Below are 1,153,433 nucleotides of genomic sequence, written 5' to 3'. Positions count from 1 at the left end.
GGTTGGAGGCACCCAGCACTTCTTGGAGGTGACAAGCTGCACATACGAATGATTATATGGGGCTGACCACTGTGACTCATGCAGGGTGCCGAGAGTTTTATTTATGTGAACTCAAACCTTTAAGTCAGTCTCACTAATGAGGTGTGCTCATCCCCATTTTACCAATGAGAAAAATGCCAAGAGTTTGGTGATTTGCTAGAGGCCATTCAGATAGTAACTGGAGGGGTTGCCATTTAACTTTAAGATTTAAAGTCCATTTTCTTTCCAGGAACCATAGTCTGGAAGTGTCCTCTGAAGCTGTGCTTTCCAATATGGTAGCCACTATGGCCAGATGTGACTAGTTAGGTTTGTATTAATTAAAATGAAATAAAATAAAAAATTCTGTTCCTCAGGCTCATCAGCCACATTTCAAGCACTCAGCAGCCACATGTTCCTAGTGGCTACCACATCAGAAGGTACAGGTACCAGACAATTCTGTCATTGCAGAAAGTTCTTTTGGACAGTGCTGCCCTTAAGAGCAGTATGCCTCATCCATGGGAGGCCTGGGCCTTGGCTGGGGGCTGAAATTAATGGCACAGGTGGTTACACATTACTGGATACAGATTAGGGCACTCAGGGACAGGTGACACCCCTGCAGGGCCAGGGAAGGTGGTGGCCTTGGAGGAGCAGGAATGGCTTCTTTCCCATGCGACTCTCCCTCTGGGCCGCAATGCTCTTTGGAGCACTGGAGTAGCATTTGCTAAACCCCTTGCTTCTCTGAGTGTGGCTCACCAACCATGGCATCAACAAACCTGGGAACTTGTTAGGAGCAGTCCCCACCCCAGACCTGCTAAATTAGAATCTGCATTGTAGCGAGATCCCCAGGTGATTGCTGTGCACATTGCATTTGAGAAGCACTGGGTTATAAGCACGCTCTGCAACTTTTACTATTGCATTCAATGCTGGCTCTTCCACAAGAGTCTTCTAAGCCCTATGAAATCCATGTGTGAGCACCATCCAGTTTGTCCTGAGGCTCTGGCATGGAAGCATCTTCTTTAGAGATGTAGCACAGACCAGTTTTTAATTTCTTTTAGGTCGTACACATCTAAGGTCAAAACTAGCAGGACTTGTAGAGATAATCTAGTCCCTACTGCTCATCTTGTAAATGGAGCAGCTGAAGCCCCAGGATAGAAAGCAGCTTATCCAAGATCATACAGTAGTGTCAGAGCTTAAACCAACATGACATTGGAGGGTGTTTCAGCTAAATATGATTCTGGACGATGGAAATAGCTACAGTGGGAGGACCTGGGGCTGATATCCCACCTTTGTCTAATGATTTGAGAATTTACTATCTCAACCCTATCCAAGAAACTGATCCAGTCACCATGGTTACTGTGTATCAGGGACCTTTCTGAGTGTTTGCATGTGTTATTTCACTGGGTCCTCACAGCAATTCTATGATGTAGGTACTGTTACCACCTTCTCTTCAAAGATGGGGACGGTGTGGCACAGAGAAGCTAAGTTCCTTGCCCAGCTTCACCCAGATAGCAAATAGTGGAGCCAGGGTTCAACCCCACTCCACTGCCCATGCTCTTCCCTTCCCCCACATGCTGACTACTGAGAATGTGTGCATGAAGGGGTTCCTTGAGCATCGGAGGCTGCACAGGCAAGAGAAAAGATACTGTGGAAGCAGAGTCACTTGTAGACCAGTTCCTGTGATTGTTAAGTGGGTGTAACGAGGTGGAAGGGACATCTCTGCCATACCGCTTGGAAAGAAGACAGAATTGCAAAGTCACTGATTTCAGAACACACAGTAGTTGGGATGGGCATTTAATAACGTATATCACTGTTGAATCACTATGTTCTATATCTGAAACCAATATAATATTGTATATCAACTATACTTCATAAAATATTTCAAAAAAAACCCTACACAATGACTACATTAACAATATTGTACAGCATATGTGAAAGTTGCTAAGAAAGTAGATCTCAAAAGTTCTCATCATAAGAAAAAAAATTTGTACCTGTGTAAGGTGATGGATGTTAATTAGATTTATTGTGGTGATCATTTTGCAATATATGCAAATATCAAATTATGTTATACTCTCAAAACTAACACAATGTTATGTGCCAATTATATCTCAATAAAAATTAATAAAGAAAGGAACACACAATACCCCCAAAAGACACATGGACTCATTGACTTTAGAACTTTGACTTTACATTAAGAGAAAGTGTGGTCGGGTGAAAAGAACAGTTATCTTAACACTTGAGGCAAGAATTCTTCTTAGGGAGGCAACTATCTTGGTTTAAGAAAAATGTAGTAACTTGCTTGACTGAAGAGGGTGAAACCCCAAGAGTGAGTTGGTAAGAGAGGAAGAAATGAAAAGAAACCACACCACTGCATGGGGAAAAGATTTTCAGGAACTCTGGTGTGGGGAGAAAGATGAGTATGGAAGAGAAGAAAAATAAAGGAGAGAGAAGGCTGGCTGAACAATACATTGCCAGGCCTGACCAAGGGGCTCCTTTGAAGGAGAAATCTAGTACTTGATTTAATTGTTTCTGTATTACTGTGAAATCCTCTCATCTCAAGCCCTTCTTTCCTCTTAATTTCTGTTGTGTCTGCCTTGTACACAAGGTCGTGTGTATGTGTGTGTATACATATATGTGTATCAAAGGAAGGAGCTGACCTCTCTGGGTGGGGTTGTGAGAATGTCCTTACACAATCTAGTCCGAGGAAAGCAAAATCTTCCAGACAGATGTGACCAGCAAAAATGTCCACCACAGAGGAGAACGCTTACTGCCTTTGTCTGCTTCCTCATGGAGGCATTCTTCTAAGAATTATTTAGTGAGCAACTACTATGCAGGAAGTAAAAGGTGAGGGGAGGGCAGCAATGGGAGTTGCAGGCAGATGGTGTAAAGTTTTTGTGCTTTCGTTAAGACTTTGTTCTTAGTGAAATGAGGAACCACTGCAGAGTTTTGAGCAGAGGAGGAGTTCTTAAAGTTCTGGATCTATCTGGACATGAGCATGATAATAGACTGTGAGGGAGGTAAGGGCAGAAGCAGATGGACCAATTAGGAAGCTATTACAACAGTTCTCACAACCTGTGTAGGCTACTTGGAAGTAGGTTGCAGTGAGGCTGGATTGTAGATTAGTATTATGAAATATCAAGAGGAGGTGGGTATGGAGGTCTGGCATTCAGGAGAAAAGTCCAGATGTGAATTTGGGAACCATCAATCTATAGATAGAATTTAAAACCCTGAGAGAGGGCTTCCCTCAGTCCCATCCCTGAGATTTCCAAGGTACTGAGAATAAACTGAAAACAAATGAGAACCAGAGTCGGAACCCTGGGGATTTCATTCAGCCTTTTGAAGCTACTGTCAAGGTCACCAACGTCCTTCCAAAATCCAAAGGTCCTTTCCAGTCCTTGTAGTGTTTGACCTATATTTGTGTTAGGTTTCTTTCACGTGCAAGCCAAAGAGTCATGATTAATTCACCCCTTCCCTGGAATTCCTGGAGATAATCAGGAAGGATGCAGGAACCCTATATTTGGAAAGGAGTTCAGGCCCAATTAATTGGATCTCAAAGGATATCAGGGAACTATCTGATATATGGGATATAAAAGAATCATAGATGTAGAATATACAGTGATGGGATATTTAGAATATAGCAGCATGGAGTATTAAAACTGAAAAATGAAAAGAGATTCTTGAGGCCCCGGGTTTTTTACAGTTTTTGAGAAATCGCTTGACTTTGTATATTGACCTTGTATCTTGTGACTTCATGCTATTGCTTATTTGCTCCAGGGTTTTTTGTAGATCCATTGGGATTTTCTACCTAGACAGTCATGTCATCTGTGAATAGAGACATCTTTATTTCTTCCTTTCCAATATGTATACTTTTATTTCTTATGAGTGCTTAAAAGGCAGATTCTTGCCTTGTTCCAAATCTTAGGAAGAAAGCATCCAGTTTCTTACCATAAAGTATGCTGTTTGCTATAGGTTTTTGTTCTTTATTAAGCTGAGAAATATTGCCAATATTCCTAGTTTGCTGAGAGTTTTTTTTTAAACTCATGAGTGGGTGTTGAATTTTGTAAAATGCTTTTGGCATCAATTGGTTTGATATGATTTTTTTTCTTTAGCCAGTTGATGTGGTGGATTACATTGATTAATTTTCAAATGTTGAACCAGCCTTGCATACCTCAGGTAAATTCCACTTGGTCATGGTGTATAATTCTTTTTATACATTGTCAGATTCAGTTTTATAATATTTTGTTGAGGACTTTCTATCTATATCATGTAGCATATTGATCCATAGTTTTATTTTCTTGTATTTATCTGGTTTTGATATTAAGGTGATGCTGTCCTATAGAATGAGTTAGGAAGTGTTTCACCTGTTTTAATTTTTGGAAATGGTGTGGAGAATTAGTATAATTTCTTCCTTTAGTTGGGTAGCATCCACCAGTAAAACCCTGGAGCTTTCTTTTTTGGAAAGATTCAATTTATTTAATAGATAGATAAAGGACTATTTAGATTATTTATTTATGTTTGTGTAAGTTTTGGTATTTATGTATTTGGTATTTAAGGAATAGGCCCATTTCAACTCAGTTGCCAAATTTGTGGCATAGAATTCTTTGTAGCGTTCCTTTATGACCCTTTTTAATGTCCATGGGATCAGTTGTGATGACCTGCTATCATTTCTGATATTGGTGATTTGTGTCTTCTCTTTTTCTTCAGTGCCTGGATAGAGATTATTAATATTATTGATCTTTATAAATCAGTTTTTGGTTTTATTAATTTTCTCTATTGTCTTCCTGTTTTTTCTTTTATTGATTTCTGCTCTAATTTTTTATTTCCTTTCTTCCACTTGCTTTAGGTTAAATTTTCTTTATCTATTTTCCCAAGGTGACTTAGAGTATTCATTTAGATCTTTATTCTTTTCTAGTATGTGCATTTAATGCTAAAAATTTCCCTTTCAGCCCTGCTTTCACTGATTTTCACAAATTTTGGCAAGTTGTATTTTCATCTTCATGTAGTTCAAAATGTTTTAAGATTTCTCTTTAGAGAAATCTATGTTGACCTATGGTTATTTAGAAGTAGGTTGTTTTATTTCCAGATACCTGAGGATGAGCCTCCTGGTTCTTAAACATACCGTGTAGAGATTCCTAGGAGTGTGTGATGCTGCCCTGGGAGGCGGAGACGCTGAAGGCTGGACACACAGGTCAGGCTGAGGCACTGCCTTTGCTCACAAACTCACAATGTTCTTGTGTTTTATTAATTGGCTGGGTTATACTGTGGTATGCTGGGAAAAAAATCAACTGTTTAATACAAAAAAGTTTATTTCTTACTCTCACTATGGGTCAATAGTGGGTTGTTGGGGGTGGCTCTGTTCCGCGTAGTCTCTGTGGGGCCCAGGCTGACAGAGAGGCTGCTCTACTAAAGCTGCACCACTGGGAGCTAGTGGCCTTTCAGCGGCTGTAGCAGAGGAGGAGAGAGCCGGGGCAGGGGTGGGGGGACACACTGGTTCTTCTACAGAACAGGGGTCACACTGCTACCACAGCCTTTGGCCGGATCTAGTCATGTGGTGCCACCTACCTGCAAGGAGGCTGGCAAAAGAGGATTAGATGGAATGTTTGGTGAAGTCCAGTGTCTCAACCATAATTGGCATTCCACCTAAGGTTTCTTTGAAATAAAGTTTTGCTACTAATATGTCCAGTTTCCCTTTTTAACAGATGAGAACACTGATATTCCATTATTCATTTCCAAAAGAATCGTTGACACCTGAGCACTTCATAACCTTGTCTCAGATCATGTCCTCGTCCCTTGTACCATGTGTATCACTTGGCACATACCAACTGGAATTCTAGATTCCTCAGTGTGAAATTCTAACAGTTGAGACGGATCAACAGTTTTCAAGTACATGTATAATCCAAATCTTATTTTAAAAACTATTCATCTCTGACGTGGACACAATTAGAGAAGGAAAATACACAAATAATGATTTGGTGGTTGCCAAGACTCAAAAGATTTGAGAATATTTCCTTTTCACATGCATTTCTTGCTCAGTTGTTTTGACAGATGTAGAAATGTTTGGAAAAAATGAGTTAGGTAGCAGGAGGGATTGCTGAAGTTCAAGTAGATGCAGGCTTCCTGAATTTAAGTAAATGACAGACAGCAGACAGCGACTGCTAGTCACCATTATATCTTCAGTATAGCTAGAAAAACATTCTCCACCAAGGGTGAAAGCTTACGGGGTGTGCAGGCTTTCACTTTTGACAACTCTGAATCTCTTTTCTCTCTCTCTCTCTTGATGCAGATATAGGTTCAGATACAAATATAGACACATAGATACATGACACATATAGAATAGTAGTCATACATTAACTATACTTACATGTGTATCTTAATATGTTAATGATACATAGTCTAATTTTTTATTGAAAGAGTAATCCAAATAGTCCCAAAGAGTATACGATTGAAAGTGGGTCTCCCTTTTGTACCTGATCCCCAAGCCTTCGTCCTCATGGGCAACAACTCTCATAAAGTTCTTGAATATACTTTCAGATATCATCTATGCATGTGATTACAAAAATAAATAGCACAACTTACTAAAATAAATAATGTTCTCCTATAATCATCAGCAATAACCAATAAGAAAATATGATATGAAAGATTATGATTTCCACAATAAGGACAAAAATTATAAAACATCTAGATTTGCTTAAAAATATTGTACAAGGACTTTATGGAGGAACAATTTAAAACTATTAGAGGGTGTAAGTGAAAACATGCACAATTATATATGTGAGCCATATTCATGGATTGGGCGGCTCTATAACTATGTCATTGATCTCCAAATAAATGTATACTTCAGTGCAATTCCAAATAAAAAAGTACTCATCATAAAGTTTGAGGAACTGATAATCTTATTTAAGAATTCGTGTATAAGAGCATAGCCATACAAAGAGATAAGTCAATTTTAAACACTAAAAACAAAGAAAAGGAATTTTTCCTACCATAAAGTAGGCATGTCACAATGCTATAACAATAATAAGAAAGAAGGTATTTTAGTGTCATAAGACTAGAGCAATGGAACAGAACTGAAAGCTCAGAAACAGACCAATGTATATGGAAATGATATATGACACAGTTACCTACAAATTAGGTAGGTGATTTTTGTTTGTTTTTTAGGTGATTGTGGGACAAGTTATTCTCTTTGTGGAGAAAAATAAAACTGAAGGTATCATGCCATAAACAAAGGAGAATTCAAAGTGGATTAAAGACCTTAATGCAAAAGACAAAATATTAATCATATAGATGAAAATATAGGCAAATACTTTGTACGTTTTGAGGTGGAGGAGGATGTCTTGAATAAGGCCAGAAAAGCACAGTCACAAGGGAAAAAAAAATGCATGGGTCTGACAAGATCAAAATCAAGGATTTCTATTCAATAAAGGTCACCATAGACAAAATTAACACCTGACAAGTAATCAATATCAAAGACATAAAAGGAAATCCTTACATATCATTGAGAAAAAGATAGAAATTCAAGAGGAAAAAGTGGGCAAAGACTATGATATGAGTAGGCAATTCACAAAAGGAGAAACCCTGGGGACAAAAAGTGTCTGTCACTCCTTAATAGCACAACACACATTTGAACAAGGTATGGCTTTATCCACATTAATTGGCCGAAAATATGTTAACCAAAAGCTGGTTAACATCAGGTTTGATCCAAGATATAGGAAACCGGGACCTCGAATCCACTGCTCTGGGAAATGTGAATGGAGAGCAGTCTGGTAATAAGGACATTCAATGTTCAGGTACCTCATGCACTAGAATCCTTTCCAGAGCTTCCACTGGTCTAGAAGCTATTCATTTTTGCACGTTTGTGGGAGTTGGGGGAGGCTATTTAAGGGAATGAATAGACTTACTAGGAAATGCTGTGCATCATCATTAGAAATAATGAACCAAATGTACATAAAGCAACATGGATAGATCCTAAAAAGATAGTGTTGAGTGAATAAAACTTAAAGAGAAATGAAGTGTCTAGGATGGTAACTTTTATGTAAAGTTAAAGTCCACACAATCACAAAATTCACTACCTAATGGAGAGTGATCTGTCAAACCTATTAGAAGCATCCCTACGACGGGAAGGAAAATAGGAGGGAAAACACGGATGGGAAAACACAGCATGACAAGGGCCATGAGCAGGCAGATGGGGAAGTCTGCCCTGAAGGAGGGGCCTGCTGAACTCCAGTCTACGTCACTGGGGAGCAAGACACCAGTCAATGGTTGAATAATTCATTTCGTTCTTTGATAAAGGCATCATTACATTTATTTGTGAATTGAGTTGCGCTTAATTTGTTTATGGTTGCATTTCATAAACAAACCTCCTTCAATTCTGAGCTTTCAGTTTTCCTTTTATAGTTAGAAAACTTTTTTCCCCAGGTCTCAAACATTTTCTTATGCCTTGAAAGACTTCTCAGGCTCAAAGTCTTGGGCCTGTACCATTGGATGGCATGATTGTGTATTGACTTACTGGATTTTAGGATTATATCACACTATATTCAGTAGTCAAATTTGGGTGGATATTTGGATTGTCCTTTTTTCTTTAAACAATAGTGCAATGGACATCCTTATATATTCATCTTTTCACAGTATGTATCACTAGGTTAAATTCCTAAAGTTAGCATTGCTGAACTGATACGTTTTATATATATTTAATTTGAGCAACTTGAAATTGCCAAATTACCCTTGCACAAATTTATACTCTCATCCTTGCCAGTACAGTTTGTGTATTATGAAGCACTTTTATTTTTTCTATGCTGATAGATGAAAAAGTTTATTCGTGATTTAAAATTCTATTTATTTAATTCTAAGTGGCCTTGTATAATTTTTTCTTATGGTCATAAGTCATATTACCATTGGTGGTTGGCCTTTTCCTTATTAATTTACAAATACTCTTTATTTATTAAGAATGTTAGCTCTTTTCAGATGTTCTATAAATCTAAAGCTAACTAGATATATATCTCTATCTTTTTATATATTTATATATATGTCTTGATCACTTATGTTTTATATAATACAACTTTTATATAAAACTTTCTGGTTTTAATTTTCAGTTCAAATTTAATCTATCTGGAATTTGCTTTGAGTTAAGAAGTAAAGTAGGAATCCAGGAACTTTATGTTTTCTTATAGTTAGTCAATTGTCCCAACATTGTATATCGAACTACTCATATTTTCCTGCTGCCTTAGAACATCACATTTACTGTATATTAAGTTACTATTTGGGTGCTTTCTAAAAATTGGAAGCTTTAATTTTTCCAATCACCTTTCTTTTAATGTGTCAATCTCTGATACATAATTTATTCTAGGTTTATGGAATATTTGGATTAGTTCTTTCTTAGCACCCCTATTTTCATAAATTTTGTGCTTCTTGAAAGTTTATTTGTCCATCTGTAATTTCGAACCACAGTTTCTAGTTCAAGGAACGTGAGGCGGACATCCATGCAGGGGCGTGGCCACTGTGGGGAATCAGCCCCAGCTGGGCAGGGTGGAGCTGGGAGCCAAAGTACGAAATTGACTGGGAGATTGGTCAAAGAAGTAAATCTTGTAAGGATAATGAAAGCCAGGTTTCTGATGTTGGAGGGAATCGCAAATACAGAAAGGGAGGAAACTAGAACGGGTCTTGTGGTGTCGGGCTGGAACTGGAGGTATTGCTGTGAACTCATAGTTTCCTAGATCTAGAGCTATGTAAATAAGCATAAATGTAAATATGTGTATAGTGTGTATATTCTAGCTCTGTTCGCTGAAAGGGCCTGGAAGCAGTGACATCCCTATAGCAATGAGTATATCCACTTGTATTAGCTTCCTTGCTGCTGTAACAAATTACCACACAAATAGTGGCTTCAAACACCACATTTTTATCTTCCAATTACGGAGGTTCAGAAATCTAAAATGAGTCTCATGGGGCTAAAAACCAAGACGTTGGCAGGACTAGAGGACACCAGTTCATTCTGGAGGCTCTTGTGAAGAATCCCTTTCCTTGTCCAGCTGCCGAAGGCTGCCTGCATTCCTTGGCTCATGGCTGCTTTCATCCTCGGCGCCAGAAATCACATCACTCCGACCTCTGCTTCCAGCTTCACTTCTCTTTCTCTGACTCGGAATCTCTTGCCTCCCTTTTTCACTCATAAGGACACTTGTGATTATATTTAGGGCCTACCTGGATCTTCCAGAATAAATTCCCCATGTCATTATCTTAAATTAATATGCAAAGTCCCTTTACCATGTAAAGTAAAATATTCACAGGTTCTGGGGATTAGGACACAGACATCTTCGGGCATCATTATTCTGCCTGTCATACCATTTTCCACTAGGAATTAGGGGCCCCTTGGAGAAATGGCTCATTTCAAGACTAGAGCCTTTTTTATCAGAAAATAAGACAGGATTCAAAGAAAAATGAGTGCCTTTCTACAGGACACAAAAGCCAGATTGAAGGGGCTCCCAATGGCCCAAGTAAAAAGATTATAGCCCATTGTATAAGATAGAATCCATGATCTATATGGATATACATAAATTATTCAATAAATATACACTTTGATGAGGAATGGAATATCTATATAGTTTCAAATTGCCCCCACCAAATATGTATTAATTACAAAGAGGAGAAAAGTAGTTTTACCCTGAGGAAGTCTAGAAGCATCACCTGAATCAAGTGATCACAGTTAAAAATGGGACAGTTTTGATTTGTAACTTTTTCCAGAAGTATGGTAATCTTCCCCCCAAAATGTACATTAAATAAAATTCCTGAGTTCCAATTTTGCCAAGATAGGGTAACCCCATTCTTACAAGGCCCTCCCTCTGATAACTAAAGTATTGGTGCAGTGACGCAATAAACAAGCATTGAAAGACTTAGGAAGGAAGAAGGATTCTGGGGACTTGAGGAATAGCATGGTGGGGTGCTCCCTGCTCCCTGGGTTTCCTTGTTGCCTCCAATATATCCCAGTTGGGGTGCTGCAAAAGCCCCCAACCATGAACCACCAATAGGCATAGACAAAAAAGCTCCAAGCAAAGCTGTTATCCCTGGCCGAAGGACTGTGAAAAGGCTGATCTGGCAACAGAACACCTTTTTGACAATAACCATCTTGCTCCATCTAACCACCAGTGGAAAAGCTGCACCCACCCACAGCTTGGTTTTAGCAGGACTGAGCAGGAATTGAGCTTTCCTACCCTTTCTACCCTTTCTACTCCATGTACCTCCTCCACTTCACTGAAGCAGGCAGTCCTGAGGGTGCCAAGTGAAGAGGTAACTCTCCATTTCTCCCTAGCAGAACTAGGTGGTGCTTTGTTCCCAGCTTGGATAGTTTTGGCCAGCAGAGGGGAGGTGGTCTTCCATTCCCTTGCCTAGTGGAAGCAGTCACTGTTTTCCCACCAGGGAGTGTCAGTGGGGTCCAATGAGAGGCTGATCCTCCACCCCAACTCAGCATCATGGAGGGGAATGAGGTAGTGGTAGGCGGGGCTGGCTGGCACTTCCATTCTCTTTTTCCCCTCCATGGTGTCATGGTATCAGCAGGGATCAGTGGGTGGGGGTGCCTGAGCTTCCTCTCCCAGCCTGTGGCAACAACATATGAGTCAACCCTTTGCTTTCCTGCTCCTTGGTGGCAGTGGGGCCCAGCAGGAAACTGCACACTCACGCCCACCCATTGCTCTGCTGCATCTCCACAGAAAAACTTCCTGCTGAAAAAAGAAGATTAATAGGAGAAAGAGACTCATAATGTCCAAAGTGTTCAGAATACCATTAAAAAAAAATCACTCATATACCTAGAACCAGGAAAACCACACTATGAATGAGAATAGACAATCAACACTGAGTTGAACACATGTTGGAATTACCTGACAAGGTTGTTAAAGCAGCCATCATAAAAATGCTTCAACAAGCTATTATCAATTTTCTTAAAGGAAATGAAAACGAAGAAAATCTCGGCAAAGAAATAGAACTTACAAAACATAATTAAATAGAAATTCCCAAAGTGAAAAATACAATAACAAAAACTCACTGGATGGGCTCAGTAGTTGAGTGGAGATGACAGAGGTCTGGATCAGAGAACTTGAGAACAGATCAGTAGAATTTACCCAATATGATCAATAAAGAGAAAATAGACTGAAAAGAAAAAAAGGTTCACATTGTCAGGGACTTGGGAACAATAACAGAGAAACTAATATTTGTATCAGTGAAGCCCCAGAAAAGAGAAACAATGTCTAAAAAATAAATAAATAAAAGAAATAAAGGTTGAAAAGTTCCTACTTTTCAAGAAAAAACAAATATTTGGATTCAAGAAGCAAAGTGAATCCCAAATAGGAGAAGCCTCAATAAAGCCGTAACATGATATATCATAATTTAACTTCTGAAAACTTAAGACAAAGAAAATGTTGAAAATATCCAGAAAGAACCTATAGGGGAACACCAATTTGAACAACAAAGAATTTCTTATCTGAAATCATGGAGGCCAGAAGGGCACAATATTTTTTCAGCACTGAAAGAAACATATTGTCATCAGCAGTTTCTATATCCAGAGAAATATCCTTTAGGAATGAAGGGGGAAATAAAGAGCTTCTCAGATGAAGGAAAACTAAGAGAATTTTTGCTAGCAGACCTACCCTTAAAAATGGCTAACAGAAATTTTTTAACAGAAAGGAAGTGATAGCAGAAGAAATCTTACAACTTCATAAAAGAAAAAAAGAACATTTGGATGTGTAAAACTAGGGTAGATATATTAGACTATCTAATATATCATGAGTTCCTCAAATCATATTTGCTGTTTGAAGCAGAATTAGGACGCCATAGGTTGTGCTCAATGTAGGGGAAACCCAACAGTATATTTAAGAGTAGGAAAAGTAAATGGACTGAGATGTAAGTAAGTTTTGAAACTTCATTTCAACTAGTATAAGGTCAATAAAAGTAGACTGTGACAAGTTATGTTATGTATATTGTAATACCTACAACAACCACTAAAATAACTATGCAAAGTGATATGCTAAAAAAACTATAAATAAATCAAGATTGAATTTTAAAAAGTTTAAATAATTCATAGAAAGATGATAAAAATAAAACAAAAAAATGACAAACAGAGGAAACAAAACAGATTAATAAAATAGCAGACTTGGACTCTAATATGTTAATAACTACTTTAAACATAAATGGTCTAAATGCACTAATTAAAGATAGAAATTGCAGAATGGACTAAAGAAATGATCAATATTATTCTGCCTAGTAGAAACCACCACAAATACTAAAACATACACTGAAAAAAAAGAATTGAAAAATCAGGCCATGAAAACATTAATTTAAAAAAATCAGGACTGTCTTATTAATATAGGATAAAATAGACTTTAGAGAAATGAAAATTATTACAAAGAGGTAATAAAAAACATTGAATAATGATATAAAGATCAATCCACCATGACAATATAATATTCCTAAAGTATACAGAAGGAAAAACTAATAGAGCTGAAGGGAGAAATAGACAAATTTGTAATTATACTTGGGACTTCAACATCCCATTATCAGCAACTAATAGAACTACTAAATGGAAAATAAGCAGTGGATATAAAAGAAATCAACAACATAATCAAGCAATAGGATTTAATTGGCATATAGAGTGCTTCACCCAATGCCAGAAGAATATACAATTTTTCAAGCATGCATGAAACATTCACCAAGATAGACCATATCCTTGGACATAAACCCAACTTCAACACATTTAAAGTAATTGAAACCATAGAATATGATCTCTGACCATAATGGAATCTTATTTGAAATCAATGAAAAAAGATAGTAGGAAAGTCTCCAAACTACTGGAAATTAAACCACACACTTCTAAATAATCCACGAGTCAAAGAAGAAGTCTCAAAGAAATCGAAAGCATATATAGAACTGAATGAAAATGTAAATGCAACACACCAATATATAGGATGTAGCTTAAGCTGTGCTGAGGGGAAAATTGACAGCACTAAATGCATACATTATAAAAGATGAAAGATCTCAAGTCAATAATCAAAGTCCCTACTTCAAAAATTAGAAAAAGGAGAAAAACCTAAGGCAAGCAGAAGAAAGGAAATAATAAAGATGAAAGCAGAAAAAAGTAAAATTAAAAAGATGAAAACAGCAGAGTAAAAACAATGAACAAAAATCTGGTTCTTCTAAATAAATCAGTAAAATTGATAAACCTCTAGCCAGACTAAACAGATAAAAAAGAGAGAAGACACAAATCACTAATATAAAAAATGAAACAGAGAATATCACTACAGATCCTGCAGCCATTAAAAAAAACAATAAGGGGATACTGTGAAAAAAACCTGCACTAATGAATTAGACAGCTTAGAAGGAATGGACCAATTCCTCTAAAACTACAAACTATCAAAACTCAACCAAGAAGAAATAGATAACCTGAGTAATCCTATAGATAGTACAAAAAAGTGGAACATGCATATAAGTAAATTCAAGTATATTGAAACATGTATATAAGTATGTATATAATTAATCAATACAGTGGGATTTGATTGTTGGAGGTATGGGTCCATAGATTAGTGCAGTAGAATTGAGAACTCAGAAATATGCCCAACTTATTGTTAATAAGGATGCAGAAGTAGTTCAATGAAGTATGGACAGACATTTCAACAAATGGTGCTGGAGCATCCATAGGCAAAAAAATGAATCTTGACCTAAATTTCACACCTTATACAAAACCTAACTCAAAATGGGTTGTGGACTTAAATGTAAAATATAAACTATAAAACTTATAGAAAAACATGTAGGAGAAAATCTTCAGTATCTAGGGCTAGGCAGAATTTTTAGACTTGACAGTTAAGGCATGATTCATAAAAGTAAAAAGCGATAAGTCAAATCTCATCAAAATTAAAAATGTTTGCTCTGTGAAAGACCCATTAAGTGGATGAAAAGACAAGGTAGAGACTGGAAAAAAATATCTGTAGGTCACATATCTGACAAAGGCCTCATTTCTAGAATATATGAAAACTCTTAAAATCAACAATGAAAGAACCTGATCCAATCAGAAAATGAGTAAAAGACATGAACAGACATTTGACTAAAGAGGATAGACAGGTTGCAGTGAATACATGGAAAGATGTTCCATGTCATTAGGGAAATGCAAATTAAACCAAAATGAGGTATCATGACACACCTATCAGAAAGCTAAAATGGAAGATGATGATGACACCTAATAGTTGTGAGAATGTGAAGAAACTGGTTCACTCATACATTGCTGGTGGGAATGAAAAATGGTACAGCCATTCTGGAAGCATCTTGATAATCTCTTATGAAACTAAACATCCAGTGGCCATATGCTTAGTGATTGTACTCTTGAACATTTATCCCAGAGAAAAAAAAATATGTTCACACAGAGTCTGCACAAATGTTCATAGCAGATTTATTCATAATTGCTCAAAGCTGGAAATGACCCAGATAGTCTTTAATGGATGAATGCTTAAACAATCTTGGTATATCCATACAATGGAATACTACTTGGGGATATAAAATACAAGGAAACACATTTTTGATACATGCAACAATTTGGATGAATCTCCAGAGAACTATGCTGAGTGAAAAAAAGTCTTGCAAAAGGTTATTTACTGCATGATTCCATTATGTAACATCTTGAAATGACAAAATTATAGAAATGGAGAACAGATCAATGACTGGAGGTGTGAGAGAAGTAAGTCTATCCATAAGTGGGTAACAGGAAGGATCTTCCTAGTAATGGAAATATTCTGTATCTTGATTGTTTCAATATCAATATCCTGGTTGTGATATCATACTACAATTTTGTAAGATGTTAACAGTGGGGGAACTTGGTTAAAGGGATATAAGGGATCTTTCTATATTATTTCTTATAACTGCATATGAATATACAATTATTTCAAAATAAGTTTAATTTAAAAGTGAGTGATAGAACAGAAATGATCATGTTTAATAGTTTTAAAAGTTTTCCTGGAAAACTTCTGGATCTGGTACTTTGGGGAGTGGACATTTACCCTAATTTATTCTCTGACAATTGGTCTCATATTCTCTGACTATAACTAATAAATTATATTTTACATAGAAAATTATTCACTTCACACAGGTTTTCAAGTTTTCAGGGTTGATTTATTAGTCTTTATGGTTTGTTTGCTTTTCATTATATATGTGATTATGTTTCCATTTTCATTTCTACTTCTTTGTATTTGTGATTTCACCCCTTTTCCCTCTTATTAGTCTGTTTAGTCTTTTTTTTTTTTTTCAGGAAAACTAGAGTTTGCTTTCTTCTAAGAACCTGCTTTTGAATGTACTAATTCCTCTATCTTGTATTTTATAATTGATTAATTTGTGCTTTTATCCTTACTCTTTCTATTTTCCTTATGCCTAATATTTTGTTCTTTGTGTAATTTTTAAATTGAGTTATTTTCATTTGTTCTTATTTAGTACAAAAAATAAGGCTGTAAAGTGTCTTCTGGACACTGTTGTAACTGTACCCATGGGTTATCATCAGCAGTGTGTTTATTATTGCTATTTTTTAAATTTTTTGCTGGGACTGCAGGTGTTAGGAAATGGATCAGTCACATCCTTTGTTTATGACACTCACCATTATTGGTCCATGCCTGGCCCTCTTCTATTCTGTATTTATTTGTTGAATATCTGTTAGTTTTCTTTTAACAATACAGATAATACAGATCTGTAAACCTACAACACAATGAAAAACTAGAACTTCTATAATAACTTGTATCCACCTTTGCGAACTTTTCACACCCATCCTCCTTCTTCCCTTCACCTCAATTAAACATCATTATAAATCTTGTACTGATGTTTTCCTGCTCCCCTACCTTTTTAAAAACAGTTTTATTGAGATATAACTCACATACCATGCAATTCACAACTTAAAGTATACAATTCAATGCTTTTATATATTCAGAAACCATCACCAAAATGTTTTTGTCACCCTAGAAAGAATGTCTGTGTCCATTAGCTGTCACTTCCAGTTCTTCCTTCCTTCCATGTTGTGGCGACAACCAATCTACTTTCCATTTCTAAGAATTTGTCTGTTCTAAACATTTCACATAAATGAAATCATACAAAATGTGACCTTTTATAACTTGTTCCTTTGACTTAGCATAATTTTATTAAAGTTCCACCATGTTTTGTAGCATGTTCCAGAATTTCATTTCTTTTTATGGCCAGATAATATTCCACTATATGGATGTATAACATTTGATCATAATGTCATGATAAATGTATGACTTATACATTCATGAGTTGATGGCATTTGAGTTTTTTGCTTCCACTTCTTGCTATTATGAATCAAGCTGTCACAGACATTCATATGCAGGTTTTTGTGGGGACACAGGTTTTCATTTTGTTTGGGTATATATCTAAGAGTGGAATTTCTGGGTCAGAGAGTAACCATATATTTAAGAGTTTGAGGAATTGCCAGACTATGTTCCAAAGTGGTAACACTGTTTTTACATTCCCTCTAGCAATGTATGAAGGTTCCAGTTTTCCCTTTCCCTTGTCAACACTATTTTGTCTTTTTTATTTTAGCCATCTTAGTGGATTTGAAGTATTTCATTGTGCTTTTGATTTACATTTCCTTAATGACTAATGATATTGACCATCTTTTCATGTGCTTATTGGTCATTTGTGTATCTTCTCTGGAGAAATGTCTATTAAGATCCTCTGCTCATTGTTCAGTTGGGTTACCTATTTTTTTTTAATTGAATTACAAGAATTCAACTCTTTCCTGGATACATGTCCCTTGTCAAGTATAGGATTTGAAGATAATTTTTCCTGTTCCCTGGGTTGTCTTTACTTTCTTGATGTTATCATTAGTATCACAAAGCTTTTAATTTTGATGAAGTTCTATTTATCTGCTTTTTCTTTTGTTGCTCATGCTTTTAGTGTCATATCTAAGAAACTATCATCTACCCCAAGGCCATGAAAATATACTCCTATGTTTTATTCTATGAATGTAATAGTTTTAGTTCTTGCAAGTAGATCTATGATCCATTTTGAGTTAATGTTAGTGTGTGGTGTAGGGAAGATGCCTAATTTCATTCCTTTGCATGTGGGTATCCAATTGTCCCTGTGAAGTTTTTTCACCACTTTTTGTCTTGGTACCCTTGTTGAAAGTCAATTGAAGCTGATCCTAAAATTCACATGGCAATGTAAGGGACTAAGAATAGTCAAAGCAATCTTGATCAGTGGGGTAGAACTGAGAGTCTAGAAATAAACAGTTAATCAAGATTGCTTTGATTATTCTTGGTCCCTTGCCAAAAATGAAGTTGGAATTTTGATAAGGATTGTGTTAATTCTGTAGATCAATTTGGGGAATACTGCTGTCCTATCTACATTAATTCTTCCAATCCATGAACATAGGATGTCTCTTCATTTATTTATATCTTCTTAAATTTCTTTCAATGATATTTTAAAGTTTCAGTCTTGTACTTTTGTTTAATTTATCCTTATGTCTTTTGTCCATTTTTATGCTATTGCAAATGGAGTTTTCTTTCTAATTTCATTTTTGTGTTGTTTATTGTTAGTTTATAGAAATATGATTGATTTTTATATTGATTTTGTATCCTGCATTTCTGAGCTCATTAATTATTTTAAATAGGTTTTTAGTGAATTCTTTAAGGTTTCCTATATACAAGATCATATTATTGGTAAATAGAGATCATTTTACTTCTTTCTTTCCAATATAGATGCCATTTCTTTCTTTTTCTTGTTATATTGCTCTGGCTGGAACTCCTAACACAATGTTGAATTGAAGTGTTGAGAGCAGAATCCTTGTCTTGTTCTTAATATTAGGGGAAAGCATTCAGTTTTTCACCATTAAATATATTATTTTAGCTGCACTCCCCTGTTTTCAATGTAGTTCTGTTGCATCTGCAGTTTACTTTTGAAACTTATATTGTTTAGCATTTGCTTTTAGTAACTTTATAAAAAGGTATCAGGCAATATGTCATATTCTGGCAATTTTCTTACTCAACATGATATTTTATAGATATGGCTATATTGTTGCATGTGGCTATGGTTGATTCATTTTGGTGGCAATATAATTCCATTGCATAAATATGTCAGAATTTATCTACCCTTATTCTGTCAATGGATATGTTGATTGTTTCCATGGTTTTGCTGTTATTAAGAATGATGCCATGGAATTACTTACTAATTTTCCTTAGGATACATTTGCAGGAATTTTTCTCAGGAACATCCCTAGGAGTGGACTTGCTATGGGAAGAATCAATGATATAAGATAATGGAAGTTGTTTCCTAATGTGATTCTTCAAATTTACATTTCTGCTAGTAACATATAAAAGATTCTGTTGATCTATATTTTCTCTATCCTTTTACACTGATGAAGTCTGATTTTTGCCTCTAAAAAGAGTATAAGTATCATATCTCAAGCTTAGTTTGCATTTCCCTCATGATTTAATGGCGCTGAGCATTGCTTCATAGATGGGCTTCATTCAACATTGGGTAGGAGTTTCCCTGGGGGTGTTGATTTTCCTTCATTTTCAAGCTCCACCTGTGTGGACACAGAGAGCTCTCACTCACACTGGAGGAGCCCAGGGACAGAGGGTAAGATGCACATACTTGCTGTATTCACATTCTGCCAGCTTGAAGTTAACCTGAGTCCCGTAGAACTGTCTTTCTTGGCATGGTTGAAATTATGGGTGTGGCTGAGAAGATTTGAGTTGGGAAATCAAAGGTATCTTCTATTAGCCTATATTTGTTTCACTCTTTGAACCAAAAGGGACAGTTTTAAAAATAAATAATCGACAAGTTTATTCCATTAGTATTTTTAATGATATAATAGGGCATATTTGGTCTCACTTCTGTCATATTATTTTATATTATGCTTTCTGATTTTAATGCTTCCCTTAAAAGTCTTTTATTTACTTCATGGTCTGTATTTCCATAGTTTGCTTTGTGTATTGGTTTTCCCCTCTAACAATTTGGAAGGTTTATGGAGTATTTTTAGTTCCTTGGTGGTTGCCTTGTAACTATATACAATACTCCTCTGTGTTTTATTTTTTGAATTATAACTAAAGAGATTTTCCTACCATAAAAAGCAAGGAAGTTAGTTTCTTTCCTCTACCTCACTTTCTCCCGTGTCTTGTTTGGATATATTATTATCTGTTCCTTTACACTTTAAATAATATCCTTCTACATCAATCACTTAATTTATCATCTTCTGATGTATTAATCTGCTTCTCCAAATGTATGTGTTTATATTTATCCTGCTTGTAACTTTAGCTACATTTTTGATATAAGAACTCACATTTATCTTCAATTCTGGAGGACCATCAGCTGATCTCTCCCTAAATATTATCTCCTCCGAGGCTTTCTACTTCTTGTAGAACTCCTGTGAGACCTGGTAGGAGATCCTTGTCTTGGGCTCCACTATACTCCTCTGCTTTGTTGTTTTTCACACCAAGCTCATCTACAGAAGGTCTGTTTCCCACCCAGAGGTTTGGGTTTCCTGGCTGCCTCTGCCACAGCCCTAGGGATTTCCCTGAATCTGGGCACACTTTGCTGTATTATTTTCCTTGGGGTCTTGTACCTGGTGAGTGAGTGGTATGGCTTTAGGGCCGGCTGAAGCATGTGGAGCAGATAAGAGTCCTGACTTATCTTAGGTGTCGCCTTTCTCATGCATGGCCTGGGGAGGTTGGCCCACTTTTGTGAGGGGTGGGTAGTGGTTTTCCTGTTTTCATTTACTGAAGAGACAGCTTTCCCAGGCTCCTGGCTCTAAGCAGAAAGATCACTCCTAGCCTCCTTTGTGCACAAGTCATGTTGTCTTGCTCTTCATCCCTCGCGGGTGCTAAAACATAACATTTTATTCGGTGCTCATGTCTCTGCGGACCATTTAGCACTAGCTCCTGTTCACTGCTCTGGCTTTGAATTTTCTTTTGTTTCTGCCATGGGAGGATTTTCTCTTCCTGCTTTCAGGTTCATCGATGCAGTTGTAAGTTTGCTTGTGTTATATTTTAGCAAGCATTTCTCTATGTTTGTAGTGAGTGCGGTGGTTTCATCCTCCATAGAGAGCAGAGGTGATGGTGATTCTGGCTGGAGAGGCTGGCCTTCAGGCCTGGGAAGCTGGCAAGAGTTAAATGTGGAAGCCCTGGAGGAGCCTGAAAAGAGAAACCTGGGAGCAGACTCCCAAGGGACAGAAGTGAGCTGCTTGGCAGCCACAGGAGAAATTCTGCACGAGGAGTCAAGCTGGGGACGGCTAATACACAAACTCAAGTGACCTGTTAGACTGGGTTTTAGTTACCACGAACCTTCAGGACCAACCCTGATCTCTTAAACTGGCTTCTTTGACTGATAATTTGGGGAAATAAAGGAAAGGGGTCTATCTTCCACAATGGAACCACCCAAAATGCAAAGACAAAGTAGTGACATTAATAACTGTTCAGAAACAGGAAATTGGAGCAGAAGGTGACCATGAAGACTGACTTTCAAGAACTTTCAGAAACCTTGGGGAGGATGCTGAACCTTCCACAGGGTATGAGGGAAGATTCGCATCAACTTTGTTTACTACTTAAGGGGCGGTGTGTCTCTGATAACCTCTGAGTTACATAAACTGGCACATCCCGGCCTTGTTTAGTCTACACAATAGCTCTGTGAAATAAAATTATCTCCATCCTCTGGAGCACTGGTTCTCAACCAGAGGTGATTTTGTCCCCCAGGGAACACTTGCTAGTGTATGGAAGCATTTTGATTGTCACAACTAAGGCAGAGGGAGGATGTTACTGGCTCAGACATGGGGCAAAGTGATTTGTTTAATGTAGCAAAAGGTGTTTGCGTTTTTTAGAGGAAGTCACCACGAGTACCTGAGACGGATATTACAGGTGGGCTCACAAACCTCCATCCTAGCCCTCCCAGGCTTGGGCTCTGAGGCACTGTGGTCCTGGAGTTAGTATCTGGTATAGCAGCTTCCTGATTTCTAGGTCATGCAGAGACCACGTGCCTCAGAAGCAGCAGATGGGGCCTCCGCTTTTCTGATTATGGTGGAGGGAGCAGCTTCTCTAGCAAATCAGTTCATCAGAGGTGTTCTGGAACTCATTCCTGGGAGCTGAGCCTGCAGCTGCCTCCTCCAGCCCTTCTAAAGATAATGTAGGCATCTAATTCCCTGTATTAAATCCCTTTCTGCTGATCTAGCCAGAGCAGTGACTATGATCTGCCCCTGCACATTGACGGATACATGCTGGCAAGGACAGAGCGTTGGGTGGGGAGGTTCCTTCCCAGTCCAGGGGCAGGTTAAGGGCAGGGATTTGATGTCCTGGGAAGAGTGTGGAAGTGCCACTCCTGTTTGTCTTGGAAGCCCCAGTGAGATAAGAATAAAGGTAACTGGGTTAGGAGGTAGAAGATCTGTGTTTCTAATCACATGTGTCCTCTTTGCTTGAAATGTGAACCATGGCAAGTGTGTTCCTCTTTCTTGGACTTTGGCATCTCTTACTCTCAACTCTGGCATTCTGTAGAATGGGGCCTGGAATAACCAAGGGAGCTTATAGTGGGTGGGAATGCAGGCTGGGATTTATAGCAGAGCCCTCTTTAAATGTCACCATGCAAGACTTTCCCATTTAAAAGGAGATTGACAGCCACAAGCAACGTAATGAGATTGCTGTTCTGCTCCTTCTCTTAGCAGACAGAGCATCATGCAGGCTGGAAATCAAGAGGTGCCTCAGGGAAAGAAGGCAGGAGCAAATGGCACCATTTACCAACTAGTCACAGGTCTGGGCTCTGACAAGAAGCAATTACTCATGACAAGGCTTCTGAATAAAGGGGCAGTAGGGCTCATGGGGCCTAGTGGTGTGCCCCACACTGGGCTCCCCATGAGAAGCAGAGTGGATTTCTATGGTGTCCCCAGCAGGCTGCCTCCCCTTAGCTCTGGACCACCGCAGCTCTGAGGAAACAATCAGAGGAGAGAATGCCTCTGGAAGTGGAAGAAAGCTCTCAGGACTGGGGCAAGGACCTCATTCTAGACTCTGCCCTGTTGCTAGTTTGCCGTGTGACTTTGGGCAACCTGTTAATCTCTCTGGGTCTCTGTTGCCTTTTTAAAATCAGGAGAATAGGTTTTCATTCTGCAAATGACAGGGAATGTTTCATTCTTTATTCTCAGCATCTGGAACAGTGCCTGGCACATTGCAGGTTTTCAATCAGTGTTGTTTATTGAAAGAATGAGATGGATCGTATATGGATCCCAAGACCTGGGATGGGAATGATTTTAAGCACCAAAGAAGGTCGGTTCTGGTGGTGCTTTAAATAACCACCCTGGTTGCCATGTTAAGGATCAGATGGAGGGAAGACTACAGTCAGAAGGGTATTGCAACAAATGATGAATGTGAAATGAAAGACAAATGAGCTGAGTACTATGAGAAATGGTAACTTAGAGTTTTATACTTTGCCAATACTTTTGTGCACTTTAGTATATGCGTACATTATTTTATGCCATCTTTACAGAGGCCTGGTGATGGACAGAGGGCAGAGGTTGCTATTCAGTTTTTCCAGACACAGAAATTAAATTCCATAGAAGAGAAGCACATTGTGCAAGAGTGGGGCTAGAAAGTGGCAGACTCAGGACTGAAATCAGCACATGAGGACACCTGTTCATCAGGGAACTGCAAATTAAAACCACAGTGAAATATAGTCAGTAGACTGGCTAAAATTAAAAAGATTGATCATAAAAAGTATTGATAAGGATGTGGAGGAAATGGAACTCATGTACTGCTGGTGGGAAAGTAAACGGTACAACCACTTTTGAAAACAGCTTGGCAATTTCTTTTAAAATTCAGTATCCATTTACCATGTGATTCAGAAATTCTACTCCTAATTGTTTACCCAAGAGAAATAAAAATATACTTGCACAAAGCCTTATTCATGAATGTTCATAGCCACTTTATTAAAAAATGAACAAGTGGGACTATATCAAGCTGAAAAGCTTCTGTACAGCAAAGGACACCATCAATAGAACAAAAAGGAACCCTACAGTGTGGGAGAATATATTCATAAATGACAGATCTGTTAAAGGGTTAACATCCAACATACATAAAGAGCTCATGCACCTCAACAAACAAAAAGCAAATAATCCAATAAAAAAATGGTCAGAGGAACCGAACAGACAGTTCTCCAAAGAAGAAATTCAGATGGCCAACAGACACGTGAAAAGATGGTCCACATTGCTAGTCATCAGAGAAATGCAAATTAAAACCACAAGGAAATATCACCTCACACCAGTAAGGATTGCCACCATCCAAAAGACAAACAACAATAAATGTTGGCGAGGTTGTGGAGAAAGGGGAACCCTCCTACACTGCTGGTGGGAATGTAAATTAGTTCAATCATGTGGAAAGCAGTATGGAGGTTCCTCAAAAAGCTCAAAATAGAAATACCATTGGACCCAGGAATTCCACTCCTAGGAATTTACCCTAAGAATGCAGCAGCCCAGTTTGAAAAAGACATTTGCACCCCTATGTTTATCACAGCACTATTTACAATAGCCAAGAATTGGAAGCAACCTAAGTGTCCATCAGTAGAGGAATGAATAAAGAAGATGTGGTACATATACACAATGAAATATTATTCAGCCATAAGAAGAAGACAAATCCTACCATTTGCAACAACATGGATGGAGTTAAACAGTATTATGCTCAGTGAAATAAGCCAGGCAGAGAAAGACAAGTATCAGATGATTTCATTCATCTGTGGAGTAGAACAGAGAAAAAACTGAAGGAGCAAAGCAGCAGCAGACCCACAGAACCCAAGAATGGACTAACAGGTACCAAAGAGAAAGGGACTGGGGAGGATGGGTGGGAAGTGTTGTTTGTTGAAAGAATGAGATGGATCGTATAGAAGTGGCAAGACCTGGGAATGATTTTAAGCACCAAAGAAGGTCAGTTCTGGTGGTGCTTTAAATAACCACTCTGGTTGCCATGTGAAGGATCAGACAGAGGGAAGACTACAGTCAGAAGCCTACTGAAGGGAAAAAAGGGGGCATTATGATTAGCATGTATAATGAGGTGGGGGGCACAGGGAGGGCTGTGCAACACAGAGAAGACAAGTAGTGACTCTATAGCATCTTACTATGATGATGGACAGAGACTGTAATGGGGTATGTGGGGGGGACTTGGTGATGGGGGGAGTCTAGTAACATAATGTTCCTCATGTAATTGTAGATTAATGATAACAAAATTTTTAAAAATGTCAAAAAACCTATAAATAAACCAGGTGTTTATCAACAAGTGAATAGATAACCAAATCACATGATTATATAATGGAATACTACTCAGCAATAAAAAGGAGGGAGTAATAAAAAGGAGTGAAAAGAAGTGCAGATCACAAGGATGGGTCTCAAAAACAGAATCTTCAACACAAGAAGCTAGACACAAAAGGATGTCACATTAGTCCATTCATATGAGACTCTAGAAAAGTCTAATCCATCGTGACAGAAAGCAGGGCACAGTTGGCTGGAGCTGGAGATAGATTGAATGCAAAGGGGGAAGGAAGACTTTTGGGGGTGATGGAAATGCTCTGAATCCTAATTGTGGTGGTTGCATTTATCCAAGCTTGTCAAAGTATGCCTCTGAGTGCGTGTTCTATATTAAATTAAAATTATACCTTGATCAAATTGATGTAAGAGTAACTGATTCCTCTTCTGGACCCTCTTGGCTTATCCTGGCTCCTTCAGCCTTGCAGCCAGGGAGATGTGTGGACCCCCGTGGCCACCCACCTAACTGGGGGCTGGAGAGCCTCCAACTGGAGCACCTGCAGGGCTCTCTCTAGGTGAGGATCAACAAACTGGGGAGACACAGAGGCTGTACTGTGGCTACCTTCCCAACCTGTTTCAGTCTTTCATATCTACATGTCCGCCTTGGTGAGGAAGCCTTGCAGAAAGGATCAGCTTTTAATGTCACTTGCTCAGAGACAGCACTCTGATTTCAGGTTCAGAGATGGTCGCCCATCGCTGAGTAACCTGGGGGTGTTAGGTATGGCTGGCCCTTGCTCTAGGAGGACCCAGTAATGTAGAGGCAGGTACCACCATCTCCACCAACTTTGGTTCCTGGAAGTTTGTGGCCAAAGTCAAGGTCAGCTTGTAGAACTCAGAAAGCACACGTACAAGGCTGGTTTTGTAACCCTGGGGGCAGCAGCCTTTGGGGATTTGGGGCAGCCTTCCCTCTTTCTGCCTCAAGAAAATGCCCCTGCAAGGAGGGTTGCAGCTCCCAACATTTGCACTGAGCAGTATTTGATTTTTGGATAAAATGCTTCTTCCTTGATGGGAAGGCAAATCGCAGAAAGAGAGGAGAGAGGGGTAGGGCACCCATCTGTGGGGAGTGAGATCATTGGGAGGTAGAAAAGCCTTGGCTGACGTGATGGTCCAAGGTGGGGCAAGGCTTACGGTTAGGCTGTCTGGAACTTGCAGTGCTCCTCTTAAAACATCGCTTTGCTTCCTCTGACCCTTGCCTTGAGGGCGAACATGCCCCCTGCTCTGGGATCCAAGGTTAGTCAGGATCTGGCTGCAGCACTTCTAGCCACTTTTGTTTATACTTCCTTTGCTCTTTCCTGCTTCCGTATCTTTACTCGTGCTGTCCCTTCCACCCTTTTTCACTTCTTGATGTGGGATATTCTAATTTGCATTCTAGTCTCAACTCCAGAGACTTCTGAAGACTTCCTCATCTTCCCAGCAGAAGTAATTGTTCTTTCCTATGAGCTCAGAGAATACTTGGCTTGTTCTGCTGTTTATTTCTGGGTTTGTTTTCATGACCAGCTCCCCTCCAAGCTGGGATCTTCCCAAGGGCAGAGCCTGCATCTTCTTAAACTCCCATCCTGGACTGCTCTGCCTGACACAGACAGGGCAGGCGCCCAGCAAATGCTTGTAGAGGCAACGAGTGACCTTGATCTGTACTTGGGCATCTCTGCTGGCACTCTCAGCAGACAGGTCCTGTTGGTGTATGGGCAGCTGGACCCTGGCATTTGGGACAGGATCCTGGGGCTCAGTCTCATAAGCCAGGCTGGACAGCCAAAAAGGGTCAGGCTTGAAAGCTGGAACCAACCTGCTAAGCCCATGATATTTACCAGGCTGACAGTTTCCCGGCCAAAGCAGCCCCAAGACAGGGAATAGCTGGAGAAAGTGGGTCATCTTGACTCTTATTCAAGTCACCAGGGAGAGCCTGGGGGCTTAGCTATGGCAGCAATGGAGACTGAGCCTGTCATTTGCTTGGATCCAAATGAAAAGGATTAGCAACTGCACCAATATTCTAATTTTCCATGCGGCATAGGGCAAGGAGAGCCAGTGGAGATTTAGAAAACCTGTGTGTATGCACAAGTGTGCATGTGTGCTTGTATGTATGTGTGTGTACATGTGTGTTTATATTACAGATACATACACACTATCCATGCCCACATCACGTGGCAATGTTTAAGTGCCAGTACCTACATATGTCTGACAGGATGGAGAAAAGACAAACTTTTGAGCTTGGAGTCTCTGGTTGTGCATTAGCATTCAAGCCGGACCCCTGACCTCCTGGAGCCTGAGTTTCCTCAGGTGGAATGCAGACATGGTGACTATTCTCACAGACCGAAGTGGTACTTAGAGTGACAGTGAAGGTGGCCTGCTAAAGGTACAAGAGATGATCTTCAGAAGCTGTTTTGCTTTTGTGATTGGATTTTCCAGCCCTTCCAGTAAATGGATGGTGGAGCAACACCCCACCAGTTCCCCAAGGAAGCCAGGAGGGGCACTAGCCCTGGGCAGATGCATGTGTGCATCAGGGAGCCAAGGATCCAGTCTCAGCTCTAGCATATTCTGTGACCTTTGGTGGGTACCTTCCTTCTTCTTGTCCTCAGTTTCCCCACTTGTACAATGACAACTTTGGATATCTGTTCATTCTTCAAGTCTCAGAACTTCTGCAGCAGGGAGGGAGAGAACCACTGGTGCCTGCTTTAGCAAGGCAAGGCGTGGCAGGGCAGCTGATGAACCTGAAGTGAGCACAAAGTCACATTGCCAAAGGTATCACTTTCATTTCAGCCTTCACTAAAATTTTGTCTCTTGGCTTCACCACTGCTGCCTCCACCCAATTTCAGAAGAAATCATGTTACAGAAAGGTTCTGCTCTTAACTCAGAAACTAGCCCAGTGTGTGGTCCACCACTTTCCTCATGAATGAGACCAGATCATTGTGATGCCCTTTCCCAGCACTGCAAGCCAAGCAGATGCTGTCCCCTTCTGCTTGGCCAGCAGCAGTGTGGGCATGCCCCTTCCTTCATTTCCCCTCCTCCACAGTGGGTAGGGGAGAGGAAAGGATCACTTTCCCAATTTCATAGACAGCCAAGGGCCTCCCCACCACAGTCCCATGGCCCCCAGCATTTGAGGGCTGCCCATTGCCTCTGGCTTAGGAAACTTCGTGCATGACGAGACTTTGTCCATGACTTTCCCAGGCTTGTCCCTGCCACATCCCCGCATTCCTCCTGCTCTTAGGCTGGAGCAAATGCCTGCTGCTCTCCAGACACACTGTCTAGAATATCTTGCCTCCTTCTTAGCCTCAAGTCATTTGAGGCTCAGCTCCAACTTTGTCTCTCCTGTGAGCACAAGTTGCTGGATCTACTGCCTGGTCTTCCTCTTTGGGGTGCCCCTTGGCTGCAGGGTGCACAGAATTGTGTAGCTGCTTATTTAACCCTTTCCCTGTGTGCACATGGAGCTGCATCAGAGCAGGGTCACTGCCTCATTCCTTCTCGTTCCCAGTCACAGCCCAGGCTCTGGATCTAAGGAAAACTCAAAGAACGTTTGCTGAAGAGAGGATCCTGCTGGGGTCAGGGAGGGCTTCCCTCCCCCTGGGAGCGCAGTGCAGGGCCCCAGTGTCATTCTGTCAGTGTGCCCAGAGAGACACAGGGCCCATATCATTCCCAATACCAAGAGCAGCCTGCGCTTACAACCCCACCTCCCCTTGCCTGCCCGAGTCCCCAGCTGGATGGAATGAGATGCTGCTCCATTTTGTCTGGGATTCCTCTTCGGCCCTGCCTCATTTCCCCTCCACTTTACTCTAGAGAAAAAGAGATGGAGAAAGTCCAGGAAACACGGAGGAAGAGAAAAATAAAAAGGGAGAGACATAGGATTAGACAGAGATGGATAAACATGGAGAAACAGAGACAGAAAAGGAACCTAATGAAAGACAATGAGGTGATGCAGGCAGAGAGGCAGACAGACAGGCGGGGAGGGGAGGGAAAAGCAAGCTGCACACGGCAGGCCCGGGCTGGGCAGCCTTGCGGCTGTAGAGGGGAGCCCGCCGCCAGCCTTGCAGTGAGGGTCTGGCTCCAGCATAGGGCCCAGCATGGGGTGATGACAGCTGGGCGTGGCAATTGGCTGTCTCTGCTGAGGACCTAGCCCCCGTGCCTGACCAGAGCTCAGCTTCTCAAGCCTTCCTGCCCTGCTGCCTACAGTTGCCAGGCCCTCTTCAAGCCCTGAGACCAGTGGCCTGGGGAGAGGATGGCAAAGCCTGTCCTTACTCATCTCTGCCAGGGAGGGAGGCGGCCCCTCGTAGTCCACCAGTGGGGGCCGTCCAGAAGTTCATTTGCATGTGGCTTGGGGATGAGACATGCAGGTTTTGTGACAGTGGATCTTCTTCCTAATTAGAGACTAGAGGCATGTGTTGAAATCAAGGGCATTTCCTGAGCTCAACTAATAAGAATAGCACCTCACACTGGGGCAGTGCTTCTCAGGGTTTGAGGTGCCTCACCAGTGCTGTTTCCTTGATGCATTTTTCATAACATCCCCACCCCTTGGGTGTCAACCAGCAGAAAGCAAGGCCTGGGAGGGTGCGTTATTCATCCAGGCCCAGCAACCTCTAACTGTCAACTCCAAGACCTGAATCAGATTTGCAGGTGTGGACTCCTTACTGACCGCCTGAACTCTGGGGCCCTGTCCTGGCTGGCCACTTCGGGGGGCATACTGTGGCGGGCCACAGGGCAAGGCTAGAGAGGGTCCAAGGTCAGGAGTCGTTTTGCTCCTATTTTGTGAAGCATGTAATTATACATTTAGGGATATGGGTGAGTCAGCCCACATAATTTTTAAAGTAATAAAGGCCTTTTAAATAGTTTCCCTTGTAGCCCTGTTCATTCTTTGTGCTTTACTGCACTTAACTGGGATCAGAGCCCAGATGCTTATTGGGTGACAGGGAAAAGACAGAACCCTGAGACCTAAAACCTGGTCAGAATAATTGACACGGGGCAACATTCCCCCACATTCCTTTTGAGACAAAAGCTAAGCTTCCTATGGGCACCAGGGGAGGTAGAAGGGCCCAGCAGGAGGTGCAGGGAGGGGCTGTGGGAGGGGTGGGGGGGAGAGAGAGAGAGGAAGGAAGGGATCAGATGGGGAAGCCTGGGCTCTGGGTATCGTGTAGACTGTGAGGTCTGTGTTGCGAACCACTGCCTGCTGATGATCTCATCAAAGTCACTACCTTATGACATGTTGGTTGTGTGTGAACTTTTGTGGGCACCAGGTTGGTCTGTAGATGTTTGCATGAAGCTGGTGGGGCTGGGCAGAAGCCAAGGGCAGCTGTCTGTGGGCTCGCAGGCCTCGGAGGTGGGGCTCCAGCCAAGAATGGCTAGATAGGCTGGAGGCCTTAGCTGACTAATCCATATGGGTTATGGATGTGTGAGAAATATGGCCCAGGATGCAGAGGAATGCAGTGGATGGCAAATCAGGACCCAGCGGATCCTGCCTGGCTGAAGTAAGACTAGGTCTGGCAGGTGGGAGTTTATCAGCACAGGAGATTTCTGGGCAAGATGGCTGACTAGGCTGTCGGGAGACTATTGCTCCCCTTCCAGATGCTTGATGAGGGAGGAGGAAGAGAAGATGGAAGCGAAGAAGGAGGGAGTGGAAGCCACAGAGGTGATAGGGGATTGGAACAGATAGATATAAACTTTAGGGGCTGGATGGAACCTAGAATTGAGAAGGTCTTGGGCCTGGAACTGGGCTCTGGAGAGTGAGTGGCCAGGAAGGAATTAGGTCATCTGCACCTGGAAGCCAGCACCTCTGTGCCTGTGGGAGGTGGAGTGATTGGCCCTGATCATGTATCCCTCTCCAATCCACATGCCTGCCATCGCCTCCACAGGGGAAGAGTATTTTTTCATGCCCCTTAATTTTGGGCTAGGCTGTGCAACTTGTTTTGGCCAATGTACCAGATGCCTGCATAAAGATCCAGAAAGATGGTGACAGCCTGGAGTGAGGCTAAATCTAATAGGATGAAGTTTAATTGCGACCTGAGACTTTTGGCCAACATGGCTGACAAAGCCTACATGCAATGGAAAGTGACAGCATGCCAGTCTGCACCTAGGTCTCCCTTGTTTCTGCTTGTTCTCTTGAGTCTCTGCCAATATCTTGAAAGGTACCTGCCCTGGCTATCCTGCTGGCCTAAGGGGGGCAGAGCTACTTATGCTGACCACATATAGTCCCAGTTTTCCCAGGACTGTGAGGTATGCTGGGACATGGCACTTTCAGTGCTAAAAAATTGAAAAAGTCCTGGGAAAACCAGTACGAGCTGCTTACCCTGCCCACACACTGGCAGAGAGACGCATGAGCCACCCAGCTCCACAGTCTGAATATTGGGCAACATGCAACACACAGACAGGCAGAGCTGTCCCAGCCGACCCACAGATGAGTGCTTCTTATTACATTCCTTTGGATTTTGTGGTGTTACACAGAAGTATTGTGGCAATAGCTCAAAGATACATTGCTGTGAGCTCAGGGTCACTGTGAGAAGTAAGCTGCTGACACCAGTGGACCTCAAGCCTGGAGTTGGCTGAAAAAAAAAAATCAACCCAATTCACTCATTGATAGAGTGTTAAACCAGTGACTCTTTAGCCCAATTGCACATTAGACTTGCCTGGGAACATAACAGACAAAATTGGACTCCCACAACACTCCCCAGGAAGTCTATTTAGTTCTTCTGGGATGGGATCTTGACATTAGTTTTTAAAAGAGTTCGACAGGTAATGCTAATGTGCAGGCAGGTTTGAAAACTGGCAGATTAAATAGTAGACCAGATATAGCAGAAAGAATAGTGGTGTTTGATTTGGTTCAGTGTAAGTTCCCATACCTGCAATGGCACAGGCAATTCCTCCCAGGGTGGGAGATGCAGCTTGGAAACAGTTCTTGTGACAGAGACTCAGGGATGAGGGTGGATCAGGATTTTGCGTGTTATCAGGGTCCTGCAGCAGTACGAAGACTTAGGAGGAGAGAGGCGAGAGTCCGGTCCTGCACGCCTCAGTTCTGGGTCCTTTAAGAGATACGTGAGGTGTATGTAGGTCAGAGCTTCCCAAACATAAAGTGCCTAGGAAGCCCCTAGGGATTTTATTAAATGGAGGTTCCAGATCAGTAGGTCTGGAGGGGGACTGATACTCTGCATTTCTGCAAACTTTTGGATGGTGCCATGCTGCTGAAGCACACTTTGACTAGAAGGGGGCTGGAGGTGAAGGTTTATGACACCAAGTTCAATGATAGCCTTGGACTGCTCACACCAGAGGGAAGATTCACGAGGGGCTTCCCATTCTAGAATGGCTACCATGGGACAGAAAATTTCAGCATGTGGCACAGGGCAGATCTGGTGCAAATGGGGACATTTCATCAGGTATTGAGGCAAAGCCCAAGATGAAAGGACTGCCGTAGGAGGTAGTGTGGTGCCTGTCACAGTGGGGCTCTAGCCAGGGGTCAGGGGACCCCTCAGAGGCAGGGTAATGGGGAGATAACCTGGAGGTGGTCACCCATCCACAGCCTTCAAGGTCCCTTCCTGCCTTAGACGCTGTTCCCTGTGTCCTCTCATTTCTTCAATTGGGTCAGAGCCTCGGGGACACTGATGGGAGGTAAGGGCAGCAGAGCCTCTGGGAGGCCTCCCTCTGGGTACATGGAAAGCTCACACCCTGCTGGGTACCCACGCGGGCACACCATGCAGGAACCACTCTGTCTAGGAGACTGTCATCTCTAAGAATGGATATCCCTGATCTGTGGAGGCCACATTCACAACCAGACTGCTTAGCTGTGGCCAGCAGACCTCTTCTGATTCCAGAAGAATCAGATTTGATGACATTTGTGTTCAGTGCCTAAACTGACAGCAGGGCTCTGCCGCACACCGTCGCCGCTTAGCTGTGCCACCGGGCAAGCCCGAGCCTATCTCCGGCCCTCGGTTTCTTCCTGTGCAATGTGAACAGTCCCTCCAGCTATGGCTTCCTACAACCCTGTGGAAAATCCTGCCTGTTTGAGCTTCCAGATCCCATCAGAAGAGTGAAAATCTAGTTGATTCTGGTTAGTGACCGTCCTCTGCATCTCCTTGGTAAAGAGTTTAGGACCATGGAAGTCGGGGGAGAAGGGGGCTGCAGCTGCAGCCAGCCTGTGCAGGGCACCTCTGCTGCCCTGGGCTTTGAGTCACAGCAGAGCACTGTGGCGCCTGAGGGGGCAGATCCATCTGCAGCTCCAGACAGTTCCCTGCCTCCCTGGCTTCCCCCACTGCCCCCCCCCCCCCCCCCCCCCCACCCACCCCCGGTCTGCGCCAAGGTTGCTCGGTCCTCAGCAGCGAGAGCCAGCAGGTGGGGCGGGGCAGCTGAGGGCTGGAGCTCTCTATCAGGAGGAGTGGGAGAAGAAATGTGTAGGGCATCCAAAATCCAAATTTCTTGTCCAAAAATGAGGGGAACAAGGCCCATGGGCCTGATGCTGATCCAGGGGCCAGGAGAGCTGGATGGTATATTTGTCAGGATGTATTGAGTTATACTGAGGTATCCAGTCTCTGTGGTTTAACATAATAAAGGTTTATTTCTGGCTCACTCATCAGGCCCTGCAGGGGACAATGGGGCCTCTGCTCTGCAGACTCTCAGACACCCAGGCTGGGGAAGGCCCCACCATCTGCTGTCCTTATAGCAGGTGGCTTCAGAGTCACCAGTGAATGGGGACTGTTAAAGCATGCCTGATCTTATAGGCCCTATACTAAAGGTGACAAGGGTCATTTCCACTTACTGGCCATTGGCCAGTAGTCACTGACTACATGGGACCGTAATGTCCTCCTTGTGCCTATTAAAGGGGAGGAGAACCAGTTCTAGTACCACGAAGAGGCACCCCCAGTGCTGCCAGGTATGGAGGCTTCTAGGGCCAGGAGTGTGCAGAATGTTCTACATGAACAAGCTCCTTCCCTTCTTGGGTAGAGATTATTATACTCACTCTCCAGGTGGACAAACTAAGGTACAGAGAACATTTCCTGACATCACACAGTCAGGATGTGCCAGAGATGAGACCTGAACTTCATTTTGCCTTACTCCATTATGTTCAAGCCTGAATCCTCAAACATCAGAGCCCCAGTCAGACAAGGAAGGCATCAAGGTCTGACAGTATCTGATAGTCCCTGAAACTGAAACAGTACATGTCAGAGACACAACCACTCAGGTTGGGGTCAAGGTGGGACCTCACTCCCCATCCCAGAGATATAGAATTCAGGGTGCTAAAACTAAGGACAAGTCCCACTGCTTATGGGAGGGCTGACCCAGCATGGAAAGTTTATTTCTGCCAGACTATCAGGTTTGAGGTCAAGGCCCCCTGGGGCAGACCTCCTGGTCTGCTAATGGTTGGTCTGGGATTAGGGGCCTGGTAAGAATGCTGGCTGGAAATTCTGACACCAAGGTAGGAAGCTCCCAGTTCAGTATGGCAGGAAACCTTCACATCGAGGTTGAAGAATCCTGGGTCCAGCAGAAGAGGCTTCCACAGTCCCCTTCCCTGGCCCATCACACTCTGGCACTGCAGCCACCAGGAGCTCTCGGGAGGCTTTGGGGGCCCTGGGCCCAACCTGCTCTGGAGTTTCTTTCTGGAGTTGCACAGCTGAGCCTCATGGAAAAGCAAGGTGAGGCCAGTTTCTGTCTTTTGGAGCATTCCTATCAAAATAAAAGAAGCTGGGGAAAAGTGAAACTATTGAAGCCCAGGCAGAGATGGAGAAAACTGTGTAGTTTATAGCTGAAGCTATTCAAAGTCCACTTAGGAACACAGCGACTGGCCACGACTTGCATTCCTGCCAGGATTTCTCCCAGCCTCCCCTCTGCTCTTGGCCAAGCACAGTCACCTTCCTGACTTCACGTTGGAGCTTATTAGAATTTTCAGAGGCTCCTGACAACTTTATGCTCACAGTTTGGTGAGCCACTCTCTGCACGGATCTGAGTCTATCGGGGTCATTTCCAAGGACCAGGCATATTTCATGGTCTGCATGGATTTTCCCGTGTTGGAGACTACCGGCTGTGGAGGAACCATTAAAAACAAATGTTCAGGGTTTTCAGCTTCTCTCACCTGCCAAGAGGTTTCCTTGATGGCGCAGGCCCAGAAAACCATGGTAGATGAAGATTAGATTAGAATAAATTGATTTAGAAGTGACACGAGGCTCCTCAGGAGAGGCTTAAATATTTCATACATGTGTGTATGACACAGATTTCAGCTGGGCCCTGCAGGAAGAGGGAGGAAAATGAGAATCTTATACTTGCATTCAACATAGCCTTGGAATGTAGCAGATTGAACTAGAGGATTGTGCGCGTCTTACATGCTGCTGCATACCCTCTCTGCCTCAGCTTCCTTAGCTGTAGAATGGGAACACAGTATGTTTATGCCTAGCCTTCTAGGTTTTTTTTGAGATGTCCCAAATCAGCCTGGATTGGAGCCCCTTTCCCAGATTCCCAGGAATTTTGGGAAGTGTCTGGGAGCTGAGGGTATAGTAGGGGGGTCCATGTGGGTTTGGAAGCTACCTGGGATTCATAAATTCAATTCTCTGAGACCCCAATTATCCAATCATTAAGCACCACTAGAACAAGTGGTGGCCCCCTCTGCACCCCACATCCTCTGCACCCTTACCTGGCTACCATCTGGCACATTCTTTCCCTTCCAGCAGCTCTGGCTCTTCTAAGAGTGCCAATATTCCTGGGGATGAAGGTTGGGGGATTTTTACAGGGCCCGCCCCCAGAGGCTTTTCACTGCCTCAACCATCTCCCAGTGAAATTGCTTATCTGGGGAGACCAGAGTGACTTTCATATTGAGCTCGGAAACCACAGGTTCCCCAGGGCTAGTCCTTGGCCTTGCGTTGCCGTGGCGATACAACAACAAGGTAAAGAGGAATTAGGGATCGTCGTCGGTCTCTAAAATAAATTGGGAGAATCTCTTCTGAAAGGAGATTCTCCACTCTGCTCCCCAGTAAATTCTTCCTGGGGTCAGTGAGAACTTCCTGGGGCTGAGGCAGTGACAAGCAGAGGAGGTTCCTGCAGGCCAGAGAGCCAGGAAGCTTCCTGGAGAACAGAGAATGTGAGGGCAAGGGTTCTGGCCTCAGTCGGACCCATGTGTCCAAAACACAGGGAGTATACAGCCAGAAACAAGGAGGACCTGGATTCTTATTGCCTTAGAGAAAAGTCACGTCCATGAAGAAGTCTCAGAATGTCTGAGGTCTTTTGGGGAAGCTTTACTCATTCAGAGCAAATAATTTTAATATGGCATTTGAATGTCTGGCAGATGAAGTAATCTGGAGGGATGGAGAATAACCCTTGGGACAACTTGTGGGGCTGCAAGACTCTCTTAACCTTTTGGCCTTGACACTGACCCTGTGGACAGTTTCTCACCACTGCAGTCCTCTCTCTCCTGGTCTCCCCTGCCCCCCTCCCAGGAGGTCCATGGGATCAAGGCCACTTCCCTCGGCCATGAGCAGGTTAGGCGAGCCCCATGCTGAGGGGGAAAGGGGCTAACAGGATGGCAGTTTGTTCACTGTTAGAAAATGCCAATGCTGGCATGGGGAGCTATGCCTTGCACCTGCACCAGTGGGTAGGTGGAGACTGGAGGTGAGCGAGATGTTTATTTTACCAACAAATTTTGAAAACTTACAATGTGCCAGGCAGTCCTAGGCACTGAAGATGCAGCAGGAACAAGATGAGGCTTTCACTTCGGGATGGGGCAGAGGGACAAAGACAAACACATGAACGAATGAGGGGTATTTCAGGCATCTTAAGTGCTCTTAGGGGGATGCAATGGAGATGGGGGTGGCTTATATTCGGTCTAAGGTCCTCTTGGAGGTGGTAAGTGGAACAAAGGAGGGACAAGAGAAGGTGCAGCAAGGCCAGCAAGGAGGCTGGTGTCACTGTCCAGTGGCTTGGCTAGTAGGGGACAGTGGAGATGGGGGCAAGTGGACAGATGTGGAACATATTTCAATATCATAACTGATAAGAATCACTGATTGGATACAGTGGGTACAGGGAAGGGAGAAGTGAAAGGGTGAATTCAGAAAAAGGTTTCACTGAGTATATCTATTTATTTATTCTGTGCCTTTCCCACCAATGATTTGAGACTTCTTGCAAAAGAACAGAGATAATAAAATCAAATATTTTATTTCAAGAATCAGAACCAAAGGAAAAAGCATACAAATAGCTCCACCCTAGGGACCAACAGAGCTATCAGAGTTGGGTTTCAAATTTGACTCAGAGTTTCTTAGCAGGTAGGGAATAAGGGAAATAAGACATAGTCAAGATAACATTTGTGAATTTTAGAGTTAAAAAAACCTGAAGCATACTATTTTCTCAAAGGAAAGCAAAGATTCTCTTAGCACTGGAGTCTAAACAATTTTTCCCAGGGGTCCTTTTTACAAAGGCCTCTGCTTGCAGTGCTGGGTGGGAACTTAACGTCTGTGGCACCTGCACTGAGACATTGTACCTGACTTTCCTAAGAGATGTTGGCTGAAAACCCAGAGCACACCACTAAAATGCAGTGGAGTGGGGAAAGCACTCTGCGAGCCTTCTAATGGTTCATGGAAGATGGAATGTTAAACTGTGCTTAGAAACTGGAGGGGAGAAACATAACAAAACAAAGAATTGCTGAAGACGTGTCAAGACTGCGGAATGAAAATTGCAATCCTTGGTGCATCAAACAGTCATGTGCAATGTTCTTACATTCCCTTTTAATGTTTTATGCACAAAGTTTATTTTTTTCTGATTATAACATTAGTATATGCACATCAGAGACAAAATTGAAAAACACTGAATAGATAAAAATAAAAATCTCCCCTCAGAGATAACCACTATTAATGTTTGATGTCCTTCTTGTCAGTCTAATTCACACACGCGCGCACACACACACAAGACATTTGTGTGATAAATTTATGTCACATTTCCTTTCTTCTTGGATGTACATTTTTCATCTTTAATGTTTCTGAAATCAGTATGCTTCTTAGAGTTGATTTAATGTTTCCTTTTTTGAAATCTTATTAAGTCAGTGGTGCATCTTAAAAATCACTGCCATTTAGAGGAAATACTGTAGGTAGTTACAGTATTAGGGTTCATTGTGCATATACAAATTGGTCTCCTGCAACTTTCATTTAACATTATGTCATGAATATGGCCACATACCTTGAAATATAATCTGAAGATATAAGTTTTAACTTTTATAATATTATAATATTCCATCCTAAGGATGTCCTCAAGCAGACTCTTTTCCTTAGCAAGGAACACGATTTCTCAACCACACACCAGTGAGAGAAGTTACTCATGTAAGTTGGAGTAAAACTATACAGCAGATGACCTCTGAAATAGTTTGTGTGTGTGTCCTGGTGGCATTTGATGCAGCAATGGCCCAATGGCCCAGAGGTCTAAGTTCTTGTCACTTCCACTGTTCCAGCTGTGACCCATGCATGCCATTTAATCTCAGTGGGCATTAGTTCCCTCCACTTTAAGATAAGAAGGCCTGATGAAGTTCTTTCTGCTCAAAGGATGCTGGTAGCTAAACCTTGGCTTCCCAACCAGGCCATAGAGAGGAGGTGACACTGAGATTTGTGTTGTGCTATGAGGAATTCAGTGGACCTTTGTTGACACTCCCAAGTCCTGGGGGATCCATGTTCCCAGGCTGAGCCCCTGAAGAGCTGTCACCTCCCTGGCCCTTGGATCCCAGGTCCTTGTCTCAGAAACTTCGATAGCTGTGGCACAGCTTTACCCGCATCCCTCTGTGTGGTTTGGCACTTTGGGCCAACTACAGCTTCTTGGTCAAAATATCCTCCCTGGAAAACTGGAGCCCAAGAAAGGACAGACAACCCCTAGCTTCTGGGAGTCCTATGCTGTGCCTGGCTAGAGCTATGGGCAGCTTGCCAGGCCCAGTGGCATTTCCATCTCAGAACTGGAGGTGGGAAGGGATTAGGAGGTCAGACATGTTGTATTAACTTTCTGCTTTGTATAAAATAAGCAGTCCTCAAATCTTTGGTGGATGACGAGTGACTGGAAATGTTGAATATGGCTGCCAGAAAAAGTACCCATGGAAATGCAAGGATTTCAGAGGCTGCCGGGAAAGAATGAGCTGTGTGCAAGTCTGCTTGTCCTGTGTGCCCAGTGGCTTTACTGGGGGCGGGAGGGAGAGGAAGCAGTTTCATCGCAGCCCTGGCCACTGGGTACCCAGTAGTCTTGGGAAAGTCAGTTTATCCCCAGGACACATTCATTTGTTCAACAAACACATGCGCTCAGCAGTTCAATTCATTGAGTGCTGCTGTGAGCCAGGCACAAGTCCAGGCTCTTGAGGTCACTGGATAACACCAGGTGGAGGTCCCTGCCTTGTGGTGTAAGAGAAAGAGGGGAATTAAGGATGACTCCACGCTTCCTCACCTGTGGACAGGACTGTGGACTCCAGGTCTCCAGGCAGGGTCCAGATGGGGCAGCACTGGAAATACAGGCAGAGCACAGACCCCCCTTCTCTAACACTCCTCAGAACGGCAGCCTTCTGTGACAAGTCACTGGAGGGACTATGAAGGAACTACAAGCGGGATCCTCAAGAATGGCTTTATTCCCTTGGATCCTTTATATGTATGTATTTTAAATCAGCACTTAGTAGCTCCCAATTTAATCTCCAGAACTTCCTTTGGGGGCCCTCCAATGAGCATTGTTGAAGGTAGATGACAGTTTAGGGGTGCATGAGAGGGCTAGGGCCCCATCTTCCATTCATCCATCGCATGACTTGCAACACATCCCTGCCCCCTTAGGGTGCAGGTTTTATCATCTCCAGGGACTGGGGGCTAGGCTGGCTCTCAAGAGATCTGCATTCAGGGATTCTACAGTCTTGGCTGAGTCATTTCTTCTGATGTCAAATCCCTTCTGTTTATGGAGTCTACAGGTCACTCTCAGGCTCTGGCATCATTGTTTCGAAAGACTACCCTTTCCCTACACTGACTAGGAAGAATGCAATTTATTTTTAGTAGTGGTATTAATCCTAACAAGTTAGTTTCTACCTGTGCAGTCCTTTGCTTTACAAGGCGTGCTGCCCTCCTTTCTCACTGAGCTTTACAAACACCTTTGGGTTGGGGTAGACAGGGTATATTATGTACATTTTTCAGGATAAGAAAGATTAAGTGATTTGTTCAAGGTTATGCAAGTAGCAAATGGTAAATGGAGGCCTCTAGTCCCTGACTCTGAACACCAGTTCTGTATGCATTTCATCTTACCATGCAGCGAGGGCTAGTGGATGTGTACTTAAAATTACATCTGAGGGAGTTGTGAGCAAGGCCCTGAAAAGAAGTTGGGGAGAGAGGAAGCAGGGGTCCTGGGCAGGTGGGGACCTGGACAGGCCAGAGTTGCCATGCCAGGAGGAGTCTGGGAAATTTCTCTTGAAGTACTCTTCCACTCCCCTTTATAATTTTCCTACTGGACTTCGGTAAGACATTTGACTTCACCTTTCACAATTACTGGATGGACAAGAAAGGGGGAATGTGTCCAAATCTTGGTCAAATAAAGGAGATTTGTAACAGGGTGAACAATGCCAATTGCTCTTTAATGGATTAGCAACAATGTGGAGGGAGGTGTCTAGCGGCCTGCCACTGGGCTCCATCCTCTGTCCTGTCCTGTTACACTGCCTCCTGGGAATGTGGACGTGGTGTAGGAGGTAGGCTGACTGACGTCATTCAAAGATGAGACTACGCTGGGAGAAACTGAGGCTGTTTTGGGTGACAAGTGTAGGATCCAAATGATTGGTTGACTCAACCAAGAATAAATGTTGAGTTCTGTTCAGCGATGCCCAAAACATGTACATGCATAGGAAGGAAGCTATGAGTATATGAGTCTTCAACATCATTTATGGAGGAAAAGAAGAAGGCATTTAAATTTTAGTTTGTAGTTCACAATAAAGGACTTAGAAAGCTTGTCAGAAAAAGCTATTAACAGTATGGATTCTACTAATAGAGGTAGATGTTCTGTCACAGGGAGGTGATGATATTAGTTAATTCTGCATATTCATTAAGTGGGATTACTGAGTTAAAGATTATGAATATGTTTATAATTCTCCGTATGTATTACCAGCTTGATTTCCAGCTGGTGTGTACCCGTTTACGTGCCTACCAGCAATATGCAGAGGGTGCCTCTCTCTGCACTCACACCAGCATTAAGTATTATTTTTCTAAAACCTAAGTAAAAACGTGTCATATTGTAATTTGCATTTGTTTATTAGCAGTAAAGATAAATTTCATTTTTAGAGTAGTGTCCATTGGTGGTTCTTATATGAATTAATGTCATTTTATAAAATCATTGTCATTTTCTGATTTTCTTTTGGGGGTTTTATCTTTTCCTTAAATGATTTAAATGAGCTCCTTATATTACACATATTAACTCTTCTCCACCACATTTGTTGTAAATATTTCAAAGAGGATTATTTTCTGCAGCTTCTCTCTTTCTCTTTCTGGATCCAGGTTCCTGAATGCCTCAGTCTCAACTTGTATGAAATGTCCCGTGAAATTCCTGGAGTGTCTTCCAGGCCATATGCTCGCAGCTCTGGTGCTCACATGTCAGAAACGATGTGGCTCATTCTCCCCTGCCTTTGCCGCCATATGCGTGTGCCCCTAATCTGATGGGCAGATCGGCAGCTGGGGGAGGATGTGCTCGTGGCTGGCAAAGACTGCCTGGCAAATCTTGACATCCTGGAAGGGAAAAGATGGCAACAGAGATTCCCTTTCTAAAAATGCATCCCTTTGTTCTGAAAGAAAGTCATCAGTTTGGATTTTTCTGGCAATTGGGGCATTTAAATGCACCTCTACAACAAGCTGAGATTCTACTTCTTTCCCATATGGGAGTGTGAAGCAAGATGGAAGTGTTCTTGTGCTAAAGCTGTGGTGTCATGCGGTAGAGATTCTGGTTTGAGTGTAAGTAGTCACTTACCTCCATGTCACTGTGGACAGGCCACCTCACCTGCCGTTCTCCCATTTCTTTATCTTGCCACTGTCCTTGGATACCAGTGTGGTGGGCTGTGGTCACTGGGCTTCAGGTCACTGCCCTTCCAGGGGGGGTTTGAGGACGTCGTTAGCTCCTGTACTCCTCAGATGCCTGAAAGAACAGGCTGGATGTGTCCCTGCAGGTCAGCCAGCTTCTTGAGCAGATTTTCCTGACCTACTTGTCAGGGGAATAGTAATGCTGATCAACCCAGCAATTTGAGAGTCCATGGTGACCAGACAGGAATAGCCTTTCCCCAGTTCCCTGTATGCCTCTACCCAGCTCTCTAGATCAGGAGTTGGCAACCAATAGCCTAGTGGCCAAATGTGACCACAACATGCTTTTGGAAAAAAAATTGTATTGGCATGCAGCCATGCTTGTTCATTTATATACTGTCTATGGCTTCTTCATGCTACAGCTGCAGAGATGAGTAGCTGCACCAGAGCCTGTATGGACTGCAAAGCCTAAAGCTTTTACTATGTGGTCCTTTATAGGAAAAGTTTGCCAACCTCTGCTCTGGGTTGATAATTACAAAGTGTAGTACAGGGTGAAATGTCCACTCACGCATTGCAAAGGAGGAAGGTGAGCTTTCAAAAAAGCTCAATTTGAGGGTGGAGCCAGGATGGTGGCATGAGTAGAGCAGCAGAAATCTCCTCCCAAAACCACATATATCTATGAAAATAAAACAAAGACAACTCTTCCTAGAATAAAGACCAGAAGACACAGGACAACATCCAGACCACATCAACACCTGCGAGAACCCAGCGCCTCGCAAAGGGGCAGCCCAAGCCAGGCCACGCCCACAGCGACAGCAGACATTAACTCCATAGCAGCCAGGCAGGAAGCAGAAGCCCTGTCTGCGCACAGCTACCCAGCACAAGCCACTATAGGTCGCTATTCTCCCAGGAGAGGAAGGCCACAAACCAACAAGAAGGGAAGTTCTTCCAGCCGTCACTAGTCCCAGCTCTGCAAACTATTCTTATCACCATGAAAAGACAAAATTACAGGCAAACCAAGATCACAGAGACACCAGAGAAGGAGACAGACCTAACCAGTCTTGCTGACAAAGAATTCAAAATAAAAATCATAAACATGCTGACAGAGATGCAGAGAAATATGCAAGAGAAATGGGATGAAGTCCAGAGGGAGATCACAGATGCCAGAAAGGAGATCACAGAAATGAAACAAACTCTGGAAGGATTTATAAGCAGAATGGATAAGATGCAAGAGGCCATTGATCGAATTGAAACCAGAGAACAGGAATGCATAGAAGCTGACATAGAGAGAGATAAAAGGATCTCCAGGAATGAAACAATATTAAGAGAACTGTGTGACCAATCCAAAAGGAACAATATCCATATTATAGGGGTGCCAGAAGAAGAAGAGAGAGGAAAAGGGATAGAAAGTGTCTTTGAAGAAATAATTGCTGAAAACTTCCCCAAACTGGGGGAGGAAATAATTGAACAGACCACAGAAATACACAGAACCCTCAACAGAAAGGATCCAAGGAGGATAACACCAAGACACATAATAATTAAAATGGCAAAGATCAAGGACAAGGAAAGAGTTTTAAAGGCAGCTAGAGAGAAAAAGGTCACCTATAAAGGAAAACCCATCAGGCTAACATCAGACTTCTCGACAGAAACCCTACAGGCCAGAAGAGAATGGCATGATATACTTAATGCAATGAAACAGAAGGGCCTCGAACCAAGAATACTGTATCCAGCACGATTATCATTTAAATATGAAGGAGGGATTAAACAATTCCCAGACAAGCAAAAGTTGAGGGAATTTGCCTCCCACAAACCACTTCTACAGGGCATCTTACAGGGACTGCTCTAGATGGGAGCACTCTTAGAAAGAGCACAGAACAAAACACCCAACATATGAAGAATGGAGGAGGAGGAATAAGAAGGGAAAGAAGAAAAGAATCTCCAGACAGTGTATATAACAGCTCAATAAGTGAGCTAAGTTAGGTGGTAAGATACTAAAGAGGCTAACCTTGAACCTTTGGTAACCACGAATTTAAAGCTTGCAATAGCAATAAGTACATATCTTTCAATAGTCACCCTAAATGTAAATGGACTGAATGCACCAATAAAAAGACACAGAGTAATGGAATGGATAAAAAAGCAAGACCCATCTATATGCTGCTTACAAGAAACTCACCTCAAACCCAAAGACATGTACAGACTAAAAGTCAAAGGATGGAAAAACATATTTCAGGCAAACAACAGTGAGAAGAAAGCAGGGGTTGCAGTGCTAATATCAGACAAAATAGACTTCAAAACAAAGAAAGTAACAAGAGATAAAGAAGGACACTACATAATGATAAAGGGCTCAGTCCAACAAGAGGACATAACCATTCTAAATATATATGCACCCAACACAGGAGCACCAGCATATGCGAAACAAATACTAACAGAACTAAAGGGGGAAATAGACTGCAATGCATTCATTTTAGGAGACTTCAACACACCACTCACCCCAAAGGATAGATCCACTGGGCAGAAAATAAGTAAGGACACGGAAGCACTGAACAACACAGTAGAGCAGATGGACCTAATAGACATCTATAGAACTCTACATCCAAAAGCAACGGGATATACATTCTTCTCAAGCACACATGGAACATTCTCCAGAATAGACCACGTACTAGCCCACAAAAAGAGCCTCAGCAAAATCCAAAATATTGAAATTCTACCAACCAATTTTTCAGACCACAAAGGTATAAAAGTAGAAATAAATTCTACAAAGAAAACAAAAAGGCTCACAAACACATAGAGGCTTAACAGCATGCTCCTAAATAATCAATGGATCAATGAACAAATTAAAATAGAGATCAAGGAATATATAGAAACAAATGACAACAACAACACAAAGCCCCAACTTCTCTGGGATGCAGCGAAAGCAGTCTTAAGAAGAAAGTATATAGCAATCCAGGCACACTTGAAGAAGGAAGAACAATCCCAAATGAATAGTCTAACATCACAATTATGGAAACTGGAAAAAGAAGAACAAATGAGGCCTAAAGTCAGCAGAAGGAGGGACATAATAAAGATCAAAGAAGAAATAAACAAAATTGAGAAGAATAAAACAGTAGCAAAAATCAATGAAACCAAGAGCTGGTCCTTTGAGAAAATAAACAAAATAGATAAGCCTCTAGCCCAACTTATTAAGAGAAAAAGAGAATCAACACAAATCAACATAATCAGAAATGAGAATGGAAAAATCACAACAGACTCCACAGAAATACAAAGAATTATTAAAGACTACTATGAAAACCTATATGCCAACAAGCTGGAAAACCTAGAAGAAATGGACAACTTCCTAGAAAAATACAACCTCCCAAGACTGACCAAGGAAGAAACACAAAAGTTAAACAAACCAATTACGAGCAAAGAAATTGAAACAGTAATCAAAAAACTACCCAAGAACAAAGCACCCGGGCCGAACGGATTTACCTCGGAATTTTATCAGACACACAGAGAAGACATAATACCCATTCTCCTTAAAGTTTTCCAAAAAATAGAAGAGGAGGGAATACTCCCAAACTCATTCTATGAAGCCAACATCACCCTAATACCAAAACCAGGCAAAGACCAGACCAAAAAAGAAAATTACAGACCAATATCCCTGATGAATGTAGATGCAAAAATACTTAATAAAATATTAGCAAACCAAATTCAAAAGTATATCAAAAGGATCGTAGACCATGACCAAGTGGGATTCATCCCAGGGATGCAAGGATGGTACAACATTCGAAAATCCATCAACATCATCCACCACATCAACAAAAAGAAAAAATCCACATGATCATCTCCATAGATGCTGAAAAAGCATTTGACAAAATTCAACATCCATTCATGATAAAAACTCTCAGCAAAATGGGAATAGGGGGCAAGTACCTCAACATAATAAAGGCCATATATCATAAACCCACAGCCAACATTATACTGAACAGCGAGAAGCTGAAAGCTTTTCCTCTGAGATCGGGAACTAGACAGGGATGTCCACTCTCCCCACTGCTATTTAACATAGTACTGGAGGTCCTAGCCACGGCAATCAGACAAAACAAAGAAATACAAGGAATCCAGATTGGTAAAGAAGAAGTTAAACTGTCACTATTTGCAGATGACATGATATTGTACATAAAAAACCCTAAAGACTCCACCCCAAAACTACTAGAACTGATATCAGAATACAGCAAAGTTGTAGGATACAAAATTAACACACAGAAATCTGTAGCTTTCCTATACACTAACAATGAACCAATAGAAAGAGAAATCAGGAAAACAATTCCATTCACAATTGCATCAAAAAGAATAAAATACCTAGGAATAAACCTAACCAAAGAAGTGAATGACATATACTCTGAAAACTACAAGTCACTCTTAAGAGAAATTAAAGGGGACACTAACAAATGGAAACACATCCCATGCTCGTGGCTAGGAAGAATCAATATCGTCAAAATGGCCATCCTGCCCAAAGCAATATAAAGATTTGATGCAATCCCTATCAAATTACCAGCAACATTCTTCAATGAACTGGAACAAATAATTCAAAAATTCATATGGAAACACCAAAGACCCCGAATAGCCAAAGCAATCCTGAGAAAGAAGAGTAAAATAGGGGGGATCTCACTCCCCAACTTCAAGCTCTACTATAAAGCCATAGTAATCAAGACAATTTGGTACTGGCACAAGAACAGAGCCACAGACCAGTGGAACAGACTAGAGACTCCAGACATTAACCCAAATATATATGGTCAATTAATATTTGATAAAGGAGCCATGGACATACAATGGCAAAATGACAGTCTCTTCAACAGATGGTGCTGGCAAAACTGGACAGCTACATGTAGGAGAATGAAACTGGACCATTATCTAACCCCATATACAAAAGTAAATTCAAAATGGATCAAAGACCTGAATGTAAGTCATGAAACCATTAAACTCGTGGGAAAAAACATAGGCAAAAACTTCTTAGACATAAACATGGGTGACCTCTTCTTGAACATATCTCCCCGGGCCAGGAAAACAACAGCAAAAATGAACAAGTGGGACTATATTAAGCTGAAAAGCTTCTGTACAGCAAAAGACACCATCAATAGAACAAAAAGGAACCCTACAGTATGGGAGAATATATTTGTAAATGACAGATCCGATAAAGGCTTGATGTCCAAAATATATAAAGAGCTCACACACCTCAACAAAAATCAAATAATCCAATTAAAAAATGGGCAGAGGAACTGAACAGACAGTTCTCCAAAAAAGAAATACAGATGGGCAACAGACACATGGAAAGATGCTCCACATCACTAATTATCAGAGAAATGCAAATTAAAACTACAATGAGGTATCACCTCACACCAGTAAGGATGGCTGCCATCCAAAAGACAAACAACAACAAATGTTGGCGAGGCTGTGGAGAAAGGGGAACCCTCCTACACTGCTGGTGGGAATGTAAATTAGTTCAACCATTGTGGAAAGCAGTATGGAGGTTCATCAAACTGCTTAAAACAGATTTACCATTTGACCCAGGAACTCCACTCCTAGGAATTTACCCTAAGAACGCAGCAATCAAGTTTGAGAAAGACAGATGCACCCCTATGTTTATTGCAGCACTTTTTACAATAGCCAAGAATTGGAAGCAACTTATATGCCCATCAGTAGATGAATGGATAAAGAAGATGTGGTACATATACACAATGGAATACTACTCAGCCATAAGAAGAGGGCAAATCCTACCATTTGCAGCAACATGGATGGACCTGGAGGGTATTATGCTGAGTGAAATAAGCCAAGCAGAGAAAGAGAAATACCAAATGATTTCACTCATCTGAGGAGTATAAGAACAAAGGAAAACCTGAAAGAACAAAACAGCAGCAGAATCACAGAACCCAAAAATGGACTAACAGGTACCAAAGGGAAAGGAACTGGGGAGGGTGGGTGGGTAGGGAGGGATGGGGGGAAGAAGAGTGGTATTAAGATTAGCATGCATGGGGGGGTGGGAGAAAGGGGAGGGCTATACAGCACAGAGAAGACAAGTAGTGATTCTACAACATTTTGCTATGCTGATGGACAGTGACTGTAAAGGAGTTTATAGGGGGGACCTGGTATAGGGGAGAGCCTAGTAAACATAATATTCTTCATGTAAGTGTAGATTAAAGATAAAAAAAAAATTAAATAAAGAGAAGGGGGATTACTCCCTGATAGGATAAAACTAACTGTAAATCAATGATTAATGCATGCTTTAAATATCCTTAATTTTGATCATTTAAAGGATGTCAGATGATCGGCTATGGAGGTACATTTTCTGATAATATTCCTTTCTCTTAAAAAAAAAAAACAGTTCCTGTGTGGTGACCTCCAATGAGTTCTACACAATGGTATAAAGGGCATATCAAAGTGTGGGCAAAGGGTCTGTTTGTGTTTATACAGAGGATCAAAGCCTAATTTGGCTACCCAGAAAATGAACTAAGATACAATATGAAGAAGAACTTCCAACATCAGCACTCTCTGGAAGACTCATACCAGAAGATGATCATCAAAAAACCTCAACAAAGATCCAGGTGATGCTGCAGTCGTAGCTGCATCCATCTCACCAGTTCCAGGACTTGCCACTGGAATGAAGAAGGAGATATCTAAGGTGGCCTGTGCATACAGTAAAACAACAAATTTGACTGGATCTATACTGTTGGAACTCAACCAAAACTTAGGAAAAGTGCAAGTTGTAGCACTCCAAAATCTTACAACTACAGACTATCTACTGTTAAAAGAACATATGGGATGTGAACAGTTCCCAGGAATGGGTTGTTTTAATTTGTCTGATTTCTCTCAGACTGTTCAAGTACAGTTGGACAATATCCATTATATCGTAGACAAATTTTCACAAATGCCTAGGGTGCCTAACTGGTTTTCTTGGCTTCACTGGAGATGGCTGGTAATTATAGATCTGCTTTGGTTATGTAAAAAAAAAAAAAAAAAAAAAAAGTTCAATTTATTCAGTACAGAGACTGCCCATTATCCCAAGATTATATCCTTTGCTTCTTTTCCCTGTTAAAATGCCTTGACTTTTACAAAATAATGGCAGTGGTAGACCTGTAGTTATTTTTAAAAATATCTTACTTGACCAAATAAAAAGTTGGTCACTCTTTGAGAGTTCCCAAAATAGTTTGGGAATTTTATATACCCGTGAAATCTTCAAATCTAGAACCACTAACTCTCCCGCCTCGAATGATCCTTTGGAAGCTTTCCACAGCCAACCTTCTCTGTCCTTTTCATCACTCATAACCATATTTTTTGCCAGCAACATCCTCATTTATTCATTCACTTGTACATTCAGTTAGTCATTCATTTACTTATCAAGACATGTGCTGAGAGGTCTTGTACTAGATTAGAAGATCTTGAACTTTCCAATCTCAGGACGCATTGTCATCACTAAACATGACTGAATAGCCCAAAGAGCTTTGTTCATGTAGGTTATATCTATTAATATGAAAAGTTAAAACTGAGAAATGTTAATAATACCTATTTAATAATGGATTTAACAATACAATATAAAAACCTACTGCATTTAATATAAATATTTTTTATTAAACTATTTTCATAAATGGAAAAAATATTAGAAGAATGATACTGACACCTTTGCAGGTCTTTCTGATGTCTGGCTTAATAAAAGACAGCTGCATTCTTCTATCTGCCTCTGCCTCAGTCTGTTTCAGTATGTTGTTTTGGTGAAAGTATGTGGGAAAAATCCTGCCTCACATCTGTAGTTGGAAGAGAAGAACATTGCCTTTTAGGATAATTGTGGAGACTCTTCTTTGATACTACACCAAAACTCAACAAGTAGTGATTTCTAAAGTTAGTTGTGATGTGGAATCTGAAACCATATCAGAGAGATTTTGGTATCACGGCTACATTAAAATCCATTTGTTCATCTTGTGCTTTAAATGGATCTTTTATTCACCCACAGTTCTGGAGTATGATGCATTGAACGCTTGGAAACTATTAGTTCACTAAGTCATATAAACCTTTTGAAATGTTGACTCATTTAAATATATGACATCAAAAAGTTACATTAATTTATATCACCACTGCTCTCATTAGAAAATCCTATAAGTGTTGGGAAACTCTCAAGCTCACAGTGGCAGATAAACATTGTCCAAAATCCCATTTCTTTTGAAAGCTTGTATTTTAGCTTTGGCAACCATAGTGTCAGTTGTTTTCCTTGAAGTGACAGGCTTGCTTCATTCATTTTCAAGAAAATGTCTGCCAAACACCCCCATCTGAATAACCTTTGTTTTTCTGTCATGCTTTCAAGTAAAAATGATATTCCATGAAAAAAAGTGGCTATTTCAACTTGACACTCATTCACACAAGCATTTTTCCTTGAGGCAGCCATTCTACTTCAGCATGCGACTGGAGTGCTTTTTAAAGATGTCCAATTTTGTCACATAAAATATTTAAAAGATGTGTGCTCAAGAGTTGAGCCTTAATTAAACTAGTAATGTGTACTGCTTCATCAAGGACATTCTTAAGTCCTTTTTTTTTTTATTATGAGTGCATCAGAATAAAATGAGTGCTAGTCAGTTTGGTACCACAGCCTCGCTTTATGGTGGCACCAACAATTTTACACACATTGCTTTGGCAGCATCAGTGCAAATAGTTAACACCATCAGAGCAAATGGCAAATTACTGCTTAGTAACATGGAAAGAGTGGACTTTGTGGACATCCTGAAAGCATCTTGGAGACCTCCAGTGGCACACAGCCCTCATTTTGAAAGCCCTGTATTAGATGTGGTAGTGGTGGTGGTGGGGGTTCATGGGCAGATAAAATCCAGTCGTTGACATCAAGTTACTTGTCTGCTAATCGTGGAGCTTGATACCTTGGCAATGAAAATCCAAATGGGACAGATACAGAAAGATGTTCATTTGTTCTTATTGTGGTAGATTGTGCAACTCTGTACCCATTAAATAATAACTTCCCATTCCCCCACATCCCTAGCCTCTGGTAATTGCCATCTTAGTTTCTGTCTCTCTGCATTTGACTTCTCTAAGTACCTGTATAAGCAGAATCATACAATATGTGGCCTTTTGTGACTGGCTTATTTCATTCAACATAGTGTTTCTGAGGGTCATCCATATTGTAGCATGTGACAGAATTTTCTTGCTTTTTAGGGCTGAATTATATGCCATTGTATGGACATGGATATACTACTTCTTGTTTATCCATCATCCATCAGTCAACTGTTGGTCTGTTTTCACCTTTCTGGCTGTTTGAATTGAGATATTAATTTCTGCCCCAGGCCTGGTCTTACTCTCTAATCAGTTCCTCGCTACCTTTCTTTCCTTGGTAATAAGACACTGGGTGTCTCTAGGTAGGGTCTAGGTGGCCCACAGTGGTTAAGAGTACTAGTTTCTAAAACACATTTCTGTTTTCCTCATTCAGTCTGAATACTATCCACCCACACAAGATGTTCAGCTGCTATCCATTCATTTCATTTCGACAAGTCTTTATTGATCAAGCATTATTTGCTCATCAAACAGATTTCAAACTTACAGTCCTGGGCTTGGCTGCACGCTTGCCCATGAAATCTGTATTTGCACATGTTGGCATTGGCAGCTCTACTCAAGAAACACAAAAAAGGTTCACATGTTGGGTGTAGGTATCTGGGGGAGAGTTTCTGAAGCACAGGGATTTTGTTAGACCAGCCATGTGCCACCTTACCTACCAAGGCCTCCCTAAATATATTTATAAACCACTCAGATATTTTATTGCTAGATTTGCCATTTTACCCAGAATTCTGGCTGTTGTGCTGCAGCATCCAGTAAATCAAGTGCTAAATGAGAAATGGGTAAATTGGACCTTCTAGGTGGAGAGACGTATGTTATGTGAAACACTCAAGAAAGTAAATTCCATTACCTTCTGTCTTCCTTGTATTTCTCACCAAGGCTCCAGGAAAGGAGCTTACAGCTAGCACTCATCTTTTGTTTTTGAGGTAGCCCTTGATTCAGTGTCACTCGTTGTCACTTTCTGCTCTATGTGCTTGACCTTCTGGTTGGAAAAGCCCCTCCTGTTTTCACAATGGTCTCTCTTGAGACCCCTGAAAATGGTGCAAATGAAATGTTTGCCTCCTGTTTCACTGTTTATAAAGGCCTTGCAAGTAAGATATTTCATATCACCCTCACTATAGACCTGCCATTCACACTGTATGCAAAGTGTTCGGTACAGTGCCTGGCATCAGGAGGAACTTTACGTAAGTGGTGGTTGTTAGGGAGGCATTTTCATCCCCTGTACAGATGGGGGACCCAGAGAGGTTAGGTCAGTTAACCAAAGCCGCACAGCTTGTACAGCATTGCTTCTGGCAATGTTTATTTATCTCATAGGATGCCACCTCTGGTGTTCTTTTATATGTAAGCAATTGATGCATAGACATATCTTCCCCCAGGCTACCCAGATACCAAAGCAGTCTGATGTACTAACTGCTTTTCTGCTCCTGTCTTAAGAGGAACTTAATACCAATAAGGGGTCAAGGGAGGAAGAAGGAGAGGGCAGGAGAGCAAAACTGAATCAAACATTTCTAGGTGTCATATGACATGTAATTTAATGCTTAGAATTAACTATGGGTGAATATTATCTTTTATAAACAACAAAAAAATAAGGCTTACAGAGTTTAGAGAACTTCCTCAATATAGAACAGATGAGAGAAGGAGATGGGATCCTAAACTACATGTGTTCAGAATTCATGTCCTGTCTGTCACAGCATGAAACTATACTGTAGGCTTGCGCTACCATGAAGTAGGGTCCAGAAAGGGATGACTCCTTAAGGGCCATCTGGTCCTTTGGCCTTGCCCTGGACTTCATGGGTATGGATGGCTCCAAAGACCTTCGTGCATTTTATGAAATCACATGTCTATGTGAGTGTGGCCAAGAGCAGATTCTTGGGAAGTGGGTTCAGATTACCAAAGAGAAACTGACGTAAGTTTAAGACTCACTGTTTTATTTCAACACCAGTTTGTAAATGGGGAAACTGGCACCAAGGAGGGGCAAAGGTGTTCCCAAGCTTTTCTGTTGGTGGTAGAGCTGAGACCATCTCCAGTCTCCTGATGTCTAGTCCACACTGAGTATTATTCCCCACCTTAGTCTGAACTGATCCTTAAGTGTTGATAAAGCATGGAGGTCAAAGGTCAGCATTTTAAGCATTACTTATTTGGAACTGGACCGGCCAGGCTGTCCTTGGCAGCCCTGTGCCTAAATAGTCCCAGAAAGCACTGAGGTGAGCAAAACTCGCCTGAGAAGGGAGGAACAAGACATCAGTTGGGTTTTATCAAAGCTCAAAGGGGTTTCGATCTGAAGTATGAGAAAGGGTAGGAGCTTGGCTTTGAAAGGGCAGCTTGAGAGCCTCCATATCTTTGAGGTTTATAATTTCACCTTGTTCGCCTCCCACCCCGCCATGCTGGTCATTATGGCGGAGAGAGCGCTCGATGGAAGAATGGCAGGTTTGTCTCTGCAAGAACAATTTCTCTGTTGTCTGTAGAGTGCCACCCAATATGATAAGTGAAATGTCAATACTTAGAGAGACTCCACTGGTCTGGATATTTATTCACTTTCTTTAGTAATCATCAAGTTCGCCCAGCTGGCCAAGAAGCAGGGTTCAACTTCTTTGACACTACGAGGTGGTAATGGATCTCCGTGCAGCTCTTCGGGGCTCTGCGAGTCTGTTCCCACCAGTGCTGGGCTGTGGGCCAGGGGAGAGGCACTGGGAAGGGGCTCTGAGAGCTGAGGGCAAAGCAGGGGAAGGGTCAAGGTGAGAAACGTCCTGGATTCTTTGGGTTCTGACTCAGTGCCTCACTGAATGATGCAGACTCAGCCACCAATCTGCCAGGGCCACTGGGTCTCATGCTCAATCAGTGTCTGGCGGCTGTGTTACACCCCAGGGGCAGTTTTGCTGTGCTTGGAGACGTTTGTCACAATGAGGGGTCTGCAAATGGCATCTGGGAGGTAGAGACCAGAGGTGTGATAAACATCCTATAAGGCACAGGATGGCCCCATGCCAAAGGATTACCCAGTCCAAATTACCAGTAGTGCTGAAGCTGAGAAACCCAGGGTAGGGGCTCAGGCTGAGGCATCCACGTGACCATTCGTTGGTTGCCTGGTTATCACTTGTTATCTCCCACACTGGCTACCAATGTGATGCCTACAGCAAAGAGCTGTCCAGTCCAAAATGTCCATGGTGTTGAGGCTGAGAAAGCTTGGTTTAGGATGACTGGGTTCTAAGCAGCAGAAACCAGCCCCAGCCAACCTAGGTGTGCAGGGAAACTGTTGGAAGATGGTGGGCCAGGAGATGGGGTAGAGGGTAGCACCCACGCATGGATTTCCTATAGACAGCCGTGGGGTGCCCCAGCAGGCAGTGCCAGGGACTGCCAGGCAGTCTCCTGCAGTGCCACTGTGGGCTCACCAATTCCTGCCCTTTTGTCATTAGGAAGGGTTACAGATCCCTGGAAGAGGGGGCCTGACTGGCTGCCCTGAGGCTGGGGCCACACTAGCCAGAGATCTGCATGTGTGGGGTGGGGGACAAGTCTCAGGAAGGAAATCCAAGGCCTTCTGAGCAGAAGGGGGCTGTGTATTGGGCAGTTGTCACACACTAATAATGGCAGTTTAAATGCTCTGGGCTCCGAATCGATGGATTCCACTTGGAAAAGCCAGCATGGCCAAGATCATCACGAGACACTTTGGCAATGGAAGCAGAGGCATCCAGGAAGCAATCTTGTAAAGAATATACAGGTATCTGGTAGGGGGGCCTCGAGTTCCCTATTTCTCAGCAGGCACTGGGATTTTCATTTCAGGTACTGTTTTGACAAACATTTCCCAGGGCCCTACTGTGTCCAGGCACTATGCCAGGTTACCAGGCATGATCAGGCATGGGCCTTGCCTGTGAAGAGTTTACAGTCCAATGCCTCACTAGGGAGAGATGTAGGGGCAGGGGGAAGGGAGGATAGGAGGGGGAAATGGGTGGGAGACTAAAGGTTTCAGAGTTGGCAGTGCCAGGGAGAGGCAGTGGGGCTAAGAAAAAGGAGGAGGAGCCACTAGTCACGGAGTCTGGGCACTCCGCTCAAGCCGAGCAGGAGGACTGGCCAGGGGCGCTCAGCAAGGAGGTGTGATCTGCCTCTGGCCGAAGGCGCTTTGGGGCCCCTGGAGCAGCATGCCAGGGTGCTGTCCCACTTTCCCACGTGTGTTTGGTAAGGGTGGGAATGGCGCTTCTCCACTGACCCTTCTCAAGCCTGTGAGAGGCCCCTGTGACATTGGCACAAGAGGCCGTGCATCTGTTCCTTTTATTTGTTCTGTTAAAGAAAAAGGCCCATTGAGTGTGTGGGGGGGACCCAATCCACTGGTCTCAGGGCGATTATTAATTATGAACCTTGGATATGTTCCTGACTGTATAAAGTTTTATTGTGTTTTTACACAGAGAGCAGACTTGGGGAGTCAATTGGCAGCTGAGAGAGAGAGAAAAAGAACTCTCAGGGATAATTCTGAGGGTTAAAAAATTCACCTCCAAATAGAGGTTCGGAGACTTAGTCCAGTTCTAGGGACTCTGCCGGCAGCTTCTTGAAACCCCATTAGGGCTTAACCCTCTGTGGGAAGTCATGGAGAAAGCTATTTCCCCTTTCTTCCAACAACTCGATTTCCCCTCTAAATAGCTCAACCGTTGAAGTCCAGGAGACCCGAGAGAAAAGGGGAATCAGTTTCCAAAATGTGGGGCTATTCCTCCAGCCTCAAGGCTGTGCACAGCCCCCACTGTGACCTGTGGGCCCTTGGGAGAGCTGAAGGGAGAGGGCTGGGGAATGGCCAGGGGCAATGAGGCCTGGGGCACCTATGTCATATTGGCCTTTGGGAAGAGCAATGGTCCGACAGAGCAGCTCTGAGGGCCTCAGTCCTTGTGGCTTGGAAGCACCCTGGTTACTTGGACTTATGGACCAACTGCCATGGCCTTCCTGGAAACATTGTTGAGTGTGACGGAATGTTCCATTCTTGGGTTATGTTTCAGCAACATCAGGGATTCACTCAGAGAAGGACCTCTCTTTCCTGATACCACACACACATGTGTGCACACCAACATGAGTTCCACCCATTTCTTCAGGTGTCAGGTCTGCCCTGGCTCGTGAAGCATATAATCACTACCACTAACTCCTCTCCTTTGTCACCTGCTATTTATTGAGGGCCAACTGTGTGACAGGCAGTAGGCTAAGTACTTTAAAGACATTGTCTCAGTCAGTCCCCACAAAAATCTTATTATTACCTGAACTTTATGGAGAAAAGTTCTAGGGCTCAGAGAGGTTTGATAACTCATCCAAGGTCATACCAGTGGCAAGTAATAGAGGAAAGCCTTGGACTCAGGTAGAGGGATACAATCTCTCAAATGCCATCTCTCAACCTCCAGGCTATACTCCATGACTCCATTCTGTATGACTTCTCAAGGTACATTCCATACTGATACTGCTAGGGACCACAGCGTCCCTCGGGCCTGCTGCTTGGCCCCATTGGAAAGTGCGTGGGAATCCTAGCATCTTCATCTAGCTCTAGGCTTACTTTACTGTGGCCTTGGGCAAAATATACTCTGCTTCAGCTCCCCGGACTGGAAAACAGAAATAAAAATACTTACCTTGCAGGGTTGCTGTGATGCTCAATGACCTATTACATTTGGAAGTCCTTGATAAACAAGAGAAATTATCATCACTTACTATGTCCTATTTCCAATGCCTCGAAGGAGGGGTCACAAGCTCCTTGGGGGCAGGCTCCGTGCATATACCTCATGATGCCCATAGAGTTTCTAGCCAGTGCTAAATACTGACACTCAGAATGAAGAGGTTGACCTAATAAGAGAATCTCCTTGATGAATGTGCTTTCTCTATCAAACTGCCAAACGGCTCTCCACAGGGCCTGCGCCACTCCGCCCCCCAGCAGCAGCGCTGAATGAACGTGACTGTTTCTGCACTCTCACCAGCAGAGTGTGGAAGCCAACATTTGGATGTCTGCCAATCTGATAGCTAAACACTAGTATCTCAACATAAGTTAGATTTGCATTTATCTTATTATGAATTAGATTAAGCAGAGTTTCCTACATTTAAAAGCCATTTGTATATCCTTCCTCATAAATGGTTGTAGCTGTGACTGAGCAGCAGCCGTCTTTTCTCTTCAGTGATCTGCGGGGGTATGTATTTGGAGAGTAGGGCAATGTCCGTTGCAAATATTTTTTCCCAGCCTGTCATTTGTGTTTAACTGTTGTGTAACTCATTGTAAAAACAAAAGCCAAGAGCAGCCAGGTCCAAGGCCTGCCGCTAAGTAGAAGAGTCCACGTGAGTGTGGGAGTGTGCTTCCCCCACGGCGGATGCCCACAACTGCACATTTGTGTGCCAAGGGAAATGCAGAGATGCAGGATCAATGAGGTACAAACTTTGAAAACATAGATGTTAAGTAACTTACACCATTACTTTGGAGTAAAACAAACATGGAAATGATATGGCATAGAATTCAACATTTGTATGAAATTTTGAAGTAAAGCATTGGAGTGTTTAAGAAAAGTCCCACTCGTATCTGACTGTTCTAGGCTCTGCCCTCTGACACCCTAAGAGGGGCATCTCAGTGGAAAGTTCAAGACACTGTTCTCATGGGAGCTAGTAAGCCCATTTCTGTCTCCATTCTGCCCCTGGTTAACCGTGTGACCTGCATGCATCCCAGTAGCTGCCATAAACTTCAGATCCACCAGAGAATAAACTCAGTGAGGGCAAGGCGACTGCTTACTGATGAATCTTTAGTGCCGAGGACAAACACCTGCTGCATAGTAAGGACTCAATAAATGGATGTTGCATATAAATAGAGTAACATGCTCGAAATTCACTGTATGACTCATTCTCCCCAAAGGTAGAGTTTCAGCTCTGTTACCACCTGAGGACTGGCATATGTATATAAGACTCCAGGACACAAAGACAACTAAGGCAGCCTCCTGCCCTCCCCTACCAAGCAGAGGCAGAAACCTCTGCCCTGGTGCCGTGGCACTGGAGGAGCATTCTTTCCTCCTCACGCCATCCGTGCCTGGGCGGGGCAGAGCATCAAGCCCACGAATAAAAACTTTGCCATGGGCCTCCAGATGTCACCTTAGCTACTCTTCTGCCATCTCACAACTACCCCATTCCTTGGGGGACCCGTGGGTGGTCCAGGCCCCATGAGACTATTAGCAAAGGTGGTCCTTCGACGCCATGGTGGTCCCAGGCCCCCTCACACACCCTGCTCCAAAGGAACATGATCTGGGCTGTTTATGGGGTGTGGGCTCTGATGTGTGGGTGGCAGGCTGCTGAGCCATCGACAGGCAGTAAAGTCTTAAATGCAGGCCTGTTTTCTAGCTACAGCTGCCACATCAAAAGGCCAAACTCTCTACAAACTTTGCCTTAATTAAAAAGTTACAGTAATCCTCGGGATGGAGGCAGGTCAGACACCCCTGAAGACAGAAGTTCTCTCTGTGGCCTCAGTCCAGGCCTTCCCTCCCACCCCAGGTGCTATTAAAAGCAGGCAACTCTGCAGGTGTCACAGGCTCCGGTGACATAGGAACGGAAATGCTCCCCCAGCACCCCCACCCATGCTCATAATTTGCTTTGGAGAGATCTAGAGCCAAAGATTTGAAAGAGGCCCTGCTCTGGCTTCTTGAACAGATTTTCTTTTTCACATGTTCCCAGATTCTTTGGGGTCTTTCCCAGCTGTGCTTTTGAATACCTCTAGCCCGTGGGGGCACATGTTGGACAGTCATGGGTTGTGGAACACCCACACCCTATTCCCTATTTATAGTCAGCATGATAATTAATATTTTGTTTTGCTGATGGGCAAACTGAGCCCTGGAAATGGGACGGGGGTTGCCCACAGCCACCCAGCATACTGGGGACAGGGCAGCACCCTAAGATCCCAACCAAATCAGCCCGTAGTTATGAAAGTCACAGAGATGGCAATGCTTCCCACATTTCCTGGATCCCTTGGAGGTCAGCAGGGTCATGTGATTGGCCAGTGAAAGGGCCACCAGGGTGAAATGTGTCCCTTCTTGGTTGCAGCTGGGAAAAGCCCATTTAGGACTCTCCAGTCTCTCTTCTGTGGCCACGACTGAGAACAATGCCCACATAATGAAGCCTTCATGGCTGGGCCTTGCATAGGTACCACCTCCCCACAGCACACAGACATGTAATAGACTCACAGTGTAGGAGACAAATATAGTTTTGCTGTGTTGAGACACAACAATTTTTTTTCTGCAGCATAATACAACCTAACCTGACCTAATCAATAAGGCAAATTAGCCTGATGAGCCCATGATATTTACTGATTTTCTTGTTCTTTAGGGTCACAAAGACCATCAAGGAGAAAAGTTACATAAAGGAAGATGTCAGCTCAAATATAAGACAATACTTCTCTCCCTCCACATGCTCTCAGTCCTGACACTCAGAAGGCGAATCCCTGCTCAAATGCTGTGCCAGGCATCAGTTTATTGCCTCTCAGCACCAAATGGAGCGGGACTCTTTTCTTTTAATCTTTGTACATTTTAAGATCAGAAAAAAAAATATTATTTAAAATTGTGGTCAAATACACAGAGTATAAAATTTACCATCGTAACCATTTTTAAGTGTACAGTTCAGTGGCATTAGTACATTCACATGGTCAGGCAACTATACCACTGTCCCCCTCCAGAACTTCTCTCACCTTGCAGAACTGGAACTCTAAGATAATGAATGCTTCTTAACAGAGACGTTAGAAAGTGATGGCTACTTCAGGGCGTGGTGCCATCTCTGCTTTTGTACTTATCTGTAGCTGGGACTAGATGGTGTTTAGCAGGAGGATGGTAGAGCCGAGGCCAATGGATTGCAGATTCACTTCCTAGGACTCAGGGACCCCTCTCCTAGCACTGTACATTTGTGTAAATTGCAAACAGGCTCCCTCTCTGGGAATGAATCTTCCAAAAATTGTCTGCGTGGGTGAATTTTGTGTTAAAGAATCCGACAGGACTGACCAGCAAGTGAGGAAAGAGCTGAGGCAGGATGTCAGCCTCACATGGCCCTTGGCTAGGCATCTTTGTGCAGCGCTGTTGTCTGTAGCAGCCCCACGTGCTGGGTACCATCTTAGCACTTTACATGCAACATTTCATTCTCTTACTTTCTGCAATAATCCAGTGGGGTGGATGTCATTATTCCTATTGAGCAAAATGAGAAAACTTTGGCTCAGAAAATTTAAATTCCTAAAATCACACAGGCAGTAAACACAAGAGCTGTGGTTTAAATGCAGTGCATTTACTTCCAAGTCCATTGCTCTTCCTACTGCCATCTGCCCCCATTCAACCTGGGAGTCTATCCCCAAGGTTATGAATCACATGCAAAGTCAGGACTCAGGCCAAGCATACAGGTCTACAGGGACAACGCTCCCTGCTTCCACACTCCCAGTAAGGAAAATGAAATTTCTGCAGGTGTGACAAACAGGGACTATTTCCAGTGCTCTGAATCTTGTCTTAATGGAACTACTTAAGGTGGTATCAAAAAACAAAATGTATTATTTAATCCACAAAGACATTCATCTGGGTTGAAGGATGCCATGAAATTTTGCTTCTGTAACCAACCAACATTCTCCCGCCTCAGTCCCCCACTCTGTCTGAAGATCTGGGTCCTGAATATCAAGCACAAGATACTTGATTTTCTTAAATACAGCTAGTTAGGAAAAAAGCAAAAGAAAAGCAGTAATTTCCTTTCTCATCTCCTGCACAGGTGATTGTATTGCAGTACTGTGTGGAAGGAGAAGTGATTTTGTTTCTTGGATAATGGAATTAAGTGGGTGCCTCCCGATTTATTCCTAAAAACACAGGGAAGCAGCGTTTATGTTCCTGAAACATGAAATCAGTAGAAACACAACTGGGTAAAGAAAAGGAAATTAGAAAGAAAATCACCAATCATTTGATTATACGACAACTCGTGAACATTCACACACTTGATTGTCCTCTGCAAGGCTGTAGAAAAGATGATTATTTAAAAAAAAAAAAAGGTGCTGGTTTCAGCATATTCTTTGTGAGAGTGGGCTGTGGCAGCTGGAAGGGAAAGTGTCCTGGAACGAAGGCCAGCCCTCACGTTTGTGCAAGGCCTTGGGAATGTACACAGCGTTCTCTTTGTCCTCCATGCTCGGCTCTTACCGGACCCTCCAGGGCCCTCTCACCCTCCCTGTCCCTGCTCCAGGCTTCAGAGACGTGGAACCCACACTCTGGTGGTGTCATCCCCAGCTCTGCACGCACACCCGCAGACCAATGTCCGTGCATGAATCTGCCCTGCTGTTTCTCAGCCCTGTGCCTGGACTGCCTCCATCACACCTCTTCCTGGTCTTTTAAGACTCCTTAAGTTCTGGCACTGCCACATCCGGAAGCCTTCCCTGAGTGCTTCCCTCCTCCTTATTGTCCTGTGTCCTCTGTGTCTCTCAGTCAATGTGGCTGCCATCTTCTTGAACAGGGTTTGATGCCAGACCTTGCTTTTCTCTTGGCTGAGAAGCCCCTGAGAGCAGAGGAGTGTCTCCCCAGGCAGATACTGGCTATAGCGCGGAGCACAGCTTGGAGTTCTGTGTCCAAGACATGCTGGGCAAATGAATCCCATGAGGGTGGTGTCAGTGTCTCTGCTGTACAGACGAAGAAACTGAGGGTTACAGAGGCCAGGTGATGTGTCCTGTGTCCCCACTGAGTTAGAGATGGTGCCGGGGCTAAGCCCAAGTTGGGTAATTCCTGGCATTCCCACTTATGGTAGAGCATGTGATCCCTCCTGGAACAGGAGCCTGGGGTGTGTTTGACACCACGCCTCTTAGAGATGGGGCTCCCTCTCTCAAAGGCAGAGTCTTGGGGTTAAGAAGCCATGTGACGTGGTACCATCATTGGGCTGTGTTCCCTATATTGGGAGCAAGTATGGGGAACATGGCACAAGGATTTGGGAGCAAGAGACTCCACCTTTGACTGACCTCAGAGTGAATGGATTAGCCGGGGCTAGGTTGGGACCCCAAATTGAAGTAATAAAGTTATGCCAACTCCTTTAATAATGTGGGCTTATATGGTCTCAATTATATTGGTACTTTCTGTCTCCTTTTTAAAAGATAAGGTTGAAAGGGGAGATGAAATGATTAAAAGGGGTAAAATAAAGGCAAAAGGAAGATAAAATTAAAAAGGAACTGGATGAATAGCAAGAGCCGTCTGTAGTGGTAAAAGGAAACACACAAGAGTGAAAAACAGCTCTGATTATAGCTGCCAGAGGCTGCAAGCAAACCCTCATGTCAGCAGTGAGATGGGCCTTCTTCCCTCCTAGGGGTCCTTATGGAAGACCAAGAGAGCCATTGACTTAACACATTTCTCCCGAATGCCTACTATGTGCATGTCCCTGAGGACATGAAGATTCTTGCAGCCCCAGAAAAGTGACAATAAAATACAATAAAGAAACCCCAGGACAATCTTCCATGCCTGGTGGGAGCCCAGAAGGAGTGATCATGTGCCTACAGAACTGGGGATGGAGCAAAAGACACCTGAGTGGTGAAGCCCGATGGTGAGGGCGACAGGTGGAGAGATCTCCAAGAGAGTCTCAGCAGAAGCAGCCAAACAGAGAATCTGCAAATTGGTTTGTTATGCCTGGAGGTGAGGCTGGAAAGGTGGCGATGCGTTTAGTCCTGATCACTGAAAGTTAGTATGTACTAGGACCTGGGCTGATTGCATTATACCTATTTCCTGATATACTCATCACAGCATTTTGAGGCAGGCACTGTTATCACCCCTATTTTAGGGTTGAGAAGATTGGGTCACTGAGGTTAAGTAACTTGACCAAGATCACAAGGTTGGTGTGGACTCACACCCAGGTTCTCAATACTAAAATGTCTTCTGAAGTATATTAATTATCCATTGCCATGTGACAAATGACCCTCCCACCCACCCCTCACTTTCTGAAGGTCAGGAGCTTCCCAGGGTGGTTCTAGGCCAGGTTCTTCAGGAAGTAGCAGTCACACTGTCAGCCAAGGCTGTAGTCATTTAAAAGGTGGGTCTGCTTCTGGGCTCACATGACTGTTGGCAGCAGACATCTGTTTCGACAGGGCTGCTCCTGAAGCTTGTGGAGGCATGCTTCCTCCAAACAGGTGACCTAAGACAGAACATGACAAAGACTGCAGTAACTTCTATAATCTATCTTGGAAGTGATGTGTCATCCCTTCCATTGGATGCAGCTGGTCACAGAGACTGATGCTATTACAATGAGGAGGGGACTCCACCACAGGTGTGAACACCATGGGGTAGGGATCTGAGAGGCCATCTTGGAGGCTCCCTACCATACATGGCATCCTCAATTACTGGGAATTTTGGTGCCAGCAAGAAATTGGCAAGGACAATGGGGACCTAAAGCTTCAGTTCCTCTAGCGGGAACTCTGGGAACAGAATTTATTATAAAGTGCATCGAGGGAAACCCAGTCTGACCTCCCTGTCCTGGGAAGCTGAGCTGGTCTCTATTCCAACTGCACAAGCTGCAGAATGGCCCTTCCTTGGTGCTCCCTGGTTCAGCAGCCACTTGTCACACAGTCTCTGCATGCAGTAGGTGCTCCCTGCCATGCTGGTGGAGTTGAATCTGGCTGCAGTTGGGGACCCTGAGCTATGCAATCATGTTCAGAATTCCCTCAGTCCTGTGTGCCCACTTCCTCAGGCTGGATCATATTCTGTGCCCTCTGAAATTGTCACCCACCTCCCAATCAGGCACTTCCCGCAGACCTGCAGCAATTCAGGCAGGCTTGAGCAGCTGCTCTGAAAGGCTTTGCTTCCCTTTTTGATGATTTTATCAGCACACAAAAATAAACAGAGCTCACGGTGTCCTTGATGTCTCAGGGTTGCATTTTAATTACTGCTTCTTTCCGAGAAGACAGGCTGGCCCTGCTTCCTGGTAGGTGCCCACACTCATATCAGCAGAGCTGAACCTGACATCTTGGGGCCAGAGCAACCCAGAGTGTGACTGACCAGTTTGCAATTAGCACTTCATTAGAAGGACACCCTTTGTCCACAGAACTAAGACTGGTTCCCAGCTCCCAGACAGAAATGCTCTGAAGACAAGGATCAATCTCTCTTGCCTGCTCACAGAGTGATCGTTTTAGAACCTGTCCCTGAGCACACCACTCCTTGCTCAAAATTCTTACCCATCCCTGACTCCAGGGTGAGGCTCAACTCCTCAGTCTGGCCCACGACGACTGTCACAGTCCTGCCTCTGCCTGCCTTCCTGCCACACTCAACCCCCCTCTCCTCCAGCTCTGCTCCCTGCAGTTGCCACCACAGCCAGATTCAACTGTTGGTAGTCTGTGAATGATCGATGCTGTCTTTCACCTCATCTCTGCCTCTAATGCCCTTCCCTTCCTAAATAACATCTATTCCTGCTTCAGAATTAATCTTCGCCCTCCTATCATGTGGGAGGTCTTCCATTAGCCACCCCCAAACTGAATTACATTCTCCTCTTCTTCATTCCACAGCAGCAATATGAGGGTGCTGTGCCTTGATCCTTGGCTGCTGTCTGGATGTCCTAGGCAGTGTCCCCACCTTTAATGAGATTTCCCTGCCCCCCCCCCATATTGCAGAGAGCTGGCTTATGAAGCTAGTCACGTGGAATGACCCCATAGGTGGGAAGGGAGATCTGCCTAGCACAGCCCTCTGCATCTCAGGCTACATAGTATATACCTCCTGTCCTGTGTCACTGAGGTCCCCGGGAGCACATGGTGATAGCTCCTGAAATCCTTGCTAAAAAGCAGAGGTGGTCTGTTGAACAACAGAGCCATGGTGCCTTTGTATCTGGGCAGACCCTGCTCTGTGTCAGGACAGGACTCTTGGTTTAGTCGAACTTGACCTTTGCCTCTTTGGTTAAGGCTATATACTGCTTATACCTCATAGTATTCATTTGTGCCTCTGAATAGTTTGATGAGAACACGCAAGGACAGCAAGGGCTTTGAGTAGATGTGGCCTCAGATCCCACGGTCCTGAGGAGTGTGGTCTTCAGCCTGTTACATAAACTCATGAAGTGCCAGTGTCCTGACTGGCCAGGCAAAGGCAACAATCCCCACAGGCTGGTGTGAGGGTGACTTGAGATAACATAAATGGAGTCAGTCCTTCCTCTCTCTCTTCCTCCATTCAGAATGTGCTAGCTGGGCTCCATGAAGGAGGAGGCAGGAAGGAAGCACAGCCCGCCCTCAAGGGCTCCCACTCTAGTGTAAGAAATAGCCCATGGATATGCAGACTTCCAATACAAAGAGGCAAATGACCGGTCCTGCAGAGAGGTGCTGCCCACGGCTTTGGGAGATTTTTCTGGGGCTACGCTTCCAGAAAGCTTCAAATCTGAAGGGACTTGGTTCTTGAAGGGCTGCTGTGGGCTTGGAGCAGCGCTGACCTTGCAGAGTACCAAGATCCTGCCCCCTCTCCGGGAGCCGGAACCCTGTTCACAGGAGATGAACATTCAGCTGCCAGGGCTGCAGGCGGGGGTGGGGTTTCGGGAACAGCCAGTAACTGGTAGGGACGGCTGCATTCTCTGAGCCCTTTCTGCCAGGATCTGAGGAGGCCTGTTTACACGGGTCCCCCCTGCGGTCTCTGCTGCTTAATATGCCTTTTGAAAATGATGCTCAGTGGGATGTGTGCACATTTGTAATTACAAAGACCAGGCTGGTTTTCCACAATCTGTGCCTGCTAATTTCTCAGTCACAGGAAGAGAAATAGCAAAATGTCCAAAATACTCCTTGTTGAGTGGGTTCCCTGATAACTCTGTGTAGTGCTTCCTATTTACAAAGCACTTTTATTCCTCTCTGTGATGAAGGCAGACCTGCAACTCTTAGCCCAGAGGGGAAACCAAGACTCGCAGAGGAAAAATGACTTATCCAAGGTCATGTGGCAAGTCAGGGGTTGGCAGGGCTGTACTCTGCTTCTCCTGCAGCATATGTGGTGTCCTTTCATATCATCCTCTGGCACAGAGAGAAGGGGGATGAAGCAAGAAGCTCCCAGAACCAAGGCCGCTTCTCCTATGAGGTGGGCATCCTGCCACAAGAAATGGCTCATTGGGAGCCACCGGGTGAAAACCCACATTCAGGGACAGGCTTCCCAGTAACTGAGACCCAGCCCGAGGCTTCCAGGAGCAGAGCCTCACAGGAATGAGGGCGGTCTACGATTTCAGCCAACCCTTTGAAACTGAGCCTGTGGTTGAAGTCAGGTCACCACATTCACAGGCGTTTTGGGCCCTGTCAACGTCTGGGGTGGGAAACCCACCCGAAAGCTGTTGAAATGCAGGGGCCAGCACTGCTTTTGCAGAACAGTGGCTCTTTGAGTGGAAGGTGTTCGAGAATTAAGTTTCCCCAGTGTTCCCAGGGCTCAGACTTAAAGCCAAGGGGGGCCAGGGCCCCCAGTGCCTGATGGAGCCACTGATAGGTCCCTGCTGGCTAGAAGTGATGACATTGGCAAGAAACTGATCTTTCTGGGGAGCAGAAACTCAAGAGCACTCAAGGGCAGAACACAAGGCAAGTTGTGTTACCTGCCACAAAGCCCCAGCTTTCAGACTGGGCGCAGGGAGAGTGGGTAAGTGGGATCACTGGTGTTGGGTATCAGGAGTCCCAGATCAGACCCTGAAGGAGGAACCTGTTGGAGTGAGACCTCTTATCTTGTCTTGTCCCCTCCTTCTTCATTCAGAATCAGGATATGCTCAAGCTGGAGGCAGAGACCGTGCAATTCACTTCCTCCCTCTGGTTCATAGGCAGGAATCAGGAGGCAGTATCAGGAGACTTGCTCTGAGCAATAGTGTCAGACGTGGGACTCAGAACTAGGTCTCCAGATTCTCAGCCTACTATCAGCTTGGATTGGGAGAAGAAATAAAAATAAAAATCCCAGCCCTTTGTCACCATGTCCCAGGCCACAGCCACAGTGCACCTACATCTGGCCTCCTTCACGTTCCTTTTGTGAGCCTGCTGAGCACTGTTTCCTGCTGTAAGCTAATGCTTACACACAAATGTCTGGCCAGAGCAGGCTTTAGCTGCTGGGTGATATTTGTAGAAAAGCTAAGTCAGTTTGTGAGAAGCAGACACTGCCTGGCTTGGCTCCCTTAGGGCAAGTCAGCCACACATTCCCCCTGCTGGTCAGCACTTGGTTGAATGCTGAAGATCAAGGACCTTCAGTGTGAGTATCATGTATGCTATGCACAGCCCAAGATAATCCTGGGGGACAGCTATTGACCTGGGCTCTGGCATCCATATCTAAAAGTCAGGTCAGGTCCTACAGGGCTGGCTTATCAATACAAAAAGTGGCAATCTTGAAGGGTGGTGGCCCACAGGTAGATTCATGAGTTGACTTGTGGTGGGCAGGAAGCTGCTGAAATAGCTGGGAACATTTAATCCATTTATTTGTATGGGCATTTTTCTAGGAAGGATGTCCCTAGCTTTCACCAGATGTTCAGTTCTGAATCCTTGAGTGTTTAAGAAGCCATAATGTAGCTGTCTCAAGGCATCATCCCGGTCCCATCTGCATCCTCCTTGGTGTCTCTCAGTTTCCTGGTTCCACACATCCTGGTCTGAGCTGAAACAGCCTCTTCTGACTTCAAAACCTCGGGTGCTGAAAGTCTTGGTCATGGCCAGGTGACCCTGGCTGCTGAAAACTCTGCATCATTTTTCATAGAATCTGTGCTCCTTCTGTAGGACAGTTACTCTCTCCTTCATGCTGGGCAGTGGGCATGGGGCTGTCATGGGAATATGAGGGCAGGAGTTTCCAGAAAGGAATGCGTGTAAACTCTCTGGGGTACAAAGAAGTCTTTTTTCTTAAATGCAACTTGGAGAAAAATCCCCCAATAGGACATGTTATCACACTTCCTGGGTAGCATCTACAAACACCCCCTGGCTACCATAGCCGGGGGGAGCCCAATATGGTCTGAACCATAGATGTGCATAGAGGTGGTAGCAGTAGGAATATCTTGCCCTCTCTCCAAGCTTTTTTCAGTTTTGAAAGGACACAACATTTAAAATAATAATTAGGTTAGAATCATTGAATGCCACATCAAAGAACTTTGGTTTTCTCAGCTATGTAATGAGATCTTGGATAAAAATGGCCTCAGTGACCTAGAGAGGTCTTACCCACAGAGGTAACAGCAAATCCCAACCTTCTGATCCTTAGTCAAATGTGTACAAAGCCTCTCTGAGAACTGAGCCTTGGGAATTGAGTCTCCACATGTTCTATTGGGATGATCACTACTTGGGAAGGGTTATCATGGAATCAGCCACATCAGTGAAACATGGAAACGTCCCATTTTTTTGGATATGTTTCATCCTTACTTTACCAGTTGGAGACAGCAGCCCCAAATACAATCCCTCTGAGCAAATGTCTTCCCTAGAAACCAGGGTAAAGGTATTTTTCTAAAGTACTTGGTTGCAAAGACACTTAGAGTCACAGGGAATCAGCCCTTGGAAGTGCCTGAAAGACCACCTAGTGAAGTCTTGCACTTCTGGGTTTCTGAGGCCCAGAGAAGAAAAGAGACTCAAACAGATGGACTGTGTCCACTAGATTTCAGAAAAGAAACAAGAAGAAGAGAGAATAGTTCCCAGGTCTGGTAGGCACTGGAGTTTGAAGGTCACACAGCCGTGAGAACCTGGGGGGCAGGTTTTGTTCATGCTCGGTGGGATGGGTAAGTGAGAATATGTCTTCAGAGGGTGGGGAGTGGAGCAGGGGGGCAGAAATGCTTTTCCTCCCAGAGATGGCCTCTCAGCAGTCGTTAACCCTACCACAGGGGAGCAACCTGAGATGGTTGGAAATGTAGAGAACCCTGCCCAGTACGAGGAGCCTCAGCTGTGCAGAGGAGCTGTGCTGTACAACCTCTGAAATGCCTTTAAGGGGAGCAACTCTAATCTGGGGAGTTCTGGGCTTCGGGGCCTGTGGGAGATAGTGAACCACAAGCACAGATACTTGTGCCAGTTCCACTGAAGCTGCAGGTGGTCTCTGGGAAAGGGTCTTTGGGCTCCTTGGTGCTCGTGGGCCTGCAGCACCTGTGTCACCTGGGAGCTTGCTGGAGATGTAGCCCTTCGGCCCCACCCAGACCTGAATCAGAATTTGCATTTTCACAAGCTCCCCAGTGATTCTTCCATGCACTGGGTTTGGGAAGCAGTGGTTTAGGAAGTAGCCTTAAAAAAAAAACAAAAGAAAGGAAGAACCTAAGGCAGAAAAGGCTGTGAGCAGAGCCGCAAGGATCCGGTGGCAATCCTGTCTCTAGTGCAAACTCGCCACGTGGCCTCGGGAAAACCACAACTGTGCTCAGAACGGCTGCTCTCTCATCTGAAAATGAGGGGGTTGGACTGGATGATCTTTATTCTCTAGCCTTGCAGGCATCTCTGATATGAGAGGGAGGGGGAACCCCACTCAGCTGAAGATCAGAGAGCTTCTTGCTGTGTAAAACACTCCCTAATCAGCCTTATGTCAAGTCCCCCGCCCCCCGACTAACCACAGTGACAAGTCCCAGGAGTGCACCTTGTCAGGCTGTGAATAAAGTTCAGGCAGCTTGGTTAATTACCCTGACACCGACTAGAGTTAGCTACCCAACAGCTCAGGAACTCGTCTTAATGATTAGAGGAATGCACATGTGCGGCTTCCTGCACAACCACACCTTTGCAGCCTACATTTTCCTTTCAGAGCCTCAGAATCAAACAGCGGGTCCCCAAGGGGATCAGGAGTCCAGGTGGGTGTCAGGAAGTAGCCCCCTGCCCATTCCGAATGGGTGTAAGGTCATTTTCCAAATGTGCCATCATTGATGCCCTGTAACAACAACTGACAACTCGGTTTCTTACTCTCGGTCCTCTGCTTGGACCCTGTTCAAGTTTCCTGCTGCTGTCAAGACAAAGCTGTGCTTGATATGCTTCTCCTAATTCTCCAGCCACATTTCCATTAATCCCTACCTCAAACCCTCTTCCCTGATTCCACAGGGCTGCACTCAGTTCCCTGAAGCTTTATGTTTGCACAAATACATCGACTCATATTCTTTCTTTCTTGTATTTGTGCATATTGCTTCTGCTTAAAAAACTGTTCTCTGCTCTTGATCATAATCCTTACTCATTCTTCAGATCTTGACATCTAAATCATTTCTCCTAGAAAGATAGAGTATCTCTATCATGGCCTCCATGTCCAGGTTGGGTGCCTACATTCCTATAGTCCTGTGCTACACCAATTATGCTAGATATCACACTGGATTTTAAGCGTTTCCCCACAAAACAGCTCTGGGTAGTCAAAGACTGTGCTTAACTTATATAACATCTAAGGTCCATGAAGGTAGGGATTGTTTTGTGTATCACTGACAGTTTTTTTCAGACTGTCTTGTACATTGTCTGGCATATGGTAGATGCCCAGTAATGTCTTCTGAATCAATGCAGGAAGGAATTAATTCTCCATGCTTAACACAGTGTCTGGTGCATGATGAGCAATCAGTGTTGGTTCAAAATAAATGAAAGGATAAATAGTATAAAGTCTGGATAGTGAAAGCTCATTAGGTTGGATTGCTTGACAGGTTGAAGCACAAAGGTGTCCAGAGCCCAGTCAGATCTGAAGAGGTCTAACACCAGATGAGGAGGTAATACTGGCCTCATGACTGTGGGACCCGGGCGAGAGGTACAGAGAGAGGACTTCCATAAGAGGATTGCCTTGAATCAGTGACCACAGAGAAGTGTGGGGCCTTTTCTCCCTCAGCCCAGAGCACACATCCCTTCCCTCCAGTAAATTCTTATAGCCAGTAAATGACATAACTGAGCTTAGAAGCCACATCTTTATGGGCCTTAGGCCCAGGGCTCTTCCTAAGCATTACGCTTTGAAAAAAATTTGGCACTTTAATTTTTTAAAATAAAGCCTTCTAAAAATTTATGTTTTTTACATGTGGTGGCAGCAGTGGGATAAAAATCCAATGTCCATAAGCAAAAAGAATTGGGGAGAAAGAATTGGAGCATTTCTGGATGACACTCCTATTTTCTAAGCTGTTTTGGTTCAAGTTGCTCAGCTTTTCTTGGGAGGTCTGAGGTTTGAGAGGAAAGTTATATAGTTTATTTACTCTGTAAAAGGAGATTTCTCAACCTCTCTTCTTCCCTTCTTCTTTACTAGCAACCTTCAGCCTAACCAAGCAGCTTACCAAGGAGCTGTGTTGGAAAGTTTCTTCTCATGTAACAGAGCAGGTGAGGATGATAATTATGAGTCCAGGCTTAGAAGTCACACACATGTAGGCTTAAACCCAGTTTTGCCATTTATGAGCTGTTTGACTTCTGCCAAGTGACTTAATGAGTCTCCATTTTCTTGTTTATACGTTGGGGATAATAATATCAGTTGGTAATTTTATGACGTAGTGAGGTCAGTACAAGCAAGGTATTTAGTGTGGGATAACAAACCCTCTCCACAGGTCCAAAATTAAAAAGTTCTGAAAACTAAAAGCATTTTCATAACTCATTTGGCAGTAAAATCTGATCTCACTTGACAACAAAATGTGATGTGAACTTACGTAAAGTTAGAGTTGCTATTGTGATTATTCATGTGTTTTACTATAGAAATATTGATGTGCTTGATTAATGCACTATCAGTATCCACTGGGAGTGTTAGGTAATATGAGCTATATTCTATATGTACCATATCACCTTTTTAAACTATGGAATGATTTGATTTTCAAAATACATATGGCTCCAAAGATTTCATACAAAGGATTGTGGACCCTTGAAAGGCCACTGATCACATTGACTGTTCAGTACTTAAGCTATCATCATTTCTTCTTCATGGATTTTCTCAAGGACACACAGAGACTTGTTTGCATATGGGATTGTCCTCAGGTGTTATTTATGCCACAACCATGACCTTGACAAAAATATCTCTGACTATTCAACTTGGACTTCCTCACATAGAAATCCATGTCCTGAGATATTTCATGCTGTTAAATCATCAAGAGACCACTTGTAAAGATGGAAATTGAAAATGGGTTGAGTGAGTATTGAGAGTGAGACATACTCAATAACCAGAACTAGAGAAGGATAGAGGTAGGACAAGAATCATGAAGGTACAAATGGGACAACAGCCCTAGTTCTGCACCCAGGGACAGATCTGAAACTTACGTAGAACTTTGACACAAGGGAACTTTTAAATATATAGAAAGGGGAGAGGAAGCAATACAATTCCCAACATCCCCCCATTTCTCTATAAAAAGAATGTGGGAGAGTGTTATTTTAAGAGACACAAATCTAATGTAATGAATATAGGATTAAAAGATCAAAAGTTATATACATAAAGCAAGGAGTAGGGATGAGTTCAGGAGGTTGCTATAGCTGAGTTAGAAATCTAGCTCTGGGCTTCCTGGCAGCCAAGAAGAAAAGGAAAATGTGATGGTCACATATTCTCATAAAATATGGTTTGCATATCATTGCATAAAAAACTGCCTCAAAACTTAGTGGCCCAAAATTAATATTTCACTTTGCTCAAGATTTTATGGATTAGGAATTTGGGGAGAGTCTGTCTGGGCACTTCATCCCTGACACTCATGGCACCAGCTGAGGTGGCTGAAACTGCAGAATCGACTTCCAAGAATGGCTTCCTTATTAGTCTTGTGTCTGGTGTATCACTGCTTCTTGGCATTTCTCTCCATACAGAAGCTCATCCTCCAGGGCCTCTCCATGGGGTCTGGGCTTCTCACTGCATGGGGGGGTCTTAGAATATATGTACTTTTTATGTGGCAACTGGTTGCTCAGAGAAAGGAAGCGGACTCTGCAAGACCAGTTAAGGGCCATGCCCGGACTTCCTATCACTTCCGCCAGATTGTCCTGGTCAAAGCAGTCAGAAGACCTGCCTAGACACAAGGAGCTGGAGAAAGATTCCACCTCTGGACTGAGATGGAGGACAAGGTCACATTGCAGAAGAGCAGGTGGAATGGGAGAAATTGTTATGACCATCTTTGGAAAAATAATATGCCACAACATGAGAAAAGGAAGCATATACATTTGTCAGGAGAAACGACATTTTTCTAGCACTGAACCTGTAAGATGAATTATGTGGCATCTCTTCTAGAGAACAGTTCTAGCACATTGACTGAAACAGACAATGTCATCAAAAACCCATTTGAAGAGGATGCAGAAACAGCTCAGGATCTCCTATACTTAATAATTCTGTAAGGTGAAAACTTTGTTTCCAGGAGCTCTGGTCCCTGAACTTAGTGACAGTCCTTGGAACTAAATGTTAGTTTTTAGCTGGCTGATGACCAAATAATATAGGATCCACAAATGCTGCGAGAGCCATGTAGCCATGCACCTGGCCCCTGCCCTCTTGGCTTTCTATCTTGCAGGGAAAGCAACACATATAACAATACACAGTGCAAGTGCAGACATGGCACTTTCAGATGTGGTCAGAAAGCTGCCTACATTAGACTTGTTATACATGAGGTGTCTAGACACTGAGACACAGGTGTTGGTTAAAAATCCAGATGTTTGAGCCCACCGTTCCCCTGCAGAGACCCAGGGAAGTCTGCTTTGAACATACTCCCCAGATGATTCTGGGCATACTGATGCTGGGAGCTCCATGTAGGGCCCATTGTGCGAGTTCATATAGCAAGAGCACTGCTAGGAGTCAACGTTAATTGAGGAACTTCCTCTCACCTAGGGCTACTTGCCATGTTTTACATTACATTAGTTAATCTTCACTACAGCTCAGTGGACTATTTTTCAGGTAAGAAATTGAAGACTTGGAGAGGTTCCCGAACCTAGGCAAAATCACATGGTTTCTAAGTGGGTAATGCCAGGACTCACCCCAGGGCCCTGGTGGTGGGCTGATGGGTTACCTGTGAGTCCAGGTGACCAGGAAGGACTTCAGAGACTCTATCCAGTGCTAGGATGCTACTAACTCCCTGGGGCCTGAGACTGTCCTCTGTTCCTAGATGTCTAAGATGAATGTGGAAAAACTCAATACAGTACATTTTGTTAATGTGTTCTCTTCTGAAGCTAGCAGGTAGAAGAATAGACACTGCCATCATATTCTGGTACTTATAGCTGCTGGGTGTGTGACCCCTGGGCCTGGTTTCATTTCACATAGCCAAGTTTGCTTGTCTGTGAAAGAGGGAAGATGTTGGGCCATCTCTAGATCTTTTCTAGCTCAAAATTTGTCCCAGGTCCTGAAGGATTTGATATGACAGCCCCATGCCTAGGATTCTCCGATTCAGTGACTGTTTCATTCATTCAGTTCATCTGACAAATAGCTTCTCCATGTCTGCTATCGCACTCAATTCTCTGAGAAGTAAATGTTTAAAGTACCCACTTAATAACTTAAAAGCTGATTTTACCAATTTAGTTTCAGTGCACAGCCTCCCCAAGGATTCACGTGTCGGCATGTGCCCCCACTCACACGTGCCCACAGAGCTAGCTCCCACTGTTTGAAGGCAAACCTGGTAGTCTATCCCCTCAGCACTTTTTAATTCAAATCAGCTGACATGCAATGGCTTTTTGCCCTGGGGCAACCCCTCCTCTATGTTCAGTCCTGCTTTGATCCCGTAGCCCTGCCGCTTTCATTTCACAGCTGAGTAACAAAGGTTAAAACAGATGACAATTATTTCTAGAGAGTGGAGTCCTTTGGCCCCATAACGGGCTGTGGTGAGACGCGAGTAGAACTGTCAGAAGAAGGGCATGCTAGGCTTTGGAGCCTGCAGGAGCCTCTGGCCCAGCACTATAGCAGCATATTTTCTTCAAAAAAAATGAAGAAGCCCAATACTTAGCCAGGACTGGGGGCTAAGGTGGGGAAGTGCCCTCACCCCTGTGAGCAGTCCCTCAGGGGGACTCTTATGTTCTAATACAGTCACCCTACAGCTGGGGAAACTAAGGGCCAGGAGAGGAGAGCTCTTCGTCTGAGGTCACAGAAAGTTCATGGGCAAGAGGGAAGGTGGAGGCGCCAGCAAAAGGAAAGCAAAATAAAACCCAATGACGGAGAACACAGCACTGCGTTCCACACGGCTGCCATTCTTTGACCAGCCCCTGCTACCAACAGGCTGCAGCCTCCCACTGCAGCCTCCCCCTCCAGCCTCCCACTCAAGCCCCTGCTCCAGTCTCCCACTCCTGCCTCCTGCTCCAGCCTCCCATTCCAGCCTTCCCCTCCAGCCTCTGCTCCAGCCTCCCACTCCATCCTCTGCTCTAGCCTCCCACTCTACCCCTGCTCTAGCCTCCCACTCCAGCCCCTACTCCAGCCTCCCACTCCAGCCTTCCCCTCCAGCCTCTGCTCCAGCCTCCCACTCCAGCCTCCTGCTCCAGCCTCCCACTCCAGCCTCCCCCTCCAGCCTTGGCTCCAGCCTCCCGTTCCACCCTCCTGCTCCAGCCTCCCACTCCAGCTTCCTCCTCCAACCTCTGCTCCAGCCTCCCACTCCAGCCTCTGCTCCAGCCTCCCACTCCAGCCTGGACTGTTCATTGTTCCTGAGGATCCTTGTCCCAGGCAAGGGTCCACTCGCTGGGGCACCTCCCTCCTCCACCCGACTCCTCACTTCTGCAGCAAGTCTCCTCTTTTCCTGAACTGGTCAACATGGCAGCCTGAGCCTCTCCTGGTCCCCATCAGTCAGCTGTTGTGGGCAGGGAAGCTGGAGACATGGTCCCGGGGTCCCCTAGGTGGATGGCTTTGAGTTGTCACCAGCAGAAGAGGAGGCAGCTAGGGCTGGATGCAAGATCATCCTTTTCCAAGCCCAGTGTGTCCTGTTCCCTGGCAGCTTCCTTCCCAAGGTCAGGCCTTCTGGGCTTAGTGAATGTCTCGGCTTCCAGGCCAAGGCCTGCTGTTCTTGGTTCAGGGGAGATGTTTTCAGAACAGGGTGCTCAGTGCAGACATCTCCACTTGGGTGGGTGAGGAGTAGGTGAGGGCAGAGCTCTCCACTCATCAGAATTCAGACTGGGACTCCCCCACTCTGTTCCCCTCAGTGACTTTTCATGTTCCAGGGCAGCTTTCAGAGCACCTCCATCCTTGGTCTTTGCACTTTGGGGTGGCGAGGAGCAGAGCAGGGACTATATGTGGAATATGTTGAGATCAGGCAGAAGGAAGCAAAGACACCCTCTTCTGACTCATGACATGTGAGAACGCTCTTTTGACAGAAACAGCTCCCAGTAATAGTAACAGCTCCTGGGCCTTCGACAGGCCCCAGCCCAGAACCTTCAGCACCCTGCCAAGCTCAGCAGCATCCTGAGGCAGGAGGGGGCGGAGAGTGGGGAGGCAGAGGCTGCGTGGGGATGGGGCTAAAGACAGACAGGCAGCGAGGCAGAGTTAGAGGGATGCAGAGAGCAGAGACAGGGCCATGAGGCAGTGAGGGTCCAGGATGTGAGGCACAGGGACAGAGGAATTTGGAGAGGCGGCGCAGATGGAGGCAGGTGGAGGTGGCCCACAGAGAGGCTTGGCCCCTGCCTCACTGTCACTCCCACACTCCCTTAGACCCTCCCTGGTTCCTGCAAACAACTTCCCTGCATAGAAGCCCAGCTGGGGAGAAGGGAGAGAGATGTCCCTGCCAGGCCACCCACCACAGAACATTTCTGGGCCTCTGGAGCCGACAGAGGTTTTCAGGACCCAGGACCCCTTGGACTGTAACTCTGGGAAGTTGCCTTCTCCTTAATGTCAAGATTTGAGGGCTCTGGGTGGACTATTTGTTCCAAAAAGAATATCATTTTAAAAATAAAATGTTGCTTTTTCTCTTTTAAAAATAACCTTTTCCCACTCCTGTTACTTCATTACAAAAGGAAACAATGCAAGTTCATCAGGGAGAACTTGGGAAATATAAAAAGATTCAAGAAAAAATAAAACATGAATTGTAATCACATCACCTAATGATAGCCACTGCTGGCAATTGGATGTTTCTCTTCAGTCTTCTGTCAATGTATAGAGCTATATAATTAGCAATAACATACCACAAGCCTTTATTAAGCATCGACATAACCATTTTATTAGTGTATATATTCCAATGTATGGGTAAGGTTTTCTTTATTGAGGCAATCTGTAGTTGAATATTTAGGTTGCATCTAACTTGCTCATATGAATAACATTTTAATAAATATCTTTCTTCCCACAGCTTTGCCTGGGTTTCTGATTTTTTTCTTCAGGATATACTTAAAGAAGGTGACTTACTGTATTTAAGGCCATGAATATTTTAACTCTCTCTTCTCTCTCTGTCTATATATGTATATATACACACATACACATAAGAGACAAACATACATATATATATATATGTCTAGATATAGATATACAGATCTATCTATATATACATGTATCTCCAAATTGCCTCCCAAGATTGTACAGTTATATTTCTTGTGCAGTGTAGACCCAGATGCTGATCACAGCATCATTTGATAGTTAATGACAGAACTTCATGGTTTGTAAGTTCATGTATGTGTAAGAGAGAAGTCTGGTTATACCCATTTTCCAAATGAGGAAACTGAGGCCCAGAGATGTTAAGTGACTTGCCCAAGATCTTAAACCTCTCGAGTGGTTTCCACCTTCTGGTCACCCCATCAGCACCCGGGGTCAGGACTTCATGGACTCAGCTCAGATCCCTGTAGAGCCACCTTGTTTAATGTGGCCGTCTACTTGCTAGCCACACATGGATATTTACATTTAAATTTATTAAAATAAAATTAAAAAATTAGTTTATTTCATGTGATTAAGAACTACAGGTGTCTACCTTGTTGGACAGCAGGGTATAGAGTATTTCCATCATCACAGAAAGTTCTATTAGTGCTGCTTAGGAAGGCTGGTATCCCCATTTCTGGTGTGGATCCCCCTACCCCCTCCTTCCCCAACTCTCATTCATTCTGTATACTGAGGTTGATTCAGATCTCCTGAAAAGACAAATTTGATCACACCAGTCCAAAACCTTTCTGGATTCCCTTTTACCTATTATTTGCCACATAAAAAATAAGCACAGATCTGCAATTACCCTTTGCTTTTCATCCACATCTGCTTTTCTGTGTAATTATTAAACACCACCTGTGTATGGACTGAGGCCCTATATGCAGGGCTGAATGAACCATTGACTCTTTGCTTAATGTACCTATGGTTTGATGGGTTAAAATAATATAAATCCCTGGCTTCCTGCTCTATTTTTCTTTACAGCACTAACCACTACCAGTACTTTATTATCATATCATATCATATCATATCATATCATATCATATCATATCATATCATATTAATTTATTGTCTGTTTCCTTCACTAGACTGTAAACCTCACAAAGGAAGTGACTTGCCCTGTTTGATTTCTGTGTCCACAGAGTCTGGTATCAGCCTAGCTCTGGGCAGTAGCAAAACAAATACCTGTGAATGAGTAACTGTGGTCAGTGATACTGAACTTCTAGTTCTTTTTGATGAACTAGAAACATTGGAAATGAAGCAATGCTCCACCTCAGGAGTTTATATCTCAGCCTATAATGCTTGAAATCTGACCTGTATCCCCTCATGATACTCAAACACCAGCATGTCACATTCCTGCAAACAACCACTGCTCCCTCCACTCTTGGGATATAGAAAAAGGGATAATCCATGATAAATGTTATGGCAACTATCTGGTGTCCAGAGGAGGCTCCTAGTTGAAACTATCTCCTAATTGCAGAGATAAATCAAGCACTCAATTTCAAGGAATTATATAGCAGGAAAGCTCAGAGAGAGTACTCACCAGGCTCTCTAAAGCTGGGGCTGAAAGAAACGCAATAGGCAATTCTCTGCAACTCTTCTGTGTTCTGGGATATTTTTAACAATTGTGAGCATTCAGTTTGAGTAGTTAGAAGTCTTGTCTGGTTGCCTGTTCACTTTTGGCACTAATGGGGCAAGGAACTATTGGAAGACAGTACCAACAAAGTAGTGACAGGATTTTAGGTCCCCAAATGTGCTACAGAGACTCCCCCCCCAACCTGTGCCCTGTTTTCCTTCCTCTTGACCTTTATCCAGCCTTCCTATCATGTAGAAAGTTTCTTCATTGCTTTCTGTTGATGTTTTAAAAAAACAGTCAGTCTGTCTTTCAATGGGAAAATCTAGTCCATTCACTTGTAGTGTAGCAACATTTTTACACAATTTTATTCCTTCTGTTGGCTTTGGATTTACTATTTATTTTATTTTATTTCTTCTTTCTCCTCCTTATTTTTTGCAGTTTTTCTTAGTCTTCATTCTTCTTTCCTGTTTGTGTTTGAAATTTTGACTTGATTTTATATCACACTAATGGTTTCATTCCATTTCCTCATACTCACAATCATATACACCCTCCTCTTTTCTATGAAAACAAAATGCCAAATACTTCCCCTGCTGCTTACTCCCTTACTTCAATATTGTATGGCCTTTAAAATCATTTTGATTTCCCACTCTTTCTATAGATGAGATCTTTAGAATGCTTTTATTTGTACCTTCTCTCTCTTTGCACCCCCAGTCTAGTTTTTCCCAAGATAGTTTTATTATAATTAATTCCAGACTGTTATTAGGTTTTCCTCTAATATTGTGTCATTTCTATTTTAAGATCTTTATTTAGCACTTTCATTACACATTCCAAGAAACTCTATAATTATCCATTTAAATTTAACTATACATAGGTTAATTACTAACTGCTGTTCCTCTCTCTCTCTCTCTCTCTTTTCAGTCTCCCACAGTCTCTGTTCTGATTCATTTTTATGATTCAGATCCTTCCTTTATTATCCATAGATAGTGAAGTGGTTTTAAAATACATCCAAAAAGTATTTGATACTCCTCCCTTCATGAGGTGGAGCTTCATTCCCTCGCCTTGTGTGTGGCTGGATTAGCTTCTAATGAGTAGAATGTAGAAGCCACAGAGTGTATAGCTTCTGAGGCTAAAAGCCATGGAGAGCACCATGGCTTGCTTCTTGCTATCTTTTTAGGACCAGTAGTTATGGAGGAAGCCAGCTGTCATACTCAAGAACACTAAAGCGTCCTATAGAGCCATCGGGTAAGAAATGGAGGCCTCCTGCCATCAGCTATGGGAGGGAGTTATCTTGGAAGCAGGTCTCCACTCAGTTCCAGTCAAATATTCAGATGACAGCAGCTGCAAAATTGTCAGCCCCACAAAAAGTTTCTTCATCTTTCCATGATCTTTCCAACACAATGGCGAGGACCTGGCCTACCTGTTTAGCCTACCTGTTCTGGTGCCAGCAGGTTTTCTCAGGAACACTCAGATTGGCCTATGAGATCCTTCTTCTGGGAGCTCCAGAGGTTGAAGTCTCCACAGGACCCTCTATTATTCTGATCTTGTCCTTGGTGCACTCAGCTGCTGAGACCTCAGCTTTTGCCTGGGCCAAAGAAGAAATGAAATTCTGTGCTCTCTTCCAGACCATGGGGATTTGCTCATGGTTTGTAGATCCTGCTGCTCGCTGACCCCAGCACTCACTACTTCTGGAGAAGGAGTTGGGGATTAGATGGGGAGGGAAGCCATTTCCTCCCCAGAATTCCAACTGTCTTTTGCCAACTCCTTGATCTCTGGGAAAAGTGACTCCCCTGTCCTACAAATGCTCATTGTCTCTGATCACATCCTATCTTGACATAAATTATTTGTGCCTTAGGGGGCCTCCCCCACAATGCTGTGAGCACCTTGAGGACAGTGATCATATGTCACCCTCCTTTCTCCCAGCTTCTGGAACAGCATAAATGCCACTCTCTAATGAATCTCTTGTGAAATAGAGCTCATCTTTTCTCCTTAGGTGTCTCAACTCAAACACTGGTTTCCCTCTTTCATAGAGAATAATACTGGCATACCTACCCAAGGTCCTAAAGGCATTTGCAATTGGAATAGGTGGAAACTGGGGTGGGATTGCACTGAGACAGCCCTACTGTCTTGCCTGGATTCTCCTGCAATTAGAGTACTTGCTTCAGGGACTTGCGGAAGGTGTAAGGTATGATCTGTTTGGTTGCAGAGGATGGGTAGAGTCTCTGTCTTATGTAACCCATATTGGTTCTGCCCCACTTCTAATATTCTATCTACAAGGCCATATTAGTAAACCCAAAGCAGCTCAGACTCTAGCCCGCGCAGAGGGCCTCCAAGGCCTGTGCATACTGGGGTGACCATTGGCCTGGGCCAGTGTTTCTCTAAGGCTGTTCTAGGAAGCATTGCTGCCATAAACTACTTAGTGAGAAAAGGGATACTTAGGTCAAAAATGTTTAGAAAACTTGCCAGTCTATGTCACAGAGTACATTTGGATATTACGGAAACAAACACAGCAAAAAAACCAGCAAAGAAACCTGTTTAATCCACCGAACCCAAATTTCTCAAAGACACCCTCATCCTCCTTGTTACCATGTAATGATGATCAGCAACCTGTGGGAGTATTTTCTGTGGATAATACTTTGGTAAAGACTGGACCCAGGAAGCCAGGTGTCCTGGGGGTTCATGCGGAGCTCAGTTCCCTTTAACCCTGAGGCAGCATGGCCTGATGGGAGGTGGGCCCCAGACTTGCATTGCCTGGGGAAACATTTGGGAACTCAGATTCGCAGGCTCCACCCACCCAGCCCTAGTGAATCAGATACCGTGGGGGTAGAGTCCAGCACCCTGCACTTTACACACCCACTAAGTGAGTTGAGAACCTCCTGTTTTAGAAACAAGCTCGAAGCCACATTCTCTGGGTTAAATTCCACTTTTGTTACTTAGCACCTTGGCAGCCTTGGATGAGTTTCTTAAACTCTCCCTGTAAAATAGTACCCATCTCATGAGGTGGTCATAAGCATTAAATAAAGTTGAATTAAGATATACAAAGCCCTTGGACTGGTAACTGCAATGTGTTAACTGCCAGTAAGTGTTTGCTATTGTTGTCATTATTGAGTAGTTCCTGTAATTTCTACTAAAAGGGCAAAGTAGGGCAACAGTTATTGAGACCTACTTACTATGTGATGGGCTGGACTAAGGTGTGGCAAGAGTGGGCATGGCATCCAAGTGGGTATCACAAGATATGACATCTGATCACTGACTTAACAGAGCATAAGACATTCCTGTGCAAGGACATGTTTTGCACTATGACATTCCAGGAAATGTCTTTTCAGTACTGTTAATTATGAACCACGCTTGTGCAATAAGGAGCTTGGAGGAAGTAAAATCACTTCCAGCTGGATTTTCTGCATTGGCTTCAGGTAGTGAATGAAATCTCAGACTCAGCAAGCATCCTTTGACTCCACAGACAAGGCCCTTGCAGCGATAATCTAATTTCAATTTGTGTCAATGACAAACCTACTGACATAGGAGCCTCAGCAAATTGACAAAGGTTGCCCTCTGGCTGAGCGAGGATTTGAACCCAAGGCCTCAGATGCTCTGCCTGGTGTTCTTGGCACATCACTAGCATATGTTCCAACCTGGAGGACTCTTGAGGAGCATCAAGGCCAACCAGTTCAAGTGCACTGAGAAGACTGAGGTCCAGTGGGGCCTGTGACTAGCTCAAGGTTGAATAGCATTGGTGTGGCTGAGCAATGGCTGGAACTTGAGTTTCCTATTTGTGCCCTTTACTTCAAGATGTTGCTGCTTCCCCAGCCTGGCTCTTTCTGGTGCTGGGTGTAGCATGTGAGCTGGATTTTGAGGGTCTTGGTATTTTTTTCAAGCATTATTTCATGAGCAAGGAGGACCATTTGCCTATGGAGGTGTGGGCATGGTTCTGCTGTCAGTGGCTCCCAAGTACCCTAGGGGTCCTGTGTGAGGTCTGGACCATGTGAGGCTGGCAGTCTGCAGGAAGCTCTGGGAAAGCCAAACAAAAGGTAACTAGAATGTGCCACAGGAGGCCCATTAGCTTCCGGGAGCCTCCCAGAGCACTCTCAGGAGGAATCATTGCTGGGAGTGTGTGATCAGTGGCAGACACTGTCACAGGCAGCTGCTGGCATATTAATATTCCAGACAAATGGCTTTTGGCTCAGGCAAATGATCCTGCTTAAGAGCAGGTTTCTCTGTGAAGCTCCTGAGAGGGGCAGCTTGCAGAAAAAGGTAGTTTTGCAAAATGATTCCATTGCAAACCCTCTGCTCTGCTCCATCTCTGTTTATTTTGTTCCTCTGTCTCTCCTGATTCATGGTAGGCTTAGAAGAAAGGAGGAGAGAGGTAGCTCAGCTGTACACATCCTCAATGAGGAACTGTCAGCTATTAACTGGGATAAAGCAGCAGTGCCAGCTTGAGTCAGGATACACAGCCTATCACTGCCCTACATTCAAATCCTAACTCTGCCCCTTTCCAGCTGTGTGACCTTTTGCAGATCACTTTACCTTGCTGAGCTGCAGTTTTCTCAGCTGTAAAATGGGAGAGTAATACCTTTCCCACAAAGTAGTTGAGGATTAAATGCAGCCAGGTGAATAAAACACTTAACACAAGGCCTGAATGAAGGGGGAGAGGCTTAGAGCAAGTGGAGATACCAAAGGGCCTTGAGCAGGGCTGGTGACAAAAATTTACCCCCAGTGATTCTACTCACTGGCTGCTGGGGGCCCTCCTTTTAGGCTGGGGTCATGAGGAATGGGGCCAGCTATTTCAAGCTTAGGGAAACTCCAGCCTACAGCCTTTCAAACCCTAATATTATATGTGTGGAAACTGAGGCCCAGAACAGGGATGTGACTTGCTAAAGTTCACACAGTAAATTAGATGCCAGAGAGGGACAAAGCCTTGCTTTTCCTCTTCTTCCTGAGCACAAAAGAAGTGCTCCTGGGGGACTGCCCAGCTCAAGGCCTTGCTCTCATTTCCTTGAATGCTGCGTTTGGAAAGAGGTGTGTTTGTCTTTGTGGATCCATCCCCAGCGGACCAGGCCAGGCCTGACTGGCAGAGGGAGCATGTGGTGCAAACGTTAGCAGACCTTGGCTGCGCTGGAACGGCCTGGGGAGCTGTTCAGAATGCGTGGCAGGTCCCACCCTCCAGAGCAACCTGTTGGTGTAGGTCTGCACTGGAGACAGGCACCTGAGTGTCTCTAGTGTCCCCTCGTCTGTCCTATAGAGGAACAGGCTGCAAGACTGCTGGCCTGGTCTCCTTAACCCCCACCACTGGGAGGAGTGTTGGTTACTGACAACTGAACAAGTTTCCTGGGTCTCAGTCTCTGCTTCTGTGAAATGGAGAGCAAAACCCTCCTTTCTCAGGGGTACTGTGGGGCAAGCGGAGGACATGTGGCACGTGCCTACCCCAGTGCCTGACTGTAAGGGCTGGTCGGGCAAGTCTAGAAGTGTGCAGCATGGCCCCCAGGCCTCTGTGCTGAAGTGAAGGTTCACCCCTAGAGGGACACCACCACATGCCTGTGGAGACCAGAGGCCTGCACAAAAGGATCCAGGCCTGCGCTAGGTCCCAGAGTGGCCAAGGCGGCTGCTCTGACCGCTGAGTCCTGAGATGCAGGGCGTGGTAAATATACATGACAGTAACAGCAGCAGGGTGTCTGTGTGTCCTTTGATGTGCTGCATAGTCAGTCATTCTTCTGTATCTGAGAGATCACAGGCAGCACCGTTTGACAGTGGCAGGCCCTGACCTGAGGGCCAAGCCCGTGGTCACACAGCAGTACGGCTCTGGGCCCCTCTGGCCCTGGTAGCTCCCATCTCTAGTGGTGGATGGAAGGGCTGCCTGTGCATTTGGGAGGATGCTCCCCAAGGTGGTAGCTGGGTGGCAGATGTGCTCACGGGCGGGTGCTAGGTTAGGGTTTGGATGGGCAAGTCTTATACCCCTCATACCCTCGAGCCACAGCTGTCTTCCTGGCCAGAATAGGATTGTGTTCTCAACCCTGCCTCACAGGACTACCAGGAGAACCTCAGGAGCTTGTGAACTTGGCAGCCTGTGGAGAATGCCCAAGTCATTTTCAATGGCAAGAAGAAGATCGTGTAGGAGGAGAGGGTTGAGAGAACCACAGTACCCCAAGTCCAAGAAAATGGTCACTATAAAGCCCCCAGTCCTACCTCTTCCATAAGCCCAGCACATCCAAAGCTGGTGACACAATACATTCCCTACAGTATGTGCCCCTCCCACTCCCCTGCCCCACCCCGTGCTGTCACTGTCCTTCCCCCTGAGGACAGACCAGTGCCCTGAGTGCTGGTGCCCCATTGCTTCCCAGGCGTCAGGGGCCTTGTGCCTGAGAATCTCTCTGTGCCTGGGTGGAGCTCAAGGGGCTCCTGGGGGCAGAAGCCTACCAATGTGAGGGCTGATGCCTTGTTTCCATGAGACCTGCAAGAAATGCTAAGGGGCTGGGGCATGAATCATAATCTCAGCCTCCTGGAATTGTCGGGGTGGAATGACTTGACAGGAGGTCGGGCACGAACATGTGCCACACCTATTGCAATGTGGACTTTTATGGTTTCATCCATGAAGTCATATTACAAAACCCCCCTGAGTTTGATAGGTATCTTTCAATTCTGAGATTCTGTGATCCTTGGGCATTCAGTCTCAACATCCTTGAGATGATTACTATTATTTAGAGCATCCTTGGGAAGCAGACATCAAGCTCTACTTACATATCTTTTATCACGGGGAATCATTATCTCCTTCATCCCCTTATTCTATCTCCCTCTGGTTTTGGTCTTGTTAGAAAGTGTTCTTCATGTGAGCTAAACATGCTGCCTCCCTGGAGAGGCACCCGCTCTCCCTGCCCCATAAGCACCCTGTAGAATTTTGAAGGTGAAGTCTTCCCTTCTCTCTGTGTCCTCAGGAGACAGGTGGTGACAGGAAACATATGATGCACCATCTTTATCACACTTCTAGGGAGCATAAGGCAAACTGCCATTTATTCTTTCCCATAGAAATTTCCCATCTCTTAGCAAATGAAGGCAGATCTGGTGCTATAATCCTTGTCTTATTGATGAAAACAATGAAGCACAGAGAGAGTAACCGACTGCCAAAGGCCGTATGGCTGATAAGGTGAAGAAGCTGAGCTGAGATTTAAGTAATTGTCCTCTGGTTTGAGTCTCTCTGGTATATAGGGGGCGGGGCTCAAGGTCTGGGTTGCTGGGGGTTCTGGGATGACCTATGGCCTTTCACAAAACTTGGCCCTGTCACACCTTTTCGAAACAGCACTCAGCCTCCTGCTGTCTGTGACCTTTGGAGGAAGGGACATTTTATTCTGCAGAATAGGGCCAGACAGCCCAGGCGGCTGGCTTTCCTCCAGCAATTCTTGGGGCTGCTTCAAGAAGAAATGTCTGGAAATTTGTGGAGTTCATGAGCAAATAGTTTCATGGAAGAGCCTGTTAAAATTTCCTCTGCTGGAGACTGAAGTAGACAGAACCCAAGCCAGGGGGCCTCCTCCTCCCCCACAGTACTCCTGGGCCTCATTCTCCTTCCATTCCAGCCCAGCCCTGGAAAACCCAAGCCCTTGTCTAAACACCGGCACCAAGCAGACCCATGCAGAGGCCATATGTGTTTGATTATGTTATTGTTTAAAATTTTCTCTGGTCTTTTCCATGGAAGATTATTCCTCTTACCCATTAGACTTAGCCACTTGATTTAATTTAGCCAATGAAATGGGAGCAGAAGCAAAGTGTGCAACTTCTGAACAGAAGCATTAAGAGCTATGGGATTCTACTGTGTTTTCCCTCAGGCAGGGGACTAACAGTGTCCCAGATAGAGGCTGCTCTCGCTCGTAGCCTGGTACTGGAAGGAAGGTGGCATTGAACATAGCTGTGGCTGGTCTTAAGAGACATAAAATATGTGTAAGAAATAAGCTGTAGGCCCCTGGGGGTTGGGAGTTGTTTGTTGTTGCAGCATAACTTAGATAACACTGACCAATGTGCTAAGCATGGCAAGAGGTGACATGTTGTCAAGACAGATGGTCCCTGAGGCCCCTCTAGATCAAATATCCTATGACATATGGGAAAAGGGAAAGACAATACCCGCAGGTAAACTCAGAGATAAGGGAGCTTTATTCTCCCAGCTTCCTTCTGCAGCCTTCACTGACTGAAAATGAGGAAGCATTTGCCTCAATTTCTCCACCTTTCCTCTAGCCTCAACATTTGTTTGGTACCTCTGATAGGGACAGTATGAGGCCCAATTTTTACTCAAATATTGATTTTTATCCTCAGGAGAAAATAGTTTGTGTTCTTTAAATAAGAAAGGAAAACAGCTTTGGAATTGATTCCCAAGTAATTTAATCACCTTTTGTTCAGGCTCTTCAGAACTGGCTCAAGGAATATCTACATATTGACTCATGTACTGAATTTCTAGCAACATCCAAAGACAGAAGGGACGTACAGAGCTTCATTGCCACCCTTTCCCCTCCCCTTTCTCTTCTTGGAGAAGCATTAGGTGGAGTACTGCTTCTGGACCACAACACCTTCCAAATCATCCCAGATAACAGAGTGGGATGGCCTTTGACCAAACCCCATGCCTATGAGTACACAGCAGTACCCCCTTATTCATGAGGGGTACGTTCCAGGATCCCCAGTGGGTGCCTGAAACTGCACAGAGTATCAAACCCTATATATACCATGTTTTTTCCTATACATACATCCTTATGGTAGTTTAATTTATAAATTAGGCACTGTTAAGAGACTAATAAGAATAGCTAGTAAAATAGAACAATAATAACAGTACACTGTAATAGAAATGTTGTAAATGTGCTCTTTTTTCTCATACAAAGTATCTTATTGTACTGTACCCACCCTTCTTGTGAAGTTGGAAATGATAAATGCCTGTGTGATAAAATGAAGTGAGGTGAATGAGGTAGGCGTTGTGATGTATCATCATCTGCTTCTGGACTACAGCAGACAGTGGGTAGCTAAATGCACAGAAAGGAAAATGTGGATAAGGGGGAGCCACTGTGTGAGGAAAACTGATGCTCAGGAAAGACACATACCAAAAATATCTTGAGTGTTGGACTGCCTTATATAAAGCATGTTCATCTCTCTTATTTTAACTGATTCCCTCATCTATGTAAGAGAAAATAGTTGTCTGACTAGAGGTCAGGAGCTGGGGTCTGAGTCCTACTTTTACTACCAAATTGCAGTGATGTCTTGGGAAAGTTTTGCCACGTCTTGGAGTCTTAGTTTTACTATCAAATGGTTAGTTTCTCTCATTCATTCATTATTCACTCAATAACCTCTTCCTAAACACCTACTATATACCAGCCATAGTTATGTAGATAAATAAAACCAATGAAAGGAAAAGGAGGTGTCGGTTGGATAATGTCCACATATTCCTTCCATCTTGGTGTGTATACCCTTTTGCAATGTGACTTCACGTCCAGGGTGGCGTGTAGCTAGGCTTGGTCACGTGACTTCTTTTGTCAATAGGACAATAGTAAATGTGACATCAGAGAGAGACTTATAAAGCCTTTGTACTTGGGGCTTGACTTCTCTTTCTGTGTGTGGATCCCTGGGAACACCATGTGAATAGGCCCAGGCTAGCCTGTGAAGGATGAGATTCATGTGGCACAATTTTCCCTCTGACCCATGCTGACAGCATACCAACCACCAGTATGTGTGCGAGGCATCCCTAGGCCATCCAGTCACTGACCAATCCACTGACTGACCGCAAACACATGAGAGAGCCCAGCAGAAATCAGCTAAACCAGCCCAGGCCAGAAGAAACACACAGAAGGCCCACATGATCATGAGCTACATAAAATGATTGTTACTTTTACCATTAATTTTAGGGGTGATTGGTTACACAGCAAAAGCTAATCAAAACAAAACAAAAAAGGTATTCATGAGCACCCCTTTATGAGAGGTACTATATAAGGTCTTTTATATAGATCTCCTTATTACATCATTACTAAGACCCTATGATGTAGATAATTTTCTCCCCATTTTACATTTGAGGAAACTGAAGCTTAGAGAAGTTACCCATGGGCAGGTGAGAGAAGTGGTGGAGCTAGGAATAGGATCTGAAGCCAAGATGGACTTACCCTGCCAAGGAGGTACCTGCCAAGGGTTTGTGTAGCAGATCTGAGTGGAGCCTGTCCTTCATAGGTGCGGAATTCTTGGTGTGCAGGATGTCCATTCCGTCTTGATGCTTACTCCTGGAGCCCCAGAGAGCTGTGTGCTGCATGGGGAAAGGAGTGTGCTGAGCCCAGAAAGCCTTAAAGAAGATGGGATCATGATGAAAGGTGTGAGAAGAAGGGGTCAAGGCAGTGCTTTACAACTGAAATGCCTCGTAAGACCAGCTTATGGGAGCCTGCCTCTAAATGATCAATTCCAATCTCATTATGACCACAGCTGCCATTAACTCAGGGGCTAATTGCTATTAGCTTATAGAAACTCAAGAGGGTTTAGCTGCAAAAATTCCACGACACAGGGCCATCTCACTGCTTAAATGGCCACATTCCTGTTATTAATTCCATCTGACTATTAGCTTATTACAGTTAAGTTATTATAACTTTGTATAAAGTCTTTGAACTGGATGCATGTCCTCCATGCACATTTCATTATGGGGAGCAGAGTGCACCCAGAGGTTCAATATTTTCATTTTCATTTTTCTTTAAGGTACAGGCTTATTAAGAAGCATCAGGAGGATCTTTGATTTGCAAGACGGCTCGGTAAGCAAAGGCCCCAACAGAAACCAGACCTTGGTCAGCATTTTTATGCAATTAAGGTCTTGGCAAGTCTGAGCAACAACAAAGCTTAGCACTGGAAGGGCCCATGGAGACTCCAGACCATTGTCATGTTACAGTTGGGGAAACTGAGGACTGGAGATGGGATAGGACTCAGGTACAAAATGCCATGTCTACATCAGGAAGAAGGCATTATATGAAATAGCCAGATCTCTGTTTTAGAAAAATTAAAATTCTCCTGAAGATGCTAAATATATAAGATTACCAATGCTGGGCAATTCTAGCAAGGCCCCTAATATTCCCTGTGAAAAATACCTATGTGCTAAGAAATGGGCCAAGTTGCAGTCATTTGCTCCTTTTTCAGGAGAGAGCCAACTGGTTGGAGAGTTACATGACGGTGTGTGAAATTAGACATATTTAATGGGTGACGACAAGGTTCTCTCTGTGTAGGTTCAGAAGCCTCCCTTAATGAGATCCAGTCGGTTTGTTAGGAAAATAGGAGTATGTGCAATTACCAAGTTTCAAAAAAAACAAGTTTGTTTTTGTTTAACTTTGTAGCTTCTTCCCAAGATGCTTTGGGGCATGTCTGGAAAAATATCAGCAGTTGTTGCTAAGCAGCGTCCAGTCCTGGGAGGTGATCCCTTAATGCTCTGGGGAGTCTTTATGTGGCCAGGTACAGGGTGCTGCTGACAGGGAAGAGTCTGGGGACTTGGTGCTCTTACACCAGCTCTGTTGCTAACTGGCTCTGTGACCTTGGGGTGTCACAGTCCCTTTTGGAGTCTCAGAGTCTCAGTTTCTCATCTACACAACTGAAGAAGAGGTGGGATATTTCAGACCTTTTCTCTTCCCCATGTGTATTCTCGATCTCTTTTATTGGAGTTTGACTCTTAAAGGCACAGAAGAGGAAGTGATAAGCAAGCAAAGAAACTCGGCAGCTTGAGTGCAGGGCTTTCTCTGGGGTCAGGGTTTCTGAAAGGATCCTAATTAAAGCCAAGTGAGCTCTTGGGAGTGAAGATCTCTGCAGAGTTGTTCATTGACCTTGAGAGGCAGGGGCTGTGGAATGAGGGAGAAGGTAAAGAAGAGGAGAGGAGAGAAGAAAGCGAGTCAGTAAAGGGAGCAGGAACCACAAAGGAAAAGGGAGAGGAAGGAACAGAGGCAGAGTGGGCAGCGGAGGGAGGAGGAGGCAGGCTGACCCCAGAGAAGAGGAGGGATTTACAGTGGACAAACAAGTTGGAGAAAATCAGGAGGGTGGAGGAAAGAGCAAAAAAGAATAAATGGTAAGGAGGGATACCAGTTAATATGGGGTAATAGAAAAGAATGCATCTATTAGTTAATTTCTAGAGTGTGCAAATAGAAATAATGCACCCTTGCAGCATGGATGGGAAGGTGAAATGGGAGAAGGTATGTGAAAGCAAGAGGCACTTTTTTAGATGTAGACTCTTGGACAAAGTTCTGTTGTTAACTGATGACGTGTGTGCCCACACATGCACACATGCTTGTGCATAATGGAGGATTTTTGTGCAGGCACTGTGAAACATGCCACAGAATCTGCTGCTCATGGTCAACATTCCTCAAATTGAGACGATTCAACCACCATGCCTATTTCTACTCTCAGATTGTAACTAACATCCTAAATCAATAGCTTTATGGGATCCCTGCAAATCCCTTCCTCCTTCCTGCCGCCCTGGAGAAAGACACAGATGTTTTACCTAGACACAAAGCAGCTGCACCCCAGAGCAGACATGTGAGGAGAGCACCACGAGGTCATCTCTCTCCCAGACCGTTTTCCTGGTGACCCACCTCCCAGCTGGCGTGCGGTTTGTAGCTCTCTGTGGTCAGCTGCCTTGTGCTTCCCATCTCAGAGGCACGAGGACAGGAGCTCTGGGAGATGACGGAGCCAATTTGGCTCAGTAGCTCTATCCCTTCCAGTTCTCTTGCCTCTGGGTCAGGTAATTTGGACACAAACACCACACAAAGATGAAACATTTTGTTCCTTCACTGCTCAGTGGCTCATCCCCCAGATGCCCCAGGTTCCAAAGGTCACGAAGCTAGGAAAACAGAACAAAACAAAGCACAACAGAGCCCGTCCCAGGGCTGCTGAGGCCTTCCACCCTCTTAAGTTTGCCTTGATTTTTGTCAGTTCCACCCAGAGGGCAGGACCAGATGGGAACATCCAGTTGGGAGGACAAAATGTGGACTGTTTCCAAAGAAAAGAGACTGAGGCTGAGAGATAAGTCAGAGTTGGCAAAGTCTTAATGGGTTTGAACAGCCCCACTCACTAGTACATTCCTAACTTATGCTGTGCATCTACCTTCCATCATTGGTACCTGGTAACCAGTGGAGTGTAGGTAAACCAGATTCCAAAAAGAACCCTCTGATTTGTAGCATTTGTCAATTTCCATGTCATAAATTCTACCCTATGGTCCCATTCCAAGCTGTCTGTGGTGTCGTCACTGAGGAGGAGTTGGGAAGAGATGTTCTGGTAAGACGTGCCTCCAGCACACTGCTGATTGGGGCCATTTCCTCAGGTTTCCCTTCCCCCATTCTTAACTTTCTGCAGGACATGGCCCATCCTGCTGCTCGAAAGTTCCTCTGAAATACAGGCGTGAATATGATGCTTCTCTGGTCTAAACCATCAATAGCTCCCTATTGTCTGCAAGATAAAATTCAAATTCCTTAGGCCAGCATTTAAGGCCTCTTAAATCTGGCCTTTCTCTATGTTTTCCAGCCAAATACATGACCCATATAATATATATCCTACTCTTGTTCTCCCTCTGTTGGACTGTAAGTTTGCTATGGAGGAGAGTCTGTGTTGATCATCTCTGCATCCCTCATCCCTGGCGCATCATAAGCACTCTACAAATGTTGAAGGTGGGAGAAGGAATTGGTTACTATTGGACCTCTGATCTTTCCCCAGATAGACGATACTCACCGGCTCCTCCGAGGCGTCTTGCCCTTGCCGTTCCTCTCCACCCAGTGTGCCCGCCTAACACTGTCTCCGCCTGTCGGAATCTGGACCCATCTCCCCTAGATTCAGAGTCAGCCGTGTATAGGAACATCTCTGCTGCAGCAACATACCCATTTGACAGAAAACATTAGTTGAGCTCCTACTATGGGCCAGGGACTGTTCCATGTTGCCTGAGGAGACAACTGTGGACAAGACAGACACCCCTCTGTCTTCTGGAGTTCTCATCTGGCGGAAACCCACAATCAAATGAGTAAAAATGCAATGGCATATAGCAGCAGTGAGTGGAGGACGTTAAAGCGAGCAGGAAGTTACGGTGGCTGCAGTTTGATGAGAATGGCCAGGCGGGCATCTCCAAGGAGGTGCTTGGTGAGGGGAGCTTCCATGTTTTTGTCTTCCCTCTGGAGTCTGGCCCTGTCTTGTTGATTGTCACTTGTCTGTCTTACATAGTCAATTCCCTTTACTTTGTGGGCTTCTTCCCCTTTACCCAGTGGACATGCCTAGGTTTTTTTCATTCTGAGGAAAACAGCCCTTCCTTGACCTCTTGCCACTCTTCAGATGGCACTCTCTGTTCTCCCTTCATCTGGGGTGGAAAGGAACTTGCTAATGGGTGTCCGCTCTCTTGCCTCCTGGGTCCACTTTCTCCTGGTTCTGGAATCCACTCCCAGCCTCTATTCTCAGCCATCGTCTGGTGGCCCCAGTGCCAAGTCCAGTGGATACCTCTCAGTTCTTTACCTTGGGTGGTTTCTGCAGAATCTGACATACTGGCCATCCTCCCCTCCTGATGCTCTCTCCCTCCTCTCCCTTGACTCGTCGGGCCCCCTTCCTGGATCCTCTCCCCACGGCCTCCCTCTTCAAAGCTGGCGTTCCCCCAGAGTCCTTCCTTTGGCTCCTCCTGTTGCTCTACAACACTAGCAAGATGTCAACCTCCATCTGTAAGCTGCCGAGCCCCTGTCCACACCTACAACTGAGCCCCTCTGCTGAGGAATGGGACAGAAGACATCTCCAACCTGGGCAGCCCACACGTCTCCAGCACTGATGGGTCTGCAACTCATTACCTCATTGTCCAGATCAGCAACACCCCTTGGTGCCCGGCTCATGAAAAAGCTGCCAGGATCCCCAGCACGGAACCTGGACACCATTCCAGACTCATCCCTCTCCCACACTTCCGTCATCTAAGTGAATAATTCCTGCTTTACCTCCTAACTAATTTCTAAGTTTATTTCTCCATTTCTATTACTGCTCCCAAATTTCTCATTCAGACCCTTACTGCCTCTCAGCTCCCAACGGGTCTCCCTGATCCCTGATCCAGGCTGGTCCCTGATCCATACAAAACTGGCAGAATAATCCTTTGGAAACACAAATTTGATCACATTCTTCCCTGTTTAAAGTATTTCTGTGGTTTCCCCTTGCCCACAACACATGGCCGACCCCCAGACGTGTCCTGCAGCCCCTCCGTGGCCTGGTGCCAGTCGGCCTGTCTCTCCATCCACACCATGCCGCTCTGGGCCTGGGCTCAGTGTTCCAGGCACACCCGGCTCCCTGCCATTCTGTGCCCTCAGCAGGCTGCTTCACAACTCCGTTCCTTTGCTTGCTCAGGATGCTCGCCTGGAACATCCAAACTTTCCCCGCAAACCTGTTCACCCAGCTCACCTTTCCTGATTCTTCCCCTCATGGGTCAGGCATTACTCGTTGCAGGAAACCTTCCCTCACTGCCACCTCACCCACACATACAGACCCTGAGCACCGAGAGAACTCTCCCTCTTCTGTGCATGCTGCTCACTCGCTTGCTCTCACACACCCTGTATTGTAATTACCAGTTACTCTGCCTCAGACTGTGAGGGGAATATGCAGGGATGTCATAGCCATCTTTGTGTCCTCCTGTTGATCCATACTGTGCACTTGATGAACAGTCTGTGCTTAACTAGGACAGCACTAGGCACCTGGTCAGAAGAAAGGGGAGAATACACGCAAGGCAAGGAGGCAGGAGAACATTATGGTTCCTTTCTACTAAAGTGCTGTGTACTTTTTGGGCAGGTCCTAAACCTCTCTGTGCCTCCGTTTCATCCCCTGTAAAATGGGGTACTAACCAAACACCTCACCAGAGAGTTGTTGGAGATCATGCACACTGCGTGCTCCTCCTGTGAATTGGCACAGAGTGGGACCTGCACAGTTACATACTATATTCCACTTACTTTTCATAATGCTCTTGTGAAGTAGGTGCTATTATTCTATTTTTTCCAAAGAGAGTGAAAGAGGTTGAGTGGCCCCCCTAGGGCCACACAGCTGGTCAGAGATAGAATGAGGCAGCTCAGGACACCTTGTGGGTACTTCTCTGCTGACCTGGCTTCAGCGAGCTCAGGGGAAAGGGAAGCCCTCAGTGGGGTCTGAAGGAGACAGATTCCAGGAAGCCACAGAAAACCGTGTGATGGGAGATGGTTTGGAGAGGGACAGGCACTCATTGTCACAGGGGTGACTTTCAGAATGCCCACAGAGCAGAGGGGAGACTTCCTTAGGCTTCAATGGGTCATAAAAGAAAGTCAGAGTATGTTTTGGGGGGCCACCTCTCCTGCTTTTGGGGGCAATGTCTGAGCCCAGAGCCTAACCAGGCACCTCTGAAACAAACCTGCTTCTTCACCATCAGAGCAGCTCCTGGGTGAGGACAGGGAAGTGGAGGGGCAGGGTGGGGTTAGCTGGCAAGGCTGATCAAGTGGGGACCCCTTGGGGAACATCTGCCTCTGGCTTATCCTTGTTTGCATGTCTGCCACACAGGCCTCTCATCTCTGCAATGCAGCAACTGCCAGCCCTGTCCTCAGAGGGCACGTGCAGCGATGCATGCCCCTCCATTTGGGATCTAGAGGTGGTGGTGGAGATTCATCCCCTGTGAGGTCTTCTATCCTTCCAGGAGTTATATTCAGTGGACACTCTGGCCTCACCCAGTGTTGGCCTCCCAGCTTGCCAGCCTTGACACAGCCTGGACCCTAGAAACTGTTCCTGCAGGACTCCAGGGCAGTGGGGTCTCTAACACCTTTAGAAAATCCACCACTTGGGAAGTCACTTTCCTCTGCAAAGAGCCAAGGTCAAAAGAAGCATGTGTTTCTGATTTGGGAAGAATGGGCACATGGAGTAGGGCAGGCGGAAATATCAAAGGCACAGGGAGATGGGAGGAAGCCTGTTGCCAGGATGGGGTATGAGACCGTTTTCATATCCTGAGTGATGGGGAGGAGAGATTTCTCGGGGTGTCGCTCTGGTCTCAGCTGAGACAGGGTGCTTGGTGCCAAGGAGAGGGCTCTGGACCACGATTCTGGTGATGTCTTCCTACCTCTGCCAGAATGCATCCAATGGCCTTGGCCCATCTTGTTCCGCTCATGAGCCTCTGCTCCTCCTCAGTACAGTGGGGAGGCAAATCCAATTCATCCACTTATCCACTTGTTATCTATGCATGTCCAAAAGCCGGGCATGGAGCCAGATGCTGGGGATACAGAAATGAAAGCCTCTCCCTACAGGAAAGCACACGTCTGCCCAGGAAACTAGGCCACAAACTCCCCTCTAAATGAGGTGCAGGCCCAGGAAGAGTCTCACTCAGGGATGCGGAATACCGAGGAGAAAACTGTAACGGGTTGAATAATGGCCCCAAAAAGGAAATCACCAAATCCTACCCCTGTACTGTGAATGGGACCTTGTTTGGAAAGAGGATCTTTGCAGATGTAATTAAGTTAAAGGTCTTGAGATGAGATCATCTTGGATTATCAGGGTGGGTTCTAAATCCAAAGACATGTGTCCTTATGAGAGAGGGGAGAGAAGACAGGAGACAGGGGCCATGATGATGGAAGCAGGGTTGGCGTGACATGTCTGCAAGCCAAGGATGCCATGGGTTGCTGGAAGCCCTCAGAAGCTAGGACAGGGGCATGGAGTGGAGTCTCCCTCAGACCCTCCAGAAGAAGCCAATCCTGTCCATACCTTGATTTTGAACTTCTGGCTTCCAGAATGTAAAAGAGTACATGTCTATTGTTTCAAAGCACCCGGTCTATGGTACTTTGTGATGGCAGCCCTGGGAAGCTGACATGGGCACTTGACCCTGGCAGGAAGGTTGTCTGGGAAGGCTTCTGAAGGGTGTGGCATTGCCAATGAGTCCTGAAGCCTGACTAGAAGGCCGCTGGGTTGGGGGCAGGAGAGAGGGGAGGTATTCAGGAGGAAGGCCCAGCATGGCACAGGACAGAGAAGAGGAGAGGCAAGTCAGGGACCGAGAACCACAAATGGTTCACTAGTCCGGGAGCTTAGGGACTGGCCAAAGACAAGGTGAATATGGGCCTGCACATCAGAAATGCGCTCCGATTTATCCCAAGGTTTGGATGTTGTTCTGGGGCAACGAGGCTTTATTTGAGGATTTCAGCAGGAGAATGACCTAGTCAGTGTGTGTTTTGGAGAGACCCCTCAGGATGCAGAGGGAAGAACAAATCAGGAGCTGAGCACCTGAGGCCAGGAGACCTGCATGCGAGCAGTGCCAGCCTTGCCTCTGGGAGCTGCGGGACCAGGCCCAAGGCGAGGCAGGCTCAGAGCCCAGGGGATGGAAGGACAAGTGGGAAGGAGGCATCTGAGTGAAGGGAGGACTCCTAGGAGGACGCTCAGCTAGGGGTCTGGATAACTGTGCAATTCCACTGAGGGATGGAGAGAGAGTTGCTTCAGAGTCTATGGTTAAGTTTGGTTTGGGGATATGTTGGATCCTCATAGGATTTCTAAAAAGGTCAGCCGACTATAAGACAGGCAAAGCCCAACCTAGTAACTGGCTGGGAGCTGCTCCTTGTCTGTTAGAAGACTGGGGACAGGGACCCATGGGTGGGACACAGAGCCTTATTTTCCTTTCCATTCTGGGAATCCTCCACATTGCAGGGCACAATAAGTCCTCAACGGATGCCCACTAAGTCAAAATATGGGCTGGATCCCAGTCACTATGCACAAGGCTGTAATAAGCTCAACACGCTTTGCAGCAAGTGATTTATCCTGCAGACCTCATCGCCATCCAGTCACGGGGAGATCAATTGGTCCGGCTCCAGCTGTTGAAACTGGAAGCAGAGAGGAACCTGGACAAATAGTCCTCAGCTCAGCACTTTCTCCGTCTGGGAAGAAAACCAGGTGGGGGAGAGTTGGGGGGGGGGGGCGGGGGCGGGGGGTGGGGGGGGGGGGGGGGGGGGGGGGGGGGGGAGGAGGAGGGGGGGGGTGGGGGGGGGGGGGGGGGGGGGGGGGGGGGGGGGGGGGGGGGGTGTGGGGGGGGGGGGGGGGGGGGGGGGGGGGGGGGGGTGGGGGGGGGGGGGGGGGGGGGGGGGGGGGGGGGGTGGGGGGGGGTGGGGGGGGGGGGGTGGGGGGGGGGTTGGCGGGGGGTGGGGGGGGGGGGGGGGGGGGGGGGGGGGGGGGGGGGGTGGGGGGGGGGGGGGGGGGGGGTGGGGGGGGGGGGGGGGGGGGGGGGGGGGGGGGGGGGGGGGGGGGGGGGGGGGGGGGGGGGGGGGGGGGGGGGGGGGGTGGGGGGGGTGGGGGGGGGGGGGGGTGGGGGGGGGGGGGGAGAAGGGGGGGGGGGGGAAGGGGGGGGGGGGGGGGGGGGGGGGGGGGGGGGGGGGGGGGGGGGGGGGGGGGGGGGGGGGGGGGGGGGGGGGGACCAGGCTATCAGAAGGTTATGAGGCCATAAATAAGAGATTTGTGGTAAATAAGCTGGCGAACATATCTGCTCACTGCTCTTTTTTATCACTCACCTAGAGAGCAAAATTCCCTCGTATCTTTTCTGCAGGCCAATAAATATCCTTCAAGGAGCCCGTATTTACATAGAGAGCAAGGGGGTGTGCTCCTACACCCCAGGCCCTGTGTCAGGGAGGAACAATGTATGGCCCTAAAGAGAATGGCTGTGCAGAGAATCGATGCAAATGCAGTTTCTTTTCCCAGGACGACGCTCCTGAGCAGGGTTCAGCCCGAGTTCAAGGATTGTGCTCAGGCGGATGGTGCAGGCCCTTTTCTAAGCAGAGGATGTGTCTCTCTCCCTCCCTGGTTGGGCTCTCAGCCGCAGGGCCCTTCCTCCTCCGGGGCTCTGCACGTGAAACTCTTTCTCCAAGAGTTATATACTCAGTAGAGGATATACTAAGGACTTCTAGGTCCACCACTAGGTGTCATTCCTCAGAAGGATGCATTGAGGACCTACTGTGTGCCAGGCACAATGGGTAAATAGAGGCAAGCAAGATAGACAATGCTCCTGCCTTCCTGGCCTCTAAGTAGCTGCAATCAGGTGCCTCCACCCAGTAGAGGGGAAGGCCTGCTTGACTGGCTGACATATAAGTGGACATACTGAAGCTGTGATTTGAAGATGAGCAGGTGCCAAATGAGGGGAGCGGGTGCTGAGCAGAGGGAATGGTCAGCACAGAGAGCCCAAGGTAAAAGTGCAAAGAAGCATGGTGTCTGGAGGAGGTGGAAGAGCGTTGGACAGGTGGTGCACAGTGGGGGTGAAGAAGCCTAGGTTGCAATAGGACTGGGAAAGAAAGCAGGAACCTGCCCAGGATGTGGCTCCTCCCTGCAACTCCAGTTCTCAGGGACTTTGCCCTGTGGACAACAGAGAGCCAACTCAGACCTTGGGCAGGGGAATGACATTTCGAGCAAGCCCTTATTTCTGGAAAAAACAATGGACAATTTTTCTCATGACTGTAATGGCTTGGGTGTTGTCCTGTTCAGCTTAGAATGATGCCCAAAACAATTAAGTGTTTATAAGTGTTTGTTGAACTACTGGATCAATGTATGGAATCCGTTACTGAGTAGACCTTTCAGATATATTCCCCTTCAAGTGACCTAGAATGCCAGTGCTGTGGCAGTGTTGTGCTTGTACCTTGGAGATGAAGGGGAGTCTGATGGTGGTCAAATGACTTGCCTAAGGTCCTCCAGCTGCTGGATAGCTGAGCTGAGACAGAAACTCAAATAGTCTATTCATTGGAAAGATTCTAACATAATGAAGCTTGCAAAGAATGCCAGAAAAAATATGGGGATGGAGAAGGCAGATGGGGAGGGGAGAAAAAAGTAAGAAGGAAAAATGAGATTTGAGGTGGTAAGTAAAAATCTCGTCTTCCATCCTTTGTCACTTGAGTATTATTATTTACAGTCCTTGTGTAATCGTATAGGATATATGTAATCATATAGTGTAATCATATAGGATGGGACATCTTTTAAACCTGTATGCAACCAACAGCATAAGCTCTTAAACACATACAAATTCACATTTGACCACAACACATTGTTTTTCTTTATAAATAATGAAGAAAACTGCCTTCTGAGCATCTGGCTGTTATTTTTCCAAACCCAGATGTGGTAAACAAGAAAGACAAGTCAATAGGCTGTACCTGCCAGGCGTGATTACCAGCAATTCTTCAACCATGTGCATAGTGCTCCTGTAGACTCGGCTCAGCATACTTATTCCTGCCCTGGGAAGCCTCAGATTCTCTAGAAGCTTAGCTGTGCTCTCAGTGTTTAATAGCACTCTTGGGGTCTCAGCTGTTAGAGAGGGGAACTTCTGCACCCACTTTCTCCTAGCAAAAGAGCTTCTCAGGGTGGTGAGGGAGAGGGAATGGAGGTAGGTAGGAGGGTTGCTTTGATGATGGGCAATAGCTCATGATAGTCACTGGGCACATTTCCCAATGGGCAGGGTCACTGTGCATTAGCAGTTAGGACCTTGTGGGGAATGTCTGTCCTCTTTTCCTTTCTTGTCGCATAGAGTAGCTTCTTTGCTCTCACTGACAGTCTTTGCATGCAGCAGGCCTAATTGCCATCCTCTTTCTCTGTTCCTGCCCCTCAGTCACAGCAATACAGGGAAGTCAGATGAGGTGGTGTGCTGCATGCATATCCATCTCAGCTTCGAGGGGAGGAAAGTAGGGTGCCTCATGTTGCCCTCTGGCCTAAGCAGCATATTCCAGCCAGGTTGCTAGCAAAAAGCAACATGGAAGATTGTTAGGTGGAAAAGATGCATGCCCACCACCAGACCTGTGCTGGCCCTCTGCTATTTTGTATGTCCACAGACTGTCAGAGTCCCTGGGCAGGGGAGTTAGTGGGAGGATTTGGGAAAAGGCACACATAATATCAGCAAAGTAGGAAACCTCATTACCAGCTTCTGTTTTCTCTCCTGGTGATCAGCGGTGGTTAGTTATATTTGGAAGTAAACGCTTGCTGAGTAGAGGGGGCAGTCAGGAGGCAACCAGCCGAAGCAGAACCGGGGCTGCCAGTGGATACAGTCAGACCTGGCCACTTGAGCCCTGACCACCTGGACTGGCTGCGTTTTTGGCCAGGTCATGTGCCCCAGTAAGGAGCAGATTCTGCCCGCTGTCTTCACAGAGCAATTGTGCAGCTCCAGAAAGAGTACACATGACTGTTTGGAAAACCAGGAAGTGCAATGTACATTTGTAAAAGGTAATTGGATCAATATGAGGCCACGGGAAAACTCTGACCTCTGCAAGGGGTCTGCAAACATTGCCTCTCAGAGGCAGACTTCCCAAGAGGGTGGAAACTGGTCAACACCCCCAGCTGCACCCGGACTCCAGGCTGGGCAGGGAGTCTGGGCAAGGAGAGAAGGCCCTGGTCCACTCGCTGGCCAGGTTTGAAGAGGGCTCATCATCTACACACAGCCTGCATGCAGTCCACCCCACACTCCCGGGGCACCGAGGGCTGGGCTGGGGGGAACATGGTCACTCACTCCCCTTCTCTCCACACACCTCACAGCCCCTGTGACTGTCCTGCTCCTGCTTTACTCTCCATGTCATTTACCACTGGACAGACCTTTGGTAGAAGGACAATTTACAAAGAAAGTTCTGGATGTGGAAGTTGTGTTAGTTCTTCTAGGCACTCTGTGGTCTGCTGCAAGTCATTGGCCCTCCCTGCACCTCAGTTTTCTCCTCTTGTCAGTGTGTAAATTCCAAGCTCTGATGAGCACACAGGGTTGCCTTAATAATCCAAAAAGGACAGCATGAAAGTAGTTCATAAGGTTTGAAATTGCCATACATATATGGGATTTAATGTGATGTCTAGTCCTTTCCCTTCACAGTCTTTAGATGGTGAGATGGTGTCCCAGGCCAAAGTGTTAGACGTGCTTTAACTTGGTTCTCAGATCTAACTCGTGGCTCGTTAAGGGTCAACCAAGGTGGTGTGTAGTAAAGAATTTCACCTTGAACCTAATCTAGGTTGACAGATAAACATTGACCCTCCAACCCACAGCCGAGTTCCCATTCTTCCAGACACTGATGCCAAAATCAATCTTCTCAGGCTCGTAAAGAAACCCAGCAGCCTCTCAGCAGAGCTGAGACCTAGAGTGTGGCTGTAGATGTGCTCTGGCTTTTAGAAAGGAGGTAAGGATTCATTCGAGGCACAGAAGTCAAGGGGCCCCCATCCCCTGTGCCTGTCCATTCTGGAAGGCATCCACTGTGTCCACAGCATGTTTTGCAGCTTCCCTGTCTGGGGGGAACATTCCCAGAGTCCTGCAATTGGCTCTATTGCCTTCAGTCTCTCAATTGGATAAGGACATGTCCTCTTAGGGGATTAATTTCATAACATTGTCACTGGCTGGTAGGCCCGTCACAACTTCATGGTAGGGCTGATCATGATGCACTCATTTGAGATTCGCTGCAGCAACACTGTTTGTAATATACTTGTGGTGGGAAAGGGTGTTAAAGAGACTGTCACAAAATCTCCCTCTGGTGAAATGCAGGCAGTTGGAAAATGCAAACACTCCTGCTTGGGAACCTGCCCCCTTTCCACTCAGCCCTCCACGGTCCCCCATGTCCAGGACTAGGTCCTGCAATAACAGATGAGGAGCTGTGCAAACAGCCGAACCGCGAGCCTTGGTCCTTTCACCTCTCTTCCCTGTGACCTTGGACAAGTCAAGCCCCTTAGGTGACTCAGCTTCAAGATCACACAAGTATTGTTCTCAAGAACTGAGATGATGGTTAACTGAGATAAAGGATATGGAAGTGCTTAGAGAATTTTAATAGACTGTGATCATAATTAGCATCACTGGTGGCATCTGTGTAGGGCTTACCCCTGAGTCCTACGTGTGCTGACGTGTATAGTAAGGATAGTCCTCATGGGGGCTGTCATTTGTCCCCATTGTCATAGACAAGGAACCAGTTCTAATGGAGCGAGGTGATCCCCCTTGGTGAGCAGGGTGTGCTGTGGGACTCCTGGGAGGGAATGGCTCCAGCAGGCTTCCCAGAACATGCCACATTTCTTATAGCGTGAAAGGGATGCTATCCATGTGAGAAAGGGGTGGGCACCCTGGCTCAAGCAGAAGCTGCATCACATTCCAGAGCATGAGTCAGCCATGCAGAGGCTGTCTGGAGTTGGAGCACGGGGCGAGCGTGTGTGCGTGTAGCAGGGAGGGAGGGCAGTGATGAGGCCAGAGGTATCTGCACCTTCGTATGGGTACTTCTTTGCTCATTGCCGCTATTCCCCAGTGTTCCAGAAAGGATCAAAAGCAGCCTTCTTATGTGATGTCATTTTCACTAGGAAGAGTAGCAGGAAATTTGTACCATATCCAAACTGGTCTTCATTTTTGGTAATTGCAGGCCCCACCTCTGCAGGAAGAGTTAGCAATTCTCTCCTCAGGAAATTTCACCCAAGGCCTGGAAAGAACTTCAACCCCCTTCTCTGGTTGGATACCAGGGGGCCCTGCTACTGGAAAGGCCTTAGTCCCTGCCGGGCATAGCCAAGGCCCACGATGCTGAGGTCCTCTGCTCTGGAAGAGGCTTTGTTCTGCTGCCTGGTGCTAACAGCTCACAAGAATTACCCTGAACTACCCTGCTGGTGACATAGGGTGGTAATGCCAGTGACCCGACTCCCTGAGAAGGTGGTGGAAAGGGGACTGTCTGAACTACTTCCCATTTAAATCTAAGAATTTGGATTGCCCTTCAGTCAACAATAGAAGCTCTCTACACTGCAGGCTCTTGCCAAAGAGTTCAGTCTGGAGCCAGCTCCTGGCACCAAGCCCAGCTGGAACAATGGCGCACACTGGCGAGCAATGGTCTGCCCTTCTATATCGCTGCACAGTGGAAAGGCTGTTTTCACTCATGTGCCTCTAGGGCCATCTCTCCAATCACATTTCTAAGTGGCTCTTAGTCTACGGTTCATAGATGCCAAAGGGTTAATAGATTAATACCTGAGATTTAAGGGGTCTGAGAACCACCCCGTAGCTGTGGGACACTATTGGATGCAGGTATATTTTGCTGGGAAGAGAGTCTTTAGTTCTTTATTAGATTCTTTAAAGAGGTGTCTGACTATAAAATAAATTAAGAGCCTCCACTAAGAATGGTTAAGTTTGGTTCTTGTTTTAAGAAGATGGCCAGAGAAGCCACCTCTCCTGATCTTTCTTACTTGGGTTTTGCTCTGAGATGGTCTGGTCAGATGAAGGGCATTTCTGCATCCTCTGGGTAACTATTATTGAAGTTATAACCTGTTAGGGCATTTGGCATCCTTCAAACCAAGACCCATGTAATATATTGTTCTTCAAAACTTGTTACTAGGAAAGAGTTTGTGTCCACTAAAGATGAGGTATATGTCTTCCCTTTCTTCAATAGGTGAGAATTGTATGACACAACATGTTTTTCTCCTTACCCTGACTACTGTGAAGGTCCGAGCCACATTTGATGTTTATGTATTGAACAGTTCTTATTTAGCACCTACATTCTAACATTGTGCTAAGCCCCAGGGATAGAGGACTGAACCAGGCAGACGCGGCTCCTGCTGTAACAAAGTGACTTTATGGTCCCATGTTTGTGTGCATGTACTTCGAAAAAATCACTCCACTGACAACTGTAAACAGCGACACACCATGCGTGCTGTGTCCAACACAATCTAACTGGTTTATATACATTACCTAACTCTACAATGGCCCCAATGACCCTGAGAGGTCGGCACTATTATTATCACAGTCTAAATATGAAAAAGCAGAGGGATTAAAAAGTCAATTTGACTGGGTCAAGGTCACAGTGCTAGCAAGGGACACTCAACAGCCAAAGCCCAGCCCTCTGACTTTGGGGGCTGTGCCCAGACCTGGTACCCACACTGCTGCCTTTGGTGCCAGCTGCCTTCTTGGCACAATCATGCATGTTATGAGGCACGCACCAGCCTATGAGGATTTTTACACTGTCACTGGCTGTAATCTCCACCAGGGCCTTGGTTAATAGATAGCTTTATTCCCATTGTTGAGATGACCATGCTAATGCTCAGCAAGGCCAAGCCATTCTGTGCCTTAGTGGTCAAGCAAGCCCAGAAATCAAGCCCTCTTGAGCCCAGGTCTTGAAGGGCTTCTTCCTGCTTTACCTGACTCCTTCCCTCCTAGTGCTCGTTTGCCTCTTGTAAACAGCCTGAAGCCTGGGCACGGAGTACAAAGAATGTGTACTTGGTGCATTTCATTTGAATACTAAACGGCAAAGCGTCTGTCTGGTTGGTCTTTGTTTAATGTGTGACTGGAGATCCTCTAGTGCAATGTAAGATCAGACCTGGTTAATGCTGAGGAACCTTGCAGATCATTGATTCAGGAATTTCTGACAGTTTGTATGTGTGTGTGTTGGGGGCAGGGGGCAGAGTCTCTTCAGAGAATCTGATGCAAATTATGGATGCTCTCTTCGGAACCCAGTTTACTGCTGACCCCCAGCCTCCTTCTGACCTACTCACCAAGGCATTTTAGTGACAATTTCCCCTTGTCTTTAGAATTGACTCTCCAAGAGAGGCTCATTGCTTGTCTTCCGTGGGTCTAAATACCTTTCTCTTTGTTGTTGAGTAGAGGAACATTTTCTTTTTCTTTTCCTGCAAAGGTGAAGTAAAGGAAGTGTTATTTTCAACTCTCAGGATAACGTGTCTTTGATTAATGTATATTGTGATCACCACAGAATATGCAGCTGTCTATTAACGATGGAACCAAATGAGTTGAATGGATTATCAAAGAACAGCAGCCCCGATTCCACTCTGAGGTACATGCTCGTCTTTAGAACATTAATCTTGTTACAGGTCGGAGTCTGATTCCAATTTCTCTGACAGTGGGCGAGAAGGGAAGGAAGGCTGATCAAATACACCAGGGGCGGGCAGTGCTCAGATCTCAGTGGGGCTGAAGAAAGAGAGTACTGTGGTTTTCTTAAAATGGTTTTTCCAAAGGGATGAGAAAGGCGGGGAAGGCATGCCAGGCGCTTTGAGAATGAGAAGCAGGACCCTGAGACAAGCAGGCAGAGGGATGGGAAGGTAGTTTCCATGCTGGGCAGGGGGGCTGCGTGGGGGCATGAGTTCCGTGGTGGGTGCTGCTAACAAGGGGGTGCTAAGTAGGAGGAAGCAGGCCAAGTGTGAGGGGAAACGAAGCAGTCACCAGTTTCGAGGCTCACCGAGCCACAGAGGTGCTGGCATGCAGCAGGGAATGGAGCTCTGCCCTTGAATTACCAGTAGCTCAGTCCCACCCCAGAGGAGGCTGAGGCTCTGTTGCAATGTTGGCCCAGACCTCTGAGGATAGGGGCCCTGGGCGCAGTCTTAGTATAATAACCCTGATTGAGCCTTGGCCTCGCTGGTCCCACTGAACAAGCTTCCACCCAGGAACCCCCAGTGCTCCTATGCACAGCCCACAGCTGTCTTTCCACATAGTACCCCACCCACCTGTCACACCTTCAGACTCCTCGCTGCCCCTAACCAGCTCCCTGCCATGTGCTCAGCCAGCCACTGCCTGATGGTAACTTTTAAAGAAGGAAGGTGTGCAATTCTTCACCTAACTCATCAGCTACTCCATGTCCATCCTTCTGTCCCAAACACTTCATCCTTCAGTTAAACCTACTTACTCACAATTCCTCAGAGTCACCAACAGCTTTCATGTCTTTTGCATATGTTGGCCCCCTACCTGAGACTCTTCTCCTCTTTGTCCATCTGACAGGCTCCCCTGAAAGTTCAACGTCCAGTTCAGCAGCCTCTGCAGCAGGATAATGGCCTTGGTCAAACCCTCTTATAGCAATGTTCCTCCTTTTTCAGCTAGACCCCAGGACTCTCTCCTGGCTTTGTGCACATATTGTGTGGGTGAGGGCTAATGTTCTGTCTGTCTGCCTTGTCTTCTTGTCTGTGGATGCCTCTGGATGATGACTTGGGCTGACTAGTCTTTGCGTTCCCAGTGCCAGTCACAGGGCCTGGCTCAGAGTAAATTATAAGAATGAATTAAGGGTCACATCCAGCTTTAAAACCTTCCCGGGAGCCTCTCTCCCCTGCCTCCCCCGCCAGAACCCATGCCAGGCATGTTCACTCATTTACCCTTGCTGGTAAGGGTTTATGCGCCACTGGGCGGGAGAGGGAGGTGGAGTTGGAGGGATAAAGCATGTGCCTAAAGCCCGGAGCTAACAGGCAGAGCTTCAAGCTTGGTCTTCCTGAGCGCAGGGTCTTCCACCATCCCAACCACCTCTGAGAGAGTCCAAGTTCATGGAGTAGAGGGTATAAGGTTCAAGTGTTGTTTTAGATGACACTCCAGCGACCAGTGAGAGAGGTGTGAACTCTCACAGAGCACTCATTCTCAGGACCAGACCTGTACTCCCTCTTTCCCCACCCCAAAAATGGTCCTCCTTAGATTTTGTACCCCAGTCCTGGCCCTGCCAGGGCCTTGCTCAGCTGTGTAGAGGAGGGGCTTTAGTCTGGTCAAACATTCGGATTTCAGGATTGGCTGTTGATTTGCTAGTTCGTGTGACGGCCCTTCTGAGCACCCGTTCTGTGCCCAGCATTGCGGGCAGAAGGGAGCGAGGGCTGAGGAGGAACAGATGCAGAGCTGTGCTCCTGTTCAGGAGGGCAGGAGGAAAGGGTGCTCTAGGCACAGGATGTAGGAGAGGGAGAGGCTCCCCTAGAGGCAGGACCACACAGGCCTGCTCTTGGAGCCCTGATTTGGTAAGGGAGCTGTGAGAAGGATGGGGAGGCAGGCTGACACGGGGAATGTTAGCATTGCATCTGGGGGCCAGCAAAGTCAGTACTTCTGGAAGCACAGGGCTGAGGTTCCCGGATGGTGGGCTCTGGCTAAGGACAGATAGTGCTGGCAAGTCATGTCTAAAACAGCTGCCATCTTCAGAACCATCACTGTAACATCAGCCAGGCCTAATCCCTCAGAGTCACGAGGGACCTCAGGGGGCACCATGCCCATCCCCCATGCTCAACCAGTCCCAGCATTCACCAGGCACCTGGTCTTGCCGAGAGTTCGCAGAACATGCCAGGTGGCAGTAGAGGATTCTGGCCTGGCACCGCTGCTCATACCCCAGCAGGGCGGGAACTGGCTTTATGAAACCATGGCTGGGAAATTCATCACGATTGGTAGGGGGTGGGATTGGCTGCGATTTCCCTCTTAAAGTTCCTGTGCTCCATCCTCTGCTGTGACCCATAAATTCACCTAGATGAAGTCACTCCCCAGTCGTGGCTGTAAAAAGTCAGCCACATAGCTAGGGAGTTTGCAGCCGAGTTAGATTATAAAATAAAAAAGGGGTTCTGGAGGAGGTGGGTCAAACCCGCCGAGCCCTGGGGGAGGGGAGAATGCTGTTCTGTTCTTTTTAACAAGGACCAGCAGGTCTCCAACTTTGTAAGACTCCTCACTCCCTCTCCCCCATGTGCTCCCAGCTCCTTTTTTAAGGGGTCACTCCTGCAACCACTGTGGTGCTTCCTCAGTGTTAAAGAATAAAACTAAAATAAAAAATTTAAAAACCAGCCTGAAAGTTCTCTTTCCTGCCAAGTTTGAAACATGCCTTATTATTCTGAAGTCTGAAATTTGACCAGAATCCAAGGCTAAGAGAAGCCCTAGACCCAGTGGCCTTCCCCTTGGAACCTGGAGCACGATGTGGCTCTGGAGAGACTGGCTTGGTCTGGGAGCTAACAGACCCACCTGCTGAATAATGGTCACATGTGGCTTTACCATCTATAAAGTGGACAGGTATGAATTGTTGGGACATCATGTGGTCTAATATCTCCTCCAGCTCACACAGTCTTCAGTACTTTCATTCATCCCCAAACAAGTTATGTCTGGAGCATCTGTTGTGTTTCAGACATCAGAGTACACCCAGGAGATGTAGCAGCTAAGTAGATGAAGCCTTGCCTTAAGTCCTTTTTACCTGGCAAAGGCTGTGTCTGGTGTACTCAAAATGGAGGCTGCTTGTGTCCTTATTGCCCATGAGAGTGACATTGAAGATGAGGATGGTGATGTCTCACCTGAGCAATGACCTCATAGCTCAACAGAAGCTCCTGCAGTCTCATTTCCCATGACCTCCCAACATCAGGATAGAGGAAATTAGCTCAGGGAGGACAATGCCAGATGCAGACATTGGCATTTGTGGGCTGGGCATAGGCACCACACCCTGCTCTCTTTCCTGACCCCAAACCCAGTTCTCTCTTGCAGTGGGAAGAGATGGGACCAAGCTGGTAAGTGTGTGTGGAACACCAGCTAAGTGCCTGGCACAGTACTAGGTGCTTGCACATATATTTGGTCATTAACAACCTGGGAGGTGGGTAACAGTCTTGCTTTGCAGATGAGGAAACCTGTAGGAGTTAGATTGCTCAGGGGCGATCAGCTAGGGAGAGTCAGAGTCAGGATTTGAATCCAGATCTACATTCTCCAAAGACAGGGTGCTTGGTTGCACTTGAGTTCTGAAATTTTTGTAGTACTATGGAATATAGAGCTAGATGGGACTTTGAGGGCCCTTGTTGCCTGCAGCCTGTGTCCCAAGCCTTCTATCTTCCCCAAGGAGGAAAGATCTTTTTCTTTCAAGTTTCCGTGGCACTTTAGAATAATGACCTCTAAGGGTTAACTTCAGGGGTATACGGGTAAATGTTTAACATTACTCTCAAAAAACCTGAAAAGCCTTGATATGTAGCATTTACTGATTTCCATGGTGTCATATTCTAACCATAGCCAATTTGAAGCTATCATTGTGAAAGCAGAGTTAGGTAGTATTTCCACCGTACAGACACCACAGATGTTACAGAGTTATATAGTATTTTCATAATATAGATCAGTAGATGTTATGGAATTGAACAATACAGAGGTAATAGTATTTCCACCATATAAAAACAGTAGATATTATAGGGTCATATAGTATTTCTACCGTTCAGATAAAAGGGTGAAGATAAATCCTTGCCTTCCAAGTGACCCACTCAGAGAACCTGACAGTCCTTTGTATGTGGTAGGAGCTCCATAAATGCTTTCTTATCCACAGATCACAGTTCTCACTGGGTGTCCTCTTAGAAATAAGCCGAGTGTTGGAATTGCCTCAGAAAGACTCTATGGGAGCCAGAAGAAGCCTGCCTTAGTTACCCATTGCTGTGTAAAAAATTACGCCAAGTGTTAGTGACCTAAAACTATAAACATTTACTATCTCCCAGTTTCTGTGGGTCAGGAATGCAGCCATGGCTCAGCTGGGTCATCTGGCTGCAGGCTTCTCACAGGCTGCCTCAGGGCAGAGGCCAGGCTGCAGTCATTTCAAGGCTCGACTGAGGAAGTCCCTCTTCCAAGCATGCTCAAGTGGTTGCCAGAAAGTTCTGTTTTCTTCGGGGTTGTCAGACTGGAGGGCTCAGTCCCTCACTGGCTGTTGGCTGGAGGCTGCCCTTGGCTTCTTGCCGCATGGGCCTCGTCAAGGGGAGGCCTCCAGGGTGGCAGCTGACTTCCTTCAGATGTGATCTCCCTTTATTGCTCATGTATTCCATTCACCAAGAGAAATTTGCAAGCTCATACCCACCCTCACGGGGGAAGGTATTTCACAGGTGTATGAATACCAGGAGGGAGGATCCCTGGGGAACTTTTGGAGGCCACCTACTACAGAACCTAAGTGATAACAATAATAACTAATATTGAGCACTTAATATGTTCTGGGAAATGTTTTGAGTGCTTTCCATGTAAAGTCTTATTTAACCCCCATACAACTCAGGTGGTTGGTTCTGTGAACCCCATTTTATTGATAAGGAAATTGAAACCTCCAGAAGTTATTAAGTACCTCCAAACCAACCAGCTAGGAACTGAAAGCTCTGTGGAACCAGCTGCCTACCCCCTCTGGAGCCCACACTCCAGACTATCTCTCTTGACTTTTCGGCAACTCGGTACTCTTCCTTTTTTGTGGATGAAAAGTCTGAGATCCAAAGAGCTTAAGTGACCATCTGAGGTCACACGGCAAGTTAAGGTCAGGGGCAAAACTCAAGTCTCAGTGTCCCTGGGTGCACTAGTTTCTGAAAGAAGACTAGAGAGGTGGGCAGCAAATCCATAAAGTAATATTGAATGCTCCCCTCTCTCTCTTTCAGATCTCTAGAAGCCCAAAGGTGATGGACATTTGGTCCAGCTCTCTGTGTCAGCTGGCATGCAGCTTCCCTCCACCACAGATTTGGATACGAACCTGATGGCCCTCACTTGTACCTATGGTTAATCCATGACCCTTTTCTAGGCTACCCCAACTTGCCCCCCTGGGGAAAAAACCCAGGTCTGTTGCAGATATCAGACTAATGGACTGGTATTAAGTTCTCCTGGGGGCTTAATAAAAGGTGGTGGTTTGGGTAATGTTTCTGTGATAGGCCCTTCTGTTAATATTTATCTAGCTAATGTATCTTCCAAATGGCCTCAACACAGCATTCAGGACATTACGGAGATTTTGTGATGTTCTGCGTATGATATTTCTGCACTGGATTGTTTTTTCCCTTCCACTTGCATGAATTATTTTACGATGGAGGTGGTGATGCCGAGGGAACTGAGGAGGGAGGAAAGGTTAGGATTTCACAGGACCCAGCCTGAGGCAATTTTGGAGCCCAGAGGGAGCCAGGCCTCATATTCTTGAACAAAAGGGGAAATGGGAGGATTGGAAATTTAGTGAGACGATGAGGCCTGTGGCTGACAAACACCAGCTGTGCTGAGTACATACCACATCCTGGCCTGGCAGACATCCTCTCCTTCCAAATGACATAGGCCATTAGCAGACTCACCCCAGAAGGATGCACCGGGAGTGGATGCATGAAATGCCTGCAGATACACAGGAATCCCCGGACTTGAGCAGCCCCTCACGTCCTTATCAGACCAGCAGAGATAACTGTAGTAGGGGTAAAATCTGAACACCAGGAAGAAGTTCTGCCTTACAAATACCAGGCTCCAGATCCAAACCCTGAATTTTATGAATTTACTCATTCCACATAGCTGAATGCTTGCTCTTTGCCAGGAAGAGCACTGGGTGCTATAACACAGGATGAATAAAATAGAGTCAGTGCTGTAAAGGAACTCCCGGCCTCATGGAAGATGCAGATGGCACTGAAAGTAACTGCAAATATTCAGTGTGATAAGTGTGGAGACAGAATGCAGCTCAGTGTTGGAGGCAAGCACGGAGGCAGGGCACAGAATCAATCACGGGAGTGGAGAAGATGTTTAGAGGATCAAGCTTGAGATGCATCTTATAGGATGAATGAGGGTGAGCCAGGAAGAGAAAGGGAAGGCATGCAAAGTCACAGAACAAGTTTCTCTGTGGACGTGCATGAGGTTTCTCTGTGAGACATACCCAGAAACAGAATTGCAGGGCCATCGGGTATAAATACCTTAATTACACCAAGTACGTCCATATGACTCCCCCTGTAGGCTCTGAGATCATTCTTCCTACAGTTGTGCATGACAGTGTGTAGTTCCTTCACGTCTGCATCAAGAATTAGTGCTTTCCAAGGTTGGCCAGTTGGATGGGGTATAAAGTGGTGCCTCACCTTTATCTGTGTTTCTGTGCTTCCTTGACTGTTTGAGTATCTCTTCAAAAATCTATTAGCCATTTGGGTTTCCTCTGTGGATTTCCTATTCATATCCTTTACCCTTTTTCTACTATTTTTCTTTCTTTTTCTTGCTGACTTTTGGAAATTACTTGAACAATTTACTTATTAATCATTTGCTAGTATTAGACTTTGCCAAAGTCTTCTTCCCAAATTGCCATGCCTCTGTTAAACTTCATAACAGTGCACTTCCATGAACATAATTCTGATATAAATGTATTTGTTTTCCTCTTATGGTTTGTGCTTTTGGGGTCTTAAGAAATAATTTGTAACTCTAAGGTGAAAAAAAATTTCTTTTTTTTCTTACTAGAATTTTGTCTTCATTTTCATACATAGGTTTTTAAATCATTGGATTTTTAAATTTTACAATGAGAATGAGGTAAGGACTCAACTTTATTTTTCTCTGCATAGGAACATATTCCTAATATAATTTACTAATTTTTATATATAATTTTTAATATGTAAAATTACATAATTTACCTTTTCTCCAATGATTTGTGATGCTGACTCTACCACATACTGTTGGGAGATAATTCTTCATGTGGTTCTTGCATTTCTTCACATCTTGGGATCAGAGGCTATGATAGATTTTGTTTGTAATGATCTTTTGGAGGATATTTATATGGTAAATACCCTTGGACATAAAGACAGCATCTCCATGCAGAGCAAAGAGTAGTAGATGTTTACAGCCCAGTATAATAAAGATAATATCTCCCTGTGGGGCAAAGGACAAGTAAGCCTATTTATAATTACAAGGATTTGGGTGCCTTAAGCTAGGAGTTCCTCTCCTGTTACTTAATCCACTGTGTGTGCAGGTGTCATCTCGACCTCTTTATGTTGGCCTATAGGAATTAGGGCTTCAGGAACCAGCACAAATGCTACTGGCTACTAATGCTATTCTGGCTACTGCTATTGGTGTGAGCAATAAAGTGTCCTTTGGTGTTTGATCTAGGGATCTCATGTGCTCTGACAGAAAACTGTGACAGGGTAACTTGTTAACTTGCTAGTAGCATAAGATCTCAGACTCTTAATAGTTCTTGCCAATACCAATTTATTGCATACTTGGTACTCTGAATACCTTTTTCTAAGGTGGTATATTTGTTTTTTGTTTTTTTTACACCAACACCAACTATTTGAACTACCATGACTTTGTAATAAGTCTTGATGTCTGGTAGGCCAAGCTCCCAACTTTGATCTCAGTCAGTACTGACTTTATGTGCTGAGATTCATTCTCTTACGCAATTTTTGGAACCAGTTTGTTAAGTTGTCTCTGAAATCTTGTTGCGGTTTTTTATTGAAACTATTCCAAGTGTATGGATTAATTTGGAGGAGAACTGACATCTTTATAATGTTAGATTGCCTCATCCATGAACATAGACAATATTTCATTTCCTCACATTTAAATTTTCTCCATAAAATTTTGTACATTCTTTAATAAGTGAATTTCTACTTTGTGGTTCTTTTGCTATTGTGGTTCTTATTGCTGTTGTAAATGATATTTTCTATTAAAAGTTCTTGTTTTTAAAGGAGGTATGAAAGAACATTATTAGTTTTCACATATTGATCTTATATGTGGTGAAGTTGTTGATCTTTCCCTTTAGGTCTTAGAATTTGCTGACTGTTTTGGGCTTTCTACGTAAATTATCATATCATCCATTAACAATCGGGGAAAGGTCATTCCCTTTTCACTCTGTTTACCACTATTTTCTGTGTAAACAGGAACCTCTGGCACTGTGGGCACAGTAGTGATAGCAGCTCTACCTGTCATAGTCCTGACCTGAAAGGAAATTTCTCTTAAATATGTTTTCTCTACATGTGTATATAGCTTTTGTCAAATTAAGGATGTCTTTCTTACTCATTTTTGTAAAAGTATTTTTTAAAATTATAAATTAGTATTGAACTTCATATCTTAGCACTGATTGAAATGATGGCTTTTCCCTTTCTAACATTAATATGCTGAATCACATGAATAGACACCCTTTGCATTCCTGGGGCAATCCTACTTAATCTTGATGTATTTTTTAAAATACCATTATATTCAGTTGTGTAATCATGTATTTAGGAGTTTGCATCCATGTGAACACTGTGCAGATTTTATTGTTTATCCTGAATGAAATGGAGTCACCAAAGGCTTTCCAGTGGAGGGATAAGATCTCATTAACATTCTTAGAAGGATAATTCTTGTTGCAGTTTTGAAACTAGAGGATAGCACTCAAGGCTGGAAGAAAAGAGAAAATTTAATTAGCCTGTTGTCTTTTTCCAATCCAGACACAAAATGATGGTTTGGAGCAGGGGGGCAACTTTGAAGGCAATGAGAAGGCTGGATGTTTTAAAGGTCAGGCCAGTAGGTTGTCCTAGTAGATACAGTGTTGCATATGAGAGGGAAGAAGAGGAGTCAGGCGTTTGACTTGAGTAAGTCAAAGAACAGAGTGGCCATTAAACGAGACAAAGAACAATGCACATGTAGCTGATTGTGGGGTACACAGGTGGGAGGTGGTTACTGAAATGAGTACTTTGGGTCATAGTGAGCATATCAGGGAGCTAATGAATTTACTGCAAGCCCTTGAGGACCTGTCTTGAAATTAAGCTCCCATAAACACAGCCTAAAAACTTGCTCCAGAAATGGTCTGGTGGGAGACCTACCATGCCGTCGATACTCCTGGCATCACTGCATACTAGATATACAGGATTTCAAATTTGTCGCCATCACAGTTGCTCTCAGCTCCTGTCACTTCTGTACCCAAATGCAATTGTGCAATCACAGCTGATATTAGAACTTACCAAGACTTCTTAGCCTCCACCTTCACTACCAAACACAGATTCTCTGCTGAGTCTCTTTCCTCCAGTTGCCCAGCTCTAAATCCAACCCCCCTGCAGGCATATCTGATTGGTGGGGTCACAGGCTTTTGCTAGCTGCAAAGGAGGCTGGCTAAGTAAGTGTTCTGACTTCTTTGGGAAGATGGAGCTCATAAAGCAGTACTCTTATGAAATAACAAGGTTATTCAAAAGCTTCTGGGCAGCTAGAAAACATAAGTACCTATTGGAGTCCTTGGATCACCTTTCGTTCCCCAGTTGTGTTGCTTTCATCTTACTTTTGATTTGTTTCACTCAAATAAATTTTTTTTAGATTCCTTCATTTTTTGTATGTATTCATGGATTATCCCTTTATATTGCTAAGTATCATTATTCCATTGTGTGAATATCCCACAATTAAAAAAAAATTTGTTTTTGTTTTTTAAGTTGATGATCATTCGGAGGCTATTATGGCTAAGGCTGCTTTGAACAACTTTGTACAAGAATTTGTGTAAATAAGTTTTTATGTCTCTTAGGACTTAAGAGATTGAATGCCTAAGAGTGGAAATGCTGGGTGTATATTCTGTTTTATAAGACACTGCCAGATCTTTTTCCAAGCTGGCTGTGCCATTCAATACACCCAGTAGGAGTTTATGATAGTGCTAGTTGCTCCATACCCTCACAAGTACACGATATTCCCAGGATTCAAACCCAGGTCTGTATCACTCCAGACCACATCTGCCTGGCCCTCTTCCTGACCTTGGCATCAGGATCTGTGTGACCTTTTGTCCTAAACACCTGTTCACTTGATGGGAATTTTATTGTACCACTTATTCTTGGGCTGACCTTCGTCAAGTCCCTTCCCTTCCCTGGACCTCAGTGTCCTTTTTGGTGACAAGAAGCATTGGAGAAGCGGTTGTTCAGCTTCCTTCCAGTGGTAGGCCTTTCCAAACTGTTCTTGGTTTCCTTTTCCATCTGTCACTTGACACCATGCAATAGATTACATCTTTTTAACTGCCTTAGAAAACATCTTAAATTTTTTAAAAAACCCTCTAAATAAACCTTCATTTTGCTAACAAATTTGAGAAAAGTAACGGAAGTGAAGGTGACAGTTACTGAGCACCTACCAAGAGTCATGCCGCTAGGTCCAGCCTCTCATTGCACTCTTGGGAACACCCTGTAATGCAGCTCTTCCAAGTGGCGTGTTTCCCATAGCGCCTTCCCCAGTGCCTGTGGTCCTCTCGCTTGCCTGGTTCACATCCCTCCCTCACTGCCACCTTCCCAGGAAGTCCTGGGCTAGCCTGGGCAGCCCCTGCTACATTGGCACGCGTTTCTCTATGGCTTACTCTTCTGATTCACTTTTTTCCATATCATCACCATCTACCTAGCATTTCCTTCTCTTCCTTTTCCCTTTCTCCCCCACCCCCAACTACAATGTAAGCTCCATGAGGTCAAGATTTTTTTGTCTTTTCTGCTCACTGTTGTAATCTCATACAGTGGACACTTGACTGGATGCATGCATGAAGGAGTAAGTGAATGAATGGAGAAGAAAGAGTTCTGAGAGAGTGATTATCTTACCAAAATGACCCTAGTAGTGAGCCCAGGCCTAGGGACACAAAAGTGACTGAGGCCTGGACACCTCCCTTCTGACTGACAGAACAGTCTGGTGGGCATGGCAGATGGGCAGTGAACAGCCATGATGCGGTCTGAAGACCTTGACTCCAGGCTTCTTGTTTGCTGCTCTGAGTCAACCACGCTAGCACCTGGAAGGTTTCAGTATGCATGGGAATTTGTGACAGTAGAAGCACTGTTTGCAATACAAACCACAGCATACCACCCCTGTTTAAATGGTTTCTTTGATGACTTGTGTGCTTCATATGCCGTTCCAAATGCCCCACACTCCCACAGTGTCCTGCATCCAGGGCTGGCCATGCTTTGGCTCCAGCCTCATCAGTGTCTCCTCCATCTGTCCTCCAGTGAGTGAACAAGCCAAGCCACTGGACGCCCCTTGACTGTCATTGCCCTCTCAATCAACACACAAGTGAAAGACACTGAATGAATGAAAAAAGAGTGAATTCCCTTGGCTAGGTTAGGTCCCTATTACATATTCTTATAGTACTAGGAAGATCTCCTTTTATCCTTAAAACTTATAATTATCTGTTTAAACTGTCTTTCCTGCAGGAATCCAAGTTTCACAAGGGGCAAGAACTATCTCCCATATTCCCTGGGGCTAGCACTGTCTGACATGTACTAGACCCTCAATAAGCCTGTACTGAATCAGTGAATGAAAAGTGAATAATGAGTGCACTGTCCTTGCCTGACCTAGTACATCAGGCTCCTCTGTGCATCACTGCAGATCCTGGGCTCTGCCAGTGCTAAGGCTGGGATGTGGTGGCCGTATGGCTACCATGTCTACTTTTCACTGGTCAAGACTGGGAGGAAAGATGATTATGATTAATGAGGATCTTCAAAACCCAATAGTGCTATAAACAAGGTATACACAAAATACTATAGCAATACCCAGGCAACAGTGCTATCCGAGGGTAGAGTGGAGGGTGGTCAAGGAAATCCACAAAGAGATGATATCTGAGGTGACTTTAAGAGATGAGAATGCTCAGGGGAGAAGTCAGAGCAGGACATTCAAGCAAAGGTTCCACTCAGGGACACATGGATGGCCATGTAGCCCCTTGTGTAACTACTAATACAGCTAGTTAAGGGTGATGCCAAGATGCAGGTCCAAGCTTTCTGCTCCTGCAGAAGGTCCTGAGCTCCTTCCTTTCCCTTCCAATTCACTTGGCTTCTCTGGGTGTGAATTAGTTAAAAATGCTTTAGGCTCCAAGTAATACAAAGTCTTAACTTGTAGTCACTTCAACAAAAAGGATTTCTCTCTTCTTGTAAGACAAGACATCTGGAGAAAAGGGGAGGCCAGCATTTTCAGTGTTTTAACAATGCCAGGCCTGACATCTTTGGGGTCTCTTGGTTGGTCCCTAGCATTTGTTGCTCAGTGATGACAGGATTGCTGCTGCAATTACAGACATCATATCTGTAGTCCAGGCTGAACGAAGAGAATGAGTGTGACCTGCCAGTTTTTACCATGAAAGCAAAAGCTTTCCTGGAGATTTTTAGTTCATTACCAGAACTTAGTCACATGGTCATCCCTAGCTGCCACAGAAGATGATGGGTAATGGGTATTTAGTTGGCCATATTACTGCCCCTGGACAAAATCAAGGTCCTACTAGCAGAGAAGAGGAAGTATCCACCTTGGTGTCTCAAGTCCCAATCATGAATTAAAGGGTGAACCTGATGATGTCAAAGGACCATCTCCCTGGGAGCTACCTCTTCCATCACGTCCAATCTCCAGTTTCCTCTGCACACACAAGAGCAGACTCGTAGCAGGTAGTCTCAGGACTTGAGAATTCCCCCAGTCAGGGTCTAGATTAATTGTCCTTGAGGCAGAACTGGGTCCAGGCCAGAACTTTGCACGCAGCTGGAGGTCTCCTGGCAGAAGCCTCACTGTGTTGTACAGCTGATGCCAAAGCTGGACCCCAAATGACCATCCCTTTTTGCTTTCACTTTCCCAGTGCAGCCCTTGCAGTGTGGCCTCAGTGGGGAAGATGAGCATCAGCCCTCTAGGTTTGATACTCAGTTGAGGTGTGCATGAAGGGTCACCTGACCCTGGCTGCCTAGTCCTCAGCCCCATCCACTGCTCTCGTTGCCTCCATTGAATCCTGGATCCATGATGAACAGGAAAATGCAGTTTGGGCCTGGAAAAACCCTTGGCTCTGACCTCACTCTGTCCCTGCAGCTTCACGCAAGTCTCTTCCATCGCTGGGCCTCAACTACCCCATCTGTAAAATCAGGATTGCGTTATTCCTTTGATTTCCTGAGAAGATCCATGCTGGAGTAGACAGACCCCTGACTTTAGAGTCCTGTGTAATTGTTTTTGTGTTCTCTCTCTTTTCTTCTTTGGATCGTGCGCCAGTCATTTTTGTCTTCTCTGTGTCTCACATTGCCCGTGTGTAAAAGCAGAGGATGATGGCCAAGAAATCCTGCCGTGGTGCCTAAGCAGGCTGGCAGCACAAGGCAAGGTGTGCAAAGGACACAGAGAAGAGAGGTGCAGACCCAAGGAGTTTGTTGGGGGCAAGGCTGAGTCCACAGGAACCCCATCTGCCCAGGGCAGTGGCCCAGAGTGCAGCTGGCTGGCATGTGACCAGGAGATGTGCTGGGCCTGCTACGAATGTAGAGCATCTGCTCCTGCAGAGTCGTAGTCCTGGGCAAAGGCTCCATGCAGCAGATTGCCACTCAGTCAGGGCTCTCTCTGGCCCCCAGGACCCACCCCCCAGGACTCTGCAGCACCGTAGGCTGATAGCATTGCCAAAAGGGCAGAAAGGATGGGGAGAAAATCCCCAGAGCCCTGAGCTCACGTGGTCAATTAAATACCTCCATGCAGTGGGGACCAGCCCTTCCAGAGGGGCGTGCACTGGGTTCGCGGTGTGCAGGAAGTGAGCTGCCCGAGGCCATCTGGGATGTGTTTTCAAGGAAATCTTGAAAACTGCAGCTCCAGCCAGAGGTAAACAGGATTTCCTTAAATCATGCCTTGCCTTGGGAACAGAGACAGGGTCTGATTTCACACAAGCAGCCATGGCCCCTGTGTAATGCTCCCGGTCGCCATCTTGGTAGAAGACACACATCTCAGAGAAGATAAATAAAGGCGCCTATGTCTGGCCTCCTCATTATGCCTTTCCCTGCCTCCCTCGGCATGAGTGGGCATGTTGGAGTGTCCCCTGCTTGCCTCCTAACACGCACCCATTTTCCAGGTAGCATTTTCCAAGCACTTTGAATAGCCACAAGCAGAAGCATTTTCACTTGCTGAACTGGATTTAATCTCAGGATACCTCTCTTGGGTGGATATTATCATTCCTTTTCATTCCTTTGAAAATAAGGAAACTGAAACTTTAGGAGATTCAGTATGTTACCTGGTACTGGGCAGCTAGGAGGAGGCAGCCCTGAGGTTCACATCAGGTCTTGTCACCCAGGTCAGCCCCTCAGGAAGCGAGCGGTTCCACGAAATTCTCTCATTCTACCTGATCGAGATGAACCCATGGCCTGACTCTGCTTGGCCCTTGTGCAGCCCTGGGAGATCTCCAGATCCAGGAATATGCCCATTGTGCAGATGGTTGAAACAAGGGTCAGCACAGCTGGTTACCAGCCCAGGGTCCCTGCCAATCTGGCACCAATCTGGCTGTGGAACTTAGAACTCTTTGTTCTCCTTGAGAGTGTCAAGCAAACACAGCCACACACTTGCCAGGAAAAAGCTCCAACTAGTTTTCTAGACATTAATGCCTGGATAAAGCTTTCATTTCCCAGCTTGTTGACAGACACTTGGAACATATTCTCTCTACCAGTCCTTCTATTTGTGGCTGGCCCTGTATGCATATGGGTAAAACTGCAGTATTTCCAGAATCTCTCATGTGGCTTTAGTGCCTCTCCATATCCACACGTGTTTCCAAGGGGTAGAGAGAACCAGTCCATCTCCGTATCAATGAGTAATTACATGGGCAAGCAAGGGCTTATCTGGACCGGAGAGGCTGAGGGGAGGATTCACTCACTTCTGCCACAGTAGGAGAGAGAGACAAGGGCTGACTGCTTGTAAGCAATAAGTGGGTTTTAAACTTTATTTCTCCCTTTAACTGATTTCAGTGTCAGCTAACTATTTTGCTCTGGGATTTTGCCTCTCTGGAGTTACAATGCTCTCTAGGTGGGGTTAAAAAATGTTTTATGCTTCAGGCAGTGAGGTCCTTCGAGGTTCATGGACTTGTGGACATGTGCCAGAGCTCCTGGGTTTGAGCCATCATGATGCTCACTAGCAGCCTGATCCTCAGTGCTTCTCCACACTGCGTGCCCCTGGGATTTCTTCTCCAGGGTTCTGTGTGCTGGCTGGTTGAAGCAGGAGGATGCACCCCCTGGGGCAGGCACAACCCCCCCCCCCAGAAGCCAGAAGTCTGTGGAATGGGCACCCCCTCCCACCAAAAGGGGAGCACCCTTCAGCCCTCAGGACCTGGTGCATATGTGACATGCGTTACTTTGCTGACCTGCAAATAACCTGATGATGAAGATGCTGTTCTCCCTGTTTCATAGTGATGGAAACTGCAGTGGAGAAAGGTTAAGAGACTTGCTCAAGGTCATGACTTGGAAGGGGCACAGCTGGCCTTTGATCTCAGGCCTAGTGTTCAGGTGCACTGTCCTGCTCCAGTGACCACTGCCCAGCAAGATCTGGCTTTCTGTCCTGAGCAAAGGGGACGACCACCCCGATGAGTTCATCTCTGGAAGATGTTAGGTACCATTGTGGAATCCCACCCTTTTCTCTTGGGGATGAGGAAACTGAAACCCAGAAATGGAGAAAAGTCTGATGTCACAGCCATACTGGCTCTGCCAAAAGTTTCTCTCAGAGGCCACTGCAGCCTAGGTCCTCTCCAAGGAGCAGCTGGGGGACTGCAGACAGCAGGAAGCCAGTGCCCTGTCCCAGGGTTCCAGAAGGAGCACAGTCAGAGAAGAGCAGGGCTGTGTTCTGTGCGTGGGGCCACTCTGTCCCCTTCTACCAGTGCCTCCACCTTGCCTACGAATTCTCTTCTTCCAGCTGCATTTGGAAGCTCCCTGAACCTTTCATCCTTGTCCTTCTAGTGATATATGGTCACTCTCTTTTCTATTTACATGCAGCAAAGAGAAAAGTGGTTTAATAGGTCCCAGGAGAGTAAAGTTTGCAGATAATTGAAAGAGGCAACGACCTTAAATGCTGAGAACTTGGCCCCAGCTCTGCCACTCACATGATGGTGGGCCTTTCCCAGCCAACCCATCCCCACCCCAAACCCTGTCCTCAGCCACCCAGGGAGATCGCGAGTGTTGAGCTTGGGGAACAAAGCTCTGCGTGGGAGCCCTGCTGTTATTTTATTCTCCTGCTAAAGACCACTCAAGGCTCCTCAATCTCTAGGATAAAGCACTTCAAGCCCCACAAAAATTTCTGGCACCATTTCCCATGGATTCCTTCCTACTACACTGGGCAGCTCAATGGGTCATTCTGGCCCCATCATATATTAGTCCCTGATGAGAAGTGGAAAAGATTGATCAAAAGCATTGTGAGCAGTGGCCACTCCTAAAGGGTGTGTGTATGACCATATGTGCAAATGTGAGATTTTGAAAATGGCTGGAGGTGAACAAAGGTAGCTGGTAATCACACAGAAACACAGGCAGAAAACAAGGAAAGCCATCTTCTCTGGTGGGGTCATTAATCATTTAATTACTGTCTTGGAGTTCCCCCCGTGTTCCAAGCACTGCCAGGGGCTGAGCTGACTGCTCAGCAAGGAAGACATATCTTTACAGCCTGGTAGAGAGGTAGGGAACAGCTACACAGTGAATATATAATTATAAGCTGAGAAAACACTAAAAAGGAAAATATAGGCTAATGTGAGACAAATGTGAAGAAGCTAAACAAATGTGAAGAAGAAAATTCTATGAGAAAGTGCCTCTGAACTAAAATCTGGATGCTGAGTTGAAGGAAAATAGGTGAAAGAAGAGAAAAAGAATAACAACTTTATTGGCAGAGGACATAGCTTATGCAAACGCCCTGTGGCAGGGAGGAACATGGCACAGCTGATGGGCTGAGAAAAGGCCAAGGTCACTGAAGCTCAATGATGGGGAGGGTGAGGCAAGTTGAGCATAGAGAGACAGGTAGAACAAACTATGGAGGACACCAGGCCAGGGTAAGGACTTTACCTTTCTGAGCCAGCACCAAGTGTGAAGCAGGGAATGACATCTTTAGATTTGTGTCTAAGGAAGGTCACTCTGACAGCTTTGGTGGGTGAGGGGCGGGGAGTGGGGACAGGCAGATGAGAAATGACCACATCTGTTCAGGAGGACCTTATGTCATTCATGCAGTAAAGAGGTGGTGGTCACTTGGTCAGGAGTGACAAGAGAGTTGGAGAGAAATGGACGCATTCAAGAGATGCTTATGAAGTCAAGTCAACATGACCTAGTGATAGACTTTATTGAGAGGGGTGAGGTAATAGGAAACATCCAGGCTGAATGGACAGCAGTGCCATTTATGGGAATAAGAAAGAGTAGATATGGTCACCCTTGGCCTGTCCTTCTAAATGCCAATGCTACCTCTTGGGAGATTAGAGGACAAAGGGCACGTCTGGCCGAGGGAGAGATGAGACCAGAATAATAACCAACTATGGGCCCGTGTTGGAACTGGGGCAGAGTGGCACTGAAAGATAAGCTAAGCCATAGCCATCCTGGCCCACATCCCTTCTTTCTTCCTGTCCCAGTCCAGGTCCTGCATGGTGATGACCACAGGGAGGGGAAGGAGCTGACCACACATGGCCTCAGGTGGGACATTGTCCCCCTTCCCTCCCCCATCAGTCCCTGCCTGCCTCTCGTTGAACTGCTCAGCCTTTGGGCCACTCCCATCCACACTCCTCAGCCGGGGCAGCTAACCGGTACACTGGCTATCCCACTTAGTCCTTCTAGCAGCTCTTTCAGGAAAGTACTAGTCACTTTTACAGCCATTTTGCAGATGAAGAAAATGGAAACTCAGAGAAGTGACTTAATTTACCCAAGGTCATGCCACTGTCCGGGGTCAGGCAGGAACTGGAGCTCAGTCCCACCTGAGACCAAGGGCTGAGCTTAACCACCAACCCGACTCGCTTTTCCTTGCTGGTTCCTCAGCCCAACAGCCAGGCCAGGCCTCAGCGAGGGGTGTGAAATTGAACCCCATGTCCCACCTTTCTCGAGCTCCTTCCCTGGCACTTATTTTTATTGATTACACTGGCAAAGACCTTATTTCCAAATAAGGTTGCCATCACAGATACTGCTGGTTAGGACTCCAACATACCTTTGTATCTTTCGCAGGGACATGATTCAACCCATAACACTGAAAAAACAACAACGTCCTGGGACGTTCCATTCCTCACTTCTGTTTCAGAAGGGCCGCCACTGGGGTGGGCTCATTCCCACCTCTGGGCAGAGCCAGCGTTGCCTTTTTAGGGGCCCACACAGACTGGGGGTGGTGATGGCGGGGGCAGGGGCATCTTCTCTTTCTAGGACTCTGAGGCTGGAAGGAATGTGGGGCTCATCTGGCCCACCCTGGCATGTTCCAGCAGAGGAAACTGGACCAGGGCGGAAGGGGCTGTTCCTGGTCCCAGAGGAAGTAGGTTAGGCTGCCCCATTTCTCCTTGGTCACCATTTATAGTCTGCCTAGATTTCAGAGAGGACTTACAGGAGGCTGGAAGGAGCTTGTATGTGTGCCTAAATTTGAAGCTGTGAATCATGCTGTATCTGTGGGACTTGTGAAGGAGGAGCAGGGATATATTTGTTCAATTTAAATCATTTTGGGCCTTTGCAAGGGTCCCACTGTGGTAGACTCAGTGAGGCCTTTGTGTGCTGGGACAAGAGGATAGCAGCATAGGAGAAGAGACAGCAGACATGGCCCAGGGGGCTCCAGGTAGACCCCGCGGTGCTGGCTCAGTCCTGAGTGTGTTCGGTGGGCCTGCCATGAGTTTGTTAGCATGATGACTGTGTTAGTGTTCGACTGCTGTCACAAAAATCACCAGAAGCTTGAGGCTCAAAACAACATGAGTCTAGTAGCTTGCAGCTCTGTAGGTCAGAAGTTGGGGTGAGCTGGACTGGTTTCTTTGTTCCAGGTCTCATGAGGCTAAAGGCAAGGTGTCACCTGGCCTGGGCCCTCTCTGGAGGTACAGGGGGAATCTGTTCCCAGGCTCATCCAGGCTGTTGGCAGAATTCCATCCTTGGTGGCTGTGGGCTGTGCTGTTCCCTCCTGTTGGTTGTGGGAGCCTCTCTTAGCCCATTAAGACCACATACAGTCCTCATCATTTTACTGCCTCCCTCCTCACAGCCAGCAATGGCACCGCAAATGCTTCTGCTGGAATCTCTCTATCTTCTTCTGCCTCAGTTCTTCTGTTTCTGCTTGAGAAAGTTCTGTTTTTAAGGGCTCATGTGACTAGATTGGGCTCACCCAAATAATTTGGATACCTTCCCTATTTTAAAGTCCATAACCTGAAATGCACCTGCAGAGTCCCTTTTGCCCTGCAACATAACCTAGTCATAGGTGCTGGGGTTAAGGGCACATCTGTCTTTGGGGCCCTGTGTCTCCTGGGGGCCCATGCACCCTAAGGGAAGAGGAACCTCCACGGCTGGAGGGAGGGCTGGATCTGCGAGCTGCGTGGGTCTCCCATTCAGGTTTGTTTTCCAGCTCAGCCCTGTGTCTTGGGGAAGGGGGTGTGGGAAGTGGGGACAAGGGCCCAGCTGTAGTGAAAATTCAACTGCACAAACTGTTCTACAAAAATGTCTGTAAGTCAGGAGAGCTTTGCAACATCTCTACAAGAGTGTAATGGAGAAGAGAACAGGTATCTTCCCCATTAGCACAAAGTAACTTTTCCCTTGTTGCACAGGGCCTCGCGAGTGGGGCAGCTCAGAGAGGAATCTGGGTACTGGCAGACTTGCCTGGTTGTCAGGTGCTTGGCAGTGCTGGCGGTAGTGCCAATGGCACAAGGTAGTACCAGGTTCTGGGGAAGCACAAAGAGAAAATCCCCTTGGCAGCTTTGATGGGTGTGCATGGGAACAGTGGCTGTGCTGAGAAGTCTTTGTTTGCTTCTGAGACAAGGAGTCTCTTGGAAGGAGACCTTACTGGAAAGGGTGCATGAACATGGAACTAATGTGGGCACCACAGCCCAGTGGAGGAGACTGTTGGCTGCGTGCGTGCGTGTGTGTGTGTGTGTGTGTGTGTGTGTGTGTGTGTACAGTTCTAGGAGTAGAGATTTATGTAACCACCGCCACAATCAGGATATAGAACAGTCCCTTCATCCACCCAAAACCCCTCATGCTGTTCCTTTTCATCAAACCTTCCTTCCATTTGTATCGCATGCCATCATAGGTCTATCCTCTATCCCTAGAGTTTGCCATTCCCAGAATGTCATATAAATGGAATCAGACACTGTGCAATCTCATAAGGTGGTGTTTTCACTCAGTGTAATGCCTTTGAGATGCACTCATGCTGTGATGTGCATCAACAGTTCCTTTTTTACTGCTGATGGTATTCCAGTGTCTGAATGGTGGATGTTGTTTATCTATCTGTCTATCCATTGAAGGACATTTAGGTTGTTTCCAGTTTGGGCAATTATAAATACAGCCCTATTTCCATGAATACAAGTTTTTATTTTTCTTGAGTAAATGCCCAGGAATGGGATTGCTGGATCATATGGTATATGTTTAACTTGGTTAGAAATTGCCAAACTGTTTTCTGGAGTGGCATTCTCTCCAGCAACGTGTAAGAGTTCCAGTTGCTCTGTATACCCACTAGCGTTTGTGGGATCTTCGGTTTTTGGTTGTTTTGTTGGTCATTCTAAAAGTATCTTGTGTTTTTATTTTATTTTGAATTTCTTGATTTATTTGCCTTCTATGTACCTTCTTTGGGGGAAGTGTCTGTCTAAATTGCTTACCCAATTTTTTATTAGGTTGTTTATGTTCTTCTTTCTGTTGAGTTTTGAAGGTTGTTTGTATATTCTGGATACATGTCCTTTGTTGGATATGTGATTTACAAATATTTTTTCCAAGTGTGTAGTTTCTCTTTTCACTCTCTTAACAGTGTCTTTCATAGGAAAGGTTTTAATCTTGATTAAGGCCAGTTTATCAATTTGTTTCTTTTATGAATCATGCTTTTGGTGTCATATCTAAGGACTCTTTGCTTAACTTGAGGTCATGAAGATTTTCTCTTCTGAAAGTTTTGTTATTTTACATTTAGGTCTATGATCCATTTTGTATAAAGAATATATGAGGTTGCTTTGTTTTTTGGGGTTTTTTTGCACTGGATATCCAATTTTTCCAATGCTACTTGTTGATAATCCTGTCTTCACTGAATTTGTCAAAAATCATCTGGTCAGATTTGTGTCTGTTCCTGGGTTATTTATTCTGCTCTGTTCATCTATGTATGTGTCTCTTTATCAATGCCCTGCAGTCTTGATTACTGTAATAAGTCTTAAAATCAGGTAGTGTCAGTCCTCCAAATTTATTCTTTTTTTTTTCAAAATTGTTATGGCTATTCTAGTTCTGTTTCCTTTTCTTAAAATTTTAGAATCAGCTTGTCTATATAAATGAAAAATTCTGCTGGGATTTTGATTTGACATGCATTAAATCTATAGAATAATTTGATGAGAATTGACATCTTAACTATAGTGAGTCCTGCAATCTTGGGACACAGTCTCTGCATTATTTAGGTGTTATTGCTTTCATTGGTATTTTGTAGTTTTTATCATGTGGGTCCTGCAATGTGTTTTCTGAGACGTAGAGCTATTTAAGTAATTAGATTTAATTCTGAGGAACTTTTTGTAAATGGTACTGGTTTTTTAAATTATGGTCTCCATTTATTTATTGCCAGTGTATGAAAATATGACCAATTTTTTTCATATTAACCTTATATTGCACAACATTACTAAACTCATTAATAAGGAACTTTTGTGCAGATTCTTTGGGATTTTCTGTGCTCATGCTGCCTGTGAATAGGGATAGTTTATTTCCTCCTTTATAATTTGTGTACCTTTGATTTTTTTTTTTGCTTGCCTTATTGCACTAGAAGGTCTGGTATGATGTTAAATTGTGGTGAAAGTGGACAACTTTGCTTTGTTTTCTCTCTTATGGGAAAGCATTCAATCCTTCACTATTAAGCTATGGATTTTTTGTAGATACCCTTAATTAATCAAATTAAGGAAGTTGTCTTCTAATCATAGTTTGCTGAAAGGTTTTATCACAAATGTATGTTGAATTCTGTTAAATTGTTTTTCTTCATCAATTGGTATGATTGGGTGACTCTTATTCTTTGATCTATTAATATGGTAGTCTGTGTTAGTTAATTTTCAAATATGGAACCAGTCTTGTATTCCTGAGATAAGCCCCACTTGATTGTGGTATGTTTTTCTTTTTATATATGTCTAGATAGAATTTGCTAATATTTTGTTGAATATATTTGCATATTCATGAGGGATATTGGTCTATAGTTTTTGTATGGTTTTAATTTTAGAGGAAGAATGACTTTATAAAATATGTTGTGGAGTGTTCCCTTTTCTAATTTTTGGAAATGATTATATTGAAGTTGTGTTATGTCCTCTTTAAATGTTTGGCAGAACATGGCAGTAAAACCATCTTGGTTTGGAGTTTTCTTTTATGGGAGACTTTTAAGTTATAAATCTATTTTGTCAATAAATATAGGACTATTCAGGTTATCTATTTCTTCCTAGATGAGTTTTAGTAATTGATTGCATTCAAATACTTGGTCCTTTTCATTTACATTGTCAAATTTATGTGCATAGAATCACTTGTAATATTCCCTTTTTACCCTTTTCATGTCTGTGGTGTCTGTGACTTTTGGATTTCGTTAAAAATAACACTTTTTCTCATTTCCCCCTGCTGAGGAAGGAATCAAGCAGTAGGCTTTTTCCCTGATAAAACCATCTTGAAGGACATTGCCTATATCTAGAGAGACTTGTTAACACACCTGGAATTATACTCATCCATCTAATCATAGTAGTCACGAAAAACACTAGCTCTCTTACACAAGCCAGCCTCTGTAAGACATGTGGCTTGGAGAAGAAGATGTGCTCTCTGCAGGTGGTAGACCTCAAAACAGCAAAAAAAAAAGGAAAGTAAGAAGTGAGCATGTGTTATAGATGGAATGTTTGCATACTCTACAAAATGGGTATGTTGAAACCTCATCTCCATTGTGATGGTATTTGGCGGTGGGGCCTTTGGGAGGTGATTGGGTCATGCGCCCAGGTAAATGGGATTTGTTCCCTTATAAAAGAGACCTGAGAGCTCCCTCCCCTGTCTGCCATGTGAGGACAGAGAGGAGATGGCTGTTGGTGAGCCAGGAAGCAGGCTTTCAACAGACACTGAATCGGCAGGTGCCTCACTTTGGGCTCTTCAACCTCCAGAACCATGAGAAAAACATGTTTCCTCCTTAAGCTACCCAGTCCATGTGTTTTTGCCATAGCAGCCTGAATGGACAAGACACCCTGCATGCCCATGTCCTCTCCCACACTCACCAGATGAGTCGAGTTGAGAGAAGACAAGAGTGTAAGGCTAACAGAGGTCCCTCAGCATGGAGGCAGGAAGCCAGGGGAAAGGACACCCGGCCCACCTATAAGGCCTTTCAGTGAACTCACATGACCTGTACTCCAAGGACTCTGGAAATAACTGGAGAAATGGGGGAGGGAGGTGGCCTTGTGGTCCTACAATAGCAGGTGGGAACAAGAGCCCATTAAGTCTCATTTATTAAACTAATGTCACATACAGGTAAATATCTAACACAGAGTAGTCAAGAGGCATTGCTGAAGGCCCCCTGAGTCACTGGAGGCCCTCTTCTCCCTGACTCACTCCACCACTCTGCTGACACTCCCCGTCCACCGCAATCCAGGGAGGGAAAGTGAATGCCTGGCGCAGCAAGCTCCGGCTTTGGCCTGTAGCTGGTACCCACTCCGATGTTCTGGTTAGTTGGTGCCTTTTCATCCTGCTTCGTAGGTATTTCGTCCACTTCAGCAGTTATAAGGAAGACATTATGGGAAAGCTAGCACTCAGGCTGACTGGGACAAGGAGTTCAGCTGCCTCTCCCCAAGCCCCCTCTTGTGAATGGGGGCAGGCACAGGACTTCAGACCTTGGCCAACCCTCCTGGTTCAGATTTAAAAACAAAACCATAGACTGTCTGTTTTATTGTTCCTTCAATACAATAAAAGTTCCAGGAGGGAGAAGTAGTTCCTTTGGACCCTGTACCCCGCTTTAAGTCAAATAAACATCCGTCAAGGAGGAACAAACCAGATCTCCCTGTGATCCGATGTTCCTGGGTCTACAGCAATTTATCAAAGCTGCTCTCATCAATTAGAGGAATATTTGAAAAACCATCACAGCTCCTACAAGCGCCTCATGTATAATTCAAAGCAATGGCTCTGGATGGAGTGAGGAAGCAACAGAAGCCAGGATTGGCTTTTGAAGGTGAACCTGCCTAGTGTCTCTTTCATCCCACACCCAGAACAAACTCCAGGCCCCCTTGAAAATTGCATTTAGCCTTGGATGTAGAAGTGTAGGAATCTTGAGCCTGATGTGTAGAAACTTCCTCTGCCTCCTGTTGGGCCCCCTGATGGGGAGGCCATTTCTCAGTTCTTAGAAACTGGGTCTCCCTCTGAGATTAAGGGAGTGAGAAGTGACCCTCCTGTCTGTGTAGCATTCACTTTTTATCCTTGTCTCCGATACTGAGTGGTTCAAAGAGGGCTACAAATAAAAAAAAAATGACCAAACAAGTGATGATTCTATGTAAAAACCACCCTTAGTTTTCTTATTTCACCACAATTCAGGTAATACCCCTGATTTCTAGATGGGGAGACTAAAGCAGAAAGGTGGAATAACTTGCTCAGGGTCACATAGCAAAAACACAGTGACTATTAATGTACGTCAACCATCAGACACTATCCCTAGGGGCATAAAATCCAAGTTTTAATTTTGATTGTCTTGCTCTATTTGAATAATGTGGAGACTGAAAAGTGAGAAATTGAAATTTGGTTTGAAATAATATAGCCTTATTTTTAAAAATATCAAGTATCTAATTGCTAAGTGCAGTGGCCATATTATTTTATTTAAGCCATCCCATGCCTGAATTGTATTCAGTTAACAGGTTCAATTGATTTCACTTCTGAATTGCACTAATGACATACAGAGCCCACAGGATTTAAGAACCTAGCTCCACCAAGTCAGGGTACTTTAACAGTGGGGTGACATATGGAGGGGTGTAGGAGGTATACCATTGGAGAGTAGAGGAAATGCTTCCTTTGATTTTGACCCAGGAGTTACTCTTTTTGCTCAAACCCAGTCCCCACCTCCCTGTCTCCCTGTGCAATATGGTGAGACACAGAAGTGACTCTGAGAGGGATGGAGTAGACTCCTGTAGGACTCCTTGTGCATTGGGTCACTGGGGACAGGCCCTCTGCAGGGCATGCATAGTGGATGGTCTTCTGGGCTCTGGGCTCTAGGAGGTAGTGGAACACAAGAAATGCAGTAGGTGAAGACCAATTCTGAGCAATTCCAAGGGGGCAAAAAATGGGCATCCTGTCCCATGAGTAAGAGGCCCTTTGAAGGGGGATGAGACTGTCCATCTCAGACTGGAATGGGCATGACAGGGTAGGGGGGCAGAAAGGAGAGTCCAGCGGCTGCCCAGTGCAAGTGGAAACATCCAACGTGGAGCAGGCTGTCAAGGGACCTGGCCTGCCTCCTCACCACTCCACGCTCAGCACCCAGTAGGCTCTGGAACACGGCAGGTGCTCAGCAAGGTGAAAGGGGCTCCAGCATAACTTACCTGCAGAAGCCCACCAAGGTATTCCAGGGTGAGCTGGGGGCCCCTCTTATAAGCTCCCATAATATCCTAGGCTTGCTCATCACCAGAGCACTGTCACTTTGCATCATAATGAAATTTCCTTCTGAGAACCTCCTTTTGCATTTCCAACATCTTCTCAAGCATATGGTGCATATTAAGCCCTGAAGGAAGGAATGGAGGGAGGGAGGGTTCTGTCAGTTACACTGGGCTAAGCCTATCACCTAAAAGCTGAGGAGAAGAAACTGGAAATTAACAGCAGGTCCTGCTGAACATTGTCTCTAAGTTGCTGGATATAATTACATTGCTGTAAACTCTATAAGGAACCCACATAGTTCTCCAGTAGTGAGGCTCAATCATGCAGTTATTCTGTGTATAGGTCTCAAGACTTCAGGGTTGATTGTTACCATTGTTTCACTAGCCCCTGGTATATAACTTTTTACAGCAATTGGATAAATATTGGTTGAATGAATGAACAAGTCAGTGACTGAACTGGGTCCTTTGCATTCTTTATAAAGCCCTGGTTTGCCAACCCATCTATGCACTGGCTTCCCCAGTGACAACGGGAGTCCACAGTGTGTGGCCCACAGGGGCAGTTCAGGCCGGCAGCCCACTGCAGCGTGCTGACTCCTTCGCAAAAAGCTCCAGCTCCTGCGTGGGGCCTCCTGCTGGAGGAGAAACCTTTGCCGAATCCGCGGCCTGAATTATTTTCCTAATATTCTACCTTTAGAACAGATGTGAACTTGAGAACGGTCCTTCTCTTTTCTGGGCTTCATCTTCCCCTCTATTGAATGAGGTTACCCCAGATGATCCCAAGAATTTCCTAGCATTTCAGGCAAAAAGGATGAGGGTGAGGGAGGAGTATGTGACGATGGCATGCCGGCACCTTCCTGCAGCAGCTCCGCCATGGGCTCCCCGGGTTCTGAGGGAGCGGGGCCGTTGTGTGGGATGCGCTTCAAGGAGATGTGAGCAAGCATGAGTTAGCACCCCTGCTCAGGGCCCAGGAAAACGTGTCAGAGACACGGAGAAGAATCTGCTGTCACCGTGAAGACATCCAGACTGAAAATAGGATCTGCCTCCTGCCTGTCAGGGAGGCCTGCGGGGGCACCCTGCCTCCAGGCTGGGGGATGGAGAACAGCAGAGCACAGCAATGAGTGCCTGCTCTTAGGTTCTTTCTCTTAAAACACTTTGGGGATGAGGATACAAACCATAAAGAAACCCAGTGAAAGCTGCAGATCCTTTCCCTGGAAAAATGCACAGGCACCTGACATTTCTCATCAGATGTAAGGGAAGGAAAGGGCTTCCCTGAAGTCCATTTCTGAGCTTTGGGACCCAAATAATAAACCTGTAGGGAGCAGAGAGATCTGGGAGGAAGGAGTTGTGGGTCCTCACTGTATTCTGGGCTCTGCTCTGTCTGACTGTGCTTTCATGCTCTGGAAGGCCTCAGTCTGGCCAACTGTAAAATGGATGGCCTGGGAGAGCACTGAGTGAGGTTCCTCCCTGGATTCCATTCTAGGATTGGTCATCACATGAGGTGAGAGCCCCTGCTGGGAGCTGGGGGAGGGGGAGAGCACGCTTCTCTCCAGGAAGTGTTCTGGGGACATTCAGAACGGACCCTTTGCCTAGCGTTAAACTTGGCCTCATTCTGCTGGAGGAACCGCTGAACAGACAGTGGCTCTGCTACCAGAAGACGAGAACCACTCAGACTCGCCCCTGCTCTCACCTTGGCTACGTCTAAAATGTCTGCCTGATGGGAGTCAGGGTCCCTTGGCCATGGAAGCCCCACTGCTGGCTTCCAGAGAGCCAGGAATGGGGTCAGCGCCAAGTTTTTACGAGTAGGCACCAAGGCCTAGACAGCTATGACTTGTCTTGAATCCAGCTGGCCAGGCCTGGGGCCAAACTCTCATACCTGGTCTAGAGAGCTCCGGGGTGCCTGCTGCATGTTCTGAGCAAGACTGAAGGCTTCTCCCTCCCTCCCAAGCCCTTGTTTCAGTCCCCTCCCTGCCCTCCCACCCCTCCACATAGCTTCTAGGATGGCGAGAGGGCCTTTTGTGCAGAGGTTCAGATTCCCCTGCTTGGGTGCTCCACCTGGGAGGGCCAGGCTACCCAGTCCTCGCTGCACCCCATGGTCGGCCCACCCTGCGGCTCCTTCTGCTGCCCTCCTAGCCCCCAGCCCACTTAAGGCTCCCTTCCTTGGTTTCTCATGAGCAGGAGCCACGTGGTAGCTTCTGGGAGGGTGTGTCTCCTGACTCAGGCCTATGACTTTCATTCCATGGAAGCCAGTATTCCCACTCACAATTACAATTGAGTCACAGTTGTGAGGGGACTCTGGCTTCCACTGCCAACTTCTCCAAAGCTTTACTCACTCAGTGAGACACGTGCTCTTCCCTGCCTCCTTGGCTGCTTCCAGGGGCCCCACACTCCCTTCCTGCCACCTCTGTGCTTTCTTGCAGACTTCTCCACCCCTCAAAGCTCCTCTCTATCTTCAAGACAGCTCCACAACACCTCCTTTAGGATGCCTTTCTAGACTACCCAAACTGGGGAGAGGTTACTTCCCCTAAAACCACAGGTCAGCTGTGTGCTGAGAGGACAGTAGCATGTGGGGCCAACCCCTGTGCCAGCTGCTTCGACAGAGCAGAAGCTCAAATAATCCCTTGGGATAAATATTAATAGTTCCATTTAATAGATAAGGAATTGCGTTGGTGGGGGTGGTGGGGTTGGGGGCCAGTTAACTGACTTGCCCAAAGTCACGTGGCTAGGAAACAGAAAAAAATTCCTGTGCTCAAAGCCTGGGTTTTGTTCCATGGTTCTACCCAGCCTCCTGTTTCTGCATGGAGTGATTCTTTCTTTCTGACTTATTTGGCCTGCCTTGTCTATGTGGCTTCTCCCTCTGATCTGGGGTCCGCCTGAGAACAGAGGCTGCTCTATTCCCCTTGGTCTCCCTCCTGGTGCCATGCAGAGGGGCTGCTCAGTCGGTGTTTGAAGGATTGAGTTAAATCTCTCCACATAGTGGCTGGCATTTTCCCTACCCCTGGAGTTGCAATAATGAAATTTCTACCTTGTACCGTAAAGGATTGAAATGTCGAAAATGTCACAACCCAGAGGAAACCAGACTTCTTGCAATTTACAAATTATACCTGTGGACTCTGTTTATGGCACATCTGCCATGTGACCAGTTGCAAGTGTTTCTGTCTGACTCTTGATAATCAATTCAGTTGGCTCCAGAACTGCGCTGGTGTTTATGACTGGCATTGGTTCTGACTGGCCAGTGTCCCCGTGTACCCCTTGTTAGGTATTTTAACACCACACCTGCCTGTAGGTCATGTGTTGCTATGGATGTCCCACTTTATGGGTGAGGACACTGAGGCTCAGTTAATTACCCGAAGTCACTTAGTGAGGCATTAATAGAGTTGGGTGTTGAAGCCTGGGTTTGTGGTACACACAACTTAATGAGCATATCATTCAGCCTCAAAGCCCAGCTTTCCTTCCTCCCTTTTCTAGGCTAGCTCAGGCCTTCTCTCACCCTCAGTGGGCCTGGGGTTGGTGTTCACATGGTGGGGAGTGGGAGGCTGCTTCACCTGCAAACTGGGCCTCTGGGCAGTACGGTCTAGCTGTTCATGAGAAAAATGCTCCTGCTGGGCTGCGGTTCTGCTCGTAGAGGGCAAACACCTGCATCAGTGCTGGCATGCAGGTGGCTGGGGCCTCCCTGGATGCCAGAGCTGGATGGGGTCGGTGGTCCCTCTGTCCCCATGGGAGAGGGGTGAAGGAGAGACTGGCTACTTGGGGAAATGGATCTTCAGTCAGTTGCATTTTGGTGACTCCACAAGGGACAATCATGAGTTTGGGGTCTGGAAGCCTGTGTGATACTGGCCAGGGTGCTCACTCTGTGAGCACCTCACTTCACTGCTTGTAAAGCCCCCTGGGCTGGATGTAGCCCAGGGCCCTCCCAGCTCTCCCTCTGTGAGGGCTTAGGGTAGGCAGTGGGCCCCATGGCCTGAGTTTGAACACCAGCGATGGGATGGGAGGAAGGGTCCACTTAACTTCATGCCTTGGTTTCAGTATATATTCAATGGGGATAAATACTAACCCCAGATATTATTTGGGCCAGAGTGGAGGAAAGCCATGGACACAGAGAGCATGAAAAAGGCCATAAGAGTGGGGTGCCCTTACTACCCCAGGTCTGAAGGCACAGGAGAAGGGAGCAGTTATGAGGACAGGGGCACACTGAGAGCTGAGCAGGTGGCAGCTGATTGGCTGGATGGCAGCCTCTGATGACCCCAAAGGGAGGAAGCCAGAGACCCAGTACTCCAACTTCTTTTTCTTCCCTCCCTGGGATCTCTGTAAGCTGCCCACTGGGAAGCCGGGGAACACACTGCACCCAGGCAGGCCGCTGTGGAGAAGGTGGGGAGCAGGTCAGTAGTGACAACAGTACCGACAACAGGGTGACAACGCCCAGGACCACATACAGGGGCCTCTCTGAGGACTGTCCTCCACCCTCCCCAGTTTTTCTTCTGCACCCTGAGAGCTGACTAGACAATAATAGGACACATACCGAAGATAGAGCCGTATTCAACCTGTCAGGGGCTTTATTGTAAAAGGAGATTTAGTCTCTTTTTTGCGAGTAAAACAATGAGGCCTCCATAATTGTTCTAGGAGAAATAAACATGCCAAAATATTTAAGTACTAATAAAACTTAAGAATTATCCCAGCATATTTAAATATAGATGTATTTTTATGGCAGGCAATGTAGGCAATTGCCAGCAGGATGCATTTCATCCCATCCAGGCCATTTAATACTAAACTGCCCACCCCTCCTTTGAGGCTTGGGTGTGGGGCAGGGTGCAGAGGGGGCAGGGGTAGAGCCTTCCCAGAGGTGAGCAGAAGTTCCCGTTTCCCACAAGCAGGCCACATGCAGTTACTGAGCTGCAACTAGGACACCAAGCATGGCTCGGTGCTTCCCTTTGCTTCTCACTCCCTGCGTCCTCACTGCCACCCTGGGTAGTGCTTGGGGGCATCTCTATTTGCAGCAGAGGAATCCGGGGCACATACAGGTGAAATCACTTGCACCAGGCTGCACAGCTGGGAACTACTGGAGCTGGGGTGAGGCAGCCTGACTCGGGATCTCCACTTCTAGACCGTCTCTCAATGCTGCCTGGCCCTGCGCCTGGCATGAGGACTATGATTCACAGCAGGCCGAGTTGGGGGCCTCTTAGCCCTTGCCAAAACTCTTCAGGAGCCTCTGAACAAGTGTCCCTGACTCTGTATCTACATGGCTGCCTACCATGGCCCCTCCCATTCTTGATGCTGCAGCCGGAGGCCGCTCTCTTTCAATCCAAGTGTGTGTGTGGTTGTCTGTGTGCGGGGCCCTGGATTTCCTGGCTTTTAACCTTTCCATGGCTCCCTGTTACCCACAGTGTACAACCTAAGCCCCTGGGGCTTACCCCAGGCTCTGCCCATCTCTCAGCTCTATCTTCTGCTTCATCTTGAGCTCCATAAATTCTGGATGGACTAGAATTCTGGTTCTGCAAACACAGCATGCTGGTCTGGGCCTCTGTGTTGCTCATGCAGGGATCACTGCCTAGAATGCCTTTCTATCCTTCCTCCTCTGGACAACTCATGCACCCTTCACAGTCCAGCTCATGTATACATTTTCCAGAAATGCCTCCTAGAACCTCTAAATTCACAGAGGGTGAATGTGCATTTTTAACTGTGTTTTCTAAATTGCCCAGCTGGGGCTCTTCCTCCCTTTGGTGAGTGTGGGTGCCCCTCACACACATGCATTTTTGCTCACACAGACCTTTCCGTCTGCTCCCGATCTTTGAGACCAAGCTTCTGAGGGGTGCAAGGTACAGAATGAAAGAAGCCAGTGGCCCAGACAGATGGGAGGTTTGGAAGGTATAAATGGAACTAAGACCAGTACCCAAGTCAGTGGGCCTCCAGGCTGCTGCTATTTCCCAGAGCCCCCAGTTCAGACAGGAACAATCTTCTGTAAGGAACTAGTGACCCACCACCCCCTCCACACTCCCCTTGACTTGTGTTTGATGGAGTCTGGGGCTGGCAGCGTCAGCTGCTCTGACCACCAGGCCCCAGTTGGAGGGCCTGGACAACCGTGTGCTCACGGAGACGTGCGCTGCGGGGACATGACTCTCTGTTGCTCTCGTGTTCTGCCCAAGCACACGGCCGTTAGCGTGCACACCTCAACTGTGCTTGCGCTTCTGGCCCTCCCAAGCAAACAGCTGGGTGACCTCTGGGTTCTTGCCTTAGAGTGAGTCCTTTCTGAGACTTAAATTCCTCATCTATAAAAAATGATGTTTCCAAAGTGAGGAAGAAATGAGATTGCCTCTGATAGTTCAAAAAACTAAAATCGCTATGATTAATATCTCCACTAATCATTGTGATCATTATAGCAAATAAAAATAATTCAGGGAATGTCAAAGTCTCCTTGGAAATCAAAACCCTGAGGAACTTACTTCTCTGTTGAAAATGATATCACAATTCACATCCTTTTTTTTTAGACTTTTTAAATTGTGACACAATATAATGTAAGATTTACCTTTTGAACCATTTTAAAATATACAGTTCAGTGGCATTAAATACATTCACTTTGTTGTGCAACCATCACCACCCTCCATTTCCAGAACTTTTTCATCACCCCAAACTGAAATTCTGTACCCATTTAACACTCACTCTCAAATCCCTGCTCCCCAGTCCCCTGACAACCATTGATCTACTTCCTGTCTTTATGAGACATCCCCGGGTATCCCATAGAAGGGGAATCATACGGTATTTATCCTTTTGTTACTGGCTTATATCACTTCGCATATCATCAAAGTTTATCCATGCTATAGCATGTGGCAGAATTTCCTTCCTTTTCGAGACTGAAGGATATTCCAGTATATGTATATACCACATTTTTGTTTGTTCATCTGTCAGTGAACACTTTAATTGTTGCTACTTTTTAGCTATTTTTAATAAAGCTTCTATGAGCATGGGTATACAAATAGCTCTTTGAATCCCTGCTTTCATTTATGTTGAGTATGTACCTAGAAGTGAATTGCTGGATTGTATGGTAATTCTATTTAATTTTTTTGAGGAACCACCACACCATTTTTCACAGTGCCTACACCATTTTACATTCCCAAGAATAGTCTACAAGGGTTCCAGTTGCTACACATGCTCACCAACATGTGTTTTCTGTTTTTTGTTTTTAATTACAGCCAATGTAATAGGTGTGAAGTGCTGTCTCATTGAGGTTTTGATTTGCATTTCCCTAATGATTGGTGGTATTCAGCATCTTTATATGTGCTTACTGGCCATTTGCATGTCTTCCTTGGAGAAATGTCTATTCAAGTCCTTTGCCCATTTTTAATGTTACTGTTGAGTTATGACTCATGTCCTATTTTAACATCAAAGGAACTGCTTAACCGTCTTTCCATTGGTAGAGAAATGGTGCAAGTGGGTGTGTGCATCAGTGGATGAAGTGCTTCTTTTGTTTACTCCTTACCATAACCTTGTGAAGTAAGTGACACGATCCCTACATATGAGGAAACAGGTCTGAGAGATTAGGTGACTTGCCCAAGATCACACGGCTGGTACAGGATAGACCAGAGCAGGGCTTGGCACTTACCTCAGCACTCACCACAGTCTATCTCCAAAGCCATGTAGCTCCAGCTCCCACGCTGCCTCCCCACAGATGCTGAGGCTCCTAAACCAGTGCAGGAGGATGGCCATGGTGAAGACCAATCTACCATTGTTATCAGCACTAAAGACACACCTCCAGGTGAACGATGTAAACCAGAACGTCCAGGGCAAGACCCACCATTAATCTCAGGTGTACAGACTACACGGGAAGATTCTGCTGGCCTCCAGCCTAGTTAAGTGGACATTTGGATTTTTTCCAGAACAAATGTGGATACTGTAAATACAGGTCAGCTGGTTTGTAGGAAATCAGCATCCAAATGAAGCCACATCTAGAGAGATTTTCCAGGGGTTCTACTATAAAGTCCCTGAGGGGAATGGACCATTTGGAGCATGTCTCCTGCTTCTAAGATGTCATTTTTCATTCACTCAAGACTGACTTGCTGAGGGACCTCACATGAAAGGCTAGGGGCCAAGAGGGGCAGTGAATTATGATTCTGACAACCATCTACTCTCTATTCCCCAGAATAGTCTGCCTTCAAACAGAGAGTTTGGGTACTTATCTGTGGTCCCACAGTAAGTATGAAGTGATAGAGCTGGAAAGATATCTCCAGTTTTCATTAAGTTACTTGACACTCCTAATACCAGTATTTTTGGTGTTAATGCTACTACATTTTCCACACTGCTTCCCTTTCTCAGAGAGGGTACAACAATCTTTTGCCAGAATGTATTCCCTGGTTTGGGTTTCAAAACAATAAAGTAAATATAGATAGGTCTCTATTTCTTCCCTCTGGGAACCTGTAGGTGGAGGTTAAGGATTATTCCCAGGAAAAGTTAGAGAACAACATGAGAAAGAAATAAAAGTGAGTGCTCACGGTGCTATTTGATTAAATGGCACAGGAGTAGGATAGAGGGCGAGTCCTTTTAATCTCCTCCTCCCCAGGCTGTCTGAGCAGGGACTGTCCTCGTTCCCTAACACAAAACCCCCAGTAGACTGAGACTTCCCTCAGGCACTTTACAGGGGCTGGATCAAGTGGTCCTTCCCCAAGGTCACCTTCTCCCTGGGGTGTTGGCACCCCAGGCTGGCCCTTCGGATGCTTCTCTCCCAGGAACATTCTGGCCAGTGATGGATTCCACGTCTGCTTGTTGGTTTCCCCCAGCAGGGGTGGGGAGAATCTGTTTGCCTGAATGTCAAGAGAGGACATTGGAGGAGTGAGCATAAAAGGTGCAAGAAGCATGAACTCCACCTAGGAGCTCTGCCCCACCTGCTGGCTCACCCCCATGGCTCTGTCCAACCTCAAGCCAGAACACCAGCTGCCGGCAGCCCCAAGAGCTCCTTGACTGGGCTTTGGGCTTCCTCCCGGTGAGGATGCCAGCTCACCACTCTGTGCAGATGATAAGTTCCTTGTTCCTTGAGCACAGAAACCAAATCTTAATCAAGTCTATTTCAGGTATAAATGCCTCAGAAATTTTTGTGGAAAATCAGAAGAAGGAAAAGAGAGAAGGAAGAAGGAAGGATAAATAGAAATTTTTCCTTTTAACAAAATCCATGAGAAGCATTTAGTCTAATTGCATTTGTTGGGAGTGGCAGATGTTTTTGTCAGTAGAGCCTGGCATACAGATAGATACAATAGGTGGTCACTTGATGTTTGCTGAGTGAATGAATGAGCGAATATCGTGGAAATCTGTGATGTGCTTACTGAAAGGAAGACTTCCTTGTGGAACCATATTAGTCACTATTGCTAAGATCGAGGGGACTATGCAGACTATGGCTTCTGTGTTAAGTCACAAGGAAATGCACAAGCCCGTGATGAAATCTGCACATTAGGAGACCAGTTTGAACTCAATGTAGCTAAGTTATTCTCAGTGCCAAATGTGTTCCGTATGACTTCTAGGTCCCAGCCTGCCCAGGACCATCTCTCCCAGTCAAGCTCTTACATCGCCAGTGCAGGGTCTCTGGTCTGAACACACCCCATGGTTCACCTCTTAACTTTCCCACCATTAGCACGAAGGATCTTAAGTGAGCTAGAGGAGGTGAGGTGTAGGGATAAACAAAGAAGGGGAAAAGGAGTGTTTATGAGGCAAACAGACTGATTAATCCAAACACAAGAGAGAATTTTTAAAGAAAATTTTCTGAATTCAAAATTATTCTTCAAGTTAAATACTGTCATGATTTCTTTCCTATAAGTCATGGATCTACTGCCTCTTGCACAATTTTCCCTCCAGGAAATCAAGACCCTCCTCCCCCTTCCCTCCATCTCTCAGTTCCTGATTCAGGAATAAAAGCTTGATGAAGATGCCTGAAAATAGAAGAGGAGCCTAGTCACTCTGCAGGGTGAGACCCTACATCTCGCCACATTAACCCTGTGAACTCAGGCCAGGAAATGAGGCTGGAGCCATTAATGCCTAATGATGTTGCATTGTCTTCCAATAACAAACCATCTCACCAGTTGGTTTTATAGGGGACCAGCTGTTGTTAATTGGGGAAGATGAGCATGAAATGGCAGCTTTCACACCTGACCAAGAGAGAGCTGCAGCTTCATAGGGCAAAATGAAAACTGCCTGCTGCAGGCAGGGGGCCCCTTAGCCCTGCCTCATAAAGGAGGGGTACAGAGATGGCATGAGGCTCCCATTCCTCTCACATCCTTAGCGGACAGGTAAAATGTGAAAGAGTTTCAGGTTCATTTAACATCCCGTGCCTCCTCCCACAGCCCAGCAACATCCCCTTGCCATGCTGTGTCATCTTCCCTGGCTTGGGCACGTGTCTCTCCAGCAAGGTGAGGGGCAACTCGAAAGCCAGGGGCCCAACATTGCACAGCCAGAGCCCAGACCAGCATCTGGCACATTCCAGGCTCTGCAGAGGAGGCACGGCCAGGTTCTCTACCACTGATCCTGGCCTCTGCACTCCAACCACAGGTGACCGGCCCAGGTATCAGGCTGCCAGCAACCGGTGACTCAAGGGCTGGACTCTCACACATGCTCTGCCTCTATCTCTTTTTCTCCCTTGGTATTTCATAAAAAAATGAGGTTATCATTTAGCAGTTGGTACAAACCAAAGTAAGAAGTGCTGTGATGCAGACGGGCTGGGAGAGCTCCTTGGTCCAGGAGCAAGTCCACATGAGGCAAGAGCTGTCCACAGGGTAGAAAGGGCTGGGAAATTTTACCTATGGGTTCCCTACCATGTGCCCTATAACCTTGCAGTCTCTGATGGCCCTCCCAGGTATCTGGAAGCATATTACACTATCTCTATTTCACGGATTGGGAAACCTAAGCTCCATGATGTCAAGCAATCTGTTGATTTTTGTTGAATGGCAGAGCAGGAACTTGAACCAAATCCCTTCCAGTGAAATTTTAATGGCACCACACTGTTGCTGTGGCATTTAAGGACCACCTCAGGCCCTTTCCAGAGGTAGAAAGCTCTATTTCAGGGAGGTCCATCAGGCTGCCTCAACTCCTGCAGACTGAGAAAAGCACAGGCCTGTCTATCTGCCTATATTTGCCTTTATTTTCAGTATTGCTGTGAAAGACGGGAATGTGGAGCATTAAAACATGTACTGTAAATAAACCAAATTAAAGTAAAATTGACTCATTTAGCAACCAGCCTCCGATCCTGCATTAAAGGCAATTGAAGAAATTTCACAGATTTTAGTAACCAGATAAAATTATTATATAAACAGACTTCTGCATTGAATGATGAGCCATATCTTGAGGAGAATATTTGAAATCAATAGCAATACAGGCTGAGAATTAAGTAATGTGGTTAAGCACCTTTGAATGATGCCATTTTTAAGAACTGATTACAAATAAATATGCCAATTGCAGTGGAGTTGATAGCCGAAATAAAGTGATGATTAATCAATTTGGGTCTGGGAGCCACAGAGGCCATCTTGGTGTTGCCAGCCCCCTACTCTGGTTTGCTAGAGAGAGGTTGGGAAAGCTGTGGGGCCTGACGGCGGCCCAGAGAAGGGACAAGAAAGAAGATATTAGCCTCCTTGTGCAGAACCACAGCCTGCCCACCGAGAGGCCAACCGAGACCTTGCGGCGAGGAGGTGTCCGAGAGAGGCGGAGGGATTAGCTGGTAAACTGCTTAAATTGCTCACACAGGGCAAGCCGGCAGCGAGGGGAGGGAATTATGATAGGGGACACTGACGACCGTGGGATTGCATTTGGAATGCCCAATTACCATTCAGCTGGGAAATGACTGGTCTTTTGACTGCCCTGTAATCATCCCTCACCTGGACAATTTCACCAGCTTCCTGATGGGGCCCCACGTGGGCCTGCACATGCATTCCCACAGTCACCATAGCGATCTTCCCAAAGCATTGCTCTGGTCCTGTCATTCCTCTCAGAGAAACCCCTGCTGTCTCCGTTTGGTCTTAGGGCCAGGCCCAGGTACCTTAGCCTAGGGTTCAAGGCCTTTCGTGGCTCAGCTGTTCCTACCTGTCTCATTTCTTTCTATTCCCATTTTTGCCCTTTAATGGCTCCACAGAATATTTCAGTGGTACCAGAGAACCCTGTTCTTTGTGGTCCTGTCCCTGCTTCTGCCAGGCCCTCCCCACCATCCCTGTCTTCTAAAACCCGCTCTTTCTTACACCTAATTCAAATCCCACCTTGACTGTTCTTCCCCCAACTCAAGCAGGTCTAGCTACTCGCTTTGTGTTACCACCATGCCCCCAAGTAGCCTTCTGTTCACATCAGCATCATTCACTAGCTCTTTTGTATTTCACGGCACCTTTGTATTCCATGGCACTTACTGGCACCTTTGCAGTGCTACTCACTGTGGCTGGCCCTGGAGAGGTAAGGAGAGAATACTGAAGTGGTCCCTGCTCTCCTAGAGCTCAGGGTTTCATGCTAAGCATGTAATATTCTGTGCAGCCCTGCTCTGAGAGACAAGGCACACTTATTTAATTCAGCTGGCATGAGGCTGTTGATTTATAAGTGGTTGAATGAATGAACGAGAGAGCAAACAAATGAATGAGCAGCAAAGGTGGATCAGTGGGAGAGGTTGCAATGAAGCAAATCTTTGTTTGATTAGAAGAAACTGGATTCTGATAGTTGCCCAGCGCTGCGTAAGCTGCCTTCCACAGGGCTGAGTTCCCAGGAACCAGAGGCATCCATGCAGAGGGGACCATCTGTCAAAGAGGTTCTGGAAAAGACTCAGAACTGGCTGTGAGATTGAAGTTGCAGTGCTGTAAGCTCTAGATCCAGCCTGGCCACTGATTTGCTATGGGACGTCAGAGCAATCCTCCCTTTGGGCCTCAGTTTCTCCATCTATAAAGTGAAGGCTTTGGACTGAAAGTGGTCAATCATGAGCCCTTTTCTAACATGAAGTAAGCAGGAGATACTACTTCTTGAATGTTGGTGATTCCCAACCAAGCCCTTCTCTAAAGATGAATAGTGTCAGGCATATGGCTATACCCTATGTTAGATGTGGAGGAAAATAGAACAAGTGTGAGATGATTGGAGAAAAATTAAGTGCGAGATTTTGTAACAAGAGTTATGATGAATGTGAGAGACACTTCTGTGGGCTAGTATAGACTGGGAAGGCTTCCTAGAAGACGCACAACATTGACCTAAAGGATGAGTAGGGTTTAAATATTTGAGGAAAGGAGGAATGAATTCAGGCCAATGTCAGAGCAGCTCTGAATCAGCCAAGCTATGTCCCAAAGGCCCCCTGTGGATGCTTTCACGTGTCATGCCCTCATCCCTAACAGGGAACATAGCTGGGAAGGAGGCCTTATTTAGAATTCTGAGCTTCTTGCCCGAAGGGGTTCTTCTTTGCTGTGTTTCTTTCCTTGTTTCTGGCCTTCAGAAGGCCTGCATTCTCTGGCCTCACAAGGCTCTGGGCTGTCACCCTGCCATAGGCAGGCTGAATGCATAGATGTAGGAGCTAAGATGGGCTCCCTGGGAACGACCCTGGCTCTGGCCCTTGTGGCTCTGCAGCCTATGGAGCTCTGATGCTTAAGCTAGAGGGGCCCTGAATCCCCAACAGCTTCTTAGAAGGGGCTTCTGACCCTGGGTTAGCTAAGAATAGGCAAAGGACCCCACTCCCCATCAATAGCCAGGATTTAGGTTTCTCAGGGGGAGTTTGCGGCTGGGAGGTGGGAATGGCCAGTTTTGTTTCTCTCTGGTTCTCTTTGGGCTGAGCCAAAAAACACCAGAAGCACAGCCACATCCAAGCATTCAAGTTAAACATGTGTGCTTACTTCCCTATTTCTTGGCATGGAGGGTATTGTGGGGGAGGGCCTAGGCATACCCCCAATCTCACCCATCCTGTGGAACCTGAATAGGCAGCAGAGAGGGAGGCCTTCTCTCTGCTAGAATCGCAGGGCAGCCACTTCTGGTCCAGGGAGAGCCCCCCCCCCCCCACTGTCAGGTCCAACAGCAGGATAGCTGGCCGACTTCCACATGCTCAGGATGGGACCCCAGGGCTCCTCTTTTTCTGAGCTAACCAGATTGAGTGTAGCTGCAGTTCTGTCAGTCACTGCCAAGCATACCCAGTTACTCTCGTTATTCTCTCTCACGTCTTCCCAAGGAATCATACTTGCTCAGCTCAAGCCAACAGGTCTGTTAATATAACACAAATTTTTTTAGAATGATTGGTCTAGAAAGTTCTAAGTATACAGATGGTGGGCCCTCAACTTAAGGGATTCCTGTCACATGACACCTTGATCGCAATCTGTGGCCCAATAAGGCAACACCTGGAATCTTCCCTCACTGACCACCACCCAGAGTTTCACGTCTACAACCTGGCTTGGCTGCGGCACACTGCAGCATGCAGGGGGTGACTGAAAATCCCTTGCAGAGCAGTTTGCTGGGAAGGGTACTTGGCATGTTCTTATTGTGGGTGGTGGTTACAGACTTGCCAGGGAAGATGGAACCATTTCTTCCCCTTCTCCGTTCTCACCTAGGAGAAAACAGCATGGTGTTTCCTGAAGCTTGGACACATTTGTCCCCAGGGGATTATTATTATTATTTTTAAAAACTGTGATGTGTCAGAGCATGAGGGTGTAATTTTCCAGCTCCAGAGAGTGCTGTGAGAACATTCAGCCTGGTGATCTGAGGGACAGGGGATGCAGACCCGTTGAAGGTGAGCGCAGTGGCACAGACCACCCGGAGGAGCCCGTGTTGGGAAGGGCATATGGGGGGATGACACCCGATAGTACCAGTGTCTGAGGTTGTCAGCACATGCCATACCCTGTGCCCCACAGACACTCAACCCTACACACAGACCTCACGAGAGGACCTGTTTATCTAGAGGCTGAGGAAAGATTGGTGTTTCGAATCTGTATGAACGCAGACGGAATAGGGACGGTGGCATGGGATGGGACGGACGCTGGGGGACTGAGCTACCTCAGCAGAAGCCAGAGACCAAGCTGAGGGCCCCTGGGAGTCGTGTTCCAGCCCCTGGTTGCCCTGCCTATTCTCACACAGAGCTGGGTGGGCTGCACTGGGGGCTGGGCATTCCACTCAAGCCTTTCAGTTTAGGCTCCTTTTCTTTAAGTTTTTAAAAAATTCAACAAATTATTACTGACAGTCGACTCCATGTCAGGCCATGTGTTTGGCACCCAGGGTAGGGAGAGGAATCAGACACAGGCCTTCACACAGGCCCAGGAAGAGCTGTGGCACTAGTGAGGAGCAGTCCAGAAACAAACAGCAATAGAGCAAACAGGGCCGTGGCAGGATGGAGTGAGTTTGTGGCCTTGTGGGAATCCATTGGCATCCCCACTGGGTAGTGGAGTCAGGAAAGGGTTTCAGAAAGGGGTTCCCCCAGGACCATGATCCTTCCCCAAATGCTTGCCCCAGATCAGTGAGGGAAGCAGCTGAAACACCCCTGGTTTCATGCACTTGGCTTAAAGGATCTTCCTGTCTATTTTCCCAAATGATTCTCATAATAACTGTGGTTTCTGATCTTATTCTCCAACGCTCTCATCCCCCAGCTGTATAAACATTTGGGCAAAGTGCCTGGGTGTAAGCAGTTGTTAAGGGAATGCAGTGGAGGCCCTCGGAGGGGCTTGCATGTGCACGTGAGCACTGTCTGTCACCTGCGGTGGCCATTGGAGATCACTGGTTCTCCTCGTGGGCCCACTGCTCAGAAGCAGCATCAGCCATGCAAACAAAACCCCCTTAAGTGTCCCTCCAGGCCTAGCTCTCAAGGCAATTGTACCATAAATAACTGGGTCCAGGCCCTGACAGGGTGGGACAGGTTTAGCAGGGAAGAAGGCTGCTCAGAAGAGAGGCATTTGCTCCTTTTGAAAAGCTTCTGTCATCTCCTGCTGGCTGTCCCCAAAGGCAAGCCTCCAGTCAGGGGATGTGGGGAGTGGGACAAGGGAGCAGGAGGCCAGGCTGGAGACAGCAGGGTGGGATTCCTGGGTCTCTGTTCAAGACCCCAGGCAGGCAGCTCTTGTTTTGAAAAGTGGGAGTAAAGACTTTAAGTGGAGGGAAACCAGGGTTCTTTGAGCATGTATGTTAGGCCCTAAGGCATGTGTTACTCATTTAGTGTGAGCTGGATTTATTGTTGCCCATTTTTAGAAGAGGAAACTGAGGTTAGAGAGAATTGAGACTCTCAGTGTCCCAGGTGTGAGGAATCAGAGTTGGCAGTTGAACTGGGGTGTGTATGCACCCTCGGCTCTGGCCCCCACTTTCTGATGGTCATTAGTGGATTTGATCAGAGGGAGCGGAGTGAGGCAGGGAGGCCCCGGGTGCAAACTCTAAGGAGGCACTCTCTTTCGGGGTCTCCTTGACTGTGGTGCATCAGTCTGGGAAGCATCTCCAGGCCTCCCTCTGCTCCTGCTTAACCTTCGTGGGTTCCCTGGACTCTTTCCCAGGCACATGAAAAGGAATTGTGAGTGTGACCGTGACTCTGAGAACACAACACAGTGTGTCTGTATTTTTTCTACATCAGATTATTCCAGCTGGAGACCCTAGTCCCCAGCAGTCACGAGGGGTCTTGATGTCTATCCCTTGAGAGCCCCGTCTCCAGTCCTTTGATTCACATAAGATCCTCATGCTTATGCATCTAAAACAAATGGCTGTAGTTCTATCTCCTCACCTTTATTAGTTTACCGTCTCTTATGGCGGACTTTGCATGCCCGTGTAATCTTTTCAGAAAGTCCCGATCTGTCGTGGCGCCATCCCCGCCCCCTGCCCCATCTCCTGACTTCCTGGGCAAAGCAGATATTGAAGGGCCTTCCTTCTAGCTCCATTTCTATATGCCTAGGCCAAATCCCTGAACTGGGCCCCTCATCACTGAGGAGAAATAAGAGTGCTGTGGTTTTTATGAAGCTGGAATGATTCCCTTCTTGAATCACTAAAGATGTCAGATAGTCGATGGTGGCCAGTAATAAAAACTGTGGACACTATTCCACCCTCCAAAGAGTGAAAAGCTCAGGCATGGCAAGGGACTCTGTGGTGGAAGACCTCTTCCTGCTGGGGAACCGGCCGTGTGCGTGATTTGAATGGTGTTGTCTGGTTCTTCCCCATTCCAGAGGACAGGTGTGGCGTCCTGGTGAATGAGAAAAGCAAGTTGAAGAACAGTACACAAAATAGTATGTGAGTTAAACACAGATACAATATTTTTTCTGGGTACATATTTATGTATCCAAATACGTAGGGAAAAGTCTAGAAGAACATATCCTAACCAATAGCTGTTCAATGACCTCTCACCGGAGACCACTGGATGGATGGGTTGGTGACCAAAATCAGCATTTTACTCTTATCTATAATATTTTAATTTTCTATAAGGATCAGTTATCTATATATCATTTATGTAATTAAAATTGATTTTTCAAATGAGAGGAAATAGCAAAAAAATGCAATGAGTGCTGTGACAATAATAGGGACTACAAGCCTGAGAGTAGAGCCTGTCTGCCAGTTGGTGAGCAGCCTTCATTACTTCTGAAGTGCTGGGGAAATTAATGGTAGTTTTGCTAGTAATTTCTCTGGAGAGCTGAGGTGCCCCAGCATGGGGACTAGAGGATTTTTTTCAAGTATATATTTGTTTTCTACTGACAAAGGAACATATATTCACTGTAGACAATTTGCAAACCATGGAAAAGTATAAAAAAGGGAAAATGAAAATCCCTTGTAATCCACCCACTGAGTCATAATCACGGTTAACATTTCAACACAGGGCTAATGTGGATTTAGACACGCCTGGTGTCACACCCTGCCTTTGCCACTCAGTCGCTCCATGTAAAAGTTAGTTGTCGAGCTGTGAAAAGGGGAGGCTAATACCCACATGGCAGGGTGAGGACTTACTAAGCGGGAATGCTCTGCAGCAAGTTCCAGGGGGTGCTCAGAAAATACAAGTAATCACTACATGGTAGTTGGCAGCATGAAGCCTGTATAAAAATATTTTTCACCAAATTGGGATCATACAATATATATAGTGTTGTATTTTTCCTTTTCATTTGACACTTTGATATGGGCACTGTTAGCTTGAGTCCTTGGGGATGTGACAGGTGCCATGCCAGGCCGACTGGTGGAGCTGACAGTGAGAGCAAGCTCAGTGTCCTGACCTACCCTTGCTCTAAAGCTTGCCACGGCTCCCTGCTGGACCAGACTAAATCTAATCCCCACTGGGTGTCTGGGTCCTTCAGAGTCTCTGCCTTCTCCCGTCTGCTTAGCCCACTCCACTTTGCATGCATGGAGCCCCTGAGTCATCAACCCCCTGAGTCACCGACGCCTCCAGCATCCACCCCATACCTGCAATCCGCCTTTCTGCTGGTGCTCGTCCAAACCCATCTGCTCCATCAAGGACCTTGTCCTTACTGTTCCAGTCACAGTGACCCCCTCCCTCTCTCACTTTCCAGAGCACTGGTGTGAATCAGACACTTCAGGCCTCCATCTGTCTACCTCATCTACTGTTTTGTGCTTATCTTTGTCCAGCTACACTGTATGTCCCTTATGACTGGTGTCACATAATATGCCACTTCAAACAAAATTCTAAAAGTCACCTTGCTGAGCATGTGGGGGACACCCCCACCCATGCTGGAGGGCATTTCTGCACAAGCTCATGAATGGTGGTGTTTTTTTGCATGTTGGTTCTCCTAGCCTCAGGAACATCTCCTGGCTGGATCAGCTGTCAGCTAGGAAACCCAAAGACCTTGTTCCACACTGTGTGCTATCAGTTGTTTTTGTCTCTCCAGCATCCATTCCCCCTTCTTTTTGTAACCTTTTCCATTCTCAGGTCATATATTTAGAAGTGGGGTCACCCCTGGCTGAGGCTGGGGCCCCATCCCTGGTCCCAGGGGTTGCTTCTGGATGGACACAGACCCTAAGATGGCCAGTGCAATACAATCCTGGAACTTTTGCTAGGAAAAGAAGGGAGAAACAAAGCTCTTTCTCAGCTGGTCTTTTGTTTTTAAGAGATGGGGGATTCTAGAGATGCTAACAGCTACCTCATGGAGGGATCCTGCCTGAGAGGAGAGCTGTTACAGAGGAAAACAGTGAAGACATGGTGGGAGTGTTGAATATATTATTATGAGGTGGTGGTGGTAGAATCCTAGATCCAGCCAAACCTGCAACCAAATCCCACGCCCATGCTTCTGAGTCACAGGAGTCCAAACGCCTTAGTCTCCTCAAGCCAGTTGGCTTATAGTTTTTCTTCACTGATAGTTCCAAGACTCTAGACTCAAACCCTCAGTCTCCTGTTCTAAAACATCTCCCATCTGAACTCCTTTTCTATAGGAACTGAGCATCTAGAAGCTGTAAGGGGCCCTGGAGCCCAAGTGCACCCTCCAGTTTCTCCCCTCTGCTGCATGATCCCAATTTAGAGACAAGGAGCCTGAGCCTTACAGAAGCCCAGCAATTCTTGCAAGGCTGGGCTGGGAGCTGTGGACAGAGCTGGGACCCTGTGCATCCCAGGACAGAGCCCTAGTCCTCTCCTGAGTGCCTTGAGGGGACAGCGTGTGTACACCCACACTCCATTGTGGCTGCAGGATTTGGGAAAGCACAGTGGTTAATAGTATCATGAGGGCTTCCATGGGAAGCCACAGGGGCCCTGAAGTTAGCAATGCACACAGCCTGCTTCCTATATGACTTGCAAGAAGCCCAAGGGGACTACATTTTTATTGCTTCAAAATATCAGAGTATCTGCTCCTGGGTACCAGGCATGCTGAGGCTGGGCAGAAAGCTCTCAGTGCCAGGAGCACCCAATAGCACCTACTTGGGCTCCACAGGTCTCCCTGCTGAGCAGGTAGTCCATAAGTACCACTGTCACATACCTCTGCTTATACCTGTCCCCTTGGGGAGCAGTTAGGAGTGGTAAGTCACAGCACTTCCTCTTCCGAACTTGCATGGAGTCAACCTTGGAATCCATTTTTGCTGAGCTTGGATTGCAGCCTCGGTCTCTTTCTCAAGGCAGCGCAGCCACTACCAGTGTTTTGAGAGTTTGAATTGAGGCTGAACATTTTTACCTGCTATTGAAAAGGATTAGGAACATGGCATGCCTAGTGAAGTCACTCAGTACATTGGGTTCTGATATTAGAACTGGGGAGTTAAGCCGGGAGGCATTCGATTTAAGGCTATCACGTTTCATAGACTATGAAGGAGGCTGAGAGATAAGAAGTGATCAACTAAAGGTCATTCAGAATTAATGGTAGATGTGGGTCTAGAACTTGGGTTTCTTGACTTCTAGGACAAGCTACTTTCCACTTCTCTGCTGCATCTCAGACTTTACCTCTAGCTCTGGCCCACAGCTGAACAGATTCTTCTGCTTAATCCAGGAGTTCTAATCAGTACATATTTAGCTGTTGAAATCATCAGAACTATGGGAGAAAACACTGCATCAGTGGAAGCAGCCACACTCCCTTAATACAAAGGATGGACTGTATTGGTCAGAAATTGCCACAAAAATGCTGTGTAGCAAACTACCCTGGAATGTGGGGACCTACAACAAAGATGTATTTGCATGCTCATGGGTTTGCAGAGAACTGAGACTTAGGTGATCCAGGCCGAACCATGCTGGAGGGGCCTCCTTTGGAGTATGCATTGACTAAGCTTGGCTCCAGCCTGAGGCCTGGGCTCTGAGAGGCTTCACAAGTATTCCAACTGGGTCTCAGGCTGAGTGGGTAGCAGCTACCTTTGGATAAATGTTCTCATAGCTTATCATGGAAGCCCAAGAGAGTGAGTGGAAATGTGATGCTTTTTGAGGTCTTAGTTCCAAACTAGCATATTATAACTTCCACCTACATTCCACTAGTTAAATAGTCTTCCCACCATCAGTGGGTCAGGGAAATAGACTCCATCTCTAGTAGGAAGAACTGCAAAAAGCCTCTTGGCAAATGCAGGGATGTGCAATTCTAATACAGGGAGGCTATGAAGAATTGAGAATAATAATCCTACCATGTGAGGTTTCAATTTCCCCCCATCTCCCCTGTCCCCATTCTTGAGTCAGTATGCTCCCATCATTCCTGCATCTTTGCTTCTACCCCTTTCATCAGAGATGCACGGAATTGCTTCCTGTTAGACTAATGGTTCAGTTAAACTCCTGCTTGGGGCACTTAGCTCTCCTCAGAACCAGTAAAAAGGCTCCTCTCTGTTTTCAGTTTCTCTTAGCTCTAGCCCATTTTGGCTAAAGAGCCTGATGAATCTTTTTGAGGCCTAGATTTTTATCAGTTCGTATCCAGCGTAGAAGCCTTTGGTGGCTTCTATCGTTTATGGCAGTGAGTTTTAACTCCTTAGTCTGGCATTACAGTCCTAAAACATTACACCATTTACTCTAACCATTACTTACAGACTGTCTTGGTCTAACTAGACTGAGTGCCTTTTATTCCCTGCATTGATCAGTCTCTACCTCTGTGATCTACCTCCAAATGTGCCATGCCCTTCTCCTGAGCCTCTTCTACAGGGTTGACCTCCACATATTTTGCATCAGCCAGGGTTCAAAACCAGAGCAACAAAACCAGTGGGAGATATACACTAAGCAATTTATTGTAAAGAATCTGCTTACGGACTTGTAAGGTTGACTAGACAAGTCTAAAAGCTGTAGGGCAGGCTGTCAGCAAGGGCAGGCTATGATTCTCAGGCACGAGCTGAAACTATAGTCCACAAATAGAATTTCTTCTTTTTCTAGAAAGCCTCACCTCTGTTCTCAAAACCTTTCAACTGATTGTATCAGGCCCACCCAGACTATCTAGGATAATCTCCCTTAATTAATGTCAGTTGATTATGGACTTTAAGCACATCTACAAAATACCTTCACAGCAACACCTAGATTAAAGTTTGATAGAATATTTAGGGTCTATAACCTAACCAAGTTGATACATAAAACTGTCACAGTTCACTCTGTGACAACTTGGTGCCCATGGACACCTCCTAGAACCATACTTAATTTCCAAGCAAAGATAATAACAAAGCCATACTTCTACATAACATGCTGCAGCTGCCTTGCCTACAACTAAACATGCTAACTCTTTCTGCAGAAGATGATGCAATGTATTTCGGTAATACTCACTCTACTCTTTTGGTATCTTGTAACTTAAATACTGTGATAAAAACTTAACTAGTGTTAATACATCTTCTATTAGATAATAACAGGATAAAAGATAAAAGAAAATAAAAATAATTGGCATATATATGTATATATACATATAAACATGTTAATAACAAACTAAGAACGAAATACTCATAACAATTATAGTCCTCATTTCTGCAGCCAGTCTTATGGTCATACCTGGTATTTATAACAGGTTTTTCCCACTACCATTCCCTTTACATTTAGCAGGTATCTCAGCTGGTTGTGGTTCTTGCCTGGTGGGGTATCTCAGCTCTTCATTCCTAAAGGGTCTAGGTCATTAGCAGTCCTGCCTGAATTGGATTGTTGTAGTTTTCTATTGATTTTGACCACAGGGCATGGAAACACTAAGAGACACCCTGAGGAATGCCCTGTATTCCAGACATACTTCTCTTTACCTCTATTGTGTAGTAGCAACTCAATTTCCCTTTGGCAATGAGGATCAGTCAGCCCAGCCAGCAGAGTAACTCCTTCTTTGCCTGTTGATTCAGGAGGATGAGGAGCTAAAAATGGCTGGGATGACAATCTTAACTTCCAGTTCAGTGGAATCATTGTTGTGTCTCCTGGTGGAAGCATTCCTCCCTTTGAAACTAAGACCTCTAAGCCAGCAGAGCGTAAGGTTGTGGGACCGGGAAGCAAAAATTTCTCTAGAAAATCTGTAAGGGTAATAGTGATGCCATTCCCATTTCTACTCCTTGATTCCTGGACCCATGGATCCTGGCAAAGGGGAAAACATCACCACATGTTGGGTGCTGGTTTAGAGCATACACAGCACCACAGAGGACATTGCCGCAGCCCTGCAGGGCATTGCCTCCTGATCATTCTGCCATCCAATTAAGCCATTTCCTTCTGGTAAATGAGGAACATGGCAAGACCAATGAATTACACAAGCACAGGCCTTTTTCTGCACCTCACTTGTGGTGAGGTGAGTTCCTTGATCAGAAACAACTGTGTGGAGTGCCGTGACAATGGATAAGGCATTCTGTAAGTCCATGCACGGGAATTTTGGCAGAGTATTATGTGCAGGGAAGGCAAATCCATATCCAGGGTAACTGACCATCACAAACTCCAGTCCCATCCATCCTTCAGTGCCCCGTTCATGTTTCATCTCCTCTAAGAAGACTTCAATAACCTCTCAGACTAATCTATACTCACTCATTCTACCAATCCTTATTTTGTGCCTTCTATATGCCAGATACTCTCCTAGTTGCTGCGGAAGGACACAGTTCTGGCTTTAACAGAACTTAGCAAACAGTGAAATGCAATCAATGGGCCCATTCCCTGCATCCTTACAGCCCAGTGGCCACTGGTTCAACCTCATTGCTGTCAGTTTTCTCTGCCCTGTCAGACTATGTGAGTCTTAGGAGCATTGTCCACATCACCTCCCTGACAGCTTGAATTATGCTACCAACATGATGTGTTGAGGAACCACTGGGAAGGCCTGGAAAATATGAGGCTAGTGGTCTCACAGAAGCCACGTCTTTGCATGTGGCTCGTGGGGATTCTGCCCTCTCTAGGGAGGTAGCAGCGTGAGTGGGAGTGTGGAAAGGGCCTTCCGTGCTGGCTGCTGGCTCAGCCAATCTCCTTGCCACATTCAAGTCAGTAGTCCTTCTGCTTGGGAAGGCTCTGCCTCCTTTTCTCCAAGACCATGTTGTTTCTGGCCAGCACATCCACCTGAAGCCTGTCTAAGAAAGGGCACAGAAAGCTCTGTGCTCCTGCAGGCCACCTACAAGCCATCTGCCCCATCCCAGCTCTTCGAAATCTAGCCTTGGTTCCCACCTCCTCCACCAAGTCTCCTTTCCTGCTTCTAATCATTGAAGGTACTTAATTGATTAAGATTGGCACTATCCATTGGGTATTGCATACCTACTATGTGCCAGGCATCGCAAATTTGGCATCTGATTGAATTTTCACAACACTCGTGGGTGGTGGTGCTGAGCTGCATTTTACATTTGATTTGCACTCACATTTGGCCCCTGCAGCTTCTCCTCAGAAGTACAGTACTCCAGAAGTTCAGCTGAGCCCTGGTAGTACAGGGGAAGAGAAGGAAGAGCAGACTGAGGGCTGAATCAGAGCTGGATGAGCTTGAACAAACTACTTCCCCTTTTCTAGATCTTGAATTTCTGGTCTTTGAAGTGAGTTATTTGAGTCGGATGCTTGGCCCTCTACCTTTTGTAGGTTATAGATGTTCAGGTATAGCCTAAGAGCCAAAGGCCTGATTCTGTGTCCAACAGGGCTTCATGTGACCAAGAAGTTTTGCATTCTACAGAGACTTCTGATTTCCTTGTGAACCTGCTCTTAGGACAGCTCTGTTCATTAGCAAGCTTCTCATATTCCCTCAGTGTTTGCATACCTATTTTGTGTGTGTCCCACAAAATGGGTGCAATGACCACTAAAGTGAACCACATCGTTGGCCCCAATTCTTTGCCCCTCCCTGTACCTAGGGGCAGCACATACTCCCTCATCTCTTTGACTTCAACCATATGACTTGCCTCAGGCAGTGGAAGAGATGGAGGCAGAAAGTGAAGGAACCTCTTCCAGAGGCTGTGCATCTTTCTACTTGCGTGTTTGACCTTCTGCCATCACAATGAGATGAATAAGCCCAGGGTAGCCTATGGGTCCTGGGAGGAGGATGACAATCAAGTGACAGAGCTGCTCCCAGTCAACCTGTACACACATGAGCTAAATCATGTTTTGTTTAAGTTTGCTAAGGCTTTCTGATTGTTTGTTACTCTGTGTTTTTGTGACAAAAGCTAACTGACACAAACTCTTAGAAAGGTATTTATGATCCAGATCCTCACGTCTAGATGAGCTTTAGGGGGATCTTGGTGATACCTCTCCGCCATCACCAATCCAACATGTAAACTTGCCTTCTATTTGTGCTTTACACACTTCTGGGATGAGGAGCTCTGTTTTCTGCAGCAGCCGACAACATATTAAAGCATGTAACTGCTAAACTTCATCATGAGTCAAATTTTCTCTTTTAACTTCCACTTGGCCCTCAGGGCTACACAGGATAAACACATCCTCTTTTCCTTCCAACAGCCATTCAGAGGTGTGAAAAGTACTCTCATTTCCTCCCTAATCTTTGCTTTTTCAGGTTAAACAACCCCCTTGCCTTCTGCCATCTCTCATCCCCATTAAACAGCCCAGCCGTCTGCCATTCCTGCAGCTTCACCAGACTGGGCAGCCCTGTCTTCCTCCTGCTCCACATGTCCAGAGGGAAACATAATAGTTGATGTGAGCTGATCAGAGCAGGAGCTGGAACAGGATAGGGCTGCCTCTGCCCTCACTCCTGCAACTGCCAATGCCTTCCAAGAAGTGGGAGGTCCTTTGGTAGCCACAGGACATTGACACAGCCCAAGGCAGCCCTGGATAGGCCTGAGCCTTTCTCACACATGGCTTTTCTACACCAAGCCTCTCCCCTCCTGAAACCTCACATTCTCAAGTGTCCCAAGGCATTTGGAAGAAAGGAGTCTGTGCTCTTTCTGACCTCTCTTGCTGCCAGTGTTCCCAGGAAGTGGGGGGACATTAGCAAACCAGCCCTGCAGCAGGCAGCAGTGACTGAGTGATTTCTCAGGGATCCTCAGTTCCTTAGAAGTGCTAGCTGGGGCCAGGCTCTCTCAGGGCACTAGGACACAGTCCATTGCAGAGCCTCTCTGCTTCTGACCTGGTAGAGAAGGATTTGCATAGGACCTGCTGGGGCTAGGGAGTGAGGCTGGGACGAGCCAGAACCAGCTTCAGGGAGAGGTTTCCTCAGTTTAATCCCTGACATTCATGGTCTTGTCATCAATTACTTGGCCACTTGGGCAGAGCATGGCAGCGTTATAAATATATGCAGACTCTGGCTGCCTGGAGGTCCATGCCTTGCGAGGCACAGACCATTTGGGTTGCAAGCTGAGCAGAGCCTTGTTTACAGAAACTGTCATCAGTGCCCTGGGCAAGTCAGAGGCCTGTGTCCCGTGTCCCAGTGGGTTGGCAGAGCTGAAACCTGGGTGACTGCCTGGGCTGAAGTAGTTCCTAAGGCCCACCTGCCTTAGAAACACATTTTAAATGATTTCATGCCTCTTTTGCAGTGCCTGTTTTATTATCCGTTATCCAGCTTGGGTGAGGTGAGTAGGGCGGCTTCTTCTGCACCCAGGCTGTGTGCGGTTAGATGTCACAGAATCTAAGGTGGCAAAAGATCATCCTGTCCAATGGCAGCTGAATTTTTGTTTGTAGCCTGTGTCTCTTACATTCCTTGAGTCAAAGGAAGCTCACTACTTGTCCCAAACTGCCTCCCTGTGGCTTTTGCCCACTGATTCCAGCTCTGTCTCCTGCAACATATAGAAAAAAATCCCTCTTCCATAAGAAGCTTGTCAGTAAAGCCACCAGCCACAGTTCTCCTTTGCTCTCTTCTTCAAGCCAGTCCCTTCGCCAGTCCCTTCAATGGTCTGCATGGTCCTCATGGGGGCACTTTTCTGGCCTGTCACACCCTGGGCTTCCTTCTGTTTCAGAAGGAAATAATCTTTCTCCAATATACCTCCATTTGGAGTGGCAAATAGACCATTAGGCAAGGAGCTAATCAAACTGGTTTGGTACCTACAGTCTCTCTTGTAACATCCCTTTGAGCCTGCCCATTCACCTGGAAAATGGGATGGTCCAGGAGCTGGAAGGGGCATCCATGTGTAACTCCCATGTGACTGCCAGTGTGAGGGGGAGCGCAGGCCCACACCAGGGCTTGGTGGTAATGGCAGTATTTTATTACTAGTGTTGGCAGAGAGGGGCCATCTTTTTGGTACAATTGCCAGGAGAGTGAGGCTGTCAGTCTTGTATACCTGTTCCTTCCAAAAGTCAGCTGTGGCTATTGTCCTGTAGATGCAACTGAGTGAACCAAGACCCAGAGAAGGGGTCTTTATCTAGAGTAGTAGTCAGGGATCTCCAGAGAAACAGAACCAGTAGAATATGTATGTATATAAAGGAATTGGTTCATGTGATTGTGAGAAATGGACAAGTCCAAAATCGAGTGGGGGAAACCAGAAGATTAGCAAAGAGTTAGTTTGAATCCAAAGGCAGTCTGTTGGAGAATCATGGCACAGATGAAGTCTGGAGGCAGTTGGCTGGCAGAATTCCTTCATGCATGGAGGAAGTTGGTCTTTTGTTCTATCCAGGCCTTCATTTGATTGGATGAGGCCCACCCATGTTATGGAAATCAATCTGCTTTTCTCAAAGTGTGTCAATTTAAATGCATATCTCCTCCAAAAACATCCTCACAGAAACATCCAGATTAATGTTTGACCACATAAGCTGGGCACCCTGGCCCAGCTAAGCTGATATAAAATTAACCATCCCATCCAGCTGGCCCATCCCAGGACAGGGCACATAGGAAGCAGGAGGAGCTTGGGATGCAGTCATTCTTGCTGGGATGTTTTTCCAAAGGACAAAACAAAAACCTTTCTCAACCTCCAGGAGTTTCTCACATTTATATTATCTAAAGACAAGGTGCGCTGTTCCCCATAGCATTAACTACAATGAGAATGGTTACAAAATATAGCAACGGCCATCCAGACATCAAAACTGAAGTTGTATACATGAATACTTAGGTGGGAAGGTGTTCGTAATACGTATTTTTTAAAGTCACATTATAGTATGTATAATGTGATCATCATTTATAAGAAAGATATAGATTATATTCACTAAATGTTAACAGCATTCATCTTTAGATACTGAAATTATGGGTGTTTTTCCTTCTCTTCTCTTGCATGTATCCTATAACATTCCCATTAAGATCTTGGGCCATTTGCTTTAAAAAAGCAATAAATAAATCAAAGTTTTTCAAGTAAACAAAATGATTTTTACATTTCTGTCATCTAAAAATGCAGAGATCTCCAAAATATATATGGCAGCACCTCATTAGTTTGAGTTATGTTCCAGCTAAATTTAACTAAACTTTTACATGCCAGAGCCTGTGGGTTTTGCTGTTGATGTTGCTATTTTGGTTAAAAAGCACATTCAATATTTTTTATAAGATTTAAAAAAGTAGTTCATAAAACTGTTAAGTGCTGGGCACATATCAGTTATTTCTAGAAGATATTCATTTCATCCTTAGACACTGGCTACAATTAATTCCTTCTCAGTCATGTTTACAAATAACCATTGCTTTTTCTGCTCTCAGTTGTCACTTCTGCTGAATCCTCAGGGCTCTTATCCTTTGTTTTTTCACAATAATTATGTGTCTCAGGCTCTCTGAAGGGAGAAGCATCCCCTCTCTTATCTGGAGTCAAATGCATGGGCTGCAAGACAGCTGTTACTCACCTTCTGGTTAATAGAGCCTCACTGTGTATCAGAGTTTCTCAACCTTAGCACGTTTGGGGCTGAATACTTCCTTTTGTGGGTACTGTTCTGGGCTCTATTGGAGGTTTAGCATCACCTCTGGCCTCTCCCCACTAGACTCCAGTAGCAATCTCTGAGCTGTGGCACTCAAAGATGTCTCCAGACATTGCCAGACATTCCCTGGGGAGCAAAGTTGCTCCTTGTTGAAAACCACTACTGTGCATCATAAACTATTCTCATATTCCAGAATAATGGGGGAAGAAAGGACAATCTGATAAGCATCTGGAGGGACAGAGAGGGGCCTTGGCCCACATGGTGGCTCCTGTAGCCTTTCTGATTGGATCTAGTTGGCCCTGTTTCTCTGGGTCCAGCTCGGTGCTCTCCTGCTGAGATCCATAGTTGTAAGCTGGGCCACTACCTCCTAGGAGCACTACTCCAAGGCAGCACAGAAGCCAGTGGAGAGAAGTTGCTAGAAAGAGAAAGTCATGAGAGGGTGGGCAAAAGGTGATGATGTCTATGTGTTTGCAGAGCATTCAAAAAGCCAAAGGAAAACAAAAGTGGATGATAAGGTGATGGAGTGTGTGGTGGGTGACACCTCGAATGCTGTGCCCAGGCCTCAATTGGGTCCCATCCCTCACAATCAGCCGGATGTCCACAGCACCTTCCTTCATACCCACTTGCTGAGAGCTGCGCCTTCTGCCAAGGATGTCCTTCTAGCAGGAGATGCACTGGGGGAAAAGGAAAATAAAATGTCCTTCCAGATCTCCTTTACATCTCTCTCTGTAATTTTGTGCTACTTTTAGCTCTGGCATGAAAAGACTACAGTAGAATCCCAATCTGGGGCTGCGGAGCAGATGAAGGGGATCATCCTTGAACTCTAATTGGTACAACTTCCTGGCTCTGAGAGGTTCCTAGAGCCTGGCCTCCAGCTTTTCGTGATTCATTTGGATCCTGAGAGCAGCCATTCTACATATTCTTTCAGGATATTTTTTTCACCAACTTGGAGCTCAAACACTTTTGACGGATCCCCACTTTCTGGAAGATAAATCTCAACTGCATTGCATGATTCTGTACTCATCTCCTAGGGCTGACATAGAAAAGCTCCACATACTTGGTGGCTTAGAACAACAGATAGGTATTCTCTCATGGTTCTGAAGGCTAGAAGGCTGAAATGCAGGTGTCGGCAAGGTTGGTTTTCCTTCTGGAAGCTCCGAGGGGGAATCGTTCCCTGCCTCTCTAGCTTCTGGTGACTGCTGGCAATCCGCGGCACTCCGTGGCTGCATGGCTCTGCTCTCCAGCTGTCATCATATGGCTGCCTTCTCTGTGTCTTCGTCTTCTTCACTTCTCTTCTCTTAAAAGAACATATGTTAATGGACTTAGAGCCCACTCAGATAATCTAGGATGGCCCATCTTGAGATTCTTATCTTAAGTACATCTGCAAAGAAACTTATTACAAATAAGGTCACATTCACAAGTTCTGGGTGGACATATCTTTTGGGAGCCCATCATTCACTTCACTGTAGTCTGCAGGGGTTTCCAAAGTCGGGCTTTTTCGGCTTCATTCATTTGCTCACTCACAGACTCATTCACTCAGTTAGTTAGCTGATGAACAATGAATGGCACTTGGGGAGGTGGGGAGAAAACATGACTTCTCCTATCTGCCTGTCCTCTTCCTGAATGTCCCCATCTGGGCTGCCTCCTGCCTGTTTGCCCTGGGTCCTTTCCTTCCCCTTTTCATCCATGCTCTGGTGCTCAGAGCTCCAAATCCTCACTACTCCTCAGGACCCAACTATACTCCTGCCTCCTCTGAAAAGTCTTCCTTGCCCCTCCAGCCCTTTGGCAGCTTTGTTTCATCTGGGTCCTCATTTGGTGCATCACAGTCTGAAGTCAGTCTAGGAATGTCTTTGTTGCAGAGGCCCCTGTAAGTCACTCACCAAACACATACAGACTTCAGCTTAGCTAGAATCTGCAATGAATCCACTCTGCTACATGTACTGGGCCTGCCTGGTGTGGGAGATGAGGGCTGAGGATGACAGGGAGGAGGGTAACTGCTGCTGGTAACTTTTCAAAGCCCTGTGACGATTAGATTCTGTTCTGCTCCTCACCACCCTATGGCACTGTGTTTTACCATGAGGAAATGGTGTTTCTGCAGTTCCTTGACTTGTTCAAATTCACAAAACAAGTCAGCAGCAGACCTGAGACTAGGAACACGTTCCATGTAATCCCAATGCCAGATCTTGGTGGTGGATGGCTAGGATCAAAGGCTGCAGTTTTTCTTACTTGCCAGTGTGTCCTTTGCAAGCACTCCGCCTTCCAGGTAGATTGCCTTCTGCCTCTGATTTGCTGTCACTCGTGTCACACGCCTCTGGTCTAACACCAGCCAGGGGAGAAGCAGCCCCCAAGTAGCCTTGCGTGGGCCCTGGCAGCATGGCCCAGTGGGAAGGGCTCCCCCCTCTTATCAGCTGAGGGGTCTCGCCCCACCCACAGAGGCTGCTGGAAGACCTCCCAGCTTCTGCAGCCCATGCCTTTTGGAGTTACCCCCACGGTGCTCGCTGGGGTTCATCACTGCACCAGTGGCTGCTGCTGTGCTGTTTGCTCTGCCCAGAATGCACCCTCCCCTCTCCCTGCCAGTATGTCAGCCCTGCTTACCCTCCAGCTCTCACCGCAGGGGCTGCTCCACTGCATCTGAGGGCTAAGCCACTGCTGCCTCTCCTGAGTTCCCTCTGCCCTTGTTCATGCCTGTATTACAGTGCCAGGCCATTGTGTTGGGGCTGGCAGGTGAAGGGTAACCTCCTTGGCCATCCCCGGGACCAAACTGTCTGGATGATACAAATTCATCTTTGTAGCCTAGCACTGAAAAAGGGCTCAAAAGCTGAGGAGGGAACTCTCCTTGCTTTGGGCAGTGTACATCAATTCTGGCTGTGACTTCATAGCCCACTCTATGTAGCAGAGTCGTTCATGCATTTACTACTAATGTCTGGAGTCTCAAATGAGCCCAGACTGTAGGCTCCTCCCTTTTACTGTTCCTAACTGTGGCTGAAGACAAGTTGTTTAAGGAAAACATAAGAAATACTTGTTAGTACAATAATACAACTGTAGCACCAGCTCCATCTTATCGCATAGTCACTATTTCTTTTTTTGTGGTGGGAAACTGCACATAGTTAAAATATCAATTTGATGTTTTGACAAAGCATACACCCATAAAACCACCAATACCATGAGCATATCCGTCACCCCTCCAAAGTTTCCTCTTGCCCCTTTATAGCCCCTTCCCAGCCCTCCAACCCCAGTTTGAAGCAATCACTTCTGTACTTTCTATGACTATAGATTCATTTGTATATCCTAGGATTTTATATAAATGGAATCATAGAACATTTACTTTTTTTGGCTGGCCTCTTTCACTCCACATAAGTATGTTAAGACTCATCCATGTTGTATTGTGTATCAACTATTCATTCTTTTTTATTGTTGAGTAGTATTCCACTGTAAGGGTATACCACAGTTTCTTTATCTGCCCATCTATTGGTGGACTTATGAGTTGCTTCTAGTTTTTGGCTACTGCAATGAAGCCAAATGCAAATCAATCTGCTATGAAGATTCATTTACAAGTCTTTGTGTGAACACATGCTCTCATTTCTTGTAGGTGAATACTGAGAAGAGAGTGGGTTATATGGTAGGTATATGTTTAACTCTTTGAGAAACTTAATCAATTATTTTCCAAAGTGGTTATGCCATTCTTCAAGGCCACCAGCAGTATGTAAGCATCTGGTTCCTTCTCATCCTCACCAACACTTGGTATGGTCTCTTTAGTCTGTTTTGTTTTAGCCACTTTAATAGAGGATAGTATCTTATTATGGTTTTAATTTGCAATTCCCTATTCTAATGAGGAAGAGCACCTTTCATGTGCTTATTTCCTTCTTTCATAAAGTATCTAGTCAAATATTTTGCCCACTTTTTATGGGGTTGTTTCCTTCTTATTGATATTTGAAATTTCTTTAAATATTCAGAGACAGGACCTTTATATTCTTCAGTCTGTGCCTTATTTTTTTCATTCTCAACAGTGCCTTTCAAAAAGCAGATGTTTTTAATTCTGTTGAAGCCCAGTTTATCAGTTAATTTTGATGAAGTTCAGTAATTTCTTAGCTCCTAATCATAAAATTACTAATTTAAAACAAAGAAAGCTGAGTAGTTTACAGTATCCAATCATTTCACATTTACACAGAACCTACTCTGGGCCAGAAATTGTCCCCATGGAAAAAAGTAAAAGATATGATCCTTGGTTTCAAAATGCTCAGAGCATAGTAGGGTAGGTGAAATGAGCACTTTATTGTATTAGAAATGTGTTTTCTGTGCTGCAAGAGGGGAACTAAGAAGATAATGGTCCTCATAGGAGAAAAGAGAGGGGAAAAGATACAAGAGGGTGAAGTGAGCATTTTCACAGACCTAGTGTGTGAACTAGGTCTCACAGAACTACACAAAGAAAACATTTTTTTTTGTTTGTTTCTGAGAAGGCCATCTTGACCATTCAGTTTTCCTTTGCATGGAGGGTGAAATATGGGGCAACAGACTTAACCTAAAACAAGGGAGTTTTGTATCAAATGTAGAGAAGAGCCTGACAAGAGAGGCTCTCAAAAGGAGGGGGAAAAAAGACTAAGAAGAAAAAAATGGTTAGTAGCAAAGAAATATCAAGGGAAGTGTCTGCTCATAAAATAGAAATTAATGGATTACAGAGCAAGGACATTAAGAAAGATCTTTAAGAGGTTGCAGGAAATGGGAGAATTAGGGCAAAGCTGAGCTGTCATGTGGAACATTTGACATAACAAACTACTGGTTAAAGCTAATATAAGCTTTATATTATGCAGGGTAAGAGACAGCATGTGCCCAGGAAAGATGAAATGAGAGAGGATAGAATACGTGGGGTCTCGGCTATGACTCAGAGCCAGCTAGCTTTGCTGAGTATCCTGTGCTAGCCTCTGCCACGCTGTCATCAGGAGCTTGGGTCGCTTACGTGGCCTTGGCACGGAAGCCTCCATCCAGGCCACAATGACAGGGGCTGGGGGTGTGCACTGCTTAACTGCAGTGCCCTGGAGAGCTCTTTTTGTGTTGCCTTTACTTTGTATTTATTGCTTCATTAAAAACATTAATAATCAAGAGCAGCAAAAATCTTTTTTCCACTGTAATGCAGATAGGAAGTGCAACAGACTGAGGATGGACAGAGTGGAGAGGGGCCCAGAGAGAGGAGCTGCTTCTCAGATCCTTGGTGGAAGCTGCAGCAGAAGGGCATTTCCCCTCCGTTCCAGCATCAAGTGGGCAGCATGCTGACTCCTCGGAGTGAGGAGAGCCGGAGTTAGGGATGGTGAGTTGGTGGGGGACTTCCACCTAAGGTGTAAACTGTGTGCAATCACAGCTGAAGACAGTGTCCGCAGTGGGGGTAAAAGCCCAGACATGACCATTCCAGCCCAGGCCAGCAGGGACTGAGGAGTATGGGAATGAGAAGATGACACCAAGCCATGGCAAGAAGCAGATGATGCCCATGGCCACCTGAGGTCTTTTGTTTTTCCATCTCCAAAGTGTGAACACCAAAGCTGAGCAGCATCTCCGTGTCTGTCAGGGTAGTTGAGTTTAAGATCACATGTACTTTATCTCAGCAGCAATGTCTATCATTGCAACTACTTTATTTAGGATAAAAACTGCAACTAAGTAAACAGTAAAATTTAACAGTAGCTTAAACAAGATAGTAGCTTGTTTATTGTTTATATAAAAGCCTGGATAAGTACATTAAGGACCAATATAGTACCCAACTGGGTCAGGGGTCCAGGAAACTTCTAGATCACCACCTTGCCATCTTGGCAGTATAGCCCTTACCCTCAATCCAAGATAACATTTATGTTCCAGGAGAGAGAAAGTGATGGAGAAGAAGAGATGAAGTGTGCACACCAGCTCTCTTCCAGAAGCCCTGGAAGGTGTTGCATGATGCCTCTAACACTGTGTTGGTCAGGACTCATTACCTCGCTGTGCAAGGGATGCTGGGAGATGTGGTCTTGATTCAGGGCAGTCATGCACTCTGGTAAATATCCTGTTCTTAGAACATTGGATGACAACCAGCAATCTGCCACATGGACTAACCCTTTACAAAGTCCTAAATCAGGGAAATGCAAAGCTGTTGTAATGTGTTGAACTGTATGTAGGCTACTGCAGTTGGGTTTCTGGCAGCCAGAGTGGGCATATCATGTAAATAATTCCCCAGTTATAGCAGTCCCATGAAGTCAAGTGAGGAAGCTATGACTTCAAAGAGAGTTACAGGAGAGTGTTAAAAAGCAAAGGTGCCAGTAAGTGAAGAATCGTGTGCTGGGGCACACATGGTCCGATGCAGCAGACCAGCTGCAGACCCTGGGAGAATATGGAAGGAGAGGCCACCATTTGAGTGTGCGCCTGGGGAGGAAAGGCAAGAAGGGTCAAGAGGGAGAAATTACTGGAACAGGGCCCAGCATTTGAGAAGCTGAGTGATCAATTAATGACAAGTTGGGTTTTTTGTCTTTCGGTGGTTGGAAAAAACTTGACATTGAACAAGCTCTTCCTAAACATGTGCTGTATGCAAGGTCTCCTGTTCAGACTGTGAGATGAAGGAAGAGAAATGAGACAGATCCCCTGCCCTCAGGGAGCTTCCAGTCTGAGAATGTAAACTCGAACATGGTATGATGCTTGACAATGCTTTGGAACTCAGCCCTTCAAAAATTGTATCTTAGCTTGTAAACATGGTAGCTGAACTCTTTACCAAGCAGGTATTGAGCAGTGTTCAACAGCTCAGGTTCTGGCATCAGACACTAGTTCAAACTCCATGTGTCTGTCACTTACAGGATAATCAGCTCCTCCTGCTTTGGCCAGGACTTCCCAGTTTTAGCGCTGGAAGTCCCATATCCTGGGCAAATCAGACTAGGTAGTCACCCCTGCTATTTATAAACTTCATGCCCTTGGACAAGTTACTTGATTTCTTTGAGTCTCAGTTTCTTTAATTGTAAAATGGGAATAATAATAATTCTGACCTTTTCTAGTTGTTGTGAACACTAAATGGGAATATGTTAAATATGCTTAGCAGAGTGCTTGGCTCATGGTGCAACTGTTATCATTTACTGTTCTCAGAATTGTTACAGATCTGATGGATTCACACTCATTTTACCTGTGTTCTCTTGCATGGGAACTACATGCTATGCTGGAATAAGTAAAACTGAGCATTTGTGATGGCTTTATAACATATTTCTCATGAATGACAAGGAGCTACTATTACTGAGGAATTTCCTTTCCAAATTTAATGTAGACTCTAATTTCCCTTCTTTCACCTTGTCTGTATACTCATCATTTTCTTCATTGTCACAGATCTGAAATGAGAATATCCTGTGAAGTATCATGTAAAGTTATTGTCTGAGATGTTATAATGAATTTGCTTTTAAAACATAATTTTAAGAAGGCTCTCAGAATGTTAAGATAAATTTTTTCTTAATGTTCCTGTTTTTATTCATTCCTTCTTTCAACAAACATTTAAGTGTGTGATTATTAGTTGTCCAGCTATATGCTGGGTGCTGGGTATGCAAGAACAGGAGCCCCAGCCACTGCCCTAAGGGAGTCACCTGGGGAGACAGACATATAACAAGCATGCATCACAATGAGGTAAAGATAGGGATGGAGATACTCACCAGGCTGGTGAGAAACCCTCCATGTACATGGTGGCAACAGGTAGAGTTTCTAAATCAAGTGGTAGATGTGCTCACTCCTTTATCTCAGGTGGAGGGTGGGGGGGTGGATCTAGGTAGGGAGCCGCATGTGAGCAAAGGAACTGGAGTAAAAAGCCCCAGGGCCATTCAATAACTGTTGGATTCTGATAATAGAGAGTGACAGAGACCTTGTTTGCAAACTCATCCAACATATATTTGCTGAGCACCTATTATGTGGATGCTACTGTTAAATTTTCCATTAAAACTTCAATACACAGGCTTGGTTCTTGGAAAGCTTAGGGCTTGGAAAGATTGTGTATATGATGTATACACAACCAATGCAAGAGATCTGTTACGGACAGAACATCTGTGTCTTCTCAAAAGTCTTAAGTTGAAGCCCTAACTCTAGTGTGGTTGTGTTTCAAAATGGGGCCTTTAAGGAAGAAATTAAGGTTAATGAGATCATAATAGTGGGCTCTGATCTTGCAGGATTAGTGTCCTTATAAAAAGAGACCTCAGAGGTCTCTCTCTCTCTGTCTCTGTCTTCCTCTCCAAATACATGCCAGGAGGAAGGCCATACAAGGACCTAAGGAGAAGGCAGCCATCTGCAAGCCAGAAACAGGCCCTCCCCAGAAACTGATTGGCTAGATCCTTGATCTTGGGCCTTCTCTCCTCCAAATCTGTGAGAAAATACATTTCTCTTATTCAAGCCACACAGTCTACAGTGCTTTATTATGGTAGCCTAAGCAGACCGAGACAGTGCCATGATGTACCACCCTAAAGGCAGAGAACAGAGTGCTGGGTGTGCAAGAACAGAAAGCCCCCATTTGGAATGTTAGAGGAGGGAGAAATGCAAGAGAAGACGGACAAGGCTTGAGAGTAATGGATGCAAACCAGGGTGACATCAGGTCAGGGACAGTATGACAAGGGAATGTTGGGAGAGAAGCATGGTCAATTGTGTCAATGGCTGTAAATTCTAGCAATGAGGACTGGAAAGTATACATTTATTATGAGGTTGAGTAGTTCCATTTCCTGGAGAAGAGACTAAAACACCCTCTGCCCTGGATGGCTTACCTCATCTCCTGCCTGAGGGAAAGGTTTGACAAAGGTGTGCATGGGAGGCACAGAGAGCAAACCTGTCTTCAGGGAAAGTTCTGGAGAATGTCTCAGGAGAAGCTAGACAGCAGATTTCAAAGACCCACTGCTTTGCTGCCCAAAAATGGATGCACATAAGGCTCACCAGTTTATGATGCAAAGATCTGGAATGAGGCCTGAGAGTCTTTATTTCCAATGAGCTCCCAGGCAATGCCGATGTGCCTTGTTGTCTGACCACACTTAGAGCTGCAAAATTGTAAACTGGTGGCCCTGGCACCACACATTATATGTAAATGTATTTTCTTTGATCAGAATAATGTTCTAAAATACCAGAATTCATTGACAACATTTCAAAATCTGAAGATTTCACATTAAAAAAAAATCCCAGTTCTGTCTTCTGTTGAGACCCTCAGGAATGCTGCCAATACTGGGCGTATGTTCCTGAATGACAGCAAATACTGAAGCTGATTGGCAACTGCCAAAACGAGCAGACCTGCTTCATGACCTCGTTCTTCATGCCCTCGTTGATGCTGCCTGCTGGCCTGTGAGACCCCAAAGTTTTTAATTCCTGATCTACAGCAAACCCCACATTCAGCCTTGGGGAAACTGAGGTCAGAGAAGGGCAGGAGATGGTGGGTCACCAGTACCATCTAGTTCCTGCACCTTTGGATTTGTGAGCTCTGAGAAAGACCCGGTAATGTCCGTGGTCCCAATATCCTTCCCCAGCATCATGCAGGGGACCATGCAGAGGCTGGACTCGACCCCCAGGGCCCCTGGTGACTCCCCTGATGGCAGTGCTCTCCCCTTTTTGTCGACCTCCTTGATGAATACAGTCCAGGTGGGAGAACGTGGCCTAAGTCGCACATTTCTTTGTGCCCTTCTCCAGTTCTCTCCTTCTGTTTCTTGGGGAAGAGGCTGGGACAAGTCAACTCACAAAATGTGCTTCAACCGAATGAGATCCTGGAGTTTATCTAATAGGCAGGTTGGGAAAAATGAAAACGCTAATTACTTGAGGGAAAGCATGGAAAATGAGTCAGCTGATTGGGCCACCAGGCAGCCAGTAGAAGCTGGGTTTTTTTTTTTCACAGGATAATGACTTATTCTGGGGGATTTCAGCCATGCACACACAACAAAAATAATTCCAAGTGTCTGCTAGCAAAATCCCATGCTGCTGAGCATCACGTTTGAAAATTAATGTGACAAGCTGGAGGCACACTTGCCTCAAGATCAGAAGATGATGAAAGCTTCCTCCCCAGGAAGCTTCTCAGGGTAGAACCAGAAAACCCAACTGGAGAATCTAGAGGGGCAGCACCCTGCCTGGGGACAGTGAGCAGAAATCAGCTGGGAGGCCAGGCTGCCTGCCCTCCTTTGTCTGGGCAGACGGGCCCAGCCTCCCAAGTTGCTGATGGTCATATGGAAGCTGGTGGGGCTGCACATTAATTGCCTTGTTCCTCCCATCATTAAAATGATAGGTCTTGCCACTGGGATGGGGCTGCCTGGCTGTGGGTGGAGAACACCTCCTGGGTAGGGAGATCTCCAGACTGGGCCCTGCACGTGGTTCTTTCTGAAGAGTCAAGTGGCAGTTTGGGATTCACGGGGGCACATTCAACTACAGGAACTGGGGACCCCAGGGCCCTTGTTCCCAGTCCCTGGTTGGTGATGGAATTAATGAAGCCCAGGTAGCCCTGTATGCAGGGCACTCTCTAGTCCTTTACAGCTCTTTGTCTGCAGCCGGCCTCTTGTCTTTCATTGCTGGCTGCCGCCCCGTCTCTGGGGCTGATGCAGCAGCCAGATAATGAACGGTATATCAGCGCAGGCTGCAGAGGGGTGCGGGGGAGGGGGTGAGCGCCAGAGCCAGCGGCCTGACTTATTATCCCTTCACTGGCAAACAAAACAAAATCATTGGCCTGCCAGGGTCATTAAGGACCCCAGGGTTGTCATAGAAACGACCTTTGGGGCCCGGTGGTGGTTAATGCATGAGTGACTGCCTGCATTGTGTGCACGGGGAGAGGTCAGAGTTTTGTTGGTGGCTTAAGAAAGAAAGAAAGAGAGTGAAGAAGAAAGAGCGCTTGCACAAAGCCGAGGACTGGGCGGCTGACATTCAGAAAGGAGGTTGCACCCCGCCCGTAGCCCTGATTAGATGTCTGGGATTAGGAACTTCCGTGCAGGCACATAGTAGGCGTTTAGTAAATGTCTGCAAAGATGAATGGACATGCTTCTCTTGTTAAAAATGTTCTCCCGTGTCCACTGCCAGTCTCACACCCACTGACCCTGGAGCCACTTGGCCAATGCACTCCTGAGAAGTATTTAGACAGGTAATTGTTCCTGTCATTCTTCCAGTCAAGATCAGTAAACTTATGTGCAAGTTGTAGGGGAACTCATATATCTTCGCCTGGAGGGGGATGATTTTCATGACTCCCAGGATTCAGGAGGATCTGCCTGGGAGCGGGCATGCAGGGGCTTTTGCCAAGAAGGAACAGGAGGGCAGAGCCTCCAAGGGCAAGCCTTGGGCATCACGTGTGCGCATCCAACCCACTTCCTAGCCAGGGCAATGTGCGTATTCTGCACTCAACAACCCCCTTGTGAGGTAGCTCACCTTCCTAGCTGAGAGAACTCAGCCCCAGGGGCTTCCCCAGCTTGCTTGGGTTTCAGAAACAGCCCTGCCACTAGCTCAGTCTGTCTTCCTGGCCACATATCCTTACCTGTAATATTAAAGATGTGCCAGGTGACATCTATGGCCTACCCCAAGCCTGTTCTGCTGTCTTGGCAAGAATCTCCCTAGATTTAGGGTTTTATTTTCCAGGTGGGAAGAAAACCTTCCAAGAGCATTCTTTGGGTGACTCTAGAATCATTTGATCTCTTAGAGAAAACTAAACCTGGTTGATTTCTTCTGCTGTCTTTCCAGTGCAGCTTCCGGCTGTCTTTGCAGTTTGGAAGCCAAGGCCTTTCCAGTGAATGGGCTTAACAGGCTGGGGTCTGGTTAGAACAAGCAGGTCAGGATTAGTCTGATTCCCCATCTCATGAGGCCTTGTTCCCCCTTGCTGGGAGCCGTATTGCCCTTGTCTGTGTTCACAGTGCCCACTACCAGAAACCCCATGTTCCATGTGGAGGTTGGTCCCCCAACTTATCAAGTGGGAGACGTACTCTCTTAGCATTAACTGCCAGAGTGGCTTCCTTTTAAAATTGGCTTCAGGGATATGTCTGCTCTGCTCCCTATTTACCTGGCAGATTCTCAGATTTTGCTCTAGCAGACCAGACTGTCACTTATAGAATCCCTTCATCAGCTAGGAGCACAATGGCTACAAATTCCAGATCTCTGCTGTGGGCCAGGAATAAGCAAATACATCATCCTGGCAAATCCCAAAGGCCTGCCCTGCAGCTCTTTGCTGTTCTGTGAGCACTTGGTAGGGCTTCTTTATGAGAGTGCCTATCACAGAATCTGGGGTGAAAGTGCCCCAGTGGAGGGGGACCCTCAAGGGCAAAGGAGGTTCTTATTGCTCTAATAGCACTGAGTGTGGTGCCTTCCTGGAGTAGCAATAAAGTATTGGGGTGGATGTTTTATTTCAGCCTGCCATTTAATTCTTATAAAAAGGCAAGCAGCTGTTATTCCCACAGTACAGATGAGGGATCAGGCAGGAAGGAGAGGGCCTTGTCCAAGATCACCAGTCAGTAAGTGGAAGGAGTGGCATTAGAACCCAGAGCCACATGCTGCACGTCTGTCACTGTTCCATCTCAGCGCTGCCCAAGCCCTCACCCAGGTGAGTACCAGAGAGTGAGAATCAATACTCTTGTTATTTACACTCATGTTGCACAAAATGTTATGCTCAGAGATACTCAGTTCACCTTTGTTTTTGTTTTTAAAATCTGCATGATTGATTTGCATAACTGTTGGGGCTGCAGCCTGGCACCTGCTGTGCTGTATGTACATCAGAAAGGAGGTTTTCCCTTGAAGTCAAGCATTTTCACTTCCCTCACAAATCAGTTGCAGAAAGAGAGAGATTGGTATCCAGCCGGGGCACTAGCTCAAGCCCTGCTATAATCTGCTGAATCCTCCATTTGGCACAAAACACCAAACTCTGAAAGTTGGAGGTTTTGTGTTTTTTTTTTTCTCTTTCCATCAAACCTTGCTTTCTATCTCAATGAGAAAACAAAAATCCCTTGGCATTTCCTGGGTTTACAGAGGTAAAGAGAATCTAATAGCAAACAGAGCAACATTCTGGGTCTTAAATTTCCAAGAAAACAAATGAGGAGTTGCTGATTTGGAGAAAAGACCCTGACTAGACAAGACTGGCTTAACTGGGGCTGCAATTGCTTCTAGATCATGGAGAGAGCTTGGGTCAGTTCTTTTCTCTTATGGAGCCTATTTCTACTTTTCTAAAATGTAAGGGAACCCAAACTTTGAAATGCTCTAGTTCTGAAGCATAGGCTCCTATAAAGGTCAATAAACTCCAAAGTTATCTGTCTTTAATGATGTTTAACACTAGGTTATAAAGTAGAAGCACTTTCTGGGAGAATGAGGCATCATCTAAGCCAGCAGAACTGAACAGGGTATTTTACTTTGCATGAATATGTTCCCTTAAGGATCAGAATAAAACCCAACATTATAAAAAATGTCTGGACTATTTGCATATTGCCTATAGAATACTTGCATGTAGTATTTACATAAAGCATGATGCTTATTTCTCAGGGTGGGAGTGAAGGAGCCAATAATTTACTGGGGGCCCTCTGTATCAAATGCTTTATGTACAGCACTGACTCTTCAACAGCCCAAGAAGGCATCGTTTCCATTCAACACATTAAACAACTGGGATTTAGAGCAGCGACTTGCCCACAGTTACTTACATGGTACTGTGTAGGGATTTCCTTACCCTTTATGGCACTTTTCCCTCCCACAACTTAATGGAATGGACATCCACAGTACAGCAGACATATGTAATAATGTCAAATAAGTCAAATAATGAAATAATGTCAAAGAAGTGGAAGTAGATCAGTGGTTTTTATACTTATATTCCTCTGCAAAGTGGGAGATTTGGATAAGGGGGGTCTCTAAGATCCACTTCACTTTTATAAACCCTGCTTTTGAGTTATTTACTTAAATAGCATTTACCAAAATGCATTCTGAAGCATAACACACTCAATCAATATCTTGAAAAAGCATGTTTCATGGTCAAATATATTTGGAAGGTATTACTAATTATATCCCCAATTATAGACTAATGATGTACATTATGATAACAAAGACTCTGATAAGCCTTGGAATAAAAAAGCTGCATAACTATGTAATCTATTTCCCAGATGTATTGGATTCTGGATGCTTTTTCTCCCCACATAACATTTATTAACATTTGGTGAAATGACATTGCTATTTAACACACTTGGAAACACTAGAATAGTTGAAAGTTCACAAATCCTCACTTCCTCCATTTCTTGTCTTCCATTCTTTTCTCCGTGGGTAAAAACAAACAGCAGGCCTCTGGAAGGACCATGGGCAGGGAGTGGGAGTGGGAGAGAGAGTCCATTTAAGGCTAAGCAGGACCCATGTGCAGCTTCTACTTGGAAAAACAACTCACGCACAAGTCTTAAAGCACTAGCAGCATTCAGTCATGAAAAGTAAGAACCTGAACTCAAATCTGAGCTCTTCATACAAGAAACAGTAGTACAGCAGTTTCTGAAACTTTAATACAGGAAGTGTTTTGATGCTCTCTCTATATATTTATATATAAGCCCATTTATAGATGAGGAGAAAATGTGATAGCCCTTCTGTTTTGATCAGCCCTTGATGAAATTTCCCCCCACCCCACCTTAAGCAGGAACACCAATGTCCATGTAAAATGGCATTGCCACAGTGCCTGTCATTTATGGAAATTGCTCCCTCAAGTTCAGCTAGTTAGTTCCTATGTATTCTTTGTTCACAGCTTCAATGCCACCTCTTCCAGGATGGCTTCCCTGACTGTAGACTGATCTGGCCTTCTTTTTCTGCTTCCAGAACAACTTGGGCTACTCTATGAGAGCAGTTATCTGGGCTGACAATGACATAATTCAGTGGTTCTTTTCTTAATGTCTGCTTCTCCCACGAGATTGTGAGCCTCAGGATGGGGACCAGGCTGGTCTTGCTTGTATTGCTCATGTAACACCCATCACAACTGGAATACAGTGGGACCTAAAGAAATATTTGTTGGGTGAGTGAAGGAATGGATGAATGTCCATGCTGAGAAGTAGGGCTCATCTGTCCAGACCCTACTTCAATCCCTTGAGCAACTTTGCTCTTGACTTTGATGTCACTTTGCTATTTAAACTCTGTCTCACTCTTCAAGTTTGTTGCATGCTCTGGTGTCTGTCACCTCCTGACCTCGGCTCCCTGCCACCACACTTGGCCACATCACTCACAAACCGCTAGCTAACGCCCACCTATCACAACCACCACCATCCATCCTCCGTCTACCTCTTCAGGCCTGACCCCAATCATTTTCCTGTGGATGGGAAGACCAGCAGAGGGGTTTATGATGTGTTACCTATAAATAAAATCATTGACTTTCAAACATCAAAGCTACCTTAAAGGCCATTTGTTCAACTTCATCTTTTGTCCAATGAAGAAAGTAGCAATCAGACAAGATAGGCGAATTGTCCTTGGGCAGAGAGGAGGATGAAAAGAAGTCTCTGGGTGCCCCTGCTTCAAGCCATTCTGTGTCAGCATTATTTCAAAACGGTGTCTGCCTGTTTTTTTGTAAGTAAAAACTCTGATACATATCTGACATTGGAAAAGTTTAAACGGGTTTTAACATGCTACTTTCTGAGTGTTATAACACTATATGTTTGTAGTGTCACTTACCCCCATTTTACAGAAGAGGAAACTGAGCACTATAATGATCATGAAAATAGGAACTTATGCTCCAGGTCTTTGTCCTTCACGCTTTTGAGCCCCAAGCCCATATAATCATCCCAGACTACAGTAGCCTCTTTGTCCTCCAACAGACCATGAGCTACTTAAGAGCAGAGATCACATCTTATTTATCTTTGGCAGTACCAGTTCCTCACTCAATATGTTGGCACATAATAAGCCCTAAATAATCATTTCAAGAATGAATAGATGATTGAGAAAATGAGTAAATAATTAAAAGCCTGAAGCAGCATTATTTCTGTGAAAGATAGGTAAGATTAAAAAGAGAAGGCCATACATTTATCTAAAAAACACATAGAAATTGAAAATAAACCTCTACCTCCTTATGCTGAATGAACTTACAGAGAATAATTTGTTTTATTGCAAATGCTTTGGAGATAAAAATCTGGATATACCTTATTGAAACAGCCTGGATGCAGGTGCACCTGCAGTGATGTGCTAGTCTGCAAATTAGAATCCAGCAATGGTGGCAGAAGGAAGGTCGGAACTACTGACGAACACATGTCCTCTTCTTAGTGTTAAACTTGATATGAACCACACACTCACATATGTGAGTGTATATGTATATATGTGTAGGGTGTTAGGTAAGTGATATGAGGTAATTGTATGAAAGGATAGACTGTTACGAATCGGCATGCATGAATTTGAATATATGGGAAGAAGTGCAATTTTAATGCTTTTGAATATATATATAAACCTTCCTTAGAGACTCGTAAGAAGTAGTTTCAATAAACATAATTTGACTAGTAATTAACACATAGAGTGTTTCCAAAGTGCCTTCTTGGTCCTTTTTTTTTAAAGCTTTAAGCCATCCATTGTCATGACATTTGTCACTTGCTTAAACAAGCCCTCTTGTTCATTTATACCACAAAGGTGAATCTCACCCGAGCACCAGCATGTGAAACCTAGAAACTCCTGAAGGAGAGGGTAAGCTAAGCCCCTGCCTCAGAGGACTGTAAGGAATAAAAATATTCAAGCATGTTAGCACATTGCTTGGCACATGGTATATGCTCAAATCCAGCCACTGTTTATTAAAGCTGAATGCGGAGGGGGTGAATCCAGGCTGCAGGTGGGAAAGGCAGGGTTGAAGAAGGGCCTGGTGACCAGACAATGTTCATTTTCTCCATGTCTCCTGGGATTGTTTTGGTAATTACTCCAGCTTCTTCAACAGCTTGTGATTTGTCCAGTGCCAGGGAACCTGGATTTGCATCACATGATGCATAATTCATATGGCACGGACAGCAATTATGAGCTAATTGAGGGGTGTAATGTTTAAAGAAAGGATCCATTATGAGGAACATAAGGGATGTTGGAGGGAAGAAGCTCTTGAGTCCATGGAGGCTCATTCTCTCTAATTCAGCTTTCTTTAAGATGACTCTAATTGTCTCTTGAAGGGCATGGAAGTTCTCTCCTATAAGAGGTCCTGGGGGCTGGGTGGCAGGCACTGCTTCTCTTGCAGAAAGAGGTGCTGAGGGTGGCCTGGAGTGGGCTACTCTTTCTCAATTTCTTGTGTGGTTCACCTTCCAGGCACCCCTTACTATGGTGACACAGTCAACCAGGTTAATATGATTAGAGGGGTAAATGTTACCTTCACCATAATTCCTGAATCAAAAGTCAGGACCATTTCCCTCAGGGATTGACAGTCTGGGACATACAGCTTTGGGGCAGAATTATTGGAATTTCCAATATGAAAGCATATTTTGAAGGGATCATAGGGAAGCCCATGTAAATGGGAACTTCACTAAGAAATCCAGGAGACAGGTTTCAAATTATAAGGAGCACTGGACTGTTTGTGGCAAGACTGAAGTCTGTCCGTAACTAGATTAGCCCCTTGCTGGTAAGCCCTTGGGACACAACCTCTCCTTGGAACTCAGTTTTTCCATCTGTACAATGAGAAAAGCTGATTAAGATGGCTTTCTGGGACTCTTCCAACTCTGATGCACTGTTTCTATGCATCACAGCTCGTCCTTCTGACTTGAGGTTTTAAACTCTCTTGGTAAGTCAGTGTTTATTCTCTGGGAACCAACAATATGTGCCTTAAAACTCAGAGGGCGCTCATAATGTGACTGTCACTTTCAATAGAAAACCTTTGTTTTTAATCGACTGTGAGAATATAACTAAATAAATCACTTTTCAATTGGCTTCCATTACAAAGTTAGTCGCGTATTTTAAAATACTGAATCAAAACATTTCGTGAAGAGGGTTTGCGCCAGCAACTGCTGCCCCTGGTTGTGTGGGTTGTAGTCTCTGAGGGACGATGCACTGTTAATGGTTTGCTGTCTTCTCAGAACGCCACAGACCTCAGCATAGCTTTCATCTGAGGACTGTTACATCATTACCACTTGGTCCTGTCCTTTCCCTTCACCCTCAACCAATGATTTTCACATGAACATATGATATCACAGGAAGCCCTTCTGAAACACGCAGGCTCTACTTAGAGTCTACTTGAGCTGGGCTGCAGTATCACTCCTCACCAGCAGTCAGCTTTTGGATGCGTGGTATATACAACACAAGGTGAAGATTCAAAAAATCTTGGCATACAAAAAGTACAAAAGGTCTTAGAGATCATATTGTCCAAATAGGCTTTATACCTGGTTCTCTGCTTCATCATTGGAAGTTAGACCTTCTATAACGCTGATCTGCGTAAACCAAAGAGCGCCTGCCATTGACTTTTGTGTAGCTGGCTTGCAGTGTCTCTTCTTTTAAACAGAGTACCTGGCCAGTTTGCTTGCTTTCTGAATAATGCCGTCATTTAGCATATTAAAGGCGGAGGTTGTTATTCTCTGCCTTTGGTGCTAGTGCAGTTATAATTTATACGAGCAGCCAAAGCAGATCTTTCACCTGCAAGTTGGGCTGCCGTGTCTGTTTAAGCACTCAAGCCAGGCTGCAGCTTATTTGAGACTTTCAAATGGGTTTTGCCCAGAGTAATTGATCACCTGTGGACTAAGGATTTTTTTTTCTTCTTTTTCTTCAAAATAGTTTTTCTAATAATTTAAGAAATCCTTCCTCAAATCTCAAAAGAATGAGAGAACTGACTTTAAGGAGGCATGTGTCTACTTACAAAGTCTTATTTGGGGAAAGTCAGGGTCACTGTCAGAATACGCTAGACAAAGGAATTTCTTACTTGCCTTGAAGAACAGGCAGCCATAGGTCACAGTGGATTTTTCATATCCTTTTTTCAACTATCACCATAGGTGAAGGCTCTGGAGGAAGGATTTGTTCGCTTAGTGCATCTAATTCTACATGTAGGATGTGGTGGAAGCGGAAATGTTCTGCTTGCCCCAGTTGTTCCTTTGGGCCAAAGGATTGATGGCCTCTGCAAGTTACATCCTGGTGAGAACAACCACACACAGACACCCCATATTTAATCTTTATATTAGAGTCTTCCTAAGTGAGAAGTCTCAGTAAAACAAAATTGCCATTTAGCTCCAAGGGTTAATTAGACATGGCCCAGAAAAGGTGATTTCCTTCTCTCTGCCTTAAATTTTGGGCTTTTCATTCTGAGTGACTGCTGGCTTCTGCCAAATGGAATAAGATAAATGCAAGCTCCTAATTTGAACCCCCCTCATTTGTTCCCAGCTGCTCTTTTTCAGTTTTCCAAAAAAGAGAGAGCTCTTTGGACTGCTGCTTTTCACAAACCCGGAACTTGATTCTCTTCCCTTCTGGTCTGGGGTCCAGGTATCTTTGGAAGATGATCCACTCTCGGGCGGACTTCTCTTTCAGACATTTGGATAATGTCCATCTCCTTCCCCCCATCCCCAGTCAGACTGAGTGTCTTCACTATGAGGTCTGCCACTGTGTTCTGACTTCATTGAGTTGTCCAAAGCGACACCAAAATCTTTTCCCGTTTTTTACTTCCTCATAGATTAAAACTAATTCAAAATCCATCAGCTGGTGTGAGCACTTCAAATGAAATTCATCTGCTGTCATGTTATTCAATTACTTGCTTTTCCAGGATCCTTCTTGGTTTCTTGGATCCTCATAAAATACCCTCCCCTTTGTTATCTTACAAATGTTGTAGAATCAGCAAATGTTTCAGCACTGTGTTAGCTGTACTGTGCAGGGACTCTTTAAAATCCTTTATCTGCTTCATTCATTCAAGCACCCATTCATTGCACTGAGCATCAGTTATGTACAGGTCAGGTAATGAAGAGGAGCTTCTTTTAGTGATTTCCATGACAGTAAATGCTGGAGGTTGAATAGGTCCCCTTGTATGGGTCACCCACTAACAACCATCTTAGGGATTCAGATCATTTTTCCAGTTTTGCAACCACAGGAGACTTTTCAACAACTGCTAGTAGGGTCCCGTTTAGGAAAACCCACCCCGAACATGGACAGAAGAGATGGATTAGTGTGGCCTTTGTGAACTGTTTCTCAAGTGTGCCTACAATCTTTGAAATATGTTTTAATTTACAAAATAAGCCATTTAGTGCTTTGCAGTTTAAAAAGTGCTTCCACACACACTTGAGCCTCATAACAAGCCTGTCAGCTATTATTAGCCCTTTTCTCATCTTTATGGTGCTGATAAGCACCTTTACTAAGGTCACACAGCCAGAAAGCCACAGAGCTGAGAAAACCAGAGTCCTTTCCCCCACCTAACAAAGTTCCACGTAGCACCTTGCTGCATTCCCAAAGCCACTCTCTCTCTCTTTTTTAAAAACTCCCTGTTCTCCCCTCCCCTAGCCCTGTAACTCCCATTCTATTTTGTCTCTATGAATTTGGCTACTCCAGGGACCTCATCTAACTAGAATCATACAATGTTTGCCCTTTTGTGTTTTGCTTATTTCGTATAGCATAGTGTCCTAGAGGTGCATACAGTTGTAGCATGTGTCAGAATTTCCTTCCTTTATAAAGGCTGAATAATATTCCATTGTCTGTATACACCACCTTTTGTTTATCCATTTGACCCTCAATGGACATTTGAGTTGCTTCTGCCTTTTGGCTACTGTGAATAATACTACTATGAGCGTAGGTGTGCAAGGATCTCTTTGTGATCCTGCTTTCAGTTCTTTTTTGGTATATACTCAGAAACAAGATTGATAGGTCATATGGTACTTCTGTTTTTAATTACTTGAGAAAATGCCATACTGTTTTCCATAGCAGCTGTGTCATTTTACATTCCTACCAACAGTGTATATGGGTTCTAGAGTCTCCATGTCACTGACAACAGTTGTTATTTTCTTTTTGTTTTGTTCTCTCATAATATCTATCCTAATGTGTGTGAGCAGTATCTCATTGTGGTTTTGATGTGCATTTCCATAATGATTAAAGATATTAAGCATCCAAGCCACTCTCTAAGATGGACATTATTCTTATCTCACCAAGTCACAGACTGGGACTCAGAGAGGCGAGGGATCCACCTGAGTAAGTGGTACGGAGGAGGGTTAGGCTTTGAGTCCTGCTTTTTAGACCCTTAAGCCCAATGCTGGGTCCGGTACATGGATATTTCTCAAATTGGGGTGTTCAGATGCATTCTCCAGGATTCATGAGTTCTTGGTGCTAATGCTTTCATTTCTCTGTTAATCCAGAAGTTCCTATAAGCTTATTTATATATCACGGAAGGTTGTTTCACAAAATGTGGCCCCCTGACCAGCAGCATCTGGGTACAAGTTAGAAATGCTAGTTGCTTGACTCCACCCCAGGCCCCCTGAATTAGAAACTCTGGGTTTGGGCAAGTCCTGATGCTGGCTCTGATGCATGCTCAAGTTTGGGAACCTTACCTAGATCTTCAGTTCTTAAGTTGGCTGCTCATTGTACTTAAAAAGATTCCGACTGAATTGGTCTGAGATTCAGCCTGATCATTAGGAATTTTAAAGCCTCCCCAAGTGACTCCCACCTGTAGCCAAGGTTGGGAACCCCTAATCTAGATAAACACCTTACACCAAAGTGTCCCCTCGCATTTCCAGATGTCCTAAATGTATTGCAATTCTAATTGCTCTTTAGTAATTGCTGCGCCCTAATGAAGACCCATGGCAGGATCAGGGACGCCTTCTCTCCAGGTGAAGGCCAAATGGCACCATGGCTGTGCCGTGTGAGCAGCTGCTTGCAGAGGTTCCAGTAGAGAGACGTAGTGGGGAATTGCCCCAGTACATGCCACACAGTGATAGGGCCAAGACACTCTCACAGCATGTGGCTGTGCTGTAGCAGCTGCCATCATAAGCAGATCTTGGGTACGAATTTATCTGTAGCAAAGGCAAAATGATCTTTCACATTCAATCGATGCTGTTAATTGACTTTTGTTAGTTTTATAATTTATTTTGTAATCTGTAATGACATTGTTGTTTTCCATTGTGTATAAACAATAGGCAGAGGAAGTTTATACCTAGCTTTGATTTGTACAGATTTAAGTAAAGTGCAACTATAATAATGTAAGTCAATATTGTGGGCTTGTGAGAATCTGCTTTCCTAGACTAAGTCTGGAGAATTGCAGCAATCTGCTTTCTGTAGAAGCTGGTTTTTTTGTGCCCAGACTCGGGTCCACAGAGTCCCCCTTGGTACGTGGGGATTTTAGGATCCCCTACTGGGGGGATCCTGGCAGGCCCAAGGCTAGGCAGCCCCTCTCGAGAGTGCCTGCCTGACTTCTAGCCTGTCCTCTGCCCCTTGGACTGAAGCAGAAGTTATCTTTGACGATTTCCAGGGAATAATTCACTGTAATTTCAGGGGAAGGAAATTTGGTCAGTTTCTACGCAGTACAAATCGGCCTCCCCTATCTGTCTTGGAGGGAGCTTTGTGTTCAACTCTGTTATTGGGCTCTTTCCTAGAAGCATTGTTTCCCATTTCAATATAATTGCTTCAAAATAATGTGAAGAGATCAATTGCCACTTGTCAGCTGTAATTTTCTGCCACTGAAAAAAAGTAATGTGGGGAGGAAAAGCAAAATATGGGGTGGCTCATTAGGTACAATGGAGGGAGGGGCAAAGCCACCTCCGTGCCTGTGCTGCTGCGGTTCTGCCTGCCGAATCCTCCCCATCCTTCAGGCAGCAGCTCCAACCCCAGGCCTAGAGGCTCACAGAGACCTCTCCTTCCTCTCAGGCCATTGGTTTACCCAATCCTTAACACGTTTGTTCAGTGAATATTGACTGGGCACCTCTGTATGTGCAGGGAGGCTTTGGGAGGCAAGGAACCCAAATCCTCACTTACAGAGGTCTAGACAAATCGGTGCTTATTTTCCTCAGATAACAGAAAAGTGCCTCTGGACAAGTTTACAGTCAGCCTCTCAGTAACGCTCTTGGCCTTCTCAACCTATGTGTCACTCTTGGTTATCAGATGGCCAGCCTGGCCTTCAGGCATCCAATCAGCATCAAAGCAGGAAGAGGGGAGAACAGAGACTTTGTCCCTAAAGGTCCTTCTCATGAGGAAGCCAGTCTTTCCTAGAACCCTACAGAGTATTTTAAATGGCTTTATTGAGGTACAACTGACATACAAAACTGCACATATATAAAGTATACCACCTGATCAGTTTTGATATGCCCAGGAACCATCACCACAATCTAGATGGTGAATGTATCCTCTACCCCTGCAAAATCTTTTCCAGAAAAGATGCCCATCCTGAAGATGTTTAAGTTTTGACTTCTGTGTGATTGGCCAGAATGTGATCCTGTGGCCACTCCTAACTGCAAGGGTGACTGGGAAGGTCAATATTTTGATTTCAAGCAGACAAGGGAAAGGGGATTGACTGCAAATATTGGGCCAGCTAATGAACAGTATCTGCCTGCCTGCTGCTGCAGAAGTGAAGAAAGGAGAGCAGAGCACCCCTGTCCTGCCGCTGATAGTCAGCACTCTTGGCCACAGGGTGCCTGACCTGGTTATATCCGTGTCCCAGTGATGTCAGTGAACGGGCAGGTGGCTCTGTCTCTGAACTTGAACTTAAAAGAATGGATTCTCTCCCTGCCTCAGCTGTCTAGAAGCTAAGATGACAGAAGGAACTAAATCAACACGTATTATGCACCTCCTGTGCTGGATTTTGCCTGTGTGTACCGTCCTTTCAATGACCCTGTGAGGTTGGTGTGTGAAGTGTGTATTCTTTCACCTTTTTCCAAATGTGGAAACTGAAATCCAGGGAGGTGAAGTGACGTGCAGAAAGTGGCACAGCTCATAAGTCAGCAAGCCAGGATTCATGGCCAGCCTGAGACTATCCCCTGTGCTTTCTATCAAAAAAAAATCTTTGAACCAGGCTTGGAATAATGTGTAAAATGTGGATTCATGCTCTGACTGCTGCAGGCTCAGAGAGGTGAGGTGACCTGCCCAAGATCTTGCAGCTAGAGACAGGCAAATCTTGGACCAGAATTCTGGCCTGCCAGCCTTCCACTATACCCAGGCCAGGTCACTCTTGGGGGTGTGATGAGGGAAGATGGATGGGAAAGGGCAGGAAGTAATAGCAAATCCTGGGGAAAGAAGACTCCAAAATTCAGCACAACTTGGAGCTGTGAACTGGCTGCAGGTCCATGGGGACCCTTCAGCACCCACAGCGCCTCCCTTATTCTCTAATGCAGGAATCCCTCAGCACCTCTGGAGGCCCATTAGTGCTGAGATGATTCCAGGCATGGCTGCTGGAGGAGTGGCAGTGCAGAGGTTAAGACTGGGAGTGAATTTCCTGAATTGGAATCCTGATTAGCTGTGTGACCTTGGGAAAGGCATGTTACTTCTCTGTGCCCACTTTCTGCATCTGTGAAATGGGGATGATCATTCTGCTGCCTCATGGGTCTGCCCTCTCACTGGAGGTAGTTAACGTGTTCCTGGTGTGTTACCCACAGTTGGGGCAGGTGAGCGTGGAGAGCAAGAACTCCCCAGGTGAGCTGAGGAGCAGTTCATTCACTGTAGGATCCCATTGTGGGGTGAGGGGGGCATCAAGACACTGCCTGTCTCTATAGGGGACCAGGTCTATACCTCCAGATCCTCACAGGAGCCTCCGGGGATGCCCCCACATTGTCTTCAGCACGTTCCCAGGGAACGCCACCTCCCCTGGCCCTTCTGGTCATCATCAGCTAGCACCCTGCTGCCTACTTACTTTGGCCTGAGTCTGAGGCCTGCACAGTACAATCAGAAGGTGGGGTATCCCGTGGGATTCTGGGTGGGGGTTTATTGCTAGTGAGTGTGCTTGCCTATCCACTGGGGTCTTTTTCAGACAGTCCAAGATTCTCAATGAAGACAAGGTTCTGTAGGGGAGGCGGTGGGAACCTCACTTAGCTCTGAGCTGCCTTTGGAGGCAAGAAATTGTCCACGGTGGGAGCTGTCTAGATATCTCGAATGAGGGGAAACTTCCAGGCTGGCAAATCTTGCATTTCCCACAGACATACACAGAATGTTGGTTCCTTGGAAGACCAGCTGTTGAGAGAGAGAAAAAGAGAGAAGACCCTGAGTCCAAATCAGTCTGAACAGATGCATGCTTTCTCAGAGCCTTCACTGTACTCACCAGTACTTTTTGTGGGGTGGTGTAAGATGCAGCCACCCCTTTAGGGGATCATCTCTCTGGATCTGAGTCAGGGACACTGATCCCATCAGCCGGTTGGTTACTGGAAGAAACTAATCAAGGTGTGCCTGTTCTCTGCCTTCGTTTTTCCGTCTGGGTAATGGGGGTGGTCTTTGTGGTGGTCAAATTGAGTCCAGAGACCTGGAGCAGAGGCCTTAATGAGGGCTTCTTGGTGATGAAAGGCCCTGTTAAGCCTCAGCCACCATTATTGCGTTATGGAATAAATGTGACCAGCCTAGGAGACGCGCACGAATAAATTTGAATAGCAAGACACAAATGCGGCCCTTAACTCCTACGAGCAAATAGAGTTTAATAAAGAGGTAAACTGAGACCGCTTTTATTTATTGCTGGGTAAATGTACTTAAAAAGGTATTGGCTTTCTGCAGCTGCAGAGGCCAGCTCCTCGGCAGCCCGGCGCTTTAATGCCTGTCGCTGTTATTAGAGCTGTAATGAATGAGCCGCTGTGAGTGCGCTCTTCAGGACTGCAGAGGTACAAGATTAATGAGATGAGAGCATTGAAAGGTACAGACAGCCCCTTTTTCCCAGCCACGTGCAATGTCTGCAGCAGCACCTCTGGCTTTGTTTGCTACACAGCGTAGCGGCTGAGAGGCTGCCTCATGGAAATGTCCCCAGCATCAGGCTGCAAAGGCATGCGCCTCCCGCGGGCTTTCCTTGGGCCCTGCCCCTCTTCCCTCCTCCTGCCCCACCCCACAGGACAGCTGGTCCTTCTTCCTGCCTGGCTCTCTGTCCTTCCCATCCTGGCCTGGATTGGGACCTGGACCCCCCTCCTCTGTTTAGGTTTTACGCTCCACCTTCTGCACACCCTCTCCTTGCGGTTGCTTGTGGAATCCTCCCTTAGCATCCTGACACCCCCAGCCACTTCAAGGGTGGGGAGCTGTGCTATAGGGCACTTCTAGGAAGCAGGGGTGGCACTTCTAGTTGCCTGCTAACACCCATTGTCCACTAGGCAGAGAGGCTGCCCAATAACATAAAAGTGATCTCAGGCCATGATCAAAGCATAAACTGGTGAGGTGGACTTTCCCAAGTTAGGAACCATAAATTATTTATAGAAGGATTATTGGGAGGCTGAAATGAGTCTAAACTTTACTGAGGTCCATCTATACACATCAACTGGGTTTTTCATGAATATCCTAAAGGTAGATGTTCTATTCATTTTATGGATATAGACCCAGAGGCTCAGAGGGCAAAGGAATATGCTCAAGGTTCTTATGGATGCAAATTGTCAGATTAGAGACCCTCCAAGGGAAACCCAATTTTCAGTGGGAAGAAATTCTCTCCCTAGGCCTCAGATATGACAGGGCTCTCTTGGCTGGTGAGGAAGCCTTCTCACTTGAGGTTCATGCTTCAGACATGGTCAAGGTGCATTGTGGAAAGCTGGGTGCTAGCTAAGGAACAGAGATCACTGCCCACCAGGGAGGGGCGTAAATAGCATTGGTAGTGGGTGCGCAAAAAGGGCACAGGCAGGTGGAGGCTGTATGACCTGGGCAAGGTGCTTCAACTTTCTCAGCCTCGGTTTGCTCAACTGTCAAATGGATATAATAGTATACCTCCTTTGTTGCATTTTTATGAATAGCAGATCAGATAATACATGTAAAGTACTTAAAAACATATGACAGATCCTCAGTATATGTTCAAAAAAAAAAGAACCCTGAACATGGTTTGGAGTACAGAGAAAGATGTTAGCTTCTTCACCAGCCTAAGGTGGAACAAGAACAAGCCAGGTTGGAGACGAGCTGGGAAAGCGGGGTGGGCTCTAGGCTGGGCAGGACTTCATCATTTAGTTTTTCAACAGGTAGCTGTGGATCAGCTAAGGACCTGAGCCTGTGTTGGGTGCAGAAGCTATAGCAGTGACCAAAACATTCACTGCATATGCCTTCAGAAAGCTCGCTGTCTAATAACACCCAGTGTGCCAGGTGGCAAGGGCTGCAGAGGAAAAGGGGGGAAGCAGAGAAGAGATGTGGTGGACAGAGGTGGGAGGTTGCCACTTTAGATAGGGTGGCAAGGCACGACCTCGTGGAGGTGACATTCCGGGAATGACCTAGCAAGGTAGAGAGTGAGCCGTGAGCATGTCTGGGTGGAAACTTCCCAGGCAGCAAAATGAGCAGTGGCACTTCGCCTGGAGCACTTGAGGGTGGCCAGTGTGGCCGGGCAGAGTGCACAAAGGGCAACAGAACAGGAGGCAGCTCAGAGCAGCTGCAGGGAGCCGAATCCCCTAGGCTTTGCCGACCCCTCACCTGCCCTGGTTTGGCATGTGACCTCTGTTCCCACTGTGATGGGAGCTAATGGAGGAAATGGAGCCTTCTCCAACTGACTGGTGGGGCTGGCCAAGGCACGGGAGCAGGGCAAGTTCAGGGAATAATGACCAGAGCTGTCTGGCCAGCCAAGAGGGCAGGAGTAGAGAACTAGAAGACAAGGCTGGGCAGGGAGGCCTAGTCACAGAGATGAGACTGTAAGAGGCTGAGAGGTTCCTGCTAAATTCTACAGGCCCTAGTTTGTCTAAGGAGCGTCTGCCCATGGAAACCTTGGGTGTGGCCAGAGGCCAATGGGCAGCTTGGGCTCAACGTAGATGCTCAGGAGAGACAAGAAGGCCTGGACGGGACTGGGAACAGTGTCAGGGAGAGAACATACCGGGGAGACATTATGTAGGTCTGCCCAGGGAATCAAGAGAGGGTGGTGGGAGAGGAGGATCTGAGGTCCAGAGGAAGAGTGTAAGCTGACCCAGCCGATGCCCAGCTCAAGCCCACCCCCAGCCCTGCTGGCCCCATATTAGTACTCATTAGCACTACCAAGAAATTTAATTTCCTACAAAATAACCAGTCAAGTCTCAAGGGAGCCTGGCCCCTATGCATCACAGCCGGACTTTCCGGGGACCACGCTGCTGTCCACCCATGGGTTTCCTTCTGTGAGATGCTGGCCCACCATGGAAAGAGTGGCTAATTGGCACCTTGGTAGGTTGGGGTATTTTTTCCACTGGATCTGCAGTTTCTGAGTAAGTAGACATCAGATCAGCAGTCAGTATGAGCCAAAGGAAAGTTTGCAAACTTGCCATGTGGCTCAAATTAAGGGAGCAGTGCAGTCATTAAAGCATGTGTACTAAAAAATAAACATGTAGAATGTCAGGGTGGTGGATATTCTTTTGTGGCCTCTTAGGGAAGGCAGATGTCAATATCATTTCTTTTTAATACCAAATAAAAATGTCACGGGCAATATTTTGGATTCCACTTCACAGTGGTCAGCCCCACAAAGGCAGTCCCGTGTGTGCTTTATGTGTGTGTGCATATAAAAATAAAGTATGAATTTGTGTGTGTATGCATGTGAAAATGAGTTTGTGGACATTTGAGTGCATGTGTGTGTATGAGTGCATGTGATCATGTGAGTGTATATGTACTGTGTGTGAATGTGTGTGTATGCACATGTGTTTGCTTGTGTAAAGTGCATATGTGTGTATGTGTGTGAATAGGTGTGAGTGTGGGTGTGCATAGACTGTGTGTGTAGATGTGTGGGTTTGTGCACAGGCATATGTGTATCATTTGTGGGCAGGTTCCTGAAGGTGAATGTGTGTGTGTGCTCATGTGTGTGCTGTGCACAGCTAGAGTGCACACACCCTGCCCCATCTCCCAGCAGCCTGCCTGTCATCTCCCTCCCACTTTCTTCCGTGGTTGGCCCCAAGGTTGCACCAGGAAGGCAGTCAGGCTGCCCCATTTGTATCCTGCCTGTCGTGTACGAGGCTGGCAGGCAGGCAGGGGTGAGGGGATGCCAGGCCCTGCCCCTAGATGCTGAGGCTGCCTGTAAAATAGAGGACTTGGCTGTTGTGGGGGCAGCCTCAGGCTTCCGCTGTGCCCCCAATCACCGGCCCTTCCTGAGAGGCTCAGGGAAAAGGCATTGGTCGCCACGAGGAAGATATTCTGCTGGAGCATTCCCACTCCCCACAAAGGAGCCTTCTGCATATTGTACACATTTTTCAATGTAATTATCCCCAGCCCACACACACAGCTTGGAGGATTAAAACATAAAATACAGTCTGCTCCCCACACAAGAGGCCGACACTGTAACTGGCATCATCATAAATAAATGAAGTGGCCTCTCCTCTCCTTCCTTCTCCTCCTCCCTCCTCCTTCTCTCTCCTTTCCCTCCTCCCTTTCTTCTTCCCCCTTCCTGCACCCCTGCTCCTCCTTCTCTTCTCCCCCTTCCCCTCCACCTCTGCCTGGCACTGGGCTTGTTTTGCTTCTGCCTCTGGATCCCATCCATCCCTTTCCCCCCAGCCCCCACCTTCCAGAACAGCCCACATGGCAGCATCCCGGCAAGGGGGTCACCCCCACGCTGCTGCCACCGTGGAACAAGGGCTTTGTTCAACAAGCCACCCAGGGCTCTGTTCAGTGTGTCTGCTGCAGAGGGTTCACTGCACTAAGCACAGGCGTAGGGCGGGGTAGGGCGGGCAGAGGAGGGAGATTTTATAAGCAAACGCTTCGTGGATCATTGAGGGGACATTAGAAAGCGTCCTGGAGCACCTAAAACCAAACGCCTCGTTGCAAATGGATGGAAGGGCTTCTGCTGAGGAACTGCCGGCTGGGAGCAGCTCAGGTTGCTAGGGAACGCCCTGAGAACGTTTTGTCTTGAGGCTGCAGATCCCGGATCCACCTGGGATTTCCCAGTTCTGGAGCCGCTGCCAGCTGGTGGTGCCAGCGCTGGCAGGGAGATGGGAATAGAAAGCTGTGCAGTCCCAGGTGGTCAGGGCATGGGGCCCAGGGTTGGCACTCCATGAGGTCAGGTATGCACTGGGGGTAGGCAGATTTGGTGGGCAGCCCATGCTGGTGATTTCTTTTCCACAAAAATGTTGGTGTCCAGCTGGGCACACAAAGCTGGGGCCACAGGGGTTTCAACATGCTAGTGACAGTGTCCCCATCTGGAACCCAGAGCTGGTTAGTTCTGAGCTCAGCAACTCCATGCCCAGCACCTGCCTTCTGCTGTCTCTTTGTGCCTTCTACCCACCAGTCCAGCCCCATGAGCCTGGCATGTGCATACTTTTTGGGGAGCAGGGACTGTGGGTTTCTCCTCAGAGCCCAGCATGGCACCCTTAATAATATTTATTCTAATTATGAATAAATATGTATTTATAAATTTAATAAATATTCCTTAATAATATTCTTCTCTGGGTTGCTCCTCAGAGCCCAGCATGGCACCTTTAATAATATTTAAGCTGCAGTTAAATAATAAAAGATGTGGGTGTGGTTCTTGTTTGTGTAGATTAACTAGATATTTGGAGCGAGGGACAAAATGGTCGGTTCTGTTCATGTAAGTTTTACGTAGATTTTGGCTCAGGGTACAGTTTTTGCTCAGATCAGTCTTGAGTAGCAGAAAGAGCTAATACACTTGAGTTCTCATTACATCTGTGCCACTTGCGGTGATGTCAGGCACGGCAGACTCCAGCTGATCCTCAGTTTCCTTATCTGTAAAATGGGCTAATTGGGAATCAGGCAAAATAAGGTACAGAAAGGGCTGATCACAGTGAATATTCCCAGTGCTCAAAGTCTGGGTCCCAGTGCAGGTTAGAAACCCTATGAGTTGGGCTGAATGTTCTCTGCCCTGCATCCTTGCCCACCTGTCTTCTGCCCTCCTGGGCCCCACCCTCAAGCCCTGGAACTTGCCTGGACTTTCCATTCTGAACCTGGACTGGTCCTTAACCTGCTGGTAAAGCACTGGCTGAGGGTTTAGACTTTCAAGAAATTGTCAGCTGTTTTCCTTGCCTTTATTGTGACCCAGTGGCTGGCTAGCAGCCCACTTGCCCAGGGCTCTGCCTCTGCAAGGCTGAGAGCAGAGGCCCAGCCACCCAAGGGCGGCCTCCTTCACCTGCAGTTCAGGCCCTGTGAGCTCCCAGAGACAGAGACTTTGCACTGCACTCTTGTTTCTGGGGCAGTGGCACCAAAAGTGTGCCTGACACAGTTTCCCTCCAGCACAGCCCAGAGGAGAAGAATGTAGGGCCATCTAGTCAGTTCCCTCTTGCAGTCTCTGCAGTCCATTTGAATGAAGAGAAAGGACATAAAGAACTACTATCAATTAAACACTTATTATGCTCCTAGCTCAGGTCCTGGCACATGGAGCTGCTAAAAAATATTTGTTAAATGAGAGAGTATATGCCTTTAGACTATAACCTCATTGAAGACTCTTGGTAAACCTAAGAGGTAGATTATCAGCACCAATTTGCAGATGAGGAAACTAAGGCTCAAGGAAATGAAATGTCTTACTGACAGTTGTGCAGTCAGCTTATGGGCTCAACTCTAAGTCATGGTGACCCTTGGGTTCCAACCCCTCCCATGGGTGTTCTCTTATTATAGTGAACCATTTTCCCGGCACCAAGATGACACAAGGGACCCAGGAATGCAGCTTGGGGGCATCAGCCAAATGGCCCAGGCTAAGGGCCTGACTGGCACCAGTTATCAGACCCTTTTCCAGCTTTGTTTGCTATTGTCAACAGCTCAAGGAGGGCAAAAGCATATTGGACAAAGGATGGAGCCAGAAGTGAGAGGCAAGAGGAAAGGTACAGGCTGAGGTCAGCTGACCCAGTCCTAAGGCTTCCGGTCGGAAAGGATATAGCCACTCCAGTTGTTCCAAGTCTGCATAGGGGTGTAAGGGGCATCTAGATGATAGCATAGGGTGCTGATCTGTGAGGATCCCTAAGACATCCCTCGAATTACAGTAAGATGAAGAGATAGTTCTTGTTCACTAGGACTCTACCCTGGGGCTAGTGTCCATGAATTTGGAAGGCCCTGTGAGGATCTAAGAGTAGTGATGGGTTGGGGTGGAGAGATTCCCTGCAGGGCAGGCCTGAGTATGGATGGGGTTCAGGGCAGGCCACCTCCAAATGTGCCACTCTGGCATATTAATGATTTTGAATTAAAGCTACATAGTTGATGCAGGAAGGACACTCTGATCATCCTCTGTCTCCTTGAAAGCAGGAAATAAATTCTTTATATGAAGGGTACCTACCTTACACCTGGAGGGTAGAAGGCATCCTTATCACCAGAGGCAGGGAATTCAGGACTGAGAAGGCTGTGTAAACCAAACCCATCATTTCTTCATTAATATGCCACCCCAAGCCCAAACTTCTTTGTCTTGTTAATCCTTCACAAATTTACTGTTTCTTTGTCTAAAAGGTATAAAAGCTGCCTGCTTTATTCACTTCTTTGGGGTTCATATCTTTGGGGTGAAATAAAATTTGTATGAAATTAAATTTGTTTTCCTCATATTAATCTCTCTTTTATTACAGAGAGTGTCTCAGCCAAGAACCTAGAAAGGTAGAGAGCAATTTACCCTTCCTTCCTTTTCACATCTCCTTACTGCCTGACTTCTAAGAAAGCAAGCACAGCATTGGCCGCAGCCCTTCTGACTGCTAAGTGGGATATGCAAGTTTGGGCCAGAGCTGAATAGCATGGGGACAGTGGAGAAACTAAGGCAGGTGTCAACTTCCCCATTCAGTAGCTTTCTGCCCCTCAGAGCTCTCTGCCTTGCCACTAAATTCCCTTTAAACAGATACTTGAAAAACATTGGTGTGAAATTATAATATGTCTGTCTATGTTCCCAATTGGCTCAGGAGTGTTTGGGAGAGTATGACTCAATAGGACCAGTCACCCCAGACTCAATCCCTCTGCATATTTAATCCCTGTGTATGACAGATTATGGGTACAGTAAACATCCTACAGGCTTGTGCTCAACATATAATATCTGTAGTGGCAACAGACATGGGAGTTGAGTGGCTCTCAAACCTGGGTGCAGCTTCCACTACTGGTAAGGAAGGTAACCAACCAGCTACCAGTCCCAGTGGTATGCTGGTAAGTGTTAAACAACCAGCTCTCCCAGGAAAAAAAAAAAGAAGAAGAAGAAGAAGAAGAAGAATAGAAGAGAAAAGCTGGATTTGAAGCACTTGATGATTTCTGTGGTGTGAACACTCCCACCATGGCCAGTTGCAAGCTCCCTGTTGGTCATCACTGACTATGGAATTGAGAAGAGATGCACTCTTGCAAGCCTGTGTGAGCCAGCTGCTGCACACCACAGTAACACCCACCTGCAGGCCCAGGTCCCATCCCACTGTGTCACCCAGAGCACTGGGCGGAGCTCTTTATATAGAGTCAATAACAATGTATTGCCCACACATGTGTAGTGAGCAAGCCGACCAGGGCCCGGTGAGAATCCGGGCCATAGGAACCTTCACTTTCTCCACAATAGGTTTCTGGAAATTTTGATAATTTGGACTTAATTAAAATGAAAACCTATACTCACAGAACATACCATGAAAAGAGTAAAAAGACAAGCCACAGAGCAGAAAATTTTCATTGTAGATATATCTGACAAAGCACTTCTACCCATAATATATTTAAAAATTTTTTTGAATGAATAAGCAGTGGTAGCCCACAGAGATGGGCAAAGGCTTATACACTTCACAAAAGACAATGCCCAAAGGTTCAATAAATGTTAGGGCTCAACTTCAATAGTTATTAGGGAAATGTAAATTTAACCCACAATGAGTACCACAATGCACCCCTTACAATAACTAAAATTCAAAGAACTGACAATACCAAGTGTTGATGAGATGTAGAGCAACTGGAACTCTCATACACTGCTGGCAGAGGTGTAAAATGGCCCAACCACTGTGGAAAACTGTCAATAGAGTAGCTATGAAAGTGGAACATTCACATATCCTCTGAGTCAGCAACTCCACTTCCATGAATAAGCACAACACAAATGCATACATATGTTCACCAGAAGACATGAAAATGATGTGCACAGCCACATCATTCAGAACATCTAAAAAGAGAGAACAGTCCAAACAGACACCAATGGGAGAATGGATATATGAAAATATATATAGTAATGCAATGGAATTCTATGCAGCAATGAAATTGAACAATCCACTCCTATACATAACAATGTAACAGATCTCAGAGTCATAGCACAGAGCCAAGAAGTGAGACCCAGAAAGCACACACTATGTGGGATCTCATTGATATATGTCCCCAAACAGGCAAAACTGAGGTCAGTGGACATCCTTGGGACTGAGTAATAACTAGGATGGTCTTGATGGATACATGACATCTAATGTCCTTTAGCACTGACTTCCTATTGCTAGGCCCTGTTCTAAGTGCTTTCCATGAGTCCCTGTTTGATAGGAATTATTTATATTTCCATTTCATAGAGGAGAAAACCGAGGCTCAGAGGTAGGTCACTTGCCCATGACCATTCTGCAGGTAATCAGGATTTGTTTCCAGGAAGTCTGACCCCAAGGCCACACTCTGAATTGCTCCTCTATACAGCCTTCCTAAGACAATCTAAAATGGTGGGCAATATGCTCCCCTAAGTTAGTGTTTCTGGCCGGCTTCTTCCTTTGTATCAAGAACACTTCCCTTGGAACCATTCAAGCCTGGCATGCCATGATGAAGTGAAGGGTGTGCACCTGGACCAGAGAAAAATGCAGAGGCCAGGCGACAGGTGGCACTGGCAACCAATGAGGGTGTCCCAGAAGTCAGTGCTAAAGGACATCAGATGTCACTGTTATTATTACTACTACTGCTATTTCTGAAATATTTGAGTGTGGGCAGGTAAGGTGTTCACTTGCTTTTCTCCTCTCAGGACTGTTGTGAGGTTTAAATGAGATGATGCACTGGACTCATTTAACACAGTCCCTGGCACAAAGTTGGTCTTTAATCAATGTTGTCAATCGGTTCCCTCTCTGGGCTAAGCCTGCGGGGATGGGGCTTGTGCTTGCTTTGCAAGGTAGCAGGGAGGGCTCCTGGACAGAGGCAGTGTGGCAGAGCGTGCCCTCCTGTCAAGACTCAAGCCATCCCCCTTCTCCATGGCACATCTTGCCTCATGCTGGCCTCCAGAACCTCGTCACTGACTTGCAGGAAATGGAGCCTTGAGTCTGGAAGGAATTCCTTGCCCATTAATGCCCAGTGAGCATTTGGGTTGCTACTGAATGTCCATCGGTCACGTGCCAATTTCTATGACACTCCCTACTGGCCTGTTCACACCACCAGTGCCTGTAGCCATTGATACTGCCACCCTAATTTCTCCTGGTCACTGGCCTTTTAGCGTCATTAAGTTTAATAGAGGGAAAGCTGTGTTTACGGCTTGGCATGAAGGAAGAACATGCAGATCTCTGTTGCCAGGCTACAAATGACTCTTTTTCCCCCTGCTAGAAGAAAGTAATAATGATTAAGAAATACTCAGTTGCTTGGCAGGCTTCTGGGTGGCTTAGCTGTGAATATTCCAGGGCCTGGAGAGACCTTGCCTTTCACAGACCCTGCTGACAATCTTGGTTCCCTTGGTTTTAGATCTTTAATTCATCCATCTTCTGAAGAAAGAGAAGGCCTGGGATCAATGGAAAAATCAGCATCTTTTTTTCTGGGGAGACACAACCCTTGATTATTTTATTTTTCTTCTTGAATGGACTAGGTAGAGGTCCCCAAAGAACTGGAGATAGCAGTACTCTAAGGGGAAGATCTAAGATCAAGTAGAGGGAAGGAAGGGTAAACTCAAGATGAGATGGCAGAGGGTCGTGAATGGAAGAGTCAGCAGCTGGTTAAGAAATGAGGGGCTTGGAAGCAGTAGGGAAGAGACTTCCAGCTGAAGGTTGGAGCCCAGCCAAGATACCTGCACCTATTCTGTTTGTCACCTCTTCCCTGGAGCCAGGCATGGTCGTCTAGTGTAAAAGCCCAGGGTCTGACTATACACCAGTTTGGCTCTGCTAAGGAGTGAAGACGGACTTGCTTACACTTGCAAACACACATGAGAGCCCATGGCCACAGTGCTGGAAGAGTACCCGTCCATATGGGCAGGGCAGTCCCAGTTCTTGTGTAATTCTATGATTTTTAGGGAAAATAAATGGATATTTAGTAAAATATCCAATGTGAATTAATTTGTATACCTCTATAAGAGTTTTCCTACAAATTTAGTTATAGAAGTTTTAAAAATAGCCTTTGTCAGACTACATATACTTCTTGTTACTGCTGCTTTGGTTTTTATGATGGGGCAAGAATCTAACATTCATTGAAAGCTCACTATGGGATGTAGGCATCTCCATGTAGCATATGCTATTCTACAAAAAAACCAGGAGTTGGGGTAGTTAGTGTTTTCCCTCTTTAATAAGTGAGAAAAACAAAGCTCAAAGCTTTGGTTTACAACTCATCCAGGCCACACAGCTAATAAATGGTAGGAATGGAGTCAAAGCTGGGTCTAGGAGACCCCAGTGGGTATGCATCTGCCCTTACATATAATTCCCTTGACAGCAAAAATACAGTGCCCTTCCCACAGGCTTCCCAGTCCCTGAGAACCTGAAGTGTCATTCCCTTAGCCTCTCTTTGTCTTTCTTATCTTTCTTGCATAGCCATTTTCTTCTCACAGTGTGTGTGTCCTAGCACGAAGAGGCTTGGCTTCCCAGGAGCTGCCTCTGCTTTTTGACACATTTACCTGCTTCGGCATCAGAGTTCAGGACAAATTCCATTCAAGGCAGATTTTTCTCCCTGAGAAATTCTGATTCACAAATTGGAGCAGTCTGATTAATCAGGAGGGGTTTTGTGGCCAGTGCTATCAGACACTTCTCAGCATCCCCTTTCAGCAGGGGAGAAGCCCTGCTCTAGCTGGCATCAGCCTGCAATCAGGACTGCCCATGAGGGCACGGAGGTGAGGTGAGTCATCAGCATTGCTACTTCCTCCCATCCGAGCTCGCTCCCATAAAGTCGTCTGATCTGCCAGCTCAGTTCGGGCCATGGCGCACAAGTTGTGAAGTCTCCTGAGTCAGCACAAACCCAGCACAACCACATGTTGCTCAGTGCACCACGCAAATCTCTCACATCAATCCCTGAGAGTTGATTGAAGTGGTCGTTGATTGAGTAATTCCCTCTCGGCCTTGGAGAGCTCATGTATCAGTGGTCTCAGCCATTATTTAATTATTATTTCATTCTCATGACCCTGGGTCTTACGAAAGGAAGGTTCGGTCACACAGGTAGAAGAACTGTCTGGCACTGTTGATTCTGTGTTGAAATGCATTTTCAAAGAGATAAGTTGGCTCTGATATTAAAGTTGAGTTTCCCTTGAGTCAAGGGTTTATTTCACTCATCCTTTGAACAAATATTTAGTGAGTACCATGCGGTATACTAGAGCATTGCCAGTGTGCAGCAATGAAGATGTAGCTGTTGCTCTCATGCAACTGCCATTCAATCACCATTCTAGGGTAGAAAGAGTGTGTTTACTTCACCCTCAGGATAAAATCCAGTGCTTGAGAGTTGGTTGATCTTCCCCATAGAAGAACAGCCTATGGTTTGAGAAGAACAGCCTGTGGTTTGAGCTCATGACGTTTCAGAATTTAGCCTTGTAACTTGGTGTCTCTCAGTGGAAAAAAATATTAGTTGGAAAGAAATAAATGACCATAAGGGAAGAGACCCAACAGTTACTGGAATAGCCCTTGAGTAGGGAGGCAGCAGGATGGGGCAGGGGCAGGTGACTTGAGGGGAAGGCCAGGCAGCGCAAATGCCTCCTTTCCTGGTAGTGTGACCTTAGATTAGTCATTGTCACCTTCTGAGCCTCATTTTTCTCAGTCATACATTGGGGATGATGTTGTTTTTCTCACAGGGCTGTCATGGGATTTCAGGAAGACACCTTGTCAGAATTTCTTGGTGTTTAGCAAAGGCTCAGTGCATCCTCATCTCCATTTACCTTCTCCTTTTGAAGTCCGTCCTTGGCTCAGTAGTTTCTCTCACATTTCTCATGGTAACAGCTTACATGCCCCCAACCTTCTTCCAAAAGAGCCTGGAAGACTCTGGAGAGAGGCTGCTTCCTTTAGCCCAAGTGACAATGTACATTTGACTCCAATCTGGGTCACCTTTGAGAGTCAAAGAGGTATTGTTAATAATCATACCCATAAAAGAGGCATAAGCCAGGACTGCCTAAGCCAATGGAGACATGTGGTCACCTTTCCACTGTGGTTTTACTGGCTGTTGGGGGTGGTATACAATACAACAAAGTCACTTCTTCATGGAATTCTAGCCTCATGGCACAGCCAGATGAGACGACATGGTAACCCATTAGTGGGCAAAATTATAAGATGGGTACTTCCTGCACCTCCAGTGCACAGACCCTGTACAAATTTCCTTATTTTGAGTGTAAGTAAAACCTGTGAATATAATGGGATATCACTCTCATGATAAGGCATATTTGGCAAAGGTGAAAGTATTTTGCAGATGTACTTAAAGTCCCAAACCAGTTGACTTTGGGTCAAAAAGGAGATTATCCTGAGTGGGCCTGACTTAATCAGGTGAAATCAAATTCAAGAAGGACTTAGCCCTTCCTGAAAAGGCAGTGAGCAAAAGTAAGAAAGGAGTAAACTATGTTGTGAGAGGGATGTGTGACTAGAACCTAATGGCAGCTTCTAGGAGCTGAGAGAGACCCCTGACCAGTGGCTAGCAAGAAAATGGCAACATCATTTCCAGAGTGAAGGGAAAATTCTTCAAACAACCGGATGGAGCAAATCTGTCCCCAGTCGAGCCTCCAGATGAGAACATAGCCTGGTTGATACCTCAATTTCAGCCTGTGAGACCCTGAGCAGAGAACACAGTGGTGTATAGACTTATGAACTATAGAAAGTGTGACATAACACATGGATATTGTCTTAAGCCACTAAGTTTCTGCTAGTTTGTTACACAGCAATAGAAAATATAATGCAAACTCCAAATTCACATTGCCATCTTTATCTTCCACCCATGTGCTCATTCTAGTCTGCTCACCCAGGATAACTTCCCTTCTGCTTTTCTGAAGTCTTCTGTTCTCTGAACTTGCCTCTAAGTCCCCTCTTTTCTAGGACATACTTAAGCTTCTTGCCCAAGGCTCCTGGTAATTCTTTGTACATGCACCAGCTCTCTCAGTGCCCATGCCCCTGTGTATATTCATCTATTTAACCAACTTTTCCTGGATGTTCCTGTGTACCTTGCATTTTGTAAAGGCTTTCCCTTATGCCTATGAGGAAAGTGCTAGTCACTTTTTTCAACAGTTGAGGAGTTGAAAGCTAAGAGTAGAGTGACTCACATGTGGTAAATCAGACACTACGTTGTGTAACTAGAATTTAAACCAGGGCCTTCTGTCTCCAAAGCTGCTCTACTTCTACCATGCCTGCTGCCTGCTATCCCATTCAACTAGGATGCCACAGATCCCAAAGGGCTGCACAGCTGTGCTAACCCTTGACTCTTTAAACCACTCTTTCATATGGTTCATCACAGGTTATCTTCTCAGGAACCATGCAAAGTATTTTTACCTGCAACTCACAGATGAGAGCACTGAGACACCAAGAACATTTGTTCATTCATTTACTCATTGCACATCAGTCATTGAGTACCTAAGAGGTGTCTTAGATTTCTAGGCCTGGGAGACAGAGCAACAACAACTCTGCTCTCAGGATGCTAGCAGTCCAGAGTGGGGAGCAGATGTGTGTAGATAGAGCTTTGTACCACTTGAGGATGGTATCTATAGTACTAACATAAATGAAAGATTAAAAGAGGAATTCAACCAAGGCATGAATGGGAATCAGAATCAGAGGGCTTCTAAGTGGAAGTGGAGGGCACTGCAAGTTAAATAAGAGTTACCCTTATAATCATCAGGGGTGGGGGAACATGAGATTTGCCTGTGATGTCCAGCTTGTGTGAGGCAGACCCAGGACTCAGTTTGGGTGGAACTTCCATTGCACTCCACTGCTTCTCAAGGTAGGTTGAGGTCTCTGGTTGGTGGGACAGCTACATATTTGTCTCTCCATCTCCCAAAGCCTTCACTCCTCAGGATGCCTCTGGGACTTAACATCCCATGGAAGCAGAAAGAAACATACCCCCACACCCACATAAACAACTCAGTACACACATATATACATTTGTACCTCTCCACACATATTCACATATATACTTACCCATATATTCACACACAAATACATACATAGGCTCCACACAGAGAAACATATATACACACATACAAACATATTCAGACACTTACATCAACATACATTCATACCCACATGCATACATAGACACATTCATATACACAGGCACATACATATGCTCCACCCGTACATATATACATGGAGGCCCATACATACCCACATGCCCCTATATACTCATTCACACAGACAGACACATACATGCATGCACATACACACTCTTTCAGGAAACCAAATAGCAGACCCTAGCTCAGCACAGCCAATGAAATGCCCTGAGAATTGGTTTTTATTATGCAGAACAGAGAGGCAGGTGATGGACTGTCAGATGCAGTCTCGTCCCTAGTCACCTATTGAGAACCAAACAGACAGCACTGTGGTTTCCAGGCAAATTCCAGCTGCTTCCCCGATGCCCAGGGTACATAAAGCCAAGAAGCCAAATGATGATTTTCCCCTTCAAAAGAATAACATTGCCTGGCCCTCCCTATCCAGGTTAGAGAGGTTTCTGCAGCCCTCAGTCCCCATACAGGCCAGGCAATCCCATCAGGATGAAGGGGCGGCTGAGGAGCCGAGCAGCTCCATCAATTTCTCCTGGAAAGCCCAGAAGAAATTTCACCATAGAAAATCCCTTCCCTCTTTGCTAATAAAACTTATCAGTGCAGGGCAGGAGGCTGGGAGGAGAGGGACTGCAGACACTCGCCTTGCTAAATTACTTGGAGAAATGGCCCTGATCAGCCATCGGGGAAGAGAAGCAGGAAGCAATATAACATTTATTGAGGCAGAATTTTTTCACCTAGATTTTCCTACTCACTGCTCTCTCAGCAGCTCTGTGATGTTGCATTAGCTCCGTTCTATAGATGAGGAAACTGAGACCCAGGTATGCACCAGAAAGAGCAAATGTTTTGGAGAAAAAACAATGTGGGTCTGAGCCCCCACCCTGTTTCCTTGCTTGCGGCATGGTTCAGGCTGGTAACTTTACCTCTTTGCATCATAGTCTTCCTGTGAGGACTCCCATCCTGATTCAAGACTGAATGGATGATGTAGGCAAAGCAGGGACACAGATCCTGAGTACAGAAAGCACTCAGGACATGTTCATTCCACATCCTTGTCCCCCCTGGCTCCTCTTTGGCCTGAGCCCCCATACATTCCCACCCCCAGTCTCCCTCCAGAGAGATGAGTGAGACCCCTTGGCCCTGGGTCCTGCTGTTTTGTGCATTTACTCATCACCCTGCCTTTGGCTGGGGCATGGAGAGGAGCATTGGGCAACTAGTACTCAGCTCTATACAACAAAAGAGGGAGCCCAGAGGAATAACACATTCTTCCCCAAACTGCAGCAAGAGCTCTCCAAGTCCTTGACCTCCTCTCAAGGAGGACCCAGATTCTTCGATATTCTTGGATTGGCTGCATTTGCTCATGGCTTCATGAGCCTAGGGGACCTAGTGTCAGCCCTCACTAGGCACCTCCTTTGAGAGCCCGCATCTGTAAAACCCAGTGTTTACCCAACAACTGGGAAAGAATACGGCCTCTGAGGCTGTGAAATATGTAGGCAAGGAGGCAAATCAGTCAGGAGTGGCATGGTCTTGAGGAAGCAATGGACAAAAACGTAAAAGGAAATGTGGGCTAAGTAACAGGGGAAATTCCCTGTAGGAAGATCTATTAGACTGTGAAATAGTATTCCACAGGAAATGGAGGAGGGGTGCCTGGAGGTGTTTGAAGCCTTGCTTGCCTAAGTAATAGAAGCCGCATGGTGTGTGGAGTGGCCAAGAACTGGCCTCCGGGGAGCAGCTGCCTTGCCTTAATAGGTCGTCTCCACACAAATGTAATTTCCAGCTTGCCGTAAGGTTCCATAGAGCTGAACTGCTTTTGCCAGGCAAAGATGACACTCAATTACAGCTCAGAATAAGCCATAGAATTTGAAGTGGGCACAGCCATCATTTTGCCAACAGGGTGGTGACCCCCAATAAATAGTTCTATGGATGCAACACAACCTTACCGAAATACCAACTGCCTTTTCTGTAGAAATTGACAAGCCAATTCTAAAGCTCATAATGGAATTCCAAAGGATTCAGGATAGCCAAAATGATGTTTAAGAAAAAGAAAAACTAGAGAACTCTGACTTCCCAAGTTCAAAACTTACCACAAAGCTGGAGTAATCAAGACAGCATGGTACTGGCATGAGGGTAGACATACAGATCAATGGGTTAAAATTAAGAGTCCATAAATAAAAGCTTTATATTTATGGTCCATTGATTTTTGACAAGTCCACCAAGACAATGGGGAAAGATGGTTGTTTCAACAAATGGCTCTAGGACAACTTGGCTCTAGGTTCTAGGATATCCACATGCAAACGAGTGGAGGTGGACTCTTACCTCACACCACATACAGATGGATTATCAATCTAAATGTAACATCTAAAACTGTGAAGCTCTTAGAAGAAAACATACGGGTAAGTATTGTATGACCTTGGGTTAAGCACAAGAACAACAACAAAATAGATAATTTGGACTTCCTCAAAATTCAAAACCTTTGTGTTGTCAACAATATCAAGAAAATGAGAAGACAACCTATAGAATAAGAGAAAATATTTGCAAGTCACATATTTGATAATGGACTAGTATCCAGAATATATAAAGAATTCTTACAACTCAATAACAAAAAGACAAATAATTTGATTAAAAATGGGCAAAGAATTTCAATAGACATTTCTCCAAAGAAGATATAAACACCTTAAAAAATGATTAAACTGGTTAGTCATTAGGAAATATAAATCGAAACCATAATGAGATACTACTTCACACCCACTAGTATGGTTAAAATTAAAAAGACAGATAATAACAAGTGTTCACAATGATGTGGACAAATTAGAACCCTCAGTCATTGCTGGTGGGAATATAGAATAGGGAAGCCACTTTGGAAAATAGTTTGGCAGTTCCTCAAAGTTTAAGTGGAGTCACCAACAATTCTGTTTCTCAGTATATACCCAAGATAATTGAAAACATATTGTACATTGATGTTCACATTAGCAATACTCACAAGGGGCAAAATATGTAAACAACCTAAATGTCTATCAACATATGAATGGATAAACAAAAGGTGATATATCCATACAATGGAATATCATTCAGTTTTAAAAAGGACAAAAGTACTTATGCGGCACCATGAATATACCTTGAAAATATTATGCTAAGTGAAAGAAACCAGACAAAAAAGGCCAAATATGGCATGAATCCATTTATATGAAACATCCAGAATAGGCCAATCTATAGAGATAGAAAATATTAGTGTTTGCCAGGAGCTGGGAGTGTGGGGAAATGGGAGTGACAGTTAAAGGAGATGGCATAGCATTTTTCTAAAATTAGATGACGGTGGTGATTGTACAATGCTGTGAATACAATACCCATAAATATTACACATTGAAAGGGTGAATTATTTGGTATGTGAATTATATCTCAGTTAAACTCTTATTTAATAAAAAATAAAGTCACCCCTTAACCTATCACTCACAATTTGTATCTATTATCTCTCTTTCTGTGAACATTATCTTACATAAATGAGTTCTAACTATATATAATTTTGTATTTTCCCTCACTTGCCATTAGGTTTTAAGGCTTTTCTTAAGGTTATTAAAAACTCTACATTAATATTATTTTTCATGGTTACCTAATATTCTATCATATGATTATAACCATAACTTACTTCTCTATTATTGTGTTACTGGGTGTGTGAATTCTTTCCCCAGGTTTTGCTATTATAAATAATATCTTTGTTGAACATCTCTGCATGTAAACTGCAGTTTTTAGATTGTCTTGTTCTTTAGGATAAGTTTCTAAACTTGACATTACTGGGTGAAAGTAGTCAAGATCCTGATCTCTGTGAGCTCCCCTCATTTGCCTCAAATGACCCTTTTTGAGATATTTGATGCAGGTACATAATGTTTGCTGAAATAAGAAGTTACATCCTTCAGAGTAACTTCTTGGTGTGAGGGAGAGATCTTGTCATCAAAACCAGGCATACCCAAGGTCACATTCCAGCTTTGCTACTTCATACTGAGTGATCTTGACCAAGGGACATGACTCTGTTGACACTCAATTTTCTCTCCCCTAAAAATGTATTCAGTAATACCGAGCTATTGTAAATAAGGTAATAAACCTCAAGTGTCCCAGGTTCATTCCTCAAAACTAGACACTTGTTTTGTGTGCATTTTCTGCCTTTCTTCTCTTCCCAGCCCCCAACTCGGCCATGCAAATGTGCCTTTGGATCCTGAGTTCTGCCCACACCTGAGCCCTGGGATGTGGCACCCTTTCTGCAACAGCATGACTAGACAATGCTTTGGTGTGAATGATAGGGGTGGCCTTAGACCTGAAGTTCAGGACTGGGCCCATGATCTTGGGCAACCCCTCAACATTTTTTGATTCTGGCCTCTTATTAAAAATGGAGGCAAAGAGGCAATTTAACATGAGCCTTGTGGTGAGGGTCGGGGGAGAGGCTGGATGTAACAATGCTTGGTGTGCCCTCCATAGTCCCTAATTAAGTTTATCATCACAACTCTCTTCAAATACAGTGGGGCTTGCTTGGGTATACCAAGCTCAGTTCATTCTCTGCCACTATATTATAGGCTGGTAGACTGGCTGGGAAATGGCACATCACTACATACTATAGTAATTACTAATTACATGTTTCTGCCTTCTGTAGCTTATTAGCAAATTGCATGTAGAGGGATCTAAAAGTAATTGCCCTTCTCCTGTAACTTCCGCAGCCTGCAGAAATCACAAAGAATTACCTTATTTACTTCCCAAGTGATTCCCAGTGGCCGTTTTTCAAATATACATAAGAAAAAAAATCACACAGTACCCAAACACTCTTCTGCTTACAAATGATAGGAGAGGGTCACTAGAAATCTTGAGTGGAAAAAGGCAGCTGCTGACTAACTGTATGTAAATATCCCCCTGTGGGTAATAGCTTAATTTTGATCATTGTTCAAAAGAGCAGGCATTTTGAATTATTAATAGGTCTCAGCTAGGAAAGAATGTTTAACTGGAAACTTACAACAAGAGAGCATGATCTGTACAAATGACACTGTGTCTTTAACCACCCTGGTGTGTGGGAAAGAGAGGAGGGTGGAAAGAAAAGGATAAAAGGCACATAGGCAAAAAGTCAGCCTCATTTCCCCAGGCTGGGTTTTCCTGGCTTGTGGGTGTTGTATTACTTCACCACCATGGAAACTGGTCTGGACTCCATTCATTCCTTATTAAGTTTGGTTATAGGTAGGTTCCTTTTCTTTTTAAGGAAAGTCTATTCCAACCAAGCAGAAAGCTCAAAGCTGCAGGGAGCGCCAGGCTGTAATACAAGCTTTATGCCTTTGCTGTGATGAAACTTTTTCACGTCCAAACGCATAACATGGCCACCTTTCATTGTGAGCAGCACTGACATGGTTCTGCTCAAATAAACTGAAGAAACCGTTTCAAATGATTCATTCCATAGAAACATCAGGATCACTGATGCGTGGATCGGCCTCTGTGATACCTTTTCTAAAAACACACACAGAGGATCATGAGTTTGTTGAATTAACAAGAAAGAAGAAATGACCATTTTTGTTCCCCTTTCTTGGTTTTTATGGCCTTTTCGGTAGCCCATGAGTACTAGAGATTGAAGTAAAGGAAAGATAGGGTATGAAGGTATATGAAGGGCTCAGGTGGGTATATGACTATGATCAGTCGTGTAAGATACTTGTTCCTGCTGTTTCTGCGCTCCATGCCCCTCCCCTCACGCCCGTGCTCCAAGCTCCATCCTACCTCTAGGATAAAGAGGTAAGATGCTCCAGGAACCGCACTCACAATGCCTGGAGTCTGTGTGCTGTGCAACCATTCATGGACACTGCTTTCGGACACCACCACCTTTGGTCCTTTCCAAACTGCTCCCAAATATGATTTGGACAGAAATCACAAGAAAACTGGCAATCAGAGATGGCAAACTCCTGCCATAGGCCACCCAACTAACAGATGGCAGAGGCAAGGTTTGAATCTAGCAAGTCAGTTTCCATGGTGATTTTAACTAGGACTTGGTCCCTGTTTACATCAGGCAGGAGCCAGAGGCGAGGGGTCATGGGATCAGCTGCCTTTGTTACCCTGAAGCTGGGCTAGAATGCGGAGGCCCTCATTGTCCTGTGAGTCTCTTCTCTCCTTCTCTCAGGCTCTTCTCTCTTCCTGGCTGTCTTCCTGTCCCCTCCACATCCATAAATCCATTCATCTATGGCTGGCCAACTCTTCTGGCCACCCAGTCTTCCCCATTGTCCACAGAGCATGATGACAGGATTGATAGGCCCTGGAGCCTGGCTGGATTGTAAGCATGACACTGCTTAAAGCCCACTGTGTTTTGTGGGTCAGGAGAGACTCCCTCAAAGAGACTGAAAACTATGCAGAGAAGGAGGAAGACCACCAAATTTGCCCCCCACTTTGTGCCAGGCACTGGGATGGGTTCAAGCAGCTCCCAGTCTCTTACTGAAGGAGTCTCTTATGTCAACAACTGAGATCCCACAGTGGGCATGAGACTAAAGCTAGTGTAAGAACAGGGCACAGAGGTGAGATCAAAGCGGAGTGACTACTCAGGGACACAAGGATAGCTTCCAGGCAAAGAAGGCCTGGATTACATTTGGAGGATGAAAAAGAATTTGCCACACAGGCAGATAGGCAGAGAGAATGTTTCTGTATGACTGTCTTCATTTCTGATGAATTGTTGCCCTTGCCTCCCCAACACATATGGAGATTGCCCAGAACAAGTCTGGGCACCACACAGCAATTTCTTGGTGAACTTAGGTTCAACTGGATATGTCAGGCAGCTCCAAATAGCCTTAGGCCAAATTAAATGAGGCTGAGTTTCTTGCTAGAAACAAGGCCACTGAACCAAAGTGGACCAAGTTGGTGTGCCTGTTTGGTTGCAGCATTTGAATATTTGTCATAAAATAATAAGAGCTGGCATGTAGGGGGCCTTACTACATGACAGGTCTGATGCCCACAGTCTTAGGTGCCTTGATCCATGTTACCTTAATAACAATACTGTTGGTGCTATCAATACACCCATTATACAGATGAAGGCAGTGAAGTTTAGCAAGCTTAGATAATACCCCCAAGGTCACACAGCTAGCAGCTGGCCAAAACCAGGATCATACACTAGTCTGTGCATTGCACGCATGGGCGCTCTCAGCATCGGGCTTCCCAGCACAGCAGTAGGGGTGCAGTGGTCACTCACAGGCCTTGTTCTTTAGCCATTGTTTACAGACAGCCTTTTATGCCCAGCAAGGTAAAGGCTGCACAGATGACAGACATTCCTGTCTAGAGAACTTCATTCATTCAACTAAAATCCACCTTGGGCCAGCCTAGTGCTGGGCCCCAGATTATCAGGAGAAGAGAGGCATTTGCCCTCCATAAGCTGAGTGCGGAGCAGGTGCAGCTGGGGGTTGCAGTGGGCTGTTTGCCCACCTCAGGACTTCACAGGAGAAGGGAGGGGAATCGGGTGGGCTTCTCGGTGGAGATGGTCGTGGAGGACGAGGGCATGGACAAGGTGGGCCAGAGCCCCAGTAAAGGCATAGTAAGACACTGAATGATCGCGGTTCTGCTTGGCGAGGGAGAAACCTCATGCCTGGGCTGGGTGACAAGCCCTGGCCAAAACAGCCCTGATAGGGAGGGCTGGGTTTTACTTTATAAATGTGCTTTTAAACATATTTATAAATATAAATTTATGCCTTCACTTCATGAACCATCCTTTTCTGAAAACCATCCTGTCCCTATTACTGCTGGCTTATTGCTTAGACACCACATTGGGTGTGGGCATTTAAATGTTGTTTTCATGGTATTTTTTTTGAAAACGCAAGCAGCCTTGCTCATCTTCATTCATCCCTCAGAGCTTTCCAGGGCTCTGCTCTCTGCCAGAGTTCAAAGAACAGAGATTCATGGGCCTACATCACCATCTTCAGCGTCTTCACCTCTCTCTTATTTCACAAGTCCTTCAACATTTCTGGCCAAGGATGAGTGACCCCATGTTCAAATTCTCTTTTTACCCAATGGCCAGAGGTCCTGAATTAATTTAAAACAGTTAGGTGGAGTCTCTTCTTTCTCCAGAATCCGACTTTCCCTTCCAGTCCAAAGTATATTGTCATGAGATGAGAAGACAAAGGTCCATTTCCATCATCACAGCGGCATTATTTTATTGGGCCTGAGTAGCAGGCAAATTTCTTCTTCATCCTTCCCATTCTGAGTATGGATTTGAAAGCTCATTTCCCCCAGATCTCAGTCTATGCTGAACTGTGGCCCTTCTGACCCTAGAATATTGAAACTATTTTATTTGTGGTGATTGAGAATCAAATGTAAACCAGCTAAAGATAAACAGGTAATGTATCAGATTACATAACTGAAAAGTCTGAGGACAGACCACACTTCGGGAACTGTCACGTTCAAGGGTGCAAGCATCGTCAGACCCAGCCAGTCTCCCTGTCTCTCAGTTCCCCTTGGCTTCATCTCCAGAGGGCATCTTTGGCCTCCCAGAGTTCTAGGCTTTATCTCCTCCGCTGCAAAGCACGAAAAGAAAAGTATCCTCCTCTTTCAGGGTTAGCAGCGATTGGAGCCGTGGCTTGGATCCCATGCCCAACCTGACCAATCACCATTGCAAGGCAATATTGTGCTCTGATTGGCCAGGAAAAGTCATATGTCAACTCCTGGAGCTGAGGTTAGAACGGGCTCCACCTCACTCTTGAATTGAGTGTGGGAAGATTACCAGAGGAACATTTGGGTGCTGCTTTTGAAAGGAAAAGGAATAAGTGCTGAGTTGTCAAAAAATACCTGAAAGAGTTCCCCAGTTCTTACAAGGTAACTGGCACAGAGCACCTATTCAACAGCTCTTTGCTGAATGATTTAAAAAACCCTGGCATCAATTAGAATCTCTCATGTCTCTTTCTCTGATGTCCTCACCGATGGTAATTTGACCCTTGCGGTTGTCCACATAAGAACCATTCTCCCTTTGTCTTGTGTATATAAAACCTGACTTGGCTGAGGTCTCCACCCCTCAGGGGAGATGATGTCTGAGACAAAACCTGATTGATCTAGACTAATGCATCTCAAACTTCACCGTGCTCAGAAAGACCTCAAGGGTTTTTCCTTAAAATACAGATTGCTGGCAGTGTGGGGATCATCTTTTAAGAGCCATGTTCTAGAGAGATCACTGCAGTACAAGATGCAGGCTGAAGTGTGAGACCCTCTGCTCCAGAAAAAAATCAAACAAGCAACAAAGAGAAAAGCCCATATTGGATGGTGTTGGCATGTCTTGATTAAAGAAAAAGCTCAGCAAAAGCCCTCCCACATTTATAAAATAAAACCCTCCCTATCAGGGCTTTTTTGGCCACCGCCCCCAACCCATTCCCTGGCATGAACTTTCTCCTTGGCAGTGGGAAATCATGATCTTTCAGGGACTTAGGTTTTTACTTACGTTGATTCCTAACAATCAGCTTGTCTATTTAAGAACGAGTCCTGGGAAAGCAATCTGATTTTCTCTCCTTCCCTCCCTTCCTTTTTTGGGATTGTGTTTGTAATTATTAGATAGTTAGATCAGAAAAATACAACTGGGCACAGTATATTTGGATTTCTACATGGTATATAATAAAGTTTTTATGATATCCTTTTGGGTAACATGAAAATTTCTAGCTAAGGTAATGATACCGTTAGGAAGGTGGACTTGTGACTACTTCAAGAACAGTGCCCAGGGCTTGCTGATTAATTCATTCTTGTTCAGCTTGTCACTTCAGGAGCTCTCCAGGGGCCTGAGATAAGGCTTTGTCCTTGGCTCTCTCCTGCTAAAACAAATTTTGTGAATACTTGAATGAAGGCATAGAAGGCTCCTTATCAAATCAGTGTGTACCACTGCCCTGGGAGGGGATGACAAATGAGGTAGATGGGAGAATCCTAATCCAAAAGCTCTTGGTGGGTTAAGGTGATGCAATAAAACTTACAAGGCAAAAAACAAGACGGGGAAAAACAAGCTTCTGCAATTGTGTCTAAGAATCCCTACCATGTAAGTATAGGTTGAGGTATCTCTATACTGGAAGCAGCCTGAGAAAAGAGAGGAGTTTCAGCCATCCCCACTCAGTAGGCGTCAGCACTGTGCTCTAGCTCTCACCGGAGAGAAACACCGTGGGCTCGCTAAGAGTGGTAGAGTGTATAGAACAAAGAAAGTCAAAGTCTCATATTCAAGGCTTTTCAGTCAGGCCTCACCTGAGTCTTCCGTTCTCAATTGAGTATTCAGTTCTCAGTCTCATGATTAAGGAAGAACACGGGCGATCTTGAACTGTTCAAACATTATCACACGAATACAAGGAAGTATGGATATTCAGCTTGAAAAAAATTCAGAGGGTGTATATTCCCTATTTTCAACTTTTTAAGGAACTGTCAACTGAAAGGGACTTAGCATAAGGTCTGTTGCTCAAGGTTTAGAATTAGCACAAAGTAGAGGCCCTCCACATATTGGATCCTTCCATATTTTGAGAGAAAGAACAACAATCCAGCTGCCTGAAGTTGAAACTACTGTATTGCAAAGAAGTGAGTTCCTCAGCCTGAGAGGCATCCCAGTGGATACTGGACACAAGCACTGGCAGGGGTTTTGTTGAGGTGCCAGCATTAGCTGAGCCGTGGGAAGTGATGTTCTGCCAAGACCGCCTCCACTTCCACACATGTGGATCTCATGATGATATTAGCCTAAGACCCACAGTGGGAGGGGAGAGATACTAATAGGTGGGGGACAGCCGCGGTGTTCCATGCACAGCAAAGTGGAAGAGGAAGCACAGAGACTGGGCCCCTGGCCTGGGTCTTGGCGGTCATTGGTGATCTGCGAGAGAGCGACAGGGTGCTTTCCATTTCAAGAGGTGCTGCTCCAGTTACCTCTGAAGACTCCACAATGATACGGAAAACCACTCCAAAATTAAACCTCCATTGAGAGTGTACATTAATAACACACCAAGGGACGCATAAATTACACCTGTGAGTCATATCCCATTGCAGATGAATACACTGAATGATGTCACATTCCAACAATATCAGGAGCACACCATAATTAAGCTACCATTTGTGGACTGAAAAGCTGTGTTAGATCTCCAGACACACACAGCAATCTAGATAAATAAAGCCTCAAAAATCTCCCAATGTGGGAGATACCATTGTAGTGTAGTATTGAAAGTATTGGTTCTGGAGTCAAACTGTCCTGAATTTTGACCCTGGTCCTACCATACACCAGCTAGGAAACCTTGAGCAAGTTCTCTAACCTTGTTGAGACTGTTTCCTGATCTGTAAAATGAGGTGGGGTTCTTGGCATTATTAATTCGGAGAGTGCATGCAAATGCTTTGCATAGACTGAGCACCCAGCACAGAGCAAGCTGTCTCCTGGCCCTCATGGACATGGGTTCACATGTCTGCTCGTGGGTTAAAGCCAGGACTCATCCACGGGTACCACCCATTGGTCATGCTTGTCACACACTTGGTTCAATGGGCATTTCCAGTGATTTCTAAACTGAAATGTGATTGCTGCTTTGACACCATGATTACAGCTCTGTGGCTGACTGGGTGAGACTCTCCCACCTAAAGTGAGGGGATTGTCATCTGTTTTGATTCATGCGCTTAGTCTGAGAGAATGACTAATAATCAATCTCTCACATTCAACAAGTCAATCACTGGAATACGTCTGGTTCATGATTATTTAGTGAGGCGGTTGTGACATGAAGGAGAAACACTGGCCTGGGTGTCAGCAGATTGGGATCCAAGTCTTGGAGCTCCTCTTAAGATGTGACTTCAGACGGTTCTCTCATTCTGACTTACAATGACATCATAGGAGCTTCAAGAGAGCCTCCTGTGAAAGGTGTTAGTGTTCTATTTGAGAGAGTCATATTTTATTGAATGTTCTTCTATCCACTTCTTTGTGCATATGTGCACACAATACCGTAACAGACATGCTATGTTGCTTATGTATGCCTCCATTCACTTTTCCCCCTTTTACTTACTGTTTCCTTTCCCCACTCCTTTCTTTTTCTTCCCTCCTCCTGACATCACCTTGCAATCCATCTCCCCAGACTCCAGGCACCCAGTGCTAATAATCAAGGTGTGTCCCCCACATATCTTCCTCAATGCTCACATAGTCACATGTACAAATACACCTTCTGTCATTCTTGATTCCACAAAATGAGATCATATTATATACACTTCTCTGCATTAGAAACCCTTCCGGGTCAACTGGTATATACTTTTTGGAAAGCTGCTCAGTATTGTCCCACTGTGGGTAGGGGCACTGCAGGGCTTTCCCACTCCCCGCCCACTGGGATCTCTGTATCAGCTCCTACTCCACTAGGGATAATGGCAGAGTTAGCATCTTGGAACACACATGTGTACACTCTTCCATCTGGGGGCTTTGATTTCGATCGACTGGGTTTCTACATCTCTTTGTTCAGAGTAGAAAACCAAGATACATAGATGTGAGGGATTTTGTCTGGAATCACGCAGCCAATGAGTGTCAGAAATGGTTCAAAGCAGGTCTACTGGATGCCATGCTGCATGCCCTTTTTTCTACTAATATTCGGCCCTGCCTCTAACTTTTTCTGCTAGAAATAAGTTTCTTTCTATTAAATTGAGTCAAGGCTTGCCCTGAATCACCCCATCCCCTGGGACAGAAGGGGTCAAGTGTCTGGCTGTCAAGAGTATCCCAGTGGCACAGGGTGGAAGGGATTCAGGGCACACAAGGAATTCACTGCTGGTGCTGGTGCTGGTGCTGGCACACAGCAGGGACTCGGGAAAGTCATGCTAAAAATACTACACTTGCTCGATAAATAGGTATCAAATACTGACAGTGTTCCAGGCCAACAGGCAGCAGACCCTGTTCGGCCCTCTGTGGAGGTGGCATGAGCAACCTTGGGCCTCATTCATTTCCTGGAGGTCTTGACAGTAGTGTTATGACTGGTTAGACCAGATTGGCCACGAAATTCTATGGTTCTGTTCCCAAGCCAAAGTGTCCACATCTGTGGACTGGGAAGAGGAGAGGGTTATAAGATTGGGCTTGAGTCAGGTGGAGAAAGACAAATATCAAATGATTTAATTCATCTGTGGAGTAGAAAAACAAAGAAAAACAGAAAGAACAAAAAAAGCAGTTGACTCGTAGACATTGGTTGGGGAAGGTGAGCGAGTTGGGAGAAGGGGATTAAGCAGCACTACAATTCGAAACCACAGTATAGGTAAGTCACTGGGATGGCAGTACAGCACAGAGAATACAATTAGTGATTCTATAACATCTTACTACATTGATAGATAGTGACGGCAACGGAGGGGGTGAGGACTTGATAATATGGGCAAATGTTGAACAACAGTGTTGTGTATATGAAACAATCGTAAGATTGTATATCAATGATAACTTAATAAAAAAAATAAATAAAATAAATATATATAAATAGAATTGGACTTGAGGGGCCTTGCATGTCAAACGTGCCGTCTCACCAGTAGGAAGACTAAGGCTGAGAGCAGCAAAGGGTTATTTCCAAAGTGTCCCAGAGGGCAGGTGCTGGTGTTAGGATGGGAGTCCAGGGCTCCTGGCTTTCTTCTGCTTTGTTCCCTGTTGCCTGTGTACATGTGTGCCTGTCTTCTTTTCCTGTTTACAAACCCATATGATATGCACACAGATGGAAATCCTGGACTATGGGGTCCAAACAAGTCTGATTTTCAGTCTCAGCCCTCCTACCGTATTCAGTGACCTCAGGAGGATTATTTAACGCTTGTGGGCTAATAACAGTAGCCAATCCACTCAGGTTCCAAGGATTCCATGAAACAATGATTGAAAAGGCTTAACAGGAAGCCTACTACATTGCAGGCACTCAATAAATGTCACTGTGTCTTTCATTTCCTTTTTGCTTCTTTAATTCTTGCAAAACATTTCTGTAATTCTCCAGAATGACAACTCCAATACAACTTATTTTCCCCAAACAATAGTTCTCTTGACATATGTATAGATGTGGGCGCCTCTGTGAAGTGCTTCCAAACTCTCTTTTGCTGCCTTTCTTCCACTGAACCCCTGAGGAATTGTTGACCTGCCCTTAAACTTCTCCAGAAACAAGGCTCTGCTGATCACTTTCTGGTGAGCAATGAACTTGTCGAGAAACCATCCAGCAGGGAGGTGGTGAAGCGGTGGGAGCAGGGGACAGGCAGGTATGCGGCAGGCTAGAAGAGCTGGGGCCATCCATCTTGATTCTTTTTTCCATGTCCAAGTGTAAAGGGATTTGTGTCTACAAGGCTGTCTTTGCCAACCTCAGGGAAAAAAAGAAGTCATTTAATTTGAAATTTTTACTTCTACCACAGGGGAAGATTCTTGGGCAATTAGGGATATTGTAATTTCTTATTAAGGTCAAAAAGAAATTGTAGATAGAGCCCAGGAGTCACCTTCTGACACAGAAAAAAAGGGAACCTTCTGAGTGGCTTGGTGTGGGGTAGCCTGAGTGCCTGTACCCTTAATGACTTGAGTTGTGGGGAGGGCTCAGGCCACCTCCTTCCTGCCTGCAAAATGCTCACCTTTTTAGAAACCCAATAAAATTAATTCAAAGCTCAGATTATTAATTCATCCCGATATGTGAATAATTCATAGTGGAAGTACCTGCATCACATTTTCACGCTGTGGGACACACACCCTCTCCTGCTCTTGCCTTGGGAAAGATGGCTTTCCCCAGCCCCCTGCCCAGGTGCATGAGAGACCAACCTCTCAGCCACCCTCTCCTCAAGGACACCAAAGCCCTCATCTGAGCCTGATGCCTTCTTCAAGACCAGCAGCCAGAATGTATGTGGCTACAGTCACCGGAAGTGACCTGCTGAAGTCAGGATGCTTCTGAATATCCATAGGGACGTGCTTGCCAGGTTCATGGCTACATCAGGATGTAAAAGGAGCTCCTGTCACAACTAAACACCACTGCGGATTACAACTTGGTCCTCCAGGAGGGCCTCCATTGGACTGCCCATCAATCACTCACGTCCCCAGCACACATTGCAGGCTGGCTTCTTGCATCAGGGACATTTCCTGAACAGCCCCCTCTGAGCAGGTGTTCCCACACTGCTCCTGGTGAAGAAATAAGAGCTGAAATACTGCCTGCTGTTAGCCTCCAGGAAGCCTGGGATGAACTGGTCTGGAAGCTTCTCTCTTGAACATAAAGGGCACGGACCATCCTCTGTTACACCCAAGCAGCTCTGGGGTGCTCGACAGAGCTCTCAATGAACACTTTCACTGGACTGTGAGCCCCACAAAGGACCCAGATGCAGGAAGGCAGGCAGAGCTGCTATCCATGTAACAGATGAGGACTCTGTGACATGAAGAGGCTCAGGCAACGGGTAGGTCTGCCTGGCTGCTTCTGGCTATGCTCAAAATAGTCCTAATCTGGTTTGCAATTAATCTCCGTATTTTCATACCAAGGCAGATGCTCACCCCAACCTCTGCTCCCTCGTTAATCATGGTCTGATTTAGAGCCAGACCCCATGTTCAAGGTTGAGGACCTGGTGATGACTCAGACCCAGTTCTTGTGCTCTCGAGCTGGAGGAGGACCCCTAATAAAGTTTGGTGATAATGGGCTGTGCCAAGGGAGAAGACACCGTGAGGAGCCCGGGGCGAGCAATGTTACAGGCTGGCCTGTGCAGCCCTGTGTTTGTCCCGCCACCCCACCCTCCCTCACTACTCTTCAGCTGCACTGGCCCTTGGTTCCTGCCCCCGGACCTGCTGCCCAGTGTGGCTGCCCTTCCACTGTGCATATGACTGGTTCTTTTCATCCTCCAGTCCCTCCCCAGTGACCTCATCTAACCCAGCTCCCATGTGACTTCTCTCCTTCAGAGCACCAATCACAATGTGTAATAAATTCTTACATATGTTCTTGCTCCACCGCCAGACAACCAGGTCCATGAGGGCAAGCCCAAGTCTGACTGCTGCACCACTGTAACTCATCCCAGAACACAGTTGTGTCTTAATAAATCCTGAATGCAAGGCAGGCCCCGAGGAGGGCCAACAGGGGCAAAACCAAGCAGCCCAGGAGACCTAAGGAGAGAGCACTACTCCACCTTGGGGATCTGATGGCTTCCCGGAGGAGGTGGCACTGGCACTTTGGGGGATTTTTCTGGCTGTGAATTAGAGGATGTCCTCCTGCTTCATTTAGAAATCCAAAGGCTGTTTATTAATTCACAATAGGAGGCAGAATTCTGCAGTGAGCAGACTGTTTGTGTACATTATCCAAGTGTTAAAAACCTCAGGAAACACAGTAGTGATTAGTAGGTTTCCAGTTAAGCCTGGAATGAGTGTGTGTCTGCTGAGAGGGGTTTGGGGAGGGAGATGGGTATAGGCTATGGCATGACTTGGTAGCATACCCCTCTCTCTCCCTTTCAGAGTGCGTCTTTCCAGAGACCTTTATATTTGATCTTGCTAAATATTTGGTCACCTTCTTCTATCTGGACAATGCTGGAGAGGAACAACATGTGCTCAGTCTACTGCCTTCCACTCATATACACCTCTACCCACACTCACATCACACCCACCATCAGATCCTTGATGGGAAGGGGAAAGAGTGGGGTCTGATGCTATTTTGCTATAAATGTAAGCATTTATAGTGAAGACATTTAGCAGTCCTGGCCTTAGAGCATAGGAGAGAAGGCCTGGGATGATGTGGAGACCATGCTCAGGGAAGGGGGTGCTCACGATTGCTTTGCCCCTTAGAAATGAGAGGTCATTGCCCTGAGTATCCTACCACTGGCTGTTTCCTGATGCCATATGTGTATGTTTTTTCCAGAGGTCATTTCACCCCCAACCACCCCCATCACGTCTCAGGAATGAGCCATGATCTGGGGGGAAAAGGGCTAGCGTTGCATCTGATTCCAGCTCTACCACTTTCCTTGTCTTGTGAATTCTCTGAACCTCAGTGTCTTCATCTGTAAAATGACAACTCCTTGAAAGGACTGCTGTGACTTCCAGAAAAAACATCTGTCAACTGCCCTGTCTTAGAAACCAAATGACATGATCAAAACCAGGGGTGGGACAAGGGAAGTGGAAAATATGAAAAAACAACAAAATAGCAAAATAACTAGTTATTCTAGTTAAAAAGAATAGTAGAGATAAAACAGTTCTCAAAATCAGGATTAGGAAAGGGAATGTGACCACTGGTATTGTATGGAGGACATACTAAGACTAATACAAGAATATAAGTACCAATTGTGTAAAAAATGTTAAGATCAAATGCATGATATTATATGAAAATATGTATGACTAAAATTAACTTCAGAAATGAAAATTTCATCAGTGTAAAACTCTAGAAAAAACTGTGGGTAATCAATGAATCATATTTCTAAATAATTTGCATCTTTGTATAAAAGCAGCTGACACAAAGAGTTTCAGTCTGTCTTATTTCTTCAAAATTTGAAAGAATAGATCATTACCACACTATATAAACTCTTTCAGAATGTTAAAAAAAATGGAACAACACCCAACTCATTTTACATGTTAGAATATTCCTAACAACATGTTTGACAAAGATAATATACAAAAAATAAATCTATAAGATAATATCACAGTGAATTAACAAGTGATAAAGAATCTCAATACAGTATATATATGTATCAAATCAGAAGTATATTAAAGGGATAATGCACTATGATTAGGTAGGGTATAATCGAAGAATGGTAGATTTAAGATCTATTTGCATAATTTATCAAGTTAAAAATAAGAAGAGAAAACATGATTACACCTTTACAATCCTATTAAAATATATTTACATGAAAATTTCTGGAAAGAAAAATTGCTAAACCGGATTTCAGTAAAACAAAACACTTTTGCTCTTCAAAAAACAGCACTGAGAAAATGAAAGATAAACCACATTTCTGCAAGTCATACATCTGAATACAGAACATATATATATATAGTTTTAAAAAACTTTTACAACTGAATAACAAGGTGAACAACACAGTTTTTAAAAACAAGCAAAATATTGGAACAGATCTTTCACCAAAGAAGATATATGAATGTCCAATAAGCATATGAAAACAGGCTCACCATCATTAGTGTTAAGGAAATGTGAATTAAAATCAAAGGAGATATCACTACACATCTACTAGAATGATGGGTCTAATCAAAAGGGCTAACAATGCCAAACGTTGTTAAGAATGTGAAAAAACTGGAACTTGCTCATTCTATCAGAATATAAGATGGTACAGACAACTTTGGAAAACAGTTTGACAGCTTCCTAATCATGTTAAGTGTACACCGACCACACAGACTCCTAAATAGCTACCTAAATGAAATGAAAGCACATGTCCACACAAAGGCTTATACAAGAACCTTCTTAGCAGCATTCCTTACAATAGCTCAAAACTGGAAAGAACTCGAATGTCCATCAACTAGCTAATAGATAAACAAATGGGTGCAAAAGAATACTCCTCAACAATAAAAAAGCAATGAACACCTGACACAGGTGAACCTTCAAAGCATTAAGCCAAGTCAGACACCAGATACAGAAGGCTACATGCCATATAATTCCACTTACATGAAAGTTCTAGAAAAGAGACAGAAAGTTCTAGAAAAGTTTTTATGAAAATCATTTTAGAAAAAAGGAATTAGATCACTGTTCGCCCGAGGCTAGTGGTGAAAGCAGAGATTGACTACAGAGAGGTATGCAAGCTTTTAGGGGGGAGAGAAATGTCCTACAACTTGATTGCAGTGATAAGTTCCTACCGTAAAAACTTACTTAAATTCATCCAACTGCACACTCAAAATGGGTGAATTTTATGGTACATAAATTATACTCCAACAGAACTTAATATTCAGAATATTAAGTTTCTGAAAGTACCTGCAACAAACTGCTAAGTGGTAGTCTCTGAGGGATGGAATCAAAGGCAATTTATTTATTTGGGTCTTGGTTATTTACTTTTTCCTCTCAATAAGCATATACTACATTTGTAACATTCAAAAATTTCCTTATGGAGAACACACTCAGAATGACATGAGATACTGCTCTTCACAGTTTTCCACACATAGTGGATGCTTGATAAATAGAATTTCCTTCTTGATTCAAAAATCCCCTCTTCTTAGGGCCATGCACCATCTCTCCAGTGCTCTGATCCTTCCCACATATTCCAAGGCAATGTAGCGCCACAGCTCTGAGCCCCTCTGGCTGACTGATGAACGCCCCAGTCAGGGCACTTCAGAGGGCAGCCCCCTGCCTCCCTGCACCATCTAGTCCACAGGAGGCTTTATCACTGCTCTTAACAGGGTTGCCTGCTGCTACACAGCTTTCCTCCGCAATGACTCCTGGGCCCTGACTGCTTGCTCCCCAGCCACAGTCATAACAATGCTATCATGAAAGAATTGTTTGCCCCAAAAAACTATAATGTCACAACAAATAGAGACTTATGGGTTCTGGCAGGTAGAGTGCAGTCTATGTAGCTGCAACCTAGGAGAAGAAATTGCCAGTGTCTTCTGCCACTCACCCCCAAGGAATGGGGTAAAGGACCAGAAACTGGGACATTTAGTGCTGGTGGTACATGCACAAATGTAGACTCTGGAGCCAGACAACCTTGCTTTCTTGAGCAGGCCCCTAGCATCTCTCAGCCTCTGTGTCTTAATTTTTGTGAAGTTTATGTGAAGCCTTGTGAAAATAATTTTAGAAAAAAGGAAAGTGCTTTGTCTATTGCAACATGCTGCCTGAGCTGTAAGGCACCATTGCTCTGACTATTCCTGACAATGCAGGAAGCTATAGGAATAAGATTCTGGCTCAGACTGGGCATAACCTACCCATTGTGGGAACTGTCCATAAAAAGGGATCTCCTGGAATGCAGTATATATGGATATGGAGTCACTGGGGGAAAGACTGAAGAGCAGAATGGGAGAGTCCAACAAGAAGTTCTAGCCAGAAGGAGAATCATCAAAACCCTGAGATCGGGGTAGGGCAGAATATTATGGACAGGACATATCCTCCTGCTGTGAGCAAGTAAGAGAACAGAGTACATATATGAAACATCACATGGGTGATAGGCAGTACAGTGCTGGCATCCCTGAGAAAAGGGCAGTGGGTTAGGGGAGCCCTACAATTGACTTGGCCTCTGCCTGTGGTCACCCTGGCCCATAGGCCCAGGGAGGAGATGTCAAACAGAACTCGTAGTCTTGCTGAGTGAAGGGATGGAGATGGAAGTTTGAGAAGGCTGGAATGGCTGAAAGTCGCAGAACATATTTCTGGAACAGAGAAAAAGAGGTCCAAAATCTGAAGAGGGTCGCTTTGTGTCTTTGGTGAGTATAGGGCCTTGTGTATATGGCATGAAACTCCACAAAATCGGGCAAAAAGTCAGTGGGGGAGTAGTAAGCTGGACAAGTCCCAATGCTTACATGGGGCGGGGAGATGTTTGAACTCTGACAACAAAAATGGTGAGTACTCAGTGATCACCTGAACATTTGTAGGACCTCACAGTTGAACCATCCTTGGAGTGAAGGATACTCCAGACTTGCCCTCACAAGGTGCAGAAACAGGCTGGAAGCGATCAAATAATCCACAAGCAGCTTAACTGCTTTCCAGAACAAAATCCAACTCCCTTTAAAGGAAGGTAACAAAATCCAGACACTCAACAACATGAAATTCACCATGTCCATCATCTACTAAGAATTACCAGACATATCATGAAGTGAAGACAAGCAGACTATACGAAAGAAAAACCTTCGACAGGAAGAGATGAGAAATAGCAGGGATGGTGGAACTGGAAGATAAGGATGTTGAAATGATTATTATGTTAAAACCTTTAGAGGCAAACAGAGACCCAATGAGGAGAGAAATAGAAGGTACAAAGAAGTAGCAAATGGAATTTCTTGAAATTAACAAAAACGCAGTATCTGAAATGAATATTTCACTGGATGGGATTAACAACAGATTAGATACTGTAGGGGAAAAGATCAGTGAATCTGAAGATTTAGCAAATGAATTTACCCACAGTGAAGCACAGATATTCAAAAATCAGGTGAGCCTCAGTGAACTATGGGACAATATCAAACAGCCAAACATAAAGCATAAAAGCGACAGAGGCCTAAAACTATTTGGCAAAATAATGGCTGAACATTTCCAAATTTGATTGAATTTATAAACCCAAAGACCCCCAAAAAGCTCAGCAAACCTCAGGCAGGATAAACACAATAAAAAGGAAACTAAAACATGACACATCATCACCAAGTAGCTGAAAAACAAAGATAAAGGAAAACTTGCAAAGCAGCTGGAAGGAAAAGAGGGGAACAAAAATTTGCACTCATTTTGGAGGAGTGAGCAGAGAGAGGATGGAGAGATGAGTAAGACCAGATCATAACAGCCTAGAGGGGCTTGGGCCTCATTTGGGGGCAGTGGGGACTTAGGGAAGGGTTTATATGGGAGATGACACCTTCAGATCTGTTCTGAGGGGAGAACGCTGGGCCCAGGGCAAGGGCTATCAGAAAACCCAGGCAATTAATTTGCGGTCTGGGGAGTGGCAGGGAGACAGGCACTATGCACCAGCACAGGAGGCAGTTAGGACGTGGGGCCCCTGGACTTGCATGTGGAAGATGGGCAGCAGGAAGAACCAGTGTTTCCAGCTGGCCCTCCGGAAGGCTGGTGGGGCCTTGGAAATGGGAGAGGGAGGAGCAAGTATGGAGGAGGGTGAGAAGCTCAGTGTTGGGCAGAGGCTCCTGGAGGTGCCATGATGCCTTTCCTGTGGAGGTGGGATGTGGAAGCACAGACGTGTTCTTTGCAGAGATGGCAGAGTTGGCTTCTCCTACTGCAGTGTGTAGGGCAGCTCACCCTAGAGACCTCGTATGAATACAGATTGTGACTTCGCAGGTATCTCACGGGGTCCAGGAATCTGCATTTCTAACAAGCTCCCATGATGTTGAGGGTTGGGAGACCACCCCTGAAGTAGCAAGGGTGTAGAGCACACCCACATATACAAGGTATTTCTGTTAATTTTTCTCTTGTTCTCACCCTAAGTCTATTTTCAAAAGTAGGGATGCTCTCTCTAAAGAAAGAAAAACAAATCTCTCTCCTCTAGATGGGCCACCCCCACTCTCGGAAGACACTCATCAGGGAACTGGCTGCTTTCCAAATTGCCCTGCCTGGCTCGCCTGCTCTTAAAATACCCACGGTCACAGACGTTTCTAGAATGTGAGCTGACCTGGAACACTTGCGTCAAGGGCAGCAAAGCTTTAAAGCGGTTTCCAGGTACAAGAGAAAAAAAACAGAGGAGAGGAAGGTTTCTGAAAATTAGACTTAGTAGATCACACAGCAACATTCCGTATGTAAACTGGCGGGCCTGGTGGGCAAGCATGGTGAGCGCCCAGTAGGGGCAACCCCACCCACGTCGTAGGGCCTGATGCTCTTTAGGACTGCCTGGCCCCGGGTGACATTTCCACCTGAGCTTCAGTCTGGTCCTACCCCTTACTACAGATCACCCACTATGCATCCCCTCTTACAGAGTACCCTTGGATGTGTTCCTTAAGCCCTTTGGAGCATGTACTGAGCAAGGACAGTAGAAATCACCATGAAGGCACAGGATGATGACCTAATACGCCCATGTGTGTGAAGCACCCAGCGTGTGCCCATAACTGGGGCACAGTCTGAGTCAGCTGCTTCTCCCACCATCCCCTCCCGGAGCAGTTGCTGAGAATTTACAATGACTGCTGTATATTCCTCCAGCTACTTTTAACATGGTGTGAGTGGCTTGCCATTCTATCTTCTCCTAGCTCTCCTGGTCCCCCTTTGACAGGCTTCCCACAAGCCCACCTACAGAGGACCTGTGAAATTCAAAGGGAGGATAACACCCTGTGTAGATTAGCAGATGACAATACAAAGCAAAGACATTTTCTCCTCTGGGGGCCCTGATGGCATCCCTGCTGTGATGGGCTGCCTACTGTCCATCTCCCTTCTCTGTGCTGCTGCACATCTCCTGCTCTGATGCCTAAGAAACTATCCAGTTTCCAGACTTCTAACACCAGATTGCCAGGGTCTCAAGGAACCCAGAACAATCCACTGGGTCCAGTGGGTCTGATCCTTGTAAAAATTCTTGTGCAGGCCATGAGGCTTGTATCTGACTCTGGGAACATAGCAGGGAACTCAGGGTCCTGCATCCCATCCTGCTGACCCACCTTTGGTTTCAGTCCCATGCACACTCAGGCCCTCTCTGCACTGCCAGCATCTCCCTCCAGCACAGCCGAACAACATGCCATTTTGTGTCCCTTTCTCCAGCACTGCCAGGGATCACTCAGCCTGCACACAGAAAAGAGCAGGGAATTGCTGGTCCTGGTGGCAGCCCTCAAATTGATGGGCCTGGAACCAGGGGCTAAATGCCCCAGCTTCTCAGCCTTCCCTGGGCATCCAGCAAGTTTCTCAGAAGTCTTGGTGGTACTGGGCACTGCTGCCTATGGTAGTGGCCTCAATAACACACCTGGCAGTGGCTTCTCCTCCTCACTCTCCTTCCCCTTCACACCTGCTTTCAATATCACCTCCCAGATAAGCTACCAGCACTCCAGTCCTTGAATCAGCATCCGCTTTGGGGGGAGTGCAAACTCAAATAGTATGCAAAATCGCTTTAAGAACTTTCAGGTCCTCAGCTCACACTATGAAATGCACACAGCAGACAAGACTGCTGGGCCAGGAGGCAGGGTCCCTGGGCCCAAACCCTGGGTCTGTGAGGTTCAGGCAGAGCCTTAGTTCCCTCAGAGAGGTTGCTCACAAAGGCTTCTGCCACCCATAAAGCTCTGAGTTGAAAGAACTGGTATCTCTTGATACTGCACAGCACACTGACACCTCTTCTTGGTCTCAGCTACCACTCACTCTGCAGTCAGGTATCTCCCCAGCCTGATGACTCTACTGCCAAATGTTTTCCAGGACTTGTGGCCCTGCAGAGAGACAAAGCTAAAGCTGAAAATCCAGTGTGCAGCCTACACTGTGGCCATTTCAAGTCTTCATTGAGGTCACACTTTGCAAAGGCCAGTTGCAGCCCTGGGCAGTGGTTGTGCTTGGAAACATGCCTCCCAGATATTCATGCCCATGGAAGTCATGCTCTCCAGAGAGGCAGGGCAGGCAAATAGGTGACTGCAGTACAACTTGGTGTGTGGAGGGGAGGGGTAAGGAGTAAGGAGGGACGGAGAGGGGAGGAGACTGAAGAGGCACAATGTATCAGATGTTTCATGCTCCATCCAACATCTTCTTGGCCCACCTTTGCTCTGGCCATTGCCACAGCAATCAGTTACTCTTATATATGTCAGGGTGACAGCACTAGACCCAAGCTGCACCTCATTCTCCTGCTGCCTGTGCTGGGGCCTCTCCGCCACCCATGGGTGGATGTCTGTGAGCTGCTCAGAAGCGCTGGCACATGTGAGGGGTCAGCATCCCCCGGGGCAACAACCAGTGGGGATGTGAGCTGCTAGGAAAACATTCCTATCTTCACTGTCTAGGGTGTAAAATTCTCAGGCAAATTCCAGAAGTTTCCTCAGAATGCCCCCAGTTGCTTAGCTCTTTTCTCCTTTCCTCTTTTCAGGCTTCCCACCCTGAGATCATTTCCCCCCCAAAAAATACCTGTGTATGCAAGCCCTTGACCTACGAGCTACCTGGAGGGACTGGCGGGGGATGGGGTGGGGGTGCTAAGCCAAGAGAGGCCTTTACTCTTCTTGGGAGGGCAGGAGAAGCCCTGGTGGAAGTAAGTCCTGAACCCCAGTGGGGTTCAGCTAGATAAAGACGGAGCTGAACAGAGCTCCCCGGCCCTCATGGGGTAGGCACCGAATGCCAAGCCAGCAAGAGAGAACACAGAGCCTCCTGTGAGCTGAGTGGTTCCCTCAAGGGAGGAGATGACGCTGGAGACCGGGCAAGGACTAGACTGTGAGCACCTCGAACACCAGCAGGGATTTTGTTTGGGAGGCACAGAGGATGGTGGAAATAAGAATACAGGGCACAGCCACCCATGCGGGGCGCTTGTCTGAGCACAGCGTGGTACTGTGCTGAGTGACCGGGGCACACAGCCACGGGCTCGCTAGGGGGGGCTACTGTGCCTCCTGTGTCTGGATGAGGAAACTGAGGCACAGAGAGATGGGGTCACCTGCCTGCAAGTGCCCGCTAATAAATGGCGGGGACAAAGGCCCCGCTGTCAGCCACTAGACTGCACTGCCGTCCAGCTCCTCTCCCTCTGAGTTCTTTCCAGGTGTTCTGCCCCCACAGGAAGGGGTGGCAAAGTCTGGAGATTTTTGGTTATAACTAGAGGAGGAGGGTGCTGCTGGCATCACGTGGGGAGAGGCCAGGGGTGCCACCAAACACCCAACAGTGTGTGATGCAGCCCCTACCCCAATAAGCAATAATTACCCAGGCCAAAACGTCCATCTTGCCGAGAAGACAGAGAAACCCTGCTCTAGGCAGTGCCTCCTGCACCCACAGCTCCCCTCCTGCCTCATCTCCTCTGGGTGACAGCTGATGGACCGTGGGAGGTCAGGGCCATGGAGAAGAGAAGGGGAGGTGGGAGGCAGCCTACAGACCAGAGGAGACAAAATCCCACATTGCCTGTTGTGTCACTGATGCTTTCATGGCTGGGGGTGGTCGAGGTTCGGGTGTTGCCTGGTAATAAGTTAACTGCATTTAATGATCTAAAATGAGGGACACGTTGACCAAGATTTCTGTGCTGATCCTTTGTATGCACCGCAGCCAGGAGAGCAGAACCGTGCCCTAGCACACCCACACATCGACAGGGCCAGAACTGCACGGAAATCCCACCACGGGGCCACCCGAGCAATAAAACCCAGATGGCGAGGCTTAGATCCTGGTGCCACCTTACAGCTCAAGAGGTCAAAAAGACCTCCAATTGGCTTTTTATGAAACTGACATTTTTGACATTTACAGCAAGGCAAAGAAAAACAGAGGCTGGATGGAGTTGCAGAGAGCTCGACGGGCAGAGCAGGCAGGAGCCAGTGGGAGGGGGTCATGGCCTCAGCAGAAGGAAGCATCGTGGGCCCCACCACTTCTCCTTCAGTCTCCCCAAGCCCCTCCTCTGGGTGCAGGAGGATACCCCTCCAGCAGGTTAGCCTTCCACATTCAGAGAGTGACAGTATCTGGGCACATGGTCTGACAAATGTGAGTGTGCCAGGCCTCTCTAGAACACCCATCTTCAGGGCCAAGGACCTATGCCTGCCTGGTAGCTGCCCTTGGGGCCATGGCCCAGGCGGCCCCAACAACCCTCCCTGGGTGCTCATAGCCACAGCCCCAGAGTCCCAGCTCTTATGAACATACCCATTTCCTGTAGCCTCTGTTTGATACTGTCAAAGGTGAGCAGAGCCAGACACTAGTTAATATGGTAACAACAGATTTTAATCAGTATTAACCAGCAATTCAGAGAAGAGTCCAGGGTGAGCGGAGCTCCATGTGGATTGTTAGGGAGGCTACTGGCATTGGAAGGAAGGGTGAGGGAATGGGGCAGAGGTGAGCGGGGCCCAGGAGAGTCAGGGAAGTGAAATTTACAAAAAGCAGGAGGCGGTGCAGGTCCCTGTGAAACCCCTCTGGGTTTGCTAACTGGCACTTAGGAAAGCTAAGCTTCTGCGATCCCAGAGGCTGGGGGGCGGGGTCCTTCCTCCAGTAATGACTGAAGCACTCAGTTCTTCAGGCAGCCCTGCAGACATTTGAAGGGGGACCAGAGTCAGTCTGGGGGTGTGGCATTGAGCTATCAGAAACTATGTTAGGGTCTGTTGAGATCTTTAAAGGCCAACATTGAAGCCTAGTGATAAAGAGGGCTCAGAGGAGCCTGGCTGGGGTTTGGCCAGGGAGAGAACCTTTGTCAGTACCTACAAGCCACCAAAATCCCCAAACACCCCAACATCATGACATTATTTCTCAGACCTCCACGCACTCCTGCTTCTGGGAGCCAGGCCTCACCTGCCACTATTACCACATCAACACCTGTCCATCTGGTCACTGGGCCCAGCCACCCTGACATGAGAATCCATCCCAATTTGTGTGGCTGGATGTTTGTCTCCTGAAGCCACACCATGGGTGCTAACTGACAGCCTGCCTGCTCAAGAGCCAGGCTGCACGCTCAGAGGCCAGCCAGAGTTCAGCTGTCCTAATACCATCTCCGCTCTCAAGGAGAGGGGCACACCCTCCTCCATGATGCACCTACCTCTGCACCCCTCCCCAGACTTGCTCAGAGCAAGACTTGCTAATCAGATTGCTGCAGGGCACAAGGCCCAGACCAGATCATGGCTCCTGGTGAGCAGGCTCCCTGTGAGGAAGGATCCCTCTCTCTGCCTGGCCTCTTGGACATATCTTGCTGCAGATGGAGGGAGGCTCTGGCCCTTCCAGACCAGCCACCCCTTTACCCTGGGTGTCTCATATTCTGTTTCCTCAGGCCTGGTCTGAATTGGCCTCTGCATCTCCTCAAGGATAGCTATGTAAGTGTGCTGATTAGGCAGGCAGCAGAGATACAAAATAATAGCCCTTACATAAGAGGTACATTTATTTCTCTCTTCTATCAGAGCTGGGATGTAGGAAGTCTGGAGCACCTGCTGAGGGTTTCTTTCCATCCAGGCTCCTTCTTCTCATTCCACCACGGATGGCCTCCACTCCTAAGACCACCAGCCAACAAGCCAACCACAGAAAGGGAGGAGAGAAGGCCGCGTCTGAAGAGGGAACAAAGGGCCAGAGACCATTGTGTTTTCAGAAGGGCCCTAGAAGCAGCCACACCACACTCCCGTTTACATCTCATTGACAAGCTTAAGCACCAAGGAAAGCTGGGGAATGTGATCTTTCACTTGGGTGGCCAACTGCCCAGATGAAAATTGGGGGGTCCTACTACCAGGGAAAGGAGGGAAAAGGCATTATTAGGAGACAAATAATAGCCTTTTTTATGGTGGGTGGCTTGCCAGGTGGCTCTGCTCCCATCGAGCCTGCCAACTTTCTTCCTGTGTACAGCTGAGCAAATATTGGTACCAACATTTGGCTGCCAGGGTGAGGAAAGTTAGAGGCCCCACTTAGATGTCTATGCCTACATGCACCCAGTCAGTCTCTTCCCAGAGCTCTGTGCTGTTTGGTGGGTGCTTTTCTGCCAGCTATCTCTAAAGCAGCTCTCTCATGCCCAGGGCTGTGGCTCTCCTGGGCTCTTGAGGGCCCAACTCCAATGCCCTTTTACCCCTCTGGGCCCTCTTCCTGGAATTCTTCCCCCAAACCTTTCCACAACCAGCTCCTTATTCTTCTGGTCTCAGCTCAACATTATTACCTCCTGCTTGGAAGTTCCCTGGCCCCAGGCCACATTTAGCCATTCTCATCTCTACACCATTTTGTCTTCTCCATTTCACTGGTCTCCATCTGCATCATCTGGCGCATCTTATTTGTTTTCCATGTCTCCATTCTGTAACATAAACCCCAGGATATGTAGGTCCTGTTTGTTTTGTCCCCCAAGGCTTCTAATACAGTGCTTAGTGTCTGAAAGGTGACCAATAAATATGTTTGAATGAATGAATGGATGATGGATGAATATGTGAATAAATGCAAGCACTCAAACCCTTACCTCTGCATTCACCAACATGTGTGCTGTTTTTTCCTTGCTTCAGCCTGCTGCCCCAGCCGTTCTACTTCCGGGACCCTCTCCTTCTCAGCTAGGCTTCACACTGAGTCTTGAACTCCTGGGATGACCCTGCGGTGCCCCAGGAAGCGTGGCACATCTGTAGGAGGGGTGCCTTTAGCCCACAAATCAAAGGTTCCAGGTCCTGTTTCACTCCCCATCGGCTAGTGACTGCGAGGTGACTTAGCCACCCATAGCCCTGATTTCCACAGAGGAGGAAACTGCTGTCTTCACCTGGTTATTGGGTGGGGCTCAGATGTCATGTGTGACTGACTCCAGACCTGATGGCATTTTCATGCTGGTTCCCTCTTCTTTGTCAATGGCCCCGAGACCAGTGTCCATCCTCTTCATGACAAAGCTTCAGGCTTGTTCATCCAAGGAAAAATTCTGCAGCATGTTCTAGCCCTATGGGGTCATCTCAGGAAGGGACTTTGGGCCCCTTCTTTCTCCCTGCCTTAAGGAAGGAGGCTTTGGGTATGATATCTGTGAAAAATGCAACAAAACACAGGACCCCCCCCACTCACTGTATGACTTTGCATAGGTAACTGCCCACTTTGGAGATCCCCGCCCACCCTGGAGACCCCCACACACCCATCAACATTAAGCACAAGTGTCTTCTCCCTCCCCCTTCCCTTACCTGGATGAGTTAGAAGCCCCCTCCTCTTCCCATGGCACTTTGTACATTCATCTCTTAGAGTGTTTACCTCACTGACTGTGGCCAGCTCTTCAGTCCATTTATCTACTCATCCATCTATCTATCCATCCAGTCAGCCAGCATTTCCTAAGTACCAGTTCTTATCGGAGAGAAAGAGACAAATAAGGACACAATCTTGACTTCCATAGACCTCAGCCTATAAAAAACAATGCCCATGAAGTGGGGTAAGTAGAGGTGAGTAAGAATGGGCTGGCCAAGAAGGGCATAGACCTCAGTCTTCTGGTTAAGGAGATCCTCTGGGATAGCTGGGCTCTGAGAGCCTGGGCATCAGGCGAGGAGAGGAGACGGACCTCTAGGGAGAGAGGTAGAGGAATGGACGGGGGGAGTATACAGTGTGACCCAAAGCAGCTGCTCCATAAACCGTCACCACTAAGTGGCAAGGTGAGCTACATGAAAAGTGTTAACAAAGATGTTACATGTTACTGAGAACTGTACTGCATGCTGAACACATGCTGTTTCCCCAAATTCTCTGAAGTTCTGTGAGGGGGTGACTCTTATCTCTGTTTTATAGGTGAAGAAATAGGTGAGTACTTTTAAGGAACATGTCAGGGCCACACAGCTAGTGAAAGGCAGTGGGAGATCTCAGCTGAGCAGCATCTGACTCCACAGCCATTGCTCTTCCTCCTAGGCTGCACCACCAGCCATCAAGTGGTCCAGCACAAAGAGAAGGATGAATGGGGAGAGAGGAGGCAGAAGGCTCTGCAGTACACCATGTCCAAGGCCAAGAGAGCCACTGAAGGCTGTTGAGTGGAAAAGGATCGTAGCTAACTCTTAACCTGGACTGGGGGCTCTTAGGAAGCAGAGGCTGGGTATCATTTATCTCTAGGCCCTTAACACCCAGCATGCTGCCCTAACAGAGAATGTTTGCTGCATGACTGGAAAAGAAATAAGGCAATTAGTGAATGAAAAGAAAAGCAGCATGGTGTTGTCAGACTTTGGAGTCCAAGTATGTCTGTTAGGTTTTTATTTAGCAATATCTTACCAAAAACCCTCATAATACTGGTTTAAACAAAATGGTAGTTTAATAGTTTTTATTTAAAGAAGTCTATAGGCAGGCAGTTAAGGGTTTGTATAGTGTTTCCAAGGATAAGGAATAAATCTTCAGTATTGCTACCCCACCATCTGGCATGTGGCTCCTATTGTGCAGGTAACCTCAAGGCCCAGAACAGTTGCTGGAGCTCCAGACATCACATCTGCATTCCAGGTAGCAGGAAGCAAACAAGGAAGGAATAAGGTCTGCCCATCCCTTTTAAGAGAATTCCCAAAGTTCCATGTAATTTCTGTTTATATTTCATTGGCCAGAACCTAGGTACATAGTCCCTTCCAGCCCCAAAGAAAGCTGGGAATAATCATTCTTTAGTTGGAGGCATTGCTGCCCTGAATACATGTTGTTAGTAAGGAGGAGACTGCATGTTATAGAAAGCAACCAGGAACCTCTGCCACAAGAAGTAAGTGGCTTTGTGAGAAACTGTGTGCAGATGGCATCTCTTCCTGGGGAAGGAAATGCCCTTTCACCTCCTAGGGAAGCAGTTATCTTAGGGCACTCCAGGAGGAAGAGGACTTGGCAGCTATTTGAGGAGATTATATCTGCCTGATAAATAGAAGCCACTGAACTCCAGTGATTGCCCATGAGGACAGAAGATAGGAGCTCTTGGCTGGTTCCAGGCTGCTGTCCCCAGCAGCAAGCCCTATCACTGCTGGATCTGAAAAGACCCATTAAAGGAACCAGGCTGGAATTCCACTGGCACCCCAGAGCTGGGTGTTCAGAGCCACCTGCTTTCCAACAGAGAAGATAATGAGGTCTGGGCTGGAGGTTCTTCCCTGGGCCATGCCAGACACACTGGAGAGTTTAGAAGCTTACACTGAGGGTGGGTCCCAAATCCCCCAGCCATCTGCAGAACTCCCAAACCCTGGCCCATGCCAGCTGGCCAAGTTCAAAGGCATCTTGCACAGTAGGATGATGACACTATGCAGGAGTCACAGGGAGGCAGTGACTCACTGGTGGGGCCCCAAAGCTGCTGGCGCCTGTGGAGTGGTTCAAGGAAGCCCCAGGAGTCAGCAACGGCATGCCTGAAGCAGGAGGGGCACAGGAGGGGCAGGCGGAGAACTTGCGTCCTTGCAGCAATGCTCTCAGAGGATGGAATGGTGGGACCAGCTTTGGACTGGGCTCCTGGACAGCACCGACTCTGGGTTTCTGTGGGGTAAAGCCAAGATTACCATCTATAGGAGAGGTCTCACTGTTTGATTCTTCTCCCCTGGCCTCTGGGTTCCCTGCTATATTGGCTAGAGGCTATATCTCCTGTCTGCCCTGCAGTTAAAACCTCTGTACACTTAGAGTTTGGAACAGTTCTTTATTTGTTCCCAAAGGGAGGTAAAGTGGGCTTTATTATTGTGCCCATTTTGCAGATGAGCAAATTGAGGTGCAGTAAGGATTAAGACATCTGTCCAAGCTCTCCAGGGTATGAGGGGCAAAGTTGAAACCAAGATCTAACATCCTAGGAGGAGGCTGGCACTAAGACAAGGAGGAGCTCCTCTCGCAGAGGGCCACACGCATTTGCCTCTGCCCTGGGAAGTCCAGACTCAGCTGAGATTAATGAGATATGGTCAGCACCTGCCTGGCTGTCCTGGAAGGCCATGACTTCCTGGTCTCAGGTGCCTACTCTGCTTCCCAGCCTAGGGCCCTGGGCTGGTGATGCTCAGGGATATGGACACTGGTGGATCCAGGTGCTTGGTCACCAGCATGCTTAGCTGGTGTGAGCCAACATCAGCCTCTGGTCCTGGTCTCTATGCTGGTTCCCAGGGAAACAACTGGGCAGACGGGGAGGAGAAGCAGATGGCAGTCATGGCCAATTCTAGCCCCGCATGCCTGCAACAGGATGGAGGCAGGCAGGCCCTGCAGCCCCCTAGCTAGCACAGCACAGTCCAGCACCCAAAGGGCCACCTCAGCTCCCTAGAGTTCTTGAAAGCTTCTTTCTCAAACACAAAAAGTTCTGTAAAGAGGATTACTGGGGTGCCGAAGGCCTGCCCCACCTATAAAATAAGTGAAGAGACGTTGAGAGACTATAGGAGAAATTGCCAGCACAGTGGCTGGGACAGAGTCTATGAGACCCAGATCTTTGGGATCATGAAGGAGTGATGAGCATGGCAGCCTGTGGGGTCCAGCCAGGGAAGGATACTTGAGGTGGGGCAGCTGCCTGTCTCCCTGCAGAGCCCCTGCTCCATGGCCACCTCCAGGGACCACCCAGTCTGTCCACCTGTCTGTGGAGGGTTCTGGAGCAAAGGCCACATCGTTGAGGCTGTCATGGCGGTGAGTGGGAGAGGGACTGGCCTGAGAGCTGTAATTGGACTTGGGAAGGAAGCAGGAAGCTGCCCTGGAATGGAGTCAGAACGTGAGACCCTGGTGGCCTGCCTCAGAAACCACCACCACCCTCCCCAGGCACCAGCCTGTGTCATCGTCACTCATTCATTCTTTGAACGGACATGTTTTATATTTTATAAAGTCACTGCACATTCTTGCTCTAATGGACTCTAAGGCATATGATAACCCTTTTTACAGGTAAGAAGAGTGTGGTTTAGCAGAGACCCTGTAGTTCGTGGGGGATGAACAGAATCAGGGTCCCTCTTTGCCTTGTGTTCTCTACATGCAAATCACAGTATGTGGTCCCAGAAAACCACAGACCACACGTGTCTCCTCATAATGAAAGGGAACTTTCCAAAGGGGCTGGACGCCTGTGCATGAGTGTGCGTGTGTTATGTGGAGAGAGAATAAGAACAAGTGATTGGCTCCTGCTAGAGATTTTGTTAACAAATTCATTTCATGCCTCTGCATGTTTTCCACATTTCTTGCAATGTTACTTTTGTAATTAGTTAGGAAAAAGAAAAACAATAGTGCTATTAAAATAATTTCAAACAATGAGGCAGGGCATTTGGGTTATAGGGAAACCAGCATGGATTTGGAGTCAGGAGGCTTGGCTAGAATCCTTCCCAGCTCAGCAGCATGCCCCCGGCCATGCAGCATCTGTCTCTGGGCTTTAATGCCCTCATACACAACTTGAGCATTGGGTTGGAAGCTCCTGTAGATGCTTTCCCAGTGGCTTCTCTGAGTCATGAATAGTCATTTCAAAGGAGAAGGGAGATCGGGGACTCCCAGTCTGAAGCCCTTGGCTCCAGACCTGCAAACCACCCCTTCTCTCTTTGGGACCTGGGATCAGGGCATTGCCATGGGCACTCCCTGCCAGGGGGAAAGAGTGAGGAGAGGCAGGACCCTGAGAAACTGACAAGTTGTTTCCAGCCACTGCGAACATGCCATGAGCAGGATTTTCCTAAACCTCTTATCCACTTTCCAAAGTCGCACAGACCAGGCACAGTGGCCTTCTTGTTCCCCTGCTTTGGCCCTCCAGGACTCAGTGCCTGCAGAAAGAAGGCACACTCAGGTTTCTGATCGGAGCGCCGCCTCTTCCAGCTGGCTCCTCCCAGGTTACAGTGTAGAAGCCTCACCGAGACGTCTGGACTCACTGATCCTTGCTCTCGCTGTGGGGCTATGTCTCTACTACTTCCAGATGTTTACACAGCTGGCTGGATTACTTAACTGCATTGACATCATACACCTTGATATTTCCTTTACACAGAAACAGTTCAGGTGGGAAAGAAACTGGATATTGAGAATCTGTGCACCACAAAACCAGCCCAAATAACATTCCAATTCGCCAAGGAGGATTTGCTTGCATGCACTGTCCTCACACAACTGTATGGGCCTTGGTGTCCCTATCTGTAAATCGAAGGGGTAAGTTTGGACAGCTTTAGGATTTCTTTGGGTGAATAGACTTAATCTGAATTTCCCTCACTTGGACTGATTTTCATCCTGAGACCTGGAATGGAGAACTGATTTTATTCAATTGATAACTACTTATCAAGTCCCTCTGATGGGCCCAGTACTGGGATCAGACTAGATATATGAAAAGACGGAAATACAATTGTTCAGTGAATGTCCTGAGTAATCCCTGTGTGGCAAGCTCTGTGCCAGGCCCTGTGGCCAGTGTCTTTCTCTTAGCCTTCTAACAGTGGCAGGAGGTCTCTATGTTTCTCTCAGCTTTATAGATAAAGAAACTGAACCTTAGAGATGTTAATGAGCTCACCCATGTTCCTAAAATCTGCTACATCCAGGGATTCCAACCCACATGTGAAGGATCCCAGAACCCACACCGCTGAGCATCACAATACACTGCTGTCCAAACATTTCTTGCCCTCACAGACCTTTCATAGTTGAAAAGAGACACCAGTCAAAAGTGGACATTTACACTACGAGAAGTTGGCAAAAGCCGTGACCACGGCGTGCTTCCTGTGCTAGGAGGGCTGCCTGGAGCAAGGGTCATTGGGGCTGAGCTTTGAAGGCTGAGCTAGAATCTGTCTGGCAGAGGCAACTTGCAGGAAGGCTCATGCTCTCCCTAGCCAACAATGGTGCCCAGCCCTGGTGCCCTTCCGTGCTCTCTGCACACTGCAGCTTCATAGCCTCCACATTTTAGGACAGGCCCAGAGGGTTCTAGGTCTAGATGTCCCCCTGTGTCCAATGGTAGTTTCTTCGCCTAGCCTCTGCCTGCCTGTCTGCTCTTTAAGGTCAGGGTCATGCCTTATCTGGGTTTGTGCTCTGGCACCTGGCCCCAAGCAGGACACAATCTGTATTTGCTGGAAAAGTAAAGATTTTGTTTTGCAGGACCAGATCCTCACATAGCAGCAACAGCCTAAACAAATGCCATGTGTTGAATGTTATGTGCCAGGAACTGGGTTATGCCCTTTGCATGCATTATCTTATTTAATCCACCCAAAGCTACACTCTGAGGAAAGAACTATTATTTTCCCTGCTTGACACATGAGGTTAAATAACTTGTCCAAGGTCACACAATGAGCAAGTGGTGGAGCCAGAATTCATGCCCAGGCCTGGGGGACTTCAAAGCCTGTGGCTTTAACCCCTCTGCCACCAGCTTCTCTTTGCTGTGGCCTCGCCGCCCTCTTTGTTCCCCAGGGAGAAGGGCTTTTGCAAGCAGGCCTGAGGTGCCACAGACCTTCCAGCACATCCGGCCCCTTTTTCCTCCAACATCTGTTTATCATTTCCCTAGCCCGGAGCTAGCCAGGCCCTGCCTCCTGCCTTGCCGTCATTCAGATGTCAGGGAGGATGGAAGCCAGTGCCTGGTGTCTGAGCATCTGAGCTGGCAGAGTAAGGACAGCATGGTGCACACTTGCTTTTGTTTTGTCAGCCTGCAGCATGGCATTTGTCAGAGTCAGAACTCATGGATGCCACCCAAGCCGCCCAGGCTTCTTGCCCTGGCCTGCCAGACAGCCCCGCACCGCTACCCTCAGCTCTGGGGAAGGAGAGAGGAAGAGGCGCCACCCGCCATCCACCTCTCTTTGCTTGCCCCTCTCCCCGATACCACTGCCTGCACAGCCCCATTCTGCTACAAGCCTCCTCCAGGATGGAATCCCTCTTTCCCTTTTGAGCAAGAACAGGAGCAGCTCTAGAAACTTCTGAAAGCAGCATTTTTTCCAAAGCACATTCTTTAAAACACTGGCCCTGAGAGATGTACTGCAAAATAAATTAATTAATTAACTAAATAAACAAAGAAGAGGAAAGAGTTTGGGGATATGCCGCATGCTCTGCCCTGCTCCCACAGGCTCCCAGGGCACATGCTGGAGTTATGCAGGCACTGAGAAGTCCTGCAGCATTTCCCAAAGTATGCTTTATCCTGAGAGCACTTGTTCCAGGTGTGAGAACACATTCCCAGGCCTGAAGGGAAACTGAGGCCCAGGTGGGACACACTTCCCCCCAGAAGGGCACAGACCCACCAGTAGGAGACCCTCTGCAGAGCTGTGTAGCTTGGGGCCCTCCCCTACTGCTGTGCGCGCCAGGCTTCTCACAGCGACTGTACCTCTTTACCCTGCCAGGGGCTCCCTGATTCACCCAGCAACCCCAGGAGGACTTGTCCTGGGAGTCCCAAGGGCAAGGACAAGACCAGTGTGGGACAGCTACAGGGAGGCAGTGATGGACTCTTTATAAGCATATCCACGTATGCAGAGCTGCTCAGACCTTATGCCAAGCAGGAGCTCCCAGTCACTGAAAGGGCAGCAGGCTGGGGGGTTGACTACCTGGGGAGTCTGGCCTCAGCCTTCTCTCTAGCCCCTTCCTGTCTTTCAATTCTAGGATGCTGGGAATGCACTCAGGGAAAAGCAGTACCCCCTGGTTAGGCCTTCCAGGAGCAAACCCCTGTGGCAGCTCCCACCGTGCTTCGGCACACAGGCGTGCTTGCCTGTCTGACTCCCCAGCCAGACGGGAGCACAGGAAGATGTTTCATCTGTGGATCTGTCCCTAGTGCCTGCATGTGTCTGGCCATAACTAAACTAGTGCAGATGTATTGCATAAGTGTTAGGTTGAGGGCACTTACTGTTGCAGGGTGTGTTCCCTGGGAAACAGGCTCTGAGCTAGAGGTTAGCATGGGCTATTAAATAGGGGATGTTCTCAGGGTCCACACCTGTGGGCAAAGGGAAGAAAGTAGGAATGGGCTGAAGGAGAAATTGGGCTGTGATGTAGTCCTTGCAAGGCCTTAGCTGGCCCCATGGGAATGCTGAAGCTGGCCCTTCAGAGCTAGGCCCCTCGACCTTCATGGCGGCCAGTCAGTGGATGTGGGTTGCCCTGGGGAGGGGATGTGACTTGACAGTACAGATTTCTTTAGCCCACAGAGAGCTGAGCACAGAGTATTCTCAGTTGATAACATTCCCAGCAGCTGGGAGAGAAAGTTCACCAGTCCTGAAGGACTGCACACCCAGGACAGATCATGACAGTCCCATGCTGCTGATCCTCACCCTTCCCATGGCACTGCCACCCACTGATCTGGGCCTGCTTCTCCTCTTGGCCTCTCTGCCCAGACATGCTCTCCCCTTCCCTTCTCTAATTTCCCTTAGTGTAGGCCAGGGGCTCCTCAAACAGGCAACTCTTGAATGGGGGGCTGGAGCAGGATGTGGTCAAACTTCTTGTTTGAGCTGGTGCTCCAGGAATATGGAGCAAAGAGAGCCCTGGGCTGCCCCCAGCAGGATACGCTCCTGGGCTTCCTTGATAGTGTGGCTTCTGCTTGCAGGAAGTGGCTTCTGAGATACCCCCACCAGGCCCTGCTTCTCTGAGCTTTGCACTCTGATTCTCAATATTTATTTCCCCTGCACCTCTATCCCTTAAAAATACTCCACAATTTCCTGCCTTTCCTGTGGCCTGTTCTGGACATAGCCCAGCAGTCCTGCTATGAATGATGAGGGCAAACACCCATCCCCACAGCAGCTGTCACTGAGAACAGTCACTTTGTGATGACCATGTGAAGCACTGGGCTTTGTGGAATGGCTAGCTCAAGTTTCAGGACATGAAAAACTGTATCTCACATCTCTGAGAATCAGTTTCTTCATCTGTAAATGAGATCAGTGAGAGGCACAGAGGAGGCATCCATAACAGTTTGGAGGGCAGATGAGAGAGGGCATGGCGTGGGCGAAGCTGCTTGGTGACACCCACCAGTGAGGGTCAGGCGTGGGTTGGGACCAAACGAGTCAACAGCATAGCAGTTAGGAACAAGGGCATGGCCCCTGCAGGTCCTCCATCCATCACACATAAGCTGGATAACTTAGGCCAATCGCAGCACCTTCTGCTCTTCATTTCCTCATTGTGAAGCAAGGATGATAGGACTCACCTCAAGGGGCACGTCACAGGTCGAATTAGAGCATTACAAAGAGTGGTCAACAGTCAGCACTTGTGTGCTTCTGTTCTCACTATTATGACCAATTCTGCTCGACTGGATGTCCACAGATCTTTTCATCACCCCACCCAGCTTGCCTGATCCCCTCTGGGATGATTATTCTCTCACATCATTTTGTAATGAACTAGAGGTCCAGAACTATCAGCCAGTCCACTGCTTTGACTTGGAGTCTGAGCTCATCCCTCCTACATTGAGCCCTCAAAGAAGCCAGTGAGGTTCCCAGGCGGAAGAAATGGTTTGCTCAGCATCCTGCTGCTCTGAGCTGGATGGGGTCCCCATTAGTGAAACAGCCCAGCCTTCCCCCAGCAGGAGGGGCCAGTGGGCATCATAGGGTGACCTGGAGCTGTGCGAGTGCCCAGCTTCTAATGGAAGGGGATGGCAATTCAAAACACCGTCCATTAACAGCAGTCTGCTGTGACCCCAGCTGCTCCCCACAGAGCTCATCTTGCCATCTCCTGGCTCCCAGTCTTTGCAGGTGGTGGACATTTTCCCCTCTCAGGATTCCTGTTAGCACTGGTGGAGACTCTCATGCTTCAGAAGAGCTTGGTTGCCAGGCACAGGGGCTTTCCCAGGAGGCTAGTGAGAGGGGAGGAAAGGACACTGAGTGGGCAGTGGGCTGGTCTTCCAAGAAATACTGTTGGTCGGTACACAGTGACCCATGGGCTTCAGTGGCACCAGCCAAGGGATGGACATGTAGTGGCAGGGGTCTTCAGCGAGTGGTAATATATAGAATTTGGGAGGTGATGGATTCATGGTTTGGAGGCGGCAGCAGATGGATGGAGTCTGGTCAGTTCCAAACTGGCCCCAATCAGCAAGGGATGAAGAACAAAGGCCAGCTTTCAGAGGGGTTATGCATGGAAACTAGGGTATTAGGAATTCTGACACAGGGACTAGTCAAAGGGCAGGGCTGTAGATACTGTGCGTGGAGTGGAGTGGAGGTTGGGGTCTATTGTTTCAACTATCATCCCAGGAAGGCCCAATTGTGCTGGGCAAGCCACAATGGTAGGGGACGGAGGAGGTCACACCCACACAAGGCTTAGGAAAATAGCAGTAAGGTCTTTTTGGATCACTAATCAAATTGCATCATTCCACTGCTTAAAATCTTCCAGTGGCTGCCCAGAACCCTACATGCCCTGGCAGGCTCTTCACCACACCTTGTGTCATCTCTGCTCCTCCTGTTGTCTAGCCACTGCTAGTTCCTCTCAATTCCTCTAAAATGCAACCAAGTCTTCCCCTACTCCAGGGCCTTTGCACATGCTGCTCTATCTGGTAGGAAAGCTCTCTCTGCCTCAAGCTTCAATACCAGCCTCTATCCCATACTTTTCAAAGTCTTCACATAAATGCCAACTCCAGGGAGGGATCATCCCTGCCCACATTATCTAAAATTATCCGCACCTCCTCTTATCCTCTATTTTAGTATTCTGATTTGATTCTTGTAGGCCTTTTATCAGAATTTATACTTAGTTTCTTTATCTGGTAGTTCACTTGTTTATTGTCTGTCCCTCCCTCCAGGAGTAGGGACTAACTTTCTCTCTCACTTGCTATTATCCCCAGCCCCAAACATTCAGGGATCCCTCAGTAAGTGTCAGCTGTTATTTCTACTATTTTATTACTGCCGTGGTGGTTATTACTGTAGACTTGCAATAAATATTGCTTGAACGTCGAATGAATGTCAAGACTCCCTCCAGGTTCCACTAGCTGGGGATGGGGGGATTATGACACCAGATGTTCTGCAGGCCCTGGGCAGGCAGCAAACTCCTTGCTGCTCACTTCTGTCCCCCTGGGTCTTTCGGGAGGCCATCTCAGCCCCAGGCAGTGGGGTGTTTGAGCCGCTGGCCGTCGGTCACTTGGGTTCCAACCTGCCTCTTCCAGGCCTGCCTGCCTGCTGGAATCATCACGGACAATTCCCCCCAGCACACACACTGTCATCTCTTCACCGTGAACTGTATTTAAAATGTAAATAAAAAAAGGCTTTTAGGAGATTTAACTGTTTCCCTTGGTATTTAAATTATTCAATTATAACTAAAGCTATTAAAATACAGTTAATTAAAATTGTTAGATTGTTTTCCTTTGCACTGATCACAGCATTGCCCGACTTCTCCCTCTAGCTGTTTAATTCCTATTAAAAATGATAATGCCTCGCTTTATTCATAAATGCAGCAACCTTCCCTCACATTCTTCAAGTGATCTCCTCAATACCAACCGAGCTGTTTTCTTTTCTTCTAGCACTGAAGCGGAAATTCTGCTGTAGTCTTTAGAGGTTTAATCAGCAGTAAAAGGACTCAAAATTTAAACATTAGCATTTCCGAGTCACAACAAATAATACAACCCCCTGTAAAAAACTGCCTAATTCTGACGCAATGTAATGTCGTTAGAGACCAAAGGAGAACCCTGAGGTTTAATAAAAGGTGGGACCTAAATAAAGGTTTCATTACTCTCAACATAAAATTACAGGATCCACACGTTAAATATTTTATTTGAAAGGTTTCATGGCATTTCTAGTGGGAATAGCTTTGCAGTGGAAGTACAGATGGGTAAATGCTGCTGGAACAAGAAAAAAAAAAAACAAGGGAGAAAGGAGAGAAGGCTTCTAGGACCAGCTCATATCTCATTGAGTTTGGCATACATAAGATGATGCACCCCAAGAAACTAATTGGTTATAGTATTTAAACTCCTGGGCCATGTGTTCCCATACGATAATGGCTGTTCTAGGTAATGGTGGGCAAGGTGGCAAAGGTGTTTAACTTTCTGGAACATAGGAGGTGCCACCTCCCACATTTGGAGTGATCTGTGAGCCACATGTGGTGGGGTGGGGGGGAATCCACCTAGTCCTGAATGCAGAAGGGGAGAGAGTGGTGCAGAAATCAGCTCCCTTCAGCCCATCGTAACTAGTTGCCCAGGAGCCTCTGTGTGCTGAGATGGGTGTGTACAATAGTCGCCTGCTCTTCGGGAGCTCACGGCCCACCACAGCCCTCATGACCTGTGTATGGGGTGCAAGTTCAGACAGTGCTGGCCCCAGTAAATTCTTCCTGTGAGGATGAGGAAGGTTCCCAGGCAGGCTTGGTGCCTCAGCTGGCTGAGGAGGTCTCCATCAGCCGAGAGAGAGAAGCATGAGGGAAGGTTAAGGCAGAGAGGCAGGCAGAAGCTGGCAAGTTTGAGACACTGGAGTGTTTGTTAGAGATGGAGCACAGGGTGGGTGGAAGGATGTGGTAGGAAACCTTAACATTGATGAACATGATCAAGACAGGCCTTGAACAGCATCCATAAGAGTTTTGACTTTACTCTGAAAGTTGCCCATCAGAGATTCATGCTGGTTACAGAACTGGACACTTGGGAGGCTCTGGATAGTTGTTGAGTAAATGAATGGAGTCTGAGAGTTAGGACCTAATACATTCTGCTTACTGATTACCTGTGAAAAGCCCCTGGTTTGGCTGCTGAGCTGAAGGATTCCTCGCTGAATGGTGGAGACACTGGGCTGATACCTGGGTCTGGGTGTGCTGGGCTCTCACACTGAGACTCCAGTCTTCACCCTGGGCCCATCCACTTTTGTACTATCTGTTGGGGACTTGACTTTCACATGGGCTGCAGGGTGGCAGTCACTGAGTTTCCCAGGCTCACTATGTGTACCTCTTCACCCAGAGGGGCACAGTCCTCCCAGAAAAGTAGGAGAGGGCATGGCATGTTGTTAGCATCAATACTACTAGTCATTAGGAAAATGCAAATGCAACCACAATGAGTCCACTAGAATGGCTCTTATCAAAAACGCTGACAGTGCCAAGTCAGGCAATACTGAGGTGAGGATGTAGAGAACCTAGAATCCTCATACACCGCTGTTGGTACAGCCAATTTGGAACACAGTTGGGCAGCTTCTTAGAAACTTAACATACACTACTGTATGATCTAGCTGTTCTGCTGAAATGAAATCCTATGTCCATACAAAGACCTGCACACAAATCTTCATATCACCTTTATTCATAATTATCAAAAACTGAAAACAGCCCAAGTATCCATTGGCAGAGGAGTGACTAAACAGTGGTATGTCCATTCGATGGAATACTACTCAGCCATAAAAGCAATTAGCTACTGATACATACTGTAACATGGAGAAAAATAAAAATAATTATGCAAGTGAAAGAAGCCAGACCGAAAAAAAAGAGTACATACTATATGATACCATTTATATAAAATTCTAGGAAATGCAAATTAATCTATAGCAACAGAAGGCAGTTGCCTGGGGCTGGGGGTGGGGGTGGGAAGGGGGTGATAGGGAATAGTTACAAAGGAGCAGGAGGAGAATTTTGGGTGTGATGGGTATGTTCACTTTCTTGATGGTGTGATGACTTTCTGGGTATATACATATGTCAAAACTTATCAAAGCATACACTTTGAAAATGTGCAGTTTATGTATGGAAATTATACCTCAATAAAGCTGCTTTAAAAAATAAAAAGAGCTAGGGCTGTAGAACTGTAGAATTGTCTTTACAATTTTAATTTTAATATTCTTTCAAACGTAAAGAGTGTGAGGATAGTCAAGGATCCCCTGCTTACTCTCTGATCCCCTCCCTCAGGTTCTCCAGTGGCTTCATTTTGTCCCATTCACTTTGTCATTCTGTTTTTTTTCTTGAACTATTTGAGAGTAAGTTGGTCTCTATTACTCTTAAATACGTCAGTGTGTATTTCTTAAGAATAAGAACTTCTCCTACATTTCCATAGAATAGTTATCAAAATCAGAAAATTTAACACTGATAACAAACTATCTGCTGGATTCCATATTTGAATATCACCAGTTATCCTCACAATATCCCAGGCTCCACATCAGAAGCGTGGCACACTCAGATGTGTCTTTAGCCCCCTTGGACCTGACCTCAAATCCTGACTCCATCACCTACTTGTCTGTGACTTCGGACATTCACACCTGCATTCCCTGATTGGTACAAGCTCTACACTGACACCCACCCCCCAGGGCCAGGGGGAGAGTGAATGACAGGATGTCTGGACAATGTCTTTAGCACAGTGCTGCATGCAGGAAGTATTCAGGGAGTGGGATTATAGTAAAAGCAGCCCAACGCACCAGAGCCATCGTCCCATACCCTCTGCCAATACCCGGGCCAGCCCACCTCTCCTGCCCACCCTTTCTTAATCTACTCCATCCATCACCAATAGCTGTCACACTGACCCAGAGCAATGTGTGCTTCTGAGCAGCTCATTAAAGACAGCTGTCCTCTGGAAAGGATGGCAAGTGGGCTGCAATTTTGACTTTTCAAAAGGTTCAGTTAATGACACTTTCCTTCTTACCTTTAAAAAAGTGCTTCTTCCCTTTTCCCTTTCCCCTTCCTACTGCATATTATTCAATTCTGCAGAAAGTTTCATCTCCATGGTGAAGGTGTCACCAACCTGGGGTTGCCTCTGGCCGTCTGTCCTGCCTGCTCAGAGTCTCCCTCCCCACACTGGAATATGCGACCTGCCTCACTGGCCATAGTGGACAAGCTCATCTTCCAGGGTGAGTGGGACCCAGGGCTACTGCCTGTGAGCTGGCCTGGAGTGAAATCTTCACCCAATGGGGGTAAGGATAGTTAGCCATCCTTAGATCATCTTTGGAAAGTTTAAATGAGCGGAGAGAGTTGGCTGGTCGTCATACGTAATAGAAATGGAAGGACTACCAAGCAGAGGGACATGGTGCAGCTCAGGCTGCAGGGCGTGGAACAAACAGAGGCTGTGTGTGGCCTGGGATGGAGACCCCAGGGAGAGGGGGATGGGTGGGCTGGCAGCAGCCAGAGGGTAGCAAGAGACTGAGAGAAGCTTAGAGGTTCTGGGGTGAGATGCTGAGTGGGGTGCCCACACATGATGGGGAGGTACGAGGTGCCTCCAGCCTCCTGCTCCCTGTGACTCTGCAGGGGCTTCACACTGCCTGGTTGGAGTCATTTCCTAGGGTGCCTAAGTAACACATGACCACAAATTGGGTGGCTTAAAGCAAGAGAAATTTGTTCTCTCAGAATTCTAGAGACCAGAAGTCTGAAATCAGCAGGTCAGGAGGATTGGTTCCTTCTGGAGGCTCTGAGAGAATCTGCCCCAGGCCTGTCTCCTAGCTGCCCATCGCTGGCAGAACTTCCTGGTGTTCCTTGGCTTGAAGACCCATTGCTCCACCCACTGCCTGTCCTTGCGGGGATCCCCCTGCGGCTTTCTCTCCTGTGCCTCTGTGCATCGTCTCCTTTCTCTCTTGTAAGGACACCTGCCCTTGGATTTACAGCCCAGGATGAGTTCATCTTAACATCCTTACACTGATTGTATCTACAAAGATATAATTCCATGTAATGTCCCATTCTGAGCTTCCAGGTGGACATAATTTTGTGGTTGGGGGGGTGGTACCCGCCCTGGTTGTGGGGGTGAAAATTCTGGTCTTCACTATGGCTCCCTTGATTCTTAGTGTAAAACACTGAAGCATGAGCTTGCCTGGATGAGTGGTTATTCATTGCAACTTTGAGAACCTTGTTTATTTAGAAGAATGTCTCATGGGAAGGAAGAAACATGGAGTTATACATGGTTTGGAACCTGGTTCTCCCTGAGCCCCAATCTTCCAGATCAAGGCTGTCCAATGGCCCTACTGGTCCAAGGCTGTTGAGCAGCTGCTGGAGAAAACATGGAGAAGGAAGGAAGGTTTTGGAAGAAAAAAGACATATGGAATGCTGGAAATAGGGAGGCGGTTTGTGGGCTGTGGGTGGTGCTGAGACCCCAGAGCAAGCAGAGATGCAGGGAGGCATGGTGACAGGAGAGAGTTACTGACTGGGCTTCTTACCAGACACCTGGTACTTGGCCCGTCACTGACCTCTCTGAGTCCCTGTGTCCTTCCTTACCTGTAAACTCAATTTCACCAGCACCAACTGAGCACCTAGCAGGTGCCAGAACCATGCAGGGTGGGGGGATATGGTAGTAAGGAAGCATGGTGCTGGGCTTGAAAAGTTCCCAATGCAGTAGAGGAGGTAAGGGCGCCAAGGACTAAGCCAGATCATCAGACGCTAAGGAAGACAACAGCTTTCAGGAAGAGCACAGTGGAAACACTGGCAGCTAGATGGGCAGGGGCCCCCAAAGTGGGTGATGCTGAACTGGGTTTTAAAGGAAGGACAGGAGTTGGCCAGCAAGAGAGGCCAGGGGTCCAGGCTGAGTTCATGGCAGGAGTACAGACATGGATCCTGACAGTGTTTGGGATATTCAGAAAACACATCATCGCCTCCATGGGGCTGGAAGATGGGGGATAGGGTGGAAACTACTGGAAAGAAGCTTGTAAAGAGAGGCATCAATCCTCGAATGCAGAGGTGGGTCCATTGGAGGCTGTGAAGTCAACTGTAGGATGAACAAATTTGTGGTGCAGAAAGATCACTCAGGTAGCAAGAAGGGACAGGAGGGCAAGGGCTAGGAACAGAGTTCCAATCTCCCTGAAAGAGATGAAAAGGGCAGTGGCAGGGAATGGAGAAGAAGGAATGAGCACAAGAGGCATTTGAGGGGTAGCTCGCTCGGGGCTTGGCAACCTCACACGAGTCTGCTGTGCAGGCCTGACTGCAGGTCCTGGGAGATAAGGGATGCGATGCACTTTGAGCACTGCAGAGCATCTCATCCGGCTGTGGTGGCCGGTTTGGACTGGATCCTGTTCAGGCTTTCATGAAGTGAAGCCTCTCTCCTCCTCTCTGGCTCATTTCCGATGCTTTCTTTTGCCTGTAAGCAAGGGAGAGAGGGGAGGTGAAAAACAGAGACATTAAGCGCCAAAGCTTATGTTAATACAGCATTAAGGTTGAAAATGTAATCTCCTAGGAGTCAGGAAATTCCGAACCAGGGGTATCCATGGCAACGCAGCCACACTGCTCCTCTGTCCATTCAGGCCCTATTTTCCTTGTTAAATATGATCCTGTCATATATTATATTTTATCGAGCTAAATGTGTTACCCACAGCATGCAGAGCTCCAGTCAGCAGCAGCATGGTGCTGCAGGAAGTGTGCATGTGTGTGTGCGCGTGCGCGTGTGTACGCTCATGTGTGTGTGGCAGGAGGCGTGCCTTCAGAATTCCCCTGATATAACACAGCCACATCTTAAGCCCTTGTATCTAAGAAATGGAATGTAATTCCATTACAAGCAGCTCCTGTGAAAATAAATGAGCAATCCTGGTACTCCGAATGGGTTGTCCAGAGTGACCACTCCTCCTGGGGGAACACAGCTGGGTCCTACAAAGGCCCTCTCTTGGCACCCCATCAGCCAACGTGACACTGCCACCCCAGGCTCCCTCCTGGATGGCCTTCTGAGGAGGTGGGTCGGGATTACCTGGTCCAGTGGTTCTCCACACACTCCAGCCAATCGAAGCTCATCTGTCACTTTGTGTTAGCCTCCCAGGGTGCACTGGGTGCCAGCAAACAGATGCGGAAAGGAAATTTGATTCTCCTCTGAACCTTCTCTCCCACTAAGGCAGCACAATGGACAAAAGGCTTCCTCGGTGGCAGCAGGATGTTAGGAAGGAAAGGAGGGAAATGGATTGTCAGGGAGGGCAGCTCCTCAGTGGAATGTGTGACAGAGAAACACCTGTAGGTTAATGTGGTGGAAAGAGCACGGAATGTTAGAATCAGGCTGCCCAGACCTAGGCTAACTCCCAACCATGCAATCTTCAGCAAGTCCCTCAATGTCCCTTTGTCTTCATTTTTTCATCTACAAAATTGGGATAAAATTACCATTGACCTCACACAGGTTTGTTGAAGGATTAAATGGGGTAATTGATAGAAAAGCCCCCTCTAAACGTCTGCATCCCTACACAAATGTCACTCTTACAGGGAGTTCTAGAAAACCATACTGGATTCTAGAATAGGAAAACCTATGCTGTGGGTTCTAGGTATTTTGGGATTGGTTTGAGAATTCTGCTATAGGTTCTAGAATTAGTTGATAGATCTAGAACAGGGGTTTGGCGAATGCTTTTTCTGCAAAGGGTCAAGTAGTAAGCATTTGTGACTACACTACTATGACTTCTCAACCCTGCCATTGGAGCTCAAATGCAGGCAGAGATAATACATAGGTACATGGATGTGACTGTGTGCCAATAAAACTTTATTTATAGGAGCAGGAAGTGAGTTGGATTTGGTCTGTGCACTATAGTTTCCCAGCCCCTGGTCTACCATTACCTATGTAGAAAACCATGGTTTTTTTTGTGAATGCTGCTTTTCTGCTCAGAATTTAACTCCCCAACCCTGCCGACCTCCCACCCACTCCCGCACATAACTCTTTCATTGTCTGGCCAACTTCGTAACCTTCTGGAATCTGAGTCACCTTGTCCAAGAGCAAATAGGCAATAGTCTCTTGGCCCATCTCTGCCAAGGGTGGGCAACCCTGTCACCCTAGGCCCTAGTTCTGGGTAGATGTTCAGTGAATGTTTGCAGAATGAGACATGGAAAATGTTTGCAGGATATATGGAAAAGTACAGCATCCCTGGGAACAGGGACAATGTCATTCCCTCAGCAGGTCTATGAACTGGGGTGGTTTAAAAAATCTTAGGTCTGCCATCAATCGTGTAATTATGAGCTGCTCGGTCAGAGCTTCGGTCAGAACAATAAGGCAGGCTCCTCTTTGCAGACACAGGTCAACTTATGCCCACTTCATAAGCCAGGGGCCAAGCTGCTGTCTTTGCAGGTGTGCTGAGCCCTAGGCAGCAGGCCAGATGGGCAGGAGCAGGTCAGTGGAAGTTAACACTCCACAGCCACCCCTCAGAGGGAGGCACTCCCTGTAATCAAGCACTCGGCCATGTTTGTGTCAGTGCTGCAGCTCTTCACACTGCCCTCAGGAAGTCTCAGTGTCCACTGGGCTGGACACAGCATGATAATGTGGAAACTTCCAGAAGTACAGCAGTCCTTTCAGCTTTCACATTTGCAGGCTCCCCTCATCCTCCCTCTCCTGGGCAGAGCAGACAGGCAGAATGGAGTTGTGTAACTCACCTCTGAGTCACATTTCCCTAGCACAGCATTTGCTTTCTGCCTGACAGAGGTGAGCTTCCTCAGGACAGCCAGACAGGCAGCTATTGTTCAAAAGTCAGGGAGGATGATGGTCTCTTCTGCCCAAATACACCAGCTAAGACGGTCACTTTTCATTATAATGGTGGGGAAAAAGATAACAGGTATGGGTACATGTATTGAGTGGGGATTCAGTGGTTCATGCAATGAGCATGTATTTGTTCACCTCGTGGCATGCATGTGTCCTCGGTACAGGCTGTGTGCTGCATTGGTGTGTGATTGGCACAAATGCATGTACTTGTGTGCATTTAAACATATGCTTTTGTGTACATGTGTAGCTATGTTCCTACACATGCCTGGGAGCGTCTGCTGCTTGGACATGTGCTTTTGTCCAGTTCGTGCATGTCTTTAATTTAAGACTCCACTTCTCCTGGGGGACACAATAGCTTCCATCCTCCAACCTCTGCAGATGAATATTTTATTACCTTGCTTTTGCCATGGAGTTGGGCAGTTTTCCCGTTAAAAGCCAGAACATGACACTCTCCAGGGAGGGAGAGATGGAGGCTCTGATGTCAAAGTCTCAGAAAGCAAATCACCCCCGTGATGAGGTCCCGGGGGGTGGGGGCTCATGGATGCTGCTTGTCAGTGCCATTAGGAACTGATGAGTCAGCCCCTTTTTCCTTGTCCCCTGACAGTGTTCCTTCTAAATATAAAGCCGGCGCACCCATTTTACAGGAGTCTCGAGGGAGCTCCCTGCTGCTGTTCCTGAAGCCAGCCCGAAGCTGTTAAATTTTTTCCAACTGCCTGTTCCTCCCTTCAAGGAAGATGCTATGTCCTGGGAGCAGAAGGTCACCATATAACCCAGAATGGCAAGTAGAAGGTACTGACTGACTTGTCCCCATACTGTGGGAATGTGGGCTGGGCAGTCGAGTCAGGGAAGAGCCAGTAATGCTGGAGACAAGAGGAGACAATATATCCCGGCCCCAGGGCCGTCCTGGCACGCAGCCTAGGAGTGACCCAACCCGGTGTTGTACTGTAGCTGGGCTCCCCAGAAGCAGACCCTGACATGAGGATTTAGGTGCCGTAGTTTATCTGGGCAGTGATTCCAGCCCAGGAGTGCTGTGGGGACATGGAAAACAAGACAGTGGATAAAGACAAGCAAATGAAGGACATATTCACAGGCTCTGTCTATGGTTCTGCCTAAGGCTGGGGAGGACACACTTCAGGGCTGTCCCACTAAGAAACTGAGGCATATAACCCACCAACTCTAAACTCATTGGTCCAGCGTTCGCAGCTCCATGGGCAAAACTAGTCCCCGGCAAGGCCAGGGGCACAGGGCTTTGCCACACTCCAGAGGGGTGAGTAGGCTGGCCCGTGTCTCCGGGAGGGCTCTGGACTCCTCTTGTTCCTGTTTCCATCCTCCAAGCTGACTCAGATCGGGGTAGAAGCTCTAGAGTTGCTCTCTCCAGAAGGCAGCTCAGGAGCAGTGACTCCCCACTCGAGGAACTGGGGGCTGGCCTGTGTGGGGCAGGGGCTGCTTGGCCACCATCCGAGTGAAGGACAGAAATTCTCTGGGCCGGAGCTGCTGGGACAAGGAGGGGAGATGAGCACGCCCAAGGCTTCCAAAGCTCTGGAGCCAGACACATCATGCGTTGATTCACTCATTCCACAGACAGGCACTGATGCCGAGGCCTGTCCTGGAGATTCAACATGAATGCGACAGAAAAGGCTTCAAACACCATGATTCCAACAATGAACACAGCAACGAAAACAAAACGGGAAGCCTCCCTGCATCTTCCCCACCTAGCCTTCCTCTTCTACTGTGTGAATTCCAGAAGCACTTCATTTATGCCTGCCTCTCTTCTAGTTCCTAAACTTCCCTGCTCTTAACTGTTAAGCTATCTGGAGGGGTGTTATGATCATAATTGTGATTATAACTGAGCTCCTTCTTACCTTGTTGAGCCCTGTGCTCAGCACACATTACTTTATGTAATTTCCACTACAATGCAAAAAATTCAGTATTACTTTCTGTACTTTGTGGAGAAAGAAATTAAGGTTCTGAGATGTTCTGGTTCTCACCTTGCTCAGAAGGGACAGCGATTTGGGTAGCCCGGTGCCTGTGGACTGGGTCTTACATTTGCCATCTATTTCCTACTGGTGAGCTCCCTGAGGACAGAGACTGACCAGTTCACCTCCTGAGTCCCCACAGGGCATGGAGCCTTGTACATGATGGGTTGAGTGAGGGGCCTTTCATCTGCTTCTCTAACGAGGAATTACTGACTGTTGTGTGCTTTAGCAATCATCATTTGTGGGGCCTGTGACCAGCTCCACCCTCATTTTAAGCCACCCCTGATGGCTTTCCATCCCACCCCTCCCAAAGCCAAGAACATGGGTCTGCCCCAGGGGAAACAGGCAGACATCAGAGCCAGACCAAACTGCTCTTTACGGTTCACTCCATACCACACAGCAGTGTTGTCCTGAGCAGGTTACTTTGCATCTCTGAACCTCTGTTTCCTTCAAAGGGGGTTTCTGCTTCCCTGCCAGCAGTGCTGTAAGGGTGGAACCTAAGACGTGAGTGTCCAAGCAGACTGTACTAGGCCAAGAGCCTGACCTTCAGCAAGTAGATATGGATTCCACCCTACCAGACAGCACCTTCTCAGGACAGGGAAAGGGGACTGTATCTCTCCCACACCCGCCAGGACCTGCACTGCCTGGCTGCTTGGTGAATGGGGTGCTGCGGGGCTGTCCTCAGCCCAGTGGTGCTCAGGAGGACTTGCCTGATTTGCAGGCCTTGGGCAGAGAACAGACAAGTGAGTCTCTCACAGCCAGACCTCACGGCTCTTTGAAAGCATAGCTGTTCCATTCTGCCTTCGTTTTCCTTTGGCCACTCTCCTTGGTCCCACACCTGCCACCAAAGGTTGCCAGAACTTAGTCCCCAGCCAGAGCTGAGTGAGGGCTCAGGGCAGAGGGAAGAGGCCAGAGGGCCTGCAGACCTAAGAAGGTGGCAAGCCATCTCTGTCAAGATGTTAGGCCTGCTTCCCGCTCCCTGGCCGCAGCAGGCCACACCCTGCCACCCTGCCCTGACCATTCTTGCTGGTCTAGCTCTCCTGGGGTAAAGGGGCCACTTGACAGCCACCAGAACCCCAAGCTGGGGCTTCTACTGTAGCCCGTTCCACCTCTTTTCCTAATGGGCCTTGCTTCCTGACCCATCTCCCAGGGAGTGTCCGTCAGTGGTCCCTCTACTGTCCTTTTCCTCACCTGGCCGTGTTCTGAGATGCTCAGCACTGGTCTAAGCCTTTCAGCGCCACATGCCTTTCTCGTCTCCCATTCCCCTTTGATAAAATCCTTCTTTCTAGCTTTATTCTGTAGTACTCAAACTCTGCCCTTGTGAGTCTGGTTTTCAACAGGCTGCCGAGCAGTTTCCACATAGTACATACCATCTGTGCGTCAGGACCCATCTGTGCCCAGCCAGAACTCTGCCTGTCGCCTTGCTCCTTCTCCTGGGGCCTGAAGCCTCTTCTCCTTCCCCCAAGTCTGAGTTGGGGGTGGGGCAGCTGCTGAGCCCCTCTCTTCCCAGCCCACCCACCCGCTCCTACAGCTGGGGGCTCACATGCCAAGCCTGGCATGGGTGGCAGGCGCCATGGAGGGCAGACGACTAGCTGGGGGGATAAAAACCTCCGTTCACGACAGTATCAAATCCCTGGCTCCAGAGAGAGACAGGTTTGCTCCCAGTCTGAGCCATCGCCTGAGAAGGGAAAGTGGATACCAAGAGAAGACTGTCTCATTAATGCGTCTCTGTTTGTTTCACCTGGCAGGCCAAACACAGCGGCTCACTTGTGCCTCTGAAATGCAAACTGGCTCCTGGCTGGGAGCTTCGGGACTGCATGTGAGACATTAGGCCGAGTGTGCCAGGCATGTACCCAGCCAAATCCCTGCCCAGCCAGGCAAGGACTAGAGAGGAAGGCCGGGGATGGCGGACCCACCCACGCCCATGAAGGACTGTCACCATGAGGCTGGAGTCACACTCCAACTTCCCTGGAGTTTCTTCAATTGCCTTTTTCTTTTCTCTGGACTCCTTTCCAAGTGTACATTACAAGGGGGGTACACAGGAATCATACTATGTGGCTATGGAGGGTCCTGAGTAATTTCATTCCGTTTCTCAATGTTTTAGGACCACAGACTCTCCCATAAACCTGTTGAAAGCCACCGGCTTTCTCCAAGAAAAAAAGTATGCCCCAAATTAAGTACATAAGTGTACGGGGTTTGCAGACCCCTGAACTCCACTCAGCTAGCCCCATAGAATCTGTGTTAATAGTTTTCAATACCTCTTTCAGTGGTTGGGAAAACTGAGGTCATAAAGAGGGACCTGATCTGCATGGGAAAATAGCAAGTTGTTGGCAGACATTTAATCATATTTAACATGTATTTGGTTGAAGATAAGAATGACTATTTACAGAATGTATTTTGCAAATAAGAAATATCAATCTCAGAGAAGCCAGTCAGTGGGCCTTCACAGTATCACTAGTTGTCCTTCCCTGGATCCATTCTCTCCTTCTTCCACATGGCAGAATTAATAGCTGAGCACATGGCAGCCTACAGTTTCCAGCATCCCTTATAATTATATATGGTCTTGCCCATAAGTTCAGCCAATGGGATATAAGCAGAATTGGAAGTCATCTTTGAAGAGAATGGGTTCAGATTCCACCCTCTTTTCCCTCATCCTACTAGGTGGAATGCAGATGTGACAACGGGAGTTGGAGCAGCCATTCTGGGCCACATGATCAAGACTGGGTATTAAAGATGGCTGGGCCACAAGATGAAAGGAATCTGGATTTCTGATACTTGTGAAGCCACCCTATCAGCCTAGGACTGCCTAGCCGGTCTTCAATCTTCTCTACACCAGTGTTGTTTTGAATTTCTCTGCCATAGCATTAGAATCGGAATTTCAGCTAATAATCTAAGAGAGCAATAAACTCTGTTTCCCCCTCACTGTGGTGATCTCCCAGTCCCAGCAGCAATGGGAATTACTAGCTGTCCTTCCTCTTCTTCCCAGCACTATTGCCACTGCTTGCTCCAGGCTGTCTCCCGCTTGCCCCTGAACCACTGCAGGGCCTCCTGGGAACTCTCCGTTATAGCCATTCTGCCAGCAGTCCAGGACAGCTTTTCTGAAATGCACACCCAAACTGGGCACTGTACTCTTCAGCCCTTCAGTGGCTCCTGTTCCCTACAGAGTGAAACCCACTTTTCCATAGCCTGCCCCCACCTGCCTTGCTAGCACCATCCATTGCCACTTGCTTTATACACCTTGGGCTCCCAGCACATGGACTTGTCTACCCTTTCCCAAGCATCTTGCAGCCTCAGAGGCCTTTCCATGCGCTCCTTCACAGCCTGTGTGTTCACTCATCCCCTTGGCTAGTGCCACCCCCGGCACTTTCTTCCTCCTGCATGTCCCACAGCACCTTGTCCATGCCTCCATTATAACATGTAACTCCAGTCCCTGACATTGTCCTTCTCCTGTGTGAGGCTATCACAGCCACAGTGCTAGAATGGCTTTTCTAGACTCCCAGGTCCTCAGCACAATGCCAGGAATAGGGGGCTATGCTTAAGAAAACTCTGCTGAATAGAAGTGTAGTGCTGGGATCAGAACTAGAAAGCAGCTTTCTTTACTCCTCTCTCAGGGCCTGTCGTGCCCTGTTGTGCTCTATCACCCTAGTGAGGAGTTATTCCTTCCCTCCTTTATCTCTTCTTCCTGTGAGCATAATCCCAGGGCCAGCAGGAAGCATGAACACAGAGGAGGCTCCGGCCCACCCCCAAGGCCATCTCAGCCTGGGGGATTCAGATGAAGCCCTGGCTGTGATGGAAGATGGAGGCATCAGCTCCCCCGCACCCGGGGTGGGTCCCTGTAACACTTACTTTGGCCTAAGTCACGTAACAGGCCCTGGGGCCCTGGTCTTTCCCATTCCCGTGGGCGGGTTGGAAGAGGTGAGAGGTGGGGTGAGCAGAGCTTTCTGGCACTGAGATGAAGTCATTTGCAGAAAGACAGTGTTGTTCTGACTTGAGTGTTTTTCCACATGACTCCATCCCCACAGCAGGCCCTCCTTGGGTCTTATTTTTTGATGGGTCCCAGCCCCTTCTACCTAGAGGACCCATGGACCCTTCCTGGGCAGCTGTGCCAGGACAAGCAGGGTCTGTTCAATACCCTGGGCTGAGCACCTGGCTGTGCCACCCACTGCTCTGTGAACAGCTGACTGCAGGCAGCGCCCATCACAACAGGGAGACGGCCCACAGGGGCTGTGGTCCAGGCAGGGCACCAGGACAAGAACAGACCCACGGACTGTATGGCCAAGGGCTTCCCTCGATAGACCTCATTCTAAGACATTCCTGCTTCTCTGCCCTCAGTTTCCTGAAAATGGAGGTGAAAATCAATCATTATTCCCAAGGTCACTGGGAGGATTCAATGACATAAGGACATGGTAGCAAGCCCTTGTTGCTCAAACCTTGACCAAGCAGCTCCTTGGGCTGGGACCACCCAGTGGGCCTGCAATCAGATAAGGAGAATGAATAATCACAAATCAATGTGGTGAAGGCTACAAAGGATCATGAGCAAAGCATCCTGGGTACTCAGATGAGGGGCCCCACCTCTGCGGCGAGGGCCAGGTTAGGAGGCTTCAGGAAAGCTCAGACAGGGGAGCTCAAGTTGGGTTTTAAAAAATGAGAAGCAGTTTTAAAAACAAAACCAAAAGAAAGGGCATTCCAAGCAGGCGGTGAAAGAGGCTGGCTAAGGCGACCCATAGAATGCAAGCGCAAGTGGGTGGGACCCAGATAGCAGTGGTGTCCGCAGGAGGGAATGTTTGTCTTTACCAAAGAACTCCAGAGCAGTGTGGTCTCAGGGTTACACAGAGCCCCAGTAATGCCTGCAAAGACCCAGACTCAGCCCACATTTATCAGCCTTTCTGGGTGTACCAAGGTTTTGTCCTCTATCTGTGGCCACGTGATCAAAAGATGGCTGTTGCAGCACCAAACATCTCACCAGCTCACAAGCAAGCACTTATGAAGCAGGAAGAAGATGGAGATGAGACTCAGGGGAATCTCTTCCACCTTCTGTCCTGAAGCTGTCCAGCAAATACCCCTGTCTTAGTCTGTTCGGGCTGCTCTAACAAAGCACCATAGCCTGGGTGGCTTATAGCTACAGAATTTCTCACAGTTCTGAAGTCTGGAGGTCTGAGACTGAGTTGCATGGTTGGGTTCTGGTAAGAGCCCTCTTTTGGTTGTAGACTGCCAACTTCTTTTATCCTCACATGGCAGACAAAGGAAGAGGACTCTCTTGGGTCCCTTTTATAAGGGTACTAGTCCTGTTCATGAGGGCTCTACACTCATGACCTAATCACTTCCCAAGAGCCCCACCTCCAAGGTCCATGGCCTTGGTGGTTAGGATTCAACATACATATTTGAAGGAGACATAGACATTCAGCCCATAACTATCCCCTGTTCTTACTCACTTTGTCATGGATTGGCTGCCCACGCCCCCCAACCCCTGCCCCCAGTTGTGAAGACAACTGGGGCAGTGCAGGGCAAAGGGCATTAGGATGACTGTGACTGGTTTACACTGGGGCTCTGGAGGGCTGATACCAGAGTATCTACCCACCATCCCAAAAGTTAAGGTTCTGTTGGCAGGGAAGATGGGTGGTTGGAAGGGGGAGAAATGGCCTTTGGGTGGGCAATAAGCGGGGTCATCACACATGTCTGGGGTAAGTGGTAGGCATGAGGTTCCATGGACTCAATGTGCTGAAGGGGGTGGGGTTGACTAGCTCAGAGAAGAATTTGAATACAAAGCATAGGTTCTGGGGTTTTAAACTGAGGGCAGCCTTTCTAGGAGCTCTGGACCTGAGGTTGGTTTTTGTTTTAGAAGTAGCACTCTGCCAGCAGTGAACACTACCAAGGGGGATAGAGACACCCCGAGGGTGGTGCCACTGTCCCTCTCCATCTGGGCAAGGCTGTGGGTCCCTGAAGGTGGAGGCAGCATCTTGGCCATTTCAGCACCCCTAGTACCTTCCATAATGCTGCTGTTATGAAAAAAGATTGCTGAATGCATGAGTGAAATTCACAGCCTCTCCTAGCATCAGTCCCCTCCTCTATCAGGGGATCGATAATAGCAGTTCCTGCTTTGCAGGACTGCTGTGAGAATCAGATGAGCTGATGGCTGGCATGGTGCTTAATAAACAGGAAGGCGGTGGGCAGACAGGAGAGGTGAGGGTAGCTGTGAACCCTCCCTGTGCCAAGCGCTGGTCCCTGCCTGCTGGCACTACTCACCACTGATCACACCGAACAGCCTGGAGATACCTGTATGGCCATGCTGGATTTTCAGAACAGGAGGCAAGGAAACACCTGGAGTGGCCCAGTGGGTCTGCCAGAGACAGCGGTGGGAGAGTGATGAGGATAAACGGCTGTCTGTCTCTGGTAACTCAATTAGGAGCTAAAATATTAAACACTTTACGACAGGACATATATCTCCTGCATAACGAGCTGCCTCTTGCAATGCAGGCATTGTCTGGGTGGGAAGCAGGCAGACCCACAGCTCAGGCCCAGCAGCCTCTGCTGCAGGCAATGAACTCACATTCCATCATCTTTTTGGGGTGCTCCTCTTACTTCATTGTTGACGACATTATCATCATCACCACCAGTCACTGCAGTCACCGATTTCTGAGTTACTACGATGTGACAGGAGCACTGTCAGGGACCTGCACATATGCTGAACCACTTTATTGTCAAGGGAAAAACATGGGGCAGCAGGGAAAAGGGAGACTGGAGCTCAAGGATGTCAAATAACCTTGCCCACGGTCACCATTCAGCAGGAGGCAAAGCTACTTGGTGGCTACTGTCCTTTGCAGGAAGCCAGGACAGAAGAAGAGATGGAGTGGCTTGGTAGGCAGGGAGTTAAAAATTTGGCTTGTTCTGGGATTTCCCCCAGAGCTGGTGCCCTGGTGTCCCAGGTGCTAGGACACATGGATGTAAGGCTGATATGGATGCAAAACACCAGGTTTCCAGGATGTCTGTGTCTCAGGGAAAGGCCTGTCTCGCCCCCTCTTTACTTAGATAGCAAATAACTGATTATTCTCATGGGTTTTGAGTTGACACAGATTTGTGATAAGAACAGTGGAATTTCAGGCATCAGCAAAGAGTTAGGATACTCCATAGCACTTCTGAAAGCATATTTCATAGGCAACCAAGCACTTCTAGGCACATGTTTACAGAGCCCTATCTGTGTCTAAATCGGGGTTACTGCCGATACGCGTGGGGGGCTGAAGAAGGAAAAATACAGTCATCACATGGGGTAGGAGGATGATTGCCAAAGCCCTTTTTCTTTCATCATCCCATTTCCATAAGAATCTTGTGAGAGAAATTCAATTTTGTCCCATTAAATAGATATGGAAACTGAGGCTGAAGACTTAGTAAAATGGCATGTATATCCCAGGACATGGGACCCATGTTTGCTGAGCACATGCTATGTGCTAGGTCCTGGCTATAACAGACACCCTGTCTGTCCTCAGGGAGCTTCTGGTCTCGCACAGGGGAGGAAGACACTAAAATAGTAACCACACAAATAAGGAAGCAACTACAAACTGAGATAAGGGATATGAAGAAGAACCAGGTGATTCAAGAAGAAATAAGAAGAGGCCTAAGTAGGCGGGGGGACACCTTCTTAAGGAAGTGACATTTACACTGAGACAGAGGCAGAGTCAAAGAGCTCCAAGCAGAGGGACAAGTATGCAAAGGTCCTAAGGTGAGAAGGACCTGGCATGTTCCTGGAGCTGAGAGATGTGCCCATGGGGAGGTGAGCAAGGCCCATTCCTTTGCAAGGGCCCCTGTGATGAGCCAAGCCTTCTGGTGTGGAGCTGAGCTCTAACTCAGGGTTTCTGGCTTCAGTTTTCTCCCTGGAACCTGGTCAGCCCCAGCTTTGGGCGGTGTCCCCACCCTGCTACAAGGAAGTCCCCCTCTCTGCCTGATCCCCTCATCTGTTGCAACCCCCCACACTGTTCAGAAAGCCCCCCCAGTGTGGCCCTGAGCCCCCTGCCCAGCGTGGTCCCTTCAGCTCCCCACACCACCACCCCTTCCTGAGCCAGCAGGCCGCATTCCTAGTAGCCAGGGAGTGGGGGTTGCCACGGCGAGCTGAGGGAGGGCTGTGCAGGCTTTCAGGAGCATTACATCTGGAGAGGGAGACCGGAATGTTTGTGTCTGAAATTTAGCTAATATCCCAGGAATTTCTCCTGGCGTTTCAGAGGGTTCCTAGGGGGACTGCAAAGCTGGGATGTCTGGGTTCTGGGGGTGGGCTGGCCTCGCTCAAAGCCTCTTTGTCTGAATGGCTCTGCCTGTGTCGATCTGGCTATGCATCTGTGTGTCTTTGTGTATGTGCCTGAGTAACTCCCTGTATGGGTACCCCTTTCTGTTGGAGGGTGTATGTGTGTCTGTCTGTGCATGTGTCTGTGTGTGAGTGTGCATGTCTATGTGCCTGTGAGTGTGTGCCTGTGTGTGTGTGTGTGTGTGTGTGTGTGTGTGTGTGGCAGCACATCCCTGAGTATCTTTGTGCCATGGTGTGACTGGGGTCTCTGTGTCTCTGTTTCGGTGTGTTGGTGGGTCAGTGTCTCTGGGTGTCTCTGCATCACCAAGTGCCTGCCTGGCTATCCATCCATCCCTGCCCTTTGCTTTGCAGAGAGGTAGGCCTCTCCCTGGGACTCCGGGCTTCCGCTCTTGTCTCTCCCTCACTGCCCTTGGGCCAGGGCAGGTTCTTGCCCTCCCTGTTAGTAGGGAGTGAAATGTGGGGGAAGGAGACAGAATAAGAGGCAGGTTGGGGTGGGAAGGAGAGAGTGGGGGAAATGGGCTCCTCTGTATGTGTGTGCATGTGTGTGCCCATGTGTGTTCCTGTGTGTCTCTTTTTTGGTCTATATGCTGATGTGTCTCTTTGTGTGGATGTGAATGTGCACCTATTCATCTGTCTGGCCAGGGGAGGGTCCTTGCAAGCCAAGTGCTGCCTCCAGACCACCGCAAAGAAACACTGCCCTCAAGCTGCATATGGCTTCTCTGGGCTCTGCAGCCTGATTCATGACCTACCCTTCTCTTCTCCCCTCTGTGCGTTTGGTCACAAAGCATTTTGGAGTATATCTTTCAGCTGAGTCTCCCTCCCCACCTCCCCCCACTGTATCTTCACCTCCTCCCCAATGGCTGTGCCTGGTTCCCCCTCCAGACTTACACACACCCATGGCCACAGCATACTTCCAGGGCCATCTCTCAGCCACCCTGCTCAAACATCATCCAGGACTCCCCTAATAGACCTCATGGACCCAAACCTGCCACTTCTGCCAGGAAGTCTCCCTGGACACCCCAGCCCAAGAAGAGGCCTCCTTCCCCTGATCTCCTTGCATTTTGCCTACATGCCTCTGTGGCTGCCACCGGGCCAGCTGGAGTCCACCTCTCTGACTCTTCTCTCCCTGAAGACTGGAAAGGAGAGTCCATAATTCATCTCTAGTTTCCACCACCCTGGTCACTGCCTAAACACAGTCATCTCCACAATTCCTGCCCCAGGGCAAATAGAGGACTCTCAGGGCTTTCTAAGTTCAATACAAAATCTAAGTGACTTGATTTCCCACCCTGCCCTGACAGCCACGGCCTTTTCTGTCCCCTTTAAGGCATCACCGTGCCCCACAAACATGACACTCTAATGCCTCCCTCCAAACTCAGGCTAATTCTGGACCTGCCCAGCAGCCTTCAAGGCCCAATAGGACCACCCGGGCAGCTTTACTGACTCCCCGGCCTGCTGGCCTCTCTGTTCCCTAGAACCTCCATTGCAGAGCAAGGGTCCCCTCTGGGCCCTCCCACTCTGTCAGGGGACCTCGTTGCCCCACTATTCTGAAAACATCTCAAACACATGGATAATCCTTAAATCTGTACTCTTTATATGGTGTTAGTGTTCTAGGACTGTTATAACAAATTACCATGAATTGGGTGGCTTAGAACAGAAACATATTCTCTCACCGTTCTGAAGGCCTAAAGTCTGAAATCAAGGCTGGGTCACACTTTCCCAGGTATCTCAGGAGAATCCTTCTTGCTTCTTCCAGCTTTTGGTGGTCGCCGGCAATCCTGGGCCTTTCTTGGCTTGTAGACACATCACAGCAATTTCTTCTTGTGTCTTCACATGGCATTCCCGTGTCTCTCTGTGTCTCAGATCTCCTTATAAGAACACTAGTCATTGGATTTAGGGCCCACCCTAAGTCCAAGATGATCTCACCCTGAGATCCTAACAATTTCATCTACAAAGGCCTTGTTCCCAAGGGGATATTTTATATTCACAGGTACTAGGTGTTAGGATGTGGGCATATGCTTGGGGGGTGGGGAGACAATTCAACCTACTTCATGCAGTTATAGTGCTAGAAACTCAAAAATAGCTCAATGGCCAAAGCAGTTGATGATTACAAGTAATAGACCCCAGGCTTGTCTGGTTAGAGGTCCCTTAACACAGTACGGCGATGGCCTCCAACCTGGTCTCTGTAGGTGACACACCTGTGGGACAGACAGCCCCCCCTCCCTGTGTGCGCTGGCCTATGAGCAGGTCAGGGGTGAGTGATGAGGCTGCTGAGGAAATGTAGAAGGAAGGATGGGGTGTGCACTCAAAGCTGCCTGCTGCTTTCCCGAACAGTCAAGGCTTCTGCACTTGTGACACTGAAGAGTGGATCCTGGCCAAGCGAAGAAGACTAGCTCAGAAAGCAAAAAGGGAGCCAGCGCTTCCAAGCCTTTGAAGCAAACCTTTGCCCAGGATGTGAATGGTGGGTGGCAGAGTCCAGGTTCCAGACCCTTGTGCTAGTCCTCATGGATGAAGTGGCCTTGAGGGAGGCTTCCCACCTCTCTGGGTATCACCTGTATGGTGGGATTGCTCATTCTGGCCCTGCCCACCTTGTGGTTACTGTGAGGCTTGAATGAGCATGTGGGGCCAAGCCAGGCCAGGCCTGTGAGGGCCAGAGCTGCTTCCGTAGTAAAGAAAGTAGCCACATTCAGCTAGAACAGCAGCAAGCCACTTGATTTATCTGACTTCTTTAACCCACAGATCTGAAAGGCGGCAAAGTGGCCTTGCTGTGCCCCTACTATGTGCCAGGCACTTTAGTAGGCCCTGGCCAGAAGTATCTCGTTTAGCTGTACCAAGGGTCCTGCGTGGTATAGGTGTTAGGAAACCCATGTCTTTTCAGAAGAAGGAAGTGGAGCATAAAACTAACCAAGGTCACATTGCCAGAAAGCTTTCAAGTGTTTAAAAAGAAATCACAAGAAAATGGTCTGAGCTGAGGGCCAGGGCAACAAAGAGGCAGGTTTAGAAGCTCAAGTTCAGTAGGAGACCTGGATCGAAGTCTTATAGTCAAAATACATACATAAGCCACTGATCTCCCTGGACGGGATTCAGGCCACCTTTCATTATTTCATTGACTCAGGAGCCAAAACAGCTACATGTTATCATTCCTCAGAAATCCATAAAAGGGATGGAAAAAGCTGGTGCTTGTGGGGAAAATGGATGAGCATTTAAATTCAACTGTGGGCCCCCATTGCTCTGGGATGGGGCCCTAAGATATCACCTACTGGGGCTCAGGATCCCCTGCAGAGCCGTGGAGAGGCACTTTGCCTCCAGGTCCCCAGTTCACATCCACAATCTCTTTTTCCCAGCCTGCAGCCCCAGGCCCACCTGACCACACCCTCCGCTGGCCTCCTGCAGCTTCTGTGCCCCCTAATCCCACCCACCCCAGCTGGCTGTCCTGAGTTGCTTCTGCGTGTTGGTGTGCCTGGCCTCCTGCCCCAGACTGGGAGGTCCGTAAGGTTGGCTGCATTCTCCTGGCCATCCTGGGCCTGCAGACGACCACACTCGCAGGAGGCTCTCCCTCTGCCCTCGACCAGGGCCTGGCCTGGCATTTCCAGCTTGTTCTTCTTGGCTGGAACAAGGATGTGGGCTGACCTTCGGGTGTGGGCTGTGGCCTGGCCTCAGGTGTTGACTGTGAATCATAGGATGCCTGTCTTTTGAGTGTGCGAGACTCAGGGACTCACAAGCTTGATGGTTCTATAGCCTCCATGAGTGTAAATCTGCCTGGGCTGGGCCCTGGGCCAGTGCAGATTGTGACAGGCTGCCTGGGATTCAACCTTTCCAACAAGCTCCACTTTACAAAGTGCAGACACTCTGCAGACTCATCTTGAGGCACCAGGCTCTCCCTCATAGATAGGTAAACGGGGGCCCAAAGGGGGCAGTGAGTTACCTGAGATTACAAAATGAAAGAGAGTAGCTCAGAAGGACTCCACTGTTCTGTCACCTGTTCTGGGGTTTACAAACTCACGTGCCTCAGGGATTTGAAAAACAAAAGCATCAGTGCCAGCAAACCTCCCCAGGCTGCCTGCCTTACACACTGCATGTGGTAGGGACCCTGCCTTCACACTCCTGAATGCTGGGGCCAGAACAGGTCCCTCCTGATTCCAGCCCCACTCAGGAAAGGGCCCCAAGGTGACAGGCTATGCTTTCTGAGAGGCAGCATGGAGAACGTGGGCCTTAGAAACCAGCAAACTTGGGGGCCAATGTCAGCTTCTGTCCACAGTAACTGCTCCCAGCCTGTTTCCTTACATATGAGGTGAAGATAATGACAGCACAGACCACACAGGAACTTTGTGCTTATGGAATGGGATGCTGAGGCAAGACCCTATCCAGGGCAGTGGCTGCCAAGAGGGGTCCCCCTCCTGGTGCCCGCTGCTCCGACTGCTGCACTATACATCCTGGCCACTGCCAGAGGCTCTTAAGTGCTGCCCACACTGACCACTGTCTATTTGAAACTCAAAGCTCTCTACCTTGGCTGGGCCCCCTCTCCCACCCTTCTCCTGATTTCCTGCTTCCTCTTTTGCTCAAACTTTGGCTCTTCCTGGAGATGCCTGGCTCCAGAGCAGCAGCTTCTCAGCAGACAATGTAGGGATGGGACATAGATTTTATCTCAAATACAAGCACTGCTAGACTGGCAGTGGCTGCCTGGAGCACTGTGGCCTGAGAGGTGCTCTGAGATAGGTCCACATGCAGGGGAAGGAAGTGCTGTGGTCAGTTAGTGATGTCTGCTAAGGGGTGGGGAGTGCACGCACCTGTACATGCTATTTACCATCCCCTGTAGAACGGATATGTCATTCAGGCAGCAATTCTGACAGCTAGTGATAGCCCATTTTCTTAATCAGTGACTCCTCAAAGCCACACAGTGAGGTCAGAGCGAATGCCACCATGTGATAGGTGAGAAAGTCTGAGACACAGGGAGGTGAAGTGACTTGCCCGAAGTCCCCACCAAGCACCAAAGCAGGACTAGAGCCCAGTTTTGCCTGAGCCCCATTCGCTTCATTTGCCTGCTGACTTCATTTCTCTTTATCCTAGAATGCCCAAGGTCTGGGGTCAGGGGATAACCCTTGGCATGCCCGGACTTGGCTCGTGCAGGGCTGCAGTCCTGACTCCCTGAGCTCATCCACCCATATTTCAGAGATAACACCGGCCTCAGTATCTCCAGGCCCAGCATGTTCCTGGGAAGTGCTTCCCCATTTTCAGGCCTCAGTTTCCCATCGATAAAGCATTGGGAATGGTGCCTTCTATCAAATTAATGGCCAGATGGAGTGCTGGCCTCCCAGGAGACCCATCACTGCTCTTACCTCTGTCCTCCTCTTCCCTCCTGTCTCTGACAGATCTGACCCCTGCCAGCTCCCAGAGAAGAGCCTCTGACCCCTCGTCAGCCTTCCTCATGGCCTGTGGCTTATTTACAGGCCTGCAGACAGCCCCATGAGCAGCATCCCGGTGGCCTGCAGAAGGGGAGGAGAAGGGGAACCTGGCACAGGCCGGCACTCACTACACTGGGACTCTGCCTATGCTGCCAGCTACAGGAAAACATTGCTCTGATGTCAGAGCGCCTCAAGCCACCTAGTGAGGCCAGGCTGGACCCAGGCCACTGCTGTGCTCCACGATCTGGGGGCAACACACTCTCCTGCATGCCCAGTGACTCAAACCTCAGCTTCTGCACAGTGAGCCACAGGGCCTGGTGGCACCTGCCCCACATCGTGTCACCTGGTGGGAGAGAGTGGGATGAGATAACGTCTGGACTGGGATCAGGCAGTGGTGAAAGAAAAGCTCTTTGCACGTGTGGCTGAGCATTCACTTATTTATTTATTTTTGTTTGCAGCTCTCAGTCCAGCACTGCAAACCAGGTCATGGGAGGGAGAAGTTCATGTCTTCCCTGCAGCCTGACTTTCCACGAAAAGGCCCCAAGGCTACAGTTCTTGGGTTTCTCAGCAAAAAGCAGCACTCCAGTCATTTGCTTAGAGGTCAAAGAATATCTTTGGACCAGAAAAGGCAATATGCCACCCAAGAACATGAGCTTTGTTGGGGGTGGAAGGTGTGTGTGGGGGGGGTCCTAGGAACAAGGTTGAGACAGCAAGGGGAAAAAGCAGAGCATTAATCTAGCACTTACTATGTCCTAGGTCTGCTAAGGATTTCATCTCAGTTGGCTCATTGGTCCTTAAAATGATGAATCTGGGCCAGATTCTCAATCCCTTCTATACAGAAAGCCTGTAAACATCGTCAGTGGTTCTGCTTTAATGATTCTGGGTGGGTCCCAGGCCTGCTATGTTTTTAAAGCTCTCCAAAGGATTCTAATGTGCAGCCTGGGATAAGAGCTGTGGCCTAAGGCAGTGCTTCTCAAACTTCAGCTCTCATGAATCTTGTTAAAATACAGATGCCAATTCAGCAGCGCTGGGGTTGAGCTGTCTGTATTTCAATCCAACTCCCAGGAGATGCCAAAGCTGCTGGTCCTTGGGGCTACACGTTGAGTAGCAAGTGTGTAGCTGGTCATCTCCATGAAGGCAAAGACTCTTATCGGTTCACTGCTGGATGCAAAGCACCACCAACAGCCCTAGGACAAAGTAACTGCAAGATAAACATTTGTCAAAGGTGGAGGCAGGCGCTGTGTGGCTACCATTTAATGCACTAGAAAGCTGAGGTGTACGCCATGCCACAAGGAAGGTAGGCTTGAGAGTTGCTGACCTGCTTGTGAGGTTGCCAGCTCAGTGGCCACCAGCTTTGAGGCTCTGGGATGCCAGTGGGGAAGTAAGGACTCAGGCCCCGGGATTTGACTGCCTCGGTCCAGATCCTGCCTCCAGCACCCACCAGCCAGCCAACTGGCCTCAGGAGGTGAGGATGGGCTGGGTGACTTTGCACAAGTCACTTAATGTCTCATTCACTCCATTTTTCATCTCAAAGGTAGGAGCAATCACAATTTTAATTCCTATGGGTTATTTTTGAAGATGAAGTGAGATGATGCACAGACTGGATATTAGATGATATTAAGAATTATTACTTACATTTTTAGGTATGATAATAGGTTTTGCTTCCATTTTTTTAGATTTTGTATCTGGTAACAATGCATACTGAGATATTTACAAGTTGAAATGACACAGCATCCAGGATTTGCTTTAGCCTTTCCAGCAAAATGGGAGGGAGGGTAGAAGAGAAGACAGAAAAGGAAGAGGAAGAGAAGAAAGTCTGAGGGATGGATGGGAAAAAAATGGCAAACGCCAATCATTACTGAAGCTAGGTGAGGTCCCAGGGGTTCACTGTCTATTTTTGTATACCTTTGAACATTTCCACAAAGGTTCACAATAGTAAATTAAAAAGTGATGAAGTGGGTCACATGCTTGGCTTGGCCTCTGATTTGTAGTAAGTGCTTACTGAGTGAAAGCCCTTGTTCCTTCAAGATGAGATGGTCTGTGATCCTGAAGGAGAAGTGGCAGGGATGACAGGGCCCACACCTAGTGGCCGCCAGCACTGAGTGACATGCCAGGCGTTGTCAGCAGGAACAAAGCTGAGATTTGAAACTGCGCCTTCACATGCTCAGCCCACAGGACCACACAGCTAGAAAAGCAGGTTTGCCTTTTGGAACAGTTAGCTGTAGGGGGTGATGGTAAAAATAATAACCACTACTGAGGACTGGCTGTGCCAGATCTTTTGTGTACATTACATTACTTAATCCTCACAGAACCTTCTGAGGCAGGGGCTGCTCTTCCCACTTCCCAGGTAAGCAAAGAAAGGTTCAGATTGTTGACATACCTGGCCACTGGCTGTCACTGGGCATCACAGCACTTAGGCAACAGCCACTCTTCCCACCCTTCCCTCATCTGCCTCATTTAATCTGTGGCCTGCTTGGGCTCCAGTGTCTCACCCTGGTCTCAGCTCCTGGGGGCACAATCCTGCCAGCCTGTTTGCAGCTGAGGCCAGTGCCTGCACTCCCAGGGTAGACATGCAGTCACCCGCTCTTGTCTGCCTGCTGGGCCCTGGCAAGGGTGCCCTGGCTCTCAGAGGGGACAAGCCCTGCCACTCTTCCCCTCCCTGTCTGAACCCAGCAAGGTAGGATTTCCGTCCCAGGCCTGGCTGTTACAGACACAGGGCTGCTGGCTCCCCTGGGCTGCACACCAAGTCCTGCTGCAAACTCCACCATGAATGGCAACCATTCTTTGCCTAAACTCAAGCTTGCCACCACTGCACAGCCTGGGAAGGGAGACCTCAGCTTCTCCGGGCCTGTAAACACAAAGCCACACACACAGCAGGGCCCCAGCAGCCAATAAATCTTGGCCCCAGGGTTCTCTTAAAGGGGCAGAGCTGGGGAGGGACATCAGGCCAGGCCCTAGGTAGCTCAGGGGTACTTCACAGTCAGCACTCCACCCGCCTTCCTCATCCCAAACCCAAAATGTGGAAGGAAGGCAAGCATTTAGCAGGCACTTTCCCCATAAGCCTTTTTCTCTTGTTTTATAACATCTACCTTTTCTTATCTCTCTGTTTTTTGTTTTTTTTTTTACCTCTGCTGCTCACCTCAGGCACTGGATAACAAGGAAATCAGCCAGTAGGAACAAACACAGTTCATTTTCTGGAACCTGGAGCCACTGGGCTCTTGGAAAAGCAGAAGTCTCTTGGACTTTGCACCAGGCAAGCCCCAGGGAAGTGAGATGGACAGTCAGGATCAGAGGGGCAAGCAAGCCCAGCGTGGTTGTATGTTTTCCAGAAGCAGTCTGTCTTGAGCAAGCCTAGTAGCCACTGGGGAGGACACGGAGATGCGCGGTGCTGGGAGGGGAGAGCTGGACATGGCTTTGGTGATGACAGCATTGCATTCCACCCCAGGGAAAAGTGAGGCCAGAGAAGTCTAACCAGGTGGGAAGCTCACCAGGCAGTCCATGGCAGAGCAAGGCTAGAAGCTCTTCTCCCTGAGAAGCATTGTGGTTTATTTGTTCTTTAGATATAAATATTCTTGATGTGCAGAGGCTGATACTTACCCGCATTCTTCTAGAAATGGTGCATTCAGTTCTTTCTGGGATCAAGTTCCCATGTGTTCACAAACCCACCAGACAAAATGTCTTTTCAAAACGTCTGCACAGTGCCCCACAGCATGCATCCTGGCAGGCAGTCTCTGTGGTGCTCCCTGGCCCTCGCAGCACTGTTACACACAGGTGCTGGGGAGACATAGCTCCTACCATGAAAAGCGTGAAATCTGGGTGGAGATCAAAGCCCTCAGTGCCCAGGCACTGGGTAGAAAGTCACTGTTACCCATGGGCAGAGGACACAGGGGCCAGGTGAGCAAGTGGGTGGGGAAGGCTCCCTTTCCCGAGGGGAGAGATATGGGCCTGTTGAAAAGAAGGGATCAACCGGATTCCAAGGGTCAGAACTGGAGAGGGGGCCATGCTCGCAGAACACCCAGCTCCTGCCAAGCACGGGGACCGGAAAGCCCACAGTGTGTGCCTCCTGGGGAACGTGAGGGAGAAGACTATGTCAGTGGGAGGAAGAGGGCCATGAGGTAGCCTGGTCCCAGGCCACTTTTCCAGCCTTCGAACCCATCAAGGCACAGCGCCCTCTGTGAGTTCCCCAGAGTCCCAGACTCTCATTCTGGAGATGAGCAAGCTGAGGCCACAGAACAGAAGGTCACTGTCCAGGGTCTCCTGGTAACTGGGGTCAGTCCAGATCAGGAAAGTTGCCTCTGAGCCTTGCCTTGGATGTGTGATTTTATTACCTCTGTATATGCAACTGGTGACTGTGGAAATGGAGGTGTTTGCTTGTGTTTTGAGGAAATGATTAACTCCCAAACTGCTGACCTTTGTTACCTGGTGGCCAGAGTTCTATCCACCTGGCTGGTCACCTGGGCCAAGGAGGGCTTGAGAAAGAGCCAGAGCCTCTGCCCCTAGCCAAACTATCTGCCCTGGCTGACCTCTGCCTCCTGGAACCATGAAATGTCCAAACTGGAAAGGCTGAGAGAGTACCCGCCCCTTGCTCACAGAGAATGTTAAGGCCCAGACAGGCAAAGGGACGGGGCTGAGGTCCCACAGCTGATGGGAGACATGTAAAGATGTCCCCAGACACTGCTACTTCAGGGTTGTCTTCTCGCCCCACAAAATGGCTCCCTTTGTGCCACTTACTCAGACCCCCAAGGCTGGCCACACGTGACTGCAGGCCATGATCAAGGGAGAATAGATGCCCAGAAAAGGGGAATCCAAGCTTCCTCCAAGCCTTGAGCAGGATTTCCCCACTCACCAGTTGCCTACACAGGGATAATAAAGCCCCACATCCGAGGCAAGTCTCAGTGGCAACTTTTTTGATCTGGATTGACCCCAATTATCCAGCATGCAGCACATCTTGAGAAGCAAAGAGATGATCTGTCCACAAAGCAATGATGGCTCAGAGCTGACTCTGCGCAGCCCAGGTATCATTGTGGGATTTTCCTCTCTGACCTTCTTCATGCCTCACAATATCCATGGCAAGGCAGACATTGTCCTGCCCGTTATGTGGATAAGGAAAGTGAGGCTCAAAATTAGGAATAAAGAACACACAATTTTTAAATGGCACAGCTAGGGTTCCAACCCAGCCAGTCTGACCCTGGAGTTTGTGTTTCCTCTCTTTCTCCCTCCCCACATAGTCCCTGCCCCTGTGAGTTCAAGTTCCAGCAAGAATATCCCAAACCCTAAGGACAGGGTGAAGCCCTCTCCTGGCTCGCACAGTACAGTTTGAAAGGACGGTGTTGGGGGCCAGGTGAAGCTTGAGGAGGAGGAGGAGGAGGAAGCTCTGTAGGATCCGGAGAGGCCACCTGAGGGTGATAACATGTGTTGAGCCAGCCCCATCGCCCCTGGCCACGCAGAGGCTCAAGAGGGAAGTTGAGGGTCTGGTTGGGAATTGCTCTTTGTTCCCAGCTCTGGGCTCTCCCCAGGTCCCAGGAAGCCTGGACCCTCCAGTCTGAATCTCTCTCTCCCACTCCTGGACATCCCCCTCCTTTCTCTCTCCTATCCTACCCACCATGAATGCCTCCCTGCCGTCTCCCCTGTCCCATCCTCCCAGGGCTCTACAACTCTTACACTTAGGCACTGGCTGGGAGTTGGGGTGATATGTCATCAGTATCAAACCTGGCTTTGACACACAGTGGCTAGGTCATCTTGGACAAGTCACTAACCCTCTCAAGTCTCAGTGTCCACAGTCATGAAATAAACATGGGTCCCCACTTCACAGGCCTGTGGAGAAATGGGCCCATGCCCACGGAAACGGGCTGCCCCATCCTTGTGCCTGTGTCCTGGGAAATCTCTGAGCTTGAACTAGGTGTCACTTCTGCCTGCCTTGCTAAATTGTTCCCATCACCAGTAGCCTCCACAGCTCACTCCTTCTGTGTCTTATCCCCAGGCCTGGCACATCACAGGACTTTAAGCAAGGCCTGTGGAACCAGCCTGAAGAACGCTGAGGGGCACAGTGTCTCTGTGCCCTCACCCTGGGAGTGCCAGGGCTGGGCCATCAAAGCTCAGTCCTCGGATAAGTTTCCCTAAAACAGAGATAACACAGGAAGTCCTCATCCTGAGCAGCCTTCAGGTGCCACTACTAGGGCCTGCACTGTCACACAGTGAGGGTGACAGCCTGTAAGAGTCCCTGGAAGTCACTGAACAAGCAGTGGGACCTTATGCATTCCTGTTCAGTGGTGAAGGTAACATTTCTGCCTTGCTAGAGCATCACCAACACACGTGATGCTGACAGTGACAGCAGCAATTATAACTCTCATTTATAAAGGTCTGACCATGTGCTCTATACATGTAGGTGTCTTCTAGTCCCCAAACTGCCCTCTGAAGGAAGTGCCAGCACCACCCCTTTATAGATGAGCCACCATAACGGTTAGTAGCTTGTCACTCACGGCAGGCACTCTTGTTCAATATGCAGGCCAGATGCCCGCCATACGGTTGGTCTCCAGGTGTACCAATACCTCATCGTTAATGCCCACCCCATTGATGGTGTACAGGCCCCCACAAGGTCCAGGGACCCCCTGGGACATTCCTAAGGCTTCTGAGTAGCTCACAAGGGAGGCTGTCCCTCTGCTTGCCCAAGAGCTCCATGTAGATGCAGGTCCTGAGGTCCACATGGCTCTGAGGGGCAGAGGTCAGGAGGCAAAGAGGAAAACAGAAGTTAGGGGAGGTGGGGCAGGCTGGCTCCTGCTGTCCTGCTCCTTCCCTATCCAGGACGTGGGGAACTGGTCCACTATTTAACTCTGCTTTCTAAAGGTCTGTGTTTTATAAATTGAATGGACAGGAAGACATCCTGTGGAGATGGGTGGCCAGGGTGGGGCTGGGGGTGAGCAAAGCAAGCATTTGTTGCCAGGGCCCTCTTCCCAGACCTGGGGAGAAAGGAAGCCTTGAGAGCAAGTCAAAAACGGACAGGCTACAAGGTGGCCTTTGGGTTCTTGTGTAAACAGAAAGGGTCCTGCCTTTCTCTCCCTCATCCTGTTCCTTTTGTTCCTATTCTTACAAGAGATGGAAGCATCTGGAAAGGAGAAAAAATGTCCTTTGGCATGTACAACCTACCCCCCCACCCCCCCACCCCACCCTGCCCCATCCAGGGAGTTTTCAGCTGTGACAACAGACCCATCCAGAGCCTTGCCGACCCTGGCAGCTCCTCCTCCCAGGTCCAGTGCGAGTGACTTCCTGCCATTACCACCCAGGTGACACAGGAGCCCAAGGCCAGTTCCCTAAGCCTTCATCCCTCAGGCCCCCAGCTCCCTCTAGCCTCTAGCTTTCACCACCTGGACTTTTAGTGACTGCTTCATTTTCATTAAGTCAACCTAATTTTAAACTTCCATAAATGGATTTTTAAAAAATGCTTCATATCATTGTCATAGAAAGGAAATGAAGATTTTTCTAAAACATTCAATAACTACCTATTGAAGTGTTTGCAGCAGTTTGTGTGTACCAGCCCAACTGCCACTCATCTGGGGAGCGCTGCTTCTGCGCCTCCCCCTGTGCGCACCCCCGCCACACACTCGCACACACACATCTGACACCCGTGGCTCAGACACTTTCCTGATGGGCGCTCACACTTGGTGCCCCCCTTGGTGGCCCTCTGCCCCTTTGTGGACCTGCCAATCTGGAGCCAGAGCCTCCTCATGCCCTCTGCCTCCTGCTGCTCCTCAGGAATGTCTCAGCACAAGCCACCTTCAACTGTGGGGGGCACACCACTGCTTTCCACTCACAGACCCCCACGACCGCAGCCTGTCGGGTGATGGGAGGCAGCGCCAGGCCATCGGCTGTCCACAGCTGCAGGCACAGCCTAATGGGGTCAGCAGGCCTTGACAGGCTCTCGCCCTCTACCACCTTGTTCTCAAGAACCCAGTTTCACCATTCAGTTCCAGCTCAAATGTGTTTTCCCTAAAGCAGCTCTAATACCAGCTCCAGAACTCCCTCCACCAACTGGATTCCTCCAGGTTGATCTGTGGCAAGCTCTTGTTACTTGTTTCACTCTGGAAATGAAATTCTCTATGTGGCTGTTCCCCCTTTACCTCTCTGTCCGCTTTTCCTCTGGTCAAGGAGAGCCCCCATCCTGCTTCCCCAAAGCACTGACATCTGTATAGACCCGCTGGGCCTGGCAAGAGATGCCATCTGGTGAAGCACTTTGAGTGGAGGGGCTGCCCTCGGGGGCACCACCTAGTCCCGGTTCTTCCTCCTGTCTGATCTCAGAGGCCCAGCACAACTGGCCAAAGGATTGGTAACAGAGAACCAAGCACACTGGGCACCTACTGCAGTCCAGGAGCCGAGCTGGGGCTCTTCTCGCCTTGGCCCACATTTTCCCTCAAAAGCCCGGTCAGCGGGCTTTCAGAATGTCCCCAGATCCCTCCGCCCTGCCACCACTCCTCCTTTCCTCAAGTCCAGCCGCCATCTTCACTCCCCAGGAGCAAGACAATAACCTCCTAAGGGGTCTCCCTGCCTCCCACACACTCCTGGTTTTTCTCAATACAGGGGTCAAGCGTCCCTGCTATAATGTAAATGACATCATGTCCCATCTTGGTGTAACCAGCTTCCAGAGCTCCTGATCTTCCTCACACAAAAGACAAAATTCTACCAAAGCCCTACCTGGCCTGTCCCCGCTGCTCTGCCCCGCCATCTCACCTCTGTCTATTCTCATCTGCTCCTCTCTGCTTCACTCACTCTGTCCCAGATGCACAGGCTTCCTTGATGTTGCCCGTACAATGGGCATATTTCTGCCTGAGGACTTTGCCATTGCTGTGCCCTCTGCCAGGAGCCCTAATCTCCCAGGGAGAGTCAATGCACACCACTCACCAACTCCTGGTCTGCCCGACGGGCATCTCCATGGCTCCTTCTCTGGACATCATACCTGAAATGGCACCCCAACCCTGACATTTTGTATTGCCCTGTCCAGATAGAGTTTACTTCAGAGTATTTCACACCACCCGATTTTAGCGTGTTCATTAACTAGTTCCTTGTCCACCCCTCCCCACCACCCCTGCCCAGCCTGCCCCACCCTATTAAGACATCAGCACCCAAGGGCAACTAGTATTGCTTGGTTTGCTCTGTGGGTTGCCCTCGCACACAGTGACCAGCGGAATCAAGAGGTACAAGGACTATGGTACCCCATTTCTTTGAGCAGTTAAGAATTCTGCCCAAGATCACACAGCTGGTAAGTAATGGAGCTGTTACAGATACGCTGGTCTATCTGTCCGCCATACCAGCTTCCCTTTAATACCCGTGATGAGGGTTCTGCCAGCCGTGGTTTTGTGTGTTTCAGTCTCTGTGCAAAGCAGGAGAGGCAGCTGCAACCAGATTCCCCTAGGACTTGCTGGTCTCCCAGCACCATGGGTTTCCAGGATGAGAGGCCCCTTAGTGGCAGCAACTGACAAGGGCCAATAATTCAGTGCCAGTTGCCTGGAAAGTAAGACTTTTTTTTTTTGCTCGTTTTGCAAGAAAGGAAAAATGCCATTTGGCCTCAGAAAGAAGTTTTTGCTGCCAAACACATGATTTTTGCACATGGTGAGGATGTGTGATTTTTACATATGTGTTTTTTTTCTTTTTACTCTTTTAGTAAAAACAGATTCATCCCTGGCAAGAGGGTGAAAGAAAAGGAGTATAAAATGATTGCCATAGAAAACCATTACTTTGCTATTCCAGAGACTAAGAGCCAGGAATTTGGAATCTCCATGGATGAAAGGGAATCACAGAAAGAGGAAGTGAAGCAACAGATCACCAGAGTTTATGAAATAAGAGTTAGATTTGGGAGCTGGCTCCCATGTGTCCATTCTAAAGCATCCCAGGTCTTCAAGAGTGCTTAGATACTCTGTAAGTCTGAGCTGGCAGAGGAAGGGCAGAAGTGGTGCAGTGCCTCATGTCTCTACTCAGGGCAGACATTAGTAATCAACAACAGAGTTCTTCCTTGCTAAGCAGTGATACCGACTCAAGTGACTCTAGGAAACCTCTGCCGAATAATTAAAGTTAGCAGGTAAGATGAAACTAGGTTGCTCTTCTGCCCTAATCAGCCTCTTGGTCTTACTTATGAGGTGATTGAGACACAGAGAGAAAAAGGAACCTGATAAAGGTTATTCTGAATGTTCACAAATATAAATCCTCTTCCAGGTCTGCAGCTGCCTCCCATTTCACTAAACTCCCCCATCTCCTGGGTGTGTCCCAGGTCCCTTCGCAGAGGTGAGAAGTTCTGAGGTGCCTGAATACCTAAGAAAGGATTCCAAGAATTACCTCTGGGAGCTTAGGTTTCCTGCCTCTACAGACTTCCCATTAGTTTTATTCAATAGGCCATCATTTTCTATTGAATTACATCTAGTCAAAAAGGCTGCCCTAAAGGAAGAAAAATCATTCCTGCAACATGGCCTTTTGCATGTTTATGAAAATCACTCTTAAAAGAACAACTAAACTGGGCAGGGTCAGCATTTCACAGGAAATTGTTACCACTCTAGAGATGGTCCTTGTATATTTTTCCTGATTTGAGGGTGAAGTTTTCTAGTAGATTAGCATTTCCAAAGTGGTGTCTGGGAAGCACATTCTCAAGATGATCTACAAGGCTTTCCACAAGATAGCATAAACTAAAATACAATTAACATAGAAAATATTTATGGCCAAATCTTTTGGAGGAGCACAGCATATTATACTTCTTTTGTGGAAACATATATTGCATCTTAGAAGATAAAAGGTCCTGAGAAGTCCTGCAGGAAAATTCTGCCTGTATATTGTGTTTTCCAGTATGTACTTGTCTACAGAAATCTGTTTGTATGTGACATTTATTAAATTCTTCTGGACCTTCTTTCAAAAACACCAGTTTAGATGCAGCACATCGAGAGGAAAGAACACAGGGGTAGATTCAGAAGAAGTCTGCATCCTGGCTATGTGTCTCTGACATTTTATTCTAAGGGGTTTACACATTTCTAGGTAATGGAAAATCATCCAGATTTAGTTTAGGTTTTTAAAATATGTTTACTTGTTAGAGATAATGTAGATTCATTATAGAGAAGTTGGAGAATATAAAAATGTGTAGAAGAAAATTTTAATTGCTCATAATTTCACTATTAGAGATAACCACTGTTAAAATTTTGATATACTCCTTCAAGCCTCTTTAGTCTTTAAAAGAATCTGTAGACACATACTTTAAAAAATATATATTATAATATGCATAGTTTTATATTCTATTGCATTTTGGTTTTAACAGTAAGAAAAAAGTATGATTAACCAAACTATCCAATAATGATCCCTGAGAACATGAATTTAAGTGACCCTTCTTGAAACCCTTGTTTCAGAAACCAGAATTATTTGGATTTGAGAAAGGTAAGCCCAGGTAAAAATGTATATTAGGAAACACTTGCAATAGGACCTCGACAGTAGCCTAGAACCAAATACAAATATTTGAGCAAGAAAACATTTGAATAATCACACTAAGTGTGATAAATGATGGCTGTAAACAAAAAAAGCCTCCTTTCAGTTTCAGGTCAGATTTTTGCTACCCATGAACTTGCAGCAAACTTAGAAGAACCTGTCAGCAATAAGATCTTTGTGGATTTGGGAATTGTACTGAATGGTAGGCCAGTACTGTGACTGGCAGTGAAGCCAAACCTTCGTTGTTGACTATTTGGCTGTTACTGAATTTTCATTTTTATAACTAATAGTGCAAAGAGTGCAAGTTGTTGCAAAGAGGATTCTTGCCCACAAATTTTTTGTACATCTGAGATTGTTTCCTCAGGATATAATCCTAGAAACCGGATTCCTGGGTCACAAAGAATTAACATTTTCAAGGTTCTCAATATATCTGCTAAACTGCTCTCCAGAAAGCTGAGCAATTGGCACAGCCAGCATCATGGTGTAGGAGGGGCCATTCCCGCCACCTAATAGCAACACTGGATGTTACCAGTGTTTGAGGAATGAATTCCAATTTGAAGAGCAAAAAATTTCCATCTCTCTCTGAGTTACATTCCCTTTATTACTAGAGATATTCAATCTTTATTCATATGCTAACAGAATGATGGTAGTTCTTTTTTAAACTTTGTATTTCCCATGTAAATCTTTTTATTGAGATGTCCATATTTTTCCTCTTGACTTGTAAGAGCCCTTTGTAGATTAAGTATATTAAAGCATTATGACAATCACACGTTGTAATATTTCCCCAGTTTTGTCTTTTGACTTTTAAGGTTAATTGTGATGTTTCAATAGTTCCCCAAACTTAAAAAATAAAATATGCAGTACATGTGGAATACAAAACACTTAAAAACATAAAAGAATGTCAAACAAAAGAGCCTACCTATAATTCAGCCACCCAGACACAAATATTTCAGTGTAGAGTTTCCTAATATTTTCTATTTTTTTCAGAGGTGTATCATTTTGTATATGATTTCATAGCCTCCTTTGCCCTCACTTATTTTTGTGAAAGTTTTTTTCCACTTTAACAAATACTCTTCTATAACTTCATTTTTATGATTACATAGCATTCCATTGTATACAACCAGCATTTGCTTAAATATTCCCTTGTTTTGGACATTCATCTTGTTTCCAATTTTCATCATTATGGGTTGAAACCTTTGTACCACCATCCATTCTCACATTTCTAATTATTTCTTTATAATGAATTACTATAATTTCTGGGGAAAAAGGCAAATACCTTTTTGATTTTTTTCATTGTTTTCCTAGAAATTGATATTTATTAAGGAAAAATGTAAAATATAAAGTAATTTTTAAGAAGGTAAGAATCACCCATGATTTTTCCACCCAGAAACAGTTACTATTGAAAATGTTAGATTTTTATGTAGACCTTTTCATATGTACATGTTGGTATGAATATAACAGGGATGACTCTGTACCCACTGCCATCTAAGTATAATTTAGATGCTTCAGTTTGCTGTATTATAAACATCAAGTACAGAGGTAATTCTAAAAACCAAGATACTTTTACTGGTCATAAAATATTCTGTTGTTTGGATGTACCATGATTTATTTAATCAATGCTTAAGAATTTCAGGGTTAAGGGAATTCGGGGATTTTGTTTTCCAATTTTCTGAAGTTACCCATAGCAATTTGATGAACATCATTGGCATCTCCTTGCTTAGTTCCTCAGGATACGTACATCCATCCATTCACTTCTGGTGAAATCAGTGAGTCAATGATATGTATATTTTTGAGGATTTTGATATATACTGGGAAGATTGCACAATGGGAGTGTGACCTGATTTACACTCCCTCCTGTGGTATACAAGACTGTTCCCAGAATCCTGACCAGTGTAGGGAAATTATCTTTCAATTAAAAATATTTGGTGAAATGTAGCACTTATTGCTGTTTCAATGTGTTTTATTTTCTAAAACAGCAACGTTTAACATTCTTTCCTATGTTTACTGACCATTTGTTTTTCCCTTCTCTTAATTACTTATTCCAGTTTGCCTATTGGAGTGCTTATCTTTTCTTCATTGTTTTGTGAGCTTCCTTTTAACCCTTTTAATGTACCATATTTTTTAAAGTATTTTTTTCCAGTCTTACATTTGCTTCTAATTTTGTTAGTGTATCTTTAGCATATAGCAGCCATAATTTTACATAGCCTGACCTATCAGGTTTGTCTCTATAATATCTTCTCTCAACATCTCCCTTAAAAAGGCCCTCTCCAGCCCTGTATTTTATAAAGACTGACCTACATTTTCTTCTAGTGCCTTTGTGACTTTATTTTTATACACAAATCTTTAATTCACCAGGAATTTATTTTAGTTTATGACTGAGCTGAGAATCAGTTAATTTTTTTCCAACATCATTTGTTGAATAATCCATCCTTTCCACAAGGATTTGAAACGTCACCATTATCACATACTAAATATTTATACATACTTCAGTCTGTTTCTGGGCTTGCACTTCTGTCCCATCGATCTGTCTATTCTGGGGCTGAGGGGAGAGAGATTTCTGGGGTAGAACAGGCAGGACTTGATAACTGATTAGACATGGAGGGAGTTGAAGATGACTTCAAGGTTTGAGACTGAATAACTGGATGGATGGAGATGCCATTAATCAAGAAAATGGAGGTGGGGGAGGGCTTGCTCTATCCTGAGTCTCTCCCCTCTTCAATCCATCACTCACATTTCAGGCAGAAGAAATTTTTTAATACATATTTATTTAATATATTGGAAAAATAATGCATGCACATGGTAACAAATGCATGCAGTCAACAAAAGGTTTTCAGTGAAAAATAAGTCTCCCTCACAGTTCCTATTCTTAATTCTCCTCCATAGAAGCAACACTGTTAATAGTTTTTGTGCATCTTTATAGAAATTGCTTTAGATGTATAAAGCATAGATAGATGCCTCCATGCATGCACATTCACACACATTTTTCAAACAAACAGAACCATACTGCAACCACCATACAGCACCTTGATTATTTTAACCTCACGATTTATCTTGGAAATGGTGTCATATGAGCACACGTTGTTTTTAATGGCTATTTGAAGTTCCACTAAGTGATACACCCTCATTTTTCACCTAACCTCTATAGAGAGGGACACTTCAGGAATTCGTTCCAATTAATTTTTCTTTTTAAGCATAAAAAAACCATGTTTCTCTTCTATTTAAAATTCTCCTTGGTTTCTCTCTGCCAACAAGCCACAATTGAGAGCCCTGGGTCTGACTACATAGGAGTGTCCACAGTGTGGCCGCCTTTCCCTCTGAACCTCATCACAAGCCCCTTCTCACCTCAGTCCTCTCAAGTTTCTTAGAGGCCCCTCCATACCCCAGGCTTTCTCATGCCCTGACAATCGGGGGGCTCTTACCCTTCTTGAAAACTGCTCAGTAGTCAGCCCCCTCTGTGAAGCCTTGTCTTAATCCCTCCTCACCTCCCTAAACATACGCATTGTACATGCGTGCCTGTACCTACACACACAGTCAGACCAGCTGAGTCATTTGATCCTCAATGCTCCCAAGGCATTCTGCTCATGCTTCTAGTACCCGACACCTTACAAATAGCGACTACTATTTGCCCTTCCCATCATAAGTATGTAAGTAGCTCAAGAGTTGCCTCCTCTGGGAGGCCTTTCTTGGGCCCTCAGAATGGACCACTCCACCCTACACCTCACTCTTTACACCTATCACAGGACCCGCAGAACTTCATTTCTGTATTTTCACTGCCCTTTCCTTGCCAAGAGAGAACACGATTGTAAGCTCCTTGAGAGAAGGCCCTTGTCTTCTTGGTCACTACAGTTCCCATAGTTTGACACTGTGCCTGACACACCAGGTGCTCAGCTGGGCGGGCTCAGCTTTGACAGCATGGAGTGGCCACACTGTCCTCATCTCGGCACCCATCCTGACTGGTCATCACACTCTCCCCAGTTGCCCATGCCGGTTCCATCATTGGATACCACCTTAGTGCTCGATAAATGTTTTGACTGAACTGTAACCATTATTCACATGTCTTTAATTCTCGTTAGACTGCCTTTGACTCAAAGACAGAATGTGTCATGTTTATTTTTCATTCGTCGAGAACCCATGGCAGTGCCTGACATGTAGCAGATATTCAATAAAAGCTTGCTGAAAGAATTGAGCCTATGAACATATAAAGAAACAGACCTGCCTTGGAGTCTGAGCTAGCAACTGGGCGTGGCTTCCCTCCCCCATCTGTTACTATTTACCACTCTCTTGAGGACAAAGTCCTTAATGTGGCCTGCAAAGCCCTGCATGGTCTGGCTTCTGCCTCTCGTACGAGTTAGCATTATGACTAGATGTGAGTGATGGAAACTCCCAAATAGCTGTAGCTTAAATATGAGAGAAGTGTATTTCTGCTTCTTGAACACAAAAATATAAATGGTCAAGGACAGGAAATGCAGGTCCTTGGTCATCAGACACCCAGATTTCTGCCGATTTTGTCATTCTGCCATTCCTAACACACAATTCTACAGCTAGATCCATGATGGCAGCTCTCACTGTAATCATGATATTTGAGTTTCACCCAGTTGGAAAGAGTGACAAAGAAACCTGTGCCTTTCCCTTTAAGAACATTTCCCAAAAGATGCACATAGTATGTTCCATTAGCCAGAACTTAGCCACATGCTGGAGACTAGCTGCAAAGGGGTCTGGGAAACATAGTCTTCATTCCAGCTGTCTTGGGCCAGTTAAAATAGAAGCCTTGTAGTCAGAAATAAAAAGACTGTATCTTTGGGGACAAAGAACAGTCCTTTCCACTTCCTCTCCATCCCAATCACAATCATGATCCCTTTAGTTTCTCCTCTGATCATCACCTCCTTCCCGCCATGCTCTGTGTCCATGCTGTTACCTCTCTCCCTCCACTCACCTAATTCACTCCTAATCATCCATCAGAATTCAGCTTAGCTTTTACTTCCATTAGAAACATCATCACTAAGTCAAAGAATCAATTATTGGATTTTAAAGAATCACCTATCTCTCATATAAAATGCTTGTCAAAAATCTTTTTACATTTATTTGCAACATTATTTGATTAACATTGGTCTTCCTCATCAGACTATAAGCCCTATCAGGCAGAGAGCATGTCTATATTTCTCCAAAATTTTGTCTCCAGCACCAAGCACAGGTCCCACAGTAGGTTCTCAATAAATTAGTATAGCATAGATCGATTAATTCATTGAATGTATCTTGGGCAGTTTGAGGTAAAGCTCTGGGACTAAGGGAAGAGACTAGGCTAAAAGTCTTCAACTGGTAGTTACTTGTATGGAAGTGAATGAAATCAGGGAAGTGGTTAAGATTCCTCAGAGGAGAAGAGAAAGAGAGAGAACAAATAGTATTTGTATTTGCTGCATAAATGCGTAAGGTAGAAAGATATTAAGAGAAAATATATATAAAATAAAAAGAGAAAAGAACAGAATGCACATTTGTTAGGCCCTATGCTGGGCTTATTGTGTGAATTATCTTATTTCTCCTTGAAACAGCCCTGAGACCTAGTTCTTGGTGTCCCAATGAAGAGAGACAGACGGAGGCTTACTCAACAGATTGTGCAGTTTGCTCAGGATCCAGATCAGGGCTGGCTGAACTCGAAGCCCATGCCTATTGATGGGAATTCCCTACTGAGAATGGTGCTTCTGTGGAGGGAAAGAGGTTGAGGAGAGGGCAGCGTCCAAAAAACTGAGGATATGGAGTCCTAAAGGTCAAAAAGAGTCAGAAGGGCTTGGAACAGAGAAGTGACTACTGGTTCACCCACTGGTGGTCCCGATGGATGAGCAGGCCTAGGTCCGTGCGGCACTCCCCATATCAACGAGAGATAAGCAGTGTCCAAGACTAAGCTTCTGGGGTCTGTGTCTTCCTGAAGAATTCAGTAGTAAAAAGGCCAGGCGAGGGTGAGGTTTTGTCACCAAGGAGAGGGTAACCAGTGCTAAGCAATGCGAGAGAGGAACCCCCAAACCTCAGAGGCTTGACCCAAGGGAGGCTCACCTTGCTCCCATCATGGTCTGATGGCAGCTCTGTCAGCTGTCCTGCATGGCTGTCCTGTAAGTGGTGGCTCAGCGCCCATGCTGCTTCTACCCAACAACACCTCCATCTTGGAGACCTTAGCCTCCAGCTGCACAAAGAGGAGAAAGTGTGTGGAGAAGGCTTACCTGCTTTTAACTGCCTTGGGCCAGTGGTGGCACCTCTCTTCTGGTGACTTTCCATCAGCGAGAATCAGGCCTGTGATTGCTCCTCAAGGTATGGGCTCCGGAAATAAGCTTTAGTCAGGTTCCCTGGAATAAAGTGGTTCCATGAACACAAACATTGTCTCTGCCATTCAGAAGCTTTCCAGACTGTAGGGTATGTTAGCTTGTTTATAAGCAGAGGTAAAAGAACTAGCAGAGAGGGAAGTGTGAAGACATAAGAGAGTGAGTGGGACCTGGTGAAGGGCTCTCAGTGGGAGAGAGGAAGGTCCCTTCTGGGTGGAAGGATGGGAGAAGGGTCAGGCCCATCTCAGGATACACTTGCATGAGGCTGAGCTCAGGCTCTGGAGCCAGACTTCCCAGAGAAAAATGCTCCCTTCACCATTTACCAGCTAAGCAACCTTGGGTGAGTTACTGAACTTCTCCATACCTCTGTTTATCATCTGTAAAATGGGAATGGTACCACAATTTGTATGGTAGTTGTGCAGATTAAATAAGTTAATTTATTGAGGACCATGTAGAGTATTTCTTGAGTTATTATTATATGCCTAGTACTCTATATGGCCCTCAATAAATATATCCTATATCCATATAATCATTTATTTGTAATATGTGTACATATACACTTCTACACAGATGGATGCATATACAAGTCCTCTGCAACTACTGTTTTTCACCTGAGGCCATGCATAGCCAGAATGTGGTGTAGCATTCCATTGCACACATGTGCCATCATTTGTTTATCCAGTCCCTTAGTACTGAGCATGAGATAGTTTCTAGTCCATTAACACTGTTAGGAATATAAACAATGCTGCAGTGAACATGCCAGGACTCATGTCTTTGAGCATATGTTAAAGTCATCTGTTCCAGAGATGGAATCATTGAGTTCAAAACACAGTGGTTTCAATTTAAAGACCTGTTCCCCCAAATTGTCCTCCATGAGGCAGCACCTTCTAACTCCTCCCAGGATCCCTGAATATGGGTGCCAGCTTCCCATGTGATTGATGTCTGTTTAATGAGTAAGCTGGGCACTTTTATACATTTGGCAGCATAAAGTCTATGAAAATCTTAGGGGCATAGAAACACTCACATGCTGCAAATTACAAAAAGAATGCTGCAAACCCAAAATGAACAAATATTTCATTCACTGGTCCCCAAACAGGAAGGCAGATCTGTAAGGAGACAAAGAGCAGAGGCTGTGACAGGCATGGGCTGACTTGCCCTTCTCTGTGTCACAGCACTGCACGACCTGGGGAAGCCACTTGGGCTCTGTGAGCCTAAACCGCTTCCTCTGAAAAACGGAAAAACAGACAGGTCCTACCTCATGGACTCTTTCTAAGGATTAGCAGATAACACACATACCTGGAAAGCACCTAGAACAATGCTTGACACAAGAAGTTCCCAATTACGTCACCTACTAAGGTCCTATGGTGAGAAGGCACCCGCAAGTCAAGACTCACATTGTCATTTAAAGATTTATACACTGTGGGGTGCAGGTGCAACACAATACTGATATGAGGAGGGGCAGGTGCCCTGCAGGAGAGAAAGCCCTGGGCCCTGACATGGCCATGTGAGTGAGGGAGGGGACAAACAAGCCAGTGAAGGTGGAGAGAAGGGGTGACAGGGAGAGAGAGAACTCAGGTTGTGCGGCTCCTGCTGAATGTAGAGAAACCCAGCCATGTTCCCTTTTAAAATAAGGGCATGGACTATAGCAACAAGGGTTTGTGGAGAGGCTCTGCTGTTTAGAGACGTCCATGTGTGGAGCTCAGAGTCATGGCTGGTGTTTCCAGCAACACTGAGCCACATGTGGAGAAAGCCCTTGCGTTTCCAGCTCTCCATCAGTTCTTCTGTGACTTCATGTTACGTGCATGTAACTTTCTTATGTTTGATATCCCTCTAAAACTAGCTTCTTAAGGGGAGAGATTCCTTCCCCTTTTTATTCACTGGCGTGTCCTATGTGTTTAGGGATGTGGGCACATAGAAGGCTCTCAACAAACATTTGCTAACTGGTTCAATGAGGCAGGAAGTTTCATTTAGGAGCTAATATGTCTCTAACATGCCTCTAAGATTCGCCAATCTCCCTCCTGAACAAAGACACAGGATTCTCTGCCCCTCAGAATCTTCTGCAGCAAGAATTTGCTCACCTTGTTTTGGCCTCACTGTTTGCTGCGGTTGCCTGTCATGGCGCTCACGGGGCTGCTCCTGCAGATTTCCGCTCCCCTCTTCCTCCAGGCTTCTGGTATGATTTTACCTTTAGCTAGCTTTGAATGTTGGCAGGCCGAGTGACTTGCTTTGGCCAATGAGACATGAGCAGAGGTGATCGGAGTCACTCCCAGGCAGGTCTTTAAGAGTCAGTGCATAGTTTACAACATCACCTTCCTCTCCTCAGAAGTGGTGGGAGCAGGTACCAGACAGGGTTGGCTTCAGCCTGCTGACCACCTTTGCATATATATCTGGAGAGGAAAATGCCACATTGCAGTCAGCTACAACACTTTGAGGTCACTTGTGGTCACAGCACAATCTAACCTGTCCTATCAATTCTGCTGAAGGATGGGATATGCCTGTGGGGTGGCATATAGAGGACGGAGCAACTAGGAAACAGGCTGACACAAAAACAGGAGTCCTGGACTCCAGCTCCCTCCACAGGCATGGCTCCCACACAGCCCCCCTGTTTCTTCAGTGCCCCAGGAAAGCTCTAGGCAGCACATGAACTAAGAGAAAGAAAAGATCAAAGCCAGAGGCCCCAGGTGCATCCCAACAGAGGAGAAGATGGTCCAGTGGAGGCTGGAAGGATGAATAAGACTCCTAAGGGCAGAGACCCTGGCACAGCCATCTCCGTAACCCCCCTGCATGTCTAGGGCAGAGCCTTGTCCCTATTTCTGCCTAGTAAAGTTTGGTGGATAATTGAATCAATTTTAAACAAGAAGCCTAATGTAATGATTAACGTTTGGGTCTCTGAAAATGGACAAACCTGGGCTAAAAACCCAGCTCCACAACCAACTGCCCATGTGATTTCAAACAAGCCCCATAAGCAATCTGAGACTCAGTTTATTCACCTCAAAAACAGGGATGATAATAGCAACTACTCATAAGACCATGGCAAGAATTAAATGAAGTAGCACATGCACCATGCTTTGCTTCATGCCTGCCCAGAGCAAACACCAGGTACAGGTGAGCAAGGTGGCTCTGGAGGCAGACATGGATTTTAGTCCCAGCCTGGGAGTTACTGGCAGTGTGACCCAGGCTAGTTATTTCTTCCTTGAAGTCCCCTCATAGCTAAGTATAAATGAAGCTACCTAATTCACAGGCTGGCTGTGGATATTATATGAGATGGTGTAAAGGCCCTAGCACAGCACCAGAGCAGTCAGCCCTCAGCTCCCCCTCTTGCACATATTCCAGAGGAATCCCACGGGCCTGCAGGTTCAGAAACCCAACCTGCAACCCCCACTGGGGTCCTGTTTCCATTTCTCACTTCTCCAAAGTAGCAGCTCATTATGACAAATGGAGCCATGCAGGCCATTTATGGAGGATAATGGGTTAATCTGTTATTTCTCCTGGGGTCACATTTAGAGTTGAACCCCACAATCCTTGAGCAGATCTGTAGTGGCTTTGCTCCAGCTCTGTTAAGAGGCTGTCATGGCAGAATGGGGTACTTAATGGTGATCCATCCCTCAGAGCTGCCAGAGAGGCTGACCATAATTTTTTCTTCCTGGCATTGACCCCTGCTGCATCTGTCCTGAGGATGCTGGTGCTCACAGCCAGGCAGCAAGCCCAGGGCTGGGCAATTCCCAATGGGCTTGGGAGGCTGTCAGGCTTAAAAAACTACTCTTTACTTCTATAGCCCTCTGTCCCAAGCCCCAGCAGAACCACTTACCAACAGATCGGTCACAAGCTGGTATCAGTCCCATCATACCACCATATGAAGAAGCTTCTCTGTTCCATTAACATTATTGAACACCTACTGTGTATCCGTGCATGGCACTTTACCTACTGCCATTCCACTCAACCCTTCAGAGACCCGGTGAGTCAGAGCATCAACCTCATTTTCCAAAAAAGCATTCAGTTTTGGAAACAACAATGAAATTGCCCCACATCAGGGGGAAGATGATGTACGTTCTTTTCCAGACTCCATATCCAACTCCTCTTCTATGACATCACCTTGTCTGTGGATTGTGCAGAAAGGAAAGAAATCTGCAAGGATGACAAACCAACGTTCAACAAGCACCTGGGGGTGGGGTGGGGGGCCTGGCAGGTGGGCACAAGTGGCTCTGATGGGTGGGATCTTGGACACAGTCTGGTGCCAGGAAAGGAGGTGCTGCTGAGCGTACCTCTCCAGTGATGCCGCCTGCCCTCCCCACGGGCAGGGGCTGCAAGCTGCTCAGCAAGGCTGCACTGTCCTGGCGTGGGAGCTCCTCTCCAAGAAAGTATTTGTTACTCTTGATAAACATAAGTCATGGCTTAGAAATGTTATTATTGAGCCCTAGAGCCCAACCCTACAATTTCAGGGGGAGTCAGCAGTTACCCTATGGCACTGAGTGGGCTGTTGGGTGAGGTTCTGACCACCTATCCTGGGCTGCCACAGGCTTGTGGGCTGAATGGGACCTGCCCAGCTCTGTCACTCTGCTTTCTCTCTCAGGGGCATGGGAAGGATTCCCGGAGCAGGATGGGGAAGGGTCTGAGGGGATGCAGGCACTGTTCACTCTGGTTGCCCAGCCTCTCCCTCTAGCCCAGGGCTGTGCCTGGTTCTGGCTGTGGCCCCCTCCTGGGAAGTTTCAGCCAGCATCTAGCTGCTCTCCTAGCCGCCCCTTCTCCCACTCTCCCCTGCAAAATTAGAGGATGCAGAGCCACACGATGTGAGGAGTTGGAGCCATTGGGCCTGCCAAAAAGAAGACATGGGAGAATAACGCTGCTTTCACATCTCTGATCAAGGGGTAGATGGACTCTGTGTTATCCTGGAGGCAGCAGCAGGGATGTGGCACAGGATGTTCCAGAATGAGAGAGGGGCTTCCAGTCTCTCCACTACATGGGGACTACTCCATTGCAGCTGGCTTCCTTTCCACATGTGGAAACCCTAGCATGGGAGTGGCAGTAGGTTTTACAGTAAGCCCAGCAGCTTAAAGGGACATTTTAGGGAGGACTAAGGCCAGCATTTGGGGAAAACAGTGCCATGATCCATTCTCAAGGGCTGCAACATGAGAGGACCTGTGCTGTGAACTTGTATTCCTGGCCTGGCACGACTCTTCGCACTGAAGAGTTCTCAAAAGCGGTATATGAAATGGAATTGCCTGGGATGTGCTGAACTGCACCCCACTGTGTCAGAGAGGTATTCTAACACGAACTGCCCAGGCCCTGAGGCTCTTCTCCTGCAGGTGGGTTCCAGGAGCAAACCGGGAGCCTGCAAGGGGTCAAGGTATGTGTTCTGTAGCCCTGTAAAGTCTATAAATCCCACACATGTGCACAGGATTGTGTGACCGTCCATCTGGAGAGACACATTCGTATGATCCCGGGTAGAATGTGAATGCAGCCTACTAATGCCAGTTGATTCCAGGTATGCAGAGTACAGCGCACCATTAGACAAGGCCAGTACAACCAGAAGACAGAGGCAAGAACTTGGACCTTGGCATTAGCCAGACCTAGTCGAAGACCCAGTTTTGCCATTTCCACTGAACCATGCCCTCCGTCACCTATAAGATTTTCATCTGTCATAAGGGCCCAGGAGGAAAATCTACTTTATAGGTTGATATGGGAATTATATGAGGGGACACAGGTAAATAATTTTACTCAGGGCTTCACTGATGTGTTTTACAAATGATCATTATTCTAATTAATACGGTTTTAATAAAATGCAGCCCCCATGGGAGCCTGATTGAAAGGATGGTAATAATTTGTAATCAATCAGGTTGTTGGCATTGTCTGTGTAAGAGGTCACCTTCTGAAAAGTTCAAAATGGCCTGTTTCATGAAGCCATTGAAATATCCTTCCTACAAATGTGCTTGCACCATTCATTCAACCAAACTTCTCTTTGGAAGGGAAGGCAGCATGGCTCTGTTTGGTTACCTGCTATGGAACAGGCACCCTCACTTCCAGCCTCGACGAACTTTGTTGGGGGTTGGGGGGTAGTCATACCATTTCCATTTTACAGGCACAGGGCCCAGCATGGTCTCTGAGGTTCCAGAGCTGGCAGGGGGCAACACCAAAGATTCAAACCCAGCGCACCTGACCTGGGTCCCAGTCACTTCCCATTACCCACAGTGGCTTCTAGAGAGAGCTGGGGTGCCCCTGCGTCCAGGCTCTGCTCCAGAGTCACCACAGAACCTCAGTCTGGGACCCATACCCAGGAGGTTTCCCCACTAGTCTGAGTCCAGAGATGAAGCTGGCAGGGGGTCCCCATCTCTTCTGCTTGGCGGCTTCGCTTGCTGAATCCCAGAGCTGCTGGAGTGGGTGAATGGGAAAGGCACCTTTGAAGTCTTCCCTCATGCTGAGCCGCAGAAAGCAGCTTGTTGTCTTATGCGGAGAGCAGTTGAGGATATCAAAGGGAAGATGGGATGTTCAGTTTTGAGTGATCAATGTTTAATCGTTGGAGTTGTAAGCTGTCATGAGTGATGCTGTCATAGGGATTCTGCATGAGTTGCAGGGTTTGGATGCAACGGCTGGGGAGGCTCAGCCTTCCAGATTCTTCACGAGCCTGAGCAGGGAGAGCAGACTGAGCTCTGGGGTGGCACCCACACCCCACCTCCCACAGACTTGCTCTGGGGGCTGGATCAGAGAGGGGGCGTGACTAGGAAAGAAAGGGGGAGGACAGGCCTCCATGCGCCCCTGGAGCAATCTCTCAGGCACTAGTTCATTCCGTCCATAGATGCTTTACACGGTGGAGCCTGGGGGACACACGACCAAAAGAACCTAAAGATCTAGGGCTTACCAGGAAGTATCTATTTGACCTTTCACCGAAACATCACTGGAAAGTCCTAACCTTGCCATGAGTCAGCAAGGGAAGAGGTAAGACTCAGTGCTGTACTGAGGCAGAAGGCCGTATGGATTCCAGCGACAGGGGTGCTGGTATGAGGTGGCTCCTTGGCCTGCAGGTGAGGCCCGGCAAGGTAGTCTGATTTTCCTCTCCCTTCTGCACACCCTAACATCCAGCACTCTCTGTCATTTACTCAAATACCTCAGAAAGGAGGAGAGAGACTGCATCGCTTTGCCTGGTGACCGTCAGGGAAATGCACTGCCTGCCTTGCCCTCACGGGTGGCCACAGCAGCAGAGAGCACAGAGGCGCGAGTCCCAGGGTCCGTCCTGGTCTCTCTGCAGCTCCTGCTTTCACATCAGGGAGGCCACCAGGCCCAAGCAAGGCCATGAATGGGGAGGAGCTCTCTCTGAAAGCTTTTTTGGCTGGAGAGCAAGAGCTGGGCCAGGGTTTCCCCCACCGACAGCTGCCTTGTTCCCAAGTTCAGGCATCACGAGAGGATCAGCGGAGGCTCAGAGTGGTTCCTAGAGGTCCAGTTGGGCCCAGGTACGTGGAGGGAGCAGCCACAGGAGCGCAAGCCTAGAGCACCAGGCACCTGGGTGAGGCAGGGTCACCCGACCGCCTGCGGGTGCCCCCATCTCCCAGCAAAATGCGATTTCATGACTCTGGGGGATAAAAGATTTTATTTACTTATTTTCAAAAGCTTCAGAATTCTTCCTGAACATCAAATAACTGCCGGCAAACACATCCTGATGAGTAACACGGAGTGAAACAGAAGCAGATGGGCCCGCTCACTCCGGGCTGCGGGCTGCGCGCTGGAGGAGGAGGGGCAAATCGCATTTGGAGGGAGGCCTGGCTCCAGGCCACAGGAAGCCCACGGGAGGGTGGGGGAGGCAGGGGGCAGGAGGCAGACTTCCAGGAGGGAGGGGTCAAGGCCCATTGGAACTTGCCAGAAGATGGGGTCATGCCGCTTGCCATCTGGCCTTACTGGGAGGCAAAATGAGGAGGGGCCCCAGCAGCTGTACCCTAGGGGTGCAGATCATTCAGTGACTGGCAGCAATGACCATGAGGGACCCTGGGGCAGGGGGCAGGTCATGTGGTGCGGCTGGGATGACTCACTGTTATGTTAAATCCTGTAAGATCTGGTGAGTTAGATTCAGCTAGCTGCCTAAACAGTGTCCACTCACTCAATCTACCTGACAAATGGAACCCCTGAATTCATCCAAATCAATCTGAAAAACTGCGATTTCCCAGGCTCCCTTCAACCAATGGAGACGCTGACCGATGTGGCCAATGAGAGTGGCAGATGTCAGAAGGGGATGTCTGGGGTGCTTGCCTTCCTCCTCCAGGCACTGCCCCTTCCCCTTGGCCATTTCCCCGACCTCCAGGACATGATCCCACGTACCAAAGATGGTGGCACAGTAGGAAGAAGCCCGGGCCCCTATGGCTTCATGGAGCCATCACGCCATCCTCAGACTTTCTCCTTCTGGACTAAAGGTGTACTGGGAAAATAAATCACTATCTGGTTAAGCAGGCATTCTTTGGCTTCTCTCTGACACACATTCAAAAGCGAGACTTACACCAGGATTGACAAGCCCCACGATTTACAGGCTCCCCACCTATGCTAGTCTCCTCTCCCCTCCGGGAGCTCAGCTTCTTCCTCTCAGGCTCTGTCCAGCTGCACAGCCCCACTCCAGGTCCATCTCCCACACGTGGTCACACCTCTCCAACCACTGAGGCTTCAGGCCCTCCCCTTCTCACCCCATCGGAGACCTGCAGCCATAGTGCTCCATCCCAGCCCCAATTCCTTTCCATGCCAGGGTCCTGTCTCTCCAGGAGGAACCAAGATGTTAGATGCATGGATCCCTGGATATAAGGTGACAGCCATCTGGTTTAGCCGGGACTGAGAAGTTTTAATAGGGGACTTTCTGAGTGACAATAGGGCAAACCGGGATGAGGTGGTCACCCTAAGATGTCAAAGCTAGACAGGAACTTGGGGAGTTGGTCTAATAGCTTTATGTGTGGACTTTTCCTTTTCATTGTTGGACAAAATCTTAGGTGCAACTCCAATATGCAATACAGACCCAGGATGGGCTGCTCTGGGAAAACCCTGGGGATTCCACTGAGCGTTGTTGGAAATCACTGTGGCTGGGAGGGAAAGTGACATGTCCAGGCACTCAGCAAACTAGGGGCACAGCCAAGAGCGATGGCTGGGGAGACTGCTGCTCCAGGTTCATGCCTCTCTAAAGCAAGGACTAGAGATTGAACTCATGCCTACCCTTCCCCTCTCTTCTTTCACTGTCCCATTCTCTCCTGCTCCCCACAAATTTTTCTCCACTTAATCACCCAAATAATCATTCTTAAAGATGGATCTAACGACATATCCCTCCCATTTAAAACACTTTCACTGACTCACCTTCCCTTGACATTCAAGGCTCTTGCCTTCTGTTCCAACCTGACCCTCAGGCTCCTCTTTCCCCACTTCTGCCCTCCTGTGGATGCTCTGCCTCCCCATATTCCACCCTCAACCCCCTCAAGCTCTTCCCTTTCTCAGAACTCAGGGTTGACACCCCTTCATGACCCTCAGCATGTGCTCATGCTGTTTCCCTGCCCCTTTCTTCTGTCCCCTGGCCTTGTCAGCATGGCAGTTCCTGCCCATCCTGCCTCTCCTTCAAGGCCCAGCTCATTTGCCACCTCCTCTGTGGAGACTTCCCTGACTTTCTCCTTCCTAGGCCATAGTGCCTGGGCCATCTGGTAAATGGCTCTGGCCCATGGCCTGTCCCTGAGATTTACTTATCTGGTACCAGCACCAGATCCACCACCAGGTTCCTTAAGGGCCGTCATCATTATGCCCCCAGTGTCTGACTGTGTCAGCACATAGTTGGCTTATAATCAGTTTGTTGAATGACTGAATGACTGACTGTCTCAGCCCCCTCTGAGCAGGACATGCATTATTCTGATTAAACAATAGTGCACATTTGTCATGCTGCCCCCTTATCCCTTCACTAACAGCAGCCTGATTTCCTTCTGGAATTTGTATCTTCCCCATTGTGTATATAGTCTCAGTGGAGGGAAATCCTAAGCTTCTGCCTTCCATTATAAAAGCCAGCTCCCTAAGTCTCCTGGTTTACCCCAGGGAGCAGGCACTTGTCCTGACCTCTCTTTTGGGACTTCGCATCTGGAATGAGTGATGCAGGGTGTCAGCCAGGCTTATTGTTTCTGGCAACAGACTCCAACTTGGTCAGAATGAAGCAGGAAGGAGAATTTATTTGAAAGGAGGTGAGATGACCCACAGACTCACTGGCAGGGCTGAGAACCAAGCAAAGAGGCAAGCCATAGCTGATGACAGCCAGCTGTTCCCCTGAAGCTGGCCCCATGAGGACACCACCACTGTGCCACTGAGCACAGGGCACCCCAGCTTGTGCCAGGCACTGGACACAGGTAATGCCTTCTGACCAGTGGTGCCCCTGGGACTTTGCTGCGGCAGCTGTTGTTCCCAATCATTTGCCACCAGCACAGATGTACCTCGCCCCTGTTTGATAGCCTTGCTTGCTTCTGGCTTACTTTGTGGGAGAGAGTTGGCCAGTGTGGGCATGTACCTGGGCCCTAGCTGCAGGGGATGCTGGGACTGTGCAGGTCTGCTGATCTGGGTCCACAGGGAGAGGCCGACTCTGCTGCTTTCCATCCACCTTTTGAGATGGGGAACATCTCAAGCCTAGGAAGGAAGGGTCATCAGATGATGAACAACCAAAAAGAATGACAAAAGCCACTGGACCCAGAGACAGAAGGGAAGGTTGGAGGTCACTTGTCTCAGCCGTGGTGGCATGCAAACCAGATGTTTCCCGCTACCAGGTGGTGGCTGTGGCTCTTAAGCCAGGCCCCTGGGAGAGGCCTGGGCCCCCACATTTCCCCAAGTCTGCTTCCCTAGACTCCTGTCACTTCTGTGAGCTCCCGACATCCTGCCAATAAATTCCTTTTTGCTTAAGTTAACCAGTGTTAGTGTCTGCTGGCTGCAGCCAAGCAACGCTAAGTAAAACCACATGTAAATATGAGTCCACACTGCTTGTAAAACACTAAGGCAGTCCTGATAAGGCCACAGGCCTCCTGACACCCCCTCTCCAGCATTCTTCCCAGAGGGAACCACTGGTATGAGCTGGATGTGTGTGTCCCAGAGCTTACTGGACATGCTTCTGTACAAATGTATGGAGCCCTAGTAAATATTTCCTGAAAATAATATTCTAATTCATTGTGCCTGCAATGTCTTCAACTATAAGATGTCCCATTATTTTATATGCTGCAAAGAGGGGAAAAAGTTGCCAGTGAAACCATGACCTGATGTGAAGATTGATCAGTTGTAAACTGCATCACCCCTGATGGTGTAGATGTGCTGAAGGACATGTGCATTAGAGTAGGTGAAATATGACCATAGTCACAACTAACCTAGTTAGCCCTTCCCACGGACCAGGCACTCTCTCAAGTACTTTTGCTCACATTAACTCAGCTAATCACTTACTCCACTCACTCATTTCTTGAGGTCGAAATATAATTACCCATATTTTACAGATGTGCAAACTTAGGTATAGAGAGGTTAGATTATTTGCCCTAGGTTACAAATCTAGTAAATGGCAGCACTAGGATTCAGAGAAATTCTGGATTTAGAGAGTAGTCTCTTTAACCAATAACACTATAGTGTCTGAGTGTGAGTACATGTGTTTACCTGTGTGTACACATATGCATGTGAGCAGTGTGTGCCTATGTGTGCCTGTATACATGCACGTGTATTTTTTCTCCTGAGGAGCATCATTTTGTATGTCCATTCTGCATCTTGCTTTTGTCAATCCCATGCTCTCCTGGTGACCTTTCTGTATTGGTACATGGGCTTCTCCTCTGTTCTTTCTAAGTCCTGAAATGCAGACATGTCCCAAAGCCTTCAGCCATTCTCCTATTGATGGGTATTAAGGTTATTTCCATTTCTGACTCTGCCTGACAAGGCTTCAATAAATGTCCTTGAACAGGCCCCCACGAGCCCATTTATGAGTGTTTCTTTTGGGCACAGAGATGTGGAATTGCTGCATCATCAGGTGTGTGCATTCTGAGCCTTAATAGATAAGCCAAGCCCCCCAAACTACCCCACTCACTTGCACCGCTACCATCAACCAATGTGGATGCATGCATATGATTTGCATTCCACACATCCCACCAAATCCAAGGGCTGTCTCAGACCTCCCCCCTCCTCAGCATCTGAGGCATCGACGCCACTGACCTCTTCCTCACCCTGGAAATTCTCTCCCTCCCTTGACAGTCATGAGAACCCACACGGGCGATCCTGCTGCCACTCTACACTTCAGGTCTCTGTTGCTGACTCCTTGCTCTGCTCACCCAGTTTGGCCTTGCAGCCATGTTGTTTAGAAGTGAACTTCCCAAGAGGAGTTGCATGGGATGCTAAAAGGCATTCTGAGGTGACAAGAAAGGACATCCATTGTCAAGGAAGTTTGGCAGACACTGGAAAAGATAAAGTTGCTGTAGGACTTCTCAAGGCCTTTAAGGAGTAAGCCAGTATGCAACCCCAACCTCCACTGAACACAGGAGGGCCACAGAGGAGCAGCCCCTGCTGGCTCCATGTACCAGATGACAGGCCTGCACCCCAAACCAACTAGGAATACCAGCAGCTCAGGGACCTCCTCCTTCCTGTTCCCCACTACAGCCCAGACTCCCAGGGCCTCCATGGGGCCCCTGTCCTCTGCCCAGGGTTGCCTGTACCACATCCCACCCTTCACACTCTTCCCTGAGTAATGCAGAGGAAAGGTGGCTGGCTGGGGGAAGAGAACCTGGCCACCTGAAGCTCAAGGCCTTGAACCAGTTACTTAACCTCACTGTGCCTCAGTTTTCTCACCTGTAAAATGGGGGAAACATACTACCTACCTTGGGGTACTATTGTGCAGCTTAAATGCCTTAATGTGAAAAGAGCAAGCAGGCAGAAAATGTTTGTGCTTTGCACAGAGTAAGACACAAGCACTGTTACTGGCAGGAAGACAATAGAACTGGGTTCTGGTCCTCTCTGTCACCTGTGGTCTGTTTGTCCCTAACCACATTACACTCTTTCTTGGGATCTCTGTTGCCTCATTTGCTAGTGGAGGCAACTGGACTACTTTGGAAGGTGGGGTGAATCCCTGCCTTCAGAGGATCCCAGTCTGTGTCTTGGTCATCTCTGGGTCTCTCAGAGCCCAGCATGGAATCTACCATGGAGCACCGTTCAGTGAATGTGAGGTGCACTAGGCAAAATACAGGGGTCTCTGGGTAGAGAAGGAGACTTTGACTTAATGGATCTATAGGACAGTCAACAGCAGTGGGGAGCTGGGGTAGATGTGCCAGGCAAGAAGCCTTCTTGCATGTATGAAATGCTCAAGGATGTTACTTCAATCACTAGGAATCAGGAAAGGTTTCATAAAGAAGGAGGAACTCAGATCTGCCTGGAATGATGGGTAAGATTTTGCACAGCTCCAGGGAACCAAATTGGATATTGCTGAAGTGATATTCACAGAACAGTCATAAGTGCAGAGAGCAGAGGAGGGGGTAAAGCCTGAGTGGAGACAATTCAGGCACCTGGGCAGATGTCTGAGCATCTTCACTCTGCTCCTGGCGAGGCTCAGCTTCTCTGCCCCTGCCTGTGCAGAGATAAGCTCTATTCCCTGGCGAACAGAGCCAAGGCCTCCTGCGCCCCCTCCCCAGGCTTGCCAAAGTCCTTGGTGGGCTGAGCGCAGCACCGTGTGCTTAACCATCCCCCAGAGAAAGAGGGAGTCTCGACAGAGACAAATGAGACGCGACATCCTCCTCGCTCAGCGGCCTGGGAGACCCAGACACCCTTCACGCGCATCATGCGCCCCACCCCTCTGCTCCCTCGTTATCTCTGCCAGGGTGTCCTCAGGCCAAAATCACACACCCAACCCCTGCCTGTACCCAGGTATCATTATGGCAACTCCCACTCGAAAGTATTTGTTTTTCTCTATTGATCTTGGTTCGACACTGGAAAAATGTATTCTTTGTAAGGCATTCCCAAGGGCTTAATTTGTCCATGTTGGAAGCCTTTTTTAATAGGATTCTGCCCCATTGTTTATTCTGAACATTGAGTTCCGAGAGCCGGGATTCAGCTCTTTTAATAGAAACTCATTACCAGGGTCCCTCTGCATCAGAAAGCTGATACTGGCGCTGCAAGGAGGAGACAAATTAGGAGCCTGCCAACAGCCTGTCTGATCAGAAGGTCCCTGGGGAGAGAGCGTCTCTGTCCAATGCCCACCACCCTCCTCCTGTTAGGGAGCCCTGGAGGGTGGCAGCCACCAGGCAGGGCAGAGAGCCCACAGGCCTGTAAGCCGGCCCCAGAGCTTGCCGGTAACCCAAGCAACTCCATCCCTGACTAGTTCCAGCTCTCAGAAGCTCTCCCTGCCCTCTGTGGACCCTAGTCTGAGCAGCATCTAAGGCTGACCTAGAGTTCCCTTGCTTAAGAATCTCCTGGGGTGCTGGTGCAGATCCAGCCTCCCCAGGCTCCTCCAGACTGTACTTCCCACCAGGCGGCCCACACTTCAGGGGGCTCCCTGCTTGGGAGGGCCTCCCTTGTGCCCAGGACTGGTTGGGTTCACAAAGCCATCCAGGAGGGGTATCCCATGCCCGGACCTAGGCCTTGGGTAACTCCCAATCCCCATTTGTCTTTCATTCTGGGAGATCGTGTATCTCCTCCATCTCCACCCTACTGCCTCCAGGGGTTCACTCATGACCCAAAGAGTTCCAAGGACTCATACCTATGGAGTCATCCCAGGGCCCTATGGTCAGGCCCCTGTACCAGGCAGGGACACTGGCGAGTTAATTGCTTCCACTGCCCAACAAAGTATTTATTTCATAGTATCTCATGAGCATGGGCCAGTAGAATGGTGCTAACATGATTTTGAGTGACTCAAAAGTGTTTTGCTTCACCTGCACATGAAATGTATTGGCCTGAGGCCCTGTAAGCTAGAGCTGCAACCAGCCTTCAGACCTACTAAAATAGAAGCCTGGAGGATGAAGTCCAGGAATCTGCATTTTTACAAATGTCCCTGAGAATTCTTATGCTCACTGAAGTTTGGAATCTACTGGAAATGTCGTGATAAAAGGAAAAGAAAGTGGTTTTTAGAGTTACTCAGAACTTGGCTCAAGCTGTGATTTGCACCTAGTGAGCTGGGTGACTATGAGCACGTTACTAATCCTCTCTGAGTCTCGCTTTGCACTTATAAATTATTTTCTGCAGGGAGCAGCACTTGAAGAACACTTTTAGGAGGAAGGCAGCCTGCAAATCATGTGCATAATAAGGCTAGGACCATGCATTTGACTTCCCCAGTTTCAGGAATGTCAGCATGATGCCTGGGATCATTTAGTCAGTCAACAAATATGTACTGAAATCCTACTATGTGCCAAGAACTGTGCTCATCACTGGTGAGACAAAATACGCCCAGTCCTTTGCCCTCATAGGGGAACACAAATATTGAACAGACCAAAGACAATTCACAATCATTATTTAATTCACCAATAAGTGGTGATTGGTCATACATGGGGCAGAGCAGCAGGCATGGAGGACAGGGAACAGGGCCACGCTACTGTCTGAAGGGGTCAAGAAGGACTTCTCTGAGAGGTGATCATTCCACTGGGACCTAGAGTAGGAACAGGACTTGCTGTATGAACAGAGACCATGAGTACTTTCTGGTCTGATTTCTGCATGTCAGGAACCCTTTTCTGTCCCTCTGACAGCTCTTTCTGGAAGTAGATATAGATGATTGATTTGACAGCTGCTCTGCAGAGAATCCATATAAGCTCAGGGTTTGCAAAGGACACACAGGTAGACAGGTGGCATCACCACATCCTGACTGTGTGCCAGTCACCATACTAAGTGTTTCTGCTGAACCATCTCATCAGATACCCATAGTAGGTCTATGTGTGAGTTTTATTGTTATCCCCATTTAACAGATGAGGAAGCTGAGGCTCAAAAGGTTAACACTTGTCACCTAAGGAGAGTCACAGAGTTAATAAATGGTGGAACCAGGATCCAAATCTGGGCGGTGCAACCCCCACATCCCACCTGTGACACTGTTTTCAGAACTCACTCAAGGGTCACCTTTTCTGTGTAGAAAGGGATCAAACAGCCCTGGAAGTTACCTAAGAGAGTTGATTTGAATGTTATAAAGGTGCACAAAATGAAGTACTACCAGCAGAGGGTCAGAGGGCAGTAGACCAAGGATTATGTTGTGACAACTCCCAGGATGACCTCAGGCCTCAGCAGCCCCTTTTGCAAGATGAGGGGCTTGGAGCAGGGCAGTGGTTTTCCAAATGTGTTCCTCAGAGCTCTGGACTTCCACAGAGGCGCCTTGGGGCTGCTTTGGGTGGGTACTGAGCCATCTGCTTCTGCCAGTTTTCCCTAGATAAACACTGGGCTTCCCAGCAGTAGTTGCTATGTTAAAAAACACATCTCAGCTGAGTGAATTTGAGGATCTAATTGGCTTTATTTAGTGATTCATGAATCAGCAGCCTCCCATCTAGTAAGTAGAGAGGTGCTCCCAGGAGTTGTACAAAATGGAAGGTTTTTATAAGAAGGAGAGTGGGGCAAGAAGTTCTTAGCGAGAGAAAAGAAATTATTGTTTCAGGCAAGTCACCCTCCCTTAGGGAGAAGAGCAGGAGGTCTTACCATGCAAATTACTTCATTGGTGCTGACCAGAAGATTCCTGATGGACTACATTTCTGGGGAGGGTTGAAACTGCAGTTAGGTTAGCTATTAAGCCCTGGTTTGGTGACTCGGTGTAGCGGAAGTAACTTCATTTTAGGACTATGGTTAATTTTTTCACAGTTGGAAGAAAGTCTTTGCCACTGTGGCAGCCACAGCACAGATGATCGTGGCACACTTCGCTTCTTTAACATCATTAAGTCAGACCACATTTATGGAGCACACAACATGCTGCAAGCCAGGTGTGCAGGATCCAGACATGTCCCTGACCTTAAGAAACACCTAGTCCGAGGGAGGCGTCCAGAGCCACTGCCCAGTGTAATCAGGTGCCATGGGCCCCAGGGAGGGTCCTTCCCAGCTTGGGCAGAAGCTCAGGAAAAAGCAGAGGCCAAGCTGGCTTTTGAACCCAGAATTCTTGGCACCCAGTGCCATGTTTTCTCCCCATCCTACCTGCAACAGGTAAATTGATTTGGCCGTCAATAAAATGGCCATTTAATGGAATAAAAGAACAGGTAGAGTCTCAGGGGGTGACTAGACTGTAAGGACAAAGGCCAAGGAGGAAGGCAGGAGCCAACTCATCAGACTAAGGCAGATGATCTGTGCAGAACACATAGCCAAGCTCGGTTTGAACAAGAGCTCCTGATGGTCATGGTCAGGTGCCTGCTATTGGGGAAGGCAGGATGACCAAGACATTCTACATGTCTATTAAAGTAATAATCCTACCAATAATAATCACTAGTGTTTATTAAGCATCATATCATTCAGGAGAGTCTGATCTATATGGCAGCAATAGGTAGCTTGAAACTCTCAGTGACTTAACACAACAAAGATTTGTTTCTTGCTCATGTAATTACCATTGCAGATACTGGAAGATCTCCAGGGTGGGTGATCTCCATGCACTGATTCAGCCACACAGATAACAGGTCTTCCAACATCCAAAGCTGTACTATTTGCAATATGTGACCTTCTAAGTCACTGTGCTCTGGCAGGGGAAAAGAGACGGAAGAATGATGCACTAGCTTTTCACAGCCCCAATTCAGAAGTGACACCTGTCACTTCTGTTCAAATTTCATTGGCCTGAAACTGGCACTTGGTCCATGCAACTTCAAAGGGCAGTAGGGTGCCAAGTACTGTCTTCAATGTGGCTGGAATGGGGAGAAGCAGAGATGGCTGAGCAATAGCAATATTTACTCCAACCATAGATTCTCTGCCAGGCAATGACTAAATACCTTACATAGGTTATTTTATTGACTTTTTCCAACAACCCCTGTTACATATAAGGAAACTGAGGCATAGAGAGATGCACAGTAGGAATCTACCCAAAGCTATACAGCTAGTAATGGAAAATTAATAATTCTAACCCAGAAAGTCCAAAGGCTTAACCCTCATATGTCCTCCTCCCAGACTCTCAGAGGTCATTGGTGCAATGGAGATGGCAATCTATTGTCAGTCGTTCAGTTAGCCTAATAAAGGCATCTATCTTTTCTTGGCATTAGATAGATGGGGAGACGGACACCATGCTTCCCGGTGGCCTGGGACCATCACCAGCCCATTGGGATGAGAGGTCAACAGACTAAAATGCTTTTCTCAGTGAGGAAGGAAGGCAGGTACCATCTGTCATAAGTGGCTTCTGATGCTAAGCGAGTTGGGGGCAAGGTGGAGGTGCTTCCTGGAAACCATGAAGCTTTTCCACAAACTCTTTAATCACAAGCACCAAGTGCAGGAGGTTATAAACAGATCATCACTGTAGTCCAATCCATGCTCTGAGGTCTGAGATTCCCATTTCAGGCAGGGGAAATAATAAGTAACCATTGACTAGCATATCCAGACTCTTTGACTTGAAAGGTCATATTAATGGAGAAAAACCCAAGGTCAACATTTGATTTTGAGGAACAATAGACCTTGATATCCATGGAAAGAAGCCATCAGTGCAGGTGTTGTTGGGAGGGACAGGCACACCTTCACAACAGGATAATCCTGCCTCTTTGGCAGTTAGTTAAGGGCACTCTTGTATAAAATATTGGGAAGGAGGCCTGCATGTGTCCAGTAGTTTCTAGGTAGTTCTTGGTGGATGCCTGCTTTGAAGAAAGTCCACAAAAAAGAGAAGCCTGCACTGTTTTCTGTGGCCTGTCAGAATGGTGCCATTTCTACTCCTGTTCACGTGGATGAAAGCAAAATGCCTGCCCTGCACAGCCTCCCTGCCCCTGCTGCCCCAACACGTTGGCATTTGAGATTCACCTCCACTGCCCCTGAGTTGGGATGTGAATGGAATTTCCCCTTAGCTGCATTCCAACTATCTACCCACCAATCCTCCGGTGTCCTGTTCTTCATTGCCTCATGCTGATTTGGGTGCATTCCAAAAGCCACTAAAACCAAAACTGTGCAAACCAATCAACAGCTGCTTTAGAGGAGGCTCTGTTCCACTCACCTCCCATTCCAGTCCCCGCTCTTGGCCCTGCTGCCACCTCATCACCCCACTTCCCAGGAGGGCCACCCAGACCACTTGCCATCCCCACAGTATTGGGTATCTCAGGCCCTCAAGAATTTGCTTGCTCTGTGGCCATTGCCAGAAATCTGCCCCCCACCCACCTCTGTACATCTCTATCTGGAACATCTCCCTAATCCTAAAACTCCCGGTTTGATATTGCCTCCTTTGTGGAGCCTTCTCTACCATCCCCAGGCAGAGCAGGCTCCTCCTTCCATCTGCCCACATACCATACTCCCTCCATCCCTATTCTAGCACTTGCTTCACCCCTTAAACTGTTTTTTTTTTTTTTGCTTGCATGTATATTGGTGTTCATTTTCCCTCAACTATATTCTTGAAGGACAGGGGCTGGTCCTTACCTAGATCTGAATCCCCATCACCTGGCCTTAGTAAATACTCAGTATGTTTACAGAATGGATGGCTGGACAGCAGGAAGAACGCGTGCACCAGGTAAGGGCCTCAGAGTGGAGCTTGGGCAGGAGGTGGGAGGGAGTAGATAGGCCCTCCAGGGACTGAGGCGGGAAGAGCCCCCAAGCAGGGGAGAGGCAGTAAGCCCAGGAGCCTGAGACACTGCACAGCATCATCCTTTCTGGCTCCTCATCCTCGCCAACAGCTGCCCTGATGGTATTAATCAAGGCCTAAGCGTGTGGAAATATCATTCCACTGTGTTCTATTCAAGTTCCCTGGAACTAAATTATGTTGTCAGGATTGGACAGAATAGGAGTGGAAAAGACCAGGCTGGATGACATGGGGCTGTTAAGAGGAGATGAATGAGCCCAGTGGTTTCCATTCAATTTTTCAAGGTTTCCCAAGGCAAGTCTGACAAATACCACCTTATAATTCCCAGGCACCCTGCACAGTCCCCTTCATACACTCATTTTTTAATTTCTGCTCATCAGATTAGAAGGACAAGAGATTCTTCTTTCTGTCTCGCAAATGGGGAAATGGAGGAACTGGGGTGAAGGCAGTGTTTTGACCAGGGTCAAAGTCAAGCCAAGGTCAGGGCATTATCAGTGACCAATCAGCAGGAGAATGCAGAACTCTGCATTCAGAGTGCAATGCCCTCTCCATTACCCCACCTGCTCAGCATCCTCTGCAAAATGGAACTGACCAGACCATCTCTCAAGGCTGCTGCAAGGTGTCAGGGAGAAAATGAAAGCACTTTGAACTGTAACCGTGCTATTCATTCATTCATTCATTCAACTAGCATTTACTAAGTATATACCAGGTACCAAGCCACCTTAGCAATTCTTATTTGAAAGCTGTGGAAAGAGCCAAGAGCTAGAAATAGATACAATTGGTTTTTATATCTGCTTTGCCACTTGGTAGCTGTGTGATACTGAATGGGACATGAAACCTCTCTGATCCTCTTCACAGGGTGGTTGTTGGAACTAAATCAGTTAAAGACAGGACAACATGCAGCACAGTCCCTTACAGGGAGCAAGTTGTACACAAAAACTTATTGAATTTGAATGTGTTTTCCCACAAAAGAGCGGGTGATTACTCCCTCTCTGTAGGAGGAGCGTCCCTGCAAAGTGGATGCATGAGCCTGGCTTCCAGCTCTGCAGCGTGCTGCAGTTCAGCACGTCTCACAGCCCAGTGGCGAGTGAGCCTCAGTAGTAAACAAAGGACTAATTAAATTAGCATAAATGATTTTATGTAAATTAAAGATCTACGTTATGGCTGTTTATTGGTAACAGCATCAAATCTTGCCACTGAACATGCTTGTTTAAAATTAATGTGCATAAATGCTCCAAATATCATATTATTAATAATGATAATAATGTTGATGAGGATGATAATAATAAACACATTCTCATAACAATGCCTCCCAGCTGGCTCTAAAATCTCAGCAGGAAATGTGCTGAGTGTCAGAGCTCCTCAGGGAAGCAGCCAGATTGCATGGCTCCTTCTCAGTCTCCCAGCTCTCACTAATGGTGCCTTTCTGGCATCTTCTACTGGGTTCAGCTAACCTCTGGTTCTTCAAATCCTGTCCACCTCTCAAGGCCCTGCTGAAGGCCACTTCTATTAATTGGTCCAACCAACCTAAACTACAGAAATCTCTCTTTGCTTTCAATTTCTGAAATGTTTCCCCAATGCTTTTTCCATCCATTATTTCCTTAAACTCACCTCAGATCTGTCAGGTAGGTGGCACATATAATCACAATTCCCATTTTATAAATATACTTGTAGAGATCAGAGAGTAGAGGCTAGGACTAAACTTTCTCTGGCTATGAACTACCTAGTTAAGAGACTAGTATATAGTAGGTAATGAGCATTTGCTCCGTAGGAGGGAGGGAGGAAGATATGAATGTGAATGAGTGAATGAAAAGTTAGCAGAGTAAGGTCTTTAAAATCCTTCAATATAAAAACAGCCTTCCTTCTTTATTACTACCTATCTGAGAGTCAGTCAATGAACCTGTGTTTGCTTCTGAGGAACTGACAATGCATTGATAAGCAGCCATCAGGTCTAAGTCCAAATATAGGCCCATCCGTGTTGTTCAAATGAAGATGTACCCAGGCTGGTCCCTAGCCCACAGAGCACCTTTGTGAGAACTTCAGAAAGTCATCCTACTCCCTAACATAAGCAGGTTCAATAGCTAGCTAGATTTCACTTCACCCTCTTGACCAGCTGCCAATCCATACAACCACACGTGGTGGCCCTGGATTTACCAAGGGATTCAGAAGTTTAAGGGATTGAGCACAACTGCCTCCCCAAGAGTTTTATGTCACTCTTTCTCCTCATGACAGCACTAGGCAGGGACCACTTGCCCAGGAGTGTGTGAGAGAGTGTGTGTGTGTGTGTATGTGTCTAGTGCATTCCACTAGACTGTGATATTCTCAAGTATCACCAAGGGTTGTAGGATAAACGCTGACTTCTGCAACAGACCAACTTGTGTTGGAATTCTACCCCTACCAACATCATGGACAGAATTCTGGGGGTGGGGCATGAATTTGCATAGGAAAAAATGACACACTTCAATTACAAATGGAAGCAACAAACTATAGTAGTATTTGCAATATCTGAGATTTTTTCACCAGTAGAAATCACTGACATTTTGTTATCCATTAAAGTTGTTGAAATATATTTGAAATATATTGAATATATATTGAATACAATAAAGGTCAGCAAACTTTGTATGTAAAGGTCTAAATAGTAAATATTTTAGGGGTTGTGGCCATGTATTATTCTCTGCTGCAGCTACTCAGCTCTGCTGTTACAGGTCTAAAGCAGCCTTAGATAATAGGGCAATAAATGGGTGTAGCTGAATTCCAATAATACTTTATTTACAAAAATAAGTGGTGATCCAGATCATGATTTGCTGATCCTTGATAAGTGCAAGTCATTACTTTAAACTTACAATAATTACAAAAAATAATAAATTACATTAAATACAATAGTTATTAGAATCTTGTTATTTAATTCCTGAATAAACACATTACTTACTATGGACTTTTTTTAGTATTTTGAAAATAGCATTTCAGTATCATTGGTTGGCCTAAAAGCCTATGTATTTTGTTTTATGCATTAAAAAAAATTATTCTCAGATGGGGCCTATAGATTTCACTAGTCTACCAAGGGGGTCCTTGACCCATTAAAAAGTGAAGAACTCCTATTATTTCATCTCTCTCAGCTTCAGTTTCCACTGCAGAGTGGCAAACCTAAGAATAATAATATCCATGTCAGAGGGTTTCTGCAAGAATTTGATGTAGTTATGAATGTAGAAGTGTTTTGTTAACTAGAAAGAACCACAGAAATTTAAGTCATGCAATATTCGTCTCTCCAGTGATGCCTACTACAGCCCCCCATACATAGTAGGTACTGAATAAATGTTTGTTGCACTCAAGTTAGTTGAGCCAAGGCATCCCTCCCTCCAGAACACGAGAGATATGAGAGAGAGAGAATTGACTAGAGAATTCTTGTGACTGAGTATTATTTCACAATTGTCTATACAGAATTCCTAACCATCACATCTATTTAGAAATTGCACTGGGGAATGAAAAGTGGAAGGGGGAGAGATGGCTGGGTTTTGAGCAGAGACAGAGACTTCCTGCTGATGCGGCAGGTTTTAAGAGCACAACTTGCACAGTTTGTGAAAGCACATGAACCTTGAAATAGAAATATGGACCTCTTAATTCATCTCTCCATTATTTGATAAAGTATAAAGTAAATGAATACAGAACATTTTCCCTTTAATTACACAAGGAGAATTGGGTCGGGACTGTGAGGTGGGGGAGCAGAGGACTGAGAACGAGAGGTCACCATGAAGCATCGTGCTTCCAAAGCAATCAAGCAATCATGCAGGACAGAGGCTATGTGAGGGCTTCTCTGAGGTCACTTGTGGGGAAAGAGGCTAACTATGGATTACCATGAGACCTACCCCGGTGCCCAGTGGCTTCCAGTTGGGATGCATTCTGAGATGGGCAGTGGGGCAGGGAAACTCTGCTCTAAAAGGGCTTACAGTTCATTGAGGAAATAAGTCTGAAATGCATAAAGCAGGCATCATTATTGCCATGTGGTTAAGACATGCATCCCAGCCCCAGAGGGCTCCACCACTGCGTGGGGGACCCAGCCTCTCTGAGCTTTACTGTGCCCTCACTACTGATGTGCACAAATATTTCCAGTTCTGCTCTCACAGAGCTGACATGTTGCACGGAGATGGACAGTGCAAATAACCCCCCCCAAACAAATAATGTCAGATGTGGGGCCTTGGGTCTAAACCCTTCCTCTCCCCTCTATCTGGATTCTTCTGCTATCTGTCCCCTTCAAAGCACTATAGATGGCTGCTACAGTGAGAGTGGTCTCAGGGCACAGCCAGTTTACATGGAGGTAGTTCAGTCATGGTATCACAGTATCCAATTATTTAAAGCCATAATAGCTCCTTCTAGGCTGTTAAGAACCTATATTTTATTCAATTTGATTATGATTTGTTGAATTAAAAATTGTTCTGAATAACAAGAGGGTAACTTATATGTTAGAAGATCAGGGTTTGTTATGGGTTGAATTGTGTCCTTCAAATTTATATGTTGAAGTCCTAACCCCCACCCAAGAATGTGACCTTATTTAGAAATAGGGTCACTGCAGATGCAATTAGTTAAGATGAGGTCATAGTGGAACCGGCAGGCCCCTAACCCAATATGAATGGTGTCCATTTTTAAAGGGGCAGTTTAGATACAGACTTGGGCACATGGAGAATTCCGTGTGAAGGTGAAGAGGGCAGAGTTTGGGGTGATGCACCTATAAACAAAGGAATGGGAAAGAATGCCAAGAAACCACCAGAAGCCAGCAGAGAGGCCTGGAACACATCCTCCCGCATGGCCCTCAGAAGGACCCAACCCTGCCCACACCTTGATCTCAGACTTCCAGCCTCCAGAACTGAGAGAATATATATTCTGTTGTTTACACCATCTATGTGTGGTATTTTGTCATAGCGACCCTAGAAAACTAATCCAGGGTTCTGACTGGCTTTCCAGCTGCTGAATGACTTGGGAAAATTACTTCTCTGGCCCTGTACAGAGAAGCAACAAGAGGCGATGGTTAAGAGCAGAACCTGGGAGCCCACAACCTGGCCTGGAATCCCAGCTCTGCCTCTTCCTAGCTTTGTGACCACGGACATGGCCCTGAAGCCCTTTGTACTTCAGCTGCCTCCTCTGTAAAAGGAGATGAAAGACTAGGTGGTCTCCAGGTAGCCTCCCAGCTCCAGGATGCCACAGGCCAGACACAGGCACCGGTAAAACCTCATTAAGCATTAGCAAGGGAACCACCTGGGAGATACTAGGCCCATTCCAGCGGGACCCCAAGAAAACTGGCTCTGTGGCAGTGGAGGCTAATGAGGGGACATGCCAGGCAGAGCCCGAGGAGGTTTTTGCCAGCATGGCTGATTTCTATCATAGGAAGGATGTTTATGATCCACCAGAGTTTGGCGAGCACAGCTCCCAGGGTGGGGCCTGGCAGGATGTCGTGGGGAGCATGGCTGCCGTTATGCGACACAGCCAAGGACTGATGATCTCTTGACTGACCCCGTGGTTAATGAGCATAACACACACCCCTAAGCAGAGAAAGAAAAATGCAATCTGACCATTCAAAACATCTTCTTATTCAATGAATTTGTATAGTTCAAATGAATAATAGTTCAAAATAAATATTTTGTTATTCTCAGTAATCTCTCTGTCCTGAAATGAAGAAGTGCCTTAGACTGCAGACCCTTCATGGGCCCAGGAGTGCTCCTGTCCTGCACTGCTCTCCAGGGAGCCAGCCCCCTCCTGTCGTTCCCAGCAAGCTGCATGGCCATGCATAATTAAAACCTTGGTGGGTTTCTTGCAGTATTTGCTGCTAACTCTGAAGGAGCTTGTTGAGATGGATTCTTAATGTTGTGTTAGGAGAATTGTGCATTCTTATTTCTCTGTGAAAAAGAAAGAGGTGAAAACAGAGAAAAAGATAAATAAATCTCAACAACAGCACAACTGCCCAGCAAAAATGCCAACTGTTCCTGGCATGAAGGTGCAAGACCTCTTAGCAGTAAGCTGTCTGGTATCCAGCCTCAGACCAGGTACCATGGGGGTGGCAGAATAGACAGGGCAGCCACAAACCCTATTCTGAGAACCATGCAGGTTTTCCTGGTACATTCCTACCTAAGCAGTGCTCACGCAATGATTTCAGCAAAGAACAGCTGGAAGCTGCTGGAACCAGGGAAAGCAAGCAACCTATAAAGCATCAGCCAGTTCATAGGTATTCACTGTGAGGGGGTGAGACGCTGGCCAAAGTGTTTGGTATTGCTGACCCTCTGCACTTAGGTATAAGTTACACATTCTTTCAGAGCTATTGGGTACTTGCCTAGTGCCATACAGATCATAAGCCCATTTTCTGGTGAATAAATAACAGACTGAAGACTCATTCTGTGCCAGGCACTGTTATCGTAGTTGGGGACACAACACTAAATCAGTAAATTTATGTTTAAATCTACACAGCCAATAACTCCTGCCTTCATGGAGCTGTGTTCTCACAGAGCAAGGGTGGAAAGTGACAATGTGATCTGCAGAATTTATAGAATTATTATAGAATTATGGAGGACTGTGTCATCAGCTTACAATGTGACCTACAAGGTCATTGTCTCTCTTCTGGACTTCAGTGTGCTCATCTATAAACTGAGCAATAAAGTCAGCATTCTTTTGAGAAGACACTGGTGGTTTCCCATTCAGACTGCTTTCTTCAACCAGCTTCATGACCTAGGGCAAATCGCTTGGCCTCTCGGTACCACAGATATTCACAGGAGAGTTAGGGAAGCCACGGAGGTAGTTCAGGTAGGTGGCTTTGCACACTGCCTGGCACACAGTGACATTTGGTGAGCATTGTTATTACCCAAAGAACACAGAACCCAGTGAACTTCACTCCTCCCGCCGATGCCTTCTTTGAGAGGCTTCCTTCTCCCCAGGGAGAAGGGGGGCAGTGGATACCTCTCCAGGGCTCAGCCTCTCTCTCACTTCCCCTGCCCTGACCCACGTCTCCTGCCCCTCACACACTTCCCAATCCCTGCAGCAGTGAGCAGCCAGCCATGGGACCTGCTTCCTGGGACAGGCATTGTGACACTGTGGGTAACAGCTTGCTTTGGGGTTAACTTAGCCACATAGGAAACCAGGCTCTGCTGCGTTGTAGCTGTGATCTTGGGCTGGTTACTTAGCTACTCCAAAAAGCTAAGAACAGGAGCTACTTCACAGGGCTGCTGGGAGCATTAAGGGAGAGAAGAAAGTGGAGTGCTTAGGAAGGTGACAAAAAGAAAAGGGCCAATATCGTTGGTGATATTAGGCTCCTAAAAAGACCCATAGCAGAGAAGAAAGTAGAGGTGTCGTCTCCTGACGTGCCTGAGCACTCGGCCTCGCTCCAGGAAGAAGGCAGTGGCCCCTGGGAAGGCTTGCAGCAGCCTGTTGAGCTTTTTCACTAATAGTTTGAATAAGGACATGGAAGGCCAGCTTATCATATTTGAACCTGACGTGAATTTGAAAGGAAAGATAAATGAATCAAATGAAAGTCTGATCCAAACATCTTTCAACAGGTAGGAATGATAAGTGCTAACCAATCAGATGGAACTGAACAGAAGAATCTAAGTCCGGTGCTTGATCCCCAAAAGCTGACTACATGCTTAAGAAGGGACACAGGATTTAACAGCAGCAAAGTTGTTAAGTTTTAACAAAGAGTAAGTTTTAAAAAGTCAATAGTATGGCATGGCTGCAAGAGTTTTTGCTAACTTAGGTCACACTTATAAATATATAGGGTCTGCAGTAAGAGAGGTGAGAGTCTTCTTTTCTACCCTGCAAAATCAGAACTCTCTATTTTAGAAACCATTTGTCAAGAGGTATCTGATATCATAGAATCGATCCAGAAAACAGACACCAAGGATCTCAGAAAACCATGCTGTTGTCGGACAGGCTCCCCAAGAAACAGACTCCTCACTAGTACTTAGCACCTAGCACCTGCTGTTCTCTGTGGCTCGTCTGGTATCATTAACCAGACCCTCATATCTGAAGGGTCTAAATTGATGGTTCCCATACCCTCTCAGGTCTCTCTGTGTCATGAGTTCATACTTCACAAGTTACTGTGCTTCTCAATTTATCCACAAAATGGGCAAGAAAGGACAACAGAGTCCCCAGTGCCCTGGTGCCAAACATATTCTTCCCTTCCCCTTTGTGCGTAGAAACATCTCTGCTTCTACACAATCAAGATCCCTTAACCCTGCTAAGGAAGTGACTTTTCCCCTTGCCTGCTGGTCTCTCAACATAAGAAAGCAGTCCAAAGAGACCAGGTCACACCATAGCCTAAACTTTAATGCAACTCTTCCTGTGACCCCTGGTGAAAGCATTCCCCCACCCCTCCCCAGGAACCAAGATTGAGACCCACAGAGCCTACTGTTGAAAAGACAGAAAGCACAGATTCCCCAAGAGACCATCTCGGAGTAATGATAAACAGACACATTGACTTCTACCTCCCATTCCGTGCACCCATTCATTCTATCTACTGGGGACATGGTACCATAAAACAGTCACTGATTTAGGGTACATACTGTATCCTGGAGGATGATGTCCCATGCTCACAGGTATCATCTCCAAACTGGTGTCTAAAATGTACTTTTAAAGGCAGTTCCATCACCATAACAGGGGGCAGTGTTTGGGGGTGCAGGTGTGAAAGGATGCCATACCTCCTCTGCTGTGAAGTGATTCACTTAAATCCTGTGGTTCAGTGTTCTATGGGATTCTGGGGTGTGTATCAAATACTCCATAATCCACAAGACATGGTACAGGCTGAAGCCCTGCAGGCAGAAAAAGTAAACCTATACCTAGAATTTAGGTCAATTTCAAGAAAAATGGATCATTTCCCCTTCCAGACTGGAAGGAGTTCAAGGTACTCAAAGCACCATCAAGTGGCCAGCTGATCTCGAAGGATGGTGCCATTTTGGTGGCAGCATTCGTTGCTGCTGCTGGCAGGGCTGGCATTGGGCCATGGCAGTACCTAGGTGAGTAGGGGGCCCAGGCTGTTGTGACCATGGATAGCCTCTGTCCTTACCCACATGCTTTCTTGGTTCATGAGTCCTTTTGCACCAGCACGAGGAGGGTCAATGACAGAGGCTGGCGGACGTCATGACATCCATTTGAGTCATTCTCTCTACTTGGTGCCTCTTCCAGGGCAGATGCTCTCTAACGGGTGGTAACATGTGATACATAGATCTTTACACCCCATGACCACTCCCACAGCTTCAGCCACATGCCTCTTCCTTGGACCTTCTTACCACTTCTCCCCATCTTTCTCCTTCCAGGACTGCAACCAAAAGCTCAGTTATTCATTGCTTCCCATGAATCCATATGTTCTGCCCCAGGCTATTTCTCTTTCTATACAAATAGATGGCCAGGTACAGTCTGGGGCTGCCCACTGGAAGGATTTCCCCTCTCTGATGGTTTTCAGGGCCGCTGCTAAGTGCATCTGTGGTGCAACAGCAGTTCATTTCCAGCTTGTACCTATACATCAAGTTAACACATCAACAAAGTGTGGCTTTTTTCTATCCCATCAGCTAGGCTTAAAGGACCCCCACACACACCATGGACGCACAGGTGGGAGCCAAGCAGTGGTGGTGGATGATGTGGGGATTCAGGCAGCTTACTGGTGTCCCCTGGTGCTGCATGCCTGATCCCAGATGCACCACTTCTGAGTTACACCAGTCTTAACACTCAGTGGCTCTGTATGAACTCAGTTCATCCTGAACAGTGTTGGTTTGATGTCTCATGGTCAGGGGCTCCGTCTGTACCAGTTGCAAGCTAAGAGCTATTTTTTGAATTCTCCGCTGCAGGTTGCATGGCCTTGTTCCAGAACCCTAGGGATCTACACAGTAATTTTCCTTCTGGAGCTCACCATAAGCTCCACATAGCCTCTTTTCCCACCGCAAATACCTGGAAAACCAGAGTCTGCCCAGTGACGTGGATCCCAGAGCTGTGCTGCTTGCGCAGCCGTCTGCACCTGCCACAGGGACTCTTAATCACAAAGTTAGGAGTCCTCCATGTCACTCAATAAATGGGTTGGAGCGATTTTCCCAACTGTGCCCAGAACCCAAAGGGACCCACGAAATGTTGTGCTTCCTTCCTAGTGGTGGAAGGTTTGAGATGCAATAATGTGTCCTTTATTTTGGGAGGGATGTCCTGGCATGTCCCAGAACACCCAACCCCTAAAAACTTTACTGAGGAGGTGGTGCCCTAAATCTTTGTAGGGTTATCTCCTACTCACTCCTCAGAGCACACACGTCTAACCAAGGCTTCCAATGTACTTGCCACTTCCTGCTCATCCAGTTTTATTAACATGATTTTATAAATTCCACGACCAGTGCAACATTAAACAAATTGTCTAGACAGTTCCAGACCTTTGGTACTATATCATGATAGAGGACAGAAATAATAACTAACCCTTGTGAAAGACCTCAAATGGGTATACTTTCCCACCCGCATGAGAGTGTGAACTTCTCTGGCTCTCTTTCCTGACAGAGGTCAGTGAGCACACACCATGTAGTACACAGAGCTGTCTTTATCTGCTCTAGCAAATGTCAGAAGCTGTAATGGAGGTCTTACTTGACCAGATTAGAGTAGCACACTCATCCTCCAAGATCCATCTATTTGTGTAGGCTCTTGTTGGTTAATGAAGTGGTAAAATGATAGGCACCACCACCCCTGCACTTTTTAGGGCTGTGAAGGTGGCACCACTCTCTCTCTGCCATTTCCCACCTGGGATGCAATATTGTTTCTCTACCTTAACTGGGGGCAGCAGGGTTTCAGAGGCTTCTACTCAGTCTTTCCCTCTAGAACACCTTGCGGGACACTGAGTGGCTCTTCCCCAGTGTGGCCCGTGGATGCTGTGGCCCCGTGTGAGTCAGATCTCTGACAGGAGATCCAACAGGAGTGTGTAACCTGACCCCATCCACACCCACTCTAACAGTGACCGTGATGACTTCAGGTCACTTCTTCAGTGTCAGCTCCGGGTATCTGCCACTGCTCAGTACATAAGCCTTCAAAGAACTGGGGTAGTCATCACTGAACCCCATTGCCATGATGATGCCCGGTCCTTCCTTATGAGGACCTAGCCTCTCCTTCAGTCAGTGAGTTCAAGGCCTGAAAATTGGCTCAGATTCAGAAACTGGTCAAATTGGCTCAGATTCAGAAACTGGTCAAGAGATCATTGGGGTTTTTTGCTTTTGCTTTTGTTTTGGCTTAAACTGGAACAGCTGCTTTTAGTCTCTTGACCATCCTTCTTTGATTTCTTTTGACTTTGTAGATTGAGCAATACACCTGTTAGCTGCTCCTAGGGTGACCAATTCATCCCAGTTTGAACAGGACTTCCTTGGTTTTAGCACTGAAAATTCCCTGTCCCAGGCCCCCTCTTGGTCCTGAATACCCCACCCTAGGGACACCATGCTCTCTAGCCACACCCATAAATGTACAGAGACTGGTGCCACTCTGCCCTTACTGCTGATTGCAATCATTGTGCTCACCTTGCTTCCCACAGATAAGCCCCACCACCTGGCCTCTGTTCTTTCCTAGGATCCCAGATGTTAGCAGGAAGCCCAGGTCTGTAACAACATCTACATCCATGCCTGGTCTACCAATGACACCCCCACCAGACTCCTCCCTGATGCTGGTACCTCATCATTGGCACATGTCTCACTGCTTTTGTAAATGGCCTGCCATCCAGGCCCTTCTCTGGAACATCATTAGCTGGTATAGTCTTCCCAGCCTTACATAGAATATCCACTCCAGGATGCTCGCCCCTCAGAGTTTTTGATTCCCTCTCCTGCCATCTACCATTGTAATTCTGACATTTCTACTTCACTGACTGTGGGTCATATCTTCCTCCAAGCTTCTGAGAGCCCCTTAAGCAGCATGTTAGCATCATCTCCCAGGGGCTTTGTCAGCGTATTGAATCCTATACCAAGAGAGAGGCTCCCACACTGATAAACCCTCACCCAACTCTATGTTCCATCCCCCTGATTCAGCACCCTCACTTTGCCATGCAAACATCCCTGGGACCTTCCAGGACACAGGGCGGGCCCTACATCTTCTTGGGCACCAACTTCCTTTCCTCTTTTAGAATGCCTTTCACTGCCCCAGCTGGTTGGTGTAGTGACTTGGCCCTGGGTACGGCCCAGTGTCCCAGAAGAGGAGAGGTAGATCTGGAGTGGACAGATGTTATCACGTAAGGTGGAGGCCTCTGCAGCATCTTCACGCAAGGAGAGAGCACTAGACTTCAGTGGCAGGGTACGGGCCACTTCAGCAGGCCAAGGGCTCAGGGGGTCTGAGCTTTCAAAGTTCTCAGGTTCATTGACACAGATATTCTCATCCCAAGTCTTACAGCCCTGCTCCTTCCCAACCAAGGCCTTGGCATAGCCAACTTACCAAGGCTGAGCATTCTGAATGTAGTCTTCCCGGAGCTCCACCATGATAAATGGGCCTGAGTCCTGAACCTCAGCTTCCTCTCATCTTCAGCAGCTGGAGAGTGAACATCCTTACGTGTAACCAAGGAAGCCCACTGACTCTCATACATTGCCTTCAATTCCGTAATTAGTCACTTACAGCCTTTTGTTGTGTTTTTCTGATCCACCAGTTGTACTCAGCACAAGGCATACAATTCCCTTGTCCTTATGATTACTAATTTCCTCATTCCTCTCAACCTTCTGAAATAGGCAACGTGCCCTGCATTCTCTTCCATTGGGACAGACCCTAGTTTCTCCAGCAGGGAAAAGGTGTAATAATTGCATCACTATCACCATAGGCCAGCAGCTCTCAGTCCCACACCTGCCACCAGTGATGGGGTCTTCATGGCTCAGTGGTCAGTAGGCTTCCAGTCTCACAGTCCCATCTGGAGTCCACTTCTTCAGCCCACTCCTACTTCTGATGGTCTCTGGTCAGGTTCCCTGGGACTCTGCCATGAGGGTTTGCTGCTGACAGCTTACTGGGGAGCATCCTCAGATCGGCTCCTATGGGGACTGACAAATGCAGTGTTGAGCAGAGGGACAGGCTGAACTGCAGTGCAGCCCACCCACCGGGGACGGGAGGGCAAAACCTTGGACAAGCTACATCCTTCTGCCCAGGGCAATTCCTGAGGAGAGACTCAGCCATAAGCCACCAGCAGGCCACATTCTTTGCTTCAAGAGAACAAGCTCCTTGGTCCTGAAAGAAACTCTGGATGGTGCACCTTTTTACCCACCACAAAGGCCAGGTGTGGCAAAGCTAGAGACACAGAGGCCTGGGAAGAGAAGGTTCCATAAATGCAATGCCTTGATCAGAGCTCTGAAATGCTGTCCTATGCTTCAGGAAGCAGACATGGGACTTCATAGGTTGGTCCAGCAACAGCGGGTGGTAATTATAAAACAAATTTTGCCTCAATCCAGGGAAGACCTTTGAGCAGTTATCTTAGGAGATACCCTGGGGCAAACTCTGGAGGTAATAAGTCCCTGTCTCTAAAATAAGCAGAGACTAATTCACCAACCATGGAAGCTATTGTTGAAGAGGTTCATGCATCACAATGAAACAAAATGCAACAGCCTTTTGAGTGCTTCATTCCAGTCCTGACCTTGGATACTCAGGACCAGTTGCTTCCTGAACAGTACAGCAGGTAAAGTTTGAGCAGCTCTGCTCTTAAGCATCCATAGCAATGCCCCTACTCCAGGTCCTATTTTATTTTAGGGTTCCTGTGAGATGCTTGATGGGTCTGAAGAGAGAGACTACTGGGTGGGTGGACTTAATGCCTGTGCAGCGAGCGGTGGAGTCCATGGTGACGTGGGCTGTCCTCCAGAAGGAACCCTGTGCATTCGCCGCGCCAAGCCTCCCGGCTGTCACTGCGTTGCCCCTCCAGCTGGAATACACATCCGCCAATTCTGTGCCCAAACGGGTGCGCGTCCCTCTGTGTGTATACAGACACGCACACAAGCTCTTCCCAATACAAATATATATTTAAGATTTACTGTTCTGGAAAACCTAGTGAATAATGTAAATGATGAAAGCCCGTGTCTGGCAGAAAATATTGTTCAGGCTGCCTCATTGAAATTCAGCCTCTCATGCACACTTGGTAATACACACGCCATATGAATTATGGATTCTGGGCTTTATCTCTCACACGACACATGAATGTTTGATAAAGATTGTTTCCAATATTATATTTTGTCAAAATGCTCATCTAAAATTCAGTCAAAAATGCTTTCCGGTAATTATGCACTGACTTCACAGGGAGCAGAGAAGGGGAGGTAGAAAGTGCCCCTTGGTGGGGTCATTGCTGGGGGGCATGTTTATGTGGCTTTTTTTTACCCTGGGTGTTTTTGTTAAAGAGAAGAAGGGAGACTGACTGTGTTTGCCCTGGAATTCTTTATCCCTCCTGCACGCCCTCATTACAGAAGCAGCTACGGGGAGGTCTACCCTTTGCCTTGCGGACAGTAGGTAGTTCATTCTTTCCTCAGATACTTTTAAGCTCACTGTTAGCTCCTTGGCAGCACTGCTTTAGTCTGGCCTCCCAGCAACTTGAGCTCCCTAGACCCTCCAGCTGATCTTCTCCAACACACATTCTTGAGCCCCTCTACCTTCCATGGCTCTTAATCTCTCACAGCAGAGATGGCAAATTCCTAGTGCCCGGAGTGCCAGCTTTTCTCTGGCAGCCACAGCAGGCATGGGTAGTGATGGTGTCCCTCATCTCCCCTGCTCTACCTCAGAATCCTTCTTAACACATGCTCTAGGCAGCCACTATCAATCAGATGACAATGGAGAAAAGGAAATCCATTTCTCATTGCTATACTATAAGGTAAAGTTCACCCACTGGAGCACAGTGCTCTAGGCCCTTTCTGACCTTACCACAGCCACTCCTCCAACTTCATGTGCAGCCATTCCCCTCCCACCCTCTCCTGGTTCTTGAGTACCTGCATCTGCACACAATGCTCTTCATCCCCCTATTCCTTGGAAAAGTCCTACTCATGGATCAGGACCTCTGTAAAGCCTTCTTCCTGTCCCGCAGGTCTGGATACTCTGTCCCCTGTGACTGGAGGCACTTTTTCCATATCTCTCTCCACAGACCAGAAAGGACGATAGCCCCAGGGAAGTTTACTAATGGAGTAATTTAGAATAAGGACACTGCCTAACCCAGTCACCAGGAGTGACCCTGTGCATGGTGAGTCATGGTGCAAAGGGAATTTAGCTTCTATGCTCACAAATGGCCCTGGCCTTCATGGGTCTACAGCACAGAAGATGGGGCATTTATAACACAGATGTGTGGAAAGTTTCCTTTTTACCACTCCCAGTACTGGGGAAAATCCCTATGCGTTTGGTAGCAACGTGTTTCAGTAAAAGCAAGGAAGGCAAGCATTCATGGAGGTGGCCAGAACTGACCCCATCCTCACCAAAGTGTTCTTTTCCTCTGAGGGGACCGGCCCCCTGAGGCCCCTCCAGTGTCAGCCTTGATGCCGCCCTCTCCCTCACACTCATTCACTAGCAGGGACAGGAAGCCGTCAACACAGATACCCCTTAAATCCACCCTCTTCTCCCAATCCCTGTACTCCACCAGGCCAGCACCTACAGATCTGTCCTCAAGAAGACTGGAACCATCTCCCATGATCGCCCTACCTCCTTCCTGCCTCCTCCAACCCGCTCTTCATCCACAACCAGCATGATCTTTCTAAACCCAAATCTGCTCATCTCATTCCCTGCAAGATCCCTTGGATGTTTCTCCATCTCTCTTAGGCCAAAGGGCAAATTTCCTCCTGGGCCTTGAAGGGAAGGAGCACAGGCCATAATTCTGAGTGATCAGTAAGGCCTGGGCATCCGCCACTCTGCAGATGCAGGGAAACAAGCATGCAGGCCAAGCCTGGAGGATTTGCTACACATCAGCCAGAGTAGAAGGCCTGAGACCAGGTCCTGCCCTGACCACCTCCTGTGGCCATATCTCCCTCTCCCACGTGGACACACTCTGCCCTCCAGCCCACTCACTCTCTCACTTTGATGCCTTTGCTTTGCTATCAGGCTTTCTGTTGCTCCTCATCGGCCAACAGAGAGCTGGGTGCAAAATATGTGTTTTAAAAATAATATTGGATTTAATGGAGGGCCAGGAAAAGCAGCAGCCCCCAGGGCCAGGAAAACTTGCTGCAGCAGCAAGCAAGGCTCCCTGAGTATCAGGCGGGCATGTGAGCTGGATCTGTCAAACGCGGCTTCGGAAATGTGGTAGCGTGTGAGGAGGGGTGCTGACAGCCCCTAAGCCAAGTGCTGAACAAACGTTGTTCTATAACCATTGAATATTTCAATATAACTCTGGTGTAAGAATTACAGCCCAGGATTTCAGCTATTCCCAGGAGGGCTGGGAGCAGAGAGGCTGCCAACAGAGAAAAAGCCCTGTGTGAATCCCCGGATATGTTTGTTGGATAGTTTGTGTGTAGCCAGAGCCTTGCTGTCTTTCTCCTACCAACACGGCCTGCCTGCCAACTCTTTGCCAGGCACTGTGCTGGGAACTTGGGGAACAAAGATGAAAACTATTAAGTCCCAGCTCTCAAAGCTCCCACCTTCTAATGCGTAAGTCAGACTAGCAAGAAGGTACGTGCTGAGGGGTCAGGAGAAGTTTTTTGGGACCAGGCTGGAATAAGAACCCACAGGTGGAAGGCCCAACCAAGACAGGGCTTGTCCAGGAAGCATCTAGGAGAAGGAGCACTGGGGCCAAGTCCTTAAGGGTGAGTGGGAGTTGGCTGAGTGGAGGTTGAGGGAAAGGACTGAGAGATACTTAGGGCATCAGGAATAGCACGTCCACAGCGACTGTAATGGGGTATGCGGTGGGGACTTGATAATGGGGGGAATCTAGTAAACACGATGTTGCTCATGTCATTGTATATTAATGATACCAAAAAAAAAAAAAAAACAGAATAGCATGTGCAAAGGCGTGGAAGCCAGAGAGAGCCCTGGGGTATTAGGAATTCTGCAGGGAATTTAACCGAGCCAAGGCCAAGGTCCAGATGAAAGGCTCTGTGTGTCAAGATCAGGAGTCTGGACATTGCCCTGAGGGCAGTGTGTACACAGCTCACAAAGAGTCACATCCAGAACTGGACCTTGAACTATGCATATGCTTTGCAACTATTTCTTGTCTTATCTTCAAGATGGGAGCTCATCTCCTCCCTTCCCTGTATGTACATGAGGTGGAATTCCTCTACTCACTAAATCTAGTTGGCCTGTGGCTTCTCTGACCAATGGAATTAAGTGGAAATGAAGCTATGACAGGTCATAGGTAAATTTTCAAGAGAACTAGAAGTTTCCACTTCTCATTACACATGCTCAGAATGAGCATCTGAGAAGTCTGACAATACTGAAACTGCCATGCTGGAAGGAAGTCCAAGCTAGCCACACAAAGAAGCCTTGTGGAGAGAAAATAATTCCAGACAGAGCAGCAGTTCTCCAAGCTCAGCACCAAATATGTGGTGAAAGCCATCTTGGACATACCAGCAAATCTCACAGAAGCCCCGGCAACTGGCTCTAGTTGTTTTGTTACAGCCATCTCTACTTGAAGCCCCAGACACAGAGACCATGGCATTCTTGCTGTGCCTGGCAGGATTCCTGACCCAAAAGCTCATGGGAATAATAAAATGGATGTGGGTTTATGCTCTAAGTTTCAAAGTGGTTTGTTATTTGCAGTAGATAATTGAATTACCAATCCAGTTACAATAGTAGGAATGTGTTTTGCTGCAAGTAACAGAAAACCCATCTTCAGTGGTTTAAACAAACAAATAGGGGGCTTTTCTTGCACCAAAAAAAAAAAAAAGAGAGAGAGAGAAAGGAAGATGGTACTCAAAACTCTATGAAGTCAAAGCCAGCATCTTTGTAATTTTCTTGCTTGGCCTCTCCCTTAAGGTAACAAGATAGCTGCTAGGGCCAGATGTCATGTTCTAATTCTAAGGAGGAAGAAGGCAGAGGGGGAGAGGATGAAACCAGCCACCTTAGCTCCTTTTTATTGAGAAAGCCAAAGCTTTCCCAGAACCTCACCAGCAGACTTCAGCTTAGCTCTCTGTGGACTTAGGTCATATGGCCTTTCACAGCTGCAAGAGAGGCAAAAAAGAGAGTGGGTAATGGGGTCATCATGAGTGGCTTAGACTATGATCCACTTATACTGCCACCCCAAACAAAACTAGGGTTCCATTAAACTAAAGAAATAACAGGATATTGCAGATATTGGATAGGCAAGAAGCCAAGTTTGTCTTATCAGTGAACTCTTCTTCATGAACCACTTTATTGAACTTTAATTGACACACAATAAACTATAAGCCATGTTTAAAGTGTATGATTTGAAAAGCATTGACATATGTTTAACCCATGAAACCATTACTACACCCAGGTGAGCAAACATCCATCATCCCGAAAGTCTCCTTGTGCCCCCTTTCAGTTCCTCCTTCCTGCCCCTCAGCACTGTCCCCAGGAAACCACTGGTGTGCTGTCTATCATTGTAGATCAGTTTGCATAAACGGATCACACGACATGTACTCTTTTGTCTGGCTTCTTTCACTTAGCAAAGTCATTTGGAGACTCATTCAGGTTTCTGTGTGTGTTATTCATTCTCTTTTATTGATGTATATGACTTTGCCACAGTTTGTTTTCTATTTACTGATTGATGGAAATTTGAGTTTTTGACTATTATAAATATTTTATGCATATTTGTGTACCAGTCTTTGTGGCACATGGGCAAATACCTAGAAGTAGGTTGGTTGGGTTGTATGCTGGGTGTATGTTTAATTTTTTTCTTAAATTACCAGACTGTTTTCTAAAGTGGTTGTACCATTTCACATTCCCAAAATGTTTTCTCCGTAATATATAAAAGCTTCGTTCCTCTGCCTCTTTGCCAACAGTTGATCTGGTTTTCACTTCCCAGATTCTTAAATCCCTGCAGGGACTTTGGTCCAAGCCACCTTTGAAGAAATCCTCCACTGCTCCAGTGGGGTAAAAACACTGAGGAAAAGAAAAGGAAACAATGCGTTTTTAAGAATTAATTACAATAGCCAAGGCACTTTCACATACATTATCTCATTTAATCCTAGCAACAGTTGTGATGCTATTCCTTTTTCCTCCACCTTACAAGTAAGAAATGGGCTCAGAGAGGCTTGGGATCATGCTGTGTGGTCTGAACAGCTCCAAAGAGCTTGCGTTTCCTCCTTTTCTTTCTGTGGCTTGGCCCACTTTATCTCTAGAAGCACAAGGAGGAAAGGTAAGAAAGCAAATCTAAAAGCGGAAACCACACAGCAAATCCCCAGAGACACAGAACATGGTAGGACATCAGGAAACCCTGGTAATTTTGTGACTAGATCAAAGGTGCGTGATTGAAGGCCAAGAGGTGATGCTTAAAGAGACTGGCAAGATCTGGGTCATGGGAAAAAGTCAAAATGGTTGACCTTGATCCTAAAAGCCACAGGAAGCCACTGAAGATGTTAAGCAGAGGAATAAAATAGGAGGGTAAAATGAAATCACTGGAGACGATATATTGGAAAGGCTCTCTTAGAACAGAGAAACCATGGAGGGAATTATTTCAAATTTGAAGGGCTGAAAGGAAAATGATAAAGTCCAGAACTACGGCCTGAGGGACACCCAAGAGGGCAAGACTAGAAGGGAAGAATGAGTTCTGACCTGAGCTGCAGATACAGCATGGGGAGTCCTCGGCATCTAAGTGGTCATTTAAGCCACGTGTGGATGAGGTCACCAAGAACCCTGCCCAGAATTGGCATGTATTAGGCACACAGGCGAAGAGATTGGGACATTGGGAAGAAATCGTCAGGGACATAGGAGGCAGCACAGGGGAGCAAGTGTCAGGGAAACAAAGGGTGAGCAAGTCTCAGGAAAGGAAGAATGGCCAGTAGTGGCCAAGTTCACAGGGGGTCAGGAGAGGCAAGACAGGCTAGTGCCCACTGCCTTGGCTCCAAGGAAAATAATAGACAGCCAAAGGGAGCAGTTCAAATGGCATTGTGAAGGTTGAAGTCCAGTGTGGTCACTGAGGAGACATTCTATGGGAAGGCCACTGGGAAAGCCCGCTCGGGAGGCCTTAGGCAATAAAGATACCAGTCATCTGCTAGAGGGGCATGTGCAGACTTCAAGATGGAATAAAGTGCAAACTTTTTATAAGCGGTGAGGAAAGATGGAAATGAGACAAAGGGACTGGAAAAACAACCGGATGCAGAGGGCATATGACATGGAGCAGGTTTCTGGAGAAGGAGGGAGTTGGCAAGACCCAAAGCAGAGGTGGTGGGATCAGCCTCTGGAAGGAAAGAGAGATGAATGGGGTAAGGGAAAAGGGGAGAGGATTTTGATGGAAATACATCTGTATGGGGTGGGGAAAAATTGAAGAAACAAAACAGATAAACCACTAGTTAAACTAACCAAAAGAAGAAGTGTGAGTACACATAATTAGAAATGAGAATGGGGAAATAACCTCACAGAGAGGAAATCAAAAGAATTATAACATTATTCAGTTCAATGCTTTGAAAATAAATTTGAACACATGGACAAAATGGGTGATTTTCTAGAAACAGATGATGAAAACTAACCTCAGGAAAGAGAGGACATTTAAGCGGTCGAATTACCAGAGAGGAAATTGAGAGTGCTGTCAAAGAGCCACTATCCATTAAAGCACTAGACCTAGACAGCTTCACAGGTGAAATCTACCACCATTTCAAGGAGCACATAACTGCAGGGCTGTTTAAACTGCTCCTGAACATTGTGGAGGAGGGATGGGGGGAAGGAGGATGCTCAAATTAATCTAGGAATCCAGTGTAAGGGTGAAAACAAAATCCAGAAAAGACAGAACAACGCCAAAAACCTACTGTCCCATCTTTGAGACAATATAAATGCAAAATCCTAAATAAAATATTAGCAAGGAGAACATACACGTATTTTGAAAAGGATAATATACCACCACCATGTGGAATTTATTCCAGTAAGGCAAGGATGGTTCTCTATGAAGGAATAAAGTAATATAATTCATAATACCAAAATATCATTAAAAAACATATAATTATCCATATATACTAAGAAAGTAGTAGGTAAAAGTTCAACTTTGACTCTTGATTACAAACTCATAATAAAATAGGACAACGTGGAACTACTTTAATATGAACTGATATATATAAATACAAAACTCAAGCCAAACTCAGAATCATTTCTGATGGCACACCATTAGAATTCTTCCCATTAGAGTCAGGAACAAGAAATGTTACCATAATTTGCAGCATTTGTGCAAGTCTTCACCCCTCCCTGTATCCATGTCATTTGCCATGTGATTTTGCAGTTTCTCCTTCTAAAGAAGATAGGGCACTTGTGCCACCCCAGCAATACTTAGCTTGGCCATGTGACTTATTTTGGCTGGTGGGAAATGGGCAGAAATGATAGTGTCATTTCTGAGCACTGATTTTGGAATCATCGTGTGTTTCTACTACTCATCACTCTCGCATTTCCATCATCACCCTGGAAAAAGATGTCATAGCTTGATAGCTAGTCAGGTAAGCTGAGAACACTTGGAGAAGACCTGGACCCAACCTGCAGCCTGGAGCCAGGCTCAGTCAAGCCCAGTGGGATTAGCCTACCCTCAGTTGACCTGCAGATACATGAGGGGGGATAAATTTTGGTTGTTTTCAACCATTGGACTTTGAGGGGTTTGTCATGAGCATTATTATACCAATGGTTGGCTTATCCACCTACCATCACAACTATTACTAAATACTGTTTTTTACCTATTGGCCAATACAACTCAATCAGAGAAAGAATTAGGAGGTATAGCCCTGAAAGGAGGATGCCAAATTACCACTTACTGGTCATCTGACTATACATATTTAAAACAGAAAAAAACCCAGTTTTTTTAAAAAGCTGTTGAAGACAATACAAGACTTTAGTAAGAATTAATATATACAGGAATCAATACCTTTCCTATATTAAAAAAAAGTACAAAATTAAATGAAGAAAATATCCCATTTACAGAAATAATAAAAAGATAAAATACCTAGAAACACAGTTAACACAAAATGTGCCAAATCTATAAAAAATTCAAACTCTACTGACGGATATAAAATCAAGGCTTTCATAAATGAAAATACATCCTGTTCTTGGATTAGAAGTGTTGTGCTGTAAATCTCTCTAAATTAATCTATATTAGTGTGATCCCAAAATACCAACAGCTAGCACACTGGCAGGTGACCTAGGCTCTGCCAACCTGATGCCCGGCATAAGACTTGGATTGGGAGAGGGCAACAGGAAAGCAGGCACTGAGTTGATGGTGGCAGTGACAACCGGCTGCTAGGGTGGCGTTATGGAGCTCCTGACGATTCCTCTCCAGAGCCATCAGGACAGGTTTCATATTTGTGCCTATCGGTGGAAGCAGCGATAGCTTCCCAAGAGCAGCCATCCAGGGAGGCAAGCACAGGCTTCCTGGTACATGGTCACCAGCTTTGATTTACTGGCTTTCCTGGAGAGCCACCCAATAGTCTTAAATAAATTATTTTTCTACTCCAAGTGGCAGAATAGATTTCCTTGTTTGCAACTTCAAATCCAGATTGATAGAGAGTCTAAATCAATAGACTATAAAGTTTGGAAATAGACCACATACATCTGGAGGAAATATCAGTAATGATGGTTAGCATTTATTGAGTACCTACTCTGTGCCAGGCACTGTTCTACACACTTTTAATTGTCTCATTAGCCCTTCCAACAACCCTAAGTTATTATTCTCATTTTACAAATCTGTTAACCAAGGTACAGAGAATTTTCTGCAACTCATATATAATAAAGTTGATATTTTAGTTCATTAGGAGGAAAAAGCATCACTCAATAAATAATTTGAGGCCAGCTAACCACCTGGAAAAATAATGTGGATCTCTACCTCACTCTTACACTAAAGTTAACTTCACATAGATCAAATTGGAAAGAAAACAATTAAGCAGTTATAGAAATAAAAGAAAAGCATTTAAATGTTGGAATACAGAAGTCTTTTGTAAGACATGCAATTCAGAAGCCATTAAAATACTGATAATGTTGATCACATTAACATCAAACATATCATCTCGGCAAGAGGGGGAAGTGGAGACAAATCCAGATTACAAGAACTGCAACCCAGATAACAATGGCTAATGCATGTAAAGAAATCTTGTAAATCAGAAAGAAAACAACAACAATCCCATGTAAAGAAATTGCAAGGGCATCAACAATTCGCAGAGTGTATATATATGACTTATAATCCCTCATACTTTGAAATATGGAAAGTAATGCAAAGTGTGGTATAATGTTCCACTTATCAAATTGGTAAAGAATGAAAAACTTGATAATATATGTTGCTAAAGACATCATGAGGAAATAGGTGTGCTGCCCTGTTATGGAGTAGTCATCATGTGGGGAAAATTTTCCAGTAAATATTTAAAAGGTCACATACCTTTAGAATTTGCAATTCTACTTGTACAAATTTATCCTGTAGACACCCACGGGCATGGACATAAATACATATACAGATAAAGCTTGTGGTAATATTACTTGTAGCAGCAAAGGCCAAAAAACAGCCTAAAAGTCCATCCCTAGGGAACTTGGTTAAACAACTAACACATAACGCTTGTGGTAGTGATAAGGAGGGAGGTGGAGGCATTGTCTTTAAGATAAAATTGTTTCTTAAAAATCAAGGTGCACAGTAGAGCAAAGAAATCAATTAGAGGCTGCCTAGTAGAACTTCCTGTGATAATGGAAACATTCTAGATCTGCACCATCCAGTGTGGTAACCACCAACCATCCACAGCTAGTGATGCTCAACATGTGGTTAGTATGGATGAAGAACTGAATTTCTAGTTTGAATTCTCATTAGTATCAATCTAAACACTAAAAATCACATGTGACTAGGGTGTGGGATGATGCAAGTTAGGAAATATTCATATTTGTACATATGTACATTTGTACATTTAGCATTTCTTAAAAAAAAGCTATAGAAGCTGGTAGCAGTCATTGCCCCTGCCAAGGAGAACTGGGGTATCAGGTGTCTCTGGGGAGAAGAAGAGTTCTTTGTCCATGTAAATCTTTAATATTTGAATTGCTTACCATGAGAATGGCATATTAATTAATGAGCATGCAAACAAGAAAGCTAAGGACATGTTAAGGGAACCTTGGGTTTCTCCCATGAAATCGAAGTCGGAATTATCAGTGCTAGTGCAAGGAGGGCTCCTGGCGATGGGCTCCTGGACAGACTCGGTTGTTTGGGTGAGAGGCTGAGGGGAGGAGGATGGACAGCCAACCCCAGATGAGGGAGTCCTGAGCTGCAGACGGCTCCGGGGCATCTGGAGGCCAGCACTCAGGAGGGAGGGAAGCCACGCGGTTGAATGATTATTGCCAGCAGCGGGAGTATCAGAACTAAGTAAAACAATTAGATCATTCTCATGAGACATGTAAATAAAAGAATTGAAGGGAAGAGATGGATTGGATTTGGAGATACAAAAAAATGAAGCATGTACACAGAATCTAGTAGCCCATCTGATGCGGGGACTAAGTGACAGGGACAAGCTTAGGATGGCTTCTCAACACTTGGTTGTATGACTGAACTGATATGGGGCCCACCGGAGAAATAAAGATAGTTTCCAGGAGGAGCAGATTTGGGAAGAAAAGATTTTAAGTTCAATGTTGGCATGTTGATCTAGGTGGAAATTTCTAGAAACCTCCAGATATTTGGGTCTGAAGTTCAGCAAGAGGACTAGGCTAGAGATATCCTTCTGGGAGACTGCCAGAGATGGGTGATCACCAAAGGCAAGAGAATTGTCAGGCTCCCTAGAGAAGAACCCTGGCAAGGACAGAGCCCCTGAGCACACTAGCGCTGAAGCAAAGGGTGGCGAGAAAGGAGCCAGCAAAGAACACTGAGAACGAGTGTGAAGGAAGGGAGGCAGGAGAGAGAACTGGGGAGAAGGGTCTGGGAAGAGGCACTTTCAGGAAACAGGAAATGGTCTACCAGGTCAGATGCTGGGAGAGGTCAGGTAAGATGGGGCACCGAGAAGCCCATTGCCCTTCGCAATTAGAAGGTCATTCAGTGACCTCAGAGAGAGCAATTTCAGGGAAGTACTAAGGAGAGGCAGCACGTGATTTCAGCGGGTTGAAGGGTTAATGGGAGATGGGAGAGTGGAGGTCATGAGGGGAGGCTCTTGTTATGTCTAGATACTTGGCTGTGAGAGGAGGGAGACAGAAGGAGCAGTGTCTGGAGGGAAGGCTGCATGGAGGGCTGTTATTTTTTTATGTTTGTTTGTTGCTTTAAGATGAGAGAGGGCAGGATTATAGATAGTGGTGGAGGCTCTCTAAAGAAACCATATGCAATTAATGAAGCAAAGTCCCCGAGGAGGCAGGGAAAGGTGGGCTCCATGATGTGAGGAGAGGTTAGGACCCTACCAGGAGGAGGACAGGAAGGGGGTCCACACAGGAAAGAGAGGGTGAGGAGGGAGGCTGGAAGCTGAGCCAGTGTTTTTGCATGATGGCCTCAATTTTCTCAGTGGCATCAGAGGTGTGATCCCATGGATTAGAGAGAGCAAGGAGTGGGGATGAGTTAAGAAAAGATGCCTGGCTTTACTGAAGGTTCAGCTCAGGCAGGGCCATGAGCATGTAGGGATCCAGGTGTTCAGACCAAAGCCTGGCTTCCCCATCAGTTCCCAGAAGCTAGGACTACAGCAGACACGAGCCACCTGTGGCAGGGGGCCGACCAGCAGAGGAAGGAGCAGGAGAGGGTGCTGGCTAATGGTGTGGGTTTGCAGTCAGACAGATCGAGTCCATTCAGGACTGTACACCTTTCAACAAGTCCCTCTACCTCTCTGAGCCTATCAGGAAAATGGACTTAATGTCTTCCACATTACAGGCAAAGCACTTAGCCTGGAGCTTGACATCTGGAATGTCTCATCAAAGGTCAGCTACATGAGGGTACAGATGCTGAGGGGCCTGAGTTGTGTGGGGGTAGGCAGAGGGCCTAGACAGGATGGCAAAGTGAAGGAAGGAGGAAATGATGGGCAAGGATCAGAAAACTATGGCCTGAGGCCAAATTCAACCCACTGCCTATCATTGTAATGTAAGTTTTATTGGACACAGCCATGAGCATTCTGTAGGCATCATCTGGCTGCTTTCAGATGACAAGGGCAGAGTTGAGTAGTTACAACAGACTGCGTAGCCCACAAAGCCTAAAATATTTACTGTCTGGCACTTTAAGAAAAGGTTTGCCACCTGGGGCTAGAGGAGAAGGAGGGTAGGATGGAGTCAAACAAACAAATAAAAAAGAAAACAGGGGTAGAGGGTGAAAAGATATGGAAAGATGGAAGTTTGAAGTCAGAGAGAATAAGCCTTGAGATGAGGGTTCCTGAGGTGGAGCCCTGCCGGGAGATGAGCAGGAAAGAGTGGGGTGCCTCCAGGTGAGGGTTGTTGGGACTTAGGAGGTGGATCCAGGAACTATTAGGCTATCGTGATGAATGGATGAGCCAATGGGTTGGTGGGTCGGTACACAGAATCACCCACGTGGATGTGGGTAAGGTCAAGAACAGAGAGACTTTCAGTCACAAAACACAGTGCCCACGAAATCACCAAACACCTCTTCGAAAGCCATTCTCCCCTTCGTTGCTGTCAAAACTTCAGTTTTGTTCAGAATGACAATAGGCCGTACTCCAGTGATGAATCATGATTTGTTCAGGCCAATCATATACTTTGGCTAAAATTTACTTTCTCAAACTTCCTTGCAGCTAGAAGTGGTCACATGATGAGTTCTGGCCAATGGGACACATTGGAAAGTCAGCCCAAGCTTTTGGGAGAGAGGAGATTTGCCAGTGCTACCCTCTTCCCTTTCTTGCCTTGAACACACAGCTGATGCTTGGGGCTGTGGCAGCCGTTTTGTGATCATGAAGCAATAACTATGAAGGCATACATGCAGCATGCTCAGAATGTAGGAGCAGAAATAAAGAGCCTGGGCCTTGACACTATCATTAAGGCCCTGCCCACCTCCACACTTTTAGAGTGAGATAATTAAATACTTTTATTGCCAAAAACAAGTTTTTCTTTTATTCAAAAGCACTTTTAATTGAAAGACAGAAGAGAGGGATGTTCAGAGGTAGTAGTTGAGACTGAGACTGGGAGAATGGCATACCATGTGATGGGGGGAGGAGAGGAAGCAGGCAGGGGCTGCTGTGAGCAGAGGGATGTGTGAGTGGAGGTAAGAACAGGAAATGGATGGTTAAGAACAGATGGGGAGGCTTTGGATGCTGGGCTGAGAAGTTTAGGTTTCTTCTGCACTTAATGGGAAAAGGTCACTAAAATTTCTTTAAAATCACATAGATCATAAGCTTGATGTAATTAGTATTTGCTAAACTTTACACAGTTTTCAAACATCCTTGAGACATTTTCTTTAAAAGAAAAAAGTGGCAATGGATTTGCATTATTATAATAGTTTTATCTTATTTCTACCTATAAAGGTGAAAAATATTTAGATAATTTCTAAAGCAGATAAGCAAATAGAAGAAAACTTTTGGAGTGTTTGACCTAAGGGCTGGTATTTCAGAAAATGAAGCAGAGGCAGAAGGGGTTGATGGAGATTGAAGCAGGAATTGGGATCCATTGTAACTCACCTTCTCTGGGCCTCAGTTTCCCCATCTGTAAAATGAACTGGTGGGACTGCAGCTAGGGAATTCTCCATCCAGCCTGGCAGCTCAGGGTGCTTGAGGCAAGCCACTTCCCTGGACTACGAGCACACACCCTACAGGTGCCCTGGGTCATAGTGAGAGTCATGGTCAATAAGCACGATACCCGTCTATCCCCCTTCTCTGGGTTCACACAAGGTGGCCGTTGATCCCTTACTCTGCAGGTGTAAATAGGGACTGAAAGGGATAAGGTGATTACCGCAACTCCAGTGCTATCACATCTCAGAGGTCAGAATCTGCCTCCAGTGCTCACTTCTACCGCCTGGAGCCAGCACCCTCTCTCCCCCACCTGGACTTTATGCCCTCAGTTGCTCAGCAGTCCCTTTCCACTCAGGGAAGGCAGTGGACTGCAATGAGGGCTGGCTGGAGGACCTGCAGCACAATCAATAGGACCAGTGCAGAGAAAGCCAAGGTCCTTTCACTTGTGGCATCAAGGTTATTACCATCTGGTGTGGCTGTACTTGCATCCAATGACTGAAAAGCCAGCTTTCCCCACCAGGGCATTGCTGGGGACCAAAGAATTCAGGGAAAAGCTTAGAGTTTATGTGTCCGGTGTTAAAAAGCAATGGTTTCCCTCCTTGGGAGGCACCCTCAGGGGCAAAATAGAGAGAATCGCTTGTTAGCTTCTGTGTGTACACTGGTAGATGATGAAGCAGCCAAGAAACTAATCACACATCGTAGAAAAGCACCCTTCACCTGCTGTCCCAGAACCAGGAGCGTGCACCCTTTCCTGGCAGCAGCCAGGAGCCTTTAACCCCCATGGGCCTGGGCTGTCACTCACTCCTCATTGCCTAGAGTGGCTTTGGCATGGAGGCTGCCTGGGGCTTTTCCAGGAGGAAAGAATTCAGAAATACAAGCATGAGCCTCCCAGTGTCCTCCAAAGGTGGATAAGTTGATTAGGGGCTCTGTCTGGCAGACGAGACCAGTGGATTAATGCCAACTGAACAAGCTGCTAATTTCCCACCACTGTCCCTCTCCCCTGGGCACAGTGCCCTGGCTAATCTACTCCAGGTATCTTTGTCTGCTTCCCCACAAAACATTCCATCCCTATCCATAGAATCAGAATGTGTCAGGAGGAGAAGAAATCAGCATCAGCAACAAAATTGTGCAAGGGTTTAGCACTCACTGGCAGAACTGCCATTAGTGTTTTACATGTATTGACTCATTGGATTTCACAGCAAACTCACAAGGTCCATCTGTTATCATGCCATTGTAAAGTTAAGAAAACCAAGGCATGGGCACTGGAAAGGGCAGAGGAGGAGGTTAAAACCAATTTGCATACTTAAGTGGCAACACTGGGATTTGAACTCAGGCTGCATCTTGGATCCTGGGCTCTAAATTTTACTGCTCCTTCCACCCCCACGGCCCTGAAACTTTTGCCTCATATTACACATGAGGGAACAACCCCAGGAATCATCAGAGACTGGCCTGAGGTTATTTAGCCAGACAGCCTTGGATGAGGCCCAGGTCACAGGCTCCCATCCAAAGCTCCTTCCATGGCTCCATGATGTCACTTGCTTTCCTCAGGTTCTCTTCTTAGAACAGCAAAATCATTGCAGTTTGGAGTTACAATCCAGGCCTTTTCAGAGCCCCAGAGCCTCCAACCTCCATAAATCTGGTAGGAACCGGCATCCTTGGACCTCCAGTTTCACAAAATGTCAGTAACAACAAATGTGTATGCACTTCACAGTTTACAAGGCACTCTTATAATTATACACCACTTAATTCTCACAACCACACTGTGAGTCTGACTGTTGTATATACTTTACAGCCAAAGGAACTGAGATCTTTGTGGAACAAGAACTGGTATGTCCCCAGGATGGCCCAAAGACACCTCTTAGACTCAAATAAGAGGATGACAGTACATAAGCCATTGTCCTGAGCCAACACAGCTTGCTCTAGGCACCCTCTGCTCACCCTCCCCAAATCCCAGGACTCCGTGGAAAGCTCCCTGAGCTCAGAGATCAGGTCTCAAACGAATTGTATCCCCCAGAACTTTTCCCATAGGAGTTGCTAATTCACATAAAGAGAGACAAAGGGATGTAGGAAAGGAGGGAAAGGCCTTTTACTCAACATTCATGAACTCAGACCAGCCACCCTAAGCAGGTATACATGGATGGAATTTTATTTATAATTATAATGCCACTAAGCAACTGTGTGACCTTCTGCAGGTATATTACCCTCTCTGGGTCCCAAAATCAGCATCCATAAAGGAAAGTAGCAAGGTGGGATCTCAGATGGAGAATGACCAACTCAGGACTCTGAGTGTGAAGCAGGTGACACAAGGGCACAGATATAACTGGAGGTTTCTCAGGGAGGTTGCAACAGAGTTGTCCAATACCCAGAGACAGTGTGGTGACAAGTGGCTAGCAGTGGCCAGGCCAATGGAAGGATTCCGAATCCCCCTCCTGACTGTGTTTGGGGACTGCCAGCTTTATTCCTGTTCATTCTGAAACAATCAAGAGAGGCAGGGTTGCCCAATGGTTAAGGTTATTGCTTTGCCGTCAGATAGATTTAGGTCTCAATGCTGTTTATGCCACTGGTGAGCAACATGACTGTAGGTAAGTTATTTACTCTCGTGGAATGCTGTTCTCTCCTCCCTCAAACAGACACAATAGCAAGTACTTCATAAGGGTCATTGTGGGACTCACACAGATAATATGGGTGGCCTTCCCAGGAAGAGCTGGCACCTAGGAGGAGCTGAATAAGTGGAGTTTAATGATAGGGGAGTAACAGGAGACTTTTTAAGGAGGAGTTTCCAAAACAGGTGTCTGAACCCAGGGCAGATGCACCCAGCTGTAAAGAGCCAGAGCAGCTGTCCTGCTGCATAAGCAGCTGGGGAGGGCCCATAGCCATGGAGCTCCATGCAGGGAACTACCTTCCCAGGGAGAACTGACCCCACTTTTCCTGATGCTCCATTAAGTGTGACTCAGTGAGTGTCCTCATAGGAAGCTCAGAGATGCAATAGGCCGATGCCTGCCTGAGAACAGAGGTTCCAGAGGGATCAGGTAAGGTGTGCAGCCCTCAGTGAGTTGGAGGACCAGCCTCAGCTGACGTTGATCCCCAGATGGAGCATAGGATATGCCAGGCTGGGTGAGCCATCATGCCAAGAGCCTGCTCCTCCGAGGTGTGTGCCAGCGCCAGGAGCCAGATGCTCCCTTCCAGACCTTCCATCAGCAGTGGCATCTGCTCTTCTCCCAGGCAGGTCCAGCTGCTATGCAGGCGGGAGGTTCCTTTTCCAACCCAGTCCCTTCTTTCTGCCACCACCCCTACCCCAGGCATTTCCTTGGGGTCATAGATTGCTGTCCTTCCTTGGGTCTGCATGGCCTTTAGCTGTAGTGTCCACTTCCTGGCTGTCTCTGGTTCTGACTGGGGTGTAATTGGGAGCTTGAAAAACCCTGATTGTTGGATAATTATAATGCAAAGAAATTACCAGGGGATCAAAGGTAGCTCCCAATTGCTATATTAATTGTCCTTTGTTATCTCTCCATATAAAAGACCACTTAATAGAGACAAAAGCCAGCCAGCATTTACTCCACAGCTTCCTGACAAGAGGATGAGGGGCTGTCATTGGCTCTCATCCATTTCCTCCCAGACACACACCTCTGCTGCTCCCTGCCCAGCATGGACCCCCTGGTCATACCCTAGCCCAAGACCAAGAGCCAAGCGCAGCACCCTCCAACCTAACCGGCCCAAGACCCTAAAGACGCCAAAGCCCCACATCCTTAGCTGCATGTTTAGATGTTGGTTTTCCTTGAATACTGGTGCCTAAGTGCACATGGGGACACTGGGATGAAGAGCCAGTGTTTATGGAGAACTTATTTTGTGCCAGGCTCCATGTGGGGGGCTTTATGTGCCTCCCTTTGCTTATGCCTGTGATCTTGCAATCCACTTTGCAGATGGGGCTCAAAGACATGAAGTAACTTGTCCGAGGTCACAAGGCAATGACGTGCTTGAGCCAGGATCAAACCCTACGGCCCTGGAGTGGAGCTCTGAATCTCCCTGCAGCACTGCTCCCTGAGTATGTGCATGTGCAGGGTATGCATGTGAGTGTGGATGGGAGTGTGTGCGTGAGTGTCTATAAGGTGCGGGCGTACAAGTAAAGGACAATATCTAGGCAGAGGATCTAGTAGAAAAGAGGACAAAGGAAAAGGCATGAAGGGGGGAATTGCCAAATCACTTCCATACATTGGATTTGCTTATTTTTGAAGGAACCAGCCATGCCATGATTAAAACCACTGGGGTCTAGAGGTAAATGAACTCGTGTTTGAATGTTCAGCTCCCTTGAGCACCTACCTGTGCCAGGCCCTGGACTCTCTGCTGGAGTGGCCTGGAAGGAGTCAACCACAGTGTCTGCACCGTGGGCTCCCTGCCCAGTTCCCAGCCACAGGCATGGGGAAGAGCTGGGTTGTCTATTCCACCACCATAATCTCCCTGCATTTGAGGCCTCTGCTTCTGCTGGGAGGACCCGGGAAGGCTGTGTAGAGCTGCCTTAAAGCCATTAACTTTTTTAAGCCATTTGCCAGCGTGCCCAAATGTCAACCACTTGGCCAAGATCTAAACTTAATTAACAATTGATTATCCTTGGAACCAACAAGGCTATATATCACTAATTCATCATTTGGCTGTTGGTCTACAACTGTGGCTACATTCATTAATAAAAAGAGAGACTTTGTGTGGAGCCCTTCTGTGGCTAGGCCCAGTGGGGAATTCTCTTTGGTTTCACAGTGGCCCTCCAGGAAAAGGTCCTGATCCCAGGTTACAGCAAGGGACCCGTGGCCCAAGCAGTGAAGGGGGGTTTGCCCCAGTCACACAGCTCATGGAGGGTCAGCCATGGCAGGCGGCAGGCCGCCGCTCATTGGCAACTCTGTGACATCACCAGATGCTCTGCCTTGACCAACAACACACATGAATTAACAACACACGTGGATTTCGTGAATTTCAGAAAAGAAAGTCCGAAAGATGCAGACAGCAGGGTTTGGAGCCAAGTTCAGTCCAGCCAACTCTGGACTGTCACCAGGTCCTCTTCCCAGGGCCTAACCAGGTCATGGACTTCGGGAGATAAGGCTGAGGGTGGTGGCCCACTGGCAGATGTTTCAAATCTACAGGTAAAACTACCATTTACAGCAAAATTGGGAATAACTGATCTTCCCCAAGCCTAGGTCCTATTTCCATCTCCCCAGGTCTGTTCCAAATAAGCCTTTGAGGCTTCACCTTCCTTGGCCAGTGGCCAAGGGCAATTAGGGTGTCTCAGGAGCTTCAGAATGAGGAGGAAAATAAAGGACAAGGCATCCAGATCTTCAGTGGTAAATGTCTGTCTCAGTTTAGGGCAAGGAAAATTGTCTTCCTTGTTGAGCCGTGTGATCCCTACTACCAGGGAGCCTCTGGTGTTTTTACCCTGGTTTCCTGGAAACTAAAATAGAAACGCTACCTTCAAGCTGGTATTATTTATCTTACCAGGTATTTCACAATATAGTTTTATACTTCTGCTTTCTTATGTACATATGAAATATAATATAAATAAGGCCCTCGTTCTGATCCTTGAATCCTCCGATCTTATCCCCAGCCCCAGGCTCTGCGCTGCTGCCCCTCCCCTGGGAAGGCCCTCCCTCTGGAGCTGTGCATTGCTGGCTCCTGTTCATCATCCATGTCTCAGCTTAATGTCCCTTCCTCAGAGAAGTTCTTGACCACCCCCCTAGCCAGGTCTGTGGTCCCCTGCCATATTTTCATCCTAGCTGTGGTCTCTCTTGTCCAGAAATAAACATGTTTTGTTTATTTGTGTCATGTGGAATGCCTTTCACTAGAGTGCAAGCTCTGTGCAAGCAGTCGGGGTGAGGCTTGTTCAGCACCGAATGCCCAGCTCCTAGTAGGAGCCCCACAAAGTTTTGGTGACTGAATGAATCAATGAATGAATAACTCACTGGGACCCAAAAAACCCTGTCATGAAACTCTCCACCCTTAAGCCAACATGACTCAAAGGCAGAGCATATGCTCCCTCTAATTTCACAAGGAATATGCAGGGCTCTACATTTCAGGGTCCAAACCACTGTGTCTGAACCACTCAGCTCTGACCCCAGCAGCAGATGCTGAGCATGACTGGGATGCCTTCTGGGGGCTCAGGGCAGCTCAGAGCATTGGGGTCAGGCATGTCCAGCTCTGAGGAAGCTGTGCTCTGCAGTAGAACTGGCTCAGCGCAGTAGAGCAGGCACTTGTATGACCCAGGAGGCCCCCATGTTGGTTAGAAGCCCTGGTGAGCAATTATGATGGTTGCATCAAAGAATGCAGGAAGGAACCACACCCTTAGCAATTCCCAAAGCACCAAGGAAGTGAAGTTTGCAAGACTCTGAAAACCTCATAGCAGCAGATAGACTCAGAGCAGGAGAGATGCCAGTGTTCATGCTAAGGTGAGACCCAGTACCTGAAGACAAGGCCTCTTGCGTCAGGCTTGATCTTGAGACCCCAGCTGGCCCTGAAAATACTCTTGGACACATAATGGATGGGGTTACCATGAGCTGTCAGGCTGAGATGGGAGTTCTGAAGCCAAAAGTGACCCAGGCCAGGGCACACAGGGCACAAAAGCTTGGGAGGCGAGCCCAGGCCAGGGCTGGTGCCAGGCCCAAGACAAAGGAAACAGCAAATCAAGGTGAGGGCCAGCTCGGGAATCAGGGTCAGGAGCAAATCCAAATGCAATCACGAAAGGAGACCAAGGGCCCAAGGGCGGGCCAAGACTGTCAGGTGGTTGAGGCTTTACCTGATGGAGGTGGTCAGAGCTTCCTCAGAAGGCCCGTGCTGTGGCCTCCACCGGGGCTCTAAGGTGGGCATCTGACTAGGACAGCAGGCATGGGCGGAAGCCCGTTTGAACTTCCTCAGTCCTGCATCTGAGGAGGGAATTAAACCGTTCTGTTCTACTAGGGCATTTCATTGACTTCTGGCAAAACATGATGCCCTGCTTCAAAGGGAAGGAAGCACACAGGCTTAGGAGGCTCAGTGGACATCAAAGGGCTATTAGAGAACAGCTTCCTGACAAGCTAATTGCAAACGCAGCCTGGGCAGACGGAGCACGTTTGCCCAGGAACATATGGGCTCACACACCCAGGGAGAGGGTGCTGGGGACAAGATGTATTCAGAGCTTTGGTGAACCCAACGTGTTTGCACAATAATTCGAGACATTGCCTCAGCTAGGGCTGCTCTCCCCTCCCACATTCCAAGCCAGTGGGGGGTTAGGGGGGCGGGGAGGAGGAAGGCAGGATTCTTGGTGCCTCTGAAAATGAAGGTCCCCAGGAAGCAAATAAGACTGGGCCCAAGTAAACCACAACATCCTCCCAGAGTCCGAGGGACATATGGGTAGAGAAAGCCTTCTCTTACCTCCCAGAGACCGCCCCAGACTGTGTGACCTTGAACGAGAGCAGAGTGCCACTGGGTATCAGGGCAGGCCATTCCCCTCCCAGGACTCCCAGGTATGAGGCCCTATTATTTTCAGCCTTGAAAGGGTTACAGGGGTCTCTTCTGATATGAGTTCTGATTACAGGGGCAGTTCTGATTACAACATGCCCAGGGTCTTGGAGACCACAGCCCAGGTCATCTTCCTCAGGACTCCCTGGGGGGGTCAGACCAGCTGAGTAGGGGCACCCCCACCCTCACTTATCACAAAAAGCTGAGTAACTACTTCTATCTGGTTTATGTATCAGGATCAGACAAAACATTTTCCTTGTAAAAAAGAGAGCTCCAGATTATTAATTAAACTACTTCTCTAGAACAACTAGTTCACTTTACCAGTTGAGGAAACTGAGACCAAGAGGGGTGTGACTTCCCAGGGCACTCAGAGAGGTAAGGATGGGGCCAAGGCTAGAGACCAGGACTCTAGCTGTAGTCTGTGCTCTGGCCATGCCACCCGGCTGCCTGCACCGCATCAGGTTCAGCCAGTGTGTCCCTCAGAGCCAGGCCCTGGAACACATAGGTTCCCCTCAGTTCCCCACGGGGTGGGCATTCCTCAGCAGGATGCTCTGCCTCCCAATCAGGAGAACACCTCAGTACTACTCTCCTCCCCTCCAGGCTGGGTTGACAAAGGGCAGAGGCAGCCAGGAGGCCAGAGTTTCCGAAGAGGAAGGGAGGAGACAAGTGGAAGAAACCACCATATGGAATTGGTGTTGATTTTGGTAAGACTTCCAAAACAACAAGCTAGTGGCACAGAGGAGGGATAAGATCACAGGTGCAGAAAATTGGAGGAGTTGCGAGGGCCCTTGGAGGCAGTGTTGCTGTGCCTGCTCATTGCATGGATGGGAAATCCAAAACCGAGAGGGTGGGAGGCAAGGCTGTGGTTGAGTCCTGTCCTGGGTAAAGCAGCCAAAGGGACTGGGTGCCTGAGGTGAAACCCAAACTCATGCACATGGCCCAGTCTGTCCAGCCTCGGTCTCCAGTCTCTTCTGGGTCCCTTCCCTCCTCCTTCTCTGCCGTTAGTTGCAGCAACTGGCCTCCTCCTTCAGGGCTCTTATCATAGTCTTCAGTGACTCTTCACACAGTGACATGTATGAGCCTGTCATTAATTCTTTTCTCTCCCTGCACCTGACCATAAGCCCCATGAGGGCAGGAGGTGGGATGCTTTGCTCACTATTGAGTCCTCAGTGCTCAATATACATTAAATGAATGGATGTGTGGATGGTTGAATGAATGAATGAATATATCATGACTCTTTTTTATTTCAAGGCCTGCCATGGCTCCTCTCCATCCCTATGATTTCATTGGAAAGCCACTTACCCAGCACTGAAAGCATTAATGATCTGACCCAAGTCCTTTTGTGATCTCATCTCACACTGTTATACCCTCCATCCCTGTTACCACCCACACACTGCTCTAGAAGACCCTGCCTTCACATGCGTTGACAGCCTGAGGCCCAAAATACCTCCTTCCCACCCCTCTTTATCTAGATGACAACATCCTATTGCTACTTCTATACCCAGATCAAATGTCTCAGCCCAGGCCCTAGCAACATAGATGGCTCTCCCTCCTTCGCAGGCAGCCCTTGAATACAGTGTGACAACCAGGATACTACAGAGGCATATAAGATAGGGATTTGTTTCCATGTTTGATTCTACTATGAGGGACTGGGCCTGCCATAGGACAGGAAGTATGGCTTATCTACTTCTGTGTCCCAAAACCTGGAGTTTAACCAATGGGAGGGCTCAGGTCTGTTGACCCTAGCCTAGCCAGTGCTCTTTCTACCACATGTGGATCAACTTTACATCATTTCATTCCATTTCAACATTTCCTTTCTCTCTCTCTCTCCCCACCCTTCAAGATCCACCATATGTGGTACCTTTCCATGGCCTTCTTCTTGCCTGCCACCCTTCATGACTTCCCCACTTCTCAGCAAGGGGGGTCCAGGAAAGAAGCTCAGGTGATGCCCAGATTGACCAGCTGGTACCTTTGGGTTCGAGCCAGTTGTTCCCACTGCACACTATGCCCAGTGGTCTGGTGGTTCTTACCCATAAAAGAGGTCTCAAACTGGTGACCCACAGTCTAGACTTGCATATGAAAATTTTGAAAACACTGCACAACTCTATTTGGTCTGTGCAATGCTTTTAAAAATCAATACATTTTATATACAAATACAGAATCCTTCTTCTGAAAAATGAAAAGATCAAACCTTTCTAGAAGCACCTTTTCACAAGGCATCAAGAAGGAACTAGTGGCAGCTTCATCTTTAAATGGAGCCTGTCGTCTCTAGTTTGCCACAGACACCACTATTCCCTGTTGTATGTCACATTCTTCCTACTTCACTAATGACTAGCCAAAAACCCTGTCTGGCCCCCTTAGTCATTTGGGTTTGTGGCCTAGATAGTCTTTGGAGACTTTCTTTGCTCCTAAAACAGATCGCTCATCCCTTCTCATTTGCACCCAGATACCATACATACACACACAAACTGACTCTGAACCAGGGTGCAGTGGAACCCATCAGCCCAACAGCTGAGTCTGTGGATGCCGGTATCTCACTGAGGATTGTAGGAAAGGGAAGGCTCCATGGAAGGAGAAGGAAAAGAACATAAACATGGGTGTGGGGACAAGAAAGAGTGTGTAGGGCAGAAACACATCCGTGCAAAGGAAGCCAAGAATGTAGTGGGAGATGAGGTCCATGTTCCAGCTGACCTTGAATGGCAGGCCAGTCATCTTGGACTCACCTTCCTCCCCGTCCTTGAAGACAAGGACTGAGTCTCTTTGGTCCTGTAAACCCAGAATACAGTCCTAGCCAAAGCTACTGGGCATTGTACCATCATGTAAACTGCTAACGATAGCTGCTGTTACAATCGTCATCACTGCCATTCATGGAGGGCTTTCTCCCCACCAGGTGCTGTGTGAAATTTGGTTTGCAAAAATTTAATCCTAAGGGTGAGCCTCATAGCAGCAAGAAAGTCAAGAGTCGGAAGAGTGAAGCAGCCTGTCCAAGGTCCCATGACAGTAAATAGCCAGCTCCAGACTGTCTGGGTCCAGGTCTGTGTCACTCCCCAAGAGTGGGCATGCCAATGATGTATTCCATTAAAGGGGGCTTGATGTCACCACCAACAAAACCCTCTGACTCTCCTTCATTCAACAACCTGCCCCAGATAGATGGATTTGAAAATAAACCCTTCCCTGGTCATTGGCCTCTGAATGCAGAGACGGCTGGAAGTGATTTCAAGTTTTCATACAAATCCTAAGTCTGTACAGCAGTTAACAGGGTGGACTCTGGATCCAGGCTCTGTCATTTCCTAGTGGAGTGACCTTGGGCAAGTCATGTGACTGCTCTGCTCCTCTATTTCCTACCCTACAAAGTGAGGATAATAATAACAAGGACAACAGCAATCATAATAGTATTTCCATGTGAGGTTAGAACAGTGGAGAAAACTGTTTAGAACAGTGCCTGGCACATAGGAGAACATTACTTAGAGCATAGCTGTATTTTCTTCTTTCTCATTCACCCACAACTTGACTTTCCTTTCTCCTTTGAAACAAGGGTAGGGCGGGGGACTTCCTTCCCTTACCCCTTTCCCTGAATGGTGAGGAGTCTTCTCCCTAGTGCCTCTCTGCTCTGCTCCAAAAAGCCCTGGGCCAGCCTGGCCCTGTGGCCAGGCAGAAACTGGTTAGCTTACAGCAGTGCTCTGAATGTGCCCCTGACCAACTGGGGTAGGGCCCTCAGAATGTTCTGCAGTGGCTAGGCTGGCCTCTCAAGCACAATGGCCCCCATTTCAGGCCCCTCCCCTCCCCAGTTCTCTCCAAAGCCATGGAGGCTGTCAGTTTAGATGAGAAGGCAGAGAAGAGGGAGTAAGGGCCAGAGCTCTCAGGCTCAAAGATCTACAGAAGGCCAGGACGACAGGGACTCTCAGGATGGCAAAGTCCAGACTCTTCCCTGCACCTATGGGGAAATTGAGGCTTGGAGAATGGAGGGGTACAAGGTCATACAGCTGGTCAGCAGCAGTAAGAAAGAGTGCTTCTAGGAGGAAAGAAAATGACATACCAAGGATCTTTGGGAAAGAGGACCAAGAAGTGTCCTCTAAAAACTTGTAACCTTGGGTTTACACACTCAAATGCAAACAGGGGCCAGGCAGGTAATTTAAGTGGGGAAAAACCAAGCTAGGGACTTTGATGATCAAGGAGCACTTGCTCCATCTAAAGGGCAATACCCCCCACAGGTCCAGACAATATTTTTTAGTGAGGTAGAACTCCATAGAACACCACAGAATTTATAGAATTACATAGAACCCACCATTTAAAGTGACCAAGTCAGTGTCTTATAGTATATTCACAGAGTTGTGCAACAATCACCACAATCTAAAGTTAGAATATTTTTGTCACCCCAGAAGGAAACCCAGTGTCCATTATCAGTCATTCCCCATTTCTCCTACCCACTGCCACCAGCCCTAGGCAAGCACTAGTCTATAGCTTCACCTATTCTGCCTATTTCATATAAATGAAATCATACATGACGGGCTTTTTTGACTTTCTATAATGTATTTTAGGTTCATCTTTATAGTAGCATGTACCAGAACTTCATTCTTTTTTTTTTTGGCCAGGTAATATTCCATTATATGGATATACAATATTTTATTTACCCATTCATCAGCTGATGGGCATTTGCACTGTTTTTACTTTTCTGGCTAATGTGAATAATGCTGCTTTGCTCATTTGTGCATAGGTTTTGTGTGAATATGTGTTTTCATGTCTCTTGCATAAGTAACTAGGAGTGGAATTGCTGGGCCATATAGTAACTCTATGTTTAATATTATGATAAACTGCCAAACTATTTTCCAAAACAGCTGCCCCATTTTACATTCTCACCAGCAATGTAAGAGGGTTCCAATTTCTCCACATTCTCAACACTTGTTATTTTCTTTTGTCAAAAATACCCCTCCTAGTGGGTGTGTGGTAGTATCTCATTATGATTTTGATTTGCATTTCCCTAATGACTACAGATGTTGAACATCTTTTCATGTGTTTATTGGCCATTTGTATATCTCTTTGGAGAAATGTCCATTTACATCCTTTTTTTAAATTGAGTTATCTTCGTATTAGTGAGTTGTAAGACTTTTTTGTATATACTGAATACAAGTCCCTTATTAGATATTTGATTTGCAAATATTTTTCCCATTCTGTGAGTTGTCTTTTCACTTTCTTGATGGTACCATTTGCAGCACAAAAGTTTTTAATTTATGAAATCCAACCTAAGATTAGGGGAGGCATTTTTTTGCTTTTGGCGTCATATCTAAGTGCCGAGTGAGTCCAAGGTCATCAAGGTTTACACCTATATTTTCTTCTAAGAGTTTAATGGTTTTACCTGTTACATTTGGTCTTTGATCCACTCTAAACTGATTTTTGTATGTGGTGTGAGGTAGGGGTCCAAATTCATTCTTTTCATGTAGATACCCGGTTTTCTCATCACCATTTGTTGAAATGACTCATCTTTCCCCACTTTTTTGTCTTGGCACCCTGGCCAAAAATGGCACTAATTGACTATAATGTGAGAGTTTAGTTCTAGACCCTCAGTTCTATTCCATTGATCTATATGTCTGTCTTTGTACCAATATCATACTTCTGTTTTGATTAATGTGGTTTCATTGTAACTTTCGAAATCTGGAAGTGTACATCCTGTGACTTTGTTCTCCTTCAAGATTGCTTTGGCTACATTGGGTCTCTTAACCACAATGAATTTTAAGATCAGTTTGTCAATTTCTAGATCCAGCCACTTTTTGCTACATGAGAACATGAACAGTTTTTTCTGTCATCTGATTTTTCAAAAGAAATTTAAAAATTCAGATTTTTTAAAATGTAAAATGTCCTGGTTTAAAGCACCAGTCAGACCAAATAAAACAACTTCTGCAGGCTAAATCCCAAGGCCACTAGTCTTCAACCCCAGCTTAAATCCAACTGAGACCCAGAGAGGGAAGGTAGATTTCTTCATGTCACAGAGCTAGTAAGTTGTTGAGATGGGGTTAGAACCTAGAAGTGTGGTTTCAAGACCAGACCTTCTGGACATCTCCACTATGCAGTTCCTCTCCAAGCAGTGTCTCGGGGAGCATACACCACTAGTACATGTGCCCAGGGCCCCTATCCTTTCTAATCCAAAGACAGTGGTCTCCCAAGATACTAGAAGCTTCTTTGGTCTCAAGGCAGAGTTGCAAATCCTGGCAATTGCCTGTGATTCCCACTAGACCATCACATGTAAGCCCAGCAAGACAGGGTTCCCTCTGCAACCCTCTCCTGCCACCTTGGGAGGCCACTCTGGGAAGAATGAGTTGCCCTCATGCCACCTCTTTGGGCTTCTACAGCCCAGTTTTAGGAAGAAAGAAAAAGAAAAAACAATCATTAGTAGCCAGGAAGCCTGCAGCCTCCATAAAGTAATTTTGAGCAGGTAGAGTGAAAGAAAAGAATTTGTCAGATGAAGAGCCAGGCATGTCATGTGGGCCAGAACACGGGGGCTCAGGGGAGCCCACTGGCTGCAGCCCTGCTCCTGCAATTAAGATGATAGCATCGAGACTACCATAATCCTCGGGGTCATAAACTGTGTCACGAGGCGCCTCCTCGACAGGGTGAATCCAGCAGGCAGCTGGTCATAATTTTTCTGAGGCAGCCTTTTTACCTCTGTTTTTTTAGGACGGCAATGCCAGCTCTAATTTTACTGCAAGGTGGCAGATTTTCATTTCATACTCTCTGCAAAGATTGATTCACTGGAGTGTAAAAAAAGAAAAAAGAACACACACACCCCCACCCCCTTGAGGCGTCCCACATTCTCCCTTCCTGATCATTTCTGAGAAATCAAATCTTACAGCATAGTGATTTTCTGGGATTTTTCTTTAAATAGTTTTTTTAAGTCACTGGTATTAGGATTCATAGAATCTGAAAAAGGAACAGTGAGAAGAGTCCTTGAAGCTTCTTGCACCCCATCCCCTACCCACTCACCTACAATTTTAGCATTCAGGACTAAATGCCGGAGAGAAGTCACTATCCTGACATCCCACCATTTGTGACTAAGCTGGATTAAGAATGCAAGTTTTACCGTATGCAGAGCATGTTAAACCTTTGCAACCCAGTTAGATGCCATCTACTGCAAAGCATTTCATTTTATAATATGGGCCTGAGGCCTAGAGAGGAAAAAGGACATGCCAGGTCCACAGGAGAGCAAGGCAGCAACTCCCACTGTAACAAGGGTCAGTGGGTGCCTGATTCACAGCTTGCCCTGCTTGACGTGATGGGGAGCCCACAGCCTCAGGAGAGAAGCAGGTGGATGGGAAGAGAAGGCAGCCAGTTTAGGGTGTCAGGAGGAGCAGCTTGAGAAGTGAAAAAGTCAGAAGAGCCGAGGGACCCTCCTTTGTTTGCCCTCCCTTTGTCCCTTCCCTCAGACATGTCCCCTGGCAATGGGTCAGGATATGGTCCCCAGGTCAGCATGTGCCGAGTCTCCACAGAGGTAGATGGCACACGTGATCAGCTCCAGGGGAGGCCCACACTGGGACACAGGGAAGGTAGCAGGTGGCTCTATGAGAGAAGAGAAAATCAGTAAGGCCCAAGGATTTCCTGAAAGGTGTTGTCCTACTTCCTCCACACTTAATTTTAGAAAAAGTAGAAAGATGTGGGCTCTATGGCCAATGGTTGGGCACAATTTATTATCTAATAATCTGTGAAACTACTGAACTCTGCTGAACATGGATTAATAGTGGCAGAGAAGAAAGTATCTAGGGGAGTGCCACAGGGCTCTGTTCTCTACCCTTGGCTACTGACAGCTTGTATTATGTTCATAAATGGACTCATAGGTCTATAATGATCCAATCAGATGGGTAGAAAGCAAGTGCAAAAGGTACAACTTCAGGAGTTTAAACAGGGTTTCAGCTAACATTCACTAAGTGCCTACTATGGACAAAACTCTTCTGTTCACTGGTCCTTGAAGACTCTTTTCCCTGAGGAGAGCATGCAGTGGGGACAAGCTGCTGGGGGCAAGGCCAGCTCCCAGGTGCTGCAGCTGTAGTCCAAGGGATTGCAGAGACAGAGCAGCCTGAGAGGATGCCAAGGGCCCCACACTGCTGCCTGGGCTCCTCGCTGGGGGCCCGGTGCAGGGGAACAGCAGCAAAGCTGGGAGCCCCAGGGGGCAGATCGTTGGCACAAGACAGCAACTCCATCCCTGGCCTGTGAGCACCTCCTACCCCAGTGTGACAGTGGAGCCAGGCCAGGCACCAGTCGCTAAAGGATAACCCTGGAGCTGGAGCCAGTGTTACCACCAGCCTGGAGGGTGAGAAGGAGGAGGTGGGGACAAGCTGCCCCTCACTTTGCAGACAGAGCCAGAATGTACATGGGCCCCATGACTCCAGGGGACACGGGCACCTAGTTGATATTCCTGGTCGCCTCCTAGCATGCGGAGGCCAGTCCTGGTCACAGTGAGGGGCTCTCAGCTACCTTACCCAGTAGCTCCATTTTAACCCTGTCAGTGCCAGGCAACTCTCTCCAACTTACCTGTTAGTCCCAAACACCACTGCCCACCTGCAGCATTCAACCCAGTCTCCCTCCTCCAGGAAGCCTGCAGGAACCCAGCACTCTGCCTTCCCTGGATTTGGTTAGCCAGTTGATTTGGCATAGGTCTTTCCTGTGCCTGGTGACCAAGCTCAGAGGTCCCATACAAGCTCAGAGGGCCCTGCCCCCTCTCCAGGCAGCGTTTGTCACTCCCTTCCCTTAAGCCTCTGCATCACATCTCAGTCCACAGCCACACATCAACCACAATTTCTCTGCCCAGACTGGGGGCTCTGTGATTTGTTTATTCCATGATCAAATTGTATGCCAGGCCCTGAGCTGAGGGTGCCCCAGTGAACAAGACACCAACCCTGACCTTAGAAAGTGACTGTCTAGTAAGGGATAGAGACCAGCATATGATCCTTAACACTGCTGGACCACGCAGTGAGAAGGCAAACCCCAGGGCCTTTGAGAGAACCACATAGTGAGGGCACTTAACTCACATCAGGGGCCTCTGAGGAGGCTTCCTAGAGGAAGTGACATGTGCACTGAGACCTAAAGGATTAGCAGGAATTAGCCAGGTGAAGAGAGGGAGAGAGTGTGTTCTGTCAATATGTAACACCTTTCTTTTTTTAAATATCTTCTCTGTACTGGACATCAGCAGTGAACAAGTAAACACAGTCCTTGCCTTAATGGAGCTTAGAACCTGGTGTGGAGGCTGATGTGATATGAATAATTACAACTGTGTAAGAAGAAAAGGTTCAGGACATTCAGATCATAGATTAGGAAGGCAGGCTGGGCTGTGAATGGAGACAGAAGTCCCTGGGAAAGTGAATTTAAACTGAAGCTTCAGGAAAAAGGAGAGGTCTGCTAGGAAAAGGGGGATACAGGAGGAAGGAATAGAATTCAGGCAGAATAACCTGTGCAAATGTCCTGAGGCAGCAAGAAATTTACCACTTAATAAACCTGAAAATAATTATTAGACAGAGAGCCCTGTGCATTGCAACAATGCTTTTGTTACCCTTTATCATGATGATTAACAGTATATGAGGATGTTTAAGATTCTCAGGTTATCACATTTCCTTCCCACCATATTCAACACAGATTATGGTGGAAGATTCTCCCCACTTCATAGATGAGGAAATTTAGGCTCAGAGAGGTGAAGCCAGGTGCCCAAGGTCATGGAGCCAGCTAGTGGGTATCTGGATTCAAATCCAGACCCAGCGACATCAAAGAAGGCTCTTCGCTCCCTTCTGCATGGGCCCAGTATGCACCCAGCACCACTTCCTCTCTTGCTGCAGATATGGGGCTGTAAGGCTCCAACTCAAGGCCTAGGCCCACAGCCTCTCGGTCCCAGGAGGTGTCCTGGCCCCCTGCCTCTCCAGATGCACCAGGAGCATACACACTGGGCCTCAGACTTAAACACTAATTGCCTAAAAAGTTTTTTATCTCAGCAGATCCCAGCTGTGACTTAAAGGGAAGGGTTGCTTAGGAGAGGAGGTTGTTAAAATGTGAAATTTGGAAATGGCCATGTCTGTCAAAAAGAAAAGCATGTTTTCTCTACAGGCATCTCAAGGGCCTCTTGTGTTCTCTGTCACCCACCAGAGTATATGTTACATGTCAAGTGATTCCATCATAATCGACAATTCAATTGGCCCAAATTACATTATGTATGTAAATTTCCATCTGCAAATTAGCACAGCCTGGACACCACACTCATGGGTGCCTGCTCTAGTCTCTGCTTTTGGGCCCACCCTCTGCCCTCATCCTTTGCCCACGGAGGGATGGGCCCTGTGGTGGCGAGGAGGTAGAATAGAGGGCTGAGCATCGCATACCACACAGCCTCTGAGTCCAGAAAGCATCTGGTGGCCCCTAACAGTGTCACTGTCTACCAGGGAGGCAGATAAAAGCATGGACTCTGGAGCCAGACTGCCTGGGTTCAAACCCTGCTCTGCCACTTATCTGCTGTGTGATCTTTGATAGGTTGCCTAACCTCTCTCAGCTTCACTTTTCTGTAAAATGAAGATAAAACAGCATCGTCCATGTAGGTTAGTTATGAGGCACTCTGTAAGTACCCGCTATCATCATCATAACTAATTCTACCACTACTTTGCTGCACAACATGCTAGAGACTGTATACTTGTTAAGTCTTAGAGTGAATCTGCTAAACTCGGGGTTATGCATGCTGGAAATGACCTTAATTTCCTCTTCACCAGGACTGGGACCAGGATGAGGCAAGAGAGGCACTGGCCTTAGAAGCAAAATTTAAGATGGCACCAAAAATCCAAGTGATCAATATAAATCATATTTTAATGCAATATTTTTAAAAATCAAAATTAATGCAAAAAATCCATGATGTATAAAATATCAAACTTTAGACCTACTTGGTGGGCAAGGTTATTTCCCTGAGCTGAAGAAATCTCAACATGTTGGTGCCATACCTTTTTCCTATCACTCTTGGGTAATACAAAAGCCATCCGGTCACTTGAGTAACCAAAAAGAGTCTTACTTCACTAATCAGAATGTCCAGTCATGACCACACTCTCCTCCTATTTCTCCCTGTCCCCTCCAGCAGTTGACGCTGACCCTGAGGGAGAGAGGCCCTCATTCCTCTCTGCCCTTCTTCTTCAAGGCATGACCTTAGATTCTAACCCCCTCGTGTGAGGTCCAGAGGGAGAGGGGTTCAAGAACCAGATGTCTAGTGTCCTGCAGGAGGGCAGCTGGCACCTGGCGTTGTCCTCTCTGGGGTCGGTGGATAAGCTCTGACTTTCTCATGTGGGATCATCAGGGGTTCTCGGGTGAGTCCCCTGCAGGGAACTCCATCATCCCAGCTCTGGCTGATCACCTCCAGACACACCCTCAGCCACCGGGCATCTGAGAGTCCTCCTGAGGCCACCCTGCCCCTCTGGGCCTGCTTCTTTGAGGAGTTCCACAGCTCACCCCTAGAACACAGGTGCTCACCTGCACTGTTGCTGGCAGAGAAGGCAGCTCCTCATTGTCCCTTCTGCTGCCTCCGACCCTTCTAGCCACAGCTGCTCCCTTCAGCTTTCGTGGGCATGGAGCAGACACATAACACTGCTTCCCAAACTTTGGGGCTCCCTTGTCAAGCCCTCTGTGATTGTCAATTTTACCCATCAACTTAACTGGGTGACCTGATAGCTGGTAAAACTACATTTCTGAGTGTGTATGTGAGGGTGTTTCCAGAGAACCGCGTTTGAATTAGTAGACTGAGTGAGGAAGACTGTTCTCACGATGCGGGCAGCACCGCCCCATCCCTGCAGGGCTGGAATAGAACAAAAAAGCAGAGGCAGGGCAAATTCCCTCTCTCTTGAGCTGGGACATCCATCTTCTCCTGCCCTTGCTCACCAGAGTTCCTCATTCTTGGGCTCTGGGAATCCAGGATTTACACCAGCATACACACCCCCAATTCTCAGGCTTTTGACCTCATAGGTTCCTCCGGTTCTCAGGCCTTTGGACTCTAACTAAATTACACCACCAGCTTTCCTGGTTCCCCAGCTTGCAGACAGCATATCATGGCATATCTCAGCATCCACAATCACATGAGCCACTTCCCATAAAAAATTTCCTTTTATATCCCTTACATAGCTGATTAGATAACATAGATAGATAGTCAGACAGAGATACAGTGTCTCTCTATATATCCCATTGGTTTTGTTTCTCTGGAGAACCCCATGGGGAGGAGGAGGTAGAACAGAGGGCTGGGCATCGCATACCACAGAGCAGAACTGTACCCAGGCAGAGGCTGAGGGCATAAACCAGGCTCTAGGTGCAAGTTAGGTTTCCACCGTCAGTTTCCAAAGAGAGCCACTAGGAGGGCACATGCAGTGAAGTCACCAGCCTCTGACGCTGGCCTTCCTGAGAACCTCTCACTAGGCCAGCAGTGAGGGGAGGGCCAACACCCCAGCACCCTTGTGCTTTCCTCCAAAGGAACCCTCATGAGGCCCTCTTCCCCATTGCTTCTGGAGGTGAGTGTTGAGCTAAGTGAAGCCCAGCTGGCCGTTCTAGTGCCTTCTTTGGAATTGGAGGAAACTGGACACCAATTGCTTGGTTCTCAGCCTTGGGTGGCTTAGCAAACACGGAGCCGCAGAGTCACCCCTGCAATTCCTGGTGCCCTCCCCAAACCCTGACAGGCATTTGATTATTTCCATTCATAGATGTAGCATCTGAGGGCCCAAGAGGCAAAGCCCCACAGCTGGTCAATGGCAGTGCAGAGACACAAGTCCTCAGCCTCCTGCCTTCCCCACTGGCCAGGCCAGCACTTTGGAGGCCATCTCGGAAGGCCGCTGGTTAGAAGGCACAGTGGGTAAACATCAGCTCTTAAGGGGGAAATGCAGGTGGCTGTGTGTAGGGACTGATAATTTCAAAAAGGACTTGGCCAAGATACACGTCTTTCGTAAGCACCTGCTGTGTGCCCAGGCCAAGTCCCTGACCTCAGCAGGTGTAGAGGCTAGATGGCCAAGACTGACCTGCACATGGGGCATGAGAGGAGAACATCACTAATCAGAGGCCCCAGTGACTTGGTCCTCAAGGACCAGAGAAGCTACAGGGGCATTACAGCCCAGGAAGCTCCCTGTGGGAGCTACTCCAGGGCCTGGGCAAGTCCACAGGCCCTCAGATGGGGCCTCTTTTAGTATTTGGAATGTGATGTTGGGGAGTACTCTGTGTCCTCCTCAGTGAGACACAGGCCCCACTTTAACAAACACAAGGACTAAGCCACCTATCTTAGGACCATGCTGAGGCTGTGTCATTAGCCCACGCCTTGGCCTCTCTGAGCCACTGAGACTCTACTTCCACATGTTCACATAATGAGGATGATAATGGTAGCTCAAATATCAGGGCTCTGGGGAGAATAAAATGAGATAATGCATACTCGGGATAATGGTACACATTCAAAAGTACTTTAATGTTAGCAAAGCAGTGCCACCTGCCCTGTGCCAGGGCTCTGTGCCACCCGGAGGGTGGGAGTAGAAACACGGAGCAGAGCCAAGTCCTTCAATACCCCATCCACACTGTCCACAAAGAGGGGAGCATGGTGTCCCAAGTGCTGACACGTTAGACATTCACTCAACGAGCATCCACCCAAGCCTATCCAGAGATGCTCCATAAGCACAGAGGTCCTGTGCAGATCTGACGGAACAGCCAGAACAGAACTGGCCCGGGGAGAGCCTGACTGGGAAGGGGGAAAAGGAGGACTTCCCAGGAGAGGTGCTGTTTGAGCCAGGCCTTGGAGAGGCAACGGGAACCAGCAGGAAAGTAAGACAAGGGGAAGAAAGGGGAGCCCACTCAGGGTGGAGGCTCAGAAAGCTCCCCAGGGAACCCCAGGCAGAGGTTTGCCATCCATCCACCAGGGCAACCATTGGCTCTGAGCTCTCCTTCTCTGTCTGCCTCCCCCTTTAGCCCATGCACTGCCCTGGGGCAGGACCAGGCCCACCCGGTCACCAGGATGGCCCAGCTCCCAGCCTACTGCTGCCTCGCGGTAGGTGCTCTGGAAGTGTTTGTCCACCTGCTCTTAAGCCTCTGGAGACTGAGCACTGGCTGGTGGTGGGGCCCTCAGCCATCTGCTCATTCGTTCAGCAGTGTTCTGAAACACCTACCACGTGCTGGGCACCTTTGTGGGTGAGATACAGTGGGCAGGGCATGGGCCTGGAGGCACCAGCAAGCTGACTGTGATGACCCCTGAGCATGGGGGGCATGCTCTGCCCTTACAAACACCCTCCAGCAGGTGGGGGCATCCTAGGCTTGGTGGGGCCTGGCAGTGGGGAGTCTTAAACCACAGCAAAGTGGGGAAACATCTGCAGGTGGGATTGGCAGGGGAGCCAGAGGAGGAATAAATCAACTGGAAGGGCCTCTTCAGCCCTGGGGTCCTCTGAATCCTTGCCTCCTGGACACTTGGGAATTAGAGAGAGAGTTCCAGTGCAATGAAGGCCTGCAGGATTCCAGTCTGAGGGGGTGGAAGTCCCTTGCCTTCTCTGGATTGCAAAATGAAAGGTCTGGGAAACATGGCCGTCAGGATCCTCTCAGCAGACTCCCAGGACTGGCTCCTAATGCCATCACTTCACAGGCGGCCCCGGGCTGTGCTGGGTGCCCCCAACTCCCAGGAGGACCAGGCAGTCACCCAGGTGCGGAAGGGGCCTTGGTTGCACACCCCAGTGGGTGGCAGGACCTCTGTGTCTGGCTGTGAGTAGTACTGGGGAGTAGAGGAAAGTCCAAACAACCCTATTCCCAGGCCTGTGGAAGGACCATCCCAGCCACCTCTGCCCAGCCTTGGTCCAGATGCCCTCGGCCGGGTCCCAGGGAGTCAAGCTGCTGCAGAAGTTTCAGGCCACCTCCTCAACTACCCGCTCCCTGCTGCCATCCTCTCTTGGCAGCTCTAGATCTTCCAGAATTTCCTCTCTGGCCACCCTCGTGGGTCTCTGTGCCCTGGCCCCCCCAGCTGCATAAACTCCCCTTCTCTCCTTCATTTCCTGCTCTAACAGACCCCTGCCTCCAGTGAGATATTTCACGTCTCCTATAAAACTGCCCACTCCCACCCACCTCTTTCCACAGGGAGCCCAGACCCCCCCCCCACCCGGTTTCATCCTTGGAATGAAGGCCCTCCTTCTGCGTCCAGGGCTTTAGTAGCTCCAGAGCACTGAGCACCCCTCATCTCAACCAGCCTGACTGGGAGGCAGGGCAGGTGGGCAAGCAGCTGAGCAAACCAAGGGGCAGAGCGGGCAAGGCATCTGGCCAAGGCCTCCTGCATGCCGGCCGGGATTTGCTCCCGCCTCTCCAGAACTCAAGCACAGGACTCTCCCCACAGTTCCACACAACCCTCTGTCTAGTGCCTAGTGTTGCAAATCTGTGATCCATGGGCCCAGATATTTTGTTTGGTTAATAGAATTTTTTTTATGTTATATTTCAATGCTGTTGGTAGGTCACAGACTATTTAGCTTTCCATGGGCCATGCCACTCCCTATAGTCTCTTTCCTGTCTACCTCAGTAATTTCTACTGCCTGCCTTGCTCCTGAAGGCCTCGGTTTGTCACCCCCAAGTGTAACCCCCGAAGCTATTTGTGTCTATGCCCCTCTATTCCCACATTTCCCACAACCCTTCTCTCTAGGCTTTCCGCACTGATGCTAACCTCCTGGTCCTGCATCCTTGCACCTCTCTGGGCTTCTCCTTCTATGGTGACCCCTTCACACCTTCCTTCCTTGGAAATGCTCGTGCATTCATTCATCCAATGAACATGTAAAGTGCACATTACCCCATGGGTAAGGCACTATTATAGGTGAGGGGAATTCAAGGATAGCTAAGACAGGGCCCCTTCCCTAAAGGGGCCCACAGCTTTTTTGAAAATACAAGCACATAATGGGTAAACTTACAATAACTTTTAAGTGCAATACTTGAGATAAGTACAGAATAATCCAGGCTTTGGTCAAATATCACCTCCTCCAGGATGCCTTCCTAAAGTCAGACAGTCAGGGGCCCCTCCTCTCCTGTATGCCTCATATTCCCTAAATGTGCCTCTAGTAGGGCTCATATCACTATGTATTGTAGATACTTTGAAGCTGGGGTCAGAAATAAAGATCTATTCATTTTAATATTCTAAGAGTTAGCACAGGTCCTGTTGCCTTTCAGGATTGGTTGAATGAATGAATGAATGAATGAATGCAGGCCACTATTAGTTTGTTCCCCTGTGGGTGTTTCTATTTGTACACACACTTGTGTGTATACACATTTCTGTGACACTAACCATCCCTGTGGACGAAACTTCCTACCCATCTGTGCACGGCTTCTCATCCTGGGGCCAGTGGACAAACAGGACATGGCTCCCAGCAGACAGCACAGGCAGCAGGGCAGACAGGTCTGTAAACACACAGTTGTACCTGGCCGCCGGTGCTCCTGACCCTGCGTGGGTGTGCGCAGTTTCACTCCTGTTCCCTGAATAACTGGGAACATGCTGGGTGGGTCCCTGGGGCCCAGTTGTCTGGCAGTGATTCTCATGATAAGGCAGTCTGGCCTTGAGCAAAAACAAGATGATGAGAAAAAAGGGAACTTGTGTCTGTAGAGCCGGAAGCTTGAGTGTGGCCCAGGGAAGCAGAGACAGTGGCTGGGAAAGGAGTGAGGCAGAAGAGAGGAAGCCTCTTGGTATCCGCCCCAACCAAACAGCTCCTGAGACATGGAAGGGACAGTGGTTGTGAAATTGGAGGAAACTGGAAAACAAGAGATGCCTGAAGCAGGGCGACCACACCAGCAGTGCAGGCAGTGTAGGCAGTGGTCCTGCAAGCCCACGCCCGTGCAGGTGCGCCCTCTTCCGTCGTCCCCCCTTCCCACTCTTACTTCCCAGAGGTGCAGAGACTGAAGGTCTTCCTCTCCTGGCAGGCAGCACATGGACAGGAAGTGGCATTTGGTGGAGCCCTGATCAAGAGAGTACACCACCGCTTCCCCAAACTGGTTTTCCGACAATATATTATAATTGCTCAAAATGTTCTAGAACTCAGAGACCGAGATTGATGACGGCTCTGTATCCTATGGCGCTCTGAACTTTAAGCACAGCGTGGTGTGCAGGTTGTTAATACAATAAAGGATCTGTGAGGACTTTTCAGATGGACAAATAAAAAAAGAAAAACGATTTGGATTGCTTCTATACCACCCCAAGGGGCACCCTTTGGGTCTGGAAGGATGCTTCCCATCTTTCCAACCTGGCCACACATTGTATTCATGACAATAAAGCACAGAGTGACTCCCAGGGCATCGGGGCATGGGGCAGGCCTCCATCCACCTGACCCAGAATGGACCTGACCACCAGCTCCGCCAACCTTTCACAGGACTAACAAGGGTGGCAGTCACAAACTCAGGTGTCAGCAAAGTCAGGAAGGTAAACATGTGGGGCTTGCAGACAGGGGACACAGTAGGGAGTGGTAAAGACTGGGGAGCTGAGGAGCTTATTCCCCCAGGGGCAACCTCAACTTGACTCCAGCCGACCACTGTTACAAGCGAAGGCAGCCTGTGCTGCTGGGTCTTCAAGAGCAGAATTCCAGGTTGCTCTATAAAATCTCTCTGTTTCCATAACTGGAAACATATTATAATTTTAATATACTTGATGGGGTCAATATGTCCATGCTGGAATGGTATCCGTGGGCCACTGTCTTGAAATCTCTACATCAGACACCAGCTTCTCCTCTCAGGTAAACGGTAGGTTTGGACCGCTTCCTCCCAGGGACAGGAGAGATTCCCCACCCTTCTGCCTCCTAGTTTCTTCCCTTGCACTGCATTTCTCTCTGCAACGCTTGCTATAGGCACTTGCCTGTATCTTTTCATCTATCGCCCTATTAAGTTTTGAGGCCCTTGGCAGGCATGGATTATACACCCCTGTTCTCAGAGCAACTAAGAAAAGACCCTCCAAATTAGGAGCTCAAATAATATTCTGAAACTGAGATCAGCACCCCACCCAAAGGATTCAAAGCACAAGGGACCTAGGATCTGTGGCAGCCATGGTTCAGACACGGGAACCAAAGTCTGACAGGAAGGAAGGATTTGCACAGGCCAGAGCACGAGCTCGCAGCTGAGCTGAACCTTGCAACCTTGCATCTGGAGTAAGGCAGTGGGACGGGGAAGGCCCTGACGTCTCCTCCCTGGCTCCCTCCCCCTCTCAGAGCACTGCCCGTGCTCTGAGGGCAGATCCTACCCCCTAGTCCCATCTGGGCAGATAGCTAAAGCAACCCAATTTCCCCCAGTCCCACTTCCAAGCAGAAAACCTGAGAGTCCCCCATCACCCAAATATGCACTCAGCCCAACATGTACTGGAAAAGCCATCCATGTAATATAAAGCAGAAATTACTATTCAGAATGTGCAATTAATTTATTTCATTAAATGTGCTCTGGAGCCAGGCCCCAAGGCTGCTGTATCTCTGCTGCTAGGCCATGTGGTAGGGGCCCACTCTGGGTACACTGACCCTTGCAGCCCAGGGCCTGGCTAAGGCCATGGCCATGACCCAGCCCAGCCCAGAGCAGCTGCTTGCCAAGACACTGCTATTCATGCTAATATCTAGATGCAAGAAAGAGACTAGAAGGACAGCACATTTGTGCTGGGAGTTAGCTGGCTTCTCCTCCACCCTCCTTGTTCCAGCGGGAAACTCAGAGAAGAAACCACCCAGTGAGAAATGGAGGCAGGAAAATGTAGAGGTCAAGAACATGGGCTTCAGAGTAAGACAGACCTGGACTGAGTTCAACCTCTAAGGTTTACTAATGTGTGATCTTGTTCCAGCCTTTTTATCTCTCTCTGCTTCAGCTTCCATCTCTACAAAATGAGAATATGTGCAAAAAATACAAATTTCTATTTTCAGTTGGAAGGAGTACTAAGCATCTTATATGCTTTAGATCCCCTAATCCTCATAACAACCCTCTGAAATACATACTATTATTATAGATTCCATATCACAAATATGGACACTAAAGCACAGAGAGACAAATTAGGTTTGCAAAGTAACACAGCCAGTAAATACCAGAACTGTGATTCAGATATAGCTACATGCAACTCTAAAACCCATATTCATCTTTTCTTAATTTTTAAGGACCTGAAGAAAGTAAACATGATTCAAGACCCAGAAAGCATCAAAGATAGAGAAAAGGCTCTTATCATTATTCTGCATCTTCAACCCACCTCCTCTCAATAACTATTCTTCTCCATCTCTTATTTTAACTTGCATTCTTTAGGAGTATACAAGCAAATACAAACACAGATTTTATCCCTTCCCTGTTACATAAAGGTCAGATGTTATACCTGTTTCTCTGCATCTTTGTTAGTTTTACTGTCAAATAATCTCTTAGACTCACATAGAAGTTACAAAGTAGCACAGAGAATTCTCACGGGTCCTTCGCTCAGCTTCCCCCAAATAACAACATCTTAAGTAACCATAGTATAGCTATTGAACCAGGAAATTGCCAACAGAACAATACAATTACATTTACTTGGATTTTACCAGGCTTAGGTGCATTAAATTTTTTGGGTTTTAGTAAATAGCTCAATGAAGTTTTATCACATTTGCAGATTTGTATAACCCACCCCCCAAGACCCTAATCAGGATTCAGAACTGTTCTATGACCACAAAGAAAATTCCACCTGCTACAACATTATAGTTACACACTTCTACCAGCCCTAACTCCTGGCACCCATTGAAATGTTCTCCATCACCATATTTTGTCCCTCCAAGAATAATAATAGTAAGCAGAACCCACAGTATGTAATCTTTGAGGTTGGCTTTTTTCACTCAGCCTGAAGCCCTTGAGATCTACCTAACATGTTTTACCATGATACTTCATTCCTTTTCTTGCTGCGTACTAGTCCATTTACGGAGGTAGCACAGATTCTTTATGCATTCTGCATTCCCCTGTTGGAAGACCTTCAGGCTGTTTCCATATTTTAGCTATTACAAATGAAGCCAACTGCACATTTGTGTATAGGTTTTCAGATGTCTTGGGTAAATACCCAGGAGGAGAATGGCTGGCTCATATGGTTCATGTATGTTTAACTTTGTAAGAAACTGCCAGACTGTGTTCCAGAGTAGCTTCTCCATTCTGCCTTCCCACCAGCACAGTACAACGGTTCCTGTTGCTCTGCACCCTCAGCAGCACTTGATATTGTCGGTATTTTTTTAGCCTACCCATTCTAATAGGTATTAGTGACCCCCATACTATATCTTACTTTTTAAACTTAGGACAACTTTGAGTGCTTTCTGTATCAGAATAGAAAGCCATTCATTTTTTTCCTACAGCTTCATTGCACTTCCTTGCAAGGACACACACCAAAATGTATTGAGCTGCTCTCTTTTTGATTGGCATTTGGGTATTTCCAATCTCTGCTCTTTTAGATGTCTGAGCCCCAACTCTCAACCACCACATTTATCAGCCTTTGTACACCTTGGAGACACTACACATGTATATCCTGTCTCTTTCAGCAAAGAATTCTATTAGTGATTCTTGTGATTTTAAGTAAAAGAACCCTAACTTGAATTAGCATCCATTAAAAGAGTGGCAAGTGATTAGATCATAGATGGCATCATTGAATGACCAAATTGCAGGAATAGTGGGGTCAGCAGACTCAGAACAAGGGCCCCAGAGGGCACCAGGTCTCTCTCCACCTCCCTTGTCTCTCCGTTTTCATATCTGGGTCTTTCCCCTTCTTTCCACGGTACAGCAGGTGTGGCCCCTGACAGCTCCGAGTGTTACATCTGACAGCTCCCTGTACTGGGAGGCAACTCTCTCTTTGCCAAGTCTAAATCAAAGGTAACAGAGAAGGTTCTGGCCCAGTTAGTGGGGGACAGTTTTAATGCAATCCTGGCCATCTCAGGTATGTAAGATATTTCCTGACATAACTGTGTGTGCAGAGGAGGGCTTAGAAAATGAAACCAAAGATGCAAAGATTTCTCCTCTCTTGGGATTAACCACATTGGCTTCATTCCCACTCTCCCAGTGCTGACAGCCATGCTCAGCACACATTAGATGCTAAGGGCCTGAAGCTGGTTCTGAACAAGATACGTGTCAATCAATCAAACATTCTAGTAAATTGCCTTTTATTTCTCCACATGCTGGGGGAACCCACCATTTAAAATAATGCAGTTAAATTCCTCTGCAAAGCAGGCTTTCTTCACCTAAATACTCACAGCAGGATTTGCTTAAAGTGGGGCATGCCTGTAGTCTCCATTCCTGGGGGAAACCTTAGATTTTCTTGACAACCCACTGAGATAGGCAAGGATGTTACGAGGGCAAATGGCTAATGGATGTGAAAGCTTTCTGTGACCTATAAGTGGTACAGAATGTAGGACCTCACCATGACTATGATGATTATCCTTATTTCATCTCTTCTTTGAAGAGCTTTACACTGTAATTTTGGAAGTGGAATTGGAAACACCTCTCTAACAGTTCAACCTCATACTTCTCCTCCAAGGCTCAGTCCTGGGTCTCAGAGCCTCATTTCCCACAGGCCTATTGCTTCTATTAAATGCAACATAAAGAGATTTCCACAGTCAGAGAACCCCATGGCTGGGAATAAAGGGAGGCACTGAGACAAGGCCTGAGGCCCATTGAACTGTCCTCTGAAGTACCCCATGCCAGAACAACCCTTTCTACCCCAAATTTAAGGGTTCAGTTTAAGTCTTCCTGGAGCACCTAGCTCTATACCAAGCCCTGTGCTGGGTGATGGGCTTCCAGGGAGCCCACAGGCTAGGGGAGACACGGGAGCCAGCTAACTATACTTCCAGACAGTAAAGGGAGATGCAGAGATCTTTAGGACAGGAGATTGGGAAGGTGCTGTGGAAAAGGCCCAGGCCTGACCTTGACAGCAAGGTGATGGGCATCTGAATGACACCCCTGACCTTAGTAACCTCAGGTATTCCCCAGCTGCCCTTGCAGCTGCACAGGGGTCTTTGTTCTCCCTCCTCTACATTCTCCCTCCCTTTCTCCAGGGGCCTTCTTGTTTCCCAGTACCTTCCTTTCCCTTCGAAGTCTACCTCCATTCCTACTTCTCTTCCATACTCAGTTCTGCAGAGAATCCCACCACCCTCCCCTTCCCTCACTTGCTCCACTGGGCCACAATAAAATGTACTTAGCTCCTAAAACCTTTGTCATAAATCAGCCTCTCTGGAGACTCAATCATTTTTATTGCTCTTCTGTGAATATCCTGTCATTCCTCGCCCTGTTTCAGATATTGGCAAGCTTGGAACCCACAGCACTTTTCCTGGACTCGTCTCATTAGAGACCTGCTGATGACTTTCTGCCTTTGCACTGTGAGGCATCCCCAGCCAATTATCTTGACCTCATCATGGCTTTTGGCAGACACCCCAAAAAAGCAGTTAGGGTCGAATCTACATTATTAACTGGGAGTCTCCTAGGATCTCACCACTCCTGTCCTTCCTTCTTCCTTGTTCCCTTGGAGCAGCGTGTCTGTAGGACTCCCAGACACCATAGCTGAAACTGGATAGTAGTGCCAATGGCCACCCTGAGCCCCTCAGCCCAGAAAGAGGCTAAGGGACTCTAACACATTGGAGTGAACACTGCACAGGAGTCAAGAGGCTCTGCAATATTTATGGTGCATAGAAATATGGGTGAGTGGGCAATAGTGATCAAAGGAAATGAATTATATTGAAAGGATAATATATCATAATAGTTAATAAACACAGACTGTCTAAAGTCAGTGAACTTGATGGAAAATAAGCAGGTCACTAGGACCTTGAGGGTGTGCAGACAAAATAAGGAGGAGAATAGCTGCAGATTGTTTACATTCTTGCTACCTCAAGAGTGAGGTGAGCTGAGAATCCAGTGGAGTTTGACCAAATGAAGCAGGGATTCTAACAGAGGCTGGTCTGTGCCTGAGTTCCTCCCCATCTTATAATGAAATAGCAGAATGAGAAAAGTAACATGTAAGCACAGTTATTAGAACTTGGATGTGGACCAACACATGGCCTAATTAGTTCTACCTTGGAGCTTGGGAAAGGTCTATGTTATGGACAAAGAAGGAAATCAAAGGGGGAGCATTTGCGAGCTATGTTCAGCTTAAAGGGGATCTTTGTACTCAAAAGGCCAAGAATTCTCTCACTGACTTGGTTTGAAATCAGCCTAGATTATGTCATATGGCCACATGCCCACATGGTCCTCTCCATCCTATTGACTGGCATTGCTGTCTGAAAGAAATGTGGTCCAGGGGACCCCTATCAGTTAGCTTAGTTGAAGAGCCCTTGTGTCAGTTTGGTGCTTAGCTTCTTTATCTACTCTATTGCCCAAGAGAGTTGGACCCTCCTTTAATAAGGAATTAAAGCAGAGAGTCAGTAAGTGGACTTATTCATTTTAGTTATTGAGAATCGACACCTAGGAGGTGGGGATAAAGCAGTAAACAAAAATGACAATAAATAAATAAATAAATCCCTGACTTCATGGTGCTTTACCCTACTTCCCCGAATATTTTCTACATACCAGATGACCCAAAAATTAAAAGTTTTTTCTTCCTTATATCTGTCCTACTCTCCTTGCACTCCCAACTGCAAAATGGTTGATACAATAAAACACCTAAGCCTTAAAGGTGTAGTTCAGAGAGAAAGATATGTATGTTTTGATTAAAGTGGGAACATTGTTAAGCAAATCCTCTCACTGCTTCATAGTCAAGAACTGAACAACAGTCTCTAGGTTAGGTATAAACAAGATTAAAATAATCAGCATGGCAACCATGCGAACATTGCTCAGGAAAAAAAAAAAGACAAAAGAAAAGTAAGAACCAGATAAAGAACCAGTCTGGAAAAAAATAATTCCAAATAACAAAAGAACACTTCCCCATTATAATAAAACTTAATTTAAAAAATATATAAATAAATGTATCAAAATAAGAACTTAAACAACAGATAACAAAACAATAGAACAGCACCTTCCACTAGCAGCCAAGATGAAGAAAGAGGCACCAGATATACCTTACCACCTGAAATAACCAAGGGAACAGACAAAATATATGAAACAACAGTTTTCAAGGCATGGGACAGGCAAAAAAGGATGGTGATCCCTAGAATATGGGAAACAAATGAAATGAGCCTTGCGGCCTGGGGAGTCGTCTCCAGGCATCAACTCCCACAGGTGTCCCAATACATGCAGGTGCTCATACAGGGTGGGAATTGTTCTTGTCCCCACCAGACAGCATCCACTGGCATTAAATAGGGTACTTAAAGGGGATTTGCTTCAGGTAGTGTGGCAAACTTAGCTCACAACAAAGTGTTGCTCTGGTTATGCCTAACAAAGCTTATAAACAAGACATGAAAGGATTGAGTGTTTAAGAAATTTAAGTGCATCCAGAACAAGGCTCAATAATATATATAGGAATACAAAACCATCCAGCAGCCAATAAGATAAAATTCAAAATGTCTGAAATCCAATAAAAAATGAACAGAGAGGCAGGAAAAGTTAATCCATACATAATAAGGAGAAATTTTGATCAATCAAAATGGACCTAGAAATGACACAGATAATGTAATTAATACACAAAGACATTAAAATAGTAATTATAATTACATCCCATATATGCAAGAAATTGAAGGAAAGAGATATGGAGAGTGGTGATATAAAGACCAAAATCAAAATCCTAGCGATGAAAACTTCAGTGTTTAAGATGAAAAGTACACTACATAGGATAACAGCAGGTAAGTCATCACAAAAAAGTAAGATTTCATAAACTTTAAACACAGCAGTACAAACTACCCAAAATTAAACAATGAAGAAGTAAAATTTTAAAACAAATGAACAAAGCATGACTAAGCTGTAGGACAAACTCAAGTAACCTAATAAATGTGTATTGGAATCAGATAAGGAAATAGGGGGAAGATACTTGAAAAAATAGTGGTCAAAACTTTTCCAAATTTGATAAAAACTGTAAACACAAAGATCCAAGTAGCTCAACAAACCTCAAGAACAAGAAACATGAAGGAAAGTACACCAAGTCACGTGATAATAAAATTGCTTAAAATTGGTGGGAAAGAGAAATCCTAAAAGCCGCCAGAGGTAGGACAAGGATGCGTTATGTACGGAGGAATAAGGATGACGACAGATTTCTTGTTGGAACCAGTGCAAGTCAAAAAAAGATGGAGCGACATCTTTCAAGTAATAAAGAAATAAAGAGGACTGGAAATGATAAGCATCTGAGTAAAAATAAAAGTTTTTTCCTTATTATTTCAATCTACTTAAAAGAAGAATGACAGTTTAAAACACAATGTATTGTAGTGCTTATAATATATATAGAAATAAAATATATAACAATAGCTCCAAGGCCTAGAGAGGAGAAAGGAAGTATATTGTGGTAAGATTCTTACAGCACACATAAAGTGATATAATAGCAAATGAAGGTGGACTGTGATATGTTGAAGATGTACACTACAAACCCAAAAAGCAAGATGAAAATAACAAAATACCCAATAAAGAAGTATAGCAAATCAACCAAAAAAGAGACAAAGAGCTTACCAAGGAAACTTTGGGGGGTGATGTGTATATTCATTAAGCTGATTTGTGTTCATGGTTTCATGGTGTATTTGTATATCAAAAATTATCAACTGCCACTTTAAATATGTACAGCTTGTTGTAGGTCAATTACATCTCTGTAAAACTGTTTTAAAAAGCAATAGAATATGAAAAGGGAGTTGCAGAGTCAATGAAACAAAATGAGAACAATCATAATACTGTTATAGAACAAATAAATCATAAAAGTTTAAGAACAGAATAAATGCAGAAGACAAATTAATTCCTAATACTAAATAAAGAGTTGAGAATGAGCTGCCAAGTTGTACAACTGCAGGAAGTTTGCATATCTTAGTCCATGGTGGGAATGGGGCCCCATGGAGCCTTGCCGTCCGTAGTCCTTGTGGCCCTAAGCAACCCTTTCTGCTTGAGATGATCACAGTGAATGCAGAGGAAAAACACAAGAGGATCAAACAATATAGCGATATTTTAATGTTTGGAGGACAAAGTTGACCTTACATTAGAATAACTGATGCTTTCATAGTAGAAAGCACAACAAATAAAATAGAAACATAAAAGTAGAAATTAAAATATCCCTGAAAATAGATTAAATTTGCTGATTAAAAAGCACATTGTTCCTGATGGTCTTGGAGTAGGAAGCAGAGAGATGATGCAGAAAAATCAACATCAAGACATAATGTGAAAAAAAAAACATCATATGGTAATTAGTTGCTGAAATATAAGGCCAAAGAAAGAATTCTTCAGGCATCCAGGTAGAAATGTAAGTCATCATATAAGCTGCAATGAAGCAGCAGCTTTGGTAATAATATGTTATTCCAGTTGACAATGGAGGAATATATTCAAAATTCTGATGGAAAGAAAATATAAGCCAAGATTATTATATTCAGCCAAGATTCCATTCAAGAATAAAGGCCACAGGAAGGCATCTCCAAGTATGAAAGAATTGAAGGAATTATATAGTACTTTTGATCCCTTGTTGAAAAGCTGTTTGATGATGAAGTTCAGCTAGTTAGTGATACAAATCCAGTGGTGAGCCTTAATATTAATTTCCAATATCTACTTTTCATCCTGCGTTGGTCATAAGAATCTTGATGTCACCTGCCTATGAGACTTCACTCTCTACCCTCCCTCACAGCTAGTTAGGGTCAAGTCAATAGTATATAAGCAGAGGTGATGTGCCCAACTTCCAGGAAGTCTAATTAAAGGGGAGGAGAATACTCATCATCATTCTTCGTCCATTCTGCTGCCAAGATAGATGTGATGGGTGGAGTCCTAGCAGCCATCTTAAACCATTAGGACAAAGGCTAAACTTGGGTGATTATAGAGAAGTCAGCTAGAAGGAGCTTGGCTGCCTAATAAACAGGTGAATCTGCCTAATCTTCTCTGGACTGCTGCTTCCAGCTTATTTTACATGAAAGAGAAGTAAATGCTTATTTTGCTTAAACCACTGTTTTTTCTTGTTGTTTTGTTGTCATATGTGGTGGAACAAAACTGATGTGCCAGTCGACTAACAGATGTATCTAAATAAAGGTCTTAGGTATGGAAAAGCTGTGGTTTCACACACAGAGTTCATTAAATTCTTTTCTTGGAACTAAAAACTGACATAATTATGCCTACAGAATAGAATAGAAACATTGTAAAATTTTAAATGAAAACTAAAAACATAATGAACAGTATCAAGCAGTGAGAAGAGGGAGGTGGGGAAGGGGAAGAGCTGATCCCCTCATCTCTCCCAGCAGGAAGTCAATCAATACTGTGTAAATTTAAAATATGTAGTTTTAAAACTGACTCCAACCTCTTAATTTTTTCTATAATCCCTCAGAGGGAATCTGTTAGAAAATATTTCTTGTGCTGAAGAAATATTTGTCTAAATGGAGCAATTCCTTCCATTTCACTTAAGTTTCTTTTTCTTCTTTCAAACCGAAACAAAATTAAACTTAATACTTTTTTATCAAAAAGCAGTTTATGTGGTATGCTTACCCCATTATATGCCCTGCCTGGCTACAGAGACTTCTCTGGAGATATCTGCATGTTTTGATTTCTGGGGATTATGTTTTATGAGGACTAACTACCTTTTTCTTGGTGGTTTTCTTAATTTCTTGAATTCTTTATAATGAGCATATATTACTTTTCAACATCAATGGGTTTACAGTGTGAATTCTGCTGTATTCATCTAATAATTACCAAGGGCATCCCTCCCCATCACTGATTAATATTCTATAACATGGACAGACTTCCGCTATGTAAACACTTCCTTATACATGAACTTTCAGATTTTCTAAAGATCTCACCTCACCTTCTTACATTATATATTTTTTATAGTCTAGATTTCCCAAATTGGGGTTTCTGGTCCAAATAATATGTACACTTTAAACCTTAATATTTGATTGATTTTGCCCTACTTATACCCCCAGCCACTAAGTATGAGAGTGCCCATTTCCCTCTCCAGGAAGGGATATTATCAGCACTTTTAAATTGTGCCCCATTGATTTTAAAACTAGTATTTTTTTGTTTAATTTTGATTTCCCTGATTCTTTCTTAGGGCAAGAACTTTTTTCCCCTAGGTTATTGGTTATTTGTGGTTTTTCTTGTCCATTTATCTATCAGGTTATTTGTCTTTTTCTTATCAACTTGTAAAATGCTCCTTTAGCTAAAGGCTATCAATTTTTTGTAATACATACTATAAATCTTTTCTTCCAAGGTTTATCATGTCTTTTGATTTTGTTTATGGTATCTATTTCCTGACATAAAGCTTAACTTTTATGTGATGTGTATCATTTTTACCATAACAGTGAGGCCCTTTAACAAAAATGTTCAAAACAAAAGAAAACCAAAAATAATGCTCTTGTCCCATTGCATCAGTCCCCACCCTCACCCTAGCCTTTGAAGCCCAAGCTCCTCAGTGCAAAGCCCTCTATGAGTGCCTTACACACTGGTCCAGTGAGGCTACACCCGCTTCTGGACACTGGAGGGGCAAACTGCTCATAGTTACTGTCTCACACAGGTCAACGGGCCTCCTGCCTCTGAGCTGGGCCTCTGCTGTTCCCTGCTCTTAGCCAAAGCCACTTTCATCCAAGACTCTCTCCTCTAGGGAGGCATCCCTGAACCGCGATTTCCTGCCCACCAGGTAGAGAACCCTCTTGTGAGATCCCATCATGCCCTGACCTCAGCTGTGTCCCTCCAGTGTGTCCCTGCATGCCCACCCCCAGCCGTCATGCTGACTGGTCAGGGCCTACACTTTACACTTATTTTTAGTATCACATCTGGCCTGAGCACCTCTCTACTGCCCTTATTAGAATATACTTTAATTATCCATTTATAGCCATTGTTTCCTGGACCACCAGCTTCCTCAAGTCAGTTATATCTTGCTCATCTCTGGGTCCCTGACTTCTGTGTGGTGCGATAAATGGATGAATGGACCCCAAAGGCCTGTCCACCTAAGAGTGTCTAGACGGGCTGGGCAGAGGGCAAAGCCTGGGACAAGGTGATTTCTAAAAATTAATGACATGTGCACCTGATACTAAAAAAGATCTAATCTTCACTTCCCAATACCTCCATTCCAAACATTCCATCACAGAAACAAATGAAACAAAACCAACCAAATACAAAGCACACAGGCCATTGCCTCTCTTCTTTCTAGTATTATGTATGTTCTTGCTATTCCTATTTTTCAAATTACTCTCAAATCTATCTCTTCCTTGGAATCCCTGAAGACCACTATGAGAGGATAATATGGCCATTTTACAGAAGAGAAGGCTAAGCCTGAGAAAGGCCAAATAAGTGACTTGAATTTTAAGATCTGCCATAATAAATAACAAGGCTTGGGCACTGGAAACACCTCCAAAATATGTTCTTGTCCAACTGTATGCCTCCAGACTGATGAAGTACTGTATCTCAAGGGACCATCCCATAATAGCTTAGAGATTTTCTGATTTGATGTTTAGGCACCCTGGGATATGAGACTCCAGCAATCAGGTACGCTCCAGCAATCAGTAGCACATAGTACTATCTGTGAACTTTCAGCAGTTTGCCAAATGCCCCGTAAGCTGGCCACCTTCACTGAAATTGCTCTGAAATATTATTTTATGAATATATAATATCCAATAACAAACAGTATCTTTTTGTGAAATTAATTTCAATTTAGCATTAACTAATACTAAATTGCTATGGAATTACATATTACATACACATTACTACAGAAAGAAGTTCATCATGATTAATGTTATTACAGTGAACACCAAAGGAATTAATAATGATTTGCAGTTATTATAAAGTGGTACTGGTGTAGGAAAAAAAGGTTAAGTCTAATTAAATTCTGGCAACCACTTTAGGGCTCTGCAGCAATGAGGATGCTGAGCTTTATGTTAATTAATTCTATATGAAATGTTGCTGAAGTGTTTTAGTATTGTTCAAAGAGCTACATTTTTACTACTAGTGTATGTTTTGATTTCTTTTTCCACAGTGACCTGTTGGCATGGGAGAGGTGTCAAATCTTGGGAATCACCAGGTGTTAGAACACTGGGAGTTACTGGTTCTAATCTCAGGGTAGCCATGTATGGTGGTGAGACCAATGACTCCAGCAGCCCATGCTGGGAGATGGATGACTTTTCTTTGGAAATGGATCTTGGGTTTCTTGAGTGGCTTACTGGGTTAGACACTGGTCCAGGACCACCCCTTCACAGGGGAGGTATGGGTAACCTGGGCATCCCAGTAGGGGACCACCTTGCCCAACACAGGACCTGGGTAACACAGTGCCTGGTCTTCAACTATTATGAATGGAAGTCAGCATGGCTGAGCCCAAGATTTGGGAGAATCTGAAGACTGAGGTTTTGTCATGGTTCTGTAGCTTATTTCCTTTGTAACTTAGGACAGGTCATTTAAATTCTGAGTCTGAATTTCCTCAGACTTCACAGTATTGTTCTCAGGATTACATCAGAAAATGGATAAGAGAGATGGGAAGCTCTAAGAGCTAAACAATTAGTGTGGTAATTTGTGACCCTCCTGTGGGTGAAATTCTACTTTGAACAGGTTCAATTCCTACACACAGCCTTACAAGTTCCTCAAAGGTGAGGCCAGATCTTATATTAAATGTTGTTCCCAATACACAGAAGTATTTAATCTAATATTTCAGATAGGGATATCTGGTAGGAAGTTGCTTTCATTAAAACAGATTTTCAGTTACTTAACTTCTTAAATTAATCAAAGCACACAGGTCAGTATCTCTGGTTGTCTTATATCTTCAAGCCAAGGGCATGCCTAATGCTTGGCACACGATAAAGTGCAAATAACTTTAATTCAAAGAAAAAATTTTACTTGAAAGAAAGAATGGATGGTTGGATGGATGGACGGTTGGGCATCCTGGTTTCTCTGACCCAATACAGACATAGCATTTATGGCAACCCAATGAAGGCTGAATCGGATTCTGACCTTGGCCTCAGTGGTCTCTCTTCCAGGCTTGTGGGCATTGGTGGGAGCAGGTCAGGCTGCAGGTCTGGCGAACCGGCCTTCAACATGGTCACTCTTCAGCACCATTCCTGGCACCCAATACCTTGTCAGCACCCAGTCATTTGTCCTCTAATGTTCATTTTTAATGCCATAAACCTGGAAGACTTCCCTGAGTACATACCCCCAATCCACAATGATCTTTCCCTTTACTTGGCTCAATAAATAGAATGTCTACCCCAGAGGGTCTCACACTAAGGGGGCATGAGAATTTCCTGGAGAGCTTATTAAAATACAGATTGTTAGGCTATACTCTCAGAATTTCTGATTCAGTGGCTATTGGATGAGGCTTGAGAATTGGTATTTTAACAAGTTCCCAGAAAATGCCATTGCTGCTAGTCCAGAGGCCACACTAAGAACTTCACGTCTACCCCACAAGTCCCTGTAGAACTCACAGGAAGTAGTACCATTTTCCTTAGAAGAGGGTTATTTGAGCAAGAAGTTTGTTGAGCACTAACATGACATCTCTTTTGTGCCTTACAGCAACATTCCAAAGACAGTGCCATTACCACTGCTGGCTTCCAGAAGAGGAAACTGGCAGTCGGAAGGGAGGCAGCACAACTGAGGTCACGAGAGTCCAGATTTTCTCCTGTTACCCTGGGCTGACACTCTGGCTGGGAAAACAATTGCCACATGAAAACAAAGACTTCCCGCCAGGAACAGAATGATAGAATGAAGTACACGATCTGTGAGCTCCACAGTGTCTCCCAAGTGGTGGGTGGGCAACACTAGCTTGATTGATTAAGGATCAAGTGTGGCAAGGACCCTGGGAAGAAGAATCTAGCCCAAGTCACCTGACCAGCTATGTGACCTTTTGCAGGTCAGTTAACCTCTCTGGGCCTCCCAGGGCATCTTACCCAAAGATCACACTCTCTTCCCATCTCTGACTTCTGTGTCCTGAAACAGGTCTGTGTGTGCAGTGCCAGGAACTTCTGAAAGCCTAGTGAAGGGGCTTTTCTTCTGGAGCTTCATGCCCTCCACACCCCCCAGGACAGTGGGGAGGGGGACCAGATCCACATCTTCAGCCTCTTTCCTTCCATCAATACCAGGCGCATCTAACTGATCCTCCTGTGGCCTTTGTAGGGCCAGGGAGGAAGTTACAAGAAGCCAGAAATGCAGGCAACCACTTCCCGATTAAAAGAAAACTTATGTGTGGAACTTAGAAAAAAAAAGAAAAAAAAGAAAAACCATAGCTCCTCCAGTGACCTCCACATGTCAGGGCTGTGTCATCAGGCCCGAATCCATTCTGAGTCCATTAGCAGCCAGAGTGCTGGCGCTGAGGCCCCTAGACTCCTTGGAACCTGGAGAGTGAATCTCCAGGGAGCTGACTCAGCTCTCTGTCCTCTTAGAGGTAAAGAAACTGCATTCCCAGTCACAGCGGACAGCAGGGACTGCTGCCAAAGGGGACCAGTCTGCAGTTCCATCGAGAGCAAAGGCGGCACCTGGGGCCGAGGAGGGAGGGGTGGGGGAGAGGCAGGGAGGGTGGAGGAAAACAGTTTGGGAGGGAGGGGAGAGAACTAGTTTATTGCCTAGGACTCCATGGCAGGCACTTTGCATTCCATGTCATCAAGCCTAACAAAAATAAGCTTTCGAGATGGATATTATGATCCCCATTTTACAGTTGTCATAACTGAGGCTCAGGCCGTGGAGTTACTTAAGTAGCTTGGCAGACTTGGGCAAGTGATAGAGTACACATACAGCAGTTCAGAGTGTCCAGTCTCTAAAGTCATGCACATTTCATTGCCTCCAACAGCACTTCCCGGTTGGCGGCCAAGAGAGCTCTCTAGGAAGCAGAAGAGGGGGCGCTATGGCGAGTAGCTCTGGATAGTTACCTGTTCTCACCTAAGGCGCACCAGATCCTGAGCCCAGGAATGCCTGGTCCCTACAGGGAAATGTAAACAACCTACCTCAAAAGACCTCTTTGGCTGCTGGGAGTGAGGGAGAGACATGCTGCAAGTACCTTAGTGCTCACCTCTGACCCACAGGTAGTCACGTTACCCTAAACTCAGAAGCGATGACTCCATAGCTCACTCATAGGCACTGATGGGACAGTCGCACCCTTAAAGTAAACACAAATGTAGATAGGTATCTAGCTGAAAATTCCCTGCTCTCTGGGAGGCCTCCTGACTCCAGCTCTCCAGGCTGAGTCCCACCCTCCAGACAGCTCTGGCTGTGTACCTGTACTCTGGTACCTGAACGCATCTTCAGCTGACTCCAGGGGGTGTGTCGTCTCTCTCACCTGCCTGTAAACACCTGGGGAAGAGGATTCTTTCTTCCTCTCTCTGCATCCTCCTGGCTCCCATGGCAACCAGCACAGGGTGTGACAGAATGAGACCAGACCACAGCTGCCCAACAGGACTTTCTGTGCTGTCCAATACAGTGGCCACTAGACGTGTGTGGCTACTGAGCATTTGAAATATGGCTAGTGCAAATGAGGAAGTGGTTTCTCTGGTTGTTTAATTTCAATTAACTTAGACTTAAATAATTACAGGACCAAACACTCCATCAATATCCGTTGGCTAGAAGAGAGAAGGAGAAGATAGGGAAGAGACAGTGAGGATAAAGAAAATACACTCAGAACAAGAACAGAGGGAAGAAAGAAAGGTAGGGGGGAGGAGAAAGTGTCGATACCAATAAGGCTCATATCAGACAACAGCAAGGCAGGCTGCAGGTCGGTGTCTGGTTGACATTTGAGCTCTTTGCCATTTTGCCCTGGAGTGATGGAGAAACGCAGACCAGCCTGAGCCCACCAAGGCCTGCTCAGCCCTTGGTGTGCACGGCTCCTGGGAAAGCCCAAGTTCAAGGATCTGAAAGAACATCAAGTGCTTATTGCCTCCAAAGCCTCGAAGCTTGGAAAGAGAGACCCAAGACTGTCAGACAGAAAGGGCCCACTCACCTGGCCCACGCTCCTTGTTGTGCAAACGGGAAGGGAGCCCAGAGGTGTGAGATGGGTTGGGTGAGGTGAGGAGTCCTTTCCGGACCCCTCCCACCTTCCCCGCCTCTGCCTCCATCTCCACATTAGCAATATATTTCCAGGACACTCTAATGAAGTACATCTTGAGTCTCCTTTTCACAGCTAATGAGGAGACAACAAGAATTTGACTAATACCAGTACAATTACTGGAGCAGTGAAGCGAGGGCCTCTGATTAGACGTGATAATTTGCAAGGCTGGGCTCTTCACATTAAGTTTGCAAACAGTTTAAAAATCACTTCCTCTATTTATCCAGCTAATCCCTGTTTAATGACTCCAGACCCAAGGAAAAAAAGGGGAATGTCGCTTTAAAAATTAATAAATAAATAAATTGAAACATTAACAACCCCAACCTTATTTGCCCAGACAGGAGAGATGGCAGGAGTACACGGGACTGTCATCTTCTCAGGCAGACCTATTTAAGATTTCATAACTCTGAAGGACTTTTTCGTCTCCGAACAGCAGAACTCATGTTTGCTTCAGTCCTAACCCAGGCTGGCCACTCCTTCCCTGACAGAACTGCTTGTCAGGTGCAGAAAGACAAGAACGTCTGCTTGTTGGTGGGTAATGGCCTAGTTCAGGAACTGTTTAAGTGTCCCTGGTCTCCAGATGCTATTGAAAGATGGACATGGTGAAATTCCAGAGGGTTCTCTATAATCTTACCACTCCAAGTAGGACCGGCAGTGTGGGCATCCCCTGGAAACTTCTTTCAAAGGCAACAACTTGGGCCCCACCCAAATCCAACAGTTTGGAATCTGCATGTTTACCAGCACCTGGGTGACATATATGAGTACTAGCACTGGAACAGCCCTGCTTTATGACATGTCATTTGCTTGACTCAGAGGGTGACCCAGAGGTGTATGGTGGTGTTGATTTCCATATTATGAATCCCCTGGATCTGTGCTTGTCAGAGTGCATTCCACAGAGATTTATAGCAGGGATTATTCACAAAAAGAGTGCATTTGGGAAATGCTGGGTTAAACCAAATTAAAATTATTTGTGTACTGCAGGTTTTACAGCATCTTCATGATATCAATAAGCACTTTGATGTCCATAAAGGGCTATACTGTCTGTGGTGTTTCCCAAAATTGCGTGAAGCAGGAATCCCTCCTGGTGAGTGTGGAGTGTTGCAGGTTCGCATTAACCCACTGGCACCAATTCAGGAAGAGCTACTCAGGACAGTGGGTGGTTCCATAAGACATGTGCAGTTCTCTGATCCCAGCCACGGTGCCCTCTGCAACAGACGTGCATCCAGAAGAGCAAAGCTAGTGGCTCTGTGGCTCTGCCCAACCCTTCCCTTTCCCCTCTCCTTCCTCTGGCTCTCTCCCTCTCAGGGGGAAAAACCCACCCCAAGTATCAAAAACCTATTAAGACCATTATTAGTCCAGGCATTTGGAAAAGGCAAAGGATCAAGGGGTGGGAGGTGGGAGATGCCAACCTCTTTTACACAATACTTTTTCCATGAAAGTGAAGGCACTCATGCTATTTCTCTAGTTCTTGTTGAACTAAGAACTATTAACATGTTATGTGAGGCTCACGTGCTAAGAGCTTTCTGTGCTTAGTTCATCCAATCTCCATGACAGCCTGGAGAGCCACTCTCCTTGGACCATTTTACAGATGAAGAAAATGAAGACCACTGAGGTTATGTGTTTTTTTTTTCAAGTAGACCCAGCTGAGCAAGCAGTGACCCTGGGATTCAAACACAAGCAGACCCTTAGGCCCTGCTCAGCTTCTTGCAAGGTGGGAGGGCACTCAATTGTAATTAAGGTCTAATTAACACACAAAAGCACTCGTACACTCAAATATATGACCCTAGTCCCCAAACACTCTTACACAAAACTAAACCGGGTTTGCATACATATGTAAAAATACATATTCAGGAAACATGCAGTGAGACTTCTTTTGCCTGAAAAGCTTAGAAATCAGACTTGGGAAGAGCTTGGTACAATTTCCAAACAGCTCAGCTCATCCTTGCATGCTCCTGAGGGTGGAACAAAACAGGCATTCTCACCCCCACTTTATGGGAAAGAAAACTGAGCCCAGAGGGAGCAAACAATTTGTCCAAGATCTCATGTTGACCCAAGGTGGCCCAGCATGAATTTATGTGGGTCTTATGGTCCCCTGGGGCCTGAGCCCACCTCAGGTCATTCCCACCTTCATATTCCAAAGGCATCTAAAGGTGACCCAGGATATATGGAACTTTAAGATGGTATCTCTGGGAGAGCACAAAAGAATCAACACACATCATGGAGTGAAGGCTGTGGGTCTCTATGTCTGTGCCTGAACTACTACACACACACCACACACACATACATACATACACAATACACACACACATATGTACACAACACACACACACACACACACACACACACACACACACACACACACACACACACAGCTCTTGTGTTTACGCTGACCAGGGTGTTATTTCAGCCGAGGACTCTGCCAGGATTTCATATACAAGCCGCCCTGCTCCCCTCTGCTGGCAGAGGCCAGCCCTGGCCAGTGAGGACTAATGGAAGTGAGGGCCTGGCCCATGCACAAGGGCTGAGGGGAGCTGAGATGGGGAGGAAGCCTGGGAGCAGAGGCACCCAGACAGGATGAGGGAGGAGGGCAGGCACTTCCAGGGAAGGAACGCACTAGGTGGCAGCAAGCTGGGGCCCAGATAGATGCCCAGACCACCGATCAGAGGACCTGGAACCCACCCTGGTTCTGCCACAGGTGTACTGGGTGCCGGCCCAGTGTGTGCATCAGTACAGCAAACTGTTAAGTCGTTTAGTGGCCAGTTTCTGGGAGTCTGACTTTATGCCTGGCTTGTGGGCAAAAGAACCACTGTGGACTTAAAGCTCTCTGCCCAGGAGTGCAGGGAAGGAGAGGAGTCCTTCTGGGAAGACTCCACTCACATAAAGGAGACCTCAGGCATCTAGCTTCATGGAGAAAAAGTGATGCCTCCCCTTGGGGAGCCACTGGTGTGCAAGTCACAGTCACTCTCAGGGCTCAGAAGCTCCATCTGATTCCTGAGGACATAAGACTGGGTAGCTTTATATTCCTGAGCAGTGTGAAGGATTCTAGCCCAGACTTCTCTGAGTTCAAATCCCAGACTGCATCACTTCCAAGTTCTCCCTTTAGGTGTGTTAGGTGTCAATTCTTCTGTTTCCTCACCTGCAAAATATGGACAGTGATGGCGCACACTCAGGAAAAAGGGAATGAGCGTGGTCGGCCATGGGAGCAGCCAGCACTAGCGAGACTATACAGAAGGAGGGAAGTCTCACAGCTTTGGCTGGGTTCTTGGGAAGCACACACAAAGAAAGCCCAGCTGGAGCATTAGTGAGTATTTGTGGGTGCCTGGGTTTCAACACTCAGACGCCCGAAATAACCAAGGCACAAGCCCTCCAACAGAGCACTATGCAGCCAGTGTGGAGTGATGGCCGGGTAGTAGTGCTCAGTGGGAAAACAAAACTAGGTGTAACGCGATCCACACAGAAGGCTTCTGCTGAGGTAAAAGATCCATATACAGGTATGTAGCTGCTTATTTTTGCAAATGGAAACACTGCGCGTATAAACAAAAAACGGGGTTGGGGAGAGTTTACTCATAGGGGCAAGGGAGCCTGGGTTGAAAAAGCATGTGTACCTCTCTACCTTTCTATTTAATAAGCACTTTGAGCCTTATTCAAAAATATTCAAAAATAAAGCAAAATAAAGCAAAGCTCAAGCTGCTCTGTAGTAGGCAGACAGTCTGGGGGCCTGGAGTGAGCCAGCCATTCTCTAATCCAGATGGATGAGCAGACAGACAGATAAACAGACCAGAGGCCAAAGTCCTTGAGAGCTGAGGAATGGGCCAGCCCAGCAGCCAGCCCCACCCACTGCCCACCCCTTCCCCCAACCCCACCCAACTCAGCCAAGCAGGCAGCCATGTGCCCTCTCACCCACACCCCTGCTGGCCAGGAGCATTCCACTCCCCAGTTCTTCCCGGAAAGAATGCTTTCTCTAAGCTCATTGCAAAACATCCTGGCTGAGGTGCAAATGGGAATCCAGAAGCACCCCCTGGAGAGAAGTAACCCGCTTCCTGAGGGCTTCCTGAGGACATTCTGGCCTGGTGCCTCGTGCCTGGCGCAAAGGCCTGCATCAGGAGAGGGCGGAACAGGCCTGACTGCCATTTCCCGATGAGCCTGGGCTCCACTGTGCAGCCATGTACTGACTGGGTGCCACATCTGGGCTGGGCCAGCTACCCAGATTCAGGCAATTTGGGTGCTAGGACTGTTTTCTCACTCCCCACTCCATATTCACCCCTTCGGGTTCCCACCTGAAGACCCCACTCTGAACAGCTTTGTGAGCTGTACAGGGTTTGCTGAGGGAGAGGAGAGAAGGGGGCCTGCGTGCTAAGCTCTCTCGGCCCTTGAGAGTACGAAGTGCAGTGCTTCACATGGCAGAGCCCTGGGCTGGGGTCAGGGGTCCTGAATCTGTCACTACAGTAGGTCGCTTAGCCAGGGTCCTTTCCTCTCTGGACCTCAGTTTCCCTATCTGTATTAGGAAGGAGTTTTTTAGCATTAAACTATATTTTCATCTTACTTAGAATCTGGCACATAGATAAACACTGACCCGTGGGAGAAGTGGGATGATAAGTAGAGGCCTCCCAGGGCATACCCCTAGCCCCCAGGCATTTGCTTGGCCCTCTGACTTTCTTGGCAAACCTCACTCCCCGTCTGCTTCTGCACACCTCTCAAATGCCAGCCAGTCATGGGCACCCTGACTCCTGCTCTTATTCCTCCGCATACCCTCCCAGGAGGCTCATGGCCCCACAGCTGACAGACCCACAGTCTTGCCAATGACTTCCAAATCTTTGTCTTGCAGAGCTCCATACGTAAGTGCTCGCTACACCCTGGACACCTCCACTAGCAGCCCAAGACGTCTCACACATGACTCACCCAAGAACAAAAACACCTTCTCTCCCAGTAAACCAACTCCTACTGGGGATCCCATTTCAGGATAAGAGTCAGCATCATAAGACACTCCAGCTTCTAAACCAGAAACTCTGGTAATCTCTCTTCCATATACATCCCCCAAACCAAATCTATCCTGTCATCAAAAGCTTTTAAATCAGTTGTTCCTCTCTATCTCACCCAACTGTCCTGGTCAGGGCTCACCACCACCATCACCATCGCCACAACCACCACCATCACTGTCATTATCCTCACCACCCAGCATCACCACTACTATCACCATCTCACCATCCTCATAATCACCATCATTAACTGTCATTATCACCCTCACCACCCACCAGCATCACCACCTCTCCCCGTCACCATCATTACAGCCATCACCGTCACCTCTATAACTATCATCACTACCACCACCCATTATTCAGCTCCAATTCCCTGAAACAGGTAGGATGAAAAGATTAGTTTCCCCACCTGGGTTCTGAACCCCTGCCCTAATGCCCACCTAAGTGTCATCACTTTGAGAGCACCTAACAATTTTGTTGTTCTGGCCACTCCTGCACTAGACGGTGAACCCCTGTGACCCATGGATAGCCTTTCTTCCCCTGGGGTCAGCTTCACCACCGTTTATCCCAACACTAGCTTGTCATAGGGCAGTGCCTATAGAAAGTTGATAAAAAAAAAGGTGTAGGTAAGAAAGTTGGCAAGAATACAGGCAAGGGAAATGAGGAAGAAATTCTTCCCTGTGTCAATAATGGCCCAAGTATACTTCACCCAGAGTCCAGTCCTTGTGAATCAACCACTTCCCTTAGTGCCAAACTCCAGGTGCCAGCATGACCATGGAGGCCATTCCATAGAAAAGAAGGTCTCTCATCTCCCCCTGGTTCCCACTCAAGCACAACCATCCTTATGACCCTCCTAAGTCATGCCTGGTGAGGGTCTACAAAAGGCAGCAGAAAGCTCATGGCCCCCAGGAAATCTACGTCACAGGGCTGGATCCAACCCACTGAGCTTCTCACTTCTGGTGCCATCCAGGCTCTCAGATGGTGAGTGAATTCACTCATTCATTCACACACAGATTTATTATGCACCAGCTAAATGTCAGGGCCTGTGCTGGGAAGAGGAATTCAGGCTCCTCCTGGTGTTTTAGCTGCATTTGGGGTTGAAGAGCAATCACCATTTCCACCATCACAACCATCATCCCCACCACCATCACCACCATGAGCCTCTTCAACCCTACTTCAAGAACTGTCTGCACCCAATACCTCCATCACTACTCAGGAAAGGCCCCCCATCTTGTTTAAGCAGACCTTTAGAGCAGGCTTATGGCTCCAACATTCTCAAGTCAGAAAACTGATATTTCTGCCTTGGTTCTAGAAAACACCACCTAGCGACATGACCTTGAGAATGGTATGCACCCTCTGTACCTTCTGTTAAAGAAGGTTGGAATTGTATATCCTCCTTCCCCAAAGCCAGAAGGGTAGCTTGGCTTCCAGCCCCAAGAGGCCCCGGCTCACTTCAGCTAGAGATGTGCTGGCTGTCACATCTGGAGGGCCTTGTAGCCTGGGTATGGATGGCTGAAAAACAGTGGCACATCTCTTCAGCCCAGCCCACAGGACTCTGTTCACAGCCCTGGGTAGGGAGGAAGGCTCCCGCTGAGGGAAGAGAGGGCACTGTGACCTTCACCCCACCCCACACTCGCTCCCCTCTCCTGACCTTTGCACGGAGTGGCAGCCTACTGTGGACTCTTGATGTGAATTCTTCACAAAGTGAAGGCTTCATGTAGGTCTCCTGGTGCCTGACTGCTCTCTCCAGAGCCACGGGTCCCAGATAATAGTCACTTAGCTGTCTATTACAATGTGAATATTCCCCTCAGAGTCACCAAGGGTCCGAGCTTTTCCAGGGACAAGTATGGAAGGAAGACACCAAGTCAAGAGATCAGAGGTACTGCTGGACAAAGGCCATGAGCACAGAAAATGGGAACAGGAAAGACAAGCAAACTCATCTTTAAAATAATCATCACCAAGTGGAAAAAGGGGACAGGGTATAAAACCAGGCAGCCTGGGTCTCTAAACTCAGTGTCAGGGTCCTGAGGCAGCAACCATTTTTCAAAAGATAAACTAAGGCCTAGAAAGGCGAAATTTGCTTAAAGTCACTCCACGGAGCCAACAGCTAGACTCCTGCTGTCAGACCCACTTCTGAGCAGGGTCCACCAGTACTGGGCAGGCTGTTGCTTACTTCAAAGCTCAGTGCTCCTCACTGGGCCTCTTTCAGGGCAAGATGAAGGTACGTCCACTGGCCATGGCAGCCCCATGGGCATGGCAGGACTTCCTCACCTGCACCTTGGGACACCCAGCGCCATGCTTCGAACCCACCAACGAGGAGCAGGGCCAGAGCCAAGGCCACACCCCAGGGCGGGGGTCCACAAGGCTCTCAGCCCCCACCCCCTTACCTACCTCCATCCCTCCTGTATCCCCGCTGTGTCCCTCTGTGCTGAGCAGACTCTGAGCTTGCTGCCCCCCTCGGCTCACTTGCTCGGCTCACACGTCTGCCCTCCTACCCATCACGTCCTGATTCTCCAGCTCTCCCTGCCTCTCACCACGGCCCCAGATCTTCTCTTCTCTCTGGGCAGAGTGCCCCAGACTTTCTTGCTCTCAGTCTCTGTCTCCTGTGTGTGCGTGTATGTGCGTGTGTGTGCGTATGTGTGTGTGTGTGTGTACACAGCTTTCTGTCTGTCCCCTTTCTCTCTTCTGCCTCTGTTTCCTTCCCTCCTCCCTACCGCACACTCAAGTCAGGCCCCAACAGAAAGCACACAGCCTGGATATGTGTGTGCGTGTGTGCGTATGCATGTGTGCGTGGGCGTGGGCGCACATCCACGTGCACTGGGTATGTTTGCCTCTCACCCGGGTCACAGCATGGTTGAGGACGTGCTCTTGCCTCATCACCTCATTCACTGCTGACAGTGATTCTGTGAAGGAGACAGGAGGGAGAGGCATAATGGGGGATTACTCTTCTGTGTGCCCAGGGAGAAAGCAGAGGCTCAGAGAACTTGAGAGTCTGTCTAAGGTCACACAGCTGCAGGGCCACTACCTGACAGAAGCATCAGCCAATATTGATTAGAGCATCTCTGTGCAGTGCGTTCTGGCCTCACACAGCATCCAGCACTGCTGAGCCACCTCCTTGCGCAGCTGCAATGAGCTGCTTAAGCCCTGAACTTCTCCGGCCTTGTTCTGAACCAGATTATTCGGAACCAGCTCAGCCAGCCTAACTCTCCAGGGACAGTTCTGCCATCCCCAGCTGTCCCTGGATATGCCAGTAACCAGCAGCATGGTGCTTCCTGGAAGAGAGGCCCTGGGGATGATTGCCTGGCCCTGCAGGGTGGCACAAGACAGCTAATCCCAGTGGGGCCAGTAGCCACTCCACTGTGCTGGTGAGCAGCCCCCACAGAGAGCAGACCTGCACCAGAATGGATGGGGGTCCTACGTCCTGGGCCTGGAGCACAGCCAGCTGCACAGAATGCAGGAGAGATCTGCACTCTGAGTCACCAGAGAGGCAGGAATGACAGCCGTGCTTCCCAGCCCCGAGCCACTGCCTGCTGGGCTACTCCTGGGGAGTCCTACAGGCACCTCCAACAGCCCACATCACCTCCAGGCTCAGGGTCTCCTACCACCACTTCTGACCCACTCCTCCTGGACAGAGAACACTTCCTTCTAGGAATAAAGAGCACCTCCACCCACCAGCTAATGATCTGGGGTTATCAGTGGCTCCTTAAAACCCCTCACCCCCAATATAAGAAAGCCATCTCCAAACAGACCTCTGACCAGGCTTCCCCTCTTCCCACTCCTGCCATGTGGCTCTGTTCTAGACCTCTGCACTTTGCTCCTACCTCCCATCCTGCCCCTGTCCATCTGCGGCACAGGAGCAGAAGAGGAGCAAGATCATGGACTCGGTTCTGCCATCAGACAGACCCGGACTCGAGTTCTTGTGCCACTTGAATTAGTGTATGACTTTGGGCAAATTACTTACTTCCTGAGTATCTTGACACCAGTGAGCTAACTCCCTTGACTCATGCTTCCCAAATGACCTTCTAATTATAACTTGACTTCCTCCTAGAATGATCTACCAGAAGAGAATATGTTGAGCAGGGTGATAAGGCTATTCTATTTAACACGACAGTTGTAGCCCTCTCTAGTAAATTCATTATTTGGCATTCTTATTTACCAAAAAATAAAGTAGAATAGGATGTCCAAATTAGATGGAGCAATCTGAGGATAGTCACACCACAACAACAAAAAAGATGAAGGCCAAGAAAAGGAGTATATGTGACTATACTGCCTTCAAACATCTAGAAAGCTATTATAGAATAAGGCTTATATTCGTTGTTGCAGCCTTAAGACCCACATGTAAACAGATTTAAACTGAATAAGTAAACACTATCTTACTGAGCAACTAGGTAGTGATGTCCTTGCTAGTAGAGGTATGCAAGAAGAAGCTGTGCAAACCTTGTCAGGAATACTGCAGAGGGGTGTCATTCTTGAGCCTTCCCTCTTCCTTTCAATTGCTAACACATTCACTCAATCTTGAAGCATTAAGTGGCTTTAGATCTGTCTGTCCCCGTCCATCCCCTAGCCACCACCAGGGTCAAGCCACCGCCCCCTCCTGCCTGGATGGCAATAGTAGCTCTAAGGGCTCCCCTGCTTTGAAGCTCGCCTCCTTCCTCTCGTTTCCCACACAGAAGCCAGAGTGAAGCTGCTGAAGTAGGAATAAGCTCATTCTATTCACCTGTCACAACCTGGCCTCCCTGAACCTGGCCTCCGCTGCCCTCAGTGTAGAGTCTAAACTCCATAGTGTGGCTCCAAGTCCTCCTCACCTGGTCCTGACTACCTCTCCAGTACACCTTCACCCCCGTGCCCAGGCCTGGGATGCCCAGTCAGCCAGAACTACCTGCTGTGGCTTCTCCTTCTCCTCTTCCCCCTTCTTCTTTCCCTCTCCCCACCCCATCCCCAGTTCTCTGGCTCTGCAGACCCACTGTACTTGCCAGGAACACTCTGTCTCATCCATCCTTCCCTGGCTGACTACTACTTGTCCCTTGTCTGCACTTCCACCTGTCCCCCAGAAAGCCATCCTATGAGGCCGCATACACACACCCAGCCTGGGCTAAGCTCCTGTAGAAGGCTGCATTTCCCTGCAAGCAACCTGTATCACATTGCATCACACATGGCAAAAAGGAGAACCATAGGTCATGGGATATACCAGCTTTTCCACAACAGCCCCACCTGTACCTGAGCATTGAGTCAGTTCAGGAATGGCCGGTTAAAGGCAGGGAGGAAGGAGAATAAGGCAGACTCGAAGGAGGAGGCAATGAGAGCTGAGCTGGGAGCTGCCCTTGATGTCTTGCCCAACCTGCCTTTCTAGAGCTCAGTTCTGACCACAAGGCTGGAGCGCTTGTCAGGCCAAGGTAGGGGCCCCCAAGGTGAATTTCTGCATTGCCATCTGAACCACTGGCTGCCCAGGGAGCCCCACCCAGGGGCCAGACATGGGGGAGTGGAGAGCTCTGTGAGCCTTGGAGTGTTTCCTGGGGCATCCCAGGCTGTTTCGTGTTGGCTTGAGCAACAGTCCCCAGGCCTGGGCAGGGTCACAGATGCCCAGCTGCTCCTAAGTTCCAAGGCCTCTGTGCATGACTCAGAATCCATCACAGCCTGGGCTGTGTTGAGTTCCAGGTAATGCTAAAATTACTGTGGAATTTTCAGAGCCTCAGATATATTCCTTAACAGGTTCCCAGGAACCAAAGACACAGAATTGGTCCCCATTATTCTCCACGTACCTTCCAAGGAATATACATGGCTGAGAGAAAGGAAAGCTGTGTCAGGCTGGACCCCCAGGCCACAGCTCCCTACCTGGGCCACCGGTCCTGGGCCTCATATAGGAGATTTTAAAAAGCCAGAATAACTGTGCAGTCCCCTCCTCAGGCCCAGTGCACCCAGTACTACTACAGCTACAACTGATTAATGCTTAGAGTGTGCCTGAACCAGTTCTATGCACTTTGCACATATAAATTTATTTAAGCCTTGCAACAATCCCATGGAGTAAGTGCTATAGAAACCTTTTTGGACAGAGGAGGGAACTAAGGCACAGAGAGATTTACTTGCCCAGAGTCCCATAGTTATGTGTCCACAGGCCAGGATTTAAATACAGACAGATAGGCTAGACCCTGACTCCACTGTTTCTGGAATATTCTTTGAGCACGGTAGCCATAATTAAAGGCCACATTGGGTCTTTCACACTCAATGAGTCACACTGGTGCCATAGCAGTGAACAGTTCTCCCCCCACCTCACTGTGCATCATCATCTTCTCAAATGCTAAGACCTGAGAAAGGCTATTTCAGATGTGGGGGTTGAAAAGAAGTGTACAGTCTACCAGACACCAGGGGCAGCCATTCTGGGCCCTTGTTTTCTTAGCATGGTAGAATTGAACAAAAGGATTATGTGGAAATTAGAAGCATGACAAGGGAAGAAGGCAGCAAATCTGGCCCCAGCCCTGGGCTGCTCATTTCATCCCACTGAGCCTCGGTTTCTTCCCTTATAAAATGGGGTGACAAAACCAACCTCATGTTGAAAATAGAAAGAGAGGGAGTAAGACCATGGCCTGGGCCTGTTGCATAGTAGCTCCTTGATAAATATGCTTCATTCCGGATCTGAAAGGACAGCAGAGGCAGGCTGAGCATTCACCCCAAAAGAGCTGGTGGCTTAGGAACAGACTAGAAGAGCTGACAGGCCATACGTGGGGAAGGAGAACAGCGAAGCCCATGGAAAATGTATAATCCATGGGAGGGGAGGTAACACCCCTTAGGGGACAAAGGTCCACTCTTGGCTTTAAGCCACCTTCGAGAGTCATATGAGAGCCCATTCAGCCGGGGAGTTTTATCTTGTGACAGCCAGGGTTAGGGGCTCTAGCTCTATTATCCTCCAGCCCGCTTTTGATTCACAAAGAAAATACAATTTATCTGGATTGTAAATCAGGGCTGTTGACTGGGGAAGGGGGAGGCCTGAATTGCAATTCCCAAGGAACATTTTACAAAGCTCACAGAGAGAAAGCCATTTCCCGCAGCCGTGGAGAGCTGGCACACAGGGAGAAAAGGGGACCAGACCCAAAGGTGACTGTTGCAAATATGAAGTGACCCCACCCTCAGCACTGTGGTGCACAGGAACCACTAGAGGGAGAAGGACCTGGCCAGGTTCCCTGGGTGACTTGGAGGCCCAGAACCTGTCTCCTCTTGCCTGGGCCAGGTGGAAATAAATCCCTGTCATGGAGCTTGAGAAGCAAGTCTGGGAGTTGAGGGGATCCCAGGAGTCCCCTTCTCAGAGCTAGGAGCATGGGATGGACAAGAAGAGACTGCTTGGTGATGGAGAGATGAAGGGGTATCAGGCTGCCTAGTTCACACCCTGCTTTCTCCCCTACCACTTGGGGTGGGGTGTCCTTGATGGGAGCCTGAGCAAGTGGCCTCCCCTCGGTGGGATCCCATTTCCCCATCTGCAAAAGATCTTTGTCTTTCACCCTCTTAAAGTACTGTTGCTGCTGACATGGCACCTTGATCAGAATACATCCCTGCTCCTTCCTGAGCTTCAGCTCCTCTGTGAAGTGGGGTAACATCACTTCTCTCTCGGGGCATTTCCGGCCCTGACCGGCTGTGGACTCACTGCGGACTCACTGGGGGTCACGGAGGTGCAGCACAAGTCTTGTGAGAAGCCCTTTCCTTCCAAATGCTGCTTTTAGGCATTTCCTCAAGGATACTAGTGAAGATGTGCATCACACAGGTGAGGCTGCCAAGATTCAAGGATGCTACAAGGCACTGGACCCCAGCAATCCAGAAACCAGGCCTTTATCCACCCTGCTGCCCAGGCACCCCTAACACCAGTGCGGCTGGCCGATTGGGACACCACATGCTTGGTACTCTGAGGAGGGGAAGGATGTACAGTGGGAACCCAAAAGACAGAGCAGACACTGCCATGAATTCTGTCTGGGGCATAAGAGGCATGTCAGTACCCTGGTGACCAGTCGTCAATGCCAGCTCAGGCCTTCCCTGAAGGGCAAACCCCTCAGCCAGGTACCAGTAGGAGTCTCTTCCCACCTGTGCCATGGACAATCACACTCGGCCCAGCCAAAACACCCCTCACCATCTTCCCATCGAATCCCTACCCTGCATCTCTCTATGTTCTCCATCCCATCCCTATATGCGGAAACCTGGCAGTCACTCCGACTTCCTCCCCTGCTTATGCCTCTCCTAACTGAGCAGCTCACCAATTGGGGCCCACCCCAATTGTCCTTAGCCCTCCTTCCCCATGCCCACTTTCACCCTCACCCAGGCCTCATTGCCTAGTGATCTGTTTCCTCCACTAGACAGGGAGTCCCTTGAGAGACAGGAAAAATCTCAACACCTTTCCCCCAAACCCAGAACGTTGGTACCCAGTAGGTAATTAATAAATGTTTCTTGAAGATTAGGAAGCCATCCCAGTGGAGGAGCCATTTGAGGGGAGCCTGTAAACACGAGCAGAAGGGAATCTGATGCACCCAGAAGGAAGGAGTGTTGAAAGGACACCCTCCGCCCCCATCCTCCTGGCAGAGCCATGGGGGTGGTGAGAGGATGCCAAAGTGGTGAGGCAGGACCAGAGCAGGCTGCACAGGTGGTGGGTCGGGATCCCAAAGGGCCTTAAAGGCTGCACTAAGGAACGTAGTTTGAGGAGGGCTGACTTTATTTACTTTCCTTTTAGATTTGTCTTTTAGGCAAAGAGCAATCTGACAGCACTTGAGGAAGACAAATTGTGAAACCAGACCGACACTTGGCTCTGAAAACCTTGCCCTGGCCTCTCATGAGATCAGATTTCCCTGCTTTGGGCCAAACTCTTTAAAGCACTTTGGCATCGGGTGAAAGATTGTTAGGGCCAAAGGGCTGGCAGGGGGCAGCTTGGATGGTACCCAGGGTCACCCCAGTACTTTGCCCTGCTCCTGCTCTTTTCCCAATCCTGGTGGCTCTTCTGAAGCAAGGAAAGGGGGCAGAAGTGGCCAGACCGGGCACAGGGGTGAGCTGGGACTCCACCCTACCAAGTATGCAGCACCAGCAGGGTCACGGCCCCACAGCAGCTGCAACGCTCTGTCCCTGGACAGCTGTGCAAAGTGCCCCTAGCTGGAGCAGCCCTCACCTGCTCTGGCTCCCACCTCCTGGATGTCTCAGCAGCCCTCACATATCCTCTTCCTGGAGCATGGGCCTCCTTCTAGAAGCAAAGTAGTCATTAGCCACACAGCATGAGAGCTTGTAGAGGTGTGAGGAGTGACCTCTCACTTAAGTGACCTTAGTATCACTTCTCTTCCTCCTTCCTCTGCTGCCACCCACCTGGACCTTGCCTGCAGTACATACTTAGAGCAGGGCCTCCCCTGAGGTCTTGATCCTTCCCCAAAAGTAGCACTCTCCTTAGAAATTACTGAATGATATGGCTAGTAGTGCTATATCAGTCACTAGACTGACTTCCTTGTAGGTGTGCCTCATTCATTTGGGTGCCCTGAGCCTAGGACAGGGCAAGTGCTCAGCAGTGTTCCCTAAGTCCAACAAGCCTGGAGGGAAAGGTAGAAATGGTGCTTGGGAGAGGAGGGGCCGATCTGTGAAGAGAAAAGAGTGCTAGCCAAGGCTGAGATGGAGGACATGGAAATGACCTTCTGCGTCTGTGGTCCTCAGATTTGCCCAGATCAGAACACCTGCAGGCTTCTCCAAACACAGATCCACCCCAGAGCTTCAGGTTCCAGGTAACACTGCTGCTAGTCCCAGGACCATGCTCTCCAGGCCCAAGGAAAGCAACGCCAAGTATACAAAAGGGGAAGAAGACACCAAAACCAGGAAGTGGGCTGGAGACATGCTGGGCAGGGCATCCTGTGGTGGCCCAGGGAAATCACAGCCATGAGAAAGGACAGGTAGACAAGAAGGACACAAGAGAAACCCTGCACCCAAAGGCTGGGAGGCAGACACTGACGGCCCTGGGTCCCTCTCTGCCCATGACTGTCTGCATGGCATCAGGCAGCTCCCCCCAGGGAGACTAAGTCCCCTCGTGTGTGAAAGACCCACAATCCCTCTGCCCTGCCCACCTCCTTAAGGGGCAGGTGTGCCCTGCAGGGAGAACTGCCATAAGAGAGTTTTGCAAACTGGAAGGCCCTGAGCAGATGTGAGAGTGATTATTATAATCCCCCTCCCCCAGATGGCACAGTCCCAATTGCCCCCTCCTCCGCCTGCCAGGCCCCTCTCAGTGGTCCCCAGGGACATGAAGGGCCTGGGCCTGTCCCTGGCTGCCTCCAGGGCCCCCAGCCAGGGATCAGCAGAGGCCTGCCTCCAGCTCACAGAGTCTTTCTTCAGGTGCAAGGGCCCAAGTAGCTGTCAGCAGGCGGCTCCTCGGCGGGGCACCTCGGGCGTGCTGGGGGCGGAGGGGGTGGTGGCGTAGCACAGTCGGGGAACAAAGGCCGGCTGGGAGCTGGCAGGGCGCCATCAGGGTTCAATGCACAATGGCCCGGGGGGCTGGCGGCTTCGCTCCTGGCCAGCATTTGCATAATGTCTGGGGCAGGAACAGGTGCCCGGTCAATAGGCAATTGTGCGACTGTTCTGTCAAAAGAGAAGGGGTCTGTATTGAAGGCTAGGCTCGCCTATTGCAATGCAAATAGCATTCAAAGCAGACCGGCCCAGCTCGGGCTCCCGGGAGCTCAAGCTTCATGAAAGCCACTAAGCAGGCCTGGTGCTGCTGCGGCTGGTGCGCGCTTTGTCTGAGGCCAAAGGGTGGCATCGGCAGCAGAAGCCTGGAGCCCGCAGCAGGGAGTGAGAGCAGACCAGCCTGCCCATCCAGGAGGGCTTCCTGGAGGAGGAGCTGATGCCACTGAACTTTGGCCAAGTATCAGAATGAAGCTCTGCAGCTACTTTGAAGAGAACCCAGGGTAAAGGCACCACCACAGCTGGGTGTGCCATGGTGAAATCCACAAGGGCCACCTCCCGGCCAAGTCCACTCTCACTTCTCTCCGCTTTGGTCCAAGCCCAGAGATTCAGGGTGCTTTCTGCCACAGCTAACAGAGTGCTCACCAGTGACTGACACTGTTGTAGTTGCCATACATGGATTAACTCATACAGTCATCACAGCAACCCTATGAAGTAGGAATAAGATCGTTCTCATTTAACAGATAAGAAAACTGAGGCACAACTGTGTAGCAAAACTGAGAAAAGACCCAGGCAGGCTCCAGAAGCCATACCCTTACCACTGAGCTAGGGCTGCCCCGAGGCTCCCCCCACTGTTTGATGAAGCGATGTAAGTCCAGAGAGAAGCCAGAACTGCCTGCTAGCTGGACCAGAACCCACTTTCCTGGCTCCCTGCACCGTCTAGTTCTCACCTCCACAGTGCAAGTATGTCAAAGGAGGAGAGGGCTCACATCCCGGTCAGGAAGGACACTTGGATGGTGGCAGAGATGATGTTTTTCCTAACAGCAACAATGAAGAAATACTTCCCTTTACTTGGTAGAAATACTCCAAACTGTGGGGACTTTCCCTTGGTAGATTGTGTGGTTTGCCCAGGAAAGTGAGGGCCTCAGAAGCTGGGTTCAGGTCCCCTGCTTTATCACTCACAAGCCAGATGACCTTCAACAACTCTGTTCTCTAGGTCTCAGTTTCCTCATTGGTAAAATGGGGCATTGTGATAATTCACATGCCAGGGAGGTTATACTTGATAGTGCCCCCACAAAGGGGGTCCCTGCTAGCATCAGCAACCTTCCCCACACTGTATGCTCTTCAGCAGCTTGTGCTCCAGAAATATTCTACCCCACCCAGTTTCGTGCTGAGATGAAGGAACACAAGCATTTGTGTGGGTGTGAATCTATTAAGTCACTTGCTTGCATTCCAATTGACTTTGCAAATAGGTTCCTTTTTATTTTTCTTTAGTTTCTTGAAAATTTTCAGGGAACTCTCGAGTAGAAATCATTATCTGCTGCGCAATACTTGAGAGGCTTGAACCAGATAAAACAGATGAAAGGAAACTCTCTGTTGGGACAAGTTGAGGGATTCTGCAAGCTCCTCTCCAGGGCAGCTCCTCTCCAGGGCCTGAATCCTGGGGCCTTTCTCATCCAAGATGTCAGAGAACATCAGAGCTCACCCAGTCATCAAAGGAAAATAGATTTCTTCTCCCAACAACTCTGACAGATTGGCAGTGGCTGCCTGCAGGTGGTGTTGAGAAGGATTCTGAAGCAGCATCCAGGCATGACAGGGAAGAATGCTATGATCCATTAGTGAGGTCTGCCATGAGCACTGGACAGAATAGAGGCACTGTAAATGTTACACATTTGTCGTCTTTGATCTAGAGGCTAACGTGGGGAAACCAAACCCAGCAAAGAGAAATGGCTTCCCCAAAATCATATGTAGCAATGTCAAAGCTGGAAATCTTTATATTTTCCTTTTCTTAAAAAATTATTTCCTGAATATTTTACACTGAGCCTGTACTACTTGTAGAATTAGACAAATAATAAAATACCTTCATTTGAAAGGTTAAGTAATACCAAGAGGATACTCCTAGTACCATTAGAAAGAAAAGCATAGGGTGGTCAGGGTAAAGCTGAGGTGGTGAAGGTGGTATTAATGGCAGGGTGGTTGTGTTATTAGCCATGTTGTTGCATGCACTTGTTTAGTGCTTTACAATTCCCAAACTGCCTCTCATCCACTTACCCAGTTGGTCCTCCCCAAAATGCTATGGAGGTACAAAACACAAACACTATTTATTCCCATTTTGCATATGAAAAAATTAAGGCTTAGACAAGTGGATAGGGCTTAGCCAAGGTCACAGAGTGAATGAGTGGCAGAACTGAGATGCATATGCTGGAAGTCAGGAAGATGCCCCAGGGAGCTTAGAGGGAGCCTGGAGAGGCAGCATCTGAGGAGGCAGCCAATCTAGAATGATCCCCACCAGTATCCAGCGCAGACCTGCTCTTGCTGGAAATCTGGGCCATCGCCTGAGGTAGACAGTGTCCTCTCTTTCCCAGGCCCCTCCCAACCCTCCTCGGCTGACCTCATCAGCTCCCTGGGCACAATGCACCCTTCTTCTCCTTGGTGCACTCCTCCCCCAGCTCTTAATTAAACTGGGCGATGGTGGTCTACACAGCAGAGGCCCAAGCAGCAGATTGTTCTTGAGCTGCCCATTGTCTCACCACCACCACCACCGCTCCCGCTGGGTCCAGCCTCCATCAGGCACCCATTTCAGCCCAGGGCATCTAAGAGACCAGACACCTGGACACAAAGTCACATAATGAGAACCTGGATTTCTCTTTACTAAATGTCTGTGAAAGAAATCACAAGCCATTTATGGGTTTGTTTCATGAGAAAGCAAATAAACCCCTATTAATAGTAAGAAAAGGAAGCGTGCCATGGTAGAAAGGTCTGAAGTCCCAAGGTCAGGGTTTAAGACCTGAGTCTGCCATTGACAAACCAGACAGCCTTAGATGAATGGTTGCCTCTCTGGGTCTCAGTTTTCACATTTACAAAATGGGAGTCATAGAAAAACACAGGCAAAGAAATGACAGGAAAATACAAACCAAATGACCAAAGACTTTGGAGGGCTTGGCTGAACTGGAGACAAAGGCATCTCCCAGCCCCTTCAAGAAGGGACCTCCTTCTAACCCTTCCAGTCACAGCCCATAAGAAACCTGCCTCTGACTTTCACTATGTCCTTAGAAGAAGTAAACAAGTCATAAATAAATTTGCTGCTTCTCTTCCAATGGGTAAGATGCACAAATTATGCAGCTTCTAACTGGAGCTCAGTGGGAGAATGACTAGTGAGTCAGTGGGAGGTTGTTGATCAGATATTGTAGTTGAATCCAATAATTTAATTGACCAAATAGTTGATGCTAAAGGGACCCGAGGCTTGGCCACAGAAACCCCAATTCTGCCAGACACACAAAAAAGTACACAGAGCTGTATTCAGAGCTTAGCCTCCAGAGATGCGTGGACCTGAATCCCAACTCTAAGCTCTAGTATCTTATACAAGTTACTCAACTCCCCTGAGGCTGTTTCCCCATGTGTAGCAGAGTTAATTCCACCTACCTGCCAGAATTACTGAAGATGAAATGAGCAAATACCGAGAAAGGCAGGGCGGAGCGTCAGGAATACCCACCCTCCCCAGACCACTCTACACCCCACCTCCAGGAGGCTCTTCCTGAAATAAAACCTGACCATGTCCTGCCCCTGCTTAAAACCCTCAATAGCTCCTCTCTGCAATAAAATACAAACTCTTTAACCTGTCACCTAAATCCACCAGCCATGTTCTGACCCAGACTCCCCCAAACTATGCTCCAGCTACATGCATGGTCCCCAAGCAAGGTCGTGTCATGCTTTCTCTGGGCACCTTGCAGGCCCGTCCTCCACTCCTATTCCCTCCTACCTTATCTATTCCTGGACCCCCACTTCAACCAAGATATTTAAGGAAGACTTCTCTTCTGCTCACCCCTTTTTAAAAAATGCTAGTGATAATGGTTTTCTGAATAGGTAACACATTCACAAGATTCCAAATCCAAAAGACACAAAGGATATATAGTACAAAGCGACCCTCCTACTCAAGTCCCCCAGCCTCCCAGTTCTTGGCTCTGCTCTCCAGAAGTAGCCATTGTTCATGGGTCTTTGTCCTTCCAGAGGTACATGTATGGTCATATATATATATGTTCATATTCACATATATATATTCATATTCACATATATGTATATATGAATATATGTACATGCTACTATATAGTGTACATAATACAAATTATACTATTTGTAGAAAAGTGAAGAAAATATATATACATATAACATACAGGATATAAATGCAGGGTGAGGCTGAGGATATGTACAGAATATGCACATTATATGCATAAATATTCACTTTATTTACTTTTCTACAAATAGCATACTTTGAGTTCTATTCCATTACATGCCTTACCCATTGGAGCTCAATGTATATTAGCGTGTAAAGGTACTCCCTGTTACCTTTTTTAAATGACTGCATAGTGTTTAATTATTTAACCAAGATTTGGCTGTTTCCAATCTCTGGTGAAACGGAAAATTCTTCAGTGAACAATCTTGTACATGTAGAGGTGAGATAAATTTCTAGAGGCAAATTTGCTGGGTACAGGCAGTATTGACATATTACCAAATCACCGTCCATAGAAGCAGGGCCAAATTGATCTCTGTGGTGTTTGTACCACTGCTCTCTGTGCCACTGTCCGGCAGCATGTGCCTGCCCCACACCTTGTCAACATGGCCTTGAGAAGCCTGGCAGTGGGAGGGGGATGTCATCTCAGTGACATTTCCACAAACACTTCTCTTCTCACAAGTGTGTATAGAAGTCTTAGAGCCCTTTGGTCTTACAGCCCTTTGTACTCCCTCTTTGTAAACTGTTTTGTTCAAATCCTTTGCTGGATTCCTATTGGGTTGTTTATCTTTCTTAGTGATTTGTAGGAGCTCTTTATTTACAAGGGAAATCAATCTTTTGCTATGATTTGAACTGTAAATATTTTTGGTCCTTTGTAGGTCCTTCTTAAAGAAGGTGATTCTTCAGGGGAATTAGGTACTTCTCATCCATGCTAGGTGGCTACTGAATGAACTGATGGATAGGAGATTGAATGAGTGCATGAATGAATGAATGAATGAATGAGTTAATGGCGTTGTTTCACCCAGCTTGTCAGTTAGCAAGTAGATAAACCAGAAGATGCCCCTGGCCATGAGCAAACTGATACATGACTGAGACTGTACCTGGGCTGAGTAGCTGCCCACCTGAACTGAGGTTCCCTAGATGGACCCAGGGGCCTCCTAGAGCCTCCCTTCCCTTCTCCTCCCACACAGTCCCCTCTTCCCTGAACAAACTTTAACATCAGCCAAAGCTCCACAGGGCAAGAGAGCAGGGCTGCATCTCCTATTACAGAATTTATCTCTCTTGTCGGCTTGTCAGAAACAGAGGATTTATTGCCTCATTCACTTTGAACAAAACCTGTTTCTGGAGATTTTTATGATGGAGGAGTAAGAAAAGGAGTAAAGTGAGAGAGGAAGTGTCAGTGGGAGGGATGTGGCCCGGAATATATAATCTTGCAGAGAAAAGTGTTTCAGCAAGAGGCCGATGTGGGCTCTGGGCATCTCTGGTTCCTCTGGCAATCTTGTTCCCAGCTGGACGAAGAGTCACTCATCTATGTATGTACAGGAGAGACTGGTTTTCGCCTCACTGAAGCCAAGGGCTCGGCCTCTGCCTGCACTCAAGCCCCTGCTCTGCATCCTCTGCCTGGCCCTGTCCTGCTGGCCCACTCTCTGCTCAGCCAGCTCCAGGTTAGCCCACTCTGCAAGCGCTTTGCACATTCTTCTGTGTGCATGCCAGGCAGAGAGCAAGACCAGGAAGGCCCCTCGCCTCCCTCCTGGAGTCCAGGAAGGAGTCCACCCTGAAGGGAGAGAGACAACATGACTACAGGAACCGATGGGGACCGGATTACTCTGTGCCCGGCTCTGGGCTTGCGCTCTACATGCATGAGTTCCAGCAAGTCTCCAGTACCCACAGGGTCAGGACAGTTATTCCCCCCACTTTACAGAGGAGATGACTGAGGAGTGACAGAAGACAGCCAGCTCACCCAAGGTCACAGCGAGGCTTCAAACCCACGCAGTCTGATCCCAAAACCATCAGCTCAGCTGCTGCATCCTACAGGCCAACAGGCACTTAGTAGCTGCAAGGGGCACCACATGGGAAGAGCTGGCAGTGCAGGTGCTCGTCCAGGGCCAGTCACCCAGTCTGGCCCCTGGGAGAGGCCTCCCCAGAGGTGCTTAGGGGCAGTGCTGAGAGGTGGTAGGAGGGAGTGAGGACAGAGCTGCTGAGGCAGTAGGAAAAGCAAACCCAGCATGGCTGGAGGACACACAGTGGGGCTAGATGCTGGCCTGGGAGGAGGCGCGGGGGGAGAGGGGGGCAGGTGTGGGCGGGCCAGTGTGGGCCCATCTCCTCTCCTTTGGGCAATCCCCCACCCTCAAGAGCTGCTTCAGTTGGCCCTCTCCAAAAAGCCCCCGCCTTTCCTGCGTCTCTGTTCCCTGCAGCTCAGAGCCTCCTCCGTCCTTCATTCACTCACCAGGCCCGCCGGGAGCCTTGTTGCACCCCAAGCCCTGCACCAGCCACTGGGAATAGGACCATTAATAAGGCACATGAATAAATCACAGCGTCTTCTAAAGAGAAGAGCAGTTTTAAGTGCTATAATAAAGTGGTGTGTGAGTGCAGAGGAGGGAGCAATTAAAACCGTCTGGGAGAAGGAGGGCAAGGTTCGGAAGGCACTTCTGAGGCGCTGACACTCCAGCTGGGCCTGAAGGGCCGGCAGACAATAGCACGAAGGGCGGTTTCATCGAGGGCTGGCTCTCCTGGCAGATAGAGCAGGCTGTGTTCTGGGGGCCCAGGGCTGACAGAGGGGTGGTGTGGGGGAGCCCAGGGCAGAAGGAGCCTTGAGCAAGGAAGGAGTTGGGGTTCCTTCCTCGACCCTGGGAGTTTCTGATGGAGATGAGGGTGTGCACGGTTGGGTGAACATGCTAGAAAGACCCCTTCTGAACCAGCATAGAAGAAGCAATGCCTCTAGCCCTGGGCTCCCTTGCCCACCCCCTTCGGCTTTATTCTTCTCCACAGCACTATTACAAGCTGTATATTTTATCAGGTTAAGCTGTATGAAATGGCCATTTTTGTAGGTCAAAATGCTGGACTATTAATTAGCAAGCTCAAGTAGTTCAACCTGTTATTTTATTTATTGTTCTTCCCTCCACCTCCCTTCCTGCTACTCATTAAAATTTGAATTCCACAAAGAAAAGGATTGTAATCATTCTTTTGTTCGTTGCTATATCCCCAGTGCCTTGAACAGTGCCTGGCATAGAGTGACTGCTCATCAAGTATTTACGGAATGAAAGGAAGAAAAGGAAGGAAGGATGGAGGGAGGGAAGGTGGATGGACAGGGAGCGACTGGGGAGAGGGAACTCCTGAACATGGAAGTTCCCAGAGGACAGAGGTCTTAGACTCAACTAGAGGGCACAACAGACCCAGCTCTGCCTTCTTCCTTTCTGAGGGACTCTGGGCAAGTAATTGCTTCTGTTTAACCTTCGGCTTCTTCGTCAGTGACTAGGAACAAGGGTCAGTGTTTCAAGGGTTTATTATTAGGATCATATCAGAAAGTCTGGGAAATACCCCCCGAAGAGTCCCAGGCATGCAGCAGAGGCACCACAAATGCTATTTCCTCCTCCTTCCCTTCTTTATACACCAGTCCTATTTTGCTCTGTCCATACATAAAGAGCCACAGGATCGATTTTTTTCTTTTTAATGTGGAAATTGACATATTTTGAGTTTGTTAAGAGAGAAAACCCACCTATGGTGAGTGAGGGTGCACTGTGGCGATAAGCAGGGGCCACAAAACAAGGGAACTGTGGTCCCATGTGCCTTGGCCCCTCACTGGCTCTATGACTCAGAGAAGGTCACTCAGCCTCTCTCTTGGACTCCTGCTCAGGAAGAGGGAGGTGGACTAGCCCATCTCTAGCTCTGCCCAGCCATTTGCTTCAGGGAACTACCCCTTGAAAAGCTCTGCATGCCCCCATCTGCTCCCCGGCATGGAGGGGCACTGTGTGCGCTCAGAGGGAGATGAAGCTGACTGTGGAGTCTGGAAAGTCGTCCCCCCACTGACCAGATGCCCGCCCCACAGCCTTCCTCAGGGTGAGTGTCTCACCCACTGTGGTCCTGTGGGCGGCTGGCGGGAGCTGGCCTCCAGGAGTCTGAGCCCTGCCAGGCGCCCCTGGAGGCAGCTTCCTGCGTGTGCCGATGCAGCCAGGTGGCACATCACAGTGGCACCTCCACCCCTGTATGCCTTTAGGTCCCACACTTTGTAACTGCTTTTGATTCTGTGTTTTGACACAGCCACGCTGATGCAGACACATTTGGACCCAGACTAAAAATTAAACATTTGATTTTCGCTATTTTTTTTATAGCCACCAAGTTGGGTGTGGAAAGAAACTTCACCAACCCCTTCCATCCCTCACCTCTCTGCAGCCATTACTGGGACCCCTTTTGGGGTGGGGACCAGCAAAGGGGTGTGAAACTGGGATGAGATAAGAACAGGAGGAAGGGGCCAGGGATGGTTAAAAATTATAGTTCAACCATTGTGGAAAGCAGTATGGAGGTTCCTCAAAATGCTCAAAATAGAAATACCATTTGACCCAGGAATTCCACTTCTAGGAATTTACCCTACAAATGCAGCACTCCAGTTTGAAAAAGACAGATGCACCCCTATGTTTATCACTGCACTATTTACAATAGCCAAGATATGGAAGCAACCTAAATGTCCATCAGTAGATGAATGGATAAAGAAGAGGTGGTACATATACAAATGGAATATTACTCAGCCATAAGAAAAAAACAGATCCTACCATTTGCAACAATATGGATGGAGCTAGAGGGTATTATGCTCAGTGAAATAAGACAGGCGGAGAAAGACAAGTACCAAATGATTTCACTCATATGTGGAGTATAAGAACAAAGGAAAACTGAAGGAACAAAACAGCAGCAGAATCACAGAACCCAAGAATGGACTAATAGTTACCAAAGGGAAAGGGACTGGGGAGGATGGGTGGGAAGGGAGGGACAAGGGTGGGGAAGAAGAAAGGGGGCATTACGACTAGCATGTATAATGTGGTGGTGGGAGCACAGGGAGGGCTGTACAACACAGAGAAGACAAGTAGTGATTTTACAGCATCTTACTACGCTGATGAACAGTGACTATGAAGGGGTATGGGGGGGGACTTGGTAAAGGGGGGAGCCTAGTAAACATAATGTTCTTCATGTAATTGTAGATTAATGATACCAAAATTTTAAAAAAATTAAGGAAGGGCAAGGTCACCTCTCATGTTCTTGGAAGTAAAGGACGATTTTCCTTTTAATGTGGGGACTTTGACAACAACCAAATAAAAATGTTCCTTATCAAAATACCCTCCTCTGGGCCTTTCAGGAGAGTCACCCTCTAAAGCCCAGGCAGAGCTGTAGCGTAGCAGCCTAGGCAAGAAGACTGCTGGCAGTGGCCAGGTCTGGTTAGGGCAGACAGGACAAGCAAGCCCCAAGAGTGCTAAGCAGAACCTCTTGGGAAGCCTTCCTCAGAGTATTTATGAATCACAAAAGCCCCATGCACTCCCTATTTCACTTGATCTTCTCAAGATGGAGAAACTGAGGCTCTGAGAATGTCCCCAACATCCCTGAACTAAGCCAGAGGGGACCTGGGAACTAAGCCTGAGTCCCCTGATTCCACATCCCAAATTCTTCCCATCCTCTTGATAATCCTGGAAGTCAGGTTCTGCTAGTGTTAACCCATTTTATACGTTAGAAAGTTGAGAGTAGAAGAAATCTGCTCAAGGTGGCCCACCCTCTCATTGGTGGAGAAGCCTTAGAACTCCTGACCCAGGACAGGGGCACCTTCTGATGTCCTGGGACAGGGACAGTGGTTGCAAGTAGGAAGAGCTGGGGAGTTGACACTGGTGGGGACAAACACTATAGCGAGCCAGGGAGAGTGAAGAAGGCAGGCCCCTGATGTACTCAGAGACCACTGGCAACTGTGCCAGGTCACCTCCCCCAGGAGGCAGGGCCCTTAAGTGACAGTGGATGGCCCCCGTCTGATCAAGTGCGCATGCTCTGGTGGCCACAGAGGCTGCTGTGGAGCCTGAATCCGCCCAAGCCACATGGGCTAAACCGCTGGCTCAACCAGCCTTCCACCTGCCCAGGTACCTGAGCTCCTTCTGCCCATCAGACAGATTTATTAGGAGTGGCAGTGGGGGCCCATGGGAGTCCAGTCAAAGCACCCCCCATCAATCCCAACACGGGGGCGGGCAAGAGGCAGAATATATGTAAGGTCATTTGGAGACGGGAAAAATCATTCACAGCACTCCCGAACAGCCCATCTCCGCTTTGCTGCGATTGCCACCTTCTTGGCCCTAAATCAAATTCTGCTGCGGGAAGCAAACTCAATCTTCTCTCTCCCAAGTTTTGCTCTTTATGAGATCGGCAATAAATTGGGGCGTGGACAGAGAAAAGGCAGCAGAGATCGCCCAGACCAGGACGTGCCTATGCAGCCCAGGGCAGACAGCGAGGTAAGGAGCTGAGGGCGGACCGCATCCAGCAGAGACGGAGCTGGTGGGGACAGATGCTCCAGCCTCAGCAGTTTGTGTGCTGCGTCAGTTACAAAGGACCCGGTGACTGAAGACACACTTCCTGCCTTGGTGAATCCTTTACTCAGGTGAAAGAGAAAGCTCTGCCGCTGCCTTGTCAAGAGCAAACAATGGGAGTTGAAATACCGGCCTGTGGGGTTGTAATTATCACAGCCTAGGGGGCAATTAACCACTCCAGGGTGTCAGAGAAGCTCCCTGGGATGGGGAGAGGTTCCAGGTCCCTGTACCCCATGAATGTGGGTGTTTCTCTGGCCTCCACCTTTGGGGCTCCTCTCTTTTCACTCTGCATCAGGGTTCCCAACCTGAGCACTACAGAATTTGGGGCTGGATAAGTGTTCGCTGTGGGGGCTGTCCTGTGTAAGGCACGATGGTTCCCAGCACCCCTGCTCACACACTACTGCCAACAGCACCAACCAGTCGTGACTATCAAAATTGTCTCCAGACATTGCCACATGTCCCTTGGGAAGCAAAACTGTTCCCCATCAGGACAGTGTATTTATGCTCCCTGGAGTCCAGAACACCTGAGGATGGTTCATCTCCTCCAGTCCAGGCCTCCTGGCTTGGCTTCCTACTCACCCCTTGGGGCCATCTGCCTGCCGGACATTGCTCCCTGGATGACTGCTCAAAGGAGTAAGTCCCATAACTGGGGGCATGGCCCTCCCTCAGGCCATCCCACTGGCCCCCAAACCTGATCCTCCTTCTCTCCGGGGGGTGGCCCCTAGCTCTGAACCACTGCTATTCTAATAGAAAGCCGGTGGTCTCTGCTCACTTTGCTCACATCCTACATCCAATAAGCAGTCAAGTCCAGTGGGCTCTGCCCCAGACCACTCCCACAACTGGTCCTGCTCTCCGGCCTCCCTCCCACAGGCCCACCCCTCACTGGATCCCTACCTCTAGACATGCCCCCTCCCTGTCCACCATCCAGACCTTCACCACAGAGAACTTTCTAAAGCACAAATGTGGCAGGGACTGTCACGTGCCAGTAAAGGGTCAGTAGCTTCTCCATGTCTCAGATCCTAGAGGCCCACAGGGACAGTCCTTGCCCTCTATTCTGAGCATGCACAGCAGGAAGCCCTTTCACATTCACCTTAGCTCAAGCCTCCCCCATCAGAAAAGCCTTCAAGCATGGCCAGGGCCCCTTCTCCGGAAGGTGAGGTCTCCCACTGATAGAGGCACACGGGCTGGGCCCAACACCCCCAAAAAAGGACTTGGCCCAGAGGGTGCTCAGGCAATGTGAGTCCCACCTGCCATGCAATTCTGGACGGGCCTGTGGACAGTGCCCCTACTCTTGCAGACCCAGGCTCTCTGCCACTGCTCAGTGGAGCCCAGCCCTTCTTGGTCCAGGACACGTCCCACTGGACCATGAGTGGGCCAGTCCCAAGCAGCATATTCCGGGTGGGCTGCTCAGTGAGCCACTCAGCCCCACTCCTGAGCCCCGTTCTCATTTCTCTTTTTAACTCAAATTGCCAAAAACTTGCATTTTGTTGTTTGCATCAAAGAATCATGATACCCTCTTGTCCTTGCCTGTGTTTGCAACTCTCCCTTCTCTCTCCTCTAGAAGGCTCCATCTTCTTTTCTCTACTTTTTCAAATACTTCCAGGTCCAAATCAAAGATCACACGCCTCTAGGACACTTTCTCTGACCATATAACAGAGTGTCCTTGGCAGTGAGTCACATCTCTGCCATTTCTGTGTGACCTGAAGTGAAATATGTGCTGGTATCTCATCTAAAAAATGGCAATAACAATAATACCCATCTCCTAGGGCTGTGGCAGGAGCAAAATGATATTATATAGGAAAAGGCACCTATGGGATCATTTGTCATATGGTGAGAGTTTTGATGTTCATATAAAAAACTCTTAAAATAATTAAGCAATGCACATGAGCATGGAAATGCAAGGCCTTATGACATAAGCAAATGAAACATTGCATTTCAGAGCAAGAGGTATCACTTACTGACACATTGGTATTTAGTAAAATAATCAGTAAGTGGATGAATGAATGATAAGGTGCCCTGATTTCTGGGAAATTATGACATTTGTCAGCAAGTGTCTGCAGCACGCCAGCCCACACTGCCCTCCTTGGCATCCTTTCCACTGTCCACCCCAAGCTTGTGCCTGACAGGTGTTCAGTGAAGTCTTGTTGGCTAAACAGTGACAGAGAATAATAATTCCTCCCCCATGAATAAGAAAGAAGGGGAAAGAGGAGGGACTGTTTTAAGGGTTAAAGGGGAACAACCCCAGAAGGACCAAACAAACTCCAGGAAATCACAATCATCTACCTGGCAAGGAGCTCAGGGCACAGGGGACACTGTTCTCCAGGGCATTTCTAATTCACATGTTTTGCCAACCTCACCTAACTGGGTGGGTGGAATGGAATCTGGCCTATACAAATATCAACTCTGAGGAAGTGTCCTACTCCTTTTACTAAACAAGAACTGTGGTATAGCCGACACTGTCTAAAGTGAGCATTCTTGGCCAAGATGGGGACCCTGAAGGAGACTGCACAGCCTTTTGGAGGCATAGCCTGGAGGAACATTCTGCTATAAGGGAATTTGTCATGGTTCTGTACTTGTTGGAATGGGATTTCACCACCATGGGTTCAAGTCCCCGGATGGTCTTTCCTTTGCTGAGTAACCACAAGTAAACCTCTTCCCCTCTCAGCTATAGTGAGTTATCTTAGCTATAACATGAGGGGTTGGCCTAGATGACTTCAAAATCCTTTCCAGCAATAACAACTTAGAGGTCAAATCATCAACTTGCTGTGTAGTTCCAAGTAGTGGTGTGCGTGTATGTGTGTGCATGTTTTCTGTGTCCTTTAACTTGATTGATAATGTCTTGCATCCAATGCCAACAATAAACACAGACCCCAGAGACTTCAGTCCAAGCACCCAGTGCCTTCAAAACAGATAAGGGTTCTGGGAAAAGCATGACACCTCTAACAATGCATAAATATGCCTGGCAAGACTAGAGCCCCTAAGGCCTTTTTTTCCTGGCAGGTATGCTAAACGTGTCCACATAATTGTGTGACAACTATTGTATACAGTTTTGCTTAACAAAAATCAGGTGTCTCATTTACCCAGAAAAGCCGATGTCCATCTAATAAACAAGGCTTTGAGACTTGCTTTTTTTCCTGAATAATTATATTCTGACGGCTGCATGGACAGACCATGAGAAAAATCAAATTATTTTTATAAAGCAACAAGAAAAGTCAAGTTGAACACACATGAGCATTGCCACTGGGATTACGGTGGGTCCTTTTAGGAAGGTAACCTCTTTGATTCTACGAAAATAACTGAATAACTTGAAAAGCCATTGTTCTCCCCATCATGGTGTATTTGGGGGTTAGCTGGTCCCTTATCACTGTTTGGAGCTTCATGAATATACATTTTAAAAGAGGCTATTACAAGAGCCTTCCAAATATCCTCCTTTCTCTATCATTCTCCTCCCTAGTCCACATTCTACCTACACCCACAATAACTACCCTAAAAAATAAATGAATAATATGGCGTTATTCCTCTTCTCAAAAATCACCCCCGACCTCTGTCAGGTTGAGTCCACACCCCACAGGGTCCTTCAGGGCCCTTCAGACTCCCCAGCCGGCCCACCCTTGCTCTCAGCTTCCCTCCCAGGATGTTCTCTTCCACCTTTCGTGGCCAGGACCCTCACGCCAAGCACCCTGCCCAAGCTCTCTCCCTCGCACACCCAAGCCCTCGTCTGTGCCGTGTCCTTTACCAGAAAGGCCTTTGCAGCCCTTTATCTACCTCAGAAACTCCATTCCCTCTTTAAAGCCCAGCTCAAATGTTTATTCCTCAGGGGGGCCTTTCCTAAATGGCCTCGTTCACTTAGTCAACAAGTGTTTGCGGTGGGTCTCCCAGTCCCAGGTGTCAATGGTACAGAAATCAATAGTGAGAGTGATACATGGAGACGCACTGAGAGGTCATTTGGAAACCAGAAGGTGTAACCAAGGAATCCAAGCAGAAGGCCCCAATGTAGCTGACCCCGAAAGCAGGGCCCAGCCCACAGCGGGCATTCCTCAGGGTGGGAGGGAAGGGATGCCCCGGGAATGGATGAGTCATTCCCCTGGGACACAGGGAAGCCATGGGGCCCTCCTAAAAGGCAGTGAAAGCAGCTGTGGGCAGGTTCCATGTGGTGCCACCATGAGTGCCCCTCCAACCTGGGCAACTGGTCTGGCTGCTGGCACCGCCAAACCCAAGGGAGGATGGGGCCCTGGTCTCAAGCAGAGCCAGGTCAGGAGCTGGCCAAGCAGGTGGAGGCAAGGAGAGCCAGGGCTCACAGGTGTCTGAAGGAGTGGTGCTGAGCCTCACCCCTGGCACACCAGAGGGGACCCCAACAGAGCCCCAGGAGGGTCCGAAGGGACGCCAGTCCACAGTACCCTACAGACCAGCAAATGGGTCGTGGACCTGAAGCCCCACATGAGCAGAGCTCCTCTGCTGGGTGCACTGTTGCTCAGTAGCAGCTCTGGGACACTGTCCGCACACAGTGAGCTCTCAGTGCAGCCTGCTGAACGAGTGAGGGCATCTGTGAGCGAGCGAGCAAGTGACAAGTGAGCCGGCACCGCTGCGCAAGAACTACCCGCTGTCCAAGCGCCAGCACTTCCCTCTGGGTACCCCCCGTTTCCTTTCAGAAGAGAGGGCTCCCAGAGCTGGTTTCTAAGGACAGGAAGACAGGACAGATGAGAAGGGGGCATGAAACCCCCCGAAGAAACAAAGCTCTTAGGCCAATGAAAGGAAAAGGAAGGGCCTCTCGGGGTGCTTTTAGGAACAACTTGTGCACAAACAGCAAGCAAGCAATGCGAAGGTGCAGGGTGGTGTTTGCTTGGGGTGCAGACAGTCCAGGGCTGGAGCATCCTGGTACCCTGTCATGATTGTCTACCTGAGGACAGGTTGGCCTAAAGCCCCAGCACTGAATGTGATGAAATACCCATGGCCGGGGCTTTATAAATGTTTCTTGAATGAAGAGTCTCCTCCATGTCTCTGAGCCTTGGCCCCCATCCCTGTAATATTCCTCATCCTGGGATATTTGTAATATACTTGGGTCATGGTAGGAGCTCTGGAAATGACTGCATTATTAATTATCCTTCATGGGTAAAGAAGTGATCAGCAGAACTCAAACAGAGCGAATTACTGCCTGACTGAATGTCTAGACCACAAAGTCCTGTCATTCTATAGCTATTTTCTTTCCAAAACTTGTTCATGTTGATAACTTCTGGTGAGTCCCAAATGCCTATGGTTAGTGTTGAGCTTGACCTCAGTAGAGGATTTGGTGGCTTGCCTAGAATCATGCGGCTGATCAGTGGTGGACCAAACGAGGGGCAGATAGACTGGGATCTACCCAGGCCTGTACTCCTGCTCCCTCAGTAAAGAGCTCAGAGACAGCAGAGTGAACTGGTGCTAGAGGGGCCATCTTCTCAACAGGCCAGTCCTCTGTGGGGCAGGGGACCTGGAGGAGGACAAGGCTGGAAGAACATGAACAGGTGGGGCCCAGGGGAACTAAGTGCAGAGCTTAAATCCATCTTGGACCTGGTCCAGGTTGGTTTCCAGTCCTGAGATGGTGAGGCGGCCCCTGATGACTCTAGGACCCCCAACCCCCAGAGACTCTGGGTAGTCTTTAGAGCCAGTTTGGGATCTGGGGTGGGAACAAGGAGCAGGTACATCCCTCTAAGGTGGGACTGGTATAAGCCAGAGAGGGATAGCACAGCTCAACCAGGCAAGCTGGGATTCAGAACCATGTCCCAGGCTCAGCTAGGACCTGGAGTGATAAGGGAAACTGAGGCAGGACTTCTATAGTGCAACTTGAATCAATATAGCTCATTTCAGTACTACAGATTTCGGGCCAGAAGCTACCTATCTAGTTCCAAGCCCGCCTACCAATGGGACTGACCATCCTCAAGCCTCTTGTTCAGTTCCATTTATCTAGACCATCTCCAGGGAATGACCATGGTGCCTACAGCAGGTCAGTGCTTCAGAGGAGCCACAGCTCACACTGCATGAGCCCAAATACCCACAAGCTTTCCCAGGCAGAGGTGGATGGGCTTGAAGGTCGAAGAGCATTAGTCACTTTGGATTTCATACTGTAATTCTGCAAGATGTACCCACTGGGGGAAGCTAGGTGAAGCAACCACTTTGCACTATCTTTGCAACCTTCTGTGAATCTAAAATTATTTCAAAATGAACAGATGCCAAACCACAGAGTTATGACATTAGTCTTCAGCACCCGATGCCATTGACCTGATGATCCTTCGACAATCCTACTCAACATGTAAGCAAAGAGCCTGGCCCAGTTAGAACCTTTCCAAGAGGCAGCTGTTCCCACACTCTGCCCCTCCTCCTTCCCACCACCAGTGCTCTGAATCAGGTACTTGCAGTTCCTTTCACCTGGACCCCTTCCCACTAGTCCCATGTCTCCACTCTCTCCCTTTACCGTCCATCCCACCATCACTACCAGAAGGGCATCTCTAGATCTCAGCTCTGCTTCTAAACCTCCAGGGGCACCTAATCCCTTTGGGGTGAAGTCAAGCTCCTCAGCAAGCTCTTCAAAGCCCATCACAATGTGGCCTCAATTCACATACCTTCCCAGCTTCATCTCTGCACCCAGGTCCCACCATCATGGGACTCCAGACCCTATGCATCAGCCACAGCAGACCACCAGACAGTCCTCAAGAACACCACCAATTCATCCAGCCTCTCCTCCTTGGCCCAAGCTGTTCCCTTCACCGGGTAGATCCCTCCCTAATCAACTCCATCAGCCCTCCTCTTCCTCAGCACTTCACTCAAAATCCTTTACTGTCTCCACCCCACCCAGTGGAAGCACACCTTCCTCAGGGTCCCCATGGTTCCAAAGGGCTGGAGCCTAAGAGAGGCACAAACAGGCCCCTTGTCCTCCATTGGGTGATAGGGTCCTCAGGGGTCGGGGGACCTAGGGGACAAGGCCCAGGCCTGGGTCATCTTCAGGCCCTCCTGGATGTCTTTCCCATTCGAGATGCTGCATGGATTTTTCTGGAATGTACTTGTTGAGAGAGACTCATTCCTTGGTGTAGAGAATCAACATTTGGGTTCCAGAAGAATTGTGCAGTTGTTTTGAAAAAGGAGTGGAAATTACTGACCTTCAAAGCAAATTTGAGCTGAGGGTGTGTCTGATACAAAACAGAGAAAGGAGGTGGGAGCAGGGAGGGGATGCAAAGACCTTCCAGCTTTGGTGGTGCACCCAGGAGAACATCTTCCAGGGCCAAGAGGAGGCCAAGCTCGGGAGAGGCAGGAGCAAAACCTCCTTCCCTCCTCCTCTGGTCCTTCCGGGTGCTGCTGGGTGTTTAATCCCATCTTTGTCAGCATTGTGTCGGTGGCTGGCTTCCCCTGAGCAGGTTCCCTGCAAAGGGAGCCCAGAGTCCCTGGAGGAAGGTGAAATGTGAGCAGGGCTCCATCGAGCCAGGCCAGCAAAATGGTGCATGGTTGGCCCGCCTCATCGATCCTCCGCAGGAGGGAGGAGGGCTGGCGGGGCTGGGCCTGCTGTGCTCAGCAGGTATCTCGTCTGCTCTCTCCTCAGCCACAAGGCCTTGAGAGTCTGTTTGCAATTACAGCCTGTTTTGATTATTAGGTCAGAATATTCATCTCCATGGGCTTATGATACAAGGCCAGAGCAAGATGGCTCTTCTCATTTCAGTCTAAGTCTCCCTCTCGTGTGTGTGTGTGTGTGTGTGTGTGTGTGTGTGTGTGTGTGTGTAATCTTTGCCTTTCCCTTGTTTAATCAATTTGTTCAGTTCTTGACTCTAGGCGGGCGGTGGCTACACGGGGCACCCACGGGCAGCGTGCGAGCACAGTGGCCCTGTACAGCAGGAGTGGGAGACCTTGGCGGCTTCCTTGGAGCCCCACCCAGCAAGGAGGCCAGAGCTGGGCGGGCTTTTGACTCATCCAGAAGGCAGCTGGTTGCCAAAAGCAGAGGCTGGGGTTGGGAGAGTCCTAGAGGCCCAGGCCCAGAAGAACCTTGAAAATCAACTTTCTAACCTCTGGCACATGCTGTGTATTACTTCTCCAATCCCTACCAAGGTGTTAGGTGATTTCTGCTCCCATTCCTCCAGGGATGGGGAACTCACTACCCACTTGGGCCACCTGGTTCACTGGACACCTTTCTAGAGAAAGGGTAATGCATCTTTTCTTAGAAGAGCAGTGAAGCCTTGGCCTCTAATTTTTCTCCAGGCCAAATATCCCTGTGTCTTCAACACATGGATTTTGATACAGGTTTGAGTCTCATTCCCAGCCTGAGTAAACGCAACATCCCTGGTGTGATCTAAATGCCTAGAGCGAACAGGACTTTCACCTCCCTTCTTCCAAACATCCTATCTCTCTGTTCATGGTGCCCACGCTGCTTTTTGGCAGACCTAGTTCTAGACCACCTTCCAGACCTGAAAGAGAGATGGCTCTATGGGCCCAGGCAAAATCACTGCCCTTTCCTCCTCCGAAGCCCCTTCATCTGTCCTCACAACCCAGGCCACTAAACATGAGTTCACTGCCCAGTTTCCTTCACTCTGTGGCTCCAAAGAGCCTCAGGAATCTTCAGGACAAAGATGAAAGAGGGCAGAGGAGAGAAGGGAAGTCACCGTGCCCTCAGTCCCAGAGTAGTCAGCAAGCTTTCCCCATCTTAGAGCTACGGTGGCCTGTCAGGGGAGGAAGAGACAGAGACAGAGAGGTCATGGTCTCCTGCAGAGCCCCTGAGGTCTTCCAATGATCTTTCTCAGCCATCACAACAAATCTGGGGAATAGACAGTCGTGTTATTTATGATAACCACTTTGCAAAACTGAGGTTCAGAAAGTTAGAGGTCACCAAGCTAATAAAGGTTAGTACTGGGAGAAGAGACAGAGCGGTTCCTTAAGTCAAAGTTCAGGTAACAGTTATATGGCAGGTCCACAGTGTCCTAAATTTTAGATGGCTGGTAATACAATCAATATCAATTATCATCCAAACCAAGTCTTTGGGACTGAGGGGGGGCCCTGTTAGTGTTGACACAGGACACAGGCACAAACCAGGAGTATCCCTGGCAAACCAGGGTTTACAGTCCCCCTGCCACAGAGGCCTCTAGTTCCAAGTCCCCCAAGGCAGTCTCTTTGGCTCTACCATGTTCACCTGAGAAAACAATCCAGATGCACCACCTATGCAGTGGTGTCTCTGAGAACGACTCGGATTTCCTTCTTACCAGCGCAGACCTTCCCTCTAGGATACAGATCGCCCCATCCAGCTGCCCCTGGACCCCTTCTCCTGGATGACCCACGGGCTCTAGGATGGCCCTCACCTGCAGCCCTATACAATTCCTGGCTACACGTGGACATCTGGCCTGCCCTGCAACACTCACAAGGACCCACAATAAAGGCCAGCAGCCAGCACAGACTCATAACCTGAGCGCGACCTTACCCCTTGACACAGACCGCGCGGCTGTCTGTCTGCTCTCATCATCCCTGCCCGACCCCTTGGGTTTGTTCTTCAACTGGAGATGGACACCCGTCCCCCATTATCTTTTCCTCTTTCAGCCTGATTCTGGGTTTAGGTCTTTGCCTACTGCTGACTTCTCTGAGAAGCCAAACCCCTGTCTACCTTCTGTCCAATGCAGGTCTTGGTTGGCCTTACACCAGTTTCCACCCCCATCGGGACTTGATTCCATTATGTTCTACCCACGTTCGCTGCAAGTAAAACAAACTCTGCCCACGTGAACCCGCAACCTCTTCCGAGAACTCAATCCTAGGTTCCTGATGTTCGTGTAATACACCACCAGGCACCCAGTTACCAACAGGAGTTCTTTTGGTCCCAGATCAATAGCCGTGTTGCAGTGATGTACACCCCTGCCCTCCTACTCCCTGTGAGAATAACCACACCCATGTCTGGGTATCGCGCACATCCTTCTTTGCCATCTCCCCTGGCCCCAAGCACAGTGTCTAGTCCAGGACTGGCCTGGGGTCAGCTCTCAGCCATCGTTTGCTGAAACAAAAGGCTGGATGGATAAATGAACATCACAAAGCCAACAGAGGCCTGATCAGGAAATTTGGCTCCATTCTATTCCTTCCAGTTGTTCCGAAAGATTGAATTGATGTAATAGGAATGCTTCCTAACGCGTGAACAATTATTATTGTTTTAAATTAGCAAGAATAAAATTCCACCATCTTTCTCCCTGAAGCTGCTTTCAGAGATGCTGAGAGCTGTAAATTCACAGCACCCACGAGGAGCTAGACAAACAGCCATCGGAGCTGCAAAGAAATGCTGCAACTAAAAACATCTCCAATCCATATTTTTCCCTTAAGGGATGGGGAAGGAGCTAAAGAGAAGGGAGGGATTATTTTCTTTTCATTTTAAAAGGGAGTCTTATAACTCATTCCCACCCTTCCTTCTAGCTTCACAAGAGGTGCCTGAGGTTGAGCGTGTTTGGGTGACAGAAAGAGGAAAACAAAAAATCAATCTAAGGGATACAGTTTGTATGTTTTACAGCAAAAGCCGACAGCCTTATGCAGCCTCACTCCCACCTCACCCCCATCCTTCCCTTACTTCATGACTTCTACTCCCCAACTTCTCTGACTTTGATTCTTGCCCCAAGACTGGTCTTAGGGCCCAGGTGACAAATAATCTGACGTTAGTCCCAGCTCTGTCCCCACCCATGGTATAAGCCTGTTTCCTCTCTGAGCCTCAGTTTACCCCATCTGTCCATCAGTCCTGACTGCAAGGTTCTCAGCTGGAAGTGGTGTTGGTCCATTTACCTCCCTCTCTGTGAGACCAAGTCATGCAGAATCTCCCCTTACCCCTGAACTCAGCACTACTTAGGAAGGACAGAGCAAAGCTTGCACAGTGGTCCCCGAGCCAGGCTGGCGTCATCATCAGCTGGGGGTTCGTTTACACACCCATTCCAGGACCCCAGGACAGATCGAGTAAGTGATCCTGATAGGCAGTCCGATTACAGCTTAGCCATCTGATCGCTGCAGCAAGTCCCATCCCACGGAGCACCCTCACTGGCTCTGGGATGTCTGAGCACCATTGATCACATATTTATCCATGAGACTTTATTGACCCCTTCTCGCATTTCAGAACCTGAACCAGATACTGTACAACAAGGATGAAGATGACCTGCACCTGAGCATGAGTAGCCAGGGCAGACATGGGAACAGCCAGGCCCCTGGAACGCAGTATGACAGATACTAGAGCAGAGGCAGGTCAAGGTGCAAGCCTACAGGCAGGATTCCCAGTGAGTGTGGGGAAAGAAGTCCCAGATGTAGGGCCATTTGACCTGAGTCTTATATGGGGGTCTACAACTCCCAGAGGGAGGAGGAGCACCCATTCTCGGCAGGGGAGCCAGCAGGGACAAAGGGTGGGAAAGCATGGCAAAGCTTTCCCTGCCTTGCTAAGGGGTTTGAACTTTACTCCATAGGCCACAGAAAGCACAGAAGGGCTTTAAGTAGAGGGGCATCCAGCAGTGTGATGTTGGGCAAGCCACTTAACCTCTCAAGCCTCATTCTCTTCCTGTACAAAACGGGAATAAAATGAACATGCCCCTCTCAGAGTGACTGGGGTAAGGATCTCATGGTCAAACAGATATAAATGTGCCTGGCACAGTTTCTGGATACAATCATCCTGGAAACACGGTTACTGAATCTAAATGTGTTCACCAGCTCCATTCTCCAAGCCTCTACGAGTATGCATTTTGCACTCACACACAAGCACACACGTGCACACACCCCTCCACCCGCAGCTCCAGCCTCACCAATAATGATTTTCTGCTACAAACACGTCCAGCTCATGGTCCTGTCTCAGCCCTGGCCCCTGACCCTCACCACACCCTTCCTCTTTGGTGGTCCTGTTGGAAACTCCCTCTGACTGGGGAAGTTGGCCACATGTGCACATGGGTGTAAATAAGCAGCCCGGTGTTGTTTGTGGTTTTATAACTGAGTTTCCTTGGGAATGGAGAGAAGCAGAAGCCAAGCTCCTGGAACTGAGGGGTAAAGAGGGGTGGGAGCACAGGAAAGGAGTGGACTGCTGTGGAGCGAGGGGTCCTGTGGACCAACCAGTTTGGGTGTGTGCCACAGGCCTCTGTACTGAAACCACGTGTGGGAAATCGGGAGAGGCGCCGTATTCCCCTAGCCAGGGAAGAACCCTGCCAGGGGCTGCGGGGCCATCCTGAGACCCTGTCAGCCCCCTGGGCTCCTCCCATTCTCCTGCAATGCCCCTTCTGCTGGCATGACTCCCACCTCACCATGGGGAGGAGCCCTGGCTGCGTTGGACCAGTCCCTGTGGGCTGAATCCTGCTGTCCTGTCTCCTGGCTCCAAACCCCCCTGCAGCCACAGCTGCTGCCATCCACCGTCCCTGCTCAGCCTTGTCAGGCTCACCCTCTTGCACAGCCCAAAGGCCACAAACAGCAGACTGTTAGGTATTAGAGAAATTTCCTGAACATTGGAAAGTTATGGGAAGTGATTACAGCACAGGGCACAACAGGAAACAACTTAAAATGGACGATTTGACAGGTGTCAGGAGACTGCCTCCAGCTGCTCCCTCAGATCTAGCCTGTGGCTAGAGGCCTGCCCACTGGAAGAGGGTCCCTCCGTCCTCCCTTTTCTCTGAATCTCCATAGCCCTCTTCCCTGCTTCCTCTTGAGCTTCCAGGGGAGAGCCCTGAACTACTGCAGAGAAGAAAGAAGGAGGGAGGGAGGGAGGGAGGGAGGGAGAGTATTTTGGAAGCCATTTCCTGTGTGTTTTATTTCCCTAAAGATTTCCCCTGCAACAAAGGAAGTAAATATCTCTATAGGTGAGGAGTGTGAAGCTCAGAGAGGTAAAAGGAATTGCCCAAAGGTCCAGACTTATGAAATACGGAGCCAGCTCTCCTACCCTCCTACCCATTTATCCACTCATTCATTCAACAGATTATTTATCACCTGCTCACTAGCAAGGGCTCTTGAACTCCCAGCCCTGAGTCACTTCACAGCCAAGCAGGAGAAGCCTGGGAGTGGTGGAGCCTCTGAGGGTGGCCAGCAGGAGCCTGGGCTGCTTCTTTACCTTTCCAGCTAGCTCTGGTTGGTCGTGACATCTCGGGAGCAGCAATCCATGGGCACAGTAAGCTTGGGGTATTTAACAAATGTTTATAAAACCTTTTCATACACAGTTAATGATCCTTATTAGGACCTTTGAAAAAGCTGTCACTCATGCCACCATTCCAGCTTTAAGGAGCATTTTATTATTACACGCCACTCCACAAATTAATGAGAGAAGCTGTAGCCCATTAGTCAGGGGGCCACCACCCAGGGATGCTGGCAGAGAGGCCTTTGTCCTGGAGCTCACTGAGCCAGATCCCTGCCCCACCTGCCCTCCCTGTGGCCTCCCAACACCCACCATTCTCAAGCTGCCAGCCCACCAGCTGCTGCCCAGTCTTGAGGCCACCGCCACCCCAGATCCCTGTGCCTCAGGACAGACCTAGCTATCTCTTCCCTGAGGCTCTGGGGTGAGGTACTTCCACAGCCTGGGTGAGGGGAGGGCACTTAGAAACACAGGTGCCTGGGCCCCAGCCCTGAATCTGAATTCTTAACCAGGTAGCCAGCTGGTCTGACAAGCAGTATTTGAGAACCTCCGGGGCCAAAGACATGAGCTTCAAATGCCTGCCTGCCAATCCAGGCTCTGTCGCAGGCTCTGTGACCTGAGGCAAATCTCTCCAGTTTTCCTCAGTGTGCCCATTCTATGTCATAGCTGCCTCCAAATGGTTGTAAATATGACCAAAGAGTGTTTCACCATGATGCTGTCAAGCTGCCTCTGCCATTCAACTCATGGAATCACAGGATTCTGAGCAAGAAACCACCAAGGTCAGGGTGAAAAAGAACTAGACAGAGGTGATGGCTGCACAGCATTCTGGGTACACAGCATTCTGGGTACACAAAATGCCACTGAATGGACTGATTTTAGGTTATGTGAATTTTAGTTTAATACAAAATAACTAATTTTATGTTATGTGAATTTTACCCTCAATACAAAAAAAATATATATGAAGGTCCTTTCATCTCAAATGTGACATGCTTACCGGCCTCCAAGCCTTTGCCCAGGCTGTTCCCTCTACTTGGTTGGCTCCTACTTACATGTCAGAAGTTATTTCCTCCAGGGCTCCTCTGCTGGCCCTCCAAAGAGGTGCCCCTAATGCTGAGTCCCCCTTGGAGGGGACATTGTCACAAACTGTTCAGAGTCCTTTTGCTGGCCCCACACTGAAAGATGGGATTTGGGGGTGGGGGAAGGCTGGTCCCACAAATCTGCCCTTATCTGTCACATAGTAGGCCCTCAGTATTTCCTGTTGAATGAGAGATCTGACTCAACCAGCCCTGGTTTTAGAGATGAAGCCAGCACAGCCCCATAGAGGGCCAAGACCTGCCCGGGTCACACAGTTGCTTAGTACGTGGGGTCCCTGGAGCCAGGCCTGACCCATCCCTGGAAGAGGTCCTTCACCTTCCCCTTTACTGTCAGCAGCACCCCCTGGGCAGGAAGCACAGCCGGATGCATGAGCCCCTCCTTCCCCACCATTAGCTAATCTGGCCACAGCCAGTCTGCCAGGCCCTTCTGTCTGCCCTTCCTGTTTCCCCAGGCCACAGCTGTTTACATTGTCAAGGGCTTATCACAGACAGGCGGGCAAAGACCGTGTCCTAGGTAAGCTCGTTTACATAACATCCTACCAACATAGGGTCTGAGCCACCAGTACCCTCAGCGTCTGTGCACTACTGCCAGAAGCTGCTCGGTTTCCCTGGCTCTAATACAACAGACAAATGACCACTTAGTGATTTAACACCACTGTGAGTAAAGTGGCTAAGGGTTGGGCCTCACAATCTGACCACCTGGGCCCGAATCCTAGTTCTGTTCTTCACTGTGGAACCCTCAGCAGGTGATTTCACCAACATATGCCTTGTTTCCTCCCTGTGAAATGGGTATGATTGTAGGACTTACTTTCCAGGTGTGTAGGACTTTGCAGTACTTAGAACCATGCTGGAGCACTATAAGCACTTACAGATGCAAACTGTGATTTTTACAAGCCCTTTCCCTGTCCTCCAGGAGCCTAGGCATGGTTGCCCTTCCCTTACAAAGTACAGGGTGGTAGCATGTCATGGTGTGCACCACAGTGTGACTTTCTGTCCTTGGCAAGCACTGTCACCAGGGCAGCCAGAACATACAGTGCACGAAGGGACGGCCTGGGTGTGAGCCCTGACTCTGGCACCTTTTAGCCACCTTGACCTTGGGCGCCTTGTGAAAACCAAAACAGGGAGTTTACAGAAGAAGAGCCAGAGACTCCGAGAAGGCTGACAGCACCTCATTCACCCAGCTATGCAGAGGCAGCCTGTGGGGCATGGTGGGGAGGATCCAGGGGTGGGCTGGGGCCTGGCTCTACCTGGGGGGTCAGATCAGTCACTGTCCTCACTGGGCCTCCAAGTCCCCAGGTATAAAGGGAGCACATAATCCCTACTTGACCAAGCCTTCAGGAGGGGTATGGTAAATGTGAAGGGGCTGTGAGCTGCACGTCCTGGCAGGTGAAGTGGGACCACGCACCTGCCAGTCACCAGATACCATTCCCTCTCCAGGACAGATGCCCTGAGAATGCTGCAGCTCCAGCTGTGACATTTTCCTGGGCTCCAAGGTGAATCACCTGATTAGCAGCTCCACTTGGCCGTCTGAAAGGCATTTCAAAACCAGTGGGGCCAAAGCAGAACTCTTTATTCCCACCCCAAACTTCAAATCTGCTTGTCTCCCAGTGAACACCACTCCCACCATCCCGAGGCTCACCATCACAAACCACCCTTTCCCTCTCCTCGTACATCCATCCCTTCAGCAAGGCCTATCAACTCTGCCTTGAAAACACACCCCGAAACCACCTCTCTCCATCTCTACTGCCAATTAGCAGGGCCAAGCTGTAACCACCTTGCTCAAGGCTATACAAAAGCCTCCTGACTTAGATTCCAACTCCAGCTCTCAGTTCTCTGCCTTTAACCCATTTTAAGGGTAATTGGATCCCAATTACTTCTCTGCTTGAAACCCTCTTAAGTCTCCTCATCTAGTTAGAATAAAACTCAAGCCACATGACCTGCCCCACATGCAGTCTGATATTGCCTCTGGTGCCACCACTGTCTCTCTCCCCATCCAGACCCACAGGCCTTTTCCCTTTCCTTGAACTAGCCAAGTTCTCTGCCTCCTGTGTGCTCTTCCCCTTGGTCTTCCCATGGCTGCCACCTTGTTATCATTCAGATCTCAAGTTAAAATGTCCCCACGCCAGAGGCCATCACCACCACCACAGCAGGTACCTTATCTATGGCTCAAAAGCCCATCAGATGCTTTAAGGACCCCACATGGAGAATGCTCACCACAGGACATTTTTCTTACTCCTTTGCTTTGTTTTCTCTCTTGGTCCCCAAAGGCTGAGGCTTTGGCTGTGGCTCTCCACTGGGTCCTCCCACAAGCACAGGATCTGGCACATAGCAGGTGCTCAGCAAACATCTGCTGACTGAATGAATAAAGGATGAATGGGTCTATGAGACACAGCTGCAAAAAGTCCACACTGGATACAAAGACTTAACCAAAAAGGGGACCACAGCCTTAAGTGAAGAAATGAACAGAGGCATCTACCAGACAAGGGAACCAGAACAAGTAGGTTTCTATACTGCCAAGTCTCAGCTGTGCTATTTTGATTCCATGAATGTTCTACTCCCTCTTCATCTGACTGTGAAACTTCTACTTATCTTTCAAGATGTAACTTCCCTGACCCTCTCCCTCAGCCTGTCAAATCTCTCATTCTTGCTTTGCATTTCTATAGACCACCTCTTGCCTCTAGCCTGGCCCCTGATCTGTACTATGTTTTAGTCCGTTGACCCCTAAGGAGCTAGGCCTGAGGCTGAGCCACACCTGGGTACCACCACAAAGCACAGGGCTTGGCATTCAGTAAAGGTTTGCCCATTGCCCAGGCAGCCAACCAACAGGACTATACCATGCTCTGGGGAAATAGTGATGTAAAGATCAGCTCTCTGCCCTCTAAGAGCTTGTTTGCAGCCTAAATAGAAACATAAAGATGATCATATAACAAGCTAATTGCTTTAATATAGAGCTGGACAGAAAAAATGCAATGGGATCATAAAAATAAGCAAAAGTAATCAAGTTATAACACATACAGTGGGAAATCATTTATTTCAGGTCAAACCTGAAAAGCCAACCTACTTATTGTTTATGAACCCATAAATACATGGTAAAAAAAATACAAACAAACATGCATGAGAATGAGAAATGCCATCTCTGGGGATGGAGGAAGAGGAAGAATCATTGAAGTCCACATACGGAGCTTCAACAATCTCCACAGGGTTTTGGTTCTTAGAAAAATCTAAAGTACATATGGCATAACGTTAAGATAAAAGTGAGTGGGTGATTCATGGTTATTTGTTGTAATATGCTAGTAGAGTCTAAGGGTTTGAAAAATTCCATGATCGTTTTACACTGAACACAATATAATTAAAGAAAAAGCATCCAATCTGTTGAATGAGTGCCTGATGGGTGGGTAGATGGATGGATGGTGGGTAGTAGTTGGGTAGGTGAATGGATGGATAGATAGATGAGTGGATGGGTCAGATGAATACATGGCAGAAACAGTGCCAGAGATCCTCAAAGTTTACCCTATTCATTCCACAGTTATTGAGTGCTCGAATACACGTCAGACCCCTGCTAGTCCTGACCAAGGCACATACAGTATTCTAAGTCATGTACCCACTGGAGCACAAAGCTAGGGCCAAGATTCAGGCCCAATGGGAAGACAATATTCAGTGCTGCATATGGTGTGGTCATGGATGTGTGTCTACTATGTGGAAGGGCCAAAGTGAAAGGAGAGACAAACCCCCACAGGGGTTTTCCAAAGGGGAAGCAGAATTACAGCTGTGTCCTTGAGGGATACATCATTCTCCTGGAGAAGAAAGGAAGCCTAGTGTTTCAGAAAGAAAGTTCCCTGAACAGTGAGGAGGAGTGGGACCATGCAGAGTCCGGAAAGACGACCAGGAAAGGAAACCTGATGGAACGGGGTAGAGAGAGAAAGCCCACCAGGGGGTTGAGTCCTGCGGTGAAACTTTGGGATTGTCACCCTGAGAAGTAGGACTTCACCCCTAAGCCAGAAATGCCCAAATCTTGCCACTTATTAGAATCACTGGGTTAGACTGGAAAGTTAAGCCCAAGAATCTATATGAAGCAAAATCTGCCCTCACCATCAGCGGTCCCTTCCCTCCCACCCACTCTGATTCATGGAGGAGACCAACTGTGGCCTGGTCCCCAAGGGTGGGACTGGTGGAGAAGGCAGGAGCCCCCTCCGTGGTCCCTGGTCCCCAAGGGTGGGACTGGTGGAGAAGGCAGGTGCCCCCTCCGTGGTTCATTTCACATTGGTTTTGAAGGCCCAGTACCTGGGCATGGGAGGGAGGGGAGAAGTTCACGTACGGTTCTGCACATCCACCCTGCTGCAGCATGTTTTTATCTCACCAAACAATTCTCCAACAAGAATCTTTATTGCTCGGCACAGCCTCCCAGCTTACTAGGAGAGCATTTTTCTAATTACATTTCCCTTGAAATACACCCGGGTTTGAGTTAACACCTCTTCAGTCTGCCAAAACCTAAGTCATTTTAAAATTAGTTCTGGAGGTTTTGCAAAAACCCCACCGGGATGCAGCATTCCTTTCCCACCAAGTTGTGTGCTGAAAACTCTCCCCAGACGCCAAGAGTGATTTTCCTTGGAGACTGAGGAGAGAGCCCAGGGAAAGGCCCACATCCTGGCCCACCAGGCTCAGCTCTCACTCAGATCTGTTGAACAGCCCTCTCAGTGCTGCGGGATCGATAAAATCATAAATGCATTTTGCCCTAAGCAGTCTCTCTGATACTTTTTAAAAAACCATATGGATGAGAAGGAAATGTGATCCATATGGTTTTGAATCATTAACACTTAAATCATCAAAATAGAGATTTTTTTTTTTCCCGGAGGAATTTCATAGCCAAAGTGCCTTTAGCAGCTCTTTAATAAACTGTTTAAAATTCTGTTGTTCCCCTAAAACACACAAGCACATGCCAACATATGCAGCACAGGTACGCAGACCCCACTAACTCTTAAGGCATCATTGTGAAGCACAGCCTGTTAGATAACACCCACCCTCAAGACGGGCCAGGCTGAAAGACCCTTCAGGCACCTTTTGAGCACTGGTGGTCAACAAAATCTACTTAGTTCGATTACTCAGGTGGGGGAGTTCCATAGAGCTTTGCGGCTTATCCAGATAAGCCCCCTTACTGGTACAGATGAGAAAGCTGAGCCCACAGATGACTTGGGATTGTGAAGAGTTGGTAGAAGTCATGGGGGAGTATTTCAGGGTGAGGGAAGTGCACGAGCGAAGTGCCTGCCACTCCTGCCCCATGTGAGTGAATGGCAGGGCCCACGATAGGGATGAGGCAGGGAGGGCTAGGGGCCACCTGCGGATTACGTGCGCTGTCTACCTGCAGCAGCCTCCTCCTCTAGTCTCTGTGGCATGGCTGTGGGAGAGGGAACCATCTTCCCCATAAAAAACAGCTCTGTTGCATCCCTGGAAGCAGCAGAAGTGACAGCTGAAAAAAACTGGGTGGTCACAGAAGAGATCATTGCAGAAGCCCCTGGGAGAAGTGACGATGGCACGGTCTGCTGATAGGAGGCAGGGGCAAACTTGAAAGATGGTCTGGAGAGAAATTTGATAGGATTTGGGACTAGATGAGTGTAGCCAGTGATGGATTCTGTCAGTTTCCTGTGGCTCCTGTAATAGATTGCCAGAAACTTGCTCGCTTAAAACCCAGAAACTTATTCAAATATACAATTTTGGAGACCACAAGTCCACAGTGAGTCCTCCAGGGCTGAAATCTAGGTGTCAGCAGGGCTCTTCCTGCTGAAAGCCCCTGAGGAGGATGCACACCTTGCCTCCTCCGGCCTCTGGTGGCTCCCGGCAGTCCTTGGCCTGTGGCCCCATCACTGCAGGCTCTTGCTACTATCCTCACATCTTCTCACTCTGACTCTCCTGCCTCCTTCTTCTAAGGACCATTATGGTTACATCAAGCTCTCCGAGATAATCCAGGATAATCTCCCCATCTCAAAATCCTAAACTCAATTATACCTGCAAAGGGATTCGGATTATCAGTATTTGGGGGCAGGGGAGAAGCATTACACAGCTTCCCACAAGAATGACGCCCAGATTTCTGACTTTGGCAATGAAGTGCTGCTTTCAACCAAGAACGGCGGAAGTTGGTGGAGAAGATGAGCTGGATGTAGGAGAGGCTGATACTAATTAGAAGCTTGGGAGACATCCAGGAAGGTTGTCCCCATAGGCAATGGTCCACATGGATTCAGAGCAGAGGACAGAGGAGTGATCTGACAGTGCAACTTCCTGGTCTTGGGCAATATAGACATAGCTGTCTCTGTAGGCATAAACGAAGCTTCCCTTATTTCACACTTACTGCCTAGGTGAAAAGGGCCAAGGCTAGAGAGCAGGGGAGGAACCAGTTTTGGACATTAGAGGAGATTGATTGATTGGATTGATGGAGATTGAGAGGGGATCAGACAGCTGTTCCAGGAAAGGGGAGTGTGACAGATGACAAGTCAGGGCTGGGGTGGGGTTCACAGTCAGATACAGGACAGAGAGCAAATGGGCTAGGACTAAGGTTTGGCAACTCATTGGTGACCTCAAAGCCATTGCAGCAGAGTGGAAACAAGGGGCCACATTTGTAGAGGTTTGAAGCACAGTTTGCCGTGACTTTCCTGGAAATGTGGAGAGAGTGAGAGAGCTGAGGTGGCAGCCTCGGGAATTGAGCCACTTTACACAGAGGACACGGACGCCAGGCATGGGGAGGAGCTGGTGCTGCAGAAGAAGATGCAAATCACCGGAGCCAGTCTCACAGGGGCGGGACGGCACAGGAGGAAGGACTCTGTCCCTCCTCCTTTGCCAGGTGAGAGGGAAGGGGAAGGAGAGGCTGGGCACCACTGATGAACAGTTTGAAGAACAGTTGGTCTGGATTTTGTACCGGAACAGGAGACAAGGTCATCAGATGAAATAGGACCCAGAGAGGCGAGAGGTGTTTGGAGGCAAGAAACTAGAGGCATTTGTGGGAGAAGAGAAAGGTCCCCAGAGTGACTCCATATGGGGCCCAGCCCCTCTCAGGATTTCAGGTCTCCCAATTTGCATCCCTTCCTGCTTTCCAAGTGGGAAACTGAGAAAATGGAGCCTCTGTGCACCAGGTCTGGGGCCTGATCGCTCTGCTTACCTTTCATTATTGGTCCAGTGACAATGACCTCAGGTTAAAGCCAGCAGCTGATTAGACATGAGGGGAAGGGGGGGTGCTGGTTGCTGAGAACAGCCACTCATGAACATGAATGAGCCCCTTCCTCCTTCCCACCAGGAACGTCAGCCTCAGCCTCCCTCCCACGTTTCCCAAATCATACCTCAGTACTGTGCACGACCTTGGCCAACTCATTCCCTATCTCTGGGCCTCCTGATGAAATGAGAGACTTAGAAGCAATGACCGCCAAGGGCCTTTCGGTCCTGGCAGCCTCCATAGCACAGCCCTGGATGTGGAAGGGCTGTCTGTGTTGCTGCAGGGAGCCCCAGCCTCTTTGGAGCTGGGCCCAGGCCTCTGTCATTGCATAAACACGATGCAGGCCTGTTTGGTGCTGCATAGCTGTGGTTTTGTTTTCCCCAGCAGTAGCTAGAAGGCCTGGGCTGCAGTTGAGACGGCCCAGGAAGGAGGGAGAGGGCAGGAGAGAAAGTTTCTCTATGCTGCGTCCTCTGCTTGGCACAGAAAGTTTGCAAAAGAGAAAGAACATCATGCTTTGGACCCTTACTCCACCTTCCCCCACCAATCCCAAAGAAAGTGGGTACTTTCTAGCTCCATTTCTAACAGAAAACACACTTTCCACATTGTCCCACATCTGCTTTGCAATAGACACCTTTGCACAGCCATTATAAACTTGGCTTTGGGTCGGTCTTAGAGCAAAAAAGCAATGTCCAAGGGATCAGGTGTGTGTGAACGTAGAAGGCCTCAGCAGAAGCAGCAGAGATCCTCCCGGGCTAGCCCTCAGCAAACCCAGATGTTCACCAGGGCCTGGCACGCAGTAGGGTCAAATAATTGGGTGTTTATTAAGCCAAAATGAGTTGAATCTGGGAAGAATACAAAATTATCCTCAAAGAGGGAAAATGCCCAAGGAGGGTGTGGTAGATGTGACTGGTGCCCCACTTGGATTCCCTTGCCTGGGCCCATGGACCCATTCCCAGATGAGGATGGGTTGCAAACCATTTGCTGAGGGGGCGGGTTGCAAACAGTGTACACTGCACCCTTCTCCAGACTTGCCCTTCGCTGATGGGAGCTGTCTTGCCAGAAGATGATGGAGAATTTGCCGCCAAGGGGCAGCCTTCCACCCATGACTTGCAGATGCTGGAATTCAAACCCTAGCCCCCTTGCTTCAGGTTGAGACAAATCTTTGGAGCAGTTCACACTCCAATCTCCCATGGGATCAGGCTAAGTGAGCAGCACATCTCTGCTTAGCTCCTTCCCCTCCCCTCCCCTTTCACTCACCACCTTACTGGTTTCTCCCGAGAACTCCCCCTCAACGCTGCACTTGTACAGAAGCCCTGTTTCAGCCTCTCTTTCTAGCGAACCTGGCTTAAGACAGCAAAGACAGCTTCCCAGATGAGACCAGCTCGAGGAGCAGCCTTTTCTATCTGAAGCCAAGGGAGCTCTCAAGCTGTGCACCAGGCAGCAGGAGAGAGCAGAGGGCATTTGACCAGCTAGCATTCTGCTGGGTCAGACCTTATCGGTGTGTGGCCCTGCACAACCAGAAGGGCTGACACGTAGCAGCAGAGAGGTCAGCAGAACAGCTTAGCTGGCAGAAGCCTCAGAGAACACCCAAGGCTACAAGACGTTAAGACCGACCGGGGCTCAAGTGCTGCTGATTGACTGGGCCCGGTCAGTTGGGGAACAGCACACACAGAAGGTAGAGGCCAATCCAGACCAGAGCATCACCAGGCAAAGGAGCTGGGGTCTAGAATGAGGCCAGAAGGGCTGAGGCCCTCCTGGCCAAGGACTCCACCAGTACCACAAAGCCTTTATGTGGTGGCACCAGAGCTACCAAACTGTACAATATTTACAACAAAGGCAAGAGCAATATAATAGTAACTATAATATATAATATATATATATACTATACCAAGTGCCATTCTGGGCCAAAGCCACTGCTGGCCTATTACATAGAATTATTTTATTTAGTCCTTCCATTCTAGACAGGTATTAAAATCTTTAGATAAAATGGTGAACATGCCCACTTGCATACCATATGTGGTCAGGAAAATATCTATGTCCATTCAATATAGAGCCCCAAGAGTCAGTGTCACTGGGACGATCAGCGGTTAGAGAATAAATATGACACTAGGCACGGCACAGTTTATTAGAGACCCTGCCTGTAAGCATGCAGCAAGAGCCCCACTGGCCCGCAACTCTGGCTTACAGGCCCTCACCTTCCCTGGCACACGCAGAGCATGCAGAGCCAGTGCCTGGTACCCAGCCATCTCCTCCCCATCTCCCTCAGGTCCCCAGGCTGCAGCCACTCCCCTTTCCTAGGGTGGAGCTGAGATGGGCTTGAGAACCCTGTCAGGAGACAGCTGTGCCAGGGACCAGGGCTGCTTCTTCTGTGAACCAACTTCCATTCATGCTGGAAGAAATAGACTGCCCTGCAACTGTGACCTCTGACCTCTATGAGGTCAGCTAATGGAGTGTTGGCCTGCGGGACTTAGATGTCCTGGAGGGCACCAGACAGTTTTGGATACCTGCAAAGTTACCCACACCCTGTGACTCCAGGCTGAGAGCCCAGCCTGACACTAGCTACCCCTCCCGCGGAAAACCCCTGGGAGATGCAGCTGCTCTCCACGAAACTTCTGGACACCTGGCCTTAACTCAGGGCCCCATGCTCAAACCTCTGAAACTGGAGTCCCCAGACTAGGGTTCATATGGTCCTAGTCCCTGTGGGAAGCAAGCTCCAAGACCCTGCCCCTCTACGCAGCTGTGGGAGCACCTTCTTCCCCTCCACACACCAAGTGTCAGTCTCCTATGAAATGGGCATGAGAGCTTGTGTTCCGTCAGCATCAGAGGATAACCTGTGTAACAAACAAATCCCCAAATGTCAGTGACCTCACAGGATAGTCTTATTCTTACTCATGAAGTTCTGCGTGGGGCAAGCAACCATCCTTCAGCCTGTGGCTTTGACCTTGAGGCCACTTCAGAAGAGGGAAGGACAGGGTGGCAGAGGTACGCATCAGTTAATTGCCTCAGCCACAGGGGCACATCAAGTTTAGTAGGTCTGAAACTTACACAAGTTAGAAGCTCTCTCTAAGAAAAGGTATACAAAATTAGACAAGTAAAATGCCCACAGCTGTCCCAAAACCACTATACCCAGAAATTACCAAAACAAAATACTCATGGCCCCTAGAGAAGGGGGGCCAGGGTGAGAGCCTGCACACCCACACTCTGTCAGCTTCAGGATAAATTGGCATCTGCCAGGATCGGAAGTGCTGCAACTCTATCGCTCAGCGTCCATCGGCCAGAACTGGTACATGTGCCCAGTCTTTGCACAGGAGGTTGAGAAATGTGAGAGAGTCCCTGGCTCTTTGGGAGCACTAACCCTCCTCAACAGCATTCTGGGCTGATAGCAACTCAGGCAATGGAGAGTCAGAGAGTTGGAGGGGGGAGAAAGAAGCAATATGCAAGGCAAAGTTCCAGAATGATCCATAATTTTACCAATATGCTTCCCAAGAATGGAATAAGGAAAGGTGGGGCAGGGCCACTCTTCCCAGCCCCAAGTCGCAGGGCCAGACTTGTCCCAGTTCCCCAAAGGAATCATCCTTTCCCAATGGCGACGACCTGAGTGACTCATTCAACCCTCTGGAGCCTCACTGGTCCGATTGCCCAGGTTTGTGAACTGATCCTGACCTCCCAACAGAGTTGTTGAAGAGAAAACAAGACCAAGCACCTAAGAATGCTTTACAAATAGCCCAGTGCTGTGCAAAAGTGAGCCACATTGTCATTCTTTTTAGCAGAGCAGCTCTGTCATCCTTCCTTATAGTCACCTGAAATCTGGCTGTCCGTTGTCCCCGTAGTTGTGCCCATGGGCCCTTGGGGCTGCCTCTGTTCTGGAGGCAAAGGTGAAGCTGCCCAGTCCCCTCTTCTCCAGGCTGTCCTGCCTTACCCCATCTGCGTTAGCCCCGGGTAGATAGGCCAGGGCGAGCAAGGCATACTCAGCTACTGCATGGACTTGCTGGATTGTCCAGGCACATTCTTGAATATTGTAACACAAATAGCTCGCTAGAGGTTAGCTTATCCATCTGTGGGTGCTGGAAATGCTCAACTCCTCCCACAGTTCCCAGCAGGCATTGGCAGGATGGTCAAAAAGTAGCAGCTCAGCTATTATGGGAAGCACCCCAATAAAGCTTCATAACCCTGTGACCCTCTCACTCTGGAATGTCATGCCACACCATAATAAACACATCAGAATGCATCTACATCTCACTGCAAATATCATTTACATATAACTTCACGGGAGCTGAGATGAGTTGAATTTAACAGGTTGATATGATGTTACATTTTGCGTATACTCAATTAAACATCAATTAAATTTGATTTTCCAGTCATTTTTTAAAGTCAGTAATTGTTTTGCAGGTCAAATATTCTTTCTTGGCAAGGTCATAATTCACAGGCCCTGGGCTTGGGGTGCCCATGGATAACCACTCTTCCTGATGTGGACAGCTAGGCTTTCCTGTCCTTTTAGAGGACCCAGCTGCCAAGTGGCCTGCCCGTCTGTGTCAATCCCAGTACAGGCTACTTAGGCCTCCCAAGCCAGGGGCTTTACCTCTGTCCTGACCTAAATGAAGGGCTGAGTGACTTTGGGGGCTGCCAGAGCAGAGAAGGAGAGACCTGGGCATTCGGGGTGGGGGCGTATCCATGACCACAGCAAGAATCCTGTCCTGGCCACCATCACAGAGCATGCCTCTCGGAGCCTCAACTTCCCCATCAGCAGGTGAGGGAGGGGGAGGAGAGTGCTTCATCATCTCTCTCTTCCTTATTTTCCTGACGTGTAGAGCTTCAGTTTTATAGTGTGATATTTATTCTGGTACTTTCTGTTGTGAAGTACCAAGGTCAACACAAATAAGTGGGGTATTTTCTACCCATGAAAAGCCATCATTTTGGAAAGGGTTGTAGGTGGGCATATGGGTGCAGGCACGGGTTTGTGAATATTGCATGTGAAACCTGGACCAGTGTGGGTGCATGTGGACACTGTGTGACATGCTATGTGTATATGTGTAGTGTAGTTGCATGTGTGTTTGTGTCACATGTGCATGTATGAGGTGCAGATGCATGAGAGTGCATTTGTGTGTAGGGGAATGTGTGTGTGTGCCGCACAGCAAGGGCCAGGTGGAAGCAACGGCATGCGTGGGCTCTCCCTGCTGCTCTTTACCTTCCTGGTTCCTGGCCCCCAGAACCCTCTGTTTTCCCCTGGAAGTTGTTCCCACTGCAGCCATTAACCAGGCCTGCCCTTTGCTCCCACAGAAAGGCATTATTTTCCTGGAGAACAAGGCCAGGAACTAGGTGACTCTGCCATGACATGTGAGTTACGCTTTGCAAAGGTCCTTCCCTTCCCTGTTTTCTCTTGCCCCCCAATAACACCTGTGAAGTTAATATTATCATCCTCATTTTGCAGTTAAGCTAAGTGAGGCTCTCCCAGGAGACAAGAGACATGCAAAGGAAAAGGACTTGGTACAAGGTCTTCCTGCTCCGCCTTCCCTGTGACTTGCAGAAGGCGGCTGGAGTGGGCCCTTAGGGGTGTGGCTCTTCTCTCCGACACATCCTCCTCTGACTTCTTTCCTGAACATCAGAACCCAGGATCAGGCAGGAGCCAGGGAGTTTGTCGAGCTCTGGGCAGGGGGTGTGGGCAGTGGCCCCAGCCCCGCAGCTGAGGGTTGGTACAGCCCCCGCATTGGGTAGACTGGGCTGCCAGGCACTGCAGAGAGCATGCCAGGCCCCGCCTCGGCCCACTGCTCCCCAGGGTTGGCAGCTGCAGTCATCAGAGCCACAGGGCGGGGATGAGGGAGCTAGTCATGGGTGAGAAGAGTTTCAGGTGGCCTGTGCCAGAGCACCTGGTTCCAGCCTGCAAGTTCCAAGCTGAAGCATCACTGGTTTCCCTGAGTCTGATACTCCCACTCTGCCTACAGCCCAGACACCTTGCCAGGAGCATTCACCACTGTGTCCACTCCTCATGGCAATCCTACAAGGCAGCTCCTTGTATGGCCATTTTGTACGTGAGAAACCTAAGCCTCGTGAAAATTAAGTGACTGGTCCAAATATACACAGTGAGTTGGACTAAGCCATAAAAGACCCAAGCTTGCGCTCCAACTGCATCCCAGCAGAGCCCAGACGAGGTAGTTATTGGACATCTACTCTGTGCCAGGAACTAAGCCAGGTGTCTCCTCAGATACAATCTCATTCACACCTCACAACAACCCAGTGAGGTGGAGGGTATCACCTCCATTTTGGAGAAGAGAAAACAAATTCAGAACAGTTCATTGCTTCACCAAGGTCACAAAGTTAGAAGGTAGCAGAGTTGAATCCAAACCCATGTATGCCTGCCTCAAAAACACCTAATGCACCGGGGTGATCTGCATAAAACATGTGGGACCAGGCCTCACCTTGGCTTCCTGCTGCTCCCTGGTGCCTCGAGAACCACACGAAAAGTCCAAGAGCCTTACCCTGGCACTCAAGACCCTCTGTTCTTGTGAGGTATAAATGAGATCTTACCTGAGAGGCACTTGGCTCAGTTCCTGGCACAGAGTAGATGCCCAGTAACCACCTTGTTCTGGGCTCTGCTGGGATGCAGCCGGACCGTGAGCTTGGGCTGTCTGCAGCTGAGTCCAACTCACTGTGTGTGTTTGGGCCCTCATCCTGCTGCTTCTCCTCCAGTTTGTCACCTAGCCTGCAGCATAGGGCTACATTCCCTTGAGCATGCTATGTATTTGCAGAGCTCTGCCCTTGGCAAAGCCTGCTCTATCTGCCAGAAATGTTCTCTGCCGTCTTCACTGCCTGTCCAATTCCCATGGTACATGGTGAATTCAGAGAAAGTGTCCTAGAGGAGATGTCATTCGAGTTGGAGTCAGCTAATCCTCTGAAGTTATGAAACAACTTTCACATTCATTACAATGTGATATTGCTGAGAAGAGATGGGTGTTTATATGAATATCTGGTCCCCAGACTAGGAAGGCTTTCAGAACAGAAATGGGGAATTATTTATCTCTGTATCCTAGCAACTGGCACAGGGTCTGACCCAGCACAAGTTTGTGGGTGGATGGGTGGATGGGTGGATGGGTGAGAGGAAGGGAGGAAGGAAGAATCGATGGATGGATGCTTTGATGGAGAGATGGGTGGAGAAATTAGGTAATGGATGGACTGATGGATGAATGACTTGATTGGAAGATGGATAAATTAATGGAGGGATAGAAGGAAGGGTGGAAGAAGGAATGGGTGAATTACTCCTCAACAAGCACAAAGCTACCCAGCACCGACAGAGTATACTGAGTACCCTCACTACTCTCCACTCACCCTACATTTGGCCAATAACTCAAGAAGCCTCCCTGCTTGCATCCCTTAAAACTTTTTGTTTCAGGTTGAAAAAGACTTGGAGGGCCCCTGTGGGCAAGGAACAGAAAAGTGTCTCAGACAGGGCGGGAAGAGGACCCCCACCCTTTTGGTTGAGCTCACATCCTGGAAACCTATGGCTGCACTCTAGGAAGAGGCAGGGCTTACCCCATCCCCTGAGATGAGCTAAGCAGGGAGTAGCCCACAGTTCCATCTTTCCATTAGCTAAGAACTCCTCCAAGCCTAGCCTCTCCCAGCTCCAAATTCCCCTGCCCAGGATAATTAGAGTTGGGGCCTAAGCCCAATGTTGCTTCAATTCCAAAACCAAAACCACACTGGCCAGACCGAGAGTGCCTTGGGGTAAGCATCCAGGAGGTGCAGGGGCAGGAAGAAAGTGCACCAACATCTGGAGACAGCTGGAGGCAGCTGAGCCACCATCAGGAGGCAGGTTCTGAGAACAACAGTTCTGAACACAGGGCAGTGGGTGTGAGTCCTCTCCAGGAACCCATGGGACTGAAGCATAGGCTCCTCCTGAGGAGGGGCAATAGCACTGGCTTCTCTACAGATTCTACCCCACCCTCAGCATCCCTACCCACCCCAGCAGCTTCATATCTGCAGGCAAGACCCTGCCAAGTAAACAGCTGCAGCCCATGCTTCAAGGCTCCCCAAACCTCAGCATTGCCCGCAATGGCCAAAGCCACATCCCATCCATCCTGGCAGGGCCCCAACGGAGGGGAAATGCTCATTAATCATGGGGAGATGGCTTCCGGGCAGTCCTGAAGACAGGCAGAGGGGACCGGAGCCAGGAGGGAGCCCCACACAAGGTCCCAAGGGAAGCCAGGGCTCCCTGCTCTGACCCAGCACAGAATCCATCAGCCAGTGGCTTGCCTTCCAGTGCCAAGCGAATCCTTGAGAGCCAGCCAGCTGTGATTGTGGCCTGGGAATCACGAAAGGCAAGCAGACATGTCTCTGCCATCTCACCTCCCTTCCTCCATCTGGTAAGGCATCTGAGAAAACCTCTGAGGTCAGAAAGTTGGAGTCTTGGATTGTTTGGCCATTGGCTGGTTGTTTGGCCTTGGGCAAGAGATTTTTCCTCTCAGAGCCTCAGTCTCTACAAACTGGGGAAAGAGCTCTGGTTCTACCTGTGTGCACCTCCTAGTCTTCACACTGCGGGGAGGGCTCCTTCTGATGTCCATACCTTTCATCCTTGGAACCACAGAAGAGTCAGCTGTGGTTCTTAGCCTGATCTGAGTCACTGGCAGATGGGTGTTATTGAGCCAGCATCTTAAACTCTGCATTTGAATGCCCTTGGGTGAGACATGCAGGTTTCAGTCAGATACACCCAGCCCCACCTCTACAAATTGCCTGAAACCCACCCCTTCTCACACCTAACTTGCCGGCACAACCCCTGAAATCTGTCAGGATAGGCTCAGTTTTGCTGCAGGAACAGCTAGCCCCCAAATCTCAGTGGTTTAACAATACAAAGCCAATTTCTCACTCACAGTACACATCTCACCTGGGTCAACAGGGTCTCTACATCATATGGGCTGTGAAAGTCTCCATCCAGCCAAGTTCTTCCATAGCCACCAATGCAGAGGAGAGTGGCAAGTGACATCCCTGCCCTTACAGCTTCCACTCAGAGGCAGTGCCTTTGATTCGGCTCCCATCCCATTGGCCAAAGCAAGTCACATGGCTTTGCAGCCTTAGAGAGGGATGAGGAGATCAGAAGGGGGAGAGCCAACTGGGATAGTCGAGCAGCCTACTGACTACCCAGGAGGCAACAATTTACAGCCTCTGCTAGACTGACTTGAGGCCTCAGCCTGAAAACTAAATAAGCTCAAAGCAGACCCAGAGCAGCTCCCGGCCCCGCTGCATATACCTCTACGTAGTCACCTCTGGGCCTACTGCTGTACCAAGCCCTGGAATTCTGGGATGCTGGGGTGCCAGGTCCCAGAAGGATGCATGGATGAGTGGTACAGAGTTCCTGCCCCAGAACTTATGGTCTAGTTGGGACACACATAACACGTAACACTTCCTGTTGAGTTCTGAGTGGCTGTCACATGCTGGGGCAGAGAGCAGCAACCTTAGCTTTCCCTGGTCCCCCAGGTAGAGGAGATGGCATTTAAGATGGGTTTTTAAGGCACTATAGGTGTCTGTCAAGTGAGCAGTAGTAAAAGCACAGAGGAGTCAGGAAGGATTCATGGCTAGGAGTGGGCATTAGAACAGAGATGAGCCCACAGGGAAGGCTGGGCGAAGTTGACAAGGGCCTTGAAGTCACAGTGAGCCAGCTCTTGTCAGAATATATGCTAGGGACAAAGTTGTAAGCTCCTCAAGTAGGAATTCTAAGTTTCAGAGAGGAAAAAAATGGGAATTTGGCAACCCTTGGCCTTCCTGAGCACTTACTGTATGCTAGATTCATGCTCTGGAGATTGCATTAGTCCCCTAATTGTGGAAGCCTTAGAGCAGCTCCTCCATAGCACAGGGCTTTGACTTTGCCCCATTGTACAGTGGGGGAGACTGAGGCCCATAGGGATTGACAATTGCCAAGATAACACAGGTGGAAAATGGCAGAGCTAGGACTGGAACCTGGTTCTGTCTGATCTATTAGAATACTCACCAGAACCCAGGCCCTGGATGTTTCACAGATATCTTATTTTCCCCAGACCACATGTGGTATGCATTGTCTTCCCTATTTTACAAATGAGGACATTGAGGACTAGAGAGGTCACCCAAGACCAAGTGGTTAACAAGCTGGTGGCCTTGAGCAAATTGGGACTGGGACCCACGTGTGCCTGTCACCAGATCAGGCTTGGCAGAGGAAGTCAACCTATGCAGCTCCAGTGGGAGGGACTCTTACAGAAGCCATAGCAAAGAATGGGAAGCCCAGAGCAGTGGCAGGAGTGAGGACTGACATCTGCCAGGAACTTAGACCAAGCCCCGTTTCCCCATCCTCACCTGGCCTTTAGCACCAAGGGCCATGGCCCCCTCTTGAAGCAGTTTAGCTCTCCGTGTCCCTGAGGGAGGCACCTCACTGTACGAATCAGAGGCTCATAGGCCATCAAATCTGGAGACAGGCTGACCAACTCCTAACCTCACAGTGTGACCTTGAGCAAATTCCTTATCCTCTCTGAGACCCATAAGGCCTCTGGAGCAAGAGAGCCTGGGGATTTCCAGCACCTCTTCCCCAAGGTCTCTGGCATTCCTGGGCCAGCCAGCATGAGGTGGGCTAGGCTGACCTGGCCATCTGGGGGACCCAGTAAGAGGCAACAGGGGGTAGAGATGGTGGACTGTGCCTGGAGCACCTGGGGGGTTGCAGCACGAGTCAGATGCCTCCACAGGCAGGGGAGGGGCGTAGAGCAAGTGATTTTTCAAACAAATCTCTGCCGAGTCCTTGCTGTCTACCAGGCATCACTCAGGCCCACGGCAGCTTCCCCACCAAACTGATAGACAGAAAGACAGACATAAGCAGGGTGGAGTGAGAATAACTCCAGTAAAGACCATTAAAAGGCACTCAAAGAGTTAACCAGATAAAAACAGAGAGCCAGAAAGGACTCACAGAGCTAATTAGTTAATTATTTGAGTTTCAAAAGCCAGGAGTGACTTGGAATGTCCGGATATTCCCCAGATGAAAAACAATTCTCCAGATCCAGAAGTCATTCAGGGACTTCTCTGCCGTGCCTCGTGAGGTGGGGCTGGGAGGTGGGACAAGGATCCTGCCCTTGTAAAATCTACCTAACCTGAGAAAAAGGCCTCGCTTGTTCTTTAACTTGATCTATATGCTTTCTTCCTCTTCTTCTAGCCCCTTAATCAAGTAAGTAACTCTGTAAGCAGGACAGGAAATAGAGCTCCAAAATATAAATAAACCTACGTGGATAAAGAATACCAACATCTGTATCAACAGTCACCTAAATAACCCTATTCTTAAACAAAACTTCAGAGGAATTATGAATCACCTGTAAATATCATGCCTTATGCGGACCCCTACGCAAAAGACCCTATAAAACCCCAAACCCTAAACCCTTAAGTCACTTCCTCCTCTCTGAGGTTGACCACACTCGCCTGTCTTCCCGTGTGCTTTCTGTCTTAAATAAATACTTCTTAAGGCTCGACTTACTGCGTTTTGTCTCTGTGCTCTTGGTAACGTTGTTACTTTGTTATTTCATTCTATTCTCCAGATTTAAGCACAATTCTTCACTTTGTCTCTGTTCTACTCCAGATAAGGAGGAAGGGGCTACTGAGGGCTCTGATTTGGGCTTACAGATTCCTGTCGCCTGGGTGAGCCAGACAGGACTGCAGCTGTACGATCATGCTCTTCAGTAGCCTGCCTGAAAATCTCCTTTCTTTGCCTTTGAGAAGTTCTCAGAACATAATCTCACTCCATCCAGGGCTCTGCGGCTCCCCCAAATCCTGGGGTGGTAGGGGCTTAGTTCGCACACCATGCAGATTCAAGCAGATTCAAGCGAACACTGGACAGCAGGTGACCCTGGCTTTAGGAGTTGGCAAAGGACTTGCCCTGTGCTGAGCAGAACTTCAATGAGCTTCCCTTTCCTCCTGCTCTTCTTTGCTCTCTGCTGCCTGCAAGGCACCTGCCATCCCCGCTACTCTCACTTTAATGAATTCCTTCCCCACCTTTCACTCGGATGCTCCTGTGTCTCCAAACTGAACTTCTTCCCAACCAAACCACAGATGGCCTGGCATCACCATGTCCACTCTGCGAGTCAGGGCAACAGAAGCTCCAGAGATAAGGGAGCATATCAAGTTCACACAGTCACTTGACAGGAGTTGGAACCCAGATTTTCAAACTCCACACCACCACCACTTTATAGGGGTCAGAGGCAGGACTCTAAGGCGAGGCAGGAACTAGATGGGACCCCAGCATGAGGGACAATCCCAACTCCAGACTCTGAAATTAGAGAACACGACAGGAGCTTTGATTCTTGGAGCAGGGCAGATCAAAGCCCCAAGCTCTCCCCAGGCATGGGGCTCCGTGAATTCCTCTTCCTGTGGTCTGCTCAGGGTACAGGAGTGTCCGATCAGGGCTCATTGTCAAAGAGAACCCCCCACTTATTGGCCAGCCACATACTCAGAAGGACCCCCCCCCATGCCACTTGCACACTGCCAGAGCTCATGCCCTCTGAGGGCCTTCCACCACTACTCTTGGTTTTGAGAGAAACACACCAGGATGGGGCAGAGGGAAGTAGATGAGACGGTCCCGAGAGCCCCTCCCCTCTCCTGCCCTCTTCCCTCAGCCTCCAGGTTACCAAGTCCCGCTCCCAGGCTGGAAAAAGTTACCTACTGAGCATATATGCTCCCCCCCCCCCCCCCCCCCCCCCGCCCCCCAAGTGCTAGGTCCCAAGACTGCCTCTCTCATTCCTGCCTACCTGCTGGGAGAATCATCGGATCACTGGCACCTCACTTCCACCAGAGTGGGCTGCCTGCAGGCTTCCACTCTCATTTCCTACAAAAAGTTTGACTCAACCTTGGGCAAGTCCCTCCCTCCTCCAGGCCTCAGTGTCTGTATCTGCCAAATGGAGAAATGTGTAACCTTCTCACTGGACTGCCATCTTCCAGATGGGTGGAGGGAGGCAGGCCAGGCCTGCTGAGTCCCTGGCCCATGCTAGGAGTGGAAACGCAGATCCCAGGCCCACACTGGGGCCTATTTCATCAGTGCTGCTTTTGTCTGGAGCCTCAGCAAGCAGGTGAGTTCATTTTCCATTAAGGACAATTATCTCTTCATTTGCATATGCTAAATGTGACATTTAAGGGAGCAGTTCCTCCCCACCCTAAACAGGATAAAAGTCCTCTGACAGGCAGGCAACCTGCGGTTTGGGGCAGAGGTGTAATTGGCTCTTATTAAGGGAAGATGCAGGGAGATACAGGTTTTGAAATGCAAATGGCAGCATCACTCCTTCCACTGGGACTGAATGGGGAATGATTAGTGCAGGCTGGGTACTCCCCAGCTCCTGTCCACATCTAGGACACAGAATAAGAGAGAGAGAGAACCTAGGCAGAGGGGGAAGGCTCCCCACTTGCCGTGATTGGGGCAGAGACTGACCAGCACACGTACCTCCCCAGCAGCTCCAGCACTTGGCCTGCCCTGCCAGCCCTGCTCTGCCCTGCTGTGCCAGCAGTCCCTCCCACCCCACCAGAGTCAAGCAGGTTCTGCTGCCCAAAATAGGGTCTGTTAGCATGTTCAGCTTTGGCTCAGAAACCCCCACCAACACCCTCACCTGTGACTACTGCCCAATTTCAGCCACAACAAGGAGGAAGTCAGGAGGCCCAAATAACGCCCCCACACCCGACCACCACCAGCACCACACTGGGGCTCTGCCAACCTCTGTGCTTGCGGTGCGTATCCCCTCCCACCCACGTGGCAAGCTCTCACTTATCTCCAACTACTTCAAAGGGCTTCTTCTCTATGAAACCTGCCCCAGTGGCCCAGGTTGGACTAATGTTGGCCTTCTTTACCTACAGGACTGGAGCTGAGAGTCCCTGGATGCAGGTGTAATTCCTACTCATCTCTGTGTGCAGATACATACTCAGAGCTAGCTCCTTAAAGGAGCTCCTAAGACTTAGCAGATGCATATAGTAGGAAGCATGGATTGATGGCTGATGCCTTTGTGCACTCTCACTGTAAGACTTTATCCTGCACTTGCCTAAATGTTTATTTACAGCACCTCCCATTCTACAGATGGGGAAAACTGAGGCAAGGTGAGATAGATGCTCCACTCCCAACTCAGTGAGGGAACTTGGATAAGCAGGGACTAGAACACAGTTCCTGGCCCCCTGACCCTGTTGGACTGACATAGCTTTGCACCGAAAACTTGCACAGTGATGGGAGCCTTCAGTCTGGCCACCTTACTATGCAGGGCTCACAGATCCCGACCCAGCCCTGGCCTCCTGGGCCTCTTCGGATCCACCCACTGAGATAGAGGCTGATCTTGAAGATGTCATTCCCTTTCTCACAGATTGCTGATTCCCACCTGATGACTCCTTAAGCAAAGGAAATGAAATCAGAGACTTTTCCTCAGATGGCACTGCAGGAGGTCCCTGGGGGTGGGGGGGAACGTCTGTTAAAAACCCCTCTTTGCACCAGACATCCAGAGCTGCCCTCTGCTTTGGGGAACCTGGGAGGTGGGAGCAGGGAGAAAGCAGAGAGGACCCTGAACCCACTCTGCACCCCAAAACCCTGACATTGGACCCCATCCTGCCTGCCTTTACTGAACTACACCTCCCTGCCATCTGCACCTGTCTCCTGCCAGTGCACCAGGAGCTTCACAGGCAGAGTCAAGGCTCAGGTCCCATTTTGCTGTCCGGGATGTATGAGACCTTGGGCAAGTCAGAGCCTTGGCTTCCTCTTCTGGGTGGGGATGACAAGGCCTTCCCCAGAGAATCATTCTGCTGTTAGTTAGGGTAATCCATGTGAGAGCCCTGAGTGGTTGGCAGGTGCTCAGGGAGGCTCTGCTCCTTTCCCATTTACTGCCCTCAACCTTTAAGGTGAAAGCTCAGAGGGAGGGAACCCTCTACAGGAGTATGGAGGGCAGGCACCAGGTCCAAGTGTCCCACTTCTCTGTCCCCAACATAGAGTTGACATGTAGGTGGGCCCTTCTACTCCTCAGACATCTTCCAGAGGTGCATTCTGTAAAATGCAAGTGTTTAGGATTCAGAACGCTTAGCAGGACAAATTAGGACAGATTTGGCCTAATCAGAACAGAGCAGACATCCCTTGGGTGTGATGTGGACTCTAAACTCCCTGATTGCATGGCAGCGTGAGATCACAGAATGGAAGAGCTGTACAGGGGTTCCCTCACTTGGCTGCACATTCAAATCACCTGGGAGCTGTACATGTCCCAGGACTCAGTCTCACCCAAGCCAATTAAATAAGAATGCCTGAGGGGAGGAGCCAGGCACCAGTGTGCTGCAGGATCCCTAGGTGGTTCCAGCATGACTCAAACTTTGGAACCACTGGGCTGCAGTAACTGTGGACAGCTGGCCGAGATTTAACCCTGTTCAAAGTGTTTTCTTATCCATGGTCCATCTGATCATCTGCCTGCTAAGGAGCCACATTATTATGCCCATTGTACAGAGGAAGAAAGCGAGGCCTAGGATGGTGTCATGTCTCCTGAGACATTGTTAAGTTTGGGACAAGAGCCCAATCTGTAGACCCTGAAAGCTGGACACTTCCTACATTGGCACAGCTACAGTGCACCCTTGAGGACTGTCACAAATAGACAAGACCCTGACTTCTGGGGGCTCCCCAGTACTAGAGGACATTCAGTCTTTCCAGGGAGCATCTCTGATGATAGCAGACAGAACCCAAGTGTCCCTGAGGCAGGCAGGCAGGGCTTGCGTGCCAGATGCAGGCCAGCATCCTGAGCCAACTCACGCCTTGGCCCCAAGCAAGCCCTGGCCATGGCCCAGGAACTTCTCCCATCTGACTTCATCCTGCAGTGTGTGGGGGTCTGTTCTGGGATGTTGGGGCCTGGACATCATCTCTTTATCTGAGTCTTTCCTGACACCACTCTGATAACAAAGAAGGCAGCTTAACAGGAGCAGAAGGTTTACAGGGGTTTTTAGCTTCTTCCTCTAGGGCTGTGTTGGGAACATGCTGCTCACATGTTTGTGAGTCCAAGGCACCACTAACAAGGAAATCAAAGGGCCCCGTGGCTGCTCTGGGGTGGTCTGTCTCCCACCTCCCAGTCCTCAAAGATGGTCAGCAGCCACCATTCAGTCCACCCACTCCCTGCTCATCTATTCCAGGGGACAGAGGAAAGGAGAAAATGAGGAGGCCAGCCAGCTGGCATAGCACAGAATGATGCACTGCTTTGCAGACAGAGACCAGAGTTCGAATCCCAGCTCTGCTGGATGCTTTTGCTGTGTGATCTTGGACAAACTGCTTAACTCCCGCAAGCCTTTGAGCTCTTACCTATAACATGGTGGTAATAGTAATCTTCACCTTCAAGGATCTATAACACTGGGATATAGTAACACCTGTTCTGGCTGCAGGATCCTGGACATGTCATTTTATCTCCCTTTGTCTCAGCTAACCCATCTTTAAAATGGAAATGGTAATGCCTGATCATAGAAGCAGAGTAAGGATTAAACCCATTAAGTGAGTTAATCCACATAAAGAGCCTAGAACAATATCTGGCCTATCCCAAGCACGCAATAACTGTTCCCTATTACACCACTCCTGGCAGGGGCCTGGCACACAGTAGTTCCTTCAGAAACATCTGCTTCCTTCCTCCCCTTCCAGGTACTATGGGGATGTGGCTGAGTACAGTCAGCTGCCTTCCTCTGATGCCTGATGATTGGCCCTGAGCCAGCTCCTTAAAAAATTGGAAACATTGCCTACTCTCTCTTCTCCCTTTTCATAAAGCAATCGCAGAACAGAGGCACTGACCTTGGGCAACCTTGTACTGCAATGTTTTCCAAAAGGCAAAACACTATAAATCACTGTGGGAAAGCTTGGCACACCACCCACGCCCTGCCTGCCCCCATGGCCAGACCCCACCTGCCCCCATGGCTAGGGCCTACCTGCGCAGGGACGGTCTTTTGGTCTCTGTTTTTTATTATGTGCAAGCTGCTCCCACAGAGCAGAGGGAGCAGTGAGGGTCAAGATGCCTTCATGTAATGAAGAATCATGGAGACTTTTTTTTCCAAACTCAAACAACACTTATTTAGTCACCAGCCCCATGCCCAGCACCAGGCTGGGTACAAGGGCAGCATTTCATCTGATGCAAGTGTGGTGGCCCGGGGGGCACAGTTCCCAGCATTTCCAGAGGGGAAATCTAAGGGTTAGAGACTTCAGTGCCTGCCAGTTAATCGTGGAGAACTGGAATGGAGGAAATTCGAACCCATGGTCTATTGCTCTGGGTCTCCCATTCCATCCTTATCATGCCCTACTCCTCAAATATCAGCTAGAAGTTCCTGCAGAGGAACCAGGCTAAGGAACCGAGCACAGCCCATGGGAATCACTGAGAAGTGGATTTCAGGTCAGAATAAGCACCCTGTCTAACAGTGCAAGCTGACTAGAAATAAAAAGCCCTGCCTGCAGGGAAATGAGTTCCCTGTCCCCAGGGGAGTGCAAGCTGATGCTGTGAAGGGGTGCCAAGCAGTTTCTAAGAGCCATTAAAGAGAACACCAAGGTCCCATCCAATACGGCATTGATAGCCCTGTGAAATTCACTCATCACCAAATGTTCCTTTTGCACCCTCTTGGCTCGGGCCTGGGCTCCGGGACACAGGATGGATGAGACAGGAAAGGCCCTTGCATCTTGGGGTTCATGTCCTAGCCAGAGTAGTGGGGAGGACAGCAAAGCGAGTGAGAGCTTTGGAGAAAACAAAATGGTATGAGGAGCTAGAAAGCTAATGGGCTGGGGGCAATGTCAGAACTTGCGGTCAGTGAGCACCTCTTTTAGGGGCGTCACTGGAGCCTGGGCATAAAGGGCGGGCCACACAGAGACCCAGGGGGAGAGGATCCCAGGCAGCAGGAACACCGTGCGAAGGCCAGGAGGTGGGGCCCGTGGGGTCAGGGAGGCGAGAGGAGAGCAGGGGTGCTGGGCAGGGAGGCGAGAGGAGAGCAGTGGGTGGGGAGGGTGTGAGAGGCAAACTGGACTACGTCACATAGGCCATATCCACTAAGGCCAGGGTACAGGGGTGCCATGCTCTGAATTTATTTGTAAATCTCCTTCGGCAGCTGTGTGGAGAATGAGCATGAGGTGCAGGGACAGACTTGTGAAGCCCATTCAGGAGGCCAGATCAGTCACCTGGCAGACAGAAGATGAGGGTGTGGATGGGAGTGGTAACAAGGGAGGTAGCAAGGCAAGGAGAGATTTGGGATCTAGGTGGTGTCCCTGAAATTCATTGTCAGCAGGGGAAGAAAAGGGAGGGGTCCAGAGTAACTCAGGTGAAGGCCACGTGGGGGCATTCCCAGAGACCGGGCGGGGAGAAATCCAGAATCCAGTTTAGGCCATCATTTTGGCTGGGACCCCCCTGAAGGAATTCCCAGCCATCCGGGGTTAATTAATGCCCTCCCTGGGTCCAGGAGATGTAGGGCCTAATGCCAGCTCCCTGGAAGAGAGCTAGAGGAGAGGGTGCCCCTAGTTCTGAGCTCAGTCAGGGCACATAGGTTTGGCCAGGACTGGCTCTTCCGGTGAATTTATCCCAGAGAAGGAAACCAAGGGGCGAGGTGGACTATACCCAGTGGCTAAGCCCAGTGGGGGTGGGTGTCCACAGCAAACCAGGACCCGGAACTCCGGGCTCCCTGCAGGCTGCCTCGCCTCGGGCCAGGAGCTCCCTCCCCCAGGTGCCTAACGTGTGACTACTTCCTCACACAGGTACAGTGGCCTGCCCCGCTCTATCTTAAGCCTCCAAGAGTCGAAAGCAGAGGCCACCCATGGAGCCTGGGCAGGGAGGTTAAGGCGAGGACACCCAGGACAGCTGTGCTTCCCCACGCATGCCCCTCCCCCATCAGCGCGAGCACTGCCCTCCTGCACAGGCCATCTGCCCACTCCCACCTCATCAGGGAGGGCCAGCAGGGCACGGCTAGAAGGAATCTGGAGAGTGAAAGGGCCCAGGGGCCTTTGGAGTCAGACAGATAAGGGTTCAAATCCCCGTGCTGCCATTTCCTCAGGAAAGCCCCCTCTGTATTTATTTGCTGAGCATCATTTTCCTCATCCATGAAGTGGAGACAGTAAGTGCCTTTTTCATGAGGCTATGATGAAGATTAAACACCTTGGGCTCACTCCAACTTTCCCTTCATCTCAGAGGCTATTCCTGGCCCCCTGGACTGGAGGGAGTCCCCTGCTAGGTCATCCTGTCCCAGAGGTTGCCGCCCTGCATGGGAGCTGACAGGTGACAGGCTCTTACTCTGTTATTTCACCATCATATTCCCAAAGCCTGGTGCAGTGTCAGGCATGATGCTGATGCTCAATAAACTGCTGAATGAATGGATGGGTGAGTGAATGAGTAAATTGATGGACAGATGGATGGATAAATGGACGAGTGAGAAGCTGCCTCCTCAGGCCTAACCCCCTCAGGCCCTGGAGAGATGTCTCTCAGGGTCTTGTCATTCTGCACCAACTCGTGAGGCACCAGGGCTGGGCTGGCGCTGAGCAAGAACCCCAGCTTGGATCTGACCTGCACCTGATCATTTGAGACTTTGGGTAATTCTGCAGTTGGCCTGGAAGCCAGCCAGAGTCTGAGCTGGGAGGAGAGGTCACAGCCAGGACACCCTCCCCAGGCCCAAGCCCTTCCCCCAGTCAGACCCAGGCCTAGAGGCAGCACTGGCTGGACAGAGGCCTGGAGCACTAGAGGGCAGCCTGCCCAACAGCTGATGGATAACCTGAAGTTGGGTGGGGGGGACTTCCCCAAGATCCTTGTGGTGGCTGGTCCAGCAAGCCAGGTTTCCTGACTCTCCTGTGCTGGGAGAATTAGGACAGGAAGCTACAGGCACTGGGCCTCCCCATGGCAGCATGGGGCTCACAGACTGCCCAGGCCAGAGAACCACCTCAAAGCCTTCTCCAGCAGCCCCAGCTCCCACCCGACGCCCCACTGCCTTTTGGAAGCAGCCAGCTCCAAGCAGGCAGATGGCTGGCAGGCCCCTCGTCCAGCCCTGGAGTCCAGATGGCAGTCCCAGGCACTAGACGGAATGTTGCAGCAGCAGCGACAGGAAGCCCACTGCCCACTAAGGCCACTGGAGGCCCATCAGAGGAGGAGGAGCGGCAGCACCAGCACGAGCTGCATAACCCTGCCTGGCATTGCTCAGAGCCTGGGAAGGCAGCATGCAAAGAGGCCAGGGTCAGCCCACTGACCTGACCTGGGCACTATGGTTCAGGGTAATACCACTCAGCGGGGCCACAGCCCAGAAGGCACAACTCCCTCCAGGATGGCCCCAACCTCTCTCTGCCTGCTTACCTATGACCAAAGGAATTGGGTCTCTCATGTTGTTCAGAAGCTGAAGAGCCCACTTCAGGCCTTGGAATTGCTAACAGGATCTCTTGTGGTCATGAATAATTAGAGCAGTAATGATAACTGTTAATATTTCTGGAGGGCCTATTATGCACTGCACACTATAAGAGCTTTAGAAGTACTAATTCAGTCCATGTAACAACTCTGTGAGGCATGGCCTGGGCAGAGCAGGGCCCAGGGCAAAGGGTTTCCAAAGCTACTATCCTTGGTGCTCAGGGACCCTCTGGTCTCTAGTGATTGACTTAAGAAGTTCAGGTAACCCATGACCCTGTTGAGCACACCGGCTGCTCCAGACACAGCTCCAAGCACTGGGCAGAACTCACTGGCAGCTGGCCTTCTGCCCCAGGCCACAGTACTGCCACCTTGCTCTGCTATCAGGAGCACATGTATTGCATCCACATGCATGGTGCCCCCAGAGTTGCCTCACAAAGCCTTCACTTTACAGATGAGAAAATGGAGGCTGAGAGAGAGGTAATTTGCTCAAGTCACACAGCTAGGAAATGGCAAAGCCAGGATTCAAGCCTAGGCAACCTGGCTCTGGGCCCACCTTCTTAAGCACCCCACAGTTCTGACTCAGCCCTCACTACTCAGTCCTACACAATACAGTGTCAGGGAGCAAAGGGACCCCCTGCCTTGTGTTCAGAGATATGACTTGCCAAATAGTAAGCTGCCATCACAGGCACTCACCCATCCTGGTTGGAATTCTACAGGCAGGGACTTCTGCTGTGGGCCAGCGTAAGCCCTGGTAAGCCCTAGGAGGCAGATGGGATGGGCAGTGCTGTGAGGACAGGCCATGGGTATCTCTGGAAGATGGCAACGGGGATCCTAGAAAAGCCAACACATGTACACATTGACACACAGGTTACACTAAACAGTCGCACCCTGGAATGCTCAAGAGCATGAACTGAGACACACATGTGAGCATGTGTGCACATGCATGTGGAACAGACACACCCAGGCCCTTCTGGGGAGTCACAAGATACTATGATGGCTTCGCAACAAAACTGGGTACCCACAGATGGCAGGAGGGTTCCTCATCTTGACGTTTGCCTTCCCCTCTCTGAGCCTCGGTTTACCCACCAGTACAAGAGAGGGGCTAACTGGGGTCATCCCTAAGGTCTCGGACTCTGTGTTGCCTGGCCAGTCACCTGTGACTCCCTGTCCCCAGAGCCCAGCAGGCAGCTGTGACTCAGCAGCAAGAGGCAGTGGGGGACCTCCGGCCCCCCCCACCCGGCACACACAAAGGGCATCTTGTTACCACGGCCTGCCAAGGGCAGAGAGGGTGGAGGAGGTGAGAGCCAGGAGGAAGCCTGTGTCAGCAGGACTGGGGGGAGCCCAGCAGAGGGTGTCATACAAGGGCTGGTGGCTGGCACACAGAGGGGCAAGGAGTTCTATGTGGGCAGCCCCTGGGAGAGGCTGGTTCCCCAGGCTTCTGCAGGGCACCCTGTTTATTTTTCAGTTACAGTCTGAAGGAGCTTTGCTCTCCTAGCAGCAGCTGCAGACCTGGAATTTCCCAGTGGTTTGGGGGAAAACCCGTAGCCCAGGGCTCCAACTCAGAGCCCGTAAGTCTCCGTTCTGCATGATCTGGGAGGTGAGCGTGCCTTTTAGGAGATCATGGCAAGTCTCTTTCCCCATAAATGGGATGTAAATGGTATGCTGAGCTGAGGAGCACTGGCTGCCCTCACACTCCTTGCAGGGCAGCAGTCACCTCACTGGGAAGCCCTAACCAGGAAAGGGCATCCTAGAGTCATACCTGCTGCTACTGCTTCTACCACCACCCTGCTGTGGGTCCCTGAGCAAACCATTTAAACTATCTGGCCTCAGTTTGCCAGTTTGTAAAATGGTAGTAATGGGAGGCAAGAGGGAACCAAGTAGAACAGTCTTCCGGGAAGTTGCCTGAGACTCCTTTTTCCATGTGTTCTACATAGAAAAAGACATGAGACACTCAGGTCCATGCAAGTGAGGGAGTCAATCCAGAGCACTGTGTGCCTATGCGTGTGCATGCCTGTGTGTGCGTGTCTGAGTGTGCCCATGCCTGTGTATGTGGGCATGTATGCACATGTGACACAGGTGAATAGATAGGCAGGTTGTCCCCACCACATGTGCGTCCATCCTTTGGGCCGTCCAGGCCATGGCCTGGGCAGAGCAGGGCCCAGGGCAAAGGGTTTCCAAAGCTACTATCCTTGGTGCTCAGGGACCCTCTGGTCTCTAGTGATTGACTTAAGAAGTTCAGGTAACCCATGACCCTGTTGAGCACACCGGCTGCTCCAGACACAGCTCCAAGCACTGGGCAGAACTCACTGGCAGCTGGCCTTCTGCCCCAGGCCACAGTACTGCCACCTTGCTCTGCTATCAGGAGCACATGTATTGCATCCACATGCATGGTGCCCCCAGAGTTGGACCCACACTATGGCATCATGAACTTCCACATGTGGGTATCTCACCAACCCAGTGTCCATTCATCTCTGCTTCCTCCAGAAAAGGACTCTCTATTCTGTTAGGAGAATCTACATGATACTCTATTACAAACTGTAAAGTGCTGTGTGGGCTGGCTATTGCATCCTCAAAATACCAGCCATCTCACAAAGTTCTTATTCCCATTTGACAGATGAAAAAACTGAGGCCTAGAGGAGAGAAATAGAAGATCCAGGGCCTGGGTGGCTTGATAAGGAGAGAGGTGCACAAAGCCTGTGGTCAAAAGAAGAGGATTCAGAGTTAGACACAGTAGGAGACGTGTGGATGGAGACCCCAGAGACCCAGGTTGAGCACAGCGAGCACAAATGATCCCTCCTAGCTATGGCTTCAGGACAACCAAGGCCCCATTATCAGCCGAGGAAGCCAGCCAGCTTGTGTGCAGACGTTGCCTACACCCAGCATGGATCCTGGGGGGCCCTGCATACAGGGCTTTCTTTCTGGTAGTGACCAATACTGGGGACTCAGGCCCCAGGTGCACTACACACGACCCTCCCCTGTCCTCTTTGCACCACAGGCATAAAGCCCCACGTGGGCAGGCACTTCCCTAGGGAAGGCAGGCTGGTACAGGCTGCATATGGAGCTCGCTGCCAACAGAACTTCCCACAGGCAGCCTGAAATGAGTATCAGTTATGTGGCCTCTGGGGGCCATATTTGATAAAAAGAGCTGGAATTTATTAGGTGCTTACTATGTCTGAGGCACTTTAAATTCATTTACTTAGCAAATATTCTCTGGGTGCCTTTGAAGTGCCAGGCCCTGGCTGGATACCAGGGTTACAAGGCCCCTGCCCTCATGGAGCTCTTGGTCCAATATGGGGTGCCAACCCTGAAGAGAGACTCACAAGAACCAGAGACCTGGGAGGGCTTCCTAAAGTAGGTAACACTGAGCCCAGACCTGCTGAAGAATGAATAGGAGCCTGCCAGGCAAAGAGGGAGAAACACTTCTGGAAGACAGAACCTGAGGCCGGAGGGAGTAGGCACGTCGGCACCTATAATTTCCACAATAACATGATGAGGGGAATAGGTATCCATTTTATAACTGAGGAAACTGAAACTCTGAGAGGCTGACTCACCACAGACCCCACACATACAGCTGAGAGGCTGCCTGACCCAGACCCTGCACCACAGGCCATGCCTTTCCAATCCCCAGAGGTGCTGGCCCCCGAGCTCTGGAGCTAAGAGGCAAAGGTTGTGGAGGTGAGGCCACGTCTGTTCATGCTTGCTGCCCACACACATGGAGGTGAAAGAGCTGTCCTTACAGGGTAAAGATCCAGATGTGTTCTCTCACTGGGACGGGGCAAGAGCTCCTGGGACAGGGGCAGGCATCTCTCCAAAAGGCTTTGGAACTGCTCACAAGGTCCAGCGAGGCCTCATCCCAGAGCCACGAGCCCATCACCACCCTTACAGCCTGCATGCATAAGCACAGCAGCCTCTGCTTCTCACAGACACGGTCATGAGGACCACAGATTCTGTGACGATAGCAGTAGGGAGAGCCCAGGGCCTGCACAGAGCAGAGGCCTTCTCCAGGCAAGGCTTCCTGGAGGTGGCGGCCCTGGAATTGAGCCTTAAGATCCAAGAGGATTTTGAAAAGTCCAGAATGGAACACAGAAGGGGACTCCAGGCATGGAGAATGGGGAGCAAAGGCTTGGTGGTGAGGGTGCCAACAGCACTTGGGGACTGGTGAGCAGCACCCAGTGTTTGGAGTGTCCAGTACCCTCAGCGACAAGCTGCAGAGCTGCCCATGTCCCAGACCCAGAACTCAGCAGAGCCCAAAGGGCATGATAAGAAGGTGTGGCGTTCCCTTAACCCATGTCACTCCACTGTGTACAGGGAATGCCAGCGGGCTCAGGGATGTGGCTCTGGATTCCCAGCCTTGGTCCCTGCCCTCATGAAGCTTGTGGTGTAGCGGAGACAACAGGTGGTAAGCAAGCATGGAAGCGTTACAAGCTTACAAAAGGAGCACTGCCATTCCTTTGATCAGTCAGCCATCAAGGGCCGGGCACCAGCGGTAGACCGGTGAACAGGCAGGGCTGCCGGCAAGGGGAGACAGGGAGACCTTTGCCTTTGCACTGTGCTGACTTCCAGCCCCAGGGAACAGAGCCCATGCCCAGGCCTCTGGTCAGAGCAGGGCTACAGCACATCCCGGTCACTCCTCAGAACCCCAACGGGAGCTTTGACAGACGCCACATCCCAGAGCATTTTCCTAATGACCATGGCTCTGTCAAATATATTGATGTTCCCGGAACACAGATATCCACATTTAATTTCCATAAAAGCTTCTTTTGCTTACAAAGGGACCCTCCAAAGTGCCCTGGGCTGCCTCTTCTTATAACGTGAAGGGGAGGAGGTCACTCTAACCCTTTTGGGAGGATCACTTCGGTCTGCGTGCAGGAGGGTAGTCTCAGCTGGCTCTGCTTGCTCATCTCCTCACCCTCAGGAGGACCAAAGGAGCCCTTTGCCAGCCCTCGGGGATCCCCAGCAGTGCCCCCTCTGCGTTCCCAGAGCCAGCTCTGTTTGAGTCCTCAGTTATGCCCCATCGCCTTGCACCCATGCTCCCTTCCTCAGATGGACACCCTATGGGACTTCAAGCGGATCTGATCTGACTCCACCCCTTCCACTGCCTGTCAGCTGCCCACAGATCTCTTTTCACTAGTTAACAGACCAGTCCAGCCCCTACCCCTGTGCCCACTCAAATGCCTAAAATCCCATCTAAGTCCATGTTCTGTTTCCTATTTATTCAGGAGGCCACATGAGACCCACATGATGTTAGAATGGTTCCTAAAACAGGAGGGGCTAATAAATGTTATCCCTTAAGTCAACAGCAATTCACTGGCATCTGCTTCCTGGAGGACTGTGTGAAGAAGGATTCTGATGCTATGTGTGGGCTCAGTGGGGAAGAGTATCATTGATTAGTGATGTCTGCTGCGGGCACAATATGAGAAGAATGTGCCACAGGACTGCCATGCCAAGCAAAATTGGCAGCCATTTTAGGAGATGCAGATCTGGGAAATATCAGGTCCCAGTTCCGTTCCTTAGCATGTGTGGACCTCCTGCTCTGTGCTCGGCCTTAGACTGGACTCTGTGAGGAGCGTTCTGCCCTTGGACCCAAGTTGTTGACAAAGCCACTTGGCAGTAGGGGACACTGAAAGCACAGGATTGAGTGTCCTCATTTGTACATGATAGTAGGAGAAAATGCTTCTGAAGGTTTTGAGGTCCAGAGAGATGAGGTAATTCTCCAGGTGGTACACAGCCTCCTGAACACACCCATGGACCTTTGGGAAGTCAAGAAGTAACACCACGAGGTGCTGTGTGGCTAGGCCCACGTGGAGTTAGGAGCAGTTAGAATAGCAAGCAGGCTGGAGGACCAAGAGAGCACCTGAGAGAGAGGCAGGACAGCCAGCCAGACAGACAGACAGACAGACAGGATGGGGGCTGGGTGGTTATCATGGGCCAAAAGGTCAGGAATGTCTCCTGGGTCTGGTGAATGGGGAGCTAGGCCTTGAAAGGGGTTAAAATGATAAAGCTGGGGGGCAAGGGTGACCCTGGGGCGGAGGTTAAGCCCTGGTCTCTTGACCTTCCATCTGGGCTCCATCTTTTAGGGCAGGGATTCAGGCTGACTTGGTCCAGCATCTCCTTTGCTTCCCAACCTTCTCTCCCCACCACATAGGACAGGACCTCAGAAAGACTTGCCTGTACACTCAGGCCGAAGGACATCCCACGCAGCCCAGTGTTCTCCGCCCCAGCACCCCAATTATTACCACAATTTCTGATTCCTTCTTTTATGTATCTGCTCAGTGTGTTTTGTCTGCCTGTCCCAACACTCTGAACCCCATGAGGGTAAAGACTGAACCTGTCTTTTTACTCTGTCTCCACATCCTAACGCAGTCCAGCAATAGAACCAGAACAGACCTGGGTTGTTCAGGGAATAAACTGTGGTGAGCAGGGACAATACACTCGAACACTCACAGGCCCAAGCAGATAACAAAATAATTGGGACAGAAAGGAGGGAGAATCCAGCACAGATAGCACTTACCTGGTATGCTCCCCTGTCATATTCAGGGCAGGCATCGCTGTGGCACCTAAAGTTGTGTTTATTTGGCATATATGAAAATTATTTGCATGTAAACACAAGGGAATATCCTTCATGTCCCCAAAGAACATGTCCCCACATTCTTAGCCATTTTGCTAGAACAAATGATTCTCCATCCTTTTTTATTTTCTTATTTTTGCTAGAGTTGTAAGTACAGAGAAATATTCCCCTACACACAGAAAAACAACAGACCAAGTGTGATCATATATGGTAACCAACAGTTGGCTTCACTTCAGGCGGGGTAGGAGTACTCAAGGTGGGTCCCTGGATGAGCAGCATTGGCAGCCATCTGGGAACTTGTGAAAAATGCAGATTCTCAGGCCCATGCCAGACCCACTGCAGCATAAACTCTGGGATACCAATCTGCATTTAACAAGCAGGTGATTCTCTTGAACACTCAAGTTTGAGAACCAATGCAATAGGGAGTGGTGGAGACTGCAGTAAACTGGAGAGAACATGTCCTGCTCAAAGGTGCCCCTACTACTCAGTTCCAGCCCACAGGTGCCAAATAGGAGCACGAGCCCAATGTGGCCAAATCTCCCCATTATTCAAAGAAGTTGAAAATTCACATTTTCATGTGAACTCTCTTCATTACTAAGTATTGGCTGTTTTTTTAATTCCACATAGACCAAACAGCTTGTCTACAAGTGGAGGCCAGCACAGGCACAGAGTATTACCTGAGGGCAGGAGACATCTCCCCATAAGAAAGCACTAGAAAGATGCTGTGGTCTCCGCTGTCCCGCCTAGATGGCCCTGGCTCTGAAGGCTAGACCTACACCCCACACTGCCCTGGGACCCCACACTGCCCAGAGACTCCAACTACTGTGTGGGACTGCTTCTGAGTACTAAAATCGCAGACTAGGTCCACAAGGCCCAGAAACTCTCTGAGTCAAAGGATGAACAAGATTGAGCAGGCAAAATTCTGGGCCCTGATGATCTAGGTCCAGGACAGGGCTAGAAGTGGACAGAAAGTGAATTCTCCTTTTCTGAGTTTTATTTAATGCCATGCCTAGCGCTCAGGGCTCACAGGCATTTTCTCCTTAATATTTGCAAGCACCCCACAAGGTAAGGGGTCAGTATGTACATTCTAAAGAAGAGGAAAGAGGTTCAGAAAGGTTAACTGAACTGACTTGCTCTAGGTCACACAGAAAATGAAGACAAGTCAGGAAAGAGTCCACATTTACCTGCCTCCGTTATTGATTCAGTCTTTCAAACTGTCTGCCAGCTGAAGGATGGGAAGGAGGCTAGGCAATGACCAGGGTTGGCGGGCTATCCCCAGAACCTGCCTCTCTGGCCAGCGCTACAACTAACACACATGATTACAGGCCAGGAGCCCAAATCCAGCAAGCAGTGGGGCTGCAGAAGAGGGTGATAACGGGGGGAGGGCAGCACCCCCGAGCCCTGCTTTAGATTTGGGGGTAGCTGCCCTGGCATACAAATCTGCAGTCTGGAGCTGGAGAACTTTGGGAGCTAGAGCCGGCTGGCCCACAAAAAGGAAGCAAGGCCAGAACTGGCAGGGCTCTGGGACTCAGCCAAACAGGGGGGAACTGGATTGCAGCTTGAGTTACAGCCTTGCCTCCATCTCACCAGCCTTCCTTCTGATGGCCTTGTTGTTAGCATTGGCCCTGGGGTGGACCCCAGTGAGGGTGTGTGGTCACCAAGGAAGCCAGAGAAATATCCTATTCCTGCCCTTGTCTCTAACCGCATGGGCCAGTGAGTCAGGTCCTTCTCTGTGCTAGAGGCTCCCAGAATGTCTGGGCTAGCCCAGGCTCTCTCCCCAAGCTCAGAAGCTCATCAGGGCTCCCACAAGCCAGGCCCAGAGTGCCCTCCCCACAGTGGGAGATCACCCAGCCAGGGACTCCACTCCACTCTCCCCAGGCATGAGTCAGCGCTGTGAGCCTGCGTGTGGCCACAGCTGGCTGAATGCTGAGGCCAGCCAGGCCAGGCCCTGGAGGTCTGCTGGAGCCCTGGGCCTCACTAATGGGAAGAGATGGCCCCAAACGACCCAGAGATCACACGAGGGAAAGGAAAAAGGACCAAGCAGAGAACTAAGTAAGCACAAAACAAGAATTTCAAACCTTAAAGTGGCAGAAGCAAATTCAGTCGATAAAATGGTCACACCACATACACACACACACACACACACACACACAGTCCTGACATAGACACACACTCCAGATATGTGTCTTGTGCACACACAACCCATATATACATTTCCTTCCAGTGCCCCTGTGTCGGCAGCACACACCAGACACACACGAGGGGGAAAATCAGCCTTGCACATGCATCACAGAGGGTTGAGCCCACGAGGGAAATCCACCCCGCACAGATGCTCATATGCGTCACCCGTCAGTGGTGTACAGCTTTTGTCAAACCCACGGAAATCAGACTCACAACCCTCACCATACACGACAGACAGGTTGGGGAAGACATCAGGTCACGCTCACTCACTGTAACGGCCATGCTGTTTGTGAGGGCTGTGGTCAAGGACAGCTTGGTAACTGGGGTCCTGCGCCCCCCACCCCGCTGGGCGCCCAGACTGCCCGCGTGCCCATCCCAGCCAGCCCGGCTTCTGTGCCCCGCCAGGAGGTCGCGGAGCTGAGTGCGGCCAGGAAGTCAGCTCGGAGTGACAGCTCCCCCACGCTGTTTGTTTATTCATGACTCATTCGTCTCCACAGACTGGCTCTTCTTTCTTTCGGGAGGAGGGAAGGAAGGAGCGGGAGGGCGGGCGAGGGGGAGGAGGGGGGAGAGCCTGACTCCACAATAAACAATGAGGCAGCTGAGCCGGCCGGGGCGGGAGCGGGGCGCGGGGCCGTGGCCGCCCGCGGGAGAGGCGTCCCCCGGCCGGCCGGGCTTCTACGCATACGGTCCCCCTCCTGCCGCCCCAGCCGGGAGGCCGGGCCCGGGCCGCCGCCACCGCCCCGCGACGGGGCTGCTCGGCGGCCGGGCCGGAGCAGCAGTAATTGGATCCGCGCCGCTCCCGCCCAGCTCCCCGCCCCCAATCGGGGAGCCGGATAAATGTCGGGTACCTCGGCAAAACAGTCGGATCCAAACCTATTATTTGGCTAATGGGCTTCCCTCGCGCGGCACAGCAACACCCTGCAGACCACCCCTCCCCCATTTCCCAGAGATGGTCCCTATGCCCCTCCACGCCCGCCCCTGGAGGGGCTCCGCGGAGGCTCCGGATAACTGGAGGAAGTGCGGCTCCTAGGCTTCAAGGGCCTCATTGTTCTGCCTCGAGGGGCACATTGAAAATGCTCCAGGATTTGCTTCCTGCGAAAACAGCGTGGGAGGGAGGGGGCGACTCACGGTGGAAAGACATTATCCTCCTGGAAACTGCCCAGATTACACAGGCAGAAAGGGTTGTTTGGATTGTTGCTGGCTTTCTTTCTTCCTTTTTCTTTCTTTCCTTTTTCTTTTTATCCTTCCCTCCTTTGCTATCCTCCCCGGGGCCAAAGATGAATCTTTACAGCTGCTGAACAAGTTGGAAATGTGAGGTTGTTTTCTGCATAAATAAGGTTGCTGAATGGTAGAGCTAGATATAAAGTCTGATTCATAGAAATTCAAAAGAACACAGGGGCAATGAGGTGGGCAAATCCAAGAAACTCATTTCCCCAGCATGCCCCTCTGAGTCAACATCTTGCACCACGAGGGGAAAACACAGCATGCCACAATATGTAACGTGCTTGCAGCAAAGAACAGCCTTGGTGGTGATGCACAGTGCCTTCTCCCTCAGCCCCAATCAGCAGGTCTGATCCCACTCACGGCCAAGGTTAGCTGGGAGGAGGCAGAGGCCAGCCCCATACGGTCTATAGAAAACTCTGCTGTTCCCCCTCCTACCCGAATGACCTTGAACAATACTAATAGTAATGGGGAACAATGGCTATATGGTGGGTCCTGTTCTATGTGTTTTGCATATATTATCTCATTTAACCCCCACCACACTCCTATAAAGCAGGTATTTTTACTATCTCTATTTCCAGATTAGGAAGCTGAGTCCAGAAAGGTTAAGCAGCTACCTGAGGCCACGTAGCTGGGGTTGGGGAGAGAGGAAGCCGGGCAGGCTGGCTCTAGAGTCCATGGTCTTGGCCACCGTGCTGACACTCCTAAACATCACACTCCTCATCAGGAAAAGGAGATAATGACACTGACTTCATTAAGAGGATGGGAAGATGCATTAAGAGAATCCAGGCAGTGTTCAGGACAGCACTGAGGGTTAGCTCCTTTAGAAACTGCCATTGTTTTCATGGAAACTAGAGACAAACAAGGACAATGTCTTCCTAACTCATAGCAGGGCTAGTAGACTGATGAAAGAGGCAGTCCCCAGCACAGTGCCCGCCCTTAACACATGTCCATGAATATCTTTTTTCCTCTCCATTCTGTTCCCATTACTTCTCACCCAAACTGAGGACTCTTCTTGTCCCCAAATCCTCCCATATATGTCCATCAGAGTAACCATACAGGAGCCTCTTTCCATATCCTCACCCCCTTCTGCCGCCCATGTCAAACTATATGGAATTTCCCACAGACCCACAGCCCTGGCCTACCCTGGCCCTATCCTGACCACTGCATTTCAATTTTGACACACTTGCCCAGCCCTCTGCCACGCCGCCTGCAGAACTCCTGATTCATCATATCATATACTGCTCTGCTGCCCCTTTTCCTAGCCTACATCAACCTCACACATGCTCTAAAATATACTACTTGTCACATTATGTTTCCTGTCTCTCCTCCCACCCCTCAGCTAGAATACAAGCTCCTTGAGAGTAGACATCAGCATCTTGTTCACTGATGTAGCCCACGTATGGAAAACAGTCCCTGTCTCATGGAAACGTGTTGTGGAATGAAGGAGTATCTGCGGGATGAATGACTGGTCCTGCCTTTATTCACCAGGGAAGCTCATCCTACAGGGCCAGCCTCTCTGGAACCTGGGGCCCTACTTCCCAGCAGCCTCCTTCGTGGAGGCCCCAGTTGTCCTCGTTACTGTCCCTCACCATACCCAAACCGACCTACCCACTGGCCCTTCTAGGATCTACTTCCTTGAAGAACACCCACTCAATCCTTGGCCTCAGAATAGAAACTTTGCAGTCCCTATGGTGCCATTCTCCCCAAGGAGGCTGTTCCTGTCCCCCTACATCCCCCTTCCTTGAGTGGCCCCCAGGGTCCCCACTCCTTCCCATCCCTGGGTGTGTTTCCAGACCATGATTCCATGGGCTTTTCTCCTTTGGGGTTTATGCCATCTGCCCTCACTACCTTCCCCCATGTCCACCCTCTCAGACACCACTTCCCAGTCCCCTCCTCTTCCCTGCCTACCTCCTAACACCGATCACTGTCTCTCCTTCCCCCTCCCAAGGCCTGCCATGAGCCTGATGGCTTTCAGCACCCATGGGGGCCATCCAACACCTGGGCTTTCCCCAGTTGCGGCTTCCTGGCCCCTAGACCTTCTTGAATCTAGCCCCACTCCCCCACCTCCCACCCCGGCCGTTGCCCAGCTGCTCCTCCTCTTCTAGTTTAACCCCAAAGCCTCTTTCCCCCTGACTACCTGCTCCAACTGCTACATGGTTTGGTCATCAGAACCTCTCACCAGCACCCCAATTCCTTCCCTTCATCTGTGCAGCCTAACTTCGCCCGGGGCCAAGCCAACCACATTCTTCACACCACCCACTGAGCTATCAAAAGCCCAAAGCTGGGAGATTTGGGGCCAATGTCACTGTGGGTCTCCAGCCTGAGCTGTACCCTCGACATGACCCCAAAGTCCCCTGACCTGCCTTGGGGACTGCCAAATTCCCATTTCCCTCACGGACCTTCACTCCTCTCCTCATGACCCCTGTCCATTCTGCCACCTGCATTCCTGGAGATACCCGACTTCACCAAAACCTTAAAGCCTTCAGGTGTGACCTGCGGCTCCTGCCCTGCTACCAAACACAACCCCCTACCCATCCTGATTACCCGCTGTCCAGAATCAGAGGAAAAGGCCAGTCCCTGGTCCACCCAACAGACAACCCTGCTGATTGTGTACAGGACCCAGCCCCTCCAGAGCCTTTATACCCCAGCTTTCCAGGGCCCCTAGAATCTCCCTCTCTATCAAGTTTTCCCCTTCCACCAACCCTCCAAAAGAGCTGAGAACTCTCCCACCTGCGAAACCTCTCCTGACCCTTCTTCTCCCTGGTGGCCTTTCCAGTCCTTGTCGCCAGAGGCTCTGAGATGCAGCACAGGCGCCCCTACCCTCGCTCTGTCTGCAGTGATCTGCATTTGGCCTGCATGACATCGCTCTTCCTGGAGCCTCCTACCTCTTTATCATCCCTTAACCTCCTGTGGGGCCCTCCTTTTCTCCACCAGCCCTTGAAGTTCAGGGTCCACAGGGAGGATCCCTCCTCCCTCTACACAGTCTCCTGCACCAACTCACCCCTCCTGGGCTTCCCACCACTGCTGTATGCTCGTTTCCAGACCTGCATTTCTACCTCAGGCCTCCCTCCTGACCTCTAGACCCTGGGTTTCCAGCTGCCTCCTGTGCCACCTTAACACCTCACAGGCACCTAAGACTCACCATGTCTCAACCTGAGATCAGCCTTGAGTCTCCAAGTTTGCCCGCCCCCTGAATTCTTTGTGGCCAGGGTTGCACCACTGCTCAGCCCGACAAAGCGAGCCTTGACTCTGCCCTGCCCTCATCCTGTACATCCAGTCACCAGGTCCTGACGACTTACCCTCCTGGATGTTTCTCAACTCCTGCCTCTCGCCTCCATCCCCACTACCACAGCCCAAGGTCAAGCTCTCAGCCCCGCTCTTCCGAGGTTGTTGCAACAGCCTCCCCTGCCTCCTGTCTTTGCTCCCTCTGAGTCAGCTGCCACGCTACTGCCCGGGCCAGCTTTAAAACCCAAATCCAAACCATCCATTCTCTGGCTTTAAAAACCTGTAGGATGAACTCCAGCTGCTAAGGGTGACCCATCAGGCCCCAGCCGCAGCCCCACACAGAGCCCTCCGGGGTCTTCCCTCTCTCCCCTTGAGCTCGGGCGTGTGTCGTCACAGTACAGATCAGTAGTCACTTTACGCAGCTTCATGCCTCCCCAGTTTTATTCACGCTGTTTCATCTGCTGACAAGCACCCTCTCCCATATTCAGTCTGCTTAATTCTCTCATCTCTGATGCCTCCTCTTCCAGGATGCCTTTGCTGACTACCCCTCCTCCATCCAAGGTTAGACACTGCTCAGAATGTAGGGTTATTCTGTTAAAAGTACTTGTTTAGCCAGCCCTCTTCTCCATAAGTTGTAAGTCTTTCTTGATACCTATATCCTTAGCACCCAGAGCCTATTAGGTGCTCACAGAGGTCAGATGGAGGTGAGAAGGACGCCACGCACACAGTGGGTGCTCAGCTAATGCCCAGTTCTTCTCTTCAGGCCTTGCTCCAGGCAGAGGCTAAGGGTGGCTCCTCCCTCCAACCTCTGAAAATTTGGAAAATGCTATATTGTCTTTCTTAGATTGGCCTCCCTTTCCAGTATGTGGGGTGAGGGGTGGTTAGCTGGGGGATGTCATTGCAGCTTTCAAAACATGAGTAATATACAATTTTGGTCAAATCTAAGCCAGATCTCCCACCTAATGGCTCAGCACCAGCCTTCCCTCGGAATCTCTCACAGATCTTCCCCTCTTTTTAACTCCATCCTCAGCTCCTTCTTCTCCCCTCCACACTCTCCCTAACTTAGTTTGGTCCCCACACCTGGAGCCAGCCTAGGCCAGGAAAAATGCCTCACCAGGTAGCAGGACACAGGGGTCTATGCCTGGTTCTGCCATTGCCACAAAGTGTGATCCTAGCTGGTGTCTCCCCGCTCTGGGCCTCGGATCCCCCCCACCCAATAGAATAAAGGAGAAACCAGAAGACCCCTAAGGCCTTTAAGCTCTGCATGTAGAATTCCTGCAGGCTGTGAATAAAGGTGACTTGGAAGCCATCAAGGGACTCAAGAGAATTCTGCATCCCCATCCACAGGGACCCTGCAGACACATCACCTTTCTGCCCTCTTCCTTATGCATCCTGCGCTTCACTCTGGCCACAAGACATCCCTAGCTGTTAAAAATAAAAACAAGCCAAAGCCACCAGATCCAGCTACAACAACTCTCCTAACACGAGGGAGGAGGGGGTCTATTTTTGTTGCAGTCACCAAGCTTGAGTCTAATCCAGGAAAATCAAATAGAGACATGACTTCGCCCATCCAAGCTGGTCTGACCCCAGAGATGGAGGTCAATCCTTGATGTGGAGGCATGTGCGGGTTTCACGCCAACACCCCAGAGTGAGCGACGGAGCACAGTCTGTGCGTGCTCACACGATCGGCCAGATTTGGTGGAGGACGTGAGGGGCACTGCCCACGAGGAGCTGCAGGGCAGCCCTGGGAGGAAGAAGACTGCCACCCTGCCGAGGAGGCAGCTGCATCTGTGCCTTCCCACCATTGCTGTCCTGGGAGGGAGACTTGGGACTTTGGGGAGAAGCTCCACAACAGAGGCAGGACTTGAAGATGGGGTGAGGGACAGACAGTGTCAGGAAGAGCCAGAACACTTTTGATCGTGTCATTGGCCTGCTCAGAGCCTTCCTTGGCGCCCCACTGTCAAGCAGATAAAGTCTAGGCTCCTCCAGCTGCCATGCAAAGGCCTCCAGCCCTGCCCCCAGGATGACCGCTCACCCCCAGCATCCTTGGGCTGCCAGCCCCCTCCCTCACTCCCTCACAGGTCCTAGGTGTCAGCTTTCTCGACTGCTCATGGCTCCACAGATGTGCCAGGTTCACTCACTCTGCGTGGCTTTGCATATACCATTCCCAGTGCCTAAGACACTCTTCCTACCCCTTCCCAACCCCCTTTATTTCATCTTCATGGAAAATTCCTTGTTCTTTCAGTCTCATCTGCAATGTCCCTTTCTCATGGCACCTGCCCCAAGCCCCTAGCTGGAATCTAACAATTTGTCCTCTGATTCTGCAGAGCAGCACTTTATATTCAAAACAAACAAACAAATTAACAAAGCTGTGCTCTAACAGAGACAAAAATAATGTGCCAGCTATGAATCATATCACCACCCTGTTCTCAAAATTGCTCTCTCACCTGACTCTCAGTCTGTGGAATAGGGAGGAACATTGTCACAACTGACAAGCGGGCACCTGAGTTTCAGGAACTGCAGGGGACTTGTCCACGGCCACTCAGTCACTTGATAGCCATGTCCCATACAAGGCTGGCTCTAGAATTTAGAGTCTGGAGGGTCCCTCTTGCACTGCCCAGAGCAGTGTGTCTGGGACAAGGGGCAATGGGCGGACTGGGGTAGGCAGAGCAAGACCAGTCAGGGCCTTCCAGTGCCTGGGCAATGGGGTCCCTGGAGGATGTAGGTAGAAGGCAGCTTTGAAGCCTCCTAGCCAGAGCCCCGAGGATGAAGCCATCTCTGTAAGAGAGACTTCCCAACTCAGACGGTGCCCCATGCTTCCCCCAGCACATCTGCAGCCCTGTGTGCAGACTGAGGAGGGGCTGCTCCCTCCCCAGATAAGAGATCTTGGAGATGGCTGTTGTTGGGGATCTGCACATGGACCTGGGATCCACTTTCCTAGGGAAAGGCTGGGCAGAAGTGGCAGACTCCCGAGTGGCAACCTGAATGTGACCCTCCCAGGGGCTTTCTGCAGTCCAGGGTTGGTAACGATTTGGCTCTCTGGGAGGCTAGGAACATAAGGTCCTCACAGACTAGAGGGAGAAAGAATGGAGAACTAGTCCCTTTGTCCCTGGCCTTGCAAGTCCCACATCCCCCCAGCCCCCAAGGAGGGAAGAGAAGCACTTTCTGCTGCCTTGGCCCAGCCCTGCCCAGCAGAGCTTCTCCACACACAGGCGGACAGCTCCCCAGCCGAGCCAGCGTGTCAGCATTTCTGAAGACATGGGGAGGTCTGGATTCACCAAGATAGCAGTCTGCAAGGAGAGCCAATGGGTCAGGGAAGGAGGTGCCTTCAAGGGGTTCACTGGGGCACAGCCTGGGTGCCCAGCCACACAGGAAGCTCTTCACATGCTGCAGCTAGGCACCCTGTCTGGGGAGGGTGGACCCTGCACTTGCCCCTACCCACTCACCAGCACCACACATAAGCTGAGGCTCCAGCAGGGACACCCAAATCCAGCCACTGCCAAGACGAACCACATGCCCCAGTGCCAGCATGGGTCCAGCACAGGTCCTCCCAAGCTGCGCTGCAGCCCCTCCCTGGCTGGGCTCTCTGGGTCCTGCACATTTGACTGCAGGCCCTTCTCCCAGGTTGATGTCTTCTTGGAGCTCCACCTCCACTTGCACAGAACATTCCCCCACTTGGCTTAGGGAGGCCAGGCAAAGTACAGGATGCCCTAAATTTAAATTCCAGATTGACAGTGAATGAGTGTTTGGTATAAGTATGTCCCACACAATACTTGCAACATACTTATACTAAAATCTTAGGGAGCTGCTAAGGCCAGCTCAGGTTCAAGGGTCAAAAGTTAGACTGCCTCTCTCACCGCAGGATTAGTAAAGACTGCAGCTGCCTTGAATCTAGCACACATCACCCGCCTCCATCCCCTCCTCATGGCCCTGGCTCACACCCTCCTCTCTTACCTGTCCTTTTTCCAGTCTCCTTTCAACCAGCCTCAAGTCTCCCTCCTCTACCTTCTGGTCCATCCTCCATTTCAGCTACCATAGTACTTAATTTTTCCAAGATCCCAGTTTGACCATCTCACTTGCTGCTTAAGCATCTTCTGTGGATCCCTTGTAGATGCTGAGCTCCACAAAGATAGGGACCAAATTCTTGTTTTTCACGGAGGTACACCCAGCACCTAGCACAGAGCTTGAAACCTAGTGCTCAGCAAATATTAGTGAGCTGAATGCCTGAGTGAATGAACTGCAGGATAATGCCCAAACTCCGCGACTGATATTCACAAGTTTTTGTAATATGTCCCCACCCAACCTGGCCCCCTGCAGGCAAGCTGTAGTGCTTTTCCACATTCCTCAGACACACTTCTCTCTGTGACTTCACATCAGCTGCTCCCTTACCATAGACTGTCTTTCCTGTCTTACCTACTGTGTAAACTCCTATGCATCATTCACAGCCCTTCTCAAGTGTCACCTATCTGAAGTCCTTCCCAAGCTTCCCTGCCCCAGGTCCCATGGATTTCCCATGTCAGCTAATAATACATTTCTCTCAAATGTAAACTCCCCCTGGGGTCTAGCTCAGCACAGCATGGGGAAAGAGTTTCCTTAGATTAGAGACAGCCTACCACAAAGTCAAGCAAGTTGATAGTATAGTTATTTATGGAAAGCAATTAAAATGCCTCTCCTGTCTGCCTGTAGCACCCTTCAAGGCCATGGGTAAACCTTACCTCTTAGAATAGACCTTCCTACCACTTCCCACAAATGTGCGCTGCGGGTTATCTGGCCCTGACCTCCCATTGCAGAAACCTGCACTCATTTGACACTTGCTGAATACCAACTGACAGCACCCCTTCAAGCATTTGGCTAATATTCCCCGGGAAACTCCAGCAGGCAAGGCTGCCCTGGTGCTGGGGACTGTCCCCTGTTGCACAGAATTCACAGTCTGGTGGGGAAGATGGACAAGTAAACAAAGGATATCCATACCCAGCCGGATGGCATTTGTCAGAGGTGCCGCCAGCATTAGCGTCAGGGAAGTCCTGGGACTCCCTAAGTTCTGGCTGTGCTGTTTCAGTTTCCCCATCCATAAAATAAGGAGTTGGGACCACTGGAGCTGATGCCGGGATGGGGTCTTCTCCAAGCCCTCCCTCCACCTCTGCTTGCCAGTCCCTAGAGGGTTGCGTCCAGACTTGCCCTTTCTAGTCTGTCTCCACCCACCTCCCCTGCCCCCCACGCCCAGGACAGACCCCTGCTGGGCCCTAAGCTACTAGCCCTGATTCTGCTCCATTGGAGCAAACTCAAAGAAAGAACCCATCCTCCTTTTCTCATCAGGTACCTCTTAGCAAGCAGATGCTCCTCATCCAGCAGCGGAGCTCAGATGGGGAAGGAGGGAGGAGTTACTCTGCGAACACCACCGCGCTAGAGCCCAGACCGGCCCGCCAGCAGGGCGCTGTGAGGAGCACATGGCACACCTGCTTTCTCGGGCCCAGGCCCAGGTCACCTTACCTGGCCTCCCACGAAAGGAAGCAGAGGTTCTGAGAAGGGGAGCAGCTGGCCAGGTCACAGCAGGTCAATGGCAGGTTGGGTCTGGACCGAGGCTGGCCCTGGCCCCAGCAGCTAGCCTCTCCCTCTGTTCTCACAACATCAGTGAGAGGACTGGCCGACCGTGGTCATCTGGCAACCTGGTCATCATCCAAGGCTCCACCGTTGCCACCCAGTCACTTCGAGAGAGGGAGTGAGCAGCTCGTGTGTCTTGGCATTCACAGAGCACCCTGCCAAGAGCTCCGGGCTTCTCTTGATGACAGCAGGGGACTTTGGCCATGGCTGAAGGCCCCTCAAAATAATGAGGGTGGAAGGAAGAGAGGTATGCAGCCAGGTGGGTCTGGGTTCAAATTCTGCTCTGCATTCCTACTGGGACCTGGCACAAGGCACATAACCTCTCTGGGTCTGTTTCCTCCTTTCAGAATGGCAATTACTGCTTGTTTCCATCACTGTGACAGTGGCCTGGTAGTTATGGAAGATGGTATCCCTATATCAGAGATGCGCATGGCAGGTGATGTGCCACAGGAAGTCTTTACTTTGGTTTCATCCCAGAGTTGGTCAAATGCTACTGTGCAGGTGAATCCCCTGGAGCTCTAGGGAAAAGGCCAATTCTAACTTGGGAGGCTGGGATGGGGCCTGAGAGTCTGCATTTCTAACTAATTCCAGGGGACACCCATGCTGCTGGTCCACAGCCCACACCTGGAATAGCATCGATTGAGATTCTTCAACAACAGCACCAGCAAAAATGATAGAAGTGGATGGGACTTAATAAGGGTGGAAGTCGGTTAGCTGGGTAAAAGGCATTCACTAGGCCCTCTCCTGCTTTGATCTGCCTATGGGGTGGCGGGAGGGAATGCAGAGTGACTGCTAATGGGCACACTGTTTCTCTGGAAGATGCAGGAATGTCCCAAATGCACAACCCTACAAATACACTGAAAACCATTGAGGTGTACACTCTAAACAGGCAAACTTAAAGCTGTTTAAATACTAAAAGAACAGTAGCTTCTTCATGGGTTCTTGTGAGGAGGAAATGATGATATATAAAATGCCTGCCTCCTTTGAGGCTTCAAGAAATGTACGTCCCTTCCCCTAGAGGTCTGGGTTTTCATGGACCGCAAGGAAGTCTTTGATGCAGGACCCACGTGTATTAAATCTAAACCAGCAAGTCCTTGGAGTTCACTGCCAAGGAGGTGGTGGGCTTCAGAGAGAGGTGGGTTGGGAGGCTCTGGGAAAATGCTGGGGAGGAGCCAGAGGAATGGCCCTCCCATTGTGAGACTGGCTGCTCTGGGTCCCGCACAAGGGAAGCACAGCCCCTCACCCCACACCAAGGGTCTGAGCCCTTCCTGAATCTTGCCCTCTCTCCATCCTAGTGATGGAATCTAACTGAATCCATGGTTCTGATGACTCTGTTAGATCTCATCCTTCAGCCCAGAAAGTGCTTCTATCCCCAACCTTCCATGCTCAATGCCAAAGCCACCTCTTCGAAGAAGCCTTCCATATCCCTGGATATGCCTCTCCCTTAGAGAAGGGACCATTTTCTCCTCAGCCTGAGCTATTAGGTCCAACAAGCTGGTTCTGGGAGACTCAATGGGCAGCTGCCCCCTACAGGTAGGTGCCTGCTGTGGGGCTAAGCCTCCACTGTAGGACATACATCAGGGAATCATTCATTTACTCATGCATTCATTCATCACTGGCTGGGCCTACATCTCAAAGAGTACCTTCCATGAAGTTTGGTCTTCTACCTCTCCTGGTGTTCAAGCCTCCTTGACTTCCCTCCCTAAGCCTGAAAATCCACTCAAGAACCTCTGCCACCTGGTGTCATAGGTACCTGGATAGAACCCAGGGCTGGAAGCCAGGAGGTCTGGATCTTCTTTGGCTAGATGACCATAGGCAACAGGCTTCACCTCAGTTTTTCTATCAGCAGAATGGGGATAAAAGCCATGCTGGCTGCCCTTCTCCCAGAGCTGTTGGGAAATAAGAAGAGCCCCATCTGGGAGCCCACCCAGCCTTTTCAAATACCACCTCTGAGGTCATGTACCTAAAAGGCAGAGAAAGGGCCCTGGACTGGAGAAAGCCAGGAGCCCACTTACTTCCCCTGCAGAGACTCAGTTTCCCCTTTGGCATAAGAGGATGACAAGTCCCCCTCACAGGACTTCTGAGAAGGGAGAGGCCTGCCAGGACCTGCTTAGCCTAGTGGAGTCAGAGCACTCAGCCAGGAGAGAAGAATTGGTGGCAGGCAGGGGGCAGGCCCATGCATATATATACTGGGGAGAGTAACGGACCCCAGTGAAACAAGGTCAGGGCCAGAAGGCAGGTGGGCATCAGTCCTTCAGACTGAGAGCATGGACTCTGGCACCAGATTCCCTGGGTTCAAATCCCAGCCTCATCACTTACTAGCTGTGGAAACATAGAATTTTTGTCCTGGTTTCTCATCTATAAAATGAGAATCATAATAGCATCTACCTCATAGTTTGTTAAGAGGATTTATTCCATTAATATAGGTAGTTTAGAACACTGCCTACTGCCTATAAATACCATACAAGTGTTAGCCATTACTGTTCATTCGTTCTCTGGGCACTGGGGCACAGCCCAGGACACAGCCAAAGGGCCTTCCTCTCCCACCCAGAGCTGAGAGTCCAGCAAGACAAACAGACCAGACCAAGAACTCATGAACCAACAGACAATAACAGACTATGAAAGTGCCAGGGAAAAAGCAAACAGAAGGTAGATGAGCTGTCGAAGAGGAAGGGGATGTGTTTTGTGGCAGTCAGGGAGGGCCTCTCTGAGGAAGTGTCCCGTTGGCTGAGAACTGAAGAACACAGAAAAGACAGGCATGAAAAGAGTGAAAAGAAAGGGATCCACACCATGGGGATTACATACAAAGATCAACACACCAAGAAGGGAGCCGTAGCAGAAGGTCAGGCTGCCCAGAGGCATGTGCAAGCCAGGCCCAGCTGCCACCTGTCAGTACCGCCAGCACCCCCACCTTGCCCCCTCCCACTCAGGCTTTGCTCTCCAGACAACTCCAAACAAACAGGCCTGACCTTGGGCCTCGTGACTATGATTGGTCCTGGGAGGACAGGGCAGCACAGGAGCCCTGGACTCTGTGAGGCCAGAACAGATAAGGGCTGTGCCAGGAGGGGAGGTTGGGGGCAGGGGGACACAGAGCAGCCCAGCAAGGACAGCTGCATCCCTCAGGCAGACTCCCGGGAGTTCTGATCTGGCATCACAGTCCCCAAAGCAGCATCTCGGGGCTAGAGGGACTTCCAAGAATCATCTAGTCCAGCCTTCATGGGCACCCAAGCTCCACGCAGGTGGGCCTAGCAGACAGTCCATCTCTCCCAATGCATCTACAGTGATGAGCACTCCTGTGGCCTTATCCTGAGCCTGGAATCAGCCTCCCCCACCATTCAGCCCTGCAGGCCAAGAGGGCCTCACCTCCTCCCTCTATCCCAGGACAGCCTCCCCACTCCCTGCCAGAGTCCTCCCTCCTGAGCGGACAGCCAGCTCAGCCAGGGCTCCCCAGCCCGTGGGATGTGGCGCCGCCCCTGCTCTGCCTTTGCCCCCTCAGACAGCCCCGCCCCAGCAGGGTGGAAGCAGGGGGGCCATCATCCTTCCTTGGCTGTGCCCCATGCTCCCCGGGCCCTGGGGCCTACCTCCTTACTCAGGCGGAAACCTGCTCTCAAGAAAGAAGTATATTAGTAGTGAGGGAACCATTCCTGCCCTGTCAATGTCACCGGCCTGGTTGTACTGTTGTGCTATGATGTTACCACTGGGGGAAACTGGGTAAAGGGTATACCGGATGGACATCTGTGTTATTTCTTACCACTGAATGTAAATTTACAATCACCTCAAAATAAAAGGCTTAATTAAAAATAATGTACAAAAGAAAGAAGCAAAACAATACAATGTATCACTGTAACTATTACCTGGTTTTCTTCCTTGTCCTCCCTCTCTTCCTCCTCCACCCTCCGCATATGGGAGTTCAGAGAAGTACAAGGAGTCCATGGCCACAGATGGCCTCCCAGGGTGGCCCTGAGCAGCTCCAGACACAACACGGGCTTCAGCTTCAGCCCAGAGGCCTTCTCCAGGCTTAGCCCTTCTCCTGGGTCATGGCAGAGAGAGTCAAGTGCCCTCTTTGGTACAGACGGGGAGACTGAGGCCCCGTGGGGGGAAGGGCCTGCCTGAGGTCAGGCACTCACAGTGTATTGTGGCAGGGCCATTGTGTTTGCTAGCTAGTCTAACTCTAATGATCAAGACACGTGTCTAGCACAGGGCAGGGGCTCAAATCCTCACACACCTTACTCCCTCCCTTTTTCCTTCCTGCCTGTCTGCCTTCGGACATTCCTTCCTTCTCTCTGCCTTTCCCCTTTATTTCTTTCACCTGAGTACTTAATCAGACCCAGAGGGCAAATGTTCCAATTATCTAGTTCTCTAATTAAAAAACCACCTCAAAAACTTAGTGGCTCTAATCAGCAGTGGCTATTTATCTTGCTCACAAATCTGCATTTACAACGAGAACCAGGAGGGAATACTCATTTCTGCTCCATGCAGCACCAGTAGCCAGTTCACCCAAAGGCTGGAGGATCCACTTCCAAGCAGCTCCCTCCCATGGTTGGCAAGTTGGTGCCGCCGAGGACTGGAGGCTTCAGTTCCTCTCCTCACAGACTTCCATATGGGCCCTCTTGTCAGGCTGCTTGGACTTCCTCACAGCATGGTGGCTGGGCTCCAGCAGCAAGTATCCTAAGAGACAGGAAATGGAGGCTGCTAGCTTCTAAAGAACTGGAAACTGGCCCCAAATTACTTCTGCCATATTTTAGTGATCAAGAACTTTCCGAGCTAGACTCAAGCATAGGGCATAGATCCCATCTCTCAGTCAGAGAAGCAGTAAGACATTTTGGTTTTAAAACCATCTCAGCTTAAAAGATATAAAAAAAAATCAATCATATTTCTATCTACTACCTAGGAATAATCTGAAAATAAAATTAACAAAACAATTCATTCACAATAGCATCAAAAAGGAGAAAGTATTTAGGAATAAATTTAACAAAATAAATATAATAATTTTACACAGAACACTATAAAATACTGCCAAAAAAAATTAAAGAAGACCTAAATAAATGGAGATCCAAGCAAATGTTCATGAATTGGAAGTCTCAAAATTGTTAAGATGGCATGTTTCCACAAATTGACATCAAAATCCCTATCAAATCTCTATCAAAATCTCAGCAGACCTTTTTTTTTTTGTAGAAATTTACAAGCAGATTCTAAAATTTATATGGAAATGGAAATAACCTAGAATAGCCAAAACAATTTTGCAAAACAAGAACAAAGTTGGAGGACTTACACACCTAGATTTCAAATTTTACTATAAAGCTACAGTACTCAAGACAGCATTGTATTAGTATAAAGGTAGGTACATGGATCAATGCAATAGACTAGATAACCCAGAATTAACCCACATATGTATGGTCAATTTATTTGCAACAAAGTGCCCAAGACAGTTCAATGAGGAAAGAGTAGTCTTTTCAACAAGTATAAATTTGTTGGAACAACTGGATATCTGTATGCCAAAAACAAATTTAGATTCTTACCTAATACCATATACAAAATTAACCCACAGTACATGGATATAGATCTCAATATAAAACTATATTAATTCCTAGGGGAAAATATAGGAGAAAATCCTTGTGTCTTTGAGTTAAGCAAAGATTTCTTACATATAATACCAAGATATGATCCATAATAGAAAAAACTGATATATTGGACTTCATTAAAATTTAAAACTTTCGCACTTCAAAAGATTATTAAGAAAATGAGAGGACGAATCACAGACTGGGAGACAATCCTTGCAAATCCAATATTTAATAAAGGACTTGTACTGAGAAAATATGAAGAAATTTTATAACTCAATAATAAAACAAACAACCCAATTAACAGAAAAAGATTTGAATAAAGACTTCACCAAAGATATACTAATGGCTAATAAGCCCGTAAAAAGAAACTTGATATGATTAGTCATCAGGGAGACACAAATTAGAGACACTCCTACATACCCAGTTGAATGGCTCTAAAAAAAATGAGAGACAATAACAAGTGTTGGAGAGCACGTGGAGAAACTGAAACCTTTACACATTGTTGGTGAGACTATAAAACAGTACAGACACTTTGGAAAACAATTGGGCAGTTTCTTAAAAAGTTAAGCATATGCTTAGCATGTGACTCCTTAGATATCTACCCAAGAGAAAGGAAAATATATGTCTATATAGACTTCTATGGGAATGTTCACAGCAGTGTTATTTGGAATTGCCCAAATTTGGAAGCAACCCTAATGCTCATGATCTGGTGAATGGATAAATAAAATGCCGGCTAACCATACATTAGACTACTACTTGGCAATAAAAAGGACAGAATATCTGACACCTGAAACAACATGGGGGCACTTAAACATGCTAAATTACAGATGCCGGACACAAAAGATTATTTATTGCATGATTCTATTTGCATGATAGTTTTAGAAAAGGCAGAACTCTAGAAAAAGCAAGTAGATCACTGGTATAGTTTCTTGGGCTGAGAGCAGGAACAGGGATTGACTGAAAACAGGCATGAGGGAGCTTTTTGGAGTGATGAAAATGTTCTAAAACTGGATTGTGGTGATGGCTGCCCCATGTGTAATTTTACAAAACTCATCCTACTGTGCACTTCCAATGGACGCTATCATGGTATGTAAATTATAACTCAGTAAAGCTGTTTCTTCTCTAAAAAAAAAAAAAGCTATAGCAAGGTGTGAGCATACAGAAGGGGTAGGGGAAGGCTGCCTATTGAGAGGCAGGGTGCTGGACTGAGACTCCTGGGAGCAGTCAGACCCCCAGAACACAGACTGATTGGAGCCTCAAAAAGCCCCTTAACCAGGCCTGACCCTTAGATCCACTGGAGGACACTGTGGACAACTCAGAGGCCTCTTTATCAGGCTCCTGGACAGATGCCATTACTCATTCACTCTGCTGGGGCTGTATAGCCTCACATGCTGTGGTGCACCTCTACCACCAGGAAGGCCTGGGTAGCCTGGCTCCTGCCCCCAGGAGACCCTGAGGAAGTGTGGTGGGCCTCTGGACAAGTCATTTAACCTACCCGACCCTCTATTTCCTCATCTGTCAGTGTGGGAACACAGCTGCCTGCCTGTGTCACAGGGAGGTGGGGGGCTACAGGATCAGACTGAGGAGTGGATGAGATGGTGCCTGAAGACCTAGCTGGTTATGAAGTAAGTGTGATGGGAAATTAAACCACTGAGCCACAGGCCATTCTGGGACATGGGAGAGAGACTTCTAAACCCAAATCCAGCCCAAAATCTTATGTTCCAAAAGCCTCAGTTCACTGATGTCTCTTAGGAAGGAAAACCTTCACAGAATACCATCCAACGTCTACCTTATTCAAGGTCCTTTCTAGCACAGCCTAAAAGTTGGTGGCCCAAATTGGGCTTGGACCCCTCCACAACCAGGAGCTCACTATTTTTGTAGGCAGCCTTTGCTTCTCTAAACTTCAAATGTTCAAAAAGTACTTTCCGCCCCTAACTGAGACGTGACATATCTTGTGACCAACTTGTGACCAGCCCCCAGCATTCCAGACCCAGGAGCCCCAGGGTATATCTGACTTCCCAGGCCCTCAGCAATGGTCTGAAAGTCCTGGTTCTAAGTTTGGGCTGATGTACTAGCACGTGTATTTTGATGAAGTCCCCAGATACATGCAATGCACACACACACAGCCTGGGAAACACTTTCGAGGACAACGGGCCTCACTGTAGCCCATGGTCCAGCAGCAGCAGCAAGAATTTGTTAGAAATGCAGATGATGGCCCCACCCAGAACTACTGGATGGAAATGCCTGGGACCTACCAGCACTGGTCGAACCAGCCCTCCAGGTGATTCTGATACCTGCTAACGTTTGTGAGTCAGTGTGATCTGAAACACAGATATAACCTGACACAGGATGGAGCAGCCTGCATGTCACCCGCTGAGCCTCCCAGTTCCCCTTAGCGGCTCTTAGTTTTGAAAGCCACTCTGGGGAGCCATTTTAGCTTCCCCACAAGGGAAAAAAACATTTGATTAAACAAAAAAAAACCTGACCCAAAGCTTTCCCTCCGTAAGAGAAGTGAGTGCAGCCCACTGGTCCCTGAGTGACAAGCACAGTGACACAGCATCAAGGCAAGCCAGGCAGGCTGAGTGTTTGCCCACACCTGTCAGCAGCGCCCAGCAAGCCAGAGGCCAAGGCAGTGGGGTGGCAGGTGGCCATTGTCCCTGGTGGCCTCCAGCAGGCACAGAGTCCCAAGTAATCACACCAGGGTCTGACAGCTTCCGAGGAAACTTCTTGTCTCTCAGCCACAGCCAATGCCCGTGATTGATATGGATTGCTGGGCTGGCACCCTCACCCCGGCTGGCAATTAGCACTCACACTGCCGGCTGTCAAGAACTCCTGACGTTAGGGGAAAGTGAAGGCTTGTGGGGTTGCCGTGCCCATGTGGTTCATTATGCCAGAGGCATGGGCTCCCCCACCCCCAGGCCCCTTTGATCGCTGTGGGGTGGAGAGGGCAGGTGACCCATCTTGTCACTTCCACTCTCTTTTCAAGAAGGTGGACCAAGGCCACTGGTGATAGTTCTCCCTTCCTTTCCCTCTGGAGTTCCTGGGTCCTGCACAGTAATCGATGGGGAGGCAGGGCAGAGGTTGAGCCAGAAAGAGGGGTAGGCAGGAAAGGCAGATGGCCTGGGAGGTTGTGAGACTGGACCCACCCAGCCTGCGGGGCTGGGACTGATCAGTCCTGTGTGGCCTTTGGCAAGTCCCTTGTCAGAAAACTGAGGAGGCGGACCAGATCATAATTATCCAAACTATTGGCCACACCCATTAGGGAATCATAAAACTAATGTAGTGAATCAAGACAGCATTTTTAAAACTGAGAAAGGAATGGAAAAGAATGAAATTAAATGGAATGGGTGAAGTAGAATCTCAAACATGCATTAAGGGTAAGTTTTCTTTGCTAAAAATTATGTTCCACAACATGTATGTGTGTACTGAGATGCAATGCAAAAAGTTCCCTTATTGTGGGTGAATCAAGTTTGAAAGCTGTTGCATTGGATAAGCTCCTAGTTTTTAGATTGGTGAGTGAGTGAACAACCTATCTGTTCCAGAGTGCATTTATGAGAGAAGAGCCTGGAGGAGGTGAGGGAAGGAGAAGGCCCAGGCCATGGATTCAGCGAATAAAAGGCAAATGGACAACGGAGAGGGCCTCATCAAACCCAAAGTGCCAGGCAGTGTCTCATTGCCTGTGGCTCCCACCTGCCCACCCTTACCCAATGCCTGGCACACAGAGACCCCTGAACCCTCCTGCAAGTGTTTTTTAAACTAGACAGAAGTGAAAGGAAGAATGAGCCTTCACTGGCTGTTTTTGGTGTGCTGGCCTTCCTGCTGGTTCCTCTGAGCCCATCCGCCTGAATAAGTAACGTGGGGCTCTCTCCTGGGTCTACACATTTGAAGAACGTACACACATGCAGCACACTGATGTGACATATGTGCTGTAGTTCATGTGCACAGAGCTTCACAGTGCACATGACCAGAACATACTGTGTGTGTGTGGCTCACCCACAATGCATCAAAAAATCCAACCCTGTGTGTAAGAATTGCCAGAAACTTTACCATCTGGGGCCACGTTTAAGAATGACCATTAACTGACCAGCCCCTTGGACTTTTTGGTTTATAAAACTCTTTCTCATCCACTCTTCTCTTTGAGATCATCATCCCCATCTCCAGTTTATGTTTAAGGAAAGGGAAGCTCAGAGAAGTGCTGCAGTCTGCCCAAGGTCACACAGTCAGCCAGCAGTCAAGCTGAGAGGCCACCCAGGCTTACCTGGGCCTACTGGTCTATCCCTTCCCACTTCCTGGGCAGTGTGATCTAACAGCCTGTGCCATCCTTCCCCTTTCAGACAAATACAGCTATTGCGGAAAATCCCTGTTGAGCTAAGCCGGGTTCGACAGGGTCCAATAAAGGCTTTCTATTTTTCTCTTTGCTATTAAATCATGCTTTATTTAAAAGGCTGAAGTCCCACAAATCACCAGCAAAGCAGCCTGCCCCACATTGGCCTGGCCTGTATCTGCGCCAGTCCTCCTCCGCTGGAATATGCAGATGGCCCCGCCCCACCTCCCCTCCCCCTGCTTTGCAGAGTGAGGATATATTGGAGCTTATGGCTATTATATTGTATCTGTCTTAAAAGCCAGCCCTCTTTGCAGACACAGACACTCCCCAGCTCACATTTATCAGTTTTATTCCTTTAATGATTCAAACTTGTGCTGTGATGTGCTACTCGGAATGGAGGATTTTATGGATTTAACAGTTTTATTAATTTAAGAGGTTTCCACTGAGCGCCAGAATGGCTCAGTGTGACAAAGAAGGTATCATAAATGAATTGATTTGTCACGAATCAGAATGTGATCCAGCAGTGATTTCATTATTGGAGTTATTTTCCTCCAATTATCTACAAACTTAAAATGCTAAAGAGCAGCCCCTTCGCCCCCCACCCCAGTAGCAGCCAGCCTGGATCATTTGAGCAGGAAATAAATACAAATCGATGGCCCAAATTTGCCACCATGTGCACCTCCCATGCTTCCCTCCTCCCCCAGTACTACCAACTACCACCCCGAGGAAACAAAGCCCTAGATGTCGGGCGTCCGCATGAGCTTGAGCCATAGGCCATCTGCAACCTTACACGCCCTGTTCCAGGGGACCAGATCTCATCTCCAGTAGGGCCCAGGGCCTGGAGGAGACTTGGCTTCCTGTTCCCATGTTGGGTCTGCAGACAGGCTAGGAGAATGGCATCTAGCCACAGCTTCTCCTGGCTGTCCAGGCCCTTAGATTTGGGTAGGGTGCACAGTGGAGTAAACACTGGGCAAGGAGCCTGGCCAGATAGGGTTCTAGTCCCAGCTCTGTCCTTGCCTCACCCTGCAGCCTAGGCAGGTCCAGACCTTACTAAACTTTCCACAGTGCTCCAAATGGGGCTGCACACTTTCACTCTGGGGCCACCATACACTCTTGCTTCTTAGTATGGGAAAAGCTTATTCACACCTTGGCCCCCAAACTCCTCAGCGCAGCTACCTTCTGCTCTTCGCCACCCTCAAGCCCAGGTTGTGCTTCCCCACACTGAGCCTTGCTCTGGTCCACTGAGTCCTCTGCCTTACCAAGACTTCTACTCCTGGGCCTGTTTCCTCATCAGCAGGATGAGGGCACGCATAAACTCTACATTTCCAGCCAGGACTAACTCCCCTGACCCTGAAAGTTTCCTGTGAGCCTCACCCACTGCTAAACGTATTTGTTTGTTTATCCCACAAACAGCCACCATGTGTCAGGCACCCAGGAGGAGCCAGAGAGAAAAGTGATGACTCAGATGGTACCTCAGCCAGGCAGGGAGACGCAGCATGGAACCCTAAGCCAAGTGTGCTAAGTGCCCTCCCTGGGCCACCCAAGCCCTGCAGGAATGCTGACGGCGCAGGACAGGGGGCTCTGATCCTCCATGCTCGTCCACCTGCCCCGGCTCTCTGCTTCTCCAGCCTCAGTCTCTCTCTGATCACTATGGGGCCATCGGGCTTGCCATGGGGCCCTGACAGGAAAGGGAGAGTATGCAGCTCTAGGTGACAGGGTCATGGCAAGTAACCAAGCCAGAACTTTCACAGGCAAACCGGCTCCCATCTTCCAAGCCACTTGTTTTTAAGGGGAAGGGAAAGGAGCAGAAGCCACCATATGTGACATACCTGCTGGGCCCCAGGAACATGCGTGGGTCCTTCTCATTTCCTCCTGACAAGATTTTATAGATACAGAAAGGAAGGCCCAGAAGATGAAATGACCTACCCAAGGTCACACAGCTGAACCCAGCCCAAGTCTGGCATGGCAACTCCCGAGCCCTCCAAAGAGGCCATCTCCCTGCCCCTCCATGCTGCCCACTTAGCTCACAACCCCATGAGGATCTGCCTAGCTAAGCATCTAGAGGCTGCAGGAGAAGCAGAGAGGGACAGTGGGTCTACCCATGGAGGTTCCAGGGGTTTAGACCAGACCCAGCTTGGTCCCTTGATGGCTGCATGCCCCTAAGTGGGTCGCCATCCTCTCCTCATTTGTCCAATGGACTGAGACTGCTGCCAGGACCAAGCAAGAGACAGAGAAGGGCCTTAGTAAACTGTAAAGTACTATGCCCAAAGCCAGGGTGACCGTGTGGCCAGCAGCCCTGAGTGGCCAGAAAGAGCTCTGGGGGCCTTGTTCCATGTCACCAGAGCACACCCTGGGAGAGCCTTAGCCTACCATCCCGCCCTGGGGTAAGTCACAGAGGCCAGGCCTATCGGAGGCCTTCTGAGGGTGGAGGTGAATCCTCACATCTGCTTGTTTTACAAGGAAACTGTGATCCTCACAGCTTCAGCGTCTCTCCCAAGAGCCCAGAGGAAATCAGAGTAGCAGATTGGGAGGAAGGGGGGGCCCGAAAGTGCTGTGGGGGCATTCCTGAAGCTTCACCAGCTAAGCTGACAGCCCCAGTGGAGAGGAGCAGAGACACTAGAGTAGGTCTGATTGCCTCAGCCGGGGAACAGGGGCCCCAGAGCTGGCCCGGGAGACCCCAAAGCTATTTGAAGGCCTGCTAGGAGGACCTCCTACAAAGAGGGCCTAAATGGAACTGCCACAGTTTCCTAGGAAGCAGCTAGAGGTATCCTGTCTAAAGACCCCTGGCAGGGGAGCTGAGACCCAGAGGGGCAAAGGATTCACTCAGGCCACTAGGCAATGCTAGAGTCACAACCAGGAACCAGGTCTCCTGGATCCCAGTGCAGAGAGCCAGAATCCTGGGATCTTGAGGCTGAGAGTCTGTCCACCACCTCTGCAGTGTCCCTCTTCCCTTACAAGAGCTCCTCCCAAGACGCCAGCTGCCCAGGGTACCGATGAGCAGCCCAAAAGATAGGGAGCTCACCACTTCACAAGCAGCCCACTCTGTTTTCCTCCACTTCAACTGGAAAGTGCTTTACACACATACATATGCATGGACTCCCCCTTGTTCACACACACACATGCACATGTTCACTCCTAAACACATGCACACACACAGGTGTGCACAAATGAGCTTACACCACACAAACACACACACACACAAAATGCCACACTCCAACACATGTGGGCACACCAGTCAGGCCCCATTGTGCACTCAGATCAGGGAACACAGGCAGGCCCCCTTCTGCCTGCCCACCTCTGCTCTGTAATGCCTGAGACTCCATCAGGCCATGGGCAGCGCCTGACAGATGAGCTGACACCACTGAAACACAAGGGAAATGACCAGACTCAAGGTGAAGCGTGATCTCTCCCTTCTACCTCAAGTACTTAATTACCTCCCTGACCTCTGATGGCTAATAAAGGTGTCTAATTTGTGTGGCACTAAAATAGCTTCCTAATATGCACCAGGACTATCTCCTAAAATTAATGCTATGACAAGTAATGAGGGTCTCCATTAGCTAATATCTGCATGTGGAAATTCTCACTTTCACAGAGTGGGCTAAGGTCTCTGAAAGCCCCTCCCCCCTTTGGAGGGACTGCCTGCCTGCCTTACTGGACTCCAGACATGGAGCAGATTGGAAAGCACTAGAACTTGTCACCAGGCTACCACAGAAAAACTACCAGCCAGTTGTTCAGGATAACAACAAGGTCCACCAGTGACTCTGCTCCAGGGATGGCAGGCCAGGCCAGAGGGCCCAAGGTATCCCTGTGCTAACCTGGGTGAGGGTGTACAAATATATCCAAGGTGGGGCCCATATTGGAGGTCATGGGTATCAGGAGGTTGTAACTCAGCACAGAGGAAGTCCATGAAGGCTTCTTGGAGGAAGTGTTAGTTCACCATCATCCTTGTTCCATTTGGTGGAATGAACAAGATTGGTAAATTGAATGAGAATATAATGTGGGTCTCCATCTTTATTCTTCAAGGGTGGTACTAATTTCTAGTTTCACACCTAAGATTTATTATTGTATCTGATTTATGACTTGGGGCACAGCCATGTCCTATAGCTCTTTCCTCTCCACCATGCAGAAACACATAGTATTTGTCAAGTTCTGACTCTCATCAACTCCCACCAGATTTCCAAGAGACAATGCCTGAAAGACGTTGAACTAATAAGAGCCATTCAGGTGATTTCCTTTCCCCTTCTCCCTGACCTACACCCTGAACATCTCCCCTTTCTGCCTGCATCTTCCTCCTTCCTTCCAGTCTAAGCTCAGAAGCTACATTTTCCAAGAAGACTCCCCTTGTTTGAGGTACTCCTGCTGTATGTTCCTGCAGCCCTTGAACTGCCCTGATCAGGGTACCTTCCACATGGGATTTTCTAGTCCAGCTACTTATCTGCCTCCCTATCAGACTATGAGCTCCACATGGGCAGAGGCTGCATCTTCTTCTCCTCTCCTGTACCCACACTGATGGCTATACGTGGCTCACCAGCTGCCTGTGTAACTGTATTTCCATTATCCTGTTTGATCCTCCAACTGTCTCAGGGGGCAAAAAGGTTGTTACTAAGCTTCTCATTTCATAGATGGGAAGACTGAGGTTCTCAAAAGGGGTAGCTGCTCAGCATCCCACATCAGTGGCAACTGGCAGCCACACAGGGCTGCAACAGAGGTGTCTTCATCGATGCCAAGTCTGGTTCTTCTCTGGGGCCCTGGCAGCCCATAAGTCAAGGGCTGGGTTTGAGACAAACTGCCAAGTAGAGGGATTGATTCACCTCAAATTATTATGCTGGATCAATCCCATTTTCTGAACTCAAATGTCAAACTTAGGAACTCCAGCTTCCCAGGCACAGCATAACCCTGCTCAGCCCTGCTTTTGTGGGTGGTTATAAAAACAGAGTACAGAATGCCCCTCTCTCAACCACGGACCCACCCAGGGATCTTCTTGGGTCCCCCGAGGAGAGAGTCGCAGTCCCTTTCCTACACTACAGGATGCTCTCTTACTCCCTGAAAGCCAGCCCTCTGTTGCCGTTTTATCTCCTGGCTGTGTGGGGCAGTTTCAGTCAATACCTGCCCATCCCAAACATGCTATCACCCATGCACACAAAGCTTCCGCGCACGGGGGCTTCCTTTCTGGGGCATTTCAGGGCTGCTTATCTGGGCTCAGCAAATCCAGCCCTGCATCCCCCTTCCTGTGCAGACACCACCCCGCTGACAGGCAGTATTTCCCAGAATGTCCACATTGCACAACTGGCTACACAGCCCACAATTCTGCTTCCTCTTGGAAATTCCAAGGCACAGGGGAGTGGAGGATGTGGGGGGCGCCTCAAGTAAGATCCTCAGGTGCTGTTGTCCTGGAGCACCTTTCCTGTGTTGTCTATGATATGGACTCTCAATCATCCTTTAGCCCCCAGCCTTGTTGTTACTTCTTCCGGGAAGCCTTCTCTGATTACCACCATGGCCCCCAGTCAGAGGAGTTTTCGAGTACAATGGCAGGACTCAGGGTTTGTGTCCAGGGTGCCTGGGCACAAAAAGCTCCATTAGAAATACCCAGGGCTTTGGACTTGATCTTAAGGTCCATGGAATTCACTTAAGAATTAAAAGCAAGGAAGGAAAATTAGCCCACTTGTGCCTTAGGAAAACCCCTCAGTCTGAAAGATGGAGAAGTGGTCAGAGGGGAGAGCACCCAGGTAGAGAAGCATCAGGAGACGGTGGCAGTGACCAGACAGGCCAGAGATGGTGCTGGCAGCAAGGTGGGTAGTGGTATGGGAAGGAAGCCCGCAGAAGCAAGGGGAGTAGGAGGCAAGACCTCCCAGTAGCTGATGAGATGCGGAGACTTGGTTGATAGGGAGAGACCAGTGGGCCCCCTAGGGCCTGTCTGGGAGCCGTGTCTGGGAGGGAGCATCACTAAGCTGGCACACCCAGGGTGAGGTGCATATTACCTGAGATGGCTATTAAAACTAAGTGCAAACCATACAGTCCTGCTCAAATAGTGTTTTCTTGGCAATGTGTTAAAGATTTCCACTGTGTGCAAACTTTTGCCATGAATTTCCAGGTCAGCTCCCAGAGCCCCTGTGCCCACAGGTCTTCTGATGACCCCCTAATCCTGCCTGACTTTGAGCCCAGCTACTCTCCTTCTCTGCTAGGAGGGAGACTGACTTCTACCTCTCAGAGGGCTCCCACCCTCCCTGTGGGTCAGACCTGCAGATCACCAAGGCCTTGTCTGGTTAATGGGTCCTTGCAGCCGTGCAGTCAGTCCCCTGCAGGGAACCACCCCCCCTCCCATTTCCCCATTTTACTGACCTAGATTGGAGATGGCCTGGCTTAGGGCGTGGGCCAGACTGACACCCAGGCCTCTGGCAGCGGGTCTAGGGCTCTGCAAGTAGCTATGTCCTGGGGGCAGGGGAACATAGTGGCTGAGAGGGAGGCTCAGGGCCAGCCACAGAGGCCCCCACCTGGCTTTGTGACTCATTAGCCAATATGAGTAATTTGCTACTGCCACAGTTTTCTCGTCTTTGAGAAGGGAATGTTAATGGTAGTAGCTACTCCATTGGTGGGTTTGTGAAGTAAATGAGTGGCTACAAAAAACCATTCATCCTGGCACCTGGCCTGTAGCTGGTGTTCAGGGAGCGGCAGCAGTGCTGGCTATAGGAATTTCCGTGGTGCCTAGGCTCCTCCCCTGGCCTGGATGAGTTGGAACGGCCAGCCACTGAGTCAGGCCCACCTTCAAGGGGAGGGGAATTAGGCTGTGCTTTTGAAAGATGGAGTGTCAAAAAATAATAGGTGCCTTTTAAAAGCCTCACTCACATTTGGCCTCCCTCAGTGATGAAACATGGTATAACTGAGCACACAAACTGGCCTTCCTGAAAAGTTCTTGCTCTTAAGCACTATTTCATGATGCGCACTAGGCCATGTGGGTGAAATCACACACCTTCTCTCTCCCAGGACAGCAGGAAGACCTTCTGTTATTTCAACACTCCTGTCTGGGCCTCGAGGAACCACATCTGCCTCCTTTAGGTCTGCTGTGGACCGCCCCCCTGCTGTCTGCTGGCTGAGCATCCCTCTTGGTCTGAGAGGCAGCCTTGCCCACCAGCTTCCCAGTGATGATGACATGCTGCCCATTCAAGGGTACACATGGCCCTTATCACGGGGAAGTGATGTCTGAGCACATAGCCACAGATCCTGCTTGCCTGGCCAGCACTGTGCAGTGGGCAAGGCAGCACCACAAGACCAACATGGCATTTGACAAACTCCCCATGGGGCCAGGCAGCCAGGTGGGAGGAGAATCAAATCAGAAGAGAGGGAATCAGGCCCAGTGCCCTGACCCGGTGCTGAGTGAATGCACCAGCCTTCAGGAGGGGGAATCTAAGACAGACAATCTTTGTGGCTTTGGTCATAAAGGGGAGTGATTGGCCAGGAACCCATCATGCCTGCCAAGGTGGTAGAGTGGCCTTGTCTGGTCCTGCTTCCTGAAGGAAGGGGACATCTTCAGGGACCTCAATTCACTGAGGTTCAATGAGCTACTAAATTGTGCTGGGGCAGGAGGAGACCAGTAGCAGTTCCCCAGTTATGAGTACCAGCAGCGAAGGATTTAGGAATCTGAAAAGGCCTAAACCTGACCCTTGTCCATGGGAGAGAGAGGGAGCCAAAGAAGCATATGCTATGGCTTTGGACTCAGAAGGACCTGAGCTTGAATGACCTCCTTGGGCAAGTCCCTTCCCTTCATAGAGACTACGCCCCACTCCATCAGCTCAGTCAAACAGGGGTGACAACAACTTTTATTGAGAACTGGCTACATGCCAGGCACTTTGCTACTACCTTAGGGGTGTTAACTAATTTAATCAGAGCTATAATCCTAGGAGGGAGCTACTACTGTTATTCAGCAGTGCACATTTGAGGAAACTCAGGCCCAGAGAATTAAATAACTTTTCTGAGGGTCACCACGAGTGCATGACAGGAATCAAACATGGGAAGCCAGCTTGTTGTATCCAAACACTTGGCCACTCCACTTTGCTGCCTTCTGTCACACCATATACGTCCATCACTCAGGGCTTGTAAGGATTCGAGGAAATACAGTAATAATAGCAAAGTAGCAGCATGATGTATGTGCTGAAACAGTAACAAGACATCTCCACATGTTTATACATTCAATCCTCCCAATAACCTTATGAGGTAGGTACTATTGTGATCTGAATTTACAGGTGAAGAAACTGGGAAACAGAGACACTGAGTTACTTGGCAAAGTCACCGAGTTTATGAGCAGCGGAGATAGGAGGTGAGCCAAGGCAATCTGGCTCCAGAGCCCTGACCTTGACCCTATGCAAAGGTGTAAAAGGGCCTCACCCAGTGCCTAGCATGTGCACAGGGAAGGCTCTGTGAGGGGGTTTCCTACCCCAGGGAAGCCCCTCTCCTGAAAGAGAGCTGAATAGAGTGAACACTGAGGAAGGCCCCCCCCCCATGTGCCCACTGCAAGCCAGACTTTCGGAGGGTTCAGAAATGTGTCCTGCGGCCCCCGGGCTGCCAGGGTTCCCAGCCTGAGCATGGAGCTAGACAGACTCAGAAATGCTTCTGGTTCAGGGAAGATGGAGGGAAAGCTGGGGCACAAGACCCCGGCATGTGGGGGGATTCTCAGCAGCACTGGGCTAACAGGCGGACAGGAGGTGGAGAAAGGGAGTGAACACTCCTGGTGAGCAGCTGCGCTTGAGTAAGAGCTTACAGGTGAGAAGCTACCAGGCAGGAGAGGCTAACGTGGCAGACAGATGGCAAGGCTATCAGGATCTCCCACTCCAAGAAGTCCTGCCACACCTGGCCAGGAACGTGGGTCACAGGGAGCAACCAGCAGATGGACAGCTTCAGGGGGTGAGGGGCAGGAGCAGGCAGTCCACCTCTGCCTGATGTTCAGGCTCAGGCCAGCCTGGGAAGGAACCCTGGGCCCCATTCCTGAGGGGTCCCACCCTCCCCCCAGTAGCTTTTGCTCCTATCCTCCAGTCACCTGGGACCCCACCCCTTAAATCATTACCTCAGATCATTAAACTTGGAAGTCCGTAATGCTGACACTCCCTCGGAGAGCATTTATCTGGAAAGTCATAAAATCACACCATGAATGGTAATTAACGATTAGAGATGTTTATCCCTCAGCTGGCTCTGGCCTGTGGGAGTCTGTAATGGGGACAGAAGCCAGCTTCCATCCTCAGAATGGAGGTGGGCGGCTGCCACTGCTGGGTTCTTGCCATCAGAGCTGTGTCAATAGTGAAGGTAAAGTCAACCACGCAGCCCCTCACTGGAGGCCCTGGGGGCTCACCAAACCACCTTCCAGCAAAGCCGTCCAGGCTGGCTTCTAACACCTGACCATTCCTACCTCCATGCCTTTGTATGAGCTCACTAAGAGTACCATGCTGTCTACCCTTAAAGGCTCAGCTACCTCCAGAGAGCCCTCCCTGACCATTCTGAGTACACAGCTGCTCCCTCCTGGACCCTCGGGGCTCCTACAGCCTCTGACCTGGGCGTGTGGACATCTCAGTGTGCATCCTGCAGCTGCATGTGGATCACTCAGCCAGCCCCGATGCTCCCAGAGGGTACAAAGTCCCTGTCTCCCATCCTCCACCCCTCTACTCTCCCACACCTAGCACAGGACCATCACCCAGTAGGTCCTCAAAACTGAACCATGACACCAGAGGTTTAGAGCTGCAAAAGGCCATCCCTCTCAATCCCCACATAACACCCTGCATGAATGGACGTTTGTACACAGCTCTCAGGAGCAGGACCAGGCTCCCTTACAAAGGGGCCGTGACCCAGACAAGGACTAGTGCAAGCCAAAGTGGAGACCGGGACCAGAAGTTAGGAGCTCTTTTAGGATGGAACAAGACTTTAGGTAGCAGAACGAGGACTCGAGCCAACGTCTTCAGGCACCTACGTTTGGCTCCCCAGAAAGTGTGATGGCCCACCTCAAGTCACCTGAAGAAGGCTGGACAGGATCCTCGGCCCTAAGGTATAGGCTGGCTCTACTATCAACTCCCTGTGTTACCCCAGTCACACCCTTGAACCCCTGGCCTCAGAGTGAACATGAGGAGCAGAGTTTAAACCCACTGGTACACAGGCAAGTTCTGAGTAGAGTAGCCAGGCCAAATGTCCATTTAACCTAAAACTAGGAAGGATCTGGGTTAAGAGGAGGCTCTTGGGACCAAGTGGGCCTCTCATTCCTCCTTGGATACAGGCAGCAATATATAAAGGTGCTGCCCCTTCTCATCCTGTCTGCCCAGCTCCTGCAGACTGTGGCTGCCCATGGCACTCTCAGGAAGGAGGTGAAGGCCAGGCCAGCTCTCCAGACCCTGGCCCCTTGACACTGGCATTTACCCACCCAGGCCCAGTGTTTCCATGGACTGAGCCAACTCTCAGGGAAACAGCCAATCTGGCTCATGAGCAGCCAACATGCCCCCATCGCATAGAGCCTCCCTGCCAACCTGTGAGTCACTGAGGGCCGGGTGTTTGGTCATCTAGTCCAACCTTTTCCAGAGGCAGACCCCGGATGCTCTGTGGGGATGAAAAGCGCCCAGTACATGGAAAGGCTATGCAGCATAGCTGGTCTTGAAGATCAAGAGCCCATCACATGTCAAAGGTTCAGACAAGGCTTTCAGGAGAAAACAAGACATGGTTCTTAAACACCCTATGTGCGTGCGAGCGTGTTTTATGGGCACAGAGAGAAGTGTGTGAAGACACAGCCCAGGCAGTTAGCAAGGCTTGCGCTGTAAAGTGAGAATCACAGAAGGAGGTGGCTATTGGCCATTTGCCTTACTCTCTACACTTCAGTGGTCACAGTGAGTATGCATTTCTTTTGAAATTAAATTAATAATTAAATAAAGAAGCATTAGGAAAAGAAAACTGTTTGACTTTGTTTAACCTAGCATTTCCTGAACTTTTTTGATGAGGAATTATTGTTTTCTGTAATGCCTAAAAGCATCCCCTGGAGCCATGGAATACACTTTGGAGAGAGATAAACTCTTCTAGTTTTTCATAGATAAAACCATAAACTCTGAGAGCCAGAAAGAGGAAGGGGCTTAAGAACCCAGACCCTCTGCCATCATCAGAGTTAGGCTGGAGCCCACAGCTCCTGAACCTCAGTCCAGACCCTGCTGCCCAGCCCTGCTCCCTCATTGAGTTGGGGTGAGCTACGGCAGGGGCAGTGAAGGGGGTGCAGTGGTCACAGGAGAAACACCTGGAGGAGTGGGGCAGAACCAGTGACTGGGGGGCGGGAGCACAAGGCCTGCTGAGAAGGAGAACTGAAACTCAGATGGCACTGGACAGCCCCTGACATCCTGCTGTCAAGGAGAAAAGCCTTGCCCCAGCCCCTTCCAGCTCTGTGACCCAGGCAAGTTGTTTAATCCCCCAGGCATGAAATAGGGGCTGGATGGGATGACTCTAAATACATCCATACCCAAATTCCAGAATTTGGGGTCTCACTCTTATCGTGGTAGGTATAATCCTGCAAATTGACCACTTTACAAATGATGTCACAAACTCAGAAAGGGTAATTGACTTCTTCAAGGTCAACAGAGAAAAAATGGAGTCCAAGACTGCCACCTGCCACTGGCCTTGCTGTGGGTAGTGCCCTGCTTCATGGCCTGGGGACTGCTGCTTATATCCAAGCCACCAGACCACTTGGTTTCAAGCACTGGCTCCACCTCTTGCTCGCTGTGTCATTAGGACCAATCGATTAACTGCTTTGAGACTCAGTTTATTCCTCTGCAATTGGGAATGCCACCTCACTGGTTTCATGGCATAGTCCATAGCCTCAAATTGGGCATAGCACGCAGCACACTTAGGTCTTTGGAAAGTGCGAACTATTGTTACAGAATTCTATGAACTTTCCCCCAGTTGTGAGAAAAAGGAGAGGTAGGTACTGAGCTCCACGTGCACTGGCCTGGGGGTCTGGAAACCTGGGGCCCAGAAAGAGGCCAGAACTGCCTTCCACACTGAGCTGGTTTGCTACCCATCTGAAGTTCCCATTTGGAGCCTCAGTTTCCCCATCTATAACAGGACTGGATGACTCCTGAGACTCCCCAGATCTATCATCTGGATGGAATCAGGTCTCCATGAGATGCTCTTTTCCCACACATCTTTTTTTTCATGCACATCTTTTCTGCACAAAATGCAGAACACTTCCCCTGAGGGCTGCAGGGTGGTGCCCCCTGGCCTGAAAGAAAAGCTGGGCCTAATGGTCTCTGTACCAGGAAGCTGCTCTGCCTGCTGCTGTCCCAGTCACTCCAATCCAGCGGCCCCCACTACAGTCATGTACTCTTAGGCAGTTGTTCCCAGATGCCATATGCAAAATGTTTGTCAGCTCTTGACACTAATATTATTTAAGGCCCAAAGTCTAACATAAGGCTTCCTTTTAGCTAGATTGTCTCATTTAATAAAACTCCCTGTCTCTGTTCCCCCAAGGTAATCACGTTGATGATAACGCATTCCCCATGCTGTGATTTGATCTGGGAATAGAATTATCACAGCCTTGCTTCATTGTCAGATTTGTGTTTTTATTTTTTTCCCTGGCATAAACAAACAGGAAGCCATCCAGGTAAAAGGCTCTGGAGCACCTGGGGCCTTCAGTGGCTGTCCTCCTTACTGGTTCACTCCCCAACCTCAGAAGTCATTCATTCACTCAATCATGCATTCACTCTTTCATTTATACAATCAACAAACATCTCCTCGATGTCAGTACCTTGGGCTGTACCCAGGCTCCATGCTGGGGCGTTGGGATGGACTACGACAGAAAAGCCCAGCCCTCAGGAATGGATAGCTTAGTAGAATGGCCGCTGCTTCCTGGGAGTGCTGTGCACCCCGAGGTGACACCAGTATGGCAGCCAGGAGAAAACCTGCACACTCACCCACACAGAGGCAACGCTGAGCAAGGAGACGGAGGCCCCTGCCCCTGCATTGCTGTGATCCCTCTGAGTCTCTGTTTATCCATGGCTGGGCAGGACATGATGAGCACATGAGCTGAGAGTCAGACAGAGCCTAGTTCAAACACCAACTCTTTGCCTGTCACTAACTGTGTGACCTGGAGCAACTCACTTCACCCTGCACTGGGTGCCATCATCTGAGACACAACGTACATCACAGAGATGGTGGGGGCAGGGATAAGAGGTGCCGCCGTTAGAGAGCCGCTCACCCCAGAAGCCACCCTGCGCTTGCACGGCCCTGAGAGGGAAGTGTGTGCATTCTTAAGGAGGATAACTAATAGGATGATGCAGGTCAAGTGCTGGCTCATGGTAACTGCTCAGTGAACTGCTGTGGTCACCATCACTACCATCGTCATCATCACCTCGAGCCCTATCAATATTACTCACCAAGGGAGAAACAAAAGCTGTTTAAAATTTCTAGCAGCCTAGACTGGGGGGTGTGCAGAACTGACGCTGGGCCGGGATTCTCATCTCACGTGCTGTGTGACTAAGGGCAAGTTGCCTCACCTCTCTGGTCTCAGTGTCCAGCTGTGATGCAATATTGTCCCTAAACCAGTACCTGTGACAGGTGGGAGGACACAGCACTGACCCTTCTGTGCCATCCGTTGCTGAGCTAGTTGACCTAGGGAGGGCCAGGGCCCTGGTGAGCTCCAGGAGTCCCCTGGCCTGGGAATGCCACAAACAAGGTCACACCAGGTCAGGAGCTGAGCCCAGCATGCGTGCTCAAGGGCTCCTGGGAACAGGGCACCAGGGCTTGGCTGGCCCTGCTACACGGATGAGCTCCTCCTGACCACATATTACTAGTGTACCTTGGAAATGGCACAGGACATGGAGCCAGGAATTCTGGCTTCAAATCCTGCCTCTCCAGGTACTAACTGTGGAAGGCACTCTGAGCCCCAGGTTCCTCCTATCAGTGATGGTTCTGGCAGGAAATGGTCACTGAAAAGGGTGACTAAAAAGAGTTTGATGAAGAGACTCTTAAAAAGCATGGGCAGGGTCAAAGGAAGCCAGAAAAGGCTGTTGAAACACCCCAGGATCACCAAGAGTGGGCGCTGCTATCATCCCTGGGGCTAAAATCGTAAGGAGAAGGGATGATTCCAGAAACTCCTGTGGGTGAGAACTGCCATGGAGAGATGGCAGGACCTGTGGCATTTGGTAGAGAAACACAGACATTACTAAGCCATGGTCCAGCAGGGAGGAAGCCATCGAATGTTTGCAGATTGAACCAGTGAGTGAATAAGTGAATGTATGAATCACATCTCCTGCTGAGTCATCCTGTGGCAGATCACACTTTCCAAATGGCTGTGTGGATATCTCACATCCCACACACTCTTCTTACACTCCTTGGCCTCAGCACTTCTTGAATGTGAGCACTGTGGTGGTTACACCTGATGGGACATAAAAAGCAGGACAGCTTCCATCTGGCTCTTTAGGATGCTTCCTCTTTGAAGCCTGCTGCCATGCTGTGAGGAAGCCCAAGCAGACACATGAAGAGGCCACATGTAGCTGTTTCAGTGGCTGCTCCGCCTGGGGTCCCAGCCCATAGTCGGCATCAATTGTCACTCAAGTGAGTGAGTCTTTGGAAGATTCCTTATCACCAGCCTTCAAGGCTTCTAACTTGAGGTCCCCAGCACTATGGAGCAGAGGTAAGCTGTCCCTGCTGCGTACTTTCTGAATCCCTAACCCACAGAATCAATGAACAGAATAACAGAATCAATGAACAGAATAAACTGGTGGGTGTTTTAGGCCACAATGTCTGGGTAGTTATTTATGCAAACTCTTTGCTTCAGTCCACAGAGGCCACACTCCCAGAACACAGAGCAGGGTGGAGAATGAATATGAAGGGAAAATGGAGAAACTCCAACAGCATAAATAAAACATAGAGGGTGAGGGCTTTAGGATCCAGGACCTGATGGGTGCTGCATTCAGCCTGGCAGAATCTGAAAGCCCATTCTTACATGGAAGGCTAGTTCCACTAACCTGCACTATTGCCCCAGTTGCCTAAATAGCTTTTGGCATTTCTACCCATCTTTCCCATGCCCCACCCCAACCCAGCTCACCTGCACTTCCAGAGAACCTCTTACCTAGTCACCCCGCAGCAGGCACTGCCCCCCATCACCAAGGCACTCCAACACAAACTCTCAGCCAGTGGAAATTCTGCACATGCTGGCCTGGTTGGGGAAAGAAGGGGAGGGGGGTTTGGAGGGGCTGGCCTTCTTACTCTGCCCTGCACACAGAGGGCACATGTGTACCCCTGCCTGGAATTCCCTCTCTACCACACATCCAGTGCGTTTACTCTCGTGACACTTTCAAAGAATCAACCCACTGCTGTGGACTGCATGTTTGTGTCCCCTCAAAATGTGCATGTTGAAGCTCTAATCCCCAATGTGATGATATTTGGAGATAGGGCCTTTGAAAGGGAATTGGGTCATGAGGGTAGAGCCCTCATGATGGGATTAGTGCCCTTCAAAGAAGAGACAGCAGGGAGATGATACCGCTCTCTGCCATGTGAGCAGACACCAGGAAGGCGCCACCTTCGACAAACCAAAAGTGAGCTCTCACCAGCCACTGAATCAGCCAGCATCCCTGATCTGGGACGTGCAGCCTCCAAACTGTTTATATTCTGAATATAACATGTTCAGAGAAATAAATGTGTGTTGTTTAAGCCACCCAGACTGCAGTATTTGTCATATCCACGCAGACCAACACAGACACCCACCATCACTACCACTCTCCCCTCCCTGAAAATGTCAGCAGGAGCTTTGAGGGCAGCATCTGAGTAAGAGAGCTAGCGTATACAAGATTTGTCTCCCCAGAAAGCTAGAAGGGTCTACTTAAACCCCATCAGCAGTCCTTGGCGGGCCTAAGAGCTGCGTCATCACCAAAGCCGCAGAGTCTCCTCGGTTCCCTGTGCACCACAGCACCAGCTCAAAGCTCCTGGCATCATAACTAATAACTTCCTGAACCACGACTGCCACAGAAACAGGGCTCATGTCTTCCCAGCATTCCTGATACAGCAATAACCATGCTTAGTGTTTCAGTCACTGTTAATAAAAATGTTGCACTTCCTCATTTGACCCTCACAACAATGCTATGAAGCATGTGCTAGCATTATTCCCACTTAACACATAGGACAAGCTCAGAGAGGGAGGTGGCTTGCCCAACGTTCTGGACACAGTGGGGACCAGAAGTAGGGCTCAGAGCCAGGTTGGGCTGACTCTGAAGCCAGTGCTCTGTGCACCCAGTTATGGTTTATTTCCTCTCCAGCTCCGACACTGAGCACAGGGCTGAGCACAGAGCACTCACTTGATAAATATTTGTGGAACGGAACAAAACCTTAACAAATTCTCTTTGCATGAATAAAGCTCTGACACCAGACCTACCAGAAACCAAATCACCTCAGTGATTTCCAATTCAAACAGAGCCATCCGCTCTGTGCATTCTGATGCACTGATGCCTTTTGTATTTGGGGGGTTTTGTTTCCTTCAGCAATGAGAGTCAACGGCAAGGAGGTATAGAGTGCCCAGGGGAATTGTTTTTGCACAGCATTTCAGATGTAACATGGGGAAACATTTTAGGACATATAGGTTCTGGTTAGGACACCACCACTGAAACAGAAGTAAGCTAGGAGTCAGGATCCCATTTAACAGATGACAAAACTCAGGCCCCCAGAGTCAAGGGACATTTTGAAGTCACTCGGAGAACAGGCCCACACCAGCTGTCATGATGCCCAGGAGAGGGGCTTGCAACTGCCTGGATCCTGCTATTTCCAAAATGACCAGCTCTGAACACCACAGCCTCAAAGGAAAGACAGAAGGCATGGCTCTAGGGAAAGCATGGGCAGCCTCACTGGCTCAGAGGGCCAGGCCCTGAATTCTGGCAGAGACCAAAAGGGAGCTGCCTCGAGGCAGAAGCCTCCTCATCCTCATTCACCTCCTCCTGCATCTCCTTCCCCGTTTCTGCATAGAGCAGGCAGGTAAGCAGAGTGTGTGGACTGAATCTCTTAACATCATGAAGCTTTGCACAAGGAAGGCAAGGAACTCAGCAGCCCATACACCCTCTTGACAATTGATGACCCCAGCTGGGCATGGGGTTCTCAGAGGATGGAGGTTCTCAGAGGGGCCTCCTTGCCAGTGACCCCCTTACCCAATTCTCCATCAGAGAGACAGGTTCCTGCCCCTGGAATGGAAGGAGATGTAGTTGAATGAACTCCGCCCCAGGCTGGGTCCTCTGACTTCCTGTGTAACCTGGGTAACACATCTGTTGAATCTCAGTTTCCCCATTTGTCAAAAAGAGCCCGTATTACCCTCCGTTCTACCTCTAGAGGTAAATGTCTACTCCAGAGATAAAATGCTGAGACTTAACATTACATTTGCTTTATATTAGCTACCCAACCCCCGGTCCTGACACAAGCTGTCCACGGCCTGTCCTCAAGGTTTAGTCGCCCTTCCCTGGGCCAGCAAAAGGCTAGCCTGGATGGCCAAGTGGGGTTTCCCATGGCAACTGGAATCAGACTACATCCAAGAGACAAGGTCAAGTCTTAGCTGAGAAGGGAGCCAAGCCAATTTCTCAGGAATAGTATTAAGCATCAACACAGAAGGGAGAGGAGGCAGGGGACCAGGAACCACAGATGAGCCTTGTCAGGAAGCCGGGCAGCGAGGCAACAGCTCAGGAGGAAGGCTGTGAACAGACCCACTCTTGTGGGGGAATGGCCACCCACTACAAGGCCTGATGGTGCTCGGACCACAGAACAGGGACCAGGCAGCCAGGTTCTGTGTGGCCAGAGCCTGGAGAGAGATAGGCGTGTGTGGCCCAGAGCAGAGCCAGCACCAGCACTCTTCAGCCTGTACTTGAATCCTGGGTCAGCCTGGGACTATTATGCAGGAAGTGCCATGTGCATGAACTTAGATGTGTCTTGCCTTGTTACAAGGAAAATTATTTAAAGCATGCGTAAATCTATAAGGGATTTACAAGGAAGTACTACAGTAAAACATAGATTGGAAATTGATATGAAAATAGGAAGCAAGACAGAGGAAAGGACAATAAGCCAGAAATCTGGCTAGCTCAAAAATGGAGACTATAAAGTCTGAAATGTTATCTTCCAGGATCAAAATTTTGGATCTGAGCTTCCTGGTGACAAGTGCAAAAGGGGAAACCTGGTCAGTTATATAATGTCCATGAAATAAAAAATAAATACATAAAGTCTGATATTTAGGAAAGCCACAACTGATTCTGGTTGTAAAGCAAGAACTTTTCCTGACATTCGTCATTATAAAATTCCCAGAGTAGACATAAAGACAAATCTTATGGAGATGATTTTGTGGAGAGTGACATATTTTAGGCAATTCAGTAAAAGCAGTCCTAAGTGGACCAAAATAATGTGCTATAGAAGTCATCATCTCCTGGCCCAGCTTAAGGCACAGACAGAGGAGGCTGGGAGCATTTAAGCAAGGAGCATCACTGCTATTGCTACTAATAGCATTGTTACTATTTGTTTATTTATCCAAAATTCATTTGTGCCCCCTATATTTATGAAGCACTCAATTAGTGCCAGCACTGTATGGGGCATTGGAGAAACAGTGGTGAGCAGAACAGACCAGGCACTCACAAAGGCAGGGCTTCAAATGCCATCTCTGACATGTCAGGGCCTCAGACTCCTCACCTGCATAATGGTGGATGCTTCCTTCCTCTCAGGGTTCTGGAGAGGAATGGAAGAGAAAACACAAGTGAAACCTAGACACTCAGTAGGCTCCCAGCGAATGCTGGTTTCCTTCCAAGAAGAATAGGGTGGAGTGGGGGGTGCCACATGCAGAGAGAGGATCTGATGACCTGACTCACTGGGTTCTCTCCCAGGGACTGAACCAGGGCAGCATGTCGGCACTTGAAGCTGCAGCAGGCACCTCTCAGGCCTGTGGCTCCCAGCTCTAATTACAGCTTTCTGGACACATTTCCTGTTCGGGAGCTGGCAGGGTCCCCTTGGAGGAGCCACAGATAATGAGCAGCTGGCTGCTGAGCCTCCACGCATGGGGGCACTGACCCTGGAGCAGGCCTGAGCATGCCCACCCCTGTAGGAGGGAGGAGGCCTTCAAAGTCACCTGGTCTCAACCCTACATACATACATACATGCACACGCATGTGCACACACACACACACACACACACAGACCACCAGCAAGTACACAGAGCTTCCCAGTCTCTGCTTACACAGCTCCTGTGACAGACCTCACAGACAGCCTGCTAACCTCCAGACAATACAGGAGGTCAGAAGTGAGTCCCAAATCAGCCTGCCCTTCAACTTCCAGCTATCAAGCCCGGGTCCACCAAGACCAAGGTAACATGGAACAGAAGAAAGCGCATGGCCTCCAGGGACAGGGGGACCTGGGTTCAAATTCTAACTCTGCCATTTTCTGGTTCTACAGCCTTGGTCAGGTCCCTCTGCCTCTGGAGCCTCAGTTTCCTCATCTGTAAAGTGAGAATAGTCCACCCAGTAGGCAGGGAGGCTGAAAGGGTGAAGTGCCACAGCACATGTGAAAATGCCTAGCATATAATAGATACCAAATAAACACTGTTTTCTCCCCCACCCTCTTGGACACTTTGGTTAGGGTGGCTCCTTCAGGCCTAAAGACCAGAGACACACTCAGATTAAAGCAAGTGACTATTGTGCAGAACCACTAGTGTGCCTGGTGAATCAAGGAGGCAGAAGGCCATCTCCTCCACGGCACTGCAGAGGGTCACAGCTGGGGGTGGGGATGGCACACTTTCCCATTTCACTTCTAGGTGCAACTGAGTGTCTGCTGAATGCAGAATGGGCCAATGGATGGATAGATGGATGGACAGACAACTGAACATACAGTTGAAACAGGTTTCTAAACAAAAACACTAATTCAAAAAGATATTCTCACCCAATGGTCACTGCAGCATTATTTACAATAGCCAAGATATCTAAACAACCTAAATGTTCCATCAGTGGATGAATGGATAAAGAAGATGTGGTACATATACACAAGGGAATATTATTCAACCATGAAAAAGAATGAAAGCCTATCCTCTGTGGCAACATGGGTGGACCTTGAGGGCATTCTGCTAAGTGAAACAAATCAGTCAGAGGAAGACAAGGTCATCATACTGTATGTTCTCACATATATGTGGACTCTAAAAACAAAACAAACAGGCAAACAAAAGCCAAGGTAATAGACACCGAGAACAGATTGGTGGGTGCTAGGGTAGTGGGGAGAAGGCAAATGGGTGAAGGTAGTCAAAAGGTAAAAACTTCCAATTATAAAGTAAGTCATGGGAATCTAATGTACAATACGATGTACAATTCAATAATACTGTGTTGCATATTTGAAAGTTGCTAAGAGAATAGAACTTAAAAGTCCTCATCATAAGAAAAAATACTTGTGCAAATGTGTGGCAATGGATGTTAACTAGACTGATTGTGGTGATCATTTTGCAATGTATACAAGTATCAAATCACTCTGTTGTATACCTAAAACTAATATAATGTTACATGTCATTAATATCTCAATTAAAAAATAAATAAATAGGATTCTAAGTCTAGCCAGGAAACACCCACCCTCTTCTAATTCCAGCATTACTGAATGTCATATTTCTGCTGAGGAATTGTATAAAGTATTGATTTTTAAGCTTTCATAAGCATCAGAAGAGGGTTTGTAAAATTCAGATTCCTGTGGGCCACCTCCAGAGAAGCTGACACTGAAAGTCTGGAGTAGGGCCTGGACTGGGGGCCTGGATTCTGCATTTCTAATCAACTCCCAGTGGCTGTAGCTGCTGCTCCACAGGCCACACTTTGAGTAGTTAAAGCAGAACAGCTGATTTACAATACCCATTAGGAAACAGAACTATGGCCAAGACAGGGTCACCAGGCCTGGGGGACTTCAGCAGAAGGGAGAAGGAAGGTGCCCCTCCCAGCCCTGGGATACAAAGGGTGATATGATACCACCTCCACGTCCCACCACTAAATCTCCTACCCCCAAATCTTCCTCCCATACTTGGAGCGGCCAGCCTGGACTCTCAGAAGCCATGATGGCTTCATTAAGTCCATAAGATAACACCTTCCTGTAGGAGGTTTGGGCTGCACAGCAATCCCAATAAATAGGTGAAATGTGCAGGGGCCAGGCAGGACAGCCACTATGACAAGCCTTCCAGCAGGAGGCAGTAGTCCCAGAGAGAAGGGAATCTAGTCTCTGGACTTCCAGACACATACATGCATGCATGCATGCACACATGTGCACATGCAACAGAGAAAGGTGCAGCCCCCTCCCCCAGACACCCTTCTTTGTTGTAAGTCATGCAGGATGGTAGCAAAGCTAGAGTTCAACATTCAGCTCAGGCACTCATTTGCTATATGGCCTTAAACGCATCCCCTACCCTCTCTGGGTCTTAGTTTCCCCTCCTGAGATGGCTGGACCAGGAATTGTCTAGGGGAGGAACTGGCATTACCAGAGCTGTCAATGTGTTCATTTATTACTTCTTTCATGCAACATATATTTATTGAGCAATTGCTGTGAACCTGGATCTGATCTATAGCACCTAACAAAAGCAAAATGAAGTTCATACCTCATGGAGCTGGCCCAGTTCTTTGTATCAGGTGCTTTAATCCTTTTCTTTCATTGTGCTTTTGCTACAGACAAGTTTATGAGCTGGACACCCTCATACCTGCCTCACAGATGAGGAAACCGATGTACGGAGTAGGTGGCAGAACTGGGATTCAGTGGGTCCATAGATCATCACACAGCCCTGAGACCTCTGCCCTTGACCAAGCCCATATCCTCTAGCTCTGTTCCTTCCTGAGCACCCCCCACACTGTACAAGGAATAAGCGACCAGGACCATGGGAGAGACTGTTCCTACCCCACCCCAGATTTGGGGATTCCAACGTGGGACAGGGCTCCTACAGCCACGCCCCAGGAGGGCAAGTTCAGGCCCGGCTGCTCAGGCCCTCCCTTGGCAGTGGGCGCCCTTCTCAGTCCCCCATCCACACCCACCTGGCTCATCACCTGCCCTGAGTGCCCATACATGACCTAAGAGGCGGAGCAAGCCCTCACCGCAGGCACCAACACAACTAACACTAAAAAAATGAGACAGTTCTGTGTCTGTGCACCATCCACAGCTCTGCAATCCAGAAACTAGGAAAAGAATATTGCAACTTCAATACACAGAGTAGCTTAGCATCACTATGGAAAATAAACTTTATTCTGAGCTACTATGCAGGATGGGAGTGAGCACTGTGACCTTCTCACTGCTCGGGGCCCTAAAGGCCTCCGCCAGCCTTGGCCGTATGCCTCACCTACCCACTTTGAAGATGTGCCCAATCATTCCCCACAGCCTGGAAAACCCCGTCTCCCTTCTGCCTCTCCAAACACACCCATCTGTCATGGCTCCATTCACCTCATGCTCACGCTCCTGGGTCCAGAGTCCTGCCTTCAGCGGATTATGGGGCAGCTGTGGCACTTGTCAGGTTGAGAGGCGCAGCATAACCGGGAATCCCTACATGGGCCACATCAGGAACAATCTAAGACCCCGGCTCTTCCAGAGGCTTTGTGAGGTCAGAAGGCATATTTGTCTTATATACTCTTTCTTTTGTAAGCATACAAAGGGGTTTTCCAGAAGCTTCAACAGATTAAATCCAGAAGCAGACAGAACCCAAACATCTTCTCTTGGGTGAATCACTGAAGAGATATGCAAACACATAGTGATGCCATTCTTCATTTTTTTCATTTTAGAAAGTAGTAATTTTTCATAAAAAATATAATACATCAGTATGTAATGGTTTATTCTTATTCTTCAAAAATAAGTATTTTATGATTTTCTTGTTTTAGTTTCTAATATAGCAAATATCAATAGATAGAACCACAAAAACAAAAGCTCTTCCAGGCCCTTAATAATTTTTAAGAGTATAAAAGGGTCCTGAGGCCAAGTTTGAGAACTGTTGTCTGAAAGTACCCATCTACCCCACTGAATGGATGACGGATGGTGCTCGAGCGACAGGACCCCAAGCCAAAGGCAGACAGGGGTAGGGCTCTGGAGGAGGGCAGAAAGATGACTTGGGCTGTGGACCGTGAATTGGGTGTCAGAAGTGAACTGGGCAAGGGGAGAGGGAATGCAAGGATATCTGGGGAGCAGCTGAAGGGAGAGCTGGCATGTCTATGGGGAGCAGGGGCTGGGGTCCAACACATCTACACAGAGGAAGAAGGGAGCACCTGCACTGGCATGGAGCAGAAGGAAGCAGGGAGGCGGCAAGCAGGAGCCGTACTGGGAATGATGCCAGCGCCGCAGCCCCAAAGACACTTCGCGGCCTCACCAGGGCTCCCCAGCTCCTGCTGTTGCCCACCTCATCCCAGCCCTGCCTGCAGCCCTGGGGTTGGCTCACCAACCCTCCCTCGACATTTCTCTCCTTGCTCAAGCCCTTCCTCACTTGTGACCAGCTGAGTACCTCTGTTCCTCACCATCCTCAGAGCCCAAACAAAATACCTTGAGTTCTGTCCTAGTCCTGGGTCCCTGGGCATGTACAGAGCATGTTCCCTGTGTGTCAACATGGAGATGATGAGTCCAGCTCACGAAGCAGGGGAGGGCTCATAGAGACTGACAGCAAAACATACGTAGAGGGCCTGGCACGTGCCATGCCCTCAACAGGTGCAGCTAATATTAGTACACTTGCTCCTGCCTCGATGGCTACTGTTATTATTAGTGGTGGTATTAATATCCCAGAAGGAAATGGTCTCCAAGGTCACAGGGCTCCCAATGTTACTGAGAGACAAACAGGAAGGCCAGGAGCGGTCAGAAGCAGAGCTGGAGTCAGAACTTGATTACCTGTCCCATCCAATGAGTCCCCGTAAGACTATAAGCTTCTTGGGGGTCAGGGACATGCCAGAAACATCCACACTCATGATACCACCCATTTCTTCTCTCAGCAGTTATTTTTTGGGTACATCTCATGGGCCATGCACTGTGCCAGGTGCTGACTGCCCACACAGGGCTTGGCCTTGGCCCCAAATTGGTTCAATCAGTATTTATAAATCAATCCTCGGCCCCTCTTATTCTGGCTGGCCACTGGGCATCCAGGCCAGGGTGGGGTTTGGAAAGGGTTCCACAGGCCATCCCCCTGACCACCAGTAACAAATCACAACTGTTACTTTGAGCAGCTCTCACAACTGACACCTGTTCTGGATCTCTCCAAGGTAACACTGCCCAGATTTTCATCAGAGGAAGAAATGAAGTCCAGAGAAGTTTAGTGCCTGTCTCAGGACACACAGCCAAGACTGGGAGAGTCAGGGCTGGAACACAGGCCTCTCGGAGCAGGTTCCAGATTTCAGAGCAGGTCCAGGAATGGCCATGGAGGGCTCAGGCAAGTGGACATGGGGCAGGACATGCCTGAGAGTGGGAGCAGAGAGCAAGGTCTCAAGGATCTTTAGGGTCAGAGAGGAGGGTCAGGGAGGGGAGTCTTTGTTGGTGTGGCAACCCAGAAACCAAGCCCTTGGAACAGTCAAATCTCCCACTTCCTGCTCAACAGAACAGCTCCAGCCTCAACTACTTCATGCTCAAATAGCACAGCATCTGTGCCTGACAAAGTTCAGCTGTCCCAAAAGGAAGGAAGATGGAGCCATACAGTTTGGGGCCCAGAAGGTCAGGGTCAGGGTGGAGTGAGGGGCCCTTCCCACCATATACCTCTCAGCCCCAGCCAGAGCCACAGTGTGTCCCCCAGCGAGATGCAAGGCTCCTAAAGTGAGGCCCAGGTTGTCTTGCTCATGGCCACAGCCAGGGCCCGGCCCAGAACAATGCTGAGCAGCTCTGCCGAGTGTGTGTCTGTGGAGATTGGCTAAGGGAGCCAGGAAACACTCTGAGAACAAGAGTCGCTGTCTCTGTGCGATGACAGGCTTCACCTTTGTTTCCTGATCTGTTCTGGGTGTTGCAACCCAGTGGAAAGGGGGTGGCAGAAAGGAAAGTCTGGAATGTGGGACAACCCCACAGTCAAGGTGTTAGCAAAACCCAGGCAGGAGACCAGCACCCCCCCAACCTCCGCACGGTGGCAGCTCTGCTGGCAGCTGATTCAGGACTTGCACGCCCATGGAACCCCCGACACCCCACTAGGGAGATGAGGCTCAGAGGCTGGTCTTTGGCCCGCACTTGAATCTGAAGCAGATCTGGGCCTCCCTGATCTGGGCCAACTTGGCAGACAGCAGGACCTGGGGACAGACCCTCTCCCTGCTGCAGCAGGACTAATGCAATTGAGCCTGGGCCTCATGTGGGCCAGGGCCCGGTGCACTTTTCCCTGAATGGACTGTAGAGATAGGAAGGGGAAGCTCTGCTCAGAGAGCCCTTGGAATAGGGGTGGTGAGGGGAGGAGGGTGGCGGATGGTGGCAGAGATCAGCCCTTGGTCAGCAGACAGGGGGCCTGAGTCCTGGTCCAGCAGTCCTGCCTCCAGGTCCCTGGGTTTCTTTGACCAAGTCAGTGACCCACTGTCTCTGATGTGCCCACAACTAAGTCTGTACACCCAGTCACACGTGCACACACACACACACACACACACATGCACACTGCCCCGCGTGGGCTCCATGAAGCGCCCTGGCCTGCAGGGGACGCGGTGGTGAGGCAGCCCCAGCAGCAGGCCCGCAAGGCCCCAACAAAGGCGGCGGGGGAGACGCTGGCAGCTCCGAGGAGTGGGGGAGGGCGCTCTGGCTGGAGAGGGATGTGGCTCCCAGTCTAACAGGCCACCAGCAGCCGCAGCATCTGCTTTTCCTCACCTCTAAAGGGAATCGATTTGTCTCTGACTGATTTCCCTGACGTCTAGTTTTCTTCTCCGCCCGGCTGTCAGCCCAACTGTGAGGGAGGAAGAGGGGGAGGAGCCCTGGCCGCCTGCCTGCCCGCGCGCTCCCCGCAACCCCGCCGCCCCCCGCGCGCGCACTCACCACAGCGCTGAGCGCACGCTCCCGTGCCCAACAAAGACCCGTGCACACACCCGGCCACCCTCCCAGACACCCACTCACCCCCAGACAGATGGACCTGCCGCACACAATGCAAACACGCGCTCCCAGATACACCCACAGCCAGACTGACAGACACCACACACAGACGCCTTAACTGACGTACGCCCCACACACCACACACGCACACTGCACTCACATTCCCCAGCACCTACCACAACCACACACACACAACCACATCCTCACAAGGTCACACTCATCCACACGTGAACACACACATACACACAACACACTTGAACAGCCTCACTCTCCCAGGAAGCACAGCTGTGCCCTGAACCCACACAGTCACGCAGGCTACAACCCTGTTCACAAAGACCTACGCCCCACACACACTCACACTTCCTGACACCCGCAGCAGTCCCACGCCCCATACAGACATCCCCGCAGCCACACACCACAACACCCACAGGCACCGCCTCTACCTGCTGCTCCACCTCGTCACCCATCCCACTGTCTCCCACCTGTGCTGCCCCCACCCCACTGAGCACATTGGACCCCAGCTCCTCAGAGCTCTCCTGGAGCCCTGAGTGTGATGATGGCCCCCTCATGCTGCCAACACTTGTGTCTGGCAAGAAAATCTGGTGGGGGAAAACGTGATGGGTGAGACTTGCCCCCCAAGTCTTGGGGGGGGAGGGAGCCAAGGGCAGGGGCAGAGGTGGCGGGAGGAGGCGGAGGAGGAGCCACGTTCGGAGAGGAGCGCCGTGGTCTGTGGCCCCGACGGGGTGGTGGCAGGGCAACTCGGGCGAGGAGTTGGGTCCTGCAGGGTTTGAGTGATTTGGGGTGGGAGGGTCAGGACCAGGGATATCAACCCTCAAGATGACCAGGATCAGTTTGGGTTTCCTGGTCATAAGCACATCAACAGGACTTTCCAGTATTTACTTCAAAGGACCCTGGCTCATCAATAACCATGATGGTTATTAGGCAAACACAGTAATAATACAAAGTGACTCACTTTGTGTTCACAAAACATTTTCACTTCCATGATAGCATTTGATTAGATCATGGAAACACCCACTGGGGCTGGCATTATTGCCATCTCATGGATGAGGAAACTAAAGTCTGGACTGGAAAAGGACTCACCCAGGGTCCCAAAGTTAGAAAATATAGGCTTTTGACTCAAATCCAGGTCTTCTGATTCCATGGCCAAAAATTCAGAACAAACCAACTGGCTCCAGATAATGATCCATCTGTCCTCAGAAACCCCATAAGGCCAGTCCATGTTGGCACCACTCTCTGCCTTGGGGAACATGGAGAAGCCCTCAGCATGGATGCTGGCAAGGCACGTGTGTAGAGGATTTGTGTATTCGCACATGTGCTGGAGATATGTGAGGATACGTGTAATTGTCAGGGTGTAGGACAGGTGTGTGGAAGTGGGCAGGACGTGTAGGAGCAGGCTGTCTGGGCAGATGTTGGGAAAGGATGTGTGTGATTGCGTGGTTGTGGGAAGCCATGTGTGTTGGGGACAGGCTGCGGGAAAGATGCAGGCATGATGGTGGGCTGATGAGCACAACCGGTACATTTGGAGGGCCTTGTGAGAGTGTGGGACTGTGTATTTGAGAGAGAGCTGATGGGCATGCCCAAAGATGTACAAGTTGGTGTTGGGGTGCACGCCAATCACAGTGTGTGCCCACGATGGTGTATGCTCCAGACAAGGGGATGGGCTCCTCTTTCTGTTTCCTGGTTCCCTGCCCCTCCCCTGAGCTTTCACTGGCCAGGCAGCTCTGCTCTCACCACAGATAGCAGATAATTAATCGATAGAATTGGTTCTTGGTTCTCCAAGTTCTAGTTGGAGATAAGAGGAGACTGGAGCACAGAGTGGGTGCTGAGGATTCGAGGACTCACAGATGCCCCTATCCTGAATTTTCGCCTTCCCTCTGCTGTCAGTATCCACATACCCACCACAGAGGCCTATGAACATCAAAGACATACAGTGAGTACCTGGAGGGCAGGGGCAGAGGCAGGAGCTCACCTCTCACCAGGCCTTGCATGGAAGCAATGCTGAGCAATGCTTGCTGAGTGAATGAACTCCCATCTGAGCACTACCTCTTTCACCACTCCCAGCATGCTCCCACTCATTCTAACACCTGAACTAGAACCTACACAGACCTGGCTGGGGGTGGCTCCTGGTGACTGAGAGACAATAAGACACAGACCCTGCCTTGGGGACGTCACAGTCTGTATGGTTCTTGAGGGCCTACTCAAGATCAGCTAGGTGAAAGAAAGACAGTAACATCCACCCCAAAGGTCCAGTCACATAAGGAGAAGCCACAGAGCTCAGATCTACAGTTATTTTGGGCCAGGGACCCTGGCAAATGTTGGAAAAGAAGGCATATTTGAGAATAAATAAACATGGCATGCCAGGGACAGCTCAGATAGGAAGAGCACTATGGACCACATATTTTCTGTATGTGCCAGACATTGTGCCACTGAGTAGTTTAGAGTGACTGTGAACTCTACCTTTCCAAAGCCCTTTGAGTGAAGGACTTTATTTGTAGGATTTAAGAGAAATGAGGGAGATGGAGAGATGAGGTTTTAGCAAGACTTGGCCCCTGCCCTTAAGTATGCAAGAGAAATATGCCATGAGTGTCAGCAGAGAATACACAGCCTCTTACAGGGCTCCTTCCAGGGTGCCCCAAAACTCTCCCATGGCCAGATCCCCAGGATGATTGACCCTTTCAGGGATGAGGCTAAGATAGCCAAATTGGTGGTGGGGAAGGATGACAGGATGCCTGCCTTTAACATGGGTGGAGCATAGCAAACTTAGGGGATCTTGCATTTGGCCATGGATACATGTTTGGCGCCTCCAAATTCCAGGGCTGCCCAGTCCTCCCTTCAAGGAGCAGCAATAGCCAGTTGGCCGCTGGGGGAGAGTGTGGCCTCTACCCTATCAAGCAGCCCTTCTGGAAAATCCCTACCATCGTGGCCTGTCCCAGCATGGCATTCCCCTTGGCCTCCCTCACCATGACCCACTCCAGATGAGTCATTCGGAGGACTATCAAGGCTAAGGCAGAGAGACCTCACTTTACCAATGGAGAAAATGAAGTCAGTGAGAGTGCACAGCAGACCGGTTTATGGTCATATACCTGGCCCGTGGCAGACTGGTATTTGGATTTCAGTCTCCTGGTGCTTGGCTTGACCTCACAGAAAGTAGAGGGGCTGAAGCCATCTGATGTGGGATAAGATGGCATTTCCCATCCTCTTCCTCTTCTTCCTTCTACTGTTTCTCCTACCCTATCTTCCTCTGCTTCTGTCCCATCCCCAAGTGCTGCCTCTTTGTTTTTTACTTTTTTCCTCCTCTTCTTTTTTCTCCCTCATACGTCACCTTGCTTAAATTCATATCTCAATGAAATGTCCTTTGGTTCCAGATTAGAGAATCTCTCTCTGTGAGGGAGACATTAGAGTCCTTACTCCCTCCCTATTTGCAGTAGACAGAGTAATATACCCCCAAAGATGTCCACATTCTAGTCCCAGGACCATAGGAACATGTTAGGTTACATGGAAAGGACAGTTAAGATTGCAGATGGAATTAAGGTTACTCATCAGCTGACCTTGAGATGGGGAGATGTTCCTGGACCATCCAGGTGGGCCCAGTGTAACCACAAGGATACATATAGTGGAAGAGGGGGACAGAAGAGAACCAGGGAGATGACAGCATGAGTGGTACAGCAGACAGGGCTGGCTCTGAAGGGCCCCCAGGAAGGAGCCATGAGTCAAGGAAAGCAGGGAACCTCTAGGAGCCAGAAAAGGCAAAGAATACAATTGTTCCCTAGAGTCTCCAGAAAGAATGTAGTTCTTCATACCTTTATTTTACTCCAGTGAGATGCATTTTGGAGTTCTGACCTCCATAAAAGTAAAATGATATATATGTGTTGTTTATGCCACAATTTTTGTGATCATTTGTTATAGCAGCAATAGGAAACTAATACACTGTTCCATGTCTCCCAAAGCCTCCAGTTGCATATCTCCAGTGACAAAAAACTCCCTCAACCTCAGCCAGCTCTCATCATTACCAAGTTCTTCCCCATGGGATCCAAATTGTCCCTTTGGGATTATTTTCCAGTGTACCAGCTCTGTCACCCTGGTCCCCAAGACAAGCTACTCTCTGTCTTTCTGACGTTTAAAGGCAGTGATCACAAGATTAACAACCTTCCATTCTTTACTTGTTTTTGCCTATATCCCTCAAATTCTTTTCTAACTGGCCCACCAGAAACTCGCCTCCAAGAAATTGTATTCCCTGCTTCTAGGCAAAGAAATCTTATTCCCTGCTCTTAGTTTTATTCTGAGTTCCAGGGGTCACTCATGCCCAGGCCAAAGTTTTCAAGAGCAAAGACTCAGCCTGCTTACCAAGGAGACACTGGGATAGGATAGAATTCATGGTTTCTGCTGGCTGTGTGACCTTAGACAAACCCATGCCCTCTCTGGACCTTTGATGTCCCATGTATACAATGGGATGAAACCCCATGAGCTCTGCAGAGGGTCATGGGGCAGAGTAGGTCCTACCTGCACTGATTCCTTTGTCAACACAACTCCCAAGTACTTGTCTTCTCTCCATGTTGCTTGTCATTAATAGGGAGAGAGCAGGAAGGGGGAGGAGAGGGGAAGGGAGGGGAAAGAGAGAAGAGAGAAGAAGAGAAGGAGAACAGAGAGCGTATATCCCTGCAGAAATTGTATTTGAATGTTTTATTATTTGCTCTGGCTCGAGCAGCACCTTAGTTAATGGTGTGTCAGATGATGGTACAAATTTATGGCTGAAGGTTTACATCACAGACAGCTGGAATGAATGACAATAAATTAATTTAAAGTGCTACCAAAGTGTTCCCCAAAGTATATGTGCTTATGAGCTCTGGGCTAATAATTTATAAATGCATGCTTTTTATAATCCTGGTCTTAAGTCTTGAAAGCAGCTAGTTAAAAAGCAGTCACATGATGTAAATTATTTTTATTAATATCATGAGTGCATGATTAGGGTAACAGAGATGGTGGTCACTAGTCCACAGTTTCTGCAGCCAAGCATCTCTTCCTTCCTTCCTTCCTCTAGTCCTGAGGGACATGAACCTCACAATCCCAGGCTCTATCCTGTTGCAAGACCCCCTCAGGCAGCCAGGGCTTGAGCTGATGCCCCTACTCCCTGATCCCCCCTCCTGATGAGAATTTCACTCCAAGTCCATTAAGGGTTCCCTCCTGTAAGAAATTATTATGATATTGGCATGTGCCCCAGATAGGAGAAAGCAAATATCTTCTGTGCACTGACAACCAACACATCTGCACAAACTCAGAAAAAGACTTGCTGGACCTCAATTACTTCACCTATAAAATGGGCATCACAACATTGCCATCAAGGAGGACCACTGACAGAATTGATAAAGGCCACATATTAGCACTTAATTATGTGTGTTGTTCTTGAGAGACTTTCTCTACTACCTATCCTTTAAAGGGAAGGAAAAATTCAGAGTGGTTTATACAACCTAGAACCTTGTGATTGGTTGACCTGCTCAGATCTTTTGATCAAATATAAGATGGCCCTACCCTCCTAGAACCCCACTCCGAGCCTTCTCCCCTCTAAAGCCAGTCCTACTACATGTGCACTGGGGCCCCTGCAATTTTCTCTATGGATCCATCAATTATTCTCATACAGGTTCAACTTCTCCTATGTCATGTTAAAGATTACCCAAATTCTTAGCAGCTCCTCCCATCAAAAGATGGAGTCTCTTCCCCCACCCGGTCAATCCGGTCAATCAGGGCTGACCTGTGACTTACTTTGACCTACAGAATGTGGAGGAAGTGATGCCATGTAACTTCCAAGACTGGATCTTACAGTATCTGTACCTTTTGTTTTGGAGTGCTTGAAATATTCCCTCTTGGAATCCAGCTGTTATGCTGTGAGAATCAAAGTGGAAAGAACATATGGAGGAGAACCAAGACATTCTAGTTGGCAGCCCCAGCCACGCTCCCAGCCGATGGCCAGCACCAGCTGCCAGCTATGTGAGTGAGCCATGCTGACATTCTAGTCAAACCTAAAGGTGACTGCAACCCCATGCAAACCAGCTGAGACCAGTCAATCCAATAGCTGTGACTGCTGTTGTCTTAAGGCATTCATTTTGGGTACTTTGTTACTCAGCAATAGATAACCAGATAATTGGTCCCTTCCTGCCTGGCTGCTTCACATCAGCACTTAAATGAACCCAAGCTTCTCTCATCTGAAACTCTACCTTGATCCTGGGTCCCTCACCAGCCCCATTCACTCCCCAATTCACAACAAACTGCAAGACAGAGAAATGTGTCCAAATTTCTCCCCTTCCACCCCCCTTCACCAGCCAGTACTCTGACTTTTGTTCCTCCCCATCAAGAGAGTCATCTCTAGGGTCACAGGACTGGCCATCCTTGGATCCTGCAGTTTGTCTGCCTTGACCCTCCAGCAGCATGCCTCCTGGTGCCCTGCCTCCCCTTTCAACTCTCTCCCCCTTGGCTCCGCAGCACTCCTTGGTCTACACCTCTGTTCTCATTGCCATTTTCTATGGTCTTCCTTGTATACCTCTTTTCCTCCTCTTTAAATCCTGGTGTTCCTCAGGTCTCTGTCTTAAGGCCTTGGCCCTCCACACTTCATTCATTTCCAGACAAGTTCATCCAATCCCTTCTCCAGGCCATTGCCCCCCAAATCAGCATGTCCAGCCAAGATTCCCTCTCCAGTCCAAAATACCCAACCCACCTCCCACCCTCACCCTTCCCTACCCCTCTGCCCACCTTGTCCTGCTCGTCCTTGCTCCCAGCAAAGATCCCCCTTGATGTTAACTGGTGAGTTATTTGTTTTCTCAGCTCAACAATCAGCTCTGTGAAGGCAGGAACTATTTACTATAACCTAGTCTAACACTTGGCACAGAGTAGGTACACAGTAAATATTTATGAATTAATGAGTGATAAGTGAGTTGGAAATATCGTTACCTTACCTCCTTGAACCCCTGTCAAAGCCTAGCTTTAACAGATTTGCAGAGGAGTCCCCACCTTCACCCTCCATTCACCCACTTGGCCACGCGACACCTGCTTGTTTAGCACTGATCATGTGCTCAGCCCTGGGATGGACAAATGAATACCAATGTGTGGATTAACAAAATGCCTCAGAAATAAAAAGGACCAAACTTATGATACACAAAGCAACATGAATGAATCTTAAAAGCCACATGCTAAGTAAAAGAACCCAGACAACAGACCACACACTGGATCATTCCATTTATGTGACATTCTAGAAAAGGTAAAACTATAGGGACAGAAAACAGATTAGGACTCCCAAGGCATGTGTCACAAGAGAACAAGTCAGGAGAAAGCAGAGTTGTCTTCTTAAAACTAGCCCCCCAAATCAGCAGGCATCATTTCTGTCACATTCTATTCATTAGAAACAAGTCACTGAAGCCAGCCCATATTCAAGGGGAGGAGAATTATAGTCCACCTTTGATGGGAAAAATGTCAAAGAATTTGAAGATGTGATTTTTAAACCACTGTAGGTACCACTTGACTGCCAGACCTAGTAGCCACATGCACTAACATTTATAGTGTCTGTATGGAGTGCAACAGATGCTGGGATGGCCCCAAAAGCAGCTCTTTTTCATTGTAAGAACATTATTACAATAATATTAAAAGAGTGCTTTGGAAGAAAGAAAATCACCTGTAATTGCTAGTTATTCTCTGTGCAGCCACAAATCATTTACCCTCTCTGTGCCTCAGTTTCCTGACCTGCAAAATGGGCATAGTTATAGTCCCTACCACAGTGTTGTTGTGGGGATTAAATAAAATAATTGTGTAAGGTGCTCAGAAAAACACAGGGCACTTGGCAATTCCTAATAACATTGTAGTCTTTTATAAACTGGTTGGAGGAGTAAATGAGATGTAAGGAGCTTTGAGCAAGGCCTAACTGGCACATGAAAATAAATCAGTCACACACTATTGTTATTACAGGTATAGTAATTGTAATTAGTGATAGCCTCCTTAAGACCTCCAAATAATGTGCAACCTCCTAGGTTACCATTCCTTTGTGACTACATTCCTGTCCATCCCTCTGCTCACCTGTAAACCTCCTTGCACACAGACCACATAACCATCCTGACCGTATAACCATCCTGAACATGCCTCAAACTCACAACTTTCCCCTATGCAGCCCCTTCTCCTAAGATGTCCTCCTCCACACCTATTCCAAATAAACTTATAGTCACCATGAATATTGTTCTAGGAGTCAATAATGTGCATTTCTAGCTATAGAAGAGTAACTGGTAATCAGATTAGCCCTATCACCATAAAAAACAAAACGAAACACTGAACAAACATAGAAACAACTGTTTTTGCACAGAAGCACAGGTCAGTGATTCCTGAAGGAAGGAAAACAGATGAGGTTAGCTCAATGATTGTCTTGGTTTTCTAACTGGAGACATGTTCCAGAAGACTGAACAAAGAGAAAGAATCCAACTGGAGCATAAAGTCTTGCTGAGCTAATGAGGTAGAGATTAGAGCACAGGGAGTCTAAGGCTGCTAGAAGTTGTAGACAGAGCATCAGAGAAGAGGGAGCTAGGCAGAGAAAGCTCCAGAAATCTGCATCACCTTAGAATAAATTATAAGTTGTATGTGTCTAAGGTGAGACTTGATAGGACCAGGCAAAGACCAACTATCAGAGAAAAAATTACTACAAGGGAACTGTAAGTTTGACAACTAACAGAGCTCACACAGAGCTGGGAGACTTCAAGATCGACCTGACAGAGCAGAGAAGCCTCACTTATTAACTTTAAAAAGCTAAGAAATGAGTCTCCAAAAGAAGCAAGTTGATCCACAAGTAAACTAACTACCTGTCAAAAGAATATCTTTAATACTCTTTAAAGGAGACAACAAAATCTAAACAATCAGCAATGGAACATCACAATGTCCAGCATCCAAACACAAACCACTAGACATGCAAGAAAGCAGAAAACATAACCCATAACTGGAAGAAAAATAACTCAATAGAAATAGACCTAGAGAACAGAAAGGATAGAATTACCAAAGACATTAAAGTAGTTATTATAAAAATAGTAAAGGATTTAAAAGAAAACATAAAAAAGGGATAAACGGAAACAACAGGGAAGAAAACAGAACTTTTAAAGATGACAAATATAATCTGTGAAATGAAAATTTCACAGGAAGAAATTAATAGCAGGTAAAATATTACAGACAAACAGATCCATGAACTTGACAGGGCAACAGAAATCACAAGAGAATAAGAAAATATTTTGAACTGAATGAAAGAAAACCCCACAATATATCAATATTTATAACACGCAGCTGAAAGAGTGGATTGGAGGGAAATGTATAGCTTTAATTGCCTGTATCAGTTAAAATGATAGTTTTAAAATATTTGTGCAGAAAAGAGTTAACAGAATAAGTGAGACCATTATCCTTAGGAAGGCCTGCTTTCAACGTTGACCCTTGACTGGCATCTGGGAACTTAGATTTTAGGAGGGTTCCCATCATTCCTTTATAAAAGTTATTTTTCTGTGCCTAAACAATTTATGTAAACAATATGGTTTATGTTGAACACTATTTGTTTCTGGCAGTCTGGAATGTTGCTATGTGCCAGGCAGAAGGTGCCTATGTGACAAGCCCCTAGTAAAAACCCTGGGCACTGAGACTTTAATGAGCTTCCTTGGTAGACAACTTTTCACATGTGCTGTCACAACTCCTTGCTGCATCCTGCATAGCCCCACTGTGAGCAGATCCTCGGAAGCTTGTACCTTGTTTCCTTCAAACTCCACATCATATGCCTTTTCCCTTTGCAATTTTGCTTTGTATCTTTTGTTGTTATAAATATTGCCAATGAACATGATTATATAGTGAGCTCTATAAGTCCTCATAGAAAATCACTGAACCTTTGGGTGGTCTTAGGGACTAACACCAATACACCATTGATTTACCTCAGGGAGTTTGAAAAAAGAAAAGTAAATTAAAACCAGAATAAGTAGAAGGAAGGGAATAATAAAGAGCAAAAGTTAATGAACTAGAAAATAGACATACACTTGAGAAACACGAAACACAATGAAACGAATAGCTCAAGCTTTTGAAAAGATCAATAAAGATCTGAACCTCTAGCTAGATTGAGAAAAAAAGCAACAAAACATAAATTATCAATATCAGAAATCAAAGTGGGCACAGCAGGATAGATCTCAGAGGTGTTAAAAAGATAAAAGAATATTTTAAGCTTTCAGATAATAACTTTGGCAACTTAAATGTTCAAATTTCCCCCAAAATGCAAATGACCAAAATTGAGACAAGAAGAAACAGAAAGCATAAATAGTTCCATATCTAGTACTAAAATTTAATTCATAATACCTTCTAATAGAGGAAATTCCTGGCTCACAAAGCTTCATTGAGAATTTCATCAAACATTTAAAGAAGATATAATACCAATCAAACACCAACTGTTTTAAAATACAGAGGAGGGTGGAATACTTCACAGTTTCTTCATAAGGCCAACATTATCCTGATATCAACACCAGACAAAAATATTACAAGAAAACTCCCAACCAATGAAAAATTAGAGCAAACTTTTTTAAAAATAGAAATTGACAGATGGATTATAAGATTTACATGAAAACGAAAAGGACCTATAATACCCAAAACAATTTTGAAAAAGAACAAATTTGGAGGACTCTAACACTGCTTGATTTTAAGATTTACTATACACCATTACAGTGGTCGACAGAGTGTAGTGGTATAAGGAAATCATGGGTCAGTGGAACAGAATAAATTCTCAAAATAGGCCCACCCACTTGTAATTAATACAGGGATTCACCAGGAAGAGGCATAAAGAAATTTTGAGCGAAGATGGAAATGTGCTTTATCTTAAGTGGAACAATGTTTACACTACTACCTGCATCTGTCAGAACTGTATAATTAAAATGTGTGCCTTTTATAAATTATTCCTTAATGAAATTGACTTTTTTTAAAAAAGGAGTCATTAGAAGGAGAAAAGGAATGTAGTGTTCGGAGGGGGAAAGGGTGGAACCTGGAGGCTTCAGGGGAGCCTCTAAAGGGTTGGAGCAGCATTCTAAACTGATCTCACTGGTCCCTGGGGCTGCCTTTTCCTCCTGCCTCAAGACCTGATTGGCTCTCTTTTTTCAGTTCAATTTGGCAACTATTTATTGAGTACCTAATTTATACCATCTCCTATGTGCCAGGAGATTTATTCACAGTAATATCTTGTAAATTTTGAAGTCAGACTGCCTGGATTCCAACTCTGGCTCATGGCCGAATAGCTGGGTGAGCTTGATCAAGTTCCGCGACATACCTTCCTTTCCTTCTCTGTAGTGTAGGAACAATAATCGTGTCTCCTGGAAGATTTGCTGTAGGGCTGACATGGGGTGGTCCTTGTAAAGCGCTTTGCTGGGGTGAATTACAGAGGTTAGGCATCGCTGCGGCTGTCAGGTTTGCTCTTTCAGCAGCCCTTTCGCCTACCTGCACAGCTCCAGGACTCCTCAGACCGTCTTCCCCTACCACTGGTGGGGGCGCCTAGAGATGGTTATTCAGCCCCTCTGTGCCTGCACTTCCCGTTAGGTGGGCAAAATACAGAGCTTCCCTCAGAGGCAGCTCAGGATTGAATGAGCTAATAGAAGTAAAGTGCTCTGCTCGGCATCTAGCACATTGTACATGCTTAAGAAATACTGTTTCTTACTCTTTGTATGACCATTGCATTCAGTAAAGAAAACTGAAGCCCAGGGATAGGGGGCCGGTTGACCAAGGTCACACAAGTTAGGCAGGATGAGAAACCTGTCTCCTGGCCCATGTGAGAGCATGTCTGGCCAAGAGGCGGGCTGATGTTCCTTTTTCTTCACACCACACTGCAGGGGACCTCCTAGGCCTCCCACCCCAAATACCAAGGATCCTGAGGGTGGCTCAGGGCACCTGAAGTCTCCAGCTGACTGCTGTAGCCCAAACTCCTACCTATGGGGGCCCCAGGGAAACCAAGATGGATCAGATGCTGCCAGAAGTCAGGACACTGATCTCTCCTGCCCACAGTTAAGGGATGTCACTCTATCCTTCCAGGCTCAGACCAGGTGCACCCTCCTCCATGAAGCCATCCATGTCTGTACCCCTAGACTCAGGCCAGGAGAGGCCACACAGAGGCATCATATGAAAGACTAAAAATAAAACATTTAATTTCATTCTCGGCTCAGATTCAAATCTCATACACTATGATGAGGAGTCCACAGGAGAAAGTGCTTTGGGAAGCAGCTAGCACAAGGTCAAGCCTTAGAGAATATTTAGTAAATGTTAGTTTCTTAAGAGTCTGAATGAACAGGCTTCCTTATTTCCATTTTACTCAGAGGATAACTGAGAGTTTTAGGCCTGAGGATACACAACTCATAAGTGGAAGAGCTAACCTTTCTCATTTCTTCATACCTACCCACCTCCTAGGACCATAATGACTGCAAAATGGGAAAACTGAGGCCTAGGAGGGCAGGTGATGGTTCAAGGCCACACAGTCACTGATAGAACCCAGACTTGATCCTGGATCTTTTGATACAAACTGGACCCAACCCACTGAGTGTCTCATACTGAGCTGGTGGTCATCACTCCCCAGGCCCAGGCCCGATAGGGAAGAGGAGACCATGGCAGGCCTGGGTAGGGCCAGGGCTGTGCCTGCTGCCACCTCTGGGTCAAAGACACAGCTTCAGTAGGTCCAGAGCAGGCTCTACAGCAGAGCAGGGGCTGTGGAAAGCTGGTGAGGAGCTTCTCCACACTGAGCAGAGAGCCTGGAGGCCCAGCATGGGTGGCCCTAGGCTGAAGAAAGAGGGATGCTGGATGGGCTCAGAGCAGCTTGGAGCAAGAGGAGGCAGGGAGACTTGGAGTCCTCCCTCACTTCCTAGCTATGCCACTTGCCCAAGTGGGCCTTATTGTCCCATCTATCCCCAGAGTGGGGTGGTCTTGCAAGTCAAGGAACCATAAAAAAGGCAAAAGCCTACAGAGCTTTGAAATTGGCAAACCAATGTTCTAGCCCACAGAAAGGGCTTCCATTCCCCAGTGCCCATATCCTTTGATTCCTGAAATCTCATGAGACAGGCACCACAGGTGGTACAGAAGAGGCCCAGACAAGGTAACAGTCTTGGAGAATGTCACGCAGCAAAGCAGGATGCCCATGGCATCCAGGGAGCACTGTTTCCCTGCCCCAGAGGCCTCTGCCCCCAGGAGAGAGAGCAAGGCAGGCCATTCCCAGGGTGTCTGGTTGTCAGCCTTGTAGGTAATATGGATCCTAATGAGAGTTAACGTTAGAACTGATTGGAGATATATTTCTATTACAAAAATGAGCAGATGGGCAGTGGAGGAGCCCAGTATTGCAGGAGCAGGTGAGGAGCAGGTCTAGCATGGGCAAGGAGAAGTATCCCTCCTCTTATGCAGGAACTCTGTTCAGACCAGGAGTTGAGGGCCATGGGGGCAGCAGGGCAGGGCTGCCTTGGAAGCCAGCAGAGAAAGACTTTTTGCTCTTGAGCAGACACCCAAGGAATCAGCCTCTGAAGACGAGCAAGGAAGCTTGAGCTCTCACCCAGAGCCTTAGTCTGCCTGTCTAGGAAATAGGTACAATGGCCACAGAGGGGCTCTGAGACTCAAACATTCTTTTGCATTAAAGAACCTTAGCAAGAGCAAGGTTGCTATGGTCTAAATGCTTGTGTCCTGCCAAATTCCTATGTTGAGATCCTAACCTCCAGCATGACAGTATTAGGAGGTGGGGCCTTTAGGAGTTATTAGGTCATGAGGGTAATGCCTTCTAAAAGGGACCCCAGAAAGCTCCCTGGAAACTCTCCGCATGTGAGGACACAGCAGGAAGACAGCCATCGATGAACCATGCGTCAGGCCCTTACCAGACACCAAATCTGCAGGTGCCTTGATCTCAGACCTCCAGGCTCAGAGCTGTGAGAAATAAATGTCTGTTGCTTTAGCCACCCAGTTGTTGGTATTCCGATACAGCAGCTGGAATGGACTGAGACAAAGGTGGTCCCACTCTCCACTCCATCAAACATATTTCAGGAGAAGGGGGACAGTAAAGTTTCCACAAGTGGCCTGGCTTCCTCTACTACTCTGAGCTGTGGCTTACGCCCAGGTAGGCCCAACAGCACAGGTGGGGAGGATTGTTCTTCCTTTAGGATGCCCGTGACACTGAGAGAGACACACGTCACGGGAATTTTTCACTTTACAGAAAAGGTGAGTCTTTCACAAGACATTCCACGCCCCTCCACCAGCGGCTGGTGTCATGAGCTTCCCTATGCTGTCCCAGATGTATGAGTGGCTGGAGGTGCAGAGGGCAAAGTGCAGACACCTGCTACTGCCCTGCCCGAGGGATTTCTTCACCCATAAGGTGAGGGGTGGGAGAGAGTGGTCTCAAGTGCTGGGGTAGTATTTGGAGGCTCGAAGCAAAAGAGGAAACCCGGTGGATGGGCGTGAGTGAGAAATGGAAACCATGGTTCTCAGATGGGCCTGGATTACCAATACTTCTCAGGGACACCAAGGCTGCTGGGAAGAGGATGCCACCTCTGCCTCATACCTGGCTGCTGGATGGGCTGGAGCTTGGGACCCCTTAAGACCCCCAGTTCCTCCTCCCACAGGGCATGACAGCTAAACCTGGGAGGAGGCCCAGGGCAGGGAACCTGTCATGGGAGGAGCCTAGTACCTGGCCAGGTGGGACAGTGTTGCCTCCATGATTCTTATTTCTGGGGGACAGCGGGTCACTTTATTTTTCTGAAAAGGGAGTGAAAGCCACCTTCAACAGCCTCCTGCCTCCCCATCTCCCCTGTAGTACTCATCCACTCTGCTGCCCACATGGTCCTGATCGCGGTGCTCCCCTGCTCACCCACCTTCACTCACCCATCACTCCAGCTAGGTTCCCCAGTTGAACTGACAACTGAAACTTTTCAAGGCCTTTGTTAAGCAGACAAATGTCTAACAAAGGCTCCAGCCCCCTGCTGGACAGCCTTTAGGGCAACCAGGCTCTTTCAGGGACCTCTCCAGGTTTCCCATTTGACAGCTAAGCCATCTGATGTTCGGGGAGGCTAAGTAACTTGCTGGGGGTCACAGAGCAGGAGGATCTGAAATTTGATGCCAGCCCTGATGATGTGGATAGAGCTCATGACCTATGCACAGAGGGGTATGAACCCAGCACAGGAGCTTCAGGAAGCTGTTCCCCCTGGCTGGGGAGAGCCTGGCCTTGGGTGGGTGGGGAAATGGCAGGTAAGGAACGAGAAGTTTGAATGGCCATCCTGAAGACAGCATCATGCCAGGAGCAGAGCCCAGACCATGGGTCCAGAGGCCCAGGCCCCAGCTACCAGTGCTGAGCCTCTGCAGCCTCCTGTGGGAGATGAGAAAAGCCCCTACCTCACAGCGGCCTGTGGAGGTGTGAACAGACAGTGGGTGCTGGGCACACAGCAGGTATTTATCCCACGTCTCTGGCCTTTACACAGGATCCAGAGGCTCAGGGTTGTGGATGCCCTGCTAGAGCCCACAGTGTGGGGGAGGGGGAGTTCACCCCACTCACCAAAAGGAAACTTTAAAAGCAACAGAAACCAACACCTCCGTGGGCTGCATGTGTTGGTGACATTGCTTCAGGGAGGAAAAAAGGGCTTCAGGGGTGGGGGAAGAGACAGCCTCAAGGAGTAGAGAAACAGAGATCTGATAGGGGCTCTATTCATCTGGGCCGGGAGAAGCCAGTGAGGTGGGCATGGGGCACCAGAGAGGCTCACCCCTCCTCAGTCCTCTGTATCTGCTGAACTGGGGGTGGGGGTCTGAGGTGGCCCAAGGGTGGCACCCAGCCCTGCCAGGCACTCAGGTCATAGGGTTCCAAGGCTCAGCAAAGCTTCTGCCTCGGGGCAGGCTGTTTCTGGGATATCTGCCCTGCTGTGAGCTCTGTCCCCTACCCAGGATGCTCTGAGGGAAGAGTAATGGCCTGGACGTAGGAACCAGCCAGAGGCTCAAAGACTGGTGGTGCCTTTGTCTACCTCTGCAGCCAATCATCAGTGGCCTTGGGCCATCATTGCCACAGTGGGCCCCAATGTCCCTCTCCCCCAAATGAAGGTGCCTATGGTCTATGGTGACAGCTCAGGACATGGTTCTGGCCCAAGAATTGGGAGCTTCTGAACCATGGGCTCTCTAGCTAGGGTGACCGAGGCTGTCCCAGTTTGTCACTGAAAGTCTGCATCCCAGGAAACCCCTCAGTTCTGGGGAAACCATTGGCCACCCTTTACCCCTCTGGGCTAGGATTTCCCCTGTTAGGACTCTGGAGATCATTCCCACCAGCCTGCACGGCCCTCCCCATGACTGAGGACTGGCCTGCCCTCTTAGATTCACAGCCTGCCTGGAGAGATGACATGAACCAGTTCTGGGAAGCCCAGGCAGCCCCTGAAGCAAGCACACAGAGGGAGCGGGTATGAGGAACTCAGAGGGGGACAGGTACAAGGAGGCTTGGTTTGGCCTGGGCTTCTCAGGAAGAGTGTGATAAGCAGAGAAGAACAGGGAGGGCACTCCAGTCAGGGTGACGGCTTGCACAAAGTCAGAGAGGCCAGCCGGGAGAGGAAGCCTTGCGCCAAGCCCTAGATGAGCATTCGGCTAGATGACAGGGCTCTGACTGGCCATCAAGGACCCCACAGTTGAATTTCTACATCTACTGCCTCTGCTCTCTGAATTCCTCTGGCTGCATCTACTATCAAATAATCTGCATCAAAACAAACACATAAAAAGGAAAAGCACAACAAAGGTTTGTCTGGTTTGTCATTTTTAAGTGAAGACAGGCTTTTTCACAGAAATTAAAAGCCCCCTAGGGGGTTGTAAAAGTGAATATGAATGCCCATGCCCCAACCCCATGCTTCCCTGACACCCTGTGCAGCCCACCCCAGCAGAGGCAGACCATCCTAGAAAGACCTTCTGGAGGCCAATTAGAGAGGCCCTGCCTCTGACATGTGTGGTCCCCACCCACACCCCAGGGTGTAGGGCAGCTATGGCCCACCTGCCAACTCCCGCCCTACAAAAGCATCTCACCAAGAGCTGCAGGGGTGGTTAAGAGTCACCAGCCAATCCTATTTTCTTGTGGCCATGAGACCACATGCATTTCCTAGCTGGGGCACCCTGAAAGTCACTCACCCTCTCTGAGCCTCAATCACCTTGACTGCTAAAAGAGGGCAATAAGACGTGCTTTGGGGGTACCTGGAGCATGTGGCTACTCTGGGGTGAGAGCTTCTAGGAAGCTTAGCAAATGCGTTTCTGGCATTCCTCTGGAAACTGCACCCCTCCAACTCTCCCCCACACCTCCAAGAAGGGCATTGAAAGGCAGGTGAAACAGCTGGCCCCCTGTTATCTGCTCAGCTGCAAGTTCAGGCCCAGTCCTGTTCAGAACTTTATGCTGGATAGAGGGGAGGAACCAGAGGGGATGGGGGCAGGAGTCCTAAAAGTAAATGTTGTCACTGTCACAGTGGCCACTTCAGCTGGTCTGTGGCCTCAGTGGGGGCCAGAGCTGTATCTGCCCTTTCTCTCTCCCCGAGCATTTGCTAAGCATCTCCAGCCTCTCGCTAGGCCAAGTCACATGATTCTGCCCACCACCTCCCACTCCCCATGCTGTGTGAGTTGCATACCCACTGTTCTTGTTGTTCACTTTGTATTCAATCACCCTACTGGGAAGGTCTTGATACTCCCATTTCCTTAATCAATAAGCCACACTTGGAAAGGCAGCGACTTACCCAGATCCCACTGCATAAAGTGGAGCAAGGGTTAGTTAGAATCAGGGCCGACCAGAGGTCTGGGTTCTTTCCACTGCGTGCAAAGGCCCTGCCTGGAAAGGGGTCTTTGCAAGCCACCACGGTTTCTGAGCAAGGCAGTTGCATGATTAGGTAGGCCCTGAGCCTGAGACAACAAGACCAACTTGGAGGTACAATAAAGGTGCCAGCAACTGGGGGGCAGTCAGAGGAGAATGTGGATTCAAGGGATGCTAGGAGTTCAGACTACCACCCCTCTCAGGCGCTGGAGAACCGGAGGTGAGAAGAGGATGTGCACAGGAAGAGGGGCTAGGGAGTGGGGCAGGATATCTAGAGTGTGCTCATAGCATGCCACACTCGGCTCTACCCTTCATTCCTCCAGCAAGCCAGGCAGTGCACCAAGCTGGGTCATTAGCCCATCCCCCGGACAGGAGCTGTGGCTCCCCTAGTGTAACTCTCAGCCAGGGTAGAGCGAGTCCCCGGGCCTGCCTCAGGGCTCGGCCTGCATACCAGGCTCTGGCACCCAAGGCTTTTTCCAGGCAGATTCCCCATGCCAGACTGATGAACAACATATTAAAGGGGGCAATCACATTATTCCTGAATGCATTTTAATAAAAATCAAATAAAAGCAATTATGTGAATTTTCAGGAGGATCATCTCTCCTACTTTCCCTGAGGTTGGAAGCAGAATGAATTCAGGAAATCACTAAAATCAGAAACCTGAGCTGGGTGCCACTGCCACACTGGCAGCTGCAGCACAAAGGCAGGTGGGAAACCCGGTCCCAGCAGCAGTGCGGGCACCTTTCTTTAGCTCTTTGAGTGAAAATTCCACCTATGGGTGAAGAAGGGTAATTAAGGGCCAAAAAAGATGCACTTTACATCCAGGCTGCCTTTGCCCCTCAGGTATGAACTTCCCAGCTCCAAAAAGCCTCAGAATCCCTGAGTGCGAGCTCTCCAATCTGGCAGCTTGGGGGCCCGTACAGGGCTGCAGCAGGACTCAGAGAGGGTCCCCAAACAAAAGCAGCTCTTCCTTCTGCACAGCTCTCAGCCCAGCTCAAGGCCAGAGTGCTGGGCCTGGGTGCAGAGGCTGGGGTCCCACTGAGGGGCAACAAGCACCTACACCTTCCCCACCCACAGCATCTGCAAAGGGGGCACAAGCCTTGTGATTTGCAAAGTCCTTCCCACTGATGGGTTCCTCTAGACCCATGTGACCCTCAGATCTGTATGTTCTTTTGGGGCTGAGAATGCTGGGACCAGAGGGGGCCAATGATACACTGAAGCTGGTAAGGCAGTGTCAGGACTGGAGCTTAGCTTTCCCGGGGCCACAGGCAGGCCCAAATGCTGTTCTGATTCTCAGATGTAATTCACGTGGTCTGGACACAGTGCAGCTTGGCCTTGCAGTTTCAAGAATAAGCACGGAACACCTCAACAGCCATTTCTTGGGCATGGGCCTGGGCCACTGTCCCAAAACATGGTGAAGTGAGGGTGCTGATCCTTTTGGCACAGGTTCAGGACTGAGCTTCGACAAACAGAAGCAGCCTGTCCATAACCCCACAGCTGAAAATGAGGAATCCTGAACTTGCCCAAGGCCATCACAGCCCAGAGCCAGAGATTCTGATTGCCAAGTGAGAGCGCCACCCTTGTTACAGGAAAGAGGCCTTCACTCAGGGACTTCCAGGCTGCATTTGGGTGCTGGGGGAAGGACGGTGATCATCCCTTCCTACGGGCCCCCTTTTCACACTGGCTAACCCATGTCACCCTCCTAGCTGAACGGAGACCACAGGTACTCTAGCCAAAGGTGCTTACCACCCCTCTGATCATCTCCCTCAGCCACCAGGGTCTGGATTCTCAGAAGGAAGGCAGGCAGGAATGCTGGCACTCATAGGCCCCTTTTAGAGCAGCCTGAGTTAAAAGAGAAACCAGGACTGGAAGGCAGAGGGCACCGGCTGTGTGTGACCTTGGACAACTCCCATCACCTCTCTGGGTATGCATGCATGTGTCTGTGTGTGCGTGTGTGTGTGCGTGTGTGTGTGTGCACGTGTCTGTAAGTGCTAGGGGAAGAGGTGACCAGTCCCCAGTTCAGACACTTGGTGCTGTCCCACACTGTCTTTTCTGACTCAGCTCAAAGCTACCCTTACTCCCTGCAGCTGCTACCACCTATGGCACCCTCCTACAGAATGCTCAGGGTAATGCCACCCCAAAGTGCAGTTGCCATCGTGGAGAAAGGAGGAAGGGAGAGGAGTCTAGGGGCCCCTCCCAATGCCAGGTTTCCTTGAAAACAGGGATTTCTCGCAGGTCCTGTGTCATCTGGTACCCAAGACTAAGAGTCAGGCACTGGTGACAGGGCTGTGCATCTCTGGCCTCTGGACTCAAGGGGCCTCTTTTGGGAAGTTGAGGCAATGGCACTTGGCTTTTAGGGCTAAGTCATGAAAGAGAGTGGGAAAGGACAGAAAGACCATGTATGAGCCCTCTGTCATTCCTGTCCCCTCAGGTATGTGGGAGCCAGCTGCTCCCCACACTGTTGAGCCAACCCCTCAGGTCTTGCACAGCAGACACTCCATAAATGTGGGCTGTGGGATGCTCAGAGAGAAAATAGGCTTCTCCAAGAAGGAAAGCTGAGAACAGGAAAAGGAAGTGCCCCTGCATGCTCTGCAGGGCCTGTGGGCCTGGGACCAGGTGTGTGCATGCACATGTGGAAGCACGTGTGGACGTGTGTACTCCTGTGACCACACCTACCTGCTGCCACACCCAGTGACCTGCACTTATGTCTTGCACACACATGGGAACACAGCAAGTGAGTAACCAGCAGCTCAAAGCCCTAGAGAGTGTCCTCCCAGCCTTCCCTCCAAATCCTCCATCCAGGCTTTGGAGCAAACTGGCTAGGACCTCTGAGGCCCTAGGCCATAGAGTTCCACAGGAATGCCCACCTGCCATCACCTTCTCCCAGATTCTACCTTGGTCACTCTGCAAGCATCTGCCTGGGTCTGACACCTGACTGTGCCTCAGATCTGGGGATCAAGTCTGCTCTTGCTAGCTACTAGAACATCTTCCCTGGGAAAAGGCTGCCAGAGGGATGCCCAAGGACTCTGTCAGAGGACAGGAGGGCACATCCAACTCATCTGGGAGTGGGCAGACAGGGCTCACAGGGAAGGCCTCCCCAAAAGTGAAACCTTCATGCTGCCCCTAGAAGGAGCAGGGTTTCCTGAGCAGACACAATGGGAAGGGCATTCCAGGTGGAGGAACAGCTTATGCAAAGGCATGGTGGCATGCCTTGCTCAGGAGATGTCCAGCTGCCAGGCTACCCGCCCTGCTTCTGCTGCCTGGACCAGGAAATGGTGTTCTTTTCAGAGCACTCTCTGCAGTAAGAGGGCAAAATGGGGCGCTACACCTCAAATAAGCCCCAAGCAGCATGGCAACTGGTGCAGAAGGCAGCCTGTAAAGGGAAGAACCAGCTGCAGGTTTGAGTTGCTCCTCAAACCCCACGCCTCCGTGTCCCCTTTAAAGAAAGCACTCCCCCCAAGAATGTGGCTTATAACTCAGTGCCTCAAAGTGCAGCAGTCCAGAGATCCCACATGCATGCTAAAACCATTTGTTAAAATAGAGAGGGAGTAATAAACTTAAGGCAGTGGTTCCCTCTAGAAAGCAAGAGGCCAGGAGGGGCAGAGCTTTACTAGTGTCCATGAAGCTCTGGTTCTCAAGTACAGTGGTTCTCAGCATTCATTTTAATGTGTTTCATAGCTTACAAATATTCTTTTCTATGTGTGAAATATGTAATGAAAGTTTTAATTGTGTTTTTGCCTGTTTACAAGGCTGTTCCAAGGCTGGGTTGGCTGAGATATCTCTGTGTGATTACCTGACCTTAACATACTCACGGGTGTCCCATCCCCTACTCTGGGACAGTGCAGGGTGGGCGTGTCTGGACTCATGTCCCTGTTTCACTGGGTCTATAGAAGATTCCAGTTATTCCTTGAAGAATGCCGGATCTAGCTAGAAGGTGGGGGATGAATGCCCAGCCACCTTCCCTTATCGGCTTGGGCACGTCCCTTCCCCTTTCCGAGTCTCAGTGTCCCTTCTGTCCAGTGAGGGACTCTGGTCAGCCTGTGACCTGGGCTTGAATCCAGACTTTACCGTCAGAGCACAGTTACATGGAGCAGTTTCCCTACCATAAAGTGCTGTGAGGTCAGAATGAGATGATGCACAGCTCCTGGAGGGTAGGGAATACTCCGTAAACACTGTTTGTCTGACTGTCTTAAATCACTGGAACAAAGACTGACCCTCAGTGGAAACGGTGAGATTGGAGGTCAGAAGATCTTTGCTGCAGGCCTGGACCCATTGCTCACTGGCCCGGAGGCCTCTAGAGTCCACTCCCCACTCCACATATCCCCCCAGCATGCCCCCCACCCCAAAACTCCCTCTGCTCCTGTGTAGAATGGGAGCCCCAGGAGCCCCTTAGAGAGGAGAGAGAATGAGAAAGCTCTGGCAAAGAGTGCATTGTATTGAAAGGGTCAGTAACCATAGCTCTAATCCCCAAGACCCCTCCCCAGGGGAGAAACCCCAATCTGCCGCATGGGGGGATATGCCCAGGGGCCTCACCCAGGGCAGCCCTAATCTCAGGCCAAACTCAGTGCCTGTCCCTGCTCAGAGTTAGGGGCCTGGGCTGGATCAAAGGCAGAGGGAATTAGCATCACAGAGAGCCTGGGGGAGGGGAGGCCAAGATTAATTCACTCTCCTCTTCCTGCTGTTCCTCCCGCAGCCCCTGGAGATGGGGGAAGGGTAGCCGGCCAACTCCAAGCCCCTGTCACACCCCTGAGGCCTAGTTCCTACTGGAGGCAGAGCAGAGGCCACAATCTGGGTGAGACCTGCCATAGAAAGTGGATGCACACATTCTGGAACCACTAGCATAAATGGCCAAGAACGAAGATGTCTGGGCAGAGGGACATCCTCAGAGGTTGGAGCCAAGATGTGGAGCAATGGGATGCAATGTAAATTCACAGATCCCACCATGCTGGGGGACACCAGAGTGTGTGCGTGCGTGTGTGTGTGTGTAAGGAGATCTACCAGTGTGTGAGGGACAGGGACACTTGCATGTGTATCTCAGTGGGTTTGGCCAGGTGGGTGCCTGGGTGCGAGTGTATCTGTGAGGCCCAAAGGCCAGGTGCTGTGTGTGTACTGGGGCAAGGCGGGCCCAGTCTGTGACCTATGATGGTGAGCCTTGTGTATCTCTATGGGAGTCTGGGTGGCGAGTGTGCAGACATAAGGGCACATATGTGGGCAGAGTTGCTGGGAGTGTGCAGACATAAGGCACATGTGTGGGCAGAGTCGCTGCCTGACAACTCTGAAATCAGCAGAAAGAATAAGTGTGAGGAGGTTCAGAATCATAATCACAGGGCAACAGCTAGAAGGGGGCCAGACAACCATCTTGCAGGCCCTGCTTCCAGGCTGCACAGGTGGACTCCATCTTTCAGACTTCACCTTCCCTGCCATGGAACTGCAGTGGGACTATCTGTCTTAACCTCTCTCTGTGCCTCGGTTTCCTCACTCAGAGAGGGCAATCACAATGTGGTTGTGCGGATTAAATTAGCCAGTGTAAGGGAAGCATTCAAAATGGCACTTGGCGCACTGTGAATTCCCCCAAAGGATTCATTGGTAGGATTAGTGCTACCTGGAGGGGTCACGGGAGCTGACCTGAACTGGGCTGGCTGAAGGAACAAAATCAGCCCAGAGCCTGCCAGGAGCTGTCCTTGCAGAAGCCTCTTAGGAAGATTGCTTTTAAGCCAGTAGAGCTGGGCAGCCTTTGGCAGTGCCGGGAAAAATGGAGCATGTGGTGTTGGAAGAATCACGAGGCACACCTGAGCCAACTTGGTAGGCTTGGCACCCACCGGTGGTGCACATGGAGCTCCTCCCACCCTGCTCCGCCCAGTTTCCCATCCCCCCTCTAGTACTTCCTGCCACAGGAGCGGCAGACATGGCCCCACCACCAGCCGTTTCATCCTTCAACTGGCTTGCATGGTCCACTCTTCATGCCCATTCTGCAGATGGGCAAACGGAGGCTCAGAGAAATGGAAGAATGTGGACAAAGAGGCAGAGCTGGATTCAGAAACCTAGGACTTTGTAATCTCAGAGTAGCTTATAGAGAAGCAAATGCCAACCTGGCTCCCAGGGCAGCCCAAATGGTTCTCAGCATTACAGGGTCTGTACTACCTTTCAAGGCCCCTGAAACAGTTCCTTTTATGATTCCTGAATCACAGACTGGACAACTAACACTCCCTTCCCTACAGTCACCATCTCTGCCCTACCCACCCACCAGAACACAGGAGAACATCTAGCCTGACACCTAAATGAACTGCTAATATACCTCCCACCTCTACACTTTGCTCCTGCTGTTCTCTCTGCCTTGTCGATCCATGACCAAATCCTCTTCATTTGTCAAGGCCCACTGCAAATGCCACCTCTTGCATCAAGTCTTCTTTGATTGCCTTGTTCATTAGTGGCAGCCCCTTGTCCCCCAGGGACCTACAGACATTCCTCTCTTTAGCACTAACCACTTTACCTGTTGGGAGGCCCTAGAGGGCAGCCCAGAAACTTCTATGTACACCCTCAGCCCCACCGCACAGGTCAGGGCTAGGATATCCACAGGCTGGTGTCCACCATGGGCCCACACACATGCACACAGCTCTATAAACCCATCCAAGCCCTTATACTGTGGCCACATACCAGAGTGTTAAACACCTAAGTCTCTGGAGCAGATTTCCCTGGATACCCAGCTTTCCCACTCACTAGCTGTGTGGCCTTGGGCTTGTTATCTAACCTTTCTGTGCTTCAGATTGCTCATCCATTAATGGGAATAATAATTGTTCCAATGCCACAAGGTTGTTGTGAGAATGAAATGAGCTGACATACGTAAATTCTTAGAACAATATGCTGTACACAGTAATTGCTGTATGAGTGTTTGCCATTGTTGTTAATATTTATGTTGTTGTAACCGGGAGATTACAAAGAGGTTTTGGACACAATGTCTGTCCCCAAGAGGATGGGATTCCTCACAGCAACAGGAAAGGGAGGTTACATTGCTAATCTCATTTAATGGTCAAACTACCTTGAAAGCTCCACTTTACAGATAAGGAAACTGAGGCTCCAGAAGGTGGTGTGAGCTCTCCTAGGGCTCACAGCCCTAAGTGGCAGGGCTGGGATTCAGGGCCAGGTCGTGGGACTCCAAAGTCCACGCTCTTTCAGCAAGCCCGTGATGCCTCTCGGTCTGGCAGCGAGATAAGCCATGTGCACAAATAGCTGTAATCCAAGGTAGAAAGTGATAAGTACCAAACAGAGCCGATAAGGGCTCTGGGAGGGCAGGCGCCTGCCTGCCTCAGAGGGGAAGGGGTGGAGGTCAGGGCAGGCTTTGAAAGTGGATGTCATCTGAGCACAGTTGCCAAGGAAAGACTTCCCAGCTGGAGAGGCCAGTGTGAGCAAAGACGTGGGTCACTGTGTCCACAATGCCTCACACAGTGCCTGGTGGTCATAAAGGCCCAATAAGTATCTGTGGGAGGGAGTGAGGGATGGGGGAAAAACGGGGAGGAGACTGTGCCCTGACGCCAGTTGGCCCAGGAACTTCCCATCTCACGAAGAGAGGGTTAATTCCTCCAATGACCTGAAGGGCTGCATGCGGCCAGGCCAACGGCCTTTGTCTTATGATACTCCAGAGCAGCAGCTCAGGACTGCTTGGCCAGAGATCCTGACAAATAGATGTTTTGCTCAGTACCAGTAAGAACTATCCACAAGTGAAGTGGGCCCGGGCTTCTCAGTGGGGTGGGACAGCAGTGCACTGCAGCTGGCTAGGACTGGCTCACCAGAGCCCATTACATTTTCAGAAACTGTGTGACCTGGTTGATGTGAAGTCAGCCATGGTGAGAGTATGTACCATGACAACCAGCAAATGCTACAAATCAGGTTTTCCCCACTTTGGGAGAGCCAGATGTTAAACTCTTACCAGCACACCATTGAAGAGTGTCTGCTATGTGGGGAAGCAAGTTCCCCATTCCCAGAAGGATGCAAGCAGAGAAAGTAATCTCCTGGGAAGAATGAGGCCAAAGGATTCTTGCCTAGTGAAGGGCTCAAGTTAGATGACCTCAGAAGCCCCTTCTGGCTCTGAGAGCCTATGAAAAGTTCAGGCTTAAGAAAAATTAATCAGGGTAATTATTCATGCCAGGAAATCATTAACCTCTTGACTCAGAGGCTGGGAGTGGGGAAGGGACCTGAGAAAATGTGTGGGGAGCCACATGCTTGCAGATTTCACAGGTGGAAAACCTCCTACATCACACAGGGAGTCAGAGGCAACTCTGGGACTAGGATCTATATCCTCAGCCTCCCAACCAGGGCTCCTTCCAGAGCATACGGCTGGGCCAGGGCGGATGGAAAGTCTTCCTGCACAGTGTGTTTGGTATCTGTCTCATCCATCAGAATTTAAGATCTGTGACTGCATGGACCATACCTGTCTTGTTCACTGTTGGATCCCCAGTGCCTAGTTTTGTGCCTGGCATATTGCAGGTATTCAATAAATATTTGCTGAGTGAATCAATGCATCTGAGATCCTGTCTCCCAGCAGCATCTAGAAAGCTGGGAATGCCATCCTCGGAGACCATTACCATTTGGGTCCCCACGCCTGCTTAGTGACATGGAATCAAGAGACCAGGGTTCAAAAAACGCTGCCCCTTCTTGTATGACCTTGGCTAAACCACTGGGCCTCTTATCCCTCAGTTTATTCCGCTGTGAAGTGGGTTGTGCAATCTGCCTCTTGAGGCTGCTGCGGCACTCAGGTGAGATGTAGCGTGCTCTTTACAAACTCTAAAGTGTTGTATCCATAGAAGGGAAAGAAAAGCTTTCAAAGCTGACTCTGATGGCCAGGCCAAGCCCAAAGGTGCTCAGTGGACACTGGATGGCAGCCAAGCTGATGCTCTCTTAGGGCTGATGCTTGGGGTAATCTGGGCCAGAGCAGCTTGTGCTGGGGGAGGGGGTACAAAGCAGAGCTCAAGGTTCTAAAGGGGCAGGGAGGGAGGATGAAATGAAGACAGCAAGGGAGAGTTTGGGGAACCCTCTTCCTCCTAAGACCAAATCTCTGGGAGATAAAGGAGTAGGCTACCCATCGACTTTAAAAACCATTACTTGTGTCTCTACAGAGGTATTTTTTGCCATCCCAAACTCCAAACCCTCCCAACCCCCAAGCCATCACCGCTGAAATTGCCTTAATGGGTAAAACTTGGACTGGCTCCTGCCAAGTCAGGTAGGATGGAAAATCCTGGTATGCTGAGAAATCACAGCATTTCCATGGAGGAAAGATTTCTGCCACTGTCCCAGACAGACATTCAGAGGCACCTCTGGGTAGGGTGGGAGAACAAGCTGGCCCAGCTCACTCCAGGCTGTGAACAGATGAGGAAGGAAAGCAGGCAGTGGCAGTTCTCCTAACCCTCCCAAGTGGCATCTGATGTTTGCAACGAGGGTGAAGGCAGTGGAGAGCTCAGAACTGGGGCCAGGGAGGCAGGTGGAAGAGGATGCCCATGGAGAGGCTGTAATGTTAGCCTGCCCCCTCAGTAGAAAGCAAAAGAGAAAGGCCCTGTGTCAGCAGCCAGGCCCCTGGGCGGCTGGGCTCTCAGCTCCATTCTGTTGAGAGAGATTCTAGTTGGCACCAGCTGCAGTCAGGAACAATGCCTGGATTTCTTTCTTTCTTTCTTCCTCTTTTTTAAAAAAATTTTAATAGAGGGGAGAGAAGGACCAGAGTCACTCATTGAACAGCTCACCATCATGGAAGCGTCTGGGATACTGTGTCCTTGAAAAAGAGCACAGACACAGGGGCCCCACAGCTGGCTGCAAGGCACAAGAAGGCATGTCACACTGGGAGCCTGGGGTCCCAGCCCCACTGCTGCCACACTTGCCGTGTGACCTTAGACAGGCCCATGCCTCACTCTGCTCTGCTTCCCTCATGATCCCCACCAAGGCTTGCCTTCCAGACCCCACTTAAGGCCAACTCTTCTCCTTCTCCCAGACCCTTAGAGTGGCATTTAGTGTGGAAAGTCCTTTCTGATAGCCTGTGAGCTCCTGGAGGGCTGAGTCTTGTTCATCTTCGTGTTCCCCCTGCATCTCCTAGAGCACTTGATCACTTGTCAGTCACTCAGGCACGCCGATGAGAGGGTGATAGGATACAGCAATGAGCAGTCCTACAGCCTGCAGTCTGGAGGAGAGGAAGAGCTGGGGACAGGGAGATGGGGACACATCAAAATAACCTCCCCGACTAGTGAGGTGTCCACTGGGCAAATGAAACTCCCTGTGACTCGGCTTCTTCATCTGCAAACTGGAGAAGTTACTACTACTAATAATAATCAGTTCCTGTGAAGATTAAAGGAGTTCACATATATGAGCTACTCATTGCAGGGCACATAGTGAGAATTTAATTGTGATGATGATAATGATGATGCTGGAGGGAGGGACAGGAGCATTCGGGGGTTGAGACCAGATAGACTACACGTGCACTGCAGTTATCAGGGTAGGCTTCTGAGCAGGTGGCCGTAGATGTAGCCTTGAACGCTGGGAGGGGCATGTCCCAGGAGGCAGGAAGAACATGAGGAGGTAAGAGTAGGTATATAACACTGGCAGTTCTGGAAGCGACCCAGCATGGCTACACAACAGAGTTGGCAAGGGGATCTGAGCCCTAAGGCTGAAAGATTGCTCAAAGGTGAGGAGGGAAGATGCTGAGGGTCTGAGATCTGCTTCCACCCCCTCCAGTGCTAGGGAGGAGGACCCTTCTCTGAGGGTGCAGAGGGTGCGGGAGCTGTCAGGACAGAGGTAGGGGGCTTGACTTTCCTCTGGTTGTTTGTCCCAGACTCCACAGGCAGGGCTGGATGTATTAGCTCCCAGGTCACTCATCTGGCAGCACTGGTGTGGGGAAGAGGGCCCTAGATTAGACCTTGTTTCAGCTCCAACACTTCCTGTTCTAGCTCTGACACTTTCCAGGTGTGTGGCCATGGGAAAGCCACCACCTCCCTTTGAGGCTCAGCTTAGTCACCCATAAAAGGATCTTTGTGAAGCTCAGAAAGGTACCTCATGAAGCGAGGTGTTAAAGTCGTTAGCTATTCATGGTCCTTGACAGTTGTAGTCCTGGACAGCTCCCTCTGTGTACCTGTTTTCCTGTCCCTACCTGGCTGAAGGGGGCCCTCTGCAAGTACTCCCCAAAGCAGGGCATGCTTCAAACCCTAAAGTGCACCATAGCTCAGTCCAAGGGTGGAAGGCTCAGATGCATTTAATCACAGGACAATGAGAGGCAAAAAAACCATTGGACATCCAGTGTGTCCCATGCTCTCTCACTTGGCAGATGAGGAAACAGGCACAGAGAGCATCTGTGATGTGCCCAAGCCCCACAGCAAGTCCAGCAGTGGTGGGCTGGGTGTGAAGATATTCCAACTTCCGAGGCAAGCTCTCAGTCAGCTCTCCTGGGCCTCCCATCAGACAAAGGGGGTTGCTCGCTGAGCTGGGCCTGGAACCTTGGGACAAAGCTACATGACAGAAACTAGAAGACAGCATGCCTGGTGGAAGGACCTGGGAGAGCCAAGGCCAGGAGGCAGGGAAGGTGTGGCCTGAGAATGGAGGGGGCAATCTGATTAGAAAATAGGGAGGAAGCCAACCAGGGGAGCCCAGTGGGCTGAAGAGGACACATACCTACTCTCTGCTGGACCTGCCACCGACTCCTAGAGGCAAAGGCCTTGGAGCTGGGCAGGGACCCAGTGCCTCCTGGATCCATCCAGGTGTGAAGACTAAATGTATCCCCTGTTACCCCTACTACGGTGGGAGAGGCCCCTGAACATTACCTGGCAGGTGAGCAAGAGTACTCCACCCCAAAGTACTCAGAAGGTCACCCTGCTTGCACTGAAGCCTGATGACATGAAGGCAAGTCCCCATTCTTAACCTTAAGCCTGGAGCCAATCCCAGTCCCACCCACCAAATAGCTGAGATCTTGAGGAGGTCATTTAACCTCTCTGAGCCTCTTTCCTCCAGGGAGAATTTTACCTTCTGGCTTGTGGAGAGGATGGAACAAGAAGATATTTCCAAAGTGCTTGATGTACAGTAAGCACTCAGTAAGTTAACTTTCCTCCCACCCCTTTATCCCCTATTACCCGTTGGGGAAGTGAGGGGTGGGGAATGGAGACAAGGAAGGTAGGAATTCACTCCCATATATGCCAGTCCCCTGAAACAGCCCACCAAGGGCCCCCTGGCCGAGGAGGCCATATTCACTGCACCCCACCCAGGTCCTCTGCTTTGCCCCAGGACCTAAAGCCTTCTACCACTGTCTTCCTCCTGAACCCCTGGACTTCTTGGCTCTTGGCTCTATGCTCCTCTGGTAAAGGTGTAAGCAATGGCCTTCCTTCCCACAGATGGTTCCCAGAGGACAAGGAAATTAATAGCATTTATATCTGCTCTGAAGGTAGGAATAGGCCAGATTTGACACTGGTGCCCACAGGCCAGTCTCCTGTTGCTCACACCCTCCTGATGGGCACTGAAGCTGCCCCTGGAGTCAGGTGATTTATTGCCCAGCACTGGCTGAGTGGGATCCACCTTCCCCCTCTCAGGGGATGGGAAGTAAAAGCACTTTCCTCTCTGTTCCATCCCCAGACCTCTAGGCCTGCAAAGACCAAGGCCAAGAAGATGGGGGTTCAGGACACACCATCTCCAAAGAGGCCTGACCATTGTCACGAGACCCTGCCCTTGGTTTACAGAAACCAAGAGAGGGCTAGTTTGCTCAGGACTACACAGAGAGTCTGCAGATGAAGACTGCAGAGCTGGGGCTGAGAGACCAGCAGGAAACTTTGTTAATGAGAACCTGAGTTTGAATCCTGATTGACTTTGGGCAAGTTCACTCACAGTAATGCTCCTAATTCAAGGCAATGTGAGAATTCAATAAGCTAATGCTAAGAGGCCGTACCACAGTCCCCAGAACACAGTAGGTACCAAGTAAGTTCATAGCTTCTTCCAAGCCCCACAAAGATCCAACCTACCGTGTTAATTCCCTGAAAGATAAATAGAGATAGCAAGCGCCTAAGTCCCAAGGACTGAAGCCTAGGGTCTCAAGAGGTTTGGGCAAACCCAGGGCGCAGGTGAGATTTCTCAGATTTGCTGCCTCAAGTGCTCCACTTGCCCAACTGAGTACAGCTGAAATTACCCTTGGCTCCGTGCTACAGAGAGTTGGGCATTCTTTCTGGGCAGGGCTTGGCTCCTCTGCCCTCTGCAGTAGCTTCCTAGTTTTCAGATGTAAAGGCAAAAAGGTGGGGGCTGCAGGGTGGGGGGCAGGTCTTCTGGACAGGGGCTTTTGAGGATGAGTGGTCAGCCCCAAGGTCACCTGCAACCCCCACTTCCTGGAGATAGTGAGCCCTTATCACTCACTGAGGGTCTGGTACATAAATGTTGAGAGGACTGAGTGTCCTGACTCAGGTGGTCATCAAGGCAATAGGAACTGGTCTGGTTCTTGGGTAATGATGGATTCTTGCCCTCCAGGTTCTTAAACACCCAGAAACTTTGTCCCAAAGTTTTGGATTGGGGATGGGGGTGGATTTTGAATTTCTGGCTGCTGCAATGTTATGAACTGCTGGAGTGTGTGTGGAGATGCTGTGGGCAGCTGTAGCTCCAGCCACCATGCAACAAGCTGAATCTCCACTTTCCAACTCTGTGTCTTGCCTACAGGGTTTCTCAGGCTATACCTATGTCTCTACTGATGAACCTGGACCACCCAGAGGCTGAGGGGGAGGGGCTCCCTCACACAGAAATGTGCTAGGACTATGCCTCCCTGGTGTCCCTAGAGGTCTGGAAATGCTTTCATACCATCCACCCTCCCCAGAGATGCTCAGCCGCCACCTGTGCGGGACCAGCAGCATGGTAACAGTCCATGTGACAGGTTGAAAGACTGAGGCCTTGAAAGAGTGCCTTCTCTTCCACCTAGTGTAATAGGGAGGCAGAATCTCCCCGGGGAAAACCAAGCGGGCTCCCAGCATCCCTCTCAAGCCCCTGAGGACCTAGCTGCAATCCTCTGAGCCCTCAGGAATCCAGGCTGAATTCTCTGGCTGTCAGACTAGCATAGCCTTGAGAATGAATTCAGGGCTGGCAAATTCACTCCGCCTCCTCTCCCTCGGTGGTGGAAGGAGTGATCTCCCTGGTCCTGAAGGAGTTCAAGCTGAGGTCAAAGAAGCCCTCTGAAGGATTTTCTAAAATGGGGGTAAAGGGGAGGTCCTCCGGCCTGCTCCCGGCGTTGGCCGAGGGTCCACGCTGAATACTGCCCAGAAGGCCAGGGCGATCCGCGATTCTGCATGGCACGCCCGCGCTCCCAAGCGGGCCTCGTCAATCAGGCAGCGGCTGGGGCCCGGCCAGGGCGTCTTCCGCTAGTCTCAGGCCCCGGGGGAGACCCCCGCCCCTGCTGCCTCCCGATGACTGCCCCCAGCGGTGTCATTGTTCTTGACGTCACACCGCGGCCCCGCCCCTCGACCCCAGTCCTCCCTCCCTCCCTACCTCCGACTCCTGGCGCCCGAGACCCTAGCAGCCACCAAAGCCCGGGCGGAGTAGGGCTCCCCCCGCGGCCCCGCTAGGGCTGCGCCCCCTTGCGCTCTCCCCAACTTGCCTTTGTTATTCCAGCTCCCTTCCTCGCCTCGCCTCCGACACTGCGGCGGGCTGAAAAACACGGAGCGCGGAGCCACCGTCACACCTGGAATCCGAAGCGAGAGCGGGGCCGAAACCTTCCCCTCTTGGGAGGGGAGAAAGCGCGTGCGTGCGCGCGTGTGTGTCCAACCCGTGCTGTGCGAGCGCTGATTATAATTTGGGACTGAGGGTGCACCAAATCATGAATGGGGGGGGTGGCTTGAGGAAGGAGAGTGAAAGAGACAGTAGCGGGGAGGACATGTGTTTGTATGTGTAAGTGAACGTGAGGACTTAAGAGCACGGGAATGTTTCGCGGTTTGGTTTTTGAGGATCACACGGGGGTGCATAGCGATGTATATATGTGTGCGCACAAGATTGCTTGTCTGTGTGAGCGTGCTTGATATAGCCGTGTACACGGGCATATTTGTTGAGGGTGAGTGTACGTGTGTGGTGGGTGTGTGTGCGTGTGGAAGCGTGTTTGTAATACTGAGTGTGGGCGCGAAGTAGGTGCCATTTGTGTAGGAGTTTTCGTGTGAGTGGCAGTAGATGTGAACCAAGGTGGGCGCGCACTTAGGTGCATCGGGGGTGGTCTGCCAGGAGAACCTGCGAGTGGGCGCACCTAACTGCGCCTTTTGAGTGGCATCGCCCTCCTAGCCTCCTGGGCCAGTGCCCAGCCCAGGACCAGGGACTGGGCCCGGGTCCCGCTACCTCCGCTCCGCCCGCGCGCACTGGGCCCGGGACGCTCCCTGCTGCGCCTCGGGGAATCCACGGGTCGCTGGTAGACCGCACTGGGTGCCGGGGACAGACTGTGCGCACCGCTCCTTGCAAGCCGTCGGAGGGACAGTGCTCCAGCCTCCCTAACATAGCCCTTGGTGGTGGGGGCAAGTGTCCTCTGCTCGCCCCATCGGCAGCCCCTGGGCTTTGGGAGGAACCCCAAAGCCGCCTCCAGAGGGAAGCTCTGGCGGTGTTGCTAGCAACTCGCTCACCCCCAATTCGAGTACCTGAGCGGGTTCTCAGCCCCAAGTGCACTCCAGCCGGGGAGAGCCGGCGAAAGGGGGGACTCTGGTGAGCCAGGCAATTTTAGACCCTCCCCACTGTGGTTCCTTCCTAAGCTCAGCATTTTTCTCCTAAACTTGCTGGGGTCGGGGCGGTCAGAGAACGGTGGTAAAGGGGGAGGGAAAAGAGGTGAATGGCAGGAGGGGGGGGGGGGGGTTGCCGCGCAAAGCCCATCAGAGCCATAGAGGGAAAAAACGAGAAGGCCGAGACAGAGGAGAGGGGAAGAAAGAGGGCAAAATAAGGGAAAGGAAAAGCGAGGGAGAGAAAGGCGAAAAGGAAAGCGATAGGAAGCGGAGAGAGGGCAGAGAACCAGAGCAGAGCCTCCGGAGCCGAGCGCTGGCTGCGGCGGCGCAGCGCTGCACTCCTCTCCATCCAACACTCCGCTCCGGCTTTTGCGGGCGGCCGGCGGCGCGGGGCCCTTTGGAAATAGAATAGCCAATGTAATCTGACACTTCAACTTGCTCGGCTCCGGGCGAGTTGATTCACTTACTCACCCCCTAACGCCGAGTTCCTTTTCACTGTCTGTGGACATAAAAAAAGCGAGCGGCGGCGGGCGCCCGGGAGAACAAGCGGCCGGGCGAACAGCGATCGGGAGACAGAGCAAGCGAGCAGCGCCGGCGCAGCGCGGTGACCCCAGCCCCGGTTCGCGCGGAGCAGGAGCTAAGCGGAGCCAATCTCGGCGCCCTCACAGCGCTCCTCCCGGTCGGAGCCGGCCCTGCCCGGCAGCGGCTGCGGCGGCTGTGGCTGCGCGTCCTCCAGCGGCGGCAGCGGCGCTCGCAGCGCCCGGTAAGTTTGGAGCCAGACCCGGGCGCCCTCCGGCCCCGGGCCTTCCTCCCGCCCCCTGTGGACTCTTGGGGTGCGGGCGCGGGACGCTGAGTTCTGGGGCTTTTTTCTTTAAGGGTCCGTCGGGGACAGGAGAGCCGGGCAAGTGGCTGGCGGCCGGGCTCCGCTGAGCTCCCGTTGGCGGCCGGCGGCCGAGGCCCAGGCGACCGGCGAAAGCCGGGCTGCGTCGAGCCAGCTTGGGCGGCGCGCGGGGCCCGGGGCTTGTCGGCTGTGCGGGGTATGAGTGCGGTTGTGCGTGCGCGGACCTGGTACCCGCCTCCTGCCGGTGCGCCTCCGGCCCTCGTTCTGTACAGCCAGGGGCCGTGCAGGACCGCGATTCGCGGAGGGCGGGAGGGAAGGACCTGGGTAGCACCACCTCGGTCTCTCTCGCCTCCTTTGAGGAGACGCGAAGTTGTGCGCCAGTGTATACGAGAACCGCCAGGGACCGCATCGGATTTCGGGGTGGCAAAGGTTGGTGGTGGTAAGTTGTGTATCTGAATTTCTAGGGAAAATACACTTTTGTAAATGGGAGGTGGGGGCGCGGTTAAGTTGTTTGTGTGTGAATTGCCCGGGAGACGCGGTACACTGTACGGCCGGGAACGCCAAGGGGTGTGTGTAGGGGCTTCCTGTAGGTCTTCAGAAGCCCGAGGGGCGCTGAGGCCAACGCCTGCACGGGGCTGCCCTGGCCAGGAGAGGTTAGCCCAGAGGGAAGATGTGCGTGTGTGCGCGCGCGCGCGTTGCAAATACGAAACTAATTTCCCCGTGTTCTTTCTTCCTCTTGGTCGCCGGCGGCGGTGGCCTCGGGGGAGTGGGAGGCCGGCCGGGGCGGAGGTTGGGGGGCCCGGCCGGGGCTGAGCTGGGTCTGGGGCGGGGGCGGGGGCGGGGGCTGGCGGGCTCTGGAAGCTTGTTTCACATCCTGGCGTCTGGATTGGGAAGAAAACCAGTGGGGAGCGCGGCCTCGGCGTCCGGGGCGCGGGCAGCGGGCGCACATCGCCCCCTCGCCGGGACATCTGTCCAGGAAGCCAGCCGGGCTGGGAGAGGGCGCGGTGCATAGGGCAGGCTCCCCGCCCCGGAGCAGCGGGGGCATGGGCGAGGGGCGGCTGCCTTCCCGGCTATTGTGCGCCAGCAGATTTTCACGGGAGACTGCCCGGGAGCCACCGGAGAAGGCCGGGAGCCGGCCTCAGTCCCGGGTTTAAAAGACACTCCAGGAATGTAAACAACCCGGGCGGGAGAGCGGGAGGGCGGGAGCGCGCCGGGGCAAGCGGCGGGCCCCCCACCCCTCCCCGGGGACAGCCCGACTGTAGGCCACCTAGCCCTATCCCTCTACCAGCTGCAAACTTTTTCCTCCTCTGCCTTCCCTTCCTACCTCGCCCCTCCAGCGGGACTCCGAGCGAGGACCTCTCCCGAGGCGATGTCCAAGGGCGCCTGGCACCCGGCTCATGACCCTGGAGGCCTGGGGGTCCGGCCCCTGCTTGGGTGTCCGGAGTTCCGGCTGCGCCAGCCTGGGAGCCTCAAGCTTCCTGGCTGGCAGTGCGGAGTAACTGGGGCTCTGAGAATCTGCCCTCCTGCTCGCCTCCTTCCCTCCCACTGCTCCTTCCCCCTTCTCCCCCTTCTTTCCCCTGACTGCTTTTCCAATGCCTTGACATGAGGGAGGAAGATTTAACTTGGCAGCCCAAACAAATGTTCTCTCAGAGGTCCTCCAAGAAGCTGGCGGCTGGGCTGGCAGGGTGAGGGCACTGCTCAGGCAGCCTTTTCCTCTTCCCTGCTCTGCCCCACTTGGAGCCCCTGGGTGGACAGGTCAGGGTTTGGAATAGTAGGGCCCAAACCCACAGACCTCAAAGGGCAGCTGCCCATGGAAGCCCCTGGCATGGTGCTGGGCAGGTTCCCCAGGGAGCTGCCTGCTGGTGCCAAGGGTTTTCTGGAGGGTTTTCTTGAGCAACAGTGTGCGTCTCTGCTGCAACATCGGAACAGGGCCTGGTAGACCAGAGGGTTAACCAGTGCTGTCTCCTCCTCCCCCGTGGGTGTGAGGACAGGCTGGTTACACAGGGCAGGGCAGGAGGCCAGAAGCTGTTCCCAGAGGTGCCTACGTTTGCTTATTACTGTTTTTTTTGAAGGTAGAGATAAAGAGGCAGGGGCTGTGGTTAGAGAATGGGCAGCTTGGTTGGTGATGAATTCTTACTTGCCTTCGCTGCCATTTGTATGGTCCTGGAGTGTAAAAGTTGTTTGTAAGCTATCAGGAAGTTTAGATGGTGGAGCAAGCCCCTAACTTTCTCTGTCCCGACTGCTTTTTGAGGGGGCCTAGAGTGGGAGGAATTCCTGGCCCCTTGCTTGCCTGCTGCCTGGCCGTGTGAGCGCCCCAAGCCTTGTGCTGACCTTTTTCTCTTCAGGTTGAGGATGTTGAAACACCAGCACCAAACAAAAGACACATTGAAAGCCCTTTCTGCCACAGAGCACGTGTGACTTCAGGGCCAAGGGAATGCTTTTGGAGGGAGATGGTGTTTTTCTTCTGAGTTTTATGATTTTGGTTGGGTTTTGTTTTTCCCAAAAGGACAGAAGCATCTCCTTGTCCCTTGTCCCAAGTCACAAGGTTATGAAATGCTGTTTTCACATGTAAATCTCAAAACTTTAGACTTTTGAGAGTTGGTGGCAATGACTAGGGAGCGGGGGAGGGGAAGGGAACAGTAGGGAGTTTTCAAGAGTTTTGAATGGTTTTTGGATTTGAGGTTTTGAGGCATTCAGAATATAGCTTGCAGAGAAGAGTGGGGAATAAAATCGTTGGACGTATGGGAAACTTTGATAACTAGCTCTGTCTTTGCAAAAAAGGATTGCTGGCTTCTTTGTAGCAACAAAATGTCCCTTTTTCCTCTTGAGAAAAGGGGAGGAGGATCCTTGTTCCCTTCACAGCCAGGAGCAAGGTGAAGCAAGATCCAGAGACTTGGAGTTGGACTCTGGAATCCTGGTTTCTCACACAGACACATTGTCCTGGTGACAGTAGCACAACATCATCGCCATCCCTACCCCCAAGACACAGGACAGGTGTCCACTGTCCACTCTTTCTGGAAAATTGCTGAGGGAAGGATACAGCTGAGAAGAGCTGCAGACTTCACTTGTTTCCTGATTGACAGAGGGGCGGGCAGGGAGGAGGGGGTGAAGATGAGGAAGGAAGACACAACTCCTGCTGTGTCCTGAGAGTTCTGCCACCAGAGTACCCATGTGTGAAGCCACAGACACCAAGTTCTCTGGCCTTGGCCAGAATCCAACAGGCGACTGTGACGCCAGCCTCAGGGTGAGATGTTGCTGAAGAAATTTGGGCACCAACAAGTTAATTTCTGGAAGCTTCTCTGGGCACTCTGTCACGGAACCAGGAAGAAGGGCTTGCTAGGTCGTGACTGGGTCCCATATGTTTTCATTCATAACTTTCTCCCGAGGGCCATTGCCCGGCTCCTATCATGGCCTCATCTTTATGAGGTTCCTTAGGTTTTGTGTGGACAACAAAGGCTGGGCTGCAGTAATTACCCTGGACCCCGCTGCAGCCTTGCCTGGTGACTGCTCTGACCTCTCAGCAGGACACAGTGGCCTCTGTCTACACCCTCTGAGGAGGAACTCTTTGTCCCTAGAAGCGCTGAGGAAGGGAGGAGGCAGAGCCTGCCTGGGTATAAGCTCCAGGGGTGATTTTGAGGTTAGGCCCTGTCCTCAGGGAGGATGAAGAGACACTGAGAAAACTAGTCCCAGGCAGAGGCTCTGGGAAAAGGTCAGAAACTCACTGTGATTAGGTGGGTCTTCCCATTACCTGAGGGGATGGGGGAGAGGAGTCAGGAGGCTATAACTATAGCTAACTGGCTATTTTGGGCTAGTAGCTTCACACTGCTGGGCCTCAGTCTCCTAATCTGTAAAATGGATCCAAAGGCAGAATCCCTCTGATCCCACTTGGTTGCCATGAGTATGAGGCATATGTGGGCATGAGAGCCCTGAGCATGTATCTCCCAAAGGCCTGGCTGGCCCTGGATGCAGGATGGATGGAGCACAGTGGGTTGGATTGGAGGTGCTAGAAGCATTTTCCAGAAGCTGCTCTTCCATCTATGCCTCCCTCCCTGGCAGCTTATTGTCCAGACTTTGGTTGCATTCCCCCCATGACAGGGCATTCACCACCTCTGGGAGATTTCTGCCTTCAGTGGACCGCTCTGACTGTTAGCATGCTCAGCTGCATGGCATGCCTTCTGAAAATCAATCCCTCCTGACCCTCACTCTGGGCTGGAGGCACTGGGGGTCCTCCAGACCGTACACTTATTCTTTACTGAATGATCACAGATCCAAGACCAGCGTCCTGGTCAAGCACACTGATGTGGGGTAGAGAGACAGCTTCAAATGGCCGCTTCCAGCCCTTACTGGGAGTGACCTGGGGGAATGGGAAGGGTTGGCCTGAAGGATACTGTCATCTGTCTTTGTGCCAGGTTGCCTCTTGGCACTTTATCTCCTTGGGTCTTGTATGAGAAGGAAGGAGATACATAATGAGGGGTAGGGTCAGGTCAGGGGCCCAGCATTGATGCCAAAGATACTTCCTGAGAGTCTACAGTGTGAGGACCATGGCCTGTGAGAGACTCAGAAATGAGTAAGACAGTTCCTGTTCCTTAGGAGCTTGCAGGCCAGCAAGGGCAGGAAGATCAATCCAAATAAATAATTAACCATACCAGCTGGCTGCCTGCCACAAGGTGCTTGATGACAGTAATAAGCACAGCCCCTCGCCTTTGTACGGCACTTGGTGGATTTAGAAGCACTCTCCAACTTTGTTCAGCTTCAATAACAATAGTGGAAACTAGCTACCTGGCATTACCCCCATTTAACAGAGAAGAAAACCAAGGTTCAGAGAGGTGAAATGAATTGTGACCAAGGCACAACTAAACTCCAGGCCTTGTAGATGCCAATATTCTGTGCCTCTGCCTTCCTAGACCACCAGCTAGGAAGTGACATGGGCGCAGAAGTTTGTGTGGACCTAGGGAATGGGGAGTAGGGGACCAAGGTCAAAGAGGGGGCACTGTACCCAGGAAGGTCCACAGATAGGCCTTACCTGTCTCTGCCCCCAACACCTGACAGCGCACAGCACATACTCCCAGCAACTGTGACCCTTTCTTTTAACTGGCACAGTATCTGACAGCCAGAGCTTGCTCTGAGCCCCAAGTGCTGCCACGAATGCCAGGGCACACGTGTCTGTACATGGGGCTTCACCCCAACCCCTGGCCATGGAACAGGAAGCAGAGATAGGACCCCAGTCCCTGTGCGGCCTAAGGCTCTTCCCTGGGCTGTCGTGGTTTCTATAGATACGGACATTGACTCAGCCTGCCCCTCCTCTGTCTGAGTCAGTCCCCAGGCCCTGTGGAGTGGCCACCCAGTGGGGGCCCTTGGGTCCCTTCTGCCACTTAACATAGCCTGCCCGCTGCCCACATTCCTGTGCCTGATTTTTCTGAGGCTCATCTGAGGGCCCCCCCAGGACAAGGCTGCAGCTGGTGGGGGTCCAGAGCAGGGAGCAACTAGGCAGGCTGAACTGGCACCTCCCCAGGAAACCTGGCCCAGCCTGGCACACCTGTACAGGTAATGACTGTGACCCAGGAGGGCCCCAGGTCCCGCCTGTCAGACCCAGCTGCCGAGGTTGCTGCAGAATTGTGCTGGGGGAGGCCGGGGTGTCTGAGCTAATTAGATTTTCTTAGATTTCAATGCTCCCCTAATCCTGTTAGCTCAGCTGTAATTGTAACCACTTGAAGGTTTTAGCCATGGCAGGCTGTTGAGGACAGACGGGGTGGGGATTCCACCCTGCCCCAGCTCCAGCCTCAGCCAGCCAGTTGGGGACTGGGGACTCCCTTCTGAGGTGGGAGCCTGAGTGATATGTTGTACTCTCCTGTAGAGGCTTAGCACCCCAGACTGTCAGAGCAGGCATGGCCCTTAGAGATCATTGGTTCAAGCCCTTCACTGTACAGATGGGGAAACTGAGGTCAACACAGGGTCAGAGACTGGCCCAGGACCTCAGTGGCTGGAAGTGGCAGGATGTCAGGGACTGGTGGTCTGGTTTTGTGATCTTTGCCCCCAGAGACTTCAGGACAGGTCTGGAATTGCCCAGGGGCTAGGGAACCCTCTAGAGAAGTCTACACCCAGAGATAGGGGCTCGGGTGCTTCATTTGTCCTGTAGCCTGCTCCCCAGCTGGCATTACCTATACATGCACGCACATGCATGTGCCCACACGCCCTCATACACAGCTGTCACCTCCTCTGGCCAGAATTTCTGCTGAGGACTCAGGCTTGCCTCTTCCAGGGCTCCCACATATGGGAGCTTTTCTCCTCCTCCCTTAGTATTCTTTCCCAGATTCTTGATCTCTTAGAGGGTCCAATACAATGCAGATTATTGTCTTGCCAGAAAATGGCAAAGCTATTCTGATGGGTGGGGCAGGGGCTGGAGAGGGAGGGGCATGACAGGGGTATTAAAATGCAATCTCTTTGTACTTTCAGTGGCTCTTCCAAAATGATTTTTTGATGTCTGCCTTAAATGAAAACTGCACTCACTCCCTATCCTTTGTCCTGCCCAACCTCCATTCTCATTCCCCAACAGCTCCAGTCATCCAAGCACAGGGACTGGAGCTTGCAGGGAAGGTGGTGGGGAAAGGGGATGTCTGTGACACTTTCAGAACCCCTGCCCAGGAGGATTCCACCCAGCAGTCACATCCTGTCCTCTTCTTTTGCTCCAGAGCAGCAGGGAGGGATGTTTGAAATTTCTTTCCACTCTGGAAGCTCCCTGGCTCTGTGTTTTGCACCCGTAAGCAGGCAGTATGGAGTCGATGGGCTCTAGGGGTTACCTGATCTGGCTGTTCCTTTCATAGGCTAGGAAACCCAACTTAGGGAAACAAACAGTTGGCCATATCCAAGGGCAGCAGCAAATTAGTGACAGAGCCAGGCCTGGAACCCCATCTCACTGGCTGATTCATTCACTAAACATTTATTGAACATCTACTCTTGGCCAGGTGCAGCCCCATTAGCCACCCTTTGGAGCTCATAAATAAATGCCATACCCTCTTTGATTTGGGAAGGGCCAGATGAACCTGGCAAGGACAGAATTCATTTCTAAGCTCTTAGGGTAAGGAATCAGAGTGGGTCATTTTCAGCAGTACCCCTGAATCCAGGAGGGTGGACATTAGAACCCCAACCCAGCAGCATATTTCTTGAAACACAGTGGTTGGTTGCATGGCAGATTTGAGGGAGGTGAAACAGAAACCATCTGCCTGGGACTATTTAGTCCAAGAGGATGGGTGGCTTCCTCCACCTGTCCCCTACCCCGCCTAGTCCTCCAAATATTCACTTTTGTCCTTTGTGGCCTGATGGCCTGCAGCCTTGTTCCTGCTACACTTCCTCTGTGGATTAAGAAGCAGGGAGGAGCCCTCTCCCTCCACCCTGGAAGTTACCTGCATCAGGCCCAGGTGGGAGCACGAGGAAGAGACGGTGGGTTCAGGATGAGGGGGAGGTGCCAGGTGCCTGGGCCTCACCTTGTCCACAGGCTTTTGCCCAGACTCTCATCCTGCCCCACAGCAGACCTTGGGCAAAGCTGGTGTACAGCTCCAACCAGCCAGAACACTGGCCGAGGCACAAATGGGGCACAGAGACCTCTGGGGAAGGGTTCTGACACACTTGGCAGTTGCAAGTAGGAGGATTCTTCGTGGGTCTCCATCCAACTTTCTTGCTTTGCAAATGGGGAAACCCAGAGCCCAGAGAGGTAAAGGGACTGGCTGCAGGTCACACAGTGAGCTGGCTCCCCTGCACCAGCGTGTCTCACTGACAGGGGCTGAGGGGTGTGGGGTGAGGGGGTGGGATTTCCTATTGATGTCATGTTTTGGTGCCCCTGCTGTTGTTTATAACTTTAGCAGCTTACCAAACTACCATAAATGTCTTAACAGCAGGCATTTCTTGGGCAACTAATTTGTCTCAGGCTCTTAGATTGCCTGGGTTCAGCTCTCAGATCCATGTCTTGTGGTCCTCATGGCGGGGAGGACAGAACAGCCTCCATATGGACAGAAGTCTTCCCCCCACTTGCTTTCTTGGCAGTTCTGCCTGACTTCTACCTGCCTCGGGCCTACAGGTCTCTGTCACTTTTGCTTTCCTCCTTTTCTTTTATTGTTACCAGACCACAAATCTATTTGTGGTTGGGCAGTCCTGAGAGCAAGGCCAGCTTGTCACAGGAGTGGGACCTTTGCCATGTCCCTGGAGATGGACCTCAGAGACTTGCTAGTTGTGAGAGCATGAAGGGCCTCGTGTCCAGCCTGCAGGGGCCGTGAGCCCCTGAACCTGCATGCGCCCCTTTGCAAGCATGTGCTTTTCTGGAGAGATGGTCCATGACTTTATTCAGATTCTTAAATCAATCTGGATGCCTGAAAGCAGTGTGAGAACCATGGCCTTCATCCAGGGTCTCAAATTACTCTGGCCCTTGAGTGGAACAGGGCTGTTGTATTGTCTTTCCCCACCTCCTGCCCACAAACCCTTCCATTCCAATTCATTTGGGTCATCTCCTTAGCCGTGGAGACATTTGTGTTTACAACCCCTGCTTTAATGCAGCTTGACACTCTACTGGTTAGGAAACCAAGGCCAAGGGGGAAGGGACCTGACCACAGTCACTAACAGTGGTAGGTCCCTGGGACACAAGGCCTGGTTCAGAGGCTGAGGTGGCCCCAGGGGATGGCCTCCTGTGCCAGCTGACCTTACTGCAGAAACCATTCTGTCTTGTCCTCTATAAGGTGTACCAGAGTGTCAGGATTCAGCGTCCCGAGAAAGAGCTGGGGACTAGGGTAAAGAGTGGAAGTCCCTGCCCACTCCCTTTTCTAGAAGGCTCGGCAGGACTAGGTTTAGGGCTTACCTCCTCTGGGCCGGGATGCCAGTTTCAACCTTGCTGGCTGTGCCTGGGTTAATGTTTCTTCTTTGTGGCAGTGAGGCCCCCTGGCATTTGGTATTTCCATACAGAGGAGCACCCTGTCTTCAGAATGCCTTGCTGCTGGTGTGAGTGAGTTGTAAGCCCTTAGCTGGGGTGTCATGCTGCTGTTCGTAGGGAAAGGCAGCCTGGAGCCCTGGGAAATGCTCTGGGCTTGAGCTGGCTTCCCATGCTGGCAGGCCCACTGTGTGACTGTGGACAAGTCTCTTTACCTCCCTGGCTCACAGTTCTTGCGTCCCTGACTTTCTGGGAGTCTGAGGAGTGGGCTTTGTGACGGCAAGGAACAGGTACGGGGACTTCTTGGCCATCAGCCTTCCTGCTGGGTTTGCTCAGCCCCCTTCCATGCCCCCCAGGCCCAGGACCCCTTTGAGCTTCTGTTCCTGGAAAAAAGGAAACCTCAGGTGTGATTTCTTGCCCCGTATTTGGTGACAGGGCCATGGCTGTGAAAGGAGCTTCCTTGAATCTTTGAGTTCAGCTCTGACTTGTTTTATGCAAAAGGATGACTTTCTGATTCCTCCCACCCCAGCCCGGGGGCACACCTTCATTTTTGTTTGAGCTTCTACTGCAGGGCAGACTCCTTTAGGCAGAAAGACTGGAAGTGTTTGGGGCTTGGAATCCTTGCAGGCCCCACAATTCTCACAGCTTTCTGCCTTGTGTACGGCTGCTTCCCTAGTTGGCTCCCTGGAGATGGCTGGGCCAGTGTGATCCCCCGACCAAGGGCTCCAGACACCATTCCCAGTATTCATGAGACCTTTGAGTCTCAAGACTTCGAGGCAGCTTGGCAGCCACCTCATCTGATACCTGTAACACAGATGACCTCTGCCTTTTCTGCAGCATCCCTGCAGAGTACCTTCCGGTGTGGGCTTGCACACCTCCAGGGATAGGCTGTTTCCTGCCTCCTAGCAGCTCTCTCCACCTAGGAGCCTGAAGAATGCTTCCCCCTAGTTCTTATCTCAGAACCATGCAGAGTATGGTGAATTCAGTTCTGAGGAACTCCCTTCCATGCTGTATGTCATGGATGTATCCCCAGATACCTCCTCTCTAGACTGAGTCCAAGGTTGGGGTGGGCAGAGTGGACTTCCTGGAAGAGGTGGCCTTCTATCCCCTAGGTCTCCTCATTATCTCTGCTTCTGGGAAGAGCCTGGGCAGTGGAGACCTCAGGCCTGGCTTGGAAATGGTCTAACCCAGGTCCTGAGACATGAAAGTAGGCTGGGGAGGTCGCAACAGTGTCTCACTGGTTTTAGCCCAGCCTCTGCTCTCTAAGCAGACATGCCAGATGGTTCTATCGTCCTAGCCTCTCCCAGCATGCTCATCTACCCCTAGAGCTAGGACCCCTTGCTGGGAGGGTAGCCAGGGGGCTGTGAGTAGTAACCCCTCCCTTGTCTGCCTACCCCACCCCTCCATACTGAGCCTCTCTCTGCCCAGCTTTGCTCCCTGCTGCTCTGTCAGGGAATATACTGCCCAAGTGTCCTGAGGCCCCAGAGACCTGGGATGTCTGCACAGAGCACTGGATTTGGAGTCAGAATTTATGGCACTGCCTCCCACTGACAGTATCCCCCAGGGGCTGTTGCAAAGGTTAGAGGGGAGGGCCAGTGCTTGGCATTCTGTGCAGTGTCACAGCGTCAGGGAGTATAATGCTTTAGTACCATAGATGATAATGTCAGTGCTGAAAGGCCTCGGAGCTCATTTAGGGCAGCCCTCTCATTTAGTTGCTGAGTCTGACCCTGGAGGGGACAGAGGCCTCCCCAAGGTCACAGGGCAAGTCCATGACAGAGCTGGAGCTAAAACCCAGGCATCCCGACCATCAGCTCGTGCCTGACCCCCACCCTGGTACTTTACTAGAGTACCCTTAGCTAGAGTGAGGCACAGGGAGAGATCAATCTGTTTTGACTGTGGCAATGGCCTCTGGCTCACCTGGGACTTACCCTCCTCTTGCTGCTGGGCGTGGGGGCAGGCAGGTGTTCCCCAGGGTCCCTGTGAGACAGCTGGCTCCCCCAGCCTGGGGCCCCACCTGGGGTGGCTGCCCCGTACGGGGGTACTCCCCTTCACTTCTTGGCCAGCCAGGGCTACTCTGCACTCTGCCAGCTTCACCCTGGGTAAAAATGGGGTTTCTAGGACCCCATCTGAGACCCCTTGCCCAGGTGTCTGGTCCAACTGACTGTAGGATGTTACCTTGGCCTGGGACAATGCTTGAATTTCGGGACCTAGTTTCAACCTGGCGTGCCCCTCCCAGAGCTCTGAATATGCAAAGATGTCCAGACTTGGTTCCCAGATTAGGGAACCAAGGCCCAGAGAGGGAAGGAAGCTGGCTGCAAAGCCAGCAAGATACTAACTCCTCCTGCCTTAGCCAGCCTGGCCTCTTTCCATCCCCTGCTCCCTGGCTGATTCCCTGGGCTGCCCAGGTCTAGTGTATATGGAATTAGGGACAGGGTAATGAATATCAACTGTTGCTTTTCCTTAGGGCTCTTCAGGCCCTCAGACTAGGCCCTTGCTTCCCTTCCAGGTCTGGGGAGCTGGTATACTGGGAGGGCAGCACATGTTTTCTGCCAGTGGAGCTTTAGATCAGCCTGAGAACAAGGTTTCCTGGCTGGTGTGGAGCCCCCGGTGTTCTGCTCCTGGGAGAGCAGGGCCTGGGATCCTTTTATGCCTCAACTTGCCCAGCCCCCCAAGAAAAATGGATTACTTATTCCCTTATAAAGTTTGTTAAGAACATACTATGTGCTAGGCACTGTTCCAGGGCCTAGGGATACAGTGGTGAACTTGACAGAGACCCTACTTATATCCTTGAGGTGAAACAGATAGTAAACAAGTCAACAGTTTAATGCTGAGTTAAGTATTTTGAGCAGATCAGGATAAGGTGATATAAGGAGATGGGTGGAGGACTGGGCTTCCTTAGAAGGAATAATCAGGGAAGGGCTCCCTGAAGAGGCTGCATTTGAACAGATACCTCAGGGAAGTACAGGAGTGAACCCCAAAAAGAACTCCAAGCAGAGGGGACAGTACTCCAGGCACAGTGAACATGCAAAGGCCTTGTGGCAAAAGCATGTTTAGCATGCTCTAGGAAAGGCATGACTGGGTGGAATGGGAGGAGGAAGATGGGAGAAGAATTGAGCAAGGCGGTCAGGTACCAGGTCACAGAGGGCCTTATGGAGCATGGGAAGGGCTTCTGACTTCATTCTGTGATTCAGACATCATGGGAGGATTTTAAAGAACCAAGACTATCTGATATGTCCCCTAAGAAGATCCCTCTGGCTAGTGAGCTGAGAATAGACTGTAGGGAACATAAGTAGAAATAAGGAGACCAGCAGAGTGGCTTTTACAGTAATCTAGCTGAGGATACCAGTGGCAAAGACCAGAGTGGCCAGTGGAAGTAGTGAGACAAGGTCAGATCCTGGCTGTAACTTGAAGGCTGACCTGGGTTATGCCCAAAAGCCCATTGGGAATGCCTGCCTGCTTCTGCAAAGCAGACTGTGAGGTTGCAACTGAAGAGCTGGCCCAGGTCCCTGAGGCCTGTGTGTCTGCACACTTTTCCATTCATGACTGTCACCTCCTGTGTGGCCATAAGCTACTCTGTCATAGGTGCCATTTAATAGTTGAAAAAATAGAGGCATGGTAAGGTGTTCCTCATACTTACTCTACATTGTAATTTTGCCATTCTGCCTTTGGACTCCAGTGTTATTCTCTTCCATTCGTCTCCTACACTTGCATATACTTTACTTGATGTACTATAGTTTTCTAATGTGCTATCTGGGACCTTGGCCTATGGCAGTTCCTCTACCCCCACAACACTATCTGGTGAGATCCTGTGTATCTCTAAGAGCCCAGTTCAAAAGCTGCCAGCTCTGAATTTCCTTCCCTGGCACTTTTAGACCCAGGATTTCTTCCTCCGCTGAAAATTGTCCTGTTTCTCTCCCTCCTGCACTCCATTGCCTAGGACCAACTGGAATTGGGGCTGGGTTTGTGCCTCCCTTCACACCCCCTCTTTCCGCTCTGCGTGTCCTCTCAGCCTGGCCCAGGGCCGGCACAGAGGAAACAAAACATTTCAGTGTATTCCTGGAGCAGTAGCTAGTTACTATGGAAACAAGGAAGTGTTGCAACTTCCCTAACTTTGGAGGCTGGGGTCAGAGGGCAGCTTTATCTTGGCCCCATAAGATCAATCCAGATTGACTGTCCTAGATTCTTATAGATTCAAGGTCACCCTAGGCCCTTTACCATCCTTGGGCCTCAGTTTACCTGTCAGTGACATATGGGCATTGGGCTTGCTTGGCACTTTAATACGGCCATTTCTAACTCTCAACGTTCCATATCCCTGTGCCTGCAATTTGCCACATAGCCACAGGCAGGGCTCTTGCCCTCTATCAGACTCCATTTCCCCATTTTGTTCATTTATCTCTCCGGGAAGATACCTGCCTGGGTCAGGCAACTCCAGAATCCCAGAGTTTCAGCAACCAGGCAGGCTGGGATTCCCATGACTTGCAGAGGCACAAAGAGGGAAGTACCTCTCAGGGGACCAGGAAGGTGGGTTGTGGGGAAGAAGCCAGACCAGTTCACTCTGGTCTGAACCTGCCCAGGCCCCTGGGTCTCCTTCCCTCACCTTGAAGGTGGCCAGAGCCAGTTTTTGGCAGTGGGCCTTGCCTCCCCTGGATGCTGCCTGCTCAGCATTCTGGTGCTGAGCAGAGGGCTTGGGCTGGCAGCTTGGGCAGCCCTGGAGGCTGCCTGCAGTGGTGGCGTGGGGTGGGGACAGTGCCTTTCCCCTACCCACCCTTTTCTTTCCACTTCATTGCTCAGCCTGCTAACACCCACCCTGACTCCCATCTGGCAAATGATGGCTTCATCATCAAACCTGGAAGAGAGTGACCGGGATGGGAGGGCCTCTGGGCTCTCTGGGCCTGCTTGCTCATCTGTAAAATGGGTGCAGAGTACCCACTCCCAAGGCTGCCAGGAGGGGGGCACTGAGGAAGGCTATTTGTGCACAGTGAAAACACTCACTGGGATTACCAGCCGAAGGCAGCAACAGCCTCAGCCAGCGGCATGCCCCTGTGAACATTTACTTTGGGAATGAAAGCCAGAAACTTTTAAGGAGAACCTGGCTCTGTGTATGAGAAGTACCTCCCTCTCTAAGTGGCTCCCAGTGGCCAGGGGCCCTGTAGTTGTCCGGATGTGCTTTCCCTGACTGTTGCCACTCCCTGTGTGCCTGGTGTTGGGCTGAATTATTATTCCAGGGCAGCACTGGGCACTGGAAAGGGCCCTGGCCAGGGTCAGGGACGCATTCCCCATCTGAGCCACAGATTTGCTTCCTGACCTAGTCAAGGCCCTGGCTCTCTCTGCCCTAGGTTTCCTTATCTGTGCATTGAGGCCCCTTCTAGTTGGAACTTGCTTTTGGAAGCCTGTTTGAGCATTTTTTTTACCTGTAAGATAGGCGAGGCTCCCTCCACCAGCTCCCCGAGATTGAATGTTGTGTATCTCCCATCTACTCAGAAAGTGCTCGTGTTGATTAAGCAGGAGCCTGCCGTCTGTCCACAGAGCTTCAGGCTTCATCTGCTGGGTTGGGCATATTGAATCTCAGCCCCTCCTTACTGGTAAGCCTCAGTTTTGTCATTGTGTCGTCCTGGGGGCCTTTTAGATGTCCCCTTTGGCCTCCCCCAGCCCTCTGCATTCTCTCTCACTGGGCTGTCCCCTCTGTGAGGGGACCAGTTGGGTCTTGCTCCTGTAGCCCCAGATGGCCTGGAGCCGAGAAAGTTTTCAGTTAGACTCAGAGAGATGAAAGATGCAATGGAAATCCTCATCTACCTAGGTAGTTCCAATTCTCTGAGCACATAGGTTTTACTCTGCTATGTTCACCTGCTGGAGTTGTGTTCAAGATAAAGGACCTTTTAAGAACAAAATCCATTTTTTAGTAAGCCCTGTCTAGAGCCTAGCCGAGCACATAGTCAGGCTCCACCTTCCATATGTTTCTGAAGCTGCCCCTTCTTGTCACTTATATGACCTTAGTAAAAGGCTCTTCTGATCCTATTACCTCCTCTGTTCTACTTAAAACTCCTTTGTGGCTCCTTACCACTTACAGCCTAGCACTCAGGGCCCTGTGCTCTGCCCCTGCTGAACTGTCACTTGTGTGTGCTTTGCACATTCTGTTCTCTGCTTTGTCTGCCTGGTGACTCCTAAGCATCCCACAAAGCCCTGCTCAAGCCTCGACTTGCCCTTATGTACCAGTCTTATCGAGTAGGTTGGTCTCCTGCCTTTGCCCCTTTTCTGACCACTGTTCACTATTGCAGCCCTTCTATGAAAGGATCACAACTACCTTCAGAGTACCCCAGCCACAGGCAGGTGACTCCCTGGCACCTAGCACCTAGCACCATTCTTGGCATCTAGCAAACATTGCAAAATGCTTGCTGAATAGGTGAATGAATAAATGACAGCTGTATTTTACACAGAGCTGGTAGGTGTTATGGTTTGGAAATATCTATGTGTGTATATGTATTTGCACTCTAGGTGGATGTCTTGCAAGTGACTTATATACTTCGCTTGAGAAGGAACTGAATAACTTCAGTCCTGGAGTCACAGCTGCCCTATGTACAGGGTCAGACTCCTTTGGCCCCTTCTTTCACCCTCCCCCTCTCCAGTTAGAGCCAGATGGGTAGCTGGGCTGGACTGGGCTTCCTGGAGTGCCTCCTGGCCTGGGTTGTTTTGCCCAAAGTTGCTGGGGTCTGAGGCTGCCTGGAGTCAGCTGTGCGGTGTTGCTGCCCTCCTCGGTTTGGCTTCCTGGGAGAATTGGTGCAGCAGCTGCAACCTGGTCAGGCTGCAGGGCCTCTTGGGCAAGACTCCCAGGGCAGGGCCAGAGACCGGAGCCTCGTACACACAGCCTACGCAGCAGGCAAGTCTGTGGGCAAATGGGCTCCAGCTTGCCACCGTGCTGGGGGAGGGCGGGAGGGAGGGACACCCTTCTGTTGGGTAAACATGGATGCTCAGGCCTGCCCGGGCACATTCCCGTGCTATATCGGTTAGAGATGCAGGGCAGCATTTTGCCAAGCTGGGAGTTGCCAGGTGTCAGCCAGAGGGTGACAGGGAGGAACACTTAAGAGTCTCCACAGACCTTACCTGGGACTCAGTCCCTCCAGTCATTGCCAGAAGCAGAGCAGAGGCTTTAGGAGGCATGGTTGGGCCACATACAGGTGAATTCACTGAGGTAGGACTGAGATTAGATCTTCCGTTGAGCTGTCCCCACTGAAAAGGCATTGTAGTTCGCACTCGCCTGAGACAAAGCTCATGTGCTTGGGACACCTGTGGTCCACCAGGCATGGTTCTTTGGAGTCTCAGGTTGCCACAACAACCCAAAAAAGTGAGTGGTGTTATCCCCATTTTAACCAGGCAGAAGCTGGGGCTCAGGGGTGAAGTTGCTTCAGGCCCCACAGCTATTAAAGGGAGTCTGGTATCTTTCTCCCTAAATATGGCCCCTTTCCAATTTTTCTTTTTAAGCCCATGCCTGTTGGTACAAATGAGTAATCCTCTGGGCATGGTTGCCAGCCCCTGACCCTGACGGCAGAGCCCGGCAGCTACCTGGGCTGGTGCCTCACTGGGAGAGGTGTGAGCCGCCACAGAGCCAGGAGCAGCTGGAGTTCATTGCCACCAGGGAGAGCATCTCTATGGTCCATGGCTAGAACAGGGCATGTTGGAGTATTCTCCCCCAACAAAACTGGGCCTGAATGTGCCTGCTCCCTTCCTCAGTGCAGAAGAATGTACCCCTTGACACTGTGTAAACAGATCAAGGACTACAGCACCGACAGAGAAATGAAATGCCACCCCTGAACCCAGCATCATAGGCAGGAGTATTCCCACTTTCCTTCTCTGCGATGAACTTGGCTGAGGGTATTTGTGATCTTCTCTGATTTTCTCTCTGCTGGTTTTGGCCCAGCACTGCTGGAGTCCCTGCCTCATTCCGGGGAAGCAGCAGGCCCTCTCCCTGGGCCCTGAAAACCTAGAGCCTAGGAAGCCTAGGACTGTGATGTTGGATCGGACAGGGGTCAGGTAGACATTGAGTGTGCTGGGCCCTGCAGGCTCTCGGGGTGCCTGCTGTGTGCTCTCTGAAGGTGGAAACCCATGCTGGGCATGCCAGCCAGTGTGTCTTCATCTGTAAATGGGGATGGCCAGCTGGCTTTGGAGGGCTACTGTGAGTGTGACCTCCACGGGCTATACCTGGAATGAGGAACTAAATGGCCCTTTCCAGGACAGTGGCCAGACGTGTGTCCCCCTTTGTCCCTCTTCCACTTGCCACCCCCCAAGACCACCTGCTCCCTTTTACCCAGGCACATATGTGCATGTGTGTGCACATGAGTTCCTGGTTTTCAGAAGGGAGGGGACAGTTGCAGAGAGACAGGATGAGCCAGAGTATAATTTTATTTCTGTAGTTCTCTTTTCAAGCTGTCACGGTAAATCTATTTTACTTGTCACTTTGTAAATCATTATGCAGGATTAAGTCTTTTACCAGCTTTCAAGGCTTCTGCAGCCATCGACAGCTGTACCTCTTCTCCATCCTGCCTTCTGAACACCCTTCGCTACTCTGGGCACTGGCCCGACCACTATTTCTTCAGGTGTGGTTGGTTAAAATGAAAGTAGGGACCTTGGAGGCAGCATGCCCATCCTCAACTTTAGCTACCCCATCTTACTGATGGGAACACAAGCCCAGGAGGGGCAGGGACGCCCAGGCCCAGTGCCCAGGATGCTCAATTGTTTTCTAATGCCTCTAAAGTGGTGGGGAGGGAAGCTGCTGACAGCGACATGGGACACTGCAGCTGGAAAATGTTTCCTCATCATCCGTGGGGGCCTGGCCACCCCCCTCAACAATGTCTATGGGACGATTGCTCAAGACCCATAGGGGGCCCAGATTGGAACAGGCTTGGAAGGGAGGCAGAGACAAGGGTAGGCTCCCTACATGTGCTGGGGGCCAGAGAAAGATCTTCTGCCCCCTCTTGGATACAGGGCCAGAGACACAAGCTGGAGTGACAGGGAGCTAGAGGTGGGGGTATGGTCAAAGGCCTCCACACTGGGATTATTGCTCTAGAAACCCATGCCCTTCTCCAGAGAAGGCTTCAGGATGCAAGAACAATGAACCCATTCATTGAAATGTTCATAGTTGCAGAGAGTGGCCAGGGCCCACTAGGCCAAGAGCTAGCAGGGTGCATTTCCCATTGCCAGCCTATCTGTAGAGGCCTCCTCTGGAAAACAGGAAACGAAAAGGTGCCCACCCGCAAGACTGATAAACATTTTGGGAGCTGAGGCTGTGGGGTGCCCACTCAAGAGGGTCAGGAATATATGTACAGGGATCCATGCTGTCCTGCCAGTTCCAGCACATCCTTCTGCCTGTCTGCTGGCAGAAGCCTTGGCCTTGAAGGTCAATATTCCCCCAACCTGCTTTTCCCAAGCCCCCACCCAGACCTCCTTCATCTTGAAACCTGATAGATTAGTCACTTGCCTACAATTCCAGTCCCAGGGGACCTGCTGGAGCATCCCTTCTGGGTAGGACCCTGTGCTTGGCGTGGTGAAGGCTCCTGATGGAGAACAAGACCCTGGACTGGGGAACAGTCTTACAGCCTTCTTTTCCCCCGTTGTAGCCCCCACCATGCTGGGTGGCAAGTGCCTGTTTATTTTCCTGTTTCTAGACTTGAGCGCCTTCTAAAAGGCCAGAGCTCTGTTTCTTGTATCCCCTAACACTGGGGAGGCAGTGGGTAGGGGCAGGTATAGTGGCATAGGCTAAGGCAGTATTTGAGTGGAAGGATGGCCAAACAAAAAGCCCTGAGACCTGACTTCAAGGAATCCCACCATCTAAATTGGAAACTAAGCCATGGCAACTTGGCCAGATAGGAACAATACATACTGAAAGTGCCAGAGGAATTGGCTTGAAGGAGTTCCAAGAACTTGGAGCAAGTGAGAGATGAGAATGGGCTAGAGTGGTCAGGCAGGGCTTCCTGGAGGAGGGGGAATTTGAGGACAATGTTGAAGATGAGAGGCTTTAGCCAGAATAAGGAGAGGGAGGAAAGGCACTTTCAGGAGGTGGAAAAGCATGAACAAAAGAAGGGAGATGCGCATAGCCCGGTTCTGGGGGAGCTCAGCCAGTGCCCATGGCTTCATGGTAAGTAACCACGTTCCAGTCTCCAGAGATGGCAGGGACCCCACAGGGAAGGCAGGGTTAGGACAGGACACTTTTCCTAGAGGTTGGGGAGGGGAGGTTTAAATAGGAAGGACAAGGACAGAGCCGCATTTAGATTACTCAGGCTGCAGGGAGCTGCCTGGATTGGAGGGCGAGACTGGAGCTCTTGCTTCCACAGGTGAGTGGAGTCCCTCGGGTACGCTTCAGGACCCACCCACCTGTGCTGGGTGGAAAGGCCAGTAGGTTGGGACCTAGGGGCTGGTGGCTCCTGGAGCCCAGCCCTCCAGGCCCAGGGGGTGAGGAGGAGGTGACAGCAGCAGCAGGGGGTTCTGAAGGTCCACTGCAGGCTTGGCCCCGGGGTGACACAGCCCTGAGCCTCTGTCCTTAACCTGCAAAATGGGAGATTGAACAACCTGCCCAGCCTGTCTGACTGGCTGCTGTGAGAAATAAATGAGGCACAGGGAGGTGAAGGTCTTTGTGAGCTGATATTATCCATCAGGTTTCATCTCACTACAGAAATTGGTGGCCACTGTGGTGTGGCCGTTTCATGGCTGCTGGCCTCCCTCTTGGATCTCTGGCTTGGAGGCAGCCTGGGCATCTGAGATTCATTACCAACAGCTGTATGACTAGTCACGTCCCTCCTCTAGGCCTCAGGCTTCTCTGTAAATGGGTCCATCCTGGTAACTCCTGCCTCCGGGGTGCAAAGCGTTGTGGTGAAGGCTGCGTACACCATTGCTGGTGCTCCCTGCTAGGACAGAGGCTTGGTCCTCCCTCTGTGGGCAGGGCTCCACATTGCCTGGCAAGCCTGGTTGTCACCACAGCCTCCTTGTGAGTTTTGGAACCTCCACCAAGAGGTTCCAGTGCATGTCTCTTGGTCTCTGGTGACTTCTAGGTCCATTTTGCCTTTACTTGCACTTCCTGCCCGCCACCTGGAGGCCCCTTAATCGTCTTGTGGTAACAAGCCCTTATCAGATCCCAGTTATCCCCCAGCAAGCCTTGCACAAGACATGTGCATATAAGTGATGCTCTGGCGGTTTAGAAATCCTGACACCAGCTGGTAGATGGGTGGTCTTTTCTATAAGATGCAATGGTTTTTTTTTTTCAAGAACAGATTTTGTTCTGATAAAAGAACCCTTGAGAGAATGAAGAGACAGGGTACTGGGAAGAGTACCCACAAAGCTGTTTGAATATGATGCAGGCAACAAGAGAGCTGAGCAACCAGCCACAGGAGAAAGGCTCCTGAGGGCTTACTTTACAATGGGGGAAACTGAGGCTCAAAGAACAAAAGGGACCTTCCTGAAGCCACCCAGCAAGAAAGCCTGGGTGGCAGGTCCAAGCTTCAGATAATAATAATGACAAATATTTTATTATTCTTCATTACCAGCACCACCACAACCACCATAGTCAGGAGATTTAATCAGGGTCTCAGCACTGTGCCATGCAGTTTTGTGGCACAAAATTTTCCAAAGAACCCTATGAGGAAGAAACTATTTTTATTGCATTTAAATACCAATGGAGTGCCACAAATCTAGAACATGTTAGAGACAGGATTTGAATACAAGTTTCAGATTCTAGAACCTTTCCCACTGCCCTTATTGACCCCCTCATATGAGTCTCTCAGGGCCTGTTCCTGAGCTAGCCCCCATGAAGCAGTGTAAACATGTCTTCCTCTTTCTAGGAGGTGTGGGTGCAGAGGACTTTCTGTATTAGGGAGATAAAAGAGCCCGTTTGGGACGATTTTTATCAGCTTGAGCCAGCCGGTTTGACTTACAGGAAGAAGCCAATTTGCATTTTGGTAAAGAGCTCAGTGTAAAGAGCGCAGTGAGCCCTGGGTGGATTTATAAATAAACAGTTGACCGAGGGCATTGTATGTCCCAGCCGTACAATGCTGGGCTCATATTGACACCGCAGACCCATTCCGCACGTCACAGCTGCCCTTTGGACAGAAAGGGCCTAATTGAGTAAGAGCATGCTGCTAGAATGCCAAGGGACTGTCCTCTGACCTGGCTTCCCCAGGCACAGGCAAGCCGGGTGAGTCTGGCTGTGGCTGGGCCTGTTTACCGTGGCTGTGGCATTAGGTGCCAGGCACACAGCCACCATGGGCTCTGGGGCTGGGCAGCCTCTGCTCTCCACGCAGCTCAGAAGGAGGCATCAGAGCCAGGTTCCAGGAGTGTGGGCTGGATGCAGAGTGGTTGCCAGACAACCTCCAGAGTTAGGTCCAAACCGTGCTCTGCCGCTTGCAGTCTTTTACTTTCTGGAGACTTAATGTTCCTTGGCCATGAAACAGGTAGTGCTTACTTTCCGGGTTGTTGTGAGAATCCAGTGAGGCGAGGTCCGCAGTAGGTGTATCAGTGTCCCTGTCTTGCTGTGGGATAGCTGGGTGTTTCCTGGGCCTCACTTTCCTCTGCAGAGAGCAATGGGGCTGGATGCTGGTGAGGGGCCTGGGACCCCTGAACAGAGGGAGCTGCTCCCCAACACCCCTTGGGGTCCAGGAACTCTGGCTCCCGGGACGGCTGGAATTCATGTCCTGCACCTTCCCCCTGTGGGGCCTCAGGCATTTGACTTCTCCTGTAAGCACCTCAATTTTCATGTGTAGAAAGTGGGAATAATGGGCGTTGTTAGAGGAAGTGTTATAGCCTACAGTTAGTCCTTAGCATAGAGCCGGACACATGGCAGATGCTTACAAATAAATTGTATTTGAAATACTTACTTCAGGAAAAAAAATCTGTTTTCAAATCAGAACGCTATCCCTGAAGTCAAATATTTTGATTTAATTCCAGATAATACTAAATAACAATAATAACCATAAAACCAATAGTTAGAAGATCACCCCTACAAGGACCCTCTGTTGCCCTACAAGCTTCCAGAACTTCCACCGTGGCCCTTGTTCACAGTGACCCTGCTCATCTGCACTTAACCAGTTCTCACCTGGCCAAGCAGGCTGTCCAGCATCCAGTCCATCTGTCTGCTCAGAGGATCATCTGTCTTTCTTATCTGACTGCTCCGAGGGCAGACGTGCTGCTCCTGTCTCCTATTGCACCTGTCTGTTGCCTTGGGCCTGGAATGTACCCTCTAAATCCTCCTGTGTGGACACAGGCCCTGAGCACCTGCTCACCCAGAGACATTGCCCAGGCCCCTGCACCCCCGTGAGGCACTTGGTTGTTCTGGGAGCAGTGGGTCTCTTCCTCAGAGTCCAGTCTTCATTGTTTCAAGCCTTTTGGGGATCCGTGCCTCATGGCCACCTGGGGTCCCTGAAACCCAGTCTTCATGGCCAGTTTGGCTGCTGGCAGAGGACCACTAAAGGCACCTTACGTTGGACCTCTAGGCAGGAAGGCCTTTCTGAGGAGGGCCATGAGATGATGGGAAGGGGGGAAGAGAGAAGCTGAGGTAGAGTAAACAGCCTGTGCAAAGGCAGACCCTGAGACTGGCAGAGCTTGGCATGTTCTAGAAACTGAAAGGAGTCTTGCACAGCTGGGACCAAGTGGCCTGAGACAAGGTGGACACCCTCCACATCTCCCCTCTCTTCCTGAGTTTTCCCCTTGCTTCCAGATAGCCAGCAGAGCTGCTTGCTGTGGGCATGGGCTCAGGTGTGGACATGGGCCCATATCTGCTTGTGGATGCCATACAGGGCCAGCTCCCTGCCCCAGCCAAGGGGCAGATGACAGATGACACGGATGGCTATTTTTGCCTCCCCCCGGCTGCATCCATCTTTGCAGCATGAATGGGAAGCCTGGCCTAAGCTCTTATTCTGTCCCCCAGCTCTTCTCTCCATGGGGAAGCCACACTTAGTATTCTCCATCACCTGGCATTTCAGTGACCCTCCTGCTGTCATGGAGGGAGGAGAAGGCAGAGGGGTGAAAGAGCTGTCAGTAAAGGTCCCAGGACAAGCCTAAGTTCTCCCACCTGAGGTCAGCCCTGGCCCTGAAACCTGTATGCACTTTGGTCCTTGCTCAGAAACTCTGGTAGCAAGCTGCCTGGAATGAAATGTGAAGAACTCGAGATAATAATAAAATCAATTGGACTGTTTCCCCAGTAATTCTAGAGACTGATGCATCATTAATGTTGGTAATACAGTGCCTGTCAGATCACAAACTTCTCAATAAATGTGCAGCTGGCAAGCTCTGATAGAAATTGGAGGCAAGCGGAGAATGAGATTTGGGGCCTTTGATATATGGGGTGTCAGCAGTGCGGTGAAGTTTTTATCAATTTCTGTCACTTTGGGCTTTTGTGCTCACTACATATGTGGTCTTCATGGCACCTCTCTGCAGGCCCCCTGGATGCTCACTGCCCCTCCAAATGTTCTCAGGAGGAAGAGCTACTGGAGGGGGCCCTGATGTCCTGGAACCCTTCCATGGGGCCTTGTTACCAAGAGCTTCTCAGGTGGCATGGGCCAGGAGGATATGCAAAGCCAGAGACCTTTGGACCTGACCCCAGGGGTCACTCAGTCACTCCAGAACGTTTATTGTGTCCCTACTGGGACCAGAAAACCACTGGCCCCTGCCCAATACCAAGGGTTCTGATGGAAGTCTACTGCTTGGGGAGGGGAGAGTGGTTGAGTGGTCATTTCTACTTAAGACTCAAGGATCAGAAGGGAAGGCAGAGGACTGCCCAAGCTAATGTAGCAGTGTTTGCTGGGTAGACGAAGGTGGGGGGGCATTAGACAGTGGGATCGGGGGAACGCTTGCAGGACCGGAGATGTGCGTGGAACTTTAAAGCATGATGCACGTGGAAGTTTGTGGGCGAGTGAGGAGTTCAACAAGGCTAGGCCCCCAGCAGTATTACAGAGAAGGCAGAAGTCCCCTGGAGGCAGCATCGCACAATGGTTAGTGCCAGACTGCTGGGCTGAATCTCAGCTCCCATGCTTACCAGCTGGGCAACTTTGGAGAAGCGACTCAACCAGTCTGTGCCTCAGTTTTTTCATCTGTAAAAGAGGTGTCATAGCAGAACCACCTACCCCAGAGATATCTTGTGAGCATGAATGAATTAATGCTGATACAGATCTTTGAACATGGCCTGGTACATTGTGAGCACCTGACGAATACTAGTATTACTTTTGCATAATTATCTCAGTTTACTGTCCAGTAACTTGACGGCCATACAAATGAAATTCAGAGAGGTGAAGAGGGCATCCAAATTCACACAGCCAGTAGGAAGCAGAGCTGGGATTTGAGCTGAGGAGGTGATAGGGGGACGGAGCCAGCACCTTTCATAGGACTGGGCCTGTGAGGTCATCATCATTAGCTGGGGAGGTTAATTAGCAAGTTGGGCTCAGGGGGCTGGAGAAGTTCTGAGAGCCAGGATGTGAGTGTGGAGCACTGGCGCTGGCTCCTAGGGCTTGGCCGCAGACGGGTGGCTCTGACTGGCAGATGGACTGAATAGAAACGATTTTATTAGCAAATCCCACTATGGGTTGGGGTTCAAATGCTCCTGGCTGCTCCCTGGGAGCAGGCCCTGAGAGCTTATAACCTGTAGTCTGCTTGATAAGCACCCCAGAGCCACAGCCTTGGACACCACAGCAAGGACCCTTGGGTGGTAGGACAGATGGGGGCAGGTAGGGAGGAGGGCATTCCAATGCAACCATGGCTGCCCCAGATCTGCTGGGGACCCTCCCTAAGGGCCTGGGAGTTGGGTATACCAGTGTAGGGAGGCCAGTGCTCTTGGGGTCCCTTGAGTACAAGGCCTTACCCCACCCCACTGGACAGGCATCCCCTTCCCCCACCCCATCTGTCTTTAATGTGTTCCTTCCATGGCTTTGCAAGAACCCCAGGATTTACTTGCTGTTTCAGCATCTGTTTGCTTTGAGAGGAAGGCCTGGTTGTGAGGCCCTCTGGGGCCTCAGGAAAGAGGAAGCAATCTTGCTAGACTGGGGTGTGGAAAAGACAGAGGGGCCTATACTACACTTCAAGCAAAAGAGGTGGCGCCTGGGCCCAGGTCTGCCCCAGGCTCTCTCTGTACCTCTCAGAGCTCCCATGACCCTGTGGACCCTCCTGGTGCTGAGCCTGGGACGCTGGCACTTGTTCTGGGTTCTGAAGGATGGGCTGGATCTGCACTTTGCAGGTGGTTTGCATGGGAAAGATCCCTTTTCCATAAAGAGCCTGAGCCCCTGCCCGCCCTGGAACTTTGGGGAAGTGTCACCCCTGTGGGAGTCAGGGCTGGGGAGGTACTGAGAGAAGTGACGATGTATGTTAGCCGCAGGTGCATTAGGAGGAAGAGCAGGGGCCATGTAGGAGCACTGCTGCCTGCGGGTCCTACCTTGCCTGGGTCCCAGCACTACTGCTTATATGACCTGAAGAAATCCTCAGCCCCTCTGAACATCACCTTCCTTATTACCAAAATGTGGGTCCTCATGCTCACCTGATTGGAAGTGTGGTGGGCCATGCCCCATGATGCCCAGGACATGTCTGCTATTGAGTGCCAACCCTGTACCAGGCTCTGGGTGACAGATCCCGGCCTGACCCCAAGAGTTCAAAGCCTCACTGGGGAACAAGATGGGATGACATTCCTACAGTAGGAGGGCCTAGTGGCCTTGGTGAGAACCTGCTGAGTGGAGCAGCTTAGGTCAGCCTGCTGGAAAAGGGCATTCAGGGAGGGCTTCCCATAGGAGGTGACCTTCAAGGTCCACTCCAAAGGATAAGTCATGGTGTGCTCAGCAGGAAAGGTGCAATGAAGGGCATCAGGCCTGGGTGGGTGGGAGGTGAGGCCAAGAATCTCAGCAGGGCGTGATCCCATCCTGAAGGGTTATGAATGCCATCAGTGCCTTAGAATCTGTCCTTGGTGCAGGGTCAATGTGAGAAGATTTTGGGGTGTAGTGTGACATAGCCAGATCTGATTTACAGAACAATCACTGATGGCTGCTTGGAAGATGTTCTCACAGGGGCCCTGAGGAACACTGCCACTGGCCAGGAGAGAGGGCTTGAGGCTCAATGCTGGCTGGGGCCTGGCCGTGGGAGCAGGGGGTGCATGGGGAATGGACAGTGGTTGGTGGGGGCACTGGGTGCTGTGATATCAAGGGGACTGAATTCCAAGTGTCAGGGGTTGGGCGGGGGGGGGGGGTTCTTCAGGGCTTCTACACACAAAACTTCCCCAGTGTTTGTTTAACTTTGCAGATGCAGGACCTCACCCCAGCACCACCCTAGGCAGGTGCATTTAGAAACCTGGTTAAGAACTGCAAATCTGATGAACACGGAGGATGGGGCTCTGGGGGGTCAGGATAGGACCAGGGCCTCTGGAGGACAAGGGTGGTGCTGACTGCAGATTGTAGAATCTTGAAGGCATTCCTGGAGGTGCTATAAGGGGCGGACTTGGCTGAGACAGGAAGACTGAGGTCTTACCTTGAGAGTTAATTCAGCACCTTTGTGTGCTGGCCCTGTGGGTGACCAGGACAAGGTCTTTGCCCTGGGAGAGCTACTGACTGTCTCATGGAGGAGGGCACACAGCACTGGCAAAATGCTGTGATCACTCTGCTGGAGAAAGAGGCAACTGAGTCAGTTCTCTGGGATGAGTGGGAAAGTCCTAGGCCAAGAAGTGAGAGAAGGGTATCTGAGGCAGAGGAACAGCACGTACAAAGGCTCAGAGTACCAGTGGGATGTTGTCAGAGAGGTACCACCCTTAAAGTGAGGCCAGCAGGCATGGACTTTATTCCTATCTAGGGGCAGCAAATCAGCCAGGCCTCCCAAGTCTAGAGAAGGAAGGCGAGGGGCTGCTGGATCCTGGGAGGCCTGACCTCAGCCCAGTGAGCATTTGGGGGTAGCGGGGGAGGTCCATGCCTGCTGGGCACTGCCTGCCCAAGGAGGGTGACTGACTAATATGCCAGCCCTCTGACAGGCTTCATGTTTCTTCTTGGCATGGCCGTATTCACAGGAGCTTTGAGGTCAGAGAAGGGCCTATTTGTCCAGAGGGAGGGACCACTTCAAGCAGGAGACTAGCACCTGCCCCTCTGGTGTTAAAGTCCTCCTGGGTGAACCAGGGCAGGGAGGGAAGGAGGAGGGTGGCCAAGCACAGCCATCCGGGCAGATGTGCCATGTCATCCCTCAGAAAGACAAGCTATGGGGCCCCAGAGGCGAGCACTGTTTCTCACACTGCAGGCCCCCATTGCCCCCCACCCCCTGCCACCAAATACATACACACTGAGGATGCATCATCAGCCATCTATACTCTGGGGATGTGCTGTGAGGAACAAGGTATCAATTACTGACTGACAGTTGCCAAAACACAGAGAAGTAATAGAGGACCAGAGACAGGAAGTGTCCTGCCCTAGGTCATACAAGTTGGACCACCAACTGGCTCCCAAGCTCCCCCATAGGACCATGGCTCCCAAAGCTTCCAGATAAACTAGCTGGGTCTCCACAGGGCTCAGGACCTGGCTGCCATCTCTGTAACTCCTGCTTCAGCAGCACCTCTGACCCCCAGGAAGAGGAGCCGTCTGCCTTTGGTGAGCTCTCTCCTGATGGAATCACAGCTCCTACAGCTTTCTTCACCTCCTTCCACCTAAAAGAACATGAAGAAGCAAACCCAGAAAGCCCTAGTCCTCACCTGTATTGGACCAGGCATTACCCAGCCTGAGTAGATGTATAGTGGGGACTGTGGACTTAGTGAAGTCCTGAACCCCTGCCGACAGGGAGGCAGGAATCCCAATTCTGGCAGTGTGTAAACATAGTTATTTTTAGCCCTTGGAGGGCTGTGGGTACTGCAGCCTGACCCGCATTTGGCTCAGCCCCCTCCTCCTGCCCCACCCCAAGAGGAGGCCTCCTCTGCCCCCTGCCCTTCCCCCATCAGCCTTGTGCTGGGCCAGGGAATTCAGGACCTGCTGAGAGAAGAAGCCTGGTGGCAGATCTCAGTGAGGCTGCCCACAGCTACGAGCTGAGGCCAAGACCAGCTCACAGGGGGCAGGATGTGGTTTTCAGAAAGGCGACATTTCAAGTTGCAAGAGAAATATTGGAGCCACACAATTTCATGCTTTTTCCATGGGCTCTTATTTTCTAATCCTTGTACCTTCCCTGGTCTGGGTATCAGGAGGCCTGGTCCCAGCTGAATATGCTTGCGTTTTCACCACTGTGTCCTCCCCGACATTCAGGGCACCTCTCAGCATCTCAGCTGTGTCCTCATCCATGAAGTGAGATAAGTCTCAACCTGGCTGGTGGGAGTAGGGGGGTAAGCTAACAAGATCATGGATGTTCACTCACTTATTCATTCAACAAACACTGAGCATTGATTTTGTGCCAGGCACTATTCTAGCCACTGAATATAAAGAAGGGAGCCTGCCTGACAAGGTGCTGACTCTCTTGGGGCTAATGTCATTGGGGTAGCGGTAAGACAGATAATAAATAAGTATACTCATAAACACTAATCAGCTTGCAGTACATACGACCCAGGAATAATAGGGAGTGACGTGCTCTGGAGCCACTCAGGAGGTGGAGGGGCATATGCTTTAGATGAGGGAGATCAGGAAGCAACCCCTGAGAAATTTAAATAAAACAGATCCAGACATGGTCGGGGGAGGAGGTGGTAAGAGGGAATAGCAGGTGTCAAGGCCCCGGGACTGGGAAACCAGTAAGGGTTGGAGGGCAGCAACTGTGGGGGAGCAAGTAACATAGTGAGGTGGGCTGGGGCCAGATGTGCAGGGTGTGTGGCCCGTGGGGATGCCTGTGAGCAGAAAAGGTTTACTTCATGGCTACAAGGAAGAGCAGGAGGGATGTGAGAGTGGGAGGCCCATGAGGGGCTGTGGCCCTTGCCCAGGCAAAGGAGCTGGTCGGAGGTGGGCAGCTAAGAACATAGCGGGGAACCGTGGAGGTGGCGGATGGCGTGGCTGAAAGTGAGCACCTGAATCCAGGATGGCTTCTTGACCCTCAGATTTGTTGCCTGGGTTGGGGTGGGGACGGGGTAGTTGATCCAGAAGGGGCCACTGGAGGACTCGGGAGATGGCGGCTGTTCCAGACACACGTATTTACTGCCTCTGTAGACATTCTAGGGGAGAGGGCTGCTCAGGGGCGTGGCCGTATGAGGCTGCGGACTCTCTGCCAGCCTCAAACCAGGCTGTGTGGGTGGGTGCTCCCCTGGGGCCCGGCCTGAAGCTTCGTCCCAGTGCGTCATGGATGAGGGCCTTCCGGTCCCCTGCCTTGGAGGCGGGTATGGATAGGGGTGGGCAGTGCGTGAGGCTCTCTGCAGCAGGGGTTGAAGGCTCTGCTCAAAATGCTGGGCTGGACAGACTACAAGGCGCTGTTCTCGGGGACGTTGGAGCTCCATTGGCTGTTGGCTGGACTTGGGCCCTGGGGGTCACTACCAAGTCCCGTTCTAGTCCAGATTGACTTCTCACTGTGAAGTAGCAACAGAGCAGGGAGTAGCAGCACCTTTGGGATTTTGAACAGCAAACCTGATTCTCCTTCATTTTGTCATCAGCTGACTGTGGGACCCTGAACAGGTCCCCTTCCCTCTCTGGGCCACAGAGTTCCCACCTCAGACACTAGGATGCAGCGGAGGGTCCCCAGGCTCCTATAGCAACTTGGCCTCTAGCCCCAGACACTGCCTTTTGATTACAGAGGTTTGGTATTGAGGGTCGGGGTGTGGGGAGAGGCCTGGAGGCCTGGAGTCTGGAGATGCTGTGCAGGACCCCGGGGAGCAGAGGGTACAGCATAGAAGCCACTCGAAGGATAGTCACAAGGAAGAGGCAGGAATGCCAGGATGCCTGTGCAGGGTCAAAGGAACTAGCTTATCACACAGGCATTATAACCTTGGGGAAATTGCTAGGCCTTTTAAGGGGGTAATAAGTGTCAGGGACCTAAGATGGATGAATAACTGAGGTCACCTGAGGAGAGTGACCAGCTCAACTCCCAGTCATAGAATGTCTTCAGTTTCTGGAGGGTGCCTTTTCCCTGTCTCTCTCCAGTTTGCAGCCAGAGGTGGGCAGATAAGTTTCTGAACTCCAGGGGAGGGCTCTTTTGCTGCTGGGGCTTCCTGGGAGAGCCACAGTCCCTGGCCTGGGAGTCCTGCCAAACATAACTGGAGGCCGTGAAGCTCACCGTGGCCCTGGGGACTGGCCCACTGGCCCTGGCTTTCTGAGCATCAGCTTTTGGTATTGCTAGTAGAAGAGCACTGGGGTTTCAACCAGAGGCAGTAAAGAGCTCCAAAATCATGCCAATTTTGTGTTTTATTTCTCAAAGAAGAGGTGGAGTTTGCTTTCCTATCATCATTGATGTGGTTGCTGTTGTGTTGTTGTGCGTGTGTGTGTTTTAACTGCTTTGGGTTTCAGAGCTGTGGTGGAAAGTGCGGAAAATAGCAGATGCTGCATCCATTTGCCACCAAACTGTCTTGAAATGCTATAAATATTTCCTAAAAAGACCAGCTCCTCGAGCCCGATGCGTTAGTTATCTCCTCCCTGAGAAACTGATTCCTGAAAATTAAGACAAATAACCTCTTAAATCACAGTTGTTAACTTTAGGTGTAAAAACTGGTACCATGCTGGCCGCGGGTCAGAGTGACTCCGCTCCACCTAAGTGACTCCGTGTGGCACTGAGACGGCGGTGGCAGCAGAGAGGACAGAACCCTGTGCTCAGTCAGGAGGTCCGAGGCAAAAGCCTGGCTCAGCCACTCGTGCTGTGCGACCTCAGGCCAGTGGGCTCAGCTCTCTGAGCCTCTTGGTTTTCCATCTGTGTAACTGACACGTTAGCTCCCACCTCTCAGAGTCCACGAGCATCACTGAGCTGCACTTTTGCTCCTCGAAGGTACACAAAGGGTACGTCAGGTTCACAATTGAGAACCCCGCTCTGCCCCCAGTCTCCCCCAACCTTCTGGCTCTATCAAGTACAGCCTCCAAGGCCTGGGACACTTGCTGGTCTCCTTTTTTAATAGAACGAGCTGGTGGGAGCTTGAAGCCTCCAGCAGGCAGGCAGCAAAATAATGCCATTGTTCACTATCCTTGCATTTGTTTCTATGTTTAACTTCTATTCATGGTGAGAGAGGCTAATTCTATATTTAAGGTAATGTTATAAAGGTTTTTTAAAAATAAATGTAATTTAGCAAAAACTGTGAATTGATTTCCAGAAAAATATTAAACAAATGGCAATCTGGATGGAGGGAGGAAATGACAAAACCAGGGAGATGGTTAGGAAACATGAGGGCCTCTGCTGACCACTGGGGTTGCCCTTTTCTTTACTGTTCACCTCTTTGAACTTTCTATCTCCTTCATGTTTTTATCTCATATAGAAGTGGACAGGGAGGGGCTGCTGGAAGGACATTTTAGTCCTTGTCTTCCAACCACATCGTACTCAGAAGTGACCACTACACTCCATAACACAGAGGAGCCACAGGAGTTCCTCTCCTGGGTCTGGGCCTTACCTCTGCCAGGACTGGCTGACCTGGGCAGAATGTAGTAGTTGCTCCACCGACAGGGATGTCAGATGCTGTAGGTTTTGCTGAAGTTCTTTTTAGAAAAACAGTCTGAGGTGATGTGCGAGCTCTGAAAGAGAGCATGGGGATTGACTGGTGATGGCTGCCATGGTTGTGGGAAGGAGCCTTGGTGGGGCACCGGACTTTATGCCACTTGGGTGTTCCCCCAAGCCTGCACCTGGAACCCATCTGTATTATACTGCCAGCACCAGGCGTGGTAGCCAGCCAGTGATTGAGCCAGAAACTCCTGTTGGAATGAAGCAAGTGCTCCTTGGGTAGCCTGTTATGCAGGGGGTGTCACCCAACCAAGTCACAGACCCCTGAGGGTCAGCACAGCCCTATGCTCATGAAGCCCATGTGCATCCCATGACCCCTCCCTGCCAGGGCTTTTGCCCAGGAATATGCCCAGGAAGTACACTGACCATGCACAAGAGTGATCTATGTGCTACCAAAGTTTCAGATCCCCATGCATTGTTCTTGGGGTCCCTGCCAGAGCAGGCATGCAGGCTTCTGGTTTGGAAATCCTGGCTGCCATGTGCACAAACATCATGATCATGCTCTATGATTGTCCTCAGAGTGCTCACTCATTGCCTTCCCATCTGGCCAGTAGATGAGGCAGCCCCATCTGCCCCCATTTTATAGGTGAGGAAACTGAGAGCAGGCAACTGATTTGCTTGAGGTTGCAACAGCTGCTCGTGCAGAGACCTGGCCTGAACCTAGGACACTCATATCCTGGCCGCTTTGCCTTCCACTCACAGAGATAGCTCAAAGGACTTTATACATCCCAGTGTTTAAACTTCATTCATTCATTCATTCATTATGGAATCTCTGGAGCCTGGTGGGTAAGAGCTCTGAAGCCAAGTGGCTTGCTTTGCATTTCAACCACTGCCTGACCATGTGACCTTGGGCAGGTTCCTCTATTGCCCTGTGCCTCAGTTTCCTCACTTATAAAATGGGCATAAATACCACATAGGGCTGTTGTGATTTAACAGGTTAACAATGCCAGGCTCAGGGTCAGGCTCCCTAGGACCTAGTGGTGTTCACTCCTTCATCAGGCAATGCAGGGGCTCCCCCTCCTTACTGGGCACTGAGGACTCGAGAGTGGGCAGGCAAGAGCAGCCCACTGCCTGCTGAGTGTGAGGTGAGAGGTGGATGTGTACACTGACAGACAGCATCTTGGGTGGACAGGCCAGATCAGAGGTGTGCTGGGCCCCATGGGCAGCAGAAGGAGGAAGAGCCCCACCGCATGAGAGGGGATTGAGAAAGGCTTAGTCCTCGGAAGGAGGCTATTGGGGCAGGATTTGGGAGGGCAAGAAGGGCCTGCCAGGCAGAGGACTTGAGCGTACAGGTGCACAGAAGCATGCAGTCAGGTAGCGCTGGGGACCAGTCGTAGAGCACTGGTGCGGGGGGCTGGCCTGGCCTTGGGGGATGACAGTGTCCAGAGGATAGCCTCCATCCCTACCCCCTTGTCACTCCTTGCAGCCAAGGCCTCTGGGGTCTACTGTGGAGTGGGGACAGGAGAAGTGGAGAGGCCAACTTGGTTTGCCCCAGTGGTAGGCAGAGAGAATCCTGCCTGAAAGCCTTGGCACAGGGTAATTGTCTATTGCTCATCTGCTGATGAGCCAAGTCCCCTCTGTCTGTCTGCCTGTCTGCCTCTCTTCCCTGTGCATCTGTCTGAGCAGTGCAGGATAAACAACCCCTCTCCAACACACAGCCACCATGGATCTGCATGTAGGCCTGCTCATGACACCTTGGCCCACCCGGAGACCCATTTATTCCACTGCTGGGGCATGGGGCCCAGTTTTAATCACCCTCTCTCCACCACGAGATGCAGATGGTTGTATTATTAATAGTCGTAATTAATCAGCATCCATGGAGGATCTTTTCCCTGGCATTAGGCTCTCAGGACTAGCAGCCCCAGGAGGTCCCATTCAGTCTCCACGTTACAGACAGTGGAACGTGAGGCCAAAGAAGGAGGTGACTTACAGGAGGCGCAGCTGGGAGTGGGTCCCAGGCCCAGATCCCAGGTCTGGACGCAGCACCCTAGTGTTCCTGCCTGGAAATGGACTTCCCACTACCCTGCCCTCAGCCCCAGCACACCTACATGCCTGGGAGAAGCCTTCAGTGCTGGGGCCGGAGGGCAGCACCCCGCCTGGGGAGTGAACTTAGGGGTCTCAGGCTAAGAGCAGAGGAAGCAAAGTATAATGGGAGGAAAGACCAGCGGGAGGCAGGGCCTGGTGGGCTAGCAGGAGAGGGCTTCTGAGTGGGGGTGGTTGGGGGTCAGCGGGGAGGTGTCCTTGAGTGGAAGGGTGCCAAATGCCAGCTACCCACTACTTCCTACCCAGACAGTGAGCCTGGGCCTGATGCCGGCTGCTTCTCCATTCTAAGTGTCATGTCCTAGGGACAGTGATTTAACACTTATGGCAGGTAGCTTCCTGATTTATGGGCCTATTCTGGACAGGCCTGATCATACAAGCACAGTGGTAGCAAGGAGCTTCTCACACAATTCTGCAGATGACCACCTGCCTACCTGTTCCCCTGGCCTACTCTCTTGGGCCCTGTACATGTGTACGTGCACCCAGGCTGTCGACGTCCTTGCTCAGTGGCCTCCAAGCTACATCAGCCCTAACGCATATGTGTACTATTCTGGGTATGAGCACGTATACAGATGAGCACAGATGTGCCTGCTTGAACCAGTAAGGGGTGTGTACATATCTGTGTGAGCGTGTGTGTGTGCACATCTGTGTCGGAGTGTAATGGGGGGAGTAGGGTACTGCGTGTGGGCATGTGGCCTCCACTTCATTCTGTCTTCCTCAGATGGACGCCGTCCACACTCACACATGCACACACACATATGCACAGCATAACCAGTGTGACTGGCTGAGCCACTCTGGCCTGATCATTAGGCTGTTAGTGAGACTCCGCCGTGCTACATGAGTGCAAAGTGCCATGGCCCAGGAGGCCTACAGAGAAGTAGGGAGGTGGGCTCACCCTCAGAGCAGCTCCAGCCCATCCCTCATCCCTGTTGGGGGAGGCTGGGAGGGAGGAAGGGACACAGCAGCATCCCAGAGTCCCTGTGCTGTGCTCCTGAGTCACTGAGTCACACATGCTCCCCACCATGCTCACAAGCTGGCAGCTCCCCTGTGCCAGGCCATGGGAGTAGCCCCATGTCATGGGAGAAGTCCAATCAGGATTCAGGCAGATTGGCGTTCCAGCCCAGGTTCTGCTGCCAGTGTGGGTGGGTGCTGTGTGGGGGCCGGGTCACACGGCTTCATCTGAATCCCCAGCTGCCACACTATAATTTTGGGACTTGGGCGAGTCACTTCACCTTTATCTTCATCTGAATATCTAGGAACCACTCATACTTCATTTTTCAAGCAGGCATATTAATAGTACATACCTCATGATGTGGTAGAAACGTTAATGAGAAATGTGTGTTGAGCATAGCACAGAGCTTGACACAAAGCCACCAGGCAAGTCAGCAGTATTTGTTTTTGCCAGCCTTATCGCCATATAGGTGGACACTAAGTTTGGAAACACAGGTGAATGCACAGTGAGGGATGTATTACCATTACCTTACAGTATTATCTGTGTTTCCAGACTTCATGTCCATCAGTCCCCACCTAAGACGAGTCCAGGCTCCTCTTCAGGACAGCTCAGAGGACCTGTGGTGAAACTGCACCCCAGCCTGCAGGATGGCACCCTGGGAAGGAGGTGGTCAGGGCTGACCTCTGCTGGCTCCTGGGACTCAGGATGCCAGGCTCCCCACAGCCACCTGGCTCCCCAGTGGGAGGCCAGTGGTCCCCTGTACCCCCATCTCAACTGCACCCCTGCTGGACTGAGGCTCTAAAAGGAGGCCCAGAAGGTGACTTGCTGTCTTACCTGAGCTAGGTGAGGTCTACATACCCTGCAGCCAGCCCAGGTGTTTCCTCTTGCTGGCTGATGTGGGCACCCATGGGCAACACCCATCATGTGTAGGCTCCTTGGTCTGTGCCCTGCTGCATGCCAGCCTCTGGGGTCCCAAAGAGGCACACAGTCCCCATCTCAGTAGAGGCTTCAGTGAAATGAGCCACTTGTGCCCAGGCCGGGGGCTGCAGGGTCTCATAGGTTGTTGGGGCCAAGTGTGGCCCAGATGGGCAAGGAAGAGAGGTGGCAGGCCAGGCTGAAGCCAGACCTTAAAGGACAGGGCGTTTAGCTCACCGGAGGGGGGAACATTCAGAAGGGCAGCAATGTGTGGGCGAAGGTTTGGAGTCATTCCTAGGGAAAGGCATGCCCTCTCCTATAAGGCTTCTCTGGCCCAGATGGCCTCAGCTTTCAGTGACCAGTGGCTGTGGGCTAAAGCAGATGGCCAGCAGTAGGGGTGGGGCCATCTCAGGCCTGAGCCAAGCAAGGCCAAGTGGCCCACACAGGCCAGAGCCCAAGACCTTGGCACCAGACACTCAGAGCTCTCAACTCGAGAGTTAATGATTCATTTGTGGCCAATTTCTGCTGGCCTTTGCCTGGAAATTCCCAAGCCTGCCCCTTTTCTCAGCTCTGGGAGCTCCAAGAGTACAGTCTCATTTACACTTGGCTGAGAACATGTCACCTACTATCCAGGGAATGGTTTTTTAAATTATAACAAGAGTTATGCAGGTTAGCTGCTAGGAAGAACTGATTCTGGGCTTCAGGCCAGGGGCTGGCATGGTTGGTTAGAGTGTGGTAAAGCTGGAGGCACTTCTCTGACCCTGTGTAGTGAGTGCTGATGGCAGGAACCCTGTTTGTGTTCCTGGTGCCCCCATTTAGTTCAGCACAGATGTGAATATAACCCAGTCTAATGTAATATGAAGTGTTTCAACAGTTACAAAGGGGGAAATAGAGCCTGACCCAGAGCAGGACTTGGCTGGGGAGAGAAAGGAATAACACATGCAAAGGCCCTGGGGCATGAAAATCTAGGGGAGATGTTTTGGGGAGGTGTAGTAGCTGTGTGATAGCTAGAGTTTAGAGGCTATGAGAGACCACTGAAAGTGTGGGCACAACTCATGGGTGAAGAGTTTAGAGGACTTGGGAATTTGGCAGTGGGGGGTGCTGGCACTGGGGAGTCAGGGCTGATACCTGAGCAGGGACAGGTGTGTTTGATTTGGGGTTTCAGGTCATTTGCCCATTTGTGTCTTGATTCTTTTGGTCAGCAAATCTTCCTTGACAGCCTGCTCTGTGCCAACTGAGGCTCAAGACTTGCATGAGTCCCTACACCTGTGTGGAGGAGGACTGGAGCAAAGGGGTCACATGTAGCAATCCAGGTGATGGGTGACAGCGACCCAGCAGAGCCATATTCCCTTAGCATGAGCATGAATCTGTGCAGAGGCAGGGAGATGGCTGATGACTTCTTCAGACACACCCAGCCCTGTCACCCCATGTTTGCAGGTGAGCCTAGTGGAGCTATTGAGGCAGCCTTGAGAAACTATGTATTCCTGCAGACTGTGGGTAGACAGCCTGGAGGCTACCCCTGTCCTGGTAGATCACGAGGTCTTACTAAGTCTGAAAGTGTATCTGTCGCACTACTGATGATCAGACTGAGGCCCAGAGAGGGGAGGGTAGATGCCAGAGCTGGGGTACAGTTCAGGGTCCCTGTTTCCTAGTCCTGGCTGGTTGCACATGTAACCCCTCCACCTTCCCCCACCTCCCTGCAGGTTTAAGGATATTTCCTCAAACCAGGCAAGATAGAGCAGACTGAGCCAAGTCAAAATGTCTGGGGCCATGAGGATGGGGCTTCCTTTTCAACTTCGCAAATTTAATTTCTTCTGATTATTTCTTGACAGTCCCAGGCACTGGTGGTAAACAACCGCTATCCCCAGAATGTTTCCCTGTGACAGCAGCTTTCTCTGGCGAGGGTGCTATCAACACTTGGCAGGGTCTCCTCCAGCTCCCTGCTCAGCCTCCTGAGAAGTGAGAGCTTTGGAAAGGCATTCAAGAATGTGACACTCTCCCTGTGTGTTGGGCGGGCAGGGGCTGGGCAGGCATGAGCCTCGCCTCTTTGTTCCCTGCAGCGGCCAGCAGCCTGGCCTGGCCTCAGAGCCTCAAATGGCCCCTGGTTGTGGATGGTCCCCAAGTGGAGAGGCGGGGCAGTATCAGGTATCTGCTGGCTTCCGCAGCCCTGATGCCTGGGCCCTTGGCACAGCTCAGCAGCAGGAGGGAGCCTGTCTCCCAGAGGCAGCTGTGCCAGGCCTGTCTGTGGCCAAGAGACCAGCGGTGTCCCAGTCCTGCAGCCTCTGTTGTCTGCGTCACTCTGGCTTAGGTGTCCTGAGTCAGAGCCAGGAAATGGATCTGCCTTGGGTGGGAGGGGGGAAAGGAGCCACTGCCGCAGGCAGCTGGGGTGAACCCCAACCTCCTGCCTACCACATTGGGGTGGGTGGGCTGACCTCGTGCATCTCCCCCTAGCCTGGCCTGGATTTGAGCAGTGCCTGGAGGAGGGGCTGAGGTGACAGCCAGCTAGCTGTCCTGCTTACCATGCCCAAGCCCCTAACCCACACACCGGTAACAGGGCTCTTGCCAGGATGGAATGCTCAGATACAAACATAATTAGGCTGCTGTGCTGTACTGCCCCCTAGAATGCCCTTCCTGGATTTGTCCTCTGGGCAAGAATTTACCCAAGAATTGCTTCTTTGGAGAAGCCTTTCCTGGCAGTCCATCCTCCAGCCAGAGCTGTCCCCCTTTCCTCTGAACCACCCTCTACTAACCTCCATTATGGCTCCTGTCACAGTGAAATGTGGTCACGGTTTCCTGCAAAGGGCTCCCATATTTGCTTGTGTGAGTGCGTTGAGGCTTATTTTTCTGTGTATCCCAACATATAGTAGACGCTCAATAAAAGGTACCTGGATCTGCTTAAGGGGGTTTCTGAAGGCTGCGTTGTAGGGTCCCTTTGTTAATGATGCCATGAAGAGGGGAGGAGGGAGTTCACTAGCAGAGAGGCCGACCTCCCTGCTCCAGACCCCCTTCAAGGCCCCGCCCCTGTAATTGCTGGGGGCTGTGAGGCCTCTTCTTTTCCAAGCGGCCAGAGCCTTCGTTGCCAGTGGGAGCCGGCTCCCCGGGTTGCCCGTGTGATCACTCTCCAGAAAGCACCCCGGTGGAAACTGCATGAATGATTGATAAGAGCTGAGAGCTGTTTAATTTTTTCCCCCTGTTTAATGGCTATCAATAATTTAATACGCTCTCTGTATGTTTTTAAGAAATAGCACCCATTTTGCCGTCTCCGGTTTAGAGGGCTAAATGATTTAAGTGTTGGTAATGTGCTCTGAGGATGGAGTTGAGCAAGTCAGAGGAATCTGGAGGCTAGGGGTGGGGGGAGGCGGCCTCAGAGCCCAACAAGCAGTATCTTGGCCCGCGTGCTCGCGTGTGTGTGTATGAAGGTGGGAGGGAGGGAGGGAGGAGGGAGAGGGGCGGGTAAAAGCCAGTGCCTCTTTGCTAAGAGCAAGATAATTGCTTTTCCGGGTCTCACTGAGCAGCAGCTGAACAGCTGTCAGCTCAACCCCCTACCCCGCACCCCCGCCCCAAATGCTGAGCTTTTCTGGATGACCCTGGGGAGGCGCAGGGGGCTAGGAAGGAGCTGCTGCTGGTGCCACCGTGGGCTGAGAGCTAGCCTCCCCCTGACGTATTTGCCCCCTTCTAAAGCCTTTAAATCATTTTTATTTTAATGATGCAGTTAGCCTGCTGCCTGCCAGCCGTGTCTTCCAGATGGGGTAGGGGTGGTGTGGAGCCGGGCTCAGAATCACTCATCTTGGGGCTCTAAGGGACCTGGAAGGTCATCTGCCAGTGCTCCCCCAAACTTTGCAGATACAAAGGATCACCTGGGAGAACTTGTTAAAAATTTAAATTCCTGGGCTGCATTCCAGACCCACAGACTTCCATTCTCCAGGGAGAGGCCTGGGAAGCTGTGGGTTAACAAGCAGCGCAGGTGACTCTTGTCATCAGAGGAGTTTTGGGAGTACATAGTACAGCTCCAGTTATGAGGCTTAGAGCACCCGCCCCCTAACATGGCCGCCCCTCTGCTTGCACGCCTCAGGGATGGGATTTCCACCACTTGGTGAGACAGCGCACCACCTGTGCCAGGTGTGCTCCAGCCCAGAGCTCCTTCTGCTCTTAGGCTGGACCTACCCAGCTGCCCTCATATGCATGGAGTTATCTTTGTTACAGGATTTACTGCCTCTGCTGCCCTCTCCCATCCTGGCCACCCTCTGGCTTATCTGTGCCTCTCTGTTGGGCAAGGATCTTCCTTTCTTAGCAAAGGGCTCTAGGCCCCAGGGAGAAGGCCCCAGGGATAGCCCAGGTATGGGGGCCGGGAGGGTCTGTGCCCTCCAAGCCTGGGCACCCCTTCCCAGGGTCAGATGAGTGACATGGTGCCATGGCCTGCCCATGGTGGCCTGCAGCAGGCACATCAGCCTACAGCTGGCAGGCACCATTGCCAGCACAGGCAGAAAGAGACCTGGGCCTTAGGACCACCTTGGCTTGTCAGGAGCCAGTCCTCCCACAGGAGAGAAAAATGTAGCTCATCAGAGATGGCTGACCAAGCCACATCTCTGTGACAGTGGGGAACTGAAGCCAGGGGGCTCTCCCCCAGGGTCACACATCTATCGAGGACTGAGCTGGATCTGCAAAGATGGGGCAGGGCCAGAGAGGGGTATCCTGAACTGAGGCCCTGGTGCTGAGGGTCAGCTGAGACCCCACCAGGCACCTGAGGGCTGGGGATGGGGGCCAGGGGAGGACTTCCTGTTCCTCACTGGGCACTGACAGAGACAAGTCAGCACACTGGAGGATCTTCAGCAGAGCCCATGCCCACCTGGCATCACCACTCTTCCTTTGCTCTGCCTGGCAATCTGCATGGTTCCAGCAGAGATGCCATGCTGGCTACCAGCTGGGCGCTCTTTTGTTTTAATAGATAATTTAGAGGGAAGGGGTGGTACAGATTTCACAGATATATCATCTACTGCAAAACAGGGGACCCTGAAGTCCTCCCCTGTTCTGTAGAACCTCTTTGCAGCCCCAGATTCAGCTCTGCCCTTGATCTATGTAGAAGAAGACTAGGTTCCAGGAGGTGCTGCCTACAGCCTGTCCTACGATCACCATTTCCCCCCAGGAATCCTACTCTGATCAGCAGAGCAACACTGTGGGGGTCTCAACCCTGGGGAAGAGGAAGAGGGGTGCCAATTAACCCTGCTTGGAGAGCTCCAAAAGCTGGGGAGACAGAAGGGAAAGACTTAACCCCACACTCAGGAAGACCCAGCCCCAGAGAGAGAGCTATGTGAATACGGGCATGTGAACAAGGCCTGGGGTGGTCAGGGCAGACTTCCAGGAGGAGGTGCCCCCTGCCCTTAGGCTTGCAGCACAATAGGAAGGGGAAGGCATCCCAGGTTCCAAGGGGTGAGGTGGCCCCATGAGTGTGCAGAGAAGAGTGAGGTGAGGCCAGCAGGGCAGGGGCTGGGCTGGATCTGGTATGCCTGGGTGGAGAACTACAGAAGGTTTGTTTTTAGCTTCTATTGAAGTATTACATCCATGCGGAGAAGTGAGCATATCCTAAGCATAGCTTGACAGATTGTCACAAAATGGACATGTTCACATAATCATTGTACAGATCAAGAAACAGAACATTCCAGACCCTGTGTGTCCCCTTCCAGTCACTGCTTCTCCTCAAGGATAATGACTATCCTGACTTCCAATGGCATACTATCAGTGATGTTTTGCTGCCCAACAAACTACCCCCAAACTAAGCTTGAAACAGACAGCCACCATGTATTATGTCTTATAATTCTGTGGTCTACCTGAGCAGTGCCTCTGTTGGTTCACCTTGGCCTCATGTGAGTCTAAGGGCCAGGTGCCTGGATGGTTGAAGATGACCTCAGTCACATCTGGCAGCTCTTACGGGCTGTTGGCTGGGTGGCCTCAGTTCTCCATCCTTCAGTAAGGGAGACCAGCTTCCTTCCATAGACAGGGAGCATTCCAACAGGGCCAGGCCAGAAACGGCAGGTCCCCTTGAGGCCCAGTATCTGTAAGTCATAAAATGTCCCTTGCAGCAAATGCTACCGGTCAAAACAAGTCTCAAGGCCAGCACAGATTCAGGGGGTAGAGGAATAGACTCCACCTCTTGATAGGACTTGCTGCAAAGAATCTGTAGCCATATTTAGTCTATCACAAGTAATTTTGCCTGTTCTTGACCTTATATAAATGGACTCCTTAAGTATGTTTTCTACTGTGTCTGTCTTTTTTTTTTTTTTTTTTTTTGGTCATTATGAATAGCACTGCTGAACATTCTAGTACATGTCTTCTTATGACCACATGCACACATTGCTGTGGAAGTGGAGTAGCTGGGTTGCTGATAGGGTAGGGGATGCTTCCAAACTTTTTTCCCAAAGTGATGACCATGTGTGTGTGCCCCTCTAGTAATGTTTGGGAAGCCCAGAAGGGCTTCTTGGAAGGGAATGAGGTTTGGTGAGACTTTAGAGAGGCCTCCCTTTGATCCTGGGGCTTACTGTATTGTCCCCTCTCTGCCCACCCTCAAGCCTCAGACCTCTAGGCCGAGGGAAGCAAGGCCATCAGACCAGATGACCTGCGCTCCCCACAGTCAGGAAAGCTGGGTGCCTGTGTAAGCTGCACAGGAGGACACAGGAGCTGGAGGGGACTGCTATGGCAGCCTCTGTCCATGACAGCTCCAGGCAGGGGGCAAAGCCAGGACACTTGGGTTCGAATTCCAGCCTTTGCTCTCTTTTGCTGTAGAACCCTGGGAGGAAACCTTTCTCCCATCAGGTCCTCTGGTGTCTCATTTGTGAGTTGATAGAGCAGACCATTTCAGGCCAGTTGGCCAGTTTTGTTCAGCTTATTCACTGAACACCTTCACTGCCCATTCTTTAGTCACTCATTCATTCATTCATTCATCCATCCACTGAGCAGTCTATGTGGCCTTGCTAGCATTAGAGGATAAAGATAAACTAGACCTCATTCCTGATGTCCAGGAGCTCCACCCAGTTTGGAGACCTGCCTATAGATAGCTGGAGGAGACATAGTCAGCTAGGCTAAAGCCTCCTGAGGGATGAACAGAGAAAAGAGGGGTAGGTCAGAGGGGGTTCCACGGAAGAATTTGAGCAAAGTCTTGAAGGCCAATGGGGCTTTGAAAGACAGAAGTTGGAGAAAGGGCACCAAGCAAAGGACCAGGTGTGCCCAGGACTGGGGGCCTAGGGGTCTGGGCTGACTACAGCACAGCGGGGCATGTGCTAGCATGGCTGTTGGGGAACCAGGCTGCTGGGCCTCTACCTCAAAGTTCAGGGGAGGGGCTTGTATTAGGGGGTGGAGGGCAGCATCCAGTTTCTGAGATGGCTCCACTTTGGTGGGCCAGCTCTGCCTTTTAGAAGATGACCGGAGGGTTCTGGGTAGGCAGGACCTAGAGGTTGGTGAAGAGGGCGGGGACTGCCCCCAGGATCAGCTTGGAGCTCACTGTGCCCTCTCCTCTCTCCTTTAGGATTTGCAGTGGCTGTACTTGGCCAAGTCGGATCAGTGGGACCGTTGCCTCCTTCCCAGCACAGCCCCTTTCCTGACACTGTCAGCCTCAAGTCCAGTTGTTGGCAGAGGCCTCAGCAGGTAAGCAGGGTGGGCCGGCCCCTGGCGCTGTGTGTCTGCTGTGCGGGGCCTGGCCCTAGTGGCTGGTACTGTTTCAGGTCCTGGAGGCTGGGAGCTAGGCTGTCATCAGGGAGAAGTTTGGGAAAGGGGTTTATTTTCCAGTTTTGACTTCTTCCTTGGCCTCCTCCTATCGGAGGGAGCCAGAGAGAGTGGAGGGGGTTGTGTCTTCCACTGGGACTTGAATGTTTGGTTTTATTCTGTTGCCAAGTAGCCGTGAGTAGGCCTTTCCTTTCACTGCTGAGAGCTTTGGCTCTCTGATCTGTTCATGAGAATAATTATGATGCTGTTCTCTAACATTCTGAGCACTTAGCTGTGTGTCAGGCACTGTGCTGAGTACTATATAGTTCTTAACTCTTTTCATCTTACTAACTGAGGCAGGCGCTGTTATCACCCTCATTGTATCAGCAAAAAGACTGAGGCTTATTGTTGGGAAGTAACTTGCCTGAGGTCACACACCTGGCTGAGCCCCTGTGGGGTTCAGTTTCAGGTCTGTGTGGCTCCAGTGTACCAGCCTCTAACCCCTGAGTATCCTGCCCCTGGCCTTACCTGCCTCTTCTAGCCTTTTCTTGAGGGTGGGGATCATTCAGGGCAATCATGGGTGTCCTCAGAAATGCTGGGTCCTGTCCCAACTCAAGGCATAGGGAGGGAGCATTTACAAGGTGACCATGGCTGCTACTTGCCTGGGATCGTGACTCATTTGTGGATGTGATATGATATGAACCAGGCTGGGCCTCTGGGGTTTGTGAGGTGGCATACAAGGCCCCTTCTAAAGGAGGGATATTTTGGCTACATAAGGCTCTCTCTCCTCTGCCTCCCAAGTTCAGTTTCCCAAGCTTATATTAAGCACTTACTGTATTCCAGGCCTGATGTCAGAGGACAGGAGCAGAGGATGGATGGAAGAAACTGGGAGGATGGGGGATGAGGTTGGCAAGGGGATGGGAGGATTGTAAAAGGCCATAAGTGCCAGGCTGGGGACTTAGCTCTCAAGGGCGGTGGGGAACCATGGAGGGTTCTAAGTCAAGTAGTGACTTATTGAAGGTGGCTGCATTGGAGAGGCCATTGGAGGGGCCCCAACTGGAGGCAGAGAGACTAGTGGTACTGTCCCAAGAGCCCAGTGAGAGGTCAAAGATCTCAGCTAGTTCTGGAACAATGAGCATGGACAAGGAGTGATGATCATGAGACTGAGGCAGGACTTAAATTTGGCTGGTGGGGGGCATGAGGGTAAGAAAGCTGCCATGATGTGGTGTTAATGTTGGAGTTCTAAGAGAGTATGGAGAGTCTGGAATCCAGGAAGGCTTCATGGAGGAAGTGGGCCAGGTTGTGGTCCAAAACATCTCTGAGAGGGCCAAGATTTTCAGAAGACAGTTTAGGTGGCATTATAGTTACACATAGGTATGACATTCTCATCTGGAAATAGTAGTAGTCTCAGAGGATTCTGCCAATGCACATTACCTGTGTCTGTGAACACATGTACACATGCATACTTGTGCACACAGACATGTGTACTTCTAAACGTATCCATGCGTGCTAAAGATATAAATAGGTACGTGCATACATATACATGATGGTCATATATGCAGAGCTCTACAGAAGCATACTCTCACCATGCATATATACACAGACATAACTCATGCTCATGTGTGCTGTAAACATACACATTTGCACACACATAGACTTGCATGCACATACAGGCCCCCAGACACACGTTCATAAACTTCAAAACCTGTGTGTTCATGATGTTCCCCACAGGTATGCTGATATGCACACACAAGGAGGGATGCATTCCAAGGAGAAGAGCTGTCAGGGGTTGTTGGCCTCTCACTAGCAAATGCTTCCGTCAGCTCCTGGAGTGGCTGGGCAGCTGTGGGCCAAGGCTGAGCCATGGCAGGGAGAGGACTATCCGGGATGAGCTCTTCCCCTCTCCAGGTGCCAGCTTCCTCATCTGGAAGCAGTAATAGTCACCATCTGCCCCCCACCTCCAGGCTGGTCATGAGGATTAGAGACTACCAATGTATGGTGCAAGAAAAGTTCTGACACCTTGCAGGGCTTCAGTGGGTTGGAATGTTACTCCCACCAGAGGAAAGCAGTTATTGGGGGTGGCGGTGGTGCTGGGGCATTGCTGTGGGGTGTACATGGGACCTTATCTCTGCCCCTCACCTTCTGGGGACTTCATCCCAGCTTCCTAGGGCCAGAGCACCCTCTGAGCTATGGGCATGACCAGCTGGTGGCATCTGTGTCATCCCTGCCCCCATATGCTCTTCCCCTGGTGGCTCCTGGAGGGTTGGGGTCAGTGGAGCCAGTATTGTTACACCAACCACACTAGAGTCCCTGCTGGGGGACTGCACGTCACCTACATGAGCTCGCTGATCTCCCCCAAGAGTCCCGAGAAGTAGGCCTCACTGAACAATTTCCACCTGAGGGAAATGAAGCATGGCCCAAGCTGGTTAAGTATTAAAGCCGGGCTGCAGGCCAGGCCATCAAATGCCAGAGTTTGCGCTCTTCTTTCCAATGAGCTCCTTTCGGGTCACTCAATGCCCACTTTACAGATGAGGAAACTGAGGCTCAGAATGAGTGAGCCACATAGCCAGGAAGTTGCAGCTCCATCCCCAGACTCAAGACATTTCCCCCCAACCCCCTTCCTGACAGGGCCCCACCTAGTTGGAGAAGGTTCCCAAGGGGGCTCCTGGGATTACCTGTGTTTTAGCCTGACCCATATTCCCAGGGAAAAGCACGTCCATTTTCTTGCAAGTAAAAAGGTAGATTGTTCTCTGGGGCCCATGCTTGGTCTGGGCATGATCTAGTAACTTCTACTCTGAGACCCTTGTGTAAAATGTCCTTAGCATGATCTCTTTTGGAAACCTGACCAGCAGGCAGCTCCTGGGGGCCCAGTCCTGGGGAAGGCAGGCAGTGCTTGCACACCCATTAATTAGCAGGCTCTTTAGCACTGTCTGAGTGTGGGACCCCCACATAGGAGCTGTGGGTTCTGCCTGATATAGTGGGGCGGCCAGTCCATGAGTTGGGAGGAAATCTGGGAAGGATCTCCAGGAGGTAACAGGCACTGGAAAAAGAGAAATTTTCTAGATTGATTAAGGGGGAAAAGAAGACCATGCAGAGGACCTGGCTCTTGTGAGTCCCAGAGAAGTGAAAGTCCATTCACTGGCCCTTCCCCCTCCCCAAGTGCCCATGAGACTCTCCTAGAATCAGGACCAGCTACATAATTTGTGCTGCCCAGTGCAAAATAAAAACATGGGGCCTATTATTTACAAATTATTTAGGATTTCAAGATGGCAGCAGCAGGACATTCATTCAGTGTGGGTTCTTCTAAGCTTGGGGCCTTGTGCAATTACCCATGAAGCCAGCACTGCCTAGAATAAGTGTAGTGATTGTGGGATTAAGTGCAAAGAACTGAGTTGTGTTCAGGCTCCACCAGTTACTTACCAGCCCAGTATCCCAAGCAAGTCCCATCACCTCCAAGTCTTGTATGCCAAGGAGAGAGATGTTGCCCTCCCCACAGCAGCTGGAGGCTCAGTGGTGCCAGCATCCAGCTTGTCCCAGCAGCCCAGGACAGTGGCTTCAGTGAAGGTGTGAGTAGAGCCCCTCTGGCAGCAGTGGTGTTGAAGGATTCTCTGACCTCGGGTAGCCTGTTTGAAGTGCTTTTCTAAATACACCTGAGGTTGGGGGGCCTCATCTGTGTTACTCAGTCTTCTGCTGATTGCTCCTTGCCTACCCATCTCTGCTTAGCAAAGTCACTCCTGCAGGTCACATATGGAGCTTTCTCTCACCCCAGCCCTTCTTTCCAGACCTTTGCCCTGGGAGCACCCCCCAACCAGGAGTTACAATGACCCCTTGCTGCCATCCGAAAGTGAATCTACTCCTTGCTGTAGAGTTGTCTACAGGTGCAAAGCTTTTTCACACCCCATCAGACCAAACCCTGGAAGGGTCCTATTCCTATTTACTAGATGGGAAGACAGAGGCCAGGAGTACAACCCTCACTGTGCTGCTGAGGTCAGGTCACATCAGGCAGGGGTGCAGACAGTGGCAACAGAGGGTGATTCCTGGGCTCTGCTCTGGGATTGCTTCACATTTCAGCATTTGGGAAGACTGGTTTTCCCCCCTGGTAAAGAGCTCCAGCCCCTGGCCCAGGAAAGGCCCCAGAAGTGCCTGGGGTGCTGAGGAGGGCCTGGTGGAGCTGAAAGTCCAGCCAGCTGGCTAGACCAGCCCCCAGCCCTGCTCCTTCCTGCCGGTGACTTGGCCCAGTTCCTGCAGCCAGGCCAACTGGAGACAGGTGTATTTGGTTCCAAGGCTGTGGTGGATGAATGCAGAGGGCACAGAGGTGATGAGAGCATCATAGACTCTGGGTCTAGGCTTTGGGGTTTTCCAGCTCTGACACTCTGTTTGTGACTTCAGCTTGGTGGCTTACCCTCTCTGTGCCTCATTGCCTCATCTGCAAAGTAGGGATAATAATAGAACCTACCTCACCAAGTTGTGAGAGAGTCAGTGAAGCCATAGACGTCCTTGCAGCACTGCCTGGAATGTGGGTAGCCCTCATAGGCTATGGCTCACTGGTGGGTGAGCAAATCAGAGGTGAGTGATGGGGCTGATCCAAGGGCTGGGGGCCCCCAGGGCAGTGACATGGTTGGGTTTTCATTTTATAAAGGATGTAGGGGAGAGCAGGAAGGGGGTTAGTCTGGATCTGGGTTTCATATCAGGTGATCACGAACAGCTGTTAAACAAGCTCTGTGGGTGTGGGCAGGGGCCTAGGATGACAGTCATGTTCCTTGGCCAGCCCCTCCCAGCTGCCAGTAGGTATGCCATCAGTTGTCAGTCAGCAGATTTCCAGGGTTACATGGCACTATGCAAATTTGGGGCTGGCTGCAAAGACCCTGAATGCCAAGCCCAGCTCACAGAAGGCCTGGCCATGGCCACACAGGCCTCACAGAGCTGGGATTTCAGGGTCCCCATGTGGCATACTTGTCAGTCCTCAGTGCCAGCTGAGAATGCACACCCCCCTCTCCCTTCCTGGAATGTGTTGCGTGCAGCCCAGACCCCTCCACCCCCGGCCTCTGCAGCCAGCCCTGCTCCTGCAACTCCTACTCCAGCCTGGAACTAGTCTAGAGCCCACCGGTCATTCCTGCCGAGGTGGGACCCTCCCTGGGTCAGCAGGGCAGGGCTGCCATCCAGGCAGGCCCTCTGAGTAGTACTTTCATTCAAGCCTCAGTTCCATTGTTCATTGGTCTGAAATCTGAGGGCTGGAGCAGGTCAGTATTTTCAAGGGCCTCAACAGCCCAGTGAAGCTGGGATTATACTCCCGTGCAGATGAGGACACTCAGCACACAGAGGTTAAGAAATGTATCCAGGGTCACAGAGCTATCAGTGGAGCTGGGATTCAGCCCAGTGTTATCTGATACCATAATATGTGTTTTCCCAACTGCATCAAATTATGTTTGCTGGGTGATCCCTTCACTTCATCAGCCAGAGTGTGTTGAATGCTTACCAGGCTCCAGCACTGTGCTAGGTGCTGCCATCCGAAAGTGAATCTGCATTTGAGGAGCTGGGTGGATACAACCCTGGGCTGGGGTGGAGGTCACAGAGTTTCCAGTGCTGAGCACGCTAGATGGGTGTCCTCGGTGGGTGAAGGCAGCAGAAGCTGGGAGGAGCATCTCTTCCCCAGTGCTGGAGGAGCAGGCAGGGGAGACTGCGTGGAGGAGGAAGCTAGATCCCCACACAGAGGAATAGGGTCTTCCTGGGGTCTCTGTGCAGCTTGATGGGATGGATCAGGAATGCAGCTGGCAAGGAAGATTCATTAAGCCACAGCTGGATACAGGTGCTGAGGCAGCATCTAAGGGCCTCAAAGCCTGAGCCACAGAGTTTGACCTTGATCTTGAGAGAGGGGAGCCAAAAGAGGCTGTGGAGCATTGGCAGCTCCTCTGTGACAGCCAGGAAGGGAGGGCTGGCTTCAGCCTAATGAGCTGGGGTTCACAACTCACCCAGAGATGGTGACAGCAGGGAGGGGCAGGGCTGGGGGCTGGTCTATCTAGCTAGCTGGTCCTCCAGCTCCACCAGGCCCTCTTCAGCACCCCAGGCATCTCTGGGGCCTCTTCTGGGCCAGGGCCTGGAGGTCTTTTCCAAGAGAAAAAGCCAATCTTCCAAAATGCTGAAATGTGAAGCTGCCCAGGGCGGAGCCCAGGAGCCACCCTCTGTTGCCACTGTCTGCACCCCTGCCTGATGTGGCCTAACCTAGGCCAGGGGTGGAGATGGAAGGGAGGCATGGATGAACCTGTTGAGTAATGTGGTAGGGACAGAAAGAGCCAGAGATCACACAACCCAGGGTCACACAGATGCCGGGAGGTGGGAGGGGACCCCTCTGGCTCTCTCAGAGTCCAGTGGGAGCCTTGTTGATCAGGTGTCATCACTGTGTAGGTGTGCAGGACTGCACATGCACCCCAGGAGCCCCTGACCTCAGCCACCAACGGGGCTGCCCAAGGACAAGCCGGGATTTGGTAAACTGTACCACGCAGGATGCCTTGGGTGTTACTCACTGTGGGTGCTTCCCCCTCCCGCTGATGTTTGCTCACCTGGCTCCCACTGAGCTCTGGAGTTTGCCTCCCTCTGGTCCATGAGCCACACACTTAGGGTGAGGACAGCCACACCCACGCCCTGTGTCCCAGGTCCAAGGCCTTGGTGACCTTAGAGGAGGGAGCAGATACCAGGTGGGGCTGCAAGGGCGGCAACTTTATTTGAATTAGCATCCCTGCCTCCTGGAGGAGGACTGGTCTTTAGAAATCATTTGGCCCAACCCCTCATGGTACAGATGGGGAAACTGAGGCTCAGTGCTAGGAAGGTGCACCCCAAAGTGGCCCAGCTTGGTGCTCCAGGCTTCCAGCTGAGCTCACTGCCACCCTCAGCAACCTTGTGTGCATGGTGAGTGTAGACACTGGCAGGGCCCCAAGACCTGCAGCAGTGGTGGTAACCTGGCTGTGGGCAGAGTGTTTGCAGAAAGGCAGGGTTGACCCCTGAGGGGCTGTGGGCACAGAGAGTACAGCCAGGGAAGTTCTGGAGTCTGCAGTGATCACCCAGAGCCAGCACTGGGAACTGTGTAGGGTGCCCTCAACCTGGCTCCGTTAAGCCTTGTTTGTATTCTGCCTCCTGTAATCACCACCTCCTGCTGAGGCCTGCTGCTATGAGGGCTTCTCCTCCCATCTGTTTACCCAGAGAGCTGAGTGAGGGCTGGAGATTGCAGGCCCAGAGGGAATGCAGGTCCAGAGAGAATGCTCTAGAGTCAGGGCCCAATGTGAAAGCTGACAAAATGCAAGAGGGTGAGGAAGGAAAGTGGGCTCAGGAAATCAGGAGCCACCCATGTCCTTCATCAGCTCCCTTTGCTGAGCCACAGCAGAAAGCACAGTGGCCTGCAGTCTGGAAGGCTGCTAGATCTGTAGCACTTAGAATATGCATCTGCAAGCTACAAGGGACTCAAGGGTCAGGGAGGACTTCCTGGAGGAGGTGGCACTCCTGGCTGGGCCCTGAAGAATGAACATGACTGTGAACTGAAAACATCCAAGCAAAAGGACCAGCTGGGCCAAGGCCCCAAGGCACCTGGGGGCAGATCATTGGATGAGACTGGGCAGGAAAGGTAATGAGGTTGGAGATGCCCCCTGGAGGCCAGATGGCAGAAGGAGGACATTTGTGTTTTGCTTCTAACCTGCTAAATGTCCCTGAGCAGATCACTGCCCACCTCCATGCCTTAGTTTCCCTTGGATCTACCTGAAGCTTCAGGTACCTGGGAGCCACAGCAGAGCAGTGCCTCAGTGGAAGAGTCTGCCTTTGGGGAGGGTGTGAGTGGGTTCCAGGATCCTAGGCTCCCCCAGAGTTGGGGGACAGCTGACCACTGCTGCTGGATCCAGGGCTTCTCTCAGGCTGCTGAGAGGTGGGTTCAGGCTCTAGGTATTTCCTGGAGTCTCCCCAGACTTGGAGGATGGGGGATTAAGCCCCCTGGGGCAGACCTACCTATGGGCTAGGGGTCTGGCTCTCAGAGTAAACTCCAGACTGAGAGTTGTGGGGTGAGCTTCCCCTCTCCTTCCTGTGATTAACTGACTCCTTTCTGCTTCCGGGGGAGGGAGTGGGAGTAGGTAGCCCTCCCCAAAGCTGTGGGCCAGCTCCAAGCCTGACAGAGAGGAGGTGGCCCTTGAGCCCTGTGTGCCAGTGCCAGGCCTGTCATCTGCTATGGGCTCTGTCGGGGCTGGTGCCCCCTCTGGATGGGGCGCTCCTGGTGGGGCCCTCCCGGCAACCCTGTGCTCAGCTCAGGCTGTGTTTGCTGTGCTTCCACTGACCTGAAGTGGCCTCTCTCTGACCCTCTCCTATCAACAGAGTGGCAGCCACAGGCTGTGGGACTCCCAGCACCAAGGATTGCGTAAATCCCCCCAGGAGTTTGCACAACAGCCAGCTCAGGCCTGTCAGCTCGGGGCTGGCCCAGGTTCCCACTCAGGAAGCCCAGAACTCTTTTCTGGAATAAAACAGCAACAACTCTACAGCAGGAAGGGCAAGCCACCCTCATGCAAAGCCTCTTCATAATCTGGCTCCCCTTGTAATATCAGGTGGGTTTAGCAGGAGCCCATTTTCCAAAGCAGAAACTAGAATCACAAGAGAAGGCATGAGACTTGGCCAGGATCACACAACCAAACCAGGACTCAAACCCAGGGTCCCAGGTACCTGGTCAAACTCTTTTTGGGATTGAGCCAGGGTTTCCTGTTCAGGGACCCAAGGCAGATGAGCCAGGCTTGGGAAGAGGAGGTGGAGGAAGAGAGACCCCAGAAGGTGAGGAACCACAGGGCAGAGGCCCCGCTCACTGCCTCTCTCCTTGGCTCCAGCTATTTTATCGGCTAGGTCCACCAGTGGTGCTGACATTTACCTGGTGGGGAGGAGGGCCTCCTCCCTCTTGAATCAAGATGACAAAACTAACCAGGGTCAGCTTCCCAGAGCCTGTGCCCAGCCAGTGCCTGCCTGGACACCTCAGCGACCTTTCACCTGAGTGCTAGAAGCGAATTGCCTTGCGAGCATGTGGTTCCTTGTGCTGAGGCTTTCCTAGGGGTTGGGTCAGCAATGGCATCGCATGCTCAGCTCCTGAGACTGAAGAGGGGTCTCTGCAAGGTCGCCTATACCCCCAAGTATCAGGGTGATGGGACCCTGCCTGAACTTTGGCACCCGCCTCTTTTCTCCCTGGGTATAGTACCCTGCCAGGCTGCCAGTTTCTTCTGGGCTGCCTGAACTCTAAGGGGAGGGGAGACTTGCCCCTCTGACGCTCACCTCAAGTCCCATACCATGCCTGACACAGACCTACAAATAGTGGCCTCTTCCCTTCATGCTGCTTGCTCCTCCCATCACACGAGCAGCCGGGGGAGCCCAGACTTTGGAGCTGGACGTATTTAAATCCAGCTCTGTGATCTCCAAACATTTCTGAGCCTCTGTATTCTCATCTCTGAAAGGGGCATCATAACTGACCTTGTAAGTGTTGCTGTAAGAATGAAAGGAGGTAATGTGCATGGAGTGCCACGTCAAGAGGGCTGAGCCCCTGGGGCCAGTGGGAGGCATGGGCACCCCTGGGGGCTTTCCTTTCTCTTGCTGTGTAAATAGACCCTAGAAACCTCATACATCTTGTCGATGTGTTTGGACCAGAAGGGGAACGTCTCGCAGACCTAGGTTGAGAAGTGGAGACTTGGTCTCCCTCAAACAGGAGTCCCTTGCCCGTTCCTCTGTACCTGCAGAGCGGCCTGCCCCACCTGTGTGTTTGTCCAGTCCTGGCCCTGGGTCAGTGTGACCAGAACTGTGTTGACATTGGTCCACATGTCACCAGCTGTGGGGTCAGCCCCACGGAAGTAGAAGTGGTTTTCGGGGCTCTGTACTCACTGGCTGTGAGAACCTGGGTCCATGGCCTGACCCCTCCGGGCTCTGGTTCCCTCATCTGAAATGGGGATAGTAATGGCTCCTACTCACAAGCACTGCAAGGTTAAATTAGCAACATACGTACAGTGCTTAGAGCGGGGCCTGGCACTGGTTGGACATCCAGTGGGTGTCAGCTGTGCCTTGTACTAGTAAGACTAGTCATAGCAGTCAATAGGAATAGCAGTGGCCACCTGCCATCTGTTGAATGATTAGTTTCAGGTGTTAAGCAGTTTTCATACATTATTTAATTTAGTCTTCATGACAGCCATACATGAGGTGCTCTTCTAAGCTCTGTGTTCTAGATGGGAAACTGAGGCACAGGAGGTTGTGCACAGTCTGGAAGTGGTAGGACTGAAAACCATCCGGGTTTTAGCACTGGAAGTTCCACATCCCAGAAACCTCTCAGTTCTAGGCACACCAGGTCCATTGGCCATGCTAGCCCTATCTAAAGCCTCTGCCCCACTCCTAAGCCCACTGGACCCCCTCCTTGGCTGGTGCCCTCTGGGCTCAGGCCCGTCCTGGGCCCCCTTCCCACACCTCCTAGATGCCTCTTCTAGTGGATCATCCTTGCTCTTCCCCTGCAGCCTGGCTCCAGTGTCCTGGCTCAGCCTCCTCTTCTCGCCTACCTGCCCCCTGCCAGCAGGAAGGGTGTGGGTCATGCTTGGTGCTCCTGGGCTGCCCCTCACCAGGTCTTCCTCTCCCCGTCTGCATCTGCACCAAGGGCTTCGGCACCTCTGCTGCTGGCTTTCAAGAGGCATTCTGGAAAACTCTTGCTTAAAAGAGGGAAGGTGGAGTGAGCCCCCACTGCCTGCCCAGATGGCAGGCAGAGATTGCCCTGGCCCTCCCGGTGAACTGATGGAGAGCACTGCTGACAAAGGAGGAAGGTCATCGGGGGGACAGAGTGGAGTTGGTGGAGGCCTGCTGGCCAACAGTGCCCTTCCCCGTCAGGGCTTTCTGGGGAGGGGCCCAGTGCTCCTTGGGGTCCTGGTCAATTCATATTGACTCAGGCAACCACTGGTTCAGCAAAGCTGGGCATCCAAGCTCCAGAGGGCTGGGGACGGTGCCTGGGTCTTCCTTGACACCTCCCCCTCCCTCACCCCCACACCTATCAGTTGGTTCTGCCCCCCCTCAACCATCTCTGGATCTGTGTCCCCCCTACCACCCCCACCTCTGCTGGTGTTCAGGTCTCACTGACTTCGTGCCTTTTAATTACCAAATCTTCTCAGCCCCCTGGGCTTCCCACTCTCACCGGGAACAAAGCGCAACTTCCAAGGCTGACTTCAAGGCCTTACTGAGCTCAGTGAATTTGCCCCAAGTGGCCAGTCCTTCCCTGAGGACTTCAGTCTGCCTGCGCCCTCCCCACTGCAGATGAGGGCTGAGCCTCTTTCAGTCCTTTCTCCCTGCCTTATTGTCTCTTCCCCCAGACATGCCTTTCCAGGACCTAGCCCACCGCTTTCTTCCAACCAGGAGGTTGGAAGGAGTCTGGTGTGAAGTAGAGGGTACCCTGAGTGCCAGGCCAGCTTTGCACCCAGTGCTCCAGCCTCACTGAGACTGCAGGGCCGGCCCACAGCAGAGCCCACGACCAGGACACCAGCTTGACACATTGCCCACTCCATGCCATTCCTCAGATTCCCCCGTGTACTGCCCCATACATCTCATGCCTGAGCCACCAGAGAGCAGGAGCCATCTGTCTCCAGCCCAAGCCTCAGTGAGGGCAGCGGGTACTGTGGTTAGTGTGCAGGCTCTGGAGTCTGAGCCCTGCTCTATTGCTTACTAGCTGTGTGACCTTGGGCAGTCACTTAGCTTCTCTGATCCTGAGTGGTATCATTTGTGGAATGTAGGTAATAATAGTTCCTCCTTCATGAGGCAGTGAGATTCAATGAAATGACAGATGTTAAGTGTTTGCAGCATCCTAGAACATTTTAAGAATCAATAAAATCCATCCTCATCAGTAGAGCAGGTGGGTACCTTGTCCATGAGAGGAGGGTTCTGCCTTCCAGATGGGCTCTTCCAGGTTATTTGAATGGACCTTCCGCTTCTACTCCCACCATGTCCCCACTTTGTCCTTCATCCTGCCCCAGCACTTCTCCCACCTCTCCAAAGACCCCAGGAAGCCCAGACCTTCTGGCCTCATATTGTCACTGGCACACTTGGCTTCTCCACCCTGTCCCCACGGAATGTCCTTGAGCTCGGACCAGGATTTATTCTGTTTCCCCCATGGTCCCGCACAGGTGCCTAGAGCACAATAGGAGCCTAATAAGAGTTTGTTGGGTTGAACTGATGATGTTCACCACCAAAGTCACCTCCAAGAACAATACAGTGGTGACCAGCTGGGCCTCTGAGTTCACCCACAGGCTGCTGCGGGGCATTTCTGAGACCAGTCCTGAGCCACCTCATGCTGAGTGGCAGCATGTGCCCACTCTTAGGTTTTGGGGGAGGAAGGGAGGGAGTGAGGGCAGTGCTGGGGCTGGGCCACCTTGTTGGAAGGGTTTTCAGGGCTGGGTCCCCTCCTGGTGCTCTTAGCTGTCATGCTGGGTCCTCTTTGCCCAGGTCCTTTCCCTACCCCCACAGTTCTCTGTTAAACTGTGTTATTATATTTAAACAAATCAATTCCATTGCAGAGTTTTTCCTGTCCTAATGATGAGTTTGCAGCACAAATGCCATTGATTTCTCACAGCCTTGAAAACCAGTTGATGAATAGCACCGGGCTTGTCTTTGGAGAGGCACTTACAGCAGCTCTCTGTAGCCCCCTTTGCCCCCTGCCTTGCGCTGCCCCCCTGCGGACTCCACCCCACACTTCCCCCCTGCCTGCAGTGGAGCTGTGGTTGTGTGATGAAGAGAGATCCTCAGCACCTGCCGGGGGGTGGTGTCATCGCAAGGGGCCTGGCTCCTTGTGCTGGTGAAACAACCATAGTGGAGATTTTTATTGATTTTGGCCAAAGGCAGGAATGCAACTTACAGAGCAGGGAAGTGGTGCGGTGTGATCTTTGTCTCCCCTTACAAGTTCAGAGCTCCTTCCCGAGAGTGACAGCAGATAACAGGCACCATTTCCAGACCTTGATGGGGGTAAGGGGTGGTCTGCAGGCTGGCGAGCCATTCATGCTGGGGAGTGCTAGACTTTCCTTTGTGAAGTCCTTTGCAACTTCCCATTATCCTCAAAGTCAGTCAGACCTCTAAGTGGGGCTTTGCCTTCTGATCACTACCATGGGCTTGCCTCAGCTTTGTAATGACCTCGGGGCCTGAGTGGGCAGGTGTGATTGTTTCCAATTTAGAGACAGATAGCCTGAGTCAAGGGCAGTCACTGGGGCTGGAGTTGGGGGCTGCTGTCTTCCACCACCAGATGTGCTCCACACCTTGAGCACGCCCATCTTTCTCCTGCCAGGCTAATGACAGGAAATCTCCTCTTACTAGCAGCCTTTCTGCTGCCCCTTCACCTGCCCCTGGCCTTTCTGTCTGCTGAGCCCAGGTTGTCAGCTGGAAGGGCCTAGGTGGTCACCCTGTGGGGGTCTCAGCTGCCTGCAGCATGTCACACACACCCATGAACTGGGCTGGGGTAAGGCAAGGGGGAACAGCAGAGACTGTGGCAAACTGTGGAGTGCCTGCCTCACCTAAATCCCTGCAAGTCAGGGAGGTTTTAATAACCCCATGCCCCAAATCTGTGGGATGTGTCTGCAGTGGCATTTGTCATTGCCTGTCCCCCATTCTGGGTCAAGCCTTTGTTTCGAAGGTGAATCTGTGTGGCTTGGAGTTGGGAGTGGCCCTGTAAGGTCATAGCACAAGGTACTGGTGGGGCTGGGGTGTGAGTCTGGGATGGGGAGCGTGGCTGGGGTCAAGGGCTCCCTCAGGGAGCACCATCTCCCCTCCCCAAGGCTTGACCAGGCCTCCCCACCATTACAGTTGTGGGCAGGGCAGGCTGCTCTGTTCTAGGGAAGACAGGCCTCTCACTCAGGAGACCCAGGAGGGGCCCAGCATGACCCCCCTTCCCTTTGCCCTTCCTCCCTCCCCCTCAGACAAACCTCCTGTCCCTCATAATCAGGTTAGCCTCCTGCACCATGCTTGCTCTGCTGAGCTGGACCAGCTGCTCTAATGGCCTGTGGACCTGGCCCTCCCCCTGGCTCTGGGAGTGGGGGAGGGGTAGCTAAGAAAAGCACTGTGAGTTGGAGTGGGGTAGCCGTTCAGGCTGTTCCATGGCGTCTAGGATCAAGTCCAAACCCTTGGCCTACCATTCAAGACCCATTGCAGTGAGGCCCTGCTTCAGGCTCCCCCCTCCATGCCCCTGATAATATGCTTTCCTGCAGTCACAGGACACTGTCTCCCACCTTCCTGCCTTTTGCTATTTTCCGCCTTCTCAGAAAACTCTAACGCATCCTTCAAAACCCAACTCCTCTCTCTTGCTCTAGGCTGCCTCCTCTCTGGACTCCCACTGGGTGCTCCTCTGGTCTGGAACTTAATCCCAGTATGTGGGTACATTATTCTTGTACCTGGTTCCCCTGGAGTTCCTAGAGGAAATGGAGAATATTCTGGAAAAATTTGCCTCTGGGTGCAGCACAGAGAATGCTCAGTGAAGGAATAGGGCCAGCAAAGAAGAGAGAAGTGGGAGCCAGGGGAGGGAGGGAGACAGGAGTACATGGAACAGCTGCTCCCAGCCCCTCCGCACTGCTCCAGCCTCTTCTCCTGCCAGGGAGGCCCTTCCCAGCAACACATGCAGGGCCTGAAATAGACACATGGGGGCCTTGGTGGTGCATTTTCACAGCCCAATGCACGCAGCCCCCATTCCTTGGGTACTGAAGCTCCCTCTCCTCCTAGGGCCCTGCCCCTGTAGCCTGGACCTCCTCCCCCAGCAGTGCCCAGACCTCACCCCTCTGTTCCTGCTAACTTTGTTTTATAAATAAACTATATAAATAGGCTCCTCTGATTCCTCAGAGTGCACAGCGTTTAAGGACTGGGGCACTGCTGCAGGCATAATTGTACTACCAAATCCATCAGCTGCCTAATTACCATTTATTTTGCATTTATTTCTGCTAATTAAAAAAGAGAGAAATTCCTAACAACTTTTACGTAAATACTATATTTGTTCTGTGTAAAGATGGGATGCTAATTTGCTGGTGATTAGCTGATTATCTAATTTTATAGCTGTCACACAGGATGGCCCTGTCCCCCCTTTGCACCCTAGAAGCCACTGAGGTCCCCAATCAGGTGTGGGAAGAATGGCTCTAAGGAGGTCTTCCTAGGTAGTTAGAAGATCTGTCTGAGGCTCAGGGGTCACCAGGAACACCACACATCGCTAGGGTTCAGAGGAGCTGCAGTCTGACTGATGGAGCTAAGAGGAACCTTTGGCTCATTCACTGTTTCTGCGCAGATGGAGAAACTGAGGGGTCCAGCATCCTTCAGTGAGACAGTGGTAGGGGCGGACCCCTGACCCAGGTGTCTGAGTTCACCCTCCAGTGTTCTTGCCATATTGTGCAACTGTCAGAAGGAGTTTGCAGGGAGATGGCTTTATTTGCAGCTAGAGAAATATCTGAACCAAAGTCCAGCCCAAGTGGAGAAAAGAGGTAGCCTGATCTGAGCCCATGGCCAAACCAAACCTTCTGTGTACCCTTCTGGAAACTTCCACCTCCTTCCACTTCCCCATCCAGCACAGGGCTCTGCTCCCACAACTGCCTGACCACACTAATCAGGACTCGCACTTGCAGCCTAGGCAGGCTTCCCCAGGACCTGCGTGTACCCACCACTGGGCCTTGTGCACTGCGGACTACCAGGACATCTGCGAGGCTCTGAATTTCAAATCGAAATACTATGTATTTATTTTCATGTGAGTTAGAAAAATATATAATTAATACATCAGTCTGATGATTTTACTGATACTGATACTGTTTTAGATGAGGTTCAATAAAAAGAAAGTGAGTGGTTCAAAGGGATTTATAACACTACCTAGATAATTTAGGTGGAACATGGATGTGGCTTAAAGTACCTAGTAACCGAAGCTCAGGACACACTTGGAGAGGGTCTGAGAACACCAGGTAAGGAGGCCAGGTGGGTGAAGCCAGGATCCGCATCAGAGACCTGAGGGCAGGGTTGGCCAGTCCCTGCCCTGCAGGCCACCACTGCCCCATCCCATGCCCCTGCCAACAGTGCCCCTGAGTTGTGCCCTTCTCTCCCCAGCCTTGCAGTCAGGAGCAATTAGCCCACCCCAGGGGAATCATTTGCCCTCAGAGGCAGTTTAAATGGGACTGTGTTTCAGGGAGGCCAGAAAGTCAAGACTGCTCCATCTCACATCAAGTGACCAGGTGTGGGGAGTGGCTTCACAGGGACTCCCAGGCTGGCCAGCTCCCCAGATACTAGTGGGTGGGACCCTGGCTGACCCTCTGCTCTCTTTCTTTCTGGTCAGTCTGAAAACTGCCAATTCTAGACATAAAGGGAGACTTGCTTTGCCTAGGTCAGGTAGTCCTCTGGGAAGCCAGAGAGGTCAGAGCCAAGGTCAGCATGGCCTATTGGAGATCCCTGAGGCCATGGGTCTGGTTCAGGCCCCCACTTTTTGGGACCTCAGTCTCTTCCTCTGTAAAATGGGGGACAGTTGCACTTTCTTCCCAGGGTTGCTGCGAGCGTTCTGAGAACCATGTGCAAAGCGTCCCTCCCAGAAGCTTTCAGTGCAGCTGGTGGTCAGCCTGGTTACCCGCCAGGCCCCCCCCCAGCCACCCATCCACCGCCACCATGTCTGTGCTCTGAACGAGGTGGCCCCGCTGCCGCCAGAGATCTCCCGCTCATCTGCCCTTTTATCACTCTGCACACAATCAGGGGAAGCCTGGAAGGCTGTGGGGATGCAGGCAGATGGAAAACAAAGAGAGAAAACAAAGGCACTGCTCTGAGGAGGCCAAAAGGCAGGTGCCTCCTCCCTCTCCTGCCCTGTTGGCCAGGCCTTGGCCACCCCCAGGCTGCTGGTGACCTGCCCCACCCCTGCGGACCAGCCTCAGACCTCATGTGAGGTCACCACTCACTGGCTGATCCTTGGGAAGTCACTTTTCTCCAAGCCACCTTTTTCTTATCTATAAAGTGAGGCAATTAGACAGCATGATGGGTGACTTTCAGCAGCCCCTCACCCCGGGGTCTCTGGGGTGGGCCCAACCCATCTCTGGGACACTCCCCCAGCCCCAGAAAGTCAAGTTGGGTGCTCAATTCTCCCCACAGACAGGACCCCAGCATGCTCTGGGCAGATAAGGAAGCAGGAACCAGTAGGTAGGTTGTTCAGTAGGTTGTGTAAGCATTCGTGTGGATTGAATTTCATCAGCAGGGGGCAGAACTCGGTGCTGGCCCTAGTTGCAGCTGCTGTTGGAGCTTCTGAGGCAGGGAAGACTCTAGGGCCCTCTAGAGCAGGAGCAAAAAGCAGTGGGTGAGGGCTTATAATGGCACCACAGCCAGGCTATCTGGGTTTGTGCCCTAGCTGTGTGACATTGGGCTGGTTTCTTACCCTTTCTGTGTCTATGTCCTCTTCTGTCAAAACGGGTGTGTATCTACCTCCTAGGTTTGATAAGGTTAAATGAGTGAATTCACATGAAGTACTTAGAATGGCAGCAGATAAAGGCCCATTAATGTTAGATGTTACTATCATCCATTTCATCACTGTTACTGGTCAGAGGTAGACTTACTGGGAAACTCATGAAGCTTCAGCCTCCAGGCCCTTCCCCTGCACCGCCCCTGTGAAGGTGAGAGTTTTGCTGGCAGCTGTGGTGTGTTGTAGGTGGGGAGAGGCGGCAGCTTGCTTTCAGGAGCATTTGTGCATAAGCAGGTGGTAAATTGTCCAAAGGGACCTGAATTCCTAAGGCTCTAGGAATTTGTTGTCATTTTCTCATTCTAAATATGTATTTGTAATTTTGTGTTTATTTCTGAAGAAGACCTCCAAAATAGTATGAGCTTCAGACCCTGCAGACCTGGACCATGCCCTGCTCCCTGTGATTCCCACCTGGTGGCCCCAGCAGGAGGATGGCCCAGGCCTTGGGGCTGGAGGGACCGACCTACCCTCTCTCCCTGTAGACAGCGGTATATATGCAAACTCACCCCTGAGGACCCCAAACTGAGGTCCCCACCTCACAGCCCAGGCTGTGAGAACTCTGAGGAGGGTAGGCCCGGAGCATGGGACACTCAAGGGGGCCCTCCTAAAGGAGACCCCTGACAAGCAGGGCACAGAGCCCTGTGCCCTTGGGCTGCAAGCTGGAGCCCCATCTCCCCTCCCGTTCCCTGTGTGCACCCCGCTGGGCAAGCCCAAGGGGCAGCTGAGGTCATGGGAAGCAGGATGCTGGGTTGGGGCACTTGCCCCTGAGGCTGTCACCAGGGTGGCTGGCTGGGTGGAGGCCCAGAAAGGCCCCGGCCCTCTGAGAGCTCTCAAGGTAGCTGGAACCACAAGATTAATACCTGGAAGGGCAGAGTGGGCAGTGGGAGGAAATATTAGACTCCGCTGTGTCAGGCAACTCAGAGGGAAAGAGCGCAGAGAGCCCAGAGTTCATGAAGATGCGACAGCTGGGGAGGGCCTCCCAGAAGAGCGCATGCCAGAGCCCCGGCACCTCTGCCGGCAGTAGGGCCTCTCGGCCTGAGCTCTGGCAGGGACATTTATAACTCACAGCTGTGCGGTCCTGGGCCCAACTGACTGTGGCAAACCCATCAGGCTTCAGGAAGTCGCATCCTGAGGCCACTCCCCACCCCGACCCCACACTCTCCTCCACCTCCTGACACCCACATCCTGTTTGCAGCGGGAGGGGCAGGCAGCCAGGGCACTGAGCCAGGGGCCCAGCTAGGGTCTCCAACCTGTGAGCCGAGCGGGAGAGGACAGAGAGGCTCAGCGAGGCCCAAGAGCTGTAAGGCGAGGCCTCTAGGACCGTCAGGCTCTCCCCTTCAAGGCACACCCAGGGAGACCCAGGCCAGAGAGGGCCCCAGAAGCACAGGAACCAGGGAGCAGGAGCACAGTTTGTGGGACTCAGGGGTGCATTCCGTGCTCCCAGATCTAACTGGAGAGGGGATTCTACTTCTGATGAACTCTAGCCTGAGGGAGCCTGATGGGAAGGGGCAGAGGTGAACCAGAGGCCTTAGAGATGCTGGAGAAACATGATGCCATCTTGGACCCTGGGCCTCTGTGGGGCTTGCAGCCCTCCACTGGGACACCCCATCCTGGGACCAAATTCCTCCCAAGGCCTTCTGCCCACAGCGGAGTTCATTTTGGGGGAAGAAATCGTCTCGCTCAGTGCTGGAAAGACAAAACAGTATTAAAAGCTGCCAGTCCACCATGACTTTGACCCCCTTACTTCCCCTGGCCTTATTTGCTAAAGGATGCTTGGGTCCTCTCAGCCAATTGTCCCTCCTCATGACTCCGTCTTTCCATACAGGAGAAGGTTGATAAACAATAGTGAGTTTGCCAAAGCTTGACCCATGTAACTCTGATAACCCATGACAAAACCCAAGAATTATATAGTATCCAAAGAATGTATAATTTTGTTTTATAAGTTGTATACTTCTTAAGGTGTATTAGCAATTTATGACTAGCATACCAAACCAATTATTTCATGGTTATGATTGCTTTGGACGAGGTCAGATTGATTGGAGCTAAAATAAATGAATTGAAGTAAAGGTAAATATTAATTGTATCATCATACAGACCGGACTCAGCTAGGACCAGGAGTCATGAAGGGCATAGGAGAAGGCCTGACATTTGGAGAACACAAAATAAATAATCACCAGGGCTCTTCTCTGCTTTAAACTCCATTTCTGGACCTCCTCTGTCCATTTTAAGCAAAACAACCCAGCTCTCTATGCAGGAGGGGCCCGCAGTGGGGGAGCTGCTTTTCCCAAGGAGGTGTGCACACATAAAATGGCTCCAAGCGTTGATCAGATATCTGGTGAGCAGTTCACAATGAGGAAAGAATTCAGGCAGGGGTCAAAGAGTGACTTTAAAAGTGGCTGCTGTCCAGTTGTGTGAGATAATTCCCTGAAGCCAGGCATAGCAGATTGGAGAATGCTGCAAGGCCCTCCTAAAAATACCCCGACAGCTTCTCCTTGTCACCTTGCCTGGGAAGGCGATGGCTTCTACTTTTCTCACCAAGAAGAGAAAGACAACATAAGCCTCCAAGCCCAAGAAAAAACAAAACTTAGATGTTTTTTTTTTTAATTTAAAAATCCCAGTAGAGGGATTGGCTTGCTTGTTGGAGTGCTGCAGGTTGGGGAATACAGCTGGCTCTGAGAGATCAGGCCTCCCAGGGCATACGTAGTGGCCCAAGAGTCCACTAAGATTAGCCTGATGGTGGGGGACAGCGGTGGGAGGGAGTGGAGTGCTGTCTCTGCCCCTGGCTGCTTGCATGTGTCCCGTCTCTCTCCCTATGTACTCAGGACGAGGAGGAGGAGGCCCACTGGCATCAGACCAGTGCTGGGAGGGGGCTGAGGAGAAGAGCTGCCATCCATCACTTGGCTGCCAGATCTAGAAAGGTAACAGTAGACCCCTGCTGTCCTGAAGCCAGGGCCATGCTGCTGCCTTCACCTGAATCTCAGCCAGGGGTGAGGTCAGACAGCTGGGTAACAGGGCAGACCCAGAGCCCAGGCTTGTCAGCCTCCTCTCCCAGCCCTTTTGACCCAGGCTGCAGGGCTTCTCTGTGACTCTTTATGTGCGTCTAGCACAAAATGCTTCTGGGCTTCAATTTGTCCATCTCTAAAATGGGTCCCCCCTTTACTCCAATTCTCAAAGATTCAGTGATTGTTATTTGGAGTTCATCCATCTTCGCAGCCTGGCTCGGTCTGAACTCTAGGGCCATAGCCAGGGGTCCTAGCCCTTACAGATGTAACGTTAAGGCCACAAGGTTAGCAGGGCCAGGTGGGGCTTACAGAGAGAGGATTTTCTAAGGCAGAGTTGGCCAGAGATATGTCTCTCTAGAGATGTGGCCATGGTCTCCTTTGTGACAATGTTTGAAACTCCAAAGTGATCTCTTTGACAGCTCTGGGCAAGAATTATTACCTGTGTTATTAGACCATAAACCAAGGCACAGAGAAGCAGATGGGCATGCCAGGGGCACGTGCCAGAGCAGCTCGGCTTTATCCTATTTGCCATATTATCTTCTATACTTTTACTTTTACTATACTGCCCTGGTCTGGCCCATCCTCCTCAGAGAAGTCAGGCTGCTGAGCCCAAGCAACCACATTCTTTATTGTGCGCTGTGGTGGAACCTACCCATCATCCATCCACTCACCTATCCATCCATCCATCATCTCACCCAGCCATCCTTCCATTCACTCATCCATCCATCCATTGACTAATCTTTCCATCCATGCTTTCTTCCAACCATCCATTTACTCATTACTTCACTGACTCTTACACCAGGCCAGGTCTACCCTAAGGGCTGGGTTGTAAAGATGGCTCAGACCAGGCCTGCTCTGAGATGGAGGGCAGGCAGACATCTGACCCTGAGCCAGGCCCACTTCCCTAAGTGCAGAACTCAAGGCCAGTGTAGTGTCTGTGACTGCGCGGGGAAGCGACCAAGGGCCATGTGCTGGTTCTCCAGATAGACATTCAGGGAAGGCTTCTCAGATGAAGTGGCATTGTTCATTTATTCATGCCCTCAATGTTTATTGGGAATGTCTCTATGCTGGAACCACTTGATGTTTTGGAGATACAGCAGGGAATAAAACTGACAAAGCTCCCTGTCCTCGTGACTGTTAACATTCTCATGAGAAGACACAGACAATAAATACCTGAACTGTGATATACAGTATGTCAGGTAATGCTCAGTTTTGAGAAGGGAAATTAGCTGCATAAAGGAACAGAATCTACAGGGTGGAATAAAGTGTTCTTTGACAAAGCATGGTCAAGGAAAAACTCTGATAAGAAGACATTTGAACAGAGGCATGAATGCAAAGAGGGAGTGAGCTGGGGTGTATTTGACATGCTCAAAGAGAGCAGGGAAGTAAGGGGGAGGACGGGAAACCAGAGAGATCCTGGGGATCTCATGTAGGCAGGTAAGAGCAGAGCTGGATTAGATGTGGAGGACCAAGAGGAAGGGGTCAGTCAAGGAAGGCTCTTGGGTTTGGGATATGAGGCCCTGGTAGAACCATGTGGTCATTACTCATCCGGGGATGATGGTGGGAAGGGCTGAAGGAAGCCAAGGAGTTGTGTTGTAGATGTATTAACTTCGAGATGCCTTTGAGACATCCAAGTGGAAAGGATGGGTAGGCAGTTGGATATTGAGTCTGGGAGGCAGAGGTCGGTCCAACTGGAGGTATAAATGTGGGAGCTGTCGTGAATAAATGGTGTTGCGAGCCATGAGGCTGATGAGGTCACCTTGGGAGCCAGTGGAGACAGACTGGATCAGAAGCCTGAGGCTGAGTCACACAGGGCATTTGGCCCCAGAGGGAGGGAAGACAGGGTGGGGGCAGTAAAGGAGATAGAGAAGGTACAGCCGGAGAGGCAGGAGAACCGAGATAATAGGCTCTTAATGGACAAGGAAGATTTGCTGGCAAAACAGGAAAAGGACACTCCAGACAGAGGGAACAGTATAACAAAAGCTCAGAGATCTCAATAAATGAGCTCTATTTGGAGAGGGGTGGTAAAGAGGGAGGAGGGATCAGGGCAACTTCCCCCTCCACACCTGCCTGGCTGGACTGTGAGTAGACCCATGTCTGGGGACCCTCCCTGTCTCTCTGGATGGCACTCCCTGGTCTCAGCTGAAACTCTTGCTCTAATGTCTGCATACTTTGCACTTTCTTTTAAGAAGCTTCACCTACCTCACCTCTGAAGGTCTTGGGCCCATGAGACGTCCCTCTTGCCTGGAGCACTTGTTTGAAAACACAGGGCTGAAGGTGGGAGCTGCCTGCCGTGGGAAGGACACCCAACAGCTTCCTATTGAATCTCTAACCACTGCCTGGATCCTTTATATTAAAAGAAACTGTAAAAACTTCCTGGACTATGAGTGGGTATCAGAGCTGCCCGTGTATGCTCATCAGTTAGAGAAGCACTCGCTGGGGTTGGTGGGCAATTGTATTCGTGTATGGGTAGGAGATAGTAGCCACTTTTGTGCGGCTGGGGTGTTTTGCACTCAGCACTTGGCTTTCATTGAAGAGAATGGTCATGGTTTGGCCAGGAAAGGCTGCAGAGAGGAGCCATTGACCAGAGGCTGGGCAGGCGCTTGAGAGGGTCCATGAGGCAGGATGGGAGGTGGGGGGGAGCACACAGCCGGGTAGGGGGCTGCAGGGGCAGTTTAGCCCATCTACTCCAGTGGTGACACTGGGCTGTTGTGAAGGTTTGGGGGACTTCTCCACACTGAGAATAAGATGGAGTTGGGGGGACTTGGTAACTCCCCCCATCCTACCCCGACCCAGGTCTCTGGGGGGATGCTCCTCTGACTTGGCTGCAGGGCCAGCCATGGAAAGCCATTCTGATGATGTATGGCTCCCTGGCAGGTAGGTGGCAGGAGGCTGCAGGTAATCTAATTAGTGTGCCAGGCGGATGGGACAAATAATTCTGTGCTTTTAGACCCGCTTTTCTTTAAACCTGTCCCCACCCAGTCTTTCCCCAAATCCTTCCACTGCCTAGATGACATCAGGCAGGAGTGGACTTATCTCCATTGAACAGATGGGTAAACCAGGGCCAGAGGAAGCAGCTTGTAAATGCCACAGCTAATGAATAGCAGGGTGGAGCTTTGAGCTGGTCCATCTGAATCCCAAGCCCAGCCTCTTACTACTGCCCCCTACCAACTCCGGGCCTCTCCTAGAAAATCCAGACTTATAGTCACCTTCTGTAAACCACCTCTCCAAATTCCTCATTTTGCAGACGAGGAAACAGAGCCCTAGAGAAGGTAAGATACTTGCCCAGAGTCACACCGTAAGTCAAGGGCAGAACCTATACCAGCATCTGATCTTGCCCCTGTGTCCACCCACCCCCACTCCCATTAGCAGGGGAATGATCTGTCCTGTCCACTTCCTCTTGGAGCACCCACTGCCTTCTGTCCTCCAACAACATTTGGCACTCGCCGCTCAGGCTGGAAGCACCAAGTTCCTCATCAGAAGGCTCCATTGTGCCTATTGTTTAAATATAGATTACTAATGAAATGCCTTTTCATTGCCTTCCCAGTGAATAGTTTCCGTGTAAAGTTAATTTGCAGTGTTATGTAAATTCTGTTTAACTTCAATCAAGTTTCTAATTATGTTTTTACCGCAGTAATTCCCATTTGATTTGTCATCTCCTGTTAGGTATTTAATGTTCGGTGGGCGGGCGTGCTTTCCCTCTGTCTCTCGGTTTTCCAAGGCCCTCTCCTCCTGACCCCCATCTGCCTTTCTGTCTCCTTCACTCCTGCTGTCTTGATCCCCAGCCCTTGCCTGGAGGTCGTTTCCCACCTCTCCTTCTGTCCCGCTTGCCTCCTTCCTTCCCTCCTTCCTCTTGCCCCACCTCTCCTTCCCCTGGCTTTCCTGGCTTTCTCCCTCTCTCCCTCCTTCCCACCCTCCTCCCCACTGTCATCTCTCCCATCTTCCTTCTCTTTCTAGTTCTCCGTCACTCCTTATCTCTCTCACCCATTCTCTATTTCTGTCTGTCTCCATCTCCCACCCCCACCCTAGCTCTCTCCCTTTCTCTCTCCTTGTTTGTACCCCCATGGTCTCCCCTTCCCAGAGGCCATGTGTAAGAGTGGCTTCCAGTGTGCCTGGCACAGCCAAGGATAAGAGGCGGGGCTGGCTGGGTGTACTCCCTGCAACGCCCAGGGCCTGACCCTCTGACCTTGTCTCAAGCGTTGTAGAGGGTGGGCCTGGCCCAGTGTGGGGCGCCCAGACCCTGGTACAGCAAGTGCTGGTTAAGAATGTAGACACTAGACATGGATACCCTGGGTGCAGGTCCTGATCCACTCCTTGTCAACCCTGTGCCATCAGTTTGCTGTTGACCCCTTCTGGCGGACAGATCACCTACCCCTTGGGGTGGTTGTGAGGATTCACTGAGCTGTTAAGAAGGGCTTAGCAGGAGGCCTGACCAGAACTGTCTTTTATTTGAGAGCCCTCAGCCATGCTCATTTCTTTGGGCCTTCCTGGGTTCACTGCAGTGGGTTTCTGTGCTCCTGGGGTCACTTTCTCCCGTCCTTTTATGCCCTGGTGTCTGGGCCAGAGTCCAGCTGCAAAACCGCTGGTCTCAGTGCGAGGCCTCACGGGTCTGCAGGGACTCAGTCCTCAGGGCTCCCCTCCTGCCCCACATCCAAACGCTGGGCTCTGAGATTCTCTGCCTGCTGTCAGAGCAGCTGGGCAGCCACAGTTTCCCGGCAGGCATCTGCCCTCTGGGTGGGGAGGACGGAAGGAAAACACCAGACAGAGGCCAGTGGGCTGGATGCATGCTCCTCCCACCCCTTCTTCTTCCCTCCTCCCCCCACTCCACTCTCTCCGATCCAGCATGTCCCAGGCACATCCAGGAAGTAGAGAACAAGTGTTTGGAACAGGCATTCTTCTGGGTGAAGAAAGGCAGGCCTGCCCACTTGTCCTTCAGAGACACAGAAACCTGAGCTGGCCAGTCCCTGCCCTGCTGGGCCGCCTGACCACCTGACCCACTACAAGTGGCTGTGTGTGTGTGTGTGCGTGCGCGCGTGTGTGTGCCTGGTCCAGGAAACCTTAGCAAGTCATGTGGCCACTTTCCCTGTTTGTCTAAGTAAGCAGTTCAGGCCGGCTGCAGCCAGAAGGCCAAGGCATAGAGCCTGGGGAGGGGGCCACACTGGGGTGGACGGCAGATATGGGGATCACTTGGGATCGAGAGCTGCTCTGAGCAGCTCCTGAAGTTGTTGAGCCTCCGGATCTGGTGTGGGGAGGCCAGGTCCTGGGGAATGGACCTGCTTCTGATCCCCTGCCCTCCCTGGACCTCCCCAACCCCCATCTGCCCAGAAACGGTATTGGGCTTGCTGACTACAAAGAACACTCCCAGCCCTGAGATGGAGAATGTGAGCATCCTTTGTCCAGGAGGAGCCGAAAGGCAGAGCCCCGGCCACACAGAGGGGCACATGCGGACACAGCTACTATCTGCCATGTCCCCTGGAGCATGCTGCTGAGTCCTGGCCCCTCAGCAGAAAAGCCAAAGCCAGGCCTACCCATATGCATCCAGCAAGCCATGGATTAATACAGCGGATACGTATTAAGCACCTACTGTGTGCCAGGGTTTGGAGTAGGATTGTTAGGACACAGATCTTTTAGAGCCTCTGTGGAAGCCCCATGCCTGTGACATATTTTCCTCCTGTTGGATGGGCAGGATCACCTTTTATGCAAAGACCCTGTGCTCTTGTCACAAGGCAGCCATATATATGCCCTAGTCATTCCAGGAGGATGAAATCCCAGCACTGGGCAGGGTCCAATAGGCAAGGTGAGAGATGGCACTGAGTCTGTCATGGACTGAGCAGCCGGGATGAGAGTCCCCTTCCTCCAGAGATGTGGGAGCCAGAGCAGAGCTTCCAGAGCAGATGTGAGCAGAGTGCCCTGAGCCCCAGACACCTGGGGACTTCTCTGAGCCCAACTAGGCAGCAGAGCCCCAGGGGAAATGGCAGCCCTAGAATCCCCCTGAACAGGGCACCCCCAGCTTCCTTCCAGGTTCACCCGGCCTGCAAGGTGCCCCTTAACTATAGAGGGCACAGTTCCCCTGGGGCCTGGCGGAAGAGGAGGGCTGTGGTTGCCTTTGGGGGCCATGCTTCTGAGAGCCCACCTGGGTTCACGTGTCTGTTTGTCCCCCTTCCTCCCTGCTTCTTCTCTCTTTCCTTTCTTTGACAAACATTTCCTGGCAGCAAAGTATGTCAGGCCTGTGCTTAGTAAAAGACACATCCCTGGTCCTGAAGATGCTCACTGCCAAGCCAGCCTCCGGCAACATCTCAGGATAGGCTGAGGGTCCAGGCTAAGCTGATGCCCAGGAGAGGCAGCCACTGGGTGGGGATCAGGGACAGCTGACCCCACAGGTTTGGGAGCTCAAAGCTGTTCTGTTATAGCTGGGAAACTCCTACCCATAAAAGGGATGGCGGTTGGTGGCCATCTTGCCACCCATGCCTGAATGTGGATTCTGGGCAGAGGTAGTTATAAAGCTACTAGGCTCAAGTCCCAGAATGCCACCTAGGTCTATGTATCCCAGCCTCAGCTTGCATGCCCCTAGTGTCAAGAAGCTCACTGCTGCTCCATGGCTGGCTTAGTAACTCCTGGTAGCTTGTGCCCCGGCCACCCTGGCTAAAGTCTGGCTTCTCACCTGCTTACCTCAGGCTCACAAACTTTAGGCCTTTAGCCTCCTTGATCAAGTCCCTCCCTAGCTTCCCTTCCTCCAGTCAGAGTATCAAGTTGGGCCTGCAGACCACCCCATCAGGGCCTGTTTGACTGGAGTAGTGTGAACAAGCGATCAGCGTCCTGCACTGGGCAGCTGCGTGTGGCCAAAGTCAGCCCCTGCCCAAGTGAGTGGACCCACCTTCCCAGTGGGCCCCCTGGGGAGGTCCTTGGGCTGCCCATGGTACAGACAGGAGACTTGGATCCCAGCTCTGTCCCTGTCCCTGGGGGGATCTCAGGCAAATCCTGGCCCCTGTCAGGCCCAAACAGCCTTCCTTTTGTGCTGCTCCCCAGCTACACACCAGAGGCTTTCTTCCCTGGTGGGCCCATGGTGCCCTCTCTGGCCTATTTGCTTTCTGAGTCACCCATTTGAAAGAGACCTGGGATGCCATGGCCTCCTGTAACCTGTGCCCTAGGAGATCAAGAGGGCAGGGTTGGCGCTCAGTGCCTTTGTTCAATCCTCTTCCCTCTCACTGGGCCAGGCCACCAATCTCTCTGCTCCCACCACATCCCCACCTGTGGACAGGTGAGTCCCTAGCTCTTCAGGCATAAAAAATGGCTTGGGTTCACCTGGAGGCCATGGGTGGGCCCATAGCCACTGGGCTAGGTGCTATGCCTGTGATTTGACTCACTTTGTCTCCAGTGTGGGGCTGCACAGCCCAGCTGGGGTGCTGCCCCTCATCTTTAAGCACCAGGAGGTCCTGCTTTGAGGCCTGATATCTCTCCGTCTTCAGCTTCTCCTGAAGCAGTGCTTTCCTTTGTCCATGCTCAGCATGGCCCCTGCGAAGTGACACTGCCCCTCTGCCCAGAGTCAGGCAGACAGTGGTATGAGCCCCAGGGAGGAACGGAGTCCTTCAGCCCCTGCTCAGCTGTGCCTGAAGAGGTGAGCTCCTGGGAAGAAAACCCAGTGGTGCTGTTGTCAAGACCTCTTGCTGGGAAACAAACGGCTAGGAGTCCAGAGGTCAGAGGCCCAAGCAGGCCAGGGCAGCCTGCCCACTCCTGCCCCAGAAAGTATCATTGCTTCTGAGGAGGCTTCCTGGGGCCCTGCCTCTGTCCCATGTCCCAGGCAGGGTGGGGCCACTGGGACAGGAAGCTAGGGCAGGCCTAAGGGATGGGACTCAGGGTGATCCGGGCCTGAGCCAGGGATGAGGCGAAATCCGACCCTGGCCTGGCCCCAGGGCCACAGCCACACAGGTTACCCACCCAACAGGAAACCCTGCCCGGCACCCCCTTGTCCCACCCCGTGTTTCCCTCCGGTGGTGCTTCTACTCTTTCCCATGGGAGCTGCTGCCAAGAATCATGCCCTCTTTGAGAAAGGAAGCTGGACCTCAGGCTCTCCAGCTGCCCTGCTCTGACCCCCTGCCAGGGCCTTCCATTGGTGGAAGCTCTGGGCCACACCCCTCCCTCACCCATACATGCTGATGACTTATCTTCCCCTAGATAGTCAGTCACCTTTAGGAGCCTGGCAAGAACAGCCTCATAGTGGGGCTAACCTTGGGAGCTCAGAGACCAGTGTTTTGGTCTAGTGTGCACCACCAGCTTGCTGGTGCACTTGGACAAGTCAGTCAGTCAGTCTGGGCCTCATCTATAGAAAGAAAGGAGGAAAAAGTTCTGTCCAGCTATGAGCATCCGTGGGATAAAGGGCTTGGGGGTAGGATGAATTTATACCCTATAAAGACAGCCTGGGTTTGGATTTACTGCCTCAGACCCTCCTTCACGCATCCCAGATATCACTGTGCCCAGCCAAGACAGGGCACTAAGTCTTTGATGACCCCCAAGCAGGGAGAAAGACATGAACCCCTGTGGCTACTTACTTGGTGTTAATGTCCTTCCCAGTGTGTCAGACCACTGGGGCCAGGGGCATTCCTGGCAGCAGAATTAATGTGGGTAGGGGTGCAGAGATGGGAGGCCCAGTCATGTTTTTGGAAAGGTAACAGGTCAGAGGCAGGCTGAAGCCTTGAATATAAGGCTGAAGAGTTAGAACTGGCCCTCAAAGACAATGGAGAGCCAGTGAAGGTTCTTAGACAGAGGAGTAAGAGGAGCTAGCAGCAGGGAAACCTGATATGCGCATCCAGGCATGGGGCCTGGATTCAAAAGGAGTCATAAGGCTAAGAAAGTTGGCCCAAGTATTTATCAGCTCCAGCTGGACTCGGCAGGCCTCAGTTTTCCTCCCATAGACTGGGTACGTGGTCCACAGGACATTGGCTAACACAGACTCGCAGTATGCAGGGTGTGGCAGGGAGGGGCAGGGGTCAGTGCTAATGTCTTCCTCTCAATGTCCCAGCGTCTCCCTAGCTTGGGGCTGTCTGGGTTTCCCACCCAGCCCTGGGTGGAGCCCCACTGCTCCTTCCTCCCTCTGTGGCTTTCTGGTCCTAAGTGGGAGGGGGTCTCCGGGGGCTGCAGTGGGCTGTAGGGTGTGAGCCAGGGTGGGTACTTTGGCAGTGGGTGGAGTCACAGGATGGGTGGCCGTGAGTCAGGAATTGCTGGGCCTGTGTGTCATCTGGCTGCGTGTTGTTCTGGCCTCCCTTCTCCTTTCTGCCTCATCTCTCCCACTCACTCTGTGCTTAGTGGCTGCTCTCCTGGGCTGACAGTGCTGTTTCCCAGAGCTCAAAGCCCATGACAGAGAAGTCAGGAAACCTAAACTCCAGGTTCCAGGCTCTGCCAAGACACAGGGGACCCTGGGCATGTCCCCTGCCTCCGTAAGCAGTTTTCCCCTACCAAAGAGTGAGGGTGGGGCTGACCAAGGGCTCTCAGCGCCTGTTGCACATAGATGCAGGGCAGCTTTGAAAGGTAGCCTACCTCAGACCAATTAAATCAGATCCCTGGGACAGGGCCAAGAGCCTGACTGGGAACCTCTGGTCTGGATGACCTCTCATGAGCTTTCTCTCCACTCTCCCCAGGGGCCTGAGGCAACGCTGTGAACAGCACATGGATTCTGAAGGCCAGAGCCTGTGCTGAATCTCGCTCTGCCACTTTCTAGCCCTGGGGGCAAGTGACTTCATGTCTCTGAGCCTCAGTTCCCTCATCTGTGAAATGGGGATAACATTACCACATTACAGAATCACTGTGGGGACTAAATGGATTAACCTATGTAAACAGCATTTGTTCGAGCCAGGCCTGGTATGGATGTGGTAAGCACCGTGCAAGGGTCAGTTGCTGTGGTCTCTGATATAGACCTGCTTCCATACCACCCCTCCCATCACTGCACATTCATTCACCCAGCAGGCATTCTGCAGGCTCTTCTATCAGCAAGCCCTGTGCTGGATGCACAGGCAACAAGAAGACACCCATCATGGGGGCTGGCCTTGACCCTACTTTTAGCCCATCCAGGGGTCCAGTCCCAGAGGGCAGGTTCTGTTGGTCCCAAAGATGGATGGGCAGGGGTGGATGGCTTCCCCAAGATCCTGCCAAGTTACTGGGCTGAGGGAGCCCCTCTTTCTGAAAGAATACCAGGAGACCCCAGACTCAAGGGAGGAAGGGGATCCCAGGCTGGTCCTGACAGCCTCAGCTGGTAAACACAGGGCGGGGGAGCGGGGGTGTGCAGTTCTCAGTGTCTCCTGGTGGGGCCCCTGGAAACACTCTGGGTGTGTGATGGCTCTGACTGGGCGGGGCCCCAGGGGTGCCTGGAAAGTCGAGGTCAGCCAATGCTGGCAGCATATGGAGCAAAACAAGGAACCTCCTTACAGCCCATCACAGGGCCTGGCTGCATCCTCCATCTCCTAATGTTCTTTCAGCACCCTGGAGGATTAAATAGGCATCTTTCCCCCCATGTACAGATGGCAGATGGAGACTGCAAGGGATGGGAAGGCGCTTGCCCAGGTCAGGGAGCATACGCGGCAAAGGCAGGCCTGGAACTCACCTGCATGTAAGCAAGACCCAGTGGGGGCAATCAGGCTTCTCTGGGCAGCTGCCTTGGTGGGGCATCTTGGGACAGGCAGCAGTGTATGGTGACTGCATCATCTGATCATGATGATTAACACACCCCAAAACCCTCTTCTTCCCTAGCCTTCCCAGCAGCAGCCCTGCAGACTCCCACTGAGCTGCCGAGTTCCTACAAACAGAAGAGCACCTGTGGCCTGGCTTCTCCAAGGGCCAGGGGTTGAACCACACACTTACCCAGTTAAACCTTCTCCCTCCACATTGCACCTTTGAGTAAACCAAGACAGGGGTAGGTACAGGGACTTGGCTAAGGCCACATGGCCTGCGAGCAGCAGAACCAGGATCTCATCCAAGCCTGGGTGGCATTAGTGCCCATGCCCAGACCTCCTGCCTCCCGCTAGCAAGAGCAGTGCTTTCCTTTGTCCAGCATTTGTCGATCTGGGCCTCGGCTGTCACCTCAGACAGCGCTGGCCCATATGAGGCCAGAACCCTGGAGGGATGCCTGTTTGGGAAGTGTGGCCCCTGGGGGCTGGCCCCCACCCAGAAAGGGCTCATCAGGAACACTTGCTGTGAGGCAGTTTGCACGTACTGTTGGGAGTGTCGGTGCCCTTCAGCCTCTTGACCTTCCTGTCCACCTCCTCAAGTAGAGGGAGCACAGGGCCTGGAGTCCAGGCTGCCCCATGGAACCTACAGCTGAGAGTGTGCCCAACCTTGCGTCAGTCACAGGTATAATGTCAGCTCAGTTAATTCTCCAGCCAGTGGTAGCCCAGAAGGGGAAACAGACCTGGAGGGACAGGTGACTTGCTCATGAAACCTTAGCTCCTCAGTCCAGCCTCCAACACCAGAGCTGACCTGGATTCTCATCCCAGTCTTGGACCCACCCCTGTCCTCCTAGACTTGTGTCCCCTCCTCTGTAAGGTGTCAGGCTTAGATGGAGGACCTCCAAGGACTCTTCTGAGAGACTCTACCAGGCTGTGTTAATGCTGCAGGTATTTGGGATTGGGGGCATCCCAGGATGGGGACAAGGAGTGTTCCTCCTAGCAACCCTCAAATGGGCAGTGCAGGGCCACATGGCAGATGCCAGGCTGCCCCAGCAGAGTGGGCAGAGGCAAGAGCACCTCTGAGTGACAGGATGGGTGAGCATCATTCCTTGGGGCCTGGGCAGTGCTCACTGAGAAAGCGAGGACTTTCCGGCCCTGAATGGGCTCCCTGGAGGAGGCGCCACTCCAGCTTGGCTCTGAACACAGCATATCAGGATTGGGTACTGGGTGAAGCTTTGGAGGGGCCCCCAGGGACATGTCTGCATGTGTGAGGGCTGCATGTGCCCCTGCCCCTTGACTGCAGCTATCTCCTGCTCTCTGGTGCCACCTGTAATTCTCTCTGTGGCCCAGAGCTGCTCTCCTGCCAAGCCTCTGAACCTTTGCCCAGGAGGAGTGCCCGCTGCCTGAGAGAGACTGCCCAGGAGGATGATGCCCCTGACCCCCCATTTTACTTCCAGGCTGGGTACACCCTCTAGCGCTAGAATTGTCCCTCTCTTCCTGTGTCTTGCCCTCCTTGCAGTAGACAGTGTGCAAATACCCTGGAAACATACTGGCAAATGTTGGCCTTTGGCCCTCTTCTGGTCTTCCCTCTCCCTGCCTCCCCTGCATATCTTTTCTTCACCTTCTCTTCCTCCTCTAGCAAATCATAGGCACTGTCATTAGTTGTCAAATGAAGGAAATGAATGAATGAATGGAGTGTATGAACAAATGAAGAAACAACCCCTAGAAGTCAGCTGATAGCCCCCATTTTTCAGATGAGGAAACCATGTCTCAGAGATGTTAGGTAGGTGGAGAAGGCAGTTCTGGGAGCCCCTGGCATTTCCCTAACACCCGGTTTTTGGGTTCCCTGTAATACCTGAGTGTTCCCCACCTGCAGGCAACCTACAGGTCATTCCTGCATCCCCCCCAAGTCACCCAAACCCTGCCAGTCTGCCCTTCCCTAGCTGATTGTGAAGATTCCACATAGAAGAGAGAGAGAGAGGCAGGGAGCTGAGGGGCACAGGCCCAGATATTCGGGGCTTCCCTGGGCCTGGGCCTGGGCCTGGGCCTGGGCCTGGCTGTGGGCAGGCTTTCAGAACAGCTTGAAATATTCCCAGTGGAAATGAAGACAGACAGGATTATTGAACCAAGAGTAGTCATGATTGTCCGGTAGCCCTGCCCAGGAATTCCTCTGGGCCCCAAACAGCCAGCTTACTAGGTCCGCTTTCTTATCTGTTCCTTGAGGCCAACTACAGCTACTGCTCTTTGGTTAGACAGGATTTCAGTCCTTTTTTGAGCACTCAGAGCTGCCTGAGCCTCTGGGCTCAATTCTGCTGTGCCTGGAGTGAGGACAAGGGTCTCACAGCTGAAGAAATAACCAGGCACCCAATTTTAGTTATGCAAGGAGAAAGAAAGAAACAGTCCTTTGGCATTGAAAGGTGGGCAGGGTTCCGATGGGCAGAGCTGGTATGCAGAGCTGTGGCAAGCGTGCTTTGGGTGAGACAGTGCACGTTCTACTGCCTTCAGCTATGTGACCTCTGGCCTCTGAGTTCCTTCATCTGTAAAATGGACCTTACAGCTCCCTGGCGACAGGACTGTAGTGGCCGTGGCATGGAAGCAGTGAGAATCTGTCTGTGGCAGGCACAGTGGGCACCTGTTGTATGTGTGTCATGGCAGCAGGTGTGAGGAGCTAAAGCCTAGTGACAGAGGCCTGGACGACAGACTCAGGGGGCATTGGGTAGCCCCTGACCCACTACAGCACTACTAGGATGCTCCAGCTCCCTCCCCCAATGGTCTATGGGTATGTCAGAGCTCTGGCTGATATCCTGCTCTACAAGATGAGCCTGGGGCCTCCCCTAGAGGGACAATTCAAAGCTGCACTTTTTCCTCCTGGCCAGCCGGCCTTGGCTTCCACCTAGGCCCAGGACCCTCGGTCTGGCTGTCCCCCATGTCTGGATTCCTCCCACTGACAACCCCCAGCTTGGTGAGGTCAGGGAACATGTATTTCAGGAATGTGGGAGGCAGGGCAGCCAGCCTGGTGTGGATAACCATCAGGGTAAATATTTGCCTTGCTCCTGGAGCCAGCCCTGGCCACCGGGGGAGGATGAGGGGCCTGTTCCCAGGGTCATGTAAGGGGAGGCTTCCCTGGGCGAATCTCCGAGGTGGGGGACCCATGTCTCCCCAGTGAACCTGGGAGCTCCATCAGAGGCCATCCTCCCTGTGCAGGGCCAGAAACTGGGTCCCTGGCCCCTCGCCTGCAGGACGGATGTTTGCCCATCTGTAAAATGGGGATAGGAAGTGTTGCTCAGGCCAGCTCGGGTGAGGAGGGTCAGTACTATGGGAGCTGGTCCAGATCAGTTAGCCAGTGGGGCAGCAGGTTGGACCCAGTTTGGATAGGTGACCATGTTCCACTTGGCCACTTATGACCTTGAGCAATTACCCCTTCCCCAAACTTCAACAGTCACCATTCACTGACTGTTCCTTCCTATGTGACACCTGTATCCAGGCACCCATGTCTCATTAAGTCCTCACAGTCACAAGGGCATAAGGGGGACATGTGTATGATTACCCCTGAACTCTAGCTCATGGTGCCATTGCCATGGCTCCCTGCCCTACAGACCACATTGGGGCAGTCCAGCCCTTCCTCCTAGTGGCTGTGGGTAGCTCAATGTCATGATCAGGCTCTACAAGGTTAGCCTGAATCCTCCTCTGGTAGGTGAGTAGCTGGAGGTGTGATTAGTCTGTGTTTAGAAAGGACATAGGGCTCAGAGATACCCGGTGACTTACCCAAAGTCACCCAGCATTAAACAGCAAAGCAGAGATTCAAACCCATCTCTACCCATCCTTGCCCTTAATCTCACCGCTGAGGACAGGGTCAGGGCTTCAGCCCAGAATGTGGGTGCCCAAACCCTGGTGGTTGTAAGAGCAACCAGTCCACTTAGCCACAGGCTTAGAGCCACAGGCACTGGACCTACATGGTGTCACACCCGGATATGCTGTGGCATGGGTACCCCTGTGCACAGTCCCTGATCAGCCCTTGCATCTCTCTGGGCCAGCCCCAGCCCCAGACAGCTTGTCCTCCCAGAAGACCCCTAGAGAAAGGCAGGAATGGGAATGTGGGTGTGGTTGGGAGAGAGCATCAGGGTCTCGGGACAGTGCCCACCGAATGACCTCTGAATCCCAGAGCCAGCCTTGTCACTCTCCACCTTGACACCTCTGGCAACCCTATCCTCAGAGCTCAGTTTCCTGCTCTGCTAAGTGGGCACCCATTACTGTCCTGCCCTGTTCCCAGGAGCTGCAGACACACGAGGAAGCAGGCAGGTTTCAGCCTGCAGTCGGCACACCTCCTCTTTCTGCCCTCACAGTCAGAAGCTGCCCTGTGGTCAGGGCCTCACCCCTCCCACCCCAGCCCTGGAGTGAGAGTGCTGGGCTGAGGACACCACAGGGGCTCTCTGGGCAGCAGGGACTCATCCCCGGGGAGACTGGGTGGGCCTCACCTCCTCCACTCAGCCCCAAGCCTCAGTACCCCACTTCCTGGCGCCAAGTGTCTTTTAAGCAGCTATTGCTTCCCTAGGTGGACCTGCCTTGTCTGCAGTTGTGCTCCGGTCAGGCTGGGGGCAGGCATGGAGACGCGTGATCTGTCTTGGGCCTTCTCCTCTCCCTGGCCCCACCAGGTGGCCAAAGCTGCACGGGCTGTGAGCCTGACCTGGGGGACCTGTGGGGCTGGGGGAGGAGGTGGACACTATCTCCTCTGTGTTCAGAGCCCTGCCTGGATCTGGGTCACCCATCCACTGTGAGGGGACCAGCACAGTGGCAGGGGAGCATGGGTGCCAGCACTGTCTGCCTCTGAGCAGGGCTCTGAGCAGCTCCCAGGCTGGTCTTCTGGTAGTGGGCAGAGTGTGAGTGAGGGCAGACCTCCTGCTCACATCCTGCCCCCGTCCTTACTATTGGCTACTCCTCACTACTACTCGTGGCTTATGTAACTGTGCGACCTGAGCAAGTTAGGGAATCTCTCTGGGCCTCACATGTAAACTGTGGTTGCTAGATTCGTTTCTGCCTCACAGTATTTCACCAACAGTTAAAGAAATATCCCAGCCATAGCCCCCAGTATGGACTCATTAAGGTGAGCCTCCCAGTCCTCTTTCTTTCCCAGGTGGGGGTCCAATGCAAGCTCATAGGGAAGGGAGGTCAGTCCCCAGCGAGGGCCCAGGCTCATACTGGGGCCCCCACTGTGCGGTGCCCTCTCTATATGAAATTGCACCAGAAGGTCTCTTCTTTGTGCCCCTTTGTGTAAGTCTACCACCAAAGACCCAGGGTGGCCGGGGCCGTGAGGCGCACACGTGTGCACCGTGAGCCAGAGAACTGCTGAGGCAGGATGGGCGGGTGGCCTTCCTTGGGACCTGGAGTGAGTGAGTGAGCACTTTCTGGCACTAGCTTCTGTCTCAGCTGCCAAAATAATTATTTTCTCCTTGTCAGTGGGTATGTGGGCCAGCCTCCCTTTGGGAAAGGCCTGAGCTGTGGGCAGTGGTGAAGCAGAAGGCTGATTCCAGTTCTACCCTAGTCACGGACTTGCTGTGTAACCTCAGGCCCTCTCCAGGCCTTAGTTTCCTCCCCTGTGAAATGGGGAGTCAGAGTCAGCAACCACAGGCCAATTGTGTCCCATGGCAAGCACAGTGGGGTGGCCAGAGCCAAAGGGCTGGGGCATGGAGACATTCTCTTTCCCATGCTGGGCTGGGGGTACCAGGCCCGGCTGTGGAAACTTGGGGATTAGGAGCCCAGCACTCCACAGAGCCGAGCACCAGCCTCTGCAAGGGAATTTATACATCAGCTGACATCCTGGAAAGCTACATGCATGTTCCACTTATGGGCACTACCTCATCCAGTCTGTACAGCTCTTTGGAGGAGATCCCTCATTATCCCCATATCCTTTCCCAGAGATGAGAAAACTGAGGCACAGAGAGGTAAGAAATTCCCCAAAGCCACACACTTGTTAGGAGGGTGAAACCAGGACTTGAACTGGAACCTTCTTATTACTGAGCCCACATGTCGAACACCAGGCCCTGGTGCCTCTTTTTGAAGTCGCAGGTACCCACTTCTCTCCCTGGGAGACTCTACCTGCTGCCCAGTGAGGTGGGGCCTGGCTGCTGTCCCTGGCATGTGGGAGCCCATGTTTAATGTGGCATATGTATTCCCCCCGGTAGCCACAGGCCTCGTTCCCAGAGACACTCAGCCATGCACTGAGGCTGGCCATTTCTCAGAGGAGGGCACACAGGTGCAGGGAACATGGCGACTGCCCAGGGCCACCCAGCAAGGCACCTTCATAGCTCAAACTCGAACCTGGGGCTCTGAGGTTCCCACCCTGCAGCCAGGACTCCAGAGGAACCCAGCTTCTGGCCTTTGGCTCTGGTCCTCTGGGATTCCCGGGGGGCCCCGTGGGTAGTGGAATGAAGCCAGGAGTATCAGGGGCCCACTGAGGAGATGGGCCAGCTGGCTCCTGCCCAACAAGGATGATCATGTCCCCGCATACCCAGGGCACCAGCAGGTCCTGCTGCTCTGCCTCCTGGTCTCCCCAACTCCTCCTGTCCCTTCTGAGCACTCTCCCCCAGCACCCTTGGGGGTCTTCTCAAAATGGAACTCGGGTCATGTCAGTCAGCTGCTCATACCCGCCTGTGGTTCCCATTCTCCTCTCAATGGCTGGCCCTGCCTCCTGGCCCCCATGCACCCTACTCCCTCCCTCCCTCCCTCCTCACACCTGCCTCACCACCCACTCAAGTTCTCCACTGAGTCAGGCTTTTTTCCCTATCTTGGAGTCTTCACATATACTCCTCCCTCTGCTTGGAATCCTGTGCCACGCATTTGGCCTACCTCACTCTGGCTCATCCTTCAACTTTGTGTCCCTGAAGAGGCCCCTTTGAGCCTCGGCTCTACGCTGCATATCCCTTATTCTAATTCTTTCTGGCAGGTGCCACTTTAATCATGTATCATTTGGTTATCAGAGTCACCACAAGGGCAGGGATCACTATCCTGTTTGCAGCTCAGGGTTTGTGTTGATGTTTCATGAGGGAATGAATGAATGCTGAGTGCTTTTGTCACCATGTGTCTTTAGGCCCTCTCAGTAACCCTGAGAGAGAGATATCATGATCCCATTTGACAGATGAGGACACTGAAACCCAGAGAGGCCAGAAACATCTGCATACTCAAATGGCAGGTGTGGGACGTCAGGGGCCCGCCTGTGTTGTGATGCCCCTTGTCTCTCAGTCCTTCAGACACCCCATCTGTCAAGTGGGGATACTTTGGTTTGCTGGCCATAAATGGTCCGGCAAGCAGGCGGGTGGGCTATCTATGGCAGCACTGTCAACTCTGGGGCCCTGCTGCAAGCAGACTGCTGACCTCCCCTTCTCATCACAGCAGGATGGAGCTGGAGTGAGGCCGAGGGGCTGAGCTGCTGATCGCCCTGCGAGACGCTGGGGATTCTCAGGCCACGGAGGTAGGTGTGCACCAAGGCAGGCGGGGAGGAGCAGCTTGGCCCGGATACTTGGGGAAGGGTAGGCATGTCCTGAGTAGGGGACAGGTGCTCTTCCCAGTACACTGTGCGTTTCACTGGAGTCTCACCCTAAGGGGCGGGTTGGGTGTGGCTACTCCTGCTGACACCTTGCCAGCCCCCCTGAAGGACTGCCAGGGCAAGGGGTGGGTGGTGCACCTGGGAAGGGGGCAGCTTTGGTATCCCCAGCCTTGGCACAGCAGCCCTGTCCACACTCTGAACCACGTGGTGCATGGACACTATGCCCTGAGCAACATGGTGGAGCTGGGTGCCTGGGTGAGCACAGAGGCCTATTCTCTGAAATGGTGCTGGGACTACCCCATCCCTGTGTCTCCCACAAACACACTGAGGTGTACACATGAACACTCACAAGTCTCTCGGCTCTGGGGTCAGAGTGCCAACACTGAGACCCTGGCTCTGCCTGTCTTCCATGATCTTGTATGGTTTCTCTGTGCCTCAATTTCCCTATCTATAAAGGTCGGCTGGGATCGCAGCACCTGCCACCTAGGTGCACCAGCATTCCTGGCATCAGTAAGCACTCAGAGAGCTATGTCAGCATTATTGTCAAGGATGCTGGGACCCTCCCTTCTTCCGGCACACCCAGTTTCTACCATTCCTTCCTGCCTCGGCACCCACCAATGCCAAGATGGACAGGAACTAGTTGTCATGCCTGGTGAGAGGGCTTGGGCCCCTCATGGAGCTCCGGACAGTGGCTGGAGCCACAAGGTCCTGAGAATGAGCCTCCTGGGCCTGCACCTGGCCTGGACACCAGAGTGTCTCATCACAGAGTCGCATTTCAGGGTTGACCACACTTGGCCCTGTGCCAGAGGATGACCTGTGTAATCCCTCTTTACTTTGTGCCTCTCAACCCAGAGATGAGAGGCCTTCACATAAATGCTGCCTGAGCCAGGGCCCTTTGTCCCAAGGCTGGGCTCCAGCTGGGGAAGCCAGTCTTCCCCCTGGCCCCAGGACTTGCCTTATCTCCCCTCTGCTGCCCTCAGCTCTTCTCCTCAGGCCCCTGTGCTCCCAGATGCCCAGGTGCAAGGCCAGGCAAGCCCTGGGGTTTTTCTAGGCTTGTCGGTCTCTGGAACCAGGGAGCAGGGTAGATCTTCCTTCCCACTGCAGGAAATCGGGCTCCTTGCTATCAGCTGCGTGACCTTGGGCTAGTGCCTTCACTGCTGTTAAGAGTCTGTGGTCTCATCTGAAAATGAGGATAATTATGCCAGCATTGCTGAGAGCACTGTTGTGGGGATGCTTAGAAGCTAGAGTATTTTTAACTGTTACAGCTTGGTGAGAGTCTACAGTATACCAGGCACTATGCTCCTTAAATTCATATTTCTCCCTACAGTAATCCCATGAGGAGGTGTGTTTAATGCCTCATTCTCCAGAGGCTCAAAGTGGTTAAGAAACCCATAGAGCTGTAAGTGGTGGAGTGGGGATTTGAACCCAGGTACCTTGGAATGAAGCAGCACATAGTGCCTTACAGACCAGGGGCGGGGCCATGGGGCAGGCTCAGGATAGGTGCTCAGGAAACAACCTCCATTTCTGCTTTACAGCTTTTGCCCAGCTCTCCAAGCCGGGCTGCCCTCAGGAGCCAGAGGGTGGCCCCCAGAGGCTGGTGGCCTGCCCCTCCCAGGAGGGCCTGCTGGCAGCTCAGTTGGCAAGGGGAACCCACTGCTGTGTGTGAGGTGACCTTTGAAATTATCCTTCATGGCGGGTTCTCTTTTCGGATGTTTTTCAAGGTAATTCATTCCCTTTCCAGAAATTGCCAGTGGTGGAGCATTAGGCAGCTGGTAATTAATCATAGGAGTGGCTTAGAGTTTGTTCTTTTAAAAAAAAGAAGAACAGAAAGCCTTGGTGGAAAAGAAAAGAAAACCTCTGCAAAGCAAGGGTGGTAATCAATACCTCGGTGTCCTAGAAACAGCTGGGGTTGGGGACAGAGGACATGCAGACTTCTCCCTTTCTTCCCGGGGCTGGCCGATGGTCAGCGCCTGCAGCAGCATATCTGAGGCTCTACCCTTAACTGCCAGCTCCCTGTGTGACTCTCAGCAAGTCACTGCATCTCCCTGGACTCGGCTTTGCCACCTGTAAAATGGGTGAAGGGCAGATGTCAGGGGAAAAAAGAGTATTAAACGATATACTTGTTCACTCCACATCCTGGTGTCTTGTGTTTGCCCAGTTGACATTTTGTTCATTGAGGGAGTGAATGAATGAATGATTTTCTTGGATACAAGCTAGCTATCAAGGAGGTGGTATTGGCTACAGGACATTGTTTCTCTAACTCTGTTACAATTCAGAGAGACTGTCAGGGGAATGGGCCAGTCTGTCACTTTACAAACTAATGGTGAAAGAACACTCTTGCCCAGTAGACTCTGGCCAGCAGAGCTTGGGCCCCTCAGTGGTGACCTCACTGTCTCCCTGGCATCCTCAACTTCAACTTTCCAACAGTCTAAACTGTCCATAGAGTTTTGTTAAAGCTGCCTTCTGGGAAGGTAGTGAGTTCCTCATCACTAAAAGTATGCATGCCAGGGTTGGGGCTACACAGGGCACTAAGGCAGCAAACTGGGAGGGTGGGGCTCAGAGCATTCCTGAGTTTAGGAGAAGCACGAGGCTCTCCAGGATGGACGTGGGTGGAGAGGGAAGCCTGTCCCCTCCAGAGCCCCTTCCCGGAGCCCCCTGGGGAGTACAGGAGAGGGCCACTGAGAAGGGAGTTGTTTATGCAGCACACCTGTGCGTGGGGCCTGTACCCCTGGAGGGAAGGAGGGTGTGTGTGTGTCTCTCTCTTTCTGTCTCTGTTTGCCATCATGTGGCTGTCTCTGTCTCTTTCTGTTTGGCTCTCTGTGCCTGCCCCCCTTGCTTCCCAGCTCCCCTGTCTTCTCACACCCAGCAGGCCCACTCTGCCTCCTCAGCTGCTGCTCTCTCCCCTGTCCTGTCATGTCTGTGGCTCCCCCTCAAGCCTGGCTCTGGAATTTCCCCTGAGCCTGGGACCTGCTCTCTGCTCTCCTTTCCCTCAGGGACACTCCTAGCTCCTAGCCAGGTGTCCTAGTGGCAAGTCTACTCTGTGTCATGGCCTCTGTCATCACCAGGACTCGGCAGAACTGAGACTTCCCCGGCTCCCAGCCTGCTGCCCTTCACTTGTTTATTCAGCTCTGGGAACACACTCCTCCCTCCCGCTGTGCTCCTTGGAGGTGTTTGAGGCAGTGCCCCACACTTGAGGCCACATGGAGCCTACACGCTGCATGTAGCCAAGCGCTGGGCCAGGCACCATCCCATCCCCGTGGACCCACCATGCCATCCACTTTGGATGTAGTCCAATCTCCCAGCTCAAGGAGACCTGCCCAGGTGGCTACCCTATACTGTCTGGGGCATGTGGGCCGCTAGCCACAGGCTAAAGCAGGGAAGCAAGAAGGCCTGTGTCCACTCAAAGGAGTTGTTGGAAACCAGCATTTCCCTCCAACACTAACAAAATTCCTTCTATAATTAGAAGTGAGGTGTCCAGGAGCTGGCTGCCTTGCAGGAGCCAGTGTATACTCACGAATAAATAAATTGTCCTTTCCTGAGGGGAGGAGGAGCCAGAGGGTGTCCTCCCAGAGATCTGCTGGCCTGGGGAGTCTCAGTGGGGCCTGGTGGCCAGATGCCCCCACTCAGCTGATGCCTTCAGGGAGCTACCTCGGCTTCCAGTGCCTGGCGAGCCAGTCTTCCTAAGAGTGCCTGCCATGTGCCCAGCCCACTCAGGTCGGCATTCAGAGCTGCCGCCATCTGCCCCAGCCTTCTTTCACAGCCACATCACACCCTAGCCGTCTGCCAGGGCCCCTGGCTGTAGCTCCATTGCGCCACCCTGCCCCACCTGAATCACACATCCCACTGATGCACCTTTGCTTCTGTACCTCCTCCTGCCTCAGCAGCCCTCCCCCGTTTTGCTGTATGCTTTAGAAGGCTTGAGCCTTTCGGAGCCTTCCTTAAGCCTGCTTCCTCCATAGGTTGGACATGACCTCCATCCCCCGTGGGCACCATGGCATCCACTTCTCAGAGGCCCTGGTCATCTGCCCCCTGAACTCTCCTGAAGTCTGAACATCTCCTTTGTGCTCTTATGCCCTTCAGAGTGCTTGTCAGACTGCCCGCCGCATCATTTCTCATTTTGTATTGATTACACATTAGAATGATAACATAGTGAGTGTTCTACATTCTTTTTTCCTACTAAGTCTTTGAAGCCTGGTGTATATTTAACACATGCACCACATTTTGGACCCCAGTGTTCAGTTGTGAAATATGGTCCCTGCATTCAACAGCACAGCCTTGGTGGGTCTGCTTTTGTTGTTTGCAGGTGGGGATACTGAGGCTGGGGAAGGCCTGTTGCAGATGAGAGTTTGCAGAAGGAGCGCGTACTCTGTCGGCGAGGCCACCACTGTCCTACAGTTCCAAATAAGGAACTGTAGTACACCGTGCTGGTCATCAAGGTCAATCATGGCAGGTGGGACTGTGGCTAGCACCCAGGCCACTGAGCCTCCACAGAAGTCGAGGGAAGATGATGTGAAGGATTCCATCCCCCCACGGTGGGTTCAGTGCTCCTGGGCTTCCCCACCTAGTCCCAGGCAGCCTCAAGGCAGCTATCACAGGTTGTGCCAAGTGAGGGTCAGTCCTGCCCTGGGTTGCTCCCAGCTTCCTGACAGGGAGCACTCAACCTGGAAAATGGAGCTCGGGGCATCAGAGCGCCCATCTGCTGCTGGAAAGGAGGCTGCCCCATCCTCCACCCCCACCCGCATCAGCCAGGACACAGTCTGAACTGCGTAGATGTCCAAAGGATGTGTCCCTGTGAACCCAGAGGTTTCCCAGGGGATGGGGAGATGCCTGGGGCAAAAATAGCTCCAGGAGGAGAGGGGAAGGGAAGTATCTCCCCCGAGGCTGGCCCTGCTCCCGCCAGCCTGGAGGGGCCTCCAGGGACGAGGTGTTTCTCAGGAGCAGCCTGGCAGCAGAGTGGTCCCTCCAGAGCCCCCTAGCCTCCAGAGCTGACCCTTTATTACCCACAGCCCCTCCAGCTGCACTTTGCTGCCTGCTCTGTTAACAGCTGAACGCCTATTCACCTCTGCTCAGGCATTGTGGCAGAAAGTCGTGGAAGGTTCAGATGCTGGGCTGGTCCTCCCTCCATGGGTCCCCCACAGGCAGGCCTGGGGCCACTGCTCAAGGAGGAGCCCCCTCAAAGAGGCTGCCTTTTGCTGCCAGCCAGCCGGGGGCTGCAGAGCCAGTGCGTGCTGAGCTGGCCCAGCGAGATGCATCCAACCCCTCCTTCAGCCTAGCACACCTGTGGCATTTCCTTGTCCCTGCTCTTCCAAGCCAGCCACCTGCTCTCTCCCCTGCTAGACTGGAAGCACCATGAAGGCTCAGGGCAGGCTGTGAGCCATGGCCTTGGCACAGTTCCTGGTATACCAGTGCTGAATGGCAATGGGAAGCCAGCAGGCACCCAGCCTGTGTACCCTCCACTTCCTCTGGGGATCGCAAGATTTTATCTAGTATGCCTGTTCTTCAAGTGCCGAGCAGGCTGTGTTAAGAAGGATTCTGAAGCTATGCAGGCTCGATGAGAAATAGTGTCATGTGCTGCATGGCCCATATTTGCTCTCTTGGCCCCAGTAACCTGAGCATCAGATCCACTTGTGTCTGAGTTCTGGGCTGTGGCCTGGGCAGGCATAAGGAGGAGTGACCTCAGTGTGGTCTCACAGGTGTCAGTCTGCTGTAGCTGCTCAGTGAACTGTGCCCTGAGAACCTTCCTGAGCTCCTGGGTCATGGGACCACATAGACTCCCAGAGAGCTGATTGAGGAGTGCCAACCTCACCCCACCCTGGTTGTAGGACTCAGTAGGTGTTTCCCCTCACATCTGTCACGTGCTTTGCACCCTCTTTTAGTTCTGGTTTGCAAAGCAGCATATCTTGCCTCACAGCTGCTTGGGTCCCTCCACTCCTTCTCTGAGGCTCTTTGGGGGAGCATCTCTGCTTATAACCTCTATGGAATGATCCCATCTTGCCCCCTCCGTGGGGCCCCACACTCCAGTAGGTGACACACCTAACATGTGACAGCTCTCAGTGGAGGACCCCAGTGAGCTCTCTCAGCAGCCCCGCACCCAGACTTCCTACCCCAGCCACCTTCCATCCCCTGCCCTTGTCATCGCCTGGGGAGCTGGCTCTCCTGTGCTCCTGCTTTCTCTGTCCCCAACAGATGCCCTCCCAGCTGAGTCTCCCAACCATCCTCTGCCCAGCAGCTCCAGGGTGACCAAGGATTAAGCCAGAAAAACTTGGACAAACCAGAACCTGTAATTATCAGGAACATTTTCTCTATGTATAGATGAAATACAATGAACACCCTTGCATCCTATAGCCAGCTTAGTTGTCCCTAGTCACAGCTCCAAGAGGGCTGATCACTTTTAACCCCTGCCTGTCAGGAGCTCCTCTATCTGCTGCTTGCAAGCCTCCACTGCCGGAAAGCTCACCACCTGCAGGTTCCCTCACATAAATTTCAGGGTGGTAAAGGATGCAGTATGGCATGTGGTTAGAGCATGGGTTTTAGGGACAAATGGTTCTAGGTTCACATCTCTGTTCTGCCACATGTCAGTTGGGTGAGTCTGGGTAAGTTACTCCATTGCTAATGCTGTCTGTTTCCTCATCTGTAAAGTAAGGAGGAAGCCACCTGCCTGTGAGGGGTGCTGTGGAAGTGACCTGCAGCAGTAGCAGTAGTCTTCTCTCTTAATGGTAGACAGGTGCCCTCAGCCCTGGGGCATCTGCTTGACGTTGGCATCCCCTAAATCTGGTGCCCAGATACTTCCATTTGCCAATATACTGGCCCCTCGGTTCCTCTCTGGAGCTCCCGAGTGGGACCTTTCAGGATAACACTTTGAGATGGAGACACAAGCACCTCCTTCAAGTGCCAACACACAGGCCCCCTGGGGTGTGGGTTTAAGTGCAGTCTCATGCCTCTCTGCTGGAGTCTGATTCTGAGAGTCTGGGGTTGCATCTAGGGCTCTGATTTTGTGACCAGTGCCCCTGGAATACCTGTGATAGGGGCAGTCAAGGGCACACTGATGACTGCAACGGGAGCTGGCTTCTGGGCCTGGCCATTGTCACAGGCACTGGATGAACTCAGTCAAGGCCTGTCCTTCTCTGTGGCTTGAGTTTTCTCATGAATAAACCAGGGGTTTAGATGATCTGTAAGTGCTCTAGGAAGAGCTTACTCTTTGGCACTCCTAAAACCCCATGATAATCAGAATGACATTCCCTGGTGTCCCCTCTGCCCGGCTTCCTGAGGCAGACCTGTGGGTCTCAGCCCCATTCCTCTGGCCCCAGGGAGATTGGGTCATCAGCTGCCTGCCAGCTCCAAAGCCCCAGAGCCAGAAGAACTGTTTCCTGAGCGTGATGTGCCATTTCGTGGTGGTTCCCTGGGGCCTTCCAGGAGGCCTCAGGTCAGCAGGCATCTACTGAGATCCACTCAGATCTGAGATTGCTTCTGCAAGCTGAGACCACCAACTTGGAGCTGGCTAAGGGAGGCAGGGTGGAGTGGGGTCATTGGGCTCCTCTGAGGGGCCTTGGAGCTTTACTAGTTAACACACGTGGAAGCCTGGAGTATTAGAACTGGAAGATGGCCTGCTGGAGCCCCTTCTTTTTACAGATGGGGAAACTGAGAGGCCCAGAGTGGAATATTGCTTGCAAGGTCACCAGGGAACAGTGGCCTCCCACCACACCCCTTCCTAAGCTGTCCATCAGGAATGCAGCTCTGCCAGGCCTGAGCTCTCAACCGGCATCTGCAGCCTCTGAGAAGAAACAGGCCCATCTAAGGACAGAGACCCAGGGGCAGCCTGCTCCTGGACACTGGACTCTTCCTTGACCTGCACAGTCAACCTAAGTCACCAGCCCCCACTCTGCCCAGCCAGGACAGCCCCCATGGGAGGCTTGTAGGAATGTCTACACTGAGGGAAAAGTGCTCCAGAAATGAGAAGGCTCTCACTTCCTGGCTCCCTTCCACTTTCCACTTGGTGGTGCTCAGGGGAATTAATAAGCAGAGGTGAAAAGGCTGACCCTGTCCTTATGAGACCTTGTTTGAGGTGGCTGGGGTCCGGCAGGTGACAGAGGAGGAATCATTCACCACTGGGGCCTTCACCCCCCAACCTGGGGTGATGTCAGGCCTGAAACTCAGGGTCTGGGCTGCACTGTCATCGCTCAGATGAGGGACCAGAGCTGCTGTGCCCACTGGCACCCTGCTTGCACAGCCAGCCCTGGATGTGGGCCAGGGTGGGTACTCTGTCTCTTACCTGGGCTGGGAGCCCAGCTGGGTCCTCCATTCACACCTGGCCCCTGGTACAAGACTCACCTCCAGGTCTTCACTCAAGCCAGTCCCTCCTCCCCACACTTACCATCTGTGGTCAGTAAGGCAGCAGTGTTTAGTAGCACCTACTGTTTGTGTGGGTCTGTACCAAGCTGTTTTAGAGACAAGGAAGCAGAAGGCCCTGGGACAGCCCTCAGGTTGACATGGTCTAAGCCAGGGTTCATGTGCAGAGACTCAGTGATACCCAGAGCCCTGGGGCCAGGAAGGCACTGAGATCAAGGTGGAGTCCTTGCGGAGAGGGAGTTATGGAAGGCTTCCTGTGGGAGGCTGGTTAGAGCAGGCTGACACACAAAGGAGTTCATGGATTTTATGTGGGGCCAGGGGTGAGACCGGAAAAGCCACTGCCTTAGATGAGGGTGTGGCCCAGGCCAGAACCCCGGATGGATGGCCGTGAGTGCCCACAAGTGCACGCATGCCTGCGCCTGTGTGAGCTGCAGGGGCAGGAGGTGGGGGGAGCAGGGGTGATGGCAGTTGTACCAGAGCACAAGCAGGCACACACCTGGGCTCTGGTATAGCAGGGAGTGGCAGGGAGGTCTGCTGGCAGAGGGAGGCTGGGACTGTGCTGTAAGGCAGCCACGGGATTATGCCTGGTGCGTTGTAGGCCATATTCCCATTGAATGAATGAACAGCACAGAGTAGTTGTTTTACAAGCATTATGGGAATGAACAGCACATAGCAGGCTCCCAGTAAATGCTGATTGAACAAAGGATACATGGCACCTGCTTGGGTGTCTCCTGATCAGCTGAGAACCTGGGCAGGAAACAGGGACAGGGAAATACAAGGCAAGGCGTGGCACAGGGGACAGAGCCAAGAGCAGCCCAGAGTAATTCCTCAGAACCAGGTAGCTGGTGCCCACCAGGGGCACAGTGTGGCACCTGACCAAGTGGGGACACACAGGCCAAGTTGCTCAGGGTCCAGCTGCAGTGGGAGCCTCTCTTGGGCACATTTAGTGTACACCCCAGACAGACACCCGCCTCCTCCCACCTGAGAGCCTCTGAGACAGGAGGAAAATGATTGCACTCTGAAAGGCAGAGAACAGCCAAGCCACTGGGCCCTTGGACAGCAATAATAATAACAGCATCAGCAGGCAGTGGATCATCCCCCTCCATCCCAACAGCACCTATGGGGTCGGGACCAGCATCCTGTCCATTTCATGGACGAAGAAACTAAGGCAGGGAGAGGTTAGGAAAACAGCCAGTCTCCGGTTGGCGGACTGTGCCCTCCACATGGTCCTGCCTCTCTGCTAGGGCTTGTCCCATCCAGCCCTCGCTGCCAACACAAGGAACGCCAGGTCTCCATCTTCTTTGACACAAAGGAGGAGGTAGACACAAACTGCGAAATCATTTGAAGTCTTCCATTGTTGGTCTTTACACAGGTCCTTCTGGTGCCTTCCCAGCTGCTGGGGAGGATGAAGGCCCAGTGGTTAGAATGGGCTCTTCCCCTGATTTGGTCTTTTGTAATAGAAGTAAATTATCTGCCAGCCCTTGGTGCCTGGCCATTTGATAATTCAGGTGTTTAAATGGTAATGACTACGGGGCTGGCTCGGGAAGGAGGCAGTGAGTTAGATGGGAAATTCAATGGGAATTAAAGGTTCTTACTCTCAGTACAATATGATTTTTCCAAACCTATGGCTTCTGCTCCAAGAAGAAGCTGGCCAGAGAAACCACTTGGGGCTGGGGCAGGGTTTCCTGGGGCTGGGCCACACCAGGCCTGCTTGGTTCCATCAGAGGGGCTTAGGCTGCAGAGCTTCTGGGTGGCGGCAGGAGCTTGGTGGCTGAATACAGAAGGGGACAGAAAGGGTCAGAGGGGCAGCCTATGTATCCCAGTTGCCAAAAAATCCCTCAAGCCCCAAGGACAGCTTGCTGCTTTTTGAGGAGTTTGAGGGGGTTTCCTGGAGAGCAATGAGGAAGGATTTTAAGAATAGATATTGATTAGCAAACAGAGTAACTGACTTGCCCAGGATCACTCAGCCAAGATTTAAGAACCAGTTCTTGCTGTTAATCACTATGATAACTGCTTTGTGTGTGTGTGTGTGTGTATTTTGGGGGAATCTTAATGTAATTGTGTTAATTAGCTCTTGGCCCTTATATATTATGCATCACCTAATTTGATCTTCATAAGGCCTATTTTGCAAATGAGTAACTATGGAACAGAGAAGTTAAGAAGCACACCCATGTCACACAGCCACCAGGAGATGGGATCAAAATATAAACCCAACTCCATCTAACTTTCAAGCGAACCAGACCCAAGGCACAGAGCACCTACCTGCTGCAGGCATGGCCAGGGGAGAGTCCCCTGCCACCAGGAAGATCAGACAGCCTCCTGGAGGCATATCAGCTTTGTCTCTGACAGATCAGTTATCTTTAATCTTCAGGTCTCCAGCTACAGAAGGCCAGGTCACCTGCCCCTCCAGAGGCCCCTCCTCTTCATCTTAAAATGAGAAGAATAGAGCATCCTGGCTGGAGCCCAGGAGGATTAGGCGAGTAGCGGGTATGTTCCCCAGATTCAGCAGGAGTCAGGCCTACCCTCAGGGCCCAGAGCCCTTCCTGGCATGAATTCAGATGGTTCTCACAGCCAGAGTGGGCTGAGCAGCAGGGACACCTGGAACACACAGCTGTCACTGGAAAGGGAGGGCAGGGAAAGGCTGGGACAAAGGGGATGGAACAATGTGAGCGAAGACAATGGACACAGCCAATCCTCAGCCACCCAGATGTTGGCTCCAGAGAGGCCAGTGGGAGTAGTGGCCTGTGATGGGTCCCAAGGGTGTATCATGCCTCTTTTTGATGGGCAGTAAGGAGCCAGTGCAGCTTTTGATCTATAGAAGGATACAACTGCATCATTTCTCACTGAATTTTCATTAAAATCCAGCATGTCAGAGCCCAGAGACCCAGTGTGGCTAGGTGGCATCTCCATGCCCTGGATGCTGGTAAGGAAGGGGTGCTCATGTTGGGGAGCCCCTCTGTGGTTGACATGTCCTTCTGCAGGGGTGGGCTTTAAAATGCAAGCCCAGTGGGCACGGGACTTGGAAGAGTTCAAAGAGTTCATTCAGAAATGGGGGTGGTGGGGAAGAGCACGTAGAAATGCTGGCCAAATGTGAAATTCTGGAGGCAGAGGATATTAGCTGCTGGGGAAGCTAGGGAACCTATCGATCCCACCTCCTCTGGATGGGGGAAACTGAGGCCCAATGATAAGAAGGGGCTTATCTGAGGGACCTGGGTCATCCCAGAGATGGTGCATGCTCCTCCTCCCTAGGAGTCCCCAGAGCATGAGCTGGAGGTGAGGATGGAAGGGAGAACAGTCACTGTGCTTCACCTGGGCACCTCCCTAGGGCTTGGAGGGCCCAGAGCACAGGGACCCTCACAGGGCAGGGTGGGGCCTTGTGGGGCTCAGCAGCCTGTCTTCCTCAGTTCCTAGATACTGACCTCCCAGCACCCGGACAGGGAAGGAGACCGCTGGTGGCAACCAAGTCTTCCCAGAAAGTCCTCCAGGGCTTGGAGCCTCTCTGCTGTCCCACCACCACCTCTGTGCCTCTCGGCTGCTCCAAACCCCTGTCTGCCTAGGGCTGCACTCTGCCTCCCTGTCTGGGTGGTCTTCCTGCCGGCGCTTCTCCTTTCAGCCCAGCGTCTCCTTTACACACCCGTTCTGTCTCCTTCCTCAACACCTCTGTTTGTCCTGCTCAGGGCAGCTGTGCTACACAACTCCAGGGGGCGATCTTCCCACAGCCACTTCCATCCCTGGGGCTTCTGACTCCATCTCAGTGCTGGTTTGTCTCTGTCTCCCTAACGTGGGCCCTCTTTCTTAACGGGCCTTCTTGCTGTTTTTTCCCTCAGTCTCTCATTTTCTCTCCCTGGGTGAGAACACACATGTGCATGCCCATATGTACGTCCCTCCTCTCTCCCTGTACATACACACATGCACAGTCTCCATCCCTCTGCAGGCTGGGTATAGTTTCCTCCCTACTCCTGAGGGCCTAGCTCGGTTCCCGCGAGCCAGCCAGTAAGGGGCAGCCTGGAGCTGGAGCCCTGAGCCTTGGGCCTCCTTGGCAGCCCTGGTGTCCTCCATGCCCGGAAGGCACTGTGTCTTCACCAACAGTGGGCCTCCCTGGCCCAGCTAGCAGTGAGCCGGGTGCCAGCGTGAGCCTGACTACCACCCTGCTGGAAAGTGGTCCCCATCTGGGAACAGGAATGCCCTGGATGGGAAGAAGCCGGGAGGGGGCAGTTTGTGAAAAAAACAAACAAGCAAGGGATTATGATCCCTGAAAATGCGCCCTTTGTCTACTGCTGGAACTTAGCAAGTCCGAGAAAGTGAACAACAGGGCATGGGAGGGCAGTGGACAGATGGCGCCAGGGCTGCAGCTGTGATGAATGATGGGATGGGGCCAGTGCCCAGGCCCCAAGGGCCCTTGGGACAGGAATGTGTCTCCTCTTCCCCTAGAAACATCATAAAACACATGGCTGGTGGGAAGAGCTTCCAGCTCTCTCCAAACGCAACCGCCACTCCCTAGTCAGGCAGTCAGCAGATGTTTGTTTAGCACCTATGGTGTACCAGCGCTCTTCTGAGTGTTTAGGAAACCTCAGTGAGCAAGAACCAGGTGCTGCCCTCCTGGAGGCGACGCTCTAGCAAGGGGAAAAGCAGCATAGGTCGTTAGTCCTCTGAGGCCCTCTCTACTGCTCTGCTCCCCATCATTTAGCAGGGAGGCGGGCTGTGAGCGTCAGTTCCTCCTGTGTGCCAGGGCACAGCCTCCTCACCGTCAGCATAGCCTGAGGCATTCACTGCACAACGCCCTGCTGCAGGTGTTGCTCACTCCAGGGACACCCAGAAGCACCTGAGGTGGGAGGGGCCTAAAGGACTCAGGTTGGGGTGACACTTTCGCCAGCCTGGGTAAGGGCTGCTCCAAACACCAAGGAACGGAGCGGAGAGCAGCCTCCGGAAGGGGTGGAGGAGGGCAGCTTGGTGGTGTGGTCCAAGACTTCCAGCTCCATGGTCACAGCTGCTGGACCCTAGAATGGTTTTTTAACCCCTCTGGGCCTGTTGCCTCATCCATAAGCTGTGAAAGTCAGACCGCTCACAGGCTTATTCTGTGGCTTAAATGTGATCACAGGCCTTGCTCACAGGTAGACAGTGGAGGTCAGCTGTATCCATCATGTGGGGAGACATGGGGAAGGCAGAACAATCCCACTTTGCCAGGGACACAGGTGAGAATCGCCAGTCTGGGCTGAGGTCATTCTTAGTCCACTACTAACCTGGTGGCATTGGAAAGCCTCTTCTCTCCGTGGGCCTCAGTTTCTCCATCTGTACTTAAAGGGAGAAGGACTCACTGATGTGGAAGCCAGGAGGTCAGGGATTGGAGTTTGTGGAGTGAGGTTGCCGTGGTCATTAGCTGCTAACAAGCCCATATAAACTGCCAGGTGCCTGCAGCTAGAGCTGTCCTGGAGCAAGGCCCCGGGGGGAGCTCACAGGGTCCCTCTGGGGTCCTGGAGCTCTACCTGGCCAGCCAAGTGTTCCCAACTGCAGCGGGAACCACTGGTCTCCCTGTGTAGCCGGGCTGGTGGGGCATGGGCCTGCTCGCAGTGCCTGGCAGAGACCCGTAAACTGAAAACATGATGTTTCCTGTCAGAGGCCAGCGTGGGGCTGGACTCAGTGTGGCCTTGGAAAGCTGGCCTCGCTCTCAGGAAGCCCTGCTCCCACAGCACTGCCACAAAAACAGTGGAAAAGTGAAACCTTTTCAAGTCTGTGTTTCCACTGTAAACAGGGGATGAAAGCTGGCCCCTTGCCTCCTGGCGCTACTCAGCCCAGCTCCCCACCCTGCACCAGACTGTCCAGTCTTTGGAGGCACCTCAGCTGCCCCCTCTGCCCTAGTATCCCTTCAATTATAGAAGTCCTGCACCCTAATTCATGAAGCCTTCCAAGTCTAGTTCAACCAGGCCATTAGTCTTCAGCACCCATCCTATAAGAAAGATAAGAGAACACCAGTGCACAGAGAGGCACAGGACTCCTCCAAAGTCGCACAGCAATATGAGAGCAACTGTGGTCCCCTCCTTCCTGCCTGGAGTGACTTTCCAGGGCCTGCAGGCCACAGAGGGAGGTTCTCACAAGTGGGCATATGTGCCTTTGCTAAGCTGCTGCCTAATCCAGCAAAAGTTTCTTAGACTTTGTCCTGTAAGTGGAGACTCTAGTGCAAGTAGTGGTTAGTGGAAATGACTTATTTATTTTAAACTCTGATAATGTCCTTTTTTCCTTATTGTAAAAGTATTGCATGCTTGTAAAAAGCCTGAAAATCACAGAAAAATTGAAAGAAGGAAAATTAAAATTGCCCATAATCCTCCCAACCAGAGGTCATCCTAGTCAACATTCTAGTGTATTTCTTTCTGGTCACTTAATAATTTATCTTTCTCCTCTTTTGGACTCACATCATGAGCAGGTTTCAGGGTCATTCAATGTTCCTAGAAAATGTGATTCTCAGTGGTCCTATGGAAGGACGTAGAAGAGAACCAGGGCTGTAAGCGCTTCATATGTGTGCTTTGCCACATCATAAGATGTGGCATTGCTGGAGACACAGGGAAGAGGCCCCTAAGCCTGTAGTTCATGGTGCAGGTGGCCTGGCCTGGACCCCGGGCTGCAGAACCCACCCAGCTCTGGTCTGCTGTGGGACTTTGTGCCTGCCTGGCCTGCCTACCTGTCTGTAAAATGGGCAGATAGGTAAATAGGCTCCATCCGAGTGTCCGTGGCTGTCAGCCTGCTGCAAAGGCTCTGCTTGCTAGCTGCCTGCAGACACAGTGATGCATTCCTTCAGCCTGTCCGCCCCACACTTCATGCTTACTGTATGTGGGTGCTGGTGAGTCAACTGAGGAAGAGGCCCTGTTCTCCCCAGAGTTGTGCCTCCCACACTTCTGTCCCTTTTAACCTTCAAGTCCACCCAGCCCCCTCCTCCCCAGCCCCTCACCAGGTTGGGGCTGGAGCCCAGCTGAGTGGGAGTGGCAGGGGCCCCAGGAGGAGCCATCTCCGGCCCCCTCCACCCGCCAACGTCCTTGGTGGCCCTAAGACAGCTTTATGGAGGACAGATCGAGGCTGTCTTCCTCCTGGCAGGTTTATTTCTTCATTTTTCAAGCCCTGCTCTGATTTTTCCATGTCTCCCCCGCCCCCTCCCTCCTCATGCTTCCCTTCCTTCCCCATCTCTAATCTGTCAGCCCAGCCAGAAGAGAGGGCCACTGGCCTCCAAGGTGATTGAATTATTCCGGGGGGAGACAAGCCAGGGTTTCTGCGTGAGTGCTTTTGGCTTCCTGCCCTTGGAGAGGGGTTGGGGGAGGAGGTGTGATGGCGGGACTGTGGGCCTTGAGTTTCCCAGACAGCCCTGCTCTCCACCGTCTGGGTGGCAGATGAGTCCTCCCACCAGCAGCATCGGCTGGCTGAGGGCCACCACTCCACCATCCTTCCCTCTGCCCTGTGCAGCCCTTCTCACCTCCACCAAATAGGTAGGCCCCGTCCAGACGCAGAGAGGAAGGCAAGGCATTGGGGCAGCTGTGCCTGCTGACGCACATAGGAGAATTTCTTAAACATCTGCTTTCACTGGGCTGTAGGCCAGGGACCCAGGATGAAGAAAAGAGAGGTTAGCACTTGTAAAGCACCGTGTGTACCAGGCACATTTACAGGCGTAACTTCATGTGCCCCCTGCATACCAGTTCAAAGATAGACAACAACGGGTAAGAGTTACTGGCCTCATTTTTAGAGCTTAGAAATGTGCCCAGTGCAAACTCTTCCTGCTAATCTGTAGGCTCTTGGAAGACAGGGGCTCTGTCTCCAGGAATGAAGAAGGCCACTCAGAAGGGACCCAATAAATGCTTGGTGAACTTGTGTCTGTGGAAGTGAGACCAGAGAGGTGAAGCCACTAGCCCAAGGTCACACAGCTAAAAATGTCTCCCCACTTTGCCAGGCTCCAGGCTGCCTCTCCTGGTCTGGATATTGGCAGGGAGGCCTGCCATGCTAATTGGCATTGTCCAGCCACATGGCTGCTTTGGTGGGCCCATAGCTGGGTGGCTTCAGGTCTTACCTTCTCCCCTCTGGTGTCTGTGCCTCCACTGGTCAGGCCTCACACACTCTCTCTCTCCAGACTGCCTTCTCTCAGAGGAGGGGCTGAGAGGGGAGAGTCCCCTCCCCTGCTCTGCTCTGCACTCCAGCTCATGGAAATGAGAAACACATTGGCTTCATTATCCCCGGACTGAATGAGCAGGGTTGCCATGACAACAGCCGTCTCAGGCCCATGAGGGGGCAGGGAAGGGACTGGTGAGGCCACGGCAAGTAGAGACCGGGCAGCGGGTGAGCAGGCACACCAGGCGGGCAAGCCACAGGAAGAATCGCCACTTGTGCCACCTGCCCTCGCACTTGGCCCCTGGCTTCAGATCACCATCCTTGGGCAGAGAAAAGCCGGCCCCATACTTTACTGACTGGCCCCTCGCCCACCTGTCCTACCGCCTGCCCATCTGGTCTCTTCCTGGAGGGGCGCTGAGAGTGAAGGTGGGCCCATGCCTCACACCATCCTGGAGGTCACAAGTGAAGGAGAGAGAGGAGGTGGGGGGCAGGAGAAGGCAGTGGGCCTGCTCCCCAGCAGAGACCAGCCCTGGGGCTCTGCTGGCCTTCTGAGTGGCATGCACAGAGGAAATGCCTGAGGTACCAGGCTGGCACACCTTGGCACTCCTGTGTGACCAGGTTCATCCTGATGACCCTGTCCTCGAGCATAACCTTCTGTAAAGAGGTTGGGTCTCCAAATATCCCACAGGACGACTGGGGTGATGGTGGCTGTTGGAATGCCAGCAGGAAGTCCTGGCCCAGCACAGCCTGTGTCTGCAGAGGTGCCTGGCCCCCTGCCTGAGCTGGGCTGTCCCCACAGGCCTGACCCTGCCCAGTGCCAGACTCCCTGATACCTTAATGGGCGCTTCTCTCCCCTGGGCCTGGGCACCCCTACCCTGTGGTCTGTCACTCCAGGGCTTGAGTCCAAGGGAGGCTGACTGCACCTCCTTACTCCTCGGGGCTCTCTGATGGTGTGGGAGCCCAAGCTGGCCCTCTTTAGTGATTCCACACAAACATTACCACCACCACCACCCCCGAGCGAGCAGACAGCCTCAGCTGGTCCCTCCATGTGATCCAGAGACATGGGGCAGCTGCCAAGGACCCTTGCTTTGGGTACTGAATGCCCACATGGGACTTTTCTTTCAGACAATGTGAGTCAGAGAAACCCCACCCTGACCCCCACTCCAGTTTTACCCTTGACCCTAACCCTAACCCCAGACCCAGCCTCTACCCCAGGCTCCTGGTCCAGCTCACGTAGGCAGTTTCCAGATACTCACACTGCCCCACTCCTGTTCAAGCTCTTCCATCCACCCTCACGGCTCCATGTCTCAAGTCTGGCCTCGCCCTGCTCCCTGGTTTAGATGAAGAGGCCTAGGCTGAGAGGGCATGCGATTTGTCCAAGGGCACAGGGAGTCAGGGCAGCATGGCCTAGGATGGCATGTCCCTTTCCTAGAAACCCAAGTCTTCCATTCCCCACTGAGATGGGCTGAGGGCCCACGTGACCCCAGATCAAGAGCAAGACACAGGTAGTGAGCAGCCAAGCTCAGCACATGTGGTCGGAGTACTTGTGGCAGTGTTGTGGCCTTGTCCTCCTGTCAAAAGGTTGGTGACAAGGGAAAGGTGGCACAGGCAGGAGAAAGCCCATTCCCTCCTCGGGACAGTAGAAACCCAGGGGTTCTCAGCAGCCACCCAGATGCAGCCAAATCCCAGGGCTCAGTTCTAAATGCAGATCCCCTGGCCCTGTGTCGGTGTGTTGGCAGTTTCCCAAACCATGAACGTCACTTGCCTTACTACCTTCAGGGCCACGTCCAGCCTGCCCAGGGTCTTGGGCCCTGTGCCTTAAGCCTCCCTGCAAAAACCCCCTCCCTGTGCTTCTGGCTCCAAGGTCATGACCCCTTGCTGACCCACCTTGGGCCTTGTCCTGCAGAGGGTTAACCTCAGGTTGACCCTGGGTCTTTGTGCCCACACCTTCCTCATTCCCCCTCATCCATCCTACATCAACCCCAAAGCCCACAGTCCCCATGGCATTTGTCCCCTGTGTGTCCCAGCTGCCTGCCAGCCACTACTGCGGCCACCGCCCAGAGCCTCCCGTCGGCCAAGGGCGGCTGCTGGGCAAGGCTGTCATTTTCCCAGCCAGGGATTATAGGTTTGGGGCTGAGGGAGCCTGAGCTGGAGGAGGCGGAGCCAGGACTCTGGCCCTGGTGCCAGCACTAAGACACCGCACCGGAGGGGTGGCCTAGTGTGGAATGCTCTTTGGGCCAGGATGGGGATTCCTGTAACCCGACGTATGTGTGTACCTGTGTATGCATGCATGCATGTGTGTGTACATGTGTATATGCAGGATACACGTGTGTGTAGGCTCAAGAGGGTCAAGAACTCTCTCATGCTCATTTAATTTAAGTTTCCTAATAATCATGCAGGCAAGGCCAACGCATTTTCCAGACAGAAGAGACAAAACTGCCCTTGACTGCTCCCCAGTTTGGCAGCCTCCTTGCCCTGCCCTCGCCCATCCTCCCACACATGGGTTGGGGGCATCAGGAGAACTGTCTGGGCTATTACAGACCCCCGAGAGGGCCCAAGTCCTGGACCCCACGGTCTGTTGGTATCTGTTGCAGCCACCATTCCAGCTGGGGAAGGCTCTACGGAGCAAGTCTGGGGAAGAGAGCAGGCATCCCTTTTCTGTTCTGCCATCACAGTGTCCCCCCAGAGCTAGGACTGGAGGCCACAGTGGGAACCAGACCTGGAGTATAGCGGCACTGGTTCTGGGTGTGCAGAAGCTGGAAACATTTCCCAGTGGTTTGTAGCTAGGGGAACTGGGATGGGGTTAAACACCAATGAGGTGATCCCAACCAGACCCAAGCTTGGGCCCCCCCATTGTCCCTTCTGGGGGAAATGGAGTGACCGTCTGTGTGCCAGGGACAGAGCCCAAGGACCTCCAGTGGGGTCTGAGGATTTGAGGAAACGTGAAATGGTTCTCAGCACAGGGTCTGCCTGTGTTGAGATCTGGGATCTCTGAGCCTTGCCCCTGAGGGTTCACATGCCAATCAAATGAGACAAACCCGAAACACTGAGCACAGTACAAGCAAATCAGTACTTGTCCAGCAGATGTTTGCCAGTGTCCTCCTCCTCAGTTCTGTAGGAGCCGACTGGCCCTGCTCCCCAGTGTCTGATCTGTGAGGACCAGTGTGAGGGCCAGCAGTATGGTGAGACCCTCAGGGAGGTAGGTACCTGTGCCTCAGGGGGCTTCCCTGGGGCCAGGTCTTGAAAAGCCAGCCTTTCTGATGAGCAGGGTGGGTCCCCCCAAGGCTGGTGGCCACTCCCAGGGCTGAACTCGCCAGACTGCTGGCCACCAGAGAGACCTCAGAAGAGCCAGCCCATGGGTGTCCAGGTCACCTGGGCCTATTTTAAGAGCAGAAGCATGAAGGATCCCAGGCTGGGAGAGGCCGCCTGTTCTTGAGAATTCATGGCATGTCTATCTGTCACAAGCACCTTGATAGAGGAGATTTGTGGATGAGATCTGCAATTCTGTTTTCTCTGAGGCTTATAAATCAGCTGCACACACACTCCAAGTGCAACTCGGGCCTGAGGTGCACACATGCACATACTCACACACACGTGTGGAAATTCAGTTCAGGTCCTGCTGACATTCTCCCAGGGTGTGAGAAAGCTCTCAAGGTTGCTGAGCCTCGGAAGGGAAAACCTAGGCTCCCAGCTGCTACCAGGCAATACAGGATCTCAGAATCATAGAGAATCAAGGACTCAGGGCTGGGAGGCAGGATGACCCAGTGGTCAGAGAAACATGCATCATAGTGTGAGCTCAGGAGCCTGCCTGGCTGGATCCATACATTGCATCCACACCAGTGGCTTCCTAGCTGTGTGCCCTTGGCCATGTTGCTTTTGCAGAGCCCTGTGCCTTGGTTTCCACATCTGTGAAATGGAGCTAATTATGGCATGTACTTTATAGGATGGATGAGAGGATAAAATAAGTTAATATGTGCAGAATACTTATAACAGTGCAGTCACATAGTAAGAGCTCAGGAAATGTGTCTGTCATCACTCTCATTATTAGTTAGGAGTATACCTGAATTTTGGTGTCAGACCTGGGCTTGAATCCCAGCTCTGCCTCTTGCCAGCTGTGTGAACCTGGACATGCATTTGAGCCCCCAGTTCCTCATCTATAAAATGGACTGTTACTACTTACTTTATAAGGCTGTTCTGGGCTTAAGGGAAGTAAAGCTTATAATGGATGCAATATCAGGCCTCAGGAAACATCAGCCAATGCTACGTGCGCCTGGAGGTGGAGTGTGGGGACTGGGGCCCCTGGTTCAGAGCCTTCAGATGGCTCTGCTCTGCAGCCTGTCTTCCTGGGGAGTGTTTAGATGCTGGGGAAGGCTCTAGGAGGAAAGCAGAGGAGAGAATCCGGGGATCTCTGTCTCCCTTTTGCCACTGGGGGAGGGAACTGCTAGCCAGAGCGACTCTCCTCTCCCTGCCCAACCCTCCTTCCCGCCTCTTCTGAGAACAGGCTCAGAGACTGACAGGTGCGACTCACAGCTCTGCCACTCACATACTGGGTGGTCCTGGGCAGGTCACCTGACCCTCATTCCCTCCAGCAAGGAATAATTGCACCTGCTTCACCAGGCAACTAGAGAGCAAGACAAATGGAACATACATGTGGAGCGCTTAGCACAGCCTGGGGGATGGTAAGTGCTCTGCAAATGTGATGGCCAGCCCGTCTGCCTCCTCTCCTCATTCTCCCATCACCCGATATTCCCTCCCACACCTGAGGCATGGATGGCCTCTTCCCAGGCGGGATATTTAAATATTTCCTCTGGGAAGATGGGCTCTAAAATCCACGGGGTGCCTGTGGAACCCGGTGACCAAACCTGGATGGAGAAGGTGAGTGCAGAAGTTCACACCTGCTGTCTTCTGACACAGATCCCCTGTGTGCCAGCCACACTAGGCTAGAGCATGCTAGACATGAGGCCACCCACCCCAGACCCGTTACTGCTCCACAGGCGTCCTCCAGGGCTGTCAAACGCAGGCTTGTTTCTAGGCTGTTCCTGGCATTTTTACCTGCTCAGCCATAAAGCCCTAGAAAGCAGTGATCTGGGGATGAATAGCTGCTTGCACAAATGCAGGGTGGACAGATGGGGACTGGTGCCCACATCTTTGCAGAGCCGACTTTTTTGCAACTCTTCCAACTAACTGCCCCTTGAGCAGAATGGTGAGGCCTTGGCCGTAGATAATTGCTGGGAACATCCCAGACCAAGCCTTGGTCTCCTGGCAGAACTTTGTGGGCTGCACTTCTCTGTTGCCAGGGAAACCAGTGTGTTCCCTGGAAAGGAAACCACAGGCTGTTAAGACACCCCCTTCCCTCCCCTCCCCAAAAATGAGTTCCCTCCAAAACTGATTCCCTTGAAACTGTCGAGTCGGCAGCATCCTACCTCCTCCCTGAACCTGCTGAAACTATAGAAAATGAAATCTGCCCCTGACCTTGTGCTTTTCACCTCTTTTTTAAACATTCCACTGTAGCACAAGGACATGTTTTGTTTTTTCTTATTTATCTTCCTCCCATGCCAGCTGGGGCTCTGAGTCCTTCTCTCCTCTTGTTGACTGGAGCCAGCAGGGGAAGGACTTCCACATTTTTTTTTTCGTTCAGCTGTCAGCAAAAATAAAACAAGCAGGTTTATATTTGGAAAGCAGAGGGTCTCAGCCACCAGAACACCATGTCCAGAGTAGGTCACAGCCTTTGTGTCCCCTCACCAGGCAAGGGCTTGGAACATGATCCACAGATTTGCAGAGAGAGAGCAGGGTTTTTGCAGCAGGCCTGTCTATACTCACACTGACTTTTAATTGCCACCGGAGGATCATGGGGAAAATTTAAGTGGCTGACAGCACTGAGCCTGGAAAGAGATGGTTCTAGAAAAAAATCCCCTGGAATGACCCTGGAGCAGTCAGGTGTGTGCAGGGTCTGGAAGGCCCACATTCTCCTTCCCATCCATCTTTTGACTCCCGTGCAGGGAGGCAGGGAGCTTTCACCCCATTTCACAGATATCTGAGTCACCTGAGCATCAGAGGGTTTGAGGTTGTCTAAGGAGTAGAGCTTGGGGTGACAGCCAGGCCCCTGAAATCCCAAAGGTCATTTTGTTAGGAGACATAACAGGAAAGAGAGGAGAGAAATGTGGCCAATGTTCACTTGCAGATCCCTGGATGCTCTGAGGGATACAGTTGAGAAGGAAAAGGACATAAAGAGACCTTGATCCAAATCCCAGACATGGTCCTCCCTCCATCTTGGGCCTGGGTCTCCCCATCCGAACAACTACCTTGGACCAGAATCCTCTGGAGGCCCCTCCCAGGTCTGCCCCACTGTCAGTGTTCCCAGGGCCACTTTGTTTTGGTGATCTGAGCAGTTAATTTTTCACCTAGAAGTGACTCTCTGTTCCGTAAGTAATTTTAAACAAATCTGTTCCCGTCACTGCACTTCCGTGGGGGGAAGAACAAACCCCGGCTGGGTTTTCCACCGTCCTCAGCAGACGAGGGTTTGCAGGCCGCATTTGCTTTGGGCTGTGTGCTTTTAGAGCTCTGGGCAGTGGGGGCCAGGCTCTGTCCGAGAGAACACCCTGGAGGAGGGGCACAGCAGCCCCGCCGCAGGTCAAGCAAAAGGGTCCCAGGGAGCCATCTTGAGGGGGTCTCGAGTTCTTCTCAGCTCCATTCTAGATTTTCAACAGATCTTTCTTGGTGATTCCTGAAACTCTCTGTCAGATCTTGCTATTAGCATGAGACTCGAAGAGTGTAGAGTAAACTAATGAATTACAGCATGATTACACAGCACATAATTAACTTTGTAATTAATATGCAACTGCCACTTAAGCTAAAACACTGCTTATAGAGACGTACGGCAATAGTAAATCACAGGTCAGAAATAGCACTTTGGAATTTTCAAAAGAATGAGTGTAAGCAGGGAATCACTTAAGGCAGCAAGGCGAGTTAATTAAAAAGCAGATGAATTGTGAGCATCCTGCTTCATTCCAATACCTTATCCCTTAAGAAAGACCCTGATGCCACCTGCCAGGCTGAATGGCCAGACTGGGTCAAAAGGGCACTGGGCATGTGGTTTTATTTCCAAAATAAGACAGGCCTTCCTGCCCCATCCCAGCCTACCCCATCCTCTTGGCCCTGTACCCAGCGAACTGCCCTTGCTGGGGCCAAACTCTCTGGCTCTTGGGGCCTGGCTCTGCCACTCCTCCAGAAAGCTTGTGGGGATGCCTCCAGCCCTGGGCCTTCCTTAGTCTCGTGCCCATGGTGAGCACCATCAGCAGGTGGATTGATATGGCTTGTCTGCCTTCACCTGGATCCTAGGGTTCTGGAACTCGGGGATGTCATCTTACTTGTTTTGTTTAATCTTTTGTTCCCCCAACCTCCTACCAAAGCAGGAAAGCTAGAACATGTAGTAAAGAATCATCTCGCCAGCCCTCATTTCACCAAGGCCAGGCAGTCAAGGGACTGAGTGCTATGTCCACGTGGTGACGTGTGCCCAGTCCTTGCAGGAACCCCTCCTCTGCACCCTGTTCTAGCTCTGCGTCAGTCTGGGTGGGCCTTTGAAGTGAGTCAAACCCAGGTTCTAATACCAGCAACCTTACTCCCCTGCTGTATGACCTTAGACAGTTAATATCCTCTCTGGGCCTCAGTTTCCTCATCTGTAAATTCTGAGCAAGGATGCCCACCTCCTTGGGTCAGTGTGAGAAAGCACCCCTTGTGTCCATGTGTCCAACCCTGAGCTGGGCACAGCCTGCAGAGGTGGCACAGAGTGGTGCCTGGCAGGTGGCTGTACTAAGAGGTGTCTTCCAGGATGGCCCAGGGCCTGCCATCTGCAAAGCAGCTTTCCCAGCCCCCAGCCCCCAGCCCCAGGATGGTATGGAGGTAGCCTGGTATAGGAGATGGATACTGGGCTTTGAAGTCCGACAGGTGTAGGTTCAGCTCCCAGCTTCTCCACTTTCTGATTTTGGGTGCCAGTTTCCCCTGTCGTCTCAGTTTTAGTTTTCCCAACCGTAGATGGTGCAGATAACCCTACATTTAACTATATTGTTATAAAGGTAATCCATATAAAATACCTAAAGTGTTGCCTGACATACGGTAGACAAAGATCCCTGTATTGTTCTCATTAGTATTTATACTTATGACCAGAGATTTCCGATTGGCTGCCACCCCACAGCCTGGTTGGGGAGAGCTTTGGCTGCCTGACCCCCTTGGCCTGTGCCTCCACGTCGGAGTTCTCGGCAGGGGCGGGGCGGGGGGCGGGGTCATCCCCCCCAGAAAACCCAGTCTCTGCCTCAGGCAGCTCATGTGACCTTCCAGCTCTGGACCTTGCCCTTCCAGGAAGTGGCCTGGGGCTCTCCTGGCAGGCCAACCTTGTGGGGTGGGAAGCCCAAGGGCCCTCAAACAGACTCCTGCCAGTTGGGTGCATCTAGGTGGCTTCATGAAGCTGGCCATGATGTGGATTCAGAATCCAGAGCCCCAACCCCCAGTGTGTTTTAGTTCTCGGTGGAGGTGCCATGTGGCTTCTCTTCCCGCAGACACTTGGGGTTTCCGCCTGACGAGCACCCCTCCCCAAGCCTGCCTGTCTTTCCTCTGCGTTTGCTCTCCCTACTGGCCAGCCTCTCCACCCTTCAGCCACTCCCCTTAGGTCGGAATTTCTCAAAAACCAGTTCTGGGGAAAACTAGTTCTATGGGATTTTAAAATGTGTTTAGTGGAAAAAGCGTTTTGCTATCCAATAACTTTGGAGAAAGCCAGATTCTTTAAAGCCCTTCATGCTGTAGTCATCTCTAGAGGAGGGTAGGATGTGCAGCTTTCCCCCAGCTGGCCTGACCAGAGAATTCTTTGTTTAGGGAGGATCTTACGGAGCTGTGTCCAAGGAAAAGTCTCCCAGCAGCTTTGTCTGGGATGTCCCAGCCACTGCCCTCCTTTTGCCCAGAATAGACAGTGTTTCCTCTCTGATCTCCTACCGCCACCCAATCCTATCCCTCCTTCCTTCTGAAATGTTCCATGACTGGCCTTTGCTGATAGGACAAATCCCTCCAGCTCCTCAACCTGGCATTTTGGCAGTGGGCACCTGGCCCCTGCCTCAGCCACCCAGGTCCTCAGAGGCCCAGGCCTGAGCCCAGGGGGCCATTCCAAGAGGCCCCTGTGCGGGTAGAGCCAGCAGCACCTTGCCCCCACCCCTCCATCCAAAGCACAGTCCCTTGCATTGTTTCATAAATTGAGCTCCTGTCAAAGATGTTGTTGCAGGGTTAAAAAATAAGTTTTGAAAAAAGATTTTTAAAGAAAATCTTGAAGATCTTTCGGGCGGTGGCGTTGATCTCCCCCTCCCAGCAAGCACTGGCTTCTCTTTGGGTGGGTCTCCTCCTGTCTGTGATGGAGACAATAAGGCCCACCTGGGCCCATGTGGTGCTGGATCTCCTGTGTCTGAGCTGTGCTAAGTGCTTCCTATTCTCTAACTCACTTAACAGACACGGTGGCCTATGAAGTAGGTGCTATTATTTCTTGGGTTTGACAGATGGGGGGATCTGAGGCATGCAGAGGGCAGTATTTTACCCCAGGTCATAGAAGCTAACAAATGGTAGAGCCAGAATTCGAACCCAGGCAGTCTGGTGACCTTACCAATAAACTATACTGCCTGTGTAAGATAATATGAGGGCCGAGTGAGGCGATGACACCAGGCCTTTGTAAACTATGGAGGACCTCGCACAGTTAGAGTGTCAAGTCAGCATGCAGCTGTGGATCACCTGATGTGAACTTTTATCTCTCAGCAGACATTCCAGAAGCATGTTGTCAGGTGCCTGTGGGATGCCCAGCTTGCCCCTGGAGGGCTCCAGGGATGGGCTCTGGCTCCCAGCCTGAGGCAGGAGTAGCCCACCCCAAGTAGCCCTGTGTGACTGGATAGAAATCACCCAACCATTCTGAGCCTCAATTTTCTTATCTGCAAAATGGGATAATACTTCTCCACAAGCTGCTCTGATAGAAGGTTGCTTAAAATATGCCTGGCTTGCCTGAGTGGTCCATATAGGGACTGTCAGCTTGAGAAGAGCCTGATTTGATTCCCAGTTTAGAGAAAAGAGCACAAATTTAGAAATTGGGGAATCTGCATGCTGATCTCTGCCCATGCGTTGATTGGCTGGTAACTAAGACTATACCCTCCCATCTCTTGGCCTCTGTTCACTCTCCTTTCAAAGATGGAGCTGCCCAGAAGTTTTCTTCTCATGTATCGGTACCAGATTGTAAAGAATGGCTGGGCAGAGGGTGTGGAGAGGATTGACTAGGCGTGTCTGGACTCTGCGAGAAGAGTGTGGTGCCTGATTAGCCATGTCTGCCATGGGTATAGGAAGCAGGAGGTGCCGCACACCACAGCCAAGCCATCCCTGTGCCAGATGGCCCCTAAGGGCTTATCTAGTTCTGTCTAGTTCTCCCTTGGACAGGCCTCTGTCTAGAGATCCTGCAGAATGCCAAGTGCATGGATTTGGAGACTTAAGAAGCTGCTGTAGGAAGGCAGTGGAAAACATCTTTTTGTCTCTAGAGCCAGAGCCATAGAACATCTGCAGGGTATCCACAGCCTTCTAGAAGACATCAGCTGGTGGGCGGGTGGCCCTGGCTTCACCTCCAGTTTCATACCACCCCATATCCTCTAAGGGCCCTCAGATAATTGTTCCCACCTTCCCTCTTCCCCACTTGATGGTATTTGAGCTTTTGGAATTAAGGCAAGAGCCTGAGATAAAGCCAGGTCAGGACCACTGCGTGAGTACTGCTGTCCTGAGGTAGGCTTGTGGCCCAGGTCCAGCACTGGGCATTAGGCAGGACTATTGCTCCCCATCATTACACTGTCCCCACAGCAATGACAGTCTGCTTCCTCCCATGCAGGGCAGTCAGGACCAGGGAAAGACATGTCCAATTGAGGACCTCCTGCCATGTTCTCATGGAGTACACAATGCAACAAAACATGGGCTTTGTCATCAGACCAGGGTTCAAGTCCCAGCACTGCGACTTCTCAGTGGTGTGACCTTGAGCAAGTCATTGAACCTGTCTGAGCCTCAGTTTCTTCATCTGTAGTATGGTAATAGTAACTGGAACACCACAGTAGAAATCCGACGCTTAAGGTGAGGTAATATAAGTAGAGAACCTAGACTCTGGCACATACAGGTCTACCAGTTGTTTTTCTTTCCAGGCTGACAAAACAAAAGCAGGGGGCGCATAGCCTTGGGGATGAGAGGAAACCCAGTGACCTGTCCAAGGCTGAATCCAGCCCTCCTCCTTTTGAGTAGGGAAGATGTCAGAGAAAGTTCACTGGGATGTCATAGGTTTGGCATGTGGCCAGGGGATGGCAGGAGGGTCTGGGCTCAAGGGCATGGTCTGGGCCTGCTGGGGATCATGTGCCCAGAGGGATGAGCACACCCAAGTGCATCTGGGGTGCCCGGCACCATGTGAGTTGGAGGAGCGGGCTGGCCCCTGTGTCAAGGCAGCACTGACACATGTGCTCCCAAGTCTGCTTCCCTCTGGGTTAACGTTTGGGTCTCAAACAGGTTGTCAGGTGTAGCTGTGTGGCACCAGCCCTCAGAAAGGCCCCCTGAAACACCAAGGGTACTTTGTGTTATCCCATTAGCCACCAATGACAGTGAGTGTTCCTGTAGCCGAGGGTGGGTGCTGGGAGATGGAGTCATGGAGAGAAGTGGGTCCGCCCTTCCAGGAGCCTTCGGCACCAAAACGAAGCATTGGGACTCTGTGGCTGGAGGCTGGAGCCTTGTCAAGCCTTGGCATAGGGGCCCTCCCTGAGTTGAGGAAGGAGGAACTGGGTTTGGAAGAGCCGTTGTCCAAATCACAATTTCCCTTTTCAGAATGCTGTCCCCAGAGTGACTTCACTTAGTCAGCTCCTCAGCCTGGTGGGGCAGGGAGGGGTGCGGTTTCCTGTGCACAAGGCTGAGGGAGATAAGTGGCCTCCCACAACCTCACAGCCAGGAAGGTCTGGCTCTCCGGGCCCACCCCTACCCAGGGCCTCACCCTGTGCAAGGCCCCAGGCTGGCCCATGGGCCTGCTCCAGCTGCCTGGCCAAGAATGGGAAGCAGCTGGTCCTTGTCAGCTGCCTGGTGCTGCCTCTTCCCTCCCTCTTCTCTCCCTTTCTCATCTCCTGTCTGTCTGCCTTTCTTCCCTGGCTTCCCTGGGGCAGGGCACAAAGGCTACCAAAAATTGGTCTTGGAAGGGTCACCCACTGTGTGACCACAGGCAGTCCCTGCACTTCTCTGAGCTTCTGCTCCTTCACCTTTAAGATGAAGACATTGGACTCTTATCAGTGCTTCCATAACCTCAGTCACTTTCATCACATTTATACTATATTTAAAATGTTCTTTAATCCACTTCGGTGTACCATCACTCTCTAACCTTATCCTAAATAGTAATATCCATAAACTCACCAGTGATAATTGTTCTAGTCCAAATCCTTCACTATGAAAATAGAAGTTTTACCCATGGACCACCTAAAATCACCTTATTCCACCAGTGGTGTACGTGTCACTTTTGGGGAACCCCAGACTGGGTTATCAGAGTCTCTCCTAGTCCCAAGATCCTCTGATTAGGACTGGGTCTTTGGGTTTTCAGCTCTTGCCACTCTGGGTCACATGTATACCTAACAATGGCCATCTATCGATCTAATGAGCATTGCCAAATACCTGCTGGGTGCCAGGCCCAGGGCTGGGCTCTGGGAATCCATAACTGAAGACATCCTAGCTGCTGGGAGAGAGAAATGCAAAGACACATCACTAGTCTAGTACGACCAGGATGTGGGTGTGTGAAGAGGATGCTGGGGACATGGGAATAGAAGTGAGTGACTCTGCTGGGGGAAACAACACAGTATGACATTTGAACCAGGCCTTGATGGAATGAAGGGGACCAGGCATTCTGGGCTGGAGACAGAGGCAAAAACATGGAGGTGTGATGTTCAGAGCACAGGCCAGGAAGCAGCAAGTGGCCCCATGCAGAGGACAGGGGATGTGGCTGGCAGGGGTAGGCGGCAGGGGCCAGGCCCAGGAGGAAAGATCTAGACTTACCCTGTCAATGTGGGGTTGGCTGGTCGCTACCAAACTCAGGGCCCATGACATTTTCTGCCCTCTTGAAATCTGAGAGCGTTTCCCTGGACCCCCAGACTTTCCCAGCAGGCTGAGCCATGGGCAGATCCCAAGCCCGCTGGCCCTGGCAATGTCTTGGAATGCAGCCTCTGCTCTGCAGTCTGTAGGTATAGGCCTCCTCATCCCTGCTGCCAGCAACACTCACCCTGGGGGATCTGAGCTGCAGATGTGCCTGGTGATTGAACCACTTCTACACACCACTGCTCACAGAGTTCCCCTGGGGACCCCACCACTTGCCTGTGCAAGCTGCCAGGAGATGCATGTGCTCACACACATCTGTGCCAGCAATCTAGTATGTGCATGTACCTGTGCTTAAATGTGCAAAGGAGACACATATGTATGTAAGTGTGTACACCCGTGTGCAAATGCCTATGTATTATGTACCAGTTAACTCATGAAAAAGTAAACATACTGATGTTAGTACAGCTGATGTTTCCCACCACCCTAGGGAGCTGCCTCCTGGCTCCAGGACTCCACATTTCTATGGGGCAGCTAAAAGCACCCTGCTCCGTTTCCAGGGAGGAGCCCACCAAGGACTAGGTGCTTCCCCCAACCTTTAGGACCAGGAGAGATGCTTGCAGGGAGCCAGCAGATGACCCAGGGTCCTACTTAGACCCAGCCAGATGGGTTCCAGTCCCACTCAGTCCTTGTCTCCCTCTGTGTCCTTCCTCTCTTTCAGCCCCTGCCTTCCATCCTGCCACATGAGTGCATGGGACCAGTGGTCCCCACATGCCCTTCCAGTCCTCAACATTCTATTCTCTGAGCAGCGCTGTGTGCATTAGAACAGCTAACTTTTCTCAAGTGTTATCTTCTGTGCTAGGTACTGCAAAGGGTAAACTCGGCTAGCACTCTGCTAGATGGTGAGAAGTGCAAGCATGGCCCTTCCAGAGCTCACCTGGGAGTTGGGAAGACTGGGCCAACCCAGATGTCACCAGCAGAAAACTTAGTCAGAGTTAAGCCAAGCTGAGTATAAGATGTAAGCAAAAGTGTGTAGTTGAGCAAGGGACAGCATCCGTGGACCCGGGCTACCCTGGAACAGCAGCTCTCCCAGATTTTCTGGGGCTGCCTTGGATCAGGCTTGGCAGTTTTAAAGCCAAGCGTTGTACACGTGTTGGAATGGTTTTCCAAACAGCTGGAGCTTCTGACACAGAAATGCTAAGATGCTAAAGGGCTGCCAAGGCTGGCTAGCCTTCATTTCACAGATGGGAAAATTGAGGCCTGGAAGTGGCAGAGCAGGATCTCCTCCAGACCCCACAAGCTGACCAGCTTTGCATCTCCTACAGGCTCATGGCTGCTCAGACCAGGAGACAGGGCCAGGGACCAGAGCAGGTGGGGGCTTGACTGCCTGAGCCCATTCCCCATTCCGAGGCAGACAGGTGGCAGGAAGGGCAGGGGCCATGGGCACACCCCGGGGCCAGGCTGACAGTGGTCTCCAGTTGGGAGGGAGCCCAGCCATGGTGTACATTGAGGCTGCAGCCACGAGGAGTTGTAGCAACTCGTTAAGGCTCAAGGAGCCCCGGCTCCAAGAAGAGAGTCTGCAGCCAAGCAGAGCAACACTCCCATGGTGGAGGGCGACCTCTGCTGGCCATGCTGCACTCACCACTTCCCCACGCCAGGCAGCATGCTGGAAGCCCAAGGTGCTGGGATGGCCTTGAAAACACGTGGATGGGTTTGGACAAGTTGCATGAAACTAAGGGGACATCTTTGTGGGCCCAGACACAGAGTTCAGTGGGGTCTTCCAGGAGGCTCCAGGGACTTACAGTCTTGGAGAAATGGAAAGAACAAACAGAATAACAGAAAGGTAGAAGGTTTGAATTTCAGACCAATACTTTGCTGGCTGTGTGACCCTGGGCAAGTCTCTTCACCTCTCTGAACATGAAGGATTAATGATTAAGTAAATTAGCAATGCACAGGGCCTGGCCTTCTGCCTGAACATAGCAGGTGCAGAACAAATGGAAGATGCCAGACTGTCCCCCAGTGAGTTACTCTCTCGTGCCTCCTTCAACCCACCCCTTCTTCCTCCATTTCCAGGACCCTTAGCATTCCAGGCCTTGACCCTGCAAGGACTGGAGTCACCATTCCTAGTGTTAATTACCCCAATTTTCCATTGATCTCAGCAGTTTAAAAATGTCATCTTAATCAGCCAAGCAATTTGTTCTTTTATAGATTAAGACACAACACGCAGTTGTGCTTATGATCTCTGATGTTTCTCCTGCTAGCTGCCACACACCCTTTGAGTCTCACAGACATCCCAGGCCCAGCTGTTCATTTCTTGGTTCCTATAACATGGAGCCCTGACCTAGGAGAAAAGCCCCCTGGGATCTAGATCCAGCCCAGACATGCTGTAAGACCTTGGATGAACCACTTATAGGCCTCAGGTTCCCCAAAATTAAGCCAGCTGGATTGTTAGGGTGGTAGGAGACCTCACCTCACCTCTGGCAAATGACATTCTGAGAATCTTTTGAATTCAGAAGCCAACTCAGTCCAGCCACAGGCCGCCAGGCAGGATTGCCTGTGAGTTGACCTGGAGACTGACCCAAACTTGATGGTTCTGTTCCCCCTTTTTGCTTCCTAAAGTGAGACCTGTGGCATCCCCTGCCATGGCTCAACAGGGAAGAACAGCCTCTAGGTCCCAAGGAACTGCCTGGGTGGATGTAGGCTCCTAGTGCCTGCTTGGGGTTTTCCTGAATGGGCTGAGCATGCCCAGGCTCCAGAAACGATCTGTCAGTCATTCAACAAGCATTTATCAAGGCTTCACTAGGCCTCTGACCTTAGACAAAACAACATCCATACCCATCCAAGGAATCTTTCCTCCTCAGAACCTTGTGAAGCCACCTGATACACATCCTCACCATCCTGCTCTACAAATGGGGAAACCAAGGCCTACAAGCCAGAGAAACTTGCTCAAAGTCCCGCTGCAGCTACTCAGATGCTCACTGCAGAGAAGGACCCTGAAGACAGAGCCCCAGAGCTCCACTTGGTGCCGGCCGCTAGCCCTCCGAACACATAGCTTCATCAGCAGCGCCCCCTGCTGGCCTTTTGTGCCACCACAGGCCCTTTGTCCTGTTTGGCTGCAGCCTGTGGACAGGGGAATTGAGGCCTGCAGAAGCCCTGGTGTTTCTTTGTACTTCCCTCCAGGCTCCTCCAGAGCTAACCCAGGCCTTTGTTTAATGGGTCCCTTTACCTTGGCGTCCCTACTCCACTGGCTGTGGAAACTGCACTCTAATTGGGACCAGTGGTCACCCATACCCAGGGAGTGGGAGCTGGGCCCTCCCAGCCCACTGTGTACCATGTAGTGCCTGGAAACCATCAGGGTCCTTCCACTCAGATGGCATCCAACACTGGGAACTGAAGTGGCCTCAGCAAGGGTGTCTTTGGCTTGCTCCTGCTCTGGACCCTCCCATGTCCCTGCTTCCCCCATCGATCCTTGTCCCTGGGAACCCTCACCATGTGAGCACTGGCTGAGGCTCTGTGCAGGTAAATTCAAGAGGAAGAACTCAGCCCCTGCTCAGGATACCTGCAGGTGTAGCATGGGGAGTGACTCCCTGGCCACTTCTTCCCTGACTCACACCCACATGGCAGCAGCCTCCAGCAGGGACCCCTGGCTCTTCCCTGGTTACTGCACAGAAGTTTAGGTTGTAATGGGAAAGTGAGGACTCTGGAGCTGCTACTACTATCCCCTCTGAGCCTCAGTTTCCTCATCTGTAAAGGGGGATATTATACCAGTGTCTGCCTATGCCCAGTACCTGGGCCAGCACCTGACTTAAAGGAGAGGCTCAACAAACAGTCCACTAATAGGCAACATGGAGTGCATATTGACTTGGCCCAAGAGCTCCTTGAACATAAGAAAATTATTTCACTTTAATCTTTCCATGTCCCATAGAGCTAGCATAGGACCCACTACAGTACAGATACTGGAAAGGATTTCCTAGGTGAGTTGGAAATCCACTTGGATGGGCAAGTGGAGACTAAAGATGTTTAGATGGATGCGTGGATGGGTGGATAGATGGACAAATAGACTGACAGGTGTTTAGGTGGATAAATGACAGGTGGGAAAGTTGGGTATCAGGGTGGATAAATGTGAGATAGGTAGAGTGAATGGAGAGAAGTTGGCAGGGTAAGAGTAGAAGAAATAAATGTAGGGCACTACCCCCATTTTTACCTTTTTTTTTTCTGGACAGCTACAAGATGAAGTGAACCCAGAAAGCATTTAATCAGAAGTACAAATGCCCAAATGACCCAGAAACTCCACTTCTAAGAGCATGTTCTCTAGATTAATTCGCACATGGGTGGTGTGACCAATATAAAAGGTGATCCTGCAACACTTTGCAATAATAAAATTTGGAGATGGCTTTAGGCTGTATCATTCAGGCTGAAGTGTGAGCTCCCCAAGCAGGAGGGTCTTGTCTAGGGCCTCAGGCCTTAGAGCAGCACTTGGCCAGAGTAGTTGTTCAGATGTGAGTTGGATAAATGATTCATCAGTACCTTGGAATTCTGTGCAACCATTAAAAAATGAAAAGGGTCTTTATGTCTTGATATGGAATGAACTTTGAGATATTATTAAGAGAAAAAAAGCAAGGTCCAGATAATGTGTATAGAATGCAGTCAGTTTTATATTCTTTTAAAAGGAATATCAGGAGAGAGTACAAATAGATATTTGCTTCCCTAAAATGAGACCCTCAGGAGACTGATGACCCTCTCAGGAAGGGTGTGTTAGGGCTGGGGACAGGGCCAGGATGCCCTTGTGGACTCTTCTTTTTGAACCACATAGGTAAGTTGCCTTTTCAAGCACAAATGGAAGAGCAAGTTTCGCCCTAAGGAGCTCCTTGGAAGAGGAACAGGGATTTCTTCCCAAGGCCAGGGCCAGGCATGCCGCTGGTTCCCTCGCCCAGGGTGCTCGGGCTGGGCCGGAGAGCCAGGACACGGACACACACAGGCAGATACAGTCCAAGCTCCCACTAGCCACGGGGACTTGGCAGATCTCAGACCTCAGTTTCCTCATCTATAAAGTAGAGATAATTCTAGTCTTACAGAGTGTGCATGAAGAGAGAATGCAGGTGCCCAACATACGGAAAGTGCCTACTAAATGGGACCTTTGGTGACATGGCTGGAGATGAGGGACCTTTTGGGGGTGAGGGTGGGACTGAGGGTGGGGGGAAGCATCACAGGTCAGCAAAGGCCAGAGGCCAGAGGCCTCTATTCAGCACCTTCTGCAGACACCCAGACACCCATGTGTCTGCAGCCTGAAGTGCCCACTGGGTTATGGAAAGGCAAGCCCAGCCACCAATAGGCAGACTTCTGCTCTGGCCCAAAGGCCTGGCTGCCTGAGTGCGTGGACTAGAGCTGAGCACTGTCCCGCTCTCCTTCTGTCTCTCCAGCTCTATCTCCAGCTCTGCTGTCATGGCCTTCCTAGAGAGGTCTGGACACTCCAGGGGTTTTCTAGAGCTGAGGGAGCTACCTCCACTTAGTTTCACCACCTGGAAGGAAGTCTCACTCATGTTAGTTCAGCAAGAATGAGCCTGGGGATCGTGATGTCCATGTCCCCTGACCGCCCAGCCATGAAGTGGTGGTGAGAGCCCTGGTTCCTGGTCTGGACTCACACTGGCTCCTCTCTCTGAGTCTTAGTTTCCTTACCTGGTTAGGAAAGGAAAGTTGCAACTTTCCTTACCTGGTTAAGGAAACTAAGGGGACTGGTGCTAATTCCTGCCCTTCTTTCTCAGAAAGGCAAAGATGGGAGAATGGAGTTGTAGTTTATAAAGTGTGAAGAATTCTAAGGCATGGGGGATTTGGGGAGCATGTGGCACCTATGACAGGATCGCTGTACTCACATCACACATCACTGCACGCAGATCCCACCCACACGTGTGCATGCACATGCACACACCCACTGTGAGTGGGCGAAGCCCTGAACCAGGAATCTGAAAATGGGGTTGCCATCCTCACCACCACCACCTGACACACACGTGTGCAGAAATCCACGTACCTGAGTGTGCAGTTCCACATCCTGTGGGAGACAGGCCTGTGCAGTACTCACATCAGCCGTCCACAGGGAACACCCAGCAGTACCTGCTGCCTTCAGCCCGGGTGGGGCTCCCCGAGGGCTGCATGTGCAGAAGGGCTGGGCAGCTGTGGCCACAGTTCCTCCCTCTAGCACAGAGCTACCTGAGGCAGAGGCCACCATGGCTTGCAAAGAGCCCTGGAACCTGCTGGCAGCCACCAGGGCCAGAGGGTGGCTGTGAGGCCGGCAGTGACACCCACTCCCCTCTGTCTTCACAGGCTGGACAACGTTCATGGCTCTCCGGTAGAACCCAGCGAAACGGCCAGAATGAATTCTATGGACAGGCACATCCAACAGACCAATGACCGACTGCAGTGCATCAAGCAGGTGGGTGTGTGGCCCGGGCTCCCTCCTCCCCTGGAACAGCCAGGCCCAGCTGGCAAGCACAGGGCAGGCAGGCGGGCAGAGCTGCAGGTATGCTGACCACCCGGGGCAGCCAGGCACCCAGAGCTCTAGGGGGCGGTGGTAGGCAAGGGCCAACCGCCCAGGGCTCCCTGAGCACCCATCTCATCAGAACATTGCTGGCATGGACCAGCCTAATACTGGAATCAAATACCTGGTTCAAATGCTGGTTTTGCCCTATTCCTTCCCTTACCAGCTGTGTGACTGTGGGCAGTGGTGTGCCCTCTCTGGGCTCTGCTGTGTGCTCTGAGCTGTTGTGAGGATGCAGTGAAGGGCTTAATTTTCTCAGACCTAAGCTGAGCACCCCTCTGCTCCAGTGGTTCTCTGTAAATAGGAAAAGTCCTGGGAAATTAGGTCATCTTACAGAAAAGGAAAGTGAGGAACAGAGAGGTGTCGGGAGTTGCCTGAAGTCACACAGCCCAGCCCCACCAGTGCTGGGATGATCTTATCCCTGAAGGTAGTAAATTCCCAATGCTCACGTAAAGCTCAAGAGCCAATTCACCCGTCGGTATCCTGTCTGGATCGTTCAGAGGTGGCCCCCATTTTAAGAAGCCCTCAACCAGTGGTGGCCCCTTCATCCTCTAGGGCTCAGTCCCCTTGCAGCCCAGCATGGCCGCTTCCGTGCACAGACTCTAGAGTTGTCATTTCGCTCCAGGAAGGAGCAGATCTGGCAGAAAGGATGCAGGCTTTGACATGAAACAGACCTGGGCCCAAATCCTCACTCCTCCATGTATTCCCTGTGATCTCAGGCCTGTCCTGATATTTCTGTAGCCTCAGTTTCCCCACCTATCTAGGTGGACCAGTAAGGCCATCCTGTTAGGATGCTGTGAGGATATTGTAGGTGAAGCATGTAGCCCAGGCCTGACATTGGCAGGTGATCAGCTACTGCTGGTGGGGGCTATTATCCACTGTTATCCTCAGTGGCTCAGCAGCAGGGAGGAGAGTGCTGGGGTGAGACCCTGGCTTAAGTAGGCTTAACGGGAAGCTCAGGTAACCAGGGGAGGCCAGTGGCCTCAAGACTCTGACGGGGCAGGGCTCACAGCCCCACTCCAACACAGCCTGCCCTCCCTAAACACCAGGGCCCAGTGGGGCTGAGGCTAGGCCGCAGGAATGAGGATCTGTGTCCTCTCACAGCGTCAAGGAGAGCTATCTCAGAAGCCTGTGCAGGGTCTGAGGAGAGGAAATTGAAGACGACTTGTTACAGATTGAACTCAGCCTGAACAGCTCTCCCAAATGCCAATTACGCCTCTGCTCACGGTCACAGAATAGAAACCAGACGATGCACTCCCTCCTCCCCTGCCTTCCCTCCTCCTTCTGGGGGCTCTGCAGGGCTCTATCCCAGCTCTGCCTTTGACCCAGTTTCTGCTGCCTATGAGGGATCAGCTGTCCGTGGCCTCCACCCTCCCACAATACAGTCATGTCCCCTGTGCATGAGCCCCTCTGTGCCAGGCACAAGCTCCTCCTGAAACCTGCTCACAGTTTGACTCTTCTCCCCAATTCTGGCTCTGCATATCCAGGAACCAGGGTGCCCTTTACTCCCTTGGGCCTCCCAGGGGTCCCACATGGGCAGATGCCCACCCGAGAGCAGCCATCTCAAAGCACGGCACTCGGGGCTTACATTTCCCAGTCGGCGAACCTGAGTCCCCATTCTGCCACTCACTAGCTACCTGACCTTGATCGAGTTGCCACTGCACCTCGCTTGATCTGTAGAAAGGGCAACATAATCACACCCAGCCGTTAGTGCTGGGGCAGCTGGAAGGCCAGGGACTGCCTTAGCTGCCCTTCCCCAACCTGTCCCAAATGCACGCGTGCCTGCACACACGCATGCACACACATGCACACACATGCACACATCTCTGCTCTTGGCCAGAGAGTGGCACATGTGTGAGGATGCCCTCTGGCATCCTCACCTAGCAGTACCTCCTGCCTTCAGCCCAGATGGGGTTCCAGATGCCCCCTGGGTCATCCAGAGGTCCCTGCATCCTCTACATGCCCCCACCGCTGCCACACACACACATCCAGTCAAATACAGCTCAGGGCTGACATCTGTCTGCTCTACTCCATAGCTGCCCCAGAGGGTGGCCGTGGCTGGCTGAAGACTGTTGATTCTCAGACGTCCCATATCCTAATGAGAAAAGAAAGACGAGCAGGTCTGCATGCTCTGAGGATGACGGAGGTGCTGGCTGTGCCCACCTCTGCCTGGCCGGACTTGGCTCCCATTTGGGGCCTCATAGTCTCAGGTTCCTGGCCCTGCCTCACTGCTACAGCGCAGAAGTAGAAGTGAGATGAGCAGGTTGGACCTGAGCCAAACCCTGTCTTCCCTCCAAAACCCTGTTCTTGCCATTGCTGGCCCTCACTATCCCCCAAGCACCTCTGTGCACCTCCCTCCAGGCCTGCAGCTCAGCTGCCTTTCCACCTTTTCAGCCTCTGGTACTAGGAGAACCAGTGCCCTCTCTTCAACGTGCCCCACTCAGAGGTCACAGGCATGTGCAAAGCCATGCGCATCTGGGTTTTATGTGCAAAGTTAATTCCTACACAGCAGCTTCCCCAAACCCCAGGTGCCCCTCTGAGCAAATGCACTCCCCACCTCTGAGCCCCACCACTGCGTGGGCCCACAGCTACCTCACCCATCTTGTTCTTTCTCCCTTGAGCCACAGGCCCTGTGGGGTGTATATCAGATCTCCTACCAGACTGAGCTCCTTGGGGGCAGAGGATGTGCTGTGTCCACCTCTAAGTCAACAAGTCTAGCATAGGGCCCAGTCCAGGGGGGCCCAAGTATGTTGCAGGGGGCCAAGGGAGGGGTGGACTGATAGATGGATAGCTAGGGGAATGAATGGATGGGTGGGTGGATTGACATGTGGATGGGCAGCCAGGTGGGTGAATGGTGGGGGAATATAGATAATGGATGGATCAATGGACAAATGAATGGATGAGTGGGTGGTTGGATAAATTCTGGATGTATATGGAGTAGGTAGATGAGTGGATGATGAGTGCTGGATAAAGTAGTGAATGGATGAATGGGTGGGTGGGCAAGTAGATGGGTGGTAGATGAATTGATTCATTTTTAGATGGATTGATGGGTGGATGGATAGACAGATCATTTGATACATGGATTGATAAGAAGATGATTCATCACTTGGTCTGGGTAGCCGATCCCTGATCCAGGGCATTGTGTCCCCTTCTCCTGCCTCAACCAACTCAGCAACCAGTGGATATAACCCAGATCTTCTGAGAAACTGTAGAGACAGGCAGTCTTTCTGGTAGGAAATGGGGTAATCGTTTATAGCCACAGTCAGGGAGGATTCTGCCTATGATTCAAATCAGTACTCTCATCCCCAGACCATCAAAGGCTGGCCAAGCTCACAGCCCAGCACTGGCCCCTCCACATGCCACTGGGGACCTGGTCTGAACCACAGATGGAGTATCATTTGGACACTTATATGATTAAATCACTTACCATTTCTGTGTGGGCCTAGCCTCAGGCCAGACTTTGCGTTCCAGAGGTGAACGGGATGCTATTTCTACTTTCAAGGAGCGTGTAGGAGAAACATGGAACCATACTGAGTTCCAAGCAAACACAGCAATAGCAGCCTCTACCTGGCACCCAGTCTGTAATGGGGATGGCACTGCATATATTGTTTCTAAACTTTGCACTGCAGCCCTGAAAGCTGTCACCACCCCAGTTTACAGATGAGGGATCTGAAGCTCAGGAACATGCCCAGGGCTTCATGGCTTGATGGCTGAGACAGGGTTTGGCCCAGGTCCATCCTGCTCATCTCACAGCATCACCCAGCTTCTCTGTGTACTCCAGCCACCTCGTAGTCAACGTGTGTGACAAAAAGCACAGTGTGGGGAGGGGGCTTGGCCGAGGTCACAGAGCTACTGAGCAGCAGCCACTGAATGGGATATATGACATTCTTTCTACCAATGAGTTGTACCCACAAATGCCCACCCAGAGCCCAAGCTGAGGGCTAGATCCATCAGCGGGGGTAAGGGTGGAGAAAGAAGCTCAGAGGTAGTCTGGCGAGACATGGAAGTCTGGGTGCTTGAAACTGGACCCCTAAAGACTGGTCTCAGAGGCCATTTGTAAGCCCAGAGTCCCAAAGGGGGTTGCTGAGCGAGGGGGTGCTATGGGCGGGCAGCTCTGAGAACAGCATGTGGTGGCTACTGACCCTGCTAATTGGGTGTGACATCACGTAAATAAACGGAATAACTCGGTTAGCAGTAGGAAGCTTCTGGGCAGGGAATTAGCTGATTTGCATGGCTTTCCATGTGGAGCCCAGATGCCACCCGTCACTCAGGGAGGGTGGGGGCACATTTTAGAGACAGGGCAGGAGGCAGAGGTGAGGACCCACTGCTGCCCTCTGAAAGGGCATGTTTCTATATGTGGCAGTTCCCCCGTCTTCTCAAATCCAGTGCAGGCAGCTCTGCCTTTGCAGAGGGAGCTCTGTGTGCAGCCAGCTGAGAGCTGCCAAGTGCAGCTGTGCTTCTAGGGGAGCCTTTGGGAGACAGGGCCAAGGGCAGCCCCACGTGGGAGCACCCCACGTGCCAGGCGCTTCGCCAGGGGCCGTCTGAGCCTCATCTTGTTTTATCCTCCCCGCAGCACCCCCCCCCCCCGCCCCTGTGACCAAGGGCCGTGTTGCCACATGCTTGCCCTCTTCCTTTCCTTCATCTCTCCTTCCTTTTCTCCCACAGAGAGAGGATATTCTAATTCATTTCACTGTCTTCCATTCATTTTTAAATTTTGCCTTGCATGAGCCACATTGTAAAATCAGTCAGGAAACTTTAGGCAAAAGACACAAAAATTCCCACAGCCAAGCTGCGATATCATCCCCATTTTACAGATGGAGCAGCTAAGGCTTGGGGTGGGGGACTGTCCTAGGTCAGCAGCTAGTAGGAGGTGAAAGCAGAGTGCCCCACAGGGGCTCCTCCAGTACATTCCACCCCCTCCCTAATTCTGAGACCCAGCAGCAACTAAGACCCCCTCTCTGCCTGGGCTCCAAGGTCTACTGATGCTGCAGGTTGGGATAGGACAGCTGCCCCGGGAGAGCTACTGTTCCCTCACCAAGGCAGCCAGGGGCCCCAGGATGTGCCACCATTCCCTTTGCAGCTGGCTTACTCCCCAGCCCTTGTGAATACCCTGTAAGTGTCCTGCTGGAGGTCCACAATCACACCCAGTTGTGGAAGCCCAGCTCTGCCCCTAACCTGCTCCAGAACCCAGAGCCAGTCATTAGCCTCCTGGGCTCAGCACTTAACTCAGCATGGCATAGAAAGATGTGGATAAATATAAGAGAATGAAGGGGCTAGCCATGGAAGCCAGCCCACCAGCCCTGTGGCCTGGGTCTGAAGCAGAATCTAGAGACCATGGCACCAAGATTCATTCTGTTGACTCAGATCCCCCAGCTGGGAGGGGCCTGAGCTCAGGCTGGGAGCCTACACAGCAATGCCAGCTGCCCCAGAGCCAAGCTAAACTAGGCCCAGGAAATCCGGGTTTGGGCAACTGGGGTTGCTGAGCTGCATACACCAGACCAGGGTATGTCAGTAACCAGGGCACAGTGTGCTGGAGTCCACTGCCCAGCTGGGTTTGGCCTGGAGGCCTCTTTGATGCCCCCCTGTCCCCACCCTGTTTAACTGTGGCCGAGTTTGCTCCGAAGACAGAGCTGGTGGGCATCCAGACCTGAGCTATGGTGGTGGTGATGGTGTTAGCAAGAAGAAATCTCCAGGGCCTCCCTGTCCTGGCTGAGGGAGTGCCAGCCCCCAAGTATGGGAGCTGGATGCCCACCTCCTGAACTCTGCAGGGTTTGCCTCCTCCATTAGCCAGCATCCTAAAAACACTCTACTATTTAATATTATCCCCTTTCTCTAGACCTTAGTTTTCCTATCTTTGCAAAGGGGCTACTAATCCCCATCCTGCCAGGGATTAGGGTTGGGTGGCGATGCAAAGGGAAAGTGGGTGAGAGAGAGGTGGAGACGACTCATTAATCCCAGCCTGCCGCTTTTTGCCAGGCTTTCCCCCCCTGAGACCTGGCGCCTTCACTGCCCCAGATCCCCACATGCTAGCCTGTTGGCCTCATTCCTGGAGCCTCATGCTGCCCTTTCCCTCTCCCACAGCACTTACAGAACCCTGCCAACTTCCACAATGCCGCCACGGAACTGCTGGACTGGTGTGGAGACCCCCGAGCCTTTCAGCGTCCTTTTGAGCAGAGCCTGATGGGCTGTTTAACGGTGAGTCTGCACCTTCCCCAACCTGTGCTCACATCCAGGGAGGACTGCTGGGAACTTGTGTGCCTATTCAGGCACCAGGGAGGCTGCAGGGAACAGCGGGTGATAGAGAGGAAGATACTGCTGCCAGAGGGGATGGTCCTTCTATGTATACCCACAACATACATACACCATCAGGGAACCTCGTCTGCTGAAGAGACTTAGTCCTCAAGATTATGTGGGTTCCCCACACTTGATGAGAAAGACATGACCTACTTTGGGGGAGTTCTAAGTCTAGTGGGGGTAAATGTGTAGTGGGGTAGTGGGGGTAAATCATAAGCAAAGCAGAGACTCTTAAAGGATATTCAGGCATTCTTTTATCTAGTCATTCATTCATCTACTTGGGCAAACATCTATTGAGCTCTTTTTGTAGACATCCATTCATCTATCTATCCATTCCTGTAAGTGTTTATTGAGCTGCTATTATATCCATTCGTCTATCCAGATAAACATTGATTGATCATTTATCATGTACGATCCCCTCTGTTAAGTCCTGGGAAATCAAAGATGAGTAAGACTTGGCCAAGCCTGATTTCCTCTTCAGTGAGGGAGACAGATGTAGAAAGAGGTGGCTGAGAGAATCGGGGACAAAGTAAAGCAGCACAGAGAAGGGAATCGTGTCTGGGGGGCAGAGCTGGTCACCAAAAACTGAGAAAACACATCTGCAGGAATCACAGAGTAGTGGAGGGTAGTGAGCACTTGATGAGGATGGTGAACAGTGTGTGAAAAGGCCCGGACATACAGCAGAACCTAGAGAACTGAAATTCACTCATCTTAGTAAAGGTCTTGGGTACAGACTGAGCAGAGGCCAGGTCCAGAGCTTGTGGAACGATTTGCTAAGCTTAGGAACTTGCCATCTGACAGACACATGGAAAGAGCTCACAGTTTGCGAATGTCCCCAGCCACATGACCTGTATCCATAAATGTGAAGACCTCAACAGCCAGTGAGAGCAGCTGCTCAGAGGGCACTGAGTCAGGTTTGAAGGGAATGTGGGTAAACAGATTGCTGGGGAGCCCAGCTACCCCAAGGCTTGGAGAAGAGAGGCCAAGAGGGATCCCTGGCCAGGCAGGAGCAATAGGTTAAGTTCAAGGGGCAATGTTTCCTCAAAAGCTCCAGACAGGAGAGAGGTGAAAGGCCAGGCATGGCCCTAGCCTGGGGCAAGAGGAATAGTGACATTCACATAGGCCATCACTGCAAGACCCTCTGAGCCTGACACCGAGCTTGGCCCCCTGTATATGACTCCCCATTGAATCCGCACACCCATTCTATGAGGCTGGTCCTGCCAACATCCCCATGTTATAAAGGAGAAAATTGAGACTTGTTGTGACTGATTTTCCAAGATGACACCACCAGTTAGAAGTGGCTCTGGGACTCAAACCAAGACCCTCTGCCTCTAGAGGGGATGGCCAGTCCTTAGGGATGTCAGTTAGGGGTATAGCTGAGGCCACCCCAGGGCTCCTCCATTTGTCCAAAGCCAACATCATGTGGCTCCCTTGGCGCCACCAAGTCAAATCAGGAGGCCACCGGCACTCCCAAACCTCCTCACCTCCAGCCCCTGGGGCACCCCTGCCCTCCCCCAGCTCCCTTAATCCTCTTTATGGGGATCCTGGTTCGGGCTAAGCCCCACAGGCAGGGACAGATGTTTCCAGAGGCCCCCTCTCTCCATCCCAGCTGCTGGCAGCCATAAGTGAAGGAGGAGGTGGGGACCGTGCACAAGGTTGCCACAATCCACCAGCAGCCTGCCCGAAGCTGGGCCCTGCCTAGGATGTGGGGGCTTGAGGCTAAATCTAACAATGCCCCTGGCCAGGCTGAAAGGGCAAGTGGGCACGAAATGACCGGTAACTGGCCCTGCCCAACCCTGTCATTCATCTGTTCATTCAACAAACAAGTCCCTGCTGTGGGTCAGGTACCATGCTGGCACCGAACAGAGTGCAATGAGCATGGTGGGCCAATCTCAAGCTGCTTACCTTCCAATAGGAGAGGCTGACACTAAACACATAAAAGAATAAATAAGGGCACACATCAGGGCCCTGTGAGAGGGGCCAGAATGGTGATCAGGAAGTCTCCTAAGGAGGTAACCTCTGGCTGAGACCTGCATAGCGAAGAGTCAGCCATGGGAGGATGAGAAGGAAGAGTGCTCCAGGCAGAGCAATTGCTAGTGCAAAGGCCATGAGCCTTGATTTGTTCAAGGAAGAGAAAGAAGTCTCAGATGGCTGGAACACAGGAAAGGGAGAGGGATACAGGTTTGGAGAGGGAAGCAGAAACCAGGCAACAGAGGGCCTGCAGACTCAGGGAGATGAGTTTGGGTATTATCTGAAGGGTGATGGGGAGCCCTTGAAGGGTGTTAAGTAGGTGAGTGCTGGGATGTAGCTTGCGTGAGGATAGGAACTCTGAAGGGGACATCCTCACTGGGTGGGATGGAGGGATTACGGAGGGCTTCCTGGAGAGCTCGTGGGATCTGACCGGATTGCCGTGGCTTTCCAGGGAAACTTGGAAACTGTGTGGCCAAAGGCACAGTGCCAGCTCTGATGGGCCCTTCCTTATGGCCCCACAGCTTAGGGCATATACTCAGCAAATGGCCAGCTTTGGCCTTCACTCCTCCAGCCTGCTGCTTAGCTAGAAAGGGGCCCTTGGCCCACAGGCCACAGCCACAGAGACCTGAGTCTGACTGTCCCTTGGAGTTCAGTAGAACCAGCAACAGAAAGGGTGAGTTGCTGGTGGGGTGGGGTGGGAGTGGTCCTGGAAGACATCCTGTGCCCAGGCGTTTTCCTGGGCACCGTCTCCTTGCATCCTCCTGAAGACCCTGCAGGTGGTCGGGGAAGGGAACATCACCTCAGTTTTACAAACAAGGCAACTGAGAGAAGGAGCAGCTTGCCACAGTCCCAGGCTGGTACAACTGAGCCCCCAGGAGCCACATGGCCCTGCAGCCAGTCCTCCCATTCCCCTGGGCATCCTCTGCCCCAGCCGAGACACATGGGGAGGGATGGGTTGGGAGAGGTCAGAGACCCCACAGGGCCTAGGCTGGGTGATGCTCGGTGATGCTGGGTGACATACACACATACCCCCCCCAGCCAGGTGGCAGCCCGAGCACACCAGCCTACTGCCATCCCCTGGGTGACCTCTGGGAACAAACTCCTCTGGATCTGGCTTACTAGAGGATATAAATTAAAAACCACTTAGCCTCAGCTAGTAAATGGACACATTTTGCCATACTTGCTGCTTCTTCCCTCCCTAAGGTGGAGCATGCTTGATAAGCTCAAGGGACAGAAAAAAAGGCTCAGGTGGCCAGAGCACAGGAGGGAGGAGAAAATATGGGAGGCAGGAGAGGGAGACAGACACCAACCGGCAGGTGGACAGTGCCCTTCCTATGTCTCCAGGGAGGGAGTTCCCCCAGCCTCAAAGCACCCACTGCTAAAGCCGCTGCGCATGTCCACACAGCATTCCCTGAGCTGTGCCTGGTCCCAGCTGTCTCCCTTACAAGGGTGTCCTTTTGTGCCCATTCCACAGATGAGGAAACTGAGGCCCTGAGAGGTTAAGTCACTTGGGTGACGTAGAACAACTAGTAAGTGGTAGAACCCGAACCTAGTCTCATGTCTGACTCCAAAGTAGCAACAGCCACAGAAGCTACCTGGCCCTGCGCTGAGAATGGGTGCAATGTGGGAAGTGAGGGCTCTGTCCTGAAGGCCTTAGGGCACAGCCAAGAGACAGAACGGGGACACGTAGAGGTGTCAGAGCCCATACTACACACAGCCCTGGGACGGGGGGCAACCTTGCACCTTTACAGAAGAACGTGAGTCTCAGAGAGGTTAAGTAACTTGTCTTAGGTTGTACATTACAGGGTGGAACAGGTTCGGAACACAGGCCCCGTGTCCCCAGGTCTCCTGACTGCCTCAGAGCATGTCAGAGTCCAGTTCCCCGCCAGAGTGCAGCCAGCAGAGGGCAACAGTGCTGCAGCCACTCACTGCTGGCCTTTGTGATGGAGGGTCTTTCCACCCGCAGGACCTTCACTGAGGGCACCATGAGGCGGAGCAGGCCTCTCTGAAGCACCACAGCTGCTCAGTTGAGTCCACCCTCCCCACCACTGCCAGTCAGACCCACCTCACAGGACTCGTGGGGTCCCCACGCACTCTAGAGTCCCAGGGTCCAGTTTGCTCACTGTGCCACGAGGCCCTGCCCTCTCTGGGCATTGGTAAAAGGAGGCTGTTCTTGCCAGTGATGCTTATTAATGCCGGGGCTCAGGGCACTTGGTGGCGAGCAGACATTCATTCCCTTGTGTCCCTGCAGGACAGTCCTTATACCAGCACCAGGCCCCTCTTGCTCAACTTAGCTAGCTCTTTTTAAAAAAACCAGGGCAACAGGATTAGCCAGTACTGGTCAAACAGGGACCTTTGCCTTCCTGCCCTCAACCCAGGGCCTGGGGGTTCTCCAAGCAGGTTAGGAGTTATGGCCTTAACTCTTTGTGGGCTAAAGAAAAGGTCTCTCTTGGAAAGAGCCCAGACTTTGCAGCCTAATTGCCCAGGACTGCATCCTGGCTCTCTCACAGACAAGCTTTGTAACATTGAGCTGTTATTTATCCTCAGCTTCCTCGTTAGCAAAACAGAGATAGATAATACCACCTTCATGGAGCTATGATGAGGATTTAGTGCTTCCTGCTGACAGAGCATTTACTGAGTCTTTGCACCTGGGAACCAGCATTCTCTCATCATAATACTCTCCTGTGTTTCCCACAAGCAGCAGCCTCACTGATGCAGCAGTCCAGACATACCCTGTGCTCACTCACGGCCACCCCAAGGCTCTCCTTCCAAAGAGAGGGCAGCACAGTCAGCATCAGCGCAGAAGTGACCCTTCCAGAACACTTCTCCCTGCTCAGAGTGTCTGTCCCCGGACCAGAAATACTCAACAGGCCATAAAGAATTAAGGGTCCTGGTTTTTCTACTTGGACAGTGAGATTAACAGTGAGGATGCCCTGCCCTGGGGTGGCTCAGACTCTGGCTCATGGTGTATGTGGTGGTGGCGGGGGGGCAAGTAGAGCCCGTGGGAAAGAGGCCTAGGGGGGCAGGGAACGGAAGACTTCTGCATCAGGGGCTTCTGTTCACAGTGGAGAAGCTGAACAAACATTCAAACCTAAGAAAGTCTTTTTTCCTCCCTGCACAGGGAGTTCCCAGGAGATGGGGTGGGGCAGGAGGCAGTGCCTGGTTCCAAGAGGCTCCGGTGGTCCTAGAACAGGAATCCAGTAGCGCCTCCCTGGTCACCACAGATGCTGTCTCCAGGCCTCAGGATTTTAAAGGAGAAAGTTGGCCTAGATTAATGGTTTCCTCACTCTTTTTAGCCCTTGAGCCCTCAAAACAAACCCCTACAAGATAAAGCGGCAAATTGGGAACTATTCTAATGGCTTCAAACCCCATGGCAGCCCAAGGCCCTCTGAGGACCTCCCTCCAAGTGCTTCTGGAGCAGGTGGTCCCTAGGGGCTTGACGGTGGAGTCTTCCCTTTCTCAAAAGAATGAGCCCCCACATCTGGGAGCACTCCTTTCCCAGCTAGCCAGAGCCGCCCCAGCTGCTTCCTGAAACTATGTTTTCCAAGATCCTTCCTTCTTAATAAGAAAACTTAATTTCACTGCTGTTAATGAGGAAGGTGGGCAGGAAAGAGCAGACCTGGCAGTTGCAGGGCACCTGGGAATGGGTGGGGAAGGAGTGAAGCTGGATAGGTGTGAGCCTATGGGGCCATCCGGGGGGCCTCAAGAGCACCTGTCCCACACTGCCCATGGGACTGACCCCTCCCAGACCCTCGCCTCTCTCCCATCCAGCCCACACATCTGAGGTTCACTAGGAGATGGGTGAGACCTCCAGGGTCCAAATACAAGGCCGTTGGCAAACTTGCACAGACACTGTCTAGAAGCCTCCTGTGTGCTAAGGCAGTGCTGGCGCTGGAGACAAACCCCAGACTGTGCATAAGGACCCTGCGGTTTCTGAGAGGCTGCAGGACACCTGGCACAGAGCCGAGCCCTGAGGCGCCTCAGACATGTCCGTCTGGGGAAGCCTTAGCGGTCTGTCAGACAGCTCCAAGCTGAAGCTCCATGGGCGCCGTGTGTCCTAAATGGTGCTTCTCCTTTGGTGCAGATTCTCACTTGGGAGGGGCCGCCGAGGGGCTGCTGCTGCATGGGAACTGTGCTTGAAATAGTGAGGGTAGCAGATGCCCCACGATGGTGGTTCAGGAGCTCTGTGAGGGGTCAGTGAGACGTGGTGGGCGTGGGAGACTTCTTGAGAGCCAGGGACTTGGAAGGGCCTTTGAAGAGCTACATTGGTGGGGCAGAGACCCCAGCCTGGGGCTGCCCAAAACATGGTGGTACAGCATCCCCGGCCCACTTCCAGAACGTGGCTGAAGTTGAGTCCTTGAAGACAGCAGGGCCTGGGCTCTGAGGCCAGGCCCACCACCAGCCTGGAGCTCCTGAGGGCAGGGCTGGGATCCAGGACCTGCCTCTGAGGAGCTGCTTACCCCTGCTTGCTGAGTGACCAGTGAGGCACAGTGTGGGTCCAGCTATGCCTGACAGTGGAGACCTGCCTTAGCCTGCCCGCCTCACCTGTTAAATAGGCACATCCCCCACTCTGGGCTCAGCATCCTGGTGCCGGCCTTGACTCACCCCTGCCCTTCCTCCCCATCTTGTTGGCAGGTGGTCAGTCGGGTGGCAGCTCAGCAAGGGTTCGACCTAGACCTTGGCTACAGACTGCTGGCTGTGTGTGCTGCGAACCGAGACAAGTTCACTCCGAAGTCTGCCGGTAGGTGACCACTGGGGACCTCGCAGATGTCATCGGGAGGTGGGAGGGGAACCCCACTCTACCCAGTGCTGTCTGCAACCCCATCAGCTGGCGCCTCTGTTCGCTCGGGTGTGATGTGAGCTCCGAGGAGCGGCAGCACACCCACCAGGCTCTGGAGCCCATGGTGGGGCTTGTCCCTCATCTCAGTGTTCTTACCTGTGGGGGCCCCTCAGGGCCAGCAGAGGACCCAGGGCACACTGCACCCCAATGATAGGCTCAAGGGGATGTGCGTCGTCTCATGTCGTCAGCACAGTGTCCCTGTGACTTAAGCACTGTTACAGATGAGGAGACTGAGGCTCAGAGAAATTGAAGAGGTTTTCCCAGGTCACATAGCTGGAAAGTGGCAGAGCTGGGATTTAAGGCCAGAGTCAGCATTCTTAACCCTAACATTCCATTGTATTCATTCAAAAAATGTTTTATTTAAAATAAAACACAAAATAAAAATAAATTATACATTCAGGGTTCTAAACGCCTGCTCAGCATAGTATCGTCTGTTGCAGTGGCGAATGGATTCTCATCCATTGCATGAGGGCTCCTGACCCTATATAAAACAGAAGCCAAAGAAGATGCTGGGCAGCAGCCTATCTGGAGGGCATTAAGTACACTAAAGAGATACACTTTTATATCTCCTGCCATCCTCCTTACCTTGCTTGAGCAGGGAGTGCAGTGTAAGCTCGAACGCCAACAGATCTGTGACAGCCGAGCCTGCCACTTGCTGAGTGTGTGGTCTCTGAGCCTCGGTCTATCTCTTTGGGCAGGCAGGAATGACCGTGAGACCTACCTTGCAGGGGTCATTTCAGAAATCTGTCTAGATTTCCAAGCAGTGTCTAGATGTTGTTAACATTCTTTATGTTACAACAATTCATTGGAAAAGGAGAAAAGCAATTACCTCCTCTGTGTAAGAATAAAACAGATGTTTTCTCTGAATTTGTCAATCCGTTTTTTGAAGTATATATAGAAACAACCTTAATGAAAGTGTTTAAAGGACATCTCATGATGTGTTTTCATAAATCTGTTTGACCCATAATCTCTTGAATGTGGGTTATTGATCTCTTCCATGTATGTTTGCAGTCAATGCACATGGATTGTGGGTCACTGATAAAAGGTGTACAACGTTCTCGTTAGCCAATAGCTACTCTGAGATCCTTGAAGTGCCAGCCTGCGTTGGGATATTGCTATTGAATTGAGCTGCTTGCCAGAAAATAGTCTTGGAATCTCATAAGCGATGTCTATTCCTGACAGAATCTGTAGTTATTAATAATAACTTGAGTAAATACAATTTTGACAAGGTAGAAATTGCTGCTTCTCCAAGACATTTCCAGTGAGCGGCTGCTCTATGCAGGCACCTGGCCAGGTCCGGGTGTGGATAAGGAGTAAAACAGACATGGTCCTTCCTACCTTGGGAAACTTAGACTGGAGCAGGGGTTGGCAACCTTTTTCTGTACAGGGCCAGGTAGTAAGTAGTTCAGGCCTTGCGGACTATATAAAAGCAACCATCAGTGGATAAATAAATGTGTGGCTGGTTCCAACAAAACCTTATTTCTGAAAGCAGGTATTAGGCTATAGTTTCCTGACCCTGGTCTAAAGGGAGAGAAAAACGTTGATCAAACAATCACAGGTATATGTGGGTGTGTGCATATGCATGTGTATAAATTCAAGTTGTGATAAGTACTGCCATGAAGAAAAGGCAGAGACACTATGACACCACTCATGGAAGGCTTTGCTGAGACTCCAAGGCTGAGTGAGAGTTGAGTAGGTGAAGGAAAAGAGAAAGAGCTTCTTCCCAGGCAAAGGGAATGGCCTGTGCAAAGGCCGTGAGGTAGAAGGGAGCATGGCTTTTTGGCATAACTAAAAGAAGGGCAGTGTTTCCAGAGCCCAGAGGCAGAGGTCAGCAACAGTTAGACACACAGGGCCTGGCCTGAGGATTGTGGCCTTTGTCCTAAGAGTAATGAGAAGATGGCTAAATTTTCATTTTGCAAAGATCACTCCAGCTGCACATGAAGAACAGATTGCATGGGGCAGGGGATGGGAGGAGGTAGTGCGGGCAGTGTACATGCAAGGAAGCAGTTGGCAGATTGCTGGGGATGTGAGGATGAGGATGATGGTGTCTGCACCAGGAAGGTTCCACTTCCTGGGGAATGGAGGGAAGAAAAGTGGATAAATCCAAGGGATATTCCAAGGACTTCAGAGGCCTCTGTTCTCCTGCACCAGGATCTGGGAAGCTACTCCATCTGGGAGAGTGTTTCACCTCACTCAGGTCTTGCTAGCACAGCTCTGCCTCCTCTCAGTGTTATTTCCAGCACCACTTCTCCTGAAACAAGGGCTTTGTTCTTTCCTCCATCTGCATCCCGAACTGTGCTAAACTTTACAGTCTATAAAGTCCTTTCCTGTGCATTGTCCATTTCCATGTCACATGACATGCCCTAGGCACCTGAGGTGTGTCCTCAGTATATCCATTCTGACACTGAGAACACTGAGACCCAACAATGCCTGTAGCTCAGCTATCACTTATTCATAATTCCCTTATTAGGAATCAAACCCTCATCACACTAACAGCCACGACGAGTCACTTTCACAGGCCACTCCCACCCCCTTGGGAAGTATAGGTCTGAGTGCTCAAGATACCAGCCATGTCCCTGCTTGGGAAGGCAGGGTGCCCATTTGAAGGGGAAGCTGCTGGTTTCATTAGCTGGATAGGAGTATGCTGGGGGCACTCTGGACCATGAGGGGGGAAGCCATGGGGAGCAGAGCAGTACCCCAAATTCCCGAGACGACTCCAACACTGGCCCCTGCCTTCACCACGGTGTCCACCTCCTGGACCTGGGGCCTCACCGTTAAAGGATTATATGCCTATCCCATAGGCTGCATGTGAGGATTAAATGAAATTCCCTGATCATTTAGGTGAGGGGCCAGCTAATACCTGGCACACAGTAGGTACTGAATAAATACTACTTCCTTTTCTGCTTCTCTGTCTTTTCTCCAGCATGGTCCCCACCGTCTCTCAGGCCCTTTCTGCCCAGCAAGGCTGTTTCCCACTGCATTCTTTCCCTGAGACTCTGTGGGTAGGAGCGTGGCCTGTGGTGAACCCACCTCTGGATGCAGCTGTGAGGGTCCACATGGCCTCAGCACATGCGCACTCATGCGTGTGTGTGTGTGTGTGTGTGTGTGTGTGTGTGTGTGTAGTGCCATGCCAGGCACAACTGGACCTGCCCGGGCCTCTCCCAGCCAGGCCTCTGCAGTTCTAGAACATACTGTGTCCTCAGAGCTCTTGCAGCCTCCCTGCCCTCCTGCCTTTCCGTATCTGTCTGACTCTGTCCCCACTCTGACTGACTGGCTTATTCAATTTTTACCTTCCCATGCCCTCCCTCTCCTTTCTCTCTGAGGGTCTCTGATGTCATATGTCTGTCTCTCTGTCCTTCCCTTTCCTGCTGCCTCTCAGACTTTCTCCCTGTGTGGGGAGTTTGTGTGCATGTCTGTAGTGGGGAGGGGGTGTCTGCCTGTCTGTGGAGTGTGTGTGTGTGTGTCGACGTGTGTGGTGGTGAGCATGTCTGTGTGTGTGTATGTGTGTGTGTGTGTGTGTGTGTGTGTGGAGAGAGAGAAAAGGCAGGAGGCTTGTGGGCATGTGTGTGTGTGTTTGTGTGTGTGTGTATCTATGTGTCTCTCCTTTCTCTCCACCTCTGCCTCCCCACCCCTCTCCCACTCCATCTCCCTGTCTGTCTCTTGTCAGGAGGCCAAGCTGGGGCCAGACGAGGGCCGGTGGGATGAGATCATGCAGAGAGGAGCCGTGCTTTGTCAGGAGAGATGGCGGTGAGCTGGGCTGGGCTGTGCACACCAGCATTGGTGGGCTCTGGAGCAGGAGCTCAGGCCTGGGGGCAGTGCTGTGTGTGTGTGTGAGAGAGAGAGAGAGAAAGAGAGACAGAGACGGAGCGTGAGCGCAGAGCAGACACTGCAGCAAACCGCCAAGTCAGGCGTCTCCACGTGGGCCCCTCAGATACCCAGCCCCCAGCTCTTTGTTCTGGTGCAGCCTTTAGCCTGTGTGCTCGCACACAGGAGCACGCGCACATGGTCAGAAACCTCCTTGTCGGGAAGGTCCTTAGGGGCCTGCTGCTCCCTCCCCTGCCTTAGCACAGAAGGTCACTTGCAATGTGCTTCCCCTCGTCACCCTGAGACCATAGCATGCCCACCTGCCCCCACTCACCACCACGTGCCAGCTCTCAGCAATTTGGCAGGCAGCACTGAAATGTCAGCCTCCCCGGCACCAAGCGGGCCCACGCCTGCTGGCTACATAGGCGCCAAGCACCAGGCAGTCTCTGTGTCCGGGGTCCTCAAGAGCCCTCTGCATGCCTCAGCTACTGTCCACACTCAAATGACTCGTTGTTCACTCAGCTGACCCCTGTAAGCAGCCCAGTCATATTAAAATATTAGGATAGGAAATGTCAGAACCCAAGGATGGTGATCCCAGGGTCCAGAGAAGGGATGACCTGCCTCAGGTCACAGCAAAGCAGGGTGGAGTCCAGATGAGAGCCTTGGTGCCCACTGCCCATCTTCACAGTCCTCCTGTTTCTGCAGCTGGTCAGTGATGGCTCTGGGCTCTTGTCTGGGAGATGGGAGACACAGAGCTGTGGGCAGTGGAAAATGTGGAGAGGGCAGCAGGTATGGGAGATGCCAGGGCATCCCAGGGACATCCTGGGGATGAACCAGCAGGCATTGGAGATGGAACCAGAGAACTCAGGAGAGAAGACAGGGCTCGAAGAGGCAGCCACTGAAGCCTCTAAGGAAGAGGAGGCCAGTCTTCTGTAGGGAAAGACAGAGGGCAGATGCCAGTCACCCACTTGTGGGCTGGATGTGGCCTGCAGATCTCTGAGGTCCAACCTTTTGGTGGTTTTCACAAGTGCATACTAGTTGCCAACTTTTGCTCTTTGGGATATGGCACTGAGTCAAACACCTAGCTCCTTTTGCATGGGAACCTTGGGTCACACCCCACTTCTGGCTGAGTGGTGGCAGACTCTTGGGACAAGTACTATGCTGCCCCCACTGTCTTACACCCCAAGCATTGTCTGCATATGGAAAGCCTCTGGGCCCTGTGGGTACGTGTGCTTCTGATCTCTATTCTACACACATCCTTACATCCCAGCACAGCAACCTGAGCCCCAGGACTAGGAGTAGAACTTGCAAAGTGGATCACTTGCTTGGGTCAACAAATATCCACTTGGTCTGGTTTCTCCGATGTGCTGACAGCCCCAAAGGACCTAACAGCAGACCACAGGAAAGGGACTGAGATGTGCTGGGACCCCGGGGAGGCCTGGGAGGTGAAGTATCAGGTATGTGGTGGGGCCCCTGCCGGTATGTGGCCTGTGGTCCATGCAGGAGGGACTCAGGAGAGCTTTAGTCCTTCTTTGGAGTCCTCAATCCCAGGGGGCTTCTGCAGTAACTTGTACAGCAGTTCCAAGGTACAGAGACAGACCCTGACCCCAGGGGCCCCTGTGGCAATGTTCTACCTCCATCAGAGGGTTGGCTGGGACACAGGGATCAGAAGCCAGCCAGGTCATCTTCTACCCAGGACTCCTTAAGCAGAAGGTGGGTCATAAACTCTTTCCCTCTGTCTTTGAAAACAATCCCTCCTACCTGACTGAACAGAGGCTCTCAAACTCCCACAGTTGTGGGTACATTTCTGGCCTCTCCTGGACTCCCAGCTCCTATCTCAACATTCACGCCTCCCCCATGGCCTCTCTCTGCCCCCTGCTTCTGCCCACCCCAGAGCATGCAGTCGCCTTCCCATCACCATCACTAGGGAGGACAAATGGCCTCATTCAGGGACACCCTGCCAGATCTGTCTCTCTAAGACAAAGCTATGCGCAGCTCTGAGTGAAAAATGGCTCATGGTTGCCCAGTGAGCGGTTGGGATTGGTGGGTGCAAATTGAAGGGGATTTGTTAACACTTGCCAGCTCCCCCGGAGACAGCAGGGCAGGCAGGCCTTGCCCTTGAAATGCCAGGCCTCCCAGCTGGGTGTCTTGTCAAGGCCAGGGACAGACTTCTTCCTGGACGCCAGCCCCCACCCCCACATCTGAGCTCAGCAGGGCTGGGATGTAGGGGAGGGACTTGGCTTCCTTCCTCCTGCTAGACTGCCCCTGCACTCCAGGTCAGGTCCTGCTCAGGCAAGGACTCTGGACTTCATCACTGAGCCCCTGGGACCCTATTCAGGGTCAGCGCTGTTTAATGGACGAAGCCTGTTTATGTCTTCAGCACCCACTGATTCACTGCTGTGTGAGAGGCCACACAGACCCTTATCAGCATGCCCATTTTATAGAGGCAGACGCTGAGGCTCCAGTAGAGCAGAGGCAGGCCCAGGTCACATGGCTTCCAGTGCTAGAAGCAGGACTTGGACCTCTAGGTGGTCAGATCTGCAGTACAGGGCGTCATCCCCATTTTGAGACTCTGAGTGAGCAAGTAGATATTTTGTCTTCTTGTCCCCCAGCTCCCTGGGTTCTGAGGCCCAGATCCAGTGGAGCAAAAAGAACCGTGGGGAAGAGCCCACGTGACAGAGGGTTTGTGGACACAGCGTTCCCAGGCTAAGAATTGGGTGGGAGGGGTAGCTGTGCTGGTCCTGGGATGTCTGAGTGAACAGGCGGCAGTGCCAGGGAGGAATGAGAGAGGGCAGGTTTGGAAACAGCTTCAAGGTCCCCTGTAAAGGGAGCTGAGTATTTCAGAGGCCACTAGAAAGCCATTAAAAATGAGGTCTTCCTACTATGTGTTTACTACTATGTGGAAATGCTTATGGCATACTATTAACTTTTTTTAGAAGGGCAACAAAATGGTATGTTCAGGTTAAGCTCAACCAGGTGCAAAAATGAAACATACACTTGTTTAGGCATAGGAAACAAAATGAAAGGGGATAATCTCAAATGTCAATTTCTAAATAATGTATATGTTTGGATGAGGGTATGACACTTTATTTCCCACCCTTTCCGTGGGAAGTATGGATTCTGTTTTTTAAGCAGAAGCAGTGATGGCTTGTGGGTTTCTTTGGCGTTTGGCTGGAGTTTGCAGGGGTCGAGTGAGCCGAGAGCGCCCTTGTCTCAGGCTGGCTCAGCAGCTTTGCCGGTGCAGCCCTCTCTGGTCCCCCGAGAGCCCTGGGGGCAGGCCTGTGCTCGCTGGGAGGTTACTCTTCCTGCTTCTCTTCTGCGGGATTAGCTCACTGGCTCTCCCACACAGCCAGGGTGTACAAGGACATGGCTGCCTGAGGCCCAGCTGGTGAGTGTCTACTTTCCAGGCCTGTCCAAAAGGATGGGCAGAAGGATGAGGATGTCAGCCCATGGCAGGGGCCCCTGTGGGGGCCGGGACCCTGACAGGTGGTGCAGAACCCTCCCAAGATGAGGCTGCTTCTCTTACCTGAACCCTCGCCACCCCAGCATGGGCCCTGGTTGGGACTCCACGCATTCCAGCTGAGTGATTGCAACGGGGGGCCACGAAGGGAGCGGAGGGATTCATGATGCTCCAGGTAGGGGAAGGTGAGGCTGCTGAGGGCACCTCAACCAAATGATGCATGTCTGAGCTTGGGTTCTCCCAGATGCAAACCTTGCAACAGAGATTCCAGGGGAAAAGTGATTTATTTATAAAAAGCCCAGAAAACACTGGTAGAGAAGCCAGGGATATGGGGCAGAGAAGGAGGCTGATGAAAAGTGTACAGTTAAGCACTTTACCTGGTGGGGAGCTCTGGGAGACAGAGTAGATCTCGCCCCTCAGTCAGCCTGAAAAGCAAGGCTGAGGAGACATTTATCCAGCATCTGGAATCCATTTTCATTAGAGAGCAGCTTGGGTGGGGCACAGTGGCACCTTCCAGTACTCACCTTGGCGAAAATGCCCCGCAGAGTCACAGTGTACCCAGTGAGCAGAGGGTGTGTGATGAGGCGCCCACAGTGCTAGCGACAAGGTACTTTGCCAATTTCAGTCATTTGCATCCCATCTTCCTCATCCCTGCCATGTTCTAGTCTCTCTCCCAGTTATGATTGCATTCTTCATATTATTCCTCACTTATTTTAACTTCACTATGGGAATTTTAAAAGGAAACTTTGTATTTAACATCACTACCATCCTAGCAGACCATTCCCTTGCCACATTTAGAAACTAACTGTCTAAATGAGGACAGCAGAGCCCAAGCTCTGGGTCTGGGTTTAGGTGCAGGTACCTGCTCCGCGACTAGAGAGGGTCAGCTCTCTGCCAGTTCAAAAGGGAGGTGGGACTTAGGAAATGGAGACACCCTCTCCCACCACCCCAGTCTCCTTGAAATGGCAACTTTCCAAACATGGGAAGAGAGCTGATGTTTCTCACTGGGCCCTGTGACCACCAAAAGCCATCTCAGGGGCCACATCCCTTAGTCCACACTTGAGGGTGCTCCGATCAAGCAGGACAGCCCTGATCGAGGCCACAGGGGCCTGGGTGCCACCCTCTGCCTCCATCTGCCTGGGGAAGACTGTGTTCTACCAACATCTGGGCACTCCACGGTCCAGTGCATGTACACCATCTCTCTACCTTCATGGCTCCAGGAAGAATGATGAGATCGTGGGCATGAGAAAGCCTCTCAAAGTAAAAAACACCAAAACAGGAGTTTTCAAGGCAAGGAATGATTAGCATCTGATGCCAGGCCCACACTGTGCACCGGGGCTACAAACGCATGTAAATGCACCACACACAGTCCCTCCTTTCAGGGTTTGAAATAAATGAATGGTCCCATTCTGTGGGTGAGAAATGATAGTAATCATACAAACACACCCCTTTACATGGCCACCCTCATCCAGGCCTGTGAGATCGCCAAGGCAGGCTTATTCCCATTTAAAGAGAAGGAGACTGAGGCTCTAAGGGGTGGGGAGGGGCAGAAGTAGGGCCAGCCCATCCCTGCTTTTCTTCAGGTGTCCCCCGAGGAGCAAGTACAGCCTCTTGGGAGGGCCCAGGTTATCGCCCTACAGGCACCAAGGTTGTCACCCTGCAACCACAGTGCCACCCAACCAAAAGGTGCATTCGGAATAAAGGTCCTGCCAAAACAATCCCCACTGCCCCAGGGTACCCTGAGGATGCCATGTATGCCCAAGAAGTGAATAAAGCTGTCGGCAGCAATTAATTCTGCAGAGGAAAGAGTCAGGTAAGAGGATTAAGGAAGGCAGAGCCTTGGTTTTAAGATGCAGCTTAGCATTCTCACCCCCAGAGGAGGGATTTCAGAGGATTCAAGGATAGGAGAGTAGAATGAAGCAGGGACTTGGCAGAAGGTGGGCAAAGTGGTTATGGAACTTTTTAAGCAAGCATTACAAGCCCCAGTCTTGTAAATACCTCCTAGGTTAGACAGACAGGAATTAATGGTGCAGAAATTGGCACTCTTGCCTATTTAGACTTACAGGGCCAGGACAGGACATCTGGATGGGGGGAAAAAAATCTGATTTACAGCCTCTTTCAGTCATACCGGTAGCAAATCCTTGCTCAGCATTCTCGGACCAGGCGCTGTGTGGAGCATCCCATGAATGCCCTTATCCCACTTGATGATCCCCGTGACTACCCCATTTTATAGATGAGGACACCGGGGTTTAGGAAGACTGAGTAATTTGACCAGGGCTACTTGACGAAAAAGAGCCAGAATTACAATTGAAATAAGAATATAAGCTGTCCCCAACTCTCTGTGAGTGGATTGAAATGAAGTCCATGGAAAGATATGGTAGTGACTTGAGAGAGCCTGGCAAGATCCCCGGAGCTGCTTGCAGGTGGAAGTACTGAGTATTTGACAGTGATTTGTCCTTGGTGGTAGGTTGCACTCCTTGCCATCTTTGAACTTACTCAACATTCACATTCCCATGAATGCCTGCCATATAGTAAGCATTCAGGATGTGTGCCCTGTTATTGTCAGAATTGCCTGGTTGGCCCCAATTTCAAATACTTTTTTTCCAGAAACCATTCAGCTATTTCACAGAGAAGAGTCATGATTAAAAGTATGAACTCTCAAGCAGCCCGCCTGGGTATGAATCATACCCAGCCCTCCACTCACCAGCTGTGTGACCTTGGAAGAGTCACTTTACTCACCATGGTTGCCTCATTTGAAAAATGGGGATAATAATAATGCCTACATCACAGGCATTAAGTGAGTTAATGAACGCACAGTGCTTAGAACAGGACCTGCTGTGTAGTAAGTGCTGTATACATGATAGCAATGTTATTCCAACATGTTAGCCTTTAGACTCTCTTAGTATGCCTCCCATACCCAACATAACACAAGATCCTGTGCCTGGCCATGAGTTGTGATTTGGGGTCTAGAAAATATGCAACCTGTATGTGTTGGTAAGACCAACACTAAATGCCAGTCACATCCACCGTCAAGGGGGTAGGAGATGAGTGGGATCCTATTAACTCAGGTGGGGAAATGGCCCCTTCACTTCAGAGGCTCCAGGTGTCTCCAAGACAACAGAGGGTCACATGGGGGCAAAAGCACATTACCCTTCCCCCCCAGGAAGAGGGGCAGACACCTGCAGAAGTAGAGAGTAGAGAGCTGGCTAGGGGAGGCTGAGCAGGGCCAGCAGAGCCCTGTCTGTGCCTTGGGCTGGGGAAGTTTGAGGGGCTCCGTCTTCCCAGAAATCCCTCCCAAAATTCTTTCAAGAAAGTAACATTTAAAGTACTGTTTATTGAACTCCCACTTCATGCCAGGCACTGTGCTGGGTATTTAATGAACATTAGCACTGATCTTCACAACGAGCCAACCCATTTTATGGATTGGAAAACTGACACAAAGATTCATTCACTTGCCCAAAATAACTCAAATCCTTTGTAACAAGGCAAGAGATGAGTGCATAGATGGCTCTGAATAGATGGATATTTGATTGGTTGAAAATGAAACTGAGAGAAGCAGGAGAATGAAGGAGGATGGGTGTGGCCCAAGGCCTGCCCCAAATCCAAGAACTTGCTCCTCCTTCTCCTCCTCCCTGGTCCTGCCCCCTCTCTCTGGGCTCAGGCTCACTGTGAGCAGCCCCTTGGCAAGCAGGGGCAGGGAGGAAGGTCCTGGCCAACAGACCCCTGCCCTCTTGCCCCTCATACACTGTCCAGGTCGACATGAACAGCAAAGCAAAGGCTCAGGAAGGGCCAGTGCCTGGAAACTATGGATCTCAGCCTGCAGGCCTCTGGCCTTCTCCCTCCATGCTTTTGGCCACCCTCAAGTCAGGCCATCTACCTTCTGGGGTAGGACTGGTCTCAGGACATGCAGAGCCAAAATCTGGAAACCAGAGTGGGGGCAGCATGGGGCAGGGGTCTAAGCTCAGGTGTCAGGATCAGGCTGACTTGAGCTCAGCTCAGTTCCATCACCCCCGTGCCTCGTATGACCCTGGCCACGTCTCCCAGCCTCTCACTGAATGAGGGGTACAAGTGGACATCTCAGGATGATTCTGTATGTAATCATTCTGACAATGAAGTCCTGCATTGCGGTGCAGGCTCTGAAACCTACTTGCCGTGTGACTTTACGCAAATCACTTCATTTCTCTACACTTGGAGTCCAATGGATCTAGAATCCAGGTCCCCTGGCTGAAGCGGCAGCAATTCTGTTTCCGTGGCAACCCAGTTGCCTCTCAAGGGACCATCTGGATCGCGTCACCCTGGTAAGGTGCTGCCCAGGCAACCAGGTGTTTGTGTTTTTCAGTGGAAGCTCTGCAAGGTGGTAATTCCCCTCACTAGGGACAGGGTGGTGGCCAGGCAGGTGGCTGGAAGGAAGCACAGCCAAGGTGGCTGTGCCTACTGCCCTTGCTCTTCCTGCGTCCAGAGAGAAACAGACCCCAGAGCTTAGGAACTCTGGCCAATGATTTCCTTGAAGAGCTGCTAACAGTTGCTTCATTGTACTCCTAGGCACATTTCCTGGCTTGTTGAGGCTGGCCAGGTGGGAAACACTGCCTAGGGTCAGACTCCTCTACAGAATTCCAAAGGACCCAGTCTCACCTGTTTGGGATGAAGAGCCACTATTGTATCTGGCAAGAAACAGGAATTACTAGACGTGGGGCTGGGGGAATGAGGAGTCTGCCTTTCAAACAGGCACATAATTATCATGACAGCAGAAACTCAGAGCAAAGGATAAACTAAACTCATCCCTTCTACAAATGTGTATGGACACCTATTATATGCAGATAGTGTGATCGGCACTTGGGTAACCCTGGAGATTGCCTGTGTCTTCAAGGAGCTCGCATACTGATACTGCTGCTTAGGAAAAAGACAACATCAGCAGGAGGTGAAGCTGAGGGGTGGGGATGTGGAACCCACTGGGGCCAGCCACTTCCTTCCAGCAGGAAGCTCCCAATCCATTTGGGGTTGGAAAAATGAAGGACAGCTCAGAGACAGCCCAGCACCATTCACCTCACACAGATGGGCCTCTTGACTCTTTACCATAGCCCTTGAGGTAGAGCTCTGTCCCCCTTTCCAGATGGGGGAACTGGGGCTCAGAGACGTGAAGTCCATGCCCAGGGTTCACAGCTGGGTACACACACAGTGAGGTTACACACAGTGCACCTCTGCGGGGACACTGCTGTCCTGGTGGGCTGCCAGGGGAGGCTCCATTTCCTGGAAGCCTATAGCCTTTCTCTAAACTAAGCAAAACAGCCCTCTGCCTCTCTGTCCTGCGTGTCTCTCTCTTCTCCTCTTCCTTTCCCGTTCTTCTCTCCTCCTCCCCACTCCTCTCTCGCACTCTCTCTCCCCTGCTTTTTCTCCCTTCTCCCCCTCTGTCTCCCTCTCGCTCTCCTTTCCTTTGTCTCCCCTTTCCTCTAGGGACCCTCACAGCTCCATGCACCACTGGTCCCTTTGCCTGCCGCTCAACTCTGCCTGGGAGTCACCTGCAGCCGCTTGCTCTAGGCCCTGGGCTCACGTGCAGCACCCACACCCTGCCCCAGCCTGGTCCTGCACCGTGCCCCAAATGCCTGCTGCTTTTTAGCACTGCCTCCTTCCTGAGCACCTCCAGCCTAGGAAGCGACACTATTGCATGTATCCACATTTCTTCCAGGCCCCTTGTGACTGGAGCCCACTCTCAGATCTGAGCCCCAGATGTTGAGAATCCCTTCCTTCCAATTAAGCATCTGCCGAGAGGCCAGGAGGCAAAGGGCGCACATGTGTGAAGGGCTCACTGACTGCGCAAATGGGGCTTGGGAAATAGAAAATGGAAGCTCACCCTCCCCACTCATGGAGGGCGGGGAAATTGGTGTGCTCTCAAGCTCTGTAGGGGAGCTGAGAGGCTGGGAACGTGCAGCGCGATGCCCCATCCATTTGGCTGTGAGCCACTGTGGAAGTGTGGGCTCCTCGGTGATCTCCCACGGGAGACTGGCATGCCCACCCCCTGGGGACAAGCCTCCCGCAGCTGTTCTCCCACCCTAAGTGGAGAGGGAACTGTGGGAGGTCAACAAAAGAGAAGGAGAAAGGTGTTTCCCCCTAAAGAGAGAGGACCGGGAGGGTGGAGGTGGCCCCACGGGCCGGGTGTTTCCTCCAAGGCACTGCTGCCCTGGCTGGGCCAAGCAAGGCTAGGCATCCGGTCCAGGTCCCACGCCCCCTCCCTGTGCAGAAAGGGCCACCTCAGCTCAGCATCCTAAACTCACGTCCATATAGCCAAGAGCTGATACAAAGAGAAAAGGCATCCAGGCAGAAGGTACGGAGTGAATCTGGGGGATCAGTGAGCCCAGCACCCCCTAAAGGGCAGCCACCACATAGGGGGCCGCCTGAGGTCATGCGAGACACATGCTCAGAACTTCTAGAGCTTCCAATTCTGTAAGAAATCTCACAAGGTTTTTAATGTTGATGACCACGATTAAGACCCAGAGCTGGTCAGCCCAGCTGTGACTGAGGGCTGGCTCTCCAGGTGGCCAGTGGAGGCATGGGACTTAAATCATTGTGGACCAAGGCCAGACAGATGGGCCCATAACCAATGAGAGGAGGAGGAAGGGTCAGTCTGCGGAGTACATGGGACTGTGACCTCTCCATGGAATACAGAAAGAAGCCTCATGCCGTGTCAGCAGGAGTAGGTACTGAGGAGCACCTGAATAGCACTGGGGGCTGAGGGGACAGGACCCTTTGAGGCTTAGAAATCACTCTTATGGTCTGTATCCTGCTATGGAGGTTGGTCACCCTGGTGTTGCATCCTTCTCCCCTGTTTTCAAGCTGTGTGACTTTTGGAAACTGACATAACCTCTCTGAGCCTCAGCTGTAGCATCAAGAAATGGGGCTAACAAGGTATTTGTGTTGAACTATTGAGGATTAGATGGAATGACATAGGGTAGAGCTGTGCTATGTGTAATGAAAATTCAGTATCTGTTTACCATATCCCAGTAACTGAGGCAAAATTGGTGGTAGATAGTACCCTCCCTGCCAAAAACCAGCTGTGAGAGGAAGAAAGCTGGGTGGGGTGGAGGGTATTGTGTGCTGGACAGGAAAGGGGCACCTCTTGGAGAACAGGAGGTATATGTAATAAGTAATAGGTAAATTTTATCTGTAGTAGTATTGTTTTTCTTGCTCTCTGACATCAACATAAGAGCGTGGAGGCCTTTTGGGATCACTTGACCTAATACCCTGTTTTCATGTGAGGGAGACTGGCACAGAGAGAGGGAGCAATCTTCGTGGTACCCCTCATTGTGCCAGGGGTGAGGCAGGCACAGTATAATACTCCCATTAATGCTAGTACTGTTGCTCCCATGACAGCCACTATTATTGCTGATACTACTGTTATTAATACCACCGTTATGAATACTGCTATGCTGAACTTCTAATACTACCATTATTCTACAACTAATGAATCAAGGAGTTACTTGTGTCGAGTCCTTACCGTGTTTCAGGTGCTGGGCAGAACACTGCATGTACATCCTTCCCTCTCATCTTTACAAAAATGCTGAAAGGAAAGTGAGACTCAGAGAGGTTAACTACTTGCTCAAGGCCACATAGCTAGCAAGTGTCTGGACTAGAATTAGATCCAGGCAATCCTGCTCCAGACCTGCACACTCGAGTACCAGGTCCAGCCACCTTCCAGAAGGAGGAAGGAGACTTGGCAAGCCCAGGATCCTGCATGAATGGAGTGATGGTCCCAGGTGCAAGGCTGCCTTGTGAATTAGCCCAGTGGGCAGCTGCCTTTGTGGAGGCATCTAATAATCTATCTCCTGCCTTGTCCCACAAGACCTGAAATTCCACCATTCAGCTGATTTTCTCTGCATCAAAGAACGTGTCCCTCTTTAAGTTAGCCTTACGCATTCACTCTCATTTGAGGGCAGCACAGTGAGGGCCAGTGAGGCCCAGACCCAGGCAGGCCTGGCTTCCAGTTCTGGCTCTGTATGCATGCTGAGTGACCCTGGGCCTGTCCATTCACCTCCCATCCACAAGCTCTTGTATCTGAAGCCCTAGCCTTGCAGAGTGGACCTCCTTTCTTTCATCCTGGAGGCCAGTATGTTTGCAGGATGCACCTGTCCTGAATTATCACTCTAGCTCCCCTGAAACTCTGAGGGACTCCTGCACAGCTCCAGCGGCAATAGGACTTGCAGATGAGACCCCCATTCCCGAGGCCCAGGCCAGTGATGGCAGGAAACCAACATGCTATGTCTGGAAAAGGCCTAAAATTTAGAGGTTATTCAGCCACTCACTCAGCAAACAGGTATTGAGTACCACTGTGTCCCAGGCCCTATACTGGATGCCTAGACACAGTGTGGGTGAGGCATATGTGGTCCCTGCCATCCAGGAGCTCAAGGCTTGATGGGGAGGGCAGACCTGAAATAAATATCCTCCAAAGCTGATATAATCATTACAATAGGTTCTACAAAGAGCAGGTGGAGGGGCTGTGAGCCTGGGAGCTTAGAGAAGACTTTCTCAAGAAAATGACCCTAGCAGAAAGGCTCCATGGAGAAAATCTGCCCAGAGAGAAAGGCAGAAAAAATGATTCCAGACAGAGGAACAGCATATGCAAAGGCTGAAGGAATGGGGGTTTAAAGCCCCTCCCTACTGCTTCTGAGTTGGTGTTCCTGTGTGAGACGCTTCTCTCTAAGCCGCAGTTTCCACACCTGAGGAATGGGAACAGTGTCATCTGCCTCCCTGGGTTCTGAGCAGCTGAGAGGTTAAGGGATATAAAGGTGCCTAGCATTGCTTCCTTGAATACCCAGGGAATCTAGAGGCTGCCTCCTGGCTTCCCAGCACCCCCGACACCCAAGGCCTCTGTTGGTACTGGTTGTTCCTCAATGCAATTAGGTAATTAGGCCAAATTCAATTACACACCACACTCCCAGGTCTGTCTGGGGCCTGAGGGAGGCATGGGCTTCCCTTGCTGAGGGGGTAGTAGCAGGATGATTGGCTTGGTTCCCAGGCTGTGCCTTCCTACCATGCACCCTGGAACACTGCCTGTACCCCAGATGGAGAAACTGAGTCACTGGAGAGGCAGTGCTGCTTGGTCCCAAACCATAGCATCCTCAGGACTGAGATCCCAGGCTGATTTTTTTTCTCCTCGAGAGCCCCAACCCAGGCTGCCAGTCCATGGCGTGCCCTGCCACTTTCCAGCACTTTGATTGACATGTAGGTTTTGGGGGAGAGTAAAGTTGGGCAAACCAGGGTTTATAAATATCTTTAAGGGACGTGCTGGAGGTATTCAGACAAGAGCACCCCAGCTTGAGGATAGTAAAAGGGCCCTTCCAGAAACCATGCATGAGACTTCCAGGGCCTTGAATGCCAACTGAAGGTACTCAAATTTGAACTTGATCCTAACAGCACTGGGGAGCCGTGGAAGGTTTTAGACAAAGGAGTGTCATGGTCAAACTTTACTTGTAGAAAGCCCCAGCAGGTAGAGGAGGGACCTAGGGGCCAGAGGTAGAGAAAACAGTTTGGAGGTCATTCCAGGTATCCAGACACAAGACTCCTGGGGTGGAATTATGCCATGTATAGAGGGAAAGGGAGCGATGGTGGCTCTCCAATGATGCTTATTGCTCATGCTCAGCCCTGAGCTGCCCGCAAGTTGGGCTCAGAAGCTCAGTTGGTGTTACTGGGGTGTTTGATGCTTCTTGAGTTATTGGTCCTGAAGAGGATGCACAGCACCTTTCAGGGGAGGAAAGTCTTAACTTTGGATTCATTTAATTATAAAATTAAAGTGATTTTATGGAGTTTTTTTCCTAATCATAAAAATAATACATACTCCTTGTAAATAACTAAGGAATATGGAAAATCGTAAGGAAAGTAGTAAATAGCTGAAATTCCACTACCATGAGATAATAACTTGGTGAGTAACCATTATTCAACAAATGTCTGTTGAGTACCTACAGTGTGCCATGCACAGAGCCACCCGGGATACAGCAGTGATCAAAAGAGAGAAAATCTCATAGTCTACCAAAAATGATGTGCTAACAGATATACTGCCAATAAATTTACAAGAATGGGAGCATAGTAGGCCTGCTTTGGAAGTGGCTTCTTTGTCTTAAGAGGATTGCCTGGCCTGCTTTGGCCTTTCTAGGAAATCAGTGGGGGCAGCTCAGTAAAAGACCCTTCTTGGGGCCTCCACAGCCAGAGTTGGAGAACAGTGACCCAGCAGCAAAGACAGATCTAGCATCTGCACTAGATGTCTTTGCAGTGGGGAGGAAAGCCTTGGCCAAGAGAGACAGAGCAAGCCCCCAAGCCTCTCTCCCAGGTGGCATCTATCTCAGCTGAGGACTTGGCTTCTGGGCAGAGGAGTGTGCTGTTCCCACCTGCCAAGCTCAGCTCCGCAAATCCTGATTTCAACATCAGGCCTCCCACTTCTTGCCCTGCTTTGGGGGCCACTTTGGATTTTCCTCAGACAGACATTCCTGCGTGGCCTGTCTGCTCATGTCCAGAGCCCCCAGAAGTGGGGGGTGCCTAAAACCACACTGGGGAGTGAAGGAAGCCACCAGATCCCCTGGGCTGGGAGGAAGTGGGCACCTGGGTGAACATCCTCCTACACGGGACCGTCAGGAGGAGGGAAGGGAAACACCCCTGGTGATGGATTCCTGGCAAACTTTACTGGGGCTTGGGAAGTTCCTAAATTGTGGTGTTGCTGCCCAGAACACACTGAGGTGCTCAGGCATGCTTCTCCACCACACTTCCTCTCCTCTCACCTGCTGGAGCACCCCAAAGCAGAAGGAGCCTCAGAAGCCATAAGCCTACTGGTAGGATATATCCCCTCTGCATCTTTCCATCCTCTGCTCACACACTTGGTTGCCAAGGTGCTCACTACCACCTCTGGGCAGTCCTGACTGTCAGAAAAGCACCTTCCTTCTTTTGAGCCCAAACTGGATGCCTCCTCTCAGCTTCCTGCTGTGTGTGTCTCCCACTGTGAATGAGGAAAGCAGCTAGGAGGCTCAGGGTCTGGCCCCCACCTCCCTGTGAGGAGTAATGCAGACCCACCCCATCTAAATCCCACTAGCTCATAGGAAGAGGCAGTTGATGGCCAAGAGTCCTCTAGAATAGTAAGCCCTCATATCTGTCTAGCACTTTACAGTTTGGAGAGCATGCCCTTAGCACTATAGTTGGTGGGAACACTGCCCTGGGAGAGATAGCTTGGGCTCTAGAACAGTCAGGAGTCCTGGGTCTAGAACCAGCTCTACCACGAATTTGCTGTGTGAGTGAAGAAAGCCCTGGCCCCTCTCTGAGTCTCAGTTTCCTCACTTGAAAAGTGAGACTAGGGCCTCTTTACTCTAACACTAAACGAACTGATGATCCCAATGGACAAGTAGAAGCTCTGTAGGAGAAAGGGCTGGACTTGACAGGCCACACGGATGTTAGCTTGTTGCTGGGGGAGCCTGCATTCAACCCTGTCGGTCCCCCAGCCCTGGGCTAGAGTATGTGTGTGGCCTTAAATCCTTCCCAGTCTGAGCCTCATTTCTTCTCTGCAAAGTTAACAGCATCCTCCTGGGGCATATGTGAGCCTTTGTCAGGGGAGCATCAAAGTGGAATTCGGCTGCCCTGGCCCGTGCAGGCAGAAACTCAGATAGCTTCAGCAGAAAGGGAATTGTCTTTCCAACTGCAGGGCACGTATGTCAGTTCAACCCAGGGGCCATCCAGAAGCCCCTGTCAAAGCTGCATCCTGGGAGAAGTGATGAAACTCCAGGACTGCTGAGGCACAGACATTCGAGCTGCCTTGGCCATCCCTTCCCTTCAAAGGCGACTCCAGAAATCAATGGGAAGAGATTCATTAGAGGCCTGGGTGGTGAGCTCCCCAGCACCTCCGGCAGCCCCTTTGTTAGCTGACCTAAGCTTCCTGTCTGAGCAGGCTGCCCCCACTGAGAAACAACTCATGTTCTTCCAGACAGCAGGTTGGAGACCTGTCTCTGGGCTGGCAGACAGGCAGGGCAAGGTACCGCAAAGCCTGATATTCACTCGTTCATTCCTTGACTCACTCACTCATTCAGACACCTGGCCCTTGTTTCATTCATACAGCAAGTATCACGCATCTGCCTGGCATTTTTAGATACTGTCGGTATAAATACAAAGCAGACAAAAGCTGCTGTTGACATGACCTTGCCTTCTAGAAAGGGAGACAGTGTTAGCAAAAGAAGTAGTTGGACTACACCAGTCATCAATGCCAAGGACAAAGCTGTCAGGAAAGAGTCGTAGCAAGTGTCGGGAGGGACTGCACATGGGCACTGTGGCTGAGGAAGGCTCCCTGAGAAGGTGTCACCTGAGTGAAAGCCTGCAGGAGGTAGGAGGTGAGCCTGGCTACCTGCACAAGAGCATGTCTGGCAGACCTCTGAGGGAGCGTCTGGGGCACTTGCAGCCAAAGGGCGGCAAGGCTGGAGCCAAGTAAACCAAGGGGAGACTTGAAGGAAATGAGGTCAGGGAGGTGAGGGGGACCAGGTCACGTGAGGTCTTGTGGGTCACAATTAGGTCTTGGGCTTTTACACTGACTGAGCCAGAGCTACTAGAGGAAAACATTTAAGATAAGAGGGATGTGCTGTGTGACCTCAGCTTAACAATGTCACCAGGTGTAATATTTTGTTAGGAATGCCGTAACAGAGATTCACCGACTGGGTAGCTGAAACAACAGAATTGTTTTGCCTCACAGTCTGAAGGCCAGGAGTCTGAGATCAAGGTGTGGTGTCAGCAGGCCCGTGCTCCCTCTGAAGGCACCAGAGAAGGACCTCTTCCAGGCTTGTCCCAGCTTCTGTAGTTCCCAGCTTGTGGCAGCATCGTATTTTCACAGGATGTTCTCCCTGTTTGCATGTCTGCCTCTGTGTCCAAATTTCCACTGTTTATAAGGACACAGTCAGATGGGATTAGTGACCTCATCTTAACCTGATCATCTACAAAGACCTTTTTCCAAATAAGGGCACTTTCACAGGTACTGAAGATTAGGACTTCAGTATCTTTTCTCGGACTTTCAACCGCTTGAGAATTATTGGTTTATCTCCCTTGGTCTCCCCTCAGACCTAGTGTTAGGCAGCCTCACTTTATTTGTACAAAGAAGGAAGCAGAGGCCCAGGAAGCCTAAGTGACTTGTCCAGGGCCACAAACTAGTCAGTACTTGTTTACTGAGCCTCAGCCTCCAAATCCAGGCACATCCCCTCCTCACCAGCTCCTCAGCTAGTGGGGACATGGCCAGTTCCTTCCTGTCTCCCCTGTGACCCTGCCTGCTGGAATCTCTGCCCAGGAGACACCCTGGTGGCTGAACAGCTGCAAGCATCACAGTGGCATGAGCAGACGGCCAGGGAGGCAGCCACCTTCCCAGCTGAGCAGGTAGAAGGACAGGCAGCTTGAAGCCTGATTCCACTTGAGTGACCCCTTTGTGCCTGGGTTCCCTCCCCCATCCTCTCTCCTCCTTCAGCCTGGCTGGTGGCTTTCCTGGATCCCCAATAACCTGGCAATCACAGGGCCTCTTGAAGGTGCCAAGTGGAGGTGTGGGGCAGGGGTTGGTTTTGTTTTCTTGATGAAATGATTATAAGATTTGGGAAGAAGCCAAATGCAGACTTCTGGGAATGCCATCAGAGTCAGGGATATGGGCCCTGCTGGGGATAAATCCAGGAAGGCAGGTAAGGTGCAGTGTCAGGAGGTTCTGAACCATGTGGTCTCATTCTCTACCATGTCCCCCAAACCTCCCTCAGGTGGGGCCCCCACCAACCCACAATGTTGGGTGGATGCTTAACAATCACAGATGCTAAGAAACACATGACAAAGAAACACAAAGAAAGAAAATATTTCAGCATATGTAAGTGGTGTGCTGGAAAGAATATAAAACGCAAGTCAGGGGACACAGCTCTCATCACAACTCCAACTCACCATGCGACCTTAATGGTCCCTGTCCTCTGGAAATTTGAGTCCCATTTTAGGAATGGAATATGATGGCATCAGCGCAGACTTTGCAGCCAGATTCCCAAGTCATTCAAATCCTTCAGCAAGTTGTCTAAACCTCTCTGTGCCTCAATGTTATTTTCTGTAGAGTGGGAGTAATAATCACACCTTATCAGAGAGGGTTGTGGTGGAGGATGGAATGTTGATCCTTGGAAAGTGCCTTGAAACATGCCTGGCAACCAACAAACTGGGTCACTGTGAGTGCTGCTATTAGAAAGATGGGAGAGGCCTAGTGGGGCTTCCAGCTGTGTCCCAAGTGGGAGTGTGCCCTCCTGCTGTCCCCATATGTGGGGAGGGACACCTACATTAGCTGGGAGCCGAACGTCATGCTTGCTTTCCTTCCAAAAGACTGTGTAGAACTGAGGAGGTTGACCAGGGCAAAGGGGAAGGAAATGGGGCAGAGGGAACAGCGTTATCAAAAGACATGGGAGTTTGTGCCCCAGCCCCTTGGAGGTGGAGAGAAGCTCCAAGAGAGGGTCGCTGGAGGCAGAGCCCCTGAATTGACTCATGCCCAGTGCTGCTGCTTAAGCTTTCCTGGGGGTGGGGGGTGGGGGCAGGGAGGGGCTGAGCTGGCAGTGAGACAGATGCTCCACTACAGATGGGTTCCTTTATTGAATGCACTCTGTGCCCTGCACGCCCTTCTGTGTTCATGAGAAAGACCAGTTGTGTGCAGGTGGATGGCTCAGGTGGCTCCCAAGGACTGAGCTCACTCGAGCCTGTCACAGTCATGCGGATGGATACCCAGCCAGGCCTCCCTGTTGACTTCACTCTGCCTCTCAGCACTCAAACCTGCCTGGGTGACATCAGGATCCCTGTTGAGACTTGCTGCATCAGCAAGACCTGCTTGAGGAAGACCCACCCAGTTCTGCAGCTCTTCAGAACTGAGTGCAGAGAAAAGCCACCTCTTGGGTCCACCTCTTGTGTTCATTGTTCTACCTTTGCTTCTTCTCCATCAGAGGGAGGCTGACTTTTTTATGCCCCTAGGCTTCTCACAACACAAAGCCTTGCACAGTAGGTGACCCTGCTCTGAGCCTGGAGGCCCAGGGGCGCAGCCACTTTCACCCCATGGGTGACCTACATCCTAGGTGTCTTTGCTCTTTCTCTCCTTGCTGGCCTGGGCTGGGTCGGGACCCTCGAGGCCCATCCTCTGTAGGTGAGCTGTGGAGTCCTGCACCCCAAGGCTCAACTGTGGTCCCCTCCCTCCATGGTCCTGCAGAGGTGGGTACTGCATGACAGGCTCCCCAAGCTGAGTGAAGCATCTTAACCCTCAAGTCCTACGGAATGAGCCGCTGCTGCCTTCTGGGCTGCAGCGCTGTGATTTATTGGCGGCTCCTCGCCAGGGACCAAGGCAGAAGGAGTTCAAACACCCAGGAGAAAAGCCACCCACTATTGATCCCCGCATCAGGCTCCCCGAGCGCTTGCGGACATTCATCAAGGAGCCGTGGCGCCGGGACCCACGGCTTTCCCTTTCTTCTTACTTTCTTCTGCCTCCCAAGTCATCCCTCTGGGCTGTGCCCCCCTCGCTGAGGTCACTCAGAGAGCTGGCCTAGAGACTAGCCGGCAGAGGTGGAGAGCCGCTTTGTCTGCAGCCCCTTTCCTGTAGATCCTTATCAAGCCAGGCTCCCAGGGGGTGGAGCAGGCCACTTTGGGCTCCAGGCTTTTGAGCAAAGCTTTGGAAGTTGGAGAAATAGAGTTGGAATGTAGAGTAAGTGGGGAGAAGCCCTTCTGAAGCAGGAACTGGTCGGAGTACCCGTATTTCTGTAGACTTGGGTGGGGCGAACAGTATTAATAAGAGCTTGCTAACCAAGCGGGCCAGAAAAGAGCTTGAACTGGGCGGAGCGGGCCTTGCAATTAGCATGTGAAAACCCCAGCTTTGGCCGGCAGACTTTCAGTGCTAGCCTGTGAATAGATGCTTGAAAACAATTTGTTTCCCTAATTAAGAAAATCTGCTAAGGGGATAGTATTTCCTTTTTTTTTTTTTTTTTTTTTTTTTTTGGCTTACCTGGGTAAAGTCAACAATTGATCCCAGGCTTGAAGAGCTTAAATAAGCATACTAATGCTTTTCTTCCACCCCACCTTGGGGCTTTTCCTACAGCGGGTCGCTGGGAGACCTGGGAGGTGGGGGAGGGGGACCGGTGAGGCTGTTTTAAATTAGTTTCCCAGGCAGCACCGCCAGGTGTGTCCCTCCGGTGTAAACCTCTGCTCAATTCCAGTCCAAATTCTGGCTGGAGCAGTTTTTCTGAACTCAGTGCCTGGGGCTGGCCACATGGTACCAACACATAACAGGGTATTTCAAGAATGAACCTGGAATTTCCAAACATTTGGGTTTTTGGTGGCTCAGAAAGCACTAAGGATCAGATTAATACTGAGAACTATTATTGCACAGAACTTCTGTAAAGAAAGGATCCGGGTGTTCTGGTTATTTGAGAGGTCCTGGTTGTTTGAATTCTGGACAATCTGATATTATGTTAAAACCACATCAGTGGTAGAAACCTGGTTTTAGGGACATCCATCTCAACATTTTCTTCTGAAAAGTGGACCAAATTGTCATGTGCATCTGTTTCTGTGTGTCAGTGGCTGAGCACTGGGCCTTGGAGTACATTACCTAGGGATCTGTAGTAGGGACTGGATCAACCAAAGTGAGAAAGACAGGAGAGGCTTTATTGGGCCCCAGGGCTCTTCTCTCCTGGGATCCCAAGCCTTTATGGGAACTGCTTGCAAGGGCAGAGCCCCAATGAACGTCTCAGTTAGTAAATATCCCCTAAAGAAACCATTCTAACCCAAGATGTGGGAAGGCTCCTTGGAGGAGGTGACACAGCAGAGCCTGGAATTTGTGCAGAGCAGAGTCCTTCTCCTGGCTGCCTCCTTCTCCTTGGCCCTTCAGAAAGGGGCTGCCAACTAACCTTTCTTTCAAGAAGCTGGTTCTTATCCAAAAAGCAGCAAGTTACGAAGTATGAATTAATCCATTTAACCAGCTCCTTGGAGGGAAAGCCCATGACAACTGCATTTCCAAATGCTTTCCCCAAAAGTGATGTTTCAAGTGGTAGTGGGTGGGATTAGAGCCTGCTAACGATTTATGTCAAACAAGGAGCAAGAATTTCTAGATAAGTGATTTGTCTCAGCCACTTCCAGGGTGGGCAGTAGGGACAGACAGGAAGGTTTAAGGGTAGCCATGGGCTCAGAGTGAAAAAAAGGGGCAGGACAGAGATGAAGTATCAGGAATGAAGTCAGGAGAAGCAACGTCAAAGGCTAGTGGTCCCAGTCAATTCCTAGTGATGACATGGAGAACAGTGCACGGTACCCAGTGTAGATTTTTAAAGACAGTCTGGCCGCCTTTATTTAAGGTGAACGGTGGAGCCCCATCTACCTTCCTTGTTGTTTGGGGCTCTTTGGCCACCAAGAAATTTTCACTGGCAGGTGGGCAGGACTGGGGGAGTGAGTTGTAAAGTGTCAGGAGAGGGTGACCATAAGGGGAAGTGCCCATCAAAGAGAGAAGGGCTAGAACCCTTTGGGGTAGGGCTGCGGGTAGGTTTCCAGGAGTGACTGCGAGGCGGGGGTGGGGTAGTGGGGGCGAGGTGGAGTTGGGGCAAACTCAGCTCAGCGCCAAAAGCCCTTGCGACAGACTGGCTGGAAGGAAGAGGCCATGGTCACCACAGGATGCAATGTCAGGAAGGCAGCAGCCCCCGGGGCGGGGCGGAGCAGGGCCGGGCAGGGCCGGGAAGAGCTGCGCACAGCAGCCGCCCCCGGCTTCCCTACCGCCGCTGGCCCAGAGCACAGAACTCGCCAAAGTCGGGGAGCTCGAGTAGCGTACGTGCGCCCTCTCATCCTGCTGTGGGCTTCGCGCTCGGGGAATCCCAGGGGTGGCAGGGGCCCTTGTACCAGGGAAAATGCCAAGCCGCCTGCCTTCTCCGCTCCCTAACCTGTCCTGAAAATCCTTTAAACCCAGGTCACAATCCGGATGCCCCAGTCCTGCCCCACCCCCCGGCCGAGGCCGCTCCCAGACCAGCCAGATCCCTACTCCGCCCCCACCTCGCCTTGTACCCTCATTAGCATGACCACTTGGGAGGATTCGCTGGGGGCGGGAGACACCCGAGGTCATCCAACGCCAGCGCCTTCCCGGCGGCCCCCTTGAGCGACAGCGCTCCGGGAGCTCCGCTCGCACAAGTGTTGCTTCAAATTAATTGCCTGAGAGGGAGGGGGGCGGGGGAGGGCCTGGTCGCCGCCCCCGCCCGGAGGCTTGAGCGCCGCTCGTCGGGTCGTGCGTTCGCTCGGCGGCGGCGTGCACCAGCACCACCCCTGCGTGCAAGTTTGAAATGTGAGCTGCCTCCGATTCCTACCCGCTCGCGCTCCCTTGCAGCAAAGTGGCTGGGTCGACTGTCTGCGCGCGCGAGTGAGTGCGGGCGGCGGGCTGGGGGACGGGGGGCGGACGGTGAGGCTAGCGGGGCGGGGAGGGCGCGCGCGAGCCGGGGCTCCCTGGAGACGCCGAGGCAGGTCTGCCAGCCTTTCATCTTCCTTGCGCGCTCCTCCTCCCTCCCCTCCCCCCGCCGTGGTGCTCCCAGCCTCCCCCGAGCCCCCAACCCCACGGGGGCGCACGCCGGGTGGGTGGGCGCGCGGGCTGGGTCCGGGCGCGCGGCGGAGGTCGCGGGCCGTGGGAAGTTTCCCTGGCGTGCCGCGTGTGCTCCCGCCCCCGCGCGCCCCCGGCCCATCCCCGTCCCCGGAGGGCTGTCGCTTGAGCCCGGGCGCGCGGCTGGCTGCCTCCTCGGCGGCGGCGGCGGCGGCGGCGGCCCCATTAGCGGAGCCTCCGCCTGTGATTGGCTTCGCCCGGGAAGCTGAAGACGGGCGATGAATAATTGATGTGTGCGGTGCGGTAGCCGGACGGCGGCGGCGGTGGCGGGCGGCAGCGAGCGGGAGCGCGGGAGCCGGAGCGCCCTCGGAGCGGGCAGCGCGGAGCGAGCGGGCGCCGGAGCCGCCCGGGCCCCTGCGCTGCCGCCGCCGCCGCCGCCCGGGCGCGGAGCGGGGATGCAGGCGGCGCCCGCTGCCTGCGCGCAGCCTTTGTTCGGCGCCGGCTGAACCCTGCCCGGAGTCACTCTCCGCAGCCACCCCCGACCCGGTCCCAGCCCCCTGCGGGCGCCAGGGCGGGACCGTGGCCGGTGCAACTTCTAGGTAAGCGTGGGGCTGGAGGGGTCGACGCCTGAGGGCCCGTGGGCTGGGCCCGGGTTCCCTCCGGGCGCGGGGGTGAGTGTGCGTGCCTGTGTGTGACAGAGGAGGGCCGGTGCATTGTGGGTAGCGCTGTGTGCTGCATGGTGTCAGCCCGAGGCTTGGCCGCGAGAGGGGCATCGGCGTGCACACGGCCCGTTTTGCGCGCCCACAGAAGGGCCCGCATTTTTCCCTGGGGCCCCGGGGCCAGGGCACTCCCCAACATCCCCTCCCCGAAGGTGACGTGTTGGTCCTCCAGCAGACATTTTACAAGGCTCTGTCCTGTATGGACTCCTATTTGCAAAAACGAGATCGGCCAGGAAGCCTTCTGCTAAGGCAGCAGGCGAGGGTCCTTAACTTCAAGCTGCTCCTTTGTCAGGATGCAGCCCTAACATAATACTATAAAAGCCCAGAGACCCCCACGGGTGCTGGTAATGCCACCATTGGGCAGTGCGCCCTTCGGAGGGGTGGTGGATGCTAGCATACTTCTGACAGGTGTTTGCTGGGAAGCTGGCTTCAGGAGGAGAGACAGGATTTGCACTAGAGGGCTTTTCTGGCGTTGCCTGACACCAGACTGTGAGGATCTTGTTTAAGGCCTTAGAGAGAGGGTTTCTCAGATGACTGCCAGGCCCAGAGGACTGTTTTTGATGGTCCTGAGCACGTAGTTGTGGTGCTGGGGTCTTACAAGCCTTAGTGCCTAAAGCACCAGATAGGTCCCAATTCCTGGGTCCACCAGGAAGCCAGCTCTGAGACTAGGAGAGGTCAGGGCTGTGACTTTACCTGCCCCAACCTTTTTCACCAGTGGGAGGAGGTGGTACCTCCCTCTAGATGGGCTTCAGGTGACCATTATTCTCATGATGGAGGCCCAGGTCCCATGCCCTTGACCATCAAGTTGGACTGCCAGACAGCCAAGGGGAATGGCTGGTGGCTCTTCCAGCAGGAGGGTTTTGTGAGGCAGCTGGCAAGGAGTTGGTGCCAGAGTGCTTCTTAATAGCCAATCCTTGACAGTGGGTTGCAGGATGGGCCAGTAATCCTGCTAGGTTGTTAGTTGGAGTGGGCAAGGTGGTGCCCACTGAAATCAGTGTGACCCCCAGATTGCATATAGGGGCTCAGGCCTGGGACTCTGGGCATAATGCTCATCTCCCATCCACTACAGAGCAAAAGGTTCTGTCCCACATTGGGGGTGTAGACAGGGGACTGTGACTCTTGGGGTCCACATAGCTACGAATAAGTCTGTTCCCCTTTTTTGTGTATTAGTCAGGCAGTGACTACCCCCAAGTAGCTGGATTCAAGTCCCCTCCTGAGCTATTTTTACCCTGAACTTCCTTAGTGAGAAACCACCAAATAGCAATGCTTTGGTGAGAATCTGGGGCTTTACCGGAAGCAGCAGCCTGCAGAGTTTGAGACTTGCTTCATAATGCTATCTCTACTCCCCTACACAGACTCCCCATCAACCAGATTGCCTTCACCTCTCTCTCTCTCCTCTTGGTTCTCACCACAGCCTATGCACTCGGACTTGGGAGCCTCAGTTTCAGGGGCAAAACTGATGTGTGAAAACCGTGACCACCCAGTAGAGGACAGGAAGCCAGTCATAGCTCTGACTGGAGCTCAGCCTTGATTGTGAGCTTCTTGAAGGCAGGAACTCTGTGTTACTTATCATGGTATCCCAGCCACAGTGCCTGGCACGTGTCCTCAGTGACTGCTGAGTGTCTACATGAGCAGAAAGCTCATGGGTGCTGCTTCCCCTGTTGGAGGGGAAGGTGATGGAGGGATTGAAAGAGCACTTAGTGCTGGTCGAGCCCTGACTAAGCAACCAGCCATGCTCAGTTCCTGAGAACCCTTAGATGAATTCCTAGCTTGGTGGCAGACAGTCAGACTGAGAGAGGTGCTCCCACAGATGTTCAGCCAAAGTCCTGCCTAGGAGCTTCCTGATGGATCTTTCTGAGTCATGCCCCAGGGACTAAGGCTGTCTACAACAGCGCCATCCAATATGGTGGTCCATAGCCCCATGTGGGTGTTTATAAATTTAAACTAACACAAGGTAAAAGTTTGGTTTCTCATTGGCACCAGTCACATTTCAAATGCTCAGCAGCCGTATGTGGCTCGTGGCTACCAGATTGGGCAGCTCAGATTATAGGCCATTTCCACTGTGGCAGAAAGTTCCATTGGACAGCTCAGGCCTAGAAGGATGGAGACATAGGGCAGAAGGGAGGTGAGGACGCTAGTCCAGAGCACACGGGAGCCCGTTCCATGAAGGGACCTTCTCTTTTCTTAACACACTACTTTCTAACAGCCTCCCTGTGAGGGGAGTGTAGACAAGCCAAGTCCTCCAAATTTAGCAGGGAGCAAGCCAAAGTTCAGTTTTGCCCAAGGTCAACCCAGCCAGTGGCGGCAGCCTCAGGTCTCCCAACTCCTCTGCCACCCAGCAGAGGTCAGCCAGGGGGCAAGAGTGGGCAGCAGTCCCAGGAGCAGCCTTAGACCTCCCTGAGGACTGTCTTGGTGCCTGGTAGGCGTCAGTCTTTGTGAACTCATCCATCGATCGGGCAGGAGAGCCAGCTCAGCCTCAGGTCCCCAGGAACAGAGAGTTCTGTGCTGGCAGAGCTGCAAGAGTGGGAGAGAGGCTTTCTGGGTGAGGAAGGTGTTTACCTTGATCCATGCGGCTTTGGTCCCAAGGGAGAGGCTGGCTCTCCTCCATAGGGAAGGACCCTTTCAGTGGGCCTGTGGCCAGCCTCGTTAGCACCACCTCCAAGAGAGGTGTGCAAGCCCCAGCCCGAGGGGGAGAAGAATTTGGGGACATTTGGCTGGTACAGAATGCTCTCTGCCTCCACCCTGCCAGAGCCTGCTGCCCCTCATGTCCCCGGGCATTTGCTGTACCACACTTGACCTCACTTCCCCCAGAAGCCTCAGCTGCAGGAGGAAACTCTCCCAGGGCCTGGCAGAGAAGCAACAGCCTCACAAGGGAATCTGCTCAGGGAAAAACAAGCCCCTGCTCTCCAAGCACTTCCAGCTTCTCAGGGAGCTCCGAGGCCGCTCACCACCGGCAGGGAAGGGTAGTCAGCTCACTGCCCAGACAGGCGAAGGGACTTCCTGCCCGAGGTCATGTACCGCAGGGCAGGCCTGAATGGAGCTAATGCCCTCTCTGGTCCACTGCAAATCCCAGTCTGCCATTTGAACTTGAGGTTTATATGAGATTTAACTGCGCCTTGCTTCAGTTTCCTGTTCCAGCCCTGAGGTGAGGTCACTGGCTCTGGCCTTGTGCCTGTGTCCTGAGTGCCTACCCCACCCCTGCATCAGGCCTCACTGTAGCCTCCAGCTCCCCATGGCCCTAAGCCCACTGAAGACAGAGGTGTGGTGAAAGGGGTGGCTCTCTGCCAGGGACCTCAGCATGCCTGGAAGGGGGTCATCAAGGTCCATCCCGAGGAGCTTGAGGGCTGAGAGGGCCTTTGGCGACACTTCCTTGTTTCCAGTCCCCTTGAGTGAGGTAGGGGTGGTGTTCAAAGGCCCCTGTTTACTGGCCCTTTCCCTGGGGTAAGGGTGGGCCACCCTGGGGATGCCCACAGCACTCTTGTAACCCAGAGTCTGATGTGCTGTGTGCCCTTCAAAACTGACAGCCAGCCAGGCCCTGACCCTGTTGCCCGGAGCTTAAGGCTGGGCCTGCCAGGCACTCTGCCACCCACCTGCCTGAGCATGCTCAAGAAGCAGGCCCTTCCTGCCCCTTGGGAGCCTCAGCCCACGGCACTGACTTGTGTGCTTAGAGCCAGCTCCAGGGGCTCCTCCGAGTTCCCAGGACTCTGCTGGGTTCTTGCTGTGGTTCCAGCCACCCATGGGGAGAGACCAGTCCCTCAGAGTGCCAGCCCTGGAGCAGTAGTGGGTACTTTGTGCATGTCTGGTAAATGAAGAACAGGGGTTGGAGCCGGTATACCCACATTCCCGGAGGCTGGGCTCCCCAGTCACCTTGGAGGTTCTGTAGTTCTAGGGTAGCACCCAGCCTCTGTGATTTGGCTTTGATTTTGTAAAGCTTCCCCATATAATTCTGATACTGTTCTCGGGAGGAGACATGGCTCCTGGGGCATAGCCCTCAATTGATGATTATCTGTGATCTGGTGCCAAATGAGTGTGTGACCTTTGGCAAGTCACTTCCCCTCTGGGGACCTCTGTTCTCATCTGTGTACTGAGAATGTTGCTCTGTGTCTCATCTCTTGAAGGTAGACTCCCCTCCAGGAGTTCAGCTACTAGTCTTGCGTTAGAGGGTGTGTAGGGGGTGGGGGAGAGGACCAAAAGAAGGCGATAGGTCGGCCCTGCCTTTGGGTACTGCCACTGGCATCTGATGATACATTGGGAAACAGGTGTAGCAGGGCAGGGAGAATCGAAGGAACAGAGACCTCTGCTCCACACCCTAAGAGCTGTGGAAGGAAGAGAGGGAAAGGGTGACTTAGTGGCTGAAGTAGCCTGAAACTCTTTCCAGGTGGAACTTGATTTTGGAGCTGGGTAGGATTTGGGCCCTAGGCCAGAGGGGAATGAATGTCAGGTGGGAGGACTGGTAGATGCAAAGACTTGCAAACCAGGTGTGGCACTTTAGGAGCAGGGAGGATGTCCCTGCATATGAAGCAGCAGAGGTGAGCATGGGAAGTAGAGCCATTGCTGAAACCCCAGTGGGGAGCACAGATTCTGTCCTGGGGAGGGGTCAGTGGGGAGCCATTGAAGGTGTTCATAGAGGCCTCTGGGATGTCTAGTGCTTCCAGGAGTGGGATGCTGCTAAGTCACAGGCAGGAATCCTTGCTGGGAAGTGGGGGAGCAGTGTTAGTTCGCAATTCTGATGTGGGAATATCCCTGCCTCTGCTGACGCAATGGAAAGCCTCCTCTTGTTGCAGGGTTCCTGTTTTGCGGTTGACTGTGGTGGGGGGCGAGGGCAGCCAGCTTTTCTTCTGAGGACCTCTGGGAAATTGGTGGATCTTGTCCAGACCACCCCCTGGCGCCCTCTGCTCGCTCCTGGAAAAAAAAAAAGCTGTGTTTGTGGAGTCTGTCCCCATTTCTCAGTCCTCCAAGTTACAGTCAGGCCTGGCAGGCTTTAAACCAATGTGAACAGTTCCCTGGAGCTGGGACTGGCAGGTGACAGGGGACAGCCTCTGGGCATGCATCATTTGGCCTCTCACCTTCTCAGTGTCCCCTCAGTCAGGACCTTAGGCAGCTGGACACTCCTAGGCACCCTCTCCACCTCCCAAGAATGTAATCTACTTGGCAGATTGACAGTGTGCTCACAAGATATAACAGGGTTAAAGTAGTTAAGCCCCTGTGTGAGAAAATGAAGGGGAGGGGCATATTGCAGAAGGAAGGGCAAGAAGCCAAGGACCTCCTCTACTTCTCCATCCTCCTGCTTCCAGGCCCAACTCAATGCCACCACAGTGGCCTTCTTTGGTCCCCCGCCCCCAGTACGCACACAGACAGGAGACCCTGCCTCCTGGCAGTCCTTTACTCCTTGGTGCTTTCAGGACCTGCAACCTTACCTAAGTCTGTTGTGAGGTCACTTGCCCACCTGGGTGTCAGCCCCACTAGGCTGAGCTGCATGCAGTACAGGACATCCGTGGCTTGTATCAGTGCTGGGCGCTTAAGTGTCTCTGAAGTGACCAGCCCGGGGCATAAGTGGGTTGTGGCAAACGCAGCACTCCAGGAAGACATGGAGGGGCCTGGGTTGACCATGGGAAGTGCAGAAACCGTTGCCTTTCTTGGGGCTCCACCTGTAGGAGGAAGCACTGGATTTACTGTGCAGTCCTATAGAGAAACCACTAGCCACATGTGACTATTTAAATGTAGATTAGTAAAAAACAAATGAAATTAAGTTTTCAGTTCCTCAATCACACTAGCCACATTTCAAGTTCTCAGTAGGCCCATGGGGCTAGTGGCCACCATATTGGACACCGCTGTGGTTGAACCTTTCCATCATCACAGAAAGTTCTGTTGAACAGTGCTGCACCTAAAGGTCTTAAGGGCCCATGTAGCTGTCACCATGTTTCCACAGGGAGGCAGGCCCCTGGGACCTGGAAGGTGGAGGGCTCTGCCTGTCTCCCTGTTAGCAACTGCACTGGCTGCTCCTACCTACCCCCACCCCACCCATGCACAGCAACCTGGACTTTCCCGTTCTTTCTGTGAAGCACAGGGCCCCAAAGGACATCCCTGTCCCACCCCCAAGGGCTCTTCAGATGGGGCCACCCAATGTCCTTCCAAGACAGTGATGGGGAGTAATTATGAAACCCACATCTGTCATTTACTGGGTGACTTGGGTAGGTCACTTCTCTAAGCGTCTGTTTCCTAGTCAGTAAAATAGAGCTGCCAATACTTGTCTCTGCCTGGCAGGGTTGCAGTGGAGAACAAATGAGATGCAGCTGAAAACGCTTAGCTCAGTGTCTGGCACATAGTAATTGCTCAGTAAGTGGCAGCTTTCCTTACTATCAGGTTGACTGAATTCCCTTGCAGCATGCGTTTAGCTCCCAAACCCGCTGTGCTTTGGGTTTCCATACCCAAGAGACTGGGTTCTTTCTTGTCCTGGTTCCACCTCTGGCCTCAGTTTCCTTGTCTGCATGCTGCTTCTCACACTTTCTGTTGTGACCAGAGAGGTCTTGCCAGGCCGTGGGGGCTCGCCTCACTCCTGCATGACTGCTGTACGAGGAGAGTCTGGGGAGGCCCGTGGCGGAGAGAGGGCTGTGAGTGTGCCTGCCTCTCCTGTCCTCGTGGGAAGCTGCAGGGCTGACCCTGCTGGCAGTCCTCTGGGAGGCCCCAGTGTGTGTCCCAGCTCTAAAGGAAGTGTGCACAGCCAGCACACGCACCCACTTTCATTTCCCTCTTGGAAAAGGAGCTGTACATCTCTGCCTTGGACTCCTGAAACCCTCTGGGTGACTGACACAAGAACTGCTCCCCTCTGAGTTCCAGGGATAGTTTGTTGGGGTCTGTGAGTCTCCAGATCGTGTAGGATCCATTTTCTGGTCAGAAGGTCTGAGCCATGCCATGTTGAGGTGCTTCTGAGGCGTCAGCAGCCCTGAAGAAGGTAGGCTTTCAGAGTAAGGCCTGGGGGTCTGGGCCTGGCTTCCAGCTGTCCAAAGGGCTCCAGAAAGAAACTCAGTAAAAGGAAACTAGGAATTGGCGGGAGGTCGCAGGACCCTGGGCGCTTGGTGCTAAGGCTTAGGAGGCAGAACAGCACTAAGGCCCAGCCTTGGGGAGCAAGGAGGCAACATGTCTCTGAGGACAGACTGTGTGCAGGAGGAGCTGGGGTCGGGGGCTAGACCAAGAGGCTTCCTGGGAGGAGTTTGTCTCCATGGGGAAAGGGTGAAGGAGGTAAGGGTTAGCCATTTGCAGGGAGGGTTCCCCTTAAGTGGGTATGGGGGTCTTCCAAAGCGTAAGGGCATGGCCCTCCTTTGGGTTAGGGGCTGGGAGCCCTTACCTCTTGGCGGTACCCCTCCTCTCCTGACCGTTCCACACCCTGAAACCTCTAAGCCTCAGTTTCCCCATCTGTAAAATGGAGGAATGATACCCATCTCATAGGGTTGTGGAGGATTAAAGGGTATACTCCAGCTATAGCTTTGAGCACAGTGCCAGGATCCAGAGTAAACACAGCTATCCTTGCTTCCCTGTCACAGGTCTCCTTGTATTTGTTGAAAGCCCATTCCTCTGGGAACACATGCTCCTGCTTCTCTGCCTCACAATCCTCTATTTTAGCACAAGCCTGTCTGAATGCTCCCCAGCCTCCACCTGGCACATGGGGGTGCCTTTCCTTGGCTCCTGCCTCCCCCACCAGCCTGAGGAATCGTGAAGCCAAGAGCACCCTTGCTTCCCCGCTGGGGCCCTGAGAGAGCTCTTGGCCAGAGCTCAGGGTTCCCTCAGTGTTTGCTTAGAGAAGCTTGTGGCTTCTCTGCAGGGCTCTGGGACAGTTTGTGTAACCCTCAGGTGCATCTGCTTTTCATTTGCCAGCAGGTCTCAGAAGCTCCTGGGCAGTCCTGGAGACACCCAGGAGATGCCCTGCAGGGAGCATAGACGCCACCGCTCTGGGGGTGCAAGGCTGCAGCACCCAAAGAGAGAACACTGCTGTGCCCCACTGCCCCCCGCCACCTTACTGGACCCGGGACAGCCTTAACCACTGGGCCTCTAGTGACTTCTTAGTGTCCCCTCCCCACCCCAGGGTGGCAGCTCAGCCCAGGGAGGGAGTGCCCAGAGGTCAGCCCAAGAAGAGGGAGAAGAGCCAAGCGTTTGCCTCCCTTTGTGAGCACAGGCTCCGGCTCCTTCTGTCCGGCTCCTTCTGTCCAGACGGGCCACTTTGACCCTTGGAACAGGGATGGGTGCTCCAAGGTCTCCATGCCCTTGCGCCAAGGCACCAGTGAACAGCAGGCAGTCCTGGTGGGTAGGCTCCTCCTGGGAAAGAGCGTCATGGCCCTGGCACCGCCCACCTGGCATGGAATTAAGCCTCCTGGCTTCAGGCCTCTCGGGCGCTGATACTCCTCTCAGAGCTTTGCATGGTGTTGTACCTTCTCTGAGGAATTTTGCATTTGATGACCTGGATAAGATATTTGTCCTCAAGTTATAGCGTCTCCCATGGAGATTTCTTCCCAGTCTGTGGTTTCCTGATTGCCCCTCCTCTCTACCAGGAGTGGGGTGCTCTGTGCTGCCCCAGGGGCTCTTGCCCAGACAGAACCCGGCCTCCCTGGCCTCAGATACCTGTTTTCTGCAGCCTGGCTGCCTGGCAGACACCCCCACCCAGGTGATCTGGAGCTTGAGATTTCTTTCTGCCACTTGAGTTGTGTGTTCTAGAGAATTGGTTGGCGCCCTCACCTCACAGACCTCTTGTAACAACAGGTCCTACTAAGTGAGTGTGGCGTTCTGCTCAGGAAGCTGGATGCATGCCCTCTCCGCCCATGTGCTTATTACTAAGACATGCATCTGTGACCCTCCCGGTTTACTGTAGGTACAGAGCACTCAGTACAGCCCTCAGTTAGTGGGGGGATGTTGTATTTCTTCAGGTTCATGGCCATAGCTCATTCAGTTTTGTGTGTTCCAAATCCAAATGGGCAAAAAGTACACACTAATATGTTTTGAATAAGTGAATGAACAAATAAACAACTGGTTCTGGGCAGGGCACTGGGGAATGTGAAATAAGACAGGGTCCCTGCCCTCTGGGAGCTTAAAGTCCCCAGGAAGATGTCAGAGCTGGAAGGCATTGGGTGTGGGGCCGCGCGTGTGCCTGGGAGTTAAGTGAGCGTGGGCCTATTGCAGGAGATGTGTGTTGGAGAACAGAAGTATAAGGTGGAGCGTTTAAAAATGTTTTGTGTGTTTTGCATCTGTGTACAGATATAGTGTACCCTTAAAATTGAACATGTGTCTGTGTGGCCATGTGGGGCACATTTACAGGTTGAATGATTATTCAATGAGGGTCTGTAGCAGTGTTCTTGTGGGTTTGTGCTGATGGGTGAACATGGGTGTTGGGAGTGTGTGTGTGACATGGAAGGGGCACATTGGGTGCCAGGTGGTGTGTGTGTGTCAGAGGTAACACATCCCAATCCCTTTGGGGCATGCAGGCGTCTGCACCACTCCTCCTGCCATGCTGGGCAGCATGGGGAAGGCAGGGCCAAGCTCTGTGCAGCCAGCCCCACCACTGGCCAGTTGTACCGACTTGGGCAAGTTCTGAGCGCCTCCGTCTCTGTGTCCAAAACCAGGGATGATGTTACTGTGACCTTGAGACTGCCGTGAGGACCACCAAGTCCGTGTGCCTGGCACAAACAATGCATCTCATAAATGTTAGTTGTTACCACCATGCTAGGATAGGAGGGATGGCCCCCTCACTGGCCTGGGGGTCCATGACTCTGAGAAGGGGTCCAGGACAAAAGTGGTCGCTGTGCTCTGCCCAATCCCTAGTGAAGCATGCCCTTAGCCCACTCAAACCAGAGGGCAGTTGTGGAGCTCTGAGGAGGGCTCACCATGAGACCCCACCCCATGGGAGATGGCCAAGGGCATCTGGCCCAACAGCCCTTTCCACTGCACCGCTTCAGGGGGAGGGGAAGGGTCCTGGAAGGCTCACTGGAGCAGACCTGAGAAGCCCATCCTTGGGAAGATGACTCAGGACCCTCTCAGACCTTGCAGAAAGGGTGTTCCCCCGGGAAAGCAGCCCTGCCCATCCACAGCTTCCTCTCTGCCTCTCTCCAGTGGCGGGAGAATTCTCTGACTATTCCCAGCTACCTGCAGAGACTTTCAAATAATTGGTATGGCAGAGCACAGTAGAGACCACCTGCATTCCACTTCTCACGTGAAGTCACACTTGCCTTTTTGGGCCCTTACTTTCCCCACCTGAAAAATGGGGTTGTTGACTCCTGTCCTGCTTAGCATCAGATCAGAGGGCCTTGGGCAGGGAGCAGCCCCCTCGGTGGTCTGGCCTCTTTCAAGATGGCCCTTCCCCTGAGCCTCTGCATCCTGACATCAGCTCTGTGAACTTGCCTGGGCTGTTCTTCCCCTTTCGGGAGTTGGTGTGGGGAAGGAGAACACCCCAGCCAGCTGGCCTTTACTTGAATTCCCCACCCAGGGACCTGAGCAGGGTGTTAAGTAAATGGGTCAGGGGTGGTTGGCTGCCTCTAAACCTGAGGTTACGAGTTGGAACAGGGAGTAAAAATACCTGCTGTTACTAGAGCTCTTCAGAGTCCAAAAAGGTATTTCTACCTATGTGGTACTTTCTCGTCCTTGGCAGGCAAAATACTCTCATTACCAACCTCAGGTAGTTACTGGAACTGAGGTAGGGATGAGGAGGTATCAGGGTGAACTTGAGGCCCTAACTCTGGCTTCCACCTTCAGAGAGGGAGTCTTCACCGACCACCAGGAGCTCCTCCTCCCCACTTCCCAGTGGAGCCTGAGGGAGTGTGGGGTCCAGACCATGAGATCCGGGGCTTGGTTGGGGCTCCTGAGCAGAGGAAGGATGAAACTGTGACCCCAAAAGATGTCCACCTGCTGAGCATCCAGCACATTCCCGCGTGGATGCGAGGTCCTGCGCACGCGTGCACACAGCACTCACACAAGCACACACACATACTCCCCACCCTTGGAGTATGCTTCTCATGTAGACAACTTCATCGCAGCTTAAATTCTCATTTTTGCAAACTTTGTTTTTAATGTTGAACAACTATCACTTGTTTGTATATACTTCAGAAGCAAAGTCCCTGGGGAGAAAGTAGTCTGTTTTCTTAAGCTGAATCCTGGAAGTCCAATTAGGATTGGTTGCTCCACTTGTAAGGTTTTCCAGCGGCTGCCTGGCATGCCCTGCTGAGCTTGAAATCAGGCAGCTGGGCCAGGGCAAGTTCAGGGGATGGGGGTCAGTCCTCTCCCCCATTCAAGGAGGGCTAAGCTTACTGCCCATCATCCCAGAGCCACCTTTGAGGATGACACAAAGGGCATGACAGCAGAGTGGGGGTGTAAGGGAAGCCACATCATCAGGTCAGGGTGGCCTCATGCCCACGCTGAAGCAGGTAGGAAGGATGGTGAGTGCCGTTCTCGCGCTAGCCATCTGAGTTCACCCGTGTGACAGGGCTCATCCTGCCCATACCTGTTCCCTGAGCTAATTAGAGCCAGGTCTGGGCCACCAAAGTTCTGCACTGCAGTCAGCGTGACATCCAGCACCATGGGGCCAGGAGAGGAAGGTCCAGTTGGGCGGGGTGGGGCTTCCCTGGAATCTCATGAAATGTGAAGGGTGGCTTAATTAAGCAAGTAGAGAGGGGTCAGGCAATGCGAGAGCTGGCAGAGGTGGAGGGCATCGGGCCTGTAGGCTTTGAAAACTAAATACCTAATATTTTTTTGTCATAGTTGTGATTTTCAGTATGTTACCCATTGGTTCCCATACATTTTTTGCTGGGGACGAAGAGCATGTAGTTGAAAAAACCTATGCCTTGTAGGCTAATAAGCTCAACCTACAGTCTAGAGGTTTGTCTGAACTGCGCACAGCAGCTGGTACTGGCTCACTCCCTGCAGGGCCCTGGCCTCCAGCCTGGGCTGCCTCAGTCCTGTGGTGCCATGGAGTGCCCATGGCTGCCCTGGGAGGTGTTGCCCCTCACCCAGCCCAGGCCTGTTCCCTGCAGCCTCTGGGAGGCTCGGGTTTCTGTATGCCAGGTGGGCAGCTCCCCCTGTTCTGCACAACAGCGGCTCAGTTCACAACACTGCCCTGCTCCTGCCACTTGAGCCCCCAGGTGCCATCTGCCACCCTATTTCTAGGCGGCAGGTAGGCAGCCACGGGCAGGGGCAAGGAGAGGGCAGGCACATCCCAGATGGGGCAGGTAGGGGGCTCCAGCCCTGAGGAGCAGGTAGTGCTGGGCCTACCACCTGGCACCTGAGTTGTCTCCTCCTCTCTAGGAACGGGTGAGAGCAGGTCTGATAAAGTGTGGGTGTGCGTAAGGGGAAATTCTCATAGTATGTCTCTCTTTGCTTCTGCACATATGAGCAGTGGGGTCCATCTCAGCATCTCTGTGTGTACCTGTGTATCTGACCATCTCTCCCCAAAGCCTGGCCATTTCCTAGGTGTCCCTGCTCACCTCCCTGTGTCTCTGCTCACTTGTGTCTCTGCCTCTGTCTCACTGTTCTGCCTCTCTGTGTCCCTGACTGTCTCTGTTTCTCAGTTCTGAGCTGAGGGTGCCATCAGAACCGCCTCCCCCCACTTTGGGTTGCTCTGCTTAATTTCATTTTCCCAGGGCTCCAACTCACAGAAATAAACCCTCCTTTCCCACCCCTGCACTTTTTTGATTTAACAAGCCTGCCGGAAAACAATAGTGATTTCCACATCGATCATAAACAGAAGTGATTACCATACAATTACAGCCTGAACCATCAGCCTCGATGCAATCACTGAGCCGCATTGTAAATCGGAAGACAATTGCCAGCAGAATTACCCCCAAATTGGTTTAAGTGGCAACAAAAGAGTGTTAGCAGGGTGGGGGAAATACTGGTGGTCCTGGTAGTAGCAGGTCCTCACTGGGGAGCTCTTGAGATGTCTTCCTTGTCTGAGGAGTTGGCTTGCTTGGGAAAGCTTCCTGCCACCGTCCCCGACCCCACTCTTTTTCCTTCAATTACCGCTCCTTGCCCTTCTTGGCATGGTTTGTTATAGACGCATCTATACGAATGTGTGAGTGGCTAAGTGTGCTTTCAGCTGAGACAGTAGAGAAGGGTGAATCTGGGGGGAGCGGTGTTCCAGGGAGGCCTCCTCACCTCCCCTGGTATATCCCTCTCCCCACTCCCATCTCATCGCCGGCTCCTCCAGGTCACCTCCTCCCTCTGGGCTCTTCTCCTGGTCTGGCCCCCATCCTGCAGCCTTCCCTCCCCATCTTCCAGTCTGGTGGTGATCTCATGCCAGGAACCTTCTATATTCCATTCAGGGCAGCCTGCTACTCCCTCCTACAGCTGCACTGTGTCCACTGCATCTTACCCAGCTGCCCAGGCCTCAGTGCCCAGCCTAGTGGGTCAACTCAGCCTACTCCTGGGAGCCTGCTGGCTATTGCTGCCCAAGTTTCAGAGACTCACAAGGTGGGCCTCCAGTAACCCGGGCCTGCCCCTTTCCAGCCTCTGGTTTTATGCGAAGTTCACAGCCAGCAGTATGTCTTTTGAATGTCTGTGCACTGGCTCCCAATCTCAGCTGTTTCTCTGGGACCTTGTCCTCACTTTGGAAGGTGGTTTCACTCCAGGGTCAGGCTGCTCTGAAGTTACTGGGAAAGCCTGCACACTGGCAGCCTGAGATTCCATCACATTTGTCCAAATCCAGGTTGTAAGTGCTTTTGAGTGTTCTATCTCATCCTCACAGAAGGGTTTGTGCGTGCTTGTGATTTTTTCCTTGTTTCTGGTAAGGAGACAGGATGATGCAGGGTATGCCGGGTCACACAGCCTATCAGTGAGAAGTGGGGTCTTCCAGGCCCTACTGTAGTTCTTGTTCCTAGAAGCCATCTCTCCAGCCTTCCCAGATCTGCAGTATACAGCCTGGGGGCTCTCAACCTGGTGTCAGACCTGCCCCTAGATCTCAGACAATACCAATACCTTTGACTCTTAACTAACATCGGGGTTTGGGACACTGACTCCCTGCAAAGTTGAAAATCTGCGTGTAACTTGTGACTCCCTGAAAACCTAACGACTAATTATTGATTTTACATTGTTGAATTAACAGACTACTGTTGATTTTATAGTAGTAAATGATAAAATAGACTAGTATATCTACATGACCATATCTAACTTATTAATTTTTTCAGTACTTCTGGGCCATGTGGTTCAAATGAGTTTTTTCAAATTGTTGTAAATCTCCAAAAAAGCTTCCAATGTGTTTATTGAAAAAAGTCCATGTGCATAGGCACCTACACACTTCAGACTTTATTCACGCATCAACTATAACTTGAACAGGCCCTAGCAAGAGAGTGCTTGCAGGGTGCCCTATTCTGTTCATGTTGGTGGTCCTCATCCCCACTGTTGTCCTGTAAGGGGACTCAACTCAACCCAGAGCCCTTTGGTTCCCAGTGGCAGCTGTTTGAACCCAGGCCTGCCAGCCTTCCGGCTTCTGCTAACTAGCATCCCATACAGCAGGGAGAAGCCTGATGTTGAATGCTTTTTCTGGTCCAAATGTCACTGAGGCTCCCTGTCACTGCAGAAATCTCAGGACAGAGCCCCATGTAGAGTTGGTATATTTAAGACCAAAAATTCTGTCCACTGGCCCTGCTCTCCCCTGAGCCAGGAGAGGCCTCATTGCTGCCCTCGGCTTGGCCTGAGGGACTGGTGCATGCTGGGCAGGGCCTGGCACCCACCTCCTCAGTGCTGCATTGAGTGGATACCAGCCCAGAGGAGAAGCTGACAGCTGTAATAGCCACAGACCGTGGAGTCAGGGAGAGGCTGCTGCCCATTGCCTGCCCAGCAGACTTACCCTTACACACCCCACCCTGAGTCTTTGCCTCTGCTGTGCATCTCCTGAGTAGTCAGGTGTCCACTGGGAAGACAAGGGGATTCAGGCCACAAAGACCTGGACTCAAGTTCTATCTCTACCACTTCATGGTTTGTGCCATCTCTACCTCTGAGCCTCACTGCTTTTCCTTTAAAACGGGTGTTTCTCTGCCCTGCCAGACTACAGAAGGCAAAGAGGACCGTGTTCTCTGTTCAGGGTTTTTAGTAACAGCTGTGGTTTCCTTGGCTTCTGAATCCAGCCCTCCCTGCGAGCAGTAACCCAGCCTCGGTCAGCAGTTACCATATGCAAACCTTTGCAGTGGACATTGTAAGACCACCTGGTTTGCCCTTCAGTGCAGCCCTGAAAACACAGCACCCACTCTGCAGGGCTCTGCAGCACCCACTACCCGAGCCAGAGCCCTGTGTGGCTGCAAAAGTTAAGTCCAAGTAATGCCTCAGCTCCTCAGTAACTGTAGCCGTATTACCGGTGCTCGGTAGGCACGCATTGCCCATGAGCCATTTTGGACAGTGCAGCTGTAGATTCCATCACAGCAGAGGTCCTGGTGGACGGCGCTGCACTGCAGTAAACCATTTCACAAATGTGACACTGAAGACTAGATCAGTGACACATCACACTCAGGACTCCAGCTGAAGGAGAGGGAGCTGGGACATACACGGGGCCCATCAGCTGTATTGGACACACTGAGCTCTCCTTTATTGCCTTTATCTCCATGAATGCCTCCCCTTCCATGGAGTCCTTGAGGACACAGCCTGTGTTTGCTCTGCAGTCCACGGCCCACCCCAGTGGGCATCTGTAGCCGTGTTTGCTGAGTGAATGGTGGAATGAATAAGTAAGTGAGCACGGCCTACTGAAACTGGGGGCATGCATCACTCCCCCCATGGTAGGAGGCACACCACCAGCTGCTGAGAGGTGATGGATGGCCCCTCTCCTGAGATAAATGTGGCAGTCAAGGTAATCGGATTGTATGTGATGGTCTAATTTGTAGGCAAGGGTAGGAAGCGCCCAGCCTTGCCTTGCCCCAGCCGCCCATATTAGTGTAATCAAATGCCCAGTATCTAAATGACTGGGCCCCAGTGATGGATGATGTGAGCTTTGTTAAATGCTGTTGCTCTGTCAAGCCAAACTTCCCAAGGCTCTGCCAGGCTCCTGGGCTCTTTAATTTGTTTTTTCTTGCTTGGTTATCTCTGCGTGGGGCAGGGAAGAGGGGCAGGGGGCTCTGTCTTCTCTCTGGATTTTCAGAAAGGAGGAGGAAGAAGCCAGAACTGGAGAAGGAGTCAGATGGAGTCACCTCACTAAGAAGCATTCCTAGGCTACTGCAAATAGTCTTGGGGATCCCAACTCCCCAGAGCTCTTGAACCTGGGCCTTACCATGTACTCTGTGTCTTCTGTCTCTTTCAGACTCTCCTGACACCGTGGGCTGGCCTTTTCTTACTGAGATATCTAGATATACCAGTTTTCCACTGGAATGTTGGAAAAATTATCACCTTTCCCTTATGGCTAGTGCCCACCATGTCCTCTTTGAGAATCTTCCCCAATCCCAAGGTCATGGAGATATTCTCTTATATCATCCTCCAGACAATGTATTGGGGGTGGGGGAGGTTTGGTCTGTGGTGTGAGGTAGGGGGTCAAGTTTCCAGTACGGTCATTCTGAGCTCTGAGCATCTGCTGTGTGCCCCAGACCAGGCTGGTCTTTGGAGAGGCAAGCGATAGGAAAGGCACCATTCTGTGCTCTAGGTGTGACAATCTGTTGGAGCCAAAATATGTGTTCTTAAAAGAAGAAGTTGAGAACAGCATGTACAACATGCCACCCTTTGTGTCAGGGTATGATGTGCCTGTACCTCTCATGGCCATGCTGGTCCTTCCATTAATGCTGATTGCTGCCCGTGTGTCAGGCTTTGTCCTAGGCACTGAGGCTGTGGCAGTGAATGTAGTCCACAGAAACCCCTGCACTGGAAAAGCTTTTGCTCCAGGCCAGGGAGTGGGGCTCAGCAGATACATAAGATAAAAAGTAGGAGGTAATGAGTGTTATGAAGAAGCAGTAAGCAAGGAGAGAAAGAGAGGGAGTTGGGTGGCAGGAGATGTGTTGAACTAATAAACTGGAAAGGTCAGGGAACCCCTCACTGAGAAAGGAGTAAGACAAAGGCATTTGGGGGTGAACCACATGGATATCCAGGGCAAGAACCTTCAGGCAGACACTGCAAAGGCCAGACTAACTCGAGAAGGGACATCCAAAGCCACTAGCGTGATGTCCCTGGTGAGAGGAACTGGACAAGAGTGGGGTCAGGAAGACCGGGTTTTTCAGTTTCGGTACATACCCTTTTTCCACTTCTATATATTTTTAATCACATGCACACATTCCTTCTTCACAGTAACATTTAGGAGTTAAGAAGGGAGGATGTGAAATGTAATAGAGGGGAACCATCAGAAATCACGGAAAAATAATAGGTTTGGAGGCCAGCACATGTGGGCCTTAATCCCTCTTCTGGTCTCTGTCTGAAATGGTAGCTTTATAAGAATGGATTTGTATATCACTTATGTGAATAAAAGGTAATTTTGTTCATTTAAAAATAAATAGATCCCACTATGCCAGTTGTTTCGGCTGGTTGTCCTTGGGCAGGTTCCTTTACCTCTCTGAGTGCCAGTTTCCTCCTGGAAATTGGGAATACTGATCCTGACGTCACAGATTGTCCAGAGAAAGAATGGAGGAAAGGGATGTGCGAGTTTCTGCCTGGCCTGCAGTTGCCTCCCCGAGGGCATGTCCGTACATGGCCTGGGTCTCTTCAGGGCAGAGGCAGAGAATATATCCTTGTCTTCACATTGTCCAAGAGCTTGACATCCCTGGAAAGCCCAGGCTCTACTTCCAGCTCCTTCAGAGGCTGTTAGATTTGCCCTGGACTCCCAGGCTGACAGCCACCCAAGACTCTGTGTCCCTGCTGGGTGGTCAGCTGTATGACCAGCAGGCCCCTCAGAGCCCCCTCAGGATCCAGCCTACCCAGCTGGTGCTTGCCTGGCTAGGGCCAGCTGGTCATCTGGTTCCCACACCCCTCTCTGTCCCAGTGTTTGCTTCTCTCTGGGTGCTGTTAATTTTTCATGGCCTCCATCAGAGGCAGAAGGAAGAGTACTGTTTCCTGCAGGGAGAGAGCAGGCGCTGGAAGGAGGGAGGAGGGTGAGCTGTGTGGTGATTAAACACTGCAGAGGCCTAAACAAATGACAGTTCCCTCCCCCACCTGCTTTGCAAGAGAAACAGGGAGCCAGGCTTGAACTGCAGATGGTCCAGGCTGCTGTGTGTCCCCCCCTGTCTGCCTGGGCTGCCCAGTGCAACTACCCAGGGGCTGCGTCCTGAGCCACAGGATGCTGAGCACTGCAGGACTTACCTCAGTCCTGACAGCCACTTTGAGGCAGACCCCAAGGCAGAGAGGGCTCAGGGCCACACAGCTAACACATCATGTTAGGAGGAGACAATAGTAAGTTACCTTGCGGAATGTAGGCTTAAATGAGACGATGCCTGCAAAGTCCTCAGATCAACTGCCTGGTCTGAATCAAGTTCTGCACCCGTAGTAGCCACTGTCATAGTTGCCCTCTTACACCTCCAGAGCAGCCAGGTGACACAGGTTTACATGCAAGTGAGGAAACTGAGGTGCACACACCTGTCAGGGACTTGACCAAGACCACACAGTTCATAGCTCAGCAGATAAAACCGGGCTCACCCACCTCTGACTCCCTGCCCAGTGTTCTTTCTCCAGCACCAAGGCCAGGAAGGGAATGCAGGGTTAGACCTCCAGGACCACAAACGAAAATATGAGGGGAAATCGGCAGCTGTGTCGGAGACTGTCTGCCAAGCACAGGGCTCTCCTTGCCTGAGAGCTGGTGTTCATTCTGAACTCAGAAGGGGAAAGGGAGACATGGTTCCCTCCCGCTCCTTTCATGCACCAACTGGCAACCGAGCTCACCTCTCAATCTAGAGCAGTGGTTCTCAAAGTGGGGTCCCCAGACCAGCAGTGTCAACATTCCCTGGGAACAGGTTAGAAATGCAAATTCTTAGGCACCACCCCAGACCCACTGAATCAGACACCCCACAGGGGGGTGAGGCCCAGCACTTTGTATTTTAACAAGCTTTCCAGACATTCTAATGCACAGGCAAACTTGGGAACCCCTGACCTGGAGACCCAGGTTGCTCAGTCCTGCCCTGAGACTTTACCATCCAAGACAGATTCATCTAGCCGTCACCCAGTTGTTATACTCTGAGTAACAGGTGCAGCCAGGAAGCACTAGATGTAAATGGAATTCTTATAAATGATTCTTGTTTTCATTGCAACGAGGCAGCTGGATGTTTAAAGAAACCACGGAGAATCATATCATCACATAAAGGAGCTTCTGCAAAGAGAAAACTCTCCTTTCCTCCCCCCCTCCTCACCCACCTTTGTTTTATAAATTCAGTCTCTATGTCAGGCTTTCTTTGAATGGTGTCTACCTATACATAACTAAAATAGACAGTGTGCTGAAAGAATGGCAATCTCCAAAATGTATCAAGGTCCCCAGCAGCTCAGATAGAGAGCCCAGTAGGATGAATGGAGGCCAGACTGATGTTTTGGGCAGCCGGCTTATCCACGGCCAGCCCCTGCTGTAGTAGAACAGCCAGGTACCGGTGGTTTCTGGGTGCTGACAAATATCCATACTCAATGTTTCTCGGAAAAGGAGTGGAGGACCGATTAGGAATCCAAGACTCAGAAATGGGAAATGTGCAAGCTCTTCCTGGATAAATGGATTAGAGGGGAAATGCTGAACACATTTCAGAATAGAGAGCCCACTGGAGGGATGTCGTCTCCCACAGCGCAAGGTCAGGAAGGAGCATCTGAATCTGCCACTAAGTGCCACCCCCGGGGCCAGGTCATGTGTCCCTGAGTGCGAACGCCTGCCTGATTTCTGAGTGGGTGCAGCTGGAGTGGGAGCCCGCCTCCACCTCTGAGCACCTGCCGTGTGGCTCAGCCTCGGCTCCATGCAGTCTCACCCTCCCAGGCCCAGAGTGGGGAGACAGGAACCACCGTCTGTCTCTTGCACCAGGAACCTGAGATCCTTGGAGGTTAACCAGGTCACTCAGCCAGAGGAAGCGGGAAGAGGGGACGGTGGTCCAAATGACTGGCGGCAGAAGAGCTGAGGCTCTGGTCAGCAGGTTTTTCCTGAATATGCTCTTTCTCCATGAGCAGTGAGTGACCTGAAGCCACCTCTGAGTAGTCAAGGGTGTGGATCACCAGGCCAAGTCCTGCCGCCCCAAATTTCTCCCTGCCCTTGTCACCAGGGCACACCCCCCTCATTCCGTCTTTAGGGTGGGGAAGCTTTCCAGGTGGTTCCTTTATTGAAACAAAGGTGCCTTGGAATCAGCACCCCCCTAATCCTTAGTCTCAGGACTAGGACCCCAGGAATGTTTGCTCTGGCTTTGTGAACCCTGCTGGGTGGAAGAATACCACCATTTGAGGGTCCTGGGGTTTGGCGTTGGCTCCTGGCTCCCACAGGAAGAGCCCAGGGTCTAGGACTGGACGCGGCCCGGGCAGAGGGAGAAGCAGCACAGCAAGGCCTTTCAGAGCTCCGACTCACTGCCCTTTTGCCTTCTGCAAAGTCGGACAGCTGTGTTTAGACTCCAGGTCTGACTGATCCTCAGAAGGGTCCAGCCTCACGCCAACCTCTCCTTGCGCTGGGGCTTGGAGGACACAGCCAAACTGCCAGTATTCAGCTGGGAAGCCTCAGGAAAAAAAGTAACCTACCCAGGGAAGAACTCGGTTCCCTTAACCCCGCCCTACCTCCTCCAGCTTTCTACAGGCAGTGGTGTTTAGCCCCCAGGAGAAACTGTACGTGCAGAATAGAAAATAGGCTCTCAGGGTGGCGCCTGCTGGAATGAGGGCCGTGCAGGTGCTGTGGTTCTCGGGGCATGGCTCCTGGGCGTGGGGGGCAGGGCAGGGGAGGCAGGGGCTTGTCTCGCAGGACCTTGTCTCGCAGGACCTCTGGGCTCTCTTCTGTCCTGCTCGGTGCTGCCTTGGAGCAAGATGGAGGTGGGGAGACCCTTGGCTCTTGGCACCGCACCTGCCAAGGTCAGTCCTTGGGTAGCAAAAGGAATCTGCCCTGTTAGAAACTGTGTCCTCCCAGAATAGGGGGTGGTGACTGCACAGAGGCCTCCAGGCCTCAGTCTATTGTTGGTGTGGCTCACCCTCTCCCCTTTCCAGCTTACTTGCTTTGCTGTTAATGCTGTATAATGTCCAGTTGAGGTGGGCTACATCCCCACGCTTGCCCCACTACCAGCAAACATCCCTGGAGTAAGACAGAAAATCCTGCCTTGGTCTGGCCTGCCCTGAGCCTGGACATGTACTGAGCCAAGTCACCGTCTTCTCTGTGCCTGCTCCCCATCTCTAAGATGGATCCTGTGGCTACCCCACTACCAGTTAACTTGTGAGGGTCTGGGGAGCAAGGGTGTGTGAGCCAGCACCTCGCAGGGGCACAAGATGCAGTGGTGGCTCCCCAGGCTGGCAGGATTGAGGGGGCACCACTAAAAAGAAAAGGCCGTTCTCTTTCTGATAGAAATGCTGCCTTGAGCTTGCTTGGGGATGTCTTTCCAACTAACCCTGAGTTATCCAGAAGACCCAGCTGGTGGTGTGATGTGGGGAGGGATTTTCCTAAAGCCCTTGGACAAGCTCGGCCTGTCCAGCGTCTCCTCCTCGGTCGGAGCATCCTGCCCTGCAGGCCCGGCCTCCACAGGGTGAGGGAAGGCCAAACCGGTTTGGGAATCAGCCCTGCCAGCTCCAAGGTCCCCGGAGTTCAGTTCCCAGGGTGAGTTCACACGCCTTGAGACTCCCAACTCCTGCCAACCCGGGCAGCCCTTGGGGAGAGGGGGTAGGAGTATGTGAGGAGCGTTCTGAGAGGGAAGAAGCAGCCAGAGGCCCACTCACCAGACCAAGACCCAGAAATGGCGAGATGTCAAGCATGAGGAAGCAGGCAGGGCTGGGCAGGGTGGGCTGGGATCCGCCATGCACACCTGGGGGCAGCCACGCCACCAACCTGCTTAGTCCTTCCTGCACATGGGCCTGAGCACAGCACGCAGAGGACAGACAGACGCAGAGGGCACTTACAGCTGAAGGACCAGAGGACGGTTCCTCCTTGTTTGGACTTTCTTACCCACACAGTGATGGGAGATGACAGAGCAGGGAGCAGAGTGTGGGAACGATCTGGAAAAATAAGAAGCCGTTGAAACAGGGCAGTGTGCTGTGCTGCTGCTACTGTTGGTCGTGCAATGATATAGTCGATTTTCAGGAAGGCAAAAATTTTTTCCCGCAAGGAAAACATCTCTCGTTTTATGTTCCAGGAGTCAGCTGTCAGGGCCACCAAAGTCCAACCCACAAGCCTGCCCCCCCCCCACTGAATAATGTTTCCTGTAACCAGAGGGAATTGCTTACCCCTCAGCGGCCTCAGCAGCCGAGGCTCCAGAGCCCTCCCCTCCCACCCATCCCTTGGGCTTCCACCCCCAGTCCTGCACACACCAGCTGTCAGACCTCAGCAAATCTGCTCCCCACTGTGGGCTCAGGGCTTTAGTGAATGGGGGGCATGTGAGCAACGTGAGGTCTCTGGAGCCATTTCCATCATGCTGGGAGAAGGGGGAGGGTCCAGGCCAGGTGGGCGGACAGGCGGCTCATCCCACAGCACCTGCGAGATTGAGCAACATCAGGGACACGACACTGCTTTGAGACCAGGGCTGATTCATGGGGCCACCCACTCTTTTATATATGGCCCAGAGAGGGGAGGAAGTTGTCTGAGGTCACACAGGAAGTTGGTAGCAGACCAGGGAAAAGAAACTAGGATGGAGTGGAATTGTGTGGGGGGGGGGGCGCGGAGGGGGCGCGTGGGCACACAGAGCCATCTCCTGGGGATGTGCCTATTCTCAGATTTGTGACATCACAGCCTCATGGAAGGAGAGAAACAATCCTGGACCAGCAGCAGGGTGCTGTCCTGTGGTGGGACTGTGGTTGAATCACTGCCTAGGCCTCCGTTTCTGCCTCTTGAAACCTAGGCAGCCTCATCCTTGGTCAGCCCTTGCTGGGGGGTGTTGTGAGGCTGCAATGAGGCACAGGGTGTCAGGCAGCTGGGAAGACTAAAGGGCTGTCTGTGCTCTTATCAGCCCATTAGGTCCTCCCCATCGCTAGTAGGGTTATGCCACCCCATTTCAGAGGTGTGCACCCATGGCTTCAGCTGCCCAACTGGGTCAGCAGCCGCATTAGGGTTGATGCTGGGTCTCCTGAGCTGAGCAGCTGCCGCCTCTGGCCCTAGGGCTTTAAGTCACTGTTCCTGGCTCTGCCCCTCCATGGGTGTGTGCCTCCTGTGTTTTCTCAGGAGATGACCTGAGAAAACAGGGAGGAGGGCTTTTTCCATTTCTGGGGCACTCAGCAGTGAGGGCCCATTGCTGAGGACAGACAGAGTAACAGTTCTGTAGATGTGATGTGCTCAGAGGTCATGGGTCAGAGCAGGAATCCTGACCTTGGCTCTTGTTGTCCGTCCCACCTCTGGCTGAACACACAGGATGGGGACTGAGGAGAGGCTGAGAGATGCCCTGTGTCAGCCACCCTGCTGGCCCAGTGTGGAGAGAGTGGCTGCAGAGGACTGGTCCGGGCTGCAGGGCCTGAGCTGAGTCAGAAGTGAGCAGCTTTTGGGACTCAATTCCATGAGAGCCTGGGGTCTGCCCAATACAGTGTGAGCAGGAAAAACATTGGGTATGAGTATAGCTGGGTGCTACGGAACAACCCTGCCTGCCCGCGGGCACCCAGTGTGAAGGAAAAGGTACAAGGCTGGGCCCCAGGCATTTTGATATCCTCAAGGGACATGTTCTTAGTTACAAGGAAACAGTAACTTCATTCTTATAAAAACCTTCCTGTATGGCAGGCATCATACTAGCATTTTGTATGTATTGTTTGTTTAATCCTCATGACACCTTAGAAGTGAGGTAGTATTTATTATGCCCATTTACAAAAAGGGAAAACGAAAAGCACAGAGTGGTTAAGTAACTTACCCAAGGTCACACAAGATGCTAAGTGGCTGAGCTGGGATTTGAACCCAGGCAACCTGGCTCGGGAATCTATTCCTTGGCCACTCCCTTCTGGAGGCAGGAGGTAGTCAGCACTTTATAGCTTCCAGTTGAGACTCTGGCACAAGACTCACCATCTCCCACATGCGGATGAAAGCTCGCCCGGGCCTTTCCTCCGCCTTAGGACTCCTCACGCCCGGCCAGTAAGCAGCTGTTACTGCCTTTGCACTTCACAGGTGAGATGGGGAGACCAGCCCAGGCTGTGTCATCTCAGTCCTTGGGTCCTCCAGCCCCTCACCCTCCCCTCCCAGGCCCTCACCACTCCTCCTTTTCTCTGCACAGGTCTGGGGAGTGGAACCCTGGTCCCCAGGCACAGGCTGGGGGTCTCCAGTGTCTCTGGCTCCCCAGCTTCCCTGGACATTGGCCCCAGAACCCCATGTTGGAAAGAGGAAAGAGGAAGCGGGTGGGGGAGTTGAGGGTGTGGCCTGGGACTGGGAGGCAGGAAGACGAGGAGGAGCAACAGGATCTCCAGGAACCCCTGGGTTTGATGCTCTGAGTAGGCCCTTGGCCCTCCTCCTGCAGGATGGACTCTGTCAACATGCCATGAGCAGAGGGCCAACCCGTGAGCAGAGAAAAACCAGAGCTACAGCTGGCTTCCCAAGTGACACGGCCTGACGTTGTTTCTGTAAACTGCTTGCTTTTCTTTCCCCATTTTGGAGTAGCCCACCAATGGGGTGCATGTCACCAAACAGGTATCACTTGAGAGGTTAAGTAACTTACCCAAGGTCACACAGGCTGTAAGTGGCTGAGCTGGGATTTGAACCCAGGCAGCTGGGTTCTTGGTTGTAGATTTCATTTGGTGACAGTGCCAGTCTCTGGACACATCATGGTGAGATTCTGTTCTGGACTGATGCTCCTGAGGCCGGGTCCCCAAGGAATGGGGAGCTGCTGGCAGGTTGAAAGCCTCAGGACTCCAGGTCACAGGTGTTACCCTGGTCGTTGGGTCTCAGGTGTGGTGTGCCCAGTATCTCTCCCGCCCTCTGCATGTCGGGTTATCCAACTGTGATTCATTTCAGCCTGTTAGTCTTGTGTTGGTGCTGCATAGCCTATGCCAAACACCATGCTGGGCCCCAGGTTTGCAGAAATGAAACCCTTGAATCCCAATGAGCTCATGCTCTCGCTGTAGAATACCACAACCTTTCCCCTGGGTAGCCCAGCTCACTCACTCATTTCTGCATCCATCAAGCATCTACCGTCTATCAGGCCCTGTGCACCCTCTGGGGACACAGATGGGAAAGAGGTGATCAGAATACATTTACGGAAAAATTCCTCTGGCTGCCTTGTGGTGTGAGGGTTGGCGGGAGGCTGGTTTGGAGACTGAGATAAATGATAGGACGCTCTTGTCATAATTCAGGGCTGCGGAAGGTGATTGGAACAGGCAGAAGCAAAGGGGAGAGACAGTAAAGGTAATCAGGCTGCAATGACCCATGGGTGGACGGGTGGGGGAGTGTCTTCCTGAGGTGGTTTTAGATGCTCCTGGGATCCTTGTGGGTGTGCAAACAGAACTGGGCTGGTTGGGGAAGGAAAGGCAGCTGGGAGGAGCCCAGAATGGAGGCCTGGTTCTTCCTCCTGACTCACCAGGCAAAGCCCTCCAGCTGCCTATGCCAGACTTCTCTGCAGGAAATGGGACTACCACCTTCTGCTGCCATTTCAGAGGGTCTTGTATGGACTTAGTAAGCTGATGGAATAGAAATATTTGAAAATGCAGCATTAGTATTTTCCATTTAATAGTGACTCCTACTTGTGTGCTCCCAGGGACGCTTTCTGCCTTGCTCTGCAGGATTCTTCCTCAGCCCTACTCCACAGCCTGCTTCGAGAGCTGCTGGGCCTCCTGGGTGCCCCTGAACCCTGCCCCATCCCTGGGTCTCCCAAAGTCCCTCCCACACTCACTCGCACACTCACAGAGTTCCCCTGTTCTCCAGCAGCCTTCTAGCCGCTAAAATGCTCTTTGATACTTAATGTGCCTTTGTTTCATTTTGCGTGTAGCTTCTCAAGGCTGCTGTGCATTTGATAATTGCCCTGCTTGGTCCTTCCATCCAGATCTCTGTACCCCCCTCCCGAGACAGCCATGTGCCCCCACTACTGCTCCTGTCCCTTCCCAATCCCCAGACCTTACAGAAATGTGTACCCCCTGACCCCGCACTGACTAGGCCTTCCCCAACTCCACCCCTGCCCCCACTCCCTCCATAGGAAACAAATGCCTTTTTTCCTGTGGCCACATGGCTGCCTCCGGTCTTGGGCTCCTTTTCAAATCCAAAGCAAGTATGGCGAGGGGGCAGCCTTTCACATGTGCCCAGGCAAGTTTGTCCACCTCTTTGATGACCTGCTTAGACTCCAGCCTCTGCCTCTTCTCCACCCGAGCCCGCTCACTGTCTGCTGGTAACTTGGCAGGTCTGGAGAATGCAGCTCCACCCTCCCTACCTGGAGCCCAGGTACTTCCCAAATCCGGCCTTGCGGCCTCTTCCTCACACTGCCTCTTGTCTCTTGGGTCCAGCTGGCAGCTCCAGCTTTGCACTAGCCTGTCTGATCATCGCACCCTGGGCATCCCCTCTTCCAGATGCCGAGGGTACAGAGGCAAATGCATGGGCTGTTACTGCCCCCAGGGAAGGCACATCGGGGACAAGGCAGGACAAAGATGCCCCACGCCTCCTCTCAAGACCTTCCCTCCCTCTTATATCTGGTTTCCTTTTTCTTGTCCCTCCAGGGCACTGTAGTGGCTGCTAGCTGCAAGGGGAAGCCAGAAAGATCTGGGGGAGCAAATGTCAGGAACTTGGCTCCCTTGGTGCCCTTCCTCAGACCTCCGTCCTGCACCCTCCTGACTCACAGACCCGGCATTTGTTTCCATTTCTCTTTCAGAGTTTGTTCTGCCTGCACCATAGCATCCTCTGGTGCAAGGGCCCCTAGAGGCATCTACTTGATCCCATTAATAGACCTCCCCTTGTCACACACATCCCTATGTTATGTACCGCTAGGGAAGAAAATCATGCAACCAGTCACACCATGATGTGACATCAACTGTAAGACTTGTGCTGCTGGCAAATGACCTTAGTTGTTTGAGTCCACAGCAGGTCTGGAGTGGAAACCCTGCTGTCCCTTGTGACTCCCTAGATAGGCTGCAGAGTCGTAGTGGGAGCATGAGAGGTCAACCTGTCATGTCTTCTCCCTGGCTGGAACCCGCTCTCCCTTCCACTGACCCGTCAGTGCCACTGCCCCCACACCCCCTGTGTATGTGGCCCTCCGGAACGCGACAGCCAAAAGAGAGGCCTGGGTTTCGGGCTGTTCTGGATCCTAAGGAGCCCCCTCTGAAGTAGCTGCCACTGGACTAGGTAGCCACGTGCTGCCCACCCCCTGGGGAGTCCTACAGACACCCTAGAGAAACCAAAATACCTTCCTTGCAGGGCTGCAGGCACCTTTTTTCACTGGCTGAAGGGGGAATTGATCATTGCTGCCTGTGTCTCAGGTAGAGCAGGATATATCATGTGTTCCTTACTCTGCCCCTTGGTACTCGCTTCAGCAGCTTGAAAGGAGGCAGGAGGAAGGGGCCACTTTGCAAAGCCTGGGGCCTGGCACTTAGAGACACTCTGTGCCCACCCCATCCCCTGTGAACTTCCAGAGCTGCACACCTACCCAGTTCCTTTGTCTCTGGGATCTGCTGTGTATTAGAGGTGGACAGAGACACCGAGGCCCATCCTGTCAGTCACTCATCTACCAACCAAGGTCAATAATGCTAATGTCACTGTAGCAAACACATGCATAGCACCTGCTACGTGCCTAGAGGGCTTCCTGGGTGCCCCTGTTTCTCTGCTTCTTGATGGTAACTCAGCTCGTCCTTAAACTCCCCCATGAAATGGGGAGTAAAACTACCACCACCCCACGTTAGAGATGAGGAAGCAGGCACAGGAAGGGGTGGTTGACTTTCTCCAGGAGTCACACAGGTGGTAGAACCTGAGCTGAGATCAGGTCTTGTGGACCAGCGCCAGGGTCGGGTCTCAACCAGCTCTCCTGGGGCTGTGTGGTGGGGCTGGGACTGAGGGGCTGCTTTTCTGGGGCTGCTGTGGATTACAGGGTCTGTTGGTCCACCCGTCCTCCCTTTCTGGCTTCTGCTTGGAGACCCCTGTAATTGATTGACAACACTGATTGACAGCTCATGTCCACTCTTTGGGGTAGGCAGCTCTTGTTAAGTCTGATCCACAGGTGGGGAAACAGGAGCTCCAAGAGGTGAAATCTCACAGCCAGAGAGTGGCAGGACACAGTTCAAGCCCCATTCCCCACTGCCTGCCCGCCATTGTTCCCCACCCTCCCTCCCCTGGGTGGTTCAGGCCCAGGTACCCACTGGGGCTCCCTTGACACCTTCTGGAGTCATTCCTCCTGCTCCTGAGGTGCTTTACTGCCTTCCATGAACAGAGCACATTTGCAGGCATCCCTCCTTGCCTCTAGAGACCACACACAATGCTTTCGGGAACTCCGGACCCTATTTTAAGCACTTTATAGGTGTTAGTGTCATTTAAATGTCGTAATAATCTATGAAGTGAGCATTAGTATTGTGCCCATTTAACAGATAAATTGAGGACTGTGGAGCTTGTGTAATTTGCCCAAGGTCATATAGTTCTCAGTGGTGGAATACAGACTCTTGGGGTGATTAATACAGGACAAGGCAGACAGCTGGCCACAGTGGCTGCCCAGGCAGTAAGATGGCTGGTATCTCTTCCTGCAACTCCTCCTGTAAACAGGCGTGCTCTGTGCACCCTTCACCAGGCCTCCCCATCGTACCCACCCCATCCTGGGAGTCGCCAAGCCTGGTATACCTCCCAAGTCCCAGAGCATGTGCTCAGGGAGCCCTTTCCATGCCCCACCCTGACCAGAAGAGGTTGCAGGCAGGACCCTCCTCATCAGCTCCACCTGTACAGACAGCCCAAATCCAGGCACACATGCAGTGCACACCCATACACCCACCCCACTGGGCTGTCTTTCTGTCCTTGTCTGATCCCCTACCTGCCTCTGTCTGTCGGTCCCCCTGGGTCTCTGACAGTGCTCAGACTCCCCGTTTGGCTGCAGAACCCCGTGTGTTGTCATAACTGGCATTTGCCTCAGAACAGCCTTCGTTGCTTTGCACCATGGTGAGAGCATTGAGAGCATGCTCTCTGGCTGCCCACCCGCCCACCATGGGTCTGCCGGCGAGGTTTCTGTGCTAGCTGGCCACTTGGGCTGAGGGAGCAAGGGGTGGTGCCTCCCTCCCTCTCCATCCTTTCCCTCTTGGTTGTAGGAATGTGGCTGTCATGGCATCTGTGTTGTGTCGTGGCTGTCAGATACATCACATCTGTTCACAGCATCCTAGGCCCTCTACAGCCTGGCCCTAGTATGCCGCCAGCCTCCCTTTGTTCCCTTTATGGAGAACCACTCCACCAGGGATAGGAAAACAAGGGCTGTCCATGACCAAGCAGGGGGCTGCCCTGTGACATTGGAGGAAGATTCTGAATGCCCCCATGGTGCCCCCCATCCCCTCCCACATGTCATAGTGGTCCCTGGGAGGAGCGAGGGCTGGGAGGGGCAGAGTGGGCAGCAGGCGGCACCATCTGTGGCCGTCCTTTGTGCTGGCAGCCAAGCAATCCCTCCATCACTTCGATCCAGCAGGCCTCGTGCTTGGCATGCAAATGAGTTTCCAGATGCCCAGTGCCCCTCCCGCACAAGAAGCAGCAACTAGGGACCTGGGAAAAGAATGGAGCAATCTGGAAATTCGTTTCTGTTTGTTCCAGTGTCTCTGAATAGAATGCTTTCTCCTCCAGCTGCAGCAGATGTGTGCTGGGCACCAGTTTCTGGGCAGACACACACGGGCTGGGGGGGGGCCTCTCCGCTCTGGCACCCTCTTCCCTGTGCAAGTGGTGGCAAGATGAACCCTACAGAGAGGGGTAGGACACAGCTTTTAAGATACAGCTTGCCCACTGGCATCCCCTCCTGGAGGGAGAAACAGGTACCCTCTTGGGAGGGGACACAGGCTGGGTTTCAGCCCCATGCGCAATCTTGATTGGCCACTATATAAGCCAAGCAAATGAACTCAGTGGCTGTGGTGGGACCACTTGCTACCCGGCCCCATTCCCCATGAAAACCACCACACTTGTCTTGCCCCTTGGCCCCCAGCAGACTACTGGGAACATGGGCACCTCCCTTCCAGTCAGCTCATAGGGACTGGACAGGTTTCTCCTGTTAGTCTAATAGCTGCTTCCTAGACTTGCCCATCCAGTGAGGGGCAGGAAAGAACTCACTGCTCCCCAGGATGTCAGACCCCACTCACTGCCCACTCCTGATAGAACTTGCCCAAGCCATGGGCAGGGCCAGAGCCTGGCAGGGTCTCAGAGGGTCCCCAGCCCTACCTGTCAGGACTTTGGGCTGACAGGGGACTCTGTCCACGATCTGGGTAGTTTGAAGTGGCAGCCTTGTATTGCCACTGGGGCTTCATGCATGTGGGCATCTTCCCCTAGTGCCAGCTGAAGGTGGTAAAGGGTGTGATTCAGACAAGGCCTGAGGAGCTCCTCATTGAGACACTGGGCCTGAAGACCCTGGCCACTTGGTTTTTGCCTTCATTAAAGTGAAAATCAGGCCTCCTTAGACTTGCTTCTCTGGCAGCAGGAGCTTCCTAGTCGTCCTGCGGGTGTTGGTCCCACCTCCGGGTGAGAGCACTGAGGCCACCTGAGGGAGCTCTGTGATTCTCCCACCATCACCCAGGGGGGAGCAGAGCCAGCATCCACAGCACCCAGCCTGGGGAAGCGAGGCGTGGGTGGGCGCTGCAGGGCCTGGCGGCCGAGGTGCCTGCTGACCATCCTGTCCTTCCTTCCAGCCCTGCTGTCGTCCTGGTGCGAGGAGCTTGGCCGCCTGCTGCTGCTCCGGCATCAGAAGAGCCGCCAGAGTGACCCCCCCGGGAAGCCACCCATGCAGCCCTCCCTCAGCTCCATGAGCTCCATGAAACCCACTCTGTCACACAGGTGAGTGGCCTGTGCCCCCAGGGCGGGGCCCAGGGCCGCTGGGATGGGTGCTCGGCCCCACACGTCTCTTCGAAACGCCCTCAGGTGGAAGGAAACTCTGGGGTGGGGCCTCTAAGCAGCTGTGCAGATACTACGTTTTCTAAAATGCAGCTGTTTTCTTAAATCCTCATGAGTGAGCACTGCTTCTCCTCCATCAAAACTGGTTGCAAGGACTGGTCTCACTCACCCAGCCTGACTTCTTTGTCCCTTTGGTGGATGTGGGTTTCTTCTTCAGGCTGTAGACTTCCAACAGAAAGTTAACACTCCTGGACCCAAGGCCTTCCCTCTTTCCTGAGCAGGATCTTGAGCAAACCCAGAAATACCAGGGCCAGAAGGGATTTAGGAAGGTGACAGAGCTGGTGGTCCCACCACCAGACAAGGACAGAGCCAGCCCAGGCTGGCCAGACAGGAGCTGAGAGGGACCCCAGGTCAGGGCCAGAGCCACCAGGAGCCCCAGGTCACAGGTGGGAATGGGCTTGCCAGAAGCTGCCCGGCACCAAGGAACTGGCCGGTCCGCCCTGCACCCGCCTCAGCAGGCAGGTCCCCAGGTTCTGCTCAGAGGTCCCTTGGTGAGTTGGAGATGCACTCTGCGCACTATACCGGCTAGGCTCACCTTGGAACCACAGAGCCTGCCATGCTGCTTGCTCTCCCTGTGTGGGCCCCTCTAGGTGACCCAGAGGGCCATCTGCAGTCAGAGCTCTGACCTAGGCAGCTGCAGCTGAGAACACCTGCAGGAGACCCGGGTTACACCACTGAGGTGCTGCCAGAAAGTTGGATGCTGGCCAGGCTTTATAAATCGAATTAGAGACTGTTGACTCTCGGAGCCATAAGGGACCCTAGAGTTCCTCTGGTCTAGCCCCCTGCCTGGGCAGGATAGCTCTCGACATGCGGCTCCTGCCTCAGTCAGAAGCACTTTGTACTATCACTGACTTTGCCTCACTATTGACCAGGCTATGACAACTTCAGCTCTTAAAATAGGCCTCCTCTGTGCATGCTTCTGGGGGCCTTGGGGAGGGTGGTATTGTTGGCATTTGGGCCAAGGTAATTTTTCATGGTGCAGGACTTTTCAGGGCATTTAATATCTTGGTCCCTACCCATTTGGTTCTTCTCATGCCCCCCTTGGCATTGCAAAAGCACCCTCCCACATTTTGGGGGTGGGGTATCACCTGTGGTTAAGAACCACTGCTCTAGAGGCAAAGCTTGCCTCTGTTCACCTTCCACCTCTTGCCCCTGGCTCAGCTAAAAGCTGCAGGACTTCTCTGAACAGCTGCCTGGCCATGAGAACAGGCTGTGGCTGGATGCATCGTGCGCTGTGTACTCAGCATTTACCCTCGTTACACTTTAGCTCCTTTAACTCAGTCCTACCAGAATCATTCTGCCTTTCATCTTAGCACATCTCATGTCCTTTCCATCGTTTCCCCCTCCAAGTCATTTTAGTAAAGCTGTTGCCAAGTAGTCCCCCCAGAGATCTGCCTCAGACCTGCTTGGTTGTGGCCATTCAGACCACTGAGTGCCCCAGATCTGGACCACAACTAGCCCTTTGCCAGGCCTTTGCTGAGTTAAGCTGAAGGTATGAGACCATTTGGTTCTGGGGTTAAACAGGAAGTATGAAAAATAAGGGAGAAATGGAGACTAAGACTTAGTGAAGCAAGATTGGGAGCTGGCAGATCAAGGCAGAGTCACGATTAGGTGACAGGCGGGTTTGGCCTTGGGATTCAGAAGGAAGAAGATGGCCAGGCTGACTGTCAAGAGGCTGCCCAGAGGACATGGGCCTTGACTTTGAAAGAGATGGTCTGGGAGGTAGGTAGGTGCATTCTGTGAACTCAACTGACTCAGACTGACTTTCCCAAGAAATACTGGGGGCAGAAGAGCCACTAGTTTAGCTCCCTGTGCATACCCATGAATGACAGAATGCAAAGAGGAGCCTCTCGGAGAAGGGAGAGCTGAGTGTGTTGGAAGGCTGGTGAAGTACTGACCGGTAACCAGCTGATTCCCTGGAACGCAGCCTCCTACCAGAGGGCACTGAGGGGGCGGGCACTCTGGAAAACACCTCCCACCCTGAATGGCAGAATCAGAAGGGAAAGTCGGGGAGGGCAGGGTATTGAACCACACACAGAGATCTGCCCTTCACCCAGCTGTGAGCCATTCAAGATCTGGAAAGTGGTATCTGATCCTTAACTTGATTCTGATCTGCATTGCACTTTATTTTCCATCTTACTGTGGGGCAGTTGAGACCAGAACGTGTCATCAGCTGAACCAAGACCAGCCATGTCCCTTCAGGCCCAGGGCTAAGGCTGAGTGCTTGTGGCTGTTGAGGCCCCTGATTCAAAGTTAGCCAGCCTCTACTGTATCGTCATGAATTTCCCCGGGGGGAAGTCCCTCATTTCCAGGGAAACTCCAGCAGGGTGCGTCACCTTCTAAGTCCCTCACGTAATTTCCCAAACAGGGAAAGCCTGCGGCCAGGCAGTAGGACCCTTTCACAGTTCCTGTAGTGACCTGGACTTGAGCCAACAAATATTGCTGTCTTCCCCAGATTTTTTAATGAATGATTAAAAAAGTCATTTGTGATTAGCACATTGTCCGTATGCAAATCAGTGCTGCAAAGGTAATTAAAAGCCTAATAAATCTTGTTTACACTCTCAATTTGATTATAATCAAAGCCTGCTAGAGCTGGGGAAGCTTCCAAAGCTGACGGGTGCCACCCGTCCTCTTCCAGGTGAGAGGTTTGCAGCCCCTAGAGGAGGGGTTCCTGGGTGGTCCCTGGTCTCCCCTGGGACTCTGTGTGGGCCATGGCCTTCCTTCTGTGCAGCAGCACACAGGCCCTAGAGCCAGGCTGCTGGGTTTTGAATTCTGGCTGTGCCATCTTCTATCTGGGTTACTTTAGGCAGTTCCATAACCTCTCTGTGCTTCAGTTTCCTCCCCTGGAGAAATGGAATAACAGCAATGCGGGGCTTACAGCGCATTCCCAGGCCTAGCACACAAGATGCCTCATGGACCCAGTGCCATCAGACCATGATGTGCTCATTGGTGATCTACTAACAAAGAAGGGGCTGATCAAAATTGACCCCCAGGCTCCCTTCCTTGGTCCCATCACACCACCTTTACAGCTTAAATTGTTTGCTCTTTTGTACATAGCTGTACCCCAAGCTCAGTTTGTCATAGACCCTTCTTCTTGCCCCCAGAAAATTTTTTAAAAAAAGCAATAAGGGGGGGCATAAATCCTGCCCCATCAGTTCCAGATTGCCAAGATGCAACGCTCTTTTCCTCTCCCCCTTCCTAATGAAAAAATTTAAACCCCTGTAATATGCAGTTAGCTGCAAAGTTCCTCTCCACATTTCACCGCAGGGAAGAAAGGAAGCAGGCCCCAGTGACTGTGATGATGGAGAGCACCGTTAATGGCTCCCCGAAATTAAAGAGGGTGGGAGCTTCAGCTCCTCCCCGGCTGGGTGTTTCATTAGTGGTAACACTGTAGCCTTGCATGGAGATGGGACCAGTATAGCCAGATCAGGGAAATTAATTAGGGTTTGACAATACCCTTAATAGGAATTTGTTATTTCTCCCAAATAAAGTGGCTGTTAGAAGTGCAAAGGAAGAAATAACTCATCCCTCCCCTCCTCATCCCTCCATGAATGTCTATAGACACTGCCAGGGGAGGCATCCAGGAACCTCAGTCCCTCTTTGCGGGCTTTACTCATTTTCTCACATTTAGCAAACATTGGTTGGTGCCCATGGAGCCGGCAAACAGACATGTAAGCTATCTACTGTAACTACAGTGTGAAGAACTCTTTTATATGAAAAAAATGTGCTGAGGAAACAGAGGAAAATGCCCTTGGTTTTGCTCAGGAGAGTCCTAGGGACTCTGTGCCAGGCACTGTGCTAAACTTTACCTGTATTCATATGTTTCATCCCAGGAGAGTGTTGGTCCCACTTTACAGATGAGCAAGTTGAGGCTGACTTGGGTCATAGAAATCGTCAGTGGCCAAGCCAAGGTTTGACCCCAAGAGGTCTAACTTCAGAGGCCAGGTAGCTAACCACTGTCTGCAAGGCCTCCCCCTGCCAGCCTTAAAAATGTCTAGTCAGAGTCCCTGAATGTTTGCCATTATACTCAGTCCAGGCCACAACTAGTGATTTGATGTATAAGCTGTTTTTTTTCTGGGGACACTTTTTGGCTTTTCTCTGCAGCCAGTCTTTAAGGCCAAACTCTTTATGTATCTTCTGTCCCTTAACTGGGTGGCTTCTCAAACATGACATCCTTGAGAACCCCTGGAAGCTATACCCCTTCTTGGATCCTTCTTGTGGACTTTCAGACAGCCTTATAGCACCTGCTTCCTTTTGTTATCACCATCTTTATTTGGGGAAGTGCTGCCTTACTGGGTACTCAGCTCCCTGAGACAGTGGATGTGCTCAAGCCCACCTGGTACCCTTGCCCTCAATGAACTCTGGGACCCTGTGAACCTCTGCTCCTACAAGATGCATCTGTTAAGCCTACTTCAAGGAATTAAATGAGTTCTTAGGTGAATGTCACTTCTCATAGTTCCTTGCATCTAGAAGCCACTCAGTAAATCATAACAATAATAGCAGGAACCATTTTAAGGTGCCCAAGGTATGCTGGACATGGTCCTTTGCCTTATACATGTGAGTTCTCAATCCTCATGACAGACAGCCTTCTGAGGAAGGGCCTATTTTCATCCCCATTTTACAGATGAAGACACTGAACCCTAGAGAAAGTAGCTCCTTCATTAGCTTCCTTGTGTCCCTCTCTGGAGGGCAGGACCTCTCACTTCCTGGTGCCAGTGCCCATGTGGTCACGAGCTCACTGTAGGTGGTCAGCAAGCAGGCTTAATGAACAGATACATTTATTCATTCTTCCGCATACATCAGAGGAAAAGCACAGAGAGGTGGTGTTTCTCCTTGGCACTTTGGTTAGCAAAGATTTCCTGTACCCTGTGGGTATGTGAAGACATCATGCCAGGCACAGGTAGCCTGAGAACTCGGGGGCTCCTGGGGCAGAAGGAAAAAGGCAGGAAGGTTGTCACTCAGGCTCCCTCTAGGGGCCCAGGAACAGGTGGAGCAAGTGGAGCTCAGGCCAGTCGACCTGACAAAGTCTTCCTGGAGGAGGAGCCTAGAAAGGATAAGTGGTATTTTTCACAGGAAGGATGAAGCATCCCAGGCTGAGAAGAGGCCCAGAGGTGAGAAAGCAGCTGCCCTGCTGTTAGGAGGTGCTTGGCAGGCAGAACATTGCTAAGATCCAAAGTGGCTTCTGGCACTGGTGCCTCTGTACATGGAAAAGAATTTGGGGGGTAGTTTGGGCTGAACAGGACTGTGGCTAGGGGCAGCTTGTGGTATGAGACCAGGGCTTGTTGTATTGGGGGTGCACAGAGCTGGGCATGATTACAGAAGTGGGATTCTCGGATCCCAGGGGCCTAGGAGTCCCTCGGAGCTGCTATCAGGTATGGACAAGAGGAGGGAAGTGGTTCCCAGTGGGCGGCCCCAAAGTGTTAAGTAAGGACCTCTGACCCGACTGAGCATATCTGCTGGTTAAATAGTACTTGCCGGAGAGGAAAGGGGCTTCAGGACACCCCACAAGATCCCCTAGGCCTCCTTTTCATCACCATAGGCCCCTCACCCCAACAAGGCCCAGGAACCTGTCTTATTCTTCTGGCTGAGGGGAGTGGGCCCCGCACCCACCCCCGATAGCAGTGTGTGAGTGCAGCCAGGGCTGACAGCTGCCATGGGCCTGTGGGGGCGAGAGCCTTCACCGCGGCAGCAAGACCGTCTCCCCAGGAGATGAGTCACAGCCGTGTTGGCGCGGCTACCACTTCTGCTTCTGCAGCAGGTGCGAGTGGGGGTGGCAGGTCCCCGAAACCACTCCTGCATGTGTGTGCCTGTCTCTTACCCGTGTGTGCACAGCAACATGGCAGCAGGGCCCATGTGCATGCACATGTGTCCCCCATCCACATGCGTGCACACCAGGTACGTGCCTGGGCTCTGGAGTGAACCTTCTGGCCAGACGACGGGATACTCAGTTTGGGAACGTCAGTTAGGCTTGCTTCTCACCGAGTTTGGGGTGGAGGGGACAAAACAGGAAGGAGCCGTTTTCCGCCCACAGGGGCCACCCACGGAGCTGCAGGGCAGTTGGGAGCTTGTTTGTGAGCTGTGCAGTATCCCAGTGTGCTGGGGCCTCCCCGCCTGAGGTGGTAAGGCAGCAGCTGCCAGCCCCCCGGGGCTCAGATGGAGCCCTCCCCAAGGCCTTCACTCCCTGAGCCAGCCAGGCATGTTCTGAAAGGATAGGAACCTTGATGAGAATTGGACACCAGCCTGTGGGGTTGATGGGAGCTTGGAGGGCAGGTGTTCTGGGGAGAGAAGACAGACTCGGGCTTGTGCTGTTAAGTTCCAGGGTTCTGTGTTCAGTCCCAGTCAACCTAGCACAAGGAAAGGGGTTGGCCAAGAGTCTCCTCTTTTTTTATTAAAACCATGGCCTTTCCAGGCCTCCCTGCAAGACTCTGGTGTGCCAGCCCTTGGGACCAGGCAGTGGCCCGGGTCCTCAGGGGCCACCATGCGAGAGCAGAGCTTCTTCCAGCCCAGTTGTGCTGAGGAGCAGGGCCACTGCCTACTTTCTGTACTTCTCAGCCCCGCCCAAGCTCTGGACTCCCAGGTCCCCGGTCAGCCACCCCAGATACAGAGACTGTGAGCTGTCTGTCGCCTTTGGCCTGTGCATCTAGGCCTCGTCCCCTTTCCGCTGATCCATGTCATCTGGCCAGCAGAGGCAGGGGGCAGGCAGGAGAGCTGGGTTCCCTGAGGACAGCTTCTTTCTACAAAGTCCTAGGCCTATTGATGTCCCCCAGAAATCATGAGTAATCCTAAAGTGTGTGTTACTTTCCACTGGAGAAAGCCTTTCTGTCTGTATCCTCCCCTTTAAGCCTTATGCTTAGAGACCTCACACTGACTAAGAGTTAACAGCACCAAGGCCTGTATTGTTCAGTCTTGACTGAGGCCCACAGTAAATGCAGCTATTACACCGTGACCCGGGTTACACACACTTGTGTATAAAACCGAGACATAAGTTCAGGGAACAATACTCACCCTTACTGTGTACTCACACTTGATTACTTTCTGTTTCATTCCGTCTTTTCTCTCCTCATGCCATTTCAGTGTCATGACCTGCTCACATTTCATGACCTGAAGTTTGAACATGCTGGAAAAGTGGAGTGGGGTTGCCATTCTTATGCCCATTTTACGGATGAGGAAACTGAATACAGGCAGTCTTGAGAACTTGCGCCAGGGCCCTGAGTCAGGGAAGAACCAGTCCAGAATTTGTACCCAGGGTACAGGATAAGAGGGAAGAGGAGTAGGTGTGACGCTGCTCTTATACCAGGAGTTGAGGCAGGCCCCTCCAGTGAGCAACTTCTGAGCAGAGACAAGAAGCCAAGGGATGGCCAGGCAGAGGGGGTGTCCAGGCAGGGGGACAGCAAGCATGGGCAGACAGTCAGTGACACATACATGGGCCTCCCCTCCAGTCTGACCACCTGTGCAGGGCACCCACCCAACTTGACCAATACCAGGGCCACCAGGCAAGGAGCAGGATGCAAGACTCAGACCCCAGCTCCCCTCTGCCTGCCTGATGTGCAGGACTGCCCCTCCTTCCTAGTTGTCCTTACCACCAGGCCAGCTCCCAGCTCCCAGCCCCTCTGTACTTCCAGGGCCCGGACTGGCTACTCAGCTGGGTTAAGAGTTCTCTAGGCATGAGTGAGAACTTCTGCCTTCTGCTGACCTCCTGTGATAAAGGCACAAGCCAGACTGAGGCACGAGGCGCTTTCCTACCACACCACCCTCTGCTACCCCTTCCCCGGCCAACCTGCCGGGTACCCGACAGTGCTGCCTCGTGGCCTCACCCCCACCGGTGTGCCATGGGCACAGGTGGGGCCGCAGGTATGGGTGCTCTGCTTTTCTGCCTTCTGGGGCCGCGTCTGGGATTTTCTGTGAGGGAGAGGTGCCAGAGAGTCAGTACAGGACTCACACTGGGGAGAGGCAGGCCCGGCCCAGCACTCCTGGGGGCCGGGACCCTTGTCGGTTCCTTCGGGCTGTGGGCCCGCCAACCCTTTCTCAGGCTCATGCCCCTGCGACTCGCTCCCCAGGGCTTGCTGGATCTCACTCTGCCTCCATCACGGCAACTAAGAGGAAGCCATTATTAAGCACTTACTGTGCGCAGGGTGGGGTGTCAGGCCTTGGGTTAAGTCCTGGCTTCTGATGTTTGCGGGCTTCTCAGGAGATGTCACCAGACAAGGTGGGTACTGCTGGGCCCAAGGAGGAGACTGGGGAGATGTGGGAACAGCTGTGGTGCTCTGGGAGAGAGGGGAGCCGAGGTGGGAAGCAGGGTTGGACGGGATTAGCCAACAGGGTGAACTAATTCTGAAGTGTGAGTTTGGACTTTGCTTTGTGAACACCAGAAGCCACTGAAGGTCTCTGTGCAGAGGATCTTGGGTGTCTGAGGAAGGTTAGCGTGGTGAGGTCACGAGAGAGGTTGGGGTGGGAACGGGAGGAAGCGTGGCAGGTGGGCCTGCACCAGCCATCCAAATCGGGAAGGGAGAGTGATGGAAGGAAGCTCTTCCCAAAGGCCAAATCCCAGGACAGCTGCATGGACCTGCTGCAAGGAGTGGTGAGGGAGGGGCAGAGCTGAGACTGAGAAGGGGCCTCTGAGAAGCGCCCAGGAAGTTCCAAGGGGAAGCTGGCGGGGAGCCAGAGTGCCTACTGGAATGCTACTTAAGGTCCATGCATGGTTGAAGGAAGAGCTTAGATGGCGCCTGTGGGTGGGTCCCCCTTCTTGCTCCATAGTATGGCCTGTGGACCTAGGCTAAGGTGAGACAGATGGCCATGGGTGGCCCCTCTGCAGTGATGGGGGGAAAGGTGGTCACTTGCACAGTCCTTCACCATGCCTGCCATGCCTGTTCTAGATCAGACACTGTGCCAGGCCCAGGGATCCAGGACTGACTGAGATGAGGGTCACCAGTCTTGGCTGGGAGATGCAGAACATGGTGGGGTGATGGGATATGCCTCCCTGTAAGCCTTTGTCTGCAGCCCTTGAGGATCCCCACTCTGTCTCCCTCTGCAGTGATGGGTCATTCCCCTATGACTCTGTCCCTTGGCAGCAGAACACCAACCAGCCTCCCGGCTCCCTCTCCGTGGTCACCACGGTTTGGGGAGTGACCAACACATCCCAGAGCCAGGTAAGAGCCTGTCCTGCCCCCAGCCACAGCTGTACCTAGACAGGACCATCCCCCGAGCCCTGGGGCCCTTGGTCACCATTCCCTGCCAGCCCTCCTTGTCTGCTAGGCTCTGCCCAGCTGGAAAGACCAGCTTTTAGGGCACACCCAGCTGTGGGTATGCCTCCACCCAGGATTTGTCCACACCTGCCTCAGGAGGGTGGCACTTCCCCCATCCTAGGGCCTTCCTAGGGGAATGGCTTTCATCTGACAGACCACTGGGTGTTCTTCCCTAGCCCACGTTTACTTTGGTTGGGTAAACAGGAGAACTTCCTGGGTGTTCATGGCCCCCGCACTCCAACATCTGGAGCCTTTGACCCTGGATGGCCTGGATTAGATTTCAGCAAAATGTTGAGCTTTATACTGTGGCACATCCCTCTCCATGCCTTTAGTCAAACCTGCTTCCTGCCCTCGTTCCCTCCTCCATCCTACTTCCTCCACTCTTCTCTCCCTGCCTGGCTTCTGCCACAGCCACATGGAAGGCTCAGGGTTGATCACTGCCCTGGAGGGCACCACTGGGCTTACCTGTGGTCTTGGGCCACAGGGGCTCCTCCACCAGGATCCTGCTGCCTTCCAGAGCTGGCAAATCGGGCTTCTCTTCTCCCTCACAAAGCAGCAGCCCAGGGTCTCTGTGTGGCCTGATCCTCTGGGCATCTGGGCCCCTTTGCAGGGCAGGAGAGCTGAGAAGGCCAGGGTGTCCCAACTGCCACCTGGAGCAGACCCAGCCCCTCCTCATTCCATCCCAGGCCGAGGGTCTCATCTATGCTGCTTGGTTCCAGGCTGGGTTACTCATTTCTAATCAGTGTGCCCTGGGAACAGTTAATGCCCCATTTTTCTCTCCTTTCCCTCACTGTCCTCTGTTTCACTTTCTCCACCCACCTTGATTTCTCCTTTTTCCTCTCCATGTCACCTCTGGTACCTGCTTGGGTGACAACCACTCCCTCCACCCACAGGTCCTCGGGAACCCTATGGCCAATGCCAACAACCCCATGAATCCAGGCGGCAACCCCATGGCATCGGGCATGACCACCAGCAACCCCGGCCTCAGCTCCCCGCAGTTTGCTGGTCAGCAGCAGCAGTTCTCAGCCAAGGCCGGGCCCACTCAGCCCTACATCCAGCAGAGCATGTACGGCCGGCCCAACTACCCCGGCAGTGGGGGCTTCGGGGCCAGGTGAGCAGGCTGGCCCAGGTGGCCACCTTCAGAAGCACGATCAGCCCTCCTCTTGCCCTCCATCCAGGCAGAAGAATCAGTTTGAGACCCCAGCACCACACTTCCTGGCCTGGGGAGTGGGGCTGAGCCCTGGCACTTCCTTCCAGTTGTCACATCAGTTGAGGGAACCCAGGCACCCCCCAATCTCAGGGCCAATCTGCGGGTTAGATGCTACAGCAGCTGGGCAGCATGTGGCAGCCAGCAGCCCGTGGGGGTAGAAGAGCTTCTTTCACATTCCCCAGAGGGGCCTTTCTCTGCCTCTTACCATCATGAGTTAGAAGACACTGAGAGAGCTGGACCGGGAGAGCTGAGGAGCAGCTGTACATGGGGTGTGGGAAGACCAGCTCTACCCCGTGGGTTATTGGGGCAGAACTGCTCAGAGGCTGAGAATCCCCTGGTTCAAGAGGAAGGGAGGAATGGACAGGGAACCCCAGGAAGGTGTCCCAGGGAAGTGGGGTGGGGCAGAGGCACCCATTCCTCGTCTCGCCGCCCTGCTCTGTCCAAGACCGCCTCCTCAGGTTCACACCTCCCAGCTCCAGGGGCTGACGTCAGCCCTGGTTAAGTGTCAGCGCAGTAGGGCCGGTGGTTAAACACAGGTGCCAGGCACACCTGAAGCTTCATGGCAGCCCGCGATCCAGCTCTGCAGGGCCGTGGGCAAGTTGCTTGGGTTCTCTGAAGCTAGGTGTCCTCCAGAAGATGGGCTGAATGGGGCAGCCGAGGTGCAGCGATCTAATACACATGACAGAGAGCACCAGCTGGCACCTAGCCAGGGCGCCAGGAACACAGCAGCTTGGCGGTCACCGAGCGCCTGCACAAATAACTGCCAACCCACAGGGAAGCGCCTGTCCTCTTGGGCTGTTAGTCTGGGCACTGGGTCTAGATGCTTCCCCTGGAATGGCCCCATTCTCTCCCTCACACTCCAAGGCTTGTCGTGGGTTCCCCTTTAGACCCAGGCAATATGTAACTCTTCCCTTCTTCTCTCCCCACTGCAGTTACCCCGGGGGTCCTAATGCCCCTGCAGGCATGGGCATTCCTCCACACACCAGGCCGCCTGCTGACTTCACTCAGCCGGCAGCTGCCGCCGCAGCAGCCGCAGTGGCAGCAGCGGCTGCCACAGCCACAGCCACAGCCACGGCCACCGTGGCAGCCTTGCAGGAGACACAGAACAAGGATATAAACCAGTATGGACCGGTAAGAACCCCACTAGTCCTGCACTCCTGACCAGACAGGCAGACAGCACCAAGGAATCCTGTGGGGCTGTGTGCACTGGGGGAGCTGAAGTATCGGGTGTGTGTTAGGATGTGGGTATGTCAGTGTGGCCAGGGTGGCGTTTGGGTGCTTGTGTTTTTTTCTGTGTGGGTTGGTGGCTCGTGTGTCTGCCTATGGAGAAAGGTTCCGTATGTCTCTCTGGCCCCTCCCTACTCACCAAAAAGCAGGCTCAGTGTCCAAAATAGCCTTATCATCAGTCTGTCCCCTGGGTGGCCTCTGAAGACCAGTGCTCTCCTAGTTACCCCATGTGAGGGTTCTGCCCGGATCGCAGCTCTGTTCACATGCCCTTCAGAAGGAGGGGCTGGAAGGAGCGGGGGAGCTCCCACAGAAATCCAGGGCAGGCATGGCGGCAGGGATTACAGGAAGGGGACCGCGGGGCAGGGGGGCAGAGGTGGGAGCTGGGACTGCATTAGACTTCGTGGATGAAGGGTGTGTCTCCACTGGCCAGCGACCAAGGGCACCGCCAGAGCTTCCAAGAAAGGGGCTCCTGCCTCCATCCTCATCTACCGCCATCCTCCCACACCCCTCCCCACCCCTCCACCCTCTTCCGCTACCCTGCCTGCCTCCCTGGAAATGCTGCCTGTACCTTGGAGTGACTGACTGTGCCCCTTCCTGTAACACTCCTTGGGCTGCATCTTTCTGGTGTGGCCTGCAGAGGGCAGCACTGAGCCCAGGAGACCAGCACTCCCTGGGGCCTGGTCACCAGCTGCAGCCACACAGGAAAGTGTCCCCCGAACTCAGAGTCCCCTTCCTCCCCCACCTTTCCCTCCCTGCACTTTCAATGCATGTGGCATTTTATTCTTTTTTTTTTCTTCTTCTCCCGTTGAAGGTCTGTTCCTCTTTCCAGATGGGTCCCACCCAGGCGTATAACAGCCAATTCATGAATCAGCCCGGGCCTCGGGGGCCTGCCTCCATGGGGGGCAGCATGAACCCCGCAAGCATGGCGGCTGGCATGACACCCTCGGGGATGAGCGGCCCTCCCATGGGTATGAACCAGCCCCGGCCACCCGGCATCAGCCCTTTTGGCACACATGGGCAGAGGATGCCCCAGCAGACCTACCCAGGCCCCCGGCCCCAGTCCCTTCCCATTCAGAGCATAAAGAGGCCATACCCAGGAGAGGTGAGTGTGACAGCACACAGGTGGTGGGCAAAGTGGGAGGTGAGGAGGACCTGGGGCTTGAAAACATCGAAATGGTACCTTGGGAGGGGAATGGATTGACCTTCGGAAAGCCTGGACCAAAAGGCAAAGCCTTGGGCATCAGGGACTTCTGGGTTTAAAGACCAGCTCTGCCATTTCTCAGCTGGAAGACCTTGTGGAAGTCATATCTCCTTCTTGAGTCTCAGGGTTTTTTAGTTGTGAATGGCAGTGACCGTCCCAGGGCTGCTCGGGAGGCTTGAATGACAGGATGTCCCAGAAGCACTTTGCCGTGGGCTGGCATCCTCGGGCACTCAGCAGGCAGGACTTGCTGTTAGTATTCTCTTCTGTCTTGGCATAGACACTAGCTGGTAACTTTGGTAAAGTACAAAACCTCCTTGGGTCCACATTCCTCACACCCACATGGAGGGCTTCTCACTTCCAAGAATGAAAGATGAGACAAAACCCTGAAAATATCTGAAAGCTGTGTTGCTGAGAAGCGATTGGAAGGCAGACAGTATATTTCCCAGCTGCTCTGCTGGGAGGAACCCTGCCTGTTGGGCTGCCCAGCCAGCTCAGACAAAGGTGGGGTGAAGATTTAGGGAAGCATAACCCACACCTTCTGTCCTCCAGAACTGAGACTTTAGCAGGAAAGATAAGTTTTAAGCAGGAACCCACAAGAGATGGGGTGTATGGAGTTTACCGTGAGGTCTGAGAGGGAGGACTCCCTGGAGCAGGTGTCACAGGCCTTCAGTTAGCACTCAGAAAGGAGTTGGCAGCAGGTAGCCTATCTGGGTAAGGATATAGTGCATCTGCAGAAGACACAGGCCCCAGAATCCTGGCCTGGAACATATTCCTCAGGAGGCCTATCTTTCCTCTTTACCCAGACAAAGCCCTTTCCAGAGCATTCCCCCCAACACTCTGCTTGCACACCTGTTCTCAGAACTATGGCCTTGAGCTTGGGCTTACAGTGGGTTTAGAGCCCAAAGACCTAAAATTCCTTGGATGTCTGTGTGATTCTGTCTGTGTGATTCCCTTTGGCATCCATCCAAGCTCAGGCTAGAGGGTGACTTGGCCATGATGGAGGAGTCCTGAGTCTATGATAGGGAGAGGTCAGGGACCTCCTCAGACACTCAGGAGCCTGGGTCAAGCCTTGACACTCCAGGATGGGGCCAGAGAAGGATGGTGGCTCCGGAGGCCCTGGCTGTCCTTGGTATGTGGTAGGCAGGAGGGACAAGCTGCTGGCCTCACCCCCACGTGCAGTTCAACACAAATCTGTGCCCTCCCAGCCCTCTCCTCTCAACTGCCCATGTCCCCACTGGCCCGGCTAGGGGTGTACTTGAAGCCTCCAAGCTCCCGGCTCCCAAGGAAGTGTCTAAGGAAAAGGCAGTGGGACTCCCAGTCACTAGCCTGCAGCAATGTTGTGCTCCCAGCTCTTCCTGCCACTACAGGGCACCCTAAAACTTCCTGGTTATGTTTACTAAGCCATCCTCTTCATAGAATATTGATGCTACCAGCTTCAAAATGCCTGACACTAGGCTGTGACACTGAGTGATCACAGCCTGCTTGGCCTGACCCTGTGTGGGAAGACAGGCCTCACCTTGCAGTGGCATGCTCACAGAATATTTGAGTCTTTGGAACCTTGGGACAGAGGCTGGAGTCTGCTCACCTGTTTCCACCAAGTCTCTTCTCTAGCCTGCTGGGCAGGCCTCAGCCTCTGCTTCCTCTCCTCCAGTGATATGACGGGAACCTCAGTGTCATAGAGCAGCCACCATGTCACAACAGGGCAAGCAGCACAAAGTTCTTCAGCACTGACACAGACATCTCCCCTCCTCTGCCATCTGACCCCAGGGCCTTCTTTCATTTGTTGAGCAAGTATTTACTGGGCGCCTGTTTTTTTGCCAGACATTGGGACGCAGCTGCCTCCCAGAGCCTAGAGGACCCTGAGCCTAGAGGGCAGGAGAGACAGTTAATAGATGAGGAGTTTCATCAGACAGGGAAGAAGAAACCACTGACTCCTCAAGACATAATGGCCTCGGGTGTCTGGGTGGCAGGTGGCCCTGAGGTCACCTGATCCTGCAGATGGGGAAGGTGTCTAGAGGGTGGGGATCATTGTAAGCAGGAATGGTGTGTGTCACCTGGGAGATCTCTGAGGCCCAAGCCTGCCCCACCCTGAAGCTGTCTTCTTTGTCAACTGTCCCCTGAGAAAGGTTGTCCTTTCACCATCCTGGTCCTCCCAACCTCTGCACAGATGGCCCTAAACCGAACCTCAGTGTGGGGTACAGGGACAGCACCTCCCAGCCTCTGAATGCAGGGTGTGTAGGAAGGCCACCTGCCTGGAAGCACATCCTGCTGCCTGTGTTCCTCTGTCACTTACCAAGCACTAGATGCAAAGCGGGCTTTAGAATCAAACCCCCTCATAACGGTGGGAACAAGAGGCTCTGAGAGTTCCCCCGGAGTTTAGGGGGCAGGGTGCTCTGAGAAAGACAGCTTCGTGGCCTTCAAGCCCGATAGGCGGAAGGTAGTGTCCCTGGATGTCAGAAGAAGGGGCCTCGGCATCTGGCTCAGCCTCTCCCATGTCTGGGTGGGGAGGGTGTTTTGAGGGTAGAAAATCTCAGGGACAGCGGGGAGGGGGCTGGGCAGTCCTGGCATTCCAGAGAATGGCTTAGTTCCATGACATTCAAGACCTTTCCCCTCTCTCTTCTCTGCTGCCGCAGCCCAACTATGGAAACCAGCAATATGGACCAAACAGCCAGTTTCCCACCCAGCCAGGCCAGTACCCGACCCCCAACCCCCCACGGCCACTCACCTCTCCCAGCTACCCTGGGCAAAGGATGCCCAGCCAGCCGAACACTGGGCAGTACCCGCCCCCCACGGTCAACATGGGGCAGTATTACAAGGTGAGTCCCACCACCTCACATCTCTACCCCCACCTATGTCATCTGTCCCCTGGGTATCCCCCAAAGTCACCAGGGGACAGGCAGAGATCTCTGGGTATGTCCTCGTGTGCTGAGAGCTTTGCATGTGGTGGCTAAACCATCAGACTGGCTTTCCTTGGTTCCTGTTCTCATGGGGCTCAAGACAGTGGTTTTCCTTCTCCTTTTACTATTTACAGCACACACAAGATAATAATAAGGAAATACATTTAAAGAAGCAGCAGCCACCTAAGCATATTAACATTTCATTCTAAACCTTGTCTCTTTACATGCATGCAGGCACCAACATATTATGTAATAATTTTGAATCCGTTTCTTTCACTTGACCTTAAATCTTAAGCACATCACTATTATTCCTATAGAGTCAGAGTCTTCGTGGTTTTCACTTTTGATGGCTGCCTAACATTCCACCGAGATAGATGCACTGTACTTTACCATTCTCTTTCTGTTGCACATTGCGTTGTTCCTGATTTTTCACTTTTGAAATAACACCAACATGAGTATCTTCAGGCACATAGTTTTTTCCTTCTTTGGGATTATTATAAAAGTAATTTTCAGGAGGGAAGAAAACTCTGGAAATACTTTACATTTATTTGCCAAGGAATCCTACCAACTTACATGACCACCTGCCATGTATGGTTAGTATTTTTGCTCCAACTTTAGCACACTGGGTGTTTTCTATTTTTGTAAACTCTTGCTGAATGACTAGCTGTGGACAGGGAATGGAAAGGCTGCCCCAAAGGGGTGCCCTGCTCCTCACCCCTACACTGGGTGGCCTCTTTAGCATCCTCTGTACTCCTGCTGATTTTCATATGAGAAGGAAGAGTGGGCTTTTGATAGGTTTTCTTGCCTTCCACACTCATGGAATTATCTTGTTCAACAGCCAGAGCAGTTTAATGGACAAAATAACACCTTCTCGGGAAGCAGCTACAGTAACTACAGCCAGGGGAACGTCAATAGGGTATGTTCCCGTTTTTGTCTTAGGAATTAGTACCCACATGCACTTGTGTGCCTAAGGGGTCTGACCGTTCCTGCTACAGCCTCTCTGGGCATTAATAGGGCCTGCAGGTGGGACTGCACTCCTGGGTCACCTGCTCTTGGGCATGGTAATGCCAGGACAGAGAATCCACAGCTCCAGGTGGGTGGGCCAGGAACAAGTGTGGACCTGGCCAGTGTGGAAGAATGCAAGGCAAGAACCAAGAACATAAGGGGAAAGAGGCTGCTGGGGAGTCAGCTGCCCCCCTGGTGCTGCAGGCCTGACTCCTGGGGTCCCCCATGGAGTGGGGTGGGGGTGGAGGGTGTAGCCTGGAGTTCTGATCTGGGCTTGATCCCAGCTCTCCTCTCCTCCCAGGATTATATTAGACAAGTACCCCCTCACCCTGAGCCTGTGTCCCCTTTGTCCAATGGGCAGGGCACACTGGAGGAACTCAGCAGTGCCATGACCCATGTGAAGGGTGGACCTGCCTGTCTCATTTGTCTTTTGATGGAACAGAGGCCTGAGCGCCAGCCGGGAGGATGGGAGGGTTTCCCTTGGGAGCTCTCCTCCTCAGGGGAGTGGGGACTATAGCCCTAGGACCCTGCAGTTGGTGGGGGGTCCACAGCCATGTCCCCTCCTTATCTCTGTGACCCTATAATCTATGTGGTTTCTCTTTCCCTCCAGCCACCCAGGCCAGTTCCTGTGGCAAATTACCCCCACTCACCTGTTCCAGGGAACCCCACGCCCCCCATGACCCCGGGGAGCAGCATCCCCCCATACCTGTCTCCAAGCCAAGATGTTAAACCACCCTTTCCACCTGACATCAAGCCAAATATGAGCGCTCTGCCGCCACCCCCAGGTGAGCACCCCACTGTCCCTCCCTCTGTCTGGCCGGCTCTGCGAGGCTCCAGTGGGTGGGAGTCATGGAAGTCGGACTGCCTTTTGGGGCTGGGCTACGAATAACCCTCCTTCCCATCTGCCTGAGTGGCTGGAGGCTTTGAGAGAAGAAGCCTGGGCCTTGGAGAGCCAGGAGCAGGTGGGGACGAGGGCATGCAGATCTGAGATGGGTGGGACATGGGAAGAAGGAATGGTCGGGATGGGTCAGGTGGGCTGAAGAAACGGGCTCCCTGAGGTGTACACAGCCCAGCCTCTGTGGCCCTGCTTACACACACACACACACACACACACACACACACACACTCGGGATGGGTCAGGTGGGCTGAAGAAACGGGCTCCTTGAGGTGTACACAGCCCAGCCTCTGTGGCCCTGCTTACACACACACACACACACACACACTCGGGATGGGTCAGGTGGGCTGAAGAAACGGGATCCTTAAGGTGTACACAGCCCAGCCTCTGTGGCCCTGCTTACACACACACACACACACACACACACACTCAGGATGGGTCAGGTGGGCTGAAGAAACGGGCTCCCTGAGGTGTACACAGCCCAGCCTCTGTGGCCCTGCTTACACACACACACACACACACACACACACTCGGGATGGGTCAGGTGGGCTGAAGAAACGGGCTCCCTGAGGTGTGCCTAGGCACACAGCCCAGCCTCTGTGGCCCTGCTTACTTACACACACACACACACACACACACACACACACACCATGTGTTCCTGTGCGTCATGAGGGTGAGTGACCCCCACCCACCTGGAGCCCATGTTGCTGTGTGCCCGTGGTGGCCACAGGCTGTGGCTCATCCACCTCCTACCCCGCCCCAGCTAACCATAACGATGAGCTGCGGCTCACGTTCCCTGTGCGGGATGGTGTGGTGCTGGAGCCCTTCCGTCTGGAGCACAACCTGGCCGTCAGCAACCATGTCTTTCACTTGCGGCCCACAGTCCACCAGACACTGATGTGGAGGTGAGTGTTGGATGGGGGGCAGGGGAAATGGGCCCAAGCTGGGTGGAAGAGGCACCTGGTGGTGATATCCCTGGGCCCCAGCATTGCCCTGGAGAGGTGGCAGCAGTGTCTGTCTGCCATCTTCACCTGCTCAGCATCATGGGCTGGGCCCTGCTGTGTGTTAGGTCCTGGGGATGTCACAGGGAACCTGCGGGTACAGGGAAAAAAAACAGGCAGCCTCAGTAGGCATAGGGGCCTGAGGGCAGGGAGCAGCTGTGACCCCAGTCGTGAGGCCACCCTGAGTGGTCAGAGACAACCTCCCAGAGACTAGCTCAGACCTAAAGGCTGAGAAGGAGGTACCGCTGTGGAGGCCCTGAGTTGGCAAGGGGGACCTTGAACGTGGCTTGTATCCAGAGCCAGGGATGTGGAAAGATGAGGCTGAGTTGGGCAGGACCAGATTTGAGTCGTGCCTGCAGATTACAAGGGGCTGGCCTCCAGGCAGGGCTGCTGCTCAAACACTGGAACACCAGCATGCAGAGTCCTGGCTGGGCCAGGCCCTGTGTTCCCTTCCTTCCACACCTGATCTCGTTTGATCTTGTGAGTGAGCAGTGCTTGCTCTCTGGACAGTGAGGCCAGAGAAGCTGGTTGGCTTGTGGGGTTCTCACAGCTGGCAGGAGCAGACAGGGCTTGGGTCCTTGAACTTGTTGCTGTCCCCACCCTCAGCCCTTCCCACTGCCTGGCAGGGCCTATGACAGAGCCCTTCAGCTGCCAGGGAGCACCCTGAGGGCTGAGACGGGCCTGCCCTGGGCGTGGGCACACACACATAGCTTGCCTGTTGCCTGCCTCAGCCATACTGAGCAGGCTCAGTGAGGGCTGAGACAGAGCTGGGGTTGGCGCAAGGGCCCAGGAGCTCAGTTGCTCGGGCAGGAAGGTACAGAGTCCCGCACAGGGGTGTGCTCACCCTGCCCCCGGGGGCCTTGGCCACCGGCCCTGCTTGTTCTTCATTCTCTGGGGTTGTACTGGGGTCATGGGCACTCCTTCAGTGCCATGTCCTTGCAGCCCACCTTGCAGTGGGAACAGACCAGACGTGGCTCTGGCCTGGGTGGCTTCTCCTAACGGTTGTCCAGGATGGGCATCATCAGCCTTCCAGCTAGTCCTGTCAAATTAGCATCTGTCCTTTCTGTCCCTCTGTCTCGGTTCTGGGGAACAGGAGTCATCTTATAGGAGGGGGACTAGAGGAGATTGTAGAGGGAGCTGGGAGGAGCTGGAAGCGTTGGGGTGGGTTTTGATTGGCGATGTGGACAGGGGGAATAGCTAGGTGCGAAGGGAGAGCTTGGGGCTGGGGAACCAGTCGTGGCTGAGGATATGGGGTCCTGAGGGGTCCTAGAACTCGTGGGGCTATGGCGAGTTAGGGTCCAGGCTTCGAGGCAAGGGCAGCACTCTCACAGAGCCAATCTGGGCCTTGGACCCACCCCCAGGTCTGACCTGGAGCTGCAGTTTAAGTGCTACCACCACGAGGACCGGCAGATGAACACCAACTGGCCCGCCTCGGTGCAGGTCAGCGTGAACGCCACGCCCCTCACCATTGAACGCGGTGACAACAAGACCTCCCACAAGCCCCTGCACCTCAAGCACGTGTGCCAGCCAGGCCGCAACACCATCCAGATCACCGTCACAGCTTGCTGCTGCGTGAGTGTGGGGACTGCCGGGAGCCCAGCGCAGGAGTCCGCATCCTCAGTCCCTGGGGTCCTCAGCCTTTCCCATGGGTCTCTATCCCCCATCCCCACTGCCACCAAAGTGAATCTTTCAGAAACAGGCAGCCAGTCTCCACATGGCTGTGGAATAAAATCCTAACCCGGGTGGACCTTCAAAGCCACACTGCTCTAGCCTTAAACTTAGCCTTTTCCCCAGTTGAACTGCAGCCTCCATCTGCTCTGTGTACTCACCTCGCTACTCCCGCAGACCCTTCCTAACATCTGCCTGTGCCCACCACCTTCTTGGACTTGTGACATTAGGTGTGCCTCTCCAAGCTATGCTCTCTTCTGGCCTCATTGTCAAGAAATTGTTATATTCTAACCACCTTTTCCCCCTGACCCAGCTCCACCAAGTCTGGCATCAACTCTCCCTTCTTGCCCCAGCCCACCTGTCTTAGAATTGTATGTCTGTCTGTCCCTCAAATCTGTGACTCACTGATCCAGGACCCCATCTGAGCCATGATCCTGGCACGCAGGGCTTGCTCGGGATCTGCAGAGAGGTAGATTGCCTTCCCTGCTTTGCTGGCCTCAGTGGACGACACAGGAGAAGGGGAAGCTCTGATCCTTATGAACACAGGAGATCCTGAAGCCACCCAGAGACAGGGCTCATAGGGCCAGGGATGCTGTCAGAGTGAGGAGCCTGTGGGGCTTGTGGGGATCCTGGAAGGCTTCCTAGAGAAGTGAAGTCAGGGACGATACCCTTTGGCAGAAAGTACAGAGGGCCTGAGATGGGGAGCAATGGTGGATGAGGTTAAAAAGCCAGGCCATCTCCAGGATCCATGCTGGGTGTCTCATAACTTCCTCCCAGGAGTGTGTCAGTGTCAGTGTCAGCTTGTCAGCCTAGAGCAGCAGCAGCTGTCCCTCGGTGGCGACCCTGTCCTGAGTCCCAGGCTCACAGGCTCCAGGACACATCCTGGGCCTCAAGGACTATCTCCCGAGTCCTGGGGACATGCTCCTAGGGTGGCATCACTGGGCCATGGGGCAGGGACCCAGCATCCCCTCTTTCTCGGCAGTCCCACCTCTTCGTGCTGCAGCTGGTCCACCGGCCCTCCGTGCGCTCTGTGCTGCAAGGCCTCCTCAAGAAGCGCCTCCTGCCTGCAGAGCACTGCATCACAAAAAGTGAGTGGGGTGCAGGGAGTGAGACCTGCCCCCAGACCCACTCAGTCCCGGCATCCACCCAGGGCCAGCCTTCGGCTCCATGCACAACACCCAGGGCCCTCAGTGTTCCTGGTCACCAACCATCACCCCCAACTCATGCCCATCATCTGGGGCTGTGGGGATGATCAGATGAACATGGTACAGTAAGACATGGAGGTAATTCTGGACCACCTAAAAGAGCTGGCTTATTGTCATACAGGGCGTGAGGCAAATTAAAACAAAATGACAAGCCCGGCTTCCTGGAGAAGGTGATCACCTAGAAGGATGGGTGGAACTGGAGAAGCAGGAATCTTCACCAGGAGGGAGGCATGGGAGTGGATTCCAGACTACCCACCTCAACATCTCATGCCCAAACTCTAGAGGGAGGGCCTTGGCTCAGAGTCCACTCCTTTGGCAGAGATGACTCTTGGGGGTGCCAGGCAGGAAGTTGCACACTGCTCCCCACTTCATTTGTGCTTCTTTGCTACCCCCGGGCCCTAGAATCCTGCCAGGCAGTTGCCCTTTGCCATTTCTACCCTTGAAGTATTAAGTACAAAAGTATCTGAGGGGTGGCTGGCTCGTCTACGAACATGGAAAACCACAGAAGTGCCAGACTGGGTCTCTGAAAGTTTTGCAGAAAGTCTCCCTTCCCAGTGAAAGGGGGTGGCGGTGGGGGGACCAGTTCTGCATAAGCCAGGGAACTGACATGGCCACCTGCAGGGGCATGGGTACTCCACACATCGCACCTGGGGGCTGCCTTTCCAAAGTACTGGGTGGCCCAGAGCACCTGGCAGGTCAAACTCACCATTGCCCAGGCTGGGTGCACTGCAGTTCTTGCCAGGACCTCCCAGTGTTTTGGGGGTGGTGGAGAAGCAGGTGTTTTGGCCCCATGAGGGTATGGGGGCATGTGCAGTATGGCCCTATGCTCCTTATGCACCTGTGCCTCCCACCCCACAGTCAAGAGGAATTTCAGCAGCGTGGCTGCCTCGTCAGGCAACACGACCCTCAATGGGGAGGATGGTGTGGAGCAAACAGCCATCAAGGTGTCCCTGAAGTGCCCTATCACATTCCGGCGCATCCAGCTGCCTGCTCGAGGCCATGACTGCAAGCATGTCCAGGTGGGTGGTCCCAGCAGGAGCGGCTTGGTGGGGAGCCACCTGGAGGCTGGCTGGGATGGTGGGGATAGGCAGAGGGGGCAGCAGGGCCTGTCTCAGATCCACAAAGGATGCCATGGCCATGAAAGCAGCTGATGTCCCTCACTCCAGCCATCATTTATCCTTTGAGAATCTTCTCTGCATGCAAAGGCCTAGGTTCCCAAGGGGCCGCAGAACTGGATTTAGATAGTCCCTGCTCTGGCAGATGTCAGATGCCAGCCCAAAATCCTGCACATAAGGCCACAGCTGGTTTGGAGCCTGAGAGCAGGGACACCTCTGCCTGGTGGCTGTTGTGTTCCAGGGTCTTATTCTGAGCAGGTGCTCAGGAAGTGGAGGAGGAATGAAAGGCTGTCAAGTGACTGTGGGCAGCCCAGATGGGTGGCATTTCCTGGGAGAGGGGCTGCTCAGAGAAGAAACCCCAGAAGAGGGGACAAGAAGCCCTCCCTGCCTTGGTGCGGGCATGCAAGGAGGGCTGGGGAAGGAGAGGAGGCTTCAGGGCCAGGCTGGGCTCTCAGCCCCACCCTCACACACAGCTGGCCCCTGGGGCTTCCTCATGGGCAAGAGCCTCCCTCTGGAACAATACTGTGAGCACGAGGGACATCAGGTCACTTTCTCAGGCACCCACTGATGGACTGGACCAGGTGTGTTCTCAGCCTGGGCTGGGCTGATGGAGAGGCCGGAGTCCACGCTGCCCTCCTCAGTGAGGGACTGTCATGTGGCAGAATCAATGAGCAGTCGTGGAGGGGTGGCGGGCAGGAAGGCTTCTCAGAGGACATGGGCGCGGGCCATCTGGGCATAGGGACAGTTGAGGGGAGTGCTCAGCAGAGTTGTGTAGGGAATCGGTGTGGCCAGTTCACTCTGTGAGACGCAGAATGGTGACATTGGTCATCACCCCACCCAGCAGCCACCCCTGAGTCTCTCCCACCACCTGTTTCCCTCCCTCGTGGGAGGGGTTCATATGGGTCCCAGTGGCAACAGAACTTGCATCTAAGTGGTTTCTGAGAGTCTTGATTTTATCTGTCTCCTGGCCTCCCCAGTGCTTTGATCTGGAGTCATACCTGCAGCTGAATTGTGAAAGAGGGACCTGGAGGTGTCCCGTGTGCAAGTGAGTAATGTCCCCTACCCAGCGGGAGCTTCCTCACCTGGCCATGGAGGGGAGGAGCTCAGGATCCTCTGCGCCCCCAATAGTAACCGGCAGTAGGAGCAGGGTCTTAAAGATGGAGCAGGGGAGGAGAGCTGTGCCCTATGACAGGGTCCCGAAACAAACGCCAAGACTCTCTCTCTCCTTTTCCAGTAAAACCGCTCTGCTTGAGGGCCTGGAGGTGGATCAGTACATGTGGGGCATCCTGAATGCCATCCAGCAGTAAGTGGGCCTCCCTGGCTAGGGGCGTGGGGTACGGGCAGGGGTGGGGTCGGGTAGTGCTGGCCTGGCTTGGACGAGGTAAGCATGTGGACATCCCTGAGATCCCCTCCTCCCTAGGCTGTCAGACCACACCCCCACATCTCCCACCTCTCTGTGACTCTACCACAGACTGTTCTGTACCTGGGGGCAAATCAAGTTTCTGGGAAGGACCAAACTCAGCAGGATGCTGTCAGTGCCCCCAGCAGTCACTCTCTGGGTGGGAGGTCTTGGGGCCAGCTGCCCCGTGCCCAGCCACTTGCTTTTCCTAGCCTCAGTCTCCCCATCTTTCAAACAGCTATAAAAATTCCCCACACCTCTGTCATGCAGAATGTGGCAAGAATAGGGGCAAGGGGCCTAGACAAGGACATCTCATTATCTGCCAAGCTCCAAGTGCTTGTGTGCAAGCCCAGCACGCGGAGGCCTCCACACCACGCCCTTACTCCCCTAGCTCCGAGTTTGAAGAGGTCACCATTGACCCAACATGCAGCTGGCGGCCGGTGCCCATCAAGTCGGACCTACATATTAAAGATGACCCTGATGGCATCCCCTCCAAGCGGTTCAAGACCATGAGTCCCAGCCAGATGATCATGCCCAACGTCATGGAGATGATTGCGGCCCTGGGCCCTGGGCCATCCCCCTACCCACTCCCACCTCCGCCTGGGGGCACCAACTCCAGTGACTACAGCAGCCAAGGTAGGCGATGCTGGACAAGTAGAGAGAGAGGGAGAAGTCCCATCAGGGGCACAGGATTTCTGGGCTGATGGTGGCAAGTGCCAGGAGAGCATAAGGTAAAGAGGTAGAGGTGACATACACCCCCAAAGACAACCCCGCATCACCGGACTCAGGGGTACAGGGGCCCACGCAATGCCATTCTCCCCTCTCTGTCCAACCCCCTGGCTCCATCCAGCTATGTGGATTGGCACCCAGCTAGGAAGGCAGAGTGAGGAGCTGCCATGTGAGCCAGCCTCCCACCTCTGCCACCCCGCCCTGCCCGGCTTCCTCTCCGGACTCCTGGAGCCCTGGGGACAGCTCCTTGACTTTGGGCAAGCAGGTGCCAGGCCCTGGGGCTAACAGAGCACTCCCACTGGAGTTCGTGGCCCTTCCCTGGCCCTCCTGGGTTTTATTCACCCTGCTGCCCAGACCAAGCTGTACCCATACTGTGCTAGGTTCCTAGCAAGTCTCCATCCCACCTCCGGCACAGGATGGCAGTCCCCACAGGATCCCTGCTCTTAGTCCCTGGGGCTCCTGGGTGCCTAGAGGCCCAGGGAGGTTAGCCACCCAGCCAGAGTTCCCAGCGTGCTGATCCCTGGACCTCGCAGCACAGCCACGTGCTAGAGGGGGGAGTGGCCAGGGAGGTCAGACAGCTGGCTTCTAATGGTGCCATCGTGAGTCTGTGGAAACTTTCTTTGTAGACTTGGCAGATCCTGCCCTCCTTCCAGGGCCTGGGTTTGCCCAGTGATGTGGAGGCAGGGGGGCTGTGGGAGGCTCACACCTGGGCCTCATGCCATGTCCTCCCCCCACCTGCAGGAGCCTGGCCACCCCTTCCTCCCATGCTGCCCCTCTGCCTACCTAGAACCGCACCCGTTGGGGGGCACTGGAGCCCACTGGAGAAGGCTGCCCCGCTGCCCCATCCTACAGCCGGGACGTCTAAGGCTGCAGCCTCCCTTCCCTCTGGGTGACAGCCCCTTGCCCTCTTGTTCCCTCCCCAGGCAATAACTACCAGGGCCATGGCAACTTTGACTTCCCCCATGGGAATCCTGGCGGGACATCCATGAATGACTTCATGCACGGGCCCCCCCAGCTCTCCCACCCACCGGACATGCCCAACAACATGGCCACCCTCGAGAAACCCCTCAGTCACCCCATGCAGGAGACTGTGAGTACCTCCCTCACCCCCAGGGGGGTGTGGGGGAAGAGGGCTCCCCTGGGACCTTTCTGCTGTTTGCCTAGTTCCCTCCCAGGCAAAGGGGGAGGACTGAGAAGTGGGTCTGGGGGCTGGGAAGGGAGGGTGAGGCCTGAGGCTGGTCATGGCCTGTTGGCATCCTTGGACTTGGCATCTCACCCCAGGGCATGGGATTCTCAGGAGATGGGGGAAGCTTCAGGCTCCATCCTACATATACACAGGCACACGCCCCACATATGCCCCCAGCCCCCACCCCCCACAGCCCTCCATTTACACACACGCTTATACTGACATACTGAAGGCCCCAGCCATCTAGATTTTTTGTCCCAAACTTAGGCAATTACTCCCCAGGGGTGTGAATTTTTAGGGTATCACCACCTTCTGTAAAAAGAAATGTTGGAATGTCTTATTATCCTGAGGGTATTCATTTCTTATCCTGTTTTACACAGTATCACACATTCTATGCTGCTGAGAAAGCCCCTCGCTGGTAAAGTGTCCCGTGCCATCCAGGGACCTCCCCTTCCTGTCGCCCCGACGACAGTTGTAGGAGGCCCAGCTGCCTCCAGAGTCCCCATCTGGTGAGCACCAGATGGGCCCCGTCACCATTCCCTGAGCCTGTGCTCTGGGCTGGGCCCGGTATCAGGTGTCAGCAGGACAGACACCAGCCGTGCACCAATGGGGCGGAAGTTCTGATGGTGCCTGGATGGAGGGAGAACAGTTGGTGTTTCAGGGAAACCGAGGCCTGAGGGCTGAAGTCTGAGGCCTCAGTCATTCTGTCTGTCCCTGGTCTCTCACCTTAGGAGAAGGAGGAGCGGTCACTGAGGGCCTGGCTGTGGGTCCTGGGCCACACCAGCCCAAGAAAAGGCTCCAGGGATCTCGCCAGTGTTTGTCAGTGGAGTTGGGTGGGCCCCCACCAGAGGGCGCCACTCCAGGCCCTCCCATCCTCCATCACAGGGCCTGGAAGCAAGGGGCCTCTGGGTTGTTCTGTATACACATGGAGTTGGTCCACCACTGGGCCAGAGGCTGTCCTATGGGCCAGAGCTGCCCACTTCTCAGCATGAGTGACTATCGACCAGGATTCTGGGTGAGGGACACCACAGCAACTTCCCCGTGGAACCCCAAAATGCCAATCGGGAAAAGCTTCTTTCATCAGGCTTCAGCACATTTTTTTTTTAATTTTATTTTGGTATCATTAATCTACAATTACATGAAGGACATTATGTTTACTAGGCTCCCCCCTTCACCAAGTCCCCCCCACATCCCCGTTCACAGTCACTGTCCATCAACATAGGCTTCAGCACATTTTTGCACGTTATTTTCTGCCCCATGGGGCTGCCAATTTCTGGGGACCTCTCCTGGCCCCCCTTTCCCAGCTCTGTTCCCTAAGACCTCAGCATTGCACTCCCAGGAGTCACCCAGATCGCCCCCTACACTCACATCCTGAGCTGTCAAGATTCCCAGCCCTGGGTAGCCGGGTGCCCTTTGTGTCCAACCCTTGGCTCTCTCCTGCCTTAGTCCTACTGCCTGGGGCCTTTGTAGAGGGACCTAAGCCTGTGAGTCGACTTCACAGCCTCCCAGGATGCTCCCTAGATAAGCGCTGTCCTTCCGCGTTTCTGGGCTCTTTAGATGGCACCTGGACCCAGGCATACGGCTGTGTGAGGTGGGGTGATACAGGCATAGGCCTGGCTAAGCATGCGGCTGGGAAGGATTCCCATGCACACGGGGACTAGCAGGAGGGCTGCAACCAAGTGCTGGTTCACACGAGGACTCTCCCATGACAGGTGGCAGGTTGGCAGGTGTTTCAGCAGGTCCCAGTGAGCACCTGCCCCTCCAGGCCCTGGGGCATTCTGGCAGGATGTCAGGGCCAAGGGGTACAGCTGTGTCATCAGATCCAGGGACTGTGTCCTGGGATGGGCTATTCCAGGAGTGTGGACCCACCTCCTACCCCCCAGGATGTGCACTGTGGGGCGTCCACGGGCACAGGTGGGCATCACAAGCTGGTCTCACACAGCAATAGTGACTGTCCCTCCAGCCTCTCCTGGTCTCTGTATTTTGTGTGCATCCCACATGTGGTCTCCCAGGGTCACCAACCCCCTGGTTGTATGGTCTCACCCATTCTTGGCTAAAGGGGCACTGTGCTGTCTGGGGCCACCTGGACCAGACAGAAGCCAGCCCACAGCAGCTTGTAGGGAAAACAGGAAGAGGAACGAGGGTCTGGAGAAGATCAGGGAAGGTGTGGCTGCCATTTCCAAACCCAGGAGGGGAGAAAGTAATGTTTCCACGCAGTCCAGAAGACAGGGTGGGGAGGAAGGTGCTAAAGACCAAGAAGACATTCGGTCACCAGGCTGCCCATTCTGAGCAAGTGGCCTGGCCAGGCAGGGAGCTCCCCTTCACTAGCACAGTGCAGGTGGGGCTGGGGCCCTGCCAGAGTTGCTGGTAGTGGATGAAGGCTTGGACTCAGCCTTCCACCCAAATCTCAGGACAGCACACAGCTGGCAGGGGAGATTAGATCTCACTGCCATGCGCCCCCCGCCACCCCCACCTGCCCGACCCAGTCCAGGCGGTTGGTGTTCAGGTGCATCGCACATGGCGTGTGGGGTGGGAGTCCTCTAGTTTATCTGCTAGAGAAGTACCATCTGTCCCAACCTCAGCAAGACAGCCCCTTGGTGAGCTCACATGCCTTGGGAGGCATCCTGCAGGTGCAGCCTGTAGCCACCTAGGTGGGTGGCCAGGAGGAAGGGTCTGGCAGTGCTGAGAAGCCTGTGCTCTGCTCCGTTGACTTTGGTTCAGTTCCACCCTACCCCTGGCAGCAGGCAGGGCTTGTGCTGAGGCACTGGCTATTGCCACATTGGGCTCTCAGAAGGAACCTGCTTGCCCATCAACACCTCCCACGCAAGGCCCGTGTGGGGGCGCAGACCCACATCTGAGCTGCACGCCTGCCCCATGCTGTCTGTCCGTGTCTGCTGTCTACTCCCTGGCCCTCGGGGGCCCACGCCACGCTGCTAACAGCACCCCTCCCGCCTGCCCGCTCCCTGGAAACATGCCCGTTTGCTTCTCCATTCTGCCCTCGCTGTCATTCATTGTGGGGATGGGTCTGAGCTGGAGAGGCAGCCGGGCGCTCAGTGTCTGCTCATCTCAGAGCCCCTAGCCGCGGCCCCGCCGGCCCCACGCAGCCTCAGAGGCCCCTTACCCCGCCTTCCTCTCCACACCTCCCTGACTGGCAGTTTTTGGGGAGGACTTTTTTGTTTGTTTCTCTGCAAAAAAAAAAAAAAAAAGAGAAACAAAACCATCTGGCTTTGTAAAAGGGTGGCTTTGTTTTGTTTTGGGAGTTTGTTATTTTCCTGGTTTGGTTTGGTTTGGTTTGGTTTTCATTTCTCCAGGCATCTCGTCGCTATACCTCGTCACCTCACCTTTCTTTTCTCCTGCTCTCTCCTCCTCCACAGATGCCACATGCTGGCAGTTCTGACCAGCCCCATCCCTCCATACCACAAGGTTTGCACGTCCCACACCCCAGCAGCCAGTCAGGGCCTCCATTACATCACAGTGGGGCTCCTGCTGCTCCTTCCCAGCCTCCCCGGCAACCGCCACAGGCTGCTCCCAGCAACCATCCACACAGCGACCTGACCTTTAACCCCTCCTCAGCCTTAGAGGGTCAGGCCGGAGCACAGGGAGCATCTGACATGCCGGAGCCTTCGCTGGATGTAAGTTGGGGTCGCCACTTGCTTTGGCTGGGGGCTAGGCCTGGCACCAGGACCTGCCCAAGAGCAGGGGTGGGTGTTGAGGGCTCAAGGCCCAGGGTGGAGGCGGTACAGCTCTGAGCGGGTGGGTGGGTGGTGGATGGGGGCCTAGCCAGCCTGCCTCTGCTGGCTGTAGCACCAGGGAACCCCACAGTCAGGAAGCCTCACTGAGGGGTGCATCCCCATGCCACCTGCCAGTGCCCACCCCTTGGCCCCTTGGCCTCAGCCTGCAGCCCAGCCCCGCCTCCCCACCAGGTCCCCACAGAGTCCCTGTGGGGGGCTTCTGGAGGCAGCTCAGGAAGATCCCTTCCCTTCCTCCCACCCCCTCCTCTTCCCCCCACATTGAGCTTGCCATCTCCGTGTCTGCCACACTCTCTGGCCTGAGGCAGGGGAGGGGCTGGAGGGACAGGGTCCTTCTGTCTCGCTGGTGTACGTCTGTCTCCAGTTTTATGTCCGTGTGTTTTTCATGCCCTGTGCTTCTGCTTGCTCCATCGCTCACTCTGAGAGAGACCCCTGTGGGTGATAGCAGGACCAGCCTCGGTCACGCCGCAGCTTACTGAGGCAGCAGTGGGCATCTGAGGTTCAGGGGTCACCCGTCTTGAGACCTGAGTGGCCTGGAGAGTGGGGTGGGGCAGGGTGCTCAGAACAGTGGGGGCTGGCAGCTGGCTGGGAAGGGACCACAACTCGCCCTCATCATCCCACACCCCTAGGCTCTAGATTGCCAGCTTGGAGGTCTGCTCCCGTCCTTTGCGTCCCAGCCCCACAGTCACCCTGAGCCCCAGCAGTGTCAGAGTCTTTATGGTGAATAGGGTTTATTCAGTGTGTGGCCATCTTAGATTCTCACCCAGATCCCCTCCTCAGACCAAGCCAGTGGAGGTGCTTTTAGGTTCATGAAGGGTGTGCATGTGGCAGACCCCAGGAACCTCACAGTGGGTAGGGACAGTGTGCTGCCTTGGCCCAGGGGCCATGAGGAAGAATGGTGCTGCCAGCAGCCACAGGCTCACCAAGGAGCAGCGAGCTCTTAGGAGAGGCCCCAGGTGGTAGGAGCTGCAGGGACCACAGACTACATGCAGAGCCACAGTTTTTCTGCTAGAAGGCCCACGTGACTGGCAGCTCCTCGTGGCAGGGTCTCAGGGCCAGAGGAATATTCCAATCACGAAGAAGCCCACCGTGGGCCTTCCCAGCCCGTGGGCTGAGGGCACCTCTCTCCCAGACCTGAAATAAGCATGGATGTGCCCCAGACTACCACGCTGGCCTGGAAGCATTTGGGCACAGCCCCTACTCAAGAGTGTCCCACTTGGGCCAGGGTCCCCGGAGGCAGGCAGAGGGCACGTGCACAGGCCTGGGGTCCCTGCATCCCTTACCCTGGGCCACCTGGCCCCTCGACTGGCACTTCACCTGGGCTTCTGCACTTCTTTTCCAGCTCCTTCCAGAACTCACAAATCCTGACGAGCTCCTCTCATACCTGGACCCCCCTGACCTGCCGAGCAATAGTAATGATGACCTCCTGTCTCTCTTTGAGAACAACTGAAGCCCACCCCCCTCCATCGGGGCCGCCCCTCCCGCTCTGCCTCCTTCCCTGTCTGTCCCACACACACTGTCCCCCAGGGAGCCCTGTCCTGAGACTGCCCCTGCTGCGGAGGGGGCGGGAAGGCGCACTGTGAAGGCTGTGTGGGGCTGCAACCCATGCCCAGAGCATGCCCTGAAGATGCCCCTCCCCACGGGGAGCCGGCCCACTGAGAGGCACACACCCGACGATGGCTTCCTGGTCCCTCTGTGTGCTGGTTCCAAATGACCTCCCAGGCCCCCAAGGTTCTTCCAGTTTCTAAACTGTAACCCTGCCTCCCTGCCTCCCTGCTTCCCAGCCCAGAGCCTCTTTCAAGTGACTGAGCCTGAGAGAAGCCCCCTGAGACCCAGGTGGGCTCCAAGCCTTGGAGGAGCAGTGACAGTTGGCAGGAGTGAGAACAGCCCACCCACCACCACCACCCACCACAGAAAAGCACAAACCTCTGGGAAAGAGAACTCTCTCGGGGCCAAGGTCATCGCTCTGGCCCCCTGACCTCTAAGCCAAGATACCCTGTAAACACTCTCTCAGAAAGCAGAGATAAAGGACAAGAATCTGTTTGAGAGAGGGTGTGCCATTCCTGCTTAGGGACTGGTGGGAAAGGGGCCTCCTCAGAGCCAGGACAACCCAGCAGATGGCTCTGCCACCGTGGAATCAGGCCAGGGCCCCGCCTTGGGGCGGGGGAGGGGGCAGAGAGAGTACCCAGCCAAAATTATTGTGCCCTTAGTCGAGGCGGGGCAGTGCCGCCAGCAGAATTGGAGTCAAATAGGAACAGCAACTGATCGTTTTGCTCCAAGCCACTCCCTTTTTTAAGTGACAGTTTAAAGCTACAAAGTCATCTGGAGAAAAGGAACATTGGACTTGGACAGCAAGCAAACCACTTCTCTCCATGTGTTTGTTCTCTTCCTTCCTCCTGCTCCCCACCCACCTCTCCCAGGCTGTTAATGTGGGACACCCGCTTCCCTCTGTCCTAGCTCTCTTTTGTCCGTGTAGACTTAGGAGCAGGAATGCCAGGCATTGGTGTTTATCCGGCCTCTCTGCCTGTCCCTGTGTTCGAGGCCGCCCCGCCTCCAGCCCAGGCTGTTAGCGCGTGTGCCGGGATATGCCCAAGAGCACCGCATAGTGGTTCTGCAGACGCCACAGCTGGCTGCCAGCCCCTCCTTCCCTGTGTCCCTCACCCATACTCCTGCTCGCTCAAGCGGAAGCAGCCTCTGGCTTTCCACTGCCTCACTCCATCCTCCGCTCCCAAGTCTCCCGGGTAGCGTGTGCATCCGTTTCGTTTCAGGCTCCTCTGTGCTCCCCTCAGCCACGTGGCCTGATGCTGTCCAGTCACTTTGGTGGCCTGTGAATTCGTTGCGCCCCTCCCTGCTGCTGCCTGGGGCCCTCTCCCGTGCCCTGTGCCCTGCCTGCATTCCCTGTGCCCGCCTCCCTCTGTGGCTGGTGGTCCCCAGCACTCCTGGATTTTACAGAAACAGTGGCTCCAGCTGATTTCCAGCCGCTGGACCAGATGACTGGCGTAAGGTTTTCTGGAGGAAAGCTGCCATTGTCCCCCCACCTCCGCCACCTTTCCTTTGTCCTGTTGTCAAGGTTTTTTCAAACAGCGTGGTGTTCAGTATGCAAATCAATTATTTTAAGAATTGCTTTTGTAAATATCTTTGTGAATATTTTAGTATTGTCTTTGATAATATTCAACATTTTCATGACCTGGTTATAGCCTTTGCTGGTGTTTTTAAAATACCTTGACTCAATGACAAAGACCGAGTCCTTTTTTAAAAAAAAAAAACAACAAACAAAAACAAAAAAGCAACCAGGGCTATTTGTACAGATGAAGGGACAAAGAGCATGGGCGGCTGTACCATGAGTTAGAGGACCAGGCCGCCCACTGCTTAGAGCCATCCCCAGTTGGCTAGTGGGGACAGACACCGGGTTAGCATGTGGCCGTCCTTGGCCGGGGCATGACAGCCCCAGCAGGTGGGCGCACTCTGTGTCAGACCGTCTGGGAATGTTCTGCCCCAGACAGACTGACAGATGCCTGCCTTAGAAGTTCCTGCTTCCTGCCAAGCTACCTTGTCCCAGAAAGGCCGGGGTTCTTGGTCTGGTTCTTACCGGGGTGTCTGCTCACTGACCTATCCACAGCTTTCTGGTGCAGGGGGTCGATTTGCTGTCCACAGCCCGGGCTCCAGGCACCTCCCTCAGTCACCTCTGAGAAAGCCGTGGGCTCAGCACCTGAGGCAGGTTTCTTGGGGCCCCTCCCAGGCAAGCCTCCACCAGCAAGCTCTGCGAATAGCTTTCCTGAATCTTGGTGCCTGAAGCCGGCACTCTGGAACTGTACTCCAGCAGAGTGGTTTTGGAGCCAGGCCAAGGGGTAAGGGAGGCATAAAGGCATCCGGGACTGAAGCAAGCCCCAGCTGGCAACAGATTCAGGCGACGACAGCCTCCCCAAGTGGGCGGTTCTGAACTCCGGGCAGACGCTTTCCTGATCCTTTTGGACAACTATTTGGAGCCATAAGTAACCTCAGCAAAAACGAGGCCTCAGCAAGCCACTTCTCCATGGCAAGCATCCACCCAGGCCATAGGCATGTTTCTGCTGCCTCCGCAAGATGAACAGGGCGCCGGTGGGCAAGCGGAAAGGCCCAGGTACAGGCAATCACCCGTCTTGGTTTGAAGCTTTACCCATGTACCATGTTCCCTGTAGCCATTTTATTTTTTAAGAAACTTCTAATAACTTTCTCCCTAACAGAAGCCCCAACCCCTCAGAGAGCTACACGTCTGCTCCCTCCGCCTGACCCATCTAGATAGGGTAACGTCAGCAGCAGCGATTCAAGGGACGTGTGTACATATGTAAATGAGAAATAGAGACATGTTAACAGATGCATTCATTTCCCTTGGAATGTGTATTGTTTTTATTTTACGGAACAGAACAAAAAAAAAAAAAAGGCTTGGGACTCCATCCTAAAGTGGAAAAGCTAGATCTTGTTTGTTAGCGTTTGTGAGGTCTCTCTCCACATTTGTCCCTCATGTAATATATTCTGACACTGTGTGGAAAGCAATTTTTGTTCCGTTTTGTTTTTATTTTACCTACATGTACTATTTAGCTTCAGTGTACTAGTCCTGCCACCTGTGTATTTTTAGGGTGCTATGGAAATAATGAAAAGAAATGGATTTCGGAAGAAAATTGTAACCAAATTCATACTTTGTATAATTTTTGATATCATGATCGCAGGTGATTCACACGTACACACATAAACACATCCACAGTGCAGCCTGAAGTAACTCCCACAGACACCGCCATCGTCTTTGTACATCTACGTACAATGCAATCATTTCATACTTTAAACTGGTCAGAAAACTAATTGTGATTTCTAGTCTTGCAAAGCTGTATGTAGTTAGATGATGTGACAACCTCTAATATTTATCTAATAAATATGTATTCAGATGAAACCTGTATATTAGGTGTTCATGTGGTTATTTTGTATTTAAAGATCAAATTATTTGACTATTGCTAGACATTTCTATACTCTGTTGTAACACTGAGGTATCTCATTTGCCCATGTTAATTTTTTTCTAAATAAATTGACAAAAATGAAGGTTTGGCGAATTAGCTATTTTGTGAACATTAAGGGGTGGTTTGGGTGTTTTTGTTTTTGCTTTTAAACCACCACCCCTGCCCCATTACCCTGCAGAAACAGAAAACAAGGAAGTAGTCGGGGGCTTTGGGCACTGAGCTGGAGGAGCGCCTGCATGGGTGTCCCTGGGAGAGGTGTCGGGACCTGGGGCCAGCTCCTCTTCGCCATCAGCCCCAGATCCTGGCAGTGGGACCGGCAGGAGTTGGAAGGGGGCCTGAATAGGACCAGGCCCTGTGTGGGGCACAGAGGACGTAGGGAGGGCATGTGGTGCTGATTGATGCCTGAGAACAAGCACCCCACGGATTTTGTGAGTTTAAGGAACAGGAACCTATCCATGTTCAGCCCAGAGAGTGCTGCCCAAACATTCAGAGTGAAGAAATAAATAGAAGCATAATGAGGTTGCACAGATCCTGGGCTGCTGACTAGGCAGCTCTCCCTGTTGTCTCTCAGTGGCGCCCTCTGGCATCCCACTTCCCAACACCCCTGCCTCCCACCAAGGGGAATGTGGGTTTTCTCTTCCCTGTGGCTGCACTTCCCATGGGGTTCTGTTGTACGGCCCCTCCCCAGGCCGTAGTCCTAACTTGTCAAGTGGCCTCAGCCCTTGATAGGGACACCATCCTTCCTGTGTCTCCCATGGAAGTTTGGGGAAGTGAATCTGACTCTCAGAGCCCAGCAGCCAGTCGCCGCCCCTCCTCCACTTAGCTCCGGCCTCTGTAGGAAAAAACAGACTGTGACTGCCATGTGCAGCCTTCCCCTTTGGGGGTGGGGTGAGGGCAAGTCCAGAGAAGGAAGTGGGGGCCGGCACCCTAAAATACATTCCCTGGAGTGTCTCGGGGGTATGTGTGGGAAGGTGTGCCAGGAGAGTGTGAAGGTCTTAGGTGACGGGGCGTGTGTGCAGGAGCCAAGCAGGATGTGGGGTGCGTGGTCACAGCAGCCACGGAACAGTCAGTGGGGAATCAGCTGCCTGAAAGTCCCCACATTGGGCTCCTCCAAGATGGCCTGTTTCTCTTCTTGGGAGATAGAAGGTGACTGGAGAAGGAAATTTATGTTAAAAAAAGAATCCTGCTCCCTACTAAACTGCAGGCATCTTCTGCCAACACTCCCAGGGCAGGAGGTGTTTTCTCTGAGAATGTTCCTCCAGAAAGAGGGGCGGGGAGCATCAGTGACAGCTTCCACAAGGGGCAGCTCCCTGCCGCCTCGGAGCAGTGCTTCCCAGTTAAGTGACCTGAGAAATCAGCTTGGGTGGTGGCAACCAGCACTTTTTAATGAAATGAATGAGAATAAAGTAGCAAACAGTAAAAGCCTACAAAGCAAAGCAAGCGTGAGGACTGTATCATGAAACTCTCGTTGCAGTTGTGTGTGTGTGTGTGTGTGTCTGCTGAATCATGGTGTGAAATTAATTCTTACTTGTGGGTTGTGGTTAAAAACAAAAAGTTTGAATGCCATTGCCTTAAAGGGAGGAAGCTGGCAGGGGGTGAGGAGGGAGAGACAGGGCCCTACAACATCGCAATGAAAAACAAACCCTGCTGGTATTCCAGCCGCAGAACCTGAACCCAGGGATGTGGCTGACACAGGCCTGGGACTCCCTCACAAGGCTGCACAGGGACCCAGCGCTCTGACAGCTCCTGAAATGGGTTGCTTCCTACCGTGGGCCTAGAATGAGGAGAGTCCACAGCAAAAGCCCAGCTGAGGGCTTGGCAAGGGGCAGCTTGGAGCTTAGTCCCCCGGACCTCTTGCTGCCCTCCCTCCCCACCCCTGGGGCCACATATCACACCCTCCAGCCCATGGGTCATCCTCCCCAGTCCCACACACAAATCCCCCATCTGCACCCGATGACTGTCCCTCCATATAAGACCATAGGGTGCTGTTGGGGAAAGTCATTTGGCTCCACAGGTTGATGCCAGGACAGATCAGGGTCTCCAGCCTGACTGAGATTTCAAGACATGGTCTCCCCATCCATCCACCCATTTCCCTCATCCTCTGCTCCAGCCTCCTGCTCCGCCATGCCTACCTCGCTCTAAGAAGGCCATGCAATCACCACCCAGACCCCTATTAACTCCCTGCAAACCTGCTTCCCCCCGCCAGCTTTACCTATCTTCCACCCAGGCTCCCCAGAGGATGTGGTATCCCTTCCCCAGTCAGAACCAGCCCCTGACACCATGGCCTCCTCTGCTGGGAGGGATATCATCCGCCAAACCCTTCCTGAAACTGCCCTCCCAGGTCTGGACTTTGGGCCCCGGCATCATGAGCTCTGACAGCCTTTGTCACCACCCTTCACTGCAGTCTCTCTATTTCTTTTCATGCAGGCTTCTTAGTGGAGGAAACTGCCCATACTCACTCTTTCCTTGATCACCCGTCATCCTCGATGCCTGTCTGCCTAGTCTGTAAAGGTCTCTGAAACTTCTCTGGCAAGCTCACCTGTGACCTCTTGGTTGCTAAAGTCCATGCTGCTTTTGAAGACTGGACCTCAAAGCTGCATTTGACAGGTGCCATTTCTTCCTTGAAACGCACTTCTCTTGGATTCTGTGACAGCCCCCTCTATTGGGTCTCTGGTTCTCTGTGAGCCCCTCTGATGTGCCTTCTTTGTTATCTTCACAGGTTTCTGTAATAACTCGGTACTCTGAAGCTCCAGCAAGGTCTCCTTTACCTGCCGGTGCCCATCTCTCCTTTGCTAAGGGTGTTGGCTGGCCACAGCTCACAACTTCTCCTCTCCAGAGAATTTTCCTCAGCAGACAGGGACCTCCTCACCTGGGGGGTGACCCACCCCCTCACTCCCACTCTGATGGCCAGGAGGCCCCCAGGCAAAGACTGAGTGCTAAAAGCAATCAAAGGACAGCCTCTTGGCTGTGGTGTGGTCAGGGTTCCAGCCTTCCCTGTAGATCCTGTCAGGACTAGACTTTGCCGGAAGATACAGGCTTGCTGCCCTCTTTCCCTTTCCCTTTTCTGCCTCCCTCCCTCTCCTATAGGCTTCTGAGAGCACTTCCTCAATGGGTTCTGGGAATCTGAAAGCCTGTCTCAGGCTCTGCCCCTACGGAACCAGGCCTAAGACAGCATGTGGCAGGAATGGGTCTGGGAGACCACCTCTGAGGACAGAACGTTGGAGGCAGATCAGTGACCAGGTGTGAGTGACACATCATCACTGCTGATCGTGAAGGGCACGGGGTAGCTGAAATCAGCTGCAACTTCCGCTTGCTGTGAGCTGGGATGGCGCACAGGTGAGGGTGCGCCTGCTGGTGCAATATCTCTGGATTTGAGATGTGGGAGGAAAGAATAAGTGTTAAGACTGTGGAATTGAGTGGCTTTTGCTGAGTGTTGCTGATTCACTGAAGAAAGAAAATTACAGTCTCAGAACTCTTAATAGGTGATTGAAAACAAAGTGTAAGAGGCTGAGGAATCTCTTGGCAGGAAGCATTGAGACACCCTTATCCTCTGCAGCTGGATGGCAGACAGTGCCATGAGGCAAGGACTTAACCACGGGAGGGGAAGAACTTCAGAGAGGGCTGCGTGCTCAGTGGAGCCAGGCCTGCTGCCCAAATCAGGCCCCCAGTAGGGAAGGAGTGAGACCCCAAGACTTGGGAGGGGGATGGCTGCACCAACATCTCTCCCTTGGCAATATCTATTGCCACATAGAGAGTTTATTATAGCCATCTGGCAGAGAAGGAAAATTCCTGAACTTGGTTCACAGATGAGGCACTTAGGTATGAAGGGGTGAGCTGCAAGTGGACTGGGTCTGTGTTAGAGGCCCAGTCAAGGGGCTGAAAGCCTCTGGTGAGAGGGAATCCTTCCACTGGGCAGAGATTTGAGCAATGCACCTGGTCATCTCTTTTGCATAGAGAGAGAAGTGACCTGAGAAAAGGAGATACACATACTTGTGGGCAGTGGCAAATGGTTTAGCTAGCCAGTTAGAGAACTGGAAAGAGCAAAATGGGACTATCAGAGACAGGGAGGACTGGGAAGGAGGTGTGTAGATGGATCTATGAGACTCGGCAGCAAGTGTGAGGATCCATGTGGCACATTTTAACATGCACCCGAGCATGTCCACCTCAAAAGAGGCTCTGAACCACCAGGACGCAGAATGGTCTGGCCAGTGGGTGTCAGCCAACCTCGGTCCTCACCTCTCACCCTCCACCCAGTGCTCCCACAATGTGGGCTGGCAAACAGAGCACCATGGAGACAGAGATCAAGTTATATATGAGCACAACAGGTGGGGCTCCCTCTCACCAAAGCTGATCTAGCTACTGCCACTGATACATGTCAAACCCATCATCAACACAGACCAAAGCTGACCCCTGACACAGAAATCCCACAAGGAGACCAATGAGAAACTTGGTGGCAAGTTTACTCTGGTCCTACCACATGTTGCAACAGTCAGAAGCTGCAGGCCTGAGAAATGGTAGAATGGCCTCTTAAAGATGCAGCTGAGGTACCAACTTGGAGATGACATCCTTTGAGAATGGGATGCTGTCCTTCAGTCTGCATTATACTTCCTAAACCACTGGCCCCTCTATGTCTATCAGTAGGTAGCTGGAATAAGCCTGATGTGAGAAGCAGGTGCATCTGAACAGTACAGGGAATAGACTGTAGTAGACATGGTGGTGCTCTACACACAGCCCCTCTGCTGGGCCAAGGCACCCATCCCCCAGCTGCCATGCATGTTGGCTCTTAAAGCTCACAACTATCCCGTCTCCAGAGAAAGGCCCCTGGGTAATATTGTGTCTTGGAAGTTGCAGCCTCTTGGGGGAAGTCCACAAATAATGACTAATACAGAGTACAAAATGCTAGGCCTCTTCCTTAAGTGATGATTACTCTGTGGTACAGTTTACGCTCCAAAGCTCTTGCTCTGTGATCAAGCCAAGGGTAGCCTTTCCCTGTTTCACCCCAGGTCTTATGGGTTATTTCTGAATAGCAATCCCTCAATAAATCAACTTCACAAGAATCTGCATCTCAGGCTCTGATGCCAGAGAGCCCCACGTAACACAGCAGCTCTTCGTTCTTGCAGTCTCTGTTGGTCTTGTACCCTTTTCTCAGTTTGCAGCTTCTCCATGTGTATCTCAATCCCTCCTATGACCTTAACAACCAAGTTCTGATGACTCCCTAAATATCTTTTTAATCTGATATCTTCTCTGTATCCAAGTGTTGTTACCATAGCCAAGACCACCATTAGCTTTCCTCTGGACAACTTCACAGCTTCCTAACTGGTCTCTCTGCCTCAGTCTTGTGCTCTTCAGATCCACTGTGAAGGAGACTTCTGTCACTCTCTCATACGGTTCTCCTAACCTTCCAGGGATGTGGGAGTATTACACCTCCCCACTTTGTGAGGTATGTGTGAACAATTCTAGAAAATGGGTCATGAGTCTGAATAATATGTGGCGCTTCTAGACCAAAGCATTTGATTATTACTGCGAGGCTCTCTAGCATGCCTGTCTCCTGCCATGTGATGAGGTTATGTATCACAAATGGTACAACTACAATGTGGTGAAGCCTCCATCCACCCGGGTCCTTGAGTAATTTGTGGAGCCAAGCCTCCCACTTATCTATGTTGGAAATGTACCTTGAATAATAAGTACATCTTTATTACATCAAACCAGTGATACTTAGTGTTAATTCATTACTGCAGCAAAACCTAGCTTATCCTTCCTCACATGTCTAGCTACTGCTAATCATACTGCCATCTATTAAGCATTTACTATATGTCAGGTACTAAACTAATTGCTTCATTTGTCTAATTTTGTTTATTCATTATAACAAAACCACAAGGCAAATGCCATTTTATAAAAGAGAAAAGTGAGAAGCAGACAACATAAATAATTTACTGAAAAGGACATCCCAAACCCTCATGCTTACAGTACCAGACAGGCAAAGGTACTCAGTGAAAAGAGTCAGGTATAAGATACAATTTGGACAAATTGAATGCACAGAAATATTCTTCATTTTCATGAAGACATTTGTTTTCTCCCATTCTTCCTGAAACAAGTCTCCCTATGGCCTTTAGAAATGTAAAATAATAAATTTGTGTTGCTTTAAGTCACTACGTTTATGGTAATTGTTCACAGCAGCAACAGAAAACCACTGTACCATGTCTCCTATCAAAATTAACAATTAACCAAGAGGGTGTGATTTCCAATAAACCATGGGCAACTTCAATTTCCCTTTGCCATGTGCCATAACATATTCACAGGTTCCAGGAATTAGGGTGTGGACATCTTTGGGAGGCCATTATTCTGCCTACTACACAAGCATTATTTCTCTACTGTAAGCAAACAACAGTGAAAGCTGTTGCTAAAATGCCAAGACACCAGGGTATCAGTACTAGGCAGATAGTTGGAAGAGGTAGAGATTGCGGGCAACTAGAGAGCACAGGCTGGGACCAATGGGCATCAGCTCTAGGTGCTTCTTGCCAGGTGAGAATGCAGGCCCTGTTGTTGCTAGATCTTCTAATTTCCAAGAGAATCTGGAAATGCAGACCTTTTAAAATGTTGTTAACAAGCAAACAAAAATATGCACAGATACCGTGTGGCCCAAATAAAGCCCAGATGTGGGCTGCATCTGACTCAAAGGCTCCCATTCACTGACCTCTAACCAGGGCCACATGCTGGTTTAAGTGGCAGGACTGAGGAGCAGCCCAGACTTGTGGGTCTCTAGAGGGCAAAGCTTAACACAATGTCCTGCAACCTCTAGATCCACTGGAGACATCTGCTCCTGCTTAAAGCCCTTCAGAGGCATCCACGGTCTGCAGATCCCAAAGCTGGTACCATCCCCGCCACCCCAACCCTAGACTTTACTCTCCTTTCAGCCATCATCATGCACAACCCTGTTTCTCCCTTCCATATATTTGCCAATATTTGCCCCATCCCAGAATGCCACACTAGACTTCTGGGAGTCTACTCTTCCTTCCCCTCCTTCTCTGGAAACTGCCTCTGCTGAACAGCGGCCATGTTTGGCCCACATGACCAACTCCCCCCCTTGCCCTCAGCCAACTAGACCAGGACAGACACAAAGGATTAGCTGACCAGTGACCAGTCACATGACCTCCCTCACTCAAGAATTTGGCCTGCAATGTAAAGACTGCAGAATAGCTGCCTATGTCCCCTCTTGGGCTAGAAGCCTGGCCTGCTCTCTGAACATTTCCTGCTCAGAAAGGCTCTCTGCTGTTAGACCCCCATCTTAGCCTGGGATTCATTTCCTCCCCTCCAGACTGCATGACTTCCTTGTTCCTTCTTAGGAATTTTCTGATATCAAAGGTTAAATCTGCTGACCCCTGCCTCTAGACCAGAAGGAGGTTTCTAGCTTTTTTTTTACCTTTTTTAACCAAAAGGGTGACTGCTACATACAATACATGTCAAAAAGGTAAGTTTCCAGCATCAGTGGGCTTGAGCAACTCTGAGGTCTCACCAGTGGCCCCCTCTCCCTATTACTGCTGCTCACTGTTAAGGACTCTGCACGAGGCAAGAAAGACTGCCCCAGCCAGGGCACTGCTGGTGAGGCCATGCAGGGACCTGTAGCCTTGCCCTAGGCTCCCTCTCTGGGTGGTCTTGCAGCCTGACCCTCGGTGCTCCTGGGGCAACACTTAACATCCCACCTTCAGCACCTCTCCCTTCTTCTGGGCACAGTACTAGCTTCTTTTGGGAATCACGTTCCTCTTTCTGCTCCTCCTGATATGTGAGCTGGGGTATGCCATGGTAGTGGATAAATACTGAACTACTAGTGGTTTAGTACAGTGCTTGTGTCACAGCTGAATGAGGATGTTCCCAGGCAGGTGCCATCTGTGCGGTCACTCACGAACTCGGGTTCTTCTCATCTTGTAGTTTTGTCTCTCCCAGGCAAAGGCAGCACCTTCTTTCTTGTTTGGCCTAAACCTAGGAACAATTGCTGCACTGATGGAGGCAGGGCAAACTCCTGAAAGTGCCCTGAAAGACATGTGGACGTGGGCAGGGCTGGTGCCAGCCAGCCACCCTTCTAGCTGCACCACCCCACCCCAAGAAAAAGAGTGAGTTTCCTGGGGTGCACAGGAGATAGGATCTGGGGACGTGGAGACTCCAAGGCCAAACTGGATAAGGTCTCAGGGCCTGGGACCACAGCAAGTCCCAGGACTGAGGATCATGGGGTCCGACATCCTGGGCTTTTTTGGGATCCTGTACCCAGAAAGCATGCTCAGAAAATTCTATCATGGCTGGCCAAAGTCAGATTACTAGTATATCTGTGAGAGAGTTTGCTTTGGGTACCAGCAATGGAAACCAAGTTTGATTACCATAGGGAAGACAAAGGGCATTTATTGGAAGGATGTGTGTGAGCTGAGAGGCTGGGAAGGAAGAATGGGAAATGAGCTTGTAGGAGCGCTGTTCCAGAAAGGCTTGGGGCCAGGAACAGGTAGCCTCCCCAGCACAGCTATAGAAAAGAAGGAATGAATTCCAACTTTTTCTCCTGTCCTGTTATCATGTCCTGCTAGAGAGTCTCTGATTGGTCAAGCTGAGGTCACCAGCACAATGGTCCCCCACCCGCCTCCCCACAGACCTCTAAGGAAGAATCTGGTCAGAGGTGCCTCAGAGACCCCTGTAGTTTATACCAGGAGTCCATAAACTACAAGTCTGGACCAAATGCAACCAGGCTTCTGCTTTAAGGACCCATAAACTAAAAATGGTTTTCATGTGTTTTGGTGATTACATTTTAAATGATTATATAAGTATTTACATCATAACATTGATTTTGCCTTATGGCCCACAAAACCTATGTTTATTATCTGGCCCTTTAAGAAAAAGTTTGCAGACCCCTGGCTTACACAGTAGGGCTCAGGCATCTGGATACATTAATCCACAAAGACAGAAGATGTAGGAAAGAAACATTTCCTCCAAAGGAAGCCAGAGAGTTATTAGGAGGAGGAAGAATCATGGGAGGCCGAATATGACAAAGGTGTGTGTGTGTGTGTGTGTGTGTGTGTGTGTGTGTGTGTGTGTGTGTGTGTGTTTCTGTCTGTCCGTCTTGATGACAAACTGAGATCTCTCCACCAGTTCTGTGGTCTGGGAAGAAACCCAGAAATTAAAGTGAAATGATGTGGACAGGATGCCCTTCACTGTCACTGTCAAGTTAACAGAAGAGGTTCATTGCAGTGCAGCTTAGAGCAGGGAGGAGTGGGAGCCCTCTAAGTGTCAAGTAACATCAAGGTTACTGTCAGGAAAAAGGTCACGTTTATGTAACATAGGTGCTTTTTGTAGACCTGGGAGCCTCCAGCTGCCATGTACAAAGTCTAGCTATCTGGAGCCACCGTATCGGAAGACCACATGGAGAGACCACTAGGAAGTGGAGATGCCCGTGGAGCCCTGGATGCTGCAGCCCCACCTGTCTGCCTTTCCAGCCTGGGCCCAGGCATAGGAGTGAGGGAACCTGCAAGGTGATGCCACCACCCAGCTGAGCCACCATGAGGCTGAGGCCACAGGACGCTTAGGGAGAATGGCATAGCTGGGGCCAGTCAGCTCCCAGATCCATGAGCAGAGTTGTTACTTGAAGCTGCTGCTCTGGGTTAGTTTGTCACACAGCCATAGGTTCCCAGACCATCAGTGTGAGGGGAATTCATCTCTGCCATGTAGGATGTGCTGGATTTGTAGTTATTTCAGAAGAGCACAAGCTAAGGGAAGGGAAGGATGGGGGTAAACCCTCATCATCCACACACATCATCCTCAGACCCAGTCCTAACAGGACCCCTGGGCTCCATAGTAGTGCAAGGACTCAAGGTCTAGAGAGGCAGCAGCTTCTGCCTTGATGCGCCTTGGAGATGAGCAGGGCACCAGCCTGCCAGTGGTATGCAGATGGAGAAATAGGAATATACCCTGTGGGCCTCTTTTCTCCAGGTGCAGCAGGGTCGGAGATACCCTGTCCCAGGGTTCAAACCCAGCAGCCCAGGACTTGGTGCCCTCTGAAGGAGGGAAGAGCCCCAGGAATCACTGGTGTGATAGGAATTCCCCTGCACCCTGCCACAGCAGGAGAAACGGGACAGTGACAGGACCCAGGCAGGCCATCTCACCAGCCCTCCCAGTCCTGACCCAGCAACCCAAGGGAGGTATCTGCACAGTCCTGGGGATGCAGGTAACAGGGAGGTCTCAGATACCCCATGCTGCCTACTCAAGGCCCAGCCCTGCCCCTGCTGCTGCCAGAACAGACCAGAAGGAACAGGTACAAATAGAAGCCAAGTGTCCGTGGAGGGTGCTTTGAGCCACCATTACCACGTGAGCATTAATCACACCATTAAGGAGGCGTGCTTGCAAGGCCCTTTCCTGTGGTTTTCCATGTAAACTGCATACCTCCTGGAAGAGGAGGCCCAGAGGACAACTTCATACTAGGTGTTTGTGACTCACCTGACCCAGGCTGAGGGCAGGAAAGGAGCTCAGGAGACACACAGCTGCCCTTTGACAGTCCTGCCACATGCTGCCCCGGCCTGAATGATGGAAATGCCCACAGAGAGTGATTCACAGCATCAGCCCCTGGGCCATGTTCCCAACTGAGATGGAACCACTTTCTGGCATGGGGACATCAACCCTCAGCCTTCACAGTTGGCTAAGCCACAAGGAGCCTTCCCAGGGCAGAGAGATAAACCAGCCTCCTGTCAGAGTTCTTCAGCAGCTGTGTGACCTCCTGCAATCCAGCCATTCTTCTCTCAGGGCCCCAGTGGCTGTGGGCTTCCTGCCTCCTCATCTCTTCTTCACAACTCCGCACTTGCTGTGCAGGGAAGCTGAGCAGGCAGATGAGACCAGGGACCCACAAAGGTTTTATAAGCTGTGGAGGGACATGCCCATCGAAGGGCGTCATCCTTGCTCTATCACCTGTCCCTAACCCACAGAGTCCCTAACCTTGTTGGGGAGGCAGATCTACTGTCAATTTGTGAAAGTGCAGAGGGCTTTGAAAAACAAATGGCACCAAAGGAACACAAAGGAGATCAGAGGGGCACAAGGCTTCACATTCACTAAGTGCTCAGTTAATATTTGTTCATGCAGACAGTCACAGAAGCTCCATTAGGGATGTAGCCCGTTCCACCTGCAGTGCCTAGAATAGAGTCTGGCATACAGCAGATGCCTAATAAGTTCTTGTTGAATGAATGAATGGATGGATGGATGAACATACAGCAGATGCCTAATAAGTTCTTGTTGAATGAATGAATGGATGAATGAATGAACACACAGCAGATGCCTAATAATTTCTTGTTGAGTGAATGGATGAATGAATGAACAGAAGAGTTAGGATAAGACAAGGCTGTCAGGTGAGCTGGGTCACCAAGAGTGAGTCAGAAATGATGTGGAACAACAAACATTCCAGGAAAGAGAAAGAGTATGTGCAAACGTTCAGAGGCACATCTGCAATGGCAAGATTTCTGCTGTGCTTGTAGAAGAGGGAGAGGATGTTGATGAATCTGGGTCTGAGAATCTGGGTTTTTACCTTGAGGACATTGGGGAGATACAGAGGACAGCTGGCTAATTAAATGTGGTGTGGTTTTTAAAATAGCTTTATGGAGATACAATTCACACAGTATACAATTCACCCATTTAAAGTGTACAATTTAATGACTTTTAGTATATTCAGAGTTCTGAATGAGCATGATCAATTTTAGAACACTTTGATTACTCCAAAAAGAAATTCCATGTCGGTTAGCTGTCATCCCTTGACCTCCCCATCCCCCTGGCCCTAGGCAAGCACTTACCTACTTTCTGTCTATAGATGTGCCTATTCTGCACATTTCAGAGAATAGGAGTCATGCAATATGTAATCATTTGTGACTGACTTATTTCACTTGGTACAGTGTTTTTAAGGTTCATCTGTGTTGTAACATGTACCTACCTACTTGATTTCTTTTTATTGCCAGATAGTATCCCATTGTATGAATTTATCACGAATTGTTTATCCATTCATCAGCTGATGGACATTTGTGTTGTTTAGATATGGTTTTTAAAAAGATGGCTAAAATTAACATGATTAACAATATCAAATGTTGGTGTGGATGTGGAGGTCTTATAGGTTACTGGCAGGAGTTCATAATGGTATAACCACTTTGGAAAAGTTTGGTAATTTCTTTTTTTTTTTTTTTACTTTTGGTATCATTAATATAAAATTACATGAGCAACATTGTAGTTACTAGATTCCACCCATTATCAAGTTCCAACCACATACAGTCACTGTCCATCAGCCTAGTAAGATGATGCTATAGAGTCACTACTTGTCTTCTCTGTGCTTTACTGCCTTCTCTGTGCATGCCCCCTACATTTTATGGGCTAATCATAATGCCCCTTTTTCCCCTTATCTCTCCCTTCCCACCCATCCTCCCCAGTCCCTTTTCCTTTGGTAACCGTTAGTCCATTCTTGGGTTCTGTGAGTCTGCTGCTGTTTTGTTCCTTCAGTTTTTGCTTTGTTCTTATACTCCACAGATGAGTGAAATCATTTGGTACTTGTCTTTCTCTGCCTGGCTTATTTCACTGAGCAAAATATACCCTCTGGCTCCACCCATGTTGTTGCAAATGGTAGGATCTGTTTTCTTCTTATGACTGAATAATATTCCATTTTGTATATGTACCACATCTTCTTTATCCATTCATCTTCTGATGGACACTTAGGTTGCTTCCATGTCTTGGCTATTGTAAATAGTGCTGTGATAAACATAGGGGTGCATATGTCTTTTTCAAACTGGGCTCCTGCATTCTTAGGGTAAATTTCTAGGAGTGGAATTCCTGGGTCAAATGGTAAGTCTATTTTGAGCTTTTTGAGGAACCTCCATACTGCTTTCCACAATGGTTGAACTAATTTACATTCCCACCAGCAGTGTAGGAGGGTTCCCCTTTCTCTGCATCCTCACCAGCATTTGTTGTTCCTAGTCTTTTCTATGTTGGCCATCCTAAATGGCGTGAGGTGATATCTCATTGTGGTTTTAATTTGCATTTCCCTGATAATTAGACATGTGGAGCATCTTTTCATGTGCCTGTTGGCCATCTGAATTTCTTCTTTGGAGAATTGTCTCTTCATATCCTCCACCCATTTTTTAATTGGGTTACTTGCTTTTTGGGTGTTGAGGCATATGAGTTCTTTCTATGTTTTGGATGTTAACCCCTTGTCAGATTTGTCATTCACAAATATATTCTCCCATACTGTAGGATGCCTTTTCGTTCTGCTGATGGTGTCCTTTGCTGTACAGAAGCTTTAGCATGATGTAGTCCCATTTGTTCATTTTTTATTTTGTTACCCTTCCCTGGGGAGATGCATTCAGGAAAAAGTTGCTCATGTTTATATTCAAGAGATTCTTGCCTATGTTTTCTTCTAAGAGTTTTAAGTTTGGTAATTTCTTATAAAGATAAACATACGTCTAATACATAGCCCCACAATTCAACCTGTAGGTATTTCTTCAAAAGAAATTCAAATATATGTCAAACAAAAACCTGCAGCATTTTTCCTAGTACAAAATTCTGTAAATGGCCTAACTGTCCATCAGCAGAAGAATGGTTAGACAAATTGAACTATGTTCATAAAATGGAATCTTCTCCAACAAGTCACAAAAGATGGATGAGGATGAAAAACATGTCAGCTGAAAGAAGCCAGATACAAAGAATATGTACTATATAGTTACTGTGAAGTTTCATTTTATGTGAAATTCAAGAACCCACAAAACTCGTCTGTGGGGGTAAAAAAGCAGAGATTGTTTGGGTGTAGAATAGGTGATTTGAATGGGGTACAAGGGAAATTTCCAGGGTGATGGAAATGTCCTAAACTTTGATGAGGGTGTTGGCTGCACTCTTTAAACTCACATACAGATGGCCAACAGGCACATGAAAAGATGCTCAACATCCCCAATCATCAGGGAAATGCAAATCAAAACCATAATGAGATACATCCTCACACCTGTTAGAATGGCTATTGTCAAAAAGACAATAAATAACAAGTGGGGAGGATGTGGAGAAAGGGAACCCTCATGCACTGTTGGTGGGAATGTAAATTGGTGCAGCCACTATGGAAAACAGTATGGAGGTTCCTCCAAAAAATTAAAAGTAGAGCTACCATACGATCCAGCAATTTCACTTCTGGGTATTTACACAAAGAAAACGAAAGCACTAATTCGAAAAGATACATGCAGTCCCATGTTCCTTGCAGTGTTACTTAACAATAGCCAAGATAGGGAAGCAACCTACGTTTCCATCAAGGGATGAATGAAGAGGAAATTCTTTCTATATATGTTAAAGAAAGATATATATATATATGTTATTCCACCACATAAAAAGGAATGAAATCTTGCCTGTGTGACAACATGAATGGACCTTATGGGCATTATGTTAAGTGAAATGTCAGACAAAGAAAAACAAATACCATAAGATCTCCTTTACATGTGGAATCTAAAACAAAACTAAACAAACAAAAAGCAGACTCACAAATACAAAGAACAGATTGGCGGTTGCCAGAGGCAGGGGGTAGGAAAAATGGGTGGTTGTCAAAAGGTAGTAAAAAATAATCAGGATCCAAAAATCTCTTGAGATGCTGGAATAATGAACCAAAGGGAAAAAAATTAAAGAAAAAATTCACAGCAATGAATGTTAAGTTCTGATTTTAGGTTAAAACAAACATTTGACAAGAAAAGGTTTGAGGGTACTTGAATCAGCTCATGCGAAAAAAAACTCTTCAAACTCTACTCCTAAGATCTATACATTTTACTGAATTTAAATTATACTTGAATAAGTTAGAGTCAAAGCACAGGTCCTGGAAGCATGAGGGAGTTGGACCAAGGGGCTCAGGCTGGAGCACATGGAAGGGCCTCCTGCAGTCTCTTAAGATGAGGGGCTGTGGCCTAGGCCTGAGGCAGGGGAGCAGAATGGGGAGGGAGGGCAGACAAGAGGGATGCTACGGAGGTGGAGAGAGCAGGATGGAGAGGGCACTCCTCTGACAGGAAGGGGCCAGTTGGGAGAGGGAGGAGGCAGGCGCAACTCACAGCTTCCTCTTGGCACCTGTGATGGGTCAGCCCTCATCCTGGTCGCGCTTCATCCTGTGGGCTTCCTGCCTGGGCTGCTCCACTTCCCGATGTGCAGAGTGCCCTGCCCTGACTAGAGGCCTCACCAGCTGTCACCTGCCAACGTCTTGTGATGTTCCCTGCCTCGTGAGAGGAGAAGCATAGGTGACTTCAGCTCCATGAGGTCAGCCGAGTGCCATAGGCTTTCCAGAAGTGCTCACTACACTGTGGGGAGGAGGATGTAGGCCTGGCCAAACCCCTCGGCTTGGGGGTGGTTTGGGATGTCCAGGGAACCTTCGCAGCCTCCAGTAAGAACTGCCTGGGAGGTGTGGCGCAACCACCCCATGTAGCTAACCAAGGAGAGGACTGAGGCCCTGAGGGGCAGGGGAGGAGCTCAAGACCTGCCATCCTCCTGCCACCTCCCTCGCACCTCTGATATCAGCAGGGTGGGCAGCCGCTGGCACAGCAGCCAACACAGACTCTTCTCTCCTTGGCACCTGTGGGCGGGAAACTCGTGAGTTACCTTGTCCTTTGGGGTGCTGCCCAGCAGGGCAGGGAGGCCACAGCAGCCCCCAGCAGGCTCACTCTGTGTGCCCCAGCAGGTGCGGTGTGTGGGGGCGTGGGGCAGAGCTGGCGGGAAAGTCCCAGTTATGTGTCACCTTGTCGTCATCTACCATGTGCTTTGGACTTCCCCAGAAGTACCTGCACTCATCATCTGACCCAGCCCCTTGCCTCAGGCAAGGACTCAGCCTCTTCTTAAGAAATTCCTGAGATTTCTGTGAACCCTGAGAACTGTGAATCTTTGAAGGGCCACGTTACTGCTCCCTTTGGGCTCCTCCTTTTACCCCACTTCCATGCCAGCACACTGAATTCTTCAGGAATAAATGGAACTTGGATATATTTTTTAAAATGCTTTATAGAGGTGTACTATTAATGACAGCACACCCCTTCATTATATAGAGTTTGAGGAATTTTATACACATATCACCACCCAGATTAAGAGCATTTCCAGAACTCCAGAAGGCTCTTTGTCCCCTCTTGTACCCTGCCAATCCTGTCCCCAAAAGTAACCACTATTCTGACTTCTCTCACCATAGATTAGTTTTACCTACTCTTGTACTTGCTATAGATGGAATCATACAGTATGGTTGACACTCAAACAACCTGGTTTGAACTGTGCCAGCCTGCTTACATGTGGGGTTTTTTTCAATAAATATTTTGGAAAATTTTTTGGAGATCTGAGACATTTTGAAAAAACATTTCCTTTTCACTAGCTTTCTTTATTGTAAGAATACAGCATATAATACATATAACATACAAAATATGTGTCAATTGACTGTTTATGTTATTGGTAAGTCTTCCAGTCAAGGGTAGGCTAATGGCAGTTCAATTTTGGGGAGAGTCAAAAGTGGTACATGATTTTCAACTGCACAGGGGTCAGCACCCCTAACCCTAGAGTGATTCAAGGGCCAGCTGTATATATTATGCCTTTTTTTGCTCAACATAATGTCTGAGATTTACCCATATTGTTGAGTGTCAGTAGTTTGCTCTTTTTTTATTGCTAAGTGGTTGGCAGTCCACTGTATGGCCATACCACGATGTATGTATCTGTGTTACTGTTAACAGGCATTTGGGCTGTTTCCAGTTTAGGGTCTTAGGAACAGTCATATAAAGTATTTGTGTAGACATATATACTCATTCCTCTTGGATATATGCCTAGGAGTGGAATTTCTGGGTCATAGGTAAACATATTTTTAGCTTTATACATAACTGTCAAAGAGTTTTCTAAAGTGATTATACCAATTTACACTCCCATTAACAACTTGTGAAAGTTCCAGCTACACCACCTTCTCCCCAACCCTTTTTAATTCTAGCCATTCTGGTGGCAGTATAATGGTATCTCACTTGGGTTTTAATTGGTTTTTCCCTGATTAATGATGCTGCATATCTTTTCATATGCTTATGGGTCACTTGAATACCCCTTTCTGTGTGTGTGTGAAATCCTGTTCAAGTCTTTTGACCACTGTTTACTTTTAGTGTTGATGTATAGTAGTTCTTTATATGTACCGAATACAAACTTTATCAGATATATGTATTACAAATATCCTCTCATACTTCACAGATTCACTTTATTTCATTTTCTTTATGGTGTCTTCATTTTCTTTATGAAGAGAAGTTACTAATTTAACAAGTCTAAGTTATTCATCTTTTCTCTTATGTTTAATGCTTTCTGCATCTTCTGTAAGAAATCTTTGAGAAGCCTAGGTTTTCTGCTGGTAAGGGTCATGTGGCTTCCATTCTGGCCTCGGTCCATGCAAGATTCAGTCAGGATTACTTAACTCCCCAGCCCTGTCTGTGAAGTCAGCTGTTTATCAGTTTTCCCTCCACCTATCCATCCACCCACCCATTTGACCCCCAAAATCCTCTGTCAGCACCTACACATTCATCCATCCATCTACCTATTGATCTCTCCAGTATTTATTGCCATAACCATGAGCTGAGCCATGACAGGTAGAAAGACACCAAGATGGTGGTGGAGTTACTGAGATGAACAAGACCCCCAAGGGACATATGATCTGGTGGCAAAAATACAGCATACTCAAAATTCTTGACAGATTCCTGTCTAGACTTACATCCTGAAATCTGTGGCTTTCATTCATTACTCTCTGAAACTTCCATTCGTTTGTCCTTGTTCTCTGACAGTCCTTCCAGCATTTGTGGATAGACCAGTTCCCACAGGCCAGAGCTGCAGAGAGCAAAGGTTTCTCTCAACTCCCTCATTTTAGAAACTTGTCCTTTATTGATGTGGCCTGAGATGGTTGACATCCCTAGCTCACCATTGGCTTAAATCTTGTTTGTGGCCAGCCTGCACTGAGAGAGGTGACTCCCCGTTTGGAGGGGCCACCTCCCCTGGGGCTGACTGGCCAGCAGTGGATGTTTGAAAGCTGGCCCTGTGGGACCAGTGGGTGGCCCAATCTGGAAGCCAAGAGCAGGGCAGCAGGCCTGAGCAGGAGTTTCAATAATCGGGCAGAGCTGGCCAGGAAGGAAATGGGGCCTGGGAGAGGGGTAGGGCACAGGCTGCCACACAGAAGGGTGGTCTCCTTTCGGGCTGAAGGCTATAGATTCCAGCTCTCTGCTGCTGGGTCTCCAGTCAAGCTGGGCCAGGGGTTTGGGGTGGGGCTTGGAGCCAGCAATGGAGAGGTAGAGAACACATGCCCCTCCTGGGGGAACCTCATCTGACCTCAAGCCACTAACTTGAAGAATATGGCGCAGTTCCCTAGCCCAACTCTCTACCTGCCTCCTTTGCTTGATCTCTTTCTCGGGGCAGTGGTTCAAAAACAAACAGAAAAAACGAAGCGCCTGCCTGCCCTAGCCTTCAGCCAGGCCCTGGTCACTCCCCTGTGATCTGGCCGCCCAGAATCCCTGGCAGGTTGGCTGTTGCCCTGCCTCAATAGCACCTGCCCTCCTGAGGACACTGGACCTTTGTTGGAGGTGATGGCTTGTGGGGACAGGCCTGGGCGGGGGCTCAGCCAACTGGGCCAGGCTGGTGCCAGGCAGGACCAGGGATGTCAGCAAACAAGACCTCCTACACAGCAGCTTGCAGGGTGCGGGCAGGACTGAGCACTGAGCAGCAGTCTGACCGCAGTGTCTGACGGGTCTGGAGCAGGGATCAGGCAGGAGGGTGAGCAGGCCTGGGCCCAGCCACCGGACCCTCACCAGGCACACACTCACAGTCAAGCAGATTCCTCCCTCTCCCTCTCCCCACCTCTGCCTGAGCTCAGCCCCTTATGGTGACCCTGCCAGGACTGGCTCAGGGACCACACCCCCTTCTGCCTGTGTGACTGGACCCGCCTCTCTAGTCCCTCAAGATGGAGAGAACCTGAAAGTGCCCCCTTCACTTGTTCTTCTCCCAGAAGCTTAAGGGGGACAGAGACTCCCCTGACCTGAAGCCAGCCTGTCATGGGCTCTGTGGCCATGCTGACTGAGAGGCCAGCCTGGACTCAGAAGATCATTCCACCCTTCCTCTGTGCCAGGCTCCGAGCTCAGTGCCTTCCCAGTGGTGCTGAACCCTGCAGCCATCTTTGGAGGACCTAAAGAGAAGGCTAATGATGATCTGCCCAGCTAATCAGCCAAGAGCTCCTGTGCGAGCTCAGGCTGTCTGCTTCCAGCTTGTGTCCCTAAAGGGTCAGCACCGCGGGGGAGGGCATCAGGTGGGGGGGTGGAGGCCTTGATTGGCCACGCGAGAATCTGCTCCTTATCCTGCAGGAGATGGGAATGGTCAGTGGATTTCCCAGGGGAAAGATACATGTTTTAGTACAGTCACTCCAGACACAGTTGGGCAGAGGCTGTCCCGATAATCCAGGTTGCAGCCATGAAGGGCACCCTGGGCTCTCCCTTCAGGAGAGAATTTGAGGTTCCCCAGCAAGGAATGGACTGAGCTGACAGCACCATCAGGAGCTAAGGCCACTCCCCACTGGGCAGTCCCAGTAACAACTTCTCAAGGTGGGATATGCAGGCCTGGCCTTTTGAACCCTGTGGGACTCCTCTAATGGCCACCTGTGTGCAGGGGCTCCTGGGGGTGGGTCCAGGCTTGGCAGAACTGCATGGAAGTTGGCTGTCCCCACCGGTGGTGCTCCCTGCTCTGTCACTCACAGGTATGATCCCCCAGGAAACCTCTGCCTCAGCCTCTGCTACTGGAGGACCCGTGGGGTGTCCCCCGTGGCAGCAGCAGGAGGGTAGAGAGGAAGTGGGGGCTGGAAAGAAGCTCCATCTCAGTGCTATCACTTCCTAACGACCCAACCTCAGGGACCTGCCAGCCACTAAGTGCCCTAGCTTCCTTATCTGAAAAGTGGAGCTAATGTTATCTGAGGATATCTCTTCCTCGTGGGGTTATTAAAAGGATTCAATTATTGCATGAATCTGAAGAGCTCAGCACTGTGCTTACATTAATTAATGCACACCAGGATTAAGATATCCATGTTTGCTCCACTTATAATGAAAAACTTGCTTTACTGTAAGCTTCCTGAGAGCAGGGAACAGGTCAGCCTAGCTCTCTAGTGTATGCATGAAGCCAGTGCAAAGCTTGACGCAGAGTGGTTGCTCCATAAAGCTTTGTGAAATGGATAGATGTGTGGGGGTAGATTAGATGGGACAAGTCAGGGAGAAGGAGGAATGAACGGACACACTCAGTTTGCAGCTGGAGCTGGGTGGACGGCAGTGCTCCTATTTGACATCAGGGAGGAAGGATGGGGCAAGAGGGACAGTGAGCCCCCACTAGGCCATGATGTCGGAAGATCCTGTAGACCCATGAGGGAAGTGACCCATTAGAGCTGTCAGCCCCAACAGGTGTCCACCACATCCCCCACCGGGTGTTCCCGTTAACTCAGCTTCATAACGAACCACCCCAAAGCTAGTAGTGTCTAACAATAGCCATCATTTTTTACTCTCATGTCTCATGATTCCTTGGGTGGATGGGGCTCAGCTGGGTGGTTCTCACTCAGGGCTCTCAAGTGGCTGCAGGGAGATGGTGGCTGGGACTGGAGTCCTTTCAAAGGCTTCCCACACACATCTGGTAGTTGGGATTTCAGCAGGGGCTGTCAGCTAGAATGCCTTCATGTGGCCTCCCTGCGTGGCCTGGGCTTCCTTACAGCATGGAAGCTGGGTACCAAAAGCAAGAGCCAGGCGGTAGCCACGTGGCCTTTATTGCCTAGCACAGGAAGACTAGCAGCCTTACTTTAGCCACATTCTGCTGGTTAGAAGCTAGTCACTGAGGCGAGAAGAAGAATAAGGCTGCATCTCTTGAAGTCAGGAATGGCAATGGAATTGTGGACATGTTTGAAAACACTGGCAGCTCAGCTCCTGCAGGTGCTAGGATGAGTCTTACTTCTAACTGGAGCATTCTGGAAGCTCAGGTAACAAATGGCCTGACCAGAGTCAGCATCTGTGGTAAACGTAATTGAGTTTTACTAGTAGTTACTCAGTGAAGAAGTAAGGGAATGCATGAGTAAGGGAGAGAAGAGGGAGAGTGACCCAGGGCCTGGGCAGCCTGGAACCCAGCCCCACCCACCCTCCACTTTTGGACCCTGCCTGGGCCTCAGTTTTCTGTGTCCTGTTTCCCAACTTTGCTGGGACATTCAGACTACTGGGATGGAGACGTGCCTCCCTTTCCCTGGAACTTGGCCCTGTCTCCAGCCCCAGGCTTGGGGTTTCCTATCAGAAACCCCATTATGGATGACCATCATCTGCCAGTGAAAGTTCCAATCAAGCCTCCTCCAAGTCCCCCAGCACAGGTCACTTAGGACCGCCACCTCTGCAGGACTTCTCAGCTTCCAGCCGATAGTTTAGACTCTCACACAGCTGCCCATCCAGAGCTGCTCAGCCTCCCTGGATTTCCTCCATCACTACCCCATGCCAAGCGCTCTCACAGACTACCTTATCTATACCTGGAGGAGTTGAGAGTCCTGAGTCCAGAGAAATCCTGGGATTGGGCGGGAGTGTAGACAGAGAATAGAGAGAGCAAAAGATAAAGCCTTGGGAAATCCACCGGAGAGGGCTGGGCAGGTGGAGGGAGCGCTGAGAAAGTGATGTGAAGTCTCCAGAGAGGTCAGCGGGAAACCAGGAGATGAGGACAGGACAGCCTAGCATCAGAGAGAGCGGCCTTGGCTGAGGCTGTGGAGAAGGGCATCGGTGGCAGCAGTGAGGTTCAGGAGCAGCCACTATGAGGAGCCGTGAGGAACCCGTCCAGGAGAAGAGTGCGGGTGGGGTGAGGAGGGCAGAAGCTGGAGGGCAGTGAGCTCAGGGGTGGGTGCAGGTAAGGATGTGTACAACATGTATGAATATGCATGCCACCAAATAGTTCCACATTTTCATTATGGTTTCTTCCATTTACTTCTGTGCTTCAAAATTTTCGACCGTTTTGAAACAGTAACCATATCCCAGTATTCTCTTCTGACTGTTATGGTTTCATGCACCAGCAGGCCAATAAATGAATTTGAGCTTGTGTCCTGCTATTTCTTCTCCCCTACACTGCCTCCACCTAAGGGAACTAAACTGCAGTCTCAGAATTAGAAGGGACCTCACAGGTCACCTGGTCCCATCCCCAACCCTGGGTAGGAATCCTGCCCCTGCGTCTCTCCAGCCACGGGGAGTTGACTATTTCAAAGTATTGTTATATGATATCACTGATGGATAGAAAGCTCTCTCCTCTAAATAATCCCAAATCTGGGTCTCACTGGTCCCGCTCCAGGCCTAGGGAGCCGCGCTGTGTTCTCTGCCTGTGACAGTCCTCATCAGTCTAGAGATGGCGTGGTGTCCACCCACCCCTCAATGTATTGCTAGGGCTGTTCTGCACCCTTGATTCTCAGGGGGCCCCACTCCCCTTCCTGGCTGTATTTTCTGCTGACTTTGTTGGGTTTGTCCATGTGCAACTGAGGCCTATGCCATGATCTGACGTGCTCAGCCCAGCCCAGCACAGAACCTGTGATACTGATGTGCTGTCTTAGGAATACACCCTGAGAATCAATCAGTTTTCTGAGCCTCAAACTCATCTAATATCTGAGATTCTTGTTACATAGAGGCCTTTACCAGTCTGACCTGATCTTTTATACTAAAATTCAGTGACAGTAGAGATAGAGGAGCCAAGTCCTGGGATTAGGCAGAGCTGGGCCAAGTGCAGAGTGCTTGGCTACTTACCTTAACCTGAGAGAAGGCCCGTGTAATCTTGGACAGCTCACATAACCCTGCCAGCTTCAGGGCCTCCTTTATAAAGAACAGTTAACACTAGTACCTGCTCTTCAGGATTAAGAAATAATGTAAATTCTTACCACATGAATGTATTAAATGTGCAGTAAATGTTAGCTATTCTTCTTCTTATCAAGCACCTAAGACTGTAGTGCTTATTTTAATTGGAAGAAGAGACAAACACTTGCCATCACCAGTGGGCAATATCCATTAGAGGGTAGGCATTGTTGACTCCAAGGGGGTTTATTTTAAAGGAAGAAGGAGAGGTATCAATGTTAGTAAGTCAAGAGAAAGGGTCAAACCGATAGATTCAAGAAAATTACACAGGTCAACAGGAGAAACAGACCAAAAAAGGGAAAGGCGATTACAGAATTGCAGGCTGTTTGCCTCCTTGTGACCATGGGCAGGGAGCCCAGAGCTCAGACAAGGCCTGCCAAAGCAGCATTTTAGTTTTGGCAGAAGGAACGTAGTAGTGGGGCCCTGTTTCCTAGGAAATGATGCCAACCACTACATGGTAGACAAAAGTGGGAATGGGGTGTGCATGAGGCTGACCTGGCCTGTGCTTGGGAACCTCTTGGGTCCTGCTGGTCACTGATTCTGGGGAGGAACCGTGAGAATAAACTCAGGGCTGTGTGTTTACGTGTTGCTCACCTGTGTAAGTGGATACCATCCCTGAAGGACTTGAAGGCAATCGTAGGTTCTTTAACGCAAGAAGGCCCAGCCAGTGGAGGGTCAGTGAGAGTTTGGAGTCAGAGGAGGGACCTGGTTCAAACCCAGTTCAGCCACCTGGTATCTGTGTGGTCTTGGGCAAACTCGCAGGCTCCCTCTCGGCCTTGAAGTTGTCATCTATCACATGGGGACCACAGACCCTCCTCTGCAGAGTTATCACAGGGACTAGATGGGCTGGTGGATCTAAATCACCCAGCACAGTGTCAGGCCAGCTGGAAAAGGCTGCATGGAAGGGATGATATCTGGTATAACCCATCTAAAAGGTGCAATTTGCACCCCCCAGTTCCTGAAGGAAGGCACACGGCCAAGAGGAACTGAGCATTCCAGTCCCTATTTTGCATTAGTGTGACCTTTTTATACTCTCTGGGCCCTCATTCCTTCATTTGTAAGATAGGGCTAATCTCCACTTTGTGAGGTCCTCCTGAGGATTGGGGCAATGTCTAGAAAATGCTTAGTGCAGAACTCAGCATGGATCATAAAGTGAGGTAACATCTCCTTCCCAGAGGCTACTGAGATGCTATGGCCAAACCCTGGGTCAGGCCCAACTTGCTGAGGACTCCCTTTCAGCTTCTTCTTTCATGTTTCCTGTAGTTACCTTCAGAGGAATGAGATAAAAATAGCCAGCCCATTCCATGTCTTCACCAAGACAAGTCAACTCTGTCTTTCGGGGTCAGTTCCCCCCCACTGTGCCCATGAGGTCTTTACCTAGAGTGGCCGATGATACAAGGCTGCTGATATGGCAGATCAAATGACTTATGGGCATGGAGCGATGAGAATGGAGCTGGCCTTTAAATGGCCCTGACTGGGAACGGGATGCCCCATGTATTAGTTTTCTATTGCTGCTCAGCAAAGGACCTCAACACTGATGGGCTTAGCACAGCACACATTTATTATCTTCCAGTTTCTGTGGGTCAGGTGTCTGGGCGTGGTTTAGCCGGACCTCTGGCTCAGGTAGAGCCACCCCAAGAACTCTACCTGATCAGCAGGCTCCACTTCCAATGGCTGTTGGCAGACTACACATCTATGACCATTAAATCGTTCACATAGCTGTCAATCTTGGTTTCATGCCGCGGGTCCTCCACAGGCTGCCTGAGTGTCACAACATAGCAGCTGGGGAGCAGAGACAGTGAGAACAAGCCTAAGGCAGAAACCACTCTCTTTGTATCCTAATCTTGGAAGAGGCAACCAGTCATTTTTGCCATATTCTGCTCATAAGGGGGGAGTCATTAGGCCCAGCTCACACCCAGGGCAAGGGGACTACAGCAGGCCATGGCAACCAGGGGGGCATCTTTACTGCCTCGGTGGGTGGGTTGGGGGAAAGGTGCCATCACAACTTTTTTATTGAGTGGAAAGAGCCCAAACCCAATGCCCTTGGCTCAAATGCTGTCTGTTCTGTGTAGGATGGGGCTGCCCGCCTCCTGCTACTGTGTATCTGCCTCCCTGCCTGTCAAATGAGATAATAGCCTGACCCAGCCAATCTTGCAGGCTGTTTCGTCTATCAAAAGATGGGATGGCTGTGCATATACTTAAGAAAGCCTCTTGGTGTGAAGACAGCATTATCATATTATTAGTGTCGGTCTTGGGTGGACAGTAGTAAAAATAGATTCATAAAATTCCCACAGCATGCACCTTTGGATACATATCCCTAGGGCATACTACCATTCACCCCAATCACCCTTCCTACCCCGACTCTGCCTCCTCAGCTGGCCTGGGCTAGGTGATGTGCATTCATTTATTCATTCATTCACTCAGGCCCTAGTATGTTCAAGGCTCCTTTACCATGTCATTTTCCTTAGTAGGAACAATTTAGTGACATAGACATTATTAAGCCCTCTTTACAGATGGGGAAACAGGGGCTCGAAGAAGCCAGATACAACCTGCCTGAGCTCACATGGCCACATATGATTTGGTCCAGATGTTTCCTCCTTGGTCAGGCCACAATGAGCCCTCTGATGACGTGGGCACCACCCTCACCCAGTCACACCATAGCACATTGCCTTGCTTCACTTGCATGTAACAGATGCCAGTATCTGAGATCATGTTTCTACTTTTCTTTTCTTTATTGTTGTTCCCACTCTCTCCCATGAGAATATAAGTTTAGTTTTTCATCTAATGACCACTGTATTTTTAGTGTCTAGAAAAGTGTCAGGCACACACCAGGGGTGCAGATAACAGCTGTGGAGCGAATGAATGGATGAAAGAATGAATGAGATGGGAAGCCAGGTCTCTAGTTGAATTCTGCCTGTCTCCAAAATCCACAGTTTCAGGACCCAGGGCCTGCCCTCACTGTCCTTTAAAACTCTTCCCTTTGGTGGTAGCTTCTCAGGAAATCTGCCTGAGCTCCCTGAGCCACTTGGATCACAGTGGACAGCAGATACACTCAGAAAGTAAGTTTCTTGTGCACTCTACTTGGTGGTCAGATGGCTTGTCCGAGAACCAGACAGCTCGGGGAGTGAGCTTTGCCCTGCCTTTCCAGTTGCCTTTCCCAGGGACCTCCAGCCGCCTAGATCACACAGTGACTTTTAAAGCCCCCCTGAACCCTGGAAGGAGAGCTTGATTAGATCTTCCCTTGGGGCCTCTGTCTGGTCAGTGTGCTACCACCACCCTACCTCAAGGTTTTCCCTGAGGGAAACCTCCCCTGACTGCCTCTCCCTGCCTCCCACCATGCTCTGGTTCACAGCATGCTCAGGACCAGACCCACCCATGATTCCTGGAAGCCAGCAGAGAGAGCCTAATGCATTCCTAAGGGCTTTGTGAAGGCTGGGAATGTCACTGGGGACACTGCTGGAAAGTGCTGCAATCGCCCTGGCCTGTTAGCACTGGCTTGCTTTTCGAGTTCTTACCCAAGAGCTGTTCTTCCAGGTTCCCTGTCAGCTGCCCATGACACATGCTTCTCTGGACCCCAGCTCCCTCAAGAGGGATGAAGTCCAAGGCCTCCTTCTACCTGAGGCACTGTCCCAGCGACTGACCCTGGAAGTGACTATTCATGAAAACCCCTCCCCATCCATGCCCACAGCGGCATCTGAGTTTGCCACCCTTGAATGTCAGCATGAGCAGACTGGACTTTGGCTCTGTGAGGCCTAAAGATGGTGTTACAGGATCCCCAGGTGTTAAAAACCATTAACACCCTGGATGAGAAAGCCCTTGGGCTGAGTGGAGAGAAAATGTTGTTTCTGAGGATGACACAGAGCCTATAAGTAGCCTTAGAGCCAGGTGAGTGCTGACACTGCTGATCTCACCTAGGCTGGGAGTCCTCGTGGGCTGGGCATGTTTCAGGTCATGGCTCAGTCCAGGGACTGTCCCTCCCTCTGATGCCACAGTACAGGTAGGGATGACTTCATAGCTGAGCTTGTGGGAAAGATAGTTTTCTCTGGCTCAGGCAGGAAGTAGTTTTTCATTTTTCCAAAGAGGGTGGAAGGAGTGACTTGAGTGAAGGAGGCTGGTTCTCAGTTCAGGGGCCTGGGGGTAGAGGCATTGTGCCATCAGTGGTTCCCCAGTGCCATCCAACAAGCCTCCCCAAGGCCCCTCCCCAGTTGCAGTCAATATTGTAGCCTTTCCTTGAAGGTGCCCTGACCTTTCCCAGCTCTGGGCTGGCTTTGGCTCATCCCCCTCTGGAATCTTGAGGGTCTCTGTCCCTCAAATTCAGGTGTCTCCAGGTTGAACCCCAAGGAAGAGGCCATCTCCCCTGTCCCCTGAGTTCCACAGCCTGGCCTAACTTCTCTGTTTCTATCTTGCTGTGTTGTCTAAGACTTGTCTCTCTTGCCCTCCTCACCCTGTCCCCAATTACGAGCTCCTGATGACAGGGAGAAGGGTTTGACATATGCAATAAACCCTCATCTTGGAGTCAGATAGACTCCCAGCTTCAACATTCCACCCTTGGGCAATTCATTCCCCTGGCTCATTCCGCTGGAGCCTTGCTTTTTCCATCTGTAACATGGACCTGCCTTGCAGGCTGTGCAGGAGAGCAGGCAGCTGGAGGCTGGGGAAGGGCTCTGAGAACTAAAGTGTTACATACTTGAAGGCCACTCATACCTGGGGCAGGGCTCCTCATGTTTCATTGGGTGGGGGGTAAACTGAGGCTCCAAGAACAGGCTTGAGGAACTGCAGAGCACCACTAATCTACTTGGCGTGGCTAAGGGCTATGTGAGCTGACGGGTGGAGTGGGGACTCCGGGGTTCTCCTGGCCCTCGGCAGTGCTTTCCTCTCTCTGGGCCTCAGTTTCCCATCTGGAGAGTGCAGGTATCAGCCCAGATGCTCTCTCAGGGCCCCTGGCTGTTGCTCATTTACTGCAGGCCTCCTGTGCCTCTTTGGCCCCCGTGAAGCCCGCATCAGCGTGTGGGGTAAATCCCCTTCACTGTGGTTCCTTGCAGTTCCCTGTCTCTTGTCTTGCTTGTTCACTTTCCCTCGCACTCCCTATGGAATGGCCCCTGTGCTGTTAGCTGGAGGTGCAGGTGCGGCTTCGGAGTGCGTAGGGGTAAGGAGGGGGACAGCAGCCAGATTCCCTGATTGTTGGGGACTAGGGCCATCGATCTGTGGGGTTGGAGAGGGGGAGTCAGTGCCAGTCCTGGTGGAGGCCTGGAAGCCTGGTGGGAGAGTGAGGGGCCCAGGCTGAATCTCCGGTCTTGCTGGAAAAGAGCCCAGTCTCCAGAAGCAGAGGAGGCAGGCCCCGCCAGGCAAGCAGGCCTGGAGGCTCCATGGGAGGTGTCTCTGCCCGTCTCTTCCTGCCCATCTCGCTCTTCCGGCCCATCTCGCTCTAACCCTGCCTTTGGTCACCACCTTCTTTTACTCTCAGGGCCATTGTCTCTCTCATTCTCTCTTCAGGGCCAATGGGGCTAGGGACAGCTCAATGTAGATTTTTGTTATATTCAAATAAAACCATATAGATGCTCATATTTTGGAATTAACCACGTTTTATCCTTTTTTTCCATTTTTGTTTTCATCTGCTGGGACCCTCACAAAGTGGAACCGGCCTTCCTTTGGGAGGTCATGTCTGTCCTTCAGGTCTGTTCCTTGACCCCACTGGGGGAGAGTTCGAGGGACTTCAAGTTCCGCGGACCAGCCAGCCTGGCTGCGCGGCCAGCGGAGAGGCCCGGAGGGGGCGGGGCGGGCGGAGGCGGGGCCACGAGGCCCATCGGCCAATAAAAGCGGCGACGCGCTTGTGCCCCAAACTCTGCCCTCCGGACTCACGGGATTCTCGCTGTCCTTCGTTTTTGCCGACACCGCTGGTCTCCCCAGACCCGCGCCTGCCATGCTGGCACTGCGGTGTGGCCCCCGCCTGCTCGGACTGCTCCCGGTCCCGCGCTCCGCGCCGCGGCGCCTCCCCGCGGCCCGCGCCTGCAGCGGCGGCGGCACCCGCAACCCGTCCTCCTCTTCCGGAAACCCGCTAGTGTACCTGGACGTGGGCGCCGACGGGCAGCCGCTCGGCCGCGTGGTGCTCGAGGTGAGACCACTGGACCGGACCTCTCTGGACTGGGCGTGGGGAACGGTCCTGGCAGGGCCCTGGACCCCCGCTCGGCGCTGAGTCTGACTCCCCGGGTGATCTTGCCGCCCCCTCCTGGGCTCTGGGCCCCAGTTTCCCCCTCTCCCAGGGTCATCAGATTGCCCTCCACTGGTCTCCCCTCGGAGCTTTGGAGTACTGGAGGCGGGAGGGGAGGAGGTGTGGAGGGGAGAGCTCAAGGTCAGATTGCGGGCGGAGAGGGCCGGGCCCCGCCGGCGGCCTCGGAGTGGGGGAGGGGTCGGCCTCGCGGTTCCGAGCCTAGAGTCGGGCTGCGAGCCCACGTGGGCGTCGGGGCTAAAGGGCCGGGCTGCGGGCCTCGGCGGGCGCTCGCCTGGAGGCCTTTCCTTACCTCTGAGCGGGCCCTGGCCCTGCTCCTGCCAACCGGCTCTCAGGTTGGGCTCTGGGAAAAGGGCAAAGGTGGTTTCAGGCCCGCCTCCTCGCGGGCGATGCGGCCGGGTAGGCTCTGGTCACCAGGTGGACCCCGAAATGGCCCTCCTGAGAGTTGGAGCAGTGTGCTCGGAGCCCTTCATCCCAGCTCCAACCCCAGCCATCTTCCTGGGGGCGACACTCAGCTTTTGCCCCTGACTCCTGGTCCTTTTTGAAAAGCAAAGCAAGAAAATATTAGGAAAGGTAACAGAAGGAAGCTAAGGTAATGGAGAGAAGCTGTTCACGCCACAGCCTTCAGGCCCGTCCCCATTTTCAGCAAAGGGGCCTCCGTTAAGCCTTAGTTTTCTCTCCTGGAAAATGGAGGGCTCTTGAAGCTGGGAGGCAAGAAGTGGCCTTGATGGGGCTCCAGCCTCTGCTTTCCCCCCACCCTTCCTGCTGTCTCGCAGCCGCAGCTCCCCATCTGAGCATGGAGAGCACGGACTGGTTCCTCCCAGGGCCCCCGTCTCCTCCAGGCCCTGAGTCCCTGTTGCTTTGGGCCTCCTAGTAGTAGCTCTGCCAGTTCTGCCCCCACTCCCCGTAGTAGGCCAGGATTACATTAGGCAACTTCTCCCAGCCTTGGATTCAGGAAGCAGCTGGCAGAAGTGATAGCTGCTTAGCCTGCCTCCTCCAGAGGGTTGAGAGTAACAGGACTGGAATGGCAGGCCATGCTTCCTCAGCCTCCTTGGCTGCTGTGGGGGTTGGTGGTCAGGAGCTTCCTTCCTTTACTTGCCTCTGGACTGACTGTCTTCTCTTGGCCCTCTTCTCTCCCTCCAGCTAAAGGCAGATGTCGTCCCAAAGACAGCAGGTAAGACAGGGCCTGGGGCCTTCTGAGTCTGGCCTCCATGGGAGAGAGGGGCCAGGCAAGGCTGGTGTGTATGAGGAGTCAGCACACAGAGACTGATGACCAGATGGGAGTTCCATGTGTGGCTCAGCTGCTGGGTACCCAAGGCAGCCTTCTGTCCCTCCCTGAGCCTCAGTACTGGCCCTGCCCACCTGACAGGCATAGCCTCAGAATCAGGAAAAGGTACAAAGAAGTTTCCCCTAGGATAACTTCTCTCCTAGTACCTGAAGGGGCAGGGTTGTGGCTACACAGCCCTTAGACACCCTGCCCACTGACCTGGTTCTAGAAGAGCCACTAGCTTGTGTTCTTGCCACAGTGCTTGGATGCTGAAGTCAGGGAAGGAGAGGACTTGTCCCAGGTCACACAGTGAGAGCTGGCCCAGGGGGTGGGCCTAGGGTCTTTATCACTCTCTGCTCACCTCCTGGGGGCTAGAGGGGCAGCTGGCTAAAACCAGCTGTGACCCTGGAGTTGAGGCCTGGCCCTCTTGAACTGCATCTTCCTCCAACCCTCAGAGAACTTCAGAGCCCTGTGTACCGGGGAGAAGGGCTTCGGCTACAAAGGCTCCACCTTCCACAGAGTGATTCCGTCCTTCATGTGCCAGGTACTGCAGCCCTGTTTGTGCCCTGGGTTCCACTTCTCTAAGTGAGGATAATAACGGGGAACCTCTTGGGACTGTTAGGAGGATCAACAAGTGAGCTCGTGCCTGTGCCTGGAAAGTTCTGAATGGGGTGGGGGTGAGGGTGGGGGCAACTCTAATTGCTCTATTGGCCTGGTCTCACCCTGAGAGGCTGTGGCTTGCCTGGGCTGCCATAGCTCTTCCCTGCCTGGAAGCAGCAGGGCCAGTGGCAGGACGGCCCCGCCTCTCTGGTTGGGGAAGCTGAGCCTGTGGAGGGAGACCTGGCATTGGAGGTTGGTTGGGCATGGTTCAGGGGTAGATCTTAAGGCTTTGGAGGACCACATATTCAGACAATCTGATCATGTCCTGCTGAGCACTTGGTGTGAGAGATAAGGGTGGCGGGGAGAGGACATGGTGGTCTGTCCTCAGAGCTTCTCTGTCCAGTTAAACGAATATGTTCTATAGTCCTGTGTCCTACCTGGTTTTTAAAAACATTAGTGTTCCTGTGTCAGAGGTTTTGAGGTAGGCGTTGAACTTCTCCAGGGGTCAGGACCCAAGCTATGTTGGGGGTGTTCTCTGTTAGGTCAGACCCTGCTAAGACAAGGGTTAATGTCCTGAAGCCAGCAGAGGCAGGGGCATGGATGTCATGACCTCTTTGAAGTCCTTTCAGCCCGGAATTCTCCCCTCATTCCCTCCACCCTGACCTGGTGGCTGTTGTCGTATCATGGTGAGTGGCAGTGGGTTAGGCCTGGGCCTGCTGACGTGAATGTGGCAAATGCCAGGAGTGTCAGGGAGGCTGTGGCAGTGGGACAGGCCTGGCTGGGCCCTGTGGCTTTCTGCCGCAGAGCCTCCCAGCTCTGCCTAGAAATGAAGCAGGAGCTGACGTGGATGTCCTGGGCCAGGCTAGGTCTTCCTCTGAACAGCTGCAGGCAAGGGCAGGGACTTCTAAAACTGGAGGGCTCTCTGAGGCATGAGGTGGCAGCAGTGGGAGGCCCAGGCCAGGGTTTAGAATAATCCTTCTCTGGGGATACCTCATTGGCATTTGTGGGTATTTCAGCTGGGCTGGTCAGGTCACCCTCTTACCTGAGGATCCCATCTCAGGAAAGCAGCAATCTGACCATGGTTGGGGGCTTGGGCTGCAGCTCCTGGTGGAAGCCTCAGGCAAGCCATGAGGAAAGATGCCAGCCCTGGGTGGAGTCTTTGCTGGGTCTGTGAGGCCTGGCAAACCCATTAGGCCTGGTAAGGGGAGAAGCTGGGGCAGGGAGGGGGGCTTATCATAGAGAACTGGCTCTATATTAGCTGTTGCTGCTCCCACAGACCAGATGTGGGAATGGGGGGCCCTGGCCACCTCCCTATTGACCCTCCAAAAGTTGTGGGTAGAAAATTCTAGGTTATTAAGAATCATCTCAGAATTGCCTTTAGATCCTTTGGGGATCATTTAAAAACTTACTAGACAAAAAGTGAATCATTTGGAAATCAGGGAAGTTATTGTAGCAGAAAATACTTAAGCTTTATTTTATTTTTGTTTATTTTCCATATTGTATTAGTCCCTATATCATTGGGTTGTTTTTTTTTTTTACCTTTTTGCCTGAGTTGTTGCTGTCTGGATGGGCCTTGGGTGGGTTGGGGGCTGCGTCCCAGCAATGCAGTGGTGCCCTCCCCACCCCTGCCAGCCCCAGTGGACGACCACTCAGAAGGTGCTCTGCTCTCAGGCAGGTGACTTCACCAACCACAATGGCACAGGAGGGAAATCCATCTACGGAAGCCGCTTTCCTGATGAGAACTTCACACTGAAGCATGTGGGCCCAGGTGAGTGGGGACTGCTGGTCCCTGTCAGAGTGCCCCAGAGCTTTGACTCAGCCTCTGCTCTGCCTGGCAAGCCTGGGAGGCTGCAGTCTGCTAATTGATTGTTCAGTATCCGATGATACACCTTCCTTCCTTCAGCGGACTGAGCCTTTAAGTGAAGCCCCAGCATTGTGTCACCTTTAAGACCCAACATGCAATGTGGAAAAGCCTAGGTGTCGGGGCTGGGGACGCTCTGGCTCTACCACGGAAGGCTTCCACAAGGCCTTCCTCTCTGTTGCAGCAAAGGCGGGCAGGCTCTGGGGAGCTTGTCCTCTGGGCCCTGGTTCTCCTGCGAGCTTCAGGATCCTCAGACCCAGATGTCCTTGGTGTGGTTTGAGCTGTCTGCTCTTCCGAATGACTTGCTAGGTGAGATGCCTCCTGAGGCAGCGTGGCTCATTCCTGCTTGTTTCTGCAGGTGTCCTGTCCATGGCAAATGCGGGCCCCAACACTAATGGCTCCCAGTTCTTCATTTGCACCATAAAGACAGATTGGTGAGTTCCCTGCCCCTGGCTGCAGGCCCTCTGGGAATGGGGGTGGGCTTGAAGCTGGAAGAGGGTGGGTGTGTTCTCAGGGCAAGATAGTCTGTGACTGGACGGTCTGCTCTGGCTTGGTGGCCCTCACCTGGGCTGTGAGTCTCTCTGAGGAGGAGAAAGTTCAGGAAAGCACTGAGGAAGAATTTGGGTTGTCCTTGCAGCTCTGCCTTTTTTAAGCTTCCCATTCGTGCTATCAGCTGGCATTTTCTCAGTGTGTTCTGCACACGCACTAAAGGGGTTCTTTTAGCAAATACATTTGGGAAATGCTGCGAACATATTAGGCCTCCAGATGACCTGTAGGGAAGCCTGTTTGCTCGGTTCAGCCTGTCATTTCTCTGGCTTACCTCCACCTCAGAGTGCACCTTGGGGAACACAGCAGGCATTTGAATGTCATAGCAGATTTCTCATCAGGCTGTCATTTCCACATGTCCATGGATTTTAGGGATGTGTTCCCTGGTAAATTTTCTACTATCTAGTAAGTTTCTCTGCCCAAAGCCCCCTATGACCTATCCCTGAGGCATCTGTGGCTGAGGGACAGACAACAGCTGGCTGGGAGCTAAGATTTAATAAAGCTCATTTCTGAGGACTTTGTGGAGACCTGGGTGGTGGGGAGATATTATAACCACCTCTAGGCCCAGGCCAGAAAGGACATAGCTGTTGGGCTGGGCAGGTTGTTGCTGGCTCTGCCTGCTCTTTGCTTCTTCCATGGAAGCCCCAGTGGCTCCTGCAGCTCTGCCCTTGGCTGTAACCAGTCTCAGCCTTACTGGCATGGGACTAAACCCCCTTTTAGATGCTTGGAACTCTCTCAAGTTGAGAGCTGCTCGGGATTTGCATAGTTTCTCCACAGTTGTCATCTTGGCTCTTACCTTATAATTCATGGCTTAAGACAGTTCCATTTACACAGACCTCTTATTTCTTCAGAGTAGTCAGTATCTTAATATCTCCCTGTGCAGAACTAGAATGATCCCCTTTTCATAGATGAGGTCACCAGGATTCCAAGGGCAAGGGCACGGGCATGCAGACTGCGAGGCAGAACATGCCCCAGAAGGGAGGCGTTCTCCAGGCTGTTTAGCAGAACTCAGCAAAGCTTGACACCAGCACTTTACAGGGTGGGTCTGGCTTTTCAGTGTGGGTTCTCTTCAGAATGACTGTCTTAATCATTCCATGGCCAAATGACCGTGACATTGGGTGACATTGCAGTCCTCTTACTCTTACCTGGCTCGCCTCACAGGTTGGATGGCAAGCATGTTGTGTTTGGCCATGTCAAAGAGGGCATGGATGTCGTGAAGAAAATAGAATCTTTTGGCTCCAAGAGTGGGAAGACGTCCAAGAAGATCGTCATCACAGACTGTGGCCAGTTGAGCTAACCTGCCGCGGCCAGGGCGCTAGACCAGTAGCAGCGGCCATGTGTGCTGACTCAGCCAGGGGGCCGCCTCGGGCTCCCAGCAGAGGTGCCTGGAAGAGTTGGCTGTGCCCACCCACTGTCACTGTGTGTGCTTGAGGAAGGCTCAGGAATATTGGACCTCCACAGGACTCACCAGACTGCTTCCCCAACATCTGCCCTTCCTCACAGCCCCATTTCTGGACAACTGACCTGGACATCATGTCCCCACTCCTCATCAGGCATTGCCTGTGGCGGCCCAGACCACGTTTACCTGTTCCTTGGACCATGGGGGGCACTGATGGGCTGGTTTCAGATGCACATCTCTGCCTTTCCCTTGACCAAGGAGGAGAGCTGTTGTGATAAAAGGGCAGTTGTATCTGTTTAATGTTGTCTTCCTAATTGGAGTAACTTAATTAATGAGATTTCCTGGAGGTGGAACTGTAACACTAACTGCCCCCTCCTGTGGATTGACCTGAGTTGGTGGCACAGACCACAGAACCCCAGAGCTTTGCCTCTCGAATAGCATTGGGGCTTCTGTGAAGGATGCCACCGCCGAGGCCTTTTATCCCAGCCACTGTGAATCCCGTTGGTTTGCTGCTGTTTCTGAGGAGAGTTGGGGTAGAAACAGATGCACCTGGGAACAGAACCCTGCAAGCTGTGCCTAGTGAGTGTGAGTTCCTGAGGTGAAAACAGGAATGGCCTGTGAGTGCCATGTGCTCTGGAAAAAGTTGGTGTGTATTTTCTGGTGAGCTTTGATTTTCCTGTGTCTAATTACATCTACTGATTATGTGTATGATACACTTCTGGAACATTTATTTGTGCTCACTTTAAATGTGAAAATAAATCTTATTTTCTATAAAAGACTGTGTCTGGTGGTGTAGGAAGCAAGTATTTGGAGCCAACCTTTATTGAATTACTGCAGGTCCTGTGCTATCCTGAGGGCTTTTACATAGATTGTCTCATTTAATCCCCCAGCAACCTAGGAGGGTATGATTGTCAACCTGTTTTACAGTTAAGGAAACTGGGCCCACTCCAACTGGCCTCTGAACCCTGGCCCCACCCTGAATCCCAGCTCTTTCTCGGTGACCCTGAGTCACCATTTTCTTCAGCTGCATAGTGGGATAACGATGTGAACCTCATAGGGTGGTGGGGGTCAGATGCAATGCGCATAAAGTGCATATCACAGTGCCTAGCACATCATTTTAAGCACTCTGGAGTGACAAGGTAATAGCATTTCCGTGAGACAGGGTCTTAGAGGAGAAGGATCTGTGATTAAGGTCAGGCAGTGACTCTATTCTAGGTGTGCCATTTAAGTTTGGAACTAAGTTCTAGGTGTTTCTGAATCATAGGGAAGGCAGGTTAGGGGATGGGAGGAGGATTAAGAACTTCTTAAAAAGCCAGGGGCTATACTGTTTGAACAATAGAATACCCACAATCTAGTTACTGGTGTAGAGAGTATTCTTTCACACTGGATTCCCAGATTATATGAGATTCCAAGTCCGTAGTCAGATTCTGAGGTCAGGGTGCTGGAGCTGCGTCAGAGAGAGCATGGGGTTCCTTGTGTCAGGTTTTAGGAGGTCACAGGTTGTGTGGTCCCTGAAGTCACAGCTGGAATTGGGTCACTGGGAGTCATGGAGAGTTCCATGAAGTTAGGGTTGAGCTGCGTGGATTGGGAGCTCAGCTGGCCTAGCAGTTTCAACAATTTTCAAGAGCCTTAGCGGGTCTCAGAGTTAAATAAGGGGGAGACTGGGGCATGGGTCTTTGAATCCCATTTTTAGTCACAGATAACCTCCATTCTTACTGGGATACTACAAGGGGTTTCATTTGAAGAATGGGATCTTGAGCCAAATAATAACTGGTAATCATTCAACCAGCCCAAGTTACAGTTATAGATGGGCAAACTGAGGCCCCAATAGTAGCCATGATTGCTCAAGGTGACCCTGTGAGTCAACTGGCAGAGCAAGGGCTAGAACCCAGGACTTGCCAATCAGCAGGCTTTCTGCTGGAGGCCTTTCCGAATGCACAGATACCCTTTGTCCCCAGACCTGCACATTCAGAGCTCTTCTGATTGCTGAGGTCAGAGCCATGCCTGCAGTCCCTGCGGGGTTTTCTCTTGACCTCTGAGGACTCTAAGGAGGCAAGGGTGCTGTTGACAAGTTGGAGGGTCAGCCACTTGAGGTGTGTCCTGCTGGCCCGTGGTGATTTCTGAGGGGGTCTCAGGGTCACAGAGCCTGTGGGGCTTGTTTAATTCTCAGAGCACTTTCTTGTCTTTGAGGAGTGTGTGTGTCCCTCCATCCAGAGGAGTCTTGTATGGGGTAGGAATATGGAATATGCAGGAATTTCCTAAAAACTGAGTTTGCTGAAGGTGGGGCCACTCACTGCAGTTCTCTTCTGAGCACTGTGCACAAGGCCCTGCTCCTGGTCTTACATAAAAAGGGAGCCTAAGTAAGATACAAATAAGATACTGACTTACTGCCTGCATGTGGTTCCTAATGCATGAATGAGGCAGTGAGTCACACGTACTCTCATAGCTATAATCATGTGATGTCATGTGAACATGGTGTGTTTAAATACCTGAAGTATTTTTCTGAGTAAACACATGATAACTTCTCAAAATGATTTCATTGAGGTATAATTTATATAGTAAGATTCACACATTTTAAATGGATAGTCAACAACTTTTGACAAATTCATACACTGAGCACTGAATTTAGAGAACATTTTCACCTCTCCAGATACTCATGTGCCCCTTCTCAAGCAGCCACTGAATTCTATCACTACAGATTAATTTCACCTGTTCTAGGATTTTGTATAAATGGAATCATGCAGGATTTACTTTTTTGTCAGATTGACTTCTTTTGTATGGCATGTGTGAGAATGTAAGAGAATTTTAACACAATCCTGGGCTCTGTAGAATGTTGCTCCATGAAAAGGTCTGTCTGTAAATGTTTCCCAGGTCTGGTCAGGACTAGAGCAGTTCTTCTAGGAATCAGGGACTTCCTGGGCCACACCTGAGACCTAGTGAATACAAATCTCTGAGGGTGGGATCTAAGTATTTGAATTCTAAAAGAATAATTCTGCTAAAGTTTGAGAATTTTCATGTAGTTTCGAGTGGGCATAATTCAAAGGGAGCTCACTAGAGATAGTTTCCTTCTAGAAACGTTTTCAGGTGGATGCTTTGGGAATCCGGTATGAGATCCTGCGCTTACAAAAATGCCTTCCTCATATTATTCAGCCATAAGAAGAAAAATCCTACCATTTGCAACAACGTGGACGGACTTAGAGGGTATTATGCTCAGTGAAATAAGCCAGGTGGAGAAAGACAAGTACCAAATGATTTCACTCATTTGTGGAGTATAACAACGAAGCGAAACTGAAGGAACAAAATAGCAGCAGACTCACAGACTCCAAGAAGGGACTAGGGGTTACCAAAGGGAAGGGGTTGGTGAGGGCGGGTGGGGAGGGAGGGAGAGGGGGATTAAGGGGCATTATGATTAGCATACATAATGTAGAGGGGGAGGCACAGGGAAGGCATAGCACAGAGAAGACAAGCAGTGACTATAGCATCTTACTACACTGATGGATAGTTACTGCAATGGGGTGTTGGGGAGGGACTTGATAATATGGTTGAATGTAATAACCACAATGCTGCTAGTGTGAAATATTCATAAGATTGTATCAATGATAACTTAATTAAAAAAATTGCTTTCCTCAAGGAGTCTGACTGATAACTGTAGGATGGTGGGTAGGGGCAGCCTGTCAGCCCAAGTTTTGGGGGGCTGGTGGGCAGTGTGCTCTTTCATAGCACTGGGAAAGGCGAATTCCCCATGCCTCAGCCTGTGGAGGTGCCGCAGCTCTTCCTTTGTCATCAGGAGGGTCTGGCATGGGTGGGCCCAGACTGGACAGCATTCCTCTGTGAGTGGCTTCTGGGGGCCAGAAGTCAGATCCGTGCCCAAGGTCCACTGCAGAGAAAGTTTTGGTTCTACTACGCCTCTCAGATCAGTCTCAGCCTTTAGAGGCTGTCCAGAATTATCATGGCATTATTATTACTATTATATTGGGATGGTTAATTTATGTGTCAACAGGGCCATGAGGTGCCCATACATTTGGTCACAATTATTCTGGGTATGTCTGTGAGGGTGTTTCTGGAGGAGATTCACATGTGAACTAGTGACTGAGTAAAGCACATTTCCCTCCCCAGTGTGGGCAGAGCTTTGTGCTACTGTCATCATACATTTTATTTTGACATTAACTCAAAATATGTTGAGATTGTGTTTTCTCTAAGCAGTCATTTATCTTCAAAGTAAATTTTAATCAGAATTTTTAAAAGGCTTTTGTGTTTACTCACATTGTAACCGTTTCCAATGTCCCGTCCCTTTATGTTGATGCAGACTTCTAGCTGGTATCATTTTTTCTTTTGATCAAAGAACTTTTATATTTCTTGTAGTACATGCCTACTAGTGACAAATTATTTTATGTATCTGAAAAGTCTTTACTTTGCCTTCGTTTTTGAAAGATGTTTTTGCTGAGTTCGCATTCTAGGTAGACACTTCTTTTCTTTCAGTAATTTAAAGATATTGCTCCCCTGTTGTCTGCCTTGAATTTCTTTCCTGGATGAGAAATGTGCTACCACTTTAATTTTTGTTTCTGTGTGTAATGTATCCTTTTGGCCCCCATCTTCTTTAAAGATTTTTCTCTTTATTGCTGATTTTTAAGCAAATTGATTATGATATGATTTGATCTGGTTTTCTTTATTTCTTGAGTTCACTGAGCTGCTTGAGTTTATAGTTTTCATCAACTTTGGAAATTTTTTATAAATTATTTCCTTGAAAATCTTTCTCTGCCTTTCCCTCTCTTTCCTTGCCTTTGGGGATTCCTGATTTGTATATTAAGCTGACAGGAATTGTCCCACAGCTCAATGGTACCCTGTTCTTTTATTTTAATCATTTTGTATCAGTGTGTTACATTTTGGATAGTTTCTATGTCTTCAGACACTCATCTTTTCTTCTTTTTATTTGCTGTTAATCCATGCAGTATGTTTTTCATATCAGAAATTTTTTCTCATCACTAGCAGTTTGAGATACTTCTTTTAAAAAGTAGTTCCCGTGTTTCTTTATGACATGCTTATGTTTCCCCTGCCTTTTTGAACATATGGAATACAATTATAATAACTGTTTTAACGTCCTTGTCTACTAATTCTATCATCTGTGTTATTTCTGTGTCTGATTTTACTGATTTTTTTCTCTTCTCATAATGGATCATATTTCTGTTTCTTTACTTAGCTTTTAAATGGTTGCCAGACATTTTACCTTGTTAAGTGTTAGGTGTTTTTGTATTCCTATTGTGGGGAAAGTTGGGGTTCCTATGGCCAGGATCCTCACTGTACCTAAACCACTTGATGGTGTAACTAGCCTGCTGCTAGGCTACTGCTTCCACACCCGTAGGCAATAAGCTATTATTGACTGAGTCACTATATAAAGAGCTCGGCCCAGTGCTCTGCGAGGAGGTAGAGACAACGGAGGATTACAGACCTGTGGACTGTTGGATGCAGATGTAACTCTAGTGTTCTATCTACCGCCAGGAGAACAAGCTGGTAATGAACCCTTTTGACCCAAGAACCTTCTACTATCATTCATAGCGAACTTGCCTAGGGCTGAAAATCATTAGCAAGCACCTATATTTAAGCTTTCTTCTGTAATGCAAATAAGTTACTTGGAAACAGTTTTATTCTTTTGAGGCTTGTTTTTGCGCTTTGTTTTTGCGCTTGTTTTTGAGACTGGAGCATCCTTTTGTGGGAGACGGTATTGTCCCTCTACAAGGTCACGTTGCTCTAAGTACTCTATTATGAGGTTTTCCAGTCTAGCCAGTAGGAAATCAAAGCACTTCTGGCCCCCATTAGCTCTGGGGATTTTAATTCTGCTTGCTCCTTTTTGGGGGTCCTTTCACCAGCTTTAGGTAATTGTATCCCATGCATTTACTGATCAGCTTTCAGCTAAATGCACACACCTGGAGCCCCTCTGTCTGGGATCTTTCTCCTCTCTTTGCCAGTCTCCATTCTCCACACACATCTCTTCTTCCCAGTCCTCTGATCTGAAAATTCTACCTATCGCTTGCCTCCCTAAATTGCCAACTTTGTCTTCTCAATGGTGGGAGCTTTCTAGGCTCTGTGTGGCTTCCCTGTCCTTGCCTGGAGACCTGGAAATGGTCCAGACAGTACACGCTGCAACCTCAGAGCTCGCCTCATTTGCTTTCCTTTTCTCAGGAATCCCTGTTCTGTGCTGCTGCTGCCTTTGTCCAATGTCTGAAAACCATCGTAGCATATGTTTGTTCTGTTGATTTTGTTGTTTAAAGTGAGAGGGTAATTCCATGCTCTTTTACTCCATCTTGGCCAGAAGCAGAAATCTGTATTATTTGAATTGTTTACAAAGAGACTATAGTCTCTCACTATTTGGATAAGACACAGAGTCAACACAGTGGGGAAGCCCATTACAGATGCCCACATTCCTCTCCAAGAGAAACCAGCAAGCCCTGCGGGTGCGCTCAGCAGCAGAAGAGGAAGGTGGGGCAGACCGCAGCTTCCCCTCAGAGTCAGCCTTGTCCACTAGGGGCCAGCAGGTCCTTCCAGGTCTGAGCAGGCAGCATCTTAAAACTGTTCCTCTCCACAACTGTCAAAGTGATCACTGGACCCCAGGCGTCAGGTTTTGGGGCCCTTGACCTTGTGCTTTTGGGGGTCTCAGCTCCCTTCCCTGCACCACCCCAAAAACTGTATGATGACCCCATGGCAGCCTGTGGGCCCTGCCAACCCAACATGGAATCATAGGTCAGAAGGTTCATCAGAGGGAAGGACTCTAGATGGAGCTCCGTGCCCTATTGTGTAGATGGGAAAATAGGCCTGGAGTGCCACAGGGTTGTGATAGATGACAGTGGCTTAAGACCTGTCAACTCAGACCCCAGCTCTCCTGGTGCCAAATCTTCCTACTGCTCCAAATAGGAAGGTGATCAAGAAAAACAGATTGACTTTTAAAAACGATAATGCCTCAAATCCTTCAATAGGGAATTGATAAATACATTACTCAATGAAGGAGTCCAATCAGCTGTTAGGCAAAAGATCTCTGTGCTAACAGGGAAAGATGCTGAGGACAGCAGGTTACAGAGCAGTGTGTCAAGTATAATCCTGTTAGCATGTGCTTGTGTGCACATTACACATACATTTATTTATACAAGCAGGAAGACTAGGGAAGGATATGGCTATACTCCGGGCAGCAGTGACCTCTGGGGGATGTTGGCCTGTTGGAATTTTCACATCCTACTTCCTATTTTTCTGTGTTGTTTCCATTTCACATTGAGCATGCATTATTATTTTTTTGTGTATCATTGATCTATAATTACATGAGGAACATTATGTTTACTAGACTCCCCCCTTCACCAAGTCCCCCCCAACATACCCCATTAGTCACTGTCCACCAGCATAATAAGATGCTGTAAAATCACTACTTGTCTTCTCTGTGTTGCACAGCCCTCCCGTGCCCCCCCCCACACTATACATGCTAATCGTAAGGCCCCCTTTCTTCTTCCCCCCTCTTCTCCCTCCCTTCCCACCCATCCTTCCCAGTCCTTTTCCCTTTGGTAAACTGTTAATCCATTACTGGGTCCTGTGATTCTGCTGCTGTTTTGTTCCTTCAGTTTTTCCTTTGTTCTTATATTCCACATATGAGTGAAATCATTTGGTACTTGTCTTTCTCCACCTGGCTTATTTCACTGAGCATAATACCCTCTAAGTCCGTCCACGTTGTTGCAAATGGTAGGATTTGTTTTCTTCTTGGAGCATGCATTATTTTTTAACCAAGGGAGTAAAACTCAGATCTTACCACTTATTCAAGCATAGACGCATGAGACCTGGGTAGCCCTGTGCTGGGGAGGTCAGGACTCACAGGTCTGGGGAAAAAAATTCCCCTTTTGTCTCTTACATGGGCTTGCTGCCTGCAGGAAGTTGCAGTTCTCAGATTTAACCACCAGGGGGAAGCAGGGACCAGTTGATGCCTGCAATAAGGAAGCTGGGATTCTGAGCTGGTGAGGATTGGAGAGCGGGAACCACACAACTTAAAACAGAGTCTACTCTGGTGTGGGGCTGGGGTCAGGTTCCCAGGGAGAGGAGGACCAGCTACATGATAGGCAAAGGACCCTTGCCTCAGCACAAGAGGAAAGCTAGGTAGAATCCCAGCCAGGACTGAAGAGGGCGTGGGTGCCCAGAGAGGGGAGGAGAATGGCCTGCAGACCAAGGAACCAACCGATCCCAGTCCCTCCAGGGGACAAGGTGCAGGCTCTCCATCTCCTGCTGCCTGGTCAGGTGAAGGTTTCTGAACGCATAGCTCAAGGGGCTGACAGGAGGCAGAGGCGGAAGGGAATCGTGGAGGACCAGGCGGCACAGGCCCAGGGGACTGTCATCACCTCTGTGACTGACACAGTAGCTAACAGTTCTTGAGCACATGCCAGGTGCCAAATGCTTTGCCTCCTTGCCTTGTTTAAACATGACCCTCAGGTAGACAGGCATTATCATTCCCATTTTACAAGAAAAACTGAGGCTCAGTGCGGGAGGTGACTTGCTTAAGATGACAGCTTTAGGTAGTGAAACTGCAGTTCTGTGTACAGTACATCTGACACCAGGGTCCTTGGCAGGATGTGGATGGGATGGCAGAGGTGGTGGCTATAGGAGGTTCCAGACTTACAAGATAGGACTTGGACCTTCAATTACCCCTTAGGCTTCAGGATCTGGGTGTGGAGTGGCCGTGGGGGCTAGCCCCAACCTCAAGGAGTGACCAGAGGTGGGAGTGGGGCATGTGGGGAGGGTGGTAGAGGACAATGCTACTTGACTCACAGCTTGGACACATTGGGCTGGGGAGAAGATTCCTCACTTCCTGGATCCAGATGCAGGATGTGGGAGGGTAACTGGCTTCAGGAAGGCTCTGGGGAGAAGGATGGGCAAGTGTCTAGGGAGAAAAGGCGCAGGTGCCTGACCTGGCTCATCCTGGCAGCAGTGGAGGCAGAAGCAGGGTTCCCTTGCCCCTGTACCTGGGAATAGGGATCCCTGGGAACTTTTCAAGCACAGAGGTGGAGGGAGAGGTGGGAGCTCTGTGGTGGGAGAGGAAGAACTGGGCCCGGATTCTGGCTTCCACACAGCCCTGCATAAACCACAACCACAGGGCCTGCGTGAGATGGTTATTGGCTGCAAGCTCCTGCAGGCAGGCTGGCAGGCTGCGCTGGGCAGGTGTGAGGGGCCCAGGACTGAGGGCAGGCTGGCCTGGCCGCCTGGCTGTCTGGGAGGCAGCAGAGCCGCAGGAGCCAGGGATTAGGCCTTGGACCTGACGTGCCCTGGTGGTGATGGGTTGGAAGGGGCTGCACAGAAGGCACTGCTCTTGCTAGCCCAACAGTTTTGGACAGTTACCCAACGTCTCTGGACCTCAGTTTCTCCATCTGAAAAATGGTACTCATCCTGGCACTTCAGGGTTGTTGCAAAGATTAGAAATGATGCATGTGAGTCAAGAAGCACACTGGCTGGTGCAGCAGGGATCTCAGTAGATGTTGGCAGGATCTTGTTTACTCATTTATTCCACATTTAACCCTACCATATGCCAGGCCACACTGGCACTGGCGATGCATAGGTAAAGCCTGAGCAGCCCCTCTAGAGGATCATGGGAGGTGCTAGGTGGGGGCAAGAACATGTATGGGGACCCTCCCCCCACACACTTTATTTTGGTGCACCTGCTTGGCCAGCTCCCCTCTGGCCTCATTCCCACCCAGGAGTGGAAGCATACGCACAAGTAGACAGTATAGCACATAGGTCTCCAGGTTCCCATCTCCCTGCTTCAGCCATCCCACCATTTCAACAACCCATCCTATATTCTGGATTATTTGAAAACAAAGCTCAGGTGCTGTCTCACTGCACCATGAATCCTTCAGTGTCTAATAGATGGGGACATTTTTTACCTGCTTGCAATGCTACCATCACACCTAACAAAACATGGATTCTCTCAACTGTCTGAGGTACAGAGACAGAGCTTGTTCACTGTGTTGGGCTGGGTGGGGCTTGGCTTCTTTCACCTGCCTGAGGGTTTCAGGGTTCTTGGCTCCTGGTGAGGGCTTCATGGCCTGTGGGGAAGGAGATGGGCAGATTTACATGCAGGCCATGAGCTTTCTGGGCCAGAGTTGCCTCCTCCCTAAAAGTGGCCCCTGGCTAAGGGTTAGGGTGAGGGCCTGCCCTGGGGGCTTGGGCTGCTGCCTGCAGTAGCACTGGTCTAGCTGGAGACGGTGTCCCAGGGCTCCCCACCCCAACAGGAGTCCCAGTGGGCTGCCTCATGCCTCATTGTGGGCATGAGTGTGAATGTGTGGATGTTTAAGTGTGTGCAAGTATGTGCAAATAGGTATGTGAGTGTGTGTGGTGGGGGCGGGGTGAGCAACAGGCCTCTCACATCACTGGGTAAATGGGGGATAGTGTTTAGGGGGGCCTTTGTGCCTGAGGACAGGCTGTTCCTGGCCTGGCCAGAGCTGCAGGGAACAACCAGGCGCCGACTTTGGAGGGGCCGAACCTGTCGCCCTGCCTTGTTACAGCTCCTCCTGACTCTTCTCTTTCTCCCCAACACCACAGGGAGCCAGGCCCAGGCAGCACTGGCTGGGGAACAGCTTGGGGTGGCATTTGGATGCCTGACCCTGGGTTTCCCAGGCCAAGGAGAGAGGGATCAGGGTATCTGAGGCAGGCGTTCCTTGTGGGGCACAGCCCTGGGTTAGGGCACTGGTCCTGATGCCAAGGAAAGCCATACACAGTCTCCTGTCAGGGTCAGAAACGGCACAGTGTAGAGATCAGAGGGCGCAACAGAGGACCCTAATTGTCAGTCTTGGATATCAGGGCCTTCCCTGGCCTTCGGTTTCTCTCTCTCTGTCGTATTGTTCCCTACCCTGGTTCCTGCCATGACTGTTGGGAGCATGCATGAGGCCACAGAGCCAGGGAAGACTTGGGCCTGTGGCTGGCCCAGTGCAGAAGCCCGCCAGCACCTGGGCCCAGCCTCCTGGCGTGAGGAGCTACAGGGGAGCAGTGGGGCCAGCAGGAAGAGAAGCGGCTCTCCAGGGGCAGGAGCTGCCCCATATCTACTGCAGCCTGAGAAGAGAGTGGTGCCAGGAGCCTGTCCAGGTTACAGGAGGTGCCCTAGAGCTCCCAGGGGCTCTGGTGCAGAGGTGGGAAAGGGTGGAGTCGTTGAGTGCCCATGGCTTCTCCCCCTGGCCTGGGCCTCCGAGCTGCTCTCCTTCCCTGTGTCTGGAGTAGGCACCTGGGGGCTCCTTCCACCAAGGCCTGGTGCAGGTTGCTGCCTTTGGCTTAGCCCCAGGTCTACCTCTAAAACACAGCACCGGGGATGAGAACTCAGGATTCCAGTCCTGACACTGACACTTGCCCACTGGTGACCTCAGATGAGCCCTTCCCTGGGGCCTCAAATTCTGCCCAGACAGAAATGCTGGGAGTGGAGGTGGATATCAGCTTCAAAGGGAGGCAGGGATGGTCCCAGGCATCCTCTCTGGGTCCCCTGATGCTCCTTTCTGCAGTGGACTCTGATCTCTCTCAGCCCTCAGCAGCTGGCTGCCTCTGGACATGGACACTGAGTCCAACCGGAAATCCTTCCTGTCCAGGGCAATTACTGGTTTCCACGGCTCCAAGAGATGTCAAAATGCAGGCTGTGTTTGCCTTGGGTTTGTTTTCTTTCCATGGAAAAACAAAACAAAACAAACACACAGGCACATGCACCTTGACACACAAGGGCAGATAACCAACCATTAACCTTGAAGCCTCAGCCCCAGCACAGTGGACACTCAGTGAATGCCTGCCGGGTGAGCAAACGACCCTGGGTCCTGGGTGGGAGGCCTGACTCCCCTTCTGCCCTGTGTGATCTTTAGCAAGGCTTTTTGTCTGAGCCACAGACAGTGGGGGCAAGAGATCCATGTGCCCTGGGACTCCCTGGGTGCCAAGCCCTGCACCTGGCTCGTGCTCACTGGGCTGTCTCATCTGCACACTATCCTTAGGGAAGTTGGGGTAGCTGCAGCTATGCAGCCAGGGCCAGACAGGGCTTTGGGTGCAGGGGTGATCTGAGACAGACTCGGGCTCCTGTCCTCAGCTCTGTATGGAGGAGGGCAGCACCCTTCCAGGGCTGCTGGCAGAGTGCCTGCTGCAGATCCTTCTTCTCTGTTGGGCTGGGTGTCCCCTCTGCAACCCCCTGCTTGGCTGTGCTGATACCCATCTACAGCGCAGGCTTTCCCAGCCCTCCCTGCTATCCATTTACCCTGAGGGCAGGCACCAGGAGGCGAATTCTCCCTTTGTGCTAATAAGCAGGAGAAGGCTTGGTAGCTTCCAGGATTCACTGTGTACCTCAAATAAGACAACAGGTACTGTTTCTGGAGTCAAGGGGGGTCTCTGTTCCTGCCTGTTCCCCACTCCTCTCTGATCAGTGGTCCATCACAGAGGCTGCAGTCTGGAGGTATGAACTTGCCTGCAGACATATGGTTTGACTTGTATACTATATAAAAATTTAGTAAACTAAAAAATGGGAAAATTTCATATAACCACCCGGATTTCCAGTGCTGTCCACCCTGCCCCTCTCCAAGTAGTATATTCTTCAATAGCAACAACTGGCTGGAGCTGAGGATGGGGTGCCCCTCCAATGTGGCTGGAGCTCTCCCTTCCCAACCTCCCACCAGCCTCCTCATTGATGTCACCATCAGCCTCACAGAACCACAAAGGACCATTTCAAAGCCCTTCTCAACCTTGCACCTTGGACTCATCTGGGGGTTTTAAAAACCTGAGGACACACACCCAGGCCAAGTTCTCAAGCATCCCTGGGGTGGGACCATGGCCCTCATAGGTGAGTTAGGTGAGCGGCGAGGTTGAGAACAGCCAGAGCACAGACCCTGAGCTGAAGGGCCGCACGCAGGTGGTGGCTCCCTGTCCATCGCCCTCAGTAAGGGTCCTATCTCATGACAGCCACCCCAGGGACTTCCTAGGAGGCCCCAGACACTTTAGACTGCTGTGTGATGCCCAGTGTCTGCAACCCAAATCCCAGTCTTGGCGAGAAGGCTGTGTGAGCCACAGCAGCGAGGCCCGGGGCTGTCGTCTCTAAGGAAGATTCACTCCTATATATGGTCACCGGGAGTCCCATTGCTGAGCTAATGTGTGACCTAATATGCTGACAATCTCACCCAGTCTGCGGCCCAACTTGGGGAGGGCCTGTGCCTTGGAAAGTGTCCACTTGGGGGCAGAGAGGCTGGGAGGAGGCACATCAATGGTGTGGAGGCAGGGCAAAGACAAATGACCCAGATGCAGAGGGGCAAAAGGCCATCCCACGTCCCTCCCACCCTGGTCAGCCTCACACGTCTGAGAACGTCCAGCTCCCTATCGATGCTCTGTGTAAACAAGGAAAACCATGAGCCTCTTGTTTTCACAAGTCTTTTTAATACAGCACGAAAAGGCTATACTTCTATAGGCAGGCCGTATACAGATTCTCCAGGAATAAGGCACACAACGGAATGCCATCCCGAGGGCGGCCCTTCGGAGAGGTGGGGAGCTTTCTCCAAGACCCTCCAGGCTGGGCCCACGGGTTCTGTTTGTCTTTTTAGCTGGACACACATGTATTAACAGATACAGACATGGATGGGGTCACTACAGGAAGTGGAGGAGGTTGAACAGTGAGGCCGGCAGCAGAGAGCGATGGGCCCAGCTGCCACCAGTTCCCGGGGACGGCTCAGCCACCTCCCTGAAGGCTGGACTGCCTCCCAGACTTCAGGGTTAGTTGTCGCACTGGGCTACAATGTAGTGATGCTGGATTAAATATTCATTTAGGGTAGATTCAAGTCTGTTAGATATTGGAGGGCAGGTGTAAGGACTCTGGCTGACAAATCCAAGCTCAAAGAGCATGGGGCCCTGAGGCCTGGCTCAGATGGCAAAGCTCCACGAAGGGTGCGGAGAAGTCCGCCTCCCCCTTCCTCTTGCCTCTGGGGCCCTGTGGACCGGGACCCCTCTGCCCAGCTGCGGAGGCTGTCTCTGGGGCTGGCTGCCCGTGGAGGGGCTAGTTAGGCACTGGCCCCTTCTTCCCCCAGCCAACTCCCTGCCCACCCTTCTACAAAATTAATAACCATAATTAACAAGATAATAACAAGAAAGTGCGAGAGAATGGATTCCCAACGCTGTGTTTGTTATCCTCAGCTGAAGAAGCTCAAAGGGCTCACATTCCCTTTTTCACTACATATCTAATACTAGCTTCCCTTAAAAGAGGCAACAGTCTGCAAAATACACATATGTATAAATACACGACAGGAACATATTAATACTTGAATACTAAGTACTTGAATATTATGCTGGCTACTTAATACTGATATTTTCATCCAAGGAAAACAACACAGAATAACAACAATATGGCTTAAAGAATTGCAAAGATTTTTTTCCTCATCAGAATTATGTACCAACTTCATATAATATTCTATGTAGACAATATTTCCTTCTTAATGTAATTCAGTTGCATACTTTTTACAGATCAAAGCATAGTAAAAAAAAGAAAAAGAAAAAGACTAACAATAGGAAAAAGAGAAAAGTTTTTACCATAAATATTCCCTTGCAGCTCAACCAGACGGTTTGCAAAATACTTCCAGAAATCTTTTGATATTCTATTGCCCTGGTGAAAGCTACGAAGTTTTGAAAATACCTCTCTTTTTGTTTGTTCTTTATAATCTCAGAAACCCAGCAATTATATTTTTCTTTTCTTTTTCTTTTTGTAAAAAAAGGCCCTCAAATATATACAGACAAAACTCATCATGAAGATTTTTCGGGAGAAGGTAACAAATTCAGTGTTGTGAGAAAAATTGGTAACTATGCAGAAGTTTTAACATCTATGAATTTTTTTCAAAATACACACATAGTATTTTTCTTTAAAAAAAAAAAAGGAATTCTGTGTCAAGTATAACTCAAAATAAATACAAATTCACGAGTAGAACTATCAAATACTTCATATGGGGTAAACACCATTATCTTCTGACTAGATCACTAGATCTAACTGCGAGCGATTGTCCCTTTTGAACGTTACTAAAACCACACACTTTCTTGTCCCCTGGACTCCCAGGCCCTCTGAGCACTTAATTCTCACAGCACCTGGCCTGGACAGCAGTGGCTTTTACTGACCACAGAAAGCTCCCCACTTCAGCCAGAGTAGTGCAGGAGAGGGAGTGGAGAGGGGCCGCCTTTGGCAAGAGGGCCCAGCCCCCAAGGTGGCTGGCTCTGCACAGATGGCAGGAGCAATGGCTGCCAGGTGGACAAGCCCACTGAAAAGGTCACTTTGGGGTGATATCCCATCTCCTATTGGCCTGTGGAAGGCTCTGGCCTCCAGGCGTCTGCTGCCTGGGATCTTTGTAGGGTGTGGGCTCCCCCCCATTGCAGCACAGTTGGAAAGTCCACTTAGGGGCCATGGTCCTTATGTGGAGCTGGGTCCCTGAAGGGGCCAAGGCCTGGTTCTTGCAGCAGAGACCAGCACATGACCTACCACTGCCAACGTTATCTTCAGCAGTGCGTGGGGATGACGGACAGTAACAGCTTCTCCTCGGGGACAGAGAGCTTTGGCTAGGGGACGCCAGCTCACCCTGACGCTGTGGAGAAAGCAGGAACTGCTGGGAGAGTCCGCAGCGGCTTAGCCAGAGGGCGGGGCAGGTGTTCACAGTGGTTGCAGAGCATTCTGCCCCTGTGGGTGGCAGGGGGGCAGCTGGAGGCTCAGGCCGGGCACAGACTCTCTTTAAGTGCTCAGAGGGCAGGCCCTGAAGTCCGCCTTGCAGCCCTCCAGCTGCCAACACACTCACTCCTCTCTTCACCTTCATCACTCCCGGACCCCAGTTAGCACTTCACTGTAACTCCTCAGTTGTACAAAGCATTTTCATTTGAAAACAAAAGGCGACTGGGCACTGGTTGGGTGTCCTAGAGCCGTGGTAAACACTGAATTTCAGGCCGTTTCATGGTCTGACTTTTTTCCACAGAGGCGTAATGTCAGGGCACAAGCAGGGGCCCCGTCCTGAGAGACGGCTCGCTCTGGCTCCCTGGGAGAGAGGAAGGGTGGCGTGACAGTGAAAACAGGGCCCCTGCGGTGAGGTGGGGGCAGGGAGCACAGCCCTCCTGCTAGGCAGGACTGCGGTCTCCCTGAGCGGGGTGTTGCGCCCAGAAGCCTCCCTGCCCCCTTGGGAGGTGGGAAATCGTTGTCCGCATCTTACAAACAAGAGGTTCTGTAGCTTGTCTCGGGGTTGCCCCATGTGAGGAGGAAGTGGGAGCCCTCCCTTTCATTTTGCCAGGGTTAGGGGACAGCAGGCAGGGCTGGGGGTGTAGGGGGTGACACGGAGGACTCGCATCCCTCAGCTTGACTTCTTAAGTGACTGATAGTGATGGTGTGCAGTAAGAAACCTGGTGAAACTCTCCCAATAAAGTTCTCTGCTCAGGAGGTTGTGCTCAGCCAGGCTGGATCCCAGAGTATCAGAACTGAGGTGGGCCTCTCGGCTCTCTGGAATCACTCGCTCACTTAGCCCATGGGGTAACTGAGGCCCAGGGATGAGACATCCTTCCCAGGGTTATGTAGTGTGTCAGCAGCAGGGCCAGCATTTGCACCTAGGTCTCCAGACTGCCAGGCCTGTGTCCTTCCTGCCAGAGTGGCTTCCTCACTGGGCCCTGCAACCTCCATCAAGGGGTGGTCCCCCAGTGTGGGTGGCAGGCAAAGAAGGGAAGGGAATGTGGTTGACAAAATCCACGGGGAAATAAATGTGTGTTGGAGGAGGGAAGGTGTTGCCTTTTGTGTCTCAAGTCGCCCCTGGGAACACTGCCCAACATTCAGTGCCCCCATCTCTAGATCTATTGGTGGGGAAGGGGGAAGGGAAGGGTGTGTGTGTGTGGCACCCAGGTGCAATGCTGGTGACATCAGGTTTGGGGCTCAAAGCGGGCATGGGGCAGAGATGCCTGCTCCCCAGCAGCTGCTAGAACAGGTGTCAGCTCCCCATGATCACTGACTTAAACAGGACAAAAAAATGGGGCTTTCCGAGAGTGGCTTTGCACACAGGGCAAACTGGAAGGTGATGGGGTGGGAAAAGGCAGCCTGCCTAGTGTTGGGGAGACAGTCCCCTGCAGGCTTTGGGATTCACAGTAAATTTAGTGCACTTGTGGCCAATATAAGGCTGCTTACCCCAAAGGGAGTCTCAGAGCAGGAGAGTCTGAGGGGAACACCAAGGGCTTTGTGGGGTCCTCTGCCTTGACCTCTGCTCAGCCCTGTCCCCTCCCACAGACCCCAGGCCCACCAGCAGGGAGTCCCAGAGACCCAGCTTTCCCTGGGACAGCTGCGTTAGTAACACTGTTTGTCAACACACATGAGACAAGAACTTAGGCCTGCCCCTGCCCAGACCTGCGAGCCTGCGAGGGTAGCCCCATGCACACGGGGACACGCAGCAACGTGGAGAAACACAGGGGAGGTGGTGTCTTCTCTGGCTGGCAGGAGGGTGGCCGCGGGGACGGCAGGCGGCAGGCCAGGTCATTGCACTCGGCGGCAGTAGTAGCCCAGCACCTTGCACTTCTCGCAGAGGTGCTGGGGGTGCTCCTTGCTCTGGTCGGACACGTCCAGACCATCAGGCTTCTCCAGGGGTCTCTGCAGAGAGGAAGGGGGAAGAGGCCCAAGAGTGGGGAGGAGGGAGCAGAAACACAAAGAGAAGCAGGGAGGAGACAGACATAGAGCAGCACAGAGAGACGGATGGACAGGAGGAGGGACACAGATACACAGAAAGGCCCAGAGAGAGAGCCTAGGGCTTCCCCATGTGTTCAGGGCCCTTCTGCCTCTGGCCTGCTGCAGTCACGCGTCCCAGGAGGCACAGGCCGAGGCCTTGGGCGGGGGCCAGCACTATGGGAGGGAGGTCCTGTACCCAGAGCCCGTTGTCCTTCCCCAGGACTCTCTGAGCAGCCACCACCTCACAAAAGCCCGGGATGCAGGCAAGACAGCGGCGCCCAGACATTGTCCCAGTGAGGAAACCGAGGCCCAGAGCAAGGAAGACCTGTGACCACATCTCCTGGCTCCCAGCACCCAGAACGTCTTCCCAGGTGACCCACCTGTCACCCTGTGCCTGCTTGTGCTGCCACAGGATTTGAGGAGAGTTTAACCTGGACATAGTTATAGTGCTTCAGGCTTGAAGTGAGAGAGCCCTTAGCTCCATGGGGCCAGCAGCTGGTGTTCTGATTCGCCCCTCATCCCAGGGCCTGCCCCAGTGACTGCCCTGGTTAAGGGGTCAGATGGGTGGACCTTCACGTTTCCTAACAGAGAAATGGAAGCCCAGGGAAGGGAGGTGACTTGCCAGGCCTATGATGCTGCTCACTCACTGGGAGCCTCAGGGAGCCTCAGCACCCACATCTGTAAGGTGGGAAGGTGGGCCGTCACTGCACATGTTGGCGGGGCATTGGGAGGATTCCGATGTCTAGATGTTTGTAAACTGAACAGTGTCAGGCCTGTACAGGTACATCTCTGTTATACCTGTTACATGGGGAGCTTCCATGCTCCCCTTTCCCCTCCCTCCCTGGCTTTTAAAAGCCAGCAAAGACTTGCTTGCCTGGAAAATTTATGGAGGTTATTAGGCACAGCTCCTGAGGCAAGACAGATTCTTGGCTGGCAGCCTGAGCCCCACCCTCAACCCCTACCTGCAAAAGAGTCCCCTGCATGGACCTTGGGGGACTCTGGGCCCCCTGGGAGCCACATGCTCAGGAGAGGCAGCAGGAATGACAGGAGCCTCTGTGCCAGGGACCACGACCCCAGATGGTCCAGTGGGGGCAGGAGCTGTGGGTCAGTGCTGCCCCTAGGCAGACTGCAAACTGCTCAGAAGGAGAACAGTGGCTTTCCCGCCCAGTTCTGCACTGCTTGGCCTGACAGAGCCAGTTTGGGGAAGGAAAGAAGGCTCTAGGAGGTGAGCATAGGGACTGTGGGTGGGCAGGGTTCTGATTAAGAGATCGTAAAGCCCATCTCTGTGTTTTTAGGCCTAAAGCCACACAGGGAAGTCCTGGAAAAAGGGCAGAAGCCTTGGCTTCATGTCAAGGGCCTTTCAAATAACCAGCTTTTCTGGCCAGGGAAGAGGAGAAAAAGTTTGACTTCATGTCAGACCTGACCCAAACTACCTAGGAGCTGTGTGGCCTGGGCAAGCCACCCGATCCCTCTTAACCTACATTTACACATCCGTTAAAGGGGATGTTCATAGCACTTTCCTCATGCAACTGTTAAATCTCAATGGAAATCATGCAGCTATTACTATTGTTTAGTATTATTATTAACGGGAGGGGGATACCAGTGGGTCAGTATAAACTGAAGCCACAGTTCTAAGCGGGAAGGATGCGACCTTTCTAGGTCACGTCACCTGCTCTCCCAGACATCTTGATGAACACTTCCAAGCATCCCACTGGCATGGCCAGCAAGCCCCCAGGGCTGTGCAGCTCCCTGCCAGGAGAGCAGCCTGGCTCAGTTCACTGCCTGCTCTGTAGGCAGGGCTTTCTGATCCTGAGCTGAACTCGGGGTCCCTGTACGGCCACCCCAGTGATCTCAGCCACAGACTCTCTGCTTGGCTCCCGTAGGTCTGGTGTGGGTTCTGAAGTGTCTGCTTCTCCAGACCAAACCCAGCCTGGTTTCTAGCTCCTCTTCTTGACTCCCGTGCTGGTCAGGGCCCCCTCCTTGCACCTGCCTTCCATGTGGGGCTGGAGAGGCCAGAGCAAGCCGGCCTGACACCACCCTTGCTCCCCATGGCTTATACTTTGTAAAGTGCTACCACATAAATCAGACCATCTAGCCTCACAACCTCTTGTGAGGGGCATCTTACCATCCTTACATATTACAGGTGAGGAAACTGAGGCTCCCTTATATTAAGGGTCTTGCCCAGGGGCCTGCAGCTCCACCTATCTGCCAAGGGCTATTGGGCAACACCTTTCTCCTCTAGAACCTCAACTTACCCTTCTGTAACCTGAGTGGGCGGTTAGTAACATTTGCTGTATGTCTGATAGGGAAGCAAATGGATGACTGTCTTAATGGACTTTATAACCACAAAGAACTCTACAAGACTCGGTAACTGCTGTGTGACCTCTAGCAAGTCACTTAACCTCTCTGTGCCTCAATTTTTTTCCTCTATGGAAGAGGCTAATAAGAGTACCTATTTGATAGGGTTGTAGTAAAGAACAGATAAATTAATAAATGGAGAATTATTAGATTAGTACCTGATAGTACAAAAGAGCAAAGTGTTGGCCAGTATTTAATATCAGGTATTCTTATTCTTATGTAGGGCTGGGACCGTCTGGGAGCAGACAAACCAGTTGAGTCCCTGTGGAAAAGCCCCTGCAATATCCTTGTCACCTCTGCCCCTTGGCTATGAGCCTATCAGCGCCCCTTCTCTCCATGGGTTCTGGCTCAGCTCTGCACCACTGTTGGGTGGGAGAGCTAGGGGAAGCTGTCAAGAATTCTCCTCTGTGGAGGGCAAACATTCAGCTGCTGGGATTGATCTCCCCAGGGCCATCCCCACCCCCTGCGGTGAGGCAAGCCCTTTAGTGTTTTCTTCTCCTGGGGCAGAGGACCAGCAGGGGGGAGCTGCAGCTGGAGCCTGACGGGAAACAGATGTGGTAGGGGAGGGAAGTTGGGGGAAGTGGAGGGTTCTCAGGAGAGGGATGCCACACAGGTCAGAGCTCAGGGGGCAGGAGAAAAAAAGCAGCCCCTCTTCACTGAGAGAAGGGATCTGGGGGATGGGGACTCCAAGCCCTCCTCTCAGTTCTTCAAAGGCTCCGGGCTTCTGACTGCTGGGGAGCGCTGCAGCGGGGACACCACCCCTTGCCTGGCTTGTAACCTCCCTGAGGGAGAAGAGCCTTGTGAAGCAGTGGCCCATGCAAGGAGCCTGGGGCTGCATGGCAGGTGATCTGGGCCGCAGGCCCATGGCACTGGCTGGCTGGGTGACCTTGCTCCAGTCCCATCTCTCTGGGACTCAGTTTCCCTACTGCACACAGTAGGTGCTCAACAAACAGGGCTGACTCACTGGGTGAGGGGAAGAACAGAGCCACTTGCCCTAGAAGAGCCTTCTGGGCTGGGCCCGTGAGACTGGTTGGGAGTATGGAGATGTGGGCTGGTCAGGGAGGCCACACTGGGACTGACGTTTTTGCAGGATGGAGACGATGAGGCCAGTGAGGGCCACTGCTGATCTGGGGAAGGTGGCAGAAGCCAAGAATGGACCGTGTCTTGGAAGGGGCATGGTTGCTGTGCCCTGCCACATGCTAGGGCAATATAGGGGCCCACTGAGGAGGCAGGAGCCACTGTGGCAGGTCTCTCCTGTCTCAGGTGCATGGGCCAGGCCCTGCCCCTCTGCCCAGGTTGCACAGGGTATGAGAGTCATAAGGTCTGAACGTCCCAGATCCCCAGCACAGACGTAAGCACCCATAAGTCTGAGCCCTGCAGGAGGTGGCCCTTTACCTATTCGAACCCCCGGCCAGCCTCTGTGACTGGCTCTCCCTGCTCCCCTCCTCCCTCCCAGGCCAGTCATCTATCTGCTCCCTCCAGGTTCCACATTTTCCTCTGGTCCAGACTTGATCCCTCTTCAAGTGTTCTAGGTTCTCTACTGACCTTGGGGAAGTCACTAACGTCCCCTTGCCTCACTTCCCTCCTCTGTAAATGGGGAGACAATAGAGCTGCCCTCTTGGGGTGGCGGAGGGATGACAGGTAGGATGTGCTGTTATAATCTTTCCGATACCCACCATCTCCCACTGCTGAGACCCACCAGGGGCCCTACCCCCTCTCCAGAGCTGGGAGCACAGCTTAGCACTTTCTCCCATCACACCCAGTTCATGTGCGGCCAACATGGGACACCAACTGACACCCGCCTGGCCTCAGGGCTGGCTCCCAACAGTTTAACAGACTGTCCCCAAACACAGGTGCAAGTTCAACTCTAAGGCACCACTTCCCACCCAGGGACCTTAGGGAGGCCACATGGCTTCTTCTCAGAATGGTGCTTTCCCTCCCTTGGAAATGCGGATCAGCGGGGCACCAGTTCTGAGGGCAGAGCACACGTGAAGGGTGTGTAGGGGCTCAACAAATGGCAGCCAGAGGATGACCATGCCTGTGAGTGGGGACAAGGTTTCTCTAAATGCCAGTCGCTGACCCTGGTGATGGAATCTTGTCTCTCCGGTTGGAGAAGCACCTGGGAGAATGGGAGCCACTGAACGTAGTCTTCCTTTGGTGCCTTTGTAGGTCTGGCTCTAGGGTAGCTCTCACCAAGTGTGTCCAGTGAGAGAAAAAATGGACCCCTCTGAGTGGCACCAGCCAAGCCCAGAGGACCCCCGGGAGAGCAGAGTACAGCCCGGGGGGCAAAGTGCTGACTGACAGCTGGATATGGCAGGGAAGGTGTATTTGGACTGGAGTCCCAAGCCGTCTCAGGCATTTCCAGGAACCAGGACACCGTGTCTCCCTCAGACTGCACCCCCACCCCATTCCCTGGCCGTGCTCCTAAAACACTGTGAAAATTATGTCCACCCACTGCGTTGCCAGGCTTGTCTCAGTGCTCCCAGGCCTCAGTCTCTCCCCCAGTGCCGTTAGGTGTGGGCCTGTCCCCTCCACTAAGGAGACTGGTCTGCTGGGCCACCACAGCCAGCTTTGAGTCTGTCTGCCTGTGTGTTATAGTGTGGGGGGTGGGAAACGTGGAGACCCCTGGGGGCAGCAGGAGGGAGGGTCAGCAAGCAGAGGGAATGGAGGCCCGCATGAGGGTCATAAAGCCACCAAATGTTTCGGCCGCAGGAGTCCTCTAGGGCAGCTCCCAGTTGCTTATAGTACAATGAAGATCGAACTCCGTGCCGACCTCCCAGGCAGCCCCACACAGCCCAGCCTCTCCCTCTGAACTCTGCCTCAGCCCTCTGCTCCTCTAGTGCTCCGTACCCAGGCCTGTCCCCCAACCGTGTACTCACTGTTCCCTCACCGGAAGTGCACCCTGACCCTCTGGGCCACTCCGCCCTGCACCCTTGGCCTACCAACTGCCCTCCCCCTGAGATCAAGCAGTAGGGCTGCCTTCCCTAAGGGCTCCTGAAGCCCACCCCTCACCCCTCCACCTCTCCCACCCCTGGGCCTGCCAGCCTTCTCGGTGACTGAGTTTGCACAGGGGAGACTCGCTGCCCCCCAGCTCCTCAGTGCCCCGACTACCTCATCAGTAGCGGCTTTCTCTCCCATCACCCCCTCGGCCACGTCCTGGACTTGATCTTCCTCAGGAACCTGCCCTCTGTCCAGCTTCCTGGCTCCCACACCCCAGCCAGGAGAGGGTGGACAGTGAAGGCATTCTCTCTGCAACCCGGCCCAAGTCTCCCGTCACGGCTCCTCGGACACTGCCCCAGCCAACAGGTCCGCTGCAGGCCGACCCCTCTCCGCTCTGCCCTGCAGAGCATCGGCTTCAGTGGTTCTCAAACCTTGGTTTTAGTTCAAGCTCTCCATATAAAAGTGATGGTCCACGAAGTTTGGGGACCACCTCCCTGTCGCCAAATCTTAAGGGCAGTCATTAAACCTGACTTCTTAGCACCACCCTCTCCAACAGTGCTGCCCCCGACCTCCAGGACTCCACGCTCCCTGGTCCCCTCCTCAAGGGGATCCTTCTCCTCCATCTGGACACCCAGTGCTGTGATTCTACAACACGTGCTCTGGGGAATCCCCTCTCCACTTTGTCTACACTTGGCAGGAAATCTCATCCAGTCCCTAATATCTTTAGGCCAGTGATACCCAGTTATGTAGAGTCACCTTGACCTCTCCAATGAGCTGCAGGTAACAAATCCAACTGCCTTCCTTACATCTCCACTCGGATCTTCAGGAACATCTCCGATGTAGCATGTGTATCAGAGGACTTTGGCTTTTATCTCCGACAGCCATGTCCCAGCCCCAGCCCAGACTGCCTGCCCCGGTAACAACCATGTCCATCCACTCAGGTGCGCAGGCCCAAAGTGTGATTGTTCTCCTGGATTCCGCCCCTCCCTCACCTTCCACATCCAATCCGTTGACCCATTGTGTGGGATCCAGATATACAGCAGCTTCCTTAGTTCGGACCTCTATCAGCTGGCACACAACTGTGGCCATTACTTTCCCACTGGTCTCTCCACTTTCAACCTCCCATCCTCCCAACAGACTAATCTCTATACACAACACTGAGCTTTGGGCATTGAGCACCCGAAGTTCAGGTGGCCTCAGGACATTTGCACCTACTGTACCCTCTTCTTAGGATGGCTGTCCCCTGGCTTGTGACAGGTCTAGCAGAGTAAATGGCCTTCTCTTTGCAGCCCGCAGTGAGTAGGTCCCCCCTGGTGAGCTCCTCTGCCCCTCCTACCTGGACAGGCCCACAAGTACCTTGGCCACCAGCCCCACCACAGTGCCTGGCACACAACAGCTGCCCCATATACGAGTCAACCTGACAAATAAGTGAACGAGAGGCACGTTTTCTACAGCATCCTGCTACCCTCACACCCTTCCTGTCTCCCAACAGCACCCCCAACTCTTTAGTTTCAAAATTCACCTGGGGTCTGTGGTCTCAGCCCCATTTTCCTCCTTCCCTCCCTAGGGACATGGTGCTCTCACTCCCATCTTAGATGAGTCAGGAAGGAAGGGCCGGCTTGGAGAGCTCTGGTCTCACCCTCCTTGTACGAAGGATAAACTGAGACCCACTATGGGGCAGTCACCGCCCTGTGGCCCAGGCCCGGCCCTGCCCAGCTCACCTGCTTGTGTGGGTACACGTTGATGTGGCACTTGATGCACTCCTGCCCCATGTTGGCCCAGGAATTCCCACTCATCCATTTTCTCTTGCACTTGGGACACTTGTACTCGCCAAAGCAGCGCTTTTTGCCCTGGTATGGGGTCAGACCCTCGCCTTTGGGGCGTGCCTAGAAGACAGGAAGCAAATGCGGGGATTGAGGTCCACCCGGCCAAGTCCACTCGGCCAACATGCTGCTCATTCTCATGTGGGGATGCTCACCAGGTCCCCAGTTTCCCACTTCAGCCTTCATATTCTGTCCGTGTGCACAGGCACCGTCTGTCTCCAATCCGGAGAAAACCAGGGTCACCCTCAGAGCACACATGGGAATCCCGAGGCTGGGAGGCCCAAAATTCTTGATGGTGGCTAGGAATTACCTCTTTAACTCTGTCATCATAAAGAGGCAGCTGGCAGTCACACATACCTGCACACAACTGTTCTTTGGCCCACACGGTATGTGGTTTACATGAGTATTGAAGGGGCACCAAGGGCACAGCTGGTGCGACATGGTAGGCAGTGAAAGTGCATCTCCCCCTCACCCCTGCTCCCCATGGCTGCTCCCCTATCTGGAGGCAATCTTAATTTCCTTCACAGGGCTCCAAGGACAGCCTGCATTTGCAAACACATGCAAGATCTGCATATGCACATGGATTCTTTCTTGCCCCTCACTCACAAGGACCCACATCATCAGTACTGAAGCTGCCCTCTTCTGTTTCCTAGTTGCACAGTATTCCATGCCATTTCCACACTGTTTGATGGTCATGATTACAGAACATCTCCCCTCTTCCACTGTTACAAACTGTGCTCCAATGAATACCTGTTTATCTGTACATATCATTTTGCACACATAAGAGTATATATATTTATGGGATAAAGTCCTAGAAATGGAATTGCAGAGTCAATGGGTATGTGCACTTTATTTTTAAGGATGATGACAAGTTGCTGCTGCCCCCACCTCACTGCAGGTGTACCAACTTAATGTCCCACATCCTCACCAACAGAATTTTCATCTTTGCCAATCTAAGAGGTAGAATGTCTTCCCAGAGTAGCTTTGACTTGTGTGTCTTTTACTATGAACTAGAGAGAATTTTCCTATGCATTCAAGAACCATTTGTGTTTCCTTTCATGAACTAACTTTATACTCTTTGGCGTTTTATTTTCTGCTGGGGTCTGGTATTTTTCTTGTTGATCTGTAACTGCATTTTATCTATTAAAGAATCTAGCTCTCTCCTGCATGGTGCTTTTTTTATAGCTTTATTGAGGTATGATTCATAAGCCCTACATTTCACTCATTTAAAGTGTCCAATTCAATGGGTTTCAGTATATCCAGTTACATAACCATCACTTCAATCTGATTTTAGAACATTTTTGTCACCTCCCAAAAGAAATTGTATCCATTAAAACTGTATCCCAAAGAAAACTGTATATATTAACAGTTACTTGCTATTTTACCCCGCCTTCTTACCCACACCCAAGGCAACCACTAATCTACTTTCTATTCTATGGATTTTCCTATTCCAGACAGCTCATATAAGCAGAATTGTACAATAACTGTCCTCTTGTGTCTGCCTTCTTTCACAGAAATAATGTTTTAAAGGTTCATCCATGTAGCATGCATCAGTACTACACTCCTTTTTGTTGTCAAATAATATTCCATTGTATGGATATGCCATCTTTTATTTACTCATTCATCAGATGATAGGCATTTGGGTTGTTTCTAATTTGTGGTTATTATGAGTAGTGCTGCTATGAACATTCACATACAAGTTGTATAGTGTTTAATAAAGTTGACTCCGTTGCCCCAATATTTGACAATGGGAGATTTCACATAGAAATATGACCGCATGGGTCCAGACTTCTTACTGGTGACTATCAGCTGATGTTGAAGAATGACTGCCCCACCATGCTGACCGCTAAACGTCCTCCACATCACCTCCCTTCCAACCAGATGCTCCTTGAGTTTATGTCACCTACTTGGCACTTTAAGTCTGCGACAGGCTTAAACACAGGTTCTACACTGTGACTCTTCAAAGTGTGGTTCCTAGATTGTCATCAGCAGCATGACGAGAGCTTCTTAGAAATGCAGAATCTCAGGCCCTCTGTTAGATCTACTGAATCAGAATCTGCATTTTAACGAGGGCCCCTGGGAATTTATATGTCGTTGAGTTAAGAGGCATGGGCTATGAGATGATCTGTTTCCATAGTAGTTTCTCTAGGTGATTGCCTATTTAGAAAGCATGAAGGTTAAGAGCACAGACTATGAATCCAAATCTTAGTTCTGTGATCTTGGGCAAGTTACTTCACAAGGATAATGATAGGAACTACCATGTAAGACTGTTCTGAGGATAAATAAGATAATGCATGTAAAACACTTAGAATAGTGACTCACACATAAAAGTAAAACTGGAATATTAGTTATTATTGTTTGCTAATAATAGAACCAGTATATAAAATAATAAAATAATAATTTTCCTTCAGTAATCATGTTACTTTTTTCCAAGCCCAGGACAGTTACCAATTACCACCACTTGGTGACAGCCTGCTGGAATTCAGGCAAAACACTAAAAAGGGACATATATGCTGAATGTGTAAATCTAAACTTAGAGGCAACAGCACCCTGAATATTTGGGCCCTCTGCCTAAGGAAGGGCCTTGGCTCCTTACTGGCCTCCTGGCAGTTGTGATATACTGGGGAGAAGATTCAGTCTGTGCTGAGGCAGGGCTGGCTCTCAGGGGAGCACCCATCATGCAGGCAAAGCCAGTGGCCCAGGCAATCTGCAGGAGAGAGGTCAACATGTGCCTCTGAGGGCCCTGTGAGCTCTGATGGTCTCAGGATAGTGAGTGCACAGGGGGACCTCTAACCCCTTCTGGGGCCACCTTTTCTAGCTAGTGCCTGGTACCCACAGCTTCTAAGCAACCCCAGCTTCTACGGCCGCCCTTCTTCAGTAATCCTGAAATAATGTACTAGATGAACTAATTCCCTCATTTCCCCCTGTCCATAAAGGCACCCTACCCACATTTTATAGGGGGATGAGGGACAGGCATGGGGTGCCTCACAATAGTAGGATTTGAGACTATTGATTGATTGAGACTATTGACTATTTCTTGATTGAAGGGGAAATTTTGGGGACCATCACCAACCAGGCCCATTCTGGTTCTGTAGGCTACTTGGTTCAGAGACTGACAGGACCTCATAGAGTTGGGACAAAGGGCAGGCAGGGGTCAAGGCATCCCAGGGGCACTCAGCAGACTGCAGGGTAAGAACTGGGGCAGAACTGACAATTTGGCTCCCAAAAAGTCTCTGCTTCAGCAACGAGCAGGAAGGAAACCCAAACAAATAAAGATACAGAGTGTGCACCAAAGGGAGAAGCAGGAAGAGGACAGGAGAGCAAGGGGGCTGAGTCAGGAGGCCTTGCCACACGTAATTGGAAAACCAGGCATCCTGGAGCTGTCCATCACAGACTGGGAGCTGCTGGGCAGGGCCCAGGGACAGGGACTCTGGCCTTTTGCAGGACCAGATGTCCTCAGCACACCATTGCTGCATTGCTATCAGGCCAGGAACTGACCCCCCAGCAGATGGGATGGGGTTCAGACCTTGCATTTCAGGGCCAGACACATGTGCTTGCATTCTGCCTTGCCTGTGGCTATCTGGGTTACCCTTGGCAAGTTACTCAGCCTCTCTGTGCCTTGAATTCTTCACTAGGAAACCTGAGGTGATGACAAAGGGCCTGCCTCCCAAGGTGGCTGGAAGGACCTGATGCATTCATGCATATGAAAATCTTCACTTCGTGGTTGGACGTTGCCAGTGCTCAGTAACCACTGGCGATTTCAGCACAACGCTCTCCTGGGGCCTGTATAGGGAGAGGGAGCAGATGTGTTCTCAGGGACGCAGTGGCTAGGTCTGAGACCAGGCTGAGACCAGTGGGCATAAATCGTAGGAAGCAAGTCTCAAAGATGGAAGGGAGGCCTGGGTGGAGAGTAGGCTCACTATCCCCGGCTTGTGGGGGAAACGGCAAACAAAAAGGAATAGCATTAGGTGTGTTCACCTTCTGGAACTTTCAGGGAGGAACCAAGAAAGAGAGAAAGGCTGTAGAGGCTCTATAGATACTGCTGGCAGAGGGCGAAGGGAAGAGCAAAGAGAACAGGCATTTATGAAGTACCACTTATGTGCTGGACTTTGTGCTAAGGGCTCCATGGCCTGTCAGGCTCCTATTCAACTCTTTCTATGACCTTGTGGGGCAGGGAATATCATCAACCCCTTAACAGATGGTAAACTGAGGCACAGGGAAGGGGCAGGACTTGCCAAAGAGTTTCCTGTGCCTGAGAAGCAGGAGGCTAGGCACACTGAGCCCCACTAGGTATACTTACTTGGCTTACCTCCTCTTTTTTAAAAAAAATTTCTATTAAGGTATTATTGATAGACACTCTTATAAAGGTTTCACATGAAAAAACAATGTGGTTACTACATTTACCCATATTATCAAGTCCCCACCCATACCCCAATGCAGTCACTGTCTATCAGTGCAGCAAGATGCCACAGATCCACTATGTGCCTTCTCTGTGCTACACTGTTCTCCCGTGACCCCCACACCATGTGTACTAAACATAATACCCCTCAGTCCCCTTCTCCCTCCCTCCCCACCTGCCCTCCCACACCCCTCCCCTTTGGTAACCACTAGTTCATTCTTGGAGTCTCTGAGTCTGCTGCCATTTTGTTCCTTCAGTTTTGCTTCGTTGTTATACTCCACAAATGAGGGAAATCATTTGGCATTTGTCTTTCTCTGCCTGTTTTATTTCACTGAGCATAATACCCTCTAGTTCCATCCATGTTGTTGCAAATGGTAGGATTTGTTTCTTTCTTATGGCTGAATAGTATTCCATTGTGTATATGTGCCACATCTTCTTTATCCATTCATCTACAGATGGACACTTAGGTTGCTTCCGTATCTTGGCTATTGTAAAAAGTGCTGCGATAAACATAGGGGTGCATATGTCTTTTTGAATCTGAGAAGTTGTATTCTTTGGGTAAATCCCAAGGAGTGGGATTCCTGGGTCAAATGGTATTTCTATTTTTAATTTTTTGAGGAACCTCCATACTGCTTTCCACAATGGTTGACCTAGCTTACATTCCCACCAGTAGTGTAGGAGGGTTCCCCTTTCTCCGCAACCTCGCCAGCATTTATTGTTCTTAGTCTTTTCAATGCTGGCCATCCTTACTGGTGTGAGATGATATCTTATTGTGGTTTTAATTTGCATTTCCCTGATTGGCTTACCTATTCTGTCTGTCACCCCCAAGTGTGTCCCATGAGGTTGTGGCCCATGCTCATGAGGAGATATCCCCTGGTCCCAAGGGCCTCTGGCTCAGCCCAGCCCAATGGCTGTGCCCTCCTTCAGGTCAGAGGGAAGAAATGGCCTATAGAGTCGGGGTGAAGAGGCAGTGGATGGAGGGAAAGACAGGCCAGTGGGCAGCTCTTGGCAGCTGGGAGCCGCTTCCCAGAAGGGCTCGGTTCCAACATTGTTTATGCTTACGGACGAGGGCAAGGAAAGGGAGCAGGAATTTTTGATAGAACAAAGGCTTCTCTGCCCCCCAACTCTCCCCCTGCCTCCTCCCAGAAAGGCACAGCCCCTTCTCATAAACTTCAGCATGAAACAGCCAGTGACTGCCTGCGGCTCTGCAGGGCCCGCCACCCGCCCAGGCTGGGAAGGATGCCAGGCCGGATCAGGCTCTCCTGACCCAGGCCCCTGCCACGTACCCCACTGGGGAATCACATCTGCCAGGAGCCCAGGCAAAGCTCACTGGGGCTCAGAAGCCACCCCTTGTAGCACAGACAGGCCCCCTGGAGACCAGAGAGGCAAGGGGACTTGTTCGAGGACACAGCAAATCAGGGAGTGAGCTGTGAGGAAGGACTGTGTCTGGACCTCCAGGCCAGGGCTTGAATCTCTGTGGAGGGCGGTCTGCTGTTGGGAGGGTGGGAAAGGCCTGTGCCAAGGAGCAGCGATGGCAAGGCTGGGTGGAGGGTGGGAGGAGCCATCCAGGCAAGCCAGCAGACGGGGCAGAGGTGCTGACACCATCTGGGCCCTTCTCCAGTATCTTCTCCCCAACAGCTCCTGAGATTTCTGTGGCTGGCCAGGAGGTGGTAAGCTCCCTGTCACTGGCATTATGTAAGCAGAGTGCTGAGGGGACTTCTTCCTTGGTTAGGCAGTTGGACTAGGTAACTCTGAGGGTCCTCCCAACCAGGCAGGTGTGGAGAGGGGGCAATCTCAGACCCTACTGGTGGTAGGGGCTGAACAGGTACATTTCCTACTGTATTTCAAAAGAGCAACTTGGCAATAAGCCTTAAAACCTTTTTTAAATGTCTGTTCCCCCCAGCAAATCTATTTCTGCACTACCATCCTAAAAAAATTATCAGAGTTGCGGATCACAGAGGATTCAAGGATGGTCCTCACAACATTGTTTATGATAGTGAGAAACTGGAATGAGCTAAATATTTAACACCAATATGCTAGTTCCCTAAATGATGTTACATCCATTGGACAAATGACAAAAAGGCATTGAAATATTTACAAGGATTTTTTTAAAGGTTTGGGGAAAATGCTTGTAAGGGAAGCAGGATAAGAGACTGAATATAGACTGCTCCCAGAGTAAAACTGTAAAAAGGAAAAATGGGCAAGAAAAGAGCCAGCAGGAAATCAGTGAGAAGGGTTCAGAGGCTGCCTCCGGGAGATAGGATGCTCTGTTCTAATTAATTAATTATCTTTAACAAGTAGGTATGACTTTGATGGAGAGATGTTGGGTCTGCAGGTCCCTCCTTCCCACAAGGGGGCGCCCTGCGCTATCCCAAGGTGCTGGGAGCCCAAAAGAGACGGCAACTCTGTCCATATTTGTACCCCCTTTGCCCCTACAGATGTGGACCCTAGGGCCTGGGTACTGGGCACTGGCTGACCTCTGGATGCTGGTTCTGTTGAACCATGTTTGTGCCCATAGGGCTTCTCTCCGCACAGCCATGGAGTGGATTTCTTACCTCCTAGATCCTATCCACTCCCTCAATTTTGAGGACAGATGAAAGTATCCGCACCTGTCACACGGCATGAGAGCCTGGCTGCTCACTCTGCCCACCAGTTTCCCTGCCCCTGCATCATCAGGTCCTACCAGGAGTGATTCAGCCTTTAGCATGAAGCTTGCTCTCCCCTTGGTCCCTATTAGACTGAGTCCCTTTTGCAAGAAGATGACCTTGTTGCCTTTGGTACCCTGAGCGCAGGAGGGGTGAGCGGAGTGGGGGTGCTAAGTACCTGTGGCTATGCCCTGTACATCAGGACTCCATGCCGGTTTCTGCCCCAGGATGCCAGCCTCTGCTCTCTGGATACAGGGTTCTGGCTGTGGGCCCCACATGCAGGCCTTGCCCCTAGCCCTGGCTGCACCATCTCTGCCTGTGCCTGCCCAAGTTCTGGGACAAAGTCATAGCCACACTCATTAGGTATCTAGTCAGGGCTAATTAGATACCTAATGTTAAAGAGGGTATTTAGGGCCTCTTTGTATTCTTATAACCACCACTACCTTATGAGTTGAGTATGATTGGTCCCTGGTTTCAGATGAGAACATGGAGGCTCGACGAGGTGAAGTCATCTGTCCAAGGCTAGACCAGCAGTGAATGGTGGAATCTGGACTTGAACTCAGGCTATCTGACTCTCACTCACTCTCTCAATTGCCCTGCAAAGTGCCTGGATTGCACAGAGATAAGGAACCTGCCCAGCCAGCATGGAGAAGCTGGAAAGAGTTGCTACTGTCATGGGTCCTGGCACACTGGATGCCCCTGGAAGCATCCCTTCCCCTTTCTGGGACTCAGTTTCCCATCTCTGGAATGGGGGTGACACTAGACACTGGATAGGGTCACTTTCCTCTCTGTGGCCCATAAGTCAGTGTGTTTGGCAGCCCCACTCATGTGGCCCCTCTCCACCATGGAAGGCCAGCCAGGTTGGCCCACAGTGTGTCTAGCTGAGAGGCAGTGACTGGAGCCAGGAGGAGCAGAAGGAGGAAACAGGGAGTAGATGGGCCCCTGGAGAGCTCACTGTCCCACCTGTCAGCTGTGCACCAGCAGTCAGGCAGCTGACATGGTCCTGGCCTAAGCTGAGAGAGGAAGAGGCCTGGCTCTCAGGAGTTTAAAATGCCCCTTCCACAGATGAAGACACAGAGGATGAAGGGGCCAGAGGGACTGGTCTGTGTATGCAGGACTCTGCACAGCCTCACTGGCCCTTCCTTGATAGCGCAAGAGGGTTCTGGGGACCCTTCTGAAGGCTAGGGGCCCTTGCTGGAGGAGGTGGTACCCTTCTCCCAGAAGCCTCCTCTCTTGAGCCCCCTTCCTCAGACCCACAGGTGCCCCTTTCCCTCCTTGCTGTCTCTCCTCAAGCCTGGCCAATGGGGAATAAACAGAGGCTGTGGTCAGAGGCCTGGGTTTGGGTCCTGGTTCTCCCATGCCCATCTTGGAGTTTGAGTTTATTCCTCCACCAAGTGAGAGGGCATCCCAAGCAGATGAGCCAGGGCACTGACATTTAAGTGAGCACCTACTATGCGCCAGCCACGTCCCAACAGAACTTCTCCACTGACAGGAGAGTGCAATGAAGCCCAGGGTGGCCAAGCACCCTGTGAAGCCTACCTACTGGCTCCCAGGCAACACTTCCCATGTCCTGCACAGCCTCTCCATGAAATGATTGTGAGGAAATCAGAGAAGAAGCCTGTTCCTGGGAACACAACCCCACCTCTGACCTTCAGCCCCTGGCCATCACCTCCATTATTCATTCATTCAACTAACATGTATTGAGCACCCAACTCTGCATCAGGCTCTGTGGAAGCCAGCAGGAATGTGAAAGTAAACAAGACAGATGAGGGACGCTCTCACAGTCAGGGGCCTTCCAAGGGGCCAACCCTGAGACCCTTTCTTCAACTGTGGCCAGTCAACACCAGTCACAGACACCTGTGGCCACATACTTCCAGGCTCGGGTCCAAGTCAGACTCGCACTTATAGAAACACTCTTGGACCCATGCCCTCAGACGGAGGCGATGCTTCACCCAGTCCTCCTAGGTGACAGGCATGGGGCTGCTGCATGACAAATGAGATTATCACTAATCAACACAACAGGCCTACAAATTCTGCATTCTTAACCTTAATGACGGAGGAGCTGAGGCTTGGGACAGGGCAGCAACTTGTCCGAAGTCACATCATGAATAAGCAGTGGGGCCAAGATCCAAGGTCAAGTCTGTTCAGTGTGAGGACCCATAGTTTGCTTTCCCCAGTGCTCTGTGACACTGCTCCAGGGACCCTCCAAAGACCCCCACACTCACACATCCACACCCAGAGCCGGGGAGGCAGGCAGGAGGCCGCCTCAGCCTCTGCAGCCTGGCTCGGGTAGCTGCAGACTCCATGGAGGCTGCAGAGGAAGCAGGGATCAGAGGGGCAGGGGGGCTGGGCTGGGGCCTGCAGGCCGCTGGGAGGAGGGATGCTGCGAGAGGCCACCCTCGGTTTCCTCCAGAGCCTCGAGGGCCCCCTTGTCTAGCACAGGCATCCTCAATACCTCCCCCAGACCCCCTCCCCTTTTCTGGGTTCCTGGCGCAGCCCAGCATGGGCCCAGAAAGCCCAGCCTCCTCATCACCCCTCCCACCCCGTTCCCAGCCCAAAGCCACCTCAAAAATGCCATCCTGATTCCACAACACTGGGGTTTGTCAAAGTGCAGGGGAACAATGGAAGCTTTCACAGTGCCAGGAAAAGGTCTCAGGAAAACCCTGGGGAGGGGGCACAGAGTGGGGGGTGGACAGGAGGGAAAGAGCCACCATAGAGAGGGCAAACAGGGAGACAGAGAGATGGGCGAAGAGAGGCAGCAAACGTGAGGAATAAGGGGATGCTGGGAGGTGGGGTGGGGTAGGAACCGCGTGAGCGCCAGACAGGGCAGGGTCTGGAAGAGAAGGACAGTGGGTGACAGGGAGCAGGGAGAGAAGGGGGGAGAATGATCCAAAGAGGAAAGAGACAGACACGTGGACACAGAGAGGGATTCCCGAAGGAGACCAAGAAGCCCCTCCGGGACCCCCAGGTGTGTGAGGCCCAGAACCCCCACATGCCTCCCAGCACAGTGCCCGTGGCCCTGCGGGGCCCAGGCCCACAAGGCAACAGAAGCCCCTCTCTCCAAATCCCACCCCGAGGCCAAGCAATTGGAAGTACTCTCAGGCGAAACTTTTTGGAAAGCAGACTTTTTAATCACATGAACAGCCACTCCCTAAGTTATCTGTTTCCTGCTTCTGGCTTTCCTCCATGAGCAAACCACACGGATCAGAGATCAGGGGCGGGGAGAGGAAGAGGGGCCGGGCCAAAGGGGTGAAAAACATCCGAATCATAGCAATTGCAAAAGCTCTGCGCTTCCCTCCCGTCCTGTGACTGTGGAGACAGCCCCGGCCACCCTGCCGCCACCCCAGGGGGTGGTGACAGCATCTGCAGACTCCCTGTGGTTGGCGCACAGCTGGACACTACTAAGTCTGCAAACCATTCATGTGTTCTCCGGAGTGTTCCCAGGTCCCTGTGCGTCCCTTTTGGGTGGCCGTTTGCTCAGCAAGCCCTTTCTTCTGCCTATGCCCTCCCCCACTGCAGCTGCCACCCTGGTTCAGCCAGGCAGGGTCTTCCCCAGATACTTTAACAGTCCCCATCACCCGCAGGACTGAGGCAAAACACTCAAGGTGACCTTCTAACCTTCCGTGCTGTGATTTCGTACTATAAAATTTACACTCAAACAACAGAATCATTTTCTGCAAATGATGTATTCTCACCCTCTTCCCCCACCCATGCCTTTGCTCTTGCTGTACCCTAGGTCCCAAACTCTTCCCCACCTGGAGAATGTCCATGTATCCTTCAAGGCCAAGCTGAAGAGCCACCCCTCTAGCCTCCCCATTCCCCAACAGGGATAACTGCCCTCCTTGGGGTGCTCCCTCCATGGGCTGAGCTCACTAAAGGCTCAGCGCACTAGCTGAGAACCCTCCCACTGCCTCCCTGGAGCAGGCCCTGGCTCCCCAAACTCCCTGGGGACTCTGTGGTCTGCACCACTCGCTCGGTTCTGGGTCATGTCCTGCCCTGACCGGGCCTCCAGCATGCCAGAGATTTTATCCTGAATTTAAAGAATCTTCAAAAACTGCTGTTTCTGCCTTCTTGTTTCCCACTAGTCTGTAAGTGTACTGCGGCCATGTGGGGCCCCCTGTGTCTCCTGTTTCCCCTGGAGCACCCTGGGTGGGGCTAAGAACACATTGGCATCTGGAGGGGACACCAGTGCAGACACGCGTGCACATGCTGGGTGAGATGTGTGGGCTATGGTCACGCAGGCAGGAGTTGGAAATGCTGGGGCTGGTCTTGGCATGGATTCTCTCCACTCCCAGGACGCCCCTTCTGGGCTGCACTGAACACTCTAAGGGCTGCCTCAGCCTAGAAGTGCCATTTGCACAGGCTAGCAGGTCCCTGGTTCTGCATCTGAGGCTGTCCCTAAGCAAGGCCTAGTCGGATATGACCTGGCTCTATGGGGCCCTGCCCAGCCCAGCCCTACCTGGCTGGAGGGAGGCATTACACAAATCCTGGTGGCACAGCAGGGGGCAAGAAGGTGGTAGAGTAGGAGGTGGTGGCCGCAGCCTGGAATGGGGCTTTGGGTGTGAGGGCCATAGCCCTAGGAGGAGCGGACAGGGGAACTCAGCTCAGAATAGCAACGGGGGAAGGGTGCAGAGGGTGGCTGAGTGCCAGAGAAGAAAGCTGATCTGCACTGGCGGGTGAAACACTGAAGTCAGCAGTTTGGGGCCACTCCGGCAGAGGCCAGGGGCTGGGGCTCCCATGGCTGCCTGGTGAGAGGCTGCAGGCCTTACTTCCGGCCTTGGCTCTGTCGTCACATCAATCCCTGCTCACTCTGGGCCTTGATCTCCTCATTTGGCCACTGAGGGCTAGAAAGAGAAGCATGCTGCCCACCTCTGAGAACTTTCATAAAGTGAGTGCTGGAGCTTGAGTTGCTTCGGAGACCCCCACCACAGACAGGAACTGACTGTGCTGAGTGCCCACTGCATGCCGGTGCTGGCCATGCACCTGACTGACAGGTAGCTTCACTGTGACCCCATTTTCAGATAAGGAAATAGAGGCCAAGGGAGGTGGAGTCACCTGTCCAAGGTCACAAAGAAATTAAGTGGCAGGCTTTGAACCCGTCTTTCTGGCTGCTGTCCAATTCCCTCATTGCCTAGTGAGGTCCAGAAGGCTGTGGACTGGTTTCAAGGTCACCTGTAGCAAATGTATTTGGGCAGAGCAGGGATTAAAAGGTTCTAGGGGCTTGCCCAGGCATTTGCCAGCCTTTGCCATGGTTCCACAGTGTTGCTGGTGTTGGAAATCAGAGAACAGGCCATGGGCAAGAGGGTGCGTGTGCATGCAGATATGTGTGGTTTTTGTGTGTGTACATGCATATGTGTGCATGTCACGGTTACTGCAAGGCATCAGACTGCAGCACAAACCTATGCATGTTCTTCTCCTTTAGGGTGGGTCCTGGCAGAGGAACAGCTGCACTCTTGTGAGACTTCTAGGGGGCTGAAGGGAGGCAGCAAGCCTGATATTTCCCATCCCCACAGCCCAGATTGTAGCTGACCTTCTTTCTTCACCTGCGGGTGGGAAAGTCTGGAAAACACCCCTTGCCCACTGTCCCCAAGGGCAAAGGTGCTCAGCATGGCTCTGCAGGAGGCAGGATGATGGAGCCACGATGTGTGTCCCTAGATGCTCCATCTCTCTCCCTGGGCCCAAGGCTCCTCAGTTGTAAAACCTGCACAGGTCGTGCTATGTGCAGTATTACCCCCACCATTCCATCCTCACTATAACCCCTACAGATGAGAGGTCCAAGGCACAGAGGGGTGGGAAGATTTGCCCGAGGAAGTAGGAAAGCTGGAATCCAAACCCAGGCCTGGCTGATTCCCACAGTGCCACAGGCCTCCCATATGGTATCCAGCTCTGACCTTCAGGGGCAGGCATGGAGGTGTTCTGCCCTTTTCTGTGGGCAGCCCACAGGACAGTAACTCTGCTGGACCCAGAGGAGTGTATACGCATTGCAAGAGAGGGAGACCAGCTGGTGGTGCTCCTTCTCATACCTACATCTGCACACAACCGTCCCATTATCTGGCATATGTCACCTCCCCTCCCAGCCACGGCCAGTGGAAGCTGAGCTCCTGGCTGGAAGCTTTCCTTGATGGCTCCTGCCTGCAGGGACCCCTGTGGCCTCTGCCCCTGTGGGGCTCATCTTGTTGCTCTCTGTGCCACAGATCCCTCCAGCAGCACCAGGGCTCACTACATACCTGTGAAGGAAAGCAATGTGCACACATGGCAACCTGTTCACACACCCCCTCTGCCAGGGGGCAGAGCCGGCTCCTTTACGCTACTGATGTGGTGGTGGGGTGGCGTGAGCCAGGCAGATGTGCAACCTGCCTTCATGGAGTGGAACATCTGTCCCAGAAGAACTCTGGTGTGCAAGCCGGGCTGACCAGGATGTGTGCTGCCTTATTTAATCAACGCAGTGGTGGGAATATCGATCCATTTTCCTTACCAGGAGACTTAAGCTCATTTCCAAAACTACCCAGCTGCCAAGTCTGCATTCCATCCTTCTGGCTCCAGATGCTCAAGCTCTTACTTCTAGAACACAGGTTGTTTTTCAACTTGAGTATGCATCAGAACCATTTAGAGGGCTTGTTATAACACAGGCTGCTGGCCCTGTCCCTGGAGTTGTGGAATGAATAGGTCTGGGGTGGGCCTGAGGATCTGCATCCCTGACAAGTTCCTGATGATGCTCACACTGATCCAGCGACCTGCTTTGGGGACCACTGCTCTAGATGATCCTGGGAACGGTGTGTTAAGGCAGGGGTGTCAGTCAGATGCTGTCTTCTCCATTCTGCCACCTCGTCCCCACCCACCTGGCCCACCACATACCCATTCTACAGCCCAGGATATGGAGGCACAGAGATGGCAAGTCAGTAACCCAAGCCATACAGGAAGTCAGGGTCAGAGCTGGGAATGGAGCCCAGAGCTCCTCTCCCCAGGAGCTGGGCTGGCTGCAGGACAACGAGGCTGCCAGGCGGGAGCGGGGCAATAGCCTGCAGTGGGAGGAAGGGCCATCTCTTTAAAAGTAGGACTGGTGCTGGTGGAGGTGGTGGCGGCGTGCTGGGGGAGGGCTGGCCTGGCTCCCCTGGCTCAGTCCCAAACCTGTGACTCCTCCGCATCTGGAAACTATCACGGGGAACAATGAAGGGAGCAGGCGGCCTGGCTGCTCAGGGCTCCGGCCCTGTCTGCGCAGGAGAGCAAAGGAACTCAGAGCCTGCAGGCATCCCAGGCCCCACCTCTGCCACGGCTGTTTGCCTTGGCACTGGCACGCACGGCTCCCAAGGGGCCCAGCTGTCAGGAAAAGTCAGCCCCTGAATTATACATATGGGGCTGGTGGCCAGGTTGGGCGCCCAGAAGTCAGGAGATCCTGGTTCAGCTCCCTGCTCTCAGCCTACAAGACTCCTGGCTCATTCCTGTGGCCCCCCAGCCTCAGTTTCCCTGCAGGAAGCTCAGCCCTAACCAGGCTGGATGCATACCGTGCACTGGCATGTACCTGACCAGCTTGGCGCCTGGGCCCATGTTGCCCCCAGGGGTCCCTCTTGCCCTCTACAGGCCCCTGGGAGCCAAACAACTCACTGTGGAGCAAAGACGGGACCGAGGGATAGTCACTGTGTGCATTTAGCCTGCCTGCCACCCAGTCTTCCCCTCATGCCCTTCACATTCATGTATAGTGTCCACTATGAATGATCAGGATGGCTAACAAGTCGTAACAGGCCCCCATGAACTTACAGTCTGGCTTGTTTTCTTTTAAAAAAGTATATCATTCAAAGAATTATAGCTGTGAGGACAGCACTGAGCGGGTAGGTGTGCCGGGGTCCCTTCTTAGAGAGGGAAGCTGCCCGGCAGGGTCGGTCCCAGCCTCTCAAGTATCACAACTTAAACCGCTTTCACCCACCCCCATCCCAGCCCCAGCACACTGCCACTGACATGCTCTGTGACCCACTTGGGTCTGTTTCCCTAAGCGTCAGCGAGGGAGCGGAATGGAACCAGGAAAGGCGGTCTTGTGCGTCTCCTCCAGTCACCTGCTGCCAGGGCAGTACTGAGATGGGCTCTGCAGCTGCTTCCTACTCTACTTGATAGGCAAGAATGGTGTGATTTCCACCTCCCCACGGCCAAGCGCTGCCGGTGACAGGTACACGATTTGCATTGGCATTCCTGGCTTAGGTGAGCCCTACAGATCCTTCTGGTGCAAACGTTCCTCAGGTAAACAACACACAAGCTAGAGAAGCAGAGAGTTTGAGGCCTGCGTGATCCCAGTATGAGCCCTGGCTTGTTGTGAGGCAGAGGCCATTGCTCCCTTCCACCTCGGGGTCTGTAACAGGTGCTAGTCTGGCCCTACCTGTGCCACATGGCTGTTGTGCCTTCAAACTACGACCCTGGCAGCAGAAGTGCTGTAGAACCATGACTCTGCCTCCAGGAAGCCTTCCCTACCAGCCCTCCCGGCAGATAGTCCCCTGCCCATGGCAGAGCCTCTACACTTTGTACATCTTGGTAGTAAGTACTTAGGATGCCCCGCTCGCTGTGTGTGTCTGTCACCTTCTCCCCAGACTCGTCCCCAGGGGGAGAAGCCATGTAGAATTCCTCTGGTCCTGGGGCCCAGCATGGGCCTGGCTCAGAGCAGGGAACCTCTGGGAGAAGGTAAAGGACAGAGTGGCCATTTTGGACATTACTGTCAGCCTGGAATAAGTAGCTAGAGGAGAAAGTCGGGAGGGGTTGGGAAGGCATGGGGAGTGGGGAGGGCAGCAGCCTGGCGACTTCCTGGACAAGCATGCCACCGATGTCCTTGGTCCTCAGTGTGGCTATTGTCCCTGCTGGTCTAGAGAACAGGCTCAATGGGGCCTCTGTCCCTCCTTAGGCAGGCCAGCCTGGCTCAGTGGCATCCCACCCGGGCAGCTGGGAGGCGAGGGCCAACACTTCCTGTCCCTGTGTGCATTGGGAGGGACAGAGGGAGGGAGGGGGGCTCTCAAGACAAGTGCCCATCTATGTACCCCAGAGGAGGGCTGCCCAGCTGGGGGAGGAGGTGGGAGAAGGGGGAGCAGCCCTGTGCCTCAGCTTCTCCCCTCCCCAACAGTCCACCTCCGGGTGAGGCTGTCAGGAGGGCCACACTGGCCTTCCTGCTCTTCCTTGAACAGGCCAAGCACATCCTTGCCTCCCCTCAGGGCCTCTGCTCCTACTGTTCCCTCCGCCAGGAGTGTCCTTCCTGCATATCTCCCATCATTTGTTCCCTGCTTCATTTGTCTGTTCAAGCTGTCATTTCCCCAGAGGCTGTCCTTGACAATGGTATCTGAATGTGACCCAACACCAGAGCACACCAGTTTGTGTCTCTTTCTTTACTCTCTGTCGTCCCACAAGAATGTGAGCTGCATTCTTCCCTGGGCTTTTTGTTCACTATGGAATGTCCCTGTGCCTACAACAGTGCCTGGCACATCGTGGTGTTTAGTAAATTCGTGCTGAATTCAAGAAGAAAGTAACGCACTTGAGCATGGAGCTGTACACAGAGAGATGTGCTCCGAAGGAGTGGAGCCCTCTGTTTTAGGAGTATATGACCAGGGTGCCTGGGGAGGAGGGCATTGGAAGTACACGAAGAGCCAGGTGAAGATAGAGGGGAGAGGATCTGCGTGGATAGAGCAGCTTTTGCAAAGGGCTGGTGCAGGAAGCCCAAGAGGGCTTCCTTAGAAGCCAGACCACTCTGGGCTCAGGATTATGCTGCAGAGTTGGTGTCATGGGGACCCGGGGAAGGGTGTAAAATCAGGGGTGGGAAGGTTCGCCTGCCATTTCAAGAAGGTCATGCTGCATGTGGAGAGTAGAACAAATGGGGCAGGGGAGGGACTGGACAGGAGGACACCTGTTAGGTGCTGTTTCCAATGGCCAGTAAGAGGTGATGGTGGTGTGGTCTGTGGACAGGTAGCAGAGAGGAGAAAAGTGGAGGGACTCCAGAGACAGGAAGGAGGTACTGTCAACAGGACTAGGGGTGCCCTGTAGGAGGGAAAGCCAGGGCTCAAGAATGACTCGGAGGTGTTTGGCTTAATCACTTGGCATGGCTGTAGGGGTTGGCCCTGCATTACATCTTGGCAGGAAGTACTTAGGATGTCCTACTCACTGTGTGTGTCTGTCACCTTCTCCCCAGCCTTGTCCCCAGGGGCAGAAGCCATGTAGGATTCCTCTGGTCCTAGGGGCAAGCATAGGCCTGGCTCAGAGCAGGGAACCTCTGGGAGAAGGTAAAGGACAGAGTGGCCATTTTGGACATTACTGTCAGCCTGGAATAAGTAGCTACAGGAGAAAGTCAGGTGGGGTTGGGAAGGCATGGGGAGTGGGGAGAGCAGCAGCCTGGCGACTTCCTGGACAAGCATGCCACCGATGTTCTTGGTCCTCAGTGTGGCACAGGTACTTCTCATGGGCACACACCTTTAGATGACCTGCCAACTCCATTTTTAGTCAACTGGGGAGCAAGTAGCCAGGAGGGCAACAGCAGTTTCTAGAATCTGCTCTAGGACCCCATGGGAGGCAGGCTTGCTGAGCTTCCCAGCAACCTTATGGCTCCTGGGGCTTGGCAGTGACGTGCAGCAACATGAGCCTCTGTGTGAGTGTGCACTGGCACATTGGTGGGGGTGTATATCATGGCGCACACACTCAAAGCTCTGTGTGTATACACCGTGTGCATGGCTACATGGAACCCTCTGCTCCACAAGCTTCAGTGGATGAGGGGTAGGTCAGGGCCAGTCAGCCACAGGCAGCCCTGGATTTCTCAAAATGACAAAAAGAACTGTGTGGAAAACTGGGAGAGCCATGCTGAGGGAGGGAAAATGCAACCACTCTTGTCTCTTCTAGACAATGTCTTCCTGTTCCCTGGCGTGTTCCTTGCTGTTCCTGTTCTCTGTGTGAGGAGGTGGCCACCATCTCTCTCTTGATCCCCCATCCTCTCAGCCAGCTGAGCACAAAATTAAAGAGCTCTGGCCATGCAGCCCAGGACCTGGGTTTGAATCCTGCCTCTGACTACTGGCAACAAGAACCAGGGGAAGTTGATGAACCTCTCTGAGCCTGTTTCCCACCACTCAGGTGGGAATAATAATATCTATCAGGTGGGGAAATGAGAAGATTTAATGGCCTTATGAATACAAAGTGCTTGGCACACAGTTGGAACTCAGTCACTCATACTCCTCATCACCATTATATGGATACTTGCCTAAAATCTCAGATGTCCGAGGCCTTTATACTCTTTCTTCCCTATCTTGCCAACCTTCTGAAAACTCAGGCAAGTCTCCAAAATCCTGAATTTCCCCCTCTCATAAATATAAATAAGCCCACTCAGTCTCCTTCAGCAAACACGAGGAGCAGGAGAGAGCCAGGCTCTAGGTGAGGAGCCGGCAGTGGATGAGGCTGGCCTCTGCCCCTTCCCAGCACATCAGGTTTTCCCATAGAGAAGCTCCTTTAATCCTCAGCAATGGTGAGTTACGATCCCCTGGCCAGCAGCATGGAAAGGCCCAGTGAGGAGCAGGGACTTTCTCAAGGTCACACAGTGAGTACTCCCACCCCACGCCTGATTGTTCCCAGCCCACCCTGTGCGTCCTGGTCTCCGAGCCTGACGTGCGCTGGCGCATGCCAGCACCAGTCCTGGGGGAGTGAAACGGAAGACTGTGTGGTCTGGCAGGCAGGAAATGACCACTGGAGGTCACGTGGAGCAGGGAGAGCCACTCCTGGACCTGGTGAAATCCTCCAGGCTACAGGCTGTAAATGTGTAATCCCTGAGGGGTGGGGCTGTCAATCCCTGTCACTTCAAAAGGACTGAAAAGTTGACTTGGTCCTATAGAAGGCTGAGGCTCTGTGCAAAAAATTGAGGCATGAGAAGGACTGGCTGGAAGGTACCATGCAGCTGCTGGACACTAAGGAGTCCTGGATTTGGGCCCCAGCTTTATCAGGCAAGTTACCTCCTCCTTCTGGGACTCAGTTTTCCCATCTGGAATCAGGTGTGTGTGTGTGTGTGTGTGTGTGTATGTGTGTGACTCAGTTTTCCCATCTGGAATCAGGGGTGTGTGTGTGTGACTCAGTTTTCCCATCTGGAATCAGGGGTGTGTGTGTGTGTGTGTGTGTGTGTGTGTGTGTGTGTGTGTGACTCAGTTTTCCCATCTGGAATCAGGGGTGTGTGTGTGTGTGTGTGTGTGTGTGTGTGTGTGTGTATTTAGGGAGGTGTTTCGGATGTGACAGTCTCTAATGTTTGAGCCAAAGCTGACACTCTGGAAACCAGCAGCTCTGTTTTGAGATGGGGCCAATGCACCAAGCAATAAAAGAGGAAACTACACATCCAGCGCACTGCTCCTCTTGCTGCACAGCCAAACACACTCACGTTTGCTTCACTTTCCGCTCTGCCATCAGGGACAGAGCAGGAGCCAGAGCAGAAAGAGCTCTGTAGGGCTCTCCGCTCTCCCCACCCCCACGGTTCCCCTCAGGAGAGGCCATCTAGGGCAAGCAGGGGAGGGGGCAAGCGTCCAAACTTACACAATCACCACCTTGTCTTGGGGAGACAAAGGCCAAGCTCTGGGCCTTGATGGGCAACTGCCCAGACGGAATGACAGATCACACATTTGCTGAATTTAGGATTTTTAAAAATGTTAGACCATAGTAGCATAGATCCTTAGAATCTCTAAAACTCAGATTAGTAATGTGCCCAAATCATAGATGTGGGGAATCCTCATTTCAAAGAACAATAATAACAGCATATTAAAACACAGAAAAACGTGGAAGAGTTCAGAATCACACAATTTAGATATGGAATGATTATAGTACCTCAGAATCTTAAAACCCACAAAATTCAGAACAAACAAGTTTCTGAATCATTCAGTGCAGGAAGCCTACTTTCCCCAAATAATAATCACATGATATAAGAATCTGGGATTGAACATCATACAGGGGTAAAAGTGGGACCCCCTGGAACATTCATTTCTGAGTCTCATGCAACCTTGAAATCTTGCATTCTCAGAATCTCAGGACAAAGACAGTTTGCTCAGAGGCCCTCTGCACCACCTGCCTCAGCTTTCCACCACTTCAGACCCGGGCAAAGGTGCTTTTGTCCAGCTATGCACAGAATCATCTGGAGAGCCGAAAAATGCCATGGTCAAGTCTATCCCACATCTACTGAATCAGAATTTCCTGCACACAAAAAAAAAAAAAAAAAAAAAAAATCCTGCAGTGATTTTTTTAATGTGAAGCTCCAGTGAAGAATCACTGATCTGGTCAACCTCTCTTCCTATTACAGACTGGCCAACAGAATGGAAGTAACTGGCCCAAGGATACACCGACCACGGTGGTCTCTGGCCTCTACACTAAGGTCAGGCCCCTCAGACTTCAACTTGCTTCCTGAACCTGGATGCTTTGGCTCCAGGAGCCCTGTCCCCAACTTGCTGCATCTACTTCAGAGGCCACCTACTACAGAGGTGTTCCCAGTGGTCTTGGGGACCAAGTGGGCTGGGACAGAGTGAGACACCTGGAGGGTGTAAGGCTCTCAAAGCCGGCCGTTCCCTTCCCCCACCCATATGCTCAAAGTCCTCCACGTTGTTATAAAGGGCAGCTGGAGGGTTCATCAAGGTCAGCTTCAGCCTCCTGGGAGGTCTGTAATAAAGAAAGGCCCCAGGCATGGGGAGTCAGAAGCCTGGGGTCCTCACCATCATTAGCTTGCTGTGTGGCCTTAGACAAGTCAGCTGGCTTCTCTAGGTCAAAATGGTCTAAGGCCCAGGCTGGACAGAGAACCTCTGGGCATCCCTTTGAGTCTCCTGATCTCATGCAACATGGCCACACATTTAAGGGGATGGAGCCCCTGGCATCCATCACTGGCTTGTTCCCAGTCAATCAGGAAGTTCCTTCTTATGTCTAACCTGAAATATTCCATCTACTGTTTCAGCCCTTGGCTTTCCTGCATAAAGACAGAGACTACCTGGGTGCAAATGTCCTTTACTTGTTCAAAGAAAATCCCCAGCCCTCCCGCACCCTGGCTGAGGGCAACCCTTCTCCCCTACCCTTGTTGTAGGTCTGACTGGCTCAGCTGCACTCTCCCAAATTTTGGGGTGGTTTCATCAGGGGCCGCGAGAGTGACAGAGGCTGTCAGAGCCTCTGTCCAACTGTTTTAGTTTAGCTCACAACTCCTAAGCAGACTAGTGGCTCAGTGGTACTGCTGGGCCAGCATGTTTACTCCAAGGAGATGGGAATTTCCAGACAAGAACGTCTGTCAGGCTATGGAAAGAAGACCCAAGACGCAGCCTCTGGAATGGGGAAGGAGCAGCCCAGATACTCCTTAGACCAGTTTCCCAAATTCTAATATACCCATGAGTCACCTGGGGGCTTCTGCAAATGCAGGTTCTGAGTTCTGATTCAGCAGGTCTGGGGTGGGCACCAAGTTCCTGCATTTCTGACAAACTCCTGGTGATGGTTCACAGACCACACTTTGAGAAGCAAGCCTTTAGATGTGCATAAATAAAATTTTTTTATTCCTCAGAACCCCTTTGTTCAGCTTGGCCTACAATTCGCTCCAGCTCAATGGGCTCATGAGATGCACACGGCAGCTGGGAGGGGCAGGTAGGGCACCTGTCTCTGGGTCTGCTGCAAAGAAGAGACACAGGTGCAGCAAGGACAAAGGGCTTGTTCAAGGTTACCCCCCTGGCTACTCTCCCTCTTCTCAGGTTGGTTAGAATCACATGCCTTGGCAACGAAAGGCCTTACCCAGAGACTCCCTGTTCTGCCTCCACCCAAGTCTGGAGACAGAGGCTGGTTCCTCTGCCCTGAGGCCTATCAGAGGTTTCTGGGGAGCCCTCCCTGAACCGTGATTTGGTTCCCAGTAGGCTGAGTTGGTGAAACAGGGGGTTAGGAATCAGCCCAGTGCAGAGCCAGGCTCATGAGGCTCAAATCCCAGTCATGACCTTGGCTCCTGTGTGACCCTGGGAGAATTCCTTGGCAGCTCTGATGTGCAAGGACTCAGCATGGCCTCTCGGCACACAGAGGGTACTCAGCCAACACTGGCTCCCTGCCTCCTTTCCTTCCCCACACCCAACTGAGTCTTATTCATTTCTTCCTTCCTTTCCCACAAATTTATGACAGCACTACCTCTGAAGAAAGACTGCCTAGGATGGCATCTGACCTGTGTGACCCTGAACAAATCACTTACCCTCTCTGCATCTCAGTTTCCTGCTCCATGCAGTGGGGAAATGAGAGTGCCCTGCCCAGAGGGCTGTGGTAAGGATAAGTCAATACATGAAAAGTGCTTAGAGCAGTGCCTGGCACACAGCGGCCACCCAGCAAGGGTTAGCTACTGTGCTATTAGCACCATGTCCACATGATGGTCCCGGCTCCGCACAGGTGCCATGGCAGACACCGGGGGATCCAAGTAGCACACATTTGCTGTGCATTCACTACATGCTAGGCACTGTGCTGGCGATTTCATGGACTTCCTGTCCCAACCCCACCCCTGCCCATGATCATACTCAGAATACAAAATACTAAGGTGCTTGTGTGAGGGCCTTTGGGAACACAGAGAAGGGAGTGACTGGCGGATGTGGAGAGCCCAGGCCTATGGGAGGAGGGGATGCACGGCCCTCTTTGAGTTTCATACTCCCCAGCAAGACCAGAGGAGCTTAGGCTTCTGTTGGCTTTTACCCCTTGTCACCATGCTCACTTCCTTGGGGACACCTCCTCCCCCTTTCCTACATCTGCCGCCCTATTTCTCCACAGTCTAAACCCTAAAATGGGGGTACAGGGACCTTGGGGAAGAGAGCCCAGCTTTTAAAGGCAGGCCAAGGCAATGGTATCAAGTCCTCAAACCCAGAGGCTGAGCCACCTCCTGCCCCTGACAAAGCTACAGGGTGCAGGAGGGACCCGAATGCAGTCTCCATCCTGGGACACCACCCAGGATGTAGTAGGAAGGGAAACCACTGCCACCACAAATACATCCCCAAGACCCCTGGGCAGAAGGCGGGGCCAGGGCAGCCCTCTGGCTCACACCCAGCTCCAGAGGCTGATACACTCTTCCCCGCTCACCACTGATCATTTTGGTAAACTCTCTGCGAGGACCTGCTATACGCAGGGCCTGTGCTTGGCTGCTCACTGGGTGCTGGGCAGACAGGACAGCTTCACAGCTTTCAATGTACATTTGCCTCTGGATCTCACAGCAGCCCTGAGGGTGGGCTTCACTGCAGACACTGTTTCAAGGATTCTGGTGGCATGGGGGCTCAAGGGCAGGGTTGACTTGGTCAAGGTTGAACAGCTACTAAGCAGAGGCCTGGCCCAGAGCTCAGGTCTTCTGACCCCAAAGCCAATGCCCACTCTTCCAGCCAACCAGACACAGACCCTGCCTGGGATGAGCCCTCTGGGGTGTGCCAAGATGATCAATCCCAGGCTAGGCAGGGCTCAGTAAGACAGGGTAGGAGTAAGCACAGAGTGGCATAGGGGTTTGCTCCACAGGAGAGGGCACGTTTGGGCTGGCCTTGGAGACAGTTGAGAAAAGGAGACTGAATTACTAGCTGAGAGCATGACACAGGCAAAGTCCTGGGGTGTAAGAAGGCTCAGCTGAACTCAAATGGCAAACAACTGGGAACCACCTCCTGGAGCCCAGGCTGGGGCCACACAATGATGGGGCATTCTCTGTCTTCCAGGGACTAGATGGGGAGGCAGGACAGTAAGAGGCCATCAAAGGCCTTAGAACCAGGTCCTGCATTGGCTTGCTGGTCATGAAAAGTGGGGTTCAGAGAGCACAGCCTATAGGCCAGTGATGGGCCGTGAAAGGGGGCAGAAGGAAGCAATTAGGGAAAGGCACTGCAGGGCCAGGGGACAGGCATAGGCGAGGGCACAGAGGCTAGCGAGCCCCAGGTGTGAGTGTGGTCAAGTGGCCTGGCTGGGCGGGGGCAGGGAAAGGGAAAGATGGGCGTCAGTGCCTGCTGTGTCCCAGGCTGCTTCTCATCTACATCATGTCAACCCTGGGAAGCCAGGCTCGTGAGTCTCACTCACACTGAGGGCAGATAAGGCCCCAGGAGGCCCAGCAACCACACACAGAATACTAACAAGAGCTGGGTTTGCTGAATGCTGTGGGACGCCAAGCACCGCGCTGGCTGCTTTGCCCACACATTTCCCACAAACATCCTGCAAGGTGGCATGAGCCCATCTTTCCAGATGCCAGGGTGAAGTTACACAATCTGCACAAGGACACACAGCCGGGACAGAGCAGAAGCGAAGTCTAAGCCCAGCTCAGTGAGACTTGTCTGCTCTGCATTCTCCCGCCCTCAGAGGTTGAGGGGGCCAAGGCATGACCCAGCCAGGACCTCCCACGGGGCCTGCAAAACCACCCTGAGCTACTCCAGGAGGAAAACGAGCTGTGTGAGAAGTGCAGGGCAAGAGCCTGGCACACGAGAGGCCGTGGGTCGGGGCCCTGCTCCCAGGCTCCGCCAGCCCCTCTGTCCCTCAGGATAAAGACAGCGAGGCCAAGTGACAAGGTGAGATTCCTGGGGGCTCCGAGTCACCATCTGATGTTCATTAAAAGGAGAACTGGCAGCTAAGGATGTGAAACTGGCCTTCTCAGGCTTTCCTGCCAGGCTCAGGGCTGCAGGAAGGATGTACCAGTGAGTGGCCGTCGCATGAGCACCCACGCCCTTTGCCCACCTCTCCATGCACCCCCCTGCAGCTGCTCCCGCCTGTCTGGGCCCGGGCAAGCACTTGGTGGATCCATGCCTCTGCCTGGGCCAGAAGGGAGCTGACAGCCCACAGGTGGGTGCAGGGCTCTCCACCGTGTCCCATCACCTTCCTCCTGAACACCTACCTGCATAGAGATGAGCCTGTGCCTTCTCACCCCTCAAGCCAACCTGGGTGACCCAATGTCACAAGAGCCTGTCCTGCCTCATCCCTAGGCTCCTGAGAAAGCTCAGCCTCATCACACAGCCTCCCCGCAGCCCATCCCCTGGGCAATGCCCGTGTGGGATGAGGGTGGGATGGGAGGACCAGCACCTCTATGATGGCCCCCCAGCCATGAAGCACCTTCTCAGACCTCTGGAACTTCTTCCTGAACCAGTATGAAACCTCTGAGCCAAGGCATGATAGTAAGAGCAGTCACAGCGCAGTCGCAACGGCCACCAGAGTGTGTACAAGGTGCCAGGCTCTCTGTTAAGCCTTCCAGATAAAGTAACTCATTTTCCCTCACAACATCCCATGAAGTAGGTTTTTATTAGCTTCATCTTACAGAAGAGGAAACTGAGGCCTACAGACATTGAATTAATTTTCCAAAGGTGCATGGCTAGCATGAAGCATGCTGGGTGTTGACCTCAGACTCTAGGGGCCAGGCTCAGAACCACCACATCACAAGGAAACGGCCACGGAAGAGACCCTGGGCTTGGGGTACTTCCTCAGCGTCAGCACCTGTGCCAAACAGCAGGCACCACACTGTTCCTCATCAACACCCATGCCAGCTGACATTCCCCGAGTGCCCGCGACATTCCAGGGGCTGTGCCAAGTGCTGGAACATCACAGCCCAGGCCCTGTGGCCATCAAATGGCCCCAAGTTCCAGAGGAACCCCTGAAATACCTACTATGTAGACACACAGGCCACCTGCCCTGGGCCAGGCCTTCCTCACGGAATCATGTAATGACGCTGCTTCTCTTTCCTCCCTTCTTCTCTTCCCTGCCTCCTTCCTTTCTTCCCCCTCTAGCCCGTCCTCCCTCTGCTGGGCCTCCATAACATGGAAGCCTGTGAGAAAACCTGTTTCCCCACCAGGACACTAGCAGCTCTGAACTAATCAATGGTCCCAGGCCCAAGGGTCCGCAGGTCAAGCCCAGCACACCCTGAGTCCCTCTCTCTGCCTGTCCCCTCCCCAGGTTCCAGCCACTCAGGCCCCAGAGGAAAGTCAGGCCTGCAGGGAGGTCAGGGCTGGAATGGGGGTTTGGAAACCCCAGGAAGAGATCAGACATGGGCTGGTGGCCACAGCTTTCCCGGCTCTTTCATGTACCCCACAGGACCTGCTCTGCTCTGGCCTGGGGTGAGGTGCAATGGCTGGGGGCCCAGAGCTGCAGAGACTGGGCTGAGAGGAAGGGGGCCTGGCCAGCCTCTGCATTCCCCTTGCCTCCTGCCCCTCCCCTCAGCAAGACCCTGAAACTATTTCCATCCTGCCTCTAAGGTTTCAGCTGTTCTAGGATTTGATTCTCTCCCTGCTCTATTTTTCTTCTTTTGCAATCTCCAAGAAACCCAAGCTGCCAGATGGGTGGGGGCGATGATTGTTTTCTGTCTGACATCTGGATTTCATTAGCAGCCCCAGGCATGCTGACTCAGGAATGGCAGCTCCCCTGGGTTCAGGCCCTCCCCAGACCCCTCACTGTGGCTGGTTGGTCCTTAGCTGGACACATGCACATGGAGGGCACAGGTGACGACATCCCTCAGGCCTCCCTAAAAGGAGTAACCAGCTCCCCGAGAATGTCCTGGGAGTGGGCGGAAGCTGAAGGCTTAGAGACTTGCTGCTCTCAGCTCAGCGCCTGAAGGGGGCAGCCAGGCTGGGCGTGGCTCGTCCTGACTGCCATGAGGGTGGCCTGAAGGCTTAGAGAAGGGACACGGGGTCCTAGCTGTACTGCCCCCATCCACTCCCCAGCTTCTGTTTCTACCAAGGTGCTGAGTGGGCCATCAAAGCAGGGAGCCCTGCATGACTCCAAATTGCAGATATGTTTTGCAGATGAGGAAAGGTGGTCCAGAGAGGTTAAGTGACTTGTCTAAGGTAGCACAGCTGGTAAATAGTTAACTTTGGTCTTTGGGCGATAAATTTGAAGCTGTTTCCTTTGACCTCAACAAGATATCCCTTAACTAACATCAGGGTCCTTATTGTTGGCTTATGGACCCTCAAAACTGTCTAGCTCTAAAGAAACAGTAGTAGCTGGAGTTTTCATGACTAACATCAGAGAGGCCCACGGTGGCCACCCAATCTAAAGCAGCCACCAGACACTCTTAGGGTCACATTATCACTACTGTGGGCCCCTTCCCTCAAACAAAAAGTTATTAAAAATGATATTTTGCAACTGTACTGGTATAAACAAATATCCATTTTTTCATTTTTATTATATTTTCTCTTCCCTCTCTGAATTTTCATTATTCTTATGTGTATTTTTCTTTTAATTTTAAAATAAATAAAAATTAAAACATTTTTGTGGGCCTCTAAAAGAATCATGGGCCCTCAACACTGTGCCTGCTGTTCCTCCTACTAGAGAGTCAGTCTGACACTCTACGAAAGCCTCCCTATTCTGCAGAGCACTTTTTGCTCTCTGATATCTCCACAGTTTCTTTTTGATTTGTGCTTATTGCCTGGCTTCACCAACTAGAACATAAACTCCAAGAGAGTGGGAACTTTTCCAGGTTTGTTCACTGTGATTCATGTGCTTGGCACATAGTAGCTGCTTGATAACTATTTGTTGAATGAATAAGTGAAGGAGAGCCTATTTTTTCAGGCAGATATATTTGTATCCCAGTATACTAGCACCCTATTTGTCCAGATGGCCACCTCTATGACATCTTATCCCTTTCCTCTTCATCTGCCTGTCACCATGCTCCTTAGATGATATTTTCTCATAGTGTCAGGAATTTGTCCCCTCACCTTCAACCTTTGCTCACCTTTGCCTTAAATCTGGTCTTATCATCTACCCATGTTCCTGGACTGGTTTCATCTGCAGTCTTGCCTCCTCCAGCCTGACCTCCAACCTGCCACAGTGTAATCTTTCAAAATGCCAATATGAGCATGTCACCTAAAACCCTTGGATGGCTTCTCCCTGCCCTCCAGATAAAGTCCAAGTTTGTGCAGCCTGGCACGCAAGCCCTTCACCACCTGCTGCAACCACACCTACCACTCCTCCCCTCAGGCACCCAAAGTGCCAGCAGTCACCAAGGGCTTATGGTTCCCGGAAAGCATACTCTTGCTATTTACATGTTTGCTTGGAAGCCTCCCCACGCCATATCCAGACTCCTCCTCTCTGAGGCCTACCATGAAGCCCCAGGTTGAGCTAGTCTCTCAGTGCAAACCTCAGCTGTTGCCCTGATCACACTCTATAGCCAGTAGTGTTTCTGTCTATCCCACTGAGGACATGGTTAGGGCTTTATCTAGCATAGGCCTGGTACACAGTAGGAGCTCAGGAAGGGTGAAGTGATTGTGTCCTGTGTATGGATGTGGCACCAAGTCAAGCCCCCATTACAAACACACATACCCATGCAGACAAGTACAGCTGTCTCAGAGTGAGACACTGACACTCAGGTCTTCACAGTTCTGCCATGTCAGTGTGCAAGGCCAGTGTTAGATGCATACATCATTCTGCAGGTAGGCCCAGCAGAAAGCATGACTCTCCTACAGTCAGCTGGGATTTTTTGTAGCCATCAGAGCTGGCAGTCAGAACCCTCCACCCCCAACCCTGACTGCACTAGGGCACTAGACCCTGGGACTAAATCAGGAATGTAATCTACCAGACACATCAACCTGGCCAGACCAGGCATGATTTGGCCTCTGTCACCATTGTCCTTGTCTCTATTTCCTGCACCCTATTTTTTTAAAGAACCATGATTTTCTGAGAAGGACAGTAGAGGTCAAACTCTGGATGCTAAGGCAGATAGTAGAACCTAATTTAAAAAGCAAGGGCTCTGGAATCAGGAAGGCCTGAGTTCCAATTCTAGATTTTCTGTTCATTGGCTCTGTGGCCTTAGGCAAGTCACTTAACTTCTCTGAGCCTCAGTTTTATCATCTGGCGATTGACCCAATAGATTTTTTGAGATAATTAAATGAGCTAATGCATACCACATATTAAGCTGAGTGGTAAAGTCAATGCTTAGAGACTATTATTATTGTTGTTAATAATATTATTACCCTTGAACTGGAAGCCTGGCATACTGTGGGGAGAACAGCAGGATGTTTTTCAAGAACTGAATGGTAGACATTCTTGACTCTTGGGCTTTCTTGGGCCAATGCTGACACTGATTGGAGATGGACCCTGGCCCAGGCATAGCTTCACCCCACAAAGAGGGGATGCCATTCAAGAACACTGGAAATTGATCTTCAGCATCTTCTGCCTCTGCTTTTGAGGTTCCCAGTTTTTCTGTAATGTTCAATCCCCCTTGTACTGCCCCTGGGACCCATGAGAAGTGCCATCTTTCTGATAAACTCAATTCTGGATACCTCTCTCTACCCTTAAGGTTGGAAAAGAATCAGTTAATAGGTCACCATCCCCTGGTTCCTGTGTCCTACCACTCCAGCCACTGGCAGTGAATGTTTTAACAGGATTTTCACTGCTGCCTTCCTCAGAGCCTGGGGCTTCCTGGGCAGCTTCAGGGCCTAGGCAGGGCTGATCCAGGGTTATGCACATTCCATCCCCAATTAGACCATTTAAGATTTGAAAAGTATTTAGGTCATTTAAAAATCATTCCACAAAAAAAGAAAAGAGCAGAAAAAAATATTCAAAGAAATAATGGCTGAAAAGTTCCCAAATTTATGAAAAACTTTAATCAATGCAGCCAAGCAGCTCAACAGACTCCAAGTAACACAAAATGAATACATCATAGCAAAATTGCTGAAAGCTATAACAAGGAAAAAATCTTGAAAGTGGCAAGAGAAAAATGATATGTTACTTAGAATGAAATTCTAATAATATTAACAACTGACTTCTCATCGCAAATAATGGAGGCCAGATGACAGTGGGATAACATATTAAATGTGTTCAAAATGGTGGGGGTGGGGGTGGGCTGTCAGCCAAGAATTTTATACCCAGCAAAGCTATCTCTACAAACTGAAAGTGAGAGAAAGACATTCCCAGATAAACAGAATTCATTTCTAGCACACCAACCTTTCAAGAATTACTAAAGGAAGTTCTTTAGGCTAAAAGCAAGTGAACCCAGACAATAGTACACGTCCACATGAAAAAACAAGGAGCCCTGTAAAGTGATTATGTAACTGTAAAAGAGTGTAAGTGCATATTTCTTTTCCTTTCTTCTCTTAGCTGGTTTTAAAAGCAATTGTATAAAACAGTATGTGTATAATTGTATTATTTGTGCTATAATATATAACAGCACACAGGAGATGGTGGGGGAGCAAATCTGTCTGGGTTAGGAAATGATTTCAGGTGGTAACTTGAATCCACAGGAACAAATGAAGAGAACTGAAACTGGGAATTAAGAAGGCTAATATGAAAAAGCTATAGATATAAAATTGCTCTCCTTTCTTCTTTCAGCTTCTCTAAAACATATAAAATTACATGTTTTAAAATCTGCTTTATCTGATATTAACATAGCCAACTTTCTTATGGTTACTGTTTGTTGAATTATAGATATAATATGAATGACCATAATGCCACAAAATAGGGAAAAGAGAATAGAGCTATAAAGGAGTAACATTTCTGTATCTCATTGGAATTAAGTTAGTATAAATCTGAAGCAGATTCTGATGAGTTAAGATGTATAAAATAAACCCTAGGGCAGCCACTAAGGAAATAGCTAAAAAATAGTGAAAAAGGGCATTAAAGAAGTTAAAACATTATATTAGAAAATTATCACAGTATGAAAGGAGGTAATAGAGGAGGAACAGAAGAACAAAAGAAGATATGAGTAATTTAGAAAACAAGAAGTAGAATGGCAGAACTAAATCCAACTATATCAATAATAGCATGTATGAAAAAGCATGAATAATAGCATTATCAATATGCAAATGAGCTAAACCATCTAAACAAAAGGCAGGAATTTTCAGACTAGATAAAAAGTAAACCAGGATCCAAGATCCAGACTATATGCTGTCTACAGGAGATGCGCTTTAGATCCAAACATATTAATAGATTGAAAGTAAAAGGATGGAAAAAGATCTATCATACAAACAGTAACCGTAAGAAAGCTGGCTACAGTAATATCAGATAAAACAGATTTTAAAACAAAAATGGTACTGGAGATAAAGAGGGACATTTTATAATGGTAAAAGGATCGATCCATGGGAAAAATACAGCAACTGTAAACACAGGTGCAGCTAATAACAGAACACCAAAATACATGCAGCAAAAACTGACCAAATTAAACTAAAAAATGGCCAATTCAACAATAATAGATATTTCAATACCCTTACTTATAATACTGGATAGAAGAACTAGGGGAACATTAATAGAAACAGAAGACACAGACATTATAATTCAACTAGACCTAACAGACATCTATAGAACATTCCACCACAACAGCAGAATATCTTCTTCTCAAGAGCATATGAACTGTTCTCCGGGATAGCCCAAATGCTAGGCTATGAAGAAAAATACAATAAATTTAGAAGCATTGAAATAACACAAAGTATATTCTCTGACCACAATGAAATAAAATTAGAAATCATTTAAAAGATATATTTGGGAAACTCATGGATAGGTGGATATTAATCAATACACTCCTACATAACCAGTGGGTTAAAGAAGATATCATGAGAGAAATTTGAAAGTACCGTGTGATAAATGAAAATGAAGAAACAACATACCAAAACTTAAGGGATGCAGCTCAGAGGAAAAATTACAGGTGTAAACATCTACATAAAAAAGAAAAGAAAGATGTAAAATCAGTAACTTAACTTTCCACCTCAAGAAGCTGGAAAAAGAAAAGCAAACTAAACCTGAAGTAAGATGGAGGAAGAAGTAATAAAGATTAGAGTGAGAAATTGAAAGCAAGGACTCAAAGAGATATCTGTTTACCCATTTTCACAGCCGCATTATTCACAAAAACCAAAAAGTGGAAGCAATCCAGTTGACCATTGATGGATAAATAGATAAACAAAATGTGGTGCATATATACACATACAGATGAACACAGACACGATGGACTATAATTCAGCCTTTAAAAAGGAAGGTGATTCTGATACATGCTAAAACATGGATGAACTCTGAGGTCATTATGCTAACTGAAATAAGCCAGTCATACAGGGATAAATACTGTGTGACTCCACTTACATGAGGTACCTAGAGTCGTCAGATTCATAGAGACAGAAAGTAGAATGGTGGTTGCCAGGGGTTGGGGGAGGGAAAAATAGGGAGTTATTGCTTAATGGGTACAGAGTTTCAGTTTTGCAAGATATAAAGAGAGTTCTGTGGATGGAGGGTGGTGATGGTTGCACAACAGTGTGAATGTACTTAATGCCACTGAACGGTACATTTAAAAATGACCAAGGTGGTAAATTTTACATCATATGAATTTTACCACTAATTTTTAGAAAGATTAGAGTGGAAAGTAATGAAGTAGGGAATAGAAAATACAGGAAATCAACTAAACCAAAAGTTGGTTCCTTAAAAAACTGAACAAAATTGACAAAACTTTAGCTGAGTAACCAAGAAAAAAAAGAGCTCAAATTATATGAATCTGAAATGAAAGAGAGTGACATTATTACAGACCTTACAGAAATAAAAAGGATTATAAGAGAATATTAAGAACAACTGTATGCCAATAAATTAGATAACTTTAGATGAAATAGACAAATTCTGGAAATATACAACTATAGGAACTGACTCAAGAAAAAATAGAAAATCTGAATGGACCTATATAACGAATAGATTGAATTAGTGATTTTAAAAAATCTACCCACAAAAGAATGATCAATCTCTGATGGCTTCACAGGTGGATTCTACCAAACATTTAAAAGATTAATATTAAATACTCACAAACTGTTCTAGAAAATTGAACACGATGGAACACTTCCCAAATCATGGAACTGATAAATGTTATTACATCGATGAACACTGAAAACAATATGCTAAGCAAAATAATCCAGTGACCACATATTATATGATTCTATTTATATGGAATGTACAGAATAAGCAAATCTTTAGAGACAGGAAGTAGATTAGTGTTTGACAATCTAATTGGGGCTGACAATCCTTAGGGGTTGGGGATTAGCGAGTCATAGCTAAAGAGTATGAGGCTTCTTTTTGAGGTGACAAAAATGTCTGTAATTGATTGTGGTGACAGTTGCATGGCTCTGTGAATATACTAAAAATCATTGACTTGTACACTTCAAATGGGTAAAATATATGGTATGTGAATTGTCTCATTAAAGCTGTTAGCAAAAGCAGCATTCCACTTTTAAATATTATATATGCCAAGCTCTTACATAATATTTCATTTGAAACAAAGGTTTCCATGTTCCTTCATTCAGGAAAACTTGTACTGAGCACATGCTGTGTGCCATATCTTGGGCTGGCATGAAGATACAGAGATGAATCTAACCCAGCACATGCCCCTGGAACCTGTGGTCAGGTGAGGGATGGGGAGCATTCTATAATATTCCAGTCTTACAAAATAACTAGTACTTTTCCAGGTAGGTGCACTCTCCACTGTGACCCAGGGGAAAAAAAACAATGCTAGCCAGCAATTATTATGCACTTATGGGGTGCCAGGCATGTATTAAACATTTTCCATGCATTACTTCATCGAATCCTTCCAACAGTCCTATGTGTTAGTGTTCTCATTAGCCTCGTTTTACAGATGATGAAACTTTCATGAAAGGTAGGAGATCCGTGGGCCTACAGGAGTCACAAATAGAATCAGATTTGAGATGTAGTCAGAAGAGGGCCTCTACGAGCTCGAGGGCGAAACTGAGGCTCAATAGGCCATAGAAATCTGAGCCTGGCATGGGCATGGCATGGATGTAAAAGGAAGCAGAGCGCTAAGGTTCCAAGACCGGCATTCTCAGACACATTCTGCACTCTCTTCCACACTGCACCTGAGACTGTCTTTAACTGTAAAATATGGCTGTCACTCCTGCTTCCATCATAGTTAACAGCCCAGCACAAGATGAGTGAGCATGCTGTGTAATCCATATCAAGGAAGAAACAGGGTTAGCACTGTGCTGGTGAGAGGCACCGAGGCAGGGACCCTCTGCCCCCACAGTGAGAAGAGCACTGGCCCCGTCTGGAGAGAGCACAGTGTGTGCACACACACTCTAAAACACGCCTTCGCCATCTCTCCACCCCTGGCTCACCATCCGTTGCCTTTGCGTACTGGTCACCCTTTTACCAACAGCCTGCCAGCCCCACTCAAGCCCTCCCTCTCCTGGAAGCTCTCCCAGGCTGGAAGCCCAGCATGGGCACACCCGCTGGTGTCCGAGTTGTCATCTCCCTGCCGGGGTTAAAATCCCAGCCCTCCAATGACTGCCTCCATGATCCTGTATGAGTTCTTGACTCATGCAAAGCATCATGTAACAGGAGGCTAATAAGAGCACTGAACACAGTGGGTAGTTGTGAGCATCTAATGCAACAATGAGAGGGCAGCACGCAGCACAGAGCCTGCCTCCTCCTAAAATGGGGCTAAGTCCTGCCCTGCCCACTTCACAGGCAGGAGGCGATGCAGGGAAGTTTGTGAACTGTGAATTGCAGTGAATGACTGAGGGCTGAGGCCTCCTGTGCTGGGGGCTCACCTGGGGGAGGGGCACAAGGGGCTGCTGACTGGTGGGCCATGGGCACATCTCTGAGGAGCAACCAGATCCTCAGCTGTCCATTTGCCGCTTGTCCCACACAGAGAACCCTGGCGGGCAGGTGCCTTACCCTATGCTGAGATCTCCTGCCAAGGGCCCCTTGCTTCGTGTGTACATTGAGGGGCACACAGAGCCCACTGGCGTGCAGATCTGAAGAACAGCCAGCCAGCAGTGGGTTAGCTCCCACTGTTCAGGGCCCGGGGTTGGGGGAGGCTGAGACCACAGGTGTACATGAACCACCGGGGATCTTACTAAAACACAGGTCAGGGCTAGGCCTGAGATGCTGCATCTCTAACAAGCTCCCAGCAGCAATGATGCAGCTGTGCCCAGCCACTCTGTAAGTAGCAAGGACCTCAAGCAGGGCATGGCCACTTCTGAGAAGAGCCGTGAGCAACAAGCACATCTCGGCCTCCCAGTGGTCCTGATGAGACCCAGCCCCACCCAGCCCCACCCTTGGCTTCCAGCATTGGGAGGGTAAGACTTCATGGACTTTCTGGGTTTCCAGGATTCCATTTCCATTACATACATAAAATAAAAGTAGTACCACATTATAAAAACATTAGAAAATATGAAAAAATACTAGAAAAAATCACTGATAATCTTGTACTGCATGTAAACAACTTTAAACCTCTCTCCCCAGGATTTCAAGCCCTATCTGTCAGAGTCAGGGGTCATCTTGTGAGTGGGATATGGCCCCTGTGGCCCTGCCCTGTCATTGGTGAAAAGACTGGGTGAGAGCCGGTAGCTGCTCCCAACACACACCCTCAATCTCCTGGCCCCATCCCCACCCTGAGGGAGACATGCCATGGTCCCTTCGCCCAGACTTGTCCTGGAGGCACAAAGTTGGGGGCAGTAGGCAGCGGACAGTGTGCTGAGGAGGAAATGCTGCTGCAGAGGTGGGGTCTGGGGGGGTGCACATCTGGATCCCTGGCCCAGAGCCTGCATTCCTTCCCTGTGAGTGTGAGGAGATTGGGACTCAGAAGAGCTGAGGGGACCACTGGCCCCCACCCTGCCCCACCGTAACGGGGCCCACCCTAGCAGGAAGACTGGGGGGCTGGAAGACCCAGAACATTATTTGGAGCCTCCCACCCAGACTGCTGACTAGCCACTTCAGGCCCAGGCTGGGGCTGTCCCGTCTACACCAGCCAGCCTTGCCTCAGAAATGCCAGAGGAGACAAAAAGACAGGGACCAGAAGGCCATGGGGAAGGGACCCTGCTGGGTCTGCGTACCCACAGAAGCTGGTCCACAGGTCAGGAGAGGCCCCTCAGCCCCACCTGGGCTAGGCCGCCTTACCTGGGGGCAGTCCTTGATGTAGTGGCCTTTGTTAAAGCACAGGTGGCACAGGTAGTTGGGTGGGGGCCGCTTGCTAGGCTTGCGGCTCTCAGACGTGAGGGTCAGGTCGGAGAAGTGCTCGGTGAGGGAGCTGAGGCCATCTGCGATGTTGTTGAGGGAGCCGTAAGGTGAGGCCCCCTTGTACACACTGCTGCTCAGCGCCTGTGGGGACAGAGGCTGTGAGGGCTCTAGGAGCCTGGGTACACTCATTTGCAGCTGTGGCCTCAGGAATTCCCATGGGTGATACATGTATGCACACATGCGTGCACGCGCATGCACACACACACACACATACATATGTGAATTCCTACGGACCCTTCGGCTGCCCATGGGCTCTGGTCCCCTGGAGCCTGGATTCAAATCCTAATTCTAATTGTGTCCATACATAAGCCAATTAACCACTATGGCCCTCAGCGGCCCTGTTTGAGAAACAAGAATAACAGTAGCTACCTCCTAGGGTTTCTATGAAGCTAATATGAGGTCACAGACATAAAGCACTTTATCTCTTGCTGGCACTTAGGTACCACTCAGTAAATGACAATGCTGATGACTGTTATTGTTAGTTCTTCCTTACACACCGCAAGAGGTAAGGAGGTATAGCAGAAGCAACTTCTGAAATGTGGGCTCTGCCACTTACTTGGGGGTGTGACTTTAGACAAGTTACTTATCTCCAAGCTAACTCAGTTTCCCCATCTTACAAGGAAGAGGAACATCAGCTTCTAGCACTGTTTCTGTTGTACATAAGAAAAGACTGAAGTTGAGTGCTTTGTCTGGTCTCCTGCAGCATTAGGCCTGTGCAGACTGTGTCCAGGGAGCCCTCAGCCTGGCCCAGGCCCGCTCTCTGGGAGCCCAGGGAGGAAGCGGCCCACCTCTCCCACCTCTCCCACCTCTCCCACCTCTCCCACCTCCAGTTGACAGGAACCAGATGTCTTGCCTGGCTTCAAAGCAGACACGGCCCAGGCCCCCTCCTAGTGTATACAGCCACTATTTATAGGAGTCACAGGCTATGGGCAGCAAGGCCCACTGGAATTTAGCAAAGGTGGGGCCTGTGAGGCTGGCAGGGAACAGCCATGGGCTCCCTTTCCTGGGGCAAGGCCAAGGTTGGAAAGAGGCAGCTTCTCCAGGAAGGTCACTGACAAACCTGGGCATGGGGCTTGGACATCCCCTGGCCCCAGCTTAGCTGCTCGAGAACTCCAGGAGTGAACTGTGGACCCTGGGGAGCCTTGGGTCTAGTGGAGAGATACAACCTTGCTCTCTGTAGTCCCCAGCCTTGTTGGGGAGAAGCGCCCATGAGAGGAAGCTGCTTCAGGCTCCCTTACAAAAATGGAGCACACAGGGGCCTAGGGCAGGGACAGTCCTTTCTACGTCCCCTCAGTGTGGGAAGGGCTAAGGGCTGGCCCCAGGCGATCAGTAGCCCTCCCTGCCCAGGATGGATCCCGCCCCTCCACGTGTATCCCTCAGTCCCTACTCAGCCCACCTCTGGGGTCTGACAGTCCCTTCCTGGGGGACTCAGCCTTCCCACTGCATGCTACTAGTCTTCTCGGCTCCCCAGACACTCTGGTACATGACCCTCCGCTAGCCTTTTCCCTCCCTGAGCCTGTTCCCTCATGTGGGTCTGGACCAGAGACGGAGATCTGGGAGGACAGGTACAGACACCAGATCCAGGGCCACCCAGGGCCAACACACAGTCAGCCGATGGACTGGGCACAGCACACAAGGCTCCTAATGACCACCTCCGCCCGACCACTGCCAAGGGCTGCCAGGAAGCCCAGGACCAGCAGGAGATAGCACCCAAACTGCGTTCAGTCTGAGGGCAGCTCTCCAGCTCTCAGAGGGCCCACAGTGAAGCTGTCCATCCTGACAGGCAGGGGGGCCTCCACCCTGAAGGTATTCCAGCAGATACTATACAGCCTTAAGAGGCATGGGGAGGGTGCCAATGGAAATGGGATTAGATGGTAAAAGTAACATATACTGAGCACTACTGTGTCCCAGGCATTGGAAACTTTACCCTCATGAAGGTAGCTGATGCCCACCTATGAGTCATTATGCCCATTTACAGATGAGACAAGTGTGTCCAGACTTGTACGGAATGACCTGGGGAATAATTTTCTAGGCCCCACCTCAGAACTACCAAAACAGCCCCCTGGGACTGATGACCCAGAATCTGCATCATTTTATTGTGGTAAAATATACGTTACATAAAGTCTACCATTTTAACGATTTTTAAATTGTTACAGTTTTTAAGTTGTAACAATTTTTAATTGTGTATAACTTAGTGGCATTAAGTATACTCACATTATTGTGCAACCATCACCACCATCCACCTCCAAGATTTTTTTCATCATCCCAAACTGAAACTCTGTCCCCATTAAGCACCAATTCCCCACTCCCTCTCCCCACAGCCCAGAGCAGCATTTTAAAGCTTCCCCCGGACAGTTCAGGTACAACCAGCCCAGCCCCAACTGGCTTTGGGAGCACGTGGACTTTGCAACACCAGGGTCTCTCCTTCACTTGACGCTAGGCCTCTCCCCACCCAAACTGGCCTAAGGGAGGGCAGCGGCTGTCGCCCCGGCCTCCCAGAGAAAAGTTCATCCAAACAAGAAACTTGAAGCTCCAAACGGCATGACTCATCCTCATGGCTGGGAAATGCAATTTTACAAATAACAACCCTCTTGTTTTTTCCCCCCTTTTTCTTTCTTTTCTTTTTCTTTTTCTTTTTTTTTTTTTCTGGTAAAGATTTAAGCAAGTCCACAGGAATCAGGGCTGTTTTGGCAGCAAATTGTCAAGAGGAAGGGGAAGTTTGGTGGGTGCCAGAAAGTGCACTAATTATACCCTGAAAAACCTCTCCCCCATCTTGTGGCCACACTCCCCTGCCCACGGGCAGCCCCACAGGCTTCCCTCTCCCTGGCAGCTCGACACCCCTGCCCCCTAACTCAGGAGGGTCATAGCTTTGGATCTGCCCCTGTACCGCAGGCAGCTCCAGGTCAGAGAAGAAGGCCAGAGCTCCCTCAAAGCCTCTCCCACCAGCAGCGTGCTCCGCCCTGGCCCTCCTGGCTGCCCCAGCCCCCTTCTCCTGGCTCCAACTCCAGGTACCTCCACCTATTGCTGAAGGACAGAGCAGTCGGCTGACCCAACCTCACTCTCACACTGAACATGGAGAAACTGAGGCCCAGGCCAGGGCACACAGGCAGGCCTAAGAGCCAGGAGCCCCGCTTGCCAGCTGGCTGGAGGGCGGGTGGGGCAGCAAGCTGTTTCCTCTCCGAAGCCCCAAACTCAGGCCAGGGAGGTGAAAGGCGAGTCAGCCTCTCCGCGGGCCCTATCCAAGGCCTGCGGGGACTAGACAGAGTGGAGGCCAGGACCCAGGGAGCTCCCTCCCCTCCAGCTACACAGTAGGGTCTGGTCTCTTGGGTTCCTGTCTGTAAAATGTAACATGGAGTAGGGAAAAGTCCTATGTCTTGAGGTCCAGACACCCAGGTTCTCAAAGATGTCCCCGAGCCAGACACACAGAGAGCACTTAATCCACATGTGCACCATCTGTTCTAAATACTCTGTCCATGGCTGGAGGGCAAGGCAAGGCAGGAGCTTCCCCTTCATCAGGCAGCCCCTAACTCTGTGGCAGCCAGGCTGCTCCTCTCGGTGGTCCCTGGGGCTATTGCTTCTCTCCCTCTATTCTGCACTTGCTATTCCCCCTGGAATGCCCCTTCGGTGTCACCCAAACCTCCTCCAGGACCTGGGCCCTGATATAGTTCTAACTAGTGGTGCAGCCTTGGACTCACCCCCTCCCTCCTTCACTGCTGAGGGCCCCAAAGGACAGAATGGAAAGCACAGATTCAGTGCTTGCTCCTGTGGCCTCGTTGGCCACAAAGGCCCCAGCCTCCTCTAGGCACCTCCTGGACCTCCTGGCCATAGCTCTGACCCTCAGTGCTGTAAGCTAGGGTGGGGACCACTCCAGAACTCCCCTGCACTTGCCTGGAAGAACTCGGAAGTCTCTCTACTCAGAAGAGGAGATGAACTTGCCTCTTCATCTCTCCACAAGGCTGGGCATCCCTAAAGGCAAAGATTCTGTAACCCCGTTGCCCCAGAGCCCAGTTCCTGCTGCCCCTTATGCCTGCAGATAATCTGCTGCTCCTGGGTGCAGATAATCACAGGCAGGGATGGGCCTGGGAGCCCCACTTGATAGACGAGGTAATGGATGCCCTAACACCTTAAAGTACTTGGGGTCTCTGAGTTTCCATGGACTATGTTGGAGGGTGTTTCCCCCCAGATTAAGCTGCTCTAGGCACTGGCTGAGGGCAGCCCCAATAGTGTGGTGGGTGGCAGCCTCTGAGCCATCTAGGCCTAGATCACTCCTGGGGGGAAACCCCCTCTCCTTCGTCCCTGGGTCAGTGACCCCAGCAGCTAGCAGGAAGTGTGGGATCCTCATGCCACATCTGAGGACAGAGCGTCAGTCTGCTGCCCATTGCTGGAACTTCTCCAGGGTTCTGGTCTGGATGTTGAGGAAAGTTAGAAGGGAAAACACTAACATTTGTTCTGATCCTACTTGTGTCATATACTTGACTGGGTGCTTTCCCTCTCTTAGTGCTCCTGGACCTGGCAAGAACACTATTTGGATGGGCACTATTGGCACCATTTTATAGAGCTGGAAACTGAGGCTCAGAGGGGCTGAGCAATATGCCCAAAGTAATATAGCCAGTATGTGGCTAAGGAGAGATTCACACCTAGATCTGTTAGCCTGTTATATTTCAGTCCCCACATAGCTGCCAAGGCTTAGGTTCTCCTACAGGAACTGCAGCCAGAAGGAAACACCAGACGTGGACCACTCTCCTTGGCCCTATGACATCATATTGCCAAGCCCCTCAGCCCTGGTAAGATGAGGCACAGCTTCTCTGAGCTGCATGAGGGTCTGGGCTCTGAGGTTGGTCGTTCTCCTGAAGGATCTAGGTGTGGATGCAGAGATTTCCAGAGATGACTCCACTAGCCAAGTTGTGTGCCCCTCCTTCCCCAGAGGACAGTAAGAAGGCACAGTGGGAGGGGGACAGGCAGGAATCAGGGCAGGTGAGCAGAAGCTTTTGAGGGCAACTGAGAGAGAGATGAGACAGGAGCAGAGAAGAGAAGAGACAGAAGGCGTACGTGCAGGGAGCACAGGGTGGGGAGGGCTGTGTCCCAGGGGGCCTGGCCAAAGCAGATGCTAGTCATGCCCCCAATGTCTGAGACAGCCCAGCAGGGACAACTCTCTGGTCCTCTTCCCCAGCTCTGTGGGGCTCCTTTCATCAGCTGAACAACTGTTTTCTTATTGTCAAAAGCTGCCCTGTATGCCCCCCCACCACACATGTATGTGTACACATGCATACATGTATGCACACGTGCATACACACACACATACACATACACTCTCCTCTCTTTGGGACAAGAAACCATTCGTCTCACAAATGACTCTGGCCCTTTCCAAGGGATCCGCACTTCTTCCACCTCTATCTATCTACCTTGGGTCAATCTGAGGCTCCAGCCTCGGAGTCAAACACCCCTCCCCCCCCAATACACAGACAGAGGCAGATGTGGGCTGTGCTTGGGGAGAGAGAGAGACAACCACTCATCACAGCAAGGAGTTGGCTGATGGGAAAATGAAGCCCCACCTTGACTGAGGGTACCCAGGTGTGGACAGACCCCAGTTCTGCTCCTGCTTCCAAAGTCCAAAGCTGACCTGTAGGCTAGCCATGACAGAGGGCTCTTCACCCAGGAACCTCAAGGGTCCTCTTGGAGGCCCATTGCCTCCTGGAGGCCAAGGGCATGCAAAACACAATTCCCTGGGCAGCCATATATATGCCCTGTGTCCAGCTAAAGCATAAGCATTGGAGACCAAGATGCTTCTCACTTCTAGGATGTAATAATTGGATAAAAGCAGAAAGAAGGGATCTGAGAACCTGAGGACTAGAAGGGACCCTCATATTCAGCCATTCTAGGGTACCACTGAGGCTTGCAGCCTCTATCACAGGGGTTCTTGGTTTGGGGTCCATCGTTAACATGAGGGTGCCATGATCCCCTTGAAATCATGTGCCAATGCATGTCTGCGTGTGCACATATGCTTGTACACTGTGTGTTAGTGCTGAGGACAGGAACTCTGGCTGTCTTCAGACTTTCAAAGCGGTCTATAACCAAAGGAGGTCCAGAACCATTAGCACACCTAAGCTCCTGCTGGGACACCCTTAGAGACAGAGTTTCACTATCTCCCAAGTCAGCTCTTTCCAATTAACCAACCAGCCCCTCACCATTTCTTCCATGAGATAAAACAAGAGGCTAAGAGACTGCAGAGAGCATTCACATAGTCACATGTCTGGAGAAGGAAGAGAGGAGGAGAGGGTTCAATTCTAGTCATTCATCTACCAATCTACCCGGTAAATGTTAACTGAGCACCTGGTATGTCCCAGACAGTGGCCAAGCATTGGATACTGGCACTGAGAGGTGGAAAAAGGCAGGATTCCTACTCTCAGATTGCCAACAAGAGCTATGAAGACAGACACATACAATGTCTATTTCCTAACGCACCAATCATCAAGACATGCTTTGCCAGATGCATGTACCACAACACAGAGGCTGGAGGGAGGGGTGCCCCCCACCACAGCACCAGGCAAAGCCTCTCAGAGAATGAGCACCCACTTGTGCCAGGAAGGAGTAAGTTGGATGCTGTCAGCTGTACAAAGGCAAGCAAGAGCATTTTAGGTAGAAGCAATAACAACTGCAAAAGCTTATGAGAATGGGGCTGCTTGGTGATTTCAGAAACCTCTAGCAGACCAGTATGGCCAGAGGAGGACAGAGTAAAAGACTATACACCACCACACATACACACAGGACAGCAGCCTGAGACCTCGGCTGGAGAACTGGTTCGGCCACTGAATCCCTGAATGTATCATGGCCTTCTTGAAGAGCCTTAGTTTCCCTATCTGGACAATGGGGATGCTGCACACAGGCTACAATATGAAATGGAAATACTAGAAAGTACTTGTTGTCTATCTCCTCTGCCTCTCCCAAGCCAGGCCATGGCTGCTCCCATCCCATGGAGCCCCATCTTGGGCTTCTGGGTAACGGCTGCAGCAGGGACACAGCAGGAAACCCAGCACCCACAAGCAATGCCTACCACTCTTCAAAAGGTTTGGGATCAGGGACAAAACCTGAGAGGCACTGAAGCTTGAGAGAATGCCCCTGGTCCCTGCCTGCCCTGCACTGAGCCCAGTGATCCAGGTGAAAGCCATCCTGGAGATCAGCAGGATGAGCCACAGAGAAAACTGTCATTCGAATATATGAGTTCTAGATCTAGCTCTGCCACCGATTTGCTGGGAGACTTGCCAGGCTCCTGCTTTTTCTTCTGTTAAATGGGAGCTGTGAGGCAAGGTACCAAGAATGAAGCACCACCAAAGAGTAAGGGGCCACTCCTCAAGGGCCATTCTCTCTGCAGGGCCCTCTTCCTCGTGCTGACGGCACCTAACTCACTGCCACTGCTGATTGCTAATTACTACAGCTGCTCACTTTCCTCTCTCCCACCTGACTCAGAAGATCCATGCGCTGTGGTCTCTCTTCTGAGCCTAAGCCTGCCCTGTCAACTTAGTTTAATGGAGGGAGGGTCAGGCCATCTCAGCCAAGAGGCCCTCAACAGATAGCCCTTCTTGCCTGTGTCACAGCTCAGACTCCAAAGGCTTCTGGGAGCTAACGTCAGCCCTGGAAGCCCGCTGTGAGCCCCAGTGGGGCAAACCTCCATCCTCACATAGGTATGTGGCTGTGTTCTCACACTGGTCAGGCAGCCTGTGAAGGTGATACATCAAAACCTCCAGAAGACTGTCAAGACCTCAGGACCCTTTATTGACTTGTTTATTTAATACCTGGGGACCTTTTAGAGCAGGATACCACAGTCATTCCCTAAGAATCCTAATAGCCCTGTCTGTGCTGAGGGGCTGGAGCTCTGTCTGGCAAGCCTTGTGACATCCTCACTGCTGTTCTCAAATCTCCAGTGGGTGGATCACAGCAACAAAGAGGATGGGCTCTCCAGTGCTGCATGAGATATTGCTAGGACCTGGGGTGGACATTTGGGTTAACAACTCTAGGAAGAGCTTCGTAAGGGTAGAACAATCCAGCAAGGGAGAGGTGTGCCTCAATGGAGCATACCCAGGGATTGCAGATATTCAGAAGAATACTGGCAGGTATTCTGTGGCAAAAAAAATCTCTGGTCAAAGTAATAGAAAATGGGTTGACAAAAGCCTAATAGGCTTTGTACTACAGGACTTCTCAGATCCTTTACTATGCTAGTGGGCATTTTGTGTCTCCAAGAGAAGGACAGTATATGATGCTTTCCAAACATATTTGACCTCAAATCCCTTCCCCTGATACCACAAAACATCACTTGACCACAGGGTCACAACTTCAAGTCACATCTGTCCCTGGAGGAAGGGAAAGAAAACAGCTGTCCTAGGAATCTGACCTGGAGTGGGACAGCTGTATCTTCCTTTGAGGGGGTACAGGGACTACCCAGGAGGTATTCTGGGCACCCATCAGAGGGGCCAAGGGCCAGTGTTCAACAAAGGGGTAACTCTGCTTTTCTGGAGTTGGAGTCTTAGAGCCCTCACTATGTGAACTTAAATTCCAGACAAAACTTGGCTGGGAAGATCCCCATTCTGCCCAGCCCCCACCCCCTCTAGGTGCCTTCCTTGGGTACCTGGGGAGAGAGAGAGGAGGGGCTCAGCCAAGAGCCTCAGGGTTCTCTCTCCAAAGACATGTAGTTGCCACAGATCAGGGGTTGCATCTGAGGTTCATAGAGCCCAGTCTCTAGACCCAGAGACCTTTTAAAATACTGCACAAAGTGCCTGTGCCTGCTTTGGCCTGGCACCCTTACCATAAGCTGACAAGTGAAGAGCCCCCCCCAAGCATCCAAGTCTCCTCCTGGTGCTGTTCCTGCACTTGCACGTGAACTCTACCATCTCTCTTTCTGCTCCCAGGGCCAGTGTTCCACTCAGAACCCTTGGCTTATCTTCAGCTTCCAGAGCTGAGGTTCCAGGGGCACAATGAGCTTCTGTGCCCCCATGTCCTCAGCCCCCCCGCCCAAATCCCAGCTGCATTCATGGTGTTTTGCTATTGTGGTGGGAGAAGCTTGGGGGTGGTGCAAGAGGGGGTGGGCTCTTGGCACAGGGACTGGTGCAGACAGGCCGTGGTCAGTGGTCAGCATGCAAGTCACATCCGCAGGCACTGCCACTGGGCCTGCCAGGCCTTGTACAGAATGGCGACACTCCTGGGCCCCTAGGTCCCTTCATAAAGTCCCCTCCACACATAACTTGCTTCCTTTCCAAACAGTCCCCTAGTGGCATTCAGGTGGGGGAGTATTTTTTTCTTGCTTTCTTGGCCAGTTGCTATTTTGGAGCCATATTAAGTCACTGGTTAAGCCCTGGACGCAGGGAAGGCCTGTCCCCAGGAGCACAGCTGAGGTTCCAAGAGGGTTTAAGAGGTAAAGAGGGTAGGGAGTGAGAGTGAGTGAGCCTGACGCCAAGAGACTTCCAGAAGTCAGCAGGCACAACCCTCCAGCCCTTCCAAGGAAGCCGCTGGCCTGTGAGCACAGGCGGAGCCCCTCTACCTCCCCTAACACAGCCTCTCTGTAGACACACCCTCTCCTGTCGGGTAGATCTCAAATCCATATACACCACTTGGGGAGAATGCAGGGACCAGAGACAAGGGGTTCCCCCAAAGTCAGGCCACTACAGACTTTTCTCCACCATTGCTCTAGAAAACCCTTACCAGCCTCTTCTACACTGGACCCAGAGAAGGAATGTAACTTCATGCGGAAACTGAGGTAAGTGGCAGTGAAATGACAAGAACAAGGTGTCTCTGAGATACAGCTGGGATCGTGGATGCCAGAAGCTTCTAAGAGGAGGCACAACATCCTACCCCCTCAGCAGACTCTTAATGGCCCACAACTCCCAGGCCCTCTCAGTGGAGACCCACGTTTGGGGAAGACCACCACTGGGTGGGAGCAGAGGGAGGCTAGCGGAGGCTGATCAGGGATCCCACGTGACCTGTGGTCATGGTCACCTTCCTCACTTGGGATTCCCACAGCACACCCGTGAAATCACCCACTGATCACCTGTCTTCTAATCTGGGGCCCCCACTAGCTTGCAACTGAATCCCAGTGGCACACATGAAGTTCAACAAATGTCTGATAAAAGAACAAACAACTGAAAAGATCCAGGCACTTAAGAAATGCCCCACAAGTTGCCCTCCAAAGTCACTACCCATTGAAGCCCGTTCCCTGAAGAGGCGGCAAAGTCTCTTACAAGAAAGAAAGGTTCCCAGCCAAGAACAACTCCTCATGTGGAGAGAGTGCTTTACAGTTTACAAAGAGCTTTGACATACAAATACTTGCGCCTGGCACCACAGTGTGCCTCTCCAGACTCATCTCCTTCAATTATGCCCAGCTGGCACAACACAGGTCAACCAGTCCTTCTCTCAGCTTGCCTGGTGTTAGCCCACCTCTGAGTCTAAGGCCAGTGTTTATATGTCCACGTCCTAGCCAATACTAACACAGTTAAACACATTAGGGGGCCAGAAGGGGCGACCCGCGGCCTCCCTCTCCCACATCCAGCACACTCATGCATACACAGGCCTCCCCTCCCAACCCACTCGGACTCGAAGTCTTCTCAGACTACCTGGTGTGCTCACGTCTAGATGTAACCCACATGTTGTTCTCCCCCCACCCTTCCCCTTGCACTTTTGCAGAGAGAGCTGCCAAAAGGGGGGTTGAAGGCCACAGAAAGTTCTGAAATCCCAAATGTGGCAGGAGTAAATAAGTGGGAATGGAGGAGAAGAGTCCAGCTGAAAGAAGAGACAAGTACCTACTAAGGCTCTGGAGAAGACTACTGACAAGGGGCTGGGAAGTCCTGACAGTCTGTGTATTCATCTGGCTGGGGAAGATGCACTGCCCCTTGGCTTTGTAGCTGAACCCACCCAACACGCAGACTGCAACTCGGCAGGCCCAGGTTTCTGGAGAAGGCACTAGGCAGCTGGAACCTCTCCCCCTATCCAGCCCTGCTCCCAAGAGCTCAAGAGGATTTCCCTTTCATTTCCTTCCAGGCTCGGAGGGCGGGGGACAGAGCAGTCTGTGGGGTCAAGCCCTCAAAACCACTTCCTATGTGGCTGGGGGAGGGCAAGCAGCTGGAGGATGTATCTCGGGGGTCCCTGCATAAGAACAGCAGGAAAAGCCCTCTCGGCTAGTTCACGGCTCTCTAGGGTGCCCTTCGGGTCGGGGAAGATTTTTAGGGCCCTCCACTGGAGCTCGGAGCAGAATCCTCACTCTCGGTCCCAGCCAGTGGTGGCCAAGTCGGGAGCGGGTGGGAATGGGGTTGGGCGTGGGACGGACACTTGGAAGGGGCTCCCCGCCCTGGCTGCGCCCCGACTGTCTGGAGAGAATCCAGAGCCCCCCGCTCAGACGGCCCCCGCCCCCAGTCCCCTTCCAGTAGAGCGCCCGGGGCTGGAAGAGGGGCGGGAGGGCTCCGCCCGCGCCTGAAGTGCTCTGGGCCGGGCTCAGGCGGGAGGTGACTCGCTCCCGGCGCCCCGGGGACATCGGGCGACGAGTTTGGCAGAGCTGAGCAAAGCCAAGCCAAGCAGGGCCGGGCAATAGGGAGTCAGGCTGGGCCAGGCCAGGAAGAGCAGGCAGATAGGAAAAGGCCCAGCAGGGTCGACGGAGGGCGGGGGCGTGCTGGAGCACCCACCTCTCCGCGCTGCAGCTGGAAGAAGCTGTTGAGATAGCTGGAGTGCAGGGGCGAGCCCAGCTGCTCAGGGCGGCCCTTGCCGAAGGCCAGCTCTGGGGGAGCGGCGCCGGCGGGCGGCTCGGGCCGGAAGGCATCGAAGGCGCTCGCCTGGTGCGTGTCCTGCAGCGACAGGTAGACCCAGTTGAGCAGCTGGGCTGGCTGGTACACCGAGGCGGCGCTCGTGTCGATGGCCGACAGCAGGCTCATCTTGCGGCGGCTGTGCCGGCCCCTCCCCGGCCGCCCGCTTGCGCCCCACCCCCCGCCGAGGAGGGGCGGGCACCGGGGAGCCTGCGCCCACTGCCCACCGCTCGAGCCCCGACGGCGATAGCCCGGTGCCCAGCGCCCCGCGCGCTGCCCGCAGCCGCTGCCGCCGCCGCCGCCTCCTCCCCCCGACTGCAGCCGCAGCGCGCGCTGGCGGAGGAAGGAGGCACGAAAGTTGGGCAGGAAACTTTTGGGCCCGCCCACTCCGCGCCGCCGGCCCCGCCCCGCCCCGCGATCCGCTATCTGCCTCAGTGCTGACCTCTTGGGCGGCCGCTCCAGGGGAGGGGTCCACATAGGCCACGCCCCCTATGGCACTGTCCTCGTCCTCCATTGGCAGTTTTATTGAATATGGAGTAGCGAGGGCGGGGTAAGCAGGGAAATGAACTTATCTGCATATGTAGTACCGTGCTGGCCCGCCCCTGGGCGGCCCCTTCCCAGGTCCGGGAGCCGGCAGGAGCTGCTGACTGCCCCGGCCTAACCCATCTCTCTCTTCTGCTCTCGGCTCTTCTGTCCGGTTCTTCCCAAATCCTGTCAAATTATTTCATTTCCTCTCGTTTTTTCTTTTCTGTTTTCCTTCCTTTCTCATACGCTCTCTTCTCTCTCAGATTAAATAGCTCCTATCTCTGTCTCTCTCTGGTGTGTGTGTGTGTGTGACTCGACTTTTCTAACACACACACACACACACACACACACACACACACACACACACACACACACACACACACACACACACACACACACACACACACTTCTCTCTCCCTCCTTTCACTATCACCAAAGGACTCTCCTCCTCCCACTTAATTCCTTCCATCTGCAAAATCGCTTTGCGGGCAGGCTCCACCTAGGGGGCCTGGGTTCCTGCCCCAGGAAGGACTCCCCGGCCTCTTCTCTGGCCTTCCCTCCCCTCTCCCTTCTCGTATTTCTGCTCTGGACCGGCCCCGCTTCTCGCCCCTTTCAGCCGCCCTGATCTCCGGCGCCAGCCCTACCAGGGTCGGCGGGGCGCCAGGATCCCAAATAGGTCCAGGGGAGCTCGGGAAGACGGCTGACACCCGCCTCCCAGGACCCAGCTACTCCAAGTATACCCGAGGGGATCCCCGTCCCCGTCCCCTCCGCCTGACACACCCGGAAGTCCTGGGGTCTTTCCGCTCTGTTTGGGGTAGTCCTCTGGCACCTGCCCTGCGCCAGCACCAGGGATCTAGTGGCAAGGTGCCCTGAGAGTCACCTCTCCCTCCTCAAACCTGTCTCTGAGGCAGCCCCACCTGGTGTTCAAGTGTCAGCTCTGCTACCTTCCAACTGAATGACCTTGGCATGGTGCCTAACCTCTGGGAGCAAACTCTTTTTCTCCTCTGTAAAATGGGGATGGTCACCACTACCATGGGGATGTTTCTGAGCTTACTGGTTTGAGTTTGACAATCAGAATATATCCCATGGAGGTCAGCTCTCTGCCATTCCCCACCCCACCCCCCAGGAGGACTTCTCCTACTACCTGCACAGGTGCACTTATATAGATGCTTGGACCTGAAATGACTTCAATGATGACCAAGTGCTTCCCTTTCCTACCATGTCACCACCCAAGAACCCCTTAGATTTTTTCTTTTTGTCTCAGATCATTTGATTGTTTTCAAAGATTTTGTCTAACAATTTGCAGTTATTAATACAAATGATAGTGCATATACCAATCATAGTATATATATTTTTGGTATTATTAATATACAATCACATGAGTAACATTGTGGTTACTAGATTCTCCCCATTCTCAAGGCCCCACCACATACCCCATTACAGTCACTGTCCATCAGCGTAGTAAGATGCTATAGAGTCACTACTTGTCTTCTCTGTGCTATACTGCCTTCCCCATGCCCCTGCTCCCCTATGTTATGCGTGCTAATCATAATGCCCCTTATTCCCCTTCTCCCTCCCTTCCCACCCACCCTCCCCAGTCCCTTTCCCTTTGGTAACTGTTAGTCCATTCTTGGGTTCTGTGAGTCTGCTGCTGTTTTGTTCCTTCAGTTTTTGCTTTGTTCTTATACTCCACAGATGAGTGAAATCATTTGGTACTTATCTTTCTCCACCTGGCTTATTTCACTGAGCATAATACCCTCTAGCTCCATCCATGTTGTTGCAACTGGTAGGATTTGTTTTCTTCTTATGGCCGAATAATATTCCATTGTGTATATATACTACATCTTCTTTATCCATTCATCTACTGATGGACATTTAGGTTGCTTCCATTTCTTGGCTATTGTAAATAGTGCTGTGATAAACATAGGGGTGCATATGTCTCTCCTGCATTCTTAGGGTAAATTCCTAGGAGTGGAATTCCTGGGTCAAATGGTATTTCTATTTTAGTTTTCTGAGGAACCTCCGTACTGCTTTCCACAATGGTTGAACTAGTTTACATTCCCACCAGCAGTGTAGGAGGGTTCCCCTTTCTCCACATCCTTGCCAGCAGTTGTTGTTCCTTGCATGTAGCTGTCCAGTTTTGCCAACACCAGTTGTTGAAGAGGCTGTCATTTCCCCATTGTAAATCCATGGCTTCTTTATTGTATATTAATTGATCATATGTGCTTGGGCTTGTATCTGGGCTCTCTAGTCTCTTTCATTGGTCTATGGGTCTCTTCTTGTGCCAGTGCCAAATTGTCAATCATAGTATATTTTTATTTATCCAAGATACATCTATATAGTATCCTTTATATTTTAAAAGTGTTAAACCTATTTGTTTAAAGAGAAGGTACACATTTGTTGGAAATAAATGTGAACCGCTTTATTCCTGAAACTATTTGAGGTCATCTCTGGAATTCTACTTCTGAGGCTCCAAGAGAGGAAGAATAGCCCTCAGAACCACTGACTAGACTTTTCCCAGATTTTTTAGAGAAAACTGCTGTTCAAAGAGGGGACATCTTTGAATTACACAGGCAGGCAGTTGGGGATGAGGCAGACAGTGCCAGATGAGGCCCTGAGGCACCCAGCCCCAGCCCAGAGCTTTCTGTCTCTGCCCTCCACTCTCCTTCTGGGTGAGGATAGTCCCATTATGTTGAAGAGTTGGTTTTTTTCCTTAGTTTGGGTTACAAAGTCAAATTGTGTCAGGGGTCAAGCAGGTCCCACCAGGTATAAGGCAATAAATAGAAAGTGATGGGGCCTATGGATAACTTAATTTCTAGCCACACAAAGCCCTCTATCATGGTTCTCAGCCTCAGGCTGAGTCTGACACCTACTTAGAGAGTCATCTGATCCCTGTACCTAGAGTAATTTGATGCTGTGAGGGTGCCTGTCATACTTGGTAACCACTTTGATGGCCTCTGTGCCCTTCAAATACCCCACCTCCCATAATTCTTACATAGGGCCTGGCGCATAGACAGTGGATGATTCAAAAATGCTTGTTAGGTCAAAGGTTAGAGTGATGGCCAGATTGTGTTCTCCTTTGAAGGATAAACAGCTACTTTTCTCCCTCTCCTTGCCACAACACACCCACTCAACACATGGGCTCTGTACCCAGTAGGTGATCAATAAATCTGAGCAACCACAGGCAGTTTGTCTGGATAGCAACTGATTGACCTGAGGATTCCCTGACAAAGCACCTCCTGTGGGGTGGGGGGATGAGTGAAGGGACCAGATGGGTATCAGAGGCCTGGGCCAGGCCTGAATTCTGGGCCTCCCCAGTCCAATCATGTACACATTAATAAGCCTTGCATTTAAAATGTCAGAGGTCCTAGCCCAAGACTTGAATTAACAAAAAAGTAGACATGACGGCCCAGAGAAGGAAAGGGTCATGCTCAGGCCCACCCAGGTAGCCTGATGGCTAAGCCACCTGCTCCCAGTCTGTTCCACATCCTAGCTGTCCCTTCGCTGGTCCTGGTCTGGCAGTAGGCTAGTGTGGCACCTCTGGCCCCATACACTGTCCTCAGAACCTCAGGTAGGAGAGAATTCTCAGGTAAGACTTGGGTCCCTGCCCCCTTCCCTTTCTGGTTACTTTGTCCATCCTGAGGTCTCTAGAATGGGACAATGGAGAGAAGACAAGATTTGGAGAAAAGAAATCTTGCCAAGTGGCTCTAGGCAAGTCTCTGCCCTCTCTGTAAATCTCAGTTTTCTCAATTGAGTGGCTGGCAGGGTCAAATGAGGATGCAAACAGGAAGGTACAAGCAGTCATGTGGGAGGAAAGCGTGGTGTTGATAATTTCCGTAAGAGTAATATTCACTGGGGTGGTTGTTGAAGAAGGAAGGTGTTTGTAGGACACCTAAGGTTTCCCAGGCAACAGGTCTGATGAGTGTTTGATGGAGTTTGAAACCAAGAACTTTAAGCTACAGCAGCAGGAGAAACTTTGAAAAGAAGAGCAAGCTAAATCTTCATGAAGGAATCAGCCTTCAGTTTGGGCTTGAAAGACAGGCAGAGATGAGCAGAGGGAAAAGAGAGGACTTCACATTCCTGTGCAAATTGATACTGCTTATTTCTCCAAAAAACAGCTCCTGGTGATTTATAATGCAAAGAAATCCCTAACCCTCATGAATTTACTGGCACTCCATGCCTCAGGAATAAACAGCAAAGTACACACAGGGAAGGGTGAGTTTTGCCTGTCCTGTGGGCCAGGGTTGGGTATTGGGTTCCTTTGGGCTGTGTGTTGACATAGAAGGTGTCAGTTTACAGCAGTGATAGCAAAATGGCAAATATGCTCCCTGTGCACCACTGCCCATCCCCCACCCAGGACAGAAATCACTGTGTGCAGGACTCCCAGACAGGATTTCAGATTCCTTCTCAACACAGCACTCCGCAGTTGCCAGTAAGGGTGGAGTTGACCCAGAAGATGAAAACAATTTGCAATCTCCTCTTCCTACGGATACAGCCCCCTGGTGTCAGGGCATACAACTTGGGGGAATGCTCGCTAGATTTTAGGCCCTACTAAACTCACATATCTCTGCAGTACTGTGAAGATAATACCACTGGGGCAGCCTCAAGGTTGCCAGGCCCCACCCAGACTCTGGAACATAGAGAACCACAAAAGGTGGAGAGATCTGGGAACCTTAAACTCAACCAGCTACTCCATGCAGATTCTGAGTAGTGAAAAGTGCCTAGGCCATTTGGAGACTGTCTTCTTCCAAGCTGTGTGACATTCACAACTTGAATATCCTCATCTAGACAGTTTCCTCATGTTTGAAATCCTCCTACTGTTGCTTGAGTCCCAGGACACAGGAAGGCATCAGACACTCTGATGGCCCTGGCCTCTGAAAGGCCCCTAAAGAGTTCTTGCTTGGTTTCAAGGCTGGACAGACACTGTAAGGTGGGCATGAGGGGCACCAGTCCAAAGCCTAAAGTTCTCAGCCCAGCCCTTCATGCACAGCCTAGGGCAAGTTGGCAGAAGCTCTGGGCCTCTCGTTCCTTAAAGTCAGAGCAGCAGGCCTAGCAGGGCTCCTGCTCCTGAGGAATGACCCTCAGAGAAGTGGTGGGGCGGAGATCCGCTTTTCTTGAAAAACAAGCCATATACTTTTTATCAATAGCCTCTTATCAAACCTCAACCTGTGGAGAGATCTCAGGCCTCCAGGGCTGGAAAGAAGATGTCTGGCTCAGGGACCAGCAATCAAAATGCAAGCATGTCCTCTTGGAGCCAAGAGGGTAGCCCTGGAATTCTGGGTACTTAGGCTTATGAGACATCTCTTTGGAAGACGGAAATTAAGATATTCACCCTAAAGTTGGGTATGCAGAGCTCTCCACATTGTTTTGGGAAAAGTCTTGCCCACATCCAAGAACGGAAGGGAAGTGGCTGAAACTGCCCTCCAGTTACCCCTTGACCTCACTTGCCTACTTAGAATCTTTCCATGGCTGCCTGCTGGATAAACACCTACTGGGCATGACATTCAAGACTCTTTCCACCTCTGACTCCTGAGCACCTTTCTATCCTAATTGCAGGTACAAACTACCCTCCACCCATACTCCACATGTGTACCCCACCCTACAAAACAAAGTAACTGGTCTTTCCCACTCATACAAGGCCTTCCTTGCCTCCACGCCTTTGTACATGCTATTCCCTGTGAGGGACCAGTTGTTCCCTTCGCCTTCCTGCAGTCTCCTCTCACCATTCAAGACCCAGCTGAAAAAATGGCTTTCTCGAAGAAAACTTTTGCAATCGTAACCCTCACCTGCACCCTCACACCCACCCATATGTATTCTTTTATTCTTGACTGTAGGGTGTTCACACAATATTGTGATATTTGTCCTCCCATCCTGCCCAGAACCACCAGTGGACTATGAGCTCCTCTGCCTCACCCAGTGCTGATCAGAGCAGGCCCTCTGTTTACTTAAGGAATAAATGAATAAACTCAGAAAGCCTTTGTGGTTTGTAGACTCAGAGACAGGAAACTGTCAAATCTAGTCTAGAACCACTCTGAGACTCAAGGATTGCAGAAACATAGGGGGGCTCTGGCAGGGAGGGTCACTGTTACTGAGCACCCATGTCCAAGCTCCCGTGCAGCTGGGCTGGCACCTTGTGACTCACGCTCAACAACAGGATGCTGAGTAGAAGCGGTGTGTCTCTAGTGAGGCAGCTAGAGTAGGTGTGGGTTTTCTGCATTTTCTGTCTTGTGTTCTTGAGGTGGGAAGTGAAAGACTCCAAGACAGAAGAGGCCAGATCTCTAAATCAGTGTTGAAGGCAAGCTGATGAGGAAGACCTCCCAGACTGCAGTGTGAGCTAGAAACAAGCTTTCTGGCGTTCAGCCACTGAGACTGGAGGCTTATTTGTTACAGCAGCAGAGCTGCTCTATCTCAACTAATAAAGGGATTCAAAGACAACCTTGTCCAAAAACATCATTTTACTTATATGAAAACTGATGAATATAAGAGGAACATCACATGTCTCTGGATCTGTGATTTTGAGTTGGCCCCTGAAAAACTAGCTGGTGGCAGGAGCCAAGTTTTCTGATTTCCAATGCCTCTTGCTCAGCTCAGGTGCCCAGAAGGGCATTAACTATAATTCTCACTCATAATGTAATCATTTGTTTATCAATGTAATAATTCTTGTGAAAAAGAAAACCAGCCAACAAACACTAGGACCCTGACAGTAACTTATATATAACTTACCCCTTGCCAATCTCATAGGCTCTCCCAAGAGCCTGAGATAATCACCATCTGGAATCACTCCCTTGTTTTCCTATTTATATAGTTTTGTCTCGTATGCATGTATTCTAAAAATATATCTTTGATTTGTTGTTTAACTTTATTAAAAAGTATGATATTGTTCAAAATCTTTGTGACTGATTTCACTTAATATAGTACTGCTAAATTTGAATCATTTTGAAGTTTTAATCATACTGAGGTTTTTAAGTTGTAATCATTTTGAGGTTATGCCACCACAATTCATTCATTCAGGTTGCTGTATTCTATTCCAGTGTATGACTTAGCACAGTTATTCAGTCAGTTGCTTATTGATGGTTCTTGCAGCAATGCAGCTAAGACTCTTCCTGACATAAATTCGTAAGAGTATCTCTTGAGTAAATGGATTTGCTGCATTGTAGGCTACGTAAACATCCACTTCTACAAGACACTGCTACATGTTTTCCAGCATAAGAGGTCCTGTGGGTCCACACTGTCCCCAAAACTTGATTTCAAATTTTTAACTTTGCCAAATGTGTGTGAAGTTAGTTCTCTTGGCACTGTGGCACCCTCCCTGACCACCCTGGCCCTTAGTTTCCAAATCTACTGAAAGGAGGTGATATTCTCAGTGCATACACAGCTCCCAAACTGAAAATGACACGGAGAACAGATAGTGTCCATGCAGGAAGGCTGGCCTTGCTTCTGCCATTGTCTTCACAGTGAGGGACAGGCAGCTGCTCCCTCTGAAGTCCCCAAGCCTGGCAGGATAGGCCATTCCCGAGAAGGAGCAACTGAGACTCAGTGCTGTGTAATCAACATGCTGAAATATGGAAAGCAGAAGCAGGCAGAGCATGAAAGCTCAGGGCTGGGGAGGATTCCAGGCCTATCCAGATTGGCCAACTCATCACAGACCCACGCTTGGGGGATTTTTCCTGTTGGCTCATGAAGTGATATTAAGTCAGGGGTATTGTTTCCCTGGTTTCTGCCATTGATAAGACAGAGAAAAACAGCTCCCATGATAACCCTGGTGCCGCCAGCCCTTCCTGCCCTAGCCTTCCTGGCTGGAGTCCTTCTCTCCTGTGCTCCTTCCTCTCTCCTGCCAGAGACTGTGATTCTGGCCAAGATGCCTTGGGGGGCCCAGAAGCAGCGGTGAGCTCAGTTCCCACCTTCGGTGGCATCAGTGGGCTCAGAGCTCCTTCTAACCCTGGACCTTCAGCCTGTCAGAGCCCTAAGGCTCCTAGGCGGTGGTGTGCTGCAGTGGGCCCACACTGGAGCCGTTGCTAAATTGTTGAGAATTTTTGTAAGCCAGTTGTTAGACACAACTATTATTAAAAATTAAATCACCTAAGATTACAATTAAGTAAATTGTATTAAAAACAAAGGTCCTTAATGCTCAAAACTCATTACACCCTAATTATTTTATTACATTTTGCAAATAGATGTTCTTGAGGTAATGCACGTATCATATTTTCACGCTGAAATGCTGTATTAGTGTGCTGCTATGTGTCTCTTCCTCATCTGTGTTTGTCACTAAGTACAACTTTAAAGCCGGTGGGAGTATTTATATCAAGGAAATCAGTGAAAGCTACAAATGAAGGGTGTTTTTTGAGAGCTGTCTGTAAACATTGACCAGGACACCACTACTCCTCTGCACTTCCCCTGAGACCCCCCTCTGAGGACCCCATGGTGTGAGAGCTTGAGATCTGCTGGAGGGCCACACAGTGAGTGGCAGGTAGTCCTGAGATGGGCGTGCAGGTCCCCTGAGGCCTCCAGTGCAGCATGTCTTATTTGTTTCATGTGTCTATCACACTCTAGGTGCACAAAACACTGTCTCATTGTTTCCCCTATTCTTAAAATAAATTCTTTTACAGTGGCTGCATACTATCACTGTCAAGAATTTCAACCACCTGTGATTCCCACCATTAACTTGGTGATATACATCATTGTGGTCTCATCTATGCATATATGCATACATAATTTTTACCCTGAAAGCAGATTAAAACTGCACGTACTGTTTATGATCTGAGTCCTGCTTTTGTTTTTTGGCTCTGCAATATCGTGTGGACATCTTTCCAAGTCAAGATTCATCGGTCTCCAAAGGAAACAGGACCTCTTTCCTTGACAGATATTTTGCAATCAGGAAGACCTGGTCGACATCTCAACTCCCGGGGGTATTTGCTGTGTAACTAAGGACAAGGCAGGTAACCCCTCTGTGACTCTTCTATAAAATGAAGATAATAATAACATCTTGAGAATTAAATGAATATGTAATGCTCTCAACACTGCCTGGCACAGAGTTAAGTCCTGAGTAGATATTACCTAATGTTTTGCTTTGCTTTAACATTTCCCCTTCAGCAAGGGGTGGTTTTTTACCTATTGTGTACTTTTTCTGGATCTGACTCTAAGCCTACAGCAGGAAGTGAAATTGCACTGAAATTGAATGGTCCAAAGACAACTCTTGATTACCTGCAAATCTGTTCCCTCCCCATGGTAACCCATGTCAAGAATCAGCACTGCTGTTCCCCGGCAACCTGAGCCAAAAACCAGTCATTACCAATTCTTCCCCCTCTCCCTTACATCTAGTTCATTAGTAAGTCCTGTCCACGCTGTTCCCAAAATATATCCCATGTCTGCCCATCTGCCTCTGTCCTCCCTGCCGGCATCCCAGTCCAACCCTTTATCCTCTTTGCTTGGATTTGTGCAACACCCTCGTCATTGGTCTTCCGACTCCTTCTCCTTCCTCCCTTCATTCCCCCCCCAATATACTTTACACCCAAGGGCCAGAGCAACATTCTAAAAACAGTGCAGCCTACAGGTTATAACCAAGTAGTAAGCTGTGAAATCAATTGGATGGGTCATGGCCTGATTTTTATTTTAATGAAATAGAAGAGGTGAGACTATCAGAATACATTGCACAAAATAGCTATTGTTTTGTGATACTTTGTTTTGAAATGTTAAAAAACATACACTTGTATACATACCTGGTATACCCGGTCATGAAAAAACATGCATTTCTGTCTTTTTCTTTTTTTGTGATAAGAATACTTAATATAAGTTCTACCCTCTTAGTAAAATTTTAAGTATACAATACAATGTTGTTAACTATAGGCACTACGCTGTACAGTAGATCCCTAGGGCTTAGTTATCTTGCATGCCTGAAACTCTGTATTCTTTAACCAATAACTCCCCATGTCCCTCTCCTAGTCCCTGGCAACCATTGTTCTACTCTCTGTTTCTATGAGTTCAACTATGTTAGGTTCCTCATCTAAGTGGTTTCATGTACTGTTTGTCTTTCTGAGCCTGGCTTATTTCACTTAGCATAACGTTTTCAACATGTATTTCTTAAACCACTGTTTTAAAACATCTATCAGATGTTGTTACATGGCTGCACAAAATCCTCCTGTAGATTCCACCACACTTGAGAAAAGCCCAGAGGCCTTACACTGCCCTCAGGCCCTGCAGAACCTGCCCCACCCTCTCATGTGCCCACTCTCCTTCTCATCACTGGCCTTCTTTCTTCCTTCTAACACCCTCAGCTTGTTTTTCCCTTAGCGGCTTTGCACTAGCTGTCTCCCTGCCTGGATCACTCTCAGCCCCAGATACTGGCCTGGCCATACAGATCATTCAGGCTTCAACTCAAATGCTGCCTCCCTGCTCACTTACTGCATTTATTTATATGCCTCTCCCTAGGCCACCCACACATACCAGGATGTAAGCCCCATGAAGACAGGTACACTGCCCGGCAAGAGGCACACTGCTTGGCACACAGTAGGGCATCACTTCAAGCTGGTGAGGGAAGGCACTGACCCCAAAACCTGGGGGCTGGCCCCCTCACTTTACTCTTTAAACCAGAGGAAACTGAGGCCCAAAGAGCTAAGAGATGCGGTAAGGTCATCCTGAGGGAGTGAGCAGCGTCAAGAGAACAGCCCTGCCCCTGGTTTCCACTGTCCCCTGCTGCTCCTGGGCTTTCCAGTCTGTAGCCAAAGGCTTTGTCCTCAAGCCTACCTTGGCCCTATGGCAGTTGCAGCTCTCTTAAAACTTTATTAGAGGGTTTGGCACCTTTATTACTTTACATTTTGTTATTTTATTTTGCTTTATTGTATTTTATTTTGGCTGTATTTCATTTCATTTCTTTATTTTATAATTGCAGCCTTCAGCTTCTGTGTTCTGGAGAAGGCTAATGATTTACTAGCAGATCCTGAGCTTTGGTCATTTATCTTCTCACTGCCTCACCCTCCCTCCCCAGTGATGGCTCTCTCAGGGCCATCCACCCCCTGTGCCCATCTGCTCCTCACTGAAGGCACCATGCTCCCCAGGGCCTGCTGGGCAGGTCTCAGGGTTTGCCATGGCTGCCCACAACCCTGCTTGAGCTGGTGAGCTTCCCTAAGACCCCTTCCTTTGTTGGGCTCCAAATCCAGAACCTCAGCAAAGCCTCCCTGAACCTCAGCTTCCTCCTCAGCACTTAGGGCATAGCGATCTGTCTCTACTTCCCAGAGCTGAATCTGACTGTGAGTAGATGTGCGCAGTCATGAGCAGAAAGCCATTTTCACTCCCCCTTTGGCCCTCCTGCCCACAGACTGACTTGGCCATACTGGCCACCATCGTCCACCGACAGTCTTCTGTCAGCCCTGCTCAGACCTGGCCTTGCACTCCCAGCCCTGCAGGCCACTAGCAACACTCTCTGGTTCAGACAGCCTATTCCCCTTCCTTCTGGATTGCAAGAGTTAGGCAGACACAACAAAACACGAAACAAACAACAACAAAAATCAAGGTGGTCCAGATAAATCTGAATTTCATTTAAATCATGATTTTTTTAAAGCACAAGTATATCCCATGCAGTACTTCAGACATACTTCTATTAAAAACTATTCATTGTTTATCTGAAATACAAATGTAACTGGGTGTCCTGGATCTTATCTGGCAACCCTACTTCAGTAATCTCGTCAATTTGCCTTAGGTCAATCACCTAAATCACACTCTGCCGGGTTTCACTTTCTGATAACGGGACATCTAACAGATTGCTCGCAAGAGAGTTATGAGGCTGACAAAAAGGCTTGGGAAAGTCCAAAAAATTGTGACTTACGTATGAGGTTGAGCAAATCTCATCCTCCAGCTCAACAACCCTCAACAGGTGTGACAATGGAGCCTGTGTCCCCAGCAAAGCTTCCCACCTAGGCTCCTCTGCCTCTTGTAAAGCCCCCACTTGGTGAACCTCTTGGCTTAGGCCACGCCACCTCCAGCACCCTGTGCTCACCTGCCTGCACGCCCTGTCAGTCCCTTGTGACTTCACACCAAGGAATGTCTTTTTCTCCATCCGAGGCCCGCCACCAGCCTGAGTAGCTAACCATCAGGATGAACAGATGTCCTGGTTTGTTCAGGACTGTCCAGGCTCATGCCTGTTATTCCTGCGTAAGTTGTAAATTAATACTGCCTCCTTTCAGCACAGAGAAGACATGTAGTGACTCTATAGCATCTTACTATGCTGATGGACAGTGACTGCAATGGGGTATGTGATGGGGACTTGAGAATGGGGGGAATCTAGTAACCACAATGTTGTTCATGTGATTGTATATTAAGGATATCAAAAAAAATAGTACTGCCTCCTTTCACTTTCAAAAGGAGGTGATCAATTACGTGCTGTCCCATCACTGCCCTGCCTTCTTGGTTTCTTGACTGCCTCACCTCCGGGAACCTCACTTTCACTGCACTCCAGCCCTTACTTCCCCTGGACACAGTCTGGCATGTCACTCAGAACCACCTGCTCTGGCAGTGAAAATGCAAGCATCTCTCTTAGGTCAAAATTCTTCTCCTTCCAACTCTATAACCCTACTTCTCTTACTCTTACTTTTTTCTTCTTTCCCCATCCATCTGACTTGTCTTGGTACATCTTGTCAATCAGTCTTGCCAGCATCCCACGGGTCCCACTGCCTGGCCTCTCACCTACCCAGAAAATCTCTAGTGTCAATTTGGAAGCCTTCTCTTGACTGGCCTGGGCTTCCAAGGGGTGCTAGAGAACCTCACACAGTCACACTCTATGGCCACTAAATTCTTGGTTGAGGAAATGGCAGGATCAAATATGTGCTTCTGACAGATATGTGCTTGGCTACAATGTAGAGCACAGACTGGAGTGGAGGGCCTAGCAAGCAGGAAACCCAAGAGGAATTATTCATCCACCAAGACTTATACAAAGTACCTGCCTTGTGCAGGCACTGTTTTATGTACTGGAGATAAAACTGTTGGTCAACAAAACATACAAAAATCTTTGCGGTCAGCAAACTCACCCTTTAGTGGAGAGATTTAGACAATAGACAAGTGTGTTAGTCTGGGTCAGTCCAGAGAAACAAAAGCAAAGGAGATAGATGATAGATAGATAGATAGATAGATAGATAGATAGATAGATAGATAGATAGATAGATAGATAGATATAGAGAAGTTCATTGTAAGGAATTGACTCACATGGTCATGGAAACTGAGAAGTCCCAAGATACGCAGCTGCCAAGCTGGAGATCCAACGGAGTCAATGGTCTAATTCTGATCCAAATCCAAAGTCCTGAGAGCCCAGAGAGCTGATGGTGTAAGTTGCAGTCTCTGTCTGAGTCTAAAGGCAGAAAACCAATATCCTAGCTGGAAGATAGGCACAGAGAGAGAATTCCTCCTTACTCAATCTTTGACTCTATTCAAGCTTTTAATGGATTGGATGAGGCCCACCCACATTAAGGAAGGGCAATCTGCTTTACTCAGTCTACTCATTCTAATGTTAGTATTCAGAAACACCAGCATAGACACACCCAAAATAATATTTAACCAAGTATCTGGGTGCCCAGTCAAATTGATACTCAAAATTAGCCATCACAACAAGTAAATAAGTAAAGTAAATAGCATGTTTAGCAAATGAAGTAAATAGCTGCTAAGGAGAAAAAAATACAGCAGGAAAGGAGAAAAATAAAAGTCAGCAGCGGTGTTTTAGATGGGGCAGTCAGGGTAGGCCTCTCTGAGGAGGTGACAAGCAAGGACCTGAATGAAATGCAGGAGTAAAACCTTTGGGACGACAGGAGAAAGAGCATTCCAGGGAAAGGAATCAGGAACGTCAAAGGCTTTGAGGCGGGACAGGACTGGCCGTGTTTGAAGAACATAGAGTAGGACCTGGAAGAGCAAGAGGGAGAGTAGAAGGCAATAAGGTCTAGAGAGGAAGCGGGGTCCCACGCAGATCTTGTGGGTCACTGTAAAAACTGTGGCTTTTATTGGGTGAGCGCCGGAGAGACACTGAAGGGTTCTAAGTGGAGTGACATGATCCAACTCACACTAGCAGAAGGTAGGGGAGGAAGCACAGGCACTGATTGGAGGCCACCATTGCAATTCAGACAAGAAGTGATGGTGGTCAGGAACAGCTTATTAGCTGGTGAGGTAGTGAGAAGCGGCTGGTTCCTGGATATATTCCGAAAGTAGAGCTGACAGGATTTCCTGACAGATTTCTTGTCGAGTGTGAGAGATAACACCAGGTTTTTTTTTTAACCTAAGCAACTGGGAAAACAGAGTCGCTATTAACTGAGAGGGGGAAGATGGAGTGCAAGAGAGCAGGTTTATGGGAAAGCTTGGGAGCTCAGTTTGGATATGGGTCATGTGAGATGTCTGGTCGACATTCTAATGGAGATATGAAGTAGGGAGTTAGACACACAAATTAAAGAGAGGTCTGGATTGGAGCTAGGAATCAACAACATATAGGCAATATTTAAAATCATATGACAGGATGAGATCTATAAGTAGACTAAGTATAGGTAGAGAAATGAGTTAAGAAATGAGCTCCAGGGAATGCCAACATTTCAGAAGTTAGAGAGATGAGGGTGAAGCAGCAAAAGGGACTGAGAAGAAGCAGCCTGAGTGAGGAAAGAAATCATGCACTGGAGACTAAATGAAGAAGGTATCTCAGGGTGCAGAGAGTCCACTGTGTCAAAGCCACTTGTGGGTGAGGGAAGGTGAGAGCTAAAAGTGGTTTGATTTGGCATCATGAGGGCCCTGGGGACCTTGAGGAGAGCAGTTTGGGGAAAGTGGGGGCACAAAAGCCTGCTGGACTTGGTATAAGAGAGGTACTTGGAGGACATGGGAGAGGGAATGTGTGATGTCACAGTGTCCCAGGAAACCCTGATGGGGCACCACACGATGCATGGGCCATGGGACAGGGAGGGAAGGGTGCAATCGGGAGATATCAAAAAGGGTTTGGTGACCGAGTGGGTGTGGGAATTTGGGAGAGCAAAGCTCTAGGATAATACTCAGCTTTCTGGCTTGTGTCACTGGCTGGATGGTCAGGCCTTACTGAACCTGCAAACATGGAGAAAAAAGGAAGTTTTCAGTGGGAGCTCAGCATGGACATGCTCAGGTCTGGGTGTCCTGAGACCCCAAGGGGCAGGCCTGGGACTGATCAGATATTCCAGTCTTCAGGAGGGAGATCTGGGTAGAGGTACCCATTTAGGAGATTAAAAAAGAGATAAAGGAAATCAGGACTGAAAATTGGCTCTGCAGTAGATGATTATACTTTTTTCTATTTATCAAGCCCATTCCATCAGACAGTAGACACTTATATACCTCACCTCATTTGCTCTCACAGCCACCCTGTGACAACAGTAACACTGCTTTCTCAGATGTGGGAGAGAAATTCAGAGATGTTAAGTGGCTTACCCCAAGTCACACTTGGATTAAGTGGTAGTCCGACATACAAACTGTTCTGACATGAAAACTCAGGCCCTTTCCAAGGCCTCTGAGTATAGCAGGGTCACTGGATTCTTGACCCAAACCCCAACAGTGGGCTGGGCCTGGTGCTGAGGTCTAGGACAGAGGGCCCTGTGGAGCCTGGCACAGGCACATGGTAGGAACTTTCTAAATGATGCCAGATCTGGATATGCTGGTAAGATCTGCTCCAGCCCATGGGTGTGAGCAGTCTGGAACTGGAGGCTGATCATTGTGGTCCCCTTCTGTTGACAGCACGCCTGTTTCATAGCTGGCTTGCACTGGCATGACCTAAGACAAGCCCCAGAGACAAGCCTCCCACAGCAGTCAGCTCCAGGGTGGCTGACCAAAGAGAGCTACAGCCGCAGAGCATGTCCCCGGAGACCAGAGGCCGAGCTGCCACCCTCCTCAGCTCTGTATGTGCCTGTCTTGCCCGCATTACTGCCTGCAGCCAGAGCTGACAGTGCTGGAGACTTCATCTTGCCAGGCAGCATGGTTTTCTCTTTGGGAGTGAGAGAGGCAGTGCCAACTGCCAGTTCCCACCATTGTGCATGCCCCTGCCCCTGCCCCTCAACAAACCTCTGCCCTGGATCGGTGGAAAGTCAGGCTTAGTGGAAATTCTTGTTACCGGTGGGCATACTCCAAGCAGGTCAGCTACTCCTGACTCCCTCCATTACGTCCAAGGGTCTCCCCTTTCTCTGGAGCGTTCACGTCAGAGCCCTCATCAGAACCTGTGAAAGGGAAATGGATTTGTTCTGCAATATGACATTAGACTCAAGGGAGGACTTACCCATCCCTGGGTCATTATCACGATCATCGTTCAAGCTTTAGTTAATTGCACAGTGTGGACTTGTTTTTCAGAGTTGTTCACTGCCCCTGGGAATTGGTAATCTGAGACAGATAGACTTCTTCAAGATGCAAGTAATAGGAAGGCATTTGCAAATCTCAGGCAGAATTTAGAACTCCACAGATGGAAAGAATCTAAACTTAAGGTGAAAGACTCCGAGCATATCTTAGATATATCACCAAAAGTATAAGTAACAAGAGAAAAATATAGGCAAATTGGACTTCATCAAAATTAAATATTTTTGTGCTTTAAAGGCACTATCAAGAAAGCAAAAGAGCAACCAACAGTGGCAGAAAATATCTGCAAATCACATTGCTGATAAAGAATTTGTAACCAGTATATGCAAAGTGCTATTATGACTCATTAATAAAAAAATAACCCATTTTAAAAAATGAGTAAAGGATCTGAATAGACATTTCTCCAAGAAGATATACAAATGGCCAATAAGGACATGAAAAGACAGTCAACATCATTTGTTATAAGGGAAATGCAAACCAGAACCATGGTGAGACACCACTTCACACCCAATAGCTTAACTATTTTTAAAAAAGAAAAATAACAAGTGTTGGTGAGGATGTGGAGAAATTGGTGGTGGAAATGTAAAATGGTGTAGCTGCGGTAGAAACCATTTTAGCGATTTCTCAAAGAGTTAAACGGAATTACCGCATGACCCAGCAATTCTACTCCTAGGTCTATACACAAAAGAACTGAAAACAAGTACTCAAACAAATACTTGTACACACATGTTAGTTGCAGCACCATTCGCAATAGCCAAAAGGTGGAAACAACTCAAATGCCCATCAACTGATGAATGGATCAATGGAATGTAATATTACTCGGTCATAAAAAGGAATGAAGTAATTATACCTGCTACAACATAAACCTTGAAAACATTCCGCTCAGTGAAAAAAGCCATATACAAAAGACCTCATTTTGTATGATTCCATTTATAGGAAATGTCCAGAACAGGCAAATCTATACACAGAGAGAAAGCCATTTAGGGGCTGCCAGAGGCAGGGAGAGTAGGGGGTGAGAATGGGGAATGATTGCAAATGGATATGGGGTTTCTTTATTTTGCAATGATGAGAATGTTCTGGAATTAGCAGTGATGGTTGCAAAATTCTGTGAATAAATTTAAAAAGCGCTAAATTGTATGCTTTAAAAAGGTGAATTTATGTATGTGAATTTTAATTCAATTTTTAAAAAAGGCTGAATGTAAAGCCCCAGGTCACACAGAGACCTGTTCTCCTGCGCCCCGTGTGGGTGGACACAGACCTATTTGTTTGCCTCCATCTTGGGCTGTGTCAAAGGGACAGGACAGCCTGGGGTGTGGAACAGGGGCCCACCAGAGTAGCTAGAGCCAAAGGGAAGGTTTACCAGATAGATGCCGGAATAGCTCATAATGCTGGAGCCCAGGCAGTGCAGAACTCTTGAGGAGAGAAAACAGGACAGGGAAACTGCCAGCAGTCCAGGCCACCCCACTCACAGCCGCCCTCCTGCCTCTATACCTGAGCTTCATTTCTCCTTGTGTAAGAATTCCTCAAGACTTCCCCCAAAGGCTCTATTTACCCCAAGAGCTCAGCACTGGCAAATATCTGACCCTGATCCTCTGTGCTCCAATTCTATGGGACACAATCTGATTGGTCACAGCTTCTGGACTGATTCCTCCTGGGTCAAATAACCACTCACAGTTCAGTCAGCTGGACCTCAAAGAGGATGAGAAAAACAGACCATTCCTTTTCATATTCTAAGAATGGTTTGCGGCACTAAGTGATGGGACAGACAGGGCTGAAGATCACCCGACCCGGGGTGACTCAAACATGCTGTGTCTTGCCTCTGTTTCTGTGTGTGTGTCAGCTTTGTTCCCTCAAGGCAAGCAGTTGTTTTCCATGTGGCTGCCAGCAGCTCCAGATCTACACCTTAGAGAAGGAAGGATTCTTCCACTTCCAACATGAAGCATCCCAGAGAACTCTGTTTAGCATGGCTTAGGGCATGGGGAAGATCGTGAAGTCAACGGAGAGCCAGGGAATGGGTAATAATCCAGCAAGGTGTTTCCTATATGTATGAATGGGGGAGGGACAGTTCCCAAGAAGAGGGAAGGGAGACTGAGCTACAGAAAGCTTTATAGGAAGACAGACTTCTCTATACAAGTTGGAGGTTGGGGAGAGGGTAGGACCACTCTCCTATCTGACCAATATGTGGGGGCGTCTTGGAGGAAAGGGAATTGCTTACAAGGGTTTCCATGATAGAAGAATTACCGTACGGTGTCTTCAAAGGTGCAAGTTACTAGAATAAAAGATTGGTAACCACATGAACAGATTACGATGATCAGGAGAGTGTCAAGGGAGGCCTTCCTCAGTAAAGTTCCATAATACACACACCTGCTAAGACCCTAGTGTATGCTTGGTACTTCCACATTCCCAGGGCACCTCTGCAAATGAGTTCCTTTCCCTGTTTTTCAGATAAAGGAAGCTGAGACTCTGAGAGGCAAAGTCACTCGTCCCAGTGTAGCAGGATTCACTGGAGGGCTTCTGACTCTAGCCTGGACTCCTTCCATTGTCATGCACTGCCTCACCCCTTGCAGGCCTTTGCAGTGGTCGGGGGTCAGGGCTGAGGCTGAGTGTGGGGCCTGGATGTGTGTGGCCAGATGGGAGCAGCCTAGACCTCAGGAAGTCTAGTCACAGGGCACGTGGCCATCACCAGGGACTTAGCGTTCCTGTGGGAGCTGCTGGGGAGGGAGGGAGGCAGGGTGTTTGTGTGTCTGGGAGGTCACATCTTCCAAACAAACACAGCTAAGAGGGGACTGAGGCTCCTCCCTGTGACTGAGTCCATTTGTTTCTGGGCAGTAAACTGTGGTTGACCTGGAGACTGGCTGATGCTTAAGGAGAAGAGACTCATCTGATGTTCCACCAGCTCCAATATGCCTGCCCTGAGGACCTCCCCACCCCCCCACTCCAGATGTTGGGCATTTCCATGGCCACCATCTCTGAGGTGACAGGCTTGGGAGTGGTCAGTTTGTTCCAGAGAAGTCTTGGGGGAAATGCAATCACTGTTTATAAGTCCCTATAGGACTCAGATTTAGGGCAGATGAAGCAGATGTGTCCTAGAAACCCCAGAAAAGACATAGAAAGGAAGATTCCAAGTCAATACTAGAGACTCCTAGTGGTTAGAGATGCCTCTAGAACAAATGTGGATTACTCTGTGAGTCAGTGGGCTTCGTGTCATTGGAGGTGTACAAGCTGAGACTGACTGCCACCTTGGAGGACAGATTAGGAGGGAATTGCAGCAGCACTAGTGGGGCGGGCTATGTGACATTCAAAGTCCTCTCTGAGCCTCAGCTCCCAGGTTTCTGCATTCCTCCTCTTTCAAGCTTTATTTCCATTCCATTCCTTTTGTTGTAGGGAATACACATGTTATGATCACCATCATTTGCTTCCCAGCGTCCTTCCCACCCTCCCGGCATTCCAGAACAGCTGCCATGCAGTTCTGGTGGGATTGGCCCCACCCTCGGCGCTGCAGGGAGGCCCTGGTTTGCCTCAGCCAATCACTGTGACCCCATCTTGCCACAGTGATAGTTGCTGGGTGGGCAGTAACTGAAAACTAAGGCAATCAGGCCAAGTATGCACCTGGACACAGGTGTGGGCATGAGGCCTCAGTCGGACAAACCAGAGTGCAGCCCAGGACTGTTGTGTGCTGGCTGGGGGGAGGCTTGCTCTCTCTCCCAGTGCGCATGACTGAAGAAGCTGACACTTGGTGTAAGAGATGCACTCGGTACCCTCCCCACGTCCCCTGTCCCATTTCCAATGGCCAACTGTTGCTTTTCTTTTCTTTGCCTGAGGCTTTCTCTGGCTGCTGGTGCCCACTCCGCCTGCTCCTGGGGTGAACCAGAAGTACCAGGGCCACTTGATGCAATAACTCTGATACAAGGTTCTATGCCATTCCCTGAAATTCCTCAGTGAGATTGCACTCTAGCTTTCCAAATGTAATTTTCTAGATAATGCTTTATGGACTGTTTCCCTTCTCTGTGTCAGTTTCCCATTTTCCTCCTAGTGTTTCCTGGGATTGCTTCCCAGATAACTTCTGAATCTTCCGTCCCTGCCTCAGGATCTAGAGGCAATCTAACCTGAAGTGCCTGGTTGCTGCTGACAGCCATCCTGAGGCTGCATGGCAGCTAGCATTAGTATGAGACAAGGACCACAGGAGAGGGCAGGGCAGGGAACAATGAAAAGTGGTACCCTAGGGACATTCAGGAGCTGTGGGTCCACCCTTGCTTGAGGGTTGCCTTTCCTCCAGACATTTCATTTTTGTGAACAACAAATTCCCTTTCTAGTTTAAGCCTCGATGGAGTTGGGGTTTCCATTGTTTTCAACCAAAAGCATTGTGATTTATGTAATTCGCAATATGGAGAGACCCAAGCATGGCCTTGCAGGTTGGCATGGCAGACAGTGAATGTCTGACATTAAGACAGGGAGAGACAGCCTGCATGGAAAACAGAATCAGATGGACACAGTTAAAGTCTCCACTCCACAACTTGGCAGAACCACTTACCTTTCCTCTCTAAGGCTTAATTTCCTCATCTATAAAATAGGAGTAATGTTACCTGCCTTTCAGGGTTATTGTAAGCTTTGAAAAAAATAACACTTGAAAAGCAGCCAGCATGTTGTAAATGCTCAATAAATGGTAGTTATAACTGATAATAGAAGAAGAAGAAACAGGGGAAAGAAAGGAGAAAGAAGAGGAGGATTTAGTCTGTGCTCTTGAAGACTGTCAAACACAAGTTCAGAGTTGGGGAGGAGAATAGGGAGCGGCCCAGTCTGAGTGGGGAGTAGGGTCTATCTTGGGATTTGAGGGTGGTAAGTGGAGTAGATGGCAGCTATGGAACACTTTTGGAGCACCATGCACAGAAACTCTGTGAGGCCTATGCTAGTATTACCATCACTTACCACTTTATAGAGAAGGAACATGAGGCACAGAGAGGTTAAGTAACTTGCGCAAGGTCTCCCAGCAAGTATGTGGCAGAGTCAGCCTGGAACTCAGGAAGTCTGGCTACAGGGCCCACACTCCTAACTCTGTACTGCACTGACTCTTTGCAGTTGTCAGATAAGGGTGATGCTGCAGATGTTTAGTGGCTTTAATTACAGGACAAGGCATTTGGGTTTTATCCCATAGGCAGTAAAGGTTTACTGGCACAGGCTTGGGGACAGTAAAAACATTGCATAAACCGTTGGTAATTGGTTAAATAGCTATGGAGTTATCCTAGGAACCAGATTTTCATCCCATCCTTCCCATGGGAACAAAACCTCCAGTGTATTTTTCGAAGGGGAAACCAGAGAGCTGGGAAGCTGTTCTTAACCCCCCTGAGAGATGAGCTAATGATGTAGGAGAAAGAATAAAGGTTAGAATAAACTCTAAAAGAAATTCCCAAGTGGATATGAGATTCTAAACTGTGTTTTCAAAAGAGGCTGGGGAACATACACCTCCAAGGAAGGCAGACTTTTACTCATTTTAAGGTGGTTTAAGGGCTGAAGGAATATCAGGAGGTCCTTCTAAAATAAACCTCGGGCAAAGAGATATGTGTTCTTCCAAGTCTTCAGTCACATAGCTGTCTTTCGCCTGACCCAAAGACCTAAAAAATTTATAACAAGGACATTTCAAAGCAACCAAATAATACATAACAGTTCTCAGAAATGAGAAGAAATGTAAGTGAGCCAGAAACTTGGAGGAATCCTTAAGTAACCCAAAGCAGATGATGGGCTCTGATCTGAGGAGGGAAAGCATGGCACAGAGTACAGTTGGCTGTCGTATCTGTGGTACATCAGCACGAACCACCTCTACTCAGCTAGAATTCAGGAAGGGGATGTGGCTGGAGATGGAACCTGGGGAGTCCTTAGGATACCGGCTGTAAGCCAGGGCCCGGAGTGGATGGAATCACCCAAGGAGAAGGCAGTCTCTGCAGAGTGAAAAGAGATGAGGCCACGGTATTAGAGGGTGGGCAAAGGGAGGTGACTCCATCAACACCCGATCATTCAATTTCTTGACCATATCCCCAAACTTCACCACCTCCATCACTTCCCCAGAAGGTTGGCTGCAAGACACTGTTTAAGGAGATGAGGAAGGATGTGCCAGAGACTAGAGAATGTTTAGGCCCAAGTTTATTCCAGGGGCTCTTGCTCTGAGGTTTTCTCAGTTACCAATGGTTTATGCAATGTTCTTACTGTCCCCAACCATCTGTGTCATTTCTCTAGGCTGAGTCAAATCAAGACATGGCCTTGCTCTGAGGTTTCCAGCTCAGAATGTTGAGCCATCCCCTGCCTTTCTCAACAGGTCTGAGCCTTCAAAGCCCTCAGGAAGGGATCAGCAAGGGCGGGGGGTTGAGACTGAGGCCCTGACTGGGACAAGCCCTGGGAGAGAGATTTGGAGCAGAGGGTCTTCTCACCTCACTGGAGTCACAGCAGCCAGGACTTTACAAACACTGGCTCTACTTACTCCATCCCCAGGGAGATCAAATACCAGCCTTGGAGAAAGGAAAGGAGAACACTTCTGGGTGAAGTTGGTAAGTGGAACACTGACCTTAGCTTTCACTCCATCCCACTGAAATGTCAGTGCAAGGGTCAAGAAAAACCCACAAAATAATGGGACTAGGAGAGAGAATTATGCAACATAATTTTCCAGGCTGGAAGCTGACAGAAGAAAATAACTAACTTAGCAGACCAAAGACAGCTGCATCATAAACAGGCAGGTAGAGAGCCATGAGGCAAGTTGATTTACACTGCAGAACCTCCAACGGCTTAGAAACAGGCAGCCTCCCTTTCCTCTGGAGGCGGGTGTGAAGGTGGAGCCACAAAGAGGAACGATTGGTCAGAAATTCTTAATTACCCAACTGATTTGAAAACTTATGCCCATCAAAAGCCTGTGTGCAAATGTTTATACCAGCATTTAGAAATTAAACATATAATAAGAATAAAAGTTCAGTACATTAAGAGAATGAAAAGACATGCCAAAGACTGGGAGAACATATTTGCAAAGCACACATTCAATGAAAGCCTGTATCTAAAATATACAAAGAATGTGTAAAACTGAACAGTAGGAAAACAAACAGCCCAGTTACAAAATAGGCAAAAGATCTGAACAGATACCTCCTTAAAGAAGATATGCAGATGGCAAAAACACATGAAAAGATGCTCAACATCATTAGGAATTACAAATCAAAATAATGAGATACCACTACACACTTACGAGAATGGTTAAAATCTGAAACACTGTCAATACCAAATGCTGGTGAAGATATGGAGCAACAGGCACTCTCATTACTAGCTAGTGGGAATGCAAAATGGTACAGCCACTTTGGAAGACAGTCTGGAAGTTTCTTACAAAGCTAAACACAGGCTTACCATACAATCCAGAAATCATGTTTCTTGGTATTCACCCGAATGAGTTGAAAAGTTATGTCCACACAACAACCTGTACACGAATGTTTATAGCAACTTTATTTTCAGTTGCCAAAAACTAGAAGCCACCAACATGTCCTTCAATAGATGAATTCAGAAATTATCAATATAAGCAAGTTATTTTGAAATACGGAAATACCAAAAAAATCGTTAAAAAGAATTGGAAGTGGTTGCCTCTAGGGAAAAATAAATAATGAAAACAGAGTGGGAAACTAGTTTTCTTTATTGAAGTATAGTTTATATACCACCTTGTATTGGTTCAAGTTTACAACACAGTGGTTCAATAGTTACCTATATTTTTACATCCTACCCCAAATAGAGTGGTTACTACCTGTCAACATAGGAAGATGTTACAGAATCATTAGATGTATTCTCCATGCTGTATTACCATCCCTGTGACCAACTTGTATTATGAATGAAAATTTTCATGCCCTTTTATCCCCCTCACTTTCCCCACAACCCACCCCAACCCCTCCGCAATCGTAACCACCAGTTACTTCTCAGTGTCCCTGAGTCTACTGTTCTTTTGTTCATTTTGTTTTGTTTTGTTTTGATATTCCACATACAGTATTTTCCATATAAAATCATATGGTATTTGTCTTTCTCCACCTGGCTTATTGCATTTAGCATGATACCTTCTAGGTCCATTCATGTTGTTACAAATGGAAGGATTTTTTTCAATGGCTGAATAATATTCCATTGTGTATATGTACCACCTCTTCTTTATCCATTCATCTGTTTATGAGCACTTTGGTTGCTTCCATATCTTGACTACTGTAAATAATGAGGCAATAAACATAGGGGTGTGTGTATCTTTTCAAATCAGGGATTTTGTTTTCTTCTGGTAAACTCCTAGAAGTGGAATTAATGGATTGAATGATATTTTTAGTTTTAGTTTTTTGAGGACCCTCCATACTGCTTTCCACAGTGGCTGCACCAATTTACATTCCCACCTACAGCGTAAGAGGGTTGCCTTTTCTCCACATCATCGCCAACACTTGTTATTTCTTATATTTTGGGTAGTGGCCATTCTGACTGGTGTAAGGGAATATCTCATTGTGGTTTTGATTTGCATTTCCCTGATGATTAGCTATGTGGAGCATTTTTTCATTTGCCTACTGGCAATCTGTCTTTCTTCTTTGAGGAAATGTCTGTTTGGGTCCTCCACTCATCTTTTAATCATATTATTATTTTTTAATGTTGAGGTATATGAGTTCTTTATATATTTTGGATGTTAACTCCTCATTGGATCATTTGTTTACAGATATATTCTCTCATACTGTAGGTTGCCTTTTTGTTCTGCTGATGGTGTCCTTTGATGTACAGAAGCATTTTAGTTTGATGTCCCACTTGTTCATTTTTTATTTTGTTTCCCTTGTCTGAGGAGATGTGCCCAGGAAAAAATTGCTCATGCTTATGTTCAAGAGATTTTTGGTTTTTTTCTTCTAAGAGTTTTATGGTTTCATGTTTTACATTTAGGTTTTTAATCCATTTCAAGTTTACTTTTGTATATGGAGTTAGATAGTAATCCAGTTTCATTCTCTTGCATGTAGCTGTCCAGTTTTCCCAATAACAGTTATTGAAGAGGCTTTCTTTCCCCAATGTGTATTCATGGCTCCTTTGTTGTATATTAATTGACCATATTTGTGTGGGTTTACATCTGGGATCTCTATTCTGTTCCATTCATCTATGGTTCTGTTCTTGTGCCAGTACCATACTGTTCTGGTGACCATAGCTTTGTAGTACAGCCTGTAGTCAGGGAGCATGATATACACCCAGCTTTGTTCTTATTTCTCAGGATTGCTTTGGCTATTTGGGGAAAATAGTTTTGTCATAACAGAAGAACAGTTTGCCTCTTTAACTATGCCCATGGATAACTATGATAAAAATAAAATCAAAAACAGAGAAAAAGAAAAAAACTAGATATGAAGGGAGGGTCACCATAGACTGAGTACCCACTCTGAGCCAGCACTGTTCCAGACACCTCCTCGTGCTTTGTCTCACTTAATTCCACCACCACAGAGCATGTATCACCTCTGCTATTATCCAGGTGAGAAAACAGAAGCCCAGAAACACTAAGATCCTTCCCGAGGATACATATCTAACGAGAGCTGTTCATTCGATCCATCTCCCTGCTCTCACCGCTTTGGGCAGCTCTTACCAACACATTATTTTTCTTCTAAATAAGTCCCTCTGAGGAAAAAAGGTCTGGTCCTTTCCCCAAGGCCTTCCTCCAGCCCCTGCTGACTTGGGGACATAATTCTGTCAGTGATTTAATTCAATCCAGATGGTAGACTGCACTTGGCTCTTAGAGCATGCCTTGTGGAGTGCTGAGATTTTCAGATAAGCCTTGGGATGTGAGAGGAGAGTAAAAAAACAGAAGGGTGATAGAATATGAAGACTGGGGGTGGGGGTGTCATTTAGGGATGAGTTTGAACCTAGTAGTTCAAACCTTTTCCACAGCTGTCAGGCCTGTGGCCAGGGTTTGGAGCTTTGGGCCATCAGCCCAGAATCTTAGAGTCAGAGATGCATGTGCTCCACCCATTCACAAATTTCCCAAACTCTTTTGATTGCCTGGTGGCAGGCTTTGGAGTGGGAACTGGGATATAGTGTTGGAGCAGACAGAGACTTCTATTTTGAGGGGTTCACTGTCTAACAAATGAGACAGTAAGATGGATAACCAAATATTTATGATGCAATGGGATCATAAACAAACATTACAGCAGAGGCAGGGACAGTATGGGTGGAGGGCTAAAGAGTCATAGTCATGGAGGAATTGACATAGAGCTACGTCATGGAAAATTAACAGGCACATCCCAGGGAAAGAAACTGGGAGGGACACCCCAGACAGAGAAAAGAGTAGATGCAAAAGCATTGTTTTGGAGGGATGGTGAACCGTAATTGCTGGGTGAGAAGGAACTCTTAGGGTTGTTCAGAGCAGCACCATGGATACAGCTCAATACGAGTGGTGCCAATTCCTGGTCCTTTCTCTTTCTAGCATTGTTGACCTAAGGAAAGTCACCTCTTCTCTCTGAGCCTCAGTTTCTACATCAATTTAGTGGGGAAGCTAGATTTTAATTTAAAAAACAACATGAAAATAATATATTACATTATATATTTTAAAAACCAAGAAATAATATATACATGTGTGTGATGAAAACAAGTTTCTTAGTCCAATCCTCCCTACCCCTTACTTTCTTCCCCAAGGCAACCTCTTTTAACCATTTATGTTTTTGTTTATTTCAGTGGTCAAGCCTCTAAAACTCTAAATCAAATGCCTATGGATCCATTTCTTGATTTACCAACTTTAGATATCTATTGACTAAAGTATGACAAATGAGAATTTAATTAATATAAACTCCCTTCTTTTTCTCTTCCTCTATGTTCTATCTATCTATCTATCTATCTATCTATCTATCTATCTATCTGTCATCTATCTATCTAACCTATGTCTTCACATTACATTTGAATATTTAAACAATGTACTTATACTTCTATTCCTTGTTTTATCAACTCTACTCAATATCTCTACAACCCTGTATGAGAATTAGTTTAACTCCTCCATCTTTTACTTCATCTTCCTCAGCCCCACAACTCAAGTATTCCACTGACCATACATTTTTTTATTTTCAAAACGGTGAGCATTGACATTTGTCTTTAATCATCACTAAGTTTCTATTCTTCATCAATCAGTTATTTCCAAAAATGGAAAAAGTGTTCATATTCTTATGGCTACATAAATATTGTTTAGATAATCAATAGTATGCTGTAATTATACTGCCTTTATGTTTTTCTTGTCTTTTTTTCTTTGGAATTCATAGTTACCTTTCTTTTTTCTTTGTCTTATTTTGCCTTGCCCCTAAGTTCTTCCAGTGTCTCAAGGCTAACATAAAATCTGTGGAATTTCTAGACTGTGATCCCCACAAGGGCGGGCCTTTTTATCGGTTTTGTTCACTGCTGTGTGTCCTCAGTTTGCCATCTTGAACCTGAAGTCACAATGTTTTATTTACCTCTCAAGACTATTTTAAAACTCAGTTACTAAAACAACTTATTAAATGTCAAGTACTAGAAACAATTATTATTTACATTGTTTTTATTTAGTTTTTTTTTTTAATGCAGTAATCCTCTTCATCTCTTCCCAGACTGACGGTTCACTATCTTATGCAGCAATGAGAAGCCCACTATCTATTTGTAGGCACCTCTGATTCCCAGAATTTGTTTCCCCTATTAAACTTAAACTTGCCTCTCTGTAATTTCTTGTTGTTGGGCCTACCTCTTCTTTCTAGGGTACCCTCTGTGATGCGGCCAGTGAATGCACTAAGCCTTCGGCAGGCAAACAAGGCTAGGCCCAGCCCTGGTGTCATGGCCAGTGCACAGAACTCTCCCAACTCTGCCCGGTGGCTGACTAAGGTCTTAGGGATGTGAGTGGCCTCCATCCTTGGATGCCACCAAGGATTCCATGAGGGGTAGTCATGGATCTTGGGTAGGAATGAGAACAACAATAAGAGCGACTGACTTGATTAGAGTTTCCATGTGCCAGGCACAGTGTGCTGCAGGCTTTACATATGTTATCTCACATAATCCTCACAACAGCCCTATGAACTTGTCATTACCTCCATGTAACTAGTTAGAGCTGAACATCCAGTAAGTGACAAAAAAATTAGAGTCACTTTATATCAGGCAGCTTGCTGCTTCCTGGGCCAGGCCTTCAGAAATAGCATGGTTGCGTCATGACCTTCTTGGGGCTCATCTTCTGTACAGCACACTTTCAGCTCCTCCCTTCATTACCCCCACCACACAGGCTCCCATCCTTCACCATCCTGACCATGTTACCCTAAAAACAGTGCTTACAACTGCCCAACAATTCTAGCCCCTTCTCAACCCTCACAGTAGACAGTAGGCATGCAAGTGGTATTATTTTCTTAAACTCTCAGTCCTTGGAACAGCATGATGACCAAATGTAGGGAAAAAATGGCAACAAATATCTCCTTTTAATTTAAAATGTCAGGTCTTGATATTACATGAACTATGTGCTCAAAGTCCAGTACAGACACTCTGCCTTAGTACTGCAATCACGACACAGCACCCAGCATGGAGTTGTGCTCAAACCAGCTGTTCATTCAGCCTGTTCCCCAAACCCTAGCCCAAGGACACAGCTATTTTGTGTTAAGCTTTTCGCTTGTTTACACAAATAGAAAAATTGGGAACAATATAGTGAATGTTCCATAGAATAAGATTTATTAAATTGGAGAACTTTTCTTTATTTGGACAGTCTGTTATTCTTCTTTGTTTTATGAAAGTAAAACTATTGATATTAAAGTTTGTATCTAAATTATTTTATAAAATGGTGAATTATTCCCAAAGTCTCCAAGATCGATATTTTGGGAAACCCGAAGTGCAGATCAGATAATACTTTAATGGGCTTGTTGGAAAAATAAAAAGTTGGGAACCTTCTTTGGCCCTCCAGATTGGGGGGTTGGGGTAGGGGTGGATTTGTTTACAGAACTTTGAGATCCAAAATTCTGAGAACCACTGGGCTAAATGGGTTGCAAATGGAAATCCAGGTAGTATCTGACTTCAGCTGCAGTGACTTAGGGCCCTCTGAGCACATGGCAGTTACCTGTGCAGCTCTGGGGACCAGCCCCAGGCATGGCGGGTGAGCCAGTGGCCTGCTCTAGGCAACTTTGATTGATGAGATGGTGAGCTGGGAAGGAACCAGGGCCAACTTGCTGGGGCTTGGGCTATGGAATGGGCTGAGTGTGGGGGGGATTGGAATGAGTCTTGTTGTCTTTCCTCTCCTGGAAATGTTGTGCAGGAGGGCCTGTGCCTGTGCATCCTCAAGAATGAAGGGAGGAGAGTGGTTTTTTTCTACTAAGATGGTTAGAGCTGAACATCCAGTAAGTGACAAAAAATGAGAGTTATTTATTTTAGGGAGAGTTATTTGAGGATGAAGCCCTAGGACGGGTGTGCTAGAGAGATTTAGGAAGCCTTCCTGGGGGAGGGGGGCTTAGTTCAGGCCTGTGTGTCTAGGCAAGAGTTAGGGGAAGGTTTAAAAGTGGCAAGGTGCTTAATGTTTGCAGGGACCACAATTGGGTCAGGCCTGATGGTACTTATGGTGACCTTTCTCAAGGTACGCTACATGTAAGTAGGTGTTAAACATGGGAAAAGGGAGTTTCCTGTTGATTAATTTGCAGAATGCTACATTTAACAAAATCACACAGTCTTTTTTACCACAAGGATTTTAGCATGGTGGTGTGCCCTGAGAATCTCCAGGAATCAAACATCTCATGTTTCCCCAGTTATAGACCCTTTACCCAGAAACTGCTATGGAAAATAGGGAAGAGAAGCAGGAAGAGGTTGACAGGCTTTGATTGTGGAAGGGTTCGCTGAGGTTCAGTCTCTCCTGCGTATGAGAGGAAATGCGAACTGATTATGGAACATGCAGATTCCTGGGCCCCATCTCCTGTAGTGGGGCCGGGAAATCTACATGTCTAACAAGCTGATTCCCATGCGAGGGCTCTAGGGACCACACTTTGAGAACCTGGAATAGAGGTGAGACAGTATCAGTGAACAGAAGGCCTGCAAACTACAGTTTAAACAGCATTCATGAATTCGAGCCTCTGTTGGGGTTGGAGGCCGAGAGCTGAGCTCCTAGAATCCGTTCCTCTTCTCCCGGCCCAAAGGGATGGGGGTGGGGAGAGCTGCGCCGCCTAAGTTCCAGGCAGAGCCGAGAAGGGCCCAACAAAGCCACTTGTCTTCCCCCTGGTGTCTGAAGTTGGGTACTGCATGTCAGGGCTTACAGACCCAGAAAGTGGGTTGACCAGCAGCTGTCCTGGGAAAAGTAAATGGACCAGGCTCAGCTCCATCGTTTCCTCTTCCAAAAGCCTCTCTTAACTTTCTTCTCCTCTCAATGCTCCAGTACCCATTCCCGAAACACACCACCTCACTGTGCCACACCTTCTTCTGATGTCTGGGAACATGGACAGCTTTCATCAGACAGTGGGGAGCTTGGGAATACTGCCTGCAGCTGAAGATATGTACATATTAATTAGAGTTACAAAGGTAGCAACCAAGAGATATACTGTAAGGCTGCATTTATATGACATTGTGGAAAAGGCAAAATTGTGGAGACACAAACCAGATCAGTGGTTGTCAGAGAAGATTTGGGAATGATCTGAGGAAGTTAATTGTTTTGCAGTCAGGGTTGGAGGCAGGAGAAGGCATGGGTTAGAGAAGTCCCCAAAAGTGCCCCACCTCCATAGACCATGTGGCGGTAGTAAGGGAAGATTGGCTTGCTTGGCCAGTGCACAGAACTCTCCCAACTCTGCCCGGTGGCTCACTAAGGTCTTAGGGATGTGAGTGGCCTCCATCCTTGGATGCCACCAAGGATTCCATGAGGGGTAGTCATGGATCTTGGGTAGGAATGGGAACAACAACAAGAGCGACTGACTTGATTAGAGTTTCCATGTGCCAGGCACAGTGTGCTACAGGCTTTGCATATATTATCTCACATAATCCTCACAACAGCCCTATGAAGTTGTCATTACCCCCATGTAACTGAAGCCCAGAGATGTTAGATAATCTGCACAAAGTAACACAGCTCATAAGAGAGAATGGGATTGAATATAGGCACCTCTGGCTCCAGAGCCCTTGCCCCTAACTACCACTGCCTTTTACTGACTCACAGACCATCTCTCATCTCTCCAGTGGTGGCAGAGTCTCGTCCACCACCTTCTTGCAATATACCCACCCTGCCTTGGTGTATACACGTCTGTTGGTGAGTACTCACTATTTCCCTGGGAAGGTCATGCTAAAGTCAACTTCTTAATACATCCACACATAGCCCAGTTACCCTTTCGGGCCACGAGATGGCCATTAGTGCTGCCCATCAAACATTTGCACCAGCCTCAGGCACTGGGTAGAATTGTGCTCCACAGCCCCTTGAAGCTGGGTGTTTCCACATGACTTCTTTTGGCCAAGGAAATAGGAATGGAAGTTTTAAAAGCCAGTGTGAGGTTCATGTCCTTTCTATGCTGCAGTGTTTGGGGTCTCATGTCTGGAAGAAACCCCACTTGGCTTGGATCCCTGAGTGACTAGGATGAATAGAGCCCCTTCCTGACCTGTGCTGGGATATGAGCAAGAAATAAGTCCTGGTTGTGTAAGCCACTGAGATATGGGTATTGCTCGCTCTCTCAGCAAACCCCAGCCTGAGTCAGTCACATAGAGCACGTTAGTCAGCTCACAGCCAGCAGCTACCCCGCCTCCTCTGAGTCTTCCCTGAACTACGGAGTCCATTTGGTCAGGGAGTCTCCTATGATTTGGCTAGCTGACGTTCACCCGCTCTTTTCTTCTGGATGCATTGCAGTGTGAGACCTGGACACAAGAATCTGGGAGCAGTGGCCTGTGGCCCCTTCCCCTCCTCAGCGCCCTCCCTCTGTGATGCGGCCAGTGAATGCACTAAGCCTTCGGCCAGCAAACAAGGCTAAGCCCAGCCCGGGTTCCACTCGGACTGGCCTGGGCCTGATGCTTTAGGCACTGGAGAAAGAGGCGGCTCAGACCTGAGAGTTAGACTGACTGGGGTTTTCATCGTGGCTCTGCTACTAACTTACTGGGTCACCAGGGAAAAGTTATTTATCTTCTCTGAGCCTGTTTTCTCAAATGAAGGACAGAAATAAGAAAAACAACCTTGAGAAATTATGAATACCAGGTAAAGTGCCCAGCATATCCCTGGTACCCAGGGGGGCTGACAGATGTTACTACCCTTCCTTTCCTCCTAATTCGCATCTCCTTCAGGCTCCCAAGACGGGGGAAAGGGAAGGCATTTCTGGAATGAGGCCCCAGGCTGCTCCTGAACCGTTGCTGTGACCTAATCCCTGAGTCTTAGGCCAGTCAGGGGCCTCTCCTTACCTCCCCTTCCAGATTGCAGCTGTCAGCTTCCCTCCCTTCATCCAGAGTGTTGCCCCATGGGGCTGGGAGAGAGGGAAGTGGACCCCAGGCTGCAGATGTTCAGAGCTCAGAGAAGACTGCTGAGCTAATCCGGGGCCTGCTGGCGAGGCTGAGCTAGAGCCTCAGAAGTAGGCTTCCAAGAGGCCCTCTCCTGCCTGCCAGCAGCCTGCGGCTCAGCTCGAATTTCCCAAGGCGCCCAGCTCAGGAACAGCTGCGTGGCTCCTCCCCACCCCCACTGCCTCATTTGCTCTCCTCTCTTCCCTGACTTAAGTCAAATAGACAGTCGTGCAGGGCTAGCCAGGGGTCTGGATGGGATCCAGAAGGCTCGCAGCCACTCGGCTCAGGTCTCTTGAAGCCTCAGGGAGCTCAGACTCAGGGTTTCTTGGGCCTTTCAACTTGGAGACACATTTCCTGCTGCTCTTCTTAAGGCCGAACACCTCAGACCCAGCTTTGATGCTTGGATTTTTGTCCACCCCTTTGGTCCGTGGCTGGTTGGGCTTCCCGGACACCTTCTACCCAGCATGGCAGAGCCAGACCAGACTTGCGGGGTGTCTCTTGGCTCACTAACACCCCCATCTACAAGCCTGTCAAGCCTCCTCCTCCCACCAAGTCCCACAATGCCTCTTCCCACTGCCTCCCAAGTCACTGGGCCTCTGGCCTCCCTTTCCATATCCCCATCAAGCCCATCCCCCAGAGGGCAGAGGGGTGTGTGTGCACATATGCGCTTACTGCCATTTCCTGAATGCTTGTTACATGAAAAGCCGGTTTCATTTTCATTCTCAATGTTCTTGCTTTCTCTTTTTGGCAAATAAGAGAATGGAGAACCAGAGAGGGTAAGAAACTTGACTTGCAATATGAAAGGGAAAAGGTAGGATTTGAACCCAGTTCTGAGGCTCTGCTAACTTTTGAGCCCATGATCTTTCTCCACCCAATCACATGGCTTGATAAAGACCAGACCACTTATCTGCTGAAGAGCATGCAGGGATCTACCCCACCTGGATACCAAACACCACATGAGCCAGGGATGTTGGCCTTTCAGCTGAGCACATTTGGCCACGAGTGAGAGTAGAAGATGCTGATTTAGCTGGTGTGGCTGGTCCCCCCATCCCACTGTGCTCGGGATGAGGTGAGCGATGGGAAGGCTGAATCTGTTGCCCTGGGCTGGGTCCCAGTCTCTGGCACAGTACATGTTCCCTTCCATGCCGGGAGTGATTCAGCCTGCTTCTTTGTCTGGTGTCCACCCAAGAGAAAGGGATCTGAGCCAACACAGGAGGAATACCTGCTTTCCTGGGTTTGCTGAGGGACTGTGTGGAGGGGCCCACCAGCTGATTCCTGAGATCTTTTCAAGGGTGACTTTGACTCTACGCAGTCTGCCTGTGATTACAAACTAGCCTCAAACACGAATAGTTGGCCCTTACCCCCAGGTAACTGCCTCTAATGCAGGCTTGCAGGACTGAGGAGAAGTCTAGGGAGAGAGACTGGAGGCCTGGGTGTCTCTTGGGACCTCAGGCTCATACTGCGAGGTACCGAGCCCCCTGCTGCTGCTCCTTGTTTAGGTTTTCAGTGTGGTGCAATGAAGGAGTGCTGGACAGGAGATGAGATCTGGGTCCCAACGGGCTCTGCAATGGGGCTCTGAGCAGGTCAAGTGCGCCTTGTCTGGGCCCCAGTTTTCCAGGTGAAGCTGTTGAACAGTGATCCTGGTGAGACCCTAGAGGTCCCTGGGGATTCCCTCTGGGTTAAGGAAGGCTCAGAACCCTGGCCCAGGGGCAGTGCTGACTCTAATATCAGCCACATCTTGCCTGAGGCCCCTTGATGCCTCTGCCTACCACTGGTAGCCTAGTGGGGAACAGGTATACAGTAGGTACTAACTAAATGGGGACTGCTGTATCAAGCTTAGTGAAGCCCTAGGACAACTGAGGCATGAGGGGCTGAAGGGCCCTCTGCCTACAGTCAGGACTGGCCTGTACTTGAAGAAGTGTTGACCCCTGGTAAGAGTAGAAGAGCATGTGGGTGGGCCCACCGGTGGCATCTGGAGGCAGCAACCGGGAAGAGCTCAGGAGGTCCAGGCACCCTGAAGGCAGTGCATTAGCCACACTTTAAAAAATTGAAGTTAAATTCATATAATATAAAATTAACTGTTTTAGAGTTACAATTCAGTGAAAATTAGTACATTTACAATGTTGTGCAAAACCAAAAAGGTTCTGGAACATTTTTAACCCCAAAAAGAGACCCCCACACTCATTACACAGTCACTCCCCAATCTCCCCTTTCCCCAGCCAATCTGTTTTCTGGACTGACCTATTCTGGAAGTTTCAGATACATGGAATTATGTAACATGATTTTGTGTCTGGCTTCTTTCACTTAGCACAATGTTTTCAAGGTCCATCCCTGTTGTAGTATGCATTGGTATCTCAATCTTTTTTATGGATGAATAGCACCCCATTGGATGGATGTGCCACATCTTGTTTTCCATTCATCTGTTGTGGATATTTGGGTTTCCATCATTGGTTCCATTTTAAAGCAAAAGTCACTGAAAGCCTGCTATGGTCACTTGACCCTCAGGGTAAGCAGGGCCCCCTCCAAAATCACCCTCCCATAAAGTATCAGTCCTCTAGTAGGGATGCATGAATGCAAATGTGCACGTCAGGCACTCTCCTCCCCAAGCAGTGACTAAGGTGGCCATGGCGACCTGCTGGAGCAGCTGCTGGGCAGTGAGCCCTCAAGAGCCTGACTTGCTTTGGCCTTTATTCAGATCCTAAGGCCCAGGGCAGCCAGACAAATGAATGGGAAGAAAAGGGAAGGTGAGAGGAAAGGGAAAGGGTGAGAACGAGCTCCTGGAGAAGCCTCTGGAGCTCCTGGCCAGTGAGTGGAGTCCAGTGCACAAAGCCTAGTTGTGCCTGAGTCTCACCAAAGCCCTCTCAAACACCATCAACTGGACAGGTGGGGAAAATGGGTCCTAGGGAGCAGCAGAGGCTTGCCTAATCTGCAGCTCACCCAGGGATCAAACCTCCCAGCCTGGGCTTGCTCTGCCTTCCTGGCATCAGCACAGGGCCTGGTATAGGCTTGCAGGGGCTGTCCTGCTCCTCAGTGGACCCATTCCTCAGCACAGGAAGCTGATGAGTGTGCCAGTCTTGTCCCAGCGAGCAGGCAGGGGACAGGAGAACCAGAGCTGGATCTGTGGCTCTTCATTCCAGCCGCCACCTACTGCTCCCTTAAGGCTCTTCCCACTTCACAGCTTCCTTCTCCACTATGGAATGGAAACTTCAGTTCCCCGGCAGGTCACTATGGGGCCCAAATGAGACCACAGCTGAGAAAGGGGTTTGCAGGCTGGAAAGCCCTCAACAGAGTGACAGTGAGCACGTAAACTCTTTTGGCTCATCGTGGCCCACGCAGGTAAGATCTGGCTTTCTTGACCTTCTAAAGGAAGCATTGTCCCAAGAGGGTGTTTATCTCACCCCCTCTCTGGGCCTGGCTTCAGACCCCTTTCGCCAGTAACACCCTTGAACTAAACCCTGGCTCCCAGCCACAGCCCCCAGCCCTGGGGAAACAACTCCACTCAGTCTGCCCAGACTCACGCTAAATTAAGTCCATCCCAGGCCAGAAGTTGCGTCCCTGTGAACTGAACACGTTCTTCCTCCCTGCTCCCCTCCCGCCCACAGCTGTGCCTTCCATCAGGCCTGTTGGCTGGGAGGTTGACAGGCCTCCCATCTCCAGCTCCAGAGGCTGCCCTGTGGCCGCTGGCTGTCCCCCGAGGTGTGAGTGGTGGGGGTGGCAGAGGGGAGGGGAGTTGCCCCTCTGCCCACCACTGGAGCCCTCACCATAGGCCTAAGCCCAGGTGGGCTATTGGGTTTAGTCCTTTCCTCTTGTCCGCCTCTTGCTCCCACACATATTTTTGAGAGGCTTTGAAATGTGCGCTCTCTCCTCCAGGCCCATGTGAAAACAAAACAGAGCTTTGCCTTCATGGGGCTTATGTTCCAGGGAGGGGGACAAATAGGACACATACTAAGTAAATTAAACAGCATTAGAAGGCGAAAGTGCTATTTTAAAAGTAGAGAGGGAAGGGACAGCCACGAGGGGTGAGGAGGGCAGCTCGGGTGGGAGGGGGAGAGTGGCAGGGCAGTTGGAAGGAGGGAGCTCGGGGCAGGCCTCCCTGCGAGGGGGACAGCTGAGGGCCTCCAACCTCCCTCACCCGAGGGTTGAAGTTTTAGAATGCTGGTGTCAGGCACAGTTCGGGCTTTCCAGGGGTGGGAGGACAAAGAGCAGTTGATGTGGCTATTCTAGGTCAGGCTAGGGCATGGAAGGGAGGAGGCCCTTCTGTGGGGGCAGGTCCTCTGGAGCGCAGGGCAGCTGGCAGGGCCCAGAGGGGACCTGCCATTAGGTGTCCAGCCAGCGTGAACTTCCCGGCGGTGCCAAGCATTTGGGTCTTGAATAAAAGAAAAGAAACAGTTGACACATTGACACAGGCCTGGGCTGGGCATGCTGACCTAGCTAGGGGGTGACACAGGGGCCGGCACCTGGGGGACCGTGAGCCGTGATACATGTGCTGCTAGAGTGGGGGGTCCTGTCAGGCTCCCTCAGTTCCAGACCCACCCTACATTCATTCACACCCATGCATGCTCTACCCCACTGACTCACACATATCACATGACACACGAGGACATACCCACTATCATCAGCCTTAGGCCACACACACTCACACACACAAATCACACAACATAGGCCCACAACACATATCCACACCCCATACACACATACTCAATCTACCCACAGAACCATCACACACACACACACACACCTACCCTCCCACACCCTTGTGAGCACACCCAACATGCACCCCCTCATACACACACACAAACACACACCACATATCAGACACATTATATATCGGGCCACTACCACACACACAACACATATGCCATACACACCCCACAGTTGTTCGTAAAGCACAGGCTTGAAGCATCTAGACAAGAACTCTGAAACTATCTCTTTTATTTATGGACTTGGGAGGGTTCCAACTTCTTAACCCAGTCCCCGTGAGGTATCCATCAGGCAACTGTTTTATCTTCGTTCCAGGACAGGGCAGAGGGAGAAGGTCAGAAATAGCTAAGCGTCACTTCATAAAACGCCCACTAAGGAAGGGGAGCTTTTCTTTCATTATGCAGAGCTCTCTGGGGCAAGGGGAAGACCCTCTGGCATAAACATCAGGAGCTGGGTTTTTCTCCTATAGGCCAGCTGGCTACTATTACATGTCACTGGGGAAGGTATTTTACCCCTCTAAACCTTAGTTTATTTATCTTCATAATGGGATTGAGAAGTGCTTTCTCCAAACTTCTCGGATGGCACAAAATTCTGTATGAAATTGCTTTGTAACCTGAATAAATAACAATACAAAATAGGATTATCAGTAATTTGTACAAATTGAATGTGCTTTGCTGCCTGACCAGGCAGGAAGCATGGGTGGGTGGAGAGCATGTTCCTCCCTCACCCTCCCTCCTGCTTCCAGGGGAAGGTGTCATGGAGTCACAGAGGGCTTCAGAAGGCGCTGTATGTTGGGTATGTCCTCTCACCTCAGGACCCAGCAGGAAGTGATCCTTGCAGTAAGTGTTCTCCCAGGGGCTGTCCAGGCCAGAGAGGTTAGGGAGGTCAACCAGCACAGGAAAGAGAGTTCAGCTGGGGGGGAGATAGAGGGCTGCAGCACCCTCCAGCCCCCACCTGCCTGCCCTGCTCAGAAAGCACTGGAAGGATGTCTGTCCTGGAGGAGAGTTTCTCTGAGCAAGGTCATAGCTGCTCTGAGCAATCCCAGGGCTGGGAGTCCGAGGCAACAAGGGGCTAGACCCCTGTGCAGCACTGCACAAACACGCGGTGAGCTCTTACAGCTTCCTGGAAGACACGGACCCTGTCCTTCTCCAAAATCCACAGAAGGTTGTAATAGCTTGTGGGGGGCACAGGTTGGCAGCTCTGAGCCTCTGACTCTTTGGGTCTCTCTCATGCAACAGTCCTAATGGCAGCTGCCCAGAGCTGGGGCAGCAACCCGTGCTTTGGGAACTTGGCTCATTCTGGTCTGTCTGCCCTGCCAGGGTCGTGCCTTCATCTTTGTCGTCCAAAGGAGCACCCTGATGTGTCCGCACTGCAGGCAGCAGGCTGTTACACAGCCCAAGGAGGGGGGCCCTTAAGCTGGTCATTCTCTGTTTGTCACCTCTTCCCATACTTTCCTGACCTTTCTGCTCTGTGCTGGGGAGGATCCCCGCTGTAGACAGATGTACTGGCTCCTTGGCTCTGGCTGCTGGCTGGGCTGGCCCATGCGCGGCGCAGTGGTATTTTGGAAGGCAGGAGGGGTGAGCACTGGGGGTGTTTCTCCCTGGCTCCCCTCTGTCTTCATCAGCATGTTTCCTACTGCAGGGGTGCCCTCCATGATGGCAGTTCCCTTAGGAGACCCCTTTGCCACGGCTCCATTCTCAAGGGACGCTGAACACAATGTCCTCTCCTAATCCCTTCAGCTGGGGTGGTAAAGGCTTCCCGCTGTTGCTGGTCACCGGGAGCCTCTCCAGTCCCCGTCTGTTCCCTTAACCGGCCCACACCTCTGCCAGTAGTCTCCTTACTGCAGCACCTTCGTGAGTGCCATCTGACGTGATCCTGTTGCCTGCCGAGACCCTGACGGACGCAGCCCTCAGGGAAAGCACACCTGGCCCAAATGGGATGTTCTTGGCCCCTAGAGTCTAAACTCTGGATCATCATCAACAAAAACACTTCTCCCTTCTCTCTCCCTAAAGATTCTGCCTCCTTTCACCACATTTCCTTCTAGATGCGCCATGTGTCACCCAAGCCTTGGTCTGAACACAGAGGTGGAATTTAACACCTTCCAATAAATGGAAAGTGACTGTTTCGGTGCCTGTGTGAATTGGCTGACGATGCAAAGGAATGAGACTGCCCTTCTCAGCCTCTATCATAAGCTTAGGGGCCTCCGAGTCACCCGTCGACATCCCCCTCCGTGCAGGGATCACATGAGCAGCCTCTCTGGCAGACAGTCAGCCAGTTTCTGCTTATGTACTTCCAGTAACAGGCGGCTTAGTACTTCTGGAAGCAATCCTCGCTATTTCTAAATGGCTTTCTCTAATAATTCGTTAGAATCAAAACCAGTCTCCCTCTCATTTCTGCCCCCAGGACACAGTTGTGACCTTCACAAAAGTCTGCCCGTTCTTCTGTACCGCAGGCCTCAGAGGACTTCGGTAACTGTGCCCTCCTGAGACTTCTCTCCAGCTTTTCAGGTCTGACCTGCCCTCCATGTAGCTTCCAGACGACCTCCCTTTCCCTCTCCCATCTTACCTTGATAAGAACAGTGTACAGAATATTTCCTGGGGAGACGGAAGGAGATTCCCACCTCACCTCCCACAGCAGAAACTTAATAACAACACTTTCCTTTACACATTTCTGATCTACCCTCCAAAGTCCTTTTATCTTGTTGCTACTTCACCTTTCTCCTCCCATCCCCCTCCTCCAGGGTGACCCTGTCACCCTACTACTCAGGATCTCTCAGTAGCCTGCAGGCCCACAGCATAGTGTGCAGACTGTGCATGCCCCTCTGGCCACCACTTGAGGTCTTGCTACCCAGATACAGTGGGCTCTCATCCCAAGCCACCAGCCTCTGACTGTCGTTTTGCATATACTGTTCCCCTCAGGAATGCCCTTCTACCAGTGTCCATCTTTTTGCCATCTGGACTAAAATGTCTATCTATATAAATCCTAATTATTTTTCAAGATATTAATGAATGTGGAGACTCAACTCACATAGGGGAGCTCCCCTGACCACCCTCTGCCATTCTATCCCTACAGTTGCATAATCTTGCCTCAGCACTATTTGTACCCCCACTGGAGTGCTCATTACTCAGCGTAATAGGTTTTCTATCCTTGAACATAAGACTTTGTACATTTTATATACTCAACACCAAACACAGGCCTTGTCTAACAGAATGATCCATGTAGATTGAGACTATTATCTCCCTTGTTTTGGATTTTATTGTTAACTAACTTTTGTTAATGTTGCTAAAGATGGTGATAGGTTTTCAAAACTTGTTTTAGTCTTGGAGCCAATCAAAACCCCTAGACTTTTCCCCAAGGACTTTTCCTGAGCCAGATCTTCCCCTACCCTGAAATCATGAACCCAAGGAGCAAATTTCTCCTTGTTTTCATGAACCAGTAGCAAATTTCTCCTTGTTTATTTTGGCTTCTCCCATATCTTATCAAGCTCTTTTTAGATCTTGGCTGTGTATACCAGCACAATTCCTGAAGTTTTTATTCATTAAGCCCCCACACCTGACCGGTGAAGGCTTCACCTTTCCCCAGTACTCCCAGGTGGAGCACACAGCGGACAAAACGTAACAGCTTCACCTCCTTTGGAGGCCAACTCTGAACACTTCTGTCAACTGTTTTTATCCTCAAGTCAACCAAATTCCAAGACACTTTCCCATAATCTTGAATACACAGTAGGTGCTCAAGAAATGTTACTTCCCTTTTACCCTACAAAATGATCTCAACAGCTTTATATTATCAGTCATTTAATAAAGAAATAATGCTTCCAGCATGTACTAGTTCTAGAAGATACAAAGTCTTTTCAAATATATTAAGATGTCACCAAAAGAAAAAAATTAAAAGCACATGCTCCCTGCCAACAAGTGGCTAAAAATAAAATATAAACCAGCAAATGAACAATAATAAGTTGCTGTAGTAAAGCTAATGTAGTCCCTCATTCCAAATTTTTGGAAATTCTTCTACATAATTAGTTTCCTGGTGTATTTTAGAGTGAGGCGGTATCTCAGTCCTCCCAGAGGTAACTATAAACAGAATAGGCATTCATATAAAAAAAGGTACCATTAGATTTTCAGAGAGAGTATATCACCCTTATGTTCAATACTACATCAACAGCTATCTGTTTTCATTCATTCAACCAGCAAACATTTATAAAAACCATGTTTGTTAAGATACAGGTTAGGTTGTTATAGAAAAGATGCCCTAAATTTCAGAGGTTTAAGCAATACAGAAGTGTGTTTCTGTCATGTGAGGCATGGAAGGTAGTCCAGAGCTGATAGGGCACCTTTACAATGTCAGGCTCTTTCTATATTTTTGCTATTCCAGCCTCACTTGTGTTTTCCATCCAAATATAGCTGCCATCTGAACATTATAATGTTCCATCTGAGCATTAACTTCTGCCATCACATCTGCATCCAGCCAGTTATGAAGAAAGGAAAACAGAAATAATTATACTTCCTTTTTTAAAAAACAGCTTTATTGACAGATAATTCACATACCATTTAAGTGTTCAATTCTTTAATGTATTCAGAGTTGTGTAACCATCTCCATAATCAATTTTAGAACATCTTCATAATTCCAAAAAGAAAGCCCATGCCCATTAGCAGTCCCTCCCAGTTTCTCTCAATCCTCCCTCAACCCTAGGTAACCACAAATTTACTTTATGTCTCTATAGATTTTCCTATTCTGGACACTTCATATAAATGGAATATAATATATAGTCTTTTATGAATGTCTTTGTCCACTTAGCATAGTGTTTTTAAGGTTCACTCATGTTGTAGCATATCATTACTTTATTCCTTTTTATTGCTGAAGAATATGTAATTGTTTGGATACACACATATTACTTATCAGTTGATGGACCTTTGGGTTGTTCACACTTTTTGTTTATTAGGAATAATGTTTCTATGAACATTCATCAACACATTTTTGTGTGGACCTATGTCTCATTTCTCTTGGGTCTATACCTATGAATGGGATTGCTGAATCAAATGATAACTCTATGTTTAACTTTTTGAGGAGCCCCCTGTTTCTCACAGCAGTGGCACCCTTTTACATTTCCACCAGCAATGTATAAAGATTCCAGTTTCTCCATATCTTAACCAACATCTGTCTTTTTATTATAACCAATCTACTGGGTATGAAGTGGTATCTCATTGTGGCTTTGATTTGTATTTCCCTAATGGCTAACCATGCTGAACATGTAGTCGTTGGCCACTTTTATATATTCTTTAGAGCAATGTCTTTTCAGATATTTTGCTTATTTTAAAATTGGGTTATTTTTGCTTTTATTGTTGAGTTGTAAGAGTTCTTAATATATTCTGAACACAAGTCCCTTGTGAGACATATGATTTGCAGAAGTTTTCTCCTATTCTGTGATTTGTTAGTTCACCTTCTTGATGGTGTCCTTTGAAGCACAAAAGTTTTTAGTTTTTATGAATTTCTCAATTTTCCTTTTGTTGATTGTGTGTTAGGTGTGACATCGAAGAAAGCTTTGCCTAACCTAAGGTCATGAAGATTTACTCCCATATTTTCTTCTAGTAGTTTCATAGTTTTAGCTTTTGCATTTAGTCCTGAGATCCATTTTGAGTTAGTTTGAGTTTGAGGAACACAGCTTTGCTCTTTGCATGTAGCTACCTAGTTCTATAAGCACCATTTGTTGAGAAGACAGTTCTTTCCCCAGTGAATTTTCTTGACACCCTTGTTGAAAAATCAATTGACCACAAATGTATAGGTTTATTTCTGGACTGTCAATTCTGTCCCATTGACCAGCTAATGGACTGGTAGTAGGGCACATGACTGCTCAACTGGATCTTAAGTTTTCCATTCTCGTTTGCATCTAGCTATGGTTATGTGGCTATATGACTTGGCTATAAGTGATCAAATGTGTGTAGGCAATATATGCCATTTGAGGGTCTGGGCATTAAAACACCCAGGTGTCTGCTTTTTGTTATCTTATCTTTTTCAGAACTGGAACACAGAGTTGCTTTGGCTCTGCTTTGACCATGCATATGAAGACTATGTCCTAGCAGGTAACAGAGTAACAATATGGAAGAAACCTGAATTCCTGAATGACTATATGGAGTAAATATTTTTGCCAACCTGGACTGCTAACCATGGGACTGTTTCATACAAGAACATGTAAGAAACTTCTATTTTCTTCAAGCCACTATATGTTTAGGTGTTTTTGTTTTTGTTACCCTGGCTTAGCCATTTATGCAAACTAAGGCAACCGATATATAGGGTGTGGTTAAAAACAGGAATACTGGCTAAAGAGTATGAACAAAAATCAGTAACACTCCTAGATTCCCCACCCCACTCAGTTCAGTGACTCTCCCTCTTCCACCTCAGCAAAACACTGGAAGTCTACTCAGAGGAAATGTTTTATTCTGTGGCCTCAGATACACCAGGTTTAGCCACAGATGGGCATTAGGTGCTGGAATCAACACAGAATATTAAACAGAGATGCTATCATGAACCCTGAGGCTCCTGCCTTCTCAGCTCACAGAGCCCACACATCTTCCTCTGCTCTACAATGCTGATAGAAGATTTATTACTCCAACTGCACATGCCAAGCAGGAGACCAGTGGATTTCTCTCTGGGGGAAATGGCAGCCTTCTCCCCCCAAAATATTTATAGGAATTTGCATTTTGGGGTCCCCACCCTGTCACCCTAGAGTGAAGCACATCAGTTGGCAAGCCCTACTCATGACACAAACCTTCCAATAAATGTTTTAGTGTCTCACTTAAAGATTTCCAGAAATTATCAGAAAGCATTTAACATGAAAGACAGAGGCCAAACAAAAACAAGACATCTAGGAAACACCCTGGAAAACACAAAACAGTGAGGTAGGAAAACCCCTGAAACTATATCATGAAGACACTCAGGAGGATAAAAAAAATTAATAAACATTGAACAAGAGTAGGCCAGTAGAAAAGACGCACAAAGAGGAGTAGTTACAGGATTAAAAAATCCAATGGATTTTATTTAAGAAAAAGCAGAACCGAAAATTACACAGAAAGAATATAAAATTGTAGAAATCTTCCAAAAACTAATATGAGAAGAAACAGAGATAGAAAATAGGATATAAAAAAAATAAGAAAACTAGATCAATCCAGAGATCCAGCATTTGATAAGTAAGAATTCCAGAAAGAAGTAACAAAAACAGATAGGGGAAAAAAATTCTTAGGTAAATAATTTAAAAAAAAATAGCCTTCCCCAAACTGACAAACATGAGTCTCCAGATTAAAAGGATACCCCTAGCACCCTGTGAAATTCATGAAAAAGAATTCATGCATAGCACATCATTGCAATGTTATACAATTCAAGAATAAAAGGAGAATTCCAGAAATTGTTTTTAAAAAATTAGAAACATCCAGAAGAAAAATCAAGAATCAGCAAGACATGAGACTTCTTCACAAAATCACTGGAACCTAGCAAGCAATGTAGGCATGCCTTCAAAATTCGTAGGGGAAACATTTTGTAACACGGAACTGGATATCCAGCCAAAATATCACTCAAGTATGAGGGTAGAGATATTTACACACATGAAAGACCTCCAAAAGTTTACCTTCTAAGCGTTCTTTCTCAGAAAATTGTTGGAGGGTATACTGTGGAAAAATAAGGGAGTAAACCAACCAAGAGGAAAATATAGGATCCAAGAAAAAACACCAAAACTAACAATGTGAAGACCGGAATGACAGTAAAAAGAAATTCCAGGTTAGCAGTGGTGCCATAAGCTTGTGGTGGGTGGGATAAAAAGAGCCCTACGTCCTCACGTTTTATTTCTTAGTTCAGTAGCAATAAAAGCATCTAATTTAAAAATATTGAAGTAAATGCACAAGGGAACAGCTAGAGTTGAAGGCCAATTATACCTACTGAAATATACTTCAAAAATAAAATAAAAATAAAAGTGTGGGATTCTGAGAAAATGGCAATATGACAGTAATATCATTTTTAAATCTCCCTTAATCATCACATATAAACAGAGCAACTGGATAGCAAAATCAAAAACTCATGGATGAAACACAAAAATATATGCTGAAATTCTAGCAAAAACAAAACAAAAATTCTAGCAAGACTAATCATGAAAACAGATAAAAATGATCAATGTTGGGAATGGAAAAAATGTATCAATTAAATACAACAGCTATTAAAGAGATAATAAGGGAATATTATTTTAAAAACTTCATTCCAATAAACCCAACAATTCCACCCTCTGGTTATATACTTGACAGAAATGTATGGGTATGGATGTCCAAGGGAACAAAAAACTGGAGACAATGGGAAACATTCGAATGTCCATCCACAGTAGAATGTGTAAATAAATAATAATATGTTCATACAGTTGAATGAATCAAAGGTAACGGTATGGTTCTATTTCTTAAAGTCGGTGGAGATGACACAGGTACAGCTTTCACTCTTCCTTCAAGAAGTCTTTCCAACTCCACTGTCCCTTTTCCTGAGCGGAAGTCAGAGGAGGACAGGTGCTCAGAGGTCTGGGGTCCAACCTTTGACTTCTCAAACAAGGGGGCAAGGGGAGAGAACACACATCTTTCAAGGGACAAGGCTTCCCTTGAAATCCTGAACTTAGTCTGTCTAGGACACCCCCTTCCTTCCCTTCTCAGTACCCATCTACAACACCCTCTTCATCTCTTAAGGTTCTTCCTCTGGATCTTTGGGGATTATCCCCATCCATCCACCTGAATAGAAAATTTAAATTTAGAGGTCAAAGGATGTGCTTGAGGCATACAACCATTGAGAGGCAGCTCCGGAAACCAGAGTCCAAGGCTAACTCATGTTTCTACTCATAGTGCCCCTGATGAGGGTCCCTTGTAAGTAAGTGCTCAGGAAATGACACCTCCTCCCTCCAGGTCCTTAGTGGAGTTTAAACAAGAGCTTCATAAAACTAGTATTTTGATGCTGCTATACAGAAAATGACCAGCAGATGACAGCATTTAGCTTTCCCAGGACTTAACCTCCCAACTGTAGGCCTAGAGGGAGAAAAGTTGGTTTTTCTTTTCCATTCTCTCACTGCTGCTGTCAGCACCTCCAGAGTGCCTACTGCTCCTATTTGCTCCTATTTGAGGCAATCATCCTCCATCTCCTTTGCTGAAAAAGCATACTGACTAACTGACTATCTGCAGAAACTCCAGTTTTCGGACATGGTGGTGGAAGGAAAGCACAGCAATTAGGTGACAAGGACATGGACGTTTACTCTCTAAAGAGCCTTGTGAAGTGCTGATTTGCACGGCAGCCCTGAGGTGCGGTGGGCAGGGGAGATATCTTTCTTGTGGGTCCCTTTTTAATTTGGGGAAACTGAGGCTCAGAGAGGCAAGGTGATTTGCACAAGGTCATACAGTGAGGGGTTAGGGTGAGGGTCCAGGATTAGGGTTAGGATTAGAATTAAGTCTTGGGTGACGTGTACAGGGAGCATAAGGTTACAGTTAGAGTTAGAGTCCGGGTTTAATACTAGGGTATGTGCAAGATTGAGGTTTAGGGTTATGTGAGGTGTGGGTGTCGTTGATGGTGATGGTGAGAGTTTAGGTTCAGGGGCCAGGGCTAGGGTTAGGGTTAGTTTTTGGTAAGGTGTATGGGGAGGATAGAGTTATGATTAGAGTTATGGTCCAGGTTTAATGTTAGGGTGAGGGCAAGATTGAGGTTTATTGTCAAGTTGAGGTGTGGGTGACATTGATGATGAGGGTGAGGGGTTAGGGTCAGGGGCCAGTGTTAGGGTTAGGGCTGGGTTTTTGGTGAGGTGTAAGGGGAGGATAGTGTTACATTTAGAGTTAGGATGCGAGTTAAATGTTAGGGTGAGAGCGCTATTAAGTTTTATGTTTATGGTGATGCGTGGGTGACATTGATGGTGAGGATGACAGGTTAGGGTCTGGCACCAAGGATAGGGTTAGGGTTAAGATTTTTGTAAAGTGTATGGGGAGGATAGGTTTACGGTTAAAGTTAGGGTCTGGGTTCAATGTTAGGGTAAGTTCGACATTGAGTTTTATGCTGATGGTCAGGTTTGGGTGACAATGAAGGTGAGGTTGACTGTTTAGGATTAGGGCCACAGTTAGGGTTTGGGTTAGGTCTTGGGTAATGTTTACAGAGAGGATAGCTTATGGTTAGAGTTAGGGTCTGGGTTTAATGTTAGGGTGAGGGCGAGATTGAGGATTCAGGTTATGGTAACGTGTAGGTGACGTTGATGGTGAGGGTGATGAGTCACAGTCACAGGCCAGGGTTAGGGTTAGGGTTCGGGTTAGGTTTAAGGTAAGGTGTACAGGGAGTACAGGGTTACTGTTAGAGTTTGGGTCTGGGTTCAATGTTATGGTGAGGGCAAGATTGAAGTTTAGGGGTAAGGTAACATGTGGGTGAAGCTGATGGTGAGGGTGACGGGTTAGGTTCAGGGGCCACGGTTAGGGTTAGAGCTAGGAGTTTGGTAAGGTGTACAGGAAGGATGGGGTTTTGGTTAGAGTTAGGGTCTGGGATCAGTGTTATGGTGAGGGCGAGATTGAGGCTGAGGTTTACGGTGAGGTGTGGGTGATGTTAATGATAAGGGTGTAGGGTTAGGGTCAGTGGCTAGGGTTAGGGTTAGGATTAGGTCTTGGGTAACGTGTATGGGAAGGATACGGTTACAGTTAGAATTAGGTTCCGGGTTTAATGTCAGGGAGATCAGATTTTCTTGCTCCTAGTCCAGTGTACCGCATTAGTTCTACTGAATCAGTCCTCGGAGTCAAAATCTTTCCTGAAGGCATTTTCATGCCATATATGCAGATTGGAGACCCAAAACTTAAAAAATTATCTAAAATGCTATGTTGTGAATAATAAAGTAGTAGCACAGAAGAGAGTGTTGGGGGCTCAGAGGAGCAGACTGTACCATTTTCAGGGTGTTGTTTGTGAAGAGCTGTGAGGTTAGGGAAGCATTCCTAGAATGAGAGGAGCTCTTTCCTTGTTTTCCTTGAAAATAGCCAAGATACACAAAGGAGCAATGATGGAAATTCTAGATCAGAATGGCAAGTACATGGCCTTGGTCTGTTACTTTCTTTTATCTTCCACCCCACTAGCACCCATGCCCAAGACAGACATCACTAATCAACTGGGGGGCTCCCTTCCCCGGAACTCAGGCCTGCCTGGAACCCATTTTAGCACAGTGCTCAGGTATCCCCTGCTGACCAACAGGAGACAGCACCCCACATAAAGCTGGTATGTTTCTCCTCACCTGGCTCCACTGCCTTCCTAATAAAGCATCCTTTACTGCACACTTACTGTGTGCCAGGGTTGTGCCAAGCCCTTTACACATGCCTGCCACTGAATCCTCCTGACAACAAATTCCAGATTTTACAAATAAGCTAAACTGAGGCACAGAGGTGTTACCACCTCAAGGAAGCAGAGGCACATTTCAAACCCAAGCCTGCCTGTCTCCACAGTCCAGGCTCTGCAGCTGGTAGGTGGCTGGGGTAGGCCAGTGGGAGAGGCCTGGGGTTTAGGCCCTTGGTGGGGAAGTAGTAATGAGACTGAGCCCCAGAGGACACAGGGCATTAAAGATGCCTTGTTTGCTCCTTCACTCCTTCGACATATATTCATTAATCACCTACCATGTGCCATGTATCTTCTAGATGCCAGGAATATAGCCATTAACAGAAGAGACAAAACACTCTACCCTCAGTTGGGGAAGACTAACAAATCAGTCGACTGTATCATATGTCAGGTGACGTACATCTATGGGGACAAATAAAGGCTGGAGGGAGAGTGGAGAGAGCCATATAGAGCTATACGGGCTTTCAAGTCTGGGAGATATGGGGTGGTCTGGGGGCCCGAGCTTCTGGGGGTAACTGAGGCAGACACAGATACAGGCATAGTGAGATGACTCCTGGTGCTCTCAAGACAAATATTGGTGGTGAGGAGTGAATGTTGAGAGCAGAGAGTTGGGGGCCTGACAGAAATATATGGAGCTCCAGAGGCCTTCTTCACTCTGCCAAAGGTAGTGTGGCTGGGGGGAAGGGCAGTCTTAGCCAGAGTACACGTGGCTCCCGGAACCCCTTCTGACTCTGCCAGTTGTGGGATGGAGGCAGAGTCCCATTTATGCATCATACATTTCTTGAGCACCTAATGGAATCCATTTCTTGCTTCACGGGTCTCTGATGACTGCCAACATCCAGCCCCACCAACAGCGGTGGAGTGGGATGGGAGCCTCGGCCTTTACTCCCAGTAGGGCCATGAGTAGGCCCTCTGTGTCAGGAACAGTAGGAAATATGGAGGCTGGTGTTTGTCACCATCCACAAGCACCTTGGTGTTTATGGACAGTCCGTGGTGACCCACGAGGCCTGTTGTCCCTAGCATAGTGCCTACCGTGCATCCAGGCTGATAGACAGCTAGGCTTTGCGGGAAATGAATATGCAAAAAGAAAATGGCCTTGCCCTACTAGAATCTTTAGGTGTCCCCTTGGGTGCATGAGCAATATGGAAGGGAATGGGGGAGGAGGAAGGAATGTCACCCCTCCATAACTGGGACAACGTTTTGGAACCCTCCTGGCCAGGTTTTTCATGCCACCCTCCACCACCTCCCCCAGCAGATTGAATGCTTTGTGGAGGCTTTCTTGGGGCTATGGAACCATGAATGGGCCAGCCTTTGGAGAACTTTCCCATTAGGCACTCTTCACTTGGGGTGTGTGAACACCCTAGGAGTGGTATTCCCCCATGAGCAGGTGGTTATTATACATACGTGCACATGCGTGAGTACAGGGATCCACACATGTGTGTTTCCAGCTTTCTTCAATTGCTCCCAAGGTGTCTGTGCTAGTTATCAATTTATTACTTTTCAGCTCCAAATTCATCCACAAACAACTATTCTGTGATAACAGGCACAATTCCCATAGGCACCTCTCCTCTTCAGTGAGTATAATGTTAAGATTCCTCAGTAGAGGGTGTTGGGAGAATGCCCAGGAGGAGGGGGCTCCTTTTGCTGGTGCTGGCAGATGCTGGACGTCCTGCGGTGCTCTGCCCAGCCATGTGCCCAGAACACCCCCCGGGACTCTGCAGTCCTGTCCAACTGGTGATCACCTTCCCACGACCCTCCCAACACAGACACTGTGCACTCTGCACCACCCACCAACACTGTCACTGGGCTCCCTCTCTGTGCTCACATGCCCACCCACCAGGTTGTAGCTCCCGTGTGCCCTAGTGTTTGCTTCCTGCCTGTCTAGCAACTGTAGACTAGCTCTGGCCCAGACACCAGCACACTTCTCTGCCACCAGGGCACTGCCATGACACCTCCAGTGAGGTTTGATCCCCAGCCTGGGAAGGGAGCCCCCCTTCCAGGGTTGTCCTTCCTTGGGTACTCTTCCTAAGCTGTAGGGAGAGTATCCCTATAGGGTTCTCCTTACACCCTATGTTATTCTTTTACCATAGCATAATATTCCTTTTTTTAAATTGTGGTATCATTAATATACAATCACATGAGCAACATTGTGGTTACTAGATTCCCACCATTCTCAAGTCCCCACCACATACCCCATTACAGTCACTGTCCACCAGTGTAGTAAGATGCTATAGAGTCACTACTTGTCTTCTTTGTGCTATACTGCCTTTCCCATGACCCTGCTACATTATGTATGCTAATTGTAATGGCCCTTATTCCCCTTATACCCCCCTTCCCACCCATCCTCCCCAATCCCTTTCCCTTTGGTAACTGTTAGTTCATTTTTGGGTCTGTGATTCTGCTGCTGTTTTGTTTCTTCAGTTTTTCTTTTTTCTTATACTCCACATATGAGTGAAATCATTTGGTACTTGTCTTTCTCCACCTGGCTTATTTCACTGAACATAATACCCTCTAGCTCCATCCATGTTGTTGCAAATGGTAGGATTTGTTTTCTTCTTATGACTGAATAATATTCCATTGTGTATATGTACCACATCTTCTTTATCCATTCATCTACTGATGGACACTTAGGTTGCTTCCATATCTTGGCTATTGTAAGTAGTGCCGCAAGAAACACAGGGGTGCATATGTCTTTTTTGAAACTGGGCTCCTGCATTCTTAGGGTAAATTCCTAGGAGTGGAATTTCTGGGTCAAATGGTATTTCTCTTTTGAGTTTTTTGAGGAACCTCCATACTGCTTTCCACAGTGGTTGAACTAGTTTACATTCCCACCAGCAGCATAGGAGGGTTCCCCTTTCTCTGCATCCTCACCAGCATTTGTTGTTCCCAGTCTTTTCTATGTTGGCCATCCTAACTGGTGTTATCTCATTGTGGTTTTAATTTGCATTTCCCTGGTAATTATCAATGTGGAGCATTTTTTCATGTGCCTGTTGGCCATCTGTATTTCTTCTTTGGAGAAGTGTCTGTTCAGATCCTCCACCCATTTTTTAATAGGGTTATTTGCTTTTTGGGTGTTGAGGCATGTGAGTTCTTTATATGTTTTGGATGTTAACCCTTGTTGGATATGTCATTTACAAATATATTCTCCCATACTGTAGGATAGCAAAATATTCTTTATATTCAACTCCCATTGCTCAAACACCTATGTGGGTTTCTCTCTCTTGATTGGACCCAAACTGATACAGTACTTATGGCCCCCTAAATATTAAGATCAACCATACCCAATCCCAGATAAAATAAAAATATAAAGCTCTCAGCTCACAGCTTAGCACACAGGAAATGATAAATCTAAGCAGCTTCGTTATTACTGTATGTTAGAGATGTGGTCACTTTCTCTGTTACCACAAAGTGTTGGCAGCTGGCTCTGGAGAATCTCCCTTAGGCATTCCCTCTTGTCTGTTTAGCTTGAGCTACATTCTCTACTGGTGTAGCAATAAATTAAGAAACAATTAGAGCTATCATTTACAGAGCACACAGTTAATATCTAGTGATGGGCCAAGAGTTTTATATGTATCATTAGCCCATCTTGCAGATGAAGAAAACTAAGGACTGAAGAAGTCAGAAACGGGGTTTCCCAGCTGGCCCAGGAAGAGCTGGACTTTGAACCACAGTCTATCCAATACCAAAGCCTAAGCTCTTAACCACCATAATGTATTTCCTCACAGCAAATGTCTGTTCTTGTGTCAGACACTGCTAGGTGTTTCACTGTAGTCATGTACTGTGTTTCTGAAACAGCTGTGTTTGGCAAGCAGTGTTTCTGTTCTTGTTTACAGATTAAGAGACTAAATTTTTTGCCAAAGGCCACTCAGCTATTGAGTGTGGAGGCAGAATTTGAAATTTGTCTTCTGACTCCAGAGCCCACACTTTTCACCTCTACAGTGTACAGCTTCTCTGGCTCACATGATAAGTAAACTTGGGGTGAGACTGTACCTCGACCTAAGGACTGTGATGGCTGACACAATGGAAAGCACTTGACTTCATGTACAGTGCCCATTGGTTCCCAACTGTGCCATGCGTATTGAAAGATAGAAAGCTGGGGAGAGAGAAGGGCACAGGTCCGAAAGTGCTTCTCTCTCTCTTCATCATCACCCTACTATATGTGACCCCAACCCTGAGGTCTAAGGGACAGGGGTGATATGCAGACTAGATCGGAAGGACCTATGATCATCTCCAGCCCTCTCCCAGGAAGGGATTCCCTGACATTCACCGTGGCAGGCCTGGCCGCTAGGGCGTGTTGCCAACACCAAATGCACTGGTTCTGTACTTCCCGACTGTGCCAACCTGAGTATTATTCCCCTTTGTAAGATCTCCTGCTTGTTCTCCAATTTAGTTCTAAGACCCTAACAGCTGAGGTAGAGATGGAAATATACCCCATTATAAGATCCAGAGTATTTGCTAAGAGAAAGCAACTATTCTAGATAGTGAGACCAAAGAGCATATTCTCTCCTATGAGTGGTCCTCATGGAGAGGCCACTGTGGATTCAATAAGAAATGTGTCCGCAGAACATCCCTACAACAGATAAGGGTTGTTCAAAACCCTATTTTAAATAATGTCCTTCCCTGTAGGTTGAGGGCCACCAACCAGCGCACAAAGCATTAAGAGTAATTCTTTATGAAGCCGTGGGAGGCAGTCAAGCACACAACTCTGCTGCTCTGGCTACACTGGTAATGTATTTAAGACTGTGTCTGGAGATTAAGTAGAATTCATAGTTTGCAGGCACTCACCCACAAACAGCCTTTCCCTTAGCCAAGCTTTTGAAAAGTATTTTGTGGCTATGAGGTGGAGATTCTACTTGGAGTGTTGGTACTTCCCATTGCCAATTAAGAAATGAGCCACATGCCTTAATAACCTGAACTGGGACTTCAATTCAGTCCTCTTATAAAACTCGTATACCAGCAAGAACATGTTCTGAAGAAAAGGCCAACCCACATCCCCTCCAAAGTGCACCAAGGATGCCCCCTCCTGGCAGAGCTAAGATTTGCTTCAGGAGGAACTTCTGAGAGTTCTCCAGCAAAGCAACAAATGGGTAATTGAGCCCCCATAGTTCCACATCATAGTGTGCAATGACACTAAAAAATAGCCTGGAGAAACTGCAAAGCAGGTGTGTGGCCATATACCCTATTTTGCCACATAAGCAAAAATGTGCAACACATCTAATTTTGAGAAATAGACCTTCCTAGTTAAACTGGTTGTGAAATGTACTCCCAAGGTAACTAACCAAGGTAAACTACTGTTCATAATTATTTTATATAAACTTCCTAAAGTTGGAGATTATCTATTCAAATGATTACTTCAGATCCAGAATCGGAAGCCTGTTTCTGGAGGTAATGAAATAGCAGTATCAATTAGAACCACTCCTAGGCAATAAGATCAACATCAGGGCATTTGCATCCAAGAGAATGCTTAGCTTTCTGTTCTCTAACGCAGGGCAGGATGCATGGTGATACCATACTTAACAACCTGCATGGCACAGACATGCGGAACCCTTCAGAACCAACATTGACTGGTAGGCTGCACGGAGTCCAGGAAGGAAGTATACCTGCAGCCCATCCAGAAGTGGCTTTAAGCAACTGAAGTTACAAATTAAAGGAGCCACTACACATCTTTGTTTTATTTACCCAACTGGAAACTGCAAATATTGTAGTCCACATTTGTCTCTACATGTTGTGTCAAAGGCTGGAAAAGAACCAGCAAAACCATTTGGTATAGTTTTTGGCAGATTTTGCCACAAGACCCTATAAATTACAGCAGGTGGCTCTGCTCACAGCCTGCAAGCTGTGTGTGTAGAAAGTCAGGCTTGCACATTATTATGTAAAAGTCAAGTTTATGCATTTTGCTTGTATATGCAGGAGCAGGGTAACCAACTCATCCTGGTTTGCCAGAGACTTTACCAGTTTTAGTATAGAATGTTCCAAGTCCTGAGAAACCCCTTGGTGTCTGGCAAACCAGGCCTTCCTCACAGGCTGGATACTTGCATTTAGGGAAGAGGCACAGGGTGACTGGCAGCTCTGTGTGGGTGGGGCCTGTGGGTTGATGAAAAGCACTGCAGGGCACTTAAGCACCAGGTAGCTGGTCCACACAGAGAATTATTGTTGGAGGACCTTTGTCTGAGAAGCCCATTTTCTACAGACAAATCCACTAGTCTCTGGCCTGTGGACTATAAATCAGGTTGCTCACTTCCTGGGGACAGGGGTCCCACCATTCAAAGCACAGGTTTTTGCTTAATCCTTGTTCAAGCCTATGCATCGTCTCTTCTTCCCTGACCCTGTGCCTCACATCTCTCATTCTGCAGTACCTACAGTTCAGCTGATAGGAAAAATATGTCTCCTTCCTCCCATAGGTGGAGGGACCTGTGCTGAAGGCAGGCAGGGAGAGGGACCTGGGGTTTCCACCTGTGCCCCTGTTCCCCTGTCTGCAGCCTCACCCTGTACCTCACATTCTTAGCTTAAGGGTTCAGACTTTCTGAGGCTCTGGGGTGAGGTGGGCAGAATTAGCTGGTTCTCCTCGTTTTCTCCTCTGGGGGCAGCCAAGTCAAAGCATCCTCTATTCTGCCATGTCAGTCACCCCTCTGTACGCTTTCTATCTTCAAGAAATATGTTGAAAATTCTTGTTCACTATTTTCTTCTCTCTTGTTCCTTTTGCCTTTGCAGGGTTTTACCTATGCTATTCCTCCATTGTCATTTTATTGGGATTTGGGGAGGGGGGAAATAAACTTGTGCTGTCAATCAGCCATGAACTGGACATTTACTATTTTAGCCTCTCTTGCTACACTTGATAGATAGTTGGCACATCTGGAACCATCTTCATGTCTATTCTTTTTCCTTGTCTATGTTCTATTTATTTATCCCTTTCTGTTGTCTTCAGGGAAAATTGTTTGCCCCAATCTTTAGGCTCACTAGATCCTCAGCTACATACATACTACCATTGGCTCATCCACAGAAGTGAGTTTTCTTTAATGATAAATATATTTTTCACTTCCAGCAACTCTTATTTTTTTCATCTTCTCTTATCTGAGAATATTACTTATACTGACTTCAAAGCTCAGTAGTAATTGTCTTATTTGTTCTGTTTAATTTTAGAATCTGAAGGCAGACAGCCTGGGGTGGCAGAACTGTGGCTTCTAAACTGTAAAACTGCAGGAAATTAACCACGTGCACCTTAGTTTCCTCATCTGCAAAATGGGGATAAAAGTAGTCCTACCTTAAAACATTGCTGGTGGGGTTCACGTCTTTTTCTCTACAGGCAATATGTTTAGAACAGTGCCTGACAGGTAAGCGCTCAGTAAATGTTAGTAATGATTACCATGTTTCTTCAGTCTCCTTTTCATGGTGTGGTGCTTCTCAAATGGTATGTAATCTTTTTGACAATGAACTCATGTTTGCTCATGATATTTCCTGCAAGAAATTTGCTTGCCTAACTAACTGATGGAGAATGAAAACCATTTCATGAATCCAGAGAATGGGCAAGGATGGGCAGAGTGCACCATTGGGTGGGTGCTCTCATACGTGGTCTTTGGGGCTTAGCTGCCACCCTTTCCTCCCTGGCTTTGTCATTCATCTGGACCCTACCCTGTCTCTCACACCCTTACACAGCTCGGACCCAGAAGCAGACGTTTTTGTTTTGGCCATCTTGCCTGCAAGGGAAGGCTTTAGGGAAATGTTCTGAAAAAGTAAGACACCTTGGTTGAAAACAGTTAATACTGCTGATAATATCATGTAATGTTTTATAACTATTGCCAAACTTAGAAATACTTTCATCAAGTTTGATGCATGAGTGATGCGATTTCAGGGCATTTTAAGTTTTCTTGCATAGTGTCTAATCTTAAACATTTCTTGAATCGCTGCAAATATATTGCCATTTGTCATGGATGTTCTTATTGTAGTGGTGGTTTGAGCTCTGTTATCCTTGTAGATGTATAACACATAAAGTTACAAAATTTTGTATTTTCTTAGCGCATACATCTAGAATTTACAGGTGGCAGCAGGATAAAATATGTCAGATAAGCAAAGATACAATCTGGTACAGTGAGAAGCAGAACACAAACATTAAATTTCCCACAAAGGCATAATCCTATTTGTAACACTGCTATAGCTTGTGCCTTATTACACAACAGCTCTAAAAATATATTCCCTGAATTTGTTCAAAAAAGGTGTATTTATACATGTGTGTATGTTATAGTTGTATATGTTGCCTTATTGAGTATATTACCTATAGGAGAGAACATCCATTTTAAATAAGCGTGGATGAGAATAGACTTACACGCTGAAAACTTTTTTACATATGATGGTTGAAAGAGTTTTCCACAGACTAGTTTCTAGCTCTGTGCATGTCAAATCTTGTATCCCTACCACTGCCTACATGTTTTCCAAACAGGTGCTGTACGACATGCTTATGACTGAGATATCATGTCTAGCTCTGCTGTCCCAATCAGAACAGGGTTCCTAGCAACCATTCCTGTACTGGAGAGACTAGCAGTCACGTAACTACATGTGGAAGTGACGTCAGACAAAATAAACATATCCTACTAAACCCATACTAAATGTATTTCCAGCTCACCTTTCCCCAGCCAGATCCCAAAAATGCCTATGGCCACTCCAGGATGAGGGGCTTGAGGAAAATAGAGATGGAGAACTCACAGTAGAAAGAGACAGCCATCTTAACTGTTTGCACTTAAAATAGGTTACTTCTGCAAATTCTAGAGAAACATGGCCACGTAAAACATTGCTAAGCCACTCCTCTGAGGAGCCCAGGGAAGCGAGGGGCCCTGCAGCTGCACGGTAAATCCTCCTTAACCTACAGAGTTTGACAGGTGATTCTGGTAGAGAAGCTATCAAGTAGCTGTCAGACATCTAGCCTGGATGCCTGGCAGAAAGTGGTATCTCACTTGAGATATAGACCCCAGGAGGAAATGCAGGTTGAGGGGGAAGGATAGTTCATTCATTTTTACATTTAAATTACATTATAAATTTGAGTTTTCTTGAAGGATATTCTGGTAAAGGTGTTTAGTAAGCAGTTATTTATTCATAGATTTGTAATTCTAGTATCATACCCTTGTTTAAACAAAGAAAATTCAAACAATTGAAGCAAGATAGGAAAAGAGAAAAAAGAAACAAAGAGAAAGCATTTTTCTCATGATATTCAAAATTTAAGCCACCTGTTTAGCTGAGGTAGGGTGGGGATGTGGGACAACCATCATAATGAACTTTTCCTGCCTATAATGAAAAATGCCAGGATAGAAGTAGTGTAGTGAGAACAGGAGGGACTCCATTTTAAGGATAAGATTCCATTTTAAAAAGCAGAGAGTTGCTAAGTAAAATCCTAACATATTCTCTGGTAATCAGACAATAACCCAACAGCCTACCTTAAGGCAGGGCAGGAAGTCTTAATGCATATGTCCCCACTACTTGAGGGTAAGCACTATCTTGGAGAAGAACAGGATAAATAAATCCCTTGTGTTGGGTTTTTTTTTAGCAGAATTAGCTGGAGGACTGATAATAAAGGAAAGGAGACATTGTGTCTCTCACTAGAGATAAACATCTTGAGACCACAAGTCAAACCTACACCCAACAACCCCCCTCTGCCCTTTGCCACATTCTTGAAAGCCTTAAAAGACAGAATCCCCATACTTTCAGTATGCCTCCTCTCTGAAGACTCTTGCACTTTCCTTTCTTTAAGTGTGTACTTTCAAACAAAGCTTTCTCAGCTCAGATTATTGTGGTTTGTCTCTTTGCTATTTCACTTCATTTCCTAGTGTTCACTCTGTCTCTGCTTTACTCCAGATAAGTAGGAATGGTTGCTAAGAGCTCAGATTTGGGCCTGCATGTTTCTGTTGCCTGGGTGCTCTGGACGAAACTGCTGCTGTGCAATCTGCTTCTTAGTAGCTTGCCTGAAAATCTCCTTTCTTTGGGAAATTTTCAGAACATAATCTCACTCCATCCTGTCTCTGCAGCTCCCCCAGGTCCTGGAGTGGTAGGGGCCAGTCCCGATGCTATGCACATCCAAGCAGACACAGGATGCCAGGTGACCCTGGCTTCAGGAGTTGTCGAGGGAATCTGCCCTAGGCCAGGAACTTTCCCTCTTTCCCTTGCACTTTCCTGTTTCCTGCTGCCTGCAAGGAGCTGCCGTTCCCTACTGCTCTTGTCTTAATGAATTCTTTCCTTACCTACAGTCATCTGACCTGTTCAAGAATTCTTTCTCACCCAGAGTCAAGAACCTTCCCCTGTCCAGGTTGGGGTTTCTCCTCATGCTTCACCTAGTGTGCAGGGAGAAATCTCCCCAAACGCAGCTGCCTGGCAACCTAGCCAGTTTGCTGACCAATTAGAGATTTGGAAAAAAGTCCTGGAAGCCCTCCCTGTGACAACTACTGAGGTAGAACAGGGACATGGGATGAGCATCATGATTAATTTTTTCTGCCTATGATGAAAAATGCCAAGATACAAATAGTATAGTAAAACAGGAGGGACTCTAGCTTACGGCTAAGATTCCATTTTAAAAACTAAGGAGTTAGGAGGTAAGATTCCTAATATATTTTATGGTGATTAGCCAACAACCTATCCTATCTTAAGACAGGGGAAGCAGTTCTAAATGATATGTTTCCACTGCTTCAGGGTAACCATTGTCTTGAAGAAAAGGACCAAAAAATTTCTCGTGTTAAGTTTATCTTACAGAATATCTAGAGTACTGACTAATGGATGGTAACATAATGTCTCTCACTGGAGACAGACACCATGAAATCACATACCAGCCTATACTTACCTGGCCTTTTACTCAATTCTTGAAATCCTTAAAAACCCAAATCCTAAACCTTTAAGTGCGTCTCCACTCTGAGGTCACCCGCACTCCCATCTGAGTGTATACTGTCTCAGCAAATAAACTTTCTTGTTGCATAAGCCTATTTCACTCATCCCTGAACTCTTTTTTCATTATAAAGACAAAAACTTGCTGACCTCCACCTCCATTGGTAAATGTCTTTGTCACTTTGCTATTTCATTCACTTTTCTAGTCTTAAGCACAAGTCTTCTTTTTCTCTGTTCTACTTCAAACAGGTAGGGAAGGGCTACTGAGGTCTCTGATTTGAGCTTGTAAGTTCCTGTCATCTGGGTGACTGGGATGGGACTGCAGCTGTAGGATCATGTTCTTTAGCAGCCTGCCCGAAAAATCCCATTCCTTTGCTTTGAGAAGTTCTCAGAACATAATTTCACTCCATCCAGTGCTCTGTGGCTTTCCAAAATTCTTGGGTGGTAGGGGCTTAGTTCCCACACTGTGCAGATGAAGCGGACACTGGCTGCCAGGTCAGGACCCTGGCTTTAGGAGTTGGCAAGGGATTTTCCCTACACGGAGCAGGAGTTCAATGAACTTTCATTTTCTCCCTCTGTTTTTCCTTGCTCTCTACTGCCTGCATGGCTGCTGCCATTCTCAGATACTCTCACGTGAATGAATTCCTTCCTTACCTACACTTGTCTGACCTGTTTGTGAATTCTTTGTCAAACAGAGTCAGGAACCCTCACCAGGGTTAAAGTCTCACCTAGCGCTCAGGGAGATCTCCCCAGACTGGATTGCATGAAAACAATACAGCTCCTTTTGTGGCTAGAGGAAGGGGAAAGTGAGAGGTGCTGACCTGTGAGGTCTCAAGACAACAGCTATTCACCAAGCAGGATGGAAAAATTTCAATGTAACAATTTACAGGATTATGCCAACATGTTCTAGGTGAATATCAGCCCTGAGGGTATACATATTTAAAACAACAACAAAAACAGAAAAGGGCAGAAATAAGTCCAAATATTTTCATAATCATTACCAGTATAAGCTGGTTAAACTCACCAATTAGCAGCAGATACTCAGGTGAATTTTTAAAATCTTGTAAAAAATTGTATATAATTTCCAAGACACAAACCTAAAGAACAATATAGAAAGAATGAAAAAAAGAGAGCATTTATACTAGACACTTATCTTAGATAGCAATATTGATAGAAAGCATAATCTATTTTAGGAGAGAAGTGACAAAAGGAGGTAAATCACCAACAGATAAAACAACTGAATTTGTATAAACCTAATACTTTGCTCTCAAATTTACAAGGCAAAATCGGACCAAATTACAGGAAGAAACTGACAACTACAATAGAAGTGGAAAATGTTAAATCATTCTCTCAGAAATCAGTGGCTTGAACAGGAAAAAAAACCAGGATATTAACAATTTAAATAACCAGATTAACAAATTGGATGGAGCGGTACAGAGAGTGAGTTTTGCACCCATGAAGAGTGAAGAGACAGTCACAGAAACTGGGACATTCAAAAACAGTATGTATGTTAAGAAGAAGTCTTAACCAAGAAAGACGTATGTCTCATAAATTCTAAAAAAAAAAAAAAAGCACATTTTCTCATCTACAAGCTCTAAAATTAGAAATCTATGACAAAATGTTTTTTAAAAATATGTAACTTTGAAAACAAAAGTATAAAACACACTTCTAAATAGTCCATGATTTAAGGAAGGAATCCTAAAGGAAAAAAACAAAATACTTATAACCGAGAGATAACAAAAGCATATTAAAATTTGTGACATGTAGCTAAAGCAGGATTTAGAAGAATACTTATGGTCTTAATATACATACATTTCTTAGAAAACAACAAAAAATTCTTAAAATAAATAGCCCTAATATTCAAATCTGGAGACCAGAAAAAGACCAGAGAGAAAACCCACAGAAAACTACAAAGATAAAAGCAGAAACTAAACTAAAAGATCACCTTTGAAAAAGATTCAACACGATTAAAAAATTAAAAGTCGATTCTTTGCACAGTAGAGCAAGCCGATCAGAAGTCTTTCTGGATCCCATCCTCAGCAGCCTCTCACCTTCCCAGAGGGATCCTTTTTGCAAGTCTCTATTATGTGGGGTATTTGTAATTTGTTTCTCCATTAGAGAAAAGCGGTGTTTAGAGCAAGGGAGTTTTCTTGTGTCGCTCGTTAGGAGGTCCCCAGTACGGAGCCAGTCACCTTGGCTGTACTCATCTGTTGAATGAATCAAAGTAAGAAAGATTATAATAATACTGTACTCCTCAAAGCTCTGTAACACGTGACCTTTTAACAAAGCACTTACTTTCCTATCCTTGTTTAATGTTTATCAGCTCTGAGCAGCTATGAAGCAGGAAGCGAGGGTTACCTGACGGATTTTTGTAGATCATTTTTAAGATTTCATAGGCGAGAAAGGTGAGGCTTGGAGAACGCATCACTTTCAAGTGTCAGATCCCTGGTGTTTGAACACCAAATCTCAGTTTTTTTCCTCCACACGGTGTCCCCACCCAGCTCAACACAAGTTTGTTGAAAATGAGTACTTGAAAATCATAAAAAGATGAACACTGTGGTAGCTATTCACCATCCTGGCCTTGAAGAGCTTAGTTTTGAGTCAGGAAAGCGTGTGCTACATATTAAGGAATTCCACTCTAAATGATTTATTAATTATTTAAAGAAGCATTCCTCAGCCACGAGAAAAGTGAGCCATTCAGCGACGCTTGCCTTTGCGGCCGCCGGGGGACCGAAGTACGCGCGGGGCGGGCGCAGGGCGTTCGGGCAGAGCTGCGGGTGGGCGCCAGGGGACTTCCCGGGGAGAAGCGCCCAGCCCAGAGCGGGGGCCCGCCTCAGGCCGCGGGGGTTCGCCCCCGCGCCGCCGCACCTCCACCAGGGTACCAGCCAAGTCTGTGAGTCTCCTGTTTGCCACCCACCCTCCGCTCCTCAGCTCGCGGGGCGTTTCCTCCTAGGCGCTCTAGAGCCTTTGGCCTGAGTTTCACCCTCATCACCCAACTCATCTCCAAAAAATGCAGGCCAGCCGAGACAGAGAGCCACGCCCTGGGGGAAGGGGCTTGGAGAGGTCGGGGATGCGTAGTGGGGCTGCGGCCAGGCTGCCACGAGCGCAGCTTCCACCCAGCACCCGCACCCCTGCGGGGACAGAGCGGAGGCCAGAGTCTTCCTTTGGCCCACAGCGCCCAGCCCTTCCCACTCCTCGCGCTGTTAAAATGCAAGTAGGACCAGCAACGTTGTTTGTAACAGCCCCAAATAGGCAACAACCTAAATGTCCTTCCATAAGGAGGTAGGTAAGTCACACGATGGCGCGTAGTGTGCAGACCTTAGAAAGAACCAAGTTGATCCAGGTGCACTTGCATGGAAAGGTCCTCCAAGATATGGTAAGTAAAAAGAGTACATTGCAAAAAAAAAGCCCCACACAAAAAAAAACAAAAAGCAGATAAACAAAATCACTGAAGCATGGTTTTGTGAACAGTACGTCTACGTGAATATTCACCCACAGACGTAAACACATTCAGTATGTTGGAGAGGAATAGGACTAGATCTGTAAGAGCTGGGCTGGGGGAGTGAAGAGTGAATCTCAGTTTTTAAAAGATATTTTATATCTACCATATAATCATACTTTACCTGCATGACCTTTTTTAAAAAAACATTACTTTTCAGAAGTTTTAGATTTACAGACAGATTGCTAAGTTAATAGTTCTCATAAACCCGTTTCTTCTATTATTAACAAATTAGTATGGTGCTTTTGCTACAGTGAATGAGCCGATATTGATGCATTATTTACTAACGTCCATACTTTATTCAGACTTCCTTAATTTTTACCTAATGTCCTTTTTCCAGGATCCCATCCAGGATACCACATAACGCTCAACTTTCTTATCTCCTTAAGGCTTCTCTTGGCTGTGATGGTGTGTGTCAGACTGTCCTTGCTTTTCTTGGCCTTGACAGTTTTAGGAAGTATTGGTGGAGCGGTTTGTAGAGTATCCTTCAACTGGGATTTCTCATGTTTTCCCCATGATGAGAGTGGGACTACCTACTCTTGGGAGGAAGACCCCAAGGGCACATACAGTATTATCACTGTTGATTTATCACTCTTGGTGTTGACTTTGATCACCTGGCTGAGGTAGTTTTGGGTTTCTTCAGTATGAAACTACTCTCCTTTGCGACCTTTCTGACCTAGAATGCATTGCCTATCTTGCTGGAGGGGGTTTGGAATCCCGCTCAGCCAGGGAGGAGCAGGGCGGGACAGACGTGAGCGGGGACAGAAGGCGCTCCTCGCAGAGCTCTGGGGGCCGACGGAGTTCCTCTCGCGCTCCCTGGGGCCGGAAGGCCTGCGTCTTTCCTCCTAGGCCTGGGAAGGCGGCTCCCCACTCCCCAGCCGCAGTTGGCCCTCGTTAGGGGGTGGGGCCGCGGCAGGGCCCCGCCCCGCGCCCGGCCCCGCCCCTAAAAGCTTTGCGGGGACCGCGCCCCGGGAGTTTTCCGCCCAGCAGTCTCCTCCTCCCGCCCCGCCCGGACGGCTGCGGCGCCTGCGGGTCCGGAGTGCTCTGAGTGTCCTCAGCGCCCCGAGTGCCCCGAGAACGCCACTGGGACAGAGCTCGAGGCGCACCCAGGGCGCCGCGCCCGGGACACCCGTGGAGAGAGCCGTTGCTGTGCGCGTTCTCGTTTGTCCCCAGAGACCCGCCACCCCCGTGGCCTGTGGCCAGGTGAGTGAGGTTCTCCGGCTGGCCGGGGACATTGGACGGGGTGGCGGCAGCGCGCCAGGGCCCCCGCCGGTGAGGTCCGGGACTGCCCGGCTCCCCTGCCGGTCGGGCCCTGCGGCTTCCTGGTTGTCCAGCGTGGGGGTTGGGGAGGGAGGGTGTCGGGCTGGTCCCGAACCGGCTGCGTCGGCCTGACTGCCCCAGTTCGATCAGCGGCTGGGGGCTGCCCTCCCAGTGGTTGGTGGTGCATCTGCTCGGCCCTGGTGGGCAGGGCCACGTGATTGTGCTGTGCTGCGGGAGTCCAGAGCTCAGCCCTGCGTGGGCTGTCTTGGAACTGGGTGACCTGCTGCCCCAAGTGTACTGGCTTGATGTGGGGATGGCCGGTGGCCTCCGCCCCTCTGACCTAGCTGAATTCTCAAGAGTTTATGTGCGCTTCTGCGAAAGGCTTGTGCTAAGAAGAGCTAGCTAGCTGGTAGAGGAGGCTGTTTTCAGGAACCTTCCTCCAGATCTGGGAGGACACAAATCCTGGGAGCTGCTGCTGTTGGGGTTTTTAAATAAAGCACTTAAGAGAGTGCGGGACCCATCTCCTGGGGGTGCTATGCCCACCCCTGTGTTTGCTATCTAAGCTTTTCTCCCTTCTCCAGCCTTGAGTGACAGTTTCAGGGAGGGATTCTTGGACTTGAATCTCCCCCTGGGCTCAACCCAGTGTCCTGAAGGCTTAAAAAGGTTGCCAGCTGGGTCTGTTGGTCGAGAATAGAGTTGTAAAGTTCCTCATCTAGAGACTTTGGATGGGAGAATTAAGCTAGCTAGTTCTAGTCCAAGCTGGGACCAGTCTACCTGGGGCATTTCTGTCCCCACCCCCCTAATCAGTGACCTCTCTATGGAGATCTGGTGTTTTAGCACAGCCCTGGGTATCCTAGGCAGCCAGACACACTCTTCTCTCTCTGACCTTCATGTGTCTTCCTGCAGCCCTGACCTGGATAGGGACAGGTGCTCTGAGGGGTGACATCCTGTCCTGTTCACCCAAAAGGAGCAGAAACTTGCTGAGCTGGGCAGGGCCCTGTACAGGAGCTGGACAGGCAGGGTGTGTTTCCTTACTCACTCCTAATTGGCTCTCATTATGTCCCTTCATTCTTTCCTTGCTTCAGTCACTTGTTGGGGATTCCAGAGGGATTAAGAGGGTCCCTTCCCTCAAGGCACTCTTTGTGCAACAAGGTGTTCCCTGGCAAGATAGGCCAGGTGAGGTGCCAGGACAGTTTGTTGCCCTGGCAATTGGGTGCTCATGATCTCCAGCTCCTATAGCCTCCCTGATCTCTTCTCTTTCTAGTTACTGTACATTAGTTTCCTCATTTTTAAAGTAGGAGTAATAAATAATACCTCACAGGGTTTCTTGTGATGTTTACATGAGGTTTCTTGTGAGTTCATACATTTAACAGCTCTACAGCTCAGGCACTGACTGGAACGGGTGGTGACTGGTATGCCATGCCTGGGAGTCCAAGGTGGATGTCACCCGGGTTAGACACAAAGCTTACAGCAGGGCCTGCTGCATAAGTAATCATCTGTGAGTGTACACAATAATATAGTAATAATAGCTGTCACTCTTCTTGCAGCTGAAGATCCAGCCGCTGTTCTGCCCTCCTGGCATGCCCTTCTTCCCCTATTTCTGCCCACTCTTCTCCATCCTCTTGGGAGCCATCCAGGTGCCTGCTCCTAGCAGGAAAAGATAAAATACGCAGCCCTTCTCCTCCACTGCTTTGACGTCAGTTCTCAGTAGTCACCTTGTATAGTATTTGTGTGGCCATGTGTCTTATCTCTGCCCTGTCCTTTGTCTCTGGAGGTAGGGGCTGTTTTTTACTCATCTCAGCACCCAGGATGGGCCTTGCCTAATGTGGTTGCTTGGCTGATGTTAGGTGAGTGAAAGAGGCAGGAATGGCAAGTAAGGTTTCCCAGTTCTTAAAATATTAGACCTTGAAGGCTGGGTTTTCATAGGCAAGAAAAAAGATGGGGAGAGTGAGATGGCAATGAGTCCAGCCTGAGAGGTGGGAGTAAAAGGTGGCTGAGAGGCCAAGTGTGAGTCCCTTTGATTCCTTTATATAGCCAAGGCAAGAATGATAAACAGGATATCTAATGAAGGTCATCCGGGATGGCTGTACCTACAGAGCCAAGATCAGTTAGTGACATCCTGGTCACATGATTTGGGGGAGGATGGGTAGTGTGGGATGACAGGAATGAGAACTGAGCCAGGATAGGTTAGTGTGGGTTCTTCTGGTTCTTCTGGAGAATTAACTGCAGAATAGAGATTTAAAAAAAAGAAAAAGAAAAGTGTGGGCAGGAGATGAATGTAGAAATGAAATCCTTGCTGAGTGCTGGATGTTCAGAGGACCCAGAGCCCTTCCCCCTCCTTCCTCCTAGAACACCTCCTTCTTCCTCTCTCTTCTGAGCTGCCCTTTTTTCCCCTTAAGAAGTCTGTGTCTGGGTGTGCTTCACAGTCACAGCCAAGCCAACTCAGGTTTCTCTGGATCCCATTGACCCCAGGACGTCAGAGATTTGAGTGATACCTAGATAGGGAAGCTCTTAGGGGAAATGAAGAAAGGAAAGGTTCCTTGTTGGAAATTTGCATTTTAAAAAAGAATTGTTGAAATTCAGTGGCATTTTCTAATAGGCACTGAAACCACATCGCATTAGGCCCACTGATCCAGACCCCTGTGCCCCATGAATGAAAGGTCTGATGTCACATGGTAGTTTGTGTTTGGGAGGATCCTAACCTTAAAGCCTGATCTATAACTTGAACCATAACTGGCCTTGCTACACTGATGTGAGAAAGGAATGGGTGAGGGCAGCCAAGGAGCTGGGAGACAGTCCTCATCCCTGCTGGACAAGGACATGTAGCCATACAGGGTTCAGTGTTCTGGATGGTAAAATGCCTACCTCAGATGGTTGTTTGCAGAATCTGGTGAGATGTTTGCAAAAGGGGTGGTTATGACAATGTTGATATCCTGGTGTGTTATTGCAAGGAACTTTGAAGGTGGGTGTACAGGTGATTGATGCCTGGTTCTGTGATCCTTTAGTGTCTAGTTTTCCAGGGGCTTGTGCTCTTGAAGGTCCTACTGCCTTAGCAGAAAAGAAGGGAGGAATTGCTTGTGAAATTGAGAGAGAAGTCAGGTGTCTCCAGCCTTTAACACCTGGAGCATGAGGAGAGGCTGGCTTCAAGGGTAGTGAGAAGAAAGAAATCTGAGTGAGGGTAGAGAGAAGAAACTCAGAGGGTGTTAATGGGAAGGCAGAGGGAACATATGGCAGATTATGGGGAGTAGCATCTCTGGGGGGGAAAAGGTGTGTATGTGGGGGAAGGGAGTGCTGGTGGTAGCAGATGTAAGCTTGTGTCCACCTAAAAGGTCACGGCTATTTTTAGTAAGTGGGTGATAGGCATATTTCTGTTGAACTCAGCATTAGTGATATTATGACAGTTTGCCTAGCCACGTGCTGTTTACACAAAAGCAAAAGCCACCCCCACCCACCCTAGGTTCTCCTGAACTCTCCTGAGACATGGGACACTAAATGAGAGGGCAGGGAAGGTCCTGAATTCAGTTTCAGACGTGTTGCGCTTGAGATGCCTTTGAGCTACCAAGGATGCAGGTGGGTCCAGGGCTCAGGAGTGGTCTGGGCCAGAGGGCCAGTGTTGTCTAGGTTGTATTTGATGTCAAGGATGTGATGAGATCGAGGAATTCACTGCAAACAGCTGAGTAAGGGGAGATGATCCTATAAAGGAGCCATAAAAAGAGCAGTCCCAAGAGGGGGAAGGAAAACCAGGCCAGTGTTGCCTCACAGAAGCCAGGGTGAGTCATCTGCAGCAGGAGGGAGTGTCCAGTGGGGGCCGTTGCTACCATGCAGTGATGTGGAGGAGATTCAGCACCTTAACTACCCCTGCTTTGTTTGATGAGATGATGGGAGCAGAAGCCAGATTGGAATGAGTGGTTGAGGGATAAGCAGGAGGTAAGGATATGGTATGAAGTGTAGACAAGCTTTGAAAATATTGGTTTTGAAGGGAAGGAGAAGAGGGATAGGGTGGTGCTCAAGAAGACCGACCCCATTGAGGGACTGTTTGTTTCTGTTTCCTCAACCCCTCCAACTCCTCATTCCATTCCACCCTGAGAAGGTATGACTTCAGTGTGGAAGACCTGAAGCCAAGGATCTCTCCTAACCTTCTCCATGTCACCCTGACACAGTACCTCTAAAGGTTTGTTTGTTTCACAAAATAGATTCATGCTGTACAACCTCTCTCTGCAGCTTGTATTTTGATTAATTTGTCACGGACAGTAACTCCCAGTTACTGTTACTCTAGGTCATTAGCAGCTGTGGAGTGTTCTATACGTAGTACAGATGCACTATAATGTATTCAGCCTTTCCCTTATTGATGGGTATTGAGAGCATTGACTGTTTTTATAATTTGAAACAGTATTGGAGTAAACGATCTATAGGATCCTGATTGGAATGTCATTGAATGTTTTTATTTATAAGGAAAAATTGATATTTTTATGATATTAGGTTTACCAAATCAGGGACAGACTATAGGCCTTGTAATGTGTCTTTACTAGTCATTACGAATGGGATGCTAACTAGATAATAATATTTTGATTCTTTCTCCTTTCTCTTTTGTTTGTTAGTCATTAATCTTATTTATTATTAATTCCTTCTTTTGATTTATTTTGTTTCTCTACTTCTAATATCTAAACTGGTTGATTTATTTTAATTTAAAAAGCATGTAATGCTCAACATTTTTTCTGAGTCTGGCTCTAGCTGATGGGCCTTTGTGTGAAATGCTCACCTTTCCATCCTTTCCAGTTACTGTGTAGATTAGTTTTGATCCAAGGAGTTTTTAGAAGACAGTGTCCTGAATTTTTGAGTAGTTTTGTGAGGGGTATAATCATATTTGTTGACTGCTAGTTTTATTGGGTTGTGATTCGTGAATATGGCTGGCAAAAATCTCTTTTTACTGGGCTGTATTAAGATTTTCTTTGTGGATAGCTGCATGATTAGTATTAAAAGGTTTCATGTACATGAAAGAAGACAATGTATGCTCTCTGGGACACAGACTTTAGAATTATCTGTTAACTTGAGCATGCCCTCTATCTCCCCGCTAAAACTGTCAAATTCTGAGAGATGTATCGTATATTCTCAATATATTCTTTATTTAAAAGTCAAGCTTTCCTTACTGTTGTTCTAGATATATTAATTTGACTTTCATGTTTGTTTTATACAGGTTTATCAAGCTTATCTATGTGGGTTGTACCTTGTATCATTTGTTGCTTATTTACTGGTTTTGGCCTGTGGCCTTAAACACATATTATATGTGTTTAAGGAGAATATACTGCTAAGAAGCTGGGAGAATCTTTCCTTCTTTACAGTCTTAAAATTAATAAATAAGTGCATTTTATAAGAGTAAGTGAAAGGCTCAGAAATTCAGAGGCAGGCATCAGTCAGAGGGGTTTTTAAGTGATGCCCCTTTAGTTTCAATTCAGACTCCTATGGAGTAGGTTTTAATCAGGTCACCTCCACCTGCTTCAGGTCTCTGATTATCAGGAGCTCCCCCTTCATGACTGTCCAGTGGTCTTGTGATAGCCATATTTCTAGGAAGGATTTATAAAATGAGATTTGCCTGCAAACTCTCAGGACAGGCTTGGGTACCCTTCTCTCTCTTTGTGGTCCAAAGAGATGAACAGCTCTGACTCACACATTTCCTTCCTCCTTTGTAGCAGCAAGGTGGACTTTCTCTGTTTCCCAAAGGATGTGACAAAAGAGTACACAGAAATGTCCCAGGGCCAAATGTCATTTTAAAACTTGGGCCCCTGAGGCTTACACTCTTTTCTAAGCTTGTGTTTTAAGACACAAACTATTTCAAGGGCTGGAATGGCTAAGCCGTATTTTACCATGAAATCCTAGTGAGCAGTTTTCCAAGTACTGTGTTTCTAGATAAAGGCTGATAAATGGCTGGAAAAAAAAATGACTGGGGTCTGATGAAGCAGGGTTATTGAAAAATCCTCAACATTTTATTTTTCATGTTAATATTTCCCCTTCTTGTTTTTCTTTGTGTTTACCTGTGTGTCTTTCCCGATCCCTTAATTTTTAACTTTCCTTTCTCACTTAGGAAAAAAAATGTTTCTTTCATAAAATCAACACATGACTGGGGCCAAAGGCAATGGTAACGACAAACCAATTTGGTCATTTCTGTCTTTGGCAGAGAATTCAGACTGTTCACATACCAGATATTCTTTTTTTTATTCCTTGCATCTTGTTTTCTGTTATTTATTATGCTTATATTCTTTCTTTCCAAAATTTCTGCTGTCTTGGTTAACTTTCTCATCAGGCCTCTTCCCTAACCCACCTGCAGTAGGATTCAGGTTTGCTCATGAATTAAGAGAGGAGCTTATCCATCTTCAGAAATTGGAGTCCAGGGTTAATGAGTGTCTGCTCCATGAGGTTGTCCAGGCACCAGGCTGCTTAAGTAAGTTGCTCCCAGCATTCTGTAGGACCATGGTTTTCAAACTTGAGATTGTATAAGGATAGCCTGGAAGTTTTGTTAAAACCCAGATTCCTGGGCCCCACCCATCAGGGTTCTGATGTAGGAGGTCTGTGGTGGGGCCTGAGAATTCTCACTTGGGGCTGTGCCCAGGCTGTGCCTGTTGGGGGCACACTGGCAGCACTGCCCTGGGCGCTTCCATATGCGCGTGGCCCAGGACCCCTGACCCCAACGGCCCTGCCTAGCTGCCTGGAGGCTTGGAAACATTGTCATTATTTGGGGCTGCGCTGTGCCAGGCTACAGTTAGTGTTCTCTTACTTAAGGAAGAGGGGGCAGATGGCTGAGCCGGGACAACGAGAAGTTTCTAGAACAGTACGCACTGCTGTCCTTAGTTTGAAACTCCAGTGCTTACCTGTCTCGCCATTGGCTAAGCCAGTATTCCTCTGGTTGGGATGTGGGGATGACACGTCGGGACAGTGGCAAGCCCACAGACAGTGCGGGGCATGGTGGCCTCTGACCCTGTGGGCTGGGAGTGGGCAGGCAAGCTGAGAGTCATGGCTGCTTCCAGGCTGTTTCCAGTCAGTAGTCAGGTCCGGCAGCCAGGCATTTTACCAATTGGAGCCACCTCCCGATCTCACAGACCCCACACGATCAGAGTGGCCCTCCCAAGACCCAGGTGTGGGATGGAGAGTGTTTTGATGTGCTTCCTCCTCCCCACTCGCCTTCCTCAACTCCAGATATTACCCCTAGGTGACTAGTTCCAGGAGAGCTTGGGGGCTAAGGCCATGTGAATCCTGAACTGAGCTGGGGCTGATGGTCAGTATGGCTCCTGATTCCAAGAGAGATCAGAACAAGTGGCCTCTAGCCTCTGTTGTCTGCAGTGGGGTTAACTCATAAGGAGGGGAACCTGGAGAGACAGTGTCACAGGGCTTCCTGGAGCAGGTGACGCTTTCTGTGTGCCTTGATCGAATGGACTTTATTTGGGAGTCAGCAGGGTCACTTTCTCATTTTGGCTTTCCCAGGGTAGCCTTGACGTTTCCCAGGTCTGCCCTCCAGCCCAGGAAGGTAGTTGGCATCCATAAGTGTGCTGAGTGGAGGGGCAGCCAGCCTGGGCACAAGGCATCCACCTGAAAGTCGAGAAATGGGGTTCTGGCCTTTGTCCTGAGCCCATTAACCCTGAGACCTCAGGCAGGCCCATTTTGCTCTCTGGACTCCCACCTCAGTAAAACAAGCCAGTCAAAGCAAATGATCTCATGAAGGCCCTTTCCATTTCCGATGTTCTAGGATTCCTGCGTCATCCAATGCTGGTGCACTAGGAGTGGGCTTTTTATTCCTAAGAGGTGTCTGTCCGAACCAGCTTGCTCAAGTTCAGCCCCTTGGCAAGGCCTAGACATTGCCCGCTGCCACTCTCCCATCCTGCTTTGCCCAGAACTTCTCCAGGCTGGACAGCCTCAGGTGCCAGCCCTCAGAGGGCAGAATCAGGCAGTGCTTGGCTAATGATTGACGAGGGCACCAGCTAGTCTTAATCCACAGCGTGAAGGTGGGGAGTTGAATGTTTAACAGCCCTTTCTGTAGGCGTTTTGTTCACTGCCTAGGAGATAGGGTCATGGCTGGTAGAGTGCTCCTCTGGGGCTCCCCGGCTTGCTTCTGTAGCTTGTGGCACCCGTGATCCATATATCAGATCCATACATCACATACTGGGGCTCTGCAGTCTCTGCAGAAAGTGGGGCCGCTTACCCCTTCCAGTAAAGTCAGGGCTGTTCCTACACTCTCAGATCAGTTGCGGTCCTCCCTTGGTGGGAGAGGGAGAGAGGAGAATGTCCCTGCTGTGTCCTCTCTGCCCCCAGAATTTCTGGAGCCTGTGTACCAGAAGCTCTGACCAAAAAAGTGCCACCCAGGATGTGGAAGAGATAAGTCAAGGTGTCCTGTGCTTGCCAGTGGGGGAGGAGAGGCCTATCCTACAGCCTGGGCACTGGCTCTTTCACTTCTAGGCCTAGCAAAAAGTGATTCTGGCCCTGGCATTAGTTGGGTGTGTGACCTTTGCTTGTCAAGAATCATCTCTGAGGGGATAAATACCTATCTTATAGGAGCATTGTGAAGGCTGAGGTAATAAATAATGAAGTAATACGTGTACCTTTCATAGGGGCTGGGAAAGGGGGAGTATTATTAGAACACTGGAGGACATAGAAAACATTTTAGGCCAAGTATAGATAGTTCCAGGAAGAAAGATCATTGTGGATGGAGAGATCAGGGTGGGCTTCCTGAAGGAGGTGGGGCTCCATCTGATCTAAAGGAAGGCTGGGATTGACATAGGTTCCAGGAAGGTGGAAAAACAAGGACAGATCAGGTAGACGGACTGTGGGCAGAAGTCCTGAAGATGAAAAGTGCTGAGATAACGGCTTCGCTGAACCACAGACATGTGTTTCCTGTGATTTTCATCACACATATACTTCTGAAACCTTCCGTTTTCTTGCACAGTGTAACTTTTGGCCCAAGGCCCTTTGACAGAGCCTGGAATTCCACCTGCACAGGGGTCAGCACATACCTGAGATCTGAAAGAGAATCTTCTCCAGTGTGATCTACAGGCTCTGGTGGGGATTTCCTTTCACCTTCCAGCTGTACCAGGCTGGCTGGGGACTTTGCCACTACTAGAAGACATTGTTAAGTGTTATTTGAAGAAATTTCCTGGGGCTTCCAGGCAAGGCAGTGGTGCCTCAGCCATTTGGAGCTGGAATACTCTCTCACTCAGGTCTTCTAGGTTTGGAGGGACTGAGCCTCCTCAAAAACCTTTTCAGCAGGTCCCAAGGTCTGGGCAGTGGACAGATCGGGGCCTCCCTGCTGCCTTTAGTCTTACCTGCAACCCCTCTTCTTCCAATTTATTGTGGCAGGAGATTTGTGATAGACTTTCATATGGAGGTGAGATGGCTGATCCATCTCAATTGGAAGGGCCCTGGGCAACATCTGTTTCTTTGACTACAAATGTAGGGACAGCCCAGGTGGGGACAGTGGGCAGCTGAAGCAGGAACACCTGTCTGAAGGTCGCAGCTGCTGCAGCCTTAGCTGTATGCTACCACAGGGAAATACAAGATCTGTGTTGCCAGATCTCCTATTTTTACATTGAAAAAAGGAAAATTAAGTCAGGCCAAGTCTCTTTTGCAGTACACCCCCACCCCCCACCCCCCTACTCCCAAAACACACAGACACGCACACCGAAGTAAATGTCTGAACTGCAGAACCTTCGCAGAGCCCCTAGGTTCTGGGCAGCACAGGTTGACCACCACTGACCCCTTGCAGACTCATGCATTGACTGGGTGAGGGAGGGAGATGCCCAGGAGAGCCTTAGTTTTGCCAGGCCCCATCCACGAGAGGCTGGTTTTTCTAGACGCTCTTCACCACCACCCCCTCAACTCCCAAAGAGTGAATTTCCTGATTCTCAGCCTTAATCTTCATTCTTCCTGGGAATGGCTCTTAAACCCCTTGTGGGTTTTTTCCTATAACTGCTCTATTATGTTTCTCTCCCCAGCTAAAGAGAAAGCCTGGTACAGGCCAGGACTTTGTTTTTTCCCTGCTCTGTCCTCTGGGAGTCTAGCCCAGCCCTGGGTGCCTCTCTGAGCCCAGAAGTGGTATTACTGTGAGGCTAATGAAATTTAAGTTGCAGCTTCAGGGACTCCCTCCCACCATGTCACTCACCTATGGCCCCTCAAAGACTCTGGGAGGGACCGTGGCAGTGAATTTATAAAGTCATACAGTTTTGTAAAATTTGCAAAAAAATGTAATGTTGTGTAGGGCCCCTATAATTACATATGCTCCAGGCCCCACAAAACCTGGACCTTCCCCAGTAGATGCTGGTAAAACCCCAGGGACTGGGTAGCACTCTGCCTTTCTGACAGTTCTTAGCCTGGGGGCAGGAAGTGGGGGTCCTCAGCCAGCCCTTTTAGGATCTTTCTGTGTCACCTTGCAGGTCACTTCTCCCCCCTTTGGTTGGCAGTTCCCCCATTTGTGAAATCAGAGCCAAGGGTAGGTGGGAATGAATGGAATCATCTCAAGGGCTGAGTGTCCACTTGTGTCTCAGTTGTGTGGTTCTGGCCAGTGGGGTGTGCTTGCCCCTCCCTGGCAGATCACAATGCCAACCTTTTCTCTCCCCTAGAACATTTGCATTGCTGGCTGGGTGTGTCTGGCCTGGCCACACAGACCCCTCTTAAAAGCCCCAGAGTCTCACCATGGTGACTCATGTTGACTTAGAATACAAATGGGCAAAATCTATTGAACTCTTATTCTCAGATACATGGGAAAGGCCAGCACCTGGCCCCTCTTTTCTAGGCACAATGGTTTTGTGTGGTGTAGGTGGCTTATGACTTCCCTTGTCAAAAAAAGCCTGCTGAGTTAGGTAGACTTGCCCTCGGATCTCTTAGACAAAGAGAGTGGGAGGCCTTTCCAACGAGAACACCATGGAAGGATCTGGAGGGAAGGAGAGAAGCAGTGGTCACTTACTCTATGTATTAGTTTTCCATTGTTGCCATGACAAATTACCACAAACTTAGTGGCTTAACACCACAGAACTTTTTTTGGTGGTAAAACACACATATAAAAGTTACCATCTTAAGTGTTTTAAAGTAGTGTACAGCTCAGTGGCATTCAGTATGTTCACGTTACTGTGCAGCCATCACCACCATCCATCTCCAGAACTATTTCTTCTTCCCAGACTGACACTCTGTACCATTAAACACTGCCTCCTTGCCCCCCGCCCTTCCCGCCAGCCCCTGGCAACCACAATTCTACTCTCTGTTGCTGAATTTGACTAGTCTGAGTACCTCCTGTAAGTGGACTTAACCAGTATTCATCTTCCTGTGACTGGCTTATTGCACTTAGCATAATGTCTTAAAGCTTCGTCTATGTTATAGCACATGTGAGAATTTCCTTTTTAAGCCAAATAATATTCTGTGATGGATACACCACATTTTTTTTATCCATCCCATCCATGAGGGGCATTTGGGTTGTTTCCATCTTTGGCTGTTTTGAATAATACTGCTGTGAACGTTGGTGTGTAAGCACGCCTGAGGCCCTCCCTGCTTACAGTGCTTTTGGACAGATACCATAAGGGGACTTGCTGGACTGTATGCTTACATTTTTGAGGACCTGCCCTATTTGCCGCAGCAGCTGCACCATGTCACCACACGACTTTTCTGTCTTGTAGTTTTACCTTGCGGGTCTCAGCACATTTGCTGGCAGGGTTGTATCTTTTCTGGAGGCTCTAGAGGAGAATGTTCCCTTGTCTTTTCCAGCTTCTGGAGGCCATCTGCCTTCCTTGGCTCATGGTCCCTTCCCCCATGGATGGAAAGCTTTTCATGCTTCCTGTTGCTTCTCCTTATTTTTTCTTTCCTCCTTATCCCAGCCAGGAAAGGGTCTCTGCTCAGAAAAGGATTTACATAATTAGACTGGGTCCACCTGGATAATCTAGGATCCTCTCTCATTTCCAGATGGGTATATTAATCACATCTGCCAAGTCCCTTTTGCCATGTCACATATTCAGGTAACATATTCATAGGTTCTGGGGGATCAGGGTGTGGACTCTCTAGGGTATTTTTGAAAAAACCTAATCAAGGAACCTGATGGTTCCTTGATCTCAGGCTTGAAAAGCCCTCCCCTCTACTCTTTCCCCTTATCAGAATTGTCCTGAGGCACCCCACGCCTGTATGATTGGTTAGACACCCTCTTTACTGTGGCTGGACACCTGGTAGGCGGGTACTAGACACTGAACAAGTTTGGATGGTCTTCACTGTTCTTACTTTATTCAGTCCTCATAGTAACTCCAGAGTAGATGGGCAGGTAATAAATATCTTTGCAGACAGCACTGAAGTTCAGAGAGGTTAAGTTGCCCAGGGAAGATCACAGAGCAAGTGGTAGAGTTCAAACCCAGACTCTAGCAACCAGGCCAGTGCTTCTTAGGGAGTAAGTTAAAATTAACTGAGCACCTACTCTGTGCTAATAAGTTACATGGTGTATAGTTTTACGTGTGTATCAGTGCATCGAATTCTCACAGCTACATAGTAAGATAGATGCCCCTAATATTATAAGGGAAAAGGCTCAAAGAGGTCAAGCAACTTGCCTGAGGTCACACAGCCAGCAAATGGTGAGTGTGAATTGGAGTTATTGTCATTGGACTCCAAAACCCTGTGTATCAGCCTGGTTGCCCAGCAGCAGTGTTAGAAGATGGTATCAGAGCCGTGAGGGCCATGGCCAAAACTCATACAGCACAGCCGAGAAATCTCTTGTGACTGTCCTGTTTGTGGCTCTTGATGGGGGAGTGTCGGGTTGTGTGAAGATGGAGAAACTGGTTTAGAGGGTGGGGGAGAGAGGAATCTAGTGGGAGAAGGGCCTGCAGAGAATCTGGGTTTGATGTATGAGACCCAATGTCGGTGATGCTTAGGGTGCGTGACCTGGGACTAGCCGCTCAGCCTGCCCTTGTCCCACCAGATGAGGGAAGGGTTCAGGAGGGAGCTCCCCAAGTGCCCTTCCAGCTGAGCCACTGGAGGGCTGCCTAGTGCAGACTGTAGGTACCACAGGGCTTGGAGCCCCGTGCGCCCCTGAGGGCCTGAGGTGGTCCTGGAGAAATGCATGTGGGTTGGACTTTTCAGGAAATGGAGGGACATGAATGCTAATGGGGGCAGCAAGGAGGCCTCAGGTCCCTCTGGCGCTTATGCTTGAAGAGCATCTGCTAGTCCCTCCTGCTTTGCATCTCAGGCTGGTCCTGGGAGGAGCCCCTTTTGACCGGTGGTGTAACTGGGAGCAGCTTCACCCATGCGGAAGTGGTAAAACAAAGCCATAGGCCTGACCTTCCCCACCTGGCTGCGCCTAGAAACACAGTACACAATTTCCGGGGGTGGGGGGTGGGGAGCGGTATTTCCTTATGTCCTGATCACATTCTGGACTTAGGACTTGGGTGAGGGGCTTTTCCTGTTGGTGCCATGTGTCTGTTACAAGAACTTTGGCATCTACAAGGACCTGAGCCCCCGCCAGTTCCAGGCCTGGGTGTCAGCCTGTATTGACACTGTGTCTGGGTTCACCTTTTTCCTCGGTGGCCTGCTTTCCACTCCTCAGAAATCCTAAATTGGGATTGGCATTTGACTAGGGGTAAGTGTTGGCTCTTCCAGAAGTCCGTTGGTGTGGGCAGATGTCAAAGGGAACTCTCCCCCGAATCAGTGACCAGGGTTTGCCAGGGAGCTGTGCTGTAGAGTCGGTGGTAGGGGGACTTCTGTGCAAATCTTTGTGCTGTTTGCATCTTTATGTGAAAGTGGCCCCCTCTGCCTCACTCCCGCCCTTTCTCATTTCCCAGGACCTGGTTTGGAAAGGGAGCTGAGAAAAATGCTGTGTAGGGGGGCACTGAGTGGAAGTACTGACAGCAGGCTCCCAGGGCCTCAGGGGCTGAGCTCTGTGTGTGCTGGGGCCTTGATTCTACAGGAGCCTCCTCCCAGGCATCCCCCTGCCCCCCTGCCATCCCTGGAGCTTGGCCCAGGCCCGGGGGCACCCAGGCATGCAGAGGGGATGGAAAGAAAGCACCGCCAATTTCCTGTTGGTGGTTTCTCAGGGAGGTTGGAAAATCCAGCACAGCCAAGACCTGCTGCTGTGGGGCTGGGCTTGGTGTGGGAGAAGAGACTGGCAGACTTTACTCTGTTCCTCTACCCTCTGCCCTTCCCGGTGTCCAGACTCTCCCGCCTCTCATGTTACTCCCCAACTCCCCACCTGTCCCCTCCCTGTTCCCACATTCCTCATCCAGAGTATCAAATGGCCTGTGTCCTCTGGGGTCCTCTAATCCTGTTGGCTGTTTTATGCGGGGAAACTGATACAATGAGATGTGAAATTATATAATAAGAACATGTTTGATATTAAACCATTACTATCCCAGTTTTACAGATAGATGTGGAAAACTGAGGCTCAGGGAGGTTAAGTAACCTACCCAAGATCACACACCAGTAGAGAGCAGAACTAGGGTTTGAACCTGGGCAGTCTGGCTTCAGAGTTAATGTTCTTCCCCCTATACCGCATTTAATGAAGTGCCTGGGAACGTGGTGAGGACTGACATCCTGATTCTTAATCCCATGCTATTCCATCAACCAGTGTTTTTAAAGGTTTTGTCTTTGTAATACTGGTTTCGGGGGCTGGTGGGCTCTTTGAGGAAGTATAGCACAGGGATGAAAGTCTTGGGCTTTGGAGCCTGACTGCCTGGGTTTGAATCCTGGCCCAGTCATTTACTAGCTGTGACCTTGAGCAACTTACATAATTTCTCCATACCTGTTTCCTTATTTCTAATATGGAGATCATTATCTTAGTATAACATGGGGATCATAATCTTAGTACCTGTCTTACAGAACTGTAAAGTTAAATTTCATGTACATTACTTAACAGTACCTAGCATATAGTAAGTATTCAATAAATGTTAACTACTCTTATTATTGCCTAATAAATTTAGGAAATTTGGGGATAAAGTTAAGAAGGCTCCTTTGTTACAGGACTTCTCAGAGTCTTTATTATATTATTATGAATTGGCACTTTTCTGGAAGGGGATGTAGTAGGCAGCATTTTCTAAAGTTTTTGGACCACTAATTTCTCTCTCTCTTTTTCTCAACTGGGTACCTGGTAAATTCTCAACTTGCAAGATATTAAGTTGGTGTCAGAGAACATAGCTCAGGAAGCACTGAGCTCACCTCATGTTGCCTGTTTGCTGGGTAAGGCTGAGCTGTGTCCAGGTTAGACTCAACCAACTTTGAATGACTCTGTATGTCAGAGCTCTGGCTTCTCCCCTTCCCCATCACTGTGGAGAGAGGTACCTGAGGTTTTCTGGAATCTTCTGGCCATGATACCTGACCATGACAAACCATGGTTCAAAGCACATTTACTGCACTGTCTTATTTCTGCCCTGGGAGGAGGGGAGCAAGGTCTTAAAGTAGGTCACTGACAGCCGGACCAGCTGAGAACACCAAGCAAGCCAGCGTAGCTCAGGTTGAGGTGATCATAGGTTCTGCAGTATGGCCTTGTTAGGGAAAGCAGGCAGGCTCTGCTCTGGAAGGCGGAGTTCTACCATAAACCCTCTCTCTAGTGCATTTGTGACTTAAGTGAACGGTGTCCCTGCTGTATTTTAGCTCCAAGCCAAGGTTGGAAACTAGGTAATATTCAAGATCCTTTCCAGCATGAATATTTTGGGAGTCTGTAAATCTAGGATTAGCGTGAGAACCTAAAGAGGTGTTGCCTTCAGGAATCCTAAAATCCAAGCGGAAGGAAGAACCCTGAGCAGTGAAGCTCCCTGTTAGCCCATGGGATAGGCAGGTCCGGGGAGGTGGCCTGGGCTCCAGGTGATTGGTTAGGATCCTTTCCCGTATGAGGTTCTTGGAGCTGGACTACCTTAAATAGTTTCTGTCTTCCTTTGGGCCCCATTTGCACCTTGCTCTGGATCTTTACCCCAGTGACCTGGGAGGAATGCCTAGGGCTCTCAGGGTCGGGTATAGAGGCCAGGAGCTGCCCAGACCAGCTAAAGGCTGGCTAACTCTTCACCTCTCCAAACAGTGCCAGGAGGTATGCCTGGCAAGAATGTGGATGATGAATTACACCAGAACCTGCTCAAACCTAGCTTTGTACTGGAGCGAGGAAAGTTTGCAATCAGCCAAGTAGATCTTTCTTTTCTAAAAAAAATTATATTTATAAACTATATACATATATATATATATATATATATATATATATACACACATACATAAGTATGCATATACATTTATGTGGGCAGTGGTTTTGAATTACATGTTAGAAACTGCTCAGTAGTAACCTTCGGCTAGGGGCTAGAGGGGAGAGTGACTCACTTTTCACTTTGTGCCTTTCTGTTCTGTTTGTTTCCCTACAGTCTGTGCGTATTCCTTTATTTTTATTCTTATGTTTAAATGTAATTTATTTTTAGAGCAGTTTTAGGTTCATAGCAAAATTGAGCAGAAAGTACAGATTTCCTATGTACCCCTGCCCCCGCACATGCACAGCCTTCTCCATTATCAATGTCCCCTGAGTGTGGTGCATTTGTTACAACTGATGAGCCTACACTGACACATTGTTATCGTCCAAAGTCCATAGTTTAGAGTTCACTTTTGGTATTGTACATTCTGTGGGGGTTTTTTTGTGTGTGTTTTTTTTTCTAGTCCCTCACATTTTATTTATTTTTTCCCATTTTTTTTAAACAACAATAAAATTCTTTATAGGGGAGTCAATGCTCAATGCACAATCATTAATCCATCTCAAGTCTAATTCTCGTCAGTCTCCAATCTTCTGAAGCATAACGAACAAGTTCTTACATGGTGAACAAATTCTTACATAGTGAATAAGTTCTTACATGGTGAACAGTACAAGGGCAGTCTTCACAGAAACTTTCGGTTTTGATCACGCATTATGAACTATAAACAATCACGTCAAATATGAATATTCGTTTGATTTTTATACTTGATTTATATGTGAATCCCACATTTCTCCCTTTATTATTATTATTTTTTTTATTTTTAATAAAATGCTGAAGTGGTAGGTAGATGCAAGATAAAGGTAGAAAACATAGTTTAGTGTTGTAAGAGAACAATTGTAGATGATCAGGTGTGTACCTGTAGACTAAGTGTTAATCCGAGCTAGACAAGGGCATTAAAACATCCATGGATGCAGAAGCTTTCTCTCAAAACAGGGGGGGTGAGGTTCTAAGCCTCACCACTGTTGATCCCCAATTTCTCACCTGATGGCCCCCCTGCGACTGTGCCTATCTTAGGTTGTTCCTCCCTTGAGGAATCTTACCCCTCTCTGGCTAACCAGTCATCTTCCGGGGCCATACAGGGAGATGTAAAGTTGGTAAGTGAGAAAGAAGCCATATTGTTTGAAACATTCTATGGTTTTTTGAGTAATGTATCCACCCGGTTTCTATCAAACAAAATAGTTTCACTGTCCTAAAAAATCCTGTGTGCTCTGTGTGTTCATCCTTCCCTACCCCCTGACTCCTGAAAATCACTGATCTTTTTGCTGTTATCATAGTTTTACCTTTTCCAGAATGTCGTTCAGTTGGGATCATACAGTATACAGCCTTTCTGGACTGGCTTCTTTCATTTTCTAATACGCATTTTAGTTCCCTCCATGTCTTTTTATGGCTTGATGGATGCCTCATTTTGTTTTAGCACTGAATAAATACCCCATTGTCTGGATCTACCACAGTGTATTTATCTATTCACCCACTGAAGGATATCTTGGTTGCCTCCAACTTTTGGCAGTTACAAACAAAGATGCTATAAACGTTCAGGTTTTTGTGGGGGCCAGTTTTTACCTCATTTGGGTGAATATTAAGAAATATGATTGTTGGATCGTATGGTAAGAGTATGTTTGCTTTTATAAGAAACTGTCAGACTGTCTTCTGAAGGGTCTGTACCGTTTTGCATTCCACCAGCAGTGGGAGTTCCAGTTGCTCCACTTGCTCACCGGCACTTGGTGGTGTCACTCTTTTGGATTTTGGCCATTCTAATAGGTGTGTAGTGGTATTTCATTGTTTAAATTTGCAGTTCCCTATTGATATATGGTGTTGAGCATCTTTTCATATGCTTATATGTCATCTGTATATCTTTTTTGGTGAAGTCTATTTAGGGCTTTGCCCCATTTTTACTTGGGGTGTTTGTTATTGTTGAGTTTTTTCAAGAGTTCTTTCTGTATTTTGGATAATAGCCCTTTCTCATGTGTCTTTTGTAAACATTTTCTTGTAGTCTATGGCTTGTCTTCCTTTTATTTTAAAATATGTATCAGCAGAGATCATCTGATCTGCATGACCTAAACTCTATATTCAAATTTTTGTATAAGAACAGACTGAGAATTTAATGTTGAAAAACAAATACACAGATGACTACTCCCACCCCTAGGCTGGGGAAGGCCAGGGGAGGTGTCATCCTATGGCAGCATCCACTGTAGCCCAGGCCTGCTTGGGCACCGACGGGCAGGAGGTCTCACTGCTGTGTGGCTTCTAGCCCAGGGATGATGCTTCCAAGCCTTTGTTTCCACTTAGCATTAGCCTGTAGCAAGCTCTTTCTTTCCTGAGCCCTGAGCTGGTCCTATGGGGAGGATATTTCTATGTCCTTGTGCCAGGCATGGCCCTGCCATCACCCAGCCCTCCTTTCCCTCCCTGGTCCCTAGAAGTCAGGCAGTTCACCAGAAGATGTGCATAGCCCATGCTTGCTGGAGGCCCCTGTCTCCACTTCCCATTGTTGGGGAGGGGCAATAACAAGCTCCCTATTAAGGTAGGGGGATGGCTAAGTGGGGGGAGCCTGGTTCTTCTGTCTGGATGATTTTGCCTCTTCTCCCAACACAGCATTTCTAGATTCTTGTGTTTGGGAGCTCCGGTTAGTTCCCATGTGGAACCCTTGAAATTTAACAGTACGCTCATGTATGTATACACAACTTTGGGGAGGAGGCCCTTTTACAGAGCCTGTGAAGCCCCCTGCATTCCCACTGTATTCGTTCAATATTCACCTAACATGCTGAGGCTTGGTTCTGGTGGAATTCAGGATGGCTAGGTCTTGGTGCTTGTTCTTGGCTTCTTGCCAGGAGCCAAGGCTAGGAGGTATAAGCTGGGAAGTGTCTGAGTACCTGAAAAGAAAGTGTGTTTCCTAGAGCACAGAGCACAGAGCACAGAATCAGTAACATCAGAATCTCCGGGGATGAGGATGGGTGCTTGTTTACATTTCCAGGCCCACCCCATGTTGAAGGGCCCAGAATGGTTGTGTCCACGGTGCCGACGTTCTTAGCGAGTTCTCCAGGTGACTCTCGTGCATCATGAGGCAGTGGAACCCAGTAACCCTGTGTGACCTGTGGTTGAGCAGCATCAGCGCCATCTGGAAGCATGCTGAAAATGCAGATTTGGGTGCCTGTTCCAAACCTACTGATTCAAAGACTGTGGGAGGGGAACCAGCAGTCTGGGTTTTAGGAAGGCCATCAGGTGATTGCTCTGCAAAGTTTCAGAAGAGAGGGCTGGACAGTGGCAGGTAGATGGCCCCAGTGCAGAAGGAAGGGTGGTGTATGTGCTGCAGCGTGCCCTCGGACCAGCAGGACCAGAAGTTCCAAAGAGGCTGGTTTCTTAAGAATTGCAGCAATCCCTAAAGAGACCAGCTGCCTGCTGTGCAAGAGGCTCTGTCCTGTGAGTTCCTGTGTCAGAGTGCCATGAACGCTGCTGGCACAGAATGGGGCACATGCCCTGGCCTGTCAGAATCGCTGCAGCAGTGTGGAGCATTCCCACCCAGGCACCTTTTCTCTTTGTCAAAGGGCAGGAGGAGGGGAAAGGCAGTGGTGCAGAGGTGTGGTCCTTGTGGATGACAAATGAAGGCAGATGTGCTGAACTGTAATTCCCTGTCATCCCCTCTGTCATGGAGGGCTGGACAGGCATTGGGAGGGGAAGGTGAGGGTCCCCTGGCAGCCCTGCCCGAGTTCCCCTCCAAGCAGAACAACCCCGGGTTGCCAGGGAGGACTCCATCAAGAACAGCAGGCCCTGGTGGTGGCCTTTTTTAGAACAAGCAGAGGCCAAAGTTACCCAAAGACTGGACCTGGGTTAGATTTCTTAATTTTCACCAAAGGAGGGGAAGAACATAGATGGTGAGTCAGAGAGCTCGTGCAAGTCCCTGCAGCCCCCTAGGACATACGGCAGTTGGTTATTCACTGGGACTTATGAGGCTGTGTTGCTTTTCTCCTGGGGATTATTACATGGATAAACTGGAGAATCTCTAGGCACAGGGGACGTGTTAGAATCCTCACTTGATGGAGGTTCTTTTTGTACTGTAGTGAGTGAGATAGGGGAATGTGTGCCAGGCTGTGGTAGAGTTAGGAGCCAGGGTGGCTGGTTGAGTGCCTGTACCCACTGTTGTCGGGCCGGGGAGTGGTCAGCACCGACAGTTCGGGGGTGTCCATCATTTGGCCTTGTCTGTGTTAGTTACTTGGAAGAATGCCAGTGCTGCCGTGCTTATCAGATTGGTGGGTACAGAGCAAAGCTGAGAGTGCTGAGGTGTTTGGTGTCGGTCAGAATCTCCGGTGATCTCAGGCTGGAGCAACTGCAGAGCAGCAGGGAGAAACTCACCAGGAATGCACACCAGTTGTGCAAATTCTGCACAGCGCCCAAGTGTGCTGATCCAGGGATGGGTCTACGGCCAGGGGAGGGGTGACAGTCCTGCCCTGCGCTCTTCAGACCACACCTTTGGTTCTGAAGAGAGCTCAGAGAAAGAGAAGGGTGTGGGCTGCAGACCTGAAACTATTTCAGGCAGGGAATGGTGGGGAAAAATGAGCCTTTTTCTCAGGAGAGGTGAAGACGGGGTAGTCTCCTGGGGAGGGGGAAGAGCTAGGGAGTCACATGCTTTTTGGACAAGGGATTAGACTGGTCTGTGGGGCCGGGGCAGAGCTCATGGCCGGGGGACAGTTTTGAACTCTGGTGGGAACTCTGCGAAGCCCTCCGGGGAATGAGTGCCATCACCAGGTGAGTGGGCCGAGGCCGGCCTGCGGTCCTACCCTGGGCAGGGAACACTAGTGGTCCAGGTCTGAGCCTCATGGTATATTTATGTAATAAAGCTAACCTCAGGCTCAGAGCCCAGCTGCCTTAGACTGAATGGACCCTGTGTGAGTTATTCAAATCTTGGAAGAACAGCCATGGCCTCAAGTGAGCTCAGAAATCCCCACCTGAATTGGGCCTTTTTTAAAGTTGTTTTTTGAATAGGCAGTACATGCATGTGGCAAAAAAAAATGCGATATAAATAGTAAGCTTCATTTCTGTCCCCCGTTTTCCCCTCCAGAGGCAACCAGTGTTACCCAGTTTCTTGTTTATCATTCCAGGGATGGTGTGTGTGTGTGTGTGTGTGTGTGTGTGTGTGTGTGTGTGTGTGTACACACATGCCACTAAATTTGTATGTTTGCATTTCTTTTTAAAAATATGTTGGCTTAGTATACACATAGTCCTATGCCATGACTAATAACACAATCATTTCATATCCCCATATATAGAGCTGGCTGACTCTAAAAATACCGACAGAGTATCCATTGTATGGATCTGGTGTGATTTATTAAACTGGCCTCTTGAAGATGAATGTTCAGGGGTTTGTTTTAGCAGATAATATCTCACAGTAAAATCCATGTCCAAGTGTCATTTCACACAGGTGTATGTGTGTCTGGGAAATGGATTTCCAGAACTAGAGTTTCTGGGTCAAAGAGGATCTTTTTAATTTTGATGTGTCTGTATTTTTCATTGCCAGTTAGTTCTCAGCATGTTAGTGAGGGGACTCATTGTGGTGCCTTTCCTCTAAATGCTTTTCACATCATGTGAGTTTCTCTAGTGGCTTTTGGTCTTTTTTTTTTTTTTTTCATTGTAAAACCTTTTTCTTAGTCATCATTTCTGTTGTCTTTATGTTGTTTTCCTTACTTGTTTCTTACTGTCTTTGGGGCTTGGGGCCGCCTTTACATTTACATCTTTGGTGTGTCTGAACTTCAGTGAATGGAAGTCATCCCCGGCTTTCCTTTTAGTTTGGTTTCCTCCCCTGCCTGCCTGTGGATGGGGCCTTCTGGTTTCATTCCGCTGGGAGGAGACCAGGCTTGGGGTCGGGGCTCAGTCTTTGGTGCCCAGAGCTTCTGCTTTGTGGTGGCCTCCAGAGAGAAAGGTGTCAGGAGCGCAGCGCAGCTCACCCTGTTCTCCCACAGAGCAGTTTCTCTTTTCCTATCAGAAGGTGTCTGGCCCACCCGTCATTCAAACTGCCGGGCTGTCTCCTCATCAGTGGGGTCTGGGAGTTCAGGCAGCAGTGTCAGGCCAAGGGCAGGGCCTGGGAGGGCTTGGTGCTGACGGCTCTTCAGCCACAGGAAGATGAGTCAGACTGAGGGTAGCACCTTTGGGGCCCTCAGCCACCACACCACAGCACGAAAAGGAAGGGATCTTTGGCCCATGCCAGAGGTAGCCAATGTTAGCTCTCTCCCAGGTCCCGAGGCCATGATCTGGCCTTCTGCTGCTTTGCCTGCAGTCACCTCTAGACACATTGACAAGACAAATTACCAGGCCTGTAGGGCTGAGAACCAGGCTCAGCCTGTGGGGACCAGTGGCACCTTAAGAAAGCCCTTCGGCTTCAGACATGCCCAGTTCTCCAACGTAGCTATGAAGGGCAGCTAGAATCTTGTAGCCATGGATAACAGTGTCTAGAGCGATGAGTCTCAAAGTGGAGTCCCCAGACCAGCAATATCACCTGGGAACTCATTAGAAATATAAATTCTGGTTCTACTGGCTCAGACTCTGGGTGGAGCCCAGCAATGTGTTTAACCAGCCACCCGGGGGGCTTGGGTGCACACTGCAGTTTGAGAACTAGCTTTAGGCCCAGCATGCAAGGAGGAGCAGCTCACCTGGGGTCAGCAGGTGTGATTGAAGGGGGCCTACAGGTTTCTTCACACTCTCACTTGCCCTTTGATGCCTCTACAAACTACTGCAGCCACTGATTAGCAAGAGTAGGTGGATTGTATGACAGTCTCTAGTGGCAAGTGTCACAGCAGGTCTGTGACCCACCTGGGCAATTTAATTGGCATGGGACACAGCAGAGGGATCTGTGTGCAGAGGGACTTTGTGAGAGCAGGTATCCCACCCAGCACCAACAGGCAAGAGCCCTGGTTTCCAGGCCCTTCCACTTCCTTACTGCTTATCTGTAAGTCATTTGTCCTTTCTGTGCTCCAGCTGCCTCACCCGTAGAAACGGATGGGTGCCTCCTCACTTGCCTGGATATCAAATCTGGGTCACATGAGACTTCTGGAGGTCTCCTCTTGATCTAGGAATGGTGGCTTCATGCCAGATTCCCTTGCCAGATGAACCAGAGATTGGAGAATGGCAAGTGTAGCTTTGGACAGATCAACTTCAGAGGCCCCTCTGGCTGGCTTGGGGCCTGTAGGGTGGGCACAGGGAGACAGGGGCTCTGGCTTCTCCTGTTGCTGCATGGATGGTAAGGACAGTGAAAATACAGACAAGCAGACCTGGACCCTGAGAAGGAGGCCCTCCCCACCCTCTGAGGTCAGAGGACAGCATATACACACAGCATCTCTTGTCAGCAGAGGTGGGAGTAAAGTGTGGGTCAAAGGGTTTTTGAAGGAAACCCACTGGCTTGGGGTGGTGAGTCCTACAGTGGTGAGGCATGGGCATGGGCCTGCTGCTCCATATTTCTGTTTCTTGCTGGGACCTGGCACATAGAGGGTGAGCTGGGTTGCCACAAGTCAGGGCTATGCAACTTCTCCTGCTGGGGCCTAGCTTGTGTGTGTTGCTGTTCTCAGTAAGGGTGGTGGGAGCTCCCAGCAAGGCCTGAGCATGCTTTCTTCTTCTCTTTCAGATCTAACCATGAGCTACCCAGGCTATCCTCCACCCACAGGTGGCTACCCACCAGCTGCCCCAGGTAAGAGGGTCTAGGGCTGAGCCTTGGAGCAGTAAGAGTGCTTTTCAGTCATTTCCTCTCTTCCCATCATCCCCCCACAGTGCAGCCAGGTGGGCTGGAGAAGAGTATGGACCTGAGGCCAGGAGAGGCCTGGGTTTGAAGCTGCTTCTGGAAAGCCAGGACTGGACCAAAAACCCGGCCAGAACCCAGTCTCTTGCCTTACTTGCTGCTGGCAGCAGGCCAGTGCCTTCTTTTCTCTGAGACTCAGTTTTCTCTTTTGCAAATGGATTTAAGTATCTGCCTAACTGGGTTCCCTAGATACTAGCAAGATGATAGCCAGGCAAAGCCTCTGGCACTGTGTCCCCCAAAGCATTGTTAGGTAACGATTGCCCCTTGTCACTTTTCCTGCCCTGTGCTCAAAGTGCATGCTTTTGCAGTGGCAGGTTCCTGCCTGCTAAGGGAGGAAGTAGAGGCCGTCAGATGTCCCAGCTGCAACTGCCAGAAGCTGTGGACCAATAGCAGTGAGGCTGCTCTGCAGTGAGGTCACCAGATCTCGGACCCAGCCACAGAGCTTCTCTTCATCTTCTTTGGCCCTGGCCCCTCTTGGGTTCCTGAAATGAGATTTGGTTCCCATAGTAGGAAGGGAAACATGGGGGCTTATGGAACAAGGGGGAGAAAAGGGACCATTCTAGCTGGTCATCCTGAGGTGGCCTGAGCTACTCTGCTCCTCTCCCTATGAGACCACCAGACACATTCATTTCCCTAGAGCCGAGGTCCTTGAGTCCAGATGGCCTGTAGGCCATTTGGACCCCCTCCTATTCCCTAGGTGGGAACCAGGTCCAGAGCAAGGAGATGGCTTATCAGAGGCTGAGCTGGGTGGGCCCTTCCCTCAGAACCAGCCCCGGCTCAGATTGGCCAGCACTGGCCTCATCACTTCTGCTACGAGTCCTACTGTCCCTGTCCCAGCACTGCCACCTCTGTCAGCACCTGAGCAGCAATAGCGGGAGCAGGTGGGTGGTTCCGGGAGGACTCCTCCTGAGTGTTATGGAGTCCTGGAACTGAAAATGAAACCAAGGGCCTTTTCACTGCCATGGACAGGAATGCATCTACAGGCCACCGGCTGGCCCGCACGACGATGCTAGCTGCCAAGCTGCTTGTCACAGAGACAGCAGTAACACAGGACACTCACTGGGTGCCCTGCAGTGACAGCAGTAACAGGACACTCACTGGGTGCCCTGCAGTGACAGCAGTAACAGGACACTCACTGGGTGTCCAGCTAAGCCCCGCACAGCATTAGCTCTGCTAATGCTCCTCACAGCGATTTGAGGCAAACACTGATTATTGTCCTCGCTTGTTAGCTCAGGAAAGTGAACTTGAGTGGTTGGGTGCCTCGCCCCAGGCACACAGCCCTGTTCTGCTGCTCTCAGAGCTGGGGCTTTTTACTGCTCTTGTCCCTTACAAGGGCGGGGGTCTGTGCCTTCCATGACCAGCCCTGTCTCCCTCCATCCTCTCAACCTGCTTCTCCCTGCCTCTTATAGATTTGGAATCGCAAATAGCCAAATCCGCAGGACACTGGCCCCAGCTACCCTGCCTTAGCGTCAGCCTGGCTTCTCATGCCCCCGAGCTCACCACTGTCCGGGGCTCAGCGCAGTGTCCCCAGATGACTAGTTTTATGTCTGTGCTCCTGTTCCATGGTGGTGAGCCCAGTAAGGCAGCTCTGCCCTTAGCCCTCCTACCTCCATAATTGCCCACAGAAAGTCTTAGAAGTGATTGCTGAACTCCGCCTTCTTCCCCAGAACGAGGAAAGGTTCCCTCTTCACTTCCTGTGGCAGCAGGGTTTTCTTAGATTTCCTTGCCCGAGTGTTTTCCATGATCTGTAGTTCTGTTCTCGAGGCCCTGCTTGGCTCTGCTTCTGTGACCTGGGAGCTTGATGCTCTGCTTTTTCCTGTTGGGGGCCACCTCCCGGGGGCCCGACAGGGGATGAAGGGCCTGTGTTGCTTTCAGGTGGCAGTGCCTGGGGAGGTGCTGGCTACCCCCCATCCAGCATGCCCCCCATTGGGCTGGACAACGTGGCCAACTATGCAGGGCAGTTCAACCAGGACTACCTTTCAGGAATGGTGAGTCCAGCCCTTCTACTGGGGCTGCTCCTTTGGGTCACACCTGCACGGCCAGTGGGACAAAGGCTACTGGCTTCTGTAGCTTCGGAGGTGTCTGTGTGTTTACCTGTGGGCACTGAGTGTGGGGAGCTGCATCTTAGGAAATAGGGTTTTCATCAGGGCTCCCACCTGCTCATGGTCCCTATCTGTGATTCAGTTTTACCATCTGTAAAGTGAGGGGAAGGGAGTGTATTGGGCCACATGGGCCCTCAGATGCCTTTCAGCTGTGGGAGACTGGCTGGGGGGTGGGCTCTTCATGGACTAGGTACTGAGCACCTTCTGTGTGAGCTCAACATAGGGCCAGGGTAGCTGAGGTGACGTGTGTGTGCTGGCACATGCTGTGTCCTGGTATCCACACACACGTGCCTGTGCATAGGGGTGATACTCTGGTTGGCTGCCTAGTAGCACAGGCCAACATGCTACTTTTATTTTGGATCTCCTTGTAAAATAGTGTATTTTATAACCTAAAAACAAATGTATGTTCAATGTAAATAGGGCAACTAGTACACAATCTCGTTTGTGCTTGTCCTGTTCTAGGCACTGGGGGTATGTGAATAAAACAAAACAAAAATCTCAGCCTGGGAATACTTCTCTACTGAGAAGAGACAATAGCCATAATAAGCCTTGTGATGCTAGAGCAAATGTGGGTCCTTGGGCACAAGAGCAGGTAGAGGGGACAGGAGTGCAGGTGGAGGGGGTGTGGGACAGGGGCTTCAGGTTGGGTGGCCACTGAGCAGCTGGCGGTGCTCGGACTCTGCCTAGGTGCCGAGTGTGGCTCCTGGGAGGCTCAGGGCAGGGATGGCCAGATGGATGTAGAGCAGCCGAGCCTCCAGGGCCGTCGGTCTTAGGCTCTGCTTTGTGGATTTTCAGGCAGCCAACATGTCCGGGACATTCGGAGGAGCCAACATGCCAAACCTGTACCCTGGGGCCTCTGGAGGCGGTTACCCTCCCGTCCCCACTGCGGGTTTTGGGCAGCCTCCTTCTGCCCAGCAGCCTGTTCCTCCGTATGGAATGTACCCACCGCCTGGAGGAAACCCACCCTCAGGGGTGCCTTCATATCCACCATACCCAGGAGCCCCTGTGCCTGGGCAGCAGCCCCCAGGGCCCTACCCAGGGCAGCAGCCCCCAGTGACCTACCCTGGGCAGCCGCCAGTGCCACCCCCAGGACAGCAGCAACTGCCGGTGCCAAGCTACCCTGGATACCAAGGGTCTGGGACTGTCACTCCTGCTGTGCCCCCAGCCCAGGTGAGTGTAGCCCTGTGCTACCTTCAAGCCAGGCCTGGGCCCCAAAGGCCTGAGACGTGGCCCAGTGTCCTCTGCCAGCCAAGCACCGGACAGGGGAGGGTTCCATCCCCCAGTTACAACTTCTTTTAGCAGAGTGTCACTTTCTCACAGATTGCCCACCCCCACTTTATGTTCCAGAAGACCTGAGGGAGTTGCCTCTCTCCCCACACAGTTAATGTTCCAGTGCACATTGGGTCTGAACGTCCCCTGGCTTCTCTTCATTCCTCTTGTGTAATTTACAGCCTGGGTTCTGTGTTTAAAAGAGAATGCTCAGGCCACTGAGCTCTAGGCTTTATGCCCAACGGCTCTTAGTCAGAGTCCCCTGATGTGGCCTCCCAGACTCTCCAAGTCGCCTTTGCTTAGGGAACACTTCTGGCAGCTCCTTCAGGGCTGCTGTTGGCTCATTTTGGAGAGGATGTCACATTGGCAGAGCCTAGGATTCACTGTCATGGTGACATGGCCAGCCAGAGTAGTGCAGGGCTAGTGGTACGTGCTTGACTGTGTTTAGGCAGAGGGTTCCCCCAACTGCCCTCAGGCCCACCCATCCCCCCACCCCGCCCTGCCTTCCATCCTCCCTCTCTGCCGTCCCCCTTATCTTTCCTCTGCGTTTATCTCCACTCTCTTAAAACCATTGTATACTAGCCACAGAAGATGATTTAAATTAGAGACAGTTTAAGCAAAAAATTCAAGTTTGCTGGGGGCTGTAGCTGTCATGTCAGGAAGAAGTTGTGCAGCCAAGCAAGTCATAGAGTGGAAAACGGAGCAAGGAACCCAGTGCTAGTCCAAGTGGTAGTTAGGCTACATGTACCATTGTGAGGGTTGGACACTTGTGTCCCCCTGGAGAGAACGCCTTTTTCTGATTTGCACAGCTGTGATCTGTGGACCAGCCAGGCCCCGTTTGGAGGACCTGATGTGTGCTCATGTGTCCTGTGGTGGTGAGGCATCAAGCAGAGGCCAATGGCCCCTGCCCCAAGGCCTTCCCTTCATCAGGAACCTGGTCCAGCCCTGGAAGACATGGGCATAGGGTAGGTTTTCAGCATCAGGACTCAGCTGTAGGTGGGCTGCCAGCCATGGGAGCCAGGCCGAACTTCAGTATTACAACCAAGGACAGAGAACAGTCATATTAGGCCCACTCTGTGCCCTAATGTGCATAGAGGCCTCTGTGCTGTTGATTACAGGGTCCTTCAGGTACCTCAACTTTTAGTGAAAAGGTCATTTCTGGAGTCTCGGGTGGCCAATCTCACATCTTGGGGGATAGAGCATCTTACTTAAGTCTGATTGTCCAAACAGTTTAGAAACCGAGGCACCATCACAGATGCTCCCGGCTTTGACCCCTTACGAGATGCCGAGGTCCTGCGGAAGGCTATGAAAGGCTTTGGTGAGAACCCTGGGTGGCTCAAATCCTGACTGCCCCCGATTCCCCAGGCAGTCACATAGTGGCTCTTTGTGGGGCTGCTGGGTGGAGGCAACCTGGCCCCAGTGGTGGTGGAAGAGAGGGGGAACATGAGGCTGAAACTGGGATGCCCAGGAGAATTGGAGGGCCCGGGCCAGGGAAGTCTCCAGCAGCAGAGCAGCCCCATGTCCCCAATCCTGCCCATGCCCACTCTTCTTCCTGCAGGAACTGACGAGCAGGCCATCATCAACTGCCTGGGGAGTCGTTCCAATAAACAGCGGCAGCAGATCCTCCTGTCCTTCAAGACAGCCTATGGGAAGGTACATGTCGGGGTGCAGTCCTGGTCTTCCCCAAACGAGGCATATCCTCCAGCACAGTCCTATTCACCCCCGCTTTTCCTTGGGGCCAAGTGGTTCTAGATCTTCTGGATGGACAGCAAGGTCCATAGGGCATTTCCTGCTGCCCATCTAGGCAGTGGCCTCTCGGCTGGTGGCATCTTCTAAAGGTGAAGGACCCTCTAAGGGAGAAATCCCAAAGTCCATAGAATACTGAGGTTTGATAAGAGATGCCCACAGATGTGGGTTGTAGCCCTGGCTCTGCCACCACTCACTGGGACCATAGGCAAGTTATTTTCCTCTACTCCCACACTGCCCATCCCTGCCCTCTGCATAAGGCTTAGCTGATAGGAGAGCTTTGAAGGGAAAGGCTTTCAGTTCTAAACAAATGAACTTTGGGCTTTTGACTCTTAGATGGGTAAAAATTGGATAAATATTGAATAGATTGGTGTTCTAACCTAGTGCTTCTCCACCTTTAATGTGCTGTGGATCCCCAGGGAGCTAGTTCAAATGCAAACCCTGGTTCTGCACGTCTGTGCTGGGGCCTGAGACTTGGCTTTTCTGCCAGGCCCCAGTTAATGTAGATGCTGCCAGTCCTCAGATCTAGGACATTGTTCCTATTAATCACCTTCTGTGGATTCTCAAAATAGATATGTGTGTTTGTTTGAATATCCAATCAGGATTTGATCAAAGATCTGAAATCTGAACTGTCAGGAAACTTTGAGAAGACAATCTTGGCTCTGATGAAGACTCCAGTCCTATTCGACGCTTATGAGATAAAGGATGCCATCAAGGTGTGTACATGTGTGTACGTGTGTGTGTGTGTGTGTGTGTTCACATGTGTGGACACACAGCCCAGGTAAGTCCTGGACCACATGCTGTGTCTTAGCCCATTCATTAGCTGCTGTTGTGAGGGGGCTCCTGGACCCTCTTGGGTTGAAGTCCAAGTGCTATAGAAAGAGGAACTTCCAGTGGCTTCTCTAAGAAGCAGGTGAGGTGTCGTTCATCATCAGGGAGCATCTAAGTCTTCATCTACCATGGTGGGAGCTGGAGTTGTTGAGGAAGCTAGTGATACAGTGGTAAGAAGGGAAGGATCATCCTCATTCATCAGGACTCTGTTATTAGCAAAGAGCAGGCATACCTTGAGGAGTTTCCGCAAAACAGGTGGAGAATCAGTTGTAAGGATAAAGATGAGCAGCCTGGCATAGAGAGTGACGGGGATGGACAGGGCAGGACTTCTCTCGTCTGTGCTTCTTGAGTGTCCTCTTCATTCTTCCATCTGCTGCTCAGCCTATTCTGTGTCTGCTTGGCAGGGGATCTCTGCTGGCCCCTTTCTGTTTACCTATCACAGAGTCCGCCACAGAAGAGACCAGCTGTCGCTGAGTCCAAATTCCACATAGGGGGCATGTTTGGTTGGCTTAGTTTGGGTTCACTATCTCCCCCCAGGCCAATCAGTTATGACCAAGGGGAAGGTCCTGTACATTACGGACAGTTCTGTGGCTCCCGAGACCCACAGCAAGTATCCTGTGGATGGAAAGGGGCAGCTCCCATGGAAGAGGGAATACTTGTGTATTGAACAAATACCCCAGAAGGAATGTAACATTCCTCAGAGGCCTGACAGGAACAATGACTTTTCCTGCCCCCAGGAGGAGAGGCAGAGCACTCAGTGTGGAGCCTGGAAGGGAGAGAGGACACCACTGAGACACACCTGCCGGCTGCTTCTAGGGAGGGGGTCAGGAGGCACTTGGGGAGGGCACCTGCAGAGTGACCCCCCAGCCCCCACCTCCAGCCAGCTTCACGGGGGGTGGTGCTTGTGGGGTGCTGGAAACAACACAGGTTTGGGGTCAGCTGTCACTGACTAGCTGTGTGTCCTTGAGCAGCTGTGAAGTAGGAAAGTGGGTGCTCTCTTGTGACGTGAGCACAAGCAAGATGGCTAAAGGAAGCTCTTTGTAAACTTAACAGTAGAGGTAACCATAATCATAAAAACAGTAACCCTGTGTGTGCTTCCTGCGTGACACACACTGTTCCAAGTGCTTTACACATGCAACACAATCTTCATCACTTCCCATGAGAGAGGGACTAGCCCCACTCCCCTCTGTGGATAAGCAGCCTGAGGCAGAGGGTTAAGTAATGTGCCCAGGGTCACATAGCTAGGGAGTGGCTGAGCTCATAGAAGCTAGGCTGCTGACCTTGTCCTCTGCCTTCTCCGGTCCTGACAGGTGTGTGTCTCTCTTATCCTCGCTGCTGCTGTTTTTCCCTAGATGTCTCCAGATGTTCCACGGTCCACTTTAGGACTCTGGTCTTTCCAAATGTCTACTCTCTAACTTTAAACCCATTTTCTCAGTTGTTTCTCATCTCATTCATAGACTGAACTTGGAGTAAAACAGATCCACATCTCAGCTCATGATTTACTGTGTGGCCTTGGACAAGCCTCACATCTCTCTGATTCTCAGTCTCCTGGTGGGTGGGATGGGGGTGAGCCTTCCTGTGATCTCCACTCATTGCCATGTTGCTGCCATTCCAGTACTTGCCTGGGCTGTGGAGGGGAGCTTGGCTACACAGACCAGGAGAGCGGCAGCATTGTGGCGCTCAGGGTATCTGTGTCACTGCTTCTGTTGCTGGGAGGGCAGAAGCATGCCACTTGCTCTTTCCGGTGCTGTAAGAAGCTTGTAGTTGGTTGTGGTCTTTGCCACTGCAGGGGGCCGGCACCGATGAAGCCTGTCTGATCGAGATCTTCGCCTCCCGCAGCAACGAGCACATCCGGGAATTAAACAGAGCCTACAAAACAGGTCAGGTTGTCCCCAGCCCTTTGCCCTCTGCCCTCTGCCCTCTGTGGATCCCTGTGCTTTCAAGGCCTGGGCCCCACCCTCTCCCAGGGCCTCTTACTCTTTTCTGGCCTTCATATTGCCTCATCTACTGTCACTCCCAACACATGGACTTTGATCTAACACCCAGCCCTGCCTGCTGTTTACACAGGGAGCAGGTGAGGAAGGAAGGGAAGCCTGGGGAAAACCTCTTGGGTGTGGTTAGGGCCAAGCCTGACCAGAGGCCAGGTCAGCCTAGAGGTCACAGCCCCTCCTGGATCTTCAGTTACATGTCCTGAGAGGGCAACATGGGTCACCTGTCTCCTTCCACCCAGGACTCCAGGCCTTTGTCTTGCTAGTGCCTGCTGTTGACTGCAACTGCAGTGGGCAGCTTTGTCCACAGGGCTACAGGCTGGGCCTTCCCCCGCATCTCCCTTTTAGAATTCAAAAAGACCCTGGAGGAGGCCATCCGAAGTGACACGTCAGGGCACTTCCAGCGGCTGCTCATCTCCCTCTCTCAGGTACCTTTCCCATGATGGACAGGGATGAATAGAGCGGAGAGAGGTGGGTCTTTGTGCAGTGTGGAAAAGGAATAGGAGGGAGTGGGTGGGTGTGCAGCTCCAGGGAGTGGCCTGGACATGGACTGTACAACCTGCTTCCTTTCAGGGCAACCGGGATGAAAGCACAAATGTGGACATGTCACTCATCCAGAGAGATGCCCAGGTGAGTGTGATGGCCAGGCCAGCCTACCTGGCCTTCCTAAGTTGTAGGGGAGGAGGTCCCTGCATTCTTGCTTCACAAGGGAAGAGCTCTGGGGTGGAAAGAGCAACCTATAAGGAGTGGGTTCCAGTGCTGTGAGTTTCATACTGGCTCAGCTGCTCATCAGCTGTGTGGCTTCGTGCATCACCCTACCTCTAGGCTTCGGTTTCCCCATCTATAAGCAGGAACATGGGAGTTAAACAACAGTTGGTAGATCAGTTATGGATGTGGGGTTTCATGTGAGTTGGTACTTTTCCAGTGTTTCATTGCATATACAGTTAAGTTTGCAAATGGACAGAATTTACACATGCCTGCTAATAAGCTTTGGAAGGTTTGAGCCTAGAAACCAGTTGTCACCCGAGTTGTGCAGCCTTAGAATTCTGCCCTCGTCCCTGTCCTGGTGTGAATTGCAGACAAAAGGGGAAGAGTCTCTCCATTTTCTCTCATTGTTCAGGCATCTGAGTGCCTCTCTGGAGGAGTTTGGGTTTCCTTCCCACTAATGAATTCAGCCCACAGCAGTTCGGGCTGGAGAGAGCTGCTGCTACCTGGTGGGAGGCAGGTGACCAGACCTCTCTCCCATCGTTGCACCTGCCCCTCACAGCATGGCATTTGCCAGGAGCTGCCATTGTACCCTTTTCTGTACTGATGGTCAGGTGGAAGAGGACCTCCGTGGAATGCCCCTTGTTAGGGATTGAAGAGAACCGCTCTTCTGCTCTGGTCCATTTGCTTGCCACATGGGGGAAACTGAAGCTCAGGAAGGTTGACCATTATGCCCAGGGAAACCTGGAGGCAGATGGAGGCAGAGCTTAGCTAAGGGCCCAGACTCCTGGCTCTGTTCTCTGTGCCCAGACAGCACACAGACCCCCTGGTCCCAGACGCTGTCCTTCAGGGCGTGCTTTAACATCTCCCTGACTTGAGATAGCCATTCCCATCTCTGGACTCAGGGCTGAGCATCCCTTAAAGCTCTCAGGCTCTGGCCCTTGCCCCAGTGGGAATTTTCCTCTTCCTGTTTTCCGGTTTCCTGTAGGCCATTTCCTAGCTGAGGCAGAAGTTGCCTCAGCTTCCAGATCTCATGCCTGCCACTCTGTCTTCTTAGTTCTGGACTGTTCCTGCCTCACCTTGGTCTATGGGATCTCTGAGCCCCTGATGGCCCCTGGGTATTGGTGCCTCTAGATCTAAGAGCTGCCCCCTGAGGCCTTGGAAGGCACTTTTTTTTTTCTTACGTAAAGTTGATTGACAATATTATATTGGTTTCAGGTGTACAATCGAGTGATTAAACAATTATATACATTATAAAATTCTGCCATGATAAGCATAGTTATCATCTGTCATTGTAGAAAGGTAACAGTATTATTGACTACATTCCCTATGCTGTACTTTCATCCCCAAGACAGATTTATTTCCTAATAAAAGGTTTGTACCTTTATATCCCCTTCACCTATTTCATGCATCCTTCCACCCCACTTCACTGTGGCCACCACCAGTCTGTTCTTTGTGTTTATGAGTTTGTTTCTGTTTTGTTTTTTTAGATTCCACATTTAAGTGAGATCACATGGTATTTATTTGTCTTTCTCTGTCTGGCTTATTTCATTTAGCATAATACCCTCTAGCTACATCCGTGTTCTTACAAATGGCAAGATTTTATTCTTTTTTATGGCTGAGCAATATTCTATTGTAGACGTGTACCACATCTTTGTCCTTTCATCTATCAATGGACACTTAAGCTGTGGAAAGCACTTTTGAGCCATCTGGTGCAGAGGTTGCAAATTGGCAAACATTTTAGGCTCAGACTTTAAAAAATTTAACAGGCAGTGCAAATTCGGCCCATTTATAAAGGTAATGGTATATGCAGTGAAACATGGGCAAAGTACCTGCCACATGAAATCCCACATCCATAACTGTGATCTCTCAGTTGACATATTACTTATTGTCTCACATATTCCCTCTTATATATAGGGTAGCTACTGTTTAATGACTGGGAAATTTTACATAGAAGTCTGGATTTCTGGCTTCTCATGAGAAATGAATCTGGCAACTATGAGCCCGTGCTCCTCTGTCACAGTGCTCAGCTGGTGCTGAGAGGTAAACACTCTGTGTGGTTAGCCTTGGTCCCACCACTTTCTGGTTCTATAACTGGCCTGTTCTTCATTTAAGTTACCTACCTGGTCCCTTTACGCTTTCAATTTTATGACCTTGGATCTAATACAACATTTGCATTTTAGAGACGAGGAAATGATGCTGAGAGAGAGCCAGTGGCCTGCCTAGGGTCCAGGGGGAAGTTAGTAGCAGAACTAGGAATCATTTGTTTTCTCTGCTGTTCCTCCTTTGGTTGGGTTAAAACTGTTCGTTGAGTCCTAAGTCCCAGTCCGTCTCACCTCTCCTGGCCCTGAGTATCTATCCCACCTCCAACCTGGCATCAGAATCTTCTGGACTGTCCAGTGAGGGGACGTGTAGATGGTGTCCAGGACCTCACAGCAAGTGGAACACAGTTGAGGCACTGCCCCCAATTCCTTCTGCTTTGGGCCTGCAGGGCCTGGAAACTGCCCAGTTCCCCTGGGTGACCCAGGCCTGGTATCTGGGATGGGCCTGCATTGCACGTCTGTCTTCCCATCTGTCTATCTAGGAGCTGTATGCAGCTGGGGAGAACCGCCTGGGAACAGATGAGTCCAAGTTCAACGCGATTCTGTGCTCCCGGAGCCGGGCCCACCTGGTGGCAGGTAGGGTAGTCCCAGGCTTCCTGGTGGCCAGTTAGATAAGGGCAGACAAGGTGTGGTAGGGAAACAGCTTGCAGGGACACTTGGTAGTTCCACTCTGCACGGAACTTTCATGTCCTTAAAAGAGCCCCCTGGTGGTGATTTACAAAATAGTATCAGCTGGCTTCTGAGCGTCTGCCAAGTACCTGGTTCTGGAGGAAAGCAAAGGAGAAGGTGGAGGAATGCTAGCTTGTTTTGGCTGGTATGTTTATACACTAGAATGTGGAATACTAGAGTTGAGAGAAACTTCAAGAGAACCTGATGGATGTGTTCTCAAAGTGTGGCATTACAAAACATAGTGATTAATAATATTAAGTAATGTTTATTTACTCACTCATTCCAAATATATAAATGGAACTGCTGCCATGTGCCAGGTCATAGTGGAGGTGTGGAGAAGCAGTAGGTTACATCACTATGGAATCTCTGTGCTCATGGGGTTCACATTCTTGGTTGGGGAGAAGGCAGTAAAAAATTAAAGGAAATCTGTACCAGATGGCAGATCTCTTACAGAAAAACAGTAGTGTTGGAAATAGGGGTAGGGAGTGATGAAGGGGTCGGAGAGGGGTGCTTGGAGTAGTCCTCACTGAGGTAATGACATTGGGCTTAAAAACATGAGGACATTGCAGGTGCAAAGGCCCTGAGCAGGGGTCTCCCAGGGTGACCAAGATACAACAAAGGGGGTTGGTGAAGCTGGAGCAGATGGCTTGCATAGGAGTAGGAGGTGAGTCCTGGTAGGAGGTCCCAGAGATGGTAGGAGGCTCTGCTGACAACTGTATAGACTTAGGTTTTCATCCTGAATAAAACAGGAAGCCACTGGGGTGCTCTGAGTGGAGGAGGGATGTGACTGAACACAGATTTTGCAAGTTCCTTGGTTGTTGAGAAGATTTAAGGATTCAGTGCAGAGCAGGAATATAGTGAGGAGGCTGCTACAGTAATCAAGGAAGAAATGAAGGTGGCTTGGGCCAGGTGGCAGCGGCCGGTGGTGAGAAAGGGTCAGATTCTGGCCTGTTTGATGATGATTTGGACGTGGAGTGTGAGAGAAAGAAAGGAGTTGAAGATGACGGGAGCATTCCTCTGGCCTGGCCAGTAGAAGAATGGTGGGGCCCTGGACTGGGATTGGGAAGCTGAGGCCGGAGCAGGCCTTAGGAAGGAGAGAAACCGGGAGCCCGGGCTGTGGGGGTCTCAGGAAGGCAGCCAGATTGTGAGTCTGGAGGTCGGGAGGAGTCTTGGCTGAAGGTGGAAGTCTGGGAAGTGTGAGGGAGGGGATGGCAGGTCTCGGGGGTTCTGGGACTGCAGGCGGTCCCCTTGGGAGGAAGCCCGCAGAGCGAGTGGCCTGAGGACAGGCCCGACCGCTGCACCCAGAGGAGGAGCAGAGCTGGAGGCCAGTGTGTCAGCACGGCTTGTGTGCGAGGGCGGCTGAGGACTGAGAATGATGACCACACTCAGCAGCATGGGCCGGTGGCACGGGTGAAAGCCCAGGTCCCCGCTCTGCGTGCACTAGGTCTTGTGATCATGCAAACGGGTGCTCATCTCCACATACCACAGCTGAGCAGGCAGGCACAGGGTGATGGGGAAGTGGGGTGCCCAGCTGGTGACGTGGCAGAGGCCGGATCTGAACTCAGGCCATCTGGCTCCAGACACACTCTTCAACCTCTTCATTATACTCTAATGGGGCAAGAGTGAGCATATTTTCACTTTAGCCATTACTTATTTTAATGAATATAGGATATCTTTATCAAACCCATGGTTTCACAAACACTGTCACTTGGGAGAAAAGAGGTGCTGATCTGAAGGGAATATTATGTAATGCAGACAAACACAGATGCGGAGGAAATCATGACACTGATATGCAAATGAAAGAAGTTTGGAGAACACTGGCGGATACAGAGACCCGGGCTGGGGAAGAGGGGTTTTATGCACAGGGTCAGAGCCAGAGGTAGGACTCAGGTCTCTGTCGTACCCCCTACCTCTCTAGGAACTTAAGCATACTTCCCAGGGTGCTCAGCCTATTCTGGGGTGAGATGTGGTTGGATAGGTGTTAGCTCACAATGAGACTGAGAAAGACAAGACTCAGTCATGGAATGATGGAGAAGGAATGGCGAGGGTTGGAAGTCCAGGGATTGGAGGAGAGAGGTAACATTCTGTTGGTGTGTGTGTGTGTCGAGGCGGAGGGGTTGGGGGGTGTGGGTACTGGGTGGGCTATTAAGGTGTGAATTGGGTAAGCAGTCTGGTGAGGGGGTCGCATGACCTGTGGGGTGAAGGATGTGGCTGACTGAGAGCCAGGCAGACACGGTCAGCGGGGCCATCCAGGCTGCTGGGAACACAGTGAGAGACTGGGTTCTGGGAGTGGGAGAGGCCTCTTATCATGTGTCCTGTATTAGTTTGTCCAAGCTGCCACAACAGAGTGCCACAGATTGGGTGACTTTAGCCATAAAGACATACTGTCTCACAGTTGGAGACCTGAAGCCCAAGGTGAGGGTGTCGGCAGGTTGGTCCTGAGGCCCCGCCCCTTGACATGCAGAGGACTGCCCTCTTGCTGTGTCCTCACGTGGTCTCCTGTGTTTGCATCCCCAGTGTTTCCTTGTGTGTCCAGATCCCTTCTTAGGAAGACCCCAGTCACACTGGATGAGAAGCCATGCTGAGGGCCTCATTTTAACTTAATTACCTCTTTAAAGACTGTGCCTCCAAATTCAGGCCCATTCTGAGGTACGCACAGTTAGGATTCCAGCATGTGAATCTGGGGGGACAGAACTCAGTCCATAACATGTCACTTTTCTCTTCCTGCTAGTCTTCAACGAATATCAGCGAATGACAGGCCGAGACATCGAGAAGAGCATCTGCCGGGAGATGTCCGGGGACCTGGAGCAGGGCATGCTGGCTGTGGGTAGGTGTCTGTGGCTCGCCTTGCCTGCCCACCTGCCCTCTGGGGAGGGCGGGCATGTAGTGTTCAGGCTGCTCGCCCATTCTCTGGCTGAGGGGTAGTGCAGTGAACCACAGGATCCAGGATTGCTCGGTTCAGCATACCCGAATGGTGGGAAGTCAGACTGCTTCCCAGTTCTCTGCATAGCTGTGCCCCCTCCGTCCTGGAGGTGTCCTGCTTAGATTTCAGGTGCAGCCATGGGGAGCCGCAGCGTGGTATTAGTGGGAGAGCAACCAGCTGCTCTCCCAGAGGAAGGTGACTCATATCCAGCCAAGTCTCCTCTAAAAATACATCCCCCGGGCAGTTGTCAGATGTTAGTGATGGAACCACGTGGAAATATTTTTACTTGCAACAGCAAAACAGGCCATTGCTGAGGAAAGCTGGCTGGGCTCCCAGACGATGGCCTTGCTGCTTGCAGTGCCCGTGCCTCTAACACAGGACCTAATGGGCCCCAGGACCCACCCAGGATGGGTTGGGCCCCCACTCTGCAGCTGTCTCCGCTGCTTCTTATCCGCTGCTTCTTATACCACCTGGGAAAAGCCACGTTTGCCCTGCTTTTGCTTTGCTTTGCTTGGAGCTTTCTGGATGGGGAAATGGTGACTCCTCACTTCCCCGAGTGCCCCCCATGGTAGGTGTCGTGGCATGAGAACTCCAGGGAGACCCTCATTCCACTCGGCCATCCTTTCTCCGTGAGGGTCATGGCACCCTCCGCTGTCCCCTCCCGCTGGAGCAACAACATCGTTCCACATGTCCAACTGCGTTCCTCCCTACATAGCCCCCGTCTCCACTCAGTTGCCAGGAGAGAGGTTGGGTTGGTGCCCGTCTCTGCGCGCTTCTCTTCCAGAGAGCTGGAGCCGAGGTCATGGGCTCACTGAGCCTAGAGAAGGGGCTGGAGGAAGATGGCTAGAGTGATGGGTGTGATGGCTCACCTTCTGAAAGGTGTGCTCCATGCCCTCTCGAGCTAAGAGTTTTCTACAGATCGAGTTACCCTGTCTTTCTCTTCTAGTGAAGTGTCTCAAGAATACCCCAGCCTTCTTTGCTGAAAGGCTCAACAAGGCCATGAGGGTACGTAACTCCCACGTGCAGAAGCCTCAGTGGGGGGTGTCTTAGCCCCACCTGTGTGCAGGGACCTTGCTCAGGGTAGAAGGCATTAGACAGCCACACCTCAGCTAAGAGGATGAGGAGGGGCCCAGAGTGCCTGGGGAGATGGGTGGCAGGGCGACCCGTCGCCCACGCCCATGATGGACTCTCTTCAGGGAATGGGCACGAAGGACCGGACCCTGATCCGCATCATGGTGTCTCGCAGTGAGGTCGACCTGCTGGACATCAGACTGGAGTATAAGCGGCTGTATGGCAAGTCGCTGTACCACGACATCTCGGTATGGGCCCCTTGGGGTGGACTGGGCTGCCTCTTGGTATACCACTCACCCACGGACCTCCCTGGCGACCCCAACATCCCCTTCACCCCGAGCTGGACATGAACTCTCCTAGGGTGGCCTCCACTGCACGAGTGTCTTATTTATGGACCACACACTTGCTCTCTTCAACCCTCACTTGTCCACCCAGTTGCCCACAAACAGATTGCAAGCACCTGAAGGTAGGGTGGGTCTTGACCCTGCTGTCACCCCCACCCTACATCCCCAGCAACCAGCTCTTCTGCCACTCTGTAAATGGATGGGGGAGGGGTCCAAACTTCTGTATCAGAGAAAACAGGACCTCCCCACCTTGGTGCCTGGCCCTCAGAGTTCTGTGCCCCGCGATACTGTGATGTGTCAGTAAGAACTCCCGGTCCACGGCTCCCTGCAGCTCTGCTCACTCACGAGTGCCTTCTTCACTTAGCTTCATGGACAAGGCAGCTAGGAAGGCAGTTGAGAGCCAGTGCCCTGGGGTCACACCACTTGGGGTCCAGTCTAGCTTTTTTCATTGCTAGTCATGATCTCATGGAGCTTCCTGATCCCCGGTTCCACCATCATTAAGGCGAGTTCCCCCAGGAAGTGTTGTGAGTCTTGAACAGGTGGTCTGTGTAAAGCATGTTGGGTGACACACTAAGTGTCTAATGAACAGTAACTACTCTCCCATCGCTGTGTGCCAGAGCCAGTCTGACAAACTCTGTTCCTGTCTGGGTGCTCTGCCAGGTAAATTCTGAACTGACATCAACCTTGAACGGGAAGTCACTGTGACCAGGTCCTGATTTCAGATGCACTAGCATTTGACACTGAGCGTATCACAGAGAAGCTCAGCTCCATTTCCCTGGCTCTAAAAATGATGCTGTTGATAGCAGAGAATTAGTAATTATTCACAAAGTATCTCCTATGTGTCCACCAGCTACTGGAAGAAGCCATAGGCCTTGCCCACAAGGAAGGAAATGATAGAAGGAAATTAGTAGAAATTGGCTTCGTGTGGTCTGCACTCCTGAGTTAAGTGGGGGGACTCAGGTGGAGCAGAGAGCAGTGCAAACTGGGATGCCAAGTAACAACACCCTCCCCTGGGCAGACCCATCATGGGGGTCACATTTCCCAAGCCAGACATAACACTGTGTTAACGGTATAATCCCGACTTAGTGCCATGAAAATGCACTGGGAAAACCCACTAACCCAGGTGGGGGCTGGTTGGTTTATTCAGTTGTTTTAAACCTTGCTGTGTTTGTTTACTTTTCAAATTCTGATTTGATCATTGGGGTGAGTGCAGCTTTCTGTTTTTTAATGGGGGCGTTAGGAGAGGTGGAACTGCACTGGCCGACATTTGTGTCCCAGTGACAGAGCTTGTGAGCTTCTCACCTGCTCTGGACCAGCGCAAGGGAAAGGGGCCCGCTTCTCTGTAAGGGCACTCAGGGCAGAAAATCTGGAGGCAGGAACCTGCAAATGCCCACTCCTTTACCTGGTCTTCTCTTTGTTTCTGTGACCAGGGAGACACTTCAGGGGATTACCAGAAAATTCTGCTGAAGATCTGTGGTGGCAATGACTGAGCTGTGCCTGGTGGCTTACTTCTCTCCATCTGCCAGTGATGCCAGAAAAAGGTCGAAAGTATGTCCATTTGTGTCTCACAAGTCCTCAAAATAGCACCCCCAGGTATCCCAGTGCGGACCATCTGCAGAGCCTCAGCCGGGCCCTCTGCCCGCCCCTCCTGATCTGTGTTTCACGCTTGCACTGAATAACCTGGGTGAGCTCCAAACTCTCAGATGCTTTTCCTTCCCAGCCCTTACGGCCTCTTGCTGCTAACGTAGATGTTTTATTTGAGTCATGCAAACATTCCCCTTGGCTTGCGGCTGAGACTCTCGGCTTCATCTTAGTTGTGTAATTTTGTATTTTTATTTGGAGGCATTTTTCTGTAGTCATTACCAGACAGGTGCATACAAGTCTCTTTGCTGTGTACACACTTGGAATGAAAGAGGCTGGGTGGGGGATTACCATTCCTCACTGAGGAGGAAAAGGGAAGGCCTTTAACAGTGATCTGCACATCTGCTGAGAATGTGTCATCAGCTTTGTTATTGCCAAACTCACTCCTTTTTAGAAAAGAAAACAGAAGGCCAGAAAGTCATCTGTTCCTTCTTCCATGTAAAACCATGAGAACAAAGCCAGCTCCCTGCCAGTGACAGGGCTTCCTGGAATGTGCCTTAAAACTGAATGTTGATAGTCAAAAACTTTCTAAATTAAAGTCTGCCAGCTCTGGTATGTGTCCATGGTGCTGGTTTGTTTTCTTCTGCTTCAGGATCCTGCCCATGGCTCAGGGATTCTAGCCTTAGATAATACCTGGCGAAAACTCATACGACTTTAAATAGAAACTTATATTCAGGAAACCTTGAGTAAAAGTAATTTGCAGGGACCCCGGATCATAAGGACATGAGAAGGGAGGTGTCTGAAATCCAGGCCCAGGGCCCAGTGCTGAAAAGGTGCAGAGATCTTGATCAGGTGCAGGCAGTAAAGCACACCTAAGGCGAGGAGGGAGAGAGTCGTCCTTCACCTGGGTCCTGAAGATGGAGCACAGGTGAGGGTGTGTGCAGGCTCTTAGGGCAAGCTTTGAGGTGGGGGCTAGAGAGGAGGGTGGAGACGGCCCAGAGAGGCAGCAGACCAGCGCTTTCCCTCGGGACCCTTCAGTTTAAAAGGGTGCTCCTGGGTGTGGTCATGGTGGGCCCTCTGCCCCTTGGGTGGAGGTGTCAGGAGAGGATGAGTCCAAAAAGGGTAGTTTCAAAAAATCACCGTGTCCTATCCAGAAGCTTGGAGCTTGCCTTCCTGGTCAGGGGTCTCCACTCATTCCCTTTCTGACCTCCTCTGTTGGAACTAGAGCATCCAGACACCTGGGGGGGAGGTTGAGCCAGCTGGGCCTTGGCAGGGGCCCCAGGCTTATTCACAGAGTAGACATCTGCCTGGCGCTTCCTCCTGAATCACATCGCTAGGAGGCAGGAAAAGACCCAGTGTAGTTTTCCCCAAGAAAGATGGCCTGTAGGGCAGAATGTCTCCCCATCTTTCTTATTCTGAGCATAACGGACAGGGTTAACAACAGGCACAGAGCGGCTGTGAGCTGGACATAAGCTTGGTCTACCTACGCCTGCCTTCCCCAGCCAGAGGAGGCTGATGTGGCACTGGAGCCAGTGCAGGCCCCACTCATAACTTCAACTCTGCCTCAGTTTCCACTCCTGGAGCTTCTTGACCAAGACCTAGCATGCTTGCCCCCCTGGGGCAGCCTCCATCCCCCTAGTAGCCAGCAGGGACCTTCCTGGTGGGATGGGCTGCTTGGCATTACACCATGTGCCATGAACTCAGGCTGACCCCAGTGGCCTCCTGAGCTGTGTCAGGGCCTAGATTCAACCCGCTCAAATTTCCATGACATTACTTTGCCTTGTCTACCCCAGGGGTTTTAACCTGGTGTCCAGCAGGGAGTATCTAACATATACCTGCATTTACTTTGGTCCCCAGAGTCTTTAGGCATTGGAATTTGTTGCCAATATTTAAGCATTGAAAAGCTTCATATTCTAAAAAATCCAGAATTCTGGTTTCTCTTGGAAAACCAGAAATTCTGGCAATACTGGCCCAGCATTTCTGCATAGCAGGAGCTTCTGCAGCCAAGTTTTAGCAGCCCCATTTTAAGCACATGCTGTCTATTTTGCCATAGGCTCCACCACTCCCTATTGTTTATACCTTGTATATGTTAGCTGGTTGGCCCTGTAGGCCTTTGAGTTTTTGAGACCCCTGGTCTACACACTTGAGGAGGACCCCTGTGTTCATCCTGCTCCTGGTTCTCCTGCCTTCCTGTCCCTCTGGCTGCTGTCTTGGTCATGCCCAAGGGACCTGGCCCATGGTACATGTGGACCAGGGGACTGTGTGAATTGTCACTGAGCTCTCTCTGGGCAAGGCACCTGCTGCCTCCCAGGGGCTATGGGAGGTTGTTAACCCTGTCCATCATGCTCAGGATAAGAAAGATGGGAAGGGAGACATCCTGCCCTACAGGCCGTCTTTCTTGGGGAAAACTCTACTGGGTCTTTTCCTGCCTCCTAGAGATGTGAGTCAGGGCCAGTCCACCCACACACCTAATGTCACTCCTGGGATAGCAAGGCAAGGATGAGGCACCAGACGAATTTGTTCCTGAGAAAATTTTTAGCAGCCTCGGGGCAACAGAAGGAATATTGTATGAGGGGCAGGGCTGGATCTAGTGTGAGGTGAATGAGTCACAGGCACAGGGTTTAGGGGTGGAACCTGGAGTGCTCGCTCTGTGGGTGGGGAAGTGATCGTGAAGTGGTTCTTGAGCCCTGGCGTGTGTCAGGCCACCTGCAGACTTTGTAAAATGCAGGTCCTTGGGACCCCTGTCACGTGCCAAGCAGGCATAGGGGCTGGGAAATGGCATCTGTGTCCCGCTGGCCTCGTGCTGCTGATGGTGGTGTCTAAATGCTCCTGTGCCGAGACGGGACTTCTGAAACTGTTCCCACAGAGGGCAGGTGAGGAGGTGGAAGGGTGGACTTCTGTCAGGTGATGGGAGGTGGGATGAGTCCACCCCCAGCCTCTGGCAAGAGGGTTCTGAAGGATGAACCTGGGCAGGCCCATGGTCAGAGCGGCAGCCGGGTGGCCGGGCCGTGTCCATCCTCTTGCTTTGATAGGGAGTGATAGTTTTCACTTAGGACTTGGCCCCTTATTTCTGCATCAGCTCCTTTCTGTCCTGGCTGATAGGGAGTCAGACCTGGAAACAGAAATCAAGCTAAATCATTTCCCTAGGCAGGTAGATGCTTACATTTTCACCCCATCACACCTGAAAGCTTGTCTCTGTGTTCCTCAGAGCCGGGGTCAGCATCACTCAGTCCTCCATCTGGCCCCATGCAGGGTACACGATTCAGTCAGTCAAGCCCCCAACTCTGTAAGGCCTCTTACCCTCAGCCCCTGCTCCTTGGAAAGCTCTCCTTGGCCTAATACTGGTGTCTACTCTGAACCTGGTTCCTGCTCAGCGGGAGGACCAGATGTAGTCCTGAAATAGAAAGAGCACTGGTCTGGGAGTCAAGTGTCCCTTTTCTCAGCTCAGCTCAGCTGCTGATTTGCTGTGTTACCCTGGTTAAGTCACTTGCCCTCTAGGCCTCTGTTGCCATTGTAAAATGAAGAGTAGACTATATGAGAGTTTATTAAATTTCAATGTAGTCAGCAAAAGTGGTGGATGGAGTAGGGAACTCTGAAAGTCTGTCCCTCCACAAAAGCAACAAATCAAACAGCAACAGTTGTCAGAGCCAACTTTATCAGAACTCTGGAAACTGACAGCCTGCAGCAACCAGATAAATAAAGCACAACAAAGGAAAGAAAAAAAAAGCGGAATGTCAGTGAGACGGTTTCGCCACATTTTCACTTTTCCAGCACTGTCCCTCATACCCCAGCTTGGCAGCAGCCTTGAAAACAGAATACCACAGCCCCTGTATGAGTTCTAGCACCCGAGGGAGCAGAAGGGATCTTGTTCTCAAGAATAATGGTCGTTGATTTTGATCTGTCTGGTTGCTTCCTGAAATACTGGCTCAGATGACTTGCTTTTGTTCCACCTTATTTGGAAATCTCCCAAGGAAGAGTTAGCAACCCTGGGAACATTTGAAGGCAAATTTATTAGCCACTGACCTAGAGAAAGGGGTACCACTCGGGGCAAACAGGAGACAAATTGGAAAGTGGGAAGGAAAAGCTGAGATGCTCTGGGGAATCATTGTTTTGAAGAGATCCCACAAACTCCTGGAAGTCTAGAAGGCCACGCACATGCCCAGGGCTGAGCACATGCTTTAAAAAGTCTTGAGAAGGCCCTAAACTCTCACATCTGGCTGACCTTAAGGCTCTATGACAAACAGGAAGTGAAAGCTAAGGCAGAGTCATAGACTGCTGGGCTGGGTGTCTGACCATGTGCCCCAACACACACACACCACTTCCACAAAGACTGGGAGATTTTGTTTTGGTGGGTGGAATGAGGGATTGGTTTCACGAGTTTAATGAAATTTGTTGAATCACTAATGACCAATAAGCTAACTGAACAGACTTCATTGACCACACCTGACCAAGAATACAAACTTCAAAAAGCTAGTTCAGAGAAGTCGCTAGACAAACTACAACAAACAGAAAAAAACAGCAACAGCAAGCTCTGGGGAGGGGGAAGATTCCGATATCCAGAGTTCTATTAAAATGCTCAAAATGCCCAGTTTCCAACAAAAATCATGAGGCATGCAAAGAAACAATTCATAGATTCATAGATATATAATTCATAGATAGGAAAATAAGAAGTATGTTAATAAAAGCAAAGCCCAGATACTGGACTCAAACATAGGCTTTAAACCAACTTCAAAGAGCTGTAACAAACCATGAATAAAGCTAGAGGAAAACAGGAGAATGATACCTCATCAAATAGAGAATATTATTAGAGAGAAATTATGAAAAGCAATCAAATAGAAATTCCAGAGTTGAAAAGCACAATAGCCAATTAAAATATCACTGGAAGGGTTCAAGAGGAGATCTGAGAAGAAAGAAAAAAAGAATGAAGGAAAATTAACAGTGCCTAAGAGACCTATGGGATTAAACAGGTGCATCCATACAATGGACTGTTATTCAGCCATAGAAGGGAATGAAGTACTGATAGGTGTTACAACATGGATGAACCTTGGAAATATGCTCAGTGAACAAAAGGGAGACACAAAGGCCACCTGTTACATGATTCCATTTATATGAAGTATCCAGAATAGACAAGTCCAGAGAGACAGAAATATTAGTGGTTTCCAAGGGATGGAGGGTTGCAGGGTGGGGGGCGGGGATGGGAAGTAACTGCTTCGTAGGTATGGGTTTCTTTTTGGGGTGATGACAATGTTCTGGAATTAGTGGGGATGATTGCACAACGCTGAAGCCACTGAATTTGTACGGTTTAATGCTTACAATTTGGGGTTTTTGTGAATTTTGCTTTAGTAGAAAAATTTAAAACAATGTGCACACAAAACCCCTGAGGATCTAATTAAAATGTAGTAGGTCTGGGTGGGGCCCAAAATTACACATTTCTGACAAGCTCCTAGGGGATGCCCACTGCTGTTCATTTATGGCCACATTTTTAGTAGAAAGGCTGCTCCCAGGGCGCTTCTGCAGTGTCACCTTACAATCCAGGACCCAAGGTGCCTTCCCTCTGTGAACCAACCCCCTTTCTGGTCGCCCCATAAAAAAGGAGGGCAGAAGCACACACCATCTGGGGGCTCCCAGGTCTGAGCCTGCGGGGGTCGGAGGGCTGGGGGCATGGCGGCATGGGAGTAGACAGAGAAGGGGCTGTGGCTATAGGTCACGCTCAGACACGGCGGGGGTCGAAGGAGTAGCTTTGGTTTTGCACAAGCTGAAGAGGGAATGTCAGAACGCGCGGCCCTGTTCTCAAAGGAGAGCTGCTGACAGGTGAGTAACTTCCAGCTGCTGGGCAACCCCAGCTCCCGTGCTCAAATGCGATCTGGAAGAAAGGGGGCGGCCTCAGAGTGAGCAAGCAGGGGGCGCGGAAGGGTGCCTGCCCTCCCTCCCAGCCCCGGGGAACGCTGGGCTCAGGGGAGGAGCAGGGTGGCAACCCCTCCGCTGCCCCCCCAGGGACACGTCCCCCTAGATGGCTTTGTGGTGGCACAGGCGTGGCTCCTTGGGAGGGAGATGACGGAACCGAGGAGCTTTGAGATGTGGAAATGGCCAGTGGGGAAGGCTGCCCTCTGCCAGGGTGGTGCTGCCAGGGACTCGGGCCAGCGCTTCCGGAGGCTGGGGATGGGAAGCAGGGAACCCTTGGTGGGGGCTGGCTGGGCCGATGCCTCCCCCTTCCGTCCTGGGGAGGAGCGGCTGTCTGCAGCTCGTCCCGGCCACCGCGGTGTGGCGGAGCAGCCCCCCACCCTGCTTGCCCCCTGCGCCGCCGGCTCACCGTCTCCGAGCAGGTCCGCGGCCGGGCTGAGGGGCCCCGGGGGCAGGTTCCGGGCCAGCTCCTCCAGCTGACCCAGCAGACCTTTCACTTCAACCTCCAGGTGCTCCACCGTCTTCTCCACCGTCTGGGACAAAGAGAGATGGGGGCGGGGGCGGTGGGGGCGCGGGCCGACCTCATCCCAAGGAGCAGCTGGCCGCCCGCGGCGGGACCGTGGTGCGAGGACGGGGCGCCCTGTTCAGGCCCCGCCCCGCCTGCCTCCCAGTTCCCGGATGACAGAATCCCAGGAGTCCGCTCCCCACGGCCGCCCCGGCTCGGCACTCGATGGTTGCCCTCAGTCACGGTTTGGGGGCTTGGCGCAGCTCCGCGATCCCCTTTTTCCTTTCAGGACTTCGCTACTTCACACTCCTTTTGTGGCCCCGCCCCCTGGTGGCAACACTGCCAAATGACAGGTTTGAGATAGAAATTTTCTTCAGTGTTCTTTTTTCATGAATGAACCCCATTAGCAAGCAGTCAAGTGAAGCCTACAGGCCCCTTCTCAGAAAAATGTTTCAATTGAAAAAATAAAACATACAGGATGTCCAAGGATACCAACTGCCTTAAGATGTTATTCAAGAATCAAAAATGCTTGATGTAAAAACGTCTATACTTTTTAACTGAGTAACATGGTCTAACATCAGGTCTAACAACTAACGCAATTTTGACACACTGATTAGAATAAATGATATGTTGAGAGTCTCAATTATGAGATGAAATTATCTGATGTCTATTGATAACAGTCACGGTACTGTGAACACGGTTTGATGTCTGTGTTCACAGTCAATGGGAACATTAAATTTCAATTAAAGGTTTGTGAAAATAAAGTGTCATTTTTTCCCTACATACGCTTACAGATCCCAGGTGACAACCAAGAGCTGTATAACAAAACACAGTGACTGAGTTTCTGCCTTCCCCTCTGGTAATTACATGCAGCTCTCCTCCCGCTGGGTGCAAGGAGGCCCCAGGGGAGGCAGGGTTTGTTGGGGGCTGGTCAGCCTGAAGCCCAGGCAGGGCAGGGAGATATTTAACACTGTGGCCAGGCTGCAGGATTAGCCTAGATTTCCCCAATATTTCAAAGCAAGATTGGCCTGAGTCCCATAAACCCACCAGCAGATGGTCCTGAAGCTGCACGTCCACCCAGGTCACCCGTATTACCTCCTCTATGATGTCTAAACGACTGTGGACAGTCATGTGTCTGTCACACCCTGTGCTCCAAGCTGGATCTCCTCGGGACGGGATGAAGGGCTCAGCAGCTGTGGGAAAACAAGTCTTGTCACTGTGGGGCCCTCGATTCTCCCATGATACTAAGACTCATGGAAAGCCCTGAACCTGGGTGAGGTAGGTCCAGAAAATAGTCACAAAGAGCAGCAAAGAAAGGTTCACTGTGGGTCAGTGTGTGGGTGAGGGGCTGCCCCTGGCTCTCACTTCTCTTGATGGCCGTGGTCATCTACAGACCCAGGTGGGCTTCCTCAAGGAGGTCCTGCCCGAACGGGTAAGGTGAGGAAGGAAAGGTTTAGCCAGGGAGAATGGCAAGTGCAAAGATAGGTGAGAAATTGCACAGCTTGGTGCACAAACACTCAGGGAGTTTGCAGAGGCTGGAAAGAACAAGGTGGGTTGGAGATGAGATTACAGAGGGCCTATCAACCAAGCATGATGCCTGTTTGGGGGCTTATTTTAACAGAAGAGTCACATTGTCATATATGAATTTTTTAAATCCAGAGAACATACTGGAGAGATTCATCTTTGAAGGCAGGAGAGTGCTGTGGTCCTCAGGGAGGGAGAACACGGACAGACATCCTTCAGTAGGAGCAGTGACACTGGTGACCAGGCACAGCATCTGGCATTTGATGGGTGTTTACTGTGTACCACACAGTGTGGTAAACACATATGTTAAAACTCAGTCTCTACAACAAGCTATCATCCCCAATTCACACATAAAGAAACTGAGGCAGAGAGGTGAATCAGTATGTCCCCCGTACACAGCTGGTAAGCGGAAGATCTCAACTATTGACTCACCGTTTTTCCCTCCCTGGTTCTTCCTGGCATAACCAACCTTCACATCAGAAGTCTTAGAGCCCTGGTTCTGAGCTCAGGTTTCTGTGTGGGTGGCCCTAAGATGCCTGCAGGGTATCAGATTTGGCGAACCTCACAGAACACTGACCCTCAGGAGGGAGGATACCTTCCTCGAAACAGAGAAGCAAAAAAGTTTACAGAGGATGAGGCAGCCAGCGTGGCCTAATGCAGACCTAGTAAGGGAGGTCTAGCAAGACAAGGACCAAAAACCAGAGCAACAGGAAAATCGCTGCTACCTTCCACCCCAGCGCTTCGGGCGGAGGGGTGGAGGCAAAGCAAAGTCTCGGTTAGTGGGATGAGAAGGGAAGGAGAGTCAGGAGGTGGAAACTTGGATCCTGGAAAACGTCTTCATGAAATCTGGCTGTGAGGCCAGGGGGGTCAGATCACATGGTGTTGAGTATATTTATTGTCCTTGCTTCTGTTTTTCTAAGTGTTGTGGAAACACGACCCTGTGTATAGCCTAGGAGACAGGAGGGAGACAGGAGAACTGAAGGAATGCTTTTCCTGAAAAGATGAGAGGCTGTGGAATCCAGAAATGGTGGTGGGGGTAAGGGCAACACCTGCAGGGAAGGGAGGGATAAATGGGCAAAGGTGAACTTGCCCTTAGAGGGCCAAAAAATTGTGGAAGCGCCCACCTGATGGCCTCTATTCCCTCTGTAAAGTAAAGGGGAGTCATCTGCTGGAAAGTCATGTAGGGTGAGGAAGTGAAAGCTAGCTGTGAAGTTTTCAGGAGTTCTGTGAGTCCTTATCAAACATAGCCATAAAATGGGAGCCATGGTGAGAGATTTACACCCTGGAAATCGAAAGGTTTCTCTTTTTTTGAAAACCAGTTTGTCACACCACTGGGTAGGGGTCTTGAATAAAGAGAGGGCTTCAAAAGGGAATGAGGAGGCTGACGAGGCAGTGTCGGGACCATCGTGCAGATCACCCAACATCAATGAGGACCTTTGGGAGCACCAGTACCACCCCCCACCCCCCACCCCCCAGTGGCTCAGCAGGCTGGGTAAAGAGCAGCAAAGTCAACTGGCAGGATGGAGCTGAAACCTGGGAGTCTGCAGGATGAGGATGGGGCAGGGCAAGAGAGCAAAGACTGAGGATTTGACTAGCAAATTGACTCTAGCTTGGAATAGAAGGAGAGGTGGCTGGGGAGAGGGCCAGTGAATTGGGAGACATGGATGGGCTGCAGAGCCTGGAGGGCTTGGAAGGAGGGGAGTAACAGAAGGAACCAGGGGGAACAGACTTTGCAATGTTAGCTTTTAGAGGGAGAGAAACTTCATAGTGATAATATCAAGGCTGTTGCCACAGAGTTGGGCATCTGAAGCAGAGAGGGGGTAAGAGTTATTGGACTTGATCTCTCTAGGTGCAAAACCCTTGTAACTGTGAGACCTTGAGGTTGGCTCAGTTGCCCAAAGGGATATATGAAGTTTGCCAGAAGGTTGGAGGATAAAGGGTGGTGATGGTGAGCTGTTTCACTGGTGATGAATGCGTTAACTCTTAGAGGTTCACACAGTCAGCAAATGACTGACCCTAAGCACCCTGGCCTTCCCCTGACCTCACCTCAGCAAGCTGGCCTTCTGGAGCTCTGCCTGAGGCCCCTACCCTGAGATGCCCTGGTTCCAGCTCTATCTGGATCCCAGCTCTCCCTCTCAGGGGAGAGAATGAAGAGCAGGAACAGACTTCCTTCTACTTTGAGCATCTTTATGGAGAACAATTTGTGTTTGTGTTTTTACATTTTCCTTTTCATTAATTCCCTCTACTGAACTCAGAAAAGCCTCTTCAAAAGAAAATGGTCTTCCCACCATCAGTAGAACAAAAAGACATCCTACATAAATGACATATCCAATAAGGGGTTGACATCCAAAATATATAAAGAGCTCATGCATCTCAACAAACAAAAAGCAAATAATCTAATTTAAAAATGGGCAGAGGATCTGAACAGACACTTCTCCAAAGAAGAAATTCAGATGGCCAACAGGCACATGAAAAGATTCTTCACATCGCTAATCATCAGAGAAATGCAAATTAAAACCACAATGAGATATCACCTCACACCAGTAAGGATTGCCACCATTCAGATGTGGTACATATACACAATGGAATATTATTCAGTCATAAGAAGAGAACAAATCCTACCATTTGCAACATGTATGGAGCTAGAGGGTATTATGCTCAGTGAAATAAGCCAGGTGGAGAAAGACAAGTACCAAATGATTTCACTCATCTGTGGAGTATAAGAACAAAGCAAAAACTGAAGGAACAAAACAGCAGCAGACTCACAGAATGGTCTAACAGTTACCAAAGGGAAAGGGACTAGGGAGAATGGGTGGGAAGGGAGGGATAACGGGAATAAGAGGCTTTACAATTAACATACATAATGTGGGGGGTGGCACAAGGAAGGCAGTAAGGCACAGAGAAGACAAGTAGTGACTCTATAGCATCTTACTGTACTGATGGACAGTGACTGTAATGGGGTATGTGGTAGAGACTTGATAATGGGGGGAATCTAGTAACCACAATGTTGCTCATGTAATTGTATATTAATGATACCAAAATTTTTAAAAATTAAAAAAAAAAGACAATGGTCTTCCAAGTAATGATTCTATAACTTCTTAGTACGCTAATGGACAATGACTGCAATGGGTTTGGGTGGGGGGCACTTGATAATGTGGGAGAATGTAGTAACCACAATGTGCTCATGTGAAACCTTCATATGATTGTATATCAATGGTACCTTAATAAAAAAAAGACAATGGTCTTGTAGATTTTGGGGAGGGAGGGAGACATTATAATGCTTTTTTCTGGTATATGTGCTGCCAAAGCACTGGTTATTTTTTAAAAGGGAGTCATTTAGAGCTCCATACTGAAAAATATTTACAGACGAAATGCTATGAATTCTTGGATTTACTTCAAAATAATCCAGGACTGGGAGTGGGGAGGGGCATGAGTGGGAATATAGAGCAAACAAGATTGGCCAAGATTAATAATTGTTGAAATTGGGTGATAGGGACATAGGAGTTAATCCCACTCTTCACTTTTGTGTATGTAGTTTGAAATTTTTCCATAATAAAAGTCAGTTGTCTGATGGGCCTTTAGCAAAAAGCAGACAGCATCATGGGCTGCATGCGTGGATGCAAAATGTGGGTCTGAGAGACCCCACCTGCACTCCATTCTGGGCTTGAGAAGGCCCTTGATAGGCAGACACAGGTCTAGAGGCGGTCATGGTGAAGAGACTCCAAATTTTGACCCATTTGTCTCAGCTAAAAGAACAGGGGTGCTCAACTTGATAGGTATAGACTTCAAGGGACAGGAAGAGCTGCCTGCACACAAAGGGAGGGCTGTCTGGGAAGAGGGGGTTTGTCCCAGTGTGATCTGAGTCCGTACACATCCTCTGTAGGCTCTGCCCAGGGGAACTTTGGCCAAGTCTTTCCCCTGAGCCCCCCTTGCCCTCCCCCAGGATCCCCTTAGGCAAAGAGGAAGCAGTGCGACTCTGCCAGCCAAGTAGGGCTCTGCCAGCTCTGTGAGTCACGAACATGAAGCTGCTCCCCGCCATTGGCTGAAAACATCCTGTTCTCTGCGTGTCTGCGATGAGGTCTAACTTGGCTCCCAAAACCCTCCAGGGAAAAAGCTGGGCTGCGGTTCCTCTGCACATCACACAGCGTTAACCCCTCACATCTGGATGGAACCTCGCCTGGGCCCCACTGCACAACTGTCCATGAGCTCATCCAGGCCTCTCAACAAGGTCGTGGACAGAGAAAACTGGGGTAGGGCCCTCACAGCTCCTCTGCACCACCGTGACACTGACCTCAATGAACATCGGCAGGAAACACACTGGAGACCCCTGTTCTCAGCCTGGCCAGGCCACGAGTTGGTGTGGGCCTGTAGCAAACTCTCCTCCCCGAGCCTCTGCTGCCTTCTTTGTAACACAGATGAGCCTGGCTTGGGGCACTGCCACCCACATGCAGCCATCCACACTGCGTCTTTCAGAGCCTGCTGAGCGGCCTCAAACATTAGCTGCAAGGACAGAACTGGGGTGAATCAATCACAAGGTGCTTAGTGGACCAGAAGCCCCAGCAAGGCAAGACCTGGGTGCCTTCCATTTCTCCGAGCTTCGTTATCAGTGGAAAGGGGTCACAATAATGCCTGTCTCCCTGGGCTTTCAGACACCCTAGTGAGAGGAGTGAGGAGGGCTGGGGGTTTACCATGATGGACCTCGAGCAGTCTCAGCTGTGGCCCCAGGCTTCTCTCCTGCACCCCCACCCTCCCTGCCCAGCCAGTTGGGAAATGGACCTTCTTGGATGCTGGGTTGTTTTCCCTGGCCCAGCTCCCACTCAGGGCCTATTTGCACCCTGGACAGCAGCCATGGGTGGAACACAGTGCACTGTGAGAACAGGCAGCTGGTAGAGGCCAGAGGCCCAGGCAGAGATCCTGGGCTAATTCCTCCAGTTGGAGACATGGCCACTGGGACCCTATCCACTGAGGCAGGAAGTACGGTCTCCTCCCACTTTCAGGCATAGGAGACCCTTTGTATGTGGGATTCAGACACTAAGGAAGCACCCACAACTCAACGGGTCTCTGCCATGCTAGGTGGTGGCAAAGATTTTCTCAGTGGTGACCTTGATGGTGTGGGGTGTACCTTCCAAATCACCAAAGACATACTGTCTGCTTTGACTAGCTATGTTTATCTTTTGGGGGTTAATGATATTTCATATTTTATCATATTCAGTATTTGTATTAAAATTTGTGATTCAATTCAAAACCATCAGTGGATTTTTCTTTTAAACAAAAGAATATTATTTTCAAACAGCTGTATGAAAAACTCCAATATGTGCAATTGTTCTGGCTGAAACTCTGGGAGAGAGACCTCCCAGCCACCTAAGAGTGACTCGGACTCTGAGGCACGGGTTTGTGTTGTGAGGGGCATTTCCTCCTATCTGCCGTGGTCTCTGGTCATTTTCCAAATGTGTACTCGAGCCTTGCCCATCACTCTGACAGCTTTCCAATGTCATTCTAATACATTCAGTACTGTTAAGATTCAAGCTAGGCTACTCTTAACAAAGAGCCTCCCTCAATTACACGTTTCTTTCTTTCTCATGTATCATCAGTTCAGGGGCAGCCTAGCTAGTGGTCAGGGCTGGCAGGGAGCTCTACTCCCTGATGTCAGACAGGAGCCCAGATTCCTTCTATCTTGGAATATTGTGTTTTTCAATCCACGGGGTTATAACATACCAGAACACTCCAAAACCTCCGTAAGGCTGAGAAGGTCTCAGAAGCCATCCGGGATAAATCTCTCCCCACATACTGTGGAAAGCACACAAGGCTGGAGTTGGAGATGCAGCACAAGAACACGGACCCCACTGCTCTCTGCCTCCCGCTCGGCTCACTGACGGTGCTCTCTGCCTCCCACTCAGCTTCCTTGTTTGTAGGGGATCTGCCCACCCTGTACACTCTGCAGTATTCTGGCACTGATCAAAGGGGATCCTGCAATATGAAGAACACTTGGAACTATCACACTGTGCAAATGCCATGTAGGGGCACTTACCAGGTGAGCTGAAGACTGAGCCAGGCAGGGAAAGCTCCCCACGGCTCCACCTCTCCATATGGAACCAATGCTCTTTGCCACATCACCTTGCCCAGTTCTCATGCATCTGCTCTAGAATTAAGCCTGGAGAGGAATCCAGGGATGCTTGGGAGGGGCTTCTTCAACAAGGACAGAAAAAGCTCAGGGCTGACCCAGCTCTCTGGGCTCTGCTGCCAGACAACCCCAACTTGCTGGACCCTTGATTTCTTCACCTTTGGAGTGGGCATAACATTACCCTATATTCACAGCTACTATCAATTTATGATCACTTATTATGTGCCAAGCTCTTGTTGAGTGCTTACACACATTTTCTCATTTAATTCTCTCTGGGAGCTCAGTACTCTTGCATCTCCTTTCTACAGATTAGACACCCAAAGATCAAAAAGACTGAGTAACATGCCCAAGATTAAACAGCCAGTAGGTGGTGGGGCCAGGATTTGAGTCCTACCTGCCTGATACTGTCCATGCAGTCCCCTGGCAGTTGAGGGCCAGCTGCCTCCTCTGTAAAATAAGGGGCTGGACAGGTATGGGACAAAGGGGACCTGCACACATGGCACCTTTGCAGCTGTCTTGAGGCACCACAAAAGCCCAAACATGTGTCTTGGATCAAACTGTCTTTAAGTGGTTCACTCCCACAATATCCATTTTTATAAGAAGAAAGGCTATGATCCTCACCACAGCCCTTCAGCATCTTCCTCTTTCATCCAAAGCAAAAAGCAGAATCACAGTGGAAGACAGATGTCCACCAGGACTTGGGGTGCTGGCAGTGGGAGCTTCCCCAGTGGCCCCTGAGGCATGGTTGAGGATGGTTAAAAGGACTAGGCTATAGGACTTTGGTCCCTCCCCTGATAGTAAAATAGGAAAGGAACTCAGCTGGAGTCTTAACTTCAAAAAACATCCCTACAAATTACATGAAACAGTTTGCTTCATTCAATAATACATCAAGAGCTTTTACAGATCAATATGAAAAATCCCAATGCCACAATTGAAAAGTCAAAGTAATTCACAAGAAATGGCAGAAATGACCATGTGCAGTTCTAAAAAGTCCAACCTCAGAAGTAATCAAAGAAATGCAAATTAAAGCAATAAGCCATCTTAAAGTATTCGTGCAGAACACAAAAGTCTAACTGGAATTAGATCAAGCTTCTAGATCTAACTACCAGTTTACAGACAACAGAGGAAGAGAAGAACATTTAAATGACACCTTGGGGATGCAATCAGCTAAAATCTAAATGTGGAAAATTTTATAGGACAAAAGACCCAGTTTCTTCAACAAATAAATTTTAAGGAAAAAAGGGGGGAAGGGAACTTGCCTACTAAAAGAAACTTAACAGACATATTAGCCCAGAGCAATGAATGCACATTATTTGGATCAAATAAACCAAAGCACAACACAATCAAGGACATTTGAACACTGATTAGATATGGTGAATTGAAGGAATTGCTGTCTATTTTTAGGGTGTGATGTAATGGTAACCACATTGCAGTTAATGTTCATTAAAAGATTACTTATCTTTTAGTGATAGATACATAAGGAAATAATCATAGATGATTCCTGGAATCCCCTTTAAAATAATCTGAAGGAGGGGAGAGAAAGTAGGGATGAGAAGTGAAATAACATTGGTCATGAATTGATACTTGCTGAAGCAGGTGGTAAGTACACAGGGTTTCAGGATACAATTGTTTTTATATCCAGATGATTCCATAATCAAAAGTTAAGAAAAACAATGGCATATTGTCTTAACTCTGGAAGGTTATACACAAAAATGTACGAACTCAATGTGAAATTACGTCAATATGTTTATACTTTCCTCTTTTTTTCTAAATCTGTAGCAATGAGCATGCATCATCACAAAGAAAATAACTTTCAAAATGGTTTTAAATGAAAGTGCACGTGCCAGTTGTGGATAAAGGGGCCACAGAATGCCAGCCACTTGTGGGTGGGCAACCTTTGAGGCAGCACAGACTCGGCTTTGTCCCCTCATGTCCCAGAGGAGGGGACGCCAGGAGGGTAAGGAGGGGGAAAGGAAAAAGAAGGACGTGCGTGCACTGTAGGCTTGGCACCTCTACAGGCACGGTCACAGCCACGCCTCACACAACCTGTGAGGAAGCCATTGATGGTCTTCAACAGGTGGAAAACAGGCTCAGAGAGGTCATGAGAGAAGGAGCCAGTGTGTGTGGACATGTGTTCCCTGTCAGGCACCTCCCCTTGCATCAGACCTGCACAGCCCACTGTGCCCTGAAAAGGACTGGGTGGGGTGAGGGTGGTTTCTGTCTTAACTCAGGGCCCTTCCCCTGGGTGACTTCCATCACTGGCTTCAGGTTGAGGGGGAGCAGTCGGGCATGGAGGGAAGGATCTGACCGAGGGGACAGGAGCCTGGATGCGTGGTGAGGGCTCTGCCGGCTCCGTCCAGAGAACTGAGCCTTCCTTTCGCCTGCACAGCTGGGATGAGCCCTAGCTGCCTCTGGCTGAGATGCTGGGTGAACGGGAACATGGCTTGTGAACTGTGAAGCAGTGTGGTGGAATGACCACCTGTGTGTACATCTGCAGCCACTCTGTCTGAGCCCCATGTGAAAGGGTCAGCACGGAGACAACTGCCAGGGAAGGGTAGAGGGGACAGTGCAACGCAAGGAGCCCAGCCAGTGGAGCACCCTGAGGGCCCCTTTCTCCCCACGACCCCCGCCTCCCCTCCCAGTCACCCAGGGAGCGCCCACCCTCAGGAAGCTCTCTGGAAGCCGGGAGACTGGCCTCCTCACCCAGGCCACCTGCACAGCCCCTGACCGGCTGTGCTAGGCCAGGGCTGGGCCGTCCACTGCTGGCGCTCAGCTGCCAGGGCAATGCCAGGTAAACCAGGCCTGGACGCGTCTGCCGGGCCTCTAGGTGCCTCTAGGTGCCCCGCTCTGCAGGCTTGACCTCCACCCCCCGCGGTCCTTGTTCTCTCTGTCTCTCCCCCCCACCCCCGCCTATCTCTGGACATATTTCTTTCCCCCTTATTCCTTTTGCCTTTCAAACCCCTTTTTCTTTCTACCCTCGTTCATAGATCGCACCCATCTGTTTACCTCCGAAGTCCCTCTCTGCCTCAGCCTCTCCCTTTCTCTCTGTCCCTCTGCGTTTATTCCGCTGCCTTTTTCCGTCGGTCCCTCCCTGCTGCACGCTCCCCTTTCTCCAGCTCTCCCCATCTGGCTGCCTCCGTCTCCCTCCCTGCACCTCTCGTGCTCCCTCCTGGCGGTCGGCTCCTCCCCGGCCCTCGCCCGCGCGCGGCCCACTCACCGGCGAAGGCGCCCGCGGCGGGGAGCAGGGCGAGCCCGGCCAGCGCGCAGAGCAGGGGCCGCATGGTGCCGGCGGCCGAGCGAGCGCCGCGTCCGCGCGCCGCCGCCCTGCCCGGGATCGCGCCGGACCCGCCTGGGAGGAAACGCGGGCAGTCCCAGCCCAAATTCCTGGGCGGCTCCGGGCCTTCTGGCTGCAGCGAACCCGCCCCTTACAGAGACCCCGCGGGGGGAGGGGGCGGCGTGCCAGCCTGGGCGCCTCCCCAGGAAGGGGCCTCCCGGCGCCCGGGCGCAAAAGAGCTGGAGAAGGGTGAGGGGCTGCGCTCTCAGCGGCCGCGCCCGCCCTTAGGAGCCCATTTCCCAGGCCGGCAGCCTGAAGCTTAGGGAGAAGTGCCTTCCTGGTGTCACCCACAGCGATGGCACAGGATCTGAACCCCTGACAGCGCGGAGTGAGCTTTTCTCTGCCCACCCACAAATAAGTAATTAACAGTGCCTGGACCGGAGAGGAGGACTCAGAAGTGGTGTCTGTCTGCTATAGAAACATTCTGGTCTTCTAAAGGAATCACGGTAAGGTTAAAAGATACTTTCAAAAAAAGGTGAAGTCATGACTTTCATACAGATATAAAATGAGATAGTGCTGAAGATTTCATGTAACTCATTAATGAGGGAACAAGTCAGAGGTGACAACCAGTCCAAAGACCAGAGACCTGGACTATTGGTATGCAGGTGCCAAAGAGAGGTAAACTGGCTGCCTCCACACCGTGAGGGAACAGGAACGATTTGCTTATCAATAGACATGAATTATTTTGCATTGCTGTCTACACTTTCCTTGTAAAATGGCCTACAGGCAATGAAAGGCCTAGAACCCTGATAGCGTCAGAATCAGAATGAGTGTTCAGCAAATACTTAAGCCCTGTACGCCATAGTGTTAGATGAATTCTAGAGTTGGAAGGAGATGAAATAATTTTCATATTCACCTATGTCTGCCCTTGAGTAGTTGGTAGCTAGAAACCACTGTAGTATTAATAAATAGTAGCTACATTTTGATTTACTTTTATACCGCCCCTCTGATGTTTAGTGCACCTCTGGGGTACATAATTATGTCTTTGTCTGCAAATTAAGAAATTGAGGCTCAGAGATGTTAAGAACATTGCTTAAAGTCACACAGCTGGCATAATGTGGAGTCAGGATTTGAATCCAGTTCTGCTGCTTCTGCAGGCCAGCGCTTAGATAATAATATACATATAATATAATAATAAAATATGTCTTTCTCTATTCTAAGTAAGTGCAGCTAAGGCCTGGGGAGGTGTTTTAGTGAACTTCAAATCATCCTCACCTCCTACCAGTTTAGAACCCAACAGGTGAACCCTAACCCAGGGAACATACCTACAGGATAAGCATAAAAAAAAGGGTTACATTTTAGTGAAAACAAAGAGGAAAGGTGCCCTAACATCTAGGCTGTAGAGCCTTAAGTGCCTCCCCTGGCTGCAAGTGGTGAGCCTTCATCACAAGCCCAGGAGAATGTCTTTATCCATCAAGGGTTATCATCAGCCTTCCCTGGAGCCCTTGTTGATCAAGGCTGCCTCTCTGCCTTCTCTGTTCCTGCTGACTTGAGAGTTGTCTAGTGCAGTCACCACACTAACCAGTAATTCTCACTTCTCAGCTTCCTCCTGCAGACAATAGCCTCAGGCATAGAAATTCTGGTTCTGAGTCAGCAGATCTTGGACAGAGGCTTGGACTTAAATTGTTAAGAAGCTCTCACGGGGATTAGGATGCCCAGAGGAAATGGCTCCGAAGATTCATTTCAGTCATGCCAAGAATTTCTCACACTTGGTCATAGGACAGCTCTTGGTAGTTTAGCCAGGTGAGAACTTGTCAAAGAATAGCTCAATTCACAGGGATTCTTACAGCTCATAAGGAGTGGGCTATCTAATATTTTGAATTTGCAATAAAAACAACACATATACAATATTTTCCTGTTGTGGTAGAGTGCCAGAGTAATAAAGCATACAGAGAAAAACATAAAATTCTGTGTTACTACCTCCCCCTGCCCAGCGATTTCAGTGCAGTCCCCTCAGCTTGGGGACTCTCCCAGTTCCTTGTCTGTGCAAGCCTGTCTATCTAGTATGTACTTAGACACAAACATACATAAGTAGGATTAAATACTAGATATTTTGGAGATTTGCTTTCACATTCATATTCATCTCAGTCATAACAAGGAATCTTGAAGGTCATTCTTTGTAAGTGCACATAATCCACTCCTTTGAAGACTTGCAATATATCTCATGAATGGATGCACCATTATTGGTCCAGACCAGCCAGCCCCTCTTGATGGACATGTATATGAGTTAGCTTTTTTTCCCAATATAAAACATGCTTCAATGAACATTCTTTTGCATCTCTTTTTAGGTACTTATTACATATTCATGTATTTCTGAAAGACTGATTCCTAGATTTCTGGAAGAGGAATCATTGAATCAGAGGGCCTTTTACATTTTGCTGGATATGCCAAAAACTCAATAAACCCATAGATAGGAGGGGCCAGGTTCTGAGAGCGGCTCCAAGAAGGCACCCAATTATATGGCGTAGTCTGTCAGAGTTGTGCTGCAGGGGGCGCCATTTACTTAAAATACTTGTGGAGTGAAGAACCCTGAAGTAGGAAATCATGTACAGCTTATGTACATTCAACACTGGTTATTTATTTTAAAATTTTGAAAGTTTGATGATAAAAAATGTTACCTTGTTATTTTTGTTTACATGTTCTTTATTATGAGTGAAATGAAGCTTCGTTTGCCTTTTCAAACACTTTTTTTTCTATTTTTTCCTCTTTTCTTTACATATTCTGATAATTAACCTAAGGCCTGTTACATACATTGGAAATGTTTTCTTCCACTGTCTTTAACTTCCTTTGTGGTATCTTTTATCATACAGAAGTTTCAGATATTTAGGTAGCCAAATCTCTCAATATTTTCTTTCATGTCTTCTAGGTTTTAAAACTTGTTTATGATTCCTCACATCAATGCTATAAAAATATTTTCCAATATTAAAAAAAAATAGTTTAAAGGTTTTCTTTCCCTGAAGTACAATCTCTAATCCATCTAGAATTTTTATGTGGTTGCAAGGAAAGATGCAAACATATCCCCCCACCCCTCCAGTGGACATCTAAATATCCTAATGCTCTTTATCTCATACTTCATCCTTTAGCCACTAATTTGAAAATAAATTAAATTTTTGGTGAGCTATTCATTCCCAGTGGAATTCCACAGAAATCTCTAGCCATCATGTCTGCTATGACAGACATGGTAAAGAAACAAAAATAAAATGATCTTATCATTTCAATAAATACTGAAACTATTTGATGAAATTAAACAGCCATCCCAGACTTAAAAACAACAAATGCTATAATAGGTAGAAATAAAGGAAATAAAGAGACATTTCCTTAATAACTAACTACTTTTACCTTCCACATAGTTCACACTACATACAGCAGAAAGGAGAGAGGTATTCCTTATTAAGCCAGGACTGAGGTACAAATGCACCATTATCACTATTCATTATTCACAGCCTGATCAATGCAATGAGACACAGATGAGAATAAGAGGCATTGTGAAGATTTAATTGCTTTCTTAGAGAATCCAGTAGAACTAGAAAAACTATTTGAATTACTCTATAAAATGGCTGAATTTAACATAAGTGTTTTGAAACCCATTTGCTTTTAATTGAACAATAACACACGTTTAAACTTTGCAGGTCCATGTATACATGGACTTTTTTCAATAAATATACTGGAAAATTGGAGGTTTGTAACAACTTGAAAAAATATTTTCCTTTCTCTAGCTTACTTTATTGTAAGAATACAGTATATAATATGCCATACAAAATATGTGTTAATTGATTGTTTATGTTATCAGTAAGGTTTCTGGTGGACAAGCTATTAATAGTTAAGTTTTGGGGGAGTCAAGTTATATGTGGATTTTTGACTGCATGGGGGGTTGGTGCCTCTAACCCCCGTGTTGTTCAAGGGTCCAGTGTATTTCCTCATGCTAATAGGAATCAGCCTACACACACAAAGGAAAATTGCTGGACAAGATGATAATAAGGACCCAGTTTGTTAATTTTTCCTTTCAGTGTTCTCTAGATACGGCCAATAAATTGAAAAATAAGGGAGGGTGGCACGAGTGCCAGGAATTATGGAAATATGCCAACTATATACCAGGGCTCAAAGCAAGCTGGTGGCCAGCTGGGACTAGTGACAGTAGGTATCATTTTGTATTGCTACTCTTAGTTGCTAAACTTCTTTGAACCTGATATTGTGCAAAGGCTTTACCTGTGTGCTCTCATTTAATCCTTGCACCAATAAACCTATCACCAATAAACCTATAAGCAAGGGGTCTTTATCTCCATTTTTCAGATAAGATATATTTGATTAGGGTCAGAGGGGCATATCTTGAAAGCCAGGTAGGTCTGATCCTAAAATCCATGCTCTTGCACAGCCTCTTGACTCTCAGGCTCCAGGTGAGTAACGAGGTGGTGAGGGAGTCCGGAGGGAGGTAGAGGTGAGAAGAGAGCACATGGAGTGTTTGGGGATCAGAGTGGCAAGGTCTTAGCAGTTGGGGAGAAACACCCACAACCACCTGCAGATGCGAAGTGCCCTCATGTCCCGAGCTTCTCTTTCATGGAATGCTTCCATCACCCTGGCGGTTGGCATCCAGATCCACACGAGAGGCTCAGAGAAGTTATGAGGTGGCCCAAGGCCCCCCATATACCATGTAAAAATGTGGGGATTTGCTCCCAGGGGGCCTGGGCCCAGAGGCAAAGCTGCGGCCTGTGCACAGGGCTCCCACCCTGGCTGTATGATGGGCGAATGGTGGGGAGGAGAGCAGGGGCTTATTCTCAGAGACCCCGAGGCAAAGAACCAAGGGAAAAAGGAAATGGGGCTGGCCAACTCTCTGGAGGTGGAGGTGGGGGAGAGGGACAGCCCAATTGAAAGGGCTTTGGTGACTGGGAGGGTCAAGCCCCACAAAGCCTCCTTGTCTCATCTTGGCACAGGCAAGACCCGGACAGGAGAACCCTCGGTGCTGGGTGGGCTGGCCCACCTCCCCACACAGGTGGAGGGAGGTACTAGCCCAGGGTCACTCAAATTATGGTCAGAGATAGTGAACCAGTGGGGTGTGGGTATGGGTGGAGAAGGGTGGCAGTGCTTGACAAGTTAAGATTTAAGAAATCTTGTTTTTTAAAATCTATCCATTTTCTTGCACACAGTTCCAAGTCTCCCCAAGTAGGAAAAGATGTAGGAAGATGAGAAAATCTGCTGGGTACAGGGAGAAGTGAATGTGGGGAGAGGGCAGAGGTTTAATAATAACAATGATAATATCAATAGCTATAACCCTAATAGCTGACATTCACTGATTCCAACTTTATGCCAAGCACTGTTTGAAGCAACAGATTTCTCAGTTGCTACCGTATGAGGTGGCTTCTGTTGGTTATCCCAGAGCTTAGCAATAATAGTTACCTACCCAGTGTTCTTTGAAGTGATGAAGCCACATTTAAAGGTGGAGGAAACAGGCCTAACAGGATTGAGCAAGGTGTTTCACCTGCTCAGCTTTGAGATACTTTTGCACACATTCACGTTGTTCAGTGTCAATCAGTTAATCTGAAAAACCATAGACATTTCCCAAGAATGTGTTAATCCATGATTCCGGGACCCTCTTGGTTTGGCAGGTAGGGGTCAGTTGGCTTTACCCCCAGCTCTTTGAGAACCTTGTCAGCAATGCTTTCTAGGGAGATCTCATTTTGCTACTTGAGTTTGGAGTTGGGGTAAAATGTAAGCTGTCTGAGAAGCCTGCTTGACCAACTATTCAAAGCATTTTCACAGTTAGAATCCCTTAGTAGGGGAAACAGAGAATTGAGTTCAAACCCTGACTCTATCCTTACTGACTGTGTAGCCATAAGCAGGTCATCTCCTCTCTCTAAGCTTCAATTTTCTCACCAGCAAAGAGGGGGTAACAATACATCTACCATAGCAGTAAATGTGAGTTCCCTTGCCTGCCTCTGACCTCCTTTCTTGAGTTTTCTTGAGCCTGTCACTGTGGTTCCCTTGCCTTATTTATATGTAGGTTGCGAATTTCCTGGGGGTAGAAAAGCTGTGAGCAAAGCCTGATAGGCCTGCAGAGACCCCTGGAGGGAGTTCAAGGTTTCCAGGGAGTCAGAAAAGCCAGCTGGTGCCCAAGTAGGAGCCAGCAGCTGACTCTGCTTCCTGAAGTAGGTGCAGTCACGGCGTCTGTGAACACAAGGAGGGCTTTCCCAGCAGCGTGTACTGCATCCTCCCTCACTACCTCAGCACTCACCCAGGGCCAGAGAGTCCGAGGCCTGATAAAATGCAAGAGCATGGATTTTAGAATTAGATCTACCTGCCTTCCATTAACAGAGCCAAAGAGATAGGCTCTGTATAGCATATAAAAAAAAAAAAAGAAGCGAAAGTATCCAAAATTAAATTATATTTACTGTACATGTTTCATTCTTTCATTTTTTTTAAGTACCCAATGAATATCCATGGATCAATCCATCCAAGGTTTTAAGTTACCTAAAGATCCTAGAAATTATCTTCGAGCTAACAAACTATAAAACATATTGAAGTAAAATTCATCAGTATAATTCAATTTTGTTAAACATAAATTTGCCTACACAAATTTAAGCATTATGAAAAGTAACGCTAGCTTATTTGGTCAGTAGACGCGTTCAGTTTAGGGAAAAATATAGGCAAGTAGAGTAAACATGTATGCTCCCATTATACTATCATTAATGCGAACATTTCAAGAGCTGTTTTATGCATATATAAGCAAATAAACACAGATTCTGTTTTGTTAAAAATATTAGCATATTCTTACACTTTGTCTCCACTTATTTTTGAGATCTTTCCATATCACTACATAAAAGAATTTGCTCATTCTTTAACAGCTGCATAATATTTTAGTATATGCTGTGACAAATGTTGCAATGGAAAACATGCATTTTTTGCATGTATCAGAATGTATTTCTATTGACATTCCTTTGACATTTTATTGATATTCCTTTGACACCTGAGAGCCTTGGTACTCAGCCACCAACACCCTCAACCCTCCCCAAAGAAAAATTCCTTAAGGCCCCAGGCTATCTGTGGGCCAGGCCTCTTTGGATCCCAGAGGGTATTAAGGGTCACTGATCTACCCATGGACCCCAGGATAAGAATCTCAAATTTAGAACTTCTAAATGATAAAGGCGGAGTTCTCCTTGCTATATTTTGCAAGACAATCCCCTCCCGCTGCTCCAGTGTCCTTGGGATAATTCAGTTCCACCCCAACCTTGATCCTGATTGAAGATGTGTCTGGCCTTCTATCGGGCCACATCCACCCACACAAGCCCGTGGTGTCACTGACTTGGCCTTGAATAATGCCTCATAGCCCTTCACCCTCCTACACAGCTCTGGCTGGTTCCACAGTCCTGAGCTGGCCGCTTCCTTTCCCCCTCCTCCTCCTGAATTAACTCCTTATGGTGAGAAATCGGGAAGCACTGTTGTGACCTTCAACAAGGCCTGACTTCTGCTGTACAGCTGCCCAGTGGCTTCAGATGAGGCTCCTCTAGCCAGTCCTTGCTCAGACTCATGTTCAGATGGGATCATCTTTTCCTACTAGATGCCATTTCAAAGAGACTTTTCTAATGGATCCCTTGCTTGAAGTAGAAAAGCAATGGTTTCTATAAAAAGAATTAGATGGTAGAGTCCATTTCAAATATGTATTTCACAGAGCAATGTATTCCACTGTGAATTTGTCAATGCTGGACAGTGATTTTATGGTACAGCTACATTTGTAGGCCATGAACAGTTACAAACATAAGCTTTGGAATCACAGGGATGTAGGTTCAGTTCCTGGTTCTACCCTTCACTAGCTCTGATTGTTAACGAGCTATATAACTTCCTTAGGGCTCTGTTTTCGACCTGGGAAAACACGGTAGCAGCCTCCCTCCTCCTAACGGTTAAAGTGAGTATTAAATGAAAAAATGCAAGTGAGGCGCTAAGCAATGCCTGGCACACAGTGAGAGTTCAATTAATGTTTGCTCTCTTTATTACCAGCACAAAAGCCATTCTGTGAGATTCCTTCAGATTCAAAGACTACAATGGGATTATTTAAGGAATTCCTGCCTCTGGCCAACAATGTGTTTTGCAAGAGGCATGACAGGATGCCAAAACAACAGTAGTGACATACTGAAAACTGAAATTTTATAATATATTTATTTTCGGTTTCCTAGGAAATAGTATGCAATGCCCAGAACATAAGCCTTGCAAACTCTCTGGCTGTGCAGATGGTAAAGCCTCACAAATGCTATAAATACCTCAATTCTGTGTACATGTGCAACACATTATTGCAGCACCTTTAACCAATGGCAAGAAAACCCCCTGGGTCTGCAGAGCATTTACAATATTTGTACATTGCTATGGATACAGTATCAAAGGCAGACAGCAGCCCAATGAACAGGATATGGGAGTTCAGGACAGTTAACAATGATGGAAACAATTTTCACTCCTAATGCATCATTCTTAGATAATATTTGTAAAATATTTGGGAGTTTAGGCATGCCGTTGAGAATATTACTTTGGAAGTTTCCTTCAGCAGCGGCTTGGTACAATATCGAGGAGTCAGAGAAAAATGGAAGGGAGCTGCAGCCCCTTCTAGCATTCTGATTATGAGTAGTCCACAAAGATGATTTCATTTCAGGCCCTGTGTAGTTTCATGCAATTCTGGCTGAGCTGAGCAAAATTAAAATAGATTTTTAGAGGCATCCAAGATAAGCTATGCTAGCTGGCAAGCCTGGACTTCCTTTTTCTATTGTTACCTGTCCTGTTTACAAGCCTCATAGTGTAGGATCTGAAGAATCAAAAGTTAGCATAAGTACAGCCATCTTAAAGGCTTAAATACCACCCCCTAACCTAGAAGGAGGAAAATTATTAGAATCTTGAAAAACAAGTTAGTCAGCCAGTGTTAAATGTAGTGACCTTTAATTAGCTGACCTCAAATCAGTTAATCATACACTTAATCATACACACCAAGCTTATCTTGCTAGAACCACCCTAAACATTCCGAAGGTAATCTTATCTAACCAGACCCCAGGATGTGGCCCCAGGCAAAGATTTATGTGTATTGTGATTGTGGAAAATGTTGCCCCCTTTGAAAATGCTATAAAACCTTCTGGCTTTGTGTGCTCAGGGTCCTTGTTGAGACCCGCTGCTTCGGGCTAACTTGGACCCCAGCTAGCTGGTTCCTGAATAAATTCCTCTTGCTTATTGCATCAAGAGACGCCTTCCGTGAGTGATTTGGGGTGGCGTCCTCCTCTGGGAAAATCCAACAATAAGTTGCAATTGGATGTCACACTCTCTTGGAGACAGATTTTCCCCCACTTCAAGAGAGCGACATGAATTGGACAACTAGCTCTTATTGACAAATTGTCAAGAATTAAATAAAAATCAGGTTAAGTTACCAAAGTCACACTGTCCTTGGAGACCTTTTATGCCAACACTTAGTAACCATTGATTATTGCAACAGGATTGAGTCTTTAAGTCACATATATCACAATATGATTCATTTAAGTTAAAAATGTATGCTCCTAAAATAACAATGTACATTTTGCAAGAACACATGCACAGCAAACACACTGAAATTGTTCCCTGGGAGTGCGGGCAGGAGGGAAATGGGGAATAAATGGAAATAAAACAAGGGAGCAGGCACTGAGCCTCAAAGAGATGATGAATTCGTCCAGGGTACTGTAGCTAGAAAGTAGTGAGTAACCTATGAACAGAGCTGTCACTCAACAACCAAGGACCCGATTCCGTAACTCCTTGCTGTCTTTTGCTCTTACGTGGAAACAATAACAGCAAAGGATGGAAATGTGACTTGTTATTTATTAATTCTCTCAGACAGTTGCTATGTTTTTACTTGTCCTTTAGAAAGTAAAGCACCTACAAGATTCTCTCTTAAGGAGCTTTCTCCTTCTCTGATCTTGTCTGTTTGGGGTGATTTCATTTCCAGTAGCAGGAAAGGTAAGGTAAATTCATTCAGGTTGAGTTTGCTAAGGTTGTACCAGGATAAATAATTGCAGTTCACTGAGATGGTAGATGATTCTAGAAGGTTAGAAGTGGAAAGTTTTTCAAAATTTTGTTCTTAACTCAATATACTACTCTCTCAGGGATGGCTACTGGAGTTACTATGTGAGGTGCTTTGTGAAAGAGCCTCTGCCCATTTCTGTCTGGTTTATTCCATGGTTGGCATCTACTACAGAAACTGACACCTAGGGGAAAAGCGAAATAAGAATATTAATATGTATTTGCTTTTATTTGCAAAATTACCCACAGAAAGGATAAACCAGAAATTAATGATATTTTTTATGGAAGGGTAAATAAAAATAAGATAGAATTTTCCCTGTTACCAAAAGGGAAAGAGATCTTTCCCTCCTCTTCTAGAGCATTTCCTTGAGAAATTGTATTTGTGAGTGTATAATTTAAAAAATAATACAATAAATCTATAATATAATATATAACAATATAATTGCATTTATGAATGTATTTATGAGTAAACAATATTTATGAGTCCTTTCCCTGTCCCTTTGATATGTATATAAACATTACGTAAGAACTAAAAAAGCCTCGTACCAGCATTACCACCCAGGAATGTTTTTCTTAAAGGCATCTCTTTGCAGTGTAAACCTCAAGCAGACAGTGGCCCTACCTCCTTGTTACCATGGGATTTAAGCCTCGGTGCCTTGCTGCAAGCTGTAACCACCTGCTTGTCATTAGAGACGGAAGTGTGATCTCTCCTTAGGATAAAGTGGCCACTCCCATGACCAGGTAACTTCAGGGGCACAAGTGAAGGAAAGTCTGGCACAGGAGCAACGTCACGGGGCCCGTGAAAGGCCAAGAAAGTGGGAAGAAAGTCACGTTAACTCTAACAAACAGAATTTGTTTTAGTTGTTACGATACGCTCCTTCTGAGGTGGTTGTATGTTGCAAAACATGGATGCATTGTGATTTCATCTCCCTTCTCTCCCTCTGCTCTTTCTTCCCTCCCTCCTTCCTCCACCTGCCCCGTTCCTTCTCTCTTTCTCTCCTTCCCTCCCTCTAACCCTTCCTTCCTTTGCTACTTCCCTCCCTTCTCCCCTTCCTTCCCTCCTTTCTGATCTCTTCCTTTACAGTTAAATCAAATGTATACATTCACACCATTCAGAGAGTCACCATGATCTACAAGGTGGGAGAAGCTGCAATCCAGCCCCCCACCTTATTTCCCACTCCCCAGAAGTGGGATAATTCTTTTAGTGACTATTGTGTTATTTACTGCCATATACTTAAACAATATGCTAAAAATGGAAGTACTTGGTTTAAAAAGTTTTAGGCTCTATCTATTGGCCTCCTACCATAGAACCTCCTCCCTGCTCTACACCTCCTCTCCCACATCCTCCCATCCCAATATCATTTTGTAACTTTGGTTAGATTAATATTTAGTATGTAGATTATTACAACCACGTAAATGTTATTCACAACTGAGCCGTGTCTTGTCCTACAATGACCTTTCCTTCTCTGTATTTTGTTTATTTTTTTGAAGTTAACGAAAACAAACCAAAAAAGCTCTTTGTTCTGTTTCTTTTTCTTAGGTTTCTAAGTACTTACCCTCATCACAGCCCCAAACTCTCCTCCAGTTTGGTAAGTCTTCTCCCCATGTTGTCAAACATTATTTTCACATTCCGAGGAAGTCACTCACCAGCCCTTGACCTAGGCGTGTCCACCTGGCTGCTCTCTAGGCCTGCTGCAAAGTAGCCAGTATTTCCCTCCCCTTCATCCAGAGCTTTCCCTTCACCTCCCTCCTGTATGAGATGTTCTCTTGCATTGCATCCTGTGTTTCTTAAATCCCAGTTCCTTATTTACTATCTGGGTTTACTCCTAATTTTGATGGAACATCTCCTCTCAGCTTCCTGAGGAACGGTGATGTAAATTTTTTACTTAGTGCATAAAAGTATCTTTATTCTTTCCTCACATTGAAATGATTGTTTGGCTATGTTTAGAATTCTAAGTGAGAAATTCTTTACCCACTGTATTTTGAAGGTCTCTCTCTCCATTGTCTTCTAGCTTTTAGTGATGTTGAAACAGCTAATAGCATTTGGATTCTTGGTTTTTTTTTTTTTACATAAAAACCTTTCTCTTCCCCTCCCCCACAACCCTAACTAGAACTTACAGAATTATCTTGTTACTAGTGTTCTAAAAGTTTACCATAATGTACTTGGTAAAGGTTTGTTTTTATTCATTTGAAAATATATAGCTCTCCTGTCAATGAAATTTTATTGGGTTTTTCCTGAATAATATTTCTTCCTTTTATTTTCTTTGTCCCCTCTAGAACTCTTATTATTCAAATACTGGTCCTCAGAAACTGATCCTGAGGAATAGGATCCTATTTTCCTATTTCATATACCCTGGTTTTCCTCTTTTCATCTGTTTGTTTGAATAGTTTAAAAAAAGTTTTTTCTATTTTTTCTTCTAATCTTTCTTTTGAGTTTTTCAATGATTCAGTTGTTTTAATTTCCAAGAGTTCTTCCAAGTTCTTTAAATGTTCGTTTTTTTCATTGCATTTGTTTTCATTTTTTGGATGTGATACCTTTTCCAATATCTCAATTTACTGATGATAGTTCATTCATTGTTGTTGCATTTGTTAATTGTTTTTAGTCTTCTTCTCTCTTCAAATCACTTTTACTATTTGCTTGTGTGGGCTGCTGACTACCATGTTAGATGTTCTCCCAAAGTATCTGGGGATCATCTGATGCCATTTCATAATTAAGAGTAAGACTCCAAAAAGCTGACTGGAAAGTTAGAGCACATGTATGGGTCTCGATGACTGAGCTTCCTTCCAAGGTGATCTCACTGTACCATTTTATTGAGGAATTCCTGATGTCACTATCTTAGTATCTTCTGGACTTCTCTGATTTCTTCCATAACTGCCTTCTTATCTCTTGCCTGGAGGAAATAGGCCCGGCTGCATAATTTTTGGAACTGATTTGGGAAGAAGGTGGGGGCCTCAAAATTTAGTATGCAAACATCTATTTAACTCTCTTGTTTCCATCTCTGTAGGGAAATTGACTGTTATCTTTGTGGCTATAGGGAACTTGATCACTGATCAAAGCAAAAGGGTGGAAGGCCATGGCACCAGGTGGTGCCCATCCAGGTAGGGGAGCATTTGAATTGTTGCTCCGATTCTTGAATCTGTACCTAGAGCCAGCTCAGCAACACAAATCAACCGGGATAGTGACACAGATGGTACTAACCTAATTAGTCCAACTTCAGATGGACAAAAAGCTCACCATGGGCCAGCCTGAAGTAACAAACACCCTGTGCATACTCCATCCCTACGAAGGACTCCCACAGGATATCTATTTCATATCCTGCCCCAAACTAGTTCCCTCTCATCTCCTGTCATCCTGGCCCCAGCATTTCCTTTAGTTTCTCTGAATAGTTTGGTAGGTCAGAAATCTGGGTTCATACCCTGATTTCTGCACTTGAGAGAAGAAACAAAACACCCACCTGACTCAATGTCACTACTCAGCTACCACAGCATTTCTGCAAAGACTTGCCTCTCCCTTTGTAGTAGGAGCTTCAGGTGCACGTTCTTTTCTAAGATAAGTAGGAAGTGGAGTGTTCCTTGCTGATAAATCTCTACTTCCCCTTCCTTCTAGGCCATCCCTTATGTCTTAGTCCATTTGGGTGGTTATGACAAAATACCACAGATTGGCTACCTTATAAACAACAAATTCGTTTCTTACGATTCTGCAGGCTCACAGTCTGATATCAGAGTGCCCGCAGGAGCCTTCAGGTGAAGGCTCTTTTCCAGGCTGCAGACTTCTTGAATTCTCACATTGTGCAAGGATTAAGCTAGCTCTCTGGGTTCTCCTTTGTAAGGGCACTTTTATCCCATTCATTAGAACTCTGCCTAATGACCCAAAGGCCCCATCTCCTAACACCATCCCACTGGCCTTTAGGTTTTCAACATAGGAGTTTTAGGGGGAGACAGACATTCAAACCACAGTACCTTCTTTCACTCCTACTAACCACAAAACACCACATGTGGTTTTAATAATTAAGGGATCAGCAAGTGCAGTCAGACATATCATACATTTGGTTAATCGACATGGCTCTGTACTTGCTGGGTGATACTGTGTTGCTTGCCATGTGAGCTGAGAAACTAGCTCTCTCAGTTCCTCATTTGTAAATGGGGATACTGACCACCTATCTCCTGTGGCTGCTGTGAATATTAAACAATGTGACCCCTGCAAATGGCCTCACTTAACTCATGTAAGTTGTTGCTGTTACACAGAATCATAACAATACTAATAAATAGCATTTTCAGATGCTTCCTATATGCTGAGCAATGTCGCAGGTACTTTTTCTGTGTTATCTCATTTAATCCTTACAAAAGATATGAGGAATCTAAACTCAGAAAGATAAAATCCAAGACCACAAAGAGAATGCCCTGACTTCATCTGCCAGTTAAACTTGAAGCCCTGGGTTCTGTTTTCTAAGGTTCCCTCTCTTTTTCCAAGTCAGGTTCCTAGTGGGAAATTGGTACCACCCTCAAGCTGAGTAATTAAAGAAAGCTGAGTAAGGAGGTGGGTTGGGTTTAGAGATAATAAGAGATGACATAGTTCCCTGGGGCTAATCACACACTAGGGCCGAAGGGGCAAGAGAAGGGAGAACCTAAAATGAGAATTGCAGACAGTGGTCAACTGACAGAACCGTGGACCTGAGTACATGAAATGTCTGTGGTGTGGAAGCCCCAGAAGTAAATACTTGAGGATGCTGCTCTCCTGTGATGACAGGACAATCTCCTATCATGTATAGACAACAGTGGAGCTCACTAACATCTGTGATGGCTGGTGGAGAAGCATGCAGAAGGAAGGGGCAAATGGAAACTAGTAGTGATGCCGTGGACTTCTGACACATACGTTACTTGCCTTTCAGAAATGCATGCTCAAAAACAGAAGTGTGGGGTGGAGGAAAGAGAAACATACAGAATTAATGAAAGGTATTGCTAACATTTTGTTGTGCATCTTCCCTAAGAAGCAAACTTGTAGAACCACCCTCATTTATCACTACCAAATCTTCACCTTGCCTAAATCTGTGCCCTCAGCATGCCTTCCCTTCTCTAATTTTGTAAGAATTATCCTTCCCATGGGAGGGAATACTTCCAAACTCATTCTATGAGTCCAGCATCACTCTAATACCAATACCAGACAAAGATACCACAAAAAAAGAAAATTACAGACCAATATCCCTGATGAATATAGACGCAAAAATACTCAACAAAATATTAGCAAACCGAGTTCAAAAATACATCAAAAAGATCATCCATCATGACCAAGTGGGATTTATTCCAGGGATGCAAGGATGGTACAATATTCAAAAATCAATCAACATCATATACCACATTAACAAAAAGAACAAAAATCACATGATCATCTCAATAGATGCTGAAAAAGCATTTGACAAAATTCAACAGCCATTCATGAAAAAACTCTTAACAAAATGGGTATAGAGGGCAAGTACCTCAACATAATAAAGCCATATATGATAAACCCACAGCTAACATCATACTTAACAGCGAAAAGCTGAAAGCTTTTCCCCTAAGATTGGGAACAAGACAAGGATGCCCATGCTTTTATTCAACATAGTACGGCAGGTCCCAGCCACAGCAATCAGACAACACAAAGAAATAAAAGGCATCAATATTGGTAAGGAAGAAGTCAAACTGTCACTTTGCAGATGACATGATATTGTACATAAAAAACCCTAAAGAATCCACTCCAAAACTACTAGAACTAATATCTGAATTCAGCAAAGTTGCAGGATACAAAATTAATACACAGAAATCTGTTGCATTCCTATATGCTAACGATGAACTAGCAGAAAGAGAAATTAGAAAAATAATTCCATTCATAATTGCATCAAAAAGAAAAAACTACCTAGGAATAAACCTAACCAAGGAAGTAAAAGACCTAGACCCTGAAAACTACAAGATACTCTTAAGAGAAATTAAAGAGGTCACTAATAAATGGAAATTTATCCCATGCTCTTGGGTAGGAAGAATTAATATTGTCAAAATGGTCATCCTGCCTAAAGCAATCTACAGATTCAATGCAATCCCTATCAAAATACCAACAGCATTCTTCAATGAACTGGAACAAATAGTTCTAAAATACATATGGAACCACAAAAGACCCCAAATAGCCAAAGCAATCTTGAGAAGGAAAAATAAACCAGGGGGATCTTGCTTCCCAACTTCAAGCTCTACTACAAAGCCACAGAAGTCAAGACAATTAATTTGGTACTGGCACAAGAACAGACCCATAGACCAGTGGATCAGAATAGAGTCCAGATATTAACCCAAGCATATATGGTCAATTAATATACAATAAAGGAGCCATGGATATACAATGGGGAAATGACAGCCTCTTCAACAGCTGGTGTTGGCAAAACTGGACAGCTACATGTAAGAGAATGAAACTGGATTACGTCTAACTCCATACACAAAATAAATTGGAAATGGATCAAAGACCTGAATGTAAGTCATGAAACCATAAAACTCTTAGAAGAAAACATAGGCAAAACTCTCATGAATATAAACATAAGCAACTTCTTCATGAACATATCTCCCTGGGGAAGGGAAACAAAAGCAAAAATGAACAAGTGGGACTATATCAAACTAAAAAGCTTCTGTACAGCAAAGGACATCATCAGTAGAACAAAAAGGCATCCTACAGTATGGGAGAATATATTCATAAGTGACATATCCAATAAGGGGTTGACATCCAAAATATACAAGCAGCTCATGCACCTCAACAAACTAAAAGCAAATAACTCTATTAAAAAATGGGCAGAGGATCTGAACAGACATTTCTCCAAAGAAGAAATACAGATGGCCAACAGACACATGAAAAGATGCTCCACATTGCTAATCATCAGAGAAATGCAAGTTAAAACCACAATGAGATATCACCTCACACCATTTAGGATGGCCACCATCCAAAAGACAAACTACAAATGTTGGTGAGGATGTGGAGAAAGGGAAACCCTCCTACACTGCTGGTGGGAATGTAAAGTAGTTCAACCATTGTGGAAAGCAGTATGGAGGTTCCTCAAAAAACTCAAATGGAAATGTCATTTGACCCAGGAATTCCACTTCTAGGAATTTACCCTAAGAATGCAGGAGCCCAGTTTCAAAAAGACATATGCACCCCTATGTTTATCGCAGCGCTACTTACAATAGCTAAGAAATGGAAGCAAACTAAGTGTCCATCAGTAGATGAATGGATAAAGAAGATGTGGTACATATGCACAATGGAATATTATTCAGTTATGAGAAGAGAACAAATCCTACCATTTGCAACAACATGGATGGAGCTAGAGGGTATTATGCTCAGTGAAATAAGCCAGGTGGAGAAAGACAAGTACCAAATGATTTCACTCATCTGTAGAGCATAAGAACAAAAGAAAAACTGAAAGAACAAAACAACAGCAGACCCCCAGAACCCAAGAATGGACTAACAGTTACAAAGGGGAAAGGGACTAGGGAGGATGGGTGGGAAGGGAGGGATAAGAGGAAAAAGGGGCCTTATGATTAGCACACATAATGTGGGGGTAGGGGGCACGGGGAAGGCAGTATAGCACAGACAAGACAAGTAGTGACTCTATAGCATCTTACTGTGCTGATGGACAGTGACTGTAATGGGGTATGTGGTGAGGACTTGATAATGGGGGAAATCTAGTAACCACAATGTTCCTCGTGTAAGTGTATATTAATGATACCAAAAAAAACCCAGAAAAGAATAGAGAACTATTTTACTAATCATATCAAAAATTTACAGTTTCCTTTGGAAGAGATTTTGAAACACAGTGTACTTGTGAATGAGTACAATCCTAGACTATGGTGAAGATGATGTGAACCCATCAGGATATGTGAGGAGTCCTCTAGCAGGTGTGAATACCATTGAACTAGCCACCAACTATGTGGACAAAGCTTTTGTCAAATGTTCTCTCCATAGATATAGAACAAGAAAGAGAGCCAGTTTTTTTTTAAGCTCAAGAGAAACTATAGTTTTATGGAATTAAAAGCATTGTCACTTGTATTCAATATAAGATGTGATTCTCAGACTTTAACATTCATTAGAATAATCTGGACAGTTTAGCAACAGAGATTGCTTGGCCCCACCCCTAGAATTTCTGATTCACTTGGTCTAGCATGGAGACTGAGAATTTGCATTTCTAGCAGGTTCTCAGGTGATGCTATTTCTGGTGGTTGATGACAGTGTGAGAACTAGTGCATTATACCACCTCAGAGCTGATGTAGCCACTCAAGATGGCTTTTCTCATTCTGACTCCCCCAAATAAGGACTCTCCCTGAGTCCAGGCCAAGACAAGACAAGGACAGTCCTAGGCTTGTATTCTAGGACACAGACACATTAATAGTTATAACAACCAGTGTAATCAGAACTCTCACTAGTTAAGTTTCATTTTTCTGAAAATAGAAACATTACCCAAAGAGTTGGTTTTCCTTTCCAGTTTCTGTTTTGCAATCACACTGTGTATTCTCACAGTACCCCAGCTGCCAGATCAGCTGATGCATCTTTGTTATGGTAGCATTATACGCAGGCACTGCCCATACCCATTTCTAAAGAGTAAGTCAGTACCTCTAGGCACTTTGAAACTCAGTGACCATGTGCTTTCTCTCTGCTTCCTCCCAAACATTACCTTCATTAATAAAATTCAAACATTTCTATCCAATAGTTTTCTTGAACACAAATTCTAAAAAACAAAACAAAATCCATACTATTCCTGGTTCCTAGTTATGTTCCTTTAACATAGATTTCTATAAATACACAATAGAACTAGAACCTGTAACTCTTGAGTAAGACCTAAAAGTAAGGGTTTCCAAATGGGATAGGCTTAGCTGTGTATCCTAATAAAAGGTAAAAGACAGAGGACGGTCAAGAAGCAAGGCTTCTGCTTCCACTCTGCACCAGATGGCAAAATCCATAATAAATGATGCTTTTTCCAAGACTGAATAACCTGCCTCAGCAACCCTGGTTTTATGGGAGAATATGTTTCACCTGTGTTTTGTAATTTCCTGACCTCAAAGACATCTATCTGATGCTATTACCTTTTTTCCCTCTGGGTCTATGTGTATTGTAATCTCTTTGTGACTAAAAGTATGAATAAGGAAAAAGCACAGAAAACACACTTCCTCTATCATAACAAACCACTTGGCTGCAAATTGTCATGTGCAGGTGCTGAACACAAGGGTAACCCACAGGTATTTGCAATGTTGTGGAGCTCAGGGATGCCAAGAATCTGTAGAGATGCTGGGTGTTTGGCTTAGTTTAGTAGTCATGATGGACCATGGAAAGTCAGAGGAACTAAAGCTCTGGAAAAGGCAAACATCAAAAGTTTCCCTTCTGATCCTTGGTTAATGATTGTAGTTATTACTTATAATAAAAACTAACATTTACTTATTATGTGCCAAGCATTAGCTAAGGACCTCTCATGTATCAGCCCATTTGACCCTCACACCAGCACTTGGAGTTGGTAGTAGTATCCCCATTTCACAGGAGAACAAACAAAAGCACAGAGACATTCAACAATTTCCAGTGTTGCAGTATATATACGGAGCCTAGTTTCAAATCTGGGTGGACTGGTATCAGAGCTCACAATTCTAATCATGTGTTCATTCACTTAACAACCATTTTTTGAATGCTTGTCATGTGCCGGTTATTCCTTCAGGGACTGGAGATACAGCAGTGAATGAAACAGACAGAAACCCCTGCCCCGTGCAGGTTCAACACTGCTCCTTACAATGGTCATATTGGTGATAAGTGTGAGCAAAGTGAAGATGGGTTAACACTGCAAAAATAAGGCAGGGTGTTTGGTAAACATATCCTTCTCTGAGCTGGGCTCCCTTGAGATCAGGGGATTTAGGACAACCAGGCAATTCACCAAGAGGAAGTTCTGACTCACAGCACCGGGGGTGGGGTGGAAGGAGTGGAACCTATCAGTTTGGCTCTTACTCAAGATTCAATTCCTCTTAGAGCCCTGCCAATTTCACTTTCTAGTTTCAATTTTTCTTGCCTAAAATCAATTGCAGGGAAACAAGGCAAAGGAATGAACCACGTGGTGCTTCCATATATAGGTCTCTTTAGCATTTGTTCAAGGCAGAGGGGGAAGATTTCTGCAGTAGCCCGGACTGCAGCCTTTCAGAACAGCCAGTACGTGCAGAGCAATCATGAGGTAAGGATTCTCCCTTGCCTCATGGGTTGAAAATGTCTAACCAGTCTTGTGGAATCCAAGTCTTAAACAGCCATGTCCCTAAAGGGCAAGTTGCTGTATTGGTTTGCTTTAGGGTTTGTTCACAGTTTTACCACGCATCTCTCTGTAGGTTGTCTTTGTTTCTTACCCCTGCGGCTTGTTTAGTCCTGAGGAAGCTGCTGAGCTGAGGTGCAGATGAGGGGGGCGGGCAGGCAGGGACAGAGATGTTTAACCGGGCAGGTGCTTCATTTAAAGGATGGGTCTGGGGGAATTGTTCCTGTAAACTATGTCTTTTTTTGGTTTCCCATTTGAAAGGATCAAGTGAGGGGCTTTTAATAAGATATCTTATTTAACAAAAGATCTCTTTTGAGCAGATATTGATAAAAATGTGCTCAGGGTAGCAGCTCCATTTCATGCTAAGGTAGATTTTACTTTTCATGTGCTCATTCATTGCAGATTTACATTAGAGCTGGTAAAATGTATTCATTCATTCAACAGAAATATTTTTTTACCCCCTAATGCTACTGATTGGCTAGACTCCTCCCATCTGAAGTGTGAACTGAAAATGGAGTGCTTGGAGAAAACAGTCCCTGTATCTAAAAGCCTCTCAGACACTAGAAACACAGATTGCTCTGGAAAGGAAGTGAAGCTCATGGGATAGGAAGGCAGCTTTCTGTTTTCTCCAGTTTGAGGGTGGGGTGGTCAGACTAGATAACTAAACCTTAGTCCTGGAAGCTTCAGAATCCATGACACCAGCCCCAGCACTTATTCCCTAGAGGACACACTGCCCTCCTTCTGTAAGTTTTCTGATCTTGCTTCTTGAAATGAGATTTTTTTTCCTACCTGACGGCAGGGGGAGGGGGAAGATTTTAGATATTTCCAGATGTCTGTTTCTAGAGTAATTCAGAATCTTTAGAAATTGCTCAATTTCTTCTTAGATTTTTAGCATGGTCTTCTCTTAGAATCTCTCCCATAATAATATGGACCAATCCAACTCTATTCTGATTTGCTTTGATTCCTTCCTTGGATCCTTTAGGCACTGTCACCAGCCACTGCCCTTTAAGACTGTGGTTCTCAAACCTGAGCATGTGTGAGAACCACCTGCCGTGCTTGTTAAAGACAGATTCAGGGGTTCAGCCCCCTACTTCAGACTGTGATTTAGTAGTTCTGGGTTAGAGGGCCAAGAATGTGCATTTCTAGCAGGCTCCTCAGTGGTACTGGTGCTGCTCCAAGGCACTGTGGTGACCGTGTGAGTTCTGAGCCTGGTGAACAGTGTCCCTGTGGCTTTGATCCAGATGGGCACCAGGGGAAGAAACTGTTGTGTAAACAGTTGGAACTTCCAGAGGCATCAGGAGTATGTCTCACAAGCCTGAATCCAGGAAGCAAGTATTTGATTTACCAGTGGAAATAAAAACCCACAATCACAGAGTGAAATTGGATGCCTTTGGAATGGCTGCTCAGAGGGATTTTACATAAGCATATATACTAAATGTCTATCCTGCAAATGCCCCATTGCCTGTATGTTTTATGTGTTGGAGATAATTTCAACTGTATTTACTCTTTCTGTTTCTTGTATAAAATTAGGAAGGAACTAAAGAATTGATGTGCTCAGTAACCTCACTGAGAAGGAAAAGAGACCAGATTGGACAGGAACTTTTCAAGGGGAGGCTGCTGCCATTACAATGCCAGATACCAATTCAGGCATTCTCCTGGTCTCCCCTCCACCCTATGTTACATCAAGACACTCAGACAACCCGGCCCTTCATTAAGATCTGTCCAGGGCTTTGAAAGGACAGAGGGTCCTTCCATGGGCAGAAACACCTACCCTCTTTCCTTTGTTTATTCCATTTGGGGTAATTAAGTCTCCATTTGTTTCAAGTAACAGAAATGAGTGGGAAGTGACTTAAAGTTTCTGGAATGTCTCCCAAGACTCAGGCACAGGACTATACCAAATCTAGGAAGACTAGATCTGGGGAGTTTGGGGGACCCAGACTGTCTTCTCCATGTGCATGTGGGTCATTCTGCAGCGTATATTACAGAATATGGTCCCCCCAACATGCACAGTGCTCTTCCTAACATGAAAACTGGCTCAAACTCCTTCACTCCCTCTTCATCCCATTTCCAGCTTCCACTTGAGTCGGGTGTCCAGCCCTGGTCCAATCACCTGAGGGGGAAGGTGTGGGAGGGGCATAGAAAGTGAAAGGGAGCAGGAAGAAAATGGGGAATACAGTTTTCCATTTGGACAAGTACTTCCAAAGTGATCCTTGCCACATTACGTGATTGCCCAGTTATCTATTAGTTGTCTGTGTTAGAATCCATAATATTTAGAATGCCAGCTCCTGAAAAAAAGGCTAATATGTGCCATGAAAAAAAACCCCACCTTTTTTTTTCAAGTGAGAAGAAGCAACATTTCAAGGACTCCAATACATAGGCCATAGGCAGTACAGAGAAACAGTTTGGAGCAATTAATAATTTTTAACCTCATCTCTAAAGTTATTCCAGATAGAGTTTTTGTTTGTGATTTCTGTTGGGTTGGTTTTATTATTTGTTTATTTAGAAGACAAACGCTGAAGGGAATGGAAAGTCCTTCCAGACAAGTTGCAAGGGCACCCTGAGAGAGAGAACGTTTCCCATAAGAAAAGATGCTAGCTGTCTTGTGAGCCTCCTCCTGTAGCAGAACTTCTAACCCTCTGTTATAAAAGCAAACCACAGGAAAGGAAAAATAAATTTTCAAAAGAAAATTAAAGCAACAAATGCAAAATTATTAATAATCAGCTCAATGAGGCAGTTAAGAACAGACACTACCAGTTGAAGAAGTAGAGGTAGGGGTTGTGGGGGGGTGAGAGAAATGATTATATTTTATTCCAAAACAAAGTTTAAGACATGGCTGACATATGTAATAATAAAGTTAACAGGTGGAATAATATAAAAGAAGGGCAACTGAGTAAAAATTTAAATTGGTTGAAAACAAAGTTTAAATGGTTAAAATGCAAAAGTTTACAGTAAGTATATAAATCCGGAATGTCAAAAATAATAAAGAGACAAGACAAAACCGATTTGATTAAAAAGTTTGGATCAACATAGAAAAGCGATTAAGGCTAGATGAAAAGCTCAAGTAATTAGACAGGAAACAGAAAGTAGTCAAGATTAAAAAAGACAATCAAGGAGAACTAAAGAATTACAAATATAGAAGATAAAATGGATTTGAATTTCAGAGGGATAACGAGATTAAAATCAGGATGGCAAAATAGTAAAAGAATAGAAGAGTAGGAAATAGGAAACTAAAATGTTCAAAATACAAAAGTAAATACTTGGTAACATGAGAGGCAGGAACCAAAGACAATTAAATAGACTTACTTGCTAAAAACTACATAAAAACAAACCTCTGCTGAAATCAGTTCCCACAAATTCGGCGGCCTCTGTAGATGCTTCAGAAGGAGAAACCAGAGAGCCAGCTATCTAACAAAAGCTGCCTTATTCATGCTCAGAGACCTGCCCACTTCCCCTCTCCCTAATTCTTCTGCTGCCCACAGTCACCCAAATTCCTGCTTCCCCATGCATTTAACACACACATCGAAATATACCAAGAAAACAGGAAATCTTTTTTGATTAGAGTGAGCACCATTTAGGAGGAGGAGAATCACATTTGCCATGCTCCCCATTTTTTGCCAGGTGAATCTGTGCCATGTCTCAAAGCATGCATCTTTTTTTCTCCCACAGTGAGACCACTAAGAGCCCCTTGGAGAGCAGCCTAAGGCAACTGAAGTGCCATTTCACCTGGAACTTGGTAACGGGAGAAAAATCCTTGGATGATTTTGAAGACAGAGTGTGCAACCAGATTGAGTTTCAGAACAGGGAATTCAAAGCCACAATGTGCAACATATTAGCCTACGTAAAACACCTCAGAGGCCAAAACGAGGTGGCCCTGGAATGTTTACGGCAAGCTGAAGAGTGGATCCAGCGAGAGCATGCTGACCAAGCAGAAATCAGAAGCCTGGTCACCTGGGGAAACTATGCCTGGGTCTACTACCACCTGGGAAGACTCTCAGAAGCTCAGACTTATGTAGACAAGGTGAAAGAAGTATGTGAAAAGTTTTCAAATCCTTACAGTATTGAGTGTCCCGAGCTTGACTGTGAAGAAGGGTGGACACGGTTAAAGTGTGGAAGAAGGCAAAATGAAAGGGCAAAGGTGTGTTTTGAGAAGGCTCTGGAAGAGAAACCCAGTGACCCAGAATTCTCCTCTGGACTGGCGATCGCCAGCTACCGTCTAGATGAACGGCCAGAGCCTCAGAACCCCATTGACACTTTGAGACAAGCCATTCGGCTGAATCCCAACAACCAGTATGTTAAAGTCCTCCTGGCTCAGAAACTTCAAAAGATGAATGAAGAAGATGAAGGAGAGAGGTTAGTTGAAGAAGCTTTGGAGAAAGCCCCCAATGCAACAGATGTGCTTCGAGGTGCAGCAAAGCTGTATCAAAGCAAAGGTGCCTTTGACAAAGCTATAGAACTGCTTAGAGAGGCTCTGGATTGCATGCCACACAATGCCTACTTGCATTACCATACTGGGTGCTCCTATAGGGCAAAAGTCCTCCAAACACTATATGATGTAAAAGATAATGATACAAATGGGAAAAGAGAGAAGTTACAGGAATTCATAAAACAAAGTGTGGATCACTTAAAGATAGCTGATGAGAACAATGGAAAATTCCCCCGTGTCTGCTCCTATCTTGCCAGCCTCTATGTGCTAGCAGATCAGTATGAAGAAGCAGAATATTACTTCCAAAAAGAATTCAGCAGAGAGCTCACTCCTATAGCCAAACAAGTGCTCCATCTGCGATATGGCAACTTCCAGCTGTTTCAAATGAAGTGTGAAGACAAGGCCATCCACCATTTTATACAGGGTGCGAAAATAAACCGGGAATCAAAGGAGAAAGAAAAGATAAAAAGCAAGCTGCAGAAAATTGCCAAAAGCAGGCTTTCTAAAAATGGAGCAGATTCTAAAGCTTTGCAGCTTTTGGCGTTTCTTCAGGAGCTGAATGGAGAACCTCAGTCAGCAGAAGAAAACTCTGAGGAGGCTTTGGACTTCGGAAGCCTCGTCTCTTCAGCATCTTTAGCTGAGGAATGAGGAATCAGGGTATGGTGCCCACAGGGCTACTGCTGGAAGGGCACTGAAACCCCTCCACCAAGCTGGTATTTACTTAACAACTGGTATGGCACAGGCATGGACTGAGACACTGGCTACAGTAATCGAGTAACTCTGCTGGGCCAAGTGTTAACAACCTGACTTGCTTGAGGAGTTCTGAGAGATGGACCAGACTTGGGGGGTACTTCCTGGGGCTTGGTAAAGGAGCTGTGACCCAAATGACCTTTTGGGAGCAGTTTGCACCATGACATTCTCTTAGTTACCTTCTGTGGGGTGATGCCTTGGGTTGATTTTTCTATGTTTATATAAAGCATCCAGATTCCTTCCATCTGTACATAATGGTCTATTTTTGCAATGTTTTTCCTTCCTTGGAGTCATTTTAGGTCCTATAAAGATTGGCCCTGTATAGACCCTAGGGTGCTGTATCTATCCAAAGGCGGGGGAACCAAAGCCTAGATAGGGCTGGGTATCCTCTCTCTCACTTCTGCCTCCCTCCCCTTTCTCCCCAGACAGTCCTCAGTCTAGACTGTCCTAAACAACATGAGTTCAGTTGTCTCATTAACTGAGGTGGAAACACAGTTTGATAAAAGCAGCAGGTCAAATCTGGAAGGAACATATGTCGGAGAATCCATGGAGTCAGGCAGTCTGCAATACAGCATATGAAGAATAAATAAGGGGATCCTGTACAATATTCTAGAGAGCAAAATAATACATTTTTATACAAGTTGTATGGGAAAATAAATGTAGGGGTGCAGAAAGAGTAGGCCAAAAGAGAGAGAGAGTGAGAGAGGAATGCTGGTTGTAATCATAGGGAGAAAATGTTGTTTTCTTAGCCACTATTATGAAAAGTTCTTTGTAAGATGAAGATGTTTTCTTAAAAAATGCCAGGTTCAACATGATAAGCAGCAGAACAGGGGAATCATTTGGTGGCTAAGGACCTAGTGAAGGGTCATGGGAAATGACCTCAATAATGGAGCTCTTCCCCACACCCATTCAGATATGTTAGGTGATATAAAACGTCAGTGAAGCATGAAAATCTTCAGGGGAACCACAAAACTCATGGCATGCTTGGGTCACTTAGAATTTTCTAGGTAGATCCTGAATGGCTTGTGGCATCAGTATTTATGAACCAAAGCAGTCAGCAGACCTAGCATGAGACCATTGGTCAACGTCTGGGAAGCAAAATATTTGCCTGTGGGAATTAAACTTAAATAGTGGTTACCGGGGCCTGGGAGATGGGAGAATCGCAGAAATGTTTAAGGGTGCAAGCTTGCAACCAGTAAAGAAATAAATCCTGGAGAGCTAATACAGTGCATAGTGAATACAGACCACAATACTGTGTTATAATCAAACTTGCTAAGATACTAGAGCTTAATTTTTCCCACCACAAAAAAGAAATGATAATTACATGATGTGTAGAGGAGCGCTACTGCTGCAGTGGCAATCCTAATCACAATATGTAAGTGTATCAAACCAACACGTTGTACACCTTAAATCTACAAAATGTTGTATGTCAAATATATTCAGTCAGTTTATGTTAACATTTTTCATAAGCAATTGAAACATTATATAAAATTCAAGTTTTTTTAAATCAAAAATTCCAACTGTAACAACAGTTTTCACGTTATTTTCTATATTAAAAATAGTGTATGCTTGAGATCATCAGTAGGCATAGCACAGATTCTGAAAAAAGTCATAGATTACATTAATAAATAACTTAGATGTGATGGAACAAAAGGGGGTATTCTGTTTTTTCTGAAATCTTGGTGTACCTTATGTCTTCCAGACTCAGCTTCTGAAAAATCAAGTTATGCTGGGTATGAGCCGGATCCATTTAACTCAGACTGGCCTAACATCATAACCATTGAATAGGACATATTTTTCCCACCTCCTTAAGAATCCAGGGCTTCCACTTACAGCCTGACTCCCACACCAGGCACCCGCATGTACAAACACCCGGCCCCTACAGTGACGGGGGGGGGGGGGGGGTGCTGCCCTACTCTCTGTTAAATATTGGTGACATCTTGTGTTCCATCCACATTCTCTCTCCTTTCTGAACTCTGTCAGGAGAAATAAGGAAGTGACACTGATTCTGTTTTATGGCCCAACTTGGAGGCAATCTAAAGAGCATATTGGAGAGTTTTTGCTATTAAGTAAAGAATAGAAAGCATTTTTTAAAATACAAATTTCTTCTTTTAAAATGCAAAGCCCTGTAGCATGTATAGTGTGGGTTGGGGGGGCACGGGGATGGCTGTGCAACACAGAGAAGACAAGTAGTGATTTTACAGCATCTTACTATGTTGATGGACAGTGACTGAACGGGGATGTGGGGGGGACTTGGTGAAGGGGGGAGCCTAGTAAACATAATATCCTTCATGTAATTGTAGATTAATGATATCAAAATAAAATTTTTAAAAAATGCAAAGGCCTGAAGTCTCTCTTGTTTTTCAAGAACTTCTGATGGAAAAAATACAGTTCACACCAGCTATAAAAGGCAAACTTATTCTACTGGACTGAATTAGACAAGCATACATCTCAGAGAACAGGTGAGCTACTCTGAGTAACTCATAAAAAGATCTGGCACCCGGGGAGGAAAACCAGGAATGTTCAGAGGGGAAGGTGAGAGGGGAGGCACACTGACCTTGAGAGAGGACCACTAGCCATCAGCGGAGAAGGTACACCACATGCACATAAGCTGCCCTTGCATCATGCCACCAAAACTCTTGCTGCAACAGGCCCCTGAAAGAAAAAAGGTGGGAAGGGTAAGGAAGAGACGTATGACATATTACACACAACATTCAGTAAAGGACTAAAAGCTACCAGAAATTATTGGAAAACAATAAAGAAAACTGTGCATGTAGCTCATGTTTCCTGAAATTCCCTGGCTCTTAACCACATCTCTCAGTGCAGGACATCTGACTTGCTCAAATTCCCAGGTAAATAACAAACCCCCAGTAGGTGTCTCCAAGGTGTTGACGAGCAAATCTCTTGCAATTCTCTAAGCACACCTGCCGTCTGTGTCGCTCCAGCACCCACGCCCACCAGTGGCCCCTGCCACAAAGCTGCTTCAGTGCATGTCAGCACTCCCTGCAGCGGCCGCCACCCTGAGAGGGCACTATCCCTGTCGACGATGTTCTCAAGTGTGTGAGTGCCCGCCCAGGAAGGAGTGAGGACTTTCCCTCATCCCTGTCTGTGTTCCAAGCAGTAAGGATTATTTCCCAGCCTCAGAATCCTCAGTGAAAAAGTCATCATTTTTGGTGGATTTGTCCAGAGACCTCAAACACGGTGCCTGGGGGGCAGCAGACCTTGAGTCATGCTTCAGTTTCACCTTTCTTCCCACCTGTCAATTGGCTGGCACGACCGGTGTCCAGCACCATTGGAAGCATGGACATGTTAAAATTCTGAAGATAAACACAAGTAAGACTGTTAGGATCCCTACCATATGCAGCGTCAACCCTGGATGCCAATCTGGGAAATGTGGGTCCCTACTGCAGACCATATGCTCCTGTTTCCTTCCTTCCTCCACCACTTCTCCTATCATCTATTCTGGGGAAGGGAGTGACTTGGTTTGACTAATGCGTAATTTTCTTACGATTTACAATGCAGCTGCAACATTGCTAATAATCTACACCTTCTTAGGAGGTTGCAAGGAGGGAAATGGACTAAATAATATAAGGAGGTACAGCAGCTATAGAAAACAGTTTGGCAGTTCCTCAAAAGGTTAAACATAGTTACCACACAACCCAGCAATTCCATTCCGAGGTATATACCCAAGAGAAATGAAAATATATATTCATATAAGCATGTACATGAATGTTTGTAGTAGCTTTATTCATAATAGCCCAAAAGTAGAGCCATCAACTGATAAATTGATATATTAAATAAGGTATATCCATACAGTGGAATATTATTTGGCAATACAAATAAATGAGGTACTTGCTGACAAGATACAACCTTAAAAACATTATGCTAAATGAAAGAAGCCAGTCACAAAAGCTCACATATTGTATGATTCTATTTATACAGTGTCCAGAGTAAGCAAATATATATATATATATATATATATATATATATATATATATATGGAAAGTGGATTAGTGGTGACCTAGGGCTGGTGTGGATGGGAGGGCTGGTGTGGATGGGAGGACTGGGAGGGGACAGCAAAGAGGTGTGGGGATTTCATTTTGAGTAATGAGAATGCTTTAAAAAAAAATACAGAACCATTGGTGATGGCTTTACAGCTCTGTAAAATGCTGACAGCTATTGAATTGTACACTTTAAGTGGGTGAATTGTATGGTATGTGAATTATATTTCAATATACTCTTAAAGAAAGAATGAGAACTCGTGTTTCAAAAGTTTTTCTTTTGTCACTTCTATTTTTAACCTCTAAGTTTGTTTTCATTGTATTGTACCCTTTTTATTACTAGCATTTTAAATACTGTCATTGCTTTTGCATGCAATAGCTGTGTGGAGAAATTCTGTATTCTGTTTTCTGAGCACACTATAGGTATGAAAATCTGGTCCCATGTGATTGTATTTCTAAATACCCGTACCCAGGAAAATTCATGAGCAAATTGGCCCAAAGGAAGAGTCCAAATACAGAAGAAAAATTGACTTAATGTGTAAGTCTAAATCTACATGTGTACAAGTTTAAGAGTACTATGAATTTCTTGATATGCAAGATGTTATTTAATGTCATCATATGCCACTGTTGCAAATACTGTACTAATTCACTAGTACTTCTTGAGGCAGGAATTTGAGCAAGAGAAGCAAAAAAATGGGCAGCTTAATGCTACTGTAATAGATAATAGCTCTTCATTACGTAACTCTCCTGCGTTCAGGGAGAGGAAGGCTTTGACCAGATCAGTACATTGGCCTTTTCTCTGATCCAACCACTTCTGCTGCTCAGATCCTCTCTGCCCTCCAAAGCAGTGATGGCCTCGAAAATCAGCACCTCACAACACAGAAGCCTTCACAATGCAATTTCCTTTTGCTTTGAGCAAAGAAGGCAAAAGACAGAGACACATTTTCCTTGGGCTGGATGTTTAGGGTTTCCAGTCTCCCTAGGCCAGCACTAAGCACTGGATTCTGAGTAACAGAGATGCCGTGTGTTCCTTCAAAAATTAACATTTTGTGTCTATGATACGTGGGCCCCCCTAAAGCACAGGCCTCTCTTACCTGGGCCTGTGAGTGGGATTTATACCTTCCGTAGTATCACAAGTATTTATACCTTTATAAAGGTATGTCACTTTATTACTACCTAGATAACAAATTGTTAAGTAAGACAATCAGAAGTACAGACTTGGAAATAACAGTAATCTCTGATCTGGAAGTATCTTATGATCACTCCTGTTGTTGGAAAAACCATGCCAGCTTTTTTTTTATATGAGAGTCTCTGCTTTCTGCAGTTTCAGAACGGAGGGAGCCTTTCTCCTATCTGACAATTCCTTCACCATTAAATCAGCTGTGAGAACTTTACTCCCTAGGTTTTTATGGATATTTACATCATGGCTAGGAAGTTCTATAAAAATGAGAAAAAGTCACAATAATATCACTCCTTCTTCAGAGCTCAAAGCATAAATATATAAATTTATCAGCCAGCCATTAAACAATATTATATATGTTACTTTTTCCCATTTTACAGCTGGGAAGAGTCAATGATTACCTTAGACCTCAGAGGTCTGAACTGCTCAGGGTTCACCCTGGGGCTTGGCTTGCCAAATTTAGTGTGGAGCAAAAAGGAAATTCAGGCTGAGCAGTTTGACTCACTGATAATCCCACAGCTAGTCAAATGAACACACAGAATTAAATCCAGGTCTCTGACTACAAATTGTCTCCCACAGGTAAATTTACGGGGAGAAACTACTTTTTACAAGATATTTCTTTCACATCATGGGGTCCCAGAAACCCCTGCATCAGACTTTATTAAAAATGCAGTTTCTGGGGACTCACCCTAATTTACGGTCAGACTCCTGGGAGAGCTTTCACATTCTCTCAAACTGCTTCAGTCATTTTTAACAACACTGTTCGACTGAGTCATTGCAGAACTCAACCTTAAGTTTTCTCTGCCTCTTCCCGATCTGAAATTAGTTTCACTTTCCAGTTCCTCTTCCCTTTCACAAAGGCGAGCAGTCAGAAACGGGAGAGAGCATCAGCTGATGCCTTCCTTGCCCCACCACCCCCTTGCCTTTTGCAAAGCTCCTTCAGAATTTACTGGAGGCTGACCAGGAGGATATCCGGAGAATGAATCAGCTTGGACTCCATTTTCTCAGAACAGAAGAGAAGCAGATTGCGGTCCTGAGATCAGCGAGGTAAGAATGTGTAAGCACCCTTGATCTTGAATGCAAATCGTAAACTGACCTTTTCCGGTGCCAGCAAGTTCCTCAGTCCTGTTGCTTATGGATTAAATGCGCCTTTGTCGGGATGGGCTATTTTAATTCCTGTGGCTTTTTCTGGTGTACACAGACTACGTCAATTTTTGGAGCTGCTCACTGAGTGGGGCTGGGAGCCAGAAGTGAGGATGAGAGGAGGCTTGGCGGGAGTGGTTAGATCCACTCAAGCACAGAGTTTGCTGATTTAGAGTTAGAATTACCCTTGATGAGTGTCCTGTTGTTTCCTTTGAAAGGGCTGAGAGGCTTTTTTCTTGTCATTTTAAAAGGAAGCATTTCTTTTCAGCAGATATTATTAAAGAAAGAATTGGTAGTACAAACCCAAATCATGTTAAGGGGAGTTTTGCCCTGAAACATTTGATCACTTCAAAATGGGAAGTGGAAGAAACAATTCTTACTGATTTTTTTTTCTATTTCTTATAGAAAAACAAAACCCAGATCTTAAGAGTTTTCTTTATTGCTCTGATGAGAGCTGGGGAGCAGCAAAAAGTAATTTCTCTTCAAAACACAATGATCTAATCTACTTTTGAATACTAATCAAATCTCTAGTGATGGAAAGCAGGTCACAGGTAGTCTGGGGATGCACAGGGTGGGGCAGAGCTTGGTGTAAACAAAGGTGCACCAGGGAATCCCTGGGTGTAATACAAACAGTCAAATAAAGAGATCCTGGTGGTGGTTACATGGGTTACATTCATTCAAACTATACACTTAAAAAGGGTGCATTTTATTCTATGAGGTATAATCTTGGTAAACTTGATTTTAAAAAATCTGTATTAATAGCCAAGATATAGAAGCAACCTAAGTATCCATGAGTAGGTGAATGGATAAAGAAGATGTGGTACATATACACAATGGAATATTATTCAGCCATAAAAAGAAAACAGATCCTACCATTTGCAATAACATGGATGGAGCTGGAGGGTATTATGCTTAGTGAAATCAATCAGGTGGAGAAAGACAAATACCAAATGATTTCCCTCATTTATGGAGTATAACAACAAAGCAAAACTGAAGGAACAAAACAGCAGCAGACTCACAGACTCCAAGAAGGGACTAGTGGTTACCAAAGGGGAGGTGCTGGGGGGGAGCGGGATGAGGGGAGGGAGAAGGGGAGTAAGGGTCATTATGATTGGTACACATAATGTAGGAGGGTCATGGGGAAGACAGTGTAGCACAGAGAAGACAAGTAGTGACTATAGCATCTTACTATGCTGATGGACAGTGACTGCAATGGGGTGTTTGTGGGGGGACTTGATAATATAGGTGAATGTTGAAACTACAATGTTGCTCATGTGAAACCTTCAGAAGATTGTGTATCAATGAGACCTTAATTAAAAAGAAATCCATATAAACCTGCTCAAGTTATTCCATCAAATACAGCCTCAGAAAAGATAGAGCTGAGAGAAAAAGAAGCCTTTCCCCTCAAACACCTATGGGGAGGGATTGAGGGATTGCTTGCCTGGGGAGGGAGGATCCCAGTGATTACTCAGGGAGTGAGGAAAAGTAAATGGGAAACTGCTTTTCAAAATCCCCCCAGAACAGTGCTTCTCAATATGTGGGACAGGCCCTCCTGCAACAGCATTTCCAGGGCGCTTGTAAAAAGGCAGATTCTGGAGCCCGGGCCCGCCCCTAGACTGCATCAGAGCCTCTGGGAGCAGCGCCCATAGTGTGTAAGGTGTCTGCCACACCTTTATGCAAACTTTCACTCACAGTGTTGGGATTTGTGTAGAACATTCCCAGGAAGAGTGAGTGAGCTCAGAGCTCACATAGTTTCAGTTTCTCAACTGGCATCTTGATAGCACTGGATCGGTTTCATTTTCCTGTTCTGTTTCAGAAAAGACCTCAACTAAGGGCTAGTATCCTGGAGGGAAGCCTCTTCCACATTTGCTCCTGATCCACAACAGAGAACAAAGTCAGCCCGGACACCGGCTTTCAGGACTGCAGGGAAACAGCCATCATGAGGTAAATATACCCTGCTTTTCTTATAGGGAGTTGAGAATTTCTTTCAGATCCTGTTCTTGCAGGTGACTTCTGGAATTAGGCTGACTCTGTGTTTGCTTATGAATTAAAGACACATTGATCTAATTCAATCACAAATCAATCTTACCAATTCATGCATTTTTTTTTTCCCTGTGGCTCTTTCTGATTTATGGTCAGGCAGCCCAAGGACTCTGAAGGAAGGGCTCCCAGCAGAGCAGGAACTGGCAGCTAGGAAGCGACATGAGCTTGTGGAAAGAGCATGCTCAGATCCTTTCACACAAAATCTGGTCAATGGGGCCTGGAGGATAGTTACTGGAGGTACTGGTCCCTTTTGAGTTTCTTGTACTTGTAAAGACTAAATCAGAGGTCTGTGAGTTTTATGTGGCTGTTGTTATTTTAAAAGCATGCTTATTTCTCAGCAAACGTGCTCATGACTAATTCAGCACTCCAAAACTCTAACTCATAATGAGGTTGCTTTTACCTTGAAATGTGCTCTTCAGAACTAAGGAATGTATCTACCTGAGGCTCTTACTGATCTGCTAGACCTCTTCTGTGAACTATGAACAGGGAGAAAGTGTTGCAGAGCCTCAAACTGTGCTGCAGATTCTCCATATCATAACCAGCCTGAATGAAAAGGCCCTGCATTCTGCAATCCAGACTGAGTAGGTCAGAAATAAGGCCTATAAAAGAAAAATACATATGTAAAGGTGACCACAGGTACTTTATATACACACTAAATGTTCCTTGCATTGTATGTGTGTCAATGTGAGTGGAGAAAAGCCAAAGGGCATGGGGAGAGGGAGGGTGGGGAGGATGCTGGAATACAGCAAGGCTTGCCTATTTAAGGGATGTTTTGCATATGAGAAACTGGCAATTGGAAATCACTACCAAAAAGTTAAGCCTTCTTGGAGCCTTGCTACTCACCACGTGGTCTGAGTCCAACATCTCCTGGGATGTTTATAAAGGCAGCATCCCAGACCTACTGAATCTGGATCTTTGCTTTAACAAGATCCTCCAGGGTCTGGGTCCATGTGCATTAAAGTGTGAGAAGCTCTACTCTGTAGAGTTTGTTGGCTCAGTTTTTGAAATTTTTGAAGTTTGGGGTTGTGCCCTTTCTGACCAACTTACAGGGCATGAGGTTGGCCTGTCCCTTCATGTAGTTCAAGCTCAGCATGACCAGAGCACCAGTGGTACAAGCTCCCTGACAACTCCTACTTTTACCATTTAAATAGTCCTCTTACTGAAAATTTCAAGATTCTATTCTAGCAATGGCTTTGATGAGGCCCTGGAAGGACATGAGGCATCTACTCTGGTGTCTGTGGGCAGCACCAATAGGCTCTTATCATCCAGGCAGGTGAGCCAGAGAAGGAAGACAGACTGTACATGGGTCGATTCTGGGTATTTCTTAAGGGCTAGCAGTGCTGGTTTTATCGGCCTTGGTCAGTGGAACCTGCAGCTTGAAGCCATGAGAAATCTCTTCCTGAGACAAAGGGGCTCCCACAGCCCCAGTGTTGGCTACTAGACACAGAATCTCCCGGCAGAAGAGCACTCAGGGCCCATGCTTCCCCCGACAGTAGGCATTCTCAGTTAGAAGTGACGCAGCCATCTCCTCCCTGCTTGCTTGTCTTCCCTTTAAACATCTGAATTGCATTACTATTCAGTAATTTATTAAATATTAAACATATATATATAAGGAGCATTTAGAGCAACTTTCAAAACACATGAGATAAATCAGTAAGTGAGGAAACCTTGGCAAATGGAGTATTGTTTTTTAACAAGGCAATAATATTTTTACATTTTATTAAGTTAAAATTATCTTCAAACATTTTGTTTCAATTTACTCAGTTAAATATGTTAACATTATCATAAATATGTCAATTAACATACCATAAATATGTAGTAAAATCTGAAGGGGCAAAAAAGCAAAGTATTTCAGGTACATAACCTATATAGTAGAAACAGTAAAAAGAATTACTAAGATAATTGTTTTTTGTATTTCAACTGTATTGAGGTACAATTGACATATAACATTGTAAGATTTTTAGCATACACTGTAGTGATTTGATGACACATCCATTGTAAAAGGATTCCCCTCATCTGGTTAATTAATAATCTACCACCTCACATAGTATTTCTTTTAATGAGAAATTTTGCAAATTTAAAATTTAGCAAATTTCAATCATACAGCATAGTGTTATCAACAGTCAGTGTGTTTTCATTAAATCCTCAGGACTTACTCGTCCTAGAGCTGGAAGTCTGTGCCCTTTCACCAGCCTCCCTACTTCCTCCCTACCTTGCCCTGTCAACCACCTCTCTACTCTGTTTCCAAGAGTTTGCCTTTAATTTTCTTCTTAGATTCTACTTGTAAGTGGTATTATGCAGTATTTGTCTTTGCCTAGCTTATTTCACCTAGCATAATGTCCTGAAGGTCCAGCCATGCTGACAATGACAACATATCCTTGTCTTTTATGGCTAAATACTGATCAGAAAAGATACTCGATATGATTTCAAGCTTCTTAAATTTTATTAAGACTTAGTTTGTGGTCTAACATATGATCTGTCCTGGAGAATGTTCCACGTGTGCTTTAGAAGAATGTGTATCCTGCTGCTGTTGGATGGCATGCTCTGTAAACGCCTCAATTCATTTGGCCTACTGTGTTGTTTAAGTCCAGTGTTTCTTCATTGATTTCCTGTCTGGATAATCTATCCACCATTGAAGTATTGAAGTCCCCTACTATTAATTGCTCTCTTTCTCCCTTCAGATCTATTAATATATGCTTTATATATTTAGGTGCTCGTATGTAGGGTGCATAAATATTTACAAATATTATATCATCTTGTTGGATTGATCCCCCTTTACCAATATATAAAGACTTTCTTTGCCTCTTATTACAGTCTGGTTTAGTCTATTTTGTCAAATATAAGTACAGCTACTCCTGCTTCTTTTTATTTGCTTGGAATACTTTTTTCCAACCCCTCACTTTCAGTCTGTGTGTGTCCTTAAAGCTGAAGGCAGCATGTAGTTTGGCCCTATTTTTTATCCATTAAGCCATGCTGTGTCTTGATTGGAGAATTTAGTCCATAGATGTTTAAAGTAATTATTGGTAGTTATAGACTTACTATTACCACTTTGTTAATTATTTCCTAGTTGTCTTATACTTCCTTTGTTCCTTTCTTCTTTTCTTACCCTCTTCCTTGGGATTTGATGATATTCTGCAGTGATATGCTTAGATTCCTTTCTCTTTCTCTTTTGCGTATCTATTACTGGTTTTTGCTCTGTGATTACCATGACACTTATATAAAACATATTTGTAAAAGTCTATTTTAAGCTGATAACTTAGGTTCAAATACATACTAAAATTCTACCATTATACCTTTTTACTCTCTCCTCTACCCACATTTTGTTTTAGATGTCACAATTTATGTATTTTTTTTACCTTGGATTTACATTAATTTTTATAGTTATTGTTTTTTCTTTTAACTTATATCTTTTAATCATTAGACTAGATATGTAAGCAATTTACCTGCCAAGGCAATAGTATTTAAAGGCAAACCTGGCTCTGGGCTTTCTGTTTCTTCTTATCCAGATCTCTGGACTCCCAGTCTAGTATACTTTGTTCCGAATCTTACTTCCAGGAGAGATCAAGTATCAAATACCTAATCAAACTGGAAATCTATGGAGGAAAGCTTAAGAAAAATCACTGAATTCTAATTTTCAGCAGGTTTTATAATCATGAAGCCAAATCCAAAGTTGGCTAGATTCATGAATAAACTGTTCAGCCTTACCATAGATTTCTTAGCATGGCCAGCTCTAGCATAGGTAAAGGGGTGGTATGGATGGAATGTCCCCAAGAGTTCCATCCTTGGGGCTCTCTCGTAGGCTCCAGAATGTAAGTGAGCTTTTCTGCTTGCCCTTCCTTCCTTGAGCAAGTGACATCTCCTGAGGCCTATCTATGACAGCGTTGGAATATGTTTCATCTTGGAGAGAGAATCTTTATCAGTAAGTGCTTAAATATTTAGTTTGGCAAGCTCCCTCGGGCTTACTGGTATGTCCAAGCCTGCACCACTGCCACAGGGTTGGGGGGAAGAGACAGAGCCATCAAACTGTCCAGGTGGTTTCTGTGTTTTTTTTAAGCAAAAAGATCCAAAGTCACCTATCTTTCTATAGGCTCACTGAGAAATTCAGCTATTATTTCCAGGTCCCTATACAGCTAGAAAACTGTAGACACATTCTATTGATCTGAAACCCACACTTCCCTCCCTCTCTCTAAACTTCTCTAAACTTCCTAGTTGACAATCAACAAAGTTAACTAAAGCTGAAACACTGAAATGCTTTTATTATGCTTTAGTTATATGCAGTTATAAAGAGAGATATGTTCCATGGTTATCTTTATAACTATTTATTGTCTAATAATTGCTAACCTGAGTTCCTTCATATAGGGAAGCCAGAATTGTGAGGTAAAGCCAAATTGGAAAACCCTAGAATGGAGAGGAGAAACATTGTGTGTATTGTGGTGATCTAGCCAGGGACCAAAACAACAAAAAAGACTGCCAAGAAAAGAGGCAGACATATAAAAAGGGTATCTACATAGACAGCAGCTTCCTGTTGGTCCCTCCCTGCTTCTGACCCACAGATAAGGGAGGAGATGCGATGAGTTATTGAAGACCTGAAAGGACCAGCCAAGGGGACTCAAGGAGTGACAGCGCAAGAGTGGTGCTGAGAGGGCATCTCATATTTATTGATCAAATGGTTGTTAACAACAATAAAATTCTGTATAGGAAACTCAATACACAATCATTAATCAACCCCAACTCTCAACAGTCTCCAATCTTCTGAAGCATAATGAACAAGTCTTACATGGTGAACAGTGCAAGGGCACTCATATCACAGAAACTGTTTCTGTTTTGATCACGAATCATGAACTATAAAAAATCAAGTCAGATATGATTATTCATTTGATTTTTAGACTTTATATGTGAAGCCCACAGCTTCCCCCCTTCCCTTGTCTTGAGTCCTTTGCCTCTACATCTCTCCCTATAGAGCATTTCATGTGCAGTCACACTGGGTCAGCAATGACATAGATGAGCATTGCTGGAGAGAGATGGAAAGTGGATCACAGCGTTTGTGGCAATGGTGTGTGGGTCAGGGCTGGTCTTTAGTCAACTGCAAATAGTCAGTGATCCTCATAGAGCAAAACGTATTTTGACAATTTAAAGAACTTCCCCTTTTTACTGAGATTACATTCTTCTCACTTCTTTGATGATAATAAAAATGCTTCCTTTATCTCTTTTTTTTTTATGAAATGTGCAGGTGACAGGAGATAGTTGGTGTCTTTAGGATGAACTTTCTCTCTGTAACTTGTATTGCCAAATAAGTAGGCAGCTCTATTTAGTTCATAACTTTTTTTTCTGAAATTGTGCTAGTCTGTGAAATCCAAAAACATGGACAATACTGAGTTTAAATGATCTCTGAACATCTTTTCCAATCTCATGGTGCCAAGCATCTACTGGCAAAAAAGGAGGAGCACGAACTCAGAAAATCATACCCCAAGCCCCAGGCAAATACAGGTGTGAGAACACACTTTGAGAACTTAGGTAACTTATTTATCTAAACAAGGCAACTTCTAACTACAAAACGCAAATTTGTCTATTTTGTTTGCTTGTTTCTCCAGCTTATTTTCTCTGGGGATCTGGCCCATGTCAGGGAGACTGCCTCAATCAGACTGAAACCAAATTTCCATAGTCTGTGTGTGATGGGAGGGAGGTGGTAGAGAAGATGAAGGGGAAAAGGATAAATCACACAGCATATAAGGATAAATCACATCCTTGGGCTTTTGTTTCTTTGCATGGCTCCTTCTAACCAGAACTGTGAGCTCCTGGGGGTAGAGTGGGTCAGGATCATCTTTATTTTTCCAGCAACCTGCAAAATTAACAAAGTGCCATGAAGACAGTAATCTGGTAAAGGGCCACTGGATAGCTAAGCTAACCTTACCCAAAATGTGCAAGGACTGGGCCCTGACTTTGTAGCTGAGCAGGACAAGAGAGGTCCCGTTTCTGTCACCACAATGTTTTCCTCTCACCTGTTTGCCTCACCTCTTGCACACCTGCTCACATAGGGGAAGGTGTGCTCCACAGGCTCCTGCACAGACCATAGCTCTAGAAAGGTGAATCTAGGAACCAAGAGGAAAGTGCCTCCTCTTCTGCCTGGGAACAATTAGGTAGGTGTATTAGAATTCTCCAGAGATACCAGTAGGATATATATATACATACACACGCACACACTGCTAATTAGTGTCAGGCCCAACCCATGAAGCCTGGGGTGAGGCAACAGGCCTTTGCCGAAGGCCGTTGTTGCAGGCTCTTTGGGGTTTTTGCTGGCCAAAAAGGAAACTATTTGGGGCACTACAGTGGAGGAAATTCAGTCAGCTACTCACAGAGCTCAGATTTCTTCAGCTTTTCGTCGAAGGTCACTGTGGGATGAACTCCCTGCTGAAGAATTCTTGGCTGTCTGCTCCTTGGCTCTGCCTTGCATTGCAGATACCAACTGCTCGCAGTTTAAGAGCAGGTACAAGTGGTGGGCTCACAACGTTCAAGCTCGACTGTTTTTTTGTTACTTTGTACACTTTTCAGTGTGGAACAAAACTGGATCATTAGCTTTATCTTTGTTTCTTGCAGGAAACAAAGATCCAGCGAGAGCACGCTGACCATCCTTTATACAACTGGGCATATTTTGGTTTTCCTCATTGAGAATTTTAACCTCCTGTGTACTGTTTTTACAGTAATGTGTAAACATTGATTTTTATCTGCTTTTTACTGTACCTTCTGGGTCAAATTTTTTATACTGCCTGTATTTGTTAAAATAAAGATTCTCACCTGATGTTGGTTAAATATATATATATATGTGTATATATATATATATGTACACACATATGTATTTAAAGAAAATATGCACATATATATTCAGAATGAGAGAAATTTATTATGTGGAATTGGCTCGCATGATTACAGAGGCTGAGACACCCTATGATCTGCTGTCTGCAAATTGTAGTCCCAGGAAAGCCAATGGTATTAGCTGCAGTCTAAGTCCAAAGGCCCGAGAGCCAGGAGTGCTGATGCTGTAAGTCCCCATCTGAACTCGGGAGGAGAAGACCAATGTCCCAGCCCAGGCAGCCAGGCAGAGAGAAGAAATTCACCCTTCCTCCATCTTTTCATTCTACTTAGGCCATTTACAGACCGGGTGATACCCATCCACATGGGGGAGGGCAATCTGCTTTATTTGGGTTACTGATTCAAATGCTAATCTCTTCTGGGAACACCCACAGATATGCCCAGAACTAATGTTAACTAGATATCCAGCACCCACACAAGATTAACCTGTAATTGCATCACAGGGTGCCATCCGTAGCAGGCGCACATCAGTGACCATGTCCATTTTCTCCACAGCAAAGTCAGCAAGAGTTCTCTGGACAAAATCCTTCCAAAGCTGAAGTGCCATTTCACATGGAACTTATTTAAGGGAGAAAGTATCTCACATGATCTAGAAGATAGAGTGTGTAACCAGATTGAATTTTTAAATACTGAGTTCAAAGCTACAATGTACAACTTGTTGGCCTACGTAAAACACCTTAGAGGCCAAAATGAGGCAGCCCTGGAATGCTTAGGGCAAGCTGAAGAGTTGATCCAGCGAGAGCACAGTGGCCCAGCAGAAATCAGGAGCCTGGTCACCTGGGGAAACTATGCCTGGATCTACTACCACCTGGGCAGACTCTCAGAAGCTCAGACTTATGCAGACAAGGTGAAACAAGTATGTGAGAAGTTTTCAAATCCTTACAGTATTGAGTGTCCTGAGCTAGACTGTGAAGAAGGGTGGACACGGTTAAAGTGTGGAGAAAGGCAAAATGAAAGGGCGAAGGTGTGTTTTGAGAAGGCTCTGGAAGAGAAACCTGATGACCCAGAATTCTCCTCTGGACTGGCGATCGCGATGTACTGTCTGGATAAAAAACCACAGAACCAGTTCTCAGTCAAGGTTCTGAAACAGGCTATTGAGTTGAGTCCTAACAATGAGTATATCAAAGTTCTCTTGGCCCTGAAATTGCAGAAGATGAATGAAAAGGCTGAAGGGGAGCAGTTGGTTGCAGAGGCCCTGGAGAAAGCACCTTGCCAAACAGATGTCCTTTGCAGTGCAGCCAAATTTTACAAAAGAAAAGGTGATTTAGACAAAGCTATTGAACTGTTTTTAAAGGCACTGGAATCCTTACCAAACAATGGCTACCTTCATTACCAGATCGCGTATTGCTATAAGGCAAAAGTCAAACAGATTCAGAATACAGGAGAATTGGAAACAAGTGGGCATAGAGAAAAAATTGAAGGACTAAGAAAATGTGCTGTGGGTTATTTGACTAAAGCTATTGAAAAGGGCCTAGATCCTCTGAGTGTACATCCTGATCTCATTGGGCTCTTGGAAACAGAAGAAAATCGTCAGATAGTAATAGATAGTAAGGAGCTCCCTAGCACTGAGAGGCAACAACTCTATCAGCGCTCTTCCATCTTTCGGGAATACTGTGAGAAGTCGGAAGACACTGCTGTCCAACATTATTCAGAGGGTTTGCCCATAACCACAGTATCAACTGAGAAGGAAAAGATGAAATACCAACTACAGAACATAGGTGAAAATCAGCTTCCACGAAATGCACCAAATTCTTGGTATCTCCAAGGATTAATCCACAAGCTGAATGGAGATCTGCTACAAGCAGCCAAATGTTATGAGAAGGCATTGGGCCATGTACTAAGGAACAGCCCATCAGGCATAGGCAGCCTTTTCCTGTCAGCGTCTGAGCTTGAAGAAGGCAGTGAGGAAATGGGTCAGGATGCAGAGCTCTGCTCTCGGAGAACTCCCTGAACCCTGAGCTGAAACTGAGAGGAGGGAAATGAACTGTCAGGGAGCCTGGAATGGTGGTCATGCTGGGGAGGTGGGTTGGAAGGCAGAAGTTCCCCTATCTGATCTCATTGAACAAAGTAGTCGTGCTTACTGCTTTAAGGAACATTTTAGAGAGTTGTTTTCTCATATCTGGCTCCTTTGTCCATACCAGCCACACAGAGTTCTCTAGTCTGTAGGTCTTATAACAAATCACTAGTAGAAGTACTGCTTCCAGCCTGCATGATACTGATTAGTTCTCAGTTTGCATTCAGTTCACCAGATATTCCCTATTTCTGCCCTTCTTGCCAAGGATCATAAGAGGTGACAGTCTACCAAGAATCTCATGTCCTTTACCCCATTACTATCTAGACTTCTGGGCCTCTTGGGAGACTAGCTTTTGACTAACCCTGGAATATTCCTTATGTCCTGCCCTTGGCTTTAGCCATGTATTTATATGTATTCTTGATAGTGATACTACCATAAACATGTATTCTTGATAGTAATGCTACAATAAATTTAAAAATGTCAACTCAGGATAGAATTGTGTGATTTGCATGTGTGACTAAGAGTACTATTAATTCCCAAAGTTTCTCTTGCTAGGGATTGGCTGGGGTCTTTGGTTTTTGGGGAAAGGGAAGAGTAATTGCTACGGCCATACCATGTTATTCTCAACATGCCCGTTTTAGCTCCTCTTGGGAGCTAAAACTCATCCGGTAGCCAGCTCCTTCCTGGGCTTATGGGAACCATCTCATTCCAGCAAGGGGGCCTCAGCTCCCAGTTAGCAGCTGCAGCTGCCGATCAGGCTTGCCATGTGCCCGGGAATCCTGGGCAATCGTCTTCCCTACAGAGGAAGGGGCAGCAGTAGTAGGCTGGCCACAGAGACCAATAGCTTCACCCTCCAGGAAGAATGAACATACTCAAGTATTCTCCTTCCAGCTGGGGAAATCCCCAGGGGCTGTTCATACTGTGCAACCAAGAGGTGCACTGAGAGCCCAATCAACCTCTACTCACTGTAAAGCTGCACTTGTATGTTTTTCTCATGATAGTGCCTGATTGTCTGCGTGCAAGGAACATTGTTATGCACCAGATCCCAGACATGACAGAGGGACTGACATTCCCATCTAATTTGTGAGTGTAGAGCCAGAAATTTGCCTCTTTCCTCATGTAGCAGGGGAATCCTAGAAAGCTGCTGCTTAATAAACTACATTGGCTGTAGGCACAGCCGACTTTGGTGAGGTGCTCCCTATCCCCTAGTTATCTGCTGGCTCTGGCAAGGGTGGGAGAGCCACCAGATACCCAGCAGGGAATTCCTGTCTGCTGACCAGCCTTGGCCTGGAGCAGCAGTCTCTTGTGACCAGTTCCAGAGGGCAGGCTAGGCCCCTGTAAAGGGTATTACTATGGCCAGGCCCCTGTAAGGGATATTACTATGGAAAGCAAAATTGAAAGCCTGGTTGACGTGGAAGGGCAGCCTGGGGAGAAGGTGAGGACTTGCCACGTCTTACCCTCAACAATGGCTACAGTTCTTACTAGCAGTAGGTAGGTGAGGAACTACCTGTCTATATGCAAACCCACATGCTCAAAGATACAAAGATTTTGAATACTAGTGGTTATGGGGGAGACTGGAGACTTCCTATGCAGATACCCTAACAGGGGTACCACGTCCCATCTCCAGAAAATACACACAGCTGACTCATGAAGGCTCATGGATACCACCCACCCCTGTCCCTTCATGTTTAGTGTCCCCATCTACCCTCCACATGGTCTGGAGGCTGCCCAGAAGTTAGAGTTTACTGCTTCTGACCTACATAGGCTGTGATTTATTTTGCTGCCTGGACACTTATTGAAAAGATGCCTCTGCATCTATAATCTCTCCTTGTCTGAGGGAATACTCCCAATCTGCACTTACTGGTATGTGACTGTGATCTCACACCATTCTGCCTCTGGAGACTCAAAAGAAATCACATAAATTGCTGGTTTTCACAGTCATTCAGTCCACTCCTTCTTACTGCCTGGGCCCATTCCTTGCCTTACCCAGTTAGTAAGCTGGGGGGACATGGAGCTTCCAGACCAATTATGTATTACCTCCACCCAGACTGTCACCAGTGTCTACAGGGCAGGCTTGACTAGTGACCACACAGAATGTCCTCAGCAGATGCGAGGCCTGTTCACCAATAAGGTAATTGGAGGACGTGGGCAAATCTCTGCAGAAGAAGCCAGGGACTCCCCCCTCAAGCATATCAGCTCCAGGGAGGCAGGCACTCAATCTCCTTTGCTCGCATCTCAAAAACCAGTGCCCGGAATAAACTAGACACTCAAAAAAATGTGAGGAATAACGGAACATATTGTCTCCATTCCAAAAGTATGACACTGCCATTACCTTCAACTCAGGGATCACCCCTCCCAGATAACTTCTTTGAACCCTAGGGGAGGATGCTGGGAAGATTAAAGAGTGAGTGTCCAAAGCTACAAAAGATTAACAATAAAACAATAAGCAGTTTATGGGTTGGCTTCTGAACTGTGTTCCAGGATCTGTGCTCAGCCCATTACTAGCATCTAAAACCAGTGGGGAAGGTATGAGACTAAAACCAAGGGAAAGGTTTAGCAACTTGTCCAAGGCCACAGAGCTAGAAGGAGGAATGGCTGGAATTCAAATCCATAGCTGTATGAACCAAGCCACCCTGCTCCTGTGCATTTCTGCGCATTCTGACGTGGTTTGTCCTGATTCTGTTGGCACAAGCCAGAGGCTTCAGGCTCTACCTTAAGGGTAGTTCAAGCCCCTGGATTCTACCAGAATCCTTCCTTATCACTTATTCCACTTAATCCAAACTGTGCCTCCCCCATAACGACTCCTGTGTGTGATTCCTGAATGTTCTGGCTTCCCATTTTACTCCTCCTTCCCACTGCTTTTTGTAATCTAATGTCAAATTTTAAAATTCAGCTTGAGATAGCAAATTCACAGCACTCTGACAATAGTAATGCTCCTCAAGATACACTCAAAAGAATTCAGAACAACAGTCCTTCAAAACCACCAGCATCTGACACAGTGAGTTCCATTTTATGGAAGTCAGGCCTGGACAATAAGGATTTCTTAAACTCATGGGGAATACTCTCCTTGGACTTAAAGTTTTCCTTTGCAGTCCATTTTTGATTCATCCTCATAGGAGACTGGATAGGCTGGAGAGAGAGCCACACTCAGCCACCCTTGGCTGGTCTCTTCACCTGTGCTCCACTCATTATCATTTCCTGACAGCCTGCCACATTGTTTTTCCAATGAGAATTCTAAGAAGTTGGCATCAGGAGTCCCTAAGATGTCCCCTGGGTGTGCTGATTCACTAAAGGACTCAAAGGACTCAACACATAGTCAGGTTCATGGTTAAGATTTATCACAACAAAAGCATACACAACAAAATCAGCACAGAGAAAAGGAGCATGGGTGGAGTCCAACGAAAACCAGGCGCAGGTTCTCAGGGAGTACCTGCCCCAGCAGAGTCACACAGGAGGCGCTTCCTTCATCTAGCCTCAGGCTGTCACAACACCCGGGCAGCTAGAGAGAGGCTTAGTGCCCAGGGGCTCTATTGGGAACTTATCACACAGGTACCCTCTGCCTGGCACACACCAAAAATCCAGACTTTGGGAAGGAAAGCAGGCATCAGTCTTAATCACATCATTTGTACAAACAGCTTAGGCCCAGTAAACCACCTTAACAGTTTAGGGAATGGTAGGAACCCTCCAAGAGTTCACGTTTCCAGATGTCAGCCAATGGCCAACAGGCAGGTTTTTCTAGGGATCACAGTCATAGGCCTGATACGTTAACCTTTTTCTGCACAGTCCATCCCCTCGGTCCTTAGCCAAGACGTCTTTACGGCAACAGTATTTTCAGAAGGATCCCATGTGGATGGGTGCGATCCTGTAATATGGACTTCAGGCATGCCCTTTAGGAATCCTGAATTTAGCCAACTTAAATAAATGCTATTAGTTACAAAGGTTTATCTTGGAAGTCCTGGTGGCTTCCTTCTTAAGTTTCTGTATTAACCATTTTTTTCTGGTGGCATAGGCTGACTCTGGCCAGGAAGCTCAAGCTGCCCTGGCTGCCTTCCGGGCTGCATCATCATGATCATCAGGTACATAGATAAGAAGAACAATCCCAGAAGACATGCACGATATCCCTGGACACAGAGTTTATCATTGTTCAGGCACCCGCGCAGGACACACCGTAGGCAGTGTGTATTCACAGGCTCTCCCTGTGTGGCCTGCCACTGTGTTGCCTCCTGCCCTAGGATTCCCAGCCCAGCGCAAAAAACTCAGCTGAGTCCTTGGTTTCAGAAGGACTACGTAACAGTTCCAAACTCTTGTTCATCCACGACACCAGTTCATTGGCCTCATGAGTAAAGGCAACACCTGAGGTTTTCTGGTAGAAAGTTCAGGAGCTGGCCCCACGCCTGCTCCCCATTGCTGTCTGTGTGCGCATGGCCCCAGTAGTCTGAACTCAAAGCCCTGGCAGAGGCGTGGAGTGGCAGCCCGGGGCGATCCCCTTCAGAGAGGAAAGAAAGTTTCCAGGAACAGTTCTGAGAAGCAAAGATTATCAGTGCCTCCTCCCTCCTCTTTGCCTCCCCAGGTGCTAGGTTTTTGCTTTTCTTCGTTGCTGCAAATCAAAGTATCCCACTCAGCAATCATAACTTTACATTTTTAAAAAATTATCCCCTACCCTCATCTAGACCTTTCAACTGGAAAGGCTATATGCAAGAGGGATAAAAGTGTTTTCACAGGAACCTGTTTTTATACAACCTAACCAGAAAGAGGGACATCACGTTCAGGAATGGGCCAGGACAAAATACTGAATTTCAAAAAATTTTCAAAATAGAATGACGTAACTCCACACCCCTTTTATCTTGATCATTTATACGGCGAGTCTAGACAAGATGAGCCCTTTTCTGGGGTGACTTGCATTTAACAGTTATGTGTTAAATGTGTTAAATAAGGTATGTGTATTAGCACAAAGGTGAGGGACATGGACTGGGGTTATTCATCCATTCCAGACAGATTGCACCTATTTGGAAAAGCTGAAAACAGCAAGTCAACAGCAGTAAGAGCCTCTAGAGGGGTCAAGAGTCCAATTTGTCCGGAGTGGGTAGGGAGATCAAAAGCCAGGAATGCAATTAGCTGCTGTATCCTGAAGGGGCCCAGAGGATGCCTCCCCAACACATGTCACTTTGGCATAAGAATTATTTTGAGCTGAAGGCAAGTGAGAAAAAGCAGACACAGAATGAGTTCTCTGCCCTTCCCCATTTACCTGAAGGCAGAACATAAATTCCCCTGATGTAAGTGTCCCTACCCTCACTTCCTGTACCAGGAAAAGGTTAACAATCATGTTACCAGACATGACATGGCACTGGAAAGAGCCTACAAAAAATGTAGTAACTAGCTTTACCTTCCATTAGTTTCCCCCATATATTTGCCTTCTCACAATTTGCAGCCCCCAGAAGTCCCTTCCCTTTGAATGGTCACTTCTCTACAAATGTATTATTCTTTTAAGATGCACCATCAGTCCAAATTCTGACCACCACTGTGAGCTCCTCATCACTAGGTAATTCCATCATATGCATGATGTACATGTTAATGAACTTCTGTTTGTTTTCCTTTTGTTAATCACTGTTTTGTCAGTCTAATTTTCAGGGCCCTAGCCAATGAACCTAAGATTGGTGGAGGAAAAAGACATGTTTCTTCTTCTACAATAAAAAATACAGAGCCAGTCAGCACATGATTTCAGATGGTCCAGTCAGAGAAAGCCCTTTTCTGTGGTCATTTGTATGTGACCCAGAAAGTCTATCCAGCACACATAATGTTTTTATAATTAAGGATGACACAGAAGGGCATCTTAAATGTACAGAGGCCTCCAAACATGACGTTTGTGCCTCCAGCCTCTGCCTGCTTTCAGTTCAACACAGTTGCAAACTAAGGCTAGAATAGCCTGACAGCAGACAGCCCCAGGTTTCAGTTCAGAGTCAGGTCCAGGCAATTCAGATTTCTGAATTTCAGATTCCAAGAGTCAGCTGCTCTTCATCCGGCAGCAGCAAAGCCAAGATACTGCAGGGCCAGCTAGCAATAGGTCCAAGTCCAAGGGACAAGCAAGGTGTCCTAAGCCCTTTTTATCTTGTCAGGCTCAGAGTCCTAATTGACCCACTCAGAAACATGTACATTGACCTGGGAAATAACCAGTCTCTGAATTTCAGACACCTAACTTCACAAGGCTATTAGCAACTAAAAACTGCTTTTTCAAACTCCAAAATTGTGTCTTCATCTGAGAACTGCCTCTTTTTAGGGTGTTTCCCTTTTTCCAGAGTCTCCAAAAGGTAAACATCATAGCAAAAATCATTAGTTATAGAGACTTGTTCTGCTTCCAATACTCAAGGAATTGAATTCCAACCCCTACCCAACAGGCAAGTTGTATCCCACTAACACTTTTTTTTGGTAACTTCCCCAGATTTAAATGATCCCACTAGCATTTATATTATTAGCATATACCAGTTTATATTATATTAATTTTTATCATATATCCAAATGCAATAGCTACAAAACACAAAGCCACTTTCTAAAAAGGCAGTGTTTATATGTATTGCTTATGGTCACTTGTTAGTAGACTGCATGCAAAATTGAAATGTAATAAATCACAGGTCCCAGCAAGTCCTGCATACAAGGAGAGCTTGGGGGCTCTGCTATTAAGTGTGCTTTTAAAACTAACTGGATGGGATTAAAGATGGCGGCATGAGATGAGAGGCAGAGCCTTCCTCCTAAAACTGGATACAATTAGAAAATTTAATTGGCGCAACTAATCCTGAGAGAGCAACAGGAAAGAGGACGGAGTCAGACTGCACACACCTGGAGAAAAGAGGAGACCTCACCAAACGGGTAACGTACCAGAGCTGTGGCTCCGCGGGACCCAAGCCCCTCCCCCACCCCAGCTCACCGGTGGGAGGAAGAGAAACAGAGCAGGGAGGGAGTGGAAGGCTTGGGACTGCTGAATACCTAGCTCCGGAGATATGCTCTGGGAGCACAAACCTACATTTCAGGTGCTTTCTTGAGACTTGCATGACTACCAGGTTGGAAAGTTAATACAGGCAGAGTTCCTGGGGAGACTGGGATTCCGGCTGCCTGTGGAAAGCAGGGATCCATATCTGGCTGCTCTGGGACAAAAACTTATATCTGTGTAACCGGCCCACTGGCTCAGGCAGTGGAGACAGGCACAGCAGCCAGGAGGCGGGGGACAGCTCTTTCCTACTCCCAGTACCACTCCCCTGTGACCACTGACATTGCTTCAGGAGCTGAGCAGCTCCAGAATAGAGCTTCTGGACACTAGAGGGCGCCATATACAAACATGAAACACCAAAGGAACCTTGTCCAGAGTAAAATTGTTAATACAACTCCCGAGAAAGATTTAAATGATATGGACCTTGTGACTCTTCCTGAAAGGTAGTTCAAAATAAAAATAATCAACATCCTAATGGAGGTATGGAAAGACATCCAAGAACTCAGGAATGAATTCAGGTCAGAGATCCAATCATTAAAGAACACGATGGAGGGTATTAAAAGCAGGTTGGATACGGCGGAGGAGACAATAAATGAAATAGAAACTAGAGAAGAGGAATACAAAGCTGAGGCACAGAGAGAAAAAAGGGTCTCTAAAAATTAAAGAATATTGAGAGAACTGTGTGACCAATCCAAGTGGAACAATATTCGCATTATAGGGATACCAGAAAAAGAAGAGAGAGAGAAGAAAGGGATAGAAAGTGTCTTTGAGGAGGTAGTTGCTGAAAACTTCCCCAATCTGGGGAAGCAGATAGTCTGTCAGGCCATGGAGATCCACAGATCTCCCAACACAAGGGACCCAAGAAAGACAACACCAAGACACATAGTAATTAAAATGGGAAAGATCAAGGATAAGGACAGACTGTTAAAAGCAGCCAGAGGCAGAAATAAGATCACATACAAAGGAAAGTCCATCAGACTAACATCAGACTTCTCAGCAGAAACCTTACAGGCCAGAAGGGAGGGGCATGATGTATTTAATGCCATGAAGCAGAAGGGCCTGGAACCAAGATTACTTTATCCAGCAAGATTATCATTTAAATTTGAAGGAGGGATTAAACAATTACCAGATAAGCAAAAGCTGGGAGAGTTTACCTCCCACAAACCATCTCTGCAGTCTATTTTGGAGGGACTGCTATAGATGGAAGAGTTCTAGGGTTGGACAGCTGTCACGAGAGGTAGTAAAATCACGGTAGGGAGGGTGGAGCAGCTGTTTGTGAGGCAAATGCAAAATTAAATTGACTATCCCCAAAGTCAATGAAGGGATAGACAAAAAGTACAGAATTTGATACCTAATATATAAAGAATGAAGGAGGAAGAAAAAGGAGGAGAAATAGAAAAGAATCTTTAGATTGTGTTTGTAACAGCGTACTAAGTGAGTTAAGTTAGACTCTTAGATAGTAAGGAAAGTAACCTGGAACCTTTGGTAACCATGAATCTAAAGCCTGAAATGACAATAAGTACATACCTATCGATAATCACCCTAAATGGAAATGGATTGAATGCACCAATCAAAAGACATAGAGTCACTGAATGGATAAAAAAACAAGACCCATCTATATGCTGCTTACAAGAGACTCACCTCAAACCCAATGACATGCACAGACTAAAAGTCAAGGGATGGAAAAAGATATTTCATGCAAACAATAGGGAGAAAAAAGCAAGTGTTGCAGTACTATTATCAGACAAAATAGACTTCAAAACAAAGAAAGTAACAAGAGATAAAGAAGGACAGTACATAATGATAAAGGGCTCAGTCCAAAAAGAGGATATAACCATTATAAATATATATGCACCCAACACAGGAGCACCAGCATATGGGAAACAAATACTAACAGAACTAAAGGACGAAATAGACTGCAATGCATTCATTTTAGGAGACTTCAACACACCACTCACTCCAAAGGACAGATCCACCAGACAGAAAATAAGTAAGGACACAGAGGCACTGAACAATACACTAGAACAGATGGACCTAGTAGACATCTATAGAACTCTACACCCAAAAGGAACAGGATACACATTCTTCTCAAGTGCACATGGAACATTCTCCAGAATAGACCACATACTAGGCCACAAAAAGAGCCTCAGTAAATTCAAAAAGATTGAAATTCTACCAACCAACTTTTCAGACCACAAAGGTATAAAACTAGAAATAAATTGTACAAAGAAAGCAAAAAGGCTCACAAACACATGGAAGCTTAACAACACACTTCTAAATAGTCAATGGATCAATGACCAAATTAAAATGGAGATCCAGCAATATATGGAAATAAATGACAACAACAACACAAAGCCCCAACTTCTGTGGGACGCAGCAAAAGCAGTCTTAAGAGGAAAGTATATAGCAATCCAGGCATATTTAAAGAAGGAAGAACAAATCCAAATGAATAGTCTAATGTCACAATTATCGAAATTGCAAAAAGAAGAACAAATGAGGCCTAAAGTCAGCAGAAGGAGGGACATAATAAAGATGAGAGAAGAAATAAACAAAATTGAGAAAAATAAAACAATAGAAAAAATCAATGAAACCAAGAGCTGGTTCTTTGAGAAAATAAACAAAATAGATAAGCCTCTAGCCAGACTTATTAAGAGAAAAAGAGAATCAACACACATCAACAGAATCAGAAACGAGAAAGGAAACATCACGATGGACCCAACAGAAATACAAAGAATTATTAGAGAGTACTATGAAAACCTATATCCTAAGAAGCTGGAAAACCTAGAAGAAATGGACAACTTCCTAAAAAAATACAACCTTCCAAGACTGACCAAGGAAGAAACACAATATCTAAACAAACCAATTACCAGCAAAGAAATTGAAGCAGTAATTAAAAAACTACCCAAGAAAAAAAACCCCGGGCCAGATGGATTTACCTTGGAATTTTATCAGACATACAGAGAAGATATAATACCCATTCTCCTTAAAGTTTTCCAAAAAATAGAAGAGGAGGGAATACTCCCAAACTCATTCCATGAAGCCAACATCACCCTAATCCCAAAACCAGGCAAAGACCCCACCAAAAAAGAAAATTACAGACCAATATCCCTGATGAACATAGATGCAAAAATACTCAACAAAATATTAGCAAACCGAATTCAAAAATATATCAAAAGGATCATACACCACGACCAAGTGGGATTCATCCCAGGGATGCAAGGATGGTACAACATTCGAAAATCCATCAACATCATCCACCACATCAACAAAAAGAAAGACAAAAACCACACGATCATCTCATAGATACTGAAAAAGCATTTGACAAAATTCAACATCCATTCATGATAAAAACTCTCAGCAAAATGGGTATAGAGGGCAAGTACCTCAACATAATAAAGGCCATATACGATAAACCCACAGCCAACATCATACTGAACAGCGAGAAGCTGAAAGCTTTTCCTCTGAGATCGGGAACAAGACAGGGATGCCCACTCTCCCCACTGTTATTTAACATAGTACTGGAGGTCCTAGCCACGGCAATTAGACAAAACAAAGAAATACAAGGAATCCAGATTGGTAAAGAAGAAGTTAAACTGTCACTATTTGCAGATGACATGATATTGCACATAAAAAACCCTAAAGACTCCACTCCAAAACTACTAGAACTAATATCAGAATACAGCAAAGTTGCAGGATACAAAATTAACGCACAGAAATCTGCGGCTTTCCTATACACTAACAATAAACCAATAGAAAGAGAAATCAGGAAAACAATCCATTCACAACTGCATCTAAAAGAATAAAATACCCAGGAATAAACCTAACCAAAGAAGTGAAAGACCTATACCCTGAAAACTACAAGTCACTCTTAAGAGAAATTAAAGAGGACACTAACAAATGGAAACTCATCCTATGCTCTTGGCTAGGAAAAATTAATATCATCAAAATGCCATCCTGCCCAAGGCAATATACAGATTTGATGCAATCCCTATCAAATTACCAACAACATTCTTCAACGAACTGGAACAAATAGTTCAAAAATTCATATGGAAACACCAAAGACCCCGAATAGCCAAATCAATCCTGAGAAGGAAGAATAAAGTGTGGGGGATCTTGCTCCCCAACTTCAAGCTCTACTACAAAGCCATAGTAATCAAGACAATTTGGTACTGGCACAAGAACAGAGCCACAGACCAGTGGAACAGATTAGAGACTCCAGACATTAACCCAAACATATATGGTCAATTAATATTTGATAAAGGAGCCATGGACATACAATGGGGAAATGACAGTCTCTTCAACAGATGGTGCTGCCAAAACTAGACAGCTACATGTAAGAGAATGAAACTGGATCACTGTCTAACCCCATACACAAAAGTAAATTCAAAATGGATCAAAGACCTAATGTAAGTCATGAAGCCATCAAACTCTTAGAAAAAAACATAGGCAAAAATCTCTTGGACATAAACATGAGCGACTGCTTCATGAACATATCTCTCCGGGCAAGGAAAAGAAAAGCAAAAATGAACAAGTGGGACTATATCAAGCTGAAAAGCTTCTGTACAGCAAAGGACATAAACATGAGCGACTGCTTCATGAACATATCTCTCTGGGCAAGGAAAACAAAAGCAAAAATGAACAAGTGGGACTATATCAAGCTGAAAAGCTTCTGTACAGCAAAGGACACCAGCAATAGAACAAAAAGGTACCCTATAGTATGGGAGAATATATTCGTAAATGACAGATCCGATAAAGGCTTGACATTAAAAATATATAAAGAGCTCACACACCTCAACAAACAAAAAGCAAATAATCCAATTAAAAAATGGGCAGAGGAGCTGAATAGACAGTTCTCCAAAGAAGAAATTCAGATGGCCAACAGACACATGAAAAGATGCTCCACATCTCTGGTTATCAGAGAAATGCAAGTCAAAACTACAATGAGGTATCACCTCACACCAGTAAGGATGGCTACCATCCAAAAGACAAACAACAAATGTTGGCAAGGTTGTGGAGAAAGGGGAACCCTCCTACACTGCTGGTGGGAATGTAAATTAGTTCAACCATTGTGGAAAGCAATATGGAGGTTCCTCAAAATGCTCAAAATAGACTTACCATTTGACCCAAGAATTCCACTTCTAGGAATTTACCCTAAGGATACAGCACTCCAGTTTGAAAAAGACAAATGCACCCCTATGTTTATCGCAGCACTATTTACAATAGCCAAGAAATGGAAGCAACCTAAGTGTCCATCAGTAGATGAATGGATAAAGAAGATGTGGTACATATATACAATGGAATATTATTCAGCCATAAGAAGAAAAAAAATCCTACAATTTGCAACAACATGGATGGAGCTAGAGGTTATTATGCTCAGTGAAATAAGCCAAGCGGAGAAAGACAAATACCAAATGATTTCACTCATCTGTGGAGTATAAGAACAAAAGAAAAACTGAAGGAACAAAACAGCAGCAGAATCACAGAACCCAAGAATGGACTAACAGTTACCAAAGGGAAAGAGACTGGGGAGAATGGGAGGGTAGGGAGGGATAATGGCGGGGAAGAAGAAAGGGGGTATTATGATCAGCATTTATAATGTGGGGTGTGGGGAAAGGAAGGGCTGTGCAACACAGAGAAGACAAGTAGTGATTCTACAACATCTTACTATGCTGATGGACAGTGACTATAATGGGGTTTGTGGGGGGGACTTGGGGTAGGGGACAGCCTAGTAAACATAATGTTCTTCATGTAATTGTAGATTAATGAAAACAAAATAAAAATTTTAAAAAAGCAAAAAAAAACCTAACTGGAGTAGTCAAAAATTATCTCTGTGCCTTGTAGTTCACACTGCTGGTGGGAATGTAATGAATTCATAGTAAATGAATTCAATGAAAGCAATTGAAAAATTATCTGAATTAGTAACATCTTGAAGAGGAAGAAACCGAATGATTTTGCTTTCCAAACACAGCACTATTTTAGACTGTTTCTGCATTGAAATCCCTCATAGTCAACTAAAAAGCATGAAAGGTATTTTGTTCTATTTCTTGTGCTGAAAGAAACAAACAAAAATCAATAGTGACTAAACTTCTCTCTATCCTAGCTAATATCAGTGCTGCTTCTTTTCAAATTATACTTTTAGTACTGGACTAAGACTAGTGCTTCCTTCTAGATAAGATATTAAGATACCCAGTCATAGAATCAGTCCTGCTTCCTGGAAGCATCCAGTCCTGCATGAAGGCTTCCTTCCTTAAGTCTTCCTCAGAGTCACCTAACACAAGCCTAAGTCTGATAAATCCTTGCTAATAACCATTATACTAAGACACGCCACGGTTCCCCATGACGTATGTGCTCCCTCACTGCGATGAGAAGGGTACTAACTTGCTCAGGCACAGGTGTGTTCCTGGTGGTCTTTAGTGGAGGAGAATGACATTGGATATGCTCAGGTTTAGCGGTAGCCACCTTTGCATCATCCACCACCACTCACAGTGAAGCAAGACCGGCCAAAATTCCAAAACAGATTGGGCAAGTCCCCACCATCAGAAGAAACACGGAAACAGTAAAAGGAGGACCTAATATCTAAACTCCATGGGCATTTCATATCCAGGGACTAAAAGCTCATTGGGAACATTTTAGACAAGTCTTTACTAAAAGAAGTAAAGTACTATCTAGTTCAACAAAAGTAAGTAACCTGAATTCAGATCATGGTATCTGAAATTTAGGGAAGTATATGCAATTTTAATTTTTTATGATGATTTCTATTAGTTGGGGTGAAGCAAGCTGTTATCACAGGGAGGCCCTAAAATATGACTTGGGAAATAACATAGAAGTTTACTTCTCACTCACATAGAAGGAAAAATAGGTATTCCTCATTGGCAGGTGGCCCTCCTTCAACCAGTGATTCAGGGACTAAGGCTCTTTCCATCTTTGACTCCACCACCTCTGATATGTTGCATCTAAATCTTCACACAAAAGAGAAAAGAGCACGGAGGACCACACATGGACATTTTATGGGCCAGGCCTAGAAATGGCACATGTAATGTTGCTCATTTTCCATCAGCCAAAACTCAGGCATGTGACTGCACCTTACCACAGGGATCCTGAGAAACATAAACTAGTTATGGACCTAGGGCAAAGAGGAAATTTCACAGCCAGACAGACATTGTGTAAAACTGTTATGAAATGTATAACCCTATCTTGAAATAGCCACTCAAAGGGAAGTTGCTGTCAGCCTTTGTCCTTTTGCTTATCCTGATGTACTACCTGCTTCATAACCGAGATGCAGCAACTGTAAGGATGGCTCAGTAACACATCACAAGAGGATTTCAGAGTAGCAGTTTACCAAATTTATCTGTTTTCCTGCTAATTGTGCAGGCAATTATACCAGCCTTGGTCTCCTAGAAATTTTTCATTAAACATATGGATGTTTTTCATTGTCTTTCTGGTGGTTGCTGCTTTGTAACAGGTCATCTAAAAAATAATAGAAACAGAAGAAATGGGAGAACTATGCAGAAGAACGATGTGAATTTAGATTTAGACTTTGACATCCACACATCACAGACCTATAGACCCCAATGGCCCCGCCACATTCTCTGACGACAGGCAGATGTCCCTCCATTGACCAGTGTAAACATAGTTGTTTGAACCGCTGGGTGAACAGCAAAGACCATCAAAACAGTCAATATGCTTGAGCAGGTTCCACTGTAGTCTGAGTTGGCAGTAATGCTAGAGGATGTAAATAACATGGGACTTTTCTTACAGACCAACGTCACAAAACCCAGAGGGAGCCATTTTGTCTAACACTGCCTCACAAAAGGAGTCCTAACTGCCTGAAAATTCACTCTCCCACAGACAGACCATGGCTCTCTAGAACATTCCCTCAGGCATAAACCCTTGACCCTGGCCCAGGGAACTTCCATTGCAGACATCCCTGGAACAGCATGGCTGGGTACCTCATGACAGTCACAAATCTGACAAGAGTCTGATATGTTCCACAAAAATCTACTTTCCTGGATACCTCAAGACAAATGCTGGGCATAGAAGCCACAGGGCATAAATCTGCAAAGAAGTAAAAAGCTAACTTTTTCAAACAATATTGCTTCTCTCTCACTTACCAACTTTACATTTCCCTGTATGGCCCCGGAAGATGACTGGTTAGCCAGAGACGGGTAAGATTCCTCAAGGGAGGAACGACCTAAGACAGGCACAGTCGCAGGGGGGCCATCAGGTAAGAAATTAGGGATTAACAGAGGTGAGGCTTAGAACCTCACCCCCCTGTTTTGAGAGAAATCTTCTGCATCCGTGGATGTTTTGTTGCCCTTGTCTAGCTTGGATTAATACTTAGTCTATAGGCACAGACCTGATCATTTATATTTGCCGTCTTACAGCACTAAATTATGTTTCTACCTTTATCTTGCATCTACCTACCACTTTAGCATTTTATTTAAAATAATAATAATAATAATAATAATAAAGGAGAAATGTGGGATTCACATATAAATCAAGTATAAAAATCAAACGAATATTCACATTTGACCTGAATGTTTATAGTTCATAATGCGTGATCAAAACTGAAAGTTTCTGTGATGACTGCCCTTGTACTGTTCACCATGTAAGAATTTATTCACTATGTAAGAATTTGTTCACCATGTAAGAACTTGTTTGTTATGCTTCAGAAGATTGGAGACTGTTGAGAATTAAGCTTGGGGTTGATTAATGATTGTGCATTGAGTCCCCTATACAAAATTTTGTTGTTGTTAACAACCATTTGATCAATAAATATGAGAGATGCCCTCTCAAAAAAAAAAAATCTACTTTTCTGGTCTGTCTTGATTTTTCCATAACACCAAGTGTCATCATAAGGCCCAGGTACCCTGCAAATCCTAGGCCACCCTGACCCCAGCAGGGAATTTACGTATCAAAACTGCTTCTCACCAACATTCTCTCAGCTGCCAAAAACTGAGCCTGTGCTTGTAATCCAAGCACAGAAAGCTCTAAGTTTCATTTGCACCAAGATAGAGCTCTCCCAATTTCACTGGGCCTTAAGAGTGTGCAGAATCACCTGGGGATAACTCCCACATACGTGAGACACCCTAGAACTCTGTGGCAAATCTCAGAGCAGCCTCCCCACTTGAACCAAAGCACTGCCCAGCACCTGCTGTCTCCCCGTACCATGAGGTAAAGACTTTCTCTGCTTTCTTGACCTTGTTTCTGTGCATTCTGATATTCCAAAACTCTCCTTAAAGGCTAGTTCTTAGGCAGGCCTTCTGCTAAGGGAGCTCACTCAGTCATGATTCTAACTCTGACAGGCATCCTAAACCTGCTAACTGAGGAGAGTTTCATAAGAAGGCTATTTAAGATCATGTGGGCAAAGTTCAGGAAAAGCAGCAGAAGATGGTGCCAGCCCAGGGCCCCAGCAACAGTGGTAAGTGACACCCTGGGTCTATAGAGAGACTATCAGCTGTAGCTGGAGTGGGATGGGCTTCTCAAGAGGACTTTGGTGAAAAAAACTCAAGCACTGGCAATGCACAGCCTGGCACAGTGGGAGGTTGGGATTAAAACACTCACCTTCAGCTACTCTGTGCTCGGACTCCCGGCTGGCACCCGCAGTGGATCAAACCCAAAAGAAAGTCAGAAATCAAAGAGGTCCATACAGTCAGTTTCCATGAGCACAACGCGTGGTGAAAAATGCAGGAAAGTAGATCCAGAGGGGCAAGATAAGAAAATAAGCACAGAGGTGTGTTTTCTAGCTGTCTTATTACCGAGCTCGCTGACTGAGAGCAACAGTGTTCCTAAGAGAATGAATGAGAACGCTACCTTCATTCCACAGGAGATGCCATTTGTATAGCACTTCCGAATGTAGTTAAATTTCACAGGAGAAACTTACAGACTGTTCATCAGAGAAGAGAGGCATGGGCCTGGAGGGGAGACTGGCATGGGACACAGTCAGGACAGTACCCTTTAGATCCTTTCAAGAAACACTGATTAAATCCAACTGGGAAGGAGAAGCTATTTTTGAAGATGGCCATTTTTCTATTCTTACTGTGAAAAGCCTTGGTATTACTTTTAAATTATGAAATTGTGATGGCCATGAAATCTGCTCTTCACTGAATTGACTGCTCTCAAAGTGCAGTCCCTTCACCAACCAGGAGAAGCATCAGCACCACCTGGAAACCCATTAGAAATGCCAATTCTCAGGCCCACCCTAGCCCTACTGATTCAAGGTCTGGGGTGGCGCCCGTCAGTCTGTGTGTTACATGTCTTGCAGGTGATCATGATGCATGCTCAGGTCTGAGAAGCCACTCTACTTGACATTAGAAAATAAGAAATCTTATTAGGGTGGTGATGTGTTTGTTCCCAAATACACATATTCCTTTCTTTTTGGGTTGGTTAAAACTGGTGAACTGCAGAAAATATTTTCTGCTCAAAAGTCTTCTCACCTACTAGAGTACTCCCATCTGATGTTACAGTCAGTGGGAGAGGAAGAGCTGACAGTAAAAGGGGTCCCTCCTTTAGAATTCCTTCACCAGACATATCATCTATACCTGTTGGAGAAAAGACTGAAAGCAAGGGAATGAAATGAAATTCAATCTAAGAGTCTCCAGGTCTCCCTTTTTAATATATGGGCTGCTGGCCATAAAATGATATTTACAACATCTGCATCTGCAGAGCTGACAGAAAGCAAGCCCTCTCTACCCCCCAGCCCTGGTGGCAAGGCTCCCCAAGAGATTTTGCAGTGGTCTGTAGTTACATTAGGAGACCCTCCTGACCTAAGGCAACTTCAGGGAGCTCCGGACTATCCTAGACTGAATAAAACCCATGTTAAACTACCCTTGATCCAAATGGTAAAGGGGCAGAGGAGCCGGCTGAGGTCCTCCTTCCATTCATGCACACTGAACAAAACAGTTTGAGGGAAAAGGATCCAGGGAAATACCTGATAATGTATGCGTATCTGCCACATGCATAGTGGGGTTAGGTCACCACACACACGCACATACTTGTAATTTCATAATAATACTTACATTACTAAGTACACTTTATGTGCCCATATAGTAATAGGAATATTTTAGGGTCTCAGCATTCCTATTTTAGAGAGAGAGAATACCTGATACCATTCTACTCCATAGTCTTCCCAGGGGCCAAGCTAAGAAGGTGAAAGATAACAAAAAACTTCCTAATAATTCTCTTCTGCAAGGTTGGCAGGGTAGCCCTGTAAGATTGTTCAAATTGTGAGCTTGAAGTTTTGCAGTCGCACTGAGGGCTGAAATCCAGTATACTTTCCACCCATCAATGCATGGCACCATGGCCCTGATTAGATCACCCTGAATGAGGGTCTCTTTCTACCTCTCACAAATGCTCTAGCTGCGCAGAGGTGCAGAGACTGGGGGACATGTTTAGAAAACCTGAATGGCTCATTCCCAAACATTCTAGCAGCTCCCTAGGTCACGTCACTCTGTGTGGGTGAGTTTCCCTGGGCAATCTGTCCTCATCGTTCCCTGGACTGCAGTGGGCAGAAGTGGAATACTTGGGTCAGAAGTGCTTCCTGATCCCACCTCCTTTGGGGAATGTCACTGTTTTCAGTGAACATTCTTAGGGGCAATATTGATTTTAGTCACTCCGATCTCAGTTGCCCACACCCCCACCCCCACACCCACACCCACACCCATACCCACATACATTTCGTCGGATAATATTTCTGGACCGCTGTTGAGTGAAAACGAAGTTTCACTGGATCTCCCCCCCTTAGCAGGAAACCATGCAATCATTCCCTGAAGCAAGAACAGACTCAGGTCAGGACACCCTCTCTTAGGCCTTGGGAGGATGGCTTGGGAGCATGGAGGCCTCCTGAGGTGGAGATCTGGAGGGAAATGAAAGGCCTGTGTTGAGCTACCAGCTGTGTTTGCAGGGGCAGCAGTAAGCCTTGGGGCCTGAAAGTCCTCTGCTCACCTTAGATTCAGTGAATTTTCTCTCTCCTTTCTTTTCAAAAGGAATGTTTCATAGTCTGTTTTTTGCCTGGATAATGATTAGATATTGTGAGTTGGAATGGTAGGATTTATATAAAAATTGGGTTTTGCTATACATTTGGATAAAGAAAATTTCATAAGGGTCCCCTCTGGGACCCCTCCTTGGGCCTAATGGACAGAAGAGATGTCAAGTATAAAATGTAAAATAATTGGTTCATGACACGGAGGCAAATAGATCCATGATCACTTTTTCTAATGTTAGAAACATTTATTTTTCTTTTCTCATGTTCTTGTAGGGGAATAAAACTTTAGCTCTACTTCACTGAAGGGTGAAATACTGGAAAGAAAGTATCTGGTCCCAATGACCCATTATTTTCTCTTAACCATGGGTAGCTGAGAGATTCCTGTAATTGTTGAGATTTTGAGCACTTTCATCCACTAGGCTGCAGGGTTACCTGACATCAGGGTCACTGAAGTACAAAAGTGAGACTTAATACTTCACATAAACACATCTGACCTCATGCAATATTCACTCATTTCCCTACTTCTGTTCCCCTATAGTAAGTCTGTTACTGTAAGGTGGTTCCACCCATTTTTTAGTCTCTCCAGGACTGGTTCAGTAAATTCATACAGGCGTAGGAGGTAGGATGGTCTACCACATTCTTCATCCCACTTCAAGAATTCATTAAACCCACTATTTGGAATCATATGTGGCTCTTGTATTTCACTTACAGCCCTTCCAGGGAAGCAAGAAAACCAAAAACATATTTGTGTGTCATGATTATGGAAAAGATGTGTAAGGAATCTTCACCCTTCTGTGAACCCTTTCTTCACAGTTCCTTTGACAGCATTAGCAGTGTACAACAATGTCAAGAGGAGTCAGAAAAGAGGAAAGGGATTTATAGAGCTGACAGTGGTGCTGAAATTATGACATTGACAGAATTAATATCTTTCAGGTTGCCTTTAGACTTCACATAACCGAATTGTTAGCACCACAAAGTGACTGCAATAGAGGTCACCATTACCTGTTTAATGTATTCATAACTAAACATAGAAAAATTTTTCCTGCCTGCTGCCTTCACAGTAACATGCTGAAATACAAAATTGCTGATACAACACACACTCTGCTGCCTGCTGACCTCCCTCTGTCCATGTGTCTATGACAACAGCATCCATTCTTCTACATCACATTTCTGTACTCATTGATCGAGGCTGACTAAAGCTGTTTCAGGCACCTATCATTTGCTAGACTAACAAGAATCCTTTTCCCTATGGCTTTGCATTTGGAATGAGCAGTTTGCTCCCTCCTAAGCCCAGCAACACTGGGTCACATACCGGTGTAGTTGTGCACACACCCCTACATCTGCCACACCCACAGGACACCTGCACACTGGCCCAAGACTCTCCTGCTGGTTGCTTCACACACTCAAAGCTCATATTCTTGCAGACAGTTATTCTGAACCAAGAGCATGGGCTGCTCATATATACATGCACTACGTATCCCAATATACACATACTGATTCTTGGGCTCACACAGGCACATTCCTACATGTCTGTGCATACATTCTTCCTGTATTTGGAGAATGTCTGACACCTACTACCCACTCATGAGTATTAAGTAATTAACTAATAAATTAATTTTAAGGATAAAATAATAGGAAAGTTTTCTTTTTCATGTGGCCAGGAATGCTGGCCTACAAGATCTAAGGGCAAAGCAAATGAGCAATGATGAATTAGAAGGAAGAAGAGGATTTCAGGAGTTCACTGCAGTGTTCCCACCCCAGGTTCCACAGCCCAGGTTCCTGCCATAGCCAAAACCTGCTGGTAAACCAAAAACAAAACATTTTTGTTTACATTTATCCAACTAGTGGCAATCACAAGGGACCTACATGCTCCAAAGACAATGCTGGATATGTATGCACACCTAAGAAAAAAGTAAAATGTATTGAGGAAAGACAGGGAAAAAGCTGCTTAGGACATGCAAGCTGAAAGTGACATAAATACCTCAATGCAGTTTTTAAGTGTTCATTGTGTGGTGTGTAATATAATCTTCTCCTTTTTCTCCCTAAAATATTTCCCAAAAAAATATTCAGAAAAGTTAACTTGATAAGCTAAAAAGTCTTTGAGTGGATTTTATTGGTAAAATTTTTAAAAGATGTGTATCCTATGTTTGGGTGGTATTAAAAGAACATATGTAGAAGAAGCAATTTATGTAGCAGTAGAAGGCCTGAGGAAGAGGAAATATGGGAATATAAACTCTATCAAGAATTTTTTTTTAACATTGGGGAGGGATTTACTTCTACAGGCAATGGAATTAAAAGGCTGAGTTATATTATCGTGTTCCCTGAGAGCTAGAATTGACCAGTGGTGGGGGTAGGGGAGCTTGGGTGAGTCATTCAGATGACACCTGGGAAACACATAAGCAACCCTTTTTCATCTTTGTTGCTACTACACAAAGATTTATTAGCTTTAATTAGAAGAACACTACTAGAGCAGGAATATTGTATTTTTCTAGTAAACAAGATGTGATTAAATCATAACAATATAATTAAATATTTTATCAATTAATAGTACTGACTGCCTTCTTATACAACAAAAAAATAAGATAAATTGATGGATAGTGAAACTGATGCATAAATACATAAGAAAGCAAATACAGTAAAATGTTACTGTAGAATCTAGGTGGTAAGTATGTTAGTGTTCATTGTAAAATTCTCTCAACTTTTCTTTATGTTTCATGATCATAATAAAACAGTGTTGAAAGTTCATTTTCTAAGTTTCATTTTCTCTAGTTCTTGTTTTCTTTTCTAACGGTAAATCACACAAACACACACACACACACACACACATACACTTTGTTGGTTATTTCCTCTTCTCCTTATTGCTGCTTGGTCTTGCATCACTCATGGCCTGCTTACCCCAAGGAGATACTGGGCAAGGTTCTGAGTTCCTAATCAGCCCAAGCCAGACTCCACAGAACCAGGACTGCTTCCAAATTCACAGCAATACAAGATCAACATCTGCTTTTCTGCATTCTACCTAGTGCACTGGAAAATTACAAACCCAACTGCTTATCTCCACAAGAATTCTAAGGACACATAGCTCCCAAAAAGGAGGTTTTTCTAATTTGTTTATTTCACCATTTGCCTAGAGCCTTAACATTTATTAAAATACATGGATAAACCTGTCTTATTTATTCAGAAAATCCTATTTGTACAGAGCTTTCTGACTAGTCCAGGATGTCTCCATGGAAACTCAATGAAATTAGTGAGGGCTGAGATGGGAGGTGAGCTGGGTGGGAGGGATTAAACCCAAATTTTTAGATCTGGCAGTGTGTGCAATTAAATGCTTCTAAGAGGAAACATCCTTGCAACTGCTCCTCTTCTCTATCTTATTTTAAAAGACAAAGCATAGACAGCTCTTTTTAAAGAAAGTATGGATTTTAACTTTATTGAAAATAAGGAGAAGTAGTCATCATCATTGTCCCCTCTCATTTACATACATCTACATGCCAGGTAGCTGCTAATTATTTAAACTCAAATTCCATGAACTACAGTGCAACTCTGGGGAAAGGGAATCCTGGGGTAAAATACCTCTAAAACTGAAATTAGTCAAAAGGAGAAATAAAGTTTAGAACCTGTTTATTGCTTACAAACTGCAGTCCGGGGCCGTCTCTCTTTCCTGCTCTGGCAGAATCAAGCAAGATCTCCCCCTCACCTCTCAGGTTCAGATAAGCCCTTGGTTGCCCTGGTAATTACCCACTGATGTGGAGATGAACTCTTCTCCAACCCTGAGGAATGCCTTTTGATATGCAGATGCACTAAAGCCAGGCAAGATATTCTGGAAATATTACAATTTTATCCACATACAGTTAAGGTTGAGTTGGAATCTAACTCAGAATGTGGGTGTCCATGCTGGAGCAGCAGGGCACTCTAAGCCAAACCACAGAGCCTGGCTTCATCTCCTGCCCAGGTGATCAGTGATGAAGTGGTTTCCTTGATATTTGGCCTATTTCCTTCATTACCGAATCGGGTGGATGTAACTCGGGGAAGAGGAAATCCTGGGTGTAAAACCGAAATCAGTCAAAGGAAGAAATAAACTTTAAAACCCATTTATTGCTTACAAACTGCAGTCTGGGGCTGTCTCTCTTTCCTGCTCTGGCAGAAGCAAAACTAGCTCTCCCCCTTACCTCTCAGGTTCAGATAAGCCCTCTGCCCAGGCAATTACCCTTTGATTTGGAGATGAACTTTTCTCCACCCCTGAGGAATGCCTATTGATATGTAGATGCACTAAAGCCATATTTCTCTCTGCGCATGAGGACCAAAGCCAGGTGTGATATTCTGGAAATATTACAATTTTACCTACAGGCCATCCCTCCAGAAATCTTGCCTTACAATTTACTTGTTCCCCCTCTTCTGCAATGGTCCCTGGGCAAGAAAACTGGAGCACTGTGATCAGACTAATGACATACAGTAGCAACAGCAATAAAATCATGATAAACTTCAAGCTAGAGGATTCAGCTAGGTTCAGAGTCCTATGCAGGTTAATTCCAAAGCTCCTCCATTTCAGTCATCACACAGCAGCTGCAGCCAGGGTGCACATTCAGGCCACAAGGACTGTAGAAGCAAAAAACCATGATCTTTGGGGGCCACTCTGCTGTTACTCCAGAAATACACAGGAGGCCAGCTTCCAGGCCTTTTCCCCAAGGTGCCAGAAGGGCCAGCCATTGCCAGTCCATGTGCCGAAAGGTCCAGGGCCACATCCATTTAACAGTATCTTATTTCCATTTTATTCCTAATTGCTGCACCCATCTTTGCAACGCATGTCCAGTAAAGTGGATGCCTTGATCACTCTCAATCACCTGTGGCTGGCCATAGGCTGCAAAGAGATGCTCTAGGCCCCTCTTGGTGATCTGCACAATGTGCAGGAAGAGCAACCAACAGTCCAGTAACTGTATCCACACAAGTCATGGCATACCGATATCCTTTTGATATGGGCAGAGGCCTGGTATAGTCTGTTTGCCACCTCAGGAGGGCTATTGGCCCCCTTACTATTGTCCCATGTTGTTGTGGGACTCAGTGTAAGTCCCTCTGAGAGCACACAAGACACTCCTTCCAGGCTTGGCTGACTTCTTCAAAGATCAATGGCAAGCTCCACTGAGGGGCTATGGCCCACATTGTCTTTTGCCCTGTGTGCAACAAACGCTGATGTAGCCATTGGACCACACCAAAGGCAGGCTTTCCTTCTAACCAGTGCACCTGGGCCAATGTGTCTGCTTCATCATTCCCTGGGGATGCCAAAGGCAAATGGCCAATCACATGACATACAGTAGGTGTCTGTGCCACACCACTCCGTGGTCTTTGGGTCCAGTCTCGCACCTACCCCATGATGGGATAGGTGGTTATTACCTTGGTTGGAGCCGTTCTGGTGATGGGCTCCATCTGTAGCCAGCAAGGCATAGTACACAGCAGCCAGTTGCTTCTCTATCAAGGTGAACCAGACCTCTGCTCCTTTCCATAGTTGTGACCTGGCTCTGGCCGGCAGCAGGAGCAGCAGCAGCAGCCTTTGGCTCGGGCCAGGGGCCGGGGTCAGTACGGCCAGCAATGGTGGTGGCATCTCCATGGTCACACAAGTGAAGACACACATCCCTTGGCACAAGTGCCACTTCTCCCCATCATCTCTAGGGGTGGCCTTCCCAAAGGTTGCACCCATTATGACAGATTTTGGGTTCAGAGGTCCTGCCAACTAATACCAGATGTAACTCTGGGGAGAGGAAATCCCAGGTGTAATGCTGGGGAAAGGAAATTCTGGGACAAAATACCTCTAAAACCAAAATCAGTCAAAGGAAGAAATAAAGTTTAAAACCCGTTTATTGCTTACAAACTGCAGTCTGGGGCCGTCTCTCTTTCCTGCTCCAGCAGAAGCAAAAACAGCCCTCTCCCTCACCTCTCAGGTTCAGACTAGCCCTCCTGCCCAGGTAATTACCCATTGATTTGGAGATGAACTTTTATCCACCCCTGAGAAATGCCTATTGATGTACAGATACTTCTCTCTGCCCCTGAGGACTAAAGCCAGGTGAGATACTCTGGAAATATTACAATTTTACCCACAGTGGATTACTTTTGTCAAGCTGAAACCAAAAGTAACAACTGGAATCCTGGTCACTTTAATTAGGAGTAGGTTTTTATATTTTATAGATTTCTTCTATATAAAGTAGGGAGAAAAATGAGCTTGACAGATTTCAGTAATAGGAGCCTAACGCATCCCAGGACCATCAGTTTCCGCACATATTCTTCTCAACCTCTCACCACTACTACAGAAAATTACATGGCCAGGCTGAGAAAGGTCACACCTGGGTGCCACAGGCACCAAGAGAAACAGACAGTTCGTGTCTAGCTATGATAATCATATCTGGTAAACAAGAACACTTTAGATGACTACAACAGATGGCATTAAAAATAGGAAAATATCGTCATTAAGATCTATCAGGTTTTGTTTTGTTTGACGTCTCAATATGTTAGCACTTTCCGAAAGGTTAGCGCGTTCAATATGTTAGCACTTATATTTTCTCTGTTCCTGTAGATAAGGAAAATGTTATGGTTTTACTGTCATTGACTATTCTCAGGAAGCTATGCAAAGGCACCGAATAATTAGTAAGACACAACTTCTCAGGGAATAGGAGCAAATCTGGGTTAATGCTCCTGTTGAGAGACTTGCAGAATTTTATGCCATAAAAAGAACAATTTCTGCTTCCAGAAGAGCAAACTGAGGCACAGATTGAGGGGCATGATTTTGGCAAATTCACACAGCCCACTTTCACAGGTCTCCCTGGCTCTAGGTTCTAGTGGACTTTCCTTGTTCCCAGGTCTCTACAAGGTCCTATAAACCCTGAGAAAAGAATTAGAACATCAATAAAACTACTTTCCACCAGCCTCTTCTCAGTCATTGTTTTCAAAACAGAACAAAAAAAGCAACCCGTTTAAGTTTCATTTTCTGCAAGCAGTGACTCTGCCATCTTTAGTTTCACTTTCTACTTTCAGTTTCCATTCTGGTTTCCAATTTATCTTTGCAGCACACTCACAGGTTACATCAGTAGCTGCTGTTTATCTCCCTTATTTAGCCCTGCCTTGAGGCTTAAATACTGAAAATCTGCAAGACAGGCTGGCCAGAATTCAGAGGAGCCCATCCAGCTGAACAGAACACTGCAGAACTGCTGCCTGATCCACAACCATCATGAGGTAAGGATTTCTCTGCCTTTCTGCCTTTCTGTCCAAAGTTCAGGAAAAAAATGTTAATCAATACTATCTCAATGGACTTAGTTTCAGTGATGTCAAGTTTCCTTACTCTTCTATTTGAGCATCTGCTTAGTGACTGAATGTTTGTGCACATGTGAACATTCATACATACACATAAATTATTTTATTAATTTGGGCATTTTAATTTGTATTAGCATCCCTCTGAGGAAGCTTACTTACCTCATGGGGAATCCCCCAAAAAAGGTAGAGGGCAATGCGAAAATAGTTTTTGCAAGAAGGGAGGAAATGATCCCAATCTCTGAAATTCTTTTCCACCAGACTCACCTCTCTGTCTGACCTAGGGAGGGAATGGAAAGTTTGTGTGGATAGAGACATTGTTTTCTGCTGGCTCTTCACCGTTCAGGAAAAGTATGCGGGCCACCCTTGTGGGGTCCCTCAGCTATCTTGAGGGAAATATTGTGGGGTTATAATGGGAGAAGCTCAATGCCTAGAGAACAAGGCCTTCCTCTGCAATTTCTAGTGTTCTTCCTCTTTAATTTTTGGGACAGTTTTAGGAGAATTGGTGTTAATTCCTTTTTAAGAGAAGTCCAACTCCTGATTAAAAATCTACATGTGATTTTTCAGGCCTGACCACAGAAAATTGCAAAGGCTTTTCCTGACAGGTCTTATGGGGAAAAGCTGCTTCCTCAGACTAGACTTGGTGCACAGCCAAGGAGTTGTAGTCTCTGAAGAGAATTGTAGTCAAGGACTCAGACACCTCTGGCTCATTATTCTCACATATTTGCATTTCCAGTCCAGGAGCCTTCATTCCTCGGTCTCTTATCTGAGACCCTGGCCAGAGATCTTCTTTAGGTGCCTCTTCTGTGTTCTCCTTATAGAGGAGGGGAAGAGGGAATACTTGAAGCCACTTCTCCCCACTCTGACTCAGTACCCAGTCATACTTCCATACCTAGTGGTTCCCCCTTCCCCTTCCCTACCTTTATGGTTCATAAACTGCCAGAGACTTTTGTTCAGGGCTATTGGTCATGTCTCTGCTGATCTACTTGACCTCTAACTGGTGTGCCATTCTTTGGGGAAAATGTAACAGGTGAGTTGATATTTTCTTCAATTTTAGTCTCTTGCTTTTATCATCACAGTAATGATTAAAGGCTTAACTCTTTCATTTAGGGCTTGTTGCTTTAATTGGCCACTCTGATACATGGCAATATACCCTGCTCCCTCTCCCAGCTCAGCTGTGCTCCTGACCCTGAAAATGCATGGGAGAATTCCCCAATGAAGTGTCTGGTCCTGAGATTTTCTTTGTTGAGAGAATTTAAAAATTTTATATAGGCCTATACTTACTGTCACGCAGATCATCATCTAATATTTTTGTTCTTTAATTTGTTGTTTTCGCATTTAAATTGGTAAATTTGAGTAGGAGGTCAGGTAGTTATCATTGAGATTGTACTCCAGCCCATCTGTCTCTTTTCCATATGAAATGTGGAATTACTAATATAACTGAAATGGCCAGAAACTGCCATCCTTCAGAAAAGGCCACACTTTCAATCAATAAAAGGCAACTATTTCTGACTTTCTTTACTTGGATACACTTACTGTTTTCTTCTCTCTACAGTGTCCTTCCCCCAGTGTAATCAGCCTGTTGGGGCAATGTTTACTTATGCTGAGGGAAATCCACCTCTCTTCAGTATCTCCTCCAAAGCCTGGCTATACCAATTCAATATGACATGTCAGATCAGTGCATCCCCACACTCCCTGATCTAACTCCACCATTTGAAAACTTGATTAGTTCTGATTCTATTCTGAAGGTCAGTATGCTATAGGCAAGCAGTAAGTGGAAGGGTCCTTCTCTTTGGTTAACAAACTGTTTTACCTACAATGAACATAGGGAAAGAAAGCAATAACACCTTTCCCTCACCCTACCTAACACACACACACACACACACTTTCAAGCAGAATAATTTTTCTCATTTCCCCTGACATCATCTTAGTAATGGGAGTGGGATAAACCATATTAATCTTTGTTTCCCATTATTCAGAAAGATGGAATAGATATATAGTCCCTTTCATATGACTAAATACAGTTTTAAAAATTCTTTAAGATATAAAACAAATAAAAGAACATAGTGAATTGTGGATAAGAGAAGGCAGACCAGCTAGGAAACTTGAGACTTAAGAAACAACACTACAGTGAGTTTTGTGGGTTCTCTCTTTTCTGCATACATCTCATACTGAGTGGAGAAGCCAGCAATCTGAAAACACCAACAGGCATAGACACAAAAGTCCCATGAAAGGCCTGTTCTCTCCAGCCAAAGGACCAAGAAAAATGAACAGCCTAGCAAGACAGGAAACTTATAAACCACAGCCATTCTGTTCTACCTAAACACCATAGGAAACAAACAAACAAACAAACAAACAGAAACTGTAGTCCCATTCCAAACCCTGCCATCAAAGGTTGAGTGTGAACCTAGACTTCTACTCTTATCAGGCTATAGCTTGGCATCCCGACCTCTCCCTCCCCAACCTCCCCCGGGGTGATGTGAGAGAAGGCCACGTGGGGCACAAAGACACTAATCCCTGCTGGGATGGTGACAAGGGTCCCTCTCTGTGCAGTAAGTGAAGGCCACAAAGCCCCTACCTGGTGGCGATGAGATGCCCTTCTACTCCCCACTGAGGTAGTATCAGAACCAGTGGAATTCAGGATTTTCACCATCACCCAGAGGTAATAAGGCCACTCTTCCCCACTCAGCTGCCTTCCCAACATCAGTAAAGGTCACAGGGGAAAGAGCAACAAGTCATACTTGCCCCTCCCAGTCAGGATGGTATCAGCAGAGGCATGGGGGGACCCTGAACTCCCCCCTCCATCCAGCAGTAGTGAGGAGCCCAGAGCCCCCATAAAGTGTTAATGAAAGACAAGTGGGTAAACTGGATTTCACCTTGACGTGGCAGTGTGCAGTGAGGTGCCCTTCCCCTTTCTCTAGCATAGCGGTATTGGAGGAGGCGTGCTAAGACAAACTTAAATGTGACTCAGAGTCTCCTAATATATTCAGTTTTCAGTTAAAAATTGTCTGTCATAATAAGAGCAAGAAATGAAGAGCAAAAGAAAGAATAATAATTAAAAGACAATGCTGAAATGACAGATGTTAGCATTGTCTTATAAGGATTTTAGAGTTGCTGTCTTAAAAATGCTTCAATGAGCAATAATGAAAAACTCTTGAAACAAATAAAAATATAGAAAATCTCGGCAAAGAATAGAAGATATAAAGAAGAACCAAGTGGGAATTTTAGAGCTGAAAAGTACATTAACCAAAATGAAAACTCAGTGGATGTGCTCAATAGCATGGGGAAAGAATTAATGAACTTGTGGAAAGAATGATAGAAATTATCCAATTTTATACTAAGTTCAAGTAGCTGAGCAAATACCAAAAACGATAAGCCCAAAGAAATCCAAGGCACATCATAGTCAAATTTTGAAAACTAAAGGCAAAGAAAAAAACCCACAAAAGTAGTAGAGAGAAATGCCATCTTACCTACAAAAGGGGGGGGAAAGCCCACAATTCTAATGGTAGCCAATTTTTCACTAGAAACCATGGAGTCTAGAAGAAAGGGGCACGATATTATTTTCAAGCACTGAAAAAACAGAACTTTCAACCCAGAATTCTATATCCAGCAAGAATATCTTCTGAAATGAAGAGGAAATCAAGATATTCTCAGATGAAAGAAAACTAAGAGCATCTGTCAGATGACCTAACCTAAAGGGGTGGCTAAAGGGAGTTCTCCACTTATTAAAAAAGGAAGTAAAAGATTATGATACATACTAAAAAGAAAAATAAAACTGTCCCAATTTACAGATGCAGTGATTTACATAGAAAATCCCAAGGTATCTATAAAACAACTCGTAGAACTAATAAGTGAATTCATTGAGGTTTAGAATATAAGACTAACATACAAAACTTACCTGTATTCTTATATTTTAGCAACAAACATTAGGAAATTGAAGTTAAAAACACAGTATCATTGAAATTGCTCAAAAAGAAATATTTAAGTGTAAATCTAACCATAACATGTACAGGACTTGAATGCCTAAAACTACAAAATGCTGATGAAAAAAATGAAAGATCTAAAACAGAAATATAGCATGAGTTAGAAGACTCAACAAAGCAAAAATGTCCATTCTCCCTCAGTTGATAAAAATTCCTGTCAAAACTCCAGCAAGATTTTTATAGATACAGAAAATATTAAGCTAAAATTTATCTGAAAAGGCAAAGGAATTAGGATAGCAATTTTTAAAAAGAAGAATAAAGTGAGAGGAAGCACCCTACTCAATTTTAAAACTAATTGTATACAGTAAGCAAGACTGTATGGTTGGTATTGGTATAAGGATAAATACACAGATCAGTGGAACAAAATAAGGAACCCAGAAATAAAACCACATTTTCAACTGATTTTTGACAAAGGTTCAAAGGCAATTAAATGAAGGACTAGTCTTTTCAGCAAATATGATGGAGCAACTGGATAACCATAGGCAAAAAAATGAACCAGCAACCTAGTCTTCATATGTTATGCAAAAAATTAACCCAAAATAGATCATAGATCTGGATGTAAAATGTAGAACTATATAACCTGTAGAAGAAATTATAGGAGAAAATCTTAGGACTTACAGCTTGGTAAAAAGTTCCTAGATATGATACCAAAATTGTGATTGCTAATGGAAAAAAAATCAATAAATTATATATTATCAAAAGTAAAAGTTTTTACATCACAAAGGCCTTATTAAAGGATAAAAAGACAAGCTACATACTAAAAGATAATACGTAAAAACCACATACCTCACAAAGGACTCATGCCTGAGCCTATAAAGAATTCTTAAAATCCAGCAATCGAAACATAAGCAATCCAATTAGAAAACAGGAAAAATATATGAAGAGATATTTCACCAAAGAAGATATGATGACAAAAGCACATGAAAAGAATTTCACCACCATCAGCCATCAGCAAAATGCAAGTACACAATGAGATAACAATACACATGTATTAAAAGAGCTAAAATCACAAAAAAAAAGGTAAAAATACCAAATGCTGGTAAGGATGCAGAAAGATGGATCACCCATAAATTGCTAGTAGAAATGTAAAATGATAGTCTCTGGAAAATAGTTCAGCAGTTTCTTAAAAACATAAGTACACCCTTACCACATAACCTAGTAATTGTACACCTGGGCATTTATACCAGAAAAATGAAAATTTATGTCCACACAAAAGCCTATACACAACTGTTCATGGCATCTTTATTTGTAATAGGCCAAACAGAAACAAAAGAAATGTCCTACAATAGATGATAATTAAACTGTGGCACACCCATAATGGGAAATATTACTCCTCAATGAAAAGAATGAACTATTAATAAACTTAACAACTTGGATGGATATCAAGGGCATTACAGTGAGTGAAAAAAGGTCACATACTGTATGATTCCATTTATATGACATTCTTGATGTGACATAATCATAGAGATGAAAAACAAATTAGTAGTTGCCAGAGGCTAAGGATGTTTGGGGAGGGAGCGAGGCAAGAGGTGTGACTATGGTGTAAGGGAGATGGTTGTGATGATGGAGCTGTTCTGTATCTTGATCAAGGTGGTGGTTCCGTAGATTTACTCACACCAAGAAATGACATAGAACCATACACATATTGAACCAATGTCAGTTTCCTAGCTTTGATATTGTACTATGTTTGTGTAAGGTACAATTCATTGGGAGAAACTGGGTGATAGATGTACTGGGCCTATGTACTATCTTTGCAAATTTCTGTATACCTATACTTATTCCCAAATAATATGTGGAAAAATATTGGTCAAACATTATCTCTTTTTGTAGCATAACCTGCAGACTAAGGTCCTGAGGTCAGCTGTATTTCCTAAGACTAGCATTTCTAACTGGTCTCTGTCCTAATTATAGGAATAGGAAATTAAACTCTTACATAGTATATGTGTATGCTCTAGATGTACACATATAGGCTTATTAATATTCACCAAACCCAGTGTGATAAATCTATTGTGATCCCCATTTTACATGAGAGATTCTGAAGCACAGAGTTTCCTTGGCTAGAAAGTGCTGGAGCCAGTGTACTAAGCTAAGCAAACTTCATTCAAAGAACATGCAGATCTTAGAAATACAGGGAGTCTATGGAAAATCAAAGTAGGTGTGCTCTTTTCAAGGCTACCCTCTAAATATGAGGTGTTCTATCTGGATTCTATTGGCTGTTCCCCACCTAACAAAGAAAATCTGCTTTTGTTTTTACAGTGCGAATGCTGATGAGGTCAAAGCTAAACTTGGACAGTTGAGATGTCACTTTACATGGGAATTGCTAATTATTGACAATGAAATGCCTGACTTAGAAAACAGGGTTTTGGATGAGATTGACTTCTTGGACATCAAACACAATGTGGGAATACACAACCAACTGGCCTATGTGAAACACCTGAAAGGCCAGAATCAGGAAGCCCTGGCAAGCCTGAAGGAAGCTGAAGACTTGATCCAGCAAGAACATGCCAACCAATCAGATGTGAGAAGTCTGGTTACCTGGGGTAACTATGCCTGGCTTTATTACCACATGGGCAGACTGGCAGAAGCCCAGACTTACCTAGACAAGGTGGAGAACACTTGCAAGAAGTTTGCAAATCACTCCTGCTATAGAGTAGAATGTCCTCAGATGGACTGTGAGGAAGGATGGGCCTTGCTGAAATGTGGAGGAAGGAATTACAAACGGGCCAAGGCCTGCTTTGAAAAGGCTCTGGAGGCAGACCCAGAAAACCCTGAATTCAGTGCTGGGTATGCAATCACCACCTATCGCCTGGACGGCTTTAACAAAACCACCCAGGTTGAGGAGGCATTTTGTCTGCCGGCCCTAAAACAGGCCATCAGGCTAAATCCAGAAGATGCGTATATTAAAGCTCTCCTTGCCCTGAAGCTTCAGGATATAGGACAAGAAGCTAAAGGAGAAAAGTACATGGAAGAAGCACTGACCAACATGTCCTCGCAGACCTATGTCTTTCGATATGCAGCCAAGTTTTACCGAAGAAAAGGCTCTCTCGAGAAAGCTCTTCAACTCTTAAATATGGCTTTGAAGGCAACACCCTCCTCTGCCTTCCTGCATCACCAGATAGGGCTTTGCTACAGGGGACAAGTGATCCAAATAAAGAAAGCTACAAAGTGGCAGCCTAGAGGACAGGATAGAGCAAATATCAACAGATTGGTAAAATTAGCCATATCTCATTTTGAATTTGCCCTGGAACAAAAGCCCACGTTTGTGGTTGTTTATATACACCTGGCAGGTATGTACAGAGAAGCAGGCGACCACAGAAAAGCTGAAGATGTTTATCAAAAACTGTTTTGCATGAAATCACTTGAAAACAGACATCTGCAAGAGTTACATTTCCAGTATGGCCAATTCCAGGAATTTCACATGAAATCTGAAGTTGATGCAATTAGCCATTATTTAAAAGCAGTAAAAATAGAAGAGGAATCATATACAAGGGATAAAAGTATCAGTTCTTTGGAGAAATTGGCTTTAAGGAAACTTCAGAGAAATGCATTAGACAGAGAAAGCTTGAGCATCCTTGGGTTCATCTACAGATTGAAAGGAGAAATGGATAAAACCCTGGAGTATTATGAGCAGGCTCTGAAGCTGGAGGCTGACTGAGAGCTCTGTGGGACATGATCCCTTGGCACTGAAATACGGACCACATTTGCATTTCATTTGGTTTTAGGTTAACATGTCAATACGAATCATTTTTTATGCTTGTTGCTTTCAGAAACATGTAATTCACTGTAGTGATGTAATTTTTGAACAATTACTCAAACCTAATAAAATACTAGTAAAATAGCTGTAATCAGAAAATAATTAAATAGAATATATACATCTCTAAGTGTGTGAAAGAGAAAGGGACCATTTCTCTGTGAGTGTTATAGTAGGAAAAAAACAGTATGTTGAGTAGATTTATAGCAAATAGAACACTGGACTCACATAAAATAAAATGTTTAATTCACTCATTTTTGTGAACAAAGCATCTTCAGTGCTAGATACCAAAAATGATACGGTGATGTATGCAGTGAAAAAAATCTTTTTCTTCTACTCATCTTAGGTTCCCTGACTGAGGCCTCATAAATCAGGGACCCTTAGTTCCAATGCAGTCCAGCTCTGACTGACACAGGACAGATCAGCAAGAGAAAAACAGAAGTTCATTAACCCACATATCACACATTCACACAGGAGTACCCAGTGATAAGTAACTCAAGGAGGTGGACCTTGGGTTTATACAACATCCTAACAAATGAACAATACATTTTTAGAGTAGTGACAAGGCAAAGGAGTTTCTAGGGTAGCAAATTGTAGAAAAGTATATACTGGGGGTAGTGGGGGGGTGGGAACTAATGGAAGAGAAGGGCTAGTTAGTAAGGTTTGTTATGTAGATTCCTCTGATACTGACTCTTTGGCTGGTAAGGTTCTAGAATTTTGTCTAACAATTGTCTCAGGAAATTAACTTTGGTCCTTCCTTGTAGAAAGAGGAGGAGGGACACCTTTATGAATTTATGCCCAATTTTTAGGCAGATAGCAGGATGGTAGACAGCTTTTCTTATATCTGCTTCTTCTCAATTGCGTTCAGTTCCAAATAATCATTATGCTAATGTGATATATTTGGTACTCTTCAGTGAACAAAGCAGACATTTTTCCCAACCTTCATGCAGCTTACAATCTGGTGAGGGAACCAGCAAAAGAAGCGCGCAGTAACTCAAACGTGTTTGCAGAGAAACACAACAAGCAGCAAATCCAGGAAAACAGATGAACTTTGGCACTAGAAATGCTATTGCCTTGTAAAATAAATAAGTAACCGGGATGTAATGTATAGCATAAGGAATATGGTCAAAATATTGTAACAACTTTGTATGGTGATAGCTGGTAGCTAGAATTATCATGTATATAAATGTTGAATCACTGTGTTGTACACCTGGAACTAATGTAATACTGTGTGTCAACTACCCTTCAATAAAAAATAAAAAATAAAAAGAAATGCTATTGCCAACCTTACACATGAATATCTCTAGGCATTACCAAAAGGTCTCTTTAATTTGACAGCTGAATTTCAGGAGCTTGTTATACCCAAGCAAATGACTGACAGCACCTCAGCTGGTGTCCTTATTCAGAGTCCCTCCCCCAACTCAAGAACTTCTCTGAGGGCCAGGGAGTGTCTCCCATGTACTTCTAAGTTCAGGCCAAGCCACAGATCCTGCATTCACTCAATTACAGGTACCCCAGCCCAGCTCTTTTGCCAAATGCTGTCCACACGCCACTGCAGGCTCCGGGTACTTGAGAATCACCCTGACCACCAATGTCTCCATTCTCATGCTGCTAGAGCTGGAACTGCATTGGGAACTAAGGGTCCCCACCCTATAGCCTTTCCTAGCACGAATTACCCACCCTGGTCTGTGTCCACAATTCTGTATCTTGTCCCCAGCTAGACCACATGTGATACAGTCGCCTCCAGTCTGGAGTACCATGCTAAGGAGAGTAGGCCTTCTCTGGCATTCCCTTTGACATCCACCCTTTCACCCTGGCCTCTTCCTGAACTCCAGTTCTAGCCCCAACTTCTCTTCATCTACATTAAACTTTTTCTCGTTTACCTGAAGTCTACCTCCTATCTCTTACAGGTTGTGCTATGAGGACTAATTCAATAAATTAGATATACACATGAGGGTATTATCTGTACCTGGGTGGAGGGAGGTAGGAGAGAAGAGGAGGATTTTGCCCCTTAGGGCAAAAAATAAAGTTGCCTTTGGGACAATTTTGTTTGTCACAACTGCAAGGTGCTGCTGACATCTACCGGGTGTTTGTAGTAATGCTGCTTAAACATCCTATGATGCCCTGGAGAGCTTCCCATAACGAAGAATTTTCCAGCCCAAAGTTCAAGAGTGCCTCACATCTGTTTCTTAGAAGAGTTTATTACGTAAATTTTAGTTTCCCAAGTAGATTGTAGATCGGTTGCCTTTCTTTGTAGTGAAACACTGTAGATGTTTCACTTTCCATATCTTTTTCTCTAGTTGCTGTTTTTCGTGTTGATAAGAATAAATTCAAGAGATTTATTCTACTGATTTCACTGCTGATTTTCCCAAGAATCCAACCAATCCAACAGCCTGTGAAAAGCAGATTGATACTCAAATTCCATCTAGTACTATCAGCATGTTGAACATCCACTCAACAGTCAAGTGTTTGTTTCCTCAATAGTGGGAGAATGTATATTGTTTTCAACTTTTTACAGATGGGCCTGTCTTTCTGAATTTGAATTCCTAAACAAGTAAGTAGATAGCTAGTGTTATTTTCTCCTTTGATTTTCACCACTGATTGCTTACTTGCTATCCATTTAAACCTTAATAAGCAAAGACTATATCTTGGCCCAGATACAGCTCAGAGAAAGGAAGGGAAAAAAGCAGGAACATGGAAGAAAAAACATGATCAAGACAATGGAAATAATTTCAAAATGCTGGAGCACTATTAAATTTTGCTACCTCCTTGGTAAGGAGGAAATTCTGGGGTTAGTTTTCTATCCACAATAAACCATTCCATACCTTTACTAAAATTTGACTTCCCATTTAAGATAAACATAACAATAGGCTACAGGCCCACCGTATCCACATTACCTCTCTGACCTCATTTCTTGTGACTTTTTCCGTGCTCTCTCCATTCTAATTGCATCATCCATGCATGCCAAGTATGCTCCCACCTCCAGAAATTTGCACTTACTGTTTCCCCTGCTTGGAACACTCTTTCCTCATCCCATATCCACAGTGCTCACTCCTTTAAACTCTTCCGATCTTTGCTCTATTGTCATTTTCTCGTTGCAACCTTTTATCACCAATGTATTTATAATACAAACACCCTGCACTCCAACCCTCTCTCTGCTTTTTCACCATAGCACCATCTTGAGACAGAGACCTTGGGTGTAGTCAGAGTAGGATGAGGGCCTCCAGAAAAAGCAAGGCAGGATATTTACAGTCAAAGCAACATAACGATGTGAAGAGGTTCCTATTAAAACTCTGTGTTAAGCATTATGCAAAGTCAAGGTCACCCTAATTCTCTAGGGTAAAGATACCAGACTAAGAATATAGACATCTTCAGTGAGGTCAGTTAAAGTTGAAAAGGCCAGGAGCAACTTGGCCTAGAATGTTTGAGCGTTCTGCCACTAAAGAAGGGTATCTCAGCATGATCCTTGACTTCACTGTAAACAGCCCTAGCAAACAGACAACAACCCAGCCCACCTTGGGGGCAGGGCAGGTGGTACAAGTCCACAACCTAAGCCCTGTATCAGTTCCCCCAAAATCCTCAACTGCCTATAAATCCCCTACACAACACACCACCCCGGCCTCTCTTGTCCCCTCTTGGCATGAGCCAGGAGCTCTGTCTGTCCTCTCACTGTATGTCTCAATAAGTCTCCCTGGCTCTCCTACCTTGGGTGTTTGCTAAATTCATTCTTCAACTCCACAAACAAGAACCACGGCATCAATCTGACATAGAATGTTTCATTTGTTCTTTATTACCTTCATCTTCCACACTAGAAATGAACTCCATGAAGGTAGGTCCTTGTTTGTTTTGTTCAACACTATATTGACAGTACCTTGAACAATGTCTAGCTTTTAGCCACTGCCCAATAAAATTGGTTGAAAGAATGAATGATGGAAGTTGAAGGAGACAAAATTTTTATTGTATGGGTATTTGGCATTTTCTGCTTAGATTCCCTAAACCAGTCCTGTCTTTATAGAGACCTTATTAGAAGCAAGGTTGGCAAGGGCGAAGATGGCAAGCTCTCTCCTACAATTGTGGGTTGGGGTGCATAAGCCTCTTTGCAAAGCCATTCCACAACAGCTAATCAAAATATTTAAAATGCATTTACCCAATGGAAATAATCACACAGTTGCACAGCACTGCACTATTATTTGTTGAATCAAGACTGGAAGCAAGGACTTCCGTTTCGTTCAGCTTAGGATGCAGAAAGCTGGACAGAACATTGCTATGGATTTACGACAAAATAACGCTGAGCAATCTGCAGTCATTTTATATATTTAAAAAAATTCAATCAAGCAGCATGAGGACTCGGCGAGGCAGGTGACAGCCTCGTCCATAACAGAAAGTCCAGAGGTCCGGCTGCGAATGCCACACAGGACGACCCTGAGCTCCGCAAACGTCTCCCTCCAGCAACTTAGCCCGGCCAACTCACCTCTTCCTAAGTTTCCGTTTCCTAGAGGTGGACTCCGCCTAGCGGGGGATCAGATTCACTTTCCAGTTTCCCTTTCCCGCTCGGGCCCTGCCTTCAACAAAGACGAAGGCCCGGGCACCGACCGAGCGCGGCGGGCGCCTCCAGGAAGCGCGCACGCTCGGGCGCGCGCGCGCCCCTTCGCTCTGCAGCCCGCGGTGCCAGCCCTGGGGAGGAAGCCGGAGGAGCCCGCCCGTTCCCAGGACGCCCGCAGAGCCCTGACACCATGAGGTACAGGCTTTTCCCCGCCGTGCTTCCAAGCCCTGCGTAGGCCTTTGCGTTGAGTGGCTGTTTTTCTTTTATTGCGTTTCCAGCGCAGCGCGGCGGCTCTTCTAGGGGCCGAGCCCCTCGAGCCAGGCTGTCGGGCGTCTGGTTAGGGACGCTCCCCGGGAACCCTGTCCAGCGCCCGGGCGTCTGCAGTCGGGCCTGTCGGGGAGGGTGTCCCAGGCCCCCTTCCCGGGAGTCGGAACCCTCCGGCGCATCCGCGGTCCGCACCCCCGCGCCGGGTGACCAGGCGCCCCGCCGCCGGAGGCCAGCCCTCTCCCCGTGGCTCTTCTCGGCGGCTGCGGTGCTGACCGTGCCTGGCGTGCGGCCGCCCCCACGGCCATCCGAGGCGGCTTCTGCGCGGCACGGGGCTACTTAGGCCCGTCGCCGGCTTCTCCTTCCCAAGTGTGCAGCTGCCGTCCCCGCAGCGTGGCAGGCGCGGCTTGGTCGCAGCCCCCCAGGCGCCACATCTGTCTGCTCCTGCCATTTTTCCTTTCTGAGTTCTGGGTCTGAGTTTTTCCCTTCTTGTGACCTACCATTGTTATTACGTACAGATTCTTATTGTTTCATCCAGTTCGGTGTTTTATGAGGATTTCTTTATCTGTCTCCTTTATTAATTTTCTCACCCATTTTGTATCCCCAGGGGCTGGCACCCAGCCCTGTACATGATTAGTAAACTAGCAGCATTTAGTACGTTGAGGAATGAGAGGTTAAGACCTTGGGCTTGAGGGGCACCCAGAGCAAAGTTTCTGAAACTTTGTGAGTCTGTTTCTTATCTGTAAAAATTAATGGCATCGCTCTCTTAGGAATGTGGGAAGAGTTAATTGCTTAGTACATAATATTTGTAAATGTCAATCATTATTATTTTAAGTAAAAAATAAATTTTGTTAAGTGCATTACATCTAACATTTGCAGGAAGGGAGGGAGGTATCAGAAAGGGGCCTGAGGAAATGGAGGCAAAAGGGGGTGCCCTGTATATATGTGTGCAGGATGGGGGTGGACCCCACTGGGGATTGTCTTCCAAGGACAGTGAAAAGACTGCTCCTTCCTGGCTAAAAAAACACAAAATTACCTAAAGATAAATGTTGCATCTTCAGACACAGTAACCTCTCTCTGCCAGCTTCCCAGAGACAAAGCTTAAAAATTAAGTAGACAAAGTTTAAAAAGTAAAACTTCTGGTGGTGTCATGTGCATAAATTGCATAGTCTGGGCAAAGCACTTCAGGGACTGACTAAATGTTGCTTTGAGATCTCACAACCACGTTCATATTACCTGAGGCAGCCCTCCTTAACTGCCTTTGGCCCAAGCTCATTGAAACCTGTAGAACAGAGGCAGGTGTTCATTCTGCTCTTTGGATGGGCAGGGGACTTGTAAGCCCATATTGCCATGGATCAGGGCAGGCTGTTAGAGGCATGGCATGTGTTGCCCATGATTTTGGTGCAGTTACACTAGAGAAAGGACCAACTACTAAGAGACAACATCAGTCGTCCCAGTCAGGGCCATAAGAAACAGTCTAAAAACCTATTTTCAAAGTTCAAACATGACACCAGAGAGACAGCATGCCAAGATAAAAGGACAAGTGGGATAGGGAAGACTCAAGTGGGAGAACGTTTGGAACCATTAGCAGGAAGGAAAGAACTAGGAAGAATTTCATCATCTGGAATTCAGGTGCTTTTTATACTAATCCTAAACCTCTTCTGGGCTGGACATGCCAGAAACTGTCGATATGTAACTGTATTCATTCATTCAACAAACATTTATTGAGCTTCTATTAGCTGCCTAGAATAGTAAATGCTGGGGACACAGAGATGAAAAAATAAAATCAGAACAAGGTCCCTATTCTCATGGCGCTTAGATTTAAATGATGGACACTAGACAAGCAATAGGTAAGTGAGTAAATAATTAACATAATGAGAAAATGATGAGCTTTAAGGAAAATAAGATAGTGTAATGGGCTAAGTGAATGACTTGGAATGGGGAGGATTTTAGTTAGCTTTGCCAGAGGTGGCCTTTTTGGTAGAGTCTTTGAGCTGAGTGACAGGGAAGAGCTAGTCATGCAAGGATTTACAAACAGCTTTCCAAACAGTGTAAAAATAACAGCTGTAAAAGTCCTTGAACTTGATGCATTCAAGATAGGAAGACAGTGAATGAGGAAAAGGGAGTAAGAGGAGAGAAGGTTGGACAGTAGACCAGGCCAGCTTCTTTAGGGATTTATAGGACATGCCACAGGCAGGAGTGAAATCTAAGGGTACTGAGAAGCCATTGGGAGATTTTAAGCAGGAGACTGTTAAAATCTGATTTACATTTTCAAAGGTTTATTAGTACTATTTGGGGATCAAGTGCAGAAGCAGGGAGACTAGTTTTTTGCCCCAGCTCAAAGGAAAGGTTATTGTGATTTAGGCTAGGAAAATAGCAGTAGAAATGGAGAAAAGTGGATGGATTTGAAGTATTCCTGGGTAGTAGAATTAACAGAACTTCCTATTGATTGGATGAGGGGTTGAGAGAAGAGGAATCAGAGATTACTCCCAGGTTATTTGGCTACTGGAACTAAGAGGTGTCAAACAAGGTGGGGAGGACTGAAGGAGGAACAGACTTAAGGAACCCAGGTTTCTGTATTAGATATCTGTATTTGAGATGCCAATTTAATTTGTAATTGAAGATGTGAACTAAAAATTCAGTAAGTCTGAAAAATCAGGGGAGAGAGAAAGATAGGGGACTCGTTGGAAGGTCATTGGGTATATGTTAGAAAGTCTTTAATTGGATTGTAAGAAATACAGTATTTTAATTCACTTGTTTTTAATTATGGACAAAAGTAGAGTTAGAAAGTCTTTCCTGACTGCCTTGCCACCACCATCAGCAAAACACAAATAATAAAACTAGGAACATTAATTAGGGCTTTGTTAATTGCAAACAGTAGAAGCCTAATTCAAACTGGTTTAGGCAAAGAGAGAGAGAGAGGGAGAGATTATTTGCTTAAGTAAACAGAAGCCCAGGGGTGGACACAGTGATCCAAGCAAGACTGAATCCAGGTATTGAGTCACTCTCATGAGCAATCTGTTTCTTCCTATCCAAGCTCTGCTTTTCCTGTTAGATTCTTTCTCAGGCTCTCCCCAAGAGTTTGAAAGATGGCCAGCCAGCAAATCCAAGCTTATATTCTACCAGCTTAAAATTTTTAGAAGGAAAAGAAAGTTCTAGCGAAGTCCCATTTCAGCAAAATCATATTTTAATTGGACTATCTGAATAAATCACAGGACTGGGGAATGGTTATAGAGTATCTTAATGCCTTCTCACAGACTAGAGTGAAGGATGGAAAACCTATCTTAAATCACATGAACTGAAAAGTCTTCCACAAATGAAAAACAAAAGAAAGGAGGATCTTTGTCAAGAAAAAGCCACAGAGGTCCAGAACACTGGGCTGTGACACCTTTCCTGGCTCACTTCCATGGAACTTTATTAGCATGCTGAATTGTATTTGACTGTTTACTTAGAAGTTCTGTATATGCAGGGCTGTGTCTTGTTCACAATTTTCACAATTATTCAGATCTTGCATGTAAAAGTCACTCGATAATGAATGAGTATTTCCTATTCTTTTCTTCTCCCTTCATCCTCCTAGTTTCAGAGACAGTTTTTCCAGTGGGCCCTGTAAAGATATACCATGCCTCACACAAAGGGAGATCAGCAAATTTTTGTGACTTGAATTTTATGGGCAATAAGTTAATAATAGGTGTTAGCCTTTATTGTTGCCCCACAACCCTAGAGGTCAAAAGGATGCAGCAGTTATATCAAAACCCACAAAGCTTCTTTTGTCCTTTCCCCATCGTTCTCTAACCTTCTGTTACTCTCCTTTTATCTGTCTCAAATTTCTGTGTCTCCCTATCTCTTGGTATACTTGCCCTGTGTGTTCATGTGCCTTTTCCCTCTGTGGGGCTGCCTTTCTTTTCTTCCTCCCTCCCTTCCTCTTTTTTTTCTTTCCCTACAAAAGTATTGTATTAGTGTGGCTTCTCTGTTCCTTGCAATGTACTATTTTTTCCTTATTTTTTCTTATTTCTCAACATCTTTTCTTCCCCCCCTTCACTACTCATAATACAGAAGTGGAACTTTTATATTACTTATTGACTGTGTACATATTTATTATTCTTAGTTTTCAAGACTAGTCAATAAAACATTTAAAATTCCCCTCTCTAAAATAGGTGGTACTTGTGGGTTAGTGACTGACAAAAGGAAAGAGGTACTCTGTAACATAGAAAAAACCCTGTCATCACTCCAGAACTGGCTTTGCAATAAATGAGAATTTAGTGAAATATTTCTAGAATATAACTGTATAGAGAGGAAACAAGTATAAAGGTATAGGGTCTAGTGCTTTAACGGTAAGATAAAAAAAAAAGATAAAGTTGGTTAAGCAAAAAAGCTACTTAAAGTTTAAAAGTTATTTCCTGTATTTCTTCAAAAATTAAAAAGGATTTTTGTCTTTGACAGTGAAATTTCTAAGGACTCCTTGAAGGCCATTCTGTTGGAATTAGAATGTCACTTTACATGGAATCTACTTAAGGAAGACATTGACCTATTTGATGTGGAAGATACAATTGGGCAACAGCTTGAATTTCTTACCACAAAATCCAGACTCACTCTTTATAACCTGTTGGCCTATGTGAAACACCTAAAAGGCCAAAATAAAGATGCCCTAGAGTGCTTGAAACAGGCAGAAGAAATAATCCAGCGAGAACACTCAGACAAAGAGGAAGTACGAAGCCTGGTCACTTGGGGAAACTACGCTTGGGTGTATTATCACATGGACCAGCCTAAAGAAGCTCAAAAGTATATAGACCAGGTAGGGAACGTCTGCAAGAAATCGTCCAGTTCTTGTCATTACAAGTTGGAGCGTCCTGAGATTGATTGTGAGAAAGGGTGGGCACTCCTGAAATTTGGAGGGAAATACCACCAAAAGGCTAAAGCGGCTTTCGAGAAGGCTCTGGAAGCAGAACCTGACAACCCAGAATTTAACATTGGCTATGCCATCACAGTGTATCGGTTGGATGATTCTGACAGAGAAGGGTCTATAAAGAGCTTTTCTCTGGGTCCTCTGAGAAAAGCTGTTACCCTGAACCCAGATGACAGCTACATTAAGGTTTTTCTGGCACTGAAGCTTCAAGATGTACATGCAGAAGCCGAAGGGGAAAAGTATATTGAAGAAATCCTGGACCAAATATCATCCCAACCTTATGTCCTTCGTTATGCGGCCAAATTCTACAGGAGAAAAAATTCCTGGGACAAAGCTCTTGAACTTTTGAAAAAGGCTTTGGAAGGGACACCAACCTCTTCTTTCCTGCATCACCAAATGGGACTTTGCTATAGGGCACAAATGATCCAAATTAAGAAGGCCACGCGCAACAGACCTAAAGGAAAGGATAAACTGAAAGTTGATGAGCTGATTGCGTCTGCTATATTTCATTTCAAAGCAGCTGTGGAACGAGACTCAATGTTTGCATTTGCCTACACGGACCTGGCCAACATGTATGCTGAGGGAGGCCAGTATAGCAATGCTGAAGACATTTTCCAGAAAGCCCTTCGTCTGGAGAACATAACTGATGATCACAAACATCAGATCCATTACCACTATGGCCGCTTTCAGGAATTTCATCGTAAATCAGAAAATACTGCCATCTACCATTATTTAGAAGCTTTAAAGGTCAAAGATCGGTCATCCCTACGCATCAAATTGACAAGTGCTCTGAAGAAATTGGCTCTCAAGAGACTTGGTCACAATGCTTCAGACGTGCAGAGTTTAAGTGCCCTAGGGTTTGTTTACAAGCTGGAGGGAGAAAAGAGGCAAGCTGCTGAGTACTATGAGAGGGCCCAAAAGATAGATCCAGAAAACGCAGAATTCCTTACTGCTCTCTGTGAGCTTCGACTTTCCATTTAAGTACATACACTCTAGGAAATTAGTTCTAAGCTTTCCTCTCCATTTTGGGTTCTTACGGTTTTGTTTATTGTTTTTTAATCCATTATTGTAGATCCAATTTTTATTGAATGGTTATGGTATACTAGGTGTCATGCTAAAACTTCATATACATTATGATGGACCTTTTGCTGGTTCTTTTTTCTTTTTTTATTAAAATAATCTGTTGAAAAACAGGACCTTTCCAACTGTTGTAACTTTTAAAAATGGTATGGCCACTATGAATTTATATCCTTTTATCTCTGCTATTTATAATTTTCTGATTAAATTTTGTCAAATTTCCCATATTACTCACTCATGTAATGAGTATGATCCTATATAATCCTTTGACACCCAAGTCAGGAACACTCCTTCAGGAGTGCAAAATTGTATTAGTTAAGTTCTTAACTATGTAGCTTGCGAAAGATGGAACTTCCCAGTTAGAGATGTTCTGACTTATGTATTTAACCATCAACCTGTCACCTAAAGAATCCTCTTTGTTTAAAGAAAAAAGTTCATAGAAGTTTGTCATCTCTGATGACTTCAATAAAAGGAGAAAAAACTTGAACATGAGAAAAAGATTTCCTCAAACACAGAACTCTGGGGACCATGAAAAATCAGAAGTATTATCTCCCAAGATGTTTAGTAGCTACGAATAATTATGAGAAAAAAAAACATAATGGAAAATTATTAGTCTGAAGTTTCTCTGGTTCTTTTAACTAGAAGAATAAGCCTGAATCTAGATGGAATTAGTTTTATTCCTTCCAATTAAAACTACAGTATTTTTAGGCTAAAGTCATTGGGATAGAAAGCATACCAGTGGAGACATTGGGAGAAATTATAAACAAGTGAGTAAAATAGCTGTCCCTTACCTGTACCCCTAGATTGCTAAGATTTCAGTGATTTAGTTTTGGGTCTGGACTAAGTTTTCATACCCCTAATATTTTCCCTTTGGCTAACTGTTCTAGTACTCCAAATTACTACTGTGATGCCTTTTGTCTGAAATTTTCAGATTGACAGATCTTTCTGTAGATTCTCCAGGGATAGTTAAGCATTGCTTTCAGTTATAACATCCACCATAAGTGGTCACTACTTATGGGCTGTTCATCCAGGGGACTTTTAAAATTGGGATGTTGCTAAAAGTGGCTTCTCTGGTGGTGTTTCTTTGATTATTGACTAGTTACATTTACCACCGCAGTATTAGTGGAAAAGTGTGCCGTGTGATTTAATTCTCCATACCTCCGTGTAGCTCTTAAAACTACTTTGTGTGTGTGTGTTTACTTTTTGTTACTATTTTTATGTTTTAAATTTCTATTAAGGTTTTGAATGAAAATAATGAATTCTTATATAATTTCAAACAATACAGAGGCATATGAATTAAAAGTAAGAGCTCTCCCTCATCCTACCCCAATTCCACACCCCCCAGGTAAACTGCTAACAGCTTGATACATATCCTTCCAGATATTTTTTCTGTGCATATTCAAGCATACATCCAATACTGCAATGTAGCTCACAAATTAAATTTTTTTATAATGTTTAGTATACTTAAGTCCTTGCTGTTTTGTTTATTTTGCTTATTTCACTTATTCAAAAAGGAAGAGTATTTTTCCTTTTTGAAATACTCAAGTATTTCAGAAATTCAAGACTGAAATCCTGACCTATCAGTAGAAGCATTTGTTACATTTTGTAGCAAATATTTTATTTTGTAGCAAGTCATTTTCCCCCCATTTGGAATAATGCTGTAATTAAGTGTATATTCCCAAGTAGGAACTTCACAGGCAAAAAAGTATAAGTTATGATAGCAAAACAAAGATACAATTATAAGCCTCTGTGTATACTAGACTTTAAGGTTTATTAAATGACCTTAAAATTCACTAGCTATCAAAACATTAAAGTATATAAGAAGTTATAATATACTGAGAAAGTATGATATCAGCATGTGAAAAATACAACTCTATAAAATAAATATGTTCATAACAACCTTTAATGTTGTAATTGTGTTTGCCTGCCTTACTAAAATGTGTGACTATTTAGAGAGAATTTCATAGACTTACGGGTTTAAAAACAACCTCAGAGTTGACTTTTATCAATTACCCATCAAAGCCTGAAGCTTGAATTATCTTCCTGAATGATAATGTCATCTTCAGACAGTCCTTATTTCTAGAATTTGTTCCTTCCCACCTCAGTGTGTGCTTTTGGAGGGCAAATGAACTTACCTGGTGAGAGAAATGCAACTAGAGGACTCTCATTGGCTGTAGGGTAAATCATGTTTGCATAATATAAATGCCATTTATTTTTCACCTCATTGGATCAGTAATTAGAGTTAAAAAACAACAATCTTTCCAACCTTGATAATACATGAGTTGGAAAAGAGAAGGAGGGAAGGAGGCTAAGGGAAGGGTTAAAAAACAAAACAAAACACCTATTCTTGAGAAAAGGAAAGTCAAGAGATATAGCTAAACTTGATGGAAGAAGAAATAGAGTTTTAAGTATGTTATTGTAAATTATAAAATTAATTGATAAAATAACTAAAAATTGACCCATAACTGTCAAAAATGGGGAGGAATTAGCATAGAAGGAGTTCTTTAAATTGCATTTGACATAGCAGGAAGCCAATAAAAGTCTACATTAAATAAATAGCATTATAAGCTTACCACAGACACCCGCAGTAGGTTGGGATAGCCCTCTCCCAAAAGCTAACCATTATTCTTTCCCTCCCCAAAGAACTACAGAGCTAGTTTATATTAATTGGTCACAAACTTACATCACTCAACCTTCTACCGTAACACTCCCTCCTCCCCTCCTACCATTTCTCTTTCAGGACCACAGCCTCTGTGTCTCTCCAGTTACCTTAGCCAAGACTCTCTGGATTATTGAGATGTGGTTTCATCCACTCCTTAGCTTCCTCTTTCCCTTGTGATCAAGTCATGTGTACCTCACCCCACCCCAAACAAAACTCCTACCTTCTCTAGCAGTTTCACATTTACTATGATAAATTTGTTCATTAAACATTTTGTTGTATTTCACTTTGAGTTTTAAAACAGCATCAAATTGCTAGAAGCAAGCACAGTTATGCCATTATATATTTCCATACCTGCTCTGAACTTAAGGTCCTCTATAAGCGATAAATTAGAATTCTTAGTATTTCCTTTCATGATGCCACCTAGGCAGAGTAAAGGAAATAATGAAGGTGAGATGTATAAGCTTTGGGAAAGCTGTACCTCATAGGAGCACACAGGTGCTTCATGGACAAACTAAAGGACAAGCATGGATTGATATCACTTGGATTGAATGCTGAAAACATGGCTTCTCCTATCTGTCAGAAAAAGCCATTACTGTCAAAGCTGCTTCCATTTCTACATTAGGGGTGAAAGAGGGTTGAGGGTAAAGAGAGAATTCAGAAGTGGGCCTATAGATGATTTCCCTCTATACAGTCCTACTCACCACCAGATGAGAGCAAAACCCCAAGAAAAAGGGAATGCTAGTTTAGCCACATCTGCAGACTCTAGTGACAAGAATATCATGGCTAACTTACACAGTATACAATATGTACCTGATGCTGTTATTAAACTTGTGAATTCCTCACAAAATCCCTGTGAATGAGCATTTTAATAATTTCTTTCTGCATATGAGTAACCTGGAATTTAGAAAAGTGAAGCCCACAGTCACATAGCTAATAAGAGATGGAAAAGAGATTCAAACCCTGGATGTTTGGTTCTAGAATCTAGCACTTAACCACTATACAGTACTTTCTGAATAGTCTTAAATTTTGGAATGAAGGAGATGGGAAGATAGGATCAATCTCTACAGAGACTGTAAGAGAACGCTGCAGAGAATCACATGGGGCTCAGACATTCTACAATCATAAGTCACCCAACACTATCGTACACAGAATCCCAAAACTCCCTGGAGGGAATCAGGAAAGGGAACTAGTTGTCCACATCATCTGCTCCTTCATGCTGGGATTAAAAGCTGCAGGGAAACCCCTGGAGGGAATGGCCTAAGAAATCAAGGGATGCAGCCTAAGGGAGAGGTTTGTCCATAGAGTTGGGTGTTGGAAATTAGAGATGTGGAATAAATTCCTTAAAAAAGGAAGCAAACCTTTGGAAGCAAACAATTAGAAGCCAGCACACCCGATCCTTCGTCCCTGGAGGAAGCACGCATCTCCCATGCATACACCAACCGGAATCAGAACCTTCATGCAGCATGGAGAGCAGCACAAGCAGGCAAGGGAGGACCGTGCCGTGGTTACAGGCACCTGTGACAACCAAAGGTGGGCTGGGATCACCTGTCTGCCCCTAAGACCCCGTACAAGTACCTTGCCTCGAAGCCACAGACTCTAGAAAATGACTCTAGCCCCTAATTTAATTGAATATTAATTTAGTCTAAAAGTAGCTTCACCCGTCTTCACAGGTTTTCCTTTTTCCTTCCTGCATTAACTCCACAACCTTACCTTTCAATCTCACCAGAACAAACAACAGACATAAAAACCAAACCCCAAAATAAAAACCACTTACAGGTCCTTTGTGCATAAAAACCCTTTCTTGAGAAGGTTTCAAGAGAGAAGAATCTACAACTTAAAATTTAATATTAGGTAATTCCTGTTTTTTTTTCAAAGAGAACATGACAAAGAGGGAAGAAAAGAAGAGGTGTGAGAAGGCAGGAAAGGATTGAGGGAGACGGTGAAAGTGAGAAGGAGAGAAGGAAACACCCTCAACCATTTCCCAGTATTTCTGCCTCTTTCCATGATTCTGGACCTTACCTCCTTCCCTATCGCTTCTCTCTCTGAAATAGCAGCAGTTCCTCCATTTTCCTTAAACAGAGCAATTCAGTTCTCTCTTTTCCTCAGACTCAGCCAACAGACCTACTCAGGCATAACCAAATTAGTCAAGTTGCTTATCTCAACTAAAGGGTCTTTAATTTAAATAGGATACAATCCCCTTTAAAGGCAATTATTATAAATACCATCCTCTCACAATTTCATAGGAATTACCATTTTAAAGTAAATTCAATCACTAAATTTGCCATAATTTGTGTACAATAAGCATGATGTTTTATGTTTCCAAATTGACACAGAATACACTGTTACATCATCTGGTTTTAACATTTCCAAAATTTGACTTCTGATAGGTGTTGAGACATAGAATTTAATCATTCATCAACTCATATCAAATCAATTAACACATTGGTAGTAGTGGGACCCTGGATGGCAATCTGGGTTCCTAAAGCAGGCAGAAGGCTCAAAAAATTTTTTTACATTACATTTTACCGATAGTTATTCCTAGTCAAGTCAATCAAAATCATATTAACTTTGATATTCCACATAAAGAACTAGGTAATCATAATGCTAAAAACTATAACACAGCATCTTTATCACTCTATTTTTACTTGCAAGAGGAAGAGAATAAATATGGATTGGGTAATGAGCTGGAATTGGAGGAAGTGAAGGAAACAGTAACAAACTTTAATGTTTGTTCTAAGGCTGGCCTTGCCCAATTGAACAATAATTGGAGGTGTCACCAGCTTTTGGGAGGTGGTCTTACTAATTCCAGCAGATGGCAGTGCTGTATAACACGTCAATGAAAAAACATGTCCCGAAGCTCTGGACACTTGAAAGAAAATTTACTAAGGAAAGGATTCCTTTTTGGAGTCGAGAGATGAATATCAAAGTATAACTGTCTTACCAACAGATTTCACCCTCAGACAAGTTCACTATGGATTCAATGAGACCAAGGAATGACAGTGGAACGTTCTTGGGGTGGAAGGGTTTATACCCAACTTTATTACCACGCTGGCAGGTCAATCACTAGAATCCCATCCACTCAGAGCGAGTCTGCATGCAGCAAGGTGGTCTCTGCCACTGGGCCTCTCTGCACCACAGCCATCTCAGTCTCCATCCTCAGTGCTGCCACCACTCCAATCTGCTCTCCTGCAGCCCTGCAGCTATGAAGCAGCCCAGACCTCTGGGTGTAGCTCTTTATATAGAGTCAATAACAATGTTTTACCCACACATGTGTAGTGAGCTAGCTGACCAGGGCCAGGTGAGAATCCTGGCCACAGGAACCTTCACTTTATCCACAGTAACCGAAGCCCTTAAATTCTTGTTTTTAGTTTAGAGAAGCCAAATGCAACCCCAAATCCAAGTGATCCCCAAAGTCTCAGAGCACCCTGTGGATCGCTTTGCCAAATCATTTATTAGTGTCAACTTGTGTTTGGTTTGGCTTTGACCTTTGGTATCTGTAGGAACCTTAGGCAGCCGTGTAAAGCGGCTGCATGGCTTCCTTTTCCCTTCTCCCAGCTACTTCCTCTGAAAAGAGTGGAGGCTGATTCCAACGCATTCAATCCCATACCTGAGTTCTTCCGAACTGCCTCAAACTTCTCTAGCCCATAAAGAATCATTCTTCTCCTAACCTCCAGAGTATGCGTGGCCCTTCCCCTTGAGTCAGCATTTAACATCTTCATGGAGGTGTCCTCACCTGTGTTAGCTTCAATTTACCAATTAGGCAGGAAGCTTGATATCATGATAGGGGTACTATGGGTATTTTGAATTCCCTGTCATCTATATAATACGATGCCAGATTCTGATGAGGTGCTTAATAAATAGTCACTGGTTGATTAACTCCTCCCACCAGCTCTTAAAAGTGTTTTGCCAGAAGGTGTCTGATTTCAGTAGCACCCTATGAGTGAGAGGCCAGCCACGGGCCTGGGCCAAAGACCCTAGTCAGGGACTTCTGCTCCTGACTTAACCCTGTTGTAGAGTTTTTCCTGTAAAATAAAAGCAGCTTGTGTGGTGCCTGTAATTGAAACTCCGTCTTTTTATGCATGAGGCACAGGTGGCCCACCTTTTCCCAGTGTTCCAGGGCTCATTAAAGCAATGCCCCATCCCTGGGCCTTCCACTCAAGGTGAGCACAACAGAGCTAGCTAAGTCTGTCTGGACTGAACACAGTCCTCTCATTTTTACATTCAGGCCTCAGTCAAAAGTTTTAGATAGTTAATAGATTTCTACCAACTCTTCTCTTGGCTACCTCTATTCCCTTTTTCAAATCTGTCCCGTGATACTCAATGCTCTGGAGCTCCTACTATTTATGTGACAATTCTCACCATGTATCCTATTTAGACCCATAGAATTGGGAATGTCTAACATATTCCTGTCCATTCTGGGTATAAGAGAAACTTCAAGCAAACCCAGTCTTCAATTAGCCCATCCTTGCTGCATTAGAATTTTAGCCGTTTCTTCATTTGTTCATCTGTTCTTTTCACTCATTTATTCATTCACCAAGTATTTACTGAGTGCCTAGTATGTGTTTGGCACTGACTCAGTAGTGAATCAGTATGACTCCTGTCCTCTGAAAGCTAGTGGTTTTGTGGAGATGAATTTTTTAAATAAACAAAAATGAATATGTAATTATAATTAACATATATCATTGAAAGGAAAGCTATGAGAACAAGTGGTGTGGGTGGTGATGGTGAGCATATATAATTTAGATGGGGGCAGTGGCTAAAGATAGACTCCTTAGGGAAGTAACATTTAAACTGGCACAAAAAATGAGGAGTGAATATACAAAGGGATCAATGTATGCAAAATGACCCAGGGAACCAGAGAACCGGGCGCTGCAGTGTAGTGAGTGGGAAGGGCACAGCCAGCACGAGGTCTGGAAGTGCAGCAGGACCTACACTTTGCATGACCTCGTAGGCCATATTCCAGCATGGGTACTGGATGCTTGACTAGACTGTAACTTGTGATTCTAAAATAGGTTTTCCCCTCCCTTGTTGAACTTGAGAAACTAGCGTGCATGTCAAAATTCTTCCACTTCTGCTTGGGCATGGAATGGCAAACTGAGAGACCCGGAGGCCTTGGTGTCCCTAGGTCCCCGACCCCTCAAAGAAGCCTCTGACACTTAAATAATTAAAAGTAACAATGTCACTCTCCTCCTGATTTCATGGGCACTTTTCACTTATTTGACACCTTCTTAAGCTTCAGGTAGATAGATCATATGGGAGCTGTAGGGAGAAGGGGGAAAGGTTCTAGCCAGTGTTTCAGACACCCAAGCCCACAGGAAGAAAAAGGTCCACTCAGCTTTGTAAGTAATGATGGGGCCCATTAATAGGTAATATTAAACACCCATACCTTCTGTTGGTATGAACAAACTATTCCTGCCAAGTTCGGTTATTCCTTGACAGCTGAAGACATGTCCTGTCAACATGCTAATATATTTCAAATGACTTCATCAAGGGGGAAGGTAATGGGTTGTCTTGCCAATGGGTTTCAGCCCCGGGCAAGTTCGCTATGGATTCAATGTGACCAAAGAAATTGACAACAAAACGTTCTTTGGGGTGAAAGGGTTTATCACCTGGCTTGCTCTCCCAGCAGTAGGTTGAGCACTTAGCATCTCTACCTCCGCCCAGAGCACTGGGCAGAACTCTCTATATAGGGCAATAATAGCTTATTGCCTAAACGTGTGGAAGCGGTAGCCTAGCAACAGGCCAGTTACATCATCAAGTGGTGTAAGTTCAGTGAGGATCCTGGTATAGGAACCCCAACTTCCCCACAGGGTAGATTAGTGTAGATGCTGGGGGATGTGTGTACATCAAGTTCATTTTACTCTTCTTTCTACTTTTGTATATGTTTGAAAAGTTCTATAATAAAATGCTTTGCTTTAAATGTCAGTCTTTTTACCATTATTTAATATTTTCCCACTCCCCCCACCAAGTATTTTGCTATGCTGTGGGACAAAATCCCAGTCATCTCTCACCGAAGTAGCTTCTCTGGGAACAGGTATAAAAATCTATCTTTTGGTGGAATTAAGAAAAAGAAGACATCAGACTTTGAAGTGTGAGAAGAGAAACTCTGATACCTACTTTGAAGTCGCATTATTTCACTTCAATAAACAATTTTAGAATAAGCCCTATTGGGTCCAGGCAGGTGAGTAACAGACAACATTCCCATCCTCATGATCACTAGGCAGTGATGCAGACACTCCAGCTCCTGACCAAGAAAACATGACTCTGGGAATGTGAAAGGTACTTTTGGGACCGTGTGTGCTTCCCAACATCCCCTCTGCCTCACCCCATCTCCTGCTCCCCACTGCCCCACAAATGCTCCCAAATAGCAGTCTTGATAGTAGACAGCAAATTAAAACCACTTAGCCTAGAAGTAGCCATCCTGATAGGACCAGACTCTTGGGGGAACTATTGGAAATTTCCAATCTAGCGTCTTCCTGTCCATACTAATTGGATTGGAAGATTGAGGCATAATCGGAAGGATTTTATCTGCCCCAGCGAGGGCCTATTTCCCAGTGGCTTCTTGAGCCCACATAGGAAGATGATCCAAACAGGCATGAAGGGAAAGCTTTAGGCAGGCTCCAGAATCAGGTGGCTTCCTAGGTGTGCAGGATTTCACTAGAGGCACTAGAGTGTAGTGGCTACTGAGTTATTAGTTGTGCAAACTGGTGCCTCAATTTCCACATCTATGAAATGGTGATAACAGAGATTATTTTGGAAATTAAATAAAACAATGCATAGGAATTGCTGAGCACAGTAGCTAACACATTGGAACTACTCAATAAACGGTTTTGGCTTTTGTAAATTATTTGGTTGCTTGCCACATCTTTACACACCAGCTACATCCTAGCATGATTCAGACAAGCCCGCTCACCATTCAGTTCAAATCCCTTGTGCAAGGGAAAAATGTATTTCCAACCACAACTATAAACTCATTTTATTATGCTTTTGAAATAAGAAAATATTAGCATAAATATCCAATCTATTAGTGAAATCACAATCTGAAAAAGAGGCTCAGTGGTATAGTGTATCTACAGAAGGTACTTTCTTTTGCTTTTCTACTCAATTTCAAAGCACAGCTTGTTGCGATATTAAGAAATATTCAAGATGTAGAATCATTCCACCAGAATTTTGTTCTTTATTCCACATAACACATCATTCCCATGAATCCCTCCATTCTGAAATGAACAGTATAGGCACATGGAACCTTAACAGCAACATTTTGTGTAGTTGAAAATGGAAGACTCTCAGATTTACATTTTCCTTAAGATTTCCATTTTCCTAGTTTTCTAAAATTGCCACTCAAAAAGGAATTAAAACACAAAACTATGCATGGATAAAGTCAAAATACCTTAACATACAAATTTTTAAAAATGAGGCTTTCTATGCTCATTTTTCATGAATACTTACAATACTTTAGGGAAATTATATTGCAGAACCAGATAGACAAAATTTTACTGTGATCATCACTCAGAAAAAATATCTATAATATTTATAACTACTATATATTATAATTCTTTAGACTTGAAGATTTAGGAAGTGACATTTAAAGGCTGTTCCAAACACAGATAACTCCATTTTAACTTTGCATTTTTACAGACATTTTCCAAATACTGTTTTTAAATTGCAAATGACAAGGAAGATGGGTTCAAAGCTAAATTCTCAAACTGTGTAAAAAGGTAACAGGAAACATTCAAATCTTCTTTGGAAAACAATTCTGAAATATTATAGTGTTCTCCCATCAGATCAAGTCTGTATTTTGCTCTGAAAGCAGTTATTAATATGTAAGTTTATGAAATAATACAGTTATAGGCAAAGCCTCTTGCTGAACATGCTTTGTCAACCTAGAATCTTCCTCATTGCTGTGTTGTTTTTCTCTCAGTACCCCTGGCAGGGCATTTGTGATGCCCCTTGGGGGACACTAAGTTAAAGGGCCTTCAAGGTCAAAACATTTCCTTGAGGTTCAGATTTAAAATTGTTGAATGATTAAAATCCAATTTCAATGGTATAACTTGCTCCTATTTATAGGTACAATGTGATTTGGGATTCAGGATTATAATTTTGTGGATTTAAAGTGTTTGGAGACATTCTGGGAGGTCCGGATTTCTCTTCTCTCTGTGTGCCCACTCTCTTCAATCTGAAGACTCAGAAATTATCCCAAACCATAGGAAAGCAGAGTATTTGGGAACGAGTACACTATTCTAATCCAATGAGTAAGGGGTGTGAAAGAGTTCTACAAACTGTAAAATGTCATGCCACTAGCCCCTTCAGCCCCCTCCTCCTGCTGCCCCGGCCAGAGCAATGATTCGTGGGATCACTGAAGCCTTCTCATTCAAATGAAAAGGTCCACCAAGTTTCTAATGATTATCCATACAGTGATGAAGAGCAGTGGACCCTGGAGCCAGAATTAAGAAGGGAGAAAGGAATCTCACCTTCAGAATGTTGCTTAAGAATAATATTTTTCAGGCAAAACCCCCAAGTCCTGTTTTGGGTAATGATGAACCTAAATGATCTGGAAAACAAACTTCCACCAGAGACCTGCTGACTCAAGAATTCAATTCCTGCCCAGTTGGAATACTGCCAACATTTTCCTGTTCTTAACAATGTGTCTACAATTTAAATAAAAGCTTTATTTCTGAAGAAAAAAAAAAGGAAGTGTTGGCACTAACATTTCAGGTAAGTTTTAGACACCACCTGTGTGACTTGGTGTGTTCTGCTAAATTCAGAGTAAGTATCTGTGACAGTCACAGAGGTGTGCACCTGGTCAGAGGTGAGCGCCGCAGTCTTAGGCAGAGAGCTTTCAGTGGTGGTAGAAGGCGAAGATGCCAAACCTTTTTCATAGAGGAGTTCCTCGTGACAGCAGGGTTGTCAAAGAATACTTCAGATTCTTCAAAAGGCAATGATTAATACAGATCCTCAGCAACCCCCGCTTCTACGAACAGCATAAAGTAAGCAAACTTTCATGCAGTGTTTCCATTTGCCTTCTAACTGAGGAGGAAAGATAGGGGTGCAGAGACTTGCAGACAAAGTTGCTTCCCAGTGTTAGCTGTCTGGGTCATGCCTTGACATTACCCCTCATAACAGCTAATTATATCAGCTCTGTCCAACATTCTCCATGGAGTGGTGCTCCTTGCCTGAAAGTTGTGAGTTCAATTGTGAGTACAAATCCCCAACAATGAAATTCTGAGCCAGTCTATCTTGCTTTGCTATTTGCTGTTTTTTTTTCCTATAAACATGTTAATAAAACAATAATAATAATTTCCTTGGAAGGCAATGCGGCTGTCAAAATAAAATGCTTCAGAAACACATTCAATCTAGTGGTCCTACTTCTCTCAGCCTGAAGATTCCCAGGTTCAAGGCTGTTGGTCATGTGGGGCTGTAATCAGGCACTACTATAGCCACAGACTCACCATCTTTCTGATCTAATTCTCCCGCAACAGAATAAGCCATCGATCCATTGGTCCATAGCTGCAGCTTGGGGTCGGACTCTTGGGCAAGGAACTGCAGCTGTGTTTTTTTCATTTTCTTTACAAGTCTAGCAAAGCCAAGCAACACAGAACTAAATATCATTGAAAATCCACAGAGAAGAAATGCTGCTGTGTAGCTGCCAGTTGTATCTACGAGCCATCCTGTAACAAGCAACAGCAAAATGATATTGCTAAGTTGAAAATTCAATTATTTACCTACTCTTAAATCTCATAATTTGTAAGGCTAATAATAATAGATTGCTATTACCACCATTATAGTTTTGACACAGAAAGATCTCAAAATATTGTGCAGCAACTGAAAAATGCACCCTCTTTTCTAGGGAAATCTCTAAATGGATTGTTATTATGTCAAATGCTTGATAGAGTGTCACTCTTTCAAAAGTTGTTAGTAATCACATAATACTCAGTATTATTATTAATTCTATGAAATATGGTAGAAAACATAAAAAGAGTATCATTCAAATCATTGCTGTTGATACCATTTATCTAGGATGTTAAAAGAATGTTATTGTACTGAATGCTGGTGCTATTCCCACCACCTACATACTGTCTATTTTGAGTAACATAACATGCTTCTAGATAAAGCAGAATTCAAATTTTCAATTGGATCCAGTCACTGTAACCTATTCAGTTTGAAAATCAGAACTCTGGGCCATCATAGAAATTGCAAATGCAAACTTCAGTAGGTATAATTCTGTAATCAAAAGCTTTTATTTTTCTTTACTTCTTGTTGCTACAAATCTTAATGTATATTGCAGGGCTAAGTTCTGAGGAGAACCAGGCATATAAATGCAAAAATATAGGCCACAATGATCAGAGAATCAAAGGGATAAAATTCGACCTTCTCAGGCAATTATTTTGTGATGAAAAAGTTCTTAAAAAACTCCTCCAAACTATACACTGACAAGATCCACCCGAGAAGTATATGGTTTTTCCTCTCACCCACTTCAAATCCATTAGTCAAAAATGGCATATATAAAATGTTATAAGCCCCACAAAGTTTCCTGCAATCCACACTACTCTCAAATATTTGTTATCATGTGATTTAGTTGTACATCTCTGTAGCACCAAACAGAAGAAGCCAAGTTCAGAATTGTCATTTGAAAGGTAATTAAATAAGAGTATTACAGTAAGAACTCACATCCTAATCCTCTACTACCTGACAATGAGAATAATGTCTGTTTGCCAAAAGGCCATGAATTGAGAAAAGATTCAGGAACTCCAATTTCATTTCTATGACTTTTTAACAGAATTTTTCTGTTCTTAAAGGTTGGTAAACATGAATATTGGCTAGAGGGAGGATGTAGGAATATTTTGGGGGCAGTTTCTAAAAATTAAGCACCAAACATATAGTCCTATATCCTGTAGTTTAAGCTGATCAGGAATTTTCATCTGCAGCAATCAAGCAGCCACAGTTTCCCCTAGTTTGCCGCTTTAGCAATTGCTGGGGTTTAAAAGTACCCCTAACTGTCTACTCACAACAATAGCTAAAGCAGAAATCCTGCCTTGTTAAAACAATTTCCCTTCCTTTCCTCCAAGCAAATGGTTGGCTCATTTCTCTTCTGCGCATCTTCAGAGACCTTCACTCTCTCAGTTTTAATTTAGGCAAGTAATAAACTGCACCAGTTATGCATGAGCATCACAAAAAAGCTGGTTGAGAATGTTAATTCCTGGAACTCAGCCCCCAAAATTCAGATCACAGCGGGTGGGTCAAGGAATCTGCATTTTAAAAAGGACCACAGGGAATTGTGATGCAGGGTCCACACCCTCATTCTGAGAGACACTGTTGTAGACCACGTACTCAAGGAAGGAAGAACGGGATTCTGATGTCTTTGCTGCTATAGCCAAGCACACAAGCTATAAATACTATAAATAAATGCTAGTGTACACAAGCAATAACTATTTGTTGAATTACTTGTTTAAATGCATATAATAAATATTTGTTGAATTACTTAATCATGCTTTAAATTTCTATAGCATTGTGCAATTTACAAAACATTCTAGATGCTTATCTGATGGTTCCCAAATCTGTATATCCAAATCTGGCCTCCCTCTAAAGCTCAGATTTCATCCTTAAACAGCTCTCTTAGGCATATTATTGGGTATTTCAAATATCTGAACACATCCAAACATTAAATTCATTGTTTTTCTGGCAAAGCCACTTTCTACAACTTTCTTATTTATTTCAACCATGCCATTATTTTCTAGGTTATCTTTGATTTCTTTCCCTCCCAACCCCACATGCTAAATAAATTCAGCAATACTTTTTTCCAAAACTTCCTCCTTGCCCCCAAGAGTTCATTTCCATTTCTGCGGTAGCAGCCCTAGTTCAAGCTTTATCAGTTTGCTCCTGAACTATTAGAATGAAATCCTAGCTGCTTCTCCCTAAAGCACCCCCATTGCTAGATCACATTTCCTAAAATATACTCTTTACCTTCTGCATAAAAACTGTAATACTATCCCTATTCTCTGAAAAATTTAGGGTCCAGCTCCTTTGGCTGGCATTCCAGACACTCCACTATGACAGCCACACCTACCACTTCAGCCACTCTGCCCACTGTCTCTTAGTGGAATCCTGTGCTCCCACCAGACTTCCTTTGAATGTGCCCAACTTATTTTTAAGTCTGAACAGTTGCTCCATTCCATTGCTTCCATCATTAGTGTGGAATGGAATTAAGATCCTAATTTGGGACTTCTTCTTTCCCAATAGGCTAAGGTACCCACTTATTCGAAGAAGATTCGAAAACAATAATCTGGTGAGAACATTATGTTTTGGTAGCTTTTGCATCCCTTTCTCCTTCACTCTTTCCAACTTACTTCCAATCCTCATTGTCTGTGTGTGAGTTCACTGTTTTCACACCAATACGATAAAGAGAAGAGGTGGTTGGGGTTCTCTCTGTAAACTTACCTGCGATGGGTGGGCTCACCAAATATGGCACTGCATGGAGAAAGTACACCACACCGAGCGCTGATGACAAAGAAGTGGTCCCCACTATTTCAGCAGTCACTACCGGGATCAAAGTCACGTAGGCACCATCGAAGTAGCCAAAGGTACAGGAGAAAGGCACGAGCAGGGGAAGACTTTGAAGTATGGGGAGGCAGAGATAGCAGAGCCCATCTAGTCCCACAGCAAAGAGGTAGCAAATATACTGGTAATTCTTCAGACACCTATGGATTTGAAGACCAAGAATGAGTGCAGTATGCAGAGTCTCAAAGAGCTTTAGAACCATGGCCATACAGCCATAAACATGGCAGCTATTTAGGGCAGGCTTCCCCACTGTGTGTTATTTCTGTTGTCTGACTATCTCTCTTTTGATATATGTAAATGCAATAATTTATCCTCCCAGGAAGCATCGTGTGGTAGAAAACAATATATGCTCTAAAATTTAGAAAGTCAGACATTTGAATCAAGTTCTATCACCTACCAACTGTCTAACTTTAGGTTACCTATCTCGTAGGGTTACTTTAAGGATAGTTAAAAATGACATGTAGGAAACTAATATTTTCTAGCAGCCTACCATATTAGATGCTTTCAGATATGTCATCATAGATGCTCAGTAACACAAGTGGTAATCCACAGGGGAAGCTGGAATATGAAGACATTAAAATAATAATTTGCTAGAGATTACAGACAGCTTGTACTAGGACTGTCTTATTTCAAGGCCTCCCCAATGGTACTTCTATTACATTTTCCCCCTGTAGATCTAAACCAATCTATGATACAATTATTTCAAATATTCTGTATATTATCATCATTAGCAGTTTATGCTTTGCAAACATTTTCCCACCCACAGGCTCATCTGAGCATCAAAAATGCTAAGCGGTCAACAGGCAAATAGTGCCCTGGCCTGTTTTACAGATGAAAACCTTTGAGGAGCTGAAGGTTAGGTGATTTCCCTAGGCCACAGGGATAATAAGGGGCAGAGCCAGCATAAGAACTTAAGGTCTTGTATATCTCATACTAGAGATCTTTCTATCAGACCTATAGAGGGCTGCTTCTTGTTGAGTTATTTGATAGTAAAAATAAGATGCCTCTTGTCTCTCCCCACCCCCGCAACTTCCTTAACCATTAAAAATGTGGAATTAATCTTTAATACTGTATGCATAATGCTGCAGAATGGCAGCTGGACCTTGATTAATTACCAAAGATATACTGTGAAGCGACATGATGATAGATCTCCCAGGTCATAGCTCAAGTGTGAACAGTCCATCACTTAAGAGAATATGAGTAGCTTGCTCTCTCCAATCTAAACAGATAAGCATTAACTGAAAAAACTACTCAGTAGATTTCTTTTAGCTTTGACTTCTAAGCCTAAAAATCTTATAAAGGTATTTGCTCTTTGCACTGTCAAACATAACTATGGGGCTACAGATAATGTGTTCTTACTGCACCTGATCCTCCTGTCGAGATTGGATTCTGCTTCTTTCTCCATTGTCAGCCAGTCTCTGGGGTGACTGAGAAGAAATCAGCCAGCCAGAAGTTGTTTTACCTGAGGACTGACTTGCCTTGGGTTGGAATTTTATCTGTCCCCAAAGCTTGTAGTTACTCTAGGCTCCTGCAGTTTAGACAAACCCACCATCTTAAACCATCTAGAACAGGGGTGTCCAAGTTATAGACAAATCCAGTCAATCACCTATTTTTGTACTATCTGTGAATTAAGAATGGTTAGAAAAAAAACAACAAAAGAGCAATAACATTTTGTAACATGTAAAATTTCAGGGTCCCCAAATAAAGTCTTATTGAAACACAGCTACTCTTGTTTGTATACATATGGTCTGCGGCTGTTTTGTGTTGCAACAGCAGAACTGGGTAGTTGCAATCATGTGACCCACGGAGTGAAAAATGTTTACATCTATCCCTTTATGGAAAAAGTGTGCCAATCTCTGACTAGAAGAACCAGCAAGATAATTGCTTTCAGATACTGAAATTTTGTTGACATTATTCAGACGTAGGTAATTTACAGAGTTAAGAGGTAGAGAAGAAACTTAAAGCTTAAATCCCCTGGTAGGGAACCAATTGTGGTTTCACAGATTTTACCTTCTGTCGGTTAGCCATCCAAATGTGATATTTCCAATAATGTCGATCACCCCAAGTACGGACATAAGAAAAGCAGCCTGCTGGTGACTCACTCCGACGCTCAAAGCATAAGGCACCAAATACACAAAGAGAGGGCTGCAGCCATAAGCCATAAACAGAACAGAAATGGCTAACACAACAAAGTCTGACATCAGTAAAAAACTGTATTCTTGCTGCAAAGAGCAACAAAGGCAGGTCTGCACCCACTCTTTGGTCAAAGTTGAGCAGGGAGATGCCCGCTTAAAGTCTCGTTTCTGAGCTCTACCGACGTGGTTCTGCTCTGGAGTTGTATGGTCCTCTTTAAGAGTAATTGGCCGCATCAAGGCACCGCAAACACAGAGATTCAAAACGAAGCCCCCAAGAATGAGTAACGCTCCCTGCCAGGAAAACTGTTCAATAAGGAGCTGAACCACAGGAGCCAGGATGAAGGTGCCAATGCCACTTCCCGACATGGCGATCCCGTAAGCAAGGGCTTTCCGTCTGCTGAAATACTTGCCGACCATGGCGATAGCTGGAGAGTAACACAGCGCGAATCCAAGACCTGGGCACAGAGAGCTCTGTGAATGCTGGGACACCATGGACAGCCAATGAAAGATAGCAGCTCAGAATACAATTGATTTGGATTAAAGGCAATCTGACCTTCTGTTAATCCCCTCAAAACTGTTTTCTACACCAAGGTGAAAATGAGCCTCCCCTTTCCAGCCATCCACAATTTGATAAGTACAGCATATATGACTTTTTTCTTGGGAGGAAAAACCTTATGGAGATATTACTTCTTAAAATGAAATGAAGACCTTAAAACCTATTACACAGATTAAATTGAAATTAACTAGAAGATCAAGATATTGCTGACCTAAGAATTCATTCTCTCCACCAACACCTCTTTTTATCTTAATTTATCCAGAGAATTACCTCAACTTTTTACCACCTGTGAAGACACAACTCTGATCATCTAGACTAGTCTGGAATTTGGGTTTAAATAGTGTATATGACCCCATGAAAGTTTCAGAGTTATTTCACAAAATTGGAAAACGCTGTGCCAACTTTATATATGCACATAGCATGTACACAGAGTAACCTGAAAATATCCCTTAAAGTCAGCAGAAAGTTTCTTAAACATTTTCAGCTGCTACTCCTTTTAAGTCAAGAAAATCTAAAGGACTTTAAGCCTGGGATTCATGGCATCTAAATGTCAAGGAAGGGAAAGGAGAACTACCTTCAGCTCCTGTTTCCACCTACAGTGTAGGGTGACCATTGATCCCAATTTTCCTAAACTGAGGGTTTTTCCAGATGTGAGACTTACAGTGAGACCAGGATGGTCCTTGGAAACATGACTGGATACCCTGACAGTCAGGCCCTTTGGGTTACATGGGACAGACACTGTTGCAGCTGAGAGAGCTAGGTTTACAGCCTCACTAGGAGTTTATCTCCTTTACTGGCCTGGGCACGCCATTCCAACAGCACAGTGCCCAGACATGAGTTAGAGCTACTCTCCCCATCCCTCTGAGCAATGGGGCAAACTGCTCCTCCCGTCCCACCAACCAACCCCACCTTGATCTCTGCAGCCCCTGACATGTGACTTTTGGAATGCAGATATGCTGCTTCTCTCTCTACAGGATTCATTATGATTCTCCAAAGTATACTCCTTCACATGGGAGAGAATGTTTAATGTAAGAATATGCATAGCAAGAAGCTTTCTTTCTTAAACTGTATGTCCCTGGTTATTGGATAATGATATTTACTATGAAGCAGGGGCAACTCAGGCTGATCACAGATAGTATTTTAATGTCTTGGCAAAGTTGTTGGAAGAATGATTATTGCTCAAAAATGTATGCTCCCTGGGTCAATACCTTGTTGCTTCTGAGTACAGAATTGCAGCCATACACTGCAGCCAAAGAGAAAGCTATTGTTACTCTTATCACATGGCTGAATTCAAGTGGCTATACGTTTTCATTACAATAGTATGACCAGTTGCATTCCCAGCTCTTTTAACTGCTAAGTAGGTAGAGATAAACTAAGTCATTTAACTTATTCATCTAACAAAATGATATTTTATGAATCGTTGCTCTGTTGATGCACTTGGCAACCCCTGGATTGCGGGGGAACGTGAGACAAGTGGTACAAAGTGCCCTTACCTGTAAGAACTCCCACAGTGAGGTAGAGATGCTTCAGACTGGTGGCAAATGAGCCCAGGATGAGACCAGTAGATGCAAGCAAGCCACCCAGCATGATTCCCACTTGACAGGATAAATGGTTACTGACAACACTCCCAAGCGGAGCTTCAAAAACAATAATAAATAGATTCAACAGAAAGGCCTTGAGGGCACTGTGAAAAGGCTGTGGCGTTGCATCGGCAAAGCAGAGAATAATTAACCTTTATAGCACTGACCCACCCCAATCATTCTACAGATTTGGAAACTGAGGAGAAAGGAAATGACTTGTCCATGGCCATACAGAGAAGAACTAGTAAAACTGGAATTAGGATCAAGTCTCCTGACTTGCATTTCAGGGCATATCCCACTTCTCCATCTGTCACAGACATAATCCCAGGACTCCAGCGTCTTTTTTTAAATGGTGAAACAGCTTGCACAGAGATGTGCCCTGTATGTTTCATGTAGTACTTACTGATCGTACACTATTAGCCCTAATTACGAGAGTTAATTGGTGGAGAAAGAAAGTGGGCAACACTATGTGGCCAGCAGTGTTGTATATACAAGACAAGACCAGGGAGAGAGATCATAGACAAATTCCACACTCGGGCACTGTTTTCAGGCTTTAGGAAACCTTATGGATGAGAAATCAAAACCCAGAAAATCTAGGAAATTGCTTTCCATCCGTGGTGATGGTTTGGTTGGTCTAACTCTGTTTTGTGATTTAATAAGGTGTCAGCAATGTGCCATCTTCCTGGCTTATAGAATCTTAATTAAAGTTGGAAGAGACCAAGGATAAATTGAAGTTCAGGGGACTACGACATGCCCAATATTACCAAAAAGCACACAGCTTGGGGCACCTGACGGTGGGGGAAGTGTTGTTTCACCCCGTTGCTCTGACTCCCTGGATCTCTCAGGCTGATGGCAGGGGTGATGGGTGGGGAAAGCACATGAATTTCTTTCTAGGAACAATTCATGGTGATACCAGTGCTTCTAGAAACAAGATCAGAAGAGCCAGTTTTGCTGGTTATGTGTGGAGTATAATTTTTGTATGGATCAGGTTGAAAGTGACATCTGATTTAAATGTACATGATAAAATCAGTCATTAGCCTGATGTCTCCAGTCTAGTTAAAACAGTGGTTGGCTGATTCTCCAGGCTGCTGCCACCATGGTTATTGAAAGTGATAAAACCTACACCAAACTCAGTGAAAAATGTTCACATCTCTGTTCATCGTAGGGCAGAGATGTCCCCAGTGGGTGTCATAGATGTGATTCTGTCCATACTCTGAACTCAACTCATGCTGATAGGTGAGCAAGTGGGTACAACAGGCCTCATGTCCTTGCGTGGAATTTAAATATGTTGCATCTGATATGATCCTGCTTTATCACATGGTCACTATGACCATATTGGTCACCGAAGGCCATTTATTCCTCTCTTGGGAATTATAAATATTCCCCAAAAGATAACAAGTGAGGGAAATGAGTCACTTCTGTCCTCTGAAAAGGCAAGCCTGGCTGTCTCGGCATGTGCATACAAAGGCTGTGACTAATGATGTGACCCTGAAAACCAAGTGACTATCTTATTGGTTAAAAAAAAAAGACAGGCTAGAAAACCCAAAGATACCATTTTTTAGATCCCTTAAGACCTTCCAGTGTTACCAGTAGAAACTCAACTTAGCTTCTTATGAAACTGCTTTCAGTTCTAGAATTGCTCCCCAATTCCTTCCAACCAAGGAAATACATTTCAGCACAATTTAACTGATTCCTGAGTATGTACTTCTTTTTTCTCTAAAAATAAGTATGAAACAGTACCTAGAATAGCATCAGTTGATGCTATTTATGAGTTACTAAATAATATAGTAAATATTTCCCTTTTACCACAAAGACATGGCCTGAAAAATTAATAGTTTTCTAAAATATTTGGGATTCATCTAAATAAGAGGACTAAATGGGCTAGCCTACAAATAGATCATTTCAATTTGACCCAATCTCAGAAACTCTCTAAAACATTAATTTTAGAACTTTGGTTTGAAATTTACAAAAAGAAAAATCTAAAGGTTAGTTTTCCTCTACTGCACAGATGGAATAAGAGAGTCCATGGATTCTGAGAACACTTGATACACCTATATAGCACCGTTGGGGTTTCTTGAACGAAATTACAGCCAAGGTGAATGTGTTTGTCTCATGATTACACCGTTCTGTCCTTCCCCAAGGCCTCTCTAAGAATGAAGATGTATGCATGAAAAAGGATGAATTCCATGACTGGACCATGAGGTAACCAGAGCACTTAGAGGGGAGAAGCCAAATGTATGCTGCACGGTTAACTGCTTCCAAAATCAGGACAAGTCCCGTGATGCCCAGCACCCTATCTCTATATGGAAGAGACAAATAGCATATGTCCTTTTGAGAGTATTAACTATCTGTTCCATCTGGCATCAGCCAAGACTATTAATTCCAAGAGCATGTTGTCTGGTTGGCTTTAGCTAAAGGTAGGTTCAATCTTCTCTCTTTATATAGTCTCAGGCAATTTTTAGCAGCACCCTTCTACTTAGAAAAAAAGTGGTGATCAAAGGCAGTGGAAGGCATTATCACATACAGTTCAGGAGTAGCCAGGGCTTGTCCACCCTTGATAAGTGATACTCACCACACAGCATGGTCACACAGTCTACAATGGAATGGATCCATGCTGTTTGTGCATAATCCTGAGTAAAGGATGTCTGGAACTCCACAAAAAAAATGGAAATACATCTGAAAAATACAATGCAAGCATTTTATACAAAAAAAATGAGTCAACATAGATCTGAACCACAGATTCAAGTTTTGGTTCATTAGCTGTTCCAGTCTCCATAGGTTTTAACTGGTTTTCAGTGGTATGTTGCTAGACCCTAAGTGGGAAATCAGAAGCTGACTATGGGGACATTCTAAACAATAAGAGCAAATGTTTATCCACTAGAGGGGCTGCTGAAGCCAAGAGGATGCAAAGATCACTGCTGTAGAAAAGGTCTTATAGAATATGAGCAGGTCAAAAACATGGATTTTTGTTCATCTTACTCTTTCACTAACAGCTGTAACTTCTAAGAGGTTGTTATACATAACCTAGCAATTTCACTTCCACATTTAACCAAAGGTAATGATGAGATGATAATAAAAATAATAATAGATACATATAAAAGAATATATTCTTGAGAGCCACTTAACAATAGCCAAGTATTGTAACCAACATATTTGTCCATCAATAAGACACTAGCTAAATAAATTTTGGCATATCAATAAAATGAAATCGTTTTAGACATTGAAAATGACAATTTGATTTGTATTGACTTGAGAATAAATTCACATTATAATGTCAAGTAAAAAAGTAAGTTACAAAGTAATTCATGTAGTAAGGCTTATTTTATAGTTCATGTAAATAAAAAAAGCCTAAAAGCATATAAGCCAAAAGTAACCAGTTTTTATAGGTGAATGATAAGATTATATATGTTTATATATCTTTTTTTGCATTTTGAATTACTTTACAATGAACATTATTGCTTATATAATCATAAATATATATGTGCATGTCTGCTTGTGTATTTGTGTACCTATATGTTATATGTATATTTATATTTATATATATATAAATACATGGAGGGAGAGGAGAGAAAGTAAGAGAGAGGCATACAGAGACAGAGTAATTTTTATGTTGAAAAATAGTTAATTACGTAGGAAAAAAGACATGTGATCCAGAAGCAATAGTTTGATTCACTGTACAACCTGCAGTAAACCTCATCCAGATTAGCAAGGTTGGTATATCAGGGTAAGAAGCTTTTAGAACACATTGATAATAGTAATTATAATAATAACAACAACTACGCAAATAATGTCAGGCCTTGTGGTTTGGAGATAAGATAGGAGGTTATCCGTCTCCTTGGCTTGGGGCTACCTTCCAAGTCATTACACTTCAGCAGGCCATAGTGCCCAGTTATTTCACTCTCCCTCTCTTCTCCAGGTGCTTTGTGGGTGTGAAGGAGGATGAGAAGGAGAAAAAGAATGAAGAGAATCAGGTATAATCAGGACAGCTTTATTAGGCAGGTCTGGCTTTATGGGTGTGCAACCTCTATACACACACAGAACCTGGCCCTTGGGAGCATAAAACTTGGTTTAAAAGCTGTCACCAAGTTGAAATTCTTAATATTCCTAATCTTAAAATTAAATTTCTTAAAATCCCTAATAGTCTTATTTTTTTTAAATTTGTGTTTTGTAAGTGAAGTCCAATGGGACAATGGCGTATGCATGTGAACCAAGAAGATACACGCACGATGTGAGTCTTTGACTCTTTGCCTTTCTGTTCCTTTGTAGCACTGCGATGTACCACAAGCACAGAATTCTGGTAGACCTGTGATGTGTGGGAGTTCAGTAAGACTTGGCCTGAGTAAAGGAATGTGTATTACATCTACAAATGGGAAAGCAAGGGAGGAGGGGGGATGAAGGATCTCACTCCTGCAGGAGGCCCTCCTTTCCTTTCAACCCAAACGGGCTTCCAGTGCAGAATGAAAGCAATGGTGTTCTAAGAAACACAAAGGACCAAGCATTCCTATCATATCTTTTCTCATTCATGGTACTTCTCTGTATTAGCTGATCACTTATTCAAAAATGGTGACATAGAGGGAAAGGGAAATACAGAGCTACTGTAGTTCCCTTCGTCACTCATCAATAAGCAGAAGATAATGTTGATAGAATGTGCGTGTATCAAGAAGTGAAAGAAAAACAGTTGAGTTCCATTGTGCAGGGTTTCCACTGTCCTGGTAAAAATGAAGTAACTTGTGTATGGACAAGCTGCAAAATACAAATCATGTAGCTTCAGTGAGTCCACATTCAAGTTAAATATTCACATCTGCATTTAAAACTGGCATTAGGGGACATAAAGATGAATGGTAAATTCGTGCTAGTAATTGAACATTTCTATTTTTCTTTTCTAAGAACAACCTTAATTAGTAAATTAAAAACACCATGAAAAATCGAGATACTGAAGAAAGGAAAAAACTTCCTATTTACTATTTTACCAGCATTTTTTGCTTGCCTTGTGAACGCGGGGCCTGCATTTTCCTTTTGCTCTCAGCCCCACAATTACATTGCCAGATCTGCCAAGAGGAAAGAGAAAGGGGATGGTACAGGGCACCAAATTCTAAGTCCCAACAGCTGCTGGGACAGAGTTTGACACATAGAGCGTAGAGTAGGGATCAACATTTGTGGAAGGAAGGGGACAGAAGCAGGATCAGGCGGGGGGAGAGGTGGAAGTGGGATGCAGGCCTGACAAATCCTCAGCAAATCCCAAATGGAATGGTTGGGCCTTTATGCACCGCCTCAGTCACTGGATGTGGGCACCCCTGGGAGGCTGTGTTCTTGGGAGAGGAGGCTCTCTGCAGGTGAGGCAGACCCTGAGGACACTGCTTGTCTCTTGTGACTTTTCTTGTTACCTTGTTTTATTTTCTGTTTGATGGTTTTCTTAACTGAACTGACTAAGCATATCAGTCAAACTTCAGTTATATAAAATTCAAAACTAAAACCTGAGAGTCTTATCAAAACATGTGAGTAGGCCTGCCAGAGGTAAACTTTAATAACCACATACGTGTTTCTGCATGACTGGGCCTGCTGTGAAATATGGGAAGAATAATGTACTGCTTATTTGTTCTCAAATGGGAAAAGTACCATGGAACTTTCCAAAGTGATGTTTCTTGATTTTTGTCTTCTGAAACAGGCATGACCTTGAAGAAAACATAGTGGTATTGGGTGCACATGGGCTTCTCACTCTAGAAATTATCTTTGTTATCCTGTGGAGTATCTGTGTATCTGGTAGATACTAGGAGAGCTGGGTTCTGATCTCTGATTCACACTCTGAGTAGCTGACAGTTTTGATAAAGCTTCCTAATCTCTCAGGATCTCAGCTTCATCTATAAAGTAAGCATTTTGGTAGACATGACTGTCCAGCATGGATTAGATCATGCTGCTGTAGCAAACAACCGAGACCCTCCTGGGTTCCGTAGGCTCTGTTCCTGAGGATGTGGAAACACCTGAGTGTCAGTTGTTGTGAAATGGACTTTCTCTCAAGGGGCTAACTTGCTTGCTGTCCCCGTCTTGCCCCTACTACAAAATTCTTCTCTGTCCCTGGCAGAGCTGGAAGCTGACAACATCTGGTATTTTGCAGGCTATTTTCAATTTATGAGTTTATCCAGTAAGTCAGTGCAGGAAGTGATCCACTGGGCAGTGTAGCCTAATAGTTAGAAGCACTGCCATTTATATACTCTGTGTCTTTGGACACATTATCCAGCCTCTGTGTGTTGTTATAAGGATTAAATGACTTAATCAAGGAAAAGTGCTTGGAACAATGCCAACAAGCACAGAGTAAGTGCTCAGCTAACACTAACAATTGTCTACAGGAATCCAGCTGTTCTTAGAAGAGCCCCCCAATTTCATAAGATTCTACATATACTTCTATTGCAACTAAGTTAATTTGGACCCAGAAACCTTAGAGAAAAATAGGTGTCATAGCTAAAACCTCACAGGGGGTTTTCTTTGAACATTTAAATCAAATGTTGCTTTTCGAGTATCAACTCCAACTCAAGTTGTTAATTTATGAATAGCATGTCAGGCAATTTTGCAATAATATAATATATTATATTATTAGCATAATATAAATAATGTGTTTGGTAATAAGTTGTGTTGAAGAAAAAATAAGTAATGTACATTGTACATTAAACACAGAGGGAGTAAAATAAATAAGAATGACTCTTTTAAGAGGCCAGACAACTTTAAGTTTATGTAAATGTTATGGGTAAAGCAGCAGCATCAGTTACAAGGCAAGAGCTGAAATATGATTTTAAAATGCTTTGGGTCATAACGGTAGTGTTGTTTGTAAAGCAAAAAACAGGAAACAATCATTTTAAATGTCCATCAATATGAAGTGTTAAATAACTGTGTGTTTGTCTCTTGTGACTTTTGTTACGCACACATCCATATGGTAGAATTGTAAGCAGTTATTCTTCAGTGAGGTAGAGCCAAACGTGCTGATAGGGCATATTTCCAAGAGACATTATTAAGCAAAAAATATATATATATTCAAAATAGTATGTACAGTATGATCCTATTGGCATAAATGAAAAGAATATCATTTATATATGCACATAAAATTTCTTAAAAATTATTTTGGACAGACCTCAAGAAACTTGAACAAAATTAACTTCAGACAATGAAACAGGAATTCAGGAGAAAGACTATTTTATATATCTCCATGTTGTTTGAATTTTTGCCATCTGGATGTATGGTTTAACTTTTAAGTATATTTGTCAAATTAAAAAGAAAAGAGTTAATTTCCAATAGGCATTGATCCTCTGAATTGACAGATCGCCCTGGAGGCTGCTTTCCTGGGCCCCTCCTCAAGTTCCCCTGGCTCAGGACAGTTAGATGACGGCTGCCTCATCACACATTTCTCCTCCACACGTTCTGCTCACATAACCTCCTCTTGGCCTCTCCCAGTTGCCTCAGATAACAGACTTTGATACCAGACACAACCCTATTCTGGTTTCTGACTAAGCCCTTGGCAGTTCAGGAATAGAAGCTGCCCACTGTCTCCATAAAGTGAGCAGCAGATGAAGGGCATGCAGCTTGGATTTCTTTCACTTTCATTTCTTCCTGGCCAAATACTTCCCATTACTCAAGACCTCACTCCAGGGACAACTTCTCTAGAAAGCCTTCGCTGAACTCCTAGGTCAGAATTAACCCCTCTCTCATCAGTGTTATTTTACCTAATGTATATGTAGCACATTTTAATTAGTATTTCAGTTATTTATGCCTGGGGCTATCAGGTAGTGTCCCAACATCTCTGTGTTTTGGAAACACCTAGCACAGAACCTTGTCTTCAAGGAATGCATGGTGTATATTACTGGAATTGATTTCCATTGAACTGAAGATGAAAACTTCAGGGTACAACCTTAAAGAAAATATGCAAGACCTTCAGACCTTCAAGATAGTCATGGGGTCTGCTGGAAATTCCCCTGTGACTGAGAAAAATGGAGATTCAGTATGTCCCGCTAAACAATGCAAGCCACCTAAGATGCTAATAAGCATTAGAGACCATCAATAAATTAGTGTCCCTGATGTAAGTCTTCAATTTTCTACAGACACTTATCCCAAGTTACTTTCAGGGTTCCAGAGGACAATACTCAGTGAAGCCATGTGAACCATCTCTCCGAGCCTTAATGTGCAGTTGACTGTACGTGAATTGGGGGTAACATCACTCATGGCTAGTCACTGACAGGACAGGGAGGGTAGGGGGCCTCGGTAAGAAGAATTTATAAATAACTGTCCCCTTGGCACCCTGTCTTCTCATCACTGACATGACAGCTCTATTACCTTAAGACAATGTTTCTTATAACTAAGGCAAATTTTTAAAGACCTAAGTCTTGTAAATACTACATTGTTCTAAAGGACAGCTTCAGAGTGCTGTGGGGAACAAGGAACTGGCCACAGATGCTTCGGAACTTCCTCTAATCCCCTAATCTTACAGCAGAACAGAAGATAAATGAAACAGCACTGATGGAAGATATGTGTGTGACTGTGTACAAATGTATATATGTGTATGGAGGAGCAGTCAGAAGTGTGGTGTATGTATGAGAAACTGCAGGATAGGAGGATACTTGGTTTGTGTTGGAAAGAGCAATTGTGGTTTCTCTCTCTCTCTCTCTTTGTGTGTGTGTGTGTCCAGAGTCAATGCATACACAATGGCAAATGAACAAGATGAGAAATAAAACAGACGAGGATTCCGGTCCAGCTCTGTTTGACTAGATCAAAAATGTAGGCAAGTCACTTACCCTTTCTGAGCATCAATGTCATGATCTGTTACATGGGACTAAATAAACCTATTCTGCCTACACTTCACCGTGAAGACTCCACTACCCAGAAGTCACCAGTACGAGCCCTCCTTATGTAGCACTGAGCTCACCTCCAGAACTTCTCCATCCTGGAGACGGAAGCTTCCCCATGCAAGAGCCAAGATGACAGAGATGAGTTTAAGCCCTATGACTTCCTTACACTCAGAACACAAGAACCATAATATAGACAGGAGAAAGATCAGACTCAACACCAATCATATTATTTTAAACAAATCTACAGTTTATTATGACACATAATCAACCAAACCTTACTGTAGCAAAAACACACATCCTGCTTCTTCTCCTCTTATACACTTGTTTAGGGGCGGGGGCTTTAATGTGTTCATTGATGATGCCGTCAAATACAACTTTTTAGTACAAATTACTTTCTTTTGCTATCAAGGGTGAGTTCCCAGAGAAGAGCAACACACAAAGCGTTCTATTTGAGTGAAAGCACCCATACAGAAAAGAGCTAGCACATGAAGATTCCGAGTATGTACTTATTCCAAATATAAATGATATAAATGCATCTCAGTGTTTAACTTGAACATATTCAATAGTACAGCCTCGCACAAAAGAAAAAGAGAAGGAGAAGGGAGAATGAGAGAATCTCTGTATTTATGTTGTTGCTTTCCTTCAACCTAGAACTCAGCTTCCACCACCATGGTCAAATGCAAAATGAAGCAAAAGAATTTAAATTCTGGGTTTTATGCTTCCAATGGCACATTAACTGGAGAGCCAAGAGGTTTTCAAGGATTATTTTGACCTTATATGTTTTTTCTTTCTGAGTTGAGCTTCTTATGAAGCAAATGTCTAGAATAGCCACATTTAATGTAAAAAATGTGTTAACTCTCCAGGTTTATGTGTCAGACATTAGAGACGAGGCTGCTATCCAGGACTTTTAAGTCTCAGAAAATCATATTCCTTGCAAAGGAAAGATTATCTGAGCAGTCAAAGGAAACACACACACAACACACATACACACATGTATTTTCACACTGACAGGTTCAGAAAGAGAATGAAACAGACTTAGAAAATAAGACAAGCCAGATGACCTTCATAAATCAAGAAGAAAATCTCACCTACCTGGTGACTGCCCGGGTGCAGATGGTAACAAAGAAACAGCCAGCCACAATCATCCAGCCCCAGCCTCCATCCGGAGGGGAGGTAGACCGAGCTCTAGTTACTTTTGCCATGGTTTCAACTCCCCTTTCTTCTTTTCCAGGTTACTCCAACTGTCCAGTTATGATGTTGGAAGAGGTCTTCTGTCCAGTGACTTCCTGCTGGCATTCAAGTTTGGCATAGAATGCTACCTGGTACAGGGGTTACTGGCCATCTAAAACCAAACATCAGAACACATATATATTTTATTGTCATATCCAAAACATTCATTTTTCACTTGATAAAAACGATTACTACTTTCCTATTAGATATGATCATTTGTAACTATGAACACTGGATGGGGGCAAAGACCATTAGTTGTCCTTGGTTCTCCTTTTCCTTTTTAATAACTGAGCCTCCCAAATTTGAGCTAAATCGATGTCCGCCCACTTTGATACCAACTCCCTAGCCTGTCTTGAGGGTAGGTGTGGCAACATGACTTAGTCTAGATGAAAGGAATGCAAGGAAAAGACTGTGCCACTTCTGGTTCATGAGCTCAAAGGCAGGTTCATGAGATTCTCCAGGACTCCCACCACCACCCCTCCCACAGACCTGAACACGGACGTGGAAGTGAGACTGCTTCTGCCACACAGCCCAGGACATCACCATAGGGGCTGGCAGAGCTACAGGACAGAAGGCGCCCAGGTCCCCAGGTGACTGTGGAGAAGGGGTACCTTTCCCATTCTGGACTTCACATACCTCTACTCTGCTACATGAAAGGGAAAACATCTGTCAAAACTCTTATTTAAAGTTTCTTTGAAATTCATCCCCAACTGTAGTTAAGAAACCTGTTGGAGATGGCAAAGAACCTTAAGAAACACTTTATTTCACAGTTTCTATGGGGCCAAAATCCAGACACTGCTTAGTGGGGTCCTTGGCTCAGCTCAGGGTCTCAAAAGCTGCAAAGTGTCAGCCAGGCTGTGTTCTTAACTCAGGCTAGAGAGAATCAGTAATTTTCCCAATTATCATTAACATGTTCAAGCAGCAGAAATGGGATGAACCTTGGTCATATTGCAGGACCACCTTTCCCAACCAGTTCCCTACACTGCTTCCACTATATCCCCTTTTCCCTCTATATAAATTCATTTACATTTTTGTCTAATCAGAGGCATATAATTCTTACTGATGGCACACCAGTAGGATGACATTAACTGCAGCCTGATGCATATGCCACTGACTTGATTCAATTATCTCTGATTGCAAAGCAAAACCAACTTTTGGAAAGAGTCTGAGCTTCAAGATAAGTCCTTCCAAAACATAAGTGTATGTCATGGGTAAGTGCTTTTAATAGTAAATTACTTTCTTTCCTAAAATTAACACTCAAAGAAAAACTTATTTAGAAGATCTACCATACTAGTATTTTTGCCTTAATAGACACAGCCTACTATAGCAGACAGAGATGTCTGCCTCCCCCGAATCCACAGTTCACTTCGACCTCCATTCTATCATCTCCCTGATTGTGTTCAGGTATCTATCTGCTCTCTCTCCAGCAGCTATTTGCTTCAAGGGAGGCTGGCCCAATCAGTTGTTTCAGGGAATGGGTTTTGACTGGTCTCCTTTTCCCATGTCAGTGACTGGGGACAGGATGGCCAATGAGCTATGAGGGGAAGCCCTTTGGGAAAGGTTTCCTTGCTTTCAAAAGACACAAGGAGGAAACAAGTCCCCCTTCTTCCTGAAGAAATTTTGTATCTGAATGTGATAGGGAGTTGTGGCAGCCACCTCCCAACCCTGCAGGAAGCTAGCCGAAGGACCAAGTCAATAAGTCAAGGACAGTAGGGCTGGAAGAAGGAAAGAACTTGCAACCTTAAGGGTGTCACTGAGCAACTGAATCAACAAGTTCTGGAGCCACCCCATCTAACTGGATAGGCAGCACACTACATTTTCCTTATGGTTGGAATTAGTTGAAATTTCTGTTACTTCTGCCTAAAGAATCCACGTGGATCTATGCCCTCAGCCAGTGGGATGCTGAAGCCGATGCCTCCTGCATCTCAGGTTCAGTGAAGTCATACTGGTGGCCTCAAATTGGCCACGGTATCTATACCACAGAAATCACACACCGGCAAACTACAGATCAAACCTTTTTATATCCTCCTAGGGGCTCTGCTGCTAAACATTTACTGCCACACCACTGCAACTGTGGAGTCACTTAATGTGTATACAGTAAATATATCTATGAAATATGAAGTAAAGCCGAAGAACTAAGAAAGAACTTGAACATCTGTACAACTTAGCTACCTTGTTACCTTTCTAATAAGGTAATTTATCTGTTTTATTGGGCAGGGGCCAGCAAACTGTTGCCCTCAAGCAAAATTTGGCCTGCTGCCTCCTTTAGTAAATAAAATTTTCCTGGAACACAACCACACTCTCTTATTTGTATTTTGTCTTTGGTTGCCCTCATCCTACACTGGTAATTGAGTTGGTGTGACAGACAGCATAAGGCTAGCAGAGCCTAAAATATTATTTACTATCTGGACCTTTACAGAGAAAATGTGCAGATCCCTGTTCTAGGGAGATGTAATATACTGATCTGCTGAAAAAATAGACCAATATTTGGGAGGATGGGGTGGGGGATGATGGATATTTATGACTCTGGTGGCAAAGCGGCAGTATAACACAGCAAAAACCGGCAAGCAAAGGAAAATCTGCATCCTGGTTCTGACACTCCCTCTTATGAGTTATATGAACTCAGGCAGCTTAATTTACCTCTCTGAGCCTCAGTTTACTCCTCTATAAAGTGGGAATAGTATTACTCTGACAGAATGTCATAAAAGGAGATAAAACAGGGAGTATCTGGTACAAAAACATAGATATTTGCCATGTGACTTACCCTCTTTTTATTTATTCACCAGGCATTAATTCAATAAATCTTTATTGTTTGTCCAAAATGCACCAGAAACTATTCTAGGAGCAGGGCTTAGAGTAGTGAAGAAAATAGACAAAGAAGCTCTAGCTTCATGAAGTGTACATTCTGTGGGACAGACACTCAATAAACTGTTGAACAGTAACTTCTGAGCGTCAGCTTCCTTGTTTGTACAAAAAAAACTACCCTCTCTGCTTACTTGTCGGGACGGTAGTTAGTGGCTGATCAGAGTGATTACAGACCGGCAGCAATGAGCAAATTGGGGGTCAGGACATTTTTGTTAGGTAGCCCTATAGTGTTTTTACCATGTTTCCATCACACAGGTAAATATGAGATTTACCTAATGCTGTGGACTAAATGTGTCCCTCCCAAATTCATATGTTGAAACCTACAAGGTGATGATATTAGGAGGAGGCTTTTGGGGGGTGATTAGGTCATGAGGACTCTGCCCTTAGGAATGGGATAAGGGCCCTTATAAAGCAGACCCCAGAGAGCTCCTATGTCCCTTCTGCCATGTGAGGGAACAGAAAAAATAAATAAATAAATAAATTGCTATTTAGGAACCAGGAGACGGGCCCTCCCCTGACTTCAAATCTACCAGTATCTTGATCTTGGACATCCCAATCTCTATGAGAAAAAAAGGTTTGTGCCCAAGCCCCCCAGTCTATGGTAGTTTTGTTATAGCAGCCCAAATGGACTAAGACACCTAAAAAACCAGATTTCCAAATTCTCTTGAAAAATCAAAAGTGCTAGAGATGCCAACTAGTACTCCTTTGTGACAGCCATCAATGGGAGTCAAGGGGCACACGTTCCTTTGGACGTTCCTATCCTTCCCCTGCCTCTGACACCTTGTATGGTCCAACCCTGGGCTGCTTCACTCTTCAACACCTGCAGGGCCCCTGGAGGCAATAAGATTTTCAGTTTCTGCCTGTACACATTGCAGTATATCAAAGTTTATTGAACAGCTGCATGTGAGTCATGTTTATGGCAAGCTTCATGTCCAGCCTCTCTCATAATTTAAGCAAGAGTAGCATTTGAGATTCTGCCTATATCTATATGCAAATACTTGCAATGGAATCACTCACTGATTAGACACAATTAGGTGGCAGATGTCATGAAATGATGGAATCAGTTGTCCAAGGAAAAAAGCCAGAGCTTAGAAACCTCTCTGCCTTGGGATAGTCCTTCCTAGGTTTGTTTCCATCAAAATAACCCCCACGGGTTTTTATTTTTATTTATTTTTATTTTTTTATTTTTTATTTTTTATTTATTTATTTTTTTGAGACGGCATCTCTCATATTTATTGATCAAATGGTTGTTAACAACAATAAAATTCAGTATAGGGGGGTCAACGCTCAATGTACAATCATTAATCCATCTCAAGCCTAATTCTCGTCAGTCTCCAATCTTCTGAAGCATAACGAACAAGTTCTTACATGGTGAACGAATTCTTACATAGTGAATAAATTCTTACATGGTGAACAGTACAAGGGCATTCATCACAGAAACTTTTGGTTTTGATCATGCATTATGACCTATAAACAATCAGGTCAAGTATGAATATTCGTTTGATTTTTGTACTTGATTTATATGTTGATCCCACATTTCTCCTATTATTATTATTATTTTTATTTTTAATAAAATGCTGAAGTGGTAGGTAGATGCAAGATAAAGGTAGAAAACATAGTTTAGTGCTGTAAGAGGGAAAATGTAGATGATCAGATGATCAGGTGTGTGCCTATGGACTAAGTATTAATCCAGGCTAGACAAGGGCAGCAAGACATCCACGGATGCAGAAGATTTCTCTCAAAGCAGGGGGGGTGAGGTTCTGAGCCTTACCTCTGTTGATCCCCAAATTCTCACCTGATGGCCCCCCTGCGACTGTGCCTGTCTTAGGTTGTTCCTCCCTTGAGGAATCTTACCTGTCTCTGGCTAACCAGTCATCTTCCGGGGCCATACAGGGAAATGTAAAGTTGGTAAGTGAGAGAGAAGCCATATTGTTTGAAAAGGTTAGCTTTTTACTTCTTTGCAGATTTATGCCCTGTGGCTTCTATGCCCAGCACTTGTCTCGAGGTATCTTTACCACCTGGAGGAATTACGATACTCGGTAAATTCGATATGAGGCACGAATTCTATTTAAGGGTTGTAATTAGGAAGGAAGAAGAAAAGCTATAGATGTAGCATATGAAGGAAACATGGGAGGATTGATTATTTCTTTGACATATCTTCTTGTATAGTACCTTAAGTATGTATAGGTTTTAAACTACTAACTAATTTGCACACACATATTAACATAATAGGAATACGGTGACATAAACAAAGCAAATCTATAATTACCATCCATCTCCAGTGAAGCCAAGAAAACCATTTAGGCACCCTAGGCATTTGTGAAAATTTATCTATGATATGATGGATATTGTCCAACTGTACTTGAACCATCAGACAAATTAAAGCAGCCCATTTCTGGGATCTGTTCACATCCCATATGTTCTTTTAACCGTAGATAGTCTATAGTCATGAGATTTTGGAGTGCTACAACTTGCACCCCTCCCAACTCCTGGTTGAGTTCCAACAGTACAGATCCGGTCAAATTCATTGTCTCACTGTATGCACATGCCAGCCTAGACATCTCCCTCCTCATTCCTATGGCAAGTCCAGGAGATGGTGGGCTGGATGCAGCCACAACCGCAGCATCGTCCGGATCCCTGCCCCCATGGGTTTTTTAACTGAAGTCTGTAAATGCATCCACCCATATGTTTCCTGTACAAGCACTGTTGTTGGCTAGTGCTGCCCAGCGCTACTGACGACTTCTGAGACAGGTGGTCTGTGTGCAGAGCTTTGGGGAGCAATACAGTGTGATGGATCAGGAATTAGAAAGTTATCATATTCTTTGAACATTTCTGGGAAGTCTTCCTAAGAAAACAATTTAGGAGAAGATGAACACTATGAGAAAAATTTAACACTGCATTAGGAATAATATCTAACACATAACTAACCCAAGGAAGTGCTCAACAGCTGGAAAGTGTTTGGAGAGTTACGCTGCACTTAAACAAATGGAATGACATATAATCCTTTAAAATTATAAACAAGATGATAATGCTGTAATATGGTAAAACATTTATGATGCAATGTGAAAGTAAAAAGAAGTCCAAAGCTGTGTGCAGATTGTGAGGAAGCTTGAGAAACTGCTGCCAACATTGTATACTTCTAACTGTTGCAAAAAATAGGAAGAATATGCAAAAAGGAGCATAGGTGGGTTGGTATAATTGTTATGATTCATTTTCAGAATTAAAGTCAATACAATTTTACATATACTTTTCTTAAGTAGATATTTCAGGTCTGCACCTACAATAGAAATACAAGCACAGAAATCTCCTTTGTATAGTTTCTAAAGGACTAAAAATAACAATATCCTTTATTGATACCACACAATGAAAACTAGGTGATTATTCCATAGAGGACACACTATAGGTAGCAAGCCCCTGGCAAAATAAAATGTGCTGTTTCTTTACAAAAATGTTAAGTACCAGGAATATTACTCAGCCATAAGAAAAAAACAGATCCTACCATTCGCAACAACATGGATGGAGCTAGAGTGAAATAAGCCAGGCGGAGAAAGACAAGTACCAAATGATTTCACTCATATGTGGAGTATAAGGACAAAGGAAAACTGAAGGAACAAAACAGCAGCAGAATCACAGAACCCAAGAATGGACTAACAGTTACCAAAGGGAAAGGGACTGGGAAGGATGGGTGGGAAGGGAGGGATAAGGGCGGGGAAAAAGAAAGAGGGCATTACGATTAGCATGTATAGTGCGTGGGGGGGCAAGGGGAGGGCTGTGCAACACAGAGAAGACAGGTAGTGATTCTACAGCATCTTACTACACAAGATGGACGGTGACTGTGAAGGGGTATGTTGGGGGGACTTGGTGAAGGGGGGAGCCTAGTAAACATGATGTTCTTCATGTAATTGTAGATTAATGATAACAAAATAAAAAATAAAATAAAATAAAAAATGTTAAGTACCATTAAGTTTTATTTTGCCTCTGCTACCCCAGGTGACTTCATTTTCATTTGTTTGAGATGAGTGGCCTCTCTGTGGCATTCCCACATTTTTTAGGTCAAGAACTGATTTGCGAGGATCTCTCAAAAAATACAATTGTATAAATCCAAATATGAAATTTTAGGGGAGGAGTAACACTCTCAAGTATGGCTGTGGTGACAGTGTAATGAACAAGAATCTGTTGGAAGTTAAAGTCAAACTGGGTAAAACCACAGAACATCCTCACAGGGTTCCAGGAAGGAGAGAAATGACTTCCCTGAGAGCATCAGAATGCAATGCTATGATTAATAATTCCCCATGAGTAGTTGTACTTAAGCTTCACAAGCCTCTGAGATAGGCACTGTTTTCTCCCTTTCATGATGATGAAGCTGAAGCTCAGAGAAGCAAACACTACTTTGGAATACAAATGGAGTCAGTGACTCTGGCAGATTTTGGACAGTGCATTTGCCCACTTACCCTCCAGATTTCAAAACTCCTAGTGGGTGTTTCCTTCAACAAACAATGGTAAAGCTAAAGCACCCATTTGTGTGAGTGACCACAACAAAATAAAGTTGAAGGAGAGGGCTCCGCAGGTTCATGCTGCTCATAAAGCAACTCATGGGAGTTTGTTTCAAAATAGCTCGTTTAAAAGATTTGTTTGGAAGAAGTGCACAGGTTCAACAAGGCTAACCTGGTTTCCTAGAAACTTTGGATCATGCTGCAGTTCCCCTAGAATATTAACCTGAGCATTCTTGTAAATAATTAACCTTCCTGATATTAGGTAAATATAATGAAAAAGTCTTTTATTGAGTTAATAGGATACCTAAAACTATAAGTAAAGGAAGCATGTTACCATCATGCAATTTTTCATTTTGCTATTCAGCCTCCAATTTATTTTATTTTGATATCCAACCACTAAACTATAATTGTATTCTGCATCTCACTTCTGGCCTTAACAAAATTTTGGAACAAAAGAGGCTCTATATGATGGTGTTCCTCAAAGATTACTCCTTAACAGCACAAACTGGGGTGTATTCTCAATTTCACTTTATCCTCCTTGCTTTCAAAAATCTAATCATTTGCAAAGATTTCTTGTTAACAATCAATCACCTTCCAGTAAAGCACTCCATTTGTGGGCCAGATCTTTTGTGTCACTCTTAAGTAAAGTAAAGCATTCTATCAATAGAAAACCCACACATCTCTTACAGGCAGTACACAGCTGGAGGGAAGGCAGCAGTGGTCCCAGAACCACTTGTTTGGTAGGGTCCCAGCATTGTCTTTCCATTGCTCTTTCCTTCCTTCATCCCTTCTATTCCCAGCCTTTAGCAATACCCTTACTTTCTAAATTGATTTGCAGCCACAAAAGAGATAAAGGTGTGTGGTAGAGATATCAGGAGTGGGAATCAAGACCACTGAGTCCAAGTGACACTATTTAATTGTATGACCCCGTGCAAATCACTTCCTCCCTACCACTATTTCCTAATCTATAAATCCAGGGAGTTGAAGTGCTGATGTTTGTTCTGTAAACTAGGTAACTGACTATTAAGTATCTCTTCCCCAGTATGTACATTACCTGGTAGACTAGGCACTCTCTTAGTAAACTCTGATTAATTCTACTCTTCATTACTTAATATCTCTTTGAGGGAGGAAGCAATTCTTCCTCGTTATTAGTTAAGAATCATGAAATTTGCCAGTCTCTCTCCTTTCAGGCATTTCTAAAATATTCCTACACTACAGCTAATATTTTTGAAATATCTCCTGATGTATTTATTGCCCTTTTTTGTTATGTTATTTTCTTTCAATGGCCTGCTTCTATCATTAAGGCTAAGCTAAGAAGTTTATTGCTGTACGGAACAAGAAGATAGGTCCCGTCCAAAATAAATCCACCCATAAATAAGGAATCATAGGATTGTGTTGTGGGGGAAGTTCCTACCACACAGCAAAGGAAAGTAGAAGCTACCCAGAGAGGAAGGGGAAAGGTTTTTTAAAAGGAAGAGTGACGAGCCATCCAGCTTTCTCAGGGACCACATTTCCCATTCCCTTGAGTCCTGACCAGGGGCAGGTGTGTGGTACAGTGAAGAGCAGTTGAGGGGAAGCTGCAGTAAGGAGGCCTGTGCGCTGTGTCCCATGGGTAACTGTGGGAAGACACACTTCACTGGGTGCCCTTGGCCTATGAGGGGTCTGGGCAGAGAGAAAGCCAAAGGTAGTGTCCCCTGACTGTTGCTTACCTGCCATGTGACAGAGGAGTGTGAGTGATCCAGATTCTCTCCCATGCTCTCAACAGAGACACGGAAGACATCTAGGAGATAAGAGGCAGGGCTGTGGCAAAGGGAAAAGGGATTCCACGGCAAATAACTTGAGCCAAATGGAAATCATGGTGATCCTCAAGAAGAGCTGTAACAAGAAAGGCAGGGCATCCCCATATCCTGGCCGTGAAGAGTACAGACTTTACATTCCACCAGCCGCAGACACGTCAACCTGGTAGACACTGAGCACAGAAGCCAGTATGTAGAGGCCAGCAAGATAAGTTTCCCCAACAGAATGCCCAGGGGCCAAACCTTTGCTTAGGGTAATGAGAACTCAGGGACCTGCCTGCCAACCACCTCCTCTTCTATTATGGGAGGACACTTGAGCTCTCCCCTAAGCCACCAGGCATAAAGGAGAGAGAGGGATAAACACAACAGGGGAGAGAGACAACCGCTGTAAGGAGATTAACCCTGGATTTGGTTGAATATTGGTCTGAAAAAGACTGAGCTAAGATGAAAGAGGACTTTAAACTTGCAAAGGCTGCTAGAAACTTTTTTAGGTTGACATATATACTTTATATACAATGAAACATACCAATTTTAGGCCTGCGTTTCAATGACTTCTGACAAATGTATACACTCGGGTAACAACAACCACCACAATCAAGATATAGAACACTTTCATTAGCCGAACATTCTCTCATGCTCCTCTGTAGTCAGTCTCTATCAACCTCAGCACCACTCCACCCCTGATTTGCTTTCTGCCAATATGATTATTGTGTTAGCCAAGAATTCCATAAAAATGGAATCACACAATATGGACTATTTTGCTTCTGGCCTCTTTCACCCATGATAATGTTTTGAAATTCATCCAGGTTGTTGTGTGTATCTGTAGTTGATTCCTTTTTACTGCTAAATAGTATTCTATGTTATAGGTATATTACCATTTATTTATGAATTCATCTGTTGATGGACATTAGGGTTGTTTCCAGATTTAGACTATTGTGAAAAAAGCTTCTGTGAATATCTATGTACAAGTCGTTCTGTGGACATGTGTTTTCATTCTCTCAAGTAAATACCTAGGAATGAAATTGCTGCATCATATTATAAGTTTATATTTAACTTTAGAAGAAACTGCTAAACAGTTTTTCAAGATGACTATACATTATTACTAGTAACATATTAGATTTGAAGTTGCCTCTGTGTGTAAGGGATTATTCTCACTGTAGTTTTAACTTGCCCTTTTCCCTGCTGACTAAGGTGTTATATTTTTCACATGTAATTATTAACTATGCATGTATCTCTTTTGTGAAGTGTATTCCAATAGCATGCCCACTTTTAATTGGGTTGTTTGTCTTATTATTGAGATACAAGAATTATTAGTATGTTGTAGATACAAGTCCTTTGTAGATATTTGTATTACAAATATTTTCTCCCACTCTGACTTACCCATTGCTACTGAATGGTGTATTTTGAAGGGCAGAATGTATTAATAAACTGGAATTTATTATTTTTCCCATATAGTCATTCATATTCCTATAAGTTAGTGATGGACAATCAAAAACTGAAATTTTATAATGCTACATTACAGTAGCATCAAAAAACATGAAATCACTAGGAAGAAATTTAATACATTATTTGCAATATTTGTACATTAAAACTATAAAACAGTGGTAAGAGAAATTTATAAATGCCTAAAAAAGAGAGAGATACCATATCCATTCTATGGAAAACATGGAAGATATCATATCTACCCAAGTTGATAGATAGTGTCAATAAAATCCCAATCAAAATTCCAGTTTTTTAAAATAAAAATTGACAAACTGATTCTAAAATTCTTATGGAAAGGCAAAGAACCTAGAAAACCCAAAATAATTTTTAAAAGGAAGAAGAATGAAACTTGAAGTTGCACTAACTGATTTCAAGACTTACTCTACAACCGAGGTATTCAAGGTAATGTGATATTGGCATATTAGACCAGTGGAATAAAGAGTCTAATGTACACATTTATTCATATGGAAAAAAATGGATCTCAAGTCTTACTTTACACCCTATACAAAACCTAACTTAAAATGGATAATGATCTAAACACAAAAACAACATCTATAAAACTTCTCAAAGAAAACGTAGGAGAAAATCTTCATACTTTGGGGAAAGGCAAAGGTTTCTTAAACAGGACAGAAAAGCAAAATGAACTCCCCACTGTTGCCTTCTTAGAGGCTTGCAAAGAGGTTTAGATTTATTCTAGCAGCAAAGAAGCTGTAGTATTTTTTCACATCTGTGTTATTCGAATAAGTCTCAACTCTAACACAACTCACTGGAGAAGATGTCCAGGTGGACTCTACTGTCGCCTCTGTAGTGGGGAGGAACTCCTTCAGGATACACCATTTGCAGTCCTTAGAGTGTCCCATCTGAAGCTCTTTCATCTACATGCTCACCCCTGTCTCTCTAGAAACAAGAGGGAAACGCAGAATACCATTTCTGGTAATGGAATCTCAATGTTCTCAACCACAATCTGTTTGGCTCATGACTGTCTGGCTCCGTGTTCAGTCCATGTAAATGACCATGTCCTTAGCCAAACTGCCTCACTTCCAGTCCATACATATGACTCCCACCTTTTCCTTGATGCCATAAATTTCTTGCGACTCAGTGAAAAAGTCAAGCTTTACTATCTTTGTTTCCTTTACCTTCAAATTCCTTCCTTCCTCTTCCATATCTGACATGTATCATTTTCTACTGCAGCTGTCTTCACCCCACCCCATCCCTCAAAGTCATTTCTCCCTTTTATAGAGTCTTAGAGATGTCCATACATGGCTCTCCTGGCCCTTATCAAATACACTGCTGTTATCTATTTCTCTTTGTCTCTCTACCATTAGACTATAAGCTCCATAGAACAGAAACTCCCTTCAGTCATCCTTGTATCTTTCTCTTACTTTCCCCACCACCCCTACACCCCAATAAACACACACACACGATGCCTGGTACAGAGTAAGAGTTCTATCAGTGTCTAATAAATGAATGAAACAAGTTTTGCCTTTGCCAGAAAAAACCCCATCAAGTCATTAGAAATAAATTAAGAACATACATAACCATCACTAGTTTTAAAATGGCAATTCAAACTAAAAGAAACACAAAAGCACTTCCACCTTCACCAGAGAGGTCTAAACTTCAGACATAAAGCAAGAAAACCAGCCATTACCACTACAAGATGAAGAGTATTTAGCCCAACCAGCTTCCCTCTAAATGATGCACACCCAGGAGCCAAGCATACTGTCCAGAGGTACCTGCCAGTACTTAGGGCTCAAGTCTTCATTTCCTGGGCCAGAGAGTAAGCCACAAAATAGTGATAATAACAACAGTTACTATTTGGGGGGCATTTAATCCACCAGGCTCTGAATTCACAGCTATACATATGTTATCTCATTTTATCCTTATTCCAACCCTGTGAAGGAGGTATTATAATTTCCACTGTACAGACAGGGTTAAGGAATGCTCTACCTATCCAAGATTCAACTTCAGCCTGACTTCAAAAGCTTGTGTCTTAATCACTGCATCCTGTTGCTTTCCCCTGGCCTCTAAGCTCTGTTATGGTAGAAGCCATCACTGTTAGGCTCAGTGTCACGTTGTAGAAAAGGCGCCTGGCATCTATTTGCAAAATGTTGTGCTTAAATGTAAGCCTCTTATGGGAAAGAAAGATGTCTTGCTTTCCAGTCACTTGATATTTTATTACTCCCCATTACCAAGGATTAAATATATCTGATTCTACCCCAACACAGGACTCAAGGCCCTGTTTAACATCCTGGCCTATGACTAGGAATCACAGAGGACACCATGTGCATTGAAGGGCAATGTTCGAAGTATGCCATGAGAGAATTCCAATGCTTTTCTGCAGTAGAGCAAAGCATTCCAGCTGGTAGTCTTACAGACTTCTATCCTGGGGCAAACAAAAGCTCCAAAAAGGACTGAATGCGGGAAGGAAGTTAAAGAAGCTCCTCTCTTGGGTTTTTACAGTGGCTGGCCCAAGGACCCAACTGTTCATTCCACTTGGAGTCTCTGGGTCTGAGGGATGCCTTCCAATGCATATGAATCTATTTATTTTTGTTCTTTGGTGACATTACACATGCACTATGAAAAAAAAATTTGTTCTTAGGTGGAGAAAGCCTAGTGATCCACTTTTCTTTTTTTTCTTTCTGCTTCTCTTTGCTTAGTCCACAAATAAGCCCTGGTAACAGTGTAGTAGTTACTGACTTGAACCAGAGAGTTTTAGGTGTCAGTCAGGGACCTTTGGGCACTAAAATGAAATGCTGACCTTTGTTAATGAAGCAGCCAACATTTTTACATTGTTGTGTGAGCCTCGGGGATAGGAATACTTTACCCAAGACCTAGAATAAATAGCAGTGATTTATATGGTATTTGGTCTACAGAAGGGAGAGAAAGGTAACGGCTTGTAATTCACATAAGAGGCAGAGCCTAGAAAGCAAGCTTCTTTCATACCCAGTCAGCTCCTAATCCAAAGAGCCACTGATTCTAGGCAGCATCAGAAAAATGCTTACTCTTGAGTTTAACAGTTTGTTGACAGTGCAGTTCATAACCATAAGCTTGCCTCCAATCACCATTTTCTGCAGTAATAGAGTTCTTTTCTCTCTTGTTTGGAAGTACATGTGATAAAGGTCATAGGCCTGAGCTGTAGTTTTCTCTGACAAAATATATAATATGCAGTCAAATATCCCAATGCCCGGCACAATGCCCAATATAAAGCTGGTTGCTCCACAGTTGTGTGGTTCAGTGAATAAATTTTTGCATCTACCTCAGTGGCCTTGAAGAATACTTTAATTCTAACTTTGCATACTCACAGCATATGGAATTATTAGGTCAGAATATGTTCTATGAAAGGCTTCTTGGCTGCAGACAACCTTAGGGTTTGGGATGCATTTCACAGAGCCTTTTTGTTAGTTGACAAGAGAGCCTTTTTCTGCAGAACAGTGCTTCCTGCCCATCCATAACAGTTTCCACACTCTGTAATCGCTGCTACCCTCCTTGCTGTTAAAATGGGAAGGGCAGTGAGTCAGATATTTCAGCTGGCTAGAAGTTAACCCTTCAAGACACAGAGGGATGTGGTGGAGCGCTGGCGTTTGAAAGAGAATGCAGGCAGGTCTGCGCTCAGCGTGTGTCAGCTCCCCCTGAAGAGCAGGGCACCTGGCTGCTTCAGGGCCTGGGACAGAGCCAGAAGAACAGCAGGCATTCAATAAGTAGGTAGTTAATGGACATCTCCCTTTCTCAGATCACATGGGGAGGGAATGCAGAGAGCTTGAGGAATGGAAACAAGCAATTACCCACCCTCTCTTTGTTCTTTTTAGCCACTGTCAAAACAGATTAACCAGCCTTCCCAGAATCCTGTGTGAACAAATTTCACGGAGTACACCAGGGCTGGCCAGGCCCTGACCCCAGAACAGGCCAAACCTGGAAACAGAACTTCACTTCCTACCTATGTAATGAAAAAACTCATATTTTTTTTCCTTCCTGAGTAGGAAAAACAGAGTTCTTCCTTACTGTGTATTTCTCTCCTGGGTCTCCTTCATTACTCACCCAAGACACTTCCCTTCTGACACTTCTGGTCACCAGCCGTGTAGGCGTGTTTCCCCACACCAGCAAGCCATTCTCAGACACCAGCCGGTATCCAAGGATTCAACTCAATTCCAACAATATCTACCTGGAGGTAGTGTCAGACCCCACAGGTTCCATCAGTCCCACGGACTTCCTCCTGCCTGCAGATGCCAGTGACAAGCGCAGATTGTCAGAGGTTCTAGCGACCCTCTCTTGGGTTTAGTTGATTTGCTACAGTGGCTCCTAGACTCAGGGAGATGCTCACTCACGCCTACCAGTTTGTTATTAGGATATGATAAAGGGTACAGATGCACATTGGATGGAAGAGATGCACAGGGCAAGATATAAAGGAAGGGGTGCAAGGTCTCCATGCCCTTTCTGGGCCAGCCACTTTCCCCCCACTTCCACGTGACCCAGAAGCTCTCAGAACCCAGCTGGGATTTTATGGTGGCTTCCTCACATAGATATCATCAATTATTAACTCCATTCCCAGTCCCTCTACCCACTCTGGAGGATGAGGAGAAGCCTGAAAATTCCAACCTTCTAATCATGGCTTGGTGTTTTTGGTGACCAGTCCCCAGCCAGGAGCCACCCAGAAGCCTAACCAGAGTTACCTCATTAGAATGAAAGATGTTCCTAGTGTTCTCTTACATAGGAATCTACAAAGGCTTTAGGAGCTCTGCACCAGAAACTGGGGGAAAGAGATCAAGAGATAAATTTTCTATTATCTCGCATCCAGGTTGGTCATCCCTTCTTGCTTTTGCAGAATGGTTAAAACTGAACATGGACTGCTGTAGGGTTCACCTACAGAGCCTGGCACTCAGCCCACTGTCTGCCCCACACTGCAGAGGCCATCAAATTCCACAGGCCCTTAGAGATGTTTATTTTCGTGCTCTGCAGACTCTGTTCACTGCTTGAACCACAGCAGGTCACACAAAGGACAAGGTGTTGCCACGCCTGAGAATGCGGTGTACTCTGTAGTCTAAGACTGAGGGACCCGAATTACTTCCTGGAAATGAAAGAGTTAGAAATGATTTTACAAAAATTCTTTCAAAATATAGGGGGTCATCTTTGTCTCCCTCCTGATGGAAATGATTAGAACTGAACCACTTCATTCCACCTCCTTCTAGTTTTGGACCCAATGAAACAACAAAGGGCTTGGAAGTAGTTCCCCACTTTTTTGCATCTAAGTATGCACTACACATTTTTAAATATTTCCCTAGCCAAACATGGCAATAGTTACATTTTTAATATAAGTTATCTGTTCATTAAGAAAATATATAAGGACAACAGTTAAAAGGAATTTCATGGTATTTTCAAATATATTTTATTTTATGTTCAGAAGGCACTCAAAAACATTTGAAAAATCCTGATCACAGGGTAAGATGTTATGCCCAATGACAGCGTTGCACATTCATGTGGATTTGCACGCCCTGTACCAAGTCTGTCCTCTGCTCCCAGGTCTGAGGCATCCAGATTTAGAAGACCCTCTCTGTTGATTAAGGGTGGGGCTAATGCCTTGGAGAACATAAATTCCTCCTGGCTTACCAGGTATATTATTTATTCAAATTCCCAGTAGGAACTGGGAAATTGGGGCAACTTCAACAAAGACATTATTTATAAAGCTGTTAGCAGTGTTCATAAAGTCTAACAAAGGTCAGTAGAGTCCCCTGTGGCTAATACCAGTTGGAAGTCGTTACCACCTCTAGGTCTGAGGGGCAAAGGAAGATAGCAGTTACTGGAACCTTCTACTGGAACCTACAGAGTCATTGTAGAAAATCTTGGGTAAAGGAAAGCAGACAATCCACAATGAGCAGACGGTAAAAGAGCTGAGGAAATAAAGATACCAATGTCACACCCGCCTTGCCTTCCAAGTTCTGTCACTGGATGAACCGACGTAATGCAGCCCACGCACACCAGCTTCCCAGGACAGAGAACGGGGAAATGGAATGGACAGTGAGTGTGGAGGGGCAAATGGAAACTGCCCTCCACGCCTGCATAACTGGTAAGCTTGCCCTGTAGTGCACTAGGGCTATGGTTACAAGATGAGGTCAAATCCTGAGCCAGTGCTGGGCCTTGCCTTTAAACCAGATCGAGTAGCTAAAGGTTATCTACTCAAATTGTTTGGCATATTTCAAATACAAAACTCAGCTGTGAAACTGTCCTCCTTTTTGCTGCTCATACGTCGGGGCTCCTTCAGTTTCAGCCAGTGAGTACCTTTAAATGGACAACTCCCAAATCTGCCATCTCTGCGGCCGGTCTGCCTCCCAAGCTACAGACTCAAACTCCCAATAGCCTACAGGGTGCCTCAAGCTCACATGTCCAAAAGAGCACTGGCTATTCGTACCTGGAAACAATTTTTTTTGGAAACCGTTTTTTTAAATGCTTTCATCATTTCCATTTAAACGTGCCAGAATGCTTTGAGTCCTTTGGACAACTCCCACCTCTCAGAACAAGTGAGTCCAACTCTTACCAGTTCTCCTTATCTCCCTTTCATAATCTGCCCTCCCTTTTAAATTCTCCATTTCTTATACCTGAACTAAGTCAGAGCCTGTCCCAGCCCACCTGGTTCAATCTTGACACTAGCACTTATGGAGTGACCTCATGGAGACGTCTCTGCCCCTTACTAATTGTGAGCCCTTACTTGGTGTCTCAGTGCTTCAGTTTCCTCATCTGTAGGGCAGATCCATGTAGAGCACCTACAGCTGGGGACAAAGACCTCCTCTCCATTGATTGCACATGGCAGGAGCTCCAGTAGATGGCTTTGCTCTACCTCCTCACTTACTTTTCTCCATAGGAGGAGAGTTAATTACCTGATTCGTGGTTTGGGAGGAACAGTTGCAAGTGCATGTGCTCAGCTAGGCCCTTATTTTCCTCCCTTTTTTCCCTTCGGATCTGCGTCCTAGCAGTGAGCACTCAAGCTGTAAGTGAAATTGGGCAGGCGCCCTTGCAGAAAGGCCTGTGGTTGTTTGGGGACCCCAGGGACTGCGACCAAGTAGATGTCTTTTTATGGAGAAAGAATTGCAATCCTACGTAGCTGGTAGTTCTAAGCCTCATTCCCTAATTATCAGTATTATTAGCACCTAAGATGGCATTTTGATCTTCATTTGTTAGATACCTGTTTCACTTCCAAAGTCGTTTGAATTTAAGTTGAAGATGACTGTTTTTAATTGATCCTTCCAAATCCCAATCTCTACCTCACACAGTTGTGAAAAGGAGATGAGGTAATCTATGTTATGTCACAAAACACAGGCTCTGCCAACAGCAAGCCTTCAGAGAAAGGTTATAGCTATGGCTGCTACTGTTACAGGCTGGCTCGTGAGCCTGAGGAAAGGGACAAAGCATTTACAATTTCAATAGACTATGATTGCACTGATTTTTATACCAAGATAGTGTGGGAGAATAACAGTCACATCAAGCAGAGCTTCAGAAACTGCAACTTTGCTCTCCGACGACTTCACATAGAGGCATGTACATGTGTTCTGAGGCTGAGTGTAAAAAATGTTCTGAAAGAGCATTTCTCTGAGAAGAAGGCTTATAGAGGCCCTTAGGCCATGATGCAGCTATAAATAGTAACATAACATGGCTCAGAAAAAGTTTTTAAAAAGAAACCCACATTCCTCTGACAGGAAAGTCGTCTCTAAAGAATTCCAGGGGTTCCCTTCTCAGTCATACTACTGCTCTTGGAGGCCTCTAAAACTGTGCTACAAACACGAATGTTGCACTACATTTTTAAGCACAAAGAACAGTGCACTTGGCATGGGGGCAGGCATATCTTGTTCTGAAAACCAACTCAGAGTTACTAGCTGTATGACCTTGACATGCAACTTAGCTTTCCGAACCTGTCTCCTGCTATGTGCACTGGAGTTAGCGGTTCCTCTTTAATAGGGCTTTCATAAGGATTAAGGGGCAAATCACAGGTAAAAGCACCTGACACCTATTAAAATATTCACATGTGAGCCGATACTCGTCTCCTTCCCTGTAACACCAGCAGGTACACTTCTCATCTTCATCGTTTTCAAGTTTTCCAGTCAAGTGATTGTACACTCTGATAGCTATACAACAAACAGTAGGCACTCAAAAAATGCTCACGTAAGTTAAACCTATACCAGTCACTAGCCCAAATAGTGACACAATCAGAAAATTATTAGTAAATAAATATCTTAATCATAGCTGAAAGCATCCATATTTCATAAGAGTATTAAAAGAAAAAAAATCAAGGAGAGACCCAGCAACTTCCTCTTTCTGTGTCAATTTTCCTTTGTGATATAGACACAATAGAGGAGAGTTAAATAATTAAATAGGCGCGAATGGTGAAGAGAAATGACTGGGAAAACAATAAAACTAAGAAATGCTGCCCTCTATGAACATTTAAGCTAATTTCCACTTCTTTGCAGTTTTAGTTCGGTCTTTCTTTCAAATTGCACACTGAAATTCCTCACAGGCAATTATTTTATACTGAATACCTGTGTCCATATTCTCTTCCTTTTTAATGAATTTTCCTAAATTGTACACAAATGGCACATCCAATCCATGGTTTACTATAAATTCTTTTTTTTAATATAAAATTTTTATTAAGGTATTATTGATATACACTCTTATGAAGGTTTCACATGAAAAAACAATGTGTTACTATATTCACCCATATGATCAAGTCCCCACCCATACCCCAATGCAGTCACTGTCCATCAGTGTAGTAAGAAGCCACAGATCCACTATGTGCCTTCTCTGTGCTACACTGTCCTCCCCGTGATCTCCCACACCATGTGTACTAAACATATTATAAATTCTTTATAAATGATAATTATGAGGACTGTCATGGCACCAAACATGCTTATGTTGGGCTAACTCGTAATTAGAAAATGAAATGTGCATACAACTATAGGAAATGCATACACAAAGTGAGAAAGGAACACACAAAAATGGGAAATGGTTGTGTGAGGAAAGTTAAGAGTATGAATGATTTCTCCCTGTGGTTTCTGAACTTCTTGGAATACTCACACTCTTCTTATATAAAGTAATAAAACCACTTTTCCATAATTGTAAAAAAGTGTGTCCTGGCTGTGTTATTTTTTCCCATTTAGCATCAATATATGTATGTATTTTTTATATATTTGACAGAGCTGACATGTGCCATTTTATATATTTATCTTATTTATGTTTGCTCTCTTTATTATAATGGGTCAATATTTATTAAAATGTTTAAATGTTAAAGTTGCTTATTAAAATTTGTCAAGATTTTGTCCTCCCAGCAATACTTGGGAGACTTTGCTTTGGGACTATTCTCTCTAGATTGATTAAAGGTTAGCTCTCACTTATTTTCTTTCCAACAGGCTAAAAACAAGCAATCTGTTTGTGCAAAGAGAAACTTTATGACCATATTTTAAGGGTATTTAAGGAAACAATCCAATTGACAGAGTTTAGGGTTTTTCATATATGTGAATGCATGTTGTATGTGTATAAAATAAATTTTGTCTGTCATGGTCTTTCACTATAATTTTCAAAACTGTTTTCTTCTTACAAAGTGATGCAATATTTGATGAGTAAATAATAGGGAATGAAAAAGTCCACTTTAGGACAATTGTACTGGACAAAATGAGAATGCAATGTTCTTTCTCATGGCATTTCAGGCTCACACGAGGATATCATTCTCTTTGAGAAACTGCTTGGGAGAATGTTGACAATGAAAAAATTGTCTTTACTGGGGCTAAGAGAAAGAGTTACTTAATATTTTCACAAAAAAAGTGAAAAAAGGCTTGAGTTAAACTGAGTAGTTTTAGAATCTTTGAATGAGAATAGTCTGAACAGAGAAAATGAACATTTTGATTACTACAAAATAATTAACCATCTATATGATTGAAAAGTGTGTTTTTGTCTGTACTTACTCATCCCTGCCTTAAACCTGTGCTCCTTAGAAGAGAGTCAAATAACACAAATCCAATTTATTGGTTTCTCATTTTTCAAAAACACAACCAATGAAGAACACAGCAAAAAAATAAAGGCTGATAAATGGCCAAAGTCTACATTCCAAAGGCCAGTGTTCTTTGATCGCGTATTCTATACTAGCAAGCTTGACTTTATGGGTTCCAAGCCCACCAGCGATAAGCTGTAGCCATAGTGCTGGGGAAAGAGCTATCACAGACAAATCTGTGGCCAAGTGCGAGATCACTATTAAGAGTCTGATAACAGTAGAGTGAACCAAGAGAAAAAGAAAGGAGAAAAAGACAAAAAAAGACCCAGAAAATTCAACAGCTTGAGGTCATTTTGTGTAGAGGGCAACATATCAACACAGCTTAATTCAGTCTCCCAACTGCTGAACAAGGGCTAAGGTGTGACGTGGGCATGTATCGGTCACTCATTACATAACAAAATGCCACCAACTGGGTAACTTAAACAATAGACATTTATTTCTCACCATTCTGGAAGCTAAAAGTCCATGATCAAGGTGCTGACAAATTTAATTTCAGGGGGAGATTTCCTCCTGGCTTGTAGTTGGCTACATTCTTGCTATGCCATCGCATGGCCTTTCCTTAGCATGTGCAGGCAGGAGGCAGGGTGTGTGTGCATTGTGTGTGTGTGTGTGTGTGTGTGTGTGTATGTGTGGGTGGTAGGGGGTACTGGGCTAGAGATGGGGGGAGGCTCTCTGAAATCTCTTTTTCTAAGATGCTAATCCTACCAGAGCAGGGCCTGGTTATGACTTCATTTAACCATAATTATTTCCTTAGAAGTTACATTTCCAAACGGCTTACAGCTACACCCGAGGTTTGGGCTGCAATACACGAATCTGGGAGCGACACAAACATTTAGGCCGTAACAGGATCCTCACCTCACAGGGCAGGTGGGCAGAGCCCAGGCCAGGAACAGTCAAACTGTTTAGCCCAAAGTGACTGAGGAAGATGATTTTTGAGGTCTGTCTCCATGAGAGAGGTTGGGAAGCCCTGCTTTCATGGACTCTGAATGCACTATTGCACTGTCGCCCATTACGATAATCAATCTCAGTGACCCCTTAAAGTGAAGAATAATCACCATCATAAATAATGTGTAAGCAGCATTCACTATGTGCTGTGCCCTGCTCTTAGTGATTTTTTACACATGTGAATTCATTTACTGCTTGCAGTAGTGATGGATTATAATCCATGGTCAGGAGACAGTCCTTCAGCACCAGACAGTCTTTTGCCTGAGTCCAAATCTCAGCTTCTATAACCTTGGTCAAGTTCCTAAGTCTCACTGAACCTCAGTTTTCTCATCTATAAGATGGAGATAAATGTACAATTCCAAAAAGCTCTGAAAAAACAAATTTTTTCCATATATTGGTAGTGTGCTCATTCTGTGGCAAGACCTAAATACTTACAGTTGTTATTAATTTCTCTTAGTGGAATATTCTTATGTTTTATTGCAGAATGGTTAGCGGTTGGTTGTTTACAGTGTGCTCCCCGAGACCTGCAGGGGGCTTACAAATATATGCTCTACATCCCATAACAAAAATACCTGGTCCCAAGGACTTCTGAAAAAGGTTTCAACTCAAAGTTGTGAAAATTAGCAAGTGAATTTAACTAACACACTTAGAATAATACCTGGCATGTGTGATAAGTGTTATATAAGCAATTAACTATTATTGTTGCTGTCACAATTATTTTTATTATTACTGTCATTCTCTAGATGAGGAAACTGAGGCAGAGAGATCAAACAGACTGTCCAAGCCACAGCTAGCATACTGCACAGCTGAAAGTGAACCTGGTCTGGCTCCAAAGAGTGTGTTCTTAATCACTGCCTGTACCATCTCCACAAGTTACATAGGTCTCATCTTTGCCCAACACTGTTCAATGTTCCATGTTTTAGAAGGCAATGGTTTCATAAAATAGTTTTCAAATTTTTTTCCACTTAAGATTGGAAATAATTGGATGCTTCACCGAATACAAACTCAGCTACAAGGGAAGTCTGCTCCAAAATACGACTGAAGGGCAGGCCCTGGGGTAGGAACCAGCAGCCACATTAGGGCCTCAGGATCTGCAATTCCCCAGCCCAGCTAATTGGATCTGATCATAAGGAACCAATCCAAAGATGAGTCAATCCCTGAGATTCTACATCTTTGGAAGTGTGGATTGGGAAACAGAGCAATCGAGTCAGGCTAGAGCCGGGAGGTGCTGTGAGTTAGGGTTGGGGCCACATTTTCTGCCATGCGTGTGCACAGAGGAATGAGGCCCAGGAGAGCAAGGGAGCGGTTCCCTGCAGGCCAGTGTTCTCGGCCAGGGCAAGTGTGCCTCCCCACCCCCCCACCCAGGGACATCTGGCCACATCTAGGGATGTGTTCTGTTGTCACAGTCAGGATGTATTTTCTTTGGCATCTAGTGGGCAGAGGTCGGGGGTGATGCTAATCATCCTATGGCACCTCAGACAGTCCTGAAAAGAAAAGTATTATCTGGCCCAGAATGTCAGTCATGACAAGATTCAGAAACCCTGATACAGACTCAGAGCAAGCAAGCATGTAGCACATAAAGAGAGATGGAGAAATTAATTGCTTTGGTTCCAATGTCTCCCCAGGTCCTGACTCCATCTGCTTCTAAAGCCTACTGGCTGTTGCTGCCCCAAATTCCTTTAAGGTACTTTAAGACCCATGTTTTTTCTGTCCATATGTCATTCCACAAAAGTCCCTCATGTTCTTACACAAATTTAATGAGTGTATGTTACCTGAACCACAGACACCTGAGACAGATTTCGGGGAGAGCAACTCAGGATGGCAGGAAGAGCAGTTCCGGTGGAAGAACAGTGTATATATAGGAAAGGACGAGAAGGCATGTGGAGAGACAGAGGGAAAATGAACAATGCAGGTGCGAGGAAAAACAGGAGTCAGGGCAAAGAAACAGCAGGGAGCACAGTGTATTTCCACACAGCAAGGAGTGTGACCTGAATAGGTCAGAAGGTGCATGCTGGGGAAGTTAAATTCCCAAGATGCATCAGAATATACATAACAGTCACGATATCTGTGACTGTTCTAAGCCTAATTCATTCTTCAAATGTAAAGAAGAAAAGCATCTTTGGGGATCTATATCCCCTTGGCAAGGCATCACGACTCAGTGGAAACACTGCTCTGACAGTACAAACCCATGATTAGACACATTCAAGGAACAGCATTTTCCAAAGATATGAAATAAACCAAAGCAGAGGCAGAAATGTCTAGCATTTGTGGCGATCAGCTGAAACAGTCCTAACTAAGTGCCTTGGTTCTCCATTCTATACTCTGGGGAAGACGACATGCGTCCTACAGGGTTGGTGGGCAGTGAGCTCACTGCTTAGCACTGAGGAGGATCCAGGGTTGTACGTAAAAGTCCCATTTGGTTTACTTATTAAAAGGAAAGAAAAAGTCCACCAAGACTGAGAAATGGACATCTCTTTACCTCAGTCAAAGAAGGGGATTTAGGATTTATAAAAGTATCATTAAAAGAAAAGAAAAAATGAGTTGAATACATATGTAAATCATGTGACTGTGACATGTAATAGAAATAAGTCTGGAAACAAAGAAAAGGAAATGAGTATTATAGGAACAGAGGCCTCTTCAATACCTTATTTCTCTTTTCCTCTCCTTTGCTTTCTAATATGGATAATGTGACTCTGAGGAAAAGCTGCTTTTGTAGTTAGCAGATCAAAGGTCCAAGATCAGAAAACAGTAGATAAACAGTGTTCTAGAAGAGATGTGTGTGGCTTCCTGGTACTAAATCAACCCCCTGCAGATCAAAAGACACTCGAGGAACTATGGGATGGGATACATACCCTTTCCCTGCTAAAGAGCAGTGCCTCAGCAGGCTGGTGGACAGCCACCAGGAATCCCCTTCACGGCTAGCTGGGAAGGAGGCCGTGGGCTCTGCGGGACCTGTACGAAGGTCAGATTCCTCTGAATGAGCATGCCTGTCCCAGGCAAGGCAAGGAGGCTTCTCTAAAGGGAAATAACAGTTGCCTGACTAATTGAGCTGTTAAAAGAAATACCCAGAACAGTGTGGCAGAAGGACAACTCAACATCTTAATTTTATAGCTGAGTATCATCACAGTAACAGCAGCTCCTGTTTTTTGAGGATTTACCTGAGAGCCAGGCACTGTGCTCAGGGTGTCACAAACATGATAGTCATTCAGAAGAGAACCTGGGGGCCTGCTCTTCATTGTCAGTGGAGCTTGGCATCATGGGACCACAGTTTGGTATAGCAAAATTTCACTTCCTACCTGAATTAATTCAGTCTCTGTAGAAGTGCTAATAGGCTTGGAAACCAAACTCCCTCATGCTCAAACTGATAAGGCAGTGGGAGAGGTTCGGCAAGGCTATACAATAAGCTAGCTTTAACTAGCTGGGTCACTGCAATGCATATGCCTGGGACAGTGGTAGCTGCACAAAGCCAACAACAGTGACAGTTCCCCAAGTGCTGCCTTAGAAATGTACACATGCTCCTTTTCTGAGCAGTCTGGAGGATTCCCAAAGGACCACCTCCCTCTTGTAAAACAAATTAGGAGGAAGGATATGGCCTAGGAGGCAGAGAGCTCATGGTAAACTAAGATATAAGTTACCCAGAGATATCAAGATTTGGTTGAGATTATTCTGCACAGGATCAGGATAAGTAGAAGGCTTGATGTGACAAGAGTCACACAGAAGGAGAAAACTGGGGAGTGTCTCTCATCCCCATCAATACCAGCTGCTGTACAGCCTCATGGCAGGAGTCTTTTGCAAGCAAAGAAGGCTGATTGTATTGTTTGCTTCTCAATAGTCATCTCTATGAAATGTGGGCATATTGCAATGGCATTGTCATTGTGAAAAAAATCCCTTACAATTACTCTTGGAATCATTTTCAAAGCCAGGTCATTTAAATAAGGAAACTAGGCCCACCATTTTATAGACATACTATTTTGACCCAGTACAGCCCAATTTGATCATCAATATCATGTATCAGACTTAGTTCCCAGTGACATTTTGGTGTTTCCAAAGTCATACTCACTTCCTTAGAGATTGGCCACTGTTGAGGATATTCAAAAGACTGTGCTAAAGGTTTAAAGTAGTTTAAAAAATGAGGCTATAAAATAATGTGAACAATGATGCCTTGACCTTAAAAATTCCTAAGGTGGCTACTTTCAGGAGGATGCTATCATTTGGACATATATTCTATACCACATTTTGAGTCAGTATTTTACTACATGCGTTTACAACTCTGAACATATAATAAGGTATGTAATTTTAGATATGATGGGGAAAAGAAGTATAAAAGTTATTGTTTACTAGTCCCTAAATCAGTTCAATGTACTTCTATGATCAAAAGTTTGAACTGAGATACCAAGATAAAATAAATGTGAAATTCTCTTGTGATGGGTCATATGACAATCTTCAGAACTACATAAAAAATCCTATTTCACAATTCCTGGGCTTCTCACCCACTTTGAAAATACAAAAGGGCTGGGGAAGTGGAGATTAAGAAGAAGACTTTTTTAAAGACAATTACTTTAGATATGGGAGATTCCCTTGCTCCCCCGCCAAGCTTAGAAAAAGGAAGGTGTCAATAAAACCACTGGAGGGCCTATTTAGGACTCTGCTTTGGAGAATGCAGTAGAGAGGTATCTGACTCCTGGTCCAGGGAATCAGAATAGCAGCTGGCAGATGGCTTTGACCTTGGCACAAAGAAGAGTCCCATCCTCCCTGAATAGCAGCTGCACTCCCCCTCCCTCATTGTGACTCAAAGGTGTGGAGAGAGTTTCCCACAGGCCAGCTGCAGGCCTTGCTGAGGAAAGAACTTCTTGGGGCCATTAGCACCTCCTCACCAAGAGGGCCTCCAGACAGGAGCAATGGTTCTCTAATGGCAAGGGATCCGTAATCACTGTAATCACGGGAGAATCAGGAGCTCAGTGGGGTGCACCCAGCCAGAAGAGGACTACATGCCTCACAGGTGTTGTGCCTAGAAGGAAGAGCAAAACCAGAGAGAAAAGAGAAAAAAATAGAAATCACCCACTGGATAAAGAGTTGACAAGCATACATGCCAAGCAAAATTGTGCTCCATTTTCCTAATCCCCTCTCTCCTTCTGAGCCAAGGCCTAAAGGAGTTAAAAAAAAAAAAATTACAGCAACCTGGAAAGAAGAAACATAAGGCTAGAAAAGCAGGAAGGATCATGCCTCTCCCCTCTACATACAGCCAGCTTTATGGTGGGCCTGCCTAGGGAAGGAGGTAAGAATGCACATCAAATTAAAGTCTGCATTTTTATTATTTGTATGGGTTAAGAGATTCTAGTTTCTGAATTGAGACTGTGTTTGTGACCTGAAGTGATCATTGGACCGTCTCTTACCCAAGAACAAACAGAAAGCCATGGGACCTCTCCAAGTTTTCATCCAGAGGCAGGAGGAGGCTATTTCCCACTGTGCAAGTTTTAAAGGAAAAATAGGAGATGAAAAATGAAGTTGCAGTTATATTTTCCAAGTGATGTTGAACACATACCATAAACACAAAAGGAAGTATATAGATAGGACCTATAAAAATGTATGGAAATCATCTCCAGAGGCAATTATAAATTTAAATATGAATAGATTCAAGAAGGGTGTAGATCAATTCATATATACTATCAAAATAGGTTGCCAAGAGAAAGAGGAAATGTTTGGAAGAGGCTGTCACACTTCGGGGCTAATTTGATATCACCGTCCCTCTACTGGCTTCTTTTGTTTATGGTGTCATACTTATAAACAAACAAAAGATCAATTTCAGTGTTTTAAAACTGTGCATATCTTAATTGGCTATAACCTTTATACATCAAGATAGAGTAATCGATCATGATTATCACTTCATTGACCAAGGCATTTTTAACAAGACTCTACTGTAAAGATGATAAATGTATACAGATTATCCACGAAAGGTTATCATTGATCTTCCTCTGAAGTTATTCTTTAGCCTGAGACAGAGACATTTAGGAATAAGAATGGGGACAGGCCACCCATGCCTGAAAGAGCTTGCAGAATTAACTATGAATAATTTATTTGGGCAAGTCTGTTTATTCAGTGACTTAGTCATAGTTCAGTATCCATAAAATGAAATTAAAAAAAATAACTTAGATTTGCTGTATAGCACTATGGAGTCTTTATTCAAAATATTACTGTATCTGAGCCTCAGACCAACTAGTGAGGAAAATAGAGAAGGATAATGGTAGATGCTTGTTTTTTGTTTTTCTGTCCTGCATCCATGGCCTTTCCTTTAAGCAATAGCTTCTCAATTTTCCCCATTCTTACTTCACATGCCTTGGGAACCTACATATTCCTGGAGAGGCCTGGCCAGTTAGAGACACTGATTCATCCAGAGACTGACGAATCAAACTAGATCGGTAAGTGTCAGCTCTGAGACATCTGCTGCAACAATTTAAAAGAAATGCTTTCCTTGCCTGGGGTTCCCAAGTCATAGCTGGTGGCCATTTTTTAACTCCACTTGGAGAGTCCCCACTTAAAATGAAGTCAACCCAGGACAGAGAAGGAGGGAAAAGTACAGAAATACATATTTCTGAAATTATGTAAACATCTGAATTCAGCTATATCTGAATTCTACTCCTGGGGTTCTTTGTTAAATAAATAAATGTATTAGTTTTTTTGCTTTCAGTCACATTGAGTTTGATCTCTGCCACTTGCATCCAAAAATCCTGACTAATCTTATAAAGTATTGTCATCCTTGACTTATAAATACGGCTTAGGACTCATGTGATTTTCCAAGATCATACAGGAATACGTGGCTGAGCCAGGATGCAAGCTCAAAGCTGGCCAACTCCTGTCCGTGGCTCTTCTTAGTTCCTCCGCTTGGCTCTCCATCCCACACAGTTATACTATCAGAGTTTTGCAGGCCTGAACTAATGCATTTTTATCTCTCTGTGCACAAAACTGAAATAATCAGATGGACCAGAAAGCACATCAGAAGCAGGAGAATCAGGAGAATTCATTTGTAACATAAAGCAGACAAACGAAGGGTTCTCACTAAAGTGAGTTTATCAAGGCAGACTATTACCAAATCAGTCATCAGTTCCTCTAATACTAAAAGTGATGAAAGCCTATGAAACTGAAGTAGTATGAGCCACAAAAACACAGTAGAAATAAAATTCAAGTAATCTTATTGGTGCCTCTCCTGTTGGTAAACTATAATTTATTCACCCACAGACTACATTTTTTTCTTGAAGAACTGTAACACAGTAATATTTAGTATTGAGCCTTTTCAGTTATCTAATACTAAAGTCTGCCAAAATTATTAGAGCAAATGTTTTAAATCCAACAAAGAAATCCATAAGTCAAGAATCAAAGAGGACATATAGCGAATTCATTAATAAAAACATGTTCTACCTCACACTGTTGATAAGAGTGTTAATTGGTTCAAGTTTTTGGAATACTTGGCATTATCAAAAGTTTAAATGAACTTAACTTCTGTTGCAATGCTTCTACATTTAAGAATTTGTCATATAGTAACACTTCCCCAAATGCTCAGATACATTGTACAAGGGTGCATTAGCATTATTTATAACTGTGAATACATTGGAATAAGTTTCCATTGGCAGGGAATCAGCTGGATAAACTGCAAGACATTCAACTTTCAATTTAATATAGCAGATTGAATACACATGTTTATCTCTGCTCCCTCCTAAAATACCACTGATGGTAAAGAAATAAAAAAAAGAAATAAGCCACAAAGATAAAGACAACAGGAGGAGAGAAGGTGACAGCAGATAAGAGATGTGAGCCAAATCTTGGAAGTTGGGAAGTGAATGAACAGATGGCACACAACTTAGCAAAACAGAGAACACTGCAACCTAATCCAACAGGGAAGGAATACAGTAGGGCCCAACAGTGAGATAACAACAGAGGCCAGGGGCCCTTTGCTGCACAACCCTGGAGACAAAAAGAATGACTATTCTCTAGAGTCGGTCCAACCTGCCAACACCTTCATTTCCAGTACTCAGAGTGGTCTAGTCATACAGGCATCATAGAGCAATGTCTTGACATGGAGCCTGGCCCACGTGCATGGAGGCTAGGAATTCAGATCCATCTGAAAGAGCTGGGAAAAGCATGGTTCTAAGCCTACAACCCCCCTCTACTTGCTGGATAGGAAGTACATTCCTTTCATAGCTGCAACTGAGGGTCAGGAAGGTCTAGCACTGAATCCCCAGCATGTTCTGACCCTGCACTGCTGTGAGCTGAGGAGGATGGGAAGTCCAGGAGAGGCAGCCTGGGTGCCTCCACCCCCAATCTGCACTGTGGTTCAGAGCACAGTACTACACACAGCAGTGCCCCCTTATCAGGGGTTTCACTTTCTTCAGTTTCAGTTACCCACGGTCAAGAGCAGTCAGGAAGCAGATGAACCTCCTTCTGACTGTAGTGTCAGGTCAGTGGTAGCCTAACGCTATGTCACAGTGCCCCATGGCTTTCACCTCGCTTGATCCATCACTTGGTGTTTTACCATCTGCGTCATCACAAGAAGGGTGAATACAGTACTAGAAGGCATTCTGAGAGACAGAGACCATGTTCACATAACATTTGTTACAGCATGTTGTTATAACTGTTCTTTTTTATTATGTTATTATTCTTTTACTGTGCCTAATTTATAAATGAAACTTCATCATACGTGTATGTATAGGGATAATCAATATACATAGGGCTCAGGCATCCCCTGGGGGTATTGGGACATGCCCATTGCAGATAAGGGGGACTACTGTGTTGTTCAGAATTGACCTACCTAGTCATGCACTGTATTGAAAAGCATTTTCTCTTTAAGTTAAGGAGAATACCACACTTCTTGGTTTTTTTATTTATTCTTAAAGAATACGGGCATAAACAAAGATATTCAGATGCTAATATGCCCTATTTATACCAATAATAAATGTATATTGGTTTTATATTGATCTCTTATCTCCTAATCTAGTATACAACCTACTGCATGCTATTTCTATCCTGTGTGCAATTATTGATTTGAGAATTAGAAGCATGTTGACATCAGAAAGAGAAAGAAAACCCAAAATAATTTCATTAAAAGTATGGTAATATTAATTAAGGAAGACCCTTTCTAAGAAGATAAAAACTAACATTTTTCTGCTGAGGGCAAAACTCTATTTTATGTGGGTATGTTAACTATGTATTTATTCCAACAACCAATTACAAGGGCACATAGACTACCAAAGATAGTAGTCTTTGTAGGGTTACAAAGTTACACCTGAGTAGGGTGTAACTACTCAGAAGTAGTTACAATTTTTTAAAATCTAATTCTGTACTGTTTGCAAATTTAACAAAAAAAGTATTATCTTATCACCAGTAAAAATAATATAGTAAGATTTCTAGTTCAATTGACTGAGATTAATTACATTAGCTATGACCTCTCATTTATACACAATTTGCTGAAATAGAATTACTGACAAGGGAAGTTGTTCCAGATATATAGCTTATATGAACAAATTAAGTTACAAAACTATGCATAGTCTACCTCATTTTTATCAAATATACATGATATGCACAAATATTTATAAAACATATGGAATATTATATTTTAAAAGGTTAAGATATAAAATGAAAGACTACGGCAAAGGTATAAAATGGAACTAGCGGGGATGCTAACCCACTTCCTACGGGCCACCAAATGCCCTTAAGGTTTCTAGCCCATAGACTATACAGGGAAACCTAGCTGGTTGCATAATTAATAATGGCCATGGCCATAAGGTAAAGACAAACCAGTTGGACTAAAGCCAGTTTTTCCTAACAATAACCATAGTGAACACCTACATGGTGCTTACCATATGTCTGGGCACCAGTCGTTCATCTTCCTCACAATGATCCGAGGGAGCACTGAAACTACCACGCCCCTCACGGATGGGGAAATACAGGCACACAGAAGTTAGTGACGCCCCGAAGACCACACAGGTGGCTACACCCTGCCTGAGGGGCTGCCTCCAGAGTCCCTACAAGTTCCAACTGATGCCAGAATTCAGACAGAGCAGCTTTTAACCACTACACTACCTCCCAGTTCCTCATGGGAAAACCATGTGATGTAAGACTAATATTTTCAATGGCATTCTTACAGCAGGCACCAGGACACATTTTGGAGAGCTTCTTAGATTGGACTATAAATGTAAAGGTGAGTAGAAGGCAGCTGCTCTGTGAGACAGCATCACTCCCAGGCTTACAACTTTCTGAGGGTTTCCCCGTTGCCCTTAGAACACCACCCAACCTCCTTACAACCCACAAGGCCTTGATGACCAGGGCCCCCTTCAAACCTTCAAATGTGACCTCTTACCACTCTTCCCCTCAGCCTGGTGGGACAGCTTCAATGCCTTCTTTCTGTTCTCTGAACAAGCCAAACTCATTTCTGCCTTAGGGTCTTTGCACTTGCTCCTTCCTACCTGGCATACCCGCACTCTCCCCTCCCCTAGGGTCTTCCCACAGCTGACTCCTTCTCCATCATTCAGATCTCAGCTCAAGTGTCTCTTTCTGAGAGAGACCTTCCCACCATAATAATTATGATGGCTTGTCCCTCCAAACCCTAGTAACTCTCTATTAAATTAGTCTGGTTCATTTCCTTCACAGCACTTTTACCACTATTTAAAGTTGTCTCGTGTATTAACCTGTTAATTGTTTGACTTCTCTACAAAACTGTAAGCTCCATTACGGAGGGAATCTTGCCTGTCTTACTTACTGTTGGATTCCCAGCACTGAGAACATGCCTAACATACAGCAAGCTCCCAATAGACAGTTATTGAAAATGAAAAATTGCCTCATGAATTGAAGATAATTTGATCCTTACCGTATTGCTTTTAATTTCAGTTACATATGTTGGCAACTCACTGATTCACAGCTGCTGAAAACTCTGCCCAGAGGAACGAAGGCACCGGGAGTCCAGAGCCTACAAGACCACCATGTGAGGCTGGAATTCAGCCAGAGCGATGCCTATAGAAATACTCCTGGTATAAGGAGAACTGGATTCTGCTCCTGCTCACCAGCTGATGGCAATGCTCCTAAGGCTTCAACAGATTGCCCAGCAGTTTACATTTCAGAGCTGCTCACTGGAAGGTCATCAAAAATGTGCCAAGTGCGTTGAGCCTCGGGGACCACAGAAGCAAATAAGCATCAGTCATATTGGCTGCACATTTTCCGGGCATTGATCATCCATAAAGCTAATAGCTCTTCCATAAGCAGCATGCATTTGAGTTTCCAGCTGTCCAATCACATTGGTTGTCACAGCCTGAGACCAACGTGGCACTTACAAATATTAATTTGGCAGAGAATCAGGAATTCCCTGACTTCACATCATAGGCCTCCATCTGTCCAAAGAAGCCAGCAGGAGGCTTTCTCTTATCTCCTCAGCAAAGACAGAAAAGATGAAGAGCAATGGTGACTGGCAAAGCTTGTAGGAAATTTGTGCTCTACCCCAGAATCAAAGCTGCAATCTGAGGTCAGGGTCAGGAGGATCCTATTTGGTTATAAGCACCTTGTCAAAACAGACGAACGCTTAATTTATTCTCTCCAGTGAATGTTCTCAAAAACAGCCCCACATCATTCAAAACAGGCTTTAAAGAAGATAAGGCAACACTGTCTTTGAGTAACAAATCTTGTTAAATTTATAAATATATCAGGATAACTTATTTCTCACATACTGGCTTTTACCTTTTTCTTTCACATTACTCTCTTTTTATAGGAAATATACTTTACCAAAGTGGTAGGGCCCTTGATTAGCCTCATTTTGTAAATGCAGTCTTGTTTTATTTGAAAAGACATGAAAATAAGGTGGTGACTCACTTTAGCCAAAGAAACAAAACAAAACCTCATAAACAATTAATGTAATGCCATCTAACCCAAAGTAGATATACCAGGCCCACTAAGAATTATAAAAGGTCCCTGTAATATCCTATTAACCTTTAAAGGACCTCTCTTAATGGCTGGCTGCTTTCTCTGTGCAGATGCACAGAGGGATGGAGCAGATGAAATGGAAAATAATTTCACGCTGGCGGGGTAGGGATAGGAGGAAAGTCTGGTAAGCGCCAGGAACATGTGGGTCCCAAGATGTGCCGGGAGAAAGAAGAGACATGAACAGGTGAGTCACAGGCAGTGACCTGAAAAAGACCATAGGGCCAGGTGGGTCAGGAGGAGTGTGTTCAGAGTGACTGGAAAAGACAAGCCCACAATCGGACTGAGCAGAGGCTGGGAGGACACATGATTGCAGTGCAGTTTGCAATTGCCCCTATATGATTTGGGCCTTGGAAGAGGCCATGGAGGAAGATGAGCCTACGTGCCAGAAGGCTAGAAGTGAAGGAAGAAGCTTCCAGAAAGCCAAACCCTAAAGTTACAGACTGTTTCTCTTTTAGGAGTCTGTGAGAAAATTGAGCACCAGGAAGAAATGTTGAGATGGAATGAACAGCGACATTTTATCCACATGTAGTATGATTAAGGAATAAAATAACTTTTGTTTCTCACCGACACACAACTTGTCTTCAGCTCAACTCCTTCCATCTCTACGAGGCCCCAGATTGAGTCATCAATTCTTAACACTCCTTCTCATATCCACATAAAACCGGCACAAGTCCTAACAGCTCAAGCTTGGACCATTCCAACAGTCTCTTTGACTTTGCTTCAGATTCTTGGCCCTCAAAGCAAGCAGCCAGAATCATCATGTCAAAACAAAGCAATCAGAAAAAGGTTCCCACAAAAGGTCGCTGATAATTGATTAAAACAGTCATTTGTAAAGAGGCCCTTAACTAGCACCCTTCTTTATCACCTGCGCCCTGGTTCATCCCTTTCTCTGTCTCTAAAAAACAAGCATACTTTATAACCTACTCATTCAGCCTGCACGTGGTCAGATATAGTAACTAAAAAAAGAAAGGAATAAGTTCTATTACTGGAAACTTGACAACCCTTATTTTTGTAAAGGTAGTAATTTGCTCCATGAAAAGATTTCTTGTAGCTCTTTCTGAATTGGTTCATGTACAACCTTCATTGCTTTTGAAGCTGATACAGACACTTGTTATAAGCCTTAAAACTCTTGAAAATTACAGAATGTATTTTACAGAACAGGAAGGACGTACCCTTCTTTTTCATTTACAATCACCTAAGATGAACAGCCAAAACCTTAGTGAGTAAACATACCCAAAAAGGAAATTTCTTTGTGCTAAAAATTGAAATGGGGGAAGAAGGAGGACTAGGGTACCAGAAAGCCACATGCTGAGACTTGTTTATAATCGTTTCTATAGTCTAACCCTCTGCCAAGAAACCCTGGTTCTGCTTCACTGGGCAGAGGAACGCGTGGCAGCTGGGCCTGGAGTGCTGGGGCATCCGTGTGTGGCCTCAGTGCGCAGGGTGGCACCTTGATGAGGGCAGCTTCAAGTCCCACACCCGCAAGTATGAGGACCCACGTGAAGGCCACACAGCAGGAAACATCTGAGCTGGTACAGCTGGATTCTGAGTTTTAATATACTTGTTCTGAGTATAATTTTTAATTACATGTAGTATACATGCTTAATGCAGAAAAAGAGAAGAGAGCAAAAAGACAGTAATAAAAATCATCTACATCCTGTCACCCAACTGGCACTGTTTTTATTTGGAGTAAATCCTCTGATACATTGTTTTTCTTAAATATCCATGTAAATATTTCTTTTTAAAAACAAAACTGAGACTTCACACCTATTACAACGACCATTATAAAAAAAAAACAAAAATAGAAAATAACACAATATTTGAAAGGATGTGGAGAAACTGGAACCCTGGTGCATTGCTGGTGGGAACAGTGCAGCCTCTGTTGGAAAATGGTTTGGCGATTCTTTGAAAAATTTAAAACAGAATGCTCTCTGATGCAGCAATTCCACTCCTGGCTATATATCCAAAGGTAGTGAAAGTAGGGACTCAAACAGATATTTTTGTACATCCATGTTCACAGCAGCTTTATTCACATTCACAACAGCCAAAAGGTAGAAGAAACTCAAGTATCTAAATGAACAGATAAACAAAATGTGATACATACACAGAATATTATTCAGCCTTAAAAAGGAAGGAAATTCTGACACATGTTACTACATGGATGGACCTTAAAGACATTATGCTAAGTGAAATAAGCCAGTCACAAAGGGACAAGTATTATATGATTCCACTTATATTACCTAGATTAGTCAAATTCATAGAGACAGAAGGAATGGTGGGTGCCAAGGGCTCGGGGGAGGGAGAATGGGAGTTATGATTTAATGGGTAGGGAGTTTCAGTTTGAGATGATATAACAGTTCTGGAGATTGATGGTGATGATAGTTGCACACTGTGAGTGTACTTAATGTGATGGAACTGTGCTCTTAAAAATGGTTAAAATGGTAACTTTTACATTGTGTATATGTTACTACAATTAAAAAAAACTGTGATCATCCTATCTGCAATTTGCTCTTTTCAGTTAGTTTGATAGCATGAATGTTAATAAATGTACTCTGCCTGATCATTCTAATGCATGCAAAGTGTTTGATGTATGAATGTGCTATAATTGATTTCACCAATCCTCTACTGTGGACCAGTTAGGTTGTCCCTGATTTTTCTCTCCCCCAAAAATGTTGTTAAGATTCAATCATGGGACATACTAGGTCATGTTACATTCCTGATAAGACTTCCTTTGAATTCTCTATGGTCATTCAAAAATATTTTGAAAATCTTGCACTTCAGAGAACTTCCTAATTACTCAACACTAAAAATATTTTTAAAGTACTTGACCTACAAATACATTAATAGTGAATATCAAACATAATGATGGCTATTAATTTAAAATATTTATTAAGTACTTGTACACTTTCAAACTTACTATGGAGGAAAAAAAGTTAGGAAGGTTATTAACTGAACATGACACCAGGGACAATATTCCAAATACTTAATAAGAGGCTGAGAGTGGTACCAGTCATTCAGAGAAGAGGCTGGCTAACCAACAGGTGGGCCAGACCAGAGCACCACCTGACCTGTGGCCCTGAAACCTCAAAGAAACATTTAATCCAGGAGTGTGTGGTTTAAATGGGAGTTCTAAAATATTCGTTATGGAGAGACCCGGTCTTTCACTGGTTGCCCAAAGAAGGAGGAGCATATTTGGAGAAAGAGAAACCTGGCTGGATGGATGAAGTCCCATCTCCCCGTGGGACCCGGAAGTGGACAGTCCAAAGGGTCTATCAGATAAACTGGTCTAGAGCCCAGGAGTGAGCTCTGGTGTCCAGATGTCCATGAGGTGTTGGAACACATCTGCAAGCACAGACCCTTAAGTTCTCCTGCTACCAGTGGGTTTGGTTTCAGCGGGTCTGGGGTGGAGCCTGAGAGTCACATTTCCCATAGGCTCCAAGGTCCACGCTAGTCCACAGACCCCAGGTCGAGGAGCAAGTTGTCCTGAGAGTGGGTGGAAGAGAAGAGAGAGTAGGGACTTGAGGAGACCTGATCTTTAAGGGAGGGTGAGGAGAAGAGAAGGCTGCAAGAAAACTCAGGGAGATAAAATGAAATCCAGGTAGGCACAGGGTCACTGAGGTTAAAGGAGAAAGGAACAACCTTACTGGCCCTCCTGATGGACCAGGAAAGACCTTAGAAGAGGCACTGAGCCTGCGCTAGTCCACTGGGGAAGCCCTGACAAAATACCACAGACTGGGGGTGACACAGCAGACACTCGTTCTCCCACAGTCCTGGAGGCTGGACGTCTGAGCTCAGGGTGCCAGCCTAGTTGGATTCCGGGGAGAGCTCTCTTCCCAGATTGCAGACAGCTGCCTTCTTGGCTGTGTGCTCACACTGCCTCTCCTCAGATCTTGGAGAAAAGAGATTTCTCTGTCTTGGAAAAAAAGAGAAATTTCTCTGTTTTTCTAGACTTACAAGGACACTAATCCCCTCACTGGGGCTCCACCCTCATGACCTCATTTAAGCCTAATACCGCCCAAAGATCCCACTTTGTCATACCACCGCAGTGGGGACAAGAACCTCAACCTATGATGGGGGGACACTAACATGCAGAGTCCCTAACAGTGCCCACTGGACTTTGGTCAAGGGGGCCCATTAGGTGTTCAGCAGCAATTTCTGTAGATGATGTGGTTCATTACAACCCCAGACCACTTCTGTAATAGGTGTGACCTGTCGGGACTTGGTTCCCTCCAGTGGAAAAGCCCCCAGGTGGGGAATGCTGAGACCCTGGCTTAGCAGAATTGCTGCCTCCAGGTTCAGCGCAGCACCCTGGACATACAGAGGGCGGGAGCTCCTGGGAGCCAGCAAGGAGGTTCCCGAAACAGGAATCCAGGTCCCAGACATTCACATCCTTAATACCAGTTCATTTCCTAAAGACAGTCACCCAGGGCACTGAAGGCTGAACACAATAGTCAGGGGCTCTAATCCCTTCCAGCGGCCTGCACTTCGCATCTTCAAAACCATCCATTTTGCCTCCCTTTGCAGGCCCAGCAGAAGTTCGTTTGTTGAAACTGAAGATAAGCACAGTCACAAAAGCCCAAGCTCCCAGGCTTGTTATTCTAGTGATCTCCTCAGTCACACTGCAGAAAGCGCTGAGAGAGGCTCTGCAGGAAACCAGGCCTGCATGGGCACTGCTCCCTGGGGGCGGTTTCTCTGGGAGCTCCCAGCTCAGGCCACAGCTCTCAGCCCCAAGCTGCCACTCCACTGGCCCAGTCGGCCATAAATCTCACTAAGGAGTTATTTATTACTCGTCACTCCGCACAAGGACAGAAGGAATTTTTCACAATTAAATAGCAAAACTAGCATACAATAAAACAGGCGCTGCCTTGTAAAGTCAGTAATATTTTATAATTACAGTTATTTGGCAATTAAGACAACAGATGAAGCAAAATGCTAAAAATGAACTACCTCCACTTATGATTTTAGTGATCTTGCTTATCCAGAAATATGAACTCCTTCATACTGGAGCCCCCAAAGATGTTTGCCTTGGCACCCCCTGGCTTAAGTGCTGTGCCAGACCATGGACCTGTAAATGGGTACTATAAATAACTGATAAGATTTCTTGTAGGAATATAAATATTCTCTCTGTAATCTTGTTTCCACTGGTTATTTGCTTAGCACCCTATTTTTTACCTGGTCAAGGCCCACATCTCCTACTAGATCGTTAACTCCTTCAGATTTGGCATTAGGGCAAATTGGTTGAATTGAGAGAAAGGGCGATTTTAGCTCTCCAAAGTGAACTCTACCTGGACAGGAATAGAGTCTGAGTAATTGTTTTTAATCCCTACCTGGCATTTCATAGGAACTAAGTAGTATCATAATTTCCCATTTGAATTATAGCGCTTCTTCTGGATTAACATTCTGTTCAAGTTACGGAAGTTCTTTGGCCAATCTGATATTTCCAAGAAGGGCCAGGAATCCACTACAGCCATGATAGGCAAACACTTCTTGCCCAGGCCTAATTCAAGAAATATTCAAATATTAAAGAGCCATGTTTTGTTTTGTTTTCTCTTAACTCGAAATGAAAATAACTTATGGAGTCCTAGTTGGTAAGAGGGAGATTGGAAATGTAAAGTGTAAGCCTGAGGGAGAAGGTGGGGGAAGGAGTATGCCTTTTATTCCCCATTGTAAATTATTTCAGAGGTAACGTTGAAAATGCAATCTAGAAAAAAGAAACCAAGAAAAGCCAATAAAGAATGTGCAATTAGAAAGATCTGGGTTGAAATCCAGGCTTTCCCTACTTGCTGTGGAAGAGGCACATGTGGCCTCCATGGTCTACCTACTCCACTGGGTTGTTCTGGGGCTTCCCGCCAGATGGTGTGGAGGGCGCCACAGCTCTGTCTCCACTTCCCCACAGTGCTGGTCACACTGCGTGGTCAGCCTGGCAACAGGCACCTCCAGGGCAGGGCTGGTCCCCTCTTTTGCTTTTTCCTACTATCATACCTAACATATTAGTGTTTAAAATTACCTGGGGAAACACACAGGCAGAGAACAAAATATAAATACAATTTATATCATATACACTAAAGCCGCAACTATGATTTTTTTAAAAATCCATTTCATAATCGTGGCAGTCCTTTCCTCTGACTTTCCATGGTTACACAGCTTCATTCATCAATCTATCTGGTCGGGGGTAGGCAGAGTTGGGGAGAAGCATTTTCGAAACTGTTGAAAGAATTACATTGGAAATGGAGTCATGTGAATGAAAGCCTTTGCTTCCACCACAGGACCAAAGTAAATGCTCCATACGCACACTACATCAGCAAAAACTGGTATCTCTCACTTCATTTTTCCCATCAGTTTACTCACAGATTGTCTAAGTATCACAGAGCTGCCAGCAGGAGGGCCAGAACTATGAATAAAAAGCAGATGTGTCTGGAAGACAGGCCTTCAGGGAGTCTCTGCATGCAGCTCGAGAAGCCCCTGAACAGCAACTCACATGAAGGGAAGGCTGAATCAGGATGAACAGGGTTAGTTCTTCTCCAGCTCTGAGCCTCTGTTTTCTCTTAGAGGATAGTTGTGGAGTTGAAAACACTTTATATAAACTTTAAGGAGCTCTACAAATGCCAACTATTCATTTAACAACTAATAATCATGAACTCATAGGGAGGAATTGCCATAGGCTATATTTCCTCAAAATCTAGCACTGGCTGAGCCACAGACACTATCTTAATATACTTACAAGGAGGCCTGGGAAAAAGTAAGTTACATGGTATCGGAACAGTTCAGATTTTATGGAAATGTTTATGATCCCAGGCATATAAAACACCACAGAATGAGGAAACGCATAATCCCGCTACATTTTCACCACTCAAAACCTTCCGTGAATCAACCAGGCAATCTGTATAAAGAGTCAAACCCTTTGACCTGGCTATTCTTCTTCAGGGAAACTATCATACAGACAGAAACCAAAATATGGGAAAAGTGCAAAATGATGTTCAAAGTGGGACAATTTGCAATATCAAAAACATGATACCCCACCACTTACTGACTTCATTGTCTGATAAGTCTCTTAACTGTTAAGCTTCAATATGATACAAATTCAGGCTTGACTTTTTCATGAGGCTTAAATGAGACAACATATGTAAGAACCTAAGAGTCATTTGTAAATCCCTCAACTATTTCAAAAGCATAAATATGCAAAAAGTTTATATTTAGGAAATAAATCAACAGTGAAAAGCATCAAGTGTTCTCAAAGTACTCCTCCACTCAGGTTCCCACACCCAATTCCAATGCGTGTGCAGGGACGCAGGTAGGGGAGCCCACACACAACAAGCAATTCTCAAACACCAGCAGGGTGTCTGAGAACTCAACTCAATTCTGACACTGTCTGTCCAGAGACAGCACCAAATTTGCCAGGTTAAGGGCAAATCCCACTCCGGATGCCAGGAGCAAGCCCCAGGCTGTTCCATGTGCTCCTTCCCTACTGGCACTGGCTACAGGTTGGAGGTTCTCACAACCTCCCCCTCAGGTTCAATTAATTTGCCAGAGAGGTTCACAGTACTCGGAAACACTTAACAGTTTACCAGTTTAATAAAGGATACCATAAAGGATACAAGTCAACAGCCAGATGAAGAGAGACACAGGGCAAGGTCCCAAATAAAGGGGCTTCTATCCTCATGCAGCTTGGGGCCTGGCTCCAGAGCACGTGGAAGTGTTCTGGTTCCCCAAGACAGGAAGTTCTAGCAGATGAGCAGGATCCAAGACACAGACAGGCTCCTCCCTTAGATTTTTGTGATCATTTCATAGCGGTGCTCGACTAAGTCATTGGCCATTGGCTGATTCCACCTGCAGCCAAAAGTCTCCCATTAACATAACAAGACACCCATTTCACCTTTACCGCGTTTTGAGGAGCTGTGGATGAGGACCAAATATACCTGAGAGATGATATTTTGGTCATCTCAATAGTTAAATACATACTTTTTATAGATCATTATACTGCTGCACATATACACCTGTGTTTTGCAAATTGTTGATGCAGTGCTCCCTGAACTAGTTAGCTAAAGACAATCAGTGGCAGATAACAGAGCAATTGTCAGAGGCCCCACAGCCAGCTGCCACTACTCAGTCACACAGACCAAAAACATGGAATCTCTGTATGAAACTGATCCTGCACTGTATCTCTGTCCCTACCCTTGAGTATGATGGCTTGGTGAGTAATTAAGAGAATGCATTTAAACCTGTAGGAAGTGCCTGGAACACGTAAGTGCTCATTAAATGGAAATTAGTATCAAATGACTAGCTAGCATTTGTATAGCTCCTTAAAGTTTATACAAAGTGTTTTCAACTCCTACAATGATCCTAAAAGGAAAACAGAGAGTCACAGAAATTGATAACTTGTCCAAGTTGATACTGTCAGCAAATGCTAACACTGGGGATTTACCACCATCCAAGGCTCCTTTCCCTTATCAAGGCCGGATAATAATGGCCTCAAGCCTTCCCTCTATCACAGACAAGATTCCCAACATCCAGTCCATCCCAAGTGGTTAATCAAGAATTATGGAAATCGCATTCCCCCTGGCAGTCAAGAATTGATTTAAGAGAAGGGCAGTGACCCAATCCTTGCCAATGACTTGAGGAAAAGTCTTTCGGGAGCTTCTAGGAAAGTTTGTTTTCCACAGAGGAGCCATGAAGACACAGCATGTCCCCTTCACTGGATGCTTCCTACCTGAGGCAACCTTTTAAACTATCATAGCCATCTTGGGACCATGAGAGGAATCAGGTCAAGAATGAAACCAGCACATGACAGAGACAGAACCAAGAGAATCACAGAGAATCTATACTTGCCACTTACCTACCAGCCCGGGCACACATATTCTATCCCACTGCAGGAGCTCCATATCTTCACATGTGGGGCTTTCTAAGCTGACATCAGATCTAATTTTGATTTCTGAAATCCTAAATGGGAAAAAGAGAAAAGGAGACAGCGATGTGCACAGCTGTGTGAAGGGAACACATATTGCTGTTCCCATCGCGTGGCTAACTATAGAAGCAAAGACACCACAGAGCCCCACTGAAGTTTTCAGCTCCTTTCCCATGACCCCCATCCCCACAAATCACAACAAGGCTGTGCATCTGGAAGGCTGATGGTCTTCAGTTGTCTCTCTCTGCCCAGAGAGTGTTGCGTTGCACACTATCAGGAAAGAAAAAGAGGAGGGAGAAGGAAGAGGAAGAGATTTCATCAGTCTTATTCTTCCCAGGGTTTAATGACCATTTGGCTAGTGCATTCAAATTTACTTCTGAAATGTGTTGTTTGGCATTTGATACTTCTCATTCTTTTTTCAAAACCTACAATGCAAAATATTAAGCTGTTCAACTATTCTTTCACAATGCTATACTGAGACCACTGAGTGACTTTTTGTTGTATGCCAGGTACCAGCTACCCTTTTGTATCTTTCCCTGAAACCATAATATCCCTGAGTAGCAGCTTTCTCAAGTGCAGACCAGACCTTAGTGCTACTCAGCACCACCCCCCAACAAACAACGGCATCTAGTCAACATCCCCAACATCTGCCTATCTCAGCCTCACCTTGACCTTGTCATGTCCCACAGTATTCACCTCCATTCCAATTTAGCCATGTAATCCAAAACTATACCATCAACCTATCATCACCCGTGCTGACCCTCCCTTCTAAAATCTAGGCTTGTCAGAACTAAGCAGCCATCTCTAACGCCAACCTGCCATCCTCTCAAAATCTCCAACTCCCCAGTTCCTACTGCACCTGCTTTTCAACATCCTCAAAACCTCAGACACCTTGCTTTTCTATTGTCTCCCATTCCATCAGCTTGTCCTCTTCCTCAGAGGCTAGAGCTCACGTCCCATCATGTCAGCTGCTCTCTTTCTGACACCCCTACTCCTTCCAAGCCATCAATCCCCAATTCCACATCAATCCACACACCCAAACATTTTCATTCATATAACTGGTAAAGCAAGTTTCTCTAAAGGAAATCTCTCAACCTTGCAGATTAATGGTGCAACACAATTATGATATCTGACACAAACTAAGCACTTGGTATGACTCAGCAAAAATATCTGTTTCATACACAAACTGGTTATCTGAAATCTTAAGTACTTTCATGCCCGTCATTTTCAGAAGGAAGCATGATGCCAAACAGCTTCAAAGGCATCCTGATTCTGCCTCATAGTGGCTGTATGACCTCAGGTAAGTGGCTTATGCCCTCTGTGCCTCAGGCATCTCAATTACACGTTAGAACAATTCCATCCTCACAGATTCATTGAAGGAAATTAGTGAGTTAAACACGTGTAAAGTATTGTTAACAATGCTTAGAACATATGTATCCGAAACATGGTGGTTACTACTGTGTAGAGAGAACTGGGCCATTGGTGGGATTTTCCCCCATTTCTCTTCCTTCAGCTTATTCCTCCAGTTCATTCATACCCACATGCATCCTTTTCTCTTTTCTTCCTTTCTCAAAGGAAGATATGTCCTTTTATATTTAATTTCTCCAGTTGGTATCCCCTCTCCTCTCTTCTGTATTGTGTACCTACACCTTATACTGGGTCTTCTTTAGCCTATAAATGTACTCCACTGTCTCTCATTCTGAAAGCAGGAGGGAGGAAAGAAGGAAAGGGAAGGGAAGACACCCTCCCTTCAACCTTACCACCCTTTCTAACTACCACCAATTACTTTCTTCTCTTCACAAACCCCGCCTAAAAGACCTGTCTACACTATTTCCTCATCCCTTCTCTCAGTCCCACTTCAACAGAATGGAATTTGCCTCCCGCCTCCTTTCCTCTCAAACTGTTTTTAACATTATCATCAAAGACTCCTAATCGTCAGGGATAGCTCTGCCATTCTTAATTAACTGACCTCTCTGTAGCATTTGGCACCCTCTTATTATTGAAACTCTGTCTTCCTTGAGTTTAAATGACAGACGTCTCTCCTGTTTATCCTTCTTCTCTACAGACCTGTGCTTCTTAATTTCTTTTGCTAGATCCTTCTTCCTCTGATTGCTCATTAAATGTTGTGTCATTTATTCATTCATTCAACAAACATACTGAACACTTACATATGTCAGGTTCCATGACAGCTGCTGGGACCAGTTAATCAGGGACAGCCTAGCTGATGTGGGATATTCCAAAGGGCACTACTCCCCTCAAGACACAACTACTCAGACATATCAATGACACTTTCTGAAACTGCAGTGGCAGTGATGCTGTGAGATGCAGTCCCTGCCCTCACAGTTGGTCTAGTGAAAAAGGCCCACACATAACTAGAAAATTATAGTACAAAAGAAATGGTATAATAACCAAGATGTGCCCAGGGTCCAATGTGAACAGACCCTAGTTATTCACAGTTTTTTGACCCATTTCACACTCCATTCTTGACATGCTTTCCAGGTTATGACATCCAATCATGTGATTTCAATGGAGCCTAGTAACTCCGTTACTAATAATGATGCCCAAAATTTTGGATTGCTTGCCCAGAATATCACTCACCTACCAGACATCTTGACCATAACGTGCCCTGTAGGGCACCAAGCCCTGAGAGCATAAATATGAATAAAGCGGAAGTCTTAACTGCACAGCACTAAACTTACTTCCCACTGCATCACTTCAACGACCCTGTTTCATCACCCTATTACACCTTTCTCCAAGCCCCATTCAGAGTTGTCTATTTGAAACACAGGCTCATTTTATCGTCAAACCCTCACTCCCACCTGACTCCTCTGTTTAAATGCCTTTAAGGACTAGTTTTAGCGGCCAAAGCAAAATTGAGACTCCTTAGTGCAGTACACAGACCCTAAATGATCTGGCTCCTGCCTCGTCTCCTGGTCCAGTTGGCAGCTAACCACGTACAGACCCTGCAGGGCAACCACGTCTGACCACCTGCAGAACCATGCAGTTCTTTCAGCCCTCAGCGTCTTTGCACAGACTGCTCCTGCTGCCTAGAAGGCCCTTCCTCAGACTGTTCCCCTCACGAATGTCCACTCCATGGTGTGACCCCCATAGGCGGCGCTCCGTGCCTCTGGCTCTGTACTCCATAGCACGTGGTCATCGAGGGGACTCACCACAGTGCTGTGGCTGTTTATCCACACACCTGTCCAGCTGAAGAGATTGTAAGCCTGTGGGTGAAAGCCCTGTCTATCCTCTGCGGGCCTTCAGCATCTGTCTAGCACACCCTGGGCACTCAGCAAACGTTGCCTGATGAAGAGGTAAATGCACTGAATTATTTTAAACATTATTTAATTATAATATTTTTCACTTAAGGACTTTAGAGGTAATTAATTCTATTTCATCTACTTCAAATGTTTCTTCCCCAGCTTCAAACTATTAAAATTATAAAAAACTAAACTGAAACATTGCTTCAACATCACCATATCTGCAGCCAATTAGGTATACAATCATGTAAGAATGTATAAAGCAAACATATTATGCGAGGATGATTCTGATAGGCCAGTTTGGATGTATCAGGTACTCAATGTCATTTGAAATTTTAGTGAGACTGTCATTTCTAGTAAGATTAGAATATATGGTTGTCTATATTTCATCTTATTTGAGTGTGGAAGACAAAGAAGTACCCAGGTCCTTTGACTTTTTCTTAGAGTGCTTATGAGTTTTTCAGTTATGTTAGTACACTGTTTACTGGTGAGTCTTATAACTAAATTTGCCAAAAAGCTGGTCAGTGTTGAGGGCAGGGTCCATGTCAATGGAACAAAATGAAGCTTCAGACCTGTGTGGAATGGGGGCTTACCCCAGGCCTCACCCAGAACCTGGTAGTCACAGCTTTAATTACATAAGGGAGAATAAAGACATGCGGGAAGTATCTGGATTTTAAAAGTCAAAAATCAAAGTACCTGGGTAGAGAATAAATAAATGTAAGTAAGCAAGTAAGATACTTACTCATAAATAAGATTTGCTATTTTACTTAATTGTTAAGAGTGTTCCAAAGGACTGGTCATTGTATCAAAAATTAAGTCCCACATGTTTTTTTCTCTCATTTTTACTTCTTTAGGTTAACTTAACAAATCATGCTTCTTAACAAATCATTGTATGCCCAAAATACCACAGTGGCTGTCTGCATTGCCAAATCCACTAGGCAAATACACACATTTATTTTCTCCTTCTGCATCTTAATACGCACATAGGAGGGGCTCTATAGTTTTGTGCAGGATGTAGCATTTTCAAAGACAGAGAAAACTTCCTTGACTGCTTACCATGACCTATGCTTTGACCCCACCAGGCTATGCTACACTACCTTCCACACACATATAAACACTCAAGCCCCAACTCTTTTGACAGTTAGGTACAAGTATATGTGAGGCAATAACAAACTGAAAAGGAAAGTTCGTTGACCAAATGTGCATCGGGTCAGTGTGAGTACAGAGGAGGGTACTCGAGCCCACAGAGCTATTCCTCAGGATTTTATCTCTGACCCACCTCACATCTCTCTCTAAACCCTCTAGTAGGTGCTTACTTCCACACACAGGACTTAAACCAACAGAGTCCCTATGCTGATAACTCCCTCTTTATATTTCTTGCCCAGAATATCTAACTGTGCATTTGGCCATATCTCCCCACAGGCACAAAGGATGTAAACTTAATAAGACCAAAGTCATCCCATGCTTTTTCAACACAGATGCACGGTAGTCGTTAGAAACAATTAGTAGCTAGCAGAAATACAAAAATCAAATTTGTCAGGAAAGGGAAGCAGAAACTTAGAAATATGTGGCCTAGTCATTTACAAACTTGTTTTCGCCAAGAAATCCTTTGCTTATATAAATAAATAAAACCTTACTTGGAAACCCAAAATGTGAAATCCAGAATAGCACATATGCTCAGATTGCAGCAGAGACCACCAAAAGGAGCCCTGAGCTGGATGCAGGACCCACTGTCCCCATGCCACATAACAGCCCCTGAGACTCCTGACACCCCCAGAAATCTGCAACACAGTACAAAAATTATTGGTCAAGATCCACGAAGGTCTAACTTTTAATACAAAAATCAACAGTTAAAGCACAGCTTGGGACAGATGACTGCTAACAGTGGGTGAGAATTTCCATGTATTAAAAATAAGAACAAATGTCATTAAAAATAAGGTCCATTCTAAGTGGTTCACTAGATCAGTATTCAGTTTCTGTTAGTCACCTCATCACATTTTCTCAAAAACAATAAATCCTAATGACAAGGAGAAGCCTAAGGTTAGGCATGTTTTAAGTCACATAAGGCAAGATTTAAACTGTTATTTCTCATGAGTTCTTTATAGTATCTGTCTTATGTAAAAGTCCTCTATTTTGAAACTCTATTTTGATACACTTAAATTAAAGGAAAAGTAGCCAGAGATGTGACTGAGCATTAAGATTGACAACTCAATCAACTTAAGGAAATACATAATGAACAAGGACACATCTGTGAGTTTATCACACAGGAAACTGTTGTAGAAGGAAAGGCTTCATTATTTTCCTTAAGAAATAGACCTTATATGACACCACAATCACCAAAAACATGAGAAACAATTTGGTGAACTGATTGGTTGGTTGACTGTAATGACAACCAACTTGGTTTATCTGGTTGTTTTGACATTATATGGACGTAAGCTCAGTGAATCCCACACTGGAGAAATCAGTGGAAATTCATTCAACAATTAGTAGAGCTTCCTGTATACTGAGCAGACACTCTATAGAGAAATTGCAAAAACAATTAAAAGAAGAAAAAAGTATCATGTTTAATTTTTTTCATCAGCTATGTCAAGAAGATACCGTAACAACCATTTGTTTCAATAAAATTTGTTCTGAAAAAAACACAAAACTATTATGTATCATAAATCAGTGGCTCACAACCCCACCTGCACACGAGATTCACCGGGGGAGATTTTTTAAATGCTGATGGCCCTATCCCAGACCTGAAGCAGAATTTTTGAGGGTGGGTCTTGGGCACCAATGTTTTTTGCCCTTCCAGGTGATTTTAATGTGTAGCTAGGGTTGAGAACAACTGATACAATCTTGAATCAATTGACTTAGGGATCAAGCAGTTCTCAGGCATCAGCCTGGACAGACCACTTCCTTTTGTTAGCAGTGGTATGTGAGTTTGGGCTCCCCCCACCTTATAACAAGTTAATAATGATGGTGAAGGTTGCTTTTTGCTACTTGTCTGGTGGACCCAATCTGATGGAAGAGTTGGTATTCTATTCTTCTTGCAAGGAGATCTAGCTTTGTTGTGAATGTGGATTTTAGGGTTTTTGGTAGTTCATGGGCAATCAGAGCAGTTGTTTTGAAGGTATAGGTTCAGAGAGCTGCAATTGCTATTTCAAGAAGTACAACTGGTTTCAGTAGACAAATATGAGCTTACTCCCATGGGAAGCATCTCAGCAAAAAAAGAATTAATTACCAAAGCAATACCAGTTGCTTCCCCAAAAAAAGTATTTTCAGTCTTAATCTGTATTATGTTAAATAAACCAGAAAACTGAATTGTGCTCCAAAATATTTTGAAAAATTATCAATTCGACAAATGGTTAAGTAGTGATGCAGCTACCATTTTATGTTGCTACTTTGCTTACTTAAACAAAACAGGGAGCCTTAGACAGTTTGGTGGTGGGGGGAGGTGGGGAAAGACTTGTGATTTTAAAGGTAATTTGGAAGCTTGAAGACTAGGTTTAGTTCTCCTCCTTAATCTTAACTGACTAAGAAGAGAGGCTCATAAACATGGAATATCATTCCAGATGCAGACAGATGAGCTGTTTTCAGGATACTCTGGGTACCCTCAGGAACTGAAACATTGAAAGCTTTCTTAACAGAGGTAATCACAAGTTAATAAAGCAGAGAGTTAAAAAAAGCTGATACATCATATTTCAAACTTCAGTCACAAAAACAGAAGCCCAGTCATTCATTAACAGTTGGCTATCTGGTCATAACTGGAGTTCTGTGTTGCCTTTCTTAAACCATGTCCAGATTTTCTGCTTCCACTTCTTAAAAGTACCTGTACCTTAAAGGCACTTGTGAAAAAACCTCAGTGCAAAATCTTTCTAAATTTTTTAAATTACAGTTTTTCAATCTTCTGAAGCTGCCTACTCCACACCTCAGTTGTAGCTTGTTTGTTGATACTGTTTTTTTTAGCTTTATAATCTTTTTTAAATTGAGATGAAATTCACTATTTTAATCATGTTAAAGGGTACAATTCAGTGGTTTTCAGTACCTTCACAATGTTGTAAAACCATCACCACTAATTCTAGATACAGTCATCACCCCCAAAAGAAACCCTATACTCATTATCAGTCACTCTCAATTCCCCCCATTCTCATACCCTGGCAACAATCTGTCTTTATGCATTTGCCCATTCTGGACATTTCATGTGATATGTAGTCTTTTGGGTCTGACTTCTTTGACTTATTGTAATTTTTTCATGGTTCACCCATGGTACAGCATGTATTGATAATTGTTTTCAAATGGTTTACTTTAATGGGTTTATGTGGTGATGAACTTAGTTTTCAAAAAAATAGCATTCTATGGCATTCACATTACAGCACTTTATGTAATATTAAATTGCAAACTTTCAACAGCAACTACTACTGGAATAAACAGGATTATGTATGCCCAAACACCATGGCAAGCATGAACGTGAGCTGACAAAATCAAAGTATGCCGGTTTATTATGATGGTAGCTATCTGCCACAGTGGTCTCTGTGCTCAGAGCAACAACCAGTACATGTTTCAGAGGGGAAGGAAGGCATGGTTTAACATGGTGAGCTGTTCTAGCTCTGGTCAGCATGCCGATACCCAGAATGGAGGGGAAGCACACAGAGGGTGCAGAGGTGATAAATGTCTATTACAGAGTGCAACACAGCCTCAACTGGCCCCCCAAAAGGTCTTTCAAATGTCTTCAGAAAGAAGCAAGGATGTGCTCCCATAAAGACAGATATGCCTTCCTGCCTCTACAAAGCTTTGCTGTCCTACCCACCATTCAAGGAGCAGCTCAAACGTGCCCTCTGTGAGTCCTTCCCAAAGCCTTGATGTCTCACAGCGCCTGAATGCTCTCTCTCCTTCCAATTTCTGAAGTACCTATCTATCCCTTATGATGCCTGAAACCAGTATTACAGCTAGTCATACAAAGTATTTTTTCCACAGCAGGCTGTAAGCTGCTGCAGAGGTGGTTTCTGTGTGTTTATATCCCATGCTGCCAGTCAGCACAGGGAAAGAAGTGCTCCAAACACAATCTTTATGCAAATCGTTAACAAGAAGTAGAAGTTCAGTGAGTACTTACTAAGTGAATAATGAAGGACCATACCAATTAAATAAGTAATTAATGGTGTGTAATTTCTTACCTGGCCACAGCAACTCACTCCATTCATCAATGTAGAGTAGAAGGGGGCATGAGTATCTGATGGGGAAAAGTGGTGGGCAAAGAAATCAACTCTGGGTGTCTAGAAGCCTTCAGAAATCACAACTGTCCCTCCAGTGTTTAACAGAGACCACTTTCAAAAAGGACATTGCTGGATAATGACACTTTCTGATATCCTTTGATGTAGAACAAATTAAAAACAGAGACAGAGAGAAAATCTTTGTACTCAAAGCTTCCCAACGTCTTCAAGTGTGGATTTGGGTTTTCTCTGTTAAATTACTGTACCTCTTTAAAATGTGAGTTTTTAGATATACTAGAAAGATACTCATAAGAAAAGAGCTTCCAAATTGATGATTTTTAAAAGCAACGCAATTGGTTAGGTAAGGAATGCATAAACAACCCCAAAAGCTGCACTGAATACTTTTTTTGGCTGTATACGCCTGAAAAACTGCCAAGTTCATTTTGATAAGCCTTTGGTAAAAACAATAAACATGCCTGAGCTTGCAAACCATGCCATTTTGAAGAAAAGCAATTTAGAGAATTAGAAAATCCTGAAAACAGAACTGTGATTAAATAGAAAAACTTCCGTGGTAACGGATTTACCAGTAAGTCACAACACTGCCACCTATGAATATAAAGGGAGTGGGGGATAAAATGTAAAGTGAGACAAGTAAAAGAGAACACCATTCTCATAAATAAATAAGAAGCTACATCTTACAGACTAATGCAATTACCGGCTGCAACACTAACATGGGACACAAATACTATTAAGAAAATGAATCCTCCCATGCTTCATTAAACTTAATGTCACCACAGTGATGTCCCTGCGCTAAAGGAAATTTCAGGAAAATTTTCAGTGACTTCAGGGACTCCAAATGTGGGAACTACTATTCACATACAGAATGTCAGTTCACTGAAGTCAAAGTAATTTCATCTCAGTTTGCACCCTTGTTTGCTTTCAGTGATTATAAAGTCAGCAGAATCACAGGGTTGGAAGATAATTTGGAACATGCATGCTCATTCCCCTACTGTAAGCAAAACTGAAATTCTCTTTTATCTGCCAAATAAAATCCTGGAAAAATTCTAATGAATGAATTGTAACCTGGGTTTCACAAAGTCTTTGTTTTGCTCATTGGCATATCCCAAATGCCTGGGACAGCACTGGGCACATAGTAGGCACTCAATAAATGTTAAACTGAATTGAAAAACATGAAAAATGTGTGATGTAATACTAAAATGCTAAATAAGTCCATTTAAAATTCCATCCTCAGCTTTGTTATCGGTCATGGTATTAATCACCACACACAAATGGTACTCATATAAGCCACTTTCCTCAAGTCATCTCCAAGGTCATAAGCTACACCTTTCTCTCTCAACAATCACTTCCATGCAGAGCGAGAATCAGAAGTGATTCCAGGGAGAGATGGGGGTCAATTTAGTCCATCTGTTTTGATTACTTTTTCTTTTCTGGAAATTCACCTGGGATGTGTCTGCATATTCTTCTTCGTTAAAGAAGGGTGTAAACATTACTTAAAAGTAAGGGTTTGTATTTTTTAAAATTGTACTGCAATGGTGGTTTGACTTGCCCTCCCTCATCTATTACAGAATCCCACCAGTTAGAAAAGATAAATAAAACATAAGAAACAGGAAAATTATATGATTAGGTGATTCTAAGTCATATCATTTTTGTTCAAAATACCTGGAGACAATGTGCTTTAGGAACTAAATTAAGCTGAAAGGAGAAGGCCTGGGTTCTAGTATAGACTCCCTCACCAGTTAACTATGTGAGCTTAGCCAATTCTTGCCAGTTGGAATCTCAGCTTCCTGGGCTGTAATGTTAAGAGTTTAATAGATGATCTCTAAAACCCTTTTCAATTTCCAAAATCCTGTGATTATAAGTGACCAAATCCAGTCACTTAATCGCTAGTCTTTATTTCCATCCTCCATTTCTTCAACAGATGTATATTGGGCCCGTTCGGACGGTCAGGCACCATTAGCCTAGTTTGACCTAACATGAACTGGGAGTGGGGCTTAGACACCATGCAGGCAGTTCATGATTTTAAGAGCTGATGTCTCAGGATACCTGTGGAGATGGTTGTTTCTAATTTTGGTAGGCCCGAAGACTTTCCTCCCAGGTTAAGCTGTCTGGCCACCACAATGTCCAGCTCTCAGCAAAGAAACGGGTAGGATGAATGAAATGGAGTCCCTTCAGAATGGATGAGTTTAACCAATGTCGCAGCATGCCCCGTCTGACTCAGCATTTTTTTAAAAAGTTATAAGAGGTTCATAAGGCTGAGTTGTGAAAATGGGAGACTAAGCAAACAGCCCTAAAACTTACTGGAATGGTGCTTGAAAAATTTGTTGCAAACGCTTCTCTGAGTCCACACCACAATTATCACTGCTCTTCTTTGAGGACAACAAGCAACAGAGGAATTAAGTTCCGTCAACGAAAGGTTTTGAAGGTTGGTGTGTTTTTAGTACACCGCACACCAGAAAAAAAATCACCCGAGGCAGAGGGAGATTTTTTTTTAAATCCAGAAATAAAGGCTGTCTCTATTGCACCGAGAAGTCTGCATTTGGAAACTATGAGAGATGGAGATTAAAACTGCTCCCTCTCTGGCACCTGCCCAGAAACTGCCCGAGCGCGGGCCCAACACCGGCAGGGCAGGTAGGCAAGTGTCTCTCCCCTACCCCACCGGGCGCCCTGCGGGACCCGCGCTAGGACGGCGGGCTCGGCGGCGCGTTGCTGGCGAGCGAACGGAGCGCCCCCGCCAGCCCCGCCAAGCCCAGCCCTGGGGCCCCGCCGCCCGCCGCTGGATACCTGGGTCACCTGCGCCACCTGCGCCACCGCGCCCTCAGCACCGCCAAGCCGGGGAGCGGGAAGGGAGCGAGCCAACGAGGCGCCCTGGCCCTCGCGACGGGGACCCAGGCGACAGAGCCGCCCGCGGGAGCTGCGCCCAGGGCAGCCCAGCCCGCCCAGGGCGGCCAGACCCTCCTTCCGCCCGCCCGGCCCCGCCGCGTCCTCACCTCGCGTGGACAGCCGCCGCCCTGGCGCGCGGACATGCCCCCGGGGCGCACGCACCGCGCCGCCACCCAGCGCGGTGGCCCCTGCGCGGACCCCAGGCGCCGCGGGCCGCTCTTCCGAGGGGCGGGGAGGGGACAAGGCGGAGGCACCGGCGGGCAGCGCGGGAGGAGGAGAGCGTGGAGAGGAAATCGCAGCGCTCGGCCCCTGAAAGGCACTGGCGAGTCCCGCGCTCCCGGCTCTGCCGGGCGGGCGAATGGGATTTACCACTGGGACTCTGCGCGGTGCGGCTGGGCAAGGGGTGAGGGGCGCGGCGGAGGAGGGACGCCTCGCGATTATGCAATGGGTCGGCCCTCTGTGTCTCGAGCCACCTCGCTCCAGGACTGCCCGGCCCTCCCCGGGGTCAGCCGTGACTCTCCTAAGCCGTGCGTTGGCTCTGAACTAAGCAAGACGAGTCCTGGTGTTCTCAAGAACTTTTCCCTGTAGGGCCAAAGCGCAAGATGTCGAGAAGGAATACAAGGACTCCCTTCAGGTGGGTGGATCTGGCAGAGATCAGAACTCTGCTGGCCCCCCTTCCCATTGTGCAGCACAGGAAACTGAGGCATTAATTAAGAATTAGTTAAAAGTGTTTGGAGTTAGATGGACTTGGATTCAACTCTCCTGAAAAGCTCCTGACCTAGGGCAAGTTACTTAACTTTCTGAGCTTCGGTTTCCTCGCCTTTAAAATGAGAATAGCAACAGTGTCCACTTC

General features: G+C 48.3%; 11 protein-coding genes and 3 long non-coding RNA genes across 50 annotated transcripts; 8 read left to right on the top strand and 6 right to left on the bottom strand.

Annotated features, from left to right (window-relative positions):
• Nucleotides 1–227,913: 227,913 nt before the first annotated feature.
• Nucleotides 227,914–229,099, bottom strand: LOC140850571 (uncharacterized). The gene is made up of 3 exons (XR_012133510.1): nt 228,890–229,099; nt 228,599–228,730; nt 227,914–228,002 (listed from the first exon to the last, which is right to left on the bottom strand). It is a non-coding gene; the product is annotated as an uncharacterized lncRNA (long non-coding RNA).
• Nucleotides 229,100–242,406: 13,307 nt separating this feature from the next.
• On the bottom strand, nt 242,407–449,566 carry LOC108393492 (uncharacterized). 3 transcript variants are annotated; one of them, XR_012133152.1, is made up of 6 exons: nt 448,408–449,566; nt 413,229–413,368; nt 284,006–284,314; nt 281,829–281,951; nt 246,749–249,997; nt 242,407–246,148 (listed from the first exon to the last, which is right to left on the bottom strand). It is a non-coding gene; the product is annotated as an uncharacterized lncRNA (long non-coding RNA). The 3 variants fall into 3 exon arrangements; XR_012133153.1 differs by having other exon boundaries at nt 246,749–247,003; nt 448,408–449,562; XR_012133151.1 differs by lacking the exons at nt 242,407–246,148; nt 246,749–249,997; nt 281,829–281,951; nt 284,006–284,314 and adding an exon at nt 319,800–320,529 and having other exon boundaries at nt 448,408–448,851.
• A 12,155-nt stretch (nt 449,567–461,721) lies between these two features.
• LOC118971522 (uncharacterized) lies at nt 461,722–535,297 on the bottom strand. Of its 10 annotated transcripts, none has more exons than XR_012133144.1 (3): nt 528,855–535,297; nt 525,594–525,643; nt 461,722–461,997 (listed from the first exon to the last, which is right to left on the bottom strand). XR_012133144.1 is itself a non-coding variant. In XM_073240739.1 (2 exons), the coding sequence occupies exon 1, from the start codon at nt 528,538–528,540 to the stop codon at nt 527,182–527,184; it is 1,359 nt and encodes a 452-aa protein (XP_073096840.1). In that variant the 5' UTR covers nt 528,541–528,848; the 3' UTR covers nt 461,722–461,997; nt 527,161–527,181. The 10 variants fall into 10 exon arrangements, 1 of the variants encoding a protein (XP_073096840.1); XR_012133147.1 differs by lacking the exon at nt 525,594–525,643 and adding an exon at nt 485,869–485,904; XR_012133143.1 differs by lacking the exon at nt 528,855–535,297 and adding an exon at nt 527,161–528,848.
• On the top strand, nt 527,300–750,712 carry ZMIZ1 (zinc finger MIZ-type containing 1). 13 transcript variants are annotated; one of them, XM_073240733.1, is made up of 24 exons: nt 527,300–527,452; nt 570,446–570,564; nt 609,129–609,204; nt 645,130–645,238; nt 651,425–651,538; nt 658,244–658,349; nt 715,792–715,936; nt 725,085–725,199; nt 726,189–726,406; nt 727,438–727,636; nt 728,544–728,834; nt 731,567–731,749; nt 732,669–732,746; nt 733,446–733,620; nt 734,494–734,635; nt 736,093–736,303; nt 737,382–737,487; nt 738,463–738,623; nt 739,697–739,764; nt 739,954–740,022; nt 740,510–740,754; nt 741,771–741,937; nt 745,408–745,665; nt 747,125–750,712. In XM_073240733.1, the coding sequence occupies exons 4-24, from the start codon at nt 645,179–645,181 to the stop codon at nt 747,230–747,232; spliced, it is 3,219 nt and encodes a 1,072-aa protein (XP_073096834.1). In that variant the 5' UTR covers nt 527,300–527,452; nt 570,446–570,564; nt 609,129–609,204; nt 645,130–645,178; the 3' UTR covers nt 747,233–750,712. The 13 variants fall into 13 exon arrangements, with proteins under 13 accessions (XP_073096834.1, XP_036869227.1, XP_036869224.1 ...); XM_037013332.2 differs by having other exon boundaries at nt 609,126–609,204; nt 728,562–728,834; XM_037013329.2 differs by having other exon boundaries at nt 609,126–609,204.
• A 28,741-nt stretch (nt 750,713–779,453) lies between these two features.
• PPIF (peptidylprolyl isomerase F) lies at nt 779,454–786,325 on the top strand. 2 transcript variants are annotated; one of them, XM_037013325.2, is made up of 6 exons: nt 779,454–779,762; nt 781,020–781,050; nt 781,599–781,687; nt 783,376–783,511; nt 783,963–784,038; nt 785,312–786,325. In XM_037013325.2, the coding sequence occupies exons 1-6, from the start codon at nt 779,571–779,573 to the stop codon at nt 785,445–785,447; spliced, it is 660 nt and encodes a 219-aa protein (XP_036869220.1). In that variant the 5' UTR covers nt 779,454–779,570; the 3' UTR covers nt 785,448–786,325. The 2 variants fall into 2 exon arrangements, with proteins under 2 accessions (XP_036869220.1, XP_036869222.1); XM_037013327.2 differs by having other exon boundaries at nt 779,473–779,762; nt 783,415–783,511.
• Nucleotides 786,326–798,930: 12,605 nt separating this feature from the next.
• Nucleotides 798,931–858,404, bottom strand: ZCCHC24 (zinc finger CCHC-type containing 24). Of its 3 annotated transcripts, none has more exons than XM_073240731.1 (4): nt 857,954–858,402; nt 846,174–846,374; nt 810,249–810,413; nt 798,931–803,154 (listed from the first exon to the last, which is right to left on the bottom strand). In XM_073240731.1, exons 1-4 carry the CDS (start codon nt 858,197–858,199, stop codon nt 803,041–803,043), a joined length of 726 nt encoding a protein of 241 aa, XP_073096832.1. In that variant the 5' UTR covers nt 858,200–858,402; the 3' UTR covers nt 798,931–803,040. The 3 variants fall into 3 exon arrangements, 2 of the variants coding, with proteins under 2 accessions (XP_073096832.1, XP_073096833.1); XR_012133141.1 differs by lacking the exons at nt 798,931–803,154; nt 810,249–810,413 and adding exons at nt 840,142–841,672; nt 841,898–845,831 and having other exon boundaries at nt 857,954–858,404; XM_073240732.1 differs by lacking the exons at nt 798,931–803,154; nt 810,249–810,413 and adding an exon at nt 840,142–845,831 and having other exon boundaries at nt 857,954–858,404.
• A 64,328-nt stretch (nt 858,405–922,732) lies between these two features.
• On the top strand, nt 922,733–964,958 carry ANXA11 (annexin A11). Of its 2 annotated transcripts, XM_017654314.3 has the most exons (15): nt 922,733–922,964; nt 946,845–946,907; nt 948,891–949,003; nt 949,913–950,287; nt 951,617–951,704; nt 951,945–952,039; nt 952,735–952,848; nt 954,753–954,843; nt 955,300–955,379; nt 955,525–955,581; nt 958,241–958,334; nt 961,159–961,254; nt 962,297–962,355; nt 962,547–962,669; nt 964,196–964,958. In XM_017654314.3, the coding sequence occupies exons 2-15, from the start codon at nt 946,853–946,855 to the stop codon at nt 964,253–964,255; spliced, it is 1,500 nt and encodes a 499-aa protein (XP_017509803.3). In that variant the 5' UTR covers nt 922,733–922,964; nt 946,845–946,852; the 3' UTR covers nt 964,256–964,958. The 2 variants fall into 2 exon arrangements, with proteins under 2 accessions (XP_017509803.3, XP_017509802.3); XM_017654313.3 differs by lacking the exons at nt 922,733–922,964; nt 946,845–946,907 and adding an exon at nt 947,009–947,125.
• Nucleotides 964,959–966,925: 1,967 nt separating this feature from the next.
• PLAC9 (placenta associated 9) lies at nt 966,926–981,814 on the bottom strand. 2 transcript variants are annotated; one of them, XM_073240729.1, is made up of 4 exons: nt 981,615–981,814; nt 971,848–971,945; nt 970,657–970,780; nt 966,926–967,458 (listed from the first exon to the last, which is right to left on the bottom strand). In XM_073240729.1, the coding sequence occupies exons 1-4, from the start codon at nt 981,676–981,678 to the stop codon at nt 967,328–967,330; spliced, it is 417 nt and encodes a 138-aa protein (XP_073096830.1). In that variant the 5' UTR covers nt 981,679–981,814; the 3' UTR covers nt 966,926–967,327. The 2 variants fall into 2 exon arrangements, with proteins under 2 accessions (XP_073096830.1, XP_036869251.2); XM_037013356.2 differs by lacking the exon at nt 966,926–967,458 and adding an exon at nt 969,433–970,209.
• A 250-nt stretch (nt 981,815–982,064) lies between these two features.
• On the top strand, nt 982,065–994,387 carry LOC118971524 (uncharacterized). Its single transcript, XR_005059980.2, has 3 exons — nt 982,065–982,177; nt 992,336–992,483; nt 993,283–994,387. It is a non-coding gene; the product is annotated as an uncharacterized lncRNA (long non-coding RNA).
• Nucleotides 994,388–1,001,791: 7,404 nt separating this feature from the next.
• On the top strand, nt 1,001,792–1,009,536 carry IFIT2 (interferon induced protein with tetratricopeptide repeats 2). Its single transcript, XM_017650539.3, has 2 exons — nt 1,001,792–1,001,950; nt 1,005,689–1,009,536. The coding sequence occupies exons 1-2, from the start codon at nt 1,001,946–1,001,948 to the stop codon at nt 1,007,091–1,007,093; spliced, it is 1,410 nt and encodes a 469-aa protein (XP_017506028.1). The 5' UTR covers nt 1,001,792–1,001,945; the 3' UTR covers nt 1,007,094–1,009,536.
• A 3,576-nt stretch (nt 1,009,537–1,013,112) lies between these two features.
• Nucleotides 1,013,113–1,024,932, top strand: IFIT3 (interferon induced protein with tetratricopeptide repeats 3). 2 transcript variants are annotated; one of them, XM_073240720.1, is made up of 4 exons: nt 1,013,151–1,013,423; nt 1,015,336–1,015,463; nt 1,015,659–1,015,799; nt 1,022,925–1,024,932. In XM_073240720.1, the coding sequence occupies exons 3-4, from the start codon at nt 1,015,741–1,015,743 to the stop codon at nt 1,024,378–1,024,380; spliced, it is 1,515 nt and encodes a 504-aa protein (XP_073096821.1). In that variant the 5' UTR covers nt 1,013,151–1,013,423; nt 1,015,336–1,015,463; nt 1,015,659–1,015,740; the 3' UTR covers nt 1,024,381–1,024,932. The 2 variants fall into 2 exon arrangements, 1 of the variants encoding a protein (XP_073096821.1); XR_012133139.1 differs by lacking the exons at nt 1,015,659–1,015,799; nt 1,022,925–1,024,932 and adding an exon at nt 1,022,157–1,022,918 and having other exon boundaries at nt 1,013,113–1,013,423.
• Nucleotides 1,024,933–1,050,454: 25,522 nt separating this feature from the next.
• On the top strand, nt 1,050,455–1,059,719 carry LOC108391121 (interferon-induced protein with tetratricopeptide repeats 1-like). The gene is made up of 2 exons (XM_017650545.3): nt 1,050,455–1,050,620; nt 1,056,935–1,059,719. The coding sequence occupies exons 1-2, from the start codon at nt 1,050,616–1,050,618 to the stop codon at nt 1,058,331–1,058,333; spliced, it is 1,404 nt and encodes a 467-aa protein (XP_017506034.3). The 5' UTR covers nt 1,050,455–1,050,615; the 3' UTR covers nt 1,058,334–1,059,719.
• Nucleotides 1,059,720–1,063,009: 3,290 nt separating this feature from the next.
• Nucleotides 1,063,010–1,071,122, top strand: IFIT5 (interferon induced protein with tetratricopeptide repeats 5). The gene is made up of 2 exons (XM_017650544.3): nt 1,063,010–1,063,167; nt 1,067,677–1,071,122. Exons 1-2 carry the CDS (start codon nt 1,063,163–1,063,165, stop codon nt 1,069,118–1,069,120), a joined length of 1,449 nt encoding a protein of 482 aa, XP_017506033.1. The 5' UTR covers nt 1,063,010–1,063,162; the 3' UTR covers nt 1,069,121–1,071,122.
• Nucleotides 1,071,123–1,079,035: 7,913 nt separating this feature from the next.
• Nucleotides 1,079,036–1,153,157, bottom strand: SLC16A12 (solute carrier family 16 member 12). Of its 8 annotated transcripts, none has more exons than XM_073240723.1 (10): nt 1,152,688–1,153,157; nt 1,141,159–1,141,262; nt 1,139,909–1,140,152; nt 1,138,674–1,138,898; nt 1,098,625–1,098,874; nt 1,091,277–1,091,380; nt 1,088,618–1,088,761; nt 1,086,444–1,087,023; nt 1,084,314–1,084,573; nt 1,079,036–1,081,546 (listed from the first exon to the last, which is right to left on the bottom strand). In XM_073240723.1, exons 5-10 carry the CDS (start codon nt 1,098,732–1,098,734, stop codon nt 1,081,284–1,081,286), a joined length of 1,461 nt encoding a protein of 486 aa, XP_073096824.1. In that variant the 5' UTR covers nt 1,098,735–1,098,874; nt 1,138,674–1,138,898; nt 1,139,909–1,140,152; nt 1,141,159–1,141,262; nt 1,152,688–1,153,157; the 3' UTR covers nt 1,079,036–1,081,283. The 8 variants fall into 8 exon arrangements, with proteins under 8 accessions (XP_073096824.1, XP_073096825.1, XP_073096828.1 ...); XM_073240724.1 differs by having other exon boundaries at nt 1,139,921–1,140,152; XM_073240727.1 differs by lacking the exons at nt 1,138,674–1,138,898; nt 1,139,909–1,140,152; nt 1,141,159–1,141,262 and adding an exon at nt 1,149,644–1,149,699.
• Between the last annotated feature and the right edge of the window lie 276 nt (nt 1,153,158–1,153,433).

This window comes from Manis javanica, chromosome 7, assembly GCF_040802235.1.
Source record: "Manis javanica isolate MJ-LG chromosome 7, MJ_LKY, whole genome shotgun sequence".
Classification (NCBI taxonomy): domain Eukaryota; kingdom Metazoa; phylum Chordata; class Mammalia; order Pholidota; family Manidae; genus Manis; species Manis javanica.
The sequence above is the reverse complement of the archived record's forward strand: the minus strand, read 5'-3'. Positions and strand labels throughout refer to the sequence as shown.

Coding starts and splice junctions, on each gene's coding strand:
- LOC118971522 (XM_073240739.1), bottom strand. CDS start 528,540: ATGCACCGCGCCCTCTCCCAGCCCGGCTGGCTTCCTGGACAGATGTCC.
- ZMIZ1 (XM_073240733.1), top strand. CDS start 645,179: ATGAATTCTATGGACAGGCACATCCAACAGACCAATGACCGACTGCAG. Junction 732,747..733,445: donor GCCAGGGGAACGTCAATAGG/GTATGTTCCCGT, acceptor CTTTCCCTCCAG/CCACCCAGGCCAGTTCCTGT. Junction 734,636..736,092: donor CACCAGACACTGATGTGGAG/GTGAGTGTTGGA, acceptor ACCCACCCCCAG/GTCTGACCTGGAGCTGCAGT.
- PPIF (XM_037013325.2), top strand. CDS start 779,571: ATGCTGGCACTGCGGTGTGGCCCCCGCCTGCTCGGACTGCTCCCGGTC. Junction 781,688..783,375: donor TTCCGTCCTTCATGTGCCAG/GTACTGCAGCCC, acceptor CACCCCTGCCAG/CCCCAGTGGACGACCACTCA. Junction 783,512..783,962: donor ACTGAAGCATGTGGGCCCAG/GTGAGTGGGGAC, acceptor TTGTTTCTGCAG/GTGTCCTGTCCATGGCAAAT.
- ZCCHC24 (XM_073240731.1), bottom strand. CDS start 858,199: ATGAGCCTGCTGTCGGCCATCGACACGAGCGCCGCCTCGGTGTACCAG. Junction 846,375..857,953: donor TCCAGCTGCAGCGCGGAGAG/GTGGGTGCTCCA, acceptor CTGTCCCCACAG/GCGCTGAGCAGCAGTGTGTA. Junction 803,155..810,248: donor ACGTGTACCCACACAAGCAG/GTGAGCTGGGCA, acceptor TCCTCTCTGCAG/AGACCCCTGGAGAAGCCTGA.
- ANXA11 (XM_017654314.3), top strand. CDS start 946,853: ATGAGCTACCCAGGCTATCCTCCACCCACAGGTGGCTACCCACCAGCT. Junction 950,288..951,616: donor CTGCTGTGCCCCCAGCCCAG/GTGAGTGTAGCC, acceptor TTGTCCAAACAG/TTTAGAAACCGAGGCACCAT. Junction 951,705..951,944: donor GAAGGCTATGAAAGGCTTTG/GTGAGAACCCTG, acceptor TTCTTCCTGCAG/GAACTGACGAGCAGGCCATC.
- PLAC9 (XM_073240729.1), bottom strand. CDS start 981,678: ATGCGGCCCCTGCTCTGCGCGCTGGCCGGGCTCGCCCTGCTCCCCGCC. Junction 971,946..981,614: donor CGCCGCGGGCGCCTTCGCCG/GTGAGTGGGCCG, acceptor GTTTTCCCACAG/CTGCTGAGCCCTTCATCCCG. Junction 967,459..970,656: donor CGCGGACCTGCTCGGAGACG/GTGAGCCGGCGG, acceptor TTCTGTTTCCAG/GTCTGACTCCCTATCAGCCA.
- IFIT3 (XM_073240720.1), top strand. CDS start 1,015,741: ATGCTCAGATCCTTTCACACAAAATCTGGTCAATGGGGCCTGGAGGAT. Junction 1,015,800..1,022,924: donor CTGGAGGATAGTTACTGGAG/GTACTGGTCCCT, acceptor TTTTCTCCACAG/CAAAGTCAGCAAGAGTTCTC.
- SLC16A12 (XM_073240727.1), bottom strand. CDS start 1,098,734: ATGGCAAAAGTAACTAGAGCTCGGTCTACCTCCCCTCCGGATGGAGGC. Junction 1,088,762..1,091,276: donor CTGTGTGACCATGCTGTGTG/GTGAGTATCACT, acceptor TTGTTTTTGAAG/CTCCGCTTGGGAGTGTTGTC. Junction 1,087,024..1,088,617: donor CACTGTGGGAGTTCTTACAG/GTAAGGGCACTT, acceptor CTCTGTGCCCAG/GTCTTGGATTCGCGCTGTGT.